The 995864-nt window shown below is 37.9% G+C and overlaps 2 protein-coding genes, 2 long non-coding RNA genes and 1 other non-coding gene across 6 annotated transcripts; 3 read left to right on the top strand and 2 right to left on the bottom strand.

Annotated features, from left to right (window-relative positions):
- Positions 1 to 13640: 13640 nt before the first annotated feature.
- Positions 13641 to 53259, top strand: LOC140697076 (uncharacterized). Its single transcript, XR_012073893.1, has 3 exons — positions 13641 to 13871; positions 15571 to 15678; positions 53141 to 53259. It is a non-coding gene; the product is annotated as an uncharacterized lncRNA (long non-coding RNA).
- On the top strand, positions 16111 to 16186 carry TRNAT-GGU (transfer RNA threonine (anticodon GGU)). The gene has a single exon. It is a non-coding gene; the product is annotated as a tRNA-Thr (tRNA).
- Positions 53260 to 160013: 106754 nt separating the features above from the next.
- Positions 160014 to 631333, top strand: UNC13C (unc-13 homolog C). 2 transcript variants are annotated; one of them, XM_031672763.2, is made up of 31 exons: positions 160014 to 163005; positions 263517 to 263539; positions 264119 to 264183; positions 324879 to 324957; positions 327148 to 327219; positions 339275 to 339494; positions 347220 to 347447; positions 348428 to 348569; positions 378578 to 378747; positions 381455 to 381570; positions 384163 to 384326; positions 397926 to 398082; positions 407137 to 407205; positions 408823 to 408912; positions 413585 to 413713; positions 452211 to 452344; positions 476079 to 476164; positions 524130 to 524256; positions 527931 to 528027; positions 528660 to 528803; positions 537245 to 537322; positions 541726 to 541803; positions 554139 to 554227; positions 559635 to 559784; positions 565994 to 566117; positions 568461 to 568517; positions 579914 to 579994; positions 591257 to 591404; positions 625157 to 625249; positions 626024 to 626183; positions 629500 to 631333. In XM_031672763.2, exons 1-31 carry the CDS (start codon positions 160014 to 160016, stop codon positions 629783 to 629785), a joined length of 6648 nt encoding a protein of 2215 aa, XP_031528623.1. In that variant the 3' UTR covers positions 629786 to 631333. The 2 variants fall into 2 exon arrangements, with proteins under 2 accessions (XP_031528623.1, XP_072818495.1); XM_072962394.1 differs by lacking the exons at positions 160014 to 163005; positions 263517 to 263539 and adding an exon at positions 237249 to 237424.
- Positions 344961 to 359782, bottom strand: LOC140696785 (uncharacterized). Its single transcript, XR_012073295.1, has 6 exons — positions 359717 to 359782; positions 355968 to 356141; positions 355408 to 355467; positions 354983 to 355202; positions 347195 to 347279; positions 344961 to 345187 (listed from the first exon to the last, which is right to left on the bottom strand). It is a non-coding gene; the product is annotated as an uncharacterized lncRNA (long non-coding RNA).
- A 195605-nt stretch (positions 631334 to 826938) lies between the features above and the next one.
- LOC116278002 (uncharacterized) lies at positions 826939 to 983046 on the bottom strand. The gene is made up of 8 exons (XM_072962164.1): positions 982873 to 983046; positions 962695 to 962892; positions 959858 to 959999; positions 926774 to 926820; positions 914152 to 914247; positions 850008 to 850121; positions 827599 to 827652; positions 826939 to 826954 (listed from the first exon to the last, which is right to left on the bottom strand). The coding sequence occupies exons 1-7, from the start codon at positions 983044 to 983046 to the stop codon at positions 827632 to 827634; spliced, it is 792 nt and encodes a 263-aa protein (XP_072818265.1). The 3' UTR covers positions 826939 to 826954; positions 827599 to 827631.
- Positions 983047 to 995864: the final 12818 nt, after the last annotated feature.

Genomic DNA, 995864 nt, shown 5'->3' with positions numbered 1-995864 from the left:
ATCAGTAAATATTTTAAAATTTGGTGTGGCTTTTCTTTGTCATATTTCTTCTTCCATCTCTTCTGCCATTAAATTTCCCCTTCCTCCTCTTTCTACTTCTAATTTTTGTTCTGTTTTTAGAACAAAAACATAAAAATGATACCCACTTATTATCTTTTAAAAATACAAAAAAACTATCCAGGAAATGAAAGTCCATTCATATTCCATCTACCCATTTACTCCCTCATCCCAGACAAACCAAGATAATCTTTTTGTTTGTTTTTTATTTGAGAAAAGCATTTTGTGTGTGGGCCAGAAGCTAGGGGGTGATGGTTGACTGCCTGGTTCATAAACCATGCCTTCAAGCTGTAACTTTAAATGGTGGAAAGGGCTAGGGAGCTCTGTGGGGTCTCTTTTATAAGAGCATTAATCCCGTTTGTGAGTGCTTCACGACCTAATCATCTCCCAGAGGCCAACCATTTGGGCATTAGTTTTGAACATAGTAATTCTGGGGGGGAAAACATTCAGTCTATAGAAGTAGCTAAAAGTGCTGCTATAATGAAAAACCTAAAACATGTGGCCTCGGCCTTGGGTCTAGGTTAGGGGCCAATGTTGGCAGGATCTCAATTTCTAAAAGGTGGTTTAATTGTAAACTGAATTGTATTCCCAACACAGTGTTCAGAAAATGGTATAGATGCTAAATAAATATCTACTGAATAAACAAATGAGGTCTTATAAATAAGTAAAACAAATACCCTGATTTAAAAATGGTCAAAGAGAATAAATGGGCATTTCAGTCAGAACACAAAACTTGCTTAGTCTCAAGAAATGAAAACAGTCTCCTTGCTGGGTGTTTGTTTTACCTATCAAACTGACCAAAATAAAATAGAATGATTCTAGGAAGGCATGAACTAGCAAAATATTTGCTAGTGTGAGTGAACATCAGTACAATATTTTTGGAGGGCATTTAGCAATACATACTAAATGCCTCAAAGATGCATATGCCTTTTAACCCAACGATTTAAATCTTAGAAGAATTTCCTGAGAGGATAATTAAGAATTACACAGAATTTTAGCCATAGAGATGATCTCAATGCAGTATTTTTTATTATAATAAGAATTTATTTATGATTGTCTGGCCCTAGGAGATGAATTGTCTGTAGTGTAGCAAAAATAATGTTACAAAATTGTACTGATGGGCATGAAAAAATGTCCATGATACATTTCTGAGTAAAAGAACAGGTAACATACTGATGTGTTTGGTATGATTCCACTTTTATTAAAATGTATAATACATAATATAAAATAGATTATACTGTTATATACATACATATAATTTAAATTTTTTCATACATACAAAATATGTATCATGTTTATGATATCAGGTAAAGACTGTATCATATATGGTGATACATGTTACACTCCATACATCATATATATGTATCATATATCATGATATATGTTATACTCCATATATATATATGAAAAAAAGTCTGAGAAATTTCCTAGGGAGTGTTAACAGGTAAACTGCATAGTGTAAGTGAGGCCAGAGATGCATGCTGGTACCAGCTCATTCAGGGCCTTTAGTTCCTAATAGAAACTTGGTTATTTCCTTCAGAGCAGCATGGAGCCAATGTAAGATTTTAAAGCAGAGTAATAGTAAGATCTGGTTGTAATAATTGCTGTGTGGAATATTTCAGAAGTGAGCAAGAGAAGCAACTATAGCACAACGACTAAGAATACAGACCCCAGAGCAAGAGAGACTGGAGTTGAATCCAAGATACTCCCACTTAAAATCTGTGTGAACTTGGACAAGGCATTTAATCTCTCTGGGCTCCAGGTTTCCTCTTCTATAAAATGATGATGTTAATAATATTTACCTCCTTCCCAGGAAAGTTATGAGGATTAGATACTTCAGTGAAAAGTGTTCAGAGTAGGACCCAACACAGACTAAGTTCTATATGTTATTATAATTCCCCTTTTAGAAATAAGGAGGCTTGCTGAAGTTAAGTAACTTGCTCAAGGCCATATGACTGGAATTTTGTGGTAATGGTATAGCTTTAGTTGATGATGAAGTGGGATGATCGTATGTTCCCTGGGTTAGAGTATGGAGCACCACACCACCAATTAATATCCCCAAGGGAGAACAACTCTATTGAAGATGTGATCATGATGATATTGGCATATACATACTTGATTCCAAGTACCATAAAACATGAGTGAAGTTTTTTTATTTTTTTGAGATGACTGTAAGTATTATGTATTTTTCATCAAGATGAAAACTAAGCCCAAAGACAAACTAAGTGTTCTTACATCCTGGAGAGTTACCTAACCTGTCTGATTAGCTCCTCCAGTGCAGTGCCTCTGCTTCCAAAGTTGGGAGGGAACATGGTGATATACATGCCTACTCTGGAATTTAAACATATGTCTGCCCAACTACAGAGTTACGCTTAGTCCATTGATTTACAGGCTTTCACTTCTATTAAAATGCATCGTTGTGGTCGATTTAGGACTCCTGAGATAACATAATGAGCAGTTTAAATCTCCTTGGTACCACAGAGTGACACAGCCAGGAATGGTTTATTAACAGGTCTGGCTGTTGACAAACTTGTCAAGTGGAAGAAGTTGGTATAGCCTTACCCTTTGGGATCTTTCAGCGCTTTATTTATTTTGGTTCTCACTTCAGTTTGTTATCTCCCTGAGAGCACACTTATTTCCAGTCCCCCCCCCCCCCAAATCCCACTTCATCGGAGAGGGCATTGTGACCCAGTTTATTTCATTAACCTATACTGGTCGGCAAGTGGGGCTGATGGGTTATCCCAGTGTGTTGTGTATCCAAGCACAACCACCAAGTGATGTTTAGGCACTTATTACTCACTCAGCAACTACCTCGTGAACATCTGTTGTTTTAGGTGCTGAAGAAAAAGCAAAGAGCAGCCTCTAGGACCTCAGCACTATCTTACAGACTAAGATACTTACATTATTTCAGACAGATAGTGTGACAGTCTAGGAAGAATTCCTCTCCAGTCAGCCTCTTGGTTCTAGTGCTTCTTTTGTACTCGCCCTAATAGTTACACTCCCTCTCTCTCTTCCCTTGTTTTTACTTTTATTATTTATTTCATAGGAAAAATGTATTGAGGTTTTCTGTGCCCCTTGTTAGTAGATGAAGGTATTTTCAGCTGGTGCACTAATTGATCCCTATGTCTCCTACCTTTATCTTTCTTCCCTAGAAGGAAATATTCTAATTCCTAAAACATTACCAGGATCTTCCTAATTTTAGGCTTTTTTCCATTAGTTGACAAGTCCTTTCTTCTCTCATTTCCAGAGAACAACTAAACCTCACTTAACACCTTACTTTGAGTTTCTCAGAGATCTAGTACATGTGCAAGAGTCCCAAAATGTCAGCATTTTAACCCAGATTAAGAATCTTTTGATGAAATTTCATTTATCCTAACAGGGCCCAAATAATGAGAAAGAGTTATGTCAGAAGAGCAGTCTAATTGGCTGAACCTCCGAAGACCTCTTTTGGAAACAAATGAAAGTGATGGTGGTAAAAGACCAGTCAAGTTAAGAAGCCTCTGCTTCCTGTGTAGGGCGACAGAGCAGTGAAGGACTGGGATGATCATCAGGTAGCAGTTCTCCACTGGCAGAGGTCATTATGGTTGTGACAATGCCTAGAGTTGCTCCTGGTGAGACAAACTGGGACCTGGGACCCTTTGCTGCAGTGCTTGCACCTGGAAAAATGTCTCCTGAAGCAATAGAACACAAAGAAATTATAGGGACTAAATATAACTGTGTACATGTGCAACTGGGGCAAGGTATGAATAACAAGATACAAAAAGACCAAAACCCTGCTGCCACTTCTGAGGTGTCGGGAACAAAAGCAGGTGACTGTGCATGATCCCTGCACATAGCACCACCAAGGGGTGGGCAACCACCTGGGCCACCCCTCTGGCCCAGCCCATGGATCTGCCCTACTCTCACCCATTTAAGTGACAAGCTCGCCCCCACTCAGAGAGCAAGCGAGGGAACCTGTCAGTTGTTTTCACTTCCTCATGCTGCAGCAGGAGTCCCAGTAAAGCCTTGCCTGAATTTCTCATCTGGCCTCTTACCAGTGTCCACTGATTAGGGAGTCCAGGAACCCTGGCTGGTAACGCTGGCATTTAGTGCCTGGGCCCCAGAATGCCACCAGTGTAGCAGAGCGCTAATAAGCAGCACTGTTAGTTCATTCCCTTGCCAAGGGGAAGGAAATGACGTGGTGGAATCTCTTCCCCAAGGTCATATGCCCAGCCAGTGCCAGAGCTAGAGACAGACCTTGTGTTACAGACCCAGATCCTTGGACTCTTTAATCAAAAGAAATTGATAAGAGACCAGATGAGAGTTTCAGGCAAGGCTTTGTTGGGACTCCTGCTGCTGCATGAGGCAGTGAAAACAAGAAGTAGGTGCCCTTGCTCGGTCCCAAGAGGAGCTGCTTACGTCCTTAAAAGGCTTAACAACAGGGTCAGTTCCCTGCGTTGGGCAGGAACCACAGCTTAGGTGGTCTCCCCACCTCCTTGGTGCTGCTGTGTGCAGGGATCATGCACAGTACCCTGTTTTTGCTCATAGCAGCTCAGAAATGGCAGTTGGTTTGTGGCCTTTTCGTATCTTATTTTTCACAACTGTCCCAACTGTGCATGCATGCATGTTGTTGCAGGAGACGTTTATCCAGATGCAAGCACTCGAGTAAAGGGTCCCAGATCCCAGCCTACCTCACTTGGAACTCTATTCTGGAATTTTTTCCACTGGACCCACTTTTCTACACAACTGCTTCTTATATAGTCAAGGGAAAATTGTCCCACTGAAAAAAGAGCTTCTTTAATTAAGGTGCGATATTTTCACTCTTCTCAGATATTATTTCTCACACTCTAAATCCTTCTTTGGGGTGGTTTTCAGTGACATTTCAATAGCAGCCTCATTCTGCGGTTGTAACTATTTTTGGGGGGCAGGAGAGGTAGTAGTTCTGTTGCTTATCTCCTCAAAATCTTTTATTAAACTTGATCTTTATTTTCCTACCTAATCCAAATAACTTTTGACTATTTTAGAAAACCAAACCTACCTTCAAATGTATAAAATGTGCTGTTTTTAAGCATCTAAAGGGATGGATGTGCAGTTCTCATTCAACACATAACATTTATTGCAAGTATCTCATGTGCCAGGTGTTATATTAGGTTCGGGTGCAGGAGGTATAATGTTAACAGAAAAAAATATGATCCCTACTCCACCTCAGTCACATGAGAAGGTAAGCCCCATTGGTGGTTGTAGAGATATGATGAGATGCTATATGAATATCAAGAAAGGGCGCTTAATCCCGAGGTGGGCAGTCAGATAGGCCTCCTGGAGGGCTGATGCCCCAGGTGAGATCTGAGGGGTAGCAGGTGATAATCAGACAAATGGTAGTAAGAAGGGATCTGCAATAAGAACAGGAGATTTAGTCAAAGAGAACAGCATCTGCAGATCTTGGGTCACTGGAGGAAATGTGGCACAGCTGTGTAAAAGTAATAATGCAGTTGTCAGAAATGTAGATATGCTTTTTTTTGTCAGTTCAGAAATGGAAATGGAAGTGGTACCAAGGCAGATCTTACAAGCCAGGCCAAGAAGTGTGGATTGTATCTTGAGGGAAATAAGTAACCATTGAATGGTTTTAAGGAGAGAATTGTTAATTCCGAAAGTAGAATCTTGAATAATTAATTGGCTTCTAAAACTTGGAAATTCATAGGACAGCATTCATTAGATGCAGAGAGTGTGGTCTGACAGTCTCATTGAAATTCGTCACATCCACTCCCAGCGATGTTGTAAGCATGTTTCTGATCCTGGACTGCATTTAGCACTGATCCTATCCTCCCTTCTGTACTTAGTGACAAGTCCCTGTCCCCAACCAATTCTTCTAATTAGTGCTTATCAATGCTGGGGACAGATGTTGTCACAGTAAAGAATGAGGTGACTTTAGTTCAGAGTACAGGAGGATAGCATCAAAGACGGGGGATTTATAGCATCACCACACACACAACATAATTAAATATTAATGAAAAATGTCACTTTTCCTGTTACTACCAGGCTTTTATTTTGAAAAGATAATCTACTGGACCAAATGGTGAAAGATACATAGTGCTATCTAAGTGCATGTTGGGGATGTAATTAGCAATGTTTTGGAAAAAGTGCTTTCATAGATTGCTAAAGGATAGATGGGCAGAAAGTGTCCCCTGGAGATGTATGCAGTAATTAAAGAGGTGTTTTTGAGTGCTGACTGAGGAATGTTTTTTATGTGTAACAATAGTAGCACTTTATTGACATTTTTCTGCGTTAAATTAAAGCACCAGCCATACTCACGTGTGTACCCCGGAGAAGCTGTTGTATTTCACATGCTGATATACAAGTGAAAACTCAGTTTGAGCCTCAGTAAAATAGCAGTGAAACATTCCTCAGAAGATTGACTATGAAAAACTAGTAATAAACATGGCAGTAGTGAAAGAGTAAATGTTTTCTCCAGATAGAGGAGCTTTGTACTTGTTTAAAATCACATGACGTGGAGACAGGTAGCAAAAGATTAGATACTCGAGAAGGGAAAAGAAATAGGACTTTTTTTTCTGAGATAATATGAAAGAATGAGAGAAAATAAACTGAAACATGAGAATGTAAAGGTAAATGGGGAAGAAACAGAAGATCATTGCTTATTTATACCTGCTCTATTTTCTAAAATAATTTGAGGCACCTAAAAAAAAGGACAGGGGAATAATGAAGTTAGTAAACAGAAAAAAACCAGGACTTAGAGAGGAGGAAGAAGCAAACATGATAACCATGAGAGCTAATATCCTTGGAGTGATCAGGTGTCATATTGGGCTCTGATGTTTTTGGCAGTCAAGGCAAAGGGGAAATGTGATATGTTTCTGGTTATCTCTTACTGCACAACAAGCCAGTGACAGAAGATTAACAGTCATTTGTCATTATCTCATGGTCCTGTGAGCTGCCTGTAGTTCGGCAGGGAGGTTCTGGCTCCTGGTGTCTCACGCGGTTGTCATCAGTGGCTGGGGCTTGGATCACCAGAAGACTAGCTCACTCACATATCTTCTACCTGAGCTGCTGGGATAGCTGGGGCTCCTCAGGCATCTCTGTGTGGTCTCTCTCTAACAAGGCAGCATCAGGGTACTTCCAAAGGCACATGGTCCAAAGAGAGGCAAGTGGAAGCTGTATTCCCTTTGCGAGCTAGCCTTGGAAGTCACTCAGCATCACTTCCTCTCCAAGTCTTCAGAAGCAAGTCTGTAAGGCTGATTTGTGTCAGGGAGAGGGGAATTAGACTTCCCTCTGTGAAGAGAGGAATGGCAAGTAATCTGTAACGTGTTCTAGAACTACCACGTGATGTAACAGATTTTTCATTGTCAAAAATTCAAGCTCCCACCTGACGTTGTCAATCTTTTGTTTTAGATGAAGTAAGAGGGGAGATCATCAAGCCAAAGAGTAGAGACGAACAGAGGATGAGACTAAGGAGAAAGGTATGTGTTTGAAATACCTGCTCACAGGAGTGTGTAACAGCAGCACAGGAGAGCCTTGCTCCTCATGGTGTGATCTAGAACCGGTAGCACCTGTGCACTGAGAGCTGGTTAGAAGTGCAGAACTTCGTCTCCACCTCAGACCTACTGAATGAGAATGGCATCTTAACAAAACCACAGGGGATTCCTATGCAGAATAATGTTTAAAAAGCATGGCTGACGGGGAGGGTGTAGCTCAAGTGATTCAATTCCCAGTACCTCCTCTAAAACAATAAATAAATAAATAAATAAACCCAATTACCTCCCTACCCCCCCCAAATAATAAAATAAGTAAACTTTTTTAAAAAAGCACTACTGAAGAGGTGGAAAAGAATTGTCGGGTAGTGAGGAGGACAAATTATTGCTGTGTACACACTTAGAGCAGGCCACGTATCCTCCTTTATGGGACAGTAACAGAGTATGAGTGGGATAAGAAAATTACTAAATGGAAAATGTTGTCCAAAGTTGAGAATTCCACACATTCATTGACTAGGGTGTCTAGGCTGGGTGTTGGGTACTTTGATGGAATTGAAATGGGACTAAGAACCAAATGGGTTGGGGAGCAAATGGGTGCAGTTGGAAGATGAAGGTTGGAATAAGGCTGGAGAGGTGATATTGCAGAAGTATGAAAAATGATATCCAAACAAATGATAACTAGAAAGGGAAAAGTTTTCCGTTTTAGTTTTCAGAAATAGATAAATATATTTCAGTGCACTGGAATTGTGTTGTAGGAGACGTTACTTGAAGCAAGTAGATTTACGACTGAGACATTGACTTTGTTTTACAGAAATACCTGCAGTCATGACACTTGTTTTCCTGATAAACATCCTATATACAGTTAAGGCAGGCAGCAAACAGTTGGCATCAAATATTAGCAGATGGCAGCCCATCATCACTGATATTTCATGCTGTCTTATGTGCATGGTTTGTATGAAGAGTGCAGGGCTTAGAGAGTGTAGGGCTACTTGGAGAAATGGCTGATACCAGTTCTGGACCAGGAAATGCATAAAATGTGTCTGGAATACCTTTGTCATACAGAAGGACAAGGAAGTTATTAGAAATGACTGGGTTCATGTCAAATGGATACCAGAACAAATCTGAAGGAGTTGCACTTGCCAAAGATGGGATCATATTAGCAACAAAATGAATAATAATGATAATGGATTGAGATACATCAAATATGTTAAAATCCATTAGTTCTTAATGATACACACAAAAACTCTCACTAGTCATCTTTGGATGGTGCTATGAAACAGTATGCTGAAAACTGGAAAATAAAGTAAAACAGTCAAGCATTTATATTATATTTCTTGTACAAATAATATTTAAGGGTGCCAAATAGTTAATTTGGGAAAGACCTTTAAAAAGAATTTTAGTGAATACATATGGAAGCAATGGTAGGATATCACCGTTGAACTCCTAATGAAATAATGGATATAAGCCATGATCATTAATGGCTCTTAAAACCATTAGGTGACTTGCTGATGGGGAGCTTTATAGGGATGGATCAGGCTGAAGCAGCAAACCTACCGCCCAGCCTTAATGTCACAAAAAAGGGAAAGAACCCGACCTTGTGTTTCTCTTAATGGATTATACAACACTCCTATAAAATAGTCATGATATAAACCTGGGCTGAACCTGGTCAAGACTTTAGCTTTCCAGAAAATACAGGCACCAGAAGAATGTGTGAAAAGTCCCCACTGGGAGGCAATCAGCAAAGTTTAAAATGTGGGGGTCTGCTCTCTTCAACAAATAAATTGTGAGGGAAGAAAAACAGTAGAGAAAACTTTTAGAGTAAAAGATATGTAAAAGACTTTGGGTGTCAGGTCGACATGTTACGAGTTAGGAAATCATCACTCCAATTCGTATAACAAGAAAAAACTGAAAAAGACCCATCAAAGACCCAGGTCAGACAGAGGGCAGCTACCACTCCAAAATCTGGAGAGACAGGTGAACACAGAGAATCTCCGCTGCAGTTGGCTTACATGGAGCAGAAACCTCTGGAGCCATAAACAGATAAAAACACTTAAATGGCAATTTTGATGAATTCCTGGAGGCTGAGTGTGGACTAGCTTGAGAGTGAGAAACTGCTGGAATCTGGACTCCCAGGCTGAGGGATCCTCATGCTTTTGAGAGTTTTCCCTTCAGAAACCTACTAGGTTTTCAAGGCATAGGTCTGAGAAAAATCCCATTTTGGTCAGAGAGAGGGAAAAGAAATCTTTTTGAATGATGCACATGGGAAAAGTAACCATTTGAAATCCTCCCAGTGTGGACTCCATGACAATGGCCCACCCTCCTTAATTTAAGCAGAGGAAATACTTCACCAGAGCCTTATCTGGCCCAGGGGCAGGGTGATAAGCCAGCTGTATCGCCTGTAGTTTTTGCTTCTCACCTTAAGGGAGGGGGGGAAAAAGGCTAAGAAATTTTCATGAAGTTCACAGCCCAGGATTGTAGGCCTACTAAAAACCTGAGATAATTATATAAGATTATAACACGCCTTACAATTACATCAACAGGGCTTCAGTACAATAACAGGGGCTACAGTTGAGAGCTGCAAGACACAGACTTAATTTAAGAAATTGCACTTGAAGACACTTAAGAACAAGAGAAAACAGGAAAAAGCAAGACACCAGAAGAAACCAAAGTCTATAAAAATAATCACCCAAACTAGGTGAAGTACAGGGGATGTTTAGGATGGTGAAACCATTCTGTATGTTACTGTAATGGTAGACAGGTGGCATTATGTATTTGTTACAACTCCCAGAACTTTACAACAAAGGTAGTGAACCTTAATGTATGCAAATTGTACAAAATCTTTTAGGGTGTTTTGGAATCACGGGAAGAGACGTAGACTGTGACAAAAGAATCTAACCAGATTTTAAGTGTATGAATCAACCTCACTTAGGGGTCCAGGGAGAGGTGCTAACCTCAGTAACTTTGGAAATGGTGTCTGTAAGACTGAAGGCAAAAGGAACTACACGTAAGCACTGTATTCTAACTGATACATCTGTTTCCCATGGGGTATATACTTTGACAATGCTCATACTGGTATACATGAATATTGGAATTAAATAGTTTAACTGGTGGATGGGGGGAGCCAGGTTTCTCACTGTTTTTGTGGGAATATATTATAGGTAAGCAAGGGGAGGAGGTGGCTAGAATGGTCCATGTGGTAGCAGATTGTATCAGTATGGACTCATGTTTAACTCAATATGGATACAGATGGTTAGATACTAGAAATGTTTACTGATGTGTGCATATATGTGGGCTAGTGCACACACATACATTTCTTTGTTAGCTTAGAGGGCATAAAAGAAACAACACCCCAGTGGCAATGAACATACCTAGCATGTAGATCATAGTTTCTAGTATCATTCTCCAAAAAAGGAACCAGAGGTCCTTGGAGAAATGCCTGATTCTAGAACTGTATGCTGGAGCACCTTGTAGTGCCAGGAAGTAAGGAAATGCTATAACAAATAAGCAAACAAAAAAACCACAACCCACATTGGTGAGAGTGTGTCAAAGGGCCACAGGAACTGTGTTACATTGAATAACAACCCCCAATGGTATCAGTTTCTAAACCCTGGAACCTGGAAATGTTACCCTATAAGGAAAAGGGGTCTTTGCAGAGTTATTAAATAAGGAAGATGATCCTGGATAACCCAGTTGGACCCTAATGCTATCACATGTATCCTTATAAGAGGGAGGTAGAAGGAGCTTTGACACTGACGCAGAGAAGGGGAGGCAATGTGACATGGAGGGGGGAAGGCAGCAGCCATAAGCCCTGGATTGCTGGCATCCACCAGAATGGGAAGAGGCAAGGAATGGATTCTCCACCACCAGAGGGAGCACAGGCTGGCAAACTCTTAAGCTCAGTGAGACTGATTTTGGACGTCAGACCTCCAGAATGGTGAGGAAATAAATCTCTGTTGTTTTAAATTTAGTGGTAACTTGTTACAGTAGCCCTGGAAAACTGATATAGCCAACTGAAAGAACTCTCAATGGCCAAACCTAGAATAGTTTCAGTAACAAATAAAGCAAGTAGAATTGGGTTGTAATCCATAATATAAAATAAAAATTCATGAGTATTTGATGCTGATGTAAATAAATGATTTAATATGTAAATGAAGGAAGAGAGACACATCTCCCTTCCAAAAGAATTCGGACTGATTTACGTCAATACCCCCGACTCCAGGAGGTAGAGCATAATTCCGAAAGAGCACAGTTTGGAAAGGAGGAAAAAGGAATAACTTCACAAACATTACTTCAGCCAGGTGGTTAGGGTCAGCATCAGTAGTCATAAATCATGTTAACAGTGTGTGCCCTTGAAATTATGGAATGAATAAAACGCTTTACCTCTGTTATTTTTCTTCTCAAAACCCATAACTCCTTTCTAATTACGATAAAAACATCAGACAACTTCTAAAAGAAGGGCATCCTGTAATATACCTGACTGGGACTCCTCAAAATTTTCAAAGATTATCAAAACACAAGGGAAGTCTGAGAAACAGTTACAGCCAAGAGGAACAATTTTTGTTTAGTATTTCTCCTTTTATTTACATGTGTTACTTAAAAACACTTCTCTGCTAATTGTACCATCTTGAGTGATGTCAATTTGGATTTATTTTGACTCTGTTTTTGAGTATAGGTCACATAGTTCTGTTTCTTTGCATATCTATTGAATTTTTATTGGGTACCTGACATTATGAATGATAACATAGTAGACACATGGTAGACTCAGGGAGGCGTGACTTTTTTTTTCCAATCAACAGTTAACTTGGCTGAACTCAAACTCCATACTCCGTCCCTCTGCAGCCAGTGGCTGACATTTCCTTCAGATTTATAGTTTCCAGCTTTTTTTTTCTCCTAACTAGTTCCTCTGTGGTCTCCCTATGAGTATTAGTTTAGTGATCAGGTGGATTTCAGGGCAATATTGGTTGCATTATTTTAGGACTCGTACCGTACATGGCTCTTCCCTTCCAAGCTCTTTTCTGTAGTTTCCTCTTTGCTCTCCAGATCCTGAGCTCTGGCCTCTGGTGCGTCAGAGCAGTAAGGCTTTGGCATTCTGCTGCCCTGAGCTGCTGTGCAGATTGGGGATTGTCCTCCAGCAAGAAGCTACAAATTCCTCAATGCAGTGGGCGCAATTCCTGTTTTTCTAGAGTAGATGTCCTTCTAGTTTCTACCTGCTTTTGGTTGTTCTCCAGTATCTCCAAATGTGTTTTCTTCTTATATAATTGTGTTCAAATCTTGAAACTTTAATTAGTGGCTGTTTGGTCTATTTAAGCTATTTCACCATTATCAGAGAAGGATCAGTTAGTTAATCAGCTCTTTTGGAAGGTCAGCAAAGTTTGACCCAGTTTAAAGAACTCTACCCTGTTTCTTGCTTAATGTTTTTCCATAAACACTCACTTAGTGCTTATAAGATACCAAGAACTTTTCTCTGTTCTTTGCAAATAATAACTCATTTCTTCCTTGCAAACAATTCCTATGGAATCTGCTATTATTATTTCCAAAACTGAAGAGTTCAGTCAGTTGCCAAAGTTCAGACAACTAGAAAATAGGCTGATTTCTGAACCCAGCTTACAAATTAGCCCATTCTTCTTCTTCTATTAAAAAAACAAGGGGTTGGTGCAGGAATTCTGAATGTCCCTCAAATCACGCCATAATGCTGCCCTTTATAGTGTATGAGAGTAACTGAAAGAGAAGACTGTATCAAGATATCCTGATTAATTTTTACACAAGACTTTGGCATATCCCGTTTCTTACCTCTCAGTCCTAGTTTACCCATCTATGAAGTTGGGTGGTTTAACATTTAACGGTGTGCTACAGAAAGGCAGAAGACCAAAAAAAAAAAAAAAAAAAAAAAAAAAAATCCTCATCTATCTGTGTACTTCCTCTTTGTGTCCACTAGAGGGGGAAGTGCTACCAGACAGTTGTTAAAATACCTGTAAAAGAAACTCCAGTGTAAAAAGTTTATTAAAAATTTTTTTTATTTTGTAATACTATTCATTATAAACATGTAGGATATATGAAAAAACATAAAGAAGAATTTTCACTGTTGTAAACATTTTTTATTCCTTTTAGCTGCCAAACTTCTGAACCTCCTTCACTGTAGTGGTGGAAATGCTGATTTCTCAACCTCCCCTCCTGCTGGGGTGCAGGCACAGGACTGAGGCTGTGGCCCAGACTGGGACCTGAAGACACAGGGATGCATGTGCAGAAATAATTTTGGAGGGGCTCTACAGAGAAAGGGAAGTCCTACTGAGCAGCTGAGTCTGGGAGCCAGCAAGATTAGAATATGCCGTGGTGTGACTCAGTCTGCCCTCAGAGGTTTGTGAGGTTTGGAGATACCCATCTTTCTAGATGTCTCTCAAATCTGTCCCCTTCCTCTCCTCATGCCACTGTCGACATCATTTCTCACCTGGACCACTGTGCCAACCTCCTAACCTAGGTCCTAGCTTCTCTCTTTCTCCAAGTTCCAATAAGTAGCACAAATTGGATTATGTCACTCTTCTGCTTAAAAATTTAAGTGACTCCTGATTTTCTTTGGAAAAGTTTCCCGTCTCCTATATTGATTTGGAAGATGTTTTCATGGTTTGAGTTCTGTCATTCTGCATTGACCTTTCATTTAGTCTTTCCATCTTACACCTTATTTTCTAGTCACGTTTAACTGTTGGCAGTTTCACAAACTGATTATGCATTTATTTTAGTGCATTTAAGTATCTTCCTTATATTTAGATCTACAGTGCTTAGTATAATGGCTGTGCATATGACACGTATTTAATATGCATTGTGTAATGAATGAACAATACTTGTTCACATGTTCTCTGAGACTGAATCAAAAGAAAGAAATTTCAAGGCTCAAGCGTTTCCAAGAGGCGATGAAATTCAAGTTTATAATAATACTAATGACAATAGCAGTATTGTTACCAATACGATCAGTAACAATAGCTAGCATATATGGAGCACTGACTGTGCATCAGGCACTCTTGTCATAAGACACGTTGTAATATCCCTTTAGTCTTCACCACAGTCCTGTGAGGTAGATACTACTAAACCCATTTAACAGAAAAGAAAGCTGAGGCACAGTTAAGTAACTTGCTTAATTTAATCTGGCCTGCCAACCTATGCTAAAAGAAATATTGAAGTTCTACTCTTAATAGAAAAGAAGCAGAAAGCTATACAAATGAGAAAACCATAATTGGGAATGTGATAACTACAATGAGTTGCAAGAGAATAAACATGAAGATGTAAAGAAAAAAAAAAAGGACATTAAATTAATCTGGCCTGCCAAAGGTGGAGCCGAAGTTTGAATACAATCAATCAAACACCAGAACCTGCATGTTATACTGTAGGTGGAGACCTGTGACATACAAGAAAAGGTTATTAGTTTAGAAAAATTTGAGGAACTGTAATGTCAGAATATTAAAAGAAATATTAATCTGGATTTTTAAAAATTACCTGTTAATTGTCTACATTCCCCCACTAGAAGGAAAACAGAAAAACACCACAGGAGAAAAGGAGCTTGTCTCTCTTTCACATTGACTACCAAGTGCCTAGAGAATGTTTACTATGTATCAAGTAGGTGCTCCATAACTGTTTATGGAAGGAAGTAAGGAAGAAAGGAATTACAAAGGATCTGTTAAAATTACAAAAAATCTCTTAGGCATTACCCTCATTTTATCAAATATAATTTAAGTTCCTTATGTGTAGATAGAGTTCTTTTCTTTTCCCTTCAGTTAGTCTGGCATTGTGTATAGTAGGTGTTTAATAAGTAATTATTGATTGATTGAAGAGTGTCCAAAAAATTAATGAAAAACTTTGAAATGCACACCTTTTCAAGTGATCTCTGCCTTGCAATATTGTTGGCAATTTTAGTTGTAGAAAATTAATGATAATACAAATGATTTTATCTATAGAAATGAAAATTAGTTGTGTCTGGTGAAATGTAATTGATTATTGACCCATTCTGTTTCAGCATTCCTTACCTGACTGTATATGTGTATTATTTGAATTCTTTTTTGAACAGGTTATAGAAACATACTGGTTCTCTCATTAACTGGAATATGATTCAGCCATAAAAAAGAATGAAATTTTGCCATTTGCAACAACGTGGATGGACTCAGAAGGTATTAAGGTAAGTGAAATAAGTCAGAAAGAAAATACTATATGATATCACTTATATGTGGAATCTAAAAACAAAACAAACTAGTAAAATTTGAAAAAAGAAAAAGACAAATATAGAGAACAAACTAGTGGTTACCAGTGGAGGGGGGCAAGAAAGGGGTAGAAGATTAAGAGGCATAAACTACTGTGTATAAAGCAAATAAGCTACTGTACAGCACAGGGAATATAGGCAATTTTTCATAATGACTGTAAGTGGAGTATAACCTTCAAAAACTGAATCACTATGTTGTATACTGGAAACTTATGTATAGTATTGTGCATCAACTATATTTCATAAAAATAATTCTTTAAATTAGTGAATTAGATAAAATCCTAGGTACAGGATCATTTTATATCTGTATGAAAGCCATGATTATACTCTCTTTTAAAAACTATCCTGAGGGGAGAGGGTATAGCTCAAGTGGTAGAGCACATGCTTGGTGTGCATGAGGTCTTGGGTTCAATCCCCAGTATCTCCATTTAAAAAAAAAGAAAGAAAGAAAAGAAATGGGCATTGGTGGTATTTGTGGTATCTCTGGAGCCAATAATTCAATTATGAAGCCCCTGAATATTTTGTCTTTGGGGTTAAGCATTGTGTTTTCTTCCCAGTTGAGGCACAACTTTCCTTTAAAATTATCAACTTCTTCACAGCTTTTAAAGTGGGGGTTAGGTAAAAATTTATACTGCCTTACTAGACCTGTTAGGACTGTCTGTCCCCCAGATGTCACCCTGATGTCTTAGGATCCATAGAAAACAAAAGAGCTTGTCTTTCTTTTATAAGTAAGTTAGTTTTGATAGTGGATTATAAACTTGATATTTTATGTCTTAAGGTAGGGGCTGACGCAGGCAGGATTGGGGATAGAACTCAGGACTTCATGCTTGTCCGTATTCCTGCCTGAGGCCTCTTGCCATATAACATTGAGACTTTTTCTCTCTTCTTAGGATATGCCTTTTTTAAAAAAATACTTTTGAAAGTAAAATATGGTCTTTCACAAATAAGCCTAGGATACATGGTCATATTCTGGATCGTGTAAGATCCTCTTAATTCTAGAGCAACATCCGTTTAGACATCCATGGTGACAGTCTTTGTTTGAGGACAGAGACTCTCTCCTTGATCAAATGTTAGTCACTAGAAGAGTCATCCAGGTCTTGTCCTTGGGCCTTGTCTGTGGCCTGTTGAGTCCAGCTGTAGCAAGAATCCTGCTAACTCAGTTTGGCGAGAATCCCCCACCCACCCTTGATATCTGATCACCCTGACCTTCCTTCAGCAAGAATCTTGTTAAGTTAGTTTTGCAAGAATTCCACTACACTTGACGTCTCTTGGTTAATTTTCCATCCACTGGTCTCACTCTGCTTCTTGGCTATGAACTTCCATTTGTCTTTGATGTATTTGGAGTTGAGCCCAACTTCTCTCCCCTATTGTGATAATCTTAACAGCTATTGCAATAGTCCTGAATAAAGTCTTATCATGCTAACATATGTCAGAATAATTTTTCTTAAACAATTATAGACAGTTTCACAATTAAATCAGAATATTGGGCCATCTCACAAATAAAACAGTAGGTGTTTTGCATTCATTAGTCTCTGTTCTTATTGACAATACTTCCCATTGTCCAAAATTAGCAGCCCTTCATTATGCTTCAATTTCCTCTCCTTTTAAAGATTCATGTAGTGTAAGCTTTAATTGCTGTGTGTGTATTTGTGTGTATGCTATAGAATGAGAAACCGGGATTGGCTTCCTCATCAGTGGTTTTCCACCATCTTCCAAAATTTGTACTTTCATACTTCAATTTTTTGACATGAATTTTCTGGCTTTCCAAGGCAAATGATAACCAAAGATAACAAGTAATGTATTTGTTTATTATAGTTCATTCATTAAGAAAAAGGAAGTAAGGAAGAGAGCCAAAATTTCTGTAGCATTGACTATATCAGGAACTTGTGATATGTGATTAAATTAGATGTTGGTTAAATTCTCTTGACTTTTTTGAGATTTGATTTAGATTGATATAAAACCCCATCCCGGGCATAGTAAGGAATGCCCTCTGTCTGAGGATTCTCGATTGGGAGAGAGTCTGGGGAGCTCTCCTCTTTTCAGCACTTCTGGCTCCATTCTCCTGAATTCTTGATCTCACTTGGATCTTTCTTCCTATGAATTCTCCTCACTCTGCCCTCTAAAGATTTTATATGGAACAGAAAAAAAAAAAGTCCTGTGTGTCCATCCAAACACTGGTCTTCCAGAGATTCAGAAAGTGTAATTTGCTGTGATGGAGCAGGAACAAAATTCTAAGTTTGCCTCCAAAACCCATTTAAATTCACTTTCTAGTTTCCAAAATGTTTTACAGCTACATACGGTGGCAGGGAACTAAAGTTAAATCAATTTGACTTACAGTGATTTAGTAAAACACCTGAAATGGTAAAAATTTCTAAATTTTTATTTGAGAGGGAAAACTTGTACTTTTAGAGCAATTATTTTTATTCAATATCTATTAATTGGGTTTTTTGTCATAGGTTATGTTACAGTTAATTATATATAAAATTATCTAACATTCAAACGTGCAAAGTAACTACGTGGTCCCTAATTCTCGGAATTGATACGTCTCTCTTCCAATTACTATACCAGAGTGAGCCACTAGGTGTCAGTTTAACACAGAAATTATCTAAAAAGGCCCTTAGGAAAAAGTGAACTCACTTTCAAGGTAGGTAGACACTCTATTTTGTCTTCTCAAGTTCATTATGTGAATTTTGTGTCCACTCAGCTCTAAGTATCCATCTGCCTGAGGAAATATTAAAATTATTTTAATGAAGTAAAATTATTTTACCACCTAGAGAAATGTAGTAGATGTTTTCTGTTGTTCAAAGTAGGGTTATTCCTGACAAATTGAATGAAAAAGAAAGTTTTTTCGGTTAACAATAAAAAAGCAGTATCCTCAGGAGTAAACCTAACAAAAATGTGCAAAAATCATATGAGAAAAACATTATAATAGTCTTGAAAGACACAGCAATAGACTTGAGCAAATTAAAAGACATTTCTTCTTTTTGGACAGGATGTGTCAACGACATGTAGACATCAACACATCCATTTAATGCTATCCCAACTGAAATACTCCCCACATTTTTCTAGAGCAAGGCAAACTAATTCAAAGGTTCATATGAAAAAATAAAATTACGGTTATAATTATGAAAATCCTGTTTAAAAAAAAGAACAATGAGGGGACCTAACAGTACCAGATAATAAAATGTACTATAAAGCCTCTATAATTAAAACATCAAGATCCTGTTGATAGTAGATAGACTAATAGAGAGAGTATGAAATCCAGAAATAGACTATATATAGAAGCAAATTACATATATCCTCAACTTATTTATAACAAGAGAAATGCAAATTAAAATAATATTATTTTCATCTATCAAAAAGTAAACAGTTTGTTAGTAAGAGTGTACAGAAACACTCATACTGCTGGTGGTAATTGCAAAATGATGTAACCCTTATAAAAAGGAACTTGTCAATGTTTAATAAAACCACATATTCATGTATCCTTTGACCCACATAATCTTTCTTCTAGGAATCCACCCTGAAGGCACATCTTTACTAATATGAAACAAAATATGCACATGGTTATTCACCCCAGTATTATTTATAAGGGCAGAAATTGGAAACAACCTTAATGCCCATCCATAGGGAATAATTGAATAAACTATGGCATAACTGCGCAATGGAGTTATTTACAGACAAAAATTAAATGAGGAAGATCTCTCAAAACTGACATGAAGTGTTTCCAGCCATATTGTTACATTGTATAAAAGGGTATATCTAGCATGCTAACTTTTGTATAAGAAAGAAGAGAAAATAAAAATACACTTACTTCAGTAAAAAGAAAAAGAAATACATGAATTATAAACTAGAAACTCTTAAAAATGGTTACCTAAATAAGGCTGGGAACAGGATGAAAATGAAACTCCTGTTTGATTCTTTTTTCATAGTTTTGGTCTTTTGACCAAATTTTTACAAAATAACCGATTTGGATTCTAAAAATATTAATATTATGAAAGACAAAAATGCTGGCGAACTATTTCAGCTTAAAGGAGACTAAAGAACTTTTTTAAAAGTGCATAAATTATAAACAAGAGCTATTCACTTTTGACTTACACACTTCAATTAAACTTTAAAAGGTATGAAAAATTGTAACTTACAGTGCCTCCAGAGAACACTTTAAAGAGCATCAGTAACCTTTCTCTGTCCCACGTCATTTTATTGATACTTTTGACTATATCAATTCTATATTAAAGTTAGAAGGCATGGATAATAACCTTCCAATAAGACAAAAACAAAAACAAAAACAAGCTTTGCTATTTTGAGTGTGAGATGTCAGTTGTCTTCTTTTCAAATTTGGTCTCAAATGCTTGAAATTCCATACAGCATTCCCTCCTTATGCATGGGGAGTGTGCCCCAAGACCCCCAGTGGATGCCTGAAACTGCTGATAGTGCCAAATTCTATATATACTACATTGTTTCCTATACATACAAACCTATGATAAAGTTTAATTTATAAATTAGGCGCAGTAAGAGATTAACTGCAATAACCAATAATAAAATAGAATAATTATAACAATATACTGTACTAAAAGCTATGTGAATGTGATCTCTCTCCTTACTCAGCTTCTTCAGCTCTGTCAGAAATATGGAGACGCAGACTCTCCAGTAGTTTTTTATTTTTCCATCCAAACCTAACCCTGAGTCTGTGTAACTGTCCCTTACTTGCAGTAAATGGCTGTTGTCACTTGTTTCAGGGGATCCCTTGCTGAAGTCTTTGTATAGGCTTCATACTGTCTTGCAATTTCTGTACAATTCATAGTAACTATAAAATAGGTCTCTTTTTAGTTTTCAGTTGTCTAACCTATAAAATTAAAGAAAAATTTGGTTCTTAATCAATCATATTAGGACCCAAAAAGGAAAACCATAACTCTATTGAAAGGTTCAAATTATATATTAACATTTATTACAATAAATTAACATGTATACAAGTAAAGTAAATAATACAGGTAAAGGGAACGATAGAATTAACCTACATGTACCCATCACCCAACAATATTAATTTTCAACTGCTGTCTAATCTTGTTTTATATATACTGACCATCACGTCACCTCCTCTGAATTATTTTGAAGCAAAACACAGACATCACATTATTTGTAGATTGGATTATACATTATTAGGATCTTTATACTTGTTCAGATTATTATAACATGGATACATCTAAGATATTAGTATTAATACACCTCAGCAAGATAAAATAATACATTGCATTTGTATAGTTCTTTAGTTTATCAAACTTCACTAGTACCTTGTGGCATATATCACATGAACTTGACAGTTTCCCAAAACCTAGATAATTTTCTGATGAGGCCCTTGGCTATAATAACAAGTACAATTTTTTTTCATTGTATGATAAAATGTGTCAGTTTTGGAACATCTGCATAGCTTCATGAACCAGTATTTTACAAATGACCAATGTATGATATTACAGAGTCCTGCATGAGTAAAGGACCTGTTCAAAGTGTAAGAGGGACCAATGGATTTTAACAAAGTGGGGTATGAAAAGTTCAGTGATATGGCTTCATATTTCATATAGGAACTAGCCAAAAAAAAAAAAAAAAACCCCTGCCATCTGTTGCATTCTGGTATACTGTCAAAGAAGGATATCCATAATTATCTGAAAGGCTATTAAGATACTACTGCCTTTTCCAACTATATTTCTGTATGAGGCTAATTTTTTCTTTTACATACTTCAACCAAAACAATCTGTTAAAACAGATTCGATTCAGAAGCAGATATGAGAATGTAGTTGTCTTCTATTAAGCTTGACATTAAGGAGTTTTCAAAATTGTAAAACAATGTCACAATTTTTCCCACTACTTTTTGAAAATATAGGTGATTGTCAAAAACTATTTTTAATGTTAAAATGTATTGATTTATTATCATTATTTTAAAGTAAATAACAAGTATTTTAAATTCTCAACTTATTTTCTAGTATAGTAAATATTGATAGATATAACCCATATAAAGAAAAGTTCCCTTTGGTCCTCAAGTCCACTGAGAGATTGCTAAGACGAAAGAAATCTCCTCTTTTTATATACTGAAGTTGATACAGTCTAGTACATACATGTTTTTGAGATAAACAATAATTAGTCCTCAAGTAAGAGAGCTTGACAACATCGTTTATTACACATGGTTCATTCTAACTGTACTTGGTAATTGGAGTGGCTATCTGTGGTATTGAATTGGTTTTGTCCCTGGGAAAACCGAACTTGTATCATTATGACAGGAGGTAGTTTTGCAACTTGAAGCCAAGTGCACAGGGATGTTAGGTCCCAACTCTCTCACAGAAACTGGGAGGTAGGGGTGCTTTCTCATCTTGATGTTAACATTTCAAAAAGGTGGCTCCAGGTCCTTGAGAAGGACATTCCTAGCTTGTAAAGCTGACAAAATGCTAATCTATTCTTCAAAGGGATTTATGTGCATTTCAAAGAGAATAGAGAGTACTTACAATGATAAGTTTTCTAAAGTAAATGCTCAAAGGAAAAGGAGAAAAAAAGGGAAATCTCTTCCTTTACTTTCAACAGAGAGAAGGAAGCCTCTTATTTATAATTTGTGTTTGTCCTTACGGTGTCTGCTGTCTGGTTACTTCATGCAGATGTCTCTGGTAATTGAGTGGGGTGGGGTGGGAAGGACAGGGAGCACTCCTCTCTACTCCTGTCTCACAACCCCTGCCTTTTTTTCTCTTCAGTTTGCCTTTTTCTCATGTTTCTTAATGTTTCACTTTGCACTTGTTGGCCAAGCCATGACCTGAGAGTGACGAGTGCTCTGCAAGTGAAGATGGTTCCTTTGTGTTAGTTCTTCAAGATCCCGGAGCGCTGAGAGGTTTGGGGACAGCTTTCTCAACTTCCTCCTTCTTGGTCTCAGGTTTACAAGTCCCAGGTCAACCTCTGCTTAATAAATACCAGGTCCATAAAGGAAGAAAATGTCCCTTTAATCATTACCCAAATGATTTTTTTTCTCTTTTCTCCACTTACAAAATTAATCTGATACAGGTTTTATTTAAAACTTTTTTGCTATATCTAGCACATTTCAGGTTTGGGCCAATAGAAGTTATGGTTCAGATAATCACTTTAGTGAGTGTGTCTGGAGAAGCTTTCTCCTCTTGCCCCCTGTGATGCTGCACATGCTTGTTTTCCTCCTGCTTCACTGGCTACCACTTGTTTGTCTTGTGAGTGATAAGTATTGCCAGCCATATCAGTAAACAAAGAATTCTGTGACAATCCAGTCATAGCTGCTACCACCACCCCCCTGACAGTGAGCAGAGGGAACTCAGGATGCAGACAAATAGGAAGCCCAGCCTTTGCAGCCTCCCCCAACCAGGCCCTTGAGGGAGCTCAGGATGTGGAAGAACAGGACACTGGCCCTAGATAGCTACGTGCATATCAAAGGAATGAGTTCAGTGAGGCCAGACCTTTGCACCTTCCCATGCATAGAAAAGTGCTAAATTCCTTAATTTTGGATATCTGGGTTTTTTTTTTAATTGACAGTAATCTTTTGATGTTCCAACTACCTGGTCCTTGTTGCAAAAACTCCTATGTATCCTGGCTTCTGCCTTTCCCCTTTGGAACAGTCTCTTAGAGAGATATGAGAGGCTGTGTCCTGGGCTCTAGTCCTCAGGTAGTCTGCCAAGTAAAACATAACTCTCAACTTTTGGGTTGTGCGTTTTATTTCAGTTGACAGTGTCCTCACAGGCTCTTCCTCCTCCACTTGACTCCCACATGAAGGAGAGCATCTCGATGGAGTTAAAAGTTCTCTCTTCATTCACTACCACTCCTTAGGTTGTTTCTTCTAGTTCCATAGATTTAGTATCATCTGATATTGATCAATCTAAACTTCTATCTTCAGCTTTGACCTCTCCTATCAGTTCCAAACTTTTATATCCAACAGCTCACTTGAAAGCTCAACTAAATAGCTGATAAGCAACTCACAATTAATATGTAGAAATAGAATTCTTGATGTCTCCCAGTTCTACCCTCTCTTCAGTCTTCTTAATTCAGTAATGATATCGTTATACATTCAGTTGCCCAATCAAAACACAAAAGCAGACAAAACCCCATTCCACTGACTTACATGGCTCACATCAAACCCATTAGGAAGTTCTGTTGATTCTACTTCTAAGGTACATTTTGTATCCAATTCCTCTCTCAAATCTGAAAGCCACCACCCCAGTCTATACTACCATCATTTCTCAGAAAAGGGGAGAAACTTTTGACCAGTCTCTCTGCTTTCATTCTTTAACCTCTTCCCCTATACATCAACCACCATAATCATTTAAGAATGTGAATCTTACTACTTTGATTATCTTATGATAAAATTTTAAGACATTTCCACTGCACTTAGAATTAAATTAAAAATCTTTACTGAAATGCTTTTCATTCTTGTTGTTCAGATGCCCCTGAATATTCTTAAATGGACAACTAAGAGTAAATTTTGGAGAAAAAAATCCTTTCGTTTAAAAGTGTAAATATTTTAAAATAAAAAGACTAAAAAATTCTCCTAAATATATTCAATTGATTATTAAATGTTGAATATAAATTTTAAATATTAATGTAACAAGCAAAATTATTTTATAAAATCATCCTTCAGTGTGATGCATAGGACTTTCTTCCTTAATTAGATCCTATTTCTGTAGATTAGTATTTTTGTAGCTAGAATAAGACATGGGTCAAAGTTCAGCTTTAGTTCTTTTCCTACTGTGTACTTTAGGATTCTTTTTGTGTAGCCACATTTCAATCGTATGGATTGTTCAGATATGCCTTAATAAGTGTGGTAGAGAGATGAACCCTGAAGAATTATCACAAATGGTCCATGATTAAAAGTATTAATTTTTAATTATACATTTGATGAAACAAGCACACCTTATCAACATCCAAGAGGGAGGAATCCACTTTAATTGACCAAAGCTGGTTTTCTAGAGTTTAGAACATGTAATTTGGGAATATTTTGTTCCATACCCATACTTAAGTGGCTATTAAAGAGTGCAATTAAGTCAACGTAGAAATTAACAGCAAAAAGAAGAGAAAGTTCGTTATTAACTATGTACTGTTAAAAGATGTATAGGAGTATGTATATTTATAGGAGAATCTATAACATATTTGTCTTAACTTAAATATAATAAATGAGTCATGAAAATACCTAAAATAGTGGGTAAGTGGCTGAGTGACACTACGCAGGAGGCTTTCCTCCAAGTTAAATAGTAAGTGTGGCTTTACCGTATTCAGTGATCTTTGAGCAACAGTTAATGAGATGTTATCTTTTCCAACTCTGAATAAATATTTAAGAATTTTTGAAACTTCTATCTTATTTCTAATATATGTATATTTTTCTTTATGAATAATATTGATATGTTATAATGTAAACTTAAAAAACTCTTTGACTTCCTCCTTAAGATTGTGCCAAGCATGCAGTGGAGACAGATAACCTCATGGACAGTAGCAGTGCTTAATATCACTTTGGCTGTATTACCAGAACTTAACCAAAATATGGCTCTCCTTAGATGCATAACCAAACTAGGTCTTCTATGAAATGGAACTTACAGTCACTAATTCTTAGAGTATACAACATATACAGATTTCAGTGTTCTCTTTTCTCTACATATTTCTTTCTAAAAAGGCTTATAGTTCTTTTCAGTTGATACCATGATGCCTTGTTTAAGTTTTCCTTTCTTGTTTAATTTTTCAGTATCTCTTTCAGAGAATTTCAACACTTAAAAATACAGACTTTAAAAAAAATCCGGACTTTTTAAATGATGTATTTCTCCCAGAAAACTTTTTAAAAATTTAAATAGAATTGCATAATAATGTCACAAAGATAAAATGGCCCTTTCAACATTAATTTTTTTTCAACCCACATACCATGCCACTGTAGTTTTCTTTTTCTAGTCTTAATTTTTTTTGAAAATCATGATTCAGATTGCAGGATGCAGTCACAGCAGGCTGCCTTTCCAAGGTATGGGTCAGTCCTTCAGGACATATGCAGTTGCCTGTTCTCGAAAAACAATCTCAGCAAGAAATGGGCAATGGAATTTTATTCTTGTGAGGCAGAATTCTGTAAAACAGGTTGTAATTTTAGGGTATACTTTGTAGAGCACCTTGAATTTAGTTTATTGATCCTTTAATATTACTTTATTTTTCTACACAGTGAACAAGAAATAAGGAGAATTTATTTTTTGTTTTAATTGTAAAAGTACAACATGCTTATCATATAAAAAGTGAGGAAGTAGAAGGAGTAACACACTGTATGTTCAGCAGCACAGATTTAGAGTCCAGTTGACTAGGTTCAGGTCCCAGCTGTGCCATCAAACAGCTGTATGACCTTGGAAATGTGACTTGACTTGTCTGTGCTTCAGTTTCTTAAGTTGTAAAGTGGGGGTGATGCTAATAGCAGCTATACCACAGAGTTGCTGTGAGATGAACTGAAGTCATCCAGCTAAGCCACCTGGCTTCAGGAAATATTCAGTAAGAATTAGCTAACATCATCCAAGGTGACCACTGTTGATGATTTGCTGTTACGCTTTTTTCTCATGTATTTTTAACATTGGTTATAATATATGTATGTGTATATGTGTATCCTACTTTTTAAAATTAATTTTTAATATTTTATGACTACAAAATTGTTACATAATCTTTGTAGGGAAAAATGCAGATTAACACATTGGCTTAAAAATACTGTGATATATGATCATGGAAACCATTTGAAATGCTTTTCCTGGAGTGTCTTAGGATACTGGTATAAACAGCAGAGGGCAGCCCTCCCATCTGTGAGAATATAACTCTAAAAATTGGATGCTTGTCCCGAGGGAAATTAGACATCCCTCCCCATAATGCGTCTTCAGGGGGTACTTATAATGGGGCCTTATGCTGGCTGCCTCAGTGATAGATTGTGACTTACAGTCAGTGTCTCTAAAGGAAATGGCCCCATTTACCACCCCACCAGTTGCTATCTTGTTTCACTCAGGATAGTATTCTCAAAAGACTCCTGGAGCAGGAAAGAAGCTCTAACATTTTGTGGAACGATAATATCAGAAGGCTACTATCTTAGTCATTTCAGTAACAAAATACCACAGGCCAGGTGGCGTAAGTAAAAACATTTATTTATTACAGTTTCGGAGGCTGGGAAATCCAGGATCAAGGTACTGGCCAATTCATTTTCTGGTGAGAGCTCTCCTCCGGGCTGGCAGATGGCTACCTACCTTGCTGTGTCCTCATAGAGTAGCAAGAAGGGAGGGGAGGAAGAGAGGGGAGAGGGAGAGAGGAAGTAAGGGGTGGGGGAAGCCGAGGAGGCAGACAGAGGAAGGGGTCTGTCTGGAGAAGTCTCTTGCTCAGTCACACATGGGAGAAGGGGCAAAGGGAGGGAGGGAGAGAGGGAGAGGGAAGGGGAAGACAGAGATCTTTCTTTTCTTATGAAACCACATTCCTGTCATATTAGGGCTCCACCCTTATGACCTCATTTAACCTTAATTACCTCCTAAAGACTGTATCTCCAGATGCAATTAAATTGAGGTTAGAATTTCAACATGTGAAGGGCTTCAACTACCACATGCTGTTGGGTATGTTGTAGGCATAGGAGCACAGAGGCAGCCAAAACAAAGTCCCTGCTTTCATGGATTTTAAAGCCCGTATGGCTCTCCAACAGTAAACAGACAAAATAACATGATACCAGTTAGTAGCCCTTACTGTGGAGAAATAATAAGGGTAGGAGGAGAGAGAGCAATTTAGATGAATGTATGTTCCATTCAGGATAGAGTGGTTAAGGAAGTTTTCTTGGATGACGGGGACATTTGAATAGGGACTTGAATAACTGAGGGAGAGAGGTATGTGACTACATAGAAAAAGAGCATTCCAGGCACAAGGTAGAAGTTGTTGAAGTGGGAGCATGCTCGAAATATTTGTGGAGTAGCAAGCAGACCAGAGTGGAAGAGTGGAGTAAAGTAGGGGAAGGAATGGTGGAAAACATAATTGAGGAGAAAGAGCCAGGGGCCAGATCATGCAAGGCTGTGGGGCATGATGACTGACTTTCACGTAGCTAGGAAAAAGCTCTTGCTGGGTTGGCAGCTGTGTTGAGAGTAGGAGATAGCAGGCCAGTATGGAGACAGGAGGCATTGTGACAGCGGACTACAGCAGTCATCTGTCCAGTCTAGAAGACTCATCTCTGCATCACTGTGACGCAACGCCGGATTCCTGCTTCCTGACCTTTGCTCTGATCTCTCACTTGGCGTTGTACCACTTCTCTCTGCACTTATTTACTCTTTCATGATCCAGCTCCTGTCATTGATTTCATTCACTTCCAGCATATTTTATACTCGGAAAAACATTGCAGGTGACCTCTCTTCACATCTGTTAAATAGTTTAACATTCCTGGATTCTGCCAACTAAATACATTATTCTGAGAATAATTTCCTAAATGTGTATGATTCTACTGCACTAAAGTAACACTTTTCTCACCTGGAGATTTCTAACTCCAAAGCCTTCACTAAATGGAATGCTGAAAAGAAATACCTCTGGGCTGCTGGAAAAAGCTCTGCAAATCCGTGCCCTAAAGTCCACATGTTTTCTCCTTACAGCCTCATCTCCACAAATGACCAGTAGAAGAGATACTGATAAATATCCATGTGTTACTGAACCAACTTGGGTCCACTCGCTCGTGTGCAGTAAAGCCAGTCTACTGATACGGGTATCTACTGATACTGATACGAGGTTGTGGTGAGGCAAAGTGCAGCATTTATTGCAGGCACCGAACAAGGAGACAGGTGGCTAATGCTCAAAAGACTCAAACTCCCTAGTAGTTCAGGGAAAAGTTTTTAAAGGAGGGTGAGGGACTGACTTGCAGGGTGTGTGATCAGCTCATGGACACTCTTCTGATTGGTTGGTAGTGAGGTCATCCGGAGTCAATACCATCTACCTTCTGGTTCCAACTGGTCTGGGTCTACGTGCTTTTGGTCAGCATACAGTTAACTTCTTTCACCTGGTGGGCATTTCAGTATCTGCCAAACATCTCAAAGGATATGACTCAGGATAATATCTATAGCATCTGAGGAGTAACTAAAAGTCTTTGACTTTGTTTAGTGGCCAAACTATTATTTTGTCCTGCTTAACTATTTTCCTTTGTTTCTACATTTCTCACTTGTCTGATCAAATTTATTCTTTAGAACTCAGGGAAAGCCTAGGAGGCTAAAGTTTTTCTACAAACAGGAGACAGGCAGAGGATGGGATCTGCCTGGAGAAGCCTCTTGCTCAGTCACATGTGGTGCTCTGTGGTGTCTCCCTCCTTTCTTGTTTCTGGGGTTCCTACTTATTTTTGTCTCTGAGCTTGAAAAAGAATTTGTCTTTGCTCATCTGGCAGGATGGACTGCTCAGCTCACTCAGTTTGATGTAGGGTGAAGTCAGTTCCCCAATGTGTAAACCACTCCATCAGGAGGAGATACTGGGGACACCTGAAGGACGTTCTGACTGAGGGAGCAAAGGTATCTCTGACATCTTTTAAAGTTTAGAAGTGAGAGGTCCTGGAATGGCCCCAGTGGACAAGTTAGAAAGCATTTCAAACTCTAAGCTTTCTCTTATTCTCCTTTACTTCTCTTTCTTTCCGCTGGCCTCCTTCCTCTTTGTCTCTTTTCCATCTTCCTGCCTGGGGAAGGGAGGGCTCATTTTGTGTAGCATCCTATTAATCAGTCTATTTTTTTAAGAACTAGAGATGAATATAGTGAAAAAAATGCTTAGAAGTGTCTTAGGAGTGCCTGCGAAAGTATTACTCTTTATATCGGTGACTGCATAACATTTAAGTTTAGCATCTTTTTTTAATGTTGCAGCCTTAGCACCTAAATTAATCAAGATTAACGAGCTGGCCTTGCAAATAATGAGCAGTGTCTGAAGGACAGTGGGATAGGCTCTTAATGAATGCCAGTTGAATTCAATCTCAATAATTATCTGTCCTGTTAAATGATTAGGAGTCCTGATAAAGGCAACTTATCTGGCTCATAACTACAACAGCTGTGAGGGGTTAGGAAGGCCCTTTGTGGACTCCCTAAAGACAGTAAAATGGGCATTTTACTCAGATTTCCAGTAGGCCTCTGGACTCTGGCAGATCTAGCTTGAAACCTGCTACTACCAGTTATCAGTTGCAGGAGGCATAATTTCTGTAATTCTCAATTTTCTTCTTTATAAAACGGTAATAATGATTGACTCCCTTTTAGATTTTGACAAGAGAGGCCCGTGTCCTGGGCGTGGCGCCCTGTGTTCCTGCCCCCACCCCGTGCTCTGTTCTGACTGTGCTGCTTGGCTTGGCACGTGTGAAGAGTTAGCAGGGCCAGACCCCGCCCCGCAGACTAACTCCCAACATCCAGAACCCCAGAATTTCACGTTTATATGACTCTGAGCCTGCTTTCAGAGCCTGCCTGAGGGGGCTGAAGGGGGGGCTTCTTGAGGGATGGCTGGGCAGGAACGGAGCTTGCATGTTCTGCTAGAAGGCGGGCCACAGATGGGCGGCTCAGGATCTTGTGCACAGCGGGTGGAGCCTGAGGTAAGAGGAGAAGAGGGGTGCACCTCGGACGGGGACCTTGGGTAGCCACACGACTGTGCAAAACTCCTAGGAATGAGAACTTGAAATTCCAGGTGATTATGACCTCCGTTTTTCAAGGTTGGGGAGGGAGGAATATATTTTATATTATGTTTATTTATATAGCAGATTGTGAGCTTGACTTACTATTATTTTAAAAAATATTTGTAATGTGAGGTAATTGCAGATTTACATGTAGTTGTAAGAAACAACATAGAGGGATCTCTTATTTTCTCCCAATGGTAATATTTTGCAAAACTATAGCATAGTATCACAGGCAAGCTGTTGACATATAAACAATCCACAGATCACATTCTGATTTCCCCAGTTTTGCTTGTAATCATTGGTATATCTGTGTACATTAAGTTTTATAATTTTATCACCTGTGCAGGTTCATGTATTTGCTACCATAGTCAGCACACTAAACAGTTTTAATACTCCAAGAAGTCCTTGTGGATTTATTAGTTTTAAATATGTAGACATATAGAACACTCCCCAAAATGAAGGGGGCTGGTATTAACATTAAATGTTTGCCTAGGCTAAATTTAAAGTAAAACAGCAGAAAGGAGGACTCTTCTGGAAGGAAAAACCCTTCCTGAAACAAAACCCAGTGACTCCACTGGGAGAGGTTTTTCTCCCACCTGCGTGTAGAGGGGATTGTGGGAAGGCTGTTCTTGAGACCACTGTCACTGATTCCCGGGACACGCTATTTCTCTATCATCTGTTGTTCAGTACTCCACATCTATATATTGTTTGCTCAACACTCCTTTTGTTCTTTATTGCTTAATATCCTGCACCTGTGAAGACAAGAAATCTGACCCTGAGGCCACCCTCCTATTTTAGTAAAGCTCCTGGGCTTCCTACGAGGTCTGATTTCCACAGAGTTTGTAGGAGGGTTGAGCGCCATCCTGTTATCTTGTTAGGAACCTATAAACCTCTCAGGCTTACCCTCTACCCTGGTTACAGACTTTCAAGGCAGCCAGGCCAACTCATGTTCTACTGGGGAAGTTAACAAGGCAGAAAGGAGCTTGATTACCTGCTAATAGCGGGAGTTATTACTGAAGCACGTGAAAAAGGAGAAAGCACTATGGGTGGAGGAGATAAAAGGTAAGACCCTCGTGGAACATAATCAAATGAGAAGAGTTAGGTTACAGTCAGGATTCATGTTTGGAACATTTCCACCCCTGGCCTTCCTGCAGCTTGTCCCAGATGTTTGTGGTCCACCCTGGACTCCCTCTGATGGTTGGCAGGAGCTTCTGTTCTGCCTTCCTGCACCAGAGACAGGCTGTGGGCTACCTGACAGGCTGGCTCACTCGTCAAGCTCTTCTTTTTCAGTCTTTTGGCTTCCAAATCTGAATTTTCAGTAGTTGGTTGACTCCTAGCAAGAGACAAGACCTAATCTGGGAATGAAGCCAGGACCCAGGGCAGCCAAAAGGCAAAAATTGGCTGTGAAAATAAACCTAGTTCTTCCTCTGGGACTCTTGGATGTTAATGATGTTATGGAGGCAAACCGTTTGTTTATTTTAGGGTCCATATTATTGATATATTTATATATGTTAGACAAATAACTGGAACTTCAGAATTAATGTAACTGTGAACATATGTTGTAAGCAGTTGCTAAGAACATCGGTGTGGGTAACAGAGTTACGTCAGACAGAGTGGGAGAGAGCAGAGGGTACTTCTATTAACAACCAGAGTATTATCAAAGCGTATTGAGGGGGAAATGTAATTTGTTTCCGTCTTACAAACGAATTTTGTTGCCTTAATTTTTTAAATACAAAAAGATTATTAGTAAATAAGTAAAATCATTTATTTACTATACAGAGAAAAATCACTATTAATATTTTGGCTTAGTGTATTTTATTGTACCTATATATTTACCATAAGTTATACTTGTGAGAATTTTAAAGTAGTGTATGATAATTACAGAAATATGGAAAAATGGAAAATGGAAAGAAAATTAAACTCATCTATAATTCGGTTACTCATAACACTATTGACATTTTGGTGTACATTCTTGTAAAATGTGTGTGTGTGCACACCATTTGTTGAATCATATGCAATATATACTTTAACAAAATTGAGTTACTGTATATAGTCTGTTTTATAATCTTCATTTTCTACCTAATGATGTATCTTGAACATTTTTCCACATTCTATAAAACATGACATTTAACAATTTAATAATATTTCATCACACAGGTGTGCTGTAGTTGACTTAGCGGTTTTCTTATTTTGGATATTTAAGTTGTTTCCAATTTGTCATGGTAGGATAGAAAGTGGCAGGAATTCAGCATTTTGGCGTTCAGTATCAGATGGACTTGCTAAAAATGACTCCTCATTCTGTCCGTTGCTTCCAGATCCTGCTGTTTCTGGAAATTTACTGTGTCAACCATCTCCCTTTTCCTCAGTAAGGACATGGATCTTGTCATAGGATGGTAGAGCTAAGACTGTGGGTGCAGCGAGGCCAGATGGACCTGGGCTCACATCTTAAACCTGCCATTTCCCAGGTCTCAAAGACTGAGTTACCTCATATTTAAAGTAGCATTATTGTAAGGATTACATGGCACAGTGTATCTAAAATGTATATGACTATTTAGCTGATAATAGTGTCATCATTTATTGGCTCTTCTTTGAGATATAATTACTGAGCATTTTAACCTGACAGGCATTGTGTTAGGTGCTAAAGATACAAAGATGAGACAAACAAGCAGAGCCTGGCCTTGTGGCTTTTCCAATTTAGTATGATAAAAAATCGTGAAGCAGTCACACTTTAAAAAATTCAAAATTGCAGCTATAGCAAGTGCTAGGAAGGACAGAGACCGTGGTGCAGTGAGCCCTGTCATAGGGAATTTGATGTGGCCACAGAAGGCCTCTTGTCTGTGTTCTGAAAAAGGGCTGCAGGAAGATTGGTATCCACCGAAAACACTCTGCTTGCTCTAAGATTTTTTTGTCTTCTCTCCCAAATGATCAGAAACAGTATGAATGTGACTTTGCAATGATAGGCTGCAGACTAGTACCAGCAGGGAATGTCTTAAACTCTTTCCTGCCCACCACACATGGCCTTTGATCATGCTGCTTGCTGACAGCATCAGTGTGCTCACAGCCTTTCACACGTGCCTCCAGAATGGACCTTTGTAATGTGCTTTTCTTTGCCTGGATTCCTGTTGTCTCCCACCTTCTTTACTCTGCCACCCTGGCAGTCTTTGTATTGTCAGAGCTTAGCAGGATGCCCAGCATACAGCTGGTTCTCACAACATGTGTGGCACATTGACTTAGAAGCCAACATAATATTTCAGGGTAGAGCAGACAGTACCTGCCTAGAATGATGTAGGGAAGAAGCAAGGAATTTCTGGCCCCTGCCTGTACCAGAGCCCTAAGACAATTCCGTGTGCTAAGGAGTGGAAGGAGAATATCAAGGGGCAGCTGCTAGAAGGGGTTCAGTGGAAAAGAGGGGAAGGGCTTTCTAGACAAGGGGACATGATGTCTGCCACAGGTAAGAAGGATGAGCACTGTGGCCTGCAGTAGGAGCCCTGAGGTATGGCTGTGCCGGGAGCAGACGGAGACTGGGGAGAGGCTGTTGGGTGGATAAACAGGAGATGACACTGGGGAAGTAGCTGGGGCTGGGGTGGGAAATGTCTTCTGTCATTTATATTAGAAACAAATTTAAAAAACACACAAGCTGGAGAAGAGAAGAGGGCTTAAAAAATACAATTTAAATACTGCTAATGATCTGACAGAACAGAAAAATAACACAGAGGAAAACAAATCCTCTTAGCTGTGATCAGCATGCTTAAGGATCTTGAACCTGACAAGTGGTTCAGGAACTGAAACCTCCAGGTATCCTTGCTCCTGACCTTGGAATCACAGAGTTAATATCATCCTCAATGTCTGAAGTTAAATGAACCTTTAGACCAAAGAAATACAGAATTTTCCTTTAAAAATGTTTTGGTTAGTTTTCATATTTTTATTGTAAGGTACATAAACAATAAGATTTTTATATTTTACCTCACAAATACATTCCTTATTATTAACAAATGTCTTCATACACAAACAGATTAGAAACTATTTGTATAAAATTTCAAGTTTAAGCAAAAATAAGCAATCTGTTACTGGAATAAGTAGGTACTTCATATACTTACTTCCATTTTGTTGTCTATAGATTCATGTAGGTTTTATGGGAATATATTCCTACAAATAGAACTCATTTTGTTACTTCTTGTCCTGATTTCTAGAAACACATTTAGGGGCTTGTATCTAATTCTGGTCTCTGAGGATTCAGGTTGTGACACCTCAGCCAGATCAGATTACATCAACCAGTGGACAATTATGTAGATCTTGCCACCAAACATTCTGCTTTGGTGCCAGGCCTGGGAAAAATAGGTATGTGAATCAGAGTCCAAGAAAACAGATTCAGACTGGGGTAATTTGAAGAGAGTTTCTTTGCATGGGAGTAATTACAAAAGTTTAAAGTTGGGAAAGTCATACCAGTTTATAAGAGTTGAGTAACCCCTTTCATTCCCAGTTTTGCATATCATTGTCTATTTGGAAAATAAAATGCAAAGTACCTGTTTGCATACATCAGTTATTTTATATACAATTAAAATGAATCAAGAAGGTGAAACAAAAGACTAAAGAAAGCCTATTGTAGCAGCCAGAGTGTGTTGAAATCAAATCATGGTTTTTAAATTTAGAATACATTGCTTTACCTGAGGACACAGGTCCAGAGAAAGGTAGCAAGTACTTTCTCTGTTTACTAGACACTCTCTGTCTGCTGCTGGGGTGCACACTGACAGCCTCTTCCGTCCCATTTCCAGCTCTGCAGGTGTGTCTTTTATTGATTGCCTGCCCACCAAATCAGGAGCTGATCTGCCTTATTGAAAAGCCCTGTTGTTTACAATATGTTTTCATTAGTTTACTAAGTGGTATAAACGTCTTAATTTTAAACTGCACTACGGTGCCTATCCTGCCGCTTGAAATTATCTTGATCCTCGTTCTCAGCCCTGAGTCTACACATGGGCTTTTTATTGGCCAGCATGAATGCTGGAGTAGTTTTAGCTGCCGTTTTACAAAAGAAGTGCCAGGCAGCACCAAACTAGCCCATGGGTGGCATTTGGGGACAGCAAGAGAAGAAGGTCACAGTCTCTTCTGAAAGTTTTAATGTTTTGCTTCTGTGCCTACATGTTTAATATAAATGGGATTAGTTTTTGTGAATAGTGTGAGGTAGGAAATCAAGATTTACTTTTTTATATGGAATTCCCCCCCCAGGACCATTTATTGAGTAGTCCACTGTTGTCCCACTGATTTGCAATGCCATCTTTGTTAGAGATCACATTTATTAATATATGTTGGTCAGATTCTGGGCTCTAGATTGTGTTCTGTTTGTCTGCTTTATTTTTTTTTAATCAATGCATAACATTTAAGATGAATTACTACTAACTCTCTAAACTAATTTAGCTTAATAAATCTTGCTATTTTGTTGGGTAATGTTCCCTCTAATAATCAGTTTTGGGGGAATATTTTCTATTTATTTTACTGTTCTATAGAAATTTGAAATTAGCTTATAATTTTCTGTGAAAAAATTCTTGTTAGGATTTTGATTGAAATTACACAAATTTATAGTTCAATTTGGGAAGGATCAATATCTATAAACACTATCTTCCTATCTATAAGCAGAGTATGTTTCTCCATTATTTGTCTTCTTTAATACTTCAGTGAAGATTTATAATTTTCTCTGTAAGATTATCACATATGTTATGCCATTCATTCATTCATTTATTATTTTCTTGGAAGGCTTACTTTTCAGACCAGCATATTTGCCAGAAAACTTTGTCATTCTTGATTTTAAAGAAGTCTTTTTAAAAAAATAATTAGTAATGATATTTCTGTAGGTTTTTATCAGGTTGAGTAAGTTCCCTTCTAGACTTACTTTGTACTATAAATAAATGTGAGATTTCATTGAATGCTTTAACTTATTTGTTGGCTATGGCTATATCATTTTCATCTTCAAACTCAATGTTGAAAATTATGCTAACTGATATACTAAAACATTCTAACATCTCTAGGATTTAAATAGCAGTTTATTTCACTCCAGAGTTGTATTTTTTCCACTACACTCTTTTATCTCTCAATGAAATGAACTCCTGTTCTAATTTTATGATGGACCCTTTTTTGTTTTCCTCACTTATATTTAATAGATTTTATGGTACTAATGAATCTATGAAATTAGTGATATTACAAACTTAGTTTGAACTTCAACAACCTATGAATTTGATCAAGTTACTTAATATACACATTTATTAAAAGAGATTTTTAGTTTTTACCTTGCAGAGTGGTATGGAGATTAAATGAAATAGTGTTTAAGTTGCTCACACAGCCCAAGCCAGGCATATTTGTGTATTCACATAAAGATAGTTATTTTCTTTAAGACATTTTTAGGTTGTTTTAACGAATGGCTGATTTTTTAAATGTGCAGATTGTACAATTCATATTCCTTATATCCTAATTCAGTTTATTTTCAGAAATAAAATTTCCAGGAAGGTAGGTGATTCAATAATCCTAATCTCTTTTAGAAAGAGCCTTTAGTTATATCTTGGTAATGTATAAAATCTACACTGTAAGAAACAGATACATCCCAGAATGTCTCAGCAGGGGAGCAACGCTCATTGACTATGAGAACATAAGCTGGCTTCAGAGGAGTCAGGTCTCACAGGGTAGGGCCCAACAATAAAGCTGAGGGTTTAGAATAGTAATACTAGAAAGACCTAGGTAGAGCCACTTCCTAGCCTATAGGTACTTGAAGGCATTGTTGGGCCATGATGTTAAGAACAAAGAAAAGGCCCAGAGAAGACGTCCATAGACCCAAGGTCCAAAAACAGTAATCAGCAGTAGAGACTTCATGCTAAAATTAAAAATTTTTTTTAACTTTCCATTGACGAAATTCAAGATTGATCCTAGAATTTAGATGGAGCTTGACTTAAAAGTTTTAACTTTCACCAGTTGTCAATTTGTGTCAAAAATTGTGGAAGATGTCAAAAGACCCTAGAAAGAATATAGAGCATGAACTAGGCAAGGCATTTCATAGGCTAATTTCTTACATTCTTCCTAGATAGGAAGAATGTGTCCTTTAGATAGAGAAATTGACTTCAAAACAGTGACTACCCAGTGATACAAATGCGAAAGACGAAATAGCAAGGTTAAACATGGACCACTGTTGTAGAATAGACATATGTTTTCTTTGCCTACTCAATACCTCTCTTAAATTCATAACCCATGTGGTTTGAGTGAATCTGAACCTTCAATGAAAGAAGTAAACATGTAACCAAAGTTAGGCCAAGCAAAACATTTCACAGCCTTGAAGAGACTGGTTGAGGATGAGCATGTGACATTTCATCTAAGTTTTCATATTAATGGTCATGAAGTTATTCATAGCATTCACTTATCACTCTTTTAATACCTGTAGGGTCTCCAGTGATATCCTCTCATTTCATCACTGACATTGGTAATTTGAGTCTTCTCTCTTTATTCTTGATCAGTCTAGCTAGAACTTTATAATCATCTTTTGGATTGATTTTCTCTATTATTTTTCTGTTTTCTATTTCAGTGATTTCTGCTCTTATGTTTATTATTTTTTTCCTCCTAATTTCCTTGGGTTTAATTTGCTTTTTTACCAGCTTCTTCCAAGTAGAGGCTTAGAATGTTGCTTTTAGTCCATAGCTATGTTCCTCAAATTATAGTGTGTTGGGTTTTCATTTTCATTTATTTAAATATTTTACTTGTTATTTCTTATTTAGAAATGTGTTGTTTCATTCCAAATATTTTGAGAATTTCAAGATAGTGTTATGTTTTCTTTCTTAATTTAATTGTATATGATCAGAGAATATGCTTGGTATGATTTTGTTCTTTTAAATTTACTGAAATTTGTTTTATGAATCAATATATGGTATACATTGGTGAGTATTCCATGTGGATTTGAAAAGAAGGTGTATTCTGCAGTTATTGGTCAGAATGTTCACTATGTCAATTAGGCCAAGTTGGTTCTTCGTGTTTTTCAGGTCTTATATATCTCTTTTGATTTCTCAGGTACTCTGCCCTGGAAATTTTAGCCACTTCTACTTTCCTGAAATCTGAGCTCTTTTTCTAAACTCTTTTCAGATCATTCCTTTCTATTCGGCTCTCTGGAAATTGCATCAAGGTAGAAGGTATGGGAAATTACGAGGTTTACCTCATTTCTTTTATTTCTGTCTGGCATCATAGCCCTACACTGACTGCAGTCCAATATCTGAAAATTGTGGGGGTTTTCCCCTATACTTTTCTAGTTTTCTGGTTGTTTATGATAGTAGGTTAATTCTGAATTCTGGTACTCCTTCAGGACTGAAAGTGAAAATCAGCTTGCTTGCTTTTGTTTGGGTAGCTAATGGTGAAATAGAGAAAAAGGTATTTATATATCTGAGTAAATTGCTGGAGAACTCATTAGAACTTTAAAGGACAATCTTAATAACTAATTTGCTCTACAACTCAGTGCTTGCACATATAAAGGAGAGGTAAGAATATGTGATTCTGATGAATACACATGCCAAGCACATTCAGGGCTCATGAACCTTGACTTCTGCCTATGTGCTTTGACTTGGCTTATGCCTGTAACCCTCTGAGATATGTTTATTTTTGGATAGGAACTACTTGCCTAAAGTCATCTTCGTAGAATTTATTCCACATCAGAGTTATTTAGCAAGGGATATTTGAATCATAGCACCTTTAGGTTTTATTATTCCAAGTAATTTTGAATTTTAGATTGGAACCTGTAAACTAAGAAACACCTTTGAATTCTAAGTGAATTACTTTGATATTGCTTTTATTGTCAGTGTAACCAGCATTATTGGTAAGAGGAATTTGAACTATTTTGCATTAAAAATGAGCTGTTTCTATTTTACTTCCTCGAGGGGCAAAGAAGACAGGGAAATAGCATAGAAGAAGAAAAGAAGAAAAAGAAGTGGATAAAATAGCAGAGTGGAGGCTGGAGCCCAGGTTATACATTTTGAAAAGTTGGAAATTAGTAATAAGAAGGAGGAGAAGGAAGGGGGAGACAAGAAGACTAAGGAAGGAGAAGGTTTTGAGAAAAAAGTCTACTTACTGGTAAATGTTTGTGTTTCTGTGATGTAAATACTTCTTATAACTCAAATCCTTGGTAGAGTTTGCTGGCGTGAATTTTGTAGAAATTCAGGAAGTCGGTTGGTTTCCACATTTGCATGGTCACCAGGCAGACTAAAAATAGCATGCATGAGACAGAAATTCTCCTCTCAGCTGAATTAGTATTGGGAAAAGAAGCTCAGAGTCAGACTTGCAAACATAAACTCCTAGGAATTTTCATGAACCTGAGAGAAGATATTAAAATTTTTAAATTCCATGGAAGAGAGATTTAGCAAAATATTACTGTACATCCATTGAGCAGAATGACCCTAAGTGACCTCTTTGTTAACCCCAGGCTCTGCTGCCTAATGCCAGTAATACTTGAAGAGTCACTGAGCATCTATTATTAATCTGCTGCTGCTGGCAATGGCAGTCTGCTGAGGGAAAATTATGCAGAGATAAGATTCTGTTTCTTCCTCATGTTTTGACAAAGGATTAGGAGGAAAATTATACGAAAAATGAAATGATTGAATAGAAATGTTATATGATAAACTAGCTTCTTGGGGGTGACACTTGCCTTATTAGACGGAAAGCATGGTCATGAGCTGGTGTGAAGGTTTTCTTCAGTGTTGCTTAAGATAATGAATGCAAAGTTATTTTTGAAACAGCTTGGTCACCCAGAATTTATTTCATTCCCAAAGGCAGTTCATAAATTAAGACTTATACTTAACATGCTGCTTTCTTAATTTGGAACATGTTAGTGTAAGAAAATGACACATATTATTTTGAGACTTCTAATTTAGCTCTCACAGAAATGGTATTTTTATGCTCAGATGAATGTTATATGTCATATTTTAATTTCTTCATTTTTGATAAGTACATCTATAATCTTGGTGGTTAGGTAGAAATTAGAGTAGGCAATATATTATCTAGTATTCTATCACTTGAAACTCTGTTTTGTAGCATATTTACACAGTGAAAGCTGAAGATAATGTAAATCACTGACTTTGGCATGCATCTTGAATTATTTGCTTAGGAATATTATTAAATTCAATTGTGCTTGATTTTATTTTAGTATTATGACATGACTTATACAATTTCCAGTGATTAAAAATAACTCACAGTTGTATATAGTACGTCTCATTATTTTCCTCATAATGAGATTTGGAAATAGGCTCAGAAAAATAATGCTTGTCTGTGGCCTAACGGCTAACATATTTCTCTTACATTTTAGAAGTATAAATATGCTTAGAGTTCATGTTCATGGTTTATTTTAATCTTCAGAAGGGTGATACATTGATTAGAATAAGTACCCAACAAGACTCAGTCATAATTGCATGATTCGAACTATAATTTTATGCCATAGGTATATTTTATTTGAGATTGAAATATTAAGAAGTTTTTATATGCATTTAGAAATATATCTGGGTAATGCTGTTTAGTATTTTGACTGCTTAACATTTAATTACTGAAAATTGTTAACTTTGATTTTTTTCCTCAGTTGAATGTTGTAAATGAACACATACATTCACAGAACAATAAAGCTAGTTACTCTGCATTCATTAAAGCAGTTAATGAACACAGTAAAACAAACTAGAACAAAAAAGTACCCTATGTAGTCTTCATAATAGTTTGATACTTAAAATTTTTGATATTTAAAATATTTGAATATTTAAAAATGAATGAAGTTGTGTGGCATGTAGGAAATTATATTGTACAGTTATTGATTGTACTTGCCAGATAAAATTGTTTCTTTTCAAACTTCTTTTCAGTCCAGACTTAACATGTTACCCCAACTGCATCACAAAATCAAATTGTAAACACAAATGGATGTTCTGAGCCACTTGCTCCCAGATTTTTAAATTTCACAGACTGGTGAAATTAAAAGGAAAACAAACGAAGAGGTTGGCCCAGGTTTGTTAGTATTTCCCATTGCCAGTGAAAGCATTCAACAGAACAAAACAAAATTTGCAATTATCATTATTTCATATAAGAAAGGATATATAACCCCCCCCCAAAAAAAGGCAAAAGGAAGGTTATAATCTTTTATAGAAGAAGTCTTTGAGAAGAACAGTTTGCAAGACAAATTATCTCTCTCAAATTTTTTTTTCATTTTTCATGCTATGAACTTCCAATCTCATGTTCAGTAAACTCCATCTAAATGTGTATCCAGGGAACACAATTCTTGGCTGTTACCCAGGCCCTGCTTTTATCTTCCTGGCCAGATTCTTGGCTCCATACCTCATTTCTGATACCTGTTTGTGATGTCTTTTCATTGCATAGTCCTTATGATATCAGCTCTGGACTAGGGGACCTAGGTTTTATTTAAAGGTTTTGGGTTATGCACACTCTCTTGGCTTTGTCATTCACTGCTGTTTAGGTGAGAACCTCTGTGCTACCCTCTTTGCTACGTTTTGCTATTTCTACCCTCTCTGCTAGTAGTAGCAGCTACTACTGTGCTACTGATCTCCGCCCGAGCGGTGATAGCCCCGGCTTTGATTATAAATTCAGGCTTGTTCCTCCCCACTTGAATCAAATCTCCATTCTGCTCATTATATCAGCACTGTGCATATTCTCTTCCTGAATATTAATGATCCTTCTTTGCTCATGACCTTTAAAAAAAGAATTTATTTTGTTCAGTTGTAGGATAATAGTTGTCTACTTGTCTTATGTTTCAAAGATGTGTGGGACTTTTATTACTTAAAAAAATAACTTGCTAAGGTGAACTTCACATGATAATGATTCACAAAATTTCAAAATGAAAGAAGGCTATTTTGAGGCTCCTCCAGCGGGTGGCTTAGAGTTAGAGGGAACTTTAGAGGCCATTGTTCCACCATTCCACTCCCGAATTAAATGGTCATCCAGCCTCTAACTGGATACTTCTAGTCATGAGGAGATAATCGCCACAGAAGTCTGGGCATCATCACTGGAATTTTCTCTCTTACAACGACCTGTAATCTGTATGTCTATATCTTTTTCTGTTAACAGTGCTTTAATAATTTGAAGATACCTGTTAAGTGCCCCAGGGGGACTCTCTAGGTTAAATATTCCTAGTCCTTTCAACCATTTACTTTTCATATGACATATTTTTCAGATCTGTAATCTTTTAGACTTAATTTTCCTAGATATATCAACTATCTTAACAGCATTCCGATTCTCATTGACTCCCAAAGCTGGACACAGTGTCACTGAAAAAAGAGTCTTACAGAACAGAGAATAGTGGACTATTTCTTCTGGATCATCTGGACAACTTACTCCTCTTAATAGTGTGTAAGACTGGGTTAGAGTCTTAAAGGTGTCCTTATGAGTTTTGTGATCAACTAAAATCCTAAATTCAATCTTTGCTGCAGAAACACGTTCTTTCTAACCAGTTTTTGTACATTTGGATTTCTGAACCCAAATTTGGAGCTTCAGATTTATCTTTGTTAAAATTAACCTCGACAGTACATTTTAGCATTCACTGTAAGATAGAGATGCTTCACATTATAGATGGAGGTCACTTTGAATTTGAATTTTATTTATAATATTGTATATTCTTTCCATTTCCTATTATTTATACATTCAGTTCAGTTTTAAAAATAAATCTGTGTCAGTGATAAACATTAAAATGGACCTATACTCTATATTTGAGACCTCTCATCAAGTTTATACTTTGTCACTAATTCTTATTATTTGGGTATAGTTCTCTAAAAGCCATGAATCCAAGTAGGTATATTCTGTTATTCAGACCATGCTTTTATACAAGGATGTAACTGGAAACTTTACTGCTTGAGGTCTAAAAGATAATGGTTTCTAAATAGCCATCTCAAACATAAAATGATCCAATTCAATAATTTTTGCATATACTATTTTTGTTTTTTAAAGGTTCATTGGACTTTTTTTTCTATTATAATTAAAATGTAATATCTTTATCAAAAATGTGTTTTTATTCTGGGTTCCTAGAAAGCAGAGCCTGCAGCAGCAAAGTGTTGCTGCCTAAAGAGGTGCAAACGTGTGTGCAGTGAGATAGAGGAAAAAAGAGAAGAGAGGCAAAGAAAGACATGAAACATAGTGAGCTGGAAACAGACCTAGCAGGTTGCTCAGTGGGCGTGCTTACTTGGTGTTCCGCTCTTCCCAGGGGATTGTAAAAGGGAATCTGGTGAGGGCTCTCTTTCAGGATTGCAGATGGCTGCCTTCTTGCTGTGTCTTCACGTGGCAGAGAGAGACTGAGTGCTCTAGAGCTAGCTCTCTGGTGTCTCTTCTGATAAGGGCAATAATCCCATCATGAAAGGCTCACCTTCATGACCTCATCTATACCTAATTACCTCCCAAAGGCCCCATCTCCAATTATCATCACATTGGGGCTTAAGGCCTCAACATATGAATTTAGGGGACACAATTCAGTTTATAGCATCCACACCTGTCCACCACCCAAGTTCATTCTTCTCACATGCAAAATGCATGCATTCCATCCCAACAGCTCCCAAACTTTTGACTCATTCTAGCGTCAACTCTAAAGTCTCAAGGCCAACATCTCATCTAAATATCATCTAAAACAGATATGGCTGAAATTCAATATGCAGTTCATCCTGAGGCAAAATTCTTCTCCAGCTATGAACTTGTGAAACCAGACAAGTTATATACATCCAAAATATTGATGATGGACAGGCACAGGGTAAATATTCCCATTTGAAAACGTAGAAATTGGAAGGAAGAACAGGGTGACAGGTCCCAAGCCAGTCCAAAACCTAGCAAGGCAAATTCCATTCAATTTTAAGTCTCAAGAATAATTCTCTGTGGTTTGATGCTCTGCCTTCCAAGCCCAATGGGGTGGCAGTGTTTTGGCTGCTACCATGGCTCTTTGGGGGAAGCCCTGTCCCTTTGGCTCAATATTGGGCAGAAAACAATAGGAAAAATACACATTGCTAATTGTGTAAATCAGTGCAGTCTTTCAAAAGAGCAGCTTTGCAATGCAAATCAAAAGCCATACAATTTTGCATATCCTTTGATGCAGTAATTCAATTCTGACTATTTGTAATAATGACATTTTTATAGTTGTACAAAATATTTCAGTACTAAAATGTGTATTACAGTTTGTCTATTATAATTTAAAAAGTAGAAATTTCAAATGCCAACAACCAGAGATAGATGTAGTCATTTAATAGACTAGTATGCAGCCAAGAGGAGTGACAATTAATATCATTATTCAGTCCATTTAATGCCATATAAAAGATTCAAGGTAAAAGATATTAATAAAGCAAGTTACCAAGTAACATTCCAATTATGGTAGATGCTATGTGAACCACAGCTGTACACCTTCACCCTCACTGGGTGTATGCTTGCTGTACTTCTCATTGCCGGCGTCTACTTCTCTTTGCTTGAGTTTTCTTTGTCCATGTGCTTAGCAGGCCAGAAGTGCTGAAGAATTATACCCCTAGATGAGCATTGACACAGTAATTGATGGAGTTCATGTATGAACAGTCCAGGCCACTCACCCCTTTGTTGAGATAGCTTTGTGGCCCATGTTTCATTCTGACAGTGGGAGTCAGAATTCCTCCTTGGGATCAGCTCCAGGTCCTCACAGTGGTTGCTTCCTGGGTAAATCCACTTCGCTGGCTGCTTTCCCTTTTTCTGTCTCACTTTCCTACCTGGGTTTCTTGACATCATTGCTCAAATGAACTACTTCCACTTGGATCCTTGTCTTCTAGGGAAATCCAAACTAAAACACAAATTGAGACGTAATTTCAATGAAAAATGATATTTATGTCTATATAAAATGGACTAGAAATATGGACACTGAATTAACAATATTGATTATTCCTGGGGATGGTGAGATTATAGGTGGCTATTTCTTCCTCTTTACTTATTTGCATTATCTTTAGTGAAACTGGGAGAAGGAAAAAAAGAATAATTTATTTTAAAGTGGAAAAATTAACAAATGCTATCTCCCTGTTCACTTTCTCAATCCCAATCTCATTTCAGTCCCTTCAGAGGAAATCTACTTAATATGAGTTCCATTGATTTATAGTGCAAAAACTTGTTGTATAATTATATAATGGCTTTCAGTCAAAGGAATATTAAAGGTAATGTAGGCTTCAAGCAGTTCTTGTAGCAAGCAAACTTCAGTCTTAAACTTTCACCCTTCTCTCTGCCTTGACTACAGCTTTAAATGTTTCAGAGCTAAGAAATACTCTTTTTCACCAAAAGAGGATTGATCTGCAGAATTTTAGGTATAGACATCCCTGAAGAATACCTTCTTCCTAGATTACATTATGTATTACGAAGTAATCCTGATTCCTTCCAGATGAGAAGATATCAGACCTTATGATGGGTTTCAGAAATGGTCATTTTCACAAAAGCTTAAAGGGCACTTGTTTAACTGTCATGCAATTCTATTCATAGAGATGATAGAGAAAAGTAAATTCTTTAGATAAATTGTTGAGTCTATGAAATGTGTAGTAAGGAGGATAGGGCATTGAACCAAGAATCAGGAGACCTGAATTCATAGCCTTGGACCAGCTACTGACCTATTTGTTCAGATGTGGGTGTGGTGAACTTCAGGCAGAGAGAAAAGGATGAACACATTAAAGGAATGGGTTCATGTCTACTGGGAACAGACAAGTTACATAATGAATAAAGTGGTCAAACTTGGACCATCTTTTGTTTTTCTACATTTAGTAAAGTCATGGGTATTGAGAAATAGGTTTTTACTCCAAGGAGAGCAATGGTGGTGGTGTGACTTGTGAGTTGCAAACACACTTGGCCTCCGTAATGAAGGTGTGGTGGGAACTGCAGCCCGTGGTGATAGTGCAGTCTGCTAGGGCTACCGTGTTGAATATCACAGACTGGGGGCTTAAATGACAGGAACTATTTTCTACCCGTTTCTGCAGGCTAGAAGTCCAAGATCAAGGCTTCAGCAGGTGTGGTTTCTCCTGAGTCTCTCTTCTTGTCTTGCAGATGACCACCTTCTCATTGTTTCCCTGTGCACATTCCCCTGATGTCTCTTCCTCTTCTAACTAGGACACCAGTCCTATTGTGTTAGGACCCCATTAGGACCCCATCTCAGTGAACTCATTATACCTTAATCCCCTCTTTAAGGATCTTATCTCCCAATAAAGTTGCATTCTGAAATACTAAGGGTTAGTATTTCAACTTAGGAATTTTGAGGGGACACAGTTCAGCCCATAACAGTGGTAGGAAGGTGGGAGAATGATAAAGGCTCAGGTTCTGAGAACTACTGAACTCCATATTCAATGATCCATTAGAATCTGTTTTCAATCTCAACTTATATTTTTCTTGTTACAGCTTTGAAAATATGTATCTAAAATTATATTTCTATTTATATCTTTATTCTGAATTATAAACATAGAAATTTGCTAAAAGTTGGCTCCACTTAAACATGAGTTGACTATGAAACTTTCAGACACAAAAGATTTTTTACATATTACAGCAAAATAAAAATGTCAATAAATCCCCCAAAGTATAAATCCTGAATCTACAAAGCAATAGTCAAAAAATCAATGACTAAAGGATGGTAAAAACAAAACAGAGCAAAGGAAGACAGTAAAATAACCACATGAAATCATTTTTAAAAAGAAACTCTGTATAAAACTCAGGTTAAAAAGGCGAGTAAAAACTGTGTTGTTAACAAGGGTAGTGAAAAAAAAACTTTTCAACTGTTATTCTTCAGTATTTTGAAATCATACTGTTACTATATCATAGTTGTAATAATAAATTAATATTTATTGGTAAATGGCAGTGAAGACAAATATATTCAACCTTTATATTCTTTTTTGAAAGAAAAAAATTCAGAATATATGGGCTATACATTCTATCTTAGAAGGTAGATAGATTGCAGTACTAAAAAAATAAGAATAAAGAAATTAATGAAGAGCAAAAATTAATGAAATGGAAATTAAAAAATATTGTCAGAGCTGTTTCTTTGAAAAGACTATATTGACAGCACAAATGTGCAACCTTAGTAATGAGGAGGCATTTATTTAGATAATAAATAACTTAATCATTTAAAATGAGTACCAACTATACATTTATAACAACAAATTTGAAAATGTAAAAGATACGAATAACTTTACTGAAAAAAATAGCAACTTGCATTCAGAAATAGGTAGAGACTATAAAGAAAGAGAATCAAAGAGCTCACTATACTCCTTCACCCCTGACTCATAGGCACAGGATCCAAATGTTTGGACAGTAAATCCAATCCAAACTTTAAGGACGAAAAATTGAGATATTTAAGCTATTGTAAATCATGAAGATATATAAATTAGCAATTCATGGTATGGCAGTGGTGTGTAAAGTTCCAGTAAAAAAGACCTTTGCAGACTTATTTTATAAATTAGCATAAAAGCAAAAATATTAAAAGCAGCCATCTAATATCCTGTAGGAGAATATTAAAATAACACTGCCCTATTTCACAAATGCGGAGATAGTTCAGTATTTGGAAATCTGTTGAAGTAATTCACTGCCTCAGTAATTAAGGAAAGAAAGTATATGATAGATGCTAGAAAGGCCGTTTGATGAAACTCAACATCTGTTTCTGGGGAACATCGTTAGTAACTTGGAAATTAAAAGAAGTATGCTTAATTTGAAAGGTTTCTCTGTTTTTTCTTAAATCAGCAAGTAACAGTAGAAATCATACTCATGGAAAAGCTCTAAAGGAATTCCCAGTAAATTTAGGAAAAAGACAACGCTGTCTATTCTCATTACCATTAGTCAACATTAGACTGGAGATCAAAGCGTACAAATGTGCAGTTACAGAAGAAATACAAATTAATAAACATGAGAAAATATGCTGATCTGTCATGCTAATAGGAATGAAAACTAAAACTTCTAAAAAAATACAGTTTTACCTACTGGATGAAACATAAATAATGTCTGATTTTGATGAAATTGCTCCCATCCCCAGGCCCTTCTTATGCCTTCGGAGGTGTCCAAATCCTGCCCCCTCTTTCTCTGTGTGCCCACTTTTCTACAGGTTAATGAAAAGTACTTTTCAACTAGTCTTTACTAATCCCAAAGGCTCGAGGCATCCACTGAGTCAGTGAATTTCTCCTCTGGAAAAAAACTCTGCAGATGGGCCTGAGTTTTTGAGAGAAAGGTGAGCTGGGGTGAGGGGAGAGCTCTGGTCCTGTGGGTCGTGGTGTTCTTTTCCTGAAGTATCTAAGAATAAACACACCTTGCCACTGGGAAGATGGATTTCCTTCCTGCCCATTAACTTGATGTGTATCCTATTTCCTGTAAAATAATAATCCTTACATTATTTTGTGAAGATGTGCTCTTTCCCTCCTTGTTCAAGGTTATATTTCAAACCTTTTATCACATTAATCTGTCTGAATAGAAAATTACTGGGTTGTTGTTCTCTAATACCCAGAACCTTCCAGTGACCACCTGACTGGACTTGCAGGCAGACAGGGTGGGGTGGAGGACACTTCAGTGCACTCCCACCTCACTAGCAACTGGAAAGCAGTTGTGTTATATGCTTGAATTGATCAGCAAAAACCAGCCAGGTCCTGTTCAAACTGGTAGTCTCTGGTTCTTGACAACAAAAAGGCTAAGTTAAATGAAGAAAGTCAGTCCCTCTGAAAATCAGTCCCCAAGTTACCTTTCTTAGAGCTGGAGGCTGAATGCTGGACTTGTGTTAACTGTGCTGCAGGGGCCAGGATAGCCTGCCCAGCCTGCTCCATCACGGTCTTTATCTCTGCTTGATGTATGAGGTCTTCTTGCTTGGGAAGGTGCCCTGTCTACAAAAAGTCATATATCTCATCTTGTTTAAACCACAGGCAGTTAGGATTGTTGATTTTGCTCTTGGCCAAACCATAAAGAGCTAAAAATGTCCCACCTGCTGTGGAGGGATGAAAATAAGTTAAATTCTAAGCTAGAGACTTCATTCCATTACTCAGTGGGGTGGAAAAGCTCTTTGAGGTTTTCTGTAGAGATTTCAGTAAGGGCCAGACTTAAAAACAAGAATAATCTTAAGGACAGAAAGCTAACTGATAGTCCAACATTTTGAATAGGAGACGGACAGAGATCCTGGATCAGGGTCTGGGATTTGGAGGTACAATGTTTAGGGCCTCATTTTTAAGACCAGCAATCCCTGCAGTCACATAGGATGGCCACCTGGGGGCGGCAAACCTTTGCAGTCATGAGGTGGCAAGTGCCCCTTGCTTCAAGGCCCTGTGACTACCAGGTGAGATATCACATACCTCCTGAGCTACCTAAAAGCAAGTTTCATGCACTGGCATGAACATTGATGACTTCGTTTTCTTTAGAGAGCATCTCATGAGTAGAAGAAAATCATTAATATTTTCTTCCACAATGTTCTGCATTGCTCCATAAAAAAGGGAATCCTTAGAAACTCCTTTGTGGGCTGACTCATTTTCCTTTCAATGTTAGAATATATTTCTAGTCTCCTTGAAAGCAGTTCATCAATAATATTTGGAGGTTCCTATAGTTTTGTTCCAAATACTGTTTCTCGCAATGTCCCGGTTACATTACATAGAACCTTTGGGTTCCTCATTATCCCTATACAATATAGTTTCATCTAAATCTTTCTCCTTCAGTAGAACATTGGAAATATTTTATGTCTTAGGTTTACCAAGACTCACCCACCAGAAATGCTTTTTTCCCCTACTTTTCTCCTCTCCATCAAGCAGTTAATTTCTATTTTTATGTAATATTAACATGCACTGAATATTTCTAGCTCCTGTCTCCTGATATGTAGCCTTCCTTTGTCTGTAACAACACAACTCCTGAATTTTAGCCACACATCCTTTTCACCTCTGTTTCTTCTTTCCCCCAGTAGCTGGAGTGGAGTTGGCCTGGGCCCTTTGGGTGAGGTCATCATCTCAATGATGGCAGACCAACCAGGTTAGAGAGTCCTTGGCTATCTAGCTTGTCTTCCTAGGACTGCTTACATCTGGGGGTTTTTTTTTTTTGTTTTTGCTTTTTGTTTTAATTCACTCTATCTTATTTAAGCCATGGGGATTTGTAGATTCTGTTACAGCAAGTGAGTCTACGTCCTAACTAATACAAGCATCTAATATGTGCCAGGTACTAGTTGAGCGCTTTCTGTGCACTCTCACATTGAATTTGCATAACCTGCAAGGAGGGTCTTATGCTTATTACCATTTTACAAATGAGTAAACCAAGAGGTTTACGGTTTTGGCTGAGGTCACACAGCTAGTGTGTGAGAGAACTGGAGTCACCAGTCCAGACATCTGCTCAAGGAGGACTCCATCCCTTCTTTTCATTCCTCATGTTTGATTAAGACCAAGGCCTGCACATCGCTCATGACCACAGTGCTGTAATCTATTCCTTCCTCTCCAGCCCTGCTCCCCAAGCCATCCTTATTCCCCCTCACTAGTTTCCCAGCTGCCAGTCATAGTGTCCTCTAATTCTAATTCATTCTCATTTAGCCTACAGAGTTACTTGCCCCCCTGAATAAATTTGCTGCATGTTGCCCTTGAATTTCTTGTCAAATTATTTTACAAAGGCCTTTATTTATGATATGGCTCTTGAAATGTATTTCCTTTCTTTTTCTTTTCTTTTGCAGTTGTAAAATGTAATGTTATTTTTTTAATTTAATTTTTGTGTTGAGGTATAGTTGATTTACAATATTGTATTAGTTTCAAGTATATAGCATAGCGATTCAGTATTTTTACAGATTATACTCCTTTATGTTATTACAAGATAATGGCTATAGTTCTGTGCTGTACAATATATCCTGGCTGCTTATCTGTTTTATATATAGTTTGTAGCTCTTAACCCCATACCCCTAACTTGCCCCTCCCCACAGGAAACCACTAGTTTATTTTCTATATCCGTGAGTCTGTTTCTGTTTTGCTCTGTGCATTTATTTGTATTATTTACTTTTGCTCCGCTACTCCTGCCAACCCCTCCCCTCCCTGCATTCTCCAGGCTCCAGCGATACTTAATTGAACTTCCACGCTCATGTCGTGTTTTGCCGTGTTTATTCTTGCCTTGGAGTTTTCGTACAAGCAAGGAAGGTTACCTCTCCATCCCCTCTGGCCGACTTCTTCTGATTCAGCTTCTGTCTGAGTTTTGAGGAGCATTCCCTGACTCTCCAAGTCTTTGCTGACTGATCACTTCCCTAGCAACCTCTGCTCATTTACATCAGGTTTAATATTCTGTTTTTATGTCTTTGATGTGTTCCTGATAAAGCTATGAGCTCTGGAGAACAGGTCTTTGTTTATTGCTGTATTCCAGTTAAGAGCACAGTGCCTGGCACCAAATCGGCGTTTAACAAATGTATTTTGAATGAGCACGTGGGTGAAATTGGGAGGGGGCAGCGGATGCCCATGAGACTCTCTAGACCTTAGTTCGGGTCTGAACTTTTGAATTCCAGAAATTGGAAATGCTGGTAACTTGTGGCTTCTGCATGCTTACATAGCACCTTGACTGAAACCAGATGGTATGTCAAGCCTGTTAGCAATGGAAGGTGTTAGGGTTAGGACAGTGACGATTAGGGTGGTGAATGCTTGTGTTTTAACTCTTCAACTTGTAGTTGTGTATCCCCCCCAAAAAACATCTGGAAAGGGAAAAAAAGTCTCTGCTACTGGTTTCTACAGCTGGTGGCGCTGGGAGTGTTCATGCAGTGGGTATATGGAGTGGATGAAGCCATTTAACTCTAGGGCCACATAATGACCTTTTATGCTGAATAATCTTTTCCGTTCAAGATAAAATATCTTTCTTTCTGTATCCTGACGTGCTTCATATGATCTGAATTATTCATGAGTGTTTCCAGCTTTTGCTTATGTGTGCATTTTCAAGTTTAATATGCATGGACATCTTGGCATAATGTGATGCTAAACTCACTCATTAATACATTGGAGTCTGTTTTCGTAATTCAATAGAAAGTTAAAGCCTTTAGGTTCAAGTACTGAAACTTCCATTGAGTTTCAATGAGGCACCTTCTTAACTGAGCCCTTCTCAAAATTGAACTTTTCAACTGCAATACTATGTTTTAAAATGAAGGCTTGAAGCTTTGACTCAAGAGTATGTTTATCTTTGTAGGAATGGTGAACAGGCCTGGCAATTTAGCTGCCCCATGTTATCTACGACATTATATGACCAGAATGTTAAGATATTACAAAGATGCTATAGATGTGGATTGATTTCTTCTATAAAAAACCTCATGTCTCATAGTGCTCACAGAGTAAAGTCAAATGACAAGAGCAGAGACTGCTGTCAATGTCAGGGCTTTCTGCTTCAAATAGTTTTTTGTTCTAAATGCAAGTCTGGCCAAGCTTATATTTTTTGTTGTTGTTTTTTAACTAAAATATGGGTAACAAAGTGGGTTTAGGCTATTACAATTACTCATTCATCTGTCTCATCCTAGAAGCATGTTTTACTATATCTTCAGTTTTGTGTGTGTGTAACTACAAAAACAATACACTAATGGTAAAAACAAAACAACAAACAAATTCAGAGGTAAGATAAAGAAGGCTTCCTGTGATTAGGAAGAGATAAGCACTGTTACCCACTCCACCATTTGATGTCTAGTGGAATGGATGGATGGATGGAGAGAGAGAGAGAGAGATAAATGGAATTCTTGGTGCTTTGAGCAAAAGAGTAAACGGTGTTTCTGTAAGTCCAGCTATGGCATATATATTCTTCAGGAATCATTGAAGCGATTTGTTTCAGGTTTGAATGTTGTCTTGGTTGAAGATCCAACAACTTCAGAGCGGGATGTGTCTTACCTCTGTGGCTACTGAAGGACTGCTCACGCACTAGAGTATAGATATCAGACTGCTAAATCCTTCTGTGCAATAATTTAAATCAATGGTTGAGTTAGCCTTGTGGATAACTTACTGGATCCCAGAGATTCTGGAAGTGATTTCCGTGGATAATTTGGGAAAATGTCAAGATAAGTTCTCTCTCGGATCATATAGTAACAATGCCTAAAAGTCCAGGTTAAATAAGTGGCTTTAAGATAATTATTGATTTTGATTAGATGAATCATGCAAAAATGTTTCATGTTCCGCAGGTTATTTATAGCAGAGCTAGAACTGACACCTGCTGTCCTTTACCTCACCCCCCCGATGTCTCCTGCCCCGTCTGTCCCTTTGGTGCCATGTTCACTCACTGAGGGTGAGAAGAAGCTCTTAGGATCACAGGCTCAGAAAAGACAGCATCTCGTTCAGGGAGGTTTCTGCTCTGAATTTCATAGGATTGCCTAGGGTTCATCCAGCTTGAAACCTAAGTCAATATTCATAGAAATTAAAGAGAAAGGACTTCACTTCCTCAGGGACTAGGACAGGTGATAGAGAGAGGCTAACATGTTTGCAGGGAGAGAGAGAGAGGAAGGAGGAGGGGAGGGAAAAGGAGAGAAGGAGATAGAGGAGGAGTTTGTTCTCTATGTCTGTGAATCTGTTTCTGCTTTGTAAATAAGCTCATTTGTGCCATTAAAATTTTTTTTCACATATGCTTGTACATTTTGATTGTCTTGTAAAAGAAGCATAATAAAAAGTAAAAGAAAAATATTTTAGCGAAAAAAATTCCTCCATGATTTTAAATAGAATTAATTTTTATCAAATGTGTGTGTGTAAATAGCATTTATGTTAATGTGTATTTATAGTCTCTGCCAGTAAATAATGAACTTGGTGCTTGTGCTTGTAGCTCTCTCAAGTCTCTCTGTGACTTTTTTTGAATTTATATCCTGATTCTTTTTTAAACAAAAATATTATATAAAGGCCATGTACTATAACATATAAGGTATGATAAAAATTTAAATACATTATTATGCTGCAGGTGTGTTTGCACATGTGTAATTTTTCTCTTTGTTTTCAAGCAACACGTTTTATCAAGGATGACTGGTATTTTTGTTTAAAGCATGTAGTTACTCTACTGAAGTAAAATGGACAAGTACTGTGCCCGCTTTACAGATATGAGATGGTAATCCTTCAAGATTAAATGGTTAAGAAGAGGTGAGGCTGGAATTAAAATTCAGCCCCTCTGAGAGATTTTTCAATGCTCTCCCTTGTATACAGTTTTTTTTTACTTACCTTTTTTTAGTTTTTGGTATAACCACCCAAAGAGAGGACCAGGACCAAAGCCAAGAACAGAAAGGGTTTGCAAATGCATAGTGAGAACTCTAGATGAAGAATAATTTTACTCAGATCTGAGAACTAGAAAGCTGGCTGAAAAACTGTATTATAAAAAATCGAAGAAACTGGATGGCAGATCAGTGTTCGTCCAGAGTAAACTTTATTGACCAATTACTTAAATTTCAAAGAAGTTAATTTGTGTTCTAGCAGCTTAGCAATTGTTTTTTTGAAGAGCTGAAGAAATAGCTTAGTAATGTTTGAACCCCATGTTTGGTTTACAGAGAAGATGGTGTGCAGTGCTTTGGTGACAGCTTCAAAGGACTTTAGCTTCAAGAAGCTTCTTTGAGATCAGCTGGGGGCTCTCCTGGGACCAAATCCTGATCAGGTCTTCTCTTGGAATGAGATTTCTAACAGGAATTAACCATTATCTTCTCTTTAAAAGCAAGCTGTGTTATCCTCCTTTCTTTATAGAAATCATCACAAAAGAAGGGCTTGAGAGAGATTTGTTTAGCTTAAGACATTGCAGTAGATAATAAAATAAGACATGGGTGATTGCTCACTGTCCCCTCCTAACACTTTTGCTTCTCACTCTCCTTAGACAATACCCAAGTGGGTTTTAGGATAACACTGGCTTGGCTCAGTGTTCATGGATAAAAGAAGGAGCCTGTGAGTCAGTCTAAATTTGGATGGTGATAAAGAAATACATCAAGAGAGAAAAGGAACTTGGGGCTGAATTGGAAGTGGAATAGGAAAGAAGCAATCCTTCCTCTGTATCGCCCCAAGTGATGTTGGCCTTGTCAAATGCATCAGAGCTTGAGTCAAGTTGCTGCGGTGTCTGGACTATATATAGCAGGGAATAAGCCCATTCATTAAGGGCTGCATTGACTTCTCTAAGCCGGTTGGAAAAGTTGAGAGAGAGAGAGAGACAGAGAGGGAAGGGGAGAGAGACAGAGAGACAGAGAGACAGAGACAGAATGTGTGTGTGTGTGTGTGTTTGTAAATTTAAATCTAGTCGGTTCTGTTTGTTTTGCTCTGTGAAGAAGGACAAATGGAACTTACAAGTGTCTGAGTTCTTCTGAGCCTCCAATTTGCCATGCTGGTTGGAGGGATAGCTGCTTAGCCACCTTTCCTTGGTTAAGGAATGCAGGGGTTGAAAATTGCATCTAAGTCTGTGGAAAGGTACCTTATCCCTATCCCATTGTCAAAGTGGTCATTTTAAATATCTTCAAGTTAAAAAGCTTTATTATGTAATGGGGCCATAGCTTTTGATGTGAAGACATTTGCCATCAAATCCATGTACATTTTAAAGAAGCTTTGCTTAGCCATATATCACTTTCAGCCACTTTAAGACAGATTAACATGAAGGAGAGGAATGGAATGAGCATCCTTCAGAGAATGAACAGAGTCATCAACCTCTTGATCCCCTTCCCAGTCACAGTTTTAATTATCCAGTGCTAGGCGTCTGACTTAAACCGCCAGTCAGAGCTTTTAACCACCTGATTGGGAAGATCTTTAGTCAGTTTTCTCTTCTTGTGGAAATTGTGTTTGAAAGTTTGATTTTGTCACTTGCAGTCAGAGTCCTGATCAATACATGTATCCATTTTGGGAGTATTAAGAGGGCTTATGTTCTCAAAAACCTTTCAGTGGCTTCCAACAAGTGGATTATTCCTACATTAGAATAATAACAACAACAACAACAGTAATAGTAATTAGAATGGATTATTCATTACATAAAACCATAAAGGATCCTGCTAAAATGCAAATATTATTGAAAATCATCCATCCAGCCTCTACTCTGTGATCCCTTTGACTCTAACTATATTTCTGTTATCTTATCAGCAACTTCTTTGAGTCTTGATAGAAAAGTCACCACAGGTCACAGTATGAAGGAAAAGAAAGGCCAGAAACAAACATCATAGGAGGCAGAGATAATACATTTTTGGTTTGAAGATGCCCAGAGTACGCGTGGTTGTGGGGAGTCAACGTCAGTAAAACGGATGTAAATCATACTGAGCTCCGAGGGTTCTGTGAAGATTAATTGAGATTATCCACTTAAGATGTTGGATATGGTCCCTAAATTCTTACTGTCTGATCAGCAAATGTTAGCTATTGCTCATAGAGTAAAAGTATGAAAATATTAAAACATAATTGAATATGTTTTTGATTTGTGAGCTACTTCAAAATTTTCAAATATTCCATGGCTGTTAGATATTTTATTGCACAGTTTTATATAAACTAATGGTATTATCCTTGACATTTGCAAGTCTGAAAATTATTTTATAGTACTTATAATAATTTTGCACATACTGAGGTTTTCCTATTGTAATCTTTAGTCATGATACTTCATGTGACTCAGCATCATTATTTCCATTTGTGTTTGTGTATAACTAATTTTATAATATATCAGACATAAATGTCTCATGATGAGAAGTCAGAATTATTCATATTGGTTAAGTCTTGATGACTTGTATGGCCCTTTGAAAAAAGACATTTCAACACTTTTTTTTCACACTTTGGCACTTTTCTACCATTTGGTAGGATAGCAGAGCTAATTGAAACGTAATTTACATTTATTTTAAGTGGATTTGCTGGTGGCGACCCACTCTCTTCCCAAAACTTTGTCAAATCCATATACCAAAAAAACAGTTTTGGTGGGGAGGTGAGTATAATAATATTCCCGAGATTGTGATTTATGAGTTGGCATGCTCTCTACGGAGGTTATTAAGGATTAAATAGTTGGACAGCCTTTGGAATAATACCATTCTCCACTGGTGATTATGTTACTTTAAAGAAATATAGACACTCTGATCATCTTTTTTAATATCCAGTTAATCTGGGAAGAGCTACAACATATCTAAGAAGAGCAATCTTGCAGGAAAATATATAATCAAGAGCCAGCAATTGACTTTTTTAAAATTTAAAATATCACAAATTTATTATCTTACATAGATGACCTTGGAAAAGGGCAAAGCAGCTGGTGGTGGATGTGGGTTGCAGGCTGTAGCCTTGGGAGCCTCAAAAATGGAGAATTGGTTTCTTTTCACTTCTGACATCAAACATCGTTGCTGTTTTCTTTGCAATAGTTCCCCTTGACATCAGTCATAGCCCTGCGAGGGCTGACAACTAGAACACATTTCTCAGGTTTTTGGGTAGAGTCTCAAGCAAAAGATAATTCTTAAAAGACAACTGTCTTTGTTGTATCAAATTCAAGAGTTACTTTAATTTTCTGAACCCAAAAGGAGAGAGCCAAATGCCATTTCAGGTCTATCACAGGTCCTCTTGTAGAAATGTTGGTAAAGCAGTTAAATGCACAAATGACAGAAATGATAGTTATTGGTTCCATTATTGCTATTTTATGCAGACAGAATATGTTTTCTCTAGATTTTTATGACAAATTTTTTTTTTTAGTCATAATACAGGACTGTTATTTGCCAAAGAAGTTATATTTGTTTTTGGCTGTGGCGGAAATCTCAGAGGAAGAATTCCCAGGCTCCGTTTTACTTTTAAGAAGTACATAAACCTGAAGAGTACATTTTTTCTTTCAAAACAGGTTTTGTTTTGACTTTGAAAGCCTCAGACTTCCATAAAACATTATATTTGGAATAATTGTGTAAAATATTTCAGGGTATTGGTATTTATCTTTTTTTTTTTTTCATAATTCTGTGCAAAAAATCCTAGGGAAAGTCTGAGGATAGATTTATTGAATTTTCTCTCTATTGTTTCCAGTTTTGTAAGTTGTCTTGATGCAGAGGTCTGCAGGAAACACTTTGGGTCCTGTTCACAGCTGATCTGGGTGTCCATGAGGCCAGTCAAGACCAGCATTGCTCTTACAATGGTTAATAACAGAGGATAGCACAGAGCTTAGGGCGGGAAGGGATGGTCCAAATCAACTACATAATCCTGTCCTTTTTTCAGGAAACTGAGGGGCAGGGAGACAAAGGGACCTGTCAAGGTCATGTGATTGCTAGTGTCAGAGCTGGGATCCAGGCAGACTGGCTCTCATATTCTCAGTCATTTCCCAGGATCCTTTTACTTCATTCTGGACTTGCTTCCATTCCATTCCTTCTAACTGGTCCCTGGCTTTGACCAGGCCACAGTTTTGGCCTCAGTCCTGCCATTTTGTTATATTGTCTGAATGGTATTTCCCCATCTGGAGCCTTGGCATCCCCTGAGTGGTTTTGACTTGGATGGAGCCCTCCAGAGGTTTTATTTCCAGACAACCCTGAGGACTCCCTCTCCACCTGTTGGCATTTATCACTGCTGCTGCTGTCCTGCTCCCAACATGACCACACTGCATTCAGCTCCTCTTCTCTGTCAGGCATTGTGCTTAGCACCTTCCAAAAAAACAAGCTCATGTACTCCACACAACAGCTCTTGAAGGTGGGTATTTTACCACCTGACAGCAGAGGAAATCAAAGCTCAGAGAAGTTAAATCATGTCCTCATCTTAGATTGCTGAGTGTCAACTGAGATTAAAACTCAGGAATGTCCAAATCCCATTCTCTTTACACAACACCCTTCAGTCCTAGTGTGAAATGCTTAAAGCTTGAATTTTAGTAACAAATCATTGTAAATTGCACTGCTTGGGCACTCCAGTTCCCACTGATTTGCTCTGTCAAATATCTGTAACACACGAGGCTTCCCTCTTTGGGCTCATCTGCTAGGTGCTAGGACGTCCCTGCTTGATGTGTTTCAGACTCTGTGTTTGGAATTCTGTTGTTTTCTGGATGTGGGAATGGGAACCATTAAATATCACTCTATTGGCTGAAATAGTCACTCCTTTTGGCTGAAACAGTAACTTCCTGATTGAAACTCCAGCTAGAAATAGACCCACCAATGGCAAGATCATAGAATGCCCTGGTACCTTTGATGTAAAAAACATTTCCATCTTCTTCCCTACTCCCATTTCTGTAGCTCAAGGGACAAATTCCCTGTTAAATCATCTCACATTCACTGTCATGGTCAGAAGAAGTCAATTGTAGCCTTTGTTCCAATAGCTGCCAAAGGTATTGGTGTCTTGTTAGCTAAAGTGACTTGCATCTACCCACCTTGCCTTACCTTGTTGGCGGCTCCTTAGATAGAAAAATACTTAGAATGTGCTTAAGTGGCAGCCTTACATTATGTATTTCCTGGTAGGATGCTTCATTGCAAGAATGGAAAAATAGTCATTAATTGAGTCTTACTAGATGCATATAAATAAGCTAAAAATGTTCCAATGTATCACTTCAGTTTCTCCCCACAGTAATTGTGTGAAGTATGGAATTTTATTTTAGAGAGACGTTAAATCACTTATTCAAGATCACACAATTAGAAATGGGGGCTGTTGGCATTTGAATCTAGGTGAGACGGACTCTGTATATTATTAGGCTACCTCTGAAGACTCCAGAGTCCTGGGGCCCCAGCCTCTGTCATTCTGTCTGTCATTACTCTCATCCTATGAGAGTTAGACAGGGACTCTGGCTTCAGAAATTCTAATCAGAATCTTCACTTACCTTTGAATTCTTTTATCCCTGTTTACCAAAGAGTGGTGATTTACATTACTCTGAATTAAAAATCTGTGGCTTCCTATAGTTTCCATTTTTTTCACTGTACTCAGTGGCTGGACAGGTTTTTGGTGAAGAACGATGCTCCCTGCTGTGGCGAGCCCCTGGTGCATGTGGGAGCTGACACTTCCCCATTGGCACAGAGCCAGTAGCTTCTTCCTGGTTTGATGAAAAACCAAGGTAGTACCTGTTTTATCTATGTGCTGAGTCCCAAGGGGAAAAAAATCCAGCTGACTAATTCTTCTTTCTTTGAATTGGTAGCTCCAAACCTGACTTGAAAAGGAAGAGAATTCTAATTCAAACTATTGGGCTCTCTCAGCCTCTCTCCTCCTCCCCTCCCCACTCCCTCCTGCTTTCCTCCCCTATGGCTAGTTCTACCCAGACCTCAGGCCCACACGGCCAGTGTGCTCCCAGTCTTCTTTTTAAAAGACATTTCTTTCTATGAAGCTGAAGATAAACTATATATATATTTATATTTATATATATATAAATAATCCAGGTCACCTTTGTAAACTTGGATTTCTTTTTCTTTTTTTTTTTCTCTGTGATTTATCATAACATTTTGTGTATATTTCCCTGTGCTATACAGTGTAATCTTGTTTATCTATTCTACAATTTTGAAATCCCAGTCTATCCCTTCCCACCCTCTACCCCCCACCGGTAACCACAAGTCTGTATTCTCTGTCCATGAGTCTATTTCTGTCCTGTATTTATGCTTTGTTTTTGTTTGTTTGTTTGTTTTTGTTTTTTAGATTTGGATTTCTTTTTCTGAAAAGCAAGGTTAGACTGAAAATATTACAGGATTCAATATGTTTCTCAAGCTGGTTAAAATAATTGAATCTTAATGAACAGTTTATTAACTCTGTGTAAAATTTCAGCAGTGGCCTCACCAGCCACAAGGTACCACCTCTGTCCACCAGTGTGAGGCAGGAATTTATTGCCATTCTTCAGTTTCTATCAGTGCAGAGCATCCTTCTGTCCACTTCCTGTTCATGGACATCCCATTCTCTTGACAATTCCTTTATTTGTTTCTCAGTCACCTATTTGTACTCTTTGCTTATACCCTCAGGGGCTGGCCAGGAGCTTCTGCTCCAGACTTTCCCCTGACTGACTCCCTGCCTAAAGCTGGTCCTGACCAAACTTGTTGCAGATTTCACCAACCTTACTCAGTTTAACCAATGTTTGTTTAGTGCTGGCAGTATGCAAGCCTGCGTTGGTTGCTGTGTTCCCATTCTAGGAATACAACTTCACTCAGGAGAAAGTTTTTTAGAAAGAAAACCTAAGTAATTTTATTAATCCTTCTCCCCTTTTGAAGGTCTTTTATATTTTTCTCAATAACCAAATAAAAATAACCTAAAAGATAAGCTTTCTTCTATATTATTAAGAATCTTGATAAGAAAGTATGTATATATATGACATGTGACTTATATAGTTTAAGGCTTACAAAAAGAAGAAATACAGTTATCTGCTGGGTTCTACATTTTGTACATTGTTTTCAAGAGTATCCATGTCTTAGTCATGAGGATTAGAATTCTAAAAAACTTCCATTTTGTGTTTAGAGAATTTGATAAGACATTAAAAAAACAGTTGGATAATTGAGGTTACATATGAATTATGAACGTATTTATTAATATAATTTATGGTCTTTAAAGTAATGCAGTAAAGACAGCATATTAAATAAAGAGGAAGTCAATGGTTTACATATCTTAAATTAGTAGTTATGGGTAATAAACCATTCCTTGCTCAAAGAAGCCTGCTTTAGGATTTTGTTCCTCCAAGTTCTAAATGAGATACTGACTAACTTGTTTAGCTTTGTTGTTTATAATATGCGATTATTCTCCTATTCTGGTATTTTTCTAAAAGCTGTGGAGTGGAATTGTTGACTTCTGCCTTCTGGGTCCCACAGTGATTCCAGAAACACAGAGTAATAAATGACTAAGATGAAACAAATAAATAAAACATTTGGAATTCTTTAGCACAGCTAAGTAAGCATCTCTCAACCCCGATACATTATTCACTCCTAGGTCTTTTACTGACCACTTTAGGCCAAAGCACATGGTGGAAGCTCTTCTTTCGTGTCTCTTTCTTCTCTCCTAAAAGATCCTTAAACAGAATTTTAAAGCTCAGGGTTACTGTCCCTCGGATTTCTTAATGTCTCATTGGCAGTAGTACATCCCCTCCCCCCCACATCCAGTTCAATGTCACTTCTTATATGAAAACATTGTGAACTACCCATTCAAATTTGGAAATTCCCTTTATGGAATCCCACTTATCTTATTCTTACTTCTGCTGCAGTTACCTTGGTAGTTATCCTGTTCATCTTCTTTATGTTATAAGCTTTTCAAGCACTGTGCTTCTTCATCTTGTTTATCCAGCAGCATCTGTCGAGGATGTTGCAGGCAGTGGCTATTTAAGAAACACTGGCCGAAAGAATTATAGAGTTACTGTTTAGTACCATTGTATTAGCAATGGAAAGTCAATATTTATTGTTCAGAAAATAATGAGCAAAGTATGCCCTTTCTCTAATATGTGATTGCTTCTTTTCGATTTCATGATATATTGATTGATCCATATTCACTTGCTATTTTTGTATTTCAAAAATTGACAAAAGTTGAAAATTTCATTGACAATTTCATTTGCTTCAACTTATGCTATTATTAAAATTTCCCTTTTTCGATGTTTTATAGGCATTTATGTATCTTTTGGACACTCAGATATAGCAACTGTTAATTTTTTGGATTCCAAGAAAATTTTTATAGTACAGAATCTAATTTGTGAGCATTCAAACCAGTGTATCTGAACACTTTTTTTCCTTTTACTTTTTTCTAAATAAGCTGTATCTCTTTATAGTGATAAAGTTAATTTGTCCTCAAAATTTCAAAAGCATACGAGATTTTACGTGAATGGAAGCATTTTTTTCTGAAGAGTTTCAAAGTCAGTAATCTTTGTTTTTGTTTTTATTCATTTTTTTTTATTGAAGTATGGTTGATTTACACTGTTGTGTTTGTTTCTGGTATACAGCATAGTAATTCAGTTATACATACATTTATATTCTTTTTCATGTACTGAATTCTTTTTCGTTATAGATTATTACAAGCTATGAATATAGTTCTCTGTGCTACACAGTAAGGCCTTGTTGTTTTTCTACTCTGTATATAGTGGTTTGTTGTTTTCATTCATTTAAAAAAATTGTTTAGGGTATATGGAGAGAATGGACTTTTTCCCATTCAGTTATGTTTTCCCCTTTTGTGTACATTAGAAATTTATTTGGGAAAAGAATGTATGGATATTGGAGTTTTGTGCCTTTCCAGTTTGACATGGAATCTCTTTCGTCAATCTTAAGCTTCCTATATTACAAACCGAACCACTGATCTGCCCCTCCCCAAAACCTTCCTTATCTCAACTGATGACAACTTCATTTTTCCAACTGACCAGGCTAAAAAACATGGGATCATTACTGGATCCTCTTTCATTCACATTCCACATCTGCTCAATCAGAAATTCTCCTTTGACTCTACCTTCACTTCCCCTTCTCCCACCCTCGCTCCATCCACCATTATTTCCTATCTGTATTACTACAGTGGCTGCCAGTAAAATCTCCTTGCTTCTCTTTTTGTTCATTTATTTCCTATTCTTAAAAGGTAATCAGAGTAAAGCTTTTAAGACATGAGTCCGATTATGTTACTCTTTTACTCAAAACCTTACCATGGCTCTTCATTTCAGTCAGAGTGGAAGCCAGAGTCCTTACCATAATCTACAAGATTCTGAATGATCTACCCCCTCCTCCTGCAGCCCTCTCTTACTTATTCACTTGTTTCATTCTGTTTCACCTCTCAACCTTCCTGCCATCACTTGAACATGCCCAGCGCTCTCCCGTTGAGGGCAAAAATCCAAACAGGGTCCTCACACAGAAGTAAGTGCTCAATTAATATTTGTTGAATTAAATTGAATTGAAGTTACTTTCAGTTGGTAGCTATTATGATAAGATTTAGGACTTGGGAATTATCTCGTAGCATCTAACAATACACAAGCTCCTTCCTCTTTCAAATACCTTTTTTAAAAAAATTATTTATTTTATTATTATTTGGGGAGGGGAGGGAGAGAATTAGGTTTATTCGTTTCTTTAATGGCAATACCAAGGATTGAACCCAGGACCTCATGCATGCTAAGCATGCGCTTTACTACTTGAGCTATACCCTCCCCCTCAAATATCTTTTTTTTTCCCCAGCTGATGATGTAGGCTCAGGAGGACTTCCATGGTATATTTTGAAAGATAAATAAGATTTGGAACAGCATACGTATCTTAATTATTAGAATTACAGACAAGCGTGTTATTTGGAGAATTGTAGGAAGACTTTCTTAATTCTATAAAATGATTTGATATAGTTGTCCATGATCAAATTAGAGAGTTACAAGGATGGATTTATTTACAGTTATCTCCAGGATGCCATCTGCCTATTTTAATTTAGTGGAGAGTTTAAAAGATAGATTGTTTGATAAATGCATAGCTACAAGTTTTGATTTTTGTAATTCATTCATAAACATGGTAATATTGGCAAGTAGCCTGAATGTTAAAACCTTTATTTTTGACCACTGATAAATAAATTATAACACCGTCTACAAGAATTTGTGAAAGATTTACTATGTTTTTTTGAATGCCATTTCATAAGGTAGCAAGTAATTTTATTTTCTCAAGAATTATAGAGCACAGCATTATCTTGGCTTCTTTGATGACCAGTGTAAGAATCTACGTTTATATTTGCCGATGCTTGAAGTACTTCATATTGGGGTGATGACTTTCTTAATTTATGAATTTATTGTTTCCTGGGGGCACTGTGAGTTATAAATACAAACATTGCATTTAGAGGTTTAATGTTGATGACAAATGATTTGTTCATAACAACTAAGTTTTAATCATTAGAGTATCTTCCAGTTATGGTGAGCATTCAATTTTTGGTTAAGAATTTTCATTTATAGCCTAAAAGGTTGTTTTTTGTTTTTGTTTTTGTTTTTGTTTTTCAATAGGGTCTCTGTAAGGCTTGGGCATATTTCTTTTTTTTAATGACATATATCTGACACACAATATTCTATTAGTTTCATGTTTACAACATAGTCATTTGACACTTGTATCTCACATCTTCTTTATCCATCTATCCCACAATGATGGACACTTAAGTTGCTTCCATATTTTGGTATTGTAAATAATGCTGCAATGTATATTGGGGAGCACTTAATTTTTTAAATTAGTGTTTTTGTTTTTTTTAGATAGAGACCTAGAAGTAGAAACTGGATCATATGGTAGTTCTATTTTTAATTTACTGAGGAACCTTCGTACTGTTTTACATAGTGGCTGCACCAATTACAGTCCTACCATCAGTGCCCAAGTGTTCCGTTCTCTCCACATTCCGACCTATAGAGTGCCTTTATTTAAGCAAAAGGCAAAGGCACAATTTAATGAAAACAATTCTCTGAGAGGCTAGATATGATATGATAGATTAGAGAGATAAGTTAGGGAGATAAGATATGGTTATTTCAAAGAGACACTGGAGTCAACCTAAAGAGCCAAATGGCTAAATCTATGAAAATTTGAGCAACAGAATAAAGTAACATTTGATTATTATCCAGAGTATAAAGTAAATGTCTATGAGATAATACTGATACAAGGAAATAATTGACTAAATTAGTAATTGGGAGAAAAAACACAATGTCTCATGTAGAAGGTCTGTAAATAATTGTTGAAGTAACTCCACCTTAAAGGAGGGGGAGTATAATTCTTTATTCCTTAAGTGTGGTTACACTTAGTGACTTCCTTCCAAAGAATACAGTACTTTAAGAAAGGGGTGGTTAACTTTACAGTGGAGAAAATTTAAATAAACACTATTTGAGCCAGATGATCAAGATCAATATCACCAGATATAAATCACTTTGATAGTATGGGATCTTGGTATGATGTAATGAAGTTGACACTTTACATCTGATTTTCCTCCCACAAACCTGTAGTTCTGTCTTATCATGAGAAAAGCATCAGACACAATGCAATATGGGAACTCTCTGTACTGTCTTCTCAATTTTGTAAATATAAACCTGTTTTTAAAAAACAGTTTATTTAAAAACCTGACTACCTTAAAAATATCCATTATCATCCACATCCTGATAATCCTTTCTTATTTAATGTTTATTCTGTTTATTATTCTGCTCTTGCATAGTATTATATTGATAATTATAATGCTTCCAAATTCAAATATTATGTGTAATTATCCAGTGAACATTTTCATGGATAAAGCTTTTTCTCTTGTCAAGGATTATTTCTTAAAGGTGGTTCCCTAGAAATGAAATTATCATGTCAGTAGGCAATGATCTTTGTCTTATGAAGGATGAATGTAGAAGATTTAGACATGGTCTGATATTGCTTAAATCTTAGATGCTATAATTGAATGTTCATTAATTGACAAAATAAAAACATTTTTTGTAAAATGTATTTCAGAATGCATCCCTAAACATAATTAAAATATATCCCAGTCTAAGTAAGCTGCATATCTAACTAATAATACACATAATCCCTTGTAGATGAGATTTGTGCTCTCCAGCTGCCTGTGAGATTTGAATGTGTGCAGATAGCTAAAGAATGAACACTGCTTTTTGTGTTCCTTAGGAGTTATAGATGAGAAGGATTAACTCATCTCTGAATTCATTATATCATTAATATTTCCACCAGTTTTATGTCTACTACAAAGTCTTCAAATGTTTGAGAAATCACTGTTCTTTGTTGAACATTGAAAGCATCAACTAAGACTGTCAATCTATTGTTAAATCTTAAGTCTTTAACAAAGATAGGGTTCTAGCGCAATGCAAAAAAATTAAGAATGAATGTGAAGGTGAAATTGAGGCTATTTAGTCCAATATTTTTCAAGTTTTAGCATTTCTTTGAGATTCTTTGGAGCTCTGCAACTATTTTATTTGATTTTTTTCTTAAAAATACATCTGAAACAAATTAAAAATAGAATAAGGAAATAAAAGCAATATATGAACCTAAATATGCTAATGCCAAATATGATACATTAGTGATCAGCAAGTTAATTTGAATTGCCAACGTAATATACTCTTGTGGAGTCAAGAACAATACTTTTCTAGTCATCTATGGGAATATATTTGAATATTTTTTAAACATGTTGATTGATGAGCACATAACTATCATTGTTTCACGTGGTGTTTGATTTTTATTTACTTGTGGTGAGTGTGAGCAGTGTACTCCTAGAGCCCATATATACAAACCCAGTCAAGCGACAGTGAGTCCAGACCTAATAGTGAATTGTGTGAACCTTTCATTGTAGTTTCAGCACTTACTCTTATGTTGAGTGCTACTTTGTGCTTCTGGCTCAGTTTAGTTGATTTCTCTGAGCTTTCGCGGATTGTTTGTTTTTAAGAAATATCACTTATAAATACTTGTGTATGAATCTTTATTTTCTTCCTAATGCTGGATACCAGTATGAATCTTATTATTACAGTAATACTTTGGATGCTGAAGTAGACATACATGTGTACCCCTAAGCATTATGGCAGACTAATTGCTTACTCAATTTCTGCTCTTGTCCTTCTTTCTTAAGTGAACCAGGTTTTAAGTGAACTGAACATTTTTCAGCAGAGACACTCAATCATCTGAAAAATATGCATGTTTCCCAGCCTTCTGAAAGTTACAGGGGGTGTCTGCTGGGGACCTCTAGGGAAGTCTGGCTTTCTGAGTGCAGGCGCTATTCTGTATTCACTGGCACTTTCTTTTGCATGCCTGGAATGTGAATGTGAGACAGCTATCTTGCATGACAGCCATAAGTATAAAAACCATACCCTAGGAACAGTGAGTAGAAACATTGAAGGCACCCAGGACACCAGTGACATCATGAAACTACTCTACTAGTCCTAGTCTGCCTACCTCCTACCTTCTTGTAAAATGAAAAATAAATTTTATTCAGGAAAGCTAAATAGTTAATTTGTTTGGGATTTTGTACATGTTATTACTTAAAAACTGTCGAAATTGCTGATGGAGTCCAGCCTTCTCATTTTGTACAAGTAACTGAGCCTTACTTTTCCTCTTTCACTATATGAAAATTTATCTAGCTATTTTTCTTCATGGTACCCCAAATCTGTATGTATGTATGCATGCATGCATGTGTGTGTGTGTGTGTGTGTGTGTGTGTGTGTGTGTATGTATGTATGTATTTACTGTCTTCCACACTAGATGTAAGTTCCCTGAGGTTAGGACTAAGTCTTTCTTGTCAATTGTGTATCCCCAGCACTTAGAACCACATCTTGCGCAGGAGAGATACTCAGTCTTCATCGAATAAATGAATGAGTCAGTGAGCTCTCACAGGGGTCCAGTGACTAGATTAAGAAAATATAAAATAGGAATTAAAATTCAGTCATCTGATAACTAGTTCAGTAATTCATTACAGTACTTGATGCTTTGAGAGCTCTTTTAAGTCCTTGGGTAGCAATGATAATTCTATGCACACATTTAAATAGCACCACATGACAATCCAATTGAATCTACTCACAGTGTCATCAAACTCTTACAGCATCATCTCTTCAGACTTGTCCCTTCATTTAATACTATTTTTGCCGTATTCCCTGAATTGCTGTTAATTGATAGCTCTCCTTTAAAGGGCTCCATACATGGACCCTTTTCTTGAAAAATCACAAACATACTAGCATATTAAAGATTCTTTTATGTACTATAACAAAAAATCAGTTTAACTTTTCCTTAACACTTTCCAAATTTATTATCTCTCTGAATAGCCTGCCTATCTTCATTCCCTAGCTAACCACTACAAAATCCCAAGGAATTAATGTTGTACTTTATAAATCTGTGGGTCCTGAGCACTGTTGTTCTAGTTGGGCATTTTATGTTCTTCAGTTTCTCATGATGAAGCCCTGATGAGCATTGGTGTCTGATGATAAAAACCCCGTTCTATACCAGTGTTCTCTTTTGGGGGTAACTTCCAGCTGTGAGAGTCATGTTGGTCGGTTCAATATAAGAATTTCTAGATCACTTTCTCCTGCTGGCTCTTATAGTCCTAAAAATTCAGCCCAGTCTCCTTTCACACAAAAACGACAGCCGCCACCACCTCCACCACTTTCTCCGCACCCCCTCCTTTTCCTCCTCCTTCTACTTTTTCTCTTCCTCCTCCTAGTATCAAAGTTAGAACTACACTAGTACTTTTAAGCCAGTCATATTTATCTTTTAAACATGGTCCTAATAAAATTATTTTAAATGATTCTTGTCCACAGACATAAATACACACACACACACTTTTTTTTCCTAATAGCCACATGTGTTCTTCAAAAAATTAAAATTTTTCTAAACTGGCTTACTTTGTGGCAGCCTAAAGAGGGAGGCTACCACGTCCTGTTCTGATTCCCTAGGACAGGAGAAATGAATCAAAAGGCATCCGCTTACTGAAGGAGCACACTGTTGACTGGGCTATTTTAAAGTTAACAGGTTTTAAGAAGTGAGTAGTCAATGTGTTTTAAGAGAACACGGTAGCATTTGTGTTTTAAACCAGTAATGACTTGTTGGCAAATATTGTTGACCTTTATATGAGCAGTTAGGCAAGAGTATCAGGAGATTCATTTTCCAGAATATTGTTAAAAGGCCATGATTTAATCAGATACATCTTAGTTTTAATCTACCACTCTCCCAAATTCAAAATGTGAAATTATTTCAAGGCTCCGTTTTTGGCTTTTCTTTGTTCTGGTGATCTTTCCTAGAACCATGAATTTAAATATCACCGGATAACTCTTAAATGTGTATCTCTTAGCACCTGCTGAGCTCTAGACTTACATGCCCAAGTGCCTCCTCACACATATACCTCTCTTTGGGAATCTAACAGACATGTCAAGCTTAAGATTTTCTAAACCGAAAGCTTAATTTCTATGGGCTGTTTCACCACTGTTTTCCCTAGTGGTCACCATTTCAGAAATGGCCAAACCCAGTTGCTCAGGACCCTGACCAATCAAAATTTTCATTTTTCTTTCTCCTTCTATTCCATATCCAATCCACTAATAAGTCCTGTCAGAATACCTTCCAAAATAGGTTCAAATCAGACAACCTACAGCCATCTGCACTGATAAACCCTAATCTAAGACACTTCCACTTCTCTTTTGAAATGATTACAGCAGCCTTTTAACGGGTCTCCTGGGTCCCTTCTTGTTCTCTCATGGTCCATTCTCCATATAACCAAAGTAATCTGTCCAAAGCATGAATGCCATTACATCACTCTGCTGCCTAAAACTCCTCAGTGGCTTCACACAGCAGTGAGAAGACTGTCCAGGTTCCGACTGTGGCTTGCTAGTCCCTCCAAGAGCTGATTCCTGCTTCTCTCTTGGACCCTGTCTCCTCTCACTCTTCCTGTTGCTCACTACAATTCTGCAAACTTGACTTCTTTCTTTTTTGGTCTCTTAAATACACCGTGTTCATTTCCTCGTGGGGCCTTTGTACTTGGTATTTCCTCTGCTTAAAATACTCTAATGATTTGTTTTCATGTAGCAGTCTCATTTTCATCACTGAAGACTCAGATCAATGTCACTTCACAGAGAGGTCCCTTCTCATGACATTAATTCCAGTAGATCTTGTGCATACAAGTCACTCTATTCTGTTGCACTGCAGTACTTATTTCCATATGTATTTGTTATCTATGTCCATTGGAATAGACCTTTGAGGTCAAGGAATTTGATTATTGTGTATCTCCACTGCCTAAGAAAGAGTCTATCATGACAAGGCTCTGTAAGAACTTATTGACTCTCTGAATGAATGAGGATTCTTACAAACACTTCATTGTCATCTTTGTGTCTAATTTCTTCCTTCAAATCACTTTCCTTCAAAATTAAAGTTCTTGAAACCTTAACTTCTTGTGTTCGAGAGCACATAAGAGCTTTCTCAGGAATCAAATTCCAAACTTCTCTTTCTTAATTTCAGGATGCTAATTTTCTTAACTCCTTCTTCATGAACTTTTTAACCCATGAACTTTTAAACTTTTTCCCAAAATGTACCCTGAGATCAAAGACTGATTTCCCTGTCTCTGAGAAAGTCTTTTCCCAGTTTCTCATCTTTGCTGTTTTGCTCCCAACTTAAATTCTCACCCAGTTCCGCATAGTTCAGTTTCCTCTCTCCTACCGAGAACACTCCTCTAGCCTATAGAAAGCTCTTCCTTTCCTGCTATGTACCTCTTATTTTTTACATTGTCATCAGATTCGTGTTATATATCCTTATACTACTTTATTTATGTGTCGGTAATCCCCCTGAAAGTAAAGACTAAATCTTAATAGTAAAGTGCCTCCTCAATCTCCCAGCATAATGTTCGACTAATTCCCATTTTACTAGACATGATGACAGAAAAATATTTATTAATTGTAAAAACCTATTTATTGTAAAAAACATATATAGAAAAGCTAGGGTGATGACAAAAAGCAACTGACATTTGATCTTGTTGTTAGGGAAGCAACAGGGTATGGTGGTGAGAATTATGGGTAGCTGCAGTCAGAGCACTCAGCTAAGGAGGGCAACCACATCCCATGTCCAGGGAACTATTACTGTATAAAAATGGAGGCCCACTGTTCATTGAGCCTCTGTTTATTTTTCCAAGGAGGACAAGAAATGCATCTCTTTTATGTTAAATCACTCAATTTTTAAAAGTTCAACGTATCTGAGACCCAGATCTGCAAACTGTATTTTTGCTTTTGCAGTGCTGACTCCAAATCTGTTCTGTGTTATCAATTCACTGAGTTCCAGGAATCTGTACTTCAACCCCCTACTTTCTCTTCATTCCCCCCATTTTAACTTGAACTTAGCAATGATTTCTTTTTTTCTCCTCTCCAACACTAGTCTTAGTATTTTACTGAAGATTTAAAAAAAATATATTGTATGTGTTTTCTGATGACAAAGGTACTATACACCCCTGTAGACAACTTGGAAAATACTGAAAAGTATTTATAAGAACGTAAGAGTAATACTTATATACATTACTATCATTTTTACTTATTTTCTTTCTGTATTTTGTATACGGTATATTTAGTTAACATAATAAAATCATTGAATTTATTTTTCATAGGATAAATTCTTCATGAAATTAAAAATTCTTGGTAAGCATTATTTTAGTGTCTGCATAAATTTCTATTGGTTGGAGTCATAATTTATTTAGCCGCTTCTCTGTTGGGCAGTTAGGTTGCTGCAGTGTTTTCCCCATAATAAACAAAGTTGCAGTGAACATTTTTTATACATATACTTCTGTCTATATTTTGAATTATTTTCTTAGAAATGAGGTCAATAGATTCAAATAAGTGAATATTTGTGAGGCCAAGTTGATTTCTAAAAACACTGCCAATGTATAATGCTGCCAGCAACTTAAAAGTATGTATTTTACTGCACACAGAATATTTGGATTTCCTCATTAAAAATAGTTTAAGGTAATTGATAATTCCATGTCTCTCTCTTCTCAAGTCTTCTCTCTTACCATTGACTTACCTCAGCCTAGGATCTATATTTTTTTCTTTTTATTTAAAGTGAAAATTGAGGATTCCTGTCCTCTGTCTGCACAGTTATCCATAGCCACGCTCATTCTTATTCTTTCCCACTTGCCTCAATACAAGAAATTACCTTTTTGACTTAGGTTAATTCCTCTACTTGCACTTTATCTCTCGTCTCTTTCTATATCCTTCAAGATCATCCTCTCTTAGCCATATTCTTATCTTCAGCATTTTCAGTACTTTGAAAAAAAATGTCAGTATATTCAGTCTCTCTCTTTTGGTTCTTTCTTCATTGCTATTCACAATACTCAGATTTGTGTTATTGAAAAATCTTTTCTTCATCCTAGTTTCCCCTTCTAATGATACTCTTATTTCTCTTCTTCCTTTCACAGCCAAGTTTCTTTGAAAGAGTGGTCTTAATGCCCTACATTAACTTTTTCCACCTCCAGCCTTCTCCTGGGCACCAGTGTCATTCCTTCTCTGGAACAAGTTTTGCTCAGATCACTAGTGATCTACAATATGTAAATCCACTGGGCTCCTTTTAGGACTCATCTTTCTTGTCCTCTGTGATCCTTTAATACTCTCTGACCCTAACTGTATCTATGTGTACTTCTCTAGTGATAGGAGACAGACAGATTGAAGGAAATTGAAGCCATATTTCGACTTTAACAGAGTTGCCAGTTGTGGCCAATAACTGGTAGTAATGGAAAAGAAAGAAGATTAATATGTTCAGAAAATACACTGAAAAAAGGGCATAATGTTATCAGCTGGTGTTTGTGGAACATGAGGACCTATCGTGAGTAGTTTGTGGCACTAAAAGCCTGACACAGTAGACAGGAAGAATAATTAGGGATAGATGAGACCAAATGCAATGACAGATGAGGACCAGAAAATAGTTAAGGCTAACAAGTCTGGCTTATTTTTTATTCGTTTATTTATTTAACTCATATTAAACACTTCATAGTGCTAAGCTCAGGTAATACATTGTTTCAAGGGGTAGAAAATTCATTGTCAATCTCAGCAGAAACAAGAAATTTGTAGTCATAGAAGCCAATGAAGAATCAGATCGGTCAGGGGTCTTCAGGGAATCTGGGGGGACAGGATGCATAGTGATTGCAGCCTCAATACATCCCAGTATCAACAGCAGCAAAGAAGGCAACTGGAACTCATTTTAGAGTAATATAAGATGTAAAGGAAGGAAATAATGGTGTAAGAAGGGATTATGGCAGAGACAGAGGGGAAAATCAGAAGAGTAGACACTTTAAAGGTGGTAGTGATGAGGCTGAAATGCTGGGACACAGGTCCTAATAAGGGTACCTTTGGGAGATGCCAGTAGAATCATAGTCAATCTGAAGTTATAGTCTGTTAGAAATAAATACAGGATAATCCCGATGCAATCAATTGTTTGCTTAAAAAGTATTGTCTAGTTAAGGGGATAAAGTCTTCATAAAAAATTCAAATAAGTTATGTTGGAATATAGATATAAGTCTCTTATTTTGGAACTGTAAAGGTAATGCAAACTTCAGGACATCAGATCAACTCAGATTTCAAGATTGCCTTGACCACAACAGATGTAACACATTAGAATTTCCTAGCGTCAATAAAAGGGCCCAGACATATTGTTCTACATCACAAGATTTTTTCATGGTGCCTATCGAAATAAATCAGGAGCACATCCATCAAATGTCACTTGGAATATTTCAGAGTATATTCTCTCAAGAGAAAATAAATATCCATTCTAATTAAGTTTCCTGAATTTGAAATCCAGCCAGAGCAAGACAAATTCTGTCAGAGTCCTCTTCATCAGTTTAAGACTTGGATAGTATCTCCATGTGGAACTGGATGGCCACAAGCCTGCCCAGTTAATTTTGCCTTTCTTCAATCCCACTGCCCTCAGTCAAATCAAGAGAATGGTAATTCTTATCAATCTCCAAGCTATCCACAGTGACCAGACCAGGTACACTGTTATCCAGTGACTTTCTCTAGCAATGTTCTGTAGCCTTAGAGCAGGCAAGGGGAAGCAAGCAACAGACATGATCTGGTATTGGAAAACTGGAATTTGAAGGACTGTGTTTATGTCTAGGTCAGGCAGAAAATCCTACGTGCAGCCTAATTGCCTGTGGATGAGAAGGTATTTAGTGACTGAAGACCTCTCCAAGAGCTGCTTTGGGCGGTTGTGGAATAGTGAAAGAAAAGGGTGATAATGAAATTTCCATCTGAGAGAGGGAGTGCTTAGTATTTAGACCTTGGAAGCTCATAAAAATGAAAGGTAATATGAAATAGAGAAGACATTGTGCAGGGACTTAGAAGGTTAAAACCTCAGTAGGTCTTTAACATGAATATCTACATCGCTTATAACTCTTAATGGGTTGGCTGGCTGATTGATTGGTTTATTGGCCAAATGCAAACCTAAGAATTACGATTTTAAATCTTGAAGATCCAGTAAGGAGACCTTTGGTTGGGGAAATTGAGCTTTCCCGTTGAGATGGTGGACCGTGCTTGATTCTATTTCTAGCTTTGAATAGTCCCATGTTTATCAAATAAAACTTTTCGGTATAATTTGAGGAATTTATGGGATCTTCAGTGTTCTCAGTTGTCAGTGATGAAACATTTAACATATCCAAAATAGTTTATATAAGTAAATGCACATTATAAAGCACAATAATTTCAGATACAAAGCGAAATTTCATTTTAATTTTTGTCTGTATACATTGTGCTTTTACATTGTACAAGTGTAAGAAGATATCATCATGTAAATATTTTCAATGAAAATGAACAAAACTGTCCTCTCAGTGTTTGCTGGATTTACTCTAAACTATTTCGTTCGCCTTCAGGTCATTAGGGATGTTACCACATTACTTTCATAAAATAACAGTCTATATTACAGAATTCAAAATGTATTCACAAAGTAGATTACTCAGAACCTTGTAGGGAAATCTTAAAATCTTGAGATCTCAGGTTGTTATTCTTAAATCACATGTTCTTTTCACCTACTTCAAAGCAGATCATTGAGAAAAGATTCACCATTTCCTTGGTTATGAACATAAATTTTGGAATCAAAACTGAAATCGAATCAGACTTGCTGGGTTTATAATTGCTCTGCTACCTGGTATTTACTATAACCTGGGCAAGTTACTTAAACTTGATGATGCCACATTTTGTTCACCTGAAGAGTAGTTATACTCTACATAGTATATATGCTCTGTAATAATAGTTCTGACCTACCTGTGTTGGTGTGAGGATGAATGAAATAAGGAAAACAATAAAAACAGAAACTTTGTATTATAGGTGTTAGCTATTTTTATAAAAATCCCCCTAAGGGAAATCGATTTTCCAAGGACATGCATGAAGAGGAAATTACAAGCAGGAATGATTCATATTTGTTGATCAGTGAATGTGTGACATATGGAGCTCCCTGTTTCAGGGCAGAGGTATCAAAACCTGTTGCTCCCTTTGACACATTAAGCAGATTGAAATTGCAAATACTGTAATACAAACACAGAGATCATGTAAATACCCACTGTCTCAAGCTCTTGCTAAAGTAAGATGTTTAGAGGCGGGGGGAACCCTCAGAGACCATTAATAGTTGGTAATGAATAGCCCTACTACTGATCCAGGTTTATGACTCCACCATGGAACATTTACACTGCTGCCTCTGGATTTCTACAAAATTTTGATGTTCAATATCTGCTTTAGCAGCACCTACTTAGGTTGTAGCTGATGATTCTATCTGGCAACTATTCTCCACTTTCCTAGTAATGGCCTCCTCCTCCCTTCTGCATGTTATGTAGATAAAACAGTCAGTCAAGATGTCCCATTTTCTCTAGCCAAGGGATTAGTCAGGACAATTAAACCTGTACTCCAGGATACTGAATCTTAAGTGAACTGATTCAAGGACTTAAAATGGTTATCATGGCTCCTTCTAGATGGCAATACTTAGAACCCAGGAGAGACTGGGTTTTTTTTATCTGTTTTTCTTTTCTTTTTTCAAATAAGAACCCCAGAGCTGTTCTTCTTTCTCCTTTGTTCAAAACCTGTTTCTGAACTTTTAAAATCAAGTATGAGCTTATCAATAGCCTCCATTATTTTTAACTTAGGGTGTGTTTCTGTCTTATGCAATAAAAGAACTCCTAAGATCAGGAGGTTTTTACTTAATAGAGTGAACACTGCATGATTTTGCCTATTTTCTGACAGTTGATATAAATAGTGAACTGATAATGTGATACATTCAAAAGAAAGAACATAATTAATTTTTTAACAGATATTTGTAATAAAAAGTCAGCATAGAGCAGGTTAAAAGGCTAGATGATGCCTCAAATGGGGGGCAGGCAGACATACAGAAATAGTTCTACTTCAGATTACCCCAGAAATTGAGCATTCCTCTATTCGTTTTTTGTTAGGTCTTGATCAAGTCATTTCATCTTTTTCTCTGAGCCAATTTCCTCACCTGTGATGTGAGGATAATTCTGGCAAAAAGCTACTGTAATTATTGACTGAAATGAGGCATACGAAAGCGTCTGGCACTTAACTTCACTCCTGGTAAGAATTCTGTAAATACTATTTATTTATTATGATCTAAATGAGCATTTAAGTCTATCTCCTTTACCAAAGAGGGCAGAAAGCATATCTATCTTCTTTACCATTCTACCTCTAGTTCTGAACATAATGCGCATATAAATGGTGCTCAATAAATATTTCTTGAATAAATGATTAAAATAAAAGCAAAATGATAAATAGAACCATTAGAGATCGTATCACCTTTGTCATTCATTTTTTCCCCAGTTTTATTCTATTTAGTCAGAATTCAGAAATTCCTACTTTTCATAACATTTAAAAAAAATACATGTATCAAAGTTTTAGGATTTACTTCCATTAAACTGAGAAGTTTGAAAGAGGAGTAGGAGGACATTTTACCTTTGAGTGGTTGAATGTTTTACTACTTGTTAGCATTGTCGACTGAAATAAATTGCACAGCCTAAAAGTTGAGAGTTAAATTTTACTGGGCAGGATTTCCTGAGGACTCTAGCCCAGGATATAGCATCTTGGATAGCTCTGAGAGGCTATTTCAAATTGGCAAGGTATAAGCCAGGATATATGTTTTTGCAACAAAGACCAGATAGTAGAAACATCAAAAGATTACTTTTAATTAAAGAAAATCAGATATCTCAAGATAAGGAATTTAGCACTTTTCTTTGTAGGGGAAGGTACAAGGGTCTAGGTTCATTGAAATCATTCCTTTGGTATGCACCCAGGTAACTAGGGCCAGTATCCTATTCTTCCACATCCTGAGTTCCCTCAGGATGCACGGTTGAGGGGTGGCTGAAGAGGCCAGGCTTCCTGCTTGTCAGCATCCTGAGTTCCCTCTGTTCACTGTCAGGTGTGGCAGTAGTGGCTGATGACTTGATGGTCACAGCATCCTATATTTACTGATAAGGCTGGCAATATTTTTCATTCACAGCATTTCTTATCATAAGTGTAAAAATGAGAATAGGTAATTGGCAAAATAATTCTGTTCAGTGTAGGCGTGCACACCTTACCCACAGCATATGCAGGAACGTGCAGGCATCCTTGTCATTGAACACAGCACTCCCTTTTTGTCCTTGTGCCTTTGTTTGTCCTATCTGTACCCTACCAAGCTTGCAGAGTCTTGCATTTAAAAAAGACTTAGGCAGTATTGGAAAGAGTTCATGGCACATACAGATGTTCAAATGCTTGCTTAGAGTTAACAGGAGAAACTTGATTCCAGGATTTACATGAAAAAGTGGTCAAGTTAGCAGCACGTGACCCATTGGGGAATATCCACTGTGTTAAAAATGTAGTATATAAACATTTGGTTTCATACATGTTTTCAAAAATTGCTATTTAAAAATACCTAATACTTTTAAATCATTGTTTGAATGTTACAACTCCAATCATACACACTCATTTTAGAACAATAAAAAGACAGTAGCAAAGTCGTGAAATATTAAACATAGTTTTATCATTAACACAAACATAATAACTAATAACTGGTTCAGTATTTCCAAAGTACATTTCTATACATTGTATACATATGTGTACGTTTTGTTGAAAACTTACAATGTATACATGATACAAATTCAAACACTAGAGGTGTATTCAATGTAAAGTGAGTTTCCCACCTTGCTCCCTGAGCCCCCAAGTCCCTCTCCTCAGCGACACAGCCATCACTAGGATTCTCTGCATTCTTGTAGCAAAATTTGATGCGTATATGCATATTTATGTGTATCTCTTTTTTAAATTTCATATCGGAACATTTTTCTACACTGTGCTTTTTAAAAAAAAACACTTTATCTTGGAGATTTTATTCTATGTCAACACATATTAAGTTATATATCTAACACTGAAATAGGAATCAAAATTCAGTGGAAACCCTGAAGCACCAGGATGTGATGATAGTGCTGATACAGTCTGAGTCCCCCTTTTATGGGTGAGGAGACTGAGGCTCAAGGAAGTGACATGAAAATGAGACAGGGACAGAGCAGGGCTGGGGCACAAGCGATCTGGTTCTCAGTCCTGTGACTTTGCATTGAACCCTGGGTCTAAGATCCCAGGAATCCTAGAAGACTTACATGGGGGGCAGGTGGCAAAGAATGAGTAAAATAGTGAAAGGAAGAGAAAAAAATTACGAACATGGTAACTATGGTGAGCTGGTCACTGTATTCGGTTGAGAGAAGTTTAAGGGTCCTTTGCTAAAAGTCTTAACCTGAAGGGACTTGTATTTAACCTGGAGTGGATATTCAGAGGTCTTGGAAATGAGATGCTGCTGCAATTACTGGCTCTCTGTTGGCCAGAAAACAGAGGGCTTCTTCTCCCTCTTCTCCATCCCCATGGCATGGCTCAGCCCTCAGGAGCCCAGGCCAAGTCCACTGAGGGTTGTTCAGTTCTGGGCCGGAGCCCTGGGGCCCAGGACAGCCCAGTTCACCAATCGGAGCTCCAGGAGCGCCTCTCAAAGAAATATTTGACCTAATTAGGCAAAATATTTTATAAAGTAAAAGATCTGTGGGGATATTGCTATGCCAAACACAGTGGGGAGACAATCATTTTCTGTATCTGCTTTTTAACACTTTACTTTCTCCTGGACCGAATCAACTCACCCATTATCTATGTGGTAAATTCTGTCTTTCAGATAGAACTGACTAACCAACCATCTAACTGCTTCCCACAAAATAACCACACTTCTTTGTAGTAACTTTTCTTGGTATCTTTAGCAAAATAGCATTTAAATTTACATATAGCTATGACTTTAAAGGTATACCATCTTTCTGATAGAGTGCTATAGTTTATTACAGCTAGGATTTAACGCGTTGAAAATATTTAACAAAGCCAATGGATCCTGACTTTGAGTTCATTCTGTAAATATAGTTTTGATCACATACTTGGTATAAGTCTCTGTGCTGGGATTAGGGGAGGCTGAATGGTGGGCAGGGTGAATGATCAGTATAATATAGTTTCTACCCCAAGGAGCTCACACTCCAGCAAGGATTCCAACCCATGCATAATTACCTACAATACAGAGAGATCCCTCTTTATATCTTACTCCTCCTGGGGTTTAAAAGCAGAATACAATAATAACACTGTAAAGACAATGTCTCAGGGATTATAGAGGCCTAAAGAGAAACTGTTAGACAAATGTGAATCTCACCCCAAATTCTAAAGGATTAAGTGAAAATTAGAGGAAAACAGAACTGGATATTTATCCAGCATCTGGAGAGAAAATAGATTTTTATGTCAAGTAACAAGCACAGCCTAATTGAAAACATTTACAAATGAAAGTCCTTAACATAGTTTTAAAAAGATTTGCACTAACATGTATAAAATTTTTCAAACAACCAAAATAAGTACAGACTATAGACTAGGAAAATACTGTAGCAATTATGACAAATGAAGGGTTACTATTTCTTAGATATAAAGTGTTCATGTACATAAAAATTCACAAAGGCCTCAAAAGACAAATAAAGGATTTAAGTGGCTATTTCATAAATGAGTTAATACAATTAATAAACAAATATTTAGACAATTTCAACTTCACTAACAATCAAAGTAATACAAGTTAAAAAACAAGGTTGAATCATATTTTTCTTATTACATCAGCAGAAGTTTTAAAATAACATAAACCAGTAGTTCCACACTGTAGTATATTAAATAAATAGTTGTTGAATGAGTAGATGGATTGATGAATATTAGATGAATCCAAGATTATAAATTCTTTGTGATTGAAATCTATGCATATGAATAAAGGTATATATATTACAAAATACTTATGGAACAATGGTCATTGCTCTTTATCTCAGTTTCCTTATCTGTAAAATGAAGAAAAAGGAACACATTACTTTCAATATTCTTTCCTTTTATTTAAATTATTTTTCCAAGTTTTTTTTTTCCCCAAATTTCTGTTACATAGTATTCTATTTCTTATACTCACTCTCTAATGAAGTTTCCTTCTGTACTTGAATCTAAGGAGTAGGCTAACCTGAAATGGGAAAGTAGCAGTGGGGAAGGAACCAGTGAGAGAAGGGGAAAGGCCAGGGCTTGCAAGATAAAAAGAACAGACCCTATCAGTAGTCAAAGAGTTGAGAAGTAGGCTGGCATGGTCGAATCCTCAGAAACTTCATGCAATGTTGTGAAAAGTGTGCTCCTGTTTCAGAATCATCACAGTTGCTTTCTGAAAATGCAGATTGCTGAGCCTAATCCAGAAGTACTGAATCCTGGTCCTTAAGGACAGGCCTTGTATGCATCTTCTTAAAGTGATTCTCATGCACTATAAAGTCTGAGAACCATCAATTGTCAGCATGCTTAAGAATCATCAGGAAGCTTATAAATAAACTATTCCTGGATCACACCACTAGAGATGCTGATAACGCTGCAGCTGCAGTATTCTTAAGGTCTGCATTATTAGCAAGCACCTTGGGTCTTTGAAGCAACTGGTTCACAAATTGAACTTAGGAAAATAATGTTATAGGTTCTTTGAATAAAGTTAAAAATGGTCAGGAAAACAAAGAATCAGATGATCTGACTAGGATTAGATATTAAGAACAGCATCAGAATGACATCTTAATTCCTTATTTGTTTATTTCTTTGCTTACATGACACTCTAGTCCTGGTCAATTTGTTTAACATTGAAATAAACATAATAAGAGAATTTTGTGAGAGAATCTTGGCCTTTCTTGTCGCTACACCATCGTTAGTGGTCATCCTGTAGGTTGTAAGCAGACGAAGGAGTGACTCTGTGAGCTCACTTCTTCAGTAAAGAGTGATTTCATCCAACTGAGCCTCCCAGAATTCTTTAACGGGTGGCTGCGGTTAATGCCCGAGTCAGGCGTGGCCAGCCGGTGGTGTCAAACACCCTCCTTCCAGCTGGCTGGGCCTTTAGGTTGGAAGTCAGAACAAAGTGGGAAGGCACTTGACTACTAGAGACTTCAATAAAGAAGATACAGTGAAGAAAGAAAAGAAAAAAGGAAGTTGCATTCTCCTACTTCCCCCGGGAGGGAACTTATACCAATAAGTACATCAGTTCTTAGATAACAAGTGGTCATTATTTGTCATTTGCCTGAACGCAGGCTTGACATTAGTGGAAATCCAGGGCAATGAGCATCGCAAGTCTCCTTGGCAAAATTTTGCATTTAAGGAAGTGTAACTCTGGTAATTCAGACTGCGGACAGAAATTTCACACCGAGGCTGGAAGAACCTCTTCTCCTGCACCTCCCTTCACCACACACACCCCCTTCCTTTAGCAGGTTAGGAAAGTAGGACAGGCAATATATACAAAGTGGGACCAGCTTTTTAGGCTTAGGACAAAAGGATTTGGACCCTTGTAAAATTCTTGGCTACTTTCACTGATTATGTTTATGAAATTGTATTTTTTAAAATTTTTTGTTGGCTAGTTTCATTGATTTTGTTTAAGTTTTTTTTTTTCTTTCCTAATTTGGCTGCTATTTCCTTTTTGGCCCTTGCTAAATTTTTAATGACAACACACAGTCACTTGTGTTAGTTGAGAGACGAGAAAGAGTGAAAGGGTGTTTGTCCGATATTGTTGAGTTTAGCATGTTTTAAGGAGAGGAAGACGTTCCTGGGGCTGGGTGTGCTGGTGGCAGTAGGGGCAAAAAGGAAAGAACCCCAAAGGGAAAGTGACTCTAGGAGAAAAAATTGTGAATATTATTACAATAAATCCTCCCCCTGCCTTCAGCAAGGGTTTTTATAAACATACTGTTTCAATAAGGATGAGTGATTATTCATTTTCAGCCCTGACTTATTGGGTTTGTTTTTTTGTTTTTTTTTTTGGTTTGGGGGGTTTTGGTTGTTTGTTTTGTTTTGTTTTTGCTTTTGAAAGGCACTCAATTGCATAAGCAGCAGAGACTCAATCAGGTGTGTATGGAGGCCCTGATGGTGCTAATACCACCAGCTAAGCTCTGGCCCCAGGGAGATGAGCAGGTATTTGGCCTCAGGCCCAGTTGCCTTCCTCCTGTTGTCAACAACTTTTTATTTCCCTTCTAAGATTCTTTTTTATGTTCTCACCCTGTCGTCACAAGTCCCACTTACTAACAGCTTGTTAACAGTCTTTTTGGTTGAAACAGAGGTGAAAATCCTATCTCAACCTTCAACCCTTCACATGCTGTAAGTGATTCTTCCTTCCCCTCAGAGGGGCATCAGTCTGTGACACTGCTGTTTTTGTCCCTGGCTGTTGAGTCTTGTTTATGTCTGTTCGCAGCTCTGGCAGCCAGTCTGTGCCCTGTGCAGGGACTGTTCCAGCCCTTGTCGCTGCTGCTACACTGTCTGAGGCTGCTGGAGACTGAACACTCCCCTTCTTGGTGACTGCCGAGCCTACAGGGACTCACTGGCTGTTTCCCAAGACAAAGACTAGTGGCAAAGTAAGGATCGGGAAGCCAGATGCTTCTTCCTGCCAGTGCCTGTCATCGGAGAGCCTCCAGCCCACACACCGTGGAATTTACCTGGTACTATAAGTCTTGGGCTTGTGAAGTCTTTGGGGGCATAGCGTAGCGCTTTAGAGTTCTCTTAGAAACATGGGGATACAAGGGACTTTTCTACAGTCACAGCATATGTGCTTGCCCCACTCTGTAGGAGGGAGAGGTAAACAATGAGATTTCTTTCTCTCTGTTGTTTCTTAGCACACATGGGAGTAGAAAAGAATATCATTCGTCTGAATTTTCTAACTTGCCATTTTGTTTCTAAAGAGTTGTGAGTCTCACATTTTCATGGTAGCAGAGTATAATGAGTAGATGTGTGGGCTCTGGGATCAGTTCTTGATTTGGACACTTACTGGCTTTGTGACCTTGAGCAGCTTACGTAACCATTACAGTGTCTTGGTTCCTCCGGTTAAAAAGTGGAGTTTAATAGTAAGGCCTCATCTGTGGAGTTGTTGAATGGATGGATGGAGTAGCTGGTTGTTGTGCTCAGAGACATGTCTGGTGTATCATAAACAAGCACAGCCCTTGGCATGACTATTAGAAGGGCCCGCTTGTTTTCCTAGGAGATTGCGCTTGCCTAGTGAATCAGGGCTCTGAGGGTAGAGCTTCCCTGGTTAGGTAATGAATTAACTCCCTGAGTGGAGTCATGGAGGGATTCTCAATGGGTGGACCCTGATAGCTGCCTGGATGCTGATTTCTAATCAGAAGGCAACTGAAAGCAGAATGCAGAATCAGCCGCATTCTAGGCCAGCACATGTCCATTTCCAGTACCGTTATGTGATGGAACACATTGTAATATCCCACGAAACTGACACAATTTTTTGTTGGAACAATGTTAACTTTAAATTCTAGCCAACTATACTCAACAGTAATAAATCACAGTTTCCAAGAGTAAGGCAAGATGCCTGTTGGTACTCAGCCTTCATTCAAAGGCATAGCCCAGCTGTACTTTACCTGGAACAAATGGCACATATAATGTGATATGAGATAATTAAGATAGGTATCTAAAACTTGAGTGAAAAGTACTCTGCAGTTAGCCTCTGAGCATGACTGTATGAGTACTTTTAAATGGTTGTCTTGATATAAATAATATTACAACAAAATAAAATGATTCATTATAATCTTACCATACATATGATCTTAAGTTATAAGACTATCTGACACTCTTGTATCAAGTTGCTTTTCTTTTTCATATTCCTTTCAGTCAATCTTTATACATAAACATATGCTTTGTACATTAAAAGGTAATACATAATTTTCTATTTTTTTCTTATTCACGTAACCTTATTTACTCAAGCATGTTTAAAATAACATAATCCTCATAATTATTCACTTTAATGTCTAGATAGCATTCTACTAGACAGATGTGTTAGGTTTTACCATCTTCTTGTTGGATGCTAAGGTTATTTTCATATTAAGATAACACCACAGCCCATTACTTTGTGCATAGCTTCTTTCCCCTTCTCTTGGATGCATTCTCTAGGCATTAATTTAAAAAGTAATAATATATTCATAATTATTAACTGAATTGTCTTATTCTTGTAAAAACATTAGCTCCTTAGTTTATAAGATCCTTTAGGAACAGACCTCAGATGTAGAATTTGGAGAAGGATGTGAAACATGGCAACTGAGAGTGGATGGAGTCTTCTCCAGACGAGAACCATTTATTCTCTTAAAGAAAAAATTAACTGAGTAGTTTACATGTTCCAGTTACTCTGCTAAGCTCTGAGGATAGGACGATGAGTAAAATGACATGGTCCTTGTCTCCTTAGAGACTGAATCTACTGAGGGAGTCATTTCTAGTCAAATAATTGCACAAATAAATAATACATCACAATATTGTGCAATAATAGTATGTGTATATGCCACGAGGGTCTAACTATGGGGAGTGACTAAGGCAAAAGGCTCAGGCTTCCAATTTTCTAAGGAAATAATATTTAACCTTAGTTGTGAAGGATGAATAAAAAGTCAACTGGGGGTTGGGGTATTTTTCAGGCAGTGGGAAGAACATCTGAACTGGCCCTGTGTCAGGAGAGCAAAGACTCACTGGGGATAAGAATTCATTAAAGAAATCAGGGTAGCTGGAACACAGATCTTGAGGCATCTCCTGCTTTCTGGGACAAGAGTCTCATTGCCCTAGAATATTGATTCTGAATGTGAATGGGAGAATGGAGTTTGTGATTATATTACTTTTTAATCCACGAGCTTATTGCTATGGCAAAAACTGGTTCTGATATCGGTAAAAACCTTCCAAGTTGCTTGGTGGTTTCTATATGCTTATTAGAAACAATATTCTGTTTATAATCAATAAGAAGAAGGAGTGGCCATATTATTTATATAGCTCTTTTTAAGAGAGGTAATTTGTATCTATGACTTTATGTGAATAAAAGGCATTTTATTTTCAAGATGACTTCTGAGCCAAGCAAAACAAATACAAATATTCTGGTTGACATTAAAGTTGGCCAAATCTCTGTAGAGATTATATATTGTGTATGAAAGGCAGTCAAATTGCTTAAACATCTATTATCTCAGAGCTCTCCAATCTAATAAATTCTTCAGTAGGATATCAACTTTCTAAATGTCAGGACAAATTATAGCTATTTATGACTTAATCTTCATTGGGCTATGAAGGATTCAAAATGCCTGCCCTCTCACCCCAGCATGTAGGCAGTTGGGTGGAATCTGTAATGCTTTGGGTCCATACAGATGGATATATATGATTAATGGGTATGTTATGATCACCTCCTATTTTCATGGCACTTTTCTAAAATTTTCTAAAGCATTTCCATATTTCTCATTGCATTAGAAGTCTGATTTTAGCACCAGAATAGACTTTAATGGTTACTTAGTCAAAAGACATTTTTAACAGAAAAAGCAATAAGTTGGAAGAACTGTGTTCAAATTAAAGCTCTGTAATGAAATAGATAAGTGGCTTTAGGCAAGTTACAAACTCTCTGCAACACATCCTCCTTATTTCTGCATGGAGGCTAACAAGTACCAAATGTGTAAGGCTGGCTTGAGTAATAATTGAGGGCACATATGAAAAAGGTTCCCAGGAGATGTTTCATCTATATAAATATATTTAGAAATGCAACACACGTTCACACACAAACTAGTGCAAGTAAATGGTTCCCACCCAGGTGTTATTTTTAAACACCTTTATTGTAGTATGATTTCTGTACAGTAAACCACACATACCCACCCAGGTGTTATTGGCTCAAGTTTACAGGTGATAAAATGGAAGAGAATGAGGGCAAGGTGCTTGTTTAAGACCACTTCACAATAAAATCCAGATCTCCTGACTCTTGGTCTTTCATAATTATCTTCATTCCTGTCCTTCGCCTTTGGAATTTCTTTCCCTGCCCATGTTCTCTTCTTCAGGAATTTATTCCTTTTCATATTAAGCAGAAAATAAACAACAACATTTATGGATTTTATTAATGTGGCCCTCTGACCTCCAACTGCTGTTCTTGTGTCTTATTAAAAACATCTCTAACCATAAACTATCAACTTAACAATAAGAGCATGCAATACTGCAGGAAAAAAAAAAAACCTAAATTGGACATCACGGAATCTTAAGTTTTAGTCTTTTCATTTCAGTGATTAGCTGTGTGATTTTAAATCAGACACAACCTTTCTGTGCTTTATCAAAAAAGATGATATTGGCCTGGAACTTATTTACCCTTAACATTTTGAGAATCTCTGCTTAGATATAATAATTACAGTGTCCATTACTTACCAAAAGCAATTATCATCAGTGAAATGCATGAAGTGAGTTTCTGTCATGATTTACTAAGCTGTTCTACATATTGTTCTGGAGGCTTTTTCTTTTCTTTTTTCTTTTAATTTTTAAACATTGAATGAAATTTTCTTTAAATTCTTTAATGCTTTACAGTTTTCACAAGTTTCACACGTGATTTTATACAGTCTCATAGTAACTCTTCTTTTTCTCACCCTTTATTGCCCCTCGCCCACCCTCTCCCTGCTAGTAACCACTAATTTGTTCTCTGTATCTGTGAGTCTGCTTCTCTTTTGTTTTATTCACTAGTTTGTTGTATTTAGGAGATTTTTTCTTTCTATTAAGATATTTCAACATTAGATGGGTAGAGACTTCCCATGGGAATGTATTCATTTGTATTTATATATTTGTGAGCTGCAGCAGGAATAAAATAACTACCCTTTCTACTCCTTGTTTCCTGAACTACTGCTTAACCTGTAAGAACCAAACCAAGTGACATAATTTGTGTGATGCCTCCCCACTGACCCAAATGGAAACAGTCACACCCAGAGTACTTAGTTAAACCACCCACCAGGAATCAGTGTGATTGTTTATGTGTCTGCAGGTTCTAGTCTAGAGGCTGTCAATAATTATTTGCTGAATGGAAGAAGATGGGAAAAATTTAGTAAGTCTCCATGTATCTGTCACTGCATATACTAAACAGAACACTTTTCAGATTATTCTAAGATTATCTTCATTGTATATTTGATCCTGTGTGACATTTATGGTGAAAAAAATTATGAAGAGGCTCAGGACAACCTGGGTAACCTGATGACCTGTGGGAAACTGCCCCTGTGACCTTTGACTGACACTCAAAAAGTGACTGTGCACCCCCATGCGTTGCTTTTTCCTTCAGTATTAGCTGTCACTACAGAGCTCACATCGTTTATTTGTTTTCTGGTGGAAACTATGAAAATGTAGAAGTGCAGAGAGGAGGGTTTAGTTGGAAAGAGAGAAGTCCACAGAAAGCCTGGGGTGTGTGGAGGGACAGTGTTTCCCTCGGAGTGGGACTGTCACCTGGGGATCTTCCCTTGGCTTCTAAGTCTTCGCAACTGCTTTGCAGGAACTCTCCAACCACACTTACCAGATTTGTAGAACTCCTGCTAGAGTTAATTTAGAGTAGGTTTGTAACCAGTAGCAGTTTTGGTGTGAAGTGGATTCAAGAGAGGTAGTATGGTGTCACTCGGTGCCCTGGGGCTGTGTGTTCTAGTTCTTGCATCCATCAGCTGGCAGAAGCCATGTCATCTTTTTGAGACTCAGCTGGTCATTTATTAAAAGGAAGTAATGATCCTTTCCTTTCTCTTTCATGGAATTGTTGTGCAGCTCAATTTAGAAAATAAATAGGTAAGTGTTCATAAAGTGTAAGATGTTATTATTTACCTCTCCCATTTAGATTTTACTTTCATGAATTAAAACATAATGACAGACTGTACTATATTTTTAGCTTGTGGTGAGGACCAATTTTAGCTTGGGATAATTTGGACCATAAGATTGGTGGATGATCTTGTACTTAGTTTAACCTAAATAATTAATTTTCACTGCACATTTAAAAGAGGATATACTGTACACAGAGGACATTAAAAACCAAGATATTCTTTCCTCATCCTAAAGAAAGCCTATGTTTAATATGACTAAATCATACTTTGAACATTGAATCATCTGAATATGTAACAATCAAAATATGACTTCTTTAAGCACAGGGAAATAGACTTTTTGATTTAAAAAATAACGTTTCCTCTTGAAGATAGAGTGTTATTTATAGACTGTGTTAAAGGTATATGGCTATATGTGTTTGCCAGCCTGCTTATAACTAAGAATCTCAAGATGGGAATTAAGGTTTCAATAGAAAATTGTGCTTTCACAGCTGTTCTGGGCCAAATATTGAATCAGAGTATTATTTCAATCCATGGTTTTTATAAAGAGAAAGTGGCACTTAGTTTCATGGGGAATGTCCTAGAACAAAGGGATTTTGTTTGCATTACTCTGCTTTTTCACTGGAGGGGATAAATGTCACCCAGTGATTTTTGATTAGATATTCCTGGACTTTTACAGCCATTACATTAGATTCTCATTTCAGGTAGTCTCTCCTAGGGTAGAACTTTTCCAAAAGTAAAGATAAAATAAAGCACAGCCTGTTATATCTTTTCATGTTACAGAAGTTAAACACCGCAATCTGTAAAGAGGAGACAAAAACAAGGCACTTTTGTTTGGGGCTTGTCAAGATTTCAAACCCCAAAGGCTCTGTGTTTGGCAATACAGCCACTCCTTCCCAAGGGAAAGGCTTGTGTTCTCTGTGGCAATTAGCGTCTGCCACACACCTGAGATTGGAAGGACTTTGTGAGGGAAAAAAATTCGTTTCAGAGCGTTGGTATAAAGCCCTTAGTCAAGGAAGACTGTATTTTTGCATTCTAAACTCTGGCTTTTCTTAAACTCCCTGTAAAGGCAGGATAGCTCTTTTGTTTAGATCTTAAACATACAGCTCTCCTGGTCAAATGACAAAGCTCTGCAAGTCTGGTGGCCTCATTTAATTTGTGGTGTCAGGGGAAACAATCCCCAGTGAAGACGTAAACACTGGACTATTATTTACCAGTGACACTGGCTCTGAGCCTAATCTTCAGGTGTCTCCAGAAACTATTTTTGAAAGAAAGATCTTCCTTGTTTAGATCTGATGAAAAATCTCCATGCCTGACCAGATGCTTTGTTTTTGTGATCATTCCTGCCTAGGTCTGTAAAATATGAAGTGACATCACAGACCCGGTGTCCTTATCTGTATCCAAGGACTTGGTGCCCTTGGCCAGGACTCACCATGGGAACACGATGTGTTTAAACTGACACCCGTCTGGAGCTTATGAGATGTATTTGCAAGAAACATGCATTTGACAATTGTATTGTTCCTGTTGTTGATTCAGACAAGGTAGTTTAGTTGTCTTTTTTTGATGGGAGAATATGAGTCTTACAGACACTAAAGCAGAGGTGTTTTTGGAAGGAGGTAGAGAGGGCCCTGTCACTAATTTCCCAGAGTATGACTAGTATGTACGAAATAATCATCTTGAAGGGGCTGAAGGGATCCTGTGATTGTGGAAAAGAAAACAAACATAAAGTTTAGAATCGTAAACCCTGGATTTGAATAATGGCCGCATGATCCCAGAGAAACCACGTTACTCCTAAGACCACAGTTTTCTCAGTGGTAAAGTGGGGGTCATATTTCATTTGCCTTTTATTCTGTGGATCAAAATAAAATGATATAATGTATTTCAAAGTGTTTTATGAATATTAAAACAGTAAGATATTATTGCCATCATTACTACTACTACCACTATTGGGAGAGGAGGAAAGACCACAGAGAATAAATACATAAAAACATTTGTCATGTCCTCTGTTCCATGCTAGATATTATACTCTCCATTAGGAGTACAAGGACCTTTGTTACAGTCCTTGACCTGAAAGAGCATGGCTGTTAGGGGAAGTAGGCTTATAAAAGTACAACTGCAAGGCTACGTGGTAAATAGAGATGGCTACTAGACCCCAGGACAGAACAAAAGGAAGTGAGTAGCATGGTTTGAGTGAGTCTGGAAGGGCTTTCAAAGGAGAAAGGCACCTAATCCTTTGCAACTTGAAGCTTGGGTAGGAGTTTACTTCTCCCTTCCATGGGGAAGAGGGCATTCCAGAGAGACGGGCGTGGGAGGAATGAAATCTCGGGGCAAGCTCAGGGATCTGCCCGTAGTTTGCTATGCCTGAAGCTCTCCTTCTATGTGGGATAAACAGCAAGAGCGGAGGCTAGACAGGGAAGCAGGTGGCAGATTCCGAAGGGTCGCTTTCCTTAGTCAACACTTTCCTCTAGAGAAAGGCTGTAAGCAGGTAAGTGGCATCCATTTATTTAATGTATATTTATCTCACTTTCTCTGTGCTAGGCATTGTTCTAAGAGCTTTATAACTGTTAATTTGTTTCATCTTCATAACAATCAGATGAAACAGATATTATGTGCTTTCCCATTTCACTTCTGAGGAAAGTGAGGCATAGACAGGTTAAGTAACATTCCCAAGATGACACAGTTTGTAAGAGATGGAACCGGGATTCCCCTCGGGTTCTGAAGTCCACAGAGTTAACCACTTCGGTATGCTTCCACTCGGGACAAGTGCCCTGTCTTAGAAAGATCCTGGCTACTGTGCCCGGGATGGATGGGGGAGGAGGCAAGGAGGAAGATGAGTGGGGATACAGATCTAAGAGTCCAGATAAGAAATGATGCATCAGTGAGGTAAGACAGGAAATGGGTGGGTTCAAAGGATGCGTTTGGAGGTAGAATTGATAGTAATTAGTGTGGGCTGACCTTGGTTGGCATATAAGAGGGAAGGAGTTAATGATCTCAAGTTCTGAGATAGTTGATGATTCCATTAACAAGACGGGAAAATGTAGACTAAGAATGGGAGGAGAGAGATAACTGGTCGTATGAAGTTTGAAGCAGCTACGGAGTCTGCAGGTGGTGATGTACAGAAGCCAGATGGTTATATAGAGCTGAGATTCAAAGGAAGATCTCAGTCTGAAATTTATATTTGGGAATCACCACTGAAAGCTGTGGGTATATATGTGAATGTGCAGGGCAATTTTAAATGGATTCCCTACTGACTTGCTCCAGCCTGGAAATATAGATGTTTGAGTTTGCCTCTTTTGACATAAACTGAGAAGTGCAAAGGATTTGGAATGGAGCTCTAGGGAGAGCCAGCTCTTATGGTGTCTTCCAGAATGAGAGAATAAGCAAAATAATATCAGTGCATTCTGCCAGCAGTTAGTAGAAATTAGGCATATGAAACTGCTCAATTAGAGTTTAACAACTGCAGAAATAATAATGATAGTTTAAATATAGTATAAATATAAATAATAGTTGGCAAAAAAAGGAATCAAGCACATCTACGTGCTGAACACTTTAGCACCGAGATAGAATATCTGACTACTCAAAAGGCAAGTTCTCTTTAGACTCCCCAGGGAGGATACTTCAGATACCTGCCTTTAGCTTTGTCACTGTAGGCTCCTGCAGCTGGGATTTATCATACAGTCTGCTTGACAGTGAATAGCTTTCTCAGGGCAGGTTAGGGTCCATCACCAGAGACACTGCTGCTTTCACGGAATACTGGGAGGTTTAACTTATCATTTTATCCGTTGTGTAAGTCATCTTAAGAGGCAAAAGATTTTTTATGTCAGTGGAAGTATAAACAGTTTCAGGAGTGGGTCATGCCCTTTAAGTTCACATTTGGGAGGACCCCGCATTAAAATTCAGCCTGGATGAAAGGGGAGAGGATTGCTTCCTGTCAGGAGTCGTGGAAGAAAAGAATCACCCTTCATGTTCACCACGAGGTTTTATTGGCAGTTTACCGCTTTGTGCCACATTATTTGAAAAGAATGTGTTTTCTGTGCTATTTCGGGGATTGTTCTACAAATATCAGTTAGGCTCTGTTGCTTGATGCTGTTGTTGAATTCTGTATATTTGCTAATTTTTTTGTCTAGCTGCTGTATCTGTTGTTAATGGAGTGTGGATTAAAGTCTGCAACTTAAAATGTAGATTCATGTACTTCCACTTTCAATTGTATCAATTTTTACATGATGTATTTTGCAGATCTGTCTTTGGTGTATGTATATTTAAGATTGTTATGTCTTCTTGGTGAATTGACCCCCTTACCTTTATGTAATGTTTCCCTCAGTGTCTGATAATTTTCTTGGCTCATAGGTCTATAGTCTTATCTGGTATTAATATACTTTCTTTTGATTATTTACAGTTACCTTTGTCTATCCTTTTATCTTCAACCTGCCTAGGTTGTTAAACTTGAAGTGAGTTTCTCATAGACAGCATATAATAGAGTCATGTTTTTCAATCCACTCTGTCAATATGTGTCTTTTCATCAGTATATTTAGATGATATACACTTAATATATTTTTCTGTATTTAATATAAAATGGCTTATCGTAAGATGACTTCAGGCTTCCTAATTGTCATGGTTTCTTAAAGCTCTAAAAAGAAAAAAATAAATTAGTTATTTTATTATTCTGATAGTTTATTATTTTAGACATTTTGATAGTTTGGCTCAATTTTTAAGAAGTCACTAGCACAGAGCCTAGTAGGTTGTAATGAAAGTTCCAGCTTGTTATACTTGGATTGTGAACAAACAAATGGAATAGTCAGTCTTTGCTCTTTTGTTTCTCATCATTACAAATGTAAATATAAAACTTGGCCTCAAGCCTGCAGTGGTGACTTATGTGCAGTCTGTCGACAGCTCTCCATGTGGCCTTCTCTGGACTCTTTAATCTATACTCCAATTGATTAGTTCCAGGATTGTCCAGTGCCCCAGACTTGCAAAGTGAAAGCAAAGAAGGGAGGGAGATAAAGGATTTTAGACTCTAAGTTCCAGTAAGGCAGGGGCTGTATCTTTTTCTCACCACTTTTTACTTAAAGCATAGTATGGTGTATCCCATAAAAGACATGTGATTAATATTTATCAAACGAGTGTATAAACAGATGAAGTAGAGGACAGATTTATTAACCCTCAGCACAAGAGCGGTCCTCGGTTGTTAGAATATCCTTTCTTGCATCTTCTGTACATACCCAGTCCCCATCATCCAAGGCATATTTCAGAGTCCAATTCCTTCACAGTATTTGCTGAATCCTCTCCCCTCTGGAAGTGGTCTCTCCCTTTCCTGAAATCTTACAGTCCTTCCTAATTCCACTGATCACTTTCTACCTGTTGTTGGAGATATTTACTCACATGCCTTATTTATGATCTTGCAACTTTTCTTATTATTTAAAAGGGGCATTGGTGTCTCTTTTGTCTTAGCACAGCCCTTGATACAGTTTTGTACCCGTCAGAGGCTCTTGTTGAATGTCTACTGCAGAAAATCATGTCCACACGAGGTGGTTGTTGCTATTGTCTGGGAATTGTTCCATGATGGTGGTGAAGGATTGGCAAGGTGAGAAGATGACCCTTGAGGTTTCACTGAAAAGAACAGATGGGCAGAAAAACACCTAGCACCAAAACTCATGTATAGTATCACAATGACTTTGTCTTCAGAATTGTAGTGTGACATAAATTTTGGAAAGTGACAGCTAATATCGTCTGAATAAAAAGTCAGCTTTAAATTTTTAAGCAGGACTGATTTGCTGTTAATTCAGTAGTAAAACAAGGTGAATACATTCTAAAGCTAATGAGCAAGAATTGAAAGTAACAAAAAGAATAAGCTAAGGTTATAGACCAAAAGCAAAATCTTGATTTAAAATCATTTTCCCTCTCAAAAACTGCCCAGGTAAGATCTACCTAGACTTACCAACATGATAGTTCTTGTTTGCTTACACTTTTTACTTTTAACTTTTTAAATTACCAGTTTAGTGAATGTTATTTTTTGAAGTTCTCATGGAGATTTTAAAGACAGAAGAAAAGTGATACTGCTTTCAGAAGAAAGTACTCTACTGAGAAACCTTTACCAAAGAAAGAGCTCTCATAGGTGCCAAAAACAACAGAAGTATATGTATTACACTCTAGCAATCTAAGGCCACAGTCTGTTTATTTTCCAGGACCTTAATTTAAAAAAAAAATAAGGGAAAGGACTGAAATGACTCTAGAAGGATGTGTAGGAATCAGCAGGTGAGGAAACAGCCTTTCAAGGAGAGGGGATGAGGAGAGAAAAGCCACAATAGCTGATACAGAATATGATCTTTAGAGACACCTCAGGCTGAGGTCGAAGGCAGGGAAATGATACAGAATGAGGCTCACAAGATGAATTCAGAGCCTTAGATGTTGTGCCTAATGCTCTTGGAGTTTATTCTTTTTTAAACCATTAAAGATAGTCCCCATTAATCCACAGATGACTGTTTATTGTGCTGGATGCTATTCTAGGCATTGGGGATATAGCAGAGGGCAAGATGCAGTGTGTTTCTTCAAGGGGCTTAGACTCTAGTGAGGGTACCAAGAAATGGGTAGGTGATTAAAATACAGTGACTATGTTATCTTCATCTGCTTTGGAGAAATTTCACGCTTTGTAAAGGGTTATGGATATTTTAGATTGCTTCCTCTTGGTGCACTTTGGAGATGGCTATAGGCTGGCAAATGTGAGGTGCTTTCTCAAATGAGGTAAAGTTCCTGTTGCTACAAAGCAGATACTTAAAGTCCTAAATCCTAGGCCACTTCCTTCTTGCTGAAAGGGAGACTGGCAGGAGTTTAAAAAATAAATTAGCACCTGATGAGGAATTATTCATTGAGGTAACCCAGGAAATCCATACAGTTGTATTTTGGTTTTGTGTTGTGTTTGTCTGCTGTTCTAAGAAATAAAAAAGAAAGCTGAACTCCCTTACACCATGCGCAAAAATAAACTCAAGATGGATTAAAGACTTAAACATAAGACAAGATACAATAAACCTTCTAGAAGAAAATATAGGCAAAACATCTGACATACATCTAAAAACTATTCTACCAGGGCAGTCTACCCAAGCAATAGAAATAAAAACAAGAATAAACAAATGGGACCTAATTAAACTTAAAAGCTTCTGCACAGCAAAGGAATCCATAAGTAAAACAAAACGACAACCTATGGAATGGGAGAACATTTTTGCAAATGAAACCAACAAAGGTCTGATCTCCAGAATATATAAGCAGCTCAAATGACTTAATAAGAAAAAAAAAACAACCCAATCCAAACATGGGCAGAAGACCTAAACAAGCAATTCTCCAAGGAAGAAATACAAATGATCAATAGGCACATGAAAAAATGCTCAATATCACTAATTATCAGAGAAATGCAAATCAGAACTACAATGAGTTATCACCTCACACCAGTCAGAAGGGCCATCATTCAAAAGTCCACAAATGACAAATGCTGGAGAGGCTGTGGAGAAAAGGGAACCCTCCCACACTGCTGGTGGGAATGCAGTTTGGTGCAGCCACTGTGGAAAACAGTATGGAGATTCCTCAAAAGACTAGGAATAGACTTACCATATGACCCAGGAATCCCACTCCTGGCACATATCCAGAAGGACCCCTACTTCAAAAAGACACCTGCACCCCAATGTTCATAGCAGCACTATTTACAATAGCCAAAACATGGAAACAGCCTAAATGTCCATTAACAGATGACTGGATAAAGAAGACGTGTTATATTTATGCAATGGAATACTATTCAGCCATAAAAACTGACACCATAACGCCATTTGCAGCAACATGGATGTTCCTGGAGGATATCATTCTAAGTGAAGTAAGCCAGAAAGAGAAATACCATATGAGATCGCTCATATGTGGAATCTAAAAAAAAAAGAACATAAATACAAAACAGAAACAGACTCATAGACATAGAATACAAACTTGTGGTTGCCAAGGGGTGGGGGTGGGAAGGGATAGACTGAGAGTTCAAAATTTGCAGATATTGACAGGCATATGTAGAATAGATAAACAAGATGATACTGTATAGCACAGAGTAATATATACAAGATCTTGTGGTAGCTCACAGCTGAAAAAAAATGTGACAATGAATGTGTGTATGTTCATGTATAACTGAAAAAATTGTGCTCTACACTGGAATTTGACACAACATTGTAAACTGACTACAACTCAATAAAAATAAGTTTAAAAAACACAGCTGAAAAAAAAATCTGAGAGTTATCTAATTTGTATGGAACAATTTCTTAAAGATTTATTTAATTATAATGTGGAGTACCAATTCATTTTTTTCCATTTCCCCATAGCCCCATGTAGACCTCCAGTAGTATTCACTACAGGACTGTAGACTTCTGATTACACATCTCAGGGTTGGAGCACTGGGGGCGCTCCAGAATCCTAAGCAGAGGAATGCCAAAGAGAGATTTTTCTCAAAGCATCATGGGAGGATCACCTGATGGGCTTACAAAAATGCAGATTCCTAAAGCCTGGCTCCAGACATACTGAATCAGATTTTATTAGTAAGGTCTGTGAATTTGCATTTTAAACAAGTTCTCAAAAGATACTAATATACCCTAAAGTCTAAGAAGCACTTTTTTTTTATTTTTCTTTTCTTTAGTTAAGGTATAGTCAGTTTGCAATGTTGTTTTAGTTAATTTCTGGTGTACAGCATAGTGTTTCAGTTATACACACATACATGTTCCTTTTTCATATTCTTTTTCATTATAGGCTATTATATTGAATATAGTTCCCTGTGCTATACAGTAGAACCTTGTTATTTATCTATTTTTTTATATAGTAGTTAGTATCTGCAAATCCGAAACTCCCAATTTATCCCTCCACCGTTTCCCCCCAGTAACCATAAGTTTGTTTTCTATGACTGTGAGTCTGTTTCTGTTTTGTAAATAAGTCCATTTGTGTCATTTTTTTTTAGATTCCACATCTAAGTGTTATCATATGGTATTTTTCTTCTCTTTCTGGCTGACTTCACTTAGTATGACACTCTTCAGGTCCATCCATGTTGCTGCAAATGGCATTGTTTTGTTCTTTTTTATAGCTGAGTAGTATTCCATTGTATGTACATACTCAGACTTCTTTTTCCAGTCATGTCGGTGGACATTCAAGTTGCTTGAGCAGCACTGAAGACAGTAAAATATTGGTTGTGGAACTGATACCAATGAACTTATTCCTTTTGAGTGGAGAAATTATAATAAAGTCAGGTTTAACTGAAATTATATTTGATCTTGAAAATATCCATTATCTAGTTTTGTTCTTTTCATATTTTTGGCACCACAGTTCTCAGTGTCACAAACGCAAGCTGGAAGAAAATACACAGAACGTCAATACACAGAAATGTATCTAGAAAAAAAATCTATGATGTTTTTACCTCAGTATATCAGTATGTGCTTGGGATAAAAATCCACATTAACCCCAGTCAGGCATCTGAAAGTCATCTCTATGGCAACTTCTAAACTTAAAAGATAAAGAAGGAGCTAAGTAAAGATACTTAGGTATTGAGAGCCCACCATATGGCACCCAACTTACATTTATGAATTTGTCTTTCACAACAGCTATGTCAAGTAGACACACTTCTTCCCACTTTATAGACAAGAGCTTGAGACTTTGAGAGGTCAAGTAATTCCCTCAGAGAAAGTCTCTATCTCTTTTTTTTTCCTTTTTGTTAAATAATTTGTCATCCCTACCCCCAGCCCCCTTTTTAAATTCCTTTGTTTGTTTGAAGAAGTATCAACAACAAAAACAAGCAAACGGACTGTCTCCCTCTGTAGGATTTGGTGTTGAGTAGTTACTTAGATGCTAGCCTTTTCTGACAGAATTCTGCAGTACCCTAATTTTGTAGTAATCTCTCCTCTTTGACAACAAAAGACGGTAGCTGGGGACTCAAAGGCTTCAACTGACACTCCCAGTTTTTTATATTTAATTTTGGACTACACTCAGTAGGTCCACTCTAGCGTCTGTCCATACTGTAAAACACGGAATGTTCCCTCGAGACAGGAAACTGTTTGGAGAAAGTCACGTCTGATTCTGGATTCAGGACCTAAGACCCAGAAACAGTGAATGACAGCCAGTGATCAAGAGATTTTCTCTCAGCTGAGAGAGAGCAGCTCAGGTGTGGCACTAGGCTTCAATACTTTGTTATGCTTAGGAAAGACACCTTTATGTTCAAAGAAGCTTTTAGGAAACCAGCTAAGGCAAGTGCATTTCCTTCACAGACGTATTCCCCAAAGTTTTGTGTCTTTCTGTAACAACATTTTTGATGTATTGCAAAGAGAAATTTAATGTAATACTCTGATGGAAAGAACCCTGGAGTTGGCTCCATTCTCTGATACTCACTGTGAGGGGGATGTGGAAAGATTATGCCTTTTCTCTGAATCTCTTTCCTAAACTCTAAGATACGAGCAGTAGACTGGATACTATCTCAGGGCCCTTCTGTCAAACTTTCTTTAATGATTATTCACTTATTTTATAGTTTAAAACTTTTTAAATTTTATTCATTTTATGTATTTTATATTTAATTTGCATTCTTTTTTTATTGAAGCATAGTCAGTTTACAATATTGCATCAATTTCTGGTGTACAGCATAGTGTTTCAGTCATACATATACATACATATATTCCTGTTCGTATTTTTTCATTATAGGTTACTACAACATATTGAATATAGTTCCCTGTACTAAATAGAAGAAACTTGCTGTTTGTTTTATATACAGTAGTTAGTATCTGCATATCTTAAACTCACAATTTATTTCTTCCCATCCCCTTTACCTCCTGGTAACCATAAGTTTGTTAGTTTTTAACAAGTGTGAAGATCTCTACCTTTTTTCTTGAACCCAATTCAGTTCAGTAAACATGCACTGATGGGTGACTTGGCATAAGAAATTCCTCCCAGGAAGTCAACATACAATTTGAATTAGAGGGACTGAGTTCTATCTTGACTCATTTTAATATTTTATCCTGAGTTCACATCTGTCTTATCTGTAAACACTTTCTCTGGTATTTAACAGGGTAACGTGAATAACCAAGCCATTTTGCGGAGGCCCACTACATGGTTACCATGTATTCCAGGTTTGCCAGGGACAGACATTGTTTAGCTTTATTGTAGATTAATTAAAATCCACTAATTAATGATGTGACCCCTTTTCACTCTCAAAAGTATCTTGATCTGAGTGGTAAATTCTATGGCGCCCCCCTGTTCCTCACTAAAGCTTTGTGAAGTCTGTGTTGTGTCTCCTAATCCCGTGAATCAGGAAATGGTAGCTGGCTTTGAGAGGTTAAATGACTTGCTGAAGCCATCAAGTGGTGGAGACAGAATGAAAATTCAGTTCTGTCTGATGCTAAAACTAATGCTCTTAACCACTACCCTTCAAGGACTCCTTTTCCCACCAAATGCTAGGAAAAAATTTACTTAAAATGTAACGCTGGAAAGGGGATTGCATCCTTTATTTTTTATTGTTTTAAGTGCAAATAACCTTTACTCCTAGGACATTTTTCCGTATGTTAAACTCAAAGCTGTCTTGTTGTAAGTTCAAGTGATTCCTCTGGTTTTGCCCCGGCAGAGTTAGAGACCAGCTGGTCACCAGGATTGTATCTTTGTTCAAGGTGTATTTATCCCTTACACCTCAGTAAATAGACACTTTGGCTGCCAAGAACAAAGGATAGAGGTTGTGCAGGATGATACGCCTCTTCGGTTCACACATCTGCTGTTGGGCCCTGCAGGAGCTTGGATGATGTTGAGGCTTGTAGTGGTGGCTACCGCAATATTCTGCAGGCAGATGATACCGTCAGTCATTCCTTGAGCAGTCATTATTCTGAGAAGAGAAGAGGAATTCTTTCGAAAGAGTAGGGATTCTGAAGACCTTGGATGCGTAGCACTTGGAGAAGCATGGTCATTGCCCTCAACTTGTACAGATGTGAATTAAAGTGGGAGTTTCATCAGATAGTTAAGAAGTAAATGTGGTAATGGTCGTTAAGATGATGATGGTGTTACTTGTTAGGACAATATTATTACCTCAATTGTATGAAAAAGGAAATAGATTCATACAACTTATGACTTGCTTTCCCAAAGTTACACAGAAATTAATAGAGTAGATCTTGAACACAGGACTTCTAACTCTAAATCATTCTCCCATTCATTCTGTCTTCCCTCATCAATTCACCTTCCCACTCATCAACTAATTTATATTATCAGTTATCATAAACATTTATTAAGTGCCAACTTTATGCTAGGCCAGTGTTTCCGAATATTGATGCCTATTTGAAATACCTTAGGATCTTTTAAAAACACTGATTCCAGCCTGACTGCCAACTTCAACATTCTGATTTAATTGCTGGGCTGTGATCTGGGCTTTAGGATTTTTAAAAGCCTCCCAGAAGATTCTAATGTAACTGAATTAGGAATTCACTGTGCTAGGCACTTGGTTGGGAGCTAGGAATAAAAGATGACCCAGGCAAACTGATGCCCTTAAAACATTGCAATGAAAGAGGAGATTCAAAGCTGATCCTTTTTACTCCAAGTTTACAGAGAACCATTAAAGCACAGGGGACCCATGCTGTTCATAGAATTCAGGGCATGCATAATAAAAATTGCAAAATTTTACAGTTTTAGAATGACTGATTTTTTTTTTCTGGAGAGGTTTGGTGAAGAACATAGCATGATGAAAATAAGATTTCTGGAGTGCCTTGTATTTATGTGAAGTGCAAAATGTGAAATATATGTCACGTCTGTGTTCAAAACATTAAGTAAAATAGTAGACGTGAATAGAGCAAATTGTTACTGAATTAGCACCTCACAATAGCTGCTCTCAGGGGGTAATTTAGGCTTCTTTTTATATCGTGGTTCAGACTTTGATGTGATGAGAAGATTTTGAAATGCACTTTGAGAATTCTTTTTCTCCCTTCGATTCACATGGTTAAGTGATCAGAGATCACATTTTATTTCTATGTGGAAAACCTCCATTAATTTGATGCAAAGCAGGCACTCTTGAATCCTGAGGGAAATGAGAAATTAATGGTTTTCTTTCTAAGAGGGACGGTAGGCGGGGAGTTAGGCACTGCTGACGGGCAGCTGCTGCACGGGGCTCTAGGGGTTCCCCCTTAGGAGGGCCCCAAAAGTCAAGTCACATTAGCAGCGAGTCTCTCGTTTCTGTCCAACTCAATCCTAAAGGAATCTTTAGACTCAGGGATATTTCTGGAATAGCAAAATTATGGCATCACCCAAGAGCGTTACAGAACAAGCAAAACAAAGATTCTCCTTTTCGGACTTGGCTAGAGCTTGAACAAGCTTGCCCTACAAATTGGGGGCAGTTTCTCTGTGACAGGGACAGGAGGCAGTAACTCAGAGACAGAACAGATATTTAGATATGATCTACCTGTCCTGTAGCAGTTGTTACCACTTGCCGACACGTTAGATGTTTATTTTGCTTGTGCTTTCTGGTTTCCAGCTAAATTACCTCTAAGACATCTTATAATGGTGGGTTTCCTTGTCACAAATGTCTCCTTGCTCGTGCATCCCCTAGAAGCAATGTCAGAGCAGAATCCAGAGCTTGTTATTAATGAGCCAGCAGATGCCATATGCAGTTGAGTGTAAACAGTCACGTGCTGCGACTCTGGGGGGTCACAAAGCAGCCAGGTAAGTGTGCAAGGCTCTTGGCTTACAACGGAAGGGGCAGCAGGACAGCAGAAATCTCCCATCCCCTTGTGTCATCTCCTTCCTCACTCATCATTTCCTACCCATCCTTTAAAAGATCCTGAATTTCTTGTAGCAATGGGTTGTCGGAGGAATAACTACGTTGTGCCTGTCTGTTTTACATATGCCACCTTGTTTATCTCAGATCACCTGTCAGAAGCTATTATCATCACCTCCTCAGCCAAGGACTGGGTCAGGTGTATCTCTGCTGCGTTCTCACAGCATATTCCACTTCTAGACCTATATTGACACAATGTTGTAATTGTTTGTCTCATTAGACTGTGTGCCTATTGAGGGTAAAGGCGATGTTTCTCTTTGAACTATTGCTGCTTAGCACAGTAATTTCACAGAATAGGGGTCTGGATAATTATAAGTTTATTTTAAATTAGTGACTTATATTTTCAAGGGAAGCAAGTATTAACTGAATGGAAATTTGAAAGTGGTTTTCACAAGGTTATACACAGTTAGGAACTGAGTGACCTGGGATTCAGAGGCCGAAGTTCCAACCTGAGGTGTCAGGGCTTTTCTTGCAATCGTACAGCCTCTTTTGATGAAGATGAAATCCAAAATTAGCTGTTACCATACATTTTCACAACTGGCTATGGAGTGAGCTTTCCATATTTTTCCTAACTGTATGCTCCAAATGAAAGTTATGAGCTAGATGTGTCACAGAACTAAATTTAGATGGTTTAGGAAAGAATAGTGAGATTTCTCCTGACTGGTTGGTTTATGTTAAGGGCTAGCTCATTCTCACTCTCAAACCTAAGGGAGAAAATGTATACAAATTACAAAATGCTGTGACTTGAGTTGATATTTCAAAAACTGTGATAAATGATGTATTTTTAGCCTTACCTGTACTGGCAGCATACTGTTACCTTGTTACTTTAAGACTCTCGTAATTTATAGTGATATCAAAGTCAAAATGAAAGGTCAACGCCAAAGGTCAAAATCATCAAGAAATCAGCATATTTTCACAGTCCAGTTAAAATAGAAAGGTGAGCTGGCTAGGACATCTGAAATTCAACTTCTTGGTTCGACTTCTGATATTTTAGCAAATATAAGAAGAGAATTATAACATATATGTTCAGTTACAGAAGCACCAACATATCAGTGCTATTACGTGTGAGGCAATTTCAGGTGAATATATATTTTGAGCACCAATTATCTAGATAATGTCTCCAATTATCTATAATATTTCACCTGTGTAGACAGAGATGCTGGACTTCTCTGTGAAGATTTCTACCTTTTTTTATATAATGGAATCAAAGTTATTTTTTTTTCCAAAGAGTCATAAGGATCAAATCTAACTAGGAAAAAAGTCATAATGTGAAGAGAGCAACCTAGAAATCTTTAATATTGAACATGCTGCATTAAGGAATACAGAATTCTAAGAGACAGGGTTAGTAAGAGACATGATTTTTCAGTTGCTGTGTTCCTGTTATTTCATTAGAATGAAAGGAACTGGGAAATGAGAAAAGTTGAAACTGCTCCAGCCAAAGTGATGCGGTAATTAGGGCAATCTCCATTTGGCTGAAACACAATCAAAGTGACAGGGCTGTTAAAATTCCATCTCCAAAACATTTAAAAACCGTTAGAGTACTCTCCTCAGAAATTGGGGGCAGTCACGATGTGGTGGGGTGAAAGGGATGGTGGCAGCATCTCAAGAACACAGGGAAGGTGGAGGGCACGGAGAGAGAGAGAGAGAAGCAGCTGGTACTAAAAATCCAGAGGCTTTATACACACACAGTCAGCTGGGTGGTCTGGCAATAGTACAGACACCTACCTGCCCATCATGCTGCCTCCGAGTCCTGGTCATTTCAATCAGCTTTCATCCATTTAAGAATATTAAGGGATGGTGTGTTCACATAGCAAATCCGTTTTTACTGCCCACCACACGTAGGCACTATGCATGGTGCTCAGAATGCTCAGTAATCAAAAACAGACATCTGCCATCTTACTCCAGACTTCCGTTCTTAACTATCACGTGATCCTGTCTCAGCTGGACCTATAAACAAACAGAGGAGCAAAGGAGTTGAAGGGACAGGCAAGGGAGTTATTGAAATGAAACATCTTAAGCTATGTAAGTTGGCAAATGAAAAAAAAAAAGGAAGCTTATGGATTGGGACAAAACTGGGAACTCAAAGGGATGGATAGCTCATTGAGTTTGCAGACTGGTCACACTGGGAGCAGTTGGACAGGAAGACTAGTGGAAGCTCTGAGCAGAGAATGGTTGTGTAGTTGAAAGAATTATAGGTGATGACAATGTCAAGAGATGATCCAGAGAATGGTTGGTGGAAGGAGAATGGAGGACGAGATCATCATGGTTGAGGAGGTCGTGGAACTGAGAGGCAGCCTTGTTGTCTAGGTTGTTCCTGGGGCTGCAGAATGGGCTTGTGTGCATGTGTGTGTAAACAAGGATGCCTGCACTCTGGGCTTATAAAATACTTTAGGAGCTCTAGTACTACCCATAAGGCTCAGAAAACTCTGATATTGCCATCATAGAATATTTTATCACTAAAACAAATGCCAGAGAATATTTACTATCATACTGTTACTACATGTATATTCATGATGACAATCCTTACTCTGAAATTCTAACATAAGTAAAATAAGATTTACAGAAATGGAAATGTTCTTAAAATAGTATTTTTAAAGGGAGTGGTTCCTTTCTTTGTAAATTATTAGATCTTAAGTATAATCTCAAAAATCCTCACAACACTGTGAGTGCATTACATGTAGTAATTTTCATGTTATGTGGATTGTACTAAAATAAAAATTCTCAGGGGGAGGATATAGCTCAAGTGGTAAAATACATGCTTAGCATGCAGAAAATCCTGGGTTCAATCCCCAGTACCTCCTCTAAAAATAAATAAACCTGATTACTGCCCCCCCACAAAATAAAATAATGAAATAATACAATAATAAATAAAATAAAAATTCTCCCCCAGTCTAAGAAATTCATTATAAAATATCTCAGAAATTCTGACTAGCTAGATAGAAACATCAATTTCTTTTTGTGGTTACTGTTTAACATTCAATTATAGTAACATATTAAATGAACGAAGGAAGGAGAGGAAATTCGCCTTATTTTAAATTTGGTTTTAGTCCGCGTGTATTTATTGAACTTCCTTATTAGGTACCAGAAACAGTGCTACGCCTTGTGTGGCAGACAGCAGCAAACACCAAACAGTTCCTGACCCCTAGGAGCTCACAGTCTAGTGGGAAGAAGAGAGGCATTGATAAACAGATCTCTTAGCCAGCAAACTGTACTTAGAGATTACAGTATGGGCTTAAACAGTGGTTGGTGAGTGGAAAGGCAGAGATTGAGGATGATCGTGTTGCTTATTTTCAGAGCACATTTTTTTCCCATCAAAATAGCTAAATTTGTTTATTTATTTCATCTTTTTAAATATAATTTTAAAGGTCATTTTCTATTTACAGTTATTATAGAACTGTATTGTATATATTGACTGTATTCTCTGTATTGTACAGGACATCCTTGAGCCTGTCTTACATCCAGTATTTTTTACCTCTCACTCCCCCACCCCTATATTACTTCTCACCCCTGACTGGTAACCATTAGTTTGTTCTCTATATCTGTGTGCCTGCTTCTTTTCTGTTATAGTCACTAGTTTCTTACAATTTTTTTTAAGATTCCACATAATAGTGATATCATACAGTATTTGTCTTTCTCTGTCTGACTTATTTCACTTAGCATAATACCCTCCAAGTCCATACATGTTGCTGCACATGGCATAATTTTGTTCTTCTTTATGGCTGAGTAATATTTCATTTTGTGTGTGTATCTGCTTTATCCATTCATCTGCTGATGGACACGTAGGTTGCTTCCATATCTTGGTAATTGTAAATAATGCTGCTGTGAACACTGAGGTGGGTGTATCTTTTCAAATTAGTGTTTCTGGTTTTGGGGGGATATATACCCAGGAGTAGAATTTCTGAGTCATATGGTAGTTCTATTTTTAGTTTTTTGAGAAACCTCCATACTGTTTTCCACCGTGGCTGCTCCAATTTACTTTCCCACCGACAGTGTATGAGGATTCCCTTTTCTCCACATCCTCACCAGCATTTGCTGTTATCTTTTTGATGACAGCCATTCATTGTGGCTTTGATTTACATTTCCCTGATAATTAGTGATGTTGAGCATCTTTTCATGTGCCGGAGCAGATGTGATAATCCTATGTTCTTGCAGCTGTCCGCCTAGGTCTGGCCATGATGTTCCTGTAGACCTCCAATAAGATAAATGTTATTTTCTGTTCTGCAGCTTTTTAATCTCTATATGAATGAAAAGTGTTTTGGCTTTAAAGGTCAAGCCTGGGAGGCAGATTGCTGAGAAAGGGCTATTATGTATACTTTAGGCTCCAGGCAACATTCTTCTAGACAAAGGCGCAGGGCCAGAATGACTAGGCATAGGCAGCAGAGCACAGAGGTTACAGCTAAAGGAATAGATCCAGTATGGCATCATGTTTGTTCTTCTCTGTGCATGTTTCGAGAATTGGGGTTACATCTCTAGAATAAGAACCACATCCAACTTGGACAGCTTTACAGATACATCATAATGATCTTTCACCCCAAAAGCTAACTCAAAATTTCAGATGGATTCAGCCTCAAAGTTCCACATGACTGACAGAATTCTTTGTCTCCTCCTTTCTTTCACTGCCAAGATCAGCATGCCTGTGCTCACTGTGTTGTTGCTTTTTCACTTGATTTTTCAGCCTTTGTGCTGCCTTTCAGAGACAGAGCTCATACTCCAAGGGAAATGAGAATGCCTCTAATGCAGATGCCTCTACTTACTGATGAGGAAATGGAGTTCTTACCTTGCCTGCTCTTTTGATGAGTTATGGTGAGACTCCAGCTCTTTGATTCCCATCACTGGCTCCTCCTGTTTCCCTGCCTCCTGTCTTTCTTATTCTTGCTCTTGTTCGTGCTGGTGGCCTCTTTGGTTAGCCCTCACTATTTTTTTTTAATTATACTATAGTCAGTTTACAATGTTGTGTCAATTCCTGGTGTACAGCGTAATGTTTCAGTCATACACGTACATAGATATATTTGTTTTCATATTCTTTTTCATTATACGTTACTACAAGATATTGAATATAGTTCCCTGTGCTTTACAGAAGAAACTTGTTGGTTATCTGTTTTATATTTAGTAGTTAGTATCTGCAAATCCTGAACTCCTAATTATCCCTTCCCACCATCTTTCTCCCCTGGCAACCATAAGCTTGTTTTATGTGTCTGTGTGTCTGTTTCTGTTTTGTAAATAAGTTCATTTGTCTCATTTTTTTTTTAGATTCCACATATAAGCAATATCATATAGTATTTTTCTTTCTCTTCCTGGCTTACTTCACTTCGTATGACAATCTCCAAGCCCTCACTATTGATTTCGCACCCACACCTAGAAGCTTCCCCAGGTTTTGTGAGGCTGAGGGTGCTCTCTTTGGGTTTTGGGGCTCAAACAAAGGCTTTCTAACCCATTTTGATACATTAGTGTTTGCAGTGTTCCTTGAGAGATTTTATGGCAATGTTTTGGGTATTAAAGTCTGACAACAGAAAACAGATCCAAGCTGCAATATTAAAGTAGAAACTCAATATGATACAGATGATCCATGTTGATCAGAGTGTATTTTACAGCCACATTTTTCATAAAGTGAATTTCCATTTACATTTTTTTCTGTGGACTTCATTACAAAATCTGAGCTGGGTATCACTGTGATAAAATTAAATCTAAAGAGCAAATCTTACGGATCACAATTTAGAAGAGGAAAAAAATTATGACATTTTAATAAATGTGGTGAAGTGGCTAGAAGACAGCATTTAGACCTCCCTGCATAAGCATTATTTTTCTCATTTAAAAAAATAGTTTCTATTTAAAGAGATCATTGAGATCACCGTCTTACCCTGGCTAACTGCAGGTACTCGGGTGATGTCCTGTCCCTGAGCAGTTGTGCCGTTTCACCAGTTCCACGCAGTTGCCAAAGGGCCATTTCCATCTGGGTAGAATCAGATCTAGGCTGGGATCCCTGCGCTGCAAGAGTCACCTCAGTCAGATAATAACCTCTCTAAGCCTTAGTTTCTTTATCTGTGTGATAAGGTAGCAGCTGCCTTAGCGGGTTGTAGTGAGAACTCTGTAGGATCCTACAGTAGACTTCCAAGCGGAGCCCACCCCATCCTCCTTCCTCTCAATGGGAGCTTGGGTTTTACAGGATCGCGGGAATGAAACCAGTGTTCCTTAGTCTTTGAAAAATTATTTTGTGTGTTGTTCAAAGTTTAATTAAACGTTTTAGGCCATTACTGTACCATTTAAGGAAAGCTTTCTAAATAAGAAGCCCAATAACTATACACTGAAATGTACACATAAACGGTGACAAAAATACTGTTGAGATTATTATGAATATGAATCAGTACAATGTGAAGTAAGGATGTGGTCTGGAAATGACTTGGGTTATAAGTTTAAATAGGAACTAACCACTCATACAATTTAGATCCTGAAGTAGATTATTTTTTAGAAACTTGGGGCATAATTTGTCCAGTTTTATCATTTTGATAGTCAGCCCTTTCATAGCCATTGAAACTAGTGCTAACATCCAGTCAAGATTGTCCATTGACTTACATGTCACAGATACATCCATCTTTTGTGCAGCCAACTTCTCACCTCTACATCTTCCTTTTTTTTCTTCCTTGTAGATTTTTACCCCCAGCTTTTAAAAGATACTATTAACATGTGACAAATGTCAGTGTAAGGTATACAATGTGATGGTTTGAGACATGTATGTATTGCAAACAGACTACCACAATAAGGTTGGCTAACACCTAAACCCTCTCACATAATGAATATTTGTGTGTGCATGTGTGTGGTGATAACATTTGAGATCTACTCTCTTAGCAACTTTCAAGTATGCAGTACAGCACCACTAACTATACTCACCATGCTCTACATTGTATCTCAAAACTTACTTATTCACCTTGTATAATGGAAACTTTATACCTTTTGACCAGCATCTCACCATTTCCCCCCACCCCCATCCCCTGGAAGCCATCATTGTATTCTCTATTTTTATGAATTCAGCTTTTTTAATTTTTTAAATTGTGATATAGTTGATTTACAATGTTGTGTTAATTTCTGGTGTATAGCATAGTGATTCAATTGTATGTATGTATATGTGTATATATATATATATTCCTTTTCACATTCTTTTCATTATAGGCTATTACAAGATACTGAATATAGTTCCTTGTGCTATACAGTGGGACCTTGTTGGCTATCTATTTATATATAGTAGTATTGACAAATCCCAAACACCCAATTTATCCCTCCACCCACTCCTTTCCCGCCTGGTTAACTGAAAGTTTGTTCTCTCTCTGTGAGTCTGTTTCTGTAAATAAGTTCATTTGTGTCATTTTTTTAGATTCCACATAGGAGTAGAATGATGCGGTATTTTTCTTTCTCTTTCTGGCTTACTTCACTTAGTATGACCATCTCCAGGTCCATCCAAGTTGCTGCAAATGGCATTATTTTATTATTTTTTATGGCTGAGTAGTATTCCATTTTATATATATGTGTGTGTGTGTGTGTATATGTATATATATGTATATACCACAACTTCTCTATCCAGTCATCTCTTGATGGATGTTTAAGTTGCTCGTTTAGCTTTTTTAGATTACATATATGAGATTCCTTAGTGTGACATATTACGTAACAGGCAAAAACTATGATGTATGTATTTTAAATTATCCTTTATGGTAGGAAAGTCACAAAATTATTTTCAAAAGTTCAAAAGTTTTTCTGTATGTGTGTATGTATTCCTTTACCTAAAATGTATAGATGAACAAAATTCACCTCTTGAGGGGCTGCCTACTTTCTCATGGCCTCCATGTCTTCTCTCCTCAACCCTCCCTTAGCCCCTGGGTTTGGCTGCAGCCAATGGTCAGTGAACAATCCCCTGTGCTCTCTGGGGCACCCCAGACCATGGAGCAAGGCCCACTGGGGGGAATACCTGTTCCTGCCAGGTCCTGGCTGTGAATTGTTGAGGCCCTGGTGCTGTTCTTCCTCCCCCAGAGGACTGGGCCCTGGCAGCCCCCCTCTCCTAATCTTTTGGCCTCCTAAGAAATTGACCTGTTTGCAAAGAGTTGCTGCAGTTCTCTTTTTTCTGAAAAACAAGCCCATAACGTCTTCATGATGGAGGTGAATGAGTAAATGGACAATAGGCTGCTTTTATCACTGTGATTACCAAGAAGTGGCCCACAGCTGTTAAGAGTAGTTTTCCAAACTGCATTTAAATCCTGATTTTGTTACTGTGTGACATCTCTAAACCTTCATTTGCCTAATAGTAAAATAGAGGGAAAAAATGAGGTTATTGAGAGGATTAAATTCGTTAATGTATATAAGTGCCTAGCATAAAACACTGTTTTTTTTATCTTTGGGTGATTTATTGCTATAAAAAAATAGGCATTCCTGAAAATGTTATAACTAGTGTCCTATTTACCACAAACATATGAGATAATGCTCCTTATATAAATATGTACTGCAGCAGAATAAACGTATTTTGGATGATACATCAGCATGGGGAATCTAAAAACATCATCACAGTGTCAAGAATTTGGGAGAAAGTAAGAAGGCATATAAATTACCAACCTATTTGCTATTCTTTATTTCTCTTTCTTATTTTTAATACCTTTCCTTATTTCTTCGCTTTTGTGTACATTATCAAAATGTAGGAGCACATTTACATCCCTGATTATAGTTTGTCTGAACTCTCAGACCTAGCTAATATCTCACCATGCTCAGCAGTCTGCTGGATTCAGGAAGATCATGTTCCACACTAACAACTTTAATGAGGAGATCAGACAAATAAATGGATAGGTCTTTACATGAAAAATAGAACAGGAAGAGTAGATTGAAAACTACTAATTGACTTCTTAGAGTACTGATGATATTTGAGCAAGTTAATATTTTGATATATTCACTTAATGTAAATCTGTGATTTCTTTCAAGTATATGATCTGATTTATTTTCAAATATGTGTGTCATTTGAGTGTGAGTTTATTGTACTCTGAACCCACCCCAATTTCTTGTAGAGTGCACATCTGATTAATTCTCTTGTCTATAAAGAGGACCTTAGCAAACTTAGTGACAATTATTTGTCTCAGGAAGCAGACAAACTTATAAGATGCTGACTGTTCCATTTCAGTGTTGCCATGTTCATCAACCCCTGGTTGCAAAAGAAGAATACTGCATTATTAAAGAGAAGAGAGGAATAGATTGGAGCAAATGCCAAAGTTTTTAGTGTCTTTTTTCCTTCAGACATAAAATAGAATCACAGAGGTGAGCTTCTGCTTTAATTAATTCTTCCCTTGGTGATAAACCAGCCTTCTTGTCTCTGCTGCCCTCATCAGAACCACCTGAAGGGAATAACTAGCAAAAGCTCACCTGCCATCTCTTGCACACGACAAACTTCAGACTGCCTAGAGATCAACGGTAGCAGGCTACCTCCACCTGCAAAGAAATCATAGTAGAGAATACTCGTGTAGTTCTTTCCATTGCATGTTTTCTGTATTGGCTCATGGATTTTATTGTCCTAATCCTAAACTGACAGAAGATAGTTTCTGTTTCAATGACCCTTCACACAGATTCTGCCTTTGCAGAGAATGCTTTTGAAACACCAGTTAGATGCGCCAGCAGGGGGCGAGCATTAGCCATGAGAAAGGCTCAGGTTGACTACTTTTTCTAGGGGCAAAAGCTCACACATTCTCCCTTATGTGCACTCACACATTTATATTTAATTATTCTGTGGACATTTTTTAAAAAAGGTTTCAAAATTTCCATTATTGTGTTATATGAAGACCCTCAACTGGTATCTTCATAGTTCACCAAACTTACACCCAAGACTTTTGTTGCAAAAATGCTTTAGTTTTGGGGTAAACAGCCTGGCATAACAGCATGCATGAAGCTTTGAATGAAATAGAGCTGACCTGAATTTGAACGTCTAAGAGTTTTGTGACCTGAAGCAAATTTTATGGCTTCTCTGAGCTTCAGTTTCTTTGCTGGTGAAATGGGGATGATAAGAGTACCTCCCTGACTATGTTGTTGAGATACCTGTATGAGATGACACGTGTGAAGGATTTAGCTCCATCACTCACCTGGTAAAACCCTGGTGAGTATCTTCTCTCACTTGTAATGAATACAGACCCTGGGAGAGTAGACACACAAAATTGGTAATAATGCCCACTAAAGGAGCCCTATTAAGAGTGGATTGGGGAAGGCTTATTACAGGATGAGTTTGCAGAACCAAAGGACGAATGAGATGCTCAAGGCAGTCTGATGTATATTTCAGTTAGCCAAGGTGGATCCACAGAAATAGAGCCCATGACTGAAGTTCACGGTTCACAAACCTAAAATGACTAAGAAATTACCAGGGGAAATGGAAATAAAACAGGCTGGATGGTTTTATATCCAGAAACATAATTTACAGTCAAGCAGTTGTGTCAGGACAGAGGGCTTTTCTGCATTTATTGTAGCTCGCAATTTCTTTCTGGCAGGATTTGGGGAAGAATATATCTTTTGGAGTTTGGCAAATCACAGGCAGGCCCATCTGTTCTGGAAGGAAATAGTCTTTACTCACTGCTCTTTTACAGTTTGGAGGTCTGACAGATGAAAGATGTGAGCTTGAGGGAGCAAAAATGGGTTACAATTGCAAGAAATAAAATCAGAAAGGACCAACATATTTATGGAGTAGAATGAACACTGGAGAGTTCCCAGGAGAAAGACTGTCTACCCTTCCTCATCCTGAACTATGTCTTCAGGGGACCTCTCAGACAGCTTGATAAAAAGGGGTTTGGAAGCAAATTAACAATTTTGCAAGGATGTTCATCCACTTGCTGAGAAGAGTTGATATGATTATCTGTGTCCCTCAATCCTGAAAACTCTATGGAAGGAGTATTTTGAGTCTTAAGAATTTTATTTATTACACTCTATTTTTACAGCTATTTGTACAGACCTCTCCCTATAGGTATCTATGAAAAGTAGATAAAGATGTTCTTTCTTCAAATAATTACTGAGTATCCCATATTTCTTTGTACTCCGAGGACATGTAATACATCTCAATTGGGTAAAATACAGTCTGAAGCGATGCTCAGGTGTTCTTCCAAGGTATTTAAATACACAACTTAATAAAACATGCCTGAGTACTTACATGAACCAGGACATCTATCATATGAAACCAAGACTTCACTTTCACTCTTAAAGATGTTACATGAAATGCCATACTCTTATAAAAGTCCACGTAGGGTTTTAGAAATAGCATCTTATTCCTAGTCAGCACCAGGTAAAAATCTGACAAACCACAAAAAATTTACAACTTTTGGGTGCCTCAGAGGCTCTGGCAGCAGCCAGTGTCACTCGGGGGAGATGGTAACACAGCTTAAAGCCATGTTGTTAGCCACACGCACGTGTATTACAAGCTAAGATGATTTCTGGATTTCCACACCTTTCTCTGGTGACAGCACCTTGAAAAAGACTCCCCCTGCCCCAGTGGTGGAGGTGCACTTGTCATCCACAGTCATAATATAGTTGTCACTTAGATTTTTCCACGTGAAGCTTGTTAAACATCACATCAGGACTCTCCAAAGTCACGTCTCCTAGTGTTTAAAAATGGTTTCTAATCTTAAGGCTGAGATAGTTTTGGCTATGTTCTGCCCCTAGTTGCTTGTCTTTTAAGCAAGAACATGCGATTGTGCAGGAAAATGAAGCTAATGGTCTTATATGTTTCCTCTCTGATTATGCTCATAAATCCCAAATAATTTTTATTTACGAAGGTATAGAAATATTTGGTACATTACACTCACACGGGCAATACAGCCCCAAATAAACTGGCTCTTTTATGATGTGATCACTAGGCATAAGACAACTTGAACTATGTTGTATTATATAAAATTTTAAACATACAGTAAGTAGGCAGACTGTTACAGTGAACTCCCATGTGCCTGTCAGTTGGCTTCCATGACAGTTTGCCCATGATCAATATTTCAGCAATACCCTACCCACTCCTCCTCAGCTTAATTTGAAGCAAATCTCAGACGTTATATCATTCCACTGTTAAATATTTCAGTATTCATCTTTAAAATATTTGAACTCTTCTGTACACAATCTTCTGTACCATTGCTTCATAAATTAGCAATGATTCTCTAATACCATTGGATGTTTGAATTTCCAATTATCTCACAAAGATGTTCTTTCTCCATCTTCTCCTCCTCCTCTTCTTCCTTTAAATCAGAGTCCAAATAATATCTAAAAGTTGAATTTACTTGTTTTATCTTTGAAGTGCACTTTAAAGGTTCTCCTATTTTCTTCTTTCCTTCTCTTTTTTCTTATGAAATTTATTTGTTGAAGAAACTGTTGGAGGGTTACTTGTTTTCTAGTTTTCTCACATTCTGGACTTTGTTGATCAGATCCCTGTGGCATAGTTAACACAGTCTATAATTTATATTTTCTAAAAATCAGTAGCTGAATCTACTAATCTACTGGCTTGATTAGACTCAGGTTCAATCTTCTTTGGTAGGACTCTTTCCTAGGTGGCTGTCTGCATGTTTTCATAAGGAGACACATAATATCTGATTGTCTCTCTTCTTGTGGTGTTAAATCAAGAACAGTAGATGCTCAGCGCTGCCAGTGTTTCTGTGCCAAAATGTCCCCACTTATTTTGGTTATGGGAAACTCTTTTTATAGTACAAATTATCAGGAAGAAATCACAAGAATAAGATTCCTTGAATTTTTGCATGTTTAAAGCTGTTTGTACTTTTTATCCTTAAAAGTCAGTTTGAGTATCAAATTTCTGTCTCAGATTTTCTTTCCTTAAGTCTTTTAATTTTGTTACTCCATTGCTTTCTGTCATAAAATGTCCGTAAGTCTGAAAACAGTCTGATTTTTTTCCCATATAGGTAACTTGATCTTTTTGTCTGACTGTCCAAATAATTTGCTAGAATATGTGCCTGTATTGATCTTTATGGATTGATTTTTCCCAGATACGCAGTATGCTCTCTTAAAACAACATACTCCATTTTTTTGTTTGGTATGAGTTTCAGGAAACTTTCCTTGAAGTTTTTACTATATTTTTTTTTCTTCATGTCCTCCTAGTATATGTATGTTCAGTTTTCTTTTCCTAGCTTTTATAGCTGTAATTTTATCTTGCATTCTTTTTATTATTTTACATATCTTTATTTAAATAATTACTCCTTTTACTTAATTTCTCTTCATGTAGTGCAGTTGTATATAAAAACACTGTTCCTTCATTTTTGAAATAATTTTACTTTTATTTTTAAGAAATAATTTAAGAAACTATAGTTCCAATTCTTTTCTGAGATCTGTAACCTCATCTGTGATTTTTCTAATTCTAATTGATGTTATTCTTTTTTATCTTATAGCACTTTCTTAAATCTATTTTAGCTGATTTGCATATTAGTTTACTTCTTTTTAGAATCTGTTTTGTGGGCTCATCTTTGCCATGATTTCACTTCTGGAGAGAGATTACTCTGCTTCATATACACATTTTTTTTTACCTGATCACAACTGTGTATGGGATTTAAATGTGTTCCTTTTTTGTTCTTTACTTTTCCATGTTTTCAAGAAACAATTTTTTTAAAAAATCATCTTGAGTTGAGTGTGCAGCTGCTGTTCTCAAATGACCCAGGTGTGCCTTTGTTTATTTGGGGGGGGGTGTCCTTGTCTTCTCCAGTCTTCCGCGTTCCTTGTGGCTTCTTTCAGTTTCCTTTCTTACAAAAGCTGATACCCGGGGGGGTCATATAGTCACTGATATTTTGGGATGAGAACATCTCATCAGCTGTTTTTGGTTATTGGTTGTCTTTGGGTTTTGGGTTTTGCTACCCTAGTTACTCTCATTATAAGTGGTGTTCCCTTGAACTAGACTTAAGGAACCACTCATCATGGTGGTTAAGGTGGAGGCAGGAGGGAAAGAGACATAAATGATACTTAGTGCTTTGGCTTTAATGAAGTATTTGCTTTTCTTGAATATAAACTATATTTGCCACAAGCCAATTTGTTGCCGTTGTTTTGGGGGTTTCATGTAGATGGTAATAATATGGAACAGTATCAGTTGTGATGGATTGTTTCAAGAAAAATCTACCTTAGATCCTATAAAGTCTTTGTTCTTAAATAGGTAGCTTTATTTTTTTTAATAGTCTCTATACCAAAAAACATTTTGCACATTTAACTCGGAGAAAATGCTGAGAGCTGATAATTATACCTGGATTTTGATTAATATATGCACCCTGTGCACAATGGGGAAAGTTTCAGATGGCAAAATGGGATTGTTCTAATGGCTTTGGAGACTTGTGTCTGGGTACTAAGTGGAAAATGTCCTTGCACTGTGGACCAGAGGGGAATGTGGCCCAACTCGATGCATACCAGAGAGTAATTAAGAGAGGACATAAGAGACTACATTAAGCCGTATTGTAGAAGCTTATTATTCTAGGCAACCTCTGTGGGTTCTGAATGTTTCTGTGAGAACTGGTTCCTAAATAAATTTTAAAATTCAGCTCACACTTGCCTTTAGTGAATTTGGTAGAAGTTCTTGACATTGAAAGACTTCTGTCAATGAGAGTGTGATAACAGTAAGAACAATGAGAACACGGAAGATATCAAACACTTGTCAGGAGGAGGAAGAACCCAGGGATGGTTGTGGGGCAAGCAGATACACCCAGGACAACAAATGAAAAAGGAAAAATGGTCTCTGTAATCACTGAAACTCTGCAGGAGGAGCTTTTGAGGTCAAAGCCTATCACCTAACAATAGCCTGTGGAAGCCATTGATACCAAGGAGAAGCAGCACCAGAAAGGAACTTGGCTAAGGAAAGAGCCTAAATCCCAGGGTTTCGTAAGGGCCCATATTTGGGTTCCTTCATGAGAAAAGAGGAATCAGTCCTCTTTTTGTATGGAGTTTGGGATTAGGGGAAGATCCACTTTTCTTCTCTCTTTGAGCTTTATAGCAAGAATCAAAAGCTGATGACCAATACACTGCAAAGAATCTGCAGTTTTGTTTTGTTTTGTTTCATTTCTGCATGGAAATTGCCTTAAAAAATTCAAGTATTTACACAAAGTTCCAGATTTCTCTGGAGTTCCAGAAATTTCAGACCCACAGATTATAGCAGAAGCCCAGGGAAAGCAATTGCTAATTGATAAAGGGAAAAAAACCAAACAAACAAAATCAAAGAAGAGTTAGAGCAAGATAATTGATTATTGGAAATAAGCCTATAAAAGACAAAAGGAGGGAGGGAGAGCCCCTGAGAAATATGAGACACTTCAGGGCAACTTCTGATCACATTCATAAGGAGCTCAAGATGGAGATAGGTCCAGATCCAGCGTTCTATCCTCCACCTCAAGCAGGAACTTGATAAACCATTTTCTAAATGTTAATACGTAGTTTAACATAATACCCACTTCAAATAGCAGTATTTAAAAAAAATTGTGGTAAACAACACATACTATAAAACTGATCATGTTAACCATTTTTAAGCATACTTTTCAGTAGTGCATACTATAGTGTAAAGTCTCTTTAAAACATTTTAGCTTACAAAACTGAAACTCTAGACCCATTAAACAATAATTCTCCATTTCCTCCTCACCCAGCCCCTGGGAACCATCATTCTACTTTCTGTTTCTGTGACTTTGACTACTTTAGATACTTCTTGTAAGTGGAATCATACAGTATTTGTCTTTTAGAGGTTGACATTTCATTTAGCATAATGTCCTCCAGGTTCGTCCATGTTGTAGACACGGCAGGATTTCCTTCCTTTTAAAGATGGAACGATATTCTGTTGTATGTATATACAGATGACCCTTGAACAACATGAATTACGTGAGTCCACTCATATGTGGATATTTTTCAATAAATATGCACTACAATACTACGCAGTCTTTGGTTAATTTAATCTTAGGGTACAGAACCCTGGATACAGAGGGCTGACTGTAAAGTTATATGGGGATTTTTGACAGCTGAGTGTCCATGCCCTTAACCCCTGCATTGTTCAAGGGTCAACTGTACTACATCTTCTTTATCCATTTATCCTCCAATGGACTTTTGATTTGCTTCCCACCTCTTAGCTATTGAAGTAATGCTGCAATGAACATAAGCATGTAAATTTCTCTTTGATATCCTACTTTCAATTATTTTGGATATATATCCAGAAATGAGATGGCTGGAGTACATGATAATTTTACTTTTAATTTTTTGAGGAGCCTCCATGCTGTTTTTATAGCTGCTGCAACATTTTATTTTCCCATCAATAGTGTCCAAGGATTATAATTTCTTCGCATCCTCATAAACACTGTGGGGTGTTTTGTTTGCTTTTTGATAGTGTCCATCCTAATGGATGTGAAGTAATGCCTCATACTTTTGTTTTGAACTTCTCTAATCATTAGTGATAATGAACCTATTTTCATATGCTTGTTAGCCATTTGTGTATCTTCTTTGGAGTAATGTCTATGCAGGTTGTTTGCCGATTTTTAAAATTGCGTTATTTGATTTTTGTTGCTGAGTTTAAGAGTTCTTTATGTTCTGAACATTAACCTTTTATTAGAGAAAGACATACAGGCTGATGGAACAGAAAAGAGCCCAGAAATAAACTCTTGCATGTATGATCTAATGATCATTGAGAAGAGTGCCAACAGCACGCAACGGAGAGCCACAAGCTCTTCATAGATGGTGTTGGGAAAACTAGATATCCACATGCAAAAGAGAGAAGCTGGACCTTACTCAAAACTGATTAAATACTTAAACATGGGACCTAAAACTCTAAAGATCCTAGGATAAAATATAGAGGAAAAGCTTCAAGACATTGGATTTGCCAGTAGTTTCTTGGATAGGACAATACAAGCATAGTCAACAAAAGCAAAAAAGACCAGGGAGACTAAATCAAACTTAGAAAATGTCCCCATGTCAAAGGAAGCAGTCAACAGAGTGAAAAGGCAATGTACAAAATGGGAGAAAGCATTTGCAGGTAACACCATTTTTAACTTAATATAGGATCACTGATCAATCTAAAAAAATGTCTCTATTAGCTGTTGGAATTTCAGGTACTGTATAGGGCAATGTTTTTCAGCAGAGGATCTTTCTGGACTTCTTTAAAAATACCTTGTTTGGAGGGTATATATTTGGCAACTGGAAAAATATACATCTTCATGAGGAAGGCTAATTATTTCCCTTTCAATTCTTATATGATGCTAACAGATACTGCTTCCTTCCTCCACTTTCAGAGGTACAGCCTCTCCTTCCCCAGAACCCATAAAAAAAGCTGGTGATGATGTTGATAACAGTGATGGCTGATATTCTGCCAACCTTTTTACATTTTTCATGCATTTAGCTCTCATAACAAGCACATTAATGGGTAGTTGCTCTTTATTTCCCCTCATTTTACGCATGTCCTATCAATAAAAATTACCAATTGTCCTTAAGTGCTATGATGTGAGAATTATTCTAAAAAGATGACAGGCTTACTGTCTTAACTTCCTCTTCCTCCCAAGTGATAGACCTTATTAATTTAGAACGTAGCTTTGGTTACTTACAGAGCTTTTTCTCAGTAGAGGAGCCAGAGTTACCCAAGAGATGCTGAAGGAGAAATGCAAAAGGGCAAAGACGTGAACAGTGAAAAGCTCTGGTGACAAACTTCATGTAGTTCACAGTTGACCTAGAGCCAGTCCTTCGATATGAGGGCCTTTCTCCCTGGCTGCAAACCAGGAAGCAGGGTTTTGGTTTCACCTTTTCCTTCCAGGCTCTGCAAGTGCATGAATGTGCCCCCTACAGACAGCAACCCTGGAGAAGACTGAGCAGAATATTAAATGCCATGATAGAGGAGGGCTGTGATGTCCTATCATAGTAAACAAAGTACTCTAAGTGGATCCATTTTTGATGCAAGTATTTTAGACATTTCAAAGAAATATGTTCTTTAACTGCCTCATAGTTTGTAATCCATAGTTGTTGTTTGAGGACTTAAGGCATGAACCATTGCTTATAACCAGAAACTGGGTGATCAAAATCTCTTTAGTACTAGATATGGTTTAGTACAAAAGACGGTTGAAAAAGACATATTTTTACAAATTTTGAATCTATGCAGTTTTTGGTCAGCACTGATTCTCATCTAGTCGTCAGGAAGCGTCTGTTGAGGTCATTTTCACTGCCCTTGGCGTCAGCAGCACATATTGAATAACTCCTAAAATACTGGCAAGTAATATGATTTCAAATTACACTCCTTAATCTTTGCAAGAGAGGAGAAGAAATCATTGCTGTTTTTAGAAGAAAGGAAGACTCAAGAATCATTTATTTATCACTATGTACATAAATATTTTATCTGAGACATTTATTCCTTCTAATATTGAACAAGATAGCTCAGTTTATACATGAACTTTATTAACAAGCATGTGAAAATGTAGTGGATGTAAAATGTTTAGCAAGCAAATACAAACCATTAAAACAATAATTTTTATTTTTGTCAAACCAAGTTGAAATTTGCATGTGGACATCAATAAAGAGTAGAAAAAAAGTGATGTCACATTATCTTGAGCTTATCAATGAAATATGTATGTAGTCTATTGGGCAGTCTTCATTCTTTCTTGGGAGAGTTAAATATGCTTATTGTTCTCAGATTTAAAATGAGAAAGGAAAGGTACTAATTAACTGGTATGTTCTCCTTTCTCTGAACTTATGATTCTAACTACATGGTTCATTAGTCCCCCAAAGATGTGATTTAAAAAAAATGAAAAAGAAAAACAGAATACACATATTGAGCACATAGTAAATACAGACACAGGAAACTAAAGCCCGGGGAGGTTATAAAACTGGTATAAGACCATACAGGAAGAAAGCAACAGAGCTATGAATCAAAGATGGACCACTTGGTATTCTAAAATTTGATTTTTAAAAAATTTCTTACTAAAAATTTTTTTTAAATGTGCTCCTCTGAGAACTTCACTGTGATGAGTGTAAGGAAGACCAGAATAGTGGTAATAAGTTTGATGACATATTAATTATTCCTAGCTAACATTTATTGAGTTCCTGCTCCATGTCAGGTATATACCCAGTTGCTTTACAAGGATTTATCTCCCTTGATTCAGCAGGAGGCGTATGGATTTGAATTGTTTTTATATCGTTTTACAAACGAGGTAACTAAGGCTTAGGGAATTTAAGAAACTTGACCAAAGTCAGAAAGATAAATACATGTCAGGGCTAAGATTAGAAACCAGGAATCGTGCTTCCAGAGTTGGAGTTTTTCAATGTTGTGCAGTTATCACTGAATCAATTTCTTGAATCAACAATAATCAAAGGATTAAGGAGCTGAGAAAATTTTTCCTCATCCAAATGCTGGGTCTTTTCAGCAAACTGGGCCCCATCAAAGAAACCTTTATCTGATAATTTGCTTGAGTACATTGCTGACACAAATTTTACAGAAGGGAAAAAAAACAAAAAACAAAATGCAGCACATCAGTATGAAAGTATAGATGCTGTCACACCAAACAGCATTCGGTGATCATCACCCAAAGTCTAATGATGACTGCCCAAGGAGAAATACTTGAAAAGAGCATCTGTTTGGATAATATCACTATTTATTAAAATTTAAAAAAAAAACTTACAAAGTTTGCCATCAGTTATGGTGTTAGTTTAAATAAATACCTGTCAACTCCTTGCTATGGAACCAGTTTTAAAGTAGGACTTAAAAGCCTGATCTGTAATCTAGCCTCCACCACTTACTAGTTCTGTATAATCAGGTAAGCCATGTAGCCTTTCTGAGTCTGTTTCATCATTTTAGTATGGGGCCAGTAACACGACTGCTATGTCTTGCAGGTTTTTCAAGATAAATTTCAAATGAGAATATGTATCTAAAATAAATGTTAGACATTATTATTGTGTTACAGACTCACCACTGTTGAAATGTGCATTTAGAAGGTTTGTCCTGGCATGTGCTTATGAAACAGCTGGTGTGAACTAAGGGTGCCATTTAGACCAAGAAATAGAACAAAGCTAATTGGCTACACAGGGTCTCAACCCATGTCCTTAGCCTCATTAACTCTGTGCTGTACTAATGAAGCACACTGTTCCTCACTCACTCACTCACTCACTCACTCACTCAACCTACCTTTTGTGAGTCTGACCTTAGTCCCAGCACTGATGATAGAAAGATGAATGACCATGGTCTCTATCCTCATGGAGACCACTATCCAGCATGAAACAGCAGGCAGACAAGTAAATTAATAGTCAACATACTTCACAACAAACTACTTCTATAATAGAGGTTTATGAAAACCCTAAAGGGCCCAGAGAAGAAAACTTACCACGACTGACTAAAGTGAGTGAGAAAGTACAGTGTTCTCATCTTGCTATTGAATTTGTTGAACCTGAACTTTTTATGTCTTAAAAATGCTTAAGTGCACTTAACTCTACATGTCCAGTAGTCACTCAGATTCCTCATTTGGAAAACTTAAAGGTACATTTCTTTTTCTTTGTCTTTTCTTTTCCTTTTCTTTTTTTTTCACTTAAGCAATGAACATTGATTATATTACAGCCTGTGGGTCAGAAAATTTTGGAAAAAACTTAGCTGGGTGTTTCTGCCTTAGGGTTTCTGAGGTGGTTTCATTCAGCATGTCAGCAGGGGCTGTAGTCATGTCAAAGGATGAACGTGGCTGTATAAGTTCAGCTTCCAAGATAGCTTGCACACATGACAGCTGGCAGGAATTCTCAGTTCCTGACTGGCTGTTGGCAGGAGACCTTAGTTCCTGCCACGTTGAATCTCCTAGGCACCTTGAGTGTCCTTGTGACATGGCAGCTAGCTTCCCCCAGAGGGAGCAAGAGGCAGTAGGCAAAGGAAAGCCACAGTACCTTGTGTGACCTAGTCTCCAAAGTCACACTGTTACTTCTGCCCCCAGGTACAATTTTTCAGCGATCCAGAATTTAATGAAAATCTCTAAGAACAGAACTTAGTGCTTACTATCATGAAATCAACATTTTGCCAGTCCCTCCAAATTGCATTGAATGGCTTATTCCAAAATATTAGTTCCCCGATACATTATTCAGTTACACAGAGCTCAAAACCACCGCTTGCTATTTTAGATGTAATCACGTTTTGCCCTCAATCCTCTTGACAGTAAATCAGTTTTCCCAATTCATTTGAATGGATTCAGAGAGCCAATGACTGGTTACAGGGTTTGTTTGTTTGTTTGTTTAATAATGAGGTCCACTGATTGGTTGACCAGTTCCCTGAAATAAACAGTGAGGTCTGAAATGCAATTCAGTGCACACAAGTTTGATTTATGCTTTTTCAAGAATTTCTTTGTTGCTTAAAGCCAAGTGCACTGGCAATTACAGAATTATATAAGAATGGCCCTTTGACGTGATCCTTTTGGTTTAGTCAACCTGTACTACCAATAAAAAATGACCAATGATCCAGAGAGCTTGCTTTCCTCCCACCTGAACCATAAATGAGACAAACGATCTAGCCCAGCTTATGTCTTGGGATATGGGAGGTGAATAGTACCCTAGAGGTTTTATTCCTCCTGAAATTTAATCTTGCCGAAAGATTTATAGGAAAAATGGTCTTATTGTCTTAATCAATCTGTGAATAAGTTTTGGGACATGTGTGTGGAGTTTAAGTATATACATGGAAGTCACTCATTTACTCTCCTGTGTTGTTTAATGTCACTAATTGAAGACTTTGAAAAGCTCTTTGCAGAAATGAGTGTGTCTTATTGATAAGAATCTGTAGGACTCGGCTCAATGCTGTATTTACATCACTGTAATAATACATTATTCAGATCATATACGTAGCAGGTGAAAACTACCCATCAAGCGCCAAGGAAGTTCCGTTAGGGATTTTGGTGTCCTTGCAGGTCAATGAAGTCATACAGGTCTGTCCCTCTTTCCAGGAGTGACATATTTTATTAGTGCTGCTGTCCCTCAGATACACAATTCCTGCCACTTTCAGAGATGTAAACAATTTCCATTTTGAAATAACTAACCAGAATCCTGATGATGAGAGCTAAGCAGTGCATTTATGAGAACACACATCCTGACTCCAGAGCACTCATGAAACATTTCTTCTTAAAAACAGACTGGTGATCACAAACCCTGTTGTTATTTTCTTTTTGAAAGTTTTTGAACTACAGCAATATTTTCACACCTCCTTTCCTTGCAGTACGTACCACGTTCCAGAGACCACCCAGGGTTAGGATCCTCTTACTTGTCTTTCCTTCTATAGGTTTAAACATTTAAACTGCTGACATTATATCCAGTTTACTGAGGGGGTGTGTGTGTGTGGCATATATATGGCACTATGCTGGGCGCTGGGGGCTCTTGACTGAGCATAGCTTCAGTACTTTGTTTTGGGTCTTACGTATCAGAAAAAGAAGAAAAAAGAAGACTCTGAATAGATAGATGTTCTTTCCTCTGTGTACTGAAGGACACTTTTCAAAACAGTGTATTGGCTAGCCTGAATTTTTCTGTATAAAAAAGTCAAGTTTTGCCCTACCATCTACTTGCATGTCTAACAGTTTTCCTTGGCTACTGTTTGGTTCGTATAGCCGGAGGCAGCAGAGATCTGCCCTGGCAGCCAGTCTGGTGGCTGGTGCAGGTGGGGCTCATGCTGCCCCAATGTTTGCCCCCTAATGCAGCCCATTAGACCTTGAACAGCTGCTCAAGTCCATTAACAGTCAATTAAGCGGCAGAAGCTGTGCTGCTGTGAGCTGACAGTGGGGCTGAGAGCTGGGAAAGGACAGGATCTGGCTCCTAGCACCTGATACATTGTGTGAAATTTGGGGACGATTTCTGAGAACATCATAGAGATATTACTTGTTTGGTTGTCACATATAGGAGATGGAATGTGTTTTGCCACAAGTTTTGCCAATGTGATATCAGGCTTCACTGTTCATTTTGCTGGCCACTATTATATATTAAATATTTAGGCAAAGTAGAGTCAGTTAGAAAGTTGGTCAAGGAATATTCATCCTTAAGTGTACTGAAAAATGGCATGCCAATCTATGCATATATGCTCCTTATATTGTTTGATCTCAGCTGATAGTTGACTATTCTTTGGTCCTGAAAAACATCGTCCTATTTTCTAAAAAGCCAAGAAAATGAATAAAAGTAAGCCAGCAGACCAGATGCAGCTTAAAATTTACAAATTATTCCAGGACTTGAGCTTCTTTCAGGCTCTATTTTAAGATCCAGTACTTTGTTTCAACAGGAGGGTTAGAGGATAGAAAATGCTTTATTGATGGAAAGTAGGAGCTGCTACTCCCCCCGCCCCAACCTCCTCCACTTGGCAAAGCTAAAAAAGAAAGCAAGACCATTCAATTTCTAGGCAGCTCTTGAAAATGCTAACATCAAGTGGGAAGCCATTATTTCTGAGTGAGCATCAAAACCTTTGTATCACTCTAAGTTCCACCATTTCCCACTTTGATGTGTGTATGTGTCTTTAATTCAGATTTCGGAGGAATCACCTTCAAATGGGTTTCCACACATGAAAAAGAAGAAAACCACCTGAGATGCGATCTCAGCATCTCCTCAGTCTAACCAGGGCGTTCTGTTTGCTTCTCGCTGGCTAATTGGGAATGATACTGTGTGCAATGTACTTTTCATGATTCCAAGCACAGCCCACTACATCTAAACCAGTAATGATTAAATTACCTCCGTTATCAAAGAGGCTGCAAGCGCGGCCAGCAGAATTGGCCATCCAGTTGTCTCCTAGGTCGTCGCTCAGGGATACAGGGAAAATTAGGCTGGGGAAGCTCCAGCCTACAGGCGTCTTCCCCAGACAGAGATGAAGCTGCGCCCTACACAGTTAGTTGTCTGTGCGGTGGTGACAGCCACACCTGGCAGCGGCCACAGTGCATCTCCTGCGAGCAAGGGCTGTGGCTCAGCCCAGAGAAGCTTCTCTGTGCAGCCGCGGCAGTGGCAGCAGGGGGAGCCGAGGCGCTCGGGGAGGGAGGCTGGAGGATCGCAGTGCCTGTGCTGCATTCCCCAAAGCAGCGCCGCGGCCGGCGCTTGCGAAGTTCCCAGCACGCACTCAGCCGCGCTGCTCCTCACCCTCAATTGTTGATGAGCCTTAGCGCTTGTCAACGTGCAGGAGACAACCTCTGGTGCTTTCTTGGAGATAGACATGAGAAATGAGCTGCCCAAGGAATCTGGCAATGAGAAGAGTGAAAAGCAGTTTGGCGCCCGCAGCTAAGTTGTAAAATTGCTTTGGAGGTTGCCCCGGGGAGCACGAGAGCATTGACAAGAACGGACACCGTTGCAGACCAAAGGCATGCCCGACTGCACTTGACTGGGATCGCTGGGACGCAGCCTCCGCTCCAACTATTTGTGGCCGAATAAAGGAAAGGAGACTAGAAACAGGACTGCAAGTGATATTCCTGAAAGAAAAACATACACTCCAGAAGGAGGGGAGAAACAGCCCAGTTGGTTGTGTGCATTTCTTTTCTTTTCTTTTTTTAAGGAGAATCCCTCAGGTATGTTTTGTTTCCCAGTATGCCCCTGCCTAATCTGCATGTGATTTTTGTGTCTGTGATTTTTCTTGTTGATTCGTTTTGTCTGCACTTTGAATCCCTATCAGGGTCTTCTTTTAGTGTAGTAGATGGATTTATAAACGCTCAGCTGTCTGGTGTGTAGAATATGGATGGTTCTGTTGAGGGTTGTAGACTTCTCAGTCATGGCTTTATTTGAAATGCAGAATGATTAATGATTGTTTAGTTTCTGCACAACTTTGAGGGGGGATATCTGCTTAGTGAAAAATAAGGCTGAGATAAGAGGCTGGGACATTTTCTGACCCCTTGAGATTTGGGGGAAAAATTAGGGCTAAACAGAAAAGTAAAGTTGAGGGCTTCTAGGAAGGGGTTAAAAGCCAAGGTGTCATAGAGGAACACTGTTATCACCCAAGTATTTTTCCAGCTCAGCATCCAGTCTGGAGCAAAGAGAGCTTTACCAGTGGTTCTGCATTTTGAGCTCTTGATCAGTCCTTCAAGAAGAAGATCCTGCAGATGTGCTTCCAAGAGAGGAATTGCTTAAACTGTGGACTTGGTTATATGGCACAGTTGTTCTAGACTGCTGAAAGAGGCAATGTAGAAAAAATCCCTCTGCTTCAACAGCTTGAGTAAACCCAAACTTCTGCAATTACATCATCGATACACTTGTATAATAAAGAGAAAGACAGATATGGCAACAATAGTAATGTTGGCTGCCTTTAGTCCCTAGGCTGAGATGACAAAGCTCAAAGTCACTTTTCCTTATCAGGCTTTTAAGGAGAAAAAGGAAAGAGGTGGGTGGGTAACACACATCAAATGAGTTTTGGAAAATACTCTGCATGTCTTAAAAAGCCAAGGATGTAAGCTTGTCTCATTTTTGAATCAATAGTAAATCTAGTGTTTTAAAAATAATCCTTTCATCTTTAACACTTTAATACAGAATTTTCACAAAAGTAGGTAAAATTGGTAGTACGTCAAGCGTGTGTGTATTTAAATTCAGTGAGCTTTACTGGAGGGGAGAAACCAGAGAATAAGAAAGTTTGCTACGTTTTTGCATATATCAAAGTATCTTATGGATTTTTAAGTGTTTTGTCAATACAGAGAGTTCATGCCAAAGCTCTGGGACTTTGATTTTTAATTATTGTTGGTCCTACTTTTGTATGATTTAAAAGAACAAATGGGATAGAAGTAAATGGTATTTAAATGATCATTTATGCATACTGTACAGTAAATCACCAACCTGCTCTTTTAAAATTAAAACCCTATTTTTGTCAAATGGTAGCCATCTGGAGCACTGACTTGGACCATGTAGCAAAATGAGGCAGTCAGTTGTCTCAAAATTCTACACATTACTATAATAACAATATCAAAATATGGCAAGCAACTATAAGCAATTCCTAGATCAAAAGAGTGATTTGGAAGATGGACAAAGAGTTGAGTTCACATTCATTAGCAGGGTATGGAAAAATTGTGCCTTTCTTCTATGTTAACATCTTACATGGGAGCATTACAATATCTGTAGATGAAACACTGTAGCAACAATACAGCAGTAATTTTACTGAATCCACTAAGTGATTATTTCAAACTAACGAATATACTGTGCTAGGACAATTGAAGTGAATCTTTGAGCTTCTCATTTACAAAGTTGCCTTTTCCTACCATAGTGAAATTCTGTTGAGACAGTAATTTCAATAGAATTGTGGACTTGGATTTGAAGAAGGATAAATAGGTAGGGTTTATTTCCTAACATTTGATTATTTATTGTTAGATTTCCATTCTAGGGACTTGGAGACTTCTTCCAGAAATTGTCATCACCACATGATTGACTAAGTCCATGCCTCCGTGAAGTACGAGGGAAACATGTTAGATAAGCCTAGAGAACGCCCTTTCCATGTGCCTGTTATTAATAAAGGGAACTCTTTCCCTTTCTAGGCCATCTAACCCTTTCTCTGGTTGCTAGTTTTAAAATATGAAGCAGTAAAGTAAATATGTGATGTACAGACCTACTTGCTTAAGAGCGCATGGAGCATTGTAAACAGATGGCAACTGTGGTGATTCCTCTTTCAAAGACAAATTATAGAGATGTGTGTTTGTGTGTGTGTAAGGCTCAACTGAGAAGGGAATAAATATCCTTTGTGTCTTTGCTGATTTAGGGAAAATATGTGATTTTGAATATCTGTACATTTTGGTATGAAAATATCTTTTCTCCAGTGCTCCGTGTACTTTCATGTCTGCTGACTTACTCAGCTCATGCAGTGCATGCACCCAACCAGGAGTTTTCTGAGGCATTATACCACCTGTACGTTGTCTCCCACTTCTAATACCATCAGCTTCCATGATCCATTCTTTCTATCCCATACTCTTTACTATGGAGGAAGTTCCCCCAGAATCTTTGAAATGTGAGAATCACCTTCTTACCTGGAAAAAAAAAAAAAAAGAAATCCTGTTTTTCAGCAGAAATTTCAGGAATTTAAAAATACATACCAAATTTGTTTCTAAAAGCATACTTTTAGGGATAGAAAGTCACTTTCTAACTATATTTTGGTTTATACTTAATATCAACTTATGATGACATATATTTACAATAATAGCACATAAACAATAATTATAAATTCAAGGAACTAAACATGCATCTGTTGTTGTTGCTCTTGTTACAAATCCTTCTGGATTGCAAGTTTTTGTGCTTAGTTGGCTAAGCTCCATTTCCCTTCCAGCTTAAAAAAGGGTGTAGGGGGTGGTTATTAATAGCCCTCTCAGCCTGTAGCTTTTGAGCAGGCAGAAGACTGAGTGCCCAGTTCTGTAATCTACGGAGATAATGGATGCTACATCAGTGTTTGCTCCACTTGTCTTTTAAGGCACAATTAGGAAGCCAGGTGGTGTTCTAGCCTGGAGATCAAAAGTCCTCCAGAGGAGAAGTAGAAATGATGACACACTGAATCATTTCCCCTTCTCTTGTGAAAATGACCCAAGAGACTAATTGTTTCCTGTCTTTTGCATTCTAGTTATAATGTATAGTTTAGCCTCAGCATATATACATCATTGTAATCTTGACAGGGGAGAATATGTTATATTGTTTTTCCTACGTAGAGAGCTAAGAAAGTCTTTGGTGGAAATAAATGCTGGTCAACAAGATAGAAAGTCAACATTATAAATTGTGCCCAAAGGATTCTCAAAGTATTTTAAAAAGTAATCAGAGAAGATAGGTTTCCCTCTAGAATATTTTCTTGTCTCCCTTAAACTTTTACAACCTTCTTTTTAGCTTGCCTCTCTTCCCAACACTCTCCACCAGCCCAAGTACTACATTCGGGGTAAAATGTTTTGTTTTCTGAGACTTCTGGCTCTTGAGAATCTCGGTACAATATGTCTGCTTGGTAGACAAAAGGTGTTTTGCATGAAAATATTTTACTTCTTGTGTTTTATAAGTTGAAATAACTGACTCTAGAAACATCTTTTCCAGGCTTCTTTATACACAAGGGAAAAAAAGAAAAGAAAAAAGAATAGCTGTCAGACAAGGAAGACTTTCTATTTTACGGGCAGGTAGGGGGAACTGATGGCTTGGGCCTCCTCATGGAGGCACGGTTCTGAGACAGGACCCTGGTGATCTGATCCCAGAAAAGCTGGAGGAAGAATGAAGTTGTTTTGAATCATGTCATTTTTAAGTGGCATCTAGCTGAGAAATCCTAACCAATTGCTTTGTTACTAGGACTATTTTGTGAAAATTACTAATCAGATGAAAATAGAGAATCAATACACACATTCTAACTAGAGCTCATGGCTTTTTGTTATCTCATCGAAAATACTGGAATTAGTCAAATCCAGATTCAGTCTCCAACTGTTTGGTAAACTTGGGCTATCATTTCCTGGCATTGGTTTCCTCATCTGTAATGGAAAACTATGATTCTCCTGACTCAGAAATTCTATAAAATCTGTGCAGTGTAGGCTCTATAGCACTGACTCCATTTGAAATACAGCTACAGATTGCTTGATTCTGCTTTGCTTCTCCTGGGGCTGGAGGCTTATAAGTATCATTTACCTGCCTGATGAGCTGAAGAAGCAGTACGAATCCTTTCAGGACTTTTAAGAAATTTGATAGCTTGTTTTCTTTCGCACAACTAGCCAATAATAAGCTCTGTCTTAATCATAGTCCATGTAGCTGCATATTTTGTATAAGGCCCTGGGTGTGCGAGTCGTAAAATATTTGCTGCAGCTTTGACAGATGTTGAAATGCTTCCATTTTGTACAGGAAACAAGTGGTATTTGGATACTTAGCTGCTCACTTTTAGTCTTCATAGAACAGTTTTGCTGAGACTTTTAAAAATAAAATGTGTATACATACCCTCCTTAGTCATTTGAATAGATTTACTTTCCTTCCGGCTGTCTGCCTTTCTGGATGGGTACACTCAGGAGAACATGCTAGAAAAAAGGAGACTGCATGAATCGCTCGTGGCTGAAGGGAGAATATAGGAGAATTTGTATTTCCTTTTTAATTTCAAAGAAACCCGGTTAGCAGAAAGTGGATTATGTAAATTAATTTCATATATGTCAAAATTTAAACTGAATTCTAGTTACTTCTTAGAAAGCCATCCAGAGGATAAGAAGATCATGTTAATTACCCAGTGAAGTGTCACAACATTCCTGGATTGTAAGTGAGGAACAACTTTTTAAAAGAGAAAATGATAAGATATTTAAAATTTGATGAAGAAACAACAAATTTCAATAAACACATAATAACATTCTTCTTCCTTTCAGCCTTTAGTGGGAGCGTTCTCTGGATCCTCTCTGTCTGCTCTGTCTTGGTGAGCTGAATTCATTTAGTGGCCTCTACTACCTCATGGAGGGGAATTATGCTTATGTGTCTCACCAAAGTCCAGAGTTTCAACTTCTCTGGTTTCCCCCCGAACAGCTCCTTTCTCTGATATCCTCGTCTCTCAGGCTCAGTCTCATGGCATCTTCACTGCCTTCTTCCTCTTCATGACCTATTTTCAATTACTCATCAGCTCTTTTCTCTTCTGTGCCTCCTTTCCAGCCATGTCTTCTCTCCTTCCCCCACTGGCATCACCTTAGTTCAAGTTCTTGCCCCTTTCTGACGAGAATCCTGCTCTAATCTTCTGCTTATTCTTTCTGTTATGAGCCTCTCCTCTGAGCATCTGTTTTGCATACTACTGCCAGGTTCATTGTCCTAAAAAAATGCCTTGACTGTGGCACATGGCACTTCCTGCTCAGAAACTTCCAAGGACACCACATTGTATAGGAAATCAAGCCTAAACTGCTTAGTGTGGAAAAAAGGTACCCTTCTCAACCCTGTCCCAGACTGCCTTTTTCAGCTTTACCTTCTGGTTCCTTACCCAATCTCTGCCCCCAGTTAAACAGATTACTGACAGTTTCCAACTACTGAATACTTACGCAATTCTATAATACTAAATTATTTGCACTGTTCATTTACTAAGGCTGCAGATACTTTCCCATGACATTTCACCTTTGGTCTTGACCTTTATTTTAGTTTAAGCCTTTATTGTTGTATGCAGCTTGGAAAAAAATATCCTAGCAAGACTATAAATGCATTAAGTCAGTATCAGTGTAAACTTTGGCAAGTTACTTAAAATTTCTTCCTCTTCGCTTTTCAACCAGAAAATAATGGCTCCATAAAGGCTATTGCTTCATAGAATTTTCATGGAGATTAAATAAAATAATATATATTAAGTATCCAAAGAATGCTAGCTACTCTTAATTGTAGTTCTGTTCATTTTGTTCACTATCTGGGATATAAAAGGTGGCTGCTCAGTAAATTTGTCTGCTTTTGTATTTAATTTGAATTCTATAATATCAGATGTTAAAGGAAAAGACTAGTAAGGGAAGGAGAGAGACGGGTGTACAAAGCAGGAAATAACAACAAGAAACAAGTAAAGTCAGAAGGAAAAACTCAAACCTCTACTGTGACTTAAGACAGTAATCACCTCAGCAATTACATTTAGAACAAATTGGAATAACTTTGGACACACAATTTTTTTTTAAATCAAGGGCCTCGAGATTCTAATATTCTTACGTGTGTTTTCCGTGGTATCAAAAGTCAGCAAATATTTGTGATTTTCTGTATTTCAGCAAATGAGGGTTCTGTGAAGAGTCTACCACTGTAAAGTGGTCCTGGGACCAAGAAGAAAGACTAGAAATGACCAGCGACTGGGATTTGTTGTCACTGTTCAGAGGTCTGACTTTAGGAGGCACTCACTAACTCTATGGTGCAAGTCAGGGTCTAGTATTCGTGCAGCTCATGGACACAACTTCTGAAAGGCAGGAGTGAGCTTCAAGAGAGGTGGAAGATGAACAGTTAACACAGGGGAGCTGCCTGCCTACCTTTACCTAGGTCAGCACCTCGTCACATTATTGGTCCGAGTCAACTCCCCAAGATGTTTGTCTGCCTGGTCTTGATCAGGTGTTCAGAGACTAAGTACTACTTTTCCAATTTGGTATTTCTAGTAACAGTACTTTCCTCATTGGCTCTATGTCCCATTTCCTCCTTCACTTCCTTTTATCTTAATCTTCCCTTTTTAACTTCAGCTGATAATCTAGCATGTGGTCTGCCTCTCTCTTGTTTAGTCCTGCAGGACACCCAACTTGTGTCACATTATTGATCTTTACCATCCTGGCTTCTGCTTTACAACATCTAGCTCCCAGTGGATTATTCAGCAATAGCCATAATTACGTGAAGAAATTCAGGGAATTCCCAATGGCCTTTTTCAGTTTTTTAGATGGAATTCTTAGAGCATCTGCTTATTCCAAGATAGGAGGCAGTGTGACTGATTATAGATAGCTGTTTTTCCCTGCAGCATTTCATACTGGAGAAAAATTTCCCAAAAAAGAGTAAATGAGGAATCTGAGCAAATTTGCCTTTAGTTCTTTGTTTGATCTTGAAATCTCTGAATTTCTCAATAATGATGGTAAGAGGAGGGAATGTCAATTAGGAGGGGCAAAGCAAGGCCGACTCAGAATTTATGGAGAGAAAACCTGAGCCTGGCATTTTAAGTTTTCCTTGTGAGTTTCTAGATTTTATATTGCCTTCCTTTTAAGACACTTGACACTATAACCCTTGACTAATTTCTTTCACGGTTGGTTCCAGTTGTCTGCCCTTCCGGCCCTACCCACAAGCTGTTATTTGCTGATTTCTGTGTTTGTAATATAATACTTTCTTCATTAGAATGAAGAAATTGTTTCTTAGAATGCAGAAAATTAAAAAAACCCACAAGATGTGACATAAATTTCAAATGTCAAATGTAATTAGAATTATCTCTCAATATGATTTTAAAAATTTATGAGTACCAAGAAAGTACTCGTCAAAATACTTACAATTTCTGGATGCCTGTTTTTAAATTATTTCTCAGTTAATCCACATTTTGTCTCACTTTTTATTGTGAACTCAAGCTCTCAGTTCAGTTACCTAAAATGCCTAGAGGACAGATGATTTATTGTACTGCTTAATAACAGATGAAAATGGACCAAAAAATAAAGCCTGTTTAGATTTTCTTGCAAAAAAAAGTGTTACTATATGTCTGTGAATATTAATGAGTCATAAAACCAAGCAATCTGGAATCTGATGGAAAGACACTGTGAACTGCTACTTATTAAGAATTCAAACACCAGTGGACAGTTAACTAATTGTTGGCAGTATCTTTAGAACCAGGATAGATATAATATATTTTTACATGTGATAAGATATCTTAATCTTTAAGCATTGTGTCTACAATATTGTACAATAATGATACATTTTATTATGATGGCATGAAAGATTCTGAAGGCTTCCCCTCAGTGTTTTCTATGCTATAAAATGTTAAATTATGTTTATAATGATTGGTCTTTAATACCTTTTAATTATTTGAAACTGATAAGTAGGTATGTTGGATGAATAGGCATTTCCTATTTAGTAAAATAACACAATGTCAATGATAAGGGATGGCTGTCTGGATAATTAGAGTCCTATTTATTTGGCTTGAGAGGCAGTAGAAATGACCTTTGGAAAGTAAGTTAACCTATTTATAGGTTGATTATTAACACCAAGGGAAGTATTATGTCCCAAGATCACAGACCTAGTCCCAACACATTATCTTCGTGAGGAAAACAATTGGTCATAAAGAGAAAGAGAAAAGAAATTATTGTCATGCAAAATCCATCTCTTTTCCCTGAAAAATAATTCAAAGCCAGCACCCTACTGAAGGGAAACCAGAACATCAACTCTATGCATGAAAGAGAGTACATGTTTCATATTTTTGAGTACTAGCAGGTTTATCTTAATTACATTTTTGCTTAGGTCACTACTGAAGTTAACCTGTGGGTCCTAGCAGGTGGCTGTGGAAGAAGGTGGGGACCGGAGTGTCACAGACAACAATAGAAAGCCAAGCTTGGGTTTGAAACATGTCCAGACAATGTGCATTTCAGAAACCCCAGCACACCGGCGTGACTGTATTTACATTTTGTGTTCTTGCTGTATGCCTTGGGCTGCCTGAAGGACATCTCCTGTACCTTTCCGATGGAGAGGTGTATATCCTGCCTCTTGGGCTGCTGCCTTTGTCCTAATTAGACAAGCTAGAAAACACTTGTAGTCTAGGGGTTTCCTTCTGGGTTAATTACAGAGCTGTGAGCAGCTTGTACAGAAGTGAAGCAAGTTCAATTTCAGACAAGATGTGTCTGTGTGGTTTTAACATGTATTTACCTGTACAGAGGCCAATTGACAGCTTTGGCAACACCTCTCTCCCTCACCATCTAGTCAGGTCTGAGTTTCCAATGCCTTTCTTTCTGCTCTTCACTGGATTGTGAGCTCCTTGAAGGCAAGGCTTGTGCCATTTTTCTCCTCACTAAGGAACTGGCAGAATGCTTACATTTGTTAGTTGCAGGGGAAAAAAGAACTGGTGAAATCGAATGGATCTGATGGGAGGCAATACAGCAGTTTCCTGTGTTTGACACTATTAATTACAAAAGATAATGCTTAAAAAGAGTTTTTCTTGATATTTCAAAAAAGATGGGGGCAATGGTGTAGATTATGATTATTGATTGGAGAGAATATTCCAGGCAGAGTGAATGCTTATGGGTCAAAAGGAAATGACAAAGTCATTGTAAGGGGAAAGCAGCAAGCTTTTTTTGCTGATATTTAAGAAAGCTTTGGGCACTTTGGTAGGCTCCATGGAAGGAATGTGAAAATGAATAAAAAGACGACCTGCTGTCCAAAGGTCTTCTATCCAATGGGTGAGGGAAACATAAACACATTATTATCATACAAGGAGCAAATAACGGGGGGTTGCCAAGTAGTGAATGTGAATGTGGGCTAAATATGAACAAGAAATGGAAGGAATGGATTATAAGATCCCCCATTGCAACAGTAGTGGCCTGATGAGGAGGAAATGCAAGTACGTTGTGTTCAAACGAAGAGTTAAAGAGATGTCTTAGGTTATAGCAGACAATGTATGGTGAGGAGTGGGGCTGTTGGAAGATCTAAATTTCATGGCATAGGCATGGAGTCACTTTTTGGTAGAAATAGTGGGAAGGAAAGTACTGTTGTTTCTTGACATTGCTACTGAGGTGGTTCTCCCTGGTCATTCTGATCTCACAGAGAGCAGGAGCTTCTGTTATTTTGTTCACCATTATGTCCTCAAAACCTAGTACAGGTCACCATGCATAGCTAGGTTCCATAAATATTTGTTGGGTATATGAATAAAGTGCTGATATCTCCATACTGTCAGTATTTTCAAAAGTTTTGTGTTCAAATCCAGACTTCTAACTAGTTAGATTCCTCTTGAATATGTCTTTTACTTCTTCATCCTCACTAGTTACCTATTCTGTTGGAGCACCATGCAGTTACTGGGGGTTAAAAAGAATTGTCTTTCAAGGAAGGAGCTTGGAGTCATATTAGGGAGAGAAGACCCAGGCAGGTGCCATGCTTGGTGTGAGTAGAACATTAGAGGATACACTGAGCTGTTTCTCTCATGTCTGCATATTGTTCAGTATCCTGGAATCTGTTAAAAAAAAATACGTTCCCTTCAAATCGTGATCAGATATTTCTTACCTGAACACTATGGCTCAATTTATATTCATCAATGAAAGAAAGGTTATGCAACCTCAATTACAATCTTGGAGAACTGTCAACAAATTCTGATTAACAAGTACTGCTTAATTGTTAAACAAAAATTAGGCAATCTTTCTTGGTTTCTTCCTGAAATAATAGCCTGGTAAGAAAATCGGGGATATGAATGAATGAATGAATAAATGATTAGTCCAAAAAATTCCTTAAGAAAACAAGGCAGGGCAGTGGTCTTAAATCAAAACTGTAATTCCTCATGCTTCATGCTCATCCTATAATTCCTTTTGCCATTAAATCTATAGATTTCTTCTTGGCAAACATAGGATTTGTGTTTTGTTTATTATGCCATGTAAAACCTGTTTTCTTTTCCTTTTTCTTTTTCTTTTTTCTGTTGAATACAAACATAACCCAAATACAAACCAGAGAGAGAATTACTTCTGACTATGTATTCAGGTGTTTCTTAACTAATAAATCATTTGGTTTCCAAAATATCTGTCTGTTAATATCAGTGTTAAAGTCTCTAGGAAACTAGCTTTTTGTTTTCTGGAAGACTGTACTAAGTATCTTTGTAAGTGAACTATCAATCCATTGATTTACCTGCCTTTAAGTCCTAACTTGGTTATACTGATGCATAAATCAACTTTTTTTTTTTTGAAAATGGTGGACAGCATGGTTACTTTGTCCTCTGTTTTTAAAAGGAGCTATCCTAGGTGCAGATATAACACCATAGTAGCCTTGCATTTCAGTTTTGGTGGAGAGCTCTGTTAACTGTTATGATATGGAAATTCGGGGAAGAATTGGACTCAAGAGTCTAAGACTATATTCACATGTTTTTCTTTGATTCTGACCACTATCCCTAAACAGGATAATGAGGTGGGGATTAATTAATCGAGGAAGATCTTATAAAGGGAGAACAAGCCAGCTTGTCCAAAAGGTAAACAAGCCATGACAACTATACAACAATGAGTATCTCTGCCTGCTCACCTTAACCCAATTCTTCCTTCCTTCCTTCCTTTCTTTTCTTTTTTAAAAAACATTTTTGCCCATCTTCCTTTTCAAACATATTTGTTTTCTGTCTCATTTCCTTACTTATTTGGAATGTTTTAAATTATTCTAAACATACAGGTAATTAGTCCATGTATCCACAGAATAATCTATGAAAGAGAGACTGTGAATAAAGAGCACATAAATAATGGTAGAGCTTTCAAGAGAACCCAACAAGAGAGTAGGAAGATTAATGCAGAGCAGGAAGATGGGGGACTGTCTGTCTTGCCTTTTGCTGGTCAAGAAATTGGTGACACAACTCTAGCTTCAGTTGGAATATTCATATTTGTTTATAAAGGACATATTGGAGTCACATCTAAGTGCTATGTAATTTTAAAGTCTTTTTTTTAACTTTTCAGTATTGATATATATATATATCTTTCTTACCTCATACCCTCTTCCAAAAATTGTCTTCTTTGTAGTTTTATACTTATTGTGTGATTTAGCTTGAACCTGTAGACAAAAAATAGTTTAAAGGAAAATAAACTAGATGTGTTAGGAGTAGCAAAGTAGTCTTTATTTCTTTGGTAAGATTTCAGGGCCATGAAGTTCTTATGTTTGGAAAAACAAAAACAAAAACAATACAACCCTTATCCTTCTACCCCCAGAATACTAATGCTTTCATCGTTACTCCAAAAGTCTTCTAAATAGCCAAGAAGAGTAAATAAGTTAGTTCGCATCAGTTTTTAACATCTGTAGTCATCGGATTCTTTCCTGAAATTGTGGTAAGTTAGGTTAAGACTGGAGGAATTGCATACTAGAGGCCTTGAGAAAGTGGGAGAGAAAAGGTGAACAAAGGTGAAGCCAAGCTTTTGGGGACCAAATATATACACTTCACAAATGTTGTATTTTAAGAGCTAGGCATTTCTGCACCACTCATTTCTAAGGCTCTGACCAGCTGGCTGAGAGCACCATCAGATGCTGGGAAACCTTTGATTTAGAATAGTGTTCCATATTTGGACACAGCTGGAACATGAAGAATCTGCCTTGGAGATACAATTTCTAATAAAGATCCATCAAGGATAATTTCTGAAATTCTATACACTATATCAATACAGGGCCTTTTCAGTAGAATATTTACTACGTTTATATTTAGTGTATTTGGTAGTGTATTTCAATGGATAATCAGTTTAAATTCAAATTTTGTTCTCCTTGACATAAATATGTACTTTTTATATTTTTCCAGTTACCTATATAACAAAGCGATATAATGTGAAGGCTCTGAAGTTACATATCCTATATTCAGATGTAGGCACTACCACTTTCTAGAACTGTGATTTTAGTTAGACAAGATAATAAATAGCAGGTATAGTATAGTACACTTTTTAGAGGATTTTTTCATGATTTAATGAGGTAATTTTTAAGATATTCAGCATAGTGCCTGGAACAGAGCAAGCAAATATTAAATGACAAATTCTCCTATTACTATTCGTTACCCATTAGCTATCTCTGCTACTTACAAAATATCGTGAAAATAAAGATAATATATTTTGTAGATGTGGAGTCACATAACCTGAAGACCAAAACTAGGGCATATTCAGGTACAATATGGAAAAGCTGAGAACTGGTGTTAGTGCCAATCCAGGAACCAAGACTCCCTTCAGTTGAAAGCCATTCCCAGGGGTTGACTCAGGGGATTCATACCTTGGTCCTGAAGGTATCACACTCTGGCATCCATTGTAGTCTGCCCTGCTTGCAGCTCAAACCCACTCGCTTCATATATCAAGTTAACACCATCTGAAATAGCTGGCTGGTCTCTTTTCCTGGGGAAACTTACATGAAGAAAATTACTGGAATGAGCTAGAGACCTTGTGATTGCAACAGCTCTCAAGACCACAGCACCTCATCTTCTTCCTATACCTCCCGTTTTGGATGTCTCCCACCCATGGCTGACAGTTCTGCTGGTCTAGGTGGCTTACTCCTAGGGTGACCCAGACTCAGTCATTTTGTTGTTCTTATCCATTTACCATTAAATTTGGCAGGCAATTATGAAGCGTTTCCTCAGTGGCTTATCTGGGTTCCAAACATGTTTCTCCTTGTTCACATAGTGTAATTTCAGCCCTACATTCTCCTAATACTCAGAGTCAATTCCTTCTGACATAAATTTAAAGTGGTCAGATGAAAATCATATCTTAAGATTTCATGGTACTTTCACTGTGTGTCCTAATGGAAACAGTCCCTCTCTGGGAACCAGATGGTCTATAATCTTAGAAAAATAAGTTGTGGGGATGGAAAGTACAAATACTCCAAGTAGGACACTGAGACTGATAATAATTAGGGCTGCTCCCTGGTTTTCAGACCTATGTATTCTATCTACTGGGGACCCAAAACCATGTGACGGTCACGGATTTAGAATATATACTTCATTCTGAAGAATGGCACCTCATCCCATCAGGATATCAGTTCTAAGCTGGCACTTCAAGTGTGTTTTCAAAGACTATTAAAAAATTATTAGCCTGAAAGTTTCTGAGTTTTGATGTTGTATGTCATAGAACTAGTGGAGTCTATGGTCATGAGCCCACTGCTGCACAACCACTGCCGTAGGGCAGTCCCCTTGGTCTAAGATGAAATTATATGGGTGGAAAGGCAGATTTATATCTGGAATTGTATTGATGTTAGTTAAAGTGAAATACTGCCCTTTCCAGAGTAGAAGTTCAATGTGATCAATTGCTACCAAGTGGCTAATCGATCATTCTTGAAAGATGTCGTATCAGGTGTTCAGCATTGATCTCTGTTGCTGGTGGGTTGAGCATTCAGCAAGAGCACTGCTCAGATCAATCTTGGTGAATAAGAACCCATACTGTTGAGTCCATGCATAATCTCCATCTCAGTGATAACTGGTCAAATCATTGTTGGCTTGGTTATTTATTGCTACTTCCAGGGTGAATACTCTCTGGTAGACCTTAACATGCAATGCAAAACATCTCACACTTTGAGCTCTTTCCCTCAAATCTGTCTACATGCCTCTTCTTTAGGTCTCTTTGACCCTGATCTGCTAATTTTTCTTTTTACAGATTTCTGAGAAATTAGGCAAGTGAGTCACCACTTCTCATGAATCCACATCTGTCTGTTCCCTGGGTCTCTTCTCTTTCCACACAGAGTGGATGATCAGGTAACCTACCCCAGATTCTACCCACTGGGAGGATTTCTCCCAACTGCTATCTTTCAGCGCCATGTTGAGTGGGACTATGCAGCAGTAGTCCATTTTCATGGCTTACCCACATATTGAGACACCCACATACTAGACAACCTATGTCAACACTAAGTTCACATTTTTTTTCTTCTTCCCTTAGCCATCAGTAAGGGATATCTTCCAACAAGGAAATGCACACACAGAGAGAGAGAGAGAGAGAGAGACTGAGGGAGAGGTGCTGGTGCAATAGTAGAGAATGCAGAGGTCTAGGTCTTATGCTCGTGCAGCTTTCTTGTGCCCTGTGACCCTGGTCCTGTCTGATAATACCAGAGAGACCATATTCATTTTTCAGTCAGTTACTATTAGATTCACCTGATCTTATGATTGGGTGAGACAGAACTCAGCTCATGATTCAGGCAACGTGGTCAATTGATGCCGCATATTCAAGTGCTCTGTGTATATTTGGGCCCTGTTACAGATTGGGAATTAAAAAAAAAATTGTGTGTAGGTCTCCTCTGCAGATGGCTTGACCTTTCTCCAGAGTCCAGGGGTCAACATTGTGATTATCCTATTGGGGCTTGTCATAAATTCCACAAGGTAACATTTTCACTACAGGTATCTCTTTTCATAGGGTCTGAGCCATGTCAGCCTTTCATGTAACCAGTGGATGAGTCAGAGTAGTAGTCTCAAGTGTGGATTATATTACTTCCTAAACCTGAAGAGGCAACCGCACTTTGGATGTGAGAAGCAAGGATTTATTTTTCACTTTGGAGGGAATATCAGGGTATCCTCCTGACTACTTACCCCTGGAAACTACACTGGTGTGAGCCTCTGAGTCATCATAGGGTCCGTCTTCCTTTGGAACTCATGTGTCTTTTCAAGGCCTTTTTATTCCTCTTCTTGTTACTTTTTGCTCACTAGATTCAATTAACAGGCTATTATTCATGTAGTGGGCCAGTGCTCTTTAGAATACTAGGGTGGTCTAGGTCCTGGAACATGGTGGGAAAATGGTGGTACATGGTGGGGAAATACAGCCCTGGGACAAGAGGATCTATTCTTGTCTGCCCCACCTGAATGTGAACTGCTCCTGAACCATTTTCCTGTTGAGGCTGCAGAAGAATAACTCTGACTTGGCTGATTCAGTGACTGTGTACCATGTATCTGGGGCTACGTTAATCTACTTGAGCAAAGGTACCACGTCTGCACCGCAGCTGCAATTGGAATGACTGCTTTTTGACTTTGTGGTAATTGACTGTCATCCACTAGGATCTTGGGGGCCAAACTAATGAACTAAATGAGATTGAATTAAATATGGAGATGATGGAGACCATCACCCGTACATCATTTAAATCTTTAAGGTTAGTGCTAATCTCTGCATTCTCCAGGATGTGATAATGTTTTTTATTTACTCTCCTGGCCTTCCGCACTATGACAGCTCTAATTCCACAGGAATCAACGTGAAGATTTTGCCAGCTACCATATATGTTTATTCCAATTACGTATTAAGACTGAAGAAATTATCAGTGAGTAAGTCCAGGGACCCACTGGGCACACTGAGAGTCATAGCTGTGCTAAAACTACATTTAGTACCTGCTCTCGTATGCCCCAACTCTTAAAGAGAATTGAGATCACTTACTATCAATGTCAGCTCAGACTGTGTCTGAGTACTCAAAATATCTAGCTTTCTCTTTCCCCTCAGTGTGTGGTTATACAAGTAAGTCCCTTTGTTAAAAGTCTGTGGGAATCATTACCATATTGACTTGTCATACTGGTGGGTTCCAAACCTCATGGAGACCTGGCCTGTCTTTCAGTCATTGGGTCCTGGATTTGAGTATTGGATCTGGTCCAGAAACTAGGCGAGAGATTTATCTTCTTACTAGGGAGGCTAGCCTCAATTTTCTAAACACATATTCATTATTTATTTGCTTGTATAAAGTAAACAGTATCTGTAGAGAGGTGTGCATCTGTCTTACCTCTTGGAACTGCTTTCTGTTAATCATCTCCATAGCTCTCTGTAAGTTTCCTCATGGCTTCCACTCCAGCGTTACAGCTTATTATGATAGTTGCACCTACCTCGTTTCTGATAGATGCTACTACCTCACCTCAGTTGTTTTGGGATCCTATTATTGCCATTGTTATTAGAGCATAGCCCTGTAACATCCCTGGCCTATAGAAGGTAGCCGTCACTGAGATACTCAGTGATGCCATTGAGAAATTCACCATTGCATTCCTTATCTCATTAATAAATGATATGACCTCCTATGGGACATTTTTGGCTGATGAGTTTCCTGGCTTTTTGTAGTATACCTACCCCAGTGCACCCACTTATTTGAGACTTATAAACCCTTTCTCTACTGTGTGCCATACTGTTTCTACTTCGTATAGATCGTAAGGTTTTCCAGGCCTTTAAAAATCAACGTAGTGTTATATTAATACTGTCTCTCATGATCCTCACCAGGTGTTAAATTCAGTGTCATAGAAGATTGCTTCAATAGCAATAAATTCTTTCTTATCTAACTTTGTATACCTCTGCATTGATCTTGTACCCCCAGAATCCAGTTCATAAGTACTGTTTCAGTTCCTATATGTTCCTATTGTGTGCATATATATTGGTGAGGTCCTGCAGTTTCTTCAATATAATCACTTTCCTCCCTTAAGAGATCCCGCTTTCATTCAGCTCGGTTATTTTGTGACTTTACCCAGTTATTGGTCTGAAGATCCATGGGGCTGTTTTGGGTAGAGGGTGCAGAGATTTTCTTGCAAGTCTTCAAGCAAGGGTCTCAAAGGATTAAGGGAAATCTGAGGATTTAAGAGTTTTGAGTGAATTAACCCAGATGTCTCCATCACATGACTTATAGTCCCATTTTCAAGGCCCCAACCTTGGCACAACCAACCTGCCTAAAGTGAGAATTAAACCTTCTCTGGAGCTCTGCCACTTGTATGATTAATTCCTGGCTCACCTTTTTCTGTATTTCCTGCAAGAGGCAGATTCCTGCTGTCTCTACATTGGGCCTTAAATTGGTAATTTATTGCTCTAAGGTTTTCAGTGTCTTTCCCCACTGCATTAAGAGGCACTATTCCATAGTGCTACTCACGTCCTCAACCTCTCAAATATCTTAAGATGTTGTACATACAAATTCATCCCCTTCCACCAGTCCCACAGCCCAGTCGACCACTAGGGAATATTTTGACTGCTACGGTGCCCCAGAGGCTATCAGTTTTCCATATGGGATGCACCAGTGATTGAGTCCTCATTGCCAGTTCACAGAGAGGATCCAGATAAAATATCTCATTTCAGAGTTACTTCCTCCATGCTCCCTTGATACCAACTTTCTGAAGTCAAATTTCCTGGGAAGCAGACTGTGAAACAGATATAAGTGCAGAGTTTCTTTTGAATTTAATAGAGGGAGAGGCTGAACTACAATGCATTTGCAACATAGGCCTCAGCTGGTCCTCCAGGAAGCTCTGATACTAGGATGGCCCTGTATGAAAGCAAGAGGGCTAGGCATTTGAGTACCCACATCAGTTAGTCATTGGATGTGGGCTGACCCAGAGGAGGGGGAATTAACTCCTTGGCCTCTGTCCTTCTTGAAGCCGAGTGACTCAGCTCTATGCTTTTGGCAATAAACACAATGCTCTTGGCAGTTGAATGGATAACTTAGTCCTCAAGGAGGGATTTGCATGGCACACCACAGCTCTGCCACACCATCTTTCCATTCCTTCTGAGGTTGGGTGGTCAGAATGCAAAGGTTATAGTTGAGATTGCGTTGGTTTTAACATCAAGAATATACAGAAAGTGTATGCTCTCTGCAAAAACTCTTCTGTCTATTTCCACGACACAGTTTATTCAGAGGACTTTCTCATTGCTCATTTTTTAACCATTAGTTTAAAGTTATATTTTAAGGGTATTAAAAATTAGCAGACTGTTGTTCCTGGATGTCAAAGATTGTCTCTAATTTCCTGCAGCATTATTCTGAGCCTTCACTTTCTAGTTGTCATCAAGTCCTAAGTAAAGGGTCTGGGCTGAGTCAGGGAGGGGCAGATAAACATAAGCACAACCAGAGACTGAATCTTAGTGTAATTTTATGGGAGGGAGGAAGGATTCACCTTCATTTGTGAGCAGAGGCTTTCAAACACTTGCATAGACAGGCATTGTATATTGTTATGTCTGTGGTTATTTGAGATGTAAACATTTTTGTATTGCCTTCTGAATTTCTTCCTATTTTCTTATTTCCATTACACCAGCACCTAGGCTTGCCGTAGATCACGTTACCAACTGCTTCTGTTGTGATCACTTACTCCCGGACGCTCTTTGAGGTAAGAGCTAGCTGATGCTGAGCGTGTATTAGTTTTGAACTGAAGAGGCTCTGCATGCATAATTTAGTATTCCATAATAAAAAATGTAAGAAATTGTTCTTAATTGTATTTTTTTATTGAAGTATAGTTGATTTACAATGTTAGTTTCAGGTGTACAGCAAAGTGATTCAGTTACACATATACATACATATATACATATTTTTTTCAGATTCTTTTCCATTATATGTTGTTAGAAGAAATTGAATGCAGTTCCCTATGCTAAGAAGTTTTTAAAGAATTGGACATGTTATTTTGAATTCTTTATTGGGGGCATATATTACTATCATATAGAATGTGCTCTATTTTTGCTGAAAAAGTTAAAAGATATCTTGCTATTAGGCCATTTGAAGTAATTTATAGATTTACTCTAAAAGCACCCTGTGATATGGGAAACGGATGAAATCGCAGCTCTGTTTAAGTGAGATACCAGTTTCAGTTTTAGTTATGAGTGCCACCCCCATTTTGCTTGCATGCTTCAAAGCATAAGTAATTGACTTTCACCCAAGAGTTAGATGCAAATGAAGTTCCATTGTATGAGGAGAAGTGCACTGGACCTATTACTCTAAAGGGCAAGGGAGGGAGGATACTAATTATGTAAGCATCTAAGTTTTAGTCTGTTGCCACACTATACAACAATCATTAAAATGTAAAATTCTCACTTTTACTGCAGAATAAGGACACATCTAGAGTTATGTACAATCAGTGAGGTGCAAAGAACAACTCGGCAGTCATATCAATAGTTAAGTGTGAAAGTCTGTGGTGAGGATTAAGTGAATACACTTTTTAATGTGTATAGTACAATGAGGGGACATTTTAGTACCTACATAAAAATGTTCAATTTTTTGGGTGGATTTTTCGTTTCTAAAAATAGATGATGACCTCAAGTGAACATTGAGGGCCTGAACAAAGGCAGTAAGTAGCTCCTGGAAGGGAAAGGAGGTGAGAGGAATGAGAGAAATTGTCAAATTTAGGACCATAATATTTAGAACGAGTTAGACGCTTCGGGTAAATAAATAGAGGAATCAAGGGAACTTGGGGTTCTAGTCTAGTCTAAGGGAACGCTGGTTTTGCTGTTTAGTACTGTGAGAGAAATTTAGAGAAAATTGTAGTTTGTGATGGAGATGAATCTGAATATCTGGAATATGAAATTTAAATGCAAATATTGAATTTGAGATGTTCATGGTCATTCGGACCATACTGGTCAACACACAAATAGCAATTAATGCAAAGAAGAGAGGCTAGATGCAGACATACTGGGGAATAAAAGAAGTCTGAAAAGAGGAAGAGAGGTCGCTGAAGGACCTTGTAGGGCTTCTTTGTGAAGAACACTTACTTAAACTGGCATCTCACCATACCTTAGATAATAATGGCCCTAGACCAAGGCTTAGAGAACATATAGAAACACGGCATCTGCTCCCTCTGTGGCCCTGTGGTCTTTCATTTCTACTTTTGACACCCAGTCTGTTTTCTTTTCTGAAACTATGTTCTCACTGCTCAGTTTTCCCCAAAATCAAAGTTGATTGTTCAGGTCACAACTTTACATCACCTTCTTGTCGAAATGGCTGAAAAGCTTGGACAAAATCTCCGTGTTCCAACTCCCAGTGCCCAAGATGTAAAACCTAATTGGCCTCATTTCCATCATGTAACCACTCTAGTCAAAGTACCCTGTCCAGAGAGAGGCCACGTCATCATGGAGGTATATAGAATGATTTAAAGAAAGGCCGAATGGTTAGTGATTTCAGGTGCAGCAGGTAGATTAGGGAAGATTAAAGTTTTACACAAATATGTCCAATTAAAGAGAAACTTTAATAGAGTTTTTGGACTGGAACTAGATTGCAGGAGGTTGGAAATGACTGGACCCCCAGGGGCGTAGAGAGCAGGTCTCCTCGGTGCCTTGGAAGAGTTAGGTGAAAGTGCAGCAACCTGTGGAGGTGACGCCACTGAAGGAAAGCTGAAGGCTGTCTTGTTTGTTCTTTGTTTGCAATAGGGTAAGATATAAACATGCTTATTGCTTAGGTCGGTTAGACCCAGTAGAGAGAAAGAGAATTAAGATTCAAGCAAGAATAGAGGAGGGTAATAGCTCAGTGGTAGAGCACATGATTAGCATGCACAAGATCCTGGGTTCAATCCCCAGTACCTCCATTAAATACAAAACAAACAAACAAAAAGATGCAAGCAAGGGAAGAGATAATTTCCAGAGCACTACTCTAGAGGTGGTGAGAGATGATTCTGTCAGTAGCACAGGAGGAGATATGACCCTTGAAAAGAAGAGATTCTTGTACTGAGAGATATACAGTGAACATACAGCACTGAAATAAACATCTCTCTGAATATTTATTGTAGTTGTTCCAATTGGATGTTGTTAAAACTCTGGATAACTTCAATTGAACCTTAGTCAAGGACACATTTCTGTGTCAGCTAGTTTTCTAAGCAGGTATGAGAATTGAGGTCTGGCCTTTGTGATGAGACTCAATGTCAAAAGAACCTTTTATTCCAAAAACACGATGTCTTTCTGTTTAGACCTTTATGTCTTTGAATGCATTGCCCAACGACTCTTTCAGTACTGCATGCTCTGGATAGCACTAACTGGGGCAACTAAAAAGTCCTAATTTTCATACAACAATCAGTTAAACCAGTTTTCACCATTCCAGCAAATTGCTTCTCATGTGCTACTGCCATTATCAAACTACAGGCTATAATTTATGTTTATTTATTTACTTATTTTTAACTCATATAAGATTAACAAACCGTGAAATGTACAGATTTTAAGTTTATAATGTGGAGAATTTAAAAAGCAACAATACACCTACTATCCCAATTAAGATACAGAGCATTTCTATTACCCACGGAAGTTTTCCTATGTCCCCTTCACATCAGCCCCCACCCTTCATAGGCAACAGCTTTTCAGATTTCTATTATTATAGATTAGCCTTGATTTGAACTTAATATAAATGGAATCATAGAATGTTCACTCTTTTGCATCTGGCTTCTTTTGCTCAACATGTTTTTAAGATTTGTGTGTAATAATGGTTCATTCTTTTTTATTGCTGATTTAGGACTCCATTATTTTTATATACTGTAATTTGTGTATCCATTTCTCCTCCATATAGTTTTTTTAAACCTACCATCTGGCTATTATTAATATGGCTGTCAGAGAAATTCTTATACAAGTTTGTATGAGAAAATGTCTTCATTTCTCTTGGGTAAATACTTGGGAACACAATTGCTGGGCCGTATTGTAAGACTGGATTTAACTCTATGAGAAAATGCCAGACAGTTCCTAAGGTAATTATATTCTTTCACGTTGTCCTCTTTGGTGCATAAAATTGTCAGTTGCTTCACATCCTCTCCAGCATCAGTCTTTTAAAATTTTAGCCATTTTTATTTGTATAAAATGGTACCTCCTTTTGGCTTTTAATTTGCATTTCCTGATAATTAATGCTATAGGAAACATTTCCATGTGCCGCTTGGCCAGTTAGAAATCAGTCTGAAATTGTCACCGACTACTAACCCATTGTGTTGCTTTTAAGGATGTGCTCTTGGTATTAGAGTGAATTTTGGGGCAAATCAAAAGCAATAGAAATGAGCAAAATGACCTAGCAGCACCTAATCATCTGTGAAGAATACTTTGTGAATAGATTTTTATTGAAACACCAAAGGTACAGAGGTCTTTAGATTTTATTAATTAGATATGTGAACATCTAATCAATTTACTGATTTCACAGCAATTTTCATAATTTCTTGATATATTTAGTGTAATTTTAACATAAAACACATATTTTTTGGCTGAAATATTTTACTGTATAGGCAACTCTTTTAGAAATACAGTATTATAAATTTGAAACTTACTTTTTCAGAATGTGTGATAATTACTTCGTCCAGGAGGATATTACATTTGTATTAATAATAGATTAAATCCTTTCCCCTAAGACCTTACTAACATTTAGGTCGACATCTGTTGATGGTTGAGCAGATTAGTGATAGTTCATAAGATATTGGTACATTTTTTCCATTGCTTTTTTTTTGCTATGAAAATTAATTAAACAGCTATTAAATATCAGGCACCCTGGCACATTCCATTAGGGAAAACAGATGCAAAAGTGAAAGAGTATATCACCTAGTGCTATTGCTGTAATACTTGTAAAGCAGGATAGTACAGGTGTGTGTGTACTTGAGAGAATGTATCCATGATGTCCAGATGCGCCTGTGACAGGTGGATGGATGCATTAACACCTGCCTGGGCCATCAGGGGGGACTTCTGCAGGGAGGTATTGCTTGACCTGGACCTAGAATCCAACTTGCCAAGTAAGGAATTGAAGATGCTCTGGCTGTCTTCAAGAGTTTTGACTTAAATATCTTGTTGGAGTAAGGGAAGGAGTAATAAGGGAGAAAGTAGATATGAATGAAAACAATGTGTTCACCCTCATTATGACACAGTCTTACACATCCTGCACACAACCCCTAGGAAATAGAAAATATAGTTCCTGGTTTATATGTGAGGAATACAAAATTTCTGTGGTTGCAATCTCAGTTTCAGAAATGTTAAAATCTGAAAATATGTATATCTTAGAATCAATAAAATACAATAAAATCATGGTTATACATTTCTCAGCAATTTCTTTAGAGTATATAACATTTTAAAAGAAACATTTGTAAACTACATATAATACTACACATTTTTATCTTCCTCACAAGCTTTCAGAATTAGTGTTATTTTTACTACACCTTAAAAGTATATTGGGCAATTGACTTTAGTCTGAATGAACACAAAAAAGAGGTTAGTTTACAATGGGGCTTTCTTGGATGTTCTGTTGTCAGGAGGTGGTAAGTGTAGAGGTAAGGTCTGCCCAGATGGGAATCTTAATATGATTTATTAAAAACATAAATAATATTAGCATTTTTGAGTACTTCTGCTGTTTCAGGCATTCCTCTAATTAACTCTTATTTAATCCTTACTGCAGCATGAGGGCGCTGGTACTGTTATCATCTCATTTGTCAGATGAGGGAACTGAGGAACAGAGAGGTTAAACGTTGCTCACTGTGTCCAGCTAATGTGTGGCAGAGCCATTATTCTAAGTGGGCCATCTGGCTTGAGCCTCTGCCTGTGCCCTCCCGTAGAGTAATGAATGGTGTCTGTAGCTGAACCGGGCCCCACATGGATACTGAGGTTACCTTACTGGAACAGTGTGGTGTAGTATGGTTTGGGAACCACACTTATGTTGTTCACATTCTAGCTCTGTCCCTTGAGGAAATCTTGAATAGGTCACTTAGAGTCTCTAAATCTCAGTTTTATTGTTTTTTTTCGGGGGGGGGGTGTAATTAAGTTTATTTATTAGATGGAGGTACCGGGGATTGAAAGCAGGACCTCGTGCATGCTAAGCATACACTCTACCACTGAGCTATACCCTCTCCTCTCAATTTTCTTATTTTAAAAATGATAGTAATATTTTACCTTGTGAGGATACTTTTTAAGGATTAATCATTTAAAAATATTGAAGACAAATAATTTCTTCTTACTATGAAGCTATGAAAAAGGGCTTGGGCAGCTCAGGTAGGGGGGTGTAATTTGTTCTCATGGGGGTCTAGAACCTTGCGTTGGCACAGGACACTGGGCTGGTAGTGTGTCCAACCAATGCGTTGGGACCAAGATGTGGGAAACATTAGAACTAGCAGTGACTTTGTCTCCAGAATGGTGTTTTTCCTCAGTGGCCTTCCTTTACACAGCTTCAGTCTTTAGTAAGAATTACAACACTCATCAAAATTGCTCATAAGCTTTTCGCTCAGAAATCCCTTTTAATATTAAAATACTTTTTAGCTCTAGAAAATTACAGCTGTGGACTACAGAGAATCAAAGTAAAAGTCAAAACATTTCAGGACAGAGTTAGATTAGTAGAGCAGAGACTGTTGGGCACAGTGGGAAGATGCCAAGTGACTGGCTGTGCTTGCTTTAGAGAACAACACATGGAGAAAAACAGTGAGGCTGGGGCAGGAGACCTGCATTTTTGTTCCAGCTCCGCTGTGTGAACTCAAGCAAGTGTTCTGACCTTTCTGGGTTTTCATTTAATTTTATGCACAGTTGGAGGATTGGTGCTGTCTGAGCTGTACCCTCCAAGCTCTTGGACCCTATAGAGGGTCTTTTTGGGCTGGAGCTAGGTAGAAACAGCAGGTTACGTGGGACTCCTGCCCTGCTGCTTTAATTCAACCAAAGGAGCTCTGCTTTTATCAGTCAAATTCATTGAGTTTCCACATCTGCTTTTATTGGGAGGATAAAAGGGGTGGCTGTGATTTCTGAGGATAAAAGCCAAATAAAAAACACACATAACCAGCAACTTGGCTCTGAAATGATAGCACTTAAAGTTGCTCACCTGTTATCCAGGGTACCTGTGCTCTGCTCCCTGTACATGTAAGTGGGCAGAAGTTGCAAAGACTAAAAAAGAAATAGTTTATATGCTCCAGAGGTGAGCTGTCTAGCTAGGAATAGAGCCAGGCCATGGCCAAGATAGTAAGTGGGCAGAGCTGGTTCTAGAGTTCCCAGGCTCTCATGTCTGGCCTGTCCTACTACTTGTCCGTTTTGGTGGAGGACTGGCCCCCATCCTCATGCTTTTTTGTGTTCTCTCCTCCTACTCTCCCTCCTACTCTCAAGGAATGTTCTCGTAAACCATTGATACCAAGATACAAAGAGATTAATACGCCTTAAAGCAAAGGAGAGCCCCTTGGTGAGATCTGCATTTCAACAAGGACCAAGTCTTAAATAAAAGGAGTAAAGCTCTAATCAGAGCTTCTTCTTGAGGCAGGAGTTCTTTTTCAGGCATATTCCATAGGTGACCACTGTCTTCTCAAAGGTTGGTCCTTATGGGCATAGCAATACAGCATGATGTTTATGAGAAAGGATTCTGAGGCCAGTCAGTTTGGGTTGCATTTCTAGCTGCGTAGCCTTCCAGCTGTGTGTCTTTGGGACAGCTTCTCAGTTTATTCATCTGTAAAATGTGAATCAGTAATAATACCTACTGCAGATATTATAAACAAACATTAAGGTAGTAATCTACACAGAGGACTCAAGACAGGGTATGGCAGATAATATAAGCATTAAACAAATGGAAAAACCTGTACAAGAGCTATTTGGTAAATAGTTAAAGACTGTCATGGATTAGACTCTCAGGACTCTGTGAAAAAGAGAAGATGACTGTAGTTAAAGAAACTATTGTGGAAAAGATTAGTCTTGATATGTCCTTGAAATGATTGAGGCCAGATTAGCTGGAGGACAGTCTAGGCAGGGGGAAGAGCAAGAATAAAAGAAACAATGAAGAAATAAGCTTAGTGCATCCATGGAACCACGTAGAGGCCAAGAGTAGAGAGTAAGCAATAATCTGCCGTAGGAGACTAGAGGAAAATTATATTCAAGGAAGATGAGATGGAAATCAGCTTGGAGTGGTAGAGGATATTGTTTTCGGAGGCCAGTAAGACTGCAATATTGGAAGTTAGAGTCAATGTTGCATTATTATAGTGAATGACCCAAGTTTTGGAGTCAGGGAACTACTTTAGCATCTGTGAGACTCACCATGCCTAACCATAAACTGTAGATAATATCCTCACAAGATTGCCAAGAAGATCATGAGTTGATACACACAGAAGAACTTTGTAGATTTCAAAGTGCTTATAGAATTATTAGAACTAGATGTCCTTGTGTGCTTCTAAACCGAAGTAGCAGCAATGGAGATGAGTAAAAAAATGTAAATGGGCTGTAGCTGGATGAAGAAATTCATAAAATATCCCATTAGGTAGAGTGAAGCAGACGTGGATCATTTGGCCTTCATTCTTGGGGAAATGGGTCTTTCTGTTTATTTTTAAAAATAATTCATTAGCTCAGGATAAACTCCTTAGTCATTTTTTGGTTTACTCATTTTTGTTGAAAAAATTTTCGTATGTATTGGTTTATTGTTCGTACCTTAACATAAGGAGGATGAATAAGTTCATAAGGACATCATTTCATACGTGTTACTGTGTTTCAGCAGTTTTCATTGTCATAGTCATCCCTTCAACCATCACGTTTACATTATATATGATCCTTTTACTCCTGATCTTTTTTTCTCATCACAGACTTTTCCCTACTACTTTGCCGCCCCCTCTCATTGGCCTTGTGGCTCCTCACTACCTATTGGTGTGACTAGCTTTCCCTTTTATCTCCAGCTACCCTGGTTTTTCACTTTGTTGTGCTCTAAGGATTCTGCTTGTAAAGTTATGTGGTCAGCAAGCGGGCCAGTGCTGCCTCCCATGGGGACTTCTCACTCCGAGGAGCTGCCCCTGCATGTGGGTAGGTTTGCTCCATCTATGCAGTAACAGCTCTACCTTCCCAGCTGATGGGATGTTTCTTCCAGTCAGCTGCTTTCCAAATCACCCAGGATTTCCTGTTGAATGGAAATTTGGTGAACCATGTGCGTATACTTCTCTTGGATTTATTTTTGGAAGAATTTCTTTTAAACCAGAAATCAGGTAGTTCAGGGTATTTACTGCTGAGGTGCTGTGGTGATGAGAAGCCCAGACTTTCTTGCTGTCTCCTGGTGGGGGATTCATTATCATCAGAACACAGTTAATGGGTGCTTACCACAAAGTCAATGCAAATGCAGTTAAGAGTGAGATTACCCTACTGGGCTGGTGCAGAGATTAAGCAGAGAGTGGTAACTAGAAGGTCAGAAATTCAGGTGACAAGCGTGAGGTTCCTAGACCAAAGGTGGGAATTCAGGAGATCTGAGTCAGGGACTGTGAGAGAAACCACACACTGAAGTAGAGAGGGCAGGACCTGGGGGCGGTGACCGTGGAGGGCTGTATCAGATCATGTCTCTTTGTCTTCTGTTAACTTCTAGATACCCAGTTCACCTACTTCACTGTATTTGATAACAAACTTAAAATTGTTTATTGATCTGAAAATACTTGAACTTAATTCTGGTAATGATTTAGCAATAAATTGCCAACTGTTCATAGGTCCAATTAGCTCTTTTATCCCACCAGGGCACCTAGCTTTATAATCATCTTAAATAGCTATCTTATAAAATGTATTTGTTATGCAAAAAATACTTTATTCCCCATTGAATGCTAACGTTAGGTTTGGAGTTTATACACTTGTAGTCCAAATCTGGAGCCTGGAGTCAAGGCTGTGTGGCTTGTTAATTTCCTGATCTAAGGCAAGTTTCCTGAAAACTCTAAGCCTCAGCTTCCTTCTCTGGAAAATAATAATATATATTTCACGCAATTATTATGGGAATGAAGTGAAATGAGGTAAATTTTAGAAAATTACATATACAGTGCTTGGCACATAGTAAGTCATAATGAAATATTATTACTAAGGTGTCTCATAACATAGTCTAGTATTTTAATCTCTCTCAAAAGATCTCATTCCCAAAACCTTAACTCTTCCCCCTACACGTCATTACTGAACATAATGAATGGCTGTGTAATTAGAAGTAATACAACTGGACAGTAATTACAAGATTTTTGAATTCAAGTAGTTTAGAATCATATGATGCAGTGCTGGTCTTCCCTCCTCTCCTCAACCCCCTCCCCTCCCTCATACTTCTTACTGATACTGGTTTTGTCTTGATCTGGGTCACTTCCATTTTTTTAAAAAAGAACTTTTGAGAATAGAGTGCATAAGTGGCTTTGTATGTGGTGGGTGTTAGGACACGTGTCAGGTACCACTGGTAACGCTCACCCTACATGCAACTGATAGCTTCAGAGACTCCAGGACTGAGGCGCGAGGTATCTTTCTGCCTTAGTTATCTTTCGTAAAGCTTTAGGTGAAGCCGTTGGAATGGGGGATAACATGGTGCCATTGACTAGCTGTGTAATTTTGGCCATATCTCTTCATCCCTTTGAACCTCGTTTCCTCATCTGTAAAATGAACATAATGATGTCTTCTTCAGAGAGTTTCTGTGACAGTAAATTGGGATAGTTTGGATTTCCGGAACATAACAAATGCTCATTAAATGTTAGCTTCCTTCCCTATCCTGGTTACTGTCTGAAGGAAGTTCCACAGCTGACATTTGAGATTCATTAACCCTCCTAAGGCAGCTGTGGCTTTGTAATGGGATTGTAACAGAGAGATGTAAGAGAGAGACAGACAGAGAGAGAAGGAACCCAGTGGTGACTGGGAAGGTGAGATTTGAATGTTGGAGTATCGCCACCGGACTATATAAGTGTAAGCCGTTCTCCATTTCCCTTCCAATTGCTTCTTCAAAATATTTTTGTTTTTCATTTCATCCTCTAACCTAGCCAGATTCCTAGGTTGCCCCCTACTTCTGTCTCCCTTAATTTTCACAACAGACACTGCACAATAATTCCTGTGTGATCACTCCTTGGGTCTTTTCAATACCCTTCTTTGTTCTAATGATAACTAATACGTACTGGGCTTTGCAGTGTTTTCGATACTGTTCTAAGAACTTTCCATGTGTTAACTCATTACAACTATTCTATGAGGAGTTACTTTTTCTCCCCCAGTTTAGAAACTGTACATGTGAAGGCAGCATAGAAGTACCTTCCTTAAGCTACACGTCTCAGGAGTGGAATTCCAGTGTCAGTAATCTGAATCAAGAAGACAGGTTGAAAACCAGTAACCATTAGTGCCTCCTCATCAAATGAAGCACCCAGACCTACAATTCAAAACTTTCCATGTTCTGTTTCCTTTTTGCCCATCCAGACCAACCTCTCTTTAGTTCCCATCTCTCTCCAAGGTGGGTGTGTCTCCATCTTTGAACACGAGGTGAACATTTGTGATGCTTGCCTTTCTGCTTATACTGAGTTTTCTTTCTCTGGATCATTTAAGGCCCAGTTCAGCTAGTGCAGGCTTCTTGGAATCTTTATCTTTTAATTCATGGGCTTACTGTTTATTCCACTCATTCATTTATGTACGTATCCATTCGTCCAACAAACATTATGAGGCTGTTATATATCAAGCAATATGGATATTTAAAATTAAATAGAACACAGCCTCTGCCCTTCACATCACAGTCAGATTTGAGAGATAGACACATAAATAAGATATTTCACACAAATGATTATTGTATTACTGTATTTTAAGAGTTCCCATAACAAAGGTGCCTTCAAGGCATTGTGAGCACACAGAGGAGGAAATATTGGACTCCAAAGAGATCAAACAAGATGAGGCTGATCCCTGCTGAATATGATATATATAGATATTCTAGAGATATTCATGAGAGAGACACGTGGTGGTAGAGGGACAGGGAAAGGCATGGAGGCAGGAGGAACAGCATGCACAAAGGCACATTGGTGAGGCAACAATATGGTAATCAGAGACTGTTACCTCTTTAATGTATCTTGATCAGATGTGCCCGTGGGAGTGACAGTTGCTGAGATAGGCAGTGTTTTAAGTAGAAGGACTTATTAGGAAGACTGTGTAGGACACAATTGTCAGAGTCCAGATGAGAAATTGTGGAGTTCAGAATTAAGGCATCACTAGTGGGATGAGGTGACATGCAGCATGGGGTGGATCATACAGAATCTAGAGTGATTTCTGGGTACATGGCTTGGATGAGTCAATAGTTATGATGATATTAATTGAGATTGCTAATACAGGCAAATGACTAAGTTTTGGATGGAGTTTAATTTTGGACAACCAGATGAAGATATTTAGTGAGCAGCTGAAATGTGGGTTAATTTTAAATTTTTGTGAGTTTGGAGATAGGTTTGCTTCAGTGAAACCATCACAACAATCTACGCTATAAAAATATCCATTATCACCCCAAATTTCCTCTTGCCTTTTCTTCTTTATATTTATTATTCTTTTGTGAGATGAACGCTTACATAAGGTTTACTCTCTTTGGAAAATTTTAAATTTACAATACAGCATTATTAGCTATAGACACTGCTGTATGGTGAGATCTCTAGGGCTTATTCATCTTGCATAACTGAAACTTTGTAACTTTCAGGCCCTTTCTTCAATAACTGTTTATTGAATGTTTATTATGTATCCTGAGTTCAAGGTGTTTAAAATTGGACAAGTCATAGACTTACCCTTATAGGGGACATAGTCCAGTGGATGGAGACAGAAATGAGATTATAATACAGAAGAATTCTACATGCTTACGCACTGGGTTGTGGGAAAAGGTGGCAAATAGAGAGAAAAGCTTAATGTGGGTGGTTGGTGAAGTCTTCACAGGACAAATGATTTTGGAGTTGAAACACAATTTTTATAGACAAGGAGGGCTGGACCTGAATGATATTCTAGGTAGAGAAGACAGAAAAGTTACTGAAGTGTGAAAGAGCACAGAGCCGTTAGTGAATAACAAGTGATTCTGTGTGGTTGGAATACAGAGCAGGTGAGTTCATATGTGCAACTAGGAATACACACCCTGGGGTTCGCGCTTTTGAGGCAAGACTTCAGTTCAAATTGAATTTTCCTCTTCAGTATTTTCCCAGCCCTTTTTGTCTAGAACAGTAGTTCTGAGCTAGTAATGCAGGTCAAGAAGTCTAGACATGATTACATGAAAACATTAAAGGCATGGACAAAATTGCTGCTTTCATTTAAACAAAAAGCCAGGCATTTGTTTCCAGGTTTGGGAGACTCAGACTCTTAGATCAGTGATTAGTAGAAGAGTTTTTTTTTTTTTTTTTTTACCAAAGTTGATTTTTAAATAATTTATCTACCCCTACTGCTACTTAACTTTCCAAAATCATTTGGAAAGAAAGGTCGCACAGGAGTACAACAAATATTTTTTGACTTTAATTCAGAAGTTAATTTCTTGACATTTTTATTAGTAGAGAACAGGTCCTGGCATGTAGTTTTGAATAAATACCAAACTGTTTCAGACAAGAGGAGTTAGACGTTGACAGCTTATGAAACCCAGAAGACAGAGGTTTAGAGTCTATTTCTCTCCTCCATCTTTTTGCTTCCCTTTCTTATTTGCAGTGCCCTGTCTCCTGTGAAGCTTGGCTCTTGGCCAGAGCATGTGTTCCCCAAGTCCCTGCAGAACCCTAGTGAAGCGAAATTGGCAGATTTCTAAGCAGAGGGAGCTGATGAAGAGCCCTTAGGCTCCTAAAACAGTGGGCAGTTTATGATGCATTCTTTAAAGAATTAAGTAGATTATTTATCTACCCAAGTACATGGTTCAATATCCACAAAGGCTTTTGGCTGTTACTATTATTCTGTGATATATTTCAGTGATAAAATAGTAAGTTCAGTTTAACAGAATTTGATATGAATACCTACCACGTACAAGGCACGGTGCTGGTGAACCAGCAAAATGAATATAAACTTTCTTCTTCTTCATGTAATTCAAGAAACTAGCTATCTCAAGGATGACTGAGTTGTGTGGTCATTGGCATTATCCTTAGGCACACTTTATCTGTGGTACCATTTCTTTCTGTGATCTGGTGCCTTATCTTCAGTCATGGTCCTAACTCTAGGGATAGGTTTCTTGCCATCTGCCATCAGGCTGTACTGGTTGATTAGGGTGGCACTGTGTTCCCAAGCCACATCCTCACAGAACTGAGATGTATTATCCTCATTTACCAATATATTTCCCTCTTGTGTTTTTATTGTCATTCTAATGCCTAATTGGATATAGCCTTCTATTTTTTCTTCAATTCTTGATACTCCACTGACAAATTTGTTGGCTATACAAGATGTATTTCATCTTGGTATCTACTTTAAAATATGAAATATTTTCTTACTTGAATTACTCTAATAATTACATAAGTACTAAAAGACTATTTGAATAAGAAAAGGTCCTATGTACCTGGATAATATGAATTTGATGAATTTTAAATGTCTGGGGTTGGGAATATATTTAAATGAATATATTTATATTGAAATGCTTATGTTTGTGTAAGTAAATGCAATTTCAGGAAAAGACATAAAGTGGAAATGATAACATCATGCAGATAATATAGGTTTTTTAAATTTTCCTGTCATCTTATACAGCCTTTTCTAAATAATCATTATTCCCATTATTACCATCATGTGTCCACTCATAAGTGATTTAGGGGAAAATATAATTTATATGTAGTTATTGGTACTGATCTGCTTTAACTAGTTGTTTTAAAAGTAACGTGTGTGTTGAAATTCAGATATTTCCCTGTCCCCTCTGCAATTTTTTACACAGTGTCTTGAATACTTTTGAAAAACTTTGGAAATGGGGTAAAACTAGAATTTCATTCTGATATGCATTGTAACATTCCTTTCTTTTAGATGCTACATGAAGTTATGTGGAAATGAGAGCGTTTCATGAAACCCCTCCTCTGAAAGAGAATGTCTTTCATACGTGGAGCTTTGCTTCCAGTTTTCATAGGACACTGACCTTGTGGCCGAGCCACAGCGGCCCTTCCTGCTATTTTCAGTGATGCACAGAACATCTGAACAGTGATGCTTGCCTCAGATTTACAGATTTTCATCCTGATCCCTTGTTTACTTCTTTGGGGCAGAAAAGCTGGCACTCGTTGCTCTCCATGGTGGCTAATCTTTTCAAGAGCTTGATTTTACCTTACATACATAAGCTTTGCAAAGGAATGTTTACAAAGAAATTGGGAACTACAACCAAAAAAAAAGAGAATCGTCAGCCAAAAAAGGATCAAGACATTGCCACTGCTGGCCAGACCAAAACCCCCAAATTTTCTAATACCTTGAAAAGCACAGTCAAGAAGATTGCAAAGTGTTCGTCCGCTCGCAACTTATCCACTGAGGAAGACGAGGCTAACAAAGAGTTTTCCCTCTCGCCGACATTCAGTTACCGAGTAGCTATTGCCAATGGCCTACAAAAAAAAATTAATGTAACCAATGGTGATAATGAGGATCTGCTTCAAGAGTTTTCTTCGATTGAGAGTTCCTACTCAGAATCACTCAGTGAACTAAGAAGTTCTACGGAAAACCAGGCACAGTCAACACACACGATGCCAGTTCGACGCAACAGGAAGAGCTCGAGCAGCCTGGCGCCCTCCGAGGGGAGCTCTGATGGGGAACGCACCCTGCAGAGCTTAAAACTGGGAGCTTTACGCAAACTGAGGAAATGGAAAAAGAGTCAAGAGTGTGTCTCCTCAGATTCCGAGTTGAGCACGATGAAGAAATCCTGGGGAATAAGAAGCAAATCTTTGGACAGAACTGCCCGAAACCCAAAGACAAACACTCTGGAGCCTGGATTCAGTTCCTCTGGCTGCATTAGCCAGACTCAGGATGTCATGGAAATGATCTTTAAGGAACTTCAGGGAATAAGTCAGATCGAAACTGAACTTACTGAGCTACGGGGGCACGTCAACGCTCTCAAGCATTCCATCGATGAGATCTCCAGCAGTGTGGAGGTCGTGCAAAGTGAAATTGAACAGCTACGTACAGGGTTCGTCCAGTCTCGGAGGGAAACCAGAGACATCCATGATTATATTAAGCACTTAGGTCATGTAGGTGGCAAGGCCAGCCTGAGATTTTTAAATGTGCCTGAAGACAGATTTGAATACGTTGAGAGTGTGGTGTACCAAATTTTAATAGATAAAATGGGTTTTTCAGATGCACCGAATGCTATTAAAATTGAATTTGCTCAGAGAATAGGACACCAAAGGGATTGCCCCAATGCAAAGCCTCGACCTATCCTAGTGTACTTTGAAACCCCTCAGCAAAGGGATTCTGTCTTAAAAAAGTCATATAAACTCAAAGGAACAGGCATCGGAATTTCAACAGATACTCTTGCTCATGACATCAAAGAAAGAAAAGAGAGGGGGATACCATCCTCCCAGACATATGAGAGTATGGACATAAAGCTGTTGACTCCAGAGCCCAAAACCAAGAAGAATAATTGGCAGTCACCTGATGACAGTGATGGAGAGCTAGACTCTGACCTCAATAGAAACAGTTACGCTGTGCTTTCTAAGTCAGAGTTTCCAACAAAGGGAAGTGCATCCAAGTCGAGTTCAAAATCACACAACGCTAGAGCCAAGAATAAAACTGCTAGTAGCAGCAGAATTTCAAATAAATCAGAATATGATCAAATTTCTTCACATTTGCCAGAGTCTGATAACTTGGCAAAACAAACCACAGCCCGTTCTGCGGATGCGGTGCCTCTCTGGCATTCCCAGAGTGATTTTTTCACTGCTAAACTTAGTCGTTCTGAGTCAGATTTTTCCAAATTGTGTCAATCTTATTCGGAGGATTTTTCGGAAAATCAGCTTTTCACTAGAACTAACGGAAGCTCCCTCTTATCGTCTTCTGACCGGGAACTTTGGCAGAGGAAACAGGAGGGCACACCTACCTTGTATGACAGCCCTCAGGATCAGTGTGTGAATGAGGCCCCTCAGGGGGTCCAGGAGCAAAGTGAAATTGAGAACACAGAGACCGCAGATAGTGGAATGAGTAATGGCATGGTGTGTGCGTCTGGAGACCAGAGTCATTACAGTGATTCTCAGCTCTCTTTCCATGAGGATCTTTCTCCATGGAAGGAATGGAATCAGGTAGAGCAAGGAGCTGACTTAGGTTTAGATTCATCCACCCAGGAAGCTTTTGACTATGACATACACAGTTTATCTGATCAACAACTAGAAGTTTACCAGAAAGACCTAGAAGACTTGGGAAAGTGCCACAGTGACCTTCAGGATGACTCTGAGAGCTATGATTTAACCCAAGATGACAACTCATCTCCATGCCCTGGCTTGGATAATGAACCACAAGGACAATGGGTTGGCCAATATAATTCTTATCAGGAAGCTAACTCTAATGAGCTGTACCAAAATCAAAACCAGCTGTCCATGATGTACCGAAGTCAAAGTGAATTGCAAAGTGATGACTCAGAGGATGCTCCCCCCAAATCTTGGCATAGTCGATTAAGCATCGACCTTTCTGATAAGGCTTTCAGCTTCCCCAAGTTTGGATCTACACTCCAGAGGGCTAAGTCAGCCTTGGAAGTGGTGTGGAACAAAAGCACACAGAGTCTCAGTGGGTATGAGGACAGTGGCTCTTCCTTAATGGGGCGATTTCGGACATTATCCCAATCTACTGCAAATGAATCAAGTACTACCCTTGACTCGGATGTCTACACAGAGCCTTATTACTACAAAGCAGAGGATGAGGAGGACTATAGTGAACCAGTGGCTGACAATGAAACAGATTACGTTGAAGTGATGGAGCAAGTCCTGGCTAAGCTGGAAAATAGGACAAGTATTACTGAAACAGATGAACAAATGCAGGAATGTGATCAGCCTTCATATGAAACACCTTATGAAACCCCACAAGATGAGGGTTATGATGGGCAGGTGGATGACATGGTTAGTGAAGGGGGATTGGAACTCTTAAATGAAACATCGGCCGAAATGGAAATAAAAGAAGATGAAAACCAAAACATCCCTGAGCAACCAGTGGAAATCACGAAGCCAAAGCGGGTTCGTCCTTCTTTTAAAGAAGCAGCTTTAAAAGCCTATAAGAAGCAAATGGCGGAATTGGAAGAGAAGATCCTGGCTGGAGGTATTTATGTTTAAATGCTACATTATGAGCTAATTGTGTTTTAACATTGGGTGGTGCTTCTTTAGAACATGTTCTGTGTTTACTCTTTGGAGAAGTAACTTACTTTCAAGGAATTTGCCTGTTTATTCTGAGAAGGGTTTTATTTTACTCAGCTGCCCCAACAATTTGGGCTTGATAATTTAAAACCAAAGTGTTTGCAAGTAGATCATATTAAACTACGCCCTGCGTTCTGTGGATCAAGATTTCTGTGCTAGGATTAGGTATAAACCTTATTTGATATTAACCAACCTTATCCTACCAGTTATCAAAGGAAGGATGAGTGAAATCAAAGAGCAGCCTGGGGTCTCATTTTTGGTTCTGTTAGGTTTACAAGGATGGGGAGGAAAGAGAAATTTAATATTAAAGAATTGGGAAAGATGGGCTCCTAGGTTTACCACTCCTTTTCTCATCAGATCTACACTTTGGAGCCTGCCAGTAGGCAACCTCAGCCCATACCATGGAAGGACCACAGCCTCCCTCACTACCTACTATTGCAGCTGGTGGAGGGCATTAGAGCCAAAACCTTAGGCTGTGCCTGAGGGGTCACAAGTCACCCTTTAGGAGGAGACAGTGAGGGGGTAGAGTTGAGAAGTTTCCTCCTGAAGAGTGAAGTAGAAGTCTCTCTGGGAAATGACAACATTACCTGACCTAATGGTTTTGCTTTATCTTAAGGGGGAACAATTTTGGATAGTACACTTTTGAAAAGTAGCTGCACGTAAATAAAAATTTTGTTGATTTTTGTATTACTCAGCTAAACTTCATCTGCACTTACCTCAATCCCTTAACCATTTACTTTAGTTGCATGCTTATCTCTTTATATCTTTGGGATAGTTTGATATAATCTCAATGTTAATGAATTTGATACATTGTTAATGTTTTCCTTGGTTACAGCTTTTAAGAGATTTAAAAAACTCTACATAATACTTCATAAAGGTGTACATTTATGTATATGATCAAGTGTTACTTGCTGTTATGACATAATATAATAATTCTTTCAGCCAGTAGCCAATTATGGCTTCTTTTTCTTGACCAAAACTGTGATCAGATTTTACTCCAAACTGGCCATTTTCTGATTGACATGGATGGATCACTGAATAATCAGATACCTTTCTGGTTAAACTGTTTCAGGTCCTAAAACAATTGAAATAACAATTAAGGTTCTTTGCTCTAAAAACTCTCCATATAAAATAACATATCTTACGTAATTTATTTAAGTCAAGGGCATCTTGGGTGCATTGGCTGTTTTTTGGTTGTTATTTTTGGGGGAGAAGTGTTCTTGACTATCTTTAAATTGATTTAAAAGGGCAAAAGAGTCAAAAATTTTATGTAAATATAATTCATAGTGGAGTAATGTCTATCTTATTTCAGAATGACTCTGATTAGTTAGATATTCTTATCACCGACGCTCAGTTGATAGTTTCTTGAAATACAGGCCAGCAGTTTAACGTATTTTACTTACTGTAGATTCAGAGAGGTCTACTGAAAGGCATATTAGAAATAAGCTCTCTGTGTGTGTGTGTGTATGTGTGTGTGTGTGGTGTGTGTTATGATGCAGTACATGAACGTTTTAATGCCAAACTGGTTAAGGGATCTGAAATGTTAGGCAATATTATAAATACAACAAAACTATACGTTTCAGAGGAAAAAAGGTTCATCAACTTTTTAAAAATCCCAAATTAACAAACTTCTGCAAAGTAGATTGTTACTGATAAAGACCATTTACATGGCTAGCAATCCTAGTCACTTAGCACTCAGAAACATAAAGACACTTGCTTATCCACACACCACCAACTTCAGAATCCCAAGTAGGTGAAACAGTTGTGTGCCGCATACCTGACACACCAGGCCTGACTACAGAGGACTCAGACCCCCTCTGCCACCTTGGAGCTTGGCTTGTTATCCTCTGAGCCAGCTTTGAAAGGAATCTGTTGGATATCACTTATCCTAGAGGAAGTCATACGCATGTCTTTAAGATGCTCTCTGGTTGCTTGGGAGGCACCAGATTGACTACCCAGGAGGCTGCGGTAGCCTAGATTTTAAAGGCCATCTCTTCTCCCCTTGGCAGTGGTCAGGCCGCTGTCCCCCTCCTGTGCACCAATATGCCTCATGAGGAAGGGCAGCCAAAGAAGGGCATTTTTCAGGCCCTTCCTGACTCAGAGCATCCCAATGAGATGCCAGTCCTTATGATGGATTTCGTGCCCATGGCCATCTGCTCACTGGGCTTTGAGCAGATGCCAACACATTTTTCTCTCCATGACTATTCTGTCACTGTTAGGTAGCAGTGCTGTCTTTTCTCCATTACTCACCTGGCAAGATGGGACCTTAGAGCGCTTGCTATAAACAACGTAAGTAAAGAGGGATTTTGAAAGACCCCAACATTTATATACGTGGATATTTGGTGCTAGTGTTTCTGAGAACTTTCACCTTGAACAGTACACCAATGGGGAAAGAGATTTAGACTGTGTGTAGCCAGACCCTCCATGAGGCCATATTCTTCCCTTATTGTTGGACCCTAATGAGTGTTACCTCTTGTCTAGCTGGCCTGAAACTCACACGATGGTGGTGCATATCTGATCCGCTACCTCCAGCCCTGCACCACCCATCAACTGGAATTCACTATTGTCTACTCTGAATTCCTATTCATCTGCCTCTTAGGCACTGGCTTCCACCTTGTGTAATGAAGATTTATGTACATTGCACGTGTTCTTTTCTCAGCTGTGATCTAAAGGTGAGAAGCCTTATCTTTTCATCCTTTCCTTTGCTCTATACCTAGACCAGTGCTTTACACAGGGATGACAGTGAGTTCATATGTGGGATGAATGCCTGAATCAAGGGAAATAGGAGACTAAATAAAAAGCACAAGCTTTGAAGTCAAATCCAAATCCAATCTGTGGTCTGTAATTGCTAAGACTATGACTTTCTCTCTTGCGAGTTCAGGAATATGATTAGGATAAAAACTTATTATTGAGCACTGCTATCTGTACACCAGGCACTTCCCAGGCAGTTTATCTGTTTTTTTTTTATTCCTTTACTTCTTACAATATCACTATGAATTTGGTTTCATTATTACCTCATTTTACAGGTTAGGAAACTGAAATGCTGAAAACTTACATAAGTTATTCAATGTCATGCAGATAGTAAGGGGTGAATTTAGAATTAAATGGATGATAATTTGGGTTATTTAGAGCAGTCATATGCTGTATGGTTGTTTTGTTTGTGTTTTAAGGAGGAAAGACCTCAGGAAAGATGGAGGCAGTATTAGCCACCAGCTGTATTCCCAGTAAAGGATGTTCTTGGGAAAACAGGAATAATAAGAAAGGCACTGAATTTAAAGTAGTTCATTCTCCATTTTTTTATTTCAAATCCATGTTCATCTTATAAATCAAGGCTTGTAGAGCCCAATAAACACTGCAGCAGCTGCTGGAAGGATGATGTATCTGAAGTCTGAGTACACTTCACCTGCCATTAGATTCTAAAGTCATACCTGGAATTAGATTCTCAGGTCAGTTTGAAGTAAATTTTTCTAGCAGAAGAACAAAAATTTTGTTTTGCTTTGCGATGCCATCCCTGGGCTCTCTGTAGATTCTGAAAGAGATTTCTCCTAGATGAGACTGTACAGTCAATGGGTGAATCTTCCATTCTGTTGCTGTTGTAATGCCAGAACCTACACCAGTATCTGGCACAGAGCAAATGCTCAATAGGTATTTGTGCACCAGGTCAGTAAATGCTCTGAGTTGCTGGGCTACCTAGCTCCGTGCAAAGTGGAGAACTCTTAGAATTCAGATAAACTTTAGTTTTCTTTCTTTCAGTCAAAAAGACTTTTTATTTTATTTATTTGTTTGTTTGTTATAATTTATATATTTTATAAAATGTATATTTTTAAATTTTTTTTTTTAGTGGAGGTACTGGGGATTGAACCCAGGACTTCGTACATGCTAAGCACACACTGTATCACTGAGCTATACCCTCCCCCCTATTATATATATTTTAATATAGTGCAATAGAGAAAGCATGATTGACAGTGAAAACAGGACTTTTCCCTCCTTTTGCTCTGTTAATCACAGTATCTTTCTTTCTATGATGATGTAACCTATCCATCTCCAAAAACTTAGTTGAATTTTTTTAAATTCCAGGTTTAATGGTTAAGAATAAATATTTCAACTAAGTTTTGGAGATTTGCTGGCTTAAATTTATCAAGAAGTGCTTCTTAAACTTTTGAATGCCTCTGGGCCTCACCTGTGGAGAGTCTAAGTCAAGAGTGACGAGGTCTGCCTTTTTAACACACTCCCCAGGGGCTTCTAATGCAGGTGATCATCAGAGGTCTAAGGTTATACAGTTAATAAGAGCACTGATGGAAACTGATATGCATATGACACAATTCAGAGTCTGATGCTCTTTCCGTGACATTCCATTGTGAGTGTGGGCAAGTCTTGTCATGAAAGGGCATAGCTCATATTTTGAACCATACAGATAAGTTGTGCTTTTAAGGTCAGCCAGTTTTGCATTAGCTACTGTAGTAAGTATTGATCTCTGTTAGCACAAAGCGAGTGATAATTGTTTGGGATGAGACAGGATCACATGTTTAAGAAGTTTAGAAAAATCTGGAAGGGTGACACTTGGCATATTAAAAGGCTTTATTAGAGGTGAAGAAGTGTAAATAATGGTGATTTTTTGAGGAATGAAAGCATTTCACAGAAGGTGGGGCAGAAGTTCACAAGGATACACAAAGGCCAGCTAGTAACAGGAGCAACGAATATTTAGGCTTCAAAGATTTTGTTTACTTATAATTATTAATGGCTTCAAACTATATACCTGAAACAGTTTCTTTGTAGGGGAACTAAAAATGTAATACATTTTTCAAGGGAAATATTAACTGACAATGAAAGATGGTGATTTCCTTATTGTACTAGGAGTATTGCTTTAAAGTTTACAATACAGATTTCCAAGTTCCAGAGATTCATGAAAGGGTGTTCTGTTAAAATCTCTGCTGGCTAGGTTTTTATTTGTTTGCTTAGGCTAACGCCGTTGTTCATGTACTTTCTGCAAGTTCAAATAGAGAGATATATTCTATAGAAACTATGACTCATTTGAGAACTTTCTATGTGGAATAAAATAAAGAAACTCTGAACTCTGGTGTAAGATACAGCAAAGGATAGCCTGATCAACTGTTATTAATTAGGTTAGAATTGGAGATGCCAGGACCTGAAATAGATGTACCCACTGGGGTGATGCAGGCTCTGGGATAAATGTCAATAGGAAATGAAGAGAGAAAGTGCAGTACAGCAGAAGAAAATCTGCTACTTGGAAAGTATACCTGAAACTACAGATGACTTCTTGGGCATTTAAGAGTCTAAGTCTGGGTATCAGTTGGGGTGTTAGAGAACAGCCAGGAACAAGGAGAATCAGGGGCTGGAAGTGGGCAGGAACTTTCTTCCAGGAAGGCTTTTTCTTGATTGGCCTTTGGTTACCTGACTAGGGACTAGGAAAGGCTCTAAATATCCCAGAATAGGAACTATTGAGAGGAAAGCAAATCCCAGAGGGATTGCTAAACTAGATAGCTCATGCAGAGAGTGAGCTAGGTGCCTGAACTGGGGCGCATGGTCAGGAGTCAGTCTCTAATATAGGTTAAAAAAAACTTGATAGTTCCACTGACATCCAAGAACTGAGCCCAGTTTGCAGACAGAATGACTTGATGACAAGTCTCAGGTTGTTGGGATACCCTGACTCCACGTGGAAAGATTCCTCCTGATAAGGTGTTTGTTGAGGTTGCCTCCACAGACTACAAGACCAAAAAGAACTAAATGCATTAATGGACTTCTTCACCATGGTCAATTCCAACTTACGGTATGCTTTTTCTTCTTCTTTTTAAAGAAAAATATATTATGGAATCTTGTCCACTACCTCATGCATTAAACTTCACTCATGCTGGGTCTCAGCTAACTTCCAAAAATAAAAGAAACCCTCAGAGGGTAAAAATTACTAACATTCAGCAGATTCCACCAACTGTGATATGACTCTGTAAGCAATTAAAGGGTCCCAAAGATACTTTGAGCAATGCCACTTTATTTAGAATAAGTGTATCTGTCCCTGCTCCCTCCTGCCATCTTCACTGCCTCCAGCTTATCCCTTACTTCTGTGCCAGTGCAACCATTTGAAAAGGATAGTACTCATTTTGAAGTAGGAAACTTGATATTTGTGTGGACATTTTTGTAATATAGCATTGACCCACACAAACACACTCACATTAATATTTTTAAGAACTCTGTAAGGCAGGTAGCTTAATAATGGATAACATTTATTGAGGACTTTGTTATGTGCCAGACACTGTTCTAAATATTTTACTCTATATTAAGTCATATAATCCTCATAACAACCCTATGAGATGGGTAGTATTATTATCTCCATTTTATAAGAAACAGAGACACTAATTTAACTAAGAAGAAGGTTTAAAAGAAGAAGAAGAAGAAGATGTGGCAGAACCAGGATTTAGAATTAGGCATTTCTTTTCCAGCTTCTATGTGCTTACTCACTGCTGCCTAGTTTAGGATTTCAGAAATGAAGTCCTGGTATTCAGCTTTATCAGATGGAGACCTAAGGTGGAAAAATGTTGACTTACCTGACAACACAGATTTGTCAGCAGAGTTACAATTACAAGCTGTTCTCCCAAATCATAAGCCAGCACTCAAGCTATCAGACCATCCTTCCATTTCACATGATGTTATTACAGGCAACATGATTATCCAGCTATCCTTTCTGTGTAACTTGTGGTAAAAGAAACTGTTGCCCGCATATAATAGTGGCAACAAGAAATGACAGATTGAAATGATCTTATTTCCCAGAGATGTAGGCTAAGCTGCCCCTTTTCTTAATGTCTTTTCTGACGCTTAATGATGTCTTGTGGAAAGACCATGTCTTTAGTTTTCTATTTCTGTTCTTTAGTGATTAGAGTTAGACACATACTCTCATAGGTGTGCACACACAGAAAATGTGAATTCACTTGATATTAGCAGAGTGGTGTTTTACTGTCTGTAGAGAATCAGTAGGAAAATTCCTGGATTGATCAACATTCCCTTTGCATTTTCTGAGCATACAAAGCAATTTTAATAAAAGTTTTTTAGAATTAACTATCATATATATGTAATCCTCATAAAACACTGATGAGATTGCCAACCTCTCCAAGTCTCTGTTCCCTCCAGGAAATTAGTAGTAGTTATGTAGATTGTAAAACTGGTGAGTGATGGGACCAGTATCAACCCCAGGACTTCTGAATGTTACTCTGGTCCTCTTTGCACAGCAACATGCGCTCAGTTACTTGTGTACACTTATGCATCTTTCTTCTGGACTTAAAACACCTGATCTGTAATACAAACTTCTGGGGCTGTGCCAAGGGTATTTCTCTGCTGATTCTTAAAGCTAGTATTTCTCAGATTTTAGAATGCATGAGGATCACTTGGGAGCACTTGGTTAAAAAAGATAAACTTCTTGATCAGATCTTCAGTTAATTTCAATGCAGGATGATTCATGGATCACATTAAGAAATGCTTAAATAGTTAATAATAGATCCTAAGTGTTCTTTTGTTTTTTACTCCTTCTTGAGTGATTTCATATGCTCCCTTGGCTTGAACTATCATTTTTGTGCTGATCTTTCCGAATCAGTGTCTTTGGGCTAACTCACCCTTCCCTAACCTAGACTATTATGTACACTTTTTCATTGGTCATTAATTCATCCACTAGTTCACTCATTCTTTAGTAAATATCTAATTGCCTGGCTGGGCATCTGGGATAGTGTAGTGACAGATTTTATTTGGTCTTTGTCTTTATTAAGTGGTTGAGATGAATTTCAATTTTAAAGATATACAAATGCATCATTTTTAACTTTGCTAACTGCTGGAGAAGGAAGTACAAAGGGTTAAAAAAGTATATTATCATTTGAAGGTTAGAGAAGACTTACCAGAGGAAATGACATTTGATCTGAAGTCAGAAGAATGAATACATTGAACTAGGCTAAGGGAAAGGAAAAAGCATTCCAGGCAGAGAAAGTGGGATGGACCAGGATCTTAAGGCAGAAAGTGATATGACAAATTTGAGAAACTTAAAGAAAGCATGGTGGGGCTGGAATTCATCAGGTGAGGCAGAGAATGGTAGGAGACAAATCTGGTGTAGCATTCATTAACCAGATTTTTCTGAGTCTTGTGGATCAGTTGGGAATTTGTTTTTTTTCTCCAAGTTACCACGGAAATCCATTGAAAGGGATTGGCCATAATGAATTATAGAACTTCATTCACATGGGATATTCTGTTATGGCTCCAATTTATCATGCCTGACACCAAACTCTTTTCTTCCTCTGTCTCCTAATCCTGCTCCTCCTCCTGGGTTTCCTATCTCAATGAAGGGCACCACAATTCCCCTGTTTGCTAAGGTCAGAGAGTCATCCTTCTTGGATCCTTCCTCATCACACTCTAGTGGACCTTTGTCTCATTTGGGGCTACCCAGCATCTGTATTCATTTCTTAACAATGTCGTTGGGTGTGTGAGCCCTTGGAGGGAAGTGGTACCCTGTGTCCTGCTGCAGAAGCTGGAGGTCGCTGGAAAGTCCTTCTCCCTGGCTTGAGCACAGAACTTCAGACTTGGCTAATTGAAAGCTTCTGCTAAGGACTTTGAATTTGAATCTGTCATTTAACAAGCCCTGACAATTTTACCACCTAGTTCTCAACAACAGCAAATTCTCTCCATCTCCTTATTTCTACTGTACTTCTAGCAACCATCATGTCTTACCTGGACTATTTCTATCCTAACTAGTCTTCTTGTCTCTTTGCTCTGATTCCTCCTGTTGCCCTTACAGTCTGTCACCTCTCTGCATCCAGAGATACATACAAATCTGTGAAAAAAGAAAAGATGAAAAACATCTTTGTAGTACTTTTAGTCCAAACAAGCAGTGGGCTCGTTATGCTGAAAATGCCTGGGCATTTTCTGGGCAGTAAGCTCCTGGGTGTCAGAGGCTGTGTCGCCTACCCTGGCACCTCTCAGTGTCCAGCAGTGACCCACAATGAGGCAGCTGTGCAGAGTGGTTAACAGTGGGCTCCAGCGTCAGCCTCCAAGTTGCATAATCCTAGGCAAGTTGTTTAATGTCTCTGTGGCTCCATTTCCTCACTGACAAAATACAAAGAATAGTAGTATCTTTGTATAATAAAAATAAAATAAATAAAAATAAGATAGGCTTTCAGCCAAACCAGTAACTAATCAGTAGGGAGCCAACGTGAGTAAAAAGTGTTAAGATTTCATCCTTTGATCTTAAACTATTTCTGAGAAATTTGAGCCAGAAGTCAAATGCTGCAGTTACCTTCCTGTATATGTCTTAACTGAACTAACCCATCGAGAATGCATTTGGGGAAGTGATCAATTATGTAATTAGTTTTGTGGTCTGAATCCTTGAAAGACCAGGCAGAGGCAACTTGGCACGAAGTGCTCGATGCAGTATTAATAACTACAGTTATTGATGTTTTCATGAAACACAAAAACGTGCAACTGCTTGAATTCTCTGCCTTGTTAACTACTTTGCCTCAGGGCGTTTGCAACATAGAGAATCAAGTATATCCATCAGCATTTATTGAGTGCAAAAAGTGTGGTAAGCTCTGGACTAGGGCCATGGGAAGGGAGAAAACACAAGATGCAAAGACATGGATTCTCTCTTTAATAAGATTACAGTCTAGTTCGGGGTCAATTCAGAATTATTTCTTGAGCTCACTGCTGTAAGAAGTGTTGTGGCTTATAATAAAATATAATTATTCAATTGTTTATTATAAAAATATTTTTTAGCACTTACCTGAATGTATGCTGTGGAGGACATCATAATTATAATTAGATAAGAAGACACAAAAAAGAATTAAATCACTGGGTGACTAATGACAATGACTAATTATTAATTAAGGACCATTTAATTTGTAGCTGTTAATGATTATTACTAATAAGCTTAGAAGATAAAAAGGGGTCATCACATTAAAGATAGCAACTAACATTTATTCATCTCAAACTCTGTGACAGAAGTGAGTACTCTGCATGCATTTTTTCAACTTTAAGTCTCCACACACCGTCAGCAGTACTGCAAATGTCTCTGAAACTCCACATCACCCAACTGAGTCTGCCTCTGATTTCAGCTGCAGCTGTCATGGACCTCAGCATGGGAGCTCAGCCTCATCTTTCACTGACAGCCGCCCACCTCCAGCAGGTGCCTTCACTCTCTTAAATTCCTGCTTCGGAGTCTCCCTGATCTTCAGGGATTATCAGCATCCCTCAAGCAAGGGTGTTCAGTGGTTATTAGATAAAAGCTTCAGCCTTATGCCCTTCAGTTGACCACAGCTCCTGAGGTCCGAGCTGAGTCACGTCCCTACTATCTGCATCAGCATCCTTAGGGATGCACCCTTGAAAGGGCTTGTCCTCCTGTGCCTCATTTTCCCTACTTCTCATTCCTGCTTCCAGGACCACCTCCCAAGGAAACTTACCCTCTTGTCCTTGTCCAGGATCTACTTCTGGGGGAACCCAAACTAAGACCCGAGGGCATGACAATAAGTGTCCTCATTTTACCGATGAAATAAGAGAGCCTTAGACCATCAAGCTGAGTGTCATTTACCTCGCTGACTCACCGTCAGCAGAACCAGGGTTCGAATACCTGCTCTTAATTACTGCATTACTTCTCGAGAGCAATATGAAGGAAAAAGGCTAAAGTCATTGCAAGCAGAATGCCTAGGTTTGAGAGACTTTAGAAATGATCTCAGACACTGGGGTGAAATGGGTTAGAAATTATTATTAATGACAGTAGTAAGTGACCACACACACTTCTGTATATGTTGAAAAATATCAGGGCACAATTGTGTAGAAGTGAATGGGGCTTCCATGCTCATTTTCTTACCCCACCAGTCCCTCACCCCCAGTCTTCTGGGCTGGCAGTGCTGTGTCTTCTGATCATTGAGTGTCCTGTGTCCCCCCGCTCCTCATCCTCCCTCTCTTCTCAACAGTGCTTGTAGAATGATCCCTACTGTAATGCATTTTCAGTTACTGAGCTGCATCTCCTGAGAGTGTTTGCATTTTTATGCCTTTCCTCTTCCGTTATACAGTGACAGGTTTTCCTGCTGATAAAGCCATTTTGGGACATAGGCAAACAGGTAGGAGATATATATATATATATATTTTGTGTGTCGGGGGGATAGCAGAGCTTGTCCAGATATCCTGAAATCCCACCATGTTAGTAACTGAACACACATAAGGCTAGGCTTGAATGAAACCGTTCTGAAACAATTTGAAGTTTCTGCATTTTGAGGTAGAGTTAGCAGGATTGAGAGAGAGAAATGGAAAGAATCAGAGCATTATTTCTGTCCACGTATTTTGGAAGGGACCCAAGTGTGTGTTTGCCTGAGTAAATGTGCATACATGCATAATGACCTAACTGGGCAGGTAGTAAATGATTTTCATTGATGTCTTTCATAAATACTACAGAAATAAAAATCAAATATGGTAAAGCTTTGATCTGGCTGCATACATTTATTTATTTATTTATTCATTTACTTAAATTGAGGCATAGTCAGTTTATAATACTGTGTCAATTTCTGGTTTACAGCATGTTTCAGTCATATACAAACATACATACAGTCTTTTTCATATTCTTTTTCATTATAGGTTACGAGATATTGACTACAGTTCTTTGTGCTAAGCAGAAGAAACTTGTTTATCTGTTTTATATATAGTAGTTAATATCTGCAAGTCTTGAACTCCCAGTTTATCCCTTCCCCACCTACTTCTGCCCCTGGTAACTATAAGTTTGTTTTCTATGTCTGTGAGTCTGTTTCTGTTTTGTAGATAAGTTCATCTGTGTCTTTTTTTTTTCAGTTTACATGTGTAAGTGATATAATGTGGTATTTTTCTTTTTTTCTGCAGTTAGAATGATGATCTCCAGGTGTATCCATGTTTCAGCAAATGACATTATTTTTATAGCTGAGTAGTATTCCATTGTCTAAATATACCATGACTTCTTTATCCAGTCATCTGTCCATGGACATTTAGGTTGCTTCCATGTCTTGGCTGTTGTAAATAGTGCTGCTATGAACATTGGGGTGCATGGATCTTTTTGAATTAGAGTTCTCTTCAGATATATTGGCTTCATAAATTTAACCACAGTCACAGTCAAGTTTGTTATCAAATAACATGGGCACATTATTATTAAAATAAATTATTAAGCAAAATAAATTTTTGCATATCTCTGATAACCTTTGTCATACATTTTGTTCATCACCACCTTGCATTTGTTACATAGGTTCTTGATTCTTACAGTCTATTGCTTAGGTAGCTCATTTTTCTGCCCCAGATTTAAAACAGTTAATGGAGTACTAATTAGAAGGATCTCCTTTTCTTATGGAAAAGATATGACTCTATTTGTCTTCAAGAATGAGAAATATTATTAAAGTGCTGAGTGGTATTATTGAGTTGTGATTGTATTCATTTATTACCATAATTTGATTCTGTTGGTGACTTTGATCTCTGGCATTGTTCAGTATGAGTATAAATTGTTTAGAAAGAAAAGCAGTTTGTGGGGAAGGAAGTCATTTCCATGTCAAGGTAAATCACATCAAGTTGATAAGAAAATAATCCTTTGATTACAAGACTAAATAAAAATGAGGGATGCTTGGAAATGCCCAACCTCTTGGGTTTCCCTATTGCATTGGGGGATGATAACTCAGGTTTGAAGTGTAAATAACTTAGCTAGTTGTTTATTTATCATAGTCACTTAGCACAAGGTGTCCAATTCTTTGAAAACCCAGATTCTCTTATTTACTTGTGTGTGTGTATCTATATATATATTTAAAATCAAAATATAGTTAACTTACAATATTATATTAGTTTCAGGTATACAAAATAGTGATTCAGTATTTTTATAGCATATACTCCATATAAAATTGTTTAAAAATATTGGCTATATTCCCGTGATGTACAGTACATACCTGTATGTTACTTATTTCATACCTCGTAGTTTGTGCCTAGTAGTTTGTACTTAATACCCTTCACCTATCTTGCCCCTACTCTCACTCTTTTCCCCTCTGGTAACCACTAGTTTGTTTTCTGCATCTATGAGTCTGATTCTGTTTTGTTATATTCATTCATTTGTTTTATTTTTTAGATTCCCCATATAAGTGGAAATATACAATATTTGTCCTTCTCTATCTGGCATATTTCACTAAGCATAATACCTTCCAGGTCCATCTATGTTTTTGCAAACTGGCAAAATTTCTTTCTTTTTTATGGCTGAATAATATTCCTGTGTGTGTATATATGTGTGTGTGTGTGTGTGTGTGTCTGTCTGTCTGTCTCACATCTTTATGCATTCATTTTTTGATAGGCATTTAGGTTGCTTCTATATCTTGGCTATTGCAAATAATGCCATTATGAACATAGGGGTGCATATATCTTTTCTAATTAGTGTTTTCATTTTCTTCAGATGTATACCCAGGAGTAGAACTGCTAGATCACACGGTACTTCTGTTTTAGTTTTTGAGAAACCTCCATAATGTTTTCCATAGTGGCTGTACTAATTTACATTCCCACCAACAGTGTACTGGTGTTTCCTTTTCTCTATATCCTCTCCAACATTTGTTGTTTGTAGACTTTTTGATGATAGCCATTCTGACAGGTATGAGGGGATATCTCCTTGTGGTTCTGATTTGCTTTCTCTGATGATTAGCAATATTGAGCATCTTTTCATGTGCCTGTTGGCCATCTGTATCTTCTTTGGAAAAATGTCTATTCAGTTCTTCTGTCCATTTTTTACTTTGACTTTTTTTGATACTGAATTATATGAACAGTTTATATATTTTGGATATTAATTCCTTACAGGTCATAAAATTTGCAGATATTTTCTCCCATTCAGTAGGTTGTCTTTTCATTATGTTGATGGTTTCCTTTGCTGAACAAAAGCTTTTAAGTTTAATTAAGTCCCATTTGTTTATTTTTGCTCTCGTTTCCCTTGCCTGAGGAGACAGATCCAAAAAAATATTGCTCAGACCTATGTCAAAGAATATTTTGCCTATGTTTTCTTTTAGGTGTTTTATGATTTCCAGTCTTACATTTAGGTATTTATTTTTTAGTTTATTTTTGTATATGGAGTGAGAAAATGTTTTAATTTCAGTCTTGTACAATCTAGCTGTCCAGTTTTCCGAGCACCACTTGTTGGAGAGACTGCCTTTTCTCTTGTATATTCTTGCCTCCTTTGTCATAGATTAATTGATTGTCATAGATTAATTTATTGACTATGTGTGGTGGGGTTTATTTTCTGGGCTTTCTATTTTGTTCCACTGATATATGTGTGTACTTTTTATGCCAGTACCATACTGCTTTACTTACTGTTGCTTTATGGTATAGCTTCAAATCAGGACTGTGATACTTCTTGCTTTATTTTCTTCCTTAGGATTACTTTGGCTACTTGGGGTCTTTTGTGGTTTTATACAAATTTTAGGATTATTTATTCCAGTTCTGTAAAAAATTTTGTGGATATTTTGATAGGGATTGCATTAAATCTGTAGATTGCTTGCAGTATGGACATTTTAACAATATTAATCCTTCCAGTCCATGAACATGGAATTATCTTTACATTTATTTGTATCCAGACTCTCTCTTCTAAAATACAAGAGCAGAAAACAAAGGGAGACTTGTATATTTAATGTGACTTTTCTTAGACTAATGGGGGTTCAGTTTGTAAGGAATATTGTAAATCATTTAGGCCAATTCTGTCATTTAACAGTGGAGGAAAATGATGGCCTGGAGGTTAAATGTTTTGTCCAAAATCACACCGTGATTGTGCTGAAGAACTTACTAGAAACTGATGGTCCTCATGCACTGAGCTGTAAAACTACATGTTGAGTTGCAGTAAAAGGATACTGATATTAAAATAAGTCTTCCTTTAATGATGGCATAAATACAATTAATAAGACTGCCTCAAAGCCCAATGCCTAATTTATAGGAAGAAACAAAAATGCAAAATACTCAATGAACTTCAAGTTACCAATAGTAGAGTGAAAATCTGAAAATGCAAAATATTAAAAAAAAAAGTTAACCAAATTTTCAGTAGTAGGTTAGAGAAACATCGTTATTTTATAAATATCTTAATTTCTAATTTTCTCTATTGGGTGATAAGAAAAATGACTCTCTTCATCACTTTTCTAACTTGATGTTATTGTCATGGAATTTTGGAGCTGGAATAGGTCATGTAGATCTTGAGTACAGTTGTTCACAAGCCTGGGTGCATGACAGCATCATCTGGGTGAATTTTATATTCAGAAGTTCTGGGGACTCACTCCTAAGGATTCTGATTCAGTGAGTCTGGAGCAGGACCTGGGAATATGGACACTCAGGAAGATTCCCTAAGCTTCTGAAGACCAGCCAGAGTGGGAAACTCTCCTAATCTGGTCCCCTTGTTTCACAGATGAGAAAACCTGAGACCAGTATTATGTACCTGGGTCACTTTTTTTTTCTTCCTTTTTTTTTTTTTTTTGAGTTTCTTGAGTACATGTGACCTATATGCCCTTTTACTGTTCATATTTGTGAGCTAGAAAAAGCATCCAACTTTTTTTTTTCCAATTTAGTAAGAAATGAGCCCATAGTAATATACAGAGGAGGTCATCATAGGGTCATGGAACTAACTCACCTCCACGGGCAGTGAGAGAGATTTGAGAACTAGATAGAGATAGAACTAGATAGAGATAAAGATAGAACTAGCAAGAGAGAGAGAGAAAATAATTTAAATGCTGCCTGTGGTTCCTCCTGTCAATGCATTCAGTGATCTTTTGCACCTGAATTGACTCCTCTGGCTTGCTCTCTACTGCAGGAAGCTGACCCTGCCTGTTGTATTCAGTCTCCTTTTCTAGCAGTCTCATGGTCAAGTTTGTAGTCAGCTGGCAAAAGGAAAGGAGGTCAGGATATCTCTTCATCCTTGCCATTTCAGTGTCTTAGCTCCAGTTGTAGTTGTCTCTCCAGTTTACAGCTTCTGGAAGCTACTATAGCAGATCTAACTGGGCGCTGGGCATCGGATACACAATTACCTCTCCTTTGTCCTTAGACTTCAGTCACAGTAACCATTTCCCACTGTATCTAGTCCCTGTCTAGTCCCTGCGGACCTTACCATCCTTTTTGTGTCCTCTCAAATCAGCTCACAACTCTATCATCTGTCCCTTTCTTAAAGACATTTATTTGAACGGCGCTGGCATTAATTTTATATTCTGTGGGTAGCTAAGTTGATAGAAGTTGGGTAATACAAGTTTCTCATAGTAATTCTTCATTCTTGAGTTCCTTTATGGTGTCAGTATCACCTTGAAATAAAAAGGATTTATCTTTAAGCATACAGTGATGTGAAATTCTACTTTGCATATTTACATAATTTGCATATTACTGTACATTTTATCTTTTTAAAAAATATATTAATGTCTGAATTTGTTGACACAAAACTACATGCACTGTACTTTGTGAGCTTTTTAAGATGGCTTAAGGCAATTTTGACTACATAGGATTTCCTCCTTAGAAACTGACTTCAGAATCTCCTTCCATGGGTAAGTGCAACTTCACTGTGTATATCATAAAAATGTTTAAAGTTGGGAGGGAGGTGTCAAGTCCCGACTTTATTTACAGAGAAATGCCTGTGTGCACTGTCACTCAGAGGGGAATGTGGGCGCTGATTTCTGCAGGTGAAGAGAAGGTTTTCATCATCTAATGTGTCAGAGACACAAATGACAATGAATGAGAGCGTGATGCCAGGAAGCAGAGTTCAGGACAGGACTTCAAAAGCCCGAGCAGCTCACAGTGAAGTTTTACACAGAAGAAAGGTGTTAAATCACAGAGAGTGGAGTTTACATTCTTAGATGAAGTCATCGGCTGCCACAAAGAGATAGAAAAGATGAAAATGTGGTCATAAATTCTGCCGTCTTAAAAGGCAGGTCGGGTAGTAATACTTGAGCGATTTTGTAGGCTGGCCATCTGGGACTTGAGGTTACAAAGAATTATAGTTATGCTCAGGTCTTGCCAGCCAAACTGAGAGGGTAACCCCTTTCCTTTCCAGGGATGCTTGTCTCTAACCTACCTTCAGTCTTTTATTCATTCCCAAAGAAACTTAACAACTTAACCATTTTGTCTCTAAATGCTACATGAATAGTGTTAGAACACTTATAAAAGTCATCATGAGAAAGTCGCATATAAATTGGACAATTATTTTTTTAAAGTGAACACTACATACAAAAAGTGGCCAAACTCATCTCGAGAGGTAAAAGTCAGGTAGTAGTTATTCTGTCAAATAGATAATATGCTACTATATTTCAAATGTATATAGATGCTTGTATAATTAATAAATTATATACTGATTTCAATATATAAATGAATTAAAAGCTGCTTTTGCTATCGTCAGTAGATGCTAAAATAGAAAAATAATGATGGGCATGTCTTGATTGCTTACCCAATGGCAAGCACCATGCTAAGGTTTTTATATATTTTTATTTCTGCACAGTGACCAAATGAGGAAGATACTGTTGTTATCCCAGTTTTATAGCCAAGGAAGGTAGGGAATACAGAGTTCAGACTACTTGCCCAAGGCACACTACAGAGAAACTCAGAATGGAACACCTAGGTCTTTCTAACTATTAAGTGCTTTTAACCACTTCACTGTGGTGCCTAAAAGTGCAACTACCATTGAAGTGAGAAAGTTGCAAAATGATGTGAATGCTGCAAAGGGTAGCAGGACTCAGAGTAGCTGGAGACAGTGATGTTAAACCGGGGGCGGCTGTTTCTCATTTAAGAAACATTCCAGGCTTTGAAATGCTGTTTTAACTGGAAAGTGCAGAAAGTACCTAGGACAGGTCTCCTCTTAATGCTAGGTCCTTCGGTAGCCCAAACAATATAAAATAAATCATATTTAGTCTTCACACAAGGCTCAATTTCTTGGCACCTGGGCCCTTCCAGTGGGCAGAGTGACTTGCTTCTGGTGAACTAAGTAAAGGCAGAAAGTTCATTAGCTTATTCTTATAAGATTCTTCTTATTCGACGTAAGACCTTTCAGCTGAGTCATTGGCAGTTTTCCAAGATGCAGTAAAATTTTAAAAATCACTTGTTAAAATCAACATGGCTTTGAATTAATATTATATTCCATTTACAAATGTGGTTAGCTACACAATTTTAAACTTTTAAATGGCATTCATACATTAAAATATTCAATTTCCTTTCTGAGCACTTTGATAAACAGAAACTTCCCAAGTAATTAAGTGATTTTTAGATATAGTAAATTAAACTTATAAATGACTATCAAGTTCTCTTAAACGTTCCAACACTATGTAGAACTTGACTAAATTATCTTTGAATAATGAAGATCACAATTCTAAAATCAAGTAACTATGTTTAAATTTAGAATCCTGTGGCTTAAAAGTTAGCTTAATAAATTAAATTGGCTTTAATACTGTATTTCTAATACTTTATTAAATATAGACAGATTGTTTCCGTTTTTACAGAAACAAGTTTCCTAAACATACAGTTGTTTTTCGATTATGAGTCTGATTTATCATCTTCATGCTGAATTCTAAACATTCCTGTTTAAGGCCAGTTAAGGTTATAAGTCAGTGAGCAATTTGCGAACTAGATGCAGTATTTGCTCTCCCTGTGTCACTTACCTACAAATTGACCTGCTTTTTATAGTTGCTATAACAACAAGGACTTCATGTCCTTTACAGGACATTGTCCTCTCCTGGGTTCAGACTCTGGTTACGTAACATTTCTGTCCACTCTCATTAAGATTGTAATTCTCTTCACGGCTTGCTTAGGTTTTGCACTTATTTGACTGTCTTAATGCGTTTTAATGTTTTCCCATCTGGCTCAAAACATATTTTCTTTCTATGCCATCGGATAACACACATACACATAATAATTTTGAAATCTCATTTAACTCTGTTGTCTGATTTAGGTTGTTGAAATTCTGTATTCTTTTCATATGGTTCCTGACCGGCAGAGCCATGATGGGATAGCATGACATGGGACTGGTTACTTTGTATCCTTCAGATCCTTGGCTCCACAGACATGACACTGAAGTCAGGCTAGTGACAGTGAGGAAAATCACCACCACCCAGAAGCCCTCCACAGATGTGGCTACTGCTGACTTTGAGTGTAGGGACTTCCAATGCCCCCAAGGTTAAAGCGTTCCCAGAGCTCAGTTCTCAGGCTCTCTTTTTCCACTTACATTTGCTTTCTAAGTGATCTCATTCAGTCCAATGATTTTAAATGCCACGTACATGCTGATGACAGCCACTTTTAGATCTCCTAACACAGACCTGTTTCCCAAACGCTAGACTGTTAGATCCAACTATTTACTTGGCGACTTCACTTAGATGTCCAGAATCTGGCTTCCTCTCACATGTCCACCACCTCCCATCCTTGCCCCCACCACGTGCTTTCATCGTCTCTGCCCTGGGTTAGTGCAGTGGCTTTCAAACTAACATGCCTCCTTTTGCCCCTTGACCCTCACTAGTAACCAGGGTTAGTTAATGTTAAAGCATGTTACTGTATCGTCTGCTAAAAACTGTACCAATGGCCCATCATTTTACTCCGAATAAGAGCCAGAACCCTCACGATGGTCCTGTATCAACTCTGCCCATAACCTCTACAGACTTTTTTTACCTGCCACTGAGCTCCTCGCTCACTCTGCTCCAGCCACACAGATTCTGTGTGTTCTTCCAGGTCACAAGGAACACTTTGCCTCAGGGTCTGGTGTAGGCTTGTCTTAGCAGACCCTCAGACAGCTGAATGCAACTAGTTGATTCTAAAAGTGATGTCAGGTTAACACTGGGTAGAAGAGAAGAAATGAGTCAAGGGCGGGAAAGAAGCCGATAAAAGATGTATTACTGCTGTGATCAAGAGGACCCAACCCCACTTAATAACCTAGGACCTGGCTACTTTAGGTATGGCCTGTGAGGCGGTAGCACTGGCATCACTGGGGGGTTTGTTGAAATGAGAACCTCAGACCCCACCCCAGACCTACTGAATCAGAATCTGCCTTTTACTGAGGGCTTCAGGTGATTCATACATCCTAGTTGATGTTTGAGAAACACTGCTCTGGGAGATCATGTTTCTGAGTTATCCCACTCTGAAGGGCAGGAGGTCTGGGGGAAGGTTTTCATCTACTCCTTGGGTGTCATTGGTTGAGTCCTGATTTCAGGGCCACTAATTTCCAGATTGCCTCACATACTGACTGAGCATGTTCCATGGCCTGAAACTAGGGGCCCTAGGAAGTGAGTCACAGGTATTTGCAGTAAACTGTCTCCAGGGGTGCAGAGCCCACACCCAGCCTTGGGGTGGGGTACCAACAGCATCTGATACCCAGCCTTCACTCCAGCTGTTCTTTCCACCTGAAGTGCTCTCCCCTCAGGTATCCACATGGCTAAATCCTCCACCTCCTCTAAGTCTTGCTCAGAATCTTCCTGTCTCAGTGAGGCTTTCCTCCCTTCAATTTTGCAACATGCATGTACCAACCCAGGACTCCCAGTTCCCATCATCCTGCTTTCTCCTGTCCTTTTTCAGTTGTACACATTCAAATTCACTTCATAATTCATTTACTTACGTTCATTGTTTCCCTGTTCCACTGGAAAGTTAGCACTATCACTGCAGGAAATGTTGTTTTGCTTACTTATTTGAATAAATAAATATCTGTATCTTTAAATGTAAGTAAGATAGTAGTATACATAAAATTTTGTCTCCTGCATTTTGCTTAACATTATTATCATAAATATTTCCCATATTATAAAACTCTTAATAAATGTCATTTTTATTGGCTGTCAAATATTCCATTGTCTCCATAAATTACAATTAAACATTTTTATAACATTTGGCATTTGTTTCCTACTTTCTTTTGGCAGTTAGAAATAGTGCTGGCATGAGCTTCTCTGTGTATCATCTGTTTCATTTTAGATACTGTTTCTTTAGAATGGATTCCTAGAAGTCAAATACTGAGGTGAGGGCTAAAAATTGCAGTCAAGACTCATGATATACACATATAAATTTGTCTTTCAGAAATTTTGTCCCTGAATGCCTCTAATCAGCAATGAATGAATATGCCTGACTCACCACATCCTTTCCACCAACCTGAGGCAGGATAGCACAGTGGTTAAGAGCATGTATCTGGAGACAGACTGGCTTGGATTCAATACCAGTCCCCTGACTTATGAGTTGTGTGACTTTGGACAAGTTATTTCACTTACCTGTGCCTCACTTTTTTAACTGTTAAATGGAAATGATGAAAATAATATTGCTAACCTGGCAGGGTTGTTGTGAGGATTAAATTACTACAGGTAAAACACTTAGATGAGTGACTTAGACATGATAAGCACATGGAACTGTTAGCTATTATTGAAGTGAGACCTTTTCAAATTGATAAAGGAGTAAATGGTGCTTTGCGTATGCCTTAATTGCATTTTGAAATTGCATCTTGAAGTTGGAAATTTCTCTTTACATTTGGCATTAATATAGTCTCTTTTGAGAGTGTTATGTTCTCTTAATGTTTTCTTATTGGTTTACATAGTAAGGATTTTGATCTCAAGTTTGGAGGGGTGAATATTTTTCTGACTAAATATTTGCTGTTTAATCCTTTATCTTTGATATCCATAAATCATGTGTATTATGAAATATTTTCATATTTTAAGTTTAGATTTTCCTCATTCAGAAATCAGAGAGAGGTTTATCTGTATTTTAGATTTTATTTTTATTGTTATCTGTTGACTTTTTGCTTCTTTTATCTCCCTAAAAAGCATGTTAGTGTTTTTTAGGAGCTAAGTGCTAACTTGGCTTTTATTTCCAAATTAGCCTATCATTTTTGAGAAAATTTGAATAAGAACGAAGAAGAAATTAAACACATTCTCTTATTCAGGGACCAGAAGCTGTGATGACAGACTTTCATAAGAGAGCTCTTTGTCAACATTTTCACAAGAGCCCCGAAAGGCTCCTTGGAGCTGCGGTATAAACTCCCCATGATATTTCTAATTCTCAAGGGCATTGACTTGAACGCTCTCATAGTTGAGCTGAGACAGTGGTGCCCAGAGAGTTCTAACCTGGGGAAAGATTTTGAGGGAATATGGAATAAGTGTTCTCAAACGCACAGAAAACATCTGGCATCATATACATAATTTGATGTCATCTGTCAAAGAGGCTGTTGCTGGGCGCACTTCTGGGCAATGGAACATTTCTAGTACTTCATCCCCACGGAAGCTTGTCTGTCCTGGGAGTGGAGTGCTGTCAGTGCTGAAGAGGCTTATGTGGTAAGATTTATGAAGATGGTAGTATTTCCAGACCTGGTCTTTTACGTCTCAGTTTAGCATGATGCAGTGGGGCTTGGCATTATAATCACAATACTACAGCATCAGTCTCAGTATCAGTTAGATCCAAATGATTGTCAGAACATTTTTTCTTATTTTCCAAAAGTTTTATTTTTTACATAGTCAAATAAAAATGCACTGGAACTTGGCATTGATAAATGTGAACTTATCACTGAAAATGCATGTGGGCAGTTATAACTGTAATGGTGTTTTTGTTTGTTTGTTTGTTTTACCAGTAATATATGAACATGCCTGTTTTATCAGAGCCTCACTGACGTGTGCTGTCAAATTTATATTATTGCTAATCAATAGCTATGCCATATTTCAATGTAATTTTAATTTGTTTTTCTCTTATTATGAATGAAATCAAGCATCTCTTTTTCCACAGTTTTTTTATGTCTGTTTTTGCGTAAGCTGCCTTTATTATCATACTTTTTTTGTTCATTATTCTAATGTTTTCCTTCAACCTTTAAAGTATTTTTATATTGATTGTTATTCTTTTCACTGTGATTATGTTGCAAATATTTTCTTCTAGTTTTGCTTTTGTCTTTATTTTGCTTATTGAGAATTTTTGCCATATCAAAATTTCTTATTAATGTTGTCACATTTATCAATCTTTTATTACATCTGGATTTTGGTCATAGTTAGAAAGGTTTTCCTCAGGTCCAGGTTCTAAAGAAATGGGCCAATTCCTTCTAGTAATTTTATGGTTTTAGGTATTTCACTTGTATCCTTGATTCATTTGAAGTTTGTTCTAGCGTAGGTGTAAGGAATAAATCTAATTTCATCTTTTTTCAAATCACTATCCAGTATCCCAATACTAAGTATTTAAAAGTCTATTTTTTAACCTAGTGGTTTGAATTGACAGCTTTATAACACAGACATACCTCAGAGATATTGTAGGTTTGTTTCCAGACCGATAAAGTAAATATCACAATAGAGTGAGTCACACAAATTTTTTGTTTCCCAGTGCATATAAAAGTTATATTTATGCTATACTGTAGTCTATTAAGTGTGCAGTAGCGTTGTGTCTAAAAAATGTACATACCTTAATTTAAAAATACATTATTGATAAAATGTGCTAACCATCTGAGCCTTCACAGAGGTAATCTTTTTGCTGGTGGAGGGTTTGCCTCCGTGTTGATGGCTGCTGACCGATCAGGGCGGTGGTTGCTGCAGGTTGGTGCAGCTGTGGCAATTTCTTAAAATATGACAATGAAGTTTGCCATGTTTGTTGACTCCATGTCTTTTGTAAATGATTTCTCTGTATTATGCAGAGCTGTTTGATAGCATTTTAGCCACAGTGGAACTTCTTTCAAAATTGGAGTCAATCTTCTATAACTCTGTCACTGCTTCATCAGCTAACTTTATGTAATATCCTAAATCCTTTGCTGTCATTTCGATAATCTTCACAGCATCTGTACTAGGAGTAGATTCCATCTTAGGAAACCACTGTCTTTACTCATCCACAAGAAACAAGTTCTCATCAGTCCAAGTTTTCTCATGAGATTGCAACAATTTGATCACATCTTCAGGCTCCACTTGTAATGTTGGTTCTTTTTCTGTTTTCACCACATTTGCAGTTACTTCCTCCACTGAAGTCTTGAACCCCTCAAAATCATCCAAGAGGGTTGGGATCAACTTCTTCCAAACTCCCGTTAATGTAAAATAATTTGACCTCTTCCCATGAATCTCAGATGTTCTTAATGGCATCTGGAATGGTGAATTCTTTCCAGAAGGTTTTCAATTTACTTTGTTCAGATCCATCAGAGAAATCACTCTCTATGGCAGCTATAGCCTTACAAAATGTATTTTGTAAAGAATAAAGACTTGAAAATTGTAATTAGTCCTTGATCTTTGAGCTGCAGTGTGGATGCTGTGTCAGCAGGCATGAAAACATTAATGTCATTGTACATCTCTATCAGAGTTCTTGGGTGACCAGATACATTGTCAACGAGCAGTAATATTTTGAAAGGAATCTTTTTTTCCAAGCAATAGGTCTCAACAGTGGACTTCAAATATCCAGTAAACCATGGTGTTAACAGATGTGCTGTCATCCAGGCTTTGTTGTTCCATGTATACAGCACAGGCAGAGTAGATTTCACATAATACTTAAGGGTCCTAGGATTTGGGGAATGGTAAATGAGCACTGGCTTCAACTTCAAGTCACCAACTGCATTAGCCCCTAACAAGAGAGTCAGCCTGCCCTTCGAATCTTTGAAGCCAGGCATTCACTTCTCCTCTCCAGCTATAAAAGTTCCAGAGGACATCTTCTTCCAACATAAAGCTGTTCTGTTTTATCTACGTTGAAAGTCTGTTGCTTAGTGTTGCCACCTTCATGAGTGATCTTAGCTGGATCTTCTGGATAACTTGCTGCAGCCTCTACATCAGCACTTGCTGCTTCACCTTGCACTTTGGTGTTATGGAGACGGCTCCTTTCCTTAAGCCTCATGAACCAACCTCTGCTAGCTTCAGATTTTTCTTCTGCAGTTTGTCACCTTTCTCAGCCTTGAAGAGAGTTAGGACGTTGCTCTGGATTAGTCTTTGGCTGAAGCAAATGTTGTGGCTGGTTTGATCTATCCAGACCACCGAAATTTTCTTCGTAGCAGCTGTAAGTCTGTTTTACTTTCTTATTATTCATGTGTTCATTGAAGTAGTATTTTCAGTTTCATTTAAGAGCTTTTCCTTTGCATTCCCGACATGGCTAACTGGTGCAAGAGGCCTAGCTTTTGACCTGTCTTGTCTTTAAGCAAGCCTTCTTACTAAGCTTAATCTTTCTAGCTTTTGATTTAAAGTGAGAGACCTGCAAGTCTTCATTTCACTTAAACACTTAGAGGCCATTGTAAGATGTATTAATTGGTGTAATTTCAGTATTGCTGTGTCTCAGGGAACAGGGTGGCCCGAGAAGAGAGAGAGATAGGAGAACGGCTGGTCAGTGGAGCAGTCAGAACACACACCAGCATTTTTTTTTTTTTATTGAAGTATAGTCAGTTTACAGTGTTGTGTCAGTTTCTGGTGTACAGCATAATGTTTCATTCATACGCATACATACATAGATTATTTTCATATTCTTTTTCATTATAGGTTACTCTAAGGTATTGAATATAGTTCCCCGTGCTATATAGAAGTAACGTGTTTATCTATTTTATACACAGTAGTTAGTATCTGCAAATCTCAAACTCCCAATTTATTCCTTAGAACACACACAACATTTATCACTGAGTTGACCACCTTAAATGGGCATGGTTTGTGGCTCCCCCAAAACAATTACAAGAGTAACACCAAAGATCACTGATCATAGATCACCATAGCAAATGTAACAATTGTGAAAAAGTTTGAAATGTTTTGAGATTTACCGAAACGTGACATGAGTCATGAAGTGAGCCATTGCCACTGGAAAAATGGCCCTGATAGACTTGCTTAACTCAATGTTGCCCCAAACCTTTAATTTGTAAGAAATGCAATACCTATGAAGTGCAATAAAGCGAAGCATAATAAAATGAGGTGTCCCTGGGGACTATACCGGTGTTCCCCGATTTAGGGCGGTTCCACCTAAGGTTTTTCAACTTTACAATGATTTGAAAGCGATACACATTTTGTAGAAACTGCTCTTTGAATTTTGACTTTCGATCTTTTCTTGGGCCAGCAGTATGCGAAACTCCCTCATGATGCTGGGCAGCTCCCAGTCAGCCATGTGATGGTGAGGGTGAATAACCAATATGCTTACAACAGTTCTGTCCCCACACAACCATTCTGTTTTTCGCCTTGAATATAGTATTCAATACTTTACATGAGATATTCAACACTTTAGCATAAGAGAGGTTTTGTGTTAAATGGTTTTGCCCAATTCTAGGCTAATGTAAATGTTCAGAGCAAGTTAAATGTAGGTAGACTAAGTCATGATGTTCAGTAGGTTGGGTGTATTAAATGAATTTTTGACTTAGAGATATTTTTAATTTACCAAAGAGTTACCAGGATCAATCATCCTATCACTGAGGGATTGAGGAAGATCTGTACTACATTTTTATATGTGCTTGGACTTTTTTTCCCTGAACTTGCCATTTTTTTCCCCACTGCTTCATCTCTCTATTCATGGTTTATAGCGGCCTTTTGTAACATAGGCTTTGATATATATTTCAGTATTTGGAAAATCCTACTGTTGAGCAGATAGCAGCATACTCCATGGTTTTTCCTTTTTTTGGCTTTCTATTCTGTTTTTTCTTTTCACAATAACTTTAAATCCAGCTTGTTGACCTCAAAAATTTTTTTTGATATATTCATGGAGATTGATATATGTATATACACACACACACACACACACACACTTGTATATATGTAAAGCTATAATATAAATTCAGTGATAAATGATAAATGACATGCTTATGGTGTTGAGATAGATTATCCAAGGAGAAGGGATTCCATTGTTTGTCAAACTCTACCTTAAGTTTTAGTATTTAACTCCTTAGATGCTGCAGTTCATTTTATGGGTCCTTTCACTGGTTAGATTGTGCAGGTTGGGTTTCATCACTGCCCTCCCTCCCCTTTATTCTTCTTAGGTTTGCTTTCATTTACCATCTAGATCAGTGTCTTCCATATAATTGTTTATTTGATTTTATAGTTACCCAGTGATAGAAATAGGATGCTCAGTGAAGTGGTTACTGTCCAAATAAAACGATATAGAAAAAGAACAATAGAAATCCAGTTGACTCTTAAACTCTGTCATCCTTAACCTAGACTATATTCTAGGAAAGTCAGACTGATTGGTACAAAAATGCAAATACAAACTCCACGATGAACAGTTAGCTCAAGTGTCATGTTTTTAATGAAGCTTTCTGGGGCATGTTCTTCCCTGCCCACCTATGGTTTGACAGCTCTATTCTCTGCACCTCCATGTACCCTAAAGATACTTCCATCAGAGTATCCAGCCATTGTTTTCTCTTATCAGTCTCTCCCTCTCAGGCTGTGGGCTCCAGGATGTCAATGACAATGACTGATTTGTCTTTGCATTTTCCCATTACAATGCTTGTTTTAGGGCTGCATCGTGTTACATATGAACTGCATCATTTGGTTCAATCAGAATTCTGTGGATAGATTTAAATGTTATGAATCTAAGACTTTGTATTTTAAAAGTTCTTATACTTTTCCGGAATCAAGAAACTGGGATCACTAAACTGGATATTCAGCATCATTCATTCTTTATAATTTAAATATGAACATGTGATCCAAATTAGACAGACTTTCTTCACTCCTTAATAACTTTCCATTTTCTGTCAATTCTGCAAGGTACTAAGTCAACTGTTCTCAATTATAAAGGCATTTCACAATAGCAATTATTTACCTGAAATGTATATTTTCCTTCCATCCCCTGCCATTTGGATGAGAACCCAAATGAGATTTTCCCCAAGATTTTTTTTTTCTGATTGTTATTTTCCCTTATTGGTTCTTGATGAATACTAGGCATAAACTCAGTTGACTTTTGCTTAGTTGATTTTTATTTTTCTTTAATGCTCACAATGTCTGCTGCCCAGCGAGATGGATCGTCTATTGCCATGTCTGAACCAAGGGTGTCCTGCATCATTTGATCACAGTTGCTAGATTGTTTTATTTATATTCTTATTGTATAATTATAGTCTACAGATAGACAGGGTGTATTTTAGGAGTTGAATTTGGTTATGCTACAAATTCCATTATAAAAATCACTTTTTGTCTACAAAGACAAAATGATTTGATTAAGTTCATTAAAATGTGATACCATGTAATTAATTTATTATAACAAAATACTCACACCTCACTTGTAAATTGGTTGAAACAACTCATTGGTAGTATGTGAACAAAATACAAATGGAGAAATTGCATTTTTATGTATTTGGGTTTCCTTGAACACTAAGTTAGCTGTTTGGGAGTTGGCTCTTGCTGGCTTGGTTGTTATATTTTGTCCTATCTTCTCTTCCATAATTTCTCTAGTAAAATTATACAAAACTAACTATTTGGTTATACTTTGGTTAGTTTACCTTGGGGAAATATATCTCTTGAGATTTTAAAAAAATTTCTTCTTTTGATTTGTACTGCTATAAACACACAAGTAAGTACTATTGTACTGGTGACAAAGATTTGCTGAATGCTTCAAGCTGATCTACTGAGGGATTTTGTCTGTAACCATGTCTAGACAAAATGCAAATGTGGATATTTGATTTTGTTTTCCTACTGTCAGTATGCATTTGGAAAGTTTTGAACACACTTCTCTGAGTTGTTTTAGAGAACTGATTTTCCTGGCTTTCTCATATCTTTGCATAGGTGGTCTTTGACTTTGGGGAATAAATTTATTCCTACATACATTGTCTAGGAAAATGTTAATAGAGTCAATCAAATAACAGGAAGGAACAGAGTTAAGGTGACACGAATACAAACTGAAAAGTCATGAAACTGCAGTATCTGTTTTGCTCCCAATGGGTACAACTTATAAGTGACAACAGGGAATTTTAGGACAACTGAGTGATGGAAGAGGGAAATTTTCCAAAATAACTACAGGAAGGTCGTGGGTGTTCTCCCCACATCCAGTGGATACCCTCCACCAGCATCTTGGATCTCTGTATGATTTCTTTGACTGCAGGAGCATGCACGAGCCACCTGGGGACAGGGAGTCCACATCTTAGAGCAGTCCTTAACTAACGACTAGAGGGAGTCGGTAGCTATAGCCCCCAGATTCCTTGCACTTACGTGGGGCAACTCTGAGGCGTGTTCTATACCATCTTCTAGAATGCCCAGCAGGAATAAGCCCCAGTTCCCTTTGGGGCTAACTTTCCTCTCTTGACTCTCTGCCTTTTCCCTTCTCACTTGCCATTCCTCTGCCCTTGCTTGTTGGCATTGCCCCCCAAGGAAACTACTTGCACTTACATCCTACTCCAGGGTCTCATTCTGGGAGAACCCAGTCTAAGATGGGGACCGATGGCTGTCCTCCCTTAGAACTCAGGTTCTGGAAGAAATATAGACTCTACTCAGGACACTTTGGTTGCATAAACAGAAGAAACATTTTCTTTTTGCTCTTGCAAGCTTGCCTACCTTGTGCCCTGGGTTAGTTTTTTCCACTAATTAATTGGACTACTTCCCGTTTCTCTTAATACCAGATTTCTCTCTGTTAAAGTTGGGTTGGAGCACAAAGACCAGCCTAAAGCCTTCTGAGGAAGAATGCAACCCCTGTGTCCAAGTCCAGATCTTGGAATCTTACCTCTGTTGTCAGCAAAATGGTACAGGCATGCTTAAGTGGGAGAGAACAAAGCGAACATTAGAGTGAAGAGTGGAGGGTATGAGTGCCCCAGCATGGGGATGAGAGAATGTAGATGGGAAAACTCATTCCACAAAATCTTTTCCTGCACAACGGCCCTGCTCAGCATAAATGCAGCCCCATTAAGGTTCTAGAATGGAGGAGGAAGCATCACGGAGGAAGGAAGGAGAAGAGCGTGGGAGGTGCATGAGGCAGAGACCTCCTTACCCTTCTCTCTTACCACAGGTGTGTCAGTCCAGTCAGGGTCACTGATGTTTATAAATATTAAAACTACATCTCACAATTTAGGCCTCCTATATTGTACACCAGCAACTTGATTCTTAGTTTATGCCAAGATGGAAGATAAGTCAAGGTGACTCCAGACTTCTTTTCACAGTTCCCAGTCTCTGTGTTAGTCTCCTAACAACTTAGAGGTGACAGTTTCCCATAGAAGGTGATCCCAGCAGCACATCCTAAACTGACATGACTTTTCACTCCCGCCTCAAACTTCCTCTACCCCATTTTCCTTCCCCGGCTTTCCACAAAGCTCAGCCTCCCGGGAAAGCAACCTGTCATTGCTACTACACGAGCCATGCTCTCTCACGCCTCTGTGGTGTTGACTGTGCCCTTCTTCCCTTTGGACTGTTCTTTCTGTCCCATATGGAGAGGAAGTTCAGGATAAAGCGGTGGTTCTTAACATGTTTCCCTGGACCAGTAGCAGAAGCATCACCAGGGAGCTTGTTAGAAGTACAAAGCTTTGGCCCTATCCAGCATATCAAGTTAGATACTCTGGAGGTGGAGCCTGGCAGTCTAGTTTCAGGAGCCCTCCAGCTGACTCTGAGCCACCATACGTTTGGAGAACTGTAGTACTGACATAATGATTGGTTGAAAATACTGGGAACTAAGAAGGCTCTGCTGTAGCTTGGGGTAAGGCTGCCATCCCAGTTATTCTATCCCAACCCCTTTCACCAAGAGACAGAATTGTAATTAGGAAAATTCACTGGTTTGGGTTCAGGAAGTTGTTGAGAGCGGAGAGAAAGGTCTATGTATTCCTAACAGGCATAGGTCCTGGGAATCTTGGTAGGGATGGATGAAGAGAAGAGTCTGTGGTTTTTGGTTTTCCTGCCTCCTGGAAGAGAGAGGATGTCTTCCTAGTCCCAGATATTTCTTTCACGCTGACTGAAATTTCACCAGTTAGAGAGTTAATAAGAAAACCTTCCTGAGTAGGTTAAAGAGGATGTGGGAAGATGATTAGTCATAAACTTAAGGTGAATTAGCTTAATTAGCTTTCATTCCAACCTGCCTGAGATGCCTAAAGAAAATGAGAGTTTTGATTTAGGGGAAGGGTAATTCCAGAGCAAGACGTATGTGAGGTTGGATAGGCAGTGGTGGGCGAGGGGGCGTCCTTAGGCAAGGAAGAGGCTTTAGTGAGCTTTCACAGGGCACGAAGAGGGAGGAGAGAGGTACAGAGGATACAAGCCAAGGCAAATACTGTTTCTCACTTGTATTTTAGATTCCTCATAGCAGGTAGAGGTAATCCATGGAGGATAGCTGTCAATTTTATGTTTGTTTTTGCTTTTGTTTTTTCAAACCTTTCTACTTCACACTCATTCATTTTCATTTTCCTGGATTCAGGAGATGGGATTGTATGGGAGCAAACTAGTATTTTTTCTGACAGCAGCAAACAGAAAAAAACGTTAAAGGGGATTCTCTCATGAACAAATTCTAGGTACCTAGGAAATGCTGCAAGAATAACTTGACCTTTCAAAAATGACCGCTCTTTTGTGTTCAGTGCGTGGAAGAAATGCTGTGCTCTCCCATTAAGTTCCGCAGACATGTTTTGTGTGTGTGCGGAAAAGTGATCATGGGATTTACCATGGATAATGGGATGAGATGGAGAGGTCAGACACCCAAAGGCTGCCCGGGAAGGGCTGCCCCTGAGGAGGAGGGGAAGGGCAGTGTGCAAATTACCGAACTACCACCGGGAAATACGGAGTTCTTCGGGGAACAAAGGACAGTAGGAGTTGCATGGAGAGAACAATCAATCACTGTTTGTTGCCACCCGTGGACTTCTGAGCTCTGACCCACTGACAGGTGCAGGCGTTCCTGGATAGAGAAGACTCAGTGCTTCTCTTTCATCTTATCATCTTCCTGCTTCAGTTTTCTTTCCTTCCTTCAGATTCTTAAGGTACCTGGCCTTTTGTGTCCAACTTTTGGTAAAATTGTTCTCACCACGGAAGCTTAGCCTCCAGAAGTAAGGGACAGAGTTATTTAGAAACACTGCCTCAGGGTCCTAGGGCTGGTCCCTGGTGACGTAGAAGTCCATGGCTTCCGGATCTTGCCGTGATTTCACTTCTGTTATTTCTGCCTCTGTGAGGACCTACAGGCTCTACATAAATGTGGCCAATTTGTAGCTAAAAATGTTATAAAGAAAAGATCACTTCCTTGAAGCTTGAGAAAATAGGAGAGGAGAGCATGGAGAGGTGCCCCCTCACTTTAGCAGTGACAGTAGGGGGCTGGAGGGTCAAGGCGGCAAATTCCCACTGTGCTCCCCTGAGTTAGGAGAATAAATTCGTATTGAATCTGCACTGCTTCATTCCATGTGCAGGTGGGAGCAGTGAAACAAATTCAGTGTGGCTGATTTCCCAAGAGATGATGCTAACATAAACCAGACGCTCATTCAGAAGAATTAGATGGAAATCTTCCCAATACATATTTACTCACATCTATCGCTTTCCTCCCCCGTTTCCTGTGGTGCTCGCTCCTCTGCACTCAATCTGTCAGCAGGAACCATCACCTAAAAATCTTGTTAAGAGCTGTTAAATAGGGACAACTAGAAGTGCTACTTAATTTACCTCCGGAAAACGGGCTTTAGTGGGAGAGTTCCCATCTCTTTGATTGCCATTGCCAAGAGCTTAGCGGTTTTAACCTGCTGCTATTAACCTCCACCAGGTGAGAAACCTTCATTGAAGAAAGACTTGTATTTCGTTCTCAAAATTGGAGAGGGGTGAGAGCACTGGAGAGGTAGAATAGAGAGATAAACAGATTCATTCCACAGGGATTGCTAGCTGACTAGTAATAGTTTTACTATAGAAAACTCCCTGGGTTGAAGATTCATTCACTCCAATTTCATGGTGACCTTGGAATTCTGAACTAGCGTCTGGGCCTCCAAATTAGATATGCAAACCCCGGTGACTTTCTCCAAGCTCTGGACTGCAGTATGCCTGGCTATTGGTCTGGCTGTACAGGCACTCACCTTCTAACCTGGATAAGAGAGATAAACGCCATGTACAGTCAGGAAAGCCCTCAAGGGCTCTCCCCACTGTTGGTGGCCTGCCTTTCCAAGGGAGCCAGCTCCAAGATAGATTCTTCAGCTCTGCCTTGACCTCTGTTCTTTCTGCCTTTGATTTGCCAACAGTCTTGGCTCTGCCAGGTCCCCAACTCCACTCTTCTGTCTGCCTGCCATGATCTCTGCTGCCAACCCTCACTGTTCACTATTTCCTCGCTGCTCACTTTTACATCTGAGACTGTTCTTCCTTAGTGATGAGCCATGGTGAGATGACTCAGAATAACGAGTTGGAGTGAACCCCTTCCTTGATGTCAGTGTGATGCTGGTAAGCTGGTGTATCAAACAACAACAAAATCTCATGGCTTAACACAACATGATTCATTCCTTGTTGACTGGAAAGCTCAGTGCAGATTGCAGTCTTCTAAGTAGGGACGCCGGCCCCTGGACACTTGCTTTAGGGTGGTTTCATGATCTTGGAGTCCTTTACCTCCAGTTAGTGGGAGAAAGTCCAGGACATCGCAGGAGCTTTTAGAGGCCAGGCCAGTCCATTGCCCAGAGGTAGTCTTAGGCCTCAATCTTACTGCAAGCGACACTGGAGAATGTACTCTTCCTCCTTGCCTGGAGAAAGGAAATGCTGTTGGTGATCATTTACCTGCTCTTTACCACACCTGTCACTGAATGACTTACTAATTTCTAATAAAGGAAGTAATATAAGTGATTATAATACTGGCTTATGGGGAAAAGCAAGTGCAGTTTGAATTTAATTATTTTCTCCTGTGTGATTAATTAAACATACCCACAAATTTTACTGTCTGCTTCCATGAACACCCATGTAAAATTCTGGAGACCTGAATTACCTTATCATTTATTACGGTTTTAATAGTATTTGAGAAGGTCTTAGACAAACAGAAAAAAAGGTCAGAGAATCCTTAACCCGGTCAGCAAAGTCAGGCCCAGAGCAGCTTCGACGAATCATTTATTTCACTTTGATGGTTAGTGTCAAAAAAAGATATCATGGACCATCTTATTTAATAAGTAAGTAATTGTAGATTTATTAAAGTTAGATCTAAGGCTTTTCCTGTATGTATCAGGGTGGTCAACAGCCTAATAAAAAACAGGTACTGGATAAAGTTTAGTTTCTTTTCCCTTTCTCTGATGACTGATTTCTCCAGTGAATATGGGGTAGTCTTTTAAAATCCTTTCCTAGTAGAGTTGGGGCTTATGTTTGTTTAGAACAAGCCCATCTTGTCCCCCCTGTTTTCAAACAGTTTTTTCTGGGTTTAAATTCAGTGTCTGCACACTTATGTTAAATAGACAGAGAGAGAGGCGCTGTGAGCCAAGGACTTCCCTGGGCCTCTGGCCCTCAGCCCCACCCCAAGGCGGCTATAGGAACCCCCACGGCACCCGTATGAGGAAACTGAGGACCCAGAAGTGAGATTTGTGATGCTGAGAGGAGGCCGCACTCTCTACCTTCAGACAACCATTTCCAGGAAGTTAGTGACCAAATGAACAGACCATTTCCTTCCTCTGAGAAGTAGAAACCAGAAATAGGGTCAGTGGGGATGTTTCAGCACTCAGAATTGAGGAAAGGGATAAAAGTAGTCCCAGGCACTTTAGGGTCAGGATGTCCGCCACGTTTTGTCCAGCACAGTGTACCCAAAGGCAGAGCTTCTGTCGCAGAAAGACCTACCTGATCACTGGGATCTAGGCATTACTGTTGAAGGGGAATACAGAAATTTGCATTTGGTTGTTTTAAATCTAGGCAGACTAGATTTCGCTGTGCTAATTCGACGTGTTCTCGTCACTCCATCTCATGCTTGCTTGCCTTGACAGTCTTTTAGCTTATAGCCCTGAGCCCTGGCCGATGCTAATATTTCTCAAGGTAAAGGACTTTCTAAGATTGTTAAGGACAGTAATTCTTCCCCCTACTCCTGTTTAGTTCAGTCTTACGACAGACTACTTTCTTAATTGTGGTTGAGTATTCCTGAAAGTGATGTTTCAAGTAATTACTTTCACCTCAAGGAAAACTGGATTGTCTACATAACATTACTGACTATTTAGATCAATGCCATATTTAAAATTGCCTTTTAATTATTTACTTTCTCTTCAGAGAGAACAAGTGTTATCTATTAGGTTGTCTTTTAGGACATTGCATGCCACACCTAATTTTGGATTCTCTGTTCTCAGTTAATTAATGTCCTATAATATGTTGTAAAATTGTTAAATATTTGACTTTCTTCAATTGATTTTTAAAAATACCCTTTCTCCCAGAGAAGGAGAAATCATTGTTTCAGCCAGTAAGTCATGCTGTGACAGGTAAAGGCTGTCCTGAGGATGACTCATTTGAACACTCTTTTGGGAAATGGCTCTAAATGTTGGCACTGAGTAGACAAAACAAAAGGGACATTGAAGTTTCATGCTTTTGACAGGTGTTTCTTTATGAGTATCTATTGTATGAAGTAGAGAGTAACTCCGTACTGAATTAAGTGTCTATATCTCCCTGGAGTTAGTAGGGGCATTTAGACTTATGTGTCACTACCTTTCTGATTTGGGATAAATTACAAGTCCTTGGGTCTCAGCTTTCCCCTGAGTAGAATGAAGAGAGTGCCCCCTGTGCCAAACAGGTAGAGTGCGGTGAATCATCTGAGACCCATACATGTGTGAAATTACATTTGTAAAAGTGCCTGCAGTCTGGTTCCTTTCTCAAATTAAGGAATTGGAGTGTGTTGCCCGTTGAAATGCAGGGTGTCCAGTTAAATGTAAATTTCAGATAAACAACAAATAATGTGTACTTGTTAAACCTGGTAACTCTCAATGGGGGTTATTGAGAAGCCACAGAGGGTAGTTTCTATCACCTTCCAAAGGAAAGAGTAATTTCCAGTCCCTTCCTGACACCTGCATGGGGGACTGACTTTCTAGAGGGCCCTTCTGGAATCCCTGTAGTTCGTCTTAAGGAAAGCCTTAATAAACCATTCTTTTTAAAAATTTATTTCACTTTCTTAAAGGCAGACTTTTATCTCATTTTTTAAATTTATTACTATTATTATTATTTTAATGGAGGTGCTTGGGGTTGAACCCAGGACCTCATGTGTGCTAAGCAGGCGCTTTGCCACGGAGCTGCACCCTCCCTCCTTGGTAAACCATTCTGAATGTAACTGCAATGCCATCTGAATAATTCAGTAGCCTCAACTGTTTGAGAGATTTTGAGAAATGGCTCAGAGATATTTAGAAATTGCAGTGCAATTAAGAATCATCTAGTTTGCTCCACTAAGAGACAAAGACTGGAGCTCAAAGTTGTGAAGTGATTCCTTGCCATCATACCGTTGTTGCCGAGAGATCGGCTCACCGTCCCTGGCGAGCCAAATTGAAGCTCAGATACAGCGTCTTGAACTTAGAAGACTAGAGGCAGCTTTATCACTTTGCCAGGCAAAGGGGACTCACAGCAGGCTAGTGCCTTCAAAATTGTGAACTCACCTTGGGGATAGGGTGGGGTGATCATAGAGCCTGGCTCAAACAGTAAACAATCAACAGAGTCATTTTCTGATAACAAAGACTTAAGGTGGTGTCATGATGCCTCTAGGCTACCAGTTCTATAGAGGCTAGGGGAAAAAAAAAAGCCGTCACTTTTTTGATCTCTCTATCTTGTAAGCACCCAAGGCGTGGTCTTGATATTTAGCCTATTTTGTAAGGTTACAGTTCTGTGACCTTCTCCTTGGAGAACAACTCAGAAACCAAGTATGATTATTGCTTTCGATTACTGAAATAAAGCAGAGACAGTAAAATTAATAGCTTCATTTTAACAACAGGCCTGGAGCTGTGAGTAGCAACTGGTCAATCAGGTCAGTTGACCATTTTAAGGGCAAGCATAAGAATAAGCAATCTGTTAGCCTAAATGTGGCTGTTTATTAATCCTTCTTCACTGGTAGCTTAAGGAAAACCAGTTAGAACTCCATTCCCCTAAATCCCTGTTCTTTCCCCTCCATCATGCTGTACCTGGGGGCTAAATCCCAGCAACTACCTGCTTTTGTAAATAAAGTTTTATTTGGAACTCAGCCGTGACCATGGCCATTTGTTTACATATGGCCTGTGGCTGCCTTCTATCCGCAGGGGCGGAGCTGAGTCTTTGCAGCAGAGACTGTGTGGCCTGCACGGCCTGACGTTTATTATCTGGCCCTTTGCAAAAACAGCCTGTTGATTGCTGCCCAAGGAGAAAGGGTTGTCTTCACCTCACAGTTGTAAGGATGCAAGGGGATCTGATCTGCTTTTCTAATTATCACAGGCAGACCACACTCAGTGTATAATTTCCTTTTCAAAAATGACAAAACAGGAGCTGCACATAACCATGAACGAATATGTGAATTACTGTAAATGTAATAGTCCTTGAACTGCAGCAAGGTGCACTAGAATTATCAGAAAGGCATTTTTTTCTTTGCATTTTTGATCCCATAATGAGGGCAAACTACATGATTAGCGAAAATAATGCTTATGGAGAGATCATTGTGCACAGGACATTATGCCTGGTTAGGCATTCTAAAATAAGGCACAGTGCCTGGGTTTTACCATCAAGATGACAACATGGGAAAGAAGGCACTAAACTCATTCTCTATTGTCTGTCACATCTTAAATAATTTTAGGAACACTATGGGATCTGCAAAATACATGCATACACATGTGGATGCTTACAATTAGCCTGTATATCTGCAGAAACCAGGCTAAGGGAGCACAGGAAGCAGCTATAGGGAAGCCAATCTTGTCTCAGTTTTATTTCTCAATATAAGAAAGGTTATCACAGGAAAGAGGAAGTTCTCCATCAGGTTAGAAGTACTTAAGCAGATCCAGGATGACCATCAAGAAAGGATGGAGATGAGAGCTAGATGAGGTGGCTATAAGAGTCCCTTTCTACGCAGAGATTCTATGATTAACAGCCTCTGACATTTTAGAAGTCCTGTTTACAATCTCCTTTTTATCACACTCTGGCAAACTTCTGCTCGTGCAGCCCACATGGATAGACATCAAGTGTGTCTATGAATACGGAATCACTGTATGTTTTCCTAATGAAACTATTTATTTTATAAACGTATTACATTCTGCATATAATAATCCTGAGCATCTCATCCTTGACTAAATTCTCTGATGCTTATATTGAAAATCACACAGGGCTTTATGCTTTGCCAAGTTTGCCTCCAAGTTTTTTGAAGCTACGAATATCTTCTTGCCACAAACCTTGCGTTCAGAGAGGTGTTTTGATTGTTTGAAAGAAAAGAATGATTTTTTTCAAGGCAATGCAGAAGATCACAGATGATTTGAAATCACACAAGATGCACCATAAAGGCAGATCGTGTTTTGAGCTCTCATGAGGTGTGCCTCGCCCCTAGGGATTCTGTAGCAGTCGGGCTTGGTTTTCTGTAGATGAAGAGGAGTCGAATGAGTAGTAGGTGGAACAGTCTTCAGGCTCCTGTAAGAAACTTCCCCTTCCCTTGGCTGCATAAGCAAGAAAGAAAATCAGTAGTTACTGGCATCTGTGTTATGCCACAGACTTTATGCGTTATTTCACTTAATCCACAGAATGAGTTAACTCTTGTTAACCTTCCAATTTACAAGTGAAGAAATTGATTCTCAGGGAAATTATGTGATAAAATCAAGGTCATAGCTTGAAGCAAAGGAGCTGGCATTCTAGCTTCGGGCTGCTGGATTCTAAAGCCCCTATTAGATGATTTTTACCTCTCCCACCGGCAATGAGGAGTCCAAGTAAGTCAGACTTGGGGCTATTCTGATTTAGCCGTAGCTATTTATAGCCTGTTTGAACATCAGTCCAAATGTTTTTTCATTAAGCCCTTGCTGTGTTCAAGGCACAGTGCCAATTGTTATGGAAATTCAGAGATGCACTGCCACCCTCAAGGACCCTCAAGGATCTTATAATCTAGTTAAGGATAAAAGACATGATAATATGAAAAGATAACTGAAAATGGAAGACAACACAGGCCAAGAGCTGACTAAGTGGAATATGTATGGGGCTTAGAGAAGGTCCCATCACTTCCAGCCGCAGGTGGAACCCCCAGGGAAGGGAATTTGTATCTGAATGCAGTGCAAGCAGCTATTACAGCCAATGCTGGGTCGGGGGTGCAGCCTGGATATCACATTTAGCCTGCGGACTTGGACTTGTTTTGTTGGCCTGCACAGTGTTTTGTTTTGTTTTGTTTTGAATTTAGGTCAATTCACATAGAAATCTAGGTTTTGGTTTTTCTCAGAAGAAATTTTCAGAAGATATAGGTCATACGTGTTCACATGGCAGAAGTCAGATCCTATGTTTTCCAGTTTTCTGTGACCTCTGCCTTCGCAGGTGCTACAGATACTCTGTTTTTCTCATTTCCATGTCCTGCCTGGCCTGATGGGTATTTGAGTTTATAACCCTTGATCAAGACGAGGAAAATGAGACCCAGAGAGGGTGAAACAATTTCTCAGGTACCAAACTAATTAGTAACAGGATGAATTGGACCCCCAAACTCCTAACTTATTAATCTTCTTTTCTTTTTACTGTACCACACAATCATTCATGAGAATCAATTCATTCTTTATTAGAGAATATGGATTTAAAACAGGTACACAATCATTTACCTAACGCCCGTGGAAACAGATATGTTTGGAAAGTCAGAATTTTTTAAACCTCAGAAAGGTAATGCTATTAGCCTGTCAACTATTATGGAACAATCCAGCAGGGTCTGGGGCAGCATCCTAAATTAAATAAATTAATATTTCTACCATGAAATGTATGAACATTAATCCTAAGTGAAAGAAATATAAAACCATGCATAACCACATGTCAGTTCAGTCAGGTTTTGCTATCAAGTCAGGCCAGGTCAGGTCTTGCAATAAATTTGTTCTGGTTCCAAATTTCTGGGATTTCAGAATGGCAGATAAAGGCTTATGGATAGCTGTAGCTCTCTCAGTATTGTTGTGTTTCTTGTCTCCGTTTTCTTATAAAATGAGGCTAATAATAATTCCAACTTCAACAGAGATACAATAGATGTAAAGAACAGTGGCTGGGGCACAGTAGGATCTATGTAAGTAAAGATTATTGTTGTTATTTTCTATTATTGGTAATTTTGTCTAAAATATTTATTTTTTAAATCAGATTCTTGGCTTGTTTTTCTGCAGCTGTCTCCTCGGTGTCCACTTTCAAACCTTCAGAGGTACTCTATACAATCAGTTCTGAATGGCTTCCCCTGACCCGGAGGACAAGAAACAATGACCTATGGGCCAGATGTGGCCTGCCTCTTTGTAGGGCCCATGCCCCAAGAATGCCTTTCACATTTTAAAATGGCTAAAACAAAAGTCAAAGGAAGAACACTATTTTGTAACATGTGAAAATTATGTAAAATTCAAATTTCGGTGTCCATAGATGAAGTTTAACAGAAACACAGCTTTACTGCATTATTTCCACGTTCTGTAGTAGTTGCAGTGGTAGAGTTGGTAGCTGTAGCAGAGGCCACATGTCCTAGGAAGCCTACAGTATTTATAATACTGCCCATGACGGAAAAAGTTTGCCAACCCCTGCTCTGACCTGTCCCTGGTCACAGGCCCCCTGCTGCTCTCAGTTTCTCTGGCTTGTGACTTCCATGCTTTGCCTTGAAAAGCAAATCTGTTTCACTCTAACTGGTTTCCGAAGATGACCTTGGATTTGCTTCTGTTGAGGTTTAGGGTATCCTCCTTCTTTGATGCAGAATTCAGCCCTCTTTTTTCTTCACTTATCGCTTCTGCCCTGGACCTGGTATCCCCCGGCTCTCCCGGCTGTAGGAGTGGAAGCCAGGAGCCCGCTCTGTGGCTCTCCTATGAGAGATCGGTGTGGGGAGAGGGTGGGGAGCAGGCGCATTTGTTCTGGCACAATGCAGTCTGCAGTTTCAGTTGTTATTTCAAGCACGTCTGAGCTGCCAAAACCCCAGCCCAAAATAAGCCCGCTAGATTCTTTTTTTAAAAATCCATACTTTCCACACTTTAACGTATGTCGCCCCCTGGTTTATCTGTAGATAAAATTGGTGATAGACACCAATCTAGGGCAGCCTGAGTTCTCCATCAGTGTCTAGAAAAAGCCTTGATAACTGCTGAAGCTGTGCTTTACACCCACTTTTTACTTAAATGGAACCAATAGGGCATGAGAAGGGGAAAATTGTGCACGTCACCCAGACGGTTTGGGAGTTTGCCAAGTCACTCTTACAGGGGTCTTGATTTGCACAGACAACACAAGGCCCTTTTATCCCCTCTTTCTTTTAAGCCACTACATTTTCTTTTTCATACTGCAGTGATTTTATTGGAAAGTTCAGCCTGGGGTAGGCAGAGGTAAATCAAGAAGCAGGTTTGAATTATCTAGGAACTCTTAACAAGAGAGCTTTGTTCTCATTTCTCTTGGGTGATGTGCACTTTTGAGTCTTTCAGGTTGATCTGTATAAAAGAACATCTAAACCATTTGTAGGTGTAATTATATAACAAAATAATGAATTTACTAACCAACTCTTAAGAGCTTGTCAGCAGTTTAAACTGCAGTAGATTCCCAGCCTCTTCCTTTTCGTAGTTCTTTAAGAATCCATCACCTTGAAGGTGATCTTACTGGTGATGCAGATGTTTAGTATGATCAGTATTGTGTAGCTGGGAGTCAGGCAGACCTGTGCTGTCTCATTTGCTAGTGAACTGAACCTCAATTTCCTTATCAATAAATGTCTTAATATTACTTAGCAAGTAATGAAAGGATTAAGGAAGAGAGTATACGCACAGTGTTTCACCTGCAGCTCAGACATATATGAGCTTTTCATGTGATAGTTGTTAGTACTATGAGGCGTATTGAGCAGCCATTGTGGAATATCAGTCTGGCCAATTGTATTGTGACTTATTATTTCAAATAATTCATGGATAATTTAGGTCAATTAAAAAAAGCATCAATGTATATTTGATTCATTTTTTCATGTGTGCACATATTTAAAATCATCATTTATATAACTACTTTCTCTAGAGATTTAATAGTGCCAGAGAATAATTTTCAAATATCAGATACATAAACATGCAAATCATGATTATTTTTTAATCTGACAACAAAATAGTATTTTAGGGGCCACCTAGTTAATCGGCTTCATACTATAGTTGAGGGTGCTTAGTAATTTTCTTGGCGTCACCCAGTTAGTTCATGGTGGGGTCCATGAATAGTGGGGTCCTCTAGAGTTCTAGGCCACCTCTTTTCACTTCGTCACTCAGACTTGCATTTAATTTAATTCCTTTTAAATGCTCCCTCCCCTTTCATTTGTAACTATACAAGGTATTTTGGAAAATTGCTGTTTAAATGCTTACAGTGCCCAGGAAAACACTACATTTACTGGGTAGTGAAAAAGTAGTTCAGTTTTCTACCAGGTGACAAGGAGGCTGCCAGCATTTGAGAGAGTCCGCTTTTACTTCTAAAGGAGTTTGTTTCAATGTAAGAAACCTATGAATTGGAATTGCTGTTATTAGCACCCCCTTCCACACCCACCTTTAACATCTCACTACCATGTTCTGTTCTGTTGGTCAAATACTTGGGAGAATATTCTTTGCTGTGCAGAAAGAATAAAGGCAAAATAGACAAATGTAGCTGAACAAATATTTCTACCTGCTTTCTTTCCATGAAAGTTGAATTTAATATTAGAGTGGTTTAGATGATTATAAAAACTCATTTTATAGGGTCATCTGTATTTTAATATATTTTTCTAATGTATAGAATGGACATTTTATCCCCATCTTTATGACAAGAAAACAGTATCTGAGAGATGAGTGAATTATCAAGGGCTTGTGGCTTGTCGGTGGTTAAATTGGGTTTCAGATTTCCATCTTTAGGCAGCAAGTCCAGGGTTCTTCTGAGAAGAATATGAGGTTTTTCAACCCTCTATATCCCTGGGTGTCAAATAGCCTTGGAGGTAAAGGGAAAGAAAAAAGGACTGCCCAGCATAAATTGGCTATTTCTCACTTATTATCTTTCTGAGAAAATGCTAAATGTACATTCTTAATACAGATTATTAAACATTTTCTTTCTTATTATGCATCTTCTTATTTGCAAGTTGTGTTTCTTCAGCAGTACTAATTCTTAAAACACTAATATAGTAATTGGCACGAATAGTAGCTTTATTGGTCCCGTAATATCTAATTAAATTTAATAATAGTAATTACAAACTACCTTGCTAAATAAGACATTATGACCTAAACAAATAAGCCTATGTAATTTTCTTTCCTCATCACTTTTATTCTTTGTTTCTGTACTCTTTCTATTCTATTAATCTGTTCGTTTTGATCAATTCGGTCTCAGTTCCTCATATGTAACAAAAGAAGTGGGTTTTGATTCTCTCAAACATCCCTTTTTGCAATTGCATTTTATGCTATGTATTATCTTTATAACTCATGAATGTGGAGGCATACCCACCTTCTTTTCTTTCTAAATTAAATATTTCATTTAAACTATTGATATCTGGCTTTGCAAATTCCCAGCCTTATGTCTGGATTATCTTCCACCTAATTTTCTAAATTCAAGGGTCCTGAGTCTGACCGAACCTGTCCTCTACAACATTGTGTTAATTTCAGGTTTACAACAGTGATTCAGTTACACACACACACACACACACATTCTGTTTCAGATTCTTTTTCATTATAGGTTATTACAAGATATTAAATATAGTTCCCTGTGCTATACAGTAGGTCCTTGTTGGTTATCTATTTTATACATAATCGTGTGTGTATGTTAATCCCAAACTCCTAATTTATCCCTTCCACTTCCCCTTTGGTAACCATAAGTTTGTTTTCTATGAGTGTGAGTCTCCTTCTGTTTTGTAAATAAGTTCACTTGTATCATTTTTTTTAGATTCCACATATAAGTGATATCATATGATATTTATCTTCATCTTTCTGACTTACTTCACTCGGTATGATAATCTCTAGGTCCATCCATGTTGCTGCAAATGGCATTATTTTATTTTATGGCTGAGTAGTATTCTGTTGTATATACATACCACATCTTCTTTGTCCATTCATCTGTTGATGGATATTTAGGTTGCTTCCATGTCTTGGCTATTGTAAATTGTTCTGCTATGAACTTGGGATGCATGTATCTTTTCGAATTAGAGTTTTCTCCTGATACGTGCCCAGAAGTGGGATTTCTGGATCATATGGCAAGACTATTTTTAGTTTTTTAAGGAACCTCCATACTGTCCTCCATAGTGGCTGCACCAATTTACATTCCCACCAACAATGTAGGAAGGTACCTTTTTCTCTCCACCCTCTCCAGCATTTATTATTTGTAGACTTTCTGATGATAGCCATTCTGACAGGTATAAGGTGGTACCTCATTGCAGTTTTGATTTGCAATTCTCTAATAATTAGCAATGTTGAGAATCTTTTCATGTGCCTGTTGGCCATCTCTATGTCTTCTCTAGAGTAATGTATATTTAGATCTTCTGCCCATTTTTTAATTGGGTTGTTTGGGTTTTTTGATATTAAGCTGTATGAACTGTTTGTATATTTTGGAAATTAATCTTTTGTTAGTCACATCATTTACAGATGTTTTCACCCATTCCATAGGTGGTCTTTTCATTTGGTTTATGGTTTCATTTGCAAAAGCTTTTAAATTTAATTGGGTCCTATTTATTAATTTTTGTTTTTATTTTTATTACTCTTGGAGATGAATCCAAAAAAATATTACTGCAATTTATGTGAGAGTCTTCTGCCTATGTTTTCCTCTAGGATTTTTAGAGTATTGGTCTTATATTTAGGTCTTTAATCCATTTTGAGTTTATTTTTGTATATGGTGTTAGAGAATGTTCTAATTTCATTCTTTTACATGTAGCTGGCCAGTTTTTGCAGCACCATTTACTGAAGTGACTGTCTTTTCTCCATTGTATATTCTTGCCCTCTTTGTTGTAGATTAATTGACCATAAATGCATGGGTTTATTTCTGGACTGTCTATTCTGTTCCATTGATTTATGTGTCTGTTTTGTGCCAGTACTATACTGTTTTTTTGTTTGTTTGTTTTTATTGAGGTATTTTGTTTGCTTGTTTTTTTATTTAGGTAAATACTGTTTTGCTTTATTGGGGCTTTGTAGTATAGTCTGAAGTCAGGGAGCCTGATTCCTCCCGCTTCATTCTTCTTTCCCAAGATTGTTTTGGCTGTTCAGGGTCTTTTGTGTTTCCATACACATTTTAAAATTTTTTGTTTTAGTTCTGTAAAAAATGCCATCGGTAATTTGATAGGGATTGCACTGAATATGTAGATTACCTTGGGTAGTATGGCCATTTTAACAATATTCGTTCTTCTAATCCAAGAGCACAGTGAGTCTTTCCATCTGTTAGTGTCATCTTCAGTTATTTTCATCATCATCTTATATTTTTCAGAGTAATGGCCTTTTGCCTCCTTAGGTTTATTCCCAGATATTTTACTCTTTTTGTTGCAGTGGTAAATGGGGATTGTTTCCTTCATTTCTTTTTCTGCTATTTTGTTGTTAGTATATCGAAATGCAACTGATTTCTGTATATTAATTTTGTATCCTGCAACTTTACTGAATTCACTGATGAGTTCTAGTAGTTTTCTGGTAGCATCTTTAGGGTTTCCTATCTATAATATTGTGTCATCTGCAAACAGTGACAGTTTTACTTCTTCCTTCACAATCTGGATTCCTTTTATTTATTTTTGTTCTCTGATTGCTGTGGATAGGACTTCCAAAACTATGTTGAATAAAAGTGTTGACAGTGGGCATCCTTGTCTTGTTCCTGATTTTAGAGGAGGTGCTTTCAGTTTTTCACCAGTGAGTATGATGTTAGCTGTGGGTTTGTCATATGTGGCCTTTATTGTGTTGAGGTATGTTCCTTCTATGCCCACTTGCTGGAGAGTTTTTATCATAAATCGATGTTGAATTTTATCAAAAGCTTTCTTCTGCATCTATTAAGAAGGTTATATGGTTTTTATTCTTCAATTTGTTAATATGATATACCACGTTGATTGACTTGCAGACATTGAAAAATCCTTACATCCCTGGGATAAATCCCACTTGATCATGGTGTATGATATTTTAATGTATTGTTGGAATCAGTTTGCTAGTATTTTGTTGAGGATTTTTGCATCTATATTCATAAGTGATATTGGCCTATAATTTTCTTTTTTTGTGATATCTTTGTCTGATTTTGGCATCTGGGTGATAGTAGCCTCATAGGATGTGTTTAGAAGTGTTTCTCTGCAATTTTTTGGAATGGTTTCAGAAGGATTGGCATTAACTCTTCTCTAAATGTTTGGTGGGATTTGCCTGTGAAGCCATCTGGTCCTGGACTTTTGTTTTTGGGGAATTTTTAAATTACTTATTCAATTTCAGTACTGTTCATATTTTTAATTTCTTCCTGGTTCAATCTTTGCAAATTGTACCTTTCTTAGAAAGTGTCCATTTCTTTTAGATTGTCCATTTTGTTGGTATATAGTTGCTCATAGTAGCCTCTTAAGATCCTTTGTATTTCTGTGGTGTTGATTGGAACCTCCCCTTTTTCATTTCTGATTTTATTAATTTGGGCTTTCTCCCTTTTTTTCTTGATGAGCCTGGCTAAAGGTTGAACAATTTTGTTTACCATTTTTAAGACCCAGCTTTTAGATTCATTGATCTTTTACTATTTTTTTCTAAGTCTCTTACTCATTTATTTCTGCTCTAATTTTGATTATTTCTTTCCTTCTACTCACTTTGGGTTTTATTGTTCTTTCTCTAATTGCTTTAGGTGTAATGTTAGGTTGTTTATTGGAGATTGTCCTTGTTTCCTGAGGTAAGCTTGCTATAAACTTCCCTTTTAGAACTGCTTTTGCTGTGTCCTAGAGGTTTTGGATGGTCGTGTTTTTATTTCATTTGTCTCTAAGTATTTTTCAGTTTCCTCTTTGATTTTTGTCAGTGATTCATTGGTTGTTCAGTTGCATACTGCTTAGCCTCCACGTGTTTGCAGTTTTTTTCTTGTAGTTGATGTCCAATCTCATAGTGTTGTGGTTGGAAAAGATGCTTAATATGATTTTAATTTTCTTAAATTTACTGGGGCTTGTTTTGTGGCCCAGCTTGTGGTCTATTCTTGGGAATGTTCCATGTTCACTTGAAAAGAATGTGTATTCTTCTGCTTTCAGATAGAATACTCTATAAATATCAATTAAGTCCATCTGGCTTAATGTGTCATTTAAGGCCTGTGTTTTCTTATTGATTTTCTGTCTGGATGATCTGTATACTGATGTAAGTGGGGTGTTAAAGTCCCCCACTATTAATGTGTTAGTGTCAATTTCTCCCTTTATGTCTGTTAACATTTGCTTACATATTGGGGTGCTCCTAAGTTGTGTGCATATATATTTACAATTGTTATATCTTCTACTCCAGTTGACCCTTTGGTCATTGTGTAATGTCCTTCTTTGTCCCTTGTGACAATCTTTATTTTAAAGTTTATTTTTCTTTTATAAGTATTGCTACTCCAGCTTTCTTTTGATTTCCATTTGCATGGAATACCTTTTTCCATCCCCTCACTTTTATTCCATATGTATCTCTAGACCTGAAGTGGGCCTCTTGTAGGCAGAAAATATACAGGTTTTGTTTTATATCCATCAGCTAGTCTGTGTCTTTTGGTTGGAGCATTTAATCCATTTACATTTGAGGTAATTATCAATATATATGTTCTTATTGCCATTTTGTTAATTGTTTTGGATTTTGGAGGGGAGGAAGGTCTTTTTTCCTTTCTTCTTTTGTTCTCTTTTGTGATTTGATGACTATCTTTACTGGTATTTTTGGATTCCTTTTTCTTTTGGGTGTGTATATCTATTATTGATTTTTGTTTTGCAGTTACCATGAGATTTTAGTATAGCAGTCCATATATGTTCTACAATTGATTCCTCCTAGTATATTTTTCAGTTATTGCATTCTTCATCTCTGGTTGTTCTTTATGTTTTCTTTTGGGGGGGTGTAATTAGGTTTATTTATTTATTATTTTTTAATGGAGGTACTGGGGATTGAATCCAGGGACCTTGTGCATGCTAAGCATAGGCTCTGCCACTGAGCTGTACGCTCTTTATATTTCTAATCCTTTGTTAAAAACTTATAACTTCTCTCTTTGTACATCCATTCTTCAACCAAATTCTTATATCATCTTTACAATTAATACTCTAAACTCTTTCTCAAGTATTTTGCCTATCTCCACATCACTTAGTTCTTCTTCTGGAATTTTATCTTGTTCTTGTGTCTGAAGCATATTCCTCTGTTGCCTCATTTTGTCTAAATTTTTATTAGCATTTTTATGTATGTGGTACGTTAGTTGCATTTCTCGATCTTGAATAAGTGGCCCTCTGTAGGAGACATCCTATATGTCACAGCAGTGCACTTCCCTTTTATCACCGAAGGGCCAGAGGCCAGCTAGTCCCAGGGTATGGTCTGGCCTGCATTTGCAGACACAGTTACTCAAGCTGCAGGATTGTAGTTTTCTTGCTTCTAGTGTCTGCCCCCTTGTGAATGACTCTGGTCTAGAATCTTGTATAGGCTTCCTGGTAGGAGGGGCCAGTGCCTGTCCACTGGTGGGTAGAGCTGGGTCCTGGCCCTTTGTTGGGCAGGGCCATGTCTAGAGACATGTCTAGAGTCAGCTCTGGGCTTAGGAAGTCTTTTGGCAGCCTGTCTGCTGATGGGTGGGGCTCTGTTCCTGCCCAGTTAGTTGTTTGACCTTTGGCATCCCAGCACTGGAGCCTTCAGGCTGTTGGATGGGGCCAGGTATTGATACTAATGACCCAAGCAAGATGTCAGCCTCCAGGAGAGTTCATGCAGATGAATACTCCCTGAAATGTCTGATACCAATATCTATGTCACTAGAGTGAGCCTCAGCCAACCTCTGCCTCCCCAGAAGACCCTCTAAGACAAGCAGGTAGGACTGGGCCGGGCTCCTATGAAGTTACTGCTTTTGCCCTTGGTCCCAGTGCATGTGAGAGTTTCTGTGTGCCCTCTAAGAGTGGAGTCTCTGTTTCCTCCAGCCCTGTGAAGCTCCTGTGAATAAGCCGTGCTGGCCTTCAAAGCCAAATGCTCTGGAGGCTCCTCTTCCTGGTGCCAGAACCCTGAACTGGGGATACTGACATGGCCCACAGGACTCTCACTCCTGTGGGAGAACCTCTGCAATATAATTATTCTCCAGTTTTTGGGTCACCCCTCTAGAGGTATGGGATTTGATTATATCACAAGTGCACCCCTCTTACCATCTTCTTGTGGTTCCTTCTTTATATCTTTAGTTGTAGAAGATCTTTTTTGGTAGATTCCAGTCTTTTTCATTGATGGTTGTTCAGCAGTTAGTTACGATTTTGCTGTGCTCGTGAGAGGAGGTGAGCTCAAGGTCTTTCTACTCCACCATCTTGGCCCAATCTCAACAAGTCATTTTTGAATCCAGTATAATTCTTACAAGAATTGAGGAGCTGGCAAGTCCAAAATCTATAAGGTAGGTCAACAGTCTGGAAACTCACACAGGGTTTCCAAGCTTCAGTCTTGAGATAGAATTCTCCTTTTGTCATTGTCATGTTTAGGCATGTAAAGAGGCATGTCTAAAACATGATGATTCAGTAAGTTTGTAAGTAAAAGTTTGGAAAAAGAGCTATCATACAAATACTATACAAAAGAAAGCTATTGTGGTTATACTAATATCAAGATGAAGCTATTCAGGCAAAAAGGATTATTAAAGATGAAGAGAACTGCTATATAATAATAGAAGTTCTGTTTATCAGGGAAATCATTTTAAACTTATATGTACCTAATGACTTAGTTTTAAAATATACAAGTACGAATCAATAGGAATAGAAGAAGAATTGTGTAAAGCTACTACTGTTAGAATGGTAGATGTTGAATACATCTCTCTCAGTAACTGATAGAACTAGCAGAAAATAATTAGTAAAGACATTAAATATTTGAAAAACACAACACACTAGGTCTGATGGATATATTTATACACTTAAACCCCAAAATACAAAATAGATATATAAATTCTTATTAAGTACCCGTACAATATTTCAAGAATTTGACCAAATATAGGACTAGTCTCATCAAATTCCAAAGAAATAAAATTAGAGTATGTTCTCAGACCATATGAAATTCAGCAAAGAATAAACAATGTAAAGACCCCTTAAAATTCCCATATTAGGAAATTAAGAAATACACTTCTGATATATCCATCAATTGTGAAAGACAGATATGATGACTTATTTGGTTAATAAACTATAAAAATTTGGTTATGAGAATTGTGAAAATTTAAACTTATTCAATATTGGGTTATATTAAGGAATAATGTGGCTATGTTTTAAAAAAGAGTCCTTATATTTTTAAGATTTTTACAAATGACATATTTACCAATGATTTACTTCAAAATAGTCCTGAGAGTAGAGGAGTAGATGGGGAATAAATATGAATAAAAAAGAAGTCTATAAGTTGATAATTGTTGAATCTGGACTATGAGCCCAAAGTGGATTCATTAAACTATCATCTCAATTTTTATGTATGTTTTAAATTTTTTGTAATTAAAAATTTAAAAATAATTCATTTATAAATAACCCCTGAATCAAAGAAGAAATTCCAATGAAAACTAGCAAATATTTTAAATGGAATGATAATTTAAAATGCTATATAAAAACTGTAGAATGTAACAAAGACAGGTTTTTAGAGAAGTTTATAGTCTTTAATGAGTATATTAGAAAAGAAGAATGGCTGAAAGTCACTGACATAAGCAATCTCTTCAAGATATTAAGAAAAAAATCCCCACAAAAATAGAAAAAAGAAATAAAGGGCAGAAATTAATGGCAAGAAAAAATATATAAAAATAGGATTAACAAAACCAAAAGTTGGTTCTGTGAAAAGACTAACAAAACTGCTTAGGGAACAGGGTGAAACTTACTGAGAACAAAGAGAGAGAAAAAAAAAAGTGAGATATTAAAAGAGGCTTTGCCACAAGCTTTTCAGACATTTAAAGATCACAGTAGTATATTATGAATCTTAGAATAATCAACTTGAAAGTTTAAATGAAGTCGACAAATACTTAGAAAAATACAATTACTAAAACTGGCACAATAAGAAATAGGAAGTCTGAATAATCCAGTAACAATGAAAGCTATTAAGTGTATAATTTTAAATCTTATCACAAGTAAAACTCCAGACCCAGATGGCATCACCGGAAAAATATACCTAACTTTCGAAGAAGAAATGATGCCAGTTATCACAAACTCATCTCGAGTCTTGAAGGAAAGGGAAACACTCAAGCTAATTTGATGAGGGCAGCATATCTTTGATACTAAAACCTGAAAAGGGCTTTATTGGAAAAACATTACAGAATAATAGCATTCATCAATGTAAATGCAAACATTCTAAATAGATATTAGCAAACCAAATCTAACAATATATGAAGGATAACGTAAGCAGCTGAGTTTCTTCTAAAAACACAGATTGAATAACATTGAAATAGCAAGCCATGACATTCAGCATTATCAGAATGAAGGAAAAAATTATATGATTGCCTCATCAGATAACATTTCTAAAGTATTAGATAAATATTAACATCCATTGACTAACCTGCAGGGACCTGGTAAAAATGAACTGCATCAGTCTATAGGGTATCTATAAAATGATACAACATGTCAGTCATCTGTAGGGGTGACATGTTGAAAATTTCCTTAAATCAGGAACAAGACAAAGACACCTGATATCACTTCTCCAACTGGAAATTGTTTTGAAGATTCTGGCTCTTGAAGCAAGGCAATAAATAAATAAATCAATCCATAAAAATAAATCGATAGAATAAAATTCTGTTATCATTCACAGGAGAGACAGTTTATATGTAAAAATTACCAAACACACCATACAGTTCACCTATTTAATGTGTACAATTCAATGACTTTTAGTTAACCAGCTCTTTTTAAACACAAGGATAGAGTTTATTCAGTACATTCATTTGGTGATGTATAATATAGATTTTTAACTTTAATTTTTTATTTTAAAAATTTCAAGGATGTGCAAAAGTAGAAAAATTATTTTAAAAATTCTAGGTACCTATTTTATAGGTTCAAAAAAATTTTTAACACTTTGCCAGTTTTATTTCATCTATTCCCTCTACCATTTTGCCCATATATTTTAAAGCCATTTACAAGCATCAGATAATTTCACTTTCAAATGCTAGTTTGTCCCTCTAAATAAATGAAGAGTTCCAAGAAATTCTTGATAAAGAAGAACAAAGTAGGAGGATTCGCTTTTAGAATATTAACACATGTAATAAAATTATAATAATAAAGTCAGAGTGGTATTGATCCTGGGATAAAAATATAGATGAGAGGGTGGGACTGAAGAATGCAGAAATTGACCAATGTATTATGGGCACTTGATTAACAACAATATAGGTCCCATAGAGCAATGGGAAAAAGATGGTATTTTCAATAAATACTGCTGGTTAAATTGGATATCTATATGGAAAAAATAAACTTCAGTCCCATCCTATCCTCACATCACACACAAAAATCAACTTGATGAGACTGTAGCTCTGAATATAAAAGCGAAACAATAGAGCTCTAAAAGATAATACAGAAAATTATCTTTATCACATTTGATTGTGAAAAGATCTCTTAAAATCCAAAGAAGCCCTAATTATAAAGAAGAAGACTGATAAATGAGACTGCCACTAAAATCAGGACATTCTATTTACAGCATTAAGAGAGCGAAAAAGGAAGCCAAAAATGACATGAGATACTTACTAAGCATACGTTATGGACTGAATTGTGTTCCCCACAAAGCCATATATTGAAATCCTAACCCCCAATATGACTGTATTTGGACATAGGACTTATAAGGGGGTAATTAAAGTTAAATGAGGTCATAAACATGGACCCGAATCCAGTAGGACTGGTGTTCCTATAAAAAGAAGGGATACTAGGAGTGTGAACACAGAGAAAGACCATGTGAGGACGGATGGAGTAAGAAGGCATCTGTGTGTAAGTCAGGAAAAGAGGTTTTCACCAGAAACCAACCCAACCAGCACTTTCATCTTAGACTTTTGTCCTCCAGAAGTATAAGAAAATAAACCTCTGTGGTTGAAGCCACTCAGTCTGTGGTATTCTGATAAGGCAACTCTAGTAGACTGATAGTGCGTGTAATTGACAGAGAGCTTGTATTCAAAATATATAGTGAATTTTTACAAATTCAACAACCCAATAGAAAAATGGGCAAGAGATATGAACAGGCACATCACAAAAAGGACAGTCAGTTCACCATTAGACATACACGTAAAGGCACTCCACCTCGTTAGTCATCAGGAATATACTAATTAAAGCTACAAATTAAACACATTTGTATGTCACCAGGCTTAAAAAGAGAAAAAAAAAGGAAAATGATCTCAATGGCAAATGTTGGTGATGGTCTGCAGCAGTAGAAACATTCCTGAACTACCAGTAAGAGTGTCAGGAGGTTCGACTACTTTAGAAAAAATTTGGATTTCTCTCTCAAAGTTAAAGAGACTCATACCCAATGACCTCATAGTTCTGCTTCTAAATATACATAAGAATGTTCATAAGACATAGCCATGAATAATAATATTAGTAGTAGTATTTTTAACACCCAAATGTGTAGAAACAACCCAATGTCCACCAACAGTAGAATAGATAAAGTATGGTATAGTCATACAGTGAAATAGCAGTGATTCTCAACAGTGGGAAATTTGGACCCTCAGAGAACATTTGGCAACGTCTGGAGATAGTTTTCATTGTCACAACTAAGTGGTGGGGATGCTACTGGCATCTAGGGGCCAGGAATGCTACTAAACACCCTACAGCAGCCCCCCTTAGCAAAGAATTACCTGACTTAAGATGTCAGTAGTGCCAAGGCTAAGAAAAATTGTTCTGTGGTAATAAAAATAAATGAGAAACAACTGCACAAACAACTTGTATAAATCTCACAAACATAATTTCAAGGGAAAAAAATCCAATCTCAAAAGAACACATAATTGTATGATTCCATTTATGTAAGTTCAAAAAACAAATGATCTAAATACTAGGACTAAAGGACACCAGCTCATGTAGTGAAACTGAAAAGGAAAGCAGGGAAGTGATTAACACAGAAGTCAGGACTGTGGCTATCTTTCCGGGAGTAGGAGGAGATGGTAATTTGGAAGAGGCACAAAATGAGTTTGAAGGTGCTGGCAATTTTGTTTCCTGACCTGTATGGGGGTTACACGGGCATTCACACTTTTTGTCTTCTGTGCAGTGCAATTTCTGTTTGCACAAAATGCTTAAAAACAAAGTATAATTTTAAAAAATAATTATGAAACTATTGATGGAGAGTTCTGGAGAGTTGGTTAGTTGCTCCATTTTTTTCATCCCAAATGGGGTGACATGTTTAAAGAGAATCTGCATGAAGAAAGACATGTTGATAGTATAGAACATGCAAAAAAATCTTTGTAAAGAGATCTATTTCTAAGTTTCTAAAAATGATGTTTCCGCTCTCCTTAAGGGTCACATGGCATAACCAAAACTTTATCAACAAAATGATAAAATCAAGGTTGCTCGTCACTCAGAATGTTATCAAAGGGCCTGAAGATAAGATGGGTTTGATACTCTTCTGACAAAGGAGGAGCATAAATCTCTGTTCAGCTGTTACGTTTGTTTTATAATCTCCCTAAAATGAGAGTTTCAGAGAGGGAGAGTTGGGGGTGAGGAAAAAAGTAATCGTAAATCTGTTGGGAGTGCCGCGGTATGCTGCCGTGGAAATTGTCTTGTTTGCTGTAGGTTGGAGGCATTGCCATTGACTTCATGTGTACTGTGGGTGCTGCTGGTTTTCTAGTTCAGTGCTCATCAGTTGCTGGAAGCACTATTTCCTTTTCTCCTAGCAACGTAAATTGAACTTATCCGATTCAGACAAGTGTCATTCACTTCTGATCTGTTTTTCTTACTGTTCCCATGCCAAGTAGTATTTTTATAAATTCTGCTCCAGACAGTGGAACAGACTTAAAGTCTGGTTGTCTCCCTGTTAAATATTATACTGTTAATTCTGACTTCTGGAGCTGAATCGTTTCTCTTAGCATGTGCTATGCTTTTGGGAGGGAGCAAGAAATCATTTTTTTTTTAAATATAGAATCAAAGAATCTTAAATTTTAGAAAGTCCATGGAAATCCTCTAGTTCACCAGATGTGACAGATGGATTTCTAGCCTGTACCTGAATGCTACTGATATCTGGGAGCTCATTACCTCATGAAATTATTTCTCTGCATTTTTGCAAAACTATTTATGAGAAAGTAATCCTCTGTATTAGGTTGAAATATATAACCTTGAGTTTTCCACTCATTCTTACCCGCTTTGTACTATCCTTATTATATTGGTGATTGTTTTTATTTCCATCTTGCGCAGTAATGAACATATGTTAACTCGTGTCTAGAGATTGTCAAAGGTTCCCTGAAGTCCACAGCTGTGCAGATTATAGACTTAAATTAGTCTGATGAACGTTACCACCACAGGTGAATTTCCTGTGCCCAAACTACTTCAGTTTCCACTAAGAGAGGCCCACAGAGCACTTGCTTTAGACAGAGCCTTGTTTAGGTGCCGGAGAGAATTATTACAGATTAGCCCTGCCACCTAAGAAGCTGAATTAAAAACAACTTTCTGTTTCATGGTCTTCAAGCTCACTTTCTCTAGTGGCCAAAGCTTTTATCTCTACTAGGGACTTCCGTGACTGGGGAACTATCAAATAATTTCCAACTATTCATCAATTCTGGTTAACTTGGATATTGGGAGAGAAAAAGCTTAGGGACAATTTGTAATATTATTTAAAACAAAACTTGTCAAAATATAGCCCACTTGGAAAAAAAATGTAATTTTATTTACTTAAAATTGCGTCTAATATTTAAGAACACATCCGTCTGATTATTGAACTGTATACAAGTGACACCCATGTAACTTGGGAATATAAAATATTACATACATCTCAGTGCTAAAATAGTCTTAAAATGGGCTCCTACGGTGCTTGTATCGAGTGAATTGTCATTAAAAAAAATTAGGGATAGAAGTAGAAGCAGCCATGAGCTCATTCTTTTTCCATCTTCTTTTTTTTTTTTCAATCGCCAAAACCCTCTTCTTTCTAATTCTTAGGATTCAGTTCCCAGAGATCACTCCGCCACAGCTTTATCATTGGTCTTTAGTTTGAGGCTGGTCCAGCTTTCCTCTTAGAAGAGTTGGGTAGAGGGAAAATGTTACTCTGCCAGTGAAGAGACCGTAGCATTCTTAGACAGCATTGGTCAAATTGCAATTGTAGATGTAGTTCCAAACAATAAGTGCTTTTTTACAGGTGGACAGTCACACTGATTCATAGAAATATTAATTTTTTTCTCATAAAACATTATTAATATTATTGTTGTATGTCATTAATTCTGTTGTTTAATCAGAGCTCAGCGACAAACAAGTTTACCTACTCCTGGACTATAGCTCTGACCATTACCTGGCACTTCCTTTCTCCAGAATACTCTCTTAAGTTTAAATATTGACATTGGAGTTAGAATTGTGGGTTAAGAAGAGCATGAATTCCCGCTGTTTATTTTTTCATTTTTAATTTCGAAGCATATACAGAGTGGAGGCAATGTCATGTGTAGTGACTCAGCATTCATATTACAAACAATAAATGAGGATTTAAACATTTTCTGCTTTTTCATGAGTAAGTTACTCTTGGGAGGAGGAGAAGAAGGCACTAGTTTCACACCAGTGAACAACTAGAAAATTTGAAATTGACCCCACTTGGCTTTGCGGCCGGCTAACTAGGGAGAGAAACATAAGGGGAGTTCCAGAAACTGGATGTTAGAATTGGCAATATTATGGTCCCATCCTACACTCTACCTGCATGCTTTTGATGATTATCAGCAGTCGTCCCCAACCTTCTCCCGTTCGGCATTAAAATGCCTCCCTTCCCACCTCCTTCCTGCTCCTGTGGGAGATAGGCCAGGACAGGCAGTAGGACTTCCAAATGTGATGCTTTAATCCTGAGTGGACGGCAGGAGAGGGAGTGCAGTGGCGGCAGAGCTCTGACCCAGATTACTGGAAGGGACTTTGGCCCTGATACAAACAGCCTGAGGCTCACATGTGTTTCCTTTGCTGCTGGACAAGAGAACTCTGACATTGGTGAAAGTTCTTTCTCTGAGGATATGTGTCACCTGCAAATGTCAAGTGATAATTTTATGCTGGCTAGAGGGAAGCAGCTTGCTCAAAATGGACCTACTTCATGATTGCAGGGGGAGAATACATCCTGTATGGGCCATCTCTTGAGGCCCTGTAGATTCATCTGGAGGATTTCTTTAGATACCATTTAAAATATATAAATATATATATATTTATATATTTGTCAGGCGCCTACCATTTCTCTAGGAGTTAAAAAAAAGAAGCATTGGTAAAAAAGCTTCAGATGAATGGACAAGAAGCTCTGTCTACCCAATACTTAGTGTCCTATTTAAAATAAGAATAAGAGCAAATGCAATTATACCATATAAACATGCTTCTAAATTCTTTTTGTATTTGCTTACAATCCTCACAACAATCTTTCAGGATATTAACCCCAGTTTACCCAAGATAGGCCTAGAGAAACTCAGCAACCGTCTGTGTTTAGAAAGTGGTCGAGTCAGGATTCAAGCGCATATCCTCTGGCTCAAGTTCATGCTTTTACCAATTATATTTAGCCACTTACTGAGAAGTTTATTCTGCACATTGCCCAACATTGAAATATTTCAAAATTCTGAAGGACAGGAGTTACCCTCCCCCCTTTTCCATCTGGATGTTGATATTCTATAAAGATGGCAGGAGACATGGCATTAGATGGCTCGCTATGGAAAGGCTGTGTCAGCCTGGAAGCTCCCATTGCTGGGCTAAGCTGCCTGAGACATAGGTGAGTCTATCAGCCCTGGGAAGACCCAGCTTTGTTCTGTCTCTCCAAATGGGGCATGTGTGGTGGAACTGGCATGTGTTGGTAGGGACCTGATGAGGACCTGTTGAGGACCGCTAAGGAGAATTGGAAGCCTGTTTGTAGAGGGGTGAGAATGCTGTTGGTACCCACTTAGCCTCGGTTCTGTAAACTTTAAAGGTCATCCCGAAATGCCAGAGAATCACACATCGTCCACCAAAGCCAGCAGGGATTCAGTCTCTGGGCCTCCGTCGGCCTTCAGCCTCTAGGTCTCCTCTGAACTCCACTGGCTGTCGCTCCGAACTCTTGCTTGTGGCGTTGGTTTGATCCCACCTCTCATTTTCAGTTTAGCATTTGCACTAGTCCCTGCTGCACTTGGAGTTTCCTCTTTCCTTAAATGACCCTCCCTTGATATTGTCCCTCCTGCTCTTCTTACCTTGTATTGTCTCAAGTAACATCCCCTTCCTAGTTTCGTCCTTGTGGAACCTCAGTAACATAATTTTTTTTGGCTATTTTTCTCATGTATTCTTCCAGATAGGTTTTATTGTTTGTTCATAGGTTCTAAGTCATCTGTTGAAATTTTTATTGGAGCTGCTCTAAAGTTGTGGATTAATTTGGGAAGACTTGATATATTTGTAATGATGAATCCTCCTATCTGCTATTCTGTATTCTTACATTTATTTGAGGTTTATTTTTGATCTCTGTAAATTTTTGTGGGTTTTAAATGTAGTTTCTTATATGTATTGATATGCTTATTTCTATAGGTTTTATATTTTTATGACTCCATGGACTGTGGAATTTTTCCAGTATCTTTTTTGGATATTGCCAATGTATAGAGAAGCTATCTATGTCTAGATATTTATTTTGTAACATTTGTTACAAAATATTACAAATATTTTGTCCTCTTTCTGAAAACTTTATTAGATTGTAAAGTTTTCCTAGTTTAGGATTTTCAGGAGGCATCACTTTGTCCTACTCGTCTTAAAATTTCCCATTTGGCTTGGTTTCTGCTACCGGCATTTTCCTGTTGAGATTTATTTCTTAATTTTTAGTCTTCTCATCACTGGCAAGCTTTGCCTCTTATACATCGAACCATGTTTCTTTCCTTAGATATCAGAAATTTGACATCAATACTGGTTTTTATTAAAATCAAATTTACTGTACCTCTTAGATTTGGGAATATGGATGTAGATCCTTTTAAGGGCTGAGGAGAGGGTCATATGTCTTTCTAATTTCTTCCTCCCATGTTGCTACCCATCAAGGCCCTGACTGTGACTTGTCCACCTTGCTGGCAGGGCCTAAGTTCTCAGAAAGCCCCTTTCCTGAGGCTGTGTAGTTTAGGGTGCTACCTGAACAAACAATTTAAGGATGACAATGTGTGGTATCCTGAAGGTCATGTTTTTTAACATGACATTTTTATTATGAACCTTCATAATCTTCAAAATTAGCGGCTCTGTAGGGATGGAGGGAATGAGTGAAATAGGTAAAGGCAATTAAGAGGTACAGACTTCCAGTTACAAAATAAATGAGTCACAGGGATGAAATGTACAGCATGGGGAATATAATCAATAACAATGTAATACCTTTGTTAGTGACAGATGATAACTAGACTGATGGAGGTGATCATTTTGAAATACATAGAAGTATCAAGTCACTGTGTTGTGTACCAGGAACTAACTTAGTGTTGTAGATCAAGTATACTTTAAAAAAAAAAAAAACAAGAAATCTCATAGATAAAGAGATCAGATTTGTGGTTACCAGAGGTAGGGGGTTGGGAGAGGGCAAATTGGATGAAGGTGATTGAAAGGTACATACTTCCAGTTATAAGATGAGTAAGTACTAGGGATGTAATGTACAACACGATTAATGTAATTAATACTGCTGCACATTATTTATGAAAGCTGTAGAGAGAGTAAATCCGAAGTGTTCTCATCACAAGGAAAAATATGTTTTTCTTTTTCTTTTATTTTGTATGTGTATGAGATGATGGATGTTCACTAAACTTACTGTGATCATTTCATGGTGAATGTAAGTCAGACAATTATGCTTTACACCTTAAACTTATACAGTGCTGTTGTCAATTATATCTCATTAAGACTGGGAGGAAAGAAAAAAAAGAAAAGAATGATATTGATGGCTGAAGGTAGCTCAAGAATTAATAAACTTTGAATTAAGTGCCAAAAAAAAAAGAAGCTACTATTAGACTGATAGATGAAAACATATTCATTCAACAAATATTTAGAGTATCTGCTACAATTTATAAAAGTAACAATAGTAAATAAACCGTCAATATTTTATAATAACTATACCTGGTACTATGTAAATCTTTACATACATTATTCCATTTATGCTCACACTAACACACTGACGTAGTGTTATAATCCCTCTTCTAAGCTGTGTCTTGAAGAGGTTTACAGATTTGCTCCAGGAAACACGTACAGTGTTGGAGCCAAGACTAGAACCTGGAAACTCTTTCCTCTTAATCACCAAGAACATTGCTAGTTGCAAGTGATGTAAAAAAATTGAAAAGAAGTACTCAATATCTTCAATATGTCTAGAAGCTACTAGGAGAGATAGACATTTGGATAATTAATATATAATATGTCAACTGAAAGAGGCTAAAAATGAAAGTATATATAAAACATGTTGAGATTATAGTTACTTTTGACATCATCTCAGATTTATTTTTTAACATGGATTTCGATATTACTTTATTGGAGACTTCAATGGAAAAGTTTTTTTTTAATTTCCAGTTATTCTATGACAAAGATAGGAAAAAGTTTTCTTTGCTTTGAGAGTAAGTGTTTGAAAATATCTTCCTCTCAGGTAAAGGCAAAATCATCTTGGAAGAATCTCCTAGCTTCTAAGACTTAAATATCCCAGTTCCCTGTCTTCTGCACTCATTCACACCAGGTTCCTTGGCATCCTGTCCTTATATGGCATCAATTCTTGATTACCAGTCCCCCTCCAACTGATATTTATGCTGCTATTATTCATCCCCAAGGCTATGTTTATACGATGCTGAAAATTATGAATAAAATATTTTTTAAGAATATGTCAATCTTCGCTATTTTGACAATCCAGTCAAAGGCTGTTTCCATACAAATAGTTGAGTCATTCGCATATGTTTATTGCATAGATAAAATGACTGAATTAATTTTTCACTTTCCTTGGGCCCTTTAGTTTTATATCCATTTATGTCGATATAGCTAAAGAGTTAAACTAGTTGTGTTTGATTTGCATCAGTCTTACTCCTTAAATTGTCCTTTGCTTTTATGTAAAGGTAATTTGATGATTAGCAACTAATAAAAAGCATGGGTCATAACCCTTGTCAAGCCAGATATTAATGATGGTCTCTTGAAATGAACAGCTTAATGAGAACATCTTTTATTTTTAAATGAGTTTTTATTTTAAGATCTTGTTCCTATTGGTGGATGATTACCAAATGCTATAGAAGGAGCTGCAGTGGTCTGACTTGGCATGATCTGAGAGTCCTTGGAAAGCCGTATTCAGATTGTTCCTGTTGTAACGCAGGTATATTCTGAACTCCTGTGACTGCCTCTTGTTGCTATTGAGTGGATGCCCATATTAGCAATACCTTTTCAGTTCTAATGAAGAGAAGTAGTCACATTCAGCTTTATAAATACATCATCAAAGAGTAATTCAACAACATCTTCTAATAATAAGACAGCACAAACAATGGTTCCCCTTCAAAATGCTGTTTTCTCAGTTCAAGGTCCCATGGCAAAAAATCAGTAAGTAAATAAATTTTAAAAATCTACATAAACACCGTAGAAGTAATGAGAATACACCTCTCGGGTCTCTGGCCGTGAGGACTGTAACTGACCTACAGCCACAGCTGCTGTGCTCTGAAATCCATCATACCCTTCTGCTGAGGCCAGGTTTCCCACGGGCTACACCAGCCAATAATTGAGCAGGGCAGAGATGCAAAGGCCAACCTGATTCCTGGGTAACGTGGCACCCCTGTGACAGGTGACTTTGATGTAAAGACTCTCCAGCGGCTTTGCCAAACTCTCTTAGAACTGCACTGCTGCCTAAGACATTTACCCAACCTTCGTTCTCTCTCCCCTTCACCCGGGGTCAAGTTCAGCTCTGCATCTCTGCCTGACAGCTCCCTCAGCCTCTCCCATCTCCCTCTTTATCTTCCTTAGCAGCTATCACCCTTAATAAATCTTCATGAAGCTAATCAATCCCATCTGGACATCTTCTTCTTGGAGGACCTGGTTAACACCTTCTCCTTTCAAGCTAAGATAGTATTACTGGCTTTGTTTTCACAACTGGAACTCATGAAGTTGTGTATTTTATATGAGCTTTGAAGTGACTATAAATAAATGTCTTTAAATAAGCTAGGCTCATAGGGTAGAATTTCACTGTCATCTCCTGTTCTTCCATCACACTTGTTTGAGGGAGTTTCTCTTCCTACTCTCTTAGATGAAAACTTCAGCAGCTGTCTTTAACTTTTATATTATTCTCAGATAACAAACAAGGTTTTGAACATTTTAGTTTACTAAATTATCTCAGTTCATCCATTGAAGTGCTGACTCCCATGTAATAATCAAACGGTCTATTAAAGTTTTATAAAAGCTCTTCCCCCCACTTCAGTTTAGGCCTACAGACCTAGCTCTGAGTTTTGGCAAGTGTTTACAACTAAGTCCTTGTCTCTTGGGTTGTCTGGGAGACCCTTCATTACTGGCGGCCTCTCACTCTTATTTTGTTATATGGCCAAATACAAGGCTTCTAGCTATTGACTTAAACTGTCCTCCATCTCTGAGGGATCTAGGCACATAACTCCAGCATCTTTCTGGTGAGGTCTTCACCACATTGTGATGGCCCTTTTGAGCAACACCTGAGACCACCACACTGACTCTTTCACAGGGATGTTCATATCTGCTCCACAGGAAACACTCGTACATGCTTTGTCCGGCCACCTGTGGGCATGTAGGTTGCCCCACCATCGCAGGCTCACTGAATAACACTGCTTCATCAGATGGACCGCCATAGTCTCTTTTTCTTTAGATTTCTCAGGCATCGTGTCTCTTAACACTCCAGGGGATACATATCAAACTGTATATTAGTCCCATTCAAGGTCTTTTCCCAAGGCTTGAGGGATGAAAAAGAATCTCCTCTGTATTTCCCATGAGTTGTGGTGCGTTGGGGTGTGGAGCATCCTGACTATGCAATATTCTCTCCAAAATTCCTCTAAGCTTTAACCCCGCCTTTTGACCCCCCTAATCTTTCTCATAAGCTAGTGTTGCATTTTATGCTCCATGTCACTAAACTAGTAATAAGCTTCTTTGCAGTGTTAAACAACCTTTCCTGTGTTTGTTGTCCTACTTTGGAATGTGGGAATATTCGGGACCTATTAGATAGACTAGATTGATACTCAAAGGATGGGACAAAGACCAACAGCATTCTCACCTGGGAACTTGTAAACATGCTGCCTGGCAGGTCCCATCCCAGACCTACTGAATCGGAATCAGAATCAGAATCAGAATCTGCCTGGTTGACCTGGTCCGCAGGTGATTTGTATTCACAGGAATGTTTGAAAAGCACTAGCCCAGAGTACTCAGCTGAAATGGGTGAGAAGTATTCTACTTTACTATTCTGTTACAACTATAGTTATTATTTATTCCGTAAATATGTATTGACTACTATTAGGTACAGGACGTATTCAAAAGGCTTAATTAGGGTTTAGGAGGGGAGCTGGAATAAGCTTATACATGAACAAAATGCAAAGAATAAAATTTAAATGCTGAGAGATGATACATTTCTGTAGGATTTTAGAGGAGAAGGATGATTTTGGGGCTGGAGATTCAAGAAGGAAATAATTTGAATTGAGCCTTGAAAGACACATGGCACGTGGCCATGTATAGTTGAGGAATTGGTCTTTTGCTATGGAAGGATTAGAGTAAATAAAGGGGGGCAATTCATAGCCACGTGTGCAGAGAGTAGCTCTATTTGACTGAAAGAGAGGGTGTGTGGAGGCGATACTGAATGCAGGAATAAGGAGGTATATCAGGGCCTTGAATGCTGAGTCCATTTAGACATGAAGTGGAGTTACTCTGGTGATACATGAAATGATTCTCCTTAGCTGTTACTCTTCAGCAACTACTGGTGTGTTAAAGGAATTGCTTGAGGCTTTATAACTGGGTTCTGAAGTGAAAAATCTGGCTGGAGGGGAAGAGGGTAGAGCTTAGCAGTAGAGCACGTTCTTAGCATGCACGAGGTCCTGGGTTCAATCCCCAGTACCTCCGTTAAAAGTTAATAAATAAATAAGCTGAATTACCTCCTCCACCCCCCCCCCAAAAAAAAACTTTAAAAAAATCTGATTGGAGCAGAAAGTATACATCTGGAGATGAGGGTTAGATTGTGCTAGGTCACTGATCCCAGCGTTGGTCCCATGATCTTTGATACTGCTCATTTGTCTATTTGAAAAAAAAGTGTGATAGACCAAGAACTATGGTCTCAAGTACTCCCAGGGAAATTTTAAAAAGGGGACATGCTGGGTACAGGATTTGGGAGCCTGTTCTGGAGAAGTGCTGGTTTTCTGCTCCCCTGCACAGGAAGACTTCCCTAGTTGTCAGTATTTCCTATCTCCCAGTGTTCCAGCTCTCAATTCCCTTCAGTATGGATCAGGCCCCATTCTAATACAGTCTACACTCAGCTGCCAGAGTGGTCTCTAGACATAGTCTGATTATGACAATTTCCTGCTTTAAGCATTTAAAAAGAACATAGAATAAACACCGGTTCCTTACTATTGCCTAAAATTTAATGTGGTCTGACATTCTCTCATATTCTTCCAGGCCTCATTCACTCTCTTCCAGTCTCCCAGGCCAGAGGTAGAATGACACCCACAGTAAGAGAGATCTAGGCTAAAAGAAAAAAAAATCCTATATATTTCTCTACGTACATATAGATGTGCAAACAGATTGTTAACTGTCTAGAAGGATATATGATAAATTGATTCTTTGGTGTGGGGAACTTGGGGATTGAGAGGGAACATTTTTTATCTGTTTTATCTGTAATGTTTGAATCCAGTTCTCTGCCTATACAGGAAAAACACACTCCCGTATATCCTCTTTATTCTCACTCTACCACACTTCACATCTGGTCAGAAAACATGTTGGGTATTTTTCCACACATTAAGCAATTCTCCGTGACACTTGCTGGGTGTCCTAAATTCAATTCAATTTAACACTATCTACCTGGAGTTAGCATCAGATCGCACAAGTGAAGGCTCAGTCCCCACTTCAGATACCAGTGTCAAATTGTCACCTGCACTTCTGATAGATCAGCTATAAGTTGGGATTTCCACAGTCCCCTCCTTGGGTTCAGTAATTTGCTAGAATGGCTCATAGAGCTCAGGGAAACATGTTTACTGGTTTATTATAAAGGATATGAATGAAGAGCCAGATGAAGAGACATGTAGGGAAAGTTCCAGAAGGGTCCTGAGTGCAGGAGGTTCTCTTTGTGGTAGATATGGCCACCAACCTGGAAGCTCTCTGAAGCCTGTACTGTCAGGAATTTTACAGAGGCTTCATCACTTAGGCATGATTAAACATTAACTCAGTCTCCAGCCCCTTTCCCATTCCTAGAGCTGAAAGTTCCAAGCTTCTAATCATGGCTTGGTCTTTATGGTGACAAACCCCCATTCTGAAGGCAACCAGGAGCCCACCAAGAGTCAGCTCACCTCATTAGAACAAAATGTACTCGTATCACCCAGGAAATTACAGGGGATTTAGGAACTGTCAGGAATCAGGATCAAAGGCCAAATATTAGAACAAAAGATATTCTTAGTGCTCTGATCACTTAGGAAACTGCAAGAGATTTAGGAGCCCTGTGCCAAGAACCAGGGGCAGAGACCAATATATATATTTTCTGTTATTTCACACCACCTTAAAAGTAAATTCATGTATCACTTGGCAAACTTTTAGGTCAGATTTTTAAAAAGGCTCAGTTAGGGTACAGCCTTTTGCCTCTGCAAATGTCCTAAATAGAGACAATTGGACTCTCTCTTCTGCATTCTCACAGTATTTTGGTTGCCGTTCTATTCTAGCCTTGCATTTATTCTACATATATTTACAGAGGACCCCCCAAAATGTAGGTGGCTAAGATAGTCACCACCCCTTCCCTAAAGGAGTTCACTTGGTATAATTGTTTTCATGTCCATTTCTCTTATAAAATTACCTATTTCACCATATGTACTATTTGTTAGTCTGTTTCTTTTCATTTTAACCATGCATCTCAAAGATTTTCCAAGACAGGAGATACAGACCCTACCTCATTTTTACCAATATATAAGAAAATTGGTTGTTTTAATGGGAATCTTGGGACGGCTGTTTGTAAGACAACTTGAGATGCTGATAAATTACTATGCCTGATATTGTGTGTAGTTTGATGGCTTTCAGACACTTTTCCATTTATTCTTTCTTTAACTTGTAAAGGAATATGGGGCCCAGAGTAGTGGATTATTTTCTAGGCAGAAAATCTCAGAAGCCCAGAAGTTCAGTTAACTCACTCATCTTCATAGCAAATTCTAGGAGTAGACCCAGAGGGAACTGTGGCCTCAAGTCTATCTGTAACTCATCTAGTGGTTCATCTGTCTATCTGTTAACCTGTCCATCTCTTTTGGTCCACAAAGGATTTGAAATGGTCAGTTGTGTCTGGCAATGAGACTGATACTCTTAAGTGATTGATAAGTTATCTCTAAGAGGAATTCATCAAACGAACATTGAGATCAGTTTTGGAATAACTTGCTTGCAAAATGAGTGTTGTGGAGGCGGCAGCACCCATTTGTGTGTAGGGACACTGGGATTTTAAGGAAGAAGTAAGTCTGCCTCCTGTACAGCCACATTTCATGTATGCTAAATGACTGTGAAGGTTTCTCTGCCATATTGGTTTAAATTTATACTTACTGTTACAGAAGAATAGAGTCAAGGGTGTTTTTACCGGTACAGAGGTAAGTAACAATTCACGGCAGATTGAGTGATCTTAGCCAAGCAGAGTGGTCTGGGATGGTCCTTCTGGGAGACCTGGGCCTGGTGATTCCCTCAGCAACTTCCTGGAAGTGTAACAGACACCGTATCCCTAATCTTCATTCATGTGTACACCCTAATTTTTTTTTTCTGCTACCAGGAAACACTTTTAACCAAGAAATTAAATATTTAATTTTTGCTAATTTGCAGATAATGATCTTCCTAACAGATATTTCCATCTTTTTTTTTTGTCAAATGTCAGTGACTCCCTAAAGAATGTTGGGTTTTTTTCCCCCTGCAATACTCTGCTAAAGAGGATCAGGAGAGTTTGAAATAGTTGAAAGTTTGGGTATGGCTACAATTGCCTATTTGTCTTGGAGCTAGAAAATGTATTCTCATTTCTGTAACTTTGCAATTTGTGACTGCTTTATGTGTTTTATTGATCTCAGTAATTCTGAGAAGACCAAAGCTCAATAGTCTCTTTGCTTTAACCAAAGATGTCCAAAGAATTTGATACCACTTGATGAACTTGTTTGACTTTTTACTTGGCAAAGGGCAATTTTGTTTGAGTAGAACCACAGTAAGTGACAACAAATCCAAATTTCCCATCCCCAGCTTCTTTGAGACGTAGTGACATACCTTGCTGGGGTATTCCAGTGGAAGAGGCTGTAGCATCTCAGAAGGATAAAATGCCCCTTTTCTTTCACATGCCTCCTATGGTAAAATCTAGGCTGTGGTTAAATTGTAACATTCCTCCTGCCCCTCCACTCTCTTCCACACCTGTACTCCTGAACTTTGCAGGAGAAGGAAATAAGACCTGACAAGTGGGATCACTGTAAATCTACGGCCATGCAGCTCAAAGGAGTCTTTTCCAGCCTCTCTGCTTCAGTTCCTCTATAATCTTTCTTCCTAATTCTCCAAGATGACCATTTGTTAGTTCTATCTTTTCTTGACACCTCCAGTATTTATGTCTCTACAGTGATGAAAAATTTCAAACTTTAATGAGAAAATAGAACCATTCAAAATAAGAAACCTATCATCTTTTTACTGTTGAATTCCTAAACGCATGTGTATTTGCACCCAGTGATTCCCCTTCTGACTAAATGGAAGAAAAGCCCTTCTTTCCCCTCCACTTGCAGTCTTCACCCATCCACTCTGTTTTTGTTTTTGTTTTTGTTTTCATTTTGTTCCTATGAAGTGGAAGCATGCTTTAATATAGCCCATATTAAAAACAAAACCAAACATTCTTTTTACACTCCAACTACCACCCAGTTTCCTTTCTCCCTTTCACATAGTGAAAGGATTGTCTCTATTCGTTATGTCTACTTCACCTTTTATTCTCTTTTTGACTCATTTCTTTCCAGTTTTTGCTACCACTGTCCACTGAAATTGTTTCATCAAGGTCAGCAATGAACCCACTCGGTCAATATCAGCCTGTATCTTACTTGGTTGTTCAGTCTAATTTAATATGATCGACCACTCTTCCCTTATTGACACCTCCACTTTTGGCTAAATCTTTGGTACCACATTTGCTAGCTTTTCTCCTGCCTCAATGACACTCTACAGTGTTTTCTTTTTAAAATTAACTAATTAATTACTTATTTAAAAATCATACTATTTTCTTAAAATAGGATTGACATGTAAAAATCTGTCCATGTTGAATGTATACAACTCAGTTTAAGGATAAGTATACACTCACGAAACCATCACTACCTTGATCAAGGCCATAATGTATCCATCACTTCTCAAAGTTACCCCTCCATCCCCTTTATCATTATTTTCTCTGTATGGTAGGAACACTTAACATAAGATCTACCCTGTTAGCACATTCTAAGTATAAAACACAGTATAGTTAGCTATAAGTACTCTGTTGTGTAGTAGGTTTCCAGATCTTGTACTGAAACTTCACGCCCTGTGACCATTGCTTCCCCATTTCTCCTTCCCCCGACCCCTGGCAACCACCTCCTGTTACCATCAGGAATAGGAATTTAATATATGAATTTTGAGGGACATACATACTCAGTCTATAACAGTAGTGTTCTCTTCCCCTAAAGGGTCCCAAATTTTTCATTTTTATCTACCTAGGACCAGAGAAATGTTAAAATATCTGCTTAGCATTTTAGTCTCTTAGCAATTGCTTTTTGCTTGGTTCCTTGGTGTCTCACCCACATTTGTGCAATTTAGAGATTGGCAGATGCTTCTAGGGGAAATTGCCTACAGAATTTTAGGCTTCATGTGATTTTATTTTTGTGTCTGGGATCTTGTCTCCTCAATTACAAGTATTTTGGTAGTTGTCTAATGCCTTCATACAATTCTTTATTTTTTTAAACCAGATTTTTTATGCTGGTGAGGAGGAGGGTTAGTTTGATACTAGCCAGTCTGCCATAGGCTGAGATGAGGCTCTCTTCTGTTTTAAATGTAAGAATCAAATCACATCACTCTTTGCTTCAAACTCACCAACAACTGCCCACTGCAAATAGTATATACAATACAAACTCCACACATACTATGACCTAAAAGACTGCAAACAATCTGCCAAAAGGCAAATAGCAGAGAGTGACAGAAGTGGATACAAAACTAGGGTCTTTTGACTTCCAGTCCAGGACTGCAGCAGTTCTGTCTCACGAGGGCGCTTTGCCACGTGAAAAGCAAAATTTGTATTTTGATGCATTGAATGGGATCCTTCCCAGCCCCTGGGTCATTTGGTGGAAGCTTATAGGACTTAACTGTGAGCTATTTCTGTTTCTAGTACCTACCATAGAGCCTGCACCATAGAAGCCCTTCAACATTTATGAAACTGAACTTTACTGAACTGAAGATTATAATGAAAACCTTTTCTGTATATATCTAATATTTTTACTTTCTAAGCTTAGAGTATTTTTTAAAAGCCACATACACTTTTAAACATTTAACTTAAATGACCCTGAGTATCCATCATACTCGAGAGAGCATCCGTCTTTCCTGCTTTGCGCCTCTCTTTCCCCTACTCTCCTCGTATTCTAAACACAGGAACCCCGGGGGTGTTCACTCAGTCCTGGTGACACTTGTTTCATGGGAAAAAGAAGATAATCTGATAAGTTCTCCTGGAGAGCAGCATTCTCTGCTGCTGCGGTTGCCATAGTACTGGTGTCACATTGGAAATAAGTGATTCCCTCGCCAGGTGCGGTACCTGTCTCTTGCTGGAGGCCCGTTGATGGCTTTAGCAGGTCAATACTCCTGTTCTGGAAGGAAGGCATATTCTGTCCTCTGTGACTGAAGCTCTTAGTCTGACAGTTTCTCAAGGTGCACATCTGAGAAAGACCTTTCCACAGTGTTTTGCTCATCGCTCACACATATGCCTAGACACATACTCATAACATACATACACACACACACACACACACACCCCCTACACTCAGGCTTTTCCCAAGGGGCCAGGATGACTAAGCACAGGCCACCTTCATCACCTTAATATTCAGGCCTTTGAGAGCTGAGGTCTTACCTTCCTAGACACAAAGCTCACTCTGTTTCCTCACCCAAGGTGAATAATATTTCTTCCAAGGAAAACCCTTATCTGGTGGCATGTATAGAACATTTTATAGTGTACAAAGTGTATTGAAATTATGTTACTTGAAAACCCAATAGTATTATTTTCCTTTTATAGATTAAAAAGAAAACAAAGCTCAGGGACATTAAGGGCCAGGCCCAAGGAGGCACTGCTTTTACATGACAGATCTCTCCCTGTCTCTTATATACCCCTAATCGAGGTTGCTTGATTTAAAAATATTACAAGTTAATTCTAACAAAAAATTATTTAGAGAAAAATGTTAAAAGAATAATGTGATGAGTACCCATGCACCCATCACCTAGTTTAAAAACTAAAATATTGCTAATAGAATTGAACCCTGTGTCTCTATCCATCTTTCTCTCTCTCTCCCTGATAAGTAAGCACTATTCTGTTTCTGGTGTTTATTATTTTCTTACAATTCTTTAAATTTTTACTCCATACATATGTATTTCTAAACAATGTCCAGTGCATCTTCTTACAAATTTTATCACTTTTTGTTGTCTCAGTTTTGTCACTTATAAAATGGGAATAATAATAATACCTACTTTACTAGGTTATCCAGAGCACAAGTGATTTAGTATCTAAAAAAATTAATAATGCTTTAACATATAGAGACTTTGTTAAATAAAAGTTTTTAAATAATCTTTTTTTTTGCAGTTTCTTTTTTTTTTCACTGAACTATATGTTCATGAGATTTATTTATCTTGATACCTGTAGTCCTAGTTTATCATTTCCCCTACTTTTTAGTAGGCCAATTTTTAATACATCATATTAGGTTTTTAAAGTAAGTTTAAAAAAATTTTTTTTTCAATTGAAAATAATGCTGCTGTAAATATTCTTATAATTCTCCATGGAAGAGAGCCTCTAAGAAATATATAGAATTATTTAATTGCCCAGTCATGGAAATGCATGTCTTCAGCCTAACTTGATGTTGCCAGATTGCTTCCCAAATTTGCTGTACCCAGTTTTACTCCCACCAGCAGCATGTGAAAAGGCATAAGGAGATACCATATCCCTGCCAACTTTTTATATAATTTACTAATGTCTGCCAATCTGATGGAATTGTCAATTCATATGTTTTGCCCTTTTTCTAGTAAACTGTTTGTCCTTTTATCTCTCAGTTGTAGGAATTATTCATAAACTTTGGATTATAACCTCTTGTCACTTAAATTGACTAATTGTAAATTGCATCTTATCATAGCTTGTTATATTTTTCACCCTTTTAGTGTGCTTTTGATAAATATTATATTCAGTGTAGTGAAATTTAACATGTTCTTTCTTTATGAAATGTGTCGAGGTTTTGTTGAAGAAAATTTTCCCTACTCCGAGGTCATATATTCTCCTAAGTTTTCTTCTTAAAGTTCTTCAATTTTAATTTTTATAGCTAGTTCCCTAATTCGGGCTTTTTAAAGTGGAATAACATGACAAAAATCCAATTTTATTTTTTCATGTAGTATATAATTATACCAGCATAATTTATTCAATCTTCCATTTTTCCCCATTGATCTATGATACTACCTCTGTTTTATACCTAGGATATGTAAAATACATATTTATATTTATAGATAAAGATACATGCAGAGTCTGTTGGAGGCTCTATCTTCTGCACCATTGGTGTATTTGTCTCTAAATCAAATACATAATCTTACTCTATCTTTATATTAAGTTTTACATGAAGTATTATTTATTATAAATTTGTATTTTTTTTGAATATTTTCAGCCATTTTTCTTTCATAGACTTTTAAGAATCTGTTCAAATTTGATGGAAAACTCCATAGACATTCTGATGGTCATATTATTTCCATCATGCTATATTGCCCTTTTTGTACAATAAAGCTTCATTTTTTTTAGTCTATTTTTTTCTTAGACTTATGGCTATATGATTTTGGTCTCCTCAGGTGGGTCCATTTTGGATCCGGATTTATGTTTTTCTTAATGTATCCAGTAAGTGGTAAGGCCACTGATGAACTGCCCTAAACTACAAAGTATGAGTTTGAAAATTCTGGTAACTGAAAGTGAACCACTGCCATCTGCACTTTAGAACTATAAAACCAAGGACATTATTTTACTTCAAGGGATAAATGTCAGGAGACTGCTGGCAAGTTACATCTTAAGGACTATTAGCCTCTTAATATCGTTCAGGCTTTTTCTTTACTACAATAACATAGTAGGATACAGCTGAAAGACTGCAATCACTGGCATCTACTTCAGAGCCAGATTTGAAACTTAGTGGTTGACGAGGAATCACTTATTTGAGTTTGAGTTTTCTCATCTGTAAATGAAGATAATAATAGGCAGCTTACAAGTTTTGGTGAAAATAAAGGAGATTATAAATGTGAAATAATATAACTTACTATCTGCTATGTTGTAGATTTATAAAAAACATTTATTTCCTTCCTCATCAGAGGAACTGATTTCAGGATGTCTTATCCCAATCTTTGTGGAGTAGCAAGAAGAAAATTGTTGGCAGGTGATTTAATGACTTGTTGAAGTGAGGACAATAGTGGCTCAATTAACTTTTAATGGCTAAAGGGGAATGATTCCTCTTACAGTATGTAAAAATTTTAAGTTCAATAAGACAGGCTTTGGGAAAAGACATTCCTTTCTTACACTCTTGGCTTTACTATTTACTAGCTATGTGATCTAGAAAAGTCAGTTTTCATATTGGTGATATGGAGAATAATTTAAGAGCTTTATAAAATTGAGATAGTAGATTCAAACTTTCCACAGTACTTCCTGCTACAGGGTAAATGCTTAATAATTAGTAGCTGCTACTTTTACCATTTTATAGGACTGAGCTTTCAAATACATTTACTTAACTGGAGGAGAAACTTCTAGACTGTTGTACCTGCTTGAGAACAATCTCACTGAGATGTATGTCAATAAACAGTAACTCGTTTTTCACTCTTTAATACATTGAGCCCTAATACCTGGAATTTTTCATGGTACTTTTCACAGAGTCTAAATGGAATAATGGAAAAATCAGGTTTGTTTATCTTAATTATTGTATCAGATATATATCAGTTGCCTTACCATAATCGCATCAGGACACCTACAAAGCTTAGCGAATTTATCATTGGTAAAATACTTTCAACCCTGGGATTCCAATAGCAGAAAACAAAGGAGAAGAAATAGTGGATCCCCTGAGTGTTAGGTTGGAGGAGAAATCTGATTAACAAAACACTATCAAAGGAAATTCAAGAAACAGGCATGAACACATTATTTCTTCCATAAAAAAGCAAAAGGATTTAAAATTCTATAAATCTGCCATGGGTTTTCCCCTTTTGGCGAAGCATCCAAAACGTGAAGCAAGCCCCATCAAGGCATATCATAAGCAAACTGCTTAACATAGGTCATAAAGAACAAAACTTTTTTTAGTCCATTTTGTTATCTTTTGTATTTAATAGAATAAGTGGTGACTGGGAGAAGATTATAAACAATATAATTGATAGTGTATTTCTAGACAAAATCTAGTTCTTAGGTGTTTCTTCACTCTCTGTTAGGGTTTCCGGGACCTGCAATTACTGCCGTCAGCTTTCTCCACTTGGCGTTGATTCCCCCCACAACGCCGCGCGTGCGCGCACCTTGATTTCCCCCACGCCGCGCGTGCGCGCACACCTGAGCCTGATGCGGGTTGATGACCCGGGCTCCCGTCCGCGTGCGGGTCCGCGTTTCACTCGGCTCGCCCGTGAGCTCCACGTGCGGGCGCGCCGGACGCTGCGGATAAGTTCACTGATGGGAACCACTCTGCAAACTCCATGAGGAGTCGGAGTTGGGTGGAGAAACTGAAACAGGGCAGGTGGGCCTGGGCAGGGAGGAGCAGGGTGAGAACAGGCTCTGAGACCTGGGGGAAGCGGAAGGAGGGACGGGAGGTGGAGATTTAGGGAGGCCGGAGCCCGGAAGAGCGCAGCGGAGCCGGTGAGCAGGCCGCTCGGCAGGGACTGCGGCCTGTGCGGTCACAAGCCGCTACCTGGACTGAGCGCAGGTAAGATGGCAGCCCCCCCACCCCCCGACCCTGAGGGAAAAAGAAAGCTCCTCCTCTCTACCCTTGTACCCAAATGAGTCAGGTGAACCCAGGGCACCCCAAATAACTAAACTTAGTTCTCTCTCGGGACTTACCTCCCTTACAGAAGGGGTGAGAGTCAAGGGCAGGGGGATATGCCTCCCCGCCCCCGACACACACCTATTTGCTGACGACTAAAGTTATTTTAATAGCAAATAAGGCCTTTCTCTTCCCTGCTTAAAAGATTGACATTCTGATACAAAGGACAAAACCTTCCTGACGCCAGATGTGTTCCTAGTAAAGTGTAAGTGACTAAAGTAAGACCTGTTCGGCACTGAGACAGATTAGGAACAGGGACACTTCCCTTAGGGAGGAAAAGCCCTGAAATGGGCGGCTGGGGTCCTAAAAGGCTAATATCCCCGGTTTCTCCGTGTTCTCCTGGGCTGTTTACCTGAAACAATCTGAGTCCGGGAGAAATGCAGGGGGAGGGGGGCAGCAACCCTGGTGCGGGCGGCGGGGTCAGCTGCAGCGTGGGCCACTGCTTGCATTACTTCATCTGGGTGAGAGTTCCCTCGGGACTTTGTGAAGGAGGAGTATTTCAAAAATCTCTCCGCCGAAAAATACTTCCAAGTATTGAGTTACTCAAAAGATGCTTACTATTCATGAGCGTGAGCTCAGAGAACAATTATGCTTACACCAAAAGGGGCACACATAAAATGTGAGATTTTCTTTAATTATATTGCTTCCCTGGTTAAATATAACAGACACTGCTTCTTTGAGCGTCTACAGAATCTTTTCCAGAATGACAGTAACTTTTTCCCTTTGTGTCAACCTATTTCCCACCTTCTCAGCATCTCCCGGCAGCAGTGTGGGGACGGCCTCACTCCCAAGGCTGCTGGCCAGGTTATGGGGCCTTGAAGTCTTCTCAGCTGTGGAACACAGACTTCTCAGCCCTTGAAAACGACCTAACGTACATACAACTGTGGCTAGAATAGTGACTCCACCACTGAGGGAGTGGATATTTTTTCATCCATAACAAACACGTTTGAAAGTGGTCTCGTTGTCTCCTCTTTAATTAGGACACTGAAAAGACTGGAACCCAGAGTTCCCTGAAGCACCCGAGGGAGTCCCTGACATTGAGAAAGCACTTCATATTCTCTTTAATGTGTTTCACGTTGTCTCATTTAATGCCAGTAAAGTAGGTAGGGCACGTGTCATGCTCACGTGACACAGCAGAAAGCTAAAACAAGCTCTCTCTTCAGAAAGCTTTTGTCTCAGATCATTGACTCCATTGGTTATATCAGGCTCGCTCTCCCCCTCTCCAAGAAGGAGAAGCTGCTTACCTTTCAAGAAATGTTATGGTTTAAGAGAGAAAGAGCTGGCTCCCTGCAGAGCCCTGAGAGGAAGATCCAAGAAAGAAAATAACCCTGTATTTCTAGCATTTCCTGGCTGCCCAGAGCTGCTGTCTGCAGCTGACATTAATAAAATTTCATCAAAGGCTACAGGTTTTTAAAACATCACTTAGTTTGAATCATATTAGCATTTAAGATATTGGTTGTTTTTCCTGCTTAGGATATGACATATATTCATTTTACATGTTATCACATTTTTAAAAACCTTCATATAGCTCCTAAAGTTATTGAAAAGTAATTGTAAAATGTACCTTAGCATTCCTGACAGACACACAAGTATTCTTGACCAAATGAAAAGATACCTCTTGTTCTTCCACAGGATGACTGAACGTTATAAAGATTTAATTTTTCCTAAGTTACATTTTTTAATTTTTAGTTTTAAAGTTATCCAGTTTTATTGACATAGAATTGACATGCACCACTATATAAGTTTACACCTGGGAAGCATAATGATTTGACTTACACATATTTTGAAATACCGTAGTGAGTTTAATGTCCATCATTTCATATAGATACAGAAAAAGAAAAATTTTTCTTCCTTGTGTTGAGAACTCTTAGGATTTACTCTTTACTTTCATACATACCATACTTTTTTTTAAACATTTTTTTTGCATAATAGTCATTTTACAATGTTGTGTCAAATTCCAGTGTTGAGCACAGTTTTTCAGTTGTACATGAACATGCATCTATTCATTGTCACATTTTTTTCCGCTGTGAGCTACCACAAGATCTTGTATATATTTCCCTATGCTATACTGTATAATCTTGTTTATCTGTTCCTCACATGCCTGTCAGTATCTACGGATTTTGAACTCCCAGTCTGTCCCTTCCCACTCTTCTCCTCCTTGGCAACCACAAGTTTGTCTACTATGTGTATAAGTCTGTTTCTGTTTTGTATTTATGTTCTTTTGTTTTTTTAAGAGTCCACATATGAGCGATCTCATATGGTATTTTTCTCTTTCTGGCTTACTTCACTTAGAATGACATTCTCCAGGAACATCCATGTTGCTGCAAATGGCATTGTGTTGTCGGTTTTTATGGCTGAATAGTATTCCATTGTATAAATATACCACATCTTCATACCATACTATTTGTATGATTTTTTTATTTTTTTGTTTTGGTGTTCGATTCCACATACAAGTGAGATCATACATGATGTGTCTTTCTCTGATTTATTTCATGTAGCATAATGCCCTCAACACATCCATGTTGTAAATGGCAGGATTTCCTATTTCATGGCTGAATAATATTCCATGGTGTATATACCACATTTCCTTTATGCATTCATGGTCAGTGGACACTGTTTCTGTGTCTTAGGTACTGTAAATAACATGGGGAAGAACATGGCAGTGCAGATCTCTCTCTGACCTAGTGCTTTTGTTTCCTTCAGATACATTTCAGAAGTAGAATTGCTGGATCATGTAGTAGTTTTTTTTTTTTTTTTAAAGAAACTTTTGTGCGATTTTCTGTAGTGAGCGTATCAATGTACAATCACCTTAACAGTGCACAAGGAGTCCCTTTTCTCCACATCCTTACCAGTATTTTTTAACCTCTTGTCATTTTGATAATTACTGTGACAGGTATGAGGTGATGTCATTGTGGTTTTCATTTGCATTTTCCTAATGAATGATGTTGAGTACATCTTAATGTACCTGTGAGCCATTTGTGTATTTTCTTTGGAAAAATGTCTACTTAGGTCATTTGCCTATTTTTTAGTTCATTTTTTTTTTGCTATTGAGTTGTAAGTTTTCTTTATATATTTTGGATATTAATTCCTTGTTAGATACATGATTTGCACATAATATCCTCCCATTCTGTAGGTTGTCTTTACGCTTTGTTGATTATTTCTTTTGTGGCATAGAAGCTTTTAGTTTCATGTAGTCCCAATTATTTCTTTATCTTGTTTATGGTTGAGGTGCCATATTCAAAAAATTATTGCTAAGACCTAGGTCAAGAAACATCTTTCATATGTTTTCTTCAGGAGTTTTATGGTTTCCAGTTTTATATTTAAGTCTTTAATCCATTTCAGGCTAATTTTTGTGGATAATGTAAGATGGAGCACTTGTGTCATTATTTCCGTATAATTATCCAGATTTGTCAGCACATTTTGTTGAAGAGAATGGTTTTTCTCCATTGAGTATTCTTTGCTCCGTTGTCAAATATTAATTGACTGTATGTGCTTGGGTTTATTTTTGGGCTCTTGATTCTCTTCCATTGGTCTATTTATTTATTATTATGCTAGTACCATACTGTTTTAATATAGCTTTATAATATAGTTTGAAATCAGGAAGTGTTGATGCCTCTTGCTTTGTTCTTAGCATAAAAGAATGAAATCTTAAAGCAGCCAGAGGGTAAAAGATACTAGCAGATGCAGACTCCAAGGAATGTTAAAGTCTTTCAGGAAGCAGGAAAATCACACTAGATAGAAACATAAATCTGCACTAAAGAATGAACACTGGAAACGCAAACTACATGGGAAATGTATAAAATACTGTCTCTGTTCTCAATAAGTTCAAAGCTTTTAGGAAAGTAGGAAGCTGGGTAGAACAATTTATCATTCAGCAAAGCCACCTAAGTCAATTATCATTAAAATTATATATTAAAATAATGTAGTTTGACATCAGTAATCTTAGAGACTCTTAATGAAATTGGAGTAGACCTTACCTCTTTCCTCTTCTCAGAACTTGACTTCACAGCAACCTCTCAAAAGGTTTACCTCCATATGTCCAAACAATGTGCTTATACTGCCATTCCTTGGTTCTCAATATTAATCAGCCTTTATTAGATTCATATTGTAGGTATGTATTAAGCTCTTACCTTTCTCCTCTACTCACCCTTCTCATTGCTCTGTATTTTGCATTTTTTATTGAAATAGTTCTTTATGTTTACTATGACTGTGCATATTCAAAGTCAACAGAATCCTGTTAAATTTATTTACCTGAGTATCTTTTGTTCTCTCTGTAATTGATTGCCTTGTTCATTCATTTGCCAAGTTTTCTATGATCCCATCTTTTTTTTTTTCGGATTCTGTATCTATTCTGGAAATTGACTGTTACCGCGAAAGTCAGTAACTGAGAAAGAATCCATATGATGCTCACTTAAAAAAAATGTTGAGCATATACGTAGTTGGAAATATCTTTGTAGAAACTTTTTTTTTTAAGCTCTTGATTTGGTTTATTCTTCACAAATTACTTAGTTCTTCTCTCTGGAATTCTTTGAATGTGAGGTTTGACTTCCAGGGTTGACCTTTAGTTTTCTCATCTGTTCTATTGTACATCCCTTTTTCTTTCCATTCTGACTTCTGAGAGATTTTCTGAAGTCTGTTCCTCAACATTTTAATTGAATGGTTTTATTTTGGCTATCAGATTTTTAATATACAAGAGTTCTTTCTTATTCTCCGCTAGTTACGTGTTATCACATCTTACTCTTTTATGATGCAATATAGTTTCTTATTTCTCTAAAGAAGTTATAATCATAGTTTTGTTTTTAAGTTATGCTTCCTGATTTTTCCATACACTGACTATGGTTTATTTGGGTTCCTCTCCTGGTTTGTGTCTGCCTTTCATATCACCAGTTTGTCTTTCATTGTCTTGTAATCCTTTCCTATTGGTTCGTATGTAAGAATGAGGTGCTAGGAAGATAACTCTAGGCTTTGTGTAGTTGGGTGGGATTTGGTGACTGGTGGATTACACTGTACAGTAATATGGTGGCAAGCTTGAATTTTCACTGGTGTGTGTATCTGAAAGTGTTGCAGATGTCACTTTTGGGGAGTCTTGTCTCTGAGGCTCTTCACTTTTCTAGAGGAGAAACCTCCAGTTCTAACTGCAGAACATCTGTGATTCCGGTTGCAGAGCGGGAAAGGGTTCTGATAGTTCAACAGTTCATGTATAGGATTTTATTCCACTTTGCTGTTCTTACCTCATTCCCACCATTTGCCTAGAGTTTCTGGGTCTATGGCCTTTCACATTCAGTTTCTCATGAGAACAAACCTTGTGTTTCTTTTCCTAAGACAAGACCGCTTGATTGTGCATGGTGAACAGGAGCTGGGGGTGCAAATACCATAGTGAGGTGGTCTCAGTTGTTGTCTTGCTTTTGGCTTCTTTCTTCTAGTCCTTGCTCCGTGCTACCTGGTGCCTCACAGTCTGGAATATGCTAGGGGTTCTTGTGGTTCAAATAAGTTTTCATACTGTAGTAACTACCCATTTTGGGATCTTTCCTATTGCTTCTTTCATTCTGAAGTTCTGTTTTTGTATTTTAATTTTTATTATCACTTCAGTGAAGTCACAAAAGCAAGAAGAGATACATGTTTTTGGCCAATTCATCAAGTTTAAACACAAGTTTGATGTTGCATTGTAAAGCCCTTAGATAAGACATAGAAAACTTTAAATAAACACCTCCCTCTACTACAAATGAAAAAAAATTTTTTTAGTAGTTTTTGATTTAAAGTCCGGAGGCATGGTTTACAGCAACATGGATGGACCTACAGATGATCATATGAAGCACAGGGAACTATATTTAATATCTTGTAATAACATATAATGGAAAACAATCTGAAAAAGAATGTCTGTATCTGAATTACTTTACAGTACACCTGAAACTAACACAACATTGTAAATCAACTATACTTAAAAAACAAACAACAAAAAACAAACAAACAAAAAAAAAAACCAGAGGCAGGAAAACCATGCTGACTTACAGAAATAACAAAAATCTGAATTATGGTAGTGGTAGGACTGGTAGAAGAGTGTGAATATGAGGGATTTGTAAGATGTTTTCAAACAGATAGCCTGATTGAATATGGGGGTGAATATAATAGAATAAGAAGTCTAGGATGATTTCAGGCTTTTGACTGACTTGACTGAGTGGAAGCCATTGCCATCTTTTAAACAAAGAGAATGAAGGAAGAAAATTGAGGGAGGAATGAATCAGTTCTATTTTAAATATACTGAATTTGAGTTGCTTGGGACTCACCCAAGCAGAGATGGTCACCAGGTAGGTTCTTTGCTCTTGAAGTTTGAAAGGCAGTGAGTGCATTGTGTGCTAGAGTCATTCTGAATGATGTAGTTGTAATGAGTTCTCACACTTCTGTTTGTTGGTGTAGCAGTATTTCTAAATCCCTTGACTCACTCAGCAAATAGAAGTAATGCAGTGTTTCCACTTCAGAGACATCTGCCTTTTGAAATGAGAAAGAATCACGGGACCTCTGAGACTCGTGTTTATAGAAATAGGAAATGACACATAAAGAGCAGAATTTGAAGGCTAAAGTTTGGGTTTGTCAGAGTGGATGATTTCCCTTCTTATAAAAATGAATCATTACTGATCTCAAAGTCATCTTGAAGAGAATAAATATTGACAAGAACTTGAAAATCCCCCGTGACCACCTAAATTCCTCTAAACCTTCAAAGATCATATCAAGCGAGGATATTTTCAGATTTACTGTTCTAAAAGTGATTCTGATTTGAGTTTACACAGAATGACTTGGGATGAACTTGCTCAGAATAAAAGTAGCTTATAATCATCATTTCACATACATTCTTGTTATTTTTTCTTTAGTTTCAGCAGAAAAGTCATTCCTTCTCCTTTCTTCACTTAAAATTAATCCCTTATTTTATGTTCCATGTGCTGTTTCTTCATCTCATTTTACCAGCTGAATTTCTTTCTGTATTCATTCTCCTATTCCTCCTCTGAAAAGACATTTAATGGGTACCTACCATTTGACTCAGGCTTAAACTATCCAAAATATTAAATTAGCCCATGTGTTTAAAGGCAATTGGACAACTATAAAATTTGATTGAGGGTGCACTGGCAGTTGGTGGGCCGGCAGGACAGAAGAAGCACTTGTTTGAGTTTTCAGACCAAGCGCCACATGGCAGAATACTGGTTCAGGGGGGTACTCTCACTCTTATGTTCTCCTACTGGGTGGAATGACAAATCCTCTTAGGGTGAAGTTGCAGTCCTGAAATGCAAAATCTCCAGATTAGTTTGTTTCACAGGTCGTATGCAGCAGAATACTCTGACATGTTGTTATTAAATACATTCTTGTGTAGAACAATATTAGAACATTAGCACATGCCTTATTACAATACCTGTTTTCACTGATAGGAAATTGTGAGTAGCATTTTGGATAGTTTTCTTTACTTTACATCTTAATACCATATTGCAATTATATGCCTGAGCCATTGATTGAATTTTTAAGTTTTAATACACCAAGAATTGAATAAGGCTGAAAATACCTAGGCACAAGAGGGGGAAATGCTGTAACTAAAAAGGACTTTTGTATTTGAATTTTAAATGATAATCACTCAAATGTCAATATGAACATTTCCAAGCCAGTTCTGTGTAGTTCCTGATACACTTGTAATACTTCCATGTTTTGCTTGATATGGGCAAGTTAATGCCAGGTGCAGAGATGGAACATGAAGTCCGTTATAAAGGTGACCACCTGGTTCCTTTTTTTTTTTTTTTTTTTTAAAGGCGCTCACAATCTGCAGAAGAGGCAGTAAAAGAAGGCAGGCTTTAAAATTTATGACATTAATTCAACCTTGGAACCCAGCTGAGAACAGGAGTAGCACTGGCTTTCCAGGGGCACTGCTGCTTCCTTACAGAATGAAAATACAGCCATTGGTTTAAAGGGAATTAATGTGCTATACAGCACTTAAGGGAAGTAGAATCTTCTCTCAGGATTTTACATTAAGTAGCATTATTCTCATTACTCTGGCGTGGGTTTGCTGTCCACTTTTATGGAAACATGAGAATAGATTAGATCAACTCTTAAGGTCTCCTTATTTTCATTCTAGGATTACATAGAAAGAGCAGAAGCATCCTTTGAAGTGAAACTTCCCATTAGAAGACTTTGAGCTTGAGAGGATAGAAATTTTAATCCTTTATGCTAAAAGTTACTGAAAACTGTTATGAGCAAAGACAAGAGAATGATGGTATCTGTGACTTGAATACCACACAAGGTAAAGCAGGAAAAATACTTAAGAGAAAATTTCAAGTGTGTAACAGATACAAGGATGATCTGGTTTTTATTCTGTGTAGAAATGACTTTTCTTTTTGGTTCTGAAGCAAATTTTTAGAGTTAATGATTTGACAAGTTTCTTTGTTATTTCAACAAAAAGTATTTTACTAAATCCTTTTATTTAAACTCTCAAACAATTTAGGTCAAGGAAAAATTATGTGCTGTAACAGTCATAGTATTGTGGTAGGTTTGTTTTTAAGTCTCAGTTTATTCCAAGTTCCCTTAAATTGTTTTCCCTTAGCTTACAGATTTAACCCCAAAGCTAGATGAGAATTATCAGTGATCAAAGGAAGGGACTTGTCCTTTAAACTGTAACTTGCTGTTTTCTCTCCATTTCTATTACTTTGGCTGAAAGATAGGGGCTGTAGATTGAAAAGAGGTAAACATACACAGTCACTCGAATCTCTCTTCATTGATTAATTTAGTAATTTACAAGAGGAGGCGTGTACTGTGGGGGATACTACAGATCCAAACAGTCCTTAAGACAGAGGCACTCGCCAAACTCAAAGGAGGACGCATCCTGTGTGGCAGTTCCATCTTGAGATGGTTTGCTTTCATGCATTGAGCTGGGAGGAGTTCTGATTGATGGAGTTACATCCAGAACCTGGAACGTGGGTGCAAGCTTTCAGTTCCTTTCTCTCCAGTGGAGTTACTGTACTTCCCACCTGCCTCAGGGGATACCCTACCCACCTTCTCTGCCTTCTGCATCCCTTGCATTAACAGATGTTTCCTACTTAGGATTAAACATGTTTTCATCTCTGGCTGTCTCAGCCTCCAACTAATGCTTTACAAAGCTGGAAGCTTAAAATAGCGACTTCTCTGCCGGCAGAGGTAAATTTTTTACAAACTGTTTTCTGTGCTTAATAATCAGCAGAATAATCCACACCTCACAAAATTTATGTGGATGTACTTCTTGAAAGAGGTGGAATCATTATGAAATAGTGTTGGTTGTAAGTTGCAGGGGTGAGGATAGGGATATTATGGTTGACTATTCACCCTCCCCGTGGAAAACCTGAGACAGATGGTGGCAGTTCATTCCCCATCAAAGTCACTGTGCTTGGTGGCTACACTATCTTCCTTACACACTAGCAGGGAAGAAAAGGGGTATTTGAAACTTCATCTCCAAGTGTGGTTACAGATCCTTGTGTTGAAAGTAGAAATGTTAAGAGATAATTCCTAACTTAGAAAATTCTACAGAAGACAGAAGAATAGTTTTCCAAGATTTTATACCGGAAAGCATAGAGAAAAATACTGTTTTGTTTGCTAGGTTGAATGAGGTCTGAATAAAAAATCGACTTCTGTGTCTTCAGTGTATAGCCTGGGAGGTGAGAGAGCTTTCCATGTTTTGAAGACTTTTGGTGAATATATTATAGGAATTAAAAAATGCATTTTGTGGTAGGTGGTTTCAAGATGACTAAAAGAGGTTTCCATTCATTAGGAAAAACATAATTGAATGTTATTTGAACATTATAGCTCTAACCATATTACATCTTTTTGTGAAAATTAATGATTATTAGTTTTCCACACCATTAAGCAAAGCTTGGAGTAAAGATCAAAGTTGGTTTTTGTGCATTTGCTCCCTCATGAGCTTTGGTGCCTAATATAATTATCCCCCTTTTTAGTGATTTCCTTGAAGAGAACTGATGAGCCTCATACAAGCAAGAAACCTGAAGTCCTGCAACTTTAGATGAGAGTAGAGAGTTGCTTTCCAAAAGCTCACAGGCCTTTGTACTTTCTTTAATGCACAAGGCTTATCTACGGGGTTATCACTAGGTTCTGTGAATCCAAAAGTTAATACCACTACAGTTGGCCATGACTCTTGGTCTCCCAGCTGTTGGACCAGGGCATGAGGCACACTCCCAAATTTGAGGGAGTACGTGGTACCTCTCTTTCTTCCCTGGATTTATACCAAACTTGCTCTGTGGGCCAGTTAGATAGAATTATTCTTTCACGTCTGACTTGACCTTGGAGGAGCATCCTGTCTAGTAGGTAGTATGCTGAGATGGGCATAGAAACCAAAGGTTTGAACCGATCTTCCTTAACAGCCTTCCATTGTGCCCCAAATCCTATAGACATCAAATCAGTTCAGCATAGAATTATATGACCTTGGTGTAGAAAGTGACTTTAACTTTACTTTGTATTTTCTTATTTTAAAAAATGTCTAAACCCATTTTCATCTACGTTTTAAAAAGTACTGTTTTTGTAAAACATGTCTCATTTGGAACCACTATTACAAAGCAGGTAACACCAGAAATGGCGCACTTGAATCAGAGTTGGTGTGTGCAGGTCCTAGCGGCCAGGGCCCCTACTCACCCCCTGAAGCCTCTCGGAACCATAGGTCCTCTAGGAACACAACTTGAAAACTACTAGGAAATATGATCTCTATAAGCCTTTTGGTTCTGAGATAATGGTTTTAAAAAGTAATTACTGTTTCCGTGTTATTGGCTCTTCACCCCTGAGTAACTGATGTTTCCCTGTCCCCAAAAGATGCATGATTTCAGCAAATGGGGAGCCAAAGCATAATTAAGGGTGAGCAGGGGACAGTCATGGGAGGCACAGAAGGGTGATAGGTTTGCTGCTGAATAGTGAGATGTAAGAGGAGGCGTTGCTCTTCCTTAAAGGTTATTTGGCTCTCGAGTCTCATTCCCTTCCTTCCCTAAGGACAATCACTATAAAAAATTTCGTGTGTATCCTTCCAGGCTATGTTGTCATGAGTTTACTTTACTATCCTTAAATACTATAGAAGTAGAGCTTTGTGATTTAGACAATTTAATACAAATGGTGGCCATACTAGATAATTCTACAACTTGCTTTTTTTAACTCAATGTTATGTTCTTGAAAACTATTAACATTGATGCCTATTGGTTTAATTCATTTATTTTTAGTGTATTTTATCATATGCATATATATATAATTTATTCATTCCCTATTAATAGGCATGCATACTGTATCATAATAATCTTTTCTATTACAAATAATGTAATAAACATCATTCTATGTGTATTCTGGGATGTATGAGCAAGAGTTTCTTGATGTCACATACCTAAAATTGGAATTATAGGGCAAAAGGGTAAGGAAATGTCAGCCTTACTGAGGTTTTGTTCTGCAGAGTGATCATGTACATCTTTACTGCCAACAGCACCTCATGAAAGTGTCCATCCATAACATGGTAGTCTCAGATTTTTTTTTTGTCACATCAGTGTTTGTGAAAAAAAAATAGATCACTGCAATATTAATCCGTACAGTCCTTATAGCTGAAGACTTTGAGCATCTTTTCCTATGTTTATTGTCATTTCAGATTTCCTTTTAATGAATTGCATGTTGAAATGCATTTTCTGTTTTTCTACTGAGTTGTTTTCCTTCAAGGTTTTATTGTAGATGCTAAGCTGATCATCTGTGTATTGCAGATACCTTCCCCAAATCTTTTGTGCTGTTTTTGTTGTTATCTTACTTCTGATGTGACAGTGGTGACAGATTTATCATTCTTACCCTTTATGATTTATACTTTCTGTGTCTTATCTAACACTTTTTCTCATGCAAATATATAGAACATACAATCTATTTAGGTTTCAGTCCTCTGAAAGTGTGTTCATGTGCAGGTTTTGAGAAATGAATCTAATTTTTAAATTGAAGTATAGTTGATTTAAAATATTAGTTTCAGTTGTACAGCAGTGACTCAGTATTTATATATACATATATACCATATCTTCCCTTTTTAAAGTACAATTTTATATTCTATTTTTAAAATTTATAAAAATGTCCTTTAAAATGTCAGTGTTAGATTGCCAACTATCTTTTCTTGGAAAATATGATTTTTCTTTTTTTAAATTGAAGCATAGTTAATTTACAATATTATGTTTCAGGTGTGCAGCATAATGATCCAGTATTTTTGCAAATTATACTTCATCATAGGTTATTACAAGATAATGGCTGTAATTCCCTGTGCTGTGCAGTATATCCTTGTTATCTGTTTATATATAGTAGTTCTATCTCTTAATCTTTATCTTGCTTATCTGTTTTATATATAGTAGTTTTATCTCTTCATCCCTACCCCTAATTTTGTCCTTCCCCCTTCCCTTTCCAGTTGGATAACCTCAAATTTGTTTATTTCTGAATCTGTTTCTCTTTTGCTATATACGTTCATTTGTAACTTTCTTAGATTCTACATAAAGTGATGTATAATATTTGTCTTTTTTTGACTTACTTCACTCAGCATAATATTGTCTAGGTCCATACATGTTGCTGCAAATGGCAGATTTCCATTATTTTTTATGGCTGGGTAGTATTCCATCTCCTTTATCCTTTCGTCTGTTGATGGGCACTTGGGTTGCTTCCATGTCTTGGCTATTGTAGATAATGCTCTATGAATGTTGGAGTGCATGTATCTTTTTGAATTATGTTTTCATTTTGTTCTGGATATATGCCCAGGAGTGGAATTGCTGGATCATATGGTAGTTCCATTTTTAGTTTCTTAAGGAAACTCCATACTGTTTTGCATGATGGCTATACTAATTTACATTCTGATCAACAGTGTTCAAGGGTTTCCTTTCTCCACACCTTCTCCAGCATTATTCATGGACTTTTTGATTATAGCTATCCTGACAGATATGAGGCCTCATTGTTGTTTTGATTTGCATTTCTCTAATTATTAGCAACATTGAGCATCTTTTCAGGTGTCTGTTAGTCATCTGTGTGTCTTCTTTGGAGGGATATCTATTTACGTCTTCTGCCCATTTTTTGATTGGGTTGTTTATTTTTTTGATACTAAGATGTATAAGATGTTTCTGAATTTTAGATGTTAACTCCTTGTCAGTCACATCATTTACAAATATTTTCTTCCATTCTGTGGATTATTTTTGTTTTGTTGATGGTTTCCTTTGCTTTGAATTAAGCTTCTAAGTTTAATTAGATCCCACTTTACAGTTTTTGCCTTTATTTCTTTTGCCTTAGGAGATAGATCCAAAAAATATTGCTACGATTTATGTCAGTGTTCTGCCTGTGTTCTCTTTTAGGAGTTTTATGGTTTCAAATCTTAAGTTAAGATTTTTAATCCACTTTGATTTTATTTTTGTATTTGACGTAAGGAAATGTTCTAATATCATTCTTTTACATGTAGCTGTACAGTTTTCCCAGCATCGCTTAATGAAGATGTCTTCTCTCCATTGTATGTTCTTGACTCCTTTGTCATAGATTAATTGACCATGGGTGTGTGGGTTTATTTCTGGCTTCTCTGTTCTATTCCATCAACCTAGGTGTCTGTTTTTGTGTCCGTACCATGCTGTTTATATTGGTATCTTTGTGGTACAGTCTAAAGTTAGGAAGTGTGATTCCTCTCTGTGGAAAATCAGTTGTGCCAGCTTTATTAATCCCTCACGGTTTTGTACTGCTGTTGCTTTTATCTAAGTCCTCATGTATATGTGTGTGTTTGTGTATTTAGGGGCTCTCTGATTCCAGTGGTTTTTAAATATGTTGTTACAATACCACACGGTACCAATTTTCATAGCTTTTAATTACTCTTCATATCTGATGGGGCAGTGGTGTTTTTTACTCCTTTGCATAGTGTTATTTTGGCTACTCTTGCACTGCTATTTTTTACATAAATTTTAGATGAGTTTTATAGAAATCTATGAAAACATCTGATTGTGTTGTTAATCCCAAATGCACTGCCTTTACACATGAATTTTAGGAGACTTTGTCTTTAGATACTGAGTTTTCTTATCCATAAAATTATATGGTTGTCTACTTATTCATGTCTTCTTTCTCTTTCAAAATGTTTTTATAATTTTCTTCGTAAAGACCTTGTTTTGTTTTTTTCTTATGGACATATTATCCTTACACTATTGTAGATAAGATTTTTTTGAGATACGTTTTCCTGGTTGGTTCTCATTAAAATTAGGCATAGTATTTGTTGATTTTATATGAAGTGACCAAATGAATATTCTTATTAGTTTAATAGTTTTTCTTTAGATTCTTTTGGATTTTTATGTAGCTAGTAATATTGTCAATAACTAAAGAAATTTTTTTTTTCTTTCATTAGCTACGTCTTTGCAATGCTGTGTTAAATTGTAGAAATGATACCAGGCATATGTATGTGACAGCTGACCTAAAGTTTCATCATTTATTTATGGTGTGCTATGTTTTTAATAGACACATTTTATCAAGGTAAAGGAATTACTAGAGAGTCTTAGTTTAAGATGGTTTTGCTTTTTGACTTTTTTAGGGGTTTTTTTGTAATTAATGAATGGTTAATTTTATTAAACAGCTTATTGTATACAATGAGATTTTTTTCTTCACCATGTTAACATAGTGAATTGTACTGATGGGCTTTTTAAATCAACTTCACTGAGTTATAAAGTCTGTCTATAACATATATCCATTTTAGGTGTGAGGTTTGATTTGTTTTGACTGTTATTACACTTATGTAACCCATTTCACAATTAAGATAGAGAAAATGTCCAGCAACACAGAAAGTTTCCTCAGGCACCTTTGCACTCAGTTCCCCAGCTTGCTACACTAGGCAACTGCTGATTTGATTGTAGTTACTGTAAATTAGTCCCGCTTGGTCTTGAACTAGAGAGGAAAGGAATGGTACAGTGTACATGTTTGTATGACTGGCTTCTTTGACTCAGCATGATATTGTGATCCATCTGCATGCTTATATGTGACAGCAATGTACCACTTGCTTTATGGTTGTTGCAAAGTTTGTTTACATGTTCTTCTGTTGATTGGTATTTGTTTCTAGTGGGTAGCTATTAAAGCTGCTGTGAATTTTTGTGTTTAAGTCTTCATGTGGACATATGTTGTCATTTTTCTTTCTAGTAGCAGAATTCTTGGGTTATATGGTATATATTGGTTATATGTATGTATATATGTGTATATTGTGTGTATACATGTACACATATACACGTATGCACGTCTATGTTGTATACACGTACATTGTATGTTGCATATATGTATGTTGCATATATATGTATATTGGGTTATATGGTATATGTTGGATTATATGGTTTATATATATATGATGTACATGTGAGTGTATGTTTAAATTTTTTAGAAGTACCGATCTTTTCCAGTGTGATTGTGGCATTTTACATTCACACCTGCAGTGTGAGCAAATTTGAGTTGCTTCACATACTTAGCAACACTTGTTACTGTCAGTCTTTTTAGTCATTCTACTGGATTTTCATAGTTTCTCCTTATGGTTTTAAATTTTATTTCCCCAGTGACTAATGATGATCATCTTTTTGTCTGCTTTTTGATCATATAATTTCTTTTGTGAAGTATCTTCAAACATTTAGTCTAATTTTAAATTTGATTATCTTAATGTAGTGTTTTAGATACAAAATCATTAATATATGTATATATTATATATACCTACATATGTACATGTATATACATACGTATGTAAATGATTTTCATATATATCATTCCTCAATCTATAGCTTCTCCCTTAATTTTTGTGGAATAGAACTTACAAATTTTGGACTGCAGCTCATTTCTTTTTCATTTAACACTTTTTTTTTTTTAGATTGCTTAACTTAAAAAATACAGATTCACAGGATATTGAAGAGCTGATATAGAGGTCACATCTATCCTTCATTAAGTTTCCCCCCAAAGTTGCATCCTACATAGAGTACAGTATCAAAACCAGGAATTTGGCATTGGTACAATGTGTATGTGTTGGTCATCTTACGACATTTGTAATTTGTGTAACCACAACTGAATCAAGACATAGAACTGTTCCATCAGTAAAAAGATTTCGCCCTCATGCTATCCCTTTATAGTTGCTCTAATCCATTTCCCTTCTCCTAACCATGTACAACCTCTGGCAACAACTAATCTGTTTTCCATCTATTTTATTCTGTCATTTCAAGAATGTTGTGTAAATGGATAATATAACAGCTGACATATGGATACTAGTGTTTTTTTCACTTAGCATGGTGCCCTTAGTCTATTTAAGTTGTGTGTCAGTAGTTTAAGTGCTGAGTAGTACTACATGGCATGGATGTACAGCAGTTTTAATTGTTCACCTATTGAGGGATATTTTGGTTCTTTTCAGATTTGGGCTATTAATACAAAGCTGTTAGGAGCAGTCATTTGTAAGTTTTTGTGTGGACATGTTTCATTTCTCTAGGATAAATGCCCAGGAGCACAATTGCTGGTTGAAGTATATATTTAGTTTTATAAGAAACTGCCAAACTGTTTTCCAGAGTCACAATTTTATTTTAGATTCCCACTGACAATGTATTAAAGACCTAGTTTCACTGCACCCTCTCCAGCACTTGATATTGTCACTGTTCTGTTTGTTTGTTTTGGCTGTTCTGATAAGAATGCGTAGATATTTTACCATGGCTTTAATTTGCATTCCCTAAATACCTAGTAATATTGATAGTCTTTTTATGTGTGTGTGTGGTTTGTTTTGGGGTTTTTTTTTTTGGTCATTGTCCTCTTCAGTGAAATGTTTGTCTACATCTTTTCCCCACTTCCTAATTGTGTTTGTGGTTTTCATAGAGTTTATGGGGTTTTTTTGTTGTTGTTTTGGTCTTTTTTACTGTTGAGTTTTGAGAGTTCTGTATGTATTTCAGGTACTAATTCTTTGTTGGGTGTGTGGTCTGCAGATGTGTTCTTCCAGTTCATAGCTTGTCTTTACATCCTTCTAACAGGGTCTTTTCAAGAGCAAAGTTTTAAATTTTTATCAAATTAGTGTTGGCTTTTTGTTTGTTTGTATCATACTTTTCATGTCATGGTTAAGAACTATTCACTGAGCCCCATGCCTTGAATATTTTCTCCTGTGTTAATTAAGATATTTATAATTCTATATTTACATTTAAATATGATTCGTTTTGAGGTAATGTTTGCATATTATGTGAGATTTGGGTTGAGGATGGTGGTTTTTCATATGAATAGCCAATTCCTTAAGCTCCAGTTGGTGAAAAGTCTATCCTCCATTGAATTGTTTTTGCATCATTCTCAAAAAAATCGTTTGGGTTTATTGCTGGGTTCTGTGTTCTGTTTCATTGGTTAAAGCTTTATTCTATTCACTGATAAGAGTCTTGGTTACTGTAACTATAAAGTCTTGAAATAGGGTATAGTAATTCTTCTTTGCTTTTTTGTCTTTGTTATAGCTATTCTAGTTTCTTTGCCTTCCGTATACTTCTCAGAGAAATATTGTGGCTTCAAAAGAAATCTTGCTAGGATTTTGTTAAGAATTGAACTAAATATTTGGAAATATACAGGTTGTTGGAGCTCCTCATTACAGCATGGCAAGGGTGGAAGTCAGCGTGGCTCTTAGTCTTGGCTGACAGCAGTGGGAAAGGGGGCTGTAGCTTCTTCTGTGCTGTTCAGCTAGGATGGGTTAACTATGGTCTAAACGTTCTGTCTTGCTGCCTGTCTCTTTCTTGGCTCTTGTGATTAAGAGAGGAGGCTTTTCTTGTCTTTACCATTGACATTTCTGGGGTGCTGGCTTCTCCAGTATTCAGTTTGCAATATTTGAGGCAAAAAGAAAACCCAGGGAGCTCATCACTATGTTCTACTTTGAGTCCCAAGTCTCTAGCGTGTATACCTTCTCTCCAACTTTCACAACTTTTTATGTATATTTATTTTATATATAATGTCCATTCTTTAATTGTATTTAGTGAGAGTAATAGGGAAGGTCAATCTTTCCTTTTTTTCCTGCAGACCGAAGTCCAATTGATTTTTGTATTATTACAATACTGTTTTATCTCAGAGATAAACACAACTTGGATAAATGCATACCCCCATCACACTGCTATACTGAATGTAAAAAAATATTTACGATTTTACTTATGAGCTCATGTATGACATTTGTATATAATATCAGTATGTACTGTTCTTTTCTTATTTCAGTGTTAAGCTCTATACCAACCTTAGAAAATTAGTTGGGTACATTTCCTTCTGTTTCCATTCTATGTATTCTATATGACTGTAGAAATCCATCCTATTTATATAGGTAGATTTGTATTACACTGGTTTTATACAGACTTGCCAAGAATGTCTACATCTGACAAACACCCACTCCAAAATCGTCACCCCACAAGTTCATTCTAAACCCAGTGTCCTTCCTGGCTGTGGAGTTAAATTTCTTCTGTGCTCCCGTGTCAAATCTTTTGTAATTTTCCTGTATCCTCATCATATTGTGTTGTCATCATGAGTCAGTTTTTCAGGTTTCCCCCAGAACAAAGAAGTGTGAGATATGAATTAACATGCATTAATCTTTCACTTAGCGTCCTCCCTCTTATATCCAGAATTATGATTAAAATGTGAGCCATGCCAAAGTGTTTCCTTTGCCTTGGCAGCATGTAATGAATATCAGTAACTCACAAGACATTTGAAAGCATTCAATAAAAGAGCAGATCAAGTGCTTTACAGAATATCCAGCACATAGTTGGTACTGTGGAAAAAACTGCCAGTCAGCAATCCTCTGATGGCATTACAGGGTTTTCTCTGAACTTTTTTCATCTCCCATCTCAATACTCTTGGGCGTACCATACATTTTGGAAAAGTCATGTATATTTTGATATGATGGTAGATAAAACATATTTCCAAAACAGATAGTGAACATTTTTATCCCCAGTGGAAGATTGATACTATCTTTGAAGAATTTTTTTTTGGCTGTGATACTTTTTTTTTTTTTTAATCAAATTACAGTCAGTTACAATGTGTCAACTTCTGGTGGACAGCACACTGTCCCAGTCATGCATATACATACATATATTTTCATACTTTTTTCATTAAAGGTTATTACAAGATATTGATCATATTTCCCTGTGCTATACAGCAGAAACTTTTTAAAATCTATTTTTATATGTAGTTGCAATCATCTGTAAATCTCAAATTCCCAAATTTATCCCTTCCTACCCCCTTTCCCTGGTAACCGTAAGATTGTCTACCATGTCTGCCAGTCTGTTTGTAGATGAGTTCATAGTGTCCTTTTATTTAGGATTCCACATATGAGTAATATCATATGGTATTTTTCTTTCTCTTTCACTTCACTTAAAATGGTGATCTCTAGGTCCATCCATGTTGCTGCAAATGGCATTGTTTTATTATTTTTATGGCTTAGTAGTATTCCATTGTAGAAATACACCACAACTTTATCCAGTCATCTGTCAGTGGACATTTAGGTTGATTCCATGTTTTGGCTGTTGTATATAGTGCTTCTATGAGCATTGGGGTGAATATGTCTTTTCAAATTAGAGTTCCCTTCAGGTACGTACTCAGGAGTTGGGATTGCTAGAGCATATAGTAGGTCTATTTTTAGTTTTTTGAGGACTCTCCATATTGTTTTTCATAATGTCTACACCAAGCTACATTGCCCACAGCAGTGTAGGAGGGTTCCCTTCTCTCCACATCCTTTCCAGCATTTATCATTCATGGACTTTTCAATGATGGCCATTCTGACTGGTGTGAGGAGATACCTCATTGTAGTTTTGATTTGCATTTCTCTGATAATGAGTGATATTGAGTATTTTTTCATGTGCCTATTGGCCATTTGTATGTCTTCATTGGAGAATTGTGTGTTTAGGTCCTGTGCTCGTTTTTGGATTGGGTTGATTTTTTTTTTGTTATTAAGTTGTATGAGCTGCTTATATATTCTGGAAATTAAGCCTTTGTCAGTCACATCATTTGCAAGTATTTTCTCCCATTCCATAGGTTCTCATTTTGTTTCGCTTATGGTTTCCTTTGCTGTGCAAAAGCTTATACATTTAATTAGGTCCCATTTGTTTATTTTTGCTCTTATTTCTATTGCCTGGGTAGAATGCCCTAGGAGAACATTGCTAAGATTGATGTCAGAGAATGTTTTGCCTAAGTTTTCTTCTGGGAGATTTATCATGTCTTGTCTTATATTTAAGTCTTTAAGCCATTTTGAGTTTATTTTTGTGTATGGAGTGAGGGAGTGTTCTAACTTCATTGATTTACATGCAGCTGTCCAGTTTTCCCAACACTACTTGCTGAAGAGACTGTCTTTTCTCCATTGTATGTTCTTGCCTCCTTTGTCAAAGATTAATTGACCATAGATCTGTGGATTTATTTCTGGGCTCTCTGTGTTCCATCGATCCATGTGTCTGTTTTTATGCCAATACCACGCTGTTTTGATTACTGTAGCTCTGTAGTATTTTCTGAAGTCTGGGAGGGTTATGCCTCCAGCTTCATTCTTTTTCTTCAATATTGCTTTGGCAATTCTGGGTCTTTTATGATTTCATATAAATTTTAGGATTGTTCTAGTTCTGTGAAAAGTGTCCTGGGTAATTTGATGAGGATCACATTAAATCTGTAAATTACCTTGAGCAGTATGGCCATTTTAATGATATTGATTCTTCAAATCCAAGAGCATGGGATATCTTTCCCTTTCTTTAAGTCATCTTTAATTTCCTTAATCATTGTTTTGTAGTTCTCTGTATCATTGAAGAATTATAGAGCAAAGAAATTTATGTAAATTCCTAAGGTAGATATGACTCTAGAACTCAGCATCTTTACAAACTTAGAGGTCTCCTCTATCCAAACTTCCTCAAAAAATGTAGTGTTCTAGGGATAAAATTCCAAGAGAGGAGAAAATTAAAAATTGTTGTATCTTAGAAAACTGTTAAATGATCATAACTATTTCATGTAGGCATTATATATTACGTATTTTTTTGTGGTAACCAGTGAGTTAATATACTTTGTTACAGTGAAAATTTATTATACATACAGAAACAAAATGATAGTTAGGAGCCTCAGATACATGCTAGTCAAGCCTCATTTCACTTGCAGGAAGGAAAATTGAGGGCAACAGAGGTCACATATTGCTTAAACCACCTTCAGATTTCCTTCTCAGAGATGTTCACACAAGACCCTCTGATGGGCTTAAACTTACATTGAATGCGTTCCTATAAGCTAAAGATTTTGTTGTCTAAGGTTCCTGTGCATCATAGTTGAATAGAATAGTGATGTTCACCTGGTAAATAATGTTCAAAAATCAGCTGTTACTCTGATAGAGTCACTGGAACTTGACTTTAATCCCATTTAGAGAGAAGGTTTCACTCTGAAGTTGATGGAAGTACTGTGGCTCTATATGAAAGATACTGTCACTAAACTGCAAAATACCCTTGCTATGCGATGATAGGACTTCTGAGACAAGGAATGTTAGGAGCAGCGTTACGGAGAGTATCCAGCTTGTAATTGCAGAGGTCTAACCACAGTTCAACTGAGCAAAACAATTACATGTAGAATAAAAGGCAGTTCATTGAGGAATAAAGTCATTGTGAGAGTGTGTATGTATTGTTCACATGTATGGTACAGATGTATGCACATTTACATGTGTAATATACATATGTACACCATAAACGTTCCCTTTATATGGTTTTTAAGTCCAGTTATTTTAATGTTAACAAATTACAACCTCTGGGTCATAGAACATACTTTTCAATCCGTACTACTTGTATACTTACTTGGCCAGGTATATTTTTCCAATTTTTTATTGTAAATAATGAAACAGTACAGATCTTCACACATGAAATTTTTCCTCTTTTTTAGTATTTAAAATTAGTTTGTGAGGGCTAATGTAACAAAGCACCACAAACTGAGTGACTGAGAACCACAGAAATTGTCACATTTCTGGAGGCTAGAAGTGTGAGGTCGAGGAGTGTGGACAGGGCAGTGCTCCCTCTGACGGCTCTGTCTGTCCAGGTCTCTCTCCTGCCTACAAGTAGGTAGCTCCTTGGCTTCGGAGTGTAACTCTAATCTTTACATTTTCTTCTTGTATGTGTATGTGTCCTCAAACTTCTTTTTATAAGGACATCAGTCATACTGGATTGGGAATCACCCTACTCTGGTGCAACCTCATCTTAATTATATCTACAAAAACTCTATTTCCAAACAAGGCTGCATTCTGAGGAACTGTGGGTTAGAACCTCCACATATGGATTTGGGGGGACACAGTTGAGTCCATAACAAAAATAATTTCATTAGCATTAACTTCTAAAAAAGGAATCCCCCCCTCAGAACAAAGGCTATTGCTAGATAGCACTTGAAGTTTTCTTGAAAATTAAAGTTTTCACCATCATCAGCTATATAACAGTGTCTGATTCATGACATCCTCAAAATCCTCGATAATTATTTTTTATATCATTAAAATTAATATCATTGTTCTAATACTTGCTAATTTTATAATCATGATTAGGCATAGTTTTAATAAATTGGACCATTTTCCATGCTTATTTACCATTGTTATATTCTGATTTGTGAATTATCTAGTCACATTATTGACTATTTATTTGGGTATTAGTGTCATTTTTATAGACATGCAAGAGTTCTTTATACACTGAGCATATTAATAAACATGTTTTCAGCAAACATATTTTTATTTTTCTATACAAAAGTACTAACAACAAATTTATCAAACATTTCTTTTTGTTATCTTTTGTTTCTACGTTTGAGCATATCTTATTCCATGAGGTTAACAAATAGTCCTTTCTATTTTTACTTTTTCTTTAGTTATTTTATATTTAATTATCTTATACACTTGGAACCTCATGGGAAATGTATGAGATACAAATGAAGATTCCAAATACTTAACCTATGTTCTAAACATTAGTTATTGACTGGTGTTTCTCTTTTTCTTTTATAACAATATGTTCTTCTTTACCATTGAGTTCTTAAGTATCAGGGTATATGACTTAGCTATGTTTCATTGATCTTTTAATCTGTTATTTTGCTAGGACTATAATGTTTTCACTAGCATAGACTTTTAATATTTGTGTAGCTTCTTCTCACAAATCTTTTAAAAAATCTTAGATGTTTTCACTTGTTTATTAATCTGTTTATACTTGAACTTAGGATAATGAGAAAATAGGATAATTTCAAGTTACAACACCTTTTCATTAGGATTTTAACTGTTACATGTATATAAATCTGTTAAAAATATTCATCTTCCCTACTCAGAAATATGAAAGAACAGTTTTCTTTATACAGATTTTAAAATAATTCCATAGAGTGGTATGGTTTATGTAAGGTTGTTAATTCAGTGCTCAGCAAACATTTTTTTGGTGGTTTACTCTATGTCAGGAATGTAATAGAAGTTAACAAAGAGATTAAAAAATGAACTATCATCAAGGTGCTTGTCTGGAAGGGATTGCAGATAAGGAAACTGAAAGGTTGATTAGCCAAGAGGAATACACAGTGTACAGAGCTCACGTACAAAGACCAGTAATCCCTGAAAAACGACCATTTTCAGGAGAGTGTGTTATGCTTTAACTGAGTTTTGGAGGCTGTCAGGCAGTTAGGTAGTGAAGAAGAGAACTTGTTTTAGGTGAAGGAAACTGAAGATGCGAAGGCACACATCTCAAAGAGCATGGTGTGGAAACGAAATGGCGAGAATTTAATTGTGGCCAAAGTGTAGGATGTGAATGAGGACTCGTGAACCATGAACTTGTAGTTAGACACAGATCTCGTTTTCTCAAGGGGGCATTGAGTAACATTGGTGGGTTTTAAAAAAGGAAAGTGACGTGACCATATTTATATTTTAGAAAGGTTTCAAAGGGGAGAATATAGCATAAGGACAAGAATGGAGTCCAAATGAACAGAAAGCGTTCATTGATAATTAGTAAAAATATGTATTCAGTGAACAAATGAGCGCTGAATGAATCAATAAATGAAAAGGTAAAATGTATTACCAGATTTAGCAGCTGAAAAATAATAACTTTGGTAAGATGACCTTTATTCAGTGGGATGGTTGACAGAAGCCAGTTAGAATGGGAGATGATGTCAAAGTACTGGATATTTGAAGTCAGAACTAGTGGCATTGTTTTCTAAACTAGTTATTTCTTGTTAGTAGGAAATACCTTGTTGTTACTCTGTTTACGTATTGGTTATATATTCACTTTGCTGCCTATTTTATTAATCCTGATAGTTTTCTAGGAGTTTGGTTTGCTTTGTTTTCTGGGTATAATACTGCAGTTCCTAAAAACATACAATAACTTTGTATTACACCTTTCAGCCTTTGTTGTTTGTTTATGTTTTGTGTTTTAGTATATTGGTCATAATTTTGAGAAAGAAGTCAAAATATAGTAGTGGACTTCTTTTAATAACAGGGATACCCTAGTATTTTATACTTAAGTTGATGATTCTGAAAGATGCTTTTAGCATATTAAGCTTAAGATTATTCCAATCTTATTTTAAATAGGTCAAAAATTTATTTAGAAGGTTTGAAATTTTATCATATGACATGTGTGTTTCTTTTAAAATGCAGATACTTTTTTTTCTGACCAGTTGATATGTCATGTTAAATTAGTCTATAATTTTGTATCATGCCTGTGAAAAAATCTTTATGGATATTATACATTATTCTTCTGAATTTTATTTTTTGTATTTTATGCAGTATTTAAAAATATTTATGAGCATAAATAAGATTGGCTTTATTCCTTTATGTTGTGCTTTACCCTGTTTTATATTCAAAGATAGAACCCTGGGATACTGTAAAACATTTAAAATAGTAAACAACAATATTTAGTTATGGTAGTTCATGAATTATTGAGTCAGGAGAACAAATAGGTTTCAGACTATTGATAAAGGACATCATTAAGTAACATGACTGGTTAAATCCTTATCTCTCTGGGGCTCATCTGTAGAAATGAGAGGTTTGGACCACATGAACTCTAAGGTCACTCCAGTTCTAGCTTTTTCCTAACTGGTATTCACAGAGAAGTCTCTCCAGCTTTATGCTAATAAACAGTAGTACTTCGTAGCGTAGGAATGGACCATGCTGTGATGACCCTGGCAGATGTGGACTTGAGTTTCAAAAAGAAACAAACAATTTGTTAGTCCATTGTTGAGCTACTTGATACTTGAGCCCATGAACAGTTGAAAACTAAGAAATCTTGACCTTGTGGTTTATCTTAAATTGTACTGGAGAGCTGTGGACCAGCCACCCCTCACTGGCTTGTTCAGCTTGCCTGAAACTGGATCTAAAGGGCTGCAGATGGGGGATCCGAAGCCCTGGATTTGTGTCCCACTTCCGTCACTTTTTGGCTTTGTGATTTTTAAGTCTTTTAACCCCATCAGGCATCAGTTTTGTTATTTGCAAGATGAAATATATTTAATTAATCCTTTAGTCCCCAAGTTCTAAGATATGAGAAGCCATAAATAATCTTTAATAAAAATATCTTTATTATATATAGTCATCTGAGGTTTACCTTCACATATATTGATCTCAGCTGATCCTCTCTACAATGTTTGGAGGCAAAAAGCAAAAGTATTTAGTGACCTTATTTCAAAGTTAGGGCTAGACTCCAGCCTCCAGAGAATTTGGTAGTTTGCCCAATGTGCTTTTAGTAAGTGGCAGAGCCCCAGCTGGAGCCTAGGAATTCTGGTTCTTCAACTGTTCTTTTCTTGATATGACATGCTTGTCTTTCATTATCCCATAATCGTCCTTGTACACTTTTCAAGCATCCTGGTACATTTTCCAGCTCTTTAAATTGTGAGGACCAACTATCCTTTTTTCCTTGGGGGTCAGCTTTGAAATGCTGTTCATTGAGGATTTTAAACAATGTAACACTAACACTTTTTTTTCATGTGTATGTTTAAATGATTTCTTGAAAAGTACTCCATCTAACATTTATCCCTTCTTTTCCTGATTCTTTTTCAGATAGCAGTTCTGTGGATGAAAAGGTTTTAAATCATACTTTTTCTTCCTCCCCCCCGAGGGATCTTGTCTTTTGTACATGTTTGTTTGTGACATATTAGACCTGTTTTGGTTCTTCTGTTTTAGCTGTGAAATGTGCATGTTATCCCAGCTTTCCATTCTTTGGTTGTCCTTTAAGTGTGCCCCGATATGTTGCATCCACCAGGAGGTTACACCTTGCCAGCTTCGCTTCCTTGAGCTTATACTTGCCAACCTAGGGGTCTGCTACGGTCAAACTCACATCTGTTCTTCAGTCTGGCTAATCATGATCTCCCTGACTGATTCATGATCTTCACTGCACATACCAAGTTTTAAGGGCAAATAGTATTTGGAATATATTTCCCTCTACTCTGCCAGTGCTTTGGTTGAAATGCTGACGGCTAATTTCAAAACCTCCACTCACAAAACCAGTCGCTTTGACTTGGAGCTGACCCTGCTTAGCATCTGTCATACTAGGTGTTACGTGTCTAGTGCAGTTGACCGTGTTCCAGATTCATGTGTACACAGCTCTGGTGTGCTAAAAGCCTCTTTGTTTTGTTCTGTTTTTTTCTCCATCTTCATTTAAGGCTCGAATAGTAAGTGGCAATGATTTGGATGCTTCCAAATTCTCCGCACTACAGGCGTTTGGTGGGTAAGTACATTCATAATCTTCCTACTTCATTTCATTCATCAGTGGTACTTGCCTATGCTCTCAGCATACATATTTTGAGCACAGAATGTTGCATGACTCTGTAATTAGCTTGCCTCATTGTTGCTTTTTTTCACAGTGAAGTAGCTTTTGTAGTGCTTTTTTAAAAAGTAATGTACAGATTCACGTATATTTATGTTTAATTACGTGTACGTGTATATATATAAGAAAACTGAAATCATTTAACCAGAATGGACTTTATCATTCCATATTAAAATACAAACATATAATTTTATATTAGTGAGTTCACATTAATATAATGAATACTGTGTTTTGATCTGCTTGTTGGTACTTAATGATATGTATGTGCATGAACATCTTTCTGTGTCAGTAAGTCATTGAACGTAAATCTTCACTGTTATTTTCTACAGTTGCATTTGATCGGTGTATAAAACTCTTTAAAATTTAGTCCCAAAATAATGTATTGATTATATTTTCAATGTGAAATATTCAAACGAGATGATCTCCTTTAATGCCTGTAGTGATACGTTGGTATCTGTTTGGTATGCATGTGGATAGGCCTTTTGTGTGCTTGGGTACATATGTCAGTTCATATAGAAGTAGTTTTGTGTATCTTTGTGCATTTAACATAATATCAGGCCATTCTATACATAAATAAGCACTAATTTAATGCTGACTTTATAGCAGATACTGCTAAAATTGTTTCATATGTAGTGACTCATTTGATTCTCACAGTGGCCCTATGAGGTAAGTACTGTTCTGATTTCTGTTATACAAATGAGGAAAGTGATGTATAAAGCAGTTAAAAAAATTTCTTCATACAGCTAATAGGTAACAATTAGTATTCAAACACAGAGTTCCAGAGTCTGTGCTCTTAATTACTATGCTCTGTTTCATCTGCAACTTAAAGGTTCCTTTTTGTTTTATTTTATCTTTTTCCCATTTGACAACATACCTTGGAAAACTTCCCACTTCGATATTTATGAATGATGCAAATATTTCAAGACATTTATGTATAATATTTGTTAATTCTTGTATTAATGAATTTTCCATAATGTTTCTAAGTGCCATTACTCAAAATACTATAGCAAACATAAAATGGAGTTTTGCACAGGATTGATAGTTTTTAAAGTGTTGAAATTTGAACACATTTGTGTACAATATAAATAGAAATTTCGATACCTGTTTTAGCGTTCTTAGGGCAAAGAAGGTCTCACAGTTACGTTTTATATTCTCATCCTTTTAAAATGAATCTTCTTAAGTTACATCCACATGCTACTTTAAACATAGGAAAAATTTTAGATTTCAAATTTAAAGTTCCTGGAAAATAACATTTTTTTTTGCGATTTTTCAAATAAGTAATCAAGACGTTATTGGTTAAATCTATAAACTCTTCAATGTCCTTTAACTACATGAAAAATTACAATTGTATTATAATGTCACAGTAATTTAAATGTTACCAAGGCATGTGGCAAAAACTCACTACGGATTATCTATAGAAAATTCAGTAATAAATGGATCACTCTCTCCACACTACACATACTGTCTATCTTTAAGTTTACTAAAAAAAAAGTGATATTACACAACTAATAAAATGGTTATCTTAGAAAATAATTAAGTTGAATGCCAATGTCATTTTGAAACAAATTTTGTATGTCCTGATCTTAGAGACTCATCTAAGTTTATGATCTTGTTTTCTGCAACTCCTGCCTTTCTGTGGCATCTATCACTTGATAAAAACGTGCTTCTCTGATGTCTGAATATGGAGTTTTATCTTTGTCAGAGCAACAGAGTTAACCTACCTCCATGTTTTTGTGAAGTGCATACTGTGTCAGTGTTTAGGTAAAGCAGGTGATCTTGGCATTTCGCATAGATCCTTTCCATATTATTTTTCCAGAAACTGTCTGTTTCAAGGACTTCCCAAGGGATGCTGGAATTATGATGGTATAGAAAAGGGGTGATAATTTTCAGTCATCAAGAGAATCTGTTATAGTCTGAAGGCAGGTGGTTCTTGAAGAACCTGAAGGGTACATTTAAATGCAAGCTTTCAATCACAACCTCTTTCAGAAATATTTTCTCCTTATTTTACTATCCCTATAAATTTGAAATGTATATTTTAGGAAAGTGAAATATTGCTGTAATTCTCAATAGTACAATTTCTATTGTCCTGGAACACTGAGACTGGAGCAGACTTTCAAAATAGGGAGCCATTGCTGCCTCCTGACAAGGTTATGGCATCCTTCACTCATCCACCTTCAGCATCCCTCATCAGTTCGAACCCAACCACATCCATCCTCCCCTCTTCCTTCTCAAGTGTCAGTAGAAGTCCGATCTATACACACTGAAATCTGATAATGGAGTTAACCGCTGATTTCTGCTCATCTCTCTATACATTTCCTGTAAGTGTTGCTGGAAAAGACATGCCAGACTTTATTTTTCCTGTCACAGTAAAATTGGAGACTAGGTCTGGAAAAGGAATTAGGAAAGGGAGAGAGAAAAGATGTACAGAAAAAGAGAAGGCTGGAAAGACACTTGTTGCAGTGAAATCACTACATTTAACATTTTGCATCTTCGTGGTTTTGTAAGTTTGTAAGAGCTGTCATACGTGTAAGCTAAGAGTCCTACCAGGAGCACACACCAAGGTACAGCGCTTTTGTGGGGGAACCATCTCAGAGAAAGTGGAGAGACAGACAACAGGAGTAGGCGAGTAACACCTTGGACCATAACTGGGTCCAAAACCTGGGAAAAGAGATGGGGAAGGAGGCAGGAGGAGGCACGAGAAGCTTTGAACTGACAGCGGCGAGAATGCAGTAAAGTGTCTGTCAGACAGACCAGTGAGGGGTCCAGAGAAAAGGCTGCCTATTGGAGGAGTCACACACTGAACGTAAGTGACCAGCTCTGTTATCCCACCAACTTCAGTCATTGGCCGGCAGCACCTTGGGAAGAGAGTGGCCCAGAGGGAGTGCTGAAGTTGATTCTGGAGGTGCGGTAACTGAAAGTTGTCATCCAACTACTCTTAGAAGATGTTCTCTGAGGGATATCTGAGTGATACCTGCCCGTGGCTACCCAGCATCTGATAATTTGATGTCATTTGAATGTCAGTTTGATGACACTGCTTTAATAAATGATAGCTCAAGAAGTCACGTGAGTACCTTCTCCAAATAGAAATCACTTGTTAAGTGAGAATGCCTCTCCTTCAGTGCTTTTTTTTTAACATTTTTTATTGATTTATAATCATTTTACAATGTTGTGTCAAATTCCAGTGTTCAGCACAATTTTTCAGTCATTCATGAACATATACAATTGTCACATTTTTTTCTCTGTGAGTTATCATAACATTTTGTGTATATTTCCCTGTGCTATACAGTGTAATCTTGTTTATCTATTCTACAATTTTTAAATCCCAGTCTATCCCTTCCCACCCTCCACCCCCCTGGTAACCACAAGTCTGTATTCTCTGTCTGTGAGTCTATTTCTGTTCTGTATTTACGCTTTGTTTTTGTTTGTTTGTTTTTGTTTTTTAGATTCCACATATGAGCGATCTCATATGGTATTTTTCTTTCTCTTTCTGGCTTACTTCACTTAGCATGACATTCTCCAGGAGCATCCATGTTGCTGCAAATGGCATTATGTTGTCGGCTTTTATGGCTGAGTAGTATTCCATTGTATAAATATACCACCTCTTCTTTATCCAGTCACCTGTTGATGGACATTTAGGCTGTTTCCATGTTTTGGCTATTGTAAATAGTGCTGCTATGAACATTGGGGTGCAGGTGTCATCCTGAAGTAGAGTTCCTTCTGGATACAAGCCCAGGAGTGGGATTCCTAGGTCATATGGTAAGTCTATTCCTAGTCTTTTGAGGAATCTCCACACTGTTTTCCACAGTGGCTGCACCAAACTGCATTCCCACCAGCAGTGTAGGAGGGTTCCCCTTTCTCCACAGCCTCTCCAGCGTTTGTCATTTGTGGATTTTTGAATGACGGCCATTCTGACTGGTGTGAGGTGATACCTCATTGTAGTTTTGATTTGCATTTCTCTGATAATTAGTGATATTGAGCATTTTTTCATGTGCCTTTTGATCATTTGTATGTCTTCCTTGGAGAATTGCTTGTTTAGGTCTTCTGCCCATTTTTGGATTGGGTTGTTTATTTTTTTCTTATTGAGTCGTATGAGCTGCTTATGTATTCTGGAGATCAAGCCTTTGTCGGTTTCACTTGCAAAAATTTTCTCCCTCTCCTTCAGTGCTTTGATTGCATTGACTTAAGTTCTTATTTCCCTGGATATTTGTAGTCAGTTTTATTAGTTACATGATAAGGAGCACTTAAAGACCTCTCTACTTTTTTTTTTCCTTGTCTAGAGGTAACAGTCTTGTCTGCTTCAAAATTCAGCAAAGCCTTAATGAAAGTGATGGGGATATGGGAAAGACAGGCTACAAGAGGAAGTGGTCACCTCTCTTGTTCCCTTTCTTTAGTCATCCAAAGTCTCTGCAGGGTGGTTCTCATGGAACTAAGTTCCTTGAGCCTATGTTAGGAAAGATTGATCTTCTGTCTATGGTTTTGAGCTAGGCTCTAGCTGCTTCCCTCAACCCCAGGAAACCATTGAGTGCTTTCCAACCACTATTAGGATTAGTGAACCTTGTTAGGAAAAAGGTGATGTTGAGCGACGTCAGAAAAAAAGTAAGAGAAAAATAGAGAAATATCATTGAAGGGCAGGACACAGAGATTGACAAACAGAAAAAGAAAGCTTCTGTTTTGACCTCATATTCAAATAGGTAAAATTGCCCCAAAAATACATGAAGTGCCAAGATTTCCAAGGTGGTTCAGTTACTGTCATGAAGAAATAACTTCGTGAGTGCGAGCAAGCCAATTATTACCCAGAGTTCTGAACAGTTACTTTGTTTGTAAAATGATCTTGATTTAAATCATAGTTTTTGTTTTTGTTATACCTGACGTGAGTTAGGTTGTACAATATATGGATATAGCAGGCTTAATATATACTCCAGATACTTGTCATAGTTCTGACATTGCTTTTGTATTTGTCTGTGGAGTTTAGGATGTTGCATTCTGTCCGCACACCGTCTTCCCCACTAGTAGTTTTGACCTCCATGTTTTGCCAGGGCATGAGACCAGTCACTTAACATGGAAGCTAAGGTTGTTCTTACTCTGCAGGGGCTCTGGACTCCTCTTTTCTTGTAGCAGCAGTCTTTTCTCTGGTATCTGAGGTCTTTGTTTCTTTTTTTTTTTTTCCTCCCCTATCTAGCCTAAAAGTCAAATTCTTCTCTATCTCCTCAAGTAACTCCCTTACTTCTAAAGGAAAGGGTCAGAAATTCTCCTAAACCTAGACAATGACTGTTACCCATTGCTATAAACCCGTCCCTTCCCTGTGTCAGTGGTTCATCCTACATAAACATACCTGCATGCTCTGAACCAAGATTGCCAAGTACTAAGAAAATGGCAGCCCATGTAATAAATAGCTTGTTTTGCTCGCAGTGCCAGGTCACTTTTGGGGGGAAAATGGTAAGCCTTTTTCTTTGGCTTTTTGATCAGCTGTTTTATGGAAAAGTTCCTCCCACCCCCGGGGGGGGATTTGGTAGAGAAGGCCTTCACTATAGGTTTAGGGACAAGGGAGTTAGGATTAGGGATTGTTAATTATTTTAAGGGTTATCAGATGCAAACAGGACCTACTTTCACAATTTATAATTGCACAGCTGTTCAATCCAAATGCCCACAATTTTTTACTTACTTTTATTCAGATTGCCATCAGTCTAGTTTTAGCCCTCAATACCTTTTAGCTAGGCAATTGCTAGCTTATCTGCTAACTGATCTTCCTTCAATTTATTCTTCCACACTGAGTCCAGTCTCTACACAGCTAAGATTAGTCTCCTGAAAGCACAGTCCTTTTCTGACTTAAACGTGTGTAATGGCTCCTCATTTCTGTAATGTAAACTGTGCATCTTCCTACGTGGATTTGAATATTCTTAATTTCTGTTTCTCTTTACAGTGGGGAAGTATTACCTCGCTTTTCTGTGTTCTTATTTATTTGTGTCATTCCTATGACATGTATTAATTTCTTAAATTACATAAACTTAACAAGATTCATATCCTTGCTGACCTGATTTTAAATTCTTTAAAGGCATAGAATTGGTCTATTTTACTTAGGTTTCCTTTTGTAAAGCTTCTGATAGTGTGTTGCCCATATTAGGAGCTCATTTGTAAATTAATTTTGTTTTAGAATTGGCAATCTCTTAGGTCAGTTAATCAGAATTACTTCTTAGGAGATTCAAATTCACCATATTTTAAGAAAATACTATTCCTGAAACACTTGTGGATTCAGGACGGGACACGTGAGAAGTACTGACTTATAAAAGCAGCTTAACACACCCTTCAAACTCAGTGTTACTAAGCCCTTATAGGAAAAAAATAATCAGAATTTTTCTCATGTGAGATGTAACTCTAGTTGCTTAGGAGGCCACTTTACTTTTAATTGTGAACCCCCTTTTCTCTACTTTGGAGAAACTAGAAAGTTGTATTTAAATTTTATAAAAATATTCTGCAATTATGCTAAGATAAATTTTATCCCTTCATTCTTCTGTGTGAAAACCTGAGCACATTAGAATACTCTAGATTTAAATTCACACTGTATTAAAGATTTTCTTTAATGAACTCTTATGAAAACTTTCTAAAGGAGAACTCTTGTGATTAATAATAGAATGACCTTTTTCACCTTGTTCTTTATAAAAGTAATAAAGGGAGTCATCTTACTTAATCCATTATAGGATGAAGAGAACCTACCATCTATTAGCCTGCGTCATACGTAACAATGCCAGCGGGTAGTCACATCAGCTAGAAAAGAATCTCCTGTGGGTCTAGGGGAGCCCCAACCCCACCGTAGACTCTGGATTACGCTCTGCTAGTGCTCAGTGCTCTCTGCCTGCAGTCCTCCTGCCAAGCGGGTACATGATAGTCTGTATACTGAAATTTGGCCTAGACATGGAACCTCTTAATTAGGAAAATTGACATCAATAAGGCCACAGACTTTATAAAACCCATGTATCAAAAACTGCTTGCTAAGCCATTAGCTTCCTGTGGCCAAAAAAAGAAAAAAGAAAAAGACCAATCTATCTAATTTTGGCCTACCACCAACAGTTAGTTTCCTAGTTCACAGTCAACTGAAAATGCTTCCTTAGACTCTTGTAAATTACTCAGGAAACACTTGATATTTCTATTTAGAAAATTTCGGTCATTGGAGTACATTTTGATCTGAGCCACAAAGACGAGCCACCAGGCTGACTCCTTCAATGTATGGACCTATGAAACTCCAGGATTACCACCATGGACCCCATTAGTGGGAAATAAACTTTGGCATAGTGTCAGGGGAAGAATGATCAGGTACTAACTATAATCTAAGCCAGGCTTACAAACTCTAGTTTTCCTGGAGTGGGATTACAAATCATTTCTTTTAAGCGTAGTTTTTCCTACATAGACATTGCCAAAGAACTCATAGAAGACATTCAGAAGATTAAATTATCCTGAGCTTCCCAGAGGGAAAAACATGGATCACTGGCGAAATGATGAGTTGGCAGACTTCCTCAGCATGAGGAGAAATTTCCAACAGTAGGAGCTACCTTTGTAAAAACTAAATTCTCCTTTTCTAGAAATAGTTAAATACCTTTGGTGATTGCTTGTTAGAAAGGTTGCAAAGGAAATTTAAATGTCAGATGGGTTGATTCTTTAAAGCCTCTTCCAATCTTCAGAATCTTTTACATCCTGTTCTAATATTCTATCCTATCCTAATGTAATCACTTTATCAGATAGGTGTTGTGTAGTAAACCACCCTAAAATGGAGAAGCGTAAACAATGTATCTACAGATCTCATCTGCATTAGCTTATGTGTGTATGGTCAGCTGGACAGAGGCTGGTCCTCACATGTCTGTGGGCATCTGTATGTACCTGGGCAACAGAGGGGATTGGGCTGTATGTCACTTGACATCCAGCTGGCCAGTCCAAGCTCATTCATTGGACAGTGACAGTATTCTAAGAAAGCAAGTGGAAACAGGCAAAACTACTTTAAACCAAGGCTAGAACTGATAGCCAGCAATTTGGCTACATTCTGTTACCCAAGAAAAGTAATAAATTTAGTTCAGATTCAAGGATCATGGAAATACTCTGACTTTTTATAAGAGGAATGAACTGAAGTCATTTTTTTGTGATCTACTATAATTATGTATACCTATAATTAAATATTCAAAATTGCATACTTCTCATAATTTGAAGAAGATAGAATGTTTCATATATTTACCTTCACTTACGAGATGATTTTTTTCTGTACTTGGAATAATTTTTTTTAAATTACCATGAAAATACCAGAATATTCTTTTTGGTGTTTAACCAGTTACCTCAGCTGCAATACAGGATAAAGGATGACTTACTTTCCAGTGGACAAAGTGCTCTGAAAATTTACAGAAGTAAAATAGTTCCAATTTGTAGCTATCAGGGCGGACTTTATGGAGAAGATGGCATTGAATTGGGATTTGAGGTTGGGGTGGGATTTTGATATGTGGATAAGGAAAAGGCAGACCAAGAACCAGGACAAAAACTTAAACAGTATCATGGACAAAAACTTAAACAGCGTCATGAACAAGAAAATGTCCTGGACAGTAACGTGTCAGAGGATATGAAGGATAAAGTGGGAGATGCCTTTGGACAAGTAAGTTGAAACTCTGAATTCCTGACTATAGACATTAAATATATTAGTCATTGGAATAATATGTCTGTAACTTTGAATACCTGCAGCTTGTGAAAATGACTGAGTTGTTCTGGGAATGTAGTGGTTGAACAATAACTACTAGAGGATAATGACAGAGGGAGACTTTATGAATTTATAGTCACAGAACTGTATAGTTTTCATTAATCAGAGCAGACCCACCTGCCAAAATTACAAGAAACCTAATTTTTAGAGAGACAGTCTTTGGAAGCAAGTGCACTCAGGCGTAGCAGACGTGTCCTTTGCTTTGAGTACTTTTACGTAACTCTGTCAACTGCGATAAACATCGCTGTAGCTCCTGCTCATTATCTTGATGTTGAGACTCGAAGGTCCTAGTTAGGAAGAGCCAAAGCAGAGACCGGTAGGAGCCACTGATGCTCAGAATGATCTGAGTATAAATCTTTTCACAAAGTGACACCATCTGCCACATAATCTTTACTTAAAGATCTCTTCAGGAAACAATACTCTAAATAGTTGTTCCAGAATCACACAGTGACAACTGCAGAATCTTGTGTTTCAGAAGAATCCCCAATGTTAATGATAAGATGCATTTATTTGTTTCCAGTGTAGGAAGTACTAAAACTATAGAGCAGGAGGGAATGAAACCACAGACTGTATACAGCTGGGTATCCTCTCTGGGTCAGAGCTGAGACCAGTGTGATGAGATCTGTGAAAACTCCTGTTTGATGCCATAGATTTGTACAGTTTGAAGAGAGTACTCAGGCAGTTCTTGTAGCTGGGGTTCAGACTTAGACATAGTTGATGGGAGGACCAGGTTAGCAGTAATGAAATTGATATGCAGCAGAATTCAGGGAAAGATGGGGTTTCCTGTGAGAAGTCTTATGAGGGAACAAAAGGAGCTTGTCATGGTAATTCGGACTCAGAAACCCCAGGGAGAAGAGAGAGAGAGAGAGAGAGAGAGAGAGAGACCATCATTATCCAGCCTTAAAAGCTGTATAAGCAATTTGTAAGGACCAAAAAAGTGTATATGTGATTTTGAGCTCTTTGAGATCCAAGCAAAACTTGAGTACCACCCCGCACCCCACTTGAGTAAAAAACAACTCAAAGGGTAAAAATTAGAGATGAAACACTAAAAAGCGCTTATAGTCTCTTCAGTTCTTCCATTCAGCCAATGGGACCCAAGCAGGGGAAAAATCTTACATCATCTTTGAGCCAAAAAACACAGGATTTGGAATTAGAAGTCCTAGCTTTCTGTCTTGACTCCACCGTTTAATAGCTGGCTGAGCTAAGGGAAGTCACTTAATCTGTTAGTCATGATGCCTCATTTGAAAAATGTGGATTATAACCATAACAATTAGATCACAGGATCATTTAATGCATTACAGGTTTTTCGTCTAGCGCACACAAAAATAACTGCTTTAAGATACGAAAAGGAAAAGTTTTGCTTATGGTGGCCAGAGATAGGGTCTCCTGGGACTGAGGAGTTCTGCAAGACAGAGGACTTCAGTGCTAAAGTTGGGAGTCCTGAACAAACTGGGATGAATTGGCCACTCTGAGGGACTCTGGCTGCCCCCAATGGCCATCAAGATGGCTTCTCTAAGATCAGTGTACCTGTCACGTGTGCACCTCGCTCTGAGCTCTCATTAAGGGAATGAACGTAGGCAATGTACTTCTTTCTATGCGACTCTACTTCTCTGGGCTTCTGCCTGAGAACGTGCATGGATTCAAGCTTGGAAAAGTAGTTGCCCACTTCAGTTCCCTACTCGCATATTTCATTAGACATGATTTTTTGCCTCTTAAATACAAGAGTCATGTCAAGAAAGACAAACAGGGAAGAGAAGGGCCTTAAGAGATAGAATGAAGAGTGCATTTCTGAGCTGAATTGAGATTGAGAAGGAGAAACTTGAATAGAACAGAAATCTGTCCTCTTGACCCTTTGAGGAAGCTATAGTAAGAACTCAACAAGGCTGTGACTTTTTTCTAAAAAACTTAGTTTTTTTGAGTGAGAACATGGCAGATATTCACAAACTTCTTCCTTTGCAGTATGTATTACAGTCTAGTTTTCTGCTTTTGCTTGCTAGATGTTAGCTGTATTATCTCAACTGAAATAAGCCTTTTTCTTCCTGTTACTGCAATCAGGGCATGGGCAGGCTTTTATTTCACTATCCCTGGCAGAAAAGGTGAACTTCTTGGAGTCAAAGCTGAAAACAGATCTTACCACTCACTGCTTAGAAACCTGGCACTTCCTGCATCACACCATTAAACATCTCCCTAATGGCAATGTGTCTTCATTGAGCTATTGAGCTATTTCATGCTCACTGTTGTGCAGGGTATGACAAAATGGTCTGATACTCATGCTGATAAAGTAATTTCCAAGTTTGTCTAGCATCCAAATTCTATTGAGACCACTGGACCAGGCAGGATAAACACAGTAAAAATCTGACACAATGTAAGTATCAGTGGATTTGAGTAGAGGAGATCAACTTAGGAGGACTGTATAATTTCAAAGACAAGTCAGTGTATTTATTGAGGGTACACCAAGTACAAAAGCACTGTTCAGTCTATGGATCTTTTTAGGTTGAAGGTGCAAAGCATGAGACCATCTCTCTCCTTGAGCATGTTGCGTTTAGCTGAGGAGATAGTTGAGGGGATAAGACCAGCATGTGAATTTTAAGGGACCATAGGAAACAGGAAAGAAAAACCAGGTGCCCTTGGGGCCAAAATACACATCAGTGATCTCTTGGTATTCAAGGTCTTACTTAACAATGACTTGGACATGGGTATTATGGGGATATAAAGACTTTGAAGATAGGCCAGTGCCAGATTGGGAAGGACCTTGAACATCAGCTATGAAGTATGGAATTTTCATGTTCTCTAAACTGCTTTTTTAACTCAAAATACCCAAAGGATGTGTTGGAATCAGGGAAAGCACCACCTGTACCTTCCTCTTACCTTGGATATTATACGTCTAGCATGTCATGTCCTTGAAGAAAGCACTCATTTTAGGAAATCAGGAGCCAGGGAAGGCATTTGAACAACAAATTTAAAAAACATTTGTATGAAGATTGAGGTGGTGTGCAATATATACTGGAAACCAAAAAATTGGAAGACTTGAAATATTACTGGCAAAAAGAGCATAAAGACTATTTTATCAGAATAAATGATGACTGGCTTTAAGCATCTTCAACAGTGGGGAAAAATGTAATGAATAGTTGAATAGAAATGTCAGGTAGACCTCTAGGAATGATTAGATCATGGGTGAAAGTTTAGCACTGGTGTAAGTATTTGAGATTCATCTCTGCAGAACTGATAGCTAAATGAAAATGGCAGAGAGTATAGAAACCTAGGTGGAATGACTAAGGAAGAAGGATGTTGTTAAATCCTCATGACAGTGCATACTGCTTTCTTCCTTGTATCAAGTAACAGGATGTTAGAGCATACACTTGTGTCACAGAAACTGTGATCCACAGTTTATCACCCTGCAGTATCCTTGCCTGACGTGTTCTGAGCCTAACTTGAGAAAATCTGGAGTCATGCATCCTCTGTTTTAATTTAGAAATGGAATTCATGAACTTTAAATCTGGGGTGAGGTTCTAATGTCGGGAAATCATTCTAGCTGAATAGCTATTCATCAGTATATCTATGTCCACTTTTCTTAATGTCTGTGAAGTTATTTCCCCATCTGTATAAGGGAGTAATTACAATTTCCACCTCATTTCATTGCTAATGAGTATTAAATGAATCAGCATATGTAAACATGTCACACAACGTATAGCACACAGAAAACAAATGTTCATTACAGGCTGGTCAATAACAACTGTTCCGTGATTTCAAATATGCTTCAAAGTCTATTTCTCTGGTACCTTTTAGGTAGTTTAGATTTTAAAAATTAGACTCATTTAAATAAGAACTTAAGGGCTCATATCAGTGAATACCCTTTGTAACATCACTTTCAGGTTGGAGTAGGGTACGTCAGTTTAAGATGGATTAAGATGTGGGTAACAGGACAGCCCCCAAATTAACAGACCTTTGCTGCTCCACACTTGATGGCTTCTTATAAATAGCTCTTTTGAGCTATATTTAATTTCAGGGTTATTCTATAAATTAAACAATAGATAGGAAAACATAAGCTGGTGAATTTGGGCACGAGGAGTGAGGTCTTGGGCTAGCACTAGTTACAAAGGCATGACTTGCTGCTGGCATGAGTTCCTGGTTTGACAGTGGTGTAAGATTTCCTGAAGCTAATGGTTCTATCTAGGGAGACTGCAACTGGCCAACTTAGATATTTATTAAATATTTCAGTGGCCTGAGAGAATTAATACTGTCACAAGTTCTCTTACAGTGGGAATAAACACCTTAATACGTATTTTTATATGTTAAGTTTTTTTTTGGTATGTTTTATATTTTGTTTTATATTGGGTACAGTTGGCCTTCTGTCAGTTATCATTAGAAGTTTGACTTTTTTCAAGCAATTCCATGTCCCTGCCTTGGAGAGATTTGTGATTTAGCTGAAGCATAAACTTTATGTTGGTTATCCAGAATTCCCCATTCTATGTTCTCTCGTTATTAGGAAATTACATATGATAGTCATATTGTTATTTATAAATCTGTATGTAAATCCCTGTGTGTGTGTGTGTGTGTATGACAAGTCTGCTGTTGATGATTTTTTTTTCCTTACAACAGATGACAATCTATAACTCAAAGGGCTAGGTGGTCACAGGCATGAGATTCAAATACAACCCCTGGTAATTTCACTAGGAAGGTAGAGACTTGTCCATTTCCCTGTTTGTTTCCCTCTCGGGCTCATCCCATGATGGCAGAATCTGGAGACCCAATTCCCTTTGCTTTTGCCTTAATGAAATTATGAATGGATAAACCAAAAGACATTCAGAGATATTACCCGGGCCAGTCTTGGTAGTCAGAAAAAGGCATTTGAACTGTTCTGGTCAGAAGATCTGGCAAGGATATTTAAGCCATTTCTGGAAAATGAACATTTCTGACTAGTGAGAAAGGTCTCTTGGGGTCTCTGGACTCAGAAATCACCTCCTCCCTCCTTCCTGCATCTAATGCAAACTAGTTACATTCTGGTTAACATGCTTTTTAGTTTCCACATAATTCATTAGCTCTCTAATCTCTAATGTAGCTGTGTTCTTAAAAATTCTACTAGGAATTTAAATTTCCTAAATAATCCCTATTCAGATTCAACTAGATTAAGTATGAGGGGGAAGTCTAGAGAAAACAGATGTTGACAATCCAAAGTCACTATGCTAAGTTTTAACTCTTTAACCTGTGTTCCCTGAACAGGTGAGAGATGAGACATCTAGATAAAGTTATGCTGGATTTTAGAATTTTCTTCTTTTTCTCTCTCCCCTACATAGACAAAATAATGGCTTCACAAAGAAGTAAACATCCTAATCTGTGAAACCTGTGAATATATTAACTTACTTGGCCAAAGGAACTTGGCCAAAGGTTGAATTCAGGATCTTGGAAGGGAGAGATCTGGGTGGAACCAGTATAATTTTAAGGGTCCTTTTTAAGAGAGACAGAAGAATCAGAGTGAAAGGAGATGTGATGAAAAAGGAAAGAGGGATCAGAGTGACGTAAGGAAGGGGCCACAAGGGAAGGAATGCAGGCAGCTTCAGCCTCTGTAGAGAAACCACAAAACGCAAGGAAGTTGATTCTCCCCAAGAGCCAACAGTGGGAACACAGCTCTGCTGATACCTTGATTTTAGGACTCCTGACCAGAACTGTAAAAGAATACATTTGTGTTATTTTGAGCCACTAAATTTGTGGTATTTTGTTACAGTAGCATGAGGAACCTAGTACTCTTTCCCTCTGTTTCTTTTTTTTTAATGGGTCTCAATCTTTCTTGAATTTAGCTGCCAGAGAACTTTGCATCTGCTGGAACACCTGCTGTTCTTTTTGGTCTCCTGTCTTCCATTCTGTGCAGGATGCTTTATTTTATAACTAGAGCCTCTGGTGCAAATGTACTACTATCACTGCTTGAGGATTGGGATTGCTTCTGTCATCAGTCCAACAGAAGCTACTTATCCCGGATCTGCTAGGTGTTCAGTGCTGTGCTAGCCATTGTTTTAATGTACTCTCTTTTCTAAGAGGCTACAGTCTCTTTTGTAATTGTGAGTTGAGGAATTGGAGAGTGAAGTGACTTGCAACCTGAAAAATCAATTATTATCTTTTCCATTAGCTAGTATTGAAAAAGCATTTATTTTCCTAGCTATCTATGGATGGCAGGATTTTGGAAGTGAGTTTGATGTATTCTGTTCTGTATTTTCTATTTTCCACTGAGAATTATGTTCTCAAATGTAAACTAATAAGACCACTTTACTTTGGAAGTTACGAAAACTTATGAAGTTATTTCTTTAAAATGTCAAACTGAAAAGTAAGGAAACATGGGGCTAACATCTCGCAAATGAGAATTGGTGTTACAGATTGAAAGCAGCCTTTGTTCCATCAATTCAACAGGCTTTCCAGGACCATTACCCTCTTGAGGGGCCGCTTTCACTAATGGTTATGTCATGTATTGTCTTGTCAAATTTGAAGTACAGTATCAAGTACTCCAGATTGTTGTACAGTACTTGGATTTGAATTTTCTTAGTGACCAATCCAGTTGGCACAGAAGGACTAGAAATGATGAGAATTCTGTGGGTTTTAAGCAGAAAAAATACAGGGAGCTCTAGTTTGGAATAGTTTCCTCATAATATTTTATAATTTGGTGTTTTAACCAATAAGGTACCAGTTTGTTTACTTCTAGATTTTTGTATAGCTCATAATGTTAAAATAATTTATTTCAAAAAATGGAAAATACAGAAAAGAATACATCAAACTCACTTGCAAAATCCTGCCATCCAGAGATGACTAGAGTGAACATTTTAGGGTGTGTGTGTGTTTATATATTTTAAAATAACCCACGCTCATTTCAAAATTTCCATGATCTGCAAAAGTGAAAGAAATTAAAAGTCCAAATCCACATCCCTCTTTTCTCAGTACCTCCTTTCCCACTTCCTAGGAGTAACGATTGTTTACAATTCATTGCATACTTCTAGAAGTTCATTTTCTCCCTCCTTGTGCCTCTTGCTCTCTCTCCATATATATTTGTGTGTGTGTACATGTGTACACACATACATATATATAAAACAAACATATAACCAAATGGAATTTTTGTGTAATATTTATAAATATAATTGTTTTCACGTAAATGTATTAGTAACAATACATAATTGTATGCATATATTTACAATATTGCAGGAAAAGTGTGGATAAAAAAACTGTACTAAATGCTATGTGCCAGGTACTGCCATTTTTTAAATCCCATTATCTCATTTAATGGTCCCAGTTATATTAGGTGATTCACATTACTGCCATTTTACAGATGAGAAATTGAGGGTAGACATAGAATCCAAGGCGCCCAGTGAGTTAAGGGCAGAACTGTATTCTAATCCCAGCCCTGTCTTATTTCAGAACTTAGATATTGTAGACATTTTCTCATTCTAGTAAATGTTTATTATCTTTCACAAAATATTATATAGCATGTAGATATAATGATAAATAGTTAAACAAATTTCATCATTAAATCTTTAGATTATGTTTTTCTCACTATTATAAATAATGTGCTTTCAAAAGTATTTCATGAAGATAAGTTGCTGGAAGTATAATTACTGGATTACTAAATTGTCCTCAAAGATTCTATTATTTTCTAATTTCCTATACTGTTATATATTATTTATGTTATAATTTTCTCTCTCGCCAATCTGAAAGGTCACAAATGCATCTCATTTAAAGTTTGTTCTGTGGCAGTGAAGTCAAACATTTTTCTTTTTTCTTGCCATTTTAATTTTTCATTTTGTGATTATTCTGCTGTTTTTTTTCCCCACTTATCTTTTGGGGTAAATTATCTTTTCTATTTGTAGGAATTATTTATATATTAAGAAGAGTATTTTTGGCTTATATCATAATATTTTCCAGTTTATCCAATTATAAATATTATGTCATTTTTAAGAAATAGCTTTTTATTTTGTTTATCAATATTCACCTGTTTTCTGTCTGTGAGTAATAATTATAAAACTATTCCCCATACCAAGGTTATGAAATGATTTTCTTCCAATCCTCTTAAGGCAAACATTTGTATCTTTAGTCTATATTAATTTTTTGAATGCATGGTATGAGTATAACTTTTCTCAAACTACTTAATTACTTAACATTTATTGAAGAACATATTTTGTCAGATATTTAAACTCTGAGTATTTAGGCCAAGTCATATGCATTTGTAACCAAATCATTATTGGTTATTTCTGGACTTTACATTTTCTATGTTTTAGGGCTAATTTCACAGCTTTTCAAGATAAGTATAGGCAACTATGCAAGAAAAAAATGGCATAAAAATTGGAAACGAAGAACTAAAACTTTGTGGAGGGAATGATTATGTATGTAGGAAAGCCTAAGATTTCTACACAATGATTATTGGAACTAATAGTGACATTATCAAGGCCATAGAGATTGAAGGTAATATACCAAAGTCAATTCTATTTTTATATGCTATAAGCAAGCTGTTGTAAAATGAAAACTTTATCAAATTGTGTCAAAACACATAACATATATAGAAATAAATTTTAAATGTGCCAGATTTATGGCCAAAAAATTCAAACACAGTTGAGAGAAGTTAGATTAATTAACATGCCATATTCGTGAATTGGAAAACGCAGAGTTGTAAAAATGTCAGTTTTGTCCAGTCTGATTCCAATTCAATCCCAGTTATAATCCCAGGAGTCTTGTTTTAATACAAATTGGCAAACTGATTCTAAAATTTACAGGTAAATGTAAAGGAGTTAATATTCAAAGCAGTCTTAACAAAGAACAAGTTTGAGGACATACACTACTTGACTTCAAGATACAACATAAAGCTACAATAATCAAACAGTGGGAACTGGCATAAGAATGAAAAATATATCAACCGAATGCACAGAGTCCAGAAACACAGCCACATAGATATGCTTGGCTGATTTCTGACAAAGGTGTCAAAGTAGTCCAATAGGAAATGAAAGTCTTTTCAACAAGTGATGCTGGAATAGTTGAGTGTCCCTATGGGGGAACCTCTTAAGTCATCATACACACAAATTTTTTTTTAATCTTTAAAGCAAACGTGTAAACATAAAAAGAAAAAACGGTTTAGATGAAACCATGGAAAAATACCTTATTTCTTGTTTTTAGGTCACAAAAAGGGGTAACTATTAAAAAATTAAAACATTAGACTTCAGTGGGATTCTGCTCAAGAAATGACACCATTAAGAAAATGAGTAGACAAGCCATGTGTTGGGAGGAAATATAAAACACACGTGTAACAAAGGACTAGCATGCAGGTGACACAAAAATCCTGTAACTAAACGATAAAATGTTAACCAAATAAAAATGAGCAAAAGATTTCAACAAACACTTAACCAAAGAACAGGCAGGAATAGCCAATATGCACCTGGAAAAATGTGCAGCATCATAAGCCTTCAGGTCACCCATTACCCTAATGCTAATTCTGAGGAAGGGTAAGCGTCATGGAGTCCTGCCGATGAAACAGGCTGGACAGGCTAAAGGCCCATCTAGATAGACGCAACCTCCAAACAGATGATCAGGGCACTGTTTCAGTAGCCCACCTATTAAAGAAGTAGAACCTGGCAGAGACCCTCACAGGGTATAGGCACTTGCTTAAAATTTTTCAATATAGATAAAAATTGGCTTTTTATAAAAGCCTGGGAGGATGTTTATTTGCCTAAAATATACAGTTAGCCCTTGAACAACACCAGTTTGAATGACACGGGTCCCCTTATGCACAGGTATTTTTCAGTAATAAATACTGCAGTACTACAAGGACCACAGTTGGTTGAATCCACAGATGTGATTACACCCTGACTGTCGAGGGACAACCAGAAATTCTATGTGGATTAACTCTCCCCTGTGGAAGGGTCAGTTCTATCTGGTTGAACACCTTTGATGGACTAATTCATGAGCCTGTTTGGTGGAAATGCATCTGATGAGTATAAGCTTAAGTTTCTATTGGTCGTTTTGACTTTACACACTAATGGAATTATGAAAAGCTTTTCAGAACTCAGTCTCTTCCTAAGTATGGGATTTTCTCTATGTTGGAAAACTGCCTTTTTGGGTTTTGTTTGTTTTTTTAGCATTTTGTACATTACTGACCATCTTGCTAAGCTCTGTAGTCAATTCCAGTAGTTAAACTCAGTTGACTTTTGGTGTTTCCAGGGGTGTTCTCTGTAAGTAATGGCATCCTATTCACTTAGAATTAAAACTCAGTCCACTTAACATGACATAGATGGCATGGGCTGCCTCCCCAGACTCATCTCATGCCCCTCCTTTCTTCCTTCTCCCTGCTGCTCACCACTATGGCCTGTTTAGTTTCCTCGAACATGACCACTCCACTTTCCAGTGTTAGGGCTTTAAACTTGATGTTTGCATTGCCACCTCCTGTCCATAGCTTAGATCTCTGTCTGGGACCCTTCTTCCAGTAAGCTTTCTCTGGCCCTCTGGTTTACATTAGGTACCCCTGATGTCTCCCATAGTGGCCAGTGCTTTTCCTTAAGGAGCTTTTCAGTTTGTGAATCTGTATCTTCTTTGTGATACTGTGTTTGATATCTGTCTCCTCTCACAAGGTTGTAGCCTTCATATCAGCAAGGAGGAGATTCTTTTTTTGTCAATCACTGTACTCTTACGCCTTGCACAGAGCATATTATATGCTATCAAAATAGGTTCCTGTTTCTTTCAGATAAGACCTTGCTCTCACCTATCTGTTTAGAAGGAAGGAAGAAAAGCTTGTGTCTATTATATTTATGTCTGATCATGACTTAATAGATTTCCACTTGAGAAGCATTTGTATTGGAGAAGTACACATGTTAATGGGATAGAGAGTTTGTCTAATGATAGAATTCTCAGACATAAAACTCCAGGGTGCTAAGAGGAGAAAAATGGGAAAAACAAAATCGTTTAGCTGCTAGCCATACAGGTGACTATCAATTTCAGGTTCTACATTTGATGAAAGACAAGATCTCTTAAAATAAAAATAGTATGGAGGGAATATAAATATAGAAAAGGAAATGATCTGTACATTTCAGTGCATTTCAGAAATGCTAGTATCATTATATATGGTACTGTGAGACCTTTGTGAGATTAAAAACATCGGTAAGAGTATTTAACTTTTTTTTTTGCTCCTCAAATGGCTTATTTTTCTGAGAAAGAGACAGCCATTTCACTTGAACAAGTTACAGGATTTTATCTGTGCTAACATGTATCATGTGTCTTGAGCTCTTCAGATGTTAAATTAGAGGTGATGCTTGAGAGGCACAGTACTCTGCCAAAGAGCTCTGCAGTGAATCCCTAGGTTATTTTTTGACAACAAAGACACTTCTGTCAGGAATCTTTATTATTTCACAAACACCTGACAAATAAACTGACCTAGCCTTATAGGATGGATAATACTTGAAGAATGTTTAGAACTATAAGCCACTGTTTCAGTCAGGATCTGAACAAAAAACAGATGACATTGCAGAACAGAATTGAGGAGGTTTGCTTACAAAGGGACGAGGTACAAAGTGTGGGTAGAGGAAAACCATGAGGATGGGGATATACATCACATACAGTGAAGCAAACCCATTTTAGGTGTATCATTCAATGAGTTTTGTCAGGAGGATGTGGGCTTGTGTATATGGCAAATAAACAAAAATTCAGACTATTTCCATCATTGTAAAACATTCTCTCTTGTCCCTTTAACCCTCACCCTAGGCTGTGGGCTGTCACTGAGCAACTTTCAGTCACTACAGATTAATTGTACCTGTTCTTGAATTGTATATAAACAGAGTAATGCAGTAAGTACTTGTTGACTCCAGATTCTTTAGTTCCACATAGGTTGTTGATTGCATTAGTGGTTGTTCATTTGTATGGCTGAGTAGTGTTCAATTGTATGCATATATCACAGATGATCAGTCCTCTACTGAAACACACCTAGGAAGTTTCGAGTTTTGAGGGGTTGGTTGTTTTTTTTGCCGTTTTTAATAAAGTCTCTATAAGCATGTTTGTACAAGTTTTAATTTTTGTCAAGTTATTTTATATATATTTGTTGTTTTCTGTGTAGGGCATTTATTATACTAAGAATTACTTTCCCAATTTGAAGTTATAAAGGTTTTATACTATGGTTTCCTTTCAAAATTTTATAGCTTTAGCTTTTGCATTGATGATACCTGTGATCCACTTATAGTTAATTTTTATATATATTGTAAAGGTAAGAAGAAAAATTTACTTTTGTCCATATGAATATACAGTTGTTCCAACATTTATTGAAAATACTAGCATTTTGCTTTAATTACCTTGCTACTTCTGTTGAGAATGAGTTGATCTGGTGTGGGTAATCAGTTTCTGGACTCTATCCTGATCATTGATCTATTTGCATTTCTTTATGCCAATATCACACCCTCATGATTGCTTCAGCTATATAGTAAGCCTTGAAAACCAGGAGTGTATTTCTCCAATTTTGTTTTTTTCCAAGATTGTTTTTTCAGCTATTATAATCCCTTCAAATTTCCATATAAAGTTTTACAAGTTCTACCCAAAAGTTTGCCGAGATTATGATTGATGATACATTAAAACTCTTGGCCAATTGTTAATTAGTTGTCATCATAAAAATAATGAATTTTCTGATGAAAGAACAAAGTGTCTGTCGATTGTTTAGGTTTTCTTCAATTTCTCTTGACACTGTACAATTTTTGTAAGCACTTGCTAAATTCATCTCTAAGTATTTCATGGTTTTGAATGCTGCTGTAAACTATACTTTTAAAATTTTACTTTTCCATTTTTTGTTTCTAAGAATTAGAGGTGGGATTTATTTTGGTAATACTGATCTTGTATCTGCGACCTTGCCAAAATCACTCATTAGTTTTCATTTTTGCATCTTCCTTAGGATTTTCTGTGTGCAGAAACCCTGTCATCTGCATATACAGTTTAATTCCTTCCTTTCTACATGTGAATTTTATTTATTTTTACTGCTTTAATGTGCTGACTAGGATGATGCTAAGTAGAAGTGGAACCATGCTCATCACCTTGTTCCCAACCATGTGAGCAGTAGGTTTCCCATGGTTGCCCTGTATGGAGTTTCTGTTCCAAAGAGTTTTTAATTGCTGAATGTGTGTTGAATTTGGTCAAATGCCTTATCTGAAGTCCTGCAGTGGAATAAGGTGAGTCAACATTCATTCCAGCTACTATTTGAGAAGCAATACCTCCCTGCAGTCTCAAATGCTGGAATGGGAGACACAGCTTCAGTGACACTAAGTGAAGTGTCTTTGAAGAGTCAGTTTATACACATGGCTGAGTCAGTGTATGTATGTTTTTAAATGTTATCACTTCTTACAGTTTTCTGTGATTTCATGTCCTTAATGTCATGTTATATGGATCTTGATACTTCTTAATATTCTCTTCCACATTTACTCCAAAATGTTACTAAAATGACTAATAAAAACAGCACAGCCACCCTTACCAGAACATCACCCTATGTTCTAGAGGTAACAAGGTGATGCTGTTACATGGAGAATGATGAAATACTAACTCTATTCCGTGACTCTTTTTTAGATATTTAGGTTATCAAATTTAAAAAACAAGCAATAGGAAAATAAATTATTGCAAAACAAAACAGTATTTGCTTGTTTACTAATTACATCTTCTCCAGGAATATCGGTGTTTTCACCACTAATGAGCTGGCTTATTTATATAATCACCTCTTTTATTTGTGGAGAGATTATTCATAGAAAATCTTGCCTTTGCTTTTTAATCATACCTTTACTGTTTTAATTCTTATCAAAATTCAGCAAAGAGTTTGGTTTAGGTGTGATACAATCATTGTATTCTTGACTACAATTTAGTGTAACGTAAAGAAATAAAGCTAAAATGCTAGGATTAAAGCTAATTTTTACTTCAAGCGTCATAATTTATAAAATATAAATGTATGTATATATGATTTTATCTTAGTCTCAAATTCTTAAAGTAAGATGAACTCTGGACCATACATTAATTCCATAATTATTTTTTGACCTTGCTCTCAAGGCGTTAATAGACTATTAAGGGAGATGGACTCATAACTCACAAATAATTGTACTAATCACTAAGAGCGCTAATGAAAAGTGCACCAAAGACAGGAGGGAGAAGGCTACAAAAGGGAAGCGGTAATGACGACGTGGCCTCTCGAGCTGTAGTCTAGAGCAATGAAAAGGGATGTCCACTTAGACGAGACGGGGAAGTTTTCAATGCCCCAAACTCAGTATTCTCAGAAGCAGTGAGGGGTAAACAAACACAGTGAATCTGGGAAAATGCATGAATTTCAATATGGAGTAAACAAAGACACATTGAAACTTGCACAAAGACAGGGTGGAGATGTAGGTAGACTCCACAGCATGACGGGCAGGCACACTGTGCTGAACAGCACTGTTTTTTTACAGGAAATTTTTTAAAACATCTGAGGGATTTGAATCAGTAGAAACGATAAAGTAAGTCTAGGTTTTAGGAAAATCTAGTATACCATCAAAAATGAATTGTTAGCCTGTGAGCATGAAGAGAAGGGAAGCCAGTTAGAAAACTTTTGTAAAAATCAGGATGAAAAAACACCAAAGGTCAAAAAAGGCAAATAGCAATGGGAATAAAGAAGAAAGGATAGATTCTCTAGTTTTTTATATGGTAAAGTTTAAAGAACTTAGGACTTCAATCAAATACATTGGAGGCACATGGAAGTGATAGAGGGAGGGTCATACCTAGGTTTAAATTCCACATTAATGGTGGATGCAGAACCGAAGAGAGCAATCCACGTGTTTGAAAGGGTATCAGCCACCAATCAGACACAGTCATGTACTCTGGAACTCAGAAAATCACTCAGAAATGGTGGATAAATACCAGCACTTAAATACAATGATCTTTATAATGGTGGAGGAGATAGCTGGGCATCTACAGATGTCAGTGTGTACCTCATTTTAACAGTGCCTATACGATGTGTAATCCCGTCACTAACACATCAGTCATGTGAGATAGATATTATCACCCGCATCTAAAAGGAGCTTCATAGACTTAATTATCTACCCAAAGTCACTTAGCTAGTAAGTAGAAGAACTAAAATTTGAACTGGAGTCTGCTGAAATCCATGTAATTTATAAGATTCAAAAAGAGAGGAACTGTTACCAGAATTGAGTGAAGGGAGAAAATAACTTTTGCTGTGCTTATAATGTTAGGATGAAAGGTTGCCTTTAGATAATCTGATTTCTGCTTCTGTCCTCTAATGTTTTCTACGAGTATAATCCAGCACCCCAATCTAGATCTAGAATTTTGTTAAGTTGGTAGTATAAGCCTTTATCCTTTAAGGTTATCCTCATAAAAAACATTTATGCAACAGCATGATATGTATCATGATTTATAAGGTAGTCACATATATCAGTTGTGAAGGACGTTATTAACCAATATGATGTATACATTGTTACTAAAAGCATGCCCCATTCACTTTTAGAAGAGTCTTCAGTTAAAGTGCTGTATTTCATGACTATCTTAAAAAATTACCTCTAACTTAACAATGATGGGCAACCACACTTCTCTTTCTCAGTGGTGTGAATTGTAGCCAGAGATTTAATACAGATTTCTTTAGTGTAGTCTGGGTTTTAAGTGAAGTCAGGCCGTTCCTCCAAATTTAAATTTTAATGTAATATTCTGCATTCTTATACCTCACTACCTATAAACTTCCTGATGTGGTGCAAAGAGCTATTGAATGGATACAAAATTGATAATCTCCTTAGACTTGAGGATGAAACTTAATTTTTTTTGATTGTACTATAGTCAGTTTACAATGTGTCAATTTCTGGTGTACAGCACAATGCTTCAGTCATACAGGAACATACATATATTCATTTTCATATTCTTTTTCACCATAAGTTACAAGATACTGAGTATAGTTCCCTGTGCTATACAGTATAAATTCTTTGTTTATATATTTTATATGTATATTAGTTAGTATCTATAGATCTTGAACTCCCAATTTATCCCCTCCCACCCTCTTCACCCCCTGGTAACCATAAGTTTGTCTTCTATGTCTTTGAGTCTTTCTGTTTTGTAAGTAAGTTCGTTTGTCTATTATTATTATTATTTTTTAGGTTCCATGTGTAAGTGATAGCATATGGTATTTTTCTTTCTCTTTCTGGTTTACTTCACTTAAAATGACATTCTCCAGGTTCATCTATGTTGTTGCAAATGGCATTATTTTATTATTTTTTATGGCTGAGTAATATCCCATTGCATAAATACACCACAACTTCTTTATCCAGTGATCTGTCAGTGGACATTTAGGTTGTTTCCATGTCTTGGTTATTGTAAATACTGCTGCTCTGCACATTGGGGTGCATTTATCTTTTTGAATTAAGGTTCCCTCTGTATGTATGTCCAGGAGTGAGATTGCTGAATCATATGGTAAGTCTTTTGAGGAATCTCCACATTGTTTTCCATAATGGCTGCACCAACCTACATTCCCATCAACAGTGTAGGAGGGTTCCCTTTTCTCCACAGCCTCTCCAGGATTTATCATTTGTGGACTTTTGAATGATGGCTATTCTGACTGGTGTGAGATGATACCTGATTGTAGTTTTGATTTGCACTTCTCTGATAATTAGCAATATTGGCATTTTTTTAATATGCCTATTGGCCATTTGTATGTCTTCATTGGAGACTTGCTTGTTTAGGTCTTTTGCCCATTTTTGGATTGGGTTATTTGTTTTTTTCTTACTAAGTTATATGAGCTGTTTATATATTCTGGAAATTAAGCTCTAGTCAGTCTCATCTTTTGCAAATATTTTCTCTTATTCCATAGGTTGTCTTTTTGTTTTGCTTATGGTTTCAGGATGAAAGTTAAATTAATTTTACTTTCAATCATTTGACTCCAATAAGTGCTTATTTAGAAGGAGTTTGGATGTGGGAGGCTGGACATCAGATACTACTATTATCTTGAGGGATTTCAGTTTTGCAGAGCTGTTCTCCCTACTCTATTACATTTTTATCCTTTAATGTGAACTTATACAGGGAAGCTCAGTTCCAGTGATAACTGAATCATTATCCAAATTCATCTGAAACTGATTTATTCTAAACCATTGGAGTGTATACTTTTAATTTAACTACTGAGGGCATCTACTTTCTCACATCATGGGATATAAAACACTGAGTTAACAGTTGAAAGATAAATTGTGACTCATGAAATTAGAGCAAAGTGAAGTGGATGGTCTAGAGCTTGCCATCCAATACAGTAGCCACTAGCCACAAATGAGTAGTATCAAGCACTTGAAAATGTATCTAGTCCAAACTGAGATGTGCTATAAGTATAAAATATATACTTGATGTTAAGTAATTTGTACAATACAGAATGCAAAATATCTTAATAATTTATATTGGTTACCTGTAAAATATGTTGGATATACTGGGTATAATAAAATGCATTTTACTTTATTTAATACAGCTTCTATATTGTATTTCTATTGGAAAATGATGACATTTAGAGATAGTCATTAGCTTAAAGTCTAGTGAATTATCTCTGCTCTGCCAAGGAGAGAGAACTGGTGAGCTTTTATTGATTTCCAGGGGTGTAAGGATATTATAATCCTGCCTTGCCAATTATCCCTCTTTGTTCCTTTATATATTTACATATTAAAAGAAAAGTAAGAATTAAATTTCATTGTGAAAAGAACTGCCTAAATATCCAGTAACCCCCAATGCAGAACTTTGAGTTAAAAAGCTCAATTAGGGAATATTGCTTAGGCTTTGCTGAAATGGGAATGTAACAACAATAAAAAATGATTAACATTTATAGAAGGGTTATTCTGAGAGCTTTGAAATGTATCAAATAATTTGTTTTACCTTCACAGTAACCCTACCAAAGAAATACTGTAATTATCCCCATTTTATAGATGAGCAAAATGAGGCCCCAGGAGGTTAAATAAGTTGCCCAGGCTTATCAAGTAGGAAATATCAGAAATAGGGATTTGAATATAGGAAATCTGACACTAGAATCTGGTCTCTTAACCACTATACTATGTTTCCTTTCAAAATCAAATATGAAATTTTAGGGCTGTTTGAATATCAGACTAATAGGAATCCAGTGAGAAAGATGGGCAAAATTGTATCAGTTACTCCAGGAGGCTGGACCTAGCAGAATTAAACCAGCGAGCAACGTGAAAGAGAATTGGAGCGTTCTTAAAACATGATTCTTGGCTTTTAGTACATGTTGACAGTGTGCACTGGTACACGTGGCCAGACACATGTCAAACTCTAACCAATCCAGTCAGATTAGTAACAGCTCCTCCCAAGGTTAAATGGGGAGAAAGGGCCGGAGGGGTGTGTATCAGAGGGAGTGTCCTGGCGTTCTGAAGGGAGGTAAAAGGCCCCTTGCCTCTACTTCCACTTCCGTCCTTTTCATCCATTGGACGAAAATGCAAGTTTCCAGATGGTTAGGGTGTCCAGCTCTCACATTTATGAGGCTCTTTAAATATATACTGTGACCGAACCAGCGTGATGGGCTCTATTGAATTACCTCTTCGCCAGTCTGTGTTCTAGACCAAAAGCTCATATCAGTGATTGCCATGGTACCTGACTACGTTACCAACGAGAGTATAACACAGTAAAGACTGTATGATAACCTCATCCAAATGCTAAAAGTCTAGCAGGATAAAAATATCCCACACTTGAACAATATGAACAGTTATTAAGTTCTATCAGATTCAAATCAAAATAACCTAACTTTTTTTGGTAGGAACTGAAGTCTCCAATTATTAAAATTGAAAATTTTTGTTTTCCTATTTCCCATTTTCCACTGTTTTGACCACTTGGTACTTAGTCTCAGAGGCTTGGGTTCTTTCTTAAGGATCAGTAGTTCAGGGCATTGTTCTCTGGAATGGGATAGCTCCTGGAATATATTCAGGACTCAGTCTTTCCCAAGTTCCTCTTGTCCAAAGCATTACAGAGTCAACGAGGCACATGAGAAATCACACCACTGGCCCCAGACCCACACAACTCAGAACCCATTATCTCCTCTGAAGTAACGGCATTTCTTGATCAAAGGTGGATTCTCCCCTACTGGTTCTAGTCATGAGCAGTTTTGGTGTATACACAAACAAAACAGCGATAATAGTAGTAGTAGCCTTGATTTCAGTTTGACTAAGATGTCAGTTGCCCAAAGTCCACAAACTTTGAATTTAAATTCATTTAGAGGAAACCTCACACAAGGTTAAGTTTTGCTTTAGCCAAGTTCAAGCCTACTGACTCCACATGCTTGTACTTGTCCTTGCCAAGCATGTGATCCCAGTGATAATAGAAGCAGGCTGGCGAGCCCCTTTATCTTTGTTCAGCTGTTCAGTTCCCAGGCCTTGGGTAACCTTCATTACTCCAGTGGGGCCAAAATATTTCCTTTCCACCACCTTATTTTCTTGCTGAGGCAAATAGTAACCTGCCATGGAAAAATAAACTATAGATCATCCTGCGAAGAGAAACAGACTAAAGAGGGGGAAAAATGCTTCAAAACAAACCCAAGAGGAACAGAATCCACAGTACCCTGTCTAGCATCAGTAGCAGTCTCTGATTTGCCCAGCTAGTACCCATAAACACAATAAACCAGAGATCTGTGGTTTTGAGATGAGTCTTCCCTGGTGTCAAATCTTCTTTCCTGTGCTCCTAATATCAGCTGTAGTCTTGAGTTACTGAACTTAAGACAATAAGACACTTTGCTCTCATGTGCTAGTTCATCAACTAAGCTCCTTTGTGTTCTTTACTTTAAAATCATATTCCATGGCATAATGACCAGTAATCTTTGAAATTCCATCTCTCCATCAACTTTCCTTTATGTGGAATTCCAACTTGCTGATCGAAACAGAATATTACTTTCTTTAACCTAGACTAGTGTTTCATACCTTAATGGAGGATTCTTTGGTAAATCTGATATAGAGCACAGAATTTAGGCCAGAGACCTAAGTGAATCTCAACCTCCCTATAAAGCCTGAATATAGATATTGGAATCATACCATTATCTTACTGGCTTTGGCAGTGAGTCAACTTGGGAGCTCAAGTGAAGCGAGGGTGATAGCTCCAGCTGGGTGGGTTTGGGTGTACCAAGCCACCAACTTTCAAGGAGTAGAATTTTGAGGGAAAGTGGAAGCAGAGAAGAGAAAGGAGAATCAGATGCTTACCTTAGTGTATAAGTACATGGAAACCATATTTTAATGCAAAATGATCCCAGACTGTTAAAGCTGACCCAACATCCCAAACTTGACCAATTGGAATAAGATTCTCTTCCCTTGTGAAGAAGTGAGGATGGAATTGTACAGAGAAGCTGTCAGAGAAAAAGAGGCACCTTATCCCCATGAAGCCTGTTGTGGCCCAAGAACTGTTACATTCCACAAAGAGATATACAGAAACTGAGGGTAAGGGTTTAGGAAAATGTGACAGTGATTTGACATCGCTCCAACATTCAGATCCATTATCAGTGGGCTCATCTGATTAATAGGGGTATGAATCATATGGTACAGCCTGCATACTCGTTAGCGCAGTAAGACCACAGAGTAGTCTATCATGGATAGGATTTTTGAAAAACTAAATTTTGCCCTTCACCGTAGTTTGAGAATCAGTAACAGAACCTGCTTTTAGTGCCTAAAATAATGTCTGCCATCTACAGGGTTTCTCTTCCCCTACCCTTAGACTCATGGTTTGCCCTTTACTCAATGTAGATGTTTATCCTTTTCTTTGCTTCTGTTTTTATACTGTCCTTCATTTCAACCTCATAGAATCATCAATTTAAATGACCTGAAAAGAATCTTAACGGACAGGCAGACTAACATTCTTTTTAGCCACAATCTTCAAATTGTAGTGTTTTTCCCTCTGTTAAACTTCATAGTATCTGCTTCCAATGATGTATAAGAAAGTATTTCCCACCTTTTTGGTAGCATCTGTAAGTCGCACTGTGGACTGCTGGCCTCTGGAAGACATGAGCCAAGTGCAGGGAAGGGATTATTTTCTTCCATCGAGCTTGATACCTTTTGACTTGGGCTGTCTTTTCTGGCTTTCTGCTTCAGTCTTTGTGAGTTTGGGATCTGGCTTTGGCCCTGTAGCCAAATCACATTTTATACTCTCTCCTTTAAACCTTATTTACATTTTATAATAATGTTTCTACAAATATGGGATATAAAAATGTAGTTGGAGTAATTGTTGAAAGACGTAGCCCTTTATCAGACAGTTCTTAGGGAGAAAATAATTCTTATAATTCATATCCACAGTAAGACCAGAGATAATGGGAAGAAACCATTTAGGTCTAGAGAGTTACCTTTCATGAAAGTTTCATATTGAAGAATAGATTTAATATTACCAATAGTAACTTAAGCTACAAATATGGTATGGATTGACTATTTGAAAACTGAGTATCATATCTAGAATTAAATTTTTGGTTCCCCATGCATCATGATTTCCACTTTATTCTATGTAGCAAGAAGATGAAAGTTTTATAGAAGATTCTTTACAGTGCTGTAAAAAGTAGTAGGGAAGCTACCAATGAAGAACTGTTAAGTTAAGGTGAAGAAAGTTGAATAGTTTTTATCAAATTAATGCTGGTAGTACTGACTGATATTACTCAACTATCTTAAGCTGGCGAACTGGATATGTGCTTGGATTGCCCGACTCTAAGATCACAAAGGAATACTTTCCTCTGGTGATAGCCTAGAAATCTGAAAACCTAAAATGTTCCAAAGGCATTCTGAAGGAAGATCTTCAAAACTATTTGTATCTAGCTTCAGTCTGTTACTGAAGAACCATCCCTGCAGACAGTGATAAGTACTAGAGTGGAGGTAAATTCCACGTTGAGCAGAGGCACAAAGGGAGGAATGATTGGTTTCATTAGACTGAGACCTGAAAGTCTTCACAAAGGATCAGACTTATTAGCTGTGTCTTAAATATTAAATGATTTAGTGGAGTGAGAGAGATGTATTTAGAAAAAAAATTGAAAGTAGATTCATAGCTTTTAAAAAGTATAAAAATAATCTTAAAATGTATGACTTTTTTTTTCGTACAATGATCTATGAAGTACAGACTATGCATTTCCATTAGATGGATTTTTACATCCGATTCAGTTGGTTTCTTTTGTCTTGTTTTTGTTTCTGAAGTAACATGCTAATAAGAAAGTTAGAAAGAAAGCAAATCAAAGTATTTTCCTATGTTGAATTTAAAATTTTCTTTCTTTGATTCATTATCCATTTGCTCTCTAGTTTAAATTGATTTCACTTGAAGTAGATAGAGAAAATAAAAAAAATTGGTATATACTTGACATTTGAAAAATTACATCTTACACAGAATAATTGTGTGGAATCAGTCAAATATAGCAATACTAAAATATTCTCCTCAATTTTACAGCATGTTTTAGGATTTTAAAAACAAATTTATCTCTATATTACACAATATAGCTTTTCTCAAGGGGAATAATTTATGATATTTATATTGTAACTGAGAATAAATCCACACCCACTTTTGGAAAAATTAATTATGCATTGGTAATAAGGATGGATCAGTCTCCATATAAGAACAATTTAATACCTTTAAGATTCTGGAGAAAACGTCTTATTTTGTTGAAAAAGAGCATCTTTGACTTTAAAATTACTTAGTGCACATTGCCCTTAGTTACCAAACTATTATCATCTGTGGCACCCGTTAATAACAAACATGGCTGGTGCCATTTTTACACACATAGAGTTGGTATGGTGTTTTTACATATAAAGTATGTATACAAAGGGATTCATAAATTGTACAGAATACAAAATTAAAGCAAAATTGTAATTATCTCCAGATTTTTTTTCTGTTTCTGTCCATCACTACTTCCTTCCTCTGACCTGGACATCTCCCGAAGTCTCCCATATGGCATCCATCCCTACCTTCATTCTTGCCCCGCACCAAAGTGTTCTCCGTACCATGGGCTATTTCCAAATGCAGTTGTGAGTTGTTTAAAATTCCTTAATGGACTTTCCATTGCTCTTAAAAATCAAAATAAAAAAACCCCATAAAATGACCTGACCCTTTTCTCGAACTCTATAGTTAGTCCTGCTCTTTGCATTCCAGTCATGCTGAATTTCCAGTTTCTAAAATGTGTCTAGCTCACTTTACCACTGGTCTTTTGTCTCATACTCTCTCTGCTCAGAGTGGTCTGCCTGTTTTTCTCTTTGCATAGTTAACTCCTGTTCATCCATCAAATTTCAGGCAGCATGTTCTCAAGGAAAACCTTTTCTGACTTTGTAATGATAGGATTTTCTTCTGTAGTAAGTTGTTATGGTACCAGGTGTGACTTAATCTCACCCAGCTGTGCTTTTCCTTTGTCAGTGTAGTGACTGGGTCAATGTCTTCTTTCTCCACTAGACAGTGAGGGCCACCATGATGCAGGTTGTGTATTTTTATTTACCAGTGGTTCCCCAGTATCTAGCAGAGTACGCCTGTGCATATTAGGACTCAATAAACACTTGTTTAATCTTCTTACATCATTTAAACTAAGTAGAAAGTCATTACAATGGAAATTAATTTCAATAGCATAAGAAGACACAAACTGACCTTGTTTGGGATAAATCCCCAATTTTAGGAATTTTCCAGTTGCAATGTGTATAAAAGCAAAATACTTGCTGAACGTTCATCTCAAAAACTAGAAACAGGCACATAGTAACTGTATAAGGATATTTATCATTCTCAAAATCTGTATAATTGGAATAAGATTTTATGCTAATGATGATGGAATACAGTAAACTACACTTATTTTGAATTTTTTTGTGAGTGGTAATTTGCTAAACAACTTTAAAATATTTACTTTTCATAAATGAAAGTGTGAATGAGAGTCAAAATCAGGTTACCTGACTCCAGAGCCTAAGCCTTTAATTATACTCCTGCTTCACGGTGGCAGTTTTATGTGTATCATATTGGCCATCATTTGTCAAGCGTCTGTTACGTGCCAGGCACTCTGCTGTGAGCTTTATGCATGTGGTCTCCTTGGAGCCTTGTTGCTGGTTAGTTATGTATCGTGATCCCTGTCTATTAGAAACCCTCTGTAGTTGCATGTACTAGAATTTAAAATCGACTGTCATAAAGGAGAAATCACTAATGTTTCAATATTACTGTCTTTTCCAAAGGAGAGTTTTTCTCAGGAAGCAGCGTAAGTTCACACTTCCGTTGTAGAGTTTACAAATTCTCTAGCAACAAGGCCTGTATTGATGTAATGCTCTTTTGATGCAACTACATGAAAAATCAGGATTGTTCATGATTTGAAAGTTCGTTTGGGCTAAATTATATTAAAAATCAATTATCACTAGAAAAGTTACCTGCACCCAGTAAATAAATAAATATCCAGGGCATCCCATTAGTTAGTATGAGTACTGGTCATCTATTCTTATGTATGAAAAGCTCATTTTCTTTGTCCTGCTGGTCAGTGTCTGGAATCTGGGTAGAACGTATAAAAGTGGTTTGGGAAATTTTTTCCTCTCCTCACCCAGAAAATAAACATTCCCTCAGCACACGAGGGAGAAATGAGTTGGAGGATGTGGGTGTTGAGCTTGCCTGTTCACATTCTATTTAGAATTTCTTTTCTTGTAAAGCGAGCTCTCTGATGTTACCATTTAAAAAAATTCAATTTATTTTAATAGCTCTTTCAAGAAAAACAGCACCTTCTTAGCACCCGTTAACTACTGTATCTTTTATAACTATTAGGGAAATGAACTCCATAGTAGTAACTAGTTCAATAGAAGTTATTAGGAAATTTCAAGAGGATATTAAGGTGTGGAGCTATGTCAACAGAGGCAGAATGAAGGAGGCAGTTGAGGCAATTTTCCAGGTATTTTGGGCAAATGGAAACAAGATAATTAAGAGGAAAATTGAATTATTTAACTCAATAGGTTTTCTGTTCATGAGTTAATATTACTTGCAGCAAAGTGTATCAGACCATGTACAGGTGAAGTTTTCACTGTCCTCCGCGGCTGCTTCATTGTGGCATCTTTATTTTTGGATGCCACTAGATACATATTTCAGTTAAAAACAATCTGTTTTGGAAAGAACACTGTTGCAGAGAAGGAACTGATTTAGAAAATTTGGGAGAAAATTTCTAAAAATTTAATGTAGTATTTCAGGGTCTTTTTAGCCATGTTTTTGCACTTGTCAGAAGGCTTAGGGGCCAGACCTGATTCTACAGACCTCTGTGGAAATGTCCATTGCGGCAGTGCCTCACTCCTTCGGGTTATAGTGTGCTGTGTAAGTTTGGCGAGACCAAAACTTCAGTATTCTGGTCTGTGCGGGTGGCTACAACAACTGCACTTGTGAATGTGTATTTCTAGCTATGTAACTAAAGAGAGACAGAGAGACTTTAACCATATGAATTGAATCATGTGAACTCTTGCTACAGGTTTAATGTCTGTGTCCCCTTAAAATTCGTATGTTGAGACCTAATCTCCAATGTGGGAGTATTTGGAGGTGGGGGTTTTGCAAGGGCGTTAGGTCCTGAGGTTAAGTAATTGTACTTATGAAAGAAACCCCAGAGAGAACCCTCAACATGTGAGGTTACAGGGAAAAAACCCAACTGTCTGTGAATTCAAAATCTGCCAACTCCTTGATCTTGGACTTCACAACCTCCAGAACTATGAGAAATAAATTTCTGTGGCTTACAAGCCACCCATTGTGTGGTATATTATTAAAGTAGCCCACGAGCATTAAGATACCTCTGTTACAGTGATGACCTGCTGCTGCACAGTAAGTGGCACAGCAAGACTCTAACTTAAGACCTACGACCTTGAAAGCTGTTGCTTTTTAAAAAGTTTATTTAAAAAATAGGCAATACATATACACATAAATACAGACAGCACCAAAAGTGCATAGTGATAAGAAAATCTCCCAAACGTATACTCCTGGTTTTCCATTCATTTTCCTTAGAGACAACCATTGTTCCCCTATGTGTCCTTCCAGTGATACCCTGTGCACTACAGGCATCTTGATGTATGTCATTGTGTGTGTAAAAACATGGTAGAACGCCACATACACTATCCTGCATTTATCTTAACTTTACGTATCTTTACGTATCGTTACATATCTTTACTATCAGAGAGGATCTTGCCTACTGACAGATAGAGGACTACCTTACATTTTCCAGAGTCTCTGTAGTGTTCCATTTTATACTGTATCATAATAGCCATGGGTGGCATTTAGATTGTTTCCAGTCTTGTTTTATTACTAACAATGCTGCCAAGAGTATTATTTTTACATACGCCATTTAGTAATTGTGTTTTAGGTGTCTCTTTCTGCATAAAGTAGAGTTGAGTTCTGCTTTTTGACCTAATATTTAAGCCATTTAGACTTTTATTGATAGAACTGGCTATGTTCCATCATCTGAAAAAAGATTTTCATTTTCTCTGTTTGTAACCTATGATTTCTTTCTGTTTCTAGTCTGTATTTCTCTAGCAATCGTTTATCTTTTTAATCTGTAATTAACCCCTAGAATTTGGAACATTAATAATTCTCCCTGATAAACAATGATAGAATTAGTTTAGTACACAGTAGTTTAGTCCTTTAATTTTTTTTCTTCTTTACCACCCAAGTGTGATTTGAATGATTCTTTTAAATAACTTCTGAACTTGTACTTAGGTTTAAATGCTAGCCTGGCCCATGATTATAAAAATAATGATTTCAGCCAGCTTAAACTCCTTCTCACCTTCTGTTTCACTTCTCCCATTTTTTGGTCAGTTACACCATTTTTGCACCATCAGGGCTTATATTTACATTCTTTTCTGCAATCATTATAGTCTTTGTATAACAGGTAAAAGGAATCAATGTTCCCTCCTGTTTCTTCTGCCATAGTTTCTCCATTCACCTCTTAATTTGTTGAAATTCATCTTCTGTTTCATGAAGGATACATGTAACTATTCTCTGAATTCACAGCATTTTTTAAAAAGTTTATGTATTGCCTTTATCATTGAACCATACTTTAACTGGTTTATTAACTGGAACTCAATGCAACAAACAAAAGCCACTTATAAGTATTTTAAGTAGTCTTCAAAAATGTCTTGCAGAAAAATACAAAAATTACCTGACAACAAGGTTATTACCTCTGAGGCAGCCACTGCAAATGCTGAATTACATCCATAAACCTATAACAGCAATTTAGAGTTTAGGAAGCCAGAATTAAGAAATCACCACTGCTCCTGATACCATCTCACCTGCCTTTGAACTTAGAAACCTGAGGAATGAAAAATGAAATGTTGCTGCAGAAAAACCTCTTTCTACACTTGCTGTAAAGAGGCATAAAATGAATTCTGCAGCACTTCTCCTTTCTAAATCTCATCTGAATCCATTTAATTGGTGGATCGTAATTTTAAATAATAGCTGTATCTGCAAGAGAGTCTTAGAAGTGGAGTTTTTATCATTCCTCATCCGCAGTCCTGGAATATATTCAAAATGGTAGATGGTATGGTGATCACATTAACCAACTTACAGAACCCATTATCTGAGTTAAAAAAATATTGGGCACATTTTTTATTTTCTTGAGGAACTTAGAAGCAATTCTATATTCTGAATGTTGCTGTGAAGGAATCTAAGGATAACTCCTTTCCCCTCTTTAGTGGTAACTTAATATCTCTGCTTACTTAATCCAAGTATTCTTTATCTTTAGGTTCAGTAATTTTAGTAAGATATACCTCAATATTAGTTATTCTGTGTTTCTTTATTCTGGAACATAATGTCTCTTCAACATGTTTTTAAACCTTCATTTATTTCTAGAATGTTATAATACAATATAACCTTATAATACATTATAATTATTATTACTACAGTAGTTCCCCCTTATCTGTGGTTTTGTTTCCATGGTTTCAGTTACCAGGGGTCAACCAAGGTCCACAAATGTTAAATGGAGAATTCCAGAAATAACCAATTTAAAAGTTTACATTGTGCACCTCTCTGAGAAGCATGATAAAATACTGTGTCTTCTCACTTTATCCCATCTGGAATCACCAACCACTAATAATGTCTGCTCCTGACACCCAGCCATGGACATGGTCATGGTTGAAGGATCATCTGAAGCAGGTGATCCTCCTCCTGACATATCAGAAGGTCAACAGTAGCCTAAGACTGCGTCATTCACCTCACTTCAGCTCATTATATAAGCATTTTATCACATCAGATCAACACAAGAAGGGTGAGCACAGTGCAATAAGACATTTTGAGGGGGCGAGAGACGACATTCACATGTCTTTTATTACAGTATATTGTTATAATTGTTCTGTTGTCAGTTATTACCATGCGTAATTTATATTGTTTTATCACAGGTATGTATGTACAGAGAAAAAACATGGTATGCATAGGGTTTGGTTTTGTTTGCAGTTTCAGGATATCCATTGGGGGTCTTAAGAATGTATCCCTCATGGAGAGACCACTGCATTATTAGTATTTCAGTCCTTTACATTTGCAGTGTTGAGTATGCTTGGATGGGATCTCTTTGTTGGCCTTCCTGCCTACCTTTTCATTTGTAATTTTTTTGTAGGCTGAAATTATTTCTACTGTAATTTTTGCTCACTCTTCTCAATCTTACCCTCTTTGACTCGTTCTCTTTTTTTTTAGCAGTGCCTGTTCTTCTTTTGTTCTGGTCATTTCTATCATCATTTTTCTTTGCTTCCTTCCTGCTTTAGCTCTACTTCCAGTGATCCATCACGGGGTGCCATCTAACAGTATTTTCTCTGAGCTTGTGTGTGTTTGCTAAGAAGTCTTGCCATATAGAGGCAGTTGTTTCCATGTATTTCTTAAATGCGAGATAACGTACTTGCCACAAGTTTGATTTCTTCGGGAGAAACTTTTTATATGTGGTAATATCCTTTCTTGTCATTTGTTTTTCCTGTTCGTTTTTCAACTTTATTTTTGTAGTGTCTGAGTCAATCCCATGTTAGTGTTTCATTATTATTAACATTCAGTCATTTTAAAAGAGAGATGAGTCCATCTGGGGTCATCTACCAATAGAGGAGTACCCCAGGCAAGAAGAGATTCTCTGTGATTCACAAGCAGTGCCCTGAGGAGAGGGCTGTGTATACATGAATTCTTAGCTTTTACATCTCTCCAGACACTTGAGACTAGCAGCTGCCAGACTGCTCACAATGTACCCTTTCTTCAGCATTTTATTCTTCAAATTATTACATCTGGGTAATTTCTCTTTTTGTTGGTTCTTCCTTGATTTACTTCCCCACAATGCAGTGTCCGTGCTGTGTATTTGTAGCACTGCAAAGGATTATTGGCTTTATTACCTGAAGTGGGTTATCTAATTTTGACCATTGTATCCTGTTAGTTTCATCTGGGAGCTGTAGCTGTAGGGGCTGTTCTTTCTGGGGTTTTTTTTGTTTTTGTTTTTGTTTTTTGTACCTTATTCAACCTTCACTGCATTTGGCAGCCCTTTCTCACGTGCTGTGATTTGAATTAGCATTATCTCTTTGTTTTACCCAAGATCAAATTTGCTTCTCTCTCTCATTAATTTCAGATGAGAAGAGAAAGGAGGCGATGTTACTTACTTTTATCCATTTTCAAAGTGGAAACCTAAGCAACTCAAAGCTCACATTCTCAGTTACTCTGCAACACTAGCAAACTACGTTAGCGATGCCCTGAGCCTGTTTTTCTAAATAGCCTTCCATCTTAGATTCATGACCATTAGAACTGGGGCTCCAGGTATTTACGAAGTTGTTTTGTTCTTCTTTATAAAATACTAAGTGAGGTCATATTTAACACATGACAAATGAGAAGAAAGTTTAAAGTTTGGGGCTTTTAGGAACAATTGCTTTTATAAAAGTTCTGGTCAGAGTCTTCACATATCTCCTTAGGAATCTGAAATTCAGCCTCAACCCCCATTGGTCGGTGGTGATACGTGTGCCATGATAGTCACACTTCGTGACTCCCTTGTCTAAGAAGCGTGAGTATATAAGGCATGAGTTTATGACCATTACCTGGTATGTGTTGACACCATCCCATTGAGGAAATAACTTCTTTCCTTCAGAGGCTTACCCTTTTTATGTTTTCCCTAAGCTCATCACTTTCCACACTGTCTTCCTCTCTCCCTTTTCCTCATCCACTTCTACCCAAGGAGCTTCCATCTGTGTTGAGTCACCTATCCACTATTCTGCTTTTCAGTGCTTCCTCTTGTTCCACGTACCAAAAATCCCTACACTGGCATCCTCTGGCCATTCAATCTCCTCTGCCATTGCTATTTTACCCTTTACAAATAAACCAATTAGAGAACTAGATGATGTACTGGGATCTGCCATTATCTCCATTTTAATGATCAGGGAACTGAGGCAGTAAGAGGTGGAGTAACCTACCCTTGCCTCAATATAAGGCCTTCTCTCTGGAGAAATTCAGCTTTCTGTGAGGATTTCCCTGTTACCTATGTAGTACTGATTCCTAAATGTGCTTATCTGGACTTGATTTCTCTCTCCCACTTAGTTCTTCTTTATTTTTAATGAATTAAAATTGAGTTTTTAATACAAATGAAAAATTTTAAAGTACATTCATTTTATCTTCATACTAGTTTTATACAGAAAATGTATATTTTCTATGGTTTTATTCTTCTTTGTTTTGTAAGTGTTAAGACCCTGCTAAGACTGTTAAACTCTTCCATATTTGCTCCCAGACAGTATAAATTCTCTGCCTGGTCTTTCTTTATTCAAATTCAGTTTAATAATACAATTCACTGTGGATTTCTGCTCGCCATCCTATTTTCAGCCACTTCTAAGTCTAATCATATTTTCACACAGATGCTACCCGTGTGTGAACACTTTATCATGTCACGCCCTTGCTCAGAAGTTACAGTCGTTCTCCACTGAATATTGGAGAATATCCTTTAATCGTCCATTTAACGAACAGTTATTAACCTCTTACACTGTTTCAGGCACTGGTATAACTTTCACAAGACAAACAAGATCCCACTGTTATAGAAATTACATCCTGATATATAGAGAGAAACAAATAAATAAACTGGTAATTATCAGATAATGTTAAGTGCTATGGAAAACAAGACAATGTGCTGGAGAGTGCCAGGGTAGCACTGTGGATTGTTTTTCAAGATAACGGTTGAATTAATACCTGGGTAATGAGATCCGGCCTAGCAGAAGGAACAGACGTGGAGCCCAGCCCGATAGGGGAACAGAAAGAAGGCTAAGTTGAATTTGAAGAGGCAAAAACTAGAAGACTGAGGACCAAGTGGGCCTTCATACGGGCATGGATTATATTCTAAGTGTAGTGGGAAGCAAAGAGGGGGTTTTAACTAGAGAGTGTAACTTACGTGTGCAGAGGTCACTCTGGAAGCGCCGTGTAAACCAGTCAAGAGACAGTGCGATAACCCAGACGACAGGGGAGTGATGATTTAGACTAGGGCAGTGATGGATGTCATTATATTTTGAAGGTCCTTTTAGTGTCTTTAGCCAAATCCAGCTTTATCAAGCTCACTTCTTGTTTTCCCTGACACATGCTTTTAATTTTCATTCTTTGTGGAGGGATAATTCCTCACTTATGAGAATAACATCATCTTCCATTTGTCAAATACTATTTATTTTTTAAGTACTTTGACAATTTTTGTGACCAGAAAAATATTGATCCATAATTTAATCATGAGATGTCTGTAGTGTTAAATAGAAGTTTTTAACGCTGAAGCTGTTAAACACATAATGAAGAGTGAGGCTTTAAGGTACTTTTCTATTTGACTGCCATGTGAGAATTTGATAATTTTGCTTGATTCTCTGGATTAAAACAAAATGATGCAAAACTCTCCCTTGAATCCAAATTGCTTCGAAGCTAGATTTTGAAATTTCAATGTGAACTCAGAGAAAAATGCCATGAGGTGCACTGATCATATATTGGAGTCAGGTGTGGAGTGAGGGGTTGAAATGAAGCGGACTGCTAAGAAAATTAAACAAATATATTTTTAAAGCAACTTTAAACACTGGACACATTTATTGAGGAAAGGTTAAAAGAAGCTATCACACAAAAATCTTCAACTAAAGGAAACAAGAAATTATGAGAGGATCCATAATTTAAGTCTCTCTCTATTCAGTCTGTCTTCCTTAATCAAAAACTGCATTTTGCTCCTGGTATTCCATGCACTGAGTTCAGTTAGCCCTTCAGGATGAAAGTGTTGTGTGTGTATGTGTTTATGATTTTTTGGTTCTTCCCCCCAAATCTTTGATGTTGCAATATAAGGAAGGTAGAAATTCAATCTTGATTGTTCTCCAGTTGGTAACTACTCCACAAACAACTCTGCCGGAGAAGGAAAAAACATATGCCTGCAGTAGGAGGCGTGTTTATATTCTACATCACTGTCTCAGTAGAAGCCTATTTGGCAGACAAAATGTCGATATGGAGACTGTCCTTTGACAACATAATGCAAACAACACTGTTTGAAGCGCTTGTTCCATTGCAGCTTGGATTTTGAATCAATGTATAAAAAATAACAATGGTTTTGAAGAGAGCCGTGGGTATGCCAATCCTTTATTCAGTAAACATTGAGCAGCCAACACTGAACTTTTGATCAGATAGGCAGAGTAATGGGAGGAGGGTAGAAGTAGCCCCTTGTGAACCACAGATGGATCAAGAAATACCCCCTTAATATGAAGGTTCACAGATACAAAGTGCGTGAAACTTCCTATAATCCAAACTCCTTCTCTGAATACTCAGAATCCTCTCCTGCTTGCCCTGGAGTCTCCATACTCTTAGCAAATCAAGCTCATGGCCATTCTCTTTGTGTTTCCTTTTCAGAGATGCTTATCAGTGTTATTTTAAGTTGCAGAGTATGAGAAGGTTTTACAAAAGTGGAGCCAAGGGAGTGAGGGCTGATGAGTACAGAGAGGACGTCTTGTTGCAGTTGCCTGAAATTGCTCAAATTAACCTGTTGCTTTGTAATACACTGAGGCAGAGGTAAACTAAAATAAGCTGCACAGCTTGTGTGGTGCGGCCTGGTCTGATTTTGTCACGTGGCTGCCACCTTGCAGATGTGTATGTTCTGTCATTTCTCATAGTGTGGCATAGTCAGGGCCATCTTCTTTGTCTCATCCTAAACTCACCAATGCTATGAATACTTCCCTGTGAGCATTCAAGCAGACTGCGTTTGCTCATGGTGGGAAAGCTCACCTATGAATAAAGGATGAGGTTTATCTTTTCCTCACTAAAGGTATGACACACACTCATTTCTAAATAAAATTTAAACATCTTCCTCTTAAATGTATTGCCAGGCTTTCAAGAAGGTAAGGAAAACCCTCATAAGTCTCACATGACATATGACTGCCATTCCAGAGACACAAACAAACATAAAATACCACCTTCCCCAGGGGCATCTGCTCATCCCAGAAACCTAGATCTTTAGCTTTGGAAGTGCAGGCCATGGGTAAAAAGGACCTGGGACCTCTAAAAATGAGACTTCGTAGTGGAGATTCCTACAGAAAGCAGATCTTAGAAGGACTCATCCTACACTCCTATTTGTGGATAAAAGAAAAAGAAGGTACATTCTCCAACTTACTTTACAAAACTAGTATAATCATGTTGGTCAAATCATACCAAGGAGCAAGCAGGAAAGTTACAGGTTATGCTCACTGATGTGTGTATATAGAACGTTACTAACTACAATATTAAGTAGCATCCAGCAATGTATAAAAAGGCAATCTGTCATGACCAAGTTAGATTTAAACCCAGGAATGCAAGTTTGATTGAACAGTAGATAATCTAATCTGTGGGAACTGGTTAAAGGAGAAAATTACATGATCATTTAAATCAATGATGAAAAATCATTCAGTAACATTGAAAACCCATTAGTGGTTTTTGGAGGGAAAAAAAGCCTTTTGAATTAGAAAGATTTCTCCTGATGAATTTATGTAACAAAAATAAAATATTGTATTAGGAAATGTCATGCTTAATGGTAAAAAAAGTTTAAGGCTAGTAATGAGAAAGTATGTTATTATCACCACCTCTATTCAGTATTATTTTGGAGATTCTAAACAGCATCATAGGAAAAGAAAAAGAAATAAAAACTATAATGTTTAGACAGAGGAAACAAAGCTTGAATTATTTGCAGGTTATAAAATGGTCTACATATAAAACTCCAATTTCAAACAAATTATTAGTTTTAATAAGCCTATTTAGAAAGAATACTGAATAGGCTTAATATACACAAGTCAAATGCATTTCTGTTTACTGGCAACAAAGAGTTAGAAATGCAACTCAATAAAAATAAAAAATTTACAATGCTAAAAGGAGTCTAAGGACCACAGGAATAAACTAGTGGAATATATTTATGCCATTTATGGAAAAAAAAACTTAATTGAAAGCACTTAAAAGGGTCTAAATAGAGATACTATGTTCATGGATAAAATGACCTAATGTAAGATATCAGTTCTCTAATTTGATAGATAGGGTCAACACTGATATAATTAAAATCTCAACAGATTTTTAAATTTAATTAAAAATGTGAACTAAAACTTTTATGGAAGACAAAGGGAAAATAAGCTAACACAGTCCTTAAGAAAATGAACAGGGTAGAGACATTTATCCTATGAGATAAATAACTTAGTCTAAAACTTGAGTTGTTAGAATAGTTTTGGGGAAAGCAAGGGAATTATTATCATAAAATTTAGGGTAGTTATTGCTGGAAGAGAGAAGATTGAGGAGAGGCAAATAATACTGGAAATATTTTTTGAACAAAGTAGTAAGCACGAGAGTCTTTATTTTTGTTCATAGCATTATATGCCACTTACATTATTACATCTAAATTAATCATAAAACAGCTTAAATGGCATTTGAGAATAATCCTAAAATATGCCTTATTCTTTTAGTAATAATATTTTAATATTTGCTCTCAGATTTATTGAATCTTAGAATTGGGAGATATTAGAAGTAATACTTCCCAATCCTGATTCATAATCAGTCTACTGAAGGATTTTTGAAAAAAATATTTATGCCATGGTTCTCTCTGGATCTTGTTGGTCAGAATCTTGCTACATTAGATCTTGCCGGGGTCGGGGGAATATGGTAAAGGGAGTGATGATGGGTAGTGTAAAACCAAACATATTTTCAATTCTCTAGGTGATTCTGATGATTGCCAGTTAAAGGAATCTTTTTTTTTTTTATAGTTCATCCTCTCACTGTGTAAGGTATTTTTCCTCTGCAGTGTTAATAGTCAGTATTTCTCACCTTGTATCTTTCCATTGGTAAGGAACTCATTAAGCAGTTAATCCACTAAATATTAGGTTCTCATTTTTCAAAAGTGTTAATAAGAAAAAAAGGAGGTGCTTTTTGTACATCTCTTAGCATCATGCCTCATGCCTAGCACACAGTAAAGGCTCTACACATATTGGCTATTTCCATGTTTATTTTTTAATTTATGTTTTCTCTTTTTAAACTAGACTTTATTAATTTTTTTGACAGATGTATGTACCAATGAAACCACTACCATAATCAAGATAGCTAACATGTCCATCACTCCCCAAATGGTGCAATTTTCAAATTCTCAATTTAATCCTTCCCATCACCTTTAAACCCTGGGGACCATAAGTTTGTTCTCTGTGCCTGAGTCTGTTTCTGTTTTGTAGATAAGTTCATTTGTGTCCTTTTTTTAGATTCCACATATAAGCAATATCATAGGCATTTTTCTTTCTCTTTCTGGCTTACTTCACTTACAGTGATGATCTCCAGGTATATCCATGTTACTGCAAATGGCGTTTTATTATTTTTAATGACTGAGTAATATTCCATTGTGTATATATACCAAATCTTCTTATCCAGTCATCTGTTGATGGACATTTGGGTTGTCTCCATGTCTTGGCTATTATAAATAACACTGCTGTGAACATTGGGGTACATGTATCTTTTTGAATTTTATTTTGTATCTGGCTATATGCCCAGGAATGGGATTGCTGGATCTAAAAGGAACCCGCCTACACTGTTGGTGGGAATGGAAATTGGTGCAGCCACAATGGAGGACAGACAGTATGGAGGTTCCTTAAAAAACTAAAAATAGGCTTACCATATTTCTGTGTTTATTGTAGTTACAGTGATGGATAATGACTCAGTTTCTAACTTCCAGTTATTTCTACCAACTGGCCCTAGTTCTGCTTTCTAGAGCAACAGAGAATAAGTCTCTTTTCTGCAGAGGAACTTGTTCTTTAAACATTTAAAGAGCCTTTGAATTTTTTCTACTTTTCGCAAAGTATCTGTAGTCCTTACTGCCAGGAACTCAGGTGAGCTGGAGGAGGGTGGGGGTAGAGCTGAGCTGCCAGGACTCCCGAGTAGCTGATTTAAGCAACAAGCCAAAAGTGAAAGTTAAGCCTTTAATCACTTACTGTGATGGTACAGGGAGGAGTTTAAAACCAGAGAAAGTGCTGATTCCCCTGTTCCATTTCCTCCAAGGAGCTCTGATAGACAGTCACAGGGATCAGTGCAGACATGGGAGTCCTCCTCACTGTTGAGAGAACCTAACACAAAGGGCTCCTGCAGTTTTATTGATGCTGAGGTGTGGGTGTAGTGGGGAGGCAAAGGAAAAGGGTTTGGAGTGGAAAAGTACTAAGTCCTGAGTCAGAGTAGGGAAAAAAAAAGTATCTTCAGGGTGTTCCTCTCCCTTTTAGGAGAACTTGAGAGACCTCTGAAGACCACCTCTGCCCAAGGCCTCAGATAGAAACCAAGGAGCCAAGTCCCCAGGGCTTGGAATGTAAATACGTGGAAGACCTCGGCCAGCCAGGTGGGGCTCTGGACCTTGAGTGCAGCTGCCTGCAGGGACTGCAGGGCACTGGTTCGGGGAGGACAGCTTTCCCCTATGAGGGCTGCCGCTTAGAGCCTTCACAACTGCCTGTGGGCAGGCCTGGAAAATGACATATGGCTTGTTAAGCAGAAGCCAGACCGCACACTTACAGCATTACAGTATGATGTGGCTGGTAGATGCCCCACCTTTCGGAGCCCTTCATTCAGAGTGTATTGCAGGGCACAGCAGCACAGGGAGGGTGGATATTGTAGTGTTCCTGTAAAATGTGGTTACTGGGGAGATGACAAGAAAGTAATTAAATCAGTTGAAATTACAGCTGTGTTTCTGAGACTGCGTTACTGGTACAGGATTAAACTAGGCATATCTAAGGACCAATACTCTAGCTGAACTACTAAGTTCTTACTTTGAGGGTCAGTATAGTTTAATTTTAAATCAAGCATTTACTATCATCTAAGATAGCAGAATATAATGAAATCAATGACATTAAAGTATTAATGCAAAACAGATTGGATTTGTAGTCAGTATTCAGTTTCTGGGGGTACCAGTGTTCCTGATGTTAGGCTCCATCCAAAAACTCAGAAATTACCTTCCTAAAAATATTATCGATTCTGTAATTTTTTCATCCTGTAATAGTATATCTTTCCTTCTCTTTGTGCTATTCATTGACACCCCTCCAAACTTGTGCCTAAATCGATCTTCATAAGTTCTGTACTCCTTACCCTCCAATCAGTTTAGGTGCTCATTTATATCATTAGAAGTTATTTTCCTTAATAACAAAGGTTTGCACTTTTTTTCCTTTGGGATTATTCTGACCTCACCGCCACCTTCTTGAAGCAGTTCAGTATAGCAGTTGACTTCATTTCTACCTCCTAAGATGAAGCAGATCCCCCTCATGGTTGAGCAGTAAACCAGAATCAGGTGAAGGAAAGACTTGTCAGAATGAGTCTGTGGAGACCAGACAGTAAATGGTATTCAAGGTATTGTCAGCAAGTGTAATGTGAAAATAAGAGACTTGTGGTGCTTCTAATAGATCCAGTCACTATCAGGAGTCAACTCTTCATGTGGTCACGCAAACACACTCTGGAAAATTACAGCAAAGTGAAACTGTAAGACACGGGCTCTTGGCTTATGATGAAATTGCTCTGGCAAGGACACAGTTGATGAATGTCAGAAGTCTAATGTGGTGACCTCCAGTTACGTGTATAACTCCCAATACAAAGCATTGTGCGGAGGTTGTTAACATATAACTCATTTCTAATGGAAAATAAAACCCAAGATACGTGAAGTAGCAAGAGTAACTTGGGCCTTAAAGAAAAGTTAGGATTCAAATTTTGGATCCCGCACTGTCAGAAAGGAGGCGTTTCCATACAGTGTGATGAGCCAGTCTAGAGTAGCAACCTCGTTGCTGTTGGTGATGGTGATAGCGGTGACGATCACGGTCATCACCGAGAGTTAGAAAAGAGGAAGGACAGGAGTGGTGCAGGGAAGGGAGGAAGATGAGGGGAGGGAGAGAAGAGAAGAAATTACTCAGAACATAATAACTCTTTTCTTAAAATGGCTCAGTTCACATTATGAATACTAATCACTGAGACCGTGGTTAAAAGGATTGACTGAGAAACTGGACTCCCAGGTTCAAAACTCAGCCCTGTGATTGCCAGTTGTGTGATTTTGGAGCAAGATACATGACATCTTTGTGCTTTAGTATGCTCACTTATGAGGATAATTGTAGTTCTATCTCAGATTTATTGTCTGCATTAACTGAGTTCGTGTGTGTGAAACAGCTATAACAGTTACCTGGCACACAGGAAGAGCCAAATAAGTAATAATTATTTTGGAACAGTTAGTGGCTGTTTCCTCATTCATTCATTCCCATAATTTGTATTGGACAACTGTGTGCCAGGCATTCTTCAAGGCACTTGGAAACAAAACAAAGATCCTTGCTTTCTGTAGAGCTTGAGTTCTAGTAGGAATGATAGGTAATGAAAAAATAAACATAGGTAATTAATGTAATGTGCAAGATGGTTGTAAGAACTATGTAAGTACAAAAAGAGTAAAGCTGGGTAAAGGGGATTGGGAGTGTTGGGGTGAATTGGGGGGGCATGGAGACAGTTTGTATGTTGCAGTATTAAATAGAGTGGTAAGGTTAAGTCTCATTGAAAAAGATGAGATTTAAACTAAAACTTACTGCATCACATACAATAAGTAGCCCTAAATTATAGTGCTTTTGAGCTTTTGTGTTTGCTTTTTAAGGAAAAAGTGAAACTGCTTTTTGGTTCTCCACTTGTGTATTATTTTGGCTCCAATATATGTATGCTTATCAGTGTTTGTCTGCATGGTCAAACAGAAATAGAGCAAAGAGTCTTGCTTTGTGTGATTCAGGGTCTCTGAGAGAGAAGCAGTTTCTTTTCTATGCAAAGTTGACTTCTCATTGGCTTGTTCTCTTACTCTTAAGATCCGTGTGCTTTATATGGGATCCTAACTGTCACTGACTCAAATGCATTATCTTGCATAGACAGGCAAACAACCAAGTTGTGAGTCCAGAACTAATATATCCCATGACCAGCACTTCCCTACTGGTGGAAGGTTGCTACCTTTGTTCCATCACCATACCGTTCGCAGTTGACAAACAGACTTCACCTGCGTTCTCTCTACTTCATCTCCCATGGTGAAATAGTCACAAAATAAGTAGCTAAGCTCCTGTAGCAAACTTCTGAGGAGAGATCCGTGTGATGGGTGCATGGAGAGCCAGGCATGCAACCAAAGGAGAAGCTCAGGTATGTCTTTGTATCATTTTCATGTTAATGACCACATGAGGAAACATACCCTTTTTCAAGTAACTGTAGTTTATACACTGCTGGCCTGATGATTCTTGGCCAAACCCAGAGACTCATGTACTGTCACTGAAAGCCAGTCCCAGTATCTGCACGTTTTGGAGGAAGACCACTAATTACGCCCTTCGTAAGGTTCTCACAACACTCCACAGCACTTAGTATAGGTGCATGGAGCCAAGCAGAGTAAACAAGGTTTTCCCACTTCCTGCTTCTCCAGTCAGCACAGCCAAATCCCCCAGATCTCCATAGCTGGGCTTCCTCCCTCTCCCTTCCATTCTAATTGTATCTGTGTTTGTTTGTTTTAAATTTAAGAAGTGTTTTAAAAAGTGTTTCTTAAATACCTATTTGACAGCCTCATGGAAGGATTGATGATACCTTAAGCTGAACATGGATAGATTTGTCTTTGTTCAAATAACTGTAATTACCTTCTGGTTGTGTGAGTGCATGCGTGTGTGTGTGTGTGTGTGTGTGAGAGAGAGAGAGAGAGTGTGTGTTTAAGGCTCCATTTCAATTCCAGTAAGTGTACCTGAAAATGCAAGGCATATCCATCAGGAACAAAGGATACTTATTCTCTATTTTAACCCCTGATGGTGTTGGGTAGGTAAAGTGCTCCTATGCTAAGAACAGTAAGAGTAACATTTTGAATTAGAGAAATAATGACTTGATTTGTCCCTCAATTTTCAGAGGGGCATACCTTCTGAAATTATAATTTTTGTTCCCAATCCTAAGAAGACAAGAGAATGTAGGACAATGTTTTCATTTCTAATTACTTGAAATTCTAAACGTATGTATTTATTTACCTTAGAAAGGAATACTTAAAAATAACTGAAAAGAATTCTTCCAATGATTAGTTTTACTGTTACTAAGTAGTATGTTTAGCAATACTAATATGTTTAAAATTCTATACTAAATGCTAGATATGAAAAATAAATTGTGTTTAGTTCCTATTTTTGAGAAGTCCATAATCTGGTTAGAAGTCAGAGAAGAGCAAATTGTTGCCATTATAAAAAGGATATGTTGAGTGCAATGGTAGTATGGTTAAATTGGTCCTTGGCTAGTAAATAAAGTTTAAGATCGTGCAGTTGAGTTTTGTTAACTTCGTAAGCTTCTGATCCCTTGTACAACGCTGGGCAATCCGCTCTCTGAGAACCTTCATGAATTGCAGAGGAATGATTTTGCATGCTAAGCATGACAAGTGGTCATGCTTGAAGCTGTCGTAGATATAACAATATTGCCAAGTCCAATGGTGCCAGAAGTCTTCCCGCCATAGGACTTGAGATCATACATCCAGGGAGGCAGGGAACAGATGAAGCTACTGGGGGAGAGAAGTCACTGACTTGAAATCAATGGTAAGAGAAACATTTTTTAAAAATATAATTGATACTACCATATAATTATATTCTATCTCTACCTGTTTATTTCACTTGGAATCCCCTCAACACTCACCCTCAGGCTGAGAATTCATTAAACCAAGTACTTGATATATATTTATTGTTTTTCTAAAATGAGATGAATTCTATTGCAAGAATTCTGTAATATCCCATAAAATAATGAGACAGCCATGGAATAACATATCACCAGGGCTTCACTCAGTTATCTTGTCTCTGAACAGGGTACCTTGTAAGATACACGTGGCCTGAGTTTTCTCCATTCTCCTTTTTTCTTTCGTGGTGAGCAGGGCGTCAGGGTCTTTTCTTGGTGTTACCTGTCCGAGCTAGATCACTGGGTAGGATGCGTCTTTACTCTGAGCTCCAGTCCGGGCCATGTTTTGTGTTTCTGTTACCATAAAGCAGGGACACTGTAAAAAGGATTACTCAATAACCTGAGAATAAGAGGGGACTGGGGCTGTATAAGTCTGGCAACCGCCTAATGGCCCAGTCTCTGCCTTTGGTAGTAACTAATTTTCATTAGTGCTGGGAAAGGGATTGTTAAAGTTTTTTTCATTATTGATGGATGGATTCTTGAAAATTTCAGGGGATTAAATATGTAGCATATGTCAAAAGAACAGAAAAATAAAAGGAAATCTGAGGTTTCCGTTTGAGAAATGTAGTTCCTTTGCTACTGGATATTTGATTGCATTTAATGGCCTTTATGTAAAGCATATTAATAAGCTGATGTTTCCTCAACTTAAGAATGATTTCACTTTACAAACTATATATTAGTGAATGCTGAGTTTTTCCGGAGAGAGATTACTAAGAAACTTAGCTTTAAACCAAAGAACAAAAATACATGCAATTTTATATTTACTACAGCGTTGAACCACAGAAGCATAGTTTAGGAATCTAAAAACTAACACCCTAAATTGAGACCCTATGTGGCATGAATTTTAATTAAAGGGACTTTTTTTTTTCAAATAATTGCTTAATGATGAGAAAGTTTAGAGGCTGAATTTTTTGTTTGTTTTCTATTCTGTAGTATGTGATATTATGAATTTAATTTAGATGCAGATAAAGTTATGAGAAGAATAGGAAAGGTTTTTGCATAGGGAATCACAAGCCCTGTAAGAGGCGACGCTGTCTATTTGAGAAACATGCTGTTAAAGAAATGAGCCCTAGAAAGTACATAATGTAGCTGAGTTGTTAGGAGTTAATCCCTGACACCTGGCATTGTCTCCTCGAGACTAACATTGAGAAATTTTCAGGAGAGTGTTTAACAGCTGCATTTTAGGTTTTTAATTCCACAACTTACTGCACTAAAACCTAGGACCATTTGGTTGTTTTGCTATGAAAAATTTTTAATTATTTGAAATGTAACCTGCAGTCCCCTTTACCACCAGCATGGTAAATCTTTCACATCCCCTTGATGTCTTTGAAAACTTAGAGATGACATTAGCTTTTAAAAAATAATGTAAAAGTGAATAATGAGGTATTCAGCACTTCTGAAACCATATTTCAAAAGAACAGGAGTTTGAAAGAAAAAGTCTGCTTCAAGTGTTAAGGAGCATTAGAGAGCGGTAAGAGGTCAATGCTTAGGAAAGGAGAAAGTAATTTTGTAGAATACAAAGGCTCTCCTTGACAGCGAGGCCATTTACTCTTGAAAATCATATAGCAGTTTGAATTGGGAATTTTACCAGCGTTTATAAAGCGAATGAAGGGGTTGAAAAAGTGGTGAAACCACTTGAGTCAGGACCCTCATTAGGGAATCCAGAATTACTTCAAGTCTTTTAGACCATCCCCCTGTCTGCTTTATCTGTCCTCTTGTCCATCATGAATGCCAGACTGGTCTTCTTAAAACAGTGTTTTCATCGTGTTAGTCTCATGGCTACACACTCAAAGGAAGGTGGATGTGGCAGTTCTGTTCAAGATGACCTGGAGATAAGGAAGTTAGTCATTAAAGTCAACAGAAAGAATTCCAGTTAGAACAGGGTACAATTCACAACAAAGTTGTGGTGTTCCAAATAGAAAGAAAGACGCAAATAGGAGAGGGTGTGAGGAAGAAAAAGAGAGACTGTGACCGAGGTGAAATGGACAAGGCTTGATACCTCTTGGATGTCAGAAGCAGAGGAGAAGAGAGGAAAAGGATGGCAGCGATGGTCTGGAGCCCTGAGAATTCCTAGCTTGCTGCCACAGTCGGGGTACCTTGGACAAGTATGTAATTACTTTGCAGCTCAGTTTCCATATGCCTAAAATACAAGACTGTTGGAATGTATAATTTCTTAGGTTGCTTAAGTTTTTCAAGTTGCATTAGCTGTTATTAAGGATTTTAAGCCTCTGGAACTGGGCAAATGGCGATAGTATGAAAAACAGAACTCAAAAGGAGACATCCAAAAAAAAGTGTGCAGGAAAAATAATTGGTTCTAAAATGGATGTCTTTACTTGAAAGCACTGACAGGTTTTGGAAATATTCAGGGACACTGAAAAACTATGTATTGCTACCCACTGTGCTCCAGGCATTCAACAGAGCAAACATGTCCCTTGCCTACTTCAGTGAAGTCAGTTCATAGACAAATTTACTGTATGAACTAGAGAAAGAGTAAGAAAATGAAAGCAAGAAGGAGGAAGGGAAAGGAAACTATTTAAAAATGATGGGGAATTAAACTTGCCAGTTCACTATTTTATTAACACATGCCCAGAATGAGCAAGAATTGAAAGACAGGAATATGCTGTACCCTATAAAGTTTTGTTTTCCCTTGGCGTCTCAGATGGAAACAGTATTGTCTCCCTGCAAATAATTTTCTATACTTTTCATTCAATCATGGCAGTTACAGACATCCCTTGCTATTCAGGGGAATTGGTACTATTGCTCCCATAGGTACCAAAATTCAAGGATGCTGAAGCCTCTTATATAAAATGGTGTATTATTTGCGTATAACCTGTGCACATCCACCTGTATACTTTATATCAACTCTAGATTACTTATAATAGCAACTAAAATGTAAATGCTATGTAAATAGTTGTAAATATTTTACAAATAGTTGCCAGCACACTGAAAATCCAAGTTTTGCTTTTTGGAACTTTCTGGGTTATTTTTTCCCAAGTAGTTTCAGTCTGTGGTTGATGGAACCCAGGGATGTGGAACCCACAGATATGTAGGGCTGGCTCATCTGTCTCAACCAAGGACCCAGTGGTTCACTCCAAGGCAAAGGGAAATATGGCTGTACAAGTTTTACTGAGAGTTGTTAGGTTGGTCTGTGATGCAGTTCCCTCCATAGGGATTTTCAGTGGTAATTTAGAGGAGTAGATGTGATTTTCAATAAAGACAAACATCCTAATTTATGGCCACAGTTCAGAGACTCCAGGAAGTAATGGAGAGAAGATAGGGGAGTCTGGAATGATTAATACTAGGGAGAAGCTTAATGCTTTAAATTTTAGTTCTGCTTAGACAATTATTTAAGAGACTAAAACAGTATTTTTCAAGATTAGAGCTAACGGGAAAAAAAGAAATGAACTGCGTTGGAGCACCTGTGAGAATTTTGTCCAACATAAGTCAGATAACTGGGACCAGGAGTGTAGGTTAGGATTAGGCAAGGAATCAGCTCAGCCAAGATGCATTCATATCAGGGCTGAGGTGCTAACCAAAATGAAATCAGCGGAGGTGAGAAGTCTTGACCAAAGCTGAGTCAGAAGAGGAGGTTCATATGACTCAGAGGACCACATGGGGTGCAGTCACAACTATGGCTTTCTGCCTCCTCCTCCTCTAATTCTTTAAGTAGACGCCTGCCCTCAAGTGCATGTCTGCCGGGGACTCTTACTCTTCTGTTCCTTAGTTGGAGGGGTGTGAATAGCCCTAGGCAGCAGTGGGCCAGCATACATTCCACCAACTTCAATAATGTTCCTGACTACACAAATCTGTAATAAAATAATTGTTACCAGTGAGGTATCATCTACTTATGTAGGTCGTATCAGTCAGTACTCCCAGCCATGCTACAAGGAAGGTCATTTTTGCATTTTCCATTTAAGAAAAGCAAGATTCATAGAAATTAAGAAATATTTCCTGGTTGAGTAACTGTGCTCTTACCTTCTTCCAGTGACTAAGTCCTTGCCTGCTAACCCACTTTAGTGTGAGGTCCTTAACTTTCTCCCTGGTTCTCAGGCTTCTGTCTTGTTCTTTTCAGGTGTTAGTTCCGAGATAAGGATCTTAGGTTTTAAAACAAGACCATGACTTCCTTGATGTCTAGTCTCTTAAGTGTCCAGGCCTGTTCCCTTGACCTTCCACTTTTCATTCTTCCCTGCTACATGCCAGAGTTGGCTGTAGGGAAACAGAGATAAGTAAGATTTATGTCTCATTTTTGGAAACCTATATTCTAGCAGGGACATGTAAACAAACAGAATCTCCTTTTACGGGGGTTATGGCAGAGGACGTAGAACAACTGTTCCCACAGGTTTTTCTACCCTAGTTTGACCAAAAAGTTGAATACCCTTCTCTGAGTTACAAGTATTGAATTTTAACCCACACAGCTTCTCAGAAGCCCATCTGAACAGCAGGAGCCAGGATTCTCCCTCCTCCCCCTCCTCTCTCTCCCCAGTTCCTCCCACTCAGCATCCCTGATGTTGAGGTCACAGCCAAGTAGAGTTGGTTGAGGAGATACTTACATCTGCCTTATGGCTCGATGAGTGTTACTTTCAAGTTCATCTGAGAGGTATGTAAGTGTGAGCTGATGCCACTCAGCAAGGAGGCCATACCAGTAGAGGAAATGGCAGAGTAAAGACAGACAGGTAGAGGGTAGTATGATGCCCCTGAGGATCTACAAGGAGCGGAAGATGACTAGAACAAGAAAGTATAGGGAGAGATCAAGAGAGATGAGACTGGAGGAGCAATCATACCTTCTTGGCTTGTAAAGGGGTTTGTTCTCTATCTTGCAGGCACTAAGGCATATTGAGTATAAAAATGACATCTTCAGATTTGCATTCCAGAAAAATCACTCTGGCAGTGTAAAAAATGGACTAGCAAAAAAATCTGAGAGATGAAGATAAAGCCTGGACTAGGACACTGTCAATGGGAAAGTTCAGGAGGGAGACAACTGCCCAAATACCATGTTTTGTTAACTCTACAATGTGCGTTTTTATACCTTAAAACAAACTGAGATGAATCTTAATAACTGAGGGTGTCTTAAACATTGGTAACCAAGCTGCAGTTGTAGGAGGGTACAAGCCTGCACACTTGTAATCTTAAAGTGCCGTGTGCGAAGGCAAAGTATAGCTTTGTTGTTATTGCTAGTGTTGTGGCTGGGTAATTGCAATCTCTTAATTATTCAGTTTAGAAAAATAAGGATGCTTTGAGGAAGGATCGGAGTACTGTTTTGTCTCTTTTGATGCTTTTGGTAAGGTTGGGAGCCCACCAGCACCCAAATCAGCAGTAGAGCTGTCTGCATCTTGGAACATATGAAACAATAATGGAGTCCTGTTTTACATAATGCTCAATCACTGGTGCTCTTGATGGCTTAAAGGACAATAATTTGAAAAAAGTCTCAGACTATGACAGTTGTGAGTTGAAGAGTAATTCTGAAAAGTTGGACTCTGAATGAGAGTCTAATTAGTCTAACTAATTTTTGTTTTTATTTTCCTTTTCATGTGTAGAAAAGTAAGATATATGACAGAAATCTATGCCATAGACAGTCACTTTAAGAGGGCCCATTCAACAAGTCTAAAATTTAAATTCTGATTGCTGAGAAAGCATGGTGTCAGAGATTAATTTGATTTTTTTTCACAGTGGTATATAAAATCATGCTTTGTCTTATGACATATAGTGTCTTATTTTTGATGAAATGAGAAATCAAAAAAGCATTAGGAATAAGTGAATCATCAATTATACAGACATAAATATGCATTCAGTGTTCACAATAATGGAAATAAAAAGAAGGTGAAAAAGGCAAAAAAAAAAAATTCCTGAATAACATATCCTAATATGCTGCAGACGGATGATTAAAGTATATAATGATCATCAAGAAGTGTGTTAAAATGTATGTAAAATATATCAAGATAAGTGAAAAACAAAATAGATAATTGTATGTTTACCATTAAGTAACTAAATAAATACAAAGTTGTTTTTAAAAGTCTGAAAGAGAATACCACTGTATTAGAGGAGAAGGCGTTAGTATGATTTATTAATCTTTTACATTGCCTTAATATCCCATAATGCTAAAAAAGATTGTATAACTCTGCTTGGTAATAGCCTTGGAAACACAGAAATAAACAGGAGCACTATGATTTGTTTTTGTAGGCCTATAGTCTTCAATTAATTTAACAACTCCTTTGGATATAGAGAGTCTACCAATTTTCTGATTTCTAATGGAAATCAGCAAGTCTCTGAATATTACCCATTAAGCATCAAGCATCTGCTTATGGAAATAGCACACCCTTGTCCCATAATGAGAAAGTACTACTTTTGGAAACCCTGCTTGATAGTTTTCATGCAGTACTCTCCTGGTGCCTTCTCAAGAGTTATTTTTTCAGTCTGTAAAGATTCAGTTTGTTATCAGATCAATTTTGAATTAAAAATGATTACTGTGTACTTAGTAAAATCAGCTTTAGCACTTCCACCTGTGTATTGGATTTCTTAAAAATTACTGAATACTGTTTATACCTTGTAGACAATTTGTATTGTTCTGTAACAAGATTATTAACTGAAACTGAGTGAAGGTATATAGCAATATACTTTTATACTCAAATTTTATTAGACTCAGTAAACTCCCTTTAGTATAATTAGGCAAAGAACTAAGAAATAAAATGATGACATGTAAGGCTTTTTAATAGAGCAAATGTTGAATTAGAATACATCTCACTTAATTTAGCCTAGAAAATTATAGCCTTTGTCAATTACATGTGATCATTGACTCTCCAGATATTCTGTAGATCTCCCAATGCCTTTCTCTCATTTGCAATGCCTGTAGTCTAAAAGGCTCCTTTGTCCTTGGGGGAACACTTGAATAGCTGGAGAGGGACCACCCCGGGAGGATTTGGGACTATCTTCTACAGTGATACAGGGTTTCTAATGAGAAGCTAATAATTACTCGTAGAATACATGCTTAAAAATTCAAACACTAGCAGCACCTCTTGATCAACTCGGACTGGCCTGTGTTTCCTCCTACCACAAAAAAAAAAAAAAAAAAAATTAGTAAGAACTCAAGGTTTGAGGCAAAGCTATCCTGCTATGGAAATCAAGCTCTGTCAAATACTAGGCCTGGGTAAATTGCTCAATTTAAGGTTTATTAAAGGTAAAATGGGATAAATGGTAAACCTCAATCCATATGATTGTTCTAAATACAGAATAATATAATCATATAAGCAGTAGTGTATGGTAAGTCAAATCCTGGCAATGCTGACTCTGACTTTGATAATGACCTTGGGGGTGAGGCTGAACTCTTCTGTGCCTTAATTTCCTCATTTATAAATGAGAGAAAAAGTTGTGCAGATAACCTCATTGGAGTTTTTGAGAAAAAAATGAGACAATACTTGTAAAGTTGGCTGTAATGGTTAGCCTGCTGTCTGGCTCCTGGTGAGCACCATCTAAATATGATTAGTATTAGCTAGTGTGCTGGCTGCAGTTGGGGACAGCTTAATCCGATCAGCTATACCAGAAAGGATTGAGATCAGACAGCTTGTTCCCTAGAATTAGATTTCCCTTCAGAATTACTTGTTCGCTGTTGCCTGTGTTGATGACTCCCTCTGACCTCCTCCTCATCGAGCTAGCTAATGGCTTTTGGATTTTAGCTGATACCCATGAACTTGACCTCTTGCCTGTAAAGTCAGTTTATTTACCTACCAATTTTTCCAGTCTTCACCATTTTAAAAAAATTTAATGGCCCCCAGATCTCTCTTGGTTAGGAAGACTCTCAATAAATATTACAAAAATAGTTTATGTTTGTGTAGAACTTCACAACATTTATCATGCACATCTTTATTCATGAGGTGAGGCTGTTGGGGCAGTTTTTTTTTAATATTTAGGTTTGAAATAAAAGCTTTATTATTACTTGATAGATAAGCTCATTGAAGTATATGTTTGTATAAACTCCTTATAGTAATGGTGAAAATGTAAAATTATAAGAAAATATACCCCCATGAAAAACATTTTGGGCACTGCCTGTGAAGGTTAAGAGAACGTTTTTAATGCATTGCAGTTTTACAAATTACAAATGTAGGTTTAATGAAATTAAATGACAAATTCAAGTAGGACAGAGATGAGGTTTGATCTGTGTCTTCTAACTGGGGCTCATTGTTTTGTGCTCATGTTTGGCCTGTGTCCTTGGATATCTCTGTTCTGATGAGGCAAGCATAAGGGTGAAGTGTGAGGTTCCAGAAAATCTGTGTGCAACTAATTCCTGAATTTGTGAATACACAGAATTGCTCAAAATTCTAGGTGGGCTTGGGAATTTAAGTTATGAGAAGGAAAACATAAAGAAAATAAATCATTTGTTTGTGATGGAACAAAACACACCATTCATTTAGATAAAACTTTGCACTTTATAAATCACTGTTTCAATCGTTTTCACAATCAAATGCATTTCTTTAAAAAGAATTAAAGTTACATTACTTTGAAGTCAAAACATTTCAAAACACTTGGAGGCAGCTGGTTAGTATGATTGCCATGTAATGTGGTGGAAAGACATTTATTGATGTTTTCTTCGTGCCATTGTTAACTCTGTTCACAGAGGAGAGAAAGTAGAAACTGCTTGGAATCAGAGCCTTTGATTGGTGCAAGTGAAACTGGAAAAAATTTTTAAAAATCCACTCACATAATCCTTTTCCCACATATTTGGTGTTCGGGTTGTGTGAGGGTCCAGCACAAACAGGCAGGGAGAGGAGGAGAATGTGGAAACAGGACAGGATGGAAGCAAGATGTTATAGTGAGAGAGTAGTAGTCTTTCTAAAGATGCGTGTTGAAGAGAAAGAAAAAAAAACAAAGCTCACTGCCTTTCCCTCTTCTACACTCTGCAGTTTTTTGCAGTTCTTAAGAGCATGCTACCAATGATTCTTTTGTGATCACAGTGCTTGATCTTTGACTATCACCGTGACTGTCACAGCCCTTGACCTAGAGAGTGTCACTGGCATTATTCTGGACGAGGACGAGAGCTGTATGTATCCTTTCTCAAAGTTTCAGTGGTAGACAGGGTCCTAACTGTCCTCTCTCCCTATCACACACACTGTCGTCCCTCCTATCTTTTTTTTTCTTTCCCCCTCTTCTTTATTTCCTCTTTCTCGATCTCTGCCCCACGATTACTTTTGTCCTGCAATTTATGATCTAAAGGTAACTGTTAGTTCAAGTGCGTGACCTTAAGTAGAATCTGTTCATTATTGACGGCCTTCTTACCCATGTGCAGTAGTTTTAATAGTTCCTATTTCTTACTGCATTTGATCCTCACCTTCAAACATAAGTTACGACATTTTTACTATTTATTACCATTGTATCTTTATTAATATTTTGGCTCTATTTTACATGAGCTGCATGATACATTTGGTGAATGTCCAAGAACGCCAAATTGGTACAACTAGCAGTATTAGAGTTAAGATTGCAGCTAGGAAGAAAGATCCAGTAAGACAGAGGTTTCCATTTGTGAAGTTATGCAGCAAGAATGAAGCGTAGTCTCTGCATCAGTGACAACTGGATGATAAAGTGCAGATAACTTATTATCGGCTGTCTTAGACTGTTCCAGTGGCAGAGCTGCCCAGCTGACACCCACCGATGTGAATTGTGTTGTTCCCAGTGAAAAAGCTGACTCTCAGCTGGGGTTTAGCTGGAATTTTGTAGTTCAAGTGAGCATAAGGAGAAGCAGCCATCAATGATTTTAACACCTTTGTGGCTGTATAAACAGACTAGCTTTGATGCAAGAAAAAATCAGCTTAAATGTGTTAAACTCATTTTAATAAACATAAATACTATTTTATGAAACAGTTATAAATCCAAAAGTGACACATGCTTATGCTAAAAACATTGAACACTGTCACATTTATAACATAGGGAGAGCCTTCTTTTTCTCTTACTGTTTTGCTCCACAAAGGTAACTGTGTTTATCAATTTGATGAATATAGTTCTAGATATTTTCTATGCATATTTAAACACACAGGCATATATGGGGTAATACTAAATTTAATAATATGCAAACTAGCTTTTTTCACTTAGCATGTTATTATTTTTTCATATATACACATAGATATTTACCTTACTTTAATTACTGCATTCTTCCCATTGTATAATGTACTGTACTTCATTTAGTCAACATGCCATTGCTGGATATTTAGGTTACCTAACTTTTGTTGCTACTACAAAAAAAGTTGCAGTGAACATCCTTGAACAACTAATTATTTTAATTCTGTGCATTTATCTTTGGATAAATTCAGATAAGTGGCAATTCTGATATCAGGGAAGTTGCTAATATTTTAAATGTCTGAAGATCTGGAGATGCCACTTTGGAGTTCAATCTGTGAAGTTGTAACATCACAAAAATAGTGTTTTTACAATAAAAATAATCTCTTTACCATTGCAGGCAGACCATACTTCCACAAAACTGCCCTGGTTCTGTTTCCTCCATGGAGGTGCAAATTTCCATATCCCTAATGATTTTTTATTATCCTCTCTGTGATACAATAAAACGTATGTCAGGCCAGGCCATGTGTATTTTGAAGTTTCAATGTATGGAACTATCCAAGAAGGCAGGTCATCCCTATAGGTGGTAGTCAGTCTCTCCTTCTCACTGGGCAAGGTCCTTGAACCTTGAATCTGCTGCTCTCTGAACTGATTGAAAACCATGTAATCATTTAATCTTTTCAACAGCCTTTTTTACTACAAACAGTGCACTCTTTCTTATAGGGAGTCAGTTACCCATTGAAATTATTCCTTTTTTCCCCTCTTTCAGAGCTGGACGGGGCCTTTACGGTATTGACAGCATGCCAGATCTCCGCAGGAAGAAAACTCTGCCCATCGTACGAGATGTGGTGAGTCACTCCTGTTTAATTCATTTGGATTGCATGTGTCATCTTGGTGTTTCTTAGCTGTCGTATTGCCCTTTTCATTAAATGCCTAGCCTGTAAATGTTTCATAGAATAAAACACACCAGAAGCTGGATTCCTGCAAGTGTTTTATTTCTTATTTCTTTAAAATCTATTAGATGGAGGAAATAACTCTAACCTTTTGACAGCTTTTGGGATTAGCTGAAATTACAGATGGAGTTAAAATGGCCCTGTAATCGAGCAGAAGGAAGTCACACAGCGCTGGGGCTGGCGGCTGCCTCTGGGCTTGATGTGCTCGGCTGTGAGTGACCACAGGTGTAACTTGCACTGGGAGGCCGAATTTGAGCTTCTTCACCTTGAAGAAGACTTTACTGTTTCACAAAGCCAGCAGCTAATATGAATCGATTCTTTATGCTCTTATATTAAGATCAAGTCTAGCCAAATAAATAAGCTGTTCCACTATCTAAAGAAAATCATGGCTTCCGAGTTTTTAAAACCTTTATTATCCTTGAACATAATTCTGAATAACAAACTTTCCCATAAGGAAATACGCTAGAGACCACCTGGAGATGAAAAGAATTTATAATGGTCTGTATTAAATTCTGAAAACAAATACCCATCAACATGAAAAACAAGTATTTTCTAGCATCCACAATGTTTTCATATTTTTCTTGAGGCATATTTATTTCTTTTCATTTTTTGAGACATATTCTTGATGGTTTATTCCTATTATTGCTTAATAATTTATTGCTAAAATTTCCCTTTTAGCAACAATGAGCACAACTTCTTGATATCATTTTTAATTTTGCTGAGAAAACCTTCATCTGAAGGCCATCAGTTTAGTTTTAAAATAGGAAACATACAGTCTTGCCTGGAAAGATCTTATACTGGAAAACATCATATTGCTATACATCTGAGTTAGCTCAGGTTCATCCCATTATAGTGTGACATTATTTTAAAATGTTCAGTTTATTTGACATTATTCTTTTTCTCACCTGTCTTATATCTAATTATTTATACTTTGTTTCCTCTGAAACTTGGATTCCTCAGGCCATGGTGAGTGATTTTCAATTTACTTGATTAATACTTGGCAGTCTCCTCAAATGTACACTGCATCAGGTCCTGGGATAAAAGGGGGCAAGAAGGGCAAACAGAGAAATAAAAGAATAAGAAGTTTGGGTTCTCTAGGAATATAACATCTGGTTCCATTCTAAAAGCCAGACCAGCTTATGTAAACAGCAGGTGCCAATGCAGGCTGAAATAGAATAAAAACATAATTTTTGGAACATAGTTGTCAGAAATGGAAGCTTATCCTTGGAGGTGAGCCCTCGATAAGTTTACACGGTAGGACTGGAGATGGGTGGAAAGTGACTTCCTCACTTAGGACTGTCTTTAACTGAGTGCAGTGGCTTTGTATCTCCAAGGAGATATAATTCTGACCAGATACATTTTTCCACTATGACTTCCCTTTGTTCTAATGGGAGAGAAGGTTTAATATTCTCATATAGGACTTCGGATTTCCATAACTCTCTACAGCACTGTCAAGTTACTATATTGCCTGTTTCAGGTGGGAACAGCATAATGGTTCTGTTTTCCAGGGGACATGAAAGGGGCATGACTCATACTTAAAATCACCTAAGTTACCAGCATTGAGTGAAGAAAACAAATCTGGGAATGATGATTGTCAGTTGATAAAATGGAACACTTGAAAGAAAATACCTGACTAGATATAGAGGAATGTTTCTGGGAACTGTGAACAGCTCAAGAATCACCTTGTCCCAACTGTGATCCGAGGCTGTCAGACAGATCATCTGGCTCTGTATCAGTGGTCACGTTCTGTGAAGGAATGTGATCATGATCATCTTGGGGAAAACAGTGCTCTAGAAACCTCCTGCTAGTCTAGAAACCATAGGCTGGGCAGCCTGCCTTCCTGGGCCTCAGTTTTATCATCTGTAAAAATGTTGGGCCTAGGTCTGATGATCTAAAGGGGCTTTTTCAGCTTTCATGGTCAGTGAATCCATATTCTGGATGAATTGGTTGACTACTGAAAATGGTAGTTCCCTTCTGACTAAAAAACAAATAGTGATGGTCATTATTTTCATATTCTGCTGAGCGATATGTATATAGCAGCCACCTCATGTACCAGTAACTCATAACTCTTTTTTTTTTTTTAAGACCCTGGCTGCCCGGAAATCTGGACTCTCGCTCGCTATGGTGATTAGGACATCACTTAACAACGAGGAACTGGTAGGTGCAGAGTCAGTTACCAACCATGCATTGATCATAGTCTGGAGAAAGCATTCTGCTGGGGCCCCTTCATTGGGATGCTCACTCCAAAGTCCTAGGAATAACTGGGAATGTGGGGAAAGTCTGAACCCAAACAAATTTTCTCAGGCCTCAGCTTCGCTATTGTACAAATGATCCTCCGCTGATCAAATATGCATGCACTTTCCCGTCCGTGCAAATGTTCCTTCATCCCCATACAGTTGACCTGTGACAAAATCCTGCTGAATTTTTATAGTTCAGTTTTTGCCTCCTTTTTGAGGCTTTCCTAGACACTCTCCTCCCCTTTTGGCTCAATTATTCCTTTCCTCCTCTGGGCTTTTCTAGCATTTAGTCACACCCTCCATAGTAGAGTATGGTTTAGCAGGGTTAAGAGTGGAGGCTGCTTGGGGTCAGTCCCGTCTGTACCCCTTGATTAGCACAGTTATATCTGGCAAGTTACATAACTTTCTGCACCTGAGTTCTCTCATCCATATAGTGAGTGGATAATAGGATAGAAGATTAAGGATAATAAGAGAGAAAAAACGTTTAATACGCTGCACAGCCTAGGGTACCGTAAACAGTTACTATAAGCTGCTGCTTTAATTATTTCTGTTACTACAGTTTGATTATTTTGCATAAGCCTTTCCTCTTAGACTGATCTCCATGAGGGTAGCACTGTATCTTGTTTGTTTTTCTTGTTAAGTACCTTCATCCCTCTTGCTTAGCACACTGTCTGGCTTGAGATAGATGCTTTGCCAATTCTTGTTCAATGAAAGAACCAACATGAAGAGAAGGTACAAGTAGTTTGCAGATATCTAGGTCAGGGAATCTTAAATTTGGCTCATTAGAATCACCTGGGGGAGCTTTACAACCTACCAATGCCTGGGTCACATTCCCATGATTCTGATTTAATTGGCTTCAAGTAGATCCTGGATAGAAGGTTTTTTTGTTTGTTTGTTTGTTTTTAACAAAAACAAAAACGAAAACACCTCTCAGGCGGTTCCAGTGAGCAGTGGATGTTGTGCCTGGTAACTCCATCCTGCGCAGCCACTCTGCTGGGGCTTTTATCCAAGACAGTCTATCTGGGCCCACCTTTACTGCGACTAACATACTCTACCTCCCCCAACTTCAGAGGCTTGTCTGTCTTAAAGAATAGTGATTTGGCCAATGATATTACCTGTTTTAAATTTCTCTCCACATGACATTTAAACACCATTATTTATATCAGTATTTCTCATTCTCTTTTTCCTGTCATTGCCCTCTTCCACCAAGAGCCAACCTTTCTTAGATCTCTATCAGCAGGCCCCCTCAGCCCCATAAACATTAGCGAGAATACATGCCCATTTGAATATCTGGGTGCCCCAGCAAGCTCACGACATTTTTTTAAATTGAGGTACAGTCAGTTACAATGCATCCATTTCTGGTGTAGAGCACAATGTCCCAGTCGTGCATACACATACAGGTATTCATTTTCATTATGGTACTACAAGATACTAAATATGGTTCCCTGTGCTATACAGAAGAAACTTCCTTTTAATCTGCTAGATATAATGGCTAACATTTGCAAATCAAGCTCACAACATTTTGTATTGTGCCACAGGATTTGAAAAATGCGGTTGCTTTCCCAGGGGCTTATTCTCTATTAGATTTGTGATGCCATGTCATATTTAGATATATAGTTTGGAAATGAGAGAGTAAACCTTCTCTGGTAGATGAGAAAGCCTCATACTGGTTACTGAATCTCCAAAGTATCCAGTCTTTTGCTTTTGAGGATATCATCGCAGTGGGGGGTTTTATTGATAAGCGACTAGACTATTCCTTTCTTATATTTTTAGATGTGATATTGCGTTTGAGGCACAAATACTCCTTCCTATGAAAAGTTAAGAGAGCGATGGAAATGCAAGGAATGCTACTACTACATTTCCTGAGGTTCTGCAGGAAGCACACCCTCACTTTAGGGTTAAATTGGCTATTAATCTCCTCTGCCGCGTTTACTTAAAAGTACCATGTTATTTCTTCAGTTTCAGAAGGCCTCTGGAAAAGATTTTTCTGTGTGGGTGTCAGGTGGATGAATAGAGCCCATCCAAAACTCTGTAGAGCTCTAAAACTCCTAGAACCCATTTCCTGGGAGCCCATGTCTCAAAAAGCAAATGAAAACTGACTTTAGTACAACAGGCATATGAAATGTCCCTCCTGACAAGCTGTCACATTAAGTCATTACATGGGCAATGGACATAAATGCTGGAGTGAATAATCGCCATGTCTTGGTGCCGCAAGTCCCAGGCACCCTGAATGTGAAAGCACGAAATATTTGCCTTAACGTGAAGAACAAAGATTTGGCCGTGTGGAAAATGGTAGCACTTTTATTTTAATTAAAGAGATGTGTGGTGAAAACTCAGTCATCTCTTCTAAGGAAGGAAAGGGCTATAAAGTCTGATACAAGGTGACAGTGGGCCAGCCAGCACCGCCTCTGTTAGCATTCTGTTGTCAATGGGGGAAGCGTTGCTGGGTGCCCCATCCATCACAAGTTCCAGCTCACCACGAGGAGCTGCTGGGGCTGGTTGGGAATCTAAGTCTAATAAGGCCTAAGGGCTGTAGTTCTTGACAATTCCCATCTGGTTTAATAACACAAGGCAGGACCACCATCTAACATCTGTATCCACAGCAGCCGTCCTGCCGGCACTCTGCTGCCCAGCTTCGTGTCTGCTTTCCCAGTGGTGGTTTCCTAGGTTTTGGACTCAACAGTGGGGCAGTCAAAGCAGATCCATTCAGTATTTCAACGAACACTAATCGACTGTCTGCTGTGTTTCAGGGATTGTTTCAGATTTGGGAAATAAGGCAGAGAACAACTCAACTACAAATTCCTGCTGTTGTGATCCTTATAGTGAGAGGGGAGCTGAGATACCACACTTCGTACCCACTGTTGCCATAGCTCATAATGGAAGCTGCCACGCAGGAGTATTTAAACTAAGACCGGCTTAGATGATGGTTAGGGGAAACTCAAGTAGAGCGAGGAGTCCAAATCACTAAGCTCAAAAGAGACTGTAGAACACTGTTCTGTCCGGGTTGATGACCATGTTTAGGAGGCTGTTCTAATGCTATGTTTATAGGGAGCGTCAATTCTCAGTAAGGGTTGATGTGTCTGGGATGGTAGGGGTCCTTCCAATAACAGGATTCAGGCCAAAGAAAAGGGACTGACAAGAAAGAGACTGTGGGAGTTATCAAGCGAGCAGACCTGGGCCCTGTTCCTATCATGACACTTGTAAGGTACATGGAAGGACGGAGCAGGTCAGAACAGCTCTCTGGTACCTGGGGTTCAGTCAGGAAGCTGCAGGCTCACGGTTCACCCAGGGACTCTGGACTCCTGCTCTCCTGCTCAGGGATCAGGAATCCCTTCAAACCACATAAGCGCGTGATGAGGTGATAGGGCCTGAATCTGAATCTCAGCTCTACCTCTTACTCCCTTTGAAAGCTCGCGTCTTAATACGCCTTGCCTCCCTGAGACTTGTTCGTGTGATGCTTAAAGGGGTGGAAGTATACTTGCCTCGCAGTGAGTGGGAAGTAAAAGGAAAGTCTGGCTGGGCAGAGCAGTAGCAGTTAGGGCCGTGGGTCAGGGACTCACAGTGAGGTCCCCAGAGTACATGCTAAGCCCAGTGCCTCCCTGTCGCCTTTGCAGCTGAGGGACGGATTCCAGGGAGCGCTGACCTGGGAGTCAGCAGTAATGACTCCGACTACAAAGACTGTCCCGTGTTTACAAGTAGCGTTTGTCAGTGATCCTTCTGTCCTTCTTCCGGAGCACAATCTTTGGCGTGAAAAAGATGTTTTTTAAAGGTCCAGTTTACCCTTTACTAGCTGTGGGAACTTGGGTGAGTTACTGAAATTCCCTTGGCCTTGATTTTTCCCGTATGTTTGCTAATTATGGAAGATTTTTTGCACTTCGATTCAAGTAAAATGGCCTGTGGTTTACTGTGTCTTTGAACGATTGTGGCATCAAGTATAATCTAATTTTATAAAATAAGATGGGGAGCTTTCCTTTCTGTCACTTCTCTGAGCTGATCTGCATAGAGTAAGTGTTTCTAAACCTTGAAAGACTGACAAAACTTACCTCTAAAGCCATCTTACAATTTTTTTTAGAGTGATCATTTGACTCCTTAATTTATTTAGTGTAAGAATTCTATGCATGTTCTTTAAACACTTGTTCATGAGTCAATTTTGATAATTTTTTCCAGAAACTTGTCCTTTTTTCTAAATTTACAAATTTAATAGCATTAAGCTGTTCATATAATTGTATCATTATTTGCAAGAGCTGTGGTGTTTTCATCTTGTTATTAACTATTTGCATTTTTTTCTTTCTTTCATAAAATCAGTACTGCAAGAGAGTCTCTGCCATTTGTTCTTCTGACTCCATGTTGTTTCTTTGTTTTCCATTTCATTTATTTCTGCTCTTGTCTTACTTAAATTCATCTTCTACTCTTTGTATTGACCCTGAAGCTATTTTTCCAACTTAAGTTGAATATATAGTTTGTCAATTTTTGTTGTTGCTGTTAACTTTTCCGTACATATGAATGAATGTCTACAACACAAAGAAAGGGGATAAGTAATAATAGAAACATCTGTGTATTTATTACTCAGCCTTAAAAAGAGATTTCCACTCCTTACGTAGTCCTTCCTCATTTTCTTTCTCCTTCCAACCTTCAAAGAATTTATGTCGTTCACTTACTGCTTTTGTTTATATCTTTACCACATTTGTGTGTTGTAACTTAGTTTTCTTTTTGTCTTTTGTAACATGTATACATTTAAAAGTTCATTTTCCACTCAGCACACTTCAGCTGCATCATACAAGTTTTGCTATATGTGCTTTTATTGTTGTTGAGTTAGAATTATGAAATGATCCAGTGATTAATGTTTTGACTCATTAGTTACTTACAAGGGTTTTCATTAATCTTCCAAAGATAAGGGCTTTATTTTTGTTACTGCTTTGTATTCAGAGGACCCGGACTGTACATTCAGTCTTTGGTATTTAATTGAGGATTGTTTCCTGGTTTAGTACTTGATGAACTTTGTAGATATCGCATGTGAGCTTTTTCTGAGTGCATGAGTTTTGGAACTTATATATTCCTGATAAATTGTTTCTTTCAACTTTTGCTAGTAATCCTGTTAATCTCTTAAATACTTCTTCTTTAAAAATATTCTGTGTGATGATAATACAGCTACACTAAATTACACCTTCCATGATAGAAGTTTTTATTGCCCTTTCTTTAAATCTTAATGTGTTTTGTGTGTAGCTCATAAGCAACAGATAGCTTAATTTTGAAATTCAATTTAAGAATTTGTCTTTTTCCAGGTTAATTCAGTCAGTTTACATTTATCATAATAAATTTGAGCTTAGTTGTATTACTTTTAAAAAATTTACTCTCTCCTTTTTACTTTATTTCTTTTCTAGGCTTCTATTATGTAGATTTTTTCTTTATTTTCCCTGTTTTCCATTAAATAAATTAAAGTTATCTATACTATTTATTTTAATATAGTAGGTATATTTTTCAAGGCTTAATAAAAATACTTTTCAGATTATAAAGTTAATCAATAATTCTGTCCTGAAAAAATATATAAAGGTCTGAAAATGCTTAGGCTCTGATTACTACCCTCAACGCTCACGTTGGTAGAAGACAAGTCTAAATGTCATGTGTGAAAATGGTCTGAAAACCCCAAGTGCTCAGCCCAGGGAGTTTAACACATTGCAAGCATACCACTTAGATTTCCACAGAATTCACTTTTGTAATTGTGTCATTAATTTCCTTTATGTATTTTTTTGGACACCTGGTGAATCTATTTCTTTTGAGCTCTTCTACATAGTTAAAAAAAAAAAAACCCCAAAATTTCTAACACTTACCCAGTAGGCTCTATCACCTTAGTCTGCTAGGTTGCCAGGTCAGTTTTCCAATATGCAGAGAGAGCATACTAATATTTCTAGAGGGTTGTTGGGAGATTGAAATGAGGTAACAAATAAAAAGCACTTCAAACATTTTGGACACATAAGTAGGTAGTAAATATTAGTTATTTTTATTAACTGCTTTCACCACACAACTTTCCATGGCTCCATGATTGTCTTTCTTGGCTGCACAAGAGAACAGTAGGATGGGTTCCCTTTAAGAGGGATGGTCCCCCCACCTTTTCCCTTCCCTATGTAACATCCTTACCCATCTTCCTACTCTTTCTTGGCTTCTGTCAGAAGATTTATAAGAACTCAGTCTCTGCCGCAACTGGTAAGAATTAGGCTTTCCACATTACAGTCTCCAAAATTTCCCTTACTGGAGAAATTCACATTATTTTTGGCCTCTTATGGTTAATAAATTACTCACCTCACACCACTTTCATTATTTCTATATATATTTTTTCATTGAAAGTTTGAATTGGAGAATAAACGAGTACTTATAGTTTATAACAAATTTATCCTAATTTGTTATCAGATCAAGTTCCATGTTGTATATTGGCGTGGAACCACATTGTACTCTAGAGTGCATATTCTATATTGTCCTTATCTTAAATCAAATCATTTATTTTGCTATTGTTCTGTCCTCTTTATTTGGACTCAACCTATAAGTTACTTAGGTCAATGGTAATTGGTATTTATTATAAAACAATTTGAGTGAAAACAAATTACTTACTGTCTTCCACGGATAGACACATAACTTTTAGTCTCTGCACTTCCTGCTACAAAAAAATTTACCTGAGTAATTTTAGCTTCTGCAGTCAATCTTATGTAATGATTGGTTTGAATAAATCTGTCATGAAATTATGTCTGTTTTTTCCACTTAGGAACTTATTCTACCATGGTTCTGTCTTCATATTTATAACAAATTTCAAAGACCACATTGTACCTAATCTTTGCTGTGCAAACCTTTCTGATGCTTTTGTCCATAAATAGCGAGGTGATACCTAGAGGACAGTAAATAGATTGTTTTTTCCTAAAAAGCACACATCAAGTACACAAAATACACTTGAAAAACAAAAAGCTTATTTTTTTCTCAGAATTATCAAAATGTGATTATTTTCGATTATAAGAAAGAGATGGTTTGCATAATCCTGCGAGCAAAGCCCACAGGATGAAGAGAAAAATAGAACTTCCTTAGTTAACTCACTGGTTAACATAGGAGGGGAAAAAAAGAGAAAAGGTATATGGCACATGGAGGCAGATGAGCTTTTTTCCTGTTATAAGTGTGAACAGTTGCTAGATTGGCATTTTGGTGGCTCCAGAACGCTGGCAATTGTTCTTGGCAGGAGACCTGATTACTTTATTTCTTAGATTTCTTGTAATTTCCCCATATAGTTATCAATAGGAAAGGCAATTCATTCCCTTCCAGGGTCCTAATTGTTCAAAAAGTGACATATTAGGGTGACTCACTTTACATTCCAGTTTCTTGAGCAGGAATTTTTAACAAAATATATGTCTAAAATATGAGCATCTTCCCCTTTGTGGTCCGTAGGTTGTACTGGGCTACGTAAAGCCTTACCTCCATAAAGGTGTTCCTTACTCTCATTGTTGCAGATTAAAGCAGTGTCTAAACACAGTAAAATTTGCCTTATATTCTAGAATCGCTTCAGTAATATAAAAATAATTTGGGGGATTTTCTTCATTTTACTTCATTGCAAAAGTGTGATATCCTGGCTAGGAACAGAAAAAATACTGGAAGAACGTGCATCAAATCATACCTAACTGTGAAAAATTAAATTGTTTTATTTTTTTCTCCTTTAGTGTTTTATTAGTTTATACATTACTTTTGCAAGGAGCATATATTTTCTTCTTAATCAGAACATACATACATTTTAGAAAATAACATATGTTTGTAGAAGGTTTGAAAAGTTTAGAAACACTTAAAATAGATTAGCAGTAAGTCTTCCAAATTGCTGAATCCACTCTGTCCTTTAGTCCTAATTCTAGTAATTAGGACTCTGCTTATTCTTTGGACCACCTTCTCCATACGTATGGTACCTGGTTTACTAAGACCAGAGACTCTCTTGATAACATACCCAGTCCCCATCCTTTCACATCAGCTTGCATGCTATTAGCCGCACCTAATTATTTCTGCCTGTTGTAAATGTGTGTATGTGTGTATATGTATATATTTTTTTCTCTTTCTTTTAATCCAACTCCTAAAGGTGAGTTATAGACTTCATTTCCAGTGGTCCATGACTAATTTTAGGCTTTCCCTTTGCTTTCTTCTGCTTTATTTTTACTCAGTGCCCCTTATCCTGTCTTTGTCTTATTCCACAAAAACTCCCTACTCTACATCTTTATAATCCTAATTGATCTGGTCTTATTTTACTGCTAAAACTACACCTTCTTTCCCCCAAGGTGCAGTATTCCCCTGAGACATAAGAATCTCCCTCTTATGAGATATACTTTTACATGCTTTCCTTAGCTGTTCATTTCCTGACCATAATTCCATCTGGTGCTTTGCTGGAGAAAGAAATATTTTCATATGCCATTTATGTTAGAGTAGTTTTCAGCTTTGATAAACATTTTTCCATATTCCAAAAATCAAGAATGAAAAAAACTCATATTGTTTCCTTGCGACTGGGGATGTATAACCTCTAGTGAATTACCTAGTGTATTTCTCCAGCTTCTATAGCTTTTATGTGTTATTGCTTATTTCAATGCCCCATTCAACTGATTTTCGGTGTGCTGTCTAGTGAATTTTCCATGTTTCTTATCTTTTGAAATTAGCTTCACTCTTTTTTCATGAAATGGACCATGCCTCTTACCAAACCAAACCAAGCATTTCCATGAAAGCTTCTCAGCTGTCTGTTCAGAACTGTCTTTTGCTTGTTTTCCTTCAGCATGTTTAATTTGTAGCAGGCATTTCTTACATTTATTACTCCCACTATAGCCCAAGGATTTAGAGAACTGACTATATATCACTTGAGTTCAATAAAAAGAAGATGGATATAGGAGATTAGATAAAATATATTAATCATTTCCTTAATCTTAAATTATGAAGATACATCCATGTTCAAAAACCACACCTTGCCAACTCTGCTAAGTTAATCTGTATTTCTCACTTTTCCTGTGTTCAAAAACAGACTTTGTTATTTTCCTACCCAGTGTTCCATTGCATTAGAATTATTTTTCCCCTACTAAGATGAACGAGTTACACGATTACAAATATACCTAAATTCCGTTCTCATTTTTTAGTTAAAGCAAAAATTCTCTCTCTCTCTCTCTCTCTCACACACACACACACATACACCTCACAGCCCCCTAGCCCCTCAGCTCAGTTAGAACATGAAACTGTCTATGAAGAGCTGATGGTAAATCTGTTATGTCAAGAATCATTCATTTCACTTTGATGAGATTGAATATCACTCTGCTAGGCAGTAAAAAGAAGACAAAGATGAAATACGTACTTGTAATTATAAAATAACTCTTAGAAGTTCTTTTCAAGACAGGACATCTTCATTATGGAATGAAACCAAGGGATTTAGTGATTCAGACTCTGTTTATTGAAAAATGATGGATCCACTTGTTCTGTCTATATCAACCCTAAGGAGGAGGTCTTCTGTTTGAGTAATTCCCATGTTTTGAACATACTGTTGCTCTGTAGACTCACTTGAAATACAAAGAGCTTTGACCAGATGCTCATATGATAGTAGGACTGGATCTTGCTGTACAAAAATGAGAAAAAAATCATAGTAAAGTTTAATTTCCTGGTAGGGAACCTCCATGTACCATTACTAGACGTATTCTGGGGACTTATCAGCTAGGCTCCTGCAGGATTTATGAAAATAACCATTCATTATGCATCAGGTAGTTGTGGGAAATAAGTCACCTGCATAGTAGGTTAGGAGAAGCAAACAGAAAGACTCATCTAAGCAAGTCACCACTGTCGACACTAATACTTAGTATTTATTTAGGGTTTGAAGTCTTTGGAATGCATTTGTTACCATCGCACAGTTTGGTCTTCAATACATTATGATAGGTAGAGCAGGCAAGTGTGGATTAGATCGTTTAAGTCTCTCTGTAGATTAAGACTTTTAAGTAACAACATTCATTCATTTCACACAAAAAATGTATTTTACCCTTGCTATGCCCACGGACAGGGACAGGCACTGTTTAGGCATGTGGAAGGCAGCTCCTGCCTCACAAAGCCCACTGCAAAGGTTGTGTGATAGGGCCTGTGCTGGGGAACTCAGGTCTGTTGGCTCTTCCCACCAATGGCTTTAATGTGCTTTTAAAAATTATCTCTCTTCTAAATATAAATCACCATGGGAGAGGCTCTCATTTAACCCTTACCCACCACTAATGCTTTCTTATGAGTTAGTTGATGAGCTCCTTCTGAAGGGGTAGGGGAAGAACGCAGTCCCCTGCTGCAAGATCTGTAGAAGTGTGCTTTGGGACTGGGGAGGGGTGTAGTGTTAGAGAGGGTGCAGAACCCAGAAGGAGAGGCCTGGGTAGGATACAAAAGAGGGGTGAGGATGTTTCTAGAGGGTTAAAGTCAGCACTGAGAATATTTTCTATTACTTCATAATTCCACTAAGAACCAACTTAAACCAAGGATAGCAATAATTTCCTTCCTTTTATTGAAGTATAGATGATTTACGATATTTTAGGTGCACAGCAAAGTGATTCATTTATATATATATCTGTTCTTTATCAGATTATTTTCCATTATAGGTTATTACAAAATATTGCTATAATTCCCTGTGCTATACAGTAGGTCCTTGTTGTTATCTCTTTTATATATAGTAGTGTGTACATGTTAATCCCAAACTCCTAATTTATCCACCCCTTTCCCCTCTGGTAAGCGTAAGTTTGTTTTCTATGTCTGTGAGACTGTATCTGTTTGTAAATAAGTCCATTTGTATCATTTTTTTTAGATTTTACATGTAAGTGATATGATATTTGTCTTTCTCTTTCTCACTTACTTCACTTAGTATGATCGTCTCTAGGTCTGTCCATCTTGCTGCAAAGGGCACTATTTCATTCCTTTTTATGGCTGAGTACTGTTGTATTTGTGTGTGTGTGTGTGTGTGTGTGTGTACCACATCTTTATCCATTCATCTGGTGATGGACACTTAGTTTGTTTCTATATCTTGGCTATTGTAAATAGTGCTGCAGTGAACACTGGGGTACATGTATCTTTTCAAATTAGAGTTTTCTCCAGATATATGCTCAGAACTGGGATTGCTGAATCATATGATAACTCTATTTTTAGCTTTTTTAAGGAACCTCCATACTGTCCTGCATAGTGGCTGCACCAATTTACATTCCCACCAATAGTGTAGGAAGGTTCCTTTCTCTCCATACCCTCTCCAGCATTTATTATTTTGGCCTTTTGGTGATGGCCATTCTGACCGGTGTGAGGTGAGACCTCATTGTAGTTTTGATTTGCATTTCTTTAGTAATTAGCGGTGTTGAGCATTTTTTTCCTGTGCCTGTTGGACATCTGAATGTCTTCTTTGGAGAATTGTCTGTGTATGTATTCTGTCCATTATTTTGATTGTGTTTTTTTTTATATGAGCTATATGAGTTGTTTGTATATTTTGGAAATTAATACCTTGTTGGTTTCATCATTTGCAAATATTTTCTCCCATTCCATAGGCGGTTTTTTCATTTTTACTTTTTTCAATTCATGTTTCCTGTTCCCCTGTCTCAAGCCAGAGACGAGGTTAGGCACTGAGGATTGATACAGCAGTGAGCATGCTGTTGTTCATCCCTGCCTTGATGGAGTTCACAGGATAGAGGGACGTAGGCATTATCAAGTTACCAGAGCTCTCTGCTGCTAAAAGAAGCCTACGCAGCAGTAGAATCCAGTCTTACCTGAACATCAGAGAGTTTTCATGCTCAGATAACTGAATTGGGCCCTAGAACACTGGCCCAGTGGAGTTATTATGATGGCCATTATTACTGAAATCAGCAACCAAGGGGTTCCCTCAAAAGCACATTTTCACGAAAAAGTGGTAAAATGGTTTGCTTTATGTTCAGATTCTCCAGATTAACTGATATGGCTTGCTTTGGTAACTTCTCTCATCTTTGCAGAAAATACATGTCTTCAAGAAGACTTTGCAGGCATTGATCTACCCCATGTCCTCCACCACCCCACACAATTTTGAGGTCTGGACAGCTACAACACCTACCTACTGTTACGAGTGTGAAGGGCTCCTGTGGGGCATCGCTCGGCAAGGCATGAAGTGTCTGGAGTGTGGAGTGAAGTGCCACGAAAAGTGTCAGGACCTCCTAAATGCTGACTGTTTGCAGAGTAAGTACACGCTGAGGCTGAAGAGGCGGTTGTGCAGAGCCTGCCTTCAGCCTACATATTTTCAGCTCTTGCTAATTCTCAGCAAATCCTACCCATTTCCCTCCTAATGCTCCCCCAGAGATGCACTGCCCATCAAGTCTCACGGCTGATGGTGTGTTCCTACAGTGGTGAACTCAACACTTTCTGATTCCCCAGAATGAGTGCCTGGAGTTCAGTTGCACTCAGACCAAGTAGAAAAGTTCCAGGTGACTTCCAGTCTGTTTTCAATCTTGTCTCGTGACAGCCTTATGTGGTAAGTTGGTATATGTAAAGTCGTGTCCCTCAAACAGGGGTTGAGGCACACCCTGGTCATTGAAGCAACTGGCATTCTTTTCCAAACCTGTCTGATGGCTGCCTGAAGGAGCCATGCTTTTCTGCAGCCCTGGAATTGGGAGGTCTTGTGTGTCAAAGACACATCGGACTTACCAGAAAGGTGACCTTGAACAAGTTTTTCTGACTTCTCAGGGCTTCATTTTCTTCCACCAAATAAACAGGAATAATACAGTTTACTTCAGTGGGTTTTTTTTTTTTTAGATTAAATGAAATAGTTTATCCTAAGAGTCTGACACACAGTAGATGCTCAATGAATACTAATGACCTTCCCCATTCTTTTACATTTCTGAATAGGTAGATGTCACTTTGACTTTTATGACAGCTTAATCTTAAATTTTCCATTTCCAAAAACAAAAAAATCCTTTATACTGATACACTTTATCTTAGATCCAGAAATGCAAAAACATCACACTGTAAAATACATATTCTTGACTTTCAACTGCTGGATTTGTTTGGTTGTGTCTGCTGACCTTAAATAGCTAAAAAAACTCACTGCAAAAGAAATTTATTTAATCATGGATTTTCATTTTCACATAATGTATTTATTCACATCTAAATATTGTCCCCTCTGTTTGTTATTTATGTGAATGCAGTCAATGCAAAGGGCAGGAGTTGTCTGAAATTGAGGAGGGCAGGGGAAAACATCAAAATAAAAATTAAATCAGAAATGCTGCCACAGCTGGCTCTTGTAGTAATGGTCACACACATTCTACACTTTGCTCTATCTGGTTAGAATTCTTCCAACACAGTCAGATCAGATTGAGATTGTTAATGGTAATGCATGTGTTTTTAAAAGCAAAATAGTGCCTCTTTTTTTGACAAATAAAGATATATTTGGGAAAGACTAATTGGAAGGGGGATTGACACAGTGTTACTTGGCCAATTTACTTGCAAAATCTCATAACACAATTAAAATTCAGTCCACCTGTGTGAAAAGAATTGTGAACAGGCATCTTAAGAAATAATCATACTGGGGTAGTGACATTTTGGAAAAAAAAAACGTGTAGGAAATGTATTGCCATCTAGAAACAAATGGCTTGAATCCATTAAAGAAAAATTGATGCAGATCACATCTAATGAGCTCAATCTTTCAGTCCTTTAGAGAAGAGAGATGCCACCCATTCATTAAACTTTAGAAACATTTTCATAGTCTGTTTCCATTTCTTAAGACAGCAAGCATTATTTGATATTGGTTAAATAAATCAGGCAAGCTTTTCATTGAAGTAATTCATTAAAATGCACGTGTAAATTGCAAGAATCAAAAATAATGCAGAAAAATGAGGGTAGGTTTCTATGCCTCAGGAAGGGGACATTTTCCTTAGTAACACCTTACTTTTCCCTAAAACCCATACTGTCACATTGAACAGAAAGAGATTTTGGTAGCATATGAATACAACTTTACCACTTTCCACAGTAACTGTCAATACAATTGAAAATTATTCCTACAAAATTGGTGACATTTTCTTCAGAAATTTTTCTTTTCGTTGCTTTAAGCAAGAAGTTTGCAATGGTAACACCTTATGTGAAATAGTTCCTCCTATACTGAAACAGAAACAAAAGAAGAAAATAAAAAGAGAAATCAGCGTTGGAAATATAGCTAATGCAGTGTCCTGTAAACGTAAGGAGGTTCTATGATTACCTTCTCAGAATGGTCATTCAGTTTCTGTTGGAACACCTACAGAGAAAAGTTAACACCTTGGCAAGCAGCTTAATTTATACTAGAAAATTCTAGCTTATGAATTAAAATTTGAACCAAGTCCTGCCTTTTGGCAGCTTCTATCCTTTAAGCCAGATCTTGTCTCTGGAGAAAATATTTAATAAATTGACTTCTATTGTGTATGATAGCTTTTCAAATACTTGAAGGTAATCATCTTTAGATATCTAGAGCTCATATTATCTTGCTAATTCTTTTCTGAAGACAGTGCAGCCTTTCAATATACATACACATATGCTCAGAATAAAACAAGAAAAAAGTTTACAGTTGAGTGGCAGAGGGTGAGTATGCCTTACATAATGTCATAGAGGTAACCTATGCAAAAAAGCAAGGGAGATCAGTGTATTTTTTTCATAGTCTTTAGCTACTTGAGAAAGATCTGGCTTCTAATCCTGTCACTCGTAGAATATTATAAAACCTCTCTGAGCACTTTTTTTTCCCATATGTGCGAAAAGAGTTAATAAACTTGTGAATGCCCTCCAGCTAAAGACCGCCAGGAACATACCTTCGGTTTCAAAAGTTCGGTTTATTACCTACTGCTTTGATGGAGAATGTACACCAGGGTGAACCACAGGGTGTCTCAGTGAAAGGGTGTTAGAAAGCACAGGATTCCTCTGGATCGGGCGTTGTCTGGAAGTGAGGGCAATTCCATGATGGGGTATCTTTTAAAAAAATCTTTTCTACCAGGAGAGCAGACGGGAGTGAGACTGATAGCTATATTTCCTAAAGAAAGAGCAGTCACTCAGTTCAGTCAGGAGAAGGGATGTTTGGTATTTTGTGGTTGCACGGTGACCTTGTTTTCATCAACAGTTAAGAAAAATGATAAAGTGGGCTCGTTTGTCTTGCTTTAAGAGGGACTCTGTGTGAAATTGGTGTCCTGCGAGATTGCTAACACCCAGCTGGAGAGCCACTTAGCCACTTAGCCTGGCTGGCTTCCGACCACAGTGTCAACCAGTCATGTCAGCCAGGTTTCCAGGTGTCAGGTTATTTTAAAAAAGAGGAAAAAAAGAGAAATCTTGTGTTTGTTTTCTTTTTGTTTGTTTTTAAGTGATATGAAGAAATCTATGTAGCTGAGAATGGTAAGACCAAAAAGATCTTTTTTCTTCCATCTCTCCCTTGCTTTCTTCTTTTTTCCCTACATAGTAAAAATGTTCTTGTAATTGGGCCCCCCACTTTTTTTTATGATTAATTTGTTTTCCTAATCCCTATACATCATTTTGGAAATGACTGGGGAGTCTTGAGAAAGTGAGTATCAACAAAATGTTCATGAGATACTGTAGCTTTGACATACAGTTGAAAGAGTGCATTCTTGATTTTGCCCCTTTTGGTAGGCAGAGATTTCTAAACTTGTTCTAAAAGTTTGTATTTCCTAAAAGTTGGATGATTGAATGTGGTGGGGTTGGTATGGGTGGAGGGAAGGGAACAATTGTTTTTGCTGGTTTGGGGCTGTGAGCTTACTGACAGCGAAGTCACTTTCTAGAAGGTGGCAGTTCCTTGAAAGGAGGCTACCTGCCCACGTTCTCCCACCGTCGGTGACGGGGCCACGTACAGAAGTGGGAGATGATTCTATGCTAGATCTGTGTTCCTCCAATTACCCTTTTGTTAAACTCCAGTCCTTTGTTGTTTGTGAGAAATCGTGTGGTGTTTGTGGCTTTGATCTTACAAGAAAAAGGAGGCAGCTGACTTGAAGACGGGGGAGTTGTAGATCTGTACCTTGAAAGATTGAAGGCATGTTAAAAGAGGAGGGTTAAGATTACCCTGGTTGTAAAGCAGCTAAAGGGAAAGGGTAGGAAATGCCAACTATGCCCACCTACATGATTTCATGGGAAAGAAAAACAGAGGCGTCAAAGGCAGGTCCACCTACATGACTTTACTGAGATAGAAAAGAAAAGCAATGAAGTTTCTCATGCTCAACACTCTTAGGGAGACACACGGCCCAGTGTCAGACTTTCCAGGTTTGCTAACCACCTGCTCCCTCTGGATTCACCAGCTTCAAATGCAGGCAAGCATTTATGCATGTTCATAGTAAATAATAATAATAGCTATGATTAGGATTATTTTTCTCAGTCTCTTTGATCTCTTGTCTTTTATGTTCAAGCATGTCATTGGCGCCCATCTAGCATTTAGCTTGTGCAGACACGTGAAATTTAGATGCTTTGGGTAATGAATACAAATTAAAGAAAAATGAAGGGTTCTGGTTTATTGGCTGTCCTATTAAATTAAGTGAAAAAAGAACCATGTAGGGAAAGTTTGCTCCTGTCTAAGGTTGAATTCTCTTGCAGTTTTGTTATACATAATTGTTTTGTCGGATCTGTCAATCAGGTGTTTTTAACGGTAACAGAGGTGCATCCCCTTTGGATATGGTAATACTCTTTACAAAGTGCTTTCACTGTATAATCTCTTTTGATCTCATTTATTGTTGATCTCTGGTTGGCATGCAACTGTATTTCAATGAAGCTGATAGATCTGCTACACACTTTGAAGGAAGACTAGTGTAAATACAGATCTTTCTATCCCTGAATAAGCCTGAAGGAAAATAAGCCTAAAGAGTTGGAAATTCACAACAAATTGAAAACATTTAAGAAATAGTTTTATTAGAAAAATAAGATATGTGGGTTCAATAAGTAACCAGGCAATGAAAAGTAGTTGTAGATGAGTTACAGAAATTACGAATTTGCCTTTGTATCCCTGAACTAAATAAATCTAATTTGAATCATTTTCTTTGGATCAAAAATATAAAAGTAGAACTTTTAAAAAGCTACATATCTTTCTAAGTGAAATTTTGCCCTTTATGAGAACACAGATGGACTTGGAAGGCAATATGCTAAGTGAGACAGGTCAAAGAAAGACAACTACTGTATTGATATCAGTTATATATGGAATCTAAAGTTACAACAAACTAGTGAATGTAACAACAACAAGAAAACAGATTCACAGAGAGAACAAATCAGTGATTACCGGGCGGAAAGGGAAAGGAGGAGGGGCAAGATAGGGGTAGGAGAATAAGAGCTGGAAACTATTAGATATAAACAAACCACAAGGATACTGTGCACGCAGGGGATACAGCCAGTATTTTATAATAACTGTAAGTGGAGTATAACTTCTGGGAAAAAAAGCAGAGAAGGAGATCTGGCATTTTCTTCATTCACCTCTGCTGTTTGACTTGTTTCAAGGAACATACGTTTGCCACTGTAGCTCAGAAGGAAAATCCAATAAAGCATATTTTTAGAAATGTAGAAGGAAAAAAGAAAGCTGATGACACTAAATAAATAAATAAATAAGTAAATAAATAGCTACGTATCTTTTCTAGAAAAAGCAGATAAGAGACTCAAACATAAGTTGGCTATTTCACAACACAGGGGTCTGTCTGTTGTCTGTACATATCAGAGTAGATGCTCCAAGGTCAAGAGTGTTGGTGAAGGATTTCAAAGCCAATTGTGAGGCTTTTCTAATGAATTTTTTAAAAGAATTCAAGAGTCAGTCATTAAGTACAGAGATTTGATTTCTTCGGAAGAAAAACCTCTTGACATTTCAGCCTTGAATTTGGGAGTTATTGCTGGACTGAGCATGTATTCTGTGGGTGGTGGTCAGTTGGCTCTTCCAGAATCTAGAAAAATGATGCAAAATACATTATAAACTCTTGGAGCTTTAACACTTTTTGTTAGAGCTTTGATGGCATTAATAGCCACAACCATAATAGTTGTTTAGAAATTTGGGGGAAGTCGGCATTTTTATAACACTTCTAACCCTTGGCATGTTCTTAAGATGGCCTTTACAAATCAGACTTCTGAGGCAATTTGAATCTTGCAGATGACTTTCACACAACTGCTGTCCTTTCTATTCAATGAATAAGCTAATACTTGAAGTAAAATGTTAGGTGGGGAGTCGCAGCTATATGGCCTAAGCTAATTTTGCTTCATAAAAATTACGCATTTTGGAGTTAAGCCATTATTGATGAATTACAAACATGCTTAATTGCTTGAGGGTACACAATTCACAGCTGTCCTAGGGCATGTTTCAGCAGATGACTAGGGCATTTAGAATGTCCTTTCAAATTACATCTTAAATGGAGTACAGTAATTTTTACTATTCTTTTAAAAATATGGTTTAACTCCTCAAAGGTTAAAACAGAAAAGATAGACAGGGTAACTGTTCTTCCTACCACTAGAATATTCATCTCTTGTAGCTTAATCTAATTACACCTTGAAGTCTATGAAGGTACTTTTTCCACTTTAGGAAACAAACATTGTATTTTCAAATAAATGAAACTTTTCACCAAATCACTGCTGTCAAATTTTATATGTATTTATTATAAAGGGGGGTGATAGTTGACCTTTCCTTTTCTGATCAATTTTTAAATTGAGCATAAGATTCACAGAATTAGATTCAAAGATTACTGAGGCTATCCTTTGTGGTGGGAATTGTACAGATAAATTATCACATTCACTTCTTTAAACATTTTATGAGATATTATGCCTATTTCAGAAATATATTTCAAAAAGTATAATACGGGTTGGACAATATTTAGAGTCATGTAGGTAAAAAAATTACAATTCCTATAAACACAAGTTTTCTTATTTTCACTGCATCTCAGTTGCTTCTGTGCCAAAAAAAAAGGGGGGGGAGGTTTCAGTGGTGGCATTTCCCACAGACCCTGATATGTGGGCTTTTGCTTTCCTACTTCAAACTCAGTAAGGGATTATGAGAATTACAATTAAGGCCCACTATTCTTGGAATATTGAGTTAACCCAGAGGCCACACAGAGCACCAGGACTGTCTGGCTGGCAGTCAGAGAAGGCAAGGGACCCCAGAGTTGGCTTTTGGAAATCCTTCACTGCCAGGATTTGTGTTATACACAAAAATACCCAGAAAGTTGAGACTAATCTTAAAAACTAATGTCCTAGAAATCAAAAAAGGGTTTTAAGTGGAAAGTAAAAATTCAGCCTGTTTAAAGCTATGGCCACATCATAAAATGAAGACTTCAAGTCTGTGGTCCATGAGGTACTTGAGAGGTTATCTAGCCCAGTGGTTTCCAAATCCATTTTAAATAGCAGAATCTCTTTTATTCCAAGTAAAACCTTACGCTATATTTCAATATAACAAATAGTGGTGGTCATTTATTTTGCAAGGAAAAAAATGTAAGCTTTTCATTTTAAATCTCATCAATACAAATAATTAGGTGCTTTAGGTGAGCACAAGTGTTTGAAATAATGACTTTCAAATGACATTTGCCATATTCATTCAGTCTGTTTCTCAGTTTTGTTTTGGTTACCCATTGAGTAAATACCAGTGGTATATATAACACATTTGATTGTGTGCATTCTTTTTGGTTTTGAAATTTGCTTTTGAAAATTCAGACCCAATATTTGCACAGCCATGACTCAGTTCAATAATTCAGCTGAAAAAACTGGGATCATTGAAGTCCATTTACTTGCCACTAACACAAGGGTGGGTTGTTCTAAATCTCCGCCTAGTGCTTATTCTTTTGATATTTTGTGAAAAAGCCACCCTGCCTGCCTCCTGAAAATGAAAGCATTCATTCATTCTCATGTTCTCCTTTTCTTTTCCCCCTCCCTCTCTTGGGCCATCAAAAAGTAACTTCATGTATACTTACATCACTATTGATTTTTCTATTATAGGAGCAGCTGAAAAGAGTTCTAAGCATGGTGCGGAAGACAAGACTCAGACCATTATCACAGCTATGAAAGAAAGAATGAAGATCAGGGAGAAAAACAGGCCAGAGGTATTTGAAGTCATTCAGGAAATGTTTCAGATTTCTAAAGAAGATTTTTTGCAGTACACAAAGGCGGCCAAACAGAGTGTCCTGGATGGGACATCTAAGTGGTCAGCAAAAATAACCATTACAGGTAAAAATAAGTCTTTACAAAATTTTTTTAGTCCACAATGAAATTTTTCTATGTCTTAGAAATCACTGCTAATAATAGTTACAGGTTAAAGAAAGAGTAGAATTTTTCAGTCTTGTCAATATTGACAAGAAATCTAATTTAGACTTCAAATTTCTAAATTTATGCTAGATAATTGAAGTAATTTCAGTCTGTGTCTTATTCTCATCAAAAGCTCTCCCAGAGGAAGAAAGTTCTGTTTTACATTATGCTCATCAACATCCTGCAGTTACAGGAGCTTAATTCTGTTGCTGCCTGCCACTGACGAATGACAAGGGAGGCCAGGAATCTCTTCAGTCAGTTTTTCTTAATGCAAAAACAAATACTGTTTTGCTTACTCTGGGAATCAATGTCCTTCATCCATTTGATCCTTGAATCAAGGCAGTTTGAGTTTAGTGATGTCTAGTAATTTGAACTTCTCAAGTTGCTTGTAGCAATAACAGCAAGTGCATATGTTACCATGCTAATATTTACCAAGCCTCTTCACTCACTCATACTGTATTCACAAGGCAAAATAAAGATGCTTTTTTCACTGAGTTGAGTTGATCAATACTGACAGCAAACCCATAACTAAATAAATACATAGCAAATCGCAGACCTTTGAACTCCATTGGGTCATTTCCTTCTTGTATGTACATTCTCATTTCTCTATACATGTTTACAGTAATATATTTGAGTAAATCGCTAATATGTATATGTGTATATACGTATATAGCTACTATTTATTACAGGCAAAGCATGTATTAGTCAAAGGAAGGCTTTAATATTCAGTGACTCATTCTTTTATTAAACATTTTTTAAGTCCTGTGCTTTATAAGAATGAAAGCAGTGGGGATGTATCTGCAGATCCCAGGGACAAAGTAATAGAAACTGTTTCCTTTATTATCATTTTTTGGCTGCTGAGTAAATCTTTATATTAAAAGCGTTAATTTGGTTTGTTTCAGTGGTTTCTGCACAAGGCTTGCAGGCAAAGGACAAAACGGGGTCGAGTGACCCATATGTTACAGTTCAAGTTGGAAAGAACAAAAGAAGGACTAAAACCATTTTTGGAAACTTGAATCCAGTATGGGATGAGAAGTTTTATTTGTAAGTATATAATGTGCAACTATTACAAATGCTAAAATATTTGAGAAAAATGTTAAGACAGGTGTGCAAAATACATAAGCAATAATTAGCTCATATCTTAATTGTGTTAATTAGATTAAGAAAATTTAATTCTATGCAGAAATTACAAAAAGTGAAACTAATATTATGTCTTCACTTAGTAATCTCATGATGCTTATTATTCTTCATCTTCGGAAGCAAGTGAATAAAAAGAATACTCCAAAATGTGGCACGGCTGGGGTGACTTTACAGGGAAAAAAGATGACAACATGGTCTGTAACTGGAATTGACCCAACATAGCAAGGAATTGACAGGCTTGATCCAGCAGTATCTTGACATCTGAAGATTTATGACTAAGGGCAGTGGAAGGACTTTGGGTGTTAGCTGACCCATCACGCATACACCAGCCTGTATTGATGAAATGCTTGATTGTAACTTTGAAAACCTCTCATTTTCTGTGAGGTCATTTATTTTTAAACTTCTTGTATCTTGTACCAGACCACAAGAAATCATTTTTTTTTTCTGTCTAGGGTTCTTTTCTTTCCCTCCCTCCTCCTTAGAGAGAGATAAGATGACATCCAATTACCTTTTGGTAGAAATGAAAATCCCTATGCGTTGAAAGGCGGACTGTTCTTTTTCTTTCCTCCTTTCTTTGTTAACAGTTTAAACATGAATCTCATTAACATGCTAAAAAGTAAGCAAACCCAACACATACAGTCTTGTTTGGGAATGTGGACAGTAGTGTATATGAAATAGAGAGTTTCCTGTGTATATTGGCTAGTGAGGGGAGTGCTAAGAAAAGGGTTGGAAAATCAATGGGAATCAAACAACAGTGAGTGCCATAGAAAGAACTGGGAGATTGGGATGATTGTGCCTTTCAGATTGCTGGGAAAAACCGTATTAATATCTCTTTGTTTATTAATAGAGGACAAGAAATCGATTCATAGTCATAAATTCTTACTCCTAACGCAGTCAAGTACATGAATAAAGCAGGATAAGGAACACAAAAGGGAGGGACAGGGACCGTGACAAAGTTGAGAGCAAGTGACTCAGTAAAGAGACAACTTCCATTTCTGTGCGATCATGCAAATGCAATGCGGCTAAAGCTTCTGATTTCTTAGGGGGATATGGAAATTTGAACGTTTAAAAATGGCTTTATTACGGTATAATTAAAAAAAACAGTCTATGTATTTAAAGTGTACAATTTAAGTTTTGACATGTGAATTTTCCCATGAAACCACCACCATAGACAAGAAAATGAGCTTATCACCCCAAAAAGGTTCTTCATGTCTCATTGTTGCCACCCCTCCTGACTCCCCAGAAGATAGTCACTGATTTGCTTTATAATGCTATAAAATATTTTTTATTTTTCATTTCTAGAATTTTATGTAAATAGATTGTATAGTATGTGTCCTTCTCTTGCGTGGTTCCTTTTATTCAGCACAGTTATTTTGAGATCCATCCATGTGTAGGGTTTAGCAATAATTCATTTCTTTTTATTGCTATGAGGCATTTTCATTGTATTAAAATAGTAACTGTTTATGCAGTCACCTTTGGCCATTTAGTTTGTCTCTAGTCTTTAACTGTTACAAAGTAAAGCTGTTAGGAACACTTGTGTACAAATATTTGTATGGACATAAGTTTACATTTCTCTTGAATAAGTACCTAAGAGTAAAATGGCTGGAACATATATTAGGAGTATGTTTAATTTTTAAGACTCTTCCCAGATAATTGTACTGGTTTACGTTTTCACACCAATGTATGGAAGTTCCAGGTCTTAAATATCCTTCCAACACTTGGTAAAGCCAGCCTTTTACATTTTAGCCATTCTAATACATGTGTAGTGTTATAGTGGTTGTATTTTGCATTTCTCTAGTGACTGATGATTTGGAGCATCTTGTAATGTGTTTATGTGCTATCCATACCTGGTTACTGTCCAAATTAGTTTTTACTTACTTACCTGTCCAAATATTTTGCCCATTTTTATTGTTTTTGATTTTTTATACAAGGTTTTTATACTTTACATTGAGGTCAACTATACATTTTGAGATGACTTTTTAATGTGGTGTAAGTTATAGACCCAAGTTCATTATTCTGGGTATGGATACCCAGTGGTTCCTAACCATTTTTGAGAGCACTATTCTCTACTAAGCTGTTTTTGCACCTCTGATAAACTTCAGCTCTCAGTATTGATATGTGTGGAGCACTTTCTGCATTGTTCACTGTGATGTCTTTATCTATATGCCAGTACTACACAGTTTTTTTTAATGCACAATCTTGATTACTATAGCTTTACTTCTTAGAATCAGCTAGTGTTAAGTTCTCCAACTTTTTCTTTTTTTTTTCAAAGTTTTATTTTATACACACACACACACACACACAGCCTGCTACAATTTTGGTTGCCTTAACTAAGACTTCCAGTATAATGCCTAGTGAAAGTGATAAGAGCAGACATCTGGCCTTGTTTCCATTCTTAGATGGAAGCTGGTCCTTTCTTGATTAACTATATTAGCTGTAGCCTTATTGTAGATGCCATTTTTCCAGTTAAGACAGCATCTTCTATTTCCAGTACACTGGAAAGTTTTGATCAGAAACTGATGCTGTATTTTGTTTAGTGCTTTTATTGCATCTTTTGAGATTATCATATGATTCTGAATGTCATTTTCAACATCTATTTTAGAAGACACTGTTCCATTGTCTTTAAGTTTGCATTTTTTTCTTCTTTTCAGTGAGAAATCTGTTGTTGCCCTCTTTTTCTGGTCCTCTGTATGTATCTTTTTCCTCCCATAATTGCCTTGGAGTTTGTATTTTCCTTACTCATGTGCATAGTTTTATTATGATGTGCCGTATTGTAATTGTCTTCGTGTTTCTGGTACTTAGGGTTTATTGAGCTACTTGGGCCTGTAAGTCTGCAGTTTTCTTTAAAATTAGGAAAATTTTGGCCATTATTCCTTTAGCTATTCCTTCTGCTCTTTTCTTTTGGAGATTTCACTTAGACATATATTTGGCATCTTGAAGTTGTCCCCAGTCCATTAATGCTCTGTTTGTTCATTTTCTATCTCTCCCTTCCCTCACCCACCCCTCTTTTCTGTTTCACTTTTAATTATTTCGATTACTATGTGTTTAAATTCACTAACCTTTTCTTCTGTAAAATCTAATCTACTGTTAATCCAAGCCATTGTCTTTTTATCTCAGATATTTTAGTTTCCATGTCAGGAAGTTCAAATTGGGTCTTGGCATCTTTCATGCCTCCACTTAACTTTTTTTTTTTAATTAAGGTTTTATATGGAGGGCAAGAGTCTTAAGATCACAGAAAAACTGAGGAGAAGGTATAATGGTTTCCCATACACCTGCCATCCCCACGTGTGCTTAGTCTTACTGTATTATCACCGTCTCCCACCAGGATGGGGAGTATATTGTTAACACTGATAAATCTACATTAACACATTATAATCACCCAAAGTCTGCAGTTTACATCACATTTCTCAGTGATTTACATCCTGTTTGGACAAATGTATGATGACGTGTATACATCATTATGGTATCATATACAGTATTTTTATTACCTTAAAAATCCTCTGTGCTTCACCTGTTAATTCTTCCTCCCTCCCCAAATACCTTGCAACCACTGATCTTTTTACTATCTCCGTAGTTTTGCCTTTTCTACAGTGTCATATGTTAGAAATCATAAAGTATGTAGCCTTTCCAGATTGACTTTATTTTCATTTAGTCATATGCATTCAAGGTTCCTCCGTGTCTTTTCATGGCTTGAGAGTATATTTCTTTTTAGCACTGAATAATTCACTGTTTGGATTACCACGGTTTGTTTATCCATTCACCTACTGAAAAACATCTTTGTTACTTCCTAGCTTTAGCAATTATGAATAAAACTGCTATGCAGGTTTTTACATGGACATGTTTTCGGCTCCTTAGGAAAAGTGCCACGGAGCACAATTGTGATCATGTGGTAAGAGTGTGTTTAGTTTTGTTAAAAAAAAAAAAAACAAAGAACAACAGCAACAGAAAACCTGCCAAGTTGCCTTCCAAAGTGGCTATACCATTTTGCATTCTCACAAGTAATAAATAAGTTTCTGTTGTTCCCTGTCCTCTCTAGCATGTGGCATTGTTCATGTTGCGCATTTTGGCTGTTCTAATAGGTACATAGTGGTATCTTGTTTTATTTTGTGTTTCATTTCTGACATATGTTATGGAGCACTTTTTCATTTGCTGTTTTGCCATCCTGTGTGTCTTCTTTAGTGTCTGTTAAGGTTTCTGGCTCATTTTTAAATCATGTTGTTTATTATTGAGTTTTAAGGGTTGTTGGAATATTTTGGGTAAAAGATTTTATCACATGAGCCTTTTGAAAATACTTACTCTCTGTGTGGTTTGTTTTCTCGTTCCCTTGACATTCTTTCTCTACTTAACTTTTTGATTCATGCAGTACTTACAGTGACTGTTTTGATGTCCTTGACTGCCACTTCTAACTGACATCAGTGTCCATTCTTGGTCAGTTTTGAGTAATAGATTTTTGTCCTCGTTTTGTGTCATATTTTTCTGCTACTTCATGTGCCTGGTCTTTTATATTGGATGACAGACATTGTGAATATTACCTTGTGGTTGCTGGGTATTTTTGGCATTCTGTAAATATTCTTGAGCCTTGTTTTGAGACATAGTTAAGTTATATGGAAACTATTTGGTTCTTTAGATCTTGCTTTTAAAAATGTGCTCAATGGTAATGAAGTAGCGTTCATCTTCAGGCTAATTGTTCCTCGATACTGAAGCAAGACGCTTGCGTGCCTCCTGACTCGTGAATGATGCTGTGCAGGAGACTCAAGCACTATTTCTGTGGGGCACTGTTACATCTAATCCTTTTGATGGCTTTTAACCTGGCCTTGGGTGGTTTTAGCCCATGCATGCGCTCTTACTCAGTTGATTGCTCAGGATGAGCCTGCAGCAAATTGTTGGAGTTTTCTTTGTTTAGTTGTCTTCTTTTTGATCGTATGCCATGTGACCTCTAGCTGCATTGGGTTTCTCAGCTTTTCATCTCTGTCTTTCCAACTCAGGAGAATCCAGTGGACCCCACCTGGGTTTCCTCTCTTTGCACAATGGCCTGGAAACTCCCTGAAATCACTCTTCTTCACTGACAGATCTTCAGTGTACTGAAAAACAGTGTATTCTATATTTTGCTCACTTTGTGATTTTTCACATGGGAGGAATCTCTCATTCTTTTTACTCTTTCTTGACTGGCCTAGAAAGTCTGGGACTCTGAATTAAATTGATAAGCAAAACAAAACAGAACAGTATGAGAGCAAGCACAGAAAATGTCAAACAGCATGTTACTTCTGGAGATAATTAATCCATAGGTTGCCAGCTGCAGTCAGTGAAATAAAGCATCCATTTAAAGAAATGCAGTAGTACAAATATTTCTTCTGTTTTTTTTTCTTTTCTTAATTCTGCAAAGTGTCTCCCTTGACAAGTCAGCTGAATAATGGTAAGTACATTCATGTGAGGAAACTGCCCAAGACCAAGATAAAGTCCACCCAAAAGAATTAGATACCTCAGTGCCCAGTCCTCATTCAGGTCAGGAATAGTGTTTGTTCCCACTGGGCAGGCTAGGAAGCGTCACGATTCCTGGGGTGAGTATATTGGAATGAACAGTTAAAATATGAATGATCAGTTTTCTAATTGGCAGCCTTTCATATAATTCACTATACTGCATGCCTGTTCTCCTTTTGATAGAAGGCACCATCTCCACTGGCAAGAATAATATATCTATTTTTTAAACAACAGTATTTTCAAGAAGGAAGAAATACAAATTTGAGTTTATTGCACCCTGCTGTGCATATAGTATAAACATATATATAATTTGCATATTTTTCACAATATTTTTCACTTCACTGACAAAATGTTTATGAGCTGTAAATGAAATGATGCTCTCCAAATTTTTCTATTTCACTCCTTCTAGAAGATTGAAAGTGAATGCCTGAATTTCCAATAGTAATTATTTTTGTTGACAGTTACCTAAACTACAAAATTCCATTTATATTACTGAGGTTCTGTGTCACTGTTTTGAATCTTCTTGTGCATGTTTTCCTTTTACCATGAAAATGGCAAACTTATCTTCCTTTACAAGGGGTGTTCTTTTGCAGGAGGTGATGAGTTCCTAGTGAATTTATGTGCAGATTTTAAAAAATGCATACATGTCACAGTTTAGCTCACCCGTGCCTCCCACTACCTTGGCAGCCCTGCCCTGTGAACTGGAGTGGAAAAACCTGTCCTGACATTCTGAAAACAGGATGTCTTATTGATGGTTCTGCTTTAGTTTGCATTTTGGGCAATCTCCTTAAAGTATGAGCTGTAGCTTTTCTTGTATGAAAAATTGGGATAATACATACCTCATAGGATTGATGTATTTGTTGAGATAACATATATAGAGCTTTTGTCACTTGTGAAGCATTGACAGTGGCACTTGCATCATTATTATTAGTGTTCAGAACATGATCACATTCTTTGTTCTGAGATTCAGGACTTAGAGCAAACGTAGCAGTGATACCTTCAGATCAACAAAGTTCCATTCTGAATAGTGAGGCCAAGAGATGTCTGATGAACAAGGTGCTGTGGGAAGGAAGCACAGCTGAAATAAGAATCAGAGAGTTGAGACTGGGCAAAATATTGACGGATGGTTTTCTTCAACTCCCTCATTTTACTGATGAGAAAATCAAAGCTTTGGTTATAGTAGAGACAAGACTATGAAGCAGCCCCCTATTGTGAAGCCAAAAATAAGATACAAGTAGAAATTAAAAAGTGTATTGTTTCCCACCTTCAAACTCTTCCTTCAGAAAACGTGCAGTTGACCTGAACCAGGCAGGCAATCACAAAGCTGGTAAGATGAAAATGCAAATGAAGTCATTTTTCATTTTTTTTTGCTTGAAAGCTTAATTGTTCCCCCATTAATGACACTTTGATGCCCTCAAGAGATTAACGCTAAGTAATTTCAATTTTAATTTTACCCTCTTACCATAAAAAAAGAAAGTTTGAAATTTTAATCTTTGCAAGACCGTGGATATTGTGTGATTGTGGAATGCAGCACTCTGGAGAGTGTTTACAGAGAACAGAGCATAACCAATTAAGCCCTTGCAGAAAAACGGGTTAGGAGGGGCTGTAAATAGTGTAATTGCGTAATTCTTAAAATAATCATGTGAGGATTAAGACAGTATACGTCAAAGTGATTTGAAAATGCTAAAATACTACGTAAATCTAAGGTGCTCATTATCTCTGCTTTTTCTTCCTAGTAAGTTACGTATTTGATCATTTCATAATTAATTATGACATTTGATTTTATTTTCCCATGCTACAGTTAATGCAGTGTTTTATACTTACCGTAAACCATTCTCTGGAGGAAAAGGAGTAAGTTTCTCCCACTGGGCTTTAGAGAGACAATGGCAGTAGAGTCTGCCCGGTTGAACAAGATATTTTGTGGTGAGGAGACTTGCATGTGTTCTCTGTGTTGATACTGTGCTTTCCAGAGAACTCTGTAGTCTAGGTGCCTCATTGCTAAAATGAAATAAAAACAAAATTTCAAGCCAACTCCCTCCTGAAGGGGCAGTAGGCAGCATGTGTTGGCTGTCTTTTTCTGATTGGTATTAACCATTGAAGTAAAGAGTTATTTTAATAACAGACAGTCTAGTCAATCCGTTGCCCATGGGAGGAGTGCATACATGCCCTCGTTTGCTTAAGATGGTGTTGAATAGGCATCACAGTGGTGTTTAAACATTCTAATCATGTATTGACTCAAAAACCAGCTCCGCTTGCTTAGTGGTGTATCAGTTAAATTCTGCCCACATTTCCTGAGTGTCCATTACATACAAAGCACTGTACGGGGTCTGTGGAAAGTACTGACTTGAGTGATTTTCCATTATGCCAGAGAGCTATCTGACCTTCATGTTTGTAAAGCCGAGTTTCAGAACTGTTCTGGTCCCAGTGTGCTTTGTGACCTCCAGGAAACCCCCTAATCTCTCTGAGTCTCAGTTTCACAGTGGGCATCGTGCACAGAAATTATTCCCCACCTTGGCTCAGTAAGGTTATAGTTACAAGATAGTGTACAGGAAAGCTCTTCTAACATGTAAGCACCAGAAGCTTGTAATGCTGTGGTTTATAGAGGCGTGATTGTCTTGGCTCTTTGAAGTACATGCCACTCACGTTCAGTTCCCAGCTACCCAGATGGGACTGCCTCCGGCCCAAAGCTCTCCACCATGCCACGTGCTGCTCGGCCCAGGGCTGCGTATGAATTAAGCATAAACTAAGCTCCCTAGGAGATAGCATTTAAATACTCCAATTAAATGAAAACGTCTTTAGAGTTTGGCAGGTTAATATTTTAAAATGACAGCCTGAATATAATCAAGGATTTGATTTATTGCCTGGATGACTAGCACAGGCCACTCCTGAGCCGCCTGGGAAGGCAGCATTTCCTCGGTTGTCTGAGCGAGCTTGCAGTGATGGGATGGGCACAGGGAAGTCATTTGTCAAGAAGATAGTCGCACAATTGTCTCAAGCAAGAAGGAGTGTAGTCATGCTTGGCGGGGCTGCAAATTTGTTTACTACTCATTGTTTACACTGTGAATATGCTTGGCAACTGGGGGGATATAATAACCAATATTGCCTTCACTTAGTAAACGGGGTTGAGCCATTACCCATCCACACATAGCAGAGCCAACAGAAGAGCCGCCTACTTCAGGTGAGTGATTCACACCAGAACTTAAGGGTTTTATAATAAGCAGAGGAAGAAGTGTAGAAAGAGATCTGGACTGAATTCAATGAAATATGAATGTAGGGTCACCAAAAAGAATTGATTCACAATAAACAAACCATGATATTACAGTTCATGACAGATCCTTGAAGACAGCACTGTGATATTCTATAGGCCCAGATAAAGGGGACCATGTACTTTACTTAGTTTTAAACTGAGGATCAAGTGGAATTCAAACAAAATCCCTCCTATCTTTTGGGAAGAGTTAGATTACAAACAGCAAACCCTTGAGACAATAGTGATTATTCTGTACAGGTCCTTCTGGGTGGGAAGGAAGGATCTACCTTAAAACTGCTCCATTGAAACAGACATCTCTCCAAAGGAGACATCCAGATGGCCAACAAGCACATAAGAAGATGCTCGTCATCACTAATTGTTAGAGAAATGCAAATCAAAACTACAATGAGATATCGCTCACACCAGCCAAGAACGGCCATCATTGAAAAGTCCACAAACAATAAATGCTGGAGAAGGTGTGGAGAAAAAAGAACCCTTCTATACTGTTGGTGAGGATGTAAATTGGTGCAGCCATATGGAAAACAGTATAGAGATTCCTCAAAAGACTAAAAACAGACTTACCATATGATCCAGCATTCCCACTCCTGGACATGTATCCAGAGGGAACCTTAATTCGAAAAGATACATGCACCCCAATGTTCATAACACTATTTACAATAGCCAAGACATGGAAACAGCTAAGTGTCCATCGACAGATGACTGGATAAAGAAATTGAACTTCTAGAAATGAAAATACAGTGTGTTAAATGAAAGGCACATTGAACAGGAATGACAGAAGATTAGACATTGCAGAAGAAAAGATGATCGAACCTGAAGATATGGTAATAGAAAGTGAGATAAAACAGAGAAATGTAAAAAATTAACAGAATAATTGAGACAACTTCAAGCAGCCAAAAAGCACCTAATTGGAGGTCCCTAAAGGATAATAAAGAAAAATGGATATAACAATATTTGAGGAAATAATGGACTTTTTTTTGCAAATTTAATTAAAGTTATAAACCCACAGGCTCAAGAAGCTCAGTGAATCTCAAGCATAAGAAACATGAAAAAAATTACACCATAGTCAGATTGCTCAAAACCAGTAAAGGAAAGAAAATCATGAAAGCTTCTAAAGAAAAAAGATACACTATGTACAGAGAAAGATGGCAGCAAACGTTTATGCTGTTTGTTGCCCAATGTTGGCAAGGATTTGAGGAACTAAAGCTCTGTTGCCAGTGAGATTGTAAAGTGGTACCACCACTTTGGAAAACAGTTGGATTCTTGAAAAGAAAGCATGTGCCCTCTGAGGAGCTGTTCACACATACTCAGAGCTGCTTTCTTTGTAACAGCTCAAGTCTGAAAACAACCCAAGTGTTCATCAGTAGGTGAATGGATAGACAAGTTGTGCCATATTCATAGACTGAAATACTGAGTAATGAAAGGGAATGAACTCTATTGGTATGCACAACAACTTGGATAGATCTCCAAATAATTATGCTAAGTGAAAGAACTCAGGAAAAAAGAGTACATACAGTGTAATTACATTGATACACAATTATAGAAAATGCAAAATGCAAACTAATACTAAACTAGTAATCTAAGACATCACATCACTAGTTGCTTAGGGAATTAGAAAGGGAAAGTATAGAAGAAAGTGATTGCAAAGAAGTCCAAGAAAGCTTCTGGAGGTGATGGATATGTCTGTTATATCAGTTGTGGTGGTGGTGCTTACATGGGTTGAATATGTACACCAAGACCTAAAAAGTTACGCATTTTAAATATGTGCAGTTACTTGTATGTCAGTTATACCTGAAAAAACTTAAATTTAAAAAGCTTCTGAAAATTAATTTCATCACTTTGTTAACAGAATCAGTACTCCATCAGTTATGCATTTACACTCTAGAAATTCAAGATAAGGTTGACAATTCCCAGCTTAAAATGTTTCAGCTTATTTTTTGACTTTACAGTGGTGCACAAGCAATGTGCATTCAGTAGACACTGTACTTCATATTCTGAATTTTGATTTTTTCCTCAGACTAGCAGCATGCAGTCTAGTACTTGTGATGCTGGGTGGTGACAGTGAGCGCAGCTCGTAGTCAGCCATACAGTCATGAGGGTGAACAGTCAGTACATTTACAGCCACTCTGCCTTTCACTTTCAGTGCAGTATAAATAAATTACATAAGATATCCAATACTTTATTATTAACTAGGCTTTGTGTTACATAATCTTGCCCAATTGAGGATTAATGTAAATGTCCTGAGGCTAAGCTATGATGTTTGGTAGATTAGGTGTGTTAAATGCATTTTGGTGTATTTTCAACTTACAAGGCATGTTTATCGAGACACAACTCCATCAGTAGTCGAGGAAGATCTATCTATATAGAATTGCTGCTTCTATGGTGACAGTGATCATGTCAGTACCACCCCTTGTGTTCTGGAAGTTTGGGGTTTACAGTGTTCTTCTGCTCATCTAATGTCATTTAAATCCTAGAAGAAACCCAACATCACTGGCATTTGTATCCTCACACTTAACAACTGAGAAAAATGAGTCTCAGGCTTTCCTGAGTTGAAGTTGAAGGTAGTAAAGCCAAAACCTCAGACTCCGCCTTTTTTCCCCTAAGTGCTTGACTCTCTTACTTGAGGCTTGTTGAGGGGCTAATTGGTACAAAGTAGTGTAAATTTTTCATCCCGTCCTCATTGATTTCTATATAAAAAGTCATTACTCAAAATTAAAGGAACGTGGCATCTTAGGCACATCTACTTTTGTTGACCATTTTACCCATTAGTTAATTGTACAACATTTTAAATCATTTTTGATATAGTCCCTAGTAATTTTCATGTCTTTTACATATGGTATATTGTTTTCCAACCTAAGTTTTGAGCTTCTTGAGGGGGAAGGTCTCCTAAATTAATGTTGGGTACAAAGTAAGCCTAAAAATCTACTTAATGATTATTTCCAGATGTAAAGTTCTAAAGTTAATTTCTTAGCAATGAACATGTCTTTTATAAACGTTATTTTGTTTATTCGCTCTGTTGTTGCACCCTTATTTTTCCCTTCTTACTGTCCTTTCAATGATTTTTCTCCAGACAATTCCAAAGCTGTGTCTGTCCTCTCTGTATGCTACTTGAGCATTGCTCGATTAACTCAGACATTTACTTTTTATTAGCATCACCAGTAAGTTCCCCAACCTGATGAAAACTTACTAGTGCCTTTAGACTTCACGGTACATTTTTCCTTTCAGTTTTATGTCTCTATCTAATAAACTTTGATACTACTTTTGATTAGAGTTAGACTTGAAGGTACAAGAAGGGACAAAGTGTATCGACTTATTTAGAGCACTGAAATAAGCAGTAAAATAACCTATTAAAGCTTTCACTGTCACTAAATTTTGTCATCCTTTTATGCTCTGTTGTTAGAGAACTAAGGATAAAATCAAGAAAACACAGAATGGAAAACTACCACTGACCCCAAGGAGACATTTAGCATGTCTTTTTATCTCAAGATGTCATGTGGGACTCTTTCTGCATCATATTACTTTGTGAAGCTTTACTATTGCCAAATAGTTAAGTTTGTATGTTGAGAAAATTCCATCAAAAAAGGAGACAGTTTTATTTTTTATATCTCTGCTTATATAAGGGCCATGCTTAAAATGTTTTAAAGCATGCTTAATTAAATATTTAATTTTAAGCTACTGTTTATTACACCTTGCTTTGTTCCAAGGAGGAATAGAAACAACAAATAGTCCAGTTTTGCTTTTCAGTTGTGTGTTCAGACACAAACATTGAAGTGAACCAAATGATTCAAACCCAGACTGCTTTGTAATATAGGAGTAAAGTTGAGGAGCGTATGGTAAATTGGGGGAAAGTTAAGTTGCTGATACTTTTGTGCACTGGCTTCCATCCGAGTCGTCAGAGGCTGGGGACTACTCTAAAATGAGACATGAGTACCAGTGGTAGCCCACTGGCAAGCAGGAAGAGTCAGCCTCCTGGAAGAGTTTATATTTATGGAAAACGAATCAGTGCAACATGCAACTGGAGAATAGCTCTTATGTGCATGCTGTCTGTCTACTCAACTGGCTAACTTTCCTGGCCATCTCTGGCCATCTCTCCTTGACCTTAGACCTCTGACTGTTTCTCCAGGCTTTTAATGTGCCTCATCTCCTCCCCCCCCCCCTTTTTTTTTTTTTTAATGCTGGCACTCTTTTCAACTGCTTGTTAGAATATTTTCCTTTTTATTTATCTGTCTATCTCCTGTCCCTGATGAGGATGGATCCTACCTTTCTAGAAATTCTTTAACATCCAGAAATTTCGACTGCTGCTTACTTTACGGTCTAAACTTCAGGGTAATATATGGGTTTAAAAATCCTCAAATTTCCTTGACTAGACAAAATGAATCCATTGTCTGGTAGGGAAGGAATAGGGAAGTCCCCTGAAGACTGCCTGAATTTCTTGAAAAGCGTTTCATGATAGTTTCTAGCAGTCCCCTCTAGGATCAATGCCATTATCAAATGAATCCAATTTAGTAAATCTTGAAGATCTTTGCTATTTGTTACCTCTCTTTATTTGCCCTCTCACACCACCACCACTAATGTCTTCAGTATCTTGATTAATAATCAGACTATATTTTGTGAATGCTCTGGTTTTTTAATCTAATAGAATTTCTTATATTTGCCAAGTACAAACTGGATTCCCAATTAGGACACAGACAAGATTCTGTTACATGGAACTAGTCATTGCTAGGTCAAACTATATGAAATTGCTGATGGTCAACTCTTTTGACCTACAAAAATGGCTATTTCATACAGTTCAACTTGAAGTGATATCTTCTGTTACAATGAATTCTATCTGAAGTATCACTCATACTTTTATAGCATCTGGAGGATAATGTTTTCTTGTACCTTTTTAACGTAAGCTATGTTTATAGTTGATCAAACTATGTTTATAGTTTATGTTTTGGAAGTTTGGAAACATTCATATAGATTTTTTTCAAATCTGAAATTTTGGCTAAATGTTCATAATTATGTAGTTTCAACTTTAATTTCCAAGACACTTGAGTTTGTGTTTTAATATTAAAGGGTAGCTACTGCTGGTGGGCATCAATGCCAAAACTTCACAGGTGCTATGAGGTGGTTTTTTATGTTTCTACAGTGACTTTTTGTTTTGGAATTCCATCTCTTTGTATCTTTAATAATATCCAGCAAAAGAGTCCAGAGAGGTCTAAGGTATAACCAGCATTACTATTTCTGAATTCTTAGGCACAGTTGCCCCATTCCAGATAATTGGCTGAAGGTTAGATTTAAGTGGAAAAGTTAATTGGAATATAGGATTTCCTCACGTTTCTTCTCTTCTTTAGCAATCCCTTGGTGATCAGTGCAGCAGTTTTCTGTAAGCCTGTGTTCTCTTGCTGTGTTGCTGATGTTTGGAATGAGAAGGATGTTAGTTAATAGTATTTACCTTTATGATTGTTGCTTCTGACTCAAGTGTGGTGCTCAGATAAAGTCTGGTCAGGCAGCTGACGGAGCTGCAGCTGGCTGCTAACATTCTCAATACTGCCTCTCACTGCCTCAGAGTTTCTTGGGAAAATAGCACCTGTTTTCTTGTTGAAAGTGAGGCAGAGAACCTGAGAGAAAGGAAACTTAAGTGTGTATCAAAATGCACGCTGACTGATTCTGTCTCTTGCCAGGGACAAAATCTGACTATTTATATTAACTTTTTTTTCTTTGGCAAGAAATAATTATAAGCTCTTTAGAGGTCTCTTTGCTATGCAGTGGGGGAGGACATTTTTCATTAGTTTTTTTTTTTTTTCCTTTTCAATTGGACTGGCATGGGATAGAGGAAAATATGCGGAAATAATGTATATACATGTTTCATTTATACAAGATGTGCTCCCTCAAAGTCAATATGATATGAGAATTCAACTTTCTGATTAGCAAAGATGGAAGAGTGATAATGCTCAGTATTAATGGGAGTATAGAGAAGCAGGCACAGGTATAGCACATACTAGCTTCCTGCAGGATGTTTTAATAATATGTATGTGTGTCCTGTATACAGATGTATATGTAATTGACATAACTTCCAACCTAAAAAAAAGCACTTCTAATAATTTGTCAGAGTGAAATATTTTTACATGTTCATAAAGATAGACATATAAGGTGTTCTGTGTAACTCTGCCATGGTACGTTGGAAACCACCTAAATGCCCGTGGCCTGTCTATAGGGGGTGAATTAAATTAAGACACATCCATGTAATGGAAAGTATCATATAATTTTTAAAAAGAATGATGTGCATGTGTATATATCAGGATAAACATGACATACTGAATTTAAAAAAGTTAGAGGGAGGGTGTAGCTCAAGTGGTAGAGCGCATGCTTAGCATGCAGGAGGTCCTGGGTCGAATCCCTAGTACTCCCTCTAAAAATAAATAAATAAACCTAATTACTCCCCACCACACACACACACAATAAAAAGTAGAGATACTAAATGGGATGTAGAGAGTGATCCGACATTTGTAATAATTCCAATTAATACAATTATATGGATAATGTATCGAACATTTTAAATGTAAACACTAACACTAAACTATATCTTTCTGTTAAAATATTCACAATAACATTCAGCAAGTCAAGTAATGCACTGACTACAGGTATATAATAATATGAAATGTGCTCACTGCAGTGGAAATTCATAGAGGAGTACTTCATCTTTCTAAAAAACAATAGTTTAAAAGTTTTAAAGCATCCATATACTTAAACAGACTTGACTGTATAACCTTAATGATAAGATAGCTCATATTTATAAAGTGCTATTATTTTTCATAGCATTTTTATACCCATAGTTTTCTTTCTGAGTCATGCATTTAGTGATTTAGAAAGTTACCTAGTACAAAAATGTTTATTATTCTCTATCAGTTTCCTTTCCTGAAATAAGAAAGTTGAATGTTACACTCTAGAAAAATGCTTTTATCATTGAAGTGGTTTATCTATGAAGATGCAAATGTTAAGACCTCTCAGGGAAAAACAAAGAAATTCTAAAAGGAGTAAGAGAGAGAACCAAAGAAATATTTCAAGCTAAGTGTACAGTGCTATGTATTTATTTGTGGCATTTTCTATATGAGTTTGTCATATGTGTTGGCCATTTGCCTATTTGCTGTTTTCATTTATTCCCTGAAGTTTATTTGATGTGCTCTTTACCCCCGAGGAACTGAACTCTGAAGCCTAGGTCTTGATCACTCGGTCTGGCCATGATTAAGCACTGCAGTAAGATCAAAGGTGGGAGGATAGGAGAAGCCAGAATATTTTTTTCCTCTTCTCTGTACCTTGAGTAGCATCACCAATAATGACTGGATCTCCTTCATGATTCAAACTCCTGTTTGATGAGGCCTTCCTCTGTGGTCCCAGTTCCCATCTGTCTTTTCCCACTGTAAACGTTTGTACACTGTTGGTCAGAATGCAAAATGGTGCAACCACTAGGGGAAACAGTATGGAGTTTCTTCAAAAAGTTGAAAGTAGAACTACCTTGTGATCCAGCAATCCCACTTCTGGGTACTTGTCCAAAAGAATTGAAGTCAGGATCTCAAAGAGATACTAGGACTTCAAGTTCATTGCAGCATTATTCACAATAGCCAAGGTGTGGAAACAACCTAAATGTCCATTGACAGGTGAATGAATGAAGAAAATATGATATATACATGTAATAGGATATTAGTCAGCCTTATAAAAGAATATTCTGTACTATGTGACAGCATGGATGAATCTTGAGGGCGTTATGCTAAGCCATTCACAGAAAGACTACTACTGCATTATTCCACTTACAGGAGATATCTAAAATAGTTATATTTATAGAATCAAAGACTAGAATGGTAGTTTCCAGGGGCTGGAAAAACAGAGAATAGACAAATAGGCAAAAAGTTTCAATTAAGCAAGAAAAGTTCTAGAGATCTGCTATAGACATAGTACCAATAGTCAACAATACTGCATTGCACTTAAAAATTTGTTAAGGGGTGAAAAAGCCTACAACAAATCTACAGTAACTGAAACAATGGAACAGAATAGAGAGTCCTGAAGTAAACCTTCACCTAAAAGAGTATTTTTAATAGTTGAATAAATTTTATTTTATCAGTATACATCAATTATTTAATTTTTCTGTGTTTTGGTAATTAGGATAATTAAAAACTTCCCTATTTTATATATTTGCAGTAACTTGTCCTTTGCTGTTAAAGACAAAATACATTTATAGGTTTGAGTACTATAATTAACTACCTTAGTCAGCTGTAATTAAAAACCTACTAAATGCCCAGCATAGTTCTATGTGTTTTTTATATAATCATCTTTAGAAGATGATTATTGATTTTTAATTATTACTATTTTATTTTATTGAAGCACTGTCAGTTACAATGTGTCAATTTTTGGTGTACAGCACAATATCCCAGTCATGCATATATATTCATATATTCATTTTCATATTCTTTTTCATTAAAGGTTATTATAAGATATTGAACATAGTTCCCTGTTCTATATAGCAGAAACTTTTTTTTTTACATCTGTTTTTATACATAGTGACTAACATTTGTAAATCTCAAACTTCAAATTTATCCCTTCCCATTCCCTTTCTCTGGTAACCATAAGATTATTTGCTATGTCTGCGAGTCTGTTTCTGTTTTGTAGATGAGTTCATAGTGTCCTTTCTTTTTTTTTTTAGATTCCGCATATGAGTAATATCATATGATATTTTTCTTTCTTTCTGGCTTATTTTACTTAGAATGATGATCTCTAGGTACATCCATGTTGCTGCAAATGACATTACTTTATTCTTTTTTATGGCCGAGTAGTATTCCATTGTATAAATATACCACAACTTCTGTATGCAGTCATCTGTTAGTGGACATTTAGGTTGATTCCATATTTTGGTTATTGTACATTGTGCTGCTATGAACATTGGGGTACATGATCTTTTCGAATTAGAGTTCCTTCCAGATATATACCCAGAAGCAGGATTGCTGGATTATATGGTAAGTCTATTTTTAATTTTTTGAGGAATCTCTATACTGTTTTCCATAATGTTTGCACCAAATTATATTCCCACCTGCAGTGTAGGAGGGTTCCCTTTTCTCCACAGCCTCTCCAGCATTTATCCTTCATGGAGTTTTGAATGATGGTCATTCTAAGTGGTTTGAGGTGATAACTCATTATAGTTCTGATTCACATTTCTCTGATAATTAGTGATATTGAGCATTTTTTCATGTGCCTATTGGCCACTTGTATGTTTGCATTGTAAAATTTTGTGTTTAGGTCTTCTGCCTATTTTTGGGTTGGGTTGTTTGTTTTTTTGTTACTAAGTTGTTTGAGCTGTTTATATATTCTGGAAATTAAGCCTTTGTCAGTCACATCATTTGCAAGTATTTTCTCCTGTTCCGTAGGTTGTCGTTCTGTTTTTGCTTATGGTTTCCTTTACTGTACAAAAGCTTATATGTTTAGTTAGGTCCCACTTGTTTATTTTTGCTCTTATTTCTATTGCCTGGGTAGACTGCTCTAGGAGAACATTGCTGAGATTTATGTCAGAGAATGTTTTGCCTATGTTTTCTTTTAGGAAATTTATCGTGTCTTGTCTTTAAACCATTTTGAGTTTATTTTTGTGTACAGAGTGAGGGAGTGTTCTAACTTCATTACTTTACATGCTGCTGTCCAGTTTTCCCAACACCACTTATAGAAGAGACTGTCTTTTCTCTGTTGTATATTCTTGCCTCTGTCGAAGATTACCTGACCAAAAGTTTATGGGTTTATTTCTGGGCTCTCATTCTGTTCTATTGATCCATATGTCTTTGTTTTTGCCAATACCACGTTATTTTGATTTCTGTGGCTCTGTAGTTTTCAGAGTCTGGGAGGGTCATTCCTCCAGCTTCGTTCTTTTTCTTCAATATTGCTTTTGCAATTCTGGGTCTTTTGTGATTCCATATAAATTTTAGGATTGTTTGTTCTATTTCTGTGGAAAATGTCCTGAGTAATTTGATAGGGATGTCATCAAATCTATAGATTGCTTTGGGCAGTATGGCCATTTTAATGATATTGATTCTTCCAATCCAAGAGCATGGGATATCTTTCCAATTCTTAAAGTCATCTTTAATTTCCTTAATCAGTGTTTTGTAGTTCTCCATGTATAAGTCTTTCACCTTCTTGGTTAGATTTATTCCTAAGTATTTGGTTGTTTTGGATGAGATTTTTAAAAGGATTGTTTCTTTACTTTCTTTTCCTGTTTGATTCATTGTTAGTGTAAAGAAATACAGCTGATTTTTTGTATGTTAATCTTGTATCCTGCTACCTTGCCAAATTCTTTTATCAGATTCTAATTTTATAGATTGGGCATGGAGGCTCAGTGGAATTGCATAACTTGCCCAAAGTCATATTGCTAGTAAGTGGCTCTAATGGAATTTGAATCAGGCAGATCATTTTACAAGTTTGCTCTATTAACTCCATCATGCCCAATACATGTTCACTTTGAAAGTAAAATTAAAAAGGCATAACTTGTTCTAAGAATCCTAGACGTTAGAATATTAGAGCTAGAATAGGACAACCACAAAACAATCGCAATGTACACAGTTCCAGGCTGTCAACAGTTATGTTATCTTTTGCTTTAGAGATTATTGAAATACAGCTTCTTTATGGACAGGTAAGTTTAAGAACAAAATTCATGTCACCACTTAAAGAAAAGTCAGATTTGGGAAGATGCTGTCTTTAATCAAATGTTCAATAAATGTCAAACATATCCGAAATGGATCTTGTTTTCAACTTAAGACAAATGGTTGAATTTTAGCTACATAATTAGCCACCATTTGGAACATGCACATTTATAATATTTCATGAGCAACAATAAAGAAGAGTGTGATTACTCTTACCTGTGATGTTTCCTGTATGTATTCAGTAAATAATTTTTGCATATCTACTTGCCGTAAGTACTAGGGATTAGGAGAAAAAAGGTTCTTAGGAAAGTTTTACACAGAGGTGGTATTTTTATCTGGGTCTTTAAAGACAGGTAGATGTTCACCTGCTAGAGGAACAGGGAAAAGACATCATTGTCCTAAGAAACACAGTGAACAAAGAAAGGGTCTGAGCTGGGAAAATACATGGTGAACTGAAGAAATGGTGAGTAGAAACCACCCCTGTTGTACACAGACACATTCACACACATACATATTTTGTTACTTTTTGAGAGAGTAATTTGATGCTTTTATTTTCTACATGTGTTTTTTAAATTGAAATATATTTTATTTTATTTAAAAGAAAATTTACTTAAAATATATTTGACATTTAACACTATATAAGTTTAAGGTACATCGTGTTGATTTGATACATTTCTGTATTATAATATGATTGCCATTGTAGCATTAGCTAGCTCCTCTATCACATCACGTGATTATCATTTCCTTTTTGTCATGGGAATAACTAAGATATAGTCTCTTAGCAAGTTTGATGATTATAATATAGTATGGTTGTCTGTATTCACTACACTGTGCGTTAGGTCTCCAGGACTAACTTGTCTACTAGTCTGTACCCCTAAACAACCTCTCTCCTATCTCCCCACCTTCTAGCCCTTGGTAACCACTATGTCATTCTTCATTTTTCCAGTTTGGTTTTTTAGATCCCACATATGTGACATCATATAGATTTTGTTTTCTGATCTGTCTTCCTAAGTGGTCCCTTTTTGCACAGAAAAATGAACACCAAAGTATTTTTCTAAACAAACAAGTTTCTTAACTTTATTATGTTAGCATTAATATTTTTTAATATTAAATATTGAATAATAATCAAAACAGCCATTAAAGTAAGTTTATCTGCAGCATTAGTACCTGTGAAGAAAACATTAGATACAAAAATAGAATATGAGACTTTGAAGTATTTATGGTCTTGTTGTGGGGCTCGAAGTTGGGGCCGGAAAATGGGTGGATCTTATACAAATCATGCTGTGCCCTTCTGTTCTCTTACCTATTACAGAAGTAGGACTTCCTTCAGCCAATATTTAAATGCCAGCATATGAAATCCTCTTAAGCAACTTTTCTTTTCGCAAGCACCGCTAATAATGTAATTCATTTCTTATTCTCATTTGTATGGTCTTCCATGTCATTCATTAATGGGATGGGTCTACAATGTCCAGTGACTTCAAAGGAAAACCTCAGGAAAACTTGAACAAAAGTAAAATGTGGAGGACTTCTTTTTTTCTTCCATCCTAATTCCTATAATTAAATTGTTTTAGATAAATGCAGGTGGGAAAAGTCGCTGTGCAGTGTTACGGGGTTTGGAACCTAGAGTTTGTCTACCTACTGTAATACAATGAGAAGATAATAGGGTTAGGGATCTCGATTCAAGAATAGATGAGACACCAGTACTGAGATGAAAGTGGGTTACAAAGTTCGTAATAAATCCCTGAGAGGAAAGATGAACAGTCGAGTGTCTCCCGTAGTTCCATTAGGTGGGTCAGAGTTGAAGGAAGTAAGCTGTAACTAGAGAATTTAATTACTGTTCGAAAGGCTGCTGCTACTTTGCCTCAGGATGACTCTTGCAATTTCTGGCTGATGATTTTCTCAATCAGTGCCCTGCCTTCTAGCTTGAGTTGAAATGGGATTATTTACAATGACTAGTTATTTCTAAATGCAGTTTTGTTGACTGTAACAGAAAAATATAAAGAATAAAATTAAAATTTTCACTAATTTTACCACCTATATTTTGATATGTACCTTTGCCGCTTGTTTCAATGCATATACACGTATACACACATATGTGTATATATGTATGTAAACACACATTTACTTATATACATTTAATATATCTTATGAACATATCTTTTAACAAAATATGGTATAATAGCACTTAAAATATAGAAATTTCATTTGCTGCCCTTAAAATATAAGGTTAGAATTTTACAAATTCTTGGAGAACATGATTTTGAATGGCAGCATCATTTATTATTGGCTTTTTTTCTGATACAGTTGTCACATGAGGTATATTTTAGTTGCTTCATTGGAACTAGCTCGACTGCAGGTCCAGTTCTCATTTTTGAATGATGGTTTGCTCACACAGTACTTTTATAATGACTTCCCATCAGAGGGTGACTGTGTGCAAGGGCTTGTTTTTCCATTAAAGTCAGGCTTTCTTGACTTTATGAAATCCATGAGCATCTCTCTGAGTAAAGCCATCCTTCTCAGAATGGGTTAAACTCTGATAACATGGGTAAGGAGTAGTTTTTGGAGGTTTTTTCATTAATTTTTTATTTGCTTTTTGTCTTTGTTTTTTTGTTTGTTTGTTTTGCTTTAATTATAGGAGGTATGTATCTGGGCTGTATCCAGGAAACTCTCAATCTAAAAATATTTGCAGTGAAACCATTTGCCAATTTGAAATAAATAATTATAAAGAAATTAGTCATTTGGATGGCTGCCAAAAGAAAATTGGCCAAATAGTGATGGGCTCTACAGAGATAGGGTACCTGTGAATTAAAAATAAAGACAATGCAGAACACAAACACACAAAATCATCCTGGGTCCAGAAGCGGGAAATGCTTTGCTTTAATTTGGGAAAGAATAAAATAGCTTATTCCCATGGAAACAAAACAATTCCTCTCTTTAACAATGAAAAAACCATAAAATTAGACATATGAACTACTCTTTAAGAAGCGTATTATTTTTAGTTTTTAAAAAAACCTACAAAGCAGATTGCTCTAACAGTACTTACTTATCAAGAATTTGCGCACTAAAATATCTTATTCTCTGCTGTTGGAAAAGCCAAATTCACAAACCAGTGAACTAAACCAGGAGTCTTTGTTAGCTAACTAACCAGGTTGGAAATGATCTAGTAGAGTAAGATTTAATGAAACTATACTTTTTCTCCCTATTATATGTGATAGTTTTTTTTTCTTGTATGTAAATACATTTAACTTGCTGTCAGATTTTGTTTACTACATGAGCCTATAATTTCCAGTTTAAAATGCAAACCTTTATGTTTCCATAAAAATCAGTTTATGGAACATGTAAAATAGTTAAGGAATGGCATAAAACACTGAATATAAAAATAGCCAACAGTTAATAAATTAAACATTGTGAACCATTTCACATACAGTCAAACAAAATGAGCTTGGTAGATTTTTAATTGTTTTCCCACTGATTGAAGTAGAATTCATTCAGCTTTACATTAAGCCATGATTATGGTTTAGTCGAAAGGAGATTTATTTATTTCATACAACAAGCATTCTCGATACAGGCATTTGAGGGCTAGCATGGTAACTCAGTTATTACACCAAAGAACAAAGCTTAATCTATCTTCCTGTTCTGACACCTTTAGCAAAGGATATTTTACATCCATGTTCCAGAGTAATAAAAGAAGTAAAGAGAAAGGTCAGAAGACATTTGCTTACATCTCATTAGCAGAACTGTGTCAAGCAGTCATCTCTAGTCTCAGGGAAACTGGGCTATTCACCAAAGTAGGTAAGGGAAAGGGGGGCTTAAAAGGTTGTGGAGTGAATGAACCAATAAACCTATGGTATCTGTTACCTTCTACCTCTCTGAGCATTTGACATTTATACATAACATTTCTATCTCTGAATGTTCTTGAAATGAAATGAATTCATCCTCTGTCATCCAAGGTAGGTAATCCCCAAATTACATCCAGTTACTATGTTTAGCTTGAAGTCTGGAATCTTTGGATCATCTCTCCATCAGCTCCAGGTTTGATTCTTTGTAATCCTTATTAGGTCTGCAAGTTAAAGGCAAGTGGTCATCTTCCAAAATTCCCATTGTATTTTTGGGGAAAGAGAAGAAGATAGACTTTTAACATTGGGGTTATTTTAATTCAGTAAGAACAGAAGTGGGAAATACATGACTATTGTTTATACATAGTAAATACAGAGTCCTCCTGGACAGGTTACTCCAGACTCCCTGATCCTAGCAACAGAAGTAGTCACTTGACTGGCCAGTCTGTCGAGCCCTGGTACTTATTTCTGGGTGGATTCCTTTTATCCATTTTTCTCCAAGTCTTTGATTCTACATCTGGTGAGAACTTCCTCCCCCAAAGTACCAATGCCTGTGTTCTAGGCAAACACTGTGTAAAATGAAAGTAAATGAAAGAGGGCTCTAAAAAGAATTAAAAGGCACTGCACATCTAGAAAACCATAAATTGGGAAAATCCAGGTATATGGACATCCTGGTTGGAAGGGGATTCTACTTGGAGCCCACTTTCTATTGCTGTCATTTCAAGGACCCAGAAATTATTTTAAATATAGCTGTAGCGAGCCTGAGGCGCATTCGGCAGTACTGTTTACTTGGAAATTTACCAGGCTTCCAGGAGGTGAACTTTGACAACAATTTTATGAGTAACCACATAAGCCTGGAAAATTTAACTCTTTGCTGCTGGCTCCTCTGTCCTGAGCAATTCCTCTCTCTTAACCTAATGGTGGCTGCCTCAGCCCCTGCAAAACAGCATGTCAGGGTGGAAAGCCATCAGTCTGATGTTTGCCACTAAGTTCCTTTCACTGTCACTCAGAAGCTTCCTGAAGGATGTTTGAAATGTCCTGGGCAGCAATTTTATCTATTTTTGAAGTTGCACTCCGAAACCTCTGCTTGTAGAGGTGTGTTTTAGTATACAGAAGCAGCTGGCTGTTCTCAACCCTGCAAGATTCCAAATTATGGTATCCTCAGTCAATTTATATTGCAGAACACAAGCCGAGTGAGCCTCTTGTGGCATAGCTGTGTTCACTTACCTCTCTGCGTGGAGACTGTCTAGCTGTAGTTTGAGTGCAACTCTACCACAGTACATTTTTGAAAGCAGCAAGATTTAATAAGCACATGCCAACCTTCTGAATTGTGTTCCGACCATAGACACTAATAAAAAAGCTTCAGTTGGCACGTGGTCACAGTTCCAAAGCAATAGCAAGCAACAGTTTGACCAGCTGCTTTACTATCGCATTTCAAAATGTGTTGGCTTTCAAGCCTGAGGTAATTAAATCTTCATTGTCTGCTCTCATAACTTCCACGGAGTCAGTTCCACATTTTACTTTCTATTATTGCAACTTCCTTCACTCTTTATGAAATATTACATTAATCAGCATTCTTAGTTGCAAACAGCAGAGTCCACTCTAGTTAGCTTACGTAGAAAAAAATTATTTCATAAATTCTTAGGTTGCTTAAGAACTTTTGGAGAGATCGAACTACCAGCCTCTAAAGTGACTGTGTAGAAAAAAAAATGTAGTTTTCTTGGAAAAAACACCATTGCTACTGTCAGTTAGTACTTTGCTTTTCAGAACTAAACGCCAGAAATTCTGACAAAGTAAGTACTGACGACCACCAGCACTGCTGCCGAAAGAACCAAACCACGCAATGCAGCCACCAGTTTATGACAGTTTAAACCTGAATTTAATGGCAAACGTTGTTTATTTTAAAATGTTCTTCAAAAATAGTTTTATGGAAAAGAAAAAGAAAGTAGGAACTGAAAAGGCTTCATGAGGGACGAAAAATAGAACCAGTGTTTGTAATATAAAACATTAACAATAGTGGGAGACGTGGGGGAACTCTCTGTATTCTCTTGACAACTTTTTTGTAAATCTAGAATTTCTCCAAATTTGAAAGCTAACTTAATTAAAAAATTAAAAAATAGAATCAGTGAGAAATGTAGAGAGTTTCAAATTCCCATCAGCAAAATCACAAGTATTTTTATAGGGGCACATCACTGATTATTGTGTTTGTCCTAAATCTATTAATATACATTTTGACATCAAAAAAAAGTTTCTTTGATTGAATTGTGTAACCTTGCTAAGCCTCAGTTGTATCTGGTAACATCTTAGGTGCTCAGTAAATAATTGCTAACGGTGACTGAATGGGTGAGGGCGTAGTGAACTTATAGTAAAAACAAAGGATATAAACCAAATGAAGAAACTTAATGGAAATATGAGCAGTCATTTGGAAGGTATGCATCCACCTGGTACAAAATATGACATACTTCTAATAGAAATCTGAAAAGTATCATCTCTCTCCTCTTACTATATAATATGCATACGTACATGCATGAATGCACATGCAGTACAGCGTACATATGTATATAAACATTTGAGTTACGTACAAAGGGAGGGAAGGGTGATTTTGTGTGTGTTTATGTGTATGTTACACATATGCACATGTACATGTTATTACTCTTTTAATATAGATTATCGTTTGTGTATTTATTTTAACTGGTTAAAAATCTTTAAATTGAGAACAAAAACTAGAGCCTCAAAAAATTCTTCAAAAGGAGACAATATTTTTATCTTGTTAAACAATAGATTCTAGAAATAGATACTGATCTTTACTATCTAGAGCTTACTATTACTGCACCTGTTATTTGCAAGTAAAAAAAAAATACATTAGGTTTCTGTCTCCTAGGACTTGCCTGAGCTCTGGTGATTTATTTTATCAGAAGATGACAAAAAGGAACTTTCTTCTATTGTAATGATTTGAGTTTTAAGGTTTGGCAGTGGTAACTATTTTTCTGATACTGTAAGCTTCCTTTCATTCTTTTTTCTAATATAAGAATGAAGCAGATGGGCTGGTGGTTGGGTTTTTGTTTCTACGTGGGCATTTTTCTTTCTTTTTGATAGTGAAGAAATTAAATTCTTAGCCATTTTTAAATAAATTATGGGTAAATTGTCACATGTTTTCCCATCTAAATTACCTTGCTACCACAATTTCAGGTGTGTGTTTATATAGTTACCTTTGGAATTCTGAGGAGGTAGAAGACAGCTGTGATTTTATTCTTTCTGACTGCTAAGTTGAAAAAGCTTTGTTAGCTGCTATGGATATAGTATCGTGGATTAATTCCTCTTCCCTCCCCACCATTTCCACCACATTTTACCAATATAATAGCTATGAAAATTGGAAAATTTCTTGATAAATATATTTGTAAGAATAATGAGGATATTTTCCTTCAAATATAATACAAAGAATTTTATTTTGGCAAAACTTTACAGATATTTTTAATTAGTATTTTTTGGAATGATAGATATATGCTAAAAACTGTCAAGAATAGAGATATTAACACAAATAGATCTAACTTCAAAAAGAACTAATGGAATAATGACATTATAACAATAATGGCTAATAGAGATCATACACTTACTACGTCTCTATTACTGTGCTAACTGCTGCGAGATACTATTTCACTTGTCTTCCATAAACATTTTGTAAGATTAAGATAATAATTAGCTATTATTGCTCCCATTGTACCGATTAAAAAAACTGAGATTCACAGAGGTTAAGTCCAGTACAGATATTAGCTCTCAACTCTATCAGACCCAATGACCTCCTTTTTAAAATTGAAGTATGGTTTATTTACAACAATGTGTTGGTTTCAGATGTACAGAGACGTGATTTGGTTATACATATGTGTGTGTATATCTATATTTTTTTTCAATTTTTCCCATTATACTTTGTTACAAGTAAATATAGTTCCTTTTGACTGATGACTCCTTTTATATAAAATAATTCATGACTTTTTAATGCTGAAACAATATATATAACTTAACCTATCAATATAATTTCAAACATACATATAATATTCCAACTATAATATAAAGGAGAACTGAAGGTATTATAATATGTAAGGATCACACACAACGACCCTAGAGTACATGGTTCAGTAGATGCATACTTTCACCTGTCGGTAAAATTAACATGAGTGTGATCATTTCAAATGTAGGCTGATCCAAATAGTTTGATTCAGATACTCTGAATGGTTTTGACATTGGTGATGAAATTTCTCAAAATAGAAAACAACTCTTGGTAAAATTCTGAACAGAAACCAAAAAAAACCAAAAAAAACAAAAACTTACTTGAACTAGCAATTTGCATACTAGTTGTTTGCCATGCAAAAGAGTTTGTGTTTTTATGTAAAAGATTTAAATGCCAAGCTGAGGTGTTTACCAATGGGTTTTGCATCTTCATTAGTGTCTTCCAGTCATTCCAAATTATGGAGACTCTCCTATAGATGGTAGGGTGTCTAAATCCCTTCCCTAGCTCACTCAATGCCAGTAGTGCCTCTCAACATTGTGATAACCAAATATGTCCAAGAAGTTGCCAAAATGTGCTGTGTTAAAAACTCCTGCATTAAGTAGAAATAGTGGAGCTATGATTTACACATTGGCATGTCAGACCTCAAATCTTATTTTTATATGTGCTGTTATTACTTTGCCTCGTAGGTTAATGGGAGGGACAGTATACTGTCAGGAGTTCCTAAATAATTTCTGAACCATTAGCCCATTTGACAATCTGGTGAGAAATATGGATCTGTTGTTCAAAACTATGTTTTTAAATGCATAAAATAAAATGTATAGAATTTAAAACAAAACCAACTATATTGAAATAATGTATTAGTACACTAATGATAGTTATAAATAGCATTTCAAGTTTCGTAACACTTTAATGTTATATGTAAATAATTGTGGTTTTATTAGTAGCAAAATTGTACAGATAGTGTTAATACTGCTGTGGCCTATCTTCATAATAGAAGGAAAATAAAGATAAAGTTGTTTTATTTTGTTATTCCAAGTCTGAGGATGCTCAGAACTCATCCACTGACCTGAGCCTAGGGACTCCTGGGCCAAAGTGAATGCATAAACAAAGTAAATTAGAAGCTCAGGACTGACCATCCTAATTGGTTCAATGAGCTGTAGAAGAAGTTACATAGGACAGATGAGTAGCTGATTCTTAAAGAATGATAAGTTAGCAGGAAGAAAGGAAGAAGGAAGAGTATATACAAAAGCCATAGGGTGAATCAGGAAAGACCATAGTATGTGTGGGCAGTTCTAAGTAGTTTGCTTCAACCAGAGCGGGTAGAAAAAATGAACATCACAATGGGCTGAAATGTACAGTTTATTAAAAACAGAAGGATCTTTTTTTTTAAACATTTTTTACTGATTTATAATCATTTTACAATGTTGTGTCAAATTCCAGTGTAGAGCACAATTTTTCAATTATACATGAACATATATATATTCATTGTCACATTCCTTTCTCTGTGAGCTACCATAAGATGTTGTGTATATTTCCCTGTGCTATACAGTATAATCTTGTTTATCTATTCTACAACTTTGAAATCCTGTCTATCTCTTCCCACTCCCCGCTTGGCAACCACAAGTCTGTATTCTATGTCTATGAGTCTATTTCTGTTCTGTGTTTATGCTTTTTTTGTTTGTTTTTTGTTTTTAGATTTCACATATGAGCGATCTCATATGGTATTTTTCTTTCTCTTTCTGGCTTACTTCACTTACAATGACATTCTCCAGGAGCATCTATGTTGCTGCAAATGGCGTTATGTTGTCGGTTTTTATGGCTGAGTAGTATTCCATTGTATAAAAATACCACATCTTCTTTATCCAGTCATCTGTTGATGGACATTTAGGCTGTTTCCATGTCTTGGCTATTGTAAATAAGTGCTGCTATGAACATTGGGGTGCAGGTGTCATCCTGAAGTACGGTTCCTTCTTTTTTATATATTTTATTTATTTATTATTGCATTACTTATTTTTTTATTTTGGCAGGAGGGGGAGGTAATTAGGTTTATTTATTTTTAGAGGAGGTACCAGGGATTGAACCCAGGACCTCCTACATGCTAAGCATGTGCTCTACTACTTGAGCTATACCCTCCCCCCTAAAAACAGAAGGATCTTGATATAATTCTATTGATTTAGCAAGCCCTTGTATACTTACTGGGATTTTTTTACTTTGTATAATTATACTTGATTTAACAAGATTTTATATACTTGGAATTTTTTTAGTGGGACTCTGTGATGCCCACTTTCTCAACATCCATCACAATTAAGTTAGCTTTATATTTATGGTACAGAATTTTCTTAGCACGGACATGTCATTACAGGTAACTGTTGTAAATAGGAGATATAGAGAAGATACTCTAAATAAAGATTTCTGACCCATATTTGGTCATATCCAGTTCAGTTAAAGGAAATAGAATGGATGGTATAGGATATTCCCTTATTAACATTACTTAACTCATGCACCTTTTTTCCAGTACTCCTGATACCTGCAGCAGTCCTTGGGAAATCTTATTAATTATGTAACATATGCTATGGCTTTCTGGATTAGGTATATTTGAAATAGGTTGCTAACATTAGATGCCATGTAGAGAAGTTATTAATGGTTGCTAACTTGTCCATATTCATTTTCAGTGAGTGCCATAACTCCACAGATCGAATCAAAGTCAGAGTGTGGGATGAAGATGATGACATTAAATCCAGAGTGAAGCAACATTTCAAAAAGGAGTCAGATGATTTTCTGGGACAGACAATTGTAGAAGTGAGGACCCTGAGTGGAGAAATGGATGTCTGGTACAATTTAGGTGACTATCTTTATATCTACTTGAAAAAAGCTAAATAAAATTCCAGAACATCTGTGGTAGGTATTGTATTCCCATAGGTAAAAATAACTCATGCTTTTCTAGAACATTCTGTTGGACTTTAGGTGATTTACTGTCATTAGAAATTAAGGTGATAATTATTCAAGTTCTATATTATTTAAAGACATCGGTAAATTTGAGATGAAAAGTCTCAAAAGACTCCAGCTCAGTCTTTCAGAGAATCAACTAGGTGTTCTTTAGAAGAAAAATATTATCCCAATCTTAATTTTTAATTCATAAAATATAGCTTCAGAAGCCTTTGCCTAATGAATAGAAATCAAATTACTTATAACTTAGTAATATTTGACATTTCTATTCATCCCTTAATGAATTTTGGCAATAAAGGAAAAATGTATTTTGGATATCTTTCAAAGATGATATAAAAGTAGGCTTTAGTAAGCAAAGCCAAATACATATGTGGATTTATGCTTATGATATTGAGAATATAATTGGCATGTTTTAAGTGGAATTTTATTATGGAACCAAGAATTAAATAAAGATAAGTTTTAATTTGATTTTAACTACAATTGAATAATAGCCTAGACTGTTGACTGCTGACTTAATAATATGAATCTTCTCAGTTTCTGTAAAGGACATGATCCAAATTTCTTAATCATATCCTCTGACATGTTCTAATTAAACTTTTAAGGGCTGGTTGTGAATTAAAGAAGGATCTATACAACCGCAGTATTGCTAAGTGTTTCCATTTAGAATATCAGTACATTTTAGCAAATTAAAGAGTGCTCTTGACTTCTAAAAAACCTACACACTTCCATTAGTGTAACATTTGACAAAGTAAAGGGATAAGGTCACACAGAATTAATGAAGATCTGAATTATATAATAATTTAAAGAAGGAGAGATGTATAATTTATCTGAACATAAATGATTCAAGCTAGATGAAGAACTTGTTATCAAAAAATATTTTATTTTGAAGAAAACTTTCTTAAAATTGGTGCTTCTCTGTTATTGGCATAGGATTTTTATCTGACTTACGATGATCATCCTCCTGTATCTTGTTTATACTGTATACTATTAAATAACTTTATATATGAAGACAATGTTGTTAGATAAAGGTGAACTTTAGGCCATTAACTCTGCACAGTACTCACAAGTTGAGTTTTAATTAATGAGGCTTGCGTACACATGGTCTCTTTTTTTTTATTTCTATGATAAGTTAGCATGTCCTTGAGGCAGAACAGAAATTCCTCAGATTGTATTTTGACAAAACATAAGTGGGTATATTCAGTTTGCCAAGTAATTTGAATGTGCTGTTAGTAAAATCAGCCCCCCCGCTCTCATGCTGAAACTGTCCTTCAGTCTGTAGAGAGGAAGACACGATGCAACACAACTTGGACACCTTTTCCTGCTCATCTTCACTTCCTACTTCTGTGGTCTCATTGCTAATATTTAACCTTTAGAGAGAGAGAGAAAACAAGTATTAGCTTTGTATAAAATCCCTCAGTGGGGATTAATGGGTCTAATCCCGTTAGATTGTATTTTCATTCTTTGTACAATGTACCTTATCACCTAGAATTCATTACACCATGCGGAGGAGGGCTCGGCCAAGAGCCCTGGGCATCCAGCAGAGCCTGCGCCCTTTGGATCCATTGCAGTGATGATAGTTAAAATGTTCCCCTGTGGCTCTGGGAAGAGGTCTGTGACGAAAAGATCTCAAAACTTGAATTTCTCTTGGCCGCAGCAGAGAACTGTCACATTTGTTGAGAATCACCTGTCTCCTAGTCAACAGGAGAAACCAATTATCCTGGCACTCCTAAGGGAAGAGTCTTTGCAACGCAGTGACTTAAATGTTCATGATGAAAACTGAGGAGGCACTCCGCAGGAAGAAAGTAGACTTCCTGATTTAACTGTATCTTGTGTAGCTAAAAGTACAGTTTCATTTAGAAAGACGGTCAATTAAAGATGGTTGAGTCTGTGTCAATCCACCTCATGATCTTTCCTTTGTGAGAGGGGTCAGCTTGCCCCTTATGTTTCATCGGGGAACTGGCTATCAGACCTAGGTCTCCTGCTTACACAAACACTGGGAGTTTTGTGACTCTTTTTCTTTCTCTCAAAGCTACTCGTCAGTTCATATTAGACACACATGTACACAAATACAAGGGTTCTTTGAATTGTCCACACATTGATTCCATTCAAATAAATAGTTAATCTAATACTCATAAGCAAACACAGGCTGTAGGATATAGGTCTTCGTGAATCACTGGCAAAGAAAACCATTAACAGATTTTGTTTCTTAGAGCTTTGACTCATCTTTCAACCACAGAAAGAGAAGTGAGGCTTTTAAAATAAAATACTTTCCTGATTAATTTTATCTTTTAGTAATTTTGCTTTTAATTACTCAAATAATTTCATTGGACAAGTGGATCGGGTACACTGAAATTTATATCAGAATGGTAGGATCTTCGAATTAGGGTTTCTGTTTGAAGTATCTAGACTGCAGTTTGACAATCCCAGTGACATATTAGGCACATTATTTTACATTGTATTTAGCAGAATCGTTATGGTTAATCAAGCCTGATCTAGAAAAATGGCTTTTAGCCATAAAAGTCTTTTTTTTAGGCTTTTGAGAACTTGTATGAGAAAAATGGGGTCGTCAAAAATGACTGACCAACTACTTTTTGCTTCATCAGAGAAACGGACAGATAAATCAGCTGTTTCTGGAGCCATTCGGTTGAAAATCAACGTGGAAATAAAAGGAGAGGAGAAGGTTGCTCCGTATCATATACAATATACATGTTTACATGAGGTGAGTAAACCGAATTCTGTTAGTAAAACCTAGTAATGATTGTGTTGATTATGGATCAGCCAACAAAATACTTGGTTTAAAAATTCAGTTAAATTGGGTGTGGGCAATTGTTCGTGAAGTTCTTACTCCACAGTCTAGCAGGTGGTGTGCTAGACTATTCTACAGCCTGTGGCTTACCCACTGAAGAGAGGGCTGGCTGTCCTTCAAGAAGGTTTAGTACAAGCATCTGAGGCAGGTATTAATAAACAAGGAAATAAGATGATAATGACTAAGTAGACCAAATTAAATCACCATTCTTCTAAGAAGACAGATGAATGTTAGAAAGCATTCGTTGAAGAAATAAGTCATGACAGATATTTTGGAAGCATTAAATATGTAGTACTTGAGTCATGGAGGAGAGGATCCAAATCCTGACAGTTCTGAGAACTCTGAGTTAGTGTTCAGATTGTTGAGGTAGTGAAGATTTATTTAGGAGATTTGTCTATAAATCTAAAAATGCTGATGTCATAGCATTGGCTTTGGGGAGCCAGTGTAAGAAGCAGTAATTTTTCATCTTTTTCTGAGCACTACAGAGGGCTTCAAACATACTGAACTCTCCTCCATTTTATTTTATTTATATTTCTTAAAACACCTTTATTGTGGTATGGTTCGTGTACAATAAACTACATATTTCAGATGTACACTTTGATGACTTTTGATAGATGTATGCACCAGTGAAACCACTGCCACAATCAAGATAGCTAACATTTCCATCTGTCCCCAAGAGGTACAATTTTTGAACTCCCAATATATCCCTTCCCACCTCCTTTAACCCCTGGTAACCATAGGTTTGTTCTCTGTGTCTGTGAGTCTGTTTCTGTTTTATAGGTAAATTCACTTGTGTCCTTTTTTTTAGATTTCCAGATATAAGCAATATCATATGGCATTTTCCTTTCTCTTTCTGTCTTACTTCACTTAGAATAATGATCTCCAGGTCCATCCATGTTGTTGCAAATGGCATTATTTTATTCTTTTTTATGGCTGAATAGTATTCCGTGTGTGTGTGTGTGTGTGTGTGTGTGTGTGTGTGTGTGTGTGTGTGTGTACAGATTATATATATGTATATACATATACATACCACATCTTCTTTGTCCAGTCATCAGTCAGAGGGCATTTAGATTGTTTCCATGTCTTGGCTATTGTAAATAATGCTGCTATGAACATCAGGGTGCATGTGTCTTTTTAAATTGGGCATATATCCGGAAAAAAACATAATTCAAAAAAATATGTAACTCTCTTCCACTTTAACCACCCTTTCCACAAACCCACTTGGGTGACAAGTATTGGAATGTAGTTACCTACTCATGGATAGTAGAAAATGCCTCACCCAAACGGGAGGGCCTGTTTTGGCTTAGAGGTGGAAACCACCCAATTTAAATTGAAAGGGCAGTTTCTAGTCACTGTTGTGCATCTGTGTGCACGCACAGACAAATAATCCTGGGCTTCTATTGGATACTTTGCAACTAAGAGCTTTGTTGGAGGTGCCTTTCTCTGATGCAAATGACACTTGTCCCACGTATCAAAAAATATGAGCAATATACCTTTCCCCGTGCTCAAAGAACAGAGAAAGTACCTGCCTAAGAAAGGAAAAGATAGCTGGGAGAATCTTTGCTCTTGGCACATTATTTTTCCTAAATATATCTATGAAAAAATACATATGTAATTATTTCCATCTCCATTTTACTCAAGAAGGAAATGAGAAACAGTATTTAAGTCATTTACACATGACATAGTAATTAGAGATAGAACCAAGGCTTAATTTCCTGACCATAACCTAGCCAGTGATACTCCTTCAAGAAAGGTGGTTCGGTTTTAGACCGAAAAAAAAGAGAGAGAGAGAGAGAGAGAGAGAGAGAAACCCCCCGAACTGGCAGAATGGGGTGCCAACTCTGACCTTAATGAGGGCAGGGATTTGGAATAAGGAACAGCAGCATGCTTTGCTTTTCAGAGTCTTGTCTGCTGCTCCAAGAACCAAAAAGAACTGAAATCCAAGAAAGTGTCCTTCATTGACCCAGGCTGCATCCATGCAGCAGTTTCTAAACTTATTAGAAGCAAAAGGAATTATATATAGTGATTTTTTTGTTACAAAATTTTAATAAACATTTATTTTCAACCTCAGTTCATTGTTGTGACTCCTACCATGTGGCAGAAAAAAGCCCTTTTAGTATAATTTACATACCTGGATTCTGTATTAACATAGCCTAATAAGACAGTTCATCCAGAGCTCCATAATTTACTCTGAACCTGTGAATGCAAAATATGTTCTAGCATGTGGAAATGTTTACATGCAAAAATATTTACTTCTAAAATAATTTGGTGTATATGAAACATTTGAATCCTTGATTCTGTATAGACCCAGGCAGAAATATAATCAGAATTTGCATAAAGATGAGGTGAGTTAGGATAAAAATACAAGACATTTTTCTTGTTCAGAGATGCTGATGAAACATTAGATGCAATTACAATGTAAGTGTACTTTACTGAATGTTACTGTTAAATAGGTCTGACCTAGTCTGTGGAATTACTGAGCAATTGAAAACCACTTACTTTCAGAATCTGTTCCATTACTTGACTGAAGTGAAGTCTAATGGTGGAGTGAAAATCCCAGAGGTCAAAGGAGATGAAGCCTGGAAGGTTTTCTTTGATGATGCTTCCCAAGAAATAGTTGATGAATTTGCAATGCGTTATGGGATTGAATCCATTTATCAAGCTATGACGTGAGTACTACAGAACATTTACGTGTTTGGAAATATCTGTGGAAGTCTAGAGAAACAAACAAAAAAGAGAATATTCATCTCCCTTCTTCTAATACAAGTGAAATTTTGATTAAAAAAGAATTACATTTTAATGTGCTGATTGGATGCTGGCTACCCTCTCTCTTATAACTATAAAGCTCTAAGGGATCGGTAACTCACTGCCATCATCTTCCTGATTCTCATTCTGTTCTCAAAGTACGGTTCCCTTACTAGCAGCATTAGCAGCACCTGGGAACTGAGCACTGCAGATTTTCTACCCTCCTTCAGACCTACAGAATCAGAAACTCGGAGGGAGGGGCCCAGTGATCTGGGTTTTAATATGCCCTAGGTGGTTCTCGTACACTCTGAAGTTTGAGAACCAATGCCCTATTTGATATTGAGAAAATTAAAGCCTGATGATGTAAGTGCCCTGTCCAAGGTTACGAAGCCCGTTAGCATCAGAGACCCACCTGGAGCCATTACGTTCTCTTGACCCTAACCAATATCCTTCCTTCCTTTATTTATATCAGTGCTGCTAAGTCAGGAAAATGAAGATTTATTGAGCACCTGTAGAACCTAAATAGAACAGTAAATGTAGTACAATAGAGGTGACCCGTACAGACACACACCGCTTACTGAGGAGTTTCAGCACGGATTTAGAATTGGGTTATTAACTTTCCCACAGTTCATCTTGTGCAACCTGGTCTAATTTTGTAAGTGCATTTTGTTCAGGTATAAGCTATGTATCACATGTAAACTATTTATGTACATACATTAGTCGACTGTTCTTTCATATTAAAGATCACATGATATTCTCATGTGAACACAATGGATGCTGACCCAGGTAATCATTCTCAACCATCTTGACAGTTGTTGAGTGGACTGAGAATCTTCAAAGTGTACTGCTCAGAGAATTAATCAGCAGTCATATATTTAGAACAGCATATGGAAGAATTTTTTTAAAATTTCTGATAAAGTGTGTGTGCTTTTTCAGTTTATAGAATGTCCCAATGCTAGATAAAAAAAGACTCATAGATTCTTAGGCAAGAAAAGGAACTTAAAGGTGACCCACCTGAGCCTCTCTGCACGTCAGGAAACACCGTTTTTGCATCCCTCGCTGATTGTCGTCCTCTCTGTGCTTGCTCACCTGCGATAACAGGGAGCTCACTTCTTTTGGGGCAGCCTGTTTTGTAAATGGAGCAGCCATGATGAAGTCTGTGCCATGTTGGTGGCTGCAGGAACTGATCAGAACATCTAGGATAAAATATGAGTACAATTAAAATGCAACTCTGATTAACAATCTAAAGTAAATGAACCATTCTTCCAAAAGAGAGCTATGTTTTAAAAAAAAAAAACAGAACAAGAAAACCGGCTTTTGGAAAGAATCTCAGTAAAAGAAAGGATCAAATTGAGCTTATTCCGAAATATTTCTGTGAGTTGATGTCACATTTATCACCACATTTCTTATATTCTGAGAGCACAATCACATTACTGCAGAAAAAAAATGGTTAAGTATATGATAGTTTAAAAGAGAAGAATCATCCATCCTTTACCTTATCACTTTTATTTTTCTGTTGCCTTTAACCTAAGTAAATAGTAATGATTTAAAAAAGTATTTTTGGATACTCTTTTTGGTATCAAGTGACTGACAGGTGAATTGGGTTCCCTGGGATTTACAGGAGTCACTGTGACAGAGCCTCTGCTCACACAGAAAATAGTCTGAAGCAGGGGTCGGCAAAATTTTGTTTTCTGTTAAGGGTCATAGAGTAAATATTTTCAGCTTTGTGAGTCCTGTGGTCACTGTCACAGCTGCTCAACTCTTTTCCCAGTGCGCAAGCAGCCACAGACGTCAACACAGCCGCTTGGCTGTGCTCTGATAAAACTCTGTTTACAAGCGAAAGCTGTGGACTGGGTTTCACTGTGGACCTCAGATGGCCAAGTGTTGGTCTAAAGAGAGGACGCAAGGCAGGTAAACGTAAGGAAGAAGAATGCCAGCTTTTTGTGCGGTAAATTGACAAATGCACTTGAACTATAACAAAATGCAGCAGAGTATTTCCGCTGCTGGTACACGTTCGGTTTGACATTGGTATTTTCGTTTTTCAAATGTTGCTTTTAGTATTAAGTACCGGCCGAGCGGGCGGTGACTGTGCCCTCAGCCTCACGAAACTTCAGACAGGCTGCCTTTGCCTCTAGGCCCCTGGCCTCCCCCTCACCTTGGCCCGTACAGAATCCAGAGCCTCACTCATGGGCCCCTGACTTCCCTTTCCTCAGAGCGTTTATTTTAGAAAACTTACTGTAAATTCCTTCTCTGCCCTTTGGGTGTATAAACATTTTTTAAAGCATTTTGTCGGGTTTTCAGCTCTGGATAAGCTTTGTCAAGGACCTGGGAGCTGTTCTTTATTTATTTATTTTTTAAATTGAAGTATAGTCCGTTACAATGTGTCGATTTCTGGTGTACAGCATAGTGTCTCAGTCATGCACATACGTACATATAGTGGTTTTCATATTCTTTTCCATTAAAGGTTATTACAAGATATTGAATATAGTTCCCTGTGCTATACAGCATCAACTTGCTGTTTATCTATTTTATATATAGTAGTTAGTATCTGCAAATCTTGAACTCTCAATTTATCCCTTCCCACCCCCTCTTCCCCACCTGGTAACCATAAGTTTGTTTTCTATCTGTGAGTCTCTTTCTGTTTTGTAAATAAGATCATTTGTATCTTTTTTTTTAGATTCCCAAAAAAAAGTGGTATCATACGGTATTTTTCTTTCTCTTTCTGGCTTATTCTTGCGGACTTTCTTAGATACCACTGGATCAGAAAAAGCAGATCATTTTCTTTTGATATTTAAAGTCCCTTTAAGCTTAGCCAAATTCCCAAGTACCTTCATAATCTTCCTCTTTTATTATAGATTGCTTGGTTTCTTTTAAGCCTACTCCCATTTATTTGAAGATGGATTTGGAGCAGAAATGAATGAAGGGGAAAGTATGTGTTAAGTCAGAGAGTCTGGTTGCACATTATTAAATTTTCCTCTTGTGTATTTCTTATCATAAGGAGGAGGCTGAATCTGTTTTGCTGGTAAATAATCTGAACATTAATGCTGAACTTGCCAGTCCTCCAAGGTGCTTCCTGCTTACTGTATATGCTCTATCCTTTTACCACAGAATGAGGGCACAATTTATTAGCCCTATTTGTAGCATAAAAATCTATCCTTTGTTTTGGAGCATTTGAGAGAAGGAAGGAGATTACTGTTTTCCTATTTGGACAAGTGATTGATCAAAGACCTGGAGGATTTGTTCCCACATGGTAAATTTAACCACCCATCTCAAACAAAAGCAATTTTCCAATTTGTGACAGTAAGAGTCTGTTCCCTTTTTCAAAGGAGCACGCTATTCCACACGTTTAGCATGAGGTAAGGCATAAAACCTGTTTTCCATCATGATAATCTTGGCAGTTCTGGTTACTTGTCATCCATTTATGCAGACATATGTGTTCTTAATCATGATCTGACAGACCAACTGTTCACCCCCAAACACAAGCAAGGGAGTTTCATGTCGAGCACCAAGGATTAAATTGTCCTCTAGAGGTAATTTCTGCCAAGCAAATGCATTTTAACTGAGCATTTAAAGAGTCGTCTATTCAAAAATGAAGCCCAAGATGTCTCACAAAATGTAAGATTCCATTAGACTTTAGTCATCATGCCTCTGTAATACTGAATAAGGGACAACCACTGGGTCAGTGTTTTTTGTTTTTTTTTTTTTTACCTCAGCCTGCTTAACAGACAACACATACTTCAGCACTGGCCTTCTTAACCTAACTCATATTTCGAGCCAGAACTGTTGAGACAAAGTTTACTTTAAAGCCACTAGTGTATTTTAGCCATTTGAGCCATGAGCCTACTTTCTAAGGAGAGTGCTGCTTAATTGAATCATTCATTCTTTTAAGGCATTCCTACCAAATGCCAGGAAGTTTTCTTGGCACATAGAATTCATCAGCAACCAAGAAGTTAAGGTTCAGTCTCTCATGGAGCCCGCATTCCAGAAGGTGTAATTCATTTATTCGATAGACACTGAGGAGCTAAGTATGAGGACTTACACAGGGCAGTGGGGATATGGCAATAAAAGGAGTGCTTTTCCTCAGTGAGCTCCTAATCTAGGGAGAAGAGGAATAATAAATTAGATAATAACCAGACACCGTAATGGAGTACAATAAGAGTGGAGACATGGAGGGGCCGGTTCAGGCACAGATGAAGAGAAAGCTGCTGGGTAGCCAGAGGGTCCCATCCTGACTTGCTCTTCAACCTCCGTCATTCCCCTCCACTCTGTGCATTTCATTACTTTCCTGTCCCACCCCACTGCCCTGATACTCCAAACCGCCATCACTGAGCTGGAGCAGTCCTTAGCGTCTGTGGAAAGCTATGATGCTTTTATCCAAATGAGAAGTGATCCTTAAATGTTTGAGCCCCTCTTTAGTGACAGCAGTGATTAAAATCACTTGAAATGCATACTAATCTGAACTTTCAGGGGCAAATGTGATTATTATTTTAGTATATTTCTCACATCAGGAATAGAGCTAGTCTTACTTTTCATCTTCTGCTGTTTCCCTGAAATCTCTTCTAAGGATCACCGTTTTCCTTTTGGTGCTTCTTTCCAATCATTCTGCTCTTATTTTCATAATTGATTTTTAAATCTTCAGGATCAAAGGCATTTCTCATCCTTTGAAATCATAAGATGGGTGTGATAAAGGCCAGTTGTCCAGAAAAAGTCAGATGAGATAGATGGTTGTCTTATTTTTTGTTTCCATCATGATGCCTACAAAACAATCGCAAGTGAGCTGAATCCAGATGTGTTACTTGAAATAAGAATGACTTCCCAGTATTTTGCTGATAATATTTTGAGAATGAATGGTTGATAATGTTCTAGCTGTTGCTTCACCTGAAAACACGCCAGTAACTATCCCATTATCAGCAATTTAAGCATCTTTGGAGTTTGTTGCTCTAACTTTCCCCATGGCACTGAAATTCCACTTATTAAATTGATTTGACACTAATCCTGTTTTCTTGCAAAAGCAAAGTCAAGTGATTTTAACATTATTAATCCCTTGTTTTTTAATCATGTCTTTCTGGGGAAATGTTAAACAATTTGAGAGATCAGTCAGTAGTATATTTTGAGCTATTTGGTTTAAAGGTGTACTTGTGGAGGGAGCGGTTTGCTGCAGGGATATACTCAGTCATTTTAAGTTGCTAATTGTACTTTTAATCCTGTTCCCCTCTCCCTCCTTGGAATAATTTAAATAGTATTAGAACTGTGGCCTTAAAAGGAAATGATTTTCAAGGAAATGGTTAGAAGCAAGAAAGCTTGCCTTGATAGTAACCATGTGTAAGGAATGGGCACACATCAACTGAGAGGCAAACGGCCACATTGAAGACCAGGTAGAAGTCTGTTAGCTGAAAACTCAAAGTGCAAAGGGTGCCTCAGAATGATTCCTTTGTCCCCTGGTTCCTGGTCATCCCAGCTAACCATGGGCTCCAGTGGAATCACATGTTGATGATAGGAGGAAGTAATGTGTACAGCTGGACTCAGTATCTCCATGTTCAGAGATGGTTGGCATGTTAAGGCTTGTAAGGATTAGATCTTCTGATAGTTTCTCTCCTTTTGCAGATGGAGAAACTGAATCTAACAGTGAGGAAGTTACTTTTGTAAGGTCAGAATAGGGGTTGGATTAGAATGACTATACCATAGTACCTTTAAATTGGCTGCCCAGAATCCCTCCCTCCTCTGCCACACACACATACCAAAAAAGCTTTTAGCTGACCATTGCTTCAAGATTTCTAGCTATAACCACTAACCCTAATGAATACTTTTGCTTCTTTGAAATTTGTCTCTCTTTTTTTTCCTTTTTGCCCTCAGTCATGTAAGAAATGAGTACTTTGATGCATACTATTACCTATATTATATCCGCTGCCGAGTCATTTACCATTTACGGTTAAAAGTGCACGTGAAAAGGCAATTTCAATATAGATTGTTGTTAGGGTACCAAAGGGTACTATCTAACTTACCATGCTCCTAGTCACGCTTTCTGAGAAAGACGGGTATTTTTACCAACCAGGTGAAAGATGGTACTCCTTAGCGTGACCTGGAAATCAGTTTCTAAGTTTTAGTGGTTTTTTTTTTTTAGTTAATATCAAAAGCTTAAACATTTGATCTTGGTATTCCAACTGATTATTTACCCCTGAGTCACTAATTCTAAGTAGAACATTTTATATAAGTTCTAAAAGGTGACAGTTACTTCCCAAATATTGTGTCTTTAATTTTTAGGTGTATTGAGACATGTTCAACTTAATTCTTTCCAAATTTAGAAGGGTCGTGTTTATGACTTTGACCTATTTTCCTTTTACTGAACAACAATTTTGTTTTCCATTTTAGTCATCTGACAAGAAAAACACCATAATAATGTTAACTTGATATTGAAACTGACGTAAGTATCTATTGGGAAGAAAAGTATCATTAAGGGAAATACTGGGTTTTTCTCATTATCCTCCTTTGATTTTCACGTTTTCACCATTCTCATCCCTGTATTTTGCCTCAGGAAGTTATGAGCCAAGAACTTTTCATTAGTATCTTTAAAATTAATTATTGATGTATTTTATTGAGTGAAATAGGGCTGGTATCTATTGCACAGTAATTTATAGTAGTTTTTCAATCTAGTCATTAATCAGAACTTAGTAAGATCTATGATAAATTTTGAAAGAAAAAAAATTGAGTGATTTGACTTCCACAAAAATCTTAATGATACTGTAGAAAATAATATAGATTATATAGTTTTACATTGTATACTTTAAAGATGCTTTACAAAAATATAAAGAAAAATTTACTTTAGATAATCTAACGAAACTTTTAAAAGGAATTGGATTACTTTGTTTCTTATTGATGCTAAGAGTCACAAAGAGACATAAAATCAATAACAGGGCAAAAGTTGAGTTAACATTTTAAATATACATGTTACATATTTTTCTGATAAGAGTAATAAAAAAGGCTAACAGTAAATTATTTTTAAAGGACACGATGTGTTTTTTTAAATCACGAAAATTGTAGCTCCATCCAGAGAAAAACACTGACTATTTTTGTTAATAGTGTTTCTGACCAAGTTTTTGGTCATTTTTGCTGTGTGTGTGTGTGTGTTTTGAGATAATAGCATACAAAGATGTTTGCATTCTGCTTGTTTGGCAACTTAAAAGGTTCTTTTGAATCAGTATTCGTTGACCACCTGGGTGTTGTCAGCATTCACCTGCAGACTTCACACCGATAGGCAAGCCTCTGAAAATGTTCCCTATGTGCCATGACTTTATTCAGATGCAGTTTGCTTTTAGTTTGAGGAAAGATAATCACCTGCTCCTATTGGTGGGCTCTTTAAATATAAGAGCTGGATTTCTTTTCCTAGATACTGTAAACAACCTGTGAATTCTGTTCTGGCTAGAAGCGGACCATAAAAGTTATGTAGAAACCCCAGGGTATACTATTCCCAGTGTTCCTCCAGCCCTTTCTTCCCACTAGCTTCAAATCCCATTGCCCATTGCATCAGCTGTATTGTAGTCGTGGGAGCTGCGTACTCTTTAATGGGTAGAGAGTGAGAAAGTGTGGGAAATGAGACAGCTTTACTGGCTTAGAAAGCCATTGCCATGGAACAGGAAAGTGATTGACAGCCTTGCTGGCCAGCAGCCTAGATCCCTCCCCTCTAATAGAGGGGTAGACAGTGCATGGTTCTATTCTTCTGTTTCCTCTCCAGTCAGGCTAATATTTTAGGGGTTTAGACACTAGTTAGTCACTAAAGATCTCTCAATCTACCCAGCTGCCTTAAACTTAAGCAAAGTCCCTTCTAGATACCAGGAAATCTGATTGATACCTCTAACTTTCAGTGTTGTTTGAGTTTACATCCTTTTTTTTTTTGGTTTCCTTGGATATCGCCGTGGGAGATTCAGAGGCGGAGGTCATGTACAGCTGGCTACCGCCCATCAGACTCCAGCAATCATCAGTTACATGTTCATCAGAAAGTAAAATATTACTATCAGTTCTCCAAGAAGAATGCATGCCTAATGCTCTGGAAAATTTAAAATACTGCTCTCAGTCCACCAATTATAAACAGAATACCATTCACCTTCAGAGTTGTGATCATTGTGCATTAACTTCTATGCACTTCAACCCAATGTTCACAAAGCAATCATTTTGATAAACTGTCACACTCAAGGTAGCCATGCCCTGCCTCTAACTCTGCCTAAATACCACTGGCTCTGATTGCTTCATTTGTTTTCATTAAGCCCTTACTGGTCAACTCCTGTGTACAAGAAAGCACTATGCTAGAGGTGGACTGGAGAAAATGATGACTAAACATGAACTCAACACTTTCTGGAAGAAACAGATACGTGCACAAGTAATACACCACATCAAAGAAAGAGGGAAGAGGGTAAATGAAGAGAAGGTGTACCCTGGTGGTTAAGAGAGATGATTCTGAACTTAAATTGCTTGAACTCCAGCCCTTAATCACTTTATTTGCTTGGTAAACTTAGGGAGGGAAAAAACTCCAAAAGGAAAGAAATATCTAATCGCAGCAAGTACAGAGAGGGTGTGGGACTTCAGAAGCCCTGGTGAAACAAAGCAAAACAAAAACATAACCTTCCTAAGCCGGTCTAGTTTCCAAAGTGTTCTCAGCTGTTCTTGGTGGAAAACAGCAGCTTTCCCACCTGTTTTTCACATTTGCAGAGGTCATAATACACTTTTGGGTATAACATGGGTAAAAAGCTAGTTCAAATTTGTTTTTGCCAGAAAGTTTAGGTTTTAGAGAAATACTCAAGGTTTCATGTTTTGGAGTTCAGAAACAGTGTGATTCTGTAATTTTTAGATTATCTCAAGGTGTAAAAGATTTTGTTCTATCTGACTGTGGTCTGTGAAGTGCTGAGTCATATTGGAAGCAGGACAGAAATGCCATTTTTTGCTTCTCCATCTCCATCTCCTAAATTGTTTTATCTGCTTCCAATCCCTGCTCATCTCAATCCATCTTGACACCACTTCAGAGTCATCTTTCCAGATTCATCTGATAACATCAGTTCTCTCTGAGGAAATTGCAGCTAACTCCGTTTGGTCCACATGAGAGAGTCAGAACTCCTTAGCTAGAGACCAACAGAATCTGGTCTTGATCCACTTTACCTTGGTCATTCTTCTGCTGCCTTTTTTTTTTTTTTTTTAATTCTGTCTTCTTAGTTCAAACCCTGTCACTCCTCTAACACTGATCTGGTTGTGGTCACAATGATGTTTATTTGTCAAGTCCATTAGTGATTTTATGTCCTTGTAAGACTCTTTCAATGCGCCTAACAGCATCAATTATCCTTCACCCTTAAAACCCCTATTCCCATGGTTTCCCTAATTCTGGTGTCCTGAATTTTTTTTTAACCTGTTTGTTTTGTTTTGTTTTGTTTTTTAGTTTGGTCTCAGTTATAGTATTTACTTGTTTTTCTTCTACTAGCCCCTTTTATGTTGGTGTTTCCCAAATTCCCTTCCCTGACACTTCTCCTCATTCTACATAATTTTCCCTGGATGATCTTATCCATTCTAGTGGTTTTTGGACTGACTTCTACATGCTGATGACCCCCAGATTGAGGTATCCAGCCCAGGTCTCCAATAACCTAGTAGACATTTCTCTGTGGAAGCTCTAAGAGCGCCTTAAACTCCACTGAACACATAATCCCTACTTTACGATTCCTTTTTCCTTTTTCGTTCCTCACTCACTTGCAGAATCACCATTCACCCAGTCACCCAAACTAGAGCCTTGGAACTTAACCATTCCTCTTTCTTACCTCGGACTCCTTATCAGACACCAAGGCCTGACAGTGTTTCCTCTCTCCATATTCTTCACACCCTTTCTGTCTTCCCTGTCTGTATGCCTATTGCTGTAATTCAGACACCTATTATCTTTCCCCTACATAGCTTCCGAATTGGACTCTTCGCAGTCTCACCTTCCTTAAAGCCATCCTCCTAAAAATCTCCGCCCAACCAAATCTATTTGAAAATTCAACTCTGATGATGTTCCTTCCTGCTCCATGTAAACAACTAGAGTTTGTTGGAGATAATTTTTTACTTACATTGACTGTAAGATTTTGAGGCTTGAAATAAGCTTTTGCTCTGTAGAATATGTGCAACTTGCCTAACATATTGCACAAAACTATCCTATATAACCTTCCTCTCACCTCTGATCATCAACAGCTTGGAATGTTCTCGTGGAGATTTGGGCTCCACCAACCTAAAATTGCTAGGGTTCATTATACACAATATTTTGTTTCGTTCCATTGTAATTGGTTTGTATTCTTCCATTCTTCTGAAATAGATTCTTTGTCTCTAGCAGGCCATATGCTTGGTTGGCTATCTCTTAGTCATGCATTAACTCTTAGCCCAGCCTCATTTCAAGAAATCTCCCTTGACCCTCCGCACCACGCTACAGTATACACACTAATTTGGTGTCCCAAATGACTCTGTTTTTCTTACAACTTTTTCATAATTGTATTATGTTTCTTAAATAACTTGATTCTCCCAGTGGATTCATTGCTATATACCTAATGCCTAATACAGTGTCTGGCATTCAGGCATATTCACTAGCTATTTATCAAACGAAGGTGTAAAACCAAGCTCTAAGGACACTAAACTCTCCGTTCTTCCATGGCCATTATGTAAACTGTCAGCTATTTCCCTCTAACTTCTCTTACAGTAGGTTCACCACTAGTGGACTCAAGTCATCCCACAGACCTCTGCCCGCCATCTCCAGGCCTCACTCTTCTGTCCCATGGTCCACCCGACCCTTGATGTACTTCTATGACAGCACTTTCTCTCGTGTGACAAGATGAGGGCTTGATGTGTGTGCCTCTCAATTAGGGTACACATTTTTTATACCAGGACTGTTTTAATCAACTCTAGATCCTTATCAGGAAGAATAGCCCCAGAAATGTAGGCAATCCATAGTCAGTAAAGGGACAATAGCCAGATGCCTTAAACATAAAAAAATGGATAAAAGGTTAAAGAGTAGAAAAACACAAGAATCAATTGTAATTCTAAGCAATTCTAAGAAGAAAAAGTATTATAATTCTATTTGGTTATAAATTAAAGTTATTTTTTAAAGGAAATTAGAAGTGTGAACAGTAATTTATTTTCACTGTTTTCTAATTCTTTATGAATGTTTTGTATAAATATTAATGATAAAAGCATAGGAAGGGTTGCATAAATGAGACAAATCAAAGTTATATTTATCTACATGACTATGCCTATATTACCCCTAGATTTTTACATCTAAAGTATAAATTATTTGTTAAACCTCTCACTTTGGTTATAAAGTTTGGGATCCCAAAGCCAGTTTCATAGGGCATTTTCATTCATGACGATATTGGCTGAATCATCTCAAAGTATGAAGTAGACAAAGCTTGGTTGTTGATATGCTCAGTCTTTCCAAATTACACTCACTTTTCCCCTCAAATGGCTTGTAAGCTTAGCAGTGTTCAGTAATTGCATCATCTTCAACATAAACCTTTCTGTTTCACTTACAATTTCACACTGTGAGTGCTTTAAGCAGCATAGTCATATATTCCTTCATTATTTCTGCTGAAAGTACCAGCTAAGCTGTTGCTGCCACTCTAATCGGGCACCAAAAATCACAGGGTGGCAGCCACCAGAAGTAAAGACTAAGCCACGCAGTGGCGTTAGGAGGACATGAATCCTTGTTTAAGATCAAGAACAAGGTTATTTGTCCTGGTGACCTCCAGCGGCCCTTTAAGTAGATAATGCATGCTCAGGGAAATGAACTTCTGGTCTTTGAGTTTCTTGACAGTTTATTTTGACAGTTGTTTGTCTATCTCTAGTTCCCCCAGGTATGTGTATTTCTCTTTAGTCATACTCCACACCATTACATTAAGGCACTGCATATCCCATAACTCTTGACTTCTGATTTGGGCATAGAACATCTATTTGTAAATTGTTGAAAAAAGAAAGAAGTGTGATAACATATACTAGGATTTTTTTAAACCACTTTTTAATTGAAATATAGTTAATTTACAATGTCATGTTAGTTTTAGGTGTCCATTAAAGTAATTCAGTTATATATATATATATATATATATATAAATATAAATTTTACATATACGCATATAAATTTTACATATATATTTTTCATATTCTTTTCCATTATAGGTTATTACAGGATACTGAATATAGTTCCCTGTGCTATACAGTAGGTCCTTGTTGGTTATCTGTTTTATACATAGTAGTGTGTATATGTTAATCCCAAACTCCTAATTTAGACCCCCCCCTCAAGTTTTTTTTAAATTTAAATTTTGAATATATTCACAGTACTTTTGGTATTCTAAAAATATTAATTATAATTAGTGTATAATAAAATCAAAAGATGAATCATTTATATAAAAGAAGCACTCAGTGATCATCTCATTCCAGGGTGAAATTACACAAATCATGTAACTCATGGTATATACATTGTAATTCATGATCCTCAAAGATCCATGTTGAAAACTTGAACCTACTTTTGTTAGCCAATGCCATGACAAGCTAGGTGCATGGCTGGATGAGATCTCTGAGAAGCACCATTTCCAGGGCCACCATCCAGGGCATTTATTTATGGAGGTCTGTGTTTGTGGTTCAGCAATGCAAAATTCAGAGATGCCTAGGTGGTGGATAAATAACTGAAATATGAGAGCAAAGTAGGATCAAATTATGTACTGACATTTTCTTTCCTCCATGTGTATTTTGTCTTTTCACTTTTATTGTAAGCTGTGCTATCAATTTTTAAGTCTTTTGTTAGTGTTCAAATGAAACAGGGTTTCTTGAGAGAAATAACAGAATTGAATACTTGATGCTTCTGATGTCTGTAAATGATCCTGTTACTCAAGGTTTAAAAGAAATGGTCTGTAAGCACAAAGCTGGCATAATTCAGTGTGTCTTTGCTGCTCATCTGTGTGCTTAGTTAAATCCTGGTTTTAACAAAGTCTGGGAAAACAGAACTGCTATGGAACACACTCTTTTATGTCAGAAGCTCACACACTGGACCCAAATCAGATATTAAATTCACTTGTTCAATCAGTGGGCAGTGAAACAGGGGCATCTTGTTTATGTTGTCTATGTGAGAGGAATACAAGTGTGAAAGAACATTCTGGTTGGAATACAGCATTTCAGGAACTGAAGTGACTGGAGACAGAGTTGCCAGAGAAAGGGAGACTCCTGGGTTGTTACTTTTGGGCAGCGCTAGAGTCTGCGGGAAATTGGACTTTTTGTGTGGACACACAGCACTCCCGGTAGATAGATCATGCATCAATCCCAGTGGCACATCACAGTCTAGTTAAGCCACTTCGCATTTGTGAATGGGAAATTTTTAAGAGGCTGAAATTGCTATCTCTTTCAATCAGAGACTGTGGGAGTCTTCTCTCCTTTTCACAGATACAGTCGAGGAATTATTTAATTGCTGATGTGAGAGGATATGCTGGTATGTGGATTAACTAGGTTCTGTTTTTAAAGCACTTAATGTTTTTGTCTTGCAGGCACTTTTCATGTCTGTCTTCTAAATACATGTGCCCTGGTGTCCCTGCTGTAATGAGCACCTTGCTGGCAAATATAAATGCTTTCTATGCTCACACAAGCGTTTCAACAAATGTACAGGTTTCTGCCTCAGATCGATTTGCCGCTACCAACTTTGGTGTAAGTATTATTTTTTGAACTTGAAAATTCCCAGTAGCTTGTGGGAGTTAGAGTTTCAAGGGGTTTTGGATCCCAGATAGTCTTAGAATATTATTGCAGAAGGTATGTCTTTGGGAGTTTCAGTATAATAGACCAAAGCTTAAAGTTTATTTGAACCGTATTTAGTGAAATATATTTATTTGACAGTCAATAGGCATCTTCATTAAATTAAAGCTTCCTATCTGGAATGACTTTTTCAGTGGGGAATGAATTTTGTGATAGAGTACTGGGATTTTATGGGAAATTCTCCGAGTGTGCAGATTTGGGATTCACCATTTTAGATGTTGTTCCCTGGCAAGTGTGAGCTTGGTTGACCTCTCTGGAGCCTTTTGGGCTCCATCTGCACTTCCTGTTGGTTTCTACTGGTACTGGTGTATGAGGACATACCTTCTAAGTAAAAAAAAAAAAGTTAGCTGTATGAAGATTCCAAGAGTACTATTTACCTAATTAAGACAGTCTACCTGAAGTATTCAAATGCATCAAAGACCCATTGAAAAGTAAAGATGCGAAGCTCCTGAGGAGTATTTACCTGTTGTGCCTGTCACCAGAACCCATTCTCTCTAAGCATAATTGAATTGAAATTGACAAGACTGGAAATAGGATAGAAAATAACAGTAATCCTGGTAAAGTGGTGATGATGTAAACTAAGAATTGGTGGGGGTGGAATTTGAAGGACAGATTCCAGAGCTCTTCAGGGCATAGAATCAACAGCACTTGGTATCTCTAGTCCTGTGAGCAGTGAGGGAAAGGGAAAGATACCTGGGAAGATTCCCATGGTTTTGTCCTGGGCACCTGGGTAGACGGTAGCTCTGCTAGTAACCCCGTGAGACAGGTAATTCTGTTCTCCTTTGTTTGTGGAGGAAACTGAGTTCCATTCTAGGAAAGTGATTTCCATGACACCATAGTTACTCTTTTCACTTCACTTCCAAATTGGTTCACTGAGTAGATTTTGTTATTAAGTTCTTAGAAATCAAATTTTGGGGTATATATCGCAGAGTAGAAACAGATGAGACCCAGCAAATAAAAGAGTATAAAGCCAGTAGGAAAAAAAAAATGTGCTGCTGTGTTTACTCTTTTCCTGTCCTTTTCATCTAAAAAAATACATGTGAAGTATGTGAGATGTGGTGGAATGAGTCAAAGGAAAAAGCAGTTGTTATTTAATGACAAATCAAAACAAATACTCGTAGAAGAGAACATTGGGTTAGGATTCCTGGGGGCAGGGTTGGGGGGAGTTTGTTTTCAAATTTAACAAGTCAGTTCAGTCATTCAAGCCTCAATTTCCCTATCTGTTCAGTGAGGGTAACGATTATTGCTCTAACACATTGCTCAAATTTAAGACGAAAATCAAATGAGGTAAAAGATGACAAGCTACTTTCTAAGAGTGAAAGCGCTCTGTAAATGTAAGGTATGAGGATTTCCTCTCTTCTGCTTACCTGCAGTATGAACAGTGCACCATCAGCCACTTTCTGTTAGATAGACTCTTGCAAGAACTGGGACCAAGGAAAACTCCCTGGCCAGCTCAACAAAATACTATTACAGCCATTACCAGGTCATAGTACAGTTTTGTTATACAAACCTCATTCTGTTAACAGTGTTCATTGTCTTGGGATTTTACCTGTAACATAAAGCACTCAGTGTTATGACGTTGTTTTGCTTTTGATATTCTGCCTGGGTATATTGTAGAGAATAAGCCAACGTTGTGGAACACTGAGCCTTTCTATCTCTGAGTAGAAAGACATGTTTCAATGATTAATTTCCACCATAAAAGCTACCTGGAGGAAAATGAGATCGCATGCGCCTTTACTTCATGCTGACCCAAAGAAGAGAAATCAAATTGATTTCACTACTTTGCAGTATTTCAGTAGCAACACAGTTATAACAAAGTTCATTTTGTAAATCAAATAACTTAGAGAAGAGGGTCTAAAAAGAAATCTTTCTTAAAACTACATCTTGATAACTTGGTGATTTGATATGTCAACTTGGCTAGATTTTTCTCTGCCTATTGAAAATAATGCTATTTGATCAGTCAAATATACACAAGTGTAATGTTTTCCACCTCTACTTTAGGGCCTGGAGTTCTTAGTTATGTGACTTCTGAAGCTGATACTGTCACCTGTGACTCAGGAACACCATTAAATTGGCTACTTTTTACCTTTTTGAAAGGTGTAATCCAGACATTTTGAGTCTTCCAAAAAGAAACCAATGGAAAAGCTTTCTTACCAATGAGGATTGTAAAACAAATGTTAAGAAAACTATTACTCTTTCAAATTCAGATGTCTTATGTACAAGTGTTGTTTAAAGTCATGGTTTGGATGAAAAATGTTCAAGAATAAAGTGAAAAGGATAGAACCCTTCCTTGGGTGTGGAGGGAAGGGAAAAGCAAAATTTGCTGAGGAAAATAATTAGAAAAATTGGATAAAAGTGATAACAAAAATATGACATTATGAAAGACAAGGCAAAACTATTTTAAGAGAAGAGGAGCGTCTAATATTGTCAACTGCAGCAAAAAGTTCAAGTAAAATGGGGAAAGAAATCAGCCCATTGGATTTGGCAATTAGGAAGTCATTGCTTAGGAGTGAAGCAGTTGAGCTTAAGGCCTAATTTCATAGAGATCTTCAGTGAATGGCATATATGAATGGTTGTGTAAAATTAGGGTTCAATTATTCCCTAAAATGTAATATAATCTTTAAAAAATCAGGTTTTTAAAGAAAAGTTGTATAATTGAGCAATACCCATGAAATAATGATAAATTAAAATATGTACATACAGAACTCTATAGTCTAATTCCAACATTGAAAACACACACACATAAATACACACATACGTACTAGTTTAGGAATAAGCCTGAAAGAAAATGTGCCAAAATGCCAAAGGTGCAGCCTCATAGTGGGATTAGAGCTAATATTTAGTTGTTTTTGTTTTGCATTCATCTTGTTACTAAAATTGTCAATTTCTCTATATGAAACTTGTATTTGATAATAAAAATGGAAAAAAAGAGTGAAAGTGGGTGAGGAAATGAAAGATTGTTCTGTTAAGCAACTTGAATGAGAGGATAAATGGAGATTGGTCAAGAGTGAAAAGGTTTTGCCATGAAAAACCCGATTATTTTTACTCTCTGGTTGGATAGGAGTTTTTACCATTTAGTAAGACCAAATGTGACCATATTTATAGATTGTTAGGATGGGAACTAGCTGCAAGTTGCAGATTTATCAGATGGGAAATAAGTGACGCAGTAACATCCCGGAAGAGAAAGAAGTAAGTGTAGTCACGAGGGCAGAAGGAGGGACATTCTGTGGAATTGGGTAACAGTGATAATAAAAATCTGAAAATTCTTATTCTTTGGAATACAAAAGGACAAGTTCTGTTCTGAAATTTGAGGAGATAGTGTGTCAGTCCTTGAGGAGAATGCTTTGGATACAGGAGGGGAAAACTGATGGAGTGACACCCTATTTCCTTAATTTTCTGTATGGTTCTCTGCAGGACAAGAAATGCTCGTCCATAAGACAAGGGCTATGATGTAGACGCATGAGGTAGAGGAGGCTGAGAAAGGCCTGGGTAAGCTCCTGAAGGGAATAGAAAGATGAATGCTTTGGGGCCAAGTAAGAGGAATGCCTGGTAAAGCTGAAGGTCTCATTTGAAATTGGGAAGCATGAATCTGTTTCCACCGCAATTCATGTGGCTGTGATTTTTTTTTTTTCTCAGAATTTCTCAGCATTCAGATACTAATGTAGTAACAAATACAGCAGATGGTTAGATTAACTCTAGGTGAAATTTTACAAAAAAAAAAAAAGGCAATGGAAGAGTAAGAGAATTAATATATAGGTGATGCTGTCAAAAGAAAATTGAAGTGATCAGCATGGAGAGTCTAGGTTTGATAAGTGGCACCATGAGAGAAAGAGAGACAGAGACAAAGGATTTGTGTAGGAACATCAAACATTTAGTTGAGATTACAAAAGGGAAGTCTCAGGTCCAAGATATATTTCTGGGAGTAGATTGCTGTGAATTAAGTGTAAAACAGTGCTGTTCTGGGGCTAGTTTGTACCTACTGATAGGCAGTGATTGCTGAATTTGCAGAAGTATTGCAAGCTGGTTGTAGAATACAGCCATCCTGGAAGCTGGAAATACTTGAAACTGGAAATACTACAATACTACATCATGAAAATTGGCAAATGTTAAAAATCAAGGCTTTCTTTGTTTTGGAGAGATGATTTTGCAGCGTATCACTGAGTGCAAAGATTGCTGGAAGTCACGGAGAGGAAAGAACTTTATTGAATCAGACATCTCTGTAGATGTTGAAAACACCGTGGGTAGAGCTAGAGTTGGAAAGGAAGACAGCTCCATGAGGTGGGGGGTCCATATTTCAACTCTGAAGAAGTCTTTAGGAAACTTATTTAGTGAGTTATCTTAAGCACAGATAGCAAATTAATTATTAGTAAAATTGATGTTATCTAGCTCAGTTTTTTTTTTCTTGGTCATAGATACCCTTTTTGGCATAGCAAGTATGCTAACACATACTCCTTTTTCATCACACATACTCTTGTTTGTCCACTTGTTCATTCAAGATGTATTTCTGTGGTCCTTCATGTAAGGCACTATGGTAGATAGTAAAGGGACTGAGATAAAGGTTGATCTGTGTTCTCCAGGGCTTACACTCTAATGGGATAGTCACATAATCATGTGTACAGTAACTGTAAATCCCTCCCCAAATGGGGTAAGCGTCAAAAGAGCTGATATTTATAAATTTGTGATTGAAGAGGAGGAAGTGACTGACACTCTTCAGAAGCTTATGGAAACTTGGAAAGGAATCGTGCTTTTAGGGATGAGTAGCATTTTTCAAAGTCCAAAAAATAATAGGGAAACCACCTTAGGCCTGGGAAGACTTTTATGTAAAGACGAGAACCAGTAAAGATGCAAAAATAATTTCAAAGTGTGTATCTTCCTGAGTAGGGAAGGTAGAATAAAAGATGGATGCAAAAGAGGAAGCTGTGTAACTGGTTTGACATTAGATTGCTGAGGACCTTTAATGCCCACTAAGAGGTTTGAACTTCATTCTTGAGGCATAGTGTATAATCTGATAGACTTTCCTATTTAGAAAGATGACTGTGTAGAGGAAATGTTGCAGAGGGGAGAGAGAGAATGTGCAGGAGATGGGGAGTCAACTACGGTGAAGGATGGGAACTACATTTGTGGTGGTGATCACTGTAGTGTACTCAGATGTCAAATTAGGATACTGTGCTCTTTAAACTTACGTCATAATTTAAAAAATCAGCACCTCCCCCTAATCACAGAACCACACTCCCAACATGTGCATTCTTTTTCCAAATCCCCAGGAAATCAAAATTTCTGATAAAGTGACAAAAATGCTTATAATTATAGAAAATGCAAAAAAAAAGTCTAAAATAAACAATTTGCAAAGAAAGAAAAGACAAGACAATGCTCTAAAAATAAAAAAGGGAAATTAGGACTTAGCCAGGAAGAAACCTTTCTAAAGTTTAGTCAAACTAAGGGAAACATTAGGCTTTCTTGTTCAGTGAATGATAATATCTCATGCTTTTCAAATTTGCCCATAAAGTTACTCCATATATACTCTTCGAATTTGTCACTTATTAATTACTATGTTGATGATAGCATCTTTGTGATGGCATTTTATAACTTTATGTTATCCCTGTTGGTATCAGTATTAATCTCAAATCAATAAGAAATATAAATATATGTCCAGTATGTTCATATGATTAACATTAATTAAATTATCAAATATTATCAAAATAACCAATGCATTAAAACTACTTGAAATGTTTCTTTCCTGCTTAAAGAATGATTGCTTTTGACATGACTTGGAAAGAAACCTTGTACAATTTGCTGGTCCAGGTCAGAATAATTTCATCCTACTCTTGTAAATTTTATAATAACCTAAAATCACGTTGAACACGCAGCTCAGGCTCCTCCCAGGGGAGCTAAATCAGGTGAGCACCCCCGGAGTTTAAGCATCATTAGTTTCAGGTTAAATCTACCCCTGCTGTCAGAGGAGACATTGAGAAACACAGGAATGGGAGAGAAGCTCGGGATGGTGCAGACGTTTTTACATACCTCATAAGCACTTTTCCTTTTGCAAGGTCCCAGGATCCTAGGGAAACTTCCCAAGAGTGTCCTTGTGGGCGAGATACCACCTCCTCCAACTCAAAATTGCCCCTCTTTTCATGGGCCTAACCTGGCTCATCAACTGGTCTTATATGGCTCATGAGCTTAGGATGGATTTTACATTTTTAAATGGTTTTTTTTTTAAATCAAAAGATTATTATTTTGTGGTATGTGAAATTTTCATGTCAGTATCTGTAAACAGAGTTTTCTTGGGACACAGCCATGCTCATCTGTTTATATATTGTTTATGGAAGCCATTGTGCTACAGTGGTAGAGTTTAATAGTTGTGACAGAGACTACAAAGCTGAAAATATGTACTGTCTGGCTCTTGACAGATACTTCGCTGACCTCTGGTCTAGAGTTATTCTTGTCAACTAATTAAACCTAAATTTTTGATAACTGATAATAGTTAGTACTCGTATTATAGATGTGGCCCTTACCAAATACCAGACTTATTCAGTTCTTCCCAAATACAAACTGAATAATGTGGTAGTTTCAGATATTGCGGTGTGCCCCTCAGAGAAACCCTTTTTAATCACACAGTCTTTTCTTATTTCTCAAATCACACCATGTAGGTAATAAGCCTCCTCTGCTCTCACAAAGACAACCTCACTCTAGCTAAATAGAAATATGGTAAATAAAATTAAATTTCAGGCCACCCTGCTGTTTAAAAAATGCCTATGAAGATGCAATCAGCAGCACACTTTTAATTTCACATCCTCTAATGTTGTTTGGGATTTAGTACCCCCAAGCCTGGTCGTTTCCTCCTCAGTTTTCTGTTTTCCTTGAATGTAAATTTTCCAGCTGGGCACGGAAGACCTAGGTGGGGAGACCAAGTGTGTGATCTGTATCAGTGAGAATTCTGTTCAGCTGCCTAAAACAGAAACTCCACAAACTTAACTACATAATTTTTCCCATATAATCTAAGCGCAGAGGTAATAAGGAATTCAGGGCTCGTGCAGCTGATCAGGAAGGTAATTTTTTGAAAGGATGGGCAGACAGTTAGGGTGAGGTGTAGGGACTCCTTCTGGCTTCCTGCCTCACTGTTCTTAGCATGTTTAGCTTTTCCTCTTACAGTACAAGATGACGGGTGGACCTTCTCAAATCCAGTCTGAGTTTAAGGAGGGAAAAGGAGAGATGCACAAAGGACCGATGGATTAAAAAAGCCTGACGAAGAATTACAGAGCAAATGCTAATACAACAAATGCTCTTGGCCACGTGCTCTTCTGGAGTCTTTCCAGATTATAATTCATTGATAATTTGCTGCCTGGGTCCATCCCCTTTAATAAGCTGGTGACGTCTCATTGGGCAAAACCATGCTACATGGCCATTCCTAGAGTAGAAGAGGCCTGGGAAGGGAGGCATTTCATAAAGGACACACTGACTCTTGAGGAAGGAAGAGAGGAAGAACGGATAGTCGGGCAGACAACCAGAACAGTTGGTCCCAGCGTTTATAATAGGACCAGTGACTTGGGTCATAGTATGGTTGACCAGGGTTGTGTCTGCTGTCTTAATGATTTGTACCAATCACACAGGTCACAGAAAGCAGCCAGAGACTGACATGTACACAGTGGTTTTCACAGTCATTGAATGATGAACTGTACTGTGGCCGAGACTAATGATTGTAGTGGCTCTTTTATTTTTCTATTTTATTTGGGAGCCACTGACTCATACCAGTGGAGGTAGGGGTTTAAAAAAGGACAGCCTAGGTCACCTTCTCCCCTGGGAAGGAGTGAGAGAGTAAGAAAGAAAATCTAAGACACTCACCGTATTCTTTTTTTGGCAGCTTTACTGGAAAGTCTTACTTGCCTAACAAGATGACTCCTTCATTGCCTCCACGTTGTTGGCACTCAAACTTAGTTCACTAAGTATAAGCCTCATAAAAGACAGTTTATTCAGGAAATTGGAGTTTCAACTGAGGAACAATTCATCAACTCCTATTAATATTCAGCTCACTTCATCAAGATCTATGACTTCAAGGGACAAGAGTTCTATATAAATCCACCTTGTATGTGAAACTACTAGGAAAAATGTCTACTTTTGCTAATATATTCCGAAGTACAATTTAGTGTTTACAGAATATTAATGTAGGGAGAGACCTTTGCTATCATATACTACCACTCTGTTTATTTTTTTCACTTTTGATTAGAAATCTGAGAGTCAGAATGGTGTTTTGTCTACCTATGAAGGTTGTGACTGATGTTTTTACTTTGTTTAACCCACACAACTGTATACTCATGCTTATTAGCAACACTCCTTAGTTCTTCTATGGAGAGGTTAGTCTAACCCTGATACAGCATCAGAAGGAAGCAGTGGTCATTTTTGTTGGCCTAATATTTTACGCATTTTTAGCACTAAGTCATAAACATACTTTAAAGGCAGTCGATCCTTTCAGATTATGAAGTCTGTACTTGTTACCAAAAGGAAAATGCTTTTGAGGTTGTCTTTGACAACAACAGCAGCTGTTCCCACTCCCATAGATGGGAGAAGTTTAAAAACCTACCATTTAATTTTGGGGAGGTGGTGCAGTGTGCAGGTGGAGAAGGAGTGATGGGTTATATTTTCTCCTGCTGACTCGTATGCTGTGAATCAGTACTGGGGCAATTCGGTTGTCTGGATTCTTTCTACATAACACAGCTTTGGAAACTTTCTCACTTATCATATAGAGTCAGCGTGACTTAGGGGAAAGAGCGTGGATTTGGTGTCAAAGGGGCCTGAGTTTGAACCGCTGCTCTGCCACATAGCAGTTAGAACTCACTGACGTCTTTGAACCTTTCTCTCTGTAAAATGGGGACAGCAACTCAGGCGAATTTTGTTGTGAAGACTACATTTAGAACAATGATTTCTCTTCTTCTGTTTTGTGTTTGCTTTGTACAGAGAGAAAAATTCATAAAGCTACTGGACCAGTTGCATAACTCTTTAAGAATTGACCTGTCAAAGTATAGGGTATGTACAAAATTATTTGCCTAAAGGTAAAAGATTCTGTTTGGCTGAGATGATTTCTTGTCATGTTGTAAAAAAGTATATATATTCATTATGTAATGGGAAAGTAAACATACTGACTTTGGAATCTTGGGTCCTGTACCAAGTAATCAAGTAGACATCCCTTGTTCAGGTACCTGGCCCACATAAGCCTACAGCAATACTGGGGTGGGTGTGTGTGTGTGTACAGCTTTAATTTTATAACTCTTTTACTAACCAGCAGACTGAGTGGCCCTCAGCTAATTCATGAAGCATACATAAGGCCCCGTCCTCATCTTGAGAACTCACCCCTTCTTACTGAGAAATTCTGCTATTTCCTCAGCTTTTGAGAGTCCTACTGGGATTCACTGCTTAATTCACTCCTTCTAGATCAATCAAATGTGCTCTTTTGAAGCTGTCCAGAGTTCATTGTCAGCAATTGTATGCTTCACCTCCAGGTGAAATATACAAACTCACACAAACATATTCTTGTGTGTGAAAACATATAATTTGAGTGACAAAATACCTTAATGACCAAAAAATTTAGTTACAGATTTTATTTACAAAAAAATAAATCTGCAGTAACAACTATGGCATTCTTTAACAGTTTATTCTAAACATCTTTCCATACCTGCGCACGTGTATCTCCCCTGCATTTATTTTTTAGTCTCTTATTGATGGTCTCTTTAACTGTACATTTCTGGAAATTACAATTCCAAATTTTGTCAAACTCACCTTTCATGTTGGAACTCTGGGCAGCACTATGGGGAGAGAACTGCTTTACCAAGCAATGAAAATGATATTTGGAGGCAAGAAGGACCTTGAGGCCACCTCATCCACCAGCACTTTGACACCAAACCTCAGCTTGAGTTCATGAATATCAAAAAGTTACCTGTGGTTTCCCTGATGGCTCTTTAAAAAGCCTATCTGAGCACATGTTAATGTGAGAAATTTCTCAATGCTAAAATTGTTTCTTTGATTTAATATTTTTATAATTAGATCTTTCCTTTCCTTCAAAATTCTGAACATCTGCCATTTTTAGGTGACATTTCTCACCAAACTTCACTAACAGAAACTTTTTAAATCCACAGGACTTCAGGGAAAGATTAGGCAGTGCAGTCTTTTTTTTTTTTTTTTTTTTTTTTCCTTTTTAACTTTTAAAAGTTTCTTCGTGGCTAAAAGTAAACATAGCACATGTGAACGTTCCCAAAAGTATTTTGAAAAAAATAACCCAGCTTGAGAAAATTATAGAAAAATATTTTCAAATATATGCCAACCCTCCGTCTTTCAGTAGGAAAACTATGCTATGAAACAAGGATGAATAGCCTAATAAAACTGCGTTAATGATATTATTTTGTATGTTTTTATTGCATTGTGGGAATAGACAGACTGGCTTTCTAAAGACTGAGATGAGATTATTTCCAGCTTGTTCAGTTTCTGTGATGTTTTACAGTAAAAATAGTGTAAGAATACTGTGGGGCTACTTTTAAAATTTTATACAGTTCACTTCCCATTTCTTTCACAGAAAGCTGGTTATAGTTTATTTCCCACTGGAGGCTTAATGTTGCTCATTTGCCCATTGTCTGTTTCCTAATTAACCAGGAGAACTTTCCTGCCAGCAATGCTGAAAGACTCCAAGATCTGAAATCCACCGTTGACCTGCTAACAAGTATCACCTTTTTTAGGATGAAGGTACGTCATTTATTTTTGTCACTGTCCCCGCATGACATAACACATTTCTTCCCTGGAAAGTTCTGGCTTCACCCTTCTTTGATCAGTGCTTTTCATCCTCAGTGATTAGGGTGTGGTGCCTTTGCCTGAGCTAAATGAATCTTCCAGTGTAAGGTGTGTTGAAAAAAGAATTATCCTCAACACAAAAGATATTCTGATACACTTGGCTGTACACACTGATACACTGATACACTTGGCTGATACACACTGATACGTCTTAAGCTCACTAGTAAGTCGACAAAGCTAAGAATGTCAAATGGAAATGGAGTTCACTTCGTGTTTTAGTTTTCACTCGAATGTCTCGCTGACTTATTCATTGCAACAGAGAAGCCAACTCTTTTAAGTGTACCCTAATCGTAGCAACTACCATTTTCCACCCTGGGAATGTCTGGATCAGGATGGATGTGATTGCTTAATCTATTAGTATAATTAATTATTATCTACCAAGCTAGGCAAACATTTATTTTTAGATATATCTCCTTTGCTTTAATTGCATGTTCTCTGTAGTCATATCTTGGCTTGCAGGACAATTCATATAAAGCATTTCTTAAAACCATTTTGTCAGGCTCTGGACTAAACATGTTTGCTCTTTGAAAGAGTTTTATGAATTTTTTTCAGGAAATTCCTATACAGTTGCCATGATTATCTTAAATTGGTATTTTATAATATAAGAGAGACAGAAAATAAAATAATATTCTATCAATCATCAGTCCTTCACCGTTCAATTAAAATCATTTTGTTTAAAGTCATGGTTCGATTAGGTGACTGGGATAAATAGTTTACATCAATGCTGATCAACATCTGCAGGAAGGGTGTGCAGCGAGTGATAGTGAGACGCAGTCTGGGCTCAGTGGGAAAGTTTTCCCACTGACGAGGGATGCCTGCCATTGACATTGAGGGGTGGGGGATGGGAGAGAGGGGCGGGAGTGCCAGCAACACTGCTGCATACCTGCCGTTCCTCAGTCACCAGCCTGGCGGTGTTTAGGACACAAAATAATCTCAAACTTGCAGCCCTTTCTCCCCAGCCCTCACTGCCAACTGATGGCCTTGCTTCTGATTTCATTGGTAAAAAACAGGAGCAGCTCCTGGAGAGGTTCTGCAGCCTGAGACCACGTGCTCCCGCCACCCACCCCTCTGCCTCCTTACCTGCATCTGTGTCCATTCACTCTTCCTTTTTTTTTTTTTTATTACTATTGATTAGCTGTCTGTTCTCCTAGAAAAGGCCATCTCTTCCGCTTGTGCAATTAATTGCACCCCGTTCTGAGTACACATACGTCGGTCTAGCAATCCTCCCCGCTCACCTGAACTTTCAGACTTCCCCTCTCTCCTGAATATTCTGTGTCACCAAACGTGCCATCAATTTTCCAGTCTTAAAAATACTGCTTGACTCCACTTTCTTCTCCAGTTACTACCCTAATTCCTCTTTTCCTTTAATACCGAAACTCCTCAAAATAGTCCTTTGTATGTTTTCTTTCCAATGTATTTTCTCACATTATCTTTTGAACACATTTTCTCCTCTCATTATCTTTTTTTTCTCATTGCAGATGGTAAAATTCATTGTTTTTGTTGTACAGATCTTTAGTTTTGACAGATGTGTGGCTGTATAACCACCACTACCGTTATGATCCACAGCAGTTCCATCAGCCTCCAGAATTCTCTTGTGCTGCCCTTTATAGTCAGCCCTTCTCCAACCCCTTGAAAAGCCACTGATCTGTGGTCGTTTCCCTACGTTTTGCCTTTTCTGGAGCATCATGTAAAGGAAATAGTAAACTATGTAGTGTAGCATACTGGCTGTTCATCCATCTTCTTGAGAGTATCTTCAGTTCACTCCTTTTTATTGCTGAGTCGTAATTCTTTGTTATGCATGTATTCCAGGCCTTTAAGTTGTTTCCAGTTTGAGGTCATAACAAATAAAACTGTTACAAATATTCAGGTACATATTTTTAGTGTTAATGGTTTTCATTTTCCTTGGGTAAAGACCTCTGAGTGAACTTCTTCAGTCATTAGGTAAATGTTTGCTAAACTTTACATGAAATGTCACCTTTTTTCAAAGCAGTTGTACAGTTTTGCATTCCCAGCAACCGTGTGTGATTGTCCAGTTGTTCTACATCTTCTGGTGAATGAAGCTCTTATTTTTTCATGATTTTAATTTTTTTCAGCCATTCTAATAGGAATGACATTTTATCTTACTGTGTTTTAAATTTTACTTCTGTATTTATTAATAGTGTTCATCACCTTTTCTTGGGCTGATTTGCCATCAGAGTTTCCTTTATGAACAGTTTGCTGAAATGTTCTGCCCGTTAGGTTATTTTCTTATGGAGCACTGAGTTCTTTATGTGCTCTGGATACAAGTCTCCGGTCAGGTACTTTATTTGCTAGTACTTTCTCCCTGTATGTGCTTTGTCTTTTCATTCTCTAACGCTGTCTTTTGCATAGGACATGTTTTTAACTTTGATAAAATCTGCTTTACCAATTTTTCTGGTTATGGGTAGTACTACCAGCTAAACTAAGGTCACAAAGAGATTTTCCTGTTTCTTCAAGTTGTACTTTACCTGTTATGTTTAATCCTGAGTTCCATTTTGAGAGTCTTTTTTTTTTAAGTAAGGTATGAGGTATGGGCCAAGGATTATTATTTTGTATATGCATGTTCAATAGTTTTGACACCATTGCTTGAAAAGATCATTCCTTATTAATTGAATTGTGTTTGCATCATTATGAAAAATCAGTTGGTCATATTTGTTTGGACTCAGTGTTGTCCAAATGTCTATAATTTCACCATTATCATGCTGTCTTTTTTCCATCCAATTGACTTTTTTTTTTAATTGAAGTGTGGTCAGTTACAATGTCAATTTCTGAGGTACAGCATAATGTCCCAGTCATGCATATATGTATATACACATATATTCATTTCCATATTATTTTTCATTAAAGATTATTACAAGATATTGAATATAGTTCCCTTGCTATGCAGAAGAAATTTGTTTTTTTAATCTATTTTTGTATATAGTGGTTAACATTTGCAAACATGCTGTCTTGATTTCTGAAACCTTATAGCAAATCTTAAAATTAGATAGTGTGAGTTCTTCACCTTTTTTGTTTTTAAGAATTGTTTAGATGATAGTTTATTTCTTGTTGGGATTGCATTAAATCTATAGATCAATCCACAGAGAACTGAAATTTTTTAAATATTAAATCTTCAAATTTACCCTTATTTTTGGAGTCTACTCCAATCAGAATTTTGCCCCATCACTTCACCAAAAATGATCTTGTCAAAAATCACCAGTGATCATCAGTTTGCTAAATCTAGTGGTCAGTTGTCAATCCTTGTCCCACGTTGTTCAGTGTCACTTAATATATTCCATCCATCCTCCCTCCAGGAAAGCTTTTCTTCCCTAGACTCCCGGACACCCTTCTTGCTTCTTTTTCCTTCTGTCTCATTGACTGCTTTTTTCTCTTCTCTACTATCTTACTCTTTCTCATTTGTCTGATGTCACTGGGCTAGAATTACCCGGGATTTATTTTTGGGACCCCTTCTCTTCTCTGTCCATACTCATCTAGTCTCATTTCTTTTAATTCTTCTCTTAGCTCATACTTCCCAAATTTAGATCACTAGTTCAGGCATCTCCACTGCTCCAGACTCATTTACCCAAATGTCTATTTGAAATCCACTTGTATGCATCATAGGCTTCTCAGTCTTAACCTGTTGGTAATTGAGCCCCTGATCTTCAAAACACAGCCTTGCTCATCTAAGTTGAAGATACTTCCCTTGTACCAGTTACTTAGGCTAAAACTTTGGGGTCCTGACTCCTCTCTTTCTCTCACACTAATCATTCAGTCTGTCAGCAAATCCCGTTACCCCTTCCCTCCAAAATTAACCAGAATAAAATTTCTTCTAACAGCTCCTTGCTTTGCACCATAGTCTAGGCACTGTCTTCCATGACTGAATTACTGCACTAGTCTCATGGCAGGTCTTTCTTTTTCCATAAGGCTCCCTCATACTGCCTTAAGGTGAGGTGGTATAAGGGAGCCTTAAAAAATGTAGGTTACCTTGCTCTTCTGCTCAAATAGTCAGTTTCTTCCCACCTTGCTCAAAGCTAAGATTCGTACAGTAGTTTCTGTGTGATTTTCCCCCTTGTCTCGTCATCTTACTTCTCTAAATTCATCTAATGCTGGAGTCCTCTGTACTAAATTCTGTTCCACTGAAACACTTGCTATCCCTCTTCTTCATTTTATTTTTCCTGCAACATGCATCATGTGATATATTATATTGATTGATTTATTAACAACTTACTAGCTTCCTGAGGAAAGTAATTTTTGTTTCTTTTGTTCCTTGCAGTATTGCCATTGTCTGATATATAGTAGGTGGTAAATACCTGTTGAGTGATTGAATGAATTATGAGTGAATATAATCCTGATTAGTGACTTTGTTTCTGTTTGAATATTTAGTTATGCTCATTTTCTCTGAGTTGTCACATCAGAAAGTTAAAGGAGGTGTTTGTACATTTAAAACATTTTTAAGACCACATTTTCCCTGAATACAGAAAAATCAACTTAAAGTGTTTATTGAATATTGTTTGAGTTGTTTGTACTGTTTATACAGCTTTTGAATTTAAGCAGATACTTTTTCCATCAGGTTCTGGAGCTGCAGAGCCCTCCAAAGGCCAGCATGGTGGTGAAGGACTGTGTCAGGGCTTGCCTGGACTCTACGTACAAGTATATTTTTGACAATTGCCATGAACTCTATTCCCAGCTCATAGACCCGGTAAGAAAAGATGCTCGTCTACTTTCTGTTTCTAATAACTGCTTCCATAAATTTTGAATGACAGTAAGTGGGAAAGTACATTGATTCAATTTCACATTAACTACATACAGGTTTTATGAATTTCCTTATGTTTCCTTCACATTTGAACATCACTTTTATATACGTGAATTATTCACTCCTTACAATAACTTCATATACTGAAGGTGAATATTGTTCTTCAAGTGGTTCAGGTGAGGAGTCAGTTTCAAAAGAATTAAATGATTTTGCTTAAGGTCACTCAGTGAGGAAATGGTAGATGTGGGATTAGGATTTAGGATTTCAACTCCTGCTCCTGTTCCCTTCCCCTAACACATACTGCCTCTGTTACCATTTTATCTCATAAAAGTGATGGATGGGAGCATGTTTATAGCATAGGATGGCAACACTGTCACATATGTAAACTTATTATTAAGGAATATTTCAAAACACAAAAGAAAATACAGAAAGTAAATCAAACATGCATCTGCTTACCACATAGATGGCCAACTGTTACCGTTCAGCAGTTGTACTCTGCTCTTCATTGTTTAAAGGCACTCACTGTTAGACATGAAATGGCATCTCACTTTGTACGTCCTTCAAATTTCATTCTCCATTCCTCTTCCTTCAGAGATGGACGCTATCTTAATATTGGTGAATTTGAACATCTTTTCACATACGTTAAATGCACACTTCAGTTTTATTTTCTGTGAATCCCATTAATTCCTTGCTGATTTTTCCCTTGGCTTGCTCACCTTTTACTTATTTTTTAGAAAATTCTAAAATACATTCTAGGTACTAATCTTTGTTGGTTATGTGATTTTTCATATATTATGCCCCTCTTTATAGGTGATGTGTCTTTTGTTGCATTGAAGTTTTTTAATGTACACTATGATTCATATTGCTATTACTTCTGTAAAACTAGTGTTTGGGGATGGCTTTTTTATGTGGATCTGTTGCCCCTCACTTACCTGAAGAACACAGTTGCTCCACCAGATATTGAAAACTGCAGTTACCTGTGCAACTTCCTGGTTACTTGAATGGGATGGATTCTAGAAAGCATATTTTGGGATGAAAGCGAGTGGGACTCGCTAGGTTTCAAGCTGACTTTCTCATAGTATTAATCCTTTCTGGGGTCACTGGCTCTTTAGCCTAATAGGAGAAAAAACCTAAATCTGGAGTCTGTCATTGTGTAAGCAAAAGAGTATATAACCACATAATTGTTCATAACTTCCCCACTAGATGTGCTCTAGCTTGGAAACTTGGTTCTCTGGGGTTTCTAGGGGTTAAATTGTCTCTCACTTATAATCTACCCTTGGGTGGCTTTCTAATGGCTCCCCTTTGTCTGTTCTCCATTCTCTCTCTTCCTCCCATAAGGCTCTTTCAATTCTTCTCCATTTTCAACATCATTGTCTTTATTTTACCCAAAAGATAAAAATGAAGCTTTTTGTTACACCATATAAGTTACCCATACATAACATCATAATCAGTCTTACCAGACTTCACCACCCTTAATTTTCTACTCCTTGCAATTCCGAACTCAAATTGATACCCTCTCATGAGCTCTGAATTCTGTTCATTTCTGTGTATCGGCCATCCTTTTCTACAGCCATATGTTTATCCTCTTCTGTATTCCTAAAACATTCTTCCCCATCCTCTGCTTCCATCAGAATCCAACTTAAATATGACCTCCTCTCCTACTAATTCACGTTAAGTGGATAAATCAAATCATCAAGGTCAAGTGGCATACCTTATTTAGTGTCTTTCTAATATGTTAATAATCAATCACAGTTTTATTTATATAAGATATGTAGAAATATGCACAGTTCCCATAAAGCAACCATGCCTCTAACAAAAAGCAAATAGATCATAACATCAAAATGAATCTACTATAGCTTAATATTTGTTGACTTGACTTTAGGAAATGTTTATGTGATTTTCTAACCAACTGGTATTCTTTTTGGGTAGATAGAGCTATAGATCTTATATGAAATCTTGTCAGTGTAAGGACTGTTTGGAGCTAAGCTTTAAATTTAAGAAAAAGACTTTTCCTTAAAGATTGCTGTTACTTGAAATTCTAAAGAAAACACCCATTGGACCTGAATAATTTAGGAATCTGATCCTCCCTAGAGCCCTTCTGAAACCATCCAGAAACAGCTGTATTGATTAAGGCTTATCTTCTTTCTGTTAACTGAGCCATTCTCCTAGGAACTCAAGAGCTTTTTTTTTTCCCTCACACTGTACACCTGAATGTCCTCAAATTCTGATGACTTTATCTTCAAAATTAAATACCTTATCTTCATAATACATCCAGAATCTAACCACTTTTCACCACCTCCATGCTCCGCCTGGTCTGAGCCACCATCATTGCTCACATGGATTACTTTGTAACTTACTAATAGAGCTCAGTGCTTCTGCCCTGCAACCTGTGTCTGCTCTCAACAAAGCAGCAAGAATGATTCTTTTAGAAAGTAAGTCAGATCACATCTCTTTTGCATGTAATGGTCTTAATTCCCTTCATTTCAGTCAAATTCAAAGTCCTTTCAATGGCCTGTAAGACACAGGATCTTCCCATATTGCATCTTCCACCCGACTTACTCTGTTACTCCATCCTTTATACACATCATCATGTGAGTGGAGAGCCAAGTAAGCGCTTGCCCACAGGAAAGTAACATGAACAGTGCTGTGCCTGGTCCCCATCACAGTGCCTGGATCATAGGAGGTGCTCAAAAATGAATTTGTGGAATGAATTGAATAAATCAATAAGCAATAACTTTTCTCAAACAATATAAGAATTTATTGGCATATTTAACTTCTTATAAACAAGACTGAAAGAGGTGCCCTGTTTTGTGGTAGACTCTTCAGTGCTTGCCTCCTGCAGTTGTACTGGGTTGTGTCACAGGGTCCTGGACGAGATGTAGGAGGAGATGATGAAAGGCACATCTAGTCACAACTCTTAAAAACATCCTAGAGTATCTTCCTGCTCTCTCTCCTGCTGCAGTAACCTGGAGGGACATTCCAGATGATGTAGCTACCAGGTTGGGGAGGGCTATCCAGCCAGCTACGAACTTTAGATATTTAAGAAGTAATCTATTACTGCATTCACTCATGGAGATTTGGAGATAAATTTCTTGCCACAGCAAACTTGGCTTATTTTGACTAATAGACCTTCAAATCCATTTCCAATTTGCCACCCAAACTATCTACTTAAAATACATCTGTGTTCAGATGACTGTCCTGTCTGTAATCCCTGTTCACTCATGGCATTAAGTCCAAAGTCTTTGCTGTTATCCAAAGGCTGGCTAAGATGTGAGCTCTATCTTTCCTTATTTCAAGTTAATTTCTACCTTGCTTTCTATGATCCAGGACACTAAACTCCATGATGCCTTCATCAGCATTATCTTGAACTACCTGGATTTGCTTCCCCCGCCCCAAACCCCATCATTACTAATTCTGTCTCATCTGACCTTTCCTTCAGAAAGCCTCTAGGACCTGTCTTAGCTGAATTAGGTGTTCCTGCTTTCTGCCCTCACAATACCCTCACAAATGTGTCACCACCAGCACACTTATCATGCTGAATTTATTTGGCATATAATATGTTTGTCTGGCTTGTCGTCCCCACTAGACTGCGTGTTTCATCTTGTAGCCCCAGTGCTCAGTGCTGTGCCTGACAGAGTACAGTGATAAAGTAATTAATTAACAAGAAACAAATTTTATAAAAGAAGCACTCTGTTACTTGGTTATTTATAGTCTGTTTCAGTGACTCCACTTCCAAGTCTGTGGTCAAGAACATGATCGCTGATATCAAAACCCCTGAGTTCAAGTCCCACCTCTCCTGCTCATCATTAGTTTTGTGACCTTTGATGGGCTAGTCAGCCTCAGTTTCTTTATCAAGACATGCTTTTAGTATTCATGCCATGGACGCTCTGAGTTCTCTCTAGATAATGTAGTGCCTGAAACCAAAAAAAAAAAAAAAAAAAGAATTTCAGGGTTGTTAGACACAGTATAATTCTGATTATTTAAATATGGAAGCATGTTTTCTTTCTCCAGAGGGGTTTTGAAGAACCATGTAAAAATAGTCCTCAGAATAAAAATGAAAAACGGATTTGAGAAAAAAGTTGACGTTGTTGCAGTTAGAAGAAATAGATAGAACTGTGGTCTGCAGAGGCCAGCTGCCACTCACGGAGCAGCGTTTACCTGGGCTGAATCACCAGGCCTGTGTTTGTCCTTCAGTTTAGCATAAATCAGAGCACAGGTGTGGCAGTGTGGACCATAAGTGACTGATCTCCTGCTTAAAGACACATGAGAGACCAATCTATAAACTAACTCAGTGATCAAATTGTATTTTATTAATAATGAGTTTAAGAATCGTCTCATATGTTTATTAGCCTTTTGAGTAACTTTTTTTTTATAAAAAATGCCTCTTCATATCTTATACCTATTATTTAAAATAGAATCTGTCTTCTGGTTGCTATTCTGGAGTTATTTCATTCTTTGTCAGCTTTTGGCATTGCAGAGATTTTTCACAATCTGTCTGTGTTTCTTTATCTTCGTCACAGTGTACATTTAAAAAAATTTTCTGTTTTAATATAATCAAATTGACCAGTTTTTTTGATTAAAATTTGAGCTTTGGAGTATTAAAAAGTCTTTCCCACTCACCCTCAAGTAGAGGGTCTCCTTATGTGGAATTGAACAGAATGGGTGTGTTCTAGCTTGGTAATAATGTAGATCAGGAGGAGATGAGATTGTGAAATGGTGATAAAGGAATAGATGGAACAATGGATGGACAGGCAAGACAGATGGATATATGAAAGGTGCAAGGTCAAGATACGTGTATTTAAGATTCCAATATTTCCCCTACCTCAAGTAAAAAAAAAAATAAAGAGTAAGTTAAGCCTACATTTCTGGAGCAAAATATTCTGTTTTTGTGTATATGGAATCTAGTACCTAATCTTCATAAAACCTTTCAATTGATATGAATTTGGCATCTAGCAAGTATAGAACTGGATTAGATGTATTATTGATTTATTATTATCATTACCTGCTTCACATGGTCATACACAGTGATAGGAATGGTGACTCCTGAAACTGCATAAGGTTGTAGACGTGGAACCACCCTGGTAGAGTCTAGAAGTAGAACCAATATTCATTATGTAATTTTTGTTTTGTTGTGTTCCCACTATAGAAACCTTTGTTCTTAAAGATGTACTTCATTCACAAATAATGACAGGCAAAAACAAATTAATCTATGATGTGCTTCTTGGTATTTTTTTAAATCTTTAATTAAAGTGTTTAAAATGTGCTGTTTCATTGAAGGTTATACATGGAGTCGAGTCATGTCACTTATAATTTATTTTTTCACACTGTGACTTTTATAATTACTTGGGAAATTAATGGGTCTTGAATCTGCTGCTTTTAAAATATAGTTGTGGAGTCAGATGGGCATTCCAGTAAATCAAATTACTCCAAATTCATGAAAAGTACAGCAAACATAAATATGGAAACATACATTTTCTTATACTTGCTTGTGTCTAGTTCAGTGTTTCCCAGACTTCCCTAATCCTAAGAATCACCTGGGGGCTTGACCACCTCAGACCCAATAAAATAGGGTATCAGTGAAGAATCCCAGAAATTCATATTTTTGCTAAAAACATTTTTTTTACTGAGTTACAGTCATTTTACAATGTTGTGTCAAATGCCAGTGTAGAACACAATTTTTCAGTTATACAGTGAACATACATATATTCATTGTCACTTTCTCTTTCACTGTGAGCCACCACAAGATCCTGAATTTATTTCCCTGTGCTACACAGTACAATCTTGTTTATCTATTCTACATTTTGAAATCCTGTCTATCTCTTCCCACTCCCCGTCCCCCTGGCAACCACAAGTTTGTGTTCTATGTCTATGAGTCTGTTTCTGTTTTGTATGTGTTTATTTATTTATTTATTTTTAGATTCTGCATATGAGCGATCCTATATGGTATTTTTCTTTCTCTTTCTGGCTTACTTCACTTAGAATGACATTCGCCAGGAACATCCATGTTGCTGCAAATGGCGTTATGTTGTTGGTTTTTATGGCTGAATAGTATTCCATTGTATAAATATACCACCTCTTCTTTATCCAGTCATCTGTTGATGGACATTTAGACTGTTTCCATGTCTTGGCTATTGTAAATAGTGCTGCTATGAATATTGGGGTGCAGGTGTCATCCTGAAGTAGGGTTCCTTCTGGATATATGCCCAGGAGCGGGATTCCTGGGTCACATGGTAAGTCTATTCCTAGTCTTTTGAGGAATCTCCATACTGTTTTCCACAGTGGCTGCACCAAACTGCATTCCCACCAGCAGTGTGGGAGGGTTCCCCTTTCTCCACAGCGTCTCCAGCATTTGTCATTTGTGGACTTTTGAACGATGGCCATTCTGACTGGTGTGAGGTGATACCTCCTTGTAGTTTTGATTTGCATTTGTCTGATAATTAGTGATATTGAGCATTTTTTCATGTGCCTATTGATCATTTGTATGTCTTCCTTGGAGAATTGCTTGTTTAGGTCTTCTGCCCATGTTTGGATTGGGTTGTTTGTTTTTTTCTTATTAAGTCGTATGAGCTGCTTATATATTTCTGGAGATCAAGCCTTTGTCGGTTTCATTTGCAAAAATTTTCTCACATTCTGTAGGTTGTCTTTTTGTTTTACTTATGGTTTCCTTTGCTGTGCAGAAGCTTGTAAGTTTAATTAGGTCCCATTTATTTATTCTTGCTTTTATTTATATTTCTTGGGTAGACTGCCCTAGAAGAGCATTTTTGAGATTGTATGTCAGATAATGTTTTGCCTATATTTTCTTCTAGGAGGTTTATTGTATCTTGTCTTATGTTTAAGTCTTTGATCCATTTTGAGTTGATTTTTGTGTATGGCGTAAGGGAGTGTTTTAGCTTCATTGATTTACATGCTGCTGCCCAGAAATTCATGTTTTTGACAAGTTCTTCAAGTGATTATTTGACATTAGGCAACTATTAAATAAAATAAAATTTTCTCACTAGCTCTGATTTTATTTTTTCTTTAGATTCATTTTCTTTTTGAAAAGTGTCTAGAGAAAAATAAAGTAAACTTCAATTGAAAATTAAATTATAAAAAGAGCTGTAGTATGTAAGAAATCTGCTTAAGGGATATTTTTGCCTAAAAGTTTGTATTAGTTTTTATGGCTTAGATTGCTCTTTCCCAGCTGCCCAGAATTTATAGAATTCTTATAATTCCTTTTCAAGTGAAAAAAAAATTAAATGTTAGTGATATTACTGAATCATTAGTAAAATAATATAACAATTAAGATCATAGAAGAGACAATATTGTGAAACAGATTGTAAACCCCACCAGAGTAGGAATTTTGTCTCTCTTGCTCACCAATGAATTCTTCATATGAAGTATAGCATTAATATATAATAGATATTCCAAAAAAAACTGGGTGTAATAGTTGTGTTTTTTGTTTATAATACATGTAACTAAAACTATCAGGCTTTTGTTTCAATGTATGGCTCTACTACTGACTAACTAGACTTAGCAGAACAACCATTCATTAATCAGTTTTACTCATCTCTAAAATAAGCATAGTGATACTTTACCTCTCTATTCCAGAACCCAGCAAACTTTAGTCATTATGTGTCTGTGAATGAATGACTTTTAAATCCTTAAAATCCAAAAGAGGTATGTTTGGAGGTATCTAGAAAATTAGAAAACAGTGCAGAAACATAATTAAAAGAAATACACTAACGGTAGAACTCAAGTCCATGTATCATCATCCACTCAGTGATTTTACTGAAATGCAGACTTTGGATAGAAAGGCAAATGAGAAATTCTTAAGGAGGAGGTAAGGAACTCTGGGCCATCTAGAAGGACACTTACCATAGTAATGTTTGATGTATTTTAAGAAATCAGTATATGCCACCTTCCAGGAAACATTGGTACTATTGTCCTCACTGATTTAACTTTATGTATGTTCTTTGTTTATAAGGGCTGTGTGTGTGTGTGTATGTATATTTGAGTGTGTATGCATGCATATATATATATATATATATATATATATATATGCTTAGAGGCAGGATATACTCTCCTAATATTTTTTATCTTATTAATTGTTTTTGGATCATAATCATCAACAATAAACTCCTGAACAAAATGTTACATTAATAAACTGGGATATAATGTATTGATAAGACACTCTTTGTTAAAAGATTTTTATATTTTAGCAGCAGTTTCCTTTTAAAGTTCCTAATCTTCAGAACAATGTCAAATGATTGGCATAAAACCAAAACATAATAAATTATCAATTATACTAACTTCTAGAATACATATATAATTTAACCATCACCCATAACTAGTGTCAATACACGTTCTGTAATACATTGTCAGTAAAGGCAAAATAGACTGTTACAATCTGGTAATCCAATTTCGGTCACTATCTACAGAACAAGTTAAAGGATAATGGAATCTCGCAAAGAAATGAATTGGTCCCTTTCTCCACATCCTTGCTGCATTTTATTTTCCTCAAATGTGCTATGTGGATCTCCACAGAGAGGTTCAGTTTCCTTACTGTTTTTTGAAATACCTTATTAAAATTCAGGTTTTATTCACTTTGAGTGCTTTTAAAATTTTGTCGAAAAAATTTAGCTTTGAGTTTCTTATTGTGGCAGTGATAAAAGTGGCCAAAGGGAAGCATTCCAGATCATATGGAAGATTGGTTCTAAGTTCTCTGTCCCACTCAGGGAAAAAGATTTAGAAGTCATATATTCATTTACAAATATACAGTAACTAAAATTTGTTGAGTTCTTGTTATGTCCCAGGCACTGTTAGAATAAGGAAAAGAGCAGTAACAAGAATAAGGGAAAGAGCAATGAACAGTCGTCCTCATGGGGCTCACAGTCTAGCCACAGAGGGAGACATTAAAAAAATTACTACACCAATAACTACAATATATTGTCAGTGGCTGAGAAGGCAAAGTACAGTGTGCTCTTGGAATATATAACAGAAGGAACCATCTAGTCTTGGATGTAGGAAAGAGTACAGCTTATAATAATATGATTTCTGGAAATCCATCACAGAGTATCCTTTCCTGAAGGTGTTAATTCTGGAGGTATATATCCAGAAACAGCAGGGAAGTGTTACACAACTGAAATAAATAAATAAAAGGTTCTCTCAATCTTTGCTCAGAATCATGGTATGGTAGGCAGTGTCGGGAATCCCGTAAGATGTTTTATTTTTTATCTCAGCAAAAGAGGTGAAGTAGGTCTACTTTTGCTGAGTGTCAGTTACCTTCCTCTACTGAAACTGTCTTAACTAGGTCACCTAGACTTTGCCTAAACCAGTGGTCAATTCTCTGGCCTCATTTTACTCAGCCTCTCAGTAATGTTTGTTACTACTCCATCTCTCCTGAAATCCTCTTCTCTAAGTGTTTTTTTTTTCCACTTTTTTTTAACATTTTTAATTGAGTTATGGTCATTTTACAATGTTGTGTCAAATTCCAGTGTAGAGCACAATTTTTCAGTTATACATGAACATACATATATTCATTGTCACATTTATTTTTCACTGTGACTCTTCTCTAACTGTTTGATAACCATTTTTATTTGTTTTCCTCCAACCCCACTAGCTGCTCCATTTTGAACTTTTTAAGCAAACCCCCTCCTCTGTCAGGCCTTTGAGTGCTGGAGGCCCCAGGGCTGTGTTCTTGACTCTTACTCTAGCCATACTTGAGTGAATCAGTCCAGTGCTTCAAACACAAGGCAGTCTCATAAAAACTTGGAATCACATCAGCCTGTTGGAAAAGAGGGCTTGTGTGTGGGCTAGGATGAAGGAGCTAGACCCCTTTTTTTCAGTACTGGAAATAGTTGTCACAAATCCTAGAGAATAATAGGTGGCCCTGCTTGCCTCACGTCAACAAGGAATCGTGTTGCACTTTGGCAAGAGGTGGGCTTGTCTTAGGCAAAAATGAAGTTTTGAAATAACATGTACCTGCATTGTACATGTAGAACCGTGTCCCCACCATCAACTTAGGAAGATACTGAGTCTTGGGCAAGCTATTTAATTCCTCTAAGACTTAATTTCTTCATTTGGCAAGAGGAGTAACAAAAATTACCTCATAGGAGCGCTGTGAGGATTAAATGTGGTAGTGCTTTGTGAATCACCTTACTTATAGGTATTCAGAAGGCATTCCTTTTCTTTTTTTTTATTATAGTCCTTTTTTATTGAGATATAATAGGCATAAACATTATATTAGTGTTAAGTTTGTAACATGATTCAGTATTTGTATGTATTGGGAAACGATCACCACAGTAAGTTCAGTTAACATCTGTCACCATAAAGAGTTACACAAATGTTTTTTCCTGTAATGAGGACTTTTAAGACCTATTCTCTTAGCAACAATACAATACAGTATTATTAATTATAGTGACTGTGTGGTGCATTACATCCCCATGACTTACTTATTTTATAATTGAAAGTTTAAAACTTTTGACCCCCATCACCTATTTCACCCACACCCTCGCTCTCCGCCTCTGGCAACTAGTCATCTATCCTCTGTATCTATAAGCTTGTTTTTGCTTTTGGATTCCATGTTTGAATGAACTCACACAGTATTTCTTTGTGTGTCAGACTTACTTCACTCAGCACCCTCTCAGGGTCCATTCATGTTGTTATAAATGGCAATTCTTTTTCATAGCTGGATATATTACATTAAGAGTGTGTGTGTGTGTGTATGCACATATATGTATGTATGTGTGCATCTATGTATCTCTCTCACATCTTCTTTATCGCTTCATCCACTGATGGGTGTTTAGGTTGTTTCCAATCTTGGCAATTGTAGCTAATGCTGCAGTGAACATGGGTGTACCTACAGCTTTTCAAATTAGCATTTTTGATGGTTCTAGGGGATAAATACTCGTAAGTGGAATTGCTGGGTCATATAGTAATTCTAGCTTATTTTTTTGAGATAACTCCATACAGTTTTGCATAGTGGTAACACCAGTGTACATTCTCACGAACAGTAAGCAAGGGTTCCCTTTGCTCCACACCTGCACCAATGCTTGTTATATCTTGTCTTTTTGATAATAGCCATACCAATAGGGACGAGGTGATCTCATTGTGGTCTTGATTTGCATTTCCCAAGTGATTAGTAATGCTGAGCATCCTATCATGTACCTGTTGACCATCTCTATGTATTTGAAAAATGTCTATTCATATCTTCTCCAATTTTTAAAATAATTTTTAATGGAGGTACTAGGGATTGAAACCAGGACCTCATGCATGCTAAGCATGCACTCCACCACTGAGCTATTACCCTCCCTGCTTCTGCCCATTTTTTTCAAGAATTCTTTGCTTGTTTGTTTTTGCTATTGAGTTATGTGAATTCTTTATATACAGGCGTACCTCATTTTACTGCACTTCACAGATGTTACTTTTTTTTTTTTGACAAATGGAAGGTCTGTGGCCACAGTGCATTAAGCAAGTTGTATCAACACTATTTTTCCAACCACATTTGTCCTGCCTCTGTGTTGCATTTTGGTAATTCTAGCAATGTTACAAACTTTTTCAAGGTGAGACCCTTTACCAGCAAAAAGATTACAGCTCTCTAAAGGCTCGCATTAGCATTTTTTAGGAATAAAATATTATTAATTAAGGTATATATGTTTTTTAGACACAATGCTATTGCACACATTACAGACTACAGTATAGTGTAGACATAACTTATATGCACTGAGAAACCAAAAACTATGTGACTTGCTTTATTGCAATATTCCCTTTATTGTGGTGGTCTGGAACTGAACCTGCAATATCTACAAGCTATGCCTGTATTTGGACTTTAACCCTTTATCAAGTATATGATTTTTTAAGAATTTTCTCCCATTCAGTAGGTTGCCTTTTCGTTTTGTTGATGGTTTCCTTTGCTGTGCAGAAGCTTTTCAGTTTGATGTAGTCCCATTTGTTTATTTTTGCTTTTGTTGCCTTTCCCTTTGGTGTCAAATCCAAAACATCTTCACCAAGACTGATGTCAAAAAGCTTACTGCCTGTATTTTCTACTAGGAATTTTTGGGTTTCAGGTCTTAGATTCAAATATTTAGTTCATTTGGGCTAATATTTGTGTATGGTGTAAGATACTGGTCCAGGCTCATTCTTTTGCATGTGGCTGTCCAGTTTTCCCACCATTTCTTATTGAGAAGACTGTGTTTTCCCCATTGTATAATCTTTGCTCCTTTGTCATAGATTAACTGACCATATATGTGTGAGTGTGTTTTCTGGCTTCTCTAGTCCATTGATGTATGTGTCTGTTTTTATGTCAGTACCATACTGTTTTGACTAGTGTAGCTTTATGATATTGTTTGAAATCAGGAACCATGATACCACCAGCTTTGTTCTTTTTTTTAAATCAAGATTGCTTTGGCTGTTCAGCGTTGTTTGTGACTCCATATAAATTTTAGGATTCTTTGTTCTATTTCTGTGAAAAATGCCATTGGAATTTTGATAGAGATTGCAATGAATCTGTAGCTTGCTTTGGGTAGTGTGGACACTTGACCAATATTGATTCTTCCAATCCATGAGCACACAATATCTTTCCATTTCTTTGTGTCTTCTTCAATTTCTCTATCATCACTGTGTTGTGATTTCCAGCATACAGTTCTTTTGCCTTCTTAGCTGAATTTATTTCAAAATACTTTATTCTTGAGCAGTTTTACATGGAAGTGTTTTAAAAATTTCTCTTTTTGATAGTTCATTATTAATGTGCAGAAATGCCACAGATTTTTGTATATTAATTTTGCATCCTGACGCTTTATTGAATTTATTTATTCTAACAATTTTTTGGTGGAGTCTCTTAGAGTTTTCTATATATAACTTTATGTCATCTGCAAATAGTGCAGTTTTACTTCTTTTAAATTTGGATGCCTTTTATTTCTTTTTCTTGCCTAATTGTTTTGCTAGAACTTCCAATACTATGTTGAGTAAAAGTGGTAGGAGTGGTCATCCTTGTCATATTCCTGATCTAAGAGGAAAAGCCTTCAGCTTTTCAGCACTGAGTATGATGTTAGCTGTGGGTTTGTCGTCAATGGCCTTTATCATTTTGAGGTGCATTCCCTCTATGCCCACTTTGTTGAGGCTTTTTATCATAAATGCATGTTGAAGTTTTTCAAATGTTTTCTTCTTAATCTATTGAGATGACAGGATAAGGTTTATCATTTATTTTGTTAATGTGGTATATCATGTTGTTTGATTTGGGAATATTGAAACATACTTGCATCCCTGGAATAAATTCCACTTGTTTGTGGTGTATGATCATTTTAATGTAGTGTTGGATTCAGTTTACTAATATTTTATTGAGGTTTTTGCATCAATTTTTGTTCAGGTGTATTTGCCTACAATTTTCTTGTGATGTAAGTATGGGGGTATGTTTCAGTCTTGTATCTTTGCTATGCAGTGCAAGAGTGGTAGCCTGCCAAGAACTGTTTTTCCAAATGGTACAGTCCCATGAGCCCCACAAATGCAATTTCCCCTGGCCTCCAGAGCCGGGTGATCAAGGAACATCCCCTGGGCTACAGCCTTAAAAACCAGGATGCCAGATATGTATAACAGTTCCCCTTAGGGAGATATTGGCACTGTGGTGCATGGTAGGTGAGGAGTGTAAGGATGGCACCTGCTTCAGTAAGAGAAAATAAGGGTCTAGGGTAATATAATAAAATAAAGATGGTATCCACCAGCTTTAGCAAGGCAGGGGGAGAGCACAAAGATGGTGTCCCACCCATTGGAGGATAAAGATGACACCCACTGAAAAAAAAATGGTGCCCACTGGCTTTAGCAAGGGAGAGGGAGAGTATGCAAGGGCCAGCCGCCAGCACCTCCATTCCCAGATAGTATCCCAGCAGTCCCCTGACACTCTGAGATTAGCAAGTGAATCTCTTCGACATAAAGTCTTGATGTTTTTCAAAGGCTGCCTACGTGCTGGACTTTGGGGTGAATGAGTCTGTACAGAAAAAGTCTTTAACAGTCATTTCTCAATTTGCTGCAGCCCTTTGCATCTCATGGACCTGAGCCCTGTTGGTTTTCAAAACCAGATATTTGGGAGGACTCATCTCTCAGGTGCAGGTCTTAAAAGTTGAGGTACCTGATACAGGATACAAACCCTTCACTCCTCAGGGAGAAGTTCTGGGTTTGTGAGTTCCTCCTAATTTGAGGTCACTGAACTGGGGATTGTGTTTTTAGTGAGATTGTATCCCAGCCTTTCCTGCCTGCCCCAATATGATCTTTTTCTCTTTTGCCAATGTGAAGGAGCTGTTCTGGCAGTTTCCAGGTCTTTTTCAGAGAAAATTGTTTCATTCATAGTTGTAGATTCAGTGTATCCATGAGAGAAGGTGATTTCAGGATCTTCCTAGATCACTACCTTGGTCAGCTCTTAGGTCTTCCTTTGTTTTTGCTTTTGTTTTTTTAATTCTATCAGCAGAGTTGACCCTTGAACAACACGGGTTTAAACTGCATAGGTTCACTTATACACTGATTTCTTTTTCAATAAATACATAGTGCAGTACTACAGGATCCACAGTTGGTTAATCCGTAAATGCAAAACTGTGGCTAGGAGGGCTGACTGTGAAGTTACAGGAGGATTTTTGACTGTGCAGGGGGTAGGTGCCCCAAACCCCTGTGTTGTTCAAGGGTCAACTATACATGCAGTTCTTCCTGTACTGAATGTACTGCTGGGGACGGGAGTCTGTGCTGTATGTAGTACCATGCACTGAAGCACAGTCGTTGGTTCATTGCCTCTTTTACTCAGTCTGACTGCACGAAGCACTGTAAAAAAGATTCTTGTTTTCTGACGGTTTCTATAACATACCATTTTGTAAATTTTTTTAATGAAATACTAAATTTGAAAATAGTTGTTAAGCTCAGTTTTAAGAGTAAGGAGTTTTTTTTTCTCTTTTAAGCTCATTATCTAAAATTCTAGGGGGGAGGATATAGCTCAAGTGCTAGAGTGCATGCTTTGCATGTATGAGGTCCTGGGTTCTATCCCCAGTATCTCCTCTAAAAATAAACCTAATTACCTCTCCCCCGCCACTGCCAAAACAAAATAATTAAATAATACAATAATAAATTTAAAAAAATAAAATGTTTAAAAAAAGAAGTTTAAAAAAAAGCATTTTAATAAAAAAAATCTAAAAAAACAAAAAAGCCTAATTTTAATACTACATATTTTCATGTAGCTCTTTGTACAGTGATACTCAAAAAAAAAAGCAGAAATTAAAAGATTTTATCAAGTATGTGCATTAAAAAAGAAAAAAACCCTTGAAGCTTCCAAAATTATAAAAACAGATGAATTAGCAAGTGTAAACTTTTCCAAAGGAAGTGACTTGGGGAGATGATCAGTGAGAAAACCAGGGGAAAGGAAGACACACTGTTCTGTGGTTTGTATATAAGTTCACTTTGTTCACAGTAGCATTTTAGTGCAAAACACATTTTCCTTATCTTTTTAAAATATCAGTCTTTCCTTAGTAATCATCAAAAGCCATGTAGGCTTGGCTATGCTAAGTATGGTCTTTGCCCAAAGATATATAACTCTTCATGGTTAAGCATAAATAAAGGTTCCAGGGGATTCTTTCTTCAATCTGTATGCAATCTAGATTATTCTCATAATCAATTTAAACGTTGAAAAATTAACCATGTAAAAACATAGTTGTGGAAGTGCTAGATACTGAAATACCAGGAAATGCGGTTGGTATTTTTTTTTAACATTTTTTATTGATTTATAATCATTTTACAATGTTGTGTCAAATTCCAGTGTTCAGCACAATTTTTCAGTCATTCATGGACATATACACACTCATTGTCACATTTATTTCTCTGTGATTGATCATAACATTTTGTGTATATTTCCCTGTGCTATACAGTGTAATCTTGTTTATCTATTCTACAATTTTGAAATCCCAGTCTATCCCTTCCCACCCTCTACCCCCCTGGTAACCACAAGTCTGTATTCTCTGTCCATGAGTCTATTTCTGTCCTGTATTTATGCTTTGTTTTTGTTTGTTTGTTTGTTTTTGTTTTTTAGATTCCACATATGAGCGATCTCATATGGTATTTTTCTTTCTCTTTCTGGCTTACTTCACTTAGAATGACATTCTCCAGGAGCATCCATGTTGCTGCAAATGGCATTATGTTGTCGGTTTTTATGGCTGAGTAGTATTCCATTGTATAAATATACCACATCTTCTTTATCCAGTCACCTGTTGATGGACATTTAGGCTGTTTCCATGTTTTCGCTATTGTAAATAGTGCTGCTGTGAACATTGGAGTGCAGAAATGCGGTTGGTATTGAGCTGGGGAAGTGCCAAAGATAAATTTTTACCTCCTTCACCAGTATCTCTACATGTTGGCTAATTGTAAGCCTCTCAATTTGCCATTCCACACAGTAAATACTTGCATATTTCCTGTTGTATATAAAGCATTAGGATGGATGCTAGTTATGCCAGGGTGAATAACTCAAAGCTTTGCTTGTAAAGTTTACTTTCTATTGCAGATTTCACAAAGTGTAGTCACAGACCCACAGCAATAACATCACCTAGGAGCTTGTCAGAAACGTATTTCCATGAGCCCCACTAGGAGCTACTTAATCAGAAACTCCGAGGGTGGGGTCCAGCAGTCTGCTTTAACAAGCCCTATGAGTGATTGTGAATCATGCTCCCATTTGAGAATCCCTGATCTGCATAATCCAGACAGGTAAAGGGGCAGTTACAAGGCAGTGTGGAAAATACTCTGAGAGAGAAAAGATGGGGTGTTCTGTGAGCACGTCAGAAGCTCACATAATGCCCTGGTCTGGGGTGAGTGGGTGCATAAAGAGAGAGTATTACAGATAAAAGTGGGTCCCGCAGACGCAACATCTCAGAGGAATATGAGGGTTTGCTCCCTCCTAGGAGTGAAGGCTGGAGACAGTTGGACCAACCACAGTGCACAGTTGATCGTGAGTCTCCATCCAGAGTCAGGAGTGTCACAAATCCTGATACTAATGATAGTGAAAGTAGTACTGGTGACGGTTAAGGCTAAAGAGAAAAGCAGATGCTTTGTAAGCCAAGTAAAGGAGTTTGGATTTATCCTGCAGGAAATGTGAAGCCACTAAGAATTTTAAGTAGGAGCATCAGATTTGTGTTTTATAAAGACAGGTCTAGCTGCAGAACCGAGAATTAATCGGAGGGGTAAGAGTAGAAGCAAGGAAAGTACATTCTAGGCTATTTGGGTCACCTGGCTGAGTTAAATTTTCTCATAGGTTGTGACTTGTGCTTGCTAAAATTTATTTACAAAAATATGCCTTAGGTCTTTGGCATATGTTGAGTAAGAATAATGCATACAGAAAGATTGCAGTCTTATCTCTTAAATAATGGCTTCCAATTTGGGGATGTTGGAGACATTTGTTGTTTATAGAAAGTAAGAGGGAATCACAAGCTCTTCTCAATTTATTAAAATGTCCAATAAGAATCATATATTTGTATAAAAGTAAATGAAAATTCATGTTTCCTACTTTTCTGTGAAGTTATGTCAACTCAGAGTACATTCTGTGGTCATTTAATGCTGATTAGAAACTCCATGTTGACATTTACGTATCACTGGAGAACACAGCCGTGAGAAAATGAGCTGAGCTTTTAGCTTAACGAGTGCAGCAGGAAAGGAAAAGAAATAGAAACCATAGGAGAAACTAAATGCATGTATCTGGATGAAAGATTGTAAACTGTGGCATGTTATTTATTATATAATGTAGCTAGACCTAAGGGAATTAGGTGGCCAGTCAGCCATTAGGCAGGAAAAATGACCTGAAATAAAAAGAAAAATTAAATTGCATGAAAACAGTTCCACTTTTGAGATAAAAATCATATTTTATTTGTGAGTAATTACACTCAGAGCTACTGTGAGAGGGAGAAGCATTAGCTTTCATGAAAGCCCCACTTTCTCAGTCTTTGAACAGGACTCCAGTTCAATGTTCATTTTCCTTAAGTGTGGGGAGCCGAATGGGGTCTAATGCCATTTTGTTTACATTCAAATTCAGTTCCTCTCATCTTTTGAGTGGCAGGTGCTTTTGTAATCTGAACAGATGACAGTTCATACTTCTAGTGAGGGACAGTGTGAATTCAGTTTAGTGATTATATTTTTATGGGAACAAACTCATATAAATCTAAATAAAAAGTTTAAAACCTTTATGGGAAACAGAGGTACTGTGTCTAATGTTCACCTCAGGACATTAGAAGTATAATATGGGACTGATTGTACTTGCTGTGTTCCCCATTAAATGACTTAATGGACCTTATTCAGTGTAATTTGTCTAGAAAGTGGTGGTAACACACTTACCTAGTAATTGATCCTCTGTGATCGGTAGTCAGTTGTGTGAACTAGAAAACCATGAATGAGTAATAGTAGCATCTGTGGACCACTTTTGGCCGGACGTAAGAACTATCTAACTGGGTCATAACCACCATGCAGGCTCCTGCATTTCCTTGTGTTATTACTGCAGCACTGTGTCTGGAGCAGTCGCTCTGATTGAATTGCAAATAATCTAGCCTCCGGGATGGTGCAGCCCTACCATCATTCTAATTTTGACACCTTTTCCCTCTTTGTCCAGCAGAGAAGATCCCATCCAGAGAGTGACACTCTTCCCTATCCAGTCTGCAGAGCTGCAGATCCACCTGCAGCCCTGGGCTGTTGTAATAGTCCTCTCAGCCCTTCCCTGTCTTTACTCTGTTCCCGACCTCAGTGAACGCAGGGACCTTCCCGAGCTCCTTTCCTCTGCACCATGGCCCCCGCTCTGGTTGGCTGGTCTTTGGAGGCTGAGCTCACTGAGTCCACTGGAAGTCTTACCCTCATCTCCATAGGACCTTGGGGGTAGGGCAGGTCTCTGATTTTGGCTCTGCATTGAAATAGCTTTTCTTTTTATTTGTCTAAATACATTCCTTTTATTTGCAAGATGCACTTTGTATTACCTAGGAATTTGGGATAACCTAGAAGTCCATGTTGATTTACAATTTTCCGTATGTCAGCTGTACTTCGTGGGAGACCAGGCTTTCTGACAGAAGAGTCTGAGTCTTTCTGGTCAGTCATCATGTAACCAATGTTTGAGGATCCCTGCCTGTCCTTGACCACCAGAGGCAGTTCATCTCTGTGAATATTATAGAAGCATTGTTTAGAACTTCTTCAGTTACACTTCACCTTCCAGGAGGCTCAGTGCTTGGAATGCTCATCTTAATTCAGTTATAAAAAATATCATAGGTTTTTATAATGAAAGAAAAATATATTAATTTCAGTTCCACATTTTGAAGATACTTAGAATTATGCTAACTTTTCTGACATTTACAACACTTTAGTTAAAATGTTCTGCGGGAATTTGTTTAATTGTTCCATATAAGTAAAGTGATTTGGGACATTACCTATGTGTGTTATTTTATTTCATATTTTTATTAATAGCTCCCTTTAATCTCTCCCACAGATATAAAGACCTTGTTTTTATTTTAAAAGCATCTTTTTGTTATGATTATTCTGTTATTCATAATTAATTACTGATGTTTCATCTACATATAATTTTGTTGATGCATTTTCTACCTGCTGTACAACAGATTTTGTTCCATAACACGGCAAAACATTATAAAGACGCTGTCAGCTTAGGGTTCTTATGTTTAGCCCTTCCAGATTTCCCTATGGCTTTACAGATGTGGATTTTAATCCTGCTTTGTATTTTCCATGGGATTCATTTTCTGTCTCAAAGGCAGATCCCCAGGATAAAAAACATTCTTGTCTGAAAACATTTTATATCTATTTATGTGCACAAGACAGACACACACACACCCATACCTAGTCACTGTAGTTTTTTTGTTGTTGTTTTTGATATCTTGATTTGATAACATTTGTGTCCTTAAAAAATGATTAACTGTTTGACCCAGAATCCTGGCAGTAACTGTAATTCAGTTTGCTGTAAGAAATAAGTCTGACGCGTTGATGGGAAGAGGAAGTCTCTGAGAGATATTTCTATTAAAGATCGTCTGGAAAATGGATGGTGTCTTATTGTGGCAGTGTGCCTGAGCTCTCACAGATATTTTACAGAAAATCCATAGAAGACTTTTTCTTCATTTTTGGCTAACCTATCTTTGAAGCATTTTTGGACAGCCCTCGATTATATACTTATAATACACCCAGTCATCTCAGGGCTGAAGGGCCCCAGTGTCACTGTAAAACAGAGCAAGACAGTCCTCTGAGACCCAGTTAGGTCAGGAATCATTGGGCTCTAACATGACTATCTTCTCATGGGAAAACTAGCTATGTATCATCAAACCTTAGGAGCTTACAGTTCATGGGATTTAATTATGCATAAGATCAGCTGTTAATGATATGAAAACTGCTTATTATTTGAGATCTGTATTAAACACCTGTTTATATCAAAATTGTTTCTTTGAAGTTAGAACACAAGGTATCAACAAAACAAAGTATACCAGCTCCCACATACCTTACATTCTAAGCAAACCAAACATTTCCTCCCGCGTATGGCTCATGTCTTCCTCCTGCTTTGCCTTTTTTTTTTTTTAAACAGAGGTCTTCCTGCTGCTATATTCACATTTCTTAACCCTCCCTATCCCTAAACGCTCAGTTTAAGAACCATATGTTTTATAAAGATATTTTGATAGATCTAACAGTAAATAATTTCCTTTTGGAGAATTTCTTTCACTTTTTATTATTATTTTTTGCAAATCTTTGCTCACTGTTACACCACAGCCCCTTTGGACGGAGGATTTGGGTTTGATTCATTTCTAAGAATTGCTTCTTTCTCCCTCAGCCTGTGTAGGTACCTTGCACGCGGTATCTGCTCAACAAATAAGGATGGAATGAATGAATTCAAAATAAATACGTAAAAGTTCCAAGAGGAAATACGCAAATAATTCAGCAGATTCCAGCTAATGTGGCTCAAGCAATTGAGGAACCAAATTGTAATTGTTCTAAGTTTCATCTAAATTTAAATAGCCACATTTGGCTGGTGGCTACCGTATTAGAAAGCACAGCTCTAGAACTTAGACTGACTATTGAAATTCACACTGGACTAAAACACTTCAGCTGGACTAGGACCACAGTCCGCTAGGATAAACCTCCCTAAATTGTGCAGGTGTAGCATTGACACTTAAATTTTATACTCAAGGCACATCGCTTGACTCACCCTAGTCCCAGCTCTGCATTTCAATTAGCAGGAATTTCTCACCACTGACACTGCCTTATACTGTTGAACCCCTGTGAAACCACGGATGGTATCGGGGCACCATTACTATTTGAGAACTACACAATAGATTGTTCGCAGATCTGTGAAGCATCCTTTCTGCTCTTCTGGGAGTCAAGACATGTTTCCTTTTACCCTATCCATTTCCCTTGGTAGCTTCTCAAATATCAGACCTTCTTTCTATGGTTGAATCAAATATTGGCTCCTCTGTGAAGTGATTCTTGGTGCTTTGAATATTCACTCCTCCTGACAAAATTGGGTTCAAGCAGTAGAAAACACTTAAGACCTAAACAAGTTGTTTAACTTTTCTAAGCTTCAGTTCCTCTCCCCACCCCCACAACATGGCGATGCTAACACCTAACTCATTTTTGTTAATAACTATATAATGAGATCCTGCCAAATGCCTGGTGTCTGCACTAAATACAGTTAATTCACTCAGCAAGGGAGATTTGGCCTTTTGTTACCCAGAATAGATCTAGGTCTGTAATTAAATAATTCAGTGTGATAAGTGTCTATCATGACTGCACAGTTCCTGTTTCAGTAGCTGACATAGAATAGGAACTCATTAAATAGTAGTTTTTAGTATTATCCTTTCTATTATGATTGAGACTTAGAAATCTATTTCATAAAATCCAGAGGGTGAATGAATCGATATGGCATTACTCTGTTAAACTACTATAGATTGATTTTTACTGTAGTTTGTTGATAAGGGAAGAACCATTAGAATCATCTCCTCCATGAAGGAATGATTTATTCTAATAAACCTTATAAGGGCCTCCCAGAGCTCCAAACAAAGAAAAGTAATTAATTTTGTGTAGCCACCACACTTGATAAAATTGAACACCTTTGTGTTTTTATATTCACAAGTAAATTACAGAAATACACTTTGTGGATTAAAGGATTGATTTTTAGCCAAAGAAGAGCTTAATTTTGAATGCTCGTGTTCACCAGTTGAATGTTAGGGTATTGCATTCTTTTTATTTTAATGTTGGTAGTTTTGAACTGAAGTTATTTGGAGTAAGGTTAGTTTGAAGATTTTTCTCCATCAACAAAAATACTTCCTTTGCTGAAGTCCTTTCCTTTCTTTACTTGCTCATTGCAATCCAGCCTAACAGCGACATTTACAACTAAACTGGTAATTGACTTTTTAGATCAGTGTTCCCCATGCAACAATAAACTCGTAAGTAATGGTTCGGGCATTGATAAGAAGCTGTACAATTTAAAAATATGCACCACAAATTTTATGTCTACCAAATGAATTGATAAATCCAGAAGGAAATTTCGATGGGTACTGTCAGCTGTAAAATTGAAGATAGGGGATGAAGAAAGCACAGCCTCCTTTTGGTTATTTGCAGATGAGTTACCTAGTTGGAAAGAGTCTTAGATGCACCTTTTCTATTTTTTGTTTATTTCAGTGTCACTAATTTATTACTTCACTAATGGGAGGATAAATGAGGAAGAGAAGTGACACTCAGATCAGTCAACTCACATGCCTAAAAGATGAGGTAAAGAGAAGGAAAGGATGTGAGGGCCTGTCTGCTCCTCCAGTTACCCACCTTACCATTTTCTACTATTTTTCTTTAAATGAGAGTTGGCTGTATTAGAAACTGTGGTTAGGGTTCCTCAGTCATGCTGACTCCATACTCTCCTTGTGTTTCTAAGAGTGGTAAGAAGTAACAGGCAACTTTTGTTTCTTATGCGCTCATCAGTTCTACTTAATATCTGTTGAATTTCTCTGTGTCATTATCACTGCTAACTTGTGGTACTGCATTAGAGCTAACACTTGGCATTTCTGTAATACTTAGTATTTGCTTAGTTCCATGTTAACTGCTTCCATCTCTCTACACACTGATTAAAGCAAAACAAACAAACAAAAACAGCATGGTGACTTGCTTTGCCTATTCAGTAAGTGATGGAAATGAACTGGGACCCAGTCTCCTTACTGACCCCATTTAGGATCGCTGTTTAGCACTGAGAAAGCGTCAGTGTTAGAAAAGCAAGGCCCCAGGGACTGTCTATTTTTGCTTAGTCTGACATAAATTTTGGAACCTTGAATTACCCTCGAGCAATTTAGTTCACTACATAAAACCAGTAGATACCGTATAATGAAACACAGACGTTTGAGCATACAGATGAAGTTTGGTTACTAGAGAAGAATAGAATTTGAGATCCTTAAGGCTCCTTTCCACTCTCAGACTCTGACTATGAGCAGTCTGACAGTTATATCATATCATGACAGCATCTGCGAATACCTGCATGCTCATTCTCCCCAAATCGCCCATGCCTGCATCTTGACTTTCAATTTACTTCTGGCAAACAGGAATTTGGTGTGTTCCAGTTGAATTATTCTGATTTCTAAATGGCTATCTTGTCAAGTTTTTATTTATGGATGTCCATTTACAAGCCACATTGCAAGGACTGTTTCCAGCTTTTTGGCCTGTAGTAACCCACTCTCACCTTAGTATCTGGATAAAGTGGAAGCATCAAAATTTCTCATAGATATAAAAAAACTTTAAAAAAAATTTTAAATCACACTGACATAAGCTTAAAAATTCTAACTCCAGTCTTTATTAAAATATAAATTTTCACTGTAATCATTAATTTTCCTATTTGTAATAATGATCAAGCATTGGAAGGAAATGTATAGAATGGAAGCTCTTCGGTCTGGTTGAACATGTGATCTCCACATTCCCCATCCTTGCCATCAGTATAGTGCCCTGTTAAGTTCCCAGATTGAATAAACATACCCAACTTATCTCAAAGCTTTTTGCCTGCTCAGAGGCTTATCAGCAGTTCTTGGTTCCCTAGCCTGTTGTGGAGAAGACAGCTTATTATAGAAAGTTTTAGTGTGATGTAATTAAATTACAGATCTTACCATTCTGTTTGATGTCTCTAATCTGATTTTCCTGTGTAATTATTGAACTTGCAGGATTTGTCCATAGCTTCACTACAATTTTGTTTGAAAGAATCCTTAATAATGTAATGTGTCGTATCAAGGGGTTCTATCTCATTGATAACCTGCTGTCAGCTAATAATACAAAAAGAATCAATCTCCTTGTCCTTAAGAGCCCAGAGTATTTAAATTTTTTTTAATTTTGAAAAATATTCTAAGTAAACAATAGTGAAAATTCATGTTTAAAGAAATAATAATGAAATGAACACTTAAGCGGTTGTAGCCCAGATTTAGAAACAGGTTACCCTGATAGCATTTGGTTCCCAGAAACAGCCACTGTTGTGAAGCTTCTGTTAATGATCGCTTTGCTCTCCCTTGTAGTTTTACCACATATAAGCATTTCTCTGAATTAGTTAATAGCTACTTCTACTTGCTTTAAAATTGGTATAAACAGAATCATACTGAATATATTCTTCTGCGTCATGATCTTTTACCTCAGCATTATGTTTGATATTCATCGGTACTGGGGTGTGTAACAGTCTGTTTAGCTCAAGTTCCCTGAAAATAGATTCTCAGGTGGACAGTTGATTGCATGTGGACATTTCACCTAAGGGTGCTCTGAAGCAGGGCTGCCTGTTAGAACTTTATGGGATGGTGAACATGTTCTCTATCTACCCTGCCTTATATAGTAGTCAAGGCCACTAGCCACATAGGACTTTGAGTGCTTGAATTAATTTAATTTAAATATAAATTTAATTATCTGTTAGTAGCTAATGGGTTTTTATTGGACAGCACAGCTCTGGAGAGATACCCGTACAGAAGTGATAAAGTCGGATCAGGCAGAGGGGGAAGCTGACTTGCAATATGGCTCTATCAGGACCTCAGTCAATCCTACAGGGAGGTCTGGAGCCGAGATGGCCCTTCAAACAGTCCCCAGTTGAGGCCCAGCAATGGAACTTGTGTATGAGGTCATAAGCCGGTCATTGGTGCTGCCTCCTGGAAGAGGGAGAAATCTTGGGTGAATCAGTTTCTTGCCTCTGAGGGCAATTCCCAGTGGAGGGCACAACTGTAAGCCTTCAGCAGCCAGTATTACCAGAAGCAGGGGGTTTGTGTTGGCCCTAAAGAGAGAATCTGAGCAGAATACCATAGCATCCACTACGCAGTTGACCACTCATTTTCAGTGCTCTGTGGAAACTGCATTATATCAGTCCAATTTATATGTTCTGTGGATGATGGAGAATTGGGCTATTTCCAGTTTGGGGAAGTGTGGCTACTATAAACAGTGCTTCTCTAAACATTTCTGCTATATGTCTTCTGGTGAATAAATAGAATGGTTTCTCTAGGATATATGCCTGTACGTGACATTATAGAATTTGTACATAATTTACTTTACTAGGAAATGCCAAGCTATTTTCCATTTCCAAAATGGTGTATATTTTGCGAATGACAATTGCAAATCTTCCAGTGTCACAGCTCTGTCAACTGAGAGGCTTATTCAGAAGACAAGCTTAGGGTCTTTGATATCATTTCCCTCCTGAATAAACTATTAAAATAACATTTACCCTGCAGAGGTTAGCAGAATTCTAAGATAACTCTCAGTGAGTCATGCTCTTGTCTAATGCTTTTTTCTTAACTGTGGACAGAACCTGTGACTTAACTTTTAGCCGGTAGAATATGACAGAAACCATAAACCAAAAATAAAAACTAAACCCGTGATTAGATTACATGTCAAAGGTAAAGGGTTTTACAGATGTAATCAAGGTTCCTGATCAGGTTGACTTTGGACTAATGAAAAGAGATAGTACACTGGGTAGGCCTGACCTAATCAGCTAAGCCCTTTAAAGAGAAGCTTGGGCCTTTTCTAAGTAAGAGAGATTGGAAAATGAAGCAGCCATGGATTCTACAGATATAAGGAAATTAATTCTGCCAACAACCATGCAGGCTTGCACAAGGACTCTGAGACTCAGATGAAATCCGAGCCCTGGCCAACACCTTGATTGTAGGTCTGTGGCACACTAAGCAGAGTACCCCATTATTGCTGTGCCTCGACTCCTGACCCTTGGAAGCTGTGGGACAATAAATGTGTGTTGTTGAAAGCTGCTAAAATTGTGGCAATTTGTTACAAATCAATAGGAAACAAATGCATCCCCTTAGCAGTGAGATTTCTCTTTTTTTCAATTACATTTTATTTTCTCTGACTATTTCATCTCCATGGGTCTTTTGTTATTTGGAGTGAGAGACTTTATTATTTCTCATCTTTAAGATGATTCTTAATCCACTGAAAAGAGACACTGAGTTTATTTCAGATTGCTGCAGCATTGTACCCAGTAATAACTGCTTCCTTTCAGAAAATTGTATTCCTTTTCCATGGATGAGAATACCTGTAGGAACTTAAGGACTGGAGAGAAAGTGTTTATGTCAATTTCAAGGATAAAATATCTAAACATCACTTGCCTTAAAACATCCAAGAGTGGCTGAGCTTAAGAAGAGAAAATGTAAGGCTTTCTCACGTATTTCAAGACTCCTTTAAGGACAGAAAGGGTTTTGAGAAGATAACTATGACAGAAACAGAAGAGAAATGTGGATGCATGTGAAACATAGACAGAAAGAACAATGGAGAGTTTAAATTTTATAAAGTTCAGTGCAACGAGGTTGTCTTACTATGGGTCAAACCAGATGCTAAAACAAACAAACTCCAATATGAGTGATATATTTTCTTCTCACTCATGTACAGTCTGTGAACAAGGATGTTGCTGATACTCAAGTGGATTTTTCTGTTGCAGTTGGGGTTCTCCAGAAGCAGAACTTAAAAGAACTTGTAGGTAGTTTATTTGAGACATGATTCCAGGGGAGATAAGTTGAGTTGGGTAGGGAAAATGAGATAAAGAAGACAGAAGAGCACTCAAGGGTGCATAATGGGCTGGTTATCTCTGTGGTCAACTGAGGCTCTGTTCCTTTGGAAGCCCGCTGGGAAATTACACGGCACACACCTCAGAGCTGACCCAGTGGATGATGGGGAGTGTGATGGGTTAAATGGTGTCTCTTCAAACAATAAGTCTACCCAGAACCTCAGAATGTGGCATCATACAGAATAAGGACAAATGTAGCTAAGTGTCTAGAGATTACAGTAGGCCCTACATCAAGTGACAGGTGCTCTTATAAGAGGCAGAAGAGAAGACACACTGACACACAGAAGAAAGCCATGTGAATGCAGAGGCAGAGATTGGAGTCAAGCATCCACAAACCAAAGAACATCGAGTGTCGCCGCAGTCATCAGACGTTAGGAGAGAGGCACGGAAGAAATTCCCCTCGCAGCCGTGGGATGAACCAACCCGGCCAACAGCTTGATTCTGGACTTCTCAGTTCCGGAGCTGTGAGAGAGTATATTTCTGTTATTTTAAGCCACCAAGTCTGTGGTAATTTCTTACAGCAGCCCTAGGAGACTAATCCAGGGAGGCTGAGCTGTTGACTCCTAGGCACGTTTAGGCCACACCTGAATGTGACAGAATGGCCTTCGGTGACTTTATAAAAAGCCCAGACATCAGATCAGACAGAGGCTGCAGCAAGTGCTTGATGTGAGACCCTGACAACATACGTAGAATTACTTACCAGAGTTGCACTGAAATCAGGAAGGCTGAGGAGATGTGGCACTGTCAGCCGCAAGCCCCTGCTTCACTCCTCCAAGCAGTAATTTAGAGAACCAGGGCCCTTCTATCTTGTGATTCTCCTCTCTTAAACATGCTACTAAAATGTCTGTACTTTTGCCTAGAAAACTGGAAGGGAAAAGGGCATAGAGGGTTGTCCGTGGGAGGTTTACAGGCTGTAGCTCTTCTGCTCACAGTCCGTTGGCTAGAACTCAGTCATATTTCCACAGCTAACTGCCAAGGAGGCTGAGAGGTATAGTTGTTCTGGTTATCTGATTGCTCTGTAATGAACAACACCATACCTCAACAGCTGGAAAAAGGCAGTAATTTATTTCGCTCATGAATCTGCACCTGCAGCTTAGGCAGGGCCCAGCTGGTGTGGTGCATCTCCACTCCATGCAGCACTGGTTGAAGTGGCTCACCTGGGGCTGGAGGGTCCACTTCCAAGATGGCAGACATACAGGGCTACAGAGTGCCACCAGCTGTCATCTGGAAGCTTAGCTGGGGCTGTTATATTGGAAAAAAATATTAGCTTATTCATTAAAATAGTAATATGTTATATTCAAGAAACTTTCTTACGCATCTCTTTTGGGATTCAAACAAGAACCTGGTCAATTAGGCTGAGTATTTACCATAAATTTAATTAAAGGTGAGTATTCACCTGTTATGGTAATAAACATAATCAAAGATATTCTACCTATAAACTTGCTAAAATTATCAGAAAAATAGAATTATTGTGTATATTCTGATTTTCGTATTAGGAATCCAAATTTGAAGAAATTAATTCCTTGCCCAAGTTTGGATAAGTTAATGTAAGCTGAGAACAGAATGAGTTTCTGATTCCATGTTCAATTATTATTTTTCTTTTATTTCATACTTTATAATTTCATTTTTCTTTTTTTCATGTTAGGTGACTTGTATATTTAAAATCTACATTCAAAGTTATGGCAGTTTAGAGTTATGTATAAATCATTAACTATGTACAGTCTATTCAAATTCAGGGAACCATTTAGTGCTTTTAAAGACCACTAAAGGGTATCCAAACTTTGAAATGCAGTTTTGGCAATCTAAATGTCAGGGTATCTCAGACTTACTAAAGCTGAAAGGACCCAGTGAAGATTCTTGGATTGTTTCGCTGTAATAAAAATAAAATATTCTAATATATGAAAATTCCTTATTTTTTATAACCAGATTAGCAAATTTTAGTTTCTAATAATTCTCTTAAGACCACTATTTGCTCAATTTTTTCTTCTCAATTAGCAAAAGCAAATTAAGTTATTTGAGTAACAGTAATTTCCTAGAGACTCTTAATTTAAAAAGCAATGTTTTACAGAGGGATCAGTGTAGCAGTCTGTCATGATCTGGAAGGGGCACCACATAAATATCCCATAAGATATTCCACCTCCTCTTAAAATTAGACAGCTGTGTAGTTGGAAATCTGTCAGGTGTAAAAATGAAACAGAAGTCTTTTGTTACCAGGACAGAATGCAAAATGTAGCATATACTGTGTAAAGTGTCCTATGACTCGTATTGGCAACCAGGAGGAATTATATCACTCTTTCTTAAAAAAAAGAAAAGCCCATTTTTACCTGACTTAATGACATGTTAGTATCAAACCCTTCCTGCAAGGATTCTGAGGATTTTACAAGAGCAGAGCTGTACATGTAAGTCCAGACACCCAGGCCATAGCTCTCGTTATTTTTTTAAATTGAAGCATAGTCAGTTTACAGTGTTGTATAGTTATCATGATTTAGTAGATCTTCATCAGGGACTATAAAATCAAGTGTATGCATTTCTGATAAGCAACCTAGGTGATTCTGATGTAGATAATCCATGGACCAGACTCAGAAAAACACTAGCCAGTGGCAACTTTGAATATAGTTTCAAACTTCACTGCTTGGTGTGTTTCTTTAAGGTTCTCTGTATAAGTTGCAACTCACATTGTCCCAAGGCACTTCTGCTGTGGATTTTAAAAGCCACTTACACAATAAATTATGGCAGTTGGAACATAGACTCTGCCCCAGCTACCCCAGAAAAACGAAAGTGGCACAGCTTTATCCGTGATGAAAGTAAACTCAGATTGATTCATGGCATGGCCAGAATACTAAGGGCTACTCATAATGTGTATGATTGCCACCTAGCTTATTGGAGAATCCAGGCATCAAGCCTTATTCAGCCTAACTTCCCTGAATCTCATTCATGGCCAAAGTTTAAGTGACTTACTATAATGTTAGTAAAATTCAGTGGTGAAGAAAGCATTTTTGACAGTGGCATTAAAGATTAATAGTGGGGGGAAAAAACCTTTGAAGTAGGTAGATAAAAAGTGATAAAATTGCAAATGATCTAATAAGAGATGAACAGAACTTTGCCAAAGGCAAAAAAAAAAAAAAATGAGTAATGGGATATGTTGGCACTACCCTAAAAGGGATGCCCTGTTTATATTAGGTCTTAAAATATGTGAAGAGAATTGGGTCATCAATTAAAAATACTAATGCTTCCATTAGCAATGGCTTTCAAACTTTTTAATTAGGAGGAGGGGTCATCATCCCTGTTGATCAATAACTTAATTTGCTTTATGCTTTAGCAAACAGAATTCAACTGTTTTCTGCATTTAACTTGAGTAATTTTCAACTTTAGAAGGGAGGTAGAGTGAAGTGGGCTCTCTCAAGAACATTCTATTTTCAGGGTCTAGGTTTTCTGACTTTTGTGACCTTATGTGACCTTGGAAGTACTTTAAACTATGTCAGGCTCAGTTTCCTCAACTGTAGAATGCAGAAAATGCAATAAATGTTTCTGTGGCCTTTTCAGTGCCGCTCTGTGACTCGAACAAAGGAAAGAGGTATGGCAGTGTGGGTAGGTCTCTGAGCTCTTGGCTGTTAAGATGTGAGCAAAAAGGATGTGCACTGACTTAGGCACTGATTTAAACTTCCGTATCTCTTCCTCTCTTACTGTGGCCCTCGACAGTCTCCTTGATTTTAGTCCAAATAAAAGACCCCAGAATCCAGTTGACTGCCTTTGTCTGAGCTGACAAAGAATTGTAGAATTCCTCCGGTGCGGTGACCAAACTTCTCAATGAAGTTAATACATCTTAACAACCCTTTCTCCTCATTTATTTCCTTCCTGTTCTAGGTGCAAGCCTCCATGAAGTATTTTTACACCCTGCTTGCTTTCTTTTTTCTTTTTTTTTTTAACTTCCTGTCTACCTCTTCACACCTTGATAGAGACTCACATCATTTTGCTTAAGTGTTAAAAGTCAAACAAGGATTTAGCCTTCCGGAATTACTAAGATAAGCAATTTTAGCAAAGTCATCCATTCTGGATACTGTAGTATCCTTTTAATGGTTTTCTGTTTGGGTTAGCAGTGTAGGGAGTCTGTGAAGCATTGGGAACTGCACTCTCTGGTTATCCTGTTACGTCCATGTCTGCTTGTCCATACTGCCCAGAATGGAATGGAATTAAACCGACTAATTGGGAGAAGCAGATGAAGGGACTGGGGTAATAAGAACTGTAAGGATTGACTAGTAACATTAGTAGGAACTGTTGGGACATTGGATACTGATGGTAAAACAATGCCAGTTAAGAAAGCTCTAAAACTGGGGAAAAACAAATGGAAATTCACTTAGACCCAAACCCTCATTGTGCCTTTAGCTCTCAAACTGCATGTGAGTAGTGAGCAGCTGTGAACCTCCGAAGAACACAGAAAGTGTGCAGGGATTTTACATAAGCATTGATAACTTTGTTTTCTGAAAGCTTTCCTTCTCATTCAGGATATATAACTCAGAATAAAAACCAGTCCAATAATATTAGTGGGAGGTAATTGTCATCTGTGTCTATAAATAATACAAGCGTGCCTTGGAGCTGAGGATATGAAGGGAAAGTCAAAGCTGTAAGCTTTTGATTGATGTTTTTGGGTTTTTTTATTGATAGTTGGGTTATTCCCAGGATATATTGGTTTTTTTAAAATTTTTTATTGAAGTAGTCAATTTACAATGTTGTACTCATTTCTGGTACATAGCATAATGAATCAGTTATACAAACATATATATTCCTTTTCATACTATTTTTCATTCTAGGCCATTACAAGGTATTGAGTATAGTCCCCTGTGCTATACAGTAGGACCTTGTTGTTTATCTGTTTTTTATATATTAGTTAGTATCTGCAAATTCCAAACTCCCAACTTATCCCTCCCCCCCACCCCGTAACCATAAGTTTGTTTCCTAAATGCGGTCTACATGTTTTGTTTTCAGTGAAGAGGAGGAGGTCAGAAATGAGGTAACCCTCAGTTTCTTCATCTCTGAAATGAGGATTTTAATATTTGGCTTTGATATTTGCAAATGAGAAGACCACCCAAAGGAGATTAAACAGAGGCTATTTATTCAGATCTTGCAAACACAAGGAAGGCAGCCAACATTACTTCTTGGCAGACCCAAAGGCAGGCAGGGAAGCGGAAAAGCTTTGTAGTGGAAAGCAGGGAAGGCTTTGATCTGATGTGATGGGGCTCGTTGGCCTGGGGCAACTAGGCGTCACGTCACGTAATGAGAAGAAGGCATCCTGTGTGATTGATTCGGGGGCATACTGACTTTCTCTGGTTGGTTCTGAGTTAGAAGAGAAGGTGAAATACAAGGAAGCCAGCAGTCATTGACCAAGTCCTGATCATCCTGGCCCGCTGTCACCGTGGTTGTGGTTTGGCTCTCCAAACTGGTTGCTCCAGAAACAGTGAGTCAGATTCTGTCATACGTGATTTGGCCATTGTTCATTTGTATAATCGCTTTTCAAGGCTGACAGTTTTGTTGTGGGGATTGACCATAGGAGGGGTTGAAAAGATGCCCGTGTTGCTGCTTTTGGAGGTGGCGGAAATACTATTAGTAAAGGAAAGGCAACAGTGTCTGGGAGAAAGAAACAAGAAGAGAGGCTCCACTGATGTAAAAAAATGTTCCACCTGATTGCCCCGGGCTAGGGAAAGGGTACCTAGAGAAATTCTTTCTAATCCTGCCCAAGTGTAAGGCAGTATGAATGCCCTCCCTTTTCCTCGCTGATAAACTCCACACTGCTCCCCACAAAGATCTCAAATCCCCTGAGCATCTGAAACTTTATGTTCTGCTTCCAAAGCCATTAATGGAGTTTCAACCTTTCTAACCTGTGAACTGCTAGGGCTAAGATTTCCTTATCTCCAAACTATGAGAATATACACAGACAACTCAAGAGTCAGAGGAAGTCGCAAATCTGATATACAAGAGCTATCTAGTTAATTATTTAGTGTTAATTTATCTTGCCAGCCTTTTTTGGTTGTTTTAAAGCTTATTTCTTTTTAAATATGCAATCTTACCTCTGTTTCATTTTCTTTTGTGTCCTGATTTTCCATGCTGTCCTGATTTTTCCAGATGCCCACTGTCTGTAAACCTTGTTGCCAAAACTTTTTTTTGTAATTGAAGTATAGTCAGCTATATTGTGTCAATTTCTGGTGTATGGCATAATGTCACAGTCATGCATATATATACATATATTCATTTTCATGTTTTTTCTCATTAAAGGTTACTACAAGATACTGACTATAGTTCCCTTTGCTATACAGAAAAATTTTGTTTTTATCTACTTTTATATATAGTGCTTAACATTTGCAAATCTCAAACTCCCTAGTTTATCCCTTCCCACCCTCATTCCCCAGTAGCCATAAGATTGTTTACTATGTCTGCGAGTCTGTTTCTTTTGTAGATGAGTTCATTAGTTTCCTCTTTTCTTTTTTTAATTTTAGATTCCACATATAAGTGATATCATATGGTATTTTTCTTTTTCTGGCTTACTTCACTTGGAATGACAATCTGCAGGTCCATCCATGTTGCTGCAAATGGCATTATTTTATTCTTTTTTAACGCTGAGTAGTATTCCGTTATATAAATATAATCATCACTCACCTGCCTTATGGAGAACCATCTTGCTGCACATTGCATCAGTCAGCTGCTTATACACACACAAATTCTGTAAGTTCTTTTCAGAGAGATTCCAGCTTCGTTATCTTCCCTGATGAGTCACTTTCCTTAGCTCTTCTAGACCTCAGCTCTCGAGCCCTTCACCTCATCTCTGTTTCTGCTCCCCACTGCCATGGTCTGAATGTCTAAACACAAATGTCCACCCGCCACAATCTGCTGTCCTTCCTCTCTTACTCCCTTCTTATTCTAGATCTACCCCTCTACCTTCCCTCCCATTTCTCTCCTCCTTTCCTCTGGACCAAAATATATATTTGTTCCAGGACTTCGCTCATTCTTGTCGAACACTGAAATCTCTTCCTGCCCTCACTGCGCTCCAGTAGCATATCGACCTGGATCCTTGCCTTCTAAATCCCGTCCTGGAGAGAACTCACAATGCTCCAGTGCTCCAAAGCTGTGTCACTCTAAGTGCAGGGACCCACCCTCAACACAGCTCCCGATCTACCTGGCAGTGCCAGTAGCAGTCCGACTTAAGACTTTACTCCTTATTTCAGACTTTCACTACTTATTCCTCCTCCTCTTTCAGGATAGAAATTCCTAGCTGTCCTTTCTTACTATCAACTAGACTCAGCTGCAAGACTATCACATGACTCCAAGGAAGCCGTCTTCATTTATGTTTTGAGGCTAATCCTCCCACGTAGACTCTGTACCCTATTTTCTCCCATTTCAACAGGGGTCTCACTCCCCCATCTATGCCTCTCTTTCTTAAAATTACTCTCTTTTAGACTTTTTCCTCAAGGTTTTGCCTCTGGTCATGTATTCTCCCTCTCTCTGAGTAATCTTATTTACTCCAAAATTTCAGCTATCACATAGATCCTGGAATTCTTCAAGCTACATCACTGGTCCAGAATACTTTTTAAACTAAAGACCAGTTTACCTAATCCCTTCTGGATAGCTCCGCTGCATTTCTCCCTCTCCTTTCTTCCCATTTATGTGATGAGTTCTATTAATTTTACTTATTAACTCTTTCAATAGTATTTTCATAAATCTATCAATTTTCTTTATTAACTATTTCATAAGTTTAAATTTATTAAGCTTCCTGCTACTAACAAATCATTTTTAAAAAAAAAACACAAGTGTAATTAAGTACTCCCATGTTTAAAATCTTGTAATAATCCTCATCAAATTTAGTTTAAATGCAAATTCCTGAATGTAATATACAAGATCCTTCAGGATTTGACCCCTGCATCTCTCTAGCCTTTTGATGCCCAAAGTATGGCCAGAGGAACACTCCCTCTGTGGAAAGTTTTGCAAGATGGGATGTGGGGAATAGGAGGGAAGTAGCAGGCTCTATCGAGTTCAAATACATTCGAGTAACTCATGTTCCGTTGTTAGCTTTCAGAGCAGTAGTTAGTTGTCAGACTGGTCCCTGAACCAGCAGCACCAGGATTACTTGAGACTTTGTTATATATGCAAATTCTCAAGCTTCCCCCTAGGCCCACTGAAACAAACCCTGGGGGTGAAGCCTACCAGTCTGTAGTTAAGCAAGCCTTCCCAGTGATGCTGATAAACACTCAAGTTTGAGACCTACTGTCTTAGAGACTCACAATGCGTATTACTGTCTTACTGCAAGAAGTCTGGAAATAACCTGTTTAGCTTTGTTTAAGCAAACATTTCATTTGTTTGATTATGGGCCGTGTGTATGTGTGTGTGTGATATTTCCACTAACATTAAGTACAGCTAGTGTTAGAAAAACATACTTTGTCAGAAACCTGCAGCCTCACATTATTAGTAATTCCCCAGTTAATGTTCTGTGCTTTTGCATCTAAACATCCCATCTTTGCATTACTCTGCTAAATATCTCCCCCCAACCCTTGTCTGGCCAACTCCTTAGAGGACGTATTTCAAACTTGCATGCTTACTGAACAAAATATATAGAATACTACAGAAATATTGTATAGCAATCTTAGAAGTGTTGCCTAAATCCTGCTAATGTGAAGATATCCTCTGTTGTTTAAACATATTTTTGCATATAATGGTTCTCTCTCTATGTTGATCTCTTCTTAATGGAATACCTTCATATTTTCTTACTCGATATTGTGAAAGTATAATGCACATCTTCTCAGCTTGTCTGTGCCGGCCTTTCTGTATACCTTTTATGCACATGACAAGTAGAAGCTTTTCTTTAGCTGATCCTACACCCTGGCAGCTTTCTACTTTCAAAAAATTCTCTGCCTATTATATTCTCACTGTCTTTATTTCACATCTGTTTTCTCAATAATGTATTAACAAAATAATTTCAATTACTGCAATTCTAGTGAGTATAATTAAAATTGACATACCAACTCATAGCTTTATAAACTTACTGTATTTTTACTCATTATTAATGAGTTTATAATTATGTATTATATTTATATAATATACATACATATTATAAATTTTTTCCTATTATAATAAATATTCCCAAGAGTTTCAGTAAATATTAATGTACTTATTACTACCTTTCTACATTTCTACTATCATTATCTTAATTTTTCCAACCATAAATTCAAATGCTTTAGTAGACTTCTGGAATATTAATAAAGTGTTACTTAGACAAACTAAATTCCTAAGAAGTCCGGTAAGTATTCTTATATACGTGATTGTACCTGATTCTTTTAAAGATGTAGTCCATAGTAAAATACGGAAAGCCTGATTTATGATGCTGTTATGTAGTATGTAAAAACAGAATGATTCAGCATCATTTGGTTTATTCTGATGCAACATACAGAATTTTATGCAAAAATTGTTACCAACTATAATCCTCTGATGTCATTTTAAAAAGTAATGGAAGTATAATCTGTGACAGCTAAGGGACTTTGGAATTAATGTATATTCAACTACTTTCGTCTCTCTTCCTTCCCAGATCACTCTTTGCCATATAATGATAAGTAACTCTGATGCTAGACATGTCATCTAGAGGCATTTTCATTGATTTAATCACATTAGTTGAAATAAATTAGACACGTAGTTTGCCTATATACACATCACGATGATTAATGATACTATTCTAATATAGTTTATGGCCTTCAGAACTAATTTGCTTACAATCGTCACAACTCACCAGGTTCTGTGAATTTTTAAATACATCATAGAGAGGGAAATCTATTGAGCTTATGGTAATGAGTAAATAATTACATTATTGTGACAATGATAAATCCCTGTTCATAAAAGAAAGATAAATTTCTATAGAAAATGTAAATTAAAAGTAGGCAACCTTGGACATTTGTAAGCCTATGTGGCTGCATTTTTCTTGTTAAAGTTTTTTTTGATGTGCCTTGATGTATCTGTGGAATTGAAAGAGGAAGACTGCCAAAAATGTTTCAAGTGGTTCTCAGGGACCAGATATATAAGGTTCTTAAGGTCCTTTGGAGACTACTTATAGTTCATTCTGGCAATTTGAAGTAGCTTGTGCCAGCCACTAATTTTTTGACTAATTTAACTCTCAACTTTTAATATCTGTTACGTTGTGCGCTTAAAGTCAAATTAGCAGCATTTGGAAGTGCCCTAGCTGAACAGACATCCCTAAAGGTACATTAGAGTCAGTGTATGAGGTCTCTAATAGTAAGTGGATTTAATACACAGCTGTATTTTAAATGAGAACAATAATAGTGTGATGACTCATCCAAATCTGGTTACATGTCTCAGGCATCGTTAGAAGATACGTGTACAACCCTTCAGCAGAGGGTGGCTTATCTTTGGAGGAAACATGACAGTTGGATAGGGCAAAAGGTTGGACCAAGTAAAGTCCAATCCACCTTTTATATGAGAGCCTATAAATTTCCTGAGCTACAAATTGGAGATTTCGGATATCCTGGACCTATAAGTTTACAAATAATTGAACAAAAATAAAAAATGGTCAAGGAAGCTGTGTTTCTGCTTATTCATATACTTGAGTGAATATTGTCTCTGCCTTTATCTCTTTTGCCTAATTTTAAAAAGTAAATGTAAATGAAGTGCTCTAAGAAGAATATGCACCTAACAAAATAACCAGAATAATTTATCTGTATGCTCAAAAGAATTGTGTGTTGAGTATAATGTTTATACATGAAACACTCAAGATAATTATTATGCTCTGTTAATCTCAATATAAATTTAGATCATCCAGGCAAATTCAGTATCAAGAAGGATTCCAACATGATTTAAACACACATACACAGACAAAAAAGAAATAAAGACTTACCAACTTTCTGTTAGCTAGATTCATAAGACAATGTTCCGAGTCTTTCATGCAGCATGTGAGTACTGTAGAATTTAACAATACTGACTTTGTAACCAAGCAACCTTGAGTTCTGCCGACTTACTACCAGTGTGACTTTGGGTAAACTATTTAGGCAGGATGAATTTCGTACACACACACACACGCACACCACATACTTTTGTGCACACATAATTCACTCTATTTCTTTGGAAGAGGCCACGTTAAAAAGGTTTAATTTCGACGTCAGTAATTCCAAATATCATAAACTGTAATAGTCAGAGGAAGAGAAACCTTCATTCCAGAACCAAAGCATTTAGAAAATCAAGCCTGACCCTTGTGACTTTACCCTATAGGATGCCATTTAATGAAGAAAGGACACCTGAATTTAATAGCTTGGGCTTACCTGATCTAAGAGTCGTCCCATAACCCTTTGTCTCTGATCCTCCTGTTTGACAGCGACACCTAACTAAAATCATACCGTTTAACCTTTTCTTTTGCATGTTGCGTGACCTCGTGAGCAGAGTAAGAAACAGGACATTCCTCGGGAGGATCAGGGACCAACCACCAAGAATTTGGATTTTTGGCCCCAGCTTATTACACTGATGGTCACTATTATTGATGAGGATAAAACTGCCTACACTCCTGTCCTGAATCAGTAAGTACGCTCTCTTGGAGATGAATGGATTTTGTTCCACTGAAGTTAAGAAAACAAAATATTTGAAGTACGGCTTATACTCTCATGACAATGACAAACTTCTCCAAAATTAAGCTGTAGAAAGCAGTATTTTTCTATTTTCATCAGTAAATATTAATTCAGTGATATTAGGAGTTTTGAGTCTCAGTCCCGTAGAGTGTTATTATTTGAAGATGGAGACAAGTGTTCCCCCCGAATGTATTTTTATTAGATGTAGAAGTTTCTCTTTCTGCTGGTTTCTTTCATTGTCTTAAAAGAAAAAAAGCAGTCCCCCCCAAACTAAAAAGAATGTTAAACAACAAGTATTAAACATACTCCACTGTGACTTTTTAATAACAAGGATTTGTTTAAAAAAAAAAACACTTGCTTTCAAAATAGTTGTGTATGCTGGATTTGACAAATTCAATGCAGTATTTAATAGAACAAGTCTATTTTCTGAAATAACAACCTAATCTAAGCCTATGCCTCTTTGCATAGTATTTATAAATTATGAGCATCCTGGCAAGGCAGATGAATTAAATTTGATGTTCTAGAAGAGTCTAAAATCATCAACTTATCAAAATGCCACTTGCTGTGAGACCTTGGGCAAATTATCTGATTTCTCAGGGTCTCAGTTCCCTCATATATAAAATAAGAACATATTTACTAGATAATTTCCAAGACTGAATCCATCTTTAATGCTGCACAGTTAGAATTTATTTCATGCTTGCACATTGAAAGCTGTACAACCAAAATAACAGTGGACTCTGCCAACCAGGCATGCGCATTGTGGTTAATGGAGAGAGGATCTGGATGTGTTGGTGATGCCTGCAGTGCTGTGGGCAGCAGGGATGGCAGAAATGGCCACACCAGGAAATAGAACATGAAGTGCATGGAGACTTAATGTAGGGAACTGGTCTTGTTATTTCTCACTTTCTATACTGGTCAGGACAGTTAGGGTCAAAAAGCGTGTGAGGAATCCAATTGAATTCCAATTGAAGAAATACATGGAAGTATTCCAGTTTTTAGTCTTTCCTGTTTATCCATCACCCATTTTCACCTGCCTGATTTCTCCTCAGCGGGTAGGAAGTGGTCCTCTCCTTAATATGCAGTGATAGCACCATTAGGTTTGCTGTTTACACGTTCTTCTTTTACCCTCATACTCACCTTCTCTGCCCGGTGGCCAGCGTGCATCATGATGACCTGCTGTAGAGACTCTGCCCTTTTATTCTCTCCTGATAGCTCAGGATTGGATCTTCTCTGTTAATATATGACACATCCTCAGTTCATCCTGGACAGCTCTGCAGAAGAGATAGGTTTTCTCATTCACTCTTCGGATCTTTCTTGAAGACAGAGTAGGTTTCCTAAAGATCGAGAGATCAGTAACTCGTTTCAAGACTGTGCCCTTGGGCTGGGATAGACACTTGAGAAATGATTATGGAATGGAAACAAAAGAACATCTGCTTAGAAATGCTAGTTAAAAGTTATTTGAAAGGAGTTTATCTTTCATCAAAGAAATTCTTTACGTTTGCCAAATATCACAAATATGACTGTTAAAGGAGACAGTATAAAATCATGGAATCAAAGTTTCCCAGAATCATCTTGAGTCATGTACCATTAAAGATATACAAAGATTTTAATTACTTTTGTTACTATAATAAAGGAGGTGGAAGGCATGCATTTACTTACAGCAAAAGTAAATTTTAAATTATGAACTTAAGTCCACTAAATATAAAAAAAGAGCAATGGCACAAAGAAAGAAGAGAAATGTCTTTGTTTTGCTTGTTATGTTTGTTCTTAGTGTCAGAGTTTAGAGTCACCTATTTTTTTTTCTATGAAAACCTAACTCTAATAAACCTGAATGCCTTCCTTCTATTTGGGAATCTATGCTTTATTATTTGCTCAGATTTTGAGGATGTTCTAAAGATTTTTTTGCTTACTAAAGGTCATTGCATTTTGTTTCTCATTTAAGAAAATCTGTGTTTTAAGTGAACTCACCTTGTTAGCATGGTGTCGTCTTAGTGGCTAATGTTGCTTTTGTGTAATTTGGCGAAATTTCCATTCACACCTGCTTCTTTATTTGCACAAGTTGGCATCACATTTAGGCATCATTAATTACCTCACCAGTTAGACTAGCACAGTGTTTCACAAGGGAGAAAATCCAGACCACTGAGGTCAGGATCAAATAAGCTGCTTGTTGGCTGTGCAGATTCTCAGCTTCATATCAAATCTATAGAGTTAAAATCTGAATTTGGCACAGGAGCCTGCATTATTAATAAAGTATCCTGTGTGTGCTCTGTATACACCAGAGTATGAAGGCACAGGCCAACTTGTGAAGGACATGTCAGGCTAGAACAAATTTGAGTTTTATTTTGAAGGTAATGGCAAGAGAATGAAAGATTTACAAATATAGGTCTTATTTTTATATCTTTCAAGGTAATTTAGAGTTATATAAGGTCATTGAATGAGGTATTCATTGTTATTATGACTGAAAAGTCATTGCAAACTTTTGCTTATTCAAATTTGATAAGAGTTTATAATTGTAGTATGTAAACATGAGGGGATTTGTTTTATTTTACGGTAATATGTATCCAAGCGTATATATTGACTGAATGGACAAATTCAAGTAAATCCAAGTAGTAGGTATCTGTTCTTTCTGATCTTACTCCGTTAATTAATTGATGTAGTAGAGTATTTCTTTGAACAATACTTTTTCACTTTTCAAAAATTATTTTTTATGAAGTGGGTTTCCAGATACTTGTAGAAATTTCACTATTTCATTGAAACTGAAAACTGTTAAGCAGAGTATTCTCAGATCTCTGGATGTGGGTCTCTCTCGCCCTTCTAAACACATGTATTGGGGTGTAACAGTACAATAAGACTGCACATGTTTAAAGCATACAGTCTGATTAGTTTTGACATATGCATCCAACTATGAAACCATCACCACAGTCAAAACAATGAGGACATCCATAACCCCATTAAGTGTCTGTGTGCCTTTTGTAACCTACCCCAGGCAACCACTGGTCTGCTTTATGATGCTACAAATTAGTTTGAAAATGTTATCTGTTTATATAAAGGAGTACTATATTATGCACATTCTTTTGTCTGACTTCTTTCACCCATTACAATTCTCTTGAGACTCATCCAGGTTGTTGTGGGTATCGATGCTTCATCTCTTTGTCTTTCCGAGGAATCTTTTACTATAGAGCTATACCATGAAACGTTTATCCATTCATCTGTTAGGATTAGGGTTAAGGTTAGGGTCAACATTTGGATTTTTTTTGAGATTAGATTGCTGTGACTATTTCTTTACAAGTTCTTGCATACATACATTCTTTTATTTCCTTTGGGTCATATAGTAGGGACTTGTTTAATATTTCTTAAAACTGTCAAACTGCTTTCCGAAGTATTTGTACATTGCCAACACTTAGTACAATTAAACTTTTATTTTTAGCTATTAAAATAGGTGTATAGTGAAATGTCATTGTGGCTTTAATTTGCTCTTTGCTAAATACTGATACTGCCCCTCTTTTCATGTGCTTATTTGTGATCTGTGTATCTTCTTTGGTGAAATGTCTGCTCAGATCTTTTTGCCTTTTCCAAATTGGGATGTTTATCTTCTAATTAAGGAGTTGTAATTATTCTTTTTTAAAAAATACATGAAGTCCTTATTAACTAGGATGTTAAATATACTAAATACAGGTCTATGTCATATATAAATGTTATAATATTTTCTCCTAGTTTTTGACTTTCTTTTCCATTTTTTATTAGTTTCTTTTGGAGAGCTTTTTAAAATTTTGATGGAGTAGTCCAATTTGTTGATTGTTTTCTTTTATAATTTGGGCCTTTTGTGCTCTGTTTAAGCAATCTTTACAACACTCACAGTCAAGTTGCAGCACTAGTTTTCTTAGGGTTGTCTGATGCTGAAATCTGTGATTCCTTAAGTTATTTTTTGTGTATAGTGTGATACAGAGTTTAAGATCATTTGGGATTTTTTCATATGTTTATCTAATCTTTCCACATCTATTTGTTAGGAAAATTATCCTATGCTCATTGAATTGCTTTGGCAACTTTGTCAAAAATCACTTAATTATATGTGTGAGTCTAATGTATACTCTGTTCTATTGATCCATGTATCTATCAGTCTAGTAGTGACGAACTTCTTTGGCTTTTGTCTGGAAAACTCTGTCTCTCCTTCAGTTCTGAAGGACAGCTTTGCTGAGTAGAGTGTTCTTGGTTGGCAGTTCTTTTTCTTTCAGCATTTCAGAAAATCATCCCACTCCCTCCTGCCTTGCAAAGTTTCTGCTAAAAAATTCACTGATAGTCTTATGGAGATGCCCTTCTACGTAACAGAATGCTTTTGTCTTGCTGCTTTTGAGATTCTCTTTGTCTTTTATATTTTCTTTTTTTTTTTGAAATTCTCATTCTGTGCATGCATTCTCTCTGACCTCAGTGAGCATCTTTATGACCATTATTTTGAACTCTCTATTAGGTAAATCACTTACCTGTATTTCAATTAAGATCAGTTTCTGTTGATTTATCTTGTTCTTTTGTTTAGAACATATTCCCTTATTTTTTTCATTTCCCTTGACTCTTTGTGTTGGTTTCTACACATTAGATAAAACAACCACCTTTTCAGGTCTTGGCAGATTGTCTCATCAGTTAGCCCACACTGTGCTCCTGGTTGTCTCTCAAACCTTTATGGTTGTCCAAGCTGCTGTCTTTGTTGTTAGTGGTTCCCGTAGTTGAGGATGTGCCATGACAAGTCACTATCCCAAGAGGACAGCAATCAGCACCTAGATGCCGGCTAATTAGAAGAAGTATCCTCGGACAATGGCTGGGAAAGTATGAAGTTAAGCCCCTTCCAAGGAGAAATTTGAAGATGGGCATTTTTGCCTGCTTCCTTGCAATGAGCCCAAATGTACAGCCACAAGGGTGTGGGAAGGCCAGAGAGTACTCCTGCACCTGGTGAAAGCTGCTTCTTGGTTTGCAGTAGTCATGTGGGACTTGGGAATGCAAGCCCCACTGGCTGTCACAGCTAAGTGATTTGGGGACTCATCGCTCTGATCGCAGCCATGAAAGTTGTGGCACTAAATATGTGGACAAGTTCCTTTCAGGGAGATACTGACAATTTAGTTTTACTGTTGGGTCACGCCAGAGGGAGGATGCAGGGGAAGTGCACACCAGCTGCCCTGGGCTCTGAGAACTTCAGCCAGCTTCTAGACGGATGCTGAATTAGAAGCCAGACGCTCGAGTGTCAGCTTATAAAGTATGCAGGACAAATCCCTGCTGGACAAGACTGAAAGATGGGCCTTGTCACTTGCTCTTTCTGGGCTGGGAGGACAGCTGCAGGGAGTGATGTGCCCCTGTTAACAACTGCTTCTTTATTTGCTACAGTCCTGTGAGACTGTGGACAGAAGCCCGTGGACAGAAGCCCTGTTGGCTTTCAGAGCAGGATTTTTCAGAGTCTCATCCCTCAGGTTGGTGGGGGTCCTTAAAAGTTGGGACACTAGGTTTGCATTCCAAATGCTTTGCTCCTCAGGGAGAATCTGGGAATTGGGGATCCCCCCCAGTTGTATGGTGCTGTGCCCGAGGCGGGGTTTATGGCAAGACTGTGTATCAGTCTTTCCTACCCATTTTGGTGTGGGTGTTTTCTCATTCACCCATGTGTAGGGGGTCACTCAGTGAGGTTCTGAAATTCTCTCAGGAGGAATTGCTCTCTGTACAGTTGTATATTCAGTGCATCTGTGAGTGGAGGGAAGTTCAGAAGCCTCTTAATGTCGCCATCTTGGTCATTATCAAACCTACTTATTCCTGATTGAGCTTTGTTGTTTCGGTCTTTTAAGGGATTTTTTTTTTTTTCACTTAATCTAACTGGTCACAGTTGCTGTCATAATAGTTGCTCATGACACTTTCCTGTTACCCTTTTAATGTCTATAAAAAATGAAGTCATTTCCCTTTTCTCATCCTTAATATTGATATTTTGTATCTTCTCTCTTTTTCCTTGTCTAATTGACTAGACATTGATGAATTTTATTAGTCTTCTGAAAAATAAGAAGCAGATGTTGGTTTCATTAAATATTGATATTATTTTTTGGTTTTAAAGTAAATTGGTTTCTTCTCTATTCTTCATCATTTTCTTTATTTTCTAAGTATAGATAACTGTTAAGTGGCTACAGAAATAATCCAGTGAGAAGATATAAGGTCTTTGTATAAGATGATGGAGAGCTGGAATCAGATTTGAGAAATACTAAGGAGATAAACTAAGAGATCTTTTTACTGACTGCATTGAGTAGATTGTTAAGAAATAAGATAGACAATGAATATGCTGTATTTGTGGGGACACCATTAATTGAGATAATAAATTCAGGAGGAAGTATCAATTTAAGGATGTACATAGTTTTAAAAAATGACATAATTGTATCTGGATATATAGAGATTTGGCCGTCTGTGTGACTTCCATGAATTATAGGCAGTAGGTAATTGTATACATAGATGTGAAAGACTTTTAAACTTACAACGGGTGAAGTGTATAATGTAGAGGAGTTTTACTATGTATGCTTGAAAGTAAGAAATCTTACTCTTTTAAAATATTCATATAATTTTACTCTCAGATTATTTAAATTAATGTGACTTAACACCACTTTGTTTCTGTAATGGTGACCAAAATATAAAAAGAAATACATTTCATCCATTCTATGGTCCTGTGTATTTGCATGGATTTTATTATTGTCTATAATTTCTTTTAGCATCTTTCCAAAGTATACATATAATGAAGGCTCAGTTTATTTTCTCTCTGCACGAAGAGCATATGTCAGAGAGGATCTAATGTGTTCAGTAGAAAATGGACCAATTTTCAAAAATATGCTATTTCATTTGCAAACATTAGGTTTGCTGCTTTTATTTTGTCAAGGCTGTGGGATGAGCCATAACATTATTTTCAAGTTTTATGCTTTAAAAGATAGCATATTTCATTTGCTGCAGTGAGAAGATTGGGTTTAAGATTCTTTCATCGGGGATTTACATCTGGTCCTTTCTGTTTTGGATCTAATGCTCTTCAAAGCATTGAGGCTGTCTTTGCTTGCACTGTGGCTTCCCAAAATAATTTTTCTATTTAAAAATTGTTACAAACCTGTTCATTATTCTAAAGAGTAGAGAGATCCACAGTGCAACTATATATCCATCACTCGAACTCAACATTGACTAAGATTTTGTCATGTTTTCTTGACCTATACATTGAACTTTTCTATTCTTTTTTTTTCTTGCTGAATTATTTTAAACAAATCTCAGACGTTATATCATTTCATCCCTAAAAATTGTGGTTATTTTCTTGCCTATTGCAATGTCATTATCACAGCCAATAACATTAAAAGTAACCTGTTGGTATCGTGTACCCCTGTTCCATAATCAAATGCTGCTGTTTTTCTTTAAAATGCCTTTTTACATTTGGTTTGTTTTAGTTGAGATCCTGATGAGGTCCACATAATGTGTCCTGTTTCTTTCATTCTAATTCATCTCCCTTCATTTTTCTTTTATCTGTGCCTCTGACTTCTTAAACAAACCACATTCATTGTCCTTTAGAATGCACCACTTTCTGGATCGTTCGGTGCATCTCTTTGTTATATTTAACTTCTCCTCCATATTCTGTGCACCGCATAATTGAACATAAGCTCTAAAGGCCACTTTGAGATTCCTTTCATTTTTTTAAGCCTACCCCACAGGTGACTCTGCATACCTCATACTCCATCACATCAGGGGTCACATCACATCTAGTCGTTACCCCTGTGGTGATGTTCGGACAGCCTGATCCCTTCATTTCAAAGTTTCTATTGACCTCTCCTCTAATGCTTTCATTTGTTTATAATTATTTCAGAAGAACTTATTCCATTAGGAATGGTGGATTGTGATTTTATAATGTTGGGTCTTCAACATTTATTTAGTTAGAACTTTTCTGTAAAGAAGAACTTGCCTTCATCACATAGGGGCGCTTACCAGCTCACTGTTGATGAGAATCAGCAATAAACAGTCTATAATAGGAACAGAAAAGAGTTTTATTTGAACCAAACTGAGGACTGTAGCCCAGAAGACAGCCTCTCAGATAGCTCTGAGGAACTGCTTCAGACATCCATGTTTTTCAGCACAGTTTTATATCTTGTCAGAACAAAGAACATGAAACAAGTCAGGATACGTTCCTTCGATGTTTCAAAAGAACAGATCAGCACCTAAACAGCGAGTCAGTGTGGCCTTGGCTGGGAAGGGAGTCTTATCAACCAAGAAGTCTTATCAACAGGCGTTGAAGTCCCAGGAAGGGAGGCATTTAATCTTTACTTTCAACAAGGACATTCTTTACTTCTGGTCAATGCACCTGTTTCTTTAATAATTAAAGCAGATGCACAATGTACATTTAGTAGGCCACAAACAGACTTGTTTTAATTAACATAAAATTCAAGTTAATTCATCTATAAGCCAGAATGACTTCCCCATACCTCGATACATGAAAATTTCTTTCATCATTACCCTGAAATAGAATAAGTATAGGAATGATTGGGCAAATACTCAATTCATTTTTTAATGTAAAGACTTTTGTTTCATTCTTTTGTTTTTAGCTCCATTTACTTTCATCATTTTTCATTATCATTCTCATTAAAATAAAACAAATATGTATTAAATATTTGACATGCACCAGCTACTATACAAAGTTGGGGCCACAGAGATTTCACTGGGAAACAGATACACAAGATCAAACCTGGGTCTAAAAGTGGTTAATCACTGAGCCTGCCTCATTCACAAGTCAGTCTGAGATTAAATCCCTCCCCTCCGTCCCTTGTGGAGGTATAACCTATTGAGAAAAACTAGATTTGCTCTCTGGAATTAGACTGAGAAATCCAGAGAATGAGATGGTTGACAAGAATAGATGTTGAAAGTTTCTAAATTTGGAGATGGCTATAGTAAGTGATCCAAAACTAAGAGTAAATCAAAATGATGTATAAATAGAAGCCAGGAGATAAACAGGGTTGAAGGAGAAGAAGGCAGTTATCAGTAAAAGAAGGGGGAGGATGCTTGCACAGAAAGCTGGAAGTGGTGAACGTAGCAGAGTCGTGGTAGCAAAGGACTTCTTGACTGAGGATCCTGTGGGCACTCCTCAAACTGCCTTCAGCTCTGAAAGAGCTTGTTTGTGGTTCCAGGAGGCGTAGCTACAGATCATCGCCCCATCTATTAAACAGAGTTCAGCTTTCTTTGGGTTCTAGTATAGTAAGGCCGTGCAGTTTGGTCTTGTTTCTCCATTGTGCAAAGTATTCTTACAGAAATTACCTTTTGGTTATTTTGAGTTACTTGATTCTGTGATCCATATAACCAAAGTAGAATAGCTAACCTGGTGGTATTATGTTACACGGAGCAACACATGTATTCCACTATAGTTGCAGTTAGGTTGGGGCTGAAGTGTAAAGGAATGCTTCAGTTTGAATTGTTAAGATGGAAGCAAATACTGTATTTCCCATGAGCAGTCAGTTTCCCATGAGTCAGTCAGAGCTAGGGTTTATAGTGGGAAGAATGGATAACCAGAAAATCCAAAAAGCTGGGCTAAAACTACTTGACTAAAAAGCACCCAAAAAAGTCATTTTGAAAATTTTCACTAATATTAATTATAGCCATCTTGAATTTAAAGTATGTAAGGTGTTTTTCTGCAAATTCCACAAATGATACATTGTCTGGAAAGGATAAGAATATTTTTTAAGAGCACAAGGATACTGTTATAAGATTGCTTGCTAAGAATTGTATTAATTCAGTCACTCTGAAGATTTAAATTTTTTACCTCCTTGACTGCACATAATAGAGGAAAGAAAGGTACATCTTAGATTTTCAGCATTTGTTATGCTTGCCAGATGGTTTATGCACAACTAGATACCTACATGTTATAAATATTATCATCATCATATAGGGAACTATGGAAAATTAACTGCAGCCAAGCAATGTACTAAGTATTTTTACAGTTTGATGTTTGAATCCTAAATGTAGTTATAATGGAATAAGTACTGTTATTATCCCCAAGTTGCAGATAGTGAAACTGAAGCACAGAGGGTCTAAATAAATTTCCCAAGATCACACACTTAAGTAAGTGGCAGAATCAGAATTCAAGCAACCCCCTGAACTAACAAAAGGGTTCATTGTAGGGGAAAGGTTGGGTAATAAAATGATCGGCAATTAATCCTTCAGCTCAACCCAAACAGTTCTGATGTCTCAGTGATTAGCCTGGATCTGGTCCTGATAAACTTAAAACAGTAGGTACTCACCAGAATTTAAAGTATAAGATATGCCATAGAATGGAACCAGTTGTAGTTATATATAAACCAGTAGACAAACTGTGTGCAATTTGTAATTTATTGTAGGATAAAATGTTAATATGTAGTGTGTACTCACTGGCACCCTCAGGAGAACCACAAAAGAATTTTTTTTTTCCAGAATTCACTGTTTTAAAAACTTTGCTTCCCAAGCAATTGTGATACAAAAAATGGTCAGTTTTCCCATGTGGATTAAGTGCAAGAAGTGTCAGAACCGAGGCCCACGTTGAAATAACTCTATAGACTCTAACTCCATACATTTCTCCATTTCTATGTCTAATCTCATTTTATTTTTATACCCTCATTTTCGTTTTGGTTTTTTTTTTAAAACACATTTTCTCCGTGGAGGCCCTCTGTGTCCTCTGGCTGAATTTTGAACTCGTTATTTGTCGGAGCCAGCCGACAATCGATCAGGTCCAGAAACCTGTGCTACAGGACTGAGAAAAGAAAAGACGTAACAAAGAGACAACAAGACAAGAAAAGTTGGGGTTGAGAGGGTCTCACTCTAGCCCGCAAGACGCTAGGTCAAGAGTGGACGACGAGTTTATTTCTTGCAGTTAATTTATATGATTTTAACCCTTTAGCTTATACATTCCTGCCTGTAGGCAAAGGTATTGTTTTAAGGCACATTAACAATGTGTACTAAAACCATTAACTTGTATATTGTTACAGACATCATTATTGTTTACAGTTCTTGTAAAACTAAGATTAAGAGTTCCTGGAACCAAGATGATAAGCTAAGACATTGTTCCTCTAGGCTAACATCGTGACTCGTGTATATTTAACTCAGGTGATTGTTCTCTAAAAAGATTACTGATTTGTGTGCCGATTGTATCTCTCCCTCTGAAGGTCCTTTGTGACTTAGTAGCTCAAGGATATTTCCTCAGGCATTAGCGCACCTGGTGCATTCTTTAGTAAAAGGGGTGGCGGGACAGAGATTGTTCTGACTCAATTGACCTTTGAGCCGGGCGCCCCGCACTGTGGGAGTTTAGGCCCAACCTTTGTGTTCGGCAGCCTCAATCTCAGAGCCTGGCGCCCTGCACTTTGGGGTTTTACGCCCAAGTTTTGTGCTCGGCAGCCCTCCGTCACGAGCGGCTCCCCGCAGTTATTCTCTCAGTGGGTTGCAGAGCTGTTCTTTGGAGATAGTGATTGCTACCATTGGTTAGACTGTTTCACTCATTTAGCCTATGTTGATCACTGGGCAATATGCTACAAATTGGAGACCAGCAATAAATAAGATAGAAAAAAGTTCTATATTACTTTTGCGGGGAGGGGAGAGGACTTAGATAGTAAGGCGCCTAAACAAACAGATAATAAAATGTTTCAGGTATTGCTAAGTGCAATGGAGAAGGTAAAGCAAGACAGTATGGAAAACAATGACTTGGCAGAGGTGAGGGTGGGGGTGAATGTGTCAATTTCACTGGCTGGGAAAGGACTCTTGGAGAAAGTGACATTGGCATTGAAGCGGGAATGATGAGAGGAAGGCAGACAAAAACAGCTTTGGGACCTATAACCCGGAGAATCAGTAGCAAATATGAAGTTTCAGGTGTGAAGCCTGGTATGTTGGAGTAGCAGAAAGAAAGGCCATGTGGCTGGAGCTTAATCAGTGGGAGGAACAGTAGGAAGAATTGAAGCCATAAAAGTGGCTCCTTTATGTATTGGATGGTGCTGCAGACTCCCAGAGTTGACAGGGCAAACAGGCTGCAACACTTCGCATTCATGTCCATATTTCAGTTGCTGTCACCTGCTATGTGGCCGATATTTCCTCAGGTTAGAGAGAATGAGTAGCAGAAATATGGGTAGTCAGGTTTTTTTTTTACATTATTATTATTATTATTAAGCAAAAATAATTTTATAAAACACTTAATGGAATTTCTACTATCAAACTCCAAGTTCTACCTCCAAGTTCTCTCCATTTTCCTTTACCCTTAAAATTTAAGACTTAACTGAAGCATTACCTCTTCCAGCGAGTCTCCCCTAGTGCATCCAGGGTTTCTAAGTACCATATTACTGATCATCCATTAGTTACCTTCTGTCATTGCATTTATAAAATGGTACTATGAGTATATGCCTATAGACCCGTTTCTTCCACTTTTCTAGGAAGTTTTTGAAGGAAAAGACCACATCTTTTCATCTTTGAATCTTTACCACCTTAACATAGTGTCTGATAAAGAGATGATGTTCAGTTCATGTCTTTTGAGTGAGTAATACTTGCCAGTTCTATACTTGTCCTGCCTCAGCCTGTCTCTGGCCAATTACAGATCTTTCTCAGTGATACTCCCTTCTCCCAGCCTAACATGTAATTGAGGCAGAACAATAGATGATTACTTTGGTATAGTAAAATCCCATCCAAGCTTGTGATCGTAAACGACCTGCTGCAAGCCTATTGTGGGGAACTCTCTCTGAGCAAAAGTTTGAGATTATAACTTTATTGACACCAGACAGGAATGATCACGTACTTCATGTGCTTTTTCACTGAACACAGACAGAAGAGGGTGCGGAACCACAGTGAAAGGATTTAAGGGAATTAGTTCTGAGCAATCTCTGTGACCATGTGTCTTCCTGGAGATCCATTCATAATTAGATGGTACACATGAGAAATAGCTTGGACATAGGTCCTTCCACTGCTGCTCACGCAGGCAAGATGTTTCGTGGGGATCACCATTCAGGCATTAATTTTTCTACTTTTAAGACAAATCTCACTTTATTATATTTATTTTGTAAGTTATCTTAATATTTTTGAATGAGATGGATACTTAATAACTAAAGATAAAGAAAAAGGACTGTGTTTTATGTATGCAAAGATAAATGTGACTTGAGTGGCTTAGCAATTTAGCATTTTTGAATGAGACAGACTGAGCCATGAGGCTTAAAAACATTTTACAATATCTTTCAGACTATTTTCCACTTTTAAAAAACTTGGAGGTAAAACTGAACACATAGGACCATTATCAGGATTTGAGGAGATAATGTTTATAAAGCACCTAGCCCACTGCATGGCATTGCCTAGGTGCTCTGCAGAGGTCAGTTCCCATCTCTCTTCCACTGCCTCACACTCACCACGTGAATGTGAGGACTTGCTTTCCCCAGGTCTCTAGCCTGTATGTGCTGGAGTAGCTTGAGAAACAGTGATCTGCACTCAGTAAATTCCACTTACTGTTCCCCCTACCCAGGCAAGGTACCCAGTCTTTTTTCAGCTGTTTCTGGCCATCTCCACCTCTTTTGCCACTTCCAGGTGACATTTTCACTGTCTTACAAAATGCTGATTTTAATAGTTAACCTAGATCCATCCCCAATTTTAGTTTTCAGATTTAAATTAAATATATATTTAAAGATACAAGTTCATTAAAATAATGCTTTAAGTTGTAGGTGTGAGTAAAGAGAAAATGAAAGTATAAAAGGATGACTGGGTTTATTTCACTTTATGTTTGTGGGAGGAGGTAATTAAGTATGTATGTATGTATATATTTATGTATTTATTAAATGGAGGTACTGGGGACTGAACCCGGGACCTTGTGCGTACGGAGCATGCACTCCACCATTGAGCTATACCTTCCTCCCTAAAAAGGTGATTGAGTTTAAATGGCATGAGGAATCCACTTGTTTCTTGGTACAAGAGAACTTAAATACAAAGGAAAAATGATCGCCACAGGAAATACTCAATAGATGAGTTCACACTCCAAATGCTTAAGGTGACTTTCACCCTTAATGCAATAATACGGTATGTTTTAGTTTCCCTTTAATACAGCTTTAACTTGTAATGCTAGTTTGTATAATTTACTAGTTGAGTCCTGCTTAATAAAGTTCATTTTTTCGGCTTGCCTCTCCATGGTAATGGCAGTTAATTGCACTAAGGCATGTCAAGTACTCTTAAATGGAGAACACATTAACAAAAGCTGATTTTAAAAAATAATAATATTTAAAAAGCAGAGCAAATGAAATATCTCTTGACTTCTTGCTATGACAATGAAGCTTCACTTGCATACATGATGCTTAGTATACAGGACCATTGCTTACTCATTTGTAACATTGAACACAGTCTTCTTCCAAGACAAACTCTGCATATCAGAATAATACTTCACATTTAATGGATTCTGATTTTATCTGTTGTGACTAATGAATCAGTATTATCAGATTTGTCAGTGGAAGATTGTTTGCCTTATTTTACTAAGAGATTTGCAAGATAATAAATTCGGTTATTAAGTTGTTGTGTCTCACAGGATTCAAGGTTTAAAACATTTATGCTTTGTATTAATTGCTGCAAATTAAAAATGGGAGACATTCAAATAATGTTGGAATGGATCAGTTATTTCATTAAACCTCCTTTTATAAATGATAGACTATGTTACGCTGTAACTGCTGAGACAGTGAAGTTGTAGAGCTTCACACTCCAGAATTTAATTTGTGTACAACACAACCTCACAAATTCAAACTAGGATGAAGAGGGCCAATTTTGTTTTTAAAATATGAATAATGAAGTGTGAGTAATTAATGCACCATATATTAGACGTGTACTTGTTTTAACTTTTAAGCATATATAGTAATTCCAATGAGGTAAGGAAATGTCATGGAAAGTTAGAACCTCTTTTTGTCCTGCTTGTACCTTAATTTGTAATTAATTTGTAATTAATTATGGTACTGTATGAGTTGATATTTCTGAAGTTTGTGAAGCCAGTTTACTCCTGTGAGTATATAATAATTTCCCTCTGCAATCAAGTTTATTGCTATTAATTTTAGTAGCATTTACCTGAAGATTGAAGCCTCACAAATACAAATCTCAACTTCCATTTATTTTCTGTGATTATTTTTTCACATTAAAAATCAGTGGAACCTAGTATTTTCTTGTATGTATCACTTATAGTTAGAATTTCATTATTATCAACAGCAAATATTTTACTGAGCGCTCACTGTGGGCCAGTGGCTTTACAAAGTATTTATATACGAAATCTCATTTAATCTTCATAACAGCCCTAGAAAGTCCCACAGAGCACTGTTACTATCATTCCCATTTGACAGATGAGGAAATAGAGTTTTAAAGAGATTACTCAGTGTAATCCACTGGGTATATTAGTTGAGTAGCAGAGGAGAAATCAAATCTCTATCTTTTGGATTACGTTGATGTTTAACCACTACATTAAACTTCTGTGGATTGTGCACAGGAAATGGCCAGAACTGTGTTAAATTTCAGAATATAAGCCTCTAGCAAATATGCAGATGGTGCAGACTTCTTAGCCAACCCAAAGAACAGGAAGAGAGATTCACCTGCGGACTGTGTTGGAAGAAAACACTCTCCCTCTTGAATCATGGTTTGATACTGAGGATGCGGCATGGATATAGCACATAAAATTTGGTGCCAGAGTGAGATTACATATTTGCCTTATCTGTAAAGGAAGTATGAACACAGGGCGAAAAGCACTCTTCTGGGAATATTACTATCTTGTGGCCCCTTAAAAACTGGAAATTTAAAATCTAGCTAGTAGTTACTCAGAACTTGGTAACATCTGTTACGAGAAATACTAGGTGTTTCTCCTCCCACTCCCACAAATTCTGATTTGCTTCTTTTATTGGTTGTATTTTGCTCATAGGCATGAATTTTTCTCCCCATTTTCACTAGGTAGGAGTAAAGAAGTTGCTTCAGAAACTGTTAGCTTTGCAGATGGAGTGACCACATTATATCTTGGTTTCTGGAGTTGTTTAAATCACATGGAGAGGAACTATACACATGCATACATACATATATATACACACACACAAACATACATGGATATACATACATATATACATACACATACATATTAACAGGACTGTGTAAGCACAATATTATTTGTTAGCGAAGAGAGGCTAGATGGAGAATTGTTTTCTAATGCTAGGCAAAACTGGTTAAAGAGAAAAAAATTCATATTTTTTCATCAGATTTGAACTGTAAAGCAAATGTCAGTGAAATTAGACTAAATTTTGGGGCAACAGTAAAATTATGGAACTTGTGCAGTACAAAAGCATCAGTGCCATCACTCACTATTAAGTGAGCTATGGTTCAGTTTATAGTCAATGTATATTTTTCTTTAGCCTTATCCTTCCCAGCTAATTAATCACTACTAATTCTGCCTCGAGTACAGCAGAGGGCTTTAAAGGGAGGAGATCCTGAGCTGTGCTTAAAGAAGGAGAGAGAGTAGTTATGTTCAAATGGAAATTGAGGAAGAGAGAGAACACGTAGGGGAAAATGATCAGGAGACATGGGACATCCGATATGTTAAGAAATACTAAGTAGTCTTGGTGGCTAAAGCATGAAAAGTGTTGGAGAGTAGAGATAGAAGTTAAAGCTGTAGTCAGATTGCCATTGGTTGGGCAAGTCATGTTAATAAGTTGAAACTTCTCTATGCTAATGAATGTGTGACGAGCCATTGATAGTTTTAAAGCAGTGGTTTGAAATATTACAGTCTCGGTTCTTAAAAGATAAATTAGGTGGTAATATAGACGATGAATTGGAAGAGGGAGAAATGGAGGCAAATAGATAAACTGACGACTTAGTTCAGCTCTTGAGGCAAGTGAGGGTAAAGACCTGAACTGGGGATGTGACCGCAGGAGCAGGGCAGGGACAGGCAAATGCCACAGGTCTGTCAAAGGAAGAACGCACAGGAGAGTAGAAAGGAGAGGCTGCTGTGGGTTGTGGTAGTGGCCGGTGACCAAGTCTGCTGTCTGGACTCAGGGCCAACTAGTGAAGTTTTTTATTCACCCAGGATTTATGTAGGAAAGAGCCACAGAAGTATTTCCAAATGCACCAAAAATAACATAGAAAGGTAGCAAAGTAAAATAAAAACACAGACTGTAGAAGAATGTGTTTAACTACTAAGTAAATAGAAGCTTTGAGTTATTTTTTCTAGCATGAACGTATCTATTATTTCCATAGGTAATAGTAAAAAAAAAAAACATTTGGAACTAGCTTATCATATACAAAATAAGCAAAACATCTAAAACAGATATCAGAATAATATCTCAGACCCCAATAATAGATAGAAGACAGTCTATCTTAAAAAAATCTAAAAAAAAAAGATAATCATCTTCGGTGTAGAAGTAGAGCTTGGAAAGAAGTAAATCTTGGGATTTAAATTTAAAGATAGACCATTGCATAAAATATGAAGATAATGATTTTAACTGTAAATATTTTAAGGCAAAATCAATCAGCTTAAACAACAACAAAAGAATCAGTTGTGAAGACATTTTCAATGCTTGGGAATGTCTGTTATTGTCATAAGAAAAAGAATGAAAAAGAAATATATATGGTCAAGAAGCATAAGATCTATTTGTGATTGTGTCTTTGATTTATTTCATGTTTTAGGACATATTTCCTAATCTCTAACTTTCCTAAGTCTAAAGGGAGAGTAATCAAAGTCATCTTTATGTCTATTTTAAGTATCCAAAAAGCTGAATATTTGTTGCTTCTTTATTGCAGAGATCATGAGCTTTGGGAAAACAGCTCAGGGCTCTAATTCTGACCACCAAGTCCTCATTTGTAAAATGAGAACAGTAACAACCAAATAGGAATTTTGTGAGAAACTAATGTTATTCATGTTTTTAAAAAAATGCATAGTATACAGAACAGTTCCCATTGATTTTATTTCAAAAATTTATTTAAATTTTTATCTTTCTTAAAATAATCATATTCAACCTCACAGGACTACTTAAAGTAGAAAATGACAGTTCTAATGTTTATGCATCATTTTTGTGAAGAAAATAAATAAAAACCAAAAATAAAACTCCCTCCCCTGAGCCTTACAAATTTTCAGTAGTTGGGTGTTACTTTTTTCCAGCTCTTATTTTCTGCACATGTAAGTTTAGAAATTCATTTAATAAATTTTTTTATAAAATATAAGATCACGATATGTACAACAATCTGTAATTTGTTTACATAAAACTGCCTGATAGGCATCTTTTCATGTCAGTTTAGCAGATCTACCTTGTCCTTTTTAGTAGTTTCTTATTATTCTGTAGTTTGGTGTAACATCATGATGCTGCAGTCCATGGAGGGGACTCCTGAGGCACAGGAGAGGGTTTGGAAATAACATAGTTATTGGAAGAATAAGAACCAGAAGCCTGTAGAGGGTCATCAGGTTACTTGGAAATCAGCTTCGTACAGGTCCTGAATTTTGATCAATTTGTTATTGTTGTTTTCTAGCCTGGAGTGTTTTTAGTAAAAAATTTTTACTATTATTTTAATTGAAATGCCCTTGATTATTAAAGAGGTGAGCATCTCTTGTCTATGTTTACTAGGCATTTGTGGTTTTTTTAGATTGTTCATCTTAGCCATTTTTTCCCTAATATTTCTCTTTTTCCTATACATTTGTAACAATTCTTTTCATATTTATAATAGTATCCCTTTGCCTTTTATATATCTTGTGTATATTTTCTGGTGTGTTATTTCTATTTTAAATAGTTGTTTGGTTTTGGCTTAGGTTTTGGTTAAATCATCAACAGTAGTGATGAAAACCCTTAAACCTGAGTTTTTCAGGAATGGAAACCACACTTGACATTGCTTATGCAACTGAGAAACTCCTGACGCTAATACCTTGGTTTTAGATTCTGTGTTTTGAAGTTATCTGATTGTAGAGTCTAGATTAAAGAAAAAATATTTTAAAAGTCACTTTGAGAGTCTTTTCTTATGGTAATTACAACCATTTACTGGGGTGCATAGCTTCTCTCTTTCACCAGTTATTCTTTATTCTCCTTGAAAAGTTCATACAAATCTTACTTTCTTCAAATAACTTCTGTGAATGACTGTGCCAGCATATTCTTCTGCATCATACACTCTTAGCTGCTGTGTTTAGTAATTTGACTTAGTGCTATAATATGCCCCTTTCCATTGCAACCCGTGTTTCTTTTTTTTTAATTGAGGTATAGTTGATTTACAGTATTGTTTCAGGTGTACAGCAAAGTGATTCTGTTATATATCTTCTTTTTTAGATTCTTTCCCGGTATAAGTTACTACAAGATATTGAATATAGTTCCATGGGCTGTTCAGTGACTCCTTGTTGTTGGAGCTATTTTATATAGTGGTGACCCATGTTTCTTGAAGTCACATCAACCCAAGAGTCAACAGTAGAACCAAGAGCAGCAGCCACTAGGGTATCACTGACTCTTTGCTCTTGCCCTTTGGTCCAGCCCCTCTGTATCCTCCCAGGCACAGGTGATGTTCTTCATCCTCCTTTTCTCTTTATTATCCACGTTCCTGCACCCTACGTTGCTCTTTTTCTGCCCCTCTTTGATATCACGGCAGTCACCGTCCCTGACAGCACACACCAAGTTTCATGTCACTGACTGCGCTCGATACCACACTTGTTCATGCCGCTGCTTCGCATTTCTGTACAGGCTGCAGGAGTCGGCCTCCACTGAGAAGCAGCTACTGTCATAGCCCCTGAGAACCGGGGAGGAGTTGTTGCCTTTCCAAACCTTTGATGAACCACATCCACTGTTTTCCAGTCAGCTCTGTCACTCTATCCTCTGGTTTTCCTCTTGGGTCTCTCTTCTCTCTCTCTCTCTCTCTCTCTCTCTCTCTCTCTCTCTCTCTCTCTCTCTCGCACACACGCACGCACGCACGATGGTTTTTACTGCCATTCCTACAAGGCTGTAAACTTCTGAGGGGCCAGGACAGTGTGTGTTTTATTTAACAGTAGGTAGTCTTAGCACAATGCACAGCACGTGCTGGGCCTTCAATTAATAGCCACTTATTAACAAACGTTACTTATTAAATGGTAAATGTGTTAGCAGTCATTTGTATTATATCACTACTTATTTTACTGCTTATAAAATTATAAAATTTTTAGATCTTTTTCTAAAATAAAGCATTGCATATTTGATTGAAGCCTCCTGTGTGCATATGCCTCCCTGAATTCAGTTCCCTTTACTACTTGCCCAAACCTAATTATTAGAATGGAATAAGAATTATTCCCATGCATTTCTTTATATTTTTTATGATAGATGCATGTATTTACTAGACAAGTGTGTCAGATCTGTTCTGACCATCTCCCCTAGAAGCATCAACTGATTTGCCTGGAGACAGAGGCTGAGAGCCTAAGAAAGTAGCAGCTGAAAACTGAGAAAGCTGAACATGGGAACAGGAGAATAATTGGAAATAAGGCTGTACAAAGTAGTGGGTGCTGGTGAGCACCCCAAGCATACAGCTGGGGTGTGAAGGAATGTCCTAGGAGTCCGTGTGAATAAAATATTGACCTCCTTTAAGTAATTTCAGTCTTTAATCAGATTAAGGTCATTTCTCATAACTCTAAAACACTATTTCCAGGAAAAAAATAACTCCTTTCTGAAAGAATACTAATATCACCCAGAGACTCAAATTGTATATATTCCTTTTATACACCAAATTCTTTCAATCAAAAATAAGTACACATAATAAGAATTTAATATAATAGAATCTAGAAATACAGGTATTATAATAACTGTGATTCATATATTTAAGAAATTAAATAACAAAATGGAAAAACAGTAGTGAATTCAAAACTGGCAAAAGGATCAAATGGAAATTCTAGAAATAAAAATTACAACAAATGTAATTAATAATTCAGTATATGGATTTAACAGTTTGTCAGATAAAACTGGAGAATTAGTAAATATGAAAAAATACCCAGAAGAAAGTTCAAGGAGACAAGAGATAGAAAATTAAGATTATTAACCAAAATTAACTATACACTGGGGTATAAAGTAAGTCTCAACAAATTTCAAAATAATGAAATCATTGATTTTTTTTTTGACATGTTGTGAAGTGTAGGTTGAAGTTTACTTAATTTTTTTGCATATGGATATCCAACTACTCTAGCAGAATGTATTGAAAAGACTTGTTTCTCTGCTGAATTAATATAACATCTTATTGAAAATTAATTAATCTTGTATTTCAAGATACACTTATTTACTATAATTTCATAGTAAGCTATGAAGACAGGTGATGTAAGTCCTTCAGCTATTTTAAGAAACATAATTTTTACTCTTCAAGTTCTTCTGCTTAACCATGTAAATTTTAGAATGAATTGGCAATTTCTACCAAAAAAAAAAAAAAGCCTGCAGGAATTCTGGGTGAGATTGCATTGAATCTAAAAATCAGTTTGGAAAAAATTAACATTCTAGTGACATTAAGTGTACCAGTTCATGAATACAGTGTATTTCTCCACTGATTTAGGTTTTATTTGATGTTTTTTCCTCAGTACTTTGCAGTTTTCTTCATATAAATCTTGTATATATTTTCTTAGATCTATACATAAGTATTTTATAACTTTTGGTGCTATTGTTAATGCTACTGTTATTTTAATTTCAGTTTCCAATAGTTCATTGCTAAAATACAGAAATACAATGATTTTGTATCTTGACTTTGCATTCTGTGACCTTGCTTGACTTTTTTGGTAGCTTTTTTGTAGTTTTTTGGAGATTTTCTATATGGCTGATCATGTTGTCTGCAAATGGAGAGTTTTGTTTCTTTTGCTATCTATGTGCCTCTTCTTTTTCTTGCCCGTTTGCAGGCTTTCAGAACTCCAGTACAGTGTTTAATGGGAGTAGTGAGAGTAAATATCACTGCCTTAATCATTATCTTAGTATGTTGTTAGCTGTAGGTTTTTGGAGATTCTGTTTATAAGGTTAAGAAAGTTCCCTTTAATTCCTAGTTTTCATGTTTTTTAATCGTTAACAAATGTTGAGGTTTGCAAATACCTTTCTGCATCTTTTGAAATGATAGTTTTTCTCTTTAGTCTGTTGATATGGTAAATTAACATTGATTTATTTTGGGATTTTGAACCCACATTATATTTCTGGGAACAGCCTCTTGATCACAATGTATTATCCTTTGTATACATTGCAGAATGGAATTTGTCACTTTTTGTTGAAAATTTTTATGTCTATTTTTATGAGAGATAATGTTTTTTGGTTTACTTTTTTATATACTGTCTTTGTTTTTAGTATCAGGGCACTGAGAACTGATTAATACATTCTTTATTCTTGATTCCAAAAAATTAAAATAAACAATTTCCTCATTGTATGAGCTTAAACACTCTAATTATATTTCTTACAATTTTGTTGCTGTGTATCTGTTACATAAAATTTAATATCCTACAAATTGTGGGATATTTGTCACTATCAACGAATGAAACCTTTTGGAATAAATTACTTGCCTAACATTTTTATATCAATAGAGTAGAATTTATTGCTGAAAAGGAATTTTGTATCTATCCAGGTTGTATTAATTTCTTGATCATAGTGTTCTGAGTTTAAACACTTAATAAATGTACATCAGTATTTAAGTTTTAAAATATCAGTCGACTTTATTAGATAAATTGATTCAAGTCAGTAAGGGATATTTGATGAAACATCTTGCTTTGGTGAAAAGTTGGGCTGGAATAGTTTTATGTATTATCCATGGTCTTTTCTCTGAAGTTATAGTGAGGTCATATTTACTTAAGTTACCCTTTCTTTCAATTCAGGATTATATTACTTTTTTAATTTAGTTTCAAAGATATAAATGAATGTTAGAGCTATTTTTGTTACTTTATACATATATATATTTCCTCAATAGTTATTATTTTTGCATGTATGTCTATAAACATATATCTGCATGCATTTTATAAATAATACACACTCTTAAGAACAGAAAATACTCTGTCTTACATACTGGCATGAAGTGAGTGTTCACAATGAAAAACATTGACTGAAATTGTTTTCACTGGGCCTATGTTAGACTATAAGCCTTATCATGAGATTCAAAACACGCACAAACAGCATACATATTCAGCAGCAGTAGGAATCCTGTCTTTAGCTTTAGCGTGTTTGATATAAAAACCCCAGCCTGCCTGTTCTAGAGTTTAATGGGTCCACCCTAGGCCATTTTACAGGAGGAGGGAGGAATCTTTCTTGAAATAACTCACTCTAAGCAAACAGAGAATGGAAGCACTCAGGCTTGTTCCAAGAAAAATGGCTCACAGGTGAGTGTGAGGTTGGTTCCTGTTACTGTATGGTACCTGCTCCTCATATTCATCTGGCCTGTCCTCAGATTGAGACATAGGAAGAAAAAGTGTTTGATAAAACTCTAGGGGCTTTGTAGACACACACAAACACACAGCATATGACACCCATCTGGAGTCCTCAGCACCATTATGTTGATACCAGTGTGATGAAGTCTGTTTTCCTTCCACCCAGTCATTGTTTTTATCACTGCATTCTGCTGTGTAGCTTTTTCTCTATGGCATTTTATACAGCAAAATCTCATAAATAAAAGTACTTATGAACTATATGATCACTACTGTGGTATACGCAGAATGTGAAGTGTTTTGGTTTTTTAGGCACATTCTTCTCTTTGATGCACTAACATATGTGTTTGGTTTTAGGTTTCCTCAAGAACTGAACATGGGAAAAATTAGTGCTGAAATTATGTGGACCCTTTTTGCTCAGGATATGAAATACGCACTTGAAGGTAATTACAGATATCTTACTACAATGCACTTCTTAGTTAAATCCTGATTTTGTGTTTCTGGTTTTAAGTGTAAGGAATTGATGCATCAAAACATAGATCTTGTGATCAGTTGAGTTCTAAAACTTATTTCCACATTGTAGAAAGAGAAAGATCTCAAAGTATTTAAGAGCCCTAAAGAAATACATTTTTAATCAGACGGTTTAAATTGCATGATAATGGTATGTATTTCATTTGTAGGATAAACTGGGAAGCAGGAATACTTTATGGCATAAATCAGACCATTTTGAGAGGACAGATGGGTGATACTAGTTCAGATGTTTGTCTGCATAAACTTTGACCTGGTATTCAATGCCTAGTTAAAATCTGGCCAAAGCCTGTGCAAGGACAGTGGCAAGGCTCTTCACCAGAAACTCCACTTTCAATAAACCTAAATCATATAATGTAAAGCAAGGGAAATACAGTTTTCAGCTGAAAAACTATGAATTTCTTTGATCGCTCACTTGGTGTTTAGAGTTAGTGGTAGAATCATTAACTAGCCTAGGGTTCCTCCTCCAGGAACTTAACAATCTGGTAGAAAGTTTTCTCTGCAGTTATTCAACAAATATATATTGAGCCTCTGCTTAACTGCCCTTGACTGCACTCAGTGTGGAGGACACAACAGTGAACAAGATAGCCCTCAACAAAATTCTGGGGGGTAGCTGTAAGGCCACGGACGATGGCAGTGTGGGGTGGTCAGGGCTGACGATGACGGTGTGTCTGGAGGTGAAGCACCTAAGTCAGCCCTGGGACAAAAGGACAGGTGGGCCTTCTGGAGGAACTTCCTCTGAGGAAGTATGATCTTGACAAAGACCAGACGTGTAAGTTGAAGTTGGCTTTGGAAAGAGATGAGCAAGAAGTATCTCTGTCTTGTTGCAGTCAAGGACAGAGCATTAGCAAGTAGAGTGCTCACAGGGTGCATTCGAGAACAGAGAACTCAGCAGGCCCTGTGAGCAAGTGCTAGCAGGAAATGAGGCTGGCAAACTGGCAGGGACCAGCTGGCAGTGCCTCAGGGGCTGTGGTGAGGAGTTTGACTCTCTGCTAAGAGAAACGAGAGGTGATAAAGGGATTTCAGCAGGGACACATCCTGCTCAGATTTGCAACTTGGAAAAGCATTGTGACTACAGTGTGGAAGGTCGATTGGCAGAATATGACTGGTTCAGAGTTCGTGCTCATTTTGCCACTGTTTTTTTTTTTTTTTAGCATCACTTAAATGTGAGCTCACTGCTGGGGCACATAGAGGGAACCTACAGTGCTTGTCCTTATTTGAAAAAGAAGGCAGACATTCTATTTTAATACCTGGTTTTCTGGTAAAGTCTAGGTCTCCTATGAATTAGCTAAATTCAGTTTATCCCTGAGATTACTCTAGAACATGCTCGGAGATAACTCCTTATTCTGCAATAAAGTGTTCCTTCTCCCTTACGTTAATCAGTCCTGCTTTCTGTACCTTTTATCCCACCCCGCTTCAGCTATCTCTTTGGGACCCAAAATGCCTCTTAAGTCAGACAGGAACCACCAGTCCAATAGGCCAGTAAGTGCCTTCAAATAGCCTTTACTCCCCTAGTCCTCTGCCCCTTCCTCCCCCTCCTAGACTAGCAGTCATCTCGAACTTTTTGGATCAATATAGAATTTTTAATCGTCCCTGTCAAAACCCGCTTCTTGCCCCCTGCCTCCCTGTTGCAATTACTGGCCCTGCGTTCATCCAGTTACTAAAGTCAAACATAGAAGATTCCCGTGGATTCCTTTATTTTCCCCAGCACACTGAAAGTTCGTTCTTGCCTTCGGGCTTTTTCTGCCAGCAGGTCTCCTGGATTTCTTTCCCACCAGTCTTCCCAAGCAGACCTGTAGGGCTCCCTTAACGACAGACGCCACCTCAGGATCTAAAGTCACCTCCATGAATAACCTTACTTTAATCCTCTGCGTAGCAACTTGTTACCAGCTTCTAGTTCTTTGCTTACTGAGGCTTACTTCTTACCTGCCTTCCTTACTACGATGCATATTTCTTGGCTGTGATATTTATCAACGTGTCTGTATTGCCCAGAATGATGCCTAGAAAATAGGGGCTACCTAATAGCTATGTGCAGAATCAGCGAACGCTTTACCAGGTAAACCCCCACTCAGTGGAGCGTTAGGAAGGGCAGGGGAGACTTCCATTTGTGATCTTTTTGCTACGTGATCTTGAGAGCATTCTCAGAGGTCAGCAGCTTTGTGTTTCATTGTTGTCACCTAAAAAATAAAAAGTTCACACTGGATCCGAGGGCTGGGCAGTGGGCAGAGGGACTCCTGCTCACATTTCAGAGGACCTTGACTGTTCAGGACCCATCCATACATTTTGTGTGGGCAGGGCCTCTGTCTTTATGTTCATGACAACATTTATGCAATCATTGGCTATTTTATTTTTATGCTACCTTTGGTTTAAAAAATTAGTAGTAATTTTAGACAGCTAAGTATAATATTTATGTTAAATGTAAATCTGGAAAACATAATGTTTGTTTGAAACAACAATGAATGCTACACATAAAGCACTATAACTTTGCTTGGAGGTTTATTGATTAGAGGTTAATAACTATACAAGAATAATATCCCAAAACACTGGGATTGTGTTATCAAATATCAGGTCCAAGATCAAGGGTAATTAATAATTTTGTGATTATCTTAGGGGTTTTTTTGGAGACAAGAATCTTTTCCTTAACACGTGTTTTTATTTGTTTTACTTTTTAAATAGCAGCCTAATTGAGATATTATTCACAGATTATTCAGTGCACCTCCTTAAAGTGTACTGTTCACTAGTTGGCACACTCACATACGTTTTCAGGAAGGCGTGATGGAGTACAGGAGTAACTTGGATTGCAGTCCGTGGCTTAGGTATCTTCCTCTACACCAGATGAGAAGGCTTATGAGTACAAAGATAGTCTCTATCATCTTTGTATTCACTGAATCTTAGTAGACACTCAGTATGTATTAGTTCATTTGAATCAAATTGCAAATGGGACAGCCCTCTACAAAGAATCTTGGAGACAAAGTCAGAAGCTTACTGTGTTGAAACTAAGCAGTGGTAATGTTGTGAGTTGGGGGACAGCAAGAGATCTGAGTCTGGGAAACCCAAATTCTGGAAGCTTTATCACTTAGGAGCTGCACTGGCTTGTACAAGTAATGTATAATGACTCTAAACTTTAGTTGTCCTTCAAAAAAAAAATCTGGTAAGAGTTCCCAGGTTGGTGTGACAGTTACTCGGTACCTTAAACATACTTTGCAAACTCTCACACGCTGTGCTAATGGGAGGAGACTGTTACTATATAAAGGGAGAGATCTGTCCAAGTCTCAGAACAGTCTCCTTGAGGGGTCATTTAAGGTTTGAAACTCCTAGGAGATTGTTTACAAATGCACATTCATCTGTTCACTGCCTCTCCCTCCTTGCCTCCCACCGCTTGAGTCTAATCAGTGGCTTTGTCCCATACCCTTTTTTAAGAATGTGGCATGAATAATAATTCTTAGAGAAAATGAGGACTAGGAATACCTCACAGAGTAGAGTGCATGCATTTAAAAATGTTGCTCTGGCAGGCTCTCGTGCACATGGTAGCAATGTTCTTACTCTCCCTATTTGCTTCATAGAATGTTGTTAAAATTAATTGACTGTGGAGTAGTGCCTCGGGCTGTTGACCTAGAAAGACTCTGTGTTGTTATATAATTTGGGTTACGTAGTTCATCTTCTGATTAAAGCACCTGAGCCCAAGTCGTAAGCAACCTCTGATGAAGTCAGGTCAACGGAGATGAGCTGGTTAGAATTTATGGACTTAAGGCTTTTTGATGGAGCTTTTTGCTTTTCTCCATGAACTCATCATCTGCTACAAAAAGAATAATCTAATTTAAAAGTAAAATAACTTTTCCCTACACTTCACTCAGTCTCCATGAGCCATCTTATTTTGTTTTCATATTTGACATTAATCACCTTATAAGTTTGATAAACAGTAATTGATTCAGTCACTATGGTGATGACTTACTGAATGAACCAGAATGAATTGTTTTATAGATGAAAAAAAAAAGTATTTTCTGTGAAAAAGGTAGTGTAGGAAGAAAAGTCTCTGACAAAATGCTCTATTTTTTGGTGAAATAGAGGTGATTTTGCAGAATTTTTTCTAAAGTCGTTCCAAAGACATTTATAGTCTACCCTGGCTGGCACCAATACAGATCTATCTGTGAATTCAGGCTCTGCTACTTTCCATTTACTTATTAGCAATGGCTTTGGACAATTTATTAAACTTAGCCCCAGATTCCCTATTTTCAAACTAGGGACAAAAATACCTACCTTTATACGGTTGTTTTAAGGAGAAAGAAAGAGATACATAGATATGAGGGCAAGTGGGGGGATAGTTTCCTAGTATGTAATACTCAAATATTAGCCATTATCACAATTTTGAGGATTATAATTTAGTAAACAAGAGCTTGGAGACAATTTATAATAACCACCAGAATGTCTAGATGCCTCTAAGTGACTGAAATACTTAATTGGTGATTACAGTTGACTGCAGACATTGTGTTTGTCATCTTGTTATCTACAGAACTTGGTTGCCTGGCAGTTCTTAAATCAGGTCAGTCCTGTTCAGGGTACCAGTTGTGCAACATATGTCGGTGCCTTCAAAGTCTTTATTAAAAGCAAACCATGCTAGGCCCCAAGATAGCAACCAGATGGTGGATTGGGTCCACAAGCATTCAGGTGGTTTCTGATTAATAATTTTGGAGACAAGTGCATGGAATTCTTTAAAACACTGGTACTTAAATTGGGGTTTGTGGCTGAGCTTTAGGTCATATCCTGAAATTGCATCCACATTTAAGTTTGAGGGGGTTGGGACAGGGGTGTCTAAGGCATCTGCCAAATTCTCAGATGAATCTTTGAATAGAAAAATAATTAAAAGCCACTGAAAAGAAATTAGTCAAAAAGATTAATTTACTTCATTAACTTAGGCAGAGATGAAAGTAATTCTAAGATACAGAATACAATCATCTTTCACCTAGGCTTAATGAAGTCTCCCAGCTAAGTGCTCCTCTTAACTTGAGTGAACACACAGGTCCCCTGGGAATCTTGTTAAAAATGCAGATTCTGCTTGAGTAGACTTTTATTTTTTTAAGGTGGATGATTCTCTATTTCTAACAAAATCCGAGATGTTGCCCAGGCACCTGGTTGGTGTAACAGTAGGGCCTTAACACTCTTGTTAAAGAAACATGTTAGTTCTGAACATTCTATCTTTTTATAACCAGTCTTCGCCATTTGCAGCTTAGTTATCAAGTTGGACCTCGCTTGTAGGTGATGATTCTTTGTAATTTTACAGCATCTCGTCGTCATCGTCCTAATGGGCACAACTGTTGCCATTAACTTTGCCCTCACGGTTTTCACGCACAATCTTCTCTTGACTTGTGAATTTGAGTATTTGTATATCAGATACCTTCAGAGCATTCTGTACTGTCTTAACATTTATTTTGGGGGGCCTTCTCTCAAAGAAGTATCACCTCTTTTTTATTGCCCTTCATCCAAATACAGGTCTCAGGCCGCCGTGTGCAACGTGCAGCCACAAAGGCAATGAGAACACGAAGTCATGGTCAGTTCGCTCCTGGTCTTGCTGATCTTTGGCTCTGCCGAAAGAGCTGAACCGTTGCCCCATGAATTTCTCTAGCCTCCCTTAGAATAGCCTCATCCTTCATGTCTTTCTGGTCTACCTCATACCTGGTCTGCCTCAAACTATTATTTTGTATCCATCATCTTTCTTGTCTACCTGTCAGCAGTTTCCTGTTGGTTGTCAAGTGTACTCCCACGAATCACTGGTTGTCAGTTTATCTTGATTCTCATTTCTTGGTAGAAAAGATTGGCTTCTGATTAATTTCTATTATCAACAAAACCTCCCTGGACACAAGTGATTTCTTCCTTCTCCTGTTTCCTACTTTCAGTCTTCCTTGATCTTATTAGGATGACAGCAATTAAAGCTGTGCCTCTGTACACTTCAAAGACTGTGGATGGAGCCAAGATTGGTAGCACTTTGTAAAAGATCTCTCTGGCCTCCACTACAGTAGTTGTTCTCAACCTGTTTGGTGTCTTCATCTGTCCCTGCACTCCTCAGAGCTATGGAAACTCCCATAAGTAACAGGGAACTTGGTGATTCTCAACCAAGGGGAGATGACAGATGGCTTTCCCTCATCTTGTTGAGACTCTTCAATAACACTCTTATCGAGAAACAGACAACTGGCAAATGACTCAAAGAAATAACATAGTACTTATTGATAAAAATAATAGCTTTTAATGGATAGTGCCTTATACCTGAAAAATTCTATGCTTTATTTCATAAGACTGATAGGTCATTTTTCTGTTCTGAAAGCTTTGTGCTAAGATTTAGGTACTTTGGCAGTAGCTACCAGAATGCCCTAGAGACAGTTAAACACTACTTTAGGACACTTCTACATTCCTGATGTTATAAAATAGCATCATAAAAAATACAATTGCCTCAGATAAAAACTGGGAAGTCATGGTTGACTTTTTCTCTTTTCTGCATCCTATTAGCACATCTATACTATTAAGCTCTATATATGAAATTCTCCTCAATAATTTTCTTTTCTATGCTTCTTACTGCTGTCCTTGTTCAGAAACATATTTTCTGCTTCTGCCTTCACTGATATGGTTCTTCCTTTGTAGATGCCTCCCTGGCCACTGGATGAGGTTTAGATTCTTTAGCATCCCTTACACTAGGACCATCCTCTCCTTTCTATACCTGATTTCATCCCTAGTGCTTATACTTTCCCCATGCCCATCCTCAGTGCTCTAGCTGCATTAACTATTTAAAATGTTCCTAAAATCCTTGTATAAGTTCTGCCTCAGGACGTGTACATGATGTTCCCCACACCCTCCCAGGTTTTTCCCTAATTGCTGTCCCCAGCAAAGTCTCATGTATTCTTCAAAGTCCAATTTAAATGTTACTCCTTCAGTCAAGTTTTCCCTAAGATCCTCAGAAATAAGTGCTTCTTCCCCATTCTCCCAGAGTACATTCTATTATACCATTTATCCTGTGTTATATTTCACAGATACATCACCCACCATGCCCTGAGCTCTTACTCATCTTTGTAGGAATTCTCTCTCTTTCTCTGACACTGAATAAAAAGTGTTATAAACCACACAGCAGCACTGTTTACAACAGCCAAGACATGGAAGCAACCTAGTATCCACTGACAGAGGAATGGATAAAGAAGATGTGAGATATATGTATATCTCACACACACACAGATACATACATACACAGTAGAATACTACTCAGTCATAAAGAATGAAATAATTTCAATTGCAGCAATACGGATGGAACCAGAGATCATAGTGAAGTCAGTCAGTCACAGAAAGATAAATATCATATGATACCACTTATTTGTAGAATCTAACCTATGATACAAATGAACCTATTTATAAAATAGAAACAGACTCAGAGACACAAAACAATCTTACAGTTACCAAGGGGAAGGGAAGGGGAGGGATAAATTAGGAGTTTTGGATTACTAGATACAAACTACTGTATATAAAATAGACAAACAACAAGATCCTACTGTATAGCACAGGGAACTATATTCAATATCTTAATAATAACCTATTATGGAAAAGTACATATATGTACGTGTATGTGTGTATATAAAGATCACTATGCTGTATACCTGAAACTAACAACATTGTTAAACCAACTATACTTCAGTAAAATTTTTTTAAAAAGTTATGAACCAATGAATGCATGCATGAATATAAGAATATAAGCCTAGTTCTACAGACAACAGCAGAGATAGTTGTTCCATTCCTAAGCTCTTAATTTCCAGTCACAATTTAGTACACAATTATGGCTATACAAACCTGATATAATCACCCAGATGAAGGAGTCCCAGTAATTATTTCATCACATGTTGTGGTTGCAGCAGTTCTAAGAAGTGTTTAATAATCACAGATGTGAAAACCCTAGATACCTTTCATTTACCCACAGAAACTGAGCACATGTGTATTTATGTGTGTGCATTGCTCTTGATTTGTATGTTACAGAAAGCGGTAGGATTACAGTGAAGTTCAAGCCATGCTTCCTCAACAAATTGTGAAATATCTCATCCAGACATACTGTTAGTCAGTCCCCGCCTTCTTTTCTGGTTTGTTTTAATGTATTTTCACACAGAATTTCAAGTTTAATTAATGGACAACAAATGAAAACAAAACAAGAACAAATGGTTATGAATTCTCAGTGCTCATTGTTGCAAAAAGACCAGTTCTGTTCATTTAAACTATTAGTGACAGATCATATGAGTCAAACCATGAACTGAAATACGATTTCTGGATTAATATATCAGTTTAGATGTGGCAGTTTGAGAGATCATGTGTTTTATTTGTCCCCACTCTCCCCACCCACAAAAAAGCCAAGAACAAAATGTATTTACTAGTACTTAAGTTTTCCTAATTCACTAAGCCAATGGTTCTCAAAGTGGGGTTCCCAGACCAGCAGACATCAGAATCACCTGGGAAGATATGAAACATGCAAATTCTTGAGGCCCACCCCACACATACTTATTCAGATTGGGACCCAGCAATCTGGTTTTTTTTTTTTTAACAAGATCTCCAGGTGATTCGGATGCATGCTAAAGTTTGAGAACTACTAATCTAGGGGATGTAAAATCAACATAGTATCTTCTTCCATTGTTTATCTGAATAAACAGTGACTTTTGAAGATCTTTAAGTCAGTCAGAAAAATGTCCATTATAATGAGTTAAAATGGAGGACTAGTGTGGGTGCATCAACCATGTAAGAACAAATCAGCAAAGGGATAAAATGGAAGAAAAAAAGTTAAAGGAGCAGATTGCTTTGTGAATATCAGTTTTTTTAAGTTTATAAGTAAAAAGAAAGAAAAGAATGAAAATAATAATTTTTAAGAGGAAAAGAGACTTTTAAAATAATCCTCAAGAAAATGAAGGGAGGAAGGGTGAAGTCCATTAGCACGAAAACTCAATGGGAAAAAAAATGACAAGAAAGGGATTGATGACTCAGCCGAGCAGGTGTACAATTTTTAAGGAAAGTTCATGGAGCATTCAGTAACATAGAGGAAAATGAACCTCCATTACAAAAGGATGAAAAAGTTGCTTATTTTTTAAAATCTCCTATTTGAAAGACAATAGAAACATACTCCATGTCAAGTCATTTTTCATTTTTTTGCCTCGGAGTCCAATGCCACCTAGAGCGAATAAATTTCCGCTAATGTTTACATCTTTCTTTAAATCTTTATTATTTTGAACAGAACAAAACAGTGCATTTTGAAACATTTAATACTTTTTGTGTACCATAACACTGAAAGAACCAAATGTTACAGAAAGGAAATAACTAGCTTTAAGATTTACTTATGTCTTACTGTTTTCTTTAGTGCGACTTTAGCTGGGGATTTGATAGAGCTTTACATAACAGTAGTTTCCACATTTAACTGTTCAGCATGCTTCATGTATAATTTACAGAATTTTAAAATTATTTTTATGTAGAATAGATGGCCTTACTATTGACACTCTGTTATATGAAATTGTGAGCTCTTTGGGGGAAGGGACCACACTGACCGTGTTCAGTCCTTAACATAATCCTGGCACGTGTAAGCGCTCAGTAAATAATCACTGAGTGAAAATCCAAAGTGCACTAAAACAATAGGCATATGAATGTGTGTGTGTATGTTAACTACATAATTCACAGTGATTTTCTTCCAAATTAGATCCAGGGAATGCACATTGTTACAACTTCCTGTATGTTTCCAGTACATTCTATCCTAAAGTACATTAGTCATCAGTTTGATTGTCCATATTGATATTTGGATGACATCATAGAAAAGGTTCAGTTTATCAGGATGTCTTTTCATCATATAAGCCTTTGAAAGTCAGTCCTTAGCCAAAAGCTTTCCAATATATAATAATCTACTTCACATTAGCAAGCACAGCATACGAAACATATGGTAAAATTCTACTTCTGTGAGTTAGAACCAGATTTTAGCCATCAAACAGATTTCACAGGCTAGTTAATAAACATCAACTGTCAAGCTACAGAGTCTAGGGTCTGAAAACTTTAAATGCCACCCCCCATGGCATTTAACGGGGAAATAGAAATCAATGAGAGTGAGTATTAAAAAAAAACAAAAAACAAAACAGGGCAAGACCAAAGTAGACAGATGTGTTTCAGCCCCATCTCCCTCTGCTGGTCTTATTTTTTCCCTTAACCCCACCTGCCCCTCACCCCTTCTTCATTATCCTCTTCAACACCTGGTACACTCAGTGCTTTCCAGCAGATTGAACACACTGAGCAAGATTGGGACATTTTGTTTATCCCTTCCAAATGATCCAAAATCAAAATAAGGAAGTAAAGACAAAAAAATAATTAAAAATCAGGTGAGTATAGCAAAATAAATCCTGCTTATGCTGGTGAGCTGGAAGTAAGCACAAACATAAAAGGAAATAAAATGGACACTAGAAATGCGACTTATTTGACTCTGCTTTTCACCTTCTAAACATGTTATTTCTCAGACATTTAGGAGTTTCATGCCTCCTTCATCTTTGCTCTGAAGGAAAGCATCAGTGTTAAAGCCCAGAGCCCTGTTCACCCTTACAGTAAATGCCTTTTACAGTTTCTTCCTCTCTGGCAGTTCCCCTCCCTACCTCCCATAATGAAGTTGAAACTCCCTGTTTTGTTTTTGTAGAGTAGACAGTGAGGTGGGCTGTGTGTGTCAATAATCTAGAACATGCTGGCTAAAATATTTGGCTTCTAAAGATAGGAAGGAAAACAAATCAGCATTTGGGAGTGTTTGTAATCCTATTATTAATCTTAAGCTATGATCATCTACTATTAACTGGTCTGATAATTGATTTCAGTAAAAATTAATTAAAATATGTTGACCTGAGTACTATATTGTATTCCTTTGATAGAAGTGAGGTTATCAAAGTAGGATGTAATTAACTGGTCAGCCACTTTCTCTGGGTCCCCAAATCTCCAATTCAAAAAGTAGTCACAAAGCAGAAGCAGGTCTACTCTAACTTAGACCATGGATGTGGTCTCACTGACCATAGAAGCAAATCTCTTTGTCAAATATGCCCATGTGGTTCTGAAACGAAGTTAGACAGTGTTTAGGTCTGTCTTCCCCACAGTGGTGAACTTCCCACAGTGGTGAACTTTAACAAAATATCTAAATGTAAATAATTTCCAGAAGCCCAATAACCTGGTTGATTAGAACCAAGAGGTAGAGCATCACCTGTTGATATATTTCAAATTGTTACATGACTAGTGTATAAAAATAGCACTTAAAGATCTTCACGGTCATTTTCTTTTTGCCCAAACTCAGTCTCTTAACAGGAAAATTCTACTTGTATCTCACATTATTCTGTTGTTTATTTGGTTTTGAAATAAAAGTAGTGGCTATTGGGTTTTAGTTTTAGTAGAAGCCAATAGTCCAAGGGTTTAGATGGGCCACCTGGCCATCTGTGCTCTGAAGAAACATTAAGCTTTCTTACATTTTCCTTTTAAGATAGTATTAGAATTTAAACCTTTTTTTGATCCAATTCAGGGTTACATAGCTGGCCTTTTAACTGTTGAGCTTGGTACAGCTCAGGAGTCTTGTTACTCTTTTTTCTCTCTGGATGTGAGGCCTCAGAGCAATACAAGCCTGGAGACACCTGGGTTCTCTTTCTCTGCCTCGGAGAACATGCCTATTTTACTAGGTAATCATTTCTTGATATCTTAGGTAGGCTTAAGAGTTAGGAAATAATAAAATGATCAGAACACCTGCAATAGTAGCAAAATAGCCAAAGGGGAACTCTCACCTCTGGCACCTAAAAAAATAGAAGGCTTAGGGTAAGTCTATCAGTCAGCTGTCACTGTGTAACAAATTATCCGCAAACTTTGTGAATTAAAACATCAAGAAATCTATAGTATCTCTCACAGTTTCTGTGGTAGAGGAGGTTGGGGGTGGTGATTTCTTGTAGGGGTACAGTTCAGATGCTGATCAGGGCTGCCATTGCTGAAGTCTTGATGGCTGGAGGAGCCCTTCCCACGTGACCCACTCATGTGACTGTCAAGCTGTGGTGGGCTGTTGGTGGGGGGCCCCAGGTCTTTGTGGTCCTCTCCACAGACTGCTTTCCTGTCCTCTCAGTATGACAGCTAGCTTCTCTCCCAGAGTGAAAAATGTGAGAGAAATGGTAGGAAAACTTGCAGTGTCTTTTCCAACCCAGCCCAGGAAGTTACAGTCTGTCATTTCTGCAGTATCTTGGTCACACCATTCAGCCCATTCAGTGGAGGAGGGAGCACCCAAGGACATGAACTCAAAGAGGCAGGGATCACTAGTGTCATGTTGAAGGCTGGCTTGCAGTTAGTATTTGCCTCTCTGAGCAGTTCTTTGTAATATCAGCGTCTTATATTGGGACAGGCTTTTGTTGTTTGTGTTGATTATAAACAAAAGTAACAATGAACTGGGAGAATATCAGTTTTCTTCCTTCTGCTGCTTTCCCTCAGCCCCTCCCCCCACCACTGGGAAGGAGGTCAGCATGAGCCAGCCCTTGAGGCGTTATCAAGATAAATTCACTTCCAAAATGCTAGGGCTCTTGTTAACCTCGCTAGCTTCCTAGCTGAGCTCCTCTGAGAAGGGAAGTCTGGGTCACTGAGAAGAAATTAACTCCCCCACTGTCAAGAAAGGCACTCATCCCTCTCTTGCTTTCTCTTCATTGCTGAGAAGTGGTTTTCAACCCTGGCTGTACAGTTAGAATCACCAGAGGGAGAACCTAGACTTCTTAAAAATACTCCAAGGCTTATCATCTTATTTAGCAAGCACCTATTTAGTACCTATTATATACTTCTCCAAATAATATGCAAATATTAACTTATTTGAACTTCAAAACAAGCCCATAAGTTAGGTACTATTATTATCATCTCCATTTTATACATGAAGAAATTGAGAAACTGAGGCTCAGAGAGGTTAAGTATTTTGACCAAAGTCACACAGGAATTGAATGGAAGAGCCAAGACTTCAGGGAATTGTCATATCTATCCAAGATTGACTATCACTATTCTTGATTAAGTTTTGAAGGCCTTTGAGAATCTGATAAAATATGCAGGCTCTATACCAGAAAGGTGCACATAGCATATGCTTGAAAAATGTGCATATATCCTTTCAGGGATGTGTGTAAATCCCCCACAACCCTTTTGTAGACTTCTTCCAGGGATCCATGAGCCCTAAGTTAAGAACCTTTTCTTCCTAGAGCACTGGTTTCCACTGGACCAGCATCAGCAGCTTCACCTGGGAAGCTGTTAGAAATGCAAATTCTCAGGTCCCACCCCAGATCTACTGAATCAGAGACTCTGAGCATGAGGTTCAGCAATCCCTATTTTAACAGGATCTCCAAATAGCTCTAACGTGTGTGAAAGTGTGAGAACCACTGCTCTAGATGGCTGGTGTGTAGAGCAAGTGATAACTCACCAGTCAGCGAGGAGCTTCATGGTTCTGTAAAGACATTTCATTGTTCTTGCCCCATCATTATACAGATAGAAATTATCTTCTGTTAAAATTTGATTTCTTTGGGGAAAAAAGATCACGAAAGGAAAGTCAGTCACTGATATTTATTCAAGTGTTCATTAATACCAACACTTGTATGTCATTCATCCAGTAGATATTCCCTGAATGCTTGTTCTGGGTCAGACATGCTAGGATCAGCACAACATACAAAATAAAACAGTCATGACCACGGCCTCAACCACTTTGTACCCTGTAATGAGCAAATAGTTACACAAATAAATATATAATTATAAAACTGAATCATGCCATGGATAAAAAGTGTCTGTTAGACATCTTAAACTTACTTGTTAAAAATGAACCTCTAGAATTAAAACCTCCCCACCCAGATTCTATTCCTATCCTGGCATTTGCCATTTCAGCAAAAGATGCTACCATTTGTATAATGTTGAGACATTATCTTTGATCCCTTTCCCTCTGTCACTGAACCACCATCCCCAGACACACAACACACAGAAGTCCATAAATAAATGATACTTGTTCCATCTCCAAAGCACATCACTGCCTCCAGCTAGTTCTAGTCACAGACCTCCTTTGCTTTGACAGCTGCCATAGCCCCCTAAATATTTTGCACTTTTTTTTACTCCTGCTTTCCTATAATCCATTGTGCTCAGAGCATCCCGACTGACCTGTGCAAATTTAAATTAGATCATGACAGTCCCTGGCATATAAAAGCTTCCAAAGCCTTCCCCTTTCAATAGACCAAAATCCATTTGTTTTTAACCATGGATTATGATGTACTGCGTAGTCTGACTCTGTTCATCCCTTCAGGTCATCTCATTCACTTCCCCTCTCACTCATCTCCAGCCACACTGCCCTCAAGCCTATTCTTCCATGGGGCCGGATGTGCTTCTACACCGGAGCATTCACACTTGCTCTTCCTTCTCTCTATGAAGTTCTCCCCTACTCTCTGTCTGGCGGGCTCTTTCCCATCCTGCAGGTGTCAGTTCACATTTTCCTCCTTTTCATAACCTGCCCTGACCATCCGATCCCTCACAACGCTCCCACAAAACCCACCCCCACCTTTTCCTTCAAATAGTTATTGAATCCAAATCATTTTAGTTAGCCTAGTTATTTTTCACTTGTTTACTAATTAGGGGGGTAATTAGAGTTATCTATTTATTTATGTATTTATTTACTAATTTTTTTTAACAGAGGTGCTGGGGCTTGAACCCAGAACCTCACACATGCTAGACATACACTCTACCACTGAACTATACCCTCCTCCAAGTTTGTTTACTGATTTTTTTCTTTTTCTTTTACAAAATTGTAAGTGTTTGGGTCACAATTCAAAGTAAAAACTACATTTTCACAATAACACAGTATATATACATATACACAGATACACACATCCAAAAACAAATTTCATGACACATGGATTCTTGACAAAGGATATAGATAATAAATCCTCAAAATATATTTTTGTTCTATTTTTTCAATTTCACATGTCTATATATATATATATATATATATATAGACATGTGAAATATATATATAAATTTTAGTTATAATCCTCTAAATTGATTTTATGACCTATCGATGATTGGACCGACATTTTAAAAACATTGCTCTTGAACTTAAAAATGAGCTTCATGGAGTCAGAAACCTTATAATCCCATTTGTAGTTGAATCCTCACCCCTAGAACTTCGTAGTTAGTCAAGTGAAAAAAATTTGAATCATTTAAAAATACACTGCAGTAAGAGTTACCCCACAAAAGAACATCCAGACATATTTCCATATTCATGAATTTTCAAATACCAGTAGAACATATACGTACTTTCCCCACTAATAATTGGGAATCTGACACAATTTTGGTACTGTTTTTGTGTACCTAGTTCTTTATTTTTAAATACCTATAATGAGAATATTACAATTAAGCAAAACAGTTTTTCTCTTGAAACTAATTAAGATATTCCTGGCCAATGATCATATCCCCTGGGCAAGGGATTTGAATGGAGTGTTTGAATGTGAAATCTGTAGTAGGCCGTAATTGCCAAGAGGAAAATTTAGTAAGAGTGCAATCAAGAAAATACAGTTAGCATTTGCTGGAAAAAAGTGGCATTGTAACATAACATTGTAAATTATCACTTATATGAAAAGTATATATTTAGCCTTCATTTTCCTCTCTCTTGTTTTCCTGCTGATAATCTTTCAGCCACAAATCATGTGGGAAAAGACAGGGAAAAAGAAAAAAGAAAAGTAAAGAGGAAGTAACAAAACCTCAGTTAGGTTTTTCTTCCCTATTAGCAGTTTTGTAAAAAAAAAAAAAATTAGAGAAATAACAAATTGAAGATAATTGTTAAAATTAGCTTAGAAACATTCAATTTAAACTGGAAATATAAATATTTAAATATACAGCCTTAGATGCTAATTGCTGCCTTGCTGTCCCTGGTAGATATTAAAGAAGACAAGATGAGTTAGTAATCCATGAATATTACCTAAAGTACTTGACCTTACTTGTGGAACTTGTAATTTTAATCTCCTCATTAAATGAAATCAAGTCAATCACAGGTGCAGCAGTGCATGCAGATACACAGATGGAACCAGAGATGACAACTATCTGTAACTTTGGGGGTAATATTTCGGTTTGTCTTTGGATATTCCTAATAGCCAGCCAGTGAAAATGCTTTGGCAACAAGGAAAAACCTGGGAAGGAGGTGGCAGTTGGTATAAAGCCAGCTTTCCAGAAACTTTCTCCTGAAAAGGGGCCCAGGAACCATGTTTTTCGCCATTTTAATTGGGAGACCTTCCAGGAAAAGCTCTGAACAAACAACCTCCTGTTGATTCTCTGGGGATGACTGCCAGTTATACAGACTGTAAATAATGCATATAAATGTAACCTGGTTGTGACTTGAAGAGAAGGGGAAAAAGCCCTCCCTAAGGTCCCTTTGGCTTGAGACCAGAGTTTTGCCAGCATAATAGACAGGATGCACATATTTTTCACCCTGCTAAGAAACTACCTGTGAGTGGCTTGTGGTGGTATAACCTTAGTCTTATTTCAATCCCACAATAATGGGATATTCATGATGGCAGAAAGAGCTGAAATAAGGGCCAAGAAGAGGGCATTTTTAGAAGCTGAGTGGGAAAGCGAGACAGGGAATATACCTGGTGACAGTCTGATGCTGGAGAGAACAGAGCAGATTTGGAGCATGGGGGCACTTTGGAGAGAGAACAGAGATGCCTCATGGAGAAGGTGAGTCCCCTGTGCTGTGCTCTGTGTTGGTTGCCCTCTCCTCCACTTCTCCAAGAGACTTCAGTGCACTGAACGGTACTTGTCATTGGAGTGCTCCAAAATGCTAATCCTGACTCCAGAGTCAGTCCAACTAGAGCCAAGGCTGACAAGCTACACAGATGCCATGTGCTACAGGAGATTCCAACCATTTCCCTCCCAGGAGGAACAACTTCAGCATGTAAGAGAGTCTGAGTGGAATTATTTTAATATATTTTAAAATAAAACATTATTTATTATATTAAGACAAGATTTTAAATAGTTTATTCTTTTAAAAGAGGAGAGTAAACTGTCCATAAACTTAAGTACCATCACTATGATTAATGAAATCTTCAGTGTGTCATACCTCACAACTCATGGTGTAGGTGGCCGGGTGCTGCAACATCATGGCCAAGAGCCACTGCTCTGGCTTAGAGAAACACAAAGGCAGAAAGCCGAATGACTGAAAGCTGGGCACAGAGTGACGGGGTGGAAGTATGTGTGAAGAAGTCTGTGGAAACAACCAGTGATAAGTCATTTACAAGCAGGAAAACTCCAAGCACAGAAGAATCACCACTCAAGTGTGAGGGTGAAGGAGCTGAAGGAGCACCATCCCAGAGGAGCTCAAGATGGAGGAGTAGGAGGACGTTGAGCTCACTTCCCCACTGTGAACACACCAAAAATACATCTACATGTGGAGCAATTCTCACTGAAAACAAACTAGAGATGGGCAGAAATACTCCTATACAGCCAAAGCTATAAAGACAGATCCGTGTGAAGTCAGGTGGAAAGGAAAGAGAAGCGATCAGGTCAGGACCTGCATCCCTAGGAAGGGACACAGAAGGGGGAGGATTGCACAGGCCTGGAGAGCTTCCCTAGGGAGGGAGCAGTTTGTACCACATACTTGGCACCCCAGCCCTGGGATCTGACATTGGGAAGATGAGTCTTTTTGGCTGGTTTGAAGACCAGTAAAATTAGCAGGGGGCTGTGAGAAACTTGGACTCTGCTCATGAAGAGTGCACATGCTTGTCTGCTCCAGAGACAAGGCAGAGGAAACAGATTGAGACTGCCCGGGACTCTAGCCAGTTTCCCTCAACTGCCCCAGCACACACCCTGGACTGTGCTGAGTGCCTCTTGTTCCAGGGTACAGCTCCCCACTAGTGAAAAGGCCAAGGAGAGTATGCAGTTACAGGGGATGGAGCTGGCTCTGACCCAGCACTGCATCTGGGTGGGGCAAGGGCACCCATTACTGGCACTCATGCAGGTGGCAGATTGGGAATAATCTGGAACTCTGACTTGCATGCTGGGACTGGCAAAGCATGGACCCCAACCCATGCCAAGCACCTGCTCTGGCCCCTCTTGCTCCAGCATTGCTCTCTTCTTGGGCAAAGGTGCCAATGCTGGGAGGGAAGAGAGCACACTCTTGGAACAGAACCAGCTTGGACTCAAACTTCAGGGCTTCTGCTTCAGCACCTCAGGGCCCACCCATGCCCCTGAAACAACAGTACTGGCCACTGAGCATAGGAAAAGCCCTGGTTCACACTTGGCTTTGGTCCTAACCCGTCCATGTCCAGTCCCACCCCCACCATGGTGATAGGTGCCTTCATACCCTGGGAGATGGTGTGACTCCTGCTTACTTCAGATCCAGCTTTTCCACCAAAGCCACGGCTTGCCCCATACAAGGACACCCCAATCAAAAATGGGTGGAAGAACTGAACAGACATATTTCAAAAGAGGAAATGCAGATGTCTAACAGGCACATGAGAAGATCCTCAACATCACTACTATCAGGGAAATGCAAATAAAAACCACAATGAGGTATCACCTCAGAATGACTGTCATCAAAAAGAAGACAAATAACAAATGTTGGTGAGGATGTGGAGAAAGGGGACCCCTTGTACACTGTTGGTGGGAATGTAAATTTGTGCAGCCACTATGGAAAACAGTATTTCCTCAAAAAAACTAAAAATAGAACTACCATTTGATCCAGCAGTCCCACTCCTGGATATATATCTAAGGAAAGTGAAAACAGCAATTTGAAGAGATACATGCACCCCAATGTTCATAGCAGCATTTTTTACAATAGCCAAGATATGGAAGCAACTTAATTGTCCATCAGCAGATAAATGGATAAGAAGATGAGATATATACACACTATGGAATATTCCTTGACCGTTAAAGAGAATGAAATTCAAGCATTTGCAGCAGCATGGATGGACCTGCAGGGTATTATGCTTAGTGAGATAAGTCAGACAGAGAAAGACAAATACTGTATGTTAGCACTTACGTGTGGAATCTAAAACAATTTTTAAAAAGGAATGAATATAACAAAACCAAAACAGACTCACAGATCTAGAGAACAGACTGGTGGTTATCACTGGGGAGAAAGAGGAGTGGGGACAGGATAGGTGTAAGAGATTAACAAGTACAGACTACTCTGTAAAATAAATAAACAGGATATACTGTACAGCACAGGGAATACGGCCAATATTTTATAATAACTTTAAATGGAGTATAATGTATAAAAATATTAAATTACTATGTTGTCCACCTGAAACTGACATATTATAAATTAAGTATTCTTCATGTTTTTAAAAAATTTAATTTCTTCAAAAGAAGCATCATCTCATAACCAACATAAGACAATCTTAGAAGTGCTGCCAGCCTTGAGAGATCATATTAATAAACCCAAAGGCGAACAAAGCCCAGACTGTTTGTTTATTGTTTTCTCAGTGTTTGTAGTCCCTCTTACTCATACTTTTCAGAGGAATCTCTCCATCTCCTGAGAAGGTAGTGTAGCTCAGTGGCCTTTGTATTGTGCTCTTTGGAGCACTAGATCAGACATCAGTGACCACTTTGGTGGTAAGCAAAGTGTTAACAGAGAGAGACTTTAAAGCAGCTGACATCTCCTCTTTGTGACACAGGTATTAGATATTTGTTGCTGTGTAACTAATTATTCTCAGAGTTAGTGTTTAAAACAATGAAAAATTATTAACTTAGGCAATTTTGTCGGTTAGAAGTCTGATATGAGTGTTTCTGGGCTAAATCGAAGTGTTGGCTGGGCTTCCTTTCTTTCTGGAGGCTTTACAGGAGAGTCCATTTCCTTGCTTTTTGACTTCTGGGGGCTTCCCACATTTCTTGGCTTGTAGCCACCTTCCATCTTCAAATCCAGCAATATTTATTCAAGTCTGCATCACTCTGATGCTGACTCTTCTGCCTCCCTCTTTTACCATTAAGTGCCCCAGTGATTACATTGGGTCTATCTGGAAATCCAAGATAATTTCCCTATCTTAAGATCATCTTATTAGCAAACTTAATTCCAACTACAGCCTTAATTTCTTTTTGCTGTTTAACACAACATACTCACAAGCTCTGGAAATTAGGGTATGAACATTTTGAGGGGAATATTATTCTGCCTAGCACAGTTAGTCTGGGCATGGCACAGCTGGGTTCTCTATCTTAGGGTCTTTTACAAGGCTGAAGTCAAGGTGTCATTCAAAATTGTGGTCTCATCTGAAGGTTCAACTGGTGAAAAATCTTCCAAGCTCTGTCATGTGGTTGTTGGCATAATTAAGTTTCTCAAAAGCCATTAGACTGATGTCCTCACTTCTTCTCCGGCAATTGCTGGCCAGGGGGACCTCTCCAACACGACATTTTATTTCATCAAAATGTTCAAGACGAGAAAACAATAGTGAATAAGTCTACTAGTTAGTGGAACTCATAATCTCTTATAACCTAATCACAAAACTGCTATCTCATAACTTTTGTTGTAGTCTATTCATTAGAAATAATTCATTAGGTCCAGTCTACCCTCAAGAGGAGAGTATTACCCAAGAGTGTTAATACCTAAAGTCAGGGGTCATTTGTTTTTTGTTTTTGTTTTAAGAGGATGTCTTCCACAAAGTCCAAATAACAAAGAATACTGGCTTTCATCTGACAGGATGAGTACAAAATCTTGTCTCCACTACTTACCATCCATGTGAAATCCAGCAATTGTCATACCAACTGTATGCCTCAGTTTCTTTGTCTGATATGTTATGTTGTTGTAAGGAATAAATGAGGTACTACTAGCAAGGTGGTTAGAAGATTGCCTGGCACCTATAAATAGATGCCTGATGAGTATGAGCTTTGGTGATGGTGATAATTTAAGTCTTTACTTGAATGGAGGGTTCAGTGCTAATACACGAGTTGAAAACTGTTGAACTAGATATATTCTAAAACCATATCTAAATTAAGGATCTGTGTTTCTCATTAATGATTCAAAAACTGTTTCTATATATTCACCTCAGAATATATAGAAAATGTGGAGCATTATAGCATTTTAAGAAACCCCAGAGTATATGGCAGCGTGACTTCTTTCTCTGTTGAAAAATGTATAATGTTATTTTTCTAATAGAAAAAACAGTTATGGGAAATTTGAAAGACATAGAGAAGCACAAACAATGAATGAATGAAGAAAGAAATGTTTTTTACAAATTTGGCATACAAATACTTCTTCTATACCTTTAATTTTTACACGATAACTACCCAAAATACTTTTTATATGAAAATATGGTATTGCATTGTATGCTACCTTTGCTTTATTCTTGACTTTTTAGAACAGTGTCATCCCCAATCTCAATTTAGTTATTTTTCTAGCATATTATCTAGGGAGTCTTATTAGAAAGTATACATGGTTATATATTCTAAGCCCCTGCATGTCAGAAAATACCTCTCTGTCGCACTTGAATGGCTGAGTGGCTAGGTATGTTGGGCCATACTTGTTTCCTTTTGGACTCTCTAAACATTTCTTCTGTCGGCTTGTGGTGTTCAGGGTTGTAACAAAGGAATGTAAGACTGGAATGATTTTTTTCTTTGAATACAATCTGTTCTGTTTTGTTTCAGCCTAGATGCTTACTAGATATTTTTAACTTATTTCAAATGTTGAAAATCTGCTGAAGGGTTTCTTCCATTGTTAATTTTGCCTGGTACTCAATGGGTCCTTAAAATGTCTTCACTCTGGTATTTCTTCAATTCAGAGAACATCTTTCTGTTGTTTGTTTGCTTTGAACTGACAAAATCAGATCATGTCACTCTTTTTGCTCATCACCCTCATTATACTCAGAAGTTCAAATTCCCTACGATGGACTGTCAGCCCCACATGGTAGCTGGCTCCTTGCTTGTGATGCTTTCATCCTAGATGTCCACTTCAGCTCTCTGCAAGGGAAAGCTTTGCCACCTTATAAAATAGGAAAATAGACCCACCCCCAATCTGTCACCCATAGGCATGTTGATTTGTTTATTGCCCATTTCCCCTACAGAATATAAGCTCCATGGAAGCAGAGTCTTTTTGTTTTGCTGGCTGCTGTAACACCAGCAACTACAAAAGTGCCTTGCACATGGATGGGAGGTACTTAACAAGTAATTGTTGCATGAGCGACTTCCTCAGCTTGGTTTCCTGCCATACTGTCTGCGCAGGATCTAAAGTGGGTGGAGGAAGGCACAGCTGCAGAATCCCCGGGCAGTGTGTCCTTAGAAACCAAAAGTTTGGTGGATTTCAGGTATGCCCCCACTGCTCCATGGGGCTCTTGCCTCCTGCCCCACCTCTTCTGGGTTGGGTGGTTAATCAAGGGCTGGTGAGTTGCTGCCTCTCTGTTAACAGTTGTTCCCTCAGATGACTCCTTCCTTCTTTTGGGTCACATGATTCCCAGATCTTGTATAATTTCTTAAAGTTTCTTACCTATGAATACCATCCCTGCCCTGGAGTCTTGGCTCTTGATGGGTTTTGTAAGCATGAGATGAGGTAGTGCTCATAGAGCTTTGATATTCTTACAGGGTTGTGCAACCATCATAAAATATAAATTTAGAACATTTTCATCATTGCAAAAAGAAAGCTTGCACCCCTTAGCAGACTACCCACCCACTTTGAATTATACACAGTAAATAGAGGAATTTTGTGCTATTTAAATTACATCTCAATAAAGCTATTTTTAAAGTGACTTATAAGCATGAGTGTTACATAGATACTGTCAATCTATGATGAAAAGAAAAATAGAGAAGCTTTTATGGTAATAGGTTAAAGGATTATTCTTTTATGAACTTTCCATATGATCCATCTTTTTACCTTTTAAAAATGCAGAGGTTTATGACTAATGCATTGTCCATTATTTTTCTCAAATCATAACAGTTGTTTCTCATGAACCATAAAAGATGATCCCATGTAAGTAAATATGGAAGCAAAGTTACATGTAAAGTTAACATATTCACTATGACTAGTGATGTTTGTGTCATTTCTCTTCATCAAATTCATTCTTGTAGACGTACAGATAGATAACTTCTATTCTAAATAGATACGAATATTATTTTTGAATATTTATTTACTTGTAAGTTTGATTAGTTTTTCCCTTAGTTGAGTTCTACCCAAGTAGCCTCATTTCAGATTTTATCGTCTACTCTTTACCTCTATGGGAAATTGATATTGAAACTTGGAAGTCACTGTAAGGATAGTGTTGCCTTTTTGCTATCCCTTTAATCTACTTCTGTTTGCCTAGGGGGGAAATATGCCATGCCACTTTCAAAGTAAGTATCAGAAACTGGAGAGTAGGATAGTTATGGATAAAATCTAACAGATTTTATTTAGATAGTAAAAATTGGATTTTAAAGGTATTTTAGCTCTTATAGTTAAAGAAAGGCATGTGATATACTGAAGTGTACACTTGTCACTGAAACACTTTATTACCAAAATAATAAGGCAATTTGAGAATATAAACCAATGAACACATGTATAATTCATTTTTCAGCACATGCTTCATACCCAGGCATTTCTTTAACCATAAAACAGTTTAATTGTGTGTTGAAGTATTTGATGAGTAAAAGTCTCAGATTCCATATTCACTTTTTCTGTGAATAAGGAAGGTAAACTATGTTCATTCTATCCTTTTAACTGATGATTTACCAACTCTTCCACTTAACTGAGGGCAATAAAGAGTTACTACATTTAGTTTTATGCTCTCCAAATTATGGTATCTTAGACGTTTTCGTTAGTGCTTAGTAGCCAATCCCAGTTGGAATCAGCTATCAGAGTTTTTAGATCATTTGAGGTAAAATATAAAGAAATCCTAAAATCATATTAGTCTTCACCTGCTCCTTTCCTGTTGAATTTTCCCTTTCATTTATAAGTTAAAACATTTTAAAATGTGCTGCTTGCTCATACATCAGTCTATTAAGCCTCTCAACATACTTTGAGACAAATCTGTATTAAATATTAATAGAAATTGAGGCACACAGGGGTTAAATGACTTGTCAAGTCCTATTTCCTATGCCACTGCTTTTGAAAAGGTTATCTTGCCTAAGTTTGCACTAACTTAATAAAACTGTTTGCATGGGAATTGAAATCACATTTTCTTTGCACTCCATGGAAGAGGGAGCCCGTGAGATTGATAACCACAGGATAAACATGGCTTCAAGAGTCCCAGGAAGCAGACTGAGCCTGTCGGGTGCTGGAAGTCTCTCACTCCGTTAGTCTGCGGAGGGGTTCTGGAGTTCCGCAGCTGTACCCCGTAGCTCGTGTAGCTGACACAGCAGCTGGTGCGTGGGTTTGGAGGGATGTTGCCTACTTAGTGAGCCAGGTCTGCCCATGAGGAATTTCACATATCGTGAAGCATGTTGCAATTCTCCTTAGAGAAAACCTGGACACAAGATAATAACACCCAAAGAAGTAATGTTAATGGTTTTTTGTTTGTTTCCCATCGCCCTTGCAAACAAAGTAATTTGTAACTCACTACTCTGGGAGGAACAGTCAGAGTAATTGTTGCTAAGAGAGTACCAGATTTGGGGATTTAATTTGGTGAATGTGTGATTTTGTTAAATTACGTATTCAAGAAAAGTAATGTATATGATTCCATTTACACATATACACAATTAAAAGTTTTAAATCTCAGATCTACTTGAATGTTATATAACCCTACTGAAGGGCCCCCTCTGCCAGTTTTACTTTTTCAGAATCACAGTACTTTCCCTCTGTCTCTACAGGGGTTCTTAGAACGCACCTCTTCTTTCAAGAATGTGTAAATATTTAGAAATCTAATAGTTGTTGAATATGCACTATCAGCTCTTGTCAGGATGTGACACTAATATACATCGATCTGACTTTATTTTAAACTCTTACTTAAACTCTAAAGTTTAATGAAATGAATTTTTATTGTTTCACCTTATAAGATCCACGTTCTGTAAAAACAGATCTACTGAAAATATGTACAGCAGCCTATGTACTAAGAATTGATTTCAACTGAGGAAGTAGTTTTGAAGATTGTTGGTTTTATATTATGCAAATTAATTTCTTTACTAAAGTAGCATTTTCTGGATTTCAGAATACTCTATAGTTATGTTGACTGTATCTGCTAAACAAAATAATGGGCATATGATCTGACAAGTAAGAGAATACTTCCATATAAAGTGGAACAGCATAGTTGAAGCTGAAACGGTCTCAGAGACTAGACCATATGGTCTTCATATCTCTAATACTAAGAAGTACCAAATAGTCACTTAGTAAGATCATTAAAGAAAGCTACTGCAAAAATATTCTTAAGGTGTGAACTAATCTATAATTTGTATTTAAATGTATCCCTTACATCCACAAAAAAGTTACTCATTTATTTCATTACTTAATAAGCTAATATTTATTTTTAAGTGAACTATAGTTGATGTATGGTATCTCATAAGTCACAGGTGTATAATATAGTGATTTGCAATTTTTAAGGGTTATATTCCATTAACAGTTACTATAAAATAGTAGCTATATTCCCTGTGTTGGACAGTATATCTTTGCTAATAAGTAGTATTTAAATGTCTATTCTGTGTCAGGCACCGTGGTAGGTAGTTGGGACCAAAAAGGGAATCTGCCCTCATGGAGCTCATAGTCTTGTCAGGGAGACAAGTACTGATCCAATATTCATGCTTATGTAGTAAAAGTAACGGTGGTATCTGCTGTAGAAGAGGTGTACTGTGCACTGAGGACATTTGAGAGGGCGTTTTGTTTCGTCAGGTGATTCAGAAAAGTGCTGCCTGAAGAAGCGGCTTCCCAGCTGCCACCTCAAGAACAGGCAGGAGGTAACAACCAGTTGAAAAGGGATAGAAAGATCCATTTCTACTGATTCTATTTCATTTTTTATTAATTGATATATAGCCTGTTTACGAACAGCATAGTGATTCAGTTGTATGTGTGTATATATATGTACACACACATATATATTCCTTTGCACATTCTTTTTTCATTATAGGCTATTTCAGGTACTGAATGTAGTTCCCTGTGCTCTACAGTAGGACCTTGCTGTTTATCTATTTTATATGTAGCAGTCAGTATCTGCAAATCCCGAACTCCCAATTTATCCCTCCACCCTCCTCTTTCACCCCTGGTAATAACCGTAAGTTTGTTTCCTGTGTCTGTGAGTCTGTTTCTGTTTTGTAAATAAGTTCATTTGTGTCTTTTTTTTTTTTAAGATTCCACATATAAGTGATATCATATGGTACTCTTCTTTCTCTTCCTGGCTTACTTCACTCGGTATGAACCTGGAGATTATCATACTAAACTACTGATTTTAATATCGTTACTGACCCTGTAAGTCTATAGCTTGTGAAATTTAGCACTTACACTTCTCTGCTGGCTGCCTGCAGTGACAGTTTGTCTGCGTGAGTGTTCACCAGTTTGGCTTGTATGGTGACAAACACACTTCTACCCCCTGGTACAACTAGTTCCTCCTTGGATAATTGCTCTCTCTAGTTACCCCTGAGTCGCAACTATTTTTTTGTGCTGGCAAGTCCCCAGAAGGTTCCAAAAGAGGAAATGCATGTCCATCTTTAGCTATCGGATTGTATGCGTGATATTTTAGTCACGAAGTAATTTCCAGCTGGCAAGCTCAACATACATATTCAACAGCAGCTAAATATTGTTGTTGCATCTATTACATGAGCTGCAAAGAAACTCACTCGCAGATGCTCCAAAATTTATAAAAGATGTAATTCTTAAAAACATTTGGTGTTTTTATCATAAAAATCTAAGTCTCATTTAGGATTGATTTGATTGTTCACATTACAGCCCTTCCCTTCCACAGATCTATATAGACTTTTAATTTTGTTTGTTTGTTTCCTGGGCTCCCATATGTTCTATTTTCACAGTTGGGCCATTTTCCCAGAAGTCAGGCCACGGACCAAGTTGAGTGATAGGAAGGCTTCTGTGAGGAGAATCAGGCCAGCTGAATTTAAGACCTAGTCAGACAGTCCAACTCTGTCCAGTTGCAAACCAGAACACTGGTAACAAGGGATAGCAAAGGTCACACAGGTAGTTAGAACACAGCTGAGGCATGTGAACCACCTTCTTCAGAATCTGTCTATAGCTTGTACTACACATTTTACAGGATAAGGATTAAAACCATCCTTTGCAACCCATGAAATTAAAATGGTTGTTGACTAAGCTACTTCTGGACAGCCATACATTTGAGGATTACTTCAGTTTGGGTATGATGAAAGTCGTCATTCCCATGCCCTTACACCTCTTGCCTAGTATCTTTGACTATCTAACACTCATAAATTTGTCTGATATTAGCAGGAGTGAGTGTGTTCATAAGTAGAGAAAGGATGAGAGAATTCCAGTAATCACCAGCTTAATCCCCAGACAGAATAAATGATGCAGTTTACGTGTAAGGAAAGCCTATAGGCTCTCTCGGCAAAAAGAAAAAAAAAAAAAAAAAAAAGGTCATGTTTTGGGCCCTGCCCAGGTCAGCTTTTCAGGTCAAATCACTGAGCCAGCAGCTGTGATCCCACAGTAAATTCTAAGCTGCATAAAGTTTGTGACTAAATGCTTAAATTCAATTGATTCTCCTATGAGTCTCTCCTAATGGCCTTGATTTTTCTTCTAAGGTATGGATGGAAGGGGGGGGGGTCACAATACAAAGATGCCTACCTACCTGTTTGCTTTTCTTCTGGTAGAAGATGGCATGTCTACGGAAGAGTTGTGTTTTAAACATTAGGTTCCCTTGTTTCCAAGGCTTTGTGCTCACCAATTGTAAGCACATACAGTTTTAAAATGGAGATTTTAGTGTGACTGACCCCTCTACTCTAGTCTTAATAAGGGGTCCCCTTTGTGAGTTCCCAGATTCATCTACTCAGAATCTTCTCAACTCTAAAATGGCAAGAGAATATATCTGAACATTTATACCCTTGCTCTAAAGGCACACAATCCATGATTTTATACTGAGGTACAAAGCAGTCTTTTGAACTGCTTTGATCTGTGTATCTGTGAGTGACAATGAGCCTCTCTAGAGGATTGGTGATGGGGAAAAGATCTCTAGAATCTTAAAATCAAACCAAGAATTCATCATTTTTCAAAAAATATTCTTCCTACATCTTCTGTTGTACTTGACAGCCTCACCCTGAGCCCAGTAACCCCATTCACATCCTCAGATCAGACTAAGTGTTTTGCTCTCCCTTACTCCTCCTTTGCAGAGTCAGAGCTCTGTTCTCACCTTTAAGTGTCCTCTTCTTTTCTCCCTTCTTCTCAAACCCACTCACAGCTGCACTAGATCAGGACATCATTTTCCCCATGGACTCCTTCCTGGATGCCAGACTTCTCGAATTGCCTCTCTTCTGCTGCGTGAGATCTGTCTGAACTCTTTCTCCCTCCCTCCTTCCCTCCCGTACCCTCCCCTCCCTCTCCCTCCAGCCTCCTCTCCCCCCCTCCCCTTCTCTCTCTCCCTCTCCTGTACACGGAATTGTGCTAAATATAAAACACTTCGGCAGGACCCCATTAATAACAATAATATGCCCAGTATCTCTGCATTGAGTAGCTACTTCATTCTTCATGAATGCCACTTACGTGCAGGTGTATTACTAGTCCTGAAGGAGCAGTCAGAATCCAGTGCCTTAACCACTTTTCATTACCCTGGGTAATCTAAAGCTTGTAGTAAAATATAAAATAGAAACAGTAATTCTCTGCTTCAGGGTGCATGAAAACTGGTTCCTTTGTTGGTAATTTTGATTTTATTTATTTTTTATTGCTCAATAACCATAATGGAGGTAGATTTTTAAATTAGCCAGGATCCTTCTACTCCATTTTCTGCTGCTAGGTATGCACACAGAATTTTGTATAATTTTAATAATAGCATAGATGCATTTCTGTGTTTTGTCTTGTTTTTTGATTTTTGGCATATTGATAGAGTTTCACAATTATTTTAATAGTTAGATAATATTCCTCCAAATCCATAAACCTCAGCTTTTTAACCAACCCTCTATTTTGGATAATCCACCTAAATAACATTCTTTAAATTACTATCAATAATGTTGCGATGAAAATGTTCTTGTATTATGCTTTCTCCTCATTTTGTTTACATCCTTGGGGCAAATTTCCAGAATTACTGAGTATTCACACTGGATTAATACTCTGTATAATTCTTGAAATGTATAATTTCCAAATATATAAAATATATTTGAAATATATAATATCCAAATCATCCAAATATAAAATCCAAATCATGTATAACAATTTCCAGTAGTGTGCACTGTCACGAGGGCTGGCAGGTCCCCTTGTATCAGCCCACCTTTGACAGAATAGAATATCGCAACAACTTTGAATTTGCTCTTGTAATAGTTTTAAAGTGGTACACAATTGTTTGTTTGTACTTTGAATTTCTTTCATAACTAAGGAGTTGAACATTTTTATATGTCTGTTGACTGATTTGTGTATTTTGAAATTCATGTCTTACCCTTCAGTTGTTGGTCTTTAATTCAACAAATACTATTTTAATTTTAATCTATATGATTTCTTCATGAAATACACCTTTGAATTTTTAAAACAGTTGCTATATGTATTTTTTCAGGGTGTTTTGATTTGAGTTACATTTTTTTTTGTTATTGTAAGGGGTTTTTATATCATATCATTAATCTTTGTGGTTCCTTTAGTTTCAGTGTTACCCAGCAAAATGTTAGTTTCTAATTTGATTTCTAGATGTATACTCTTAAGTCTTTAATTCCTTTGGTCTTCATTTTAGTATTAAAAATCCATTTTATAATAGAAAAATGTCATATGTTTTTGTGGTTATGGGAATAATTGATTTGGGCAGAGGAAAAATGGATGATGCATAAGAGATAGTACATGATTGGAACAGCCAGGTCTTTGGGAGAAATTGGGTATTATCCATCCAGTATGCAAGTGGAATGGTTAGCTTGAGATAGTAGTGGAGGTAGTTCAGCCATAGTAGCAGGAGGGGAGGCAAAGTATGTGGCTCTAGAAGGCAGGTTGGTAAATGTGGTAGTGAGAGATGGGGATCTAAATGATGAGAGGAGAAGGGTTCTTGGATGTTTGTGGAAAGAGAACGCAAGTATGAAATAATTCTCTCAGAGCAGAGGGACCGAGTGCTTAGCAAAATGTAGAGATGGCTGTCCACATGGAGGGCCCTTTTGACATTTGTGGCCATTACTTTAGATAACAGCAGTCAGCATGGTTGTATTTTTTCCAGTCATGTTGAGGCACCGGGATGTAGGCACAGAGCAGATAAGGAATTGAATTTACCCAGGCTTGTCCTTTGCCAGGTGAGTGCGACAAAGACCAAGAGAGGCCAAGTACTTGAGGGTGTATGTAAAAAGGAGATTACTGTCATGGACCATAGACTCTCAGGTAGATAAAGAGAAAGTAAAGTTATGAATGAGGTAATGTATAGAGAAAATGTGGGTCTCAGTGGATACAAAAAGGAGTGAGATAAGTTAGTTGTCAAAGAGCACGGTGCTTTTCAAAGAGCAGAATGCTTAAAATTGAGATTTTGGAGGGAATACATTGTTGTAATGACGCGACCTAAGGTAAGACCATGAAAAGGGGTGGGGGCAGTGGGGGCACAAACCAATGGAGGGTGGAGGTCAGAGCTGACAACTAGGGCACTGCCAGGCCACCTACATAGTAAGATCACACAAAATGATGACAAGAGTGATTGTGAGGAGAAAGAAGCAGTGAGCTAAGAAATGTAAATCAAATACTAATAGCAATTTCCAATAAGTTTGTATCATTAAAGATTCCAATTAATGGTATTTGAAAATGCCTGCTTCTCCGTATCACTTGTCAACACCAGTGGTTATCAATACGCTTAATCATTACTCTCCCAGGTGCCAATATGGGATTGGCTGTCTCTCTTCTAACGGTAAATTAAACACAGTTGATCATCTTTTCCTGTCTAGTCATTTGTATTTCCTTTTCCATTCATGAACTTGGCCTTTTTTCTGCTGATGCATTCACCTTTTATTAGCTATTGGAAAGAAATCTTCCTGGAACAGAGAAACTCCCCTTGAGCTATCGACCACCTTGCATGTGTTTTTGAATTATTTTCATATTAATATTTTAGTGAAGTATTAATATATCTTTCCATTTAAAAAATAAACATTATAATTAATGCATTTACTTATTAACTGATTGTAGACAAAGTAGCAGATTGATGTATTTGTTTATTTGGATTTAATGGATTTTTTTTCTTCTAAAGGATGAAAACTCATACGTGAGTTAAATATATTTATGTAAGCTTTATAGTGGCTGTAGTTAGTACAAGGAAGAAGACATATTTTAAGTTTAAAAGCCTCTCACTCAATACTTTGACTTGCTTAGGTTCTCAATAGCAATCCTACACATATTATAGGCAGTACTGCTTCAGATAAATTTGTTGAGAATTTTTCAGTAGAAAATGAGAGTAAATTAATATAATGCTAAGAGAAATGCAACTTTATTGACTATTTTCCCAACTGATGAAAAAGTATTAAGAACTCACAAATGGAATACTTTTAAAGGATAAACAGTTTCAGAGATCTTTACACATAGATTTTCTCTATGTCTTAAATCTTCTATAATAACATGCTTCACTAAAATTTTCATTTATTGTCTAGCTCCAAGGATAATGGAAGCTGATTTGCTACATAATACAATAGCATTTTTCTGTGTAGTAAATTGATAATACTTATCTGGTGCCAGCATTCAGTACCAGGCAATTTCAGTACGTATAGATGCTGCTGTTTTCTGCTTTTGGAACATGTTTGTGAGGTACTTCAGCTAGAGAGAAGCAATAAATGAACCGGGTTGCGGGGTGGGGAGACACTAATGAGACAGTGAAGAGAGGGTAAATCCCCAGATTTCAAATGAATTGTACTATTTCATGACTCCACTCATCTTCAAATTATCCTATATATGTATTCAGTCACGAAGAATACACCAGAATATAATTAATTATATGTTGTGGTCTTTATAGCTTATTTAGCCAATCCTTTTGGCCCTTGAATGATTCCAGTTCATTTGTTCAGTTTTTTGAGCTCTTACTCTTTGCAAACACTGGTGTAAACCCTAGGGTTGACATGATAAAAATAGGGATCTCAGCATTCTAGCTTGATTAGAGTTGGAGCTAATAAGAAAATACAAGTAGTCATTAGTATGACTCCCCAGCTGAGTAAGAGGTCAGCATGGAGTAAAACTAGAAGTGATAGCTTCTAATGTGTGTAATTGGAGTCTCCAAAGAAGTAAAGAGAGTTGTTGACAAGAAGATAGGTAAAGAAAATCTAATATGTGAAATTGCAGTATCTGGAAGAGGAAAAACAAAACAAAGCAATAGAACTTATATTTAAAACTGTAATAAAAGAAAATTTTATAGAAACAAAAGACCTCAGGATACAAATTGATAAGGCCCACTTGATACCAGAAAATCAACTTGGAATCATCAGCTTTGAAACGGATCCTAGTAAAGTTATTAGATTTTAAAGATAAAAATATCTTCAGGGTCTCTAGTTATACAGTGATTAGTGCCCTTTTAAAAAAATAAAAGGCCCCGGAAAACGTCCTAGCCTCTTCCATATTGTAGAGATAAAAGAAGCCACATCCTGCAAGCCAGAAAGGCCTCCACCAGAACATGACTATGCTGGAGCCTTGACCTTAGACTTGCCAGCTTCCAGAACTTTGAGAAACAAATGTTTGTTGTTTATAAGCCACCTACTTTATGGCATTTGGTTATAGCAGCTCACACAGACTAAGACAAAAGGCTAGTTTATTACTAGGAAATCCATTAATATCATATAACATAAATAGAAGGAGGTATATTTTTACTGAGTAAGAATTTTATTTAACTATAGCGTACACAGAGGAAGTGTGCAAATCACAGGAGTCTGGCTGGATAAATTTTCACACAGCACACTTAGCTGTTAACAGAACCTCTGAAGTCCCCATCGTGTTCTTTTCCAGTCACTGCCTAGCCTAACCCCTTTAATGAAGCTACTCACTACTTTGACTTCTCACACAATGTGATACTTTTGCCTTTTGTGGAACTTTATTGAAATCAAACCACAGAATATATTCTATTTTGTGCTGGCTTACTTTCACTCAATATTATTTTTTTGTGATATTTTACCCATATAGTTCATTCATTCTCATCACTGCATTGTATTCTAATGTACAAATATGCCATTATTTATGCATTTACTGTCGAGGTATGTCAGTAGTTTCCAATTTTAGGCTCCTAAAATACTATGAGTGTTCTTCTATACGTGTTTCAGTGAGTGTCCATGTACTCACATATGTCATGGACATACCCAAGGAGTGAACTTACTAACTAGATCACAGGGATGCATACATTCAGTTTAGCAGATAACGCAAAACAGTTCTCAAAGTGGTTGCACTGATTACTTCGCCCACCAGCAATGTGTACACATTCCAGTTGACCCACATCTCCACCAGCTTGCTATTGCCTGTCTTTTTTATTTAACCATTTTGGTAGGCATATAATGGTGGTATAATTAAAACTGTAGTTTAACTTCTGCTCCCCTGGTGACAAAATGAGTAAAATATCCTTTTATATGGTTGTTGACCATTGGGTATTTCTTTTATGAACTACCTTTTCAATCTGTTGTCCATTTTTTTTAAGTTGAACTCTCTGATGCTGTCTTGATATTTTAAAATTCTTTATATATTGTAGGTATCAACCTTTGTTGGATATTTGTATTGCAAATGTTTTCTCTCAGTCTGTGGCTTGCTTTTTTACTCTCTTAGTATTTTTTCTTTATTGAAGTATAGTTGATTTACAATATCATATCAGTTTCAGGTGTACAGCATAGTGATTCAGTATCTTTACAGATTATACTCGATTAAAAGCTGTTATAACACAATATATCTTTGTTGCTTGTCTGTTTTATACGTAGTAGTTTTTATCTCTTCATCTCATACCTCTGATTTGCCCCTCCCCTTTCCCTCTTTCCTTTGGAAACCACTAGTTTTCTCTATCTGTGTGTCCTTTTCTGTTTTGTACATTCACTTGTATTATTTTTATATTCCAGATATAAGTACTAACATACAGTGTTTCTCTTTCTCTGACTTCCTTTAGTAAGTGTAATATTTTCTAGGTTCACTCACGTTGCTGCAAGTGGCAGAATTCCATTTTCTATGGCTGAGAAATAGTCTAATATGTGTGATCTGTGTTTCTGTTTTTGTGCCAGTACCATGCTATTTTGATTACTGTAGTTTCATAGTATAGTCTGAAGTCTAGGAATGTGGTATCTCCAGCTTTGTTCTTTTTTCTCAAGATTGCGTTGACAATTCAGGGTCTTTTGTGGTTCCATATGAATTTTAGGATTATTTGCCCTAGTTCTGTGAAAAATGTCCTGGCATCTTAATAGGGATTGTGTTAAATCTGTAGGTCATTTCTGGTTAGTATGGCCATTTAATGATTTCTTTTGATGTACAGAGGTTCTTAATGTTAACAGTGCAGTTTATAGATAACTTTTATTGTTAGTGCTGTTTTTGTTCTAATTTATCTTTGTCTACCCAAGATTCTGAAAATAATCTCTCATGTTTTCTTCTTTTAGTCTTACTGTTTTACCATTCAATTTTAGATGCACTCATTTTTTGAAACTCATTTTTTTTGTGTATCAAACCACCCTTGATGAGCGGTATGGTGTAATAGAAAGATCTCACACCCTCTAAAGTTAGATCTAGAGAATAAAACAGAAATACGTAGAAGTGTATATAGCCAAGAATACACAACGTATAGTTTTTAAAAAACCATATTAAATGATGACATAATCTAATTTTATTGGCATGGAAAAATATTCAGTGAAAGGAGTGAGTTATAGAACATAAAGCATTTATTCAAATTGTATGCACATGTATATTTTAGATACGTAAATTCACACAGTGTTACCCTGTAGGGTGATCAGGCATAGTTTAACAATGCTGTCTGTGAATCATGGGATTTATAGTCATCTTTACATTTTCCTTGAACTTTTTTGTTGTCCAAATATTTTTTCAATGAACATTTTTCTAAAATAAACCAGAAAACTCATTATTATTTAAATATAAATGTGTACATAGCAGGAAGAGTCATCCAGAGGTACTCACCTTTTTGATCTTTTCATTCAGTCATTTTTCTTGGCATAGAAAAATGCCTTACTTGGTGGCTGTTTTTATCCTTTAATAAAAACTGTAATTCCTATTTAATTAGACTTCTGAATCTGGTACAAGTCTGGCCTGACGGAGAGAGAGAGGCTTTAACAAAGGAATTCCATGTGTCCAATAAATAGGTTTGTTTCTGTAGTGAAAAATAATGGTACATGACAAAATGTATTACTTCTGAGGTTTTTCTACCTGCTTTATGAAAGAAGGAACCAGTCTCACATCTTTGCATGTTTACTAGTGGAGCCAGTTCAGCTGTATGTTCTTTTTTTGCCTTCCTGTCAAAAACATGATGGGATATTCAGTTCTCCAGCCCTCTGCAGGTTTTCCTCTCTTGACTGTTGATGTTCTCTGGTTGTCCCATAGCCTCTAGGGAATGGAAGAGTCACAGGCCAGCCTATTGTAAGTAATTGCATGTATTTGCTTTTCTGTGTAGAAGCCTGTAAGACTTTTTCCCCCGTATTTTGTCCTTCAAACATTTTGGCAGATGTGCCAATTCATTAGTACCTAGATGTGAGTATCTCTTCACTAGTGGAGAATTTCTTACACTCCTACTTGCTTTTCTCTCTCTCCTACTAAAAGATAGATCTCTTTAATTATGCATTTTATTATTGATTCTGTCCCATTTGACTTTTCTTCTTACGTTGGATCTCTGCCCTCCAGCAGTAGAAATCTCTCTGACTGCTGTGTCGTTTATGCTCTAATTTTCTGCTCTAAGAATTGTCCCTGCTTTCTGGAAGATTTTATCAAGCTAACCTTTAGATTACTGATTTTTAAAAATCTTTGTATATAATTTTCTTTTATTTTTTGAAAAATTTTATTGGAGTATTGTTTTTTTCTCTTTTATTTTATTTGTTTATTGAAGTACCATCAGTTACAATGGGTCAGTTTCTGGTGTACAGCACAATGTCCCAGTCATGCATATACAGGCATGTATTTGTTTTCATACTCTTTTTCATTAAAGGTTATTATAAGATATTAAATATAGTTCTCTGTGCTATACAGAAGAAAAAAATTTAACCTACTTTTATATGTAGTGGCTAACATTTTCAGGTCTCAAACTCCCAAATTTATCCCTTTCCACCTCCTTTCCCTCGGTAACCATAAGATTATTTACCATGTCTGCAAATCTGTCTGTTTGTAGGTAAGTTTATTAGTGTCCTCTTTTTTTCTTTTTTTTTTAAGATTCCATGTGATATCACTCATGTAGACTACTGACTTATTTTTCTAAACTGTGTATTTTGCTCTTTACTTTTTCTAATTGTATTTTTTTAAAAAATAAAGTATTGGTTTTTGAAAATATATGTATACAGGTAAAGCAATCAGTACAAAAGAATATTCTGTGAAAAGCTTCTCTCCAATACTTGACAGGTTAATCACTGGTTTTAGTTTCTTGTATATTCCCAGAAATACTCTAAGCGTACACATGTATGTATGTACATAGCTCTTTTCTTTTTTACGTAAGTGGTAATACATTGCCCATACTTTCCTGCCCTTTGCCATTTTACTTAACAATATAACTTGAGGTATTGCATAAACACATTTAGATCTACCTCATTTTGTGTCATAATTTCACTGTTATCAATGGACTGATTTATGAGTCATAATTAATTCTTCTTATGTCAATATTTATTCTTAATATTTTACTAAGATAAATAGCTCTGAACATATATTTTTTGTTTATATGTGCAAATATATTTAGATAGGAAATTCTGAGAAGTAAAATTGCCCAAAGATTTGTGCATTTAAAATTTTTATATATTGCTCATTTTTCCCTAAAAAGCAAAACAGCATATTTTCTGCTTTGCAGTCTGATAAATACTGTCCCATTAAATTTTCCTTTCTTTAAATATGAACAAAAGTATGCATATTTCACAAGTTTAAGGCCATTGTCTTTTTTTAATGAGAATTCTCAGGGAAATTGTCAATAAAGTTGTAGAAAAATATCACCACCAATGATAAAATTAAAAGTAATAAAATATTTAGGATATCTTAATCATTTCTAGCTAAAATATAAATGAAAAGCAACTGATACATGAGTCATGGCCAGAGGTTAAAAAATGCTTCACTTCATTTATAAGTAGTAAATACATGATGGCAACTCAGAGAGTAATGGGAAAATAGATTAGCTGAAATCTACTTTTTATTTTTATATGTTGTAAATAATTTATAGAAATCAATTTTATTCTAAAAAAGAATCTCAACTACAGGTTACACTTAAATAAGTAATGAGAAAATGTACAGGAAACTAAAAGAAATGAAATCCATAAAGATTTGAGTCTTTTAAGAAAAAGCTGCAAGCAATGATTTTGCAATAAAATTTATAAGCAGAAATACAGGAAACCGATTTAAGTGGTTTATATGAGCTATGTATTTGAGATAAAGTTATGTTTATATTTCATTGAGAATTCTTTAAAAAATTTTATTGATATACACTCTTATATTAATACAGAAAATTGAGTCCTGTAAGATTCAGCAGTTGCTTTTCCCCGTGGGAAGCTGTATACCAGCAAACTTCTAGACAGTGTCCAATGTTGAACATGTCCCTTTGTCACTGAACCAAACTTGGGTCCACTGACACCGGGTTGTGGTGAAGGAAAGTGCAGCATTTATTGCAGGGCAGCAAGCACAAGGAGTCCAGGTAGCTAGTGCTCAGAAGCACCAAACTCCCTGATGGCTTTCAGGGAGAGGTTTTTAAAAACAGGGTGAGGGAGAGGAATTGTGGGTGCATGATTAGCTTTTGGAATTCCGACTGATTGGTGTTGGGGTAACTGAGAGTCAACATGATCCACCTCCTGGTTCCAAACAGTCTAGGTCTACCTGCTTTTGAGCAGCATAGTTAACTTTTTCCACCTGATGGGGGTTATCAGTATCTGCAAAACAGCTCAAAGAATGTGGCTCAGAATATTATCTACAGCCCTTGAGGAGGAACTAAATAAAGATCCTTGACTTGTTTAATGGCTAAACTATAATTATTGGTCTAGCTTGACTGTTTTTCTTTCATTTTGCATTTTCTCACTTCTCTGATTAAATTTACTCTTTGAAACTTGGGGAAGGCCTAGGAGGCTAAAGTTTTTCTACAGACAAGAGGCAGGCGGAGGACATGGAGTGGAGAGGTCTGTTCCAGGAAGGCCCCACAGAGTCCTGCTCAGTTACACTCTACCCATCTGACTGATGACCCCCTCTATTCCCAGAAAGACTGAGAAGAAAATGAAGGAATAGAGAGGGTTCTTTAAACTAGATACAACCTTTCCATTATTTTACTCATCCATCTATCCACCTACGGTTCTAAGCAGACAAGACGGCGTGGGGAATCCCACATTTAATAAGTGGTCATACCTGTTCTTGGAGAGCTTATCTAGGCAGAGAAGAGGTAAGAGGCGAGGTTGTGTTATAGGAAGATACAGGTCCCAGGTTAGACCCCATGCTGCCCACTTCTACCACAGCCATCATTGTAACCAGCCAAGTCCCAGCTGCCCCATCCATTGCCTGTTCTACTGCAGCAGCTCTGCTATACTCTTCCTGCTTCCACTTTTGGATCCCTAAAATCTGTTCTCCAGACAGCAACCAAAGTGATATTTTACAAATGTAAAAGGAGACCAGAATCCTTCAGTGTTGCTCCATAACCTTTGAGGGAGAGGTCCTTATCACAGGCTGCAAGATCCCATGTGACCTGGCCTTGGTTTCTCCTTGAAATCAGCTGGCACTGCTGTGGATCACTCTGCTTTAACCCCACTGGCTTCCCGGCACCTCTTTGAACTTGTTAAGCACCCTCTTTTGCTTGAGGGCCACTTCACTGGCTGTTTTCTGCCTGAAATGCTCTTCCAGGAGATGGTCAGATGCTTTGCTCTCTGACTTCATTCAGTTCTGCTTTCGTGTCACCTCATAAGAGATGGCATCCTATTGAAAAAACGTATGCTCAGCTCCTCTGCTCCTTTACCCTGCATTGTTTTTTTTTTCCAGAATACTTACCACTACTTCACATTATATTAATGGTTTTCATTGTCTCCCTCTCCTCACTGTATTAGAAATTCCAGAATTGCAGGAACACTGTTTTCTTCTTTGCTGTACTGAAATATCTAGAATAGCACCTGGTTCACAGTACATAATCAGTAGATATGTTGTATAAATGAATGAAATCCACATTTTGATCCTAAGTACTAAGTCTCATGGAAATATTCTGTACTCCCTCCCTTGTTAGGACTGTGGCTAAGAATAGTGTAAGTGAAGCTTGTTTTCATTCATTTTTTATACCCTTGCTCCATGACTTGCCAGTCAATGCCAATAGCTTCTTTGGGTGCCTGTATTTTACCATGATGTTTCAGCCTGTTGGCCATCTCTCTTGTTAAAAACACTTTCGCATCTCATCCCATTTTTTTCCCTCCTAACTATCCATCTGTAGTTTTCTAGCACCAGATTATGTGGTCCTGCCTTTATATGGCTTTGAATCTCCAAGGCCTGTGGCTCAGGTAAGTCAGGCAGCGTTTTCTAACGTGGTACTGGGAAATGGTATGTGTTCCTTCTGAGTATCATGGAAGAGTAGCTCCACGCTCTGGCTTCCCTGCAGAACACTTCACAGATACAGGAGTCTGTGTTATAGATAAAGATTATAGAAGAGGTGTTGGTGTTTTACTGTTTAATTTTGGCAAAGAAACGTTTGAAGTCCAAAAGGGTGATCCAGTTACACAGCTTACTTGGGAACAGATTTATCTGTCCAGAAATAGAGGAAGTTGAAGTTCTGGATGAGGTTAAAGGGGTTCAAGAGGTTTTGAAAGAGCCAGGCTTACTCAGAACCCACCAGTCTGTTTGTGGGTTGTAGATCTACACTGGAAGTCTAAGCAGATAGATCAGAGAGTGTGGCTACAAAGTATGTCTGACCCCACATCGTTCCTGGTTTAATTAACCCAGGGAGCCTCATCTCACTCTAGGGTTCTGCTGAGAGATTGGCTGTAATGATGGATAGGGACTGCCAGCTACAAACATAAAACTGCTTCCCGCATAAGGTTCCACGGTCATGGAGTAAGGCAGTATTTTATTAATTTTGCTTGGCTTTTTTCCCCTCTGGTGTTTTGCTAAGGTTTACTTACCAGAAATGTATAATGAAAGAAACTTCAGTAGCTTCTTTTTTACTTTACAAAGATTAATGATATGGGTTCCTTCATTGTCATTGATTCTTAAAGTTGACTAGGACAGTTTGTTATGATGGCTCATTCTTTTCTCTTGTTTGCTGACTGTTTTCTTTGGCAGCTTCACGTTGGTCCAAATAACTTTTTGCTAACATGTTACTGTTATGTATAGTCATTTTTTTTTTCATTTTCATTTTATTCCTCCAAGTTTTATACCTTATAAATAGTGCAGCTTCCTTTGGCAGCCAGGATTTTCGGTGCTATCTCACCATCAAAGATGTGCTGATATTTCAAAACCTGTATAGAGGGGCTCTAAAATGGAAAATCGTATTCTTATTTTTCTCCCTCCCTCTCTCACGCTCTCCCTCTCTCGCCCCTGCTTTTTCCCCATCTCTTCCCTTCTCCCTGACTCTTTTTTATCTTTTTACTTCTAGTTACATGGCTTAGCAGTCTTAGTATATAAAAAAGATCCTACGATCTCCATCTGTATATTGTTAATATGCATATATGCTTATCTTTGGTAGACGTTTATGTGTATCATCTAAAATAGTATGATACGTATTTATTTTTAGAACCAAATGTCCTGGGTGATCAGGTGTGGGGTTTGTGAGCACTCTGTATCTCACAAAACATCGTATGTATTGGGCTCCAGATGCTGGCTTTTCCCTTGATTTTCCTTCCAGACCTTCCAAATCACCACCTCTTAGAGACAGAGCAGGGTATCAAACACTTAGAGAGATGTTTAAGATAGCCCTACAAAAGTGAACATACTGACTATAGGACAACACAGACTGTTGATGCAATAAAATGATGTCACAAATTAAGAACTGGAAAATGACACTGTGATGATTAAAGGCAGCAAATTTTTTGTGTCATGAGAATGGATTGAGCGTACACCACCCCTACCCTGTAAACTGATACATAATTGGCACATTTCTGCATTATACATAAAACCCCAAGCATAAACACTAATTTTCAGAAGAAAATATATTCCTTTCAAGTAAATGGTGGTAAATACCATCTAAAGGAAAACAGGAATGTTCTTCTAAATCGCCAAGCTTTTTCCTTGTGCAATTTTAATGAAGCATTTTTATTCGGGTAGTAAAATATTTTTGCTTCTCATTGTAAATTCACAGATAAAATTTTGTACAAAATTATTATATTGCAGTTCGGAAAACTAATTAAATGTTTTATTTTGTGAATGTAATGAGCTAGTTAAATCTTTGTTGCCAAAATTAAAAATGTAGGAGGACGGATGGCTGAATAAAGTTTGAGTCATTCATAGCACATGAGATAAATGCAGTTTTGGGAACGTGGTCTACTGCTGAGTCGAAGATGCTTTGGGAGAATTAAAGATAGTCTGAAGTATATTTTTGAATTTGATATTATAATCTCTTACATCATATTTGGTACATGGTAGTTAGGATGTAATTAGTTTATTTGAAATATATCCTTGTAATAGATGATTACACATTATGAGAGGAATATATGAAGACATGAGAAAAACAGGCAGATGGATTTTGGAAAAGAACAGCTCACTTTCAATAGAATCATCTAAGTGGTAATAACTACTCAGAATATTGCTGAGCGCCTTCAAGCATGAAACAAGTCTCACAAGAAGATAAAGTGTGATATTAGTCTATCCACAAAATGTATTTCTATGACATAAAATGTGTGTTGTTCTATGATTATTCCTTTCTGAGACTATATACTGTTTTCTTAACATGAACTTAACAAGTCTGATTAATTGACTTCCTCTGTGATGGTGGGTCAGTTCACAGTGGGGTTTGCTAGAGGTTCTAACACAAAGCAAGGGAATAGCCTGAATACAGAAGTGCGTGTGTGTGTGTGCACCACATCTTCTTTATCTCTTCATCTGTTGATGGGCACTTATGTTACTTCTGTATCTTGGCTGTTATAAATAATGCTGCTATGAACCCTGAGGTGTGTGTATCTTTTCAAATTATTGTTTTCGTTTTCTTCGGATGTATACCCATGAGTGGAATTGCTGGAACTCCAAGTGGTAGTTCTGTTTTTCATTTTTTAAGGAACCTCCACTCTGTTTCCACAGTGGCTGCACCAGTTTACATTCCCACCAACAATGTATTAGTGTTTCCTTTTCTCCAGATCCTTAACATTTGTTACTTGTGGTAGTTTTGATGATAGCCATTTTGACGTGTGTAAAGTGTATCTCATTGTGATTTTGACTTGTGTTTATCTGAGAATTAGCGATATTGAGCATCTTTTTCTGTACCTGTTGGCCGTCTGTCTCTTGTTAGGACAAATGTCTATTCATATTTTCTGCCCATTTTTTGATTGAGTTCATATTAACCCCTTATCAGTCATTTCACTCACTTACAAATATTTTCTCTCATTCAGTAGGTTGTCTTTTCATTTTGTCAACGGTTTCCTTTGCTGTGCAAAAAGCATATAAGTTTAATTAGGTCTTACTCATTTATTTTTTCTTTTGTTTCCTTTGCCTTAGGAGATAGATCCAAAAATAATATTACTATGATTTATGTCATAGAATGTTCTACCTACATTTTTATCTAGGAGTTTTATGGTTTCCAGTCTTACATTTAGGTCTTTAATCCATTTCAAGTTTATTTTTACATATGGTGTAAGAAAATGTCCTAATTTCATTCTTCTTTACGTAGCTGTCCAGTTTTCCCTTCAGTGACTATTGTGGCTACAGATGATTTTAGTACTTTGTCCTTTAACTTTCCTACTAGCTTTATACATGGTTGATTTACTACATTCACTGTATATTTTCCTTTACTGAGGAGGTTTTTTTTTTTAAATTTTCAGTTTCTCATTGTGACCTTTTCTTCTTCACTTAAAGAAGTCCCTTTAACATTTCTTGTACAGCTGGTTTGATGGTGCTAAACTCTTAGCTTTTGCTTGTCTGTAAAATTTTAGATCTCTCCATCAAATCTGAATGAAAGCTTTGCCTGGTGGAGGATCCTTGGTTGCAGATTTATCCCTTTCATCACTTGAAATATATCGTGCCACTCCCTTCTGGCCTGTGGAGTTTCTACTAAAAAGTCGGCTGATAGCCTTATGAGAATTCCCTTGTTTCTTTTCCTTTGCTGCCTTTACTGTTCTCTCTTTATCTTCAGTTTTTGCCATTTTCATTACAAAGTTTCTTGCTTTGTTCCTCTTTGGACAGATCCTGTTTGGGACTCTCGGTGCCTCCTGCACTTATTTCCTTTCCCAAGTTAGGGAAGTTTTCATCTATTATGTCTTCACAATCATTCTCTGCCCCTTTCTCTCTCTACTCCTTCTGGGACCCATATATTGTGAATGTTGGTACACTTGATGATGTTCCAGAGATCTCGTAAACTGGCCTTATTTCTTTTTATTCTTTTTTTTTCTTTTTTCTGTTCAGCTTCAGTGAGTTCCACTGCTCTGTCTTCCAGCTCACGGATCAGTTTCTCTGTATCATTTAATCTACTGTAGATTCCTTCTAGTGTATTTTTCACTTCAGTTATTGTGTTATTCATCTCTGTTAAACACTTTTAACTTCTTGCTCTGTTCTTCCATTCTTCTCCTGAATTCTTTAATCATCTTTACAATCATTACCTTGAACTCTTCCTCAGGTAGGTTGCCTATCTCCACTTCACTTAATTCTTTTTTCTGGGATTTTATCTTGTTTCTTTATCTGAAACATGTTTCTCTGTCATCTCATTTTGTCTTATTTGCTGTTTTTATTCTGTGTATTTGGTAGGTTGATTGTGTTTCCTGACCTTGGAGAAGTGGCCTTTGTAGGAGACGTCCTATGCATCTTAGCAGTTCACTTCCCCATGGTCTCCAGGGCCAGAAAGCTCTAGGGCTGCCCCTCTGTGGGCTGCAAGGGTCCTTCTGTTGTGGCAGGCAGACTGCTGTGGGCAGTCTTGTAGGTGTGGCTGGCCCCCGGTCTAGTTGGTTGCCAGGCCCTGCCTTGCACAGAGGCTGCCAGTTGCTGGCTGATGGGGCAGGGTCATGAGGTGGTGTCTGTCGAACCAGAGAGGTCCCCATGCAAGAGCTGACTCATGGGTGGGTGAGGTTGGGGTCTAGGATATTCTGGGGCTGGTATCCACCCACCAATGGGTGAAGCCAGGTCTTGGGGCTAGTGCTGGCTGACTAGTGGGCAGTACTAAGTCCTGGGGTCTATTTGCAGAGTTCGGGGGTCCCAGGGCTGGTGTCAGACCGCTGGTGTTTGGGGCTAGGTTCTGACACAGCTAGTTATAGGGTCCTGGGTATCTCGAAGCTTATCTCAGCCAGGGGATTCTAGGGCTGCTGCCTGCTCAGTCATAGGTGAGCTGAGTTCTGGGGGCTCTGGCTGAGGGCCCTAGGAGTCCCAGGTCTAGTGCCTGCACACTGGTGTGTGGGGCTGGATCCTGGGCCCTCTGGTTAGCAGAGCAGTGTTCAGGGATGGTTGTGGACTCAGGGGCTCTTAAGGCATCCTATCTGCTGGTGGGTAGGGCTGTGCCTCTGCCCAATTTGTTGCTTGGTCTGAGGCATCCCAGCACTGGTGCCTTCAGGCTAGTGGGTGACGTAGGGCTGGGTCCCCAGACTAATACACTGGAGGGAGCATTCCAAAATGGTGCTTGCCAGCACCAGTGTCCACATGGTAGAATGAGCTCCCCAAAATGGCTTTAGCCAGTGTCTCTGCCCCCAGGCTGAGCTCTAGCTGCCTCCTGCCTCGACAGGAAACTCTCCAAGATCGGCGTGTGGATCTGACCCAGGCTCCTTTCAGATTACTGCTTCTGCCCTGGGTCCCAAAGTGTGTAAGATTTTGTGTGTGCCCTTTAAGAATGGGGTCTCTATTTCTTATAGCCCTCTGGGTCTCCGGAAAGTAAACCCTGCTGCCTTCAAAGCCAGAAGTTCTGGATGCTCATCTTCTTGGCACAGGACCCTGGGGCTGGGAAGCCTGATGTGGGGCTCAGATCCCTCACTCCTTAGGGAGAACCTCTGCCGTTGTAATCGCTCTCTCGTTTGTGGGCTGCCCACCCGGGGCTATGGGTCTTGACTCAGTTAAGATCCTGCCCCTCCCACCCTTCTCGTTGTAGTTCCTTCTTTATATCTTTACCTGTAGAAGATCTTTTCTGGTAGGGTTTGGTCTTTTTCATAAATAGTTATTGTATAAACAGTTGTAATTTTGTTGTGCTGGATAAAAACAGATCAGCTCAGGGCTTCCCACTCGGCCATCGTGGGAATGCTTTCTCTGCACACATTCTTAATATTTAAAGGATTAAAAAATAAAATGTATTCAAAATGAACACTTTTTTTATAAAATATATATTTTATTAAAATATATAATTTAAAATAAACTTTTTTACTGAAATTTCGTTGAATTTTAATTTTAATTTTTAAAGTATGAAATTTTTAATTTTAATTATGTGTGTTTTCAGATAGAGTTCAAATACAGTTTTCAGAAAGTTATTTACTTCTAAAATATTCCAAAATATTTATTAAAATAAGGGCAAATGCAAGTTATTTTATGTATACTTTTATGTAAATCACTTGAATAAAGGTATAACTTAATGAGTTAAATCTCATAAGTCTAAATTTCAAAAGTAAAATCTAGACAGACCTAGAATTCAGAAGCCATCTAGTTGGCAAAGAATCAGTATCAGGCTTCACGTATATACATGGAGAACTACATGTATACAGACTTGGAAAGTAATAGGAATCACTTAATATTCAGGGTATTCCCCAGCTAGCATGTGCACCTGTTTTGCATGCTGCCTTGACTCATGAGTCAAAGCAAATGCCTGAATTGGATCCAAAGAAAATGGGTGCTTGTTAATACTTTGTTATGCAATAATCTATTGTGTTTATGCTATCCAGAGAAAGAAACTAGTGAGTTACTTTACCCCTTCTCTTACCTAAGTGTTTCCATAGCTCGAATTCCTTCCCATAGGCCAAAGCTGTACCTGTATCTGTTGGCAGCGATGGCAGCCTGCAAACCTTGGTAGCATTTGGACACAGTCACCTTTTGTTTCTAGGATGCAGAACAAAAGATAGTCCAAACTGTTTCTGTGGGGCTTGGAGGGTATTAATAGTAAAAGCAAGTGGTGAGTGAGTCACAAAAGCAGACGTTTAGAGTTCTGGCTTGCTCCTTGCCAGCACCCTGTCGGGTCCCAAGTGACAGAGGAGCCCACAGGCTATTAAGTTTTGAGTTTGTACTTGCGGTATGATGTGTGGGCCTGAGGGCAAGGGTCTTCCCTTATCTGGATTTCAGAGTAGTGTGGCATTAAGTTCCTGCCTGTAAGTTTATCAAATAAATGTTTCCTCTTAAGGTATGGAGGGATACTAGACATCTGAAGGGCCAGGGTAGGAGGAGAGCCAACATCGAAAGGGGAAGGAGAGAAATGGATTTGGAGGGACCTGAGGCAAAATATCACCTAATTCATAATTTTGCTTGAGAGTTTTGGTCTGTATGTTCTAGTTTATTACTCTTGTTTCTGTTAATGTGTTTATGTGTGTGTGAGTGTGTATGTATGTTTTCTCTCTGTTTCTTGGCTCTGAAAATTGTCTTAAGTTAATTATTGTTTGGATAATTTGCAAATCTTTGATTTGGGATTGTGTTCCCTCTTGTGTTCATCACTGGGATTTAAGTCCCTCTATAGTCAGGTTTTGGAAAGCAGGATGCCCTCAGTTTCCTTATAACAAAGTAATCCCTTCAATTAGTGTGTTCAGCCTGGAATGTAAAGGATGCTTCTACTATGAATCACAGCTCTTGGCTTGAAGGAGAGTCATGGACCTCAGCCAGAAGTTCTCAGATGACAAAGTCAACCTGCATATAGTTAAGGATATTTGGGGTTTGGTTGTGTCTAGACTTGTAGCCAGAATTGGCCCAGATTTTAATATTGATCAGGGATAAAGGTATTTAATAATAACATTTTTGTGTCTATTCCCCAGTACAGTATGTCCACATGAAAATAACAGTTTTAAGCTAAAGTTTTTGGTCAAGAGAGAAAAAACAAGTCACATACTAGAAAATCTTGCTAAAGAAATGTCAACAGAAAAGTCACAGGTTGCAAAATAAGTTTAGCTCAACTTAAAAGGTAAAGAAGAAACCATCTGGCTTAGGAGTTGGATGTGGTTCCTCTCCTTTTCAACCATCTTAATTCTTTAAGTGTTAAATATCCGGGCCAAAAATGTGGTCTACTCATTCACATCCGCAGTATTACTCAGGGATTATGCCTTCTACTTTGATTCATGTTTTATTCATGCTTACAAGTTTTCATTCTTTCTGGCACTTTGTATCAGGCTAAAAGTAGTCAAAGTATGAACGCTTGCAGATAAATAGAAAAATATTGGTACGCTGTCACTCTTTAAGTCACCAGAATTCTCATCTTTTTCAGAAAAGCACATTAAAGCATTCAGATTATTTCTTATGTCTGTTCTACACAGGACCTAACGATGACTTTTGCATTTTGTAAAATTTCAAGTCTGTCTCTAGCAATTCACTTTGCCTTTCCCTCAGATGTGCTTTTTTCTTCCTTTTTGAAATACTGCTAATAAGAGTCGATTGGAACACAGCATTGTTGGCAAACCAAACTTTATTAAACGTTTGATTTTTATCTGTTATAGAACATGAAAATCAGAGGTTATGCAAGAGCACCGATTATATGAATTTGCATTTCAAAGTGAAATGGTTTTATAATGAATATGTGCGAGAACTTCCTGCCTTCAAGGATGCCGTTCCTGAGTACTCCTTGTAAGTAGTGATTTTCACCCTCAAGTTTATTCTCAATTCATAGTCCTGTAAAATTACACCTGAATTATGCAGCCCTAAAAATCTCTTCACAAAATCTTCATTTGAATGCAGGCGTTTCTATTATAAAATTAACATTAAATGATTTGCATGTCTTTGGGAACCACATTTAATTGAATTGTGTTGCCTTTTTCAAGTATGCCTTACTTGGATATTCAACTCAGAGAGAAAGAGATATATAATGCATAATACATAATGGCTTCCATAATGAGATTATTTATTGTAAAAGTGCTTTAGCTCAGATTTTGTTGGGAAAATGAGGGGTGCCTGTATTTGGCTCTATATAATCAGATTTTCCATTATTTCAAACTGAAAAAAAGTCTTAGAAATTCCTATTTCTAAAACAGAAGTCATTATTAAACAGGTAACATTTTTCGTAAATGCATCTCTATCAAATATATTTGTAATCACACAATCAGATTTCTAAAGTCTGCATTTACTATATATCAGAAGTCTGTTTCATTCTATTGAGGGAGAGGAGGTCTTCCATATTCCAAGCACCGTGCCCAGGCTTGTGGGACAATGGTGAACAAAATGAAGACCTCACCCTGAAAGGAGCTTATACTCAAGGAGATACTGATAAGTAAAAAAATCATGATAAAGCAAGGCAAAGCAAAATAAATACTTGTTCAATGGTGTCTCACAGAAGAGAGACATTACCTATTTGGGAGACTCTACACAGTATTTATGGATGGGGTAGCGTTTGATGTAGACTGTGAAAATTTTGTCAGGTTATGACAAGGAAAGGGAGAAAAGCATTAAGATGGAAAATTATGAGCATAATTATAGCAGTAGGAGTATATGGGCTCTGGTCCATGGGAAATAGCATCATTCCAGTGGAGGACAGGGCATTTTTACAAAATGAGTAGAAAGTGATATAGGAGAAGTGATTCTGAACTAGATTATATAAATAAGTACTGTGATGCTTTTACCACTTTCACTAAGCATTGTGGGAGTTGGAAGAGGCAGAGGATAGAGGACGGGGAAGAGATTTAAAAGGTAGTGAGTAATGTGATGATGAGATTAGAACTGCTCATTAATATAACTTTTCTTACAGTTTATAAGATACACTAGGATACTACGACAACTTAAAAGTTACACAAATAATAGAGACATTCTAGTAAGAATGTAAATAATGAAGATGTGTGGGAGAGAAATTTTGAAGATACAATGTACAGAATTTGTCAACTAAAGATGTATGAGGATAAAATAAAGGAAGAGTTAAACATGAAGTATGTGTGCCTAAGTCAGAAAAGAAATCGTGGTGTAAATTACACAATATTTTTCACTAAGCAATAATGAAATGTGGCCTATCTTAACTTGTGGATTACCGCTAAAACAGGAAATAGAGACAAATTTATAGCTTTAATTCTACATAAAGGAAAAAAGTCTATACAATCCATAATACAAGTTAGCAGAAGAAATATTTAAAAGCAATTCCAGTCAAAAGAAAATAATATGACCTGGAATAAAAGTAAAATGGAAAATTTAAGGAGAAATTACAAAGCTAAAAGTTTGTTTTTCGAAAGACTACAAAAATAAAAAAAAGACTTAGCAAGGCCAATGAAAAAGAAGAGATGTCACAAATTATCACTGTCAGGAAAGGAGATCACTAAAGATCATACAAAGATTAAAAAATAATAAGAGAATATTTATGGTAATACATTTAAAAGCTAGGTAAAATATATAAATTCCTTTAAATACTAAGCTGGCATAGGAAAAAAGGTAAAATCTAAATGGGCCTATAACTGTTTTAAAATTTGAATCTTTAATTAAAAATCATGTCACATTTAAAACTCCAGGTCCAGATGGCTCCAAATGGAATTCTTCCAACTGTTTAAGAAAGATCAACAATATTACACAAATATTCCAGAGAAGGCAGGAATATTCTCAAATCATTTTTGAGGTCAGCATATTTTTACTACTAGAACCTACTGAGAACATGAAAAATAAGAATAATTACAGTCCTATTTCTCTCTGAACATAGTTTAAAAGAAAAACTCAAAATATTAGCCAATAGAATTAAGTGGTTTATAAAAAGGCTAATATAACATGACCAAGGGGAGTTTATCCCTGGAATCTGAGATTAGTTAAACATTTTAAAAGCATGGAATGTAATTCACCTTATTTAAAGAATGAGGGAGAAAATCCTTATGGTCATTACACTAAACAAATAATAATAATTAGGTAAAACAGAACATCAGTTTATTATTAAAATCTCTTAGCAAGTTAGGAACAGAAGGGACCTATCTTAACCTAATAAATGACACCCTGCCTTCCAAAAAAATAACTATACAAACGTTATGCTTATGAATAAAGTTTTGTGAACTTCAAGAATGAGACTGCTAGCTAGTAACATCACTTTTTCTTAACATTGTACTAGAAATCCTAGCCAGTACAATGAGACAAGAAAAGGGAAAAATATAAAGATTGTAATATCATTTAATGTATATGTAAATGATGCCATCAGTATATGTATATGGTTATGTTTATGTATAATTGTGCATCTAGAGAATCCAAAAGAAACTATTAGGAAAACTAATAGAATTTAAAATGTGAATATAGTAAGTCCATATACAATTTATTTGAATTTCTATATGATATCCACAGTTAGAAAATTACACATAAATCATACCATTTAAATAGCATTAAAACTATGATACACAAATGTGATGAAAGACTGCATGCCCTCTATTCAAGTAACTATAAAAATATTACTAAGAGAATTACTGAAGATGAATTAAATAAAATATACAATGTTCCTAAAAAGATGCATTATTGTAAAGATATAGTAGTTCTCTCCACATTGACTTACAGATTCAATGCAGTCCCATAAAAAGTCCAGCAGCTACTTTTGTGCAAATTGCCAAGTGTATTTTAAAAATGTTCTATATAGAAAGGCAAAGGGCTAAGAATAGGCAAGGCAATCTTGAAGAGGAAATACAAAACTTGGAGAACTCTGCTATCAGTTATCAAGACATACTCAAAAGTTACAGTTATTAAAACAGTGTGGTGCTGTGCATGACAAATAGACCAATGAAACAAAGTAGGGCAGAGACAAATCCACCCATTGCTGTTACCCGATTTACATCAAAGATGCCAATTCAAGGCAGTAGGGGAAAGAATGATCTTCTAAATAAGTGGTGCTAGACAATTTTGAAAGTTAGACCATTCACAAAACCCAGTGGCAGGTGGAATGCAGATCATAAAAAGCTAGAGGTGAGCACCCAGGATCGGTACTGGAGACTAGTCAGTATAGATGAAAGCCAGATGGTAAAGCAGTAAGAAACGAGAGACTGGCCCAATACGGGACAGAGCACACAAGATTTACATTTTACAGGACTTTGAATTGTAAAGTGCGAATTGGAAACATAGCATATTTGTGTCAGCATGGGAAGGGCCAAGAAAAAGGTAGAGATTGAAGGGAAAAGAGAGCAGTATTTGAGAAGGTATTCAAGAAGTGAAGTTATAGGTCTCCAGGAGAGCAGCTGTGGAAAAGAGAATGAAGAGAGATTCGTGGTCCTGAATTACTCTCAGATAAGAAGACAGTAGCATTCACTGTTAATTATGTGCAAACTGCATCTTTTAAAGTATGAAATACTATTAATTTTTTTCAGGTGGTTTGAACCTTTTGTCATGCAGTGGCTAGATGAAAATGAAGATGTGTCAATGGAGTTCCTTCATGGAGCACTGGGAAGAGACAAGAAAGATGGAGTGAGTATAAATTACTCTCAGATTGCTTATTGTCAAGATTCATTCACACTGCGCACTTTGAAGCTAAAGGGAATTGTTAGGCTCACTGCTGTTAATTAAGGTTTATTTTAATCCTCTTATTACTAAAATAAAACTAAAACACAATTTTAAAGGCTGATAAGAACCCTAGGGAATTGCTAAAACAATCACCCTTTCACTCCAAGATTCTTTACTCCTTGAGTTGGTCTGAATCTACAAGTTCAGTGGGCTTGTAAGGTGCTGCCTTGTTCCCAGATTAGGAACAGACACCCTCCCAACCACTCTGGGAGCAACTCAAATGTCTAGAGTCACAGTGGCTTGCAAAACCATCCTAATGCCTGTTGAGAATGAGAAAAGGAAAGAACCAGTCCCTCAGTTCAGCAATGGAGAAACCAGTTAACAGCACCCTGTCCCATGATATGTTTTACTACACTTTCCAGAAAAGGAGATGAATGATTCTAAAATGGGTAAGCATTTCATTACTGGGAAATGAAGATCCATGATGTGAAGGTACATGATGGAGGAGATTTAGTTGTTTTTGTGAAATAATGAAGATTCTTTCTGTGGCCCCTCTGATATGCTAACTGGGATGTTGCCACCTTCTCTTCCCTCAGTTCCAGCAGACATCTGACCATGCTCTCTTCTCTTGCTCCGTGGTTGATGTCTTTGCTCAGCTTAATCAGAGCTTTGAGATTATTAAGAAACTGGAATGCCCTAATCCTGAAGCATTATCTCACTTAATGAGAAGATTTGCAAAGGTAGGTTAAGTGGAACGTATCTTTCCTTTGCTGGGACTGGCGCATGTTATTTTTCTGCACAGAACCTAAAAGATGCTATTGTTTTGTAGCAAAAGTCTTGTCTGACAACTACGCCAATTTAATTTGCTACCTCTAGGACTATAGGCTATTTCAGGTTTGTCATCTGATTTTTGTTCTGCTTTTCCTGTTTCTTACGTATGGATTTATCATCCATATCTACTTGTTATTAACATCAATGACTCAGTTATTTATAATTGAAGAGACTGCCATGGGTGGCCAGATTAATTTCCATTTCAAATGTGGTGCTTTTAGCTGAAAATCAGTCTTGGAATTTCATACTCAAACTGAAAGTATTTTTTAGCAGTAGTACATTGCAGTCCAGTGAAAAGTGTATTGGACTTGAAATCATGCAAACTGAGTTCTAATTTCAAATCAGCCAATAACTGTAGTGTGAGTTATTCCGTTCATTTTTATGAGTTTAGTTGACATACTGATCTTGAGCAACTGGATTCCTCTTAAGACTCCTTCCTACTCTTAGCATCTAAGGAGGCTTGCAAAGTGCTTACAACTTTGCCAAGAGTTTGAAGGGAAATACAAGAAATAAAAGATGCTGTCTCCACCCTTCAAATCTTAAATATATATATAATCATAATAATGAAGACAACATGACATGAACGAGTTGGAAGACAGCATGAAGGAGGACACAGTTCAGTCTCAAGCACAGTGGAATCCATAGTAAGTTGAGCAGAAGGAAAATTAACGAGAGCTGAAATAGACGAAGGGTTCCCGGGAAAACAGGGCTCATTCAGCCTAAAAAGGTGACGTTGGAAAAGTATTCTAAGCTTACAGGAGTAGCAAGAACCAAGGGAGAGGTAGAGCTGAGCTGACATGTAAAAAGCAGGGAGAAACACTCTGCTGGCAGAAAACAAAAAACAAAAGAATCTGTTCCGGGAGAAGCAGTGGGGAGGCCTGGGAGAGTGAAGATGGGTCCAGATCCTGAAGGGCTCTGGTTTCCAGGTTGAAAGTTTAGACTTAATCTTCTGAACGATTTAAGAAATGATGAGTCTTTGGAGATTTGTAAGCAGGACAGTGATACGGCTAATACAGGGCAAGGGCCTACACAGTCGTGTGTCTCAGCCGGAGGGTTAGCCTGGCTCCGTGGGTAGGATGATGGCCAAGGTCTCGGCTGTTGGTTTAACAGGTGCTCACTTTTTGCCTCACTTGCACTGTTTACTTGCCACTTTGAGAGATGTCACTATGAATTAGCATGATCTCTGACCTCAAAGAAACATATAATGCGACAGCCAGACCTGTAAACAGCTATGAAAAAGTCAAATGCTGTAATCAGTGTATCTCAGAGGTTGAAAAAGGCCTAGTATAAATGTTCATTCATATATGTTATATATATCATATGTATAATATATATACTATATAATCTATGTTTATATATATCATATATATAATGTTAAAGAAAGGAAATACCAAAACTCGGTAAAGTTACATAATATTTAGGCTGCTGTATTAACTTAGTAGGGCTGCCATGAATACAGTACTGCAGAATGATGGCAGCAACAGCAGAAATTAATTTTCTCACAGTTCTGCAAATGGTAAACCTAAGATCGGGGTGACAGCAGGTTTGGTTTCTTCTGAGGCCTCTCGTGGCTGTGCGTAGATGGTTCTCTTCTCAGTGCGTCCCCACATGGTCTTTCCTCTGTGTATGCACATGCCTGGCATTTCTCTGTGTGTCTAAACTTTCTCTTCTTATAAAGACACCAGTCGAATTGGATTAGGGCTCACACTAATGGCCTCATTTTAACTAACTCACTGGTTTTGAAGGCCCTGTCTCCAAATACAGTCGTACTCTGAGGTACCGAGAGTTATCACAAAAAAGACTAAATTTGAAATCTAGATAGTTTGGTCAAGATTCTCTGTCATCCTCCACCATTCTGCGACGCAGGGCTTCTAACTTGAGAGGTGCCACTGAAGACAGAGCACAGGCTTCAGAGGGCTGACGGAACTACGGTTGGAAGGTTAGGCCCGCATCCTCACGGGTCATAAGAATAGGCAGAGTGGCTGAACAACTTGAGTAGAAAACGAGGGGCCAATAAAGGCTTCTAAGCAGACAAGCTGTCCGCCTAAACCATATTAAAATATTTAGCTGCCATGAAATAGTGTGAACTCCAGTTTTGATGTCTGTTAACTAGGAAGATGAAAATAACCTCCCACTTTGAAAGATAATAGCTAAAAATTATTTATAGGGACTTTCTCGGTAGTCTCTGCTTCCATTTTCCCAGCATGATGACATCTGCACTGAATTCTTTGGGAGAATTATTCCCAAAAAGTCTCTTTAAGTCTTTTCCTGACTAGCAGCTGTGTTTTGGGCGACGGCCAAGGGAAAGAATGAAACGGGACCATTAGGGATAGTGTTTTTAAAAGTATGTCACATGCTATTCTGGGAACTCTGTAAGGCTTGTACTGGAAGCAGGATCGTATGAGAATTTAATAATCTCAGAGTTAATATATTTAGTAACACACTATCATAATTGCATATATGATAAAAGTAATTAGGATTTATCTTCAGAGTAGTCAGGTAGCAGATTATGTAAGGTGGGGACCAGGAGGCACTGAAAGGGAGAGGAAGGGAAATGAGCTGAGCAAGAAGCAGGAAGAAAAGTAGGCTCCACGTGTCACTTAGGAAATGGGAGCTTTTACTGACAGAGTAAAATAATTTCAGTGAAGTAAAGCATTTCTTTATTTTTTTATTGAAGTACAGTCAGTTACAGTGTGTCAATTTCTGGGGTACAGCACAGTGTCCCAGTCATGCATATACATACGTATATTTGTTTTCATATTCTTTTTCATTAAAGGTTATTATAAGTTATTGAATATAGTTCCCTGTGCTAGATAGAAGAAACTTAATTTTTTAATCTATTTTTATATACTGGTTAACATTTGCAAATCTCAAACTTCCAAATTTATCCTTTCCTACCTCCTTTCCCCTGGTAACCATGAAGATTGTTTACTGTGTCTGCAAGTCTGTTTCTGTTTTATAGATGACTTCATTAGTGTTATTTTTCTTTATCTTTTTTTTAGATTCCACATATGAGTGATATCATATGGTATTTTTCTAACTCTTTCTGGTTATTTCACTTCGAATGACAATCTCTAGGTCCATCCCTGTTGCTGCAGATGGCATTAGTTTATTCTTTTTATGGCTGAGTAGTATTCCATTGTATAAATATATCACAATTTCTTTATTCAGTCATCTGTCAATGGACATTTAGGTTGCTTCCGTGTCTTGGCTACTGTATATAGTGCTGCAATGAACACTGGAGGTGCCTGTATATTTTTAAATTAGAATTCCCTCCAGATATATGCCCAGAAGTGGGATTGCTGGATCATATGGTAAGTCTAATTTTAGTTTTACAGAGATTCCTCAAACTATTTTCCACAGTGGCTGCACCAAACTACATTCCCACCAGCAGTGTAGGAGGGTTCCCTTTTCTCCACAGACTCTACAGCATTTGTCATTTGTGGACTTTTGAGTGATGGCCATTCTGACTGGTGTGAGGTGATACCTCGTTGTAGTTGTGATTTGCAATCTCTGATAATTAGTGATACTGAGCTTTTTTTCATGTGCCTATTGATCATTTGTATTTCTTCCTTGGAGAATTGCTTGTTTAGGTCTTCTGTCCATTTTTAGATTGGATTTTTGTTGTTGTTATTAAGTTGTATGAGCTGTTTACATATTCTGAAAATTAAACCCATGTCAGTCTCATCTTTCGCAAATATTTCCTCCTATTCTGTAGGTTGTCTTTTTGTTTTGCTTATCGTTTCCTTTGTTGTGCAAAAGCGTACAACTTTAATTAGGTCCCATTTGTTTATTTTTGCTCTTATTTCTATTTCCTGTGTAGGCTGCCCTAGGAGAACATTGCTAAGATTTATGGCAGAGAATTTTTTGCCTATGTTTTCTTATAGGAGATTTATCATGTCTTATATTTAAGTCCTTAAGCCATTTTGAGTTTATTTTTGTGTATGAAGTGAGGGAGTATTCTAAGTTCATTGATTTACATGCAGCTGTCCAGTCTTCCCAACACAACTTGCTGAAAAGACTCTCTTCTCCATTGTATATTCTTGCCTCCTTTGTCGAAGATTAATTGACCATAGGTCTGTGGGTTTATTTCTGGGCTCTATTCTATTCCATTGATCCGTATGTCTGTTTTTATGCCAATACCACGCTGTTTTGATGACTGCTGCTTTGGCAATTCTGGGTCTTTTGTACTTCCATATAAATTTTAGGATTATTTGTTCTAGTTCTATGAAAAATGTCCTCAGTAATTTGATAGGGATTGTATTAAATCAGTAGATCGCCTCGGGCAGTATGGCCATTTTAATGATATTGATTCTTCTAATCCAAGAGCGTGGGATATCTTTCCATTTCCTTAAGACATCTTTAATTTCCTTAGTCATCATTTTATAGTTCTCCGTATATGTCTTTACTTCTTTGGTCAGATTTATTCCAAAGTATTTTTTGATGCAATTTTAAAACAGTGTTTCTTTACTTTCCTTTTCTGATATTTCATTGTTAGTGTAAAGAAATGCCACTGATTGCTGTACGTTAATCTTGTATCCTGCTACCTTGCCAAATTCTTTTATCAGCTCTAGTTGTTTTTGTGTGAACCCTTTAGGGTTTTCTATAGGATGGGATCCTTATATCAAAATATACTGAAATTATCTTTTCTTTATGTGACTTGGACTGATTTAAATCCTCTCCTGGAGAGAAGACACATGAATGGTATCTGCAGACAATTTTGAGGAGTTAGTAGTATAAAATGGATCTTAAAGGGATGATGTGTACTTACTAAAGCATATATAAGACTGAATAATGTATCAAACAAATGCTTCGAATTTCAGAGCACGTACATTCAGGGGCTGTGATGAACTACAAAATGGGCCCATGGATAGTGAACATTCCTGTGGCTATATTGCTTCTCGTGGCCAGCAAGGGAGGTTAATTTAAAAAGGAGAAATGGGAAGTAACAATATTTTCAGCACCATTTAAAAACAAAAACAAATGTCAACCAACTCCTGGCTCTGGGTTGGTAATACTATGGTGTTTGAGACCCCCATGTTCCTTGTTCTCTGGGAACCTATTCAGAATTTCAAAAAATTAATGAATTATCATTAATTATCCCTTATTCTTTATCACTTTGTGCTAATCACTCTATAGTTGCACTTATTCTTCACAACCACCTCAAGAGATAGATAAAATTATTTTTCCTAATTTTTCAAATGACAAAACAAGCTCAGAAAGTTTAAATAATTCAAACTAGTCTAGAAACAGTATGAATGGAATGCTTTCAACCACTAGGCTGTACTACGTTGACATTCTGGTGTCATCAGAAATCAGTTCGTAAGTTGGACAGCAGAATCTCACCATGTATTTTTACCCTTTAGGCCAAATCTGGGCATTTGTAGGGGATTCTATTTTATGTTGGATGTGTGAAAACACAGTAAGTATATAAAGCTCTGAAGTGACATTACTCATGTCACTGAACAAAGGCTGCATTCTTCCTGTCCTCTGTGTTGCTGTAATGCTTCGTGCATTAAATGTGACTGCAGAGATGCAAGATGCATTTGGACCAAGGTTCCTGTCTTCCTAATTGTAGGAGTAACACCCCTACATGGGCCGACCAGCAGTCCTGACAGGATAGGTAGCCTACCCTTACTAGTGGGGCATTACCTCAGGAGACCAGAGGGGCTTTGAGTAATTGATGGTCATCGCTACTCGGTAGTACCAGAATCTGCACGCCCCATCAGAGCAGATGGAGGCTGGGAGTTACTTTAGTCATCCTCTCTGACCCTTTAAATACAGCAGAACCCCTTGCTTCACTGCCCAAATCCTATTAAAATTTCACTGTATTTGATCTGGGGCTTTTGGAATGCTAGTTCCTTTGCTGTGTTTGTAAAAGAATTGTCTACACCTCATGACAATCTTTTCATACCAGGCCTTGCTAGGTTCCCTTCCATCAACAGGTTCTCTCTGAAGAGTTACTTCTATCTTCCTGTGCATTAGGTAAGACAATGGTTCTCAAATTTTAGCTGGCATTGGTTTCACTTGGAGGCTTGTTAAAACAGAAATTGTTTGGCTTCAACCTCAGAATTACCGACTCAGGCGATCTGGGATAGGATCAGGGAATTTGTCTTTCCAGCACATTCGCAGGCGATGCTTATGATGCTGTTGGAGACATGTCTTAACTAACTACAGTTGACCCTTGAACAACACAGGTTTGAGGTGGGGGGGGGGTCTACTTAAATACGTATTTTTTTTAATAGTAAGTACTACAGCACCTGTGGTTGGTTGAAACCGGGGATATGGGGGAGATGGAAGAACACAGAGGCTGACTGTAATTTATCAGTGAACTTTTAACTGTGCACAGGGTTGGTGCCCCTAGCCCCCTGGTTGTTCAAGACTCAACTACACTCACTAGTATTCGTTAAAGAACTAATGTCTGGTAGTGATTTTACTTTGGTGAATAAATTAGAATGAAATTGAACTCGCCCCTAAAATGTACATGAACACTTTCATTCAGGTGGACTTTGTATACGCAAAGAAATGTATGTTATTACAGCCAGTTACTGACAACTCTTACAGTCACAAGGCCTTCAACTATGTCCTACGTGGCTGAGCCCTTTTCCTTAACTGCAGCCTATCCTGGCTTGCTAATCATTGGCATTTGTAAGCTACCGGGTGTGAGATCCTAGGATCAGTTGTCTCCCAGCAGGAATTGAAGGGACTAGGGTTTGCCTATGAAGTAGAGGCAAGAATTAAACCATGGGGATCCCCTGAGAATAATCAGAAGAGAATGACAAATATTATATGGTATCACTCAGATGTGGAATCTAAACAAAAAAAAAGATACAAGTTCTATTTTCAAACCAAAAATAGACTCATAGACATAGAAAACAAACTATGGTTACCAAAAGGGAACAGAAAGAGAGGGATAAATAAGAAATTGGGGATTAACAGACACATTACTACAAGAAATTGAATGTATTTGCTGTGCTATACAGTAGGCCCCTGTTGTTTATCTATAGTTATATATAATAGAAAAAGAATCTGAAAAGAAAATATATCTATGTATATGTATAACTGAATCACTTTGCTGTACACCTCAAACTAACCTTTTTCTTTCATTTTTAAATTTTTATTGGATATCTGGATTCCCCTGCCCAAACTAAATCTTGAACAAGCGATACTCTGAGTTGCAACAAGCTCCTAAAGTCAGGCTTTTGTTGGTTTTTGCAATATAGTGAAATGGTCCCTACAGCTTACACTGTCATAAGAACCTGTAAGTTAAGAGTAATGTTCATATGTATGAGTGGATCAGCATTCCTTGGCAAGTCCCAAAGTAATTGTCAACATTATGTCTAAAGTGAAATTTGAACAGCTGCATTTGGATGATCCTTCAGTCTGACACACCACCTGTTTTCCTAGATTTATTGGTCTACTGCTTGACAAGATTTTATATTTTCCAAGACTGATTTTCTATTTAAATTGATACATATTATCAGTTTACTTTGTACTTCCACAAAATACGGTTTTCTTTCTGCCCATTATCCCTAATTTCAGGTATTGATTGTGATTTTTAAAGTCTGTGAAACAAGCTCATAGTCCCGCTTGGTGAATTCAGGTTTGTGAATGAAGCGTATCTCCTTCAGCTTAACTCCTTGGGGTGTCCCCCCAACTTGATTTTGAACCACAAAGAAAATTCAGATACAGAATATAAAAGCTTTTTTGGTCTCTCCTTTTCTGTGAGAGATGATGATCTGTATCTACCACTATTGCTGCTTTCTCCCTTCTAAGAAAATCATGTCCACGTTTGGCTTGTGAGCGTTCCAACTACGTAAGTAGCAGCAGCAGGATGCAAGCTCATCAATATGTCTTTAAGTAACTGAAATAACAATGACTAATGAAGTTTGTTCGTTTTCCCTTGTTTTGCATAATTAATGGAAGCAGAGGGCGTCCTTAAACTCAAAGAGTTATTAGGTGGAGAAGGAAAGTGTGAAATTAGAATGAAAAAGAAGCAAGATTCAGCAATACTTTTAGCAAATAATGCATCAATAAATAACATACTAAATTAAAGGTAAATGTATTGAGATAGTGGGATGCAGCAAAAGCTGAAGTTTCGGTTTTAAGAGATGCTCTTTGTTATTAGTCTCCTTATCACAGACAATTAGTAAACATATTCATTGCTAAGTGACATGTATGGGAATGTTCTGGTCCCACTCATAATGAGGTATTTAGGAATATTCCAGACATTTGAAAAAATCACCACCACGAGGAATTTTGTCCTGGTAGATATGCATGTGTGTAGAAAAATAAATACATGTGTAGAGACAGCTACTTACTTGAACACATTTTATGTTTTTTCCCCTAGACCATCAATAAAGTCCTGCTTCAGTATGCCGCAATCGTATCAAGTGATTTCCGTTCCTACTGTGATAAGGAAAATGTGGTAAGTAAAGATGTCTCTACTTTCAAACATTCCTCAGTTGAGAACCACTTCTTGAAACTAAGGACTAAGCAGAGGCAGTTGTTTTCTTTCTACCTTCTTACAGGATGATAGAAAAATAAGAGTCTCAAGAAATTGTCTGAAAATTTTCTAGTAGTCCGGAACTGGTACAAAATAGAATTCAGAGGAAGGTTGAGACATCTCACCACCAGCCACCTTGTGGTTTTCCATGATGATAACGAATTACAAATACTGGCCCCGGGAGCTAGTAATTATTTAGTGTTGACACCAACTAGTGTAGTTTTGGCACCAATACCAAAAGGAATATAATTTAGCCTTTCAGTTTTTAAATAAATTGAAAAGGATGGATAATGGAAAGAGTGATGCTGATTTCTACTCTGAATTATTAACTTAGCCGTTTATTTTCTGGATGAAAATAAACAATAAAAAGAACAAAGAGAAGCAGGATAAACTAAAGTAATTTGGAATATAATCAGGGTTATTTCATGATGGGAGGTAAAATCTTTCTTATTCACCATATGTAATATTTATTAGGAGAACACAGGATTTTTTTTAAAGCACTGAAAAAAATATTTTAAAAGTTAGTACTAGAGTTTTCAAGAGGAGAATCAGGTAAATCATTTCCCACTATCAGGCAAGTCTGAAAGAGAATTCTTGCTGAAACCCCATTGACCTCTTGCTGACAGCTCATTAAGGTCAGTCAGTCCCAACGGTTCCTGAGGGTCCCAGAAGATACATCTTTCCCTTAAATGAAAATGCTGCCCAGAAATTTTAATAAATTGCCGGGATATCTCAGCAGCGATTTCTAATTGTCATTGATTGTAAAATACTCTAGTAGGCAAGATGGAGTATTCCTTTATCTGTTGAAAGCATAGAGTTATGATTAAATAAAATTAAATTCATCATACATTTGAAAAGTATTATATTGAAAATCAAAACAGTGCCAGGTAATTTCAGAAAAGATTCTGACAAATAGGATAACCAAACTGAAGATTCTAAAAGGTGGCTATGAATCATCAAAGCTAATTCCTGTCACTCAGAAAGGAAAAGTAGCCTGGAAAGATCCCTGCAGACTTCTACTCTAGGTGTTAATATTTGTAGTACATTATTTTTTAAATGAGAAAAAAATCATAAATCAGTGTTTATTGTATTCTATGCATTTTTCTCTATTTTATACTTTTCAAAATACATTTCTATAAAGAAATGTCCTTGAAACTTGCTTTTCCTTCCTCACTGCTATTCTTTCCTAATTGCTAATATCTTGACCAGTCTTAGACACTCATTCAAATGTCAAGTATCATTTTAGTTTTTCTATGAAAGGATATCAGCTAACCACTTAAACTTTCAGCTGAGATAAATTACAGTGCTTTTGTACACTTGTGTGTGTACATATCATTGTTACAGATTTCTTTAAATATCAAGAACATTTTTTATTTTCTCTGTATATGTATGATAATATTTCTACTTCAAATTGCACTAGCCTTTTTTTAATTGAAGTATAGTCAGTTACAGTGTGTCGATTTCTGGTGTACAGCACAATGTCCCTGTTATGCATATGTGTGTATATATATATACACACACACATATATTTGTTCTCATATTCTTTTTCAGTAAAGGTTATTACAAGATATTGAATATAATTCCCTGTGCTATACAGAAGAAATTCATTTTTTATCTATTTTTGTATATAGTGGTTAACATTAGACATCTTCTGAGATGACTGTAACATTTGCTTTCTCAGGGGTCAGAATTAAAGACAACAGTAAAACAAAATATTTGTGACAGAATAATATTTTTTCTTCTGAAACATTTTAAATGTGGAATGGGTCCCAAGTTTTTAATCCATTTTTCCACACTCCACATTGTAGCAAAGCAACATTATCTAAATCAGAATTCCCTGATTTTGTGTACTTTTAAAAATTCTTTCTTCCACTCAGAAACATACTTTGGTGGAATTTAAGAAATGCAACAAACTATTGGTTACCAGTGGGGAGAAGGGAGGTGCAATATGGGGGTAAGAGATTAAGAGGTACAACCTATCAGGTATAAAATAAGCTACAAGGATGTACTGTACGGCACAGGGAATATAGCCACTATTTTATAACAACTATAAATGGGTTATAACATTTAAAATTGTGAATCACTATATTGTACACCTGTAATTTATACAATATTGTCCATCAACTATACTTCAATTAAAAAAAAAGAAACATACTTTGGTCACGTAGAAACGGCCATAGTCTGAACAGAGCAACTTTCATATTCCTTGTATTTTAGGTTCCTAACTTTGTTTCAGGTTTAGATAAAATGAAATACATTATGGCTTTTTTTTTTCAGGGAAAAGCCAAAATATACAAATAAAAAGATTAGAGATTAACTTCAAACGTAGGTCATTTTGTCTAACTAAACTCATCAACAAATGATGCTTCTGAATTAGGTTAATGTTCCCTTCACTGGAGGTGTTTTCGTATTTGTTTTTTCATTTTCAAGAGAGCTGTTTAAAGTAAAACTGTTCCCTGATTAGGTTTAAGGTAGATTCGTGTAATTTAGTTCTCAGAAAAATTGAAATTTGAATGTTTCAAGGTCAGGGAGAGCTTAGTGAAAGAGGAGATCTCAGACTTTGTTTTAGCTCCCTCTGGATAACTGCCTCTCCTCCTGGGGGCAACGGCAGTCCATGCCAAGCGAGCCCAGGTGTCTCTGTTCATTTTGTTTCTTAGTTCTTTTTCCACCGGAAATGATCACACTAAAAGGGCTTGGAAGTTGGCTCAATTGGCAAAGCTGGTACTAAAGTGCAGTTACACGTGTCAAAAAAGATGCTACCCAGCTAGTTTAGACCCATGGGAAGCATGGTGATACAACCTTTTACTCATGTAGTCTTCTGCTTCTCATTAAGAGTCACGCTCTTCCTTAGTTCTTTGCCCTCTGCAGTGAAAAATGAAAGAACCTCAATGACTCTATCCCATAGTGGAAGAGGGTCTGTTGGTTCAGTGTGTTCACTTGGAACAAGATGCTGAATCCCCTGAAAGTCTGATCGTACATCCTACAGAAGGAGTAAGCCTGGGTCCAGCAGCTCCTCATCACAGCTGGCAACCAGGATCGTCTCTAGAACACTGTGGTTCAGCTTACTGAGCAGAATCTATATGAGAGAAATCTCTGTGCCTAAAAAATAAAACATATAAGTGCCTAGAATCAAGGGAATAGAAGTTTTAAATTGTATTCATAAATGGAAGTTAGGATGTGGTCACTTTAAGAATCAAGGAGGAAGTTTTTCCAAAGGTCAAAATAGGGTGAAAACAAGAACAAACCCTTTGCACGGATGAGCACTGACACCTCTCTGATGCCCTGTAAGTCCTTTGCATGCCGCTCTCTGATTCTGTTATTGGCTCATTTCCCAGCCCCTTGGAAGGCATCCCATTTTCATTTCTTTCACTGTTTTCTTCCCATGATCTGCTGGTTTTTCAGAATCAGTATGTAGCAAATATTAAATTATTCTATAACCATTCTGAATTTCATTTTCCAATTATAAGTTCTTTTCTGCTAATCTGAGGTCACATCTAGTCCTGTCACAGAGCTTTACATCTGTATGTGATTATACTTCTGCCTCCTTGGAAACAAGTCAAGGAGCATTGTTAAAGCATGTATTATGTGTCTATGTATGAGGCTCTGTAAGAGCAAGCAGAAAAAGACAGCAGCACAGACAGGACACTTAAGGTCAGCTGGTGAGACAGTCAGAAGCAACTCAGATGTGAAGTTAAATAGAACAAATGTCAAGTGAGTGACAAAAGGATACAGTCTGGGAAAAAGAAAGCCCTAACCTGAACGATGGATATGACTCAAAGGCAAAGAGGTCCAAGTGAAGCCAAGACAGAGCCTGGAAAGCAGTTTTTTGTTTTTGTTAAACATGGTTTGGAGCCTTATAACTCAGGGCCTTGAATACTCATGTGTGGGCTTTATCTATAGGCAGAGTTTATTAAAGGATTTGAATGGTTTTGGGGGGATGGGGAGGACTTTGAAATTCGGTATTTTGGTTTTTGAAACAGTGAAGTAGCGTAAGAATTTAAACTCCCTTGTATTTCTTAAAACTCTTTAAAAAACAGAGTTTGGTTAATTTCTAAATATACTATGCCACAATGCTAAGAATAAAATCAACCTTAGTAATAGGTCTGCAATGGTTTACTGTCTAAGTATACTGTTAAATTTCATTCCCCAAGGTGGTTTTATTTTCCCTCTTCCATTCTTTACTGTTAATAGCAGAATTATTCTGTTTGCCAAATATAATAGGACTTCAGAGACAGTGTATACTACCACATTGAAAGTAAACTCATTCAGTAAGCTACTATATAAAAGATTTTCACCCTATTTTTTGTTGTTTGCTTTATTTAAAGCCCTGCATACTGATGAACAATATTCAACAACTGAGGGTTCAGCTGGAAAAAATGTTTGAATCCATGGGAGGAAAAGAGGTGAGCATGTTTTTATGCCTTCATTGCCAAATATCTACTGAGAGATCATTAACAGATATTTCTTTACTGCGGGAAGTGAGCAAATCAAGTTTATACATGGCTTAGCTAAAGAATGCCATTAACTAAGGTGGTTATTATCTACAACAGAATACTTCAGTAAACACATTGGAAGTGTGAACAGGAGGAAGGAGATGGTTGTAGCTTTCTGCAGTGTGTGTGTATAGCCATATATACACAATTAAGTATACTTGTGTATATACTAGCGATCCGTAAAGGTCCACAAGTTGCAGACATCTTTCCCCCATACCGCGCATTGTCAACTTGATACTGATTTTGTTCTGCAGTGTGCTTCGTGGCGCTAGTGGTTTCTGATGTACTGATGGTTTGTTTTTCGCATCTAAAAAATCTGTCAGCAACGTGCTGTGTACCGTGTCTGTAATGTGTTGTGTCTTTGTCTAACGTCTCTGACTTGCAATTCCATGAGCAGAAGAAGGAAGGAGAAAGATTCTTTTATGAGGTTTGTGATAGTAAGCATCATATCCTTTACCTGGCTTTTTCCCCCTCCAAACCTCAAGACCATTGCCCTCCCTACTTGTTTCTCATTTGCTTGTTTGGATCAGGCAGACAGTGAAATACGAGCTGTGCACCTGCCTCCTCAAGCTGCCACAGTCTTGTATTTCACAAACCACCGTGAGCATCCAGGGAACTGAGGGTGGGAGATGGTGCTGCGAAGGAAGGTCAAGCAAGCTGACATCCTCCCACCAACACCCCCTCGGATCCCAGTTAGCAGCTAAAATGACGGGCTATTTCTGTTTAAGGTTTTATTTGCACTGTTCCTTATTGTGGTAAGTGTGTGAGGTATCTGTAAAGCTAGGTTTGATTTCCAAGCAAAAGCTGACAATGCTTATTTAAGTTAGGGTCTCTTCACACATGATGTGTCTTTTAACCCCACAGAGACATACATTTTCCCCACCATATCTTTATCATTACTCTCGCACTTCCTTCTTTTTAAAAAGTGAACTTTCCCTTTAGCATGTTACACATGAGAAGCACCAGGATATGGGTGTGAAGGTGCAAAACTTCAAAAACCATTTTTTTTTAATGAGCTGGGCTGCATTGCTGTCTCAGTCTAATTTGTCCAAACTAAGGCTTCATTCCCCAAAGTGTATTAATGGTTTTTGCATGGTTTCAGGGCATCAGTCTCATTTTTAGAATTCTTTTGCTGAATTAGGTGAGCACACTGAGGATCATCCCTGGAGATTCCCTTTTTAAGTTTAGTGATGTTTTATATTCAGACTTTAAGTCTACTTACAGTTTTGAAAAGTAGAGAAGAAATTACTGATTTCCTGTTGGAAATTCTGTCTCCTTTTAGTGGATTTTAAAGACCACAATACATTTGAAGATAAAGTTATATTTAAAATGCCATATTTCCAGAAATGTCACCTAATGCTACTACTATCCTTACCATTTCGTGGTTGAAGTCTAATGTGAGGGCTGTACATCGCTGAGCTGAATTTGTTAAGCAGACAAATTATGCCTGGATTTAAAGGAAACGGTATGGGGCAAGCCATCCCCTAACCAAAAAACTGGGGTGGTTTATTCACCAACCAAAATAGACTCCTTGTTTCAGATAAAATAACCAATTTGAAAGGTGCAGATTTCAAATGATAAATTTAACTGCTAACCTTCGGCTCCGTCACAGAACTCTTCCTCCTGGAGAGAATGATGGAAGCTGGAAACACTTGGCTGGTGCCTTCTCCCTTTATAACTCTTGTGCTGTCAGTTGCTACCCTCCTCATACATCATTTTAAAGGAGAATTCAACTAAATAAATGAAATGAGTATTTAGCTTCTAAACATGCAATTTGTTAGTGGGACAGCATTGGCCCTAACTCCTTTATTCTTCATCTCTTCTGTCCCTCTCTTTGCTTTCTTTCCATGTTCTCCTGTCTCTCTTTCTGTGCACAGTTTCTTTTCCGTTTTTACCTTGTCTTCTGTTGCTAAGAAAAAGCTTTAGGCAGTCCCAGTCAGCATTGCATAGGAGTTGAAGAAATGTCAAGAGGATGCTTGCCTTGAACTCAAGTCTGGGTGTAACAGGCAGTGTCCCAGACAGTCATCTTTATTAGTAAAGAATTATGTTACAGTTTTTGCTTACTACACTTAGCTTCCAGAATCTCACAGTAATAGGCAGTGTTCCTCCATTCCAGTTATCTGTATGACAGAATCTAAATGGGCCCCTTCACTTGGGCCTTTCATGTAGATGGAAAAAATGTATCCTTTAGTACAAGAAGTATATACAGCACTTAACACAGGCAGGTTCAGTGGCCTCTAATGATAATGCAGTGTGTTTGTTTGTACTATTGCCGATTTCCAGTTTTTTCCTCACAGTGGAACAGGTTGTAAAATCTTGACTGCTATTGCTAAGGGAAATTTTCTAACCTAGACTGTATCCTTCCTTTAGGAGGTTCTTATTATTTTGTGCACCACCATCTGTACTAGGATGTGCACTTCCTGCTACAGAAAACTAATTAGCAAGTGATCGCTTGTGCACTTGCTCAGAATAGTTTTTGATGCCATGTGCCCATCAGCTGGCTTCTAACAGCAGCGTGGCTGGCCTCTGATACCCTCCGCGAGGTGCTGGCCAAGTGCAGGCCTGCGTGCATGATGCTGCAGCTCTCTGCCGCTTTGGCCTGCCGCTTGGGGCAGCTGCTCTTCTTTGCAGGGTCTCTTTTCCCTCTGGAAACAATAAGTTTTTAAAGCCTTTTTAAAATCCATTCTCTATATGGAGTCCAAGATGGAAACGCTGCCTAATGCTATGACAAGCTTGGGGGTGACGGCATAGATGGTAGCTCCAAAAGCAGCCACCTGAGCAGTCACTGTTAACAGCTGTGCACACAATAGCCTATGGCCCTGGGGCATATTTTTTCCAGTGCCCTATTTAGAAAAAGAGGCAAAAGAAAAAAGCTTTCTTCTCCTAAAGTGTCTTTCCAGCACACTTCCCTGCATACAAATGAAGAGCATGTTTTGATTTAACAACTCTCAGATTACTCTATAATAATAATAATACTAAAGCCACATAAACCATGAAGCAAAAATCACTGGGAAAGAATTCCAGGGTCTGTTTTATAAAGAGCATCCTACGTGATTTTTTATGTTTAAACAGTTTTAGGAATCACTGTAGTAAAACAGATAAAATAACCAACCTGTGGTGGACTGACTTGCACTAGAAGTTAAGAGTATTTACAGCACAATCCTTACATGGTATTACTTGTCCCTTTGTAGCACAGTAACAGCAAAATTTTCATTTTTTGGTTGGTGATTGATTTATCAAATAGCTCAAAAGTCAAACATATATTTTGGGTTATAGTACATTAATAGCTTAATTATTTCATGAATATAATGGCACATATCAATTGCAAATAAATATCTAGTCATTTTTTCATAAAAACGTATTGCTACAGCCTACAGTAGGGACTTAGGTGTAGTTACTTGATCTGTAATCTCATTGAGAAAGAAAATTAGATAATCCAAAATATAATTTCTTTTCAGGAAATCCTATTGGTTATGAAACTCTACAGAACTTTCGTTGTAGTAATAGATTTAGAAGAATTGGAAGTGTGCTGTGTAAGCAAAAGATGCATTCCTCCCTCACAATATTGTGTTGGTACAATCATCTTGATTGGTAGAATCAGTAACTGTCCATAGGCCTGCTATCCTACTGACACTACATCAAATTCTAGACATTAGCCATTATTAAAACATTTAGGGGAAATCATGGGGGTTATTTGCTTAGCTAAATTTTCATTCTGCTGACTAGTAATGCTATTTTTCTTGATATATTTCAAGGCAATTCAATCTCTTGATTCATCTCACCATGGTAAGCTTTTGTGAACAGGGCCAAAGAATCTGCAAATAACCCCACCGCTCCTAAAAATTCACGTATTTTAATGAGCCACTTAATTATCTTTTGTTTCAGAGATGCATATCTATATTGTATTTCAGTTTTTAAAGATGAATTTGATGTGTCAATTAGAAAGTGAATCTGACTGCCCCAAAGCACTGCATGCATGTAGCTGATTGAAATTCACTGTGAAATCTATTAGCCATAGGGACTCAGTCTTGAGCTATGCAACCCCTGACCAGAGAGGACAGACATTAACTTCTGTCGTATTTTACTTAGCAGTATCCTTTCAGCTTTATACTTGCTGGGCTCCCATGGTGGAAGATCACTGCTTTAAAGGAATGATACTTCATACTAGTAGTTTTTGAACTTCAGCATGTATGAGAAACATGGGGGGAGCTGATTAAAACACATTGCTGGACTCCACCCCAGACTGATTCAGTGTGTCTGGGGTGGAGGCCCATGATTTGCATTTCTAACAGATTGCATGTGATGCTGATGCTACTGGTCAGGAGACCACATTTTGAGAATTACTGCTCTTTGCTTTAGAACAGCAACTAGATAATTAGGAAATGGCTCAGAATACCCCTTTGCCTTATCTGCACATGACTCCTAACCCACCTACTTAATGTGTTTTGAGAACACATCAGATTTAATGTATTTAGACAGCATGCCAAAGCGCAGGGAAATATTTGGGTTAAGGAATAAAATAATCCCCAACTATAGATGGCTAACTTACAGTCATATACAAATATCCAGCATTTTTAACATTCTGGACTTTATACTTACATTTTATATATAATCTTACAAAAAGAGATGTTATAGTTGTAAAGAGGCGAACGTTTCTGTTCAGGTTTTTGATCTGTCTCACCTTTTCTCAATATAAACAGATATAATTCAATATACATAGATATAATTCACTAGTTAAAAACAGCAGATGGCTTCTCATGAATGTATTATCTTTTTCAGAAATGAAAAATAAATTATAAAATTATTAAAGTATGTTAGATGTCATCAGATAATAGAGAATTTTAGCTAGTCATATTATGCCTTCCTTTTAGTTCTAAAATATTTCCTAAAGAAATTTGCAAAACTCTTCCTGTTTAAGTATCTATTGGTTCCTACTTATATTTTCTTCAGAGGGGCAGGAGTTGAGATAGGAAATTTATTGGAAAAAAAAAATTAATGCTTTAGTCCCTAAGGAGGAGTGAGACCTTGTAAAACAACAGTTAGAACAGAGCTTCCTTTTAGCATCCGGGGAAGAGGTATGCAGCAGCCCAGTGCCCCCGTCCTGCGTGGACCGCTTTACGTACCTCTTCCCCTGGGGGCTGCCTGCCTCCAGAAAAACAGGGATGAAATAATGCTGCACAGGAACACAGAATTTACTCCTTCATTGATTCATTTAACAGATTATTGATTTGCTGAGCACCTTTTATGAGCTGTAAATTCTACTAGACACCAGAGGTACAATAATTACTAACGTGCAGACCCCACCCTCAAATAAATTTGAATTCATTAGGGAAGGTAGAACAATTAAAGAGGTAAGGTTTGTGTGGGGGGGATCCCTGCAACAATTTCTGCACTTGAAAATATCTTTCAAATGAGAGTTATAATTGTTAACATCTCATCCCACAATAATTCCAAGAATAAACTCAAACCTCTAGCCTCTGTGTAAATAAAGTTCAAAGGTAAGATGTACTTGGCTGAATTCAGGAAAATGAATTACTTTTAGTTTCAAGGCAGCAGATAAAGAGGCCTGAATGTTCAAAGTGCTGGCCTTTTACTTTGGATGCATGAAGATAATGTCTGGTTTCTTTCTACTCCTAACCATCTCTGCAGTGAGAGTTAACAAATTGGACTTAATAGAAAATTAAGAGAATAATGAGGACCAAAAGGGCAAATTGCATTGAGGAGATTTAATAAATCTGATTAAGAATCTAGCACTGCTACCACATAAAGTTCAGCTAACTGCTAAGCTTGTGACATTAAGGAGAGGTGCTACCTCAGAGCTGGAGAGGTTGCTGGGTGGGAGATCCGTGTCAAAATGAAATTCAGACCCAGGCAGGTGCTGCTTGTCAACCTCATTCCCCAGTGCATTCCCCAGCCATCACAGCGTCACTCTCATGCTGTCAAGCATTTTTTTAAGCCTTTCTCTGAACCGTAAGAAAACTTCAGAAGAGAGAACGCATGCCACAGGCAGGAAAGAGAGAAACAGTTCTACTTTAACGGTCATTTTCTGTAATAGACCTGTTTTGTTGTCTTGTTATAAATCCCTTTCAGTTGTCTGTGCGTGCCTTAAAAGTCAATGCAAAAACTAGTCAAACTTATTTCTGTAACCTGGCCAATCTCTCCCTCTTCTCTTCCTTGGTAGAGTGGCCGTCAGGCACCTCCTGCAAATGGCTCACTCAGGGAATTCTGTCCCCATCACTTGCTGTTCCACAGGTACCCAATTCAGTTGACTGAAGAGACTGCAGTCACACTGCTGAACAGAGGATAGAACCAGTAATGTGAGCAGCTGACTGGGAAAGACAGAGAGAGACAGGGCAAAAAGGCAGTTTTTACAGAATAAGCTGTGTGTCTCATTTCTTCTATTCCTGATTTATCCCTACTCTATCCAGTTTCATAGTTACTCAGCCAGTAGAGGGAGCTAATAAGCCAGGGGTCCTTTCCTAGTTGAGTTACTGTACTTTGTGTGTGTGTGTGACTAATTTTCAGAAGAGAATTTTTCTTAGAAGAATATCTTTTCTTAGAGCACTGCTTTTCGGTCCTCACATGACCCCAGATAGCATCATGCCGCGTGACAGCATGTCGGCTGTGGTTTTCCCCACTTGTAAGGGGGGAATAGAACTATACGACTTCTGAGGTTCATTCTGTTCTAAAAATCTGTGGTTGTAAGGACAAGAGCCTGTGAGCAGTCCACACAATATAAGGTTAGTGTATGTGTTCCAGGTGGAAATGAAAAAAAAATGTTTAGACTAAGAGAAAAGAATGTCGTGTCCCTCAAAAAAAAAGGCTTGAGAATATTGTCAGAAAGTTCAGAGAAACAGAAATAGGAAATTTTTAAATTTGCCATATAGTCACTAACTTAAAACTACATTGACTGAATTATAAAAGCCATCTTTTCCCTTCAGTTGTCTAGTCTGAAGAACTTAATTTAACATCTCAAAGACACTTAGTTGATGTGAAACTTAATTGACAGTTGGATTTACTCCATACTCTCTTTAATTAGGGTGAGAGACAGCTACTGGTGTTCTTCCACATTTTGAAACCCAGAAGTTAGAAGCATGAATTTCTGTCCCTGATACCTCTAGCATCACAGTTCGTACAAATCTGAATAACATAAAAAAATGCCATAATGTACCTCTTAAAATGATCTTGTATGTTCCTGGGGAGGTCCTCTCATAAGAGTAATAAAGAAGAAGCTAAATACAGGGTTACACTGGTAGATCTGGGGCACTTTATTCTGCATTAGAGAGGACCATGTATTCTTTTATTTCTGACAACACATTACAGTATCCATGCTGAAGGCTGAAGCTCTACAGAGTTATTTAGAGCATTCCAAAGAAAGTACCTTCTGTTGGATTCACTAGGGAATATTTGCTGATTTCTCAATCATATATTTTAAGTTGATCTAGGTACTTCAGGTGGATAAATTCTGGTCAGATAGAAGGGTTGGAGAGAAGGGATCTTTTTCAAAATAAGACAAACAGCAAGGACCCAGCCAGATGGTTTAACAAGTACCATGATCAGATTTGGGCCTTATTAAAATAACTCTAGGAACAGTTAGAAGGATGACATAGAAGTGGGAAAAACAGCAAACAGAAACACAACTTGGAGATGACTGCAACATAGTCGGGATGAGAAAACTTCTGTATCAGACAATGAAGATAGTATTTATGAAATGTTTTCTCCATCTATCCTATCAATCATATTTGGTATCCAAGTGAATATGGAAGTTATAAGGCAGAGAAGTGCTGAAGATGACTTTCATAGTTCTGTCTCCAATAACTGCATTGTTATCACGTCAGACCATTAAGAAGAGAAATAAGGTAAGGACGAGCAGGTAACTGGCTCACTTTTTGATAGGTTGAGGTCATCCAAGTGGAAAGACAGAGGCACGTGGGAATACAGCCTCGATGCTCAGGCATCCCATTACAGCTGTAGGTGATGGTTCAGAGGCCATGAACATAGAGATGGGCATTGAAGCCATGGGCGTGTATGTGATTGTTCAAGAAGGGAATATAGAGTGGAAAAAAAAGAGGACTAGGAAGGGAAAGTTGAAGGACATTAACACCTGAAGAATATACAAAGGAAAAGAAGTCAACCAAAAAGAGGTGAAGGTAGTCTCTAGAAAAGCAAGGAAATAAAGAGCTTGAGAAAGAGAGTAAACAACAGTATGAAGGCAGGCCGAGTAGGATAAAGTCATTGGATTTAGCCACTGAGATCACTGGTGGCCTGGTGCCACATTCAGTGGCATCTCCAGAGGAGAAAACATACTATAGAGAATTAATGAAGATTTAAGAGATAAGGTGGCAACAAATTTTACACTTACCTTGTGAGCAGTTTCAAGGTCAAGAGAAGAAAAGATATTAGCTGGATGTCAATGAGAAGGTAGTTGCTAATAAGTTAGGTTTTTTTCTTTTATAATTTGTTCTCCTTTTCATGTTAACATAAATGGTATTTGAGCATGATGTATAGGGTGGGGGTAATAAAAATAATAATGAAAGAATTGAAGACAGACAGGGATGGAACAGAATCCAAAAGAAGAAGCTAAGACCTCAAGTTGAACAATATATCTTACTTGTAAACGAGGCTCTCTTTTCTGTAGATAGGGTGGGGAAGTGTGACTTACCAAAGGATTTTCTGCAAAAGTCTTGAAGAGGGTGTGACCCACTAGGCTAATGACCAAATTTTGGGTGCTGTGAAGATGAGGGCCAGGGGAGCGATCGTCTTCCTAATCTACACTTCTTTAGGTGAACAAATAAGAGACTCCTAATGCTGAAGAGCTGAACATGAGGAAAGGCACGTTAAGAAGGTTAAGTAAGACAGTTTAGTGGAAAGGAGAGCTTCTAGGATAACAGTTGGAAGTGTTGTACAGACAGTAATAGTTACAAGCACAATTAGTGCAGAAGCTGGAGCCACTGGCTGCCTGGGGTGAGTGACATCTGGAGTAAGATTTGCAAAAGGAGGTGATAAGTGAATTGTCTTTTAAAGGAAAAGTACAAGTGAGCCGTAAGGACAAAGAACTTCAAAGGTATCTTGCCTCCTAGCTCTCTGTTCCAGACAAGTCATTTACATTACACCACCGGAGTGCAGTAAAATACTTCAGGGATGTACAGACTCAGATAGTATGTATAGATGACTATGGCCCATTCTGAGCTTTAGAACCACACTTTATTCCGACCTTCGGATGGAGTGTGGATAAAAGCTGTTTTGAAAGCTTTAATAGTAATATTAATTCAGAATCTGCCTCAGTCTTAAGTTGTCAGTGACTATGTTCCTCTTTACATGGAGTCATGGATTGTTTTTACTTTCTGCCAGCCAAGTGGTTCAGGCACACCTGCTAATACAATTTCTACTTTAACATAAATGGATTACCTGTGACTTCTGAATGCTTGCATTTTTTCTTTTTCCCTCGTTTTGCTTTTAATAACTAACAGTACAAAAAAGCTGCAAGCTAATTGTGATATTTGATGTCATAGTTATAGAACTAGGCTAAGTGTTAAACATTTGTGAAGGAAGTTAGGTAGCCTTTTACCTTTCCAAAGTAGCCAATAAATTGTAAAATATGCTCTTGGTAATTTAGATAATAAACTCTCGAAGCCCAAATTACTATCTCTTAAAAACTTCAGGGAGTGTTAGGAATAAAGAAAATTTCCTCAATTTGGGCACATAAAGAAATACAGAAGAATTCAAGAATTGGTACATTTGCTGCCCAAAGAGATTGTTTTACAATTAGGTGAGTATATTTATGCTCATTATTATTGCAAAAGATCTGCAATATGCAGACTGGCCTCAAAATTACTCTTCCTAATTTTATGGTTTAATGGTATGATATCAAATACTGAACTGAACCTAAAGTTTTTCTGGTTTTTTCAGTTACATCACAGAGGCATTCTGTCTGCACCTGCTTAGAAACTCATGCTTCTATCAGGAAATGAAAACTGTCATCCTGTATTTCAATTGCTATAGTTTGACAGTTTTATATTTCCAAGTAATAAGCGATCATTTGATAGGAAATTTCCATTCACAGAATACCTAAGGTACACTAAAATGATTCTTAGGAAAATAGCATAATTTCATCCAACTGATACATCAAACCATTTCTGTATGACTTTAAAGTCATTAACAGGTGAGCACACTAACTCAATGTATGTATAAACCAATATGAAAACAAAACAGACACTTTAAAGACAAGGCAACCCCACTTACTGAAGAAAACTCTACTGTCAGAGCCATTTCCTTGGAGGTGGCAGATATGTGTGTGGCAACAGCCACCTCTACCCCCACATTGTTTACCAAGAGTGGGGACCTAAAGAAAACTGTATGGGAGGTCTTCTCTCATTTTCCATACCCGAACATTTTTATCCGAATGAAGTTAGGCTAAAATTGGTACTAGGACAATAGCAAGAACTTGTGATAAAAAACATGCAGTTTACATGTTCCCTAGGGTGGGGGTGGACACTCCACATATGTTTTCTTGGTTAAGGGTTGGGGAGTATACCAGGCTAACTGTAATTAAGTGCATATCAGTGTCGAGGCTTTTTAAAAATCGGTAGTATCTAATTGTTTTTTCTGAATCACTGCTTTGCAATTCTTTATGGGTGTTTGGGACTCTGAGAAAGTCTCCAACTCCTAGAGAAGTCTGTATCTGTTAAGGTGGCCGGTGTGTGTGTGGGTAATCTCTAATGACAGAAACAGAAAAAATAGAGTCCAGAAAAATCACACTGAATCAGATAAAGGTACAGAAACTACCCAATCCTGAAATCATTAAATTATTTGCTATATCAAGAAAAGGATCAGATATGAAATGCAACTTTTGGTTTCTATTCCAATGTTTTCAGTCACATCAGTATAACCTAAAGCCACCCAGCTGCTGTGCAGAGTTAATAACACTTTTTCCTAGTAGTTTCTTAGTATTAGAAAATGTTCCCAGAGGATTGTTAAGAGTTATGACCAGTGTATTCTGTTAGGGACACTTTTTGGTCCTGGGCTGGCTCCCAAGGTCGTATGTGTATCTGATGTTCTTCTTAAGAGTCTATTTATACTAAGTGCTCCTTTAATTTGTTCTACGCCCCAAAGTTGGCTTTATCCTATCCCCCTCTTTTCAATAATAGACCAGTTTATGTAAGAACTATAGGAACTAACGATAGGAAACTGAATTTCTAAAGACTCAAAGGAAGATCATCTTAAGTTTCAGAATATTCTAGGTTTCCCTTTACATGAATTTCTGTCAGCTAAATACAATGCATCTATTATAAGTCTTTCAATTTTGACAACTAGTTTGCAAAAATGTAATTAACAACCAGGATAAAATTTTCTAAGACAAGAAACACACTTTACTTTTCTAAACACTGGTAAAGTCTGTTAATCCTTCACTTTAGTTGTAAAAAAAAAAAAAAAGTCTGCCATGTTAATAGATGGATGTTTTGTTTTATTTGTGTTTATGTATATTTTCTAATATTAACATTATTTTAGAACTGAAATCAGATAAAAATAATTGGCTTTTACACTGGAAGAATAAGCATAAAATATGCTATCTTGACCTAATTATGTTTTCCTTTTTCCCCCAAAGAAAAATTAATAAAATGGGAAAACTTTGAATCTTGAACTCTGAGCTGAAAATTGGCATCCAAGAAGAGACATTAGGCCTGTCACCTCCAGAGCAACACACTGGAGCAAAAGGATAATTGTTTATCCATTACTTTTAAGTGCATACTTGGAAAAATATGAAAATACCTTCAAATATGGCACAATATGATATGCAAAAATTAATTTTTTCCCAATTTTGAAAATTTTCACTGTGCCTATTTATTTACAGGGATATTAAAGATGAAAATATATTTTGAAGCAACACATATATTCAATGAATGTGTAAGTGGTTTTCTAAGTTACGAAGTTGCCGCATTCTGGAGGTTACTTGGTCACGCCCTGCACCCCACGGCTGCCACCAGTGAAGGCTTTGCGCTCTCGCTCTTGTTTATATGCATGCTGTGCGTTTCACTCAGTTTTTTTCATATATAAGATCTCTTTTGGTTTCATTAGAATTTTCTAAATTTTGCATTTGACTTCAAAGGTTAAAAAGGAAAGGAAAGGAAAAAAGTAAATGTATACTATGTTGTTTGAAGTTGACCTTACAAGCTAAATGCTTCTAACAGAAAGAAGTTATGCTTTCTCAGAACTCCCAAGTGATACTGTGTGTGGTCTCTTTGCAGCTAGAACCGGAAGCTAGCACTATTCTAAAAGAACTGCAAGTTAAACTCAATGGGGTTTTGGATGAGCTCAGTGTCACTTATGGTGAAAGGTAAGTGACTAAGTAATTACTATCCAAATGGATTAGATTTTCTCCTCTGTCTAAATCCACTGAACTTCAAGACTCGATCAAAGCATCACCTCCTCCGAAAAGTCTTCCATGACCTTGCAATTTCTATAGTGATGTCTTGCTGTTTATAACTCTGTGTCCTTCAGGTGGTCAGTGCTTACAACACCGTGCTCTAAGTTGTGGTTTCCTTGCATATTTCCCTATTTACTGGACATTTCTTAACAGAAACCATACTGATTCCCATTTGCAGTTTTATTCTTTATAGCTTAACAGTTGGCTAGTGAAAGAATAGGATGAGGAAGGAGAGCAGAGAGAAAATCTTACGCACATCCTGAGTATGTGCTGTGTTCTTGCCGTGCGTGTCAACGTGGCTTCACTACCAGAGAACTGAACTCTTAGCCCCATAACCAGATTGAGTCAGGATTCCAGGTTTTAGAACTATTAGGGCAATTAGCCCACAGGAAATACACATCTATGTTTTTAATATTCTTTAAATGAACTTCCCTTGTATCTGGTGTGGTTTTAAAGAAAGAGAATTTCTTCCTAGAGAAACTTCATTGGTCCTATAGGAAAAAGCCATCATCTCACCATCAAAATTAAGAGAGAGAGAGGAAGACAAACCCACCTTTGAAGAGGTTCATTAATTTTATACAGAATTTGCTTTAAATATTAGTTCAATAAATGTTGACTTATGTTAAACCATGTGTTCAGTTCTCAAATAAGACTGAAATTTACACTTATGAAGAGAGCTAGTTATCTCTTTAAATCTCACTCATCACTTATTGTATTTTTGAAGGACATATGCTTAACCAACTTGTATTCATTAGTTTTGCCACTCTGATTAGTCTGAAAGACTAAAAAGAAAAAGACACCAAAAGTATTTTTTTCTCAAACACAGGAATGAGGCAAAGCAAAGAAAAATCCCACACTTGGCCTTTTTTCCCCAGTAGCAGAGGTGTGTTGTCATAACAGAGCCCTTTCTCCCAGATGTAGGCTTGATACACTGAGCTTAGGGTCGTAGCTCTGCCTTCTGCTTTGTGTTGTTAATGAACCTGGATGATCCTGCTTCCTTGGCCTAGATGTTAATAAGCAATCTGAAGGTTTTGCTACTTGGGAGTTGGAGAGGCAGACAGTGTCCTTAGGATCTGGGGACTCAGTGGCTCTGACTTGAGGTGACACTTAGAGGCTTACCTCTTTATTCTGGTTGTGAATTACCATGTGGTTAGCAGAAAGGCTGTTGCCTTCATTTATGAAGGCAAAAACAGATCATTTAGCAAAGTTAAGGGGAGAGGAAAGGGGTCAGACACTAGAATATAAATAGAAAAAGGATATTCAGATGGCTTTCTGTAATATATCCAAGTCATCCTCCTGAACAAGTACGTTTTAATTTGTTCTGCCTGAGTCGGGGGTATATTCACAAAGGCTGAAATACGTGTGATTTGAAAATCTCTGAGCAAACTTCAGCTATGAAATAAGGAGCGATGTTCTTAGGAGGGCATTTGAATGAAGTCAGCTATTTTAATCTAAGTTTTGAAACTCCTGGTTACCCTGTATGTATTTGTTCGTTATTTTTAAAATACAGCTCAAAGAGAGCTAGGAATATTGGAATAAACAGCCCACATGTCATGCCTTCCATATAAAAAGAATAATTATTGTATCCTCGTTGCCATGGGTTTATTTCCCACACCACCAACCAGGTCTACATCACACAGACACAGGGTGGGTGGGAAGTCCACCATGATCAATGTGATCAAGCTGTGAAGTCGAACTGGATAATTTTAGCCTGAATCCATCCTTCTTACACTCTAAATTAGCAGTCTAGAATTTTAAAATTAAGTGCATAATTAATTGCCCCAAATCCCTTTCATCTGCTGTTATTAAAACCCACAATTAAATTATTCTACTTTATGTAGCTGAAGGATGATTTTTCAGGAAAGCTGGGCAGAGCCAAAGCAAACATCTGAAGCGGCAACTACCTGGGAACTGAGCCTCACTGACAAAACCTCAGGGTTATCTTAAAGATGTTCTTAAAATTTTCAAAACCTGCACCGCTTAGCTTTCTGCTTATGCACATATTTTGCAGTTTTAATGATAGCTTTGGTGCCAGCAGCTGGCTGAATTAAGTAAAGAAAAAATTTAGGAACGTTTCATAGAAATTATTCTGTTTGTGTTTGGCTTCTTGAGTGCTCACGGACTCTGGCATTATTAAGTGGTCTTGACGATTAGTAAAAACTTTCCACCAAGAAAAAATGGATAGAAAAAAAGACTTTCTAGGTGGATTTGCCAAAAACTGGCAGACAGAAGTGACTTTTAGATGAAATGCAGGTGTTGCTTCACCCTGGATTAATGCTAAGGTTGGAATGGCACCGTATCTTAGTCTCCAGTAGTCCTTCCTCCACATGCCTGATCCCACACACACAGCTGGCTTCTGGGGGGTGCCTACCAGACGGGTCTGTTGTAGGAACCTGTTTGCACATTTTTGGATCATGGATATCATACTTTCTGCTTGGTCTGTCTTCCCCCTAGTACACTGATTTCAGAATCAGTCCAAAGAAAAGTAGCTATTTCACAGGTGAGTATTACTACAGTCAGCAGGGTCACTGATGCCTCAGAGGGAAACCCCCTCATTCAAATGTTCCAACGTTATTTACTTTTCTATTGTTCCAAGTATCTACCACCACTGCCCCTCAGTAAGTACACCCACCACCACCACCCCCTTGTCACCTTCTGCACTATCCCCACTGCCACCCTACCCTACAGCCACTCCCCGACAAAAGTCCAAAGGCAGATCCAACCAGAAAAAAGCCCAGTGGTCAGACACTCAGCCTACTTGAAACCTAAGCCTGAAACAGGATATTCTGGCCAGTGAGAGAACTATGCAGAGCCAAGGAATCAGCCACCTCCACAGGGCAAACTGAGACCCAAACATCAAGGAGCCGGATACGGAGGGGCAGGAATGGTGGTATCACCAGTGAGGACAGCCACAGAGAAGTCAGGAGCCAAAGATGGAAACAGGCAAAACATGACGTAGAAGAAGAATCAGGCCTTGACGGTATGCTCAAAAACAGGGACCAGTATATTTATAAACCTTCTACACTGGGAACAAGAAAAACACCCAAGCTGTGATAATTTAAAATACATCAGGGATTTCTCATATTAGGTAGCAAAACCAAAACCTGGAAAAATTAAATATTTTACAACAGACTAAAATATTTTCTTAATGTCAATTTGAAAATAAAAGGTCTCCTATGTGCCTTAAGAATTAAGAACAAGGAATTTTCTGGTTTGTTCATTGATGCATCCTCAGCCCTCGTAACTGAGACTGGCACACAGGAAGTACTAATTAAACATTTGTAGCATGCAGGCATGCACTGATAATTATATTCTTTCTATTTAATGAATAATGAAAGCATTATATAGTGATACTTCCTAAACTTCTGTATAAAGTAGGAGGAATTAATGCCCTTGGATCCTTCTCAGATAACATGTTCTGTGCAATCACTGTGTGTGGAGGAAGAAGAGGAAGGGGACTGACTTGGCTGCAGCACTGAAATGAACTCCTTCCTTCTCACTGTTCCCGTGATGTGATCATTTCACAAATTTTCATTTACCCCCATTCTCCTCCATGGCTTTTTTCTTGCCAGCCTGCACATATATTCTACTTACCCCTGTTGTTGGAAGTATGAAAGTTAACAGACCACATGGAGGGATGGTGGCGAGGCAAAGTGGCTCTCTATTTAAATCTCTTACTACTGGATGCTGCTTAGGTAAGAACCACCAAAACTGGTGTAGAGGATGTGAAGAATGAACACAGTAATACTGAGGGTTACTCTCCACAGGTTGGGTTAAGTCTTTGGAGTGGTGAGGCAGAGTGGGGGTGGGCGGAACAAGGATGGTCCATCGGTACATGCAGCCAGTGCTTCCTGAGGATCTCATGCTGTGGATGTGCAGCACTGGAGGAAAAAAAGGTCCTTCCCTCATAGAACTTACATTCTATTGGACCAGCAGCCAGAAAAATAAATAAACAAAAACTATATAATGTGTCAAATAATGAAGAATGCGATAAAGAACTGTGTGGAAATGGAGAAGGATAGGAATGTCATTTCAGGTTGAGTGTTTAGTAAAGACTTTTCTGAGGAGGTGACCTTTGGCTTATGACTGTAATAAGTAAGGGATGGAGACACCCATGAGAAACTGCATGGAGGAGAAGACGTAATAGTGGCCATGAGATAAGTGTCCTCAGAGAATTCTAAGAACACCAAGAAGATGACTGTGGCTGGACTGCAATGAAGTGGAGGGAAGAATGGTGAGAAATGACATCAGAGAGGTTTCCAAGGCCAAAATATACTGGCATGTAACTAAGTCCATGAAATACATTTTAGGTTTTGTTTTAAGTGGATCTCAAAGCCATTGAAGATTTTCAGCAAGAGAGGAGCATGATCTGGTTTCTATCTTAAAAGACATCTGTAGAGTGTTGAACAGAGAGACAATGTAGGAAATTATTGCACAAGTTGAGGTTAAAGGTAATAGTGGGTTGGTCTACAGTAGCTTTGTGGACAAACTTAACATACTTTATAAAGGTTTGCTGATAGATTGGATGTTGAGTATGAGAAGAATTCATTAGACTTTTAAGTAAAAGGGTACATAGGTAGTCTAATGGTCTGGATTTCAGAGTAGAAATCACATCTGTAGATGTGTATTTGGTCAACCATGAGACTAGATATGGTTGCCAAGGAAGTGATTTATGATGGTAAAGTGGAGTGGTCTAAAGATGGAGCCTAGATGTAGGATTGCCAATGTAGGGTTGCCAGATAAAATATAGCATGTGCCCAATTAAATTTTAACTTCAGATAAAAATGTACAATGTTTACTTAACTTTGTCTCAAGTTTACACTAAAAAATATTCACTATCTGAAATTAAAATTGCCTGGGCATCCTGAGTTTTAATTTGCTAAGTCTGGCAACCCTATTCCAATGGTTAGAAGTTAAGACAATTGAGAAGGAGCAGCCAGTGAAGTTGGAAAGCCAAGAGGGTGTGGAGTCCCAGAAGCCAAGTGAAGAGGCTGTACCCAGACGGTCAGTTTTCCAAACAATGCTCAGAAAAACATCTCAGTGATTACTGTAAGAGATGAGGCCGAACGAACCCCTAACTCAAATTAACTCAACCTGAAAAGCATCATTTTTATCTACTTTACACATAAGGATTCCAGGTAAGCTTCCATTGCAACACAATTTTTGCAGCTGAACAGTAAATTTGAAAACTAATGAGCAAAGGAAATCACACCACTGGAAACAGATCCAGCTCCTAGGGGGCTGAATTTAACAGACACAGGCAAAGGAAGGCACACATGTTTGCTTTTATTTTAGAATTTTTATTCCTTATTTTTAGTTTCCAGCTTATCATTGAAGAGTGCATAAAACAGATGAGTTTTGAACTAAATCAGATGAGAGCCAATGGAAATACCACATCTAATAAGAACAGTGCTGCAATGGACGCAGAGGTGGTATTAAGACCACTCATGGACTTCTTGGACAAGACGTAAGTATGCTGCCCAGTTTTCTCTTTACTCACTACCCTAAATTTGACTGATACGGATTTGAGAGGGAAAAAGGTTTTCTACTATGTAGGATGGCTTTAAAAGAGCTGCAGAAATAGATCAATTCATTAAAAGAAGCAAAATGCTTAACTAATTACTAGATGGGAAAAGAGAGGGACTGACTACGGAAAAGGAAAACTGGAGAGAAAATAAATATTGCTAATTAAGGAGGTTGCTCTTCTGAGGCAGAGAGAGATTTAAAATTTCATTGTTCTCAGATAACTTCTTGGACATACAGAAAAACTGAGCTAAGTCCAGAATATCTAAGTTCATGTCAAAAACCTGCTGAAGAAGACAATGGCAAAATGTGACCAGAATTAATTCAGCTCAGAGGCAAGCAGATTGCTGCCCCACTCCCCCTTCAGTAACTTATTTACTGAGTATCCATCTGTATCAAACTCTAGTCTGAGCCCTGGACAGTGATAACACAGTCAGAGTCCCAGACTCCATGGAAATTACAGTCCAGTAGTGGTGGGAGTGGGTGGCATGGAGGCCTTGATGACCAAGTAAGACGGTGTTCTTAACCAAAAAGTTTTGTTTGTTTACACCTCTCTTCATTCTTCCTCTTAGAAATACTAAATTTCTAAGTTATGAGTAGGCTCCAGACACCTATGTTTCAAAATGTGTCCACAATAGGGAACCATTGATCTAAATCAAGAGGTATGATTTCTTAAATAGTGACACTTAAAACCAGAACTAATCTGACCAAGGAGGTAAAAGATTTACACATGGAGAACTACAGAACATTGATTAAGGAAATTAAAGATGACTTAAAGAAATGGAAAGATAGCCCATGCTCTTTGGAAGAATCAATATCACTAAAATGGCCATACTGCTCAAGGCCATGTACAGATTAAATGTGATCCCTATCAAATCACCCAGGACATTTTTCACAGAACTAGAACAAACAACCCTACAATTTATATGGAATCACAAAAGAGCCAGAATTGCAAAAGCAATACTGAAGAAAAAGAATGATGCTGGACAAATGTCCCTCCCAGACTTCAGATGATACTATAGAGCTAGTAAGTAATCAAGACAGCATGGTATTGGCATAAAAACAGATATATAGATCAATGGAACAGAACAGAGTGGCCAGAAATAAACCCACAAACTTTTGGTCAATTAATCTTCAACAAAGGAGGCAAGAATATACAATGGAGAAAAGACAGTCTCTTCAGCAAGTGGTGTTGGGAAAACTGGACAGCTGCATGTAAATCAATGAACTTAGAACACACCCTCACTCCATACACAAAAGTAAACTCAAAATGGTTTAAAGACTTAAATGTAAGGCAAGACACTATAAATCTCCTAGAAGAAAATATAGGTAAAGCATTCTGACATAAATCTTAGCAATGTTCTAGGACAGTCTTCCCAGGCAATAGAGGTAAGAGCAAAAATAAACAAATGGGACCTAATTAAATGTATAAGCTTTTGTACAGCAAAGGAAGCCATAAGCAAACCAAATCAACAACCTATGGCATGGGAGAAAATATTTACAAATGATGCAACTGACAAAGGCTTAATGTCCAGAATATATAAACAGTTCATACAACTTAATAAGAAAAAAAAAACTCAATCCATAAATGGGAAAAAGACCTAGTGGGAAAAAGACCTAGACAAGCAATTCTCCAGTGAAAACTTACAAATGGCCAATAGGCACATGAAAAAATGCTCAATATCGCTCATTATCAGAGAAATGCAAATCAAAACTACAATGAGGTATCACCTCACACCAGTCAGAATGGCCATCATTCAAAAGGCCACGAACATGAAATGCTGGAGAGGATGTGGAGAAAAGAGAACCCTCCTACACTGTTGGTGGGGATGTAGTTTGGTGCAGCCATTATGGAAAACAGTATGGAGATTCCTCAAAAACCTAAAAATAGATTTACCATATGATCCAGTAATCCAACTTCTGGGTACATATCTGGAAGGAACTCTAATTTGAATAGATACATGCACCCCAATGTTCACAGCAGCACTACAGATAATAGCCAAGACATGGAAGCAATCTAAACACCCATCAACAGATGACTGGATAAAGAAATTGTGATATATTTATACAATGGAATATACTACTCAGCCATAAAAAAGAATAAACTAATGCCATTTGCAGCAAGATAGATGGACCTAGAGATTGTCATTGTATGTGAAATAAGCCAGAAAAAGAAAGAAAAATACCATATGATATCACTCATATGTGGATTCTAAAAAAATTTTTAAAAAGGACACTATGAAGTCGTCCACAAAACAGAAACAGACTTACAGGCATAGTAAACAGTCTTATGGTTACCAGGGAAAGAGGGTGGGAAGGGATAAATTTGGGAGTTTGAGTTTACAGATGTTGGCCACTATATGTAAAAATAGATTTTAAAAGAAGTTTCTGGTGTATAGCACAGGGAACTATGTTCCATATCTTGTAGTAACCTTTAATGAAAAAGAATATAAAAATGAATACCTGTATGTATATGCATGACTGGGACATTGTGCTGCACACCAGAAATTGACACACTGTAACTGACGGTACTTCAATAAGAAAGATAGAAAAAGAAAAATGATAAAACCAGAACTAAAGATAGAAAAGCAAAAAATAATTTTGAATGCCTACCAACGGCCCGGGGAGCTACTTGATAGTTTACATATATTACCCCATTTAATATTGTTGTGGCAAATTAGTTAGTACCAAAGAGACCAAGATAAATAAGAAGGATACAGTGCCTTTCTTTAAAGGTAAGGACAGCAAAGAAGCAATCAGTGAGGAGAACTTCTGCATGTATGTGTGACTTCTACTCTAATTCCATTTCCCTCTGCTTATAACCTTACTGCGTAAGTAAAACTAATGTTCTTACCACTTTAATTTCGGTATTTGGTAGAAAAGTTAAATCTTATTTTCTGCTCACTATGAGGAAATACCTGGAAGGTAGGTGAATAGGTAATTGGGTGGCTTGGCAGGAGGTAGGAAGGCAAGTGACGTAGAAGGAGAAAGTAGAAGAAAGGAAGGGAGAGAGAGAGGAAGCCTTCTTCATATCTTTAGTTTCTTAATGGAGACTCTTACCACCTGACTTCCTGTACAAGCCCTTGGAATTGCTGTCCTCTTATACAGCTGTTTTCTGTAGAACAGACAGAACTGAGTCACACCAACACACTACCATTAGGGTGTAAATGTGATGTGAATGGAGAGCAGGACAGAGCAGTCCTGATCCTCGTAGAACTCCTACTGGAATGCCTTCTGCTTTTGGAGTAGAAGCCAGCAGTTTGAAGACATGTCGTTTATCATTAGCAAAATTATTTATTTTTGCATGTACTGTAACCAGAAGCTGTGGAACATACAGGAGGTTTGAAGTTATCCTCCTACTGCTGTGTACTCGTTGAGGGACCTTGACCCTACTTCACCATCTATAAAACAGAGCTAATCTACAAAGTGGATCGGCCCTTGTTTTCAGTACATTTAGATTCTTTTTTTACTCAGTCTTAATTTTCTAATTGTACTTTATTGTATCATCATATATGTAATTTCCTCTTAATTCTTAGCAGAAAGAGACAATATATAAAAATAGAAAAACGTCAGTGAGCTTTAAAAATTGATGAAAGAGATTTAAAATTTTTGGAGAGAGATTATATGAAGCATGGCTAGTTGTGGAAATTTTCAGGGTAATATAGAATGCATAACCATAAAGCCACTTGTTAGGGCACATTTTGAAAAGCTAGGTATTAATTCTGTTCTCAAGAAGTTAACAGTTTAGAAAGAAAAAAAAATAAGAAAAGTACAACAAATGAACACAGTAAGGTGTAAAATAATCTCCCGTTCAGATGATCAGGAGAAAGGTCAGTGGGGTTGGGTCTTCCTTAAACACAGGTAGGGTTTGGATGTACAGTAATGAGGGGTGGGCACCCCACGGGGAGGGAAAACAGCCAGATAGATTTTCATGAAAATAGGATCCAGTGTGTGACAGGAACCGTCTATTGCCAGCTAGTAATTGTCTGGTTAATCGGTTGAGTGGTTAGCCAAAACACATAGAGCTCAAATTCCAAAATGTATGTTGTTCAGTCTGCATTATTAAGTGGGTTAATCCAAATTAAGGAAGCAGTAGCTAGATTGCCCCCTCTTTTCTGTTATTTAAAGAGGCCAAAAATCTTCAGGGTGGTTTTGAGACAATCCCCTTAAAAATTCTTACATTATCTACGTATAGGCTCTCTCTGTGTAGCCTCCCTAAATAAAACATCGTATTTAAACATCGTATTTCTTTATGCTTCATTTTCTCTGCCAAGATGTCATGACTCTGTAAAACAAGCTATAAAGTCCATCTGCAGCTAGCAGAAATCCCATGCTGAGCTGCAAACAGGTCAACGATTTTCTTCCTATTGGTTCCGTTCCAGTTTAAACAGGGTTAGTTAGCATGCGAAGGATGTGAGCCGGCCATAAAAACAAGATCAATTTTTAAGCCCAGACCTTTTGCAAATGGAAATTACACATCTGCTGCAAAGCTGGCAGATTTGTTGTATCTCAGATCATCCTAGGAATTTCTCCAAGGAAAGGTTCTGCTGTCATGACCAGTCGCCTGGTTCCTACCCTATGTCCATATAGTGAGAATCTACCAGCAAGCTAGGAATACCATGTTGGAACAATGGTTTCCAAAATCGTGGGGCTACAGATTCCCCAGCTATGCCTCAGGGGCCCCCACCTCTCCTCTTCATCCAGAGGAGGTCACTTTAGATCTCAGGTACGTATGCACAGCAACGTTAGGAGGAATACTTCTGTTTGGAAACGCGGTAGGATCTCTCTCTCTCTGCCCCTCACACATCATATGCCTTTCAAGTATTACTTACTTAAATGTTAACATCAATGATATGTATGTGAATATTTAAAAGTCAATCCTTTCTCTATTAGAACCAGGACCTAATTTATAATTTTAGTCCAGAAGTAAGAGTACTTAGCTGAAGTTTAGTATGAATTCATGAGGCTAGCCTGCAATATATGACCCACTTTGGGCCCTCTGGGATTAACTCTTATTAAAGGAGGCGCAAAAGAGTTCAGTGTCATAGGCTACATCCCGCAGGTCTGTATGCAGCACTGTGCCTTTGTCCTGCTGGGTCTTCACACACAAGCGCGTTACCAAGGGCAGCATGGGGGCACGGGATGACACACTGGATCTCAGTCCTCACTCACTAGCTTTACTTCCTTAGACAAGTTCCCCCACCTCTCTGAGCTGATTTTTGATTTCTAAAATGGACATACTAATAAATGAGAAATATCTGCAGAAGAGATTTCTAAACCAAAGTGTTACAGAAATGTTTGATGATGTTACCACCATTGTCTCACCATGAGAAGAATTTGTAAGAAATCCCTTAAGCCTATTAAAATTGGTAAAATGGGAATCTAAAAAAACTGGACTCAGAGAAAGAACAAATTTATGGTTGCTGGAAACAGGTGAAGGGGATCAAAATGTACAAACTTCCAGTTATAAGATAAATAAGTTCTGAGGCTGTAATGCACAGCATATATACAGTATATGTAGTAACTCTAGGTAACAATACTATATTGTATATCTGAACACTGCTCAAAGTAGATCTTGAAAGTTATCACCAGACAAAAAATATTTACTGTGAGGTGATAGATTTAAACTAAACTTACCATAGTGATCGTTTCATAATAGGTACATGTATCAGATTATTATCTTGTGCACCTTAAACTTACGTGGTGTTATAAATAAATAAGATTGGTAAATTTTGGCTCTTGAGTGAAATTATATGCATATTTGCCATGTTGTTACATTGGTCCAGTGCCAGGTCATTATGAAAATGTGTTTCTTTGGGGTTTAGCCTGGAGTAAATTAAATACAAGTCAGGAATGTAGGTCAAAACCACGTATTTTGCTAGCCTTGATGTCAATTTAGAAAGCAATTTAAGAAAACACATAACTTTGAATTTATTTTCTACCAAAGTGAATTATCTAATGTATATAATATGATTAAATCAATTTTTGATATTAGGTATTTTTTTAGCAAATGAAATTGAGCATCTGAAATTTATAAAGGCCTATTCAGGTATTTGATTCTCAATATTGAAAAATGTGAATTTCTGATCAATGAAATAAGATAATACCTTGAGAAGAGACTTACAAGTGAGTATGTATTTTACTGTGTTTCAGATTAAGTCTCTCAGCAAAAATCTGTGAGAAAACAGTCCTGAAGCGAGTGTTGAAAGAGCTATGGAAGCTAGTTCTTAACAAAATAGAAAAACAAATTGTTCTCCCTCCTCTGACGGATCAAACAGTAAGTATTTAAACGAACGTTTGTAATACCTTCAGTATCCCATCTAATTGTTTTCTGCTTAAGTGCACGGTTTTGATCCAGACGAAATTGTAATTAAATTCATTTTGGAAAAAAGAGTTTATACAATGTCTTAGCAGTGATCATTCCAGTGCCATTTCCTTAAACAAATCCACTTTAAATTGCCACAACAGTAGTCAAACTTCACACTTACTTGACATTTCAAAACTTCATCTCTTGAAAAAAAATGTATTAAAGTTCGCCTTTAGGGTTATCTGGTCTAGACATATAATTTTTTCATTTATTTTTACTATAAACCCCCAGGAAAATGGACTTAGGATTGAATATTCCTGCTGTGTTTCTTTCTGCAATTTTCCAGTTAAAGAAGATAAATCCATCACAGCTATCTGGAATTGTTTTCACCTTTCCCTTTTGCTTTTATCCGTTACCTTCCCGCTTGGAGGTTAATATAGGAGACATCTTTTAGTGAATTTGAAAAACATGATTGTATCATACACAGTGAAATAGGAAAAGAACAGAAAACGCAATTGCCAGCAAAGTTAGACAATGGTCAAGTGGATACACTGTCCAGCAATCATAGTTCACCAATCCTGAGCCAAGCGAGGCAAGAAATAACCACAACAAGTGCCTGCTATGGGATTACTTTTTTCTGTGACTGAGGAAGACAGGGTGATATACATGATGAGTAAACAGAAACTAAACTGAAATACAAAGTGACGCTATCATGCACACTCAGTTTCTATTTATCCAGTAAAATCATACAAAAAATATTTTCTTGTAAAGTGTTCCAAGAAGCAGATACATGTTTTTGTTGATTTACTGCCAGACAGTGACTTTAACAAGAAAATATAAATTACTATGAGTTTTGCCTCATGCCATGAGCATGTGGTATAATCATTATAGCCTACACCTGTGGGTAACCAAATCACATACAGAAACACACACACACCTTCTGCTACAATACATAAGGCCTTTCTATAATACCATTAGCTATCACTTAACTGGCCAAAAGTGGAACAATGTTCATGCAGTCTGAAAGTTGGGTTGCTTTACAAGTTTTCCTAGGTGAGAGGATTGAGAATATAACAGAAGAGCTATAAGCTTCAGCAGAAAAGGAAAGACCACTCAGTTTGGCTACTACACAAGCAGGAACCCTTTCATCCTTATTTTTTAAAAAGATAAAAAAGAGGGGGAAGGCATACTTGCACATAAGCATTTTATCCTGAAAGATGCGCCCTGCGTGGCTCATACGTGGCAGGCCACCCTCCTGCTGTGCTCAACTCCACTTGTGGCCGTGCTGTCTCAGCCCACAGTAGCACTCCGTTGTTTCACTGTTGGTTGGTTGGGGTTTTTTGCATTTTTCAGTATCCCTCAAGCCAGCCACCATCCCACTGAGCTCCCTGTGAGCTGTCCATGCCATCTCCCAAGAGGCACATACTGTTTTTGATAGTTCTTCGGTAACAAAACAGCATGGACACTTTGCTGCCCACCACTATTTTCCCCATAAACCCCCCTCTTTCTATGGCACAGTTTTATAGAAGACAAGGTTCAAGAGTACATGTCATGTTAGAGCAGAAATGCTATGCATGACATTATATTTTTTGATGTAAGCTCTTCCCTAGGGGAGTTTACCGTCATTTCAGTGCTCTTAAGCACTGAGATCTCCGAGTATGGGTTTCCCAGTGAACATGCGCGCTCCACTGGAAAACTGGAGAATATTACCGCAGAATAGCTGGTTTCCCTTATTGTGAACATATTCCAGGATACTCCTGAGTATTCCAGTGGTGTTTCTGATGTTTATTCTGATGTTTTTGTAGCTCTCCTCAGGACCTTTGGGTTCCAGGGAAAACCTCAGGCTGAGGGAGGAGTTAAGTGGGCAGGTCTCTGATAGACTGGACAGCATTTCAGGAGGACCAGCTCCACCTTCTTCAGCTCTGTATCTTGAAATTGTGCATAGATTTTGTATTGGGGGGTAGAGATTGGAGTGAAGGAGTTGCCTCTGCTACGAATAAATAAATACAAGCCAAAGGTCACTGATATAATCCCTATGCTACGTTAAACTGGCGACAATAGCAGTGAGCCGTTCTGTAACTGAGACTAGAACTTCCAGAAGTGGGGTGCCTGTGAGGACAGTTATATTGCCAGTAGTACTAGATACCTTTGACCCAATTTATAAAATCAACCAGTTATGGGCACGTGGCATAAAAGTCACAGAAATGACAAGGAAAATGGAGCACACTGTCTATTGACCACATTTCTACTTTGCTGCTACTGAAGATCTTATGACTGAGTCTTCTCTCTCCTTTTCTATGTGTGTGTCTCTAGGGACCCCAGATGATTTTCATCGCAGCTAAAGATCTTGGACAATTATCAAAACTGAAGGTAATAAGAATAAAGAAATCAGCAGTTGTCTGTGAACAGTAATGAGCTAACTATAGCTCAGCAAGAAACCATTCTCCTATGAGTAATGGTTTCTAATATGGCGGGACTCAGAAGATGTGCATCTGTGATCTCACAGTCTGCTTTAAGGATGAGTCAAATCAAAATTTAGGGGCTGAATATTACTGCTTTCTTTTCCCCCCATATTTCTCCTATTTTCCAATTGGTAGGGCAATTGGGAATTTTTGAGTTTCTGTTGTAGCATTCAGCATTACTGCTTTTGGAGTAAATTAGAGAACATATTTTCTTTTATATACTAAATTGACTTTATATGAATAAAGGCAAAACAGAATGCTTCACAGAAATCCAGTAACAATCTAGAGAAGTCTTAAAGGCACAAAACCTAACGTGGGAAAACAGAATTCATCAAAGCAGACATTGAGCTTGTGAACATAATCAACCCCATTGTAACAAGGATTTGCTGACTTAGTAACCCTCTGCATTATTATTGCTTGAGGTCCACAAGACTTTGCAGTTGTGCAGGGAACCTCATTTCCTTTCCCTCTAGAATAGGAACTTGACTGGTTAAAAAACATACTGGAGTTCTGTGACTGGCTTTCCTCACTCACTGTCATGTCCTCCAGGTCCATCCATGTTGTAGCATATGACAGGATTTCCTTCTTTTTAAAGGCTGAATAATATTCTATTGTAGGTATATACATTTTTTTTCCATTCATTTGTCAATAGACCACACATATAGGCCAACAAGATGCCCATAGTTGAAATAAATGTTGTTCTTGTTCCATTTCCACCTATTAGAATACAGTGTAGCCTGGAGATGAGATCCAGATACAGCCCCCCTTGGTTCAAATTCTACCTCAACTGCTTCCAACTATGTGACTTGTCAAAATCTTTAACCTTTCTAATGTTTGAATTCGGCATTTCTAAAATTCAGATACTGTTAGCACTTGGTTCATAAGATTATTGTGAGGACAAGTGAGGTAATACATGCATTATCTTTGCATGGTGACAGAAAAGAGTCTGCCACCCCCGACTTACAGAGGGGGCTATCTTGCCTCCTCCCCCAGCTCAGAGTTAGGTATCACTGGAATTGACGTGTGTGTGTACAACACAGGGGAAGGATAATCCATCTAACTGCATAATTACTTACTAAGGGAAAACAAGTGCCCTGCAATTTCAGTACCTTATTATATCACCTACACTATCCCCTTTATCAGAAAAAAATGAAAACTCAGTAGTCCATTTAGAAGATATAACCATCACATAAAATTGTTTCTTAACACATGTTCAATGATACTGATTGTTCAGAGGGAAAGGAGAAGGTAGATATTACTGTTAAACTATTGTTTTGGATCTTGGATCTCTATAGCTTTCCTAATCCTTCTTCTTACCTCCCTGGGATTTCTAGTCCCTACTTTGAGAAATGGATTTATACAGTGTTGAAGTTTTTTATACAAAACCCTGAAGGTGAGATAGCAGTGTCTTATTACAAAAGAAATAGCCTTGGCCATGTGTCTGGCATCTGTGTGACATCAGGAAACGTACTCCATCTCCCCTAGCTTTAGTTTCCCGAGTCGAATGTTATATCAGATATAACTGTTTCAGTTTCAAGTGATGGAAAGCCAGACTAACAAAAGCAAGGAAGGAATTTATTGCTCCATGAAATTTTATAGTCCCGGGATAACGCTGGTTTCCATCACTGCTTGATTAAGAACTCAGACAATGTTACAGAACCCAGTTACTCACTCTCTCAACTCTGTTCTTTGTTTGACTTACTGTCAAAACCAACTTCCCTTCCTGTTTGTAAGATGATTCCCTGCTTATATCTAACAGTTTAGAACTTGAAATCCTATCAAAAAGAACACCCACCTTGATGCAAGGAGTTCTAGCAACAAAGACCACTGTCACATGGCTGGCTCTACTGCAGAGTTATTAGCATTCTCAGGCCAACCTCTGTGGCCTAGGGAAGGACATAAAACATTTGGCTTAACTCACATACCCATACCTGAATTAGGGGTGCAGTCAACCCTATTCACATTGTGTCACACCCAGCTCACACAATGTGTAGGGGTAGAGACAGGTTTCCCTAGTGGGCATATGCATGCTATGTGGGAAAAATCAGAGTCCACAGAAAACTTCAGGTCCTTTTGCAGTCTCAAAATTTCTTCAACTGATGAATTCTCTTTTGATTATGGTAAACTAAATGCAAATTATGAATAAAATGTCCCAAAAGAGTTATCAACACTGAAATAATTGGAAGGACTAACAAAAGGATCTTGTTATCCATAGGTGATGAGAAAAATAACTTAGTTTTGAATCATATTGCTAAATTATTGGTCCATTTAGTTATTATATGAATTATAAAGCAATAGGCCCTCTCCGTTCTTCTGTAAAAAAATAAAGTCTAGCTGAAATACAGAACTGAAAATTTTATAAAGCTGTTTACCCATATTTTACTAGAATGTCACTTCCAATTTTTTTTGGTTTTCTCTTCATGTTAAACCATGGGTCTTTACCTTTATCATGTACTAGTTTGAAAGCAGATTTCATTCACAGGAAAACTGCCATTTGAAATAATTGTACTGATGGATAAATTCAGAAATTTTGAATAGAAATATTAGCAAAAAAAAAACCCTAACTTACTTAAAAGAACACAGGACCAAGGAAAATAGAACTATGAGGGAAACTGATTGCTTATCTGCATATAACTTAGAATTAACTCATTAAACAAGTATTTATGAGGGGTGGTGCCAAGATCGTGGATTAGAGACTCACAGCTCGCCTTCTCCCACTAATACAACAAGAATTACATCTATAAACCCACTCAATCACACAGAACACCTACCAAACTCTGGCAGAGTGTTTTTCACTTTGAAATACAGGAGGATTCTCAGAAAATCCAGTAAGATAAAAAAAGAAAAAGAAAATCGATAATGGGACTGGTTCTGCAGGGAGGGAGCAATAAAGGAAGAAAGAGACTCCCACTCTGGGACACCCCCTTTCCAGTCAGGAGGTCAGCGGGGACAGAAGCAGAGCTTCCAAGGCTCAGAGGAGAAAGTGGCAGCCACCTTGAAGACAGAACTAAGAGAAACTGGCCCAGAGGGTCCCTGCGATCTTCAGCCCTAGACACAAGCCAGCAGGAAGAAGCTGCAACTGACTGCTGGATACCAGCGAGGAGCCAGGCAGAGGGCAGTAGCCCACTGCACAGAGTCAGGCTCAGGGGACTGGAGTGTGGTGTGTGCTCTGGTTGGCGGTGTGTGTGGAACAGAACATCCTGGGACCACCATAAAAAGCACCATTGTCGGGGTGGGGAGGAATGCATGCAACACAGCCACTGCCATAGATGCTGTCTCTGTGGGCTCCACTGTTGGTGTGTTCTCCAAGAAGAGAGGTGGGGCCTGGTCACAGCCATCATTGCTGCACAGAGGCAGGGCTGAAAGCTGAATCCATACCAAGCAGCCCTGCAGCTTCACAGGCAGGACTGAAATTTGTTACAGCCCCAGGCAGAGAAGGTGAATTTGCTCTCTCTGGACTCTTCGTGGACCCGCACCTCTGGGATGAACAGGCAGTGAGCAAAATTCTGACTCAGTGGGAGCGAGTACAGGTATTTACAACAGGCTTCCCTGGACCATAGGTGGAGGCAGGGCTGGGGTCTGTGCTGACCCTGTGGTACACCAGATTCAGGTTTGTGACTGCACGCTTGCTATGGTGGGTTCTAGCACCTGACATTGGTGGATCTTCACTGGTGGTTCCTGGGGCTCAGAACCTGGGGACACTAGAGCAGGTAGCCAACATTCCTGCAGCTAAGTCAGTGTCAACAGAGTACTCTGTAAGCCTGCAGGACATCTCCTGGCTATTCTTCCCAACTGAAGCATTCCAACCCTGCCTATTACATGCCACAGCTCAGAAACAGGACTAGGAGAAATCCATACAGCCAGAGAAATGTAAGTAAAATGAAGAAGGAGAAGAACCACTCCCAATTAAAAGAACAAGAGAAATCCCCTGAAAGAACAATCCATGAAATAGACTTCAATAGTCTACTAGATCATGACTTCAAAAAAGGGAATGATCATTGCAGTAAAGTAGCTACAAGAGAACATCAATAGAGACAAAATATTTCAAAAAGGAAATGGAAACTATAAAGAAGAGCCAATTAAAAACAGAAAACTCAATTGCTGAGAGAAGAGCTGAACTACAGGCAGTCAAAAGCAGACTAGATAATGCAGAGGGACGAATAAGTGACTTAGAAGACAGGATAACAGAAGTCACCCAATCAGAACATCAGATAGAAAAGCAAATAAAAACCAGTGAATGCAATATAAGGAACCTATGGGATAATATAAAGCATGCTAACCTATACACAGTAGGGGTCCCAGAAGAAGGAAAAGGGGATTGAAAAGGTATTTGGAAGAAACCATGACTGAAAACTTTCCAAACCTAAAGAAGGAAACAGACATCCAAGTAAAGGAGGCACAGAGAGTCCCAAGTAAGAAGAATCCAAATAGACCTACACCAAGACATATTATAATCAAGATGGCCAAAGTTAAAGAAAGGATTCTAAAGGCAGTGAGAGAAAAACAGAGTTAGTTACAAGGGAACCTCCATAAGGCTTTCAGTTGATTTCTCTACACAGACACTGCTGGCCAGAAGGGAGGGGCAAGATACATTCCAAGTCTTGAATGAGAAAAACATGCAACCTAGGATACTCTATCTGGCAAGACTATCCTTTAGAGTAGAAGGAGAGATCAAGAATTTCACAGACAAGCAAAAACTAAAAGAATCAGCAATACTAAATGTATGCTAAAAAGAAATATTGAAAGGTCTACTCTAAATAGAAAAGAAACAGGAAGCTATAGAAATGAGCAAACCATAATTGGAAATACAGTAACTGCAGTGAATTGTAAGAGAATAAGCATGAAGATGTAAAAATTTATTTAAAGAATATCAAAATCATAAAAGGTGGGAGAGGGGAGCAAAAAAATACAGATTTATTTCCTCTCTTTTTTTTTTCTTCTTTTTCTTCTTCCTTTGTTCTTTTCAGGATGCGTTTGAGCCTACATGACTATCAGTCTAAACCAAATAGTTATAGTAAGTGGTTAACATATCTGAAAAGCAGGGTAGCCACAAATCAAAAGCATACAATAGAGTCACAAAAACCAAAAAGAAACCTAGCTAATACAAAAAAAAATTGTCAAACCACAAAAAGAAAAACAAAAAGGAAAATAAAGTAACAAAAAGAAATACCACATCAACTGGAAAACAAAGTTCAAAATGGCAATAAACACACATCTATCAATAAATGCTATAAATATCAATGGGCTAAATGCTCCAATCAAAAGACATAGAGTAGCAGATAATAAAACAAAAGCCTGCAATATGCTGCCTACAGGTGACCCACTTTAGAGTGAAGGACATACACAGGCTGAAAGTGAGAGGATGGAAAAAGATATTCCATGTAAATGGAAATGACAAGCAAACAGGAGTATTAATACTCATACCAGACAAAATAGACTTTAGAACAAAGGCCATAATGAGAGATAAAGAAGGACACTATATAATGATCAAAGGAGTAATACAAGATGAAGATACTACACTCATTAACATATATGCACCCAATACAGGAGCACCAAATATATAAAACAAATACTAACAGACATAAAGGGAGAAATTGATGAGAATACAATCACAGTAGGAGATTATAACACTCCACCAACATCATTGGGCAGGTCTTCCAGAGAGAGAATCGATAAGGCAATGGAGATACTAAATGACACAACAGAACAGTTGGACTTGCTTGATAATTTAGGACACTATAAATGCTAAAAAAAATAGAATATACCTTATTTTCAAGTGCTCAAGGAACATTCTCTAGGAGACCACATACTCAGGCACAAAAGAAGCCTAAACAAATTTAAGAGGACAGAAATTATTCCAGGCATCTTCTCTGACCATAATGGCATGAAACTAGAAATCAACCATAGAAAAACAAATGAGAAAAAAAGGACAGCATGGAGACTAAACAACATGCTACTAAAAAACCAATGAGTCAGCAATGAAATGAAAGAAAAAGTTGAACAATGAAAACACACACACACAAAATCTATGGGATGCAGCAAAAGCAGTCCTAAGATGGAAGTTCACAGCAATACAGGCCTTCCTCAAAAAAGAACAGGCTCAAATAAACAACCTAACCTACCACCTAAAAGAATTAGAAAAAGAAGAACAAACATACCTTAAGTCATCAGAAGGAAAGAAATAATAAAGATCAGGGAGGAAATAAATAAAATAGAGATTTAAAACATAATAGAAAAAAATCAATCAAATCAAGCTGGTTTTTTGAAAGAGTGAACAAAATTGATAAACTTCAAGCCAGGCTCATCAAGAAGAGAGAGCACACAGGTAAAGTAAGAGATGAAAATGGAGAGATTACAACAAACACCACAGAAATACAAAAAAAGTGTAAGAGAATACTATCAGCAACTATATGGCATTTGACAATTTAGAAGAAATGGACCAGTTTCTAGAAACATACAGTCCACCAAAACTGAATCAAGAAGAAATAGATCATTTCAACAGATCAATCACTAGAAGTGAAATAGAATCAGCAATAAAAAGCCTCCCTTCAAATAAAAGTCCAGGACCAGATGGCTTCACTGGGGAATTCTATCAAACATACAAAGAAGAGCTTACACTGATCCTTCTCAAACTCTTCCAAAAGACTGATGAGGAGGGAATACTCCCAAACTTATTCTATGAAGCCACCATCACTCTAATACCAAAGGCAGACAAAGACACTACCAAAAAAGAAAGCTATAGGCCAATATTATTGATGAACATAGATGCAAAAATCCTCAACAAAATATTAGCAAATAGAATCCACCAACATATTAAAAAAAGATCATACACCGTGATCATGTTCCCTTCATCCCAGGGCCAAAAGGATGGTTCAACGTATGAAAATCAATCAATTTTGACACACCACATCAACAAGAGAAAGGATAAAAATCACATGATCATCTCAATAGATGCAGAAAAAAGCATTAGATAAAATTCAACCCCCATTCATGGAAAAAAAAAAAAACTCTTAACAAACTGGGTATAGAAGGAACATATCTCAACATAATAAAAGCTATTTATGACAAACCTACAGCCAGCATAATACTCAATGGTGAAAAACTCAAAAGCTTCCCACTAAAACCTGGAACAAGACAAGGCTGCCCACTATCACCACTCCTATTCAACATAGTCTTGGAAGTCCTAGCCACAGCAATCAGGCAAGAGAGAGAAATAAAAGGGATCCAAATTGGAAAAGAAGAGGTAAAAGTGTCACTATATGCAGATGATATGATACTATATATAGAAAATCCTAAAAGGTCCACACAAAAACTACTAGAAATAGTCAAAGAATTCAGAAAGATAGCAGGATACAAAATTAACATACAGAAATCAGTGGCATTTCTTTACACTGACAATGAAATATCATAAAAGGAAAGTAAAGAACGCTCTTTTAAAATTGCATCAAAAAAATAAAATAAAATACTTTGGAATAAATCTGACCAACGAAGTGAAAGACATATGTGGAGAACTATATAAAACACTGACTAAGGAAATCAATGGTGACTTAAAGAAATGGATGATCTTGGATTGCAAGAATTAGTATTGTTAAAATGGCCATATTACCCAAAGGAATCTACAGATTTAATGTGATCCCTGTCAAATTGCCCAGGATATTTTCACAGAATTAGAACAAATAATCCTAAAATGTATATGGAATCACAAAAGACCCAGAATTGCCATAGCACTACTAAAGAAAAAGATTGAAGCTGGAGGAATAACCCTCTCAGACTTCAGACAATACTACACAGCTACAGTAATCAAAACAGTGTGGTATTGGTACAACTACAGACGTATGGATCAATGCAACAGAACAGAGAGCCCAGAAATAAACCCACAAACTTTTGGTCAATTAATCTTTGACAAATGAGGCAAGAATATACAATGGGGAAAAGACAATCTCTTTAGCAAATGGTGTTGGGAAAAATGGACAGCTGCATGTAAATGAGTGGAGTTAGAATACTCCCTCACATCTTACACAAAAATTAACTCAAAATGGCTTAAAGACCTAAACATAAGACAAGACACTATAAACCTCTTAGAAGAAAACAGGCAAAATGTTATCTGACATAAATCTCAGCAATGTTCTCCTAGGGCAGTCTACACAGGCAATAGAAGTAAGAGCAAAAATAAACAGCTGGGACCTAATTAAACTTACAACCTTTTGCACAGTAAAGGAAACCATATGCAAAACAAAGAGACAACCTATGGAATGGGAAAAAGTATTTGCAAAAGATGAGACTGACAAGGGCTTCATTTCCAGAATATATAAACAACTGATACAACTTAATAACAAAAAAACAAATCTAATCCAAAAATGGGCAGAAGAACTAAACAAGCAATTCTCCAGTGAAAACATATAAATGGCCAATAGGCACATGAAAAAATGCTTAATATTGCTAATTATCAGAGAAAAGCAAATCAAAACTACAAAGACATATCACCTCCCACCAGTCAGAATGGCCATCATTCAAAAGTCCACAAACGACAAATGCTGGAGAGGCTGTGGAGAAAAGGGAACCCCCCTACACTGTTGGTGGCAATGAAGTTTGGTGCAGCCATTGTGGAAAACGGTATGGAGATTCCTCAAAAGACTAAAAATAGACTTACTATATGATCCAGCAGTCCCACTCCTGGGCATGTATCAGAGGGAACATTAATTCAAAAAGACACCTGCACCCCAGTGTTCATAGCATCAGTATTTACAACAGCCAAGTATGTCCAGCCTAAATGTCCATCAACAGATGACTGGATAAAGAAGAGGTGGTATATTTATGCAATGGAATACTACTTAGCCATAAAAATTCATAAAATAATGCCATTTGCAACAACATGGATGGACCTGGAGATTGTCACTGTAAGTGAAGTAATAAGCCAGAAAGAAAAATACCATATGATATCACTTATATGTGGAACCTAAAAAACAAAAAGTTATTTACAAAACAGAAACTGGCTGACATACACAGACAACAAATTTATGGTTATCAGGGAGGAAAGAGGGTGGAAAGGACTCAATTGGGAATTCGAGATTTGCAGATACTACTGTTTATAAAATAAACAAACAAGTTCATGCTGTATAGCACAGAGAACTACATTCAACATCTTGTAGTAACTCATGGTGAAAAAGAATATGAAAATGAATATATGTAGTTCGTGTATGACAGAAGCATTGTGCTGTACACCAAAAATTGAACATTGTAAACTGACTATACTTCAATAAAAATACATATATACAAAAAAAATAAAAAGGCAAAAAAATTCTTTAAAAAACAAGTATTTATTCAGCAATTTGATATATTCTATATTACTTCATCATCTGGAACTTCATAATATATATTAAGTATTCCCAACTTATAATTATTTCTTTGGAACAGATTTTGTTCTTTTATGATAGCAGATTTATCATAATTTTCTAAAAAATGAATACATCTTTATGGATAGATGATACAATATCAAAACCAATTAATTAAAATACATCTGAGACTGAGTTTACTGCAAGCTAGCAGTAACGCACTGACAGCCTCTTTCAGAGACTCCCTTATTTGAACGAGCTATTGTTAAATCCCAGAAAATCATTTCTTCCAAGAATTGTATTTTTCTATAGCACCAACATACATTATTTATTAGCATCTATTAAAAAATAATGTAACCACATCACAAAGCTGGTCAAGATTGATGAAGTCAGAGAGATTTAGTTAATATGAAATATTTGTATTTACTTGCTCTAAAGTATTCCTCTCCATAACTTGGCAAAAATCTTCCATCACTCTTTGAGTCTCAGTGGGTATTTAATATTTCTACTTAAAAATTTTAAATGGACTCATGTTTATGTTGCAATCCCTCTATCAGAGAAAGATGCAGTCTGATGCAGAAGTGTGTATCATAAATCCATGAAGCATCACGCCATGTTTTAACAATATTCAAAGGCGTATGATTCCATTCAAGCATACTGAGTCCTGCAAGATACGCTGAAGAAGTACAATTCAATTACTGAAAACATACTGAGTGCCTAGCAGGTGAGAATTGCCAAGATAGGCACGGAAAGTCTGCAGAAGTGAAGAAGACATAGGTAGAGATTATCTTTAGAAAGTCACGGCATCTATTAAATGATGAAATAAGAAAAGGGCTAGAAGGATGAGCCCCTGGAGGTAACTGCGCAACTCGTACACCGCACATAAGTGTCCGGCTAGAGAGCGAGTGATGGCTGAAATAGGGCCCAAGCTCCACTTGCTAAACCGTATGTGTGAATGTGGCACTGTGCCCCATAGAAACAGAGACAACGTTTACAACTGACCAAAGGCAATGATATATTCATGAAACCATGCATTCTCAGAGCTATGTCCACCTGCACTGGCTTTTCTTCTAATTCATACAGAGGCACTTATATAAATTAGAATTTAAGCTCCAAGAGGACAGAAGTCTTTCTCTTATTAAACATTATATTTCAATCACCTGGAACAAGATTGGCACATAATAAACACTCCATAAATACTTGTTAAATCATGTTAATTAGAATAGTGGCATCTCTGGGGAGACTATCAATTTGGGGGTTCAGAATTTAAAAATTTTTCTCTTAGACAAATTTTTATTTCCTTTATTATTATCTTCAACTTTCATCCATCAGTCCCCTACAAGAGCTTTAAATGATGGGTTGAGAGAGTTCATAGTGAACAATGAGGAAAATGCATTGTTCATATAAAAATCAGTTCCAAAATACTGACAAGTAATTTTAAAATACTAAAAATCTACAGAGCCATATTCAGTGAATTCTTGAGGAAGTCTCCTAGTAGTAGTGACTAAGCAGTAAGGGGATCCTAGAAAGAGAATAAAACGGGAGCATTGTACTTAAAGTAGACTTTATCAGTAGAAATTTAAAGAGGCTAAAATTGACCTCCTAAATCCCTTTCATGGTTGGCCTTCCTTGATGTGACAGAACAGAAGGCAGGAATTACGGTGGAAAAGCTTTGAGACACATTTTGCAGGTTTCTCTCTCTTTTTTTCCTAACATTAACTTGGCATGTGAAAAACAGAGCCACCTATGAATCAAAGCACTGCTTTTTGAGTAAACATTTTGCATTTGTTCTTCTGGCAAAATGGATTTTTGTTAAATATCTGACAAAATCATCCTCTAAACTGTGTTCATATGAAAAAGATATCTCAAGTGGGAAATGTTGGCATATGGCAATTATACAGACTGTGTTTGAAAGTAGTTGTTAAATAAATAAACTGGTTATTTTATTCGCAATTGTTAACCTGTGTTCTAGGAGCACATGATTCGAGAGGATGCCAAGGGTCTGACGCCGAGACAGTGTGCTATAATGGAGGTGGTCCTGGCTACCATCAAGGTAAGGTTCTAGTGGCCCTGGCTGTGTACCCAGAGTTGCCTGTGCACCCTCAGAGAGAAGTGCCCCAGGGCCCTCTCTGTAGGGCTGCACCGTCCACAGACACAGGACACAGTTGTATATACACGATCCGGGAGCGTGTCAGATTTAGCCCATACTCTGTCTTGTTACATCCACATTACTCTGCCCTTACAGCTGCTCCCTTTGTTGACCTCTAGCAAATGTGTATGAAAACTATGTAGTAATACGTGTTTTCAAAGAAAGACATGTGCCCCCAAATCCCAGTTAAACGGATGCTTCAGGGGAATCTAGGGTTAATACAATTTCTTTTTTTGTTTTCTATGCTTGTTGAAATGGTTTCAGAAAGATCAATTTTCTCTTCTGTCTTAGTAAGGACACTAATTTGGTTTTCTGCCAAAAACACAAAGGCATCGTGTTGTGTGCATCAGGTTTTCATAGCCAGAGGTTGAGCAGAAGTTATTATGGTGTGGGCTACATCTCGGCAGATCTCAAAAGGTAACCTAGGAAGTTCTTTATTTTCATATAATTCCTTATAGACTTATATCCATACATTTCACATTTATATTTGCATTTACTGAAGAGTAAAAAATGAAGGTATTTTCTAAATTTGAACCATGTCCAGTGTCTCAACACTTCACTGGGGGAAGCATCTATCATCAAGGATGCATCAACAGTGTAGCAGAGAACTGGGAGCCACCACAAGCCATTTTCACAGCACAGAATAATTTCACTGGATAGAAACAGACATTAAAATGCTATTCATTAAAACAAGTTCCATTGAATAACAATTGGACACCTCCACAGAACTGTTACCTTATGATTTTAGTTTTGCAGTTTCAGCATTCAATAAAAGACCATCTTCTGCTGCTTCAGTGTCAAAAACTGTAAAACGAATGCTGTGAGGTAAAAATTTTGTGACACCTGGTAGAAAGTGGAGAGTGTGAATTTGGGCAGTGAGATGACCATGGTGGAATTTCTCAAGATGCAGCAAGTGTATTGGCTAGAAGTATGACATTTTTGCAGAATCATTTTGAGATCAAAAAAATGGAAACAATAAAAATTGGGAAAAATACAAAACCTGTTCTTTTAAAAAATACTTTCAAAAATATGAATAAAAAAGGGTTCACTTTTGGAGTTGTAGAAGCACGAATGGCTACAAATAGGGAATGTTAGTAGAAAACTAAACTCTGGGGCACATCGTGAAGAGTCAATAAAGTAAGACTTCTAGAATTGGAATTCAGTTCTTCTTAGATTTTACTAGGTCAATACATGACTCTAAGAGAGGAAGAAAAATGTGTTCTGTGAAAATAGCGTCCGTCAAGGTACTGACAGACCTGGCTCCTGTCCCCAGCCCCAGCACTTCCCTAATTGTTCTTGGTGAGGACAGCGGGCCACCACCTGCAAGCCTACTTCTGCCCAGACGCCGGGGCAGTCCTGATCCCCCAGCAAACCCCCCTGATCTACATCCTGACAGCTCAACTGCCCCATCTTTCTGTCCAGGCCCTCTGTGATGGTATTTCAGTTCCACCTCAGTCACCAGACACTCGTCTGGTTCTTTAGGAAAAACTTCTGCCTGGTGTCCAAGATCCAGTAAATGGATCCATGTTACCATCTTCTTCTCAAGGACTGGAGACTGACCTTGAACCTCCTGACACTCAGAGCCCCAGGTCAGGTCTTCAGCCTCCCTATTCCCCAACTTATGTGATACCAACTTTTTTTCTGGGGTCTCTCTGCTACAACAGCTGTTTCTGCTCTGAGACCCTTTTAACCCCATCATCTGCCCATCTGTCATGGGACACCTGATACTCCTTTCAGTGTCCCTGTCATCAGTTTGCCAAAGCTGAGACTCCCTTTTATCTTGTCTGATTTCTGAGACTTGCCTTGACTATCCCACAAGGTGCTAATTCTGATGCTGACGGCAAAGCAATTCAGGAGAAAGAGTAATACTACATAAGAGAATTGTACCCCCAAGAGCTAGCAATTCAAGGTCTGCTTGGAGCTCAGCAAAGAGAATCCTGTAACTGTAGTCATTTAAATACTTCATTGGAAAGGTATTCATATCCAGAAGCAGATGCTACCCAGGCTGATTCCCAAAGGCTGCCAAAGACATGATCCTTAATTCCTTGTTAGCTCAATTTAAGCAAATAAGCTGGAATTGAGAAAGTGAGAACTGAAGGAGGAGAATGCTGTGGTGTTTTCAGACTACAGACGGAAATAATGTGCCTTCTTTCAATCATATTTTATACACGTCCATCATCTCACTTATAATCCTTATAAACATCCTGTCCTGGGTGTTAGGTAGATCAAGAGTGATCATTCACATTTTATAGATGGAAAAATGGAGGCTAAGAGTGTGTAAGTTGTTGGTCTAAGACCGCAGAGCTGCCTGTAATTGGCCGAGCTGAGAAAAAATTCCCAACTCTAAAATCAGCTTCCTTGCTTCTATGTCCCATTATTTCACTAAATGTTAACAAGGTGTGGGAAAACGTAGCAAGCCCAAATGAGTAATATTTCTTCAGAGAGATTAGTTCTTTCTAAATTGCAATACCATATTTCAATTATTTAGATTATTTTCTAATTATTGAAAATAGTATGAACTCCTTCAACCTCTACACAAGTCCTGGGGAAAATATTAACTTTCTTAAATACTAAAATTTTTAATTGGGTTGGATTATTTTGTCATACCAGTCACATGCAGTTTCAATCAGAAGTCAAAAGGACAGAACACGGCACAAGTAATCACAGTTACAGTGATCTGCTGCAGTTAGCAGGGTGGGCTTGGACATTACCTGCCAACGCACAGTCAAATCAACAGTATTTGAAAATAAAAGTCGAAAGGCAACAGCTTTCACATGAAGCAGAAAGCCAGTGAAAATCAGTATGTGCAAGCTGCTATGGAGGCTGATGGAGAAACACAGGACCTCCATCTAAAATAAAATTTAAAAAAAGTAAATTAAAAAACCTAATTACCCCCTCAAGGGGGAAAAAAAAAACTTTAAAGGTGTCCTAGTTGAACTTTCGAGTCTCAGACCCGTATCTCAGGAAGACTCCAGACTGCTATCAGATTCCCTGGAATGGGGGTTTCTTTCAAAGAGAAACAGAAGACCTTATCTAACAGCACGTACTCTTGACTGGAGCATGAATCCTAAGACCTCAGGAACTTTCTAAATCTTGACTGACCAAACTTCAAGTTATTTTCTTATTAAGTTTGAAAAACTCAGGGGGAAAAAATGCTGCCGGTGTTATTTTCCCCAGCCTAACAAATGCCCCAGAATGCGTGTTCCGTGACCTATATGTGGCACTCTAAAGTGTACGTGGCAAATTTTTGTTATCATGCAGGGAAACAGAGGTTTCTTGAAAAATAAGAAACTCATGGAGATCAGGGCCCTCTAGAAATCTGCACTTCTTGGAATAAAGGGGAGAATTTGGACTAAGAGTATCTATTCAAGTACAGCTTTGAAAACTCCTAGATAACACCATTTCTGATGCTCAGGATTCCAGACAAATAACAGGACGTGTGACGTTATGCCTCTGAGGCTCTTACCCTGACTGAGGTCCTACCCCTTCCTGGTGTCTGTTATTCAAGGGGCAACTTTGTTAACAAAGTGCTTCTTAGCATGTTTTCTTTCTATAGTTTTCACAGTATGTAGAAGTCAGCTGCTCATGGGAAGAACAAAGTAACATACCTAGTTTGGAGTATTCCATTTCAAAAAGCATTATTTGAGAGCTTACTGGATGCAGAAAATCCAACGAGCAGTAAGGAGGTGGCTGGAGAGAAGAGGTCCTGCCCTTGGCTTATGAACAGAAACATCTACAATTTGTGAAATAAAAGAGCTGGAGACAAAGTGTGCTGGGGAGTGCAGACAGGGGGAGAAATTCTCCGGGAACGTCTTGGGGAAAACTTCCTGCAGAAGGATGTTCGGGGATTTAAAGAATGAATTGGGAAAAGCCAGAGGGAAAATCATCACAGACTTTAGAGAAAAGAAATGTGAAAACGTATAGGTCAGCCCGAAAACACCAACCAGTCTAGTGTAGAGGGATATCATAACTGGTGAGAATTAAAGGGAATAAAAGAGGAACATGGAATTGGAGCCAAAATGCTGAGGCTTAAACCCCAGGAATCTGAACTTTAGTTTATTGGCAAAAGGGAGGGAGTAGCATGTTCTGATCTGATGCCTAAAAGAAGACTCCATTTGACTTAGAAAATGATTTCTAAAATAACTGTCACATAATTTTCAAAAAATAACCCTCAGTTGTTAAAGGCAGGTTATGATTATATCTAAGTTGGCAAAATGAATTGTCTGCATGAATTTTCCAAAAATATGATACAGGTTTTGGAAGGAAAAAGAGTGATGATGGGAAATCGCTACGAAAATAGTATCGGTAACCAAAAAAGTCAACTCTTCCTGTGAACTTGTAAAGAAACATTAGCATGTTTCCATTAGTCAGTAAAAATAGATTGTAAAACATCTTCAGATATATGACAAACATGAGACAATTAGAGAGTTTTTATTGAGAATAGAAAAAGAATGGCTTGCTAAGCACACAGACTATTTATCCTGATTTTTTATTTAGTGGTCCTGTTTTTTTCTTACAAATCACAGTAAGGTCTGAAATGCTTTGTTTTTTGCACTTCATGAAGAATACAAGAAAGAAAGAAAAAAGTCTATTTTTTTCAAGATTAAAGAAAATACCCCATACATAGCTCTTTCCAACCCTCATTCAGAGGTAACAGTCATGCCTCTCACCACTTACCCTTATATTAGTGAAGCGGTGAATTACTGCAGAGGGTTGGAAGCTTTTACAAACGTCAGAAGATGGATATAAAAATAAATGTAAATAAAATATTGAAACTACATGGGGAATACCACTGGCAGTTAGAGTATCAGAATAGTAGGTGATTAAGAGAGACTGGAGTATACAGATTCCTGTCCTCTCCTATGGAATAATCCTAGGACTTCAGGGATTATTTTCAAAAAATTAAATGAGTCATCACATATAAAACAATTAAAACAGTTCCCATCCTATAGAAAGCTCTTCAGAAGCATAACATTCATGCTGCCTGAGGACTGGTTTATTCTGAAGGAGCCTCTTTCTGCTGTTAAACTCCAGATCCCACATATTCTATGACAGCTACTTTTTTCTGTTCCTCCTTCCCTAAGAAATCACTCATTCTCCCTCAGTGAAGCTAAGGATTCAGTCTGACTCGTTGCCCTCAGCAACAGTCCACCTTGTTAAGGCTTTGCCCTCTGTCCCTGAGGTTTCCTGTGCACAGTGTCTTCACACCACACAGGCACAAATTCCTTAAGGTTTTCGGTGCTTTCTGAGCCTGGGAAGCAGTACTGTTCCTTTTCTCAAGGAGTTTCTAATCTAGATTAAAAGATGGGGAAAGCACATTAAAAATTAATAATCTGTGTTAACTTCTAAGAAAACAGAGTCAGATACAGAATAGGGTGATACAAATGCTACCTGGCGGTGGAGGGTGAGGGCTGGGCACAGGTTACAGTGGTAAGGACTTAGAGGAGTGAACAGCTCCTCTGAACTCAAGAAATCTGGGAACGCCAAAAGAGTGGCCTTGAAAAACAGATGGGAATTCACAGGCTGGACAGGAATGACAATCATTTTCTTTGGAATAAGATTCATTACTTGAACGTAATCAAGGAGAAAGGATTTGACCATGGAAAGGCACAAAACCCTGAAGGCTGGGAGTCAGTGACTCCTCCACTCTATGGACCAGACTGGATTTAACTGGAAATTTGTGTAGTAAAGTGGTGTAAAATTGAGGTTACAGGAAATGTTTGGGTTCAAAGTTGATGATTTTGAAAATATATAGCATACTAAAAGTGCCATGGCATTCTTACAGGAATGTGCAAAATGGATTGAATAGTTCAAGGCTGTAGACACAGATCAGTTACAGTTACTTCACACATCAGATGATGAGGGCTACCCAAGGGAGTGGTCTTAGGAGTGGGGAGGGAAAGATGGATCTGGGTGATGAAAGAAAGGGAGTCACTGAAACTTGACAGCTCAACTTGGGGCAAGAGTGACGGAGGATCCTGGGGCGAATCAGTGTTTCAGCCAAGTGGCTGGAAAGCATGGTTCCACTGAGAAAAACGGTAAATCGGGCAGGAAGGCCATTTTCTTACTGCCACGTTGGAGTTAGATATAGTGGCAGGAACATGGAAATACGTATCCAGTCAACCGCTGGAGATGGGCTAGTGCTCAGGAAACAAAGCCGGCATGGAGTTTGGGGAGTTAGAGTTATTCCCACCATAATGTATACCTGGTTACAAGTAGAAAGAACTCTTCAGTGCACAGAGCTCTTCCAGGCAGAGTAATTAATTTCATCTTTACAGCACCAGTCAGGCAAGTAGAGAACTCTGCTCCATTTCTACAAATGAAAGAACCACTAACTCTGTAAAGTTAAATAATCTATGCAAAAACCACAGTGCTTAGAGGAAAGATGAAGAATTATATGTCCAGCACATTTTCAAGTAAAGAGCAGGTCACAGTGGTAAAGGGGATTCTAAAATCTAAAAATTGAAGAAACAGATCCCAACATGTCCCCTTTCCCTGCACACATAGACGATGCAGCCTACAGTGCTGCTGGCCCATGGACAACTGGCCACCACTTAGTAATGGCCAGTAATGGGACCTCACTAACTCCTAAGTGCCAGCTTCCATGTTTATGACGCACTTACTATTAGAAAGATTGCATTTATATCAAGTCAACATCTGCTTCCCTGGTACTTTTACTTACTCACTGATTCTTCCATCCATTGAAACTACTAGAAAACAATTCTATTTCCTTTTCTGTGTGATAGCCTTTCAGACATTCCAGAAAAGTATCATGCTGCCCCAAGTTATCTGCAGCTGTTTATTGAATAACATGCCTTCTAGACCTTACAGAATTCTGTCATCTACCTCTGGATGCCTTCCATCTTTTCCACATTTCTTACAAATGATGAAGCCTAGAAATAATTTGGGAATCCAGATATATTCTAATCAGCAGAGAATGTTGCTACTCTGTCACCCCCTTTGTCTTGACCTGTCTGTGCCTATTAATATATGATCAGATTTCATTTGATAACTGCCCCTCACTTAATAAATCATATTAAACTTGAGAACAAATAAAGCTGAATGGCTTTTAAAATCTTACCAACGTTAAGCCAAGTCACCCCCATTATGTACTTCGCAGTAAACATGTTATCATGAATACAGGCCTTTTCCATGGAGAAGTATCAGGCCCGAGCAGGGCCTGGGTAGACAGACTCACCCAGCTGACTTTCTTATCCTTCACAGCACTAAACCACCAACTTCTCCACGGTTCCCTCATTGAAAATTCCTTTCTGAATGTGGAGGAAATGACCTGTCCTTGTTATTCTGCCAGTTATTTTCTGCTAATTCATACTAGTCTAAGTAAAACATCGAAACAGATCAAACTAGAGGTGTTTGGATTATGCTACAGATTACAGAAGAACAGTAAGAAACTGAGTCCAGTTTTTCTGTTTAGAACCAATGGCAAAAAAAAAACACCCCTTTTTACATGCATACATCTGGAAACAGCCAGAGGGCTTTAACACTTCAGAATTCATCAATTACCCTCTAGCACATAAGCTCCCCCACAAAATGCTTACTATAATGAATGGAGACCAGCTAAGCTGCACTGAGCTGTGGCCAGTGGGTTTTGTTTAGCAAAGACATTCTCTCCCACACATCAGCCCCACATTTATATCCTTCAAACCCAAGCCTCAGCAAAATACAAATTCTCCTCTCCTCTTCCTCCAGGGACTCTTGCAAAGAGCCAAAACTGAATGTAAGATCTCTTAACGCCAAGGTGCATGGTGTATGCCATAACTGTGCCAGTGAGATAAACAGACCTGCGCTCTTTAGAGCAGTCGCCCAGGTTCTAAACACTGTGTGAAAGGCCTCCACAAAGTAGCATTTTCATCAAGCTGGCATGTGCATAACCATAGAAATCATTTCCTTTGCTCTTTCAGCGAGGAGTCCATGGCATGTGTTATTTATCTGTGTTCGCTGAATGGAGGTTTTTATTCTTTGCATTTTGCAACTTGTTTTTTCCCCTAATATTGCTACCTTCTGTCCTGGGCTTGTCTTGCAAAATTTCCTACCATACAATTCACTCAAAAGACAAAGGGGTGGGAGGGTAGGGATAAATTAGGAGTTTGGGATTATCAAGTACAAACTACGATGTACAAAAGATATAAACAACAAGGACCAACTGGATAGCACAGGGAACCATATCCAATATCTTGTAATAACCTATAACGAAAGAGAATATCTATAACTGAATCACTGTGCTGTACACCAGAAACTAACACAACATTGTAAATCAGCTATACTTCAGTTTAAAAAGAGAGACAAAGGCCTCATTTCCGCCCTTCCAGATATTCTACTGTTCGCTCACTATCCTGCGACAGCCTGAGCAGAATGACTTGCAATGCTCCAGGGCTCAGAAAGAGAAGTCAGGTCAGCATCGTAACCTGAAATTCCATAGGGAGACCCTTGAATTGGGGGCTCTACGCAGGAACAAACTCATGGCTTATTTATGTTTTCACCTCATGGTGGGTCCTCCACGTATCAGAAGCCTACAGAATAACGCCTTCTTAGTAAAAACATCTATTCCAGTGAAATTATCAGAGGGTTTCGAGAACAAATACTGTACACAGTTTATGCCTTCATAGCCCAACTCTAGTTCTGTTCTTTCATGAGGTCTTCTGGGCCCCCTAAAGTATCTCACTTACATGAAGTCTAGTTGCATTCTCCCATCCTGGAGTTTCCTACATCATAGTCCATGGAACATGTGTGTCCCCATGAAAGTTAACAGGTACCCTGTCTCAGAGGAGCCTTACAGCCAAATCATTTTAGTAACCAGGTATGTGAATGAAAGGTTAAACAGATTTCTTTATCACAGTGGGTCTCCGAGCCCTTAATATATTAATGCGCATTGTGAATCGTTACTAAGAGTACCTTGTCATCTCTAAACTTCTCTAGGCCCTCTGCTGCCGAGAGGCAATGTGTAGCTTCCATGCAGCATGAGTCTGGTGATGAGACTAGAGTGACAAGAGCAAAACAGTGTATTTTAAACTGTACTGAAGAAACATGAGAACTACAGCTGCAGGTATCCCCCGCTATTGGAATGGAGAGCGTCCCTATGAAACCTGCCATTAGCTGAAACAGTGTAAGGAAAAGCAGCAGTTACTTTAGGGCTTGTCTTGCTAAAGGATACACAACATAAACTGAGCGAAACCACAGATGCTCACAGACACAGTCCCAAACCACGGCAGCGTGATGCTGGGACGCGAGCGTAGTTCACGGGGGAGGAGCTTGGCGGGGCGCCTCTCTCTGCCGGGGCGCAGGCTGCCTTTATAAAGCCTCACTGCAAAATCAAGGCTGAACGTGCTATTTTTGCTTTTCACCTTTATTCACAAAAGCGCCAGTCTCCTTCAGGTTTTTACACTTAGCAAAAACAGGTACTAACGTAGGGCTTTTGTAAAAGTGAAGTAGCATATAGTAAACTTTGAAGAAGTGAGGGACACCTGTTCCTCAGTTCTTCCTAAGCAGTGCTGGGACTCCCCTGCAGAGTTTCTCACGGTTACCTAGTGAGATTTTCCTCTTTCTTTGGTCCACTGTAGTGAATTATCTAGTGGCCGCTGAAGTGAAAAACGACAGTGCTAACTGATGAACGCCAAAGATGTCACCTCTTTGGTGACCTGTGGAAGCCTTTACTGACTTCTTCCCCAATAGACGGTTTGCTACCTCCATTATCTGTCTGTTTTAAATCATTTTTCTTACACCTCCAACATGTTGGAGTCACTCACTGACAGATTAGTTACATTTCCTACTTGATTGTAATCTCTTTAAGAACAATCTCTGGGCTTTTGCTTCATCCTGGGTATAAGGTCTGGTTCACAACACAGATCTGGTAAGTATTTGTTAAGGAACAGAGGGAGAGAGAACATAGAGGAAGGCTGACCCCACCACTGATGCTGTTAGGGTGAGTCACGGGCTAATGGTCTCCTTCTCACACATTAGATAGTAAAAATTATGGTCATCCTTAAGAATGCTGCTCTGTGTACATGGTTAAAGATCACTTGTTTCAGAGAGTATAACTGAGACGTTCATGCAGTTATAGACCTTCTAAAAAATGTTTAACTCATCAAGTAATGAGGGAACCAGTAAGATCCTACAGACAGCTGGCTCAAAGGAGAATTCCAAGAACCACACATACAGACAAGCAATGTACAAAGCTGGAACAAATTTACAAATAAAGGCAAAACAGATCTGTCAGCAGAACAGCAGTCAGCTGCAGCCCACCAGGAGTTATCACTTTGTATTTCTATGGACAAGAGTCATTTACATTATTATACATTTTCTGCAATTTGCAGAGTTTTAAATAGCTCAGAGACAATGAAAAGCAAAGGTAACCCAGATGGGTACACTAGACAGGACACCCAGGGATCTTTTTTACCCATTTCAAAGTTTGTCACAGTGTTTCCTGACCACTCCCAGTAGTCCCAAGAGACCACAAAACGTCACTGGAGCTTCTGCTGCTTTTTCTCCCTGTATTTTACTGTTTTAACCTCCACCTCCCAGCACTAATGCTCAGGTTTGATGAGACTGGAGCTTGTCTGGGAAACACTGAGACGGAGAACACCTTTCCCTCCAGAGATTCCACCTAGTTCTGGGCCACTTTATCCCACCACTCTTTACAGTTAGGATGTGTTACTGCATCTGATGCTTCCCTGGTTCGTTACATAAACAACCCTCCAGAGCACACCCCACCACTCACCTACGAGAAACAGTCAAGTCCAAGGGAAACCTTCCCCTCTCAGTACATCCATAGCATATTTGTCCACTTTAAATATCATAGCACATTTCCTGAAGAAAGGAACTATCATACTGTTTTTCATCCACCAAGGGACCCGGAACAAAAGCATTCTGACTGCTGCATCTTCATGATTTCATTTGCTTAAGTTAAGTTTTGAAGGAGAGGAAAAGTCTTAAGCCTCAAAGATCTGGGGTCTGTAAAGCGACATTTCAGAAATACTGAGGGACCTGCACTGGTGATGACTTGGCAATGGGCATGTGGTAATATTTCTTGTATCTACCTTATGTTGCTCATAATGTATTATTCTATCTGAGTTTCACTACTGCGGCAATAAAATTCCTCCACCAATACTTCTAAGTGCCACTGCTTACTTTTTTTTTTTTTCTGTTTAGCAATACTTTCATGCAGGAGGAAATGGCCTGAAAAAGAATTACTTGGAGAAAAGCCCAGATCTTCAGTCTCTAAGATACGCTCTCAGCCTTTATACCCAGACTACTGATGCCCTGATAAAGAAATTCATAGACACTCAAACCTCACAGAGTAAGTAATACATTGCATGTGAGAATAGAGTCAACAGAGCACACCTAAACTTCAACATAAGAATTATTATAAAAAAATAATAGTAATTTTACTAGTATAAATTAAAGCATTAATAAGAATGGAGGATTATGGTTAACAGAAAATTATCAAATTTTTAGCACTTGTGAATCATTTATAATTTCAGTAACACTGGGATATGTTTAATACTAAAACTGTATGGAATGGTTGACCTTTGCTGTTCATTCTAACGTCATAAAATTTAGTAAAACCTAGTTTTGAATATCCGTAACTATGATATTCTCAATTTAGCTCAAAAGATTAATGTTTGCTAGTCTTGGTAACTTCTAAAATATGGTAATAATTTCCCAAATCCTGATTTCAAATGTAAAGTCTCCTGCTCTTGATTTTCAGGAGGGAAATCTCATTCTATCCTAATTTTATATGAGAAAAATTCTAACTTCTACTTTGAAATGGGCCCAGAGCCAAGTGTTTTATTGGAAACTCAGATCTGTTTCATGTGGCAAAGTTCCCACCTCATAAGCTTCTAGGATATTACTGTTAAACCTCCTTTCTTTCAGGTTGCTTTGTGATTTATTATATCTTGGTAATTACATGCATTTCAGATCTGGCATTTCTGAGATTATTGAAAATGTCAGTCTGAGTCAAAAAAGAGCCAAATGCAGGTTCAAACTCTAGAACATAATAAATTGCACCCCAGAAATAGTAAAAATAAGTAAGAGGACACTGTCTTTATTCATGAGTGAGCCCTCAAAGAAGGCAGACTTTTTCCTGTGACAAAAATGTTGCAGACTTGTCTGTGCTTCTTCAGGGCTATTTTCATTTTCTAACCACATTGAAGATAACGCCACGGTAGGTACTAGGTAGGTGCCTGATCTGTCTTTAGTCCTTTGTGCTGTCTCCTAGTGTCCATTGAAATGCTCCGAATACTCCTTTGGATGTGATATGCAAACCCAGGTTACATCTTGGGATGGTTCCAGAAGGGAGAAAAGAGCTGAGTCATAAAGCATTGTCAGGAGATCCATGACTCCTTGAACCCATGATCCTGTAACATTTTCTAAACTGTACAAATACGAATGCAATTCTAATGCATCTTATTAGCACAGTGTCGGAGCTTTAGTCCCAGAGAATGTGAGTGTACAAACACTCCACTTTGCTGTTACAGGTATACGTTGTGTGTATACACATACAACTCATGTTTTAGCATAGACATCACACCAAACAACTACGTATGTATGTCAGTTTAGGTGTATGGAATTTGGCACATGTATTTGTTTTGTAATGTGTGAATTGTAAGGCAACATTAAAAACGTATAGGGGGTGGAAATAAGAGGCTTCATTATCCCAATAATCCCTGACAACGTAACTTATTTTAGCCTTGGTCTTTTTTTTTTTTTTTTGCCACTCCCCCTTTCTGGCTTTTTTAGTTATTTTTGCATAACTGAAACTGGTAGGCTATAGACATGAAACGGCTTTGCATTTTCTCCGTTACCTACAACCATGCTCTGTGGAAACTGTTTCCATCTCCTCCTACCTGCCCTGTCATCCCTCAACTGCCCCCACTCCAGCAGGATCAGGCCTGAAGGACCCAAGATGTAAAAGAAGCTTAATGTGCCCTTTGCTCCCCTTCCCCATCATCTCCTAGATCCCTCTCTGCTTCAGAGTTTTCAGGGCAGAAACTGGAGGGGAGGTGGGAGATGTCTTCAGTGTCTCTTTCAGCTGTATCCAAATACTGCTTTCTGAGGATCCCCGTGCTAGGGACCCCTCTATCTGTTCAGCTCCCTGATGAGTGGAATCTGCCCTGACAGTTGATGGCTCCTGCAGCACAAACTATGGCTTCTAGCTCCGTGAATAATCGCTCCTAGTGTCCAGCCCTCTGGAACGGGGTCCCAGCAAGAAGGCTGAAGCCCACCTTCCAGTGGGGTCCACTTGAGTTCATCTGTTCTTTCCATGTCTTTGGTGAATACAGGGACTTCTCCACTGTCACCTGCCATCTCTACAGTTCTCCTCTCTGCCGGCTCAAGTAGTTGTTTCTACTTCCAAATTGGGGGAGGGGGAAAAGAGAAATACCGCCGCCTAATATAGCTTAACCATTGTTCAATCAAAGATGGAGGCCAGCCAAAGTCTTTGCTATGTCACAGATGCAGCATTTCTGAGTTTCAATACCCTTTCTTCTACTTCTGTCACAATCCCATCTCGGTACTCATCACCATAGACTGAACAGTCAAGTTAGCAACAACACCATATCCTTTATAAAGTAGTGAGGGGAAGGAGAGATGAGATGAAAGTTCTCTGGATATTAGAGTTCTTTATGAGACAACCGAAAATAAAACAGATTAAAGGATACCATCTCCATTTCTTTGTTCTCTCTTTGGAATAGGTTTAGATGTCCTCTCTCTCTAGTAGTAAAGAAGAAGAAAAACTACAAGGGATAGAGTCTCATTAGAAATTTATGAGCCACAGAGTTCAAATGAAATATCAGTTTGGGAAAACAGATTGTCTCCTCTCCTCTTTCTATTTCAAATATTGGAAAATAAACAAATGCAAAATGGATACAGAAGTCATCTTATGTTCTCAAGTGAAACATCGAGAGTTCAATTTATGAGAAATGTTTATCAGCCTAGCAATGTACTGCAGTAACCAAACACCATTTTTGCTGCATTCACTTCACAAACATTTAGGAGCATCACCTCCGAATGAAGCCACACAATGAGGCATATATTCAAAGCTGAACATAATGTCATGTACCCCACTTGCCCTAATATGGTGGTTACCAAGCAGAGGTGATTTTGTCACCCTGGGACATCTGTCATTATCTGAAGAGCTTTGGTTGTCTCATCTGGCGGTGGTGGTCGTGTTAACTGGTATTTATAAGTGGAGACCAGGGAGGCTGCTAAACATTGTCCAGAGCGCAGGGCAGCTTCCTCCAACAGGGAATTATCTTAAGGCTCCAAATGGTAATAATGGTGATGTTGGGACACCTTGCTGCAGCACTAGACTGAAGCAAAGTGAAAAGTGATGTAACATAAGTCATGTTAGAAGAGGAAAAACTTGGCTTCAGAAGACAGAAGGGCCAGGGGAAAACTGAGTTAGGAGGAGGTAGAAAGAGAAAGGTGTTCTGGATGCCGAAACTGTCCAGGAAAGTGTATACTTGCATTCTTAATTTTAAAATCCCACGTGTCAAGCATATCGACAGTATATTCTTATTAGGAAAAAATATTTATTTTGCCTTTAAAACAAACCTCACCACATCACCATCTATTTTTGATCAGTAGATATGGATAAAAAGTGTCTTAGATTCCCTTGCACTGTTAACTATTTTGTATAACAGTAGAAATTATTTTACTTTTTGTCATAATTACCACAGTCTTCCTCTTCAAATTGACCCTATGATTTAAATGGGATAGTGAGCTTGAAAATTTTTACTTTTTTCTTGTTGTTTCTCAAGGATGTGTTACTTACAGTTTTAGAAACTGGTACAAAATTCATTTCTCACCTCTTGATTATAATATTTATCATCATAAAAAACAGCTTCTTGAAAAGCTATTTCATTATACCAGGGGCCCTTTGAATATTTCATGCAGTAGCAGACAGTGAAAAATGCATACACTTTAATATATTAAGTAGAATTTTTTTCAATGGATAACACAATTTGGAATGAGACACCAAATGATGAATTGCTGCGTTAACCTGTGTCAGGCTTGAGGAACCGAAATCTCCAAAGCTTTACAGACAAAGGGATTTTTATGTCTGAGTTACAACTGGCTCATAAAAAAATTGACTACGTAAGTTAAAATACATGAGTTGAAATGTTTTTATTCTATAATCTGTCCTCTATTTAACTTTTTATGAGTAACATCTTTGAGTGCCTCCTTATTTGAAATTTCTTAAAATTTAAATCCGATCAATTTGGTCATTAGGATAGCCTGTTTCCTGCTAAAGCGGAGTATAATATATTTAAATCTGAAATGGAAATCAGATAGCTACTGATTCATACTTTGGAATCTATGACTATGCTTCAATACATTCATTACATATAAAGCATTAACTGTCTCTAATTACATCCCTCAAACTGTAGAAGGTATGTCCGTAAGTAGAAAAGACACCATTTTCTCAAGAGGTTCACTGTACAAAGGGTCTCTTCTCATCAGAAATGGAGGAGAACTGAACATGAATAATATAGAGTCGGCAGAGGAAATGGCATCAAAATAAAGAAGTTAGCTTTCAGTCAGGGTCCAGAGCTGAAACTTCACCTTGATGCCACGTGTGGGAGAAGACGCTAATAAGTGTCTTCAGCTTACCTGGGGAAGTAATATTCAAATCCATGTAACCAGCTTCAGTGTAATACTGATCTGAAAGCACAATCAGAAGGGGTTTCTCATTTTGGATAATAAGCCTTCCGACACAACCAGAGATCCAGAGTCCCCTCCGACAGATCAGTGCCTCTGTCTTATCCCCGGGACAGTGGGATTCAAGCAGCTAGCACTGCCTTCCAAGACGAGAGGCTGAGCATTCCTTAGGGAAACAGTGGAAAAACTGAGGAGACTTTATGGGGTTTCACTCTTTAAACATTGTGGTTGGTCTGATGACATCTGAACCTGATTGAGGCTCTTCAGTAGAATCAAAAAGCTGTACACAAATAACTTCAGTAAGAGTGGTGATGTGATATGGTTCTGAGTCCACTGAATCGTATCCCAGGTAAGAAGTGGCAAGTGTTAGATAAGGTTACAGGAATGCTGAGCAATGCTGGGCACCAAAAGCAAGTTGTCCACCACTGGGCTGTTCTTCCTACTGACCTTGCGAGTAACCCCACCCACACTTGTCGGGTTAAGAAACGAGTTGCAAATAGACTAAGAAACTTGCTGAAGTCATGTAGATAAGAGGCACAGACAATGCCCTTTCTACTACTTCACACTTTATCAGCAAAGAAAGCAGAATGTATTACTATTACCTCCTCCAGCTCAGACTTTCCTCTCCCTAGTTTTGAATAACTGGGGTTATTACTTCCTCCTCCTTACTTCTCAGTTCAGTATGACGAAAGCTCCCTTCTGTTTAGGACATAATCTTTCAGTTGTGCTTCCCCCCCACCATGTCAGCAACAAACTATAACTTCAAACTTCTAACTTCTTCCTTTGCTTCCCAGATTCCTTTAATTCTAGCCCCAGTTACTGTGCATGCGCAGTGGCCAGGGCCCCTTTTGAATATTAATTGAAAGTCATTACACTGCAGGAATCCAAGTTGAATGTTAAGAAAATGCATCCTGCTTTCAGAAAACCCTTTGTAATAGAGCTTGGTTTCATTCCTCTAGAGTCTACTCTGTGTGTCTGTGTGGCACTGCTTTGGTCTTCCCTCTCCATGAAGCTCCTCTCCACCCTTGTCCCCGACCAGCACAAGTACCATTTTCTAACACCTCCCTTTGCACAGAGCCTTATCATGATTGCCAATTTACATTTCTCTCCTCTCCCAATGTAAAACTCAGGAACACAGGACCTTGCTTACTCATCCTTCAAATCTAAGTGCCTGGCACAATGCTAGACACAAAGTAGGTACTTAGTAAAATTTAGAATAAATATAAATGCTAGAAAATAAAATGCAGAAAATTAAGAATTAAACTCTTGCAATCATGATGTTCTATTCATGAAACTGTTTTCTGTTACATGAAACTTAAATGCAACCAGGGAGAAAAGAAATATGCTTGTGGATTCTGTTTAGGTCAGGTATCCTTTCATCTGACTCATTTTAAGGAGCACTTACCATGCGCCATCCTTTGTGCTAGATGCTAAGTAAACTACAAAGAAAGGCTGTGCTGAGTATCTTCCATTTGTCCCTTCTCTCTCCCTGTGAGACTGGGCTGTGTGAATTACAGCTGTAGACTCAATCTTACTCCCTATCTCCCAGTTGGGTTCAGCCATCTGGAAGCCTCTCCAAAACTCCTTGGGAGTACGGTGAGGTCAGGGATTCATCCCCTAGGCTCCCTCCGGGCATGAGCCATTCATTCAGGCTGACTGTGTCCTTTGACTCCAGGCCTCTCAAAGTTGCCTTCCCTAGAGAGCTCTCCTTCTGGATCTCAGTAGCTCCTTCTGCCCTCAGGCTTTAGGGAGTATGAGTGTTAACAGCCCCACTATCCCTGCCTTTTCCCTAAGCCCTCACTTAAACCTTCACAAAATTTCTTTTCTTAAACCATCTGCAATTACCCTAATTTGAATTTTCATCTGTTTGCTAGTGATACCCTAACTGATACAAAGGCACATCTTCCTGGCTTTGCTAGGTTTTTCTTCCATGCCAGCTCTTTCACTTGGGTCATCAAAGATTAACATTTTAAAATAGGCAAGTCAAGTATCAGAATAATTATCTTTGGAATGAGAAAAAACATTACATTTTGAAGACTGAGCTGTCCAAAATGAATAAAAGAGTCTATTAGCTGTTCGCTCAGAAGCACATTTCCATTACACTCTGGACAAGTCATCAAAATCCCAGATCCCACTTTCTCATAATGCAGTTCATCTTGCCCAGTGTTTCCTCTTCTCTGAAAATCGGAAAGCAGACTGAGACAACTGGGAGTCACTGGTGAAATCATTCACAAAATTTAAGATTCTTCACAGCCCAGAATAAGCAGGTGTTTGCTGTATGTCATGTAATGGGGAAGTTATCATTCTTTGTGCATTCATCCGAGTATATGTATTTCTAGGTCAGGAAAGGTGTACTTTCATTGTTGCTCCATTCATTTTTTAGCATACATAGTTGAAGACTTATTTTTTCCAGAACACTACCCATACAACTATGGGGGAGGGGAAGGGGCCATCTTCTCATTTCTCAGCTGGGTGAGAACCAGATCTCATTCCAAGACTCTGAAGAATACAGTGTTATTAAAACACTGCTTCCTCACTTAAAGTGCTGTTGGTTACATCTTAAAGTCTAAGTTGGATTTAAATAATTCTGCTAGCGAGTAATGTATATATTTTTCTAAAATTAAAGCAAAAAATTAAACAAAAATCAAAATTATTTTGTTTCTAAAACAAAACAGCAAAAAAAAAAAACACTTGACATTTGGAATTATATTTGAAGATCTAACGAATAACCACTCACATTTGTAGTTTGCTATGGTTTATAGGCTCTTCAAATACCTTTTCCTCACTTAAGTCAGAGAACAACCCTGCAGAGTTAGACAGAGGTCTCTGGATTATGGGTCTGACATTCCACACTGCCTCTGGGTGCTCTTTTGAGAGGATCATTTCACTCAAGAGCAGCAGATGTCACTGAAGTGATCTGAGCAAGGGTACACTGGCGGGGTGGGGGGGACACTGAGAGGAGACAGGACAAAAGCAGGGAAACAGGTTGGAGGCAAGGCTGTGAAAACAGCAGTGGAGCTGTACGAGCAGGTTCAAGATGCAGTTCAGCAGTACAGTCAGCATGAGCCGGGGAAATAAATCTTGTTAAATTAATAAAATTTTAGGATAAACAGTTTCTTATATAGGGTTCCATAATAAGGCAACATTTACTTCTGTGCAGTGAAATGATGGTGGGGTTTTTTTTTCTGCCTGCTTAGAAAGTTTTTCACTTTCCAATTATAAGAAAAAATGTCCAGGTATCACTTTTTGAATCATAATTTTAAAAAGAAGAAATAGGAAGAGCACACTTTGATGTGCAAAGTAAATTAGTTGAATTGAATACCAAGGTATAATCAAAGTGGTAGATTTTAAAGTCTTTCAGGGCCTTGGATTTAAATCTGTGGGCAAGAATAAAAGCCCAATTAGACTTTCTCCTTAGGATTCAAAGGATCTGAAAACTGCTCTCTGGCTGGGAGAACTATGTGGAGTATGAACTACACACACACACACACACAATTGTATTTACAAACATATATACGTTATATATGTGTATGTAATTTAATCATTTGTAAATCTTATTTTATGAAGAAATTGACCAGAGTCATTTTGTCATGCATTGATTAAAATTAAGCAAATGCTAAGTCAGTGATAAAACAGGTATTCTTAAAATTATCAAATACTTTCTTATCATGGGTAATTGTAATACTCTTCAGTGTTTTTGTCATTGCTGTTATTTTGGTTTTAGGACTGACCGGAAAGTAAAACAGAGGTTAGAATCAGTTGTTGGGAATTTTAGGGAAATGCTGACAAACCGAGATGTCAGAAAAAACATTCTTCAAATCACTGAGTCAAGAAAGCAAAATACAGTACAGTCTCTATGGATCCACTAAGCCATAACGTCTGTTTTTATTCACTGAGAACAGGTTTTAGCAACCAGTAGGGTCAGGGCATTAATTGAAAATTGCAGACTATTGCTTTGCAACCTCCATGTGCCGTTGATAAGTAACCTCCAAGAAAAGATATGGGATGTTTTCTCCTTCAGTTATCCCTGGGCACAAGAAGTTAAGCTTTGCTATTAAGTGTTTGATTTATCTTAGAAAAAGAAATATGAACTGTGTTAAGTGGCATGGAAATAGTAAATCTCCAGCTTTAAAGGTTGAAAGTCAAGCTTGCATAAACCTCTGGCATTAAGGTCTCTGCTTATTTATGGAGAAGAAGGGACAAGAAATTGATATATTGGCTTAAACAGAGGAATGGGGAACCATGCAGTCATGTCCCGAGCATCTGCTCTACTTCTGCCCAGCTGTATGACCTTGGAACAAGTCACTTCACTTCTCGAAGCCTCAATTTTCCCATCTGTAAAATGGGCAGCATAATAATTCCAAACTCTGTTGGGATCACAGTGATAATACGCGTAGAGAGCTTAGTGCACAGTGATCTCTCAGCAACTGTTCATTCTGAAAAGTGCCTCTTCTACAAACATGAAAAAGAGGAGCTCTCTTAGGATGAAGCAGTCTGAGCAAGAGAGCCAGTAACCGTGTGCTGCCCTATGACTGTACCTCCACGTCACCATCGGGCTCTCAGAGGCACTGAGATGCCTTCAGCACTGACACCTGAAGAAGTCACACCTGCAGCTTCTGTGAACTTCTCCGTACATGCCATGGTCATCAAATAATTGTCTCTTTACTGAGCCCTTGCTGGCACAAAGCACTACGCTGGGTGAGAGACATGTGAAAATTCTGCTCCAAGGAGCTTACAGTGAAGCTAAAAACAACAGAATGAATGAGGGGAAAGAATCACAGAAGGCAGTTTATGCTAACAACCAGACGAATCTAAAAAGACCGAGTTCTATGGGCTTTCAAGGAGGGAGAAACGACTGTGGGCAGGAGAGTTGGGAGGATTCAGAGAAGTGTGGCTCCAGGTGGGCTCTGAGAACAGTGTGAGGTTCAAGTAAGGGGAGGAGAAGAGGGAGGCCTGCCTGCAAGGCAGGGAGGCCAGGCCTAGAGGGAGAAGTTCTTCTCCGAGTGCAGCCCCAGAGTAGCAGCGTCAGGGTACCCTGGTGTGCCAGTCAGCTCAGACCGTGGTAAGCAAATGCCGCAGGCTGGGTGGCTGAACAAACAAATACATTTTCTTACAGTTCTGGAGGCTGAATGTACTAGATGATTCAGTTTCTGGTGAGAGCCCCCTTTCTGGCTCGGAGGTAGCTACCACCTCACTATGTCCTCTCCAGTGTGTCTTCATATAAGGACATGAACCCTCCTGGGTCAGGGCCCCACTCATAGGACCTCATTTAACCTTAATTACTTTCTTAGAGGCACTGTCTCCAAACACAGACACATTGAAAATTAAAGCTTCAATACGGATTTTAGGGGGACACAAGCATCTGAGACATTAATACCTGAGAACTCGTTAGGATTGCAAAATCTTGGGCCTCACTCCCACACCTGCAGAGTCAGAAACTCCAGGAGTAGGGCCCAAAAGTCTGTGTTTTAACCAGCCCTCTAGGAACGTGAGTTGAAGAGCCACCAGAGTAGAGTCTGCAGGGAGGAGTGAATGAGGGGAGACAGAAGTAATAGGTTGTGGTCAGAACTTGGAGAGCTTTGGATGTCAGACCCAGGAGGGTAGAGACTGATCTGTCCTCAGGGAGAGGCCCCAAAGAGAGGGGAGGTCAAACAAGTTACTCTAAAGCACTTATGCGGCGCTATCTGTGTTTGCACAGGAGGGAAGGAGGGAAGGTAGAGAAGGAAGGAGGGAGGGAGGGAGGGAGGGAGACAGGAAAAAAACCTTTTGGAAAATAGGCTTGCAGTTTAAAGATTCACAGTCTAAACACAGTAATAGCAGGAACAGGTAAGAAGGGATGAATATGAGTACCGTGCAGGAGGAATCACAGGTCGTTACAAAGCCAAGCAAACAAAGGAGGAAGAGTAGTAAACCCAGGGAACTTGCAGATACGTGAAACCTACCACTGACTAAAATACGGAAGGGTTGCTGGGGAGCTGTTTTGAGACAAATGATCAATTCAGTTTTATCTACTTCTGTCAGTGTTAACCATGCGACACAGAAGTGACTGCCCACTGGGCATATGGGAGATGCCGTGAAGGGAGCAGTCAGTTCTGCTGTACGTTCAGGGGGTGATGACTCAATCCTGGGGAGTGGGTGCAAGCTCTGAGGGAGGGTACCCAGCAAAGGAGGATCAGCAAAATCACAGAGCAAGCCAGCGTTCAGAGGAAAGGTGTGGCCCAGAAAGGGAAGGTGAAGGGCAGGGCAGGGTGGTGCCATTTGAGCACTTTAGCTACTAGTGCTTTAAAAGATCTCTTAAGTCTGAGCACTTTAGAAGGGACATGTTTGCAGCTCACTGTGAGTCCTCTAGATAAATCATCAAGCTCGTGACTAGGGTCAACTAAGAAAATTGCAAATGATGATCATCGCTGCTGTTAGCCTGACTCACTGGGAAGTTGGGTAGTGGCCTCCAGCACCACCTGAAGGACCTAAGGGTGTTGGCCATTTATGTGTACTTAAGAAGTGAGTCACCTCATTTTGGGTTTCTGTGAGAGTAAACGTGTCGTCCTCACACGTTAGTGCACATGAGAGTCACCTGCAGGGCTTGTTAAAACACAGACTGCTGGACCTCACTCTGAGAATTTCTGATTCACCCAGTCTGGGGTAGAGACCAAGAATTTGCATTTATTTATTTTTAAATTAATTTTTCTTTTTTAATTTTAAATCTACACTTTTTTACTTTTTACATTTTTTTGGTTTTGTTAGGAGGGGAGGTAATTAGGTTTGTTTGTTTATTTATTATTTATTTTTTAGTGGAGGTACTGGGGATTGAACCCAGGACCTCATGCATGCTAAGCATGCGCTCTACCACTGAGAGACACCCTCCCCGCTAAGAATTTGCATTTATGAGAGGTTTCCAGGAGCTGCTGATGCTGCTGGTCCAGGAACCACACTTTGAGAACCACTCTGTAAGCCTTACACAGAGGGACACCCTAGCATGAGGCCACCTATAGCCAATTTAGGATTTTGGCTGCAAACTATAATTGGAGGTAGTTTTTTTAGTGTTTCCAGGCTGAAAACTCTAGTTAAGAGGAACACTCAGGAAGCAGAAGAACAAAGTATGGACTCAATACAAATGTTTCTCCCCCTCAAACGAAAGCATGTTTTATAGCCTCAAAGGAAGATCCTCATGTAGATGGCACCAAAAACAAACAAACCAAAACCAAAAGCTAAAATACAGAAAGGCCCTTATTGAAAGGAAACAAAAACTTTCCTGTTTGCCAAAGTCGACACTCAGGCTTGCATATTTCCCTCAAGTTCTCCTCATATTTTAGCTCCCACTTAAAATGACGCTGCCTTTCTATATATAACAGAAAAACCTAGTAACAATTCCTGCCTGTTATTCCAAACAAAAGGGATGATTTTGAGTTATTTTGTTTACTTTTTGTTCATGAACAATATTACATGATTTAAAAGCCAGTTTCTGTGGGGAAACTTGGCTAATTTTATATATATATATATATATATGTATGTATGTGTGTATATATATATATATATGTTTATGGTGTAAATTTTTATGATAGATTTAGAACATGTTAGCTCCTTCGAGCTCTGAATTGCATCGCTGTCTTGTAGTATGCAGTTCTGCCTTGTTTCATTTTCCACTTGAAGTCATTTCACTTGCCTGGCTTATAAACACCTTGAATTCTCTTTAACTGAAAAGGCAAGGTAACGTGATAGAGTATCCCGCTTAGCAATAATAACCCCCAAGGTAGAACTAAACTAAGCAGAGCAAAACCATAGGCAACATATCCTACATCATTAAAGAAAGGAAAGAAGATGGCACTGAAGAGGCAGGAAAGTCACCATGAAGAAACTGAAAAGAACGGAAGAATAGGCAGATGGACTGGAAACGGAAATGAAGAAAGTTGCTTTTTCTTTTCTTTTGGAATAAGCCAGCTTGGAAATGAGCGGGTCATTGTGACAGTTACTCAGACGGCAAGGCTAGTGAGTCCTAGACAAACGTGGTCCACATGTGCGTCAGGCAGAGCAGACCTGTGTATCCCGCTGGATCCTCTCAGTGACCCTGTAAGGAACACGAGGCTAAAAACCCATTGTCAGGTGAGAAGACAGGGCTTCGGGGTGAGACTGGGTGGCCGAGAAGAGTCACATGGGTATTAAGTAGTGGAAGTGAGTGCAAATCCAAATGCTTCAAACTACTAACAGGGCATTTTTCATTGAGCAGCCCACTAACCAAAGCTTTTATCAGAAAGCTGATTTTTCAGACATTGAGAGTAATGCTGTGTACATGTGAGTGAAACCAGTTTTGGCCTAGAGTCACTCACTGCTCCTCGTCACTAGCCTATCACTAGCTATTTACAGCTACACATGAGCACTTACGCCAACCTCAGAGGTTCTCGTCAAGAAAAGATAAATCCTAGGGAGGAGGGTACAGCTCAGTGGTAGAACGCATGATTAGCATGCAGAAGGTCCTGGGTTCAATCCCCAGTGCCTCCATTAAAATAAACAAACCAACCAACCTAATTACCTCCCCCAACACACACACACACACACACACACACACACACACACACACACGATGAATCCTGAGCAAGCTCCTCTGCACTGGAGTCCTTCCCCTACTTTTGCTTTGACGTTGTATCTTTTAAAAACCTCCAAGGTAATTTCTATTTCTTCAGTATCTCCTTGCAATCATTGTTACCACTTTTATCTACAATAGTATAACAGGTTAAGAACCTCTTGTTTAATACTGGTGAAACTGTTCAAGTCGTGAAAAATAAGATTCTCAATGACTAAATCACTGTGGATCCAGGATGCATCCAGAACCCCGGAAGAAGCTCAAGAGAGCAGTCATTCCTACAGTAATCACATGTTGACACCACAAAACAGAGTTGTCTACAGTGTTTTTAAGAATCTCCTCTAGGTGCCCCATCAGTTTTTGATCCATTGTAGAGGGAACAATTCTTCCCCATGTCTAGACACACTTTCTCTGGGTGTGTGTTAAGCCTGTTTCATCTGTGTGTCTGTCCCCTAGGGAAATGAAGGACATCTGTGTCTTTTCTTCCTGAATATTACTTGTAACCTAAAGAAAAATGGACCTCCCACTCTCCTTTCTCTCTGGTCTCTCCCCAGCTACTGCAAGTAAACTTGAGAGAACATTAAGTGTCGGTACTATTTAAGTTAGAGATGCTGAAAAGATGATTTTCCTCTCTTGCTTTTAAAGTGGTAGCATGTTTTGATTATTTTTGTTTTAGGAAGAGATTTCATAGCTGTAATGTAGCAGGTATACAATCATCTAGTAAGCCCTTATTCTAGTAAATGATTTGAGCCAAAAGGAATGATGAACACCACTCCTACTAGAGGTCTCGGTCTGATTCACCAGGGTGTGACAGGTAAGCGTGGGACTGTTAGAGGCTCATTTCAGAGCAGCACCTGTGAGCGTGGGAACATGGATGGCTCTGGTCTGCTCCTTGGCCTCATTAGAGCGAGACCTCCGTAAATCCCAAAAGGATAGAGTTGTTATCCAAAGAGCACTGTGTGAAAAAGTCTAGAAATGGATCTCAAAAGAGGCATGTGATTTAGAGAAGAAGGAATTTTCTATGAACACAATATGGTATCCCCAAGGGCAGAGTCAGGCTGCGTTCAGAGTACGGGGAAGCAGGCCAGAAGCTCAGGAACAGAAAGTCTAGTTTGAGAACAAGATGAGCTCAAGTAGATTAAATTAGATTATAAAACACCTCTTAGATGTCTGTGTCCATATAGAACTTTCCTATTTCTGAATATATCATAACTGTAACACCTGAATACGCACTACATACAGTTCACTATTTGGTGCCTTGTTTTTTCAGGTGTTGATTGACAAGCATTTCTGAATTACGGAATATCCTCCCTTAATCAGCTTTTTCTTTCATATACCAGTGTTTTTTCCTCTCTTAAAAAAAAACTCACCTCTTTTCTACCTTAAGATAACCCCATAGATTGATCATTCATGAGATTGATGTTAGCTAAGTATTTATCATGGACTATCCCAGCTAGATACTGTGACACAGCCCTGAACACTTCTGACCCTAGTCTCTGGTAGTTTAGAGTAAATTACTTCACTCTTCCTGGCAGTTAATTCCTTAGTTCCAAAGAACACTTGGCATGTCATGCAATGGATATGAGTAAAATAAGCCAAATAAACAGCAAACATGTTTTGATGATCTGTGGACCAGGAACTCTGCTAGATGCTACAGGGAATACAGAGGGCAATGCAGTGAGGTTTCTAACATCAAAGAGAAGAAAACCTCCTGGGGGACGAGGCCACAAACAAAACTACTTAATAATCCCAGCCAAGCCTGCAAGAGCGTCACAGGGCAGCACTGTGGGTTTAGAGGCAGGAGGGAGCACTTGGTGGTAGGAATGCGCTGAAGGAGCAAAGCCCTAGCTTGACACTGAAGGATGGGCAGGATCTGTGTAGTCATCAACCAGCAGGGAGTAAAACAAAGACATAAACATTGGGCCAAGTGATGGAGCAGCTGCCTTATTTGCGTCAGTGTCTTCTAGGCAGCTAATAAAAATTAACTATGGCCTTCCTCCACCAGCAGGAAAAGGTATTAAAGTTTTGCTAATCACAGAAAGTACAAGACTTCCCTGGTTATTACCACTATGCTCTTTCATTTTGAGGGCATGGTTGAATGGTCCAGACATCGCCCTTCCTCCCTACCCCCACTTTAAAACAGTGCTGTCAGTGCTGGTCAGTTGAACAACAGGCAGAAGGAAATAAAATCATCTGGGTACCATTCTAAGGCTACCACCATCCATCTAAGGCCCTGTTCCCCCTCCAAATGGAGACATGGAAGTGGGCATGGTAAGGAAATAGTGAGGATGAGAAGTTTCTGGTCTTTGCAGGGATTTCCGGTCCTCCCCACACACTGCCCATCAGTGAGAGGGTTAACTTGCACTCTCCCCCTCCTTCTCCAGCTCCCCTGTCTTCTCCCCGCTCTCCTCACTAGCCCTTTTCTTGGCTGGTTCAGCCTGGCTTACACTCAACAGGCGATTCTTTCTCCATCAATTAACAGCTATTGAGATGAGATTAGCTCCTTACTGGCCTCTGAGGACCAAGAAAGCATCCACGGGAAGCAAAGCCATAGACAGTTTCCATGGAGCTCTGCAGCCTGGAGGTAGAGGGGCTAACTTTATTTCTCAAGCACCTTAATTATCGTAATAGCTCTTTAACACACTACTCAGAGTAATAAACAAGTAATAAACATAATTGTTTCTAGCTTTCCATGAGAACAACAGATTAATTTCCTTGGGCTAGAAGTGAGATAGTGTTGAAGCATGCAAAGAGTAGACAGAAAATCCTCCCACCCTCAGGCAACTTCCTAGAAACGAGACACAGGAATATCCTTTAAGCAGCTACCATCTTGCTCCCTGTCCCAGTCACACTCCCACCCTCCCTTCAAAGGTTACCACTGTCTTGACTATTATAGTAATCAGTTAATCAGTTCTTAGCATCTCTTTGCAGTTTTACACCCAAGAGTGTTTCTTTAGACACTAGCGTTTCATCTTGCTCATTCTTTTTAATTGAAAACCTTTTTAAGTCCCTTTACTTTCTAAGTTCCTCCTCCATCTTTCTTCTTGAGAATTTATCTTTTGAAGAATACAGGTTGCTTGATTGTAGAGTCTCCCACAGTCTGGATTTTCCCTATTGAAGAGGTAGGGTGTGATTCAGCATATCCTTCTATGTTCCTGCAAATTGGCCTCTGGCCTGACTGGACTCAAACTCCATCCCCTATAGTCAAAGCACTAGGTAGGACTGGTGTAGAGTGCACAGCGTATGGGTTGCTCCTGCCCCTTCGGTCCTTTCTCTGTGCACTCACCTGTTCCCTTCCAAATTCTAGCTGTCATTTCCAGCTGGCTCTCAGGACTGTCCAGTGAGTACCTATTGGCTATCGTGGGGCTCTCTGGCTCTCAAGTCTGTCAGATGTCCCCGTGCTTCACTTCCAAATGGGAACCAGTTACACAAAAGCCTCGTGGCTGTTGGCTGTGACTCCTGCATTCTCATGATTAGGGGTTCTTGGGCTACCTTGGCAACAGTTTCGTGGTAAATGTTTTCCTTGGGTTTTTGGTTTCACTAAGTAGTTGCTTTGTTTGTCTTTTTGTGGACTTTGGAAGATCCAAAAATTAAGATGCTACTCTTGTAAAACCATCTTCCCAGAATTCTGGTATGATTTTTTTTTATCATACTCAATTTTTTTTTGAAGAAATGATTCTTATATTTTTAATGAGAAAAATACTTGATATTCATAAAATCACTTAACTGGCAACTTTGAGAAAACATACTTATTTTATACATTGAGAGAGTCTTATCTGGCTGTTTATCATTTCACAGTTAAATTGCTGCCAGATCCCTGTTTATAGCTCTGACCTCACTCCCAGCCATATACAGAAAATCACTTCTGTTGCTAATATTCCAGTCCAGATCTATGCCCATTCCCACCCCAAGTTCATACACAAATGGTAAAAACACAAAGAACTTCTCTATTTCAATAGACTTTGCAGAAAGCTCACTCCTGGGTATGATTTTATTTTTCTACCTGGCTTCCTGAATATACCATTTCCACTGTCTTCATTACCAAATTCCAAGCGTCCATTCCCACTTACTCACAGGTCCTTTGATCCCTACAGGCTACGGGTGCCTGAGACCCAGATTTCCAGATCTTTGATTTGCTTCTGATGCTCAGACCCTCAGCTTACTGATCTGAGACCTGGACCCTTGCCTGTCTCTTTACGGAGCTGGCCTTTTCTTAATCCTACACTGGACTGGCTGGTCCCACTGCCATTCATGTCCTGGCATAAATATTATATCGTATAACACAAGGTGGCTTGCTTTTCCCAATAATATTATGTAACATCTTCATGTGTCATTTAAAAATCTTGCAAAGTATGAGTTTTAAAGAATGCATAGTTTCCTACCTATCATGGGCTAAACTACACTTAACCGTGTATCTAACACTTTTCCAATAGAGGATTACAAGCTACTCCAGAGCCTGTTGCATGCCCTGTGCTGTGTGCTGTGCGCTGTCACTGCGGCCACACTGAGCTCGTGGTGCTGGGGCAGCCCTGGCGGTCACGCCGAGGAATCCCTCAGAATCTCTGTCCTTAGAAAGCTTACAGTTTACTGAATTGCATCTTGTATACAAGTAACTATAATCAAAGTAGAAAATACCAAAACCTTTAAACAAATTATAAATGAAGTTGTGACAGAGGAAAGATTTTTTCTGGTGGAGGACTCAGGGAGGGCTTCCTGCAAAATATGGCATTTGACCCCAGCCTCAAATCCTGTATTTACTTTACTTTTTTAACTATATATATATATATAAAATACATTGACTTTTTTAGGGCAGTGGTATTCAGTTCTATGGCAAATCTTTCACTGGGAATAGAACCAGTGGTTGGCTGTGACAGAGGTCTAACTCTACGTAGTTTAAAGAGGGAAATAAACCGTAAGAATGCTGGCAACTCGCAAGTTAGAACAAGCCACAGGGTGCAGGGATGTACTGGGCCATGGAAATTACTAGAAGCCAGTTTTTTAAATTCCTTCAGAACACAGTCTCTTATCTGTGTTTCTCCATGCGTGTTTGCTCTTTTTCAGGGTCGGATTCAATATTTTCTTTAGAAAAAAAAGTGATTTTTAATGCTTTACTCTCAGAGATGTTAAAATGATTGCCCATGGCCAAAGCTAGTAAATGTATTCAAACCCAAGTCTTTCAGATTACCAAGTCAGATTAAACATAACAAGTTACCTATTTATGTATTTATTCTACTTCTCTCTAAGTAGGAAATAAATACACTGTGCTCCTTTTGTGGGTTTTCCACCCTACAAAACCTAGCAGGTTTAATAGATCAGCAACCAAATTATGAAATCATGCTTAATTTGTTTACTTTTAGACTCTATATAGTAACTATATATTTTTATATATCCAGGTTCAAAGTCTTATTCAGTACTGTAAAATGATCAGTAAGTAAAACAGATGAAAGAAGATCAAGAAAAGGAAAGAAGAGAAGGAAATACAGAGGGTTTCTTGCATTAAGTTCTCTACATTCACTGTATCTGCTGGGAAGGGGAACCACATCTATTTTCTGTTTCTTTTCTAACAAACGTTATTCATTCTGTCCATTACAGTTCCTTCCATCTTGTTACACTGTCCTCACCAGATTACATTTAGATCAGACCAGTTCTTGATAAAAAGGTCAGAGCAATACATTGCCAAGTCCTGACGCCGAAGTTAATTTGTCTGTGCCCGCCTCCGGCAGGGTGTCTGCCTCAAAGTGATAGTGAGAGTTACATTTTCCTATTAAAACCTTAGCCTCTAATTCTTAAGTCTGTAGACCTGCAATGAAGTCTTAGATATTAAACGCTCTCTCAGCCATATACTTTGAACCTAGGACTGCCTGTTGATAACTGTGGTGGTTCTTAGATCCATTTGCATTGCTGGCTGTAACAAAGCTGATTCTTTGAAAATGGCTTTCACTTCCTGAGTGTATTCTGCTGGGTAGGCATTCTTGACAGATCACTGTAAAGAAGTCAGCTCTGTCGTGTGCTCTCACCCAGGTACCTATTACCGGATCACTGTGGACACTACTCCACCTACCATCAATGCTCATTACCAATTTCCTCTCCACACTCTTCAATTACTTGCTCACATGCTGCCTTCAGCAGTTTGTTCACGATATCTGCCTGGTAGGGCGGATAACATCCCGGTCGAAATGACAGCCACATCAGTGAAGTGTGTATTCTCACAGATGGGGAAAGCACAGGGTTTTAATTTAGTGAACTGAACTCACCATCCATACCTTCCTGCTCCAGTCTTCCAATTTGTTTTGTATATTTAATCATTTTAATTGACAAGTGGTAGCTGTTCACTGAGAACTAATCAGATAATCAGAAGTATAGGATGGAAAAGCTAATCCACTCAGCTGACTCCATCCCTACTGTGTGCACTTTTATGTTTATTCTCCCAGACCTTTCAATCATGCACATAGAACACTTATATTCTTCTTTATCTTCCTCAAAACTGGGGCATGTGCACACTGTTGTGCTATGTGATTTTTCACATACTTCTTTTCATGTTATATAGATTTCCCTCCTTTAGTATGGATTCATAATATTTCAAAATAAGATATATGACAATGTACTCACTATTTTAGTATTTATAAACATATAGGTTGTATCCCATTTTTTTAGTCATTATAAAAATGTTGCCATGAAATCCTTAGTCATACATGTCTTTGTGTATTTATGCAAATATTCCTGTATCCTGGGTTCACAGAAAAGAAATTGCTAGGTCAAAGGGACTGGTTTGATATTCTAATAAACAACTGCATCAGTAATACGGAGGACTTTGTATATGCCAGGTGCTTTTGTAAATTCTTTACAGGTGGTAACATATAATCTTTACAACAACTGGATGAGGCAGGTGCTACTGTTACTCTTATTTTACAGACGAGAGAATTGAAGCACAAAGAGATTAAATAACTTGCCCAAGGTCACCCAGCTAATATGTGGTGGAGCCTGGATTGAAATCCAGGGAATATGGCCCAGAGACTTTCTATGCACACTCCTCCAAAATTTGCTTTCCAATTTCTTTGTTGTATCAGTTATCCCACCAACTTTGCCAATAATGGATATTATCAAAATTTTTATATGTAGTTTTTTTAGCTTAACTTTGAAACTTTTTAATCTTGGTGTAACTTCATGATACAATAAAGTTCAATCAGTAGAACAAACACAAGAATACATAATGAAGCAGAATATTAAGTGCCAAAATGAGTGGTAACAACAGTGAAGTGGCTCCCGGTGACAGTCAAAAGTCGGCTGGAGTGATTGGCAAAGCCACAGATAGATGGGAGAGCTTTTGCAGGGCAGCAAATAACTATATGCAAGAAAGGCTTGCAAAAAGGGATATCGTCGAGTGTAGTGAGGGATGAATCTGATAGGCAGAATTTCTAAAGCCAAGAGTTACTTAGGAAATTTGGAATTTACCTTCAAAACAACAGGAACCCTTGGTACTAGAAGAAGAAGAGTAACAGGATTGGAAAGTTTAGTCCTGCTAAGTTATCTAAAATATAACAGAAGTGTGTGAAAACAAGGTGACTTCTTGGCAGGTGACACAGATATCTAGATCTGGTGATAAGGTCCTAAACTAAGTAAGCAGAATGTTGAAGTAGAGACTGAATCAAATAAACTATGTAAAGAAAAATGGACAAGATTTAGTTTTGGTTAGGATCAGCAAATGAAGCAGAGAAAAAGTTCCGTGAGGTTTTCAGTGAGCAGGAAGAATGGCATCATGAGGTTGGAAATGGGGAAGCTGAGAAGTGGAGTAGATCTGAAAACACAGTAAGTTAATTTTTGGACTTGATGAGATTAAACTAAGATAAAAACATCAAGCAAGGATATCTGTTAGACAATTAGAAATGGGAGTTCAGTTGGAAGATGAGGTTAGGGACTAGAAATACACATTTAAAACAATAAAATATGAAAGTTGAAACTATAAAACTGTGGAAAGGAGTACTGAGAAAAGAGAGGAGAGACCAAGGGCTGATACTGGAGGATGTCATGTAACAAAAACATGAAAGAAGAAAAAGGCTACAAAGATGACAGAAAAGAAGTAAACTAGAGATGTAAGCAGTGAATCAAGAAAGTAGACACTGAATGAAGCCAAGGGGGATAGGACTACAAGGAGGTTATCAATCATATTAAAGCCAAGGACATGGAAAATAGCAGGGAATTGGAGAAGAGGAGAAAAAAATATATATATATATATATATATTTACAGTTAAAAATTGATCATTGCTGACACTTCTCAGTAGAATTATTCTAAGATGCAAGAGATGACTTAAAGCTTGATTGGAAGTAAGTGATCAAAAATGGATGGTACATTAAAAAATTGATAAATATGAAGAATAAGATAACATCTAAAGAAGTCAGAATGTCAGTGTGTAGGCTGGTTGAGTTTTGTTTTGTTTTGTTTATAATATTTCTGAATTAATCTCTGCAGGAACTTGTAGGATCCTGAAAGATAAGTTATTTTTAATCTCTTTATCAAACTCTTCTGCAAAAATATATGGATATACTGTTTCAAAGCTCTATTATCAGGAGATAAAAATTCCTATTCATTGATATGTTTTGTATTTTAGCTAATATTAAATCAATGCCTCTTGACACAAGTCTTAAAACATTGTTTTAACTAGGTTTCTTTTATTTTGATTATAAAGGTAAACTATGCATAGTGGAAAAAATAGAAAATACAGAACAATATAAAAAAAGAAAATTATTCATAGATTATTGAACTTTTGATATATTCTCTTGCAGTTTCATCTCACATTTGTTTTAAATACTTCAGAAGCTTTGTATGCAGTTATATGTCCCTTTCATACAGCATTTCAACATAAGTATTTTACACGGTACTATAACTCCTTGTCAGTGTGTCATGCTTATATCCAATCACATAGATAATTCATTATTTATTTCTGTATTCCCAGTTACAGGACACTTAAGTTAATTCTCATTTCCAATCAGTATTTTAAATTACATGTACTAACATTTTTTCCAGGTAAACTTTTTCTGTGTTTAGAATTATGTTTTGAATAATTCCACAAATGGAATTATTGAATACAAAGTTCTGAATAACTAGAAAGCATGTAATACCCAAGTAGCTTTCCAACTATAAATTTGTTTCCATCACAAGTTCATTAGAATATCAGATTTTTGCACAAAATCTCTAGCACTAGGTGGTTCTATTTGTTTAAAATATTTCCTAATGTAATGGATAATATACATGAATTTGATTATTTTAAAAGTTAAACATTTTCAGTATCAACTAGTTGGATTTCTCTTTTTGTGATCTGTTTATGACCTTTATTTACTGGTGCCTTGGAGTTCATCAGTTTGGATGACTTCTTTTACATTCAGGATAGTAACCCTCTACAACATTTATTGCAAACATTTTCTCTCTCAACTGATTACTTGCATATGATGTTTTTTGACTTACAGATATTTTCAGTGTGTTCATCTCTGTGATTTATTTCCTTAAAGTCCAAGGAGACTTTCCACATACAAGTATCAAGTGAAAATTTATCTATATTCTTCTTCCTTTTCAGTTTAATTTTTCAATTTTAACTTTTAACAAACTTTTCAAAGTTACTTTGCCATTAAAGAGTTCATCCCTTCTTAACACCTGCCATCCTGCTCAATCCACACATCATCCAAATTTCTGTTCATTCGGATCCATGAAGCTCCTTTATTGTGCCACACACAGGGACAGACACTGGGAATATAAAACTAAATAAAACTATGCTTGCCATAATAAATTCAAATCTAATAGGGGAAGTATATCCATTTGCTAGCCACCTGATAGTTACAATAAACTATATTCTCATCTTTAAACAGCGCCATTGCTTCCTGCCATGGTTTCTACAGCACAACTTCCCCAGTCTTAAGTTCTTTTCATTGAAATGTATCTCCAAGTCATCTTCTCTGGTGAAACATATGTGTGTTTGTGTGTGTGTACATTATATATATAAATCTATACATATATAAAATTTTCTTAGCTCTTGAATATTTGAAAATCACTTTTTGTTTCATTCATCGTAAGAATCAACTGTCCTAAGTTTAAATTCCATGATCATGGACTCTCTCCTTCCTAAGTTTAAATTCCATGATCATGGACTCTCTCCCTCATTATTTTGTAGGCATTGCTCTATTTCCTTCTGAATTTATTTTAGGAGGGAAAATAGAAGCCAACTGAAATTCTTCCCCTTTTCTTCTTGAATATATTTCTTCCTCCTCCTGTTCCTCCTTTCTTCCTCCTCTTGTTTTTCTCCTTCTCACCTCGATCTACATGGGTACAGTTTGTGCTTTTTAATTTTTCTGAAACAAACTGAGTTCTTTAAAGGTTCAGGGCTCTGTTTTTAAGTTGAAGAAATGTGCTTTTATTATGCATTTTTCATTCTGGTCTCTTCAGAAGCAGCATTTCCTTGAGTTACTGTTACCTTTCTCTTGTGCTACAGAATCTTTTTTCAGAAGCCCCTTAATTGAGTTTTACATGTTTACTCATCCTCAAATGAGAAGATCTATTCAGATAATACATTCGGGTAAACTCGATTACCCTTAGCCACTTCTCAAAAACCTTTGGTTACTGATAGATCCAACCATTTGAAGCCAGGGGTGCAAAACCTCTACCGTGACTTTAATTATGGAAACTAGCTCAGTTTCTACTACTGCATTTATTTACGTCAGTGACGACCAAGAAGAAAAGACGAGTCCTGCAGTTCTCACCCCTCAAAACGCATCATTCCCTCGTCTCTTCCTCCCAGTGACTAACCTGGTGCGGGCACACACTGCCCCGGGGTGGGGGTGGGGGGGTCTTTCTCATTCCCTTCTCCCCCGGGCACTAGTACTTGCTAGTACTGGTGCATGAACAGATTTTGAAAGAGAGAAACTAACAGGTCAGGTGAAACAGACAATGATTAGAAATAATTATTTGGCACTAATCAGAATTGAAAGTTTATTTGCTTGTCTGATGTTTTCCACGTTCAAGTTTCCAGTAGGAAAAAACAGCAGTAATTGTCCATATCCACATCCTTCCTACCTCCTGAACTCTATTACTCTTTGACAGTCTGTCCCATTCTGTGGATCCCAAAAGACCTTCTTAGAGGTGAGCTAGTTTGTCACTGGACAGAGAGCTTAACTGAAAATAACAAGACCCACCACTGATATTGCTTAGCTGTGGGAACTTGTACAAGACACTTAGCCTCAACTTCCTTATCTCAAACAAAGATATTGAATCACATAGTTTCCAAGACCCACTCTAGTTCTAACATTCTTTAATTCTAAAGACTATATTTTTAATACTAAAATATTTCAACTTAGGATAAGTAAACTTTCCAAAACAATTCTAAAACGATACCTAACTAGTTCAGTGATTTACTTCAAGGACTTGACACATTTCAGATCTTACTATTCTCCGATTAATTTTTCAGTACCCCGTTTCAGCATGCTATAGCTATGGAAACTTACAGATACAAAGTTAACAATATAAGATATTTCAATCAATGGTAAGTTTAAGGATAAAATACAGAGAGCTATGAAAACATGAGACTCCCAGGACGCAAAATTAATTTAAATATACATTTGAATGACTACTGTGGGGTTTAATATAAAAAGTTGCAAGTGAAAGCTAAATATTACCACACACAAAAAAACATAACCTTAAGATACATAAATGCTTTCTGCGTAGTACGTTCCTTATCTTTGATTCCACATAATCTTCTGCCTTTTAGTTCAGCAGGACTTTAAATGCCATAAAAAAACAACAAGAACAACAAGATAGAGTTTGCTTTTTCCTCTTTGCAGAGAACATTATAGCATGTCAGAGATCTGAGGTCAAATCTGTTTTCTGTTTCCTGACTGATAGGTAACTACCATCCAGGCCCCAATTTTACCATCTGTAAAATGTACACTATACCTTTATCTGATATCAGAGATAGATCGCAGACTTAAAGCATTCAGTAGTGGTCAGAAATTGTACCCATTATTATTATTACCATGAATTACTTCAAATATAAGTATTTGATAACAAGGAGATAGTGAGCAAAGAACAGAGAAAAAAAACATGAGAAAAGTACAAGAAGGGATAAGAGGAGGAAAAGGGTTTAAGTCAAGCCACTTCCTGGTTGATTCTACTCTGACCATCTCTGATGACGTCTAAGGACTTAGAGGACTGAATGGAGGGAAGTTACTCCCACCTGCAGTCCCAGACCTGAAGGCGGGAGAAGCAGTAGGGAAGGTCATCTGATAGTGGCATTGCTAGAGTGGCCATCCCTCGTGAATCCTCCACACCTTTCCTTGGAGGGTCCCAGCAAAGTCCCATGAGGACAGAGTCAAACCCCTCTGTCAGAGGTTTAACTGGTTGGGTTAACTTGGACTGACTTGAGCAGCTGTGATATTTTTCAACTAATATTTTAAAGGATGCTAACTGAAGACTTGGAGGTAATTACCAATTTAAAACATTACTTGAATAATCATTTCCTAAATGTTTATAGGATTATTCATTCCTTCACAGAATGCACTAAAATCAGGTTGGGTGAGAAACTAACTCTATTAGGGTGCTTATATATAATGCTATATCATAATCTGATAGTAATCAGGATCTTTTATCAAAATGCTTTTTTATCAAAAGCTGCTCTTGTAAAGAGAACTTCAAATAAAAGTCAGTTCTTTCATCCTCCTGCCCTTTGCCAACACTGACTCACATAAACGTTACTCATTCCTGAAACAGCATGTGTTTCCGTGACCCAATAATGTTGGTGACAAAGGACACATTCTAGGGGCCCAGATGTTGATTTGAGGCACAGTAGTCTCATTTCTGTGGATTTAGAATAGACAAGATTATATAACAGGCATAGCCTCTGATTAAATTTTCATTAAGTGCTCATAAAAATTGTTAAATAAATGAATAAAAAAGAGAAGATTATTTTCACATTGCATTCCACCAGAAATGGAAATCTCTTATATGGTGCCTTTTTTTTTCCCCTCTTTTTGGAAAATAACTGCCTGATTGATACAGAATTTCTTCAACTTGAAGATGCTTTTGTTCACTTCCATTTTTGTCCTGGGATAGGCAATCGACAGATTCCACCATGCACAAATGTTAGACTGATCAGATTCAAGGCTATAGCAGCCCCACCAAATGGCAGGAAACATGTGTTGCACAGTATAACACACACATAGCTCACATCTGACTGAATTAGGCAGCTTCTGTTGTTTCAGCATCTGCACGAGTATTAAATCAATCAACTCAAATATGTACAGATAATCTTCACTTTGTATGGTAATGCAAGGCCATAAAAATGACTATGCAAACGGAAACTGTGGAAAGCAATCTTGCTAATTAGTGGGAAAAATGATGATTCTACCACAACTTTTAAAAACATTTTGTCAAAAGAAAATATATTTTACTTCCAGCTATAAATGTATCAAGAAATGAAAAAGTAGTAAAACATTTATTCAATACACTGTAATTAGAAACATTGAGAATTAAAGTGTTTCATTTCTTTTTTAAATCTTATCAAGAGTAGTTCTAAACAGGGCTTGCCCTTTTCTCCTCATTCTGTAACTATAAGGAGGGAGCATCTTTTCTATGCCTTGGTGAATTGTCATTCCAAAGTTTGGATCAGTCACCCGCTGTTGTCCTTCCTGCTTTCAATGTCAGAACGTATCTCAGAGTTCCTTTAATGTGAAGTCTTTCTCCAGCGTCACTTCTCCCGGGACATCTTCCATCTTCTTTCTGAGTTATGCACTAAGTTCACTTTCATTAAGTTCCTTGGCTGCTTTTCTAGAGTTTCTCCATTGGCAGGAATGTCAACACTCCCAAGGTCAGCAGTTTTCTTCTATTAACCCATGTACATTCTATACAAATTTCACTCCATTGTTACCACTGTTTGTTTCTTTGCTGCACTTACATCTTTGCTGGCCAATTCACTCTTTTGATTGTCCATGTTTTTTAAATGTCACATGGGTTTATCACTGAGAAACAAGACAGCAACACAACAATACACTTTGCTGTGTGTGACCTGAACAGGTGCACAGTGAGTGACCAGTCACCAACAGACTTTGAAAGAAGTGATATGATTGGTCACCAATGATAATATGTGTCTGTTACTTACATAGTGGTTTGTGGACTAAAAAGCTAGCAGCAAAGTTTGTACTTTATGCAACGGTACACACTTACTACGCCATGATAACTGAAATGTGGATGTGTCACTGGGAAACGGGTGTTATGGAACCAAAGTGTGGGAACTGAAATCCGAACATATGAGAATGTGAAAATTGTGCAAAGTGAGGACTGCTTGCATATTTAACAGATGAATAAATGTAAGTTGGTCACTTAGTATGTAGTAAAGGAATATTATGTTTATTGTATGAATTAGAGATAAGTATGGATTATAAATATTAATAGAGGTTTCCTGCCATAATGAAATGTAATTAGGAAGAAAACAAACCTGCACAATTAATTACAATACTAGGCATAGCATGGGAGCTAGGGAGTGGTATAAACACCCAGCCATGAAGGTGCCAACCTGGAGTTCTAAAGTGACAGTTATGAATCCCATGACTGTATTAAGCAATAATTGCAGGAACAATAAAACCTTTTAAACTAGTTGTTTCTACTCAGAATTGTCAGAAAACTGTCACATTCCTAGTTCCCCTTGTTCAGGGTTGTACCACATTGGCAGCCAGTTCTCAAGACTGTGTTTGACTTGACTGAGCAGCAAATTTCAGATTCTGTGTTAGAAAAGGAAATACGTATTTTCTAGTAAATATTTCCACCCAAGAGGTTCCACAGGATTGTTCAGGGACTGCTGAGTACATTATGTATGATTTTTAACATTTTTCCCCACCAGTGCAACCCTCCGTATCTTTTGAGAAAACACATACAGAGTTAGGATGTACAAAGGGAAGACCTCAGAGAAGCAATCTGGGCAATGGGAAAACAGACCTATGCATTTAGAGCACATTTTAAAGGGTGTCAGGCACGTTTCTTTAGCTGTTAGTTGTTTTCAAACAGCATATTTTCCCTCTGCAACTAAGAGCACCAAACAGGAACTCACATAGTTTCCTAATTCAAACTTTACATATTCCACCATAAAAATCAAATTCCATAACAACACAATGAAAGCCTGTAAATTACCTTGGTGATTAGAAACTCATATGAAGAAACGGCACCTCCTGGTGAGTGTTTTGACAAAGACTTTTCTCAAATGTGTTTAATCAATAACTTTCCTGGCCATTTCTTGTTTACTCTGGGCAGAAATCAGCCATTGCTACATTGCTGCTTATAGTAATACGTACAAGACCACCCATAATAGTCTTAACTACAAACCCACATAACGGGCAGGCTCTGACCCTTCACGTAACAGCAGAGGTGAACAGACAACATGCATGCGTGTTCGGTGGTGCTGAGAGGACTTTGCTCATGAACTGATTCCAACAATAGTTAAAGAAACAAACAGAATCCTTTATTCATCAGGAAAACCTATTTTACCAAATTCTTGGTTGATCAAAGGTTTTATATCATAGTGGGGAAGAATATTTCCTGATAGACAGATGAGGGCTCTTAAAAACCTGCCCTCTCTTTTGTACTTGATCCTGAAAGTCTTAGTGAAGAAAGTAAGAATTCTCAAATTGCTGGGTAAAACTCCAGTCACTCTGGAGTTGTCCTCTTGCTGTCTTGGATTCAGACAACCATAGCATCAATGGACTTTTTCCCCATAATTTTTATATGTGAGCATTATGTATGAAGCTTCAAGAGATTTAATAACTTTGAAACACTCTTACTAAGAATTGAGTTATCATAATAAACTTGGATCCATTTACTAAAACAGCTGTTATGTGCAAGGCACATAATATTCCACGTATTTTTCTAAATTATCCTTTCTTAGCCTCAGCATCATGTTGCCAGGTAGGTGGTTTTAGCCCTACTTTACAAATAAGGAAATGCAAGTTCATGGAGTTTTAAACCATTAATGAGTGACAGACCAGGCTCCTGATCAGGGAAGTCTGATTTCATTGCCCAGGGTTTTTAATACTGTGTTACAGTATTTGAGGAAATCAAGAATTTAATTACAGATTGTTTATAGAATACCTAAAAATGAAAGTATTTTATAGTAGAGGTGTTTGGACAGAACTTCATAGGATAATGGGGGAAGGATGTTCCAAACATGTGGTTTGACTGGATGAAAACATGAAGAAAGTTTTAAAGAAGTAAATAAGCCAGAGACAAGAGCATGGCCCAGCAGTGTGGATGAAATAAAGGTAACCAGAAGCATCCTAGCCAAGAGCTGGGTTTTAGAGTTTGATTCATGGTACAATGAGATGCAAGTGTGAGGTTTTCCAAGAGAATAGGGGGATGAAAATGGTCTCTCTTTTACACAGATGAGACAAATTATTTCAAAAACTGTATCTGACTATGCCACTCATGGCCACAAACTTAAAAGATGTTTCAGTAGCTCCAAAATAACGTTTAAAGACTTTCAAATGGCAAAGTACTAACATTTTCTCTAACGTTTCCTCTTGTTACTACACCCATGATCCATCCACACTGAGCTACTTGCAATTTCCAGGACACACCGTTCCCTTTTTATGCATCCACATGTGGTCACATGCTACTCCCTAGTCCTTTTGTCTAAAACATGAATTTCAACTCAACCTTCAAGAGCCTCCTTAAGCATTTTCTCCCCTGTGAAATCCCCAGTGATAGCAGATGTTAAGTAGTGAGTGTACATATTTTAAGTCCTGTCCCCCACAAAGATTATCTCAATCTTCCTCAAAACCTAAGAGAACTGGGAAAATACTAGAAGCAGTTCCATTAAAGTTACGAGCCAATCAGAGATGTGAACTCTCTTAGCCAAAGTCCCACAGGAATCAGGTGGCACACCCAGATTAAGATTATTTAAGAAGAACTGAGTAAAGAAACTATGTACAAAGGTATAGGCATGATATAAAGAAACCAGGCAGAACAGTAAACTAGCTGCCCTGCAATAAAAATGATGAGAGGAAGAAGCCACTAGAACCAGGAGAGAGACTCTGACCTACCGAAGGCTGCTTGAGGGCCATTTTGATTTTGGGTTAGGAGTCAGCCAGCAAAAGGTGACCCAACAGGAAGGAGACAAGGAAATAAACACCTGACCTGACTCTCCTCCCTCCTTCCAATATCTTGCCAGGACTTCTCATTGGCCAAACCCAACTAGATACTGGAGTATAGAGGAGACCACTGAATTGTCCGTCTAAGGGCAAAAGGCAGAGTGGAGAAGGGTAGAAATGAATTTGGAGAGCCAAATGGAGGGTAACAAACATATCCACTCTTAACAGCGTCATGTAATACAGTAATAGAAACATAAGTCAATAAAATTAGCCAAGGCTAACAGCAAGAGGTATATAAACGGGAGAAGTTAAATGTTCCGTTTGTTGAAGATAATATGATTGAATACTTGCAAAACTCAAGAGGATTAAATGAAAATCTTTCATTAAAAAAGGCAGTTGGCTGAATAAAAGAATACACAAAAATCGCTAGCCTCCTATTATACAATACAATGGGGAAAATGGCCCCATTTAAAATAAGATGGGAAAAAGTAAAATAGGAAGAAACCGGATGAAATACAATACCTAAGAATGAGCTTTTAAAAATGCTCAATATTCACATAAAGAACAATGTCAAACATAACTGAAGTACACAAAGGAGCCTGGCACAACAGGAAGATCTGTTCTGTTCTTGAACAGGAGGACTCATATCATAAGGCTGTCACCAAGTTAGGCATGATATCCAGCTACTTTATCTTCCCAGTAAATGTTACCAGCTTCTCATCTGAGCCCCACTTTATGCTGCGGGGACATCTCCCTTAACTGGTATCACAGTCCAGGTCCACATCATGTTATTTACTTGCACTCTGAGAAATTATTCAGGTTTTTAAGATCTTGTTCTGCTCACATTAAAGTTTTAATCACTGATTGGATTCAAAACTCTATCCACAAGCAGGCAAAATGGTGACTCTAGCAATAAAAGGAGTAGAGGAGGAAGGCGTGGGCTTCTGGGATGTGAATCTTTCCTCTTTCTCCTGGTGGTAGTTTCCCTGATGTTGAGGAGGAAGGAAAGAGAGAAATGAGACAGATGACTATTTAAATTTCACTGGTGATCATTAGTGGTCATTATCTACTTAGGGATCACTGCCCCTTTGGTTAGGTGGTTAGGGCTTTTCCAGCTCATTGTCTTTGGGGAAGTACAGGCTTGATAGAACTAGCTGATGTGAGACATTTCCAAATAGGCTCGCAGGGCACTGATGAATTCTTCCAAGACTCAAGACTTGGCCACTTCCTCCTGCTGCACCACCCTGGTACCAACAAACCACGTTCCTCTGTGGTGCCTCCCTCTTTGCCCCACCTGGCACAATCCCTGATCAAACCATAGCCCACGATCGCATTTTTCCTGTCTTGCTCCCAACTCCAGCACTTTAAGCCCATTCCATAGCCATCTCCCATACTTCTCAGCAGCCATGACTTCAAAGAAGTGGTCCTGGCACACTCTGTGGCTTGTTGGGGAACTTGGCCACGCTCAAGTCATACTGTCTGCTAGGGAGGCAACCAAGTGTAAAAGGAAACCCTCATCTTGCTGGTACTTTGGGAGAACTGCTCTTGGAATTTTCTTCCTTTCAACTCAGGAAAAAGTAACATTTCCCCTCTTCTCTTCCTGTGGAGCAAAAAATAGTTCCTTGGCTAATGCCCAAAGTGATCACTTTCTACCTTTCAGTCCTTTTATTATCAAATGGCTGGGGTAGTGGGGGTTGGCGGGGAGAGGGGAGAGCGAGCAGAATAGGGGGGGAGAGGGGGTGGGGTAAGGAGGAAAGAGGGGTCTTTGTGGTGAACCAGCTCTTCTCAACCTTGAGAGTTTGTGGCTCAAATCCAGGGATTTTTTTGAAGTTAGAAATTGGAAGTCTCTTAATTTGTTTCAGGCATACAATGACCTTTTATTTTTAGCTTGGTCATTAGCCATTTATTTTACAAAAATTAAGATTTTTATTAAGCCATATATACTGTAAACTGTTAAAATCTCTATAGGTTAAAATTAAAATTCCACCTACACTTGACAAATAATTATCACTTCTAGAAATTATGCTACAGTTAAACTTGTAAATATGAGAAATAATTATTCATTATAGTTTGTTCATAATAGCAAGGGATTAGAAACAATCAAAATATGGTTCACTAAATTATGATGTATTCACATAATAAGGACTATCATTATTTTAAATGTTTTAAATATTTTAATGTTTTAATTATTTGTAAACAGATCAGTGATTTGTTTTTAAGCAAGTACTCAGTGAACATTAACTTTGTAGTTAATGCTGTGATACTCCAGACAGTGTTAAAAACTAGGGCATAGTTTAATTTGCAGCAACTTGGATGTTCCTGGAGAATGTCATTCTCATTCTAAGTGAAGTAAGCCAGAAAGAGAAATACCATATTAGATTGCTCATATGTGGAATCTTAAAAAAAAAAAAAAGAACATAAATACAAAACAGAAACAGACTCACAGACATAGAATACAAACTTGTGGTTGCCAAGGGGGCGGGGGGTGGGAAAGGACAGACTGGGATTTCGAAATGCAGAATAGATAAACAAGATTATACTGTATAGCACAGGGAAATATATACAAGATCTTGTGGTAGCTCACAGTGAAAAAAAATGTGACAATGAATATATGTATGTTCATGTATAACTGAAAAATTGTGCTCTACACTGGAATTTGACACAACATTGTAAAATGACTATAACTCAAAAAAAAGTTTTAAATAAAAAAAATTTTAATTTTAAAAATTAAAAAAAGAATGGGGCATAGTTTAATATATACTGAAGTAGAATGACTGTCATATTTTTAGGTGAAAAGATAAAAAGGATAATTAGAGTATATGCATCCATTTGTGGAAAATGTGCTTATAGATATGTTAATAGCTATATATGTGTATATGTATGTATATGGGTGTGTGTGTATATGTATATGTGTGTATGTGTGTGTGTGTGTATATATATATATATATATATTTAAATATATATAAAAGAAGTTGGTGTTACTATTCTATTTTATAAGTGAGAAAACCGAGACTTGAGAATATGGCAAATTCTGATCCCAGAACCAGCTGTGGCATAACTGTGATTTGAATCCAAGTTTATTGACCCCAAATCATTGACACTTTCCAATATAACATGCTTAACCCTTGGCTAACCTTCATCAGGGTAGAGCTGACTACTCCTTTTTATACCATCAGCAGACCTTGTAAATATATCTATTTTAGAATTTATCACACTCTGTTGTAGCAATATGTTTCTGTGTTGCTCTCTCCTAGCCTAGAGCAGCCTCAAGGGGGCAGTGCTCTGTAGTGCCATTTGTGTCCCCAGCGCCCCGGTGGGGCACACTGAAGACAAGCACCGCACAAAGGAAGGAAAAGCAGGGACGCGTCTTTGTACATCAGCAATGAAAAGAGCTCTGTTAAGTGCCTAGTAAGGCATTTGCAAGTTCCTTTAACAATAGTAATACTAACAGGATGTCTTATGGTATCCGAGGACCTTATGAAATTTTAGCTAAATGCGCTAAATATGTTTATATCCAAGCCTCAAAACTTCATGGCAAATTTAATTTAGTGAACATTTATCGGCTTTCTGTGCTATTAATGAAAAGAACCACTCACTTCCATGAGCACACTTTCAAGTCCCTCATGCACAGAGTATAGATGCCCATCACTAAGTGGTCTGAAAGCTCAGGCCGGTAAACTTCTGCTGATTTGCAGGTCGCTCCTCCAAAGAGTCAGTGGGTCAGATATCTGTTCACGTGGACATCACCACCGCCCCAGGAACCGGAGAGCATAAAGTCACCGTAAAAGGTATTTTTCGGGTCCAAGTAGATCAAACAGCCTATGAAACGTTAACCTCTGGAATAATAATTATACCAAAAATGTAGTTTTCTCTTGGATCTCTGTTTTTTAAAATGTGTATTAAATGATTCTACAGCATGCTGAGAAGTTCTTCATGAAACCTGAATTTCTGATTTAAAACAAACAAAAAAAATCAATGGCACAGACACTTAGCCGATATTACTTGCTTGTCTAAGAGGTTAAATACATTGGTGATTACATTTCAAAACTGTGTACGCTGAACTTTCTCTCTATGGTTGACACTATGATGGACTGTGAACGTTAGTGCCACAACTTGCCAATGAAATTTTAGATGTTAGTATGTTCTTACTATCCACATAATCTACCTACTTCTTTTTCTACGTGATTTCTACTGGTTTGATTTTTTAATAAGTGGTTGAATCTACTGGTTTTATATTGTAAAAATGTGATCTGAACACAGGAGTCATTTCAAAGATGCAATTTAATGATTAATACTCTGCTCAACAGAACTGTGTTGTATTTTTATATTATTATAGACTTAGTCACTTTAAATAATATCCATGTTAATCAAAACCATGGCCTTCTAATATATTTTAAAACTGCATTACCTAATGTAGCTTTGTATTATCAAATGCAAGTTATTGCTTCATATATCATTTTTAAAAATAAAAATTCACTTTAAGTATCAAAGGGAGAGTCTAGGATTCCACACATTTGTTTGCTAACCCTTGGTATTACTTTCCTTTTCCTTTTGGTTTTTAGTGATTGCTATTAATGACTTAAACTGGCAGACCACTGCCATGTTTCGCCCCTTTGTGGAAGTCTTTATGCTGGGACCCAACCTTGGAGACAAGAAGAGAAAACAAGGCACAAAGACAAAAAGCAACACATGGTCACCAAAGTACAACGAAACATTCCAGTTGTAAGTTATGACCCAACTCCTTTATTCAACCAGGCAACAGGCATCGCAGAGCTATGCTTATGAGGGATTCACGGGGTAGGGATGGCACTGGGCTTTGTAAGGAAATTAAAACCAATGGGTTTAAGTCCTCCTGTTCCCCACTGATCCCAGGCAAATGAAGAAGGCTACGTTTTTAGTTCCCTTCCATTCGCTCAGTATCTGTTCAGTGCCTACCATGTTATCAGGCAATATTGCAGGCATTGGGTATAAGTAATAGGAGGGCCTTCCTCTCATGGAAGTTACTCGCTAGAGATGAGTTACACATGATAAACAAAATCACAAGGAGATAAAAGTGTTTCAGGTGGTAGTATCAGGGCATTAAAATGGGGTGACGCAGCACAGTGCCTGGTTGGCGGCTTAGGCTGGGTGTTCAGGGAAGCCTCTCTGAGCATGTGACTTTGGAACAGAAATCTGAGAAAATAAAGAACGAGTCACGCAGAAAAGTGCGTTGAGAGCATTTCAGGCCACACTAGCGCAAGGACTCCAAGGCAGGGGCGTACCTGGCCTGTTTAAGAAACAGTACACAAAGGGCAAGGGAATAAGATACAGTGAGCTTGAAGAGGCGGTCAGGCACTACGGCACACAGGGCTCTGCCGTCAGCGGTAGAGGAGACGGGGTTACACACTAAGGTCAGTGGGAGGCCTTGAAGGATTTCCAGAGAAGGGGATGGACAACCAGATGTACATCATCAATGATTATTCTGTTCACTGTGTAGAGCAATAACTATAGGGAAGCAAGACCAAACACGTACAGATAAGTTAGAAGACTACTGCAATAGTCCAGACAAGAGGTAACAGTGACTGAAAGATGCTCTCAGAGAGGAAGGAAGGAATCAAGAGACAGAGTGGAAGCATTCTGGGTAGGCACTGGAAGATGGTTCTATAGAACTTGCCGTGGACTGGAGGTAGAATGCAATAGAAACCAGATGTAAATCCGGCTCCCGAGAACATTCAATTTAGATTAATTCAAGACAGATACATTCACAGAAGAGTTTATAGAGATGTGAGAACAGAGTGACTACAAGCAACAGGGATGTAACCTGGGGCCCATCGTAGCCAGGCTACCACCCCTACTGCACCCAAAGGAGAGGAAGGACTGTTACTAAAATTGGGACGGTAAAAACTTCCTGTGTCGTCCTCCACCTTAAAAGGAGAGTGGCCTTCCCTGGGGAGAAACAGCCTACTTGAGGGAGACTCACACAAAGGCAGCCAGGGAAATGAACTCTGACCCCGCTCTCATCATTAATTCTGCTCTCCTGTTGAGGCTCCTTTTGGCCAAAACCAACTGGAAGCCAAAGCACAGAGAGACTTGATGGGTGTAGTGCTTACAGGTCAGTGTTCTGCTGCCAGTGCAAGGAGAAGGATGGCGAGTAGCCACAGCCGGGGCAAATGGAAGTTATCTGGCACCGAACAAGGTCAAGGCTGACCCCTAGTCTTTGGCATAAGCAGTTGGGTAGATATTGATTTACTGAAATGGGGGAATAGAGACAGGAGATGAGGAGACCAAAGATTTTAAGTCTGTTAATCTGGAGATGCATACTGAGCATTCAAGAGGAGATACCAAATACATAGTTAGATATAACTTGAGAATTATCTAACATCTCGAAGTAATTAATTCTGTAGGTCCAGATGAGCTGACCTAGGGATAGACAAGAGAGGGGGCAGCACCAAGCCCTAGCAGCTGACACCCACACACACACCCCCCCCACCCCATCCCTTACTGGCTTGGTTATTTGTTTACTTTGCATTCTTGATTTCCCAGAGACCTTTCAGCACTCTGTGCTCTGAATATTTAACTCTCTTACCACTCATTAAAACTTTTTTTTAACTGACATATACTCAGTTATAATGTGTCAATTTCTGGTGTACAGAATCATGTCCCAGTCATGCGTATACATACATACACTTGTTTTCATATTCTTTTTCACTGTAAGTTTCTACAAGATATTGAATATAGTTCCCTGTGCTATACAGAAGAAATCTGTTTGCATCTATTTTAATACATAGTAGTTAATATTTGCCATTCATTAAAACTTAACTATCCTACCACATCTGTTACAAGGATTCCAATAGATTAATCCCAACAAATTATGCCTGCTAATAAGCCAGCTCACAAGATTCCACTGATCTACACCTCCAAATTACACAAAAATATTGATGCAATTAAAAAGCCTTCCAAAAGGTTCTAGGAACCCTTGAGTAATGCAAAATTCAGACATAACCCTGACCTACCAAGACCACGATTCTGGGAAAAGGCAGCATTTTGATGCATTTTAATTCACAGGAAGACCCAGATCCTATCATATGTTGCCATTATTCTACTCTTACCCACAAGGTTTCCATTTTCTTTTACATCATTTCAGATTATCTCTAAAATAAGTGCACAGTTTAGTTATCAGTATCACCTGGAAACAAAAGCTTGACTCTGCAAAATGTTTGATCTGAAAAAGTCACTTAGAAAAGAAGGAATTTGGAAGCTGGTACTGCTGAGGACGAGCTGCGCATTCATTAGAAAGTCAAGGCTGTCTGAGGGTGAATTAAAATAAGGAGCAGGGGAGGATTATCCTCAGCATCTCACCACTCAGCCTTCTTCATTGTGTTCAGTTCTGCACTGACAGGTTGTCTTGGGTTGTTACTAGGAGAGGCCATCCTCACTTCCAGTCGTGACAGGACTAACCATTGCCACTGGAAAACACTGGCACTGAATTTACTTGGGCTGGAACTGACTTACTTGGGAGATGTGTATCCAATTTAGCATCTTGTGAATACTGCTTGATGGTCTGTGCAGTGTATTCCCCTGAGAAAAGGCTCCTAGCCCTGACAGCACATCCAGGAGTCTGAGGTAAAGAAAGGAGGCTGTAATAATGGATGTTGAAATGGAACAGAAATTCTTCCAAAAGCTACCCCTCCCCCGGCCCCTAGCAACCCCTCCTACCCTGCACCACCGAGGAGACCTTGCCTCCAATGATTAATTACAAAATAATATTTCAATTCCAGGTTCTAGCAATATGCTTAACATCAGAGCAGTAAAACACTTAGTTTGAGTTCCTGTTTCCATCTAGGGAAGGAAGGCATTTGAAAGTTAGATTGCCAAGTACCATCTACGAAAAGACAGTCTAAGTAAAATGTAAAGGATATTTGCATCAGAGTTGAAATGCAATGAAGCTCTATTTGCCAGCGTAATATTCTGAGCAACGTGTAAAATTTTCAACAGTATATTAGGCCCATATTGACACCTATCTGAAAACGCTCAAAATTCCTATTTTTAATCCACACAGCATCCTTAGTAAAGAAAACCGCCCAGGGGCCTACGAACTTCATCTTTCAGTTAAGGATTACTGCTTCGCCAGAGAAGATCGAATTATCGGAATGACAGTAATTCAGCTACAGCACATAGCAGAAAAGGGAAGCCATGGAGCATGGTATCCCCTCTTGAAAAACGTCTCTATGGATGCAACTGGTTTGACTATCCTCAGAATCCTCTCTCAGAGGACCAGCGACGATGTAGCTAAAGAATTTGTAAGACTTAAATCTGAAACAAGATCTGCTGAAGAGAATGCTTGAAATAAACACAAGATAGCATCTTTTGGAATTCATAAATTGTAACTGTCTGACTACTGCATGCATGTGCAAATCCACAGGAATGTTTATTTCACTACGTTTCAGTGTTTGCCAGTACTCGAGTACAATGCCTACAAGGTGTGTGGAAATCCTGCAGAACTTTTATACCACTTCTGGTGTTTGGGAAATAAATGTTCCATGAAGTGCCAAAATTATGATGTAAAGTCAGACATCCAGAGTATCTTTTACAATGTTTATTTCATTACCAATTTCTCATCGTTAAACATACTAAAAAAAAGTTAGTCTTTTGAGTTTGTCCATGAGTTGTCCTCGTTACACTGGTTTATACAGCCAGTAGCTATGAAAGCATTTCTTACTGAAATTCTGTTTTCGTTAGACTTACCTCATTGTAGATGTCCTACAAACACCCTTTTCTATCATGACTAGAAACGCAGTTACTTCTAGAAAGCATTTGTAATTTTATAGTTGCAGATATATTGTGATGATTTTTGCATACGGATTCAAATAGAAAAGGTGGGAAATATTTTATGCCGACCAGTTTCCAGCCTTTCTGAAATATCACTGTGAAGAAATGCTGTTAAAGCAAACTTATACAAAACAATGCTGAATAGTTTGTTAACAATGTTTGATATATCCACAGAACTTTGTTCTTTAAAACTGCCAAGGTCACATCACATTTGTAAAAAAAAAAAAAAAAAAGTAAGTTGAAGCATTTGCCATCTAGCATTACATCTTGGCTTTACCAGATTTCATCCTTTAGAAAGTCAGAGGATTAAAGGTTTAGAAGTACGATGGAAGGTTTGTTTCTTAAAATTACCTATGATAATTAACTATACTCTTAGTGTTTTCCTTCTGACAGTTATGACTAAGTCCTTATTTACTTAATGCTATAATCTGTTAAATGCTCTCTTTTGTTTTTAAAAAATGTTCAACAATTTGTACTGAATGCAGCATTACTACATATTGCACTGAAGCAAAAAGTCACGTCTTCATCTGTTTAGTGAAAAATGTAAAATAAAGCCTGAAGAAATTGCTTACAATTTTGTAATTTATGTTACTTCTAAGCCCAAGATGCATTAGATGCAATAGGAAAACAACTTACTAAAGCTTGGTAGATAAAAATAGAACTAGGTTGGATTTTGAATACAAAGTCGTTTATGAATATTTGCATTTTATTTTTATTGTTTGATTTTTTAGAGTCTGTACCTACATACTTGGCTGTAGAACAGTACTTTGTAATTGTAACCTATGGTCATAACTGTTAGTGGACAACATACACTTGCAGAAACAAGAACCTGTTACAATGACACAGTTTTGTGAACAAGCTGGTCTGATAAGTTAAGAAAGAAATGAAAAGTATCATGACTCTCTGAACCATTCTGTTACTGGGTGTGAAAACAAAGACAGTAAGATACACTAATTCATGTTAAATTGATAGGCAATCGCTTTGTTAACAACTTTTCCAAACGCATAGTACAACGCAATCCTCTGGCATTCGCATTAATAAATGGATGTATATGAGCACATGCACTTCTTTATTGTATCTTCTGCCTTTTTATTTCATGTATGCAATATCATTTTATTTGGGAATAAAAAATCCAGACTCTTTTTTTATTGGATACAACACTCTTCACATTGTTTGGTTCTAACATCTCATTAGAATTTGGGGGTGGGGGGAACATTTTCCAGGAGTTATATTCATGGGAAAAGCTATATATATATATATGATAATGAGCCCAGAAATAATGTCTTTGAACACTGTTACATCATGAAGAAAATTCAGCATATAGGCAAGCAAGACTGTTAAATAAAACCTTAAATTACAGAATGTTTCATCATTTTGTTGAAGGATTCATTCAAGATTTATCTTAAAACAATTTTGTAGAACATTAACTTGAGCTCTTTAGGAGCACGTTAACATCCTAAAGCATGATCCACTGGAATAAATGGCAGGTTTGGGTTTGCATTAATCACTTAAAAATTATGAGCTAAGTATTTTTTCCAGTATTTGTTTAATTGGATCTATTCATTGTGTGTGTGTGTGTGTGTGTCTATAATACACATGAAACACTAGTGATGACAGTGTGATTTGAGCGTATTTGTTAACATCATGAAGTACAGTTTCTAATTTTGATATAGTTATAAATTCCGTAGTCTTTGTTGTTTCTCCCAAGATACAAGCATTTGTTATCTCCAAAGCCTGTTGTGATTACACACCCATATTAGTAATCACTCTGAGGTTCACAGCCATCTCTGTCAACTAACTATAGGCTTCACTAAAGTGTGTAACAATTTATTTATCATATTCTAGATAAAATGCACAAAGACAAAGCTGTTATTTATCTACAGATGAAACTCATATTAGAAGTTCCCAAGTATAACTGAAAAATTGTGCTCTACACTGAAATTTGACACAATATTGTAAAATGACTATTATTCAATTAAAAAAAATGTTTAAAAAAAAAAAAGAAGCCTCAAATACAGCATTCATTCCAGCCAAAAAAAAAAAAAAAATTTCCCAAGGAAACATGTGAAAATCAAATTTGGCTAAAATGAAGGTGTTTAAAACCATAGTGGAACATTTACTATTTAAAGGAAATCTGATGAATTATTATTTAAGGTAAGTAATCAAATGTCCTCATCACAACCTGCTTCAATTTATCTATTTCTAGTATAACTTATATACTGAATTTCTCTTAAATGAGGCACATTTATAAATGATAATGCTAGCTTTATGTTTTTCATTTGGTCTTTTTAAAAAAAATGTTTGAAGTGAGGTTTATTTTCTTCTTTAAATTTCTCTGATTTATATAAAGATATGACTATACTTGCACTTTTATGGACTAATGTAGCTTCAATCTTTATACTTAAATAACAATTATATTTATGCAGGACTCAGAAAATACCCCTGGATGGATGCCTGTTTCCCCTGTTAGCACTTGGCAGAATTTTGGGACATGCAAGGGAGAGCTTGCCTTCCCTGGCACTACCTGTGTTTACACTCACTCCAGTCCTTTGTTTGAAACAGCTGGCTCCTTGCTCCCTGAGTCCCAGCCCTCCACAGATTGGTGATCTCTCCGGCTCAGGCATCTGGTATTTGTTTTCAATATCAAAAACGAGGACACGTGACTTGATGGAGGATAAGTTCCAATTTGTGAATGTCCTAGCATACATATTTTAAGGTGCACTTTTGTTTTTACATTATGAAAACTTTGAAATCAGGATACATTTTATACAATCATTGGTATGCTATAGTTTCATAGCTGTTTCTCTCTTCAAGGTTTATATAATCTTTCATCCTGCAACAAATGACTTCTTAGAAATAGTAAATGTATTTCAAAGATTTATGAATGGAGGAAAAGGAAGTAATGGTTAGCTATCCAGTTAACAAATACCTATTTTAAATTGTATATAATAAAATAAACTCTCTTGGTATACATTTCTGTGTTTTGACAAATTCATAGATTAATGTTTCAAGTACAAAAAGCCAGATACAGGACAGCTCCGTCCTTCCCCCAGATTCCATCATGCTACTACTTCTGACCTTCAGCTCCTGGCAGCACTGACCCATTTTCAGTCCCCCTGGCTTTACGTTTTCTAGAATGTCATATAAACGGAATCCTGGCAGTAGGTATCCCTGAGTCTAGCTTCTTTCACTAGGCATTATTCATCCAATGACATTCACGACAGTATCACTTTTTGACTTCTCACTGCTGAGTAGTCTCCCCCTTGTATGGGCGTGCGAAAGAGTAGACGTTCATCGACCAGTTCAGAGACATCTGGGTTGTTTTCAGTTTTTGTAAGATTATGAACGAAGCTGTCACAAACATTCATGCACAGGACTGTGTGTGAATATAAGCGCCTATTTCTCTGGAGTAAATATCTGCTAGTGGGATTTCTCGATCATATTATATGTCTAACTTTATTTTAAAAACTGTCAAAATTTTACCAAAATGATTGTATCATTTTACATTCCCAGCAGGAAGGGGTGAGAATTCCAGAACAGTCTTGAATAGGAGTGATAAGCTTGATTTGTTCTCAATCTTAGGGAAAAACCATTGAGTTTCTTCTCCCCATTAAATATGTTACAGGTTTTCTTTGTGCCTTTTATCAGCTTAAGGAAGTCTCCTTCTCCTCCTACTTTGCTTGAGCTTTTAATCAAGAATGGCTTGAATTTTGTCTGATGCTTTTTCTGCATCAATTCAATCATGTAATTTTTCTTCTGTAGTCTGTTAATACGGTGAATTACATTGATTGATTTTTTGATTGTTGAAGCAGCTTTGCATTTCTGGGATGCACACCAGTTGGTCATGGTGTATTATCTTTCTGCATATTGCTGAATTCAATTTTGTAATATTCTGTTGAATATCTATACGTGTATATTATATTCGTGATTTCTACTGATCTATAGTTACCTTTTCTTGTAATGTTTGTGTCTTCATTTATCAGGGTACTTATGGCCTCTTAAAGACCTGGGAACTGTTCCCTCCCTTTCTATTTATTTATTTTATCTTTTAAGAAGACTCAGCTTTGATTTCATTGATTTTCTCTATTTTTCTGCTTTGAATTTCAATGTCTTTTGTTCTTATCTCTATTAATTTCTTCCATTGGTTTGATAAAGGTTTAATTTTCCAGTTTATTAAAGTGGACCTTCAATTATTGATTTCATACCTTTGATCTTTTAAAATATAAGCATTTAATGCTGCAAATTTTCTTCTAAACACAGCTTTAGCTTCATTCCACAAATTTTGATATGTTGTATTTTGTCTTTTTCCAGTTAAAAATATTTTCCAGTTTCCACTGTGACTTCTTTGACCTCTAAGTGACAAATTATTTATCTTGTTAAGTTTCCAAATATTGGGGGAATTTTCCAAATATTTTCTGTTACTTATTTCTAGTCTGATTCCAGTATAGATAATATACTTTGGATGATATCTTCTTTTAAATTTGATTAAGTTTTATGAGTCAAGATATGCATGGTAAATGTTTTATATTTACCAGAAAAGAATGGATTTTGCTGTTATGATTTTGTCATTATTAAGTTAGAAGTTATAATTTTAAGGCACTTAGGAAGAAATCTAACAATCAAGTTAGTGTTCTTCAGATTGTCAGTGTTTTGCTGATTTTCTAGTTTTTTGTTTTACCAATTACTAAGAGAAGAGTGTTGAAATCTCCAAATATAATTATGAATCTTTCTATTTATCTTTTCATTTCTGTCTGTTTGCTTTGTTTATTTTGAAGCTCTGCTGTTAGCCAAGTACACATCTAGGATTATGACGTCTTCTCAGTGAATGAGCTCTGTTATGTAATGTCTCTCTTTCATCCTGGTAATTTTCCTTGTTCTGAAGTCCCCAACAACTGACAGAAGTACAGCTTTCTTTTAATTAGGGTTTGAGTGCTGTAGCTTTTTCCATTTTTTTCTTTTAAACTATCTGTATCACTATATTTACAGTGTGATGATTGTAGACAGCATCTACATGGCATACAGGGTTTTGTATTTTTTTAAATCCAATTTGACAATCTCTATTTGGTTGGTGCACTTAGACCATTTTACAAAGCTAATTTTTCAGATTTTTTTTTATATTGCCAAAATCCTGATCTGAGATAGCTGAAATCAAAAGACTCTTAAAGGTCTTTTAGACCCTTAGAAAGTCATTTAGGCTACAAGTATGAAAGATTTTAAGCATCTACAGTGGTATTTACTGAAAAAGATGTGGTAGAATCATAACATTTAAGAGTTGAAAGTAATTATGCAGATCATTTAATCAAAATTCTTCACTTAAGAGAAGGAACTGAGACCCAGAAGTATGTAAGGACTAGCCTAATATTAGCTCACTAATAGCATAACAGGAAACTGGAATCTAGATGAACTAATTTTTCTAAAGCTGTCTTCTCTGCCCTACTCCATCCAGTACATTGTCTGGGGCACTTCCATTTATGCTAAAATCAGTCCTTTAGGACTGCTTCCAGAAAGCAAAGGAATAAATATAGGCTAAATTATAATTTTATCCCCAAAGTGGTATCTAAATTAGTTAATTCTTATATATTTTAGCAATGATATTAGATGGCTGACTATTCTTTCTTCAAAGTGTAGCATTATAGAAAAGGGAGGTTAAAAACATTAACTCATGCTAATCATCCATTTTGTTCATATACTTAAATGAATTGATTTAATTTTAATGAATCATATCTTGTGAAATATGTTTTTAATCTCAAGTTTATATATGAGGAAACTGAACCTTGGAGAGTTTGAATGACTTGGCCAGATTCATACACGTTCTTGTCTATGTTCATATAAAGATGTATGGACAGGCTCATAACCAGTTAGAAAATATATTAGGAAAAATGGGAAAAATATATTCCATTCATAACAGCATCACAAATTTTAAGCCACCTAGGAAGACATCTAACAAACAACGCCTAAAGACTTGTATAAGGAAATTCTAAAACTCCATTAAAGGGCATAGAAGATGACACAAACAAAAGAAAACCTTGGTCTCTTTATCAATGACAAAGTTCAGTATTATAAAGACAGTACTTTCTTCCAAATTAATCTGCAAGTTTCATCACATTTCAATTAAAATCTCACAATTTTTTTATAATAGATTATAAGCTAATTTTAAAAATTCACATGGGAGTGAAGCATAGTCAAGGCAATTCTGAAGAATGATCTAGCATTTCCCTGGCTATATACGTCTAACAGATTTCAAGATTTGCCATCATCCTGTAGCAAATAGTGAAGATTTCACATAGATGTAGATAAGCAGACAATGAGAGAGAAAAGATTTCTCTAGAAATAGATCCATGAATACGTGAGAATCTGATATCATGTTGGGTAGGGTAGACTTTCAATAATGTATATGTTAATATACATTGAATAAATGTGTATATTCCATATCTATATAGAAATTGATAAAACTAGATCTCAGTGCACAACAAAATTAAAATGAAATCCAGATGAATTGCACACTAATAGTTAAAAATCAAGCAGTAATAGTTTAGAAGAAAAAAGTATGTTCACAATACAGGAATTAGGAACAATTTCTTAAACAGGAATTTTAAATCATAAAAGAAAAAAGAAAAGATAAATTTGAACATACTAAAATTTAAAACTTTTCTATGACAAAAGGAACAAAGATGAATAGCCAAGCAAAAAATATTTTAACACAGTTAATTAATAATGAACTCAATTACATTGTGGCACAAACTTTTAAAAATCACACAAAAATGGAGGAAATTATCAATTAGCAATCCATGAAAGAGAAATACCAATGACAATAAATACACTTAGAGATGCTTACTTTCAATAGGAACAACAGAAATGCAAAATATCTCTCATTCAAATGGCAAAAACGATAAAAAGTTGATTCAAGGATCAACATTTTTTTGGCTGAATATAAGTATCTATACTTATGTGTGATATAGGAATAGACATGCTAATATTAGTTTACATATGAGTAATATTTTACACTTTACAAAGTACTTTTAAAAAATATTTTATTGAACTGTAGTTGATTTACTCCCTCACACCATGCATAAAAATAAACTCAAAATGGCTTGAAGAGTTAAAATGTAAGACAAGATAAATCTCCAAATGAAAACATAGGCAAAACATTCTCTGACAAATCTTCGCAATGTTCTACGGCAGTCTACCCAGACAATAGAAATAAGAGCAAAAATAAACAAATGAGACCTAATTAAACCTGTAAGCTTTTGCACAGCAAAGGAAACTGTAAGCAAAACAAAACCACCACCTATGGAATGGGAGAAAATATTTGCAAATGAAGCGACCGGCAAAGGTTTAATTTCCAGAATATATAAACAGCTCATACAACTTAATAACAGTAACAACAAAAAATAATCCAAAAATGGGCAGAAGATCTAAACAAGTAATTCTCCAATGGAGCCATACAAATGGCCAATAGGCACATGAAAACAGTATTTTTAATGATCCCTCGTCAGTGGGGACATTAAGATCCAAGAAGACACTGCATCTGTGAACGGTAAGAGCAAAAGCCCAAATAAAATATGCTTTACATGCAATGAATAGCACTCATAAAAATGAAGAGAGAAAAGAGAAATAAATAATGAGAGAAAATATTACATATGGAGCAGATAATCCTCTGCTTTGGGGAGCAGTCTTGTGTACTTCAGTATGTTTGGCGGCATCACTGGCTTCTACCCTGGGTCAAGATAATCAAAGTAAACCTTAGAAATTGGCAAGAGCCACCCAGCACTGTGCACGCACTCTTACACCAGATGTCAACAGGCTGGCTGCGTGATGATGTGCTCCTCCGCCCCCTCCCTTCTAAACTCCCAGGGCTGAAAAATTACAACCTAAGGAGACAGTGACCCTCCAGCGTCACTTCTTTCTGAGAGTTGAGAGAACAGCCTCTGACAACTAAGTGTCTTCTGGAGGCGCAGCACCAAATAGGAGTTGGTAACAGTGGGGGCCCAGGACTCCGTCTTAGGGGTCATTGCTCTCTTCTTCAACACACTGGGGGGCACTGACTTATTTTGTTGAAGTGTATCTTCTACAATAATTTGCAAGAGAGCTATTCCATTTAAAATTCTACTAATGATTTACTGTTTTTTCACAAATAGTCATTTATAGTGATTATTGTTATATATGCACATAAGTTTTATCTCACACTTACTATGCAAAAAATTTAACACCCTTATTTCTTGGGGACTTGGGGTTGTTTTATTTTGATTTGTTTTTCAGTTTCCTGGTCTTTCTCAGGTTTCAATTTTTTTTTTCTGGAGGAAGGAATTCTGATATTTAAAATATGAAAACTTTCAAAGTCAAGATATTTTTATTTTATAACTGCTACTGTAATCATATTTTAATCAATTACTTATATTTACCTTAGCAATATTTCTCCTATGAGTGGTTTAGTTCTTTTATTCAGTTGTCCTTTGTGCTCTGTTGGCCTCAGTGCTTAATAACTAATCACTGCCATTGACTGAGTGCTAGAATATGCCAGTCACTATTGTAAATGCTTTCAGTGCATCAAATTGCTTAATCTTCTCAACACCATAATGAGGTTGGTATTTAATAACCCTTAAGGATAAGAAATTTGTGGCTTAGAAAGGTTAAGTAAGTTGCCTAATGTCATGAAGCTATTAAGGAAATCAAGGTTTAAATTCAGATAGTGCGATTCCAATGTTAAATTCAATGGAAAAAAGAGGGACAATGATATAACTATCATAAACATTCATTTAACAGTATCAATGTGTATCTAAATATATTTAAGCAACAACCTATAAAACTAGAGGATTAAAAAGAGTGAAACTAGAAAATATAATTGGACAATTTAATATTACACCAATCTCAGAAAGTTATAAAGCCCTCCAAAAAGCGTTAGACGTCAGTGATCTCAATACAATTAGTAAGTCTAAGGTATTAAATGCACATAAAGAGAGAAGTCTGTATCCTACAAACAAGCAATATGAATTGCTTTGGAGCAGAAGCAGAACAGTTAGAATAGCTAATAGGCTACAAAGGCAAACTCAAAACATTCCAAAGGATCAATGATACATTGATCACGTTCTCTGTCAAAATGCAATAGAAGTATGAATTAATACAAAAATAAAAGCTAAAAATTACATACAACTGAAATTAGTATCTTATCAAATTATCTTTTTGTCTTACAGGAGGAAGCAAGGAAGGAATACTTGAATTCAGCATTTGTATGTGAAAGAAGTAATTCTAGCCTTAAATAGATTGATCTTAAAAATAAGAAATGATTTAAAAAAATAAGTGAAATATCCAACCTGAAATTGGAAGACAATCAAGAGAGGATGCCAGAGAGACAACAAAGAAAAAAGTAATAAAATTAAGGTTAAAAAAAAGAGAGGGATTTGGTTATCCTTCAATAGAAAATCTATATAAAAGTTTAACAAAATCAAAACCTAGTTTCCTGAAAAGATTTATAAGATAGATAAACCTTTGACAAGACTAATCAAAAAAATAGAAGAGAAGACATTATTGCAAAAAATACAGAATGAAAAGGGGAACTATGAATCCAATAGAAATATAATAATAATAAAAGGAATAATGAACAAAACTACTCTAATAAATTTCTATAGATAATAAATTTCTATAGATAAATCTGTAGAAAAATACAAAATGCCAAAACTGAGAGAGCACTGAGAAAATATAACCCTCCTACACAGCTGGTGGGAGTGTAAATTGGTGCAGTCACTATGGAGAACAGTATGGAAATTCCTTTAAAAATTAAAAATAGAGTTACCATATGATCCGGCAATCCCACTTCTGGGCATATATTTGGAAAAAACTATAATTCAAAAAGATAACATGTACCCCAATGTTCCGAGCAGCATTATTTACAATAGCCAAGGCATGGAAGCAACCTAAACGCCCATCAACAGACTACTGGATAAAGAAGAATGGATAAAGAAGATACATATACAATGGGATATTACTCAGCCATAAAAAAGAATGAAATAATGCCATCTGCAGCAACATGGATGGAACTAGAGATTATCCTACTAAGTGAAGTCAGACAGAGAAAGACAAGTATCATTGATATCACTTATTTGTTAAAGCTAAATAAATGATACAAATGAACTTATTTACAAAACAGAAACAGACTCTGACACAGAAAACAAACTTATGGGGAAAGAGGGTGGAGGAGGAGATAAATTATGAGTTTGGGATTAACACATACACACTGCACTAAATATTAACCAGATAACCAACAAAGACTACCGTATAGCACAGGGAACTACACTCATAATCTTGTAATAACCTACAATGGAAGAGAATCTGAAAAAGAATGCAACTGAATCACTTTGCTGTACACCTGAAACTAACACAACATTGTAAATCAACTATACTTACAATTAAAAAGAATACTGGCCCAAACATGTATAGAATCTCAAATTAACTCTAAATTGTTTTTTATTGGAAATTTTATCAAGAAATTCACCTTCCAAAAATGCCAGTGAGTATGTAAACTGGAACTGTTATTTGGGAAAGAGCAATATGACAGTACCCACAATTTCTACTCAGAGGTTTTAAATCCCAATACTCTCTCACACAGGTTCAAATGTGTGAGACAGACAACAGGAGCATGCAGCACAGGGATAGAACTTTAAATACACTGAATTATTCTTGCATCCCAGGGATAAATCCCACTTAGTCATGGTGTATAATCCTTTTAATGTGTTCCTTAATTCAACTTGCTAATATTTTATTGAAAAATTTTGCATCTATATTCACCAGGGATATTTGGCTAGGTTTTCTTGTAGTGTCATAGAATGAGTTTTTAAGTGTTGCCATGTTCCTTCCTCTTCAATTTTTGGAAGAGTTTGAGAAGGACAGACTAATTTTTCTTCAAATTTTTGGTAGGTTTCACCAGTGAAGCTATCTGGTCCTGGTATTTCTTTGTGTGAGGAGGTTTTTGGTTACTGATTCAATCTCTTTCCTAATTACTGGTATGTTTAGATTTTCTATTTCTTCCTCATTCAGTCTTGGTAGGTTGTATATTTCTAGGACTTTATCCGTTTATTCTAGATTATCTAATTTGTTGGCATGTAATGGTTCACTGCAGTCTCTCACAACCCTATATATTTCTGCACTATTAGTTGTATTATCTTCCATGTCTGATTTTATTTCAGTCTTTTCTTTTTTTTTTTTTTTACTCTGGCTAAAGGTTTGTTGATTTTATTTATGTTTTGGAAAAAACTAACCCTTAGTCTTATTGATCTTTTCTACTATCTTCCTCGTCCCTATTTATTTCCACCCTGTTCTTTAATTTCTTCTTTCCATCAACTTTGGTGTTAGACAAAGCAACTATGAGAAAGAAGTATCAAGCTGGAGGCATCACATGGCTTGATTTTAAACTATACTACAAAGATATAGTAATTAAAACAGTATGGTACTGATATAAAAATAGACACATAGACCAATGGAACAGAACAAAGAGCCCGGAATTAAAGCCCACATCTGTGGACAATTAATACCTGAAAAGGAAGCCAAGAATGCCCAGGGGAAAAAGGACAGTCTCTTACAAAAATTGTACTGAGAAAATTAGATAAACACATGAATAAAACTGAAATTGAAACTCTATCTTACACTACTCACAAAAATTAACCTGAAGTGGATCAAAGTCCTAAACATAAGATCTGATACCTTAAAACTCTTAGATCAAAAAAATAGGGAAGCATGTACTCGACACTGGTCTCAGCAATGATATGTTGGATATAACATCAAAAGTACAAAACAACAGAAGTAAAAATCAATATATGGGACTATGTCAAACATAAAAGCTTCTGCAATGCAAAAGAAGTAACAAACAAAATGAAAAAGCAACCTACCAAATGGGAGAAGATATTTGTAAACCATATATCCAGGAAGAGGTTAACATCCAAAATATATAAACAGCTCATACAATTCAATATCAAAAACACGAACAACCCAATTAAAGATGGACAGAAGTGCTGAACAGGTATTTTCCCAAACATATACAAATGGTCAACATGAAAGAATGCAAAATATCACTTAATCATCAGAGAAATGCAAATCAAAACCACAATGAGATATCACCACATAAATTCTACAATGGCAAACATATGGTAATATACAAATGCATCAAATCAACATGTTGCTTACCTTAAACTTCCACAGTGCTGTATGTCAAATATTTCAATTACAAATAAAAGACACAGGACACAGGGATAAGGACTAAAAGCAAACATTGGTCAAAATTTTAAAAGATTCTGACACACTGAAATATAATGGAAAATATATAACATCTGAATAATATACTCAACCAGAAAGAATTGATCAGTCTTGAAATCTGCAAACATTATAAACAGTGCACATATTTTCTCAAGCTAATATAGAGTATTTAAAAATATGAATCAAATAGCCTGCCATAAAGGAAATCTCATCAAATAGGTAGGAAGGAAGAAAGGAAGGAAGGGAGGGAAGAAAGAGAACGTTCACACCATACTAGCCCCAAATTACAAGCTAATAAAATAAATGATAAAATTAACCATTTTTTTAGAAAAGTGAAAAGATGAAAATATAGACAAAATAATAGACCGAACTAGGAATGAGAAAGATATGCGTTTTTGAAAAAAGAAAAACAACACAAAGACAAACTTTTAAGAAGTGTATAACTCCATGATGATAAATTTGAAAGCATGGATAAAATGTCCACTTTTCTGGCAAATTTTTATCTATCGAATATATTCATCAGGGTAAATGATGTTACCTTCTGTAGCAAGCAATGCAAAACCGCTCGGTGGCTCAAAACAATAAAAATTTGTTTCCTACTCACAGCAAACCGGATATGAGTTGGCTGAGTCCTGGGCAGCTTTTCTTTGGACAGTGACTTCAGCATCCTTCCTCCACTTGCAGCCATCTAGACAAGAAAGAAGATAACCCTGAAAGTCACACAGACCATTTTCAGGCAGTCATGGAAGTAGCACACATCATTTCCATCCACATTCCACTGACCTAACTGTAAGGCCACTAACTGCAAGGGAGGCTGAGCAAAGCAGGCATCCCCTGTTCCCCGAGAGAAAGCCAGCATTACTCTTTCTGCCACATCAGCAGTGACTCGTGATGAAGCAGCCAAGATGGATGAGCTGTAACTATAAACGACCCTCAAATTATTATACAAGAATCTTCTCCCCAAAAGTTCTAGGGGAAATTTCATCTTTTTGGTGAATTCATTCAAATGTCCAAGAAGCAGTTCCCCTCCACACCCTATGAAATGCCAGAATATTAAAAAAAAAAAAAAAGGAAACTACTCAATGTATTTTACGAAGTGAATTTAACACTGATTACCACTGTGAAAGACAACAGTGTCTCAGCTGTCTTATCTGCAAAGTGGGGGTAACAACAATATTCCCAGGGTTGGAGTTACTGAGAGGATTAAATGAATTATGTAAAATGCTCAAATAATAAATGACACACTTGGTAAAAACTATGTTTCTATTATTATCCTGCCACAAGTAATAGATCAATAATCTCAATTTAAATAAAATTCCAATTGTAAATAAAGTTATGCTAAACTGTATTCAAGAGCATTGTAAGAAAATTATCTGTGAGAGTAAATTTCTCCTAGGAACATACAGATTTAATATTAGGAAGTCCATTAATAAAATGTATGACATTGATATACAAAATTTAAATGATTCTCTCATTGGGCGCTACAAATTGTGAAATTCCACAAATATGCCAGGTAAAAGTTTAGAGAAAATAAGGAACAAATCAGTAGCTCTCATCACAAGAAAAGATCCCTTTAAAATGAGGAAAAAGGCAAAATGTCCTGCTTTCCGCAATACTTAATACTTTTCTAGAATTTTTTTCTACCTTGCTTTTTTAAAATTGTTTTTTAAAAGTAAAGTTGATTTACAGTATTGTATTAGTTTTAGGTGTACAACATAGTGATTCAAAATTTTATTAGATTATACACCATTTAAAGTTTCTTTTCTGAAATTTTAGAAGAATTCAGTAACGCATGAATCAAAGAAAAAGGGGTGGGTTCTCTTCTTCACTCATAAAAATTACTAAAGTAGCAGCAAATTTACAAAACAGTCATTTTGTCATTTTATACAACCAATAAAATTGATAGCTATGAGAATTATGGGAAAATATGGGTCTAGAATGTAATATGAAATAGGAAAGCAATATATAAAGTTATACTTCAATATAGCTATGGAAAAGCAATACTCATTCATTTAAAAGAATAGCTTTTATCTCTGGAGCAATAATTTTGAATCTAAGTAGACTTGCGACATTTATAACAAAAATTGAACTACTTTTCAAGTACCTACAGAGCTAGTCACACCAGAAATAATAACAATAGCTAACATTGTATATCACTTACTAAACAACATTTTTACATACAGTATGCCATTTATTCTTCACAGAGAGCTTTTTAAAGGTAACAAAGCGCATTAGCAGGGCCTGGAATTAAACCCAGTCTCCACATATTCTGTGGCAGAAAGATCTTGCTGCCTACCCATATTCCATAGATGAGGTAATCAAATTTTAGCATAAGCATAGGACAATGATATTTTAAAATATGTAAAACAATCTTAATTGCCTTTGTCCTGTTCCCAACCTTTATTGTATGAGAAAGAGTTATAGCTCTTCAAAACACCTATGGGAAAAAATGAAGTTGCATCTGATCACAAGCTTATTAGACATTCTTCTCTCGGCCTCATCACTTCAAGTAAGGGATTGACTTAAAAACAAAATGGAAAAAAAAATCCCCGCAGTGCTAAGTCACCCATAACTATAGCTTCAATTATCATATTACCCCAAGACCCCAGATACATTTTACCAGCATAGGCCACTCCTGAACATTCATTCCCAACTGCTTACTGATATTTCAACATAAAACTCTGAAGCATAAAACTCAGCTTGCTCAAAGTAGAATTCAGAAACTTCCCTTCAGACCCAACTACCTTAACTCTTTCTGTCACAGTACTTATTTCCTGTTGAGTTAGGCGAGCCAACAACTTAGGAGTCAATGTACCACAATCTCCCTAACTTCCCACACCCCCTCTGTGACCAAGGATTATCTGTTTAAGCTTCTAGGTATCTCTCAGATTTGCCTACCTTTTCTTTCTCACCTCTAGTACCCAGGTCTACACAAGTTGCATAGAGATAGCTCCTTTCTGTGTGTGTGTGATTTCAAGTTTATAGTAATCTTATTATTAACAGCTGTCAGTCTTGAACATCCTTGTTTCCCTTCTCTTCAGTAGTATCCACAGTAACGTGTTTTTAAAAATCTCTAATTTTTTTTCATGTTTTGAGTTATAGTCATTTTACAATGTCAAATTCCAGTGTAGAACACAATTTTTCAGTTATACATGAACACTGTCACATTTTTTTCACTGTGAGCTACCACAATTGTATATATTTCCTTGTGCTATACAGTATAATCTTGTTTATCTATTCTACATTTTGAAATCCGTCTGTCCCTTCCCAATCCCCGCCCCCTTGACAACTACAAGTTTGTATTCTATCTCTATGAGTCTGTTTCTATTTTGTATTTTTTTTTTAGATTACACATATGAGCAATTTAATATGGTATTTTTCTTTCTCTTTCTGGCTTACTTCACTTAGAATGACATTCTCCAGGGACATCCATGTTGCTGCAAATGGCATTATGTTGTCGGGTTTTATGGCTGAATAGTATTCCATCATATAAATATACCACCTCTTCTTTATCCAGTCATCTGTTTAACAGACATTTAGGCTGTTTCCATGTCTTGGCTATTGTAAATAGTGCTGCTATGAACACTGGGGTGCAGGTATCATCCTGAAGTAGGGTTCCTTCTGGATACAAGCCCAGGAGTGGGATTCCTGGGTCATATGGTAAGTCTATTCCTAGTCTTTTGAGGAATCTCCACACTGTTTTCCATAGTGGCTGCACCAAACTGCATTCCCACCAGCAGTGTAGGAGGATTCCCCTTTCTCCACAGCCTCTCCAGCATTTGTCATTTGTGGATTTTTGAATGATGGCCATTCAGACTGGTGTGAGGTGATACCTCATTGTAGTTTTGATTTGCATTTCTCTGATAATTAGTGATACTGAGCATCTTTTCATGTGCCTATTGATCATTTGTATGTCTTCCTTGGAGAATTGCTTGTTTAGGTCTTCTGGCCATTTTTGGATTGGGTTGTTTGTTTTTTTCTTATTAAGTCGTATGAGCTGCTTATATACTCTGGAGATCAAGCCTTTGTCAGTTTCATTTGCAAAAATTTTTTCCCATTTTGTAGGTTGTCTTTTTGTTTTACTTATGGTTTCCTTTGCTGTGCAGAAGCTAAGTTTGTTTATTCTTACTTTTATTTCTATTGATGGGTAGACTGCCCTAGGAGAACATTTTTGAGATGTATGTCAGATAACGTTTTGCCTATATTTTCTTCTAGGAGGTTTATTTTATCTTGTCTTATGTTTAAGTCTTTGATCTATTTTGAGTTGATTTTTGTGTATGGTGTAAGGGAGTGTTCTAGCTTCATTGCTTTACATTGCTGCTGTCCAGTTTTCCCAATACCATTTGCTGAAGAGACTGTCTTTATTTCATTGTATATTCTTGCCTCCTTTGTCGAAGATTAGTTGACCAAAAGTTTGTGGATTCATTTCTGGGCTCTCTATTCTGTTCCATTGGTCCATGTGTCTGTTTTTGTGCTGATACCATTCTGTCTTGATGACTGTAGCTCTGTAGTATTGTCTGAAGTCTGGGAGAGTTATTCCTCCAGCTTCTTTCTTTTTCTTCAGTAATGCTTTGGTAATTCTAGGTCTTTTGTGGTTCCATAGAAATTTTATTATGATTTGTTCTAGTTCTGTGAAATATGTCCTGGGTAATTTGATAGGGATTGCATTAAATCTGTACGTTGCCTTGGACAGTATGACCATTTTAACAATGTTGATTCTTCCGATCCAGGAGCATGGGATATCTTTCCACTTTTAAAGTCTTCTTTAATTTCCTTAATCAGTATTTTATAGTTTTCTGTGTATAAGTCTTTCACCTCCTTGGTTAGATTTATTCTTAGGTATTTTATTACTCTGGGTGCTATTTTAAAGGGGATTATTTCCTTACTTTCTTTTTCTATTGATTCATCATTAGTGTAAAGAAATGCAACTGATTTTTGAACGTTAATCTTGTAACCTGCTACGTTGCTGAATTCTTTGATTATTTCTAGTAGTTTGTGTGTGGACCTTTTAGGGTTTTCTATATCTAGTCTCATGTCATCTGCATATAGTGATAGTTTTACCTCTTCTTTTCCAATTTGGATCCCTTTTATTTCTCTCTTGCCTGATTGCTATGTCTAGGACTTTCAGGACTATGCTGAATAGGAGTGGTGATAGTGAGCAGCCTTGTCTTGTCCCAGACTTTAGTGGGAAGCTTTTGAGTTTTTCACCATTGAGTACTATCCTGGCTGTAGGTTTGTCATATATAGCTTTTATGACATTGCGATATGTTCCCTCTATACCCACTTTGGTGAGAGTTTTTATTTGAATTTTATCAAATGCTTTTTCTGCATCTATTGAGATGATCGTGTGGTTTTTGTCCTTTCTCTTGTTGATGTGATGAATTACACTGACTGGTTTGCATATGTTGAACCACCCTTGTGTCCCTGGGACAAACCCCACTTGATCATGATGTATAATCTTTTTTATGTGCTGTTGGATTCTGTTTGCTAATATTTTGGTAAGGATTTTTCCATGTATGTTCATCAATGATATTGGTCTGTAATTCTCTTTTTTGGTGATGTCTTTGCCTGGTTTTGGTATCAGGGTGATGGTGGCTTCATAGAATGAGTTTGGGAGTATTCCCCCCCTTTTAAATTCTTCTGGAAGAGTTTGAGAAGGACTGGTATGAGTACTTCTTTGTATGTTTGGTAGAATTCCCCACTGAAGCCGTCCAGTCCTGGGCTTTTATTTGTAGGGAGGTTTTTTATTGCTAATTCGCTTATTTCTTATTTTCTACTCAGTCTTACTATCTTGTCTCAAATCTTCTTTATCAGGAAACTTATCTGATAAGATAGTTTCCTCAATATCTCAATAAAATATTTTTATTTATTCCTGATAATCTGACATTTCCTCTTAATCTACCTCATCGTGTCATACGGTTCTCTACATAGCACTAAATCATAGTGGCAGTTTTATGTTTGTGTGATTATTTGGTTAATAATTAACTGTGCCCTCTCCCAAAATACACCCTAGATGCTCTGACATGAATTTTATCTGTTCTGCTCATTATTACATTCCTATGCAGTAGTTGCTGATACAGGCATATATGTGGAGAGAGACATAATAAATGAAAGAATAACTAAATATTCTAAATTATTATTTTAGATAAATTCTTAAATATTGAGTGATAGGGTAATGGATTATATTTCCTTTATTTTACTCCTCTGTTTCATATTTCCTACAACTAGCATTAATAGTAATTTTTAAAGATATTCTTTTTTTTTTAATCTTGAAAAGCACAGACAATTGAATTCTGTCAGGTAGGTAAGAAGTCTTAATTGAACCAATAATACTATCTCTTATTTTTTTGATAGCAGTGGCCTTTGCAAAGGCTAAAGCATTCAGAGAAGAACTGAGTGACCAGAAAAGTCCACAAAAACTTATTTTTCCCAAGATAATAAATATCTGTTACCTAGTCCTGAGTTGGAAATAGAGAACTCCAGTTATTCTCAAGCAAAACTTACAGCATCTGCACGTGCCCTAGAGTGTATTTTTATCCAACATCATCATCATGAGAGAAAAGAAAAGGATTCCTTCAGGAATAAAAGATTCATGTAAAGCTTCACATAGTGCTTAGTGAGACTGAGATCCTGTCTGAATACACACAGTTTAAAATGCCCCTTTACTTAACCCTTCCCTGGGGAACTTTCTTTTGCATTTAATGCCAAGTAGCTTGTTCTTTTTTCATGTATGGGGCTCCTGTGCTAAGATTTTGTTGCTGATTTTGACTTTTGCTTTTCTGTTCTGATCCGTGTCCCTCTTACTAACTGCAGTGTAGTCTTGACATAACAAGCATCTATTTCAGACACTCAGTAAAAGCTTTTTACATGCTTATTCACCCAATACTTAATTATCCATTTAAGAGAAAAAGCATCCCACAAGAGTGCTAACTTTTTTTATGTGTCGACAGTTGCTTTGAGGATTTACAGCATTTGTGACTGTTATTATTAAACAGGATCTGACTTCCTGAAAATGTTTTTAAAATGTTAAACAATTCTATGAATCTTGGTGGAGAAAACTAAGTGATTCAGATAAATCTCACCCTTCCTTGGGTATTGTGTGGGAAGGTTACTTACCTGTTTTAATGATTTTATGTTTTTGCTACTGAAATTAGATAAATTAAGGTCATTTCACTTTTGTTGGTATTTTAAAACTGTTTGGACAAAACATCTCAAATCTCATTCTTTGTCAGAGATACGAAGATTTTTTTAGGCTGGGGTTGTTATTGTCATTGTTTAATTGTTCTGTGTGGTTGTTTGATTTCAGTGGTTTTGCGATGCTAGACATTAAGTTAGCTATTTCCTGAAACAGAAGTGAATCTTAACACTTCTCTGCAGCTGTAGAGTCCACAGCACCCCAAAGTGTTGGGATTCCCTGTGACTGACAGAATGTAAGAGGATGAGGAAGAGCTTTGGCGCCTGCAGACTCAAGCTCAAAGTCTTGCTCAGCATTAACTGTGTGAACTTGAACGACCATTTAACCTCTGAGTTTCAATTTCCACTTCTGTAAATAGAACATAATAACCCATCTCCCCAGTTTGTTTTGAGAACTGATTAAGAAAAAACCCATACAATGCCCTCTGGCACAAAACAGACATTAATATTAGCTCCCTTCCCCCCTTTTCTGAAAACTATATTCAATTTTAAATAGCATTTCAATAAAAGATTTCATGAGATTTTTGAGTAGGGATTTAAATACATTTTTGTTGATTGTTTTATAAAAAACTATTTTGGTTCAACGCTAACAAACAATGGCAAGATAGAAATGTTAGGAGCATTGTTTAAAGAACATTCTGTGATTGGAGCTGTGTCATAAATGATGTAGGAAGCTTGACACTGAGGGTGTGTGAAGTATGTGATGAGAGCTACCAGTCCTGGAGAACAGAGCACGACACTTGCTAAAGGTCACCTCAGGGAAAAATACCACCCGACATTTGGAGAATGGCTTTTCATTTAACATCATGCAGAGTTGCCGAAGTTCTACTGTGTCTTTCCTGAAGAAACACAGACGAACACGGTGAACAAATGTCTAACAAAACTTCAACAGCTAATTAAGTTATCCATTGAATAAATACAAACATGACTATTTCTTCATACTGGAAATATTAAGTCCTTTTTTGTTGATTTTTAAAAAAAAAAAGAGTGTGTGGCTCTAATGACTCTTTCATGTATATTTACTATTTAGAGAAAAAAACTGCACTGGAATCTGCCACTATGCAAGTGAGAGCATTCAAAGTCCTGACACAGACATCTTTTTAGCAAAGATGATTTTTTTTCTGGACTCCATGGTTGCTCAGTGAACAAACTATTTTGAAGATAAAATTGAACATCCTTCCCACTGGAAAGCCGGGTCCCTATTAATGTTCATGCCTCCCTGCTGGAGGAGGAATTCCACATATCCCCATCAAATAAACATGGTCTCCTTTGAAACAGATAAAACCAGGCTGAGATAAGAAATCTACAGAAAGCACTCTGTTAACCCTCTATTCCCTTCAACAGAGACCTCCATCATTATTAAGGAACCCAGTGACACCTCAGATTCACCAATCTCTCCAGTTTTCTGGAGGGCATGGTCCTCTGACCTGTCACACTAAGTGTTTGAAGGAATTCTTTTCCCTTAGAGTTTCTGCCACTGTCAGTCTTCATGTGAAGACTTTCATTTATTTTTGAATGAGAGAAAAAGCAAGCTTTCAGAGAATAAATGCCTTTCAAATGTCCTCATGATACTATAAACATCTTTCTGAACTGATAAAATGTCTAAATAGGAATTGAATTACAGCTCTGTCCTCAGCCTGGAATGCCCTTGCCTTCATCCTTTCTCATCAAGCCAGTTTCTAGTGATCCTCCTTTAACTCAAATCCAAAAGTCACATTTTTAGAGCACATGCTTAGCATAGACGAGCTCCTGAGTTCAATTCCCAGTACCTCCATTAAAAGCAAATAAACAAATAAACCTACTTACCACATCACCCCCCCAAAAAAATAAATAAAGTGGACTCTCAAGTCTGTTCATTTCCCAAAAGTCACAATTCCGTAGAAAACCACGAGATCCCCCAGCATATACACATACAGATGCCCCTTTTCTATCCTATGCATGTGTTTACTTATCCACTTCCATCATTAAACCTGTATTTCTGTATCCTGAAGGTTTGGAAGCTCAAAGTTTCTTGAATATATTGAACAAACAATTATCAAATGAACAAGCCAAAGCTTCCCTTTGATGCAGCTGCACAGAGGACAGGACTCGGAAAGCCTCAGAAATCCATACTGTGCTGCATCCAAGTACAGTGTCCAGAGGTGACCTGATGAATGTCCTCTGAGAGGCAACATGACGAATGTCCTCTGAGAGGTGTCCTGAGACGCACTATTTGGCAGCCAGGAATATAAAACTCTAATATGAGTCACATGTTTTAAGAGTTTTCTCTCTTTATTATTTCCATGGTTCTTTGGACAAGTCGAGTTCATTCAAATCTCTAGCTGCCAATGTAGTAACCTTTTGATTCCAAATGTGTGACCCCCTAGTCCTTCAGGATGATTCTCTGTCACCGGAGAAGAGAAGTCCGAGAGCTCCGGAGGCCGCTGGCATCTCAAGTCCGGCTAGGGTGAAGGAGTGAGATAGAAGAGAAAGAAAACCTTGCCTGCCTTTCTTTTGTCAAAATTACACATAGTTTGTCCAGTCTGTGGTCCACACTGGGTACAAGAATACATCCTCCACGGACTGGCTACTTCCCTAGTGACAGCTTATTTATCAGGTTGGTTTTTGATCTCTAAATCACGATACTATCTTAGTGATGGGCAAATTTGATCCAATGAATATAATGAGGTACATGGTAAATACTGATGAGTTTGGTGATATATCAACTAATTCTTGTTATTTTTGTTAATAATGGCTTTGAAATTTGCTTTTTCTTAAGTTGTATTATCATTGCTTCTAGTCTAGAATATGATAATAGTACTGTTGCCAGAGAACAAATTTTTGCCTTGTGCAGGCAAGAATTCAAGAGCCAGGCATAGGAAAGTGAAAGCAAGTTTATTCAGGGAAATATACACTCTGCAGATAGAGCCCAGACCATCTCAGAAGGCAAGAGAGAGAGCAGTCACAGGGAGCAGGGTTGTTAGTTTTTATGGGCTCGGTAATGTCATGTATTAATGAGTAGGAGGGTTATTCCACTATGTTGGGGAAAGGGTGAGGATTCCTGGGAATTGAGCCCCACCTACTTTTTAATCTTTTATGGTCAGCTGAGGAACTGTCAATGGTGTCTGTGGGTGCACCATGAGCCTCAAGGCCTACTGGAAGTCAAATCTTTCACCATCTTGGTTGTAACCAGTTTGTCCTGTCCTCTACTGCTGTGTCATTACTTCAGTGGTTGTGCCCTGTTCCCCTCTCTCCTGTCTCAATACTACATTTTTCTCCATATATTGTTTTATTTTGAATCTATCCTGAGGCACTGCCTAGAGCTCCTTGCCTAGAATTCAATACAGGCAGAAATCTGGCCCCACCCTAGTCATAAGTCCATTTTCCACACATTTATTGTTTGTTTTAACCAGGCTGATCTCTTCATTTGTACTCCCTATTCACTCCCCAACACCCATAACTACTATGCCACTTAGTCTGGCCTCTGAGCCTTTGCTCAAAGTGATGTCTCAGCTCACACCACCATCTGATTCTGTTTATTTATCGGGCCTAAGTTCCTATTCACTTGGCTCAAACTGGTCCAGACATGTTCACATACAGTGGTGATAACTAGGAGTTAGAACATTCTGAGACACTGCAGGAGGACCCAGAGGACATTCTGTTCACACAAAGAATGTTGCTAGACTTGCCTATCATGGTCGTGGGAATTTATTTCAGCATCCAAAGGAGGAAACCAAACTTCCTCACATAGATGAAACTACAATATATGGTCTGAAATTGGTAACAGTCACAAATCCTTCCAGAGAGCAAAACACTCAATGTCTAAAACAAATATAAATCTAGATAGCTAGCCTGATGAAAATGGGTTTCAGCAGAGGTAACATGGTCAGGGCAGCTGGGTACCACAAACGTACAAGGCAGCCCTGCTTGTGTGGACTGACAGTCACCATCCTGGAGTGAGCTCAGTCAAAATGAACCCACCTGCCTCATGGAAAGGTGTCTTGGAAACCAAATGCAGCTGATTAATGTACTGTTCTCCATCAAAGAAATAACGTAAGTTTATTTGACAACCAGCTTAATTTCTAAATCTAATAGGAGTCAGAAGTTTCAAGAATTTTCTTTGTTATATCAATAACATTTTTTGTTCTATTCATGCTTCTTAGCAGCTATGTACCATGGACAAGTTGTTCACCTTCCTTCTGCATTAATTCTACTTTTACCCCTGAGATGAAACACGTGGTAATGGAGAAGAGCCCCCTTAGGGGCACAAAGGCTGCCCCTTGCCTCTTTTCTTAGATTGTTGTATTAACCAACATCAGCTCTAAGAAATCACATCCAGTCATGAGTCATGATGGGGTCTCCCTGCATGTTAACTTCCCAAAAGTCTCCTTCAATTACCCAGAAAGACTGACAAAATTAACCCGTCTGCCTAGTAGAGATGTTCCAGAATATTCCACTTCAACTCCCTGTAAAGACACAATCTTAACATTATCTTCATGTGTAAAATGTCTCCTTTATCTAGTTTTTGATGAAAAATAGCTAACATTTTTGAAAGTGCTGTCTTTTATTCTTCACGATAAAGCATTCTAATTAACTTGATCACCCCCCTCACACACACACACAAAAAGAGTTTCTTTTACTCTTTCCAGCACAATAATACCTATTTGGTGCACTGAAAGTCTGTGTTTATCTTGATTCTAAAGTGCTTAGGGCTAAGGCTTAACTTTCTATTTTGGGAACTCATCATTCCAGTAATTTTCCAGCAATATAATTGTATTCACAATCTCTTGAATGACTATACTGTTTCACAGAAGCTCCCCGAGTGTGAAGCCAAATGCCCAAATAAACAGCAAGTTAATATTAAAAGTAGAAGTTCTCCATCATAATTTAGTAAGCTTAAAACTCTGCAAAGATCTGTCTACTTAGAAAATAATTTCCTTGCTAAACAGTGGTAAGGGATGTCTTGACAGCCCAGACAAAAACAATGTCAATTAGAATCTGGATAAATAACATATTTTATTTAATCTGGAAGAATCTGCTTTGTCCTTAAATTTTGACCAGTTAATATAATTCTAAAAATTAAAGAGATCTCCCATTATCCTCAGAAATATCCCTCTGCTCCTATACACACACTCAGTTTGATTTATGGCAGCAGCAAGTAGCTGCTCTACGACACATTTTTCGTATTTCACACAGCTACTGAAATAAGTTAATGTTTTCATCTTGATGGATTCTTTGGTATAGAAAGGACAGAGTGTGGACTGATCTACATAATCCCTCCACTAAAAAAAAAAACAGCACATCCCGTGTCACTGAACTGACAAGCACGTTTTCCTTCTTCTTTTATTACAATTATTGTTCTTTTAAGCAATCCCATCCATTTAATTGTAGCTGGCATTTTGTGTACTGTGGTAATTGAAAATTCAAATAAAAAGATGAGTTAATATTCACTGAGTGCCTACAGTATACAATAGTTAGATGCAGTCTTGTAGTGAAAACCAAAAGCAATCCTATACAGTAGGGTACTAGTCCCATTTCGCAAATTTATTCACTCATTTATTATTATTACTGTTTTTACTTCAAGACTTGAGGCTTTTCAATGTGCCAGGCACGGTTCTACGCTCTGCATCAGTTAAAACACAGATAAAACACTACTCAGCCTGGTGGATTTTACATTCTACAGCGGGAAAATGAGGAACCTGAAACTCAAAAACACTTATGCAATTTGCCCCAGATAATTAAGGCTTGAACTACACATATTTACATGTGCGCATTAGCCATTTGTGTACCCGCACGTGTGAAAGACCTAGTCAAATCTTTTGCTCATTTTTAATTAGTTTGTGTTATAAGCAGGTTGAATATCCACACACATATACATACATACATACATACAATTTCATCTTAGTCTTCCGTGTCATGCCTATTCACTTTCCCAAGGGCGTTTTTTGAGAAGTTTTAAATTTCAATTTAGCCCAATTATCAACTTTTTTCTTTTGTGAGTCAGATTTTCTGTGTCCTAACAGATCTCACACACCAAGGTCAAGAATATTCCATCCTTCTTATCCTATGCTGTCTTTGAGAATTTTTGTAGTTTTAACTTTTACGTTTCAGTCTTTGATTCATTTTGAATTTATTTTTGTGTATAGTGTAAGGTAAAGACTGAGGTACTTTAAAAATTATAATAAAATAAAAAACATATTTTCAATTTATGTACAGATACACACACAATATGTGTGTCTATATCTGGACCTTCTATTCTGTTTCAACCATGTTTCCTCGATCTCTGCTTATTATATTAATACTACACTGTCTTGTTCATTATCACGATGGAAATCCTTTAAACCAGTATGTCATCCAACCTTTTCTTTCCAGAAATTATTCAGCATATTCTAATTGCCTTGTATTTTTTCTAACATTTTAATATAAGTTTTAGAAGCAGCTCAATTTCTACCAAACAAAAGACTGCAAATATCTTACATTGTGGTGAACCTATAGAGCATTTTGAGGTGAACTGACATCTGAATACTACTGAACCTTCTGATCCATGAACATTTACGTCCATTTCTCCTAGCAATGTCTGGCACTTTTCAGGATATAGGTCAAGCATGTATTTTGTTAACTGTATCTGTAGTTATTTCTTGTTTTCTGGTGTCACTTTATATGGTAATTTTAAAAATTTTATTCTCTAATTGTTCTTTGCTGGACTACAGAAGCAATGATTTTTTTTTTAATATATATGTTAGACTTGTACCTGCAAAAATGTTAACATCGAAAGTTTTACATTTTGGTTTCATTTTAGTTCAGTTCAAAGTATTTTCAGTTTCCCTCATGGTACCTTTATTGTCCCAGGGGTTTATTTACAAATGTATTAATTTCCAAATATGTACTGTTATTCTCAAGTCTGCATTTTGCTCACTGCACCACACCACCAAATGCTCCAGTGCTCAATCCCTCTTTAGGCTGCGAACCAACAGTCAGCAATATAATAGAGGCCAGGTTACTAATTCTCTAACTCCTAACAGGCATTTAGGGAAAGCTGAAAGAAACCCACGATTACACTGAGGAAGGATTACATCCTTTCTTCCACAGGCTCCTTTAGAAACAATGTCACAGCAGGAAACAGCCCACTCAAAAGGATGACTGCAGAGAGCTGAATAAAGGGACCATTCAGGAAAACTAGGCAGAGTTAAGGGAACTACAAAGGATGGCGAGGCCTCCTGGACAACCAACAACAGGAAGCAAGTAGACGGAATGGTTACTAACAATCACTGAAGGGCCATCCAACTGGAGTTGTGGCCTCAAGCAGAGAGATAAGAGAAGGGACTAAAGAAGTAAACAGGCCACTTCTTTGCTTCCCATATGCCAGTCTCCTTTTGGTTCCTCTCTTTGGCCATTTCAACCAGTAGCTGAAAGGCAAGAGAGCCTGGTTTACACAATCCTTGGAGGCCAACCACCTGCACACAAAGCAAGATAAAGCTGAGAAGGAAAGCTAAGAGGCGGACCCAGAATAATCAGCAAAGACAGCGTGCCATGAATGTCTGTCGCCAGATTCCCTTCTGTATCACTGACATCTCCAGCTTTGAAGGAACAGATGAGAGCACTTCTACAGATGAAATCTACCAACAAAAGATATTTTGTCCCCCCCACCCCAGCCACTAATGACACCTATTTTTCCTGCCTGGGGTCCTGTGAAGCCCGGCTGATTGACACAGGGACCTGAAATGTAATCCTAAGTGACACCCACTCTTCCTTTAACAGCTGCTTAGCACCAGTCTGTGGGGCTCTAAGTTCACCCCGGGGTCACTGCAGGAAGAATGCCAGACAATGGCAGCCAGACTCCTAAAAAGAGATAACTATATGCAAGTGTCTTTCAGGACATCCATAGCCTTGATTGAAGATGTCAGTGGGCATCTGGCCTTTACTATGGCCTTTTTGATGTTTCAAAGGGAGAATTATCAGGCAGCTACCAACACACACCCAGCACAAACTGGCCCATGCTCTGTCCTGGCTCTTCCTTTAAAATCAGATCATATCATTCAGCCAGTGATTAGTCCAGTATTGTGTCTAATCCAGTCCAACTACTGACAACTACATCCTTTCTGGGAACACTGGGTAATTGTGCGATCAGAAGAGGTCTGTTTGTAGCTGCTATAAATCAAGTTTTTCCAGTAATGGCTGTTAATCCACCCTGGCTTTTCTTTTAGATGGATTTAACTGACCCCCAGGTATCCAGCTGTATTTTGAGATGGTCCCTTTTCAAATGTTTTACTACTCCCACTGGTTTAGCAATTTTTGAAAAAATAAATATTGGAATTTAGAAAGATTCTCTTTATAGCTGTTAGCATTACTTGATGGGATGGAAGTTACTGTGTGATTAATTTGCAGACTCCTATAAACACAGAACCTGAGAAATCTTTCAGACAACTGGGCTACTTTCTTTCCTTAATAATAATCACTCGTGTTTAAAAAGCACATATCATATGGCAGAAACTGCCGTTTTTAGGTATTTTATATTATTAATTCCCATGATGGATGCATGAAGTAAACAGCATTATCATCCTTCACCAGGTGGGACTCTGAAATGTGGCAGTACTATGTAACTTGTCCCACGCTCAGGAAGTGGAAGAGGCCTATGGCATTAGAACACAAATTAGTCTGGTTCTCACTGCCATACTCCTATCTGCCTTGTTATCTGTCCAGTTAACAAAACACCTGACAGAAGACCAACTTCTTAACCTCGCAGGACTGGCTTAGCTGTGCACAGGGAATGTACCTGTGTATGCAGACGGTAACACGCCAGCCACACATCGGGTGCTGTTATTCTCTCTTTATGACAAAGCCTCAATTAACTTTTCACTTTTTCAAAGAGTTGTGAGCTCACAGTGGGATTTGAATTTTTCACGTCTTGAGGGATCCCTTGGGTTTTCTTTGACAGTTTGGGGATGATGCATCCTCACCATGGATGTCCCAAGTAGTTGGCAGGCACTTGGGTAGGTAAGGACAGCAGGGAGTCGCTAAAGGTGCAGAGAGATGATGCCAAAGCAGGTTTTTTTTTTCCCAGTATCTTTCCTTTTGGTAAGAAATACTAACATATAAACGGTAAGTCAGCTCCTAGGGGGCTGACCAAACTTTGCGGAACAAGCATGGAGGTTCAGAATGGAGTCAAATTGAAAAAAATAATTTAAGAGCAAGGCTAATTCCAATGATAGTAAGAAACGCTACTGGTTTCAGACTCTGTTGATTCGTCCTGGGATCCGCAGGGATCTCTGGACCAAACATGTGAACAAACTAATACAACACTCACAGACAACAGAGGTCATCTGAGTTTATGGACTATATACTGGTGTCACGTTACATCGTAAAAGAATGCAGTATTGCATTAATTTCTGAACAACAGCTTAAAAATAATGAAAAGTCATTCTGTATCTTACGTGACATATGAATGTTCAAGAAATATCCTGGAACCCAAAGGCTTTCCAGAAATCTGAGTTAGAAAGTTCAAGAGTTTATGTCAGATCCAGTACTTACCAGATCAAGAGGAGACAGAGAGGAGAACAGCAAATCCATCATTTCAGTTGAAGTGTCCAAAAAGTACCCTCAAAAAGGCAGACAAATTCCTACTGCTTCAGGAACTCCTTTAGGAAAGCATCCTTCATGTAATGCCTAGCTTCCCAGCCACTCAACCATGCCCTGAACAAGTGGAATCTCCTAAACCGACGTCTGGTGGCCAGCTCTCAGATGCCGTGAAAGGTGCCAAGAATAGTCAAAGTCTCCCTCAGGACAAACAGTAGAGCAAAATAGGGCTCACGTGGACCATGTCACCCCACAAGGCTGTCTGTGTGTCTGACAACCAAGAAACACAGAGATCAGAAAGGGCCCAGGAACCAGGGCTCACAGCAGCAGCTGCTGGTCACCAGGACTGGATTATTATAATGCATAAAATGCCTTCACTGAGGTTCCGTGACTAACATTTGAGGTTGCATATAGGTAAACATGTTATTTTTTTTAAAAAAAGTATGGACTCGAGGCTGACTCCTTAGATCCTCCCCTAGACGATTCAATAACAACTTTGTGATTTCAGACCAGAACTTAACCTCTCTCGGTGCATTTCCCACACACTGGATCAAGGTGTTCATCCCAAATAAGCAAACCAACAAACAGCAGAGCTGGAACTCACACCAGTCTGCCTGATTCCACAATCTAAGCCATTAAGCATCATACTCTGCTGCTTCAACTAGGTAAAAGCAAATGATTGTAGGTTTCACGAAAAATACATGTGTTCAGTATAAATTTGAGTTTTCTACCACTGTTCCCATTCTTTACACCCTTAAAAAAGGCAATTTATGGAAATGGATGGAAATCTAATAGATTCAATATACGTTTGGGAGCCATTCCTCCAAATTAACAGAAGAATTTAGAGTCATTTACACAATAAAAGGAATGATACAAACCTGTTCGTTAATCCCCAGGCATACAACTATATGGGTTGTTAATCCTAGACTAAAAGCAGTACTTATCATTTTCAGTAAAAAATAAAATCAAAAAATCTCTAGGAATCTGGTAGGGGGAGACAGTATATCACTTAGGTATCTCAAGGTCACTTAATATTAAATTACTGAAATGAAATTCAAATGTAGGTTTGTTCTATTTTCCACAACAACACAGTATGTATTACTTCACTCTAATCTAGAACACAGTTCCCTGTACTGTTCTATAATTTTTAATAAGCCATTAATTTGGCATGTTTCTTAACACTTTAACTGCATGTCATCATATAAATGCAAATATCTTTTATTACTTAATTCATATTCTAAAGAATTATAAAAACTCAATTTTATCAAAACTCAATATCTATTTTATTGTTAAAAAAAGGAATATTAGGTCTAGAAGTAATCTCTCTCTAGAAGTTAGAAAGGTTTCAACAATTCAGAATTTCAAAGACCTCTCCTGCAAAGTCCAACTATTAATTATGAATTCAAGTACTAAGATAAAATTGGAGCACACTCAGATAGAAAAACTTCGAGTTTGACCTTTAGCCTATTCTACACTTGGTGTTTGATTTTTTATCCTCAAAGCATTGTAGAGTTGAAAGGGCATATATTTGCTGAACGCTTTTTGGCAGTGCCTGTTAATTGCTACAGAATACCACGCCGATCCAACCTTTCCTGCAGCCAGTTACACCCTCTGTGATAAATGTATGGATAGAAGAATGCCCTGTATGACGTAAACTAGAAATAAGCTGGAGTTTTTAATGCTTGGCATAAGTGCACAGTCATCTCTTTGTATGTATTTAGTTAAGTCATAAATCATGAAACAGTGAAGAAGATGAAGTGCGAAGGAAAAACAGGCATCGGGATCTTCCTCTCCCATCCTTTGCTTTATAGGTTAAAATGAAAGAGGGACCCAACTGAATAACCAGTATTTTATTATTGAATTTATAAGTAACCATGGACTTTCTCTTCTAAGAGAGGCTTAGACCAAGACATAGTCTGATTACCATTGCATAGCAGGAATCAGGTGGTGGGCAGGGGATACTATAACTTTTTTCCCCCAATGTTACACCCCAAAACCTAGGGCAGTTGCTTAATGGGAGACTGATCCTAATACATGGAGAATCCAAACCTGTTATTTACAAAGTTGGGAATCAGAGAAATGAAGAGATATGCTGCCAGTGACAGAAACAAAATTCAAATCTGTAACTTGGAATTCTGAATCGAATTCACAAGATTTATCTTTCCAAAGAGAGGTCTAAGTAATATTCCATCAAATTAATTCTGAAGCCATGTCTAAGAATTTAAGAAATTTTTATTGAGCGTCTACTCTGTGTGAGGCACATGCGTAGAATCTGGGAATACAAAAGTTAATGGATGTACACACCCTGCGTTCACCGTTCTAACACTCTAACGAGGAGGAAGACAATTCAAAATGGTTTTCTAATTAAAAACTACCCAAACAACATATAACTTCAGAATGCAGTAAGTGCTATCAAAAAAACAAAACAAAACAAAACAAAAAAAACCAACAGGATATAGTGAAAAAGAGCAGCAAGACCAGGAGAGACCCAGATATAATTTAGATGAGGCAATCGGAGAAGCAAGTTCTGTAGTTGTTAACACATAAACTGAAATGCAAAGAACAGGCCTCTTAGCACAGCTGTTTGAAGTATTTTTCTCTAATGGAAAGAGCAGGGAGTAGAACGCTCAAGAAAGCCCTGGGGAATCTGTTTTGTCAGTTTATGGGGTAAAGAGTCCAGTTTGTACAAAAACACAGGAGCGTGATAACACAGGGCTGGGTAGGAAATACAGAAGTCGGATTTTAAGTATGATGATAAATCATTCAAGAAGAGTAGCATGATCAAATACATTTTGAAAAATATTCCTGTGTGTGCGGTGTATACAATATAGACTACAGCCAAAGACCGGTCAGGCAGCTAATGAAATAGTCTATAGAAAACATGACGGTTTTTGTCTATAGGGATGCAGGGAATTAGATTTGAGATATACTTGGGTGTAAAAATCAATACACCTGGCTGATGGTTTGGATATAGAAATGGAGGGAGGCCAGGTTAATTCCCAGTTGGCAGCTTGAGTAACTGGATGGACAGTGGTGTTGGTGACTGACCCTGAGATGGGAAGACTGAGGACGATCTAACGTGGGAGGGCAAAGCACATGTTCAGTTAAAAGAAGCACTCAATTTCATGAATTTGTGAGAAATTCCAGAAAAAACAGTAACTAGGTGGTTAAATACGTGAATGGGATGTTCAGAGTTAAGTGAGAGTTTTTAGGCTGTCAGTTATAGAGGATCTTGAGTTTTAATGACTGCACAGGAGATAAAGAAAAGCCTCAGGTCTAGCCAAGACTTGAAGAGAGATCCCTTCAAGAATACACAATCCCAAAGGGGATACCCACTCAGTAGTAGGCAAGACAGGGGGACAAAATCCACAACAAAGGCAGGTGTCAGAGAAATGGTCTGTCTCCGTCCGGACTCTGAGTAGGAGAGAGAAAAAGCCTCCTGAGACTATCTGCCACCAAAGGCAAGCCCTCACGCAGGTTTTGGTAAACGTACATCACCTACACAGTAGAAAACAAAAACAAAAAATGAAGACTACTGTTACATTTCCATCTTATAAATGTTCTCACTCTTGAGATGTTAAAGTGGTCCTGAGTTAATAGCACTCCCTGGAGTCCAGTAGGGAAGAATCCAGGTGTATTAGTACTCACAAGAAAAATAATTGGGCTTACATTTTTTATTTAAAAGAGAGTAATTATTACCAGGCTGGATTTCAAAAAGTCACTTAGCCACAAACCTAAAATCTAAGAATGTAAAAGAATGAAGATCAAAGTATGAATAAAAGCACACCAGCCAGAGACTAAGAAAACAAGCTGAGAAACCTGCATCAACGTCACACCACACAGGCTTTAAAACAAAAGGCATTATTAGCAATAAAAAGGTTCGGTACCTACTAATACAAAGTTTCAACAAGCCAGAAATACTTAATGATTCTGAAGTTGTTTTTCCCTTAATAATACTGCTTAGAAGAAAATGAGACAGAATTATAAGGACAAATGAAAATACTAGTATAGTGAGGGATTTTAACATCTGTTTATTAGTGGATGATAGACCAAGCACAATGCAAATCAGCATCAATACAGACAATTTTAACAACACAAGAAATTAGTCTAATGAGCCCAAATAGAAACACACACTCAAAAATGTGAGACCATCTATTCCTCTAAATCATCTAAGAAATACATAAAAACTGACCAGGTGATCAATTCACATAATGAATTTCAACAAACATGATTTTTGTGTCTAATAGTATGTGATAAAATAATATAATAAAAGGGGCATCTCACACCACTGGAGCAAAGGTGGAATTTTTAATAGATGAGGTTGGGGTAACTAGGTAGTATTGGGGAAAAATACAATTAGACGCACAGTTTACACCATACCGAAGAAAAAACTTCAAATGGACCAGGGATTTCAATGTAAAAATAAATCTTTCAAGTACTAGAAGCAAACACAGATGAATTTTTCTAACACCTCTGTGTAGGGAAAAACTTTTGAGTTACGAACCAAAAATCCAGAGAAAATGAATGACAAAAAAATGAAAAAAAAATAGCTACATAGAAAAAAATTTTTTTAAGTTTTCATAGAAAAAAACCCCCAGAACCTCATTTTAAAAATAACTAATAAAATGAAACAGAGTATTTACAACCCATATCAAAGACAAAGGGTTAATATTCCTAATATGTAAAGAACTCCAAAAAATTGAGAAAGAAATAAAAATCCAGTAGGAAAATGGACAAAAGACATGACAAGACCATCTGCAATAAAAGGAAATAAAAATGGACCTTGAAGGATCTCCCAAAGGCCAAAGTGGAGGCAACCTGGGTTACAAAAGAGGTGATGATAGTAATGAATTACAACCCACAGAATGAAATAAATATCCTTAAGTTCATCCTGATACAAATAACTAATTGAATAAACAGATAAATAACTAGACATAGATTTCAAAAACTGCTCTTCCTCACAATAGAATTCCAAATGATTAATGTAGAAATAATGAGGGAATTAGAAAATCTCTAATGGGACAACCACCACAGAAATAACTGCGGCAGGCAAGTCTCATCTATTCGTGCTAACTCAAGTGTGTCAGTGTCACGAAAGAGGAAGACAGACTGAGGAACTGTCACAGACTGGAGGAGACTAAGGGGACACGACAACTAGATCAAATGTGGGATCCTGGATAACTTCCTGGACCAGGAAAAGTACTCGAGCAAAAAAAGTTCACAAAATTGGACTGAGGTCTTAAAGTCACAAATAGGACTAAGTCAATGTTAATATCCTGAACTGGGTCATTGTGCCATGTACTTTGATGCCAACTTTAAGGGAAATGATATAAATGGTATACAGGAAACTCTACTCTTCCTGCACCTTTCTGTAAGTCGAAATTTATTTCAGAGTAATACGTTAATAAATATAATTGTCTCAAGAAAAATAGAGTAAAAATGTATTTTGAAGTTTACCACATAATGCATGAGTAAAATTTAGGGACAAAAAACAAAGGATGGGAAGGAAGAAAGAGACATGTACTTGAATGGTTCTTAAACTATATGTGAAGTGGTAGATGACTTGAAGTGACACTGAAAAACTAGTGATAGTGATATATTAATAAATATACACACATATACATCAGCATACCTCTACCATATGTATATACAGCAAACCCTAGATGAAACACCAAAAATTAAAAAGGTACCAGTAATTAGAAAATCCTAAGAGAAAAAGCAGAGAATACCATATTTATTCACAGATTATATGATCACCAACAAAGGGAAGACAAAAGAATTTGTAAGAAAATTATTCCAAATATTAAGAAAGCTTAGCAACTTTATTAATATCAGATCAATATAAAAATATATTTCTGAATACTATCAAAGAACTTTTTTTCAAAAAGATGGTTTTTAAGGAAAGATACGGAGTTTCAATTCTGTAAATGGCAGTCTCAGTCACTGGACCAAATATCTTGTTGAAGGTAATCAGAAACCTGGAGATATGTATTATAAAAATGAAGTTTAATGGTATTAAAAAGCTACCAAGGCAATGAGGAATGGTGGAGCCCAGACCTGGGAGAGCAGGTCATCACAGAGAGGTAAGCCCTACATTTGCAGCAATTTTTCTTGTCAAGGTTATTGTTGATTTGCAACATCAGCCTGGAGGCTAACAGCGGAGCATGTGGAATCACTAGACTGTGAATAAAGACTGGAGTTCAAGGTCCAATAAGACGAACAAGCCCTGGTAAATCCCCAAGGGCTACACCTTAGTGTAGTAAGGCTGAAGTGGAAATGTGTCTGCCCTCATGGACCACAGTCATCTCATCCCCCCGATATGACACTCCACGACCAGCTGCCTCCAAGAAACAAAAGTGACTCTGTATTACAATATGACCATCCAGAACTTCAGATTGAGTTGGTAATTTTTCCTAAACAATGTTCAGCACATAGAAGAAAATAACAATGCCTAGGAAATACATGAGGTAATCTAAAACAAAGAGAAAAAAAACAGGCTAAAGGGAAATAAGGCAATGGTGTTATTACAATTCAAATTTTAAAATAACAAGAAATAATATGATGAAATGAAGAATTTCTTATAGAAAAAGAATTAGGAAAAGGAATCAAAGAGGAATTCTGTAAATAAAAACGCAACATAAAAAAAGCTAAATTACTTGGGCATTGCTGAAGAGACAAATGTTGAACGGATTACAATGAGAAGAAAATATTTAGATTACAGTTGAGAGACCACAGAATGCCAAATGTAGAATATAAGATACATATTAAATATATCTTAAAAATTCCAACACTTTATATTGGAATCACAGAAGGAGAGAAGAGATGAGAGAAAATTGTATTTGGAGAGACATTAGCTAAGATTTTCCAGAAACTGATGAAAAGCAGCAAGTCACAGATTCAACAGGCACTAAGAACCCCAATAAGGATAGATAGACAGAAATCTACATCATAGTAAAACTGTAGAAAATCAAGGACAGATTTTTCAGAGGATTCTAACTGTTGGCTAAGGATGGAGAAATGGGGCACAGGGGTACATTTTGGGGATGATGGAATCTGTTCCATATCTTGACTGTGGTGATGGTTACCAGATGTACACATTTGTCAGAATTTTTTTAAATGTACACTTAAAATATGGAATTTCATTATAATAATGTCTATTTTTAAAAATAAAAAGGACAGTGGAGTCAGCTAGAATGGATGCCCACTGGCCAAATCTACAATAGTTTCAGCACCAAAATAAATAATAATAATGGATTACAAAATGTTGATAAAATGGGAATCTCTAAGTCCACACTTGTACATGAATGAATAAGTAATTGAAATGAGAGGAGTCTCTCCCTTACAGTGGAATATGAACTAAAAATGTAAAGAGGGAATGACAGCAATAGAAAATCACTAGAAACAGTATAGCGATAGCTAATTCAGTCAGGAATCGTCAATAACTGCTATGGCTGCTGGGTGGATTTTGATAAGGAACCAGATATTGTGGTGCAATCCCCGAGTACTTCCCCACCAAATACCTACAAATTGAAAGGGAAAATGGTGACATCACTGTGAAGAGGGAATGGTAGACATCAATATGGCCAGGTAATCAAGATTAACATCACCAGTGTTGAGCTGGGTATCTCTCCTGACTTGATGCACTTGAGAATACCACAGCATGACCTTATTATCTTCCTACCAAGAATGAATGTCCTGAGAGTGGTCATGAAGAAACAATGAAGAAACCTAGGCTGAAGGACATCTACAGACTGAGAGGCCTGCGTTCTATAAAATTCATGAGTCATGAAAGACTAAGAAAAAACAGGGAACTATTCAAAGGAGATTTAAGAAAGCTCACAACAAAAATCACTGCATGATACTGGATTGGATCAAGGATCAGACCAAAAAAGACACCTAGCTGGGACAGCTGGTGTGGTGTAAAGGGGTCTGTGAGTCAGGTGGTGGTGGTGCCTAATAATGATTTTCTTGTTGGGTAACTGTGTTGTGCTTTTGAGAAAGAGTAGGGGAAATCGAGAATGGACTCTTGGGGAGTCATGGCACTATGCCTGCAGTTTCCTCTCAGTGGTTCAAAAATTAATGATAATTAGCATAAAATATGCATTATATACATGTACAAATACATGATAGAGAGAGAAGCAGGAAGGGAGAGAAAGCATATGTGATCAAGTAACAATTGGGGCATTTGTGTGAAGAGAATGTGGGAATACAGGAGGTTTTCTGTTTTGTTTTTCTTTTACTATAATTGAAACTTTAATGCAAGTTTGAAAAAATTTAGATATAAATTACTTTAAAAAGTAATGAGGAGTATCTCTATATACAGGTGATTTTCAGGATATATTTAAGTGAAAAATAAGGTGTAAGAATGGTGTGCCTTATTGTTAGTAATAATATTGTTGTTTTGTAATTATTATATGCACAATGTAGAAAAAGGAAAATTATTATGCTAACACTGGTAGGAACTAAGATATTCAGTTTAAAGAGAGAAAAAATAAACACTTTAATTAAGTAAAAAACCTGCATTTTTAATGCTGAAATATAAATATCAGTATTAACTCAATTTCTTTCTTAAAAAATGTATTTTCTAGCTCTGCCCATTGAAATAGCCTGGAAATAATGAAAACCTAGCAGCAATGAACATCAAAATTGCCCAAATTATGGTCTCTCTAAGTCATTTCACTAGAACCAAAAGTCCTTGCAGAAACAGCTAATTCCAGGTCTTAGGAAATATACAAAATAAACCTGGTGCATATTTTTATGTAAGAAACGAAAAATGTCAAAGAGTGTTCAATGGGCTAGTGTCAAAAAGACACTAAGGCCATCTTGAAGACACACAGTGGCTAAAAGTAGAAAAATAAAGCATCAAAAAGAGTAATGACTACAATTGGTTGAAAGAGCAAAAAATTTGTTAAAATGTATGAATTGATAGTGACATTTAAAAAACAAACTATTAGTCCCCTTCGGAGGTTGCTGGGATGTCAACTATTAATCTGAAAGCTAGAAAATCAAAGGAAAGAATCAAACGTTAATCCTGCCTCTCCGTATGAACTGTATTTCAGATTTTAAAAAACTGTTCTTCCACTAATACTTCCTCTGACCCGTGTGAGCGTCTGAGCCTTGTTACCCATCTCCAGATGAAGATAATACCGCCCGCCTCACAGTGATGTTAAGAGCATTAAAACAGAAAACATATATAAAGCTTCCAGTTCAGGGAGTTATTATCTTCTCTGCAAAGAGATTGTTGTACTCCTTAAGGACAATTAACCTTCAATGTACTTCTTCTGTATTCTCCAGTTCATCAGTTGATCATTAAACTTACCTACTCAAGGGTCTACTAAATATCAAGAGCTGCGTTAGAGCTGACGTATGAAGGAGATTAAGACGCCCTCCCTGACCTCAAAGAACTTTTAATCCAGTGAAACAACCACCCAAGAGATAGCTGCAACTCATTAAATCCTTGTTGAATTAAACAGCAATTTTCAGACTGGTTTAGACATCAAGAGTCTGTCTTATGGTTCCTTATTCATGCTTCTTATCCTATAAAAAGAAAAGAGGGAGACAGCAGAGGTCTTGGTACCAAATTACCAGAGAGATAATAAAAGGAAAGCTCAATTAACAATAACTATAACAAATCTACAAAAAAAAGAAAAGGACTTAATATTATCTAGATTTACAGGTAACAGTGTTTGGAGGGTATGTCTGTATTTCCATCTTAGCCAGCCTGCCAAGCAAACAGACACCATTAAGCTATGCAGGTCACATTAATGGTATAGGACAAATGGGGTAAGTGACAATTAATGAAGACAAATAGCATTTAGAATGGCACGATCCAATTCCAGGAAAGCCACTCTACAGATGACAGCTGAAATTCACTCACAGCCCAAAACTACACACAACAGCAATTCATCATACCCATGAAATGAGATGAGAATCAATGACCCCGGGTGTGCACGTGCCTGCTGGGAATCTCCTACAAGCAGGTGGCAAGCTAGATGCAAAAACCTATTCCATGCTGGGTAGAAAGGTTTCTATTGGAAAATACATTAAAAAAATTTATATATATATATATCTCAACAAGGCTAGTACCTCTGAGAAATCCTGAGTAACCAGTGACAGAAATGATTCCTCAGTTTAGAGTCATCTGTAATAACCAGCTGTGGATTCATTTTTAATTACACACTTTGTATACCAAATAAATGCTAGGAAGAAAGCAGAATAAAAGAAAGCAAAAACAGTAAATGGATAAACTTGCAAAACAATTTTAAAGATGCTGAAAACTCTTCACTGGGCTCTCAACTGCTGGAGGGTGTGTGCAGTGAAATCATTAGACTTGTCTATGGTGCAAAACTGACTTAATAATTTCTTAGACCAGTGCTTCCCAGTATTTTTCACACCATACCAGACACAGAAAATGGGACGTTTATACAGCACCAGACTGCAACAGGCAACTGTGGAAGTTGTCTACATCCTGCTCAGATGACCCAAGAACTCCAGAGATGAAGGTCCAGATGCCCCGTAATGCCTTCACTTGTGCTGCTGCCTACTATTCCTAGGCTAAGGGTTTCCAATAGTGTGGCCGCCTTACGGGTTCTGAGACACAGACTGGCGGATCCTGGTTAGGCAGATCTCATCCCAGAGAAGCTCCACTTTCTCTTTTGTTAAGGAAAAAATTCCACTAAAAAAAAAAAGTTATTTTGAAAATGACTTCTTTGGTTCCCCCCCAAATGAAACTGAATTTAAAATAAAAGCAGACAAGCCAGCACTAGATAGCTCTTTACAGCAATGTTTTTCAACCCTGTCTGTACAGTAGAGTTGCTGAGGGAGGTTTTAAAAACACAGAGACCCAGACTGGGCCCTACCCTCAGTGATTCTGGATCATTCATGGTGTTTCACAGGCATTTAATATTGCTTAAAACCTCCCTAGATGAGTCTCATGTTTAGCCAGGTTTGAGAAACACTGAATTAGAGGCATCTATTGGCCAGGAAGAAAAAGTCCTGTAAGAGGAGTTATCTGAGACCCAGATATGTTTGCCAGTTTTATTTGCCAGTTGCAAGTAACTTGTGTGAGTCCTAACTGTCTTATTTGTAAGACAGTAACACCTGTAGGTTGTGAGTTTTCTAAACCAAGAAGTTTTACCTGGGATAAAGACAAAATGACCAATGACAAGAGGGAGACTTGGAGGCTGCTGTGTGGGAAGAGTCTTATGACTTTTCTTTCATAAGGAGTTTTAAAAAAACTGAGCACAAGAAAAATCATAAATTGGTGTGAACTGGATATGCTGTTTTGTATCTGTTCCTTCCCCACATCCTCAGACCTCTGTTAATGAAAGGCAAGGGATCAGGGCCACTTAAAAAAGGAAAGTAAGAGACAAGACAGTACAAACCCAGAAATCTTAAAAAGGAAAGACGGGGAAAAAAACAGAAGTCAAGGGAGGCAGGAGAGAGAAAACCTGAAGCAAAGATTTGGCTGTTTTGTTTTCTAGAATCCCAGAATTTCTGGTGTAAAAGATAACACAAGAAATAAAGATAAAGAACATCTGCAAAACTTGTGAAGGAGGAGAAAAATTAGCTGTGACACTAGGTACAAGAAATTATTTGGTCATTGTTATTTTTAATTGGACATCACCCAAGGCTCTCATTTGCTGAAACAATAATAGTGACCATGTAATGAACACTTCCAATGGGCCAGATATGGTGTAAGGTATTTTGCACACATTATCTTTAATGTGTATGCATTTACAGTCAACCTTTGTATATACAATTGCCAATTTTTATTATTTAAATAAAAAGATATTGTTTGCATTTTACAAAAGAAGAAATTGGAGCTTACGGAAACTAGGTATCAAGACCTTATTACCAGAATCCGGGATAAAGCTGTTTGAGTTACACTGTTTGCCTCCAATGTCTAGTATCTTTCCATGCACTTAAAAATGCTTAGGAATTAAAGCATCTGACACAGCATGGGATGAGTGGTAAACACACATAAAATTTGGGGAAGTCAAACAATAGGAAGAGAAAGAAAATCCACTTTTTTCATTCTCTTTAAAATAAAAATCTTGTTGTAAGAGCAATAAAAACATTATTGTTTAAGAAAAAACTAAGTTAAATTTTCAGATTTGGATCCAGAAATACAAAGACGGACTAAAATTATGACAAGGGATGGAGAGATTAACTAAGCCGATGCTTTTCACTTAGGGTCACATAAGGTTTAGAGAAACCATCTCTTATAGGTCTAGAAATAAATGGAATATAATATGTAGTAAATTTTTAAAATCACAGCTGTTTTTGAAACAAGTTCACCACTGATCTTATTGGAGGAATGGAGAAAATCTTGTGTAATTTGTGTTTTAGAAAACTACTAACCTGTTCAAGTTGCCAAAGACCACAAAACGATAGATAGACAGGCAGGCACACGTGTTCAAGGCTTAGAACACAGGAAAGAAGAGGAAAGAACCAGCAGAGCAGGAAAATGTGCCCCAATCAACCGAGGATAGTCTTCCATAAGGGAAGAGAATCTCAGGAAGGGAATTCAGAAAGAGGTAGGAGGAAGTTGAAATGATGATGGGTTTATGGTCCTGAGATGGGAGAAAGAGAGAAGAGAGGTGATCGCCTAGGAAGATGACCACCTGACAAAGAAAAAGAGAATCCAGATTTCAAAGGAAAAGATAAACCAATCCTCCCTTTAGGAAAAAACAAAGTCAATTAGCAGAATGAGGGAACCTTTTCAGAGTGACAGAAATGTTCCTTTTATCACGATCGTTGTGGCTATATAATTATCTGTCACACATCAAATTTTCCACTTAAAATGAGAAAATTATAGTATCTGTAAATTATACCTCTAGAAAGCTGACTTTAAAATCAACTAGGAATGAAAGAAAGTGGGTGCCAAGTATTCTGAGAGAGGAGAACCCTGAAAGCATAAGAACAGGCCACTGCTGCGCGGTTTACCAGGAAGGACGGCCTCCAGGAAAAAATCCAGAAACAAAAGATGAGGCAGCACATTCTCATTCAAGAAGAGAGGATTTGGAGAAAACCTGGAAGGACTAAAAACCATCACAAATGGGACAAAGAAACAGGCAAAGTGATCCTCTTCTCTACCCAAAAATGTCATGTTATCCTAATACACAGGCAGGTTCACATACCAACTGACAAACACCCCGGGCCCTGGGGAGCACTTCCCACTGCTGCCCACAGAAAGTCAGGCTATGGTGGTAGTTTTTTTATTTTTCACACCCAGTGGATTGTCAACAAATTAACAACAAATAAAGGATACCAAGGTTCGAAGTTTATTATGTGTCTAATTCCTCCACCACAAAAAAAGAAAAGAAAAATGACTCAAGGATTTAACAGGTTCTTATCTGGTACAAGAAATACTGTAGCTGGTGGAGGGGAGAGAGTTCAAAAAGAGAGAACAGAAGTAGCCATATGGGGATCCAAAAAATACAAATATTTGTATCAATTCAAAGAAACAAAATATATTTATTCACAAACAAAGTGACCCTGTAATACTGAGAATAAGCATGGGTGGTTGAAAAATTGATAGTGAGGAAAGTACTGCTTTTCTGAGCACGCAGTGCCGATGATTCCACCGCCTCCTAAAATGAGACATTTTTACAAAGAGGTATAACACATAGAGTGAACAAATTTCTCTGACTTGAGAAAAATTTAAACCATGAAGAACAAAAATTCAAGGAAAACTAAAGGAGAAAACCCAAAGGCTTTATGATAAGGTGCAAAATAGATATTACAAGTCTCTACCTACTTAAGAGATTACATTGGGAGTTTGGGATTTGCAGATACTAACTACTGTACACAAAACAGATAAACTACAAGGTCCTACTGTAGAGCACAGGGAACTATATTCAATACCTTGTAATGGCCCATAATGGAAAAGAATATGAAAAGGAATATATATATGTATAAGCGAATCACTATGCTGTGCACTAGAAATTAACATAACATTGTAAACTGACTCCAATAAAAAAGAGATTGCACATACAGAATAAACAAAAGTGGAAAATTAGTGAAGTTAGGTGCAGACCATTCTTAATAGAGTAAAGGTGATTAAAGAAGAAAGAATTGGACAAAAATACCTTATTTACCTAAACTTTACAATGACAAAGAGAGGGGTAAGTTCCATAAAGGGGTAGAAAAAAGCTGATTGTTTGAACTTGAGAAAAAAAATCACAGAACATGACAGACAAGGGAAGCGTGAAGATAATGCCTAAAAGCTATCACTCTAATACATGGTTTCCTACTCAAGATCTTCCAAAATAACCTCCACCTAAAAGGTGGATGGTATCTTTATGTAACAGGACAGCATCTCTATACATCCCTAGGTTGAATAAGGAAAAAAATTAAAGTGAGAATGAACAGTAGCTTCTTGAAGTTGTGCAAGTCCATGGAATGGCAAAAGTATTTCACAGAAAATGTTTATCAAAATTGAGAAGAGTATAAATATGCATAATAAATAGGAGTGTCTGGACACCACCAGTCCAAGCATGCCTTGTGCATTGGCTGTTTCTCTCTAGAAATAGCTGAAAGATGTCCAGAATCTGTCAGAGAGGGGGGATAGAAGGGCAAAAATCAAAACTACCAATAAAAGGATGAAAAAGAAATGCAATTGAATTATAGGAACAAAATTGGTGGATGAGCTAAAAAAGATTATTTGCTGTCTTTTGCAGTGGAAAAGAAATGGAAATAAGTGAAGTAGAAAGGGAAATAGATTTGTGGGGAATTTACCAGCTGATGGAAATGACATTACAATCCTGGTGCCCCTTTTGTTCTTGTCCACTGGTTGTGGACAGCTCTACCCACAGAGTTCCTTCTCACCCTATGGAAAACCAGGTTCTTTGGAAAAGCTGAAAAGTGTGGAAGGTGAGTCATGAATCTGTGACCAGACAAAGGCAGGCTGAGCAAACTTAGTGCCGAGGAGTTCAGGGTTTCTGCACTAAATAAAGAACAGGATAAAGAATGCAGATTTTTTGCTCCAGATTCTACTTGCCAGTTTTGAAAGATGAGTAGAAAGGTTTTTTCACTAAAGAGGAAAGATTTTTCACATGGAAACAAGGAAACACAAAAATGGAAAAGATGATGTGGTTTAGAAGACAGTCTGAGGATTTAGAGATGGCAACGGAGCAGACAAAGAAATCTCAAAGGAGGTTTTCAACATGAGATTGTCAATTTGTAAAATAGTGATAGAATGTTCTTAGGAACTAAAGGAAATTTAAGTAGTGGTTTGAAGCAGGAATATCACCTGGAGTCTATTGCTTTGAAAATTCAAGTTCCAACTAGAACAGAGTTTTGAGTTGCAGAGACTGAAAGGGAGCATCTTCAAGACAACGCTCTGATAAGGCAGAGTCCCACAGCGCTAATCTACTCCGAAGGCACAGGAGTAGAGGTGAATCCACTGAGACTACGAAGGGGAAAAAAGCACCCCATTCTCAGCACTAATAAAATACATATGAGGAGGTTTTAACTTTAGTCTCACTGATATTTATGATGTAACAACAATTAAATCCCATATATTGGAGAATTTCAAGAATTTCTCCCAATATCCAAAGGAGTTACACATATATATCTAATGCATTTGTGAAGGAGGCAGAGAAATAGGGAGGCGAAACTGAGACCTGCCTAGAGGCTTCTTTAAAGGTTTGAAATTAAACTCTGGTTGGCCTTCGGTGATACTTTGGCTTGAGTAATGGAAAGAGCTACCTTGCAAAAACACAAAGCCCTGACGTGATCTGATTTCTATATCCGTACTGTTTAAGGAGCCCACTGGCTTGACGCGCTTGTTCAACCTAGTTTGACCACGTTGTTTGAAGAGCTCCAGTCCCCTGATCCTGTTTTTGCAGTGTTTGTTCCACAGAGCAGAACAAACTGGAAAGCAAACAGGAAAGGGGCAGCCAATGGAGAGGACAAGAAGAACCAAAGAAGACAGATAAAAGGACCCAGCTGAGACCCCAAAAGCAGGCGTTCTACGTCAGGCCACCTGGGCTATGACTCCCCTACTTGAGTGTCTTTCCATTTGAGTGTCTTTTCCTCTTTTTCTCTTTTGAGCAATAAACAACTATCACTCCAACCTTTGTCTCCAGTGTGAATTCTTTCAGGGCCAGAAGACAAGAACCCACTCTTTGGGATTCTCCCCCTTTTAGGGGGCTTCCCTGCCTTCTAACATATGTAGACGTGTAGAGGACCGGTGTCAAGTTTTGGAGGATAAAAGAATAAACGGGTGAACACACGTGGTCAGGTGTCAGAACATCTAGCTTATCAAATTTCATTTTGTTCACTGTCGCATTCAGGGCCTAGATGAATATGCCACTCTGAGTAACTATTTATGTAATAAATGAATGAACAAATAAACTTATCTTTTCTTGTGACAGACTTAGTAATGAAAAAATATGATTTTTTAACCTCTGCTCCAAAAATCACAATGCTAACAAGTTGACAATAGAAATGCAGAGGAATATGTAAAAGTTACCAGAGAGGAAATCATAAGGGTAAGAGACATGACCCAAAAGAGGAAGATAAAATAACTGAAGGGAAAACGCAGCATTTTGAGAGCACTGAGTTTACCAGAATCCAACAGGCAATGTTTTGATGAATAGTATAGGATGAGGGAATTACAAGGAGTCTGTGTGGGGTGGGGGTGGGGGGGATAAATTGGGAGTTCTAGATTTGCAGATGCTAACTACTATATATAAAATAGATAAACAACAAGCTTATACTTATAGCACAGGGAACTATATTCAGTATCTTGTAGTAACCTATAATGAAAAAGAACATGGAAACAAATACATGTGTGTATACGTATGACTGAAACACTGTGCTGTACACCAGAAATTGACACATTGTAAACTGACTATACTTCAATAAAACTCTGCTAGCTTCAGAGTTTCTAGGATAAAAAAAAAAGTAAATAAAATTTAAAAACACATTTCTTAAATACCCACTATTTTTAGGGGTTAGTCATGGACATATACAATTTCTTTTTTTAACCTGGCCTTATAAACCTTATGAAATCTCGTTTCTGCATTTTCCCAAACCACCTTATTCCACCTGTCCTCTCCCCTACTGTGCAGCAGCCAAACTGGCTTTCCTGTTGTTCAAAAACACCAAGCTCATTCCACCTCAGGACCTCACATTTGCTGCTTCCCAAGCTGACAGCAATCGTCTCTTCTCCTTGACCTTCACAAGGCTGATCTTTCTTTCCTTTCATTCACTTTCAAGTCAAAAGTCACCTACTTAGATATGCTGATCACGCAACGTCAACAGCTCCCACCCAACCCTCTTTCTTTATATTTCTGCCCTGCTTTTTCTCAAGGCAGTTACTACTACCTGAATTTAACATATTTTTTGTGTGTATAGAATCTGTCTCTTCCCAGTAGAATGCAAGCTTTGCAAGGGCAAGGCATTGCTTCTCTCCTGACCCCTGTGTTCCTAGCACCTTCAGTGGTGTCTGGTATAATGCCGATGCTCAAAAAGGGTTTGTTGAGTGAACAAGTATATTTGAATATTCACAACAATAGTATGAAAATAATGTCATTTTTATTACATGACAAAGTGATAAACTATTGTTCAAAGTGGTATTTAGTGATTTCCACCTTGTATTGTCTGGTTATCAGCACAAGCTTCTAGGTTCACTGTAACATCTAGTCTCATTGCAAGCTCTGTCTCATATTTTTTAAATAATGAGGAAATAGGCTTCAGGTCTACAAAGTAGCCAAATTAAGACTGTTCATCCAGCTATTATTGCATAAATATCTAGAGCCAAGAATATGAAAAAGTAGTTACATTCACTTCTTTCTAATACTAATGGGCTATGGATTTCTACTGCTACTAATGAAAAGCTGCAAGAGATGCAACTCTCATCCTAACAACAAGAAAAAGCTATAAAATCTACAAAATCAGATATTTTCTTAAGCCTACCAAGAGCTGAGGTTCCAGAAAAATCAAGCAAACTGACTTCCGAAGGACAGAGGGGACATGAGACCTGTTTCACTCTTAACAAAACACAGGAGAAATAGGCAACTGCCTTGAAAGAGAAGAAGGAATCAGTGAAGTAAGTAATCCTTAAAGGCTGACTGTGGTTAGTGTGACAGGCTGTAATCCCTGGAAGCACAGACACAAGGGGTACCTATATTCATTCATAAGCTCTTTATCATAAACTCCACCAGGTGCTCACAGAAAAGGCTGGGATCAGAGCAGGAGGTCCAAATGAGCCCCCTAGGTGGTGCACAGGCAGAAAATATGTCCATTCTCCGAACCAGTATGTGAAACAAAGCCTTAAGCCGTGGGCAAGGTTTAGGAAATCCTTCTGTCCCTAGTGGCCAGGGAGGATAGCAGCACAAGGTACCTGCTGCTGAGTGTAGACAGAGATCCCCACTGTAGTCCATAGATGCAAAGTGATCATGAAAATGGAGAATGAACATTGAGAAAACTTTTGTGACACCCCAAAGGAGCAGCAGCTCACTGCTCCAAGTGGTTAAAGGCTATGGTGCATTGACTGCAACTATAACAACAAAACTTAAACCCAGCTCAACCACTGGTAAGATTCACTCAACTCCCCAGACTAAGGATTTGACAGAAGAGGTGGGCCCATTTCCAGGCATAAATACTATTTACCTCAGTTCCTACTATGCAATGTTTGGTATTTAATTCAAAAGTCTGACACACAAAAAGGTTAAAAATAGAAACCACTCATTGTCAAGTGAAACAGCAGTTAATAGAACTGGACCCAGAGATGACTCAGATGTTGGAACTTTCAGACAGTGACAAACAAAAGTATCTATGATTAACATGTTAAATGATCTAGTGGAAAGGGTTGTCAGTCTGCATGAACAAATGGGAAATCTCAAAGAGATAAAACCTGTGGGGAAAAAAGTAAAATAGAATGTTGGAAATGTGGATAGATTCTATTGCCTTTAGTACATGTTGCTTTTAAATTTTCTTTGGCAAACAGAAAATTCTAATGCTTTATAAATTATATATATATATATATATATATATATATATATATATATATATAATTATATATGTATACTTCATTTTTTACATATCCTTAATTATATAGAATAAATGTCATGTCCTAAATTTAGATTTAACCAACTATTAAAAACCAACAGATTCATGTCTGACATTGCTGTTTATCTCAGTCACCACCAGAAGTACAAGTCCCTCCAAGTCTATCATGTGGATTCTTACCCTGGAGATTTTTTTTCTAGTTTTATTATGTAGAATTATTACAATTTGACTGCACATACACATTATATTGCATGTAAATACATATGAATATACTGCACATTTTTTTAGTTTTCTTGTATGTATGAAGGTTTTATGGAAATATATATGGAGTTTTTAAATAAATTTATGGAAAAAATTCGTATCTCCTTTTCCTCCAAACTCCTCTTTCTAAAACTGTTAGAAACAGATCAGGTCTTGATTCAGCTACCTACTGTGTATGTGGATTTGAAAAGGTACTCTTCCTTTCTGAGCTTTCATTTTCTCATCAGTATAATGAAAACCATAATTACCAGATCACAAGTCATCAGAATAATAAATAATATTGTCAAGTGGGTAATATATAGAAGACACCCAATAAACGGTAGCTATGATTACTGTAATTCTGCGCTTGTGTTCGTAGTAATTCTCACACACTTGAAGGTGAGGGGAAAGTGGAGCTGGTGTCTGTAGAGCACACAGTCATCTGTAACTGAAGCAAGGAATACTGTCATGAGAGTAAGAATTAAATTCTCCTTGATCGATGTGAACATAATCAGAAGAGTCACATCAGGCTTCTGGCCTTTACATTCAAATGTAAAATGGCCGAGCCAAATAATCTCCAAGGTTTCTTGAAATTCTAAAACTCTACAATTCCAAGCCTACCAGAATTCTTAAACTGTGACTCTGGATAAAATTTAGGAGTTTCATTTTCTTTTTAAATCAAATACAGTGTTTGTTATTCCTACCATGGTTAATTTATAGTGTCCACTGGAAATAGGCTAAAATCTGGTATCTATCTGTGGATGAACAAATGAAAAAATAATATATCTATGTGTTCATGTACACTCATTTATCGAATAGCAAACAGTTATACTGTCTTCTATCTTTTATGCCAAGACTTCTATTTCTGTTTATTCTGTTATTTTTGTGATGTGAATTTTCACTTTGATCTTTCTGATATAGAGAACTATGGTCATTGACCAGTCGCCACCTAATATACCCCCTGAATCTCCACTAAAGTTTTTCACCTGTAAAACTTCATTTACTTGGTACTTTAAACACAATAGTTTTGTATCATCTGGCTTTATTTTTGAACTACATGTGGGAAAATTAATAAAACTAATATAAATCACACAATGGATTAACACAAAATATTTGTTGTTGCCATCAAGAAGGCTTGCTAGGCTAGAAATTCTTGTAAGCAAAATATTACACATAGGGTTGATGTCAGAACATTTAGTTCTTTTTAAAACTTCATCATTATGGCTACCAAAATGCTAGGTCCCTCTGGATTTCAAAAAGTTACAAGAAAAGTAACATTATAAGAAAGGTTAAAAATCAGTTATATCACACAAAGTTTTTCTATAAATGAATATCAAAATATTTGAAAATATCTAGCTAAATCTCTTAAGCTAAATTTTTTATATTTTACTTAAATGTCATATAATTTCAATTTCACCAAGGAAAACAATCTGATATTAAAATAAGGTAATAAAACTGCCTCTTACTCCAAGAAAACTGTAAACACTAATAACCTTTTAAATACAACCAACTATTTTGTACTGTGGAAAAGAGGGTCAAGGAAATATTCATTTCAAAATCAAATAAGTTGGAAAGCAAGATGGCAACATAGGAAGATCCTTAACTCTCCTCCTCCCGAGGACACAAATCTATACCTATTTATCGATTATTTTCTTCTGAAAAAGACCTAGAAACTAGATAAGCTGTTTTCCACCAAAATGGATCAAAGGATCATATTGAGATGGGGAGGAGAGGAAGAGACAGTCACACACACACACAAACATACACACACACACACACACACCAAGAAACCAAAACAAAACCCACACCTACCTCAGCAACACACAATAGGGAGACATCTTGCCAAACAGGTGCCTCTCTTGGAAAATGAGGGGTAGGTGCCCCAAATAAGGTAACTTCAGCCCCTGGGATCTGCACCAGAGAGACAAGTCCCCAGAATGGTCGGCTTAGAAAATCAGCAGAACTGAAATCCAAGGGACCCAAAGTGCTATCGAAAACTGAGATTTCCCTTTTCAAGGGCTTACCTTAAATCTCACTGGCCATCAGATCCAATGAAAAAAACATCAGTTTGGAAAGTACCTAAACTTTCATATATGAAAAAGATTCATTTGCTAACTAAAAATGTTGTCTGGAGGGGCAGGAGATAGTCAAAATGCTCCCCCAGAGACAGTGGTCCTGGTGGGTGCCTTTATAGCACCCTCAACCTAAACTGCTAGCACAGGCAGGTGAGCTCAGCTGAGACACCCTTCCCACCATCTTTCAAAGACGTGGGGAAAAGCAACCAAAGCACTATGCAACTGTGTTGTTAAAGCCAGAGGCTCAGGCAGTTGCATTCTCTCAGTCCTTGGCTGGAGCAGGCATGTAAGAATGGTTGTAGCATTATACCACCTCCTAGCTAAAGTCTGTGAGCAGCTATGGTTGTGAAATTCCCCTGTCCTTGGGCTGGGGCTGGAGAAAAAGCGTGGTCCCAGTATTCTCCTACTCCCAACCTGAAGCCTGTGCATGTGCACAGACAAGTCACTCTCTCTGGCATTGGTGAAGCCTGCAGGCTTGCACTGTCAAGACATTTTTCCACCACATTTCTAAAGCCAGCAACTGTGTCTTGCCTCCTCTACTCTCCAGCTACCCTGCTAAAGCCATCAGGTGTGCACAATCCACACAAGAGACACAACTTGATCATCTGGCTCTGGTGGCCAAGGGGGCTAATGTTCCTGAGCTCTCTGGGGTCGTAACAATTGGAAAGACAGTTTTTGCCAGGCCATCCTGGGCACTGCACAGACAACAGACAAGAACATAACTCCATTTTTCTTGTGAAAAATGCCTACTTACTTACCCTGCAGCTTCAGCCTGAGACATAGGCTTCAGGTTTCCCACAGCCAGTTGGAACACTGACAGATCTTGGGACATCCTCAACAGTGGGGGCATATTAAGAATAAATCAGGCAATTTAGACAATCACAAAGATCTGAAACCAAGGGCAAGGTTGAACAAGAAGAATTGTCGCCTACAAAAGGCTGCTTCTTCAAGACTGGAAGAGGTAGATGCTTCACCTAATACACAGAAACAAACATAATCAAGTGAAATGAAGAAACAGAGATGTATGTTCCAAACAAGAGAATAAAACAGAATGTCAAGAAGAGACTTTAGTGATATGGAGATAAATAATGGACCTAATAAAGAATTTCAAATAATGATCAAGCTATTCACTAAACCAGAGAGAAGAATGGATGAATACAGTGAGAACTTCAATAAAGAGACTGAAAATACAAGAAACTACCAAACAGAAGTCACGGAGCTGAAGAACACAACAACTGAACTGATAACCACACTACAGGGGTTCAAGAGCAAATTAGGCAAAGCCTAAGAATGGTTCAGCAATCTCCAAGATAAAGCAATGGGACTTACACAAAGCAGGGAAAAGAAAAACAGAACTTAAAACATTAAGATAACTTAAAGGGCCTCTTGGACAACATGCAGCAGAGTAACATTCACATTATAGGAGTCTCAGAAGGAGGAGAGAAAGAAGAGGGCAGAAATCTAATTTGAAGAAATAATGGCAAAAATTGTATAAATAAATGAAATGAAATGAAATGAAAAGAAAGGAAAAGAAAAAAAAAAAAAAAGAAGGGAAAAGAAATAATGGCTGAAAACTTCCCTAACCAAGGGAAGAAAACAGACATCCAGGTCCAGGAAGACCAAAAAGTTCCCAAAAAGATGAATCAAAAGAGATCCATGCCAAGATACATTATAATTAAAATATCGAAAGATAAAGAGAGAATCTTAAAAGCAGCAAGAGAAAAATATTACTGCATACAAGGGAAATCCCATAAAGCCATCAGATTTCTCAGCAAAAACATTGCAGGCCAGAAGGGAATGGCATGACATATTCAAAATAACAAATGGAGAAAATCTTCCAAACAAGATAACCTTGCTGAACAGAGTATTTATTTGGATTTTAGGAGAGATGAGTTTTTCAAACAAGCAAAAGCTAAAGGAGTGTATCACTACTAAACTGATCTAACAAGAAGTATTATAGGGAAAGCTGAAAAGAAATGATACCATTTATAACAAGAGAACATACAAAACTGAAAACTTCACTGGAAAAGGTAAACATGTAGTAAACATAGTAGATTAAATCACTTATAAAGCTACTAAGAAGGTTAAAAGATAAAAGAAGTAAAATTAACTAAAACTGCAATAATTAGTTAAAAGATCCATACAATTTTTAAATGTGAAAAGTAACATCAAAAATATAAAATGTGGATGGAGGCATAAAAATATAGGGTTTCATAATGTGTTCAAATTTAAGTTGCTATCAACTTAAAATAGACTGTTACATACCTAAGGTAATATATAATAATATAGTAACCACAAAGCAAAAGCTTATAGTAAATACACAAAAGAAAATGAGAAAGGAATCTAAGTGTAACATTAATGAAAGTCATGAAACCACAGGAAAGAGAAAGAGAAGAAAGTAACGGAGAGGAATTACAAAAACAGCCAGCAAACAATTAACAAAATGACAGTAAAAACATATTAATAATTACTTTAAATGTGAATGAACTAAATTATATAATCAAAAGACAGAGTGGCTAAGTGGATAATAAAACAAGACATATTTACATAATAAAAACAAGACATTTACATCTATGTAATGCCTAGAAGAGATTCACTTTGGAAGTAAGGACACACGTGACTTAAAGTCAAGGAACAAAAAAATATATTCCATGTACATGGCAATGAAAAGAAAGCTGGTATAGCTACACTCCTATCAGAAAAAAAAGAGACTTCAGAACAGACTATAATAAAAGACAAAGAGCATCATTATATGATAAAGGGGTCAATTCAGCAAGAAGGCATAACATGAATATATATATGCACCTGACACAGGAACTACATACAGCAAATATTTACAGACATAAAGGGAGAAATGACAGCAATACAGAAATAGCAGGAAACATCAACACCCAATTACATCAGTGGATAAATCGTACAGACATAAAATCAAAACAACACATTAGATCAGATGAACTTAATAGATACACTCATAACACTTCATCCAAAAGCAGCAGAATACACATTCTTCTCAAGAGCACACAAAACTTTCTCTAGGATCGATCACATATTAGATCACAAAACAATTCCTAATAGACTCCAGAAAATTTAGATCATATCAAGCATCTTTTCTGACCACAATGGTATGAAATTAGAAATCAAACACAAGAAGAAAATAAACAACATGTTACTGAACAACCACTGAGACACAGAAAAAGTCAAAGGAGAAATAAATAACTACCTGGAGACAAATGAAAACAGAAATACAATGTACCAAAACTGATGGGATACCGACGCACAGCTCTCAGAGAGAAGTCCGCAGCAATACAACTCTACCTCAAGAAACAAGAGAAATCTCAAATGAACAATTTAACTCTAGACCTACAGGAATAAGAAAAAAAGAGTAACAAGGGAATCTCAAAGTTAGTAAAAGAAATAAAGATCAGAGCAGAAATAAATGTAATAAAGACTAAAAATACAGTAGAAAAGATTAATAAAAAAACTAAGAGCTGGTTCTTTGAAAAACAAAATTGGCAAACCTTTAGCTAGACTCATCAAGAAAAAGAGGTTTCAAATAAATAACATCAGAAATGAAAAATGAGTTCCAACTAATACCACAAAAATACAAAGAATTATTGGATACTAATCAAATAAGTTTTAAGTGGGAAGAGGGCTCATGGTTTAATAGAAGATTATTTCAGGCCATTTTCCTGTTAGTTTATGGGACCTATGCTACAATGCAGTACCATCCAATTTATGCCTCACTTAGGACCTTATTATCAATATCCTGGATAATTTCATAGACACAATGACAGACTGTATAAATTAGAAGTGGTCATGTTTTCCAGAGACTGTAAAACTTTTAAGAATATGGTTTTAAGGGTCAAGTATTCACATTTCTTTGGTGGCTTACCAGAAGTAATTATTTAAAATATAACACAATAATACAACTATATATTTTAAAATAGTTTGATCCCTACTTTTACGATGCTGAATGCTAATAAAAGAACTTCTAAGAGCCAGAGAAAGTATATTTAGGCTCTCAGGGACTCAGAGGGTGGGAAGAAGAAAGAATTGTGGCCTGAGACCTCCTGGTAGACGGGGACTAGAGGATACTGGCACAAGAGAAATCAGCAAACGCATATGAGCAACAGGGTGAGGCAGCACCCAACGGCCAACAGCCAACTCCAGCAGATCCAGAGAATCCGAGCAGTTCTATATTCCACTCTATGGTTCCAGAGTTAACAAGCTTAACTTTCCTAAATTAACAGAGAAGTTAGGAGTAATGGTCTCAATCTAGTTTCTGAGAGTAGAAATGATAGTAATCTATGTTCAGTATTTCACAAAGCATAACAGATAGTGTCACATCAACTGTAATGTGTATTCAGTGACAAAAACTTTCTTAGCATAGACACCTATAATGAGAAACATTAAAAATTGTCCTTGATAGTTAAAAAAAAGAATTAAATTTTTGGAGACCTCTGGAAAATATCTAGGCAGGGAAATGAGGGTCGAAGACAACACATGTTTTTTTCCTCTCCACCTCCTTCACTTTAATTTTCACTTTTTCTATGTTCTCTTCTTTTCTATCCTTCTTCTTTCCTGTATCTATTTTTAATCTCTCTCTAGCTTTTACTAGCTAAAAATCAACGACCCATTTTGGGTAACTGGAAGACCCTGAATGAAAACTGTCCCCTTGAATCTCCTACTACCACTACCAACAAACCTTTCCGTTTCTTACAGCGCACAGTGACACAGAGTAGACCCAACACACACACAAAAATGCTGCTTTCACATGCAAGTTAATCTTTTTGATAGAGATTTTATGGTCTTAAACAAGCAGGCCTTTCAAATAAAAAAAAAAAGTCGTATCTACTGGCTTGATCCATCTTCTAGATAGTCTGGTAGCCAGAGTGAAAATCATTCACTCAGATTTTGTAAGAATGTAGCCCTAGATTTACCTAAAGGAACCAGACTAACCCAATAGGCTTAATAGGAAACAAAGAAAGAAACAAACAAGCTTCGCTCCTCAACCGCCAAACCCTCCTATGAGTCACAGTTCTTGGCTTCTGGTCCTGCCCCTGGTTCTTTGAGTTCAGGTCCTGAGAATCACCACATGTCCTATTATGTGTCCATATACTACTTCTCTTAGACCTTGTTTAAATGTACCAGCCATGGCACGATGCTATGGTTCAGCAAAGAAACTACACGGTATTTACCATTTAGAGGAGCTCCCTTCTACATCTAGGAAGTGATTAGTGATACTGTGGCAACACACAGTTCTTGCATTGAGAGTGTACCTCAGTCCTTTCAGATCACTCCAAAAGAGGTTTACGCCTCCTCAGAAAATAGTTCAGTCCTTTTCTCCAGGGCCTAAAGAGGATATCCCCCCAGTATGTCTATATTAAGACTGGCCATCTCTCCCAAAGGGTTTAAAGGCTTCCCTCTGGAAATTGTCATTCTAAGTGAAGTAAACCAGAAAGAGAAAAAAAACCAAAACCGTATGATATCACTCATTTGTGGAATCTTAAAAAAAAAAAAAAGCAAAGAAAGAAAAAAGCGAACACTAATGAACTGATCTACAAAACAGAAACAGACTTGCAGACATAGTGAACAATCTTATGATTACTGGGGGAAAGGAGGCGGGAAGGGATAAATTTGGGAGATTGAGATTTGCAAACGTTAACCACTATGGATAAAAATAGATTTAAAAACTTTCTTCTGTATAGCACAGGGAGCTATATTCAATATCTTGTAATAACCTGTAATGAATATAATATGAATATGAAAACAAATGTGTGTGTGTGTGTATGCATGACTGGGACATTATGCTGTACACCAGAAATTGACACATTGTAACTGACTATACTTCAATTAAAATATATATTATATATATATGCATTCAAAGCACCCATAAAACTGATACACTAAAAACTTCTGGTCTTGGTTTGGGCAATTCTGTGGCATTTTGAAATTTCACTGTACCTTGGATCACTCAGTCTCATTAAGTGAGGCTAACTTTTCAGGCAGTGAGTTATGGACACTGTTTGCAAGCTAGTTGTTCACCTGTCTAGTTCTTAGTCTCTATCGATCATGTCTTTCTCTGCTGCTTCTTGACTCAGTTTATCACTCACCCAATCCAGCTGGAATTTATTGCACTACCAGTTTATTTTGAAATAAGGTCTCATTGATTAAAGCCAACTTGTGTGACTTCAGCAGATACCTCTAATAGGCCAGTACAAGCCAGTAACTGATATAAATTACTGGGAATTTATATATCAGATGGGAAGCCATCCCACACAATTCTAACTTCATAGAACACAATTATCAGCACAAATCCTGCATACTCTGTGTTTTTCCATCATGTAACTTTGCCCTTGGCGCTCCCATGTATTCTCATTTTGGCTACTAATGTTCTGTCACTTTGCTGCTCACAAAGCACATTTGTCTTGACCTTTTCTTTTTACCAAACTGCCTATGTCTAATCAAAGCAATAAAATGTGAAAATGCAAAGGGTAACAAAAACTACATCATCTTTACTAGTAATAATTTATGGAAAAGTTTAAATCACCATTTCTCAAAACTTCCAGCCCTAGGGTTTCACCCAGCACTTAGAACACGGCTCCACACATCACATTCTTATATATTCAGGGCAGTACCACATAAACAGTCTCCTCAGTAACCACTGCAATCTGTGCTTTCACATTTGTAGTTAAGATCCAGCCATGGACGTAGGGTGCTTAGGCAAATATGGAGAGATGCGAGAGAAGCACTGTAAGACTTTATGTGACAAGGGCTTAATTCCCAGAATATGTAAACAGCTCAAACAACTTAATAAAAAAAAAAAAACCACTCAATCCAAAAATGAGCAGAAGTCCTAAATAACGAATTCTCCAATGAAGACATACAAATGACCAATAGGCACATGAAAAAATGCTATCACTAATTATCAGAGAAATGCAAATCAAAACACCTCACACCTGTCAGAATGGCCATCATTCAAAAGTCGACAAACAACAAACGCTGGAGAGGCTCTGGAGAAAAGGGAACCCTCCTATATGCTGGTGGGAATGCAGTTTGCTGCAGCCATTGTGGAAAACAGTATGGAGATTCCTCGAAAAACTAAAAGTAGACTTACCGTATGATCCAGCAATCCCACTGCTGGGCATATATATATCCAGACGGAACTTGAATTCGAAAAGATACATGCACCTCAATGTTCATAGCAGCACTATATACAATAGCCAAGACATGGAAACAACCTAAATGTCCACTGACACATGACTGGATAAAGAAGTCGTGGTATATTTGTACAATGGAATACTACTCAGCCATAAGAATTAATAAAATAATGCCTTTTGCAGCAACATGGATGGATCTGGATATTGTCATTCTAAGTGAAGTAAGCCAGGAAGAGAAAGAAAAATACCGTATGATATCACTTGCATGTGGAATCTAAAAAAAAATAGACAAATGAACTTATTTACAAAATAGAAACAGACTCACAGAAATCAAATTTATGGTTTCCAGGGGGCAAGCGGGTAGGAAGAGAGAAATTGGGAGTTCTAGATTTGCAGATACTAACTACCATGTATAAAACAGATAAACAACAAGTTTATACAGTAAAGCACAGGGAACTATATTCAACATCTTATAGTAACCTGTAATGAAAAAAGAATATGAAAATGAATATATGTATCTATAGGTATGACTGAAACATTATGCTGTACACCAGAAATTGAAACAACATTGTAAACCGACTATACTTCAATTAAAAAAAAAAAGACTTTATGCATATAAAGGACCAAGGGAACTCATGGGGAAAATTCCATCCTAAGAAGCAACACCTGATCTGTGACAAACATCTGATCAAGTACAGTAGACCAGACTGAGAATAAGATTCTGATTACCCCACTGTTTTAATTATGATCTTCTAAGAAGAGAATAGAGCGATGGAATTAAGCACGCTTTGGGCTCTAGATTCATGATGCTTACTTGATTGGGGGAGATAGTTTTAGAACTAGGGGGTAAATAAATAATATTTACAAATCCAATTAATTATGATTTTGATAAGTTCCACAAACAGAAGCATGGGGCCATTAAAATCTGGAATGTAACTTTGTGCTGTAAGATTCATTTATTCCCTCAATAAATATTTTATTGGCATCTACTTGGGTTCAGACACAGGGCTCCTATAATCTTCAAGTCAAGTGAAATACAAAACTACTTGACATGGAGACATCATCACCCTCCCTTGATGAATCTTCTGCATCCTCAGTGATGATACAATAGGTGGAAACAGCTTCAGTAGCAGTGCTCCCTGCAGTGAGAATATGCAGCTTCAGTGCCCTCATTTCAGACACCAATTCTCTGGACCATGGGCACAGACAGCCTTGGCTGGCAGGAGCAACCACTTCAGGCTTTGATAAGCAGTGCCTTTGAAGGGCATTAGTGAAGAGTAGACATCATTAAAGCTAAGAAACCATGAACGAATGGAAATGATTACGGTTAGGAAGTAGCCATGACGCTTTACTTCCTGGAGGATGCCAGAATTCTTTCAGAGAAGAATCAATCTAATGATGAGTAAATGGACCCACCCAACCAAGAAATACGATTTTATATTAATTTCAGATGGCTTCACTTTTATATTCTGTCTGGTCTGACAAAGGAAACCGAAGATATAGAAAATATCCACACATAAATATCAGTAATAGAATTAGTAAAATAAGGTTGTTTTTGAGTAGGGGATGATTCCCATGCACTGAGGGACACATGCCTCCTGCTGATTCAAAGGTGTGAATCTATTATAAAATTGTAGCCAAAATGACAGATTTGGGGGCAAGGGATTTCCTATAAATCACACATCCCCCCCCCCATTTCAGGGAATACTAATAAACAAGCATATTGTCTCCTGAGGTCTCTGTACCTTGAGGTTCATGTAGGTGTATTATAAGACTGAATGATATCACTTATATGCAAGATTTAAACAACAAAGAGAGAGAGAGAGAATTCACAAAAACAGAGTGGACTGGTAGTCACCAAAGGTAGAGGATGGGATGGGGAGTGGAGGAATGGATGACGACTGTCAAAATGTACAAACTTAACAACTATAGGATAAATAAGTTCAGGGAGTGTAATGTACAGCATGGTGACTGTAATTAACAATGTATTGTATATCTGAAAGCAGTTAAGAGAACAGACATTAAAAGTTTTCATTACAACGAAACAAATGTAAATACGTGAGCAGATGGTTGCTAACTACACTTAGTGTGGTAATCATTTCACAATATGTACATACATCATTATGTTGTACACCTTAAACTTACACTGACATAACGTAAGTCAACTGTATCTCGGTAAAACTGGGTGTTGGTGGGGATTTATTACCTAAGAAATAAAAACCAAACAGCCTTAGGAAATTCAAGATTGAGAACTAGAGTCATTGGAGTTCAATGCATTTGCCCCTGGTTTTTTCCCACACCCACTGGGCACTTTCAAAATTGGATTATCTCAGATCCTAGAGGACTGACAAGATGATCCACTGCAGCGTGATAAGAAAACACCTGAATTGTTATTTTACAACTATACATGTACAAAAATGAACAAAGAACTAAATTTCACGTGCTCTATGGGTCAATAATATCTCTGCGGCAGGTGCATTCCCAGCCCTCTGCCACTCTAAAATGGCCGGGGAAGTCTCCCCATACAGAGTTGATGAGAGTGGTACCTTTACTTATGAGATTGCTTTTAATACACTGCAACGTATGTCATTATATACAAAACTGGTTAAATGGATTTTCAATTTATGTTGTCTATATTTGACCAAACTAACACTGATGAAGAAAAAAAACTTTTAAAAATTTCTGCAAAAAAATCAGTTTGGCTATAATAACCAATATGAAAGCACAAGTGGGCAGTAAATCAAAGCAGAGAGAATCCTATTCCTACTTGAAGTACAAGCCCTATGCCAGCTTTCAGATTAAAAATACGACAATCTAATTAAATCCGACAAGGAGGAGGCTCCGAAGACTTGCATTTGTCAAGATTCTTTTAAATATAGACCTACACTGACATTCACTATTGTGACCAGAGAACCTTGTCCTAAATATACACTGTGAATTGAGATAGTGGCTGAGCATGTGTGAAGCCATTACCACCCTGAAAAATTAATGATCTGGAATCTGAAGACAAATCTTTACAACGTTATGGCAAGTCATGTGATTCTTAATCCCAGAGAGGAGAAATTCCATTAAATATAATTTAAAAAAATAAAAGCCTCTTCTGGGACTTCTTATCTCACAGTGCAAAGCCAGGAAAAGGGCATGGCTTTGGGAACAATACTTGATCTGGGTGAAGCAGTAAAAACAGCTGGAAAAACCCACTGAACACAATATAGTGACCAAAATGCATTCCCAGCACATAATGCTTTCAGAGAATGCATAGGTACATTTCTGAAATTCTGAAGACATGAGTATCAGAATAAATTACGTAAGTGTTGGGGAGTTGTCATACAGCTGGATGAAAGAACAGATGTTTCTAACATCTCAGCATATGATGATTGCTATGTTCTGTCAATAAGGCATCAAGAACTATTCTTTTGTGAAACACTAAATGAAAGAGTACACACATGCACACATTCCCAACAGGAAATGTATTCTTTAAAAAAAATACAAGGTTTTATGGGAAAAAAATACAAGTGGAGCCACTGACGGAGTTGTACTTTAAGTAGAATCTTTAAATGACAGATTAGACAGAGAGATGGACAGACTGATAGATAGGTAATTCAGATTCATCCAGTTATTTAACGACTCATTTATTCCAAAGTAATATATTCTTTTACTGCATCAGCAAGCAATTACAGTAAAAGTTACAACCCAAAATGCACAAAGTACTAAAGGATGTCATGAAGTTGCTGTGTAAAAATTAGGATTTTAAAATACAGTAGAGTATTTGAAATCCCTAATTAAGAGATGGAAATAAAGCATTAAAGTTTTTGTACACACAGAACGTTGCTCAGGGCAGAGCACTAAAGAGAGCTGCAAAACTTAGAGATAAGTTATACGTTCTTTTTACAGAGAGAATAGTCTTCAATCTCTTTTATGATCAGTGCTTCCAAACAGTTTAAATATATATATACACATTTAATTTACCCTTTCAAGATAAAGGTAATACTTTAACAATGAGTGGAAAGTAATTTCTTTTAGAAAAATACTTTTTTTTTTAAACTTCAGCAAGAATATTTTGGGAAATGATACTTGGCACTTTTTCTAGAATTGTATCATTTTGATGCCAAGCACAATCTAAGTATACTACCCACTTTAAAATTTGTCATATATACTCACTTTAATATTTGGAAACAGAATAGTCTAACCTAACTTCAAAGATCTTTCAAAAAGCTTCAGTGGATTGTGGGCTCACTTACTTAAAAATATAAAAAGGCAGCATCTTTGATTATTTTGCAAGAACAAGTCAGCGATCAACATAGAAGACGGATATGTTCTGCATAAATTTTTAAAAATTTTGCACAATTGCTGCTTAAAATTGAAATATGAAGGTCCGTGGTCAAAATGTCTTTCCACTCTGAGTGTGCAACGAGAATTGTGAAGAGCGTATCTACTGGAAGGAATGGGACATTACCTCTCCTACGTCTTCTTTCCTCAAGAATGATCACCAGTCGACTACGTTCGGTTCTACTTCTTGCTTTGTCCTTCTATTTCATAAAATGGCACTATTATTTAGATTAGCTGTTAGTACTACTACTGATACACTAATAACATCTACACATCATTTTCACTATACAAGAGAGTAATTTCCACCATACTTAACAGCTCAGAACTCTTACAAATAAATACACACACACACGTATGATATGAAATGACTGTGTACATTGCCAGTAACGTCTTGTCTTCTGTTACGTCTGATTATTCTTTACTGAGTCCTACACATTATAAATGAAGATCAGTAGAAATAAAGGCTCTACATGATGTCAGTTATTTTCTTACAGAGAGGTTTAATATCTTACTTTTGTTTGAGACATAATAATCCAAGATTATATTAATTCAACTAGGAATTGAAAGGATGTAAAGCCGGGCTTAATCCTGAGAAGACTGAACTATTACCGGCTCATTATTATTCCTACAATAAAGCATTTCAAAATTCTAGGCGTCTGGGCTGTTTGCCAGAGACCACTCCTTGTCAAGCCCTACACAAATATTGTTTCCTCTCCGGGCCTATCTTCACCATGTCTTTTCTACTTTATATTGGAGTTTTCTCAGGAAAGTAATAAATCACTTCTGGTCCCCACTAGGACCACATTTATCAAAGAACCTCTATGTCTAAGCAATCTCCAACCTCCACTCCCTAAAGCAAATATCTACAATAGCAGTTATATGGAAATAAAATAATTCTTGATAATTTACTTTGCATGCCGCAGAGAAAGAATATGAGCCTACTCTTCATAAGATGTGTCAGAGGTAGATTTTGAAACATTCTTCACTATAATGTACTAGGAAAGAGTAAGAATCAGCTAGCAGTAGGCTAATTTTCTATTTCAAATACCATATTTAAACTGAAATTGCAATTTCATAATTCAAAGGTTTTTTAGCTTTTTTCCTTTTTTTTTTTTTACTTGAACAGAGAAAAAAATCATCAGGGACACAGAAAAGTCTTGCTTAATTCTCTCATGTCCCCTGCTCCCTTAGCTAGACTAAAATCTTTAAAATTGGGGAAATGATTATTATCATTGCTTAAATCATTAACATAATAACATTCATCATCACCATTGACACAGAGAATTTTAAATACATAACCACAACCCAGCAACTCAGATTCTGTAAGCAAAATCTTTTTTTTTTAATGTCACAGACACAAAATAAAAACTAATTGCAGGTTACACACTGCATTTAACCTAGCACCCAACTCATTGTCTTTAAGTGCTAATACGAAGTTAATTTGTTTAATTCAGTTCATTCAACAAGTACTTATTAGGCACCTATGTGCCAAAGACATATTGATATGCTGAGCATATAGTGGTGAACTCAAAGTTTCAGCTCTCATGGAATTTACATTCTTGTTAAGAGAGGCAGGTAATGAATAAACACAAAGATAAACACAAAACACATCTTATCAGATGATAACAAGGGCAATAGAGAAAAATAAAGTAAAAGAGAATTAGAGAAGTGGGCAAGGAGGGATGCTATCTTATTGTCAGGATGATAAAGTGATATTTGAAAAAAGACCTGAAGGGATTGAGAAAGTGAGCTATGCAGATATCTGAGGAAGGAGCACACAAGGCAGGAAAAAAAAAAAAAGCAGGCGCAAAGGTCCTGAGGTAGAAGCATGCCTGGTATGTTCTGGTAACAGGATGGAAGCCAGAACATATGTACTCAAAATGGGTTTAGAATGGAAAGAGTGCAGCTATCATGTTTAGGGCCTTAAGGGTTATTATTAGACATTTACCCTCAAGTAAGACTTAGACATTTACCCTCAAGTACAGGAAGTCACTGAGAGAGAAGTTTTAAGCAGATAAGTGACAAGATCTGACTTGCACTATTAAAAGATCACTCAGATTTCCAGGTTGAAAGTAAAAAAAAAAAAAAAAAAGCAGGGTATGGGGCAGAAGGAAGCCAAGAAACCAGCTTTGAGCCTATTGCAATAGCCCAGCTAAGAATGATGGTGCTTAAAGTGGAATGTTGACATAATAATGGTGAGATGTGGTCAGATTATAAATATTTTCTGAAAATGGAGCTGAACAGCTTCAGCTGACAAATGGAACAGGAAGGTAACAGATGACTTCACAGTTTTTGGCTTAGGCAAGTAGAAGGATGAAAATGTTATCAACTGAGATGGAAAAGACAAGGCAGATGAAAACTAACTATGGTGTAGCTGGATTCATTTCTAGAAATGATAAATTTTAATAGCTAAATTTTAATCACATCTGCAGGGTGATGTTGAGCACATCATAAAATATAAGAATCTGTATTCTGGGAAACAGAGACATAAATTTGGAAGTCATCAGCTGATTGATAGTATTTAAAGTCTTTGCAGTTGGATATGATCACCTAGGTAGGGAGCATGAAAACAAAATAGCAGAAGTCTGAAGACAGAACCTTGGGAGATTTCAATATTCATTTGGAAATGAGGAAGAGGCACACTGAGAATTAACTGCCAGTCAAGTAGGAAAACCAGAGGTTGGTGTCCAGAAAGTCTAGCGGAAAAACATTTTCAAGGAAAGTAAACTGATCCAGTGATCAAATAAAGCTGATAAACAGCAAGAAAAAGACTAGGAATTGACCACTGGGTTTAACAACATAGTAGTAATTTTTAAGGCTTCCATGGAATGGTGGAGATAAGGCCTCATTAAAGTGAGTTCAAGCAAAAATGGGAAAAATTAGACTAAACAGATTGAGACAGCAAGTGCAGACAACAATTTTCAGTATTCTGCTGAAAGAAGCTTAGAGAACTAGAATAAGCACTGAGGAGGAATGAGAAGTTAAGCAAGTTTTATTTTTAATTGAGAGTATCATAGCTCATTCGAATAAACCAATAAAGGAGGGAAACTGATGGTGCAGAAGAGACAGGCAGGGCCATCACCTGAGTCACGTCCTTGCGAGGGGAGGGAAGCGAGTCTAAAAGCAAAGAGCTGGCCTCCAGCAGAGGCACAGATATCTCAGCCACAACACACACAAAGCAGCGTACAGACACAACAGCCGCCAGCACGGCTTCAGCTCTGCGAGTAGGAAGAGAACTGGATTCAGCCAGTTTTCAGAATCTTCTGGAAGCACACAACATAGGAAGGAAGAGGCCATGAAGGTATATGCAAAGTGGAGAGGATGATTATGGTCTATAAATGCTTCATGAAAGTGGAAGTGAGGACATGTGGTGTGTGGAGATATTGCAAAAGTACTAAAATCAATGGATTGTAGGTCCTAGTACGGTTTAAGAATTTGCGAGGGGTGGGGGGGTTGTCAGTGCACTAGAGGAAGTGAGCTAGGAAAAGAGGAGTGGTGTTTGGAGGCTATGATGCTCAAAACGATGATTATGGAGGAGGGCAATCACAGGCAATGCCAACATCTACTTTATGGCCAGAGAAGTGAGTGCCTGAGAGAGGATGAAGGACACGGTCACTGGAGGAGAGGAGGTCAAGGAAGTGAGATGGCAGAGACGTGGATAATGAAACTGCTTACTATTTAACAAATTCATTGTCTCTCCACATACATAAAAATTATATATAGAATTATGTGTACTATATACATACCTAGAAAATTCAATCTCTATATATACATAAATATATACACACATACACATATAGTGGAGAATTTACTAGATAGGTATATATAATTCATTTTCTCTCTATATATAGATACACACATATATACACATGTACATATACATTCCAGTATCTATGTGTGTATGTATGTACATATATAGACATATACACTTACACACTGGAGAGAGAATTTGCTAGGTATGTATATAGTATATATAATTCATTCTCTCTCTATACAGACACACACACACACAGACTGGAGAGACAGAAAGAGAGGAGAAAATGAATTTGCTAGATATTAAGAGTTTGAAGGACTGTGGGAGAGAAAGAGACCTGGGGTCTATAGATGCTTGCAGCAAGGTGGAGTAATGAATAGCATAATCTGACAGCCTGAACTTCAAGTCTGGGTGTTTTTAAGGAGAACAGTCTGAAAGGTACCAAGAGATTATATATTTCCAGGCCCAGAGGCAGAAAAATTACACAGGAAAAAAATACCCCCTCTTTCAAAGGCTTCACAAGAAGCAGTTCCTTTAGAGAGAGTCAAGCTTCAGAGAGCAAACAGGTGAAAAAAATGTCTAGAAAATAAAAATTCAGAGGGTTTTGCTAATAACTGACAGAGTCCTAGAGTACTCATTGGAAGGTATGGGGAGTAGGAAGGGAGAAAGATTTTACAAAAAGTAAGACTTTTTTTAAAAAGTACGATTTATTGCAATGAAGGATGAATATGAATGATGCAAGGTGACTTGGAAATGTTGGGGCTCACACAGTAATTGACAGAAGTAAGAACGAAGGGCACAATCTGATAGTTCTGGATCCTTCAACAGGATGCAACAGAGAGGCAGCAGGTGTTGGTGAGAATGGAGGAAGGCATCTGAGCAAGAATGTTTAAAGCCCTGGGACCCCCTCTTCACTCCTACACATGGCGCTGTGAGAGCGAGAGAAGAAACCACATTTGATGAGATAATCTAAAACACATATACAGCAAAAAATATGATCTGCTAAGACACTTATGCAACTCAGTTTGAGCCAAAATATTGTAGGGTTTGTGGAAAATCTAGTATTAAAGATTTGATTTAAAAAGAAAAAGATATAAAAGGTAGTTTGCCTTCCTTGGCTCTGAGAAAATAAACCAGTCTCAATTTTCATTGCATTGTCAGACTCTCCACTTATTGGTTGGGTATCTAAATATTATCGAGGTTTTTTCAATCATCAGCATAAAATACCCACACTGCAAACAGGCAGAGAATCCAAATCTGAACTGAAGCCAATTCATAAAAACAGTAACTACAGAACACTCACCTATCCAAGCACTAGGCTCAAGCTCTTCGTCCCATTTAACACATGCAACAGATCTGTATTATTCTAATTTTTCAGAGGAAGAAACCGAGGCACAGAGAAATTTAACCGTCCTAGGTCATATAGTGAGTAAATACGGAAACATGATGTGTCTGAGCTGAGAGCACTATTTGAAAACACAACCTGTAACAGGCTTCTGTAGTATTTCTCAAAGTGCAGTCCCCAGACCTGTGAATCTATAAGAAATGCAAATTCTAGGACCCCACCTCAAGCCCACTGGATCAGAAATTCTGGGGGTGGTGTCCAGGAACCTGTATTTCAACAAGACTTCCAGGTGGTTCTGATACACAATGAAGTTTCAAGACTCCTCTTCTAAAGCAAGTAGGAATGAAGTATCAGATTATTGAGAAAATGATTAAGGGCTGGATACTTACCTATCATTCTAGGTTCCTGAAATTCTCTCTCACACGAGTGTGTGTGTGTGTGTGGGTGTGGGTGTGGGCGTGGGTGTGTAGCTGGGTGGCTATGACTACGTGGGGCAGAGATCTAGTACTAGCTAATCTCTCTCCCTCGTGAAACCTTCAGGATCACTATTAGCTTCAGGATTTAACTGAAGACTGCTGTGACGACCCAACAATTTGGAAACACATTCAGTTTCCAATTTAGCCATTGTGAGGATGTCAACATTAGCACAGCTCTTGTTCTTACTTTCTAGTTTACTAAATACCTGAAGAAACAGTAACTTGCTCTTCAAGACACTGACGTGCTCATTTGCACTACAAACTCTGATGACTTTTAAAGACGTGTTGTGAACTGAGTGTCTCAATTTTACCAGAAGCAAGACTTCACAAAACAGGACAGTTACACTGTGAGGCTGTAAGACAAGAAAACTGCCATGACGTTAATCTGACTTTGTGTAGGGAACACCTTGTTAGAAAAGATGTGCTTGCTGCCACAGAGCTGTTGCTAGGGGCAGCTCAACTGCTCAGACAGCCACTTAAACTCTTCCTTGCCAGTGAACAGAATCAATATGAAATAGAGTACAGCTGACTTCTTTTGCATTACATAAATAGCTGAATTTCAGGGAAAATAGATTTTAAGAAAATCACAGCAAGATTTCTCTCACCTATTCTCACACTTTCCAATCAAAACAGAGACCATTACGAAACCAATAATCAGTCTAGCCCTCAGGGCATAAGGAAAAACCAGATCCACCAGGAAAGGAGTCTCGTGAAGGGAAAGCCCTGCATCCATTATTCATTTTGTGAAGCAGGGCTGGTGAGAAGCAAGTAACCTCATGCACTTGTCTGCTTCTGCTAACTTTTCTTTTAGCCACCTCACATCTGCTACATCACAGGTATCATCATCATAGACATCACAGAGAAATTATCTTCATTTCATAGAGGAAGAAACTAAGCCCCATAGAAGTTTAACAAACAGGCATGGAAAATGCTATAATGTTGAGTTTAAGACCTGAATTAGAAACCAGTTCTGTTGATAGTTACCTCTCAGATTCTGGCCCAATTTCACCTAAATTTTGAGTATGTCTTAGAAGAGTACATGCCATGCTCACTCAACAAACCAGTGATGATCTAGACCGTAATTCCCAAACAGTTCTGGATCACTCTTTCAGTAGGTCCATGAGGTCAAACACTAGGATATTATTAGACTTTTTCACTTTCATTCACTCATAAATGTACAGTGGAGTCTTCCAGAGGTGACATGATATATGGTGTATGATGTGGCAATAGACTGAATGCAGAATCAGACAGGAAAATCCAACTTGCCTCTATTAAGTTGTCACCAAAGAGATTTGTCAAAATGTAAAAAAAAAAAAAAAAGTCAACCATTTGACCTAAATTGTTTGTTTTTGAAAATTTCACAAAATTACATTAACATATAATGATGTTACTACTGTTTCAAAACCCTACTGTGTGCACAACAGTGCCAGAGAGTAGACCCACAGTGATTAAAAAATAGGCTTTATTCATAGTGGGGGTATAAAACAATTGAGTGGTCAACACATAATCAATATGTATTACACACTTTGATATATATTTTAAAGAAAAAGAGCAGGATGCTTTTAGGTAGGACAATGAAGTGAGGGAAGTATAGATTAGGAAGGTTGTACAGAAGGATAAGGAGGAACCACCACAGAATAAGTGAGAGAAGGGAGACCTGACAGAAGAAACAGCATGGTCTTAAGGTAGTAAAGAGCTTGAGGAACTCAAGGAACTGAAGTATTAACAAGGAGCTGGAGTATAACAAGCCAAGGAGACTCTGGAAAGGGAGACATCAGAAACTGAGGCAGGGGTCATATCTTACAAGCTGTCAGAGGTCATGGTGAGAACTTTAGATTTTATTCCGTGTGTAGTAGGAAGTCGTTAATGGATTTTAAACAGTGAGATGGCACAACACGGGCAGTGTTGATTAAAATTAAATCTATTGGACTGGAAGAAGACATTAATAAAAGCTAATCAACAGAGAGAATGGGAAAATTGGTGAATCCGTGAGAAAATCACTAAAACCTTGCAGAGAACCAGGCAAATTAAGGAGGAGAAACTGCAGAAGAATCATATTCCTTTGAGTAACTAAGTGAAGTAAACACACTTGGAGACTGACCAAATGAACCAGAACCCACTTGAGGCTGAACTCCCCAGGCATCACCCCAGGTTATCCTGGTAAAGGAACTTTCTCTCAATTCTCAGAACATTATAATTCTTTAAAAGCACCCACTTGAAATAAACAGTAATTTTAGGCATAGAAATATATGGTCTTATTAGCTCCATCTAGGAGGTCTTGAGAATGGGGGAGCAATGTAAGTTTATGCCAAAAAATAAAACTAAGTCTGTGTTTGACACATCATCTCTGGCAAGGAACATCAGACTGGGAAATAAACTCATTATATATGTGCTTTCTGTAAATTGGCCTTGTATTAGAATAACTTTAACACTTACAGCTTAGACTGTTCTCTCTGTTCTTGCTCTCACCCAAAAAAAAACTGGGTCTGCCCAGTAAGAGAGTGAGAATAAAGCCCTGAGTCAGCAATCTGACTTACACAGTTAAAAGTTCACTGCCACTGCCACCGCCATGTGAGAACAGATTGAGGAGAAGGGAGCAAAGCTGGAGAAATTCACTAGGAGGCCACTGTAGTTGCCAAAGAGGAAGATGGTGGTAGCCTGGACAAAATGGTGATGGTGCAAATGGAAAGGTGTGGATGACCGTGAGACAAGGAGTATGTAAAAAAATTAATGGATATTTTAATATAATGGATTTTGTGAATGAGAAGATGGGTAGAAATAAAATAGGACTCACAGATTACCTGGTTTGTTCAGCTGAATAGATGATGATTACACTTACTGAGGTGAGAAAAAGTGGGAGAAAACATGTCGAGTAGGAAAGAAGACAATCAAGACTTCGTTCGGACACGTTAGGTTTAACCTGCTTGTGACGTATGTCAGTAGAAAATACCAAAGAGGCAGTAGGATAAAAATGTATAAAGCACCAAGGTAAGGTTTGGAATGAGATATACATTTAGGCACCACTGGTATGTGTTTTGTAAGACCTCAAATTTCAAGTGCTCCCTTAACATCCTTGAGTCTCACAGGGCTCCACAAGCCTGATCATGAGTTTTCCTGCTCTCTCCAGATACGGTCCCCCACCCAGTGGGAAAGGCTCCCCAGCCAGCTAGTTCCCCTGTCATCTGCAAGTGCTCTTCCTCACCCAGTCCTCAACCTAAGACATTTCACTTCCCTGACAGCCTGCAGAATTATTCAAGCGAGCCAATCACATACACCAGAAGAAACCTGGGGTACACCACTCACCTGTTACTACAAAGCCTGCCACCCACAGCCCCTGCCTGTTCACTCTATTCCCTTGTGCAATCGCCATGTGACTTCACATGGTCTCCATGTCCTCCTTCACCCATGTGTGAATATGTGTCTAAAAAATAGTTTCCAGTCTCTCTTGTCCAGTGTTGAGTGTCACGTGTTCAGCCATCCTATATTATTTAGGACTGTGGAACCCTCTTTCACCAACAAGGTAAACAGAAGGTGATCAGAACAGTATATAAATAGTATTTAAAACCATTGAGATAGCTGAAGTCACATAGACAAAAATGTTAGAGAAAAGAAAAGAGGGCCTAACAATGAGAAACAGTCACGGAACAGCAGGGAAAGCTGAGAACTATCTAAAGAGGTAAGAGAAAAACCAGTGAAGTGCAGAGTTTGGAGGTCAAAGAAAGAATATTTCAAGAAGATGACAAAAAAAATTACTTTTAATCCTATATAAAAATTGAAGGATAATTATCTGTTAATGGATACAGAATATAAAAAAGAAGAATACAAAGGGTTGGCAAAGAGAATGGGAGTAAGAGTATAGAGATTTTGTATGTGATTGTAGTTCGGCTGATATCAACTTAAAATATACGGTTATAACTGCAAGATATTTTATGCAAATCTCAAGCTAATCACAAACAAAAAACCTGTAATAGGTAAAGAAAAGGGAAAAAAAGGAAACGAATTAAATCACTAAAAGTCATTAAAATAACAAAGAAAGACAGCAATAGAGGAAGAGAGGAATAAAAGGGCAGCAAAACAGAAAACAATTAACAAAATGGTGATAAGTGTGCACCTATCAATAATTAATTGTAAATGGATTAAGTGTCCCAATCAAAAAGGACAAAAATTTTAAACATAGAAAAAAGTCTTCTTGAACTTGGTCTAGGCAGTAGTTTTTAATAGGACATCAAAAATACCAGCAAATAAAGCAAAAATGGTACGCGGGATTGCAGCAAACTAAAAAGCTTCTGCACAGCAAAGAAAGCCAACAACAAAATGAAAAAGGAACCTATGCAATGGGAAAAAATATTTACAAACCACATATTTGTTAAGAGGTTAGTGTCTGAAATATATAAGCAAACTATAAAACTCAATAGCAAAAACCAACAAACAAAAACCCACATAATCTAACATAAATCTAAATTTAAAAAATAGGCAAAGAGCTTGAATGGACATTTCTCAAAATAAGATATACAAATGGCCAGGAGATATATGAAAAGGAGTTTAATATCACTAATCATCAGGGAAATGAAAGTCACAATAGATATCACCTCATACCTGTTAGAACTGCTATCAAAAAGTCAAAGACAAGTATTGGTGAGAATGTACAGAAAACAAAACCACAGTATAGTGTCGGTGAGAATGTAAGTTGGTACAGTCATTATGGAACAGATGTTTCTCAAAAAAATTAAAAAGAGAACTACTTTATAAGCCAGTAATGCCACTTCTGCACATATAACTAAATAAAATGAAATCAGTATATCAAAGAGGTATCTGTACTCCTGTGTTCATTGTCCCACTATTCTCAATAGCCAAGATGTGGAAACAATCTAATTGCCTGTCAATGGATGATGGGTCTCTCTCTCTCACATACTCACATACACACACACACACAGGATTATTATTCAGCCCTAACAAAGAAACCCTGCCATGGAGGGTTTCTGGAGGACATCATGTAAGTGAAGTAAGCCAGACACAGGAAGACTAGGCCGCATGATCTCTCTTACATGTACAACCTAAAACAGTCAAACTCACAGAAGCAGAGCACACAACGGCGGTTGCCAGGCGTTGTGGTAGGAGAAAACTGGGAGATATTGGGAAACAGATACAAAGTTTTAGTTATGCAAAAAGATTACATTCTGGAGAGGAAATGTACAGCAACATGCCTATAGTTAACAATATTGTACTATATACTTGGATTTGCTAAAAGGGTAGATCTTAAGTGTTCTCACCGTAACTGAGCAGGACCCTACTGTCATTGGTGACCATCTGATATCTTTAACGGTGTTTACAACTGCTTATCTGTATAATGGTTAAAAGGGTTTTTCTCATGCTCTCATGACCAGGTTTAGGCTGCAGAAGAGGGAGGCCTGGGTGGTCCACCCAACCTCCTCCTGGTGCTGTGTGAGGAGATCATGCTCGATGCCTTGCTTTTATCCCCTGTGCCCTGCCTTTGCTCCGGGTGCACTCCTCTTAATCCTGACACCTCAGAAATGGCAATTGAGTGTTTTGTGCATTTTGTTGTTCATAACTTGCCCAACTGCACATGTCTCCAGTTGTCTTTAGCCCCTTGTGGTTTCCTTGTATCTTGTTTTTCGAGCTGCAGACCTCAGTCTTCTTAAAAGGCTAAAAGCATTTATCAACCTGACTTTCAACTGCACAAGTTTTTCTCTAGAGCTCTTTTCCACAGACCCCCTTCCTATGCATCCTTTGTTCTAGGTACAAGAATATTAAGAGTCCCAAAGCCATAGGTGAACTTCAAACCCAACAGAGGGAAGGGGACTGCTGCATCTGCAAAGACAAGAACAATTTTGCAACAATTTGTTACCCTTTATATGATCTCTATGGAAACTAGCTCCATCCCTTGAACTCCTGAACTTTTAGGATAAAACCCACTGCCGTCTCTCCCCAGTAGGCTCACAGTCTTAGAGGCATTATTCCACTGTGACCTCCTTTGCCTGGCAATGAAATAAAGCTGCATTTTCTATGTCATCCCAAACGCTATCTTCGAGTCTCAATTCGGTAAGTAGGGTACAGAGGCTGTTTTGGCAACATCACTAGAAAAAAAAATAAGTAGATGAGGTGATACATAAGTTAATTAGCATGTCTGTGGCAAAGATTTCACAATGTATACATATATCAACACATCAAGTCATGTGCCTTAAATATATGTAATTTTATTAACCAAAAAATTTACACAGCTTCATTTCATAATGTAAAAGTCATTAGTGAATAAGGCAAAAGCAGGTTAAAGGGAACAGTGGGACTGAAATTAGACTTAAGTGAACAGAAGAGTGAATGAGACATGAGGGTGTAAAGATATAAAGTCTTCTGAGAGTTTTAGTGAAAAGGCAGAACTGAGAAATAGGTCACTAGATAGAAATCTAGAATCAAGGGAAGGAGCTTATTTGAATTCTGGTAGGGATAATCCAATAGGGAAATTGTTTGATAATGCTCAAGCAAGAAGGGATATCCAAGGAAAGAGAAGTCCTTAAAAGGCAGGGCACAATAGAGCACATCTGGAGAGAATGGTCTTTGACATGAGCAGGAACTCAGCATCCTTGTGATTAGAAGAAATTTAAAAAATGGTCCTGGTATTTTCTAGATTTGATATTAGAAGGAAGAGAGAGTTCTTTTCTGGTGGTTTCTATCTTCCTACTGAAGTTGAGGCAAGTAGAGTAGTGACTGAGACTAGGAGTTTGAGGAGAGGGGTGGTAAAATAAAGGAGTTCCTGTGGAGAGTGGAGAGAGAGCCAAAATCATGGTAGACTCTCAATAGTTAGTCTCAATTAAATCCATCCTTAACTGCCTGTAAATCACAAACATGATAATAATTGATGCAACTGTGTAAACATCTATCACTTTACGTATATCATTTCTTTTCATTTAAACTTTAAAACAACCCTATGATGTTAAAGTCATTTTCCACACTTAGGAATATGAAGCTTAGAAAGATTATGTAACATGTCAAGCTAGTATATGGCAGGGAAGTGAACTGAATTCAGTTCTATTTAATGTAAGTTATATTGGCTCTTTAACAATGTAAGTTATAAAACACCGTAACAATGTTTATCAAATTTGAGTAATGCAAGCAATTTAAAGGGAAACAATTCTCATGGGCTCCTAGCATTTACTGAAATTTAAATATGTACAAACATAAAAATGAGAACAAACTCTATCCATACAGCTTTTATAAAACTAGAAAACCACGTAACATTTATAAATTAGCAATAACAAAACTGTAAGTCCAATAAAATTCTAAGTATCAACATTATTCTAAAGTGATACTTGTTAAAATTGATTCATTTATAATAAATTTAATAGTAAAGTAATATATTTTGTGTAATGTTTAATTTTTGTGAATCTTTGTATTTTGAACATAACAGACTATCATTTAAGTCAGCATCATTGTCATTATTTTTCCTTTCTAACAACAGACTAGTTTCTAATCACCAATTATTTTTAATATTGAATTCTTCACTAATGCACTTAAAAATACAATACTGAAAAAATTAAAGAAAATGTCTTCATTGTATATTTACTTCACTTACAGCTAACAATTTGAAGGTAATATTTATAAAGGTGATAGATGTTTACCATTTTTACATATGGTCTTGACTATCCAAGTGCAGCTACAGCTTAATGAACTAATTATTTCATTGACACAATTCTCAATTCCAAATACTGCGCACTAAAGTCATTTGGTCTTCTCTTGACACCAGAGCATTTTTAAACTAAAATACAAATGCAGGCACTGAAAGTGGGTAAAAACACCATTTATAAAAGTTATTCAAATAATCTCAAGTTTGAGATAGTAACTCAGTTCTCTCATCCAAGCTCAATTCTGCAATGCTCCCCTTAACAATACAATTGCTACACCCCCTTGAAGTGGGTACTCAGATTTGTGCTCGGTACTTTAAGTAAAGGCCATGAACATATTTATTTGAAAGAATACAGGGTCTCTATGGAATGGCAACTTCCTAAATCTAATCTCTTTACCCATGATGTAACTACCACAGAGAGAAACAAAGGAAGTAAATAGATATGCTCATAAACCATACCAAAGCATAATCTGGGAAACAAAGAATAAAATATAATTCAGTATACATGTAAGTAAGGCAAATATCTGAAACTTGTGGTCAGTTCTGAACTCAAGAGTAGACTGTCAGGTAGAGACTGTACACAATAGGAGAGACAGCAGTGGGGTGGGGGGCTAACAGTGGTGGAATATAGATAAAATCAATGCCAGGTAGAGTCAGACATTGAATAAGGGAAATCTTTAAGAATAAGTCTGAGGCGTTGAGGATCAGAATGCTAGAATTTCTGTTTGAAACTAAAGGCAGCAATCTTGGGGTGGGAGTATTTCTTAAGGCTTGTGAAGAAGTAAACAGTGGAATATGGTTCCTACAGAAATACAAAGAGAATCAAAAAATTCAAAGACATATCATCTCCTTCTTTGCCCACAGCACCGCTTGGCAAAAAATCTACTGAAGATTGTATAGCATCAAAAGAAAAGGGCGCTCTAAAGACATCTTGAAAACTACCAAAATTTCAGAGTAACAGACAGAATCACCTGTTATTGCTAACCTAGGAAAAGGTAAGACACTTAAAACAAGTGGCAGAAGCCCCTCCTACAAAGCTATTGTAAGAAAAAAAAAATAGTTTAACTGATAAAAGTCTCCAAATACATAAACATAAGCAACAAAAAATTGAAACAATATCCTAAGCTAAATTAAAAATCTTCTAAAGCATTTATAAATATTAATAAAAGTTTTGAATTAGATGTTTAAATATCTAAATGTAAATGAGCAAAAAAGGGAAGCTATTGAATGGTAGTTCACTGGACTCAGGAAAGAAAATGAACAAAAACAAAATCATCTCTAAAATAAAGGTAAAATTTGAACTTTGTGCAAGAGAATAAGTGCAACTTAAATATAATAAAAATAATTGAGAAGAAATATGAAGATATCCAAGAAAACTAAAATAAGCCAAAGAGAATGAAAAAAAAAGATTTTATGAATACTGTTAAGTATGGTAGATAAACAAAGCTCTAACAGATTACTGGATCACTGAAGAAAACATAATGAAACATATTTTAAAACATAATCCAAGAAACTTTGCAGAAATAATAGAAAATCTCAATCTATATTCCGAAAGGATCTTTAAAGATAAAAAAAATAATCCTTTGAGCCTCCAGGCAAAATGACTAGATGACTTATATAGGGGGAAAAAATCAAATTGGCATCGACTAGCTCAATAGCAGCAAAGAGAATATAACCATGGTGTAGCAATGCTTTCAAGTAATGAAGGGAAAGAAAGTATAAGCTGAAGATTTTTAATCAAGTTGCCCATCAACCATCAAGATTAAGAAAACAGTTGAATATCAAAGGCCTCAGAGAATACTGTACTCACAAAATTTCCGTGCAAAATTTACTACACAAAAAGCTTCATGAACAAAGAGAAGGCCACTGTAAACATGCACATCTAAGGACTAATTTCACTGAGTCCAGACTCTTGCATCCTGTCATACATAGAAATAAACACTAAAACCATTAACTTCAGGTGTCTGGGGTTTTTGTAATCAGCAGTAATATTTTGATGTTTGACCACATTTAAAAAAAAAAAAAAAAAAACAAAACCTCCTATATACCCTGGCTCCTTTCTTACCTCCTCAGAGCGATATGAGAAGCTGTCTCGCGGGCTACAGTTCTCTGCAAGGTCCCCAAATAAAACATAACTCACAACTTTTAGGTTGTGCTTTTTTTTTTTTTTTTCCAGTTGACAGGGATGAAGTGGGAATCAAAATATATTCCTGTGAAGCTGAACAACCAAAGAAACCAAACCCAAACCAAAGTTGAAATAACGAAAAGAGCACTAAAACTACCATTAAAAATATTAGTACAAAGGTAACAACAAGAATAAAAATTCAAACTTGCCAATACAACAAAAGAAATTTAAAAGGTGTTTTAAAAAAGCATTTCTCTTAGAGAAGAAATACAATAAAGTAGTACAAATCAATACAAAAAAAGAAAAAATGACAAAGTTGAGATCACATTTATAAGCCATCACAGTAACTGTAAATGAATTTATCTATTGAAAAAAAAAAGATTTTCAGGTTGATTATCAAAGTAAGGTGAAGCTCTACACTATAGAAGAGATAGACCTACCACAAAATGATCCAGAAAAACTAAGAATAAAGGCATTAAACGGGCGAATGTACACAAGACCAATACTGATATCACACACAAGGTAGAATTCATGCCAAAAATAATAAAGTGAAACAAAAAAATACTATTTTGTAACACTAAAAAAACAAAATTTATAATAAAGATATAATACCTACCAATCCTAAACCAAAAAAAAAAAAAAAAATCCCCCAGCAACAGCATTTATAAATAGAAACTACAGGCAAGAAAAAAGAAGCTGACAGAAACACTCATCACAGACTTCAACACACCACTCTCGGCCTAACACAGGTCAACTAGAGAAAATACAGAGATATTAAAGACTTAAATAATTATCAGTAAGGTAGATCTTATGGACATATATATCAAACTTCATAACCTTAAAATGAAAAAATGTATCTCCTAAACCACACATGTAACATTTATGCAAATCTGATCCCCAAAATGTTTCTGTTAGCACCACAAAATAGAAATAGAAACAACATTATCTTCTCAAAATGCAATAAAAATAGGAATTAGTAAGAGATTATTTAAAGTATTCTAACTCAAAATTGAAAATCTCTCTATCAATTTGTTGAATAGGGAAATGTACATCAAAATAAACAAACTCTAAAAGTAATGGTAACAAAAGCACCCCACGTAAGTATCTGTGAGGCAGCAGACAAGTACTGATCAAACAGAAATGCAAATGCATCACCTCATATACTTAAATAAATACAATTTTTAAATGAAAATGAGTTAAATTCTCACCTCAAAATAGTTGATACAGGGATAAAAAAGTAAATCAAAGTAAAGCAGAAGGAAAAGAAAAAGTGAGGTAAAAATTAAAATACAAAAATAGGTATAATACATTAAAACATTGGTTCCTGGGTAAAAGTAAAATATATAAATTAATCAGTAAGGAAGGGGAAAGTATACAAACAACACAAATGATAAGTGGAAAATAATAGTTGAAACTTTTTAACCATAAGGGATTATTTTGTACAACACTGTACAAATAAGTTTAAATTCTAAGTTCAGTACTGTACAATAGGACTTCTGCAATGATAGATGTCCCACATCTGCACTGTCTGACAGACACGTGTCTACTGAATACATGGACACTTAAACGTGCCTAGTATGACTGAAGAGCCGAAATTCGTGTTTAATTATAATTAACTTGAGTATGAATAGCCTCACACAGATAGCAGCTACTATATTGAAAAGCACGGAGATAAAAGTGAAATTTTCCTAAGAAAATGCAATTTATCAAATCAACTCCAATAGAGATTTTAAAAATCTACAACCCACTTCTATAGAAGTAAAGAAAATTATCAAAAAATCTCTACCTCTCTCAGTCTCTGACATTGATACACATCATCATGCCCAGATACTTTACCCAGAAGAATTTTACCAAACCATCAAAAACTAAGTAATTCCAACTCTAAAATGCTTCTCAGAATTTCTAAACTTTCCCCCTCAACTTAAGATATAATTGACACATAAAGTTCTATAAGTTTAAGGTGTACAAATTGTTGATGTCCTCTAGGACCATCCATGTTGTCGCAAATGACAGCATTCCCTACATTCTTGTGGGTGAATAATATTCCATTGTGTATATAGTACAACGTCTTTACCCATTTCCACTGACAGGCATTTACGTTTTTCCGTATCTTGGCTATTGTGAACAATGCTGGGAATGCAAGTATCTCTTCAAGACCCTGTTTTCATTTTCTTCAGATATACACCCAGAAGTGACATTGCTAGATCACAGGGTGGCTCTATTTTTAATTTTTTGAGGACCTTGCACACTGTTTTCCATAGTGGCTGCATCTCTTTACATTCTCCCCAATAGCTCATGAGAGTTTCTTTTTCTCCACATTCTCATCAACATTTGTTCTCTCATCTTTTTGACAAAAGCCATATTATCTTTTGTTCTATTAATATGGTATATGATGTTGATTATTGGTGTATGTTGAATTATTCTTGTACCCCAGGAATAAATCCCATGTAATCAGGTGTACAATTCTTTTAATATGCTGTTAAATTTGGTTTGCTAATATTTTGTTGAAAAACCAAAAATTTTATAGGAAGTTTGTATGAGGCTTTATTTAGAGAAGTATAACCTGATACCTACCTTAAAAAAACTATAAAAAAAATTTAAACTCCAGACTAACCAGAATTTTAAGTATCATTTCAAAAATACTAGATAAAGCTTTAGCAAATGGAATCCAGCATCAAATTTTAAAGAATGAATGGCCTAGTAATGCCAGGATTGGTTTATTATTAGAAAATGCATTACTATAGTTCACCATATTAAGAATTCTAAGAAGAAAAATCACATTATCCCCATGAATGAGGAAAAGGCCTTTGACAAAATTCAACGCTTACTTGATTTTTAAAATAAGATTGGCAAATACCTCCTCAACATGATAAAATAAATATATCTTAATTCCAAGACAGCATCTGACTTCACAGGGAAATATCAAGAACATTTCAGGAAAAAGGAAAAATGAAATCAAATGAGAAACGTAAGTAGAAACATAAACATTGGAAAGTAAGAAATAAATCATATCTATTTGCAGATGATAAGTAGTTTGCCAGTTAAGCCAAAGCAAAACAATGTCAAAAAGCAAAAACAGCAAAAAAATTCAGCACGGTAACAGGATATAAAATTAATATGCAAAAGTTGATAATCTTTTAGCTGCTACATGTACACAATAACCAGCTAGAAGAAATAACAAAAGAAAAAACTCTATTGCCAATATATCAAAAATGTTTAAAATATTTAGGAGTAAATCTAATAAGAAACAGGCAAACAAATGTGAGGAAAATTTCAAAACCTTAATGGATAGAAAATCATCTCTTCTTATATCGTATCACTCAACATCACAGTATAGCATTGCTGCTGAAGCCACTGTCTAAGTGTAAGGCGACTCCAAGGGAAAATCAGTGTTTTTATCTAAAATTAAGTAAGTTCATGGCAAAGTTATGAGGATAAATAAACACATAAGAATAGGTAGAGAAATACTGAGGAAGAAAAGGACCAACTGGGGAGAATAACCCTACAGGATATTAAACATTAAAAGCCTCCGTAATTAAAACAATATGATGGAATTTGACACAACATTGTAAAATGATTATAACTCAATAAAAAAAAGGTTTAAAAAATTTAAAAATATGAAATTTGTATATGAATATATGTGAAGACCAAATAAGTAAAAAACAAAGACTTACTTGCTTACAAAAGATAAAACCAGATCCATATCCCATACCATAAAAAAGAATAAACTCCAAAGGGATCAGAGATTTAGATCTAAAAAATCTAAATTCAAATCTAAAAAATTTGAAATCATGCAAGTACTAGAAGAAAATGTAGGTGGTTTCTTTGAGTCTTATAAAGAATCCAGGTGCAATAAGAGAAATAAATACTGATAGATAAACATAACCTACTGAATGGGAGAAAATAATTGCAAATTACATATCTGATAAGGGGTTAATATCCAAAATAAGGAACTCATACAGATTACCAAAAAAATCTTATTAAAAAATTAGTAAGATCTAAACAGATATTTTTCCAAAGAAGACACACAGATGGCCAACAGGTACATGAAAAGATGCTCAACATCAGTGATTAACAGGAAATGCAAATCAAACCACAACGAGATGTCACCCCAAACCTGTTCATCAAAAAGATGAGAGAGGACAAGTTTTGGCAAGGACACGCCGAAGAGAGAACCCTCACACACTGTTAGTGAGAATGTAAATTGGTGTAACCCATATAGAAAACAGTATGGCATTTCCTCAAAAGAAAACTGAAAATAGAACTACAATATGATCCAGCAATTTCACTTGTGGTTTTTAATGCAAAAGATATCCACACACTCATGTTCAGTACAGCATTATTTTCATAGTCAAGATATGAAAACAACCTGAGTGACCATGGGAGGATGAATAAAGAAGATGTGATATACAAACATACACATATACATGCACACATACATACATGTATATAATGAAACTCTCCTCAGCTATAAAAAAGAATGGAATCTTCCATTTCCTACAACATAGATGGAACTTGAGGTCATCGTGGTAAGTGAAGTAAGTCAGAGAAAAACAAACTCCATGTGATCTCACTTATATGTGGAATTTAAAGTAAAAAGCAAACAAACGAAAAAGAAACAAACCAAAAAAATAAATTAACAAACAGAACAAAAAACCCGAAAAAACCCAAGCTCATAGATACAGATAACTGATGGTCGGCAGAGGTGGGGTGGGGCATGAGGTGAGGGAGCTCAAAATGTACAAACTAAAGTCATGGGGATATAATGTACAGCATGGTGATTATAGTTAACAATACTGTATTGCATAGTTGAGAGTTCTTAGAGAGTAGATCTTAAAAATCCTCATCACAAGAAAAAAAAACATTTTGTGACTATGGTGTCAGCTGTCAACTAGACTTACTGTGGGGATCATCTCACAATATAGCTGACCCTTGAACAACACAGGGGTTAGAGGTGCTGACCAAGCCCCCTGCCCTATGCAGTTGAAAATTCACATATAAATTTATAGTTGGCCCTCAATACCCATGGTGCTGCATCTTCAAAGTCAACCAATCGTAGATCATGTAGTACTCATGTACGTGACCCAGGAAGTTAATATTAGTGTTGTTAAAGGGTCAATTCTATATAAAAGTATAGAATTATCATGTTATATACCTGAATCTAATATGCTGTTATATGCCAATTATACCTCAATTTTTTAAAATTAGTATCTTTATTATGACCACAAAATTAAAAAGACAAGTAACAAACTATGAGAAAACATTAGCAATATGCATCAGAGACAAAAGGCTGATCCCTTTAATGTATAAAGACCTGTTAAAAGTCGAGCAAAAAGAAAATCTGCAAAAGCTATGAATAGACAAGTCACAAGAAAAAATGAAATGCCTCTTAAAGTGGAAGAATGTATAACTTTATTCATAACAAAAGAAATGCAAATTAAAATTTCATCAAAATAAATGTCTTACCCAACCAATTTGCAAAAATAAATAAAGGAACGTGAGTAGACAAGTTATTGGTTACATTATGGAAAAGAGATAATTTCATACATTTGTAATGGGCATCAAAACAGTCCATCCACTATAGAGATGTGGCAAACCTGACAAATCTATATGTTTACCATTGAACCATAATTCCATTTCTAAGTATTTTACCCTGAATATATATCTCCACAGTTATGAAATATTTAAATGTAGATACTCCTTATGTTTTTATCTCTAATAGCTAAATATTGAAAATCCTAAATTTCCATTCCAAGCCAAAGACTGGGTAAATATTCTAAGCTATGTTAACATAATGGAGAATTATGCAGCCATCAAAAAGGAGGAGTGGATGGATAGCTCAAGTGTAGAGAATTTGATTGCAAAAAAGAGGGAGATCTTTAAAAACTGACATAAGTCATTTTTAAGATACAGTGTTAAATGGAAAAGGTGTAAAAGCGCATACACATATAAATACATATGTACAACACTGTTATACATGGAAAATTCAAATAAAAATAAACACATAAGTGTGTGAATGTGTGCATTCATGTGTGTGAAGAGGAAAAGAGATAAAGAGAAAGCAAACACCAGAAAATTTTAGCAATTAGGCAGCACAGGTAAAGACTCTATGTATCACGGTACTACCCTTTCAACTTTCTTCAGGGTTCCAAGTTTTATTAAAAGTTGGGGAATTTTACAAGGCATTTTTTTGCTAAGTGAACATGGTCTTCAAATTTGTTTGCTAGATTTTGAATTCCTGCAGTTGTTTAATGTTCTCATACCACTTGATGGCTACAGGACTAAAATAAGCCCAACCAGGAAAGAAAAACAAGCCATCTATGTGATTATAAAAGCCAAACAACTTTTTCCACTGAGTAGGAAGAAGAAATTACCATCATTATACTTATTGGCAAGTTACATTCTTATAAATTGTTATTTTCCTAATGCAATATAACCATTTATTGCTTTGTGTCAGCACCCACTAATAGGGAGAGACAAACAGGCAGAATTTATGCCCAATTACACTGTGGCAAGTTTTTTATACTCTAAAAACAACAATATGCCAACACTAATACAAGAAGATATGAGAGGTATTTTTTCATAATTTACAGGACAGGAAATCACATTATCTCCCTCTATTACATGATTAAATACTGTGGGAAACATACATTCAGGTTTATAGTTCTAATGGACAGCTATACAAGGTGCAGAAGCAATCCTGTGATAGCTCATCATTACAGTCAGCCCAGTCTCAAATGGAGCAAAAATGACACATGAAGAAAAGGGCAGAAGACCAAGGTTACAGCTTTAGCTCTGCTTCTCAATAGATCAATGTGGGGGGTGGGGGCGGGAGTCACTTGCCTTCTCTGAGCTTCGATTTCATCTGTAAAATGAGGCACTTGAACAGAATGAAGATTGTTAAAACTGTTTATCTTTAAGGACCAAGTAGGAAGGAGGCAATTTAAAATAATCCTCTTGTAAGAAATAAAAACTCAGTCTGATGTAGGTGTTATTCCTTAGAATCCAATAAGGCAGAGAAGGGAGGAGGCCCGGAGGTACATAAAACTAACCCCCCTTCTAAGACGCGGGGGCTGCATTCTATGGGGAGGATCCCTTGGCCCAAAGGCCAGCCTGTGAAAGTGCTGGGTGAGGGAGGGCCTCAGAGGAAGCAGGGAAATTAGGCTGGGCCAGAAAGTTGGCCCCTGACTGTGGTTTGAGATGACCTCAAAATTCCTTATATATTTGGTGTGGTTAGAATGTTTATTATGAATTCTAGAAATAAACAGTATTTTGAAACCAGGCAGCAACAGAAATTTAAAAGTCCCCCACAGAGAGAAGAAGCATAACCCTGGAGTGGTAAAGTCAGAAATGCAAAAAAAAACAAAAAAAAGTGTGAAATTGGAGTTTTAAGAAAATGTTGCCTGAGCTTTTAAGGATATGTTGTTCCCAAGTGAGATGTGAGTTAATTCAAATACAGTTAATATCATAGGTAAGCAGAATGCATGGGAAATAGATGATCTGATTCACTAATTTTGAAACTTCTCAGTTTCTCAACTCTTCACTGTTTAAAGTATTTTTTTTTAAAGCATGCACACAAGTTTTCTTCCCTAAATAGGAATAGTCTCTTGAATGTTACTGACTCTTCCTTTGATCACAGATCCTTCAGTACCTCCAACACATCATTTTAAACATCATTACCTCTGCACAAGGATTGAAGATACAGGATGTGCTAACATTGGGCTGAATCCATTTGGGCTTACGCATCCCTGGAAGATGCTTCTCTGGAGGGAGATAAATCTTGAATATAAACTACTTCTTACTCCTTGCCTCCTTACCATGAAATATGAACATGGCCAAAAAAAATCTGTTAATTAAGGATTTTGATTAATCTGAGTTCTTAAGACTGCACTCTCAACAGAGCAATTAGAGCAACATTTCTTTTCTGATAGATTTTCAAGAAAGGTCCTGAAGCTTATAACTGACTTAATTTTTTTTTTTAACTAAGAATTTGGAAGCAAAAATTCTCCTCTCATTTGAACTTCTTTCAATTTGCAGACACAGTATTTTAAATTCTAGTTCTACTGTGGAACAAACCTAGATTGAATAACTTAGAATTAATAAAGGATACTGTTTGCATTGGGAAATTGTATCCATAAACAGAGTTTTTGATACACAATGGCAAGTTCTGTTTAAGACGTTTATGCTTCTGGGAGCTCTTTCTCCCATGTCTCCATTGGATTATTTGTACACAGATCAGTGTCCACGAACTTTAAACAGCACTAACATTAATTTCTAGTGTTGTAAAAAAAAATCTCTAAATATATAAACATTTTCAGTTTGAGGATAAATTTGATTCTGAATTCATATCTGATTTTGAATCTTTTCTTGAAAGTAAGATGCCAAAGTATTCAAATTCTTTGTTTAAAAAAAATGAAAATGGCACATAACTAGGCAACTGATAAGAGCAGACTACATGTCCGTGAGATAGTTCACAGAAGCATTATCCACGGGGATTATGGACAGCAGCTCTTAGGGAGGATGGCAGATCAAAATTTTCAAGGTTATGTTCACGGTAAACTCTGTTACAGAGAGAGGAGGCATGCATGAACCAAATACAGTCCTCACCCCTCTTATTTGTGGTTCCCCATTCTGCAGTTTCAGTTACCACTGTCAACCATAGTTTGAAAACACCCAATGTAACATTGCAGAAATAAACAATTCATAAGTTTTAAATATGCACGGTTCTGAGTAGCATGATGAACTTGAGCCACCCTGCTCTGCTTCACTGGGGACATGAATCATCCCTTTGTCCAGCGTTTCCACACTGCATACACTAACCACCCCCTAGTACAGGAAAAAACATAGTATCTGTAGGGTTCAGTATTACCTACAGTTTCAGGCATCCACTAGGGGTCTTGGAACGGATCCCCTGCGGAGAAGGAGGAACTATTATAGCATGAAGTATCACTCAACTAGGGTCATCTAGCTACTGCCACACCTAAGTGAGGCAATGAAGACCAGTCATGAGCCCTGAAACACAACTCTCTCTTGGAGACATAGGACGCACAATTAATTTTGCCAGGAATCACCACATGTTCCAGGTGGGGCTTCAATAAGCAGTAGTACCCAAGGTCTTACAGAGAGAGCATCTGACCCACTGCTGGGGCACACCACACATCCTCACATCAGACCAACAAACTCACTTCACACCAAAGGAAATAAGGTTGATGGCCATGAAATCCACTGGTACTTACTTCACTACACAGAAACTTCTGGCCTAATCGTGTGTTGGGATGGCCTCCTGAAAGCACTGCGGAAGACCCAGAGGAGAGACACCATATCCTTCCAGCACGGGGCACCATCCTCCAGTATGCCAAGTCAATCACCATTATATGTTACATTGTCTCCACAAGGGAGAACAAATGTGTTTTAGAATAAAGGTATCAAAACAGTAATGGCCGCCATTACCATCACGACCAGTCTCCCATGTGGGGAATGTGTGCTTACCACTTTCCCAAACTCTGTGCTCTGCAGATTCAGAGGGAAAACCTTCTGCAGCAGATATAGCAGAACTCCCATTGGTCCTAAGAGATGGCTGCCACGTGGGCACGTTGGGTACCGTGTGTCCAGGGCCAGCAACAAAAAGGAGGACTCACCATCTTTTTGGGTAATTGACCAAAAGAGGCAAGGATAACTGACCTCATTGTCAAGAGAAGGTGGAAATGCTGTTACACACTGCAGTAGGGAGAAACATGTTTGGCTCTCAGGTGAATGCCCTATCTTAGCACTCCCTCACCCAATTTTGTTGATAAATCCACAACTGCCACAGCCACAGCCTACGAAAGATGTGGTAAACAGAACTGGCTCCCCCCAGGGATGTTGTCCCCCAACAAGGAAATCCCCTCAACCAGCCAAGGAATTAACCAAGATAAGAGGTCTAGCACAGATCATAATAGAGTTTAGCCTCGAACCCAACTATTGCAGCAAGAGGTGCCATTTCTGCCATTAACCCTCCTTTCACAAGTTTCCACCAAAAAAGTGGCCCACCAGTATCCTGAAGGAGCCACTTCCAAAACTTACGTGAGACTAGTGAATCACAGGGGACACATGGACCATGGTGAATGCCACACGTCCACCAACCCACTGCAGGAATGAGGGACTTATTTCCTCGCTCAGCATGGCCTCAGTGAATGAGATGCCCTCTTCCCTTATCAGCCCTACCCAAGGACTGGTTGACATGGAGACATAAGGGCCCAGCCCTTCTTCCCAAAAAGGAACAGCTCTGAAGGGGCTTTCTCAACTGCAGAGCTGAGTCCTTGCTGTGACAGCATCACAGCCCAGACCTTCCTACTTCCTGCTTCCTTCTCTTCCCTCAACTGGTGCTGACCCAAGACTGCTCCCTAACAAACCTCCTCCACCCTGATTTCCACCTTCAGAGTCTGCTTCCTTGCATGAACAGTCTACAACAACCACGTTTACCTAAGGAAGCTGTTATGCACCCCTGCCAAATTAAAAGAAGAAAAAATTAATCTCACTATTATATGTAGTCCATATTTTTTTCTATATCCTTGCAGGATTTTTTCTTTCTCCTCTTAAAGTCTTTCAAAGAGCAAAGAAAATTTTCTCCTCAAGTGTATTTATGCTCTAACAAGAGCTACACTATCCAAGATTATTTTTAAAATAGCTACTTAAGGTAGCTAAAGAACCAAGATGAATAGGATGAAAGGATCTGATTATGGAATAAGATATTTGAGTTTCTTGGCAAAGAAGTTGGTGAAATGTTTATTACACATAATTGGCATATAACCTTAAGTTGATCTAATGTATTAAAATCAAGTGACTTTTATATTAGGATCAATTTTTTTTAATAGAAGTGTAATCAATTTACAACACATTAGTCTCTGGTATACAGCACGGTGATTCAGTTACACACACACACACACACACACACACACACACACACACATTCTTTTTCTTTATAGGTTACTACAAGATACTGAATATAGTTCCCTGTGCTATACATTAGGTCCTTGTTGTTTACCTATTTTATATAGAGTAGTTAGTGTCGGCAAATCCCAAACTTCCAATTTATCCCTGCTCCCCTTTCCCCTCAGTAACCGTAAGTTTTTTCTATGTCTGACTTTCTATTTTTAAGTAAGTTCATTTGTGTTGTGTTTTTTTTTAGATTCCACATATGAATAATATCATATGGTAATTGTCTTTCTCTGTTCACTTACTTCACTTAGTATGATAATCTCCAGGTCCACCCATCTTGCTGCAAATGGTATGATTTCGTTCTTTTTTACAGCTGAGTAGTATTACTAGGATCAATTATAATACCATTTGCTAGCCCCTCTTTCTTGTTTTCTCCTTTCTGTCTTTGCTCTCCTCTCCATCTCTGGAATCTGTTTCAAGACTGAAATCATGGTAACTCTGCTCTCCTACTGTTGTTGTTTATATCTGATAACTGTACCACCCTGGACCTGCCAGACTGCTCCATTAGCTATCCACTGACTTGAAGCACCCACTGCCCAGACCTGCAGGATCCAGCAGTGTTCTGTATCTGCCTTAATTAAACACCTTGTTCTGACCAAACATATTTGTTCTTAATTACTATACCGAGGAGTCACATCTTACTCCCAGGTTAGGTTCTAACATCAGTCTGTAAGGCAGAAAGTAGATCACCAGCACCCTTGAAAATCCTGTAAGAACAGGGGGGAAAATTCTCAATAAAGGTATCACTGCTGTATTTGATTCCAGCATTCAAATCAATCACCCTGAAATGTTTGGCATCCACTTAAGGAGACACTCTCTGTCCCCTTACAACAGTACCTACCGTGATTAAACACTAAAGTTCCACTTAACTTAGCAAGATGCTGACTATATTAAGAAACTCGAGACCCACTGAGGGAAAGGCCATTTCTGCTCATTGAGAGAAATCACTGGTGTACTCACCTATACCACATAAATCATTATTTTTCCTTGATCTTTTTTCTTTCTTGGTTCATTTGTTTAAATCATTATATATATACCTGAATTTCTGTAAGTTAAATGTGTGCACCGAAGGATGCGACTTGGACAGGATAACCAGACCACCTCACCCCAGCAGCTGTTCAGCTCTTGCCTGTGCAAATGCAGCATCTTGCTGAAACCCTGTCCCTGAACCTGTTTCACATGACTATTTCAATTCTTCCAGATTATTTCAATTTATGTATTTCCACCTACTAATTTCCGCCCATGTATGTAATTCCACCCATTCCAATTCAACCTCAGCCCCTGTTGACTTTTCTATTTATATAAGCATTGACCCCAAAGGAGCCTGAGCTCCACTTAGCTACTGGATTATTACACAGAAGAAAAAAATAAACACGACACTGCATTCACATGAACACATTAGCTTTTTACAAGTCAGATCAACCCTGGCAGTGAATCTCACTGTCCATCTCTTGGTTCATTAATGTTATAAGCAAACCTATCTCTGTGGGCCGATTTTAAACATGAGAGAAATTAACACAGTTGCACTAATGCAATCACAATGTCAATAATTTATAATGTGAGAAAAGAAATTAGTAAGCCACATTTTAATTATATGAGTTCATCCTGACATACTACTTATGTGACATCTGAAAATTTATTCACTTAGTAATTACTCTGGGCAAGATGGTTTAATAAATGATAATCAAATACATTACAGTTGCATCCTTTTCTCTCAGCAATATTTTTTCCCCATCCTACTGGACAGTTGTAAAAATATCCCCTGGGGTAAAATGTATTCATCTCCTCCAAATTTAAGCTATGTGAGTGTTTACAAATCATGTTAGTTCAATATGCTACCAATGAGAGAACAAGTTGCTCCATAAACAAGTGCCCATCTGAAAGATTACTGTATGTTGATGAATTTCATATTTGCTCCAAAGTGGCAATAAATGGAGAGGTAGATAGTAGCTTGAAAATTCAAAGCATGTTAAATTCAGCAGCACATTGGATCATTTTAGGAGTTACACGGTTCTAAAAATCCAAAACCATGTTACATTTGTGGAAAACAAAGCTAAAGCTCCTAATAACATTAAAGATTCAAAAGAAAGTATTTTTTTTCTCTCATTTGTTTTCTGACAGGCCTATATTCAGTTTTGCCTGTATGTGTGTGTGTGACAACAGTTCTAGTGATATATCTAGCTTACGAGACACAAGACAGACTCACTCCTTTGATATTCTGAAGTCATTCTGGTTCTCTAGCAAGTTGGATACTTGAGGAGGAATGCTTGAAAGGTTTTTTTGGGGGTGGGGGGAGCTGGTGATTTGATTGATTGATTGATTAATGGAGGTACTGGGCATTGAACTCAGGACCTCGTGCATGCTAAGCACACACTCTACCACTGAGCTATACCTCCACCCCCAAATTTGCAGGTATGATTAGGGTTACAAATTTTCAAATGGAGAGATTTTGGATTATACAAGTGGGCCCAATATAATCACAGGAGTAATTAAAAGCAAAGGAGCATATCAGTGAAATCATATGGAAGAAGGAGGAAATATTTAAAGCATGAAAGGGACTCAGCCTGCCATGCTGGCTTTAAAGATGGTGGAAGGAGGCCACAAGCCAAGGAAAGCAGGTGACCTGCAGAAGGAGAAGACAGCCTCCATGGGTACTCTGCAAGAAAATGGCATCTCAGTCCTACAACCACAAGGAAATACTTCTACCAACAACCCAAATATGCAGATACTGGAGTTTCCCCGAGAGCCTCCAGGAAGGAACACAGCCTGCTAACATTTTGATTTTAGTCCATGAGACCATGCCAGCCTTCTGACCTACAGGATTTACATAAGCTTTCTATTGTTTGAAGCCAATAAATCTGCAGCACTTTGCAGTACAGCAACAGAAAATGAATACACAGGCACATAGTAGATACTCAATAATAGAAAATAAAATAGCAATTCTGTGCTGGAATACTGGAAATTAAAAATGTTTTACATTATTACCTAATTCTCACAGATACCTTGTGAATTTGATGTTAATTTTTCTATTTTTGAAAAGAAGTAACTAAGGCTAAAAGTAATTTGTCAAAGATCACCCAGTTTTTGCCCTAACTTTCTGACTCCAAGGCTGAAATTTTCCTCTATATATTGCATCGTTACTTCCCAAAGGTATTATTTTGATTTATATGCCACTTGAGAGTTTGCAAATCACTCTGTATCTACATTATCTCTTCAGTCCATCTCCTATAAATCTAAAATGTCTGACCTTCACAATGAATAAAAATGGACTAGATAAAAGTAATATGTGATATAAGCTAAAAATAACATATGTAATAACTGTAACTAAAATTCATTAAACACATGCTCTGTGCCTGGTACTGTTCTAAACACCTCATGTAAGTTAGCTCATTTAGTAATATGAGTAATATGTATGGCCAGATAGTAATATGATGGCAATTACTCCAATTAAGTTCCCATTGGCATTTTCTGCTTAAGAGCAGTTGGTTTTATCAGATTTATATAGTCCTATTAAGCTTAATCTCTGATATTAATTATGACAGAAGAAATAGTCAAATACTGTTATATTTTATAGCTCAGACATAAAAATACATAATAAAGTAGACTTCTTTGTATCCTGTTTCTTTTCTTATTGAGAATTATGATTTTAAAAATACATCTTGCATTTGAATAACAAAATGAGTTGTTTAGATGGTAAAATATGTCCATAGAAAACACATGTCCCCCAGATATAAGGCTCCCTGGAGAGATACAATTTGTAAATGTTTAATCACAATTTAAGGTGTTAATTGGCACAGCAAAGAATTCTTTCAGGCAAAATTATTTTTATTACTTTGGACCTAGATATTAAAATGGAAATTAGACAGAATAGAAAATGAATGCATAATTCTGCTGGTATGCATTCAAAATTACACCAAATTGTAGAAGTTCTTTTAATGCTCTTATACTGCTGTCATTTGACTTTCGTATTTCTAACACCCTATATACGAACTTAGGGCATCTGCATCAAAAAATGAAAGATGGGATATTTCCATATGTGTACACACACGTCAACAACCAACCTAAAACTCTGCCATCTCATTTAGAGTGAAGGCCAGTTACAACCATTAAGTATCAAAAAATGGTGCCTTGCCTCAAATATTTTGTGCCAGTGTCCTCCATCCCAATTGTACTACATTCAGTTAACACTCAGTTCCTCACCTTTTTCACATACACTTTTTGCCCTGTTTCTTTTGCCTAACCTGTCTTCCTTTTGTCTACTTGACAAATCACAGTTCAGTGGTCTTGATCCAACTTGAATCCTGCATCATATGTGAAGATGTTCAGGTATTTACCACATTTATCTGTTCATGTGTCTCCACCATGGACCCTAAAGTATCTAGAAGTCAGGGGCCACGAATTAGTCATTCCTAAAACCCTGGAATCAGTAGTTCCTGTTGTACACACAGTATACACGTAACACAAATACTGGTTAAGTAAATGCTTTGCATGCAAAGTATACAAATGTATTTATTCATATTTTCATCCTTTCAACAGAAATGTACCCAGTGCTTTTCAGATGCCAAGCAATTTGTCCCGCATGAGAGATACAAAGAAGATAATGACACACCCTTGCCCTTAGGAGGTGGACACTCTTGTGAAACCCTAACAACAGGAACTCAACACACAACGTGACAAGTTCCTTAATGGAGGCGATTGTTTTTTTATTAGGGAAAGAAGCTGTCATAAGTCAGTCAACTAACTCTTTCCTACTAGGTAACCTGGGGGAATTTGGGGAATTAGGTCTTTATCAGCAATGAGCCAAAAAACAATAAAGCTATTATTTGTATAAGGCAAATAAAGAACTACTAACTAAATACCAGAAACTTACAATACTTGACTTTAGAGACTCCACGAAGCTTGAAAGATAACATTGTAGGATAAACAAGTGTCCACCTCTACCACTGTTCACAGCCAGTAGTCATTATGGAAATCTCTACACCAAGAGATGATACTGGCTGGATTTTTTAAAATTACAGATTATGAGTAGTATAAATACTTTTCTCATGAGTTAATTCTCTGCAATTTGTTAAAGAAAATTAGTAGAATTTGCAATGCAATTCTAATGTTCTGAGATCAGAAGGAACAGCTATACTTTTATAGTTGGTTTTAGGGCTACAATAGTATAAGACACGTTCCTCCAGGTGAGAAAGAGGAGCCATAAACCTTATACTGCAAATTCAACTACTTTTTCATAGTTCAAATTACAGTATATTAATATTAGTCTAAGAGTCCTCAAAAAATGGAGTAAATTTGTATGTATAACAAAAAGGAAGTGAAGAAAATAAGGGGACTCTATGTTCTGGATTAATATCACATTTCAGTAACATTTACCAACAAAAATAAACATGTTTTATAAAACATACAACGCTGTCAAGCCACATCTTCATTAGGCTAGCTGAGTAACCCAACATTATGAAATTCTATTTCTCACCTTCATCCATCACCTGAAGTCTGACATCTAAGAATAAGGCAGTAGCTTTTGGTTGTTCAAGAGGAGTTTTCTTCTTCTGCCACAAAGAAGGACACCACAGCATTTCCCACACAAATTAAAAAAAAAACAAACCAAAAAAAACCCCATAGCAACTGTTTCTCTTCCAAACCCTTGGCTCATCCCTAAGAAGAAGGTCTGTGCTTTTGCACTTACATCTTGTATCTTCCTCTAAAGATGAACGGCAAGACCAGTATTCATTATTCTGTAACTACAAGCCTGAGTCTCCCCATACCTACTAACAGCTCTGTCATCATGCCTCATGGTACAACTTTCCACCTACTCCAAACTGTTAGATTAAAACAACAATAAGAATGGTCATTAACAACAATTACTGAACACTTACCTACATGCCACACTACTCTGAGTGCTTCACATGCACTTCTCATTTAATCCTGACATCGAGCAAATAATGCCGAAACTAGTATTATCCTCACTTTATAGATGAAGAGACCAAGGCACTAGGAGATTAAGCAAATTGTCCTAACTTATGTGGTAAACCACAAAGCTGGGATCTGTTCTCAAACTTCAGTCAGGCACATTTTCCAGTGGCTTTTTGGGAACGGTATTGGCAAGTATATTTTTTGAGTACCTGCATATTTGAAAGTGACTTTTATTATCATACTTGAAAAATAGCTGGACATAAAATAATAGGCTGAAAACATTTTCATTCATAACTTTAAAGATAATGATTCCAGTACTGGCTACTGTTAAATTTGATGTCATTCTTTTTTTTTTTAACATTTTTTATTGATTTATAATCATTTTACAATGTTGTGTCAAATTCCAGTGTTCAGCACAATTTTTCAGTCATTCATGGACATATACACACTCATTGTCACATTTTTTTCTCTGTAAGTTATCATAACATTTGGTGTATATTTCCCTGTGCTATACAGTGTAATCTTGTTTATCTATTCTACAATTTTGAAATCCCAGTCTATCCCTTCCCACCCTCCGCCACCCTGGCAACCACAAGTCTGTATTCTCTGTCTGTGAGTCTATTTCTGTCCTGTATTTATGCTTTGTTTTTGTTTGTTTGTTTTTGTTTGTGTTTGTTTAGATTCCACATATGGGCAATCTCATATGGTATTTTCCTTTCTCTTTCTGGCTTGCTTTGCTTAGAATGACATTCTCCAGGAGCATCCAGTACTGCTGTTGTTAAATTTGATGCCATTCTTATTTGCATGTGTCCTGGTTTCTTTTTCTGAGTTCTCCAAGAATTGTCTTTTGGGAAGGAAGGCCGCCATCTCACAAGAACAACTACTATTCACAGACAAGACACCACTGAGAGAATCCTAGAGCTTGGGGCTGATGCCAAAGCACCCCTGTACCACAGAGACCAAGACAGACTGAGTTAGAAGGGTAAAAGGAGTGGCTACATGCTGACCGCATTACCCCTCCCACAGGCTGGCACAGCACCATGCAGAGAGGTCTCCCCTGAGCCTACAGTCCCTCCAGAGAAAAGAACGCCCGGGGGAGATACCCTGCTCCCACACCACTGTAGGTCACTTCCTGTGAGTCCCCAGTCCAGTCTCTCCGCAGAGAAATTGCGGAGAAATCTGCAGGGCTTGACCACTGGGAATCTGATTGTGATGAAGAAGGGGAAGGGGCTTGCAACAATCAGCACTCAGATCTAGACAGACCCAGTTCCTACATGTAGAACCCAAGGATTAGTCCCAGCCACCAGCTCTGCTCACCTGCACAACCAATTTGATGGTGCAGTGTGATCAGAGAACTACAGCCAGGACCACTGCTCAGTGTAGCTTCTGTCTGTGCTCTCTGTTCAAGTGCCACTGGAAAGGCTGGACTGGACTGGACTGGACTGGAACAGAGAGCACAGGAAAGGCTTCCAAGAGCACCTGGAAGCTGCATGGTCCAAAAACACTAGATCAGAGAGGCCAATAGATAGAGCTGACTGCCCACAAAACAAAGTCAGGGATGGATGTGGAAGATTCCCCTGCTGCCCCAATAAGAGGTGTTAATTCATAGCTCCACCCACTGCTGAGGGTAGCTCCCGGTCCCTTCTGTCCAAAAAAGCTGACAAGAGCTTGTGGAAGCTCACAGCACAGAAACATTCGAGCAGAGACTGCAGAGCAAAGCAAGTAGTCCTGTTCACCCAGGGAACTTGGGCATGGGTCAGCTTGAGTCAAAAACACAAAGTGCCTTACCGGTTCTCTGGCTATGCCTAGGGATGGAAACAAATTTATAGCCTACTCAGTGCTGGAAAAAAAAAAAAAAAAAGCCTTCAAGTCATCTGACCAGGAACCTAACCAAAGCACATGGGAAGCTGCAGAGCCCATCCAAAGGCTCTGATTACAGTGGCACTTGAACAGAGAGCACAGCCAGGGACTTTCCCCATCTCCAAAGCAAAACTGGTGGCCTTGCCTGGCTGGGGAATTCAGTGAACACTCTTGACTAATTTGAGTCCTCAAGTCTCAAACAACATGCTGTTCAGGTCATGGGCTCTCTTTTCCTGCCCCACCAAGGCAGGGAAGGTAATTCACAGCCCCTGGTTATTGCTGAGTATAGTGTCAAGCCCGGGTCATCTAGAAGCCTGACCACCAAAGGCAGTCATGGTTCCCATCCTACAGCCTTTCTTGAACAAGAAACCAAGCCAGCAGTCTTATTCGGTTGCTCTCAGCCAGCAGCACCCACCTACCCCCTACCCCCAAACTCCCCTTCCCCACCTCAAGCCAGGCTCACGGCTCAGGCAGTGGTCTCAACCAAAAACAGACCCTGACGGCAAGCCCCATCTGCCCAAGGACATTACCAGCAATGCATTCAGAAACACAAAACACAATGACTGGTATAAAATTATCTCTGCCAAAGCCAGTCTGTAAATTCTGGAAAAGGAGACTGCTGACTCAAATGCACAGATACCAATGTAAGCAATCAAGGATCATAAAAAATCAGGTGAATATGACACCACCAAAGGAAATTAATAAAACTTCAATAACTTACCCTCAAGAAATAGAGATTTATGAACTGTCAGACAAAAAACTCAGAATAATCCTCTTAAAGAAGTTTAGTGAACTGCAAGAACTCACAATTACATAAAATTAGGAAAACAATGCAAAAACCAAGTGAGTAGTTCAACAACAAAAAAATAGAAACCATAAAAAACACACACAAATCATATAGAGGAAAAATATAACCACTGGACTAAAAACTACAAGAGAGTCTCAGAAGCTGAACTGACCATGCAGAGGAAAGAATCCATGACTAAAAGACAGAAATACTGAAATTATACAGTCAGAGGAACAAAAGGAAAAAATGAATGAGAGTGAAGAAAGCCAACAGGACTTATGAGACAAAACTCAGAACAAACAATACTTGCATTATGGGAATTTCAGAAAAAGAAGAGAAAAGGACAGAAAATATACTTAGAGCAATACTGGCTGAAAAATTCCCAAACCTGATAAGGGAAATAGACATTCAGATCCATGAAGTCCAAAGAATCCCATATAGGTTGAACCTGAATAGGGCTACACAGGACACATTGTAATTAAATTGCCTTAAGTCAAATACGAATAAATAATTTTGAAAGCAGCAAGAGAACAGAGAAATTACACACAAGGGAACATACATAAAATGATCAGCAGATTTCTCAAGAGAAACTTTTCATGCCAGGAGAGAATGTGAAAATATATTCAAAATATTGAAAGAAAAAAAAAAAACTGTTAACCAAGAATTCCATACCCAAGCAAAGCTGTTCATCATAAATGAAGGAGAGTTAAAGACTTTTCCAAATAAACAAAAGCTGAGAAAGTTCATTAGCACTAGACCTGCCTTATAAGAAATTCTAAAGGAAGTTCTTTGTGTAGAAGTAAAAGGACACTAATATCATAAAAATATAAGAAGGTAGTGTAAAACTTACCCGTAATGGTAAATATATAGTGACACTAAGATTCTGCAATATGGTAATGGCAGTACATAATAATTCACCTACAAGTCTAGTTTAAAAGTTAAAAAGACAAATGTAGTAAGAATAACCGTAACTACAGCCATCAGTTACTAATTACAAAATTAAAAAATATGTAAACTGTAACATCTACAACCTAAAACATGAGGGGGAGAAGAAGAAGTGTGAAGTTGAGGAATTCTAATAAAGTTAAATTGTTATCAGTTGAGAATAGTGTGTTATAATGTAAATTTATATTATGTAAGTTTCATGCGGAAATGTAGCCTCAAGGGGAAAATCTGTAGTAATTACACAAAACAACATGATTAAAAAAAGTCAAAGCGTACTGATACCAAAAGCCATACACACACACACACACACACACACACACACGAGAGCCAGATAATAAAAAGGAACAATGGATCTACAAAATACCCAGAAAACAATAAACAAAATGGCAATAGTTTAAGTCCTTACCTATCAGTAGTTACTTTAAATGTAAATGAATTAAATTATGCAACCAAAAGATATAGAATGGCTGAATGGATAAAAAACAAGATCCAAAGATATGCTGCCAGAAGAGACTCACTTAAAGGCACTCACAGACTGAGAATGAAGAAATTAAAGAGGATATTTCAAGCAAATAATGACCAAAAAAAAGCAGATGTAGCCATACTTATAATACACAAGATAGATGTTAAACTAAAAACATTAACGATAAGGTCAATCTACCAAGAAAATAAAGCATTTGTAAATATGTATGCACCCAACACTGGAATGCCTAAATACATAACACAAAAATTAACAGAAATAAAATGAGAAATAAACAGCAATATAATAATTGTTGGAGACTTTAAAATACCACTTTCAACAATATGCTCAACATCACTAGTCATTAGGCAAATGCAAATCAAAACCACTACGAGGGAAATGCAAGTCAAAAGCACTGTGAGATCTTATCTCACACCTGTAAGATTAAAGAGACAACAAAAAATGCCAATGAGAATATAGGGAAAAGGGAACCCTTGTACACTGTTGTACATTGTCAACTGGTGTAGCCACTGTGGAAAACAGTATAGAGGTTTCTCAAAAAATTAAAACCAGAACTACCATGATCCAGTAATTCTACTTCTGGGAAAAAAGGAAACAAAAACACTAATTGAAAAAGAAATCTGAAAGAAAAAAAAAGGAAAAAAAAGAAATCTGTATCCCAATGCACAACAGTCATGTTTACACTATACTGTAGTCTATTAAGTGTGCAACAGCATTATGTCTAAAAAATAATGTGTATACCTTAATTTAAAAATATTTCATTGCTAAAAAAAATGCTAACCATCATCTGAGCTTTCAGTAAATTGTAATCTCTTTGCTGGTGGAGGATGTTGCCTCAGCACTGACGGCTGCTGACTGATTAGAGGGTGGTTGCTGGAGGCTGGCATGATTGTTATTTTCTTAAAATAAGAACCAGTGAAGTTTGCCACATTGGTTGACTGGTCCTTGCAGGAACAATTTCTCTATAGCACGAAATACTGTTTGGTATCATTTTACACACAGTTGAACTTCTTTCAAAATTGGAGTCAATTCATGCAAAACCTGCTGGCACTTATCAACTACATTTATGTAATATTCTAAAATTTTTGTTGTCATTTCAACAATGCATTAAGTTTGCAGTCCTATACGGGTGTGATCTGTGGTACCCCAAAACAATAACATCAAAGATCACCATAACAAATATAATAATGAAGAAGTTTAAAATACTGGCCCAATTTCCAAAACGTGACACAGAAACTAAGTGAGCAAATGTTGCTGGAAAAGTGGTGCTGACAGACTCGCTTGACACAGAGTTGCCACAGACCTTCAATTTGTTTAAAAAAAAAAAAAAAAAAAAGCTCTATCTGCAAAGCACAATAAAGCAAAGTGCAATAAATAAAATATGCCTGCGCATCAATGTTGTTCAGAGTAGATTCAGAGTTCTCATCACAAGGGAAAAAATATTCATATTCGTAATTTTCTTTTGTGTCTATACATGTCTTCTATCTACTCTTAGACCTCATAGTTCTTAAGAAGATGCTATCTGCATCTCCTTCAGGGCTGAACACAGTGCACCTTTTATATTCCAGGTTCTCAGAATGTATTTGTGGAATGAACAAGTGAAAATAGGGCATCAACACAGTATATTTATTAACCTCCATTTTCTATAAATTCTTTTCCTGTAGGTTTACACAGGCTTGACTGCTCCAAGTTTGGGGAGTTAAATTTTAAAATATTTTTACTAATACTTAGCTTGGCTCTAGCATGAGAATATAGGGGGCAAAAAAAAAGGCAAACAAAACAGAACAAAGCAAAGGCACAATCAATGCCCTCAAGTAAGTGTTGATCCTTTAGGAGTAGTAAGGTTCACAATAATGTAACTAGAGAAGACTGAAAAACAGTATTTAATGAACATTAAATATTATCAACAATATAAATGCAGAAATTTATGAGTATGTAACAGATTTACAGTTTCAATCATCTGCCTCTTTATTATGAACCCATCTCCTTTGCAAAATGAGTAACATTTTCCAGAATAAGCCTGTCCACTAACAGTTCCCCAGTGAAGATGTTTAGGAGTTAAGTGTCCCAATGAAACCAAAAAAACATTTTATGGGCAGTGACTTTTCGCTCCTTGGAACAATCACCATCATCAAGTTGGCATCTTCATTAGACTGCATTATTTATGACTTTATAAATGCTTCCTCCTATTCCAAATGGCTCTGAGTTCCCTTCATCAATAAATCAATAAATCATGTCTGTAACTCAGATATTCTCCTCAGGTGTTTATTAAAGGCAAGCCATTTGCCAAGGAGCAAAAAATTCACAAAGTCAAATAAACCTGGAAGACTTGTTTTTCTAAAGTTTGTGAGAATTACTAGATGGGTTTCTAAATTTCCTTCCAAGTTCAGGTTTCTGTGATTAGATAAACACACACACATATGTATTATACATATAAATAATTGTCATTCATCTACTCTTGCAATACTTGAATTCTTTATAATAACTTCGTATCAGTAGTACCATCTATATTGAATGTATTTGATATTCAAATAAACTCCTTTTATTGAAATAGAGTGATGATTTTAGAGAGCTGATAGATGGATTGTCAGACAAGGAGATAAAATTTTAACAGGTAAGAGCTTGGCCTCTAGAAACAGGGAGACCTGAACTTGAATCCCAGCCCTATTACTTGCTACATATGTACTATTTGGCAAATTACTTTGTTTCCAGGCCTTAATATCCCCATCTGTAAAATGGACATGATAATAATACTTACTCTGAAAGGTGCTGTAAATACTAAATGAAATTATGCATATTGAGTATAAAATTCTGGCACATAGTAAGTGCTCAGTAAGTGTTAACTCATTAATTTAATCAAATGACCAAATGTTCTAAAATGCAAATCTTTAATGAAACTGAGTGATGTTCAGGGCCCAGCTGCTATTTTTTCCCTCCATGGACCACTCAAGAAAGGGCTGGTAGGATGTAACCATTATTTTCAGCAGATATATAATCATCTGGCTATCTGTAAGAGAATATCCTCTCTTTCCCCTTAATTCAAGTTTCTACTAGTCCTAAAGAACACAGACTTCCATTAATGTGTTATTCTGTGCCGTCCCTCCAAGTCTTAGAAGTTTTCTCTGACAAAAGTTTACCTTCCCCGCTTTCTTGCCTGTAGAACTCCTAACAAACCTTTCAAGAGTCAGCCCAGGTACTTCCTCCTCTGTCAATACTCCCTCTCACCTAAGAAGCACAATCACTCACTTCCTCTCTTCTTCCACCAAAGAACGTGCAGATGCCTTTAACTACTGTAACTATTTCTTAATTATTTGTTGACCTGTCAGTCTCCCTGGCTAGCCCATGAGCTTGCTGAAGGCAGATACTGTATCTTATTTATCTCTGCATTGCTGGTACACAGCATAGAGCCTGACATCAAATAAGAGATAAGGAAATATTGAATTAATGACTAAACAAAATATAGTATATTATAAAATGACTCAATTTCATAGGTTAAATCTGTCAGGGAAGTTATATGGTACTATGGTAAAAGTCACTAGACAGATGTATCACTTAAGAGTAGGTTCAATTTCATGTGCTGAAAACCCAAAATAACAAGGGTTTAAACAAGTCCAGAGTTAGGCACTTTAGTGCCAATATGACCATCCCACAGTCATTGTTATCAGGACTCTAGCTCCTTCAAGCTGTCAATTATACCAACCCTAGGATATAACTCCTGTCTTTTTGGTTTAAAATGGAAGCCAATGCTCCAGTCACCACTTTGATATTCTATCATATTCCAGCAGTGGAAAAGAAAATGAGGATGAAGGGCATGTTCCTCTTAAGATGGCATCTTGGAAGTACTACACAGTACTTTGGCTTACTGGTTAGAACTTGGTCACATAGCCGAAGGTGTTACCAGTGCTAAGAGGTAATCAGGCATTTCCCATACAGGCTCTGCCACCAGAGGAAAATCAGTGAGTCCACATTAGGATCATGCAGCAATCTCTACCACAATAAGTAATCAGAGACCATCCCAGTCACTTCTCAGCACGTTAGTTTACTGCATCATAAAGAGGTTGGATCAGATCTCTAAGATCCCTTGCAAATCTTCCCTCTTTGTCTATTATTATGAAATATACATATATTAGAGCTGCACATGGTGAAAAAAACAAAGTACAGTACACTTAACCTATGACTTTGTGATCATTTTAATCCCCCAAATCTGTATTTCAAAGGGTTCCACCATCAAAAGATCCAGAAAACATGGAAAAGTGTTGGGACAAACCAGTATTTTAGAAGAAGAAAACATTTTTAAAAGAACTTTTAAAAAATATTTTTGTAATGTTCAAGATACATCTAAGCCTTTGTCAGCAATGGGTATTTCAAGAGTCAATACTTTCATTATCTCCATCAATCTCCCCAAGAGCCCCAAATTAAAGTGTATCATTGATAAAGACCATGGAGGTTTCCCCAGTTTTGTACTAAGTATGAGTAAAAATACCTTTAGATATCTATTATTTTTACTGAGCTGTAACAATAAAAGCAGTTTGCTTGTGAAACAAATGCAGCTTTAGAACAAGCCCCCCACACTTCATACAACCCTTTCACTATGCTTGATGGCCAAAACTCTCCCCCATTAAATTCCAAGAAACGCCACCCCCTTCTTCCTGTGAGTAGGAAAATTACAGCCAAAAATCAAGGCATTCTATAACAAAGAGTTTTTATAGCTGTCATGTACTAATGGCTCTAGTAATTCTTTAATCATAGTCATTTCAGCCACTTACAAGCTGCTGCCAATCCAGCATTGAAAGGATTCTTCCTATCTCCCAATATAAACACTGTTCAAAATATCAATCTGAGGTGTCTCTGTGAAGCCACAGATAATAATCAGCCAAAGGGGTGTGGCTGTGCCCTCTTTGGCAATAGCAGATATGAAATATTAGCTCAATTTCCTGCCCCCAAAAAGTGAACCCCTATGAGATTGCTGCTTTTGTCTTGTTTTCTATACTCACTTGTTAACTGTCATTCCAGAGCAATCCAATTAGATTTCGAAGTTCTGTCACATGAATACACATCAGAAAATTGAGCTGCTTTCTTAATGAATGTGCCTCATAGCCCTATCTTTGTCACTCTTTTGAAACTAGAATTTTTTTCCATCATTCAGCCTTGACTGGTAGTAAGAAACATTAAAACGCTATTCCCATAGATAAATAATTTTCAGGAGCACACTCAGATTGAAGGAGGTACATTCCTTCAGTGCTGTCAACCACTTACCAATTAACTGAGTCTCACATCAAGTCCCTGGGGACTACGAAGCCAGTACCACTCACATGCCCCCAAGGGGGAAGGCAGATCATGAAGTGACCCAGTCCGCATCTCAGAAACAACCTGTGCCTGAAGGAAGGTAAGACAGCCCAAGCGCCTAGTGTCTTCCTTTGTGTTTTGACAGCAGCTAAACCAACAACAACAACAAAAATGAGGCAGTTTGGAGTTTGAGTCTCTTGCTGACAAAATGGAAAGTGAATATAAAGATTGTCCTTGGGCGCTAAATGTCCAGTGGTAATGGAACCAGCCATCCCTGTTGTCCCTGGAAGGATGCCACCAGTACATTCTCCAGTCATATGGGAAACAAGCGTCTCACTCCACCTTCATCCAGTGCGCGCTCCTTTCTAGCCAGAGCAAAGCTTAATCACTACAGCTTTTATTACCTCCCAATTCTCATAAACCTCTTTCCAGGCCACAGTCCTGTCAAAAAATACTGTATTCCCATCAGAAAATCATTCAAAAGATTCCTGTAATCTACTGGATAAAATCCAAACTTTGCATTCATTATGCCCAATTTCTGTACTTTGGGAATTTTGTTTTCAGCACCTAGATAATACATAGATTATATCAAAATTACTGTGAATTGCTGAGCCCCTCAAAAAGAAAATTTTCCAAAACACAAACATAACAAAGACAGAAAAGCATGGAGCTAAAACATGAATGATAGGTGATGTCAGAAACTAGGGCTATCTCGGAACAATGCTGATGCTGGAAACTAGAGCCCTAGGGATTCAGTGCTCCGAAGAAAACAGAAATCTAGGAATGTGTTTGCAAAGGGTATGCATTTATATGCGGAAAGTGACTCTCAGAGCCACTCCTAGAGCCAAGACCCTGCAAAGGGCAACACAGTCATGGAAAAGTAGAGAAAATCTACCTTCCTGCAGTAATGGAAACCCATTCATCCCTGCTAACACTATGTGCAAAGTCATGACAACAGTAAGAGTCTCCCCTGAGGACTCCCCTCACATGGACACGTCATCCGAATGAGCAGTACCTGCACAGTAGGGAAAAGCCTGATTCAAGCAGTTAAAGCGGCCCTAAAAAGGCCTTAGAAGTTGTCAGAGAGAAGTCGTACCATCCACGAGGAACTACAATTAGATTGACGGCAAACTTCCCAAGAACAAAAACTGCACTGGGCAAGGTTCACTAAATAAGGAAGACTATATTGAAGACTGCTGAAATTAGAATGCAGAGTGAACGCAACTCTGTTGAAACCCAGGGTGGGCAAGTTTCTAGCAACTAAGGTGGGAGGATCATAGGCAATCTGTGTTTGCTAACTGGCTTCACCCAAAGGAAAGTAAACTTCCTGGCATCTTTAGGACAGGAGGCAGTTTCACAGCTTAGAGCAAGGCACCCACAAGAGTTAGGCTCCCCCTCTCACCCGGCACCAGTTTCCTTCATGATAACATTTCAAATGGATGGCTGCAAGGTACTCGAGACACCCTGATTTGTAAAACTGGCAAGAAGGTTTTAAAAAGATTTACAGATTTATACCTTAAAGGGACAGAGAAAGTGTTTACTTTAGAAAACTTGTAATAATTGCAAATCCTAAGGAAAAAGTAGTCAGTGACTTAGAGCTTAAAAAAAAAGCCTGTCTAAAGTTTGGTGAAAGGGAAGCTGTCTTAGTTAAGAATTAGAGATAAGATTTATTAATCTACCTTCATAGTGTGAGATTTAACATCTCTCCATAATTGATAGGTCAAACAGGCAAATATTTTAAAAAATAAATGAAACACGTAAGCAACACAATTAGCATTTTGCTTTACTGGCACAACTAATAGAGAATCCTTTATAAGAATACATAGAATATTTATAAATATAGATCATTTAGCAGACTGTAAAGCAAGAAATTTCAAACTATGATACAAATGCTTTCTGATCACAAAACAATTAGGTTAGAAAACCAAAATATTTTATTCTTTTTTTCAATAACAATATTTTTAGTGATCTAGTATTTGCCAAGCCTCTTTCTTGATGAGATGGGGGAAGATTTGGTAATGATGCTGAGATCTCAAATTAATAACTGGATGGACGGATGGATGAGGGCCAATTAACCAAGATGCCTTCACCCATTTAACAGGTATTATTTCAGCCCTCTCGTGTTCCTGGTTTATGACATTCAAAATTTTTCTATGCCCGACTCATTTTAGCAGTATTTTCCCAACTGCACCCTTAAAATACAATCTAGTCCCTACTGTATACTACACAAAAAAGTTGGTTCTTAATGAAGACATCCATCTCCCACCTCCACCCCCACCACCCGCATCCCCAGCTCACCAGAGAGAAGTAGAATGGCTCTGCACAGGAAAGGAAAACAAACCAGTTCTTACAAAAAAACCTGACATTAATATCAACTAGATCTTACTTCAATTTCCAGCACAAAATGTCTTTAACTTTCTCTTATGCTGACTACCACTGAATTTCTATCAAATGCACAAATCTTTCCCCTTATCCTGCTGGACTCACAGCTTAACTACATTTATGAGCCTCCCTTAAAGTCATGTAGAGCCAGCCACAAGACCAAGCCCTAAATAATAAAGTGTGCGTGGATGTGATGAAAACTCAGTGTGGCCCATAAACTCTGCTACAAATTCTCTTTTCCCCTCCACCCTCTGGCTGAAGAGGAATTCAAGTGTCAGCAGAAAACAGACCATTAGGTGAGTTTTATTTTTTCCTAATATCACTACCAAATACACTGTCTGTCCCGCTGCTCAAGATCTTTCACATGCCAACTTGAATTTAGCAACAGACGAAGTCATGTCTCATCTAAAGAATTAGTGTACTTCCATTTATTATACAAACCCTCATGCTTCATTCTTTCTTTCTCTGCCAGGAAATTCAGAGCTAAATGTAAACAAAGCCAATTTCTTACCGTTAATTAACTGCTTAACATTATCTTAATCCTTACTAATAGGTATTTTTTAATCTGTCTCAGTTTCTTTTGAAATTGGGTAAGACAGAATTATTATAAGTACAATGAATGCTATTCAGGTTATGCCTGTTCATGCAGTTCCCCACACCTAAAATGTATTTTCCCCCCTCTCTTGTTGAATCCCACTCAACCTTCCAGACCTAATACAAATACTGCTTCCTCTATGAAGTCATCCTTCCATGACTCCAGCTTACTTGGTCCTTTTCCTTTCAGATCTCTTAATGTATATCTTGTCCCTAAAACATGTCACTGTTTATACTAATTAATGTTTCCGTACAGCCCATTTAACATCAAAATTAACACAGTCTCATCCTGCATGGAAACAGTTGTACTTCCAGTATCCCTACAGGCACATGGATGGAGCCCTTCCCCCCACTCCTCATCCAAAGCCCACAAGAGAGGAAACCACAAGTTCTTGCCACACCATTCAGCCGGCTAATTGACTATTTTCCTTCTAACCATTATATTCTAGTTCTCAGGTTCAAAATAAAAGCTTCGAGAGAATTTTTACAGATCATGATGTCTTCACGAGAGCCTGGTAAAATGCTGGGTATATACAGAATGTTCTCCAACAACTGACTATGACTCATAGGCTGAGTAACTCAGGAGTGACTAAAACCAAACCCGAGGATTTTAATGCCCACAATGGAATTACTTGGCCCAAATTCTACAACTATAAAATGCTGGCTTAGCTTCCTACTGTTTCATCTCAGAAGCTCTTCGCCAGAAAGAGAAAGCAAGCTACAGTCAAAGAGAATGAGCTCTGGAGTTCTGGCAGAAGGACTTTTGAAACTTGGATCTGCTTGAATGCCATGACCTTGGTCATGTTCCCTCATCTCACTCGACCTCAAATTTCTCTTCTCCAAGATACGAATGACGGTTAGTAACCTCAAAAGGTTGCATGAGGAGTAAATAAGATATTACCTACAATGCAGATGACACAGTGTCTTGCCCAAAGGCTCACTCACCAAGATTTCCCCTTCTCCCCTTCTAGAGAAATGTATTCCCTCATCTTCACGCCCCTGCTTTACTTTCTGACCCAATGTTCATACACACTCAAATGCATCACTTCGGCACTTTAGGGCTCCATGTCCTGATGTATCGTTCTCCACATGGGATTAGAATTTCATAGGCTGTGAATCCTCACAAATTGGAAAATTACAAGATGTCGAATCAGATTTGTGATTATCCCAGTTTTTCAGTTTTATGACAATGAGGAAATAACAAGCAACCTTTCCTTGCAAGTCATCAAGAAAGATCTGCATTTACTGCTGTCTGAGATCCAACTACTTCCTGGGGAAGCAGAGGCCACACACAAGAGCCTGTTGTTACAGTTCAGAGCTCTGCAGTCTGTGTAGTGAGAATGTCCTACCTTCATTTTGAAGCCTAAAGTAAAATCAACAGGAGAGTGCAAATAATCATGGAAATTAATCTATTTAAACAATTATTAACAGTGCTAAGATTCATTATTAGTTGTATATTTTGAATTAGCCGCCTATGACACGTGATTTCTAATTTCATACACACCCTTCCAGCATGGTCTTTTGAAGTTTCTTAACCCTTAAAAAGCCTTTTTCCAACAGACATTTTGAGCAATTATATTCAAAGATACGGATTTTGACTGTGCCTTCTACCTATTGTTCTGTTCCCAAATTTAATTTTCTAAACACATATAATGTCAAGTCTGTAATTGTCTTACTTTTTAAATTATTTCCAATGTTCTCAGCCTATATGAAATCTCTCTGTGTTAACTGTTAAGCTGATATATAAGTGAAAACCCAATGTTTATTGGTGATTTAAAAACTGGAAGTACTATTTCAAAATACGGACAAGTAATTCCTGAAAGTATTATTGATAGAATGGTGAGTTTTGTAGGAAGAATACATTTAAGGTATCTTTCTATGATGAATGTTTTAAGTCAACTTTGAACTATTCTGAGCCGTTACACATGTAATTACACTAAGTCAAAAGAAATGTGCACAGTATTATTTAAGTACAACTTCCAGTCTCAAGGAGTACTTGGCTTTTGAGACAGTATCAGCCATTGCTAATTGCAGAGATGAGCTGCCTAAGAACAGAGAGAGTCTCAAAATGACAAATTCAGCTTTTGCATCCATTTAGTGGGGAGGGATTTTGGCTTCCAAGAAGGAAAGCAAAAAAGATAAGAGAGTTAGGTGTAAAGAAAGGATTAAGACAAGGATAAAGACAAATACAACAACTGAAGAAAAGAAAGTTACAGGATTGTGCACTTAAAAACCTCCTGTCTTTAAATTAATTAAGCCTTCTCCCAGGCCACTCCCACTCCCACATCCCCACCTCCTTAAATCCATTGCCAAGGTCAGGGGGCAATTCCCCCAAGGCTCTCCTTAGTAGTTTCCACCCCCCTCTCGGGCTATACTGCCTCTCCATTTTTATTGTCTCATAAGCAAGCCATGTTTGCTAACAAAACCCTTCTTGTGTTTTTCCTGTTAAGACATGGCCACCTGAGTGGGGGCCTCACCTAATTTCAGACCCAACCTGCTGCCAAGAGATCAACTGCTCACTGAATAGGTATGAAGAAACCTGAGAGTAAAAATTAAAGACTGGGAAAGAGAATACATGGGAACTCTCAGTACTTTCTGCTAAATTTTGCTGTGAACCTAAAACTGCTGTAAAAAAAGAAAAACAAAACAACTATCTATTAAGAAATCGATAGGACTCAAAGTAGCAGCAACTCTGAAAGTACTAACAAGAGAGGAGAACTTCACTTGCTCAGGCCTGAGTTCATAGAAGATTCTTTGCTAGCTGTGATTATGAGTAGCACCTAACTGGCTGTCAGTACAGACCCTACATATCATGCACAATCTAAAGCCAAACAAGACATAATAAAATAAAACCCACTTCTCCTCCCTAGTGATTCATCATTTGCCATATTTCCACCCACTCCTTAATTTCCACTTAATGTAGAGAGGGGAGGAATATGAGGCAATTCTGAATAATCAATGGATCAAAAACGAATTCAGAATGAAAATTAACAATTTCCTTGAGACAAACGAAAATAGAAACAAAACATGCCAAAAATTTATAGGCCGCAGTAACAGCAGTTTTACAGGGAAATTTATAGCGAAAACACTTGTATTAAGAAAAAGAAAGGTCTCTCAAATAACTATTAAACTTTAGACCTCAGGGAACTAGAAAAAGAACAAACTAAGCCCAAAGTTATAAAGAAGGAAAGATCAGAGCAGAAACAAATGAAACAGAGATTAGAAACACAACAGAAAAGAGCCATGAAATTAAGAGCTGGTTTTTTGAAAGGATAAACAATGATGACATAACTTTTACCAGACTAGCAAAAGAAAAGCAGAATACTCAATAAAAACAGAAATGAAAGAGACATTACAAAGAATAACAAAGAAATACCTAAGGATCATAGAAAAGGAATACAAACAATTGTATGCCAAGAAATTGGACAATCTAGAAGAAATGAATACATTTCTAGAAATATACAAGTTACCAAGACTGAGTCATGAAGAAACAGAAAATCTAAACTGAACAACTATGAGTAAAGAGATTGAATCAGTAATCAAAAGCTCTCAACAAAGAAAAGTCCAGATGGCTTCACTGGTGAATTTTACCAAATATTTTAAAGAAGACCAATCTTTCTCAAATTTTTCCAAAAAACTGAAGGACAGAGAACACTTTCAAATTTGTGGATATAACGCCCCTTGAGAAAACACTTGAAGCACAGATCCAGGTACTGTTCATAAATACAATTGTCCTCAGTTTCCCACACTGAGGGAAAATTACATATCTTTGCCTCTTTGAATTCAGAATATCCGTATGATTAGCTTTGCCACGTCCTGAAGTGGCATTGTGTGTGCAGGGCTGCCTGGCTCTTTCTCCTTCGTGGGCGGGATGCCTACAGGTGTACCAACAGAGGCTGCTCTACCAGCCACCACATACCAGACTGATGTCCCTTGAGGCCTCTCCTTTTCCCCTCGGACTACTCCCTTCAGCCACTGCCAAGGCCATCAGCCCAAGTGGAGAGAATTTCCGAAGGCCACAGACAGTCATCTTTCTTCACTTTTATTGCCCTCACCAGCAGCCCATGCTTGCTAATTGTACTTGCCAATATTTGCCTTTTGTCAGGGTGGGGTTTGCCATCTTCAGGCATATGCTGACCCCAAACCCAACCTGCGGCCAAGGGAGAGTCCTGCTTACTAGGAAAAAAAAATAATGGATGGACATGTGGTACAGGGGAGAAAAAAACTCTCTGTAGTCAGAGAGCGCTGATGACTGCAGCACAGTCTATTCTGTCCTGGCTGATTCAGCAGGATTTGAATGTGTGGCCCAAGAGCGACTGCAGACAAATGGAGAGAATTCTGGAAACGTGTATAAAGAAGTGCAATAGTTCAAAAGTGTTATGGTTTAAGGTATATAAAAACAAAGTGAAGCCTGCTGTGATTGAACCTAGATTTTAAGAAAAACTGCAAATTCTTATACCCAGTGGTATCTATTCCAAGCTCAAGTATTTTTTTTTCAAATTATCAGTGGTTTCTCTACCTGCTTTTATTGCTTTTATTTAATCTCTCACACACACAAAAAGACTCAGTATTATTCCCTCATCTCCAGGTGACATTTAAAGATTGAATTAAATCCAGCCAAGTCTGATTTATGTGGCTCTGATAAACTATGACATTTCCCAAATGAGTCTATAAAAAATGCATCGATGATAGATTCTACTGATGCCCGGCGGGTGTGATGGTAATTTCTGCACTAGAGAAATGCACAGATTCTACCTTTTAAATTGTCATTGTATACCTATGTCCTCCTGATTTAGGGAGTAAAATGAATATATTATGAGAGAAATGCGGTTCTTCAAAATTTAGAAACTACTGTCTGATTAGGTGAGAAGCCTTTGGACAAGAACCTAGCCTCTGGCCACTTTCTTGCCTTGGAAAGGAAACACATATAATTTACAATGATTTTATAACAGCTTTATTGCAATGGAGTGACCACATATATCCTAAAGCTGTCATTTGCCTTTCCTTTATAATAAATGAAATATATCTTTTCATATAGGCTATTATTATCCAAGGATTTCACATACAGAATGAAATTTAATTCTATTAACAACTCAGAATAGCATCAGTGTACTTATTTTACAAATGAGGCTACTGAGCTTCAGGGAAGCTGAGATTTTTCCATAAATCCTATCGTAAATTTAAGTCAAAGAATTATACATAGTAGAGTGAGAACTCAAACCCCCAAATTCGGGATCCCAGTTTTTCAGTTAGTTTGGTATCCTTTAATACCCAGCCTCAAACACTCCTCCACTATGAATAAAGCCACAGATACCAGTATTAAATGCTCCCTCCATCTCTCCCACTGTACTTTCTGCTGGCCCATGAGGCTGGACTTGCTCCTCGTGGTCCTGCTCACCCCGCGTGCAGAACCTTCGCTGCCTATCCAATCTGACATCCAAGTTCTCCTTGGCTCCTGAGCTCCTGTTTTACATCTTTCTCAAGTGACAAACTTGGTCCCTCCCCTCTCACTCCTGGTCTTGGCTTCCCAGGTGGCCTAACGTCCTAAATGCTCCACTTTGCAAAGAATTCAGGATCCCTCCACATATGCCATAATTCAGGAACAGTTAGCAGGAAGGAGTATCAATATACTTTGCCTAACAAATTTAATTCTTCTTGACCAAGTAGATCCCAGACAGCACCAAGGTCAAAATTTGCTAGCATTTATGTGGTAAACTGGGAAAGCACATGGTAATGTAGCAATTCCTTTTTAGCTAGCCAAATAATATTAGTAATTATTTCTAGCCCTAATATAGGGATTTAATAAGAAAAGGATTTTTTGAATTTATTTTCTTTTCTTTTACTTAATACACATTATTTTTCAAGCAGTTTTAGGTTCACAGCAAAATTGAGGAGAAAGTACAGAGTTCCCATATACTCTCTCCCCATTTCCTTTTTTTTTTATTGTTTTGAAATAAGGTCATTTGTATCATTTTTTTAGATTACACATATAAGTGATACCATGTGACATTTTTCTTCCTCTGACTTCCTTCACTTAGTATGATAATCCCTAGGTCCATCCATGTTGTTTCAAATGGCATTCATTCTTTTTTATGGGTGAGTAGTATTCCATTGTGTGTACGTATGTATGTATGTATATGTATGTCTGTGTGTGTATCACAATATACCACATCTTCTTTACCCAGTCATCTGTCAATGGACATTTAGGTTGTTTCCATGACTTGGCTATTGTAAACGGTGCTGCTGTGAACACTGGGGTGTATGTATCAAAAAGGATTTTTAAGTGGCTATAATGTTTTGTAATCTGGTAAAAAAAAAAAATTCAAACTGAGATGATCTGGCAAAAACAAACCGAAAACTTTCCCAACTTGTAAAGTATTCCATGGGCCAGTGCCTTTTATTATCTCAGAGAATTTTTGTTATTATTGTTAATCAAACATAAAATTCTAAGATGGCAGAAATCATGCCTGTGTTTCTCTCGCACCCTCCAGAGGGTCTAGCATAAAGCCAGCTGCTTCAATCAGGGCACAGCCGAACACTCCTGGGCTGCAGGTCAGCTCACCCACTTCCTGCTCCAAGCCCTGCCTTTACCTTGGACACTGTCTTTGAGCTTCTGCCAACCTCTGCTTGCTCCTCTGTAGCTTGAGGGAAATGGCCTAGAAGACCCCTTCCAACTCTCTCTTGTTGGGCCCTCTTGACTTCCCTCAACCCAGGTTGGTTGACAGTAAGAGGCTTATGCAAATAGCATTCTGACCCCTCTCTCTCAGACTCCAGGGCTGGCAGAGTTCCTTCGTGCAAACTTGCCAGTAGGATTCCCAGTCAGTCAAAGATACCTTACAAGAGCAAAATAAGTGAAAACAGCGTAGAAAATGAGAATAGCATCTTTGTTGGAGCCAGTGGGTTAAGGCAAGCTTGGGGAACTGCTCCCTACAACCAAGAATGAGAACCAATGAAGGTGAAACCAACTGAAAAGAAAACCTGAATTGTTATTATTATGGGCCACTGGCTTTCTTTATCAAATCCTGACCAGCCTCTGGACCCTGGCTCTCCCAGCTTCAGCAGTGCTTCCTGTGATGAGTCCGGCAGTCCCGCCAGAGAACTGCGAGTCTGGGCCGGCTTTGTGAAGGCTCACCGGTCAGTATTCAGCACCTGTGAGCAGAGAGCTGGTGGCAGCAGGGCCTTTAGTTCTCCTGCCAGTATCTATTCCATTCCTTATCTTTAGGAAGAAGAAAACAAAACAATCTGGCTTGACACAGTCATCAAGTGAAATGCACAGCTGTACCCTCCTCGTGGAGTTCCCATGAAGTTATTCATCCCAGCTTTCAGTTGTCTTTAGAAGCGATCAAATAAATGTGAAATTATTAAGAAGCCAGAACATTCTTTACTTATCCAGATATGAGGTCTCACCAGCACCAACAAAATCTGCTTTTTCTCCAACATTCCTGCTTCTTCCAGTACCACTGCTATCCCTCAGTTACCGAGGATTAATTAAAGCCTTAGCACCACTACTGAGCTTCCTTCTCTAGCCCGCAAACCTAGTCGGTTGACCCAACCTCTTAGTTGCAACTCCAAAGTGCTTTTGAAATTCACTCTCCCTTCCCCACTTCTGTTACCACTCTCCTACTTATCCTGGAATTTATCTTACCTAATCAATTTAAAGAGCTCTATTTTTCCCTCCCTACTTCATCTCTCCTCTCTCTGATCCATCTTCCTTTGGAATAGCCTTCCCTAAGCACATGTCCCAGATCTGCTCAAAACTTCGAATTCATCTTTCGCTACAGGATACAGTTCAAATCCCCTTGGCCTGGCAGTAAGGTGCATTATTTTGAATGTGCCAGCCTCCACAATTGTGTGAAACAATTCCTAAATAAGTCAATCTCTCTCTCTCTCTCTGTACCCCCTCCTCATATTATATTGGTTCTGTTTCTCTGGAGAACCCTGATTAATGTATGAGTTCAATGTTAAAAAAAAAAAGATTCAGTGGACAAATGTTTTTAGGAAATGCTAATGTGAATGAGAAAGAAGACACTTTTTTATAGGCAGGCTTCTAAAATCTAGTAATAGTCTCAGGCGAACTCTGAAGCAGCAAGTCATGCCAGTTTGTGGCATGACTCTAAAACGTGGAGGAAGAAAGAAGTTGTATGATAAGCTGATGGTAGTTTGAACCAGCTGGGAAGACAGTAAGATATTCTTACGGAGAAAACATCTACTGACCCAGTAACTGCTCGGTCAGGAACGCTAAGGCTTTAAGCGTAGCGCAGACATGAGCGATTCGGACAATGCATTCGATTGTTCTACATAAAGGGTGAACAGGAAACCTGGAGTTGTCTTTTGCTAAGTGAGGGACTTGAGAACCTGAATGTGTCTAAATGAACACAGCCAGGGCGGACCTGGGATTAGAGTGTGACTTCAATGTCAGGCTGAACTCAAAGCTGAGGATGTAGACCAAACTCAGAAGAAGAGGTAAAGCCACAGGTGAAAGGAAAGACTAGAGATCAAAAAAGAGAGAGACTGAAAAGACAGTCTTGGGGAAGGGGATCATCTACGACGTGATGAAGTTCACTTTCAGAAAGAAAGGGGATGTGACACCTCTGAGATGAGAGAGAAGGAACTCAACGGTGAAAAAGAAAGGGGCATGGCAGAAACATCCTGAGGTAGAGAGAAGGGAAGTTGGAGACGCATGTTAAATTCTTTCATCTTCTCGGGGGACGTGGAAGGCTTAGGGGGAGGAAGAGTAGACTTCAGACTCAGAGCCTCGATGTGAATCCTGGCTCTGCCCCTCACTGTTTGCGTAACTAAGACAAGTTACTTTTCTCCGCTGCACTGAGGGAAACTGGGGCATTCAGAAAGAGATGAGTGAAGGTTTTTTACCATAGGTGATGTAATGAAGCTCTAGCCTTGTTTATGTAACAAATGATTTCTGCAGTGCTTACTATGTACCAAGGACCATTCAACAAGTCTTACAAACATTATCCCACTGAATCATTGGAGCAACCCTATCAAACGGGTATGATTATTATGTCCCACTTTACTGATGAACCAATCAGGGCCAGAGAGGTTAAGCATCATTCTGAACCTTACAGGTGGTATACGTCAGATAAAGAGACATACTTCTCGATGCACAAGAAGCCAAGCATCTTTATCCTCAACCAGAAGCTCTTCAGACTGAAGCCTTAACTGTGCACTTCCTGGTAAATAAACTGGGGCCAGAGAGGTCAAGTATCTTTCTTCACCAAAAACAACCAAATTAAAGATATGAAACAAAATTATGGTAACACAGTCTCTAACACGACGTCTAAGAGTCAAAACACAATTAGGGATTTTCTATTTTTAGCATTCTGCGAACAGAAATCCTCTTATAATATTCAGTCTGTTGTTCAATTTTCAGCAGTTACGTAAGCTTCTAGAAACCCACGATGTACACAGATAGAGGCCCTCTGTTGTGCTTACACAGAAGACAATGAAGTTGACATTTTAGGATAAAGCATGTGTTTGAAATATCTTCAAAGCGTGATATCTAAGTATGGTTTCCCTGTGAGTAAATTCATACATACAGGAATCTAAAAAGGTTGTAGAACAAATCCAGAAATTATTAACATTTAAAATGATTAAAATCCTCATTTTTTTATTCCACTTTGAGGGTTACGAGTACTTTAACATACCCACGTTCTGTGACCCCATGGGGGGAAGCCATGCGGCAGCCGGCAGGGCGCAGCTTTGGAATTAGGGTGATGGGTTTTGGATGCTTCTTCTCCCTGATGCTGGCTGCTGGGTAATTTTGAGAACTTTTTAAAACGACTTCATGGCTCTCAACTCCCCAGATGAAGAGAGCATGAAGAATCCCATCAGTAATACACTCGGAGAGTCTGCAAACAAGCCAAGGTCCTGCTTTCAGGGAACCCTTATTCCAATGAGAGAAACAGGAAAACAAATAAATACATATATGATGTAATGCCAGGTAGGGACCAATGCCATGAAGACAAATGAAACAGGGACGGGGAGGGGTTATTTTAGTTTCAACGGCCAGGGCAGGCCACTTTGAAGAGGTAAGATTTTAGCAGAAACATGAATCAAGTGAAGGAGTAAGTTATGCAAAGATTTTAAAAAGGTAACTCTGAGGAGGAGAAAGAATCACACGGGCAAAGACCCTGAGGTATGAAAATACTTGGAATACTGAAGGCTGGTGGGCTGGTGAGGGGAAAGGGGAAGAGCGGGAAGGCTCGATCAGCCAAGGGCTGCCAGGACAGGCAAGAAATGACAGTACTTTGAACTAGAGTCATGGGATAACCAACACTGTATACCAGCCACTGTTTAGTTCTTGTCTTAACTCACTTCATCCTCATACAACCTCATGAGTTTGGTACTTTATGACCTCCATTCTACAGATGAGCAGGGAAGAAAGAGATTAAGGAACTGCCTCAGGTTACACAGCTATTGAGTAGAGGAGCCAAGACATGATTCAACAAGGGCAGCGTGAGGGGAGGTGAGCAGTGCTCAGAATCAGGGTGAAGATTTAACAGGACTTGCCGTGGATAGATGTGGGGAGCGAGAGAAAGAGGCATTGGTGATGGCCATCTCCTCCACCTCGCCTTGGTCTTACCTCTGCAGGTACTTCTTTGGGGTGAAAGGGCCCCAAGGAAGCCCACCCACAAGAGAGGGGGCAGTCAGTTCTTCAGCCTCTTCTTTGTAAGCAAGAAAAGAACCTCAGGTCAACTAGGCAGTAACAAAGGGCTGGGCACACCAGATGTCACCTTGGCAAAGGATTTAGTTCCATTGCAATGGTACTTATCACTGCAGAACTCTATATTCACCAGGCTGGACCATCAGCTCTGAGAGCAGGGGCCCAGCTTTCCCCTACCGTACAGATCTGAAGCACATCTAAAGAGGCACACATCCTGTAAGCATTGGGCAAGTCATAGCTGAGCATGAAACAGCACTTTATATCTTACAAAGATGTCTTGTTAATTGTTGGCTTTTAGTCTTACCAAAAATCGAAGAAAGATAAATATCTAGGTGATGAATCTTCCTATAAAAGAGCCTTAAAGCCTCCACTCTGTTCTTGCAAAAAAAAAAAAAAAAAGATACAAGATACACTGCACACCTGGGAGTGATTTCCCTGAACTTAGATATCAGCAGAAGATTCAGTAAACTTCCCTAGAACAGATAAATGGCTCAGTGTCAGCATGGAGCAAGGACGGCAAAGAGGTTTCATTTTGAATGCTGTCTCCAAGGCTTGGTAGTGGCTGCCTAGAGGCTCAGTGATAAAGTACCATGATCGCTAAGTGATGTCTGCCAAGGTGTACGAAGAAGGATGGATGTATGCACATCGAGTATTTCCATCTTTCTTCCATAGGGAGAATTCTAACCCCTAAAGTTATTCAAACAGTATGAGCCACCCTCTGACGTGGTTTCCCCATCGCTGGAAGTGTGCGTTGCAGGGAAGCTGCTGGGTTGGCCATCATTCTTACTTCCTATAACTCTATGAGAAGATGCTAACAGTGGTTATCTTTGCAGGTAGGAATGTGGGGTGATTCTAACAACCTTTATACTTTTCTGCATTGCCTGAATTTCTACAGTACAGTCATATGCTATTTTCATAACTAGATAAAAAAGCCACTTTTCTTTATTTAAAATTAAGTCTTTTGAGCATAAGAACTCTCTTGGCATTAGGTCTGAGTGAGAAAAGATTATGGAGACAAAAATTCCTCTATAACTTTGAGTCTGTCATATTAAGTTCTTTAATACAGAAGTTTAACCTCTAAGACTTTTCATGAAATAGAATTCCATTCACAGTGTACAGGATCCAAGAATCAGTTCTATAAGAGACTGTTTGAAAGATAGGTGGGTGATGGGGGAGAAAGAACAAACCCAAAATTAGAAACAGAAAAGGACAAAGGTAGAATTTTTGCAAGGAAACTTTACGAGAAGGACAGAAAGCTAAGAGACTATCAAGTCAGATGTTGACGACCCTCCTATTGGGCGGGGAGAGTAGGAAGTAAGAGCCTGGATTCCGGCACAAAGTTCTCCCCGGCGGCGTTAAGGCAGCACAGCCCCTAACAATACAGAGGTTCTGGGAGCCCCAGGCAGGAGCACACGCCCTCATGTCAGAACAACAGGGAAGGGAATCCTGGGTCTGCTCCTTACTGGACCTGTGACCTTGGGTAAGTCACTTAATCTCTTTGTGCCTGTTTCCTCATCTGCAAAATGGGGATAATGACTACATCTACCTCAAAGGGTTGCTGTGAGGACTGAATGAGTCTATCCAGCTAAAATGCCCAGAATAGTGCCTGGTTCCCTGTAAGTAAAATAAATGCTCAAAGCACTTCAGGTTTCTTTAAAAAAAAAAAAAGAGAGAGAGAGAGAGAGAGAAATAATAATGAACAAATTAAAGTAAGAGTCTCCAAAGCTTTCTCCATCTCAAACATCAAAAATGCTTTTGTTTCTGTGGTCAGGGTGGGACCCAGGACACAGATCAACACTGCCACAAAATAAGAAAGTCTGACCAATTAAACAAAATAGACTATATTTGGGAAACACTTGAGTGGTGTAGTATCTGCAGCAATACTAAATGAATCTATAAACACCTTATTGAAATTCTCAAAAAATTCTAGCAAGCAAGGAAGAGTGGGAGGAATTTAATTGCACATTAACAATTTTTACTAAATTAAGAGATGTGAAGCAGTATTTTAGTTTGCTCTCCTAATTATTTTAATATATAAAATTATATTGATAAAGTTTTTCATAGGTTTACTCATGACCTGGGCCTGACCCTTTTTCCCCAAAATTTCTACACTTTTTCTTACCATCTTTCTCCTACCAAAAAAGGGTTTTTAAAATAACCCTCATGAATAGGGCATGGCCAGACTTAAGTAGATACTGAAATCAAAGTTTCTGAATTGTAACTACTGCAGTCTAGTTTTTAATCTCTTGGGGTTTTAATGTTAATTTTTAAAATTCACTTTAATTCTACAGACAAAGACTTTCAGCAGGGAACCCCAGGAGCATGACTTATACTATTCCTCTTGAGGCATAAAATGTATACAAAAAAACAGTAACTAGAGCTCCTTCCAATTTACTGTTGGCCCCGATTTCAAATCCAGGTTCTTTCCACCAAAAAAGCAGCTCTAGAAGGAAGCCTGGTCTTGGGGGCTGGAGATCCAGGCTCAAATCTTAGGTCCACTTTAAAAAAAAAATACTAGATATTAATTGAATATTGAATATTCTCTAGATCATGTGAACATGAAATTCACTTGGGTTATTTTCTGTTGTATTTAAAAATGTTTGGTTTATAAGCACTTTTCTTTAAAGCTAATTAAATAGAGCTCATTTTCAAATTAATTTTGGCAGTACTGTCTGACGACAAAGACATAATCATAATGAGATATACATATATCCAAACAGATTTAGGTCCTCTTTTATTACGTATGTAAATCCAAGCAAGTTCTTAAGCTTTCTCCACCCCTATTTTTAATAGAATTTTCTTTATATTAAATAGAAAACACAGTAAAACCTAGTACAGGTAATAATTACATGAATTAACATGTACAAATATGACCCACATTAGATGAATACTGTGTGGTCCCCAATCCTCCTTCCCCTTCACAAAATAAAAAACTGAACAGGTGGAAGTGGAATGAAAAAGCAGTGAATCTGGGAGAGTTCAGGAGGAAGTCAGGAGTAGCTGTAAGATAAAGGAGTCTACTCTCTCCTTCCTTCCTTCAACTCACTTTTCAATCACAAACTTTGAGGACAGCAAGTGTTTAAGGGGTTTAAAAAATGAGGAGAGCTTGAAAGTGTCGGCTTGTTTTTTCCTTCCCCTCCCCCTTCTCTTACCACCTGCCTCTCCCGACCCTCTACCCCCACGAAGGCTTCCTGGCATCACTTCCCTCCCTTCCCTCCTCTTCATTTTGGATACAAGTGGCCTTCTATTGCAGATCAGTTTATCTTTGGAATGTTAAGATCCAGGGTTGGGATCAGAGGAAGGGAAGGAAGGAGCTTGCTGACTGGAGCCTTTTCCAGACTGTGGGGAGAGGTAGCAAAGATGTCTGAGTCAGTGAGGGCTCAGTCATACTTCCCTGAACAGGCTTCAACACAGTGAAGTAAGTAAGTAAGTCAGTGGTAAATTTCTAGAAGTGTAAAAGGAAACTCAGTTAGGGAGGGAAGGTAATTCTATCCAGAAATCAGGAAACTGCAGCTAAAGCACAGCTGCCTGCAGCCCCCAGACTAGAGATGGACAGTGAGTCTTGGAGCCTAAGGAAGCCACTGCCGCCATCACTACGGCTACACTCACTGGTCTGCACCCATCACAGCCAGAGAAGAAAGCTCACAGCCTGTCTTCCCAACAGCACACAAGTACCGCTCTTCACTATGCTAGCAAGTGTAGTTCTCAGGCTTGGAACACTGATGGAGGAAGACCATCAAAGAGGTAGGCACGATATTAAGAGCCAAGAAACAGCAGTTGTCATACACCCACAGCATATTATTAGAGTTCTGTGTTGGTTGGTTGGTTGGTTGGTTTGCAGCTTACCCAAAGGATGATCAAGAGGTCAGGAAATCCAGGTAATGAAATCTGCACCTTGGGTGTACTGTTTCCTGTACCAGTTCTGAAGGACTGACTTTTAAGGATTTTACAACTGCCTTATATAAATCTCAGAATGGGGACTTCTTTCTATATGACAGTCTTTGAAATTCATTTTCTAAAACCTGTATCTAGAGTCTAATTAGGTTTTATTCCCATTCATAGTGAGAGGATGCGATGGGAAATGCTATTTACTTTCTGTCCTGTGGTTAAGTAGCTTTCAGTCGGGGTTGAGAGCCAGTTCAGCATTGACAGCTAAAGCTGTGAGCCAAATCGTTCCTAGAAAATCTGGAAATGATTGATCCTCTTTACTCATCAGTATATCAACAGAAAGCCAAGCAGTTAAAGATTAGTACCTAAGAAGGCAGCTCACAGCACTAATACCGAAAGTAATATGAAATGTTTATGCATAGCTCTGGAATTGTTTTACTCAACAATTGTTTAAAACTAGGTCAAATCATCACTGAGATTCATCATTTCAGTTCATGAATAAAGAGATATTTAGTTAGTCCTTAGAAACAGATGGATGATATACAGTTGTTAACCCTCTAAATGTCCTCTTCCCTCACATTCTATTTTATTTTTACATGTGCTAATAGGATTTCTACAGCTTTCAAAACAGGTTGAACCACTCATACTAGTTTCCAGTTTAGCTGTTGGAACGAGAAATATGGTCGTATTGCTAAATATATCCGAGCGAAGAGAGAGATTTCTTAAACATATTCCAGAACAAAAGCACCACAGTGGAAGGTATCAATATATTTTATTACATCAAATAGAAAATTTCAAAACCCACTACAAATGAAATGTAAAAAGAAGTGACAGACTGGGAGAAAATGTTCACAACACAGATAACAAACAATCACTATTATGAGTTTATTTTTTTAATCCCTACAAGTTAAGTGATAACAACCAAATATTAAAAATGGGCACAAGATGAAAACAGGAAACTCTGAGAAGAGCCCAAATGACCAATAAACAAGAAAATTATGTTCAATATCACTAACATTTACAGAAATGAAAAATAATTTGAGTTTTGTCCTCCAGTTTGGCAAAAATTACAAAAATAACAATATTGAGGCCTAATAAAGATACAGAGAATTATTTTCACTTTGTTGTTGAGGGAATATAAATGAGAATATTTTTGAAAGGCAGTATGTTGGCATCTATTAATATTTTAAATGTACACTTATTCTGACTCAGAAATTATCTTCTTTGTTATTTACATACTTGGGCATGTTTGCAAAGAGTCTTCATTTCAGTATTCTTTGTAATGACTACAGGAAAAATGACAAATGTCCATCAACAGGAGAATGGTTAAATAAACTATTGTACACACATTCTACGTAATTACAGTAGGCAAGATTTAAAAGGAGTTAGATCCAGGAGATAAAGTTGAGTTTAAAGAAATAGCTCAACAATCCATATGTTGTGATTCTATTTGTATTTAAATGCAGAAAGCCATATTTGTTTGTATGCTTTAAAATAATATTGAAAAGGTAAAGATGACACTGATAACCATGGTTCATTCTGAGAAAAGAACCCAGATTGAAGGGACCTGGGAGGGAGGGCTGGTAAAAGGGAACACTCTTTTTATCTATTCCAGCTGAGATTTTCACAATTACATTGGAGTGGTGTATTACTTTTGGGATGAAAATTAGTTTTCACAAATTATCAAACAAAAAATAAAAAGAACACTAACATTTCCACACTTACCAGCCAGTGACATGTAAATGGTTCTCTCATTCTGTCCCCCTCAGTGCCCAGCAATTTCCTATTTAACAGTCCAGCTTATGTGTAATTTCATTTACAAAGCCTTTTTTGGCTCACCTCTAATCAGAAATTCTGCTCTCAAATCTGTCTTCATTCCTCTAATATGGCTTTTAACCTGCTGCATTATATAACAATTAATTTACTCCTTCATCTTTCCTCAAACACTGAACCTTCAGAGGGCAAGGAATCTGAATCCATGGTCTCTAACATGAGGTTTTGTCCATGAAAAGAATAAATGAAGCCAGTGTTTAGATCTCTTCTTTGCTGAAGTTTAATTTGAAGCAGCCCTCATCTTTCCAAACCCCTAACACGATTTAACTCACCTTACTTTTCCTCTTGTTTATCAAACTCACTTAACTTCTAACTTGTACACCCTCAGTTCTGATTCAGCCAATTTCCCGTTCTTACCCGTCTTCTTGATGACATTCTATCTTCACCCTCCTACCTGATCTCACCTACCTGAAGACAGACTACTGTAGCACAGAGAGGGAGGAAAGCTTTAAAGACAGCCACCAAGTCGCGTGAATCCTTAAACCTCCTGCATCTGTTGCAGTGTCTGTCACATGACAAGTGCCTAGTGAATGAAGGAGTGCAAATGATAATAGTGAAGCTCAAGTCCTCATAGCCCCAAAGTCACCACAGGTCTCAGATCTCAAAGTCCTCCCTGAACCACAATCCACACCAACACCCCAAAACTTAGCTCCTATAAATGAGCTAACAATTCTCCTGCATAAATAACATAAATGTCACAAATTCCATGGACTAAAATAAGTGTACTTTTTTAGGGAAATCACCTAGCCCCTCTCTGAAAAAAATTTATTTTCATTTTATGTACATTTTTAAGCAGTAGAGTGTAGTAGTAAAAATTATGACTCTGAGAGTCAGACACTTGAGTCTGAATCCTGGCTTTTCTACTTCCTCACTGACTCAGCTGGTTTGGAGGCAACTACCTCCTCACTATGGCTTCTTTTCATCATCTGTAAAAAATGAGAAGAGCATCTAGCTCAAGGGTTGCTGTGCAATCATGCAGACACAGCACCTAGGACATAACCCGGCACAACTGAGACCAACTGTAATTGTTCTTAATGTTTCCTGGTTTTCTGCCTCACAGCAGAACAAAAGCAGAACATTAGAAGGAAAGAAGGCTAAATATGTAAGATAAATCAAACACTACGGATAGAAAAGAAGTTGCTACTGTTCATAAAGCCTATTTATCTGTAGTCCTTTTAGATTCACATTCATCCGTGGTCCTAGAAGTGATGAGAGAATTACAAACAGGGCAAATCCTGCTGTCACACTGACATCCAATACACAACAATTACTATTTGAAAAAGCAGGGAAGTGTGTGTGACAGTAGTTTTTTAAGTATATATTTGAGTAACTATTGTGGTAATTCTCCTTAGGAAGAGACTTCTGTTTGTTGAGGAAATGTTTAGGTAGGTAGGTTAGTTGCTATAGGTCATGGGTTTCAGCTGGTCCCTGGGGTGCAGAGTAATAGTAAAACAAAAACAAAACCTACTCTTGATGACAGAAGGAGAAAGCTGTTCCTGGTTGGGAAGTGATGGAAGTGAGAAAACTGAGACGTGAACAAGATGGTGGACCAGAGAGGAACGCCTCCTGAGATTTTCTCAATATTCAGCAGAGTCTACAAAAATCAGACATGTTGTGTAGCTGAATGTCTTCTGGAAACTGGGCAAGGCTTTAGGTTCTGAAACTGGAAGATGTAGGAGCTAGAATCTGCAGAAATGGGATCATGACTGGTAACTTACCACCACGTAAATTGGAAAGGGACCAAAATTTCAGTTAGAACACAACAAACAGAAAAGCTATATATGACAAACCTACAGCCAGCATAGTACTCAACGGTGAAAAACTCAAAAGCTTCCCACTAAAATCTGGGACAAGACAAGGATGCCCATTATCACCCCTCCTATTCAACATAGTCCTGGAAGTCCTAGCCACAGCAGTCAGGCAAGAGAAAGAAATAAAAGGGATCCAAATTGGAAAAGAAGAGGTAAAAGTGTCATTATATGCTGACGACATGTTACTATGTATAGAAAACCCTAAAAGGTCCACACAAAAGCTACTAGAGCTGATTGAAGAATTCAGCAAGGTAGCAGGTTACAAAATTAACGTTCAAAAATCAGTTGCATTTCTTTACACTAATGATAAATCAATAGAAAAAGAAAGTAAAGAAACAGTCCCCTTTAAAATAGTACCCGAAGTAATAAAATATCTGGGAATAAATCTAACCAAGGAGGTGAAAGAATTATACACAGAAAACTATAAACCATTGATGAAGGAAATTAAAGAAGACTTTAAAAAATGGAAAGATATTCTATGCTCCTGGATTGGAAGGATCAATATTGTTAAAATGGTCACACTGGTCAAGGCAATCTACAGATTTAATGCAATCCCTATCCAATTACCCAGGACATTTTTCACAGAACTAGAACAAATCATAATAAAATTTATATGGAACCATCAAAGACCTAGAATTGCCAAAGCATTACTGAAGAGAAAGAAAGAGGCTGGAGGAATAATTCTCCCAGACTTCAGACAATACTATAGAGCTACAGTCATCAAGACAGCATGGTATTGGTACCAAAACAGACATATGGACCAATGGAACAGAACAAAGAGCCCAGAAATGAACCCACAAACTTTTGGTCAACTCATCTTCGACAAAGGAGGCAAGAGTATACAATGGAATAAAGACAGTCTCTTCAGCAAATGGTGTTGGGAAAACTGGACAGCAGCATGTAAAACAATGAAGCTAGAGCACTCCCTTACACCATATACAAAAATCAACTCAAAATGGATTAAAGACTTAAACATAAGACAAGATACAATAAACCTCCTAGAGGAAAATATAGGCAAAACATTACCTGACATACATTTCAAAAATTTTCTCCTAGAAGAAATAAAAGCAAGAATAAACAAATGGGACCTACTGAAACTTACAAGCTTCTGCACAGCAAAGGAAACCAGAAATAAAACAAGAAAACCTACGGAATGGGAGAAAATATTTGCAAGTGAAGCCGACAAAGGCTTGATCTCCAGAATATATAAGCAGCTCATACGACTCAATAAGAAAAAAATAAACAACCCAATCCAAACATGGGCAGAAGACCTAAACAAGCAATTCTCCAAGGAAGACATACAAATGATCAAAAAGCACATGAAAAAATGCTCCATATCACTAATTATCAGAGAAATGCAAATCAAAACTACAATGAGGTATCGCCTCACACCAGTCAGAATGGCCGTCATTCAAAAATCCAAAAATGACAAATGCTGGAGAGGCTGTGGAGAAAAGAGAACCCTCCTACACTGCTGGTGGGAATGCAGTTTGGTGCAGCCACTGTGGAAAACAGTGTGGAGATTCCTCAAAAGACTAGGAATAGACTTACCATATGACCCAGGAATCCCACTCCTGGCCTTGTATCCAGAAGGAACCCTACTTCAGGATGACACCTGCACCCCAATGTTCATAGCAGCACTATTTACAATAGCCAAAACATGGAAACAGCCTAAATGTCCATCAGCAGATGACTGGATAAAGAAGAAGTGGTATATTTATACAATGGAATACTACTCAGCCATAAAAACCGACAACATAACACCATTTGCAGCGACATGGATGTTCCTAGAGAATGTCATTCTAAGTGAAGTAAGCCAGAAAGAGAAAGAAAAATACCATATGAGATTGCCCATATGTGGAATTTAAAAAAACAAACAAACAAACAAACAAAAACAAAAGATAAATACAGGACAGAAATAGACTCATGGACAGAGAATACAGACTTGTGGTTACCGGTGGGGGGCAGAGGGTGTGAAGGGATAGACTGGGATTTCAAAATTGTAGAATAGATAAACAAGATTACACTGTACAGCACAGGGAAATATACAATGTGTCATTTTACAATGACACAACATTGTAAAATGATTATAAATCAATAAAAAATGTTAAAAAAAAAAAACACACATCGAACAGGAAGTCACCACCCAAACACATAATCTAAGATGCAAGTAACACAGCTGTGAAAGATTTGTTTCCAAAAAAGGGCTCAAATTCCTCTCAAAAAGGGTTAGCCACCTAAGAGCTAAGTTACATTTATCAGAATCATCCCTACAGTGTCAGTACATAGTAAGATATGAGTTCCTTCTTCTAAGCAAGATTCTCACCAGGTAGGGGTGGCAGTCACTGGATGTACTGTTCCTTTTTTTTCTTAACAAGAGCTGACTTTGTTCCAATCCTAGCTCATACTGGGACCCAGAGCTGTGCACAATGGAAAGGGTTTCCTATTTCCTGAGCTGTGTGCAGATCAAGAAACTTCCATCCATTCCCTCTTATATTAACTGTGGAATTCAGCAATACATGTGGCCTGAGAGTTAGTACTTAGAAGGACAGGTTCCAATTACAGGGACAGGGTGCCTCTGCCTCTCCAGGCTTCTTCTAATAGCTTCTCTCTAGAAACAATCTTCAAGTCATTCCAGGCCACTTTGTATCCTGCCTATTCTAGGTCTAACACATCAGGGGGAAAAAAATCAAAGGCCAATTCTCTGAATCACCACGCCCAGCCACCTCTGCCTCTGTCCCCAAAGGTCAAGTTGCAATCATCCATCCCTGATACTGTGACTCCAGCAGCTGAGCCATTTTCCTGGGCACAAGGGAACAGGAGGCTTTCTCGTAGGCCACACCCAGAATGACCAGAAGCCTTTGCCATCCAAATTCTGCACCCCAAAAGCCACATGCTCCCGAAAGCAGAAGTCCCACCCAAGGCCAGGCTCCAGTGCTGGGCCCTGCGCTCCAAGTGAGGGCAGCTTCGGGAGTTCCTCCAGTCTGCACGGCTTCACTGGCTCCCTGGACGGAAGGCCAATGGATTACTGACTGCTCAATTACTGCATACAAGGTACTTTGCCAGGCAGTTAGCCTATTATCTCATTAAATCCTCACAACAAATCTGAGCAGGGTTCTAGCTCTCTCATCAGGGGGAAGGCTGTTTGTTAGGATGCCTTCAGCCCTGCATAAAAGAACCCCCAGCTAGAGTGGTTTACACAGTTTCAGTGTGACAGTTAAGACTGCAGGCCCTGGAGACAGAATGCTGGTTTTCAAATCTTGCTCTCTTGTTAGGTGGGTGGGCCTCTTCAGGCAATTAACTTACAGCACTTTACAAGTCAGCTTCCTCAGGTTTTAGATGGGAAAATAATGGTACCTTCACACTAGGATTGCTGTGACAGCTTAGGGTTCGTGCCTGCAGAGCACTCAGAACAGAGCCTGGCAAGTCCAGGCTGGGAATCACTGCTTCTGTGACGTCAGTGAGAAGTAAGAGCTCCCATCTTTCTGTCCTGTCATCTTCAGCGTGTTGACTGTTAATCTCACGTGACAAAGGCGGCAGCCACAGTTTCAAGCATCACTTGTAGAAATAACATCTGACAAGGAAGGAAGGAGAAAGCTGTCTCCTCCCTTGCTTCTCATTTTAACAAGGAAGGAAACCTTCTGTGGAGCCGGCTGGCGCTCTCCGGAGCCATAAAACCCCCACCCTGGGCTCTCTGTGCGCCTGGAGCCTCCTTACACCTTAACCCCCTCTCCTCAGTGCAGGACTCTTCGCATACCTGCATTTCTGCAAGATAAAAACAGCTTCTCCTGCTAAACCACCCCCAAGAAATAGCTGCTCACAATACAGACAGGCCTCACATCCTGCCATTACCAGAGTCATAAATCCTGTTGTTCAGACAAGTCCTTGACTGATCTGACAGCCAATCATGTATCTGTGCCCCCTACTCCTTGTGTTCACAGCCCCTCCCCCAATAAAAGACCCTGCACAGCCACCCCTGGTGCTCACATTTGTCTGTGTGGCCAGATATTGCCTGCAGCAACTATCTATTACATTTCCCTAAACTTTCCTCATGGCCTTTGATAAATCCTTTTATCACCCGTGACACCACCCACCACCTTGTGTTCATAACACCTTCCTCAATAAGCCTTTCTTTATGTCCCTCAGACCATAATGGATGCTGGGAAAGCAAGTACCAGGAGTCTCGGACTCCAGCAGAATTTCTGCTGGCAAAGAAGCCACAACAGTGATGATGTACAGAAACTGTCAAAAGTTGTTAAGCTGCTTGGAGTGGCATTGCTAGTATAATGGAACTATGCCAGAGTTGGGACGTAAAAACAAGTCTGGACCTTCTACTAAAGAAGCCCCCTCCCAGACGACTGCACACAGGTTGTACGGGGCCGCTAAGGCTAATGGAGCAAAGCAACACACAGTGGTGGGGCTTATGCAACAGAAACTTACTGTTCTATAGTTTGGGAAGCTACGAGTCCAAGGTCAAAGTGTCAGCAGTTTGCTCCTTCTGAGGGCTTTGAGGAGAACCTGTTCCACGCCTGCCCCTTAGCTTCTGGTGGTTTGCTGCATTCCTTGGCTTGGAGAAGCATCCCTCATATTTCTGGCTTTCATGGTGGTCTGTGTGCGTACCTGTCTCTAAAGGTCCCCTTTATATAAGAGCATCAGTCATACTGGATGAGAGTCTCCCCCAATAATGTCATTTTAACTTGATTACCTATATAAAGACCCTCTGTCCTGTATCTGTAAATTTCACAAATGATAAGTAAGTTACCTGCTCTTTATGTCCCCCAGTCACCCTACCGTGAGGAACTGCTGTTATCAGGTGCTTGTGCATCTTCCTAGAACTGACTGTGCATTTAAACTCTTAAACTGTTTTGTTTTTTTTTTTAAATATACACACATATAATGACTCTTATCCCCATATCTGGCTTCGTAAATTGCTGAGGAATTTCATGCAGCATCAATGGGCACCACTCAATGTCCTTCCAAAAGAAAAGTCATCAAGTGAGAATACACCACAGACTTTTAGTATGGCTAAGACATGCACCACAGTGCTCTATGTTAATGTGAACGAAAAATACTGCAAGCCTTTTCAGTAAACGAAGAATGCTGAAGCCATCAGGTCATCAGCCACTGCAGCCCAACCCCACAGTGAAGACAAGGAGGCAGCCCAGCCTCTGCCTCCTGAGGGAACTCAGAATGTCAAAGGACAGGACACTGGCCCTAGACAGCTCGCTGCTTATCAAAGGAATGATTTCAGTGAGCCCAAACATTTGCTCCCTGCCAAATGGAGAAAAGCGCTAAATTCTTTAACTTGAGATGTCTGCTTTTCTTCAGTTAACAAGTTATCTTTTAATGTTCCAACTACCTGGTCTTTGTTGTAAAACTCCTATATATCCCTAGCTCCTCCCCTACCCTCTTCAGAGCAGTCCCTCAGAGTGATCTGAGAGGCTGTCATCGCGGGCTGGAAGGGGCTCGAGTCCTCAGAAATGTCCACCAAATAAAACATAACTTTCAGTCTATGCATTTATTTCAGTCAACATTACTTAATTCCTATAGGATACTTAAGTTCTGCCCTGACGTTTTTTGATTCTCTATTTACACTGATTTTTAACTGCTTTGAGATATAATTGATAAACAACAAAAACTGCACATGTTTAATGCAAACATTTTGATGAGTTTAACGTATGCATACACCTGTAATGCCATCAGCACAATCAAAGGAATGAACATAACCATCACCTCCAAAAAAGCCACATGGCAGTCACAGAAGCTCGAGCTCCTCTCTCACGTACCTGGGTAACAGGTGTTGTGCATTTGCTGAGTTGTTTTACAGACGCTAAAACTCCCACCAACTGGAAGAAGCTATGATCTGTGATGACCCCTGAGCACTTAGCTCCTAGTGGTACTAGAGCCTGAGGATTGAAAATGTCAACCCCTGTGACACTGCCCTGTCACGTCACCATCAACCAGAGAATGGTGCACAAGTTGACCACATACACTGCGACTAGCCTGGCCTTTAAAAATGCTTTCCTGAAACCCAGCAGGACTTCAGGTTTCTTAAAAATTAGCTGTCCTTGACTCCTTGTCTGGCACCTTACAATACACGCTACCCTTTCCTTCACCACAACCCAGTGTTAGTAGATCGGCTTGACTGAGTGGGGAGAGGTTTGGTACATTATTAGGTGTTAGGACTTCAACCAAGAATCTAGTGGCTTTATACACTTGGCAGAAAATAAGGGAGGTGGTGACATCTTTCTCTTTATCCAACTGAAAGAATTAATTTAAAAATACTGATTCATACAATGACATCCAGAAACGTAACAGGGAAAAATACAGATTCACTGAGCTCAAAAACAGGTAGCCTTTCAACAGAACCAGTAACTATTTTGAGGGGCAAAAAAAAGTGCTTTTTGGTCCTTTGCATCTTCCTTGTCTCTGAAAAAGGATAATGCATTATTCATAATGTAATAAAGTTTTGCTTGATGGAAGTACTTTTAACTGAAACTTTTAGAGGAAAAAAAATGGAACAGATCTTATCTCCCTTCTTATTTTCTAAGAGGTCAAGTACTTAAGGATTCTAAAATTTAGCCTATTAAGGACAAGAGCTTTGTTCTTAACTGTTACCTTGGGTCACTTATCTCACTAAACTGAAGCTTGTCATTGGTCATTAGCAGACTAGGCAAGAAATCAAAGGGTCACACTTGGAAAAAACAAGTCTCATGTCTCTGAATATTGAGATTACCGTTTCTAAAAGCTACTATTAAAGATATATCATGCATTAAGCAGTCACTGCATGCTAAGCATTCAGCTAAGCAAAGCAAGACACTATACAAGGGGTAAATCCATTGGTTCTCAAAAAGCAATTTTATGAGGAATGAACTATTTCCATGCCCTTGTTGCACATAAAGAGGCTCAAGTATACAAAGATTGTTCAAGACCATCCCTAGTAAGTGCCAAGGCCAAGGGTTTAGACCCGGGTCTGCTTAATTTCAGAGCTTACACTCTTAAGAGAGCAAGTCTTGGCATCAGCTGGTCTAAAAGGCAAATACTTGTTTCATCACTGGTTCTCTAAAGCTAGGAAATCTTTCCATCTGGGAATTGTGGATAAAACTCTCCGGCTCCATTATGGGAAAGCTGGTGCCTTCCCTTAGACCTCTCATCTTTGGATCAAAAACACCTGACTATGTATGCCCTTTGTCCTAATAAAAAACGTTGTTACCAGTTGTTTAATAAGGCTGTTCCCTGAGCCCCACCCCTTCAGTACTTGGTGTGTAGCCTCTTCTTCTGTATCACCTTGTATTTTCCTCAGTGTTGTGTCTCAGCTCATAAAAAAAAAATCAGTCGCCTTCTGTATCCAGCCTCCTCTCCTTCTGTTAGCTATTTCCTGCTTGATTAATGCCATCTAGAACTGCACAGCCGCCAGTAATGGCTTTCTTTCCCCTCTTTATTTAGCTCTGGTCTCCAGACAATAATGGGTTTCCAATTTCTATCTTGTAAAAACTATGAAAATGGGAACCACTGGAGCGAAGTAGGGCATCACCCATCCTGTTCCTTCTCCTATTAGAGTAGGTAAGCAGCGCTTTTTACCTAAAACCAGTCTTCTGCCTGTGCTTTGTGTTCAATCCCCTTTTGCTTTTGAGGATACATTCACTGTCGAGTCTCTGTTTTGTTAAACCTCCTGGTTTAGATGTTGTGTTAATGTGTTAACCAGTTCATGGCACATCAGCATCACTAACCCATGCGAAGTCCCTATTTATCTGTGTTCTCTCACCACATTCCTATTTCCCATCTCTTGCCCCCAAGGCAACCACTGCATTCTGTTTTAACGTCCTTCTTTGTATTTGTATGTTGCATTATTTCGGGTTCCTTGGGAAAACAGAACCAGTAGCAGGAAACCATGTGCTGGGGGCGGTGGGGAGAGAGAGAGAGAGAGAAGAGGGGACAGGCTGAGATTTTAGAGGACTGCCTCACAGAATTGTGGAGGCTGGCAAGGTTGAAATCAGTAGGCAAGCTAGCAGGCTGGAAACTCAGGTAACAGTTAATGGTTAATCTTGAATCCAAAATCTACAGATCAGAAAGTCTCCATAAAACAGAAAGTACAGTCTCCATATTTCAAACTTGAGGAAGAATTGCTCCTTCAGGAAATCTGTCTTTGCTCCTAAGACCTTCAACTGACTGGATGAGGCACAGCCACATCATGGAAGGTGATCTGCATTCCCTCCAGATAACTGATTGTAAGTGTTAGTCACATCCACAAATACTAGCCTAGATGTTTCAGTGAAGGTATTTGACCAAACAACTGTGTTCCACAGCCATGCTGACCCTAAGTTAACCATGACATAAGGATCCCAGAAATATGTGTATCACTGTTGTGTTTTTTAATTTACAAAAATGATATTGTGTTAATCCTTCCTACTCAAACTATGGTCCATTGTCAGGCAGCATCAGCATCACCTGTGATCTTTATAGAAATGCAGAAACCCAGACCTACTAAGTCAGAATCTGCATTTTAATAGTTTCTTCCTCATTTCCTTACTCATCTCACAGAGATACTGAGAAGACTAAATTGGAAGAAGAGCAATTTTACTCTTTAGCATTTCTAAAAATAAAATTAGGGTATATATTCCAGGACACATGTTAAGAATTCCCTTGGATTTATTAATTAGGATATATAAGTCAAAAACAGAATGAGTGAATACATTTCTACATTGGAATACTGTACAGTCAGAAAATAAGATGTAGCTACATGCACCAACATGGATGAATCTCACAAAAATTAATGTTGAGAAAAAAGCCCCATACACCCAACAATATGTACTGTATGATTCCATTTGTATAAAGTCCAAAAACAGTCAAAATTAGAAAAAATTTAATACATAAATAAATGGAGAGAAATACCATATTGATGGGTTAAAATATTCATCTTTTTTGCTATTTTTACTTTTTAATTTCAATGTAAGTCCAATAAAAATAAAACAGGATGATTGCAATAATTTATAATCCCATTCTGAAATTTATACAAAAATATAAAAATTTAAAGGAAACTGGAATAGCAAATTTCTCTAAAACAAAAAACAATTTGAGTACTTTATCTAAATTCAAAACTGACTATAAAGCTCTCATCAATGCTGTGTAGTTGACATAAGGATAAACCTACAGATTATTTTTTAAAAAGTCAAAATTAATGTGCAGTATTTGAGGTTGTACTATCTGTCAGGATCATGAAGAAAGGAATCAGAAACTAATCAGACATGGCTACATGGCAGGTTTTGGGGCAGGATCTTGTCACTATATATTTCACATCCCTACACTGTCCTTCCAAACTTTATGTCAAAAGTCACATAGCTAATAAACAAGGAGAAAGTAATAAAAGAATACCGTCCTTATAAGTACTTTTAAAATTAAAGGTCACCCCTGAGATTCTAAAACTAGAAGATACAAAGAGCAAAAAGTTTGATCACTTGTGTTTTCTTCTTGAACAGGGTCTTCTTTCCTACACTTTACTGTTGAGAGTCATAAAATCATCCTATCTGTCCCTCTCCGGAATTGTCATTCTTTTGGTCCTGAAAGTTCAAAATATGATAGCCTCATGTTTCTTTGAGTTCTAAAAAGTGTCCTCAGTTGCCTCAAAGATTTCTTTGTTCATGCACACAATTTTCAAGATATTAAGGACTAAAGAACGATAATCTAGGCAGCCCTAGGCACATCAAGATTTAATAAGGAAAAAGTCTCATTTCCCAACCCCATATAGCCTCTTTGGAAGAGGTTCAATCAGTTAACTTCAGCATTTTGTTGAGGTCTCTGTCATTACTGGGGATCAGACTAAAGCTCACAGTCAAAGTTAAAGTTTAATGTAAAATTAATGGAATCCAAACTAAGTCAAGAGTGCTTTCAGTCTAAGAATCTTACAGCAGACTTCAAATGTGGTTGCAGAGGTTCTTACTGAACACCATGAAAAACCATGGCAAAACAGTATCACAAAAAGAAAATGACAATTTTCCCAAACCCTAAGACATGGAATATTGTGATCTGACACAGAATTTAAAATAGCTGTTATGAAAAAAAATCCAACAAGCTACAAAAAACTCAGAAAGGTAATAGAGTGATCTAAGGAATAAAGATAACAGACTGAGTATTTCACCAAAGAGGCTGAAATTCTAAAAGGAACCAAACAGAAGTTCTGGAACTGAAGAACTCAATAAATGAGATGAAGAAGGTATTAGAACGCACTAGAAATAGAGCAGATTATGTGGAAGAGAGAATTAGTGAGCTCAAGAACAGACATATAGACATTATTAAGGTGCAAGAGGAGAGAGAACTAAGATTTTTTTTTTAAGTGAAGAAGCCCTACAAGAATTCTCTGACTCCATTAGAAATAACAACATAAAAATAACGGGTATCCCAGAAGGAGAAGAGAGAGAGAGAAGGGAGTTCAGAGTATATTTTTTAAAAATAGCTGGAAACTTCCCAAACTTAGGGAAGGAAATGGATATAAGTCCATAAAACTAATAAAACAGCTTTCTATCTCAAGGCAATAAGATCTTCTCCAAGACACATCATATTAAAATGGTCAAAAATCAACAACAAAGAAAGGATTTTAAAGCCAGTCAGGGGAAAAAGACTTGTACCCCCATTCAACTACCAGTGGATTTCTCAGCAGAAACTCTATAGGCCAGGAAATGACATATCCAAACAATGAGAGATAAGAACTACCAGCCAGAAATACTGTATCTGGCAAAGTTATCCTTCAGGAAGGAGAAATAAAGCCTTTCCCAGAAAGACAAAAGCTGAGGGGGTTCACCACTGGACCTACCTTACAAGAAACATTGAAAGGAGCTCTTTAAGCTGAAACAGAAAGATGAAAGTTCACAAAACTCTGACTGGGGTGATACTCGGAACACTGTTTAAGCTCTGTTTTAAACTCTTGTTTAAAATAGTATATTAAATTCTTAACTAAGGCATAAAGTTTAAAGGAAAAGAGCATTAAGAAATAACTATAGCTACTATAATTTGTAACACAGTCACAGCATAAAGTAGTAATTTATAACATCAAAAATATAAAAGGAGAAGAGTAAAAGGATTGAAACTTTATAGGCAAATGGAGGTAAATTTATATCAGCTAAAAAAGGACTTTTTTATGAGATGTTTTATGTAAACCTCACAGAAGCAAAAATCTAGAGCAGAAACACAAAACATAAAAAAGGGAGAGACTAAGCAAATCACCATGGAAAAGCACCAACTTACAAAGACAGACAACCAAGGGATAACAAGGAGATACAAAATAACCAGAAGGCAAAAGATGAAACAGTAGCAGTAAATCCTTACATACCAATAATCACCCTAAATGTAAACGGATGAATGCACCAATCAAAAGGCACAGAGTGATTGGATAGATTAACAAACAAGACCCAATGTGCTGTTTATAGGAGACTTATTTAAGCTCTGAAGACACACATAGGCTCAAAATGAAAGGATGGAAGATGTTATTTCAAGTAAATGGAAATGAAAAAGCAACATGTGTAGCCACACTTGTGTCAGACAAAATAGACATCAAGCCAAAAGAGATCACAAGAAACAAAGTCATCATATAAAGGAGTCAATTGTCATCATTTGTTTATGATATAATCCTACATATAGAAGATCCCAAAGAATCAGTCAAAAAACTGTTGGAATTAATCAAACATTTCAGCTTAGTGGCAAGATACAAAGTCAGCATACAGAAATCAAATGCATTCCTTTACACTAATAATAAAGCACCTGGAAAATTTTTAAAAATCCCACTCACAATACTATCAAAAACAATAAAACATGTAATTATAAATTTAACCAAGGAAATGAGAGATCTCTACAATAAAAATGACAGAATTTTGCTAAAGGAAACTGAAAAAGACATGAACAAATGGAAAGACACATCACACTCATGAATCAAAAGAATTAATGTTGTTAAATGGCCACACTACCCGAAGCCATCTAGAGTCAATGCAATCCCTGTCAAAATGCCAAAGGCTTTCTTTTCAGAAACAGGAGAAACAAATCTAAAATTTGTGTGGACCCACAGAAGGCACCCAATAGCCAAAACAATCCTGAGAAAAAAGAACAAAGCTACTTCCAAATTTCAAGCTATACAACAAAACCATAGTAATCAAAACAGTATGGTAATGGCACAAAAATAGATACATAGATCAATGGTACAGACTTGAGAGCCCCTAATTAAAATTTAGCATGTACTGTCAACTAATGTTTGACAAAAATAAAATAAAATGATGTTTTTGAGGGGCAGGGAGGGATAAGAGATGGTGTTCAAGGATACAAACTTGTAATTAGTAAATAAGCCATAGAGATCTAATGGATAGTATAATGAATACAGATAATAATACTGTATTATAATATAAATATTGGTATGTCAGTGATATTATAATATATAAATATATCAAAGTAGCATGCTATACAACTGAAACTTATACAATGTAGCACATCAAATTTATTTGATTAAAAAATGAAAGGGGAAAAAAATTGTGCAGCAGGAAACCAGTTACCCAGAAACAGAATGAGAGAACAGAAGGAACCCTGGTGTCTAACAATTTAGGTGCATTTCTAGCTCTGCTAAGAACTGGCCTGTGTAACTTTGTGAAGACCATATGACTTGGCTGCTTTTCATTTTTCTTATCATAAAGTAAGAATAACAAGATTTATCTTGAGGGTATGGATTAAATAAGGTTATTGATGTGAAAACTCCAAGTATATAATCAACACCCAATAAATATCTGGGAAGGTGAATATAGCCTTTTTGTGATCCTCCAGTATTTATATAAGGGTTAAACCCCCTGCCATCCAACTCTGTAGTACCAGAACCAGAACCAAGTATCCGGGAAGGTTTCTCATGCTCCCAAGAGAATCTTTACACACCCCACACCATACTTTCCTAATATGACAAATCTTACAGGTCTTGATCCTAATTATGCCAGTTGCCACACCAGATGACAACCAGCGTCTTCACTTCTTTGTAATTTTCACAAGCCTTGGTTAGCACAATGCTTGGAGCACAGGGAGAATTTTGATACATGTAGGAAACACATAAATATATTTAAGGGAAAACTTACAGAACTTTGTTACTCAAAACACTGAACTAACAATAGTGGTGAGATATTCAAGCCAATCAAATAGTTTACTTCTTAGCGATGATCTCTCTGGCAAATGCAATCCTTGTATTAATGTAAAAGGCACACTCTTCTAGCTGACTAGAAAATGAAGCATCCATGAAAATGTAATAGAAATATCACTTCTACCTCGAGGTAATTATCAAAAAAAAAAAAAGCAATAGGTGTCTTGCATTATACAACTGAGCTACTGACAAATGTGGTGTATTCTAAAATTTTACAGAATGAATCTTTTTCTAATTATTTATCTGAGGTTATTATAAAAATTACATTGAAAAGAAGATTAACAATCAGATTCCTAATTATAAAATAGTGGTTCTTTCCCTTCAGAAATCCCCCCAAAACAACAAGTATAACAAGAAACACAAAATGGAAACAATTCTGAATGAAACTAGGTAAGTCAACCTCCAACAACAAAATATATCAAAGACCTTTCAAATACCCTGAGGTCAAACGAGCATGCAAAAAGATTTTGAGAGGAACTCTTAGGCTGCATTCTCACACAAAGATGACAAAGATCAGGTCTTCAAACAGATGGACACACTTAAAAGGCAAAACCAGTAATACCTGGGGTTTAACAGTAGAGATTTTGATCCGTGCCACGCCTGTCAGACCTCACAGCTTCTAATAGTTGATGACTAGAGAGAAGTCAAGGCCAAAAAACCCACTTACATACACAGTGTTATTATAAGAAACATCTTTTATGAACCAGGAAGACGTCTGGTGGCCAGCCAGAAATATAATGATGGTTCCTTCCCACAATGAACCTCCTGCAAATAGGCTGTGCAGGAAGGATTCATCTCATTCAAAGAGGAGCAATACGTGAAAAAGAACCAGCACGAGAGAGATACCAGCATGTCCCAATTTTATTTTAATGTTTAGAGTAAAGAATAAAAATGAGTAGAAGAAAGTCCTGGTAAAAGAAATTGCCACAGAGGAAATGAAAATCAAAGGATTTTTTTTTGTCCTTTCATTTTTTAGTGTTGTCTGGCAGGATTTGAAATTTCCCTTTCTTGCTTTTTCCCCCCTCTTTTCTAGTCAGTTTCCAAAGGATAACTTGGTCATTTTTTATTCTCCTTTTCTCCTAAAGCATTTCCCTTTCTAAGACCTCTTTCTAAAGCCTGCATACACTTTTAAATCCCTCCCTTAGGTCACTGCTCTGATCTCCTGGGACTCCTTTTCACTCCCGTCATCTTTAAAGTGTAAAAATCGAAGACTTTATCTTTCTAGATGTGATTTCATAGCACTATCCTCTCTTCTTTCTTCCATACAGTTTTCCCAGGCAGCTTTTTACAAAGACTTGGGGCAGAAACTTAAGACACAGTTCTACTCAAAGTTAGTGTTTATTTTTCTATTTATATGGTGACTTGAAATTGAAGTGCCCTTTGCATTCCAGTGAAGGCATGAGATTTGTGTGGCTTTAACTTATCTTCTTGTTGATTCATGTAATTGTGGGGAGAGGGTCGCAAGTATGTGTGGAGAGATTCCAATTTCAACAGCTTCCTTACCTCTGCTACCCCAACAGTAACTCTGGGAAAGTATTTCCAAAAAGTTTGCTTCAATTATATATAATATTACTTGTAGCATTTGCTTTCATAAGATTTCAAGGTATCTACAAAGTTAGAAGTTGAAGGAAACTCTGTAGAAATCCTAAATCTTGTGCTCTGTTAACGTTTTTTCACTTATCAAAACAACGTACAGTTTAAAAGAAAAAAACCACTTTTGGTATCAGCATAGGGTTGTCAATATTTTTCAAGTTAGTAGTTAGTGGTGATTTTAAAATCCTATCACATTTCAATCCCAAAAGAGAAAGAATGAAATATCAAATTAAGAAACAGTCTTTTTAGAATGATTTTTTTTTAACTTTCTAACCACGAAAATTTCATCATGATTTAGCATGTACCCAAGGGATGCATTTTGGAACCAACAACTTAGTTCAGACTTACCTTCAGTAAGATATCTTAGACCCAGTTAAGGTTAGATATTCATGCAAGGGCTGTGGCCACTTCAAGGTTTTATCTGCTATACCATGCTGACTTTTTTGTGTTGCTGCAATAATAGTGAAGACCTTTCACAAAAGCTGAGTGTGTTTTTGGTTCTTCTATTTGCTTCTGGTTCCTTATTGAGTTCCTCATTAAATGGTAAACCTATTTTGCCAAACTTGTTTGCTTGCTCATGCACCTTATGGTTTTACTGACAAGCTTACTGAAAAATTCCATCAGAAAACTTTTTTTTAACTTTCATTTTGACTAATGAGCTGAAATCATAAACCTTCAAACTCTCAATGTTTGAAAAAAACAAAACAAAACAAAACATCCTGCCGTTTTACCTGTCACAGCACACTGTAAAATTGTATTTGGTATAAAATATACGACAGATTCTTGCACCGGCGTTGAGATTCAGAGTACCTGTTTGCATTAGTACTGATGCAACCTTGCTTTGTTTCTCAAAGAGGAGTAAGAATAAGCTCCTTTTGCCTCACATATCTCCTATGCAACATTTTTATTATCTTTATTTACATAAAGGGGTAGAATTAATCATACACTGAAAGTTGTTCAGTGTTTCACTTATCACTCCAACTGTTCCTAATGAGCCAGAAACTTGTGCTGTGTAAGCTAGGTATCCAATATATTATTTCAAATCCCCTGATGCCCTGCACATTTCAGAGTTCCTAGCGAAACAACTGCACCCTGCACAAAGACCTTTCAACCGTAGATCATAATAGTTTCTCAGGAAAACGATCTAAGGATATGAGTCTCAGTCCCTGACAACACTGTTTTCCTAGATAATTTATATAGAACGGTGCGTAGTTATTTTTTGCGTGAGTAATTCTTTTGTCACAATAATCACCATCAAGTAATGTTTACTGGATGCCTGCTGGTTATCAGCATTCTATCTAAACTATAGGGGTTTCCAAAAGATTCATAAGAATCTTTTTCCTTATAATCAAAACATGCTGTTTGTAATCTATTGCTGGTAGTAGTAGTTTACAAGCTGGGATGACCACCCAAGCCTAAAAAAACACACAGGCATCTTTAATGAAGAAATTTTGGGAACAGACTAAACCTATGGAGGGGCTGTGTCAACTGTCTTAGAAAGCTTAGAATTTTGACAAAGGCATTTCCAGTTAAAGCAGGGGCATTTAAATAAAAGCAGGTGTGGTAAGGAGGTGAGCATCACTTTAGCACATTAATAGCAGAGTGAATATTCTGTAGGGAGTATGTTAATGGAAGAAACATTCATTTTGGAAACTTCAGGAAAAAAATTAATGCTGATTGTAACAAGGTATATATACCTTAGTTATTTTATGAGGGGGAAAAAAACAAAACAAAACAAACAAAACAAAACAAAAACAGGAAAGCCCTCTTTCACACTTAGCTAAAGCCGAAGGTACTAAAAGGGACAGAGACTAGTTTCCATCCTCAAGTGTGGAGAAGAAAAGTTGACAGAACACACACACAAAAAAGGTGTGAATGAAAAGTATTGCCAGCCGTATCAGTAAACAAAGAATGCTGTGGCCATCCAGCCATCAGCCGCTACCACCACCCCCCTGACAGTGAGCAGAGGGAACTCAGGATGCAGACAAATAGGAAGCCCAGCCTTTGCAGCCTCCCCCAACCAGGCCCTTGAGGGAACTCAGGATGTGGAAGAACAGGACACTGGCCCTAGATAGCTATGTGCATATCAAAGGAATGAGTTCAGTGAGGCCAGACTTTGCACCTTCCCATGCATAGAAAAGTGCTAAATTCCTTAACTTAAGATGTCCGGCTTTCTTTAATTAACAGTAATCTTTTGATGTTCCAACTGTTAGAGCAGGCAGATAGCTAGATACGAGCAGGGAAAGGGGGATGCACGCCAAATGGCAGGAATTGGGCAGAAAGGAGAGACAGAGGCCAAATGCAGGAAACCATACATCATGTAAGCACCAAGGATCCCTGGGCAGAAAAAGAACCTCTGGGCTGATAGGTGGTCACACCTTTGGGGGTGATACGCGGCCCAGAGGCCAACAAATGTGAGAAAAGACAGGAATCTCCAGTGTCTGAATGTAACCTTTGCTTATTATGCCCTCATTACAATAAAATTAGCCTTGACGATTAGAAGGGTCCATCAAGCACTGTGACACTTCCAATCCAGACTAAATAAGGCCAAAAATCCCTTGGTGTTCCTGGAAGATGCTGTACTTTTTGTTACTGAATGTTTGGAGTAGATAACGATCTGTGGTTGGTGGATGGCGAACACATGTTGGCGCTTCTTGGTAGCACTGGTTTGCATTAGTTTATGTTTCCACGCCAGAGTACGTGTGGGTGGGTGCATGTGCACCACGGCGTGCACTCGAGGGGACCTTTAGGAAGGTGGAGTTGGGATAAAACTCAGGGAATATGACCCTAGATTCTCCCTTCCCTAATGAATATTCCACCCATTCATTTTTACACTCTGTGTAACCAACTTGCCTAGGAGACTCGAGGCAGCTGCTCACCTGAGCCTGCCCACTCTTCCCTTGAAAGTGAGCTAGCCATCCCTTAGTAAATTCTCACTTTACTTTCTTAACCTCCACGTCTTGTCTCTGAATTCTTTCTGGGATGGACAAGAACCTGGAACACTGGTTGTATCTACGGCAACACAACTACCTGGCCTTTGTTACAAAAACTCATGTATCCTGGCTTCTACCTTGCCACTTTGGAACAGCTTCTTAGAATGATCTGAGACTCTGTGTGCCAGACTCAAGCCCTAAAAAGATCTACTGAATAAAACGTAACTCTCAACGTTCAGGCCGTGCATTTTATTTCAGTCAACAAGGGCAACTTAAATCAGACAATGAAGACGAAGTTCACTGAAGAGGTTGTGAAAAGAAGACCACAGAGAAGACAGAGAAAACTGAAATGTAGATGGAGTTAGAGATAGTGTTGGAAAAGAAGTAAACACACAGGACACCTAAAAGCCTCAGCAAATTGTTGACTAAGAAGCAAAGAGGACTGTAGTCCAGAAACGGCTCTACAAGCATGAGACATTATGACCGTTTTCCCTGACCTTCACTCCACAGGGTATCAAGGCATGAGACCAGGTGGACGGGACTTTACACAATTTCATCAAGTTCCTTTAAGATACCTCCAGATTATGTGATCTTTAAAGCAGGTATGGTGTGTGCTCCTTCCCATCTGAAACTGTTACATTTCAAACCACTATTTCAGGAAAAAAAATTTTCTATACATACATACCAGTTTTATAATTAAGCTAGCCATGTTCCGGTCAGTAATTATCTGTCATGTCAACCACTGAAAACAGAATTAATACCTAAGCTACAAAGAATAAAGATGAAAATAAGGCTGTGTATTGGTCCAGGATGAAAGGCTAATAGGTGTGGTGTCAGCCACACACATTTCTGTCTGACAGACGCACAGAGGCAGCACTGTGCCAGGCATGGAAGAAGGAACAGATGGGCTCGGGACGGCTGGGAGCCCCGCTCCACTATCCTCATGTCTCCACGGGGTTCCTCCTTCTGGGTTTCTCCTCCCCAACAAAGGGCAGCACTGGAACCAACAAGGCAGGCTGAGGGGATGCTAACAAACTAAGGTGCTTTGAGCTTCACCATCCAGGTGGCAAGTACCACTGCACTGAAAAAGTAACAGGCCATCAACTTTCTCTCGTCCTTCAAGTGTAGTGAAGCTGACTTCAAACCTCTATTTATGTGGCTAGGAGAGTATGCTTGGAGCATACTCCTAACCTTCTCCAAGACTGCTCCCAATCCCTAAATTCAGGGGTAAAAAAGGTAAAATGTCTCACCTTAGCCTCAGGCCCAAATCACAACTCCCAGGAGAACCCATCAGAAACCCTGTTTTTTGAAATGACACAAGTATAACATCCTTTGTCTCATGAGGCTCCTCCAGCCTCTAATACAGTCATTTACAACCCAGAAGGGCCAAAAGATTGTCAAATACCCTGCTCAGGGCTGAGAGCTCCATTTCTACCTCCCAGCATGAATAAACGAATAGTTACAGCCAGAGAAGCAAAGGGAGTTAAAAAGAGGCCTGAATGATGGTGAGAGCCAAGCTCCATGTATGTTTTGGTGAGGGAAATAGGGCTGCTGAAAGAACAACACAGCCAGACGATGGTCAGCTTAGCATCAGGGGAGAGGATCTTCTAGAGAAAGAAGACTAAGGGGAGATGGGAAAGACAACATCTCCTCCCCCTAAGTCATCTCTCATCTCCATCCTCCCCTTCCTCACATTTGACATCAAACAAATATAAAGAGGAGAGAATAAAGGCCTTTTTTCTGTACTTGCTGCCTTGTTCTCTACTTTTTATGGGTATGCTTTATGTCTTACAGTAAATCTGTGGGTATAAACTGTATATAATTCTTTTCTATATTCATCACAACTGCTAGCACACAGCCCGACATTTAGTAGGTTCACCTAAAGAACCCATTCATCACTAACGAATTAATACAAACGAAATAATGCTGAGGTGAGAGTGAACAGCATAAAAATGAGCAAAGCACCTGTAGGTACTGAAGCAAAGCTTCGAATACAGACATTCTGCAGAGAGGAAGAGGGGACCCCAGGACGAAGATGGCAGCAATTCCCATCCTAGAAGAGTCACCAAGCCCTGGGGAAAGAGGCAAACAATATACATCTGGAATTTTCAGAGGATCTATTAGGGAAAGGGTGGAAAAAGTCCTCGGACAAATTTCCAGCAGGGTTTCATCCGCATGAAGGTAGAGCCTGGCTCTGTGTAAATGGAGGAGGAACTAGGGAAGAAAGCAAGCCCAGACTGGATGGGGACACCGTCTTGGAGGCTGAGACCCAAGGAGGACCAGTAAGGGGCACAGCAGGTCAGAAAGCCCCCCATCCTCCACGCTTGCCTCTTGTTCCCTATCAATCTCACTTAAGCTTTTTGCTCCTGCCCTGAACTCCAATTTCCAGACTATTTTCAAATTTTCTCTAAACTTATTTCCCACAATCCTTCAGTCCCTTTTCTTGTTCTCTGCCCCTATCAGTCTCTGAATTTTCAACCTTAAGTCCCAAACTGAATTCTATTTATATTTAGTCTATCTATATACAGGAGGAAAAGAAAGCAAGAAAGGAGAAACTTAATAAAAGTATAAATCACAATAAACCATAATCTTGTTAAGCCTAAGGCTGAAAACTTCTCAAAAAACAAAAATTCAGCCTAGGACTTCCAAGTAGCCACCTTAGGTACCAGTATTTCCTACCAAACAAAACAAAACAAAACAAAACAAAACAACCACACCACAAGAGGATGGGGAAAAATATCTACAAGAGGCTACATTCTCAGCTTAAAGACAAACAATGCTGATACTTCAAAATAACAGAAAAGAAAAGTCACCAAATCTATTATACAGTGCCTGAAGCCCCACTCTTACCTCATCTTGAGACTCTGTGGTGAGCAAAGGTAAGAAAATCTTCTGAAAAAGCAGGAGGAAGCTAGTAAAGGGACCTAAGGGAAATCTAAAATCACCTCCAGAACAATATGGGCATCTTAATCTTCATATAGAGAAACAGTACATTTAGAAGATATAATGGCAGAGAAAACCTTTTTTACAATAGGGACGAAGATTATATGCATAATAAATGTACATAACAAACATACAAAATCTGTATAAGGATAATTGTCAAATGCCTATTAAATGCACAAAAATCAAGTTGAGCAAATGGAAAGAAATTAACCTATTAGAAATGATGTCATCTAAAGATGTCAGTTCTATTTTAACCCACGGTTTGCAAATAGTCAAAGGTTCTCCACTGAAGAGGATTAAATTCGCAGGATACTTTTACTGGTTGGATTTCCTAACTACATGGGAGGCTGACGGAGACATTCACACATCCCCACAGTATGAGAAACAGATCAAATTCTCCTCAAAAATGAAATACTATAAAAACTTATCTGCATGTCAATCAGCCCATCATAGAAGATACAGCCAGGCTAAATCAGAGAAAACTTTCCAGATTTGGCAAGAAAATGCGAGTGGTAAACTTGAAATATTCTATCTCTAGCCTCAAAGTTCACCCAACACAGACATGTGAGCTCTCAGAAATAAAATATCCTCCTGCCAAGTTGATGGATTTTTATTCAAGTTTTTCTCCAATCGCATTTTTTAGGCTTGAAGATAAATTAACAGTTCATTTCTCTTTCAACAAATTCATAGGAATAGCTCCAGATTTCAGGAAACACATTGGTCAAAAAAAAAAAAAAGTGGTTATGTACCAGGTATCTGTCTCACACATCTGGATAGTATGGCCCTCAGGTTACAAGTTTAATTTAAAATTACACAGTTTCTCATTTTTTTTTCTGTTTTGTCATTAAAGTATAGTTAATTTACAATGTCGTGCTAATTTCAGGTGTACAGCAAAGTTGCTCAGTTACACACACATTCTTTTCCATCATAGGTTATTACAAGACACTGAACATAATTCCCTGCGCTATGCAGTAGGCCTTTGTTGTTTATCTATTTTATATACAGTAGTGTGTATATGTTAATCTCAAATTCCTCTCTCCTCACCCTACTATCCCCTTTGGGAACCATAAATTTGTTTCCTATTTCTGTGAGTCCATTTCTGTTTGTAAATAAGTTCATTTGTACCATTTTTTAGATTCCACATCACACAACTGATATCATATAATATTTGTGTTTCTCTGTGTGACTTACTATGATATGTGACTTACTATGATAATCTCTAGGTCCATCCATATTGCCACAAACGTCATTATTTTTTTAATGGCATTACTTCATTTAAATTTCATTTTAATATTCTATTATACACACACACACACACACATATACACACACACACACACACACACACACTTCTTTATCCAGTCATCTGTCTATGAACATTTATGTTGCTTCCATGTCTTTGCTATTGTAAACAGTGCTGCTATGAACACTGGAGTGTGTGTATTTTTTCAAATTCGTTTTCTCAGGGATACATGCCCAGGAGTGGGATTGCTGGATCATATGGTAAGTCTATTTGTAGTTTTTTAAGGTACCTTCATACTGTTCTCCATAGTGGCTGCACCAAATTACATTCCCACCAACAGAGGGCTCCTTTTTCTCCACATTTTCTCCAGCATTTGTTATTTGTAGACTTTTTAATGGTGGCCATTTAATGGTGTGAGGTGACAGACATCTCACTGTAGTCTCTCAAATTTTTATAAAGTCAGAAGGAACCACTGTAAAGAGTTTAGATCCAAAATGACTCCATTGCTAACTGGCTGTATAGAGAAGTCAAGTCTGAGTTCCCCTTGTATCAATGTGAAATGAATTCACAAGCGCCTTACTCACAGCGCTACTGTGAGGATCTGAGTCGGTTCATGTCAGCTGACTCTCATGCATTAGAAGTACACTGGTACAGGGGTCAGGAGAGTCCACACCAGTCTTGGTTCTGACCCCCAGGAAACCTCTCTGATACTGTTATCTATAAACAGAGAGGATAGAGAGGAGGGGTGGGTAGGGTATTCCCTCTAGGGTTCCTTATAGCATGAATACTCTGGACTACAAATGAGTTGGACATACTGAGAATAATCCAGCAAACCTTGCAGAGGATGAAGGAACGGCAACATGCCAAAAAAAAAACCAGCTACAGCTTCTTACCAGCTGCCCAGGAGGCACAAGATATCAAGAATATCTTTGCAGAGTATTAAGAGACTGCTACAAAGGACATTCTCTCCTTTTTAGGAATCTGCAGTGGAGAAGGCATGTCCCCTCAGGGAATAACAGCCCTCAGTACCCCCCCCCCCAAAATATATCCTAAAGGAGAAGACAAAAGTGGAAGAGTGTGAATAGGTGGAAAGAGGAAGGAGTGGTGGTTGGAGAAGGAAAAAAAAAGGAGGGGGGAGGGGGAGGAGGGGGAAGAAGGAAAGGAAGGAAAGGAAGGAAAGCAAGGAAAGAAAGGAAGAAAAGAAGAAAGAAACCAGGATGTATCAGTGGAGCCAAACACAACCTGAGTTTTTATAAAATAAGCAGAGACTTAAAGACCCCTATAGGATCTCTTTACATGAGGTGATGTGCTTCAAGTCTCTGTTTGGGGATGTTGTCTAACTTGGAAAATTAAAGTAGACCAGAAAACGATGTTCCCTCATTCAGCCCTTGGGACAGGTTTTAAATATCAAGGAGGAAAAAGGCTTAGGACAAGAGATTCAAGGACTATTGAATTGTTGTCACTAGCTAGGTTATTGCTTAGGGACCAGATGACAAAGTGAAACACAGAGCAGAGAATGTATCTTCACTGAGACCCTACCTACCTCCCACCACCTGCAAAAGACAGTGCTCTGAGGACACCAGAAGGCACCCTGGGCACAGGAAATGGCATTCTTATGTTCCAGCTCAAACAACATGGAAACCCTTTTCAAAGGATTTGAGGATAGGAGAGACAAGGATACTGATGCAAGAACACAAGTTCTCCATCATATTATGGCTGACAGGCTGTTCTGAGAGGAATCCCCAGAAGTCCCAACATGACTCTGTGAAGGACTCAAGGTCCTGCATGATCAGATGGTTAATAACACTAACATATCTTCATTTATAATATCAGGCTTTACAGAAGTTGATTCGTTCCTCTATTTTTAGTTACATCAGTATAGCTTCTTTGGGGAGAACCATACTATGAGGATGCCTTTAAGGTATCAAGTGGAGCATAATACAGAGAGCAGGCAAATAATTATCAGCCCCCAAATTCCTCCATAACCTGATTTGTAAGCACTGCAATTCATCTGGTAACTCCAGAGACATGCTAGACCTCTCTTACTACCTACACCTGTTCAAATTCAGTCAGTTCTTTTTTAATGGCTCTCAAAGTCTTCCCATCCTCTTAAACCCCATTCATCACATCTTACCAGATACAATAATCTCAAAATTGATTTCTCTATCTCAAGTATAATACCTACATTTCATCTTTTACATGGCTTAGTATCATTAAATCCTTCAGAGGAACCCGGGTCTTTAGGATCGAATCCAAACTCCTCAGTATGACTATGATCTAGCTCCTACCTACATTTCCAGGTTGAACTCCTATTGTTTTCCCTCTTGCACTGTGGTCTCCAGCTACACAGAACTGCTGCAGTTCCCAGAAGGCGTCCTTCTCTCTTACAAGTACAGACCTTTATACCTGCTGCTGCCTGTAACTGAATCCCCTTCTCCCCACCCTTCATCTAACTAGCCAACTCACGCCCTGCATTCAAACCTCATTCACATGTTACCCACCCCAAGAAAAACAGCTCTAACTCCATACCTTGATTCAAAAGACCTTCTTTATGTTTCCATAGATACAATCATGTATTTTTCTCTATTTTACTATTTATTACTACATTGTCTCTATTCCCAGCCAAGAGTGAGCATTTTGAGGGCAAGTTCCAGCCTGCATGTCTGAGTTTTTAGTGCCTAAAGCCAAATCTGGCATACAACTAACACATTTTTTAAAGAGTTTACAAAATAAGATGAACGAATGAGTGATTTTGATTTCCAAGTCTCTAATTGTTCATTAGTAAACTAGAATTACCTGCCTCACAATACACTGTAACTATTAAATGGGATTACATTATTCAAAACTTTTTTAAAATTAAACTTCCAAAGACTACTAGTTATTTTTTAAAAGATAATGCTTACTCTATTTTTAGGAACTTCAATTCTCCTGGCCCAAGTCCTTCCACCGCACCTGCTCTCCCAATCCCCCGTTTTGGAGCTCTCCCCACTGTCCTTTCGCTCTCCTTGTGCCTCTACTTGCTTACACAGCCTTACTGGAGAGAACTTTAAAAACAAAATGATTGGTTCTATTATAAATTTATAATCTTCAACCTCATCTGGGTCCTCCATGCCTCTCAGACCTATCTTTTACTGATTTTTTCCCATTTCAGATATCAGTTGTTAAAACATTTTCCATACTCCTTAAGTCCTCTAACCCCCATCCCTCATTCTCAAGGAATAACCAAGTCTAACAATTCACCAAGGCATTAATTTGGTCAATTGTCATGCCACCAGCACCCAGTCTTAATACCAAGCATAATTTTCTCGTTGTATCTCCATCTCAAAATTAGTTTTTATTTGTTCCAAGCTCAATCCCTCTACTAATTTAGTAGAAATATTTTATATTTAGTTCTTTTTCCTACTCGTAGATCCATATGTTGACCAAAGTTGGCTGATACTTAAATTGCAAAAACAAAATTGGAAAAGTCTTGGTCAGATTCCACTATCTAAATCAGGATGCTTTCAGCTGAAATTACACAACTAAGAAATTCACAAAAAGTGAAGTAGAAAAGGTTCAAGACTGGTTGATCTACCATTTCAACCACCATCATCCAAGATCTATATGCTTTCTATTTCTCCACTGCCATGTACAGCCTCATCTTAATTCTGGTTCTCTTTGTACTTGTTAGTTGGTAACAAGTTGAGGTTACATGCTCTTCTTTTATATATGAGGCAAAAAAAGATCAGTTTCCCATGAGGCTCCCTGAAGAAAACTTTCCCAGAAGCCTCGGTGTATTTTTCCCTTGCATCATTAAGTTACATGTCCCTTCCTGAGCCAATTATTGACAAGAGGGATGAAAAAACATTTAGGTCAGTCAAGCCCACCACTAGAGCTGAGGATGATTCCCCAAGTCACATTAGGAAGGGATGGAAATGCTACCAGAGATTCAAGCACAATGACCATTACCCAAACAAACTGCCCTCTCACACACTTGAGCATCGGTTTTATAGTTGCATAAATAAGATTTCCCCCAAACTCATCAGGTTCTTGTCCTTCTCCTCTTAAGGCTTACTCCCAGCAAAGCCCTCAAGTATAATACCATACCAATTCTACAGCTTCTAATATTCTCCACAGGAATGACATTCTGTTAAAGAAGGTGTAAATGCCTGTGTTCTCTTCAGTCACCTTTACATCTAAATTTCTGTCCTCCACACATAGGTATAACAAGTGGGTCCATATCCTCCACCCTGGGTTGTGACTGTCAAGTGGGAACTGAGTACCTTCATCCCCACAGTGGCCTCGCCCTGGGGATTCAACCTGGGCTACACTTGGGGACAGACAACAGATGGTCCTCCTTAAGCATATCTTCCAAGAAGTCATGTTTGAACTTTCCTCCATCAGACACAAAACTTTCATGTAGAATATCTCATGCAAATAGATTTCTTTCCAGCTTCCCACTAATTTCCCCGAAGTACTAGACTCACTTGCACCCCATACATGGACACAGCCTAGGGAAACCAGTATCTAATGGTGGGATATGATAAGTTATAGATCTTCTGGCACAAAAGGGACGTCTGTACATCTTAGGTAAATGAGTATATGAATATATGAAGGTAGTTCACTTCTTTCAGCATTAGTTTTCTCATCTAAAAATTGGGTTAATAGCCAACCTCAGATGGATGAGCCATTTGGGGTAAGTTACTTCACCTCTGTTAGCCTCAAGTTCTCTCCACTGCCACATGCAGTTTATAGAGGGCATAGCACAGGGCTTCTACGAGAATCAAATAACATATGCAATGTATCTAAAAGGATGCCTGACTCGCTGTAGGTCCTGAGTAAGTGTTGTTCTCTTTCTAATCTTTTTAAATCCCTCAATCAAGTAGAAATCAAGTAGCAGGAGAGATATAAGATCTGTAAATTATTAAATGTTAACTATGTGCTAGGTGCAGTGCTAAATTTTTCATACTCAACTTTTATTTAATCTCCACAAGAACAGCCAACATTAGTATCAACGTCCTCTATTTTACTGACAAAGAAACTCAGGCTCAGAAGTTGAATAGTTGATACAAGGTTATGTACCCATAAGTAACAGAGCCAAGATTCAAATCTAGGACTCCAGCATCCATGCCTATGCTCTTAGCCATCGTGTCATCATCCTCACTAAGACGGCTTCATCCAGGCAGGTGCAAAAGAAGTAACAGCAACCGTGGGACTCTTCTGTGCATATTCTTAAAAAGTAGAAAAATTGGCCTATCAAACTGTCCCCTTCAGTGAGCCTTTTCCCCGAGAAAGGAATTGTAGTTTTCCATTTTACCCTTTTGTTTTTTTTTTTTTCACTTGATCCACCTGCCAGAATACTTCCTCTTCTCAAATTGCATGACCTTAAATAATGGTCTCCCTAAACTGTATTTCAATTACCAACACTGGATTTTAACAGCCTTTCTCTCATAGGACTTCTAAGAGTATTACATGATAACACATTTGTAAAACATTTCACCTGTGTGTAATACATTCCCAATTAATAAAAATGTGATTTTTGACTGAAATGTTGCCTGGAGTTTACTAGGTCTCTTAATCCAGGTAAGATTCACAGAAACTCCCACTTCTCTATAGTAGAGTCTCGCAGCCTCCTAATATTTTTGCAAACTCCTGAGAGGGCAGGGAGAGCTTATGTTCTTGTTACCTCTGGCTCCAAGCTCTCACTCCACCAGCTCAGTGTATGAACCTCTGTGCCCTGCATGCTCTCCCTAACCCCAGTTCCAACCACTAGACATGGGACTCGGTTCCTTCCACTGATTAGTAATCATTTTATATTCTATTTCTCTTTACACACACATGCACACACTCATTGCTTAGACAAGTCTTTTCTGTGTGAATAACAGATGAGGTTTTTTGGTAGCAAACACAGCAACTTGAAAAATTTGTATTAACCTATCTTTACTCTTAAAAGATCCCTCGGCCTGTTGGGCAGTTCAAGCTCCAACCTACAGAAGTGTCTCCCCCCTTGCTTCTGCTCTCATAATCCTGGATTCCAGTTATTTATTTTCTAAATAGAAAAATGTGTCCCTCCTCTGTAGCTCTGTCTCCTGCTAACCCACTTCCCCAAAGTAACAACTGTTGCCTCAGCTGTTAATAATTTTTCACTCTAACCATTAGGATGAATCATTTACCCATCCTTGGCCCTTATTCTCAGAACTTCTGGCAGCTTCATGCCATAGTCAAAGTTTGTTTGCCTGTGGGGTTAGGATTTGAGGAATAGAAAATAAGAGTTCTTTAAAGTCATTCATTCTCTAATTAATTTTCTAAGAATATTTGCAGAATTTACTCCGTGCCAGACACTGTTAAATTCTGAGGATATCTTGGCAAGGAAGAGACTTTGTCACTGCCCTCACAGTGCTAAATCTGTCAATAAATACAAAGTTTTTAAATAGAGTAATTTAACTTGTGGTGATTGTCACAGAAAGGGAAGTATGAAGTACTATGGGCATACGTGACAGAAAGATGATCATAGATTTAGATGAAAACAAACAGTAAGAAAAGAAGTGAAAGATTTAGAAAAGACTTAAAATGAACAGATGAAAATTACAATACTTGAAGCAAACATGTTATTAGGTTCAGATAACAACAGATTAAATATTACAGAAGAAAGTATTCTGTAAACTTGACAAAGTTGCAGTAGAAAGGATCCAAAAGTAGCCACAGAGAGAAGAAATACTTAAAAAAAAAAAAAAGGAGTCTCACTCAGTGACCTTTGCAACCAAATCAAGCAATGTAATATATATGTAATTGAAGCCCCAGAGGGAAAGGAAAGAGAAATAATTTTTCAACAGCCAAAATTTTTCCCAATTTGATTAAAACTATAAATCCATAGATCCAAACTCAATGAAATTCAGGCATGATAAACACACACATACAAAAAATAATACCAAAGAACACCATAGTCAACTGATGAAAACTATTGATAAGTGAAAAACCATAAAAGCAGATAGGACTGAATACATTATGATAAATACAAGAAAGAAATATTACATATTTCAACACAGACACCATTCCAGCAAGAAGACAATGAAACATTATCAAGCTGCTAAAAGAAAAAAGAACAACCATACACCTAGACTTCCATATTCAACAAAAAATATTCTTTTTAAATGAAGGCAAAACAAAGACGTTCATACAAGTAAGGCCTGAGAAACTCTTTCAGCTGTGTGCATTCAGTACAAGAAACAGGAGAATTTCTCCAGGAAAAACAAAGTTACAAGAAACAGATGAACAAAGAAGAAAGAATAGAATCAGAAACGAGGAATGCGAGCTGAGTTAGTTAAATATAAACCATGTTATCATGTTCTTTTAATTTCTGTAGGAGAGAACTGACTGTTTACAGCAAAACTTACAATACATTGTGGAGTTTACAAAACATGTAGAAGTAAAATCTATGGTAACAACAGAAAAAAAAATGGAAGGGGAGAAAATGAAAGTCTACTCTTGCAAGGCTCTTATGTATGAAGTGACAGAACAGTATTTTAATATTTGAAGGTAGGCTGAAAATTTACCATTGAATATTCTAAACCTATGACAACCACTAAAAAGTTTTAAATGAAGGGCTATGACTAATAATTTAATAGTGGAGATAAAGCGAAATTTCAAAAAAAATGCTCAGCTAATACAAAAGATGACAGAAAAAGAGAGCAAAGAGGACAAAGAACAATGAGACAAGCAGAAAACAGTACAGAAAAGTTAAACTGAACTGTGTAGATACATGTATATGAAAGATAAATATTCTGAACACTCCATTTGAAAGGCAGAGATTGCAGACCTGATGAAAAAGCTAGACCCAATTATAGACTGTCTACAAGAAACTCACTTCAAGTATAATGACACAGAAAGTTTAAAAGTAAAAGGACAGGAAAGTATGTTTCATGCAAAAATTAATCATAGGAAAGCTGGAGTGGCTGTATCAGATACGGTAGGTTTCAGATCAAGAAATATTAAAAGGGATAAAGTAGGCGATCTCATCAAAAAGACATAATAATCCTAAAACATATGCACTTAATAACACAACTTCAAAACAAATCAAAACTAAAAGAAATAGATAATCCCTAATTAGCACTGTAGATTCAACAATCCTCTTAGTTATCAATAGAACAAATGAACAGAAAAGTCAAAGAAAAATAAAACATGAATAACGTTATGAATCATGACCTAAATGACATCTGCAGGATACTCTGTCCAACACGAATGGAATACATACGAAACATCAGAACATAAAATATTCCAGGACATGAAACAAATCAAGAAATTTAGAGGGAAAGAAATTGTATCGATATTCTCTATTCATAATAGCACTGAATTATAAATTATTAAAATAGATACCTGGAAAATTCAAAAATATTTAGAAAGGTTTAACCCATGAGCTAAAGAATTCAAAAGGGAAATAGAAAACAGTTTTAACTGAAGTGAAAGAGAAACACAATGTACCAAAATTTATGGAATGCAGCTAAATCAGTATTTAGAAAGGGGCCTCACTGGTAAATTCTACCAAAGAAATTCTTATAAAATACAGAGAATGAGGGAACACACTTCTCAGCTCACTGCATGAGGCCACAATACTTTAATATATACTAGTCAAAGATACTAGCAAGAAAAAAATTTACATATCTCATGAATATAGATGCAGAATTCTTAAATTAGCAAATAGAATCAAACAGTGTTAAAAAAAAATCCTGAACAAGTAGGGTTTACCAGAAATGCAAAGTTGCTTTAAAATTTTAAAATCTATTAATGTAATTAACATTTTAATAGCTTAAGTAGAGGGAAAAAGTTCATCTCTACCACTGCAAAAGAAAAAAGTTTCATAAAATCTAATACTCATTTATTATAAAATTTTTAGCTACTAAGAATACATGAAAGGTTCTTCATTCTAATAAAGATGCTCTACAAAAAAGAAAATTAATGGCCCAAGACTGAATGCTTTCTTTTATGATTGAAACAGGATGACCACATTAACTGCTTCTGCTCAACACTGTACTAGAAGCCTAGCCAGTAAAACAAAGCAGTAGAAGTTGAATAGATAAATAAATAGCCATAAGTTGAATAGATAAATGAATAGACAGATGAATAGATAAATAGGTAAATACATAAAAGTTAAACAGATTGGAAAGGAAGAAAAATTATGTATTTATTGTACGTGACATGATCATGTACAAAGAAAATCCTAAAAGGGAAAAAAAATCACTAAAATGTTAGAGTTTAGTCAGAACATAGGATTTAAGGTCAATAATCAAAACTCTTATTTCTAGAGAGTAGAAACAAATAGTCAGGAACAAATTTTCTTAAATACCTTTTAGAGTAGTATCAACAAAGCATGAAACAATGAGCAGTACATTAACAAAGTATATGCAGATCTCTACAATGAAAACTACAGAATATAATTGAAAGAAACTGAATGAAGACCTAAATAAATGGGGAGATATATCATGGTTATTGATCAGAAGGCTTATTATTAAGATATCAATTTTAAAACAATTTTTTAGGTATGAAATCTTTTTTTAACTGTAGTATAGTTGGTTTACAATATTGTATTAGTTTTAGGTATACAACATAGTTGTTCAATATTTTTATAGATTATAGTCCATTTGAAGCTGCTATAAAATAATGACTACATTTCTCTGCTGTACAATATATTATTGTTGCTTACTTTATACATTATAGTTTGTGTCTCTTAATCCCGTACCCTATCTCACTCCACTCTCCTTCCCTCTCCCTACTGGTAACCACCAGTTTGTTCTCTATATAATCATGCTGATAATAATTCTTAAAAAGAACAAAGTTAAAGTGCCGTATTATCTGATTTCCAAACTAACTACAAAGCTACAGTAATCAAGGCAATGTAGAATTGTTGCAAGAAGCATTCAGAAAAATGCTTAAAACACAATAAGGAAAGAGAAGTTGTGGTATATTTATACAATGGGATACTACTCAGCAATTAAAAAAATAGTGCCATTTGCTGCACATGGATGGACCTAGAGATCATCATTCTAAGTGAAGTAAGCCAGAAAGAGAAAGAAAAACACCATATGATATCACTCATATGTGGATTCTAAAAGAAAGAAAGGAAAGAAAGAAAGGAAAGAAAGAAAGGAAAGAAAGAAAGGAAAGAAAAGAAAGAAAGAAAAGAAAGAAAGAAAAGAAAGGAAAGAAAAGAAAGGAAAGAAAGAAAGGAAAGAAAAGAAAGAAAGAAAAGAAAGAAAGAAAGAAAAGAAAGAAAGAAAAGAAAGAAAGAAAAGAAAGAAAGAAAAGAAAGAAAGAAAAGAAAGAAAGAAAAGAAAGAAAGAAAAGAAAGAAAGAAAGAAAAGAAAGAAAAGAAAGAAAAGAAAGAAAGAAAGAAAGAAAGAAAGAAAGAAAGAAAGAAAGAAAGAAAGAAAGAAAGAAAGAAAGAAAGAAAGAAAGAAAGAAAGAAAGAAAAGGAAAAAAAGGACACTATGAACTCATCTACAAAACAGAAACAGACTCTCAGGCATAGTAAACAATCTTGTAGTTACTGGGGGAGAGAGGGTGGGAAGGGATAAATTTGGGAGTCTGAGATTTGCAAATGATAACCACTATATATAAAAATAGATTTTAAAAAACCAAATTTCTTCTGTATAGTACAGGAAACTATATTCAATATCTTATAATAACATTTATTGGAAAATAATATGAAAACAAATATATGAATATATATATGCATGATTGGGACATTGTGCTGAACACCAGAAACTGACACATTGTAATCAAATATACTTCAATTTAAAAAAAAAAGATTCTTAGAAAGAGATCCATCTATATGGTCAACTGGTTTTTGGCAAGAGTATCATAGCACTTTGGGAAAAGGATAGTTTTTTAAAATGAACAATGCTATAACTGGGTACCTGTCTGGAAAAAGGAGGGGGATTCTCAACTCCTACCTTATACTATTTTTTAAAAAGAAAACAACAATAACTAAAAATGGATCACAGACCTAAATGTAAGACTTAAAACTATAAAACTCTGAAAGAAAACAGGAGACAATCTTTGTGAATTCAGGGAAAGCAAAAATATTAGACAGGACAGAAAGTCATGAAATGATAAATTAAAAGTTGATAGATTTAGCTTCATCACAATTAAAATCTTTTGTCCTTTGAAAGATAACATTTGGAAGATAAAAAGGCAAGACAGGGACTGAGAGAAAATATTTGCAATACACATATGTGATTTAGGACTTGTATCCAGTATAAGTAAAGAATCTTTACGTTTCATGAAAGTCATCATAAAAACAACCAGTTAGCACATGAAAGATGCTTTAATATCATTAGTTATCAGGGAATATAAACTGAAATCACGATGAGATATTACTACATACCCTCTGGAATGGCTAAAATTAATACACTTGACTTCACCAACCTGTGGCAAGGATATTGTTGGTGGAATTATAGAATCTTACAATGACTTTGTAGAACACTGACAATTTCTTATAAAGTACAACATATGTTTAACACATAGCCCAGTATTTCACTACTAGGTATTTACTCAAGAGAACTGAAACTTTTATCCACACAAAGACTTGTGCATGAATGTTCATGGCAGCTTTATTCATAATAGCCAAACAGTTTGATGACAGTCATACTTTGAGCGACAGCAGAGGATGAAGGCAAAGGAAAATGGATACAACAGCACTCAAGTGATTTCTCTTCCCAGGCAAAGAGGGAGTACATATACGTCTTTCTCAGAACAAAACTGGGAGACGAACGGTGGTAACAGCTGCTCAACAACATGAGCGCGCCAGTGCCCCAAGCTGTACACCTACACGTGGTTCAAGTGGCAAATTTTATGTTCTACATGTTACAATTTTTCAATAAACAGGAAAAAATCAAATCGGTTTGTACTTCACAGCAGATAAAAAGAGATGGGCAACAGAAAACATCAAGAGGAAAAGGCAATGTTGAAAAAGCAATAGTTTCAGGAATTAAGTATTTTTTCATAAGTCTAAACAGACCTATCTTGGTTGGACACACAGAGTTTCTCAGCAACAAAGGCCCATTGTTCCTCTTTATATTTTGACCCATTCACTAAATAGTAGCATAATTCTTCAGAATTTCAATTGAGGAAAATTCGTAATAGCATCCCTGAAGACTTAACGTAGTATGCTTATTCTGTCCCACCCGTCCCCGCCGAACAGGTGTCTAAGCTCTGCCCTCTCATCCTGGGATGCATGATATAGATGCTCTATGGTCCCCTTAATGTCCTGCCATGATGCCACTTTGGCAAAGATTTTTTCCCTTGACTAATCCCCAAACATTCCTCAGCTGTGCTTCACATTGTTCTTCATGGACTCGCAATCACCTTACTGTTCTGCCCAGAGATCTCTGTGGTTTCACATCCTAGGAGTCCTACTCTCTATGCCCTGGTCCATGTGTCCTTCGCTGAGTATGTCTGTGAAACACACTCACCAGCCAACTTCTCGGTGTCTCATCCTTAAGTGACATTCTGGAGAATTTTTTTTCTAATTATTTTCATAATAATAGTTGCATTTAATCTCACCAGCAGCCAAGTGTCTTCCTTAGTGGACCCCACTCTGTCTACAGCCTTTCTCAGTACCAGTCATGGTTTTCCTTCCCTCCCTGATTCAGAGTTTTTCCTTTCAATTTTTCTCCTTGTTGTAAAGTTAGGCTAATAACGGTGTCTGCCTCAGAGTTGTTATGAGGTTTAAATTAGATAGTTTAGTAAAGCACTTAGAACACTGCCTGACACATGGTCAGCACTAAGTAAGTGGTAAGCATTATTATTACTTGGTCTCCTCTGAATACAATGGGAAACAGAAACACTTCTCTCACCACTGTTTAGTGTATGATTATTCTACTATTTTCACTGATCTTCACTGTTGTCCTGTCCTGGGGACACCTACAGTTCAGCCACTAGGCAAGGTTAGCAACACCCTAAAAAGCAACCTGAACAAAAGGAAGCTTTCTTACAGCATTATCAAGTATTCTAAGAACATCTACAAGTTCCTTGCACTAGCACTACCTATCTGCATGACCTTCAACAAACTCGCTATCAGAAAGCTTCAGATTCCTTATCTACCAAATGAAGATAAATAGGAGAAGCTTTGGATTATGGTTTTTATTAGGTCAAAAATATGGAACAGAATGAGCAAAGAGAAAGAAAAGAATGATATATAGGAAGGAGTCACAGCTGAATAAGCATAGAGCCCTACTTATCTGTTGAAGAAGAACCATGCTCTGCATCTATCAGCCTCACAGCTATGTTCTACAAAACTATTCTACACTATCTCAAACTATGAGATAGACTTCTCAATAGCATAAGAAAAAATAACAGATAAGCAGCACAATGGAGGTATTCTAAGAGAGGATACATAGCCCCTTAACTGAGTCAGAAAAAAAGTCTCAAACTTCAGCTCCCTTTTAATCCCATGAGACCAGAATTTAGCTAAACTCTTTCATGGCAGACTAGAGCCTAACAGGATCAAAACACAGTTCAAGACCCCTCTTATAAGCGCTAGGGGCAAGCTCTTGTCTAGTGGATGAGGTGGTACATATCTTGTTCTCTTTCTCGTGTGAAATAATCACACACGGTCTCTTTCCTCAAAAAGCTTCCTTTGTGGAGGATGCCCCATGTCTGTTGTTACAGCTCCAAGGTACTTACACTGGTGCATGCTAAGTATCTCCCACACAGAGAGCCATAATGACAGCTTTAAATATAATTCATAAGAGTAACTGAACAGTATTATCTTTACAAAACCCTTCAGTCTGTAGAACAGATGCTCCCATGTATAAAAACAAAATAAAAAGAAGCCTTGAAAATATAAATTGAATAACATCCTGTTAACATAACAAAAAAAGAAATCTTTAAATTTAAAATGTTTTAATCTTGCAACACTACCAAGGTTAAGCGAAGTCCTTTGTTTAAACCAAAGCTGTTGACTGATGTTATCACGGAAACTGTACAGTTACTAGGCTGAGTTTTCACAGAGGAGAACATTAAAGCACCCAAATCACAGATTGAACAGAGCTTAGGCTCTTAGGCAAAGTGAGTCTGTAGTTTATTCCTTTTACTGGAGCCACAACTTCCTACCCTAGTCCAGATGTTTATAAACATCTAAAAAGGAGCAAGCAGTCTGAGGCAAACCGAGGACAAGTAGTCAGGCGGCTCCTGCAATTCTGGTCCAGGATTTCCCTGAGGTTCAATACACAAACAGTGGAAATTTTATTTATTTTTAATGTAAGGGCAAGTACTGTAAACAAGAATGACTCAGGAAGTCAAACGAAGAGTCATCAAGAGATTTTGTACGTAGACAGCTCCACAGACTACTAAATGAAGGCCCATAAAGGATGCCAGTGTGACCTTCTACCCAGGACAACTCAAGAAAGAGGAAGAACATCCCTTAATAAAAGGAGGGGAGATGACTAGAGAAAAGTCCATTGTGTGTCTTTTCTGTAGTCCATGGGCATTAGACAAAGAAAATTTGGTCTGGAGCTAAGATTAGCCCGTCAGTTAAAATGACCTAATTTCAGAAGAGAAAATATACACCTAACTGCAGGGACTGACCCCATCTCTACATCTCCAATCCCTCTACCATTTGAGTTTGTGTCAAGAGAATATTCTTCGGGGTAAACATAGCCCAAAGGTAAAGACTCATGGTATCACAAGCTATGAGACGAGTAATAATCAAAAGCTCCAGAATTAAGCAACAGGGGAAACAGGATGAGCTAGCTTTGCCTATCAGCCTCTGATTTGTTGCTTCAGGCTCTTCAGAATTCTAATAAAACTCTATGCCTAGAAATCTTAAAATATACGATGCATTGTTAAGCAAAACTTAGTGTAACAGATCATTCCAAGATTACATACACACAAAGTAAACAATTATGTGATTCTTATTCTAGGTCTTCATGGTAGGAAGAGTCAACATGAATGGCAGCACGTATTAAACTAAAGAGCCTTCTTTTATCGAGAATGCATAAAAATTTTCCTGATTGGAGACTCTGAAACTACGATGTGAATCAAGTTTGTCTATGGATAAATTTTTAGATACATCTAAAAAATTCACATCTCCAAATATGGCCTTATCTAGATTGAAGCCCAGAAACAAGCATCTTTAGAAACACACAGGTGATTCTAATGGAGGTAGATGGAGGCCCACACTTTGAGAAACACTGCATTGTATGTACTCCCAGTGCCTTATCAGTCCTCCCTAATAGGAGGAGGTCTACCAGCTTCTTCTACAGAACACCATTCAAGCTGATACAGCTTCCACTGGGCAAGCTTGAGTGAATGTTTTTAAATGTGAGGATAAATCCTTTTGATAAAATGTTTTCTTTTCTGTTCATTAATCTATTTCATTAACCCTATGAAAATCAGCATTGAGAAAGAATGCTTTGGGCCAAAAAGAAAAAAAAAAATTAACTCTTTAAGAAGTTCACACTGCCTGAAAATTTCCTGGCTCTAAGTAAGTCAGCTTAACAAGGAGCAGTGTCACTGAAGGTCATCTGGCTGTAACTTCTGAACATTTCTCCAAATTCCTCTTATTAACTCCCCATCATGTTCTATGTGTTTTTCACCCTACCAAACATACTGACTTTACTATGTATTAGCCTTAGGATTTTTCAAGTATTGAAACTAGTGCTCAGATATTGATTACTGTCTTTGGAGAATCTGTATTTTGATCAGATCTAATCTGTCTCCTTCCTTCTGTTTACCTAAACAGTTTTAGCCATACAAAGAATCTTTTCTGCTCTTAAGAACAAAGAAATAAAGTGAAGAAGAGCTGCCCCAGCTAGTTATTTAAACCACTGACTAAAATACAAACCAAGAGCAAGAAGTTGAAAATTATTGGTCTATTTCCTCAAGTAAACAGTTCTTCATAACTTAAAAGCACGTATGTCTCTCATTGACCTTCGGTTCCCCTAGTTAGTCCAGCAACTCAAAATATGAACCATTTAGTATGTGGATTCGAAAGTATATTTGTCAAATCACGTTTCCCAAAACCTATCTAAGTACAACAAAAAATTCACAGAAGCAACGGACTTGGCTGAAATAAGCACAAGCCCCATCTTTCAAGCCTGAAAGTTTCATGCAGAGTTTACTGTATTTTCTCTCAAACTTTGTCTTCAGCTTGTTTTAACATAAGGTTGGTATTTCTTCTAAAGTGCTAACTGTCGAGAGAGTATTAATCACAATTCTTTTTGCAGAGGACAAAAAGATACTCAAGCTAATTTAAGCTTGACGGTTCATGTACCCAAATCCTAAGGACATGGGTAATGCTGGCTTCAAGACCAGTTTGGTCCAAGGACTCGCAGAGCACGAGGGCTCTCCCTCTCCCAGTCAGTTCTGTGTACTGGTCTCCTTCACTCAGACAGAAAACACAGCTGCTGACTACTCTTGTTATCCAAGAGGAGGTTCTTGTCTCATTGCAGAAAGAATTCAGGAACGAGACATGGAGGTCAAGAAAGTCAAGTGAGGTTTCAGTAAGTGATACAGTAGACTCTGAAGGGGAGAGTAGGCCAACTCAGGCGAGTAGCTACGTGGAGTTTCTTTGGCAAGCCAGTTGCATAAGGTGTAAAAAATGAATGGACAGAATACTCATTGGAGAGGGAGGGGTTTGGGGTCCTGGTTCCTGAATTTTATCCCAGCTCCACTTTCCTGAGGGGAAGAGAGATTTCTGTCCTTATTTAGTCTTGACTGGAAACTTAGATGAGGACATAATGAGCAAAAGGTTACTTTCAGATGCTGGAGATTCCTGTCTTGTCCCACCTTTATTTTCCTTCAGGACACTTGTCAGCCCAAAATGTATGGTTTCTTATCTGTTCAGAGGTTCCTGCTTTACTTGGTCTGCCCAAGGGCCCCTGCTGTTCACAAGATGTATGGTTTCCTGACATTTGGCCCGTGTCCACCTTTCTCTGCTCATATCTAGCTCTCTCCCTGACGCTCTGAGGTCATATGCTAAGGGCTCACAGTCTAAGGAGGAGGGAGTTACAGGTTTATTGTGATTGGAATGACTGGAACAGGGAACAGGCTGCCCAGTTCCTCACAGGAAGGGAGGAAGAGCTACTGGCAGTGCGGGATGGGGAGGAGGAAACAAGCTGGGCAGAGGAAAGGCCAGCAGGACAGTGCCCACGTGTGGCCTTGTGTCTGAATGATCCAGTGTGATTAACTGACCAATTAGCATGAATTTTCCTGCAATCCTGCCAGAGCTGATACTGAAGTTAAAAAAAAAAATTAAAATATTAAAATCTGAGTAATTTGCATTCCTTTATTAAACTTAACGAGCACATCATTGCCTACTTAAAATTATTTTCGTAATTCTTTCTCCAAGCATGAATAGAAAGTCTTCCTAGTTCTTCTTTAATGGACAGCTTGCACTCAGAGTCCTTCATGGAAAAATGCAGAGCCACGGGCCTATTTTGCATTAAAAAAAGAAAAAATTGTCCTGGACAGTTTGTTCCTAACTCTTAGCAGGTTCTCTCTTTTTCTTAGATGTTGTTAGGGAAAGCCAGGGTTTGACATTCTAAAGATTTGGGGAGTTTTGCTTGGGTTTTCTTTTTTCTAGTTTTTTGGGTTCTAAGAAGTCCTGCATCTTTCCACTTGGTAGAAAAACTGGAAGATGACGGGAAAGTACAGGAGCAGATACTCTTACATTTTGCTAATTCTCAGGCTCATTTATATACATACTATTCAGAGAACTTATGAATCCAGCATCTACCTCCCTCAGCACCAGAATGTGGCTCCCAATACTTCCACACTCTCAAATTCTCATGTTTGGTTCAACCAATTGCTTCTCCATGGTTACTTACTTAATGATCAGTTATTTTGAAAACACAGACTTTCATTAACCACTATTTGTAACTCATCAACAACTTTACATATAATGTATTAAAAGGTCATATAACACTTTTTCACAAAACATAACTTAAAACATAACTACATAATAAACTGTGATAATGATTTTTAAACCATGATTATAGGGAATAAGATATACTAATGTGTCTATTAAGAATGCAACTCCCTTTTCACACAAAACTCAGGTCTATATTAGGAAAAAGTACTCTACTTTAAGTTTTTGCTTCTAATTTTATTAGAAAATGCCTTTGAAGTGTCTTTTTTAAAGCAGCAGCAATACCTGTTTTGTCCTCTGGTTTATTTCTATCCAATACGCCTAGAATCGTGATTTGGTTGGGGTTATGCAGTGGAGGAATGGTTGAAGAATGAAGGGAAAGGAACGGAGAAAAGGAGAGAGAAATGAAAGTTCTTGCTGTATTTAAGTATAGATGATTTTGATTCTGACAAATTTGTAAAACCACAGCAGTTTCTTAGTGGGTCATTTAGTAAACTACTGCATTTATAAACTATACCTATATTGGCACATAAGTTTCCTAAATTAAGTTTAATTTATCTTGTGATTCAGAAAGTATTTTAAAGAAATTGAGCCTAAAATTTTATATTTAAAAAGAAGCACACACACACAAAAAAAATCATCTGTATGGAACATTTCAATTTTAAGGTTAACCTTGCTGGCAAATTACCTTTGCACCAGCCGCTCATCAAAGGCCTATAAAAATTTTTCTAATAAAATAATGCAGAAAAACACATTACATCAAATCTGCCAAACAAGATTCTCATAGGTTTCTGCTGACTAACTGCTTAATGCTGTACCTGGTTTAATGCTTGCTTAGGCATTTGCACCAAATAAGTATAATACAGAAGTGACACCAATTACCAATACTTGAACACATAGAGAAACAAGCTTCAAAATTTCACTCTTAGAAGAATCAAAATCAAAGAAGATGTGACAAATGCATAGTCCAGCTTTCACATCTGAAAACTAAAATCAAGCCAACACAGAAAATCACATGTTCCTACAGCCCTGGGCCATCTTAACTTCACTGGTTCATTTTCTCTATTTTTGAGTGTGAGTCCTTCACCTTTCCTACTTCCCTGAAGGCTCTGCACACCTCAAGATGTATAACAGTGATGATCTGAAACCAGTCTGAATACCAGAGCAGCTGCCACACTTTAGCAAGAGAACAGGGACACACTGGTGCTGATCCGAATCCCTGGGGTTTGGCCAGAGAATGACCGGCTTTAGGATCCACAGGCAGCGTGTCTCTTAGCCCACAGCCTCCTATTCACCAGATGCCCTCCAGGATCATTTGGCTGTTGGCTAGGGGACAGGCTACAGAGAACAGTGGGACACAGGTGAGCTTTCCAATCACGTTCCCTCCCAGAGGCTGGAGCCACATCTGGGACAAAAAGGACACTCAACTTAGGGCCTTCTTGCTCCAAGTTTTCCCAACACTGTGATCTCAGAGTCTTACAGCCAGGCCATAAAAAAAGTCACTATCGGTAAAATAGGCTTTTTCATACTGTGCTGGTGAGACTGTAATTTGGCTCAGCCCTTCAGGACGAAAGAGATGCATGCACTTTGACATATTAATTTCACAGAAAAAAATTTATCCTAAGGCAATCAGAGATTTGATGGAAGCCCTATGTTTAAAAAGTGTTAATTAGGTTATTATAAGAAAAAAGACTTGGAAACAAAATAGTGATTTGATTGAATAAGTGGTACTAGGTCAACAAAATTAAATATTACCAAACATAAAAAAATACTTCTTTTTTTAAAAAGAAATATTATAAAACTGCTTTACCGGAACTACAAAAGTTGTTAAAGAAGAAATGTTCGATTTGAACTTCTGAACACAGGTGCAGAAAGGTCCCTCCAGTGCCAGAACACTGGTTAAAAAAAATACTTCTGAAGAACAATTAATATCATGGGCAAATGTTCATGATAGTTCAAGTGAAAAAAATCAGCAACAAAAATTTAATATACTGTTTAATTCTTTAAGAAATACATATTTAAAATGCCTTTGTGCATAAGGAAAGACTATAAAAACATACACAAAGTATTTAATATTGGCTCTGTTTATGTAATAGGATGAAACATTGACTTTAATTTTTGTATTTCAGTATTTTTCCAAAATGTTTTAAATGAACAGGAATGATGACTGGTAAATGTTGTATTTCTTTTCATTATTTGTTTACTGAAAATAGTTTAAGTCTAGAAAAGAAATGACTCTCGAAAAAAAAAGTCAGAGCCCAAAATTTCATGCTTCCTCCACAAGATTTGTAAATTGAGAATTAGATGGAGCATCCCCCCTGAACCTGAAGGGGGAACCCAGAGGCTGGGGCAAAGGGAAGGTAGCTCTCCAAGCACTACCCAAGCAAGGAATCACCAGCCTCCATCATCAGCACCTCCCACCCGGGGACTTAATGCATCTGCTCTCTATACCCTGAGTCATCAACAGAATTCATCAATTCTCCAGGAGACTTCTGCTAAGGTTACAGCACTCATCACTGCTGTGCAATTGTCTTTTCTAAGATAATCCAAGATTGTACACAGCAGCAGACTTCAATGATGATATACAAACCTTCCATTTACACAGTCAAAAAAGGTTGGTAAAGAAGATAAATATCTATCACAAGATACATTTCTGGTTCCAGACAAAGATATTTTTCAGTTGCCAGTAAAAACTACCTGATAGCTGTCCAATTAAGATTTCTGTGTTCTTGGACCAATCCCAGGGCCAGAGACAAGTGTCCAGAAGCTGAGAAGTCCATAGGAGTATAAATCTCTATCAGGCCAGGAAGTCTGCGCCAGGTGTCAGCTGGTTCTGAAGACTCATGGCCTGCCCCTGAAATCAGAGCTTAGAGAAGCCACTTCATGTGCTCTTGAAAACAGCACTTTCTGAGCTCATGTTCCTTAACCCGCAGCCCCCAGGCCCACCCTAGCAATTCTAGGTCCAAAATCCAGTCAAAGGCACATGATGCCCCGATGAACCTGGGAACCTTCTAGACATCCAGAAATGACCAGGAGCAGAAGACAGAGTTCTTCCTTCCTTCTAACCACACCAGACTTCCTCACACCTCCAAATCCCCACATCTGCCCAGATTGGTTGGTTGTAAGCTTTACAGAGCTGGCCTGAGTCAATCCAAATTCTGGAAATGGCTTCACAGAGGTCCTGGGTGCTCTAGAAAACCCATCATGGTATTTACTGAGAGCGGCTATAGTCCCCCTACTAAGGTACGTGCTGAAGGGCACACACATTTCTCAGACCACAAAACTGTCAGATTTGGGCACATCATTCGTGGCCAATCACTGATCAAAGCCAATCTTACACACAGCTACCCAAAGGTGAAGATTATTTTGGCTCCTTTCCACCTTTCCTTTAGTTTTTCATGAAGTTTCTACTTTCTCTATGTTCCTTCACCAGAGCCAAGCTGGGTTCAGCACTTCCCCAGCAAGTCTTCCCGAGACAAGATTTCTCAAAAGCATTCCTTTCCAAGAGGACTCCTTGTCCAAGTTGTTTGGCAAAACTCAGAAAACCACATGTTACCTGGAGATGAACGCTGCACCCTGGCATATTTAAGACTGAGAAATGCCAGTAAAGATTTTGTTTAATCTTACATTTCTTAAATATAGTCAATTATAGAACTGGTCACCCATCCTGACACAAAATCCCTTTAGGCATCTAGTGGAACTAGCATTTTGTAGAAGATTCTTTGGGATATGCTTTGGAACACAATAACTTATCTTCCCCAGAAGTGTCTTAAAGGCTAATTTTAAGATTAAATCATGACTTCCATACAAATATAATGTAAACATGTATCATAGACTACATTTAACTTATTAGGGGAGCCAGTAAAATGTTACAATAAATCCAAAAGGAACCCCCAAAAGTAGACACACATTTAGAAAATAAGGAACTTTGAAATGAATTTGCAAATAATGTAAAATGGGCTATTCAGGAGGCAATAAATAACTGCATCTCACTGGACACAATTTATGTCCAGCACTTCTATGGACAAGAATCACTTGTATTATCATCAGTTTGCTACAATCTTCAGGGTTGTAAAATAACTCAAAACAATGGAAGACAGCTATATTCCAGACGGATAACCTAGGCAAGATACCCAAGAATCTTGCTTTGCCCGTTTCAACATCTTTCACAGTTTATCCTACACGTATTTTCTTTTCAATCCAGAATTTCTAGAGACCAAAAAGAAAGAAACACAAACAGGCAGTGGGAAATTAACCTCAAGTCCTGCCATCTGAGCTGCTAGCTTCCATGCTTTCTGAACGGCTGACTTACATGAAGCAGCTGGGATTTCCAGACTGCCTCCTTCAGTATACCACATGGTACCAACTCACACTCCAGCCTCTTCTCTCTGGGCTACAGTTTTGCTTTTCTCCCCAAATGACTATTTCCTCAAGTCCTCTGAGATAGCAGGGTAACTTCAGATATTTGAGATTAACATCTCAACATGTTGCATATTTGCATACTGTAGCAGATTCCTCTCAAGTGTTTCTAGTCATCTGGAGATGACTGCTGTATGTGGCCACAAGGGACTTTTGATAGAAGAATTAAGTAGGCAAATTTTTTTATTTTAGGACTACGAACATCTGCTGAAGCAGAAGAAGGTCTGACATGATCCGGATCAAGTTCTCACTGTGGAACACATTTGAGAAGGGGGAGATTTCGTAAAGCAGCTATCACCTCCTTGGCAGATTCTGAGAATCACAGAGAGACTGCACATGCCGTACTGCTACTGCTCAGCTGGGCAGAAACCCCATATGCAGGGCTCATGGTGTTGCAGGCAGCAACAAAGCACTCCAGTGCAGTCATGAGGGTTGCCAGCTGTTGTCAATGGTAGACTATTAACCTCACTCTCACCAAACTGAACGCAAGCATTAAACTCCTTGGTAAGACTGAATGGGGCTTCGCTTCATTGTCAGTTTAAAAGGGAGCAGTACCCTGTGGGCCCTTCCTGATACAAATCCTTTCTGTCCCATTTCTCTTTTGCAGGAAATAGGCTTCAGGCAGCTCCCTTGACCTTCCCTGAGTTCCAAAGGGCAGATTCAAACAACTGCTAGTCTGGGAAGGGAGGGAGTGCAGAGGTGAAGGAGCAACAGTCAACAAACAATAGTGCAGCCTTCAGGCAGGGTCCTGGCTTCTCCTCAAGGAATACACTTAACAATATCTTTAAATTCTTCTGCAGAAACTAAGCACCCCCCCCCAGTCCCTGCCTCTTATTCATGGCTGAGCAGAGTATTCAGAGACAATTTTTTAGGGGGGACACAGGGTCCACCAGATTGTCAGCATTCCGATTAAAAGCAACTATCTCTTTTGTTACTAACACTGTTGCCCTTAGGACCATACATATCCCTGCCCCTCCCTCAACTAGAAACCAAATATTCTTATCTGAGTCTCAGGAGAAGAAACAAGAACTGGTTAGAATCAGTGAAGCTCAAGATGACGGAGGATTTGACTTCCAGTGGAGCCTCCCTAGACACTCACCATAATGTATCAGCATGCTAAGTGACACCCACCGGCACCAGGACAGTTGATGATTGCCATGACAACAAACAGGAGAGCCCATACAACAATGAAGACAAGGCGACTGGCTCCAGCACACCAGGAATGAGAATCTGGTAGTGGCAGCCTCCCATAAAAGCCCACGTGGCCTGAGCCGCAGCTGGACTCGTCTTCACTGGCCAAGCTGGCTTGACAGCTCCCTGCTGCAGCACTTCTCTTCCCTGCTCCCAGAAATGAAGCACCTTTTGCTCTGTCCCTCCGCCTCAGCTGTGAATTCTTTCCAGCCGGCAGGTAAGAACCACCTTTTGTGGGGTCCCCATTCTAACGGGGAGTCTTCCATCCATTAAACAAGTTCGTAGGAGTGAGAAGTTCATAAGCTGGGAGATCTTACTCTTTTTAGCATTAAGGCTTCTGTTAAATGACTCGTTTTGACCCAGGACATATTTCACAGAACTAGAACAAATCATAATAAAATTTATATGGAACCATCAAAGACCTAGAATTGCCAAAGCATTACTGAAGAGAAAGAAAGAGGATGGAGGAATAACTCTCCCAGACTTCAGACAATACTATAAAGCTACAGTCATCAAGACAGCATGGTATTGGTACCAAAACAGACATATAGACCAATGGAACAGAATAAAGAGCCCAGAAATGAACCCACAAACTTTCGGTCAACTAATCTTCAACAAAGGAGGCAAGAATTTACAATGGAATAAAGACAGTCTCTTCAGCAAATGGTGTTGGGAAAACTGGACAGCAGAATGTAAAACAATGAAGCTAGAACACTCCCTTACACCATACACAAAAATCAACTCAAAATGGATCAAAGACTTAAACGTAAGACAAGATACAATAAACCTCCTAGAAGAAAACATAGGCAAAACATTATCTGACATACATTTCAAAAATTTTCTCCTAGAAGAAATAAAAACAAGAATAAACAAATGGGACCTAATGAAACTTACAAGCTTCTGCACAGCAAAGGAAACAAGAAGTAAAACAAGAAGAAAACCTACGGAATGGGAGAAAATTTTTGCAAATGAAACCGACAAAGGCTTGATCTCCAGAATATATAAGCAGCTCATACGACTCAATAAGAAAAAAATAAACAACCCAATCCAAACATGGGCAGAAGACCTAAACAAGCAATTCTCCAAGGAAGACACACAAATGATCAAAAAGCACATGAAAAAATGCTCAATATCACTAATTATCAGAGAAATGCAAATCAAAACTACAATGAGGTATCGCCTCACACCAGTCAGAATGGCCGTCATTCAAAAATCCAAAAATGACAAATGCTGGAGAGCCTGTGGAGAAAGGGGAACCCTCCTACACTGCTGGTGGGAATGCAGTTTGGTGCAGCCACTATGGAAAACAGTGTGGAGATTCCTCAAAAGACTAGGAATAGACTTACCATATGACCCAGGAATCCCAATCCTGGGCTTGTATCCAGAAGGAAATCTACTTCAGGATGACACCTGCACCCCAATGTTCATAGCATCACTATTTACAATAGCCAAGACATGGAAACAGCCTAAATGTCCATCAACAGGTGACTCGATAAAGAAGAAGTGGTATATTCATACAATGGAATACTACTCAGCCATAAAAACTGACAACATAATGCCATTTGCAGCAATATGGATGCTCCTGGAGAATGTCATTCTAAGTGAAGTAAGCCAGAAAGAGAAAGAAAAATACCATATGAGATCGCTCATATGTGGAATCTAAAACAAAAACAAAAACAAAAACAAAAACAAAGTGTAAATACAGGACAGAAATAGACTCATAGACAGAGAATACAGACTTGTGGTTGCCAGGGGGGCAGAGGGTGGGAAGGGACAGACTGGGATTTCAAAATTGTAGAATAGATAAACAAGATTACACTGTATAGCACAGGAAAATATACACAAAATGTTATGATAACTCAAAAAAAAAAAAAGAGACTCGTTTTGTTGTATTTTTGGAATGTCCTAGGGGTTAGCCCAGGTTCCCTTTCAGACGTAACCCAAACATCTGTGCTTGCAACTAGTTCTGTCCCTTCTGGCTTACATCCAGTAGAATGTAACCTCCTTACAGGCAGGAACTGGGTCTAGCTTATTCCCCTAGTGTATCACAGGGGCCTAGAAGAGTACCTAGAATATCGTAGTCACACATATATTTGTAGAATGATTCCTTGAATGGAAATTATGTACATATATATTGTAAGAATGAAATCTCAAACTTCAGGATGGGGCCATTTAAGAATCCCTAATTCCCATATAATGAAGAGCTACGTATATCCCTCCAAAGTCTCCGACACCCTAGTAGGGAGCACAAAGACATGAGGAAGGACCTAGAAGTTTCACCAAGGGATAAAGAATACAGAACAAAGGCAAACAATCTATGCAGCAGAGTGCCAACATGAATTACAGCATTTAAGACATTTTACTTTATGACTTTCAACAAATCAACATTATGTGAAACATCAGAAAAACACAAGTCTAATTCTGTCCCCCAACACTCTGTCCCACATTCTTAGGGAGCCAAGGGTAACCACCTGGTGGCCCTTCCACCCTTCCTTCTTGCTCAGATATTCATATCTGTAAAATTTATTAGATGTTTCTTAGCCTTTTTGTTAACCAAAATAGAATCATCTTCCCCACATATATGAGAACCTTGCCTTTTACTCTTTAATAGTTTTTCCTGAGTATTTCTGGTCATACCCATCTCATTTTTTGCATTTATGCATATACCCAGACAGTAGAAAAACATGGAAAAACTCTTTTTTCAGGAAGTTAGCTGTTAAAGGACATTATGCTAAGCAAAATAAGCTAGGAACAGAAGGACAAGCATTACATGACTCCACTGACATGAGTTCTCTAAACTACAGAAACTCATAGAAACAGAGTAGAACTGCGGTTGGCCAGGGAGTGGAGGGTAAGAGAAAGAGGGAATTACTGACCAATAAGTATAAAGTCTCTGTTATCCAAGATGAATAACTTCCACAGGGTACAGACTGGGGTTCCCACAATCCCCTCCTTGGACTCCAGACACTAGTTGAAAATCCAGGCTGTCACCTGTACTTCTGACTGGCTGGCTATAAACCCCAAGTTCCTAAGACCCACTCCTTGAGTTCAATTAATTTGCTAAAGTGGCTCACAGGACTCAAAGAAGCATTTTACTTGCTAGATCACTGGTGTATTATAAAAGGATGTAACTCAGAAACAGCCAGATGGAAGAGACGCTCAGGGCAAGGTTATGTGGGGAGGGGCTTGAAACTCCTATGCCCCCGGGAAAGACATCAGTCTTCCCACATCTCTACCCAGTCACCAGCCTGGAAGCTCTCCAAATCCTGTCCCTTAGGGGGTTTACGGAGGCTTCATGACATAGGCACGATTGATTAAATCATTGGCCATTGGCGATTAATCTGACCTCCAGCCCCTCTCTCCTTCTCAGAGGTAAGGAAAGTTTCCTAATCACAAGGTTGGTTCTCTGGGCAACCAGGCCCCATCCTCAGGCACAGTTCAGAAGTCACTTAATTAACATAACAAAAGACACCTTTATTGCTCTCATAAGGGAAAATTACAAGAATTTGGAGAGCTCTCTGCCAAAAAAAAAAAAACAGAAAGAGAGAGACAGAGATCAAATAGTGTTGGCTGTCTGTATCCACAAGTTTTATACACAGGAATCAAGTAACCTGGGATGGAAACATTCAGAAAAAAATTCCACAAAGTTTCAAAAACAAAACTTGGATCTGCTGCACACCAGCAACTACTTACATAGCATTTATGTTGTTTTAGATATTACAAGTAATCTACAGATGATCTAATGTAAAGAGGATGTACATAGCTTACATGCAAATACTAAGTCATTATATACAAGGAATGTAACCATCTGTGGCTTTTCACATCCACAGGGGGTCCTGGAACCAATTCCCCATGAGTATCAAGGGATGACTGTATACAGTTGACCCTTAAACAACACAGATTTGAACTGGTTCACTTATATATGGATTTTTTTTTTTACGCATACATACAACAGTACTACACAATGCAGGTTAGTTGAATCCTCAGATGCAGAATTGCAGATACAAAGGGCTGACTGCAAAGTTATATGCAGATTTTTTACTGTACAGGGGTGGGCATCCCTCTCACCTTGTTCAAAGGTCAATTATATGTTTCTCATTATAAATTGTAACATATTACCACATTTTTAAAAAATCTAGTGAAAACATACAGTACATTGCTTTCTGTGCCTATCTTTCCCCTTAGAATAATGCATCTGATGTTCACCTATGCTGTTCCATGAGTCAATATTCTTTTATTGCTGAATAGTATATTCCATCGTATGAATATGCAAAAATATGACCACTAACTGATGAGCATTTTTTGTTTCTAGTTCAGGTTAATAGCCCCAATAAAGCTGCCATTAGCATCTGCTTACATATATTAATATGGATATACATTTTCATTTCTCTCAAGTAACACCTAATAGTGGAATGGTAATTGTGAATAAAGCTGCTAATAATATTTGCACATAACTCTTGGTGTGCACATGTTTTCAATTCCTTTGGGAGTGAAATTGCTGGGCCATTTGGCAGATGCATATTAAACTTTACAAGAAACTACCAAATTTTTCTGAAATGTCTGTACCAATTTGCACAGCAACCTCAAGGACTTTCAGTTGTTCCACATCCTTGCCAGTACTGAGTGTTCTAACTTTTTTAGTTCTTCTAGAAGTGGGCCAATCAGAGGATGGGATTCATGGAGAGCACATCTTAAGTTGCTCAGATGATCTTTGAAAACAAGCCTATTTCTATCATTTCTCCAGTAACAATCATCCAAGGTGTGGTACAAGAAGACCTGTCACCACCACACACATCAGTGTTCTGCCGTGAGGGGACCGCCAGGCTAGTTACAGGAAGTGTAGTCAGTACCACTTTACATCTGCCTGCTACATCCACAGAACTCCCAGAAGACTCTTTCCTCACATTTAATATTTGTTGTTTTGCTCTAACAAGTTGAAGGTTGTGAGTGGGCTATAGAAGACTTGGAAAAGCCATTCTTTAATCTCTCATCAACCCAAAGCCATTATGTAATAAAATTTTCTTTTTCAAATGAAAAGTAACACCAACTACATAGCACTTAAAAGACATTGCTCCTTTTCCTTTGGGAACTTATATGGCTGTCCTGAAATGAGAATCCTTATATTACGATCTTCTTGAAAGCATTTTCTAATAGGTTTCCCAACTAGCTAATGACACAATATCTCACTCTTCATCCCAAATCCCTCAGCATAGTTCGCCTAAATTGTATAGTGATGAGTTAAAAAAAAAAAAAAACAAACAGCAGCGGCCCTCCCCACCACCAACTTCCATTTGAAGGCTTTACCACAAGTACTCCTCCCGGCCCCTTACTCCTAGCCAGGGACATCTTTGGAAACACTGCTAAAGTCCACTTGTGTTCCCAGGAGTTTCCCAGCTTGTAGGAAAAGTGGTTCCTCATCATGACGACTGAGCTAGGTAAGGAGGAATAACAAGGGAAGCAATCTTAGAGGGAGCCCATCTCTAGCTCCAGGTGCCTGTCTACCTTCTTATCTCAATCATAGTTACTTGGGACCTTCAGTACGACTGTCTCCAATCACCCTGCCCTTGAAGTAAAAGCAGCCTAGTGGGCTACAGAGCCAAGTACTGTTTCCAAGACTTGTTGCTCAATATTGGCATTTCCCTCTCCTCTCTAGGAAGCTTGCATGTCCACAAAGTACTTTGATAACTCAGATCACACGGTGTTCCAGAGCCAGAAGTGGGAACAGAGCTACGTCCAATCACTATCCCAAACTTGGCAGAATCCCATTTACTGATCAAAGAGTGCTCAAAGGTAAAGGACACGGTAAAAACTCAAGCAACACCTGGATGTTGACATAATGAAGTGAAAACACTCAATTCTTTGCCCAAAAATCACTTTGTGATTATAAAAGCTTAGACATCAAATGTGCAAGGAATATTTAATCTCCTGTGTTTCTACTACTCTGTTCAAAAAATAAAACACTGTCAACCCATCTGACATCTCCCTTGTATTCCTCCCTGAACCATCACCTTCTCCTCCTTTCCACCCCTATCTTTAGAAGTAAACTTCACATTCTGAGAGTAGTTATCATATAGTAAAAATCAATAAATCAATAAATCAATAAAAATTAAGAAATGCATGGTGATACGTATGGATCCTTAGGCAAGGGAAGATGCTGTTTTGTTTGATATGGTTTTAAGTTTTATATTCATGATGAGATTCTGTCTATATTCCTCTGCAACTTCATTTCTTCAGCCAACTTTCTATTTCTGACTTATGTACCACTATACAGTATTCTATTTTATGGTGATATCTTAATTTTTTATTCATTCTCCTACTGATAGACAACTAGGTTGTTTCCAGTTTTGTGTCCTTTTTTAATTACAAACATATCTGCTCTAAGTACTTTTGTACACATCTCCTTGTGCACTTGAAGCAGAGTTTCTTTAGAATATGTGCTGATGGAGTTCAGGGCAGGCCACCCCAGAATATGCCACTTTGGCATGTGGATGATTTTGAACTGAAAACAATCAAGTCCCAATAGACTCAAGAAGAGCTCTTTACCTCCCCTTTAACTGTCTAAAAGAATTTAGATGGGGGGGTGGGCTGGTTTAGCAAGAGAATTATCACCAGAGATAACTACAGACTGTGGGCTATGTGTGGTAAGCTCGGGGGAGCCCAGCAGGACCTCTTCGTTCAAATTTCTCTCTGTGCTCATCCTGTTTGTGTGGCATGGAAAACATTTGTTTCCCAGATTTTGCTCTTCCCCTCTTCCTTTGAATTGTCTTCCTCCCCTTTGTAGTTCCTGACAACTAGCCCCTTCTCCTTAGCTCAGAACAGCATACAAGCCTCAGTTGGCTGACTGTCTGGGAGCCTCTCATGTCTATGTGGGGCGTCCATAGGTCCAAAGTTAGTCTTTCCCCTATTACTCTGTCTTATGTCAATTTAATTATTAGGCTGGCCAAAATAACCTAAAAGGGAAAGGAAAAAATTTCCTCTCCTATAATATCTAAGAATGGGGTTGCTGGATCAGATAGGCTTACTTTCAACTTAACAAGATTGTCAGATTATACCCCAAAAGGACTACATCAATTTATATTTGCACCAGGATTACAGAAGTGCTCCCATTAGTCTCCATTCTAACATTTGCCATTCTGGAGGGCGTGCAATGGTATGTCTATGTCATTTTAATTTTTTATTTTTCTGATTAGAGGTATCAAAGCAGAAGTTGCATGGTCAAGTTAAACAGCAACAGTGACTTCAAGGTTATTTCAACGGTAGAGAGTATGCAGCCTGAACTCAAGTCTTCCGAAACAAAGAGCTGGAGAACTGTTCAATGCTGGGGGGAGCTAGTGGGAGTGTACTAGAGAACATTAGGAGGGAGGTCCATCAGTGGGATGTGCCCTACACACTCAATTATCCCTGAGTCTGCAATCCTCTTCTCAGTGGCTGGGCCACCTGTGCCTCCCTCCCAAAGAGACCCGGAGTGGCGGCACTGTCTCTCTTGATTGTATTTCAAAAGCTGGTTTCCAGGTCCTCGAGAAAGACATCTTTAGCTTATTATCCTGGCAAGAGGCTTTTTAAAAATTTACATCTCAAAGGCACAGAGGAAGATTTTACAATTAGAAGTTTCCTTAAGTAAATGCTCTTAGAAAAGGGAGGTCAGGAGCCTAGAGCTGAGAAGAAGTCTGTCTTAAGTTTAGTGGCGCTGAGGGGGACGTCACCACCATCTTGGTCAGAGGTCACCAGCCATTTAGTTTTCTGACTGAGGACTGTCTGCTCTGATCCTTTGCTCACTGTTCCTGAGTTGTTAGTCTGAATGATTTGTAAGACCTCTTTATATTCTCTGGATACTATTCTTTGACCAGTTATATGCATTGCATATCTCTCAGTTTGTGGCTTACCTTTGATTATCTTTTCAGTATCTTTTGATAGAAAGTAGTTTTAATTTTGATGTAGCTGAAGTTATTCAGTGTTTTCCCCTCTAAACTATATTTTTTGCATGTTAAGAAACCCTTCCCTATTCTAAAGCCATAAAGATTATCTACTTTATTCTCAATTCTGCTTTCCAAATTTAGATCATCTATTGACTGTCTGGTATACATGCCTTTGGAATATCATTCGTTGTTTATCAGATTTTCATACGTGCAGTTTTGTTCATTGATTCATTCTACGATCTATTTTTCTGTACCTACAGTAATAGCACCAGGTTTTCATCACGTTGAAGTAAAATCCTGGTATCTCACAGGTCAAGTCTCCCAAATTTTCTTTTCCAAAATTTTCTTGCCTTCAACTCTGTTTTAGATTAATACTTTGGTTCCTATGTTTAAAATATCCCAAGAACACACTGAGGTTTATTTCACTACTTAGGGGGACATGATTCTACCTGAAGTTATTTTGGTACAGAACAGTGTCCTATGTGTACAGGTGACATGGAAGATAGGAGCTGACTATAAGGAAAAACAGCAAGAATGCCCATGGTTGATCCATCTCTCTTGTGTCAACACGATGGCAAGTGTGGCCCCACAGAATCTAGCCCTGCAGCAAGCATATGCCTATTTTTCCATTCTCCAGATACAACTAATTCTATCTTTTCTATATTCCAATGCACATCTTTGGAAAGATCCTCTCAAATAAACTACAACTTTGTTGAATACATAAAACTGAAATGGAGCTGCAACCCAGCAACTTGGGGAGAGACCAGGCATAGTGATGGTATTCTAAGTTGGGACTGTTTCCTTCGACGTACACTTTCTTGAGCATCTAATGTGCCCATTTCTTTGAACAATAACACTTTCAGAAGGCTTTTTCATTAGCTAAACTAGACGTTTATCCTTCACCATTCATAATCCTCTACTGCTACCCCACTAGCTGATAGCAAATAAAAAGATGCAGCAATTTTTTTTAGTAATTGCTGCATTCTTTGCAGCATCGGCTTCTCAAAGCTTCCTCTTTCGGCATGCAGAAGTTTGGCAACAGAAATTGATGAATTGTAGCCATTCAAAAGCTTCATGCCCTTTAAAAAAAAAAGGTGGAGTAGGGGGGTAAAATTCAGCCACTATTCTGCAATAAACTTTCTTAGAATGACCATATAATCTCAGTATAAATATCAGATCACTGTAAGTTTATTTTGACAGCCCTTTGGCATTATACATTAATATCTCTTCCCTGTCTTGGGTTCTGTTTCGCTAAACACATCAGCCCTTTTTTTGGTAAAACTATATAAACTGTGGATTACACTTTTCAAGTGGCATGTACAAGCAGGGGCTCTGATGAGGTGTCACAGACGCCACTTTCAGCATGGTGAAACTGCTCGGTCATAACTAACCTCATTTTCTATTCTGCTTTTTTTCTGTCCCTCTCTAGGGACTAAACAGGACAACATAAAGCTCCCTACAGGGCAGAGATGATAAAATTGACTTTTGCTAGCTCAGAATGCAATTTTCCACCACCGGCTCCTTTAGCGTTCAGAGTCCCTGAGCCAGTCTTTGGAATTTTCATTATGAAACTCAAAACTTCAGATTATATCACTTCATGCTTATGCGCCCAATAACTAATTACCATGAGTGCTTTCTGCTTTAATAAAGATGGGAGGCCCTTTTTGTCATCCCTCAATTCCACCTCCCGGGACTTCTGTGAAGGAAACAGCAAATGGAGTAAGAGCAGGAACTCGAGCCAAACTGCTTGAGCTCAAACCCTAACCTTGTCACTTACAAGCTGTTTGACTTTGTGCAAGTTACTTAACCTCTCTGTGCACCAGTTTGCCTAGGTGTAAAATAAAGATAATTAACAGTAATTACCTCCTAGGGTTACTATAGGAATTAATAATTCAGTATATAGAAAGTACATAGACCAATACTGGCATATCATATCCTATATATAAGAATTTACTGTTACTAAATAAGGATAAGCAAATTATTCATAGTGTTGTTTGAGAGTAAATGGTCTTAAAAAACAGTCTAGATTCCCACTGATTATCATTCAGTAGTGGACTACTAAGAAACCACGAAAAATGACGGAGCAGAAATATAGCACCTTAAGAAAGGCTGGTGGCATAATGTTCATATCTAGGCAATAAAGGAAGATGTGCTCCTTAAAGTATGCTGACCAACTGAGAGAGATGAGGCTCTCAGCATGGATGTTCATACTCCAGAGAATGATCTTCCTTATTTTGGAGTAGGAGCAGAGGAAATTCTGACATTGAAAGACTCAAAGTTACCTCTTGCACACATTTTCTAACTTGCACACATTTTCTACTTGATACACTTCAGTAAACACGGTAATAATTTCAAAGTAAATAAAAATATAGGATCCAAAAAGCTGCAAGCCTAACCAAAGGCAGGGAGAAGGATGGAAACATCACAAATCGTAGGGAAAAAAACTGAACAGCAGGCTTAGAAAATTAGACCTGGTTGATCTAAACTAACACAAGTCAGAGCATTCCTAGAAAAATGTCTCTGAGAAAGTAGCTTTAACAACTATCTCATTTAAGATTTAATAATAGGCTTTCAACAACCACAAGAATTGAAATTAAACACTCAAGAGGAAAAAAAGCCAAACAAAAAAATATACGGTCAAAATATGAAGTGAAATGGAACATGATTTGAAATCCAGGGAAAGCATAAAACAAGATAATTCTTTGACCTTCCCGCTTGGGATCTTCTTCTAGAAGCAGCAGACCTTTAGTCACCTCGGAGTCTACAGTCCAGAAGGCTCACATCACACTTCATAGTTCCAGAGTAAATAAATATATAGTTATTATATTCATTTGCTTTTCAGGTTTCAGAATAGACATATGGACAAAACGCTTCATTACAGTTGCAGAATATACCACACAACATTTATCTTGTCTATTCTTGGCTGAATGATGTATTTGTGTTAATTACAAAATCGTATGCCCTCTGTAAGACTTTACTGCAGTAGCTAAACTTATCATGACTGAATGGCGCCCCCGGAGTTGTCTGCAAAACTGTCAACTGTGTCCAGAGGTAAACTGACAGAAAGCAAAAACAGGACTGCTAGAACAAAGCATTGATATATTTTACCTACAAAACATATATTTACGGTTAGTGAATCAATAAAAATACACCTAAGTTTGCTAATTATAATATTAAGCAAATAGAAGAAGCCAAAATATTTTTTTTACTAAAATTTGTAATTTGAAGGAGAAGTGGGTATTACTGTATGTGAGCTAAGTTTCTTTCATAAACCTATAATGGAGTTAGAAGATGATTATTTGGAGTTATGAAAGTAGCAATCACGAGAAGGAAAAACAGAAATGGTCGAAAGCTATGGCAGGTAGACAGAGGGATGAGGGACTAGTGTTGGGCAGAGAGTAACCATTTCCTATCGTTAAATACTGTTTTAATCATGCCTTTAGATTCCTTTTATACAGTTGGGCTTTGAACAACGTAGGGGTTGGGGGACCAACACACCAATGCAGTCAAAAATCTGCGTGTAACTTTACAGCCAGCCCTCCACATCCACGGTCCTGAATCTGCAGAGTCAACCCACTGAGGACTCTGGGGTCCAGTAGTATGTACTCAGTGAAAAAGATCTCCATGTAAGTGGACCTGAGCAGTTCAGCCCTTGTTTTTCAAGGGTCAACTGTCATCATTCTGAGTAATGATTTATGAACAAAAGTCTATGTGTGGTACATGTACAATTTTAGAGATGCTCCACCAAACCTTAGTTTTGCTGATTGCTGGGCTACGGAGTTAAATGACTTGTTTTACTTTGGCTTTTGCCTATTTTCAGTTTTTCCTAATAGTCTTGTGTAGTAAGTCATGCTTTATACATAACCATCATCAAACATTGAAATAGAAAAACTCATTTTAAGAAACTGACAGTCAACTCTCCCACTCCTTCACTCTGCCTTTCTGGCCAGTGGGACTACAACATGTACACGAACCAAACCAGTGCCTTGTGACCATCTTCCCAGTACAAACTTTGGCACCTATACCTAATCCATGATGGCAGGGGAAGCCAGAGGATGTCATTGTTAAACCATACATATAAACAACACATCACTTCTCAGTGCGGGAAGACTGCATAATGGCAAGTAAACTGATTCCTCTCTTAGGAGCCCACCTATATGGAAACAGGACTCTGAAGGAAAGGTACAATTTGCGCATTTTCAACATCACAAAAAACAGAACTCACCGGACTGTCAACATCATGTGAGCACACTTGGCATTTACAATTGACTCCTCTTGGATATCCAGAGGACCCACAATGATTCTTTTTATATACAGGCATCAACTCGTCATTGAACTTGAAACAGTGAATAAACAACTGAGATAATTAAAGAATGGAAAACCTACAAGAGAATTTCTAATACCTGTGTCATACAGCTGCACTCTGTGGCCACAGAAACTAAGAGGACTTGCTCAGTTAGCAATGACCATGTTTTTGTTTTCTATTAGGAAAATTTCCAAAGAAATCTAGCTTAGTCCAAAGTTCAAACGAGACTCTAAATTAACAGCCAGGAACTATCCTGGCCTGTCTTAGGTATCACATACCCCACGGCATCATATACTCTTATACTAGGTGCTATAATTCTAATATTATAATACACAACATGCCTTGTGTTTCCTCAAGCACATTACACTTCTTTTTAGGAAAACAGAGGAAACACATATAAAGCACGAGAAAATTTAACCCCAACAAACTAACATGTAAAAGGGAACAGATTACAAATAATTTATTAAGTGACAACAATACACTGATGGACAGAGAAATTAGCCACTCCTGTCTCTAAGAGGCAACTGAGCGAAGTCAAGTGAATGAGAAGTATTTTGTTACAGCTTCTGGAAGCAAACTGAAACGTTTTATAAATAACAATCCAGTGACACCAGGTGGGGGGAGGGTATACCTCAGTGGTAGAGCGCGTGCTTAGTATGCATGAGGTCCTGGGTTCAATCCCAGTAACTCCATTAAAAAATAGATAAATAAATCTCATCATCTACCCTCCCCAAACAGCTCACTGGTTACTACTCCATGCAAAGCCCCTTTCTCCAGCCCTCCACTCCCACCCAAAACACAACTGCTCTATGGTTTTTGTGCTCTCTGCCAGATTACTTTCCAGAATGGCTTCTCCAGGCACCACCTCTACCTGTGGTGCACGCGAACTCCTGGTGTCCACATCACCACTGACACTCGGCATCACACACTCCAAGGTTTGCCCAGATAGTAGGTAAAAGGCGGCACATCGTTGTTTTCACCTGCATATCCCACTGACTTGGAGTCTTCTCAGTTTGATCACTTTCTTAACCTCAATCTCAATCATTTCTTTCCTCCAGGACAATACATTGTTCCTTCTGATCAGCATTACCCAGCACTCGTGCACCAGGCTCTCTGCCTCTGTGCTCAGGGTTCCATTATACCAGACTTTCTGTTGGAGAATGACAGAGTGGGGCCCGGACTGACAGATGGTCCTCTTCCTCCCCTCTCCCTACACCAGTCCTTCCCCATATACACACAGCCTAGTCTGGTTATGTCAGTATGTGCTCTCACAGACCAACGTTCTCCACCTGAAACCCACCTTTAAGACAATGACCTTAATCAGCATTGTTCTGACACCTTTGAAACATGGAGCAGAGACCGCAAATATTCTGACTGTATTAGAAATAGGCAGCCTTAGTATCATTGTCTCATAAGACAATTTAGTTCGTGGAAGAGAGAGGCGATGCTCCTTTAGGTCCCAAAAGGCAAAGGTTCAATTCCTTTTGAAGTTATTTCTTAGATTATTTCTGCAGAGACCATTTCAGCAGACTCAGTACCTAGTCCTTTGTTCTCTCTCATCCTTTGTGGGTTCGCTCAATGCTCATTCACCCTTCTTACCTCGACACCTCCAGGACATGTGCTCCTGATAGGGCACATGTCCTCAGCAGACCCTCCTGAAATGCTTTTATGAAGGCAAAGCCTCTACAGGTCAGTTTGAACTAGTCCACGCGAAGATCTATGACATGCCTCTAGTAACTTGCTGAAGGATAGGAAAGCTTTCTAAAACTTAAGGAACAAAAGCCACTTCTAATTTTGATGGCTCCGTGTGGTATCCATCACAGATACCCACCACCCAAGCTATGTGGGACTCACAGAATTTCGCAGGTGGAAACAATACGAGCACTCAACTCCTTCATTAAAAGAGAAGGATGCTGAGGCCCAGAGGAAGTTACTCAAGTTCTTAAAACATGCTGCATTCAACTGGAACCTGGGCATCCACACAACTATTCTGCCTGCTATTCGGTGTTGGTAGGCGGCAGGAAAGATTCTTATAAAAAGTTGCTGCTCAGGAAGGCCTGCTCCCCTCTGGGCCAGTTGTCCCCAGGCAGCCTCAAGCTTTAAGGAGTGGCTACCAAACCCCAAATTGTGCTCGATCCCCCAGACAGCCCTGCAGTTCTGGGGTCTTTGGGTTGGTGTCAGGCTGCCCCAGAGGCTTTTCAACACCCCAGGGAGGCTGCTGGCAGGCCACACCAGCTTCCACGTTGGAAAATCTCCTAAGCGGAAGTCATTTACGAAGCTTTCCCAGACAGCCGATAATCCTCAGTCTAATGGGTGAGCTCTGGTTTCCTGCATTTGAGAAACAGGCATCCTGAAATACAGGCCTTACAAAAAGACAGGCATAAAGGCTTTAATTTTTGAAGGAAAATGGCCATGAACAGCCAAGGACTAAGACCAAAGCTGGCAAAGCTAACAAGAGCAAAACTGAGCTTAAGGCAAAAGACAAGCCTTCAGCAGGAAGGGTCCTGAGGCTGTACACACAGTGCCAAAGCTTTGTCCTTATAGAAAATTTTGCCTTTGGAGTTACTAAAAGTAATACTTTGGAAGTCTCTCTAAACCGAATCCTGTTTCAAAGAATTTAATCAGGATTGAATTGAAAGATGAGGAAATACCCCTAACACTAGCCCTCAGAGTGTTGTAAGACACAAATTAGATGCTTAATCATTAACCATCCCAGGAGAAACCCCTGGCTGTTGGCCCCATGGAAAACCCGCCACCCTGAAAAGCTGTCTGAACAAGACGGGCATGAACAGCACCTTGAGGACAACTGGCAGGGCAGAAACCAACATCTAACTTGATGAAAAGGTGTTTCGTTGAGTGGCCACTTGTATGAGGACGATGATATGCAACACCTACGTAGTTCTCATGAGCTGGAAAATAAGCACAATGCTTCCAAGCAGAGGAAAAGCTGCATCTTTCTTTTTTTTTTCCCCTCTCTTCCTCCCCTTTTAAATTGAAGTATAGCTGATCTACACTGTGGTGTTAGTTTCTGGTGCACAGCAGAGTGATTCAGTTATACATACACAAATTATTTTTCATATTCTTTATCATTACAGGTTATTATAAGCCATTGACTACAGCTCTCTATGCTGTAGTGTAGGACCTTGCTGTTTATCTATTCTGGACATAGTAGTTTTTATCTGCCGATCCCAAACTCCCAATTTATCCCTCCCTCCTCTTTCCCTCGGATAACCATAATTTTTCTCCTATGTTTGTAAGCCTCTGTTTTGTAAATAAGTTTGTTTGTGTAATTTTTAGATTTCACATATGAGTGATACCACATGGTAGATGTCTTGCTCTGACTTACTTCACTTAATATGATAATCTCTAGGTCCATTCATCTTGCTGCCAGTGACATTATTTCATTCCTTTTCGTGGCTGAGTAATATTCCATTGTGCGACAAGATCTCTCCCTAAGGCTGAAAAATGTTCAACTGATTTTGTGCATATACACACACACATTTTCTTTATCCATTTATCAATGGACATTTAGGTTGCTTTCATACCTTGGCTATTGTAAATAATGCTGCAATAAACTGGGGGTACAGATAGCTCTCTGAGATAGTGATTTTGTTTTATTCAGATATACACTGAGAAGTTAGTTTCCAGGATCATATGGTAGCTCTACTCTCAGTTTTTTGAGGAAACTCCATACTGTTTTCCACAATGGAAAGTTTTATATTCCCACCTACAGTGCACAAGTTTCTCTACATCCTCATCAACACTTCTCTTGTCTTCTTGATGATCATCATCCTAACAGGGGTGAGGTGGTATCCTATTGTATTTCCCTAATGATTAGTGATGTTGAGCACGTACCCATTGGCCATCTGGATATCTTCTTTGGAAAAATGTCCATTTGGGTCCCATGCCCACTTTTTTAATTCAAGTGTTTGTTTTCTGTTGAGTAGTATCAGTGCTCTATTTATTTTGGATATTAATCCCTTACCATATCATAATATCTAAACATCTTCTCATATTTGGTAGGTTCCTTTTCATTTTGTTGACAGTTTCTGTGCAGAAGTTTTTTAGTTTGATGTCATCCCACTTGTTGATTTTTGCTTTTGGTGCCTAATCCAAGATATCATTAAAACTGACATCAAGGGGCTTATCCTCCACATTTTTTCCTAGGAGTTGTATGGTTTCAGGTCTTATATTCATGTCTTTGATCCATTTTGAGTTGAGTTTTGTGTGTGATGTAAGATAAAGACCCGGTTTCATTCTTTGTCATTTGAGTGCCCAGTTTTCATAGCACCACTTTTGGAGAGAACATCCTTTCCCCACTGATGCTCTTGGCTCCTCTGTTGTAAAATGACCATGTACGCATGGGTTTATCTCTAGGCTCTTGATACCATTCTACTGATCTGTGTGTTTGTATGCCAATACCACACTGTTTTGATTACTAGTTATGTAATATAGTTTGAAATCAGGCACTGTGATGCCTCCAGCTTTGTTCTTCTTCCTCAAGACTGCTTTGGCTATTCTGAGTCTTTTGTGGTTACATATCAATTTTATGATTTTTCTATTTCTGTGAAAAACACCATTGGAATTTTGATAGGGATTGCCCTGAATTTGTAGATCACTTTGGAGCATATGGAAATTACAATATCACTATTAACTCTTCTAACCAATGCGCATGGGAGATCTTTCAATTTACTTGTATCTTCTTCAATTTTCTCCCAATGCTTTATAGTTTTCAATGTACAAGTCTCCTCTCTAGTGTTTATCATGGATTTTCAGATGCAAGCATAGGACAAAATTGAAAATGGTGTGGACTGGTTTAAGACAAGGCATTCCATGACATTCATTTTAAAAATGAAAAGAAGATTGGACAAGCAAGTAGATTATGTGTTACATTTATCGAAAAGAAAAGTGTTTTATATTTTATGTGAAAATTTGTAACTGGTTACTTGGCCTTAAACCACATTAAATAGCAAATAAAAACCAGCTTGACCACATACAGTACTATTCAATTGGAGGTTCTAAATTTGACTGTGGGTATGAAACTAACTGCTGAAACTAAGTCGTATAATTAATTTAGTTTTATAATAGCTGTTACTGTTAGTAACCCTATATGGTAGTAGCCACGTTGTAAAGTAATTAAATGTGTGATTCTGTAAGACTGTAACCTATTTGAATGACTGAAATCAGGTCTAATGTATCAGTGAAAGCTGTGAACTTTTTTTTTAAGTAAGAACATTATAAAGTACATATAAAATTTAAATTACTTAGGAGGTATTTTTGGCTTTTTAAAATGAAGATAATTACATATGGATTTTGTTAGAATCATTTTTCCCCATCAACCAAAATATATCCAAATTCTAATTCCTTTAGAAAAAAGTTATTTAGAAGTTAGGGTCAAATCATTTTCAGCTTAATTGAATTTATTTAATGTTTATCTCAAGATAAAAATAAAAAGAAGCTGACTTTTTTTTTACATTACATTTATGGTCTTCCCATGTTTTTAATGTACAGTTCATATAGCACAAACTTTCATAGTTATTCTAAGTTTTTGAATGCTTTTCCTGAAAAGCTTATAGTGAGAAGAGGATAAGAGGAAAAGACCAGCCAGAATAAAACCATCTCCCCCACCAAATGCTTCTATAGCTCTTAAATATTTCTAACCATATAGTAATACATAACATGTATTTAATTATAATTATATAACTATAGGTCACTCTGTGAATTCATTTTCCCCCACAAATTGTTCTTGGTCTCACCTTTCTTATAGTAATAAAAGTTGCTGAAAGCTAAGAACTTTGGCCTGATTCTCTATCATTGCTTTGTTAATTGCATTATTTTTTCATCACTCCTACCTAGGAGTGCCTGATGCATTCTGAAGTAACTTCCATTATTACCAATGCCCTTATAAAATTTCAATCAGCTTAAAATATTTAGATGCAAACAAAACAGAACAAACTTGTTCTGTATCTTAACTGAGAACCTGTATTTTAACTATGTTAACTTCCAAAAGCCTAATTCTGTTCACTCCCTGCTCCTGTAAACTCCATAAGAGCAGGGACAAGAGGGGGTCTTGTTTATTCCTATCTTCTCAATGCCTCATACATCCCGACACACAGACACCAGCATAACATGTAACTTCTTGTGTGTACAATTAAACCTTACATATCACCTAAGAAAAAACAACTAGAAAGGATTCTTTAAGTCTACAGTCCTATGAATCTGATGGTCAATTTTTCAGGTGTTATTAGCCCTACAATTTAGCTCTTAAAATCCAAGTTCATACAAAACAAAGTTCTGGAGCAGATGTCAGTTTCTCACAGCACATATATAAGTCCGTTTTTACAATATTTACAGATACCTGCCAGATTCAAAGTCTGTGTGGATTACAGAGGTGTATGAATAGGTTAACATCACTCATCAAGGAGATACCAATCAACATCACAGTGACACATCACCTCTCACCTACGAGGATGACCACTATCAAAAAAAAAAAAAAAAGACAAAAGATAATTGTTGGCAAGGGTATAGAGAAATTGGAATCATTATACACTGTTGGTGTATTTTTTTTTAATGGTGCAGACACTATGAACAACAGTATGGAGGCTCCTCAAAAATTTAAAAATAAAATTATCATATGATCCGGCAATCCCATGACAGGAGATGTGAAACCAGGATCTCAAAGAGATTGCAGCACCCCTAAATTCGTTAACACTAGTCACAGTAGTCAAGATGTGGACACAGCCTAAATGTCCATCAATGCATGAATGGAGAAAGAAAATGTATATACATACAATGAAATGTTATTCAGCCTCTAAAAAAAGGGAAATCCTGCCATATGTGACAAGATGGATGAACTTAAGCAGTCACAGAAGGATAAATAGTGCATGACTCCACTTAATATGACATATCTAAAATAGTCAAGCTCATAGAAACAGTAGAATAATGGTTGCCAGGGGCTGGAGGGTTGAAGAAATAAAGAGTTGCTGTTCAATGGGTATAAAGTTTTAATTATACAAGATGAGTAAGTGTCCAAGACCTGCTGTAAAATATCATGCCTATAGTTAATACTTAATTGCGCACTTAAAAATTGGTTGAGAGTAGATCTCATGCTAAACATTTCTTAACTTTTTTTTTAAGGCTTTGTGTGGCCTGTCACTACAGCTGGTAAACTTTGATCATTGGGCAGGATATACTCTCACTGAATTTGAAATACATCAGTCTAATAAGTAATTCCATGTTTGCTTGAAACAGACAGCAACAGAGCAAAAGGCACTGAAAATAAGCAGGTGCTGCCTTCATCAAGCAGTGGCAGCCTGGTGAACCACTCTTCCTTATTGTATTCTTGCCGAACTAGAGTATTCACATTTTCTATTGAAACTTTTTTTTTTTTGATACTATGAGAAAGATGCTGATAAATCCTTATTTAACAGCTCTATTTCCCCCACTGGTATGGGTTAAACTGAGTCCCCAAAAAAGGTATGATAAAGTCCTAGCCTCACATGCCTCAGAATATGACATTTAGCAATAGGGTTTTTACAAAAATAATTGAGTTAAAATGACATGATGAGGTTGGAGCCTTATCCAGCAAAACTGGTATGCTTATAAAAAGGGGAAATTTGGACACAGACCAGATATACCCAGAGGGAAGGAGACATGCAGGCACAAAGAAAAGATGGACATGTGACAGGAGTGATGTGTCTACAAGCCAAGGAAGAGCAAGGGTTGCTGACACACACCAGAAGCCAGCAGAAACAAGAACAATTTTCCCCTGGAGCCTTCACAGGGAACATGGTCCTAAAGACGCCTTGATTTCAAACCTCCAGCTTTCAGATCTAGGAGAGTAAGTTTCTGTTATTTTAAGCCTCCTCAGTTTTTGTTATTTTGTTACAGTAGACCTAGGACTCTAATACACTTGCACTTAACATTGCACACCCTTTGTTTTACTAAACCTTCAAAATGGAGTATGATTACTGGTTTCATGGCTTGGCTACTGATTAGAAAGGAACCAATTTACATACATAATGACACATAGGGAGGCATGGTTATACCTGATCTTTACTACATCTCCTCCAAAGAAATTCTATGGAAGGCATACCCCTCCTTGTCATCCTTTCTTCTTTCATCTATCTTTTGGGACCTTTGCAAGAGCTCAGATGACTCTGTTCTTTCTTGGGCCTATTCATTATTATTTGGTACAAAATTAAAATGAGATATATTAAACTACATGAGATAGGCCAAAAGGGTTTTTCCAAAGCCCTTCTACTACTATATCCAAAATTATATTAACAACTGAGTATTCCCAAACTCTTCCTCAGATCTCCAGTGGTATTTATTCCCCTTTTCAAAAATTTAAGCAATTTTAGGTACCAAGTAAGAGTAGAAACAAGGAAGATTTCCCTAAGGCCAACACTCAAAGGTTCAACCTAGAGTCTATTTTATAGTGGATAAGCATTCTGATCTCTTTTGATTACTTATCCCAGAGTAGCAATTATCTATACAGATGACATCTAATTTTAAGATTTTCTCATGTAAAGCACTATGAGGAATTTCCCCCCTATTTCCTATGAAGAAACATTCATATAGCAAGCATGATTTCCAAGCAGAGAAAATAACTTAAATATAGGGCAGAACACAATTTTTTAAACTGAAATAAAGCTGACTTACAATATTGTGTTAGTTTCAGGTGTACAGTATAGTGATTCAGTGTTTTTTGTGAGTTATATTCCGTTATAGGTTCTCACAAGTCAGTGGGCACAATTCCTTGCATTATGTAGTAAATCCTTGTTGCTTATCCATTTTACATGTAGTAATTTGTATCTGTTAATCCCATACCCCTATTTTGTCCCTCCCCCTTTCCCTCTAACCTTTGGTAACCAGAAGTTTCTTTTCCATGTCTACGAATCTGTTTATGTTCCATGTATACATTCATTTGTATTATTTTTGATATTCCACATGTAAGTGATATCATATAGTATTTGTCTTTTTTGTCTGACTAATTTCACTAAGCATAATACTCTCTAGGTCCATCCATGTTACTGCAAATGGCAGTATTTCTTTCTTTTCTAGGCTGAATAATATTCCATTGCATGTGTATATATGCGCACACCCCGTATCTTCTTAATCCAATTGTCTGTTGATGGGCAGTTGGGCTGCTTTCATGTCTTGGTTATTGTAAACAGTGCTGCTATGAACACCGGGGTGCATGTATCTTTTCAAGTTAGTGTTGTCATTTTTTTCCAGATGTACACCCAGGAGTGGAATTACTCAATCATATGGTAGTTCTATTTTTGGTTTCTTAACTGTTTTCCATAGCGGCTCACCAATTTACATTCCCATTAACAATATATGAGGGTTAAAACACAACATCTAACTTCCCCTTAGAGCCACAGATATACCTTTTCTCTTGGCATGGAGTATTTAAAGCACTGTCATCCACATTTCAGGAACAGTAGCTCCAATTTTCCAAAAAGAAGAAAGAATTAACAATGGATAATCCCCAAGGACTCTTAAGCCCAGCACCAAGACTGTCTAGGAACCTTCTGGAACAGCTGAACTAACCGTATGTCCTACGTGCTTCCAACATTGCGCTGAACACCCGACACTACCGCCACCTACTTGTTTACAGGACATGTATGCTGGGGGGGGGGCGGTGTCTAATTTTCTACAGCTCCAGTGACTGACGCTCAGTTGTCCATTATTACTTGAATGACTAAACACATTTTTTTTTAATAAATCCGCCTCTAAATCATATAGAAAGCTAGAGTCCTGAGCAAGTCTCCAGTGAACAGACAGCTTTGCTCACGACTTGCAGATAGTACTATGTTCAATGTCAAAGGGATATCCTCCACAGTGGAATGTCCTGGTTTTTTGGGGACTTTTTCGTCCCATTTTTGACCTTTGCCTTTTTACTACTGACACATCAAATCAAACTGGATCATGGAAGGACACTCCTGTCACTTTTACTCTATGTCAAGCTCATTTCCTGCCTGTAAGATTGGTCACTGCAAACTCTCATATTCAGCCTTATCCCCAAAATTCTAGGGGACAGCTCAAGTTGCATCAACAAATACATACCATGCATGCAGGAGAACACTTGGTAAGCACTGTGAAACCTTTAAAATGAGTTCACTGGCCTCCTAGGTACATACAATCTAGTGAACTTTTGAAAACCTAAGTGGCAATAAGAGATTTCAATCAGACATGAAGACAATCATTCTTTAGAACAAACCGTGTCTCCTTCCCTCTTCCCTGCAGTCCTTTGAACCAATTCAAGAACAACTTTCTATAGAGAGTTTTCCCAGGGCCCACAGACTCATCTGCCTCTACAACTTGCATTACAGCACCCAGGGGATTCTTCTTGAGGTGATTTACTCAAGGGCAAAAAGCCAAAACTTTGTACAAACAAATTTGAATTAGAATCTTGATTCTGCCCCCTCATAAGCTGTGACTTTGACAAGTCAATTTTTCTCAGCCTCAGCTCCTTAGCCACAGCCTCTGCCTCATCATAAAACTGGCAAGATGTTTACGACACGAAGTTGTGATGAGATAAATCAACTAGCATTTTCATGTAACCAGCACCAAGATTTTTATAACTAGTTCCCTTTACATTGAGAGCTGTGTTAACTCACGTCACTGGAGAGTCCGCACCTTAGTAATTTTTATGTTAGAGGTTTTGGTTCTGTTCCCCTAAGCTAGATGTTACATCCATTAATAAAAGAGACAATCTCTTAAAATCTCCAGAGTGCATATGGCCAACTCCCTCCACACTCACATCCCACCCTCAGAAAAAAATTAGAAAGGAGGAACGATTTCTTATGTTGCTAGTGCCAGCGACAGACATGCAGAGAACAAAGTTCATAGACATCACTGCAGCTAAAGTTGAAAAATCAGCCCCCACTGTGTCTTTACCTCTAGTAAACAAGTTTCTCTGCCGAAAAAGTCTATTTTCAACCTATTTTCATCTATATTGCTAAGCAACACCCTGTACCCCCAGTTTTATTTCTGGTTCTGCATTTATTGTCACAGACACCCACAAAGTTACATCCCACACACTGGAGTATTTTTAGGTTTCACTTGTGAACAATCATATGTGCTATCAAGTACCTCAATTCACAATAATGATGCTTCCTACTTGTACAGAAGTTACAGTCACTGGCAAACATATCACGAACTTTCTCATCCATTTTATGACGCCTGAGCTACTCAGGGGGTCACCTCTGGTGATCTCACTCCAAGGGGAGATGGCTCACCTAAGATCACACACCAGAGGCGGCAAAGACTCAGCGAAGGCCCATCCTACGTTTCCCACCCCTCATACAACTTTGAGCCCTTTTACAGGTGAAAGGCCTCAGTTTACCGATCTGTAAAATGCAGAGATTTGGCTTGATCACCTCCACGCATCTACAGTTTACTTGGTGTCTAACATTTCATGCCCCATGAGGAATTTTCCTGCTTCCTGCTGACTCACAGCCTTCTTCCACCAACTAACTGAAAAAGGAAACAAATGGAAATTTAGCTAATGTTTTATACCAAGTGATAAATATAAAGATGAAGCCAGTATTTAGAAGAAGCTCTGCAAAATAAAGAGTAGGTAATTTTTAAAAAGTATTGTTGACTCAAAGTTTTAACTTTACCCCTCATTGCTGCCGAACCCTGATCCCTAGTTTCGGCAAACACCTCAGAGTATTTAGAAGATGCTGCCCACCAAGGATCAGTAATTACAGTACCAGAGGCTCAGAGAATCACAGGATTTTAAAATCAAAAAGATCCTAGAGACCAGAAGTCATGAGTAATAAGCAAAGGGACATTTCACAGGACGACAGCAGTTGGTGACTCAGGATCTGGAAGAGAGTCAGGAACGTGGTCTGGAGACCACACCAAGAGACACCTTCCTAAGTGGCCAGAAGAACTACGAAGGGGAGCTTCTGGTTAGAACCAGAAAAAGAAACAAGAACAGCAAGGGGTTGAGATATCCATGCACCTTCAGCGTTCCTCGTTTCTGTAGGTTATTGTTTATTTATACACTGTCTTGTTCCCCAAAAAGGTTTCAACCAGTTTACAGTCCAACAATGTAGCATGTTTAAATAAACTTTAAAATGGAAAAAAAAAAAGGCAGAGGAAATGTAAAGTTAGAAGGCATACCGTTTCAACTCCATCTCTAGTGCTGCAGGGAAACAAACACATTACATATTTTAAACAACGGAACATCGTTGTTGTGGCCGGAAGCGCAGCGCTTCGCGTAGTGCCTGGCACACAAACACTCCAGTTCTGTGAGTTACTATTCATATTAGTAATGTTATTTGTTATTAGCCCAATGTTAGTTGTCTCCCCTAACTGACTCTTAAAATAAGAGGTCCAACTTGACCCGATGGCAAACTCCCTTCCCTGTCCTGTCTATTCCCTCCCCGCCTCCTTTTTGTCCCCAAATTCCCTAAATGTAGAAGTAATAAATAAAGATATAATGAGCCTTCTGGGCCCTGGGGCCAGTATCTACACTGTTGGCAATGTAACCAGCTCTCAGCAAAGCTGTGAAATTAGCCACATTTCTCATCTTTTTTTCCTGCCCTCCTTCTTCCCCTTTTCCCGGTGGCATTGTGCAGCCACCTAGAGTCTCTCCTTAAACTCTGTTCTACATTTTCAAAGGAAACAAAGCTTTAAAATAAAGGCATTAAGTTCTTAAAGTGGAAATCCAGGTGTCCATGGGTGAAGGGGTACCAGAGATTTGGGTTTTTTCTTTTTTTTTTTCCTTCAGAGAGCTACGTGAAGAGGAGTTGTAAATCACTCCTTACTGGTCATAGCACAGGGCGGAGTAGTAACTGAAAGTCCATCCCCAGTAGTCCTGGCGCCCCCAAGTGGCAGAGTGTGAATTAAAATGAAACCGAGGTGCCCCTAAAACTGAGTTTCCTGAGTTCATGTCTAATCTGTCTATCCAAAGCTTCATTCCCTTTCTTCTCCCAACCCCGTTTCCCTCAGGACTGAGCATCAAAGAAAAGCGGGGACTGAAACCGAGCAGGACACTGTGGGCCTTCCAAGGGATAAAAGCCCCTCTGTGTCCCTCATTCCTTCTGGGCAGAGAAATAGGCCTTAGTCTCCTAGCCCTTTCCCTGAGTTCCTAAGAGCAGACTCAGGCAGTTAATAATCAGAACAAGAGAGTCGCAGGACTCCCAGCTCCTTCTGAAGGGATATAGATAACAATCTGCTGCATATCTGTACACTGTTCTAAGACCCCACCCACCCAGGGGAGGATGGTGACTACATGCTGACCACAAGAAAGTCAACTCCAGACTGGTTGGAACCAGAAGGCTGGTGACTGAGATTCTCCAAACATCACCCTGTTATCTCAATCAGAAGAAGGTCCACGAACTGATCAGACATCCTATTACCCTCTCCCCTAACACGGTCTTAAAAACCCTTGCCTAAAAGCCATTGTGGAGTTCAGGTCTTTTGAGCGTGAGCTGCTCATGCTCCTTGCTTGGCTCCCTGCGAATAAACCCTTACTTTGCTGAGAACACTCACTGTCAAGAGTTTGACCTTCTGTGCCACGGGCACACAAGCCCTCACTTGATACCCAAAGACAATTTTGATTCTCACAATTTTAATGAATGAAAAAGTTAGATCCGTGGTCAAAGGGTTAACCACCCACTTAATATACGGCAAAAAAAAAAAAATCTTTGGAATGCTTTAGTTCATTTAGGCCCTTCTCACTCTCCTCTTGATGGCCGTATACGCCTCCCCACGTTTGCTGGCTCAATTCCCAACAACGTCCCTAAAACACTGATTTCCTCTTGGCTCCTTCCACTTTCTAGGACTCTTTCTCTTGCTTGAAATTTCTTTCTTTACTCCAAGTGTCTAGCCCTTTCTAACCATTAGCATAATTAATATAACTGAAGGCCAGTAGCTCAGTAGTTGGGAAGTGAAGCTTCCTTTACCACGGTGGCAAGGAGGGGAGGAGAGGAAAAGAGGGGAGAAGCTCCTGCCCTGCTCCAGAGGTGAAATTAAGATTGCCACTGAAGAGATCCAGAAAGAGGATGGGACTTAGAACAGGACCTCTCAGAACCAGGACCATACAAGATCTTTCACTCACAGGAATAACAGTGCCAATATCACTAAAGTTTAGTTTCATTAACAAACAGAAAGTAATGACAAGTAGTTGGAACATCAAAGTAAGCATCCTCTTTGGGGAAGAGCCCATAAAGCCATATTTGAGCCCATTTTTCAGGTAAGGTAGAGGCCAGCACATCTCTTACAGTCAGTAACTTCAAGTTAGTCCTGAGCTGCTAATCCTAAAAGGATTATCTCTGCACATCCTGGAAACATTTCTTCCAGGCTGTATTTCCAAAGACAACTTCAACAACAGGGCTATCATCCTACCATACAGACCCTTTGGTGTCCAGTGCCCTTCCTTTTCGGATGCATTCTATCGTTTTGAGTGTGTACTCTCCTCCCACAGCTGCCTCTGGTAATTATGAAAACCTTCAGCCAAGTACTGGTGTCAGAAGTGGCAGGCCGTATCTTTATTTAAAAAGGACATCTTCCAGTTACTTCCCTCTGTCAAGAGCAAGAAAACTGCTGAGTATATGAGGAACCATTTTACACTACTGTAATACACAGCTGTAGCTCAATGTGTCTAAACTTAATATGCTGGAAATTTTATTCCTCCCCCCGCCAAAAAAAGCAGTGTTTAGTCGCTGTGTCATTTAGCCATAGGCAATCGTCATTTTTACCTTTTTCCCTACGTTCCTCTCACTTTCTCACATTATCTTTCTGATGCCCAGAGGCCGTATAAAGAACAAAGAATCATCTTTATTGCAGTAAAAGTAACTCCTTGCAAAGCTTACCCAAACGTGCCGCAGCATAAAACTACATGAATTAAAAGAAATTCAATAACCACTAACATTGACCCTAGAGAGCCTCCAGGATACAAATCAATGGCTCTGTAGTGCAGGAGCTACTTCTATCCACAGTCATGTCAAAATCACCCAGCACTGCTTTTCCTTTCCAGTTGTGATAGAGAAAGGTAAGAAAGAATCTCACTCCTGTGGCAACAAGATAAACCCAGGTAAAATTTTTTCTTTCTATAGAGCACCAAAGAGCAGCCCAATCAAGAAAATACTGTTGAACTGAACCCCAGAGAGAAAAGATAATTTCGTTAAGTGAACGACTAACTGCGTAAGTTGTAGCAGTTTCCATACCTGGGGATGAGCAGCTGGCCTGGGTGAGAACAATCAAAGCAGGTACGCGGTAGCCTGGGAGGTGAGTACAGCATTAGATCACAGTATAAACTGGAATCTGAAAGAGCCTAAAATGTGAACACACATCACTTGACCCAATAACTCTCCACCCCAGAAGCTGCAGTGGGTGAAGGGCTATGAAGCATACGGGAACTATAATCCTACACATTCTCTGAGCTTCAGTCTTAGAATCCTGCCAGAGCTGAATATAAAGGTAGACCAACAATATCTGGTGTTACAACCCAATCCCTTCCCAGATGAAATACTGATCAGATCAAAGAGGCAGTGATGGCGCAGGAGGCTGGGGTTTGGGTTGAACAGAGAATTCCACCTAGTTTAAGGTGCAACCTGCCTAGTTCAAATGGAGCATAGGAAGGATCTAAATGATTAGCCCGCTACCTAACCACTTTGTGGAGTGGAGGCTTTCGCTGTCCAGAAACTGAAAAAGTAATAAAAACAAACAATGAAAATTCATGGATTTTTCATTTACTATAGTCCTCCAACTTCTTTTTTTCCTCTCTATAAATGCATTCTCTTTCCCTTGCCACATGTTAAATTGAATGTGGCTCACCATGGTTGCAGACCTGGAATCCCAATTCTCTGCTGATCCCAAATAAACCCATCTCTGCTGGAGAAATACCTGGCTGTCTATTTCAAATCAACAAAAGAAAACCAAAAAACTACAATTCAGTTTCCACTGTTGTATTATCCATAATAGACAGTATATATTAAAAAGCTGAGACATGAAAAGAAGTAGACAACATGGCCCATAATCAAGGAAAAACAGAGCCAGTAAAAACCACAAAGGACCCAATCACTGGACCAAGCAGTCAAGGCAAATTTTAGATTTTTAAGTCAACTATAAAGATGTTAATAATTTATAGGAAAACATGAACATAAAATGTGAAGAGGGTATTTCTGAAAAGAAATGTAATCAGAAATATAGAAATTCTAGAGCTGAAAAAATAGAGGATCTGAAATAAAACACTCATTGGATAGCTTAGAAGCAGACTGAATACAGCACGCAGAAGGTTATTTAGTGGCCAGAAATTATTTCCAACATGGCAGACATATTCCTTTGTGATGGGGCTTGGCCACTCTTCTTGCACAGAAATAGCAGAGTATTTCTACACCCTTTAAATATAAATTGATTTGCAGCTTTGCTTTGCAAAGTTTTTGCCTAAAAAAAATGCAGCAGTAGTTATGTTACTCTTCCTTTTAAGGCCTTAATCTGAGGCTAGACCTAAGGAGACACTGAATCTCTCGGCATGCTACCTTGAGACAGCCATGCCACGAAGAGTCTAGAAGGGAACACCATGTGGACAAAGAGATATAGCCCTCCCAGCTGAGCTTGGCTTCCAGACAGTCCCCCTGCTGAATGCAGCTACATGTGTGAGCTTGGGTGCATCCAGCAGAAAAATGCACAGTCAACCCATACACTTGTGACAAATAACAACCTGTTAATATTTTTAGCCACCAAGTTTTGTGGTGGTTTATAACAATAGATCGTTAATACACTGCAGGTGAAAAGGATCAGTCAATTTGACTACAAGTCAAGAGAAATTACCTAAACTGAAGCAAAGAGATAATATGTAGAGAATATGTAGAAGATAAATAAGGCTCAAGAACCCTAAGCTGGATAAATACAAAGAAAACCAAACACTAAAAATGAGAAAATTTCAAAAGCACTCACAGGGCAAAAAAAATATTAATGGACATTATACTGAGAACAAAACTTCTCATCAGACACAATGGAGGCCAGAAATCAATTGAAAGATAAATGAAGAAACACTCCAAAAGATAAAAATATACATGTGTATCTATATGTGCATACACATGTATGTGTTATGTGTATATGAACACAATCTTTTTTATATGTCAGGTAGACTGAGGTATAATTTACATACAGTAAAATTCACTCATTCACCCTTTTGAGGTACAGGGTTGGATGAATGAGAAGCACGTAGACCTGTGTTACCAATTCCCTTATTCTCCTTTGGAGTCAATCACTACTCCTAGCCTCAACCCAGCATTGATCTGATTTCCATCCCTAAAGTCTGGCCTTTCCAGAATGTCACACAACTGGAATCTCATAGTATGTAATCTTTCATGTCCAGAGTTTTTTTTTTTAGCATAATACAGATGATACTCATGCATGTTGTTGCATATGTCACTAATGTAACCCTTTTTATTATTGAATAAATGGGGTGTGAATTTCCAGCAAAGGGAATAGCAAATCCAACACCTTTGAGGAGATAACGCTATTGGTTCATCTGAGGAACAGAAAGAACACCAGGAGGGTATGACATCGTGAGCCATGGGGAAAATACTGAAGGATGAGGGTGGAGAAGTATTCTAGGGCCAGATTACTCAGAGTCTTAAGAGACTGTGTTCAATATTTTATATTTTCTTCCAGATGCAGAATTCCCTCGTGTTTTTATCTACTGCAAAAATGTTTAAACTTTAGTTATATCTGTCTGAACACTGTGAGAATGGATTGGGATTGGGGGAGAAAGAATAGAAGCAATAAGACCCACTTGGAGACCATCTTAGTAGTCAGCAGGCAGTATCATGCCTCACAGAAGGTAGCTGCAGTAGAAACAGAGAACAGGATTTGGGAATTGTAATTGGCAAATTTGATAACGGGTAGAATGCAAAGAACAGTGATGGAGAGCAGGGTATCAAGCACACTGCCCAAGGACTGGCTCCTGCAGCAGGCTGATTGGTGGGAAAGATGAGTGACCAGGCAAAAGGGCTGATGGGAAAAACAGAACTCTTTCTGGGACAGGTTAGATTTGGGAGAACTATGGGACATCCAAGAGATTCTAACAGGATGCTGGATATATGAATCCAAAGCTAAGGAGAACTGCATGGTTGGTAACAAACTTAGGAATCACTGGTATTTTAAGCCAAGGAAATAGATGGCTTTAAGTAAGGAGAGGAGAGAAAGTGAGTGAAGAAAAAAGAATGCTGAGGAACGCCAACACTTACAAGTTTTTAATGCAAGTGGGACTGGTGACTAAGATTAAGAAGTAGCCACAGAAGTAGAAGGAAAATCAGGAGAAGGAAGAATCATAACGCAAGGGACCAATGTTTCAATAAAGACAAATAGACTCAAAATATCTAAGCTAAGGACTCAATTTTTCATGAAGTATGACAAATAAAAGGCAATTTCCAACTTTAGCAAAAGCAACTAGTAATGTGTTCAAAGTGAATTCTGAACTAAATTAACTTGAAGAATGACTGAAAATGGAAAATGAAGATGGCAACATTGACAACTTTCTATAGGAATGGCTAAGTAATAAAGCATAGAGACACAGGCCAGTTTGGTTGGAGGTGATATGGTTTCAAGGGAAGGTTTTTGTTGTTTCATTTTTTAATGGGAGAGACAAGAGCATGTTCAAATGTTAGTGAGATGTATTCTGAACAACAGAACTCATTTTCCTTCCCCTTTACACCCCAAGCCATATCCCTACATAATCACACACCTAGTCAGTTATTAAATCCTGTTGCTTCCATCTCTGAAATGTCTCCTGAATCCACTCCCTTTTCTCCGTTCCTACTGTCTCAGCACCAATTAAAGCTTTCATGTCTCTTATCAGAGCATTTAATACATCATCTACCCAGTTAACCAAACTGCAAGGTTAAGGGTATCATACTCCAGACTGACAAGTCAGCCCATGGCTTCTGACCCCCAACTACAAGAAGTTAGGGTACAACCACAATTAGAAGAACAAGTCCATGCAAGATCATCCTCACTCCTGACACCAACTGCAAGCTCCCAAATCATCCTCACTTTTGACAATTTATTAGAAAACTCACAGAATTCATGGAAACCTATGGTACTTATGGTGCCATTTATGACCTGAAAAAGGACACAAATTAGAACCAGCCAAAGGAAGAGGCATAGGGCAGAGTATGGAAGGATTCCAAAAGTGAAGCTGCAGCTTTTCTCAGAACACTGACAACATCACTGTGTGACAATACACATGGAGTACTGCCAACTCAGGAAGCTTATCTTATGCCAACCTGAGTGTCCTGTGTTTATTTTAGGGCTTTATTACAAAGGCATGTTTAAGTGTCCACATGGTTGGACTCCACACCCTCTAAGATTGGTCCTGGCTTCCGTCTCCAGCCTAATATCTCTATTCCATACAATCCATCACACTAACTGCTTCCCCCAACAATCATGCTTCATCATGTTTCCCTGCTTTTGTACACACTGGTCTCTCTCTGCCTGGTCTTCCCGTTGTACTCACCACACATTCATTCTTCTTTGTTTTCTAATGTTTACGCATCCTTTAAAACTCACAATATCACTTCCTATGGGGCATCTTCCTAGATTGTATTAGTTCTAACTAGCTTTTCCACATTCTCCCATGCTACTCTGTTCCTACTCCTTTCAAACTTACCAGACCTTCAGGGCAAAAGTATCCTTAAGGGTGTCTTTAGTTTCTAACTTCTTTCTGTTCATTTTCTTTTGTATTGTTTTGAGGTTCTGTGGTGGGAAAACAAGGGAAGGATTTTGTGTGAACAGCTGAGAGCATGAGAGGGAAGTGGGTAGAGCAGAACTCTTGTCTTGGGCTCTATGAGGACAAGGGGTCCCGGAGTAATCTTCATAGCTCAGGTCAACAAGCTATGTTATTTCCTCAAAGAGAAATGACAAATGGCCAACAAAGACATGAAAAAAAAAATGCTCAGCATCACTCAACATCAGGGAAATGCAGATCAGAACCACAATAAGATATCATCTCACACCTGTCAGAAGGACTTATCTAAAAACAGAGATAAGTTTGGTGAGAATATAGAGAAATTGGAACCCTTGTATGCTGCTGGTGGGAAACTAAATATAACCGCTGCTATGGAGAACAGTATAAAGGTTCCTCAAAAAAATAAAACCTGAGTTAGCATATGATCCAGCAATTCCACCACTGGGTATATATCCAGAAGAACTGAAACCAAGATAGATCTTAAAGTGATAACTGCCCTCCTATGTTTGTTACAGCATTATTTACAATAGCCAAGATATGGTAACAAGCCAACTGTCCATCAATAGACGAATGGATAAAGAAAAGGTGGTAAAGTTGAACATCATTCATCCTTTAAAAAGAAGGAAGTCCCTCCATACACATCACATAGATGAACGTGAAGGGCATTCTGCTAAGTGAAACAAGCTAGTCACGGAAGTCCAATTATGACATGGTTCTACTTACATCAGGTAGCTAGATTAGTCTAACTCATAGAAATAGTAGAATGGTGGTTCCCAGGAACTAGGAGGAAGGGGAAATGGGGAATTGCTTTTCAATGGGTACAAAGTTTCAGTTATATAAGATGAGTAAGTTCAAAGAATCTGCTGTACGACATTGTTCCTGTAGTCAACATTATGATGTTATGCAGTTAAAAACGGGTTAACAGGAGTTATGGAAATGCAAATAAAAATCACAATGAAGTATCTGTTCACATCTGTTAGAACAACTGTTATCAAAAAGACCAAGAAGTAACACAAAGTGTTGGAGAGGATGTGGAGAAAAAGGAATCCTTGTCCACTGTTGGTGGGATGGTAAAATGGTACAGTCACTATAGAAAATATAGAGATGCCTCAAAAAGAAAAAAGCATAGAACTACCATATGATCCAGCTATTCCACTTCTGGGTATTTATCCAAAGAATATGAAAACACTAACTTGAAAATGTATATGCACCCCTACATTCGTTACAGCAGTATTTACAATAGCCAAGATATGGAAACAACCTATGTGTCCATCAATGAATGAATAAAGATATTAACACACACACACAATGAAACAATGCTCAGCCATAGAAAGAATGAAATCTTGCCATTTGCGACAGCATGGATGGATCTTGAGCATATTATGCTAGGTCAAATCAATCAAAAGGAAAAAAATACTGTGTGATTTCATCTGTATGGAATCTGAAAAAAGAAACAGTAAAATCAAAAAATTAAACAAAAACAAACTCAAAAAGAAAACTGATCAGTGGTTACCAGAGTGTAAGAGGGCTAGGCAAAAGGGGTGTATGGTGATGGTGACTTTTGGGGAGGGATTATTTTGTGGTATATACAGATGTTGGATTATTATGTTGTACACCTGAATCTTATATAATTTTTAATAATTAGCTGAGAGGGTAGATTTCACATTGCGTATTCTTATCACAGCAAGAAAATGTTTGATGGAATGAGAGAGAACAGCCCTCTCTAGCTGGGATCCATAAGAACAAGGGATCCCAATGTACTCCTCACATCTCAGAGGTCAAAATGCTGCATAGAGTGGGGAAGAGAAACAGTCTGCCTCCTCGTGTGCAAGACACAGTGTGACCCCAGGGCAAGCAGGACCATGTTGGAGCTGCTAGGGGACATCAGCAGAGGTCTCTGGGATTAAGAGCATCAGCTTTGTCCTGCAAGAACCAGAAGGCACTGAAACACGTGTCCCTGACATAGCTATAAGGGAAGGGGGAAGGGGAAGACAGAGCTTCAATTTAAGAACTGAGAACACTGTTGTGAGCACATGCTGTGCCCTTGAGGACTGCCAGAAATATTTGAGTTTTTGGAGCCAAAGAGCTAAGATATATAGTAAGTACATGAACTGCTAATTTAAGCCAAGGTGACATTCCTGTCCAAAGGCTGAGCAGACTTAGTCAAATCACACAATAGAACACTGTATATGAGTAATGAAAATTTGATTCCTGGAAAGAAAGTCCCTGGTACCTTAAAATGTGACCTTCTTTGGAAATAGAGTTATTACAGATACAACAAGATGAGGACAAGGGTGGGAGGAGGGCGGGCCCCTAATCCAGTATGACTGATATCCTTCTAAGATAATGGTCACTTGAAGAGAGAAACACTGGGAGAACAGCATGTCACGATGAAGGCAGAGATTGGAGTTATACACCTACAAACTAAGGGATGCCAAAGATTGCCAACAAACCACCGTAAGCCAGAAAGAGTCGAGGAAGGATTCAGAAGTAACATAGCACCGTGGAGACCTTGCTTTGGGACTTCTGGCCTCCTGAACTTAGTAACTTTCTTCTGTGTCAGGCCACACAGTTTGTGGAACTTCATCAGGCAGCCCTAAGAAACTAATACAGATTGTAAAACGGCCAGCAGTTGAAGGCCTTTACTTTCACTGAACCCCTTGCGCCATCTGGTCCTGCCCTGACCTCTAAAGTTCTTGTGAAGCCACCTGAGAAACACTAATTGTTCCCAATACTTTAGTACCTCCCAGGAAATACGTCATCCACGCCCCTTGCCCTGTAACTTACAAGTGCCTCTCATTACAGTAGATGCAGATGTTTCATCAACCGTTGACGGCCTTGGCCATGAGCTTGCATTGACCAATGAAATGAGGACAGAAAGGCACGTGCAAGTTTCAAGCTGGAACCTTAAGAAGGCCTGGCAAGTGTCCTACAGTCTTCTCGGCACTTCTGCCATCTACCACGTAGCCACTGGCCCAGAATAAAAAGACATACAGAACGAACCTGAACCTAAATCACTGTCCATACCAAAATCCAGTCAAACCAAGCCAAGCCCAAGAAAGCCATAATTTCAAGACCTACAGACTCATCAGTGAGACACACACACTCATTTTGGTAAGCCATAGAGCTTTGGAGGTTACTGTGAGACATTACTATAAACAGCCAAGTGGAACATTCACATCATCATAGTTTTTATTCTTTGTTTGGGCTTCTGCTCCATATTCCTATCTAGTTTCCTGAACTCTAAGCTGAAATTTTCAGATATTCCTATTGTATCATTTTCTCCTAAATCCTTAAGAAAAAGAAAAAAAAGCTCTGAATAGTCTTAACAAAGACTATTCATGAAGGGTACCCTCCACTAGAAAAAGGACAATAAAAAGATCTCCACTTGAGGGTAGGTAATTTTAACCATTCATCAAGAAAACTTCACCTTGAACTAGAAGACATAATATTTTCATATTTCTCCATTTCCTTCTTGAGCATTTCACAGTGCCCTTCCCTGTGACAAGACAGGGTAAGCATACATACTCATAGCCTAAATGAAGTGGATTTGTGTTCCCTCATTTTATCTGTTGTCTTTGCTAGCAGCCTACGACACTGAAAGCCAGTGGGAAACCACAGGGCAGCAGCAATTAGCAGCAAGAGTTATGCATCGAGCTGTTCCCTACATATTAACCCAGAAAGAACAAGACGGCGCCAGGTGATAATTTTTGATTGACAGATCAGGTTCTAAATCGGTATCTCAGCCATGAAGGGTACCCAGACACTTATGCAGGGTTGAACGCCCTTTTTATAACCTCTTTAACAGTGGAAGTCAGCTAAGGTGACGTGGAAGAAAAACTGCCAAGGTTGGCAGAGCAGTCAGTGAGGAAGGCTCCGGTATGAACTTCATTTCTCAGCAGTGCTGAAGTCAATCCAGTTCAGTTTGACTTTCATAGGACATTACACACAAAACCTTTTGAGGAATATTCAAAGTAGGAATCACCCACGGGTCTTGACTTTAAGACCCATTTTCCTTCCTCAGGACATCAGCTGGGAAGCAGTAAGTTCCTCCCAAGCAACTGTCGGCACAGTCATTCAAAGCTGAAGGGGGAAAAAATTCAGAGGTTAGAGTAAGGGTCACAGGACAAGAACATTCTGAAAATTTAACAGAACACAGGTCTCCCACAGGTGAGTCTGCACCTGCACCAAGAGCAAAGGGCTCATCAGAATGGCCAGTAGTGGCCACTTAAATAGTCACAAGCTAGAAGAAAAGAGGTGGTGTCAGTAATACTGAACAGAGTTGGAAATGTCAATCCCTCCTTCAGGCCCACTGGGAATGACTAAGTTCCATTTGCACAACTTCATGGTACATGATTATTTTCACATACGTTCATATACATTATGTCACTTGGTTTTCACAAAAGCCTGGTGAGGTAGGAATGACTGCTGTACGAGGTTGACTAGGGCTGCTGTAACAAATCACCACAAACGGTGTGGCTTAAAAACACAAACCTATTCTCTCACACATCTAGAGACTAAAAATATGAAATCATTGTTAGCAGGGCCATGTTCCATGCAAAGCCTCTAGGGGAGGGCCCTTCCTTGCCCCTTCCAGCTTCTGGTAACCCCAAGCACTCCTTGGCTTGTGGTTCCATTACTCCAATCTCTGCCTCCATCTTTGCAGTACTGGGTTATCACTGAGTCTCTGTCTACACAGAGTGTTCTCTACTTCTTGTAAGGATACCAATCATGTTGGATTTGGGCTCCCCATAATGACTTCATCTTGACTTGACTGTATCTGCAAAAAAACTATTTCCAAATAAGGTCACATTCACAGTGACCAGTGGTACCAGTGTTTATACCTTCAACATACCCATCATAGGAACACAATTCAACCCCTAACAGTTAGCTCCATTTCACAGACAAGAAAACTGAGTTTAACAAAGGTCAAGTGATATAAGTGTACACTATCAGTAATGAGCAGAGCTAGGACTTCCACCAGGTCTAACTTCTGATCCTGAGTTTTATCCACCATATGACCAGCTCCTCAGCATTGCTACTGCAGCTGTGGGCCCCTTAAGGCTTGATCGAGAAAAAGTGGATCAAGAGTGCAGGACCCAGCACTGTTTGATGGACAGAGCTCAGTGGTCATCTGCCAAAAAATGGCTTTGAAAATCTCCTGTTTGGTTGGCCAGGTACATAGTGACTTGAGGGCCAGTAGAGGGTCCTGAATGCCAGTCACAAAGCCAGGATGCCCATGATTCTAGTCCTTTCTTTGGGTCTGTTCTCTAAGTGTCCTATTTGAATATAAGTATTTCTGGGCTATTCAGCTTAATCAAGTTTATCTTACAAATATTACTGATCTGAAGGGTCCTTTCACACTTGAAAATCATTCTGTTTATTTACTTACAGATGTGTTTGATGTCACATAGATAAAGGGATGGATGGATAAAGTTATACCAGGAGAATAAAAAATAAAATATGGCCTCTGTTCTTAATTCATTTATATTAGAATAATCCATAGTGAAAATATAATTTTTCAAATACAACCAGGAAGATATATTAAGTTGGTGGTACCCAAACTCTGATGTCCTTCAGAGTAACTTGGAAAGCCTTCTTTAAAGTAAAATTTCTATTATCAAATGGCATTCAATTGGAAAATTGTAGTAATTAGTATTTAAATCTAGAAAGTAGTTATAAAAACCAAAAACACTCTCTCTATAAAAATAACCAGCTTGAAAATAATTTAAATGGCTTTTAGAAGCTAAGATACCAAGGAGTAAACGTAAGAATCTAGTCTAGCTCAACATAATGGATTGAACACATATTTGCCACTCTGAATCCCTACTAAAATGACAACAAAGGAATAAAAACACTCTACCCACATGGACAAAGAGTCAAAGAAATAGATGAGAACTGTCAACCAAGGTTTTAGAACTGAAAAGTGGATACTGAATAGTGCTTAATTAGCTGAATTGATAAAATTGGAAAGACTTTGGAAAGCCAACCCTAAGCTAGCCATTTAACAGTCCAGAACCCTGGACGGTCTCCAGAGCTGGATGCTCCAAAGGCCTCTACAAGGAGGAGAGGCTTAAGAATTGGAACAGCCTTACATATTTTGGGCAGCAGAGTTATTTAATCTGACTGTATCTATCAAACCTGTAAATGCACACAACACTGACTCAGCAATAACGTGGTAACTTTTTCTTATGAGTGTATTCACATGTATGTTCAGATACATCTAAAATGATATTCATAGTATGATTGTAATTTAAAAACTAGAATTAATCTATTCAGTATTAACAGTGATATATTTATAAAGGAATTTATCTATATCAAATGGAGTATTTTTAGGTAGTAAAGAAAAAAGCAATCTGCATATGCTCATAAGGAAAAAATCTCCAAGTTTAAAAGAGTTCAAGTGCAAACAGTGTGTGGTATGCTCCCAATTTGGCCCATCTTCCCACTCTCTCATGGGAGAAGATTTGATTGTAGCCCATGGAGATACTTCTGTCTCTCAGTCTACACTGAGGTCCAACATAGGTGAATCCATCTGTCTACTGGTCTTTGGAGAAGGCCCTGAACAGAAAGGAAAGTGGACTTTGGTCTGAAAACCAACCTGAAACCAGAAGTCTGGCAGAACAGACCAGACAGAGTAACAACACCTGCACATCCCAAAAAACAACAGTTCCAGGTCTAATGTGAATTTGTGCTGGCCACTCCTGAGTCAGCCCCTCCTCCTCTAAGCCTCAACTAAGACTCACCACTCCCAACTCCAAGAAGAGACCAGGGGAAAGACAACCATGTCGCCAGGGCCCAGCAGCCCTGCTATGGGTAACCCTTCAGAAAGGGCTGGCTCTGGAGCAAAGCAGAGGCCCTCTGCTGTGCCCTCCTGAGGGTGAATATCTAGGCATTTTTACAAGCCACAAAGCCAAAGAACCTGGTCAGCCCAGGGCCACAACACAGTCAGGAAGTAAGAGACAGCAGGCAGCATCTCTGATCACAATAGAGGAGTCGTTCTGTGCACATCCATGACTTCTGGAAGAAAAGACTCGACTTCTTGTTCATCGAGCAGGAGATTGCTCAGAACATTAAAGCTTGTCATTCTACTATAAATGTGACACAGCAAAATAATGGGATGCAAGATAGAAGTAGCATCCTAATTATGCTATTATTCTTCCATTTCTCCCTCCAAGTCTACTCTCCACTCTTTTTTGTTCTGCTCTGCGCTTAGGGGGTCTGGTCTGGGTTCCCTTCCTTCAGAGTTCTGGTCAGGTTTGGCCTTGGGGAGCCCAGCAGGAGGTCAGAGAAATGAAGGAGGGTGAAGTAAGAATGTTTACTTTCCTGGATCCTTCCCCATGCAAGGCCACTTCAGGCTGAGGGCATCCGTCCACCCAACATCACAGTTCCCGTCAAAGCAGTCTTCACGTGACTCTTCTTCCAGGCTCTGGTAACATTCCCTCCCCTCACACCTTCAAGCCAAGGGGCAGTAACTTCCAGATGTCACCCACCTGATGTTTGGCACCATCTCTTGTGGTTTCTCAACACCCTGCTCCTAATTTTTTACATAATCCATGTATTAAACTCTCCTCAAATTGTCACCTATTGTTGCTGGGACCCTGACTGACAGGTGAATTTCAGGGGGGAAAAAATTATGCCCTTTTAAGTAACTTTCCTGAAGGGTTTAATCACATGTAACATGAAATTTTATGGGGGGAAAATGGCCAATATCAGAGACATAAACAATGTTTTATAGCAATGTATTCATTCAGTCTATAAATAACTGATAATATCTTAGTATGTACCAATCACTGTTCTAGATGTGGGGGATAAATCATTAAACAAATAGACAAAGCACCTCCTGCCCTAATGTACCTTCTTCCTTACGAAATTAGAAACAAACTCAAAAAAACAATGTTAGGCAGTTTAAGTGCTAGAAAAGAAAAGGTATCATAACTGGATAGGAGGGCAATGGGATCTAAAGTGGAAAAGAAGGGAAGCAAGGCCTTTGAGGGAGTTGACCAATAGTTAAAAAGTGGTAAAGTCAACTGTAGGATGTTCTGGGGAGTCTAGTTATTGGAGAGGTCTTCTTAGACAGTAAGTTGGAAAAATAGGAGGTGATGGGCAGAGTGGGATGCTTTACACTGTTATGACAAAAGGGAGAGGTAGAAGTGGGGCTGGAAGACAGAAGCAACAGAGGTGAGGAATTCAAAGAACTGGGAGGCTATGACATTGGATGGATCATCCCTATGGATACTGAAATTCTGAAACATGGTAACAGTAGAAGTGGTAAAGAAAAGATAGTGAGTCAGGTACTAAAGTCATCAAAACAAACAGGAAACCATCATAAGTTTCCTACAAGGAAGAGCAGACAATAAATTGATATTTCAAAGCTTTGAGAAGGAATCAGGGAGAAATGAGCCATGGTTGGAAAGCAGCATTAAACAAGCAGAACACTCCACCCACCTCCAAGACTAGGAGTACACAGGGTACGAAAAATAACAGGAAGCCACAGCTGAGAGCTTTGTGGAAGCGATCGCTGTATGATTCTCCTTATATCAATCTTCATAGTGGCGCAGGTGCTTTTATAACCATCAGGAGGAATTCCAAGCAGGATGTTCAGCTGCTACGTGGTAGATGAAGGTGTTGTGGAATTAAAGCATGGAAGAGGTGGAGGTAGGGGAGAATAACATTCGAAAAGCTATCTTCTACCTCATCAATAAGCAGTTCACCGATCATCCCTTCTTCATAACCATGACAGACCCACTGTGTGCTCACTTGTCCTCAGCATCATCAAGGAGAGAGCCAAGTCCCTCCTGTAACACATCAACAGATATTTGAACTAAGGCCCTTGATTCTGCCTTGTACCCAATCAAACCCACGAACCCAAACTGTACAGTTCATTTTTTTCTGCCCATGCATAAAAGTGGCTTACCATCTGATTATTAACCCACCCTCATGCATCTTGGATTGCTATGCAAATTGCAAACTGGAAGGAGTAAGAACTTCATGGATCATAGTTACATAAAGCACAGGCTGCAATGATACCGTTTTAACATAGTTCATTCTCTAAAGAGAATAAAATGCTGAGCCACAGAAATAGCTTGATTAGGCTCAGCTTTCCTTGGAGGTAGGAGGAATGCTGTCAAGTATTCCTCAATAAAGTGTTGAAGTTCAGAGAAATCATGACCCACCTCCCAACTCTCTTGCTTGCTCTGAGGTGACCAAAGAGGCAGCCAGCTAATTTCAACTGAACTCTGCTACAACAGTCTGCATGAGAACTTTTGGAAGCTCTGTTCTTTGCATTAATAGGCTCTAAGCCATAAGCTGTTGGCCAGTAATAAGTATAATTGTGCTGATCCATCCTCTCTCTTCTCCACACATACACAGAAACCCTTTTTAGAAAAAAAACAGATTATCAGGTACAAGGGTGATAAGAGACCTTATAATAAGGTAAAGACACCATCCACATGGATACTGAAGCTCTGAGCAGGACATCATAAAAGCGTTATTAATAGCAACACTTATTGAGAACTTAACTTAGAACCAAATGCTGTTCTAAGTGCTTTGCATGCACTGACTCTCCCAATCCTTACAACAATCACAAGGCAGATATTATTACCCCCATCTTACAGAAGGAAAGTGAGACACTAAGAGGAAAAGTCATTTGCCCACTGTTTTATGGCTAGTTCAGTGGTAGAATCAGCACTTGAACTTAGTCACTCTGGCTCCAGAGCCTAAAATTTATTCACCAGGATGCTTTGTTACCCAAAACACGCACACACAAACACACACACCCCTCCCCCAATCAAGCCAACTATATTTCCTGGCAGAAATCGTTTCCTTACCGCTTCACCGAGTTGTAGGACCACGTCTTAAAACAAGGGTAGGAAATCCTTTGCTGCCAGACAGGATGATACTCTTACTTAATTTCACCCCAAAGTACTGTATGACATGGAAACAGCTGCAACTCAGGGAATAAATGTGGTCTTAGCAGAAAATTATCCTCCAGAACAGTTTGAAAGTTTAATGGTAATGATATTCACTTGTCCTGCTTATTAAAAATGCATTTTCAGGAGACCCAGAGTCTGATTCACTGGATCCAGGATTGGGTCTGGTAATCTGTGTTTAACAAGCCTTCTCACCACCACCTCCAGGCAAACCTAGTGGAAGTGGCTCCCAGGCCACACTATGTCATGTGTTGCTCTTGGGAAGAGACAATTTGAATTAAGAATGAGAAGGGCAGAGTGGGAAAGTCACCCTTCCTTGATGGCTTTCAGATATAAGAAATGGGACTCAGAGCAATGAAGGTTGCCCGTTTTGCCACAGCCCCAATTAGTCTGTGATGGTGCTCAGTCTCCTTGGTTTTATCCACTTTTATTTTAAATATTTTGGGCTATTGAGTTCTCTTAAGTTTATAGCATCTTCTATGTCCTTAAAACTGCTTTTTCTTGATGTGTAGCCACCATAGCTTTATTTTAGTTTAGGATACATCTGGTACATTTTATCCTTTCTTGACAGGATAGAGATTTGCTTTAACCTCATCTAATGATCTCTGGTGATTTTACTCTCTACTGAAATCAGTAATTAATTACTTTGATTTACTTCTATCATATAACTTGGTTCCCTATTTTGGTGGAGACTTCTCCTTGTTTCATTTCTCCTTGTGTAAGAGTGTTTTATTTGGCAATATAACCCCAGAAAACAAAGTAAAAACAAAGAAGGAAGGAGAACCAGAAGCAAGATCTGTAGAATGGGCTTCCACCAGCAGACTGGTTGCTCCATCCTATGAGATCCTCACAGAACTCATCTCAAGCCATATAGCCAGTAGAAGGAGGAAAGCCCTTATCCCATTGGCTCCCCCCTACCCACAGCCTCAAGTTCAGCCACAATTCAAGCCCCTTTCCAAAGGTACTTGGTCACTGTCATCTGTAAAAATGCATTCCCAAACGCCAAGCCAGCCCCTCACTCTGCTGAGCTCTAAAATATCAAAAACCATCTATTGTCAGACAAGCAGCTTTCATATCTTCCTGATCAAGATGCCTTATTGACAGGGTCATGTTCACCTGATTCTGTTGACTTAATGCATCCTACTCATAGGGTTTCTAGATCAAATAAAAACAGGGTTCCGAGTTAAATATACATCTCAGATAAACAGTATTTAAGTATGCCTCATGTAACATTTGGAACACAACTACCTACTAAAAAAAACAAATCCATCTATGGAAAAAAATACAAGTAATTGTTTTTTTTTTTTAGTAAGTCCAAACCACTTAGAAGGCATATTACCCGTGTATATTACTTTAACCAAATAAACTCCCCTTGTCTGTTACCAATGTATTTTTCTTTCTATCAATACTACCAATATTTTTCATTGTCTTTAAGACAAAGCTCTAATCCTTAGTATGTTATACAAAGCCTATTCTGATCCGGCCCCACTTCCATCCCCCAGTGTCATTCCTCACCTAGTCATACTCTCTTTTTTTGGACTACATGTAGTCTCCTGAACAGATACGCCACCCGCTGCCCTCCCCCACCCCCTGCCCTCCCCCACCCCCACCCCCGCCAGCACTTTTCCTGGGCTAACTCCTGCCAGTCCCAAGATTTAGACATCCTGCCAATTCTCCTCCTCAACCACAAATTACTCTCTTCAACTTAATTCCACCAACTCTCATGTCACCCAAAATTTGTTTAGAGTTAGAACACTATAGCCAAATTCTGCAGAGTTTACTGAATATATTATTCCTGACTCTGGTCCCCAAAAAAAAGCCATAAATTATGCGTAAGTCCTATTACGGATAGAAATGCAATTTTCCCAGGAAAACAAGTATATTTCCTTCTTTAAATGAAACTTAGAGCCACACTGAATTTTTCACTATTGGCCTCATGAAAAAGATTGTTACCCTTGAACTAACACGAATTTACTCTTTCTTTCTCTCCCATAGCTTGGAAGATCAAATTTTCTGCAGGATGACTGTCTTGGGTGAGGGTGGCAGTGAATGGATACGATGGAATTAAATTCTGCTCATTTCTCTCCCCAGACTGCATTGGAAAAAGGATTGCTAGCCTCTCCATCATAAAAGTCATTAGTTCACTGGGGCCAGCATGGACAGGATAAAACCAGAGCAGCACAAAGCCCTCCTGAGGTAAGGATTTAATGAGAAGAGGAGACACATCAGCCATCCTTGAGCATTCATTCATCACTTATACTTCTCTAAAACCCCAAGATGGTTATGTCAAACCCCAGTTCCCTCATATCCTTATTTCAAGACCTCTGGAAGTTAAAGGCAGAAGCCTGACCTGGAGGGGTGGTAGTAGCAAACAGGGGTTTTATGGTGTTTGGGGCTCTCTCCCACTTCTCCCCTCTACTCCTTTCAATTCACAGGGCGGGATGTAGATTAGGACTTGGCCTTCGATCCTTCTCCAGTGTACATGATTATACATCATATTCAATATCCATAGGAGACCATGAGATCATAAGTGAAAGGCAACATCAGACTGAAGACAGCAAAATAAACTTTAAAGACACCAGTATATACTATCAGAAACAAAACTATTAGGACTGATAATTATTTTAAATAGGCCTAATAAATATGCTTAGAGTGATAAGGAAAGATATTATGTGAAGACTACTAAAACATCAATCCTATCCCAAGAGATTTACACATCCAATGCAATTTTATCAAAATCCCAATGGATTTTTTTAAACAGAAATAGGGCAACAATCCTAAAATTCACATGTAGAACCACACAAGATCCCGAATAGACAAAGCAACCTTGAGAAAGGAGAACAAGGGTGGAGGCATCACACTTCATAATATCAAACAATATTACAAAGCTACAGTAATCAAAACAGTTTTGTATATGCAGACATATAGACCCAGGGAACAGAATAAAGATGTAAGAAATACCACACGTATATAGTAAATTCACCGTTGACAAGGGTCCCAGAAACGCACAATGGGGAAAGGACAGTCTTTCCAATACGTGGTGCTGGGAAAACTGGATTTTCACATGCGAAAGAATGCAACTGGACCTCTACCTTACACCATATACAAATATCAGCTCATATAGATTAAAGATTCATATATAATGTTTAAATCTACAAAATTCCCAGGATAAAACATAAGGGGAAGCTTCATGACATTGGCCTTTGTAATTATTTCTTTGATATGACACTGGAAACACAAACAAAAAGCAAACATAAGTGGGGCTACAAAACTAAAAAGCATCTACATAGCTAAAGAAATCAGAGTCAAAGGCAACTTACAAAAAGGAAGAAAGTATTTGTAAACTGTATCAGATAAGGAGTTAAAATTAATCCAAAATATCAGGAACTCCTACAACTCATTAGCAAAAAAAATACATAAAATCCAAGCAATTTGCTATTTTTAAAATGGACATTTTTCCAAAAACAACATATAAATAGTGATAGATACATAAAAAGATGCTTAACATGAAGGAAATGTAAATCAAAACCACAATGAGTTACCACCTCACTCTTGTTACCATGGTTATTATCCCCCCAAAAAAGGGGGGGGGGAGGATAGGTCCTGGCCAGGATAGGAAGAAATGATAAGTTTTACACACTGTTAGTGGGAATGCAAAATGGTGCAGCCACTACAGAAAACAATACGACAGTTTCTTTGAAAACAAAAATGGACCTACCTATCCCACTTCTGGGTATGTATCTAAAAGAACTGAAATCAAGATGTCCAAAGGCATTCCCACATTCACTGCAACATTATTCACAATAACCAAAATACCAGAACCACTTTAATGTCCAACAACAAATGAACAGATCAAAAAATGTGGTATATACACACAATGGCATATTATTCAGCCTTGAAAAGAAACCCTGCTGTATGTAACAATATGAATAAACCTGAAGGACATCACACTAAGTGGAATAAACCAGTCACAGAAATACAAGTATTGCACTATTCTACTTATGAGTTATCCAAAATGTTCAGATTCACAGACACAGAATACAATGGTGGTTTTGGGGGAAATGGAGAGTTGCTGTTTAACAGGCACCAAGTTGCAGTCATTCAAAATGAGTAAGTTCTAGTGATCTGCTGTACAACATCATGCCTGTAATTAATACTATATCGCACACAAAAACTTATCAGGGTAGTTCTCCTGTTAGGAGATTTTACCACAATAAAAAAAAAGCTGGTGAAACTTTTAAAGTCAAAACATTTGGATTAAGTAGTATGGCAAAAGTTAAAGACTTAGAGTTTTAAGTTCAGACTGAAGCACTCAGAACACAACAAAAAAATATGAGAAAGTTTTCCCAAAAAAGCATACAGAAGGCAGATGAAGTGCCAATAACTGGCTGAAAGAGAAAAAAAATCATCTCAATAGAAGCAAAATTATTTTGGCTAAAACTGGAACATTCATTCATGAATTCAAAACAAAACACTAGCAACTCAGGAATAAAGAAGAATCTCCCAAGTCTAAGTATCTACAGAAAATCTGCAGAAAACTTTGAGGAGGAAGAGGATGAAAAGTCAGACAGAGAAGCTTATTAGAATGAAGATATTCAGTAAGATTGGATTCAAAAATCTGCCTACCTCCCCCCCCAAAATCAGTACCATTTCTCTAAACCTGAGATAACCATCTAGGAAACATAAAAATAGCTATTTTAGTTATTTTTAATAGCAACAAAAGCAATAAATTCCCCAGGCATTAGGTTAAAGAAGGTAAATCCTCTATGGAGAAAAATTTTTAAAACCTAGTAAGAGACAAAAGTGACTGATACAAATAAATGGAGATTTCCATAATCACAGGTGAGAGGATTCATTATGAGATACCAGTTCATCCCTCAGATTAATCAAATTTAATGTAACCCTAATCCAGACTCCAGCTGGATTCATTTTAAAATGCGTATGAAAATAAAGGTACAAACAGCCTTGTAAAGGAACAACTAAGAAAATTTTATGATGTTATACCACAGACATGAAGATATACCATAAACACTAATAAGAACTAGTATAGTACTAGCACAAAAACAAACATCCTAATAGGATGGTGTAAACAGCTGAGATAGGCTCATTTACATATGGGAAGTTAATATGTAATTAAAAAATGGTACAATTCAGGGGTGAAAGGAGGACTTAGATAGGGCTGGGAAAACTGGTTCATGTATTGAGAAAAATTAAAATGGATTCTTAACTTAAATCAAAAGGGTAAACTCCAAATGGAATACAGACCTAAACATGGAAGGTAGACTAAAATCAACAAAAGAAAACACAGAAAAATAGCCTCAAGATAAAGGCAGGGAAGAATTTCCTAGAACAACAGAAACAAAAATCACAAGGAAAAAAAACTGCTGAATTTGTACCAAAATTAAGACTTTCTATTCAAAGGCACTCTGGGAAGATCTGAATAGATGACAAATCTGAAGAAGACACTACCAACATACTAACTTAACAAGGGCAAACTATTTATAAAATGAAGAAATTCCTGTAAATCACTATGATAAAAGTCCACTGGGAAAATGGGCCAAGGATATCAATAATTCATAGAACAAAGAACCCCAAAAGCTATTAAGCATGTAAAAAGATGGTCATACCTATTAGTAATTAGACAATGCAAACTAAATAATGCAACATCATTTGATGACTAATAACCTGCGAAAAAAATTGCTAGAGAATGCCAAGCGTTCCTGGTGAGTGGACAGATCGATCTCTAGAATGTCTGTAACCAATTTGGAAGCACTTAATCAAGTGAAGAAATTACATACTCTTTAACCTAAATTCGCACATCTGAGCATGTATCACTAAGAAATTCTCACACAGGTCATGAGGGGGCATGTATACACGTGTTTATTGAGGTTCTATTTGTGATGGGATGCAAATGAAGGAATTCAACCATCTCCCTAGCTCCACCAGGGAAAATGGATACACAATGTATGAGATACTCTACAGTGTACCATGAAGTAGTCAGAAGTAATAGACTACATGTATCCACAACCACAAAGGTAAGTCACCAAAAAACAGTGTTAAGAAATAGACAAAATACTATAAAAAATATCATTTCTGTAAATTAAGCCTGGAATTTGCTTCACAATAATCTGGGCAAGGTGGAGATGAGTGGTGAGAAGTTATAGATAATAAACTCATGGCCCAGATTGTTTTATCAAAGTTGGTAACGAGTACAAAAAGTTTATTACCATTTTCTCTTCTTTCGTATACTTAACTTTTTGTGTAATTTTAAAATGTATACAAAATACTACTTTGACCCTCTAAAAGAGAAGGTACATAAAATGCACCAGAATAGCCACCTGACAGAGTAGAAGCGGGAGGGGTAGGAAAGAGAACATGAAAGGAAAAACAAGAGGCCTTAAGTGGGCCAATGATAATACAAGTGTAACACTTCCTGTTAATCAGGGTATTGCCACCAATTTTTCACATCAGAGAAGTTCCCAGGTCTGCACTAGTAAAAGGCAATTGCTGCATACCCCATCAATTGGTAGTCATTGCTTTCAGTTGTCAAAGCAAACTAAGACCAAATGATGTTCCTTAACTCAAAAATTGATTCAATACCATGACCCTCCCTATAACGAGACTATTTCTCAGAAGGCTCCTCTTAGCACCTATTTCACTATTCACTTATAATGACTGTTTACTATTTACTTATTTCTAAATTAATGGTTCACTTCTTCCTTCTCATCATGATTTTCAGACCTCAATACTTAAGCACTGACCCCCCTCTTCCTATGGAACTCATCTTTTGCCTCTTTTAAAACACCACCCAGTGCCACCTTGAACAATACTAGATTAAGGGAATAGAAATAACTATTTATTACAAGGAAAGCATAACTAATTTTATTTCTCCTTTTTCTAGTATGTCTTTTAATCTTGAGGCCACCTATGTGCTACTGAGGGAAGTAAACTGAACAGGGCATATAATCACGCTCCACTGAATCCAAAACCAACCTCCAGATAGTATGCCAGTTTCACTTTTTGTTTCCCCATTATCTGCTAATGGGGAAAGACAGTAAGGACAGCAGTTATTTTGGGTCTCCCAGCAAATGGGTCCTAAGAGAGAAAATGTGGCGGGAATGAAAGGTAGTACAGTCATTAGATCAAGCTAGGCATTCTCAACATTAGCCTGTACCAGAATCACCTGAAGATCTTGTTAAATCAGAGTGCGGGGGCACTGCGTCCCGAGTTTGATTCAGTACGCCTGAGCAAGACACAGAAACACTGTTCCAGCAAGTCCCCAGGTGTTAGTGATGACAACGGTGGTGGTGGTGGTGATATTCAGAGTGGAGGCTTTCAAATCGCCCCAGCCCACAGCCAGGACCCAAACCCCTGACCACCAGAGCACACTGCCTACCACATGGAGATGGTTTTGCTGAAAGCATTCTTCCAAACTACCAAAAACATGTCTAATTTGTAGAAGGACTTAGTTCATAAATTTAGAAAAGTGGTCATGGTAACCTAGCAAGTGTTATTTAGTATAAGATAAAAAGGAAGCACTGTTTCACTTCTTATAAGAATACTGCCCACCTACTCCTTAGTTTATGAATTTCTCATTCTAGGATCGTTCAAGTATGTTAGAAAAAAAACTGTTTTCAATACCTGGACAAACAGCCCCTCAGTAGTCCTTGTTACAAGCGACTCTGGTTCTCAGCGCTGCCTGCATTTCAAAATCAACGATTAAAAAATCCCAGTGCCAGGCCTTCATACTGGACTACTTAACTCAGATTCTCTAAAAGTGAACCCAAGAGTGGTTCGTATAACCCAAATGTGCAGATAGGATTGATAAAACCCACCAAATTAATCACTTTAAGTTACAAGCACTCACTTAGTCAACCACGATACCAACAGCAAGTAACAGAAAACATTGCTTCAGAAGTGGCATAAATAAGGGAATTTATCAACTTACCCACTCACAAGTTCCTAAGGCAGCTTTCTGTAATCCAGGCTGTATATCCAGGTTATAGCCATACATCTCCGAAGTTCTGCCACTCCTGCTCCAACCGACGTCTTCCTCCTCAGGCTGCGAATAAGATGGTTTATAGCCACGTCAGCCCCACGCACTCACGCACACCCAGGTGCTGCTAGTTTACAGAACCGAAACCTTTCCCACTACACACAACGTACTCATGGCTAATTGTACGAGCTAGCAGTCGTAATTGAATTACCCAGATCAGCTGAGGCTGATGGTCCTCAAACTTGAGTGAGCTTTAAAATTACCTTGAGAGCCTGTTAAATCACGGATCACTACCCTACCCCTACAGTTTCGTATTCTCTTCTTCTAAGGTAGGGCCCGAGTATTTTCATACTTAGTTCTCAAAGTGGTTTTTGATGCACTTTGAGAACCATTTAGAGAACCTGCTGACAATATAAGCAGCTTTCCTTAAAACACTTGGCTATTTTAAAGAGTAAACAGTTACGGTTTTTTAAAGTATGTCCATGTTCGCAGCCTTAAGTGAGTAGGCCCTGAGGCCCAGGCCAAAGTTCACAATAGCTTGCACCTGGACAGAGGTAAATGTACGCATGCGCTAGTGGCGTGAGTCAGCATTATGAACACTACGCATGCGCCACTAGCATTACTAAAAGGACAAGTGCGTACACCTGAGCACGCTGCCAGGCCGAGTGCACCACTCACTTGTACTGCAATAAAGTGCTGTTTTGCTCCAAGTCAGCTCCTGGCACCTTCTTCCAGTTGGGCAGCTCATCTCCTCGAATCCCTCTTCACCCTCCCATGGCTGACAGTCCACAAGTTGTGTGATACTCCTTTTGAGGCGGGAAGCCCCATAAAAAGGCCGGCAGGAACCCCAGGCAGGGCCACCACTCTCCTGCCAGCATCGTCTGGTTCCCTGGCCCAGAGGCTCTCAGTTTTTGCCTCTAAACCGGATAACTTACACCTAAAATTCTATTGGTTCCCTGAGCTCACTTCTGATTGGTTACTTCCTTCACTTCTGCTTGGTTATTACTCTCATTTCTGATTGGTCCACTTCCCTAACTTCTGATTGGTCCATTTGTAGTACTTCATTTGCATGGAGCTCACTCCTGATTGGTTATTTCTCTCACTCCTGATTGGTCTATTTCTACAAAGCTTGTCCCTGGTTGGTCAACTTCTGTTGTACTTTATTTGCAGATGATGTTGCAAAGTGTAAACTGGCAGCCTATAAAGACCTGTATAAACCGAAAGACAGGGTCCAGAGCTTTAAGTGTTAACTCCTCTGGGCCTGCTGGCGTAATAAATCTGAGTTCTCCAACTCTCCGAGTGATGCTTGGTCTCTCGCCCGGATCCAGGTTGCTGTCACAACTGAGCTGTAACACATTTTTTCACAACACTTTCCCTTCCTTTGACTGTGGGCTGGACTTAGTGGCTCACTTCTAACAAATAGGATCCAGTAGAAGTGATGGTATGACTTAAACAGTAGGTCATAAAACACATCACAGATTCCATCTTAGCCAGTCTCTCTGTTGAATCATTCTCTCCAAAGGAAACAAACAGCCATGTCATGAGGACACTCTGGAGACACATGGTAAAGAACCGAGGTCTCTGGCCAATAGTGAGTTAGTCCTCTTGGAAGCAGATCCCCCAGCTCCAGTCAAGTCACAGATGACTGTAGCCCTTGGCTATTATCCTGACCTCAAACTCAAAAGACACCCTAAGCTAGAACTCCCCAGAAAGGCTGCTTCCCAACTCCTAGCCACAGGTGTAAATATCTGTTGTTTTAAGCCACTAAGTTTTGAGGGTAATCTGTTATGCCATAATAGATAACTCCTAAAATAAATTAACAAAACTGGAAAGAGGAGAAGAGATACTATCTTGAGAAATCCACAGTGTCCACAGTGTCTGGTTGCTTCAGTTAATGAAAGTTCAATATAAAGATATACATGCTGAGAAACTCGGGAAATCCAAACTAGGTTTTAAGGAACAACAGGAACTTAAAAGTCCCTCTATATTCAAGCAGCTTCTAGGATTCTCAGCATCAGGGACTCAGGGATCTTAAGTTGCAGGCTGCTCCAAAGTTAACTCAAGAAATACTTGTTCCATTTTCCTCTTCCTAGAGACCAGCCATCTCACAACCTATTCTGTATCTTTTGTTGTTCTTAATCTCATAATCTCCATTCCCCCCTTCCAGTTTGTGCCTCCCCTGAAGGTTTCTGAGACACTCTCACTGCTCTGCAAAGTGTAATCTGTGGACCAGCATTCATCAGTTTCACCAGGGAGCATGTTAAAATGCAAAACTTGGGGCCCCACCTCAGACCTACTTAATCAGAATAAGCATTTAAGTTTGAGAGAAGCTGCTCTACATCACAACGATTAGGTGGAACCTCCCACTACTTACTGCAGTGGTTCTCAAATTTTGATGCATCTTGTAATTAAAATCTGCCAGCCTCCCTCACTGAGACATTCTGATTTGTTGTGTATGAGTAAGACTGACCAATGGAAGTTTTAGAAGCTTCCAGGGGATTCTAATGTCCAATAAAGCTTGGTAACTATTAGCATGCAACCTTCTTTTCTTAATATTTCCCAATTAAATTTCACAAAAGAGAGCATGTGATTAACTGTCTAATCTTTTAATACAAAGGCATAGGCATTTAACCATTCAGTTGTGGAGGAAAGACTGAGTATTGCAGGATTACATGACCCAAAACATAACCACTGCTGCTTAGCAAGGCTGCAGGGGAATGCAGTTTTCAGTAGTGCAGTGTTTCTTAATCTTGGCTACACATTAGAATAATCTAGGGAGTTTTAATAGCTCACGTCCTAAACTCCACAGAACAACTCACTCAGAATCTCTGGGTTGGATCCAGGCAACAATGGTGTTAATCCTCCCAAATGATACCGATTTGCAGCCAATATTGAAAAGCACTTAATAGGTATAGCAATGGACATGTCTATATAAACAGTATTCCAAACTAAATACAAATCTAAATTCTGTTGGCTTTAAAATCATGGCTATTTATTTTTGACCCAATCTAAAATTAGTTGAGTGAACAAAAGCATCATGTAAGGAAAAGAACATAGGTTTTTGAATCAGAGAGACCTGGGGTTTAACCCAGTAATGGAGTGGATTTGGGCAAGTTTTTAATCTTGATAAACTTCAGTTTTCTCATCCATAAAATGGGGGTAAAACTGACTAACTCAAAGGATTATAAGAATAAATGTTATAATGTATGTGAAATACTTTAGACATTATAGGTAATAAAATGTTATTTACTTTCTCTTCCATGTATGGGGGGATATTTTCTTTTAAAAAGTGTAGTTCTGTGGATTATTGGGTGTAAACCTCACACCAACCCCTTGGGACTGTTGTTTTTCCAGTTTGACAGATAAGAAAACTGAAACTTAAAAAAAAAAAAAAGGTTAAATAATGAGTAATAAGCTGAGATTCAAACACAGTTACATAACCCCAAAGCCCAGATTCTTAACCATTCCATTGTACCACCTCTCTAAAACAGCTATCACCTTCCTGGTTCATGAAAAACAAACGGTGGTATGCATACGGGGCGGGGGGCAGGGGGAGTGGGAAATGAGGCTCAGGGAAGGGGGAGAGGAATGTCTGTGGTGATGCGCCCTGGCACACAGGCTACCAGCATCCTGGTAATTGTTCTGCTCTTTTTCTTCCCTCAGGGCAAGCTGTCAATTGCAGACCTTCCAATCCCATCCTAGAAGGTCACAATGCAATTCTTCAAAGGTGGTACTGTCAGTATACTTTTGAAAAATCACCAGAATGTGCTTATTTTTTTCATACACAATTCCTGCCTACACAAGCATAACATAGTCTGTACTTTCATCAGCTAAGGAATGGAAGAGACACAAACCTATAAATAACTATTTCCAATTAACCTGCTTCCTGTGCTCTTCCTGTCTTTCAATTTGATTCAAGTTCTCTTTCCTTCAGAAGCCAATTACAATTGTCACTTGGTTTTTTTCAGGGTTTTTTTGTTTGTTTTCTTGTTTATACTGCTTCTTCTGTCTTGTAGTTAATTCCTGCAGTCGCCCTTGGCAAATTCATTAGCCAGAATGGTTTTCAATTTGACTAAATTTAATTTATAAATCTTTGCATCTTTTCAACACACATCCCTGAAAAACCCTTTAGTTTAAGACAGATGCAGAAAAGATGTCTCTCAACACCTGGAACTAACACACTGTTGTAGATCAACTAGACTTCAACTTTAAAAAGTGAGTATGGACAACCATGGATGTCTGTATTTAATATTGATTCAATTAGCATTTTTTCAATTAGCATTAGTGATTTAAAAAAAGACTCAAATATAGATTTAAGATTCAGAATTGGAGCAGGCCCAAGTCCTAAGTTTAATTTAAGTTAAAGTTTGTCCTTGGCATACTTCACTTACTCTCTTTAGTTTCCAGGACCTCTCATTATTCAGATGTTTTCTTATTTCTCTTTCCCTATCAAAGTGTAACCATCCCATATTAAAGTCCCTTAGTTTGCTGCTAAAGAACAATTGTCTTCTCTCTTTTCTACATTATTCTCTCAATTGGATCATTCTCACTGGCATACAAGCATATTCAAATATTTCACATCTTTTTAAAAAAATCTTCCTTGAGACCACATCACCTTAAAGCTACTATCCCATTTTTGGCACCCTCTACAATAAAATCAGTTTAGAGTTGTCCATAGTCATTCTCAACTTCCTCACTATCTAGTCTCCTCTGTACTATGTTCAGTTTTTCAATAAATTCAAACCTTTTCTAAAAAATAATTCGTTTTAAAGTTTTGTTTTGTTTTTTTTTAAAGAAAAAAGAAAGACAAACCTGGGGAAGTTATAAACTTTCTGAGAAGGCAGTGGATGGCTCCAGGGCTTGAAATAGGAGTGTGAGTCAATTTTATTCAAATCCAAGACAACTTCTGATTTACACACAAATTCACTAAGACAGCACAATTTTAATGCTCCAGGTGTAAATAAAAATCTACTTTCCTCTCTCCTTACCCACAAAGGAATAGTAAAACTGGCCTAAGGTTTCCCAGACTGTGTTTACCTGAAGACGCCAGCTTCTCTTTGGATTTCTCAAACTCAGAAATGGCACAATTGTCAATAGGTCTCGCAAGTGTTATACCTTGCTTTACTTTGAATATATATATACATATACACAAAGTGTACACACACACACACACACACACACACACATATAACTTAAAAGCCAAGCAAAACAAAAAAACTTGAGTGTACATCAGAATCACCCAGAGGGCTTGTGAAAACATTAATGACTGGATGCCACTTTAAGAGTTTCTGATTCCTTAAGCATTGTATTTCTAACAAGTTCCCACGTAATACTGATGTTGCTGTTCTAAAGATTATATCTGGAGAACTACTGACCAAAGCCAAGCATGGTAACTCCATTCTTACCACTGTTGTTTCCTTTTTTTAGGAATAGACATGAGACCAAACAAATGAGAGATGACTTGCTTCAGGGAAAGCATTCCGCATCCTGAGAAGAAGGTACAGACCCTTTTCTTCTCATGCATGTATTGTGCTTAAATATTGAAAACCAGCTTGAGATCAAGAGGGACACTGACAATGGCATGTCAAAAGATGGGGAAACTTGCATCTTTAATGTCATTGAGCTTCAACTAACCTGGAGCCCACCCTATCTCCAAATATCCCATGTAAAAGAAATTATTTCCTAATCGTCTATACCTATTTGAATCATGATGATGGTTTCTTATAGTTAGTCATCTTGAAACACTAGCTCTCAAATCCTGTCCCTTCCCACTCTGTTCATCATTTACTAGTTTCAACCATAGTGGCCTTCAGTTTCTCGAACCTGCAAAGCTCATTCTACATCAGGATCTGCCATTGCTCATCCCTCTGCCTGGACACTCTGCCCCTGGACCTCTCCATGGCTGGCTCTTTCTTGTCGTTGGAGTCTTAAATCTGATGTCACTTTTTCAAAGCTGTCTTTCCAAATCATGCAATTTGAAGTGGTGTTCTTCACTTGCCTCCAAAACTCTTTCCCTGTTACCCCATTTTATTTTCTTCAGAGCATTTACACCATTCTAAGTTATATTCTAGCATTTGTACCTTTACATTTTTGTTCAACCTCCACCCCTCCTTCTTTCTACAATGTAAGGTCTTTGAGAATTGTGACCATCTCTATCTTGTCTATCTCCCTATATCCAGTGCCTGGAAGGGTGCCTAGGAATGGAGTGAGTAATTAACAAATATTTGTTTATGAACAAGAATATGAAAATGAATATATGTATATATATATGCATGACTGGGACATTATGCTGTTCACCAGAAATTGACACATTATAACTGACTATACTTCAATTTTAAAAAAAAATTTGTTTAATGAGTTAATTTAAAAGGCTGACTTACGCTCTTTTTAAAATAAATTTGGACTTTTTCCAAATGCGAGAATTTTGGAAAGACAGTTGAGAGAGGATATTTAAAGGTAAATCTAAAAATTCTATTCAGAAAGAATCAAGCACAGCTGTCACCAAAACTCCTGGCGTATAAAGACAGTTGACAACATACCCAGACTACAGCAATGCCAGCAAAAGAAAAGGCAGCAATATTCAAATCAAAAGTCACTAAGGGCAAAGAACATACTCTGTCTCTGACCCATGGAGCTTCCTGTAATTAACAAGGTGAGGGGTTATATCATACGTTTGTGTTTTTCAGCAGTGCTGTACATTCCAATGTAAGTTAGGGAGTGGAATCACTAGCACTCATCTAACCTGGCCCAACACTACAAGGCAGTTTCCTACAAGAGGGGATCATAGATAGTCTTAGAAAGGAGCATGGCCAAAGGGAGTTGAAAAGCTTCCTTCTCACTTGTTCTTCAGAGAGAAGTTCCACCCAAAGGACACCATCACGAGCATCTGGGGCACAGTGGCAGGATAATTTGTTTCTTCCTCCAACCCCTGCAAGTTTCCTGTTCTCCAGACTGACTGTCTATCCTGAACTCACTTACAGGAAGCACCCTCCCTGCCTCCTTCTGGGACATCATCATACAGGTCAGATGAATTAATTCTCCACATATTCTGTTTTCATCCTACTTTTGTGATTGGAAAAGGCTCTCAAGGCCAAGCCGTCCTGATGGATGAGCAGAACTGGCAGCTACTGATGAGGTAGGATTTATAGTTGAGAGATGATGCCTTTGACTCTCAAAATACTACCCCAGCCACCCATGACTGAACTTCAATTCACCTAGAAGGGGACAGAATGTTTTAAAAGTAAATAATTTTTTTATATAGTGTTCATGTCCTATAACTTTAAGTGTCTTGATGAATTTAAACTGTTTTAGTAATTGTGTTTTTTTATTGAAGTACAATTACAATGTGTCAACTTCTGATGTACAGCACAATGTCCCAGTCATGCATATACATATATTCATTTTCATAGTTAGCAATTATTTTAGTAAAGCAGCAAGTGTAAGTTCCTGGAGGAACATACCCATCTCTGGAAGATACATTACCAGGTCATCCCTATTCAAGTGATCACACCCACAACAAGTTTAAGTCAAAGGCCTTAAACTGAGTGAATGTTCAGAGGAAGAATTTTGTTTGCTTTTGCTTTTTCTAAAAATTACTTTTTAAATCCAAGGGATATATTCCTATCCTCCTTCTCTAGAGAGAGAAAAAAAAAAAAAGAACACATTCTTTCCTTCCCATTTACCATTCAAATAAGCCGGAATATGCACCTGAGAGCTGAGAAGCTAGAGTTGAAAGCATAGGGCTATCACATGTTATTCTACTTGGAAGTATGACTGTGAAGGATAAGAACTCTACTCACTATTGCTCTATATATTACTCATTCATGGATTCATGGACAAAATAACCAGTTATGAAAGGCTTCCTAAACTAGTTTTGCTTTACAAATCATTCGGCCCTGAACTGACTTCCATTTTTATTTGTTCCTGATTCCTATAAACATATCTACATTAGTCCTCTTTGGTCTTTGTCTCTGATTTGTCAATTGATTCTGGGCTGCTTGCCCTGTTTTAGCTACTAAATTAATTTATTCTTTTTCTTTATCTGTCTAATTATTCTATTAAGGCTTAACAAGAGAAAGAAATTATTTTCAAATATTAGTCTTATGTTTATTTATTGGGACCAAAAGGCTGTGCTTCACTCGCTTATTTATAGTGATCAGTCACCTATGTATCACACTTTATGCTAGGCACCATAGAGAAAAATTTAAATGAAGAGAGTTTCTACCCATTATATTAGTTACAACATGATAAGAAATGTATAAAAACAAGCATTATATGAGGTAGAAAGTGGTAAATATGCCCCTAAACATTTTACTAAGATTTGGTGAAAGGTCACAGCTAGAATATAGCAGAAGAAAGAGAGACCAGATGCAAGAGAAACAGCTCATTAGGAGAAACGATGCAGTAAATTTCATTATCAAGAAAATATATACCTACAAGATAAATTTATATATTGGAGAAATAGAAGGAACATGCCAAGCACTGCATTTTAGGAAAAATGAGGCTAGGGGTGAGGGAAGTGAAAAACTGCAAAATTATACAACAGACCACATACCAGGTTCAGAAAATAGGTTACTTCTTAAACCTTCATGCAGATTACAAACCTTATAGGCACAAGTTATGCAAGTGATGGAGGAGATCAACAATCAAGACATATCATTTGCTCAAATCCTATCTGAGAAATTCTGGACTTTGCTTTCAAATGTGTTTCTCTTTGAAAGTGTAGAGAGTAATCCGTGGAAACTGCTTCTCTAACAGGGAATAAAGAGTTAGTTAAATAAAAATCTCAAAACCTCAAGGAAATATATGACAAACCTACAGCCAGCATAGTACTCAACAGTGAAAAACTCAAAAGCTTCCCACTAAAATCTGGGACAAGGATGCCCACTATCACCACTCCTATTCAACATAGTCTTGGAAGTCCTAGCCACAGCAACCAGGCAAGAGAGAGAAATAAAACGGATCCAAATTGGAAAAGAAGAGGTAAAACTGTCACTATATGCCGACAACATGTTACTATATATAGAAAACCCTAAAAGGTCCACATAAAAACTATTAGAGCTGATCGAAGAATTCAGCCAAGGTAGCTGGTTACAAGATTAACGTTCAAAAATCAGTTGCATTTCTTTACACTAACGATGAATCAACAGAGAAAGAAAATAAAGAAACAATCCCCTTTAAAATAGCACCCAAAGTAATAAAATACCTAGGAATAAATCTAACCAAGGAGGTGAAAGAATTATACACAGAAGACTATAAATCATTGATGAAGGAAATTAAAGAAGACTTTAAAAAATGGAAAGATATCCCATGCTCTTGGGTTGGAAGAATCAATATTGTTACAAATGGTCACACTGCTCAAGGCAATCTACAGATTTCATGCAATCCCTATCAAATTACCCAGGACATTTTTCACAGAACTAGAACAAGTCATAATAAAATTTATATGGAACCATCAAAGACTTAGAATTGCCAAAGCATTACTGAAGAAAAAGAAAGAGGATGGAGGAATAATTCTCCCAGATTTCAGACAATACTACAGAGCTACAGTAATCAGAATAGCATGGTGTTGGTACAAAAACAGACATATAGACCAATGGAACAGAATAAAGAGCCCAGAAATGAACCCACAAACTTTTGGTCAACTAATCTTCAACAAAGGAGGCAAGAATATACAATGGAATAAAGACAGTCTCTTCAGCAAATGGTGTTGGGAAAACTGGACAGCAGAATGTAAAGCAATGAAGCTAGAACACTCCCTTACACCATACACAAAAATCAACTCAAAATGGATCAAAGACTTAAATATAAGACAAGATACAATAAACCTCCTAGAAGAAAATAAAGGCAAAACGTTATCTGACATACATCTCAAAAATGTTCTCCTAGGGCAGTCTACCCATCAACAGAAATAAAAGCAAGAATAAACAAATGGGACCTAATGAAACTTACTAGCTTCTGCACAGCAAAGGAAACCATAAGTAAAACAAAAAGACAACCTACAGAATGGGAAAAAATTTTTGCAAATGAAACCAACAAAGGCTTGATCTCCAGAATATATAAGCAGCTCATATGACTTAATAAGAAAAAAGCAAACAACCCAATCCAAAAATGGGCAGAAGACCTAAACAAGCAATTCTCCAAGGAAGACATACAAATGATTAATAGGCACAAGAAAAAATGCTCAGTATCACTAATTATCCGAGAAATGCAAATCAAAACTACAAGGAGGTATCACCTCATACCAGTCAGAATGGCCATCATTCAAAAGTCCACAAATGACAAATGCTGGAGAGGCTGTGGAGAAAAGGGAACCCTCCTACACTGCTGGTGGGAGTGCAGTTTGGTGCAGCCACTGTGGAAAACAGTATGGAGATTCCTCAAAAGAGTAGGAATAGACTTACTGTATGACCCAGGAATCCCACTCCTGGGCATATATCCAGAAGGACCCCTACTTCAAAATGACACCTGCACCCCAATGTTCATAGCAGCACTATTTACTACAGCCAAGACGTGGAAACAGCCTAAATGTCCATCAACAGATGACTGGATAAAGAAGAAGTGGCATATTTATACAATGGAATACTATTCAGACATAAAAAGCGACAACATAACGCCATTTGCAGCAACATGGATGTTCCTGGAGAATGTCATTCTAAGTGAAGTAAGCCAGAAGGAGAAAGAAAAATACCATATGTGGAGTCAAAAAAAAAAACACATAAATACAAAACAGAAACAGATTCGTAGACATAGAATAGAAACTTGTGGTTAACAAGGGGGCGGGGGGGAAGGGACAGAATGGGATTTTGAAATGTAGAATAGATAAACAAGATTACACTGTATAGCACAGGGAAATAAATATAAGATCTTGTGGTAGCTCACAGCAAAAAAAACTGTGACAATGAATATATGCATGTTCATATATAACTGAAAAATTGTGCTCTACACTGGAATTTGACACAACATTGTAAAATGACTATTACTCAATCAAAAAAAAGGAAAAAAAACTTAAGGAAAATTAATCATATAATCTTGGATTCTGCAATAGCTGGAAAAAGAGAAAGTTGGCCAAGTCAAGAATATATGCTACCTGAGAAGCCAGATCCCAAGCCATTCAAAAGAAAGGCAAGATTGAGTCCACACTTTGGTCTCCATAAAAGAAAGTTACTCACAAAGTTGGAAGGTTTTAAAAATAATTTTGATTATATAAGCATGAAGTCCTGATTAAAAGGATAAGAAATGTACTCAAATAAGTGTTATATGGACAGGACTTTTTCAAAATGGAAATAGGTGGGAGAGAAGGCTTTGTAATGAAAGAATGGATGCCCAGGAGGTTCTCTGGTGAACTCACATTCTCACAAATTATTTTCACATCAACTTGTAAATATGTACAAAAGTTGGAAATCAGATGCATAATCATGTTATGACTATAAAAGAATTCTTAGAATTAGAAAAAAAAAGATAGTGTGAGGTTGGCTGAAACTTGTAGTAAGCTGAGTCTTGAAGGACAATGGGGACAAAGGAGAGAAGAATAACCTAGAAAGGATGGAAGGAAGTTACAAAGTGAAATATCTTTAAGAACAAAGGGAAGAAATCAGCTAAATAACATTAGCTGCAGCTTACAGGCAGGAGGACAAAAATGGGAAGAGCTGCGGGTTGAGCTTCAGTGAAACTGGTTTCTCACCTGGAAAAGTATCACCTTAACTTCCTCGAGTTTCCACATCCTTCTTGATCCTACATAGTTCTTTATGCCAGGGAATCTATTTGGATCTATACATAGACCACACACTTGGTCCACCTCCTTCTTCCCAAGATGCCCATTTTTCTGAGTAGATTTTTTTCTTTGACTATTTAAGTTCCTACAGTTCTGTTCAACCTTCTTAGAGTCCTCCTACTGTAGAGTGTTTAGGTGAATGAGGACAGGTACAAATTAAAAATAAGACAATTCTGACTGATGAAAATAGGGGAAGAGATTTCCCTCTCCCTTTTCTTTGAGTACTTACTTTAGGAAATTTGCAATTGTAAGTGCTTTCTTATCTCTTTGAAATGTACATAAATCCTTTTGAAGACCAGATGGGCCTTCTGTTAGCTAGCCTTTTGTCTATTTAATGACCAATAATGTCTTCCTCAAGGACATGGGAGCCATCTGTTTGAACTGCAGACATCAAAAGAGATAGCACCCTTCCCCTAGTTTCTATTGGAAGGTATGAGCCTAATTTCAGTGGACATCTTGCTCCAAGTTGCAAAACTAACACCTTATCCTAAAAATAAGAGAAGTTTGTTTTTCCCCTGAATAAAGCAATTTAGCTATTACAGATGGTCACCCCAATTACCAGATAAAGTTAGAATGAACAGTGTGTGACAAATGGTGTTGTCGAGTCCTCTCACTTGAAGACCAGTTATTGTTTATCTTGAAAACATGTATCAGCTTTGCTATATTAAAACATGTGATTTCTTTCTATCTTTGCAATCTCTTAAAGCTGATTGCCAGTAATACACAGCCCATTCTGGTTTAATGTTTATTCAACAATAGAAGTGTTTCCTTTCTCTTACTACCTTTGTGAAGGGAATTTCTGGGTTGAGAGAATTTGTTTTTAATTATATTCCTCCAAAAGATACCAAACATTCTTTTCCTGATGGCTTATTGAAAATTAACATACAAACATACTTCTAAAGACACATTTATGCCTGTAGGTAAAGAGAGAAACTTAAAATACATACAGTTCGGGAATGTTGCTTTATACATCTCAGCAGCTAACATCTTCAATGTTGTATGTCTTATGGTTGGATAAAAATTTTTTAAATTCTTTTGCATAATTCCAAGTAAGTAAATGTCAGGAGTGACCTTGCATTTCTGTCCTTAAAAACAAAAAACAAAAAACAAAACCCTAATACACCGCTGGTGGGAATAGAGTTTGGTGCAGCCATTATGGATAACATTGTGGCGATTCCTCAAAAAACTCAAAATATACTTACCATATGATCCAGCATTCCTACTCCTGGGCATATATCCAGAGGGAACTCTAATTCCAAAAGATACATGCACCCCAATGTTCACAGCAGCACTATTTACAACAGCCAAGACATGGAAGCAACAGATGACTGGATAAAGAAGATGTGGTATATTTTACAACAGAATAATACTCAGCCATAAAAAAGAATAAAATAATGCTATTTGCAGCAACATAGATAGACCTGGAGATCATCATTCTAAGTGAAATAAGCCAGAAAGAGGAAGAAAAAAATACCATGATATCACTCATATGTGTAACCTAAAAAAAAAAAAAGGGAAAGAAAAAAGAGGATACTAATGAACTCATCTACAAAACAGAAACAGACTCACAGACAGTAAACAACCTCCTTATGGTTACTGGGGGAAAGGGGAGGGAAGGGATAAATTTGGGAGTTTGAGATTTGCAAATATTAACCACTATATATAAAATTAAATTTTAAAAAAATGCCTTCTGTATACCATAGTGAATTATATTCAATATCTTGTAATAACCTTTAATGAAAAAGAATATGAAAATGAATACATGTATAAATATGCATGACCGGGACATTTTGCTGTACACTAGAAATTGATACATTGTAATTGACTATACTTCAATTAAAAATAAAGACTCTGATCTATTTAATAATGTTGAAATGACATCCAGAAATTTTTCAAAGGGAATATTTGCAGGCTACATAACAGAAGAGTCATTGTGTTCTACTGAAATCACTATCTTTCTATAACAAAACATTTCATTAGATCATTGAAACCATAGAAATCATTTGGCAGCATGTTCTCTCCCACCAGCTGCTATATGTCAGTATCAATCGGCCTTTGATAGATATTTGCTAATAGAAGTGATGTGTTTCCCCATGGGGTAGGGACTAACAGTCATTGTTGAGAGACAGGTATCGTTCTCCTGCATAGAAAACAGGAAACCAAAGATGGCCATGTAGTGATGAATACAGAGAAAATCTTAATGAGAGATATAGAGGGCTAACTTCCCTGAGGTCAGTAACCACTATGTTTTAGTAACATGGAGTTAAACACAATTGTCAGAGATATCAGTGCAATACGAAGATGAAGAATATGGATAACACATGGGCTTCATTCTACATGCCAACTTGAATTGGGAGTGATTGACTGGAATGCTGCGCTGAGGAAATTTCTGAGTTGTGTTCATCATGACTGTAGAAGCAGGGGGTAGCAGTCCACAGGTTACATATTTACTTTTCCTAGTACAAAAGCTTCTTTTGTACTTTGTGCCTTGATTAGACCTTGTACTTACTGCCTGGTTTGCAACGGAGAGCCAGGAAATGACTGCAGTTAGTTAGATGACAAATTCCAACACAGGCTGCAGCATGAGAAATAACTGGTAAGTTTTGACCATAAGAACTCAACTCACCCAAAGCCATATGTGGGATGGCTGTGGGGGAGACCTCTGTTCAATAATTCTCCCAATTTAAGAGCTAAAGGGCTTGGCTTACACAGGAAAAAAAAAAAAATATATATATATATATATATATATATATATATATATATATATATATATATATATATATAATTCAACTAGCTTCCAGAAAAGCAGAGGAGAACACTCATTAAGGGCTGTGATAAGCAGTAATCCTGTGGAGCATTTTTGAAGGAGTCACACCTCTCCTTGCTTGTTGATTTTTAATTTTTTCTTCAAATCTTAACCTCCTATATTTATTGAATTTTAGACCTGGAAGGTATCTTGGAAGTTACGAATTTCAATGCCATCATTTTCCAGGAACAGAATGAAGGTGAAGCCCAGAAAGGTAAACTGTTTAAGGTCACACAGCTACTAAGTGGCAGAACCAGGTCTAAAAGCCCTAAGATCAGGAAAAGTGCAGGGCTCTTTCATTTCACTATTCTGTGAGACTGACCCTTACTTTTCTGTGAGACTGATCTTCCCGCCTTCATTCAGTCAGCCTGAAGTTCTTCTCTCAGGCAAACCCTCACCTCATGGAAGGGCTCCACAGGGTCCTGCACCTAGACGTGAAGGCATGTCTTCAGTGGACACATTTGAGCACAGGGGGACCTACACGGCTGACGCCCAGAGCCTTCTATGCCTTATAAGAATTAGGTACCTGTCACCCCCAGCTGTTCTTTGTAGGTGCCCAGAGTCCCATCAGAAAGTCGGATCAGGCTTCCATTCTGGGAAAAGTTCCCACCTCATACCTCTCATGCAGGGTCAAATCAATAAACAGTAGCCCCCCTACCCTACCTTTCATGGGACCTCTCTGTTCCTTGAGACCTTTAGTTCACCAGCTTCTCAAATGTAGTCCCCATGGGTCCTCATCTCCTATTCCTGACTTCTCCCAAGCATGTTAAAAAAAGTAGCACTCTTATTACCTGTTAATATTTCTAGTTTCTTCTTCACTGTTAATGAGGCTGACTAAACACTGAGGCTGAAATTTTTAAAGTCATGACTTATGAAATAGAGTTCAATGGTCAACACTGGAAACCTGAAATAGCCTTACCTCTTTTGGGGGGAATGCTTTTGGGCAGACATTTCCAACAAATTTTAGCTGCTTAGCTAAGATTCATGGGATTTTTGTGTGCTAGTGCTCATTTCCAAACATTAGGATGAGAGAACAACTTCAGATCAGGCCAATTCTCTCCTCGGTCATGCTCTGGGATCAGTACCAAGGAGACCATTCCATAATTCTTCTGATGCTTTACATTTGTAAAATATTTATTCTCCTCCAAGTTTCTCTAAAACACAATGTTACAGACCTTTTATCACATTTTTCATATATAGAACAATTCAGAGCACAAGCATGACAAGGCTGGTTGGTTAATATTTCATTATCACTCCTCAGTGTATACTGGCAACCAAGAAGCCATAGATTTCAATGCATACGAAGAGACCAATAACCACATAAATAATATCAGCAATGGTAACTCTCCTGGAACGTGAACATTTTAAAAATCTTACAACACATCATGACAGATAACAGTTTTCTCTACCTCTATTAGGACCTTCTCAGGGTGAGTGAGGTTCTTTTGGGGCCCTAACAGAGCCAAAATCAACAGCAGGATATAATCTACAATAAAAGAAACCAAGACCCTGGAGGCCCTCTACCAGGCTTCAGCATGACCGTATTGGAACATCTAATCTTCCTAAGTTCACCCCGCAAGGGAGCATCAGAGAGAAGCAGCTGTAGGGACAGCAGCAAAGAACAAGCAAACGACTCTTCTAGAGCTGCCAACAGTCAAGGGACTGACAAACCCCCTTTGATCTTCTCATCTTTCAAATTTGCTTTGAAATGAAGAGACTCAGAAATATCCTAGCAAGCAAGGCAACATGGTCTTTCTTTTGCTTTTATAGGTCATTAATAGGAGCTCGTACATGTTACTTCAAAATTATGGGTTATACTGAGAGAAATAAATGGCCATTTCCTTTGTGTGGAGTTTGTCAAGAAGAGAGGCCCAGGACCACTATCTATATACCTGCATTGTCATGAGAAGCAAAAAAGAAAGATGACCTAAAGGGCACACCATGAGAAAGCAGCCACACAACAGAAATAGCACCAAGTCTGTGGATGATCAAAGCCATTTACAAGCTGTCAACTTAAAGTCATAATAGCTGGAGCAAGAGCAAAGGGAGCAGAAGACAGATCCTGCCCTGAAGAGAGAGCAGGCAAGAAACTGACCAGAAGAAAAGAGCACATCAAGAAAATGTTCAAAAGATGAGTTTTGCAAGGAGATCAACACCACCACAGACACGGGACATTACAGATGGACACTGTCAACCCCTTGCAAGACCCACAGGCAAATGACAAATGAGTAGAAATCAAAACAGCTAAACTGAAGCTGGCTTGGCTTTCCCTGACCTGAGCCCCCCGGTAACTGTGTGAGGAGGTTATGTTGGTAACTACATTCACTTTTATATAACATGTCCAAAGTAAAGTATCTTAGTTAAGCTATTTAACAATTTTACTAAATTTATTAGTCACATATCTCCCCAAAGAAGAGGTCTGACTGGTCTTCTGTGGCTAGTGGAAACCCTCAGCTGTAGTCTCAGCAGTCCACACCAGTATAGCTAGAGCCACCAGGGGAACCGCAGAGCATAGCACCAACAGCACTTGAATGCAATTTGGTGGAGTCCCAGGTGGCTGCCAATTTTACCTCAGTCCTTCCCTCCCTCTAAAATAGGGGTCAGCAAACTATAGTAGCTTGTGGGTCAAATCCAGTTAGCTGCCTGATTTTGTAAATAAGGCTTTATTGAAACACAACCACATCCACTTGACTACATATTGCCTGTGGCTGCTCTGTCACGATAATGGCAGAATTGAGCAGTTGCAACCATCAGCACACTTTCTCCATCATTTGCATCTTTTCTCCTCCTTGTCTTTCCTTCTTCACTTTTAGGACTATTATTCAGCCATAGTCTCAACTCCAGAAAGTGTCTGGATTCCCATCTAATCAGGCCATCTAGAACCCAGCTGCCACTAGTGGTTCATTCTAGTTTTGTTTTGGAATTTGGAGAATTTTCACTGTTATGGTTTCCAACTCATTGGAAATTTCTTAAGTTAAAAATAGTGCTGTTGGTAACAAGCCAAAAAAAAAAAAGTTAAATATCTCCCTCTTCCCTCCATTCTACCTCTTGAAGTAATCAGTATTAATATTTCAATTCCTCTACATTTTTCTCTAGGGGCAGCTTTAAAAAAAATCTCTATTATTACAATAAGGTTGAAAGGATAAAATACTTAACATTTACTATGGAGAGCACATTTATTCACTAAAGAAATATTTTTGAATACCTGTATGTTTTAAGCGCTGTTCTAAGTGCTGAAAAATCAAGATTCTCTAGGACAGATATTTGAATATCAAATAATATCAGTTGTTTCTTTTCATAGAGTGGTTAAAGAACTCCATCATGCTTAGAAAAGTGGTGACAGTTTGATTGCACACACTAGCCAGTCAAGCCAAGAATGAATAATATTAGGCAAAAGGAGGACTAATAACTAGTTGGAGGCATTCTCCAGATCTAGAAAGATAATCGACTCAAAATCTAGGGTATAAAAATAATGAACCAGTAGATCTCTTCTCATACAGCTGACCCCTGAACAACACAATTTTGAACTGTACGAGCCTACTATATACATTTTTTTAGTAAATATGTTGGAAACGTTTTAGGATATTTGCAACAATTTGAAAAACAATTTGAAAAAACTCACATATAGCCTAGAAATATCGAAAAAATAAGAAAAAGTTAGGTATGTCATGATTGCATAAAATGTATATATGGAGATACTAGTCTATTTTATCATTTACTATAATAAAATGTACACGAATTTATTACATAATAAGTTAAAATTGATCAAAACTTACACAAACACTTAACAGATCACACATGGTACCATTCGCAGTCAAGAGAAATATGAGCAAACATAAATATGCAGTGTTAAATCATAATTAACTGTAAAATTAACTGCAGCACATACTGAACCACTGTAATAATTTCATAGCCAACCCCTGTGGCTATTGCAGCGAGCTCAAGTGTTGCAAGTATCCACTTAAGGTGCCATGTGACACTAATCATCTCCGTGTGAGTAGTTCATCTCCCCAGTAAATTGCATATTGCAGTAAAAGTAATCTCACACTCTTACATATTTTTCATTGTGTTTAACACATTACTGCAAACCTTGAATAACACCATGGGATTCATGTGAAGTGCCACTAGTGATGCTGGAAGTGGTCCCAAGAAGCAGAGAAAAGTTTGACGTTACAAAAAAAAGTTGAATTGCTTGATATGTACCACAGATTGAGGTCTGCAGCTGCACTTGCCTACTATTTCAAGATAAATAAATCCAGTGTAAGGACCATTGTTAAAAAAAAAAATAAAAGGAAAGGAAATTCATGAAGCCATGACTGCAGCTACACCAGCAGGCACAAAAACTTTGCACATTTTGCAAAATATCTTTTCACCTTGTATTGAAAATGCAGCTTTTATGTAGATGCAGGATCGCTATAAGAAAGCCATACCTACAGACTCTAATATGATTCGAGAAAAAGTGAGGCCATTATATGACAACTTAAAGCAAAAGGAATGTGAAGGATCTAAAGCTGGAGAATGTAGCAGCAGTTTCCAGATGCCATTAAGAAAATCATTGAGAAATCAACCATATGAAAAAGAAAGAAAAAGGAAGGAAGGAAGGATGGAAGGTGGGGGAGGGAGGTGGGGGAGGAAAGTCATTAAAGATATTTAGCAACAAGTCTGGTTCTCTTCCATCCAGGAGTTAGGTAATACTGCAGGACTTTCACTGGAGATAGGAAATTGGAAAGAGGGAGACCAATTATGGTCTACGCAAGGATTAAATAAAAAATATGCCTTAACTAAGACATATATAGGGGGTGCTATAGTACAGCATGTGTCTGCTAGAGATTTTAAGATGAGAATTCAGTGTTGACAGGATAAGACACTGAGTGAGAGCAAATGTCCAGTTTCTGGCCTGCATAATTGGGTGGAATTGGATGGTGCCATTCATTGACAGAATACAATCATAATTGGGCAGAAGGATTATGGTGAGTTGAATTTGAGACAAAAAAATATTTGAGGTACCATGTAAAGATGTACAGAAGTTGGATATACAGGTCTGGAATGCTGGAGAGAAATCTAAGTAATCTATAGGTTACTTAGAGAACACATAATAATTGAAGTCACGAATCTGAATTAGCTCTTTCAAAGAGAGATGCAAGAACAGCATTACCCAGTATAAATTTCTGTAATGACAGAAACATTCTGTATCTACCAAGTTCAGTACTGTAGTCATTAAATATATGTGGCTAATGAGCTCTTGAAATATGACTGGTGTGACTAAGGAACTGAATTTTTAATTTTGTCTAATTTTGATTTATTACCACCTATAGCCAGTGGCTCCCATTACGGACAACACAGCTCCTAAGTGAAAGCACAATGAGCCAAGACTGGAATCTCAAGAAACACTGAAAAGCATACTCTACATGTGTACCCATATATGTGCCCAGCTACGCACTCTGTGTACGTCTGTGTGTTAAAATGGAATAGCTTCAACTTTTGCTTCCAGCCAAGATGGAGTAACAGAGACCAGATTCACCTCTCACTTGAAAAAACTTTTAAAAAGGCCAAATACATAAAACAATATTTTTCGACACACTAGACCCCAGGCAATGAAAGAATATTGATTGTTGAAAAATGAAACGAATGAGATGAGCTTTTTGACTGCCCAATTTACTGCTTAGAGAAAGTATCCAGGCTATGATACAAAAAGAAGGAAAAAAGGCAGACCCTGGATAAGTCTTTTAGTTAACCAGAGTTCAGAGGCTGGAAAGCCATGATACCTAAAATTCACAAAGTAAAATACCACAGAGTATGGAGCTGCTCAGAGAGCAGAGACAAAGACAGAATCAGAGACAGACAGCAAGAACACTCTGAAGGTCTGCAAAATGTCCCCTCTGAGTTTTAAGTAATCAGCATATGCATGTGAAGAAACCATTTGAGACCAGGTTTAAAAACCTGGAATGTTTAGGGGGAACCATCCTTTGGGCTCACATGGAGCCAGAAATAATTCCTATTCCCACCAGCCAGAGCAAAAAACCTCCTAATTCCCAGAGCACTGCACAGAGTACTCAGAAAAGTTTGGCCTTAGTAGTGGGGGGAAAAAAAGTCCTAGACCAACATTTCTTAATCACAAATGATTTTGCCTCCCAGGGGACATTAAGAAATGTCTAAAGACATTTTTATTTCTCACACTAGGGAGATTATACTGGCATACAGTGAGTAGACACCAGTCATTCTGCCAAAGGTTTTATAATATACAAAATAGTCCTCTACAACAAAGAATTATTCAACCAAAATGCCAATAGTGACAAGGTTGAGAAACCCTGCCCTAGACTAAATGCTACTTGGGTCCTCCCTAACAAAGCTTAAAAGAAAGACCTGAAAGGATCACATTGTTTCAAAACAACTTAACCACATTCCATCATAAAACTCAACAATATTTATAGGAATACAAAAATATCCAGCACCTAACAATTTAAAATTCACAATGTCTGGCATCCAAACATTATCCTAGAAATACAAAAAAAAAATAAGAGAATACTATGAACAACTATATGACAACAACTTGGACAACAGAAGAAATTGATAAGTTTCTAGAAACATTCATTCCATCAAAACTGAATCAAGAAGAAATAGATAATTTGAACAAACTAATCACCAGAAGTGAAATAGAATCAGTAAGTTAAAAAACAAAACAAAACAAAACTCTCTGCAAACAAAAGTTCAGGACCAGATGGCTTTACTGAGGGAATTCTACCAAACATACAAAGAACTTACACCAATCCTTCCCAAATTCTTTCAAAAGACTGAAGATGAGGGAACACTCCCAAACTCATTCTATGAAGCCACCATAACACTGATACCAAAACCAGACAAAGACACTACCAAAATAGAAATTACAGGCCAATATCTTTGATGAACATAGGTGCAAAAATTCTCAACAAAACAGAATCCAACAACACATAAAAAAGATTATACACTACAGTCAAGTTGGATTCATCCCAGGGACGCAAGGATGGTTCAACATATACAAATCAATCAATGTGATATACCATATCAACAAAAGAAAAGACAAAAATCATATGATCATCTCAATAGATGCATAAAAAAGCATTTGATAAAATTCAGCATCCATTCATGATAAAATAAGTCTTACCAAAATCGGTATAGAGGGAATATATCTCAACATAATAAAAGCTACATATGACAAACCCACAGCCAACATAATGGTGAAAAGTTGAAAGCCTTCCCACTAAAATCAATAACAAGACAAGGATGTCCACTCTCACTACTTCTATTCAACATAATATTGCATTTCCTAACCATAACAATCAGACAAGAAAAAGAAATAAAAGGGATCCAAATTGGAAGAGAAGAGGTAAAATTGTCACTATATGTGGATGACATGATACTATATATAGAAAACCCTAAAAACTCAACATGAAAACTACTAGAACTGATAACAAATTCAGCGAGGTAGCAGCATACAAGATTAACATACAGAAATCCATTGCATTTCTTTACACTAACAATGAAACATCAGAAATGGATGGTAAAAAAAAAATCCATTTAAATAGCATCAAAAAATTAAATACTTAGGAATAAACCTGACCAAGGAAGTGAAAGACTTATATGGGGAGAAATATAAAACACTGATTGAGGAAATTAAAGATGATTTAAAGAAATGGGAAGATACCCCATGCTCTTAGGTTGGAAGAATTAATATTGTTAAAATTGTCATACTATCCAAAGCAATCTACAGATTTAATGCAATCCCTATCAAGTTGCCTGTGAAATTTTTCACAGAACTAGAATAAATAACTCCAAAATTTATATGTAATTAAAAAGACCCAGAATTGCCAAGCATGAGGGAAAAGAACAAAGCTGGAGGAATAACCCTCCCAAGCTTCAGACAATATTACAGAGCTACAGTAATCAAAACAGTGTGGTATTGGCACAAAAACAGAAATATGGATCAATAGAGCAGAATAGAGAACCCAGAAATAAACCCATACATATACAGTCAATTAATCTTTGATAAAAGAGGCAAGAATATACAATGGAGAAAAGACAAGTCTCTTTGACAAGCAGTGATGGGAAGGCTGGACAGCTCCATACAAATCAGTGAAATTAGAACACTCCCTCACATCATAAACAAAAATAAACTCAAAATGGCTTAAAGATGTAAACATAAGACAGAACACTATAAACCTCCTAGAAGAGAACATAGGCAAAACATTCTCTGATTTAAATTGTAGCAATATTCTCCTAGGTCAATCTCCCAAGGCATGTTACAGTAGAGTCAGAGGTTGGAGTGACATCTACAAGCCAAGAAATCCAAGGATTGTTGGCAATACTAGGAACTAAGAAAAAGTAGTGGAACAGAACCTTCCCTAGATCCTCCAGAGAGCATGGGTCTGCTAATACCTTGATTTTGGACTTGTTACCTCCATAACTGTGAGACAATAAGTTTTTCTTGTTTTAAGCCACTTGGTTTATAATAATTTGTTAGAGCAGCCAAACAAAACCAATACACCATCTATGCAAGACCTGTACAGAACTGGCTAAAACTGTTCTCGTCACACTCAGCACAACACTCTCCCACTGCCTCGAGGGTATTAAAATGTTGAAACTGAAACACGCAGGATTTCTCCAATGTGCTCTGATCTCATTCCCACCTCGCCTCACTCGATGTCTGATGAATGAATTGATGCCCAATGAGATTGCCTTCATGCCCCAGGTGACATGAAATCTCTCACCTGCCACCTGCACACACAGCCCAAAAGCCACAGAGCTAGACTACTAGTGCAACTGGATCAAAATGATAGAGTTCAAATTTCAAGGAAGGAATCTACTTATTCAAGGCTCCTAAGAATATTGCCCTCAAGTACAGGAGGACTGGGCTGATGAAACTCCTAGGAGGAATGTCCGTCAGTCAACAGCAACTAAACTGTTTGTCAAGCAGACCTGCCATCACCAGATGCAGTGGTCAGAGAATCACAGGAGAGTCAGCTGGCCTCTGACCGCCCCCTTGAGCACATCATAATTCACACCAGGCTGTGGTGGGTTGTTTTACAGCACAAAGACTCTTTAATTCCCAAAGGGAATTCAGTGGCAGACTCTGAGCACTGCGGCGACAAAGACCTTGAGAACAGCGCAGAAGTAGGAGGACACATAGAATGTGGAGGGAGAGAGGTGATGGGAAGAGGCAGAGGGAGGACGTCTACAGGGCCCTGACAGCAACTTGGCTGCTTAATTAGCTGCCCTTGCTAAAGGGCCAACTCTTTCACACGCAGATCTCAGTGAGGCATCACATCTCTCAGTTCCTCTATACGTAGGGGTGTATATGAGTTGGGGGAGGGTGTCTTGTGTGGTATGTGTTGTGTGGTTTGTGTATGTTTATGTCAGTGGTGTTGTGTGTCGTGTATATGGCGGGGGGATGGTAAGTGCATGGTGTGTGGGGGGGAGGAGTGTTGAGGGGAAAGGGGTTTGTGACTGAATGCCCGGCTTCAGGATTCCCTAGGTTTGGATGGAACAAAACAAGCCTGAGTATTTAGCTGCAACGTAAGCAGTGACTTGGACCTGATCCACACTCTGGATCATTTTTAGCAATGATGCGCCATGACTTTGCACTCTTCCTTGATATAACTGACGGCAACAGGATCCCACTGGAACAGTGGCTGCAGCTAAGGACTCTGCTTTCCAGATTACATCATCGCATAGTCCTTTTGAACAATTATGAAGCATTCTAGACCTCTGAGACATTTCAGTTACTACGTGATACTTTACAAAATTTGAGGGGCAAAAGGAAAAAGGGATTCAATATTTCAACACTAACTCTATCTGAGAACTTTTAACCAGTCCCTCCAGTCACCTTAAAATCTGGAAACTAAGTAAATAAATGCCAACCTGGTGCAAAATCGTGTGTTTTCCTCTCCTAAAGAAAGGAAAATGATGCCACAGTTAGCATAAATGTATTACCCTCTATGCCCACTGTAAAACAATAAGGCAGGTAGTCACTAAATAAAATAAAATAATTAGTATCATTTTACAAAGAGGCACCATATCACAGATATTGTAAGAATTCATATCAAGATTACTAAGCAATAAAGTTGCCCCAGCAACTCTAGCTATTTCCTCTTCAGAAATATAGTAAGAGGAAAAATTACAGACAAGTTCAGGAACTCTTACAATGCCAAATCTGATGAAAATGGAACTCTGCACTTCAAATGCATGAATAATTAGAAAATGTCTGTGAGAATCCAGGAAATAGAAATAAAAGCAAAAGTAAACAAATGGGACCTAATTAAACTTACAAGCTTTTGCACAGCAAAGGAAACCATAAGTAAAACAAAATGACAACCTACAGAATGGGAAAAAATATTTGCAAAAGATGAGACTGACAACAGCTTAATTTCTAGAATATACAAGCAACTCATACAACTCAATAACAAAAAAACAAATAACCCAATCCAAAAATGGGCAGAAGACCTAAACAAGCAATTCTCCAGTGAAGACATACAAATGGCCAACAGGCACATGAAAAAAATGCTCAATATTGCTACTTATTAGAGAAATGCAAATCAAAACTACAATGAGATATGACCTCACATCCCTTAAGATGCCTACTACTGGGGGAAAAAAAAGAACAGAAAATGACAAATGTTGGTGAGGATGTGGAGAAATTGGAACCTTTGTGCCCTGTTGGTGGGAATGTTACAGCTGCTATGGAAAACAGTACAGAGGTTCATCAAGAAGAAAGTAAGAACAGAATTATCATTTGATCCAGCAATCTCACTTTTGAGTATTTACTCAAAAGAACTGAAAGCAGGATCTCAAAAAGATATTTGCACACCCATATTCATAGTCTTGTTATTTACAACAGTCAAGAGATGGGAGCAACTCAAGTGTTCATAGACAAATAAATGGATAAACAAATTGTGGTGTATACGTACAATGGAATTTTCTTGAGCTTTAAAGAGGGAAATGCTGTCATATGCTATAATATGGCTGAACCTTGAAGACATTATGTTAAGTGAAATCAATGAGTCACAAAAAGATGAATACTGAATATTATGATATGATATGTATAATATAATATGAGGTATCTAAGATAGTCATACTCATAGAAACAGGCTTCCAGGGCTGAGAGGTAGGAAAAATAGGGAGTTGCTGTTTAATGGGTTTATAGTTTTAGTTTCACAAAATGAAAAAGATGAAGGTCTGTTGCACAACATTGTGATATACTTCATATTGTTGAACTGTACACTTAAAAATGGTAAAAGAAGGTAAATTTCATGTTATATGTTTTCAATCATTATTTTTTCAAATAAGAAGTAGATTCAATACCTCAGGAGTAGTAAGCTCTCCTTATTTCTTCCCACTCCTACCACCAAACAAATAAAGTTGACACATAAATTGAGAGGCTTGGCCTCAAGAGGCAAGTTCCTAACCTGACCCCATAGGACTAGGACATGAGTATCGAGAAAGCACTGTAGTCCCTAATGGGGTTGGAAGATCTTCAGGGCTTCTCATGGTTTGATCAAGAAGGGCAGTGAGTGCCTCAGATGGGTGAGAGAGAATACTGTTGTTGAACAGAGGCCAGTTGGAGCAGCAGAGGTCAGGCCAGGAGAGAGATGCGTATCTGTGCCAGCAACAGCAAGTCTGTAGACTGCCCAAGAGGGAAATCTTTCCTCACCAATGTCCACAGACTGCAAGGAACATTGGATAATTGCTACCAGGGGACTATGAGATCCCATAATTTGTCTGTTAGAAGACACATAACTTTTGCTGATTTCCTTTGCTTCTGTAACACTTCCTTCTGAAGCACTGTGGCTTGCAAGTGGTACAGTAACAGCTAGCTTTGGGCAACAGCCAGTGAAGGGGAAAGAACATTGTCTCTGGAGTCTGCATCCAGTTGTACCACCTGCCAGCCAAGTAATCCAAGCAAGCGACTCCAACTTTCTCATAGTCGGTATACAGATCAGAAAAATAGGAATAGTAATGCCAACTCAGAGGGCTACTACAAAGATAACAAGAGACAATACAGATGAAATCCCTAGCACAGTAGTTGTATACCTTGAAAAATGATGATCTGGATAAATCAAGCCCGGAAACTTTAAGGAATTCTATGCCACGTGATCACATACCAGTAACACCTTTTCAGCACCTGCGGGAAAGCATGCTGGATAGATCAGCACCATCCTTATCTCTCCCATTCAGCTTATGGACCCTCTCTGTCCTTCCCACCACATTAGTCAGAGACTGATTCTCCTAAAAGTCAGGACAGAGGCAGTAAGAAGGACACAATCACCAGGATCAGCACCGTCACATCCATGTTTTCATAAAAGACATTTGCATAATATGCAGCTTGAGTCTTATTACACCACTGCTCAGAAACGTTCCATGATTTCTGATATGCATGCTCAACTATTTAGGGGGAACAGTAAGATGGATTAATGGACAGACGAACAGATGTGTTTAGAGATGTAATTATATACGCCAGTTCCTGGTTATAAAATTATTTCAACTTTTCTCCATTGAAAATTTTCATAATAAAATATTGAGAGGGAAAAAAATTATCCATGGCTCCCTAAACACAGCAATTTATGTACAGAAGATGCTCAATACACATTGGTCGGATAAAACCACAAGCGGGTGATATTTTGACAGGTGACATTGTCCAGTGATGGAAAGAACACAAGTCCCAACAGGATTTAAACAATGAGTTAGAACACAAGACCTGAGGAAAATGAGAACCTCTGATTCTTTTTCCGAATCTTGTCAATGTCCACTGCGAGTGGCTTTGCCTTTTATCTGGTGCATGTCCTGTGGAGCGCCACTATCTAGACAAGCAAGAATCCACGTGGATATGTGTTTATGCCAATTAGAATCTCATGTTCACTCTCTTCTCACTAGCTGACTAACCACAATACGGGGATACACTCGGTACAAATTGTAGTCTCAACCCTGTTTTCAGTTTTCTATAAGACAGTCATCAAGTTATTCATCACCACTGTACTTTGGGTCCCACAACTGCCATACAGGAGTCATGTCAAAAATATTAAACAGAGATGGAACCAAAGTCAACAGCCCTGCCTCAGAGACACTGCCCCCGAGGCCTCTGCTGGATGTGGCCTCGGGCCCCCTGTAAGATATTACCCATATATTCACCCAGAAGAGATGTGGGGACGATCAGCATAACTCCTGACCATTGTATGGTAGTTCAGAGTTACACAGGATTTTTCACATGTATTATCTTCTTTAACACACTTAACATTGCTCTTAGGTAATGCTGTCTCCCTTTTACAGATGAATAAACTGAGGGTCAACAACATTATAAAATTTCCTCAAGGTCCATATTGAAGTCAAGGACCAAGCCCAGGTCCTCTGGCTCTGAATCTCACTCTGTTCCCATTGCATTGTCAACTATCTCACTCCTTAAACCACCAGGCCCTCCCATTAGATGTGGCTGTCACTTTAAATCAAAGTGACCTCTCCAGGTCACAAATTTAGGGCCTTTTATGATCTCTGTACCCTTTCCCAGCTGCCATTTTTACTCCCACAGCAAATGAAGGATGAACACCACTGACTCAGGACACTCTGGAAACTTTTCTTTCCCTCACTGAGGATACCCTGTCATTCATGTCCAACAAAGCAAAGGAAGAGTTTCAAGAGCCAGTTTTAAGGTAAATATATTCAACTGTACTCCAAGACCTCCTTCTAGGCAGAAGGTGCATCTAGGCATCTCCAGCATGCAGGTAGGCACTTGGCGACAGCAAAGATGACTCTTAAACACACATCCTCATAAAATATTGAAGGATAGAACTTTCAAAAGTCTCCTGAACCTGAGAGTGCAAAGGGATGCCCACAGAAGTTCAATTAAGTAAACATCTAACACTTCTGAAGACATAGCCAATATGTTAAATAGGAAAAATACACCACAGGAATTGCCAAATAGATGGAAACTATAGGGAATGAGAGATGAGGAGAGTGGCAGTGAGAAGTATGTTGCAAGGGTTTTGCTTGCTGCATCGCATTTAATCCTCACAGCCACCTTGCCAAGTAGGTATTACTATTCCATTTCAAAGTTGAAGAAACTGAGGCAGAGTAACTAGGGTAAATGTTCACGGTCAACTAGTAGGTGACAACCAGACAACCCAGGTCTGTCTGAATCCAGCGATCATTTTACCACTGAGGACAAGGAGAGGTTAGGGTTAGAGAGATGTCAGGAGTCTTACAGGTTCCTTCTTTTGGAAAAATTTCATAATTCATTGTTCACCAGTCAAACCACTGGTACCTCTAAAGACTGCCCTGTGTCAATTTCACAGTCCTTTTCCAGCTTCTGAAACACCACGACGCTCACGGACAGGACTTCTCAGTCTCCCCTCTCCAGAGTCACCTGAGCCCACACCAGCGTTAGTAATGGAATCCAGCAGCAGATCTTCAGCATCATTTCCCAGTCACATGCCTGGTTTCCTGGCAAGGATTTAGGTCATCCTAGCTGTCTTTGTCAAAGGGTGTCAAGCAGAAATCAGAAAGCCACTTAAGTCAGATCACACAGATTGTTCTGAAACCAGTATCACAATGTTCACTTTACCTAGAAGTGGAAAAGAGGTTTGTGCTACCAAAATTCATACTAGTCAGATTGGCTCCAGTAAGAGAGAAGGTGGCCAAGCTGACCAGAATTGCTGGACTCTGGACCATCCAAGAGACTCATAGTGTGCTAGGGCTGGTGGACAAAATAGTAGAGGTCTCTGTCTGGTGGTTTTCACAGAGAGGACACCCAGCTGATTTCATCCATTTACACTTTAGCTTTCCTGGTGGATTTTTTTTGAAATCTGCTGCAGGAAAAGAAGAATTCTTGAAAAGGGTCTATTTACTCTAAGTCTTTCATCTTACCCATGGGAAACTGGGGCTCCCACACATGGGGCTTGCTCAAGGTCACCCTAATAGGCAAGATGGGTAGGGTTACGCCACTGTAAGAAGAACTTCAAAAATCCAAGTGGCTTAACACTGCAAAGGTATATTTCTCCCACTCCCCACCCAAGACATCTCTTCATCATTCCTCAGGGGCCCAGGCTAACAGAGGCTCCGTCTTAGCACACGCTTGCATGATGACCACAGCAAGGAACAGGTGTTGACACCAGGCAGTAACAAGTCAATGCGTCTACCTACAAGTGACATATGACTCTTCCACTCACATTTCAGTGCCAAAGGAAGTCACCTGGCCACACCTGACTCCAAGAGGCTAGAGAAGTTCAATTCTGGTGCCGAGCCAAAGGGAAGAGAGCAGCAATGCTCGTGACCAGCCCAGTGACAACCAGAGTCACGTAGCTAGTTAAGTACAGAACCAAAACCAGAACTCTAGTCTTCCAACAGCCTGTTCATATGTTGCTCTATTTCCCTGCCCTTCAAGACCTAGATAAGTTCTACCTACTTTGCAAAGCTCTCCCTGACCTCCCTGCCTCCACTTCGCTTGTTCCCGTCTCCCCACTCCTTTGGTTCTTTAAACTGTACGTGGATACATTGATAACTTTCCTCAAATGAAACCCAACATCTACCTTTCTTTTAATCTAAGGGGGTAAACATACATGTGCACTGAACACACTTACACAGGCACACTACACACACACACGTACATACAGTTCTAGAGAAACTTCTTCCTTGATGCTGGATCCTATAGTCACAAAAATGGGTGCTGGAAAGAGAAAGAGATTTCTCTCCTGGACTCAGTAGACTAGAAGACATGGAGAATTTAAGCTAAAAAGGGACAGTCCCAAGCTTAAGAAGGGACAGTACAAACTAAGTCATGAAATGCATTTTGGCTCTATGAAACAATGTTTGCTAGGTTGGATATTATTTAGTCTGTTTTGTTCTACAATCAGCATTCATTCCCATTCCTCTTCTGTGCTCGCCCCATATCACAGGGGTGGGGGGACACCTAGAACTACAGTTTGCAGATTCCCTTGACTGCAGACAGATTGATGTGGCTTACGTTCTGCCAGTGAGATGCATTAATATGCGATGTGGGAGGAGGAAAAGAGGCAGAAGCCATTTTCCTTTCCCTCCAGCGGTAGCACCAGATATGTGGCCTCTGCACAAATGAGTTTTTCAACAGCCTGTGCATTCCCCTGCCATTCACTTATCTCAGGATGTGAAGAAGCTGTGAAGTCAGCAGCAGTTCCCTGCAGGTTTCTGTCTCTCAGGTAAAAGCACTCTGACTCTGGACCACGGGAGCATGGCAAAATTGAAACCTGATGTCTGATCCCCTGATTTTCACTCCTTCAGGTTTCATATGGATTTGTAAGCACCCAAATACCTGAATAAAACAATATAAAATTCCTATTTTCCTGCCTGAACCCCAAATGAAACAATTTATCTTTTTTATCATTTACTTCTGATTATGAAAGTAATACATGAAGTATAAGAAATAAATTTAAAGCAAGTATAACCCACCACCCAGATATTACCCTGTCCATATATTGATATATTTTATCCTACTTTCTTTTCTATACAACACTGTTCCAGACCTAATTCAAGGAGATTTCCATATGTATATAAATGATTCCAACACCCCTAGCCTTTCAGTTTCTAGAACCCCTCTCCTCAAATGACCTTGTCCTCCATCTTGCCTCAGCCACTCACTCCCACGGCCATGTCCATAATGACCTTGACACTGCCAATAACTGCAACACCTCCCCCCTCCATGAACTCATTTTCATGCATCTCATTCCCTGACCACCACCTTCCTTTCCAGTTCACACCCTCTTGTACCCAGACCCCACCAATACTAAGACCCCAATTCATGGGTCCTACCAACTTCTCATTCTCCCCGATCTGTTCATATCTACTCTTCCTTCTTTACCCAGCTTATTCTATGGAAGATAATTATAATCGAGTCACTCCTCTGTATCCCTTCATCTCCTTTGCCCCTCTCTTATGTCATTACATTTGCTATAGCAAAACCACAATACTAATTAAATCCAGCTTGCCATCAACACCATGCCTGCCCCAGTGCAGCTGGATGTGACTAAAGAAACACATAAAACTTGTGATAACTGGTCTCAGTTTAAATCTACAAGCACGAACCTCAAATAGGCTCTTAATGCTGTCCAACAATCATACTTTATTTTCTTGGTCTGTATACTGTTTTATCAGTCTGGATGACTATTTCATGTCTCCTCCTCTCTTCTATCTCTAAACACTATACCCCCGATCATCATTCTCAACCAAAGACCTCGACTCCTACTTTGTCAAGAAAATCCTCAGTACTTTATCTATCCATCTACAGGGTCTGTGCTCTTACACTGTGCCTTTCTGCCTGTTCCAAACTTCAACTATTTATGATCCTCTCTGAAAAGCCAGTGTCCCCCCCTCATCCTCTAGATCCTATTCCCTCAAGCCCAGTCACAGACATCATTCCAGCAATTCTCACCATTCACTCCCATGTTGATATCCTCACTCCTGTAAATCTTCCCCAGCAGAAATGTGTTTCATTTACCCATCCTTTAAAATCAAACCCTCTTTTAAACCCACTTCCCCTGACAACTTATATCCAATTATTTGCTCTTCTTTGTAGCAACACTTCCCAAAAGAGCTGTCTTTCCTTGCTTTGAAAAATTCCTCTTTCCATTTTTAGTTAAACCTACTGAAATAAGATGTTTGCCCACTACCTCAGTGAAGCTTGTCCGGTTGAGATTACAGCTGACCTCCACGGTGCTAATTCCAGTGTCATCCTGGTCTTTATCTTTTTCACATTTCCAGAACACCACACTCTCCTAGATTTCCTCCTGCCTCACAGGTCCCTCCTCCTCAGTTTCCCTGTAGGTTCTTCCTCTTATCTTAACCCTCTTAGTTTCGCAGTGCCCCAGGACTCTGCCTTTGCTATTCATGCTCTTTGGGGATTTTATCTAGTCTGATGGCTTTTTTTTTATTGAAGTACCATCAGTTATAGTGTGTCAATTTCCTAGTCATGCATAAACATATATATATTCATTTTCATATTCTTTTTCATTAAAGGTTTTTACAAGATATTGAACAGTTCCCTGTGCTATACTAAAGAAACTTTTTAAAATCTATTTTTATATATAGTGGCTAACATTTCTAAATATCAAACTCCCAAATTTATCCCTTCCCACTCCCCTTCCTGGAAACCATAAGATTGTTTACTATGTCTGAGAGCCTGTTTCTGTTTTGTAGATGAGTTCATGGTGTCCTTTTTTGTCCTTTTTTTTTTTTAGATTCCACATATGAGTGATATCATACAGTATTTTTCTTTCTCTTTCTGGCTTATTTCACTTAGTTTGACAATCTCCAGGCCCATCTATGTTGATGCAGATGGCATTATTTTATTCTTTTTTATGGCTGAGTAGTATTCCATTCTTCATCACTGACTAGTTTTCCATTGGGATCACCTCTTGAATAAACAACTTTCACTTATATCCTTATCACAGAGTATGCTTTTTTTTTTAAGGAACACAAGCCAGAAGAAGGCATTTGGATCAATGTCAGTCAAAATTGTGTGTTACATAATCCCTTAAGTTTCCCCAAGGGTGCTCATGAGTGCTCATAAAGTAGAATTCAGTAGGAATTCCAAAGCATCTCAAAAACTACCCAATGCAGTTTTATTTGTATCTGTTTTACATACACTGTGGCTCCCTTGTAAGATTTCTACATATAAGATATAATAAAGCTTCCCCTGAAAAATGTAAAACTTTGGATACTATGAAACCAGAGATCTCCAGCCATCTCTAAGGTCCTTCTTAGTGCTAATATTTGGTCCTTCTATCAACACGCTTGTGAGTATTCATACCTTAGGAAGTTTTCCACATTCAGCTTTTGCTATAGGTTGTTACAAGCTTCTCATGGAGGTAGCAAAACTGTTAAATTTGGAAGATTTCCCAGCAAATTAAAAATGTATCCACCTGGGCTCATTGCAGTACCTCATACCTGGCTAGGTGTCACTGCCTGGAGATGATCCTCTTCCTCCTGGAAAGCAGAATGTCACTCACACCCACAAGACTTGTTTCTCTCCTGCCACCTCTTGCCTAAACATCACAGGCAGTGATAACCTGGCTGAAGGATGAATGGATTGAAAAGGAATTTTGCTCTCCTACTTTTTTCCCCAGTTAGAATCAGGCCAAGTATTTCACATTTTATTAGGGAGCTGAGCCACTGATGACTTTCACTGGGGAGTTGGCATTTTTAACAGGCTCCTATTGTGCAAGCAAGGCTTGTTTGTTCATCATAAATTACATCACGTTTAGCTTGGCTGCAGGGTGTACCAATATGGACAAAAATATGCTAATAACTGCATTCCCTATTCCCTAACATTCACAGCTTTTCTGCTGATATTTGCTTGACTCCACATGCACTAATCTAATTAAATCCTTGATTATATAAGTCATTATAAGAATTCCCAGATTCCATGATAGTCCCTTATTGTCCACGTTCTAATCCTTAAGGCTGTCCACATCTCCTGTTTCTCCCCTTCCTTTTCACTCCTGCCAAACTCTTGAAACCAGTCTGCTGTGCTCTCTAGAATTCAGTCAGCCATCCTCAAAATGCCTTCTCTCTACTTTCTAACTCTACCTTTATTATTTCGTTTTAACTAAATCCTGTCTTCCATGATGATGCTCCTTCCATGAAGCTCTCACAGTGGAGCCTGTTTTTTCTTCCACAACCATCAAACCACTGGACTTAGGGGTGCAGGAGATACCATTCTTGCTCTTCATTGCCATTTTAATTCTCCCTCCCTCTTCCCTAAAAATGTCCAGCTTTGAATCTCAAGTCATCAGATTATATCACCTCTGATCCTTCATCCTTCTTACTGTTATCCAGCAACCCCCAAGATGATCTCACCTGTTTCTCACTGATTTTAGTTCTTGGTTCACTGTCATTCTGCTCTTGTTTTAATTTTTGGCAATTTCAACACACTTACAAATGATCTTCCAAATACCCTGGCCTCTGTGTCTCTCAACTTCCTCTTCCCCATCATCTTGTCCTTCATCCTATCACTGACTCCCAAGGTCATATGCTGGTCCTTGTCATTACTTTACTGAAATACTCAGACTCCAACTAACATATCATTCCACCAGATGGCATCAACCTGCATGCTCTGCCTTCCACATAGAAAACATATTCCTATTGAAAGCTTTCCCCTCCAGTTTCACACTAAACTCTACTCCATTCACCAATCAAAAGACTTCTCCTCAATTTTTTTCATTTCTACTGAATCTTTCCAAACAGTACACAAACATATCCTTATTTTCCCATCTTCAAAAAAAGTAAAAGGTCCTCCTGGCTTAGAAAGAGGTTTTTTAAATTATTTTTTGTTCATTTAGTTCCCATTTTTAAAAAATTGTTGTTTATTTATCCAGAAAACAAAAGTTCAGGACTGGATGACTTCAAAGGGGAATTCTACTAAACATAAAGAAGAGCTAATACCTATCCTTTCAAACTATTCCAAAAAAAAAATGAAAATCAAGTAACACTCCTAAGTTCATTCTAGGCAGTCACCATTACCTTGATACCAAAACCAGACAAAGACACTACAAAAAAAGAAAATTACAGGCCAGTATCTTTGATGAATGTAGATGCAAAAATCCTCAACAAAATATTAACAAACCAAATTCAACAATATTTACAAGGATCATACACCATGACCAAGTGGGACTCATTCCAGGGATGCAATATTCACAATTAAATCAATTAATGTGATACACTACATTAACCAAATGAAGATAAAAATTACAGGATCATCTCACTGGACACATAAAATGCATTTAACAAAATTCAACATCCATTCATGATAAAAACTCTCATCAAAGTCGGTAGGGAGGGAGCATAGCTTAACATAATAAAGGCTATACATGACAAACCCACAGCTAACATCATACTCAGTGGTGAAAAGTTGAAAGCTCTTCCTCTAAAATCAGGAACAAGCCAAGAATGCCCATTCTCTCCACTTTCATTTAACACAATATTGGAAGTCCTAGCCACAGCAAGCAGATCAGAAAAAGAAAAAAGTCATCCACATTGAAAGGGAAGAAAACTGTCACTATTTACAGATGACATAAAACTACACATAGAAGACTCTAAAGTCTCCATCAAAAAACTATTAGAACTAATAAATGGTTTCAGTAAAGTTGCAGGATACAAGGTTAATATACAGAAATTTTCTATAGACTAATAATGAACTATCAAAAAGAGAAAGCAAGAAAACAAATTCTGTTTAAAATTGCAACAAAAAGAATAAAATACTGCAGGAATAAACTTAACCAAGGAGGTGAACAACCTATACTCTGATAACATAAAGCACTGATGAAGGAAACTGAAGATTACACAAAGAAATGGAAAGATATCCTGTGTTCACAGATTAGAAGAATATTGTTAAAATGTCCATAAGAGCCAAAGCAGTGTACAGATTTAATGCAATCCCTATCAAAATACCCATGAAATTCTTTACACATCTAGAACAAATAATCCTAAAATTTATATGGAACTACAAAAGATGCCAAATAGCCAAAGCAATCTTGAGAAAAAAGCACAAAACTGAAGGCATCACACTCCCTGACTTCAGACCACAATACAAATCTACAGTAATCAAAACAGTATGATGGTACTGGCACAAAAACAGACACCTAGATCAGTAGAACAGAATAGAGAGTCCAGAAATAAACCCACACACCTACGGTTAATTCATCTACAACAAAGTGGGGGAGAACACACAATGGAGAAAAGAGAGTCTACAATAAATGGCGCTGGTAAAACTGGACAGCTCCGCGTAAAAGAATGAAATTAGGACATCCTCTAACACGATACACAAAAATAACTTCAAAATGGATTAAAGACCTAAATGTAAGACTGGATACTATAAAACTCCTCGAAGAAAACATAGGCAGAACACTCGCTGACATAAATTGCAGCAATATTTTTTTGGATCTAGTCTCCTAAGGCAGAGGGGAAAAAAAGTGAAAATAAACAAATGGGACTTAATAAAACTTAAAAGCTTTTGCACAGCAAAGGAAATCATCGACACAATGAAAAGACAACCTACTGAATGGGAGAAAATATTTGCAAATAATATGATCAATAGGGAGTTGATATCCAAACTGTATAAATAGCTCATAAAACTCAATGTCAAAAAAGCAAACAACCCGATTAAAAAATGAACTGAAGAACTGAAGAGACAATTTTCCAAAGAAGACATATGGATGGCCAATGTAAAGATGCTCAACATGGTTAATCACCAGAGAAAGACAAATCAAAACCACAATGAGGTTTCACCTCACACCTGTCAGAATGGCTATCATCAAGAAGAACACAAATAACAAATGTCGGTGAGGATATGGAGAAAAGGAAACCCTAGTACACTGTTGGCAGGATTGTAAATTGGTGCAGCCATTATGGAAAATACTATGGATGTTCCTCCAAAAAATTAAAAATAGAACTACCATATGACCCAGCAATTCCACTCCTAGGTATATATCCAAAGAAAATGAAAACACTAATTTGAAAAGATATATCCACCCCAATGTTCATAGAAGCGTTATTTACAATAGGCAAGATATGGAAGCAACCTAAGGGTTCAACTATAAATGGATAAAGGAGATATGATGTGTGTGTGTATACATTTTATATATATATATATATATCTCCAGTATCTGTATGTATGTGTGTGTGTGTATGTGTATGTGTGCATATATATATATATATATATATATATATATATAAATAATGGGATACTAAACCATAAAAAAGAATGAAATTTTGCCATTTGCAACAATATGATTGGACCTGGGGGGCATTCTGCTTAGTGAACTAAGCCAGATCAAAAAGACAATTACTGCATGTTATTTGTATGTGGAACCTAAAAAACTGAAACAAATGAATGAATATAATAAAATAGAAACAGACTTACAGATACAAAGAACTAGGGGAGGGGCAAATTAGGGGCAGGGGATTAAGAGTTACAAACTACTTTACATAAAATTTAAAAGCTACAAGTATAAACTTTATAGCACAGAGAATATAGCCAATATTTTATAAGAACTTTAAGTAGAGTATAATTTTTTTAATATTAGATCACTATGTTGTTCACCTGAAACTAATACAATATTGTAAATCAACTATACTTCAATAAAAAAAATTTTTTTAAAGAAGCCAAATAGATTTGGGAAAACAAACAAAAATAATAAATAGAACAACTATATGACCCAGTAATCCTACTTCCAGAAATTTATCCAACAAAGGATTTCAATCAGGATCTCAACGAGACAGTACCACTCCCATGTTCATTGCAGCACTATTCACAACTGTCCAGATGTGTAAACAACCTAAATACCCACCAATAAATTAATGGATAAGGAAAACATGTTTTATACATATAACAAAATGTTATTCAGCCTTTAAAAAGATATGCCCTGCAATATGCAATGGGATAGATGAACCTGGAAGGCATTATGGAAAATGAAATAAGCCAATCACAGGACAGAAACTGTATGATTCCAGTTATATGAACTACCTAAAACAGTCAAAGTCATAGAAGCAGAGAGCAGAATGGTGGTTGCCGGGGGTGAGGGGAGGGGAAAATGGGGAGCTGCTAATTGATGGGCATAAAGCTTTAGTAACACAAGAGGAGCAAATTCTAGAGGTCTACCATACAACCTTGTGCCTATAGTTGACACTGTACACTTAAAATTTTGTTAAGTGGGTAGATCTCAGTGATAAATGTTCATACTACAATAAAGTAAAAATTAATTTTTTTTCAAAATAGATTGGGCTCATTCTTTGGTCAGAGTCTCTACTCCATCCTTACTCTCATGGCCATCAAAGTTGTATGATTTTTAAATACCATAATTATGGTGAAGACATTCAAATGGGTATCAGTCATCCAAATACTTCTATTAAACCCCAGTCTTATATTTCCAACTGCTTACTTGACATCACATGTACATCAGCCTTAGTTTTCTATTGTTGTAGACCAAATAATTAAAAAGTCATTGAAATCCACAGCCATTTATTATCTCATAGTTTCTGTAGGTCAGAACTTTGTGTGGGCTGGATTGGGTTCTCTGGTTGGGATCTAATAAGACCAAAGTCAAAGCGTCGGCTAGAGAAAGCTCTAATATAGAGGCTCTGGGGAAGAATTAGCCTCCAGCTCATTCAGGTTGTTGACAGAACTCAGTTCCTTACAGCTGTTGGAAAGCTGTCCCTGTTTCCTTGCTGGCTGTTTGGCAGGGATTGTTCTCAGCTTCTAGAGGGCACCCACATTCCTCACTACATTGCCCCCTCCATCTTCAAGCCAACATTGGCATGTAGAAATCTTCTCATGCTTCAACTCTTTCTGGCTCCCCCTTCAGCTTTTTCCTTCTGCCACTAGCCAGAGAAAATTCTGATTTTAAAGTACTCATGTGATTGCATTGCGAAGATAGTCCAAGATGATCTCCCTATTTTAAGGCTAACTGATTAGTAAACTTAAATTGCATTTGCAAAATCCCTTTCCCACGTAATCTGACATATTCACAGGCAAGATATCATATTCCTACTTCCAAGAATTACAGCCGGAAATCTGGGGGCGGGGACATTTTTAGAATTCTGCCTTCTGCAGTATATAATCGACATCTCAAACTCAGTAAAAATGAACCCCTGCTACTCTGCCACGAAGTCTGCTTCTTCCTCAACTTTTCCCATCTTAGTTGCTCCAGTTAAAAACCATAAAGTCATTCTTGGCTCCTCACTTTCTATCACATGCCACATGATACATATATTTACACATGTTAGCTAAATTAAAGTCCATTTATTCATTCAAGAAGTATTTGCTAAGGGTTTTGTCCATGCCAAGCACTATTCTAGGCACTGATAACAGTTCCATGAGACAGGAGACCAAGTATTGTCATTCCTAATTCACAAATGAGTTTCTAAGGCTCAGGAAAGGCACATGGCTTGCTCAATACCACACCAACTCATTTGATGGCAAAGCCAGGAGTAAACAAAGGCTCTTGACTCATAGTTAAATGTCTTTATTACCCAGTCTTTATATAAACAACCCTTTTTTTTTTCACTAAAATTACTCAAGATAAGTTGCTTTCTTTGAAAATAAAAGCTTACGGAGTTGATTCACTCTCTCCTACAGTTCTCTGACCTCTATATTGTATTTTTGTCAAAGAAATTTGGAAAAGGAAAAAATATAAATGGCTCAGCTCCAGCTAGCTGAGATCGTGCTTAGAAATGGGGAAAGAAGTTTGAGATCCCAATGAAAATTAAAAGAGCGGAAACCAGGGGAACTTGAGAAATGCGAGTATCTTTGGTACCTTCAGAAAACAAGCCTTCACTCGCTCTCCCAGCACAAAGATGATGATGGCAGTGGCTGCCCAACCAGCCTCCCACTTTTCCTATCAAAACATCCTTGTTGTTTTATTTCACAAACACTTGTGATATGCCAGATGCTGCTCTAACTGGTTTACATTTATTACCTTAACAAGTCACCAAATGGCTCAAGCATGATTTCAAACATACCACCCTTCTCAGAAACCTGCAACGCTTTCAATTGCCTCTCAGATTGGAAACTCCTTATCAAATGTACCTGACATAACAATGTACCTGAAACTTTTTTGCAAAGTATGAAATTCAATTTAAGGAGAAGTTTCAACGTGTCCACCAGCTGAGTTGATATTTATTTCACTCCACACCAGCTTTTCCTCTCTACTCTCAGCAAGTGAACACTTATGCCCTTTTTATTTTTTTTAATCAGCTCTCCCTCCTCCCATCTCAATGCTTTCCCATATGCTAATATTGCCTCAAACTCTTTGGACTCAGTAAATATCAAAGATCCTTCTTCCAAGAGGCTCATAACATGCTTGAGAATCTGGGGAGTCTCTGAGGTCATCCACTCCAACTCTATTAAAGGTTAGGAAACTAGGACCTAAGAAATTTAAATAATTTCCCACTAATTAATGGTAGGACTGAAATTGTACACTGATTTCTAATCCTGGGCCATTTTAGCAAAGAGAAAAATGAGCACATCGTGATGAACAACAAGAAATCTAAGCACAGGTGCATCTATATGGCACTAATTTTTAATCTGGTTAAAATGGATTCATTTTTGAGTAAAAATCATTTTTTCTTTAAGACAATTTGTCCTTTTCACTTTAAGAATTGCTACACTATACTGTATAATACTATTGATTTACGCTCTGTATTTCATATTGATCCAAAAGGACACTGCCAAGGTCTGCTTTAATCTATAATTAAAAGAGAGAGTCTGCAAAGCCATTCCCTGAGAAGTTAATTCGCAGCACCTTAAACACTGCTCTTTCACAATCAAATACCTTACCAACAGTTTAAGGATGTATTTGGTTCACCATTTCTGCTAAAAGAGAAAAATCATGTTTAAAATAAATGTCTAGTCATTTGAAATAACATTTCTCATTTATATGCCCTCGGGTTTTGTCTAAGATGGTGCTGGTTGACAGGAAAAAGGCAAGTTCATTGTAAATCTTTCCCCTGATTCTCTCTTGTTAGGTAAGTACTTCCTGGATTTTTTTTAATAACAGCCAGGTTAAATTTAGTAATCATGTTCTTCCCAGACACAAAGAGCAGCAGTAATTACAAGTTTAGAAAAGACTAAGCAGAAACATACAATCTGACACTCAAGGAAACACCATCAAAAGAGCAACACCTCTCATGGAGGAAGCAACCCTTGGCCTGAATCTTAAAGGATGAATTAGGGACTTTTGCAGACCAGGAAGGACATTCTAGACAGACACACGAGCAAAAGCGCGTAAGAGGAAAACCACGGAATGTGGCTGGAGAGCACAAAAGATCCATTTGGCTGGAGGGTCAGGCTGCACCCTGGACAGTGGGAAACAGGTCGAAAGGGAGGATAAGGTTTATTGTGCCTTTTGAGAAAAATCAGAATGTGACTCCCCACTCAGCCAAAGATGAATGGATTTTCCTGTTCTAATCTAAGAAAGGCAGGGAACATCTGCTTCCTACTCTTCACATCTTTCTTTAGCGCAGCTCAGGTTGATAAATGGCAGGACAGCATACAGTTTAAGATCAAGGACTTGGGAGCCAAAGAGATTGGGTTCAAATCCGGTCCTCACCACCTACTAGCTATATGAGCCTGGGGAAGTCTCACGTCTTTCCTGGCATCACTAGTCTATAAAATGGGCACGACACAGTGTTATTTTGAGAACTCAAGGAAATTATACATATTAAAGCACATAGTACCTTGCTTGGCACATAGCACTCATCAAACATTAGATACTAATATTGTTTTTGTTGCTATTAATGTTGCATTTTCAGCTGGTTGCCCTCATTCACAAGTTTCAGGCATACCTATATATGCTTGGGCAATACTCAAAATTTTTAACAACTAGTGTGGCTTGGGTACTGGCTGGTCAGAACAGACACTGATCATGATAAGATTATGTATACTTGCTAATATCAGCCCTGGCATCATGGAAATTTGTTAAAGTGACCATCGACCCTAAACCAGACCGTTTCACAGGCAAATTAAATTGAGAATTTAGATTGATGGTAAATAATATTAAGTGTTATTGTATTAAACAAATGCAAACTATACAGTGAGTGTGGGGGTGTGAAAACTAACACGGTTATTTTAAAGCTCATGTATCAGCATTCTCCAAATGAAAAGCAAATACATAGGCACCAAGGAAGCAACAAATATAACTTATTTAGTTATAAAGAAACTTCTGAAAGAGTTTCCTGACAAAGACTATTTAGAACAACAACAAAATATACTCTGGGTTCAGGCAGGATAGAAAGAGGAATGTTTTTAGGCAGACTGAAAAATACATTACAGCAAAATATTTTTTTAAATAAATAAATAGACTTCTCTGGGGAAAAATTTCAAAAGTAGAGTTCTCCATACACCTTTATTATTTTGCATTTTTATAAGAGATCTGAAAGGCAATGCACAATGGTACAGCCAAATTTGCAGAAGATACTAGGTTCTTCCAGGTAGTGAAATGCCAAGCCAATAGGAATAAATCATGTAAGTGGGATGAAAATTGGCAAGTGAAATTCAATGTGGACTGGTATTAAAGTATTTGTTTAAATAAAGTGAACTCATATACACCTATCAGATGATGAACTCCAAGTTGAGGTTAGACAGGAAACAAATCCAAGCATCATTAAAGGCTAAAAATGTTACTAAAAGAATGGCTCATTATACTTGTCTTGGCAAAGAGGCCAAGAAAATACTGAAAAATGGGGCAAAGAACTTGAAAACAATAGATAAAATATTATACTACATTAAAATAAAATTCTGAATCAAGAATTCTGTGTGTCAATGGAGGAAAGACAGTGTCTTCAATAAATAGTACTGCGAAAGCTGCATACTCACACGCAAAAAGGAAAAAGAAGCTAGACTTATATTACATCATACACAAAAATTGACTCAAAATGGATGAAAGACTTAAATGTAAGACCTAAAACTGTCAAAATTCCAGAAGAAAACAAAGGAAAAGCTTTTTCACACTGGCCTTGAAAATGTTTTTTTTAACATGACACCAAAATCACATGAAACAAAATAACAAACAAAAGCAAAAAACAGAAAAAACAAGTACTACTACATCAACTAAAAACCCTGTACAGCAAAGGAAATGATCAACAAGATGAAAAGCCACCTACGGAATGGGAGAAAGTATCTGCACATCATATATCTAATAAGGAGTTAATATCCAAAATGTATAAGGAACTCATACAAGTCAATAACAAATAATAATAGTAATAATAAACAAGAATAGCCCAATTAAAAATGGACGAAGGATCTGAATAGATGTTTTTCCAAAGAAGGCAAACAAATGGTCAAAAGGTGTATGAAAAGGTGCTCGACATCACTAACCATCAGGGAAATGCAAATCAAAACCACACTAGGAGATTTTACTTCACACCTAGGAGAATGGCTGTTATCAAAAAGTTAAAAGATAACAAATGTTGGCAAGGACGTGGAGAAAAGGAAATCCTTATATCCTGTTGCAGCCACTATGGAAAACAATGTGGAGGGTGCTCAAGAAATTAAAAGTAGAACTAACATACATATGTTCCAGCAATTCCACATCTGGGCATTTGCCCAAAGGCAATAAAGTCACTCTACCAAAGAGATATCTGCACTCCCATGTTCACTGCAGCATTATTTATAGTAGGCAAAATATGGAAACAACCTAAATGTCTGCTGAAAGCTGAATGGTTTAAGAAAAGGTATGTATATGTATATGTATGTGTATATACAATGAAGTATTATTCAGTCCTGGATATCCTGCCAATTGCAACAACATGAATGAACCTGGAGAACATTATGCTAAGTGAAATAGCCAGAGAGAGAAAGACTAGTACTGGAGGGTCTCACTTTCATGTGTCATCTAAAATAGTCCAGCTCATAGAACCAGAGAGGGGAATGGTAGTTCAGCCAGGGACCGGGGAGTGGTGGAAATGGGACAATGTTGGTTAAAGGGTACAAAATAGCAATTATGAGATTAATAAGTCTGGGGATCTAATGTAAAACATGGTGACTACAGTACTGTATACTTGACATTTGCTAAGAGAGGAAATCTGAAATGTTCTCAGAACAAAAAAAAGTAACCACATGAGGTGATGAATATGTTGATTTATCTAATTGTGGCAATCCTTTTATAATGTAAATGTGTATTAAAATCATGTTGTATACCCTATACATGTGTATATAGTTTTTATTTGTCTATTATACCTCCATAAAGATGGGCTGGGGGAGAATACTGTGTGTTTTTCTGCATCTTACAAAAGAAATAATGGATCTCAAAAGGTCCAAAGTAGGAAACTTTTAACAATATTGATTCTTCCAATCCAGGAACATGGGATATCTTTCCATTTTTTTAAGTCTTCTTTAATTTCCTTAATCAGTGTTTTATAGTTCTCTGGAAACTAAAAGAACTAAAGGTATTTGGTTAAAATGTTTGTATCTTTTTTAGGGGAGCGACAGGCGGGGGGACTGTAAGTATGATTACTTGAGTTTATCATATTCTTTAATTCATGGTATTCTATCATAAATATTCTTATCAAACCACTCTGTTTATTTTTCCCCTCCATCTTCAGTCCCTACTCTGACCCCTCTTAGCACCTGTAAGTGTATGCCTGGATTTCTCAACTAAAGCATTATGGACATTCTGAATCAGACAATTCTTTGTTTGGGAGTTGTCCAGTAAATTGCAGCATATTTGGCAGCATTCCTGTCTTCTACCTGCTAGATACCAGAAGCAATCTATCATGGGTTGAATTGTGTCCCCACTCCCCCCAAAAAGGTATATTCAAGTCCTAACCCCATGTACCCATGAATGTGACCATATTTGGAAATAAGATCTTTGTCGATGTAATTAAGATGTAAGTTAAGATGAGGTCATACTGGAGTCGGGTGGGCCCTTAATTCAACATGACTGGTATCCTTATAAAAAGAAGAGGAGACACAGAAACAGATCACACACCAAGAGGAAAATGCCAGGTGAAGATACAGACACATAGAGGGAAAACAGCCATGTGACAATGGAGACCAAGACTGGAGTTATGCCACTGCAAGCCAAGGAACTCTAAGGAATCCTAGCAACCTCAGAACCTAGGAGAGAGAGGACAGCCTCTGGCCTCCAGCACTTCCAGTCTTCAGAACTGGAAGAGAACAGATTTTGTTTTAAGCCATCCAGTGTGTGGTAGTTTGTTATAACCACCCTAGGAAACTGATACATGCCCCATCAGATGTGACAATCAAAAATGTCTACAGACACTGCCTAATGTCCCTTATGGGCCAAAATCAACCCCTATTGAGAACCACTGGTGTACACTCTAATGGATTTGATGTCCTCTGCACATATATGTGTGTTTTATATAATGCTATCTTGGGAGTATATGGACAAATTTAAATAAACAATCATTTGCTTAGAGATCTTACTCTATTCTTTACTATTTTCATTCAATAATATATTTAAGTTCTGAACATACTAGCCTATGAACATATGATTTATTACTTTTGGTTGCTGCATCTGATTGCTGTGTTCCAAAGTGTGCACCTACCACATTTTACTTATCTAGTCCCCCAGTAATGTAGACCTCAGGTGCCCTCAACTCCCACCACCACAAACAATACTGCAATTAGTATTCCTGTACTCATCTTCTAAGGGCCCTGTAAGTGAATTTCTTTTCCATTTTCAGCAACGAGTGCCCATTTGACTGGCGTAGAACAATATCTCTAAATCTCAGTTTGTACATATCTTCATATACTTGCTAGCACTTGGGCTTCCCATCCTATGAATTTCCAATTCATAATCTTTATCCACTTTTATATCAAATATTCTGCCTTTTTCCTGTTGATTTTCAAGAGTTCCCGAATACTCTTGCTATTCAATTCTCATCAGTTTTAAACACTGAAAATATTTCCTATTCCCTCCTCCAGCTGTTGAGTCTGTCAATCTTTCAACTTAAAGTTTAGGATTGAGGGTACCAGATAAGAGGTCCTTTCCATCCCAAAGATGTTTGCCAACATTTAATTCCATTACATATAAAGTTGTATACTTAGGCTTTTAATTCATTTATAGTTCACCTTTGCATGCTGTAATTGTGAGCAATCCAACATCTTTTTCCTCCATATAAGGAGTAAATTTTCTAAGCACCATTGACCAAACAATCCATAATCTCACATTGGTTTGTGATGCTGTTTTTATCACATATTAAGGTTCCAGACATAACTCTCTGTGCTCTCAACTCTGTAGTCACTGGTTTAGTTGTCTATGTACGTGCCACACCTGTTTTTATTGCTACTAATTTGGTTTATATCTTCATATGCATTAGGATGTTGCTCCTCTTTGAACTTTTTTTTCAAAGTTGATTTAGCAATTCAAAACAGACTTACTATTTTGAAAATAATGCCATTGGCAGCAACATGGATGGACCTGGGGATTGTCATTCCAAGTGAAGTAAGCCAGAAAGAGAAGGAAAAATACCACATATCACTCATATGTGGAATCTTAAAAGAAGACAAACAAACATATTTACAAAACAGAAACAGACTCATAGACATAGAAAACAAACTTATGATTACCGGTGTGGAGGCTGGAAAGGGGTAAATTGGGAGTTCGAGGTTTGCAGATACTAACTACTATATATAAAATAGATTAAAAAACAAGTTTATACTGTATAGCACAGGGAACTATATTCAATATCTTATACTAATCTATGGTGGAAAAGAATATGAAAACGAATATATGTATGTTTACGTATGACTGAAGCATTATGCTGTACACCAGAAATTGACACAACATTGTAAACTGACTATATTTCAATAACATTTTTTTAAAAACAGACTTACCGTTCTGGCATGTAAACAGTTTTTCCAGCTTCATTGTGATATAACTGACATACAACATTGTGTAAGTAATAAGGAGTACAATGTGATGATTTGATACATATTGCAAAATATTTACCACAGTAAGGTTAGTTCACACATCCTCTCACACATAATTATTATTCGTGTTTTCTAAAGTTCTGCTGAAATTTTAAGTTAGAATTGAATTTAACTTCTATGTTAATTTGTGGGAAAATGACAGATTTACAACGTTGAAATAGTCAACCATGAATATGCTGTTTTCCCAATTAGATCATTTTGTTGCCCTCCACCAGAGTTGAAACATAGGATTTAAAAGGCATCAGCTAAGATACCAAAAAACATGGATTTAAGAATATATTTCTGTAGAGTACTTTTTATATATCTTGTAGACTAAAAAACTCATTATCTCCAAGGAACAGTAATGTCTGAAACTACAAATAAGTTAGGACAATCATCCCCTATTCAGTGAAGAGAAACCAAGAGTGTGGCAGAGCACATGTTCTTTGAGGCTAACACCATGGAGGGAAGTCCTGCCATATGACAATATGCCCTTTGTTCTACTGTCAGGCAGAATTACGGGCTTCACATTCAGAATTCTGTGGTCTGATTCAAAGAGGCAAATATTATGCAAATAGGAGACTGTCCTAAGATCTTGGTTTTTCAAACTGTATTCACCCGAAGAAAGCAGGCATGCTTAACTCTGCAAATAGAGCTGCAAGAGAATCCGCTTCTTAGAAAGAATGAATGAATGTCACCCACTGAGTAGGGAAAGGAAAAAAAGTGAATAAAAAAAATAGGAGCCCCTGTCTGCTGAAAATGTGTGCATTCTGTAGCCAATGTAGGGAAAGAAGAACTATCTGAAATGTCAAGAATCCTATAACTCATCTACATTCACTGTATGCCTGGTTAGTGGTAAGAGACACACTTTCCCCTCCCTTATTCTTCCAACCCACTCCTAGTCCTAGTGTCGTAAACCATGCATACAACTTCCTGGTAAGTTTTCCTGACAATCATTGACAACACCAGAGGACATTTCCACTGTGTCTTGAACCCACCATGTAATTTCATGGATTTGCTTAAGCTCTTCCTTATTTCTAGAAAACCCTCCCCTTTCACTCTGCTTCCTATCAACCAGGTGAACTCCTATTCACTCATCAAGGTCCAGCTCAAATATTATCTCCTTTCCATAGCTTTCCCTCAACTTCTCATTCTCATATAGAGATAACTGATCCTTCATTTGTCCTACCACAGTCCTTAATACACTTCCCTATTACGGTATCTTTCCCATCTACCTCACTGAATTGTAGCTTACTGTTTAAATTAGTTAACATGTATATAAAGTTCTTAAAATGGTGCTGGGCACATGGTAACCATCACATAAGCACTTCGCTAGCATTATAGTTAGATTGCATACAGTTATCATCACTGTTTGTATATACGTCTCCCCTGTCGACACTTGACATTTCTCAAGGGCAAGGACATCTCAGTCATCTTCATTTCCCCAGTGCCTGGCACAAGATGTAGCATACAATAGAAACTCAAAAAAATATTTACTGAATAAAGTTCCCTCAGGACAGTGGGAACTGCCATATCCAAAGCCGGAGCGTGATGCTGACTCTGACCTTTCCAAGCTTATTCATCTTGAACTAAACCTTTGGCTGCTCTGCTCCTCAACTCACATGGTCAGTTAGGTGATGCAGTCATTGCTAGTGAAATCATCCGTAATAATTGAGGTACACACAATCTACTGTGTACAGGGAAAGCATGCCAAACACCCTCTCAGAACTCATACTCAGTAGGAAAAAAAGTAATTTATTTTATATTGTTCCCTGCCAGCATGTCTGAACAATCTTTACCAGTGAATTGTGATAAAGTTTGGTGACTTTATTTCCAGCAGGAATATAGTTGGATATTCTTGATTACTTCCTCCTTTCCCCAAAATCAATTGTGCTTGAGGCAATGATATGAAAACAAATCACATGTACCAAACCAATATCTGCAATGACTTTTTCTAATTTGGGAAGAATTAAATCTCTCTTCCCAATACCTGCCATGTTTATGACCTAAGATGTCAATATATCATGCTTGCAACTGAGTCAGTTTTCTCCTGAAATAAATGTGTTGCCCTTCTTTCTCAATTCAGTTCTGTGGAACTAGTTTTGATAAGTTATTCTGGAAGAAAAATAATATATTTTAGACATTTCTCATCAAAATCACATTTGGATGAGTTATAAACCTAAGCCAGCTTCCCAACCAAAAATGTAGTCTTAAAAGCTACACAGAGGGCAAAGAGTGAATATCTTGACACTTGTCAGTGAAGTTACACATATTTGTGCATCTTAAAAATAATCTAGATTACTCACAAAGCGTGTGTGTGGTCAAAGAAGGTGAGCCGTGAAGTGGTACAAGTCAGCAAAGTCATCTCTACCTGCATTAACTTTAGAAGCAGGCACTTGTTCATGCTTCTAGGCTCCCTACTGCCTACTCAAGGAGCATGTCTAGGCACTGGCATCCCTTGGTTCCAGTCTACATATTTCCCAGCAAGCCACCTATACACATAAAGGCAGGTATATATGTGCAGGTTTACATATGTGTGTGTGTGTGTACAGAGTGCTTCTGACTAACTGAAACCCTTTTCCTAGATTTGAGTCTTATGACTACAGGGTGAAATCCTAAAATTGATGCAAGTCTTTATAAGACTATGGCCAAGGGCTGAGGAATAGGAGAAAATGAGAGAGAAGACATAAGCAGAACAGCCTAGGAGCTTAGGGGGCCGGGTGGGGTAGGTGCCCATTCACTAACTCCTGCAAAGAACTTGGCAACATTCTGATGCCCTGAACACTGATATTTGGGGGGACATAAAGAGACAACACCATTGGAGTGGACAATGTCATGTCCACAATGGACACGTGCAGCACAAAGAGTGGCAAGGATTCCTCAAGGAGCTTTGCATGTGTGGTCAGTTAAGGAGGCTGGAACAAATCCTGTTGGTCAAAACAACCCCATTTACAATAACATCAAAAATAATAAAATACTTAGGAATAACCTAACAAAGGGGGTTAAAAACTTGTATACAGAATACAACAAAACATTGCTAGAAGAAATTAAAGACAAAAATAAATATAAAGATATCCTGTGCTCATGAACTGGAAGACTTAATATTGTTAAGATGTCCATACTACCCAAAGCAATCTATAGATTCGACGTAATTCCTGTCAAAATTCTAACCACATTTACAGCAGAAGTTTAAACACTGAATTCATGTGAAATCTCAAGGGACTCCAAATAGCCAAAACAATTTTGAAAAAGAACAAAGTTGGAGTCTCACACTTCCTGATTTCATATATTACAAAGCTAGAGTAATCAAAACAGTGTGATAGTGGCATAAAGACAGAAAAAATGGACCAATGGAATAGAAAAGAGAGCCCCAAAATAAACCCTTGTGTACATAGTCAAGTGATCTTTGACAAGGAAGCCAAAACTTTTCAATAGGGAAAGGGTGGGCTTTTCAACAAATGCTGTTGGGAGAACTGGATATCCACATATGAAAAAGATGAAAACTGGAACCATATCTTACACCACACATCACAATTAACTCAAACAGTTAAACAAACTAAAATGCAAGACCCGAAACCATAAAACTTATAGAAGAAAACCTGGAAATAGTTTCATGACATTGGATGTTGCAACAATTTCTTGTATATGACATCTGAAGCACAGGCATCAAAAGCAAAAATAGGCAAATGGGACCATACCAAACTGAAATAGCTTGTGCATCAAAGAACGAATCAACAGAATCAATAGAGTGAAAAAGAAACCTAGGAGATGGGAGAATATATTTGCAAATCATATATCTGATAAGAGGTTAATATCCAGAACACATGAAAAAACTCAAGTAGCTCAACAACAATAAAAATCAAATAATCCTATGTAAATATAGGCAATGAACTTTAATAGATATTCCTCCAAAACTGGTATACAAATAGCCACCATCATATGAAAATATGTTCTTCAACATCACAAATCATTAAAGAAATGCAAATCAAACACCAGTGGGATATTACCTCACCCCTGTCAGAATGGCTATTGTGAAAAAATAAAGTAACAGGGGCTGGTAAAGATGTGGAGAAATTGGATGCCTCACAGACTGTCAATGGAATTATAAAATGGTGCAACCAGTATGGAAAATAGTATATAACTTCACCAAAAAATCAAAAATAGCATTACTATATGATCTAGGAATCCCACGGATGTACATCTAAAAGAATTGAAAGCAGGGTCCCAAATAGATATTTGTACACTCATATTTAAAGCAACACTAATTTGTAACAGTCAAGAGGTAGAAGCAACCCAAGTGTCCATTGACGGAAGAATAGGTAAACAAAATGTGGCATGTGCATAAGTGGAATATTATTCAGCCTTATAAAATGAAGAAAATCCTGTCACCTGTTACAACATGGATAAACCTTGAAGACACTATGCTAAGAAAAATAAGCCAATTACAAAAAGACAACTACTGCATGATTCCACTTACACGAGGTATCTAAAGTAGTCAAATTCATAGAAACAAAAAGCAGAATGACGGTTACTCAACCTGGGGGAGGGAAAAAGGGAAGTTGTTTTTAATGGATACAGAGTTTCACATTTGCAAAATGAAAAAGTTTCGGAGATCTGTTTACAACAATGTGAACATACTTAACAGTACTAAATTTTACACTTTAAAATGGTTATAATGCCAAAATTTGTGTTATGTGTTATTTACCACAATTTTAAACAACTAAAAATATATATATACTGGTAGTCACTGCATTTGATGAACTAGTTCATATGCACATGTGATACACAGCTTGGGGGTCCATAGAACTATCTATGGGAACACTTTAAGGGACTGAGTTAATGCCAGAAAATGTTTCAAAAATCACTTTGATTTGTCAATTAATATAAATGTATATTTATCTTAATTATAAATAATTATAATTATGTTATATGTTATATATATTATGCATATATAGTACAAATATAAAGATGAGCCCATATTGTCATTACCTGATAAGACCAGGAGACGTTTAGGTTACACAAAAATTTCTGGCATCCCAAGGTAATTTTTACCCATAAGGATGACAAAGGACTTTTTTTCCATACTTTGTGTATCTTCAGAGATTTGGTCAGCTCTAAACATCACAAATGTTTCCCCAAATATTTATGTTACCTTGTGCATTATAGCTTCATAGCACATCATGTGATCATTTAATATACATGTCATAACTTCTCAATATTAAGGGGACAACTCACGGTTTGAGAATAGACACTCAAATTATTCCTGATTGTTATTAATAATGTGATGGACTCGGAGGAGACAATGATCCATGAACTAGAATCTGAAGTGGTGTCCTGGGGATTCTTTGGCACTAAAAGCAGATTTACCCTATCTTAATCCATCACAGCTGAGGAATAATATGTCACAGGATTGTTAGCAAGACCTAAATAATTCAAAAAGATGTCTCTTGAGGTATAATGGAAAAATTAAGTTGAACTTGATTTTAAAGCAAGCCATAAAAATCTGCTTTTGGATCTGTCAATGTGTATGACATCCATTTAAAACTTACCAATCAATCCAGTACTTTTTATAGTTAGCAAGCTGATAAAAACCCCCACTCCCACCTAAAATTTAAAAAAAAATCCTAATTATTTACTACTAGGATGAAACATGTGTTGGAATGAGAGAATTAGAATCAGGGAGACAAGAGAAGAGGTTGCTTAAATCACATGGGATGGTAAGGGTGGATTAAACCACTGGCCAGAAGTCAGTTCACTGAGTTCATATCAGAAGCATATCTTTTTAAAAACTAATAACATTCTGCCTTTCCAGTTCCCTGGCTATTCCACTCTAGTGAGTTTTATTTGGTTGAAACCTTCTGATTTCACGTAGCTGATTTCACAAGATAAACTCCACCCTTCGTTGTGAACTCCTTAGTTCACTGAAACTCAGAAAAGAGGGATGGAAATTGATAAGAACCTATGGCCCCTTTATGAAAAATACTGAATATTCAAGCTCAAAATACCTGTTCCTAAGATACCAATAGGAACACTAGTAGTTCTAATGTTGGACAAAAGTAGTTGGAAACAAACTGGAAAGGAATGCAGCAGAGAAAGAAAAGATAGACTTTGTTTTACTTTGTTTTATAAAAATTCTATTTGTTTGTTATGAGTAAGAGTCATGAAGACAGATATCTACTAGCAACTAGAGATACATAAATAGAGGTTGAGAAAGAGGTTAGAGCTAAAAGTCTTGATTTGGAAGTCCTCGGCATAGGGGTTGGTTAAAGCCCTCAGAATGGATACGATTTCCTTTTCAAAAGAGAGCGCATAGGAAAAATAAAATCAGAGGGCATAAACTGTGCCTTGGGGAATGCAGAGACAGAGGTAGAGGAAGGGGACAGCACAGTGGTATTGGAGCTGATGAAGTAGACAATGTTTCTCATGAAGGGAGAAGGCTCTGCATCCACATGCCTAGTCTTTTAGGGCAAAAGAATCGTCATATATTAGCACCAGTGCCTGAGGAGGACCCCGGAGTGGGGTCGCAAGATCTCCATGGTCAGAGACTAATGAAATGTGAGGGAAAAAGTCTGTATCCAAGACAGGAACCAAGCTGGGTCAACAACAACAACAGAAAAAGTTTGATGAAGGAGAAGAACAAACCTAAATCTGAATCAAGTCACAGGGGAAGGTCAGATGAGAAGTAAAGCTGACCCTTTGAACAAAATCACAGACGCTGGACAGATTGGGGTCCTGACTTGACCAGAAACAAATAGCATTTGGAAGGATTCGGTGATGCTCTACACTTCAAGGCGGACTAGCCCTTTATGTGAACAGAGTTCTGAGGGCTTCACATGACCTGATACATAGAGGTTAAGAGCACCAGTTACAGCATCATATAGACTTCAGGTCACTTCCTGGATCTGTCACTTACACCCCTGTGACCTTGGAATAATAATCTCTTCTGAAACTCAGTTTGTCTATAAAAAATGATGTATAAAATGGAGATGATAAGAGTGTATATATCACAGAACTGTAGTAACAACTTAATGAGATGATGTGTGGAAAGCACTTAGCACAGCTCCTAAGATATCCACAAATGCTTTAGTAAAGTTATAAAATAGCCTAAGCCTTACCAATTGCATCTCCCCACACTGAGGATCCAAATTCTCTCAAGTCACTTTAGGAGAAGTGATGGTAAATAAAGATCTGTAATGTGCTGAGGCATAACTTTCCTTTCCCAATACTCATAAAGTGGTGCACATAGCCACTGAATCCTAGGTTGAGGAAGACAACCTATTTTGCTTGCTTGCCCTCCACTCTATATCAAACAAAGAGGAACTACCTATCTTTTGTTCTGGTAGCTAGTGCTCCACAGTGGAAAATGTAATGATAAACAGGGCACCTAATAAGTTACACATTTCCCTAACAATGTTACTACTACCTCTGGAAAGCTTGGGAGACAACATAAAAATCAGACTATGTCATGGCCAGTCATGAATTCCAAGAAGTAAGAAGGTACTTCTGGGACCCTGGACTTTTATTTGGACAATAAATCGTTTGCTTATACACCAGCTCTGTGAAAGGATGCAAGGAAGAATAACTTAACCTCAGTCTGCAGAAGGAGAAACTGAGGCTTAATGAGATTGCATGATCTGCCCAAAGACACACGGTATAGGCGGGTATTTGTAATGCTTTCTGGGGACCCAGCACATGTTGAACACCTTGCTCTGTTTGGAAAATCTTCTGAGTCGTACCTTATATCGAGGTGGAACCCAAAGAAATCACTACCCCAGCCTCCCTAGAAGATAACACGTGGACGTGCGCTCTAGACTCCGTGCAAGACTAAGACTCAGAAGTGTGACACTTAATAAAGGAGGAATTCATGTTTCATGTCTGCGGATGACAGAAAAGGTGTCCATGTTTGGGGGCTGGCAACAATTGGAAGGCCAAGTTTCTGGTGTGTCAGTGTCACTGGGGAAAGTGCCAATGGTGTTGGTTTTATACATGGTTCCTGAGAACTCAACCTCAGCCCTGTTTCTCCAGTCAAGCCAATGATTCTATGAGCTTCCCAACAATTTTTTAACAAACTCTTTGTTTTGCTTAATCAGCCATAGCAACATCTAGTGCGTGCTTCTAAGATCCTTGATGGGTTGAGTCAGTAGCTGAACCTACAAGTTACATTACTTTCAACATAGGATATTTCTTCTAAAAGAGCTTATCTGTGTATGGTCTCAATGATCATTCCTAGCTCACCAATATATGCCATTCCCCAACAATTCTGAATAAAATAAGAATTTATTGTAATTCACTTTGGAAAGTCTTGGAAAGTCTATCCTATGGCTGTGAGTGAACTGTGGCAAAGTAGCCAGCCAGTTTTGTCCAAAAATCACTCAAATCACAAAGGAAAAAAAATCAGTTAAAATAGGTTCATTTGTTCCACAGTGTGTGACCAATATATTCTCCTGATTGATTTTTTTCTCTTTTTCCCCAGCTGTGGCACTAAGAAAAGACACAGCCTTAAAAATTATTTCCTCACTATAAATATAATACCTCCATATGTTAGAATGTATAGAGTTATGGACAATAAATTTTACCCTGAGAAAGGGAAGTTGAACAGACCCCTTCCTTCTGTCAACACTGTATTGGATCACTGGGCAAAATAAATAGCATCTCAGGGACATCATTTGAAAACACTGAGAAACTTAACTCTAGCCATTCCACTATGAGCTCCCTAAATTCCCCAACAATTTTCCCTAAAGAGAAAAAAGAGAGAAAGAAAACTCTGCCTGATAGTTTTTATGACCATTTGGAAATTTTGTGACATTACACCATCTTCACATCAAGGAAGCCCAGGACAATTCATCGGGAAGCTCCATCACTAGATAGAGTGAAGGGTCCATTTCCTCAGTTTAGCACCATCTAGGTGTCATCTTCCATCATTTCCCTGAGCCATACATGATAATGTTTGTTTTGCTTCTGAGACCAGGGCCTCCTGAGAAACTTACAAACACCCAACTTGTCCTGGACCCCCACACAAACCCCACTTTCTGCATACACCAGGACCACTCTAGAATCACCTTCTCTCCTACCAAAGTGGATTTGAAGCCTTCCCAGAAAAATTCAATGTCTTTTGAACATCTTTTATTCTTCTTTAAATATTATCTAAAATTCAAAGTACCAACATGGGACAAAGTACTGCTTGGTCTTCAAATTACAGTTTCCACTCACATACACAGAGCCCTACTGAGAATTACTAAGTAACCAAAGAAGATTAGTGCACTCGGGTCCCAGACACAATACTGCTCTAACTGGATGGATGGATGACTCACAGAAAGTCTCTACTTCTCTGGACTTTGTTTGCTCATTTGTGGGAAAATGATATTAAACTAAGGTCTAAAATTTTAGCTTTGTTTTTTAGTACATATATTTACTATAAAACTATTCAGTTATTTACATTTACCTTATCCCAATTTAAGATAAATGGTCATATTCATCAGAAAAATTATAGGTATTAATTCGGCATATTCACAGGTCTAGCAGTTCAGGGTGATGCAGCTTTCTAGGAGTTTATCCCACAGTCACATAGAGTGAAGCAGCAAGAACTAAAGACCATCATTTCTGGATCCCAAAGCAGAACCAAAGGTCGCCAGACTTTCTGATCTTTGACAACGCCTTGGCCATAAACAGGCATAACCAGATTGCTGCCCTGATTTTTCCAAAGGTGAAACAGACTATTCACAACTATTCCAAGTAAAACTTCAGAGTCGGTACCATCAGCCTCTCTTGTGAATACATCTGGGACTGTAGACAGCACAGGAAATAATAACATTCATTCCTCACATTGATCCAGCTGCTGGAGCAGGAAGAATCAATACACATTACTGCAATGATTTGCTGAATTTTCCATTTGAAGAAATCAGCTTCTATTTAGACTGAGGAACAAAATATCTACAAAAGAAGTGTCAAGGCTGGGGAGAATATTTAAGTCACAAAGAAAGTCAACGTTGGGGAAATTTGATGGAAGAAAGAACAGTCCTAAAACTAGGGCAACCAAGTTATTTGGGGGTTCAAGGGCCTATTCTTTCTGCCACGGCAGACCCCAAGTGGGACGCGATGACTTCTAGGTAGGGCAACATCACAGCAGAATACGGGCTCTCAAATAGGAGCTCCTTGTTCTCCCAAATGGTCACCAAGTGAGAATATAAGCCTCGCTCTTATTTCCACTGTTAATTCCAGAACTTTTTTCTTCCATCCTTACGCAGAAGTCTCTCAAATCATCCATTTCTTCTCCTAATGAACATCACTCTCCCAGTTTCCCACCACCCTCTTGATCATGGCCTCACTTAACACTGTGAATTTTGACATCTGATTAGAGTTTTCCTCTCCACTCCTAATACTACTCCCATTCTGGGAGATCCAGAAACTGCTATGGAAAACCTACACAGGTGTAGGTTACACCATTCCTTGATTTCCTCAGCACCAGTGACCTGCATCTCATCTCCACAATAAAACCCAACCCCATGTCCAACACGACCTTCATGATCAGCATGCAGAATTGTTCTACCTCAAATGAGACTCCATTATCCCATTTTTTGACCAAAAACTCTACTCAACTATAGATCACTTATCATCTTATTCTCCACCACACCTATTTTTCAACTTTACCACTATCTCTAGAATCTTAAGCCTTCTAATTCTTCCCAACTAATCACCAACTGCTAGATTCACAGCCTGCCCCACATATCCTGGATCCCTGTGGGCACGGTCACGCCAGAGAACCATACAAAAGCATGCTCGCTGCCCCGACTCGCTGCCTCACCTCACCGTGGATTAATTCAATCATCCTCTTTTATTCTCAGGTATTTAGGAGCTTGATTCTTGATTGCAAAATTAAGAATTTAGCTTTGTAACTATTAAAGCATTAAATAAGCCATTGAATTTTAAGGCACTGGATCTTAGAAATAATCTAGTTCAAGTCCCCCTCAATTTGCAAATAAGGGAACAGAAACTCAAGGAGGTGACAAAACTCACAAAGGTTACAGAGCCCATTAAGCAGCAAGGCTGGAACGAGATCCCAGGGTTCCTGGCCTCCTGACTCCAAGCTTAATGCTGTCTTTTATGCCACATCATCTCCCCGGGCAGTCACTCACTAACAATTGTCAAACACGGGCTTCAATAAAGGATATTTTATTCTGAGTTTGAGAATTTTACACCATGTAATTCTTTAAGACACTATAATACATTCTCTGGGTTTTGTTTCATTTTGTTTTGTTTTTTTCAATCACTCCCTTGTCCATCTGGGGAAAATAATCTTTAAATACCAACAATACAGTGATTATAAGTAATCTATAATAATCAATAACCTACAAATGAGCACTGAATTCTAAGACGAATTCCCTATGTCAGTTCTGTTAGACATCAGCATTACCAGAGGAGATTTTTTTAACCAGTAGAGATTTAGGATTCTTGTACCCTCATCCAGAATAAACAATGGGATACATTATATGTGCAAGTCCTGATCTTAAAAAAATCTCTCTAAAAGCACAGTATTTCCATTATTTAATTTGTATATTATATATAGTAGTCCCTTGGTATCCACAGGAGATTGGTTCCAGGATCCCCTGCAGATACCAAAATCCAGATGTTTAATTGACTTATATAAAAAGGCATAACATTTGCATATAACCTACACGCATCTTCCAGTACACTTTAATAAGTCACCTCTAGATTGCTTATAATACCTAATACAATGTAAATGTTATGTAAATAGTTTTAAACACAATGTAAATGTATGTAAATCACTGCCAGCACAAGGCAAACTCAAGTATTGCTTTGAGGAACTTTCTAAACACTTTTTTTCAAATATTTTTGATCCTTGGAAGGTTGAATCCACAGATGTGAAACTTGCGGATACGAAGGGCCAACTGTATATATAAAATTATTATTTGGGAATTTTTAAGAAACAATGAGATAAAAATGCTGAGATAGTCCCCTCTCCAGATCTAAACATCAGAAGTTCTGGTAGTGAGGCCAAGTTACAAGGATTTTTTTTTTTAATTTTCCCAGGGAATTCTGATGCCAGTTGTGGTCTGATGCCCAATCTTTATCTCATGTAGCAGCTTAAGGCATGCGATACGTAAGATATTTCGAGATTCTGTTTCTAAAATAAACAACACAATCCAGAAACTTCTTGGCAGCTGCTGCTCTTGAGGTAAAAGATTCCCAAACTGGGTGTGAATAGAAATCAGCCCAGGTCCAAAGCTCACACTCATCGTTACTCAGGCAGATAAGTCAGCCATACAGAAAGCTTCTCATAGACCTTGTGACATCATTAAATGTAATGTTAGTGGCCTCATAGTACGTCCTCCTATGATTTTCTTTCTTATTGCATTTTTGGTTAACTTCACCTGTATGATCTCAGGGTGTGTCAAGACTACCCTGAGATATTATTTCTTCATATGTAAAAATGAAAAACTTGAATTACTCTTAGTCTGAATATCTGTGGTCACTCCCCAGCTGCTCTTTCCTCATATGCCCTCTAAAGACCCCTTCCTAGCCCAAATTTCATTAATACAGACCAGTTAAAACTATATTTTACATGTGTAAGACCAAATTGAAATATAAATATTAGAATTAGCATTTAGCAGTTATAATAGGCCAAACACTGTGCTAAGTATTTTTAAATATTATATTGCATTTAATCCTTTCATGCCCCTACAGAGACAAAGACCATTACTGACCACATTTAGAGATAAGGAATTAGATTTAAAGAGGTTAAATAATTTCTCCAAAATGGCACGACAAATGGCAGAACCAGGATTCAAACCCTATCTGGCCCATCCCAGAGCCCACTCTTCAATTTTATTCCTCTTCATGTTTAGAAGCTCAAATAATTAACATTCTACTGAGGGCTACGTCATATCCATATTATTGAGAATTTGAGTAACTGAGCTTTGAATCAATACGTTGTGACTCTATTTTGTTTTTTATAGAACTTTAACCGTTTGAGCCTTACAGAGACAACTGTTTTCCATTACAGAAACACATATACACCACATAGCCAGTGAACACCTACTCCAATTCCTTTTTTACATGTAGATCATGACACTGGGGCTCAGAGTCTTGCCTAAGGTCACAAATCTAGTTAGAGGCAGAGCTGGGATCCCTCTCCACTATCATGCTGCTTCTCACAGTTAGACATTACCAATTTCTTTACAGCCACAAATGATTTTTTAATACACTCATCAATTTTTCAGAGACACTGGTAAGATCCCTTTACAGTATTTCCATGCAACAAAGCTGTTTCTATGTAGCAGAGAATAGTTCAAAATCATGCTACTTTGTCCTTTAAAATCACATACAACCTTAAGGGTACAGGAAATTCTGAAAGTGAATTTTTTTCTGGTGTCTCCCCACATGCCAGTTGTTCTCCACGTGGGAAAAGCCTAGTTGTGTATTACTGTGTGTGCTGTTTCTTTCAAAATTATCTAATCAGACCAAACTACATGCAGCTTTTGGTTCTTTTACATGAAAATCACTTGCTTTTTCCTAACCCTTCCTCTTCCCGAAATACCCAGATCACTTTTATCACAAGGCTGTAGAGCACCGAGTCTTGCTCCCACATTTAAGGAGATGTCTAATGCACAGAATCAATCGTCTTGGCTGTATTTGGAAATGTCTCATGCATATTTCCGATTCAAAAGAGAAGACTTCTACAATTCATTTATTGAGCATACATTCAGTGAGCACCTCCTGAATGCTTTGTATAAAATTATATAAAATTTGTATAAAATTAGGTGACGGGAGCAAAGAGATGAGTAAAGCAGAGGTCCGACTTTCAAAGAACGTATAGTCTGCCAAAGAAAACCGGTGTACACAGACAATGCAATAGAATTTAATAAGGGCTGTGGCAAAGAAAAATTCAAGATGTGTGGGATCTCACATAAGGGGCATTTAACTGTGCTTCCAAATGGATATGAGATGTGAGGTGGGTCCTGAAGGATGAGTAAGAATTCTGTCAAAGGATTAGACAAAGAAGGAAATTCCAGGAAAAAGGAATTGCACGTGCGAGGACATGAAGCAGAGGAGACTATGAAAATACCTAGGAAACTGGGATCAGTGGAACATGGAGCTAAAAGATGGGCAGTGTCTTTGTCATAAAGGGCCTTTCATCCTATGGCCGTGGGAAGCCTGCTGACCCTTCTACTCACTGATAACGTATACCCTCCCAATCATCTTCTCCATCTCAAAGTCCTGTTATCTTCTTGAACAATTTCTGTATCCAACCCAATAGCCTTCATTTTACTCAACTCCAGTGACACCTATGTCCTTGCCTCATCTTTGCCTCAGAAGCAGTCTTCACTCTTCCTTACTAGTATCTCAAAAAACAAAAAAAAAAAAGGAAAGAAAGAAAAAAAAAGTTCTTTCTCCCTTTGTACAACATCTTTCTTTCAAACTGTGCTTCTGATGCCATCCTCTCCCTGCATCTTTGAGTCACTGTAAATTATCCTCTCTCCCTCTTCTTTTTCCTGATCAGTGTGTTAGTTTCAACACTCTGCTATGAATCCTCTCCATTTATTCATTCAGTATGTCATGTTTATTACCAAAACCCACACTACACATTAGGATCTCAAAAGGTGAATAAGAAAGAGATGCAGTCCTCAAGGAGCTCAGCCCAAAAAAGGAAAGAGACATAAAAATAGACATAACTAAATATAATTAATTTAGTCTACACAACACAGTATGTGACATAGTTCAATAGAATCACCCTAAATGTCTGCAACACATTATTCAAGAAGTGTCAAGAGGACTTGTTTTTATCCTTATTTAACCCAAGAAGGAAGCAACTCTGCCCACTGAATAGTATTTATAATGATCCATCTACAGGCATTGAGATGACCATTTGTAGCACTCCAAATCTGCTTGTTCTTCTTTCTTCCCCAACTAAGTTAATGATACTGGCTCTTCAAAGCATGGATCTGGGGGTCACCCTTGATACCTACATCATCACCCGTGTCTAATCCATCAGTAACTCTTAGTGGTTTCACCTTCAAAATATATCTTAAATCCATCTGCTTCTGGCCACCTCGATCATCAGCCATCATGGTATCTTGCCTGGACCACTGCAATTGTTTCCAAACTGGTCTTTGCATTTCCACTGATGTTGCCCTTTCAACCATTCTCAGCTCATCAATCAAAACAGTATTTTTTAATTGCAAATATGCCAGAATTCCACTTTAAAACTCTCATTGGCTCTTATTTCTTTCATAAACTTAAAAGTCTTGGTACAGCCAAATCCCCTGACAGATCTTTCCTTTCCCTGCTTATCAAATGTGAGGTACACAATGTCTCCTCTGCTTACCATGGTCTGACCTGCTTGCCCTTCCTTAAAAGCATCAAACCATTTCACACTTCAGAGACCTTACACAGGCAGATCCAACTGCTTAGAATGTTCTTCTACCCAATCTTCACCCAGCTAATTCCTACTTATCCTTCAGAATTCAGTTTCAATGTCACTTGGTAGAAAGTCTTCAACAATTCACAATCTGAGTCATGTTTCCCCCACATCTCCCACAGCATCCTAGTCTTTTCCTTCAAATTTCAGAGCACAAGATGTCATCAGACATGTGTCTGTGAGAATATTCATTTAATCTCTCTCTCCTCCAATAGATAATATGCTCCATGTGGGCAAAGCCTACATCTGTTTTCTTTACAACTATATAAACAACATTATTTAATATAATGCCTGATACAGAATGTGTGTTCAATAAATATTTGTGAATGAATGAATAAATGAAAAAGAAAGCCAGAAAGGAAGGACAAAAAGAGAACAACTGCACTGATAATCCTATTAGAGAGAGACAGGTATCACACAGTCATTCCAGGGCCATTTGCAGTTTTCTGAGGGTTCTCCTCATCTTTAATTTTTTTAACAGCTTTACTGAGATATAATTCACATCCCATACAATTCACCCAATTAAAATGCACAATTCAACAGTCTTTTGTATATTCACAGAGCTGTATGAATAACCCTAACTTTCATCATAATCAACTTTAGAAAGTACATATCATCCCAAAAAAGAAAGCCCATACCCAGTAGCAGTCTCCCACAAAGCACCTCCCCCTTGGGCAACCACTAATCTACATTCTGTCTCTATAGATTTGCCTATTCTGGATATTTTGCATAAATGGAATCATAAAATATGTGGTCTCCCATGACTGGCTTCTTTCATTTAACATTAATATTTTCTAGGTTTATTCATTCATGCTACATGTTGTAGCATGTATCAGTATCTCATTTCTTTGTACCTGCCAACTAATATTCCATTGTGTGGATATACCACAGTTTATTTATCCATTTATCAGTTGATATACATTTGGGTTGTTCTCACTTTGGGGCTATAATGAGTAATTTGGCTATGAATATTCACATGCAAATTTTTATTTCTCTTGATTATATACCTAGGAGTAAAACTGCTGGATCATGTAGTAACTCTAAGTTTAGCCTTTTCAGGAACTGCCAAACTGTTTTCCAAAGCAAGTGTTCCAACTTACAGTCCTACCAGCAATGCATAAGGATTCTGATTTCTCCACAACCTCACTAACACTTCTCAAAAACCGGGTTTGTTTTTTTTTTTCAATTCTATCGTTTTAGTGGGTGTGAAGTAATACATCTTGTGGGGGTTTTTTGCACTTCGCTGATGCTAATGATGGTGAGCATCTTTTCATGTGCTTATTGGTCATGTGTTCATTAGGCTCATCTTTATTTTCAAAAAGCCCATCCCTTGGTAAATAGACTATATTAAAGTGCGCCTATACCCCTCGTGGAAGATAAAATATATACATATACATAAACTTATATATGTAACTTTATAATACTTGTGTTGCATTCCTATTGGCTAGATGACAAAATGTTACATTTTGCAAAACTTTAATTAAATATATACTGATTTCAATTTTGTTATTTTATTTTCCTGTTTTTAAATCAATAGAACATCTTTTCAGCTCTCCAACATTGCTGTGGGTCACACTTATGGTTCTTAATGGTCATTCTTATTCAGTGGTAAAACAGATTATTAGCATTTTGCATCAGCTAATAAGGAAACAAAAGTGGTACCTTATTGCCTGAAGAGGTTCTGAGAGCACAGAGGAAGAATCCAGACCAAAGCAGAATTATCGTCTTAGCTTTATTCTTTACAGTTTTTCTCCAATTCTGTAGGTAGGAGAAACTAAAAATTAATACGATAATTCACTATGTAGCCATTTCAATTTGTTAAATATCTGAATTTATATTGTTTTTATTTTATAATATTCATTTATTAATTTTCAGAAATTATTTTGTCTTCCTAACACCCCTACTTAAAAATCCCCTTCAAAAAAATTAGAATTTACTCAGTGCCTCTGAGCACTGTGCTACACATCTGATATTTATTATATCATTTAACATCAGAGATGCCTGTACTTGATGGATCCAAGCAATTCTGACTACATCTCTGTTTTTCAGAGTTAACAAAGGCAAATACATATCAGATAAGTCAATTAAGACTTATTTCAGAAATCTCATTCATCCGTACTTACTTGTTTGAGTACCTAACATGTTTCTGTATGGTACATAGGTAGGTGATAGATAGATGGATGGATAGAGGGATGGCTGGATGGATGGATGGACAGATAGATGGATAGATAGAGATTTGGGAGCATGAATTACACCCGGAGTATCAGGAAAACCCTCTTCCCATCATATAGGTCCCTAAACCCAGGAGACTAATCTTTAGCTGTGTATAATGCTCCCCCAGCTCAAGAGAGCTATTGGGTACCAGAAAGACTGATGAAGTATCTCATCAGTTAACTAAAGGCAAAAGCAATCAGAGTCATAGGTGTCTTGATTTAATCAATCACAAGGATTTAGTGAATCCACAGGTATCTTAAAGACTCAGATGAACTGAGTTTCAGGGACCAAGCTGGTGACACAGGAGGCTCTTGAATTTCCCTCCTCCTATGAACATACTGAATGTACAGCTACAAATGAAGCAATACCCTGGAGAGACATTCAGAAACTAGCTAAGTGATTCCTACACCTCAGACGACTAAGAAAATGCCCACAATGAAACAGCTAGGAAAGGCTGAGACATTCTCTCTCCATAAACTTCATCCCTAGCGCAGTGCTATATAGTCAGGAAAGAACCTCCAACTCCCAGCTTTTCCGTGAGGAGTGAAAGGTTTGGGCCACAAAACTAGTACTCCAACTTTTAAGGCTCCCACTTGAGGGATGGCCTCCAAATCACCCAGCTCTGAAAACCAAGGGGGTTTGCATTCCTGAATCCCACTGGAATGCAGCAAACAAAGAAGCAGTTTTTAACAGGTGTCCAAGCACTCACCTTGCCATCCCCCAAGAGCTCAGCATGCAAAAAGCAGGCAAAGAAGCCCATCTCCCAGTCTTTCCCTGGAAGGAGTTTGTCTACTTTACAAACTGATGCCTGAGGGTCCAGCTTCTAATTAGCACAAATCCAGGTGCTGGCTGCGATACACCTCAGTTGGCTGGGGTACCTGGTGGGCACTTCTCCTGCCTTCTTCCCTGCACTTGCTCCGACAGCGAAACCAAATTGCCAGCATGTTCCTGGAAGGAGCTTGTTCATACATCTAGCATCCTATCTTTTACAGCTGTCATTCAAGGTACAGGCCCTCCAGTCACATAACTCTGATATCCAATGGGGCTTGCATTCATGAGTCCCACAGAATACAGCAAACAAAGAAGCAATTTTTGAAAACACAGAGGCTCACCCTCCACAGCGAGACATACAGGCTCAGTACAGAGGGAGCAGGCAAAAAAACGCCCATCTCTCAGTTTCTCCCTGGGAAGGGTTTGACTGAATACTTTCCTGGTTGTTGCCTGAGGCTCCAGTTTCTAATCAGCTTGCATCGTATGATCCTTCCCTTGGGACAATAAAAGGTCGTAGCAGAATCTCAACTACTGGGAACCACTAAGAACAAAGACAATCACTCTCGGCAACCAGGAACTTGGGCCAGGCCAGTTGAAAGGTCATCTCCTACATAAGACAAGTCTGTCAAGTCTGGAAGAGATGGTTGTTTCATCCAGTGTTCATAAACCAACAGAGTCAAAGAGACACTGGTGAGCTCTACCTGGCTCACTGGAAGCTCCAGAAAACGACCTAGAAGTACTAATTAGAGCTCAAGATGATTAAAGTTGAGGAATTTGTCTCTATTCTAGGACAACAAATAGTCTTCTGACAATAGCACTCCATCACTGAGCATTTCTACCTACTATTTAAACTACTTTTCACTTTTGATTGAAAAAAGAAACACATACAGAGGGAAACAAGTGAAACAGAATCCAATGTATACAATGAAAATTAAATCTCCTTCCTACTGCAAATCCACCCAACTCCACTCCCTGTAGAACCAATACTAGTAATTTCTTGGGTACTTGTTTTAATACATATTTTATTTACAGACATCAAACACACTACTCTGCATCTTGCTTTGTAACGTTAGCACAAATGTACTGACATCTTACTCTTTAACAGTGGCATAATATTCCATAGTATGAATCAACCATAATTTACTTAACTGATCTCCAATTGATAGATATATTTCGGTGTTGCTATTGGAAACTCAGCTGGAGAAACATCTTTGTTCATAACTTCTTTGACCACTTAGGATAAATTTCTGGATGTGGAGTTACTAGTTACAGGGTAAGTGTGCATCTTCAATTTTGTTAGCATCCAATTGCTCTCCAAAATGGCTGCACCCGTATTTCTCTCATCCACAATGTCTGAGGTTAGAGTTTCTTCACTCTTCAACACTGGATAGTACCAAGTGCCTAAATGTTGGCAAGCAGGTAGCTATCTCCTTGTTTTGATTAGCCTATCTTTAACTGTAAGTAACGCTGAATATTTTTTGTATTTGTATAATCCATTCATATTTCTTTCTCTGTGAACTGCCTATTCTTTTTCTTTGCCTGTATTTTTACTGAGTTATTAATTTTCCCCTTATTAAATCATCTAGCACTGCTTTTGTTTAAAATGACTATTGTAGAAAATAATATCTTTTCTTTCTCAAGAAATATAGGAACCACTTGAGACTTTAAGCTATTCCCTGTAGATTTATAAAGACTAATTATTTTTTAAGTCACATATTCTGTTTTTACCATTGCAAGGAAGGCCATGAAAGAAATCTCATACTTTCATATTTATTGAATTATCAATTCAAATTTGGTAAGTTTGACTAGAGTATGGAAAAACTTTCAACCCTTATCAGGTAAATATTTAGTATTACTTAATATTAATAATTAAGTAGACTCCCTTGAATTCTTACTATCTCTTTATTTCCCTGGTCTCTATTCTTTTAGCAAGGGGAATCTCCTCCTTCTTTGACTCTTCTGTAACTGTTCTGCTTTTTTGTCTGATACTTTAGTCAAATAAATTCTTGACCATCAAAGACTTCTTGGCTTAAGTTCGATAATCCATAAATATTTAGGGACAATGCCAGGCCTCCTTCAAAATGCATTTTCATTTATGTCTGCTGCTCTGAGTAAGAACTTACAAGCATCAAGAGATACTCTTCCATTTCCTGATAATAAAATCATGGATCCAGTCCCATTTTACCCTCATTGTATACTCTTACAGATGCTTCAGAAGAATCCATGACATTTTATTGCACTAGTTTACGTATGTACCTGAAAACCAAGTTGTGTCTAATTCATATCTGTACTTACTGTCCAGTACCGACCCCAGCACATGGAAAGGCCTTAGTAAATACATGGAATGAACAAAGAAACGAAGTTGTATTAACTATTCACTTATTACAAGTTAGCACAAGACCAGAGGCAAAGCTTCCCTGTTCATACTTCATTGGAGGAGCATTCCCCAATAGACCCCTTCTTCTAGAAGCAGGAAGATAATCAGGTCTTTCTGAAGATAATCAGGAAAAGCTCTTGGAGCCTAATCAACCATTGTAAGATCTCCCTCGGTGATTATTACAAGCTAAATTACAGAAAATCCAAGCTTGAAATATTTTATAAAGCAATTTAAAATATTTAATAGGATACTGAACTCTTGAAAGGAAACTGCTCTCTTTCCCTGGTTATATGATGGATGTATTGTTTTTCTTCAGCCCAAAAGAGGTAACTGATTATATGAAGAATAAATACATAACTAAAAGGGAAAGCTGTTAGTAACCAGGATCTCTAAGAAGCCAGGCTGCTTTGGGCACATCTGTGCTGGGGTTTCTATCTCCTTCCAACCTGAGATGGTGATTTTTTTCCTTTCTTAGAATAGGGAAGCCAGCAGGGCATCAGGACGCAGCCCAAATCAGGAAGGAAGCCTCCAGGGATGCAGAAGCAGGCTTCATTCCCAGCTTGAATTGTTCTTTTAATGGAATTCTACAATATCGAAAAAGTTTTTGCTGAATTCTGTCCTGAAGCTCGTCACAACAAACTGATTAGACTGACAGCTTGGCTTGAGCTCCTAGGAGAAATATAATTGAATAGGGACTAAGAGACTTGAAGGGAACAAGCCCACTCCTGAGACTGTATGACTGAGAAGAAGTAGCCTGGAGTCATGGAGTTCAAAGCTGGAGAGGAACATCTCAATAATAAAGGACCTGACTTAGGCGAGGAAACTGAAGCCCAGACTGGTGCTGGCTTTTCCGGGGTAGAAGTGTGAATGGGAGCTAAAAAAAATGGAGGTGATAAGTGTTGGTTTGGTGGTGAAAGGAAAGAAGGCAATAGGAGCCCTTTAAATGCTTCATGACATGGCAAGGATTGTTGTCATAAGGGTCTCACCAATGGAGAAGCTGGGAATGATTTTGGAATATTTTGAGAGTCACAGCTCATGATGAAAGAGTGATGATATAATGAGCTGCAGAAAGTCAACTATTTTGAATAGCCAGAAAGGTACCATTTGGGTTGCATACTCTTTAAATATACAAATTCATTCTGCCTCTGTCTTTTGGGATCTAAGATCATTAGTTCCTATAGAATCTATAGAAGGCAGAATAATGGAGCCCTAAAGATGTTTACAACATAATCCCCAAAACCTATGAATACCTTACATGGCAAAAGGAACTTTGCAGATGTACGAAACGAAATGGAGAGAGTATCCTGGAGTATCCAGGTGTGCCCAATGTAAGCACAAAGGTCTTTATAAGAGGGAGGCAGGAGGGTCTGAGTAAAAGAAACGTGAATGATAGAAGCAGAGATCAGAATGAGGTGAATAAGGGGTCATAAGCCAAAGAATGCAGACAGCCTATAGAAGCTTGATAAGGCAAAGAAATGGATTCTTCCCTAGAACCTTTGGAAGGAACACACCCTGTTGACACCTTGGATTTTAAAACTTCTGACCTCCAAAACTCTAAGATAAATTTGTGCTGTTTTAAGCTGCCAAATTTGTAGCGATTTGTACAGCAGCAATAGGAACCTAACACAGAGTCTTGAGTGCATTATGAAAAGAAGATTAATTTGCATATTTAATGGACTTCAGCCCTAGACCAATGGGAATAAGGACACCATTACTACAGAGCTGTGTTCTGACCGTCACCATTCCCCAATCCAACCAGGCTCTTTCACAACTCTGTGCCGTGTGCTCATTCTGTTCCCTCACCCTACTATTCCTTTTTGTCCATTTTCCACCTGTCATATTCTCACTCATCCTGTAAAAGCAATTCAATGTTACTTTGTCTATAATGGCTTCCTGGATGACTCCAGGAAGACTAAGGTTTCCTCCTTTGTTCCCATGGAAACTTTGTACCACTGCTTTGCCCCTTATTATAGTCTGACTGACATTGAGTCTATCTCTATGCCACTCCTTCCTTACCCTCTACCCTTCTGTTAGTCTTCACAGGGGTAAATATTAATCTGATCCTTAATTGGCAGACTATCATACAGTTTTTTGGCAAAAGATCTTCCCCTTATTTTTTATAAATCGCCTGCCCCAGTCATTAGTACCACACTGTTCTGCTTACTGTAGCTTTGTAATCAGTTCTGAAATCAGGGGGCGTGATCCCTCCAACTTTGCCCTTTTTTGTTGTGGTTTGGCTACTCAGAGTCCCTGGAGATTCTAGAAGTAAAATTGATTTTTGTATGTTGACCTTTTATCTTGTGACCTCAATGAACTCACTTATTAGTTCTATGAGGTTTTTGTTTGGTTTTGGTTGTGTGCATGCATGTGTGTGTGTGTGTTTGTAGACTTCTGAGAATTTTCTTTGTACAAAATCATGCCACCTGCAAATAGGCACAGTGAATTTTCTTTTCTTCTTCTTCTGATACGTATGCCTTTTATTTCCTTGCCTTGCTTTATTGCACTGATTAGATCTTCCAGCACTATATTCAGTAAGAGTGGCACAAGAGTTGACATCCTTGTCTTGTTCTCAATCTTAGGGAAAAAGCTGAAGTCTTTAAGTAACCCATAGAATACTAGCTGAAGCTGTTCTGCAGATGCTTTTTATCAAGTTATGACTCCCTCTACTCAGGATGTTGAGGGTAGCGGAGTACATATGTGTGGGTGGAAGGGATATGTGTGAACTGCGTATTTTCTGCTCAATTCTGCTGTGAACCTGAAACCGCTCTAAAAAAATTAAGTCTATTAATAAAAAAAAACTATACAGATATATCATTTCTTACCTATTATAGATTGGCAAAAATCCAAAAGTCTGACAATATACTATGTTGCTAAAACTAAATAAACAAGCACTTTCATACATGGTTGGTGGGAATTCAAAACCAGACAACCCACATGGAAGGGAATATGGGAATATTTAGTGCATACATTTGTCCTTTACCACAATACTCAGGCAAAAATATGAAAAGACATATATAAGGCGATTTATTGCAGCCATTTGTGTAACAGCAAAAGACTGGAAATAACTCCCCCCACCACCAAAAAAAGATTCCCTCTTCTCTTATTTTCTGAACTTTTAAAAATCATGAATGGAAGTTGGAATTTTGTTAAACGTTTTTGTTTTAGGGTTGTTTTTTTTTTTTTTGCATTGATTGATATGGTCATGTGGTTTTGTTCTTTAGTTTGCTAATATAGTGAATTATATTGATTGATTTTCAAATACTGAACAAGTTTTTGCATCCCTTGAAAAGCTTCATGGTGTATAATTCTTTCTATATATAGCTGAATTCTATTTGCTACTACTTTAATAATTTTTGCATCTATATTCATCCATTCATTTTGAGATCCTCCTGATTCATAGTATTTAGTGATTTCTTATTGAAACCCGGACATTTTCAGATTATGTCATGAGAGTGGATGTCACTTAAGCCTTCTGTTTTAATTGGTTCCTTCTGACACCTCTCCAGCAGAAGGGGAGGGCATTGCCTTCTCAGCGTTGGGTGGAGGTAGAAGTCAGGGTTCCCCTGTTGGCCTATTTGATACCTAAAATAGGAAGAGCTCCTGTCACTGCTGTGCAGGAGTGGAAGTTCCAGCTCTCCATGTGATCTGCACTCATACTGTGCTAAGGGTGGCCTCATTACTGTTGGGTAATGATGAAAGTCCTGACTCTCTGATTGCTCCGCAACAGGGAAGGAAGAAATGCCTTCTTCCTATCAAGTAGCTGTGAAAATTCAGGGTCCCCACATGGTCTGTCACTCATACTACAGGGTGGACCTCATTACCAGTTGGCAGAAAGACAGTCTCAGCTCCCTAGTTGCACTTTTTGATACCACTCAGGCAGGGGTTGCTGGGGTACCTTGCTACAGTCTTGTTCCTTTGGCTACAGAGAGCAGACTTTTGGTTTTTCAGTTTGGGGTTTTTGGGGGGGGGGGGTAGTTGTCTGCACTCAATGACATTTCTGGGTTTCTGGCTTCTTCAGCTCCAAATCTAGGATATGTGAAGCCCAAACAAAATCCAGGAATTCACCACCGTGTCTTCTTTGGCTCCTGAGATCCCTTGTTTGTCTGTTATCTTCTCTCCACTTTTTGGAGTTTTCACATATTTCTTTTATATATAATGTCAGTGTTTTGTCCTTATTGGGGGGAAATAGAAAAATATTAATCCATCCCATCTTCCCAGAAGTGGCAGTGTCCTCCTTCAGTTTTTGATGACTTTTCCACTGTACGCTCAGCTCCTAGCCTAGTGACTGGCATTACATTTGTGAAAGTACATGGTGCATTCTTCTAGGTTGTGCTGGGCAATAGGGAATGAGTAAGAGCAAAGTAACTAGGTGAAAGTAATAACAAAAAAAAAAAAATGCCAGGAAGAGGATTCTGACTCTAAGGACTGAATGGCTGTGGCATCTCTAAACCCTGGATAATCTATCTATCCATTGACATAAGAGGGATATTGAATTCCCTTATTATTATTGTATTATTTCCCCCTTATTTCTGTTACTATTTGCTTTATATATTTATGCAGTCTTATTTTGGATATATAAATGCTCACAATGTTATAGCCTCCTGTTGGATTCACTCCTCTATCATTATGTAATAAGACCGTTCTTTGTCTTTTGTTACAACCTTTGTTTTAAGGCTATTTTGTCTGATATAAGTACTACTACCCTGGCTTTCTTTTCTGTACCATATGCATGGGACATCTTTTTCCATTCCTTCACTTTCAGTGTATGTATGTCAATATTAGGGAACAATATTAAGACTCACCACATTTTTTTCTGTCTCTGTGGGATCATTTTTTTTCTGAGATCCAATGTATTGAGAGTTGTTTTATTCATTTTGTCACTTTTTAGTTGTCCAGGCAATAGGGTAAATCCAGCCCTTGTTACTCCATCTGTATGGAAGTAGAAGTTCTTCTGTACCATTTTATTTTTAAAAGTTTTATAAATATTGCCTGGTAAAAGCTTATTTTGTTTAGGAACTTTCTCTACACAGATTGCTGAAAAGAATTTAATACTTTCGTTTATGCCTAAGATTCCACTCCCATCTGGTGTCTTATAGTTTTCCTGACAGCCTTGTGAGATGGGTTTGAGTGATTCTTTGATGGAAGACAAAACTGAGGCACAGAGAGGCTAAGTGACTTGTTCTGAATTTTACAATTAAGCATTGAGACTAGAACTTAAAATCCAGAATCAGATTCTTGTAGTTTTTGTACTACATCAGGCTGCTATACTGATATTTTCAGAATAGTCATGGTATAGGTCATTTGGGGAATTTTTAATTTTTTATTCTTCTTTAGAATATAAAACTAGGAGTGAGATTGAATCCTTAAGTGGAGTCAATTTGCCCCCATTCTATACAGAGAAGAAATCATTATATTCAGTCATTCATTTATTTATTCAATAAATATATGAAGTACTTACCATACGCAAAGTTTTGAGAAGCCGACAGGCCCGACATAAGCTGGGAAGGAGTTTATGTCTGTTTATATATCCGTGTTTTTCTCTCCCTATTGCCACCTCATTACACTCTAGAAATAGTTCAAATTTGGATCTTAGCTAAGGCTTCTTTGAAGCAATTTTATGCTTTCTTATTTTTTTTAATGTACAGAAATGAACTTCTGTCTGTCAGAACTTTTGTCTGTAAGTTAAAAATTCTCTTTTGAGAGTCTATGGAAAATATTTGAGGATGATTTAGGTTCTGCTTTTCCTTGAAGGGAGGTAAAACAGAAGGACCAGCAGGTCCTTTTCACACTTTAGATTCTATTTGTGTCCACCTTGTGGATTTTCATGGCAACAGTTCAGTTTTGTCTCTCTAGTTTGGGTTATATTTAATAGCATCTTGGCTTTGAGTCAGGCAGGTTCAAGAGGCTTGCTGTGGGGTGAGTTAACCTGCCACAGACTCCTATGCCACTTAAGAGGTTGTAAGAAAGGACTGTCTCACTTTGGCGTTGAATATGTTGGGTGCATGTGCACACATATACACACATGAGTAAAGTCGAGCTCCAACCGGAGCCCTAGGGCAGGTTAACAGCCATAAGAAAATCTCCTAGGCTTACAGGATGCGGAGAGCTACCCTTCTCCTATGTATTAGCAGAAGTGGCAGATGGCGGCTTGGCAGCTTCCTCGCCTAATAATCACCAGATGGCATGTAGCTATGCCCTGTGGTACAGGAAGGAGGAAACTGGGTTGATTGTGTATTTTCTACCCTTAAGCTCTTCCTACTTAATTGAAACTGGTTCATGCTATTCATCATATGTCTATGTTGGAAGAACTTAAAGAATGTGACCAGAACTTTACTGTGGCTGCAGAAAGCATTTATTTTAATTTCCTGAAGTTTTAGCACATCATACCAGCTAATAACTTTCTAGTCTGCTAAGCAGCTCATAGATTTCTGTTCACTTGTATTCTGAGTCATGATATCTGTTTGTACCATGCTGTGACCCATTCTAAAACCTCTTACCCAGATGTTTTCAGGAATGATGAAAGGTCTGAGAACTGAAGTTTAATCTTTTGAGTAGCAGGATTTTTTTGTAAAATTTCGAAATAAATGTTTCTAAATATATATATACACATACACTTGTTTTTATGGAATGGTATTCTGAACATAAATTAACATTTTCCGTTAGAGATATGCGTTATGGTACAGGTACAGTCGATGTGGAACTGATGTGTAAACAAATGGAACTAAAAGCAAAATGAATCTTAATCCTAGACACAATCCTAGAATAAAAATTCACTACAATTTTTAAAAGAAGCTGTAATTGATATCCTTTTAATTAACAGATTATAATGGCTCCATGGGAATGAAGAACCTAGTATTATAACCAAAACCAAATTATAACAACATTAATCTGACATATTTCAGTGGGTTCCAAAATTATCGGGGTCCTGAATGCTAATTAGAAATTAAGATGCATCTTTTCTTGTCTGTCTTTGCCTGTTAGGTTTATCCTTCTTGGATTATATATACAGCATCTTTATAGAGAAGATATATGGTATATTGAGAAGCTGCTGTGTCACTGGCAACAGTTTCTACACTGCTTTTATGTAAAGACTGACCTCGTATTTTGTGCTTCCATTCCCTATTTAGTGCTTTTGCCTCACAGGCTGGCCATAGCCTTTTCTCCGGAGAACAAAATGATTTGTGCTACAGCTGCATCCACTATGATTCTTACTGGCCCATAGATTTTAATGCATATAGGTTTTTTAATATATATTTTAATGTCATGTAGGTTACATAGGCAAACAATGCCATTTAAGAAATAATGTGAAGTTCAACAAATGGTATTGGCAAAAGTGTGTATCCACATACAAATGAATAAAGTTGCCTTATATCATATACAAAGATTAACTCAAAATGGGTGAAAGACCTAAACATAAGTGCTAAAATTTTAAACTCTTAGAAGAAATCATAGGGCAAAAACTTCATGACATTGAATTTGGTAATGATTTCTTGGATATGGCACTAAAAACACAGGCAACCAATGTAAAAATAAACTGTACTACATCAAAATTTAAAATTTCTATGTTTCAAGGACACAAACAACAGAGTAAAAAAAAGCAATCTATAAAATGATAGAAAATATTGGCAAATCATATATCTGACAAGGGATTACTATTCAGAATATACAGAGAACTCCTACAATTCAACACCAAAAAGTTGTACAGATATTTCTCCAAAGATGATACACAAATGACCAACAAGCACCTGAAAAGATGTTCAACATCACTAATCATTAGGGAAATGAAGATCAAAACCACAAGGATGGCTACTATAGAAAGAAGGAAGGAAGGAAAGAAAGAGAGAGAGAAAAAGTAGTAAGTGTTGGTGAGGATGTGGCCAAATTGGAACCCTGTACAATGCTGGTGAGAATGTAAAAGGGTTGAGCTGCTATGGAAAACAGTATGACAGATCCTAAAAAAAAAAAAAAAAAAATTTGAAACTAGAATTACCATATGATCCATCAATTCCACCTCTGAGTCTTGAAGAGATATTTGTACACCCATGTTCAAAGCAGCATTATGTATAAAAGCCATGTGCATCAAAAGATGAACGGATAAACAAAATGTGATATATACATACAATGGAGTATTTTCAGCCTTAAGAAAGGAAATTCTCACACATGCTATGACATGGATGAAACTTGAGGACATTGTACTAAGTGAAATAAGCTAGTCACAAAGAGAAAATACTGTAAAAGATGAGGTATCTTGAGTAGTCAAATTCATAAAGGCAGAAAGTAGAGTGGCGGTTTCCAGGCGGTAGAGGGGAAAGGGAAGATGCATGTTACTATTTAACGAGTATAGACATTGCGTTTTACAAGATGAAAGGAGTTCTGGAGATGGGTTTCCCAACCATGTGAGTGTACTTATCACTGCTGAATTGCACACTTATAAATGGTGAAGGTGGTAACTTTTATGTTATGTGTATTTTACCACATTTTAAAATGTTAATGTTTCAATCATTTGGTGCTGTAAACATTTACGTATAGGTGTTTTTTGTGGACATAAGTAGAAAATTTCTTTGGAATTAAATGTCCAAGAGTACAAAGGCTGGGTCATATGGTAGTTGCATGTTTAGTTTTTAAATAAACTGCCAAATTGTTTTCCAGAGTAACTGGACCATTTTACATTCACACAGTAATGAATGATCTAGTTTCTCTGCATCTTCCCCAGCATTTTGGTATTATCACTTTTTTCTATTTTTGGCCATCTGATAGGTATACAGTGATATCGCATGATGGTTATAATTTGCATTTCCCTAGTGGCTAATGATGTTAAGCATCTTCTCACCTGCTTATGTACCATCTGTATATCCTCTCTGATGAAATGTCTCTTTCTGCCTTTCACCCATTTTCCAACTGGATTTGTTTTTTACTACTTACCTTACAAACTGTAAAATATGGAAGGATCACAGAAACAGAGTGTCTTCCTATGGAAAAAAAAAACACATGAGCACAAATAAAAATTTAAGTAAACAGTATGTGGTTTAACAAATAAAAAAATAAAAATAAGATCCTGCAGCAGTTTCTCAACAGTGACATATAACTAATACCCGTGGTGATAAACACATCTCTACCCCACTGAGTCACTTTGAAATGGATCCAGCAGGCTGGCTGTCATCCATGGTGTGACAGTCTTCAGTCCCCACGCTCTGCAGGAATTGGTTCACTGTTAAGCCCAGAGTCAATCTCCACTGATCCTGGAATCTACCACGTGCTTCAGTCAGGCATGAGGCTCAGGTAAGCCAGCCAACTTCATGTAAAGAGGTTTGTTTCTCCAGACTCCCTCCTCCCTTCCCCAAGTTTACCTGCAGAACAACAGTAACTGCAGTCACAATAATAACTACCAGCATTAGCGTTGTTTTTTAGTTTACAAAGGGTTTCAAAATCAACTTCACCCTCTGTCGTCTTATCTGAGTAAAATTAAAATGTAATTGCAGTAAATAAAATTAACTGATACTCTGTGATTCTTAGGAATGCTGCACATCCAGAAAATTATTGTTAAACCTACATTTATTCTGATGAATCAACAAAATTCTTTGGAAACAACTTCAAACCCATCCCCGTCAAAGGAAGGTGAGCAGTGTTTAAAGAAACACAGAGTTTAGTTTCTCCAAAGAAGTACTAGAGAAACAAAATCACTTTTTCAGTTGATCTCCCCAACTAGGCTAAGAGCTAAAATCAGACTAAAGACTAAAAACATCTTCCTTCTCTGTGAGCAGTAGCCCTTATTTTTTTTTTACCAAAGCTTTATAAATTCTTTTTGAGTTACATCTTGAATGGACATCTCACATTTCAGCTGAAGAAATAAATTCAACTTGTCTTCACATATTGCTATACTGAGTCCAGAAACTATTGAACCAGATGCGCAAAATGAATTTCCATCACTGGGATTTTTTGTTTCCCCAAAAGTTTTTCCACTAAACAGCTAGTGTCTATGTCCTTCCTAGATTCCGACTGTATACTAGACTCTCTCTTCTTGCTTAAACAACAAACTTCTTCAGTTCAATCCCTCTTCCTTGGCTTTCTGAAGTTTTTCTTTCTCTGTGGTTTATTTGCTTTTCATAATCTGCATCTTAACTACCTTTGTAATATTTAAGAGGATCCTTTTGACTCCTTTACTTAATGCCAAATAACAAAGCAACAAGTAATAACGATTGTCTTTTCAAACAATTAAAAGCATGGAGATTCTTCCGGGTTATCATGCCTAATAATTTTATAAAGAAACCTGGAACATTTCTTCAGTACCTTCATTCATCTATTGGCTTTAAAGAACTGGGGATACAATGATGAATCAGAAAAGATCTCTGCCCTCAAGAAGCCCGTATTTGAGGGATAAATGTATAAACTAGCAATTGCAGGACAATGTGTTCATTGCCATAAAAGCTGTGGGCAAGGTGCCTTGAAATTCTGAGTAGGAAACTAAATAATTTAGAACATGATAAGGATGTGAATTTAGAAAATAAGGAAGGTAAACATAAAGTAAGCAACAAGCTCTAGAGATTGATACACGCAGAAAACTTCTATTGAGTTCCCACCAGCTGCAAGACTTTATCCCAGGCACGTAGGTAGAGAAGGTCCATTCACCCACGTATCTGGTGCTCTACTCGGGAAGACAGATGATTGCCAACTACAATTTTTAAAACGTCAGACAGCAATAAGTACTATAATAAAAATGAAACAAGGCAAGGAGTGAACTGGGGACTCTTTTAGGCTGGGTGGTCAGGAGGAGTCTACTTCACGTCAAAGGATGGGATTTGAGTGCCTAGATCTGGTCCTTTGGCAAGTTCATCATTTTGACACTGCTTCCTAGAGGCTGTCTCACAAAGACATTTTGGAAAAGACTTGATTAGCCTGTTTCAAACTCTTTGCTATGAAAAACCAGATAATAGTGCAAAGTCATGTAGAGGCAAGAGCTGAGTCACAGGGGTAAAAACAACAGAAAAACCATAATGGAGAATATGCCTAGTAATTCTTAGGAGAAAACAGGGAACAGTTTTGGAAGAAGGAACACATTTCTCAACCAGTAAAGAGGCGATTATGGATGCAAGTTCCTTGTGCATGCTTCCAGAGGTGTCCTATGCATGTACCAGGATGCCTGTGAATACCTTCTTTGGGGGAGGAGAGGGAGATGGAGGAGAACAGATCTTAATTCGATACAGAAACCGTTCTGTGCTCATTGTTTCAGATTTAAAGTATCTTAGACAAAATTCTATACCCGTACATTAAAATTTCTTTCTTAAAGGCTACATGTTGTTCCAGTGTTTATTTAATCATTAATGATATACTATAAATGGTGGACATTGAGGTCATATGAGGAATTGGCTACTTGTTCCCCAAACTCAAGTCGTTCTCCTGTGCACACAGCTGTGCCTCATTTCCCCAGCTTCCCTCACACTCAAGTGTGACCATGTATCTGTGTTCTAGCCAATATAACAGGAATAGCAGTGATACGTCCCACTTCCAGGCCTGACCCCTGAACACTTGGTCCGCCATGCTCTTGCCCCTTCAGATACTTGTTTCAGATGAGCAAGATTAGGAGGCTAATGCTGAAGGTGGTGGAACTACAAACTAGAAAGATCCAGAGTTTCTGAATCAATATTTAAAGGCAAACCATCAATCAATCAGGGACATCCATTTTGGACTTCACATAAGTGAGAAATAAACTTCAAATGTGTTTGGACTAGTTGGGGATTTGTTAGTTACAGTAAGTGGTGCTACTTTTTCTGTATAAGGTGGTTCCCATTCCTACTGCAAATGACAGAGTAGAATTTGACCTGAGCCCTGTGCTCCTAGAATCCAGGATGATTTAAGAAACCTCCCCACTCTTTTGTGGTCTAGAAAAGGGTTTACTGCAAAGAAACATGCCTGAAGTAAGACTCAAGGATGCTCCGTTGTTTAATCTATAACAAGGTCAAACACAGACCCTTTAAATTTCCATCCTTTGCCTCACAAATGATTAGCTGAGCTGATTTGTCCTCACTGATCAATCGAAACAAAACGCTTGTTAACCAAACTGTGGTTAAGTTTCTCTCCTCACCCTAGGCCCACTCTGAGCCAGAGCCAGCATAAACCCTTCCTGAACTGCCCCTCCCAACCACAAGCTGACCTCAGCGTAAAACAGTCTGATCCACCGTCTGATCACACTACCCTTGCTTCACTTGCTTCACCCTTAATTCCACTTCCCCACACCCAGTTCTCTCTAGCCTTGCCTACTCCTCCCTATGAAGGAAAACACAGCATGCCTGACCCTGGGGAAACTTGCAGATCTTATAGATACAGTATCTGCCTATTGCAATAGACCTCTCCCCTTCTTGCAGTAAGTCTCTCTGCCTAGGTCTGAATTTGCTTGGGGGCTTTTAAATAGAGTTTATAGGACCACTTTTAGGTCTTTAGGTATGTGCGTATATACAGGTGTACACGTGTGTGTAGCTGTATCTATATCTGGATCTGAGAATTGCTGGATCACAGAGAATTCATATTTTTAGGAATTTGATAGATATTAACAATTTGCTTTCAAAAGGGTTGTATTATTCTCTATAATGCATTTCACTACATCCTTGTCAGCCCTGTATATTTTCAACAGGTTTGATCTTCGCCAGTATGACAGATAGATGAAAAATAGTCTGATAGATTTGGGCTACTTCATTTCTTACAAGTTAGAAGAAGCAATTGGAGAAGTGTTACTATTGATTTGATTCTGATTGTAGTAGAGAATAACCTTTGTTTTGTTGGAGGTTTACAGGGACACCATGACCTAGCCCTCGGGGCTGGCTGCAAGAACAAAGAATGCCTGCAGCAAGATTGCAGCAATCTACCACACCCCCTCCCTTATTTTTCCTCCCCATCCCCTATTTTTTGTATAAAAGGAGCCTGCATTCTGATGAGAGCAGGATGGTTCTCCAAGACATTAGCCTGTCATCCTCTTAGTCTGCCAGCTTTCCAAATAAAGTCGCTATTCCTCGCCCTAGCACCTCGTCTCCGGATTTATTGGCCTGTTGTGTGGCAAGCAGAACAAGTTTGGACTAGGCAACATGATCAACAGGGAAAAACTGGTTAAAATTGACAGAAATAATGTGAGAAAATAACCCTCTAATCTTGGGATTTATGATAATAAAGAAATGAAACATTAGGTACAGTAAAGCACATGCCTCAAGTTTAGGAAACAAATGTTGAAAGCATTCAGAGAAAAACCATGGATGTCCTACAACAAACTCTAAAATGAAGGGGTGGTGAAAGGCTTCCATTTCATACTCTAAAGCCAATCGTTGGTATTGGCTGCCTCGGAGCCCAGTAATGAGGCAGACTACGAGGGAGTATGCAGCTCAGTGATTCAAAAAAAAGACCAACTAGCGATGTCTGCAGTGACTACCATGTGGAAGCCTGGTAGTCCATATACCACATCTCGTCCATCCTGGACTAAAAACAGCCACTGCCATTTTTTTTAACTTTTTTTATTGATTTATAATCATTTTACAATGTTGTGTCAAATTCCAGTGTTCAGCACAATTTTTCAGTCATTCATGGACATATACACACTCATTGTCACATTTTTTTCTCTGTGAGTTATCTTAACATTTTGTGTATATTTCCCTGTGCTATACAGTGTAATCTTGTTTATCTATTCTACAATTTTTAAATCCCAGTCTATCCCTTCCCACCCTCCACCCCCCTGGTAACCACAAGTCTGTATTCTCTGTGAGTCTATTTCTGTTCTGTATTTACGCTTTGTTTTTGTTTGTTTGTTTGTTTTTGTTTTTTAGATTCCACATATGAGCGATCTCATATGGTATTTTTCTTTCTCTTTCTGGCTTACTTCACTTAGAATGACGTTCTCCAGGAGCATCCATGTTGCTGCAAATGGCATTATGTTGTCGGTTTTTATGGCTGAGTAGTACACTGCCATTTTTAAATACAAAGCAATACTCGAGAAAGTAAAAATCTTACTAATTGGTTGTGAAGTAGAAACAGATAATTCAGTGCATCTGCACTTGCGTTCAGGTTTTGGGCTTGTCTTTCTTCTTGTAACATCTATAACAGTGGTTTTCAACAGGGAGCAATTTCGCTCCCCAGGAGACATTTGACAATGTTCTGGAGACAAATTTGGTTGTCACAGGTGTTGCTACTGACACCTATTGTATAAAGGCCATAGATACTGATAAACATCCTGTAATGCATAGGACAGAGGCTACAACAAAGAATTATTCAACCAAATGTCAACCGTATCAGTGTGGAGAAACCCTCATCTATAAAAGGAGAAAGAGGTACTTAATTAGAGTAAGTTAGAGCCACACACCTGGATAAACAGTGTCGGCAAAACTGGCAAAGAATCAGATGAGGCTTGTGAACAGTGCTTTTTTAAAAAAGTTTGTTGGGTTTTGTTTTGCTTGGGGTTTCTTTTCCTTAGTGCTGATGAGAAACTAAGTAAGAATGGAGCAGAATTGCTAATTAGGGACGATGATTCAAAATGGAGAGAGCCGTACAAGTGAATTCTTGTCTTGCAAACCATGTCACCAGGGAGAATGATTTCCAAACCAGAAAGAACAAAACAAATACTGAGTGGGAACAAGTGAAGCCCAACATTAAAGAGAAGTACCACTCTGCCCAACTATTTAAATGAATCCAACTGCTCAAATCTAGATCAGTTACCTTCAGGGCATTTAAAGTGCTTATATCATCAATGATTTGAGAAGTCATTAAGAATGAAAAAGTTTCCTGAAACTGAAACAGAGGAAATGTTGTAATAGTTTTCCACAACAGGGACAAGAGGACAGAAAGGTTTTAATTTCCAGGAATTATAGACCATCAAATCTGATGTCATTGTTCAGCAAATATTCATTTAGAAATTAAATTCTGCATTAAAGGGATAAATTGGGAGTTTGAGATTTGCAGATACTAACATACATAAAATAGATAAACACCAGTTTATACTGTATAGCACAAGGAACCATATTCAATATCTTGTAGTAACGTACTGTAAAAAAGAATATGAAAATGAATATATGCATGCTCCTATTAAAAAAAAAATGAGCAGACCTTAAAAAAAAAGACTGCATTAGACACCATGAACTGCTCATTTGTTCATTCTTGCATTGATTCATTTACTTAGCAAATGTTTTTTTTTAATGCCTACAAAACACAACGCAGTACTCTAGGTGCCATATTATGGCAAATCACTATTATTTCTTCTGTTACACAGCCCACAGTTGATCAGCTGCCTTAAGTCCTTTTGGAATATGCTCAGGAACAAATAAACAAACCAGTCAATACTGGCAGATAAACAGAACCATTGTCATCTAACTTCATCCTGATTTCAGCAAGGCATTTGACAATCTCTCAATATATCTCCATCTTAAGAAGGAGAAATATGGGTAAATGAGTTAAGGGAGATTCACGGCTGGTTGATGCTACGGAGCAGTGCCAAACTAGAACAATGGTTTCCAGGATAGCTGCTCATCAAAATCACAAACCTAGGAAGTGCATTAAAGATGCAAGACTCATGATTTTTACCCCACATACATGAAAATAAAATGTCCAAAATGGGGCTCAGGAATTACTCATTTTTAAGTTTCCCAGATATCACTGATACAGCTTGTACAAAGATCTGCATTCAGGAAACAGTGATCCGAAGTGAGGGTTAAGTGGTACGCCCCAGGGCTCAGTTAGTTTATTGGAAGCAGGATGATGACTCAGAAATCAAAACTTTTATATCTGCCAATGGCACCAAGTTGACAGTTATCTATATACTGGAAAGCAAAATCTGGGTTCAGAAGGATGGATCATGGAAAAATAGGGAATAACAGACAAGGCGGAATTTAAACAGCTAAATTTAGGATTCTACATCTTGGATCTAAAAAAAGTAAGTTGAAAAATAAAGGGAACATGTGACTTGAAGTAAGTAATGAGGGGGAAACTAACCCCACAGAGTTCAGGGAACCACTAGCTCTGTTTAAGCCAACAGTGGGACGTGAATGAATGCTAAAAGCCAGTGGAGTATCTGGTTGCATTTATAGCCATCCTTGCTTCTTGCCAAAGAGAGATAATAGTCACGTTGTTGATTTCTGCTCAGGCTTCACGGGGAGTGTATATCCAGGGAAAGCAAGGTTTCCCAGCTTCAGCACCACTGACGTTTTGGGAGGAATACTTCCGCGTTGTAGGGGGCTGACTCGAGCAGTCACTAGACGTCCCCAATATCTGCTCCCAGTCATGACAGCCAGAAATGCCTGCAGACTTGCCAACTGTCCCCTGGGGAGCAGAACTGCCCCCAGTTGAGAACCACTGAGTTAGAGGTGCTCAGCGTACAGCTGCCCTCACTTTGAAGGGGTACTTTGGTGTAGTGGCTTAGAGCTTGGAGTAAAGAACTTAAATTCACTCCTGACTTCCCTCAGTTAGCTGCGTGACCTCAGGCAAGTTGCTTAACTCCTTTGTTTGTTGATCTCCTCATCCATAAAATAGGGATAAAAAATACCAGAAGAATTTAGCTCATTTGGGTTGTTATAAGGAGTTAATGAATTAGCATATGTGCAGGCACAGGGTTGATGTTATACAGACATTAGCTACTATTATTAATGGACTTACTCAGTCCACCAGCTTCCCTGTGGGAGCCTCAGAACACATCCGCCAGTCCTCCCTTTCTGTTTCCCAACCCTCATCCTCTCCAGACCAGCACACTGCAGTCCCTCCTAAGAATCCCACCTGCCAGCCCGAAGAGCAAAGGAAGGAGAGAGGAGCAGACAGGAAAGGAAAAAAGGGAGAAGGCCGGAAGGAAAATTAACAATGAACGCCAGTCCTCTGCCTCCCTCAGGCCTTGGAAGGAGAGGTTTCGGATTAGGATAAGGGACACATTTCAAAACAAAAATTAAACCGTCACATTGAACTTTAGAACACCTTCATGTAAATTAATAGGTGCAGCACAACCTGGAAAGAGATGTCAAAATCAGAAGGAAGCAGCCAGAAACCCTGGCTGAGGTCTTGAGTCGACTTTGGCTGCGAACCAGTTTTTGCCATGGGATGGTTCCCCTGCTGCCTGAGCTCGGCATGGGGTCTAGCACACAACAGGCATTCAAAACACACTTGATGGATGGATGGATGAATGAATGAATGAATGAATGGTCTGTGAGAATGATCTCACAGCTACTCCCTTGAAAGAATGGGGTCAGAGATGACATGTTCATAGATCTGGCCATCAATATCAATTAAGGGGGCAGTCTAGGACTTCTTTCCCTTCGATCCCCAATCAAATCTCTACACAATTTTTGCAAGAGTTTCAATAGGTAGAAAAATAGAGGACCTGTTCATGAAGCCAGTTTAGTTCTACAATTACTCATCAGCCTTTGGGGAGTGATGTAGGCTTTTCTGGCCAATTCTTACAAATCACGGATATAACCCCAGACAATCTTTTCCTCTGAATTTTTACCTGCCTTCTCTTTCCCTCACATTGTTGCCAATCTAAGTGAGAAGAAAACTGTGAGGTGGTGAAGTCATCTGTGTTCCTTGGCAGTGAGTGGGAGGGGTAGTGGTCGGGTGGGGAAAGTGGGGGACAGGAAGGCATCATGCCACCTTCGATCTCTCGGTGCCGAGTTTCAGGCAGAAATGTCATATGTCGCTAAGTAGTGGGAGAGAGGGGAGTGGTTAGACCAGAAAGTCTCTAGGAGCGTCCAATGCTAACATTCAGTCAAGCTGAGCCTGGAGGATAACAACATCGTAATAAGACTGAGTATTTCCCTGGACTTGTAACTGGGTCTAGATGCTAGACATGCACGTGTGCCCCCGCCTTGCATCCTCCTTCAAGGAAGGACTTGCTGCCCAGCTTGGGGACTGTGACCATCAGGGCAGCTTCCAGCTGTCAGCTCCTGCAGGGTCTGCTTCAGCTGCAGAGAGCCACCTGGCCCGAGGTCATGCCATTCTGGGGACAGCCTGCTTCCAGTGACTGGGCAAGGAGGAATACAAAGGCACAGTCATTTCAGTCTGAAGCAAAACACCCCAACGAACAAGGCTGGATCCATAGCTGCCTGCCCCAGGTTGGTGAAGTCTTTGTTGGGCCTGCGTCACAGATCGATTTCTCCCTCTGCCCAAACCTGCCTCCTCCCTTCCCTTCACATCTGTCACCTCAAACTCTGCTGGAAGCATCTGCTTCTGGGGAACCCAACCTACGACATTTTAGATTGTGATCCCAAAGGATGAGTTCCTAAGTTGTTTGGAATAAGTAAATGGTCTCCCAAAAGGGCTTTTTGAAGGAAAAAAAATGCTCACTGGGAGAGGTAAGTGCTCTTATGTCAGTTTAGGGGGAAAAAACTACTTCAATACTTTATGCCTTTTCATTTTTTAACGAAAGGAAGTGATCACGAGCCTCTGTGAGGGCAAAGGACAGAATCTGTGGCAGAGTAGCAAAGGTTGTGATTCGGAGACTTCTCAACTTGCCCAGAATTTGGTGTCTTTGTGATGCCAGGAAGCAATGGTACGTGGTGGGAATAAAGAATAAGAAGAAAATGCAAATCAGTCAATGCGTGCAAATCGAAGATGGATCTGCTTGTATTTTGTCAAGGAACAAGGTGAAGATGCCATTGCTGATGAGGTGGCAGCTCAAGAAAATGGGAGGCTGTTTCCAAGGCTATATAGCAGAGCCTGGGAGTGATCTTTACCGCCCGTTTTCTTCAGGAAAATCAGTGATTAGAACAGGACAACCAAACAGAAATTTCTGAATCTGTTTCCCAAAACCCACCAAGTCGTCCTAAATCCCCCCCAAAACGTTCTCCTCCGAGAGAACCCCTTACGAATATCATTACCTTAATGACTGTAAATTCTGATCTGTTGCAGTAGAAATAAGGCAGGAATTAAAAAGAACTTTGTATTGCACATCGGGATAAGCGCCATCTGAAATATACACTTATGTGGTTACTCAGTCATTTGGTTTAAATACACGTTAGAAAATTTTATCAAATATGGAGCTATCATTTATAGTTGATTGATATCAATGTTTATGGCTGTTTTTCTAAGATGTTGGTTAGGAAAATAATTTCATTCTAAACCAGTTATAATTTGTAGCAAGCAATGTCAGACCCTCTCCTGCACCTCAGAGAACCACCAGTGTCTCAGAATTTACTTTCCCTGGGAGCAGCCTTCGACCAATTACTGAAAAACAGAGTATAACAGTCCAACTCCCTAGCCTGGGAGTGCGAGTAAAGGCTGATTACCTGCCCACTCCCTGGGTTAACTTAACTTCCAGAGTCCCCCCGCAGGATCAGGCAGAAACTGCCCCTGCAGCATTCCACCTGAAACTGGGCCCTTAATTATCTCCCATCCCTCCCCTGTCCTTCTTCCCCAACTCCATATATTTGAGAAAACATGGATAATACAAGAAACAACATTAAGAAAAATGCTGTAATATTAAATCTTAATTACAAACACTGATACGAACTCATGACTTTTTAAAACTATATTTCTATCTCCATCCACTGAAAAGGGTCACAAAGGAATCATAGTACATTAGGAATGAAAATATGTAGCCCCTAGACCTTGGCTTCTAATTCTCCACTAGTACATATACTGGGGTTCTTTGGGAAAATCAGTTGATTTTAGGTCTTGGGCAGGAAATATATTGGGTAAGCCAAGAGCATCTTGCTATGTTAAAAAGCAAGGATGTACTCAAAGACTAAGAGTCACGTCAAAAAGACCCAGAGCCAGTTTGAAGGGGCTTCCACCAGCCTTTGAAACAAATGCCAGCATCAAAAAGAATGACTATAATGAAGACAACACATTGAATAAACAAGCATCCATGAAACTCAAGAAAGACAAAAAAAGAAGAGGAAAAAAAGTAAGTTCTTACTTTCTCATAAATGTAAAAATAATCATGGAAATAAGAAAATCACCACATTGCTACCCCAACTGTAACAATTGATTTATGCAAGGATCCTCAACAGATTGAGAGAAAAAAATGTTCTGGGTAAAAAGTCTAAATGAGTGAAAAAATGTCCCATGGTAAAAAATCTCTCCCCATAGATTACTTATAAATTGCAAATCAAAAAAATAGACCTTTACAACAGAGCATAAGTAATTACTTTAACCAAACAGCCAGCCTTGAGTTTCTAACAACAGGACAAACTAACCTTGAATGTCATCACATGATGCAATAAAAAATATACAATATATGCGAAATATTCTTCCTAAAACCGTATAACCTAAATCTAATCAAGCCTCCAGATCTAAATTACAATTTACAGACAGTATAGGAAAGAGCAGTACAAGTCAATAACACCTTAAAGAAGCAATTAGAAAAGACTAATATTTGGGACATTTCACGTGATAACTGGCCTGAACTCTTTAAAGTCAATGCCACCAAAAGCAAACAAACGAACAAACAATAACGGGAAGGGACATGTTTTAGATTAAGAGATCCTAAATATCCCTAACAACCAAATGCAATGTGTGAATCCTGATTACATCTCGATTCAAAACATACAGCTAAATGACATTCTTCAGACAACTGAAGAAATTGGACTGCATACTAAACGTTGGACAGGATATCAAATATTATAGAACAGAATGTTACAGAATGGGGACTGGATATAAACATTACAGAATTATTTTTAATTTCGATAACAGTATGATGTATGTGTAGGAGAATGTTCTTATTTTTACAGTGGTGCCTGCTGATGTATACAGGAGCAATTTATGCTATCTGCATCTCACTTTCAAATGGTTCCACCAAAAATGAGATATAGAAAGGGATAAAATGTGGTAAAATGTTAACAATTGTTGAGTAAGGGTGTAGGGTATAGAGATATTAACTGTACTCTTCTTTCAACTTTTCTGGTGATTAAAATTTTTCAAAATAATGGAAAAGAAAAAATAGGCTACATGACAGTAATAAATCCTTGTTAAGCAGTAATATCAGAAAGCTCCATTTAGCCATTTTTCTCTCCCCTTTAGTTATTATAGGTCTGTGCTATGCCACTGATAATTAAAAGAATTCACATTTAGAAAGATGCATGAGTTAGAGTTATCTGTGAAGATTTACAAAAAACAATTTTCTCAAGTGGCCCCCAAAGTCATATTATTCAAGAAATGTATGGCTTCCTTTAAACTTGAGCCATTTTCAGCTATTCCTTTATACATTGAATTGACTTAGGCATGTGTTAAAAGTTTGAGGCATCATTTGCCTCTCAGTATCAGATGAGGTATGGATTGCATCTCTGAGTAATCTGCAGTTTCTATAAATACTTGATAAGATCTACTTTCTCTATTTAAAATGGAAAATCATTTGGACTCTGCTAGAAGAGAAAATATTCTATTCAACTGAGAAACAAGCATCTTCCCTGCTTATTCAGTTTTCCGTATTCTACTGCTCTTAACATGAAATATAAATTAAATTTGTATAATGCAAAGGATCTTGAGCATTCCAACTTCAGATCTTACCCATAAAGACACAGATACAGAGCTTAAATGATTTGTACAGGGTCATATGGCTCACGAGTTGTAAATTAGAACTGGACCTGAGGTTTCCGACTGCTAGTTAAAATATAAATATTCCTACACAGTACTGGTCTCCCACTTACTCACTGTGTGATCTTGGGCAAGTTGCTTAACGTCTTAGGGGTGGGATCAAGATGGTGGAGCAGCAAGATCCCGAGCTCACCTCCTCCCTTGAACACTCCAAAACTACAACTACATGTAGAACAACTCTCCCTGAGAACAACCTGAAGAAAAAAAAAAAGTTCTTCTATAACCAAGGATATAAAGAAAAAAACACATTGAGGTGGGCTGGAAAGGCAGAGACCCAGCTGAGTCAGGACCCACACCCTTAGCACAGTAACCCATAAGCAGGAGGGCATATCACAAATGCAGACGTCCTCCCTAAGGAGCAAGGGGTAAAGGCCACACATCAGGCCCTCCAGCCCTGGAGCCTAGCATCACAAAGATGAGCCTCCATGACACCTGGCTTTGACAACCAGCAGGGCTATGTCCCACAGAGCAGGAGAGCTGCAGGAGACTGAGTCTCCAATTGTAAAGGGCTCATGCACAAACTCACTCACTCTGAGTCCCAGCACAGAGGTAGCAGTTTGAAAACCTACTGACACTGTAGCCAGCCTGCCTTGGCTGCTGCAACATGCCCCTGGCATGCACCCATTCCAGCTTCAGCCAATCCTCCAAGATGATACAGCTCAGCCCAGCATGATCTGAGACACCACCCCCTAGGCCACACTCACTCCAGATTCATCCATCCCATCAAGATGGACCTGACCTGGCCCAGCACACCTCAGGATACTCCTAGCCTGCACCCACTCCAGCTCCAGCCATCCTGCCAAGGTGGCCCTAGCCAGCATGCCTCAGGACACCCCCGGCTCATGACCACTCCAGTCCCTGCCCACCTGCCAAAGCCACCCAGCAATCACAGTGTACATGGGGGACATGGCCATATCCTCAAGAATGGGAAAGATAACTGTTTTGCCTAATTCATAGAAACAAGCACAGAAAGTCAAACTGAGGAGAGAGGATTATGTTCTAAATGAAAGAACAAGATAAAAACTCACCCAAAAAAAACCTCATAAAATGGAGATAAGTATTTACTTGATAAAGAATTCAAAGAAATGGTCATGTTTACCAAATTTGGGAGAAGATAGGAACACAGTGAGACTTCAACAAAGAGAGGGAAAATATAATAAAGAACTAATCAGGGCTGGATGAAGAATACAGTAAGTTAAATTGAAAGTACACTAGAAGGAATCAACAGCATATTAGATAACACAGAGAACACAAAAGCTACCTGGAAGACAGAATAGTGGAAATCACCTAATCAGAATAGCAAAAAGAAAAAAGAACTAAAGAAAATGAAGATAGTTTAAGGGATCTCTGGGACAACGTCAAGCAGAATAACACTCTCATTATAGGGGTTCCAGAAGGAGAGAGAGAAAAAAAAAAGGGCCAAAAATTTATTTGAATAAATAACAAGTGGAAATTTCCCTAACCTGCATAAGGAAACAGATATCCAGGTATAAACATACAGGAATTCCCAAACAACATGAACCCAAAGAGATCCACACAAAGATGTATCATAATTAAACTGGCAAATGTTAAAGATAAAGATAGAATTTTAAAGCAGCAAGAGAAAAACAATTATTCATATATAAGGGAACTCCCATAAGGCTATTGCCTCCTTTTCAGCAGAAATTTTGCAGGCCAGAGAGAGAGTATGATATATTTTAAGTGCTGAAAGGAAGAAAAAAGAAAAAAGAAAAAAAAAACTTCAAACCAAGAGTACTCTACCTGGCAAGGTTATCATGCAGAACTGAAGGAGATACTGTTTCCCAGATAGCAAAAACTACAAGCATTCATCCCCACTAAATTAGCCTTGTAAGAAATGTTAAAGGATCTTATATAAGCAGAAGAGAAAAGCCCATAACAAGAAATAAGAAAATACATGAAAGAAAAAAATCTCACTGGTAAAGGTAAACATATAATAAAGGCAATGGATTAGCCACTTAAAACGCCTGCATGAAGATTAAAAGGCAAAAGTCATAAGATCAACTACATAACTATAATAAGTAGGGTATACACAAAGGAAAAATATAAAATACGACATTAAAGACAAAGTGTAGCAGGGGGTGCAGAGTGAAAATGTGTTTCTAGAATGTATTAAAATAAAAGCAATAAAAAAGTTAATAAAATATAAGCAAATATCAGGTTAATATAAAGTAACAGATGATAGATAGATAGATAGATAGATAGATAGATAGATAGATAGATAGATATAAATCTCATGGTAACCACAAAGCAAAAACTTATAACAGATACACAAGAAATAACAAAAAGAAACCCAAACATCACACATTTTTAAAAATTATTAAATCACAAGAGACTAAAACGAAAAAGGAAGAGAGAACTAGAAAACTAGAAAACAATTAATAAAATGGCAATAAGTATCAGTCTATCAATAATCATATCAAATGTAAATGGACTAAATGCTCCAATTAAAACACACACCAAAAATACAAAAAAAAGAATGGGCAGAGGACCTGAATGAACATGTTTTCCAAAGAAGACATACAGATAGCCAAGAGGCACATGGAAAGGTGCTCAACATCACTAATCATCAGAGAAATGCAAATCAAAACACAATGAGGTATCACTTCACACCTGTCAAATGGCTATTATCCAAAAGTCAATAAATGACAAATGTTGGCAAGGATGTGGAGTAAAGGGAACCCTTATGCACTGCTGGTGAGAATGTAAATTGGTACAGCCATTATGGAAAAGAGTCTGGAGTCTCCTCAGAAAATTAAAAATAGAACTACCACATGATCCAACAATTCTACTTCTGGACATTTTTCCAAAAGAAAAAACAAAAACAAAAATACTAATGAAAAGGTATCTACCCTTATGTACATTAACATTATTCACAATAGCCAAGATATGGAAGCAAACTGAAGTGCCCATCAATAGATGAATGGATAAAGATGTGGTGTATATATAATGGAATAATACTCAACCATAAAAAAGAATTTGCCATTTGAAACAATATGGATGGACCTAGAGGATATTCTAAACAAAGTAAGTCAGACAGAGAAAAGCAAGTACCATGAGTTCACTCATACGTGGAATCTAAAAAACAAAAGTGAATAAACATAACAAAACAGAAACAGGGGGGTTGGTATAGCTCAGCGGTAGAGCACATGCTTGGCACGCACAAGGTCCTGGGTTCAATCCCCAGTACCTCCATTAAAATACAAATAAACCTAATCACCTTCAAAAAAAAAAAAAACCCAGAAATAGAGTCGTAGATACAGAGAACAAACAGATAGTTGCCATAGGGGAGAGGAGTGGGAGGATGAGTGAAATAGGTGAAGGAAATTGAGGTACAAACTTCCAGGTACAAAATTAATGAGTCACAGGGATGAAATGTACAGCATGGGGAATATAGTCAGTAATGACATAATATCTTTGTGTGGCGAGAGATGGTAACTAGACTTACCATGGTGATCATTTTGTAGTGATAGAAATATCAAATCACTATTTTGTGTACCAGGAAACAACATAGTGTCATAGGTCAATTATATTTCAAAAAACAAACTCAGAGAAAAAGAGATCAGATTTGTGGTTACCAGAGGGAGGAGGTGGGGAGGTGGGGAATTAGATGAAAGTGGTCAAAAGGTACAAACTCCCAGTTATAAGATTAATAAATACTAGGGATGTTGTAATGTACAGCATGATTAATATAATTAACACTGCTATATATTATACCGAATGTTGTTAAGAGAGTAAATCCTAAGAGTTCTCATCACAAGGAAAAAAATTTTTTTCTTTTATTTTGTATCTATATGAGATGATGAATGCTCATGAAACTTACTGTGGTAATTATTTCAGGATGTATGTTAAGTCAAATGATTACACTGTACAACATAAACTTATACAATGCTGTATGTCAACTATAATCTCAATAAAAATGGAAGAAAAAATTATGTTAAGTACCAAAAACCATTAAATTGTACAATTTAAATGGTTCAATTGTATGATACATGAATTATATACCAACAAAGCCATTTAGAAAAGAAAAAAGAAAAACTATATACCTTGACTGTCTCCTATTTTACTCTTCCCCCCTGGCTTCCTCTATATATACTGTTAGAGGGGAAATACACCATTTTCACATATATCAGGAAAGAAAGTGATGAGCAGGAGACCAACATGTGTCCATAAGTGAATCATACTTAGCCTTTCTCTATGATGCTTTTCTCCAAAATTCCCTACCGTAACAAAAAAAAAATTGTAACATTGTTGTCTTGTTATTTTTCCAGAAATCTGGGTTCTGAAATGCTATGTAAATTTGCACAGTTCTAAGAGAGAAGTTATAGGTTTGTATGCCAGTACATTTCCACCACAAAAAAAAAAATAGTGGCTGAGCTCTAAGGCAAAGGGGGAACAGAGAGAGGTTTTGGATATTGTATTTATTCAGACTCAGGAATATACAGTTGACAGGAGGATGAGAAAAGAGTTTCAGAAGTGACAAAAAATAAATGGGATGTTTAGGACCCTTAAATTGCTGACTTATAGATTTAACCATTCCAGAGAGAGAAGAATCCTGGCATGGGCAGTCCAGTACATCTCGGCTCCTACTCACGCTGTGGCACAGCAGGCCAGGTCGGGTGAAAGCATATTAGTTCCCTCACAAGCGCTCTTCGTAATCAAATGAGAGGTTGGAAACAATGGAAGGCGTGATACTGGGAATTCAGGCAGTGTTGTTTTTCAAAATCATACGAGGAGAGCCCTCTTGTCTGACTTAACTGGGACTGATCAGTAAACGAATAAAATAAAACTCAGTAAAAAGAGGGAATTATATAAGATGATACACTCATTAAAATTTTTCTTTTAACGTATATAAATCCGCCTTCATTCATCAATCTTTTGATGTAGGACCAAAGTCTTTGCTTTTAATGTGATAGGAACTACAATGATCTGATAGCAAAATTTATTAGCAGCCTGCCTTTAGCAAGTCTTTATGAGACATTCAATTGAGCTTTCAGAGAAACAATTCTCTTTTCATACTTATAATTCTTTGGTTTATATAATATTTAACTAAATTACATAATTACAATATCAAGTACATCTGGTACAAAGAGCTTTGGGAACAAACACGACTCGTGGGAAGCACGTAACTCAACTGACACAGCAAGAGCAGAGCATGCAGAGTTGTTGTTGAATCATTAATAAATGTTGAAATGGATCAAAAGCTTGTACTGCGTTTATCCAGATAACCATGAATGAGTTCTTCTTTAGTCAATTAATAGAGTGAATTGGGATTTCTGAAGCTAAACCATCCTTACTTGATCTGACATTTGTAATCTACCTGATGGGCTTAGTTATTTATGTTATTTAGGATTTTCACCTGCTGTTCTTAAGTGGCCCCAACATTATCTTTCCTTGTGCCATCTTTATCTGGCTTGAGGTCACACTAGCCTAAAATCAGACGAGTTGGGAAGTTTTCCTTTTTCTTTATTTGTAAAACTTACATTAAAACATTGATTTCCTTTCCTTGAAAGTTTGGTAGAACTCTCCCATCTTTGTCTAGGGCTTTTGGGGAGTGAGGTTAGGGGTGAGGATCTTTGATTACTTCAAATTCAAATGTTCTCTTTCTCCTTACACCCATTTTATAATTTCATATTTTTCCAAAAAAAACTTGCTCATCTAATTTTTCAAAACATTTATTGTGTAAGAGTCTTTTAAAAATCACTTTGGTGAAAGAAGAGTCTAGGTTGTGACAATCTGGGGAACTTCAGAAGTCCTGTGATGTTATGGTCTGTACCCATCTTGGCACTAACCTTCAAGACCCACCTGCCTTCATTCTGGCCAACGGCTCTCAAAACGGGGCAGGGTGCTGAGGAGCAGAGCAGGCTTGAAGACCAGGAAGTCTGCCTGCACCTCCTGTAAACTCCCACTGCCCCAGACAGACTCACCTCCCTGCTGTCAGGCAGCTATCAGGATGGCTGCTGTTTTCCTGCTTCACAGAAGCCATGGGGCCAACCCTGAGCTACTCAGGTTAATCCCAGGGCAAGGAACCTTACTTAGACATTCACATCTAAAATCCTCTCCCACCCTACCTACTACGTGTAAGGCCCATTCATTCTGCATTCAGCCATTGTGATGGAGCATGTTTTCGTGGCTGGCTCTGTTCAAGGTACCAGGAAACCCAGCAGTGAACAACCCATAAAGGAGTTTGCTCGTTCAGAGTAACAGTCCACCATAGCCCTGCCCTCCAGTGCAAACCACATGTGTAAGTTTAATTTTTCTAGTAGCCACATTTTTTTAAAAAATTAAAAGATGAATTTAATAGTGTAATAGGCTGAATTAGCACCCTCCCCACTCCCAATTCATATGTTGAAACCCTAACCTCCAGGGTTTCAGAATGTGATTTTATTGGGAGGTAAGTTAAAATGAGGTCACTGGGGTGGGCCCTGTTTCACACGGTGATGGGTGTCCTAAGGGATTAGGACACAGACACACACACAGGGAAGACCAAATGAAGACACAGGGAAAAGAGATCATCTAAAAGCCAAGAAGGCCTAAGAAGGAACCAACTCTGCTGACACTTTGATCCTGGACTTCTAGCCTCTAGATCTGTGAGAAAACAAATTTCTATTGTTTAAATTATCCAATCTGTAGTAGTTTGTTTCAGCAGTCCTAGAAAATTAACACAAATAATGTATTTAGTTGAGTCTATCCAGAATTATTATCATCTCAACATGGAAGCAATATAGAAGTGAATCAGTAACATATTTTACTTTCCTCTTTTTGTACTAAGTCCTCAAAATCTTGGGTGAGGGTAGGTATTTTACACTTGCAACCCATCTCAGTTCAGACTAGCCACTCTATAAGGACTCCACAGCCCCTGAGGCTGGTGGCTACCAGGACATATTGGGCAGTAGCCAATACAGTGTCCAGCCCACTTCCAAACACACTGCCATTTCCCACACCCGGAAACCCAGACAGGACCTTTGTCTCAGTGTTCCTTAGAGTTTGTTTGTTTGTTTGTTTGTCTGCATTAGTTGGCCGACCCACTGACTTCCCTCTGCCTTCTACAGCATTTTAGTGTTGGTTGTGGAGAGGGAGCCAGCAACTCAGGCTGAATGAATCTTTCTGCCAGAAATCAGAAGTCCCCAAACAGGACTGGGGGGTGGTTTGAACACACACTTTTCCTGGCTAATCAGTATTCAAATCAAAGAGCATTGTGATGACTCGGTCATCTCCCTACTTGGCCTTACACAAGTTTGCCCGGTGTAGGTAGCTGGGGTTTTCCACAGCTTCAAAAGCAAAGAAAACGAGTAGGAGATTCAGTTTTCAGATGGGCCCTCGGGGCTATAAGAAGAAATAGTGTAGATCCCCTCCCCTTCCAGAGTCCCCATAGCAAAGACCCACTTCTGTGAAAGACCCTCCTGAGACGCAAACAGTCAAGGTACTTCTTGACCACAGACAGCTTTATTCCCACCCACTGAAAGGACGAGCCACTTAGTGCTACACTTCAAACAGCCCCTTCCCCTTCACGCTGAACACTGGAGTTTCAGCTTTCATCTTCACGTCTAAAGTTCTGATTCACTCACCGCCTCATAAAAATGTATAATAGTTTTTTAAGTATATGTAACCCAGACATCAACTGGTGTTCACCTATCTCCTAGTATCTCGATAAAGATAGACTAAATTCTCCATGTTATCAACTGTAGTAAAATGCAGTGGTATCCTTGGGATTTCTGCTCATTTCTGCAATGGGGACGAGGGGTGGAGGGTCCCTCTGATGATTGCCTCTCCCTCTGCTGAGTGAATGTTCAGTTCAGTGCTTCTCTCACCATTCACTCCCATCTGGCTCAAACTTGCTCTGCCTTGTGTTGTTCTTGTCCTTAGTTTTGATCCAATGCACCCTCCAGTCAAGGCGTTTTGAGTGAAGAGAAAATATTACTGAAGATTTTAGAAAGAAAAATCTACATTGCAGCAACAGAAATAATTTAAAATTCAATAATAGATATTTGTATTGCTATTTCCTTGACTCGGGCACCTGCCACCTTCCATGTTGTTGCTTCTCTCTCTCCTCCTTCCCCCTTCTGTCTCTCCCTCTATCTTCAGGACCCTCTAAATCCCAGTTCATTTTTAGGCACACCACTTCAGCCATCATGAGTTTCCCTTGGCTCCTGCAAATGCCCATGCCCTGTGCTATGGTCTCACCTTTGCTTCAAGTAGCTTATCAAGGTATTTTTGCTCTTCTAAATATATCCATAGTATCTCTCAAAAGGTCTCAACCGGATCATTTTCAAGATTTGGATATATCGGTTCTGGGAAATTAAATAATAGCCTTTTTCCTCTTTCCTTCATCCCACCCCCTCATAAAATTCTCATCCATGACCTCTCCATTTGAGGTCCTCTGTTCCTCTCTTGCCAGCATCCCATGTTAAAAATAAAAATATTATATAATCTCCTATGTTTCATGTCTATAATTCTTGTTTGCACTCTCTGGCTAATAACCAAATGGGAGCTGATGCTGTGTTAAGGTGTTTCCCTTTTCATCCCATTAGAAGAGCTAGGGCCTTGCTAAGTTGACCAAACCAAGTAAAAATAGAGATGTCCTAATCTTGAGCACAAGGCACAAGTATCTAGAAACAAAAGCACTCTTTTTGCCTTCTTGACTTTGGGGGCCAACATTGGGCATGAGCAGAAGGTTAGTCTTTTTATAAACAAGAAATACGATTTAGAGGGGTCTAAAACCAGGGAAAGTGGACAGATGATGTAACTTGTTTTCACCTCTAGTGGAATCTCAGCATCTTAACCAGAGAGCACCTTGGTTAGGTGCAAAGTCCATTATCACAACCGAGGAGACTGATCACTCTTCAGGAAAATGTCTTGGGGGGAAGGCTTTGCTATGAGGTGTCAGAGCACGTGAGTTACCTTCTAGGAAGAAGGCCTTGCTCTTTATAGCACTTCCTCCCAAGCAGGTGGTTATCCCTGCTTCCTCTGAACAAACCCAGCATCTCTTCGTTTATCCCTCACAGCACTTACTCTTTCTACCTTCTGTTCCAGGTGTTTACCTTTTGCACCTTTTTGCCTTGTTAGAAATAAATTCCCTGAGGGCCTTGGGACATGTTCTTCCCTCAAATAAATGCATCTCTGATCAAATGTCATTTATCAGAGAGACTTTCCCAAACCACCCTATGTAAAAGTCATACACTTTCTATATACCGTGATCACCTCTGTCTCCATTCCTGCTTCACTTTTTTTTGAATTTTTTCATTTTTTCTTAAGGAAGGGAGGTTTATTTATTTGCTTATTTTTTTAAATGGAGGTACTGGAAATTGAACCCCGGACCTAGTGCATGCTAGGCATGCACTCCACTGCTGAGCTATACCCTCCCTCCCCCTTCTTCACTTCTATGTATAGCTCTTACCACTATTGTATTTGACACCTTTTTTCCTGTCTGTCTCCTAAACACACACCAAAGAATACAACTTACTGAGGAAAGAGACTTTACTGTGTACGTAGCTTCATCTCTAGCTTGCAAAATAGACCCTGGCACACAGAAGGTACTCAAAAATATCCATTAAATGGATGAACAAATCAAGCATAATATTTATTCCTCTACCTATATATCTATCTATCTTCCAATGTGCTCAGTACAAGGCCTGGCATTTCTTGAGAACCTAGTAATTATTTGTTGCAAGAAAGGAAGAAAAAGGTGGAAGGGAATCAAAGAAGCAAGCAAGCAAGATGGGTGGGAGGAAGGGCAAGGGAAGCAGAGACGAAGGAAGCATAAGAAAGGACTAAATGGCTTAATGAATGAACCAATGAACAGGTTCTACATGAGCCACCTGTCACCTTAGGAAATAATGGGAAAGACTGCAAGTGTCATTAAAACCGACTGGTGTCCATAAAGCCCATTTTCATGTGCATTTGACTTGCTTCCAGTTTGGGGACATTTTGGATCGTGTTACTATTAACATTCTTGTATATGACTTTAGGTGAACATATTATATATTTGTTCTGGGTGTACTCCTAGACATGAATGTTCAACTTTTGAAAGTACTACCAGAAAGCTTCACAAAGTGGTTATAACAATTTACCGTTCCATCAGTAGTGTTTCAGTTGCTTTTTATACTAAAATGCCACTTTTGCATCATTTATCTTTTTCATTTCAGACATTTCCAAAGTGTGTTTAAATTTGCATTTCGCATGACTAGTGATGTTGGGCATTTTTTTTTTAAATTAGCTCTTCGTATAGTCTCTTTTTATATATAGTGTTATGTAAGTCTTTTGCCCATTTTTCCATCGGGTCATCCATTTTTTTCATATTTATTTATAGGGGTTCTTTATTTATCATAGACGTAGGTAATTAAAAGGGAGTGATATTGGCACAAATATAGGACATCGAGCAGTTGGCCATTATGGACTCCAGAAACAGACCCAACATATACTGTGTCTTTATGGAAAGATGAATTAAAGAGGGGAAGTGATGATCTTTTCAATAAACAGTACTAATTTAAAAAAAAAAAACAGTACCCCTGAAGAAGGCCCAGAGAGTGGCCCATTTCCTTCCTGGAGCCATCCAAGGCAGAGAGTCACGATGCAAGGAAAACGACTGTAGAACTCCATCCTACAGTCTGGCCCAGTGAAACGTTACATGAATTTAGGCATTAGCACTGCTTGGCCAAGAGCCACAGGGCTAATTGTCACTTGTTATTTGAGTCTCTGAAGATTGCACCATTAAAACTCGCATTTGAATATAATGAATAAATGTCTGTGAGCCCCCTAATTAGAGGATGGTCTAGCAAATTAAAGAAATTACTTTTTTTTTTAAAGAGGAAATTAAGACTTGGGATCAGTCCAAGAGGTTATTCCACCACCTCCACATAGGGCCAGTTGGTATTTTCGCTCTGTCTCTTTAAATGACTTTTGGCCATAAAACCACTCCTCTTCAGCCTTGCCTGGCTCTTAACAGCCAAACCACACTGACCAGCCTTCATGTTCTAGCTGCTCAACCATGAGGCACAGATGAAGATGAGTTTATTCCCAAGTGAACAACAGACGAGCCCTGAGGGTGTCCATGAGCTGGTAAGGCACAGTGACTAAGAGTCTGGGATCTGAAGTTAGAGTCCTAGATCTGTCTTTTAATTGTTGTGTGACTTTAGGCAAGCTTTTTTACCTCTCAAGTCCACTTTTCACCCGTGTAATATGTGATAATAATAATACCTAGTTCATAGTGTCTTAACAAATATGGTACATGCAAAAAATACAGTATATTATAAATATAAACATAGATGTATTTAGTATAGTTCCTAGCAAACAGTATACGTAATGAATGTTGGTTCTTTTCCATCTTATTTGTATTTGTCTTTTTTTTTTCCTTTGACAGGATAAATTCCTTCAAGGAAGAAATCTTGTTTCTCTTTCCTTGATAATAATTCATTTTAACTAATAAAAATTTCACCCAAAAAAACTGGTACTCACTTTCAGTGATTCCATCCATCCCCAATTAACAATCCCCTAATAATTTTCCTAAAGACGGCATCCAGTTGTGAAGCCATTAGAAAGACCTTACGGGTTTGCAGGTGGTTAATATGCACCTGCATTGTTATATTCAGGTAATAGTCTAAGCCCTATGGCTTCTTTTTCCGTTTTTCCCTTTCTCTCCAACTTGCTGTTACCTTTGTCTTCATTCCCCTACTCCAAAAAATTTCATTGGATATTTGCCACCAAACTCTTCCCACTGGTTTATTGTATAGTCATATGAAATTCAAATCACATTATCTCATAAAACACAAATGCCCAATTGGTGAAGGATGATTTCATTTCCCAAGGTTGGGCTCTGGCGTCTATACCCCTCCTCCTTCCTGAAGAGTCAATATGCATCTCCCCTTATCAGCAGGAATGGAAGCAATCACGGCAGACACCACACTGTAGAATATGGAAGCCGGAAATTGAGACAACAGTGCTGACATCTTGACCATGGTCTGCAGTCCTATTGACTGACCTTCCCAAGTCAAAGGTTCTTTCTTGCCCCTGTTGAAGCTATAAGGAACCATTCTCTTAGCTCCACCAACTTCAGCCCATTACTTTGTCCTGCCTCCATGCCCCAGAGCCATCATTAGAGGGATCACACGGCTGTAGCAAGAAAGGATCTCCACCCACCATGGTGCCCATTCGCACTGTGACAATTCAGGGACTTCCTGTAGAAGAATCAAGAAACTTGAAAATATGAGGAGAAAGGCTAATGGAAGCCTGCACATCTCCAAAAAAAAAAGACTCTTACCTCATAGTTTGACAAACACAATGCACTGAGAAAATGATAAACTTGAGGATTCAGAAAAATAAGGGCACAGTTACTTTCTAAAGAACAAAGTCACATTTGGAGATCACTGGGATAATTCCAGCTTCCATTTATTTCCTGTGGAGGGAAAATCTGGGTTCTTCAAATAGAAATGCTCCCTACATCTTCAGGATTTAAAAACTTGGATTTACTTAAACTTTTAAGTTCACCATCTGCCAAAAGTGTAAGTCTGTTTTCTTACATAATCAAAACCTGGGTTACAGCTGGTATTAATAATACATCTGTATTACCAATAATTGCTTCAAGCTTCATTTTGGCACGATTAAGGATAAACATAATCCTTTGAAAAGTCCACAGTTTATTCTGTTTAAAGCTACTGTTAGAGTGAACGCATTTTCATTTTTCTGCCTTCCATTCAATTAATCTGAAATCAAATATGCATCTCTTTGGATTATAACTTTTATCTTTATTTCACATACCAAAGTAATAAGTATGAATGTCTAGCCGTTAGTAATTTATTCATGCATTTTGGTTACCAAATCCTATAAAAATCCTTTAAATATGGACAAGAGTATCATGTTTATGCAAAGGTCATCTGTACAATGGCTTCAGCCATCTGGGTTGATGCTAAGAACCCGCAAGTAATTGAAGGTCAAGGTCTGGCACAAAAGGTAGAGGTTACTGTGGATTCCCAGTGGTCTTCTACTGCTTCCTTACTGCCAAATAGTCACAGCTGCAACGAACCAAAGTCAGACACACTCTGCCAGAGGGCAGGGAGTCACCACTGCCAGTACCCCAAAAGATATTCGACTTTCAGATACCTTCTCACTACTAGTTTCACTTACTTCACGATCATTCTGCTACACATGACTTCCTTGCAAAGGGTGAGAACTTCTCAACGAGATTTCTTTCCCATCATTGCCAGAAGAATTCTTGGTGCTACTCATTTCTTATTATACTTTTAAGTCATCCCTCCCAAGCCTTCAGAAGGAAGAGCTCAAAGAATGAAATTATTAGCAGTATTGCCTACATGCGCCTACAAAAATGCCAATTCATGACCCCAATCCCCTCCCCTGCCCCCAGTGCTCAGCTTTCTTAACAGAAAGGCTGTAGTCAACTCCACCTGGACTGAAGGTCTCACTTCCAAAACCAAAGCATCTGTCATATCCTCCAAATCTTCCAAGCTTCCACCAAGAGGGAAATCCTTTCTTTCTGGTTCCTGAAATCAGCATCCCTCTGCTTCAGTCCTACAACCACTCCCCCTCAGTGTCACAGCCTCCCAAAAAAAAATATGCAGATTACTTGAGGCCACTGAGCCTGACAGCCTCAGGTTTTGACTGGGTCAACTCTCCTCCTAGGTCTCTAAACACAGCGCTTGGCTAAATGGCTCTAGCACACTGGGTTACCCTGCTTATCACTGAACCACATACATCCTGGGACACAGGTCTTGTCGTGGGCTCACTGTGTGCAGGGCAACACCCCTCCCTTGCCATCTATAAGACTCTAACATCTTCAGCAGCCCTGCCTGAGACAGGTGTAGGGAGGACCCTGCTGTTAAGGCAGCAGGGGCTGCCTCAGGCTCCCCTGTTTCATGACCAAAGACGCAGGTCACAACAGGCTTTCTATGACCAACCTTCTACCATGTAAGCCAGACTACACATCACACTCTGACACAGCTGGCACCAGTGGTTATTAATGAAAAAAGTGTATCCAAAATAGGATTCTACCAAAGATGAGAATTCACATTTTAAGAGCTTACAGCAGATCATATGTAATCCACAGAACGAGGTCCCCTTTGTGTACCAGTCTGACCAAAAATGAATTGACTGCCTATAGAATACAGTACTCTGTGAAATGTAATTAAGGATGCCTCTGAAAATTCATTATAAAAAAATCTGTATCAAGGCCTTTACTGCTGGAGAGTTGAAGCACGTTAGATTTTCAGAGCAAAATGCAGGTGTGTTTTAGGATGAAGGAAATTTACAAAGATTCCGAAGCTTAACATGGCTTTATGCCCTTTACCCATTTCTTACCATCTCGGGAGAAGGGAACAACTTCTCTTTCCCTGACTCTCTGTTCATTCACATGTTCCATAAATTACCTTTCTTAAAGTTATTTCACAGGTACACTCCAAGATATATTCTTAAAAATGAACAAATCTTACTCTGCATCTCTTATTTTCAATTCTCCCTTCTCCTTTCTTCCTGCTGGTTCCTCTAGGGGTCAGATTTAGCTTTCCTCAACCTTCTCTTTTATGGATATCCTCGACCTCTGTTTCAGCTGGCTCTCCCAACCAACACAACTGCCACTAGCTTCACATGAATAAATAACCATCCTGTTTTAAGTTGTATGATTCTTCTCAAAGTAAATATTCATGATAAATGATTATCCCTAAAAACCTTGAGTCCAAGAATCCACTGAAGTAATCTGAGTGAGGCCTTACAGAATTTTATTATTTTTTTTCCAAACAGGTGAGGTTGGTTTAATTTTTTTTGAAGTGCAGATGGAATTCACAGGGAAGAGTCTGAGCATTCCCTGCTTAAGAGAGCTTTTATGTCACTATGACAAAATTGAAAGTCCTAAGATAATTACCAGTTTTTGCTTTCCTTGGATAATGTATCTGTAAGTTATTTTTATGAGATGCTTTAGACCTGTGGCAGTGAACATCGCCTACTTGCCAGTGGTAACAGCAATATGTTATCTGAAGAGAGGAATCTGCAACAATTTCAGAAAACCACGAATACTAGAGGCCTGAAAATCTAGTGGGGAGTGGTGTCTGGAGTGAAAAGAGAGCTCCCAGGGCTGGGGTAAGGAGGTATGGGCACTGCCCAGAGCAGGTGCCCTGGGGTAAGGAGCTGAGCAGAACCCAAGGAAGTGGAGGGCCACTGAAGATGCTTTCCAAACTCAGTCAACCCGTACTGCTCCGGCTTCCTTCCCCTGGCATCTTCCTCCTAACTTTTTCCAGCTGATGTCACCAGAGAAAGGAGAGGAGAAAAGGCAAGGGACAGGAGTCATTCATGGTATTTGAGAACACAAAGGAAGGAACGGTAGAACATAAGCTTACTAATCAATTCCCCCAAAGAAGATTATAGAAACAAACCACCCACTCCAACTTCTGAAGGAAGATAGGAAGGAAGGAACTGGGGGGAAGAGGGGGAGATCAGAATTCCAGAGGGAGAAAACAAGATGTTCCTTAGAAACCAGACATTGCATAATCACATTTCTTTCAGTTCAACTGTCTTCTACAAAGTTATTACTTCTAAACCTGATCTTTGGGTAATTTAACTGTACCATCACCCCCAGGCAAAGTGAAATCTATCAGGAAAAGAAGTGTGAGCACGTCAGGTCATGGTAGCTCTTTGTAACAGATAAACAGCCAACGTTGAAAACTTTCATTGCATAGAATTCAGACCTAAAGATGTAGCTGGTGAATTTTTCCACTTTCATATTTTAAAATTCCATTGTGCTTCTAACAGAGTTAGTGAGATAAATAATGCTGTGTTCATTTATTTGTTTTTGGTTTTTTTTCCTCCCATCTAAAAGCTGGAAAACAGACTTCTCCAGCCCCTCCAAAGTCATCGCAAATAATCCAGTGCCCTCTATTGGCCTTCCCACCACACTGCTTCTCTAAGGCCTCTGCAGCTAGCTGGGTTGTTTTTATTTTTTTATTTTTTATTTTTTTACATTTTTTTTATTGATTCATAATCATTTTACAGTGTTGTGTCAAATTCCAGTGTTCAGCACAATTTTTCAGTCATTCATGGACATATACACACTCATTGTCACATTTTTTTCTCTGTAAGTTATCATAACATTTTGTGTATATTTCCCTGTGCTATACAGTGTAATCTTGTTTATCTATTCTACAATTTTGAAATCCCAGTCTATCCCTTCCCACCCTCTACCCCCCACCGGTAACCACAAGTCTGTATTCTCTGTCCATGAGTCTATTTCTGTCCTGTATTTATGCTTTGTTTTTGTTTGTTTGTTTGTTTTTGTAGCTGGGTTGTTTTTAAACATTCTGCAGCCACAGCTTTGCAGATAAATTAGTGGCTTAAGAAAAGTGCGGTTTGGACTGAACACAAATCACTTCACAAGCAATAGAAGAAATAGGTATAAATGGACTCTAAAAATCAAGCAGTAAAATTATTTATGCCAATGGCAACAATTATGTCACTTTCCTCTTTCAAAAAAATTTTTGATTTTTCTTAATAACAGCTTTGTTATATGGCTGAATTACCATTCATCATGGTGTGACATGATTTGTTTCAGAAGCAGACAATAAACTGAATTAAATTTAATCAAAGTGACCCAGCAAGCCGGGGACAGGTGAGAGACCATACTTGCCCATAAGGCCTGGGAGGAGCTGATTTTCTCCAGGCTTACATCATCTTAGACCAAGCTGGGCATGGGCTCAGGGTGTCAGATGCTGTAAGGAGTAGAATCTTGTTGAGGAGGACAAGTGGGGAACTCTGGGACAGCAACCCTTTCATACTCCTAGAGAATTTCCTTTTTTTAAAAAAAAAAAACAACTAAAATTTATTATTTTATTACTTTGGAGGTCAGAAGTCTAAAATCTTTTTCACTGGGCTAAAATCAAGGCGTCAGCATGGCTATGATCCTCTCTCTGGAGAAGACTGTCATCTTATCGTTTCCAGCCTTTAGAGGCTACCTGCATAATTTCCTCTTTTTCCCCACTTGATTTTCTTTTTTTAATTTTTTTTAATTGAAATGTAGCTGATTTACAAGCCTAGTTTCAGGTGTACAGCAAAGAGATTCAGTTATACATAAGATACACATATATACTTTTCAGAGTCTTTTCCATTATATGTTCTTACAAGAAATTGAATACAGTTCCCTGTGCTATACGGTAGGTCCTCGTTGTTTTATTTGTTTTGTATATAGTACTGAGTGTCTGTTAATCCCAAACTCCTAATTTACCCCTCAACAGGAACCTTTAGTCCTACAGCCCTTCATTCAATTGTTTTTTTAAAAGACATTCTAGGCTGACTTTGGTTGGTGAGTTTTTTTTTTTCATTATAAGACTATGTCCTCCATACAAAAGTTCATTTTACCCTCCTACGTGAAAAGTAAGAACTCCCAAATTTTCTGCAAAAAAAAAAAAAAAAAAAAAACACTAGCAAATAAGCCAAGAGTAATTTCTATCTGGGACCTCTGAGGTCTCCATGTGAAACAGAGAAGGGACATCATGACAGCCCCTGGCCCTGTTCTAACTGATCTGTTCCTGGGGCTAGAGATCTCATAAGTGACATCGCCTTGCCACACAAGATAGATAACAGGAAACAGCTACTCTTGCCACTAAAATAGTGAATTATGGTCCTGTCTCAGCAGCGTTAAATCATTTGTGTGCCAGGCCTTGGACAGGGGTTGGAAGAACAGAAATAAATAAAACACGGTCTCTACCCACAGGAATTTCAGGCAAATAGGACAAAAGACAAGCAAACATAATTAGAACATAACACAGTGAACTCAATGATAAAAATATACAGAGTGGGAGCAAAAAAGAGAAGGCTCTAGCAAGAAAGATCCATGATTCCAAAGTCATAATTTGTATCGTATCCCCAAATTCATCACTTTTATTCAGTGAGGATCTGGGAACTGCCTAGATTCTTTGAATGCAGTTCTGATACATGGTGGCAAAAAAAAGCTGGTGATAAATATATTAATTGAACCATGATTTACTCATATCAAAGAAGAATTAACCATAAATAGCAAGCTACTCAAAAACACAGAAGAGGGAGTTTTTCAAGGAGAGGATGGGAGACTATGTCAGATAAAGACAAGGTGGGGAAAACTCACACTGAAACGATTGCCAGATTTAGCAGGAAAAAGTCACTGTTGAATTCAAGACAAGCCACTTCAACGGAATGATGAATACAGGAAGCCAGGCTCAAAGAAGATGTGTTCAAAAAGGAAACTGACACAGGAGCCATTACCTTACGTGAATGCCATGGGAGATGCACAGGGGAGGACCTTCCTCCAGGACAAGAGCCCTTCCTACCACACAGATGAGAGCGTGGGCTCTCCAATCACAGAGACCTGGGTTCAAATTCCAGCTGTGCCATTAAAGGTAACTTGCCACTCCAAGCCTCTGCAAAATGGGATGATGACAGCACCTATCTTGTAGAAAAAGTACCTAGCACTGAGTGAACACTCATTGTGGAAACGGAGTAGGAGTCAGAGAAACCACCATATTTCTCAAGTCCCAGGATTCATACTTTAATAGTTCTGAAATCAGGATACATCGTAGTTTAACTGTCAGCATTTCCCTTCTTAGCAGTACAAAAAATAATGACTCACCCAACAATCAATGGCATTTTGGATTTAATGAGAGAGCTAGTCCCTAATCCTGGAGCAGCTGAGAACCTGACCTAGCTTTATGCAAACTGGCTTCTGAAGAAATGTTATAGGGAATATTTTGCTTAAATTCACAGGGATTTTTTTTTTAAAATGTTCTGGGTCCTTGCTGCTCATGGCCCACAAACCAGCAGCAGCAGCAGCACCTGGGATTTTGTTAGAAATGCAGAATCTCAGGTCCCACCCCAGACCTATCAAATCAGAACACTCATTTTAACAAGGCCCTGAGGTAATTTGTGTGTCAAAGTTCTAAAAGCAGTTCTAGCTTTTGGTTTAATTTTTTTAAGTTGGAGCTACTAGTGTCATTGGACATCTGGGTTCATTTCCTTAACTACTCAGCAAATTGTTATCTTTTCTTTAAAATACAGTGGCAAATTGGGATTAAGTTGGTACTTCAAAATCCTTCAATATTTATGGTGTATCTGGGGATTAATATAGCTGTACATGGAAATGAAAATCTCTGGAAATCACAAATAATACTAATACCAAAGTTGAAGAGGTGGAGGATAAAGTTTTAATTTAAAAAGTAAACTATTTCTCCCGCAGCATTGCTGAATTCGGTTGTTAATGAGGTTCCAAATTGATACATTTGTACCCTTGGCCAAGTGAGACACCAACCAGATTGAATACTTCAAATACACAAGGGTTGAACACTCTGGGAGTCCAATTAACCTGGTCTGACCAACCTAGGAAAACAATAGCTGCCAAACATTTGATTGAACTTCATATAAGTAGAATTACTGGCTTGTTATGAAATTCTGTGCTTGGTGATATCTACTAGAGAAAATATAAATCATTAATCTGGACTCCTGTGATGCCCTGATTGAGGATAATACTAGGACAATCACGACCAGAGGCAGCACAACTTTGATTATCCTATTATTCTCTATGATGGGTTCAAGAAAATGGAATGTAAAATTAGGAAGCACAGCCCTGAAATGGGGGTAGTTAATCCTCCACACAGAGTCTGGATTGGCTGCGAGAAAGCAAATAGCTGGAGTGATGAATGTGCACAGATTAAAAATCCAGATAAACCCCTGGACACTGTTACTTTATGGTGCAAATAACTTAGGTTTTCTATAATTAATGTAGGCAGAAGAAATTGGATCTGGCATTTTAAAAAATCTTCTCAGTTTTATTACACTAAGTAAGCATATGTGTCTCCTTCCATAGTCTCCAGGAATCTGGTGTCCAAGGCCAGCTTCTCACTGCAGGAGCCCTTTGTCAGCTGGGCAGGACCTCGCTAAACCCACACAGGCACTCTCTCACCCAAGGCCCATCTCTGCTCCATGGAAGACACACTCACTCTTCTTTGTCCCAACAAACACAGGGGTACAGGTTAACCCCCAGGCGGTAACCTCTTTGCTGCCCCCATCAGCAAAGCAGTCTGTCTCCTCTCTGATTCCCTGGGCAGGAGCCACATCCCTGTCTCCTATGCCTGGCAGCTGCCGTGGACACACAGCAAGCTCTCCAAGGAGTGCTGTGAAAGCCACGTCCCGGCTTGAGTTCTCCCGGAAGCAGGCACCGGGACAAGGACTCAAGGGCAAGTGGTTTATTTAGGAGATTATCTCAGAAAACACTGGCGAGGTGTGGGAAACCTAGATGTGGTGGGCCCTGTGACACACTGCCCAGAGCCCTCAGGCAGGGAGGCTGTGATACAGCAGTCTCAGGCATCATCCCTCTTGGAGATTGTGCTGGCTGAAGACAGCAGCCTCTCCCAAGGTCAGTCCTCTCCCAGGCACAGCCCACACCCAGTGACTAATCCTTGCGGGGTTATAAACGTCCGACCTACTCACCCCAACTTGGGACAGCTGTGAAGGTCCATTCCATCTTGGGGTTCTCTAAGGTGTCAGCCAAGGCTTCTCTTTGGACTGTGCTGTGATCCAACTTCTTCCTCTGCTGTTCAGCTTTCGTCTCCTCCTTCCTACAGGTGTCAGTCTGAAAAGAACTCCCTAATAAACATCCTGCATGCTAATCAACCCAACCTGAAACACCAGGGAAGGGAAGGGAGCCAACATAGGGTATGCTGTCAAGCAGTTTACCCCTATGGGTAACTGGCGCTCAATCCCAATGCAAAACTCTGAGAAAGAGTGTAGAACATGTGCCTTAGAATTATCCCACGCACAGGGTTAAAGGAGCTGAGGCATTCATTGAAAGAGGACCTAATTCCTTCCACAGCTGGCCTGCCCCGTGCAGAGCCGGCTGCAGCCGCCAAAGAAAGCCTTCAGGCGGAGACTCGGGATTGGTGCTTGTGGGTTAGGCTAGAGCGCACTGAAATGAGATACCGGTGGGTAATGGGAGGGCTCTCTCAGGACGTGCTTCTAGCCACCTGCTCCAAATTAGGCCTCAACTGAATCATCTTCCCAGATTAAAGATGTTATGGACCCAGAAGGAAAGGAGATCCAAACATGGAAGAGCACTAGAAATACCCGCCACCATCCAGGAAGGCATCTGGGACTGGAACCCAAAGAGTGGCCATGTAGCAAACATTTACTGAGTGAACAGTATCTGCTAGACATTCTGCTGGGCCCTTCTCACTCATGAACTCACAGAATTCACAACAATTCTATGAGGGATTTCTATTTAACACATGAGGAACTGAAGTTTAGAGGAGGGAAGCTTCCCAAAGATAGAAGCATAACCCCAAATCTAATGTAGAACTCCATATTCTTAACCAGACTACCCTATTTCACCTCCTCTAGGAGCAAGAAATTGATTTCTCCAGAAGGAACACGTTTAGTGAGTCTTGAAAGCAAAAAGGACACTATCTACCGAGCTAAACATCACTCACTTTTGGGAAAAGTGAAGAACTGTGTGCCCTTTTCCCTCTGCAAACAGCTAGCATGGAGCAGACAGGAGAAAATGTAACGTCATAGTAAGAATTTAATGGTGAAAATGCTTCATGTTTTAAACTGTTGGAGTTTATTTACCCCTAGCATTAGGCATTCCAGTTGCTGAACTGAAATTATGTTTACAACTTAGTGACTGACAGTGTTATTCCAGAAGAGTCATGGGTTGGCCAGAGTTTTCATCCAATGGCAGGTGCAGATTACTCCCGCTCAATAAATTTCAGAAGATGGGAGATGACAATAAAGTTGTGTCTCAACGCCATGCATCATGCTAGTTCAACTGACCAGTTACATACCGACTAACCTACAGATTTCACATTGAGAGCCTTCCCAACTTCTAATAACTATAGAATTAACTGCTACTAAAATAACTATGTAGGGGACCTGGGTTTCATTTCCAAATCTCACTTTATTTTTGACCTTAAAAAGAGATTTGAGCTGCCACTTGTCCAAATTGATGGTGCTCTCAACTACTTACTTCAAGATAGAGAGAATGATGCAAGAAGGGACAGAAAACCAAATCAATTTATAGATTGAAAACAGCAAACCAAGTCAAAGGACGATTCTCTCTCCCTTGGCCACAGTCTCTAGAATTCAGGATGCATGTGAGGCACTACAAAGGCTCCAAGAATAATCTCTCCCTTTCTTTCTCCTCAGGCATCAGACTGAGAAAATTCACAAATGTTCTCTTATGGTAAATGGCCCACTGTTAGGGCACTTTCCCAGGACTGAGGTTTCAGAGCCAAAAAAAAAAGAAAAAAAAGAGGGAAAAATTTTTCCACGTGGGACCACAAAACCAGAGGGAAAATAGGCACTTCAGGGTAGAAGGGCCAAGATGGTGGAAGCTTGTAGCTCACCCTCTCCCACAATACATCAAGACTGACATCCACGGCCCACCCAGCCAGAGCACCTGCTGAACTTTGACAGAACATCGCCTTCTTCAAAAGACAAAATATACAAATCCGGCAGGAGAAAAGGAAAAAAAAAGAAGCAGCATTAAAATAGTGCAGGACCGGTCCTGCAGGGAGAAAGCGGCAAAGGAGCATAGCGTTTGTACACTGGGTCTCTCCCTTTCCAGTGGAGAGGTCAGCGGGGCTGAGGAGGAACGTCTGAGGCTCGGATCTGTACGAAGTAGCCCTGCACCAACAGAACTAAGATAAACAAGCACAAACGGTCCCGGCGAACCCCAGCCCTAGACACTAACCGGCAGGGGTGGGACGGACAGGCTGCCTAAGCCGGGCGGAGGACTCAGGCCCGGCTGTACGGAGGAAACTGCAGTGTGCTGTGTGCCATGGCTGGGAGGGTATGCAGATCAGAATAGCCTGGGTCCCCCATTAAATACAAGAAGAGAAAAAAAAGGCAAAGCAACACTGCTAGTGTGCCCTGGGTGGTGGGGTGGCCCACCAAAGCCTTTGTCTTCAAAGACCCTCGGCACCATTACTGAAGAGCTCTCAGAAGAAGAGCGGCGGGGCTCAGGCACTGCCACCCTATCCTTAGGTGCCCAGCTCCCAGGCGGAAGCCGGGTCGAAACCCGAATCCATACCTAGAGGCTGCCCAACCTCATAAGCAGGCTGAGGCTTATTGACAGCTCCAGACAAAGGGAAACGTGCCTCTGCTGCCTCTGTAAACTCGCGCCTCTAAGACCAACATACAAGGAACGGAGTTCCGGCACACAGCGAGGGCAAGGGCTGGTGACGCCATTTTCTCTAAGCCTGCCTACCGAGTACAGGCCCTGCTGCGGCTTGGGGAGCAGCACTGAACTGGGGAGCGACGCGCCCACCTACCGTGCACAAGCAGGGTGCCAGGACGCAGCGCTGTGAGGTGCCTGCGGCCGCCCGGGTGGCATCAGGAGGGGGTGTGACCTGCAGCCTACGTGCGCGAGCGCAGCGCCTAGACGCTGCGTCGGGAGGGGGCGTGACCTGCCCACCTACCAGCACTGGAGGCGGCTCAGACCAGGGGCGCGACTTGAGAGCCTCTGGAGCCTGCGAGCAGAGTTAGTGCAGCAGGGCGAGGGCAGGAGTGGTGACAACCACAGAACAAAATGAGGCCCCAAGGCAGGCTCTGGGCACCACAACACCAGCCACACCGCCAACCAAAGCGATAACAGGCAAAAGGCATGGAAGGAGGACTGGCAGCCACCCGTACTTAAGAAGGACCTCTCAACAAAATTATTAAGAGCACACAGTCTTCACCGGAACACATCCACTTTTTTTTTAAACTTTTTTTATTGCGTAATAGTCATTTTACAATGTTGTGTCAAATTCCAGTGTAGAGCACAATTTTTTCAGTTATATATGAACATACATATATTCATTGTCACATTTTTTTTCACTATGAGCTACCACGAGATCTTGTATATATTTCCCTGTGCTATACAGTATAATCTTGTTTACCTACTCTACATTTCAAAATCCCAGTCTGTCCCTTCCCACCACCCGCCCTCTTGGCAACCACAACTTTGTATTCTATGTCTATGAGTCTGTTCCTGTTTTGTGTTTATGTTTTGTTTTGTTTTAGATTCCACATATGAGTGATCTCATATGGTATTTTTCTTTCTCCTTCTGGCTTACTTCACTTAGAATGATATTCTCAAGGAACATCCATGTTGCTGCAAATGGCGTTATGTTGTCGGGTTTTGTGGCTGAATAGTATTCCATTGTATAAATATATCACATCTTCTTTATCCAGTCATCTGTTGATGAACATTTAGGCTGTTTCTATGTTTTGGCTATTGTAAATAGTGCTTCTATGAACATTGAGGTGCAGGTGTCATTTTGAAGTAGGGATCCTTCTGGATATATGCCCAGGAGTGGGATTCCTGGGTCATACAGTAAGTCTATTCCTAGTCTTATGAGGAATCTCCATACTGTATTCCACAGTGGCTTTCCGTGCTTCCCTCTCCCACTCTTAATGATTTAGATGTCTTCTTTTACAATTTTGTGTTTATTCTTTTGTAATTCATTGCAGTTATCAACTTTCCAGTTATGAGTTTCTCATTTTTGTAGAGTCTTGCTTCTTTTCTGTTTAGAGCAGACCTGTCAATATTTCTTTTAGCATCGGTTTAGTGTTGCTAAGTTTTCACCTGTCTGTGAAGTTCTTTATCTCTCTTTCTACTCTAAGACATAGCCTTGCTGGATAGAGTATTCTAGGTTGCATCTTTTTTCATGCAGGACTTTGAATATATCTTGCCACTCCCTTCTGGCCTGCAGTGTTTGTATAGAGATATCAGCTGAGAGCCTTATGGGGGTTCCCTTGTAACTCACTCTTTGTTTTTCTCTTGCTGCCTTTAGGACCATTTCTTTATCCTTGACTCTGGCCATCTTGATTATGATATGTCTTGGTGTGGGTCTGTTTGGGTTCTTCCTGTTTGGGACCCTCTGAGCCTCCTGTACTTGGATATCTGATTCCTTCTTTATGTTTGGAAAGTTTTCAGTCATGATTTCTTCAAATACCTTTTCAATCCCCTTTGCTCTTTCTTCTCCTTCTGGGACCCCTATTATGTGTAGGTTGGCATGCTTTATATTATCCCATAGGTCCCATATATTATGTTCATTGTTTTTTATTTGTTTTTCTCTCAGCTGTTCTGATTGGGTGCTTTCTGTTGTCCTGTCTAAGTCACTTATTCATTCCTCTGCATCATCTAGTCCACTTTGCACAGCCTTTAGGTCGGCTTTCATCTCAGCAAATGAGTTTACTAATCCTACTTGGTTCTTCTTTATAGCTTCTATTTCATTTTTGACATTTTATATCTCTAAACACTATTTCTTTTCTTTCCTTCAGTACTTTGATCACTCCTTTTTTGAAATCTTGATCTGGTAGGCCTTCAATGTCTATGTCCTTGATTGTGCTTTCAAGGGATTTCTCTTGATCTTTTAATTGGAAGTGGTTCCTCTGCTTCTTCATATTGCTCATATCTCCCTGGCACTGTGACCAGTGGGCGAGCAGGTCACTCCCCCTCCTGATGCTGCAGTCAGATGCTCTGCTCTGGCAAGGCAGGTGGCTGGATTGCGCCCCCTCCCACCACCATGGTCAGGTGCTGCATTCCTGCCAGAAAGGCAAGTGGCCACCTGCCCTCTCCCAGCGCCAGTCGCTTCACTGCTCTGTGCAGTTGCCTGCTTCACCTCAGGTTGGCACTCTGTAGGCGGCCTCGGGGAAGACCGTGGAACAGCCCCGCCCCTGCTCTGTGCCAAATCTCAGTTCCTTGTTTGTCTTGGGGGTGCAAGTTCTCTGAGGTGCCCAGGCAGAAAGATCCTATCTGCCTCCGGCTATAAACAAGTCTCAGTCCTGCTAGGAGGTTGCGGAGCCCCTGGGTGCGGATTCAGGTCTCAGCCCCACCCCCACCCAGGCACCCTGTGCACAGGACGAGATGGCAGCTGTGGCTGTGCCACGCCTCTCTTCTGTAAAGAAGCACCAGTAATGGCGGTGTGGGTCTGAGGAGACAAAGACTATGGCATCCCTCCCCCCAGGGCACACCAGCCTTGTTACTTTGCTTTTTTCACAATTTATGGGGGACCGAGGTTGTTCTGCTCCATATCCCCTCCCAGCCACAGCACACAGCACCCTGCAGTCCCCCGGGGCTACCTCAGTGCAGCCGCCCCAGTCCTCCGCCAGGTTCAGGCAGCCTGTCCTGGCCCCAGCTGCTGGCTTGCATCTTGGGCTGGGTGTCACGGGGACCCTTTGTGCCCGTTTAACTTAGTTCTGTTGGTCAAGGGCTGCTGGGGGCAGATTTGAGATTCAGAGGCCCCCCTCTGTCCCGTCGGCCTCTCCATTGGAGAGGGGAGACCCAGCGAACGAGCGCTAGTCCTCCGTTGCCACTCCCTCCCCATGGGACTGGTCCTGCACTGTTTTGTTTTTTCTTCTTTCTTTTTTCCTTTTCTCCTACCAGATTTTTGGCGTCTTTCTCTTTCAGAGAAGGCGATGTTCTGTGAGAGTTCAGCAGGTGCTCTGGTTGGCTGAGTGGGTCCCTAGATGTGAGTTTGGGTGTATTTGTGGGAGAGGGTGAGCTACGAGCGTCCTTCTACTTTGTCATCTTGTTTCTTTCTCCACATCCACTTTGTTTTTTCTTTTCCTTTTTTAATTTTTAATTGTTTTTTAATTTTTTTATTTTTTAATCCTTTTCATTTTTTCTTTGAAATTTTTTAATTAATTTTTTAATTTGTCTCAATTTGATTTTTCTCTCTTTTTGTTTTGTTCTTGTTATTGATTATGCTCTGTTCTCCAAACTTTTTTCTTCTTTAAAAATGTTTTCTAGTTTTATTTCCACATCTGCTTTAGATAAATAAATAAACAAACCCCTTAAGGGCCACAGTAGATAGCTGATACTTCATAATCCATAGTGTGAGAGAGATATAAGCAAGATGAAGAAGCAGAGGAACCACTCCTAATTAAAAGAACAAGAGAAATGCCCTGAAAGAATGATCAATGAAATAGACCTTAGTCTATAGATCATGATTTCAAAAAAAGAGTGATCAAAGTACTGAAGGAACTAAAAGAGACTGTGAGCAGAGATGGAGACTATATCAAAAGGGAAACTGAAACTGGAATTTGACACAACATTGTAAAATGATTATAAATCAATAAAAAATGTTTTTAAAAAAGGGAAACAAACTATAAAGAGGAGCCAATCAAAATTGGAAAACTCATTTGCTGAGATGAGAGCTGATCTAAAGGCTGTACAAAGCAGACTAGATAATGCAGAGGAATGAGTAAGTGACTTAGAAGACAGGAAAACAGAAGTCACCCAATCAGAACAGCTGAGAGATAAACAAATAAAACCAATGAACATAATATAAGGGACCTATGGGATAATATAAAGCATGCCAACCTACACATAATAGGGGTCCCAGAAGGAGAAGAAAGAGCAAAGGGGATTGAAAAGGTATTTGAAGAAATCATGACTGAAAACTTTCCAAGCATCAAGAAGGAATCAGATATCCAAGTACAGAAAGCACAGAGGATGCCAAACAAGAAGAACCAAAACAGACCCACACCAAGACATATTGTAATCAGGATGGCCAGGGTTAAGGATAAAGAAGTGATTCTAAAGGCAGCTAGAGAAAAATAAAGTTCATTACAAGGGAACTCCCATAGGGCTTTCAGCTGATATCTCTATACAAACACTGCAGGCCAGAAGGGAGTGGCAAGATATATTCTAAGTCCTGATGAGAAAAAGATGCAACCTAGGATACTCTATCCAGCAAGGCTATCCTTTAGAATAGAAGGAGAGATAAAGAACTTCACAGACAAGTAAAAACTAAAAGAATTTAGCAATACTAAACCCATGCCAAAAGAAATATTGAAAGGTCTACTCTAAATAGAAAAGAAGCAGGATGATACAGAAAGGAGAAAACCATCATTGGAAAGGCGATAACTACAATGAATTACAACAGAATAAACATGAAATTGTAAAAGAAGACATTTAAATCATTAAGGGTGGGAGAAGGGAGCAACAAAATATAGAGGTTTTTTTTTCTTTTTTTGTTCTCAGTAGGATGGGTTTGAGCTTATATTACTATCAGTTTAAAACAAACAGATATAGTAATGGGTTAATATACATACAAAACAGGGTAACTACAAGCCAAAAGCTTACTACAGAGTCATAAAAACTAAAAAGAAACCACAATAATACAAAGGAAAATTATCAAACCACAAAAAGAAAAAGGAACAAAGAGGAAATACCAAATCAACTTCAAAAATAAGTTCAAAATGATAATAAATACACATCTATCAATAATTACTGGAAATGTCAATGGAGTAAGTGCTCCAATTAAAAGACACAGAGTGGTAGACTTGACAATAAAACAAGAACCAACAATATGCTGCATACAAGAGACCCACTTTAGGGAGAAGGACACACATAGACCGAGAGTGAGGATGGAAAAAGATACTCCACACAAATGGAAATGACAAGAAAGCAAGAGTAGCAATACTGATTTCAGACAAAATAGACTTTAAAACAAAGGCCATAAAGAAAGATAAAGAAGGACATTATATAATGATTAAAGGAGCAATACAAGATGAGGATATTACACTCACTAGCATATATGCACCCAACATAGGAGCACCTAAATACATAAAGCAAATACTAACAGAGATAAAGGGAGAAACTAATGGGAACACAATCATAGTGGGAGACTTTAACACCCCATTAACATCACTGGACAGATCTTCCAGACAGAAAATTAATAAGGCAACAGAAAAACTAAATGATACAATAGAATAATTAGACTTCGTTGATTTTTCAGAACATTACATCCCACAAAAAGAGGATATACATTCTTTTCAAGTGCACATGGAACATTTTCTAGTATAGATCATGTACTGGGGCACAAAAGGAACCTCAACAACTTTAAGAAGATAGAAATTATTTCAAGCATCTTTTCTGAACACAATGCCATGAAACTAGAAATCAACTAAAGAAAAACAAAGAAGGAAAAAAACAACAGCATGGAGATTAAACAACATGCTACTAAAAAACCAATGAGTCAATGATGAAATCAAAGAAGAAAGTAAAAAATGCTTTGAGACAAGCAACAATGAAAACACAACCACACAAGAAAAGAGAACCCTCCTACACTGTTGGTGGGAATGCAGTTTAGTGCAGCCATTGTAGAAAACAGTATGGAGATTCCTCAAAAGACTAAAAACAGACTTACCATATGACCCAGCAATCCCACTCCTGGGCATATATCCAGAGGGAACCTTAATTCAAAAAGACACCTGCACCCCAATGTTCATAGAAGCATTATTTACAATAGCCAAGACATGGAAGCAACCTAAATGTCCATTGACAGATAACTGGATAAAACTGTGGTATATTTATACAATGGAATGCTACTCAGCCGTAAAAAAATGATAAAATAATGCCATTTGCAGCAACATGGAAGGCCCTGGAGAATGTCATTCTAAGTGAAGTAAGCCAGAAAGAGAAAGAAAAATACCATATGATATCACCCATATGTTGAATATTTAAAAAAAAAGAGACAAATGAACTTATATATAAAACAGAAACACACAGACATAGAATACAGACTTGTGGTTGCTGGGGGGAGGGCAGTGGGAAGGGATAAACTGGGAGTTTGAGATTTGCAGATACTGACTGGTATATATAAAATAAACAAACAAGTTTATACTGTATAGCACAGGGAACTATATTCAATATCTTGTAGTAACTTATGGTGAAAAAGAATATGAAAATGAATATGTGTATGTTCATGTATGACTGAAGCATTGTGCTGTACACCAGAAATTGACACAACATTGTAAACTGACTATACCTCAATAAAAAAAAAAAAAGGCCTGTTAGATGACAGTGAGTTGGTAAGAACAGAAAGAAGACACATGAAGAGTCAAAAAAACAGAAGTAAAAGTTTTAAGTGGAAGGAGAGAATAAAAGGTAGAAATAAAGGCAGAGTTTGTTTATTTTTTACAGAAATAGACTGTAATTCTAGACTATACCATGAGGCTCTGAGAAGATTCTGAATGTTTCTCATGTCCTTTTGGAACACTAATTAACTAAGAGATCACAGTTCACAGCTTATCAGCTGCTCTTTATCCATTTAAAATAATCCATGAGGAAATGTTAGTTCAAGGCCGTTAACACTGTCCAAATAAATAACATCTCAGAGGCTGATCACCTTGAGAAGGGTGGAATCCTCCCAACTCCACTACAGAAAAATAGCTATTCTTACAACCCCAGTCATTACTTGACAAATCACGGGGTTGTTCTTTGTTATGAGGGTGGGTAGAACATCACCATTTATCTACATCTGAATCTGGGACACCTGGCTACCCTAACCTTGTAGAGGAGACAGAGCATTAATCACAGGCCAGGGAGCTACGGACAGTGAAAGGCACAAAGTTATGAAAATTTATGGCTTTACCAACAAAACCAAGTATGATTTCTATTTACGTACACTGTTTTATTTTTAGATCATCTTCCAGCCACCTCGCCATCACGGTTTGTATTTAGGAAGAGGCAAGTTTGACATGTCTGATTACTTATAACTAAAACTCATGTTTAAAGTAGCACTCAAAAGAAGTTACAAAAACCTCAATTGCTCCTAATAGAAAACATCATTTACCAAAGAATTGCTTTATTACTAATACTTTAGGAAGTTGGTCCTTGGTCCAGATAATTTGTGTCTCTAAATCCTGTGAATATTGGCCTATGCATAAAAGATCTGAAGGGAAAACTAGAGGGAATAGTAATAATAAATTATTTTCCAGTTTAAATTGGCAAAATAGAATAAGAAATGTTATGACTATTGAGTGAGAAGGCAAATTGGATATATAGTGTGATTACTCTTTTTAATAAGCTATGAAAACTAGAGAGAGAGAGAGAGAGAGTGATAATGGTGGCCTGGAAGACCCCTAACATGTATACTTCTGTATGCTTGAGTTCTTTGTTGTTGTTTTCATATATATAAGTATTTATTTTTCTTACTTTTTAAACCAATGAAAAAAAATTTTTTTAATCTCCTAAGCCTTACCAGCATGTGATCTTTAACACTTTTCTCCCAGTGGTGAAAACAGGACACATACACAGTTTATGAGGCAAATTAGACCATATATTTAAAGCTCCTAACACCACACTTAGTACAGCAGATGCTATAGGATCAAAGTCTACTAGTTTCATTTTCAAAAACCAAGAATCTAAAATTAAAATTTATGTTAAAATAATATTGTGGATTGTCATTTATTTCATGTATGTATGAAAAGCATTACAAATCAAATGAAAATTAGGATCTTCAGGGAAAAAGTGTTTTAATAAAAGCAATCTTGCATTATATAATGAACTGCATTAATAATAATTGAACATTAACAGCACTCTACTCCTTCAACATTTATTGAATTTTTGCCAACAGATCCTTATACAAAATAAAATTTTGGAAAGCCTGCTTTCCCATATCATAATCCAACTCAAATACAATAAAAACCAATAGTATGAAAAACAAAGCTCCAACCATTATAACTCACATAATAGCAGATGACACAAAGAAAATGATGCTATGGACCCAGAAGGAAAGGAGTATAGGATCCAGATTGAAACATGAGACATGAACTCCAGCATCCTCTGGTCCTCACACCCGGGTGTCAGTATCTGAACTCAACTCACCATGCTTCCCTCCACTGATAATGGAAGAGCTTTCTTTCTTCCTGTATCTTCCTTCATCTAAGACTGCAACCTAAGTTTGTTACCCTTTACTTTCCATTTTCCTTCTCCTCCTTAACTCCCTCAAGAGCTTTTTAAAACTCTCCTTCAGCCATGTAACCCTCTCACACTACTTTCCTCTAGCCCTCCTCGACCACTGCCAACTTTCTCAAGAGAATTAAATTATCTCTGCTTCCTTATGTCTAAGGTAGACTCTGGAAATCTTCCCTCCCACTGTTCACTCCCTCTTAGTGATCATATTCATAGTCACAGTTTCATCTCCTACCTCCATGGTGGTGACTTCTAAATAGTCCGATTAAGCCTTATCTTCTCCCTTGAGCTTAGACCTGTGTAAACTGTCTGCTAGGAAATCTCAACCCTGATACCTGGATAACCAAATCCAAAATGTGTATAAAACTGGATTCACGATCTAGCACTAGTGTCCTCTTGTTGTGTTCTCCCCTTAAGACAGAACAATACAAATACTCCTCCTCCAGCAGCAGCCAGGAACCTGGGACCCATCATCCTCAGCTCTCTCCTTCCCTTTCCCGCTACATCTAGGACCAAATCCTGTCAATTCAATGAATAGCTGTCATATCAATCCCCTCATCTCTGTCCCAACTGCTGTTGCCTTAATCCGTTCCCCATTTGCTGCTTCCTAGACTCCTGCAGTGGAGAGAGCATAGCTTACGGCCATGTACTAACCACAGTGCGGGATGGCTCGGGCTCTTGAGACACACTGTGGGGTGCAGACCCTGACTCCTTCATGCACTACCTGTGAAATGGCAGGCAAATTACTTATCCTCTGTGCACCTCAGTTTCCTCATCTGTAAAAAAGAGAATCCCATAATTATCCCTGTAAGGATGTTGTTTGGTCTAAATGTACACTTATAAAGGTAAAACACTACGAAGAGTACCTGGAACTTCCTGTTAAAAAATACACACATATTAATGTTGTTATTATTGCTGTTTTCACTGGGTTCCAACTAGTGTATTGTAGCAACAGTAGTTCATGGCAGCAACTGGTAATTGGAGATGAGACACTCAGTGTGTTCCACACCAAATCAGGAGAGGCCAAAAAGCGGGACCTCGGTGACTTCAACACAGAGAGCATTCAGAGCACCTCCTAACCCTTCAGAATCACCGTAAGGCTTTTAGGAACTACATGGAATTGCCATTTTGGTAAGTCAAAAACAGCTGAATGACTGCAATTCCACATAGTTCAATCTGATACTTTAATAGACAGAAATGAAATATGTTTACATAGGAAAAATACTATCTTTAAACCTATTTTGTTAAGGACCTTTAAAAAGTAGCCCCTCTTCCATTATGCTAAGTGAAATAAGTCATACAGAGAGAGCCAAATACTGTATGGTATCACTTATATGTGGAATCTAAAAAATACAACAAACCAGTGACTATAACAAAAAGGAAGCAGACTCCCAGACATAGAGAACAAACCAGTGGCCACCAGTGAGGAGGGAGGGGCAATACAGGGGTGGTGGGGTGGGAGGTACAACCTACTGGGTATAAGATAGGCTCAAAGAGGTATTTTGTACATCACAGGGAATAAAGCCAGTATTTTGTAATAACTGTAAGTGGAAAATAACCTTTAAAATTATATTTAAAATTTTTAAGTATACCCTCTTCTTTAAAGAATTTTAAGGACTTTTTCAAAGCTATATGTCTTAGCTCATCTTCCTTAAGATCAAGACACTCATCATCAGTATCATTAGGCAAACTCAGGTCTGAACTTCTGCTTCTCCAGTCTTCACTGAGCAGGTTCCTTGGGTCTCTGCCAAGATACCTGTGAGCTACCAGCTGCTTAATTGTACAACCTGGATCACAAGAGTTTTTAGCTTCTAAGCTTGACTTGAACTTTAAAGTCGTTAATGGAGATGCCTCTTCCTACAGATGTTCTAAAAGCTGGTGGCAGCATCTAAAAGCCACACAGCCATGTCAGCAAGTTCTCTGGTCCATTTTGATGGTGTATGGCAATGACACTGGCAACAGTGGCTGTAGAAACATCTCTATCTCACAAAAAAAAGAAGGGTGATCAGAAGCATGTCTAGCTGAGTATGGAGGATGCAAGGTGTTCAAACCACCAGATGTTCTGATTTTGCAAAGGCAGCTTGTTCTCATCACATGTCCTGGGAGCTCTCATCCCAAGTCCAGGTGGTTCAGACTCAGTTCATTGCTTCTTAACTGTCAGGAAAGAGGAACATTTTTAAAGCATTTCCCTGATGGCATCACTCATACTCTTCTAATCCAGGTCCCAGGGCACTTGTGGAAGATTTTATAAGAGACGACATTTTAAGAAACTGGAAGAGTAAGTCGACATGAGTACGAGGGGTAGGGATATTCTGACACACTAAGAGGTAAAGCAAGGCTCTCAGTTTGAGAGATGTTAAATAAAGAGTTGGAGTAAGGGGGCCTCCCTCCTCCATCTCAAGGCACTGTTGAGTTGGGCTGAAAAGACAATCAGGATAGAAGGGATAACATTTAGTACTAGTGGCCTAATTCTAATGGCCAGGCTAACAATAAGGAGCCTGGGTGACAGCAACCAATGAGCTCAAAATAAGAGACCAAATGCTGCCCAGAAAAGGGAAAGACGAAACAAACCCACAGAGACAAAGCAACCTAGAAAGGGCTTTGGCGGAGAACAAATAGGTCCAAAGGGAATATTTTTTAAGTTGTTGTGATGAGGTACATGACACAAATCTCCTCCTCCACCTTTCCTACAAAGTTATTTTTTTTACCTGAATTGCTGATTATTTTATACAATCAGAAAGATTTCTATTTTTTTTTCCTATTAACCCTAAAGAGATTCTGAGTTTGGCTTCTAGGTTGGTCCAGAGATTCATCATAGAAACGCTGAAACCAGACTATGGTGAACATCTGGGTGTAGTTCATGCCCTTCAGCATTGGCAAAGGCCTCACTAAATCCTGAAACACTGCCCTCACCTCAGAAGAGACTTGATGGCCCAGGATTTAACTTCACTCTCAGAGACTTTTTACAAAGCAAACACTTGCTCCTCCATTACATTTCCACAACTGCTGCAAACACAAACCCAGTCAAGAAGCATTTTCTGAATTGTAATAAATAATGTATGTTTTCTTTTCACTTATAAGTAACATAAAAGGTAAAGGCAATCCAGGGTGATGCACTGAATGAAGTAATAGTTTTGCAGTGACACCATAGCAGAGCTGCACAAAAGCTGCATGCCAGATGGCTACCTCGCTCAAGGGAAGACATAAACACCCTCCAACCTCTAGGACAGCAGGGCTTTGGGAAGAGGCAACAAGATCTCAATGCAAGGAGGCTTGAGCTCCATGTGAAGCCACTGGCTTCCGCAGAATTTATCACACCGCTCATCACACCACCATCCCAGAAGTGGTACCTGACAGCTGTCTTCTTATCTTAAAAAGCAAACTTAAATTTGCTGTAGTTATGTCTTGAAGTTGTCATCTCTATTTTTCTTGACTGAATGTCTGATCATCAGTTAAAATTGACAAGTGGGTAAGTAGAGATCTATGCTTATTTTCTGTTCTAAAAAAGAAAGAACCTCTGTCACCTGAGGTTCTTAATTTTTATAGAACCAAATTCAGGCAGAATCAAAGGGATCCTTGAAGGAACACTTTCTTGCATACCATGTAGATTTTTTTTAATTGAAATATAGTAGGTTTACAATGTGTCAATTTCTGATGTACAGTATAATGTTTCAATCATACATATACATACATATATTCCTTTTCATATCTTTTTCATTAAACTACAAGATACTGAATATATTTCCCTGTGCTATACAGTAGAAACTTGTTTATTTATTTTATATACAGTAGTTAGTATCTGCAAATCTCATACTCCTAATCTATCCCTTCCCACCCCTTTTCCTTCCTGGTAACCACAAGTTTGTTTTCTGTCTGAGTTTGTTTCTGTTTTGTAAATAAGTTCATTTGTGTCTTTTTTTTAGATTCCACATGTAAGTGATATCATATGGAATTTTATTTTCTCTTTCTGGCTTACTTAGAATGACAATCACCAGGTCCATCCATGTTGCTGCAAATGGCATTATTTTATTCTTTTTTATGGATGAGAAGTATTTCATTAATTTTATGTCAACTTGACTGGGCCACAAGATGCCCAAACATTTGGTCAAACATTATTCTTCGTATGACTTTGATGGTGTTTCTGGATAAGATTACCATTTGAATTGATAGGCTAAGCAAAGCAAATTACCCTCCCTAATGTGGAAGGAGCTTCATCCAATCAGATGAAGACCTGAATAGAACAAAAAGGCTGAGCAAGAGGGAACTTCTCCCTCATGAATTAATGAGCTGGGGACATTGGTCTTTTCCAACCTTCAGACTCAGACTGCAACACCAGCTCTCCTGCCGTCTCGAGCCTTTAGGACTGGATGCCAGCTTTGGGACTAGAACTACACAGCAGCTTTTCTGTGTCTCCAGCTTGCTAACTGAAGATCTAGGGGCTTCTCAGCCTCTGTAATTGCATGAGCCAATTCCTTATAATAAATCTCTTTATAGATATACATCTAGATAAATGTATAAATATCTATATCTATCCTATGGGTTCTGTTTCTCTGGAGGACTTTGACTAATACACATAATCACCACCTCACTTTTTGTAGAATTTTGCTGCTGCAGGTAATTTTCAGATTTAGATCTCTCCAAAAGATCAAAAGGTTTAGTTTCAGGACAAATTCCAGGGAGTCACTTGTGATTTCTTCTACTTTTCTTAATCGTAAATGTTGATTAAGAAGGCAAATTGCAAAAGCAAAGCTGTTTCTTCTCCTTTCCTGCTGCATTTGACTCAGAACTACCGTGAGACCAAAATATTCTGAGAATGCATATAAATCACACATCACAAGGTCAAAATAAAATAGCATTAACCAACCTGAGAGAAATATTCAAGTGAATTGAGGGCAATCAGACTGAGAATGGTGGTAAAACTACATGGCACTTGCCACTGATTTCTCTACCGTGCAGCAGAGAACACCCCTCCCGACCACACTAAACACACTTGGACTATTTGCAAAGGGCTTCCAAAATAGTTTAGACTACTTACAAATTTAGATAAAAAGTGGTAGAAGAAATGATATCTAGTGACAAACCTGCAATTGTGACAAGGTTACTACTCATACCTCACAACTACAGTCCATCCCAGCTCTGTGAACAATAATCTGAGCTGGTCTGCACCACTGGCAAAATAATTTGATTAAAAAAATAACTGAAATAACTGATTAAAAAAATAACTGATTAAAAAAAACAGTAAACACATTTTAAAGCAGCTCTGTTTAACTCAACTTACATGATGCTTTGTCTACTTCATTAAACATATTTGAAAAGAAAAAGGGCATTAGGTGTTCCACTGGCTTATCTGATCATTGCAAATCACCACAACTAGCACTCCTACGTCTAAAAGGATTACACGGCTGCATCGTTACACAGTAATCTTGCCGGCTGCCTCTAGGGCAGTTAGCTCTACCAGTTTCTGCTGCACTAGTCAACTTGAATCTGCTTTTAAACCAATCAAAGACATAATGAAAACCAGCCAGCACAACAGAACCCTACAATCCCTGGCAGAACTGATCTGGAAGACAGCCCTTTCCTTGCCAACAGTAAAAGCTGGTCCTAACTTAAACCTGCAATTGCCAAGCACCACTTCTATCCTTTCTAAGGCACTAAGTGGGACCCTTGGCTTCTTTGGAGGACCCTGTGTGACCCTGGCTAATGACCATGCACGTCAGTCCCTCCTAAATAGCTATTCCGGGGAAAAGGGGATGTAGAGGGTGGGCATTCATCATTCATCCCTTCAAATCTTGGCGCACCCTCACTCCCTCACTCTGTAACAGACACTAAGCCAGATCCTGGGATGCAACAGTAAATCAGATACAAAGTTGTCCTCTAGGTGCACCCAGTCCAAGTCTCAAACCAAATAATTACAACCCCATGTTATAAGAGCTACGAGTGAGACGAATACATGGAGCATTGGGAACTTGGAAAACGTTCAAATATTTGGCTGAGGAGAAGGAAGAAGACATTTTCATAGAGAAGAAATATTGAGCCAAGTTCAAATTTTTAAGATCTCTTTATTCCTGTTCCTCTCTCCTCCCATATCAGTTGCCTTCAGTAACCATCCAGGTGAGAACACCTCAAAATCAACGGGTTCCCAGCCCTGGAGGCCATAATGTGTTCTTACTTCACTTCTGTATCAGGTTAAGGGATAGGTTTTTTTGGTTTGTTTTTTAACACCTTTATTGTGGTATGATTCCTGCACAGTGAACTGCACATATTTCAGACGGACACTTTGATGAATTCTGATAAACGTATACACCAATGAAACCACCACTTCATTCAAGATAGCTAACATTTCCATCACTCCCCAAGAAGTGCAAATTTCACATTCCCAATTTATCCCTTCCCACTCTCTTTATCCCCTGATAACCATAAGTTTGTTCTCTATGTCTGTGAGTCTGTTTCTGTTTTGTGGGTAAGTTCATTTGTCCCTTTTTTTTTTTTAGATTCCACATATAAGTGATAGTTTTTCACTGTTTTTGTCCCTAGGGGCTAAAACACCAGCACTCAGGTTCCTGACAACATTATCACACTCAGCTTCCCAAACCTGCTCTGCCGAACAAATGGCAGTAGAAATTCTATTTGACTCCCAGTCAATGTTTCCCCATTAACCAACTCCGTCCATTTCCCCTATAAAACATTAAGATGACAATGCGTACTGAACAGTCACAGTACGCGGACTAGTCAGCTACTCCCCAGTACTCCCACACACTTCTGCTTCCTCTAATTACTCAGCTGTATGTTTACCAATAGTCAGTGGTGTCTGTCCACATACCTGTTTATGCCAGTTGTAATCTGAATGAGGATCGTGACAGGCAGAAGGATGCCCCTCAAAGATGTCTACATTGTAGTTCTCAGAATCGTGAATACGCTACCTACCGTATGTGGCAACAGGAACTTGGCAGATGTGATCACAGTTGAGGACTTTGAGATGGGGAGAGGAGACTGAATTACCCAGGTGGAACCAATCTAATCACGTGAATCCTTACAAGGAGAGAGCCTTTCCTGCCTGAGTCAGTTCAAGAGAAACATTCTGGTTGAAAAACAATCAAGGAGTTGCCAGCTTTGAAGATGGAGGAAAAGGTTCATGAGCCAAGGAATGAGGGCTGTCTCTAGAAGTTGGAAAAGGTAAGAAAAGAGTCTCCTTAGAGCCCCTAGAAAGGAATGCAGGCCCGCTGACACCTGGATGTTAGTCCATTGAGACCCCTGTCGGACCTCTGACCTACACAACTGTAAGAAAATACATCTGTATTGATTTAAGCTGCAAAATTTGTGGTGACTTGTTACAGCAACAGTAAAACAAAAACACGGGCATGAAAGGCACCCTCCCTCTCTCCTCTAGCCTTAGCCTCGCTGAAGCTACTGTGGGTTTTGGTGTATGAAAGGAACTCTGCACAGGTGGCCTTCCAAGCTGCCCCCTGGGCAATGATGAGGACGCCTGAATCCTGCATGGTTAGAACTCACAGGATCAGCAACATGGGGAGGCCAGTCTCCAGACTGGTTTTTGTAACAGATTTGCTAGGTCAAAACCTGCATGCGTTTCTAAGGAGGGGAATCACAGGGTTGAGTACTAAGTTGGGAAGAATGGGAAGCTTAAAAATAAGAGTCATACTTGAGACTCCCCACACTGACAGACTGAATGTATGAAGAACTGGGGGCCGATGGGGGTGGGAGGTGCTGTGTGAGGTCGTAAGAACACCATCTCTAGAAAAAGGGTTAAATTCAGTTCCTTGAACAAAGCACTTAACTTCACTGGTAAAATGGGGATAAAAGCACTGAATTCTGAGTTGTAAAGATTATCAATAATTCATGCAAATCTCCAGGCCCACGTTCAACACCTCAGTCACCATCCCTGTGACACTTGCATGAAGTGTTGTTTTTTGGCTGTTTCTTGGCCTCACATGAAAAGCTAACACCTGACATGTTGAGGGCTTCAAATTTTTCACTTATATACGTTGCCTCCTTTGATCTTAACAGCATCCTCAGAAGTAGGCAGAGTAAGCTTTATTGTTTTACAGAGGCAGCAACTGAGGTGTGGAAAGACGCAATGATTTTCAGACTGCTATTAAGCAGCAAAGAAGGCAAGCAGTCCGGTGCTGTTTGCACTCTCTCCCCTCCCGATGTCTCCGGATCCCGTCTCTGGTTTCCATATGCAACGTGGTTCCATTTGTGTGCCTCCCAGCAGGACTTTCAGTGTTGTTTTTATTAGAGGCAGTGTAGCGATGCTCCTCTTCCCACACTCCTCATCCTGACGGCCTCACACCTCCCTGTGCCGTATCTAACAGGCTGTCTCTCCCTCAGCCATCCACAGCCCAGATTCTCCCACCTCCTCTGTGCAGCAAAAGTACTACGTCCAGGCTGGCAGGCAGGGTCCAGACTGAGAGCTGTGTGCTTGCTGTAGGTTGGCAGCAGTGGTCAGAGCTGATAAGTTTTCATGCTTGTAGGATTAGCCCCACAAAGAAGTGTGCCGATCACCTCAATCACTCCACACATCTGTAGAATGGTCTGAGGATTTCTTTATTATTGCCTCAGTTTCCCCAAAGGGGATCACCTTTCAGGATGCACATTTTCAGTTGAAATATGGTCCAAAGGCACACAGCAAATGACTTCAGCAGTGTGTCGTACATTATGTATCTTCTTAGATGTCTCTAGGTGCTCCTTATGGACAAATCTGGAATGTTCATCGTCTTAGTCTGGGGAGCTCACAAGAGCCCTGGCACTAGGTAAGGGGTTAGAATATGAACCAGAAAGCCCACCTGCTCAGTCCCTTGGTCCCCCTGCTCTCACAGCCCATGTTGGGGGAAGGAGGAAGAAGAGAGGGAGGAAGAACGGAGACTAACATCTAGTGAGCCCTGACTGTGGCTGGCAGGATGCTGTGGGTGTTTGTCACATGACCCAGGGACGTAGACGGGCACTGTTACTCCCACAGATGAGGAGCTGGAGATTACATTACCCAAGGTCACAGGGCATTAATGCCCAAAAGCCTGCTCCTGTGGCCTGAAGGGGTATGCACTCATCACCCCGGGCTGTGGGAAGTTGTGCTGCGGAGGCAGTCAGTGGAGAGACAGCTGTCTGCCCCACTGAAAATCGAAACCACTCGATCGAACATGTATTGCAGAGCAACTCCTATCTGGCGAATTTTTGTCTAGAGGTCTCAAACCTAATTAGGGAATGAAATCCCTGTTTGGTTTTTCAGATCTCACTCACAGGACCTGAAAAACAAACACACAGGCTCACTTCCTTCAGTGTTTACCTGGACCTTGGCTTTGCCATCAAGTTGACTCTCTTGTATTTAATCTTAAGCAGCGTCTCCCATCAGCTACTTGAATGACTGTCCACTGCTGAGCCCATGCAGGAGGTGTTTCTCAACCTTCTCCTTAGAAAAAAAAATTTTTTCATTGCAATTAGCCTTTTCTTTGAACAGAACAGGTACACTCTTCTTTAAGATGTCTCTACAGGCTTCCAGAGTTTCTCCTTACTTGTGGCCTCTATCCTGAGCGACATACACATCCCAATCCACCTCCTACTCCACTACCAAATTATTTCCAGTCTCCCAGCTTCTGACTCTGTTTCTTGGTTATAGTATCATTTCAGTCCTTGGTCTTGAGACTAATTCTGCAGCTCCAAGACCTGGCTTCACCCCCGGACCGTGATTTGGCACGCAACTCCTAGTTAAGATGCTTTCTGCCACTCTGAGTAAATATTCCGTATAATTCAGTTGACCCAGAGGTATACTTGAGGTTCTTGTGAACAATGTCCCCACCAGATCAACCCACAAGCAGAATCCAGATCTCTGAGAATCAGCCTAGTAAGAGAAGTTTTCCAAGTTTCTCCATAAAGTCATGAACCAGGAGAGAAAGTCTGAAGCCTAGTTCAGATCAAATGACTCAGCTAGTGAGGGTCCAGTTCCCACCTGTGCTGTTGGCAGAATACCCAATGAGAACCAGCTCTTGGTATTGAGGAAACGGAGAGAGTCATGAATACTGTTTTATCTTAAACACTTCCCCAAGGCCCATGACAGTGCCTACTGCAACAAGTGCCCCTTCTTAGATGTAAAACATTGATCGCCCTAATGGTAAATAGGCCCTAAATGGAGAAAGGAATTCTCAATTCAAAGGTAGCCTTACAAATGGAAAACAAAGTAAGAGCCCTCTAAAAATAAGGAATACTTGTCCTACTCATAAGTATCATTCATAGGAAATAGTGCCTAGTGAGTATCTTTTGATGCAAGAAATATTAATAAAGGAAACATAAAACATTAATTCTGATATCACTGTCTTTGCCCATTCTCCTATATGCCTATGTTCTGAGTAAACGTATTTTTTTCTGCCTAAAAAAATCATTGCAATATTAGATACATAAAATTAATTGGAATTTGATTTGTTCACTTTCCACTTACTGGTACTTTGAGAAATTATGGTAATTTAAAACTCCCCAAGCATAATTTTGGGGCAATAAACTATCCACCAAGAGCACAATTGATTCAAGCCATAATTAGCCCTGCACAAGGCTGCAGCCAAATGGGCTCTCTTTTTACAAAACAAAGATTGTCAAGGGGAAATAGTTACCTTCATTACAGCTGAAACTATCCTGTTCTTCCTGTTGGAAAGAAGCAGAGTCATTCTCCTCCTACTCTTAGCCTCTAGCTGCTCCTCTAAACACTGTAACATGCTGGAACCGCCCACCAAGGAAGATCCAGCACATTTTCTGAAAGTCTGGGTCATGGAAAAACTAGTCCAGGCCAAAGCAGAAGGTGTCATCTGCTGGTCATACCAAAACAGATGTAGAGAAGACAAAACAAGCAGTATTGAGCACTTTGCCTTTAGCTGGATATATGATCTTGAGGAAGTCTGTTGGACTCTTGTGAATCTCAGTTATGTGTCACGGGGTGTAATGTGTGGGTCGGGGCACATTGGAGCACGTTGTGACCCCAGGTCCAGTGTGCAAGGTGCCAAGAGTTGAGGTGGGGGTGGTAATACTGCATCCAGGGGACTGTGATAAATCTTCTACTGAGGCTCCTCAGGTCCACAACATCAACAACTACAGTTTGGTGAGCCCTGTGGGTGTCCACAGTGGCTGCAAGGGCTATTAGGGTCCTTAGCGGTGTCTCCAAGTCCAGCAGCTAGAGACCGGGGCAGGCAGCAGTGGTGGCCAGAGCTGGTGGTATGCACACACTCAGCCGCAGGGTCCAGCTGCAGGTGCCTGTGTAGTGAGTGGGGCCCAGAGCAGGCAGAAAAGTCTGGGGCCAACTACAGGCATGCTGGCAGCTGCAGGTGCTCTGGCAATAGTTATGCACTCCCTTGGCTGTTGCGTCTCATGACTGGTGCACAGCCATGGTGGCCTGTTACAGGGATCGGGACAGGGCTGTACAGGTGCACAGCTGGAAGGGCTAGATGCGTTGAATATGGTGCAAGCAAGCGACAGAAGACAGCCCAAGTGTGCGTGTGTGTGCGCAGGCGGGGGTGGGATTGGCTGTTGGTGTGCTCTCCCCTGGCTGCACCACATGCCTTGGGCATGTGCAGTGTGGCGGCAGCCGGAGCACAACTGAAGGGACTCACGCTGAGCATCCACACAGCTGCAAGAATCTAGGCTGATGTTCTGCACTGGGGTAGCCACACAAGCCTGGCGGCCAGTAGAGCCTGGGCTCCAGCAGGAGCTGGAGAGGAGTTTGAACTGTAGGATTCAGGCAGCTGGCATCAGCGAGTGTGAATACCTTTGCAGCACACACTGGTGAAATCTGCAGTGGGTCCACGGCAGCTATGCTGGCCATTGGTTTCTTTAGTGGGGAAAGCTGCCAGGTTGATCTGCAGAGCAGGTCACTGGGAACCACGATCTCCTGCTGTGTGGCTGCTCCTGGCAGCCTCTGCTTATCCTGGATCCTAGCCATCTCTGTGTGTCTCAGCTTTGCCGATTGGAGTGGTGTGAAACTGAAGGAGGACCTTCACACAGTGCCTGGAAGGCTGAGGAATCTGGTTGTGCACCCTCTTCCGAGGAAGGGGAACGCTTCCTACCTGGGAAGTCACTTTTGGTGCTGAGCAGTGCTGGCCTGGGGATGGAATGATGAACACACAGGACGAAGCTGTCTTCCTTCCTTTCTTGTGCAGTTATTCTCAGAATTTTTGGTTCCACCGTGCTGCTAAAGTTTAAGTGTCTTCCAGAGCTCTCAGACCTGTTCCTTTCCATGGCTAGCTGTCTTAACTGCTGATCTTTGTTGGGGGACAGAGGCAGGAGTCTGCTACACCACCCTCTGGTGACATCACTCCTGAATTGTACATTTGAATACTGTACCTCAGCTTCACAGTTTCAATTCAGTTTTCCATTCTGCTCGGTGCCTGGACTGAGGAGCGATTTGTAAGAACTAGATCAAGGAGCTTCCTTGTCCCAAGTGGAATCTTTCTGATCTTGAAACAAAAAGTCCAAAGTGCCTTTGGTTGAAGTCAGTCATTAGCCCTGAAATCCCCAACTTCATTTGTCTGTTTTACTCTCAAAACCAAGGTGACAGGAGTGTTCTCCAGGCAGTTAGCCAGCCCTTCTGCTATCCTTGCTCCGTCTCCAGTATGTATGCAGTTGGGGGTTTGAGATGAGAGCCTGAGCAAGTCCGTAATAATTTTCTGAGGCTGCAAGTTCTGATAGCATTTGGGGAAGGTTATCCCTTTTTTTACCCCTGTGGGCAAAAGCTCCAGCATACCAGAGTCTTGGGCAAATAAAAGCTGTCAAAAATGAGTCCTGCAGCAGCACATGGGTAAACATATACCACTTTCTCTAGATCACCACTTCCCAAAAGAACAGCCTGTCTTTTTAAAGAACTGTTTTCCATGGCAACTTCCTCCACACTGAGAGTCATCACCGTCAAAAGTTGACCCAAGAAAACCCATAACCCTTATTCCCAAGTTACTGTTTCAAGCAGTCCAGACAATCCAGGCCATGCCAGCCTTTCTATCCCTTCCAGAGTGGGGGAGGGTCTTGGGGAGGTCAATGAGGATAGCTCATTCAGGTCTTGTGTGGTCTGTGTGGGAAGTCAGATCACAATATTTAGAAGAAATAGTAGTAGAAGAAGCCATGGAAAGTTCTAATGTTTCATCACAAAACCAATGCTGAAATCCCAGTGCACTGAAAACTTTCCCTGCAGTAACCTCAGTCCACAATTCAGAAGGCTAGAGGGAAAACGCTAAGAAGTAATGTTCTCAGTCAAAGAATAATCTGTCCTTTAGTAGAGCTGAAGGTCTGAGCAGCATTTCCTAACAGAGCCCCTGGGGAACGACTTGAAGCAGAATAGGCTGCAGTCATTCCCTCAATCACCATTCAGTGAGTACTTACTGATCAGTTTAATGATATATTTTACTTAAACCAATATATCTAAGATACTACCATTGCAATACCAGAAATGTGTTAATGAGCTTTTACATTCTGCTTTCCATCAAAATCAGGTATATATTTTACACGTGGAATACATCCTACTTTGCACGAGCCACACTTCATCTGCTCAGCAACCACATGTACCTAGGGCTTATGGCATTCTACATCTTGGGCTTAAACATTGAATCCACTCTTCATGTCTGATGAAATTAGTAAAGTGGTTTCCATCTGGAAATAAAATGGCATTACCAAGTTTTAATGCTTAACTAATGGGTTCTACCAAATCTAAGTGGATTATAATAGAAGGATATCACTTGACAGCCAATTTGATATGGTTAGGGAGAGCACACGCTTTACAGTCAGACGTTCTCATGTTAAAATCTCAGCAAAATGGTAGATAAAAGGATCTTCACTAACTGATTGTTTGCAATAGTGAAAAATTAAACACTGGTTTAAATTTCCCTCGCTAGGATAATGGATAACAAATTGTGCTGTAATCCCCTGATGGAACATTGTACGTAATTTAAATGAATAAGCTGGATTACATGTGTGCATAACAGAGATATAACTAAAAAAAAGTTTAATGAAAAAATGTATTTTATAATAGGATACCTTCAGTATGACACCATTTTTTAAGAATTTAATCACATGTAAAATACTGTACTATATCAGTGGTGGATATGCACTAATGACGTGCAATTATAAAGACATGCCGGGAAAGGGAGACCTCCACTTTGGAATAGTGGTTCTCTCGAGGAGGGAGGAGGGAAATGGGGTGACAGTGTGCAAAGTGAGACCTCAACAGTATTTGCAATGATTTATTGAGGAGGAAGAAAAAAATCTTTAAGACAAAAACATAGGCAGTTAACAAATGACTACAGCTCAGAAAATCCCTTGTCTGAAGATCACTTTGTTCAGCTTCTTAATAGTTTTGAGGAAGTAAAAGCAACAAATGCAATTCTTAGTCTAGGGAGCTTCTAGACAAGCTTGAATCTAAAATCTGTTTCCCCAGGTAGCCCATCTTCCCACAAGGCAAGTGCACAGGACAACACTGGCTTAGAGAAGGGAGGTTAGAGACACACAGAAGGGCAGCTATAAATACTGAACTTAGCACCCCGACAAGTCCAGGAAGAAATGGCTTTCTGAACAATCTAATGATTCAAGTTAATGGAGAATGACAAGACGTGCCTCCACAGTTTGTTCAATCTGTAGGATTTCTACTCCAGGCCGTACACAGGGGAAGAAAATTTAAAGTAATTAATGCAAAGTTAATTATCACGCAGGCATTGGGAATTTAATATAGAGCTTACAGAGGATTTATTCCTGGACATATTTTTTTATCAGCATCTCCTAACCCACCTGTGCCTCGGCAGTAAGGTTTCTAATGCTAAAATCCTTTTACTGCTTCCATTTGTTCTCCCATAATTATGCAAAACTATGTACTTTGTTCTGCACATTCCCAGTTCAATTTAAACACTGATTAAATGGGAAATAAATGAATTTGGTGCAAGTGTTGATAGAATCATCATAAACTGGCCCTTACACATGGAAATAAACCATTCGCTAATGGAATAACTGGTCTTTATTTGGGGGAAAACACATAATGTGATCAGATGGCATGCACAGTCACCGGCCCCCACGGATGGGTATGTTACAAGAATGACGGTAAATTAATTTGAACAAGCTATTCTAGCACAGGACATGCAGGCTCTAGTTAGAAACATGAGTCCAGTGAAAGAGAAAAAATATGATCTGCCCTGTCCACTTTACAGAGTTTGTCCTACGAAGGTGATGGGACTTTGAATCAAGGAATGGAGACAGTTAATTATCTCATGAATAAAACGTGCACATTTAAAGTAATAAACTCCCAGGTGGTAACCTGAGAAAGTTTCTGCGGAGACCACAACAGACTTCCACAAGCCAGCATAATGCCACTGTTCCTGGCAACCTGCAGGTAAAATCTGGAGGCTCGTTTAGGGTGTTCTGTGGGCTTAAAAAGAGGTAGCTACAATATTTCAACCAAAACAGAAAATTAACTACACCCCAGCTTGTTTGGAGATGAGCCTGGATTGTACCTGCTGGAATTCTCAGCAGCTGAAGCATTTACTGTGCACTGTCTTTCTGGGATGTGTTTGAGAGATGAAACACATCTCTGACTATTAGAATATAACTCGTGGTTGTCTAAGAACATGATCTCCAAAGCACCGAACAGATGACTTTCTTGGATGGATATAGCTCATTACTAGGCAGGTAACTAGCCCATATTATAGGAGTGAACCAGGTCCATTAGAGTAACAGAGGCATCGCAAATACAGGCAATCAGGTGCGCACAGGCCAAGAAAGCAGTAGGAAAAGACAGAAATGCCTGAACTCTTTAAGAAAAAACATTCTCTGGCTGAGATAATGAGTCCAAAATTTAGCATCACATTTTTAACAGTTTCTCTTTGCATCTAATTACAAAGTTAATACTTCCTCATTTAAAATAAAATCCAAATAAACACACAAAGAAAAAGAACGTTAAAAAAAAATCTGTGACCCTATTTATCCAAAAGGTTTATGTCCTTCCAATGCTGTATGTAATTATTTAAGAGCAGGGTTTCACAACTTCAGCAATATTGACTTGTTGGACCAAATAATTCTTGGGTGTGGGGGACTGTCCTCTGCATTGTAGTGTTTTCCACAGGATCCCTGACCTCTATTCACCACTGTCGGAGCCAGCCGACAATCGATCAGGTCCAGAAACCTGTGCTGCAGGACTGAGAAGAGAAAAGACGTAACAAAGAGACAACAAGACAAGAAAAGTTGGGGTTGAGAGGGTCTCACTCTAGCCCGCAAGACGCTAGGTCAAGAGTGGACCTCGAGTTTATTTCAGGTGGTTCTTTTATATGATTTTAACCCATTAGCTCATACATTCCTGCACGTAGGCAATAAAGCCTAACCTCGTGACTCGTATACATTCAACTCAGGTGATACATTCAACTCAGGTGATTGTTCTCTAAAAGGATCACTGATTTGTGTGCCAATTGTATCTCTCCCTCCGAAGGTCTTTTGTGACTTAATAGCTCAAAGATGTTTCCTCAGGCATTAGCGCACCTTGTGCATTCTTTAGTAAAAGGGGTGGCGGGACAGAGATTGTTCTAACTCAATTGACCTTTGAGCCGGGCGCCCCGCACTGTGGGAGTTTAGGCCCATCCTTTGTGCTCGGCAGCCTCAATCTCAGAGCCTGGCGCCCTGCACTTTGGGGTTTTACGCCCAAGTTTTGTGCTCGGCAGCCCTCCGTCACGAGCGGCTCCCCGCACACCACATGCACCACCTCAATGTAGGAGCCAAAAATGTCTCCCAACATTGACAAATGTCCCCTGAAAGGCCAAGCAGCATCCAGTCGAGAATCGCTGTTTACGTGGAATCATATCATACCACTTCAAAACCCCAACTTTCCTTTCAGCTGAAGTATAGTCGATTTAACATCTTATATTGGTTTCAGGTATACAACATAGTGATTCAATATTTTTATAGCTCATACTCCATTTAAAGTTATTACAAATAATGGCTATATTTCCCTATGCTGTACAATATATCCTTGTTGCTTATTAATTTTATACATAATAGTTTGTATTTCTTACACCCTTACCCCTATCTTGTAGCTCCCCTCTTCCCTCTCCCCACTGGTGACCACTAGGGTGTTCTTCATATCTGAGTCTGTTTCTGAAACCCCCAACTTTCACTTAACAATATAAGTACCTTTCCATGTAGTTAGAAACATTTCCGCAGCATCTTTTTAATGTCTTCAGAATAGTCTACTACATATTGTGCCATAGTTTATTTAACCAGTCCTTGTTTTCAATGTTGTGCTAAAATACAAAGATCTTTGTGCATATATATTCTGGCACAAAATTATTTCTTACACTAAATTTCTTAAGATATCTGGGTCAAGGTGGGGATTTTTGATTTTTAATGTCTTCTTATTTTAAAGCTTTGACACACCCTTGCATTATTTTCTGTTTGAGATTGGTGTCAGTCTTTACCTGGGACATTCTCTCTCACTACTCCGTAAGTTCAGGGATTTATTTCTCTATACTACAGCATCTGTACATTGTTTAGAGCTGTGCCTGGTGCTCAGCTCAATATTCAGCGAATAGATGGATGAATAAGTGAAAGAATGGCAGTTAAAATTTCAAACACCTTGCAAAATGCTAATCTGAAACTTACTTTATCCAAAAAAAGCACATTTAAGGTTGGTTCAGAAGTAATAAATAGGTTGTCAATGTGTTTTCACTTCAGAGAGAAGAGTATTAAGAGCAGATTGAAAGTCCTAGACCTGAACACTTTAGTTTCAAGTTTGCAGTTGGAGTGAAGAGATTTTGGTGGAGGTGGGAAAGTGATGAATTATTTATTGAGCCCCCCAGCTCTGCTGCTTCTTTAGAAGATAATACCTGTTTCACTGCTTTATGACCGTACAGCTTCCTTACTGGGAAGACAAGAATAAAGACAGAAAGTAGTTGTCTTTGAATATTTTTGTAAAATCAAGACTAAGAAATTTAGAAGATGCTGCTTTAACTAGTCATTTGTGTTTTGTGATGGAAACATTCCAAAATGAGTTTGAACAGTTGATCTGCTTAACACGCTGTACTTGTTCATATCTAATTAGTGGACCTTGAACCCCAAAGTGATGATCAGGGAAATCCAAATACGATTATAACAAGGGTATGAAAAACTGCTTCAAGTAATACTCCATCTTTCAGCTCTGTCCTCCTGCAGATGGTACAGTACACCTCTCTTAGACACAACACTCAACCTGTTCCACTCATAACGTCCTCTTAACCTCTCTTTAAAGGTGGGTGAGTGTCAGTTTTTGTGGTAAACTACACCATGGCAGGAGCACAAATGAAAGGTGAAGAATACGGTGAGAACCTCATTTAGGAGTCAAGGAGTCTTAGCCAGGCCACTCATAATTGAGAGAATTAAAGAAGATAAAATATGTATATCCTAGCAAATGGCCCATACCATCCTCACTGCTTAATTCCAAGGTTACTTCGGTCCAGACGGAATATTAATCAAACTCCAAAAAAAAAAAGAAAGAAAGAAAGAATTATCTTAGTGCCCCAATTTGTTTTAAAATTCAAGAAATATCCAGTTAACTGTCATAGCGGAGTCATTAGGTACTTGGAAATTTTACATAACTGCTGCAGAAGTTATCCATGCATTGTGCTAAAAATATTTCCATTATTTTGTTTTTTTGTTTTTGTTTTGGAGGAGAGGTAATTAGTCCATTATTTTGGGAGAGTCACTTGATAACATAAAGAAATATATTAAGAGTGCTTGGTAAAATTCCTCACGAAAAGGCACTATTTGAAAACAACATTGTATTAGCTACCTAAACTAAGAAATTCTAGATATTATAGATGTTAGTCCTCAACCTTGGAAACACATTAGAATAACCTGGTAGTATTTTCCAACTTTCTTTGGTTAAAATTGACAAAATTGTAAGATATTTAAAATGTTCAACCTAATAATTTTGTGTGTGTGTGTATACACACACACATTGTGAAGGGATTCCCCCATCAAACTGACACATTTACCTTTTGTGTGTGTGAGACACAAGTTTTACTCCTAGCAAGCTTCAATTAGACAATAACGTTACCACTACCACAGTTGCTATGTTTTACGTTAGACCCTCCTGCCCCATTCTCCTGCCCCCAGCAGGCACTTTCCTACCATTTCTTTGAGTTTCACCTCATTTTTTAATTCCACATATAAATGATACCTTGTAGTACTTACCTATTTCGCTTATTTCATTTAACATAATGCCTTGCAGGTCCATGCATGTTATCACAAAAGGACAGGCTTTCTTTTTTCTATGACTGAATAACAATGTGTGTGAGTATTCACATTTTCTTGATCCATTCACGATCAACAGACACTTAGACTGCTTCCACATCTTGGCTATTGAAAATAATTCACAATGAACATGGGACATGGGAGTACAGACACCTCTTTGCCACCATACTTCTCCTTCTTTTTGACAGTTAAGAAGTAGGATGGCTGGGTCATATGGTAAGTTCTAAATTTTTAATTCCCACCAACAGGGCACAAAGTTGCATTTTCTCCACATCCTCACTGTAATGTTAACTCTTTTTTTTTTTTGGCTGTTTTTATTGAAGTATAGTTGATTAACAATGTTATATTAATTTCAAGTATGTAACACAGTGATTTGAATATTACAGGCTATATTCCATTTAAAGTTATTATAAAATATCGGTTATACTCCTTGTGCTGTACATTACATCATTTTATCTTATTTTATATGTATCAGCTTGTACCTCTTCATCCCCTTGCCCTATTTTGCCCCTCTCCCCACACTCTACCCTCTGATACCTAGTTTGTTCTCTGTATCTTGAGTCTGTTTTGTTAACATTTATTTTTTAGATTCCACATATAAGTGAAAATATACGGTATTTATCTTTCTCTGTCTGACATATTTCACTAGGATACTATCCTCCAGGGCCTTCCATGTTTTTGCAAATGGCAAATTTTCATTATTTTTGTGGCTGAATAATATTCCATTGTGTGTGTATACACACATACATACATACACATACACACACACACACACTCCCCACATCATCTTTATCCATTCATCTGTTGATAGACATTTAGCTTACTTCTATATCTTGACTATTGTAAACAGTGCTGCTTTGAACATTAGGGTGCATATATCTTTTTGAATTGTGTTCTTCAGATATATACCCAGGAGTGGAATTGTGAAATCATATGGTAGTCCTATTTTTAATATTCATAGGAACCTCCATACTGTTTTCCATAGTAGCTGTACCAATTTACATTCCCACCAACAGTGAACAAGGGTTCCCTTTTCTCCACATCCTTGCCAACATTTATTCCTCGTCTTTTTGACATTAGTCATTCTGACAGGTGTGAGGTGATAGCTCATTGTGGTTCTGATTTGCATTTCCCTGAATGTTTGGTGATGCTGAGCATATTTTCATATGCCTACTGGCCATCTGTACATCTACTCTGGAAAGATATTTATTCAAGCCTTCACGCCATTTCTTAATCAGGTTTTTTTGATAGTGAATTGTGTGAGTTTTTGATACATTTTGGATATAGGCCCCTTGTCAGTTATATCATTTGCAAACATCTTCTCCCACTTGGTAGGTTATCTTTTCATTTGTTCATGGTCTCCTTTGCAAAAGCTTTTAAGTCTAATTAGGTAAAATTTGTTTATTTTTGCTACTGTTTTCCTTGCCTAAGGAAACACACCATTTTTTTTTTTTTTTGCTAAGAATTATGTCAAACAGTTCACTGCCTATTTTTTCTCCTAGGAGTTTTATGATTTCTGGTCTTTTGTTTAGGTTTTTACAATTTCAAGTTTATTTTTGTACATGGTATGAGAGAATATTCTAACTTCATTTTTTTTCCACATGTAGTAGTCCAATGCTCTCAGCACTGCTTATTTAAGAGAGACTGTATTTTCCCCGTTGCATATTTTTACCCCTTTTGTTGTAGACTGGTTGACCATAGGTGTGTGGGTTTACTTCTGGGCTCTCTATATTGTTCCATTGATCCATACGTCTGTTTTGTGCCAGTGCTTTACTCTTTTGATCACCATAGCTTTGAAGTATAGTCTGAAATCAGGGAGTGTGATACTTCCAGCTTTGTACTTTTTTCTCCAGGTTGCTTTGGCTATTTGCGGTATTTTGTAGTTCCATGTGACTTTTGGGATTGTTTTAGTTCTGCAAAGAATGTCACAGGTATTTTGATAGGGACTGCATTAAATCTGTAGATTTGGGTGACATGAACACTTTAACAACATTAATTCTTCCAGTCTATGAATACGGAATATCTTTCCATTTCTTTCTATCATCTTCAATTTCCCTCATCAATGTTTTTATAAAAAGTTTTCAGAGTAGAGGTCTTTCTCTCCCATTGCTGACCCTCTCATTTTCCATCTGCATTGCTCCCTAACCTCAGCAGCTTTTTGACCATTATTTTGAAGTCTATCAGGTACATCACTTTTCTCCATTTTATTAAGATCTTTTTCTAGAGATTATCTTGTTCTTTTGCTGGGAACATATTCCTGTTTCTTCATTTTCCTTGACTCTGTCGATTTCTGAGCATTAGATAAAACAGCCACCTCTCCCAGCCTTGACAGAACGGTCTTGTGTAGGAGATAAGCCTCATCTATCAGCCTGGCTCTGGCTCCTGGTTCTCTCAAACCTCTGGGATTATCCAAGGTGTCTCCTTTGTTCTCAGTGGCTCGCAGTAGTTGAGGGCATGCCAACACCAATCAGTGTCCTAAAATGGAGAATCTCAGCCAGCATCTAGATACAGACTGACTGTAAGGCAGACCCTTAGGCAGCAGCTGGGGAAGTATGTTGCTAAGCCCCTTCCAGGGAGAAGCTGGGAGATAAGCATTTTTGCCTGCATGCTCTGCTCTGGGCCCACATATGTAGCTGCAGAGATTAGGGGGTGCTTCTGTGCCCATTAAGAAATGCTTCTATTTGCTACTGTCCTGTGGGACTCATGAAGGCAAGCCCTGTTAGCAATCAGAGCCAGGCCCACCCCTTAGAAGCAGCAGCAAAGTTGGGCATAGATATGCGTACAAGCTCCTTCCTTGGTGACACTGGCGAGTTTGAGTGGCTATAAGGAGACAGCAGGGGAGGTGTCCACCAGCTTCCCGGCTCCAGGGATCACAGCTAACACCTAGATATGTGGTATAAGGTATAAGCCTGACCCTGAAGCAGCAGGTTTCAAAGTACGCAGATACGCTCTTTCAGAAAAAGTGGAAAACTGCTGATTTTTGCCTGCTTCTTTGACTCTAGGCCCACAGGGCAGCTAGCCACAACAAGTGCTCTCACACCCTTCAACAACTGCTCCTTTGTTTGCTAGTTGTGTGGGTGCAAGCCTCTTTGGCCTTCAGAGCTAGGTGTTTCGGAGGACCCACCTGGAGGGAGGGAGTTCAAGTACCCCTTTGTCATCATCTTCTCTGACTCTCGCACCTGGTAACTTTTTAAAAATACCAATGCCTGGGCCTCTATCTCAGATTCTCATTTCACTGGTCTGGGGCAGGGACCTGGCACTGATAACTGTAAACTGCCCCAGAGATTTGCATGTGCCATCAGGCTGGAGGGCCCTGTCTGGGTGCTACTGTAGCTCATCCTCAACAGTTTTGACCAAAGCCTCCTGGATCCCTAATCTCCAGTGGGGACTTCCCATCAAGAGAAAGGAATGCTGTTGCTCAGTAGGGCCCAGAGTATTTCTGAGGGTCCACTAAGTAACAGTGGGAATGAAACACTGCCACGTGTGCTCATGCATTGTGAGAACATGATTTTAGATCCCTTTGCACATCACTTATTAGAAAGACAAATCAAATAACACACTGGACATCTTCAAAACTCGCCTCTCACCTCAGATGAAGCCTGAAGCTTGTCAGCATCAGAGCTTCCAGCCCCTGGGACAAAGACATAACTTACTGGCAGTAAGCCTGACAGCGTTAGAGAATTTAAGAACTGACCCGAGAGCAATAGCTATTAGATTTAAACAGTCCTATAAAACGTGAACTGTAACTAGAGGAATATACCTCAAAATGATAAGATTTCTCAAATATAACAAATTATTGTGTTGCCAAATGAGGCAAACAATGCCTCACACCCAGCAGACACAAAATAAAAATTTTAAATACTGGAATACTCATCAATTAAAGCAGGTGTTAATAAAACTTCAAGTTTTCTTTGGATAACAAGATTAGCATGCATTTCAGGGGTAAATGAACACTTTCTCCAACAATTATACTATAATTATAGGTATTGCAGTACTTTTTGAAGGAAAGTAAATTTCAAAAAAACATTCATTTCATTAAATGCTGTCTGAATTGTACTTAACCTAAAGGAGATGATCACCTGTCAGTCCTGGAAGAACTGGTAAGAAAAAGTGCCCAGTCTAGAGTCACAAGTCAAAGTGCTCTATGAAATCTATCCTTTTCTCCAGGACATTTTTACCACTAGATTTTTCTCCTTGAATGAATGAACATACGTATCCTGAGCACCAATATGCTAGATGCCGTTTAGGGTATCAGCTAGTGACTGAGCCAGAGTCTGAATCTAAGCTCTGCAGCTTGTTCTTGACACATGGAGCAGGCTATACAGTTTCACAGTCTCACATTCCTCATCTGCAAAAGGAGGACATCAACTTATAGGGTTATTATAACATATGCAACATACCTGGCTCTAACAGTTAACATAGCACTGGATTCTCACAACTCTGGGACAAGGTGGTACTGCCTGTTTGCAAACATGTGATCAAAGGAACTGAGAGGTTAAGACCTGGATATTGGTTCCTTTGAGGTATTTTCCTTTACATTAACTCACGTGCATTGTATATTCTTCTAGAAATGGGGAAACTGTCTCTAGGAAGTCAAAAAGCTACCGGCTCTGGTGTTTGGCAGCATGAAGAATGTCAAGAGTACTGAAGAGGAACTCAGTGGGCAACACAATGCAGGCGCCTGCAGTTTAACATGGTACGAGTTATGCTGTATCATCATTTGCTTCTGAATCCTTTTCATCAGGTGGACTGCCTGAAATGCGTGCTCACTGCCTACACTGCATTCCCTGATATCACAAGAGTTAATGTGTAACAGTATCATTAAATGTACACTGGAAAGGGGGTGTGGGGCAACTCACTGACTAGAATGGCAGACTTTTGCTTGGTGTTCCTCTTAAGAGTTCATGGCTTGGTGTCAAACCAAACATATATGCACTTTACTGGAATGTTCTAAACAAATGAAATATACTAACCATGTATTTAAAAGCTGACAGTCTGAAAACAAAGAGTTCCTCAAAATGCCAAGGAACCAGATTCCTATATTTTTTGGTTAGTTAACATTCCTTAAGAAAAGCAGTACTCATTGTTTTAACAGATTCTCCCCAATTAGTTGTCCTTACTTCTATTTTTAGATTCCGTGGCTCCTGAAGTAAACTACTACTTTCATCAGCAAAGCAAGTTCCAGGCAAAACTTCTTTAAGAAACCTGCCCAAATAGCTCATGCAGAGCCTTCCTGGGATGTCTTGACATGTGAATGCTACAGCCAGACCCATAAATGCAGGTGTATCACCACTAGACAATTCGACCTAAGCAGCAAAATCAGTTTTGCAACCGAAGGTAAGCGCTGCTCTTCACAGCAAGTCTTCCCAACAGTGTAGATTTAATTAATGTCAGAGTCACAGGCTGCTTCCTTTCCTAACGTCTCTCTCTACTGCTAATTTATTCTTTGTATCTTTCACTTTGCTGGTTATTTTAAAAATAAACTGCAGTACACTTAGCAAATGGCTACAC

The sequence above is a fragment of the Vicugna pacos genome, chromosome 6 (assembly GCF_048564905.1).
Source record: "Vicugna pacos chromosome 6, VicPac4, whole genome shotgun sequence".
NCBI classification, from domain to species: Eukaryota; Metazoa; Chordata; class Mammalia; order Artiodactyla; family Camelidae; genus Vicugna; species Vicugna pacos.
This window is presented reverse-complemented; position numbering and strand designations above follow the sequence as displayed.

What these genes read in the sequence shown, in the direction of transcription:
- UNC13C (XM_031672763.2), top strand. Translation starts at nt 160,014, where the DNA reads ATGGTGGCTAATCTTTTCAAGAGCTTGATTTTACCTTACATACATAAG. An exon ending in GGATGTCTGGTACAATTTAG is followed by an intron (nt 378,748 to 381,454) that starts GTGACTATCTTT and finishes TTGCTTCATCAG; the next exon opens with AGAAACGGACAGATAAATCA. An exon ending in TCACCTTTTTTAGGATGAAG is followed by an intron (nt 408,913 to 413,584) that starts GTACGTCATTTA and finishes TTTTTCCATCAG; the next exon opens with GTTCTGGAGCTGCAGAGCCC.
- LOC116278002 (XM_072962164.1), bottom strand. Translation starts at nt 983,046, where the DNA reads ATGGCTAGGATCCAGGATAAGCAGAGGCTGCCAGGAGCAGCCACACAG. An exon ending in TGGCACCCTGCTTGTGCACG is followed by an intron (nt 960,000 to 962,694) that starts GTAGGTGGGCGC and finishes AGTTCTTTTCAG; the next exon opens with ACTGACACCTGTAGGAAGGA. An exon ending in GAACCTCTTCAGGCAATAAG is followed by an intron (nt 850,122 to 914,151) that starts GTACCACTTTTG and finishes TCTTATTCGCAG; the next exon opens with CCTGAGGAGGAAGACGTCGG.